The sequence below is a fragment of the Notolabrus celidotus genome, chromosome 15, assembly GCF_009762535.1.
Source record: "Notolabrus celidotus isolate fNotCel1 chromosome 15, fNotCel1.pri, whole genome shotgun sequence".
In the NCBI taxonomy this organism is placed as follows: Eukaryota; Metazoa; Chordata; class Actinopteri; order Labriformes; family Labridae; genus Notolabrus; species Notolabrus celidotus.
The window spans coordinates 29,954,965-30,802,464 of NC_048286.1; the positions used below are offsets into that span (position 1 = coordinate 29,954,965).

At 40.4% G+C, this 847,500-nt stretch overlaps 5 protein-coding genes across 11 annotated transcripts in view; 3 read left to right on the top strand and 2 right to left on the bottom strand.

Annotated features, from left to right (window-relative positions):
• Nucleotides 1-47,428, top strand: part of pappa2 (pappalysin 2) — a 100,709-nt gene extending 53,281 nt beyond the window's left edge. Inside the window, exons 14-27 of the mRNA XM_034702073.1 lie at nucleotides 1-54; nucleotides 4,263-4,376; nucleotides 6,229-6,364; nucleotides 7,501-7,675; nucleotides 9,351-9,416; nucleotides 9,504-9,600; nucleotides 10,073-10,250; nucleotides 13,917-14,130; nucleotides 17,611-17,779; nucleotides 18,217-18,349; nucleotides 20,957-21,078; nucleotides 29,610-29,681; nucleotides 40,393-40,491; nucleotides 45,801-47,428. The exon at nucleotides 1-54 is cut by the window's left edge and continues 143 nt beyond it. Of these exons, the coding sequence (XP_034557964.1) occupies nucleotides 1-54; nucleotides 4,263-4,376; nucleotides 6,229-6,364; nucleotides 7,501-7,675; nucleotides 9,351-9,416; nucleotides 9,504-9,600; nucleotides 10,073-10,250; nucleotides 13,917-14,130; nucleotides 17,611-17,779; nucleotides 18,217-18,349; nucleotides 20,957-21,078; nucleotides 29,610-29,681; nucleotides 40,393-40,491; nucleotides 45,801-45,938 (1,767 nt within the window). The 3' untranslated portion in view covers nucleotides 45,939-47,428. The remainder of the gene's footprint in view (nucleotides 55-4,262; nucleotides 4,377-6,228; nucleotides 6,365-7,500; nucleotides 7,676-9,350; nucleotides 9,417-9,503; nucleotides 9,601-10,072; nucleotides 10,251-13,916; nucleotides 14,131-17,610; nucleotides 17,780-18,216; nucleotides 18,350-20,956; nucleotides 21,079-29,609; nucleotides 29,682-40,392; nucleotides 40,492-45,800) is intronic.
• Nucleotides 47,429-52,020: 4,592 nt separating this feature from the next.
• astn1 (astrotactin 1) lies at nucleotides 52,021-668,215 on the bottom strand. The gene is made up of 23 exons (XM_034703125.1): nucleotides 667,809-668,215; nucleotides 555,461-555,642; nucleotides 522,737-522,987; nucleotides 522,270-522,412; nucleotides 514,975-515,124; nucleotides 492,642-492,791; nucleotides 483,263-483,430; nucleotides 464,019-464,103; nucleotides 456,337-456,411; nucleotides 447,344-447,481; nucleotides 429,563-429,713; nucleotides 384,386-384,552; nucleotides 372,342-372,536; nucleotides 353,545-353,672; nucleotides 302,137-302,241; nucleotides 288,504-288,692; nucleotides 108,339-108,616; nucleotides 106,104-106,237; nucleotides 103,975-104,126; nucleotides 68,477-68,612; nucleotides 65,004-65,104; nucleotides 63,869-64,052; nucleotides 52,021-52,374 (listed from the first exon to the last, which is right to left on the bottom strand). Exons 1-23 carry the CDS (start codon nucleotides 668,209-668,211, stop codon nucleotides 52,137-52,139), a joined length of 3,903 nt encoding a protein of 1,300 aa, XP_034559016.1. The 5' UTR covers nucleotides 668,212-668,215; the 3' UTR covers nucleotides 52,021-52,136.
• On the top strand, nucleotides 236,772-247,537 carry LOC117826789. Of its 4 annotated transcripts, XM_034703127.1 has the most exons (6): nucleotides 236,772-236,931; nucleotides 239,287-239,375; nucleotides 242,298-243,284; nucleotides 245,757-245,915; nucleotides 246,099-246,194; nucleotides 246,387-247,537. In XM_034703127.1, exons 2-6 carry the CDS (start codon nucleotides 239,367-239,369, stop codon nucleotides 246,687-246,689), a joined length of 1,554 nt encoding a protein of 517 aa, XP_034559018.1. In that variant the 5' UTR covers nucleotides 236,772-236,931; nucleotides 239,287-239,366; the 3' UTR covers nucleotides 246,690-247,537. The 4 variants fall into 4 exon arrangements, 3 of the variants coding, with proteins under 3 accessions (XP_034559018.1, XP_034559019.1, XP_034559017.1); XR_004634092.1 differs by lacking the exons at nucleotides 236,772-236,931; nucleotides 239,287-239,375 and adding an exon at nucleotides 239,418-241,950; XM_034703128.1 differs by lacking the exons at nucleotides 236,772-236,931; nucleotides 239,287-239,375 and adding an exon at nucleotides 239,424-241,950.
• LOC117826790 lies at nucleotides 654,318-661,349 on the bottom strand. 4 transcript variants are annotated; one of them, XM_034703133.1, is made up of 7 exons: nucleotides 661,261-661,349; nucleotides 660,321-660,452; nucleotides 658,744-658,873; nucleotides 657,796-657,874; nucleotides 657,529-657,684; nucleotides 657,017-657,109; nucleotides 655,212-656,562 (listed from the first exon to the last, which is right to left on the bottom strand). In XM_034703133.1, the coding sequence occupies exons 4-7, from the start codon at nucleotides 657,844-657,846 to the stop codon at nucleotides 656,254-656,256; spliced, it is 609 nt and encodes a 202-aa protein (XP_034559024.1). In that variant the 5' UTR covers nucleotides 657,847-657,874; nucleotides 658,744-658,873; nucleotides 660,321-660,452; nucleotides 661,261-661,349; the 3' UTR covers nucleotides 655,212-656,253. The 4 variants fall into 4 exon arrangements, with proteins under 4 accessions (XP_034559023.1, XP_034559024.1, XP_034559021.1 ...); XM_034703132.1 differs by having other exon boundaries at nucleotides 654,318-656,562; nucleotides 657,796-658,873; XM_034703130.1 differs by having other exon boundaries at nucleotides 657,796-658,868.
• Nucleotides 668,216-766,505: 98,290 nt separating the features above from the next.
• Nucleotides 766,506-847,500, top strand: part of brinp2 (bone morphogenetic protein/retinoic acid inducible neural-specific 2) — a 330,627-nt gene continuing 249,632 nt past the window's right edge. Inside the window, exon 1 of the mRNA XM_034702125.1 lies at nucleotides 766,506-766,578. The gene's annotated coding sequence lies outside the window, so the exon portion shown is untranslated. The remainder of the gene's footprint in view (nucleotides 766,579-847,500) is intronic.

Below are 847,500 nucleotides of genomic sequence, written 5' to 3' on the forward strand. Positions count from 1 at the left end.
GACCCCAAACGCTGTCCAGCCAACACTGTCACGGGGGAGCCATCACTCACCAAGGTATCTGACATGAGTCTTAAAACTTGAATATGTGTAAGAGCTGCTGATATTCTCTCTCTCACACACACACACACACCACATCAACATGCAGTGCAGTTCAAGGATTACTCCACTTACTCTGTCTGAACAAAACCCTCATGTTGAACTGTGTTCAAGATCTGCCCACACTGATCTCTGTGAGCTCAATCACAGGTCCACAGTCTGGGGATGCTTGTAGCAGAGAGCTTGTAAATGGCGAAGCGACCATGGCTCCATGATGACTTCCAAGTGTTAGCTTGCATATTTTGTATGTCTGTTTAGATTTTTGCAGAGCTTTTCCCAATGAGGAGAGAGTGTAATCAAAAAGAAGCTGCTAGTATTTGGTCAGCCAGTCCCAACTACAACAGAAAAATCTCAGTCTGCCCTGTTCATAAAGGTGCTGGTGTCGTCTCTCGAGGGCAACCAATCATAGATGGGGCAGATGGGGCTGAACTTGTCTCACAGGTAACACAGACAATAGATGCTTTCAGAGGATGATATCATAGACAGGGAAGTGCTTTTGTGGGAAAAAATCATCTGTATGTTGCTGCTGGGTGTTGTACAAGAAAGTAAGAAAAACAAATATCTTGTAATGCCCATCAACTCTTCAATGATCCATCTGAATATCTTAGGACTACAGCTATACAAAATTGGACGTTCATGGTCTCAGTGATCATTCAACATGCATTTATTAACAACCCTTGTGCCTGTCAGCACTGCTCTCAAGATTAAACTGGAGATATAACCTTTTAATTGTAAGATAAGTGCGTTAGCCATCATCCTGGAAGTTGTTAGGGGCAAAAGACCCAATATCAAGTCAGGATAAGATCCAGTCCCACCTTAATCCACCATGAGCAGAGCACTTTGCAGCATTTAGCAAGATACAGCAGCAAGGACCGAATGGAGCGCCGCCTGCAAGCTAGTTCAGGCAGACAACTCGAGCTGCGCTCATTCATACTGACACGTCATCATCCTCCCTATCAGCTGATCTCAACATCCTCATTGGGCGGTCTATTTAAGCTGCATGTCTCCCCGTCTCTGTCTCTGCCTCTGCTTTGCAAGTGCTCCTGCTGTCGTGCTCAGTGCTGTGTGCAAACTTTGTACCCACCTCCTCCCCGGCATCCACCTGCTGGCTCCGAGGGGGGTTAGTCCTATCTCATTGCTCCTAAATGTCTGCATTTAAATAATATATGCTGAGTAATGAGGTTCGGAGCCCATACGCCAAACACAATACTGTATGCTGCAATAAACTTTATCTTAGGTAAACGTGAGTTGTCGTACTGAACTTCCTTTAACAGGCAGAAACCTCCAGCAGGACCAGACTCATGTTAGACTGCCATCTGCCTCGACCGAGCTGGGGTTGGAAAGAGGAAGAGACAGAGAGCGAGAGAGATGCTAGTGGTGAGATGGATAGCAGTAGTTGTAGCCACTGGAGTCTGGCACGTCCGTAGCAGCAGGCCAACCTACGAGACAAGGGAGCTCAGGGACTCCAGAGAGGTCATCGGTTAGTAACTTTAAATGATGGGTCATTTGTCCTGCAGCATGTAGAAACAAGGAGAAACTTGTTAGTTTCTCATCTGCCATTGCTGTTGACAAATTTAACATAAAAAGTTCCGCCCCTTCTTGATTTTGATTGGTTGGTGTGGAGGAGGTGACATTGTGCAGCAACAACAAAAAGCTAACCCCTGGACGTTTTTGTGCTTAGAGTGATAACCCCCGAAAACACTGACTTGTGTTGTTTTGAAAAGAAAATAGGTGCTGCCAGCAAAAAAACGCTGCTGGTGGACACAGGCCCTTACAGTGACGTGTGTCTTCATACATATCAGACTGATTATGTGAAATCTAAATATGATCTTTCCTCCAGCACTATCATTCACATAAGTATAAGACGTATATCAAATGAAGTGCAGGGTTAGTAAATCTCATCTAAATCGATACAACACATAAAGAATCCGATACTGGGCATCATTTGAGCTCAGCAGCGTTAGTTTCTAATGTTCACACTGGTGACTGGATGATATATTGAGGCATTTGAATCAGTATTTTTCTCAATCTGTGGTTAAAAAGCAACATTTATGAACAACCTGTTTGTAAAAGCATTAGTCCTGAGTTGATTTTTGTTTCTTCTCTTTTCCTTTCACCACCGTTTGCTTTCTTTTGCTACCAGGCTACTTTATTTAACAGTATGAAGTATGAACCAAAAGTTCACTGAGTCCAACATCTGTCAAATATACAGGAGGCTTGAGACAAAACTTCTGTATATTTCACAAAAAATGGTGAAGGGTTAACCAAAAAAAGTCAAACTCTGGGTCAATGTAACACAGCAAAGCAGAGATTGAAGGTCAAGTCTGAAGAAAAAGGGCTTTGCACATAAATTTGCAGATAATTTGGCACACCTTTCTATGCCAGCACAGCAACTTTCAACACAGCTGAGTTTTTTTTTTTTTCCCTTTTACAACCCAAGTTGTTCATCATCCCAATTTCAGCTCTGACATCTTCCCATAAAACGTCAGCCATCACGTAAGGCCTCCTACTTCTATCATTGCATCTAAATTATGTTACATTTAAAAATGTGCTGACATCAGCACCATGCTGCTCTACCAAGTAGGTCACATACAAGAGAGAGAAGACAGTTTCATGCAACATGGTTTATGCAGCTTTCACTGTGAGAGGATGGTTTAGAAATGTTGATTCCAGCATCTCAGAACTGGCAGACCTCCTGACGTTTTTCACATTGCAGCATCTGTACAAGTGAAGGAGCAATAAACAAAAGAATCAAACTTTCAGGGATAACGTCAGCACGGCTCTTCATCTGCCTACTGCCAGAGAATCTCAACCCTTCTCAAAGAGAACGAGAAGAATTTATGGATTTGGTACCAAAACCTATGACATACACTACCAGTCAAAAGTTTGAAAACACCTTCTCCTTCAAGGGTTTGTATTTATTTAAATGTTTTTAAACACTGAAGATTAATACTGAAGACATCAAAACTTTGAGAGAACATATATGGAATTATTTAATTAACAAAAAAGTGTTAAACAAAGCAGAATATGTTTTATATTTTAGATTCTGTAAAGTAGCCCCCTTTTTCCTTCATGACAGCTTTGCACACTCTTGGTATTCTCTCAGTGTGCTTCATGAAGTGGGCTCTTCTAATTAACACGAGCCACGTCAAGAGTTCATTTGTAGAATGACTTGCCTTCTCAATGTGTTTGAGACCATCAGTTGTGTTGTTCAGAGGTAGGGTTAGCACACAATGGATAGCCCTATTTGACTACTGTTGTAATCCATATAATGGCAAAACCAGATTATTTCATAGTTTTGATGTCTTCAGTATTAATCTACAATGTTGAAAATAATTAAAATAAATAAAAACCATTGAATGAAAAGGTGTGTCCAAACTTTTGACTGGTAAAGGTATGCATATCTGCATCCCTCTTTCGCTCATCTTTCTGATGTGTAAGAGAGGAATGAAATATACAATCCATCCAGAATATAAATTGTTATGAATGTGTTAGGTTTGACGCCTGTTGCCTGATGTTCCTTGTTGCCTCCTCCACCTGATCTTGAGTGCCACAGATTAAGATTAGAGGGTAGGAGACGAGGAGAGTCTCAGGTGCATCAAGTAAAAAGTTCCATCTGCTGCCCGACAGGATTCAAACCTTCACATTTCACCTCTGCGGTTCAACATGGGTTGAAGAAAGTCACATCAACAGCATCCAAAAACCAAAATCCTTCTGTGTAATAACCTCCATGGATATTTCTACGCTTATACCTTTGCATGTTTCAGTCGAACTCTCCTCATTGAAATGTGCTTTACCTTTTCATACGAGTGCGTTCTTTTCTTTAAAACTCATCAAATATGCATGCTTCTATGATGAACAGGAGGAATCAGCACACTGAAAGTTAGCCGTGATAAACACAGGGGTGAAGGTTGACCACAGAGAGTATGAACCTCCTCAGGTGTCTGTAGATGGGCAGGTGGTATAGTTCAGTTCACCATCAGTTGTGTTGTTCAGTGGTAGGGTTAGTACACATGGATATCCCCATTTGACTACTGTTGTAATCCATATCAACGCAAAATCATATTATTTCATAGTTTTGATGTCTTCAGTATTAAACTACAATGTTGAAAAATGATGTATTGTTCAATAACCAGATCATGTTTCCGGTCTTGTTTTGTGTGAAGCTCTGCAGGTACCAGCACCTTGAGGTGAGTGACAACAAGCCCACAGACGCCTGGTTCCCCTGCACAGCCCAGCCGGACACAAGCAATGACCTGGAACATTCAGTCTGGCTAAAGGTGCGTGCACATGTGTTTGACATTTGTTTCCCCTTTCTCTGGTTGACTGTGGGTGATCACTGCCTTCGATAGCCTCCAGTACTTTCTTTCTAAGGGCTCTCTCACAGACTGGTTGCCCAATCTCACACACACACACACACACACATCATTTCTAACAATTACATGATTCATACAACGCACTAGTTACCTTAACTTCTAATTTTCTGGGTCATATGTGAATTATGGATCCTAATGATCTGTAGATGATTACTAAGTCATGACTAACTGTCTGCTTATTCTTTGTTTACACTTCTGGCCATTTTTGACTCGGTGGATACTAAACATAGAAATCATTCAATTATGATAATTAGCAGTTTATTAATAGTAACAGTCAGACCAGGTGTTAGATAATTGCCTCATTATTCATAGTAAATACTTTAAGAGTTCAGAAGTTGTGAAAACACTGGCATTAGGAGGAATAACATTAATTTGGTGATCATAAATGGATCTCTTCGTCATGAAGAAAACATTAATTACAGCTATAATTGTCAGCAGAGAAGCAAGAATTTAAGGCATGCAGCAGTCTTAATCATTATAAAACAACTCTCAGACAACTCTTTGTGATAAAAAATAATGCCTCCACAGCTGCTGCAGTTAAAATAGTCCTCATGAATAATTGGAAAGCTAATATTTACAGCTCTTTGCAGCCATCAGAGCTCCACATACATGTTCTGGTTTGTGTACTCTGGCTGTATTTCGACCTGGCTTTCTATCACAGACCTCTCTGGTGCTCATCTGTTGCAGTTTTGTATCACTTATTCTTTCCACAGCCACATTTCCACACTCGGCTCTGCAGGCCCAGGCTGTGCACAGAGTAGCTGTTGATATGGGTGATAACTGCACAACCTTGTTCCCCATACTTTAGTTTAAAGAGTCCCGTGCAGTCATGAGGCTGCCTCTTTCCTTCCTGTGTGTGTGTCTGTCTCATCATTTCCACTTCTTTGTTGAATGACTCATCAGTCCATCCCCTGCTTCCTTTATGTATGTCACTGCAACCTCTCTCTGGATGGCAGCCTCATCCTGGAGGACTCTTTCACCACCTGACGAGCCTTTGTGATCACAAACTTATCTTCCAGCTCTTCCTGAAACTCTCTTTTTACCCTGAAGTGTACTTTCTGTCTCTGAAAGGCCTCCGTCACCTGAAATATCTCCTTTCTCTGAAAAGCGTCCGTCAGCCAACCAATCACATCCATATCTGCTCACTCTGTAAACAACATCAGTTCTACTTCTTCGTTTCAAAGCAGCTGCTCATTTTCTTGAAGGCCTTAAAATTTCTTTAAAGTGATACTCTACCCAAAATCTGTCTTTTTAATTTGAAACATTCACCATCTGCAGGCCTGACAGGTGGATATGAAGAGTTGAATTGTGTATCATAACACAAGGCCTGGGTCATGTTCGAGTATGTTGCAGCATGCACCTGTATGAGCTCTTTCTGTGGAATGAGCCAGTCGGACTGAAAGTATGCTCGATCTCAGCTCTTTCATGCTCTTCTTTATGCATTTTTCCAGACCGACATATGTTATTGATATCAGTTCCTTATCACCTGCCTCACTGAGCTCAAGAACCTCACACTCCTCACAGTACCCTCTCAGTTAAGCTATGCACTGTGCAGAATAGTGATGCAAAGCTGCTAGGTGCTGTCCCATAAGGTTCATCAGAAAACAATCCACAATGGCCTCCATGCTGTTGGCACAGTACTCCTTTTTTCAGTACTGCTCTTGAAAACTCTATTGTCTCTTTTGTTATGTTACTTAATTATGTTACTTTCCCTGGGTGCTCCTCTGTAATAACAGTCTCTTTATTATTGTTCCAGGTGGGATTTGTCCATCCTGGAGTTGCAGCCTCTGTGATCGTGTATCTGGCGTCAGATGGGTCGTGGTCTGGGGAGCAGTGTCGGAGGACAGCCACCATCTTCCTGTCTGATACTACTGGCAAAAACCACTCATTAGGTACCTGTATATAGATATAGATATTAAGGCTTTCAAGAAGTTTACTTTTTTTTTCTAGTTGCATGCTATTGCATGGGTGGATAAAGTACCTGAAATGAGGGGCTCAACTATAGAAGAAGCACTTTGAAGCTGTTTCATTCCTCTAAGGCAGGGGTTCCCAAAGTGTGGGACACCAACTCAACTCAACTCAACTCAACTTTATTTATATAGCACCTTTCATACATGAAAACATGCAGCCCGAAGTTCTTCACAGAATAACAGAGAGACAGAAAACAGCAGCAATGGTAAAATTATAAAAGGCATGATTATAAATAAAATACTTAAAAATTAAATAAAATCAATACAGTAAAATTAATAAAATAAGTGATAGTGGAAAGAAAAGTTAAAAATAAGGTAGCGTTAACAAGATCAGATGAGTATAAGAAATAAATAGATAAATAAATGTTAAAGCAATGATTAAAATAATAATGATTAAAATAAAAACCAATTGGGGGATGTCAGACGTCTTCCAGATTTATATTTTTTTTTATTTTACTCATTATTGTAAAAATATAGACAAAAATAGTAGTTACATTTAAAATAAAACCCTGCAAATAAGTAGATTTCATTAGTTTTCTGCCTTTCTTTTTTGCCAGATGAGTCCTGATGTTAGGTTTAGGGTTAGTGAACAGTTCATCAACAAAAGGATCAGTAGCAGCAAGTTAATTCACAGCAGCACAGGACACAGCCACATGTCTATGTTGGTAAATTAATTTTGATGAATGCATGAAGCAACATTTAACCACTTCATGGGACAGTGGGGGTCGAGGGCTGAAAAGTTTGGGAACCCCTGCCCTAAGGCATAGTTTTAAACCGTTCTTTACAGGTGTAGCAGTGCAGCATTCATTTGAGTAATACATCTTTAAGTCAAGATCATAAAGTAAATCTAATTGCATTCATGTAATTCCTAATTCAAGACGCTGGTAAGAATTGCTTCACATTGTCAATATAGCCCAATATCAATATAAGAAATTGATCCTTTGACAGCCGTAATGTTTATACATTTGATTGTTTTGAAAGCACAGTAGTTTAATGCTTTATGAAAAACAAGATAATGCACAACAAAGCTAAAGGTCAGATTGAAATCCCTCCATCAGGCACACACGACCTCTCCTGCACTCGGAACCCGTTGGTGGTGAATGTGACCCATGACCTCTCTAAACCCTTCTACTTCACCGCGGCTGTTATTCTGCTCTTCTCCTCTCCCGCTGTGGCTGTGGGAGGTGTCGCCCTGAGGACCTCCTGCCACTTCAGCACCTTCGCCCTGACCGGGTGCGCATCAGAGGGTGGGCTCTCCCACATCTACCTACTTAACACACACGCGCATGCTTTCCCACAAAAACACACTCACCTTCTCACACGGCATGAAAATATGAGCTGTTTAGACTTGACACAACACACAGAATCTATTCCATCTAAGAAAAATTCAATCTAAGTTTAACATCAAATATAAGAAAGGAATATGCCAAGTGTTTGGAGTGTTACACATTGGTCTAAAAAATATTTCATTGAACTTTCTTGAGTGTTTATTTCTGTTGTCTAAAAGTATTCCACCAATCTGACTTTGCACTCTCTGCTAACATTGTCAGGCTCATAATGGTGAATGGAGCTTGATAGTAAGAAACAATGCATAAGGAACCATTTTTACTTCACCTAAAAAAAAATGTAACTCAAAAAAGTCACCTTTAATTTCCCTGCTAGCCTTTAGTCTCATCCTTTTCTTTCAAACATGACGTCTGATAAATGCTCTGAAGAAAAATCTGTTGTATTGGCGCCATCATTGAATTGGACTTAACCAATTAGTGTTGCCTGTCAAAGGTCATTATGACTCTCATGTGTCTTTTCTTCTGAAGGCTGTATTTCAGCATTGTCAAGGAGGAATTCCATTACATCTTTATAAGTCTTAATATTTATTACTTTATCCCTTCAGGGAATAAATCCATCCCCAAATGATACATTTCTTTTGCCACAAGAAAGGTCTAACTGACATCGCTTTCTCAGTAGAAAAAAGCAGAAACAGAGAGACATTATTTTGATTCAATGTTCCTCCTATAAATGATTATTGCCAGACCTGCCATGCTACATGTCAGCCTACTTATGATGTTTTTTGGGATAGCAGCGATACATAAAAAAAATCCTATCCTCCAACAAAGTCACACTAAAAATTTGAAGGAAACAAATATAGATTTTAAATGAGAAATTATTTGGTTAAGTCTTGTTGATTTAGTCAAAGGTTAAGGCTGTGTCTGAAACCACATGCTGGCATACTACCGTCCTTATGATGGCCAAGCTAGCAAACGCAAGTGATCATTACTTATGTAGCTATGTAGTTTTAAGAGTTCATTTGCAAAAACAGTTAACTGACTATTGAAAAAAAAAAAAACATAGTTATTCTATTTCTAGCTTTTGGTATGATCAACCAACTGAGGTTGGGTGGCTTTGACTAAGTCAAAATGACTTTACTAATCAGAGATATCTTGAAAATGTAACTTTATTAGGAATCTATACCAAAAAGAAATGTGCTTTTTGAAAATGTATAAAAACTGAGTTACCTGTTTTTGCAAATGAACCCTTCAAATATATTTTAAAACACATATAAAACATATTACTTACATTTCTGAGCCACTTGTTGCTGGCTGCAACAAGGAGCATAATGTCAATGAGATAAAGATGTTGTGGATGGTTGCAGTGTCTTTAAATACATCTTAGCATGAATAAATGATGCATTTGCACTCTTGGCATTAGTAAACACCCACATGACAGTGAGGATATTGCAAAATGTTAAACATACAAGATGCATATCCAGAGTGACAGCCTCCTGAAACCTTGAGGGATTCCATTAATCTGTCTTAATTTGCTAACCCAGATATAGCTACAAGTGTACGTCTCCTCGCTGTGCTCTCATCCTCTTTCTCACCCTCCTTCCCTCCCTCCACCCCTGCAATAGCTGTTTGCGGCAGCCGTGTCAGCTGGACAACTGCAGCCCCCCCCAGTTAGACCACGCCTCCGTCAGGTAGGCCCTTTAAAATGAAACACTGACCAACCAGAGCGCCGAGACAACCAACAAAAGCACTATCTATATCTCAGTGTGTCTCTGTAGGTGTACAGGAGCAGGGGAGGCCTCAGACTGCTCTGTACAGTGTCACCGGGGTTTTAGTATCACTGTCCTCAACGGCAGAGCAACCCTACCTCACCAGGTACTGTTTGTTGTTTTGTCTAATGACCTCTTTTTTATGTGAAGTTATCCTTCTGTTATCCACTGATAGAGAATGAGTTGTGTTGATTAACATAGATATAAACAGCAAAGCAGTATGGGCTGTAAAGAAACACTGTGACTGTACAGGACTTTCAGTATCTTCCTCATATTTTATGTCATTCTAGCCTGATACTACCAGTAAAATAATTTGTTCCACAAGTAGCAACATCTGATCTGATGAACACCTTGCTCTCTGGCTCAAACTAGAATACAACTCATTCGTATTTTGTCCCATCAATGGTAGAAGAAACCCTACAGATTCTGTGTCCAGTGTTCTCCCCGTCACAGATCTTACTCTTTTTGAAGTATGTGGGTAAAAGTAAAAACTCCTCTATGCAATAAATCAGATATGTTGTGATGCTTTTGCTGATAGTAGGATGTCCCTCTCAGTCTAATCCTAATTTGTGTTGCAGAGAGAAACTCGTCTGGAGTGTTATCACGGCTCATGGGATCGTGCGGTTAGCTGTCAGCCTGTAGACTGTGGCCTGCCTGATCAGTCTCATGTCTACCACGCCATATTCAGCTGTCCCTGGGGAACCACCTTTGGCAAACAATGCTCCTTCACCTGTGGATCACCAGCTATACTACAGGGTCAGTCATTGGTTTGTCTATTCTGCTCTAGTTTAGCTTGTTAGGAGTGAAGTCTTGTTTATTGTTAAGATCTTACTTTTGGATTAACAATCGTCAGGTAGGTAGTCACCAAAACCTAGAGTCATTACTTGTTGACTGTTGTCAGGTAGGGGGTATTTTGCCTTTATTGGATAGAACATCTGGAGGGAGACGGGACATATGAGGGGTAGAGAGTAAGAGAAGACATGTAGCAAAGGGTCATGGCCTAGAGTTGAAAAAGTGACTACTGTTGCTTCTGTATGTGGAGCATGCCCAGCTAGGACTGCTAGGCCATACCAGCATCCCTTGCGCAGATTTTCCTGGCTACCATTCCTTCTGCAGCACCTGTTAAAGACCTGAGTGTGCTCTACTAATGCTGCTGCCTCTGGGTCCTGTGAGCACTAGCTGTATCATGCTGGTGAGAGTTACAGAGGTTTTTTTTGTCACCCTTCATGTGAGGAACTTTTAGCTTGACTTGATTTATCGACTCCTGTGGACACCGCTGTGACTCTTATAACTTTGTTGATTTTGTCCTTATGTTGAAGAATCATGTCTCTGAATTTTACCAGTCAAATGTATCACTCATTGTGAATATTTGATCCGGAAAATATCAAAACAAGCCTACTGTCAATCATCTTGTCTGACACCGGGCAGCAGTTACAGGCTTTACAAATTACACTACAGAAATAGTGTTGTCACTGATGGTCTCAGTTGCTCTTGTGGGTCATTAACACTAGAACGATCATGGGGGTCATTTTGACTGCTTTCACATTTATATGTCATATAAGTTTGTCCTGAAATTGTTAGTTATTTAATGTAGTTAAAATATCATTTATACAAATTGCAGAAAAGGCAACAATTACATGATCATGTTTACCTACTTCGGCCACAAGCATCCATAATTGACTGCCGCGACTAGATTGATACATTTTGCGCCTCTTGCTTCCTTGACAACTATCATTGGTTCTATAAAACATAGAAACCATGCATGAGTTAGTGCACAGAGCAATTTGAAATGTTTAGGTTTGAAATTGAGAAAACTCTATTTTGGCAATTATAGCAAAAAAAAGCTCAAAGAGCGAGCTGACTTCTGAGGAAGCCTAGAAGTTGTTCCAGGAATGGGATAGCACAGACCGGCGATCTATCTGATTAAGAAGCGGATGGTAGTGACTCGTCATGGAAAGTTTCTTAAACAGCAAACACATCACTCTCTATATTTGGTCTTTTTCATAATAGATAATACAATTTGGAATCTGGCAGTCAAAATTACCTCTCTGGGCCTTTCTAGTAGAAATTGACTTCTGACCCTCCTAGTGTTAAATGGCATCGCTATCAGGTCAGTTAAAACAACAGTTATGTATGGTTCTATGAATCCCGGATGACCGCCAGAGTGCTAAGTCAATCAGAATCCTTGAGGTTTCGCGAGAAGATTAAGGGACTGAGCACCTGATGTCACCAGAAGATATAATTTCACCGGGTCATCAGGGGGTCACAGGTGACTATGTTGGTATAAAGACTCGACCCAGAGCTGAAGCACCACCTCTTGGGAGTCGGTAGGGATGAAATAGAAACGTCTCTGTCTAGACACAGTTGGGTGAAACCTGGCTTCTAAAGGTGTGATCATTATTTCGTGAAGTATGTGTCTTGGCATTTTTTGAAAGGGAAAGTGCTGATGCACCGGCGCCTGTCACACCTTGTTGGGAAAAATATAGTTCTGGCTTTTGAAAATATGCCACAGCGTGAGAGCCTGCAAGCCTATTTAACCAAGAACACAGCGTCTGTGCTGCTGCTCGCCAGACATCCCTCCACACTTTTCTACGGTTCCACCATAGAGAGGCTTGAGATGCCATCACAGGTGCTGTCTGTAACGTGAGTTGATTTGTACTCTGTGCTTTCCCAATGAGAGCTTGTGGGGGGTAAGACTTGTGTGGCAAGTGTTCTGTGCTTAGGTGCTATGTGATTACTTTTGGTAATCAAGGTAACCATGGTTCTCTGGAAACTCATCACAACAGATGTCACAACACAGAGCTCCTTGTGCATGTGTGAGAGATGTGGAAAAAAATGGCCCTGTGGAAGTCAAGATGATTTGTCTGTTCAGTGTTTGGACAGACATGGTGGTATTGGAGCTTCTGTGATTGGCCCTGTTAGAGGATGCTTCTCATAATGAGACACATCTGTCTTCTTTTAGAGAATGGTGATATAGTTTTAGTTTTAATAGTGCATGATTAGGATTAAACATCGCACATGCACGACTTTCTAAGCACAAAAAGCATGGACCCCTCTTGGACTTGAAGTTACACAATGCAGTAGACGTGTCTTGAAGTGATTAGAGCATGATGTCAACACTCTTGTGTTTGCGGTTGGACAAAGACACGGTGAATCGAATGTCACAGCAGAGTCAGATGTTACATCAATGTATTTATGATCTTAATACAGATTGGGCAGAAATAATTCTATTTGTGGTTTTTGGGGGTTTGTGAAATGTATTTGGAGGCTTTCATGCATTACCAAGCAGTGAAGGCATTCTGTGCAGTTCTCAAGAGTATAAATTCACCGGTACAGCTGCAGTGGATTTTGATCATCACAAAGCCAGCACCATGTTTAAATAGCTTATAAAAAAAAAAATGTGATGCCATGGTAAAGATGCATTACATTTTTAAGACCCAATAAAAAATGTGAAACTTTTAGGGGGGTTTTGGTTCTCCACACATACCAACTCATGCCTCATGTGGGGCCATACAAGCATAGCAAATATTAGCTTTGGGCAAATTTGAAGCCATACGCGTCTCCTCCTCATAACTGTTGGAGAAAGAACCATGAAACCAAACCAGACTGTGTGCAGGGACAGAAATGAATCCATGATGTTGACCTACTTGAGCCTTTCATGTTTGAGTTGTGTAGTAGAGAACATATACTGTATATAATGCTGAACATGAACATATATCTATATTGAAAATGCTCTGCTGCATCAACATCACTTCATGTGGTATGACCAATTTATGATTGCCAGTATTGTAGCATGCCAATGGGAGACATTTCTTTGGCTGTTTAAAGTAAGATGTTAACACACCTGGAGGCAGGATTTGTTGTTTCTGCCTGCAGTCTCATTACGCTTGATTTCTTTTGTTAAAATAAAATGTACCATTAAATTATAATCATGTTAGAAAAGAGAGAAGCAGTGTTCAGTGTGGTTGTGTTTAAGTCATGCAAAGGTGGAGTGAAGTCTTGGAATCTTTACAACCTAACAGGTCATAACCTCATTGTTAAACTCAGGTGAGAGGTAGGTGTATGGAGGTCCAGCAAGCATACAGGAGTCCAAAATGACCCGACCACACAACCAAAACTAACTGTGACAGAAGTGAGGGAGAGGAAAACACAATGCTAAAATGGCAGAGGGTTGAGTGGATTATGACTGTCAGCCATCTGTAAAAAGTTAAGACTGCATAAACAGACCAAACCCTGGCACAAAACATCACACTGCAAACTAATGTGACACAAAACAAATGTGATCTGTCAGCTTTGTTCAGGTTTGAGAGACAAAGAAGGTAACAGAACATTTCAAAGTTGTTTTAGGCATGTTTACTCTTCTTAACTCTCTATGTAATCCTCCTGATATTGAATCATTCTCTCTCCCCTGTCCCATCCCAGGTGACAGTGACAGGTTGGTGTGTTTGGAGGATGGTCTGTGGTCTTTCCCAGAGGCCTACTGCAAGATAGAGTGCCAAGAGGCTCCGAATGTCTCCAACGCCAAGCTGCTATCGGCCGACTGTCTGGCCTCAGGGCACGATGTGGGCTCCGTCTGCCGTTACAGATGCAACCCAGGCTTCTACGTAACAGGGAGTCTCAAGAAGAAGACACCAAGGTAAGCGTTACAGGCTGGTCGGTAGCTCTATGGACTGTTAGTACAGCTGCATAAGTTTTAGATATGTTTGGCATGAATATCACACATGTGAAAAATCTGTGTATCACCAGCAACACAGCAACATCCAAGAGAGCAAGTTTACACAAAAATTTACTTTTTTAACCTTTTTTTTCCCAGGAAACTAAAAAGTTAAAGGTACATCATTGATGATCAAAATAATCTGACAAACACATGTTTAGTTTTTGTTAATGAGACGAGATGGGTCTAATGTGGTAGTGGTGTCTCACTTTTGAACTCAATATTTCCCCTTATGTGCGTCTCATCTGTCTGTCAGCCTTTAATCAATGTATTCCTGTAACAGCTTGAATGGTTCAGAGTTACAGAGATCATTTTGCCACTAATCTGCAGCTAATGTTGCAGATTAATGCATTTTCTCTGCCTCCATGCACCTCGTTCATTCATTGTAATGACAGTTCAGTGACTACAACTAGACTGTTTAAAGACTAGGACTATGGCTGAAGACACAGTGGAGTTCAACACTCTGTATGGAACCTGGGCTCCAAAGGTGTTCTTGTTATTGTAAAGTATGTGTCTTGGCCCTTTTCTCACAGGTGAAGGTGCTGATGCACCAGTACCTATGTAATAATACGTCACACTGTGAGAGCCTGCAAGCCTATTTAACCAGGAATCACAATCACAATTAAACTAAAATTTATTAAGCTTTAAAAATTTGGTAAGAAACACATAACTATAGTTTGTTGACTCCTTCATATAATCACAGTAGCTGACTTCCTCTGCACTGTTAACTATCTGAACTGCTAGCAGCATGAGCCATGCCGAATGTCTGCCAGGTGCAAATCGTAAATCCAACATGGTGCTCTCATACCTAAATTCTGAGCAGTCGTTCAGAGTGTCTTCAGAGTGACCTACACTTACCTTCCTGTTCATAAGAAGTTCAGTTCACCAAAATATGAGTGTGTTCATTGAACGCGTCCATGTTAGTGCATTCACACACATCCTCTATTTTTATTAGAGAAAACTGCCATCAGTGATCGAGTAATAGGTGTATCATCTCACTGATCTCTACCCCTGTTGATCCTGAAGTACAAGAGGAGTGCTACACACATGCTTAAGAAACACACACACACACAACACACATTCAAAGACAGGCTTAGGTCCATGCAAACTTCAAGTGCATTGATAGTTTTGGATTATTACTGTTGAAAAGCACATAGACACTGATGATGTGATTAAGGAGCACGTTTGTTCCAAGCGGCAACCTCCGGTCTAATAATATGAGTCCAATGCTGAAGTGCTCAAAACTGCAGTACATTGAGGATCGGCTTGAGGCTGGCTCGGGAAGTACCAGAAACCACATACACACCAATTAAAAAAAAACGATCTTTACAGCAGAAATAAACATGTTTACAGCCTGGTACAAAAGACGAGTGTAGTCTGGATAGCTCATTTTCGAAGATATTGAGATTACAAGTCTTCCAATGAGAGGCACAGCTGACTTGATTGACAGGCAGGAACACTGTAGCTGTTGGCTAGGAGACTCAAAGCCCGCCTCTGCACGTCTCAATCGCTCAACAGCAGCAATGTGGCTCCCGCCGACGATTGGCCTCAAAACAGCGCTTCAGAAACAGATGGGTGATGTCACGGATACTAAGTCCATATTTTATGCAGTATTTGGTTTGTTCTTACAATCATTTTTGAAGCACATGCAGGTGTGTGTAGAGAGCAGAGGACTCAAGGTGATCACATTGAACTGAATTCTCTCTGCATTGACAGCAAACAACGTTAAAGTATGCAATGTCACGTCACAAACTTCTCCCTGTGTAATGAAGGAAATTCCTATTATTCCCTTATTTTGCAAGATAATAAAAATAATAATAATACATTTTATTTAAAGGCGCTTTTCTCGGCACTCAAGGACACCGCACAGATATATATATAAATATATACATACACAAATTTACATTAAAGGAAACAAAATGAAAATGAAAATGAAAACAATATAAACTAACAAAGTGGTAAGAAAAAATAGAAACAATAAAAAATGACAGTGCAACTGGCGTCAGACGGAGTAGGTGGTTTTAAACAGAAGAGTTTCCCATCATGTGCTGCTTGATACTAAAAAGGATTTCTGATTTTGACTTTTTTAATAACAGGTATAACAACACATCACTTGAATACCTTCACCCCAAGAGCATGGTTTAAAGAATTTATGGTTTCAGTGAAAGGAGGAATTTCTCATCTTAAAAAAAAAACGAGCTCCCATTAAGGTCCATTAATGATCCTGCTCACTGCAGCTCGTCGTTACGCTGCCAATTACATTTATTTGTTAACTGCTCATTACTGAACATGGCTTAACACCATTAAGGAGGTTTATTTCAGCCTTACATGGAGTTTGCAAGCTCTCATCACATGGTATAAATGTATGCAGGATATAAATGTGTGAGTGAATATGCTCATACACATATGGGCATTCTATATTTTCCTTCTTGGTAACTAAATAACAGTGAATAAAAAGACCTAACAAGCTGACTTGAAGCATAATAAAAGGCCAGTAAAAATACACATTATAATAGTAGATTCATTATCCACCCTGCACAGGAGAAACTCTTTCATGTAAAGATGTATTGCAGCTGGGTGTCTTTATGATTCGCTCTCTCTCAAATGTATGCGTAAACAGTTTAACAACCCTAACGCTTTATTAGTCCAACATGTGAAAGTTAACAGCAGCAACTATTAAAAAGCTTTAAACAGGCTCTTTAATCTTACCTTTGACACATGCACCCACATAAATGTATATTGTAGCACATACTGGTGCATTTTACACACTACATGCACCACATCTGAGGCCTTTTTTTATTTTGCTGTGGAGTGGGCAGTCCTCTACGCTCAGTATGTTTCTAGTTAGTGAAGCAGAAAAATGGGACATTTAGATAAGGTGAGCAAGGTTATAGAGTGTGTGTGAAGGAGGAGTTCAACATAAAACTCAATAAACCAAAGTGCAGTTTGATGAGATATGTTAAAGATACAGAAGAAGATGTTCCAGCCTCACTTTTCAGGCGGACAGTGTCTGTGAAGCATCCTCTTTATAAAGACTTGTTCTTTAAAGTCCCTATAAGGAACTCTTGACTGGTTGTGAAACAGATTTAGATTAATACTGGTGCCTCTTTATGACCTACAAAAACACATGAGACCATCAAGGTGGCATGTTTGCCCACAGGGGGCACCACAATCATTGCAGACTGAAAGTTCCTCACATAGACTTTACATTAAGAGATCCAGAACCTTCTCTGGACACAGCTGCCACCTCAAACCATTGTCAGCGTACTGACCACAAGCTGAATCCACTGGCCACTTCATATTATTTGAACTTCTGGATTAAAATTGATACTAAAAACAACTTGAGTTGCTTAGAATCAAGATCGCTAAGAGATGGTCATTTTCTGCTTTCGTCCTTTTTAGGAAATTCTTCAGGCTGGACTGTCTGGAGGGGGGACAATGGGAAGAGTCCAACTGTGAGCCAATATCCTGCCCAGCCCTTCCTGATGTGTTCCAGGGCATGTATACCTGCACCAACGGCCTGTACTATGACACCACCTGCAGCCTGCAGTGCCCGGACACAACAGAAAATGTAAGATTCCAACAGCTGTCCCTTTTTTTTTCCCAAATTAGAAAACTAGAACTTCTGGTTTCAGTATTCTTACTTTATTATCAACACAGTCAGCTGATCACTTAGATAGGGTGAGACCTGAGTCTGGATGAGTCCAGTGAGTCATGCTGAATGCTCTTTGTCTTGGGACTGTTTTCACAACAGAGAAGTATATGTCATAATGTAGATTAAGGTTTGATTGTTCTTAAAGTTAGTTTGATGTCAAACCTGCTACACACATTACTCTCAGTGTTCTGAGCTCACAGTAGCTGTAGTTTCTGCTGAGTCATGTAATACTGACATCTCTCCAATCCAAGGACATGTTGCTGCTCTGCTGTTGACTTTTAGGATTATTCATCATTTTGTAACTTTTTCCAACAGCTGCTGAAAGATCCTTAGTACCTGTGTTTGATTTTCAGAGGCAGATACGTTGCACGAAGGATGGTAAATGGACTGCAGAGTTTACCATGTGCTCCAAGCTCCAGGGATCATGCTCTCCTCCCGCTGATCTCAACTCTGTAGAGTACAGCTGTGACCAGGGGATGGATGTCGGTGAGTGTAACTTTTCTGGGATGAGTGAGGTAGTAAAGCTTACTTAGTAGCCTGCCTTACCTTATGCTAGTCCAGTCACTCTCTATTCAACTGAACATACAAAGCAACCACAGCGATGGGGCATCTACATTTTATCATCCATCCATCATCTACACCGCTTCTCCCATTAGAGACAAACAACCTCCCATACACTCACATGAGACCAGTTAACTTAACAAGCTTGTGTTTAGACCTGGGAGAACCAGGAACCTTCTTGCTGTGTGGCAGCAGCCCTAACCCCTGCACCACCATGCAGCCCCATCCTGTCATTACTGTATTAAATAATTCAATCCTGATCCAATGTAAAGGTATAAAGATTATAAAGGGTAAAAAGTTATAATGAACATATTAAACCAAGCTCTGACACAGTCTGCTCCTCAAAACTGGACTTGATTCATTGTTTCTTAATGTTAAATTGCAAAATTGTCACATTGTGTTTATTGTAAGGCTGTTTTGGATCCAAATGCAGACAAAGATATCTGGCTTTTGTTGTTATTAAGAATACAAAATACATAATCATTTGCTATCATTACTATATAACTATAGAGAGAGGGCTTTAACTTCATTATAACAAACTAAATGTGAATTTTATTAGAATATAAAATCATGCTGCTTAAGACATTTGCATTTACACATCTACACTGAAAAGTAAACCAATCAATCAATCAATCTTTATTTATATAGCACCCAATCACAACAAATGCTATCTCAAGACGCTGAGATACAATCTGCAAGCAGGTCTAGACTGTAAACTATGTTATATTATTAACAAAGACCCAACTTCAAGACAGGATAAGATCCAGTCCCCTCTTACATACAGGACTCAGTCTGATCTCATCTTAATCCACCATGAGCAGAGCACTTTGCAGCATTTAGCAAGTTACAGTGGCAAGGACAAACTTCCTTTAACAGGCAGAAACCTCCAGCAGGACCAGACTCATGTTAGACACACATCTGCTGAGACTGAGTTGTGGTTGGAAGGAGGGACAGAGGGAGATGAAAAGAGAGAAAAAAGGCCTTCACTTTTCATATCAGCAACAGAATTGTATGTTGGCTGTGTCTGGATAAACTAGAAGATAACCACTCAACAAGAGCAATGACTTGGATCAGGGCTTGGTGGTTAACCTTATCGTTTGCAACACTTAGCAAACAAATGTGCTTACCCACAGACTCTGTGACTGTGTGTTTAGCTGTGTTTGACACATGGTGCTGAATTTCTGACTGTTCCTTGGTGCTTTTACCTCTTGTTGAGTCGGTTAGCTGGAATTTGAATTCCCCTGAATGAATGGGAAACTGGTTGCCTCGGAACATCCCCAGCTCGCACAGTTTGGTAGAAATGTTTGTTATTAAATGAGGGGAAACTCCTGACAACCAACAGATGGACTAGCAGCACACATACTCAGACACTCTCACATAAACACACCAAACATAAACAGTAGAAGCCCCCCTACAGTGACGGCTGGATGATTGGCGAGAGTGTGAACCACAGATAAAAGATGATTGTGGGATTTGAAGTTATGAGGTCTTTTCCTCAGCGTTTGAACATAAATAGATTCAACTTGAATTACAATTCTTAGGGGACTAAAGGTGCCAAAGAGCTCACAAAACTTTGCACACGCATCAGAAGTGGCAGAGATTTATATGTTTTATGGGTCCTGGGCATTGGTTTGGAAAATTGGCTGAACAGAGCAGCTCTTACCCATGTGTATCAGAAGAGGCTGGTCCTGAGAGGCAGACTCTTATTTCTGGGAGCAAGAGACAGACGGGGCTGCAAATATGGTTCCATTGAAGTTGTAATCAAAATGTTTCTACGTAAACACTGGCAAGGCAGCGATGAGGAAAAAAGGACATTGTTAATCTACTGTAACTTCCAACTTCTCCTTTCTGTGTGATATTTAAGGTCTCATGACAGTATTTAACAGTCATAGTAACAAAAATCATCACCTTTCATTGTCTGACAATGCTGTGCAATACATGCCTCCAGGAACTCATGCCAAACTTTCAGTAATTTGGGTTTATCCAGCGTTAGTGTTCAACGACCTTCAGCCAAGACTTCTTTTCAAGTGCGGTCTTGACATCTGGTACTTGAACTCAGTCATTCTTGGTCCACTGCATCCCTCGAAGTAGCGTCTGTTCCTCTGTTTCAAGCATAGACCGAAAGGTTCCACTCGGACTTACTTCAGCAGCATAAGCCTGAAAAATTACTTGTTTTCTAGTCCTTTTGAAAGATAGAAAGATAGAAAGAAAGATACTCCTTTATTCGTCCCACAACAGGGAAATTCATGGAGTTACAGCAGCAAACAAGAAGGTGCACAGTACAAGAGTTTCAACAAGAATATATATAGAAAAAAAATGTCCATCAGAAACAACAGCTTGGCCATAATTCTCCGGTCAGCCACCACCTCCACAGGGTCCAGGACTGAGCTGGCCTTCTTCACCAGTTAGTTCAGTCTCACTCTCCTGTATCCTGTCCGCCCACAGCAGGTTTAATCCTTCCAATGTGGCATATGAGGACTTGTTCATTGTAGATTGATTTGTGTTATATTTGTTTATTCCTTTTCCTTACAGGTGCCCTTTGCTACCCAACATGCATTGTGGCTCTGGACATGGATCTGCGTGACCCTGTGGTCCTGCCCAACAGCACAACAGCTGTCTCAGTAAAACACTGGATGAGACCCACCAAAGTGGAGGTAAGACACCTGAGGAGGAGGGGGTCAAGTTAGCTTAGTGTTTCTCCAGTCACTCTACTTCGGTTCAACTAGGGTCACTTCATTCTTATTCTGTTTTTCAATAACAAATTTCAAACACTGAATAACTCAATAACTGCAATTATTTAAGTGTCTGAAACGTGTTTTGTAAAATGTTTAGGTAACAATCACTCAGAGCTCCTGAGGAACTTTTAGATTGGGTTGAATTTGGCGCCCTCTGTGACAAAGCAGCACATGAGATCCTTTTGATGAGCTTGTCCTCTACATGCTTGTAGGTTGTACATTTTTCGCTCACAGACTGATCCAATCTGAGTGGATTCCTGATGGCTACGTTTTGATTCAAGAAAGATTTATTAAAATACAAACTCAATATGATACAACCAGATTCGTTCAGTTAATTTCAAATTGATCATTAAATCCTACATTTATTTTTACATGATAAAATATTTGAGGAAAACATGAAGGACCATTTGTCTTTCAAAAAAGCATCATTGTATGTATCACTTTATCAAGACACAAAAGACTCAGCCTACTGTACAAATTGACATTATAATGAATTAAGTGAAGGCTTTAGCTTATGTTTAATGTTATCAGTAACAAAAAAAATGTTACAGTTTTACAGTTTCATTCAGCAGATGCTGCAGCCTTTTGGAAAGATTGGAAAGATGGAAGTCCACATGACTTGATTTCTGGGTTGGAGACTGTAAAGTGCATCCCCAATCCCAGCACATTATCTTGCTGTTAGTTAGCAAACGCTACCAGCCACCTAAGCTAACATTACACTTGTGAAAGATAAAAGTTCAGCATCTGAGTCCTACGAAATTGAAGACACTATTTGCCAAAATAGCGCAGCAAAACCTCAGTCATACATATCTCAACTTTGCTACTGCAGCACCCCGGACCAGTGTGACACCGGTGCACTTGGATCTTTAAAGTTTAGATCAATAACCGATCAGATATGTGAATCTCTAGAGTCTCTAGTGTAGAAAAAGTGATCTCCCTGCTGTCTTTTAACAGTCAGATGAACAGTATCAATCAATCAATCAATCAATCAATCTTTATTCGTATAGCACCAAATCAAAACAAACGTTATCTCAGGATGCTTTTACAAACATAAGAGGTCTAGATCACTCTATGTCAAAGTGTGAACAGAGACCCAACTTCAAGACAGGGTAAGACTCAGTCTTACCTCACCTTAATCCATTGTGAGCATTGCACATCGCAGTATTTAGCTAGTTACAGCGGTGAGGAAAAACTTCCTTTAACAGGCAGAAACCTCAGGCAGAACCAGACTCATGTTAGACAGCCATCTGCCTCGACCGAGTTGGGTCTTGAAAGAGGGATAGAGGAGAATAAGAGATAGAGGGAGCGGTGATAGTGATGAGACGAGTAGTAGAAGCTGTTGCTGCTGGAGTCCAGCACGTCCATATCAGCTTGAATCTAGAACGTCCACAGCAGGCGGCTCAGAGGGACCTATGAGACAATGGAGCTCAGGGACTCCAGAAAGGTCTATGGTTAGTAACTTTCAATGGGACAGGGAGAGTTATCAGTCATGGTGAGTAGAAAAAAAGATCAGTTTCCTCAGCCTGCTACAATTCATCTTATATGACTCCTACCCCACAGCAGCAGTTCCTGGTGTTACAAATGATAGTGTAGAAGTAATCAATCTTGTCACTGATGGTCTCCTTTGCTTTGTAGATCTTACAGAGGCATCAGTATTAACTTCAGGCTGTTTCATTACCAGCTATAAACTCCTCACAGGAGCTTTAATAAGCAGAGTTTCAACAAAAGGAATGCTTAAAACAAAACAGTCAATCAACACATGTAGACTAAATACAACAGTACACCAGGATGAATCCATTCTATCAAATGTATACAAGTGATACAGCCACACTCAAAAACATGAACAGGCAGCACAGTAAATAGTCTGGTCTCTCCCTCCTAACACTATCTTATTCTGCTGACCTGTTGCTTCTGTCATACTTTCACATCCTCAGAGCTGTCATTATTTCAAACTTGCCCACCACTCTGTAATAATGCATGTTTATATTTATCCTCAAGCAGACAGACTTGAGACAGGAGAATTAAAAAAAACAAATGATCTACACAGGCAGATAAATGATTGCCTCGATTAATCCCTATACGTCTCCGGCTTCAGAATCACCACATCTTTCCTATAATCTAATCCAAAAGTGTCAAGCCGTAGAGTTCCCCCTGAAATTCCAGAATTTTGGATGGCTGTTCCCTGTAAACGTTTCCTTCACATCATGTTCTTCATGCTGCTTCAAAGGATTTTCCGAGTATTTATTTTGTGAAGAAACAGCAGAGCCTTGTAATTTTGGCTTTTGACGTGACTGTTGTGCTGATATTGGATATCAAATTCCGCAGCATCTACTATTGGCATTGCTATAAGAACAGTTTTGCAATGGAGTTAAAGAGAGCCAGCTTTTGAATATCCATCATTTGTCAAAGGATAGTATTCTTCAGAAAGTGGTATTAAATGCATTAATATAATCATATGCTTCTTGTCAGAATCTGTTCAATCCAGTTCAGTAAAACACAAAGTTTATAGGGTGGGTGTTACCGGATCAAATTGGAAACTTGTTGGACGTGTTTCTCGGCTGTTTCATGTCTCATGATGTGGTTTAAAACGAGATAGTTTAACTGTCTTAAATAACCGCTGCTAAACAAGCAATTGTAGTCTTGCTACCATTTGGAAACTCTTGGCAGGTTTTGAAACACAGTTGTTGTTTTGCTCGCTTGCTGCCATGCGACCAGATCAGGGCACAGTGAAAGCTGATCTGCCGACAAACAGCGCTGAGATTATTGCCCAGAAAAACATCCATCAGGGTGAATAATGCATCCAAACATCTGGTGGTCGTACAGCATGGAGTGTACAGAGCTACTGCTCCAGACTGACTCACCTTTACTGATAAGTGCTACGCAGGGTTCATCTGTGGGACAGTCGACAAACTCAAAAGAAAGGGAAAAAAAGAGGAGCAACTGTCACACATTCACACGTGAATGTAATCAAGTAGAAGTAGAGATACTCGTGGAGTAAAAGTGGAAAAGTGCCTGTTCTGAAATTTTAGAGAGGAGATCTCAAAAGTGTTTCATTTATGTCTCCTAGACAACAATGAGATCTGTTTGAAAGCAAAATGAGACTGTAGCTTATGTCTCCTGTTTCTCCTTCTTGCCTCCAGAGACTACAAAAAGTCTCAGCTTAGTCTCCCTTTCAGTTCAAAAGGAGATCTGGTCAAAATCTGAAATGATTCTCAGGTATTTCTCAAGTGTTGTGACTCCTTTTGAGCTCAGGTGGAGAAATCAGGGAGCTCTCTCACTTGTCTCAATCTAACCTCATCCATTTGTTTTTGTCAGACTCAGTTTTTGTGTCTCAAGCTGGGCTCAGATGGAGCAAAGAAAGAGCCTGAGCTCATCTTATCATGAACATTTATAGTGCCCTGCAAAATTAAGATTTCAATGTAATTGTCCACAAACTTACAATTCTCATCAAACATTTGAACCACTTGCAAGATCAGCTATTTAGCTGTCAAATGATCTCTTCTTTGACTTCACAATATGGTCATTCCTTTACAAGTCTGTTTGGAACAAAACAACTTCACAAAGATTTAGTGGAATTGAAAGAATATGCAAAAGATAGCGATTTCATACCAGGTATGACCGACCATTTATTTAAAATATGGGCCACAAAAGGGCTGACCGGATTTAGCCAGATTATTACAATTAAAGGGGTGGATTACTTTGGGCGCTGGTGGCCTAGCGGTCTAAGCACCCCACATACAGAGGCTACCCATAGTGACGCTGTTGTACATGAGGCTCCCCCATAGGAAAAAAACATTTAGAGAGGAGATCTCAAAGGGTTTCATTTATGTCTCCTAGACAACAATGAGATCTGTTTGAAAGCTAAATGAGACTATAGCTTATGTCTCCTGTTTCTCATTCTTGCCTCCAGAGACTACAAAAAGTCTCAGCTTAGTCTCCCTTTCCGTTCAAAAGGAGATCTGGTCAAAATCTGAAATGATTCTCAGGTATTTCTCAAGTGTTGTGACTCCTTTTGAGCTCAGGTGGAGAAATCAGGGAGCTCTCTCACTTGTCTCAATCTAACCTCATCCATTTGTTTTTGTCAGACTCAGTTTTTGTGTCTCAAGCTGGGCTCAGATGGAGCAAAGAAAGAGCCTGAGCTCATCTTATCATGAACATTTATAGTGCCCTGCAAAATTAAGATTTCAACGTAATTGTCCACAAACTTACAATTCTCATTAAAACATTTGAACCACTTGCACGATCAGCTATTTAGCTGTCAAATGATCTCTTCTCTGACTTCACAATATGGTCATTCCTTTACAAGTCTGTTTGGAGCAAAACAACTTCACAAAGATTTTGTGTATTTGAAAGAATATGCAAAAGATAGAGATTTCATACCAGGTATGATAGATGATTTTTTTTTTTTTTTTTTTTGTGATCAATTGTTTATTGTTTTTTTTTACAGTGGCTTTGTCATTGCAAAACATAGCATAAGTAATTGTTCAGCTACTTCATTGTCACAAGTAGCTATAGTAAGCCAGAGATATTTTGTAGTAGCTTCAGCCAACAAGTAACATTTTGTGTTTTAGTATAATGTAATCTAGCTGTCGATAGTTCCAGCTGTGCAATATCTCTGTAAGTGGAGAGCCATTCCTTCACTGAAAGTGTATGCGGCTGTTTCCAGTGGCAAGCCACCATTTTTTTTAGCAGCTGTGAGACCAGCGAACAAGTGTCGCTTTTCATTAATGGTTAGCTCCAAGGATGAGGTGTCATTAAGCAACAGTAGAGACTGTGAGTGAGGGACTGCTCTCTCAAGTATAGTGGATAAGATGCCAGAAATAGCTTCCCAAAACCTATAAACCTCTGGGCACTGCCAAACCATGTGAATAAAAGTCCCAATTGTATTGTTTTGGCAAAAGTCACAATGAGGATTATCTCTGAATTTCATTTGATGGACAGACGATTTTATCTAAGATATGGGCTGCAAAAGGGCTGACCAGATTTAGCCAGATTATTACAATTTAAGGGGTGGATTCTTTTGGGCGCTGGTGGCCTAGCGGTCTAAGCGCCCCACATACAGAGGCTGCAGGGGTCGCTGGTTCGATTCCCAGCTGATCGACCATTTCCTGCATGTCTTCCCCTGCTCACTACTCCCCACATTTCCTGTCTCTCTTCAGCTGTCATGTCAAATAAAGGCAAAAAAGCCAAAAATATATTTAAAAAAAGAGAAGAAAATTAGCCATTAATGAGATCTCTCATTTAAGTCTCAAATAAGACTCATGTCATGGTCTCAACTATTTCTCCTAGTGAATTTTAGAAGACACTAATGAGAAACAAATGAGAACAATTTGAAACTTGAATGAGGCTGAAGTGAGAATCTCAATTTTGTCTCCAGAGACTTAGAAGAGAAAGCCCTGAGCAGTAAAATTTTCCCTCTGAAGGACATTTTTAAAGTCTGTCGGTCTAAAAGGTAATATTTCTAGGCTCTGTGAGAGCTTTTTTAATTGATTGAACAACACAAACTTTCTCAAATGAGCTCAAAAGTCAACACATCATTTTCTCCCTCAGTCAAAATGTTGAGGAGATTTTTAAATGTTTGCAAATGTTTTTTATACAACATTCATTTGACCGAGTTGTTGGCAGGGCATAAACCTTCAAAAACTTTCAAGGAAAGAATTTTGAATCCCACGCTGTGCCAGCTAATCACACAACAGAATCCACTTCATGTGTATGTCAGTACGAGTCGGTTATCATTCAAGTGTTTCTCTATGACTGGAAATCAGATGCAGATAGCAAGAGTGAACGTTCCAACTGACGTCAAGGCCTTCAGAAAATACACACATCTCTAACACACACAGTGTACACAAGCCTCCTTCAGCATGCTTCTAGGAATGTCAGATCTTAGGCAAGAGATAGAGAGCAGTTGTTTTTTTGTTCAAAAGGTGGGTCAGGTTACCCAATATCATAACTCAGGAATCACTTTTACGTTAATACTGTCGCAAACACTGCTCCAGTTTCTCCTTACTTTTTGGGTGGTCGGTCCGTCAGCGAGCCAGCCGGTTAATCCAACCTTGCAGAGGTCAAATTGTTGGATGGAGGTCTGGTTACTTACGCCATATCTCCAACACTGACTTGTGATTTTGTTGCATTGTCTTATCTCAAATACTTCAGAATCAGCTCTCCTTGGCTGTCAGGCCTACAAAGGAGACCACTGGGGAGAATCCACTTTCTATGTCTGCATGTATTAGCCAGTCAGATATCTGCAGACCACCGTGTACATTCCTAGGGTCACATAAATCAGCAAAAAAACACAGGCTCACTTAAATTTCAACATACAGTTTTTGAGTTTTACATCCACTAAATGTATAAAACAATTATCACTCTCTTAGCACAATGTTTTCATGCACAAAGAAGACAACAAACCATCATTATGAACTTCTTATATCCATGAAATTGAGGTGTGTGCCTTCTCATTTTTATTTCACTATTCATGGTGAGTTAGCCCTTGATCGAGTGGATTATTGGCAACAGGAAATAATACATGTGCTTCATCTACACTATTAAGAGTAGTTTATTGTTTCTCATTAAATGGCATCCACGGGGAGAAATGAACACTACTTGGCTTTAACTTTAATTTCATGTCCAAGCAGTTTGCACACAAAGATGTTTCCTTGGAGAAAAATACTGATTTACATCAACCTTTGTGGATATTTATATGACTAGGTGTTTTTCCTGGAGTATTCCGTGTATAATTAAACAGAAATTATGTGCAAAATCTCATGAAATTTTCACTTCCATCCATCCAGAGGGGAACACCTCCATTTATAGAACTCCATAATCTTACATCACCTCCATTTATTGAACTCCATAATCATTCCCATCAAGCCAACTTCAATTTACACTTGAAATTCAACTTCATCATAACCCCAAAAGAAGTTTGATCTGCAAGAAACTCCTACCACACTTATAGCTGCTGTTGGTAGACTTTATACAAACATCAGTTCTGAGAGAGATTTTGAGTGTCAACACTACCCCTCCCCTCTCTGCTGTCGTAACCCCGCCCACAAAAGATTGTTGTGCGCGTTATATGAGGAAGTAGTGGCTTCCCAGCCAATCAGGGCTACGTAGTGGGGCCGCCACTCTACCAATCAGGACAGAGGGCATTGGAAAACACAGAGACTTCGCCATAATCTCAAATTACTTCACTTACAGATGAGTACCGATGGGTATTATGACCTTCAATGTACCTTCAGCACATTCAAATACACCGGCAAGTCAGATCAGTGCTGTACAGTGGCAATATGTGAAATAAAAAGTAGTTATGGGCTGCACGGTGGTACAGTGGTTAGCGGTAGTCTGGCTTCCTCCCACAGTCCAAAAACATGCTCTCCAGGTGAATTGGTCTCTCTAAAATTGGCTGTAGGTGTGATTGTGTGCGTGCATGGTTGTCTGTCTCTCCATGTTTGCCCTGTGATAGGTTGGCGACCTGTCTAGGGTGTACCCTGCCTTCTGCCAAAAGTCAGCTGGGATAGGCTCCAGCCCCCCCAAGACACCAAACAGGATAGGCGGTCAAGATGGAAATGGATGGAAATAGTAGTTATAAATCAACATTAGACAACACCTGAACAAGTCAACTTTTAACACAGTACTCTTTAACAGTCTTACAGTCCTTTTGTAATAGAATTAATAATCATGTTTGTGCTTCCATAGAGATAGCTCCTGGGATCTTATTCACTCAAAAAAGTAATATAGAGTAGGATATAAACTATCGTCCAACAAGTTTATAATGTTTACTATCCTTAAATTTCAAACTGATAAAAAACTTTCAATCTTTGCCAAAACCTTTTTTAGCCATCATCAATGAAACCTCATCAAAAAGTTGACCCAGTTATGAAACACACTTATAGGAACACTGATGCCACTTAATGACCTACCAAAGCAAATGAGACAATCAGCAACAAGACTGACAATTTGCATATTGTTACTTTCAATCCTTGTAGATGCTACAAGGAAGTACAAGTGAACAGATGATTGACAGCATGATGAAGGACCTGCTCTTCTTTATATTTTCAAAAGTGAATATTCACAATGAGTGACTCAAAAGCTGTTCAAGTAAAGCAGGATGAGATATCTTTGTTAGAGAAACTACATTGGAATGTTCAGAACAAGTGATGAGATTTAAGTCATTGCCAACAGGGGGCGCCAAAATCAACACTAACCCGAAGTTCCTCACAGCAGCTGTAAGATATGTTTGGATGCCTCTTTCATGTGGAAGGAGAAGCTCATACTGAGACTAAACAATATGGATTGGTCATTTCATGTAGATATAGCACTGTGAAACCTGCACTGTACATTCACTCATATAAACTGTATTCTGTGACTGACTGTGAATTTGTTCTCCCATGCAAACATGCTGTTATGCATTTCCGTCTGACTGCATCGCTGTTGTTATGTGTTTTGTTTTCCAGAGTATAGTCTGCACAGGGATGATGAAGTGGTACCCTGACCCTAAACACATCCACTGCATTCAGTCATGTGAGGTAAGAGTCCAAACAGCTAAGCTCTCTTGAATCCAGCACAGGAGTACGTGCACACATGGAAACCAAATATCTGTCCCAGGTTTATGAAGCTGTTAAATGAGTGACTGTCTGTTTCAGTCATGACTGATAATGCCTGAGGTAATGCTATTTTCCTCTCTGAATGTCAGAGATCTGCTGTATTCTGTTCAGTCAGAAGAGAAGAAGAGGTTTAATTTAGTAATGGCTTCATGTACAGTGCTGGGTTCACCTGAGGCCAGATGAAAGGATATTTTTACCATTCTTGTGTCACATTTTATTGTGATATTTCCCTATCTGTCAAATACTGAGTATTACAAAAGCACAAATTGGCATGTATTGCTTTGCATTACATATCTCCTGCTAGTTAAATCTCTGAAGAAAAAGCTTATAGTCAAAATCTGCTTTGTTTAGTATGAAAAGTTTGAATGTAGGTTATCTCTTTTCAGTGTTTATGACTGAAGTAACATGAGATTTCAAGCACATAGTATTACAAAGACATCCAAAAACCCTGTTGTGAAAGACTCATATACCTTACCTGCTGAACATGCATTGAAATGTACAAGTCTAACTTGACTGAATGCAAACACATGTGGACTGCTAAGGTGTTAATGGTATTCTTCCCTCATTAAGAGTGGGAATGGGGAGAGGTAGAGCGTACAGCCTACCCCGGTGGGGGAACCACAATCCACAATCCCTGTCCTCTTTAGGTGCATTTCGACCAAGGGTTCTGGGGTCTTTTAGCCCCACAGAACTACCTTTTTTCTCACAACATGAGGTCATCGTAATACTTTTCTTACATAACATGTTTAGAGCGTGCTTGTGTTAAAAGCGTCAATGAAGGGAGGATTTCAGTTTGGCTTTCATCCTGTTAATATCAAAGATATTTTATTAATATTGAGATAAGGAGTACTTAATCCTCAAAACAATTACACCATTTCTGGGCATGACCACATTAAAAGTGCAACCTTAGCCAGAAGTTTCCAGTAATATCAAATGTGAAGTAAAACATGCTCTATCATCATTGTCATCGCTAATAAAGATACCAGAGCCGGTGTGCAATGGGCTTCACATTTCATGATGACAAATCTCAGGCAGAGGTTGATATTCTAACACTTAAAACTCTCCAGGAATTCTTTTCAAAGCCCTCCAAAGAAGTTTTTTGGAGACGCTGGCATTGCCAAATTGTTTTACTCCTGCCAAGCCTGAAGGATTATGTGATAAGGGAAAAGTACATTTATCACTTGATAATTTTTGTTTCATATTAGAAGTCAGGCTTACCCAAAGCTTGTAAATGTTTCTACCTGAGCTGTGTGTGCTGGATCTCAGATCAGAAAGACTTCTGACCAGCTCACTGGTCTAAAGGTAGGAATACAATCAGAGAACTATCAAAATGTAGCACAAAATATTTTACTCTGCCCAAAGCTGTACTACGTGCAGCCTTTCGAAATTGCTTTTTAAAACAATTCATCACATTTTTCAATAACAACATTGACAGCTACTTTAAATGCAGGTGAAATGTGTGGCTCTATGCATCATTTGACAGGAACATGTCACATCCCCCCAGAAAGCAGGAACAGAAATCACAAAATGAATCTTAAGAACATTTTAAAATAATTAAATTACCATTGAAATGTATGGCAGTATGCTGCGTCAGCAAAAAACACAGCACACTCTCAGAAAAGTGTAAGCTTTAAGAGGAAAGTCAGTGTGGAATTTGAGTTTAGGTTAAAATATGTTTATATTATTTATACGGTAACTAACTACATACACCTAATGATTCTAGGATTGAATTACTTCTACAGCATCTTGTAGTTGGGACCAAAACATGTTGAATGTACGTCTGTGGTTCTCATTACATTACCTGGAGCTCGGTCATCCTAGCCTCTCATTGATTGGTTCTGTGACATTTCATTGAGTGTCAAGGAAGATTTATTGTTATGCCTATCCAGCGTGGCTACAGTCAAGTGCTCTTGAGAAAGCCTCCATCCTGCTGTTTCTTATTGATAGAGTGACCCAACCACCACACATTGAACCCTCATGTTACAAAAGCACAACAGCAAATAACTACATGAAAGTCCATCCATCCATCCATCATCTTGACCGCTCATCCTGTTAGGGGTCACGGGGGGCTGGAGCCTATGCCAGCTGGCTTCTGGCTGAAGGCAGGGTACACCCTGGACAGGTCGCCAACCTATCACAGGGCTACATGAAAGTCAAAGTGTAAATTTAATAAATAAATATATAGGACTATTTATCAGTCATTAGACAAACAGGTGATAATGGAGCTACAAAATAACAGTCAGGAATAGATTAACATTTATCTTTAGATTATCATTAGATTAACATTAAATAAACCTTAGATGTCGTTGACAGTTCAGTCAACTAAACGCCTCACTCAGTTTTATTTTGGAGCATTTTATAGGATCTTACGGTCTTAATGGTTTTGCTCATTTGTCGTTACATAACCTCAAAATGAAACTTGTCATGTTTAATCAGGGATTCACAAAAGAGGGTACAATTCAATCATCTCCATTGGCTGTATAGATAATGGATGTAGTCTCACTGGTTTCTGAAACCGAGTTCTGAAGCGCAACAATGACGGTCACCATATTTGAAATATTGACTCAACCCAACTTTCGGTCGACCTAATGAGAAGCAAAGAGGCCGAATTGAGGCCGGTCTGTCAGTGAGGTCAGCCATGCCCCTTATTATGCCTAATTAAACCAAACGTTTAACTGTAATATCTTCAGAAGAAGTGAGTCAGAGGTAAGTTCAACCCATAAACAATGTGTACAAATAGAGACATTGACCATTCAGATGAAACTGTGTTCTGTTCCAGTCTGTAAACATGTTTCTTTCTCCTGATAAGATGGACATTTAAACATTGGTGTTGAAGGGTTGTCTGACCTTTGGAGCCGGCCTCAAGGAGGTTGCTGCTTGATCAACCCCCGGTCCACTGGTAAACACCCTGAAAGTATCTCAGCAGCACCAGATAGAAAAACACTACCTTGAGTTGACTTTTACTTCTAAGTTCAAGAATAAACATTCACTCTCATAATTAATGACTATATAGTTAATCACTTTTCATCTGGGGCCAACATCAGGCCAAATCTTACCTTTAATAACCATCAAACTGACAGATTATAGTGGATTTTAGAGACCACAAACAAGTCTAAGTTCCCAGATTTCAATAATCCTCATAGTTTTCCCTCATCTCTTCTTTAAAGATAAACTCCCCATTACTCTGATCACTCCTCCAAAACAGAACAGTCAACGGGACAGGTTGTTTTTCCTATCCATGCTACTGAAAGGAAGCACAACTAAAGACTTGGATTTATTGAGTTTCATCATATTGCTTGCTGTAGCCTGTATCGCTGTAATTTCAGGTCTATTTCTGCTCAGTAGTATTTTATTTTTGTGATAGTAAATCATATAAAATCACAAACCCAGATAGATTTTATTTGGCACTCAGCTGCAGGGTTCTGAGAGGACTGGAACTACCAATGGAACACAAACTGTTGATGTCTCACAGTATTAAAATATTCCTCCTACCTGCCAGCACTACATTTTCCCCTTCCACCTTCCCGTGAATGTTGCTAGGCAAAACAGTTGCTTATAACCCTCTCCTCCCTGACAACACTGTGAATTATACCAGACCACATGTGCTGCATATGCTCCATGCCAGATCTCATCCAGATACCATTACTGCCTCTCCTTCTCCCACTCTGCGTCACTTTCCATTCCTTCTTAAAAACCCAGTGTACAGTTGGTGTGAAAGTCACTTCAGGTATGTAATCACAGAGTTAGAAGTGCTTTTATCTGCTCAAAAAAAAAAGGTCCTCAACTTTCTGAAAGTCCTGTCAGCACCATGGAAATGTTTGCCAGAACAAAGAGTAGAAAGAATGTGATATGAGTGTGTAACAGCAAGCTTATTAAATTCATTGACTCATGCTCCACTAAATACGAGGCATTTCTGCAGAAAAGTAAAGAGAGTAGAATCCATTTATTTCAATCATTTGGTCGGGGAATGCTTTGTTAATCCCCTTGATCACTGTGTAATAACTTTCCAGTCAGAAACAAGTATACATTTTCCTTTGAGGATTAGAAATACTTATGTATAGATTACATTTCTCTTCCACATGAAGCCAAATAAACAAACACAAAATCTCCTCCTTACTTTTTATAGAAATCCAACAGACGAAGGTCTCCACTGGCTCTTTAAGATCAAGTGTGTGCTGTTTGCTTTGCATTGGAGATTAGGAGATTACAAATAAAGACAAAGTGGATCACAAAAACAACAACAATGTATGAACTGACAACAAAAATGGATGGTACTAGAAAGAACTGCAGGGCTGCATAGAAATGGAGTGACGCCTGCGAGCTAGTTCAGGCAGACAACTCGAGCTGCACTGCTATACACGTCACATGTCCCACTCTCATAACCATCATCCAATCACGCCCTCTGCCTCTCAAATTGGCGGTCTATTTAAACTGAGAAAATCTCCCATCTCTCCCTCTGCCTGTCAGCGCCTCTGCTGCCTGCATGCCTATTGCTGAATTTTCTTTCATCCCCACCGCCACCCCAGCATCCACCTGCAGGCTCCAGGGGTGTTCAGTATGTTTTGCTCATCACTCCTCAATGTCTGCATGTAAACTTATCTGCAGGGAGTGATGAGGCCGGAGCCTGGGCGCCAAACTTGAATATGCTGCTACAATAAACAATTTAAACGTGAGTTGTCTGACTGAACTGAATGCAACGGAAGTCTCATGCAAGAAGATCTTTAAAACTCCCATAACACACCGTGTCTTATTAACCACATTAAATTTATTCTGGATTTTACAGCAGTCAGATTTACAATCTTTGGCAATGGTGTTGGAGGTCATACATGGAACTTACAAAACTTCAAGACCATTGCCAAAGATTTAAAATAATACTGACATAAATCCAGAATATTAGTTGTACTGGTAAAATATGCAGTCTGTTTATGGGATCTACAGAGGGAAGAACGTTTAACTGTCTTCCTGTGTGACATTAACATTGCATTCAGCAATGTGCAGTTTTATGCAGCTGTGTAGCTTTTTCTAGTACCATCTCTTTTCACTACCCTGCTAGCTAACAGTCATGTATAAGTGGACTGCAGCCGACAGTAACTTTAATAGTTGTGAGGCATGGGTCCACTACCTGCGACAATTTGCAGAGACTTTCACCACCCCTCCGCTAGTCACTTGCCTTAAATTGAGGAGTTTTCACAAAGTTTATTTACTGAAAGTATACCACAGTTTGCTTTAGATGCACGGTTATGACCTAATGAGGAAGAAAAATGTTAAAAAGTGGCACTGGTAGCCTGGTCTGCCATCTTCTGGATAAAGTATCATAAAACATGAAAATATCTCCCTTTGGATTTCACACTGGTATATTGCTCGCCCTCCTATGGGAAAGCAGTTTTTTAGATGACAAAAAAGGTGTTAAAAGTGCGTCTTTAAACATGCTTCTTACTTCTCATCAAACACATGCTGTCTTTTATTTGGTGACTAACAATTCTAAGGAAAACTAAACAAGTTTCTATAAACCAAAGCTATTGAAATGAGCAGAAGTTGTTTGTTCAGAAAACAGACAGCCCACGTTCTTAGATGACAGAAACAGATGATCTAATTTTGGGGTAAAATTTCAGAGAGTAGAATAAAGCAAAGCAAGTCCAAAGGAGACAAAAACACAGATCTCTCAGGAGGCAAATATTTTGTCGGTTTTCTGTTTGTGAGCTTGCAATCCAAGAAAGAGCCAGGAAGTCTTAGGAATTTGTTACCTCAACCAATTTAATATTATACCCGTAGCCATTGGACATTTAATGGATCTTACTCAGCTGTAGCTTTGTTTCACTGCTAGAACATTTCTTTTCTAGGTTCCTTTGTATGACTGATGGTCCCTCTTTATACTGGGGCCTTGCTTTGTGGGGTTTGCATGTTCTCCAAATGCATGCAAGGGTTCTCTCTGTACTGTAGGAAGAAGCTGGAGAACCCAAAGACATGCTTGTTAGGTTATCTGGTCACTCTTGATTGCTAGTAGGTGTGAGTGTCAGTGTGTCCAGTTGTTCGTGTAAGCCCTGTGATCTGATAGCAACTATTATATTATTTACAGACAAGACTTAAAGTGTTGTATGTTGCCCACACATAGATGATAGATAGATGTAGGCTCAGAGATTGTGCTTCATGGACCAAGGAGTGTTCATCATTTTTATCATCAGAGTCAGTGAGACTCAACAAAAGGCTCTCAGAGGCTCACAGGTGGAAAGGTAGAGCACATGTAGCCATGTACATACATGTGGAAGCTCCACAGACTCTAAAGGGAATATGACACAGGATTTTGCAGACGGACAGTTTCTGGATAAATGCTTTGAAGTGTTTCTTCTCCCATGGAAATTGGATTTTACGGGTGACTTGCTTACATATCATGTTTGTAAGAGCACAAGCAGCAGACAAATTGGCAGTCAGAACTGACCTTCAATCATGTGTTTCTGTGTACTTAAGTCATCTGTTTTTTCACAGATTTTGGCAGCTTGATGATTTCAAAACCAGTAAAAAGAAAACAGGTTTTCTCTTTGAAGGTTAGGGGATTAACAGAAAACAGGATGCACCTACATTTCTGAAACAAGACCCAATTAAGAGAGGGTCATGGTTTCTTTTTGTTGTACCCTGTGATGCTCGTCCAAAGTTTGAACAGGACGGATACTAAGTACTGGAACAGTTTGTAGTTTCCACAACCAGCAGGCTGACTGTAATAATCCAACACAGCAAAAACTGCATCCCACAAACCTGTCCTCATTGTCTTCAGTAATATGAACATTTAGACTCCAGAGGCTTCACAACTTCACATGCTCTAAAAGTTAATTAAACATGACCTGATGACACAGTTCAAATATGCTCACCCTGTTTGGATTGTAATCCGCATAACCTCCCAATAAATGCTTTCTATGCTGGGCATGTAAAAGTACAAATATTTGCATCCCATAATGCTTGGCATGCTATGGTGTTCCCAAACAACAACCACCAACAACTTGTGCACAAACCAGACCTCCCCTGAACTGTCCTTTTCTATCAAACAAAGAGTCCTTGGAGAAGACAAGAATTCAAGCGTCAACCTCCTCAAAACGACTGTTTTCAGAGATCTCTGGGCGAGCCGGGGTAAACAGGGTGGAGGGGGAAGGTGATAAAATGTCTGCTCTTAAAGGAATGATACAGATACTTTGTAGGAAGTAAAAAAAATCCATCTATTCCTGCTTGGCAGACGAGTGTTTGCTCGAATTCATATCTGTTTTATAAAGTTCAGATGAAGAGTTTGGCAAAGACTGACGACAGCCCATGTGTCCAAAGACATAGTGAAAGCTACAGTAGGAGGTGCTGTATTTATGTTAGAGAGGTGCAGAGGTGACTGCTGCTGCTTTGTATGACTCCTTTTAACTGGCTTTGAAGGGAGTTACTGTAAAATGGATGTTCACAAACCAGTTGACCTTTTAATTACCCACCAGGGACCAAAGTGCACAGCCCACTCGAGCTGTTTTTACACTCAGGCAGTCCTGTTGGGAGGAAGGTATATGCTGCCTGGAGGGGAATGTAAATAATCATTAACCTCCACATGAGCCCTGACCTCAAAATTAACCTTATGTGGGCAAAGTATGGGGTCTGCTCGTTTAAAGGTCTTCAGCAAGTCAAGAACGGAGAGAGCCCATATTAAAGCTCCGTTATGGAGATCGTAAGGATTCAAATTATACAGACAGCAGGCTCGGCAGGTCCATTTTAATGCATGACTGCTCTAGGTAATTCACAGAGTTACATAGTGGTAGTGATTTGAGATAGGCATCTGGTGTGATCGCTGGTAAAGTATTTACTCAGAAACAGAACGATTAAATAGATTTATTTATGCTACGGCAGTTAAGTTGGGAAAGGCAAAAGGATTTGTCAAGTAGGGAGCTCTTTGAAGTGCAGAGAAAACTGCAGAAATCTTCTCTGCAGCTGCTCTCTCCCCCTGTGCAGGTTAGGTAGAGGACTAAGTATTTGAAATGACTCCATCAGCCAAACACAGAAAGCCAAAAGTATCTTTGGCTATGGGCTTTCATTTTGTTGGCACCGCAGGGATGCCCTCTCAGGTCAGGTCAAAAACATTAAAAAGTCTTTCTTCATGACAAGTGGTACACAAATATGAGGACTCTGTACACTCTTAAAACTGCAACCAGCTATCCTCTTTATATACTCATTATTAAAACATATGTTAAATCAAATGTAGAAGCAATCTATCAATCACCTGTGTTAATGCATCATTCAACACTAGAAAAATGCCCCTCCAAAAACAAGAAAACAAACATATTTCAAGGTACTTTTACCTTGAATTAAGCAAATAAATCTGCCAATAGAACAAGTGGAAATTAGCTTGTTAAGATTTCTTAAAATAAGACGTAATATTTAGAAAACTGTGATCTTAAAATTAGCAGGGAAAACTTATTTTAAGCAATATTTCACCAGAATTTTAAAGCTTAGTGTCTCAGAATAAGACAGGAATGATAACAATTAGTATTTTTTCACTCCAAAAAAGATTTTTGCAGTAATACATTTCATGTCAACTTCTTCATTTGAGATATATTCACCTTAATTTGAGTTGTATTATAGCGGTACTTCTCTAGGTTTAAGACCATCTTGTACTTGAAATAAGATGACAAAGTTTAATTTGAGCATTTTGAGATATAATGTCTTCTCATAGTGAGCTGGATATACTAATATTCAGTCATGTTGTTTTTTAGGATAAGCCAGCTATGCTCTAAAGGAGGTGTTTCATTGTGTGCATGTAGTTTGAGGATGTATACTTTTATCTGATTTAGAAGAAACAGTTCCTGAAAACTGTAACCCACCCTTAAAAACAACAACTTTTCTTTCTTTCTTTCTTTCTTTCTTTCTTTCTTTCTTTCTTTCTTTCTTTCTTTCTTTCTTTCTTTCTGTCTTTCTGTCTTTTTGTCTTTCTTTTATCAATGGAGCTGTTTTCTGATAGATTCTCCAATAAAATGCATTTACTTAAATCAAGCAAAGGGTTTGTCTTAAATCAAGATTATCCATCTTCTACAAATAAGATCTCAGCTTGAAAAAGGTATGAAATGTAAAATAAACCTTGTTTCTTCATTTCAAGATTGTTTGACTTAACAAGATATTTAAGATGTCTTAAAGCAAGTCCCTCTATCTTGCTCAAATGTTACTTGTTAAGTAAATGTATCTTAAATCAAGTGGGAGAAGACATTTTGACTAAAAATGAGACAATTTCAATTGGTTAGATTTTGAGTTTTTGCAGTGAAAGGACCTCAATAGCAAACATAATGCTATAGACTACAACATTCACCATTTACTCTCTTTAGATTATAAGCTTATCTCTCTGCTCGGCCATTAATAACTTGATTTTGGTCAAGCTATCAAGCATGGATTATCCATGGTGATCGTACTGTTACCTGCAACCTCGGTCCCACAGGCTTTGCAGTGAAAGCACTGCATTGTGAAAACTTCACAGCAAAGTCATTCCAAGTCATTCAGCCACTCTAAAAACTTTGAGCCTTCTTTGCTGCTGGTGCATCCACATGCACAACATCCCCATCACCAGCACCAACTTCAGGAGTTACATTTTCTGTAAAGTTAGACGACCTTAAAAAAGAAATCCCTCAGCATCCCTTCATCTTCTCTCTTCAGCTCCTCTGATTTCATGCTGTACAGCTCTCTGTCATGTGACAATGAAGCTCAGGGAAATAGAGCGATTAAAGGCTAATAATAACCAATCAGTAACCAGCATTGAAAGTTAAGAATGTAAGGTGACACTTGTTTGGTTATGTTAGTGTTGTATTCATAGACTGTATAAATAACGTACGTAGTATCACCCATCTGTATGTCACCCATCTGTATGTCACCCATCTGTATATCACCCATCTGTATGTCACCCATCTGTATGTCACCCATCTGTATGTCACCCATCTGTATGTCACCCATCTGTATGTCACCCATCTGTATGTCACCCATCTGTATGTCACCCATCTGTATGTCACCCATCTGTATGTCACCCATCTGTATGTCACCCATCTGTATGTCACCCATCTGTATGTCACCCATCTGTATGTCACCCATCTGTATGTCACCCATCTGTATGTCACCCATCTGGTCCTGAACGCTGCAATGCAAGTTCAGTCCATTTACCATTTACATTCCTTAACAAAAATACAAATACATCAGATTTTAATCATGAAGTTTCATATTTCCCATTTACTACCTGTAGTACCTGTAATAATGAACTCATTGACAATAAGTAAAGACCTGTTGGTGCATCGAATTCAAAGTCTGCTTCTAGCTTTTTAAATGACAGTCATCTTCCTCTCATTGGCTACTTTGTGCTTCAAGCTCTGACTGAAAGCAAATGACATGCATCTGACTTTCTAGCACTGCGGCCATGGTTAAGACTTGGATTATTTTGCACAAGCATTTATTTTTGATTGCTTTCAAAGATATCGCTTACAAACAATGTCAATTTCTGCCACTTAGTGAAAATCTGTTTTCTGGGAAGATTCTGAGTCATTTTTTGAAGTTTGGCTGTCTTTGCCTTCCATCCTTGTGAGGTAAAATTATCATTTTGGGAAGAACATTAACATTATGATTCTTGTTTATAACTTGTGTCTAGCCTTTTGGAGGGGACGGCTGGTGTGACACCATCAACAACCGGGCTTACTGCCAGTACGACGGAGGAGACTGCTGCCCGTCCACGCTCTCCACCAGAAAGGTACACAAACAAATTTCCAGTGCTCCACGTCCAGTCTGTCATATTTACACAGGGAGAGAAAGATCGCTTTCCTTCACTTTCAAGCCATCTGTTTTTGTTTGAATAATACCAATATTTTAGGGGGTATTCTCCTAGCATAACTTACACTTCCCTGTCCACCTTGTTTAAAAGGTAGCAAAGTGTTGTTTGGCTCTCTCAGGTCTCACATCTTGCAATCAGGATTGAGCTCAGAAGCTGAAGCTGGATTCAAAGCCAGAGTCTTCCTGTTTACAGTAGTAGAAATCCGTCTCTTTTGGCACGATCGCCGTGCCGCTACGCAGGAGACTTCTGCTAAGCAAACAAACACAGATCCCTGCTACTTTCCCCTCTCTCCTGCTAACGACTGCACCTATTTAGTCTCACTCATCTGTACTTTAAAACAACAGAGGAGACTTGTGCCCTCCGGCTTTTCCACTCAAATGGTAAATAAGCAGGTTTTCACCACCCCATGCTGCTTTACACTTTCCCACCTCTCATATTAAGCCGTTGCTCCATTGCAGTAGGAACAAGTCAGGGTTCAGGACGTCAGGGAAAACACAGCTACTGACATTAAATACTCAAAGAGATTTGCTTCTATTACACTACCAGAGTTTAGTCAGAGTGTAATGTAGGCCATTATCTGCTTGTATTTTGGAATAAGGAAAAACGTGACGCAGCCCTTGGCAGGTCTAACCTGCTGTTTGACATGGTAAAACCATCCCCACGTATTACTCCTGTGAAAGCTTGTCAACAAAAGATGATGTAAAGAGACAAGAAACTGTGACTAATTCATGCAATATGAGGAGTATTAGAACAAATATTGAAGAACGAAAAGAGAAAATAAGTCCATTCAAATGGGATAAGGTAGAATACAAAATTATACAATCACAGAGAGACTGAGGGTAAACATGCTGTAGTAGCTGCAACTTCTTACTTATTTTTGGGTTTACTAAATTGAGAGATCTAAGTATAAAATCCTGTTTAATGAGAAAGGGTAGGACTTTGGATTGTGAGTTTTTCACCGTGTACTAAAACCTTTATTTGCATAATCTAGAATTCAAAAAACAAATTTTAAAGTTATATTTTTGGGACTTTTGCACCTTTATAAGAGAGGAGAGGACAGTGGATAGAGCTTGAAACTGGTAGAGAGAGTGGGGGAATTACATGCGGGAAAGGGGCTGCAGGTTGGACTCGAACCTGCAGGCCAACAGCTACATGGGGCGCAATTTAACCATTAAGTCAAACCTGCCCCCTCAAACAAACATTTAACAGGCTGTGATCATTCTCATGATCCAAAAGAATGACACAAGCTAGCCTTAACCTGAATCAAAGAAAAGAGACGGACATTAAAAGGATGGGACTCATGGCTGGAAACACAAGGCTGGGCAAGCTCACCATGCAGGTTGGTCTGCAAGGCCACCAGGCCATTTAGCCACCAGCCTGGAGAAGGTGTTGTGGTGAGTGTCGTGTCTTAACAGCCCGTGATGTGCAGATGCAGAATGAACTTCGTGACACTGGCTTGCTCGTATGGTAATGTGTTTAATTGCAACAAACAGCACCAGCATCAGTAACAAGCATCGCGACTGCTTGGATGGCGACTGGGCCAGATGAAGTCGCCTGTCCTCTGTCTCCAAAGGCCGTCTTATAAAGGGTGTAGGTGTTGTCACAACACACACATATATGGACATCTCAATACCAGTATAACATTTGACTCCATTTCTGAAAACCATGTCTTGAACATGTCAGATTTAGACCTCCCTGGAGACTTCTGGAGCCATTCTACAAGAACACATTCTTGAAACCTCCTGAAGTTATTTTAAACAACACAGACTAACAACATCTACTTAATCTTATGTGGTTAAATATCAGATACTTCATGAGCAACCAGCCCGGGCTTCATCTATGAGTTTAGCTTGAGTTTAGTTGAGTCGTAACTAAAATTGAATGCAAGATTGGGTCCTCACATGCTCTCAGCTGAAACCATTCACCTGGGTCTTGTGATCAGGGGCGTGTGCTGACATTTTTTGACTGGGGTTGCCCAACTGAGGTCCTGACTTATGCAGGGGGGCCTTGGGTATGTGCATGCACACAAACAAAATAATAGCAATACCCTCTGGATTTACTCTCTACTTTTACAACCATCAACAAAGCAGCCTGTTAACTGTCGTGGAAGTTTTTCCTGTTACTTCCCATTACTGGTGAATAATGAAACAGAGACTTCTGCCGGCCGACAAGGTTTTATTTTCTTTGCAAGGTAAAGGTCAGTCAACACCCGAGCGGTTAGAATGAAGAAAGACCTCGAACGTGGGGAAAGCTTGAATATTTATACCCGAGGACCGCCCCCTTAGGTGTGTTTCACACCCTTTGTCTGCACCAGGATGGGATTGTGTATTCATAAAGGCGGTTTCGGGGGTCTAGAAGTCACAATTTAAAACACAAAGGGACCTGGTATCTTGATGAGGGGACAGGAGATGGGGCGTCTCGTGCAGTTGACCACAAAGGAACCGAAATGACCATTACATAACACATCCCAAATAGTTGAGATTAATATAAGTCTCGCACTCTGACACCCCCTGACCACTGCAAGTCGGTGTCCCCCTTAGACACGCCCCTGCTTGTGATGTCATGTAAAGGAGACGAAGCAGCCGCTCTGTGTGCACCTGAAGACAATCAAACAACCCAGTGACATTTCATCACAGCGTCTCCCCCCATGAGAACCAGTCCAAAGTGTTTGTGCTTGCTACAAATACATCACATTCCACTTATTGCTGTAAATGACTGCTTTCTATATTTGGAAGTGAAGAGGAATGGTATGAATAATAATGAGTTAACCCAGGTCAGGCCTGTGTTGGAAACCAGGCCGGTCATTTCTTAACTGCGTCTACATAAACACGTCTTTTTCTGTGCTTTCATGAGACCCCCACCCCACCCCCCACCAACTATACCCTATTTGGCTACTGTACAGCCGCAACATTAATGACACTCATTCAGGGGGCCCTGCCTATTAATTCCTACGGCCTTCAGTTGGCCGAGTCCCCGCTGTCTCCTTCATGTCCGCAGCACACCATGACTCACCGGCAGCTCCTTCCTTAATGGAGAAGGAGTTCAGCGAGTGTGTAGCTGCCATCGTAATAAATGAGCTGCCAGACTGCCACTAACTGCTCTTTTTACAGGGGAAAGGAGGGGGAGGGGGGCGACGGAGAGTGAGAGGGTGGGTGCACTGAGGTGTCTGACGGTCTGCGGTTTACTCGGCCACTGTAAAACAGCAGCTCAGCGAGCGGGGGTCGTTCTGAGGAAGTGAACTAAACCGCCGTGAGAGTCAGCATCCTGACTGCCACCGTGGCTCCATGCAGCAGAGTGATGGAGCAGAGAAGGAGGTGGAGGGGGGGAAGGGGGGAAGGGGGGAAAGGGGATGAAGAGCAGCGGCCGATGGGTTTGTTTACAGAACTCTCTGTTTCTATGTGGCTTCACTTTTGCAGGTGTAGGAAATTACAGGTTTTTAACGCAGCGTGACCCACATCACATAATTTCTTGGCTTTCGCACAAGAAAAACGGAACATCTCATGCCAACTGCTGCAGTTTCAATACTTCCCAATAAGTTATTATACAGTTATTATATTTACCTCATTCTGTCAGGTAATGTGACCTCCTCACAAAGTCTGGCTGGATAAGCCTCCTGTCTCTGAGCTTCCAAAACATCTTCATGATTAAAGTGTTTGAATCAACATTAATGTCTGTCTGTGTCTAACAGGGCCAGCTGCTGCTTCTTTTTTAAGCTCAGGCAGTTTGGACTTTATTTACGGGGTAGCTGCAGCGATGACAAGAGAGGAGCGATACATAAGAGATGATTCAGGTGGGACTCAGTCATTGGCCAACAGGGAAAACCTCTAGGGGGTGCAGAAAATCCCTATGGAAACTCACCATGTTTGTTTGATTTGTTAACTTAGGTTCATTGGAGTCTGACGGAGGGCCAAAGCAGTAAAAGCAGCAAAGAGCGAACAGGAGAACAATAAGGACTTTACATTTGGTTTTCATTGCACTCAAGGTTGAATTCATCACTTGGAGACTTTTTCCTGTCACATGAATTCTGTTCGTAAATGTGTTGCAGTAAACAGCAGGGGGAGGCACCTCATCCAAACCCTCAGAAACAGCCAAAAGAGCTGAAAACAAGGCCACTCTTTCCTTCCAGAGGTTGTTAGAATGAATCAAAGGTGGAGACTTGCTTGGCTTGTTCTGCGTTCTGAATCAATGAATCAAGATGAAGCTGGTAAGGAAACATTTAATGGCCTCGCCAATTCATCTTAAATGGGACTGCTGGCATTTGAAGGGAAGCTGGGCCTTCTGCAGTCAAACTATTACCCCCGCCATCAACCCCGTCTCCCTCCAAAACTGAGTGCAATCAGCAGTAAAGGCCCGACAAGCTGCTACCTCCCACTCTCCTTCTCGCCTTGCTACCGTCATCCTGATTTTTTTTTTTTTTCTTGGCCTCCCACTCTCATTTCTTCCTCTCTTCCTCTCAATCTTCCTCTCTCTCTCCCTCTCTCCAGGAGCGAATGTTTACATTTCTTGCAACAGACTGCTTCGCGGGGCACCAGAGTTTATTTTGCAACCTGTGGTGATGGCTCGCTTCCTAGACAAGAGCTGGCAGCCTCTTGTTGTTGATTCTTAACATGTGTTCATCCGTTCACCTCCACGGCTGTGCGTCCCCCCCCCCACCCCACCTCCCTCCTCAAAAGACCCTCAGGGCTTCTTCGGCATTCAAAGGCCACGTTGAAGCATTTGACATCATGCGCTTTATCGGCCTTCGGGGGGCCGTTGGAGTCCTTTTTGAAACTGTGAGGAAATATAACAAGTCTACTAAGACCACGCTTGGGTTGCTAAATGCTACTTACATTTCAGCACAAACACAAAGTAGAAGAGGAAGTCTAACTGTTTACTAGCAAATGTATTATTACTGTCTTTTTTTAAACTTTACTGGATGTTCTGATGTAATCTTTCCTTTTACTCTGCTCCTTGTCATCCCCCTTTCCCAGGCCCACACTTACAAAAGGCCATACACCATACACGCAGAGGTTTCTTTATCAGATTTCATCTGACAGTCTCAAACAGGGAAACCAACCAAATGGAATGTGTGTTTTCTCAGTTTAGTCATCCATTAGAAATGACATCTGCACCAGACAGTCCCTTAAAAGTCATATCTTGTGTTTTGGTTTGAGTCCAGCCGCAGATTTAAAGATCTATAGCGGCTTTGTGGAGGCTGAGAGATGAATGTTGTGCTTGTTTGCTGACAGGTCATCCAGTTTGGGGCCGACTGCGACCAGGATGAGTGCACTTGCCGTGATCCGGACGCTGAGGAGAATAAGAGCAAAGCCAAGCCGTTACAAGGAGGAGGTGGAGGAGGAGGAGGAGGAGGAGGAGGAGGAATGTAAGATGGAGGGATGAAAGAGGCTGAACTTGTGTTAAACAAAGTCAAACCACAGACTGTACACCACAACAAACAAACACAAAAAATATTCAGTTTTGAACAATTGTAATGCAAAGAATGTCACCGAAGACAGACTGTATACAATGAAGAGTCCATTTTTATTTTATCACAAGTGATCTGTCTTTTAAAAGCTTCACATATGAGTCATGTTTGTTTAGAAATCCCATCACGCAAAGATCCAGCCAAACATCCACATGTGAAACCTGTATATTGTTTTCCTTTTCCCTGTTAGGAGATTAAAAGTTATCTTCTCTGCTGAGTTTGTCTCTGAGCAGATATGTCATATTTTGAGGATTAGAGCCTAGCTAAAAAAAAAAAACACTAAGGTTTATCCACTCCTGTTCAAAACAAGTCATTGTAATTGGATCAAATTACTATTGTAAACGGATCCAAGTTCTTTTCTGGAGTTGATTAGTCCTCGGACAAAGAAAGCAAAAGAACTGGCTCTGCCTGAAAACAAGAACGGGCTACTGCATCAGACAGTGTTTACTGTTCGAGGACAAACATTAGCATTCCGTGAAATCATTTCAAAATACTATATGTAAATCAAACTGAAGCCAAATAAATGACTGGTTCATTTTCCCCACTGCAACGCTAAAAAAAGGCACTTTGGTTATTGTAGTCTGATCGCTGATCTGAACCAAACAGGGACTGATAAAATCAACATAAAACACTGATCTGATTCTCTTACCTGGCAGAGCCGTGTCGTCCTCTCTGTCCTCACAGCACAACGAACACAAATCTCAAACTCTGAAGTGACGTCAGAGCGTCATCGCTCATTATCCTTCCTCAGACTTCAGTCTGACAGGTAGCTTGTTAGGAAAGGATACATATCTGTAAAGACTAACATGTATAGACTAATATATTTGGATCACCTAACATATGTAGTAGATCACATATTAGTTACACAAGTCAACACACTATTTATACCACAAATCTTGTAACACACATTTATCTGTACAATAAAGCACACGCACAAGGCTTTCCAAATGTATTTCTCCTCATCACAGAACCAGACACTCTGTCCTTTATATCAGTCTGACGTCATGTCTGAATGTAACTGATAAAATCAGTAACAATCGACTCAACAGTAAAGTACAAAAACACTCTGACTCACTGTGGATTTCCACTGAACTCATGTTGCATTTCAAAATGTAATGTTGGATCCTTTTTTCCTCTTATGAAAAGAGGAACCAAAGCGTCAAAGTGAAAAGGGGAAATACTTTGGGAAGTCTTTATTAGCGCTGAACTCCACAAGAACTTACAACTTCTCCAGCTTGCATGTTTGTGCATCAGAACTGTTCTGGCATCTATAATACAGAGATGATGAAGTACCCCATACAAAGTTGTATCTGTAAAAGTGTAATCATGTTGTTCTGTGATATTTTTCAGTACTTTATACTCTCTGAGAAATAAATAGTAACTTTATATCAACCCTTATATTGTCTTCTTTGGTTTGATTTACAAACTTTATGTACAAACAGATTATTTATTTATTTATTTATATAGAGTCTTTTGGGCATTTTAGACTTTGCACTTTCACCCAGGCTGACAGAGTTAGAGAGTATATAAGTCCAGTGTGAAACCAGAAGTCAACGACTAGTGGCCAACACAACCAAAACAGCTTTGGCACCTTCAACAGTCCCAGGCTCTGTGTATGAGAGCTCCAGGTATTGACAGTGCTGAAACTACCCACTGCACCACTTGGCCCCTGCTCCCATGTCCCTGTGCACCAACTCCATCACAGTTTTAAAGTTGCTATTTGACTGCATTAGTACTTGATTCTGACAGGTCAAAACCCTGTAACTATGGTGGTTTATTCTTAGCAGCAAAGCAACAGATGCAAAAGGAGTCTGGGACATTTCACCTCTGCCTGTTGACACGGTGGCAAAATCATTAGTTCAGATTTGTAAACACATTTGTAAATCGTTTCAAATTAAAACACATTGTGGCATTTTTTTAAGTTATATTTTGGGCCTTTTTGCCTTTATTTTATAGGACAGCTGAAGAGAGGCAGGAAATATGGGAGTAGAGAGTTGGGGAAGACATGCAGGAAATGGTCGACCGGCTGGGAATCGAACCGGCGACCCCTGCGACGAGGACTGCAGCCTCTGTATGTGGGGCGCTGAGACCGCTAGGCCACCAGCACCCCACAATTTTTTAAAAGTATTACAATTTATGCTAAACAACCTTGAGGATATTATAACAGATGTAGAATGACAACAGTCTACCAGTCAAAAGATTAGACACACCTTCTCATTCAAGGGTTTGTATTTATTTTAATTATTTGAAACACTGTAGATTAATACTGAAGACATCAGAACTATGAAATAACACATATGGAATTATTTAATTAACAAAAAAGTGTTAAACAAACCAGAATATGTTTTATATTTTAGATTCTGTAAAGTAGCCCCCTTTTTCCTTCATGAAAGCTTTGCACACTCTTGGTATTCTCTCAGTCTGCTTCATGAAGTGGTCTCCTGGAGTGGTTTTGAATGAACAAGTGCCATGTCAAAAGTTTATTTGTGGAATTATTTGCCATCTTAAAGGCCCTATGAGGAGTTTTGAACTAGCTGAGAAACAGACTGAAAATGATACTGATGCCTCTTTATGACCTTTAATAACAAACAAGACCATCAGCAGCAACACTGACACCTTCTCTGTTGTCATTGTTAATGCCTGAAACTGCCCTGAGGGGGTAGGTGCCAGACCAGATGATGGACATCTTGCTTCAGAAACAGCCTGTATTTGACTGTTTTCATGGAAAATAATCTCATTCCCTGATAAAGTTGACTGTTGAAGTCAACAGGATGAGGCTTTTGTTGAAAACACTACTTTTGCATGTAAAGGACAAGAAATAAGAGGTATCACTTTGTCCACAAGGGGGGCGCCAGAATTGATACAAAACAAAAGTTCCTTACATAAGCTTTAATGTGTTTGAAACCATCAGTTGTGTTGTTCAGAAGTAGGGTTAGCAAACAATGGATAGCCCTATTTGACTACTGTTGTAATCCAGATTATGGCAAAACCAGATTAATTCATAGTTTTGATGTTTTCAGTATTAATCTACAATGTTGAAAATAATTAAAACAAATAAAAACCATTGAATGAGAAGGTGTGTCCAAACTTTTGACCAGTAGTGTACATCACAGATTTGAAAACAGGCACATTTTAAATGAAATCAATCCCAAAGGCAGTTTTTCGGTGGATCCTTGCAACACTGAAGTGAGCTGAGCTGAGCTGGTCCGCAAGAACCAGCAGACCAGACAGAAAACCAGTCCTCTCATTTTTAGAAGTTGTAGACGCAACTTTTAGCACAAGTAAATATCTTAACAGACACTTTTCACAATATATATTTTTTATTGTTTTTCCAAGTAACAAAGATCATAGTGTAAAAGTTAAATGTATGATAGCCACATACAGTATAGACAGAATAATATCATGCAGATAGATCTTCACTTCATATTTCTCTCAAGAGTTCAAAAGGTTTTATTCTTGTTTCCTTGAACATTTTAGATTCAGTTACACGCAAGTTTTCCACTTATAGCTGACAAAGTCGTGTCATCATGTGTTCAATCAACCTTTCACTCAAGCTTCATGACAAAGATCCAATTCAGTAAAACCCTGTTTACATCAGAACTTGCAGTCAGTGGATTCACCCGACCGCTACACTAAGCTACATAGCTGATATTACAGTACGATACTGCACCTACTAAAGCACACCTAAATGTAAAATATCACCAGTTGTACATCTATATACAGAAAAGAAACACTGTACTGTGCTATAATGTGATGTTCCTATGAAATACTTTGCTGCCTATACAAAAATCTACAAGTGTTTAGTTTTGTATTCACATATGAGATCTGTTAAAAATCAACAAGTAGTATACAGTTTGCATTTCTTTGACATCAATCTTCAGCATGACCACTGCACATTGAGAAAATAACAAACAATGGTCAAATAAGGTCAAAGGGTACACATACTAACACACAGTATTAGTGGAAACATGGGAGAGACATTATTGCATGAGGTTTCAACATACAGAAATTAAGGTTTCTGTTTGCTTTAACGGTGATCATTGGTTAGACTGTAAAAGGATAAAAAAAACACTGTTGTGTTTGGCAGGTTTTAATGAACATGTTGAGAAAGGTGTAAAGATCAGTGTACTCTCTGATGCATGTTATCTATTAAAACTTCACTTCTGTTATCAATGCAAACTATTGGGACTACATTCAGCAGGTTATATTGCTAAACCCTTTCATAATGTTATGTACAATGTTTGTTTTGAATGTTATACTGAAAAAAAATTCTATTAGCGTCTTTCATCTTCCCCTCTAAAGTACCTTAAGCAAACTTTTAACATGCCACCTCAAGAACAAAGGTAACTGTGAAATACTGACTGTCTCCTTCTGTCTCTACAGTACATGTCCTTACATAATGCACCACAGTAACTATCACCCAGGTGTTACAGAGAGCCATTTGGTTCAAATGTGTTTTTAAAGAGAAAGTTACAAACAGTAAATCTTGAATAAGGCTTGATGTTTAAGCAACTCCACAAAAAAATACAGCAGCCAGAGTCACGTCACAGCTGAGGAGCAGATACACAACATATGAGCACATCAAGTGTTCACCTGCTGGGTGAGTTGCAGTTACTCATAATAAAAACGCATACCACAAGCATCAGAAGCTGCAAAGTTTGAATCATAGGTTGGGCGGTACCGCTTGGAACTGAAGGTGAGGTTACTTTAAAACAGATAAATCTTTGCAAAACACCAAAATGTACTGTTTCCATTTGCTATGAAAACTTGATAAGAGCACAGCACTAGTTTTAGGTTAAAAGTCTGGTACAAGAAGTCATTATCTGGATCCATACAGGGAGAATGTGGTCAGCCAACAAATTATGTCAAGAGCTGCCTGAAGTAATCTGACACAAAATGAAGCTAACAATGAGACAAAGGCTGCTTTTGAAACCGCCTACTATACTAGCAGTACGTACTGATTTGGGCAAAATTCAGTATGTAGTAAGTAGTAGAGCAAAATCTGCAGCATGCCAAAACTCCCTGGATGTCTACTGCTTTGGGAAAATTTCATAGCATGCATCAGACCAGTCTCCCTCGCGTACTGTTTCCCACAATGCACAGCGCTCGTTCTGCTTTTTCTATTCTCTTCTTTTTTGATGGGGGGGGACTCAGTTTTTAGGTGCTGTGAAAATGAATAAATTCCATATAAAGCACTTCTAAACTTCTAAAATCATAAGTGATGCTAAAGAAGAGAACAGAACAGTCAGACTACAGACTTAATTCAAACGCAGTACGAAGTAGGCAATACCTAGTGCCTACTACATTAGTAGGTAGTATGTAGGAGGCTGTTTCAGAAACAGCCTAAGACTAATTGTGGATCCAAACCGGCAGAAAGGAGCAGGTTTATCCAGGACAAGACCTTTTATGCTTTAACAACCAGAACAAAGTATTTTACAGTCAGATTTTGAAACATACCAACCTCAAACTATAGGCAGATAGGTAACCCTTGATTAGTCAGTGAACTGTTCAATCCTGTGCATTCAGCTGCTTCACAGTAAATGGTAAACAGCAGCATTGCTACAGTGCTTGAACTCAGCAGCATTGGGAGGTTCAGTGCCCTGCTTGAGGACACTTCAGAAGATTCAGGGATTGAACCACAAACTTTGTCCTAATTTCTTTACTTTTGTTAACCTTACTTGATATCTCTCCAGAGATTATATGATGCTTTAAATCATGATCAATCAAGGAATGGATATTACCCATCCATCAATGAAATATCCTTTTATCATATATTATTATATTATTCATGAGGATGGACTAAAGCAAACTGTAGCTTTAAACACAGCAAAGGATTATCAAAGCCCCAGTTTATCAGATCTTCATCATGCATTAGAGATATTATTCCACTTGAATACATTTAGCAACAGATTAGGAAAGATTTAATGGCATTAGAAATAATGTCTAGGATCGCTTTTAAAAAAGAAAATGAAAAAACATCTAGCAAATGTGAAACCTGCATTTTAATAGGTTCTTTATCAGTTCTGACAGATCTCTTAAACTCCTGTACACATCGAGTTGAAGGCTCTGGATTATTGGATTATTGGATTATTGGATAATTCTACAACTCCTTGGGCTCGCCATAGTCATTATACATGACGGTGAGTGTCTGCTCGTCGCAGGCCTTGTGCACGTCCTGGCCCATGGCGGACCAGTTCAGCCCGAAGGTCTTGGTGTCGGTGTAACGACAGGACAGGAACTTGAGGGACATCCTGCGGAGGCCGATCTTGGGCTCCTGGAGGAGACCCTTACACCACGGGGAGAGTTCTTCCAACTGGGAGAGGATGAGGCCGGCCTTCCTGTTGGGACAGAGTGAAGAAAAAAGAAAGAAAGAAAGAAAGAAAGAAAGAAAGAAAGAAAGAAAGAAAGAAAGAAAGAAAGAAAGAAAGAAAGAAAGAAAGTAAGGGCATGTTTATAAAAACAGACAGAACACAGTTGCTAACATTGCCCAATCCTGTACCTGACAGCAGCCAGTCAGCCATCAGTAAACACAGTGAGCTTTGGGACACACTTGTGAACCCGAGGTGAGTTGGATACACTTCACTGTCCAGAGTTTATAAATCACTCTGTGGTGAAGCTGTAGCTCGACAATGACATCACTGTGCAACAAAACCTGAAACCAACCCATCCAGCACTTCTCCCTGTCTGCCTGTGCTCAGAGTAAGGTGCACTGTTACTGACACATTCCAACTCTGACCCAAAGCACACAGTGGCTGCTGAAGGTCTTTGGTAGGACTGATGGAAGAGAAACATTGGATCAATGGCTGACTGAAGGAATGAGTGGCCATGGTAAGTACAGAGCCGGTCCTGTGGAGCAGAACAGACTAATGAATGGCTGTCAGGGTGCAGAGAGTGAGCAAAGAAAGATGTTTGAAATTAACCTTTGGCCAAAACAGGCCAGCTGAAAAATAATCTCATTGGTAACATGATGCACAGAGCTCACATAAATACATCTCCCTGTGTGTAATAAATAACCATTAAGCCTGGTGCAGTCTGTTTGGCCTGTTTAGTGAAACCCTGTCAAGTGTTAGTCTAAAGTCTGAAAGTGGCAGCTGTAGATTTCATTCCTCCTCTGCAAACGCTCCCCGCCAAAGAAGCACTGTGTCCCTGTTCAGCCAAACCACAAGTCTGCTGGACGTACAACAGTCACAGCTCATTAAAGTGATGAACTGATGACACCTCAGAGCACCCAGGATACACATTCAGTACGCACCCTTAGAGAAAATTATAGAGCACGCTGACAGAAGAGACAAAGGGCATTTCAGCAGATCATCTCACAGGTCACAACACAAGGACGGTAATGATGCTCCACTGATCGTCATCATCGCTGGAGGCACTCACCTGGCTGACATGCCGCAGGCGTCATGCTGATGTGATGATGATGATGTTCATGCAAACAATGATGGAAAGATGAAGATCACAGCAACAGACAGGATGATAGGAGATGGTGGAGTCAAATTCAGTGACTGATAATGGTATGAATTACTTTACATTCAGATGATATCAGCTGTCAGGATTGTGTTGTATACATAAGTCAGTCTTTTTGTGTAAATTCAGTTAGAGATGTGCATTTTTGTAACATAAATAAAACTGTTACTACCTTAAAAGGATGACTTTACCCATATTACAAAATAACAAACTGCATTTCACAAAATAACTATGTACTTTTAATAACCCTGCTGTGTTAAATGCTTGATTCTGATTGGTCAAAACCCTATTGCAAAAGAAACTAACTCAACAAATCCTGGATAACATCTAAACTCCTCAAACTCAACAGTAAAAAGTCGGTTGTGGCCCCCAAGCCACTGCTCAGGAAGGTGGGAGATCTCCTCCTCCATGTGGATGGATGTTCCATCTCCCCATCTCCTGAAGTCCGCAACCTGGGTGTCATTCTTGACTCCACCCTCTCCTTCCATTCACACATCAAATCAGTCACAAAGTCTGCCTTCAATCACCTCAAGAACATCTCCCGGCTGCGTCCATCTCTCTCTGATTCAGTTGCCCAGACCCTCATCCACGCTTTCATTACCTCCCGGCTGGATTACTGCAATGGAGTCCTGTTCGGGGTACCCAGCAATGCCCTGGACAGACTCCATTACGTGCAGAACTCAGCTGCCAGGGTTCTCACACACACCCTGGCAGCACATCACCCCCACTCTCATTCACCTCCACTGGCTCCCTGTAAAGTACTGCATCACCTATAAGCTCCTCCTCCTCACCTACAAATCTCTGCATGCCCTTGCCCCCCAATACTGGCTGACCTCCTCCACCAACACACTCCATTCCGGAACCTAAGGTCTTCGGACCTGGGTCTCCTTTCCATCCCCCGGACTAAGCCGCAGACCTTTGGGGACAGAGCATTCAGTGTGGCAGCCCCCACTCTGTGGAACTCTCTCCCTCCTGATATCCGTAGCGCCCCAACCCTGGACACTTTTAAGAAAGCAGTCAAAACGCACCTTTTCCTCAAGGCCTTTCCCCATTAGATATCCCCACCTACCCCCTAAACCCCCTACCTGTGAATGGACCTTGGGTTTCTTGAAAGGCGCTATATAAATATCGGTTATTATTATTATTATTAACACACTTCAGATCAAATCAGTTTGCTGAAAGGAGTCCATTACATTTTCCCACTGCCTGTTGACATTTTCTTTATCAAACAAACACAACTTTTGATTAAAATAGTCAACAACACGATAGAAGAAATATGTCTTTTGAAACAGAAGTGATAACGTGCATTTCACTGGTTGGTTTCTGTATTTTAACCAAATTGAGCTCTTGCACATACTGATAGTCCAGAAGACACACACGCACACGCACACACACATACATACACTCAGGGTACTGTGTAGTCAGATAGCCCACAATGAGTGTCAATCCAGGACACCCCACCACAAATGTGAATATTGGCATGAGCAATTATACAAGCACTGCTCAAACCCAATCAGATATATCACTACAAAATGCCATGAATGGCACAGGAGCGGTCTGGATAGATTTTCAGCTCACTCTGGAGTCTGAACTCGCTCTTCCTGGATGAAACCGACTGTTTGAAATAAGTACTGAACTCGTGTGCTAAAGTCTCTGTGGAAAACCAATATCCGCTTGTCAAACGCCTGCTAAAATCATGTGTCTCTTTTTTTCCTCTTGATTTTGTTGATAGGCTGCAGCTCTTTCATGTTTTGAGCTTGAAGCTGGCACTCGCGATCACACTGTAATAACACCGACACTGTGTGGCCTGTGGCTTCTACACCGTTTCATCTCCTGCCTTTCACTGACTCCAGATCAACTGCTGCTCTGTAAACATATAGGACATGGTATCAACATATTTTCTGGTATGCTGTAATGTTATTTTTGGAAAATAAATGTATTCTGTGTCCCACAAAAGACCTCAATCCCTTTCAACTTGGCAAACAAACTCAGAGTAAAACATATTTCTTTGTTATTTTTGGCATTTCTTTGTAATTTGCAAACCATTTTACGCACAGAGATACATGAGAAGCAATATCCTCCTTGCAGCTGCTTTTCCAATTCAACTACTTTGTGTATTTTGAATGTTACATGTACATATGGATGCTCAGCAGGACAACATGCCTTTAGCAAACGCATGTCTACAGACACATTACAGCAGCTTCTCCAGCCTCAGTGTCGCTTCCTGCTCTGGAAACTTCACAGAAAGAAGGATTTTAATGATGTCAGCGTGTCTGCAGACAGGAGTGCTTGTGTTGGTACGGTGCTCCCCTGTACAGCCATTCATATCATTTTTCTGAAACCTCATTATGTACCCAATATTATACCACAGAATTCAGTGGTTTGAGGAGATGGGGGTATTTATTTGCCTTAAATAAAGAAAAAAAAGTGTGGTTTGTTATGCTTTCATTTTTTAGGAAAGCAGAGGAACGGCTCGCAGGTTACAAACAGCAACAGTTGTCACCATAAATCCTCATGCACATATAGGAGTGGAAAAAGTTCTTAAAAACACTGTGGGTACCATTTGAAAAAGAGTCCAGACCAAATGTCTGTGGAGTTTGACTTGACACACTCAAGCAGGCATGTAGATGCAAGTGTATATTCATATGTGACAGACTAAATACTAAAAGCTCACACTAAAGACACACATTTACATGACCAGGTACAGAGGCCTGTTCGTACACAAATGGTGATCAATACTCACTTTAACCTCCCTGTCCCATTGAAAGTTACTAACCATAGACTAGGCATGTCCAAAGTAAGGCCCGGGGGGGCACATAAATTAATCAAATTCTGAATCATCAGCACTGGGAATTCTGCAAGACGGTAATAAAGAAGAAACACAAGAACTCTTTAAGTTGACAGGTTTTCAAATGAATGTTTTTATCATAATGTAAAAATGTTCTTGATGAACACTAAAAGTTCAGAAGACACAAACGAGGACACAAGACAAGATCCAAATTATGAAATTGTTTAAAAAGGCTAAATTTGGTGCATAAAATTTGTTTAAAAATAATTATTTTGTTCTAAAAATGTTGCCTGCTGGTCAGAAAAGTCTTAAAAACAACATGAAAAAGAAGTGTGATGAAAAGATCGTGATCCTGCCATAGAAAAACAATGAGACAATATTTTTCCCACATTGCCCGACTCTAATGAAAGACATTTTCCTCCAGAAGAATATAAAGTTTGCCAATGTTTAAGTGGCTTGTGGAGAACTGAGGACTACCTAGTTACTGATTTATTGAGACAATTTTTTATTAAATAGAGTTCATATATAACTTTTATGATTACCAAGTCTCAGTAGGAACCACTGGCTCAGAGGTATTCTGACAACATCAAATGTGGCCCTCTTTGAAAAAAGTTTGGACACCCCTGCCATAGACCTTTCTGGAGTCCCTGAGCTCCCTTGTCTTTTAGGTTCCCCTGAGTCGCTGCCGTAGACGTCCTGCTGCTGTGGACGTTCCAGACTCCGGCGGCAACAGCTACCACTACTACTACTACTATCCATCTCATCACTATCATCTTTCTCTCTCTCTCTTATTCTCTTATTCTCCTCTATTCCTCTTTCCAACCTCAACTTGGTAGAGGCAGACATGAGTCTGGTCCTGCTGGAGGTTTCTGCCAGTTTAAGGAAGTTTGTCCTTACCACTGTAACTTGCTAAATGCTGCCAAGTGCTCTGCTCATGGTGGATTAAGATGAGATCAGACTGAGTCCAGTCTGTAAGATAGGACTGGATCTTATCCTGTCTTGATGTTGGGTCTTTCTTAATAATAGAACGTAGAGTACAGTCTAGACCTGCTCTGTTTGTAAAAGCATCTTGAGATAACATTTGTTGTAATTTGGCGCTATATAAATAAAGATAGATTGATTGATTGATTGATTTATGTCATTTCAGTACTACTGAGCAGTATACTAAGACTGGATGCAGACAGAGCAGCTCTTTGAAACTCTCTTTGTAAAGTCAAATGAGGTACTTTTATTGGTTAATCAAACTTAGAACAACCACCACTGACAATGCTATTGGGATATTTTAGCTAGGAATTTATATCAGATCGTGTAAATACTTTAACCATGTTTCTTTTCACATTTCTGCATCAAATAAACCAATAAATCACTGCCAGACAAAAAAGGCACCACAGCTTCGACTGTGTGTATTTTCGTCCTCTCTGGACTATAAAAAGTCCGAGAGCAGAGTAAACAGTCTGCTGTGATTATGCTCATGATTTCCTCCCAGATATTCCAACCATAACAATACTTATTACCACAAGCACTCCTCTGATTAGAGATACTGTAGTGTAAAAACAAAGAATACAGGAAAAAGTCAACAATTTAATAGTTCATCAAAGGGCACAGAGAACAACCAAGGACATGGTCAGAATTGAGACAGGGCCCGGGATGGAGGATTTTCTCTCAGCCAAGCCAAAACGTCTCGCCTTTTTTAAGTCAACAGCCAAGCAGCGTGTCTAAAATGATGGGTGCTCCCCTGGTGACGACAGGGTCTGGCCCACGGGGAGAAGAAGTGTCAAGCCTTGGAGAGATGGCTTTTCTGTGAGTTTATGGTTCGAGTTAAAACGTCACGCGATGTTGCATGAAAAGGGAAACAAAAATGTCCTCCGCAGGATGCCAAACAGTCTCGTCAGTGAGACCCGATACGTTTCTAAAAACAGCGGATCTGAATATCTGCTGCCACAAGAAAGATAAAGCCACATTTGTTCATTCATTTGTTTCCAGATATTGCTTACTTGGCTGATAGGAGTTTACATTGAGTCAGAGCCTGAGCTGGGCTCTTGTTATCTGTATTTTGACTAGCTAATGAAAATCCAGTTTATTCGGTCCTTATTGTTTGTGACGGGGAGCGAAGGAGTCCTCTGCATTAAAACATTGAGCTGATTAGAGAGGATGAAACCGTGTCTGAGGTCTGCACATGTAGAGTGTGTGGAGCGTGCATGTGTGTTGGTGCTGAAGGGGAGCCTGTCTGCTCTCTTGTTTACTGCTGGCGGTACCACAGATGTGTTGTTTGGGTGGAGGAATATTCATTCTCAAGTGGCCAGAGAAACTGTCATTTAAGAAGAAACGAAGGACTGCCCGGTCTCTGGGCTTATTTCATTTCAAAGATTAATACTTCGATATTTGCTTTTGAGATTTATACCATTAGTAGTGCTAAGGAGCTGGTTTTCTATAAGTGGGTCCCTGAATAGACATTCCCAATGATGCCCTGACACTCAACTCATCAACAGGCGTAGGTGATATGAGGACTTTTGTTTTGAGGACTTCTGTTTTTGGAATTGTCTACCAGTCAGGGTCTGGGAGGCAGACGCCCTCTCCACTTTTAAGAGTAGGCTTAAAACTTTCCTTTTATGATAAAGCTTATAGTTAGAGCTGGATCAGGCTTGGACCAGCTCTTAGTTATGCTGCCATAGGCTTAGACTGCCGGGGGGAACTGGCGCACTGACACACTGGGATCCTATCTCACCCCCTTCCCCCATAGACCTTTCTGGAGTCCCTGAGCTCCCTTGTCTCGTAGGTTCCTCTGAGCTGCTGTAGGCATCCTCCTGCTGTGGGCGTTCTGGACTCAAGCTGATACAGACGTGCTGGACTCCAGCGGCAACAGCTTCTACTACTCGTCTCATCACTATCACCGCTCCCTCTCTATCCCTCTTTCAAGACCCAACTTGGTCTCAGCAGATGGCTGTCTAACATGAGTCTGGTTCTGCTGGAGGTTTCTGCCTGTTAAAAGGAAGTTTTTCCTCGCCACTGTAACTAGCTAAATACTGCGATGTGCAATGCTCAAGGTGGGGTAAGACTGAGTCTTACCCTGTCTTGAAGTTGGGTCTCTGTTCATAATTTGACATAGAGTGGTCTAGACCTCTTATGTTTGTAAAAGCGTCTTGAGATAACGTTTGTTGTGATTTGGCGGTATACAAATGAAGATTGACTGATTGATTGATTGACTGATTGATTGATTGATTGATTGATTGATTGATTGATTGATTGATTGATTGATTGATTGATTGATTGATTGATTGATTGATTGATTGATTGAGTGGACGTAGCCACCATGACGACACTCTGGATTGTAGACTACCCTTTGAAGCCGTTTGGACCGTCAACAGCTTGTTCTTTGGAGCCTTATGGACCATATTGGCAAAACTTGGTTGATATTTTGTTAAGATTTGTTGACGGGCCAATCGTGGTAACAACTTTTCAGTCGTAGGTAGCTTTGGCTATATGAAACCTGGATTTAACGTATCTTAAGTTTCACTCTCGATTCTCGACAGTGATTCAAAAGAAACCACAAAACATACAAATAAAAACTTCCAACTGAGACTGTAGTAAAATGTTTAGTGAGGTTATAAAGGTTTAGTGAGACTGGGTCACTTTTTAATATGCTTACATACATTAGGACTTCTTTTTGGGAAAAATTGCAGTCACCTCCTGATGGCAACTGAAAATAATGACAGAAAAAAAATGACTGTGCCTTAAATACTGATGCCATGGCCAAATTCCACCAGATCTGTATCCGGTCTATCTCCAATCCGTCACAGCACCTGATCTGATAGTTTTATATTCTAGTTAATGTGTTAACTTCCACTGGATCCGCTCCATTGAGTTCCGTCTCCGTCTTTGTACTTGTAGGCAATTAAAAGAAGAGGAATAGATTAGGGACACGAGCAAGATGGAGATGTCTCATGGCAGTATCATGAGAAACAGGTTATCATCATCACTGCTCATCCCTTATGTTTAGCAGTCTGTGATACTTTGTACCAATAATCTACTGGCTTAGAACAATGAGGCTAGAGTCTCTGTCCTGATATGACCAGAGTGTGCTCAGCAAACATACAAATCTGATCTAGTTTTAAACGTTAATGTGAGAGTCAACTGAATGCCAATGGTCAGAATGATCTGAGGTGCTTTTGCAGACACCCGCCAACATCAATACAGGGTGCGCAAAAAAGTCAGGCCTGAACCTTATTTTGGCTTTCTAAAAATGATATCAGTAGTATTTTGGTCCTGGCGTCAGTGCAGCAGTTTATCTGCAGCATTTGTTTTTCCCAGCGGAGGGATAACATCAGAGAAACAAAGTGTTTGATGCCGTGGGGAAGTTGTCAGCACACTTGGTCACACAGCGGTGGAGCTGTGAGGCCATTAACCTCTCTGCCTGCATGCTTGCTGGGTAACAATACGCAGCACACAAAGCTGCAGTTCAGGTAGAGACTTTCCTCACACCAAACCAGAGACATAGGAAAGTGTAATGTTCGTTTGATGACTTGGCCAAACAAAACATGTTTATACTTCCTTACCCCTGTTGCCAGGCCTCAACTTGAATGCACTTCTCTTCTGCTTTTCCAGCTCTGAGGTGCCTTTATTACCATTAATCACCCCTCCCTTTAACTAAATTGGGGGCTGTTAATCTAAGTGTATTTTAATGGAACACTTCAGAAGCAACTCCCTCAATTACATCAACTCTTTCCAGCACAGTCCCTATTAAGAGCAACCTTTCATTAAGGGGCGGAGGAGCCCACAGACAGAGCGAGAAACTGGGAGAATTAGGGGAGCCTCGGCTAATCAGTTTCACCTGCTGATGTAGTACAGACTGCCATTTATACGCGTATTTTATGTTGGACACATGGATCTGTTTATGAAGCATCCAGCTAAAATTTTGTGATCCGTAGTTTGGGGGGAAATCAGGGCCCTCCTAGGCTGTGTGTAACTAAATGGTCGGTGATGTCACAGAGGTTAGGCTTTCACTTTGAATGATGTTCACCTGTAACTCTAATTCACAGAAACAACTGCCCTGAATCAAAGACAGCACTTCTGAGGCTTGGAGCGAAACATCTGCCTGTGTTTGAGAACCAAAACACAAGTCAGACTCTGGCATGCTTTGAGAGGGCTGGAGATTTGTTTGTTCGAGCCACTGTGGGATGTGTTTGACTTTGTCCTGGGTAAAAAAAGCATTTCATGATATGTAAGACATAGAGTATCAGAAGACGTACCTTTATTTGAGTTATGATTTAATCAGGAAACGTAACATTTGTAGGAAGCATCTAAGAGTATAAGGGATTGTGAGTGAGGCTCATGATTTGCTGTAAGCATGAGAATAGTTTGCCCGAAAGCCTGGTTGACACTCCTGCATTGACCCTACACAGCACTGGCTGATGCAGACGTGAGCACTACATATTTGTGCGTCAATGTGTCTGTGTTGCACAGCAATACTCTTGAGGCTAGTGTGGTCTCTATAATAGTCAGGTCACCTTTTTTCTGGCCCCGCTAAGATCTCTGTTTACTTCTTCACAGCAATTCCAAATGTATCATGATCATTTAGAGTTGATACGTGTTGCTGTTTATCATACAGCAATGATTACAGGGGAGAATAGAGGAGACATAGGAGGAGATTAAATGCACGGCCGATGTACGGCTGAAGTATGGCGAATCCAGAAGTGCGGTAAATGCACCGTTGAGTGGACCAATCACAGGGCTTGCGGTCTGTGTTGATTTGACGCGTAGTTACATTTCGGAGGAGGTGCGTGTCGGCTTCGTGTGTAGTCCGCTGCATAGGTTACACAACTACCTACACAGCGACCTACGGCGTGGGATATGCTGTCGATTCAACGCAGGAGTATAAACCAGGCTTAAGAGGTGAAGGGTGAGATGATCACAAATAGAGCATATCTTTTAAAGTTTTTTTTTTGGTCTTTTGCCTTTATTCCATAGGACAGCTGAAGAGAGACCGGACATATGGGGAGTAGAGAGCGGGGAAAGACGTGCAGGAAACGGTCGACTGGTCGGGAATTGAACCGCGACTCCTGCCACGAGGACTGTAGCCTCTGTATGTGGGGCGCTTAGACCGCTAGGCCACTAGTGCCCCACAGAGCACATCTTTAATGACTCTAGTCCGACGTGTGTCATGTGAATTAAGTTGTTTTGATCTTCAAAATGCTGAACGAATAGAACTGCTAAAGTCTGTTGCACTCAAAGTGGTGCTGTACCAAAACACAGACTCATCTAGTCACTTTTCCTCACTCTTTTTTTTTTTAAGTTATATTTTTTTTGGCCTCTTTGCCTTTATTTTATAGGACAGCTGAAGAGAGACAGAGGGGAGTAGAGAGCGGGGGAAGACGTGCAGGAAATGGTCGGCCGGCCAGGAGAAACCGGCAACCCCTGCGACGAGGACTGTAGCCTCTGTACGTGGGGCGCTCAGACCGCTAGGCCACCAGCGCCCCTATTCCTCACTCTTGCAGACAGTATGTAGCTATCTAGCATTATCATTTGGAAAAGGTCAGTATCAATTGTACAAGTTCAACCCAACAGGTTGCTCTTCCTCAGTGGAATGTCAGCTTATGGAGGAAGGCATGCACACGCAAAACTCTGCAGTGACTGAAAACAGTTGAGCAACTGGAGATGGGTGAGCAAGGGAGCGTTTTAATCCAGAATCAGACCTTACATATTCCTAAATACTCCCGTTTCTACTCACTGTACCTTTAAATCAATATGACATATTTGAAGTTGAAGATGGGTCTACTCCTGGATCTTCAAGATGAGAGTAGATCTAATAATATGATAATTCAACTAGCAGTGAGATGATGGTTTCTGCAGTTTGGAGGGGAAATATCTAATTCTTAACTTTTCACTAAAAACAGAGAGCAGCAGCGTCTCAATCTGCAGGGATTAGTTTGGGAAGTGAGAGGCTGCCTGTTAAAGTCCCACAGACTAAGACTAGCTGGTCGCTGGAGAGGTGCCAGTTCACTTCCTGGGCACTGCAGGAACGTCGTTGAGCAAGGCAGGGAACCCCCGACGCCCATCTGTGTACGGCTCCCTCGCTTTGACATCTCTCTGTGAATGCATGTCTATGGTATCCTGTTTGTGCATGTGGCTGACCCATCACCCTAATGACTGTCAGGAACTGGGCTAACGACTGCCAGGAGGCACTGAAAGACTGTCAGGTGATAGGAGAACGACTGCCAGGAACTAGACTAACGTCCCTACTTAGGACCCTTTTATGACTCCTGGACACACCCACGACTGTTAGAGGCTTATATTTTCTAGCTCTTCGCCAGTCTGGTCAGAACTGAAGAAGCCTTTCGGAGGAGAGGTGAAACATCTTCAAGAATTTCTACCAGTCCAGTTGCCTTACAGATCAAGCTTTGGGCTGTGTGTAATCATTTCCCATCAGGGTTTATCCATGAGTTAAAAAAAGTCAACACAACAACGTAAATGTTATCATCAGCATCCTCCAAAGTGACATATCCTTTGTTTCACCTTTCAGAGCTCTGGCAGGGAAGCATTTCACTTTTAGAGCTTTGATAGAGTCTAAACATCAACTGTACCTGGGTCCTAGCTCATCCTCACACCTCCAGGTGAATTCTCCAAAGCTCTCGTAGCGCTGGTTGTAGTGGTAGAGCACACGGTGGAGCGTGGGAGCACCCAGGTCCATCAGAGTGTTGTAGGCTGTCTGCTGCTCTTTCCCACTGGTGTAACCGTTGAACAGGTTGTAGATCTTATCAGATATTTCTGCAACGATAAGCACAATCAGAAGTCAGAAACTCTCAGAAACTTTGAATGGAGGAGTACTTTCACAGTGACAACACAAATGGAGAGTTGCCTTTTGACTTTCATTGAGTAATAACACATGAAGGAACAAAGCAGCAAATCATCACAACTAGAAACTTTTTTCACATTTCCACTCTAAAATTATCGCCGACTCTCGGAAGACATTCTGATTTTACTTCTGTGAATCGAGTCGTTGAGTGATTCTTGCAGCTCGGGGAAAAAGGAAAATGTTATGCCCTTTTCTATTTGTGTTCAATTTGCAGCCAACTGTCATTCGATTATTAAAACAGATGTCATTTTACAGGCAAATTCTCATATCACTTACATTTCAAAATGAACAAATCACTAATATATCTCTTGAAAGTCAACAATGTTTTTTTTAAAAAGGGAAATAATTCACCTGTCTGAGATCAGAATGCCAATAAAATATGTAAGACAGAGGCACAGAGTGGAAGTATTGCATTTCACATCAGGCATGTGTTTTTGGGCATTAAAGTGAAGAGTCAAAGCCAGTTCTATCACAGTCCACTGACTGGAGCTTGTTTAAAACAGCCGATTCAAATCAACAAAGTGTCATCTGTGCATCTCTGCAGGGAGCGGCCACATGATTTGAATTCTACATGTGTTATGTCATTTCTTAAATACATAGAATAAACATGTTTTTTATAGTGAGTGTCTTCAGGAGCCTTCTTTATCTGTGAGTAGTTTTACAACCAGCCTTATGAACAGATATCAAATAACTAGAATAACACATATTTCAACTCAATCTCACTTTACCTTTTATTGCTTTTCTGACTGTAACCCTTAAATTCAATGACAAATGGATCATGGAGCTCATCGGTATGAGCCACCTGCGATCCCTCCTGCAAGATGATTCACCTCTCTGACCTCACACTGTGTCTCTCTCCTCACCTTGTGCTTTGACGTCATCCACAGTGGGACATGGGGTTTTGATGGTGACCTCACTTGGACTGGAACGGCGCCCTGTGTTGTCTACCGCCCACAGCCGGAACCTGGACACAAACAAACGCAGACACAGGAATGAGATTGATAATAAAAAACCTGCGTGAGACTGAGGGTGATGAATAATTTCCTCAGTCAAATCATCCCATAAAACCTCAAACAGTCATTCAAGTGTTCCAGTAATGCTAATTTATGGTACCAATAACTAAACAGATGCACAAATCTGGCTGCTGCTGCCTGTGATTAATCTGCTGATACAAATTATAAGACTCTTATTATTGTACACCTGCGTTATTAATCTCTCACTTGTACCAGACTGATCATGAGCCTTTTCCTCCAGAGCTAATAATCTGTCATTTCACTGAATGAATATCACCACCTAGTGAGGAAAGCACAAACTGCAGCCACCTGCAGCACCAAGCGCTGGAGTAGCCACACAAACAGTCACAGATGGTAGACATCTCAAGAAAAGACAGCTCTCAAGTACTTTTAACCTTCAACCTGTAGATGTATTATTTAAAGTGCATTAAGAGGCTTAGAGGAAGACAGACATGCATGCTCGATCATGTGAATGAACAAATGAACACCTTTTCAACACGTCTTCAGAGACCTTGGCTGCAGTAGTACAGTTTGTTTTCTGTGTCATGCTTACATAATATAACATGAACCATACATTTTCCCCCTTACAGAGCCTGATCCCCAGCTCTGTAAGGCCCCCTGTCTGTAAGGAAGATATATGGAGTGAGTGGCACCCCGAAGGGTGAGCAGAGGCCTGGGCTCAGAGAGATGAATGAGCTGCCAGAAAGGAGAGAGAGAGAGAGCAAGAGAGCGAGAGAGCCCTGCTGATGCTGGGATTAAAAGGCTATACGCTCCGCTCACTCAGCACACATACATGAAGAGGTTCCATCATCAGGCCTCCTGCCCCTTTTTTCCCTCTCTTTTTTGTTTTGCTCTTACTTCTTCCCTCCATCTCTCCCTTCTTTTCTTTTTTCCGTCTAACCTAAAATTTGTCTCAGCTTATCCTTTTTTTTTCTCTCAGCCTTCCTCTGCTTTTTTTTTTCCTCTTCGAGAAGTGTGTGTGGCTTTTCCTCTGGCAGGCCTCTCTGTGAGATAAATGTCAGCATGTGTATGAGAGCATCTGACTATTAGCTGTATGAAATGAGCTACTAGATCTTGATTAGTCCTGAAGCAGATCTCACATGTATCTGAGCGTCACATATACAATTTAGTTTGTTTCATTGCCTTTGAATTTAGTTTTTCTTCTTTTTGGGGACTAGAACTTTGCCCTGACCTTAACCCTCAACATCCCAAATGTCTTTTGAAACTCAACATAAAACTTAACCCTGCTGTGGAAGTGAACTTGCTCTGTTCCAAAGCGATGTTTTGTCCATGAAGTTCAAGTCAGCCTATATTTCACCTACTGACCTGGTTTAGCTTGTCAGAGCAAACTTTTCATTACTCAGATTATTTGGGGTTACTGTAGGATAACACATAAACTCAAATGAGCTCAGATTATTGTATGCTGAGGTAAACAAGGGACAATGGATGTAGGAATTCAAATAATTTGAGCTTTGATTAAAACAGAAGTGTGAATCAAAGCAACCTTGCACTACCTGTGCTCACACATAAAAGCCTAGACTTGTTGCATCTTACCATTCACTTCTATTCGTTCAGTTGAGCTTAAATCAAATCTCAGATTTAACTAGCACCAAACCCTCCAAACAAAAATAATGGTGCTTGCTTTTGGTCAGCATCTAAAGACGTTGGGGCTTACCATTTGTTTTACAGGTCATACAAGTTAAAAAAGCTACATGCATTGAATATACCAACTTGAAAGTGTGACACCACAGATGTTTGACAGAATCACAGACATAGCTTGGGTATTAAATAACCGTATTTTAGCCAAGCTGCATCCTCAATTGTTAAAAATAAGGACTGTGAAAAAGCTGGGGTGATGGTTTGGACTAGTGGTTAGGTTACTCGCCCCATGTACAGAGGCTGCAGTCCTCAAGTGGGCTTGATTTGAGCCTGCAGCCCTGTCCTGCATTCTTCTGCCCACTCCATCTCTTGGTTTCTCCCCGCTCTATTCACTGTCCTATCTTCTCTAAATTAAAGCTGCTGTTGGTAGTTGTGATATAAACATCAGTTTGGAGAGAGATTTCAAATGTCAACACTACCCCACCCCACCAAATTTCCTCTACTTCTTGTGCTTGTTCTGAGAAGAAGTAGTGCCAGACTTCCCAGATATTCAGGACAACCTAATAAGGGCCGCCACTCGACCAATCGGGACAGATGGTTGAAGAGTAGCTCTGATTGGTTGGTGATAACGGGAGCAAAGGGGAATGATAACATTGCTTGATACAAAGGCATTGAAAAACACAGAGATTTTGGGCATTATCTCAAATTACTTCAATTACTAATGAGTACCGATGGGTATTATGATTTTTTTTCCAAACCCAGCAGAAAAAAAGGATAGTTTTTTACCACATTCCTACCAACTGCACCTTTAAGGAATAAAACCTTAAAAAAATAACTTGAAAAAAGTGACAAAGGTGCAGTGTCCACTGGAGTCAGCCATTCGAAACTGCCAATCTTCACAGCAGTAATAAATGTTTCCAGCCTGGTTCAAAAAATGGTTTTGGTCTGAATCAGAACTTTAGTAATTCAAACTCAACATACAGTGGGTGAATTATCTTCTCACTCACTGGTTTTGAAGATTATGGTTTGTAGTTTGCATAAGCAGGCAAAATTAGCTGACTTGACTGACAAGGCCTGCCTCAACTCTGCCTCATAACCTCTTGTTTGTATTATCAGTATGGCAGCTGCCACCGTTGGGCTAAAGAGCTCCAATTCAGGAAATTGGTCACATCAACTATGTCAATGTTTAATTTAGATTTTAGCTGCTACAGCTGCATTTCCCAGGCTTAGTGCTAATCCTGCAGGTAAACTGTTTGAGAAGTTTGTTTAAAAGATATAAGCAAACTTCACAGGTTTTATTCTGACAGGAAATGATGCAATCTGTGCAACATAAGATGTCAATCAGACTTGACTTTGAAATGACACTGTGTATAAACGAACCAGAGAGAAAAGACAATGTTTTTCCAAAGATGATTTTTTTGTTTGTTCTCTCTGGAGCTGTCTCACCACAATACAATTACCCTAATCTCCTCCAGCTGTGAGGAGCTCCTCTATTTCCTCACACAATGCATTCTGGGAAAATAGGATACATGAGCAGTAAACTCAAAAATCAAGTGCTTTGCATGTGCATACAACATTTTCTGAGTGTAGTTGTAGTTGATGAAGCTAAGCAGGGATTGGTTTTCACTTTAAACACAGTGGAGGAGCTTCTTCATCCTGATCGACATGACGCCTGGGTCAGTTTGTGAGAGTTCATGTCCATGACATGAAAGTGGGTAACTTACATGTATGTGGTGTCGGGCTCCAGGCAGCGGATGATCATGCTGATGGACGAGGAGAGGAGGTTGGGGATGTCGCCCAGCATCACACATGGAGACCTGGCACCGGACAAGATGTCGTCCACAAAACTCAAAAGGGTTTCTGTGACAAGAAGAGACATTTGTGTCGTCATAATTCATCCAGGGTTTCAGTTCTGTTCTGTTTTTCCAATCATGTCTCATTCAGTTTCACTTTTTCTTTGCATGCTTTCTGCTGCATACATCTACTTTAAACCAAATCATTGTACCTTGACTGGCAAGCTCATTGGACTTTAAGCTTTGAACCTGTTTTTGAATAACATAGAGGTAGGATAAGGACAAGCCTACATAACATCCCCTTGGGCCAAACAGAGTACATACAGTACAACATCATGCCTGTTATGTCTACTTTGGAAGCTCAGATTAATGTAATTTGACATTGACGTAGCTCTCTGCTGCACTGTAATCAGACATAGTAACAAAATGTAAAACAGATGAGCAGAGTTTTGCTCCACCTCTACACGCACTTCCAGTCCAAATATTCCCCACAGGTAGGGGTTGTCCTGACTGAAAGGTCGGGTACATTTCAGCCGCCTCTAAATTTCATGGTACAATGGTTAGGAACATGTTGGATTGGGGTTGAGGACAACATTATTTCTTTAAAGATATATCAAAAACAGGGACAAGTAGATTTTATTGCTAAAAAAAAAGATCAACACAGCCATTAACTCTCATTTCAGGACAGGTAACAGAAGAGCATGCTCCAGATAGACTGATATATTTATGCACATTTGGTCCATTCAGCCAAATTTCCTGCTGCAGATGGATGTTCAAGAGCACCTTGAAAGTAGATACTGAGAGAGAGAGGAGTGTTACTCATTCACAGTACACCTACTTTTCCCCAGCAGATTGAAAAACACCAGAGTTCTGCTGCAGGAGAACAAAATGGTCCCTCACATTGAGGTCTGCCTCCTAAACCTTTAGTGTAATCCATGTATAAAACTTTTCAATGTCTAAAAAAAGCCTCTGAATCATCTACAAGGTTATGAAAACAACACACACACTGTGAGTGTCGGAATCTGAAAAAAAAACCAATAAAATATGAATGATGTGAAACTCATGTGTAAGACAGTTTTACAACACTCTATTTTTAGTTTACAGTCCAAACTTGAATAAAAAGAGAGAACTTTGGATGAATAATCATTGAGTGTGTTTTCAGAGCTACTGCACTATTTTCCCTATTTTACAATTCATAAAATTCAATTAGAGGAATGACTTTGGCATGCATTTGTGGTAATAACCAATGACAGACAAGTAGCTCTGCAGATACAACAGGGCAGAGGTGAAGTGGTGTGTTCCTGAAACTATCAAGCTACATGTGGATCACTGTCGATGTTTCAAATGGAGGCTAAAGCAGGTCAAGTTGCAACCTTTCATATAAGCTGCAGGAACCTTACACAGAAAATCCCTGACTTCCACTTCTGACAGCTCCATCCAATAACACCATGGACATCTGCCAATGAAGTAAGAGGGAAAGGCTTCCCCAGATACAGATCACTACTTTGTGTTCAGCTTTTCAGCCACTTTAGAATACAAAAGCAACATAGGTCAGAATGAGCTGCTGCACAGACAACCAATGGTCAAGTGGAGGACAGTGTTTCTCAATGTGTGGGCTGCAGCCTTCTTGTAGGGTGTGAAGGGGCTACGAGTCAGCCACAAGACATCATGTATAATAAATAAAATAAAGCTATTCATTTTTAATTTAAATATGTTTTATTTGCACTTACTTACTTGACTTGCAAATGGTTTTGGTCAATGAAGACGTATTTTTGTTCTGAATTGCTGTAGGTCACTCTGTCCATGGTGTTCCCCGACTCTTACCCAACAACAGCTATGAGTGTCCGTAACTCCATCATCTGTCACCCCCCCACTGCAAGAATCTTGGCATCACCTTTGATAAAGACCTTAACTTCAACCAACATATCAAAACCACAGTCCAGTCTTGTTTCTATCAGCTATGCAAATCTCTCAGATCAGGCCCTTCCTTTCACACCATAACCTAGAAATTGTCATCCATGCATTCATCACTTCCAGATTAGATTATTGTAACTCACTCTACACCTGCCTAAGCAAACACAACCTCTCAAAACTCCAGTTAATCCAAAACGCCGCTGCCAGACACAAAGAAAAGGGAACACATCACACCAATTCTAGCCTCCCTTCATTGGTTGCCTGTGGGTTTTAGAATTGATTTTAAGATTTTAACTCTCACTTTTAAAGCAATAAATGGACTGGCCCCTGAGTACCTAAGTGATTGCCTTAAAATGTATGTCCCCAACTGCTGCCTGAGATCCTCCAGCAGGTCCATCTTGGAACTCCCAAGGGTGAAGTTAAAAACCAGAGGCGACCGGGCCTTTGCAGTCAGGGCCCCGTCACTCTGGAATGACCTGCCGGAGGAGATCAGGCAAGCCACATCCTTTTCCTCTTTTAAATCTCTTTTAAAAACACACTTTTTAATTTCTGCATGTTTTTTATTACTGTTTTTACTTCACTCATTTTAGCTTTCCTTACCTTTGTCATGTGCTTTAGTGTTTTCACTCTCTATGTCTTGCAGTCTGTAAAGCACTTGTTTTTAAAAGGTGCTATATAAATAAAATGTATTATTATGTATTATTATCTGAGTGATATAGATACTAGATAGATGGGTGGATGGTGTTGGCCAAGTTTCACAGAATATTTCTGTTCATAAAATAAAAATAAACTGAACAATACTTCATTTTTAAGTGTTAATCAGAGTTCTGTGTTGAGTGGTTTGAGTTTGGCCCCAGATTTATTTCTGTTTTAAAGAGGAATGAGGCTTTCTTAAATTTGAGGATGACTGATATGAAATCAGTATTGAATCAGATAATTACTTTAGTCACCTGAGTCTCTTTAACATGAGAGAAAAGCAACACTTTCACCCCCAGCCCCTTCATCCCCAGTCCCCTCAGGGTTTCTTTCCTGCTGCTTTGGTTGGTGGTGACACGCTCAGCGAGGTATATTTTCCCAGCTGGCAGTGCGTACGTCAAGAACGCATTTGGCCACCAAGGTGTGTGTTTCACTGGACGGGGGAAAAACCCTCTGCTTGAAAAAGCCAAGTGTATAAAGGTGAAGAAGTGATTGGTGCTCTGAGGTGGTCATCTGTGACCCTCCGCTCCACAAGCAGTGCCTGTCTGCGTGTGTATTTATACAATATATTTGTGTGAAGTGATGGGCGCCCTGAGGTGGTCACCTGTGCTTTCCCCCCTGTGTGTGCCTGCATGTGTGTAAATATGTGTGCTGTGTGTGTGAGTGATGGGTGCTCTGAGGTGGTCACCTACGTCTTCCCTGTGGACCCTGCTTGTGCCACCAGCTGGTAAACAGAAGGCCGAGTGCCCCGGAGGCAGTGAGAGAGAGAGGACGATGAAAAATTGTGTGCAGCAGCTGTCAGAGGGAAGTGTTTACCCAGCGCACAGACTGACACACGGGTGAAAGATATAAACACGCCGGAGATGGAAATGAAAAGTGACATTGTGAGGCTTTGCACCACTTAGCATATTAATTGCTGGTTGGAATATCTGTCTAGGATGTAAGGAGGCGTTTTTAAAAGGAAACAGTGTGAGAGACCACACTGGAGAACCACGTTTGGAAATTTGTGAAGTAATTCTCTCAATATCTGAACAATTTGACTTCTTTGACATCAGTCTTCATTTATAGCATCCCTACATGAACTATTCCCCATTCATTTCTGAATATAGAAACTACTGAACACAACACACTGCATAACTCTTATAACAAAAACTGTTGAGATATAGGACTTAATATCATTTTAGAATTGTTAAAGGCTAAATTTCTTCTTGTGACTAGGAGTAAAAAAATATTTGATTAGCTGACTATTGCTAAGGTCTCTAATTATGAAGGAGGAGAAATCTGTTGAGCTATTAGAATGGGTCTTTTTATGACTTAGTCAGTAATAAAGGGTGCTTTGAGGAGGCAGTGTGCAACTGAATCACGACTGAATTGGTCATTGCTGCAACAGGCAATCACCCCCCCATATGCTTGAAGGTAGAGGGCTACCATTAGCTGCTGTAGTATTAATTGTTGTTATAGTTTTGGTGGTGGTCGAGTGGGTGTATGGGTCAAACAAACTTATTTAACCCAAACTTAACCCTCTTGTTATGTTCGTTTCTCTGGAACAGCAAAAGTTCCTGGGTCAATTTGACCCGGGGCATATTCAATTATCCAAAAGTATCAGAACTCCAAAAAATCCCAATACACATTTTTTCAAATCAAATTTTTAACTCCATTACTAACCATTTAAATCAAGATTTAGTCCATTGGTGTTCTTTAATTCTCACAGATCATGGTTCAATGAGGATAACTCACTCGTTTGTCATTATAATTAATGTTAAAACTTGTTTTAATGTACATTGGAAAGCCCTAAATATAAATACAATAGTTTTACATGACATAGATTTTTTATGCCCAGATTTATCTGCTGCATTTAGCTGGTTTGAAAGGCATATATTGCCTAAAATAGACTTTAAAAAGGGTCAATTTGACCCGCAACATAACAGGAGGGTTAAAGCTTCATCCTGTGACTTTCAGTGTAAACTAAACAAAGCTATAATATGATGTTAACCACACTGTGAATTCTTTGTACAAGCTCGAAATAATAAATGGCGTCCCCCAGGGCTCCGTCTTAGGACCACTGCTGTTTACAATTCATGTCAACATGATTTGTCTTAATGTTCCCAAAGTAAAGTTACATTATATGTAGATGAAACCGTAATTACGTGCTCTGCTCAAACACAGTATGTTACAAGATGCTTTTGACACTAGTGTGCAAGACACCCTTCATAAGTCTGATCTTGAATCCTGATAAAATAAAACTGGTGATGTTCACAACTCAGGGGCAAACTCCCTGCACCTGTGTTCAGCTGTATCTTCTTATAAATCATGAGGATTCTCAGTTAATGATTCCCTGTTTTTTCAAGCTGCAGAACCAGCAACTCGTAAAGAAGTTGAAGTTTCAACTGGGGTCAGAAAAATCACATTTTCCTTAACAACAAAGACTTGCTGCTGCTGCTACATTTGTGCCATTGATTGACTACGTTGATGTTTTATATATTCATGCATCATCTCAATGCCTCCACTCTCTGGATACTGTTTACCATGGAGCAAAGTGATTCATCACACATCTTAAGTCCCTGACTCATCATTGCTCCCTGTTTGCTCAAGTTGGCTGGCCTGCATCTTCCACCTGTCGGCCAAATCACTGACATATTCTAAAATAAGAACATGTCAGTGTGTAAGAATTAGAGCAGTTCTTAACTTGCTTCCCTGTTATTTATGGAATTTTATGAATACCAAAAAATGCTGAAGCTACAGTCTCCGCTCTGTGACCCATTCACAAGACCTGTTTTTGCTCTCTGTCCCCCTGAGAGCTTCTTGAAATGGGGAAGTGTTTTTAAGTACACTGCAGCCTGGAATCTGCCTGGAGGATTTGGGTTTGAGGGAGCTGGACTCTGAATGTTTTTAAAAGGTAGACTGAAGGCATTGGATGAAGATGTATCAGGATGTATGAAATTGTTGTGTTGTATGTCTGTTGAAGCACGGATTGTGAGTTAGGGCAGGAACAAACAACCACCATGGATGCATTTATAAACAACCTGCACTGGGTTGCACCCTCTATGTGTAAATTCAAACATAGCTAAGTTTGAACATCATTTCAAATGTAAGGCTTAGTTTACCCTCTGCTGCCGTCTTAGGGAGTTCCCCGGCTGAGATAGTTCTAACATCAACAAGTTACATCCTAAATCTTACAACGAGCTCTGTGAGGCGTAAAGTCCTAGAACATTGTGGCACCATTTTGAAAGATGGGAGAAGCAGATGATCTTACCGTCTGTTTCATGTCTGCACCTTGTCTGCTAGGATAGATTAAAATCAAAATTGTAGCGACCCAATTGCTTGGACTTATAATATAACATATTAGAGCATAGGTTCATGGGACTGTTGCTGTTAAAATGTGTCGGTGACATTAAAGTTGCAGTGCTGTATTTCTGCGAGTAATGCCTGGAAGTTGTGCATGACAAACCGGATGTAGTTTGTCACTACAAGTGCAGATGCTGCTGCAGAACGACAGCTCTGGACATTGCTCTGCAGCTCTCAAATAGAAGCGGGCTCATATCAAATTTCAAATAGGGCCAACTTTATGGGGCTCTCACAATTTTGTTCTATTTCAGCCTTGCTTTACAAGAATCATCAGGACAGTCACATCAAGCTGCACCGATGGGATGTTAAAAGAATGTTTCCGGCGTAGGTTTAGGTGTGGTTTCATAAAACTCATGGGACAATATCTCTGAAAAAGGCAACACTCAGGACAGCCAAAGCGGTGCAGGCTATTGGACAGGTTTTGAATGAGCCCAGAGGTACACTTCTCTAAAGGGGAATCAAAGATGAGCAATACAACCCAAAGTGTCTGTAAACAAGCATCCCAGGTCAAAGGTCAACCCCCGGTTTAACTTGAATCGATTATACCTTCCAAAGTTTTGCAGTTTTCTACAAAAACAGACGAGTCATGTTCACCCTCAGTAACTTTTGACCTCAAAACAAAGTGATTTAGATAATCTGATATAATAAACAGTTTTCATTGTATCAATCTGCCTGATCATCTGAGAGATAAAAGAATGAAGTACATTGAGATCTCAGACGTTCTGTGTACAATGTTAACAAAAATGATGGCCAAAACAAAAGCACAAGTAATGATAGGCAGGAATTCACTGTTAAGAAACAGCTATCCAGATAATCCATTATATTGCTCTCCTGAACCATATTGCATGTTTGGCCTCTACTCAAACGCTGATGTCAAGTCAAGTCACGTATTTTGCCTTTGGCAGTGTCAAACGGACTGTGATTGGAAAATTGTTGGCCAAGCACAGATGGGTGATCCATTCTCTCATACTCATATCTCTGTCTAGTCTCACTCCCTGACTGTTGCAAAGCTGTGTTAAAAGAAGAGAAGACTGGCTCAAAACCAACTGTTCATGAACCCTTTAACAAGCCTCTGCTAAAACACAAAGTCATTAAAACAAAGCATTGGTGCCGATATGGGTGCCTGGAAATATGAGGATACTATTGCGCCTTTGGATCGCCTAAGGTAATGGTGGTCTGAGATGCAGAACAGTGTGAAACTGTCTTCTACTTTTTTATCTGTCCAATCTTTCTTGTAAATCTATTTTTTTCTGCCAGTCTCAGTAAAACACCTGAAGAAGCAGAACTGCAGTACAGCACATTCAAAACAGCTTGAGGAACCCGCTGGGTACTGTCAAGACAGGAGGAAGACTTTCTGTGGGTGGCCTGCTGGCCTGGGGATCAGAAAGTTCACCTAATCGACTAAAACAAATATCTCAGGAGTCAGGAGATGTGTAACCCTGTGAACACGGTGTTCTGCCATGATATTTATGGACATGAGTCGAGGCCAGAGACTTACAAGCATACACACTGCAACATCTTTCTCTATTGCTTTGATTGCTGAAAGACAGCTTGAGAAATTAAATTGATTTTGGCAGAGATAAAGAGCAACATCTCACCCCCAAGAATGGTTACTATGAACTCAAAATTCCCAAGAAAACAGAATATGAAAAACCTGCCTTTCCCCCCCCCCCTCTGGATACCAAGGATGGTTGTTCTAAATACTCTCTTTACTGGAGAGGCATCGTAAAATTATTAAAGACTTCTCAAGTAGCTGCAAAAAAGAAGGCACTGGTTTGCAACAACTTCTTATTACTGTCATCCACTCAAACACTAACATCCTACATCATGTTTGAATACTCTGGGCTTTGAGTTCAGGAGTTGTGACGTGACTGATGACATTTTGAGAAATGGTGGAGCTTGTGGAATCTAGTTTTATTTCCATTGAGTCATTTTCTTTGCAGGTTTGAAATAGCATGTGGTGAAAACGTTGGCTGTACTGTAATGCATAAAAGCAGTATTACAATAACCTTTCTCTGGTCATGCAGGTGTAAACATAACATTTCCACTGGTCTCTGGTAAATTATAAACATTAAACACACTTTAACCCTCCTGTTATGTTGCGGGTCAAATTGACCCTTTTTAAAGTTTAAAAATCCCCCAAAAATTGTTAAACATATTTTTCCGGTATGAAACTTCTTCTGCTTGGCTTAATAGGTGAAACCAACATACAAAATGAAAATGGTGGATTTCACATATTTGCAAACCCCCCTGCATGTTTATAGATATACTGTTTGTGGGTCAATTTGACCCGGCAGTCAAGGTGGAGGCTAAAAGGGGTAAGAAGCGTCAAATACTAGTTGTTTCTTTGCAACTGTGTGACATATTGCACCCCTATCACACACACGCACACTCACACACACCCTTCTAACATGAATTTTCATTAAAAAGAAGTGAGATATCCTCATTAAATCATGATCTGTTAGAGTTAAAGCTGGGGTTGGCAGTCTCGGAAAACTAGCATGAATTTGAATGTAGCATAACCCCTCCCCTCCTCCCTCAGAGCTCCTCCAAAACGACGCCCCCCCCCCCCCCCCCCCCCCGCTCACATGCACGAGCGCCGCTGACTTGCGACCATATGATGGTGACTGATTCAAAACCGGTCCTCACCAAAACATTATCATAGTGAAAGTTAAAAACACAAACAAACATGGCTGCTGTTAGTACTCACAACTGTCATGCTAGCATTATCCAGTTGTACTGGTGACACGATATCAGGAGAAAAGTTATAACACATATAATACTGTAAAAGCTCTACTGTTTGTTAAACGTGTTCAGTGTAGATGCTGTTAATTCCTACAGTGTTGACAGTCAGTGAAGGCATCAGGAGAGGTGTAGAGTGCGTGAGCGGGAGAGAGGAGAGACAAGAGGAGAAGTTCTTCATTCATTCAAACATTGATTGTTGTTTTGTTTGTTGGCGTGATCACGGCCGACAGTGACCGGTTATTAAAACTCAACGTGTTCACGAATCGGCTCGTCATCCCTACAGCGCTACAGTACATCTACATTTCTGTAGGACTTACTAAATGTCATTAACTCTTCTGCTTGTCAGAGCCCCCGTGGTGAGAGCTTTTTAGACTCTGATCCGGACTACAGTCCTGAGCAAAGCCCCTCATCGGGTCAGAGGGGACAGGTCCGAGGTGGAGCGAGAGGGGCAGTCAGTAGAGTCAGGGGAAGCAGAGGCAGGAGACGGAGACTCGGAGTGCACGCCGGGGAATTGTACGCGCAGGAGGCGGGCAGAACGGCAGGACGGGATTTGAATGGTTTAAAATTTTGGCACCCAAAAAACGGTGATTGGTTGGTGTTTTCCCAGGTTTACTCCAGCTGTAGATAACAGTTTTTTTTCGCTCTTTTTTAAGAACACATTATGTATTGATTGCCATCAGGACATAAAGATCATTTTAACCAGTATAACAAAAAGTGTATCTCAATCTGATTACCAACCCCAGCTTTAAAGAACACAATTGCTCTAAATATTGATTTAAATGGTTAGTAATGGAGTTAATAATGAGATTTTTTTTTTTGAAATATTGGGATTTTTTGGGGTTCTGATACTTTTGGATAATTAAATATGCCCTGCGTTAAATTGACCCAGGAACATTATTGCTGTTCCTGAGAAACGAACATAACAGGAGGGTTAACCTGAGAAAAATGAGCCCTTTAATCACATCAGGCAACTCACCAATGGCAGATTAGACATCACAGAATAATATCCACATGAAGAGCAAATCAACTGAACAAAGACATTGCAACCTGTTAGTATGTTGTTCTCTGTGTATACGTTGTTGTTATTGTGTGACCTCGATACTCCTGCTGCATGATCTTGTGGAGATCTTGCATGGCTTTGAGATCTTGTGAGTCTTGCTGCTTCAAGCTGCGCTATACTTCAGTAACGGTTCCAGTGGGCCAATGCTCACATGGTCAGATCGCAGCTAAATGAACAAGTAATCAAGCTTGGCCTGTATTAACCAGAGTTTATAGATAACATGCATAACACATTGATTTCCTCTTCCTTATAAGAACACCTGCAACCATTTACCTCAGACCCTCTGGTAAATATTATTCTTTAAAGTTAGATTGAATGATGTCAGCTTGAAAACAATGAGTAGACTTATAGTTTTCATATATATATGTATAGTATTCAGATGTTACATCACTGCGTCTTATTCAAAAATCTGAACTTCAATTTGAATCCATGCAAATGTAATGTTTCATTTGTATACAATTTGAGTACCCCCATTAAAGAAGTAGTCATAACTATAATTACTACTCCCAGTAGGCTTGATTCCTGAGATGTTTTACCATGATGACCATCTGCCCAGGTTCCAACCTTGGCCCTTTGAGGCCTTTTATGACCAGACATCCTCTGAATAAATGCACATCCTTCCTAAGAAGACTACATCCATACTGCAGTCCGGATACCTTTGATTTAGTGCAAAAAAGTGTCTGAAAAACAAGCAGTTTTTCATCATAGCATGGGTTCCAGCACGGTTATCTATCAAAATCATTTTAGTCTCCAGTGCTCAACATTTGGCGAGATAAAAATGTGATGAAAGAGAAATCTGTCTTTTTTTTATACTGAACAGATTGAGGATTGTAGCAAAGCACAGCAGGTGACTGACACTTTGAATCTCAAAAGGAACATGAAGGTGATTCATCCCGTCTTGGAAGTGACAACTGAAGTATTGGCAAGAGAAAACGAGCACATTCTGAAGAGCTTAAGGTTTCTCAAAACATATTGAAATGTATTTTCTCTCAGTTGTTGTAACAGGTTGTTCTTCCCACCATCTAAGGAACATGATCCTGCATTTCATTTCTCTAGCACGAGCCAGCCTGCTTATCCTGAGATGACATTCGTAGACTGTTAAAGGTTCAGTTGGGAGCCGTTGTAAATCTGTCTACTTAGCGAAATCAGTAAATCTTCTTGCAGCAGGAAATTCAAGCCTGATGGTTCCTGGGTGGGCATCAAATATTTCAGGTAGCCAATTTGGAGGATAGAGTGCATGTGTAACTAAAAGTTTGATGCTGAAATGAACGGTGATTATTCACAATGTATGGTCAACTTGTTTGTGATTAAGTTTGCAAATCTTTAATCTTTTGGCATGAGAAAAAGTTCCAGTGTCATTCATACCACGGTCTGGCTACATGGTCAAGTGTTCTGGTTTTTCACTGTGGTTTTCCAATATGGAGACGCAGCTGACAGCTTGCTGTATTAAATTCTCACACAGACTTCTCCATCAGCCAAAACGGTGGTTTATAAAAAGTGTGGAGGTTTTATTTATTTTCTTAGCATCTACAAAAAAATCAAAAAGAGAGAGAGTGAGAGAGTGAGAGAGCAGAAGTACAAAGATGGGATAAAACTGAATACATCTGCTTTAATTTACACATTACAGCAATGCAAGACCCATGTCACAAGTTTACCTCATTAATCCTGAGTGCGAGAACAAGTGAGTATTGTACATAATCTTAGGTTTACAAGTTTATAATTATAAATAAATCAGCTTGAAGTCAAATTGACCATAGACTGTATGAATAATGGTAATCTCAATATCTTGTGCCAATAGAGAAATGAGCTATCCAGACGACACTCGATCTTTTAACCAGCTGTAAACATTCTGCTGTAAAGATTGTGTTTTTGAATTGGTGTGTATGTGGTTTCTGGTGCTTCCAGAACCAGCCTCATGTGGACACTCGATGAACTGCAGTTTTTAACACTTCCACATTGGCTTCAACTCTTGCGGCCGGAGGTTGCCGCTTGAAATTGACATAATCCATAACCAGAGTTTTAATGTTCATCTTTCATGGAGTTAATATTTGAAGCTAAGCTGTGTCTGTGTATTATTAGTATTTTAAACCTGCTGTGAGGAACTTTTAGTTTGTATCGATTCTGGCGCCCCCTTGTGGACAAAGTGATACCTCTTATCTGTTGTCCTGTACATGCAAAATAAGTGTCTTCAGACAAGAACCTCGTCCTGTTGTCTTTTAACATTTAGATTGATCGCACAATGTGATTATTTGCAATGAAAACAGCCAAAAAAGGGTGTTTCCAAAGCGAGATGTCAATCATCTGTTCTGACACCTGACACCTACCCCCTCAGAGCAGTTTTAGACATTAAAATGACGACAGAGAAGGTATCAGTGTTGTTGTAGATGGTCTTGTTTGCTTTTGAGGGTCATAAAGAGGCATCAGTATCAGTTTCAGTCTGTTTCTCAGCCAGTTAAAAACTCCTCATAGTGCCTTTAACTAAGTATGCAAATTATAGATTTTTTTTGGACAATACTGAAAACATTTAGGCTAATTGCCCGCTCTTAATGGTGAACACAGATCAGATAGAGTTAGCAAAGATGCAAATACATCAATATTCTAAAGGCACCAATTCTAATTGAACTGAATGTATTAACACTGGAAACATAGAACAGTTCTGACTCTTCAATCGTCATTTATTTTTTCACTGTGAACTGCAGCACTCCAGTGCATGCAATAATATGTTTAGGATGTTTAACCCTCCTGTTATGTTGTGGGTCAAATTGACCCTTTTTAAAGTCTATTTTAGGCAATATATGCCTTCCAAACCAGCTTAATGCAGCATACAAATCTGGGCAGCATGTGATAGAAGAGGTGTTAATTATTCAACACCACTTCATAAAAATTAAAAAATTTAAAATTTAAAATAAAAAAAATAAAAACCTATGTCATGTAAAGCTATTTTATTTGTATTTAGGGCTCTCAAACGTAGATTTAAAAAGTTTTAACATTAATTTTAATGAAAAATGAGTGAGTTGTCCTCATTGAACCATGATCTGTGAGAATTAAAGAACACCAATGGACCAAATCTTGATTTAAATAGTTAGTAATGGAGATAAAAATTAGATTTAAAAAAAATGTTTATTGGGATTTTTTGGATAATTGAAAATGCCCCGGGTCAAATTGACCCAGGAACATTATTGCTGTTCCAGAGAAACAAACATAACAGGAGGCTTAAGTCTCATCCAACCACTAAGCCATCATACTGAGCATGCTCACTGGGAAAACTCCTCTCAATGCAGCAGTTGTGAATCAGACTGTGATTGTGTGTTAGAGATCACATCATACAGGGCAAGCAGGGATACGTCTGCAAAGCAGCGGCAACTCAGGACACTGTTACTTTGAACTACACTTTATATGAGAGTTTAAAATGATCTTCTAGCACCTTCAAGAATTACACTATCAAACAAAGAAGCAGTCTCCATGGTGTATACTCTCCTCACAACTCCACACTGTAATACCCCAACTAGGTGTAAAACACCTTAAAGTATTTTGAGATTTTAGTGTTTTTTTTTTTGCTGTTGCCACTCAGGGGTTCAAATGTGAACATCTACAGCATGCCTAAAACAGACACATTGAAATGAGCTTCCTGATAGTAACCTTGATCAGGCACAAAGTGACCGAAGAGAGCACCAGATTAATTGTTTCTTTTCAGGGTTAATTAAAATGAGTCCTATCTTAGTGGAACAGCGTGTTCTATGCGGAGCAGTGTGAGGACACACACACCACACACAGATCAGCTGGAGTTGTTTACCGTCAGCATTCTTAAAGTATGATTGGCTGGAAAAATCAAGCTTTGCCAGGACACTGATGTGAGTTATGGGATGTCTCACCTTTTGAAGTCCTGCCTGCTGTCATCAGTTCAGTTGTGCAGGCCCAGACCCTTCGTGTGCGTGTGTGTGTGTGTGTGTGTGTGTGTGTGTGTGTGTGTGTGTGTGTGTGTGTGTGTGTGTGTGTGTGTGTGCACCCCTCTGGCTCATCCAGTCCTGCTTTTCTCTGCTTCTTGATGGAAAGGACAGGTGTTTTAAAGATGATAATGTGTTTACTGTTGAATCTTAATGTCTGTCAGACGTAGAACTTCACTTTTTTACCTTGTAATGTCAAAAGCAGTATTCACACGGGATTAGTATCACCTGGGGACCTCTGGTCATCTGATAATTACACCCTGACGTCAGTGTTTGGAGCGGCCCGTTCCCACTGGATAAGTGAAGTCTATAATTTACTCGACTTTACTGACATTTCTGATTGAAAACGTTGAGGCGCTGAACGAAGTCCACCTTGTCTCTGGGGCAACATCACTCTCCACAGCGTACAGCCTGCTGGGAACTGATTCAAAGAAGATGACATCCCCATCTGATAATTCCACAGAGAACGTGCGTTACTTTAGGATAAAGTTTATAAGCTAGTTTGTAGTGAGCCACACCCCTGCCCCCCCTGTCAGAGATATTGATTTGAAAGTGTCTGTATGGATGATTTAATGGTTGCCAAGTATCAACAGATAAAGTACTGAGCTCTTTTTTAATTCTATATAAAAAAGCAATGTGGTTTACACTTCCTGAGTGCAACATTACAAAGACTGTTCGCACTACAATGGATATTAACCAATTTGAAGGATAGAAAATTAACTTTTTCCATCCATCCTCTCACTCTTTAATATCTTTAACATGTTTTGATGGATTTTAGTTTGCTCTTTTTGTGAACGGGTCTCTGTACTCTGTAGCCAAATGACTCAGCTCAATTTGCACCCAAATGCTGTCAAAGCCATCGTTTCAACGTCCAACTCAACCTCCATCAGTATTCATCAGAAAAGGAGCAGAGAAAGAAAATGACCCCAAATCACTGAGATGCTGATTCAGACAGGATTCATATCACACGGTCGGTACGCAAAGGGATATGCAACACAGACTTCCTCCACACTTATTACACATTAACAGAGGTCCCCGGGTAATACTAATGTGAATAGGGTTCTTTAACCCTCCTGTTACCCTCAAATGTCCTAACATCTTTTATCCTTGGGGTCAATTTGACTCCAGTAATTTCAACCTCCAGAAACTGATTGTTACCCAGGTTTATGTGTCGGGTACTTTATGTTTCCTTGTTGACTACCTAAAAAGCCCTTTAAATAAAATATATTTCAAGCATAAACACAATTTAAAGCCTTCAGAAGGACTTTATTTTTAAAACAGAGTTTGCCATGCTGTCGTCAGCCCTGCCTTGTTTCTATGTTATCAAAACGTACGACACAGGACTCATCATTGAATGTCTTTAGAGACATGGTGGCTGGAAATATTATATCTCAATATAAAGGTTGGCGGTTCAATCCCAGCTCCTGCAGTCACATGTGGAAGTGTCCTTGGTTATAGTGACCTCAATATCATCCAAAATAAATGTGTGTAAAATGTTGATATTTCTTATGTTATTTACAGCTAATACAGCCTGGGGTCAAGTTGACCCCTTTTTACAGGAAATTGGAAAATATCAACATTTTAATTTTATGTTTTCCCAGTTGTCCCAATTAAATTAGGGAAAGTCATGGAATATGAATGACGTTAAACATTGAATGGGGTCCAATTGAACCCAAGGATAATAGGAGGGTTAATAATCAGTTATTACCCAGCTTTCCAACCACTCTTCTAGTTGTGCAAGATGCTTGGTTCGTATTGGTCAAAACCCCTTGACTACGGGGCGGCAGTAGCTCAGTCCATAGGGACTTGGCTTGAGAACCGAAGGGTCGCCGGTTTGAGTCCCAATATGGACGAAGTTTGGCAAGTGGACTGGTGGCTGGAGAGGTGCGGGTTCACTTGCCTGGGCACTGCCGATGTGCCCTTGAGCAAGGCACCGAACCCCCAACTGCTCTGGGTGCGCTGGTTGTCGGCAGTATCCTCACTCTGACATCTCTCCCTAAGCATGTTCACTGCATGTGTGTGCATTTGTATGTATATATGTATGTGTAGCATGTCCAAAAAATAGCATGAGTGAAAAAATTGAATTTTGTTTCAATAATAAAGTACCTTTCTTTCTCTCTTAACTTTCACTACAATGCCAGAGGTAAACTGATATGTCAAATCAATCCCTGTAATAGAGGCACATTTTGTTCCTGCTTGTTGACACCATAGACCATACCTAGCTGCTAACCATCCATTATTCCTTACTTGTATCACACTTCACAAACAGTAAAGGTTCCATATTCACCCTCACACACTGAAGACTTCATCCACTAAAAAGAGGCTGTCATAAAGCATGTGAATAAGCCAAATTAATTCAAATCACTTTCAAACAACTCTTAAAATACCAGTTATCGTTTCATGCAATGTACTAAAATTATAGTTCTGTAATGTGTCAAGTATTTAGAGAGAAAAAGTTGTTATTCACGGTGTAATGATGACATTATGGTGTACCCCATAAGTGAACCTCAGCCTCAGCTTGACTTCACTTTTTGCTAGCTGCTGCTGTGATAGCACCAAAGTGAAAGCCGTCATGCACTAAAACAGAAGTCAGCTTTAGAGAGGCACATGTCCTGAACCCGTTGAACCAAGAGGAGTAGGAACAAGAGACGGGGGGGAGGCACAGAAACACACAGATGCTGCCAGTAAAGGTAAACACTTCAGCTTAAATGTTCTCCTCTCCCCTTCCTTTAACAGGTTTCACTACAGGCTGCCTGGGAATTCATCCACCGCTGTTAAAGCAGACAGCTTCCTTTTAACTAGCTGCAATTGGCAGCTACACACACACACACGCACACACACCTAGATGTACACACAACTGGCAGGGAAGGCCTTAACAAATAACATCTGGACTTGGTTGTCTACCTTTCCACTGAATAAAAGGAAAAGAAAGCAGCAACACAACAAGAAGAGATCATCCACAAACCCTTCACTGTTGTTTCTTGGCACATCAGCACCGGTCACAAACACAACCAGACAATGATAATCGGCCACACAGAGAGGATTGTGTCTAATTTATACACAACAACATCCCATTCACGATGAAGGAGCAATGTTTAAAAGGAAGGAAAAGAAGACACAGGATAAGGAAGATGAAGATGACGAGAGTGGGAAGGCCTGAAGGTGTCATTTTAAAAAAACAGCCTGGTGTGAAGAGAAGGAGGAACAGCCCTCTAATATGTTCTTTCTCCCAATTTGTGCTTGATAAGTGTGCTGTCAAGCTGCCATTTGCGTCACGGCGGGATAATTCATTGAACAGTGAATCTACAGAGGGGGCGATAAATTGTTTTATAATTTGATAGACGTGCGTCTGAAACAAATTGGTAACGGTTGCCGTGAGAGCGCTTTGCACGCCAACCGTAAATTTCGCCAATTATGTCAATAAAAGAATGAAACACCTTGGACGAACGGCGAATGCAACAGTCAATAACACAGCAGCAGGGACGGAGAAGGGGAGAAGGGGAAGGCTGCATGTCTGTCAAACCTTGTAAACAATTTAATAGCAACACAATAATAAAACCAAATATGCATGTCCACACATCAGTGTTTGATCTGTCTTTACGTGGGCCAGGTCAAGATTTTGGGGTGTATGATTTCCCTGCATTGATCTCTTGCTCCCTCCTTCTTTATCCGCCTTCCCTCTCCCACTTCTCATCTATTGACAGCGTGATCTGCCAACATGAAAGAGGAGCTCGGCGTTTTTTAAGTGCTCCTGGAGTATTTGGGCTGTGTCAGTTGTTCGTCTCACGCAATTTAAAAAAACCTCAATTTCTCTGCCCAAATATTTTTCTCCTTAAATATATTTACTCACGCACAATCCCGATAAGGGAGTCAAACTCACGGAGAATTCACACCCTCTATGACTTTGTGAACTTAGATGATCCATGAAGGGCTCACGGCTATACGCTGTGAACTTTGCAGCTTCATTGAGATGAATAACACCTGTTTGCTGCTTGTTAAAAAAAAAAAAATCTTCCCTTCATACCCATGTGACGTGTCGTTATGATGTTACTCTTAATGTTTGGACAGTGAAGATGATGGTGAAGACAGCTGCTGCCCTTTCAGCACCAAAGGAGCTGTGCTGATAAAAGGATAGATAGTTCTGTCGACAGTGAGGTTGTGAGTCGATCTGATGTCAGTTTGCTTCTGTGGAGATCATTCATACGGGCTGTTGTTTCCTTGACAGCCTTTCCCCTCTCTTCTGCACTGCCAGTGAGTTAAGGAAAACCCAGACAGTTGAAACTCACTCTTGAAACTAAGCGTCTGCACATTTAGTTTCAGCTCTGTTGATCTACTGCTAGACAAACTGTGCTATGAGCTTAATTTAAACATCTGCATTTACTAACACATTACCACGCTATTATGTGGTGTCACATCATTTTTTTTAAAGGTACATTTTAGGGCTTTTTTGCCTTTATTGACAGGACAGTTGAAGAGAGGCAGGAAATGTGGGGAGTAGAGAGTGGGGGAAGACATGCAGCAAATGATCAACCGGCCAGGAGTTGAACCGGCGTCCTCTCCGAGGACTACTGTACATGGGGCGCTTAGACCGCTAGGCCACGAGCACCCCTGAGATATACTCTTGATGGTTGCTGCTGGAACAAGATGTCAAATCCCCAATTGCTATTATTAGTTGTTTCAGAATACAGTCACCAACAAAGAAAGTACTTTAAGATTACATTTTTGGACTTGATCAACATGAAGCAGATACACACATTTCTGCTGAGTCATCATAGTTTTGCCTGTTAGCTTTAGCATGAAACATAAAGTTCATTTGATAGGAGAACCATTTTTGAGGACTGCAGTTATTTAGTATTGGACACATGGGAATTCAACTCACAGAATCATTAAAAATGCATCATGTAAGATCCAACAACTACGTCCATTATATAGACAGTCTATGGTCTCAGCAGATGTCTGTCTTACATGAGTCTGGTTCTGCTGGAGGTTTCTGCCTGTTAAAGGAAGTTTGCCCTTGCCACTGTAACTTGCTAAATGCTGCAAAGTGCTCTGCTCATGGTGGATTAAGATGAGATCAGACTGAGTCCTGTCTGTAAGATGGGACTGGATCTTATCCTGTCTTGATATTGGGGCTTTGTTAATAATAGAACATAGAGTACGGTCTACACCTGCTCTGTTTTTAAAGAGTGTTCAGATAATATTTGTTGTGAAGTAGTGCTATATAAATAAAGATTGATTGACAGAGGTCCTCTGACTTACTTCAGCAGGATTGGCCCAAAAAAAGAACTAATTATCTGTCTCTTTGGGTATAATCAACAGTTCTTAAGTTTGCTATAATAACAACATCATAATGCAGGTTTCTTAGAAGTAAAAATGCAAACTCTGTCCGGTCTGTCTTCAAGAGGAGAAGATAGAAACTTGTAAAATGTGGGTGTTGAGTGGAGGATGGATGACCGTTCTTAACATAGATTTGAGAAAATGTGGAGCTCAAGTTGAACTTCAGTTTGTTAGCTACACTGACATAAAGAGATAAATTGTTATCAGATTACCACTGATGGGAACTGGAGTGTCATTATCGTGGTGTGCTATCTGCCTGCTTTTGCTCTCCACATGGACTGTTTTCCTGCCTACAACAAAGCCTGCTGACACGCGATTGCTCAATACTACCTACAAATGACCACTAACAGAAACCAGAACACTTCCCATGCTGAAAATCAAGACACCTGAGCACATATTATACCATGAAGAATATGAAAATAGAGACTGACACAACACAATGCAAGGCCTTCATTTTCAAAGCATTCAATCACAGTGTGCTCTGCTTTCAATGTGTAGGTACTGTGTCCTAATAGGGCTGTGATGAGAATGAATTTCCTGCCTGGATGACGGACAGCCTGTTAGGTTTGAAAGAAAAAAGAACTTTGGATGAAATAAAGGGAATAAATATATATTTATAATAGTTTTCTTTTTGTTTTCTGGAGTGAATGTTGTCTTTTTTCTGGAGGAAACACAACAGTAACACTGCTGAATAATTGTTTACCATTTTAGGCATTAAAAAATGGTTAGCCCTTCACTTAATTATGTTATAATCTTTTGTTACTTCCCAGCAACACCAATTATCAACCCCTTTTTTATTATGTTAACAGAAAACTTGACTCTGTTTATTATGTTGCCCTTTAAACATTACTGCTTTTACAGAGAAACATAAAGATAGTTTTTAGTGGGCCGTGTTGGAGAAATGATATAAGCAGGTCTGGAAGTGAATCAGAGAGAAGTGTTTAGTTAAGCAATTACTGAGATGTTTTTCATTAAAACCATGACCATCTGCCAATGGGACTGATTTACCCGTGTAGTCTAACCTCTGACATATAGAACGTTTATCTTCTTCATTATGATGCCCAAAGAGGCCAATCATGTTTGCAATTCAGGTTTCAGCCAAATTGCCCCTTTGTAATTGACATTTCAAAGCGCCTGTCAGAACAAACAGCAGATTTAGATTCAAATTAAATGACAAAAATAAACCTGTTTAGAACAAGAGCAGATTTCTTCTTCTTCAAAGTGCAAGCTTGGTGCTGAATGTCTTAGGTCTTCATCATTCTTCCTCTTTTGACAAACTGTCTCGATTGACATTTGAATAACAAAAAAACTTCAGCTAAACATCTGACTAGACGTGTATTAATGGGACACGTGTGAATCAGACAAAGCTGAACTTATCAATAGTAAGAAAAAATACATATAAAGAAAAAGGAGTGCATGTGAGTATCTGCCTTTGAATATATTAGGTCATTCCTCCGCCCGGATGCCCGGCAGACGGAGTGAGACAGTAAGGGGAAAGCATTCCTCAAAGATGAGGTGCTGTTTTTCTCACCTCGAGGTGACATTAAACTCTAAATCTGCTGTGGAAAAACTTCAATAAAAAGAGTACAGTTATGGGTAATTGATTGAATTCTTGACTCTTAAATCCCAGGTAAGATAAAATAGCATTACCTCATACAACATTATGTATTAAAGGTTACAGTTCCGTTTACTAGTTGTCAAATAAACCTTCTCGCCTTTTATTGTCCAGCCAAGACTGTTAAGCCTCCTCCAAATGAAATAAAAGAGGTCTTAAAGCAATAACAATTTAGTTCAGTGTTTGCAACAATGACTTATAATGTGCAAGTATTTGATGAAGAATAAAACAATGTTGGCTCCGTCAACCGAATGTCTGAAGACACATAATCACATAATCAATAAAATGTAGCACTCAGTATCCACATCTTATAGCTGTTTCAAGCAGATGTAGACAAGAAACTGAGCAAAACAGAGACAACAGCAGTCTTATGTCTCATCATTAATGCCATTAAAGGTCATTCGAAGGTACCTAACACTGTCAGCAGTCATCCAATGTCAATAAGTGCCTGGCGACACATCCTTGTGGAGTCTGAGGAAGGGTTCCTCAAAGTTGGCATTAATAAAGGCACACACTTTGGGGAATTACATACCTATTACAAATGTTTCCAGATTCAGCTCGCTCCCTTTTTGTGGCTAAGAGGTGGCCTCGATCACACCTCTACCTTCCAGGGTCAACTATTGATTCCAGTATCCAGTAGTGTGAACGCAGAGATCTTGGGCAAGACGGTGAACCTCTTAGCTCTAAAAGGCAAAGCAATGTGTGTGCTAATGTGTCTCACTGGGCTCTCACAAATTGACATTCCAAGACAGGACATTTACGCTCATTATGCCTTGTCTGCAATGGTTGACGCACAGAGTCTTGATGGTGGAGCAAAGTTCCACGCTGGTGGCGCAATGAGCCTCAGAGCCGGCAGAGTGGAACAGCGCTGTATGTATGTGCATATCTGAGTGTGTTTGTATGTGGCGCTCTCGCTGTGTGTTTACAAGCTGTGCCTCTTGCGCTTCCAAAACAGCATAATGTGGTGTGTAAGCAGACACTGGGAAACCAATATTACACCATTTTGGGGCACAATATGTAAGTACAAAGGCAAAGTTATGGCAGAACTTAATCTTGGGGCTGTTGTGGAGTTACAATCTGAAGGGCTTGATGTGTTAAAGATGCTTATGAATTATTGTGAAAAGCTAAATGTTACTACGGTGTAAAATGTGTCCCAAATAACTGAGAGGTGAGGGAAAAAATTGCATCCTTCTTTCCTTTTTGGGTCAACGTGACCAAATGGTACCTAACTTCTCTGCTAAGGAGTGTCATAATACTAAACTTGTTGTTTTTTTTAGATATGGCATACCTTTTCAATATGTTGGGTATCTTCCTTATATCCACTTTTCCACATCAGGAACACTTTACAAATGCACCAAATTGCAGATATTCCACTGTCCACCAAAGTGCTATGTCTTTTTATAATGAGCAGATGTAAAGACACAAGAAAACTCCTCAGGAGAGTTATTGTGAAATAAACCAGGACATATTTATTGATGATATTATGTTGGACATTGGAAATAAGGTATTGGAAAACCTTCTCCAGCAAACTGATCAATATCTATCTGTAACATAAGTATCAATATTGTAGCGTGATAAGAAAGGAACATGTTTAAAACTAAATAAAAAGGTGTTAAGAAGACACCCACACATTCACTACTCTGGAACCCAAACTACTCTGCAGGGACAAGAACCTCCATTGTCAGATAAAGACAATAATCTGCATTTTACATGAAGTTTTGAAGTATACACTTACTTAAAAATGTGCCTCTGAATACTCAAGGCTTATCTCCAGCTTTGGCTGTCCACAAGTGATAAGCTCTGAATCCCATCAGTCCATGTGTTGGACTGCAGTTCGGAGACTTCAGCCTTCTTGGAAGACTTGATTTTGGTGCTGGAGAGGGTTCTAACTCAAAACTTCATGCAGAGACATCAATGCTAATTTTGGCAGACGCGCGGGGACGTGGAACGACAGGAATCTCCCCAAATCAAGTTTTATTTTCGTTATTTACACAAGGTTTAACGATAAGATACTTCAAAAGTGTACGTGGCAGAAAATTGATGATGAACTTCGCAGTCATAACATCAGATCTGTCTTGGATACTTGGGTAAAGAGAAATGCAGAGCTGTAAACTGATGACCACCTATGGTAAGTTGGATGGGATGGTTGTGGAAGCTGCTACACTTAATCAGGCTCAATATTCAGTGGAGGTGAACCGAGCTCTGGTTCAGAGGATCTTCTCTATCGAAAATGTCCCTGCATTCAAGGCGAGGTTCAGGCCATAGAGACATCCAAAGAGGCTCAAAGTCTGAGCCGTGGCACTTTGTGAAGTGGTGGACTGCCACCTATGGGTTGAAAAGTGAGTTATAACCTTAGGCTCAGTGTTTCAAATCTTGGGGTACTGGTCTTCAAAATGAGATTTATTTCCAACGATCCACTGAAAGGTATCAAACCTTGTAGCCTTGTTATCAAACTAAGCTTTTGAGTGTGGTGCCTTCTCTTGAGAGCACCTTTGGGTGATATACATGACATATCATGTATATCATCCTGAAGGGGTATAGTCCCAATGTGTTCTTGTTCCATGTCATCAAATAAGGAGTCACTAAAACAACTCTTTGGCATCTCTTTCAGACCATAGACTGTATAAAATATGGACATAGTATCCGTGAGGTCACCCATCTGTTTCTGAAGCGCTGTTTTGAGGCCAATCGTCGGTGGGAGCCATATTCCTGCTGTCGAGCCTCCTCGCCAACAGCTACAGTGTTCCCGCCTGTCAGTCAAGTCAGCTGTGCCTCTCATTGGAAGACTTGTAATCTAAATATCTACAAAATTGCCGCATTAGAAAAAAATTCACCCCCCGTACAGTGTGTGCCAATAGAGAAATGAGCTATCCAGACTACACTGGTCTTTTGTACCAGGCTGTAAACATGTTTATTTCTGCTGTAAAGATCGGCTTTTTTGAATTGGTGTGTATGTGGTTTCTGGTAGTTCTGGAGCCAGCCTCAAGCGGATCTTCTATGAACTGCAGTTTTTAGCACTTCCGCATTGGACTCATATTTTTAGACCAGAGGTTGCTGCTTGCTGCTTGTTTCAGACACTGGGGCTTTCTCAAACTGGTCTTCCATTTCACTATGGAGGGAACTCTGGAGTCACACCTATGGCAGATTTAAGTCAACCTTCAAGGTGGTGGAATCAGATTTGGTTGCAGGCTCCGGGACAAACCTCTCTCAGCCCCTCCAAAAACTGGAACTTCATATGACCATGGTTGCATGCCATATAACTAAGCAGACTCCCCAAAATCAATCCACAATATGCAAAACACTCCCCCTCTTCTTTGGTAGCATTTATTTTTCAGTAAACATGTCATTGTTTTCAATCTGATATTTATAATTGGCAAATTGTTCATATGTAGCCTACTTGTAAATATTAAATATGCCATAATCGAATAACACATGGGCTTTTTTAAGACTAAATTTGAATGTGTTGTAAACATTCAGGTTGTTTTATCTGTATGATTGTTTTAGTTTCATCTTAATAAAAGCAGTCTTTTTTATACAGAGGCTCTGGATGGTCCATCCATTGCAACCGTCCTCATCCCAAGCAGACTGTCCTGTTTCCTTCATGTCCTTAAAAAGCAAAGGTTTACATGAGTTAGCCTGAAGCTTCTTGGTCTCATGCTCAAGCGGCAGGTAAAGCATTGGTATTTGAAGGCTTGGTAATGAGCACACACCGGTATTGCACTACTTGCTACCAAAGGGGGACTTAAGGATATTCCTAGGACATGCTAGAGACATGACGTATTTCCTCTAGCATGACAGAGCCTCAGGATTCCCCGAGTGGAGCTCAAATGTGGCTACTTAGAGGGACATCTGGACGGTCTGGTCAGTGTTTCCACAACACAGACCCAGGAAAGGAGGGACAATTTTTTGGATGGGTGGCTGGAATAAAGCTTCACCTGTGAAGATCATGCACTTGTTAGTGATGTTTTCGTTACACCCAGCTAAGAAAGGAAGCAGCTTGTTATTGTTCAAGCAGACACAGCTCACCGCTGCAAAGAGAAAGCAGGTGGGGGGGTCAAGCAGTGGCAGTTCAGGGGAAGTGACTGGTGCTAATAGGAAGCTAAGCCTGGCTTTGGTTAAAGATTAGAACGCACATGTTCCGGTCAACCCCGATGTCTGCGTCTATGTCTGTGATGTAGATAGGTGAGTAATGTGTTTATTGATTGCAATCCTTCTACCGCTGACCCTTGAGCAAACCTTAACCTCACTGGGTGATCAAAGCTGTTACATCATGGGATTGCTTACAGCCCAGGGGATGTTTGTTTTCACAGTGGGGCTGATCCAGCCGAGTGGTGCCTTGACTTAAAGCAGACTTCCTATCCATGAAGCATGCACACATGTGCTCGGGACTCTGCATGTTCTTGTGTGTGTATGTGTGCATGCTTGCTATGATCTCACCTTGTGTGCCTGAAGCTTGTTAAGGGAGAGATTACAGCACAAACAAGCTGTTGTCAGCTCCACATCTAGACGAGTCCTGGATTCTATAACCATCAGCTGAATGTATGTAGATTTATCTAACGTTACATAAGCACAGACAGGAAATACAGAAAGTACACAAATGCAACTGTGCAGCTGTCAACAAGTATAAACTCTGTGAATAAACAACACAGCTGTGAGGAAGTTTGGTAGAAAATTAGATTTTCTGACATCTGGATTTGATGATGATGATTCAGTGAAAAGTGAAAAGCAGACATTTGGTCTCTTTTTGGTATTATTTTTGTTTCTCACACAGACGATCGGTAGTGTCTCTTCTGATCTTTTCCCGTAAATGGCTTTTCTGTTTCAACTGTCCTGCTGGAATTTATCATGTAGACCATTTGAGGGATTATGTTCTTGGAAGAAATCATATTTCAGATTTTGAAGAAGCATCAAACATTTCTTTTTTTGTGAATACAAAAGATTTATAAAAGGTAAACATGTTAAAAATAGTGCTAAACTGCTTCATACATCATGAGAGGATTCCTGCTTTCATTGTCCTTGTATAGATATTTCTCTGCTCCTCTTCCATCCAAACTGTGTGTGTTGACAGATAAGGGATACACTGAACCAGGAAAAATATAAGGGGAGGAAAGAGATAAGACAGGTTATTTTCAGCAGCTTCTTATCTATTATGTTTTCAATATTTCACATTTGACCTCATTTTTTACTTCAACCTCTCTAACCATCTGTGTTTCCACTGAGAAGGAGAAAAGGAGTCTACTTACTCCTCTGTTTGATTCTATGGTGGCTGAAACCTTTTGTTATATTTCTGCATTGACTCTATTGGAGTGTTCTCTTTGCAATACTCCACCTATACACAGTTGGCAGTGAAATGTATATGCTGGTCATATCAGCATACCAGCAGTCCTTGGTTCCAATACGTCCTCTAGTTGTTGTGCACAGAAAGCCATGGCAGCAAATTCTGGGTGTATTATGTTGGAGCTGGAGCTGATAAATGTTGAGCAACAGTTGATCGTAATGCAATTATTTTAAAGAAGACAAGAGAGGAGACTCGGAGGAGGTGGAATGGATAGCCGCTGATTTAGTGTGGACTGTGATACCAGGATGTTGGATATTATGATGCTACCCAGTGGACCTATCACAGGGCTTGTGGTCTGCAATGCATTGTTACATTTTTGAGGAGGTGCGTGCAGGCTGCATGCATAGGCTCCTGCATAGGTACATGGCTTTGGCTAAAATGAAATATCTATTTTCATAAAATCTTGCAGGTTGGACAGTGGTGCAGTGGTTGGCAGAGTTGCCTCCCAGCATAATGGTTCTGATCCCAGCTGGGGCCTTTTTGAGTGAAGTTTGCATGTTCAGCTGGTGGTGCATGGGTTTCCTCCGGCTACTCCGTCCCACAGTCCAAAGGCATACCTGTTAGATTACGTAGCAACTTTAAATTTCCTGTAAGTGTAAGAGTGAGTGGTTCTTGTTGTCCCTCTATAGATAGTATGTCAGGCGTGTGATAGGCTGCAACCTGTCCAGGGTTCCCTACCTCGTGCTCAATGACAGCTGCAGGGATAACCTTTCTAGATCTACGCTTCAATCAGTCTTTTCTCCAGGACAAGTTGACAAATGTAAAGATAATCCTTTAAGGACTTTCAGAGATACCATGTTCTTATGGATATGACAGAGTAGCACAGTACCACACATGTGGAAGGTAATAGGCAGACAACAGCAACACAAAATTCCTCTGAAGGCATCAAAATAAAAGAGAAGAAAATGACGGAGAGAAAGGAGAAACGAAAACAAGATGCTCAAGGGAAAAAAGGAACGCAGAAAGAGAAGAGAGAGGAGACCAGAAAAAAAGGGCAAACCAGAATAAATGAGAAAAGAGAAGGTGGCCAAAAAAACAAATGAACAAGAGGAGATAAGAACTTCAGGAGGACTATGTGATGAAGAGGAGGAACAGGAGATGAGAGGAAAGATGAGTGAGTGGTGGAGGAAAAGAAGAGCAGCCAAGTGTATTTCTGTAGAGTATTGTTCACCAGCCCATGTGAGACTGATTCTTTAAACCAAAGTAGACTGATGGCTGGAATCAAAACCACACCGCATGTTCAGCTTTCCAGATCTTTCCATCTTCCTCTACCTCTCTCCTGTCTTTCTGTTTCCTTCTCTCTCCCCCCTCACGTTCCCTCTCACCCTGGTGGTCTCTAACTCCCCTTCCCTCCTTTCTCTAATAACAACACAACATCCATGCCCGGCAACCCTGGCCAGTGGCCACCCTCACAGTGGGGGTGGTTCTTCACAGTCATCAATCATCTGATGAAGACAAGATTCATCAGCGGGAGCTCAGAAATAAACTTTTCTTTCATTATGTTCCTGTCTTTTTTTTATGTTTTGTTTGATCCTGTACACGGAGCAGAGCTGGATAGCGTTCACAAAGTCAAGCCGAAGCTCTGTGAGGTACTTTGGCACATCAGAAAGTCCAACATTTGACACCTTCGACACCCAGAAGTTACTACATGCAACCCTCTGACCGGTGTGTTATCTTTCTGGCATGAAGATGAGAAGAGATTTAATTTTCTCTGGATGAAGAGCTTGATCATTCCTCTCGTAGAACGTTTTGTGGTATCACAAAATCACATATTTTTTCAAGCGGGAAGAAGTGATTGAACCGCGATCAACTCAAGAAGGTAAAACTGTCTCCATCGTCTGCCCTGTTTTTGAGGTAACCTTCATCCATCATGTATATTAGTGTTGTCTAAAAATGATAAATCATTGATATTGTGATGTTTTTGTGTTGCATAGTTTGCTTTGGTACATTTTGTCTCTTGGAAAACAGCTGTCTTGCTCTCCCTGACATGACCTCTCCCTTCTCCTACCCCTTTGACTTCTGTACTGAAAACGAGCAAACCTGACGGCCTCAGATCAACGCATTGGACCCATGAGCCACACTAATGTCTGGACTCAGTGAGCTCATGTGTAGTAACTAATCCACAGTCAATAATGCACTTTCCCCATTGTTCGCTTGTGTTTTGATTTGTGTATAAAAACAAAGAATCTGTTGAAGTTGAGACTGAAGCTTTCTGGTGTTGGTTTGTAGTCCAGGTAATATTTCTCATTGCCGTTTGAGAGGACACTGCTTGTATGAGTAGAGTTAATGACTCCACTTTACATCATTTGCCATCTTTTGTCATTATTTGCTCTAATTTCACTAATTTTAATTTTGTAAAAACACACTGGAATAAATACCTGTTAGCTTTCCACTAGCTCTGGTACTTAATGTGCAACATGAGCACCTTCTGCTGGGCCCTGCAGACTTGAGAGGAGTTTGTTTCTATAAAAGTGTTCCTCACACTTAAGATAATCTTTGAGTTTAATATCAGTCGCTTTATGGATTGTTGTAGAGTATTTTAGCTCACCTTAATGTTCAATAGTGGCTTTAATAATCGCTGTGGTGCAGCCTGCAAACCCACATTCAGCATACTTATTTATATCTGTATTTTAAGATAAGATATATTGATAAGATACTTTATTAATCCCGGGGGGGATATTCAGTTGTTGCAGCAACCAAGACATAAGTACAATCAAGAAAAAGTCTCAATTTATAAATTAAAATAAGTAAAAATAAAGATAGATGATAAAGAGGTCTAAAGGACTAGAGGATTAAAGGTTTGCATGTATAAAAACACATGCAAACTTGATAACGCATGCAAAGCTGATGTACTAACCGGGAGCACCGAGGATTGCGTCTGTCAAATGAGCAAAATAGCACGCGCAATCCATTTAGCTTGTTTGCCTTCATGAATATGCAGAGCACATGCAGATTATCAGAATGCGCAAAATACTGGGAGGAGGAGATGCAAATGTAATCATTTAGCACATGCAATGTGATTTATCAAACCTGAAGTAGATAGCGGGCGGTGTTTTTGCGTCTATATTTAGCATGTTTGAAAGGCAGGTGCAAACTGGCACAGTGTTACGCACAAATGGCTTCGATCACTGTGGCGAGAAGGAGGAATAGGTGCAATGTCAGACGACGGAGAGAAAGAATCCTCTGTGCGCGTGTCAACATATTTGGACTGTCAGAAACAAAAATTGTGGAGACATATCCGCTATCCAGCAATGCCATTATTGAGCTGCTGGAGGACCTTATTAAGGGCTGATTTGGAGCCAGTCACAAAAAGACAAAAGTACAATTTGTGCTGATATTATCCAAATGTATAATACCTCAATTCAGAATTTGTCTGAAAAACCTTCTTAACAATAAAAAGAGGCAATACTGATATTAACAAATGTGGTCAAAAATACCAGGAAATAAGAGAAAAATCAAACTGAGGGATTTTATGTGGATATTAAAACAACCTACAAATGTAAAAGTATACCAAATTTAAGAACTGTTTTTGGAAAAACAGCACTAAAAGCCTATTCTCCTCTCATAAAGTGTAACAACAGTAGCTGTAACTTTTCAAACAAACAAGTAAAGTGTGGTAAATGCACCCTATGCCTCAAGTTATGGAACTAGACTTCACCTCCTGGGTACGTGGTGTTTATGCTAGCTGGTTTTCAGATAATGAATGCATGGACTGGAGACTCATTTTCTAATAAAACAAATAAACAACAAAACCAAAAGAAAACAAATTTCCAACCTTTAAAGACACAGAAGTAGCTAGAAAATGTCTGGAAAATTTCAAAAACCTATCCTTGAGCTTTGGGAGTTAAAGGGATAGTTAAGGAATTTTCTTGTTTAAGAAAACAATCTCAATTAGTATAATGAGGATGGTTACAGTGACACTGTGGAAACAAGCATTGTTCTGTTTCAGAATCCCAAAAGTCTCTGTAAACTGGAAGAGCTCAGCGTGACATGAACCATCCAGTCATGAGTGGAATATTCCTCTGCCACAGTCTCAGAGTTTTTCTGCCCAGCATAAATGCTCATTTTCATCGAAACATGACCATGAGTTCCCTTTTACTCTGAGCATCTTGATAGATACAAGCCAATTTACTGAAAGTCTGTTAATCTGATTGGAATATCCCTCACAAACATGCCTGTACAACCACTAACGGGTAACAACAGAGAGTTATTTCAGCAGATATAACTTCATGTGTACGACTGCAGATGTTTCTGTTTATTATGTTCCTTTTTCGTGATTGACCATCTCCAAAATCTGCAATCTTCCATGTTGTACCAGAGCACAGCTCACTCTGATGTCAGGAAGATCAACTTTGTGGCCAGATAAGGAGTTTGCTTGAACTTTGAGTCAAAGTAAACATAATATGAAGGGATTACAGCCCAAAGATGATTACCTCTACCACAGATGTTGAATACTTGAGCATCCACAGTGTTTTTTTCTGCTGTTTATCACTCCGACAGCACAGATTAGGAGATGGGACAAGAGATTGCTTTGGTTGTGTATTGTACACAGCTGTATTGGTGAGCTAACACACACAGTTTGTTCAAAGGGCACAGAAAGATTAAGCTCCAAACCTTCCAAAACAGAAACGTTAAGGTCATATTAGCCTCTGGAGTGATATGTCATTGCTGCTCTTCAAAAGGCTCCCCTGCATTCAAGCTGCTCTTGTCTCCTGCAGTGAGTTTACATTGACACAGTATCCACGCACATCACCTTTCTTTACTGAAAACTTGCTTTGCGTTATTTATTACATTCGTGTGAGTGAACGTGAACTAATAGAGCTCAGTATTTGCTCACATCATGAGTCCCTGTGGATCTGTCCTTCTTTAAAAGCCTGATTGTGAGGTTCAGCCCAAAATGCAACACACCAGAGTTTGGGTTCTACATAGATTTGAGTTACCTTCTGACCACACCATGCAACAGTACAGAGTGCAGGTCACACAGTGTGGTGAACGAGCGATGCAGCTTCTCAGAGTTTACTCGACCATGTGGAGACACGGGGGTAACACTGTGCAATAATGGAAATGTTTTCTAAACAAAACAATGCTTAATTCATGTTGAAGTAATGCATGACTCATGCTGAATTTCTGTATAAAGTAATAATTAACTCCTGTTGTTCACTATAAACTAATGATCCTGTCACTATGACTTCATGTAATGACATCATGTTTAATACATCATTAGTTAAGGTATGGTAATTAACAGTTACTTCATACATCAGTTCATATATGACCACATTTGCTGGACATGCAAGGTTTTTTTTTAGGATAATTGCATATGAACAGCCTCTCAGGCTGAATTTTAAAACATCATATTTGCGAGAACAAACTGAATGTTGTGTGTATATATACATAGGTTATACATATATATACAGTATATAAACACACATATATGTGTGTAGATACAAAGACACAAAAATGTACTTTATGGGCAGTTAAGATCCTCAGCTAAAATAATATTTATAAAACATAACGCATATATTAATTAACTGTATTATACTAATAATACTTATAACACTACCAATACTACTACCACTACTAATACTACTACTACTAATAATAATAATAAAAATAATAATAAAAATAATAACAAAGATAATATAATCTAATGTAATTTAATATAATATAATACAATACAATATGTAATATAATATAATAATGTAATATAATATAATAAACTATAATATAATATAATATTGTAATATAATATAATATACTATAATATAATATAATAATGTAATATAATATATTATAATATAATATAATAATGTAATGTAATATAATATAATGTAATATAATATAATATAATATAATATAATATAATATAATATAATAATGTAATATAATATACTATAATATAATATAATAATGTAATATAATATGATATACTATAATATAATACAATATGTAATATAATATCATGTAATACATCAGTATTGTGAATACAAGGAAAATGAATTCATCTTAAAAGTCAATAAATTCATAGTTGTTGAGTTTAAATAATAACATAATTTCCCCTAACTCCTCTCTGTTCCTGTAAAATTGGCCCAATATGCTGAAGAATAGAACCCCCCCCAAAAAAACAGTCTGATGGCCCGGGCTGTCTGAACCAAACTGACCTGAAAACTGACACCAAAGAATTAAAATACATAATAAACCGTGCTGACTAACTGTATTGTTGCATCCTTAGTTTTTACACAGCAATGTAAAAGTGAATGTTGACAAGTAAGATGTAAATGTATTAAGACTGCATCTAAAATGAACCTCATTATGAACCCATGTTTACTATTATAACACTCATAAAGCGAAAGGCTCACCTGTTTTCTTTGCCGTGTGAATCTGCTGCATTGATTAATGATCCTCAGTGCTGTGACTAATACAGTTTATTCTCTCATTAAGCTACAACAAACTCGGGTACTCACAGGGAACTGTAACAGTCTGCGTTATGGATTGGGTCATTACTGCTAGAATAAACTGCTCCTGTTTTGCCAGCTTCTACTTGTAAAGGTCCGGCCAAATAAGCTGCATCCTCAGTAATGGATGACAGAGCTGCAAATGCTCCCGCTGCTCCTGTGGATACTTTCATGATTTCTCCCTTTAGTGAAAACAGGAGGGAAAACAGACCTTAACAAGCAAACCTCGGAAATAACACGGATTAAACTGTGAAAGAGTATCAAACCCTTTGAAACACTTGTTAAAAATACTGCCTGGATATAAACAGTGATCTTTAACTCTCAGTTTTAAACAATGATGTGTTTAGATGTTGTCGGTTACTGAAAGAACAGTGCTGTAGTGGAGACACCAAAACTTGAGTCTCATTCGAGTCTCAAGTCACCAAAGAAGAATCCAAGATAAGTCCAAATTGAGTCCCCATGCATGATTTAACTCCTGATTATTATTTTGTTTCCTGCTGTTTCTTTCAAAACTGCTAACTGTGTGAATCTGGACTGACTGTGGGATGTTAAGGATGTGTAGAAAACACACTTAAACACAACTTCACATATTGACTGATTCTCTTGTGTGTCTGGAGATTAAAATCACAGATTAGGCTTAAAACTCCTTTTATGATAAAGCTTATAGTTAGAGCTGGCTCAGGCTTTGACCAGCTCTTAGTTATGCTGCTATAGGCTCAGACTGCCAGGGGAACTGGCACACTGGGTTCCTATCTCACCCCTCTCACCCCTCTCACCCCTCTCACCCCCACCCCCTTATCACTTACTTTAACTCTCCTTGTCTCATTGAAAGTTACTAACCATAGACCTTTCTGGAGTCCCTGAGCTCCTTTGTCTCGTAGGTTCCTCTGAGCTGCCGGACACATCCTGCTGTGGACGTTCCAGACTCCAGCTGATACGGACATGCTGGACTCCAGCTACTCATCTCATCACTATCACCGCTCCCTCTCTCTTATTCTCCTTTATCCCTCTTTCCAACCCCAGCTCAGTGTCAGCAGATGTCTGTCTAACATGAGTCTGGTCCTGCTCCAGGTTTCTGCCTGTTAAAAGGAAGTTTTTCCTAGCCGCTGTAACTAGCTAAATACTGCAAGGTGCAATGCTCATGGTGCAGTAAGATGAGATTAGACTAGATCTTATCCTGTCTTGATGTTGGGTCTTTGTTAATAATTTAACATAGAGTGGTTTAGACCTGCTCTGTTTCTAAAAGCGTCTTAAGATAACGTTTGTTGTGATTTGCCACTGGGTGCATCCTGAACAGATGTGTGTTAAAGTTGAGCTTGACTTTGTCCTTTCCTCTGTGGTACTTTTCCACATAGCACTGCCGGTGCTTGCAATCGCTGCAAAACCTTTGAAAGCAATTAACCGATGATTTGTTGCCTCTCTTCAAGCATCCTCGCAGGAAGTGTTGCTGAACCAAAGACTGGAGTACTAAGAAACGCTGAGAGAAATACATCTACTGGAATGAACATAATACTTTCAGACTGTACATTTATCATCACTAGTAAGATAAATTCTGACGCTCCTTTTCAACACTTTACTTAACCCTTCTGTTATGTTGCGGGTCAAAGGCAATATATGCCTTCCAAACCAGCTAAATGCAGCATAAAAATCTGGGCAGCATGTGACAGAAGAGGTGTCGTGTTATTTTATCAACATCACTTCAGAAAAAAAAAAAAATCTAAATTCAAAATAAAATAAACAAAAATCTATGTCATGTTAAACTATTGTATTTATATTTAGGTTTTTCCAATGTACATTAAAAACAGTTTTAACATTAGTTTTAATGAAAAACGAGTGAGTTATCCTCATTGAAGCATGATCTGTGAGAATTAAAGAACACCAATGGACTAAATCTTGATTTAAATGGTTAGTAATGGAGTTAAAAATTAGATTAAAAATAAATTTTATTGGGATTTTTTGGGGTTCTGACACTTTTGGATAATTGAATATGCCCGGGTATAATTGACACAGGATTGGTGTTCCAGAGAAATGAACATAACAGGAGGGTTAAAGGTGTATATTTAGTAGAAATGTATATAAGTATACAGAAACATGTGAGTTGTTTTATGCACACAGAGTGCAGGCAGACTTCAGTGAATTGACCTAATACAGTCAAAAAATACTCTGCACTCTAATATAATTATTACTGATGAACACCATCTTGTGGAGGCCTTAAAAACTACAACAAAAATAGGCTCATAATAATAATAAACAATGTGATGCAAACTGAAGACGTGTCATATGTTTAGAAATATAATGCATCATAAAAATTTAATAATTTCTGCATTTAAAGCTGCATAAAATACTCCTGCTCCACACTGATCACTTTTTGATGCTGATGACATTCGTCGCCAACCTCAGTGTCGTCTTCCTTAAGTCAAGGCTACACTCTTTTCATAAGACATGAATGAAAAGAAAGAAAACAGCACAAGCTTCCCCGTGACAACCGCAGCAAAATTGTCCTTATGCACCTTTGGAGCAGGATTCCTTCCAGGTGGTGGACTAGATAAAAACACATTAGGCTTATGTGGCCACATGGCGCTGACAAATTGGGGGTTTACAGCTTAAGCCAGCACAAACAATGAACGCTGGCCAACAGCTGCCCATACAAACCAAGGCCAACAGTCTAAGTCATTATCCATCTCAAAGCGGCACACAACCAAAACATCAACAGGCTCTCTTGCTGGTTCAGTAAATATTGGTTACTCTGGGAGTGAGTCTAGAAACTGGCTGGAGACCACTCAGAGGGAACAACATCCTTTTGGTGAGGTTCTGAGTCTAATAACGTAATAAAATAAAGTCTAGAGTAGAAACATTCATGGCTTTACTTTTCGGGGTGTTCAGTTTTTTCACAAACCACTTTTAAAGCTGGCAAACCAGGCCGCCCGCTGACATCCTCCTCTTTCAAAAACCTCTTGATGTGGGCACTTCTGGACTGACGTACCTGTCTCAACTTTGGAGTGGTCGCTTCTCTCTGTCACCTTCTCCTGGCTGATGAGGTAATCGACAATGCGCACGCCGATTGGTGGCTCGGTGTGGTTCCACTCCATGATGACCAATGAGCTGCTGGGCTCGTAGGTGTAAGACAGTTTCAGCCTGGCAACAAAAAACACACAGAGAGATGCCACAAGGCTGAGTGAATGATGCTGTAAGCAAAGTGGTGTCATTACTGTAATTGACAGCATACTTTATCTTTATTTTTCACAAAACTTCCATCTAATGAAAACACTTTGTGCCGTGTGACAACCTGAAAAATAAGTTGTTTAACCCCTGATGTTTGACTTCACTTACTCTGGTGAGCACTTCTGTAGATATGTGGCAAGACTCATGCGAGCAGATCAGGGCTTTCAAGCCAACCGATCAATACAGCAGCTCATTTCATTGATTGCCTTACTCCAAACAAAGAGGAGGGATGTATTAATTACCGCTCTATTCATCAACCAATTATAATCAACCAGGGACAAGACTGGAAGAATAAAACTACAGAAGTTGCAGCTTTTTTACATTTTTAGTCTCTTTGTGGTTGTCTATTTTTTGCTGTGTTTGTATGTATGCTCCCTTTTGTCCTTTTCCTTGTGGCTAGTTTTTCCTTTATTTGACAGGAAAGCAGGAGAGGGAGTTAATGTAGGGTTAAAAGGGAGTGAGGGATTGCATGCAGCAAAGGATGGAGGCCAGGAGACAAGCTAGCAACCACTTCAGTGATGACTGTAGCCTCTATATTGAGCACAGATTTCACAGATTTCCATGTCTGTTTCCATATATTTTTTGCTTCTCAAAACAATATTGTCGTGTCTCTTTTATCAGCAGTTCTGTTTCTCTCTGTAGACACTTTGCATCCGTCTGTCTCTGATTTACATCTTCAAACTCTTGGTCCTCCAGCTTGCTTTGTGTCACTGTGTCTCAGTTCTGTGTCTCTCTGTGGTTACTGTGCATCTCTCCGTCGTTGCATTTCATCTCTGAACTCTCTCTTATTCCAGCTTTGTGTCATATTTCAGCAATTTGTGTCTCTTTGCAGCTGTTTTGCCTCTTTTTGTGGCATTCTGCTTCCTCTGTGGTCAAACTTTTGGTCTTATTGTGCCTTTATTAGAAAGATAGGACACTGGATAGAGAGAGTGGGAAATGCCATGTGGGAAAGAGGCCACAAGAAGGATTCGAATCCAGGTCATCAGTGTGGAGGACAACAGTCTATACCAGGTGTTTCCAAACTTTTTGGCCCCCAAAATAAAGGTGCCAAAGACTCGCGACCCCCCTGCCCCTCGAAGTGATTTAATGTGTGAATAAACCTTCTGCTACTGATGCTTTTGATAATTAACTGTTCACTAACCCTAAACTTAGGAGTCATCTGGCAACAAAGAAAGGCAGAAAACTCATCACATTTTCTATTTTCAAGGTTTTATTTCAAATGTAGCTACTACTTTTGTCAATCTTTTTTTACTATAATGGGTCAAATGTGCTAACTTTAGATAACTTAAATAAAAAAACTTTCTGTAAGACACCTCACAACCCACCATTTGTGTTTAGTGACCCCCCCAGGGGATCCCGACCGACACTTTGGGACCCCCTGGTCTATACAGTGGATGCACGGACATAACCACTGGTGGTTATCCTGGTGCCCTGTCTTCTTTCCTCTTTTGGCAGTCATTTTGAAGCACTTCATGTTTTTTTTTGGTCTTATTGTTGTCCATTTTTAGTCCCAGTTGAGTACTGGTAGCTGTACAGACCTCCTAAGTCTTGTTCAGACGCCCTTGAGCAAGGCATTGAGCCCCTTATTGTTTGGAACACCTTACTTAATTTAATCTGTCTTGGCTTTAGAAAAACTACATTTCCTTTAGGGAGATCTTATTCCTCTTTTGGGATGCTTCCATCTCCTTTGGTTGTTTCTCTCACTCATCCATCAATGGCTTTAATTACTGATTCAACCAAATCCTGTGTTCACATTCATCCTGACGGCACATTACTTGGAACCACGGAAGCAGGACACAGAGGTCTGCCAAAAAAAAGACGGATGGTTTCTAATACAACCCATTTTAGAGCGACGTCTGGAGAAAGATAATATGATTCTAAGTCACTCACATTGGTTGGGGAAGTGGGGCACAGGTGGGAAGTCCATCTGTGCCAAAAGCGCTGGAATCGCACCGACACCAATCATCGATAACATCACCTTTCCCAGAACACCACAGCATGCTCATCATGGCCTCTTGAAGAGCCTGCAGAGAGAGAGAGAGGGAGAGAGAGAGAAAGCGGTGCCAACACCAAAATAAATGTGAAACCAAATTCAAAGTACATGTGAAATTGAAACATCATCAAAATTGAATTGTGGTTTTGTATCATAAAACCTGCATTAAGGTGCACAATAAAAACCCTGTTTCATGCACTGTTTCATTTTGTTAGCCATAGTTGAATATTCATTCACCTGTTAGGGGTGGTAATAATGTGTAATAGAAATACATGTAACTTCAAACCAAACAGCGGAACATTATAATGTTGACTGTGCATACAAGCAGCCTCATATTCAAGCATTACAAACCTCCAAACAGCCTTTTATAATAAATAACATCAGCTGTATCCTTCTGCCTAACACCCCAGGAGGGTTAGATACCGCTGTATCGACTGTTTCCTTCCCGTTTCCTTCCTGTTAGAGGAGTAGGAGCAGTATCGACGTACAGTATCGACACAGTCCAATAAGTCACAGTGCAGTACGGCAGATAATTGCACATCATGCTGCCAGCAGAAGAAGCAGTAATACTCCAAAAGGAAAAGAGACCTTGGTCAGTTTCTGTAAGCTGTTTCATAATGAAGCTGAGAGGATGTACGCTACACACACTGGCTGTTACTGCAGGACATCAGTTCATGCACTGATGGAGCTTCTTTGATCAGCCTTCATATAAACACTTAGACTTCTGTATTATTAGCTGCTATCCTCTTATTTAGAAAAAGCTTTGATTAGAAAATGATGGACAGCTGATGACAAATGAAGCTCCTGCAGCGTCCTTTGCCTGGTTATGAGAGTAGAGGAGGAACAGTGAGAGAAAACGCAACAAACAACTGACACAGAGTCCTTGAACTTCCTGTAGCCTTAAGTGTCTGCTTAAGAGTGACACAAGAATCAGTTCTGCTGTGGACTGAGCTGCCCTGAGGGATCTTTGAGGTGTGGCGTCCATGTTACAATAAAGTCAAAGGTCTGACGCAGACACTTGGTTGAATGACTCTCATGTACAGTAAGTGTTTGTTATCTCCTGCCGTTCCTCCCTGCTCTGCTAATCTGGCCCCCACAACACTGCAGGAGCCTGATTCAGAACAGAGCTGTCAATCATGGTGTCAAACTCCATTCAAAGCATCAAATAACTAATTGAAACTAAACTTTGATAAAAAATCAGCTTACAAAGAAACAACTGTAATGACAGAAACCATGTTCAAAATTAACTTACAGACATGTACTTTGATTTTTCTTATGTGTAAACATGGAGGGGGCAGAGGTTATGACTTGTAGTTCAGCCAGTCAGTAGAGGGAGCATCAAAGTTTTGGCTTCACTTTGTAGGGGGCTGTCATGTCGCCTATCTTTTCTACTACACACTATAATGGTTGAGATCAGTTCAGGAGGATTAGAGATGAAGCAGCCAATATGCGGCTAAATCTGAAATCATGGACTCTGTAGTTAGGGTTGCCAACTGTCCCGTATTAGCCGGGACATCCCATATATTGGGCTAAATTGGTTTGTTTCATACAGGACCTCAATTGTCCCGTATGAACAAACTATTAACTCTTGTAAATACAGCAGACTGCACTCTATAGATCCTCAATCAGATAAAACGGCAGTTGCAGATCATGTGCCACTCACACCGCTTGTCAACCAATCACAGGCCCCCTCACGTGCATCAGTTGTATACAGTGCAAATGCACCAAGTCCTGCAAACACTCTGGCTGTGCAAAAGGACAAAAGACTGCTTGAGTCAGTCAAGAGCTGCAAAAAGAATCCATGGAAGAAGTACATTTGGTGAGTCATACTCCTCTTTTGCATTTCATTTTTCTTTAGCCTGTTTTTTTATGTTAAGAGCCAAATTGTGGTTTCTTTGAGGTGTATGCATATGAGGTTACATAATGATAGTAAGGATTAAAGGGAGCATACACACTTTCTGCATTTCCAGGTAAATCAGAATCAGAATATACACTGAATTCACACATCATGCTCACACCACCATTGCACCGTGCACCTGTCCCTTATTTAGTAGTGAGAAAGTTGGCAACCCTATCTGTAGTCTCCAGACATTACATGGACAAAGACATTGATGTATAAAGCCTGTACACACCTGGTATGTCTCATTGTTGGACACCAGTTCATAGATGGGTGCAGCCTTGGTAATCTGCAGCAGGACGGGCTCAGACTGTTGCCGGCCTTGTGCCGCCCTCGGGCTCATGTGGCACAGGTAGCAGGAGCGTGGGCACTGGCCCTGGCTGGTGCAGTCCATACGGACACCAGCTGCCATGCGCTTCGCACCTGTGTCCAGCAGACTGGCGATGTACGCAGGGTAGGTGAGTGTCCTCGGCTCCTTGTCACGCTCCTCTGACTCCTCAGACGGCGAGTTACCTGACGGGGAAGACAGAGGGAAAGTGGTTAGTTAGCTTTCTTCTCTTGGTTGATGAAATGCAATCTAAACAGAGAAAGTAAATGATAAAACACAAGCTTGTGCTGAAAGTTATTTTTATATAATTGGTTCTCATAAATATAAAGCACGGAGATGCTGAGGTCACATGTTCTTGGTAATGAGATAAGAGAGAAGGGGAAGAAAAAGCAAACACAGAGAATTTTCTATTTCCTTTGTAGCAACATGGCAAAACTACAAAGCATTTATGCGTTCACATTTCCCCCCATATCTCCCTTCTGGAGACTTTGAGCTTTTTCTGCTTCACAGGCAGAATACAGGAGCAGGGGTATAACTATTTGGGCCAGAGCTGCAGCTACAAAGAGCGCAGAGTTCCCTCTAGCAAAGGAGGTGAACTGGGAGACCTGCAGTGAACATTGAAAAGTTTACATTGTATTAATACCTCTGCTGCTCTTACAGGCTGTTATTGACATTAATGATTCTTCTCTTCCTGCTCAAGATGTGGGAACTTATTTGAGTCCTGAAGAACATCGACAACAACAGAGGAAGAGGAAGGTGCAGTACGGAGATGAAGCGACTCCTCTCACTTCTTTTCATAGAAACAATTGATTCACACATGAGTGGAGCTACTTATGATGCAGTAGAGACTCAGCTGTAGCTTCAGTGCCTTTATATTTCATTTTTTCAATAGATCTCATCTATAATGGGGTACACAGTACAAGATAATCCACTTGATTTGAGATCTGGTTCCCCATTTTGGACAGAAACTAGCAAAGGCACAATTTTCTTTTTTTTTTTAAGTTATCTTTTTGGGGCATTTTTGTCTTTATGGATAGGACAGCTGAAGATAGACAGACAATGTGCATGCTGCATCAAGTGAGGACATTGAGATATGCTGTATGGGTGACACCCATACCGTTAATGAAAGGCCCTGTTAGGAGTTTTGAACTGGCTGAGAAACAGACTGAAAATGATACCGATGTCTCTTTATGACCTTCAATAGCAAACAAGACCATCAGCAGCAACACTGACACCTTCTCTGTTGTCATTTTTAATGCCTAAAACCACCCTAAGGGGGTAGGTTTCAGACCAGATGATGGACATCTTGCTTCAGAAACAGCCTTTATTTGACTGTTTTCATGGAACATAATCACATTGCCTGATAAAGTTGACTGTCGAAAGACAACAGGATGAGCTTTTTGTTGAAAACACTACTTTTGCATGTATAGGACAAGAAATAAGAGGTATTACTTTGTCCACAAGGGGGCACCATAATTTATACAAAACAAAAGTTCCTCACAGCAGCTTTAATGTGTATAAAATATGTAATATATATATATATATAATATGTAATGAATATATATGTAATGAATATATATGTAAAGTATGTGTATAAATTGTATGTGCTTTGGCAACAACATGTCTTTGTTCATGCCAATAAAGTAAATTGAATTTAATTGAAATTGACGGTCAATGTGGGGAGCAGAGAGAGGGGGAGGATATGCACTAAATGGTTGAGGCTGGAATCGAACCTATGACCTCTGTGACAAGGACTATGGCCTCTGTGTGTGGGGCATTTAGACTGCTAGGCCACCAGCACCCCAAAGGCCCAGATGTCTGATAGTTTTAACAATTATCCTGCCAGATTTTCCCATGGTGTAAAATGTTATAGTCCATTTTCTGATTAAATTCACATCCTGCCATTCTTAATTACAGAACCACTGCTCACAGTATTATTAACACACTGTTAATTTTAATCCTACTTCAAAAAAGCCCTTCAAATCTAAACTAAAAACAAACAAAGGTTGAATTAAACACAATTTAGACTATTTGTCTCTCTCCATGGAGCCAACTATCATCTCTCACAACAGCATCAACAAAGAAGTCTGAGAAAATAACATATATTGCACAAACTAATAACTTTTTTGTTCAAACAGACGGACTGACAAATCAATAAGAAGGCGGTGGAAATGCCAATGAGGCAGATTTCCTCTTGATGTAATCAAAAAGCGAAACATGGCTTCTTTAACAATTCGAAGTGTGCTGAAGCATCCCTGAGGCTGTCCGCTGCCCGTCTCCTTTTAGAGAAAGACAAAGCTGGAGGATGATCTGCATTGCAGTGGAACATTACCGCTGAACTGGATGACCCGAAGAGAAGACAAATTTCACTTGCAGCGTTTTCTCCCCTGAAAATGATTTCTGAAAAGTTGAATTTTCTAAAAAGTTCGAGCAAAAACTTTTGTATTATGTAAAAAAAAAAATGTTAACCAAATGTCCTCTGTAAAATGTAATATTGTTTCAGGGGGAGAGAGAGAGAGTGGGATGGCCACTTATAAAGGGACCCAAAGAGCAGTGAGAGGGAAATATGCTTAATGCAGAACTTTGACACCATTTTTCTTTTTTAAAAGGGGGAGTTTTTCAGATAACTATTTAGAGAGAGTGCTGGGCTGTGGGCAAACACAAGCAATTTAAAGCTCAAGCACCAATTAGGGAATAGGCTTGTTGTGCGGGCGGTCTGTGATGGAATACAACTCAACTTTATGAGCCATGGGATGATGGGAAAACGCTGTGCATGCCAGCTCAGGGACCTACTCATATGTGCACAAAGAAAAGGCAGAACGGAGGGTACTGTATGAATAAATGCTGCACATTTGTTCCCTTTATGTTTCACAAATGTGATCTATTTTCATTTTTATTTTCACTTTATTTACTCTGATTGGTCAAAATCCCATAACAATGGTAATTAATCATGAATAGCAAAAGCAATGCCAGGGACAAGCTGATCACACGTCTCATATCGAATGCATACGTGGAAAAGAGTCTGGCATATTTCACCTCAGCCTGTTGACTCTGTGGCAAAAAAGTTTCCACAGTTAGCATTCTAAATCGATAAACATTGCTGCAAAATGTTAGCTTCTGTCTCAGGCTGGCCTTGAGAGTCGAGAAATAATGACTGCAGGAACAGATGTGAGAGCAGCCTATGGAGTTACTGGACACCAACCATCCCTGATAGAGAGCAGAAGAGCAACATCCTGTCCTGCAATCCAGACAACAGCAGCCGGTGAGAGCATCTCAGTGCAGCTAATCGCTACAAAGTCACTTGAACCATAAGCAGTAGTCACAATAGCAGCAATGTTAAAAGGTGACATTTGCCTTATTTAGGTTTAAAGAAGCAAAGCTCTAAGAAGAGGACATAATGTCTACATATACAATACCAGTCAAAAGTTTGGACACACCTTCTCATTCAATGGTTTGTATTTATTTTAATTATTTTCAACATTGTAGTTTAATACTGAGGACATCAAAACTATGACATAAGTGGTTTTGCCATAATATGGATTACAGCTGTAGTCAAATAGGGCTATCCATTGTGTACTAACAACACAACTGATGGTCTCAAACACATTAAGTAGGCGAGTCATTCTACAAATGAACTCTTGACAAGGCTCATGTTAATTAGAAACCATTCCAGGAGACCACTTCATGAAGCAGACTGAGAGAATACCAAGAGTGTGCAAAGCTGTCATGAAGGAAAAAGGGGGCTACTTTACAGAATCTAAAATATAAAACATATTCTGCTTTGTTTAACACTTTTTTGTTAATTAATTAATTCCATATATGTTCTTTCATAGTTTTGATGTCTTTGGTATTAATCTACAGTGTTTAAAATAATTAAAATAAATACAAACCCTTGAATGAGAAGGTGTTTCCAAACTTTTGACTTCAGTTTGATCTGAATTTGTACCGCAAGAAGGCTGATAAGAATCTGCCATCATGGAAGTGTTATAGCCATAGACTCTCATGAACTATATCAATTAGAATTGATAAAATCATCTTCAAATATATTTATTGTGTCAATTGTTTAGTTGGAAGCTGGGTAATGAGCAGGATGACACATAGTGAATGAGTGAATCATTTCAGGGTGACAGTACCAAACCACTTCCCCCACATGTTCACCGTACCCAAAAAGCAGCAAGGAGCTGAACCACAGCAGAGAGGAGACGAACCTGACATGGATCTAGAAGCCCTGCATAATCCTAAACATCATTTTCAGTGTAGCAGAATGTCACTAAGTTTGAGCCTATGTTTCTTTTGGTAACAATATTCTTAAAGCTGGTCATGTTTTTTTCATAAATGAAGGATCGTTTACTTACATGAGTGGACAAATCCCCAAACCTTGCACTGTAAAAACAACTCTATTTGTTACATGCCCACATTCACAACAGCCCACCTCTGCAACACTAAATGCTTTTGCAGGTTTATTTCTTGCTCATAAAAAATGAAGAGGCCAAAAACTTTGGAAGTACTTCAAACATTGAAAAAAAAATCTGAGAGAGCGAGAGAGTGATCATAAATAAATAAATAAATAAGTAAATAAAATTGCTTGTTTTCTGAAGACCAGCTAAACGAAGTATGAAGCCACTTTTAATCACTTTGCGAGTTTGGCACCTTTATTTTGGAGGTCGCGGGCTGAAAAGTTTGGGAACCCCTGGTTTAAGTGACTACAGTGACCTATTCAAACCTGCTTTACTCCTGTTGCCTGGACAGGATGGTAGTCCACTTTTCTCCATCAGAGATGGTCAGGCCTGGTATGCCCCTCAGGCTGCTCTCACATCTGTGCCTGCTGACTATCATTACTTCCTTAACACCAGGACCAGCTGAGATGAAACCTAACATTTTGCCACAGTGTCAACAGGCAGAGGTGAAATGTGCTGTGGACTAATTTGATATGACATGTGTTGCTGCTAGCATCACTGTTGAGAATGAATTACCGTCATTATGGTCATAATCAGGTATTTTCCCCAGCCCAGTAATAAGCTTCATTAATATTCCCTGTGTATCTCTTCATGTACAGACATCTTGTTCACGCCGTGACAGCGTTAGCATGCAGCTCCGAGGCATTCTAAATGGGTCACTGAGACTAATCGACAGTTAAGCCGTTACCAATCACAGGAGCGGGCAGGTAAATGAGGTGAGATGAAGGGGCGAGTCACATCGGGAGAGAGCGAAATCAAACTGTGAGCCCTCAAACCTCTTGACCCCAGTGTCACATTGGTGGGTGTGCACGCATAACATGTCTAATTAAACACCATGACTCACTAATCAGAGACCATAAAGAAGAAGATAGGCTTTTGTGATTGTGTGTGATTGTGTGTGATTGTGAGTGTGTTAAAGGAAATCTACAGACCTAGAGTGTAGGGATGCATTTGCAAGTATTATCTGCATTCAGAGACTCATTCATCTGTATGTTGAAGAGCATGTCAGTGTCCTTGCACTGCTGATCAGCCAAACTCTAATTTCTCCTTGTCAAACTGGCTCACTTCCCCCTGATCAGCTCCCATCTTTCTATCTTCACTTGCCACCTCCTGGCAGATGGAAATGAAATGTGGCAGTTATATTAGGACAGCTGGGCCCCTTTTAGGGCAAAGAAGATTGGCAATGATTAGTTCAGTTTAGTCTTGGTTTAGTTCAGCGGTGTTCAGTGTCAGCTGGGACTGTGGGGGATATTATAATGGACACAGAGCCCAGCCTGGAGACACCTGATGGCCAAACACGCACAGTAAGTCACTGTGAAAGCTCTCAGTTTGACTTCAAATGTGATAGAAAGTTAGAATTATCAGATATATGATGGAGCTTCTAACTTGGCACATTCTCACTCACTGACAATACAATGCATGCCATATTTCTGACCCCTAATCAATGGATTGAGACTTTATTGTGGATTGCAAAATACACATCTGCATAATTAAAAGAACTCTAATTGTAGCACACATTTTGGGTGTTGGAGGCTCTCTTTGTTTCCTGTGTACACAGAGTACTGATGTCATCCAGCGTTTCTGTAGCTGTGTGCAGAGAAACACTCCCAGTGGAGAGAACAAGTGGCAACAGCTTTTTTTTTTCTTTTTTTTGCAATCCCAAGACCCACAGTCTTTCATCTGAAAACAATTTAGCTGCTATCAGTCTTTATACACAGACATCAGCCTGTGGCGGAGGCAAACATTTTAGTTACAGACTTGTTCTCTCAATTCAAGCCCAATGCTCGCATCATGAGTTTCTAACCGGACTATAAACGATGATGAGCACATTTAATAAGAAGTGGTCACAGAGATGCTGAGTCACCCAGAGCTGGGTTTGTTTACAATTTAAGTCCCATTGCTTGTACAAATTCACAAACCTAAGTATGCAGATTAATAGAGTTGAATGACTTAAATTTGCAGTGAAGTACTTTTTCTATGATACTAAAGAGAAACTGTGGCCTAGCTTACAGAACTAGTGGAACTAGTGTTGTGTGTGCTTCTCAATGTAAACCACTCTGGTGTTAGAGTAAGGAGTGATGTATGGTGAGCGAGTCATTGCTGAAGGAGAATCCTGACAGGGTGAGACAAGACCATAACACTACACATTACCCAGCTTACTGCTCGGTAGTGATGGGCAAATTAAGCTTCATGAACCAGTAGTTGTATTTTTTGACTCCTCTAGATGGCGCTCTCTGTTCAACAAAGGGTTGAAAGCACACTTAACTGCCGTTCATTGAGCCTTTATTTTTAAACCAAGAGCGCCAAGGAGTCAAAAAAATACAACTACTGGTTCATGAAGCTTCATTTGCCAATCACTACTGCTCGGCTACCAGCTAGAGCTACAAACAAAGACACTAAGCATTGATCCAGAGGTGATTTTATTGATTTCAAATCTTTTATTTTTACAGCATAAAAATAAAGCCCATCAGATTTGATGGTGTGAAGTGCCTCCAGGACAACATCGTTCCTGCCTACTCACAGCTTGAATTAACTTTAAACTTTATAAATATGCTTGACTCCTTTCTGATTGATTTGATACAATCTGTGTGTTCTTGTTGTCCCCAACCTCACTCCTGCTATGCAGGATGGATAAAGGTGGTTATAGGATTTTGACCAATCACAATCGAGTATTTAACCGCCAGTAGATTAGTAAGAAAAACGGAATAAAAATGAACATTACTGAGTCCGTTTACTGACTTTGTCACTGTTTTCTTTTGTACTGCATGTTCTACATTATATTTAAGGATCATTTTAGTGCTATCTTGACACTTTTGGTTATCATACACGTCTAGCTAGTCTTGTTTTAAAAACGTTCTTTAATTAACTATCCTACACCATGAGACTGGGATATGAGGTTTGCATCATTGTTACTCTGATTCTTAATCAACACCATTATTAATTAAGTAATAACGGAGAACGGGTGGGATTTAATCAGTTTTACTTCTTACCACTCCTTTTCAGATATGTGAATACAAATCATATTAGTGAGGATACAATTTATTAGTACTATTATGATTCTTTTTTATTTTTTGCATTTTATATAATGCTTGTTTTTTGTGGGGTTTTTTTTTTTGTCTTTTACATGTTCAAAATAAACACTACCAAATCAAATCAAAACACGTTTATTTATTTATTTATTTTTATTGATATTACTTGCTTGTTTGTTTGTTTGTGTTTGTGATTACAGCCCTTATATTTTTTAAAGAATATTTTAAAATCCATTTTAATTTTCTTTAATATGTCTTGCCATTATTTTATTTCTGCTTCTTTCTTGTTTTGAATCGCTGTAAAGCACCTTGGGTTGCATTTAAATAAAGCTTGATTGATTGATGGCTTCACTGACTTTTTACCCACCCAAACATGACAACCACCTTTCCATCAGAAAAGAAGGAGCAATATAGAGCAAGGCAATACTATCTGATTTTCACTTCAGTATGCCCTCAAAAAGCTCACAATTTACCACTTGATTCTCAAAGCATCAGCATACTTTAGTGTTGCATACAGCGACTGTTGTTCCTTTCCACATAAGTTAAATTGACTCTCCAGAGCTCCTCCTTTCGTCCACATGAAGAGTCCCAGACACAAGAGGAGTCACTTTAGAGTCGCTCAGAGCTTCTCTGGTGGAGAATCAGACCTTTAGGGTTTCTGCTTCATTAGTTAATTTTTAATAACAGGCCACTTTACTGTTTCATGAATTTAAATGTATGGGTAAGCTTGTTCGAACACATGCCCATCACCTACTAATGTCCATTTACAGTCAGTTATAACCAGGATGAAAAACAGCCTTTAAGAGAGGACCGTTCTTGCATACATATTACTGCATATAAAGTCTATGAAGTCTCAGTTCCAACTATTCTTCCCAAGGTGAACTATGCTTTGTTGCTTTGAGATAAGAACATTATTCCATCAAATACTCCTGCTGCATTTTTCTGTCTCACAAAAGAAAACAAGGGAGCAGCATGCTCGTCTTTGAACTTGCTTAACGTCTCCCTCCTTTTGTCGTTCCCAGCCTTTCTTTGTCTCTTTCTACTGCATCTCCGGTCTCTGATTTCTCTCTCTCTCACCCACAAAGAGGCACAATCACACCTTCTCTCACAATGCAAATACATGTGAGAAAGGTGTGAGGGAGGGAAGCAGTAATATAATATTCCCACTCTGCATGTCCCTGCTAAAACAAGAAAACCATTTTCTCTTCTCTCACATTTCCTGACACTTTCCCTGCTTTTGCATTCTCACCACAACTCTCTTTAGCTCACTTTTCTCATTTCCCTCTGTTATCTACAGACGCTCTTCAGCTCTCCTATGGTTTAAAAGGTGCTGTCGCGCACATATCTAAGCATGTGAACTGCTGTCAACTTCAATGCGTACACACACACCTGTTTTAAAGACAGCCTAATGACTAGCAGTATGCCGCTGTGACGAGAGCAAATCACACAAACTGTTTATATACAAGCGCACAAAACAAAGCTCATTAGATGTAATTTGTGCTCAACAGAGTCTCACAAGGGGGAGAGGGAGGATGAGAAACAAATACAGTGAAATAAAAGCCAAATCCTCGTTCTTCAGCTCCAGAAATGAAAGTCTGAATCCAAGCTGTCCGTCACTCAGCCACGTGTGATCCTCAACAGAGCACACGTGTAAACTTTGTGAGCTAAAGTCACAAGGAGTGTGATTCCTCTGTGTGTGTGTGTGAGAACATCTTATTGTCATTGATGGAAAATAAGTATTAACATTTTCTCAGCATTTAAGGTGCATTTCAACCAAGAGTTCCGGGGTCTTTTAGCCCCCAGAACTACTTTCCCCGGAACTAAAAAGGTTCCTGTGCCCCCATTGTTGTCTGCGTTTCAACTGCAAACTGAAGGAACTCCCTCTGTGTTTCAACAACTGTGTAAACTCCACATACACTGTTACGTTCAACCGAAAGTCCCAGGACCTTTGAAAAAGTACTACCCCCCCAAAGCAAGGGCTTTTCAGGGGGGAGATTATCTACCCCTGAACTAAATTTAGACCCAGGTTCCTCCGGTCGAAACGCACGTAGTTCACGGGTATAGTCCCTAGTTCCGGGGTAGAGTTCCTCCGGTCGAAACGCACGTAGTTCAGGGGTAAAGTCCCTAGTTCCTGGGTAGAGTTCCTCCGGTTGAAACGCACAAGTTCAGGGGTAGAGTTCCGGGGTAGAGTTCCTGTGGTTGAAACGCACGTAGTTCAGGGGTAAAGTCCCTAGTTCTGGGGTAGAGTTCCTGCGGTCGAAACGCACGTAGTTCAGGGGTAAAGTCCCTAGTTCTGGGGTAGAGTTCCTCTGCATTGAAACGCACGTAGTTCAGGGGTAAAGTCCCTAGTTCTGGGGTAGAGTTCCTCCGGTTGAAAAGCACGTAGTTCAGGGGTAAAGTCCCTAGTTCTGGGGTAGAGTTCCTCTGGATTGAAATGCACATAGTTCAGGGGTAAAGTCCCTACTTCTGGGGTAGAGTTCCTGTGGTTGAAACTCACGTAGTTCAGGGGTAAAGTCCCTAGTTCTGGGGTAGAGTTTCTCCGGTTGAAAAGCACGTAGTTCAGGGGTAAAGTCCCTAGTTCTGGGGTAGAGTTCCTGTGGTTGAAACGCACATAGTTCAGGGGTAAAGTCCCTAGTTCTGGGGTAGAGTTCCTCTGGATTGAAACGCACGTAGTTCAGGGGTAAAGTCCCTAGTTCCAGGGTAAAGTTCATGTGGTCGAAAAGCGCCTTTTCCCACAGGTCAAGAATAAGCTCCAGTGATCGTTCTGACATCATGTGATTGGAAAGTGACATCTGAAGACTGTTTACAGATCTTCCAAAGCTTTACTGCATATTGATAAATACACTCTGTATAAAGCTCTTGTAGCTCCCAGGAGAACCTTTGCCAAATAAGACATATTAAATGAGTGAGCGGCCACTAAAAAATGCCCCTGTTGGAAGATGAAGAAGTCAAGTCAAGTCAACTTCATTTATATAGCACATTTAAAAACAACCAGTGTTGGCCAAAGTGCTTTACAAGATAAAAAGTAAAAAGTACATGAAGACAACAATAAACAACAACATAACAGGATATGACTGTCCTCTTCATGAGGAGAAGGCCAAAGAGAAGAGGTGGGTCTTCAACAAAGATTTAAAACATCCAACAGTGGGGGCCGATCTTAATTGGAGTGGCAAGCCATTCAAGAGCTTGGGGGTCGCTGCTGCACAGGCTCGGTCCCCCCCCGGGTTTTAAGGCGACTTTTAGGCACATCCAGGAGCAGCTGGTTTGTTGACCTCAGTGCTCGAGCTGGGCTATGAACATGGAGAGGATCAGCCAAGGAGGATGGTGCCAATCCATTTAGGGCCTTGTATGTTAAAAGTGCAATCTTAAAATCAATCCTGTGAGAGCACGTAGCACAGGTGTGATGTGCTCCCTCTTTTTCCTGCCAGTCAGGAGGCAAGCAGCAGCATTTTGAACAAGCTGCAGGCGCTGAATAGACAACATGTCTAAGCCCACATACAAAGAGTTACAATAGTCAAGCCTAGTCATAATAAAGGCATGTATAACTCTCTCTAAATCTTTGGCAGGGAGATATGCCTTCACCTTAGCTATGAGTCTCAGCTGGAAGAAGAAGAGAGAGGCTGTCATTGTGTGCAAAATATTTTGTATTGATAGACGTTTGGATCGTCCTTATCATGCATCACCATCGTGGGAGTGAATGCTGAGCTCGTACAGTCACACTAAAACTTCAGTCACAGTGAGGGTTAACATATTATGATATCCATTGCAACAGAAGGCTTGGACATGGCCTGAAAAGCAATCTTTGATACCAGCTGAGGCCTAATAGGCTTCAGTAAACTGTAAACACAGAGCAGATGCATGATGGGAAACTCGCAGTATAAACATGTATTAGTATGTGTGCTTCCCCATGTGTTGGTGTGTGTGTTGGTATGAAGCTGGAGATCTGGGGCGGCTTTGACCCGTGCTGTACCGCGTTGCAATGACTCATCATCTCCATGGTACACAACAGATGGAGCTCAGAGTGAATCAGATTCATATAATACCTCTGCATCCATGCAGCCCTTCCCTCCCACACTCACCACTGAGTGAAAACTCCTCTTCTTCATCCACCACTGACTGACTGACTCAAGTCTGTCCTCCTGTTTACAGAAACATACTCTCAAGTCTATAAATGTTTACAGCTGCGATGGAGAGGAGAAGAAAGCGAGACAGAGGGAGAGGAAGATGTACTTAAGCATGTTCTCTTCAGATGTTGTTTGTGTTAATACATTGCCGCGTTTTTTGGGGAATGAAAGCCTTCATTTCCTGTCATTTGCAAACCCGTGGATCCCCTCCATTATATCGCCTTTCATCCGACCTCTTTGTGAAACGATGACTCATTAAATCATCATTCATCTTCGTGATCAAAGAGCAGTGATTTGAGCCCCTGACACCATCAGCCTCATTTTTTTTAACGGAGGCTTTTAGACTAAATGCCTGACTTGACACCTCAGTGCTCCTGCGTCTCACAGCGTGAACTCATCTCTCCCCCCATCCTGTGCCGAATAATACCACTCACTGCAGCTCCTCTGACTCCAGTGAATTCAGATGTACCTGCTTGTAACCACTAGATGATGCTAGTGGATCACTGACACCGCAGCAGCAGCACTCTACTGAGAACTGGAGATATAAATGCACATGCTTGGGCTAGTTCAGCAGACAAAAGCAGGGCAAATCATACCTAACCTTTTAAATGTGCTCGGCTGAGATGAACATTATATGGTTATGGAATGCAATCATGAGCTCCTGCTGATCTGAGGACGTCAGAAATCAAAGCAGGCAGTAGCTTGTGTAAATGGGAAAGCAGTGAGATGGAAAACTGCATTAAAATTGAGGGAGTTTGGGAGCGATCGCACCTATTGTATGTAGAGGAGAGGAATGATAAACAGAATTAGAGGCAGCACAGGGGGAAAGTGAATGAGTCGTAGATAAACAATGCTCTCTGTGAGGCGTGTGTGTGTGCCTGTGTGATACAAACCAAACTCCAAACCTGTGAAATGGAACGTATCAGACTGCTTTTACAGGTCTGTGTGACCGGGGGAATCTTCTTAGATGTGTTGTGCAGTTCTTTTCTCTCTATCAGTGCATATGTGTGTATGCATGTGTGCTTGCAGCTTGCACCTGATAACTTATGACGGCAGGGCGTTGCTCTGCCTGTTCCAAGCTAAAGGGAATTTTAAATAAAAAGTGTGCATCTTTTCTCTCGGCTGCAGAGCCACGCTGAGATTTGCCGTGATTGCTTCTTCGTGGAGGATATGAGCAAAAATAAAAAGGCAAGACGAGGCAAAGGAAGAGACTTTGTTTGTCTTTCTGCGTGTGTGTGTGTGTGTGTGTGTGAGAGAGAGAGGGAGAGAGAGAGAGGAGGAGTGTTGGAGGTAGCGTGAGTTTGTATGTATTTTTGCAAGTGAGAAACTGATAAGTTGAGATGACTGACGGAGAGAGAAACGCGTGTGTGTAGTGTGGGAGGATATGGATTAGCATGTGTACGCTCGGCAGTGCGATAACACTTGGACTCCCTCGTGAGTCCGTGTCAGCCGCACAATCAGCCACTTCAACAACACAATCAGCACAGACTCACAAAATCCCAGGCAGCTGAAGATATTCAGATACCTCCACACATAAATGCAACACTATAGAATTTACCCTTTGAATTCACCTCTTGCAGAGAGACGCTGTGGCACCAGAGGGGGGAAATAACTGCATGGTGATTAGATAGTTTGTCATTTACCTGAGGGTCTGAATTTGATCCTCATGAGGTCACGGTGTCCTTTAGCAAGAAATAAAACCTTCCTACTAACTGGCTGACCTGCAGGATGACACACATTTCCCTGTTGTATCAATTTATGCATCACTAATTTACTGTTGTAACAGCTCATTAACCTGGAATTTATCACTAACCTCACATTAAGGACTCAGTAATGGGGAAAGAATGAAGCTGGGGAAACAGATTAGAACCATTTGCTTGTTCATCTATCGCCAATTACTAATCTGTTTACTGGTGAAAAATGAACATCTGCATCAAACAGCAGTCAGGATATCTTAGTGGATATATATCTTTACAGTATGCTTTCATTCAAACGTAAAATCAGAAGACATTTAGAGATGATTATTTAAATTACATGTCTGTGAAAAGATCTGTTACTAATTTATACCCATTGAGAATAAATATGATGAATCAAAAAGTTAAAATAAATGCGTATTTCAGTGTTCTGGCATCTTTACATCTTTACAGAAGAGGATTAGGTCCACTGGAAAAAAAAAAAAATAAGGTCAAAATGTATTTTTATTATTATTATTATGAGAAAAAAGTGATAATTCTAAAATTAAATTCAGAGTTCTGAGATAAAAGTCTAAATTCTGAGATTCAAGTCAGAATTCTGACTTTTTTCTCAGAATAATAATAATAAAAACAAATTTAACCCTAATTTTTTTCCCCAGTGGCCCTAATCCTCCTCCGTACATCTTAACCTCATTTTTTTTGCTAGGCAAAATACATTTTTGTCCAATTGATTCTAAGTCCTCTCCAACATATTGATTATTTAGCACTGAATATTGAAGGCTGTTGAATGTTGAATGATATTGTTGACTTGAATTATTTGTTGTGATTAGCTGTGGCTACATTATCTTTAAAAAAACCCAGAAAAAAAACCCAACAACCTGTCACTTCTTCTGGCACTAGATGGCAGAACCTGTGGCCAATCTTGAGACCCTCTTGGGGGTCGTGAGACACAAATGGGCGGTCGTGAGCTATCTTCCAGAATAATTTTTTTTTTTCAAGTTATCTAAAAATAGTCATTTTGCTCATTATAGTAAAAAATATCGACAAAAATAGAAGAAGAAGAAACTTACTTTATTAATCCCCAGGGGGGAATTCAATTTTTTCACTCGTGTCGCACAGTTTTCTGGTATATATTCATACAATCATTCACACACACATGCAGTGGACATGCACTTTGGGAGAGATGTCAGAGTGAGCATACTGCCATCAACCAGCGCACCCAGAGCAGTTGGGGGTTCGGTTCCTTGCTCAAGGGCACCTCAGCAGTGCCCAGGCAAGTGAACCAGCAACTCTCCAGCCACCAGTCCACTTGCCAAACTTCGTCCATACTGGGACTCGAACCGGCTACCCTTCGGTTCCCAAGCCAAGTCTCTATGGACTGAGCTACTGCCGCCCCAAATAGTCGCTAAATTTGAAATAAAACCTTGAAAATGGAAAATGTGATGAGTTTTCTGTTTTTCTTTTTGTCAGATGACTCCTAATTTTAGGGTTAGTGAATTATCAGAAGCATAAGTAGCAGTAGGTTCATTCATAGCAGCACAGGAAACAGCAACATGCTCATACAGGAAGGGTCATTTTCTGCAGACCAGCTAATTAAAGCCACATTAAATCACTTAAAGGGTCAGTGGGGGTCGCAAGTCTTTGGCACCTATATTTTGGGGGTCATGTGCTAAAAAGTTTGGGAACCCCTGACCTAACATTTGAAATCCTGACGACCTAACATGTGGAACTGGATGTTTGCATATTTGTGAGTCATATGAATATGACATGCATATGAACTTGATGTATGACTGTAGATAAGATTACCTGAAGAATTCAGTTTTGCCTTCAGGAAAATGTCATGGATCTTCCAACAAATTACCATACTTTTTTCATAGTCAGCTAATAAACTGATCACACATTTACTTGAAATGGAACTGGGACTTGAACTGGAGAATACATCAGCTTGTGGATGTTTTTAAGTATTCCCATTTTTGATGAGCAGCCTTGAGGCAGTTTCGGTGTGGCACAAAGCACAGGTGGATGTTGCACTTGTCACAAAAGATGTGTGTTTTTCCTGTACAGTATATTCTGTTGACCAGATGCAAATGTGACCGGAGCTGGAAGAACCTGTCATGGGGCAAGGTGTTTTGAAAAAATACCAATGTCCATATCAGTCTCCCTGTACATGTAGACTCCTGGCATTTCCATCAGTCCCATAGCAAGGTGGAGACTAAATAGGGTTCTGATCTCTCCTGAACTAGTTGGTTTGCATGGCATGAACGTTTGTGTTGTCAGCAATCAAATCAAAGATCTAATCTGGCATATACATTTTGAAGTATTTGCAGGATCCGAAGGGGTTAAGGAAACACTCACTGCAGGAAACAAACAAATATTCCTCTTTAAGCTTCTTGTTATCTTAATAGCTGCCAAAAGTATTGCTTCTGGTGCACCAAGTTGAGTCTTTATGAGCGACCGGTGCTGGCTGATGGCTCTCAAACCCTCACCAGGTCCAGTGTGTTTGCTGCAGGCCACATATGCTGAACCATCTCCTGTGCTCCGAGCTGTGCCACCTGAACCCTGAGTGCTACTCTCATAATAAGAAGTGATGTAGTTGGCACAGGTTTATGTTGCACAAACATATAAAAATCAGCCATAAAACCTGATTGAGATTTAAAAAGCCCATAAAAAAACAGATTTTCTCAATCAACCTCCAACAACGTGCATCCTACATAAACCCTTTTCTGCCAAATGAACTCTGTTTGAGTTTGTGCCTGGGCTCTGGGCTCTGATTTGATGTGAAAGTAGCTCAGTTGGAAACAGGTGATACCATGCAGAAGGAAGCAACATTAGTGGACTTCTTGAAGCTGGACGACCGCTAACAATCAAATCTGATCAAACTATGTCCATGTGGATAGTTTCAAACTGTAATATCCCCATTATAATCTGCCTGTGGACCATAAATTGTATGTTTTTTCCCTCTATACCACTCCTGACAATCTCTGCCTACATGAAAACATGAAACACAAACATAACAGAGTCCTGATGAAGGGCCTTAACTGTGTCTTCAGTGTTCATTTAAAGCTGATTGTAAGTGTTTAAACCCCTCATCCCCCAGCACCAGCACAAAACCTAACACTATAGGATTACTGTAGACGGTATAACTATGATGAATACAACTTACTGAGCATTATTATTTAAAGTTCATGGTGTAATAATGTGCAATAACATTTGTGGTGTGTGTAATATTACTCAGGGTGCAACATGTGCATCTTGATTATGATGCAATAATCATCTCATGCACAAAATGACTTGAGGCGCAATAACGTTACATGTGTAAGGGATAATGTATGGTTAGCAGGTTGCTATGGGAAAAGTAATCCCAACAGGTTAAGACCATAGACTGTATAAAATATGGATGTAGTATCCGTGACATCACCCATCTGTTCCTGAGGGCTCTTTTGAAGCCAATCGTCGAGCCAGTGTGACGTAAAGAGGCGGGCTTTGAGCCTCCTCGCCAACAGCTACAGTGTTCCCACCTGTCAATCAAGTCAGCTGTGCCTCTCATTGGAAGACTCATGATCCTAATATCTTCGTACAGTGTGTGCCGATCCAGAAATGAGCCATCCAGACTACACTCGTCTTTTGTACCAGGCTGTAAAGATCAGCTTTTTTGAATTGGTGTGTATGTTGTTTCCAGTGTTTCTGCAGCCAGCCTCAAGCGGATTCTCAATGAACTGCAGTTTTTAACACTTCTGCATTGGACTCATATTTTTTGACCGGAGGTTGCTGCTTGGGTAAGACAAGACCCCGACGCAAAACCAAGGGGTCTTGCCTTGGGAGGGACAGGTAGTTAGGCAAGACTTGACCAGACACTATAGAAGCAACGACCACAAAATAAAACAGGAAACTCTCACACACAGGGATTACAACACAATAAATCAAACACTAAAACCACAAGGAATGCATAAGGTCAACTTATAACACACACAGAATACACATGGAGGAAACAAACTGAAACTAAAGGTAAATCTAGAAAATAAAACAGGTAATCAATGATAACATACAAAACAAGGAAAACACAAACTGAACAAAAGCAACTCATGACAAGCCACGACAAGTTCACCTCAGCTCCCACTTTAACCCTCCTGTTATGTTTGTTTCTCTGGAACAGCAATAATGTTCCTGGGTCAATTTGACCCGGGGCATATTCAATTATCCAAAAAGTGTCAGAACCCCCAAAAAATCCCAATCAGATTTTTGTAAATCTAATGTTTAACTCCATTACTGACCATTTAAATCAAGATTTAGTCCATTGGTGTTCTTTAATTCTCACAGATCATGGTCCAATGAGGATAACTCACTCGTTTTACATTAAAATTAATGTTAAAACTGTGTTTAATGTACATTGGAAAGCCCTAAATATAAATACAATAATTTTACATGACATATATTTCTGTTTATTTTATTTAACATTTTGATTTTTTTCATTTTTATGAAGTGATGTTGATAAATTAACACGACACCTCTTCTGTAACATGCTGCCCAGATTTTTATGCTGCATTTAGCTGGTTTGGAAGACATATATTGCCTAAAATAGACTTTTAAAAGGGTCAATTTGACCCGTAACATAACAGGAGGGTTAAACAAAGTGTTTATCATTTCAGCAGCTGAATACATTTGGATTCTTTCATTACAGTTTCCTATACAAGACTATTTTTGAGCCGAGGTTTACAGGCACAGATCTAACTATGAAATGGATTTGTGTAGTTGGCTTTGAAGAGAGGTGTGTATTCAACATGTCTCTTACACTGCAGCTTTGTAATTATACCAGTCGAGGGCGAAACAGCTGAAGCATGGTGTGATTAAAGGTAAAGTGGTGACCAATTCTCTGTGCAGTTGACTTTGGGTAGAAGTATGATTGTATCACTTTCTGGCTATGATGTGTTTCCAACCATCTGCTTTTATGATTTCCAATACTATGTATGAAAAACGGAATAGCAAAAACCAAGAGTTCAAGCCAAAACAGGCTTAGGTGGAAAAGATAAAAAGAAATGAATCAATATGAAGAAGGTGCAATAAAGGCTGATGGGAAGGATTTTTCTAATATATGGCTAACAGGAAGATTTTGAGAACCATTTTAGCTTGCAGAAGAAAATCTATTCCCCTTCCCTCGGCATGGATCAATGGATAAGAAAGATGGAAAATATCTGATCTTACATCATAGCCAGGAAACCGCAAAATCTAAAGTTCTCCTTCAACATGGCTTTAATGCAACGATACATCTGTAGTATTAGTCTGCCCCTTACCCCCTTTGTTACCTTTGCAGACTTTCACACACGAGCCTAGCCAAGCAAGGCCCCTTCGATCTGCTTTATCCTGCTTCATCCAACCCAAACTACACATGCAAACACACACATGCACAAACCCCATCACACACACACACACATACGCAGCAGTTATCTGAAGCTGTATCAGCAGACAGGGCTCACTAAGCCTTGATGAAAGCTTCATGTTTAAAGCAGTGTGTGGCGCATGGTGGGTTTTGAGCAGATGCTGCTTGTCCAAGTGCTGATTAGGGCTGCTGACCGCGGCCTGACAGGAGCATTAGTGACTTCTCCTTCATGGACGCTGAAGGGACAGTTATGCTGTCTGTCTGTCAGCGTGTGCTCTGTTCATGTTCATCAGCTTCACTTCTGTAACCTCTCACTTACTCTGTCGTCTTGTTCTCTATTATGCATGAGTGTGTCCAAGGTTTTTACAGCTTTCTAGCAAGATCTACTTTACATGAATGTCTCCTTCGACAGTGTGACCCTCAGTGTTTGGCCACATGTCTGGAAATACCACTCTAACCTGAAGTAACCAGTCTATGACTTACAGAGAGTGTTGCTTTTACTGTCTGTGTGTCACAATCTCAGGCAATAACCTTTAGGGATATGACCCCTACATAATTGTGAGCATCATAACAGAATTAGAAATACATTTCAAACCAATTTTTCTTTTATTGGGTTGGATTGGGAGTGGTCTGTTTGGAGTTTTTATTTCCCAAATTAGACAATCAATTTTGCGATCAAATTACAAATGTTATTTATCTATTCATTTATTTGTTTATTTATTCATTAATCTTTTTGTTCGTTCGTTCGTCTGTCATTCATTTATTTTATTTATTAGTTAATTTGTTCGTTTGTTTGTTCATTCAATCATTTATTTATTCATTTATTTATTTATTTAGTGAGTCAGGGTACATCATTGTGAAGATCAGAACTCATCATAATTGTTCTTTAATTCACCCATGTTACTAACCTTTCTTTTATTGAGTTGGATTGGTAGTGGTCTGGTTGGAGTATTTATTTCTCAAATTAGACAATCAATTTTGAGATCAAATTACAAATGTTATTTATTTATTCATTTATGTATTTATTTATTTATTTGTTTGTTTATTTATGTATTTGTTTATTTATTAGTTCATCTGTTCGTTCATTCATTTATTTTATTTATTTATTAGTTCTTTCATTCATTTGTTCATTCATTCAGTCATTATTTTTTTATTTCGTTATTATTTATTTATCTATCTATTTATTTATTATTCATTTTTTTATTTAGTCAGGGTACATCATTGTGAGCATTATTTTAGAAATACATTTCAACCCAATTTTTTTTTACCTTACCTTTCTTTTACTGGGTTGGACTGGGAGTGGTCTGGTTGGCGTATTTATTTCCAAAACTAGACAATCAATTTTGCAATCGAGTTACATATGTTATTTATTTATTTATATGTATTTATTTATTAGTTAATTTGTTCGTTTGTTCGTGCGTTCATTTACTTATTTATTTATTATTCATTTATTATTCATTTATTTATTTACATTTGTTAGAGATGGTTTAGGTTTTTTTTTTTGGCCTTTATTTGATAAAACAGCCTCAGATAAACAAAGAGTATGGGAAGAATATGAGAGAGAGAGAGAGAGAGAGAGGGGGGGGGGGGGGGGGGGGGGGGGTAACATGCCCCAAATCATGTAAGGGTGATAGGTCAACCAAAAGTTAGGTGGAGTCCGCATTTCCAACATGGTGTCTAGACAATAAACTTCAAAACGTAACATCAGAAACAGGTTTTGTCACTGAGGCTTCATCCATGTTTTATACAGTCTAAGGTACATGAGGCACCTGCTTCACCATCTGAGCCAAACCACTGACCCATGAGTATGTGCCTTTAACGACCACCGGTGACTTTGGATGACGATCGATTTCTGCCCTCTAAAGTTCAGTGTGGGTCATTGGCTGTTGGTGTAGAGCGACAGTAGGGGGAGTTTGATCCCATAGCATTCAGTTTGTGTAGCCTTGAAACAATCAAAAGCATCTGAGCTAACATTTCGTCACTCACAGTTCATCGCCCGGTGTGATTTTCAGATAGCAGGTTTCTGCTTCCTCTGATTCTGACTCAGAGGACTGACACGTACCCGTTCAAGGCTGCCCAACACTGACTGTCTCACGGCTCGATGTGTGGGAGGCCGACAGGTTCTAATCAAAACTTGATCCAACATGCCTCCACCGTCTTCAGAAATGGACTAAAGACTCAAATGAGCTGTCTGCTCTTTATTTCATTATAGTTATGAAGGCTCATTTGAACTCACATATTTGTGGATACTGAAAGAGGCTTTCATCTTTGTTATAATGTATGCAGTTATACTATTTTGAGCTCAGCTCTTAGATGCTCAAAGCTTTTTGGGCCCAGTAATGGTATCCCTATCAGCATGGATTCATGGGTGGTAAAAATAATTGGCCAAAATGGCCAAAGAGTTCAAGTAACAACAGCTAAAGGTGGCAGAGAAGCCTTTTTCAATGTAGATCATACAGTTAGGAATGACAAACTTAATTATCATTGACAGGGACGACTCTTCCCACTGGAAATTCTTCAATAGCCTTCTTATTTGCAGCTGCATGTATTTTCAAACACAAGCTTATGCCCTTCTTATTATAATAAGGATACATTGATAATGATTGTACTTGTTGGGAGACTGTGTTTATTACGGTGGCAGATGAACCCCCTGCCCTGTGTGCGTGTGTGTGTGTGAGTGGTGCTGCATCCTCCAGTTTCAACGTCAATGCCTTCCACCATTGCAGCCGCAGCTGATGAAGACGCCTGATTGGTGCACAGCAACAGTAACAACCACACTATCAAACAATCAAAGGTGAGAGAGCACCTCAGCTTGGAGAGCCTGCAGACCGGAGACGGATCTGTCTATGAGTAGGTGATATGTGTATCATGCAGCTTGGCAGAACGTGTAGCTGTCCGAATCACACAGAACCACACGAGATGCCAAAAAGGGATGTTTTTGGTCTCCATAAAAACTTGGAAGTTGTTTGAAAAATGTTGTATATATAGACTTTGACTTGTGTGTATTTAATTTATGTGTTAACTGTTCATTAAACATAAAGATTGCTTCCTTCAAACTCTCAAACTATTCAACTCCAGTAGTAATAAAACCATGTGTAACTGTTCCATGAGTGATTTAAATGCTTAGATTTATTAAAATACAAAACTCTTAGAGGAAAATAATTGAAAGAAAATTAACTTTAGAATTGAACAGACATACAAATAGTTAAGGCAGGAGGCCGTTATGATTGATGCTGTTGAAACTTGTCATGGGCAGAATAAAGTTAAAAAAAAAAACACTTTGTAAATTAGTAGGTGGAACTTGAAACAATGAAAAGTGGATGGAACAGTATATGATGCATCAGTAGGCATGACATGTCATGCAGCCTGCAGACAGACTGGCTGACCCCTTCATTCAGCAGCTACATGTGATGGAAGTTGACTTTGTGACTTGTGCGAGCGCTCTTGTAAGCAGACATGTTTATTGCGTCTGTACTTCCTGGCACTTGATCCATTCAGGAAGGAGCCAGGCTCAAGTTTCATTTCAGGAAGAGATTAATATACCTCAGTGTAATTTTTGACACCAACCTCACCTTTGAAAAACACGTCACTAACATCACCAAAACCGCCTTCTTTCACCTAAAAAACATCGCCCAACTCCGCCCACTACTCTCCTTTCCTGCACCTGAAACCCTGATCCATTCATTCATCACCTCTAGAATTGACTACTGTAACAGCATCCTATATGGCTCATCATCCAAAGTCCTCAATAAACTCCAGTACATCCAGAACTCAGCTGCCCGTCTACTCACTCACTCCTGTTCCCGTTATCACATCACCCCTGTCCTCCAAAACCTCCACTGGCTTCCTGTCCCTCAACACATTCACTTCAAACTCCTCCTCCTGACTTAAAAAGCCCTCCATCACCTGGCCCCCTCCTATCTCACTGACCTGCTTCACCCTCACAACCCCTCCCATGCTCTCCGCTCCTCCAATGAAAACCTCCTCTCCCCACCCTGTAGGACCCATAGACTGTAAATGGTAGCTCCAAGCACCAAACCTGGGGCGACAGGGCTTACTCCATTGCTGCCCCCTGCCCTCTGCCCTCTGGAACTCCCTCCCCAAATTATTATTATTAAACATGCTAAGATGTATTTGTCAGGCACACTGCTGTTTCTTTTGCATTGTGTTTGGAGAGTCAGATAGTTGTTAACTTTAATTTAGAGTCCTCTGTCTGCTTTCCTTGTTCATTGATTGAAGCAGCACTCATCGGTCCTTTTGCTTAACTTGCTTCTTACTTAAATACCACAACAACTGGTTTATGTTGCTTCCCCTTTCCCCTCAAGCTTGGTCGTAACACTTGTCTTTATTAAATAATGTAAGATAATGTCTTGTACATGTGGTGCTTTCATGCAGGCACTGACACTCATGTAACGTGTCTGCCTTTTGTCACCTTCTGCTTGTTTCTCTGCCTTTGTCTCTTGTTCTTCTCGTTCAGACTGCCTCACCTGCTGCTCGGCCTGAAACATGGTGTGCTTGTTGAGGGATTTTCACACAGTGATTTATCAATTTTTACTCCTTCTTGCTTCACAGTCAAACATTACACCCAGGGCTTTTTTTCTCTCACAGGTCTGTGAAGTTTTCGACTGCTAAAATGTCGAGCAGAGCGAGCTCGCCTGCTACCTAAAGACCAGAGTAATGTAGTGTAGCAAAATGCTTCTTAGCTGATGGTGGTCCACGGTGTGTTTCTGCCTCGTGTCTGCATGGGAGGGGCGCAGGGAGGCTTTAATGAACTTGAGATCCAGGGAAGAGGCTGAATGTGTTGTAATAGGGCTGGAAACTGCTGGTGTTTTAGAAATAACATGAATCATGTCTAGAAAGGCCAGGTTGGATCAGTGGAATAGCACTTCCTCAGACCTTACAAGCCTGAGTATCTGTCACTGACTACAAAAGAACTCGTCTTTGACTGATGACCTTTTCTACCAGCTTGCTTTTATACGCTGGCTGATCCTTAGACGTTATGTCTGAATGTTTAATTCACATGCTTTCATTTCACATCCTGTAAAGAGAACACGACCCTTTACTTCTTTCTCTGGGCTCAGTTTATTTTCATTGAAGGCTTTTGATTTAAAATGATTCTAAAGCTTGCTATTTAAATGCTTTGGAAGCTTACAATGAGATCCACATTTAAACTCAACATGTGAAGCCCAAACATTTTCATTTGAGGTATCAACAGTAAATTGTCCATATCAACAAAAATAGGATGCACTTAATTTATTTTCAAGCAGGTACAGAGCGCTGATGATAACCTGCTTCTGGTGGCTGATATTGATGTGATTGCAGGTTTTTCTTTGTTTTACATATTGTATTTTAAGTGTATCTTTTGCACATCTGCAGGTGAGGAAGGCTCAGATTTGGTGAGCAAAGATGCATAGATATGAATCTATTACTATACTTCCCTTTTTTAAATTTAATAACTTTTGTTAAAAGACAAAAAACAGAGAATAGCTCTGACTTTTAAATTGTCATTTATTTGTATACTGCTAACCTGAGTGCTCATGTGCATGCAGTAATGCGTTCTTCATGTTTAAGTCGTCATCCGGTCACTGAACCCTCAAACTGAGCATGCTCACTGGACTGAGTCTATATGTTCATATAAGACCTGTTTACTGATGTTGCTGTAGATCAGGCCGTGAATGTGTGTTGCGATGTGTGTGTAATGGCAAACCTTCAACTACTGTGTCTGAATGTGAAGGCTTGTTAATGGGTAAATTAATGCACATTTTATAAATTGGTTTCTTGCTGATCTTCTGGTTGTGTAAGATGCTTGATTCTGATTGGTCAAAACCTCTTGACAACCCCTTGACAACAACGGTACTTAACTTTCACTAACATGAGCAACACCAGAGGCAAACTGATCACACATCATGTCAAATCAATGAGCGGAAAGGAGTTCTTGCACATTTCGCCTTTGCTTGTTAACCCCATAGACCATACAGTGGGGTAAAACCGTTAGTTTCCGAGCACGCACCATAACACTGGACCCCCAACACCCCCTCCACACAGTCTTCACAATACCCCCATCTGGTCGCAGATACAGATCCCTTTACTGTAGGCGAGTCAGGTTTGGCAGAAGCTTTGTCCTGTCAGCCATAGCACTGCTAAACAAAATGCCCATGTAATGTGTCCGGTGTGCACATATGTGTCCGGTGTGTTCATATGTGTCCAGTGGGTTCATATGTTTCCGGTGTGCATATATGTGTCTGGTGTGTTCATATGTGTCCGGTGTGCATATATGTGTCTGGTGTGTTCATATGTGTCCGGTGTGCATATATGTGTAAGGTGTGTTAATATGTGTCTGGTGTGTTTATATGTGTCCGGTGTGTTTATATATGTCATGTGTGCATATATGTGTCCGTCGTGCATATATGTGTCCAGTGGGTTCATATGTTTCCGGTGTGCATATATGTGTCTGGTGTGTTCATATGTGTCCGGTGTGCATATATGTGTCCGGTGTGTTCATATGTGTCCGGTGTGTTCATATGTGTCCGGTGTGCATATATGTGTCTGGTGTGTTCATATGTGTCCAGTTAGCATATATGTGTCTGGTGTGTTCATATCTGTCTGGTGTCTTCATATTTGTCCGGTGTGCATATATGTGTCTGGTGTGTTCATATGTGTCCGGTGTGTTCATATGTGTCCGATGTGCATATATGTGTCTGGTGTGTTCATATGCGTCCGGTGTGCATATATGTGTCCGGTGTGTTCATATGTGTCCGATGTGCATGCATGTGTCTGGTGTGTTCATATGTGTCCAGTGTGCATATATGTGTCGGGTGTGTTCATATGTGTCCGGTGTGTTTATATGTCATCTATCTATTCACACCCTTCATGTTGGGGTCTTGTCTCACCCTATTGGGATTCTATATCCCATAGGCTACCTCCTAACCATACATTATCCCTTACTTATGATGTTATCAAGATAATAGATGATAATCAAATATTCCCTTTATCAGGCTGATAACTATCAGCTTGATAAAGGGTAGGATAGTGTATGTTTATGTTCATTTTCAGTATATCATTATACTTATTAGACGAGGTCATAGAGCCTTGACAAGATGTTCAGGGATACAAAATACTTACTGATCTTAAAGTTTGAACCGTTCTAAATAGGAACAGGTAAAAAAGAATCCATATCAGGAGAGAGAGCGCTGTTTCTTTAAAAGCCATAATTAAGAACACATAATGGCATTGACTCCCATTACCTCCCAATTATCACAAATAAAAACATAAAGGTTCATGCAGAAGTAAAGAGAGCTGCTCAAAGAGTGTTTGAGGTGATGTGAAAAGGACTGAATACAAAAGTCACTTAGCTTTTAAATAATTGTAGCAGCATTCAGATGAATGAAAACAGCGTCTGCTGTTTTATTCTCACCTGATTGATGCAGAAGTAAGAGCCAAAAAGAAAGAACAAAACACTAACAGCTCCTCCATTGTTGGAAAGGAGTTGAAAACCTTTAGACATTGACAGGTTATGATGGTCAGGTAAAAGCCTTTTCACAATCAAAGTGAAATCAGCATTGTTGTCTAAGACACGATGTCTTTACAATGTATTCCAGCAGAGAGCCCGAATGAAACCCTACTGTCTGCACGTCGACATCTAAGTTTGAATCACCTCGGGAAGTTTTCAGACTACTACTAAAAGTTCTGTGAGCACTTTTCCATCAGACACACTTCACACAAACACACAGTGCTCTGACAAGGTAATGGTTTCCGAGGTGTTCATGAGTTTCAACAGAGACAGGATGCACAGGAGGAAATGTGACAAGCCAGTGCTTCAAACTGGAAAAGCAGACCAGTTTAAAAGAGTAATTTTAACAATAACTACATTTATGACTGTCACTTTGAATAGGTGGCTGATCAGATTCTATCGAAGAGATAATTCCCCTTTGACATTTGTAGCGGAGCATCGTTTAGAGACTCATCAAGCAACAAGGAAAAGACAAGACCAAGTCGATAAACTTGAAGCTCTTGTGAAAGAGAGGACACTTTTATGTGAACAGGATTCAAAGTTAGGGAGGAGAGAAAGAGGAAGAGAAGAGGCTGGGTACTGAGTGATGTTGTTACATTCAGCTACCTAATAAAGTGCAAAGACTTATCAGACAGTCAGTACAGCAACAAATGTCTATTATCAGATTCTTGTATCTTTATCAATCTTTAACACTATAATGAAATGTATTGTGTGAAGTCAAATGTACAATCAGAGATGTCAGAGAGAGCGACCAGCACAAGTCCTCCTGACCATGATGGAGGACTTCAGCTGCTTTCAGCTTCTTGTTTTGATTTTATGGCCCAGAAACTGAGTTCTAGTCAACTCACTTCCAGCAACAGCAGGCTTCTGTTTTTAAGCTTGATTACCTGGCTTTCTTACTAATCACCCCACTGTGAGATTGAGATTGGTCAAAACCCCTTGACAATGGTTATTAACTCCAACTCACAAGTGCAACGCCAGAGGCAAACTGATCACACATGTCATATCAAATCAATCTGCAGGAGTTCAGGCACATTTTACCACTGCATGCTAACACTCAGGCACAAATGTTAGTTTATGTTAGCATGCTAGATCTGTACGCAAAACATGTGGATAGGTTTTGTGGCAGCAGAGCTGGTGAGTATCTCTAAGCTGCACCATAAGCGGTAATGATTATAGGTACAATGTTTAACCCTCCTGTTACCCTCAAATTTACTAACATCTTTTATCCTTGGGGTCAATTTGACCCCAGCAATTTAAACCTCCAGGAACTGATTGTTACCCAGGTTTATGTGTCAGGTACTTTATGTTTCTTTTGTTGACTACCTAAATAGCCCTTTAAATAAAAGGGCCTTGTGCCTGCCTTGTGTCTGTGTTATCAAAACGTATGACACAGGACTCATCACTGAATGTCTTTAGAGACATGGTGGCTGGAAATATTATATCTCAATCTAAAGGTTGGCGGTTCGATCCCAGCTCCTGCAGTCACATGTAGAAGTGTCCTTGGTTATAGTGACCTCAATATCATCCAAAACAACCAAAACAAATGTGGGTAAAATGTTGCATATCTTATGTTATATACAGCTAAAACAGCCTGGGGTCAAATTGACCCACAGGAACACCGATGCGTTATTTTATTTTTTTTTACAGGAAATTGGAAAATATCAACATTTTAATTTTACATGTTCCCAGTTGTCCCCATTAAATTAGGAAAACTCATGAAATATGAAGCCAAAAAAAAATGATGTAAGTCATTCATTTAGAGACATTAAACATTGAATGGGGTCCAATTGACCCCAAGGATAATAGGAGGGTTAAAGGTGTGACATTTGTCTTGTTTATTTTAAAAGCTGTGTCACTGCAGAGCTCTGAGATGAAGGACAGCTAAATGAGGATAGAAATGTGTAGTGCAAGTTAATGTTCAGTCTAATGTTAACTCAACTTGCATCAGGCCAAATAGAATCTCAGCAGGGTGGTACAAGACCCTGATGTGACCCTGTTGTGATTTTAACTACACATTGACCCGAATATAACTCTGATGAAAAGAAAGTCAACTTTAGCAAGTAGCTAGGAAACAGACTGAAACATCTACAGGATGGAATGAGTTGTATGTGATGTCAGGAAAACAAAGCAAGGAGTACTTGAGTCAACTGAATTCTCCAGTCAGCATGTGTGCAGATGCAATAAACACTGTCTGTGACTGGTGTATGTGGTCTGTTCTTCTGTCCTCAAGTGGTGTCAGTTTTCAGATTTTTCTTTGCTGAATGTGAGCAGGATGGAGAACTGACTGAAGGCTGATTTATACTTCTGCGTCTCCCCTACGCAGCAGGGGCTGACGCGGACATGAGCCCCACATACTTGTGCGTCGGTGTGTCTGTGTCGCGCAGCAATTCAGGGCAGTGCGGTCTCTCTGATAGCCGGCCGCCTGCTTCCGGTCCTGCTACGATCTCTGTTTACTTTTCCACAGAGATTCAGAGCGTGTTATGTTAATCGACAGCTGATATATGTTGCTGTTTATTATACAGACATGATTACATGAAGAATAGAGAGGAGGAGATGAAATACACGGCCGATGTGCGGCCAATGTCCGGGATCCCGGAAGTGTTGTAAATGCGGGAAAGACAAAGCCGCGAGCGCCCCAATCGCAGAGCTTGCGGTCCGCGTCAGCTCTACGGGGAGTTACATTTTGGAGGAGGTGCACGTCAGCTACGTGCGTAGGCCTTGGCGTAGGTACGGGAGCTACGCGGACCCCTTGCGTAGGGTACGCCGTTGATTCAACGCAGAAGTATAAATCAGCCTTGAGAGCAGTTATCAGCACCACATGTTTTACTTTGACGTGTTGTTTGTTGAACGTTTGTTGTTTGTACATTTTCACAAGCTTTTCTTGTTGCAGTGCCGCTATCATTGTAATAATTTAGAGAAAGACACTGAGTATGTTTTCATCTTTTACAGCTTGATTTTTAGGAAAGATGAATTTCACCAAAAGAGACACCAAAAGAAATGTTTGTCTTGCTCTGTAATTTGGCCAGTGTTTGCAAGCACTTTGAGCATTTTCTTGGAAATTTGAGAGATGTTGAAGCAGTGAATGACAGGTCAAAAACTGAATCACTATGTGCTGAAGAGAGAAATATCTGTACTTCTCAGCAGTGTGCACAAAAAAGAATGTGTCCCACAGATGTGACTACTCACTCATGTAAATGAAAGGATTTTGGAGGTGGATAGAAGTTTTGGCTCAATTTTCATTCAGAAAAAAAAGGAAAATAAAAAGTTTAGTTCTCTTTAAACTGAGGGCTATCACCTCAGACATCCTTACAGCACAGACTGCCTCAGATATTTCACTTCATGGGGCTTGTTCGTGTGCCTCCGGGAGCGTCTCGCATGGGACACACAAACACACACATACACAAAGCACTCAGGGAAGAAAAAAATTCACCATTGAAAGGTGAGGACCATAAAGGTCGACGATGCCATGGGGGATTTCTTTTTTTTCACGCCGATAAAGATCAATTTGTGCGTCTGAGGCTGTTGGTAATAAGATAGAAGATGGTTGTAGGGGGACTTGTCTGCCAAAAATCTATAGCAGGGGCCATCCATTTTATCCTGCCAGCTGGGAGTTACTGTGAAGACTCGACAGGCAGAACAGGCACACACACACATACACATACACAATATAGTGGTCTACAGCTGTCTTTGGTTTCTCTGGGATCTGCAAGTGTTGGGTAATGTGTTGGGATTTATTTGAAATGCTCCCTCTGTCTTTATCATCTACATATTTATTCTCTCTGTTATTCTGCTGGGTGGCCACGCAGGTGCATTTGCGGCTAGGACCTTATCTCTCCAAATGAGACTGGCAGCTGGCATTTTCTCCACACAGAGATTACAGAGAGGGCAAGGGAGGGAAAGTTCTCCTCGCACTACTTTTATCGGACACGGCGCTGACCTTCACAGCGAGGTCTAACACTGCTCCGACCACCCAAACTCTGCCTCATCCAAACAAGCTCAGGGAGAAATTGAAAATGAGAATAAAAGTTGTGTGAAAGGCATCTGAAACTTCAGCAGCAGCACAACAACATCCTTAAAAAAAAAACATTCCCATATCAATGCACGTTTTTTAAACCCAGACAGAACAAATGTCAATCAAATAGGACGCTACAGAAGGTATATCATGGAGGCAGGGGTCATTTGAAATGCAGATTTTGAAGCCTCCAGATATTTGGCTTGAATTAGTGTGAGTATAAATGTGGTGTCAAAGTCATGTCTTATTTAGCATCCACAAAATTCCTGCAGTATGAAAATGTGAATTTTAAATAGCTATACTGATTAATGATTCATAAAATACTTCACAAATTGTTTTAAAGTTATAAGTCATCATAATGTTGCATGTTTGTTGTCTGGAGAATGATAGCAAAACATATTCCAGAGTTGTCCTTTCAAACATTTTACACACAACAGGTCACTTTCAAATGCTTCCCAGTACCAGGAATATTAAAAAAAACAAGGTGCCTCTGGGATCCCTGGAGGTCCCCTTCTGTTTTGATAATTGCCAAATAATGTCTCTGTATAGCGTTAACTTACATTAACGCATCCAGTCTGACGTTACTGAAGTTGACATCTTCCTGTTGAGAGGTGAAACCAGCCCCGGCGCTGTCAGAAAGTAGGTGTCATTTGATTTTTATGGGAGGGCCCAGATAATCAAAGTAATTTAATTTCAGACTTTTTAATGCAACAGTGGATTGAAATTGAACTGCTTGACAAGTATATGAAAATGTGCTTCTGTGCTAATTTACTGTATACTTCAGTGAATCAGTACAAATGAATGAATTATGGCAGCATGATGACACACCTGCGCAGCTACACCCAACTGTACAGCCTATTATTCACTTAATATCATTGTTATTACTAGGGCTGTAATTGTTACACAAATTGTGATGCGTTTTAGGTCTGAAATTAACAACGTATCTTTTTTATTTTTTAAATTTTGTGCTATTTTGTCCATGTAGTCACACCACAGAAAGCCAACACAGTACCTCCCTGCTTCCTGCTGGTGCCACGATAGAAGATAACAACACCACTGCACTTTGGAAAGGCATATTCCCCTTTAAAAGCCTCCCAGGCAGCTCAGTTTAAAAGTCACAAGTATGCACTCTGTGTCAATTAGAATTACAATATCACCAAAGTACTTTGAGTTTGACCTATGACCTATATGAGCTAAGCATGCAAGTGCAGCTAATTAGAATCATGTCAGCAGGCAACGGCATCGGCATCGCAAAAGCCAACATTACACGATTTTGGAGTGTGAATCCCCACATCCCTGTGGATGTGACTAAAATGAAGAAGTTAGCTACAGTGCTGGCTGTGTCATTGACCAAGGATCACTGGACGTCATTGAGTAATCAAAATCATCATTGAGGACCATATTGACACTGAGTCGACATCAAACTCCTTTGCTTTGAGAGCACTCAAAGTAAAGGAGATTTGGTATAGTTTTGTTGGTGCTTTATTTAAATGTACAGCACATTCTGCACGTGTAACAGTGTAATCACTTTATCTAGTAAAAATGAAAACTGTGTTTCACAGAATAAACACTTGCAATGCAAAATGATTTATGAATGCTTTAATACTCTGTTGGTGTCTCTGTGGAGTACACTGTACTCTGAATTACATGTTTATAGGCTATAATAGATCCAAATTTGTGTGACCGTCGTTTCGGCGGCGTCGTTTTGGAGGAGCTCTGAGGGAGGATGGGAGGGGTTAGACGGAGTCCTGAGGACATGCTACATTCAAATTCATGCTAGTTTTCAGAGACTGCCAACCCCAGCTTTAAATCTAAATGCCAAATCTAAATCCAAATGTTGAATATAAATCTACATTTTCAATATACATCTAAATGTTAAATATAAATATACATTTTTAATATAAATATACATTTTTAATATAAATATAAATTTTCAATATAAATCTACATTTTCATGACATTTTGGAGCTAAATGTAGAGAATTGTAGCTGTTAATTTCAGTGCACAACTTTACAAACAGCGCCCCGTACCCTCTCACACAAAGCAGTTTTATCTTGTTTCAAGTTCTATTCAGCTTCACACTGTCACATATGGACCATACAGTCAACACTTTTTTTTTTTAAAGCACTCTTCAGTGTCAAGACTGAAAATCATAAGTCCTCACCGCATTTGATGCCCTTTTGATTTTATATGTTATTGCGAGTTATAATTTTTGGGGCATTTTCACCTTTATCTGCTGCATGTCTCCCCCACTCTTTGCTCCCCACGTTTCCTATCCTATCAATAGTCATGGCCGGGAGTCGAACCAGCAACGTCTAGGACAATGACTACAGCCTCTGTATATGTGTATATATGTGATGTGCTTAGACCACTTGGCCCCGGTCTTTTCATTTTAAATCCAGCATTGTTACTATTTATGTGTAGCAGCTTGCAGCCTATACTTCTGTCCTGCCATTGCTTTTTCTTTTCTGTGTATCTGAGGGTTTATTGACCAACAGAATACAGTAGTAACAACTTTGGTATCATTGTGTATCTCATCACCTACATGCACATACACAAACCCCTGTTATCCAAAATGCACGGACCAAACAGGGAGATTTAACATGAGCTCTTTAGCTCCTTGCTGGAGGTCTGAAACTCTGCAGGGAGCTTTAAACACCTTCATTGAAAGCACTTCAATCTTTACGCTTACATTTCTTGGTCCAAAAAGAGACTTCTGGCTGGAGTTGTTGACTCATTTAACAATCCAAATGTGCTTATTTGAAGCCAAAGAATGCTTACATGTCTGAAACGCTTCCACTTCAACTTGATTGTGTAGTTCTGCAGTGCAGCTTGAAATAGATGGCATTACAGGAGTTGACAGAGGTGGAAAGTATTGAAATATTGAGTGCGTCATCTCCCAGCTTACATAAAGAAAACCTGTGTAAAGTTCACAGCAGTGAGAGAGGAGAATCACTTTTATCTGTGCTGTGTTTCAATCACTTTTCATTACTGAGGCTCAGAAGCAGAGGCTTGCTGAAGGCTGTTGACAAGCTATAGGGCTGAACACAAAATCTCTCGCTGTGTAGGTAGAATCAAAGCAACAAGAAAACACACCTCCCGGGGGAGCCTGCTTCTCCAGCAATTATCCTCCAGCAGCTCACGACACCTCACATATTGTATAAATTTAGAATAATGGATTCACTGTCTGTCAGTGTTAATTTGTGCAAAGCTGGTGTACAGCAAGTCAAATCAATTGTTACCGTTTCATGTCAGACATAATTTATGGTTTTGAGACTGTGCACTTATAATTTATGCAACTTGATCTCACTTTGCACAGTTCTAGTGTTTATGATTGTATGTGATTCCTTGTTTATTCCGTTACTATTCTGAGACTGCAATTGTATTATTTCATAACATCTTTATTTATGATTTATACATTTATAAACACTGGCTACACACTAAACAAGGACTGCTGCTTTCCATGCTTAATTTAGCATCTATAAAAAACTACAGGATAAAGTGTGAACCTATGAACATCTCTGACACATGCATACATACATTTTTCAGCTAGGCAGATGTACAGATATTTTTTCAGCCTTGTCTCACCTTCACATTCCTCCAAAGCAGACCATATCCTAACTGAATTGTTGGGTGTTTAAATCTAGAGTAACATTAAAAGATGTTAACCAAGCACAGTGACAGTAATTTATCTATATCCTCTACCGTTATCAACAAGTGTGATTTTTTTTGTTTTAATAAACAACACTGTCCACTGAGCGCAAAGCATGCAGACAGCTGCCTCACACACTCTCATTATATCTTCATCACATGCACTTACTTATTATGTTGGAAGAGAAAAGTATAGAAGCGGCTCTCACACAATTGTCCTCACACTCAGTCAAAAGCCAGACCAGGCAACACAAGTATGTGAACCAGAAATATTGAAGTGCCAAACCCCAAATGTAAGACAATCAGTGGCTGTTTTAGAAACCACCTTCTATACAAGCAGTACGTACTGATTTGGCCCAAATTCAGTATGTATGTGAACAAGAGCAAAATCTGCAGTATGCCAAAACTAACCAGATGTCGTACTGATTCACGAAAAATTCCCGTACTGGCCCTCCCCTGAAATCTGATTTGTCCTCCCTGGTACCACCCTGTTATCTGTGAGAGACAGGGCCTAAAGTCAGACCAGTTTATGTGCTCTGGTTCAGGTTACTAGTGTATTTAATTGCAGTTCAGAGTCGTTCATTTTCTATAGGTATTTTATAAAGTAACTTTTGATGTATAAGCATGAATGACTGTTAGGTTGCCACTCCGTTGTGTTTCTGAAAGGAACACACAGGAATGTACCAACTGTGTGAAAGGGCACTGTCAAAAGTTAAAGAGAGGGTATTGTGTGCATTTACAGGCTGGATAAAGAAAGCTCTGTAGCTCAACATGATTTATAGCTCAAAAACTCTTGACTTATTTCAGGCTGGTGTCTTTGAAAACCTTAATTTGAGCCGCTGTCTCTTTAAGGTCTCCCCAGCTGTCCAGATGCCTCCTCAACAGTTGCCATGATACAAGATCGTCCTCATGAGTTAACCAGTGTTTCTCCATTTGAAGTGAAAATTAAGAAACACAACCCTCAATCTGACCCTGAAGATTGTGAACGGACAAAAAAAAATTCCCAAGCAACTAAGAACAGAGTAGTATGTCTGTTCGGCGAACCAGTTAAGTTGCGTGCCCCATGTACAGAGGCTACAGTCCTCAAGGGGGCAGCCCAGGTTGGATTCTAACCTGCTGCCCCTTCCCCATTCGTCACTCCCACTCTCTCTCCCTGTTTCCTGCTCTATCCACCATCCTGTCCTCAAATAAAGAAATAAAAGCACAGAAATAGTACTCAAAGGATTATCTTTATTATGCTCTTTTAAGGAGAGTCACCAATCAGTGATGTCATGATCTGCGCAAATCTCATGTCGCTCTTGTGTAATCCTCACATGACTTGTTGTACAAGCCGCTCAGAGGATGATGTATACTCATCCTGGGATTACTCCTACACATGTTTACCTCACTATCTGAGACTTTGCCCGCGGCTAGAGCTGGCTACCAACATTTAAACTCAATATTAACTAAATATATAATATTTATATAAAATAACATACCACCTCTTTAGAGAGTAAATGATCAGTGGGATCAGAGACTGTCAATATATGCTGTTTCCATACTACTTATTGCCACCCCTGCATTGTGAGTGCCCCAGTTTGCCTCCTTAGTCAATAAGTTTTGGACACACCTCTGCAAATGTGGTTGCAGAATCACAGAACATAATACAAAATGCCAACCCTGGGTAACAGCTGTTGAATGATGAAAATCAAACATCCTTAACTGAAAGGATTAACAGAGGACTAAACATGTTTCACACAAGTGTATGGCGTCCCCTTTACAGATCTCAACTCAATTGAACATCCAAACTTTGCTCAGACTTCTCGGCTCCCGCACTCTAACCGGCATCGAACAAGAGAATCCATTTAAGAGGAATAGTTCTCATCCCTCCGGCAGAGTTTCACAGAGCTTACTAATTCACTGAACGCTCCTTTCACTCTTCCACCATCTGTATTTTCAGAACGTTTCCGGGTTGACATGAAAGACCAAAAAAAAAGAGACAAAAGAGAAGATGAAAGGAAGGAAGGAGGCTACAAATGATGAAATAAAAGTGAATAAATAGCGAGGAAAAGAGGAAATGGAGTGTAGATTAAGTCATCAAAGGAGGATATATAAAAAAGATATAAGAGGAGAAAATATTATAAAGACAATAAGAGTGAAAGGAAATGATTGAAGACCGTTTCCACCACTTGAAACAAACTTTTCTTAGAATGATGTTATATTCAGGGATAATATATATTTGCAATAAGTGCATTCCCAGAATGTGATTAACATCCATTTGATAGAAAGTGACTTTCCCCCCCCAGGTGGTTAAAATAGACTTCCATCAGAAAAGAGGAAGTAAAGAATAACGAGAGTGGACGGTGACTCTGGTATGGATCACTGTGTGTGACTCATACAGTGTAGGTTTCTGTGTTGTTAATGATGGTTTGAAAACAGCTGACCAATCAGAGCTTGGCAGGATAAATAATGGGGACAGCTCCATCCTGTACCAAAGTCAGGAAAATAACCACAAGCCTGAATGAGATTGATGCAGTGGTACAGGTTACATTGACGTATTTCTTCTGTCATGGTGAAAAATGTTTACTGTTCCTGGTGAGCAATATCACAGCGTCTGTGTCGACAGAAAATGATATCCAGGAGACAGATACGTCACTCACTCCTGACTGATTGGGGCGAAACAGGACAAAATAACTTCCTGCTGCTGAAAATACATTTGCAAACATATACCTCTGGATGATGAAATTACCTGAAATGACATGTCAGTCCTCTTATCTGGGAAAAAAGGAAGATAAAAACATGGGACGAAATAAAGAAAGAGGAGGGAAGGAGACTGAGGAGATGTTTCAAGGAGACTGAGGAGGTCAAAAGGGGCATCACATGCACACACACTTTCCTTACACTGTGCTGCACTGTAGTATAATTCCTCTCCTCCAACCTGATCTCACCCTCTCTCTCTTCTCTTCTTGGTGGTTATGAATAACCTATGGAAGTCATTGCAGAGCGGAGCCATGCTGCAGGAGCTGTCCGAGCAAATTGAATATAATAACCCCCCACCCCTCCCCACCCTCCCTGTGTGCCGCAGGTCCAACTGCTGCAGGAGGAAACCTCAGTAATTAGGCAGAGAGGAGAGTCTCCCCGCAATTACTGCCGGGTATTGGAGACATTCGTACAGTCTGTTAGCTGAGACCAGTACCTTCATTAGAACAGAAACAAGCACTCGCAACAGCAATAAGGTTGATTCACATGCACGATGCTGGTGACCTTTGTCACACATTAAGACCTTCATTGTCTTGTTATCACCTGCTCTGTCATCAAAAGGAATCTAAAACAGAACAATAACACAGAATTCTTCAGATAAATGTGGTTGGTCTTTGTAGGAAGGATACTATTATAGTAACTGTAAATATCAGGCTTCATTTGTGTGATGGTAGATGTAGAGGAATGTGTGTCCAGTCACCAAGTATCTAAAAATGTTTCAGCTTCGTATTAAACAGTGAACAGCTGCACAGGCTCCCGTGACCACATCACCCCCATCCTCCAGCATCTTCATTGGCTCCCCATCCCCTACCTACCGCATACAGTTTAAAATCCTCCTCCTCATCCACAAAGCCATCCAGATTCACTTTGTAAATTCCTCACTGACCCTCAAACATCTATGCATGGTGGATGTACCCTGTCACTGCTAGTTTTATGAGAAAGTAAAAAGATGAGAGATAAATGTGGCACCCACTATCCAGAGCACCAATGGAAGAAGTGGTCCCTGATGGGCTGATGAGATGAAAATATATATTTGGGTTTGTGTTTTGTTTCTCTCAGTATTATGTCATATCTACAATGAGCTGAATGAATTAACACAATTATGAACTCTTCATCTGGAAATGTGTGGGGTCTCTCTCTGAGCCCCACTAAATAAGAAATATGGTTTAGTCTGTCCTGCATGAGCAGCAGGATTGATCTGACCACAGTCAAGAGAGTTAAGTGACTGATGCTGCTGCAACATTTCTCCCCAAGAAAGCAAAGTCAGGTAATTAACAAAGGAACAAAGGAAATAAAAAAAAAAAAGGTGAAGGAGAGAAGTATTTGTATGTATACGATTCACACATTCATAAAATGACCAGCATTGGACACAGCATTCACTCTGGAGCATTATTCAGCCCTTTCCTTGTGAGCTGGCCACACATGATATCAACAGGTTCATGACAACCTGCAGATCCTCATATCAAGAGGTATTCAGGGTGTTGCACTCTCTTCAAAACCCCACAATTAAACTGAGCCAACAACGTCCTTAAAAACAAAATGTTTTCATACATATTCATTCATGGTAATTAATTAATGCCATCAGATTCTATATTATAGAATCTGGGCACATACCATGACGTTTCTCTTGTTAGCATTTAACCCAAATGATAAGAGTGTCACTTATAAGAGATAATGCATGGTGGATGGATAGCTGTTTAAACTAGAATCCTGATGGGGGAAGTGAAAAAAGACAAGGAGATAAGGTGAAATAAAAACTCTCTCTGATTCCAGAGGGAATCAATGTCTACTCCCTAAAAACAGACTCACTTGGCAAACTGTCTCAGCACCTCTAAGGCCACTGAGCGTTAAGGAATTCTAAAGGAGGCTTCAGAGGAGACATCTGCAACACACTATACCAACAACTCATCTGTAATGAACTGTACTCCAGCTTAAGACAACTTTCACACATGCACACATCACCCTGACAAGTGAGGGAGTTCATCCTGGATGACATCACACACATGTTCACCTACATATACATGCAGGAAGGACTGTGGATGGCTGCTAACACCCAATGCAGCACCACCACTCTCTGCTCAGAGAACTAATACCAAGACTCCAACAATGGCTTTTTTTCTTCAGAGATTCTCTAGCTCACTTCTTCTCTTCTTCTCTTTCTCTAGCTTAGCTGGTGGAAGCCCTGAATCTCTTAGTAATCACTGACTCCATGAAAGCAGAAGTATGGGGGCTTACCTAACCGAGTCTTGCAAGTGGAAATCCTTAGAAGTTCTTGGGAAAGACTACCTGCTCCAATATAGAAAAAAAAGAAAGGCTTTACCTTCACTGGAAATCCTTTTAGCAATAATGGACGCCATGCAGCACTCTGAATCAAGTGATACAAGGGTGGGAATCATAAAGGCACACATACATACATGTTTTTAATGCCTGTTTGAACATTTACCAGGGCAGGACCTGACTTGAGATTACTACTTCAAATAACTTATACACCTCAGGCCCGCCCTGGGTAGCCCCTTGGTTATGTACTGTACCTCCTGACACAAATATGTAACTTCTGCAAACCTCTTTATTATGTTTATATAAAGCTGTGTTGCTGTAAATATATAGTACATGATGATTGGGGAGCTTCACTCTAAATACAGTTCAACAGTAAATCAGAAATGTCAGGGGGCTGAATAAGTTTCTGTACGCCTGCAATTTTTTTCTTGAGAAGTTGAAGTTGGTAAAGAAAAAAAAAGTCATCACACTGAAAACTTAAGCAGTTTTACTCCACTGTTGATACACCGTATGAGTTCTTCTAACAGACTGAGAAACCCTGCACAATCCAAGAGTTACTGTCACATGATGATAGTTACTGTCAGTCCTCCCATGGAGCAGAGACGGAAGACTCCCTCGCAGATGACAATGTGTATTCCAGGAGAGAGAAATATCCACATGAATAATGGAGGCTGTGCGCCTTTTGATTAATTGTGACAATTTTAAAACATCGATTAAGTCTTTCAAGGTGTTTTCAAACAAATGCAATTACAGAGTGCACAGATTTTCATCAGTTAGATGTTGTTGACATTAAAGCCCTGCAAAGGTTTGTAAAAATTGAGGTGATGACATTTTGTTTTAGCATTTTGTTCTGTCAAGCAGTATGCAGATATAGAACAGACCCTGCTTTGATTGTGCTCCTCTTCCTCTTTTATTGTGCTAACAAAGCCTCACAATGAGGATGAGTTGATCAGTTTTATGCTCTGCAGGGCAACAAACTTTAAAGGTGACATATTACGCTCTTTTTCATCAAAATATATTGGTCTAAGAGGTCCCCAAAACATGTCTTTAAAGTTTATTGCTCAAAAAAACACTTCAAAATCAGATTTTGGCATGCCTGTAAACCCCCCTTTTTCAGCCCTGCTCAGAACAGGCTGTTTTCTGTGTCTGTGCCTTTAAATGTGAATGAGCTCTCTGACCACGCCCCCTCAGGAAGTGGATGTGCCCTCGGCTGTCCAGCACGTTGATCTAATGTTTACATGTTGCATGCATAGACATGGCTGCTCACAGACCCGCGTCACTTCAACCCTCTGAATCTGATCCAGAATCTGATCCAGACGGGGAGGCGCCTGCAGCAGGACCTTTCTGAACCATTGGTCACAGATTTAGTGTTTCTTGTTGTTTTATTTGTCAGTATGTCGACGTGTGTCTTGGTACACAGCGACAAGCATGCAACTATGTGGCTATGCTAACCAGCGCTAGCACTTTTCCATGATAAATAAAAATCGTCCACTAGATCTTCAGATCTGCAGACGTGGGGAGTAAAACCGACCTTTGTGTTTATTAAGACAGCCTACAACTAGCATGCCTCCCTCCTAAGCTCCTTGTTAGCACACATGTGTGCAGGGAATGAAAAACGGAGGAGGGGTTGAGTTGTATTTTATACAGTCTATGGGCTGAACAAGCTCCGAGCTCTGACTTCAGTTACAGACTGGATGGCGTTATGACGTATGAAAAACACTGAAAACTGAAACGGCTGGTGTCAGCACACATTTACAGAAAGGTGGAGAAATCAGAAGAGGGGCAGAATGGATTCTTTTCATTTTTTGGGGGGTTTGTAGACATGCCAGGGACACATATTTCAGGTAGAGAACCATTAAAAAGACAATTTTGCATGATATGTCACCTTTAAATAGTTATAATTAGGGGTAACATGTGCTGAGTTGAGGGATAAAGCTTTAGTTGGTATGCGTTTTGAGTTTTCAAGTGAAATATGTATTTCTCTGGGAGCCGTCAGCTCATGCTGCACAGCACAGGAACAAGAATTCAGGAGCATATCTTTCAGTCTCTCCGAAACTACTAGCTTCTTCCTCGGTGATTACAGAGGAGAGCACAGACTGTTCCTAACAGTGATGGGACCTCTATACTTATTTCTAAATCCACAGTATTACATGCTGAAAAGTTATCATTTTCAAAAATGAAAAAAAAAAAACAATCTTCCAAGAAATCTAATGCCTAGAAAAGCTCTTCAAGCACCAGAAGACCCATTTTATGTATTTACTGAAGCGTAATGTTCTAAATGATTGTCTGTTTTAAGTTCTCACCATTACTGCTGTGAAATTGTTCATGAATTCATTCGAAAAGACCGAACTAAGTGTCCTTTTTTTGGGGTGAAAGAGTTCAGTTTATTCCTCACATCTGCTGACAGGAGGGGCTGAGTTTTTGAATCTCTTTCTTAGGAGAGCAGATCTCACTGCTCTTTTTCTCTTGGTCACTGCGAACAGCCTCCTGATTCCTCTCTGTTTCCACATTTTGTCACACAGTACGTACAGGCACTGCAACAAGAGGCAAACACAGTCTGCAAAGCTCATGACACCTCTCAAATATTGTGCAAGTAAACACTGCTGCAGTGCTCTGCATACAAATGTACCAACAGAATACATGTGCAGGCACTTTTACACCGAGCCCGTGTCTTTGCTTGCTCGTTCTTATTGGACTAATTTGTGTGATAATGTACGGGTAGTTAATATGCAGAGGGCAGAGGCCTTGGCAGGCAGGGTTAGAGCAGCCACAAAAAATCAATATACATGGACCAGCACGAGCACATTGCTTTGTAATGTGTCACTGGCTAACCATCAGTGACACTGTAATAGTGTAGCTGTTGTGTAAAGCAAGTGTAAGCTATCTAAAGTGAGTCAGCAAAGTGGGTAAAGATGAAGATTTATTAATGCTCACATTGAGAACAGATCCTTCTCTGGGCTCATAGATAACATAAAGTTAAAGCTTTACAGTCAATAGTTTAAAAGCTAAGAGAACATTTTTCCTCACATAGCTTTGGACTTGGCCGATGATGTTATCCACCTTGATTTTAAACAGGTTTGGTTTTTCATGAGAGATATCTCCATTCTGTATTTGCTTTTGTTACTTGTTTGAGGTAGACAGACTTCATGTAGTCCCCTCTCTCTCTTAATCTCCTCTATCCCTCTTTCCAACCCCAACTCAGTCCAGGTAGATGGCTGTCTAACATGAGTCTGGTCCTGCTGGAGGTTTCTGCCTGTTAAAGGAAGTTTGTCCTTGCCACTGTAACTTGCTAAATGCTGCAAAGTGCTCTGCTCATGGTGGATTAAGATGAGGTCAGACTGAGTCCTGTCTGTAAGATGGGATGTTGGGTCTTTGTTAGTAATATAACATAGAGTACAATCTAGACCTGCTCTGTTTCTATAGAGTCTTGAGATAACGTTTGTTGTGAATTGCCACTACATAAATAAAGATTGATTGATTGGTTGATATAGTCTCATATGTCTCAGCTGTAATCTAAATCCAACAGCATTTGAATTAAAGTTGGACGTCACAAGTTGTTCATGTTCAAGTCACTGTCAGTCAAATCAGGTGAAACCACACCCACATAGTGCTGATGAAGCAGGTTAGTTTACAACAAAATATAAATTCATGAGAATTAAGGGTTCTCATTTTGGGCTTTTGCCTCAGTCACATCAGTTGGGATATTTTTGCTTGATATCTAGACATATTTGAATCAACAACAACGGGGCTGAATTCACAACCTTTCATGTAGAAAGCTTTCCAAAGCTTTGTGGAAAATCTCAAATCATTCTTCTTGTGGCGACAAGTTCAGGTGTGTTTTTCCTTGATGTTCTTTTTGCAGTTTCTCATCTGAATCCTGAACTTCTCTTTTTCCTTGGAAATCAACTTGATTTTGAACTCCTACTCTTTAGCCATAACTCACCAGAGATGAAGGAAACAAAGCACCACCACTGGTTTCCTGCTCTCCCTAACAGGTGAATCATTGCTGGATTCAAACATGCCTGTTCTCCTTTTGGGTAAACCAATGGATTCATACTTGTCGAGTTACCATCAATCAAGCTTCCACCAAAACACACAAAACCCACACTAGTGTCCCGAGCTATCACTGAGAAGGTCATCGCCTTACACTGGAAGCCAAACAAACAAACATTAATCTCTGGTTAATTCTCCTCACATAGAACACACATCAATGGAAAATATGCCTCTTTACAAAACATGACCCACTTCGGCTCATCCTGTTGTTTACTGATGTGGTAGTGGCTAAATACATGTTATTTATATTTATATGTAACTGAAAATATATGGGATTAAAAACTAGAGGTTGAGAGAAATGATCTGTGTTTCTGTTGCTGAGCTGTAGTGGATCAGTACCAACAAAAAGAGGCGATTTTACACATAAACAAACATTTTAAAGCTCTAAAATATTGCTCAATTATATCAAGTCATTATGAAAGAAGATCCTGAGGTTATGTATCCAAACCACTTACTGGATATACACTGCGTGCACAATTATTAGGTATGTGGGTATTTTTGTGAATATGTTAAAAACTATGTTAACAGTCGTTTTCAAAATTATCAGGAAGTCAGATAGTGAATATATTTCTTCAACTGTGTGGTTAAAATGATGCTTTTCAATTTACGTTGGCTGTATTTTTAAATAAATGCAGAATCTGCAGAAATGAGCATGCCAAATTATGATGCATGTTGGTGATAAGAGCATATAACTTGTAAAAATTAAGAACTAGGCATCATTTTAAACGTTCTGTTGATTGAAAATAATAATATATACTACAACTGTATTCAAACTTCAACAAAAACAGTTTTCTTTACATTTGTATACAAAATAAAACTGTTAAAATCTTTGAAACATTTCAAATCTAAAGTGTTTCTCAAATGTCCAATATAACCTCCTTTTCTTTCAGTGAGGGTCAGAGGTCACTGGTAAACTGATTTAGTGAGGTTTCTGATGACTTCTCTGCTGACACTGTGAGCTGTACCTTGTATGGCTTTCCAAAGAGGCTCTTTTAAGCTGTATTTCTTGCCATTACTGTAAATTATCTTCTTCAGTATTGACCACAAGTTCTCAGTCGGGTTGAGATCAGGTAAGCAGGTAGGCCAGTTCATGAGGCGATCCTCTTTTGTATTTTCCTGCATGTGTAGTAGGTTGGAAATGCTGCATCCTAAGTTTTTATTAAACAGACACCCCCTCTATTTTTTGTTTATATTTGAACCTATTTTAACACTTTTTGTACAATCCTTTCATTATGGTAATACACTACCACGTCAGTAGATGGTGCTCTGGTGCTGCTGTGGATTCACTAGGGAGACTTTAGCTACACGCTCTGCTCATGCGCAGCTCAGAAATAAACCAGCTCCAGCCTGAGCAAGACGCTAACTTTCGTCCTCTCCTTATCAATCCACAGGTACTGCAAAACTCGGTTCTCTATCCTTGACTTTAGTCGGGAACTAATGTGAATGTTGGTGTAAGTGTAAGTGTACTGTTTAAATATGGTTTTGAGACCTCTAGTAAGTGTAATGAGCTTCATTGTTGAGCTAAGTGTTACGACGAGTTCGAGGCATGCTAGTAGTTCCGTCCATGAACTTCAGTAGTACACGGTAGTTTTATAAGTGTATTTAACTGACATTAGCAACCTGTAGCGTTACTGAATGTGTTTGAAATATTGTTAAGAGTAATTGCCAGGTAGCAGTGAGTAGAAGATGACCGTTTTCATACTAGTTTGTACATTTCCGGTCAGTTTGCTAACAATAGCGTTGTCGCGCCATGTTGTGCGTGTGTGCGCGCGTATGTGTGCGTATGTGTTAAAATGTGACTGACTGTAGGCAGAGAGTAAGAGTAGAGTGAATGTGTATTTTGGGTTATTTTATTTTGGTACAGATGCACATTTTCAGTTAAGCCAACTTTTGTTTATATGGAATTTGTTATATCGATTGGATGCTTGTGTTTTTATTTTACTTTAGACTGAATGCTTGATATTATTTATTGTCATTTTAGTTACACTTTTTATTATTTTCTTTGTGAGACTGTTTAGTATGAAGTATGGAGTATGAATTTAATGCACTGTAGTCAGAGAGATAACAGATGTACTGTGACTGAATGATTTGCAATTGTGTCAGAAATAAACCAGCTCCAGCCTGAGCAAGACGCTAACTTTCGTCCTCTCCTTATCAATCCACAGAGCGGTATATGTTTTGGCTACACAGTGTTCCCTAGCCTGTGTAACCCTTGCTGCCGGTCCAGATTTCCCCTAGGTTTGGTGCCGGTAACACATGGAGGCAAAGACATTCAGCTAAAGTGAAAAAGATGCTAGTGTTCATGCATGAGCACAATGCACCGTCACATGCCTCACGTTATTCCCAGGACAGGATGGCATCTCATGGCTTTAAAGAGGATCGCCTCATGAACTGGCCTGCCTGCTCACCTGATTTCAACCCGACTGAGAACTTGTGGTCAATACTGAAGAAGATAATTTACAGTAATGGCAAGAAATACAGCTCGAACGAGCATCTTTGGAAAGCCATACAAGGTACAGCTCACAGAGTCAGCAGAGAAGTCATCAGAAACCTCACTAAATCAGTTTACCAGTGACCTCTGACCCTCACTGAAAGAAAAGGAGGTTGCACTTTAGATTTGAAATGTTTTAAAGACATTAAAAGTTTTATTTTGTATACAAATGTAAAGAAAACTGTTGTTTTTGTTGAAGTTTGAATACAGTTGTAGTAAATATCATTATTTTCAATCAATAGAACATTTAAAATGGTGCATAGTTTTAAATTTTTACAAGTTATATGCTCTTATCACCAACATGCATAATAATTTGGCACGCTCATTTCTGCAGATTCTGCATTTATTTAAAAATACAGCCAACGTAATTTGAAAAGCATCATTTTAACCACACAGTTGAAGAAATATATTCACTATCGGACTTCTTGACAAATTTGAAAACGACTGTTAACATAGTTTTTAACATATTCACAAAAATACTCACATGCCTAACAATTGTGCACACAGTGTACAGTAGAATGAGCAACCTATGCCTATAGAGGATATGTCATAGCTCTGGGCCAATGTCTGCCCTGTTGCTATGAGAAATTAAAACCTCAACGTGAATACGTCAAAAATGCTTTCACCGACTCGTGCAAAAACAACCCTAATAATCCTGACTCTCACTGCTACATCGATAACAATCATGGTTTGCTTTGCTTTGGTTTTAATGAGGCCAACAGTTAATGACCTCTGATTTTCTGTCTACTGCAAACATTCAAAGAGCTTCGTCTGATAACATCACAGTCGAGGGCTTAAGTGAGATGTAGATTAACTGGCTGGGTGTCGTTTAGCGAGTGCATAAGGCACATGAAGGATATGAGGTTATATTTACATGGTTAATATCACACATTATTTTTCACATGTATTTTTAAAGCAGCGAGAAAAAAAAGTCCTTTGGAACATCACTTTTTTACAGAAAATGCTAGACGTGTGTTTTTGCTTGGGGGCGTAAAGTGCAATGCAGCAGTGTGTGAATTGTTCAACGTGATTATTTAGAGATTAGATGCTAGACTTTAAACCATCATCAAAAATACCAGTTATATATCTCACCATGAAGTGTCTAAATGTGGACTCATTTCTCCTACCATCTCTTTTTCACATTGCCCTGTTCACTGGTGTGTAACTTCATCCCCCCCGTCTCTGCAGACATGCCATTAGCAGCTTTTACACAGACGATGAAGGTGTCAAATCACTGCATTTAAATAACAACAAAAATCCCATATAACACCTCTTCATCCAAAATCAATGTGCAATAAGCCTCACACTCAAAATAAAACCAAGCCTAATTTGCAGACCCAGAGTTTTCTCCTCAGTGTTGATGCATAATGAAATGAAAATGCTCAAATGTGTTATTTAAGAATCTCTCTGCAGAGGCTGAAATCAATCGTTTGGGCTGACAAAATACATTTTTATTCAGTTAATGGGCTCATGACGAAAGTCTCATCAAACTTTATCCATCAACGTCTGACACCCCAAGTCAACAGAGCTGATTTACTGAAACAAAATATCTGAAGAGTGATGTTTGACTGTTTGATTAATGACAAGAGACTGTCTATTCAGAGTAAATATATTAATCCCACTCATGTGTGTTGGAAGATACTTTGACAGCTCTCACACAGCCACAGTTAAGAATAGCAGAAGTTAACCTACAAATGTCAACTGGGACAAAAGATCCTCTGACCCATGTATGCACATGTTTTACTGCTGAACACTAACAATCTATTGACTGATGTAAGGTTTATTGACATTTTTGTTCTTTGTATGAAACAATTCTTGCTTGGACTCGCTTGCAAAATAAATTCAGAATTTATACAAGATGACAGCTTGTTAGTGTACTATTTCTAAACCGTGGGCTGCATTTTTGGTGAGCCAGGTCGAGTCGTGCCAGAGCAGTCCCAGATAGCTCCGCTCATTTCTCCAGGACTGGTTCACCAACTTTGCCTAGAGAGCTCAGAGCTTAGGAAAATCTGCTGCATCTCACACTGACTTGAACGTGGGGACTGCGTAACAAAATAGAGACTATTTGAAATGAATTTTTAGATGCTTGAATTTATTCCTCCTCTGGTTCTGAGTCAAACGGCTCAAACATGTAGGGTTGGACTACACTCTTTCTGCGTTACGCCATGTTTTGTTGTGGCTGTTGCCATGGTTTAGTTTGATTGACATACAGTATGTCATGCAAAACATTAACGGCCACTAGGGGTGGGAATTGATACGATTTTATCAATGTCAATGCCATTGTCGATTCTGCTTATCAATCCAAGTCGTTACCAATTATCCTAACGATTCCTGAGTATTTTTTTGAGGGGAAAAAAGTAGTTCTACACAGTCTTCTGCACCAAAAGGAACCTTTTTATTTTTTCCAAAATTATGTCTGCACAAGACTGAACATGAACATATTCAACTTGAACATACTGAACAATGGGTTGACCACATTCTCAGCCGCTTGAGCCTAGAGGAAAAGACTTTGAATTTGGAGAGGAAAAACGCCTTTCCTCCGGGGTTCATCGCGGAGGTATTTTACCGCTCTTGGTGCCACATTTTCGGCCGCGTGAGTCCAGACGTGGCCCCTCGAGGCTGGAGGGAAAGCGTCCCGACTCCGAAAGGGGAGAGGTAGGCGGGTGTCCGCCTCCCCAACGCGAACATGTTCACATGGAACCCTTCTCCACTTCGGCCCGACGGGAGCCCCATGCTTCGAGGTTCGAGTTGACAGATGCTTCAGCATATTTGAGGTATTTGCAACTAGGAGTCCTGCGTCGCAGAGTGTGTGGCGTAATGCAATGTACCACGACGTGACATCATGTTGTGAAATGAATTGTTAAGAAGAATTGATAACATTTGAGGTGTACTATTCTGATGGAATTGATCAATTGGAACCGGTTCTAAGTTAGATCCAGGTTTCGATTCTCACCCCTAGCTGCCACGCCCACACAGTCCTGAGAAGTGGTCTTGACTGGAAATAAGCTGTTTTTGAACAAGGTTTTCTAAAAGTTATGGATGTTTATTTTCAATGAGATGACATATTGAGTTTTCATATTTTTTAAGTCCTGTTACCAAAGGCTTTCAAATCAGAAGCGTGACTCTACCTCAACTGATGGTTTACTTGTCCTAATTTTGATAAACTCACCACATCTCTTATTCCTCTATTTCAGATGTATTTCAAGGAAAAACATCTGTCTTATATTCAGGTCAATATGTTAATCTGATGCCAATACTTCTCTCTATGTGGTGAGACCATAGACTGTATAAAATATGGACGTAGTATCCGTGACATCACCCATTTGTTTCTGAAGCGCTGTTTAGAGGCAAATTGTCGTCGGCAGCCATATTGCTGCTGTCGAGCGATTGTGATGTAAAGAGGCGAGCTTTGAGCCTCCTCGCCATCAGCTACAGTGTTCCCGCCTGTCAATCAAGTCAGCTGTGCCTCTCATTGGAAGACTCGTAAACTCAATATCTACTAAATTGCTGCGTTAGAAAAAAATCACCCCCTGTACAGCGTGTGCCGATCGAGAAATGAGCTATCCAGACTACACTCGTCTTTTGTACCAGGCTGTAAACATGTTTATTTCTGCTGTAAAGATCGGCTTTTTTGAATTAGTGTGTATGTGGTTTCCGGTACTTCCGGAGCCAGCCTCAAGCGGATCCTTGATGAACTGCAGTTATTTAGCACTTCAGCATTGGACTCATATTTTCAGACCAGAGATTGCCACTTGGGTGAGACCAGGAAGCAGGATATATATATATATATATATATATATATATATATATATATATATATATATATATTTTTTTTTAGAGTAATTACTCATTGAAACCTTTCACCACTTTGAATGTCATCACCTCTATTGTATGTACAGTATCTAAATGTAATGCGGAGAGAGTGTGACAGAAATCTGAGGTCCCATGGATTTTTCTAGCATTGCCAAACAAATGTGCCAAACCTGGGTTCAATAAGAAAAGAGTCATGACCCAACCTAAAAAGCATCAGGACTTTCTTTTTGTCTGTTTCTGTGCTTTCATTATCACTGGACTCTTTGCCATCCGTAATGATGACGATACACTGCAGCAGAGGAAAGAACAATAGTCAGTCTAAATGGTAATTGTGTCCTCAAATGCTTTGGAAAGTCCTTTTAACTGTGTTAGCTCTCTCACACAACCGACACAGTACTGCAGCGTGTGAGCCCAGTTATTAATTGAGCTCACTGACTTAGCTTTAGAGTTTGAACAACATAATTGACTGACTGTAGTCAAATAATTTGAATTATGCAAAGCTCAGCTCTCAGCTATTTGCATTCTCTGAATTTCATAGCTTCCAGAGTAAAGTTTTTAAACAGCCCTGTGAGCCAGATGAGTCCTGCAGCATTCTTTCCCAGCAGGATATTGGCAGCAACAGATAGAGTCTGACTGGAATGAGACACAAATTGGACGGAGCAGTCAAGTTTTCGGAAGCATATCCACATGGGTGACACGAGCAGCCAGCAGAAACAGGAAAATAATGGTGGCCACGGCGGAGACATACAATCTGCTGAATATTTGCTGTTTCGTAAAGAAAAAAATAGACATGCGAGGTTGTATCAGTTTGTAAGGTCTAACTTATGGCTGCCACAAGAGATAACTGAACATGCATTAAGATGTGTATGGGGTCTGTTTATGTACAGCTCACATCACATTCAGTCAGTTATTAATGTACCATTGTTATGTGACAACCAGCTTAATGGTGATTATTACCCAGCTGTGTTTAATACTCAATTCTGATTGGTAAGAACCTCTTTCATTCTCAACAACAAATGAAACAGCCTAATCACATGTGTATCAAATCAGTCCCCAGAAAGGAGTCTGGCATTCATCTCCACTGCCTGTTGACACTGTGGCAAAAATGGTAGATTCTGTTGGCATCCTTAATTGGTAAAGAACATGGAGGATGATCTCAACAAGTATTACTGTTAATTTATTTGGGAAGCATTAGATTCTTGGTAACTGGCTGACCTGTTATGAGCAAGGGAAACAGCACATGTAGAAAAATAATATATTATTCATACGATTGTTTAAATTATTGTATAATTGCCTGAATATAAAAATAGTTTTGGAGTCCCCTTCCAAGGAGGCCGCCATCTTGCACTGCCATGCTTCTACTGTAGCACAGAGCAGACAAACTAGTAATGCTCATACTTATCATGCATGACGGGAGTTTCTTTACTGATGTCTTGACTTAAAAGCTGCTGTGAGGAACTTTTGTTTTGTATCGATTCTCGCGCCCCCTTGTGGACAAAGTGATACCTCTTATCACTTGTCCTAAACATGCAAAAGTAGTGTTTTCAACAAAAAGCTCATCCTGTTGTCTTTTTTCAGTCAACTTTATCAGGCAATGTGATTATTTTCAATGAGAACAGTCAAATAAAGGCTGTTTCTGAAGCGAGATGTCCATCATCTGGTCTGACACCTACCCCCTCAGGGCGGTTTCAGGGATTAAAAATGACAACAGAGAAGGTATCAGTGTTGCTACTGATGGTCTTGTTTGCTATTGAAGGTGATAAAGAGGCATCGGTATCATTTTCAGTCTGTTTCTCAGCCAGTTCAAAACTCCTCACAGGGCCTTTAAACGTGAATGAAAATGTTGTGTTCTTTTTTATTTGGCCTGCAGGTAGGCTGAGAAGGATCCATTGCTGTGGAAGCACTACCAACCGAACTGAAGAACTGTTTTTTGTTTTGAACTACATAAACAAATCATTCTTTGATCAGCAAAATCATGAATCAACACTTGCGAGTTGGCAGATAGGTAATAAGCTAGATAAAGTATAGTGAATGAGTGATGACCCCTTTGTTCTGGATTCGTATCCACCTGGTAAGACCATCTCACCTTACTTGCTCACGCTTAGCTATGCGCGCATATCATACATAAGGGTATTTTGCATGCCTTGGGTCAGGCTGTACTGCTAAAAATGTTCTGCAGGTATCAAAAAACAGCAACAAGCAACACAAGCTTAAAAACAAATTATTTTGGTATCTGGGTGAGGAAAAGGTGAAAAGGGTGAAAAAGTAGCTTCTTCCAGAGTCCAAACTAGTGAATCATGTTTCACTAACCTGGATGCTTCCATCTTCTGAGGCTCTCTCAGTATTTACTGATTTTGGGCATGTACATATCTTCTGGCTAAAGTAATTTGGTTTTCTAGCAGTGTTTTAATAATTGATGTGTTTTCTGTCAAATACATCAGTGAGAGCACAAACACACACACACACACACACACACACACACACACACACACACACACACACACACACACAGGTCATGCCTCCGACTGCTCTGATAGACACTGCCTCTAGCTATCTGCTGCATTTCAGCAACAGAACACATAAGCGCTGGTTGATACCCTCTTAATTTGTCTCAGTCTGATGAATGATGACATTTTTATGTATTATAACTTAATGAGGAGGTTTTTACTCACTTTTGAGAGCTTTAAAATCTCTGGAAATTTGGCTTGACATTTTGAAATGTACTGTATCTGATAAGGGAATTTAAAGTGTCATTAAGCAACCACTGAATCGCTAAATACCTAACCCTAAACCTCCACAACATCGCTTATTGGAAAAAATAAATAGACAATGTTTCAGTACATTTTGATTGACATCAGCAAGGCTCAGCACACAACAATGGACCACGTAAATAGCAGAGTAGTAAAGCAAAAAAAAAAAAAATAATAATAATAATAATAATAATAATAATGATAGTAATACTACTACTACTACTACTACTACTACTACTACTACTACTACTAATAATAATAATAATAACAATAATAATAATTAAATAATATTAATCATTAAATAAATAATAATAATAAAAATAATAATAATAAATAAAATATAATAATTATAATACATATAACTAAAATGGTTGATTAAATTTTCTTTTAGTGAGTTAAACTGGTGACTGAATCGTGAGTTGCAAAATTCTTTGTAATCCATTACATAGTAAGACGTGACCAACAAACATATAATGTTAGCTAAGAGGCCCCTGTTTCAAATATTTGAATAAATGACCATATAGGGTTAGCTCATGATACAATATTAAGATGTTGCACTCCTTCTGTTGATGCTGAATTCTCATCTTAATTTCCCAAACCAGCTTCAGTGGAAAAAAAAAGAAAAGACATAAATAAAAGAAAAACCATGACTTAGCACTCTTGACCTTCAGATGCTGTTCAGATGTTGCTAATTGCTGAAGTAAAATGACATTAGCAAAATAACTTCTCTATTACTGGCTTATGGAATGTGTTTCGGTGTAAAACTCAAGTTCATCCACACGTGATTCACATCTGACATCTAAAGCTTTCAGGAAATGTACTGTAGACGACATTTATTTTCCTATCTGAATTGGAACTACACTGAATATGTGTAGCTTATCAAGATCAATTAATTTCATCTTTAAAATCCTATTATTTTGCATTTCAAAAAAGTGTCCAAGCTCAATATTGACAATACAGAACACATCTTACCAGACCCGTGAGCTACTAATCAAATGAGTTCACTCTTCAGGAGTTCCAGTTTGGTACCTTCCTTTGTTTTATACAAGTCCTGTGTGTGTGAGACTCCTGTTCCCTGTGACGGTACAACATGACTGGTCTCAACAGGCCAACCTGAAGACGTCCCTTAGATCTCAGTCTTCCATTCTGTCAAATGGCCAATCCAATAACAGTGACAGCACCAATTGAATCCTCTTTGGGTATGTCATAGAAGATCACTATTATGTTTATATTGTGGGATGATATGTGACATTTTAAGAGGACTTTTTAGATTCTGGTTCCAAGACGTCAGTATGAATATGAAAAATGACAACAGAACCTGTTTCGATGAAAATCTGACTCATTTTTAAAAGATACCAGCAAAGCTGTTAATCCTTGTTTCCCACTTCCCTGTGTAATGTCTCTGGTCTTCCCATGAATTGAGTATTTCCCACCATGTGCTGCCCTTCGACATGGTCTTTAATCCCAACTGCCCCCAGTGGAGCAGCTCAGTGGCCGTCAGAGGGACGCAGAGGTTGTTATGGGCGGGTTGTTAAGTGTGAATTTCATGAGAGAACCTTGGCATCTTGGAGAGGTTTTATTGAGCATGCCTGATCTTCTTTGCCTGATTTGATAGTTTGATGGTGTACACAAGGAAAACCTGCATCCATCATGCCACTTGTAAAACATAGCTGCATAGTGAAAGTGCATGCAGGGTTCTTCATGCCGCAAATGAAGGCCTCTTGAGAAAGTAGAGCAAACATGGTGGTTTCTCAGATGAATTGCTTCTTCAAATTGTTCTGTGTTCCTTCCGCATGACTGGGGGATGCCCATGACTGGTTTCATGAACGCAACTATCAAATCAGCTCATCTCTGTGGCCTCTGCAGTCACATGATGTGAATCCAGCTGAGCGGCTGGGAGATGAGAATAAAATGAAGTACTCAGAGCTAAGGTGTCTTAAAAGCAGAGCTGGCTAGAGAAACTGGATGCTGCAGAATAAATATCAGCAAACAGCCAATCAGAGCTTCCCTAAAAATCGCTGCGACCTCTAAGTTCACGCCGGAGGATGCTTAACAAACTACTAACTTGTGTAGAGGTCATATATAAACTCTCCATTTGTATGCAAGGAATGTCTGTGCTGCCGTATCACTGACTGGATGTCAATATCGGTAATGGGGTTCCTTGAAGCCAAAATAACAATGTGATTGGAGCTGACATCTCATGCTGTTGATGTATTTTGGAGTCAAGGAACTCCCACAGGAAGCCTCATTTGTCAAGAGCGCTGTCAATCCTAATGGTAGGTCCCCTCTTTAAACCTTTATAACATCAAATAACTAATCAAAAGTAAACTTCTCTAAAAAAAAAAATGCAGACGTGCACATATATCAGTATAATGAGAACCAAGTGTCACAGCAGAAAGCCTCTTTAAGAAGAATTTGTTTGACCTGTCTATGCCACCGGGGATCAGCATGCCCAGGTCTCCTACCTGGACCGCCATCCGGCCTCCTACGCACCCAACCCCCATGCCTACCCCCACGAGTGGTGGGCCCACAGGGTGGCGGCTCCATGTTATTTTTTCAGCCTGAGCCCGACCGGGCTTCATGGGCAGGAGCCCGGCCACCAGACGCTCGCCATCCAGCGAGGGGTGGAGAACTGGGGACCCAGACTGGGGATATCGTCGGGCGGTGGAAGGAACCCTTTGAGGATCTCTTGAATCCAGCCGACAGGTCCTCCAAGGAGGAGGCAGAGACTGAAGACCCAGCGGGAGACTAGTCCATTTTCTTTGGCAGAGGTCACTGAGGTAGTCAAAAATTTCCCCAGTGGCAAGGTGCCGGGGGTGGATGAGATTCGCCCTGAGATGCTGAAGGCTCTGGACATTGTTGGGCTGTCTTGGCTGACACGCCTCTTCAGTGTTGCGTGGAGGTCTGGGACGGTGCCTGGGGAGTGGCAGACCCGACCCCAGATAAGCGGAAGAAAATGGATGGATGGATGGATGGATGTTTGACCTGTATTTTAAAGTTCTAGTTTGACCCCTGTCTCATCTGTTCACACGAAGGGGCAGGCTTTAAGACTTGTACTGCATCTTGACGCCAGGGGGAGCTCTAAATGTTGTAGCTTCACTTTTGGGAAACTGCTTTTCCATCAATCTTCCCATACAGTCTATGGTCTGTATGGCTGTCCATCAGTCAGACACCTGCAGGGTCACTGTGGGGTTTTTACACCAAATGAGATATCTCACTTCTAAAATGAACATGCAAAAGCTTCTCTGGAACTTCTCTGAAAAAATACTTAACTGATACTAACTGATAACAAACGTTGCTTTAACACAGTGAGATTAAAAACATATAACACTATTGCAACATATTTTTCTTAGGGGAGCTGACAAACCAGTTATCTTAAATATGTTTGAGACGTTGTCCTGTCCGAGTAAGAGATAATGTATAATAAGCTGCTGGTTATCCCAACAAGGTTCATGCAGTGGTGGTTCTGGGGAGCGGCCAACAGGGGCCACTGCCCCTGTAAAACTGAACCTGGCTCCCCCAGTCAAATTAGTCTAGAACCGCCACTGGGTTCATGTTAGGCAGATGTGTGTCTAACATGAGTCTGGTCCTGCTGGAGGTTTCTGCCTGTTAAAGGAAGTTTGTCCTTGCCGCTGTAACTTGCTAAATGCTGCAAGGTGGTCTGCTCATCGTGGATTAAGATGAGATCAGACTGAGTCCTGTCTGTAAGATGGGACTGGATCTTATCCTGTCTTGATGTGGGGTCTCTTTATAGAAACGTGAATGTCATTGACCTCCATCAATTTACTACAAAATGTAGCTAAATAGTATTGTGCCCTAACAGACTGGAACTTCCCTGCTGAAGCTTTTCCTTCTGGCAGAACTGGATACAACTCAATGAAACTCAGTTTGTTTGGAGTCATCATGCCTCCATATTTCATCTCAGACTGTCATCTGTATTTATTTTCTGTATTTTCCAGACAAGCTGTCAAACTTTTATCACATTCCATATGTTTTCCCTTCTGCAGTCTATCTATTTTTCAAGGTGTCAACTTTTTGTAATGCGTGAAATTTACTTGCTGTCGCTATCAGCTGTGAACCACTTTTGGTCGGGACGAGAGCAAGAGGCTCCAGGGTTATCTGGAACGCACACACACACATATTTACACGCACACACATATATTTACACACACACACACATTCACACAAACACGGTGGGACGCCGGGCAAGGAGTGAGTGACTGTAGCTGTTATCTCAGACATATCTCCAGACAGCGGTTATCCAAATCTGTGCACTCGGCTTGGCACAGCACAACACCCCAAGCCTTTTAGACACACTAGTCTGGACAGATGGATAGGAGAGAGTGAGGCCATGAGAGAGAGAGAGAGAGGATGGGGGAGAGAGCCAGTTTAGATGCATTACCAAAGAGAGATGGATTGAACAGAGGCGGATGGTGAGGAACTGTGAAGGAGGGGGAGGAGAGGGATGGAGGAGAAGCAGGACAAATGAAAGGAAATAGAGCGATGTAGGAGATGTGGGAGCAGATAGAGAGCAAGCATTGAGGACCACAGAGATGATGCTCCGTCCTTGTAAAGATGCTTCACTTCAGGAAATTGTCCACTGACCCTGTGCTTCTCGACAACTGGAGAAACTGTGTCGCAGTGTCACTGTGCAGAGTCCGAAACACACACAATACAAATGAAATAGAGAGCCGCTCAAGTTAAATCCACTTTCTCAACACTTGAGCAGATTGGAATAAAACATTTCAGAGAAAAGTTGGTGTAAGAATGTAATGCAGAGTTGTGATAACAACACCATGTGGATGAGAAAGGTATCCAAATTCAAAATCTTCATTTTGTGTTATTTGATTTGCTCACAATAATATCCTCTGTGCCTGTTTTTGTACTGCAGCTGTTTTCATTTCATCAAAACATCTCTTTGCATTTGAATCCCAACACCTAATTCTCTTACAATAACAGAGAAGAAAAATGAAAGCATAAAAAAGAGAATCCTGCGTTCACCAGAGAACACTTTGTTTCAGTTTGCTAGAAATACGTGTCTGTAGATGAAAGATGGACGATTGGGATCTGAAATCTATCTTTAAGTACATCTGCCTCAAAAGCAGGAAGTCTCTAGCGCATTGTTATCATGTTCTCAAGTAAATCCATTATTAATCACACCACTGACAGGAAATAATGGCATTATAGGGAATGTTTGCAATGTGTGCACCATGAAATGCATTAATCCAAAGTGTCAAATTGTTGTCTTGTAAGAGCCATGCTGTACTGTATGTAAAAGGTTTGAAATTAGAGAGGGAATAAAACCCCAGCACACTACCACAGTTCAATGTATCCAGATGTTTTCATTGTGAAGTCCACACTAAACCATGCACAGAAACTACTTAGTTTGTACCTGAAGTTGTGTTATTGTTTGGGTGCACGACGAAGATGCATGTTCCATCTCAACTAGTAGAGTGTAACATCTAAACTAGGTGAAAGATTGGGGGAATTACATGCTGGAAAGGGGCCGCAGGCTGGAGTCGAGCCCGGGCCGACCTCTATATGGGCGCAAGCCTTAACCATGACGCTAAGCCCGTGCCAAATGGAGTTAAATTGCTCACTCTCTCTGAACAGGCAACATCCAAAAATAACGGCCTCTCATCAAGAGACTAACAGCAGCTTAAAGGAAGCAAAATATAACAAAGCACTATGCTAGAGGAATGATAAATCTACAGCTAGTGTAAAATAACAACAAAGACATTAAATGTATCGTGCAGACACAAAACAGTTTCTCTTCATCCTCCACATAAATGATGCTCCATCACAACCGTCGACTTATGAAGGGCTTTACACCTACTCTGAGCTAAGTTACAATTTATGTAAACATTGGAACTACCTCAGCTGGTGCAACCCCTTAAAATCCTGCAGAGTTTAAACTTTGTCCTAAATTCGAAACAATGCTCAATCTATGCCTGAACTTGCATGTAGCTGTTGCAACTCAGTGCTGATCTCAATAAAAACGGCACATCTTTGTTTTTGTCTATACTGTACATACTGTATGATAGCACTGCTGATGTAAAAAGTACATGCAGATTTGCTGCCAGGAAATTTTGTTTTTGCCAGATGACTCCTAAGTTTAGGGTTAGTGAACAGTTAATTATCAAAAGCATCAGTAGCAGTAGATTAATTAATAATGGCACAGGAAACACAGCCACATGCTCATATAGGTAGGGTCATTTTCTGCAGACCAGCTAAATGAAGCCACATTAGATCACTTCGAGGAACAGGGGGGGTCGCCAGTCTTTGGCACCTATATTTTGGGGGTCATGGGCTGAAAAGTTTGGGAACCCCTGGTCTTCATCAACATGCACATCATTTAAAGTTGTTTTTAAATGTGAAGTTTGCTATTTATGATATCTAATGATTAAAACAATGAGAAATCATAAAGCTGTTTAGGTTTATGTCAATAATTTGATGTTTGTTTGCATGAAGCGATTGCAAACTATTTTGATGCCCCGCAGCTACAGCTGCAGATGGGGAACACATGGGTTCATTATAAATGAATGAACTTCTAGCTCTCACTGACAGAGCTGGTGTGGACAAAGTGTGAGACAGGAGAGGACACAGAGAGAACGCTGAGACTGATTCAGTTAGAAAGTGCTCTAACTCTGCACAGTGTTTGTATCTTTGTATTTTAAACTTCTTCCTTTGTGTTCTGCTTCATTCTGTAAGCTGTTTCACTTTAAGTAACCATGTAGTTGCCCCACAGTTTCTACTTGATCCATCATTCTCACACTTTTTTTTTGTCAGAAGCATGATTACAGTGTTGAAAAGAAAAACAACTGCTACTGCTGCTACTTCTGTCTAACCTGAATAAATGTACTGCATGCCTGTTTCGGAAGGAGAATACTACTCTGTTTCTTTTTGCCTGAAGTTTCTCCTGCTTTTATTCAATGTATTTCTTCAACATATCAGACTCCAAAAATAGAGACGACTGTATGTGTTTACATTATAAAGCATTCTGTGACAAATCTGTGGTTTAAGTTTGGATAAACAAAATTCACTTTCCTGGATCACACACCAAATTCAGCTGTGAGAACTCTCAACTTAACCACTCCGCTCTCGTCAGACCTACAGTATCTCACAAAAGTGAGTACACCCCTCACATTTCTTCTAAAGATGATGCACAAGAAAGTCTGCAAACAATTTGCTAAAGACAAGCAGACTAAGGACATGGATTACTTGAACCATGTCTTGTGGTCTGATGAGACCAGGATAAACTTATTTGGTTCAGATGGTGTCAAGCGTGTGTGAGGAGTACAAAGACAAGTGTGTCTTGCCTACAGTCAAGCATGGTGGTGGGAGTGTCATGGTCTGGGGCTGCATGAGTGCTGCCGGCACTGGGGAGCTACAGTTCATTGAGGGAACCATGAATGCCAACATGTACTGTGACATACTGAAGCAGAGCATGATCCCCTCCCTTCAGCAACTGGGCTGCAGGGCAGTATTCCAACATGATAACGACCCCAAACACACCTCCAAGACAGCCACTGCCTTGCTAAAGAAGCTGAGGGTGAAGGTGATGGAGTGGCCAAGCATGTCTCCAGAACTAAACCCTATTGAGCATCTGTGGGGCATCCTCAAATGGAAGGTGGAGGAGCGCAAGGTCTCTAACATCCACCAGCTCCGTGATGTCATCATGGAGGAGTGGAAGAGGATTCCAGTGGCAACCTGTGAAGCTCTGGTGAACTCCATGCCCAAGAGGGTTAAGGCAGTGCTGGAAAATAATGGTGGACACACAAAATATTGACACTTTGGGCCCAATTTGGACATTTTCACTTAGGGGTGTACTCACTTTTGTTGTCAGTGGTTTAGACATTAATGGCTGTGTAGTAAATTTACACTGTTATACAATCTGTACACTGACTTCTTTACATTGCATCAAAGTGTCATTTCTTCAGTGTTGTCCCATGAAAAGATAGAATTAAATATGTGCAGAAATGTGAGGGGTGTACTCACTTTTGTGAGATACTGTACATGTCATCTCGTCTGGTGAAAGCTCAGGCGTCAGATGTTCAGTGAGTCTTAGTGAATCCTAGCATCTTCACACCGACTGTTCTCATCCCATCATGTTATCCTCAATTTATACAGTTTTCAGCAAAAACCCAGCTTGTCCTTTCAGAGGTCAGTCAACTGAAGCATCAGTCTGTCTTCCCAACAATGAAAAATCTTCAGCCAACTTCTTTTTATAAACAATAAATAATACACTGTTTTTATACTCTTCTCTCTGTCGTTAGTTTGACTCTCTTTTATTCCTCCTGTCATGACTTCACTTTTATGCCATTCCTTCCTCCTTCTTGCTTTGGGGCTGGCCTACTGACCGTCCCAAGAGTCAGAACAAAGCATGGAGAAGCAGCATTTTGTTATTATGCAGCACAGACCTGGAATAACCTCCCAGAGAGTATTGGACAAGCCCCGACTCTAACCACTTTTAAGTCCTGACTAAAAACGTTCCTCTTTTTAGCTGCTTACACTGCTCAATAATGGATGCAAACCCATTTTTAAACCTTAGTTTTATTTCTGTAACTCCAAACTTTTAATTTATCTTAACAAACTGAGTTTTAATAAAGTTTTGTAACTAAATTTAATTTCTTTCTTTCTTGATCTTAGATTTTAAAATATTTTATGTTTTCATGATTCTGTTTGTTTAATGTCATATTTTAAATTGGGTATTTTCTGACAAGGTATGGCGTTATGGAATGAATCTGATATTGGATCTACAATTAAATGTTGGGCAGCGAAGGGGGGGGTTATTATTTAAAATAATCCCTCCTAATTAAAATAAATAATAAGACCCAACACTATTTACTATGTATGTTTGTATGTTAAGATACATAAGTACACACAGAGAGAGAGAGAGAGAGAGAGAGAGAGAGAGAGAGAGAGAGAGAGAGAGAGAGAGAGAGAGAGTAGATCAAACATAACTGGCTGCATATAAAACTCTGTATAGCACTTTGAATTGCTCTATGTATGAATGGTGCTTTATAATGAACTTGCCTTGCCTTGCCTTGCTTATTGTCCAGTCTTTCCTTTCCTTTCCATTACACTACCTCCCTTTTCTCTTATTTTCTATTCCTCTTTCAGACACACACACACACACACACACACACACACACACACACACACACACACACACACACACACACACACATGCACACACACTTGCACATGCTCTCTTGTGCAGACATGAAAGCTTCGAAGACAAAGATCTATAATACATCTGGAAGAGTTGGTCGAAAACTTTCCACTTTGTCAAATTGGAGCAGATGGATGCTGGCATAGTAATGACTACACACACATATGTGCACACACACACACGCACACGCACACACACACACACACACACACACACACACACACACACACACACACACACACAGACCCACGAAAAAAGACCTCCAATTGGAGTAATGATGTGGCTGTCATTGTGGTTCAGTATGAAGCAGAGGAGCTATGATGGTTGACAGACACTCTTCTGAAAACTGCTGGAGATGGCTGAACCACCTGCAGCCTCAGGGTGTGTTTGTAAGATTGTGCATCCACACAATATGTGAGAGTAAGAGAGACAAAGAGGGAAAAACACAAAGCATATATTTGAATGTTCTCAACCAGTTCTTTACTTTTACAATTGTATGAAATGCATATGTGTGAAAGTTTCCCAGGAACATATAATAATACATTTCTTGTTCACCGTACTTTCTTATCAACTTTCTTACCCCTCCTATTGTTGGATGGATCTCACACACACACACACACACACACACACACACACACACACCTGGATGCAGAAGGTAGTGTACATGCTTGGACTTCTAAAATCCATTTTCAGTTTTCATCTTCTTCTCCTTCCGTTCATCTACCTGTCCTGTCTATCCTGTCACCATCACTCACCCAAACTCCACTCACTGATTTACTCCACAGTCCCCGGGGGACTGAGCATATGTGTGTGTGTGCCTATGAGTATATTTGAGGATGAGAAATGGATTTCTTTCGGCGTGTGTGGATGAGTAAGAATGAAGAGAAAAGAAAATCCGGTGGGTGCAAAAGATGTTCGTGTGTGCATCTGATTTGCCGAAACCAATTTGTATGTGTGTTGTACAAAATCACCTCACTACAGGTTGATGATTTTTCAATTTCAAATGTGTGTGTCTGTGTTTCCCAAGGATCTCACATAAGAGAGGAACATTACATGCAGCCAGAGCCGTAAATGACCATGTGCTGACAAGGCATCATGTCTCACTTTCAGCCTTGGAGTGTTGAAATGAATTCTGGTTAGCTGAACTGTTGCTTTCTGTTCACAGCGTGTCACATCCACGTGTTTCTATGACTCAAAAGCCTGTCATTTATTTCCCCCAACCAACTTCAGATAAAGCCGCACCCACTTCTCAAAAACCTTCACAGCCAGGTCACATAGGACCAATCTCATTGTCCCCCCAAAGCCCTGAACCCTGAGCCCTGAGATCAGACTGAGTCCTGTCAGTAAGATGGGACTGGATCTTATCCTGTCTTGATGTTGGGTTTTTGTTAATCATAGAACATAGAGTACGGTTTAGACCTGGTCTGCTTGTAAAGCATCTTCAGATAACATTTGTTGTGATTTGGCGCTAAGAATGATTGATTGATTGATTGATTGATTGATTGATTGATTGATTGATTGATTGATTGATACTGTAGTTAATTAACTTCCAAGCCCTTTATCTTATAAAGAAGAGCAAGTGCAGACTTAATTGAGTGCATGTTCATTTTACAACTTGAGGAAAGCTTCTCAAACACAGTCAGGGTCTTCAATTTTTAGAGGAACAAGCTAATGGGTTTTAAATATTGTCCTAAACCATGCACCTTTTTGTACCAATGATACAAATAGATGAGCGTCTCATCCACATTTTTCCCGATTGTGATATCTCTCAGACACTATGACTAAATGTTAATTTTATTCTGTAAAAAACACAATAGAAGATCAGATAAAGAATGTTAGATTAAAAATAAACAAGATTTCTTTTCAAGTCTGTCTCAAAGCGTAGCCCCTCGGTGTTACTGTCAGGAGTGTGTGTTGTAGTTTTCGGCCCACAGTAATGCCACCTCAGTGGTAGTCTGGAACCAGCAGAGACTGTGGTGCTCAGAGATAAGCCTCTGGTCGTATGAGAGATCACCTCAAAGGTTAAGCAGGCGGGTGATAAAAGCTTTGTTATTTGGGTCATGCTGGGAGGGCAACAGCCATCAAAGTGCAGTCAGAGAGAGAGAGAGAGAGCTGCAGTAAGTTAAAGAAGGGCACAAGCTTTTCAAGGGTGTGTTCAGACCAAGCTGCAACCTTTGGAAAACAAATGTCTTTACAGCTGGGTACTACACATGGGTTTAGTCCCTATAGCTCATCTATTCATGCAAAAAATGTACAAGGAATGAAATATTTTAAACCTTATGTTTAGATCATTTAAGCCAAAACAGAGCTTGTGATCACTTTGAGCTACAAGTTTCCTTTTGATTTTTGATCAATAACACTTATTTAGTCACTGGATTTAACCTCTAGGGCTGTGATTGTGTTGTTGTTGCCTTTTGGAGATTTTTTTAAATCCAACAATCTGACATATACCCTTCAAAAGGGAAATACTGGCGCTACTATATTGATATTTCTTTACTTAGTGGTAGGGGTGTAACCATTTTTTGACCTGGTTGACATAAATCGATGACAATATTTGTTGCTAATTAATGAAATTGTGGATAATTAGCTGGTGAGGAGATGTTGTGCACTGACATAACATTACTTCCTGGAGTTAAATTGCCAAAATTGCTTAAGAGTGAGACATCTCACATCCCTGCAGTCTCTGCCGAGAGTGGAGCATGCAGAACGACAACTCTGGAGGTTCAGGTAAAAAAAAAAAACAAAGCAGAAAAACAGTAAGATATATTGCATCATGCCTATCTGCTAAGTGTGGCACATGCAATGTTTGTTCACTAAGAATAAGCCTTTTATGTCTACATAGGAAGCGGCCATGTTGCATGTTATGTTTCTAAAGTAACACAGAACAGAAGAAGAAGAAGAAAGTGGTTGTTGTATAGAATTTTGAGTTGAAATATTTTTTGATAGGAAAAACTTGTCAAATGGAGCATAATACTTATCATGCATCATAGCAGCTGTAAAGGAGGCGGTGGTGTTCTAGATGCCACACTTGAGACCTCAGGGAGATTAACTCTTTGCTGGTGATTTTATATGTAGGGTTGCAATCGTCACAGTCTGTCCGGTCAGAACATGGATGTTGTGGATAAGAAGATATTCGAGGTGACACACTCTCTTTTGATTTCCACTCCTTTTATTTTCTTTGACAGTGATCTTTACTCTTGATGGTGAATATGAAAGTGAAGGTTTGTGAACATTTGTGTGTGTGTGGTTTCTGAAGAGAAGAATAAAATATATATAAACATAAAGTCTGTACAAATGATAACAACTTAATTAGATACTCTATATGATTATAATCTATGAAATACAATGAACAAAGCTAAAATACACTCCAACTTTCTAGGGGCAATCAACAAATTACCATAATGACAGCCACTACCTCTATCTCTCACACACACACACACACAGACATAGAACACAAGAAAATGCTGTCGGTCCCTAAGTGGACCCTGCATGCTCCTGCTGCATGTCAGACTTAGTGGCACCAATCAATTAAAGGTGACATATCATTCAAAATGGACTTTTTAATGTTTCTCTACCTGAAATATGTGTCCCTGGCATGTCTACAAACCCCCCGAGAATGAAAAAAATCTATTCTGCCCCTGTTCTGATTTCTCCACCTTTCTGTAAATGTGTGTGAAACGAGCCGTTTCAGACTTCCGTGTTTTTGTTACGTAACAACAATATCCGGTCTGTCACGGAGTCAGAGCTCGGAGCTTGTTCAGCCCATAGACTGTATAAAATAATACTGAATCCCCCCTCCGTTTTTCATTACCTGCACAAATGTGTGCTAACAAGGAGCTTAGGAGGGAGGCATGCTAGTTGTAGGCTGTCTTAATAAACACAAAGGTTGGTTTTACTCCCCACGTCTGCAGATTTGAAGATCTAGTGGATGATTTTTATTTATCATGGATAAGTGCTAGCGCTAGTTAGCATAGCTACATAGCTACATGTCGTAGCTGTGTACCAAGACACACGTCGACATGCTGACAAATAAAACAACAAGAAACAGAATCTGTGACCAATCCTTCAGAAAAGGTCCTGCTGCCTCTCTGGCAGAGGTCGGTTTTACTCCCCACGTCTGCAGATTTGAAGATCTAGTGGATGATTTTTATTTATCATGGATAAGTGCTAGCGCTAATTAGCATAGCCACATAGCTACATGTTCATAGCTGTAGCTGTAGCTGTGTACCAAGACACACGTCTACAAACTGATAAATAAAACAACAAGAAACACTAAATCTATGACCAATCCTTCAGAAAGGTCCTGCTACAGGCGCCTCTCCGTCAGGATCAGATTCTGGATCAGATTCAGAGGGTTGAAGTAACGTGATCTCTGAGCAGCCGTGTATATTCAGCCAACATGTAAACATTAGATCAACGTGCTGGACATCCGAGGCACATCCACTTCCTGAGGGGGCGTGGTCAGAGAGAAAACAGAGTGTTCTGAGGAGGACTGAAGAAGAGGGCTTTTCAGGCATGCCTGAAAAAGTGTTTTTTTGAGCATAAACTTTAACGACATGTTTTGGGGACCTCTTAGACCAATATATGTTGATGAAAAAAGCGTGATATGTCACCTTTAACTATAAACTTTCTCTAGACAACACAATATATGAACATAAATGATGATAATGAACTACTAATGCAAACTTATGACTAAACTATGATTAAAACTACTCACACTCTTATGGACGCACTAAAAACTGTGAAAAAGGATGGGAAGGGAATAGGATGAAGGTGAGGGGAAAAGAGACGTCTCGTCCGATCGGCTGCATCACTGACTGAGGGGTGTGCAGGTGGGCCTCTGTGCATCCTGTTTTTGTCCCTTCAAAATAAAAGTCCTTTGCAGATAGAATTTGGAACATCCTTTTTTCCTTCAAAATAAAGGGTTGCAGATGCAATTCAGAGCGACTTTTTGCACAGCAGCTGTGACTTCACCAATGGGAGGGGTGAGTAAGGGAGCGTCTTAAACTAAAATCTGACAGCTAGACATCACTAAAAAAACTCCTGTACACGTGACATTACACAGTGTGCGTGCTCGGCTCCTCTCGGAGCATCCCACACACTACAAGATTTCTAGTCGCAAATATTAAACATGTTCATTATTTACGATCTCTCCTTCTGAGGCCTTCCGAGCGTCTCCGACCGGACAGAATCAGTCTTAACACACCCCACACCACAGGAAAATCAGACACCATGTCGTTTGCAAACATCAGACAATCGGGCCTTTGCTGGCTTTGATCGTAAGGGGAGATCGGGACAAAAATCAACCCGATTATCCTGTAGTGTGTACCCGCCTTTAAGCATTTACTGTTAAAGTGTGAATTAAATAATTCCTCAGTGTTTTTCAATCAACATGTGTGAAAGCTTTTTATCCCCTGTAATCGATAAAGGTCGCTGCCACCTTACTAAACAACTGTTACGATCACCAAAGGTCACCTTCTTGCTGTGTGCTGCATAATTAAAAGGCCCCTGATTTGAACTTAGGAGAATTTACTTTGGAAATGAAGAGACCATGGAAGGTTATCACCACAGCAGCCCTGTCGTTTAGCACGCATGGCTTTTTTGTAAATGCCAAAGCTAGCTGTTCTGGCAACTTGTTCTCGGGTATTTCCATCAGTGGGCGTGAGCTGGTCTTCTGCAGCCCCGCAGTTAACACTTTTGTTCCAGACCTTTTGAAGCGAGAAAATTGACTAACGCCTATCCGTGTCAAAAAAGAATCCCCATGCCGCCCACTCATGTACTAAACGCTGAAGAGACTTTTAGAGGACATGCCACTCTGGAAAATGTTAAGGTTTAACCTTTTATCTGCTCAGGGAAGTCTGACTAAACAGCCTCGCTGTGTTTCAAAAGCTGTGCTATTCACACTCATTCACAGGTGGGAGCTCACTGTTACAGCCCCCTTCTTCTTCCATTCGACAAAGAGGATGGAGGGTAATTGCCTCACTCAAGGGTACACCAACACTTCTAAAGGGAAGGTCGTCTATAGCCATACTGTGATTTCCAATTTTATACTCCATTCTCTCACTTTTGTAACTATCAGTGGATTAAAAGTGAGACCTTACAAGAGGTCAGCTTCACTGTACCTTCGCTTCTGTCACCGCAGAGGGAGATCTTTTCTTTGGAGCCTTTTTTATTTTAACCTGACACAATTGACATCTACAACGCAGCAAGTCCTCCTGACTTACCTCAATAAGTCTGAGATCTGTTTTGACTGCGGCTGAAAGATGTGGCCTTGAGCGGAAGGAAACAATGCTGATTGTCAATGGGAAACAACTTGAATGATGGCTGCACGTATAGGAGTCTCATCCTTTATTGGCTCATGTATCCATTCTACCTTCTTCCCTCTCTTCATGATGAGGTTATGTACAGTAACAGCTAAATTCCACCAGATCAGTGTCAGGTCCATCTCTGATTTGTAACGGCACCGGATCTGATAGGTTTCTATTCTAGTCAATGTGTTAACTTCCACTGGATCCATTGCGTTGCGTTCCAAACTGCCGTATCAGAGACGCAGCCGGAACACAACGGAGTGGATCCAGTGGAAGTCAGATATACGCAAGACTTCTATTTTTGTCGGATGCCAGAGCACAACACATCAATCTAAACAGAGCAGATGGAGCAGGACAGGAAGTCAGGCACCCCAACATAATTAAAACATCCGGTCAATTTTCAGAATAAAACACTCTGTGTTATCACGAGATCGTATTTCAATTAACTACAACAACAAACCGTTATGATGAGCAGAGCCAGGCCTGGAGTCAACAGGTCAGAGGTTTTCAGAGGACCACAAAGACAACATGGATGAGGAGAGGAGGAGAAGAATCATTGATTCAGTGATTGCTGTGGAAAACCTCGGTCACATGACTCCAGCTGTACGGCAGTCCTGCCCCATGCTGCGTTCCGAAAACACAACCAGTGGATGTTGACGGCAGGGGCGTGTCCAGAATTTTTTGACTGGAGTGGCCCAACTTAAGCTCTCACATAGGCAGGGGTGGCCAGTGCATTTACAAATAAATAACATTTACCAATTTTGTCTTCACAACCTACTTTTATCAAAGTATTAAACAGTTGTTATATTACTTTTGACTTAAAAAAAAACAAAAAACATGACAAAGTGGCATAAATCTTCTAAGCTTAATTCTTTAAGGACTTACAAAATATGTTTTTTCAAAGTCACATTTGAGGGCACTAATAAAGAAACCTACTGTCAGCCTTTTAACTCATCCCAAATTATAGATTTTAACAGAAACCCCACCTCTGACAAGGCAAACAGCCAATCATAGTTTAGGATTAGGATTTTGGGGTGGCCAATTGGATTTCAAGTGGTGCCAGTGCCACCCTTGGCCACCCCTCTGGACACGCCACTGGTTGACGGACGAGAGAGTACAGAGCCAGACCGGACACGTATCTAGTGGACGTCTTGTGCAAGCAATGCCACAATGTGTGTAGGACAAATGTAAAGCTATCAATCACCCAAGAGAAAACTCATAAAAGGTGTTAATGTTCTATCTCAAAGGATACAAGGACCAGACACCCAAATTAGTCCAGACTTTGTTGGTCCTGATAAATATCTGATAAAATGTAAAATGATGATAAAATGTCCCTGTTTTTTAATATATTTCTAATTTTCCTTTTCTTTTCTGTTTTATCATATTTGTCATTTTAATTGTGTTCTTTTATGCTTGTCTGAATGTCTCCAATGCTTTTAATGTGTTAATGTAAAGCACATTGAGTTGCCCTCGTGTATGAAATGCGCTATACAAATAAAGCTGCCTTGCCTTGCCTTTTGACAAGAAGTACAACACTGATATTCTGCAGCTCATGCATTTCTGTTTTGTCCTACAACCTGGCCAATAAAACCAAAATGCAAACAATGCTCCGTGTCTGAATTAAAAATTGGTTAGTCTCTTTGTGGATCAGTAAACAGTAGTGTCTGAGGGTTAAAGGCTACATGATAGATGTGGGTGTGCTCAGCAGTGGGATAATTGTACCCAACTCTGATGGAAATGGAAATGTATGTCGCAGACATAAGCATATTAATCTGTGCATGCGTGATTGTCTGATCCACTTGAGGGTCCTTGTTTAGAGTTAGAAAACATAGTCCCCCCTCCACAGGATGCATGCAGGAACACTGCTCCTCTCAGCCAGGGCTGAAAACATACAGATTAAGTGGGTCTGTCATTGTGATAGCGGGGCTTAAGACACACTGAAATGAGTTCTTATCTTTTAGAAGCATGAGGAAAAAAAAAAAGACAAGCTCCTGCCGGTTCAATACCACACACTGTGCTGCGGATATTATCTGATCCCTGTTTAATTTAACCACCTAATGAAAAGAATGGTTAGGAGAGCAGATATCAGCAGTGGAGTGGAATAGGAAGAGAGCCTGTGTTTAAGCTACAATAGCAAAACGTATGTTGTTGATGCTTTAATCCATGCATTTGCATTAGTATGTATCACTGTAAACTAGCTGATGCCACCAAGCTGTTTCTGCAAATTCCCAAACTTTTGATTCTGTTGTGGACGGTCTCATCACCCGTTTCTTTCCTTAATAAATGAAAAACTACAAAACTAAAGGAACGTAGAAGTTTTAACTTCTAAAAAGTGATGAGAAATTGCAAGCTGTACACTTTCTTCATTTTACCCTAACTAGATCACATTATATAGGAAACATAGAATACAGTGAAATATGAGCGATGGTAAATGGGCTGTTAATGTGCTTTCACAAACCCCTTAGGGTTCAGTATCTTGCATGAGCACACTTTGGCATGTGACAGCAGGTGTGGGGATTGAACCGCCAACCTTCCAATTGAGAGACAACCCAATCTACCACTGAGCCACAGTTGTACTTCAATGTTCAGGAAACAAAATGAAAATGGTCCAAGGTCAGGGCTTCATCTCCACTTTGATCCTTTTTTGACTATAGAACATTTTCCTCGACAGCACCCTTTCCTTCACCTCCCATATCAACCACGTCACCCGGTCCGCCTACTTCCACCTCCGCAATATTAATATCTCCGTCCTTCACTCACTCCCCACTCCACTGCCATTCTTGTTCACAGCCTTGTCACCTCCTTTTTGGACTATTGGAACTCCCTTCTGTTTGGCCTCCCCCACAAAATCCTCCATAAACTTTAACTGGTTCAAAACTCAGCCGCCCGTATCATCACACGCACCGCCTCCATCCACCACATCACACCCATCCTGCAACAGATCCACTAGCTCCCCATCACAGACCGGATCATCTACAAAATACTTCTCCTCACCTTCAAATCCATACACAACCTCACCCCTCCATATCTCTCTGACCTCCTCCATACTGCCACACCCATCCGTGCCATCAGATCCTCCTCCTCCATCCACCTCACTGTCCCCCCTGCTCCCCTTGTTACCATGGGGAGCAGAGCCTTCAGCCGCTCTGCTCCCCAGCTCTGGAACTCTCTCCCACCTGACCTCCGTAACACTGACTCACTCCCACATTTTAAATCCAAACTCAAAACTCATCTGTTTAAACTGGCTTACTCCATCTGATCACAACTCCACTGTCCATTCACTTAAAACTTTTTAAATTGTATTTTATTTACTGTTTGTTATTTAAACTCTGTTTGTTTTAAAGTTGTAAGGTGACCTTGAGTGTCAAGAAAGGCGCCTATACATAAAATGCATTATTATTATTATTATTATTTTAAGTGAAGAAACAGACACAATGCCGAACAGACAACAGCCGTCCTGTTGTCTGACTCATTTAACTCAAGCCTGGTTTGATATTTTCTGCATTGACTCTATGCTGCAGATACGCAGTTGAGGACTACACAGTAATGAGCACTACATACTTGTGCGTTGGAGTTTCTGCATTGCTTTGCAATACTCTACCTAAACACAATTCAACAGTACAATTTCTATGGTAGTCATATCACCACTTTCCAGTTTCACTGCACGAAAGAAAAAGAATAGAGGAGAGGAAATGTGAATCTGTGTAGGCAGACGGTGGATATTTCCCCATATGTATGGTACAATATTACCCAGTGGACCAGGCACAGAGCTTCAGGTCTGTATTGTTTTGACATGTAGTTTCATTTTTGAGGAGGTGCACATGAATCTATATACGTACGGTACAGGGCTATGCGAACCTTCATTTACGCTTCTGCTCCATCCTCTAAATCCGGATTATTATCGAAGTGTAAGGTAAAGACTGACAGACAAGGTGACCGATGACAGCTGGTGTAAAAATGTTCAGTTTAGACCTATTAATATTCATATTTGAGCTTATTGATTGAAAGGAAACAGCATTACACCTAAAAGAGGTCCTGAACGTGTTTGATGTAAATGCATCACGGTGTATCAGACAGAGCGAGTTCTCTCTTCGTGATTCAAACTTCCATCTTCCCTCCGTCTGGGCAACAACGTGCATAATTCACTGCAGGGGAAAGACAGAAATGAAGCCTGCCACCTCACGGCGTTGCTTCCTCTTCATGATGGCTGTCTTTGCGTGCCTAAAGATACTTTATCTGTCAAGCGCCATAAATCAGGGCTGTGAGGATGAGGCTGTGCTTTAATGTACATTTTGCTGTCAAGGTGAGATGAAGAACTGCAGCAGGAAAGACTAGCGGAATAACAAAGCAGGAAGAGAGCACGAAGGGGAAAAGAAAGGGGAAGGGGAGACAGTGAAAAATCACCACCTAGCACTGATGAGGGTGGGGAGCTTCTGAACGAAGAGGAGGGAGGTTAAAATGAAAAGTGTGAAGCAGGAGTGACACATGGGTGAGAGGGAAGGTGAAAATAAGAGAGGAGTTAAAAGGGTAAAAGGGGATTCACAGGTTTTTTTTTAAGCAGGTTTCCACACCGGAACAAAAAAGTATGAGGAGGAAGCCACGAGTTAATAAGCACAGGGAGGAGGAGGAGGAGGAGGAGAGGGGGGAGGAAGAGTGTGATATGAATAGTACGACAAGGAGAGGGAGGAAGGGATACATAGTGAGTGTCTCCCAAAAGCAGGCCAGTGTGTAAGCGTGGCAGACTAAGTTACCCCGGGGCTTCTTTTACTCTCATGCCTCCCCAGAGAAGCAATTAACAAAGAAATTATGGCAGAACAATTCACCCAAAGGCTCTGGGTGTCTCTCATGCCGTTTAAGTGTGCTAATCACTTTTTCCATTACTGTACAGTACACAGCGAGAAAGAGAGGGAGAGACAGAGAGAGAGATATAAGAACTATGATGGGGAAGTACAGAGAACTCGGGCATTTATGATAACAAAAAACAACATACAGGGAGTTTCCACTATTTTTGAAATGCCCAGCATCAGAGGATATACATCTCTGGAGGAAACTGTGAGTCCTTGGTTTCATGATGGTTTGGCATATAGCTACTGCATTAACAGCATAGGTAACTGAGCAAAGCTAGGGGCAAGGAGACTGAGGAGGTGGAGCTATAGGAAGAAAAATTAATGAGGTGTCTGGGCCAGACTTTTAACAGCCATACAAGTTTACATAACTTGGTGCTTACGTGGTGGACCCCAACTCAGTCTCAGTAGATGTGTGTCTAACACAAGTCTGGTCCTGCTGGAGGTTTCTGCCTGTTAAAGGAAGTTTGTCCTTGCCACTGTAACTTGCTAAATGCTGCAAAGTGCTCTGCTCATGGTGGATTAAGATGAGATCAGACTGAGTCCTGTCTGTAAGAGGGGACTGGATCTTATCCTGTCTTGATGTTGGGTCTTTGTTAATAATAGAATATAGAGTACGGTCTAGACCTGCTCTGTTTGTAAAAGGGTCTTGAAATAACGTTTCTTGTAATTTAGCGCTATATTAATAAAGATTGATTGATTAAATCTTCAGTTCTGACGTTTGCCTGTCGTGGCGTTACACAGTACACTGATTGGACAAGAGTTACAGGCGGCACATTGTGGTTCTAAAAGCTACAAACTTCACGCCAACTCCCATCAAGGAAATGTTTTGTCGTGGTGCATTTGGTTCACGTTATTTTAAGTGACAATTATAGCAATGAGAAAAAACACATGGGAGAGCATATCCCAGACTGCTTTGCACATATCACACGGCTGGATGTCAAAAGGGGTTACCGCACTGCCAGTGTTGTCAACTTAGCGTCTTTGTCGCTATTTTTAGCGAGTTTTCAGACCCCTCTAGCGACTCTTTTTCAAAAAAGCGACTAGCGACAAATGTAGCATCTCTCTCTGGTGTTATTGGTTATTGGTGCTGCAGTGGCCCCCTCCCCTGTCCCAAAGCACTCACAGACGGCTCAGTCCCTTGTACCTGCAGTCAGAGCAGAGAAATTAACCCCTCCGCGTCCAGACTGCAAATGAATCGCACATGTACGAAGACACCGCTGGCTGATCCATTTTGATAGTTGATGTAGATTGCATGCAATAAATATTTTGAAAATGATATTGTTGAAAAACTTGATGTTTTACTTTGAATTTTTTAGGCTCCTAAGTATATTTATAAACACATTTAGGGTGTTTTTTAACCGCTTTTTGTCTCTCCCACGACGTTACACATCTCTCTGACAGTGTCTATTACAATTCAGATTATGCAAATTAGGCGATGACGTCATTAGCGACTTTTAGGACAGCCGATAGCTACTTTCCTTTCCACAGCGGGGTGTGGCAAGTCATCGCAAGTGACAACAGTGTGGAGCAGAAGGTGATAATTGAGTCAGTATAAATATATACTTTTATGTATTAAAAGTGTTGAACAAAGTTAGAAAAGGCGTACGTTGACAGAAATACACGTTAATAACTCAGTCCTCAGCATCAGCAGGTACATGAAGCCCCGGCATTGCTAACAGATCAGGACTTTAAAGTTGGATCGGTGCATCCCTAACCTGATTGTAGATACTGCACTGATGTTTGTATGTGATAACTCCCAATTATTAATTAAATATGTTGTGTGATAATCAATAGCTTGACTTGTTAGAAAGTAAAATGAAAACTCAGGTGCTTGAAAGGCTCCACATAAAGCAGCAATGTCAAAAATACTGACATGGAAATAATTCCACATGAAGAACGCCGGAGAATGAAATCCAGAGTAAAATGGTACAATAAATGACTGCAGTGCATTTCAGACAAACAGAAGTCCTTATCAGCTACCTACAGCTCAGCCGAGTGCTGAATTGATTTGGATGAATTGACTTGGTGGGCCTCTGCTGCTTTAATAAGGAAGCCTGTGCTCATCTCAGAGCCGCAACGCTTTCTTCTCCTCTTGGATTTATCTGTGGCCTCTGGCACTGTCTGCTGTCAGAGAGGAATGATTTCATATACAATGTGGAAATTGACTTTTACCACACCTTGGTTAGGTCTCACACAGACAAGCGAAAGACTCCCTTCCTGTTACTAAAACTGTATGTGGCTCACAAACAGAGTTGGGGAGAGGAAATACAACGGCACACAACACAGTGACACAAATACCTCACAGCTGCCACCCTCGATTAGGACTCCACTGTACAACCTGAGGAAGCAGCTTCTCATCCCACCAGCCCTCTCTACCCTCAGTCCTCCAAAGCAAACGTCTGCGTTCTAATTAAACCCAATCAAACCACAGCACATCTAACATTTACACTAAACGAAGCTCTATAAATAAAACACATCCCTTCTAATTTAAGCGTTCAGGCATGAAAGGCTTTGCGGCAATGGATGAACTCTTTTCCACCTTGTGGGGAAAAACAAACAAATTAGCCAACTTATATTACAGTGTTCCTGCCGTGCACGACAGGTAGCTATTTTCAGGTGGAGTTTTAGTCTCACATCTGAAGCAGGAGATGTCATCCCTCAAAAGAAGTCGAGCACATTTTCTTTGACTTGTAGAGTTTTGAGTGTACTCTCATAATCATCTGAAGTAGTTTGATTTCAAGGTTTGAAAACTAACTTTTTGTGATTTATAAAGCAGATATAGCTCCAAATTTAGGTCTGCGTGGTTGAAGTGGAAAAAGTTTGTATTGAAATGAAGAAAAACCACTTATTCTCAGTCAAGGTTCTCAGTAACAAATGAGCAACCAGCAGGGACATAATGCAATCCTAAAGTCATCAAGAAGGTTATTTTTTTATCTCCAGAAGTTGTCATTCAGTGGGTTTTATTTGTGCATATATCTATGGGTGGGAGTGCATCTGTTTTTCTTTCCCTTGAAGAAAAAAAAACAAGACAAAAGAAACACCATGATCCATCTAATCTTGTACTGTGACTGACACATCTTTCACACAACAAAATCCCAGATTGTCACGGCATTTATGATAAAATCTCAGGTTTCTCTCTCTCTGTGCGTTTGTGTGTGTGTGTGTGTACTAAGTGTGTGTGGGAGGGTGTGTTTTTCCCCCGGCCCCCCCTGGAGACTTCTGGAGTGTGAAATGGTTGAATTCAGTCTGGCAGACACAGTTGCTGTGACACGTAAATACAGAGACACACATGCACACTGACAAACAAACACTGACACGTGTTCCTACTAGTTTGCAGACCTAGTACACAGTGTTTGAGGTCTGCAATGAAATCTACCTTTTTATTGATTGTGCTGTTTCTATTTCTGCTAAGTTTATACCAGCTATGACCTACCATTTAGATCCCTCTCTGCATATTTTATAATACAATTCAACAGAGTCTCAGTTAAATGAATACCCCTCTAAAATCAAGCATTGCATACACTGTTTAAGGGTCCATCCCATCTGTCATTAAGCTAAAGGTAGAGCACACCTTACCTAGTCGTCAATCTACCAAAGGGGAGACAAATAGAGACAATCAATCAGTCACACTTCAGGCAATTTATAGTGACCTGTTTACCTGTGGCATATCTCTAGGCTCTAGGAGGAAGCTGTACTACCTAGGAGGGAGCCTAAGCAAGGAAGACCAGGCAGACTCCACATGGGGATTGCACCACTTTGCCATCATATTTCTAAAATTCTCTCAAACAAATACTGAACATTGCACCTCCATGAAGACTCACTGAAGGACTGTTGGATTAGATGTTTTGTTGGACTCAGCTCAGTTGTTCTGGGAGGCCAGACAGAATGTATGTCCAATTTGGTGGCTAAAGAGAGATAGTTGACCCTCTCAACCTTTCAACGTGACAGTGCCCCTGTTCAGAATGATACCACAAATGGACCATAATGAAATGGCTTCCCCAGTTTGGTGTTCTTGCACAATTTATTGCTTGCACCAAGCTCTGATCTGAACCCCATCTGGAACCTTTGGAATGAACTAGAACACCACTAGCACTCTGGATCCCTGCAGATACTGACTCAACTCTTTAGGTGTCAGCAAACATATTTCATGTTCCTTTTATCAGAGTTTTATTGAAAGTCTTCTCAGTCGTCTGGTTTGGCTGTCTCTCTGTGAAAGACAAGAAGTGTCTGAATGACATCATCAGGCTGTGCTCCAAAGTCACTGGAGTCCAGCTTAAGGACCTCTGCTCCCTTTGGACAGTACGGGTGGTCCAGAAAGCGAACCGAATTTTGACCCAACCGGGACACATTCTTGGCAGTGAATTCTCAATCATGACCTCGGGTCGGCAGTATTATCTTCCAGTGAAGAAAACAAACCGCTATGCTAATTATTTTATTCCTTCCACCACAAGGCTGCTAAATGCACAAAAGGCAGAATAAATTGGGAACTACCAAGCATCCTTTGCTGTACGGTCACTGGTTGTGGTAGTTGCTGATGTCACGGCGTGTCATTTGTTTCCTTGTTTCCTTTACTGTATACTCTGTACTATGGACAGGTTGACTGTAAAACTGAATTGCCCTTCTGGGACTAATAAAGTATTCTGAATCTGAATCTGAGATACTTCAGTGACTGAATGGGAGCTAATGCATGATGCATTGTTCCAGAATCTGGAGGACATTCATTCAACAAGGTGTAATTGTAAATAAAACAAGTTTGTGTAATACTCAGGTGTCCATAAATATCACTTTGATGCAGTGTGTCTTAGATTGCTGCTAAGTAAATACAGAGTCAAAGAAAGCATTGTATATATTTATATTTTTAAGGGATTCACAGCAGGTTCTCTAGATGTTATGTGTAATAAGAAAACGTTACGATTGTGCATGCACTTCCTTCTTTTTTAGGTTTTTATTTTCACTCCCATTTCAGAAATTGAGTTTGTGTCTGAAAAGCTTTGTACTTAATCTTACTTTTGCCTCAGAAACAAGTGATTTTTTTTAGTACTTTATAGCCCCAGAATTGGGAAACTATTCTACTCCCACAAGGGCGCAACACTCTGGAAACCTTTGAACGCAATTCCACTATCCAAACCTAAATTCTTTCCTCAGCAAGGGAATGAACAGTTAAATCACAAGTCTCTTAACCATGGCGTCTTTTGATTGAAGTGGTTGTTTCCAAATGAGAGCGGAGACCAGTTTTCTCTTCGTCTGCCTTGTCCATCCATCCTCGTTATAAAAACCCCTCTAGCCTTTCCTGTTCTCTGGGCCACAACACTCCTGCACTCCTTAAACCAGCCGGTATTAAGACTGACTCTTCAATCCCAGACGATCGATGCCGTCACTTACTGACCGAGTCACACCGCTGATTACAGCGTCGCTCCATTTACAGTGCTGTTGGTGGAAGTGGAGGAGGAGGGGAGGGGAGGGGAGGGAAGGAAGGGGGCCGGTGAACTGCTAGATGAGCGGGACTCCCTGCTGGAGCTGGCTGGGCATAATAATGCGCTGCTGCCTCCAGGTGTAGAAGGGAAACAACTTTATTGGCTACACTAGCTGCAATGAATGTTTTTTAAAAATCATTTTATCCTTAGATGACTTGGAAAATAACACCGCCAGGAGGCCTTCACAGTCTGCTGCTCTGTCAGAAAACCAGCTGTGAGAGCTGAGGTTATGCTGCCCTGTGAGAAAGCATCTTGGTCAGTCTCCTGCTGGGTTTTAATTATAAACACACACGTCCATTCATGCCTGAACAATCAAGAGTCATAAAAGTGGAAATAGATAATTTGTTTCATGGCATAAAAAGACTGGAGAGGGAAAGTTCTGACAAGACTTCCTACCGATTCTCCGGGTCACATGGTCCATTACCTGCCGTCAAAAAGCCACTTACAGGAATATTCAAAAGTAAATTTTGTTCCAAGATCACTCAACACATTTTCTCCAATTCCACAAAGAATAAAGCCGAGGAAGTTTAGAGACAAAAGGCAGCCATTTCCTGACGGCTCTTATGTTGGATTACAGAGCGGAGACGGTGCCAGAACTTCAATAGAGCAAAACACAATGCGACTCATTCTGTGCGCTGTCTGACATGCCTCTGTGAAAACATGAAAAAACATGAGTGGGAAGAAGAGAGGCATTAAAATGAGAGTGTTTCATATCTCTCACTTGTACATAGCTCTCTGTGTGATGTTCCAAACAAATGACAACAAACTAGGAAAAGACAATGTGGTTGTTCACTTTCTGTTGTACATCCATTTATTCATCTTTCACTTTATCTCTCTTTCCATCTATATATCAACCTCATTGATGTAACCATGCACGCGTTTATCAAATATCCATCTTTTTATCCATCCATTTATTTATTAATTTACCCATTCATCATCCGTTCATTTAACAATCCATCTCGTTATCCATCCATTGGTCTCCACCTTCCTGTTTAATTTTCCAAATATCAATCTCTACATTTCTCCTCTATCCATCCATCCATTTATCAACATAGGCATATCATTTATTATTTTTTTTCTACATCAGCCATCCATAAACCTATCATTTCTCGATCTGTCAACTCAATTCTTAATTCCTTATCCATTCATCCATCCCTCCATTTCTTAGTCAATCCACCCACCCATCCATCCATCCATCCATCCATCTATCGATCACCGTCATTATCTTTAACTGCTTACTTCCTCATCCATCCATCCATCCATCCATCCATTTCTATATCTTTAACTGCTTACTTCATTTTCCATCCATCCACCCATTCATCCATCAATTTCTCCATCTACCCATTCATCCATCAATTACTCCATCCACCATCCATCTATCCATTTATCCATCCACCATCCATCCATCAACTTCTATATCTTTAACTGCTTAATTCATTTTCCATCCATTCATCCAGGCACACACCCACCCATCCATCTAGCCATCGACCCATTCATCCATCAATTTCTCCATCCACCACCCATCCATCCTCTTCTATATCTTTAACTGCTTACTTCATTTTCCATCCATCAATCCATTTCTCCATCCATCCATCAATTCATCCATCCATCCATCCACCCATCCATCAGTTTCTCCATCTACCCATTCATCCATCAATTTCTCCATCCACCATCCATCCATCAATTTCTCCATCCACCATCCATCCATCAACTTCTATATATTTAACTGCGCACTTCCTTTTACATCCATCCATCCATCCATCCATCCATTCATCCATCCATCCATCCATCCATCCATCCATCCATCCATCCATCCACCCATTCATCCATCTATTTCTCCATCCACCACCCATCCATCCTCTTCTATATCTTTAACTGCTTACTTCCTTTTCCATCCATTCATCCATCCATCCATCCACTTCTATATCTTTAACTGCTTACCTCCTTTTCCATCCATCCATCCATCCACCCACCCACCCATCCATCCATCCATCCATTCATCCATCCATCCATTTCTCCATCCATATATGGATTAACTCTCTCTCTCATGCAGTCTGTCAGTGCTTATCTTCATTGGCCATCTTAATGAGTTTGACTGGAGCTCGTTTCAGGCTGTGATTAGATTCCTGCTAATATCTGATGTGTGTTCTCAGCAGGTTGCTATCTGCAGGTTGGCCTCTTCTCAGTGTGTGGGGTCTCTTTATGAGTTAATGCATGCTCTGGTTTGTGTCTTCAGGATAAAAGAGAGCAGAATCAAATCCTGCCTGTAAGTCATTTTAAGCATATCACTCCATGTAAACTAACAGGACTTTGTTTGAAGGTGTGTGAGTGAATGTGATGTGACTGCAAGCTACCTGCTGACGGATATAGGGTTCTGTCTTCTTGGTGTTAGTTCATATGGTTGGATCATATAAATAGAGTTCATTAAAATACTGCTTCTTTTCTTATTTTGCAAAGCACTCTCCCAGAAAAACTTAAATTGAGTTTGAAGTTTGCACCTGCTACAGACCACTAACCTTGCGCTCCCCTTTATTAACAGGATTACTCTTATTTTTCAGACATATCTGAATGACTTTTGGTCACTCATAGTAATTTATAGTATAGTATTTATATCATTTTGGAGCTGGAGTATCATGAGAAGAAAATGGTCACTAAAGAGATACCCAATCACATTAAAAGCCCACACGCTCAAACAAGGTCAACCTGCTTTCCTCAAAACCTGGAAAAAATAAACCTCATCATAGAGCACATGAAGAAGAGCACATAAACCCAACACTGAGACCAGGATGCTCAATGCTTGGACCCATTTTCATTCAAACATCAAAGAAACATAAAAAGAAAGGAGACTGACAAGCACACACACATACACACACTCTCTCTCACACACACAGTTGCTGAATCCCATCATCCCTGACTCAACCTGAGCATACTTACTTAGCATACAATGCCCCAAAAATCTAAATACATGACAGTGCTGCATGGTTTGCATTTCTGTCTGTTTGAAGTTCTTACAAAGGAGGGATTTAAGTGTCTGCTACAAAATGGTTACTGGCTGTAAAATCAAAGGAAGAGAAAGGGCTGGTGTGGCATAACAGCAGAGCTTCTTCATAAGACTGGACACAGCAGTGGGCGCTTTAGATAGACAATGGCACCATTGAAAAGAAAATGAGCTGAAGGAAAGTCAGTGTAGTTACAGAACAGATTTAATAAAAAAACAGGAAGTAGTTTGAAGAGTGGTTTGTACTCTGGAAATAAACATGTGTGGTAGAGCTGCACAATGCTAGAAGGTATTCTCCCCTGCACTGCTGCTCCCACACTGAGTATTTGATTGGTGTGCTGAGAACTGAGCAGCAGCACCGAGGCAGTTACTTCATGAGATTCATATGAATGTTCTGAATAAGAGAATCTGCATGTATTTGTACTGCTCCTGCACGCACTGCCTGTCTGTCATTACGTCATAAAAGCAAGCTGCAGATCCAGTATGAGCCTTTCAGATTGTATGATTCAACTTATATCACACATTGCATCCAGTACTTGTATTCAAATACAACATCAGCTAATGATTTCAGAGTGATGTAGATCTTTTTTTATCATAAAATGGTCCTCATGGAAGTTAAAGACATCTTGTGTTGTCTGCTGTCTGGCTCAATGTGACGCCTGCTCTGCCTGGGAGAACATTGACCACTTTAGGTTAGGTTAGTTAACATTGATTGGCGGTATTAAGGTCTCCAGATACAAGGGTGGATAGAACACATGCCACCTAAAAACCTCCAATACAATTCTCCCTTTGGTTCCTGAAAAGTAACTCTGAGTTAAGCCTCAAACAAAAAGATGTGAAATCCAACCTGTCTGACCTCAACGACAGAGCCATCATACGCAGAGCATCGTAACACTGGACCACCAACACCCCCTACAAATCCCTGTACTGCAGACGAGCCTGGTTTGGCAGGAGCTTTGTCCCGACTGCCATAGAACAACTCCACAAAACACCCGACTAATGTGTCCTGTGTGTACATATGTGTCCTGTATGTATCTATGTGTCCTGTGTGTACATATGTATCCTGTGTGTATCTATGTGTTATGTGTGTATATATGTGTCCTGTGTGTATGCACGTCCTGTGTGTATAAATGTGTCTTGTATGTGTGTGTATCTATGTGTCATGTGTGTATATATATGTGTTCTGTGTGTGTATATATGTGTCCTGTTTGTAGATATGTGTCTTGTGTATATATGTGTCCTGTGTGTACATGTGTCCTGTGTGTACATATGTGTCCTGTGTGAACATGTGTCTCACATGTTTCCTGTGTGTATATATGTGTCATGTGTGTACATATGTGTCCTGTGTGTACATTTGTCCTGTGTGTACATATGTGTCCTGTGTGTACATGTGTCTTACATGTTTCCTGTGTGTATATATGTTTCCTGTCTGTATGTATGTGTCATGTGTGTACATATGTGTCCTGTGTGTACATGTGTCCTGTGTGTACATATGTGTCCTGTGTGTACATGTGTCCTGTGTGTACATATGTGTCCTGTGTGTACATGTGTCTTACATGTTTCCTGTCTGTATATATGTGTCATGTGTGTACATATGTGTCCTGTGTGTACATGTGTCCTGTGTGTACATGTGTCTTACATGTTTCCTGTGTGTATATATGTGTCCTGTGTGTATATGTGTATATTATGTTTCTCTATGTATGTATACTGTATACTGTATGTATACTGTATGTATACAGACTGTGGCAACACATTTCCTAGCTAAGGATAATAAAGATCTATCTATCTATGTATGTATACTGTATACTGTATGTATACTGTATGTATACAGACTGTGGCAACACATTTCCTAGCTAAGGATAATAAAGATCTATCTATCTATCTATCTATCTATCTATCTATCTATCTATCTATCTATCTATCTATCTATCTATCTATCTATCTATCTATCTATCTATCTATCTATCTATCTGTCTATCTGTCTGTCTGTCTGTCTGTCTGTCTGTCTGTCTGTCTGTCTATCTATCTATCTATCTATCTATCTATCTATCTATCTATCTATCAAGCTTTTGTATCTTTGTTACTCTAAATGGATGACATCTTTTTTTAAGTTTCACCAAATACATTTTCAAGTAAAACAGCTTAAAGTTTTAGTTTCATCTCTGGAAAAAACTATATGATTATATGAAGAAGGGAAACTAATGAAATCTGGAATCAATTAGCATCAATGGTCATAAGCCTTTTCAAAGGAATAGAAGGCCTTCGAGGATTCTCCACAAGTCTAAAACATTAACATCACTCAAGTATATTGAAATGATTAATACACCTCTGTCTCAACTTTGTTAAACAGCTAACAACCTCTTAAATAACAGGAACATTTTCTTACTGGACACTCCCAGTGCACTGGTGATTTCCCTCCAGCTTTTTTGTAGTAAGAGGGGAAGGTAAAGATGTACTGCTCTCCTGAACCTCATGAATTAACCTTGTCCGTGTCTACATGAGCGACAGAATGAAAAAAAGATAGAGGGCGCTGGAGTCAAAACGATACATCACATCACAGTGCTTGGTGCTGCTTATTGAATGCCAAGCTATGACAAAGAGTGTGTGAGAGTACCCTTGGTGTAGAGTTTTTTTTAAGAGGATGTGACTTGTGGTTCTGTTGGATTCTATTGTGGACTAAATTAAAACATCTGTCAGTTTTCACAATACAGTCCTTCAGTTGAAGCTAGGTCAACATAATGAACTGTTAGCTCCTCATGTTCAGGACAGCTATTGTAAACAAGTCAAATCAGTTATCGTGATAAACATTCTGTACGAAGTCTCTGAGGAAAAATACAGGGTAAGGTTTCTGACATTGAGTTTCTTCTCATTTTGCTCAGTCTGTCATGGCTGAACATTTCTATGTCTTAATTAACCTTTTCCCCTCCTTCTCATCCTCATCTCTCCATCCAGACTAGAGCCGGAGCGAGAGGATCAAAACCTTCAGCTTACCATTCATTAAATGACTCCTTTAGAAAAACTCTGTGGAGGTATGGAGCAGGTGATTATAATGTGCACTGCCAGAACTGAGCCAACGCTAAACATCATATGAGGACAAGTTTCATAAGGGGCTGCTGCAGCTGCTGGGAGGTTTCTGTAGCAGGCTTGGCTTTGAAGGTAAATAAATAAATAAATAAAAAAAACCCTGCTGTTCATTAGCCCAGATTCATACCTCCCACTTCCCAAAATCTCCCAGCATCCCTCGTGGAGATAAGCATACTGTATTCACGCACACATCACCATTATCAATATTTAATACATACAGAGAGCACTGCACAGCTGGCGAGGAAGACGATAATGTTCCTCTGCACAGTTTAAGATGGTTTGAGGATCTGTTCACTGCAGTCTCTTCTTTATTCTTTTCAACGATGCTCTTCTTTTATTTCTTCATTTATCTATTCATTCTGCAGCTTGCATTAGTTCATAAACAAGTGGCACCGAATCTAAAGAAAGTGCTCCATGCAATATTCAAAGTGAGTGCGTTTAAATATGTGACATCACTACAGAAAAAGCAATGCCTGTTCTCCTGAGCTCCATAAGCCCCAGATAGTATTTTTAAGCTATGACACCAATCCTGACACACAAGCAACAGTACGTTGGTGGATGCTGTGTTACGTCTTAATCCAACAGTGCTTAAGGCATCATTATCCATCCTGTGTTTGCTCATCTACTCCTCTGTAATTAGGGGGTGTGTATTTGTATCTCTTTGTTAAACTGTTTCAGCAGCGTTCAGTGTAGCTTCAGTATAATCATCCCATGAAATAATTTAACATTTAAATTGTTTTTTTCTTTCAGCAAACACCTGGAGAGTATTTGATGTTAACAAGACACCATGGGAGAATGACTGGTGTGAGGAGCTGATATCAGGCCCATTACGTGGGTATTATTGTTAATTTATCAGTAAATGTTACATCCCACCCACAGCTCCAAAGCCCAAAACCTTCATCTCTGCAGGTGGTCCAAATGTCTTTTTAATCTGAGACAGTCAACCAGAACAACAACTATTTTACAAAGTGTAACTCCTGTTAAGGAAACCGTGCACATAAAACAGTAATACTCACAAGAGAAATTACAAAAGTATCACAAGCAAACTGTGATTAAAAACATTAAAATAAAGGAAGTTATAATTCAATAAAGAGATGGCTGTGGATGGTGTAGTATTACCAAGGACTCAAAATGATCCATCATGCATTTATTTCCATCTTTAAAAAATAAAAGTCAAATTCTCAAACACAAGCTCTAACGTCCAATTTACACAGTGCATTGCATTATGTCAGCAGATATGTTCCCATTCTAGTCAATGCTCATGTTCACACAGGGAGCCCCCCGTGGTGCTTCTCAGCTCCGTCTTGGGAGAGTACGCCTACTCTATATTCGACTGAACCCACGCCCAAGCACAGGAAGTCAGGCATGAGGATGACATGCAACATCCGCTCAATTTTAAAATTAAACACCATATACGAACTCCCCATTGTTTAACCCTCCTGGTATGTTCGTTTCTTAGGGACAGCAATAATGTTCCTGGGTCAACTTGACCCGGGGCATATTTAACAATCAAAAAGTGTCAGAACCACAAAAAATCCCAGTAAACATTTTTTAAATCTCATTATTTACTTCATTACTAACCATTTAAATTAATATTTAGTGCAATGGTGTTCTTTAATCCTCACAGATCATGGTTCAATGAGGATAACTCACTGGTTTTTTTTATGAAATGCATGTTAAAAAATGTTTTAATGTACATCGAAAAGACCTAAATATAAAATATAAATACAGTAGTTTTACATGACTTAGTTTTTTGTTTATTTTATTTTACATTTAGAATAAAAAAATGTTTATGTAGTGATGTTGATAAATTAATATGAGACACCTCTTCTGTCACATGCTGCCCAGATTTTTTTGCTGTATTTAGCTGGTTTGGAAGGCATATATTACCTAAGTTGGAAGTAGTAGGAACCGCTGAATACCACTAGCCTTTCATCCACTGTGATATTAGAAATGCAAAATAATACTTTTAACATTTTTTTAAGATTTGGGTTAAAGGATTGCATAGATAAGTAACACTCATTGATCATGGATGCAATTGTTAACAGCTACAAAATAGCCAAATATCTGTGATACTACAGGACTAATAGATGGTAACTTTTTCAGAAGGTAACAGGACAACAAAGCAGAGCACAAATATAAAAATTAACTTGTCTAAACCTGCAAAAAACTCAATTTTATAGTCATGTGCATACTCAAAAAAGCACAAATGTAACAGAATATTCTCCAAATGAACAGATATCTAACCACAGGCAGGCTCTATAACCTGTTGTTTGTATGTGTTTCTCTATATACCATGTTTCTATGGTCCACTCAGGACCCCTATGGTCTCCTGTGTTACATTTCATTATGTACAACTACATCTTGCAACAAAAACACAAGAACTGGCCATAACAAGCAAATTTAGCTAAATTCCAACAATGACAGATGAGAGATCAATCATCTCCGGCCACCTTTGCTGTTGGAGTTAAGACTGCTCACCATGTTAGGGAGCATATATGGTCTCCTCCATCAGGATTAGGTGAGAAACTGAGAAGAAGTTGCACCTGTCACTCTTAACTTTTCAGAAAAGTTGAAACCATTCTCTGAACTTCTGAAAGTGCTCTGCGACAAATTGCCAGACACAGCTCTTTTTGAAAGTGATCACCTTTTGTGCTCTCCATGGCAGCTCTCCGTTTATCGAAGCAGAAAGGAGCTATTTGGACTGAAATGTGAACAAAACAGAGTTTAGTTGCTCGTTCTTTGCTTTCGTCTCTAGGACATGGTGACTGATGCCTTGTTGTTGGTATCACTGTCACTGTTAGAATTATCTTTAATCCCTGTTGTACTGGTAGATATATTTTGTCAAGCAGATTACTATAGTGAGTGCTAAAATCAGGGTTCCCACGCGTCCTGGAAAACCTGGGAAACCTGGAAAACAGTTGACCAGTTTTCCAGTACTGGAAAACACCTGGAAAATGGGAGAAAAAGTCAAATGTCCTGGAAAATCACATTTAGTCCTGGAAAATTATTCCAACTTGGCTGCGTGCGACCTGACCCGATTAACAAAACACATCCCCATTCATTGAAAGTTGAGTCCACGCTGTGCTGGAAAAGACAGCGACACTGCACAACTTTTTTCACATATTTTCTCCTTCACTTCATAATCATGCATTCACAGAAAACGGGGGTATATTGTTTATGTTTTATGGTACATTTGGCTCAATTACCGTACTCTAGCTCAGTTGTTCTCAAAGTGGGGTCCTGGGACCCCTGGGGGTCAGCGAACCATAGCGTGGGGGTCCGTGAAATAATTTGAATAAATTTCTAATAAATTATAAAATTGTGCTGTGTCATTACAAAACAGCATATACACCATTGTTATGATACCATTTAGTGGCTCGAAGGGATATGTGAGTCTTGCTGTTAATTTTCTGAAAGCGTTTATGATCAATTACTGGAAAAGTAGAAATGCTGTCATGTTGAGTCCACAAGGAATGAAATGACCCTCTGTTTTAAAGTATACAAGTGGTATTTACTTGATTCAAATTGAAGTGTTATCTGTTTATCACTATGGTACAGGTCTGAAGTATTTACGTTGATACCTTTTACAATACAAATAGTTCCATGGGAAACTAAGAGTGTAAATGGTAGTAAGCATGTGCTTTAGTGATGGGAAGTTCGGCTCTTTTCAGAGAGCCGGCTCTTTTGACTCGGCCCCCAAAGAAGAGCCGGCTCTTTCGACTCCCGTACGGCTCTTCATTTAGGATCTTTTGTAGCCGTATATTTTACCTTAACTTTGTAAAAACTAATGGGTCGGTTGAAAACCCTTTACGTACTGTGTTTTTATGAGAAGACTTATAATTGCCAAATTGTGTGCATTTATTCTGTTACAAAATCATTCTCACCCTGATCCTAGGGTTAGGATTAGGGTTAGGGTTGTGATTAGGATTAGGGTTAGGGTTGTGATTAGGGTTAGGGTTAGGGTTGTGATTAGGGTTAGGGTTAGGGTTAGGGTTAGGGTTAGGATTAGGATTAGGGTTAGGGTTAGGGTTATGATTAGGGTTAGGGTTAGGGTTAGGGTTAGGATTAGGGTTAGGGTTAGGATTAGGGTTAGGGTTAGGGTTACGATTAGGGTTAGGGTTAGGGTTAGGGTTAGGGTTAGGGTTAGGATTAGGATTAGGGTTAGGGTTAGGATTAGGGTTAGGGTTAGGATTAGGGTTAGGGTTAGGATTAGGATTAGGATTAGGATTAGGGTTAGGGTTAGGATTAGGGTTAGGGTTAGGGTTAGGATTAGGGTTAGGGTTAGGGTTAGGATTAGGGTTAGGGTTAGGATTAGGGTTAGGATTAGGGTTAGGGTTAGGGTTACGATTAGGATTAGGGTTAGGATTAGGGTTGTGATTAGGATTAGGGTTAGGTTTAGAACCAAAACTAAACTTCAGCATACAGAACCAGAACCAAACTCATGCAAACAGAACCAGAATCAAACTGAATAAGAACCGAACCAGAACCAAACCAGAACCGATCCAGAACCGAACCAGAACCGAATCAGAACCCTACCAGAACTGAACCAGAACCTGAACCAGAACCGAATCAAATCCGAACCAGAACCGAACCAGAACCGAACCAGAACCGAACCAGAACCGAACCAGAACTGAATCAGAACTGAATCAGAACCGAACCGGAACCGAACCAGAACCGAACCGGAACCGTACCAGAACCCCTCCATCACCTGTATCCTATATCCTCACATATGGGTTGGAATGCAACAGATCAGATATGCAAGCCTTCCACATCAATATGCACAGAGCAGATGGAGCAGGACAGTAAGTCAGGCGCCAAAACTAAACTAAAACATCAAAACATCGTTGATTTTCAGAATAAAACTCTGTGTTATCACCAGATCGTATTTCACTTAACTACAACAACAAACTGTCATTATGAGCGGAGCCAGGCCGGGAGTCAACAGGTCAGAGGTTCATAAAACGCAACCAGAGGTGTTGACAGACCAGAGAGCACGGAGCCGGACCGCAGTGGATCGGGCACGGATTTTTCCTCTCACTATACACCGGCTGCTGAAGCTTGAGTTGGTCTAACTGAATGTGTAGCAACAGCATATTAACCACTATAGATTGGCTCACATATGCACACACACATACACATAATTCATGTCTTCTGCGTATCCCCTGACAGATGATGCTTAAGCTAAGCTCTAAGAAAGATGTAAACGTACAGCTGTAAGTCGAACAAACATTTGATCAGCGCAAGCATAAACACGTACCTCGACAGACACACACACACACACACACGGACTTTGTATGAGACATCCAAAATTGGCTGTCAGAATCATTAATCATGATGTGCTAATCAGGTTTGTTTGTGTTTGTTTGCGTCTCCCTCTGAGAATCGTGCTGTTTCTAACAAATTAGTCCCCCCCAATGGGCTCTTTGTGTGTGTGTGTGTGTGTGTGTGTGCGTGTGTGTGTTGATGTAAATAAACCGAATGGTCGATGCTATCCAAGGTGTTGCTCTGCGTGACTTGTGAAAAATATTTCAGTGTTTTGACTCAAACTTCATCACACTCAGACGTTACTGTCTAAGTCTTTGAGGTGCTGAGTGAAAACAAACTGAACCAATGCTGAGCAACAGTTCTCTGTTTCTGAGATGTGTCTGTTGTCCTCTGGAAACCTAAAATCAAACACTAAATGTAGCTCTGTGTGTGATAGTTTGCATTATTTAACTGAAGCTTCAATATATTCTGGACATCACAGACAGTCATACACACATGTGAACTGGCAACTACAGGTGCCAACCAAGCGGCAACCTTGGGTCTCAAAATATGAAGCCTATATGGAAGTGTTAAAAAGTGCAGTTGATTGAGTGTGGCTGCAGAAAAACTGGAAACCACATACACCATATACCATTCAAAGAAGACGATCTTTGCAGCAGTAATAAACATGTTTACAGACTGGTCTGTAGAGCTAATTTCTCTATTGGCACACACTGTACGAGGGTTGAATGTATTTATAATGCAGAAGATATCAAGATTATGAGTTTTGCCCATTTAAGGACATTACTGACTTGATTGACAGGCAGGAACACTGTAGCTGTTGGCGAGGAGGCTCAAAGCCCGCCTCTTTACCTCAGACTAGCTCGACAGAAGTTACGTTGCGCTCAGCATTTCCAATATGGCTCCCATCGGTGATACAAACTCTAATTTAACTGATTGAGCTGTAATTGTATTGCCATAAATATAGGACGAGAAGATGCCATGTAAACCACATAAGTAAGAAAGTAAAATGACATACTTCTTAAGTCTGTCTGCAAGAGTCTGCAAATATCTTAGTCCATTAAATTTAAGGAATATATTAAATTCACCCAGGACAAGTTAGCATCAGTGTAGAGTTAGAGAAAACGTATGTGAGGAAATCAGGTCAATATCAACCTGACGGAAAATCTTGATGAAATGAGCTCATGTGAACTTCTGTGAACTCTTGAAGTATGAATGTTTAATTATCTGCATGGTTTATGTTGCCTGAGTTGAAATCCCATCTTTCCATTAACTCATCATGTTATTGCCCTGCATGAAAAGTTTGCCTTGTGGTTAGTTAAAACTAGGGATGTAAGTGTTATTGCATAAATCATAATGAGATAGGGTCTGAAACTAATGCATCATTAATCGTGTGCTATTTTGTTCCTTTTGGCATACCATGATTGAGCTACCACAGCATCTTCTAGCTTCCTGCTGTGGTGATGAGAATGAAAGACACTTATGTGCATTGTAATGACACATGTCATGATAAAAAAAACCCTCCTCATTGGCTCAGATGACACGTCAACATGATAAGCACTTTGTGTAAAATGGAAATAAAATATTACATAAGCAGGATTTTTGGAGTGTGTGAACCACCACAGACATGAAAATGCATGAAATAAGTTAACTGGAGTCTTTGATAAATGGGTAGAAATTGACATGCAGGCCAGTCAACATTGTGTACGTTTGGGTCTAATGTACAGTATGTCCTCAGGTTGGCATGTTCTGACTGGACATATGCTTTCAGAATTAGCACTTTGAAGCTATCTGTCATGGTTTCAGATCACACTGGTGGAGCTGTGCAGCGTTTATTTCAATAATAAATCCAGAGCCATAAAGTACATTTCATTGTGTTCATTTGATTCCAGAAACTAGACACCGCCTTTCTTATGGTGTGAATTAAAAAAGTTAATCTATAATTGAAGTGAATTTCCCTCAGCCATCTAATAAGATTCTTACAAAGTTTTTCTTGTTTTTAATTTCTTGAATGTTGCCTTTAAAACTCTAAATGTGAGCCCTACCACTGTATAATTTATTTTCCTTTAACAAAAACATGATTTTAAGATTCACTGTTATCATAGCACTTCTTATTCCCTCTAGTGGAAAATTAGTCCCCTCTTAGGCTCTGTTCACTGGTTCAAAACATCCTCGTTATGATACTAAAGATATCTTAAAACTTCTTTAATTCAAAATATGACTGATGGTGAGGCAAACCATCTTGTACATTTCCTACTGAATATCAAGCTACTCAAAAACATCTGATCTGTTTTATTTTCAGAACTGGAGGCTGCTGGTGTCTTGGCTGGAGACAGCAGCTGTTATTAGAGTGTTTGTATGTCAGTTCAGTTTCTGAGTGTTTTCCTGCAGATACAATCTGAAGCATTTTGTTACACAGAGGATATTAGTTATCGGTTTTAGTGGATGCACTGAGGCAGTATTTGGCGAGGTTTTATCTGGATATTAAGAGATCTATTGTCCGGCGGTGTTATGACATCAGAATATGATACAATGCATGTGTTTGTGCTGACATGTTTCTAATACACTGTAAAATCAGACTGAAGTTACAGTTAATCATTTCTCATCCTGTACCTCACACACAGAAACAGGGGCGCTGTAATGGGGGGGAAAGTGGGACTGACTACCGAGGGCCCAAGTGTGGAGGGGGGCCCTTAATGGCCTGAAATAAAATGTGTTTTCTACTATGTTTTTCTTTTCTTTTGTTATAACTGCAATAAGATAACTAAAATTGTTTGAATAAAGAAACATTCAAGGACAAAACACCCCAAAGATTGCAGGGAACGGTACATTGGTGAAACTAAACAACCTCTCCACAGACGCATGGCCCAACACAGAAGAGCCAGCTCCTCAGGCCTGGACTCAGCCATACATCTGCACCTCAAGGACAAGGGACACTCCTTTGACAGCAAAGTTCAGATCCTGGACAGAGAAGAGCGTTGGTATGAAACAGGGGTGAAGGAAGCCATCTATGTTAAGCTTGAACACCCTTCTCCTTCACTGTGAGATGCGCGTCTCATGTCTAAAGTGGAGGAACTGTCATATTTTCACAGCATCAAGTGTGGCTGAATCTGAGTCAAAGTAAACTGTAGGTTTTTAGAGTTTTATTTGACTTTGTGAGGTTAGATTATACCAAATAATGCCTCCTTGTTGTTATTCAACAGGTCACTTGGCTTCAAATAGTCTTGTTTATAGAGGTGGACAGTCTGAAGGTCAATATTGCACAGCTACATTTGGAGAAATTCAAAAAAAGAATAATATTGATATGTAGCTTAGATTTGAGTCAGTTAACCAGGATAGTTGTAAGCATATATTTATGTTTAATGCAATTACATATGTACTGTATTTCAACCTCAAGTGATGAAAGTGTAAAATGAAAGTCATATTCCCCTGAGAGAGCTCGTCAATGAGGTTCCTTCGAAGGATATGTTGATGATATGGAAAGGATAATGGCTCAAGGTTATCTTTATATTCTTATAAAACATGATGAAAACCCATGTTTGGCAGCTTGTGGTGCATTTCGACCAAGAGTTCCGGGGTCTTTTAGCCCCCAGAACTACTTTACCCTGAACTAAAAGGTTCTGTGCCCCCCATTGTTGTCTGCGTTTCGACCGTGGGGCCGAAACCCTGGGTAGATTGTGCAAATCAGGCCAGTGACGTATGGAGGAAATAAAAAGTAAATGCACTACACCACCAGACCAGTAGAGGGCAGTAAAACAAAGACGAAGGCCATTCATCACAGATGACACCACAGAAGAAGACAGACTAGCAGGTATCACAACAGTTAGCCTGTTAGCATGAAGAGACTCAGCTGGCGCTGTTTTAGATGGTGCTATATTTCATCACAGATGGATTCACTGAATCAACACGTGAGAGGAGATAAGCGCAAGTAGCAAAGACGTTTCAACACGGCTTTAAAATCCTTTTGAACTCAAAAAGCCGTGGCAGAGATCGGCCGGTGTTTTGGTTTAAACCGCGACCCTGTTAACTGCCGATTTTCAGCTGGATGCATTCCTCATAAACGTCTTTAGACGATCATTAAATACTTATCTGATGAGGATATTAAATCTTAAAACTCCCTCTGTGTTTCAACACACACAACCCCACAAACACTGTTACATTCAGCTGAAGGTCTCCAGTTTACAGGGTCACTTTTAAAACTGTAACACCGGGAGAGACACATTCACGGGGGGCTGAGAGAAGACTACTGTTACAAGCTGCTAAATCAAGAGAATCACAGCTTCTTCTTTGAAAAGTTTGTTGTAGGACATTTAAAAAGGACTACCAAAAAACAAAAAGTATTTTTAAATGAAGTTCTGGCAGTGAACCTCGAATGGATTAGCTCAGGGAAACATAACCGACCATCAGCTCCACTGACCTCCAACTTCAAATTTCATCCAAACAAGTTAAACTCTCACTCGGCCAGCTATCCACTCCTCTCCATCTAAAGGCCATACTATAACACATTTTGTTAAATAAACTAAACTATGAATTTAACATGAGATGAGTCTGAAACACCCGCCATCAGGGCCGTGTTGTTCCCTGAGCAGAAGACATCAGAAGAGGTCACAGAGGTTTCTTGATTTAATGCTTAAAAATACCAAGCAGTGGACTTGCTTGCAGATCCTGCAGGACTTTCAGAGCCCTTCTTGAACTTGTGTGTTTGTGCAGCCTGTGGTGGACTGACCTCTATACTGTTGGCTGGATTAAACAAGCTGCTGCCTGTCTCAAGTTTAAGCCTGTTGTTCAATTTACAGTTTATTAAAATTCAAAGGGCTTGTCAAAACATGAACCAATGAACATTTGTAAAATTCATGAATCCCTGTTCAAGCCAGTCAGCTGCATTAGTCTGTTTAGGCAAAGGATTTGCATCAGATTTTGAACTCTTGTCTTTCTGAGTGTAGAAGAAAAATGTGCAGTTATATTTTCTCTCAGTCAGCCGGGGTAGAGAGCAAGTGAATGACTGTTTCATTCCTACAACCTTCACTTGGTCATTTTTATTCCGGTCTATCAAGGATATCCATCGTGTCAGTCAGTCAGTCAGTCAGTCAGTCAGTCAGTCAGTCAGTCAATCAGTCAGTCAGTCAGTCAGTCAAAGAACATTTATTTAAATCAAATACAAAGCCCTCCATCACCTGGCCCCCTCCTATCTCACTGGCCTGCTTCACCCTCACAGCCCCTCCTGTGGTCTCAGCTCCTCCAATCAAAACCTCCTCTCCCCAACCTGTAGGGCCAAGCGCCAAACCTCACCTCTTCAGAACTGCTTTTAACTTTTAATGTTTTTATATCGCCTGTGTTTCTATTTTGTTTCTTTTATTGTGTGTTATTTGTGAAGGGTCTTTGAGTTTTTTGAAAAGTGCTATATAAATAAAATTGTATTATTATTAAATCAAGCCATTCTTGAGAAAAAGAGCATTTTACAAAAAGAGCAGGTCCAGACTCTTTATACTCTTTGTTATATTATTTACAGAAACCAATTCAGCAATTCAGCATTCAGCAAGTAGGGGAGAACGGGGTTGGTTGTCACACTCGTTATATCTCGCCACCAGAGGGCGCTGTCTCTCAAATTGGGGTATGGACATTTCCAGAATTAGGATCAGACCTCACCTACATAGTCTTTCTGGAGTAAGACAGCTGAACTTGAAGTGAGACGACTTTTTGTGTTTTTCATGTCAAATTGTAAATATTCAGCTCCTCAGTATTTTTCTATAGCTTCTCTTTTTATTAGCTAGCTATGTAGTTGTCAGATGGTTGTTAGCCTTGATGCTAGCAAAAAATTCCAGTTGGGGTTGGTCGTCACATTCTCTTTCGGGTTGGTTGTCACATGTAACAACCAACCCCTATGTTGGCAAAATCATGCATGGTGAAATGAGTTGGAGTGTGCAGACCCTACATTTGCCATCACTGTAACTCAGACAGTGACTGCATGTAGCCTAGTTGAGTAGGCCATTATTGTTAGGCCTATTTGTTTTGTTCTTTATGTTGTTATAGGCTGGCCTAAAGATGTGTTTCCTGTTCATGGTCCTTGCTCATTTTATGTTAAAATGCATTAAGTTATGTAGGACTATCACTTGTGAGTGCAATTAAACTTTCAAATGTAGTTCTGCCTTCTTGCCCTTTTTAAAAGATTTTTCCCATTAAAATACCATTGTGACAACCAACCCCATAGTGTGAAAAATGAGAGGGATACACATTTCAAGCCAACACCTTAAGCTTCAATTTAATGTAGGAATGACTATTGAAAGATGTTTTGATGATGAGCAATCATCGAAACAGTAAAAAGTGTGACAACCAACCCCGTTCTCCCCTATCAGTGGTGAGGAACAATTTCCTTTTAACAGGCAGAAACCTCGAGCAGCACCACTCATGACTGCATCTGCTGCAACTGTGGCTTAATGCAAACATCCAAGATGAATAAAATGTTTATGTAAACTTGTAGCTGAACTTGTTTACTTTGTAACCCTTGTCAACAAAAATGGCTGCTCTAGCTTATTTTTCACTTTGTAATAAAAAGACAAGAGATGTAGTACAGTTAAACATTACACTGTTTTTAGACAATGCCATGACTTGTATTGGGCTTAAACTTTAAACTCTCTGTGTTTGTTAAAGACATTGTTAGGTCTCCTTAATTAAGCATTGCCTATGTATTCATATTAACAGAAACCAAATGAGGCATTGAGGGACACAATGAGAGCACGTTAAGGGAGGGCTTCCCTTTGAGGACAGCTGTAACATCTGTTCTTATTATGCAGGGGAGCTCCACAGGTCATGGAAGTAAACTGGATTTTGAACGGTTCAATTCATAACCTGCCCTTCTGAGACCGAATGTCGGGGATTGAGTCATAATTAGATGAGATTGACGGCGCCTTTGAGGTAATTAAGCACAAAAAGGCTGTTGAAAATTCCCTCAGGTGGGCTGGGAGGGGGAGGTGGTAGGCAGGAAGCGCTTTTGAGTCTGGAATTAAAAATGATGATTGGGTGCTGATGAGTGAGATGAGACACTCAGAGAGAGAGAGAGAGAGAGAGAGAGAGAGGTGACAGAGAGGGAGAGAGAGAGCACAACATCAGGCCTGCAGGTTCCTCCCTCACGTATTTGTCATGCCTGCTTGCTCCCGTGTTAGTGCTGCTCGTGTGACCTCGGAGCAGCGCCACCCTCGGCGGCTCCGTGACTTTATGATGCTATAACCGTTTGCCATGACAATATGCATCCAATTAACAGGCTTTATGCGATTAGTCAGCCTATCCATTCATCTAATGTGATTCGCCTCATTACCCGATGACTTCATAAGGAAGATGATCTGACTGCAGACACACACACACGCGTATACACACACATTGACGAAGGCGAGGAGGAGGAGGCGTGTGTGGAGGAGATGATGAAAGCTCATTTAATCAGAGAGCCAATTCCATATGATGAGGGAAACAATGTTTCCTCCTCTCAATGATAATGATTTGAAAGGACAAAACCATCTCATCTGATAATGCTGGACATAAAAAGCCGGTTTTAATGTATAGAACATAATGTCACTTCGTGTTATGATGGACTATTACGACTGCTACAGGAGAGTGTACCCAAGCAGTAAAAGCCTGGACATGATCATTTAGTTCAGCTTTTCAGAGCCTTTTAGGATTGACAAGCTAAGTACAGCAGCCGCAGCTCAGGGATTACAGAACTGGGATTTGATTGGATGAATGAACCCTGAAACCTGTGGAGGAAGAAAGATTGACCGTAGTTTATTACTGAAGTCACAAGCTCTGTGATACACTGGGTCCAATTTCAGAGAAGACATTAAAAAGGCTTTTCAAATGGTGTGAAAAACCTGACAGGAGGAACAGTTGTTGCCAGACAGACCGCTGAATCATTCCAGTAGTGTTAATATTGGTTACTTAATTTGACTGAATTCACAATATGATTTAATGAAGAGCATTAATGTAATGGAAGTCCAAGCAAAGCTCTGAAGAGGTCAGGTCACTTGACGACACACAGCAGAGAGTGTTCTGAGTAAAAAAGTCCTCTGGATATTTTGACATAATCCCCCCTGACTTCTCATTACACACCAACATCACGTGATGTATGTGATCGTTCACTTGGTTTAGGGAAACGGTACATTGGAGAAACTAAACAACCTCTCCACAGATGCATGGCCCAACACAGAAGAGCCAGCTCCTCAGGCCAGGACTCAGCCGTACATCTGCACCTCAAGGACAAGGGAAACTCCTTTGAGGGACAGCAAGGTTCAGATCCTGGACAGAGAGGAGCGTTGGTATGAAAGAGGGGTGAAGGAAGCCATCTATGTTAAGCTTGAACACCCTTCTCTTAACAGAGGTGGTGGACTAAGATACCATTTGTCTCCTACATACAATGCTGTTTGGAATTCTCTGTCAAAACAAGTCAGACCATACTCACACCAGAGACCGTGTGACTCTAACGACTCACAGCTGACCCATCACCCTATTGACAGTCAGGAACTAGGTTAACGACCCTACTTAGGACCCTTTGTGGATCCTGGACACACCCACGACTGTTAGTGGCTTATATCTTCAAGCTCTTCCCCAGTCTGGTCAGAACTGAAGAATCCTTTCAGAGGAGAGGTGAAACGTCTTCAAGAATTTCTACCAGTCTAGTTGCCTTACAGATCAAGCTTTGGTTCACTTGGTTTAATACTTTTCTTAAGTTTAAGAAAAATGTAATGCAAAACCTTCAGGTTGGACAAGACCCATCCGCTCTGCGTCAAGGTCTTCATGTTAGATCTTCTATTTCCCCAAATCACAGCCAATCATACATTATTTATCTTCTTTATTAACTGTCACATTTTAATTGTACTCTATTCTTTACTTCATAGAACATACATTTACAAACCAGCCTCCTTCTGTGTAACCTCCGTGCCCTCCTCTGCTTGCCTCGCTCCCCTCTTTCCATTCATCTCTCTCCCTCTCTTTCTTCCTCTCTCTCAGCAGAATGTCACAAAAGTTGAAGTTTTGCTTCTCATAAATCAGTTTTCACAGCACTACAGCCGTGTGAGGAGGAATGTTATTTATGACAAAGCCTTTCAAAACGATTGAAAATAACATGTTTCTGAATAACATCAGCACTTTTTACAAGTTTTAAAAAACGGCTAAGGGAAAAGGTTTCTACTTTTAAAGGGAGACTCTCATTTTATCAATGCATTCAGAGTTTGAATCTACTCGAGCATGTCTCTGAATGTGTGTGTAGCTCTTCTGACAGGCACATGAGGGGTACAGATTAAAAGTAATACTGAAAATAAGCAAAACATATACTCAAGTAAAGTACAAATACTCAAGTACAGTACTGAAGTAAATGTACTTCCTTACTGTCCACCACTGGACATGTGTGGTGGACTTTGGCAGTAGAAACATAGATACATGATACAGTATATTATTAATTGAGGAGGAACATGGTGCAGTTAATGATTACACGAAGAAGCATGTACATGCACTGCCAGCAAAGATAAGAAATGCTGAAATTATCTCAAAGCAGATGGTTGCTGCAGCTCCTTAAAACACAGGACCACACGGGACCATGTTCAAAATGTAGTCAGATGGTAAGTATAAGTATGAGGTCTAAATTTGAAATGTCATTTCTAATCAACATAATAAAAACAGTGATGAGCAGATTTTCAGAGATGCAGATCTCAGTCTGGGAAAATTTGCACTCTGTAACTTCTCTGAGACTTGTTCACAAACTCTGTCAGGCTCCTTCTCAGTGCACAATTTACAGTAAAGATTCCTACAGAAAGCTTCAGTGGGAGCTTAAATACTTCCCATCTATCCTCCACCAGTATTGAAGGAGCCACAACAGGTTCAAATGAATCAGCATATATTTCTGCAACTACTACTTCAATTAAAATGATGCCGGGTCTTTTCTTCTGATGAGAAGCTGCACCACACAGAAAGATTAACTTTACTTGTGTTTTGAGATCTGCTGCTGTTAATTGAATGTTGCGTTCAAAGGTGAATTGTAATTAACAGGTAAGAAGGTGTGAGAGGAAATGTCTTAATAGAGCTGATTCAAATATCATCAATAGCCTTGGACTTTACCCGACAAGTAACAGAATATCAGAGTGATTAGAGAAATTGTGCAGACAGAGTTTAATCACTCTGACTATGACTATTTCTTAGATTGGATTAGTTCATCTTTTTTTTTTTCTTCTATGAAAATAACTTTAAAAAAACGTTTATGCTCACCACTGAACAGCTGTATGAAATTGCTCAACAGTAACTGATTTTCCAACATCTATTTGTAGCCTTTGGTGAATCTCTACTGAATAAACAGACCAGATTTCACCGGGTCAAGAGTTCAGGCTGTCAGGTATCAGATGAAGACAAGGTGTAAAAAGCAAAATAGCATTTTGAGTGCTTATCTTATTTTCCTCATTGAATTATGTCACACTTGGTTTTTTATTTGCACCTTGAACCTTCACACAACTTGCATTTTTATACTCCTATTGTTATACAGTATCTCACACAAGTGAGTACACCCATCACATTTCTTCTAAAGATGAAGCACAAGAAAGCCCGCAAATGGTTTACTAAAGACAAGAAGACTAAGGACATGGATTACTTGAACCATGTCTTGTGGTCTGATGAGACCAAGATAAACTTATTTGGTTCAGATGGTGTCAAGCGTGTGTGGTGGCAACCAGGTGAGGAGTACAAAGACAAGTGTGTCTTGCCTGCAGTCAAGCATGGTGGTGGGAGTGTCATGGTCTGGGTCTGCATGAGTCCTGCCGGCACTGGGGAGCTACAGTTCATTAAGGGAACCATGAATGCCAACATGTACTGTGACATACTGAAGCAGAGCATGATCCCCTCCCTTCAGAAACTGGGCCACAGGACAGTATTCCAACATGATAACGACCCCAAACACACCTCCAAGACAGCCACTGCCTTGCTAAAGAAGCTGAGGGTAAAGGTGATGTAGATGGAGTGGCCAAGCATGTCTCCAGACCTAAACCCCATAGAGCATCTGTGGGGCATCCTCAAACGGAAGGTGGAGGAGGACAAGGTCTCTAACATCCACCAGCTCCTTGATGTGGTCATGCAGGAGTGGAAGAGGATTCCAGTGGCAACCTGTGAAGCTCTGGTGAACTCAATGCCCAAGAGGGTTAAGGCAGTGCTGGAAAATTATGGTGGCCACACAAAATATGGACACTTTGGGCCCAATTTGGACATTTTCACTTAGGGGTGTACTCACTTTTGTTGGCGGTTTATTTACTGACTTTATTACAATCATTCCCCTTAGATGCGCTGCAGAACGCCACAGGAAGTCATTCCTGCCTGTAGCCATCAAGCTCTATAACTCCTCCCTTTTGATCGCTGTACAATACTCTGTGGTCTGTGCAAAAACATCCTTCATTTCCTGCACTTATATACATAGCTTATTTTAAACTATTCTGCACTATTATTATTATTATTTATATATTATTCTATTCCTAGTTTTTATCAATAATCTTTGATTGTCTCACTGACGTGTATAAGAGGAACTGGAATGACTGAATTTCCACCCCTGGGATAAATAAAGTATTTCTGATTCTGATTCTGATTGGACCTGGATGAACACAAATGATCATAGGTTTTTTGCTTTAGATTTATCTTCATTTAAGAAGTGAAATAAACCAAATAATCCTTTACATTTTTTCAGTATTCATAAAAAGGAGAAGAAATTAGACATGTGGTGCAGGTTGATCTCACCGTGGTGACTGTCAAAAATACTTTTTAAAGACTGCAGAATATTTACTGAAACTTTTTCCTCTAAGAAGGTGCAGAGGTGCGGGGAACTGTGTGGGTGTTTGGGAGTTGGGCTGCACGACAAGACTGTAGGGGATCAAAAGCCAAGATATAGCAATCCTATTGCATAATAAGGAGAAAATGCTGCATTTTGCTGTGCCAGAACAAGAAAGGAGAACACCCCTGGCTCCTGACTGTCACAGCTAACACAAATAGCAGGCTAAGTTAAGATAAATGGCTCAGTCTGACGCATTTCTTTTGTTTATCTGGCCTGGAAATACACATTTTAACACAAATACAAGTTATTGTCGTCCCACGTATACAATAAATACAGTTTACACGTATACAACAGAGGGTGTTGTTGGAGCTGTACAGCAGAGATGGGGAAGTAGTTTGTGTGCTGCTCTGGTTCAAGCAGTCCAGCCATGTGCAGCTGAATCCTGCTAATTAATGCAAGGACACACCCCAGGGATATCGCTGAGGAGGAATACAACAAAACATCCCTGGGCAAGGAGAAAGTTAAAAACACACACACACACATGCATACACACATATGCATGGCGAGCGCCGTGGGACATTGTGTTCAGTCAAGTTGGAGCCTTTATCTATTCACCTAGCAGGCAGCAGGGCACAGCCTGCGGATGTGTTAACAGGATCCGGCCCTCAGCTCTACCCTTCACTGAGTGTCACTCACTCTCTCGCCCGTCCTCTCCGTCTCCAACACTTGTCTCTTCCTGTTTCCTCTCTGGCTCTGTGTGCTTCTGGACCCCTGTCCCTCTGTTTGCTCTCTGTCTTCTGTCTTACTCTCTTTTGCTCTCTCTTTGGTTCTCTCTCTTTCTTTCTTTCTTTCTTTCTTTCTTTCTGTTGCCTTTGGGTGTGTCTATGTGCGAGCCATAAGAAGACATTTTCTGATAAATATTCATCCCCCTCGCAGCCCCCCCCCCCCCCCCCCTGCAGCCTGCTGTGTCTGTTTGAATGCTAATCAATTTTGTCTGAAATTTCCACTGGCCTACTTCTGTTTTCAGATCCACGGCCCCCTCCTCGAAATTCTCCTCCTCCTCCCTTCTTTTACTTTTCAATCACTTTCTTTCCATTAGTCTCTTCTGTTTTCTCTCCTCCTCATTCACTTATTTCATATTCTCATAATTTCTTACCTTTCCTCTCCTCTTTAGTTTCCTTACAATCTCCCCTTCACTTGTCCTCTTCTGTACTTCTTTTATATTCCTTTTCTTTTCATTCATTTTCTTTCTTACCTCAATTCTCTTTCCTTCCCCTTATCCACTCTTTTTTTTACAAATCTATTTTTCATTTTAGTCACCCTTTTCCCTCACCCATCTATTCTTTTATTTCCATCACCTTATTTATTTTCATTTCCTTTCAGCTGCAATTCCCTTCGTGTCATTTTCTTTACCTTTATCTTCCTTGCTTCCCCTTCATCTTGTCTCCCTCCTTTCTTTCTCTTTAAAATCCTTTATTTCCTCCCATTCCCTCTCCTCTCCTCTCCTCTCCTCTCCTTCCTTTCATTCCCTTTTATTTATTGTTATGCACTCTTCTCTTCCATTTCCTTCTATTGAATACATTCTTCCTCTTGGTCTTCTCCTCCCCTTCCTTCTCCTCTGTTTATCCATTTTTCTAAAACAAATTTATTTTACCTTTTTTTTTGTCCCAACTTTCTCTCTCTCTACTTTTCCTCACCTCTCCTCTCTTCTCCTCCTCTCCTCTCCTCTCTTCTCCAACATTCTCTTGAATGCATTCCCTTCTTCCTCTTGCTCTTCTCCTCCCCTTCCTTCTCATCTGTTTATCCAGTTTCCTAAAAAAATGTTTACCTGTTTTTTGTCCCACCTCTTTCTCTCTCTCTACTTTTCCTCACCTCTCCTCTCCTCTCCTCTCCTCTCCTCTCCTCTCCTCTCCTCTCCTCTCCTCTCCTCTCCTCTCCTCTCCTCTCCTCTCCAACATTCTCTTGAATGCATTCCCTTCTTCCTCTTGGTCTTCTCCTCCCCTTCCTTCTCATCTGTTTATCCATTTTTCTAAAACAAATTTATTTTACCTTTTTTTTTTTCCCACCTTTTTCTCTCTCTCTACTTTCCCTCACCTCACCTCTCCTCTCCTCTCCTCTCCTCTCCTCTCCTCTCCTCTCCTCTCCTCTCCTCTCCTCTCCTCTCCTCTCCTCTCCTCTCCTCTCCAACATTCTCTTTAATTCATTCCCTTCTTCCTCTTGGTCTTCTCCTCCCCTTCCTTCTCATCTGTTTATCCAGTTTCCGAAAAAAATGGTTACCTGTTTTTTGTCCTACCTCTCTCTCTCTCTCTCTACTTTTCCTCACCTCTCCTCTCCTCTCCTCTCTTCTCCTCCTCTCCTCTCCCACATTCTTGGATGAACCGGTCTGAACCTGCTTGCACTCACAGGTGAGTGAAGACATAATCCTCTACCTTTCTCACACTCCCTCTCGCTCCTGTAGCATACAGATGTAATCACCCGGTGGACAGGAGCAGGAGGGAGTACAGCGAGCGTGTAGAGAGGTTAGAGCGGCTATGAAAGCTTCCCCGGGAGCTTAGGTGGAATGAAGAAAGGAAGGAAGTGGGGTGAGGAGATACAGGCGCAATGCCTTTGGTGTGAACCTGTGGAATGGGGTAGTCTCCCCTCCCACTGTGAGTGGGAACCACTGAGTGTCTCATCACTGCTTTCAGGCTGCAAAGGCCCTGAGATATGGTCACCTGGGAAAGGGTTGCGTGTGAAAGATGTATGCAGGAGAGAGAGAGAGGGTAGGAAGAGAAGTAGGGAAGGAACTCAGTAAGGAAGCGACTGAGGGAGATGAGGGAGAATGAGAGGAAGGTTAAAAGAAACTCTAGGGGAAAGACGGCAGGAAGGAAAGAGAGGCCGCTCCAGGATTGGAGCTTTCTTTGAAACATTACCAGTTAAGCATGGAGGGAAATGGACATACAGTATGGTGTCAGGGAAAAAACACAGACATGAGGTAAGCTCTCACACCTGGGATATGCAAATGTGGGTAGAGGAGGGGAGGAGGAGGTGGAGGAGAGAAGGAAGGATGCATGTTGGAGGGAAAAAAAGGGAGATTAAAGGCTCGGAGGGATTCAACAGCACCAGGATGTGAATAGAAAGAACGAGAGCTCAGTGGGGGCTCCACAGTGGAACTGACTCTTACTGCTCTATATAAGGTCAATGAGAGTATGGAATATGTTAATGTATGGAGACGGGTGAAAAAATGGTTGGAGGGAAGGATGGGTGAGATGAGGGGAATAAAATAAGGCAGGGAATTTTAAGGGAACGAGCAGATTTGGATTAGCGGGGGAATTCAATGGCCTAACTGGTGGAGGCGTTCTAATAAGCTTGTGGTGAACCGGTGCCAGCGGGTTTCTGAACACACTCTTTTTCAGCTGACTGTGGTGATAGAGAAAGAGTCTTTTTTTCCCCCTCAAATGTGATAAAGAACATTTTTTGGAAAGTTACATGTCAAAATGAGAATCTCAGCTTATGTCTGTGGAAAATTTTGGACACACTGAGGAGGCATCTGTTTGGCAGCGCAGGCTCTTGGGCAAAACAAAATTTCTGACTAGCTGACTTATGCTAAGCCGCTCAGCTAAAGGCTTAACGTGATGTGAAATGCATGTACAATAAGGGACAGAGGTGGATATAAGTTTAATGATGGGACAGAAATTGGATCACAGTGGTAAAAAAAGAAAGTTATTAAGGCTTAAGGCTTCTTAGCACCATAATACCATTACTGTAGCATTGCTGTCTGGAGTTTTCACTTGGCACCAGAAGGGCTGCTTGGAGGAAAACAGTTCAAATAGCAGAGTGTTCCAGTACTGTCCTTAGTTTTAGGATAGAGATACAGTATCTCACAAAAGTGAGTACACCCCTCACATTTCTGCACATATTTAATGCTATCTTTTCATGGGACAACATTGCAGAAAGGACACTTTGATACAATGTAAAGTAGTCAGTGTACAGCTTGTATAACAGTGTGAATTTACTGTCCCCTCAAAATAACTCAACACACAGCCATTAATGTCTAAACCACCGACAACAAAAGTGAGTACACCCCTAAGTGAAAGTGTCCAAATTGGGCCCAAAGTGTCAATATTTTGTGTGGCCACAATTATTTTCCAGCACTGCCTTAACCCTCTTGAGCATGGAGTTCACCAGAGCTTCACAGGTTGCCACTGGAGTCCTCTTCCACTCCTCTATGACGATATCAAGGAGGTGGTGGATGTTAGAGACCTTGCGCTCCTCCACCTTCTATTTGAGGATGCCCCACAGATGCTCAATAGGGTTTAGGTCTGGAGACATACTTGGCCACTCCATCAACTTCACCCTCAGCTTCTTTAGCAAGGCAGGGGCCGTCTTGGAGGTGTGTTTGGGGTCGTTATCGTGTTGGAATACTGCCCTGTGGCCCAGTTTCTGAAGGGAGGGGATCATGCTCTGCTTCAGTATGTCACAGTGCATGTCGGCATTCATGGTTCCCTCAATGAACTGTAGCTGAGTGCCGGCAGCACTCATGTAGACCCAGACACCCACCACCATGCTTGACTGTAGGCAAGACACACTTGTTTTTGTACTCCTCACCTGGTTGCCACCACACACGCTTGACACCTTCTGAGCCAAATAAGTTTATCTTGGTCTCATCAGACCATAAGACATGGTTCCAGTAATCCATGTCTTAGTCTGCTTGTCTTTAGCTTGTCTTTGTGCTTCATCTTTAGAAGAAATGTGAGGGGTGTACTCACTTTTGTGAGATACTGTACATTTGGTTTAGAGGAGAGTGATATCATGGGAGATACGTGTATGAGCCATTTCACGTACGTTGTTTTTGTTTCTTGTTTTGTAACTCACACAATCACCACAAGGGGCACTTCAGGTAAACGGGCAGGTAAGTGCTACAAAAGGGGCACAGGTGAAGCAGTGATCTTGGGAACGGGGGAGAGCACACGTTTTTTACAGCTCGTCTTAGGCCACACTGTTATCCTCATCACACATATCATCTTCAAAGTAAGTTGTCTTTACGTGTTTATCATTTGGATCAATAAACGGCAAGAAATAAAGCAACAATAACCTCGGATTGGACATTGGATTCTTTTTGAAGCGGTTTAGAAACAGCTCACTCCCGCACCCAGACAGTGACTACAATCAGGTCAGAATAATCACTACAATACGTTTATTCCCAAGGAGCCTAAATATAGAACAAGTAAAGTATTTTAAGGGAACAGATCCATCATTTATCTTCTCCAAACACACAGTAATTAATCATTGCCGCGCTGAAGGATGCCGGAGCCTTCAACTTTGCTTTTGCAAAGAACTGGATGAAAACTCTGGGCAGATTTCTCGCCTGAGGTTAGAAGATCTTCAGAACAGTTATTATGGCAATCTGTTTGAAATCCTACATCTGTACGACTTCCTCTAACACCCCTGTTATCAAATGCTGACAGACCACAGGTGGTGTTGATAGAGGTATCAAGGCGGCCTTTGGGAACTTTTTAGAGGTCTGTTTTTTATCTGTTTGGTCAAACAAGACAAACTTCCAAATCATGCTGGGGCAACCATGGTCCTTATATGGCTGACTTTTTCCAGTTTATTTTTACTCCAAAGTGTCCGTGTGGATGTACCTGACCGATGTTCTCCCTCGGCTCTCGTGTAGACAGGGATGCACCAGACCCTGGAGGTGATTGGTGAATTGAATCTAGCTCAGGCTGTGTCTGAGGTCTGTCCACAAGTGAAGCAGCAGATGATGTCACTGCAGTGCAGGGGGACATCCAATCTCTCTCCTCTGCCTACTGTCCCTGTTATCATTTCTTTCCAAGCATGTGTTTGATTAGTTTTCTGTGTAGTGGTGTAGGGGTTATTAACCAGTTTATTTATCTGTGTTTTCTCCTGTTTTTGTTGGTTTGAGGTGAGCAATTGTATTTTTATTGTCTTTGATTTAGCTGGTACAGTTTCCTCCCAGGAGAATAGTTTTCTTTGGCCTTGTATTACCCCAAAGTTTAGATTCATTTCATATTTTTCTCTACATAAATCCCTCTTTTGTTCAACTTTGAGCATTCAGTCTCTGTGGCTGCTTGGAACTTGAGAAATGAGCCTTTTTTGTTGTTGTTTTGGCCAGCCCTCAACCGGGGAAAACAATGGTGTGCGTCTGAATAATGCCTCACTTTAAACTTCAGGTTCAGGCAGGATTCAAATTTTGTCTGTGAAATAGATTTTCACTAGAACAAAGCCTTCAGTTGTTTAACCAGAATCAGAATTAGGTTTGTTGCCAAGAAGGTTTAAAGGAACTCATCTTGGTGTTTTTGGTGCAAAATAAAAAAACAAAGATGTGCAACGACAGAGCTTACAAACAGAAAAACTCCACTATCAAGGAACCTAAAAAAACAGATCAAAATAAAATTAGATGACAAGTCTAAATGGAATTAATCATTCACAAATCAGTCACAGTTGAGCACAATTTATTCAACTTGGCTGAACGGAGAATCATAGAGCCTGCTGGTACACAATGTCACATTGGTTCACCAAGTGGGGCTCATGTTAGCAGAGCTAGCACCACCAGCCTTCAGTCCACTTTGCAGATTAACATCCAAATGCCTGTGCTGGTTCCAAATTGCTCTGGTTGTGTGGTTATTAACCAGTTTAACCCATAGACTGTATAATAAATGGGCGTAGTATCCGTGATGTCACCCATCTGTTTCTGAAGCGCTGTTTTGAGGCCAATTGTCACCATAAAGAGGCGGGCTTTAGCCTCCTAGCTAACAGCTACAGTGTTCCAGCCAAGCGGCAACCTCCTGGCTAAAACTATGAAGCCCATGTGGAAGTGTTATAAAATGCAGTTCATCGAGAATCCGCTTGAGGCCAGCTGCAGAAACACCGGAAACCACATAGACAGCAATTCAAAAAAGACGATCTTTGCAGCAGAAATAAACATGTTTACAGCCTGGTTCAAAAAATGGCTTGGAGTTTTTGCCCAAATAAGGACATGACTGACTTCCGGTCGGGAACACATAGCTGTTGGCTAGGAGGCTTAAACTCCGCCCCTTTACGTCACACTCTGCCTGGTTGAGTTCCGTATTTCCAATATGGCTGCCGCCGTCGATTTGCTTCAAAACAGCGCTCAGGAACAGATGGGTGACGTCAAGGATGCTATGTCCATATTTTATACAGTCTATGGTTCCGGCCTGTCAATCAAGTCAGCTGTGCCTCTCATTGGAGGACTCATAATCTCAATATCTTTGAAATCGCCGCATTAGAAAAAATTCACCCCCCTGTACAATGCGTCGATCAAGAAATTAGCTATCCAGACTACACTCATCTTTTGTACCAGGCTGTAAACATGTTTATTTCTGCTGTAAAGATCGTCTTTTTTGAATGGGTGTGTATGTGGTTTCCAGTACTTCCTGAGCCAGACTCAAGTGGATCCTCTATGAACTGCAGTTTTTAGCACTTCCACATTGGACTCATATTTTTAGACCAGAGGTTGCCGCTTGGTTTAACCAGACACCTCTGGAGACCTACTCACAACTCTATGTCCATTTTTCTAGATCAATATACTGACAAACTGCGCTGCACTACGAGGTGCTGTCCGTCTTCTGTGCTGTTGACATTCGGGTTGTAGAGCATTATATCATTATGGCAGAAGTAATCAACCGGAGCAGCAGCCCCAGGTGGCTAGTGGTGGTTTGCTGGACTGAAGCTATTGCAATTTTGTTGCTGACTAGGGAGGATACCAACATTTAGTCATTTGAATGACTAACGTGCAAAAACTAAAGATACATAAACATAAAAATATCCAATATAATCAATAATTGTATGCAATGCATGCACAGTGGGTGTGATGGAAGAGCTGTAGTGCATGACTGTAATGATGATGGTTTAATGCATTAAGCTTACAGTGTAAAAATAGACAGTAACTATTCCAGTATCGCTGCAGACAGGTCAAAATGAGCTCAAGATTATGCTTTTTTTATGTGTTTAAATACAGCTCACATACACAACTATTCCACCTATGGCTAATGTAGAGACACCAGGTAAGCCAACCTGTAAGTCTCAGAAAGGAAGAAAGCTGAGGCACCTGGGGGAGACGGGGGGAACGTGTAAACTCTGCTGGTGGATTCTAACTCAGAAACTTCTTGCTGTGAGGCGACAGTGCTGACCGCTCTTGTTACTTTAGAAGAAAAGAGTTGTTTGTTTAGCCTTAAAGAGAGACTAGAACTTAATTCAGACTGACACAGTGACAACTGTCAAACCCGTGTTAACGGAGTCAACACGTGTCAGCTGACCCCCCCTCTGTGACCCTCCTGCTGGCCAGAGCTGGACACAAGTTGGAGGCTGTATGGCTGTGTTGGAACGGCATGGCTACCAGTGAAAGAAATTGTTTTTGATTAAAAAAGAAGGGTGGGAGCGGGGAAGAGCAAGGGTGATATTTTAAGTGCTCATGCATTAGTGACACAGAGAAGACTGTGAACAGTAGGTGAAAGAGGGGAAACTACTCTTACATGTCATTTATGTCAAATTGTAGTTAATCACTGAAGAAGGAAGGACAAAAAAAACAAGAGGAAAGTATTCTTGACATTTTCATCACAGAAACAGAAGATCGAAAAACATATTTACAGGTTTTTCAAAGAACTCAGGTTGCACTTTTATAAATAGCTTATTTTAAACTATTCTGCACCTCTGTATGTTGTTGTTGCTGTTGTAATTGTTGTTGCTGTTGCTGTTGTTGTTGTTGATGTATTATTATTATTAGTAGTAGTAGTAGTATTATCATTATTATTATCATCGTAATTTTATTAGTGTTCTTATCCTATTATTATTATTATTATTACTATTATTATTGTAGTATTATTATTATCATTATTATTATTGTAGTATTATTAGTGTTATTATTGTCATTTTTTAGTGTTCTTATCCTATTATTATTATCATTATTATTATTGTATTATTATTAGTGTTATTATTATTAGTATTATCATTATCATTTTATTATCATTAGTAGTAGTATTAATATCCTATTTTTATCATTATTATTATTATTAGTAGTAGTAGTAGTAGTAGTAGTATCATTATTATTATTATTTTATTTTAACCATTTTAATTATCATTATTCTTATTCTTATTCTTCTTATTCTTCTTCTTCTTATTTTTTTTATTATTAATCTATTTATGTTTAACTTTTTTTTTATTTTCAATTTTATTCTTTTTAACATATTTGCTTTAATTGGACAAAATTAGTCGGGATAAAAAAATCTACAATTCAGCCAGGTATGACAGCAGTTCATTATTTTATTACTGCTTTTATTTTTAAATTGACTAAACTACGGTTTAATTCACATGTGATAAGATGTTCTAGTGGCCTCGACCTAATGGTGCCAAGGTCCTTGCCCCTCAAAGGCTTTCATTTGAACCCTGAGAAGGGTCATATTCTAATCAGAGTTATTTTATAGATAGGCCACAAAAGGATTCATAGTCATGCTCACACGTAAGGGTCCATGGCACTTCTCTGTTTAATATTCAAAAGCACACAGTGGATCAGATGGTTATTTGTAAGCACTGACCTTGCCAAGATCCCTACACACCCAATTTTACTCATATTAAAGAATTCCATGCATCATATGGAGAAACATTAAATATTAATCACTGCACATTTAAATACCTGATAATGCAGCTTAATTATTCTACATGGAATGCCCTCTGACTTCCTGCATATCTCAGCGCTGAATGTAGTGCCTACAGCTTTTTCATAGATCACTACACACCCGCTCTGCGCTCTGTTTATTCATGCTAATTCTATCACAATGCACACAGTTTAATATCTCACTGTACCAGGGAAGAACAGAGACTGAAATGAAGGTTAATAAAGGACTCAGGGCTTGAATTTCAAAATATAATCACAGCCTTGAATTGTGTATTTATGCAAAAAAAGAAAGTTGGGGGATTTTGGAAGAAATATCTGATCCAGAAAGAAGAAGAACAGGATAGAAGAGAATCTGCAGATGAAGATATATGAACTATTATTGAACTGTGGTTTCATAGCATTGTGATATATGTTATAGACATATTAATAACATGGTGATACACTACATATATGTGGTTATCAGCAAAAATATATATTTGAAATACTCTAAAATAAAATATATGACTGCATATAACTTTGAATAAAAAAATCACACCTAGCTTTTGGGTTTTATATATCAGAAACATAAAGTATTTGACAAAACAACTGAGAAATATCATGCATAAAAGCAACAGCAACAATGGAGGCCTAGTTTTTCCATAGAAGATTGAAAGTTCAAAACATGTTTGCATTTTTCTAATAAAAAATCAATCAATCAATAAAGACTTAAAACAACTTCTGGATTGTTTAGTTATGTCTTGCTCATTGGGATACGATCTGGATGGGGATTTTAATCGGGCTAATTTGAATGAAATATCAGCCTGTTTATTAAAATGTTTGTAATGTTACTGGACACATTCAATAACTGTATTAAATAAGTAAGATATAAAGCAAAGTGAACAGGTGGTTATGCATATTAGAATCCTCACAGGGTGAGCAAGAGCCCCAGTGGAGGTGTCTTGTCTCACCATTAAGGAAGTTTGAGGTAATGTTCGTTAATGTGAACAGGACTACTTTCCTCATCCGGCTCTCTTTGCCTCAGAGCTTTACAGTTTAGACACCACAAGACACATGAGGCAAATGTCACAACTTTTGGGGTGCTGGTAGCCTAGCGGTCTAAGCGCCCAACGTTTAGAGGCTATAGTCCTTGTCGCAGAGGTTGTTGGTTCGACTCCCGGCCGGTCAACCATTTACTGCATGTCTTCCCCCAATCTCTACTCCCCACATGTCCTGTCTCTCTTCAGCTGTCCTGTCCAATAAAGACAAAAAAATAATAAGAAGAATAAAATGTCACAACTTTTAACATCAGTCCTTCTGACTGAAGTGCTTTTACACTTCTCGTCACGTTCACCCATTCACTCACTGACAGCAGAGGCTGCTATAGCAAGGGACCATCAGTGTTAGCTATCTCCTTCATGTACATCCACACACCGTTGACCATGTCACCAGGAGCAATTTGGGGTTCAGATTCTTGCCCGAGAACACCTCAGCATGTGACTGCAGAAGCTGGGATCAAACATCCAACCTTTCTATTGAGATAACCAACTTTACCCTCTGAGCTTCAACCGCACCCGATCACCAAACCTACTGCCGTGGCTTGGACAGGATGTCGCTCCACTCCTCTCTATCAGAGATGGTTCGGATCCAGTCGCTCCTCAGGCTGCTCTCACATCTGTTAACTGCCATTATCTCCTAACTCAAACCAGCCTGAGATGAACACCAATGATTTATAACTAAGGTTGTCCATAGTATTGTTTTTGCTTTTGAGCATTAATTACTGCTATTTAGGGTTTTGACCAATCGGAGCCAAGTATTACACAAAAATGGGTCATTTATAGGAAAGCTGGGTATTTATATTGACTTATAACCTTATAGCTTGTTATGGGTGTGAAGCACTTAAAGGTACTTCAATAATGACATCACATAAACCAATAATACCATTGGAGATACTTGCTCACTTATTTGCCTGCAGAGTTCAAAAGTTCAAGGTGGACTAAGGATAATCTTAAACTTATATTTTAAAGACCTTAACTGACTTTGTATGTTTCTGGTCAGGCTCCATCTTCATCTTTATGACTCAACATCTTATTTTCCGTCTCCTTGTCAGGACAGTAAACAGGGAGAAAGGCTGGCCAGCACTGTGCTTATTAACATTCCCATCTACCCTCTCGCAGCGATTGTCCAATCAGTGGCTCCGTAACTGAAGACTGATTCAAAGGCTGGCACAGTGCTGCAGGAACGCAATTAATCACAGTAGTTAAAAAGGTGAACCGTGGAGGATGAACACAAGGTGTAGCTTTCTATGTTACACCAACAGACTGTTAGATAATTAAAGAGACTGATGAACTGCCATGTGTTAAAGGAGATTTACATCTTTGGAGCTCTTGGTCACACGGGGAGATATTTTTTAATAAGCTTATGATTGTGAATATAAATTGCAATGAAAGAAGAAGAAAAAAATGCTCACCAATAGTTTCATCAAAACCAAGATTGGAAATTCCAGCCCACTCTGTTTGCCTTGGAACAGGTGTTCTCTGCAAAGTTTATCTCTGCAGTAATGAACTGTGACAACTTAGCCCAAGCACCGGGCTCCCTGCTAAGTTTGTGAGACAGATTCTCTATAAAAAGGAGCGAGGTGGTGGATTACGGGTGAAGGTGCTGACAGCAACCACAGCTTCAAAGTCCACCACATGGCTCCTCGAGAATCATGAGGGTTTTGTCAAACACAACCTCCCTTAATGAAATCCAGTCCTATTAGGAATTACTTGAGCAGTGACTGAGTATTATTTATTCAACATGTTGAACTGATCTTTTCTGTTCTGATTTTTTTGAATATGCAGTTTTTGAAACTCTTAAGTGAGAAAAACTGAAAAGAGCAACCTCTCAGCCTGGGTACTATAAACGGACTTGACCTCTGCTTTTTATTCTTTAATGGCAACAACAGGAAAATATTTGAATTTGATCCATTCCTCTAACCATTTCATTTCTTCATGTACAATAAATCAAGATGAATTAATCACGATGACCAACAGGTTGGAGAGCTCCATGAATGCTAAACTATGATATAAAAAGAGAAACTCTGTGGATGTATGTGACCTTGTGTCCAACTGAGCTGAACATGTAAAAATCTACCATCAGGCCAAAGATGAAAAGCCCACTCAACATCAAACCAAGTCTTTTCTTTAGCTCCAAGAAAAAGATCTAAGGACTTAAATATGTACTGGAGAAGTGTGTAAATAGAAATAATAGTGATGCAATATATCATCCTGAAAATGGCATTTCTAAGAATTCTTATGTATCATTCAGAAAATACAACCCGGTCTGACAAACACAACTGATAAAAGTTGCCACCATATTCTTATTAAAGAGCCGAGACATCATGACACCGTCCATGGCAGTATACAGTCCACTATTACATGGACAAGTACAAACACAGCCACAACAAGCTGTTGAGAGAGCAAACATGACGTCACTAGCATGGCCAGGGGAACTGGCACACTGACACACTGAGATCCTAGCTCACCCCCTTCCCCCTACCCCCCATCACTTACTATAACTCTGCCTGTCCCATTGAAAGTTACTAACCATAGACCTTTCTGGAGTCACTGAGCTCCCTTGTCTCGTAGGCATTCTCCTGCTGCGGACATTATGGACTACAGCTGATACGGACGTGCTGGACTCCAGCGGCAACAGCTTCTACTACTCATCTCATCACTATCACCCCTCTCTTACTCCCCTCTATCTGTCTTTCAAGACCCAACCCGGTCGAGGCAGATATCTGTCTAACATGAGTCTGGTTCTGCCTGAGGTTTCTGCCTGTTGAAAGGAATTTTTTTCTCACCACTGTAACTAGCTAAATACTGCGACGTGCAATGCTCATGGTGGATTAAGGTGGGGCCAGACTGAGTCTTACCCTGTCTTGAAGTTGGGTCTCTGTTCATAATTTGACACAGAGTGGTCTAGACCTCCTATGTTTGTAAAAGCGTCTTGAGATAACGTTTGTAGTGATTTGGCGCTATACAAATAAAGATTGATTGATTGATTGATTGATTGATTGACTAGCTCGATATTTTTCACTGTTTTAAAAAAGGATGACGCCATTGCAATTTGTAAAAGGTGCTGCAGGTATTCTGAGACGAGGAGAGGAGTCCTCAAGTTTAAACACAACAAATCCTATAATCAGAAAGTCGACATCATGACAAAGATATATTTAAGCAGCAGTAGCCGTAGCTAGAGGGACCAAAAGAACGACAAGCGCTTATTCAACAGGCATTTGAGAACAGCAGAAAGCTCAATGATCCATCTCTTTAAAGGGAAGAAACAAAGGACTTCACAACTAAGGTTATATTTGGATCCTGATGTCGCCACTTTACAGAAGTATCCCGACCTGCCCTGAACGATGGGATCTCTACACACATTCACAGTCTGATCCAGAACAACAGCAGTGACGTTATAAAAAAAACAACTGGGGATGACTTTGGGTCATGCAAAGGTGAGATGAGGTTCACGTCTACATCAAAGATCTATTGTAGCTCCTCTAACAGAGTTGCATGTGTTCTTAATAAACAGTATAGGGGGGCGCTGGTGGCCTAGCGGTCTGGGTGCCCTATGCACAGAGGCTGCAGTCCTCGTCGCAGGGGTCGCCGGTTCGATTCCCGGCCGGTCCTATTCCCGGCCGGTCAACCATCTCCTGCATGCCCTCCCCCACTCTCTGCTCCCCACACTTCCTGACTCTCCTCAACTGTCCTATCCATAAAAACAAAAAGCCCAAAAAATATAACTTTGATTAAACAGTATAGGTGTGTGATTTTTCATGGATATAAAAGAGAAGGGGGATACAAAGGAACGCGGATAGTGAAGGTAATGCTTACATGGGTGAAATAAAAGGTAGACCAGCAGGAGGAGGGGTAAAAGAGGATGACTGTTGGAAATAAGTGATTCAGATGCTCAAACTTAGATATTAACCTGGACTCTTAAAGGTGGCCAAGCACATGCCAAAACAGGAACAACCATCAAATCTTAACCCTCCTGTTATGTTTGTTTCTCTGGAACAGCAATAATGTTCCTGGGTCAATTTGACCCGGGGCATATTCAATTATCCAAAAGTGTCTGAACCCCAAAAAATCCCAATACATATTTTTTTTAATCTAATTTTTAACTCCATTACTAACCATTTAAATCCAGATTTGGTCCATTGGTGTTCTTTAATTCTCACAGATCATGCATTTTTCATTCAAATTCATGTTAAAACTTTTTTAATGTACACTGGAAAGCCCTAAATATAAATACAATACTTTTACATGACTTAGATTTTTGTTTATTGAATCCTTTTTTTTTATGTAGTGATGTTGATACATTAACACAACTTCTCTTCTGTCACATGCTGCCCAGATTTTTTATGCTGCATTCAGCTGGTTTGGAAGGCATATATTGCCTAAAATATACTTTTAAAAGGGTCAATTTGACCCACAACATAACAGGAGGGTTAACTGCAGTGGTGAAACCAACTAAACTACAGCTCTGTTGGGACGCACACATACAGCGGGGTAGGAGGCAGTCCTGGATGTTTCCATAGATTCACTCTGTCTCTAACTGAAGAGGGGAAACAGGTCAGATAGGTGCTTTGAGGATTTTCTCTTGTGTAATAGATATGTGCTCTTCTGTGGACACATGCATGACATCTTTGTGTTGCTTTAATGTGTAGAGGTAAATCCTCTTTACCTCGACCTAGTGGAGTTATAGTGTGTTCTTTACTACAAAGTGTGATGAGGGTTTTAAGTAAGGAGCCTGTTTTATGTCCCCTTCCACATCAATAAAAACACAGCAATATATAATAGTAATGCAACATATCTATATATTGAGCATTAATTGTCCAACCAAGCTGAGAGAGTTTTAAAATGCCATGACATTTTTTTTTCCACATAAGGCTCACACTCAAACTCCATTTCAATTTTCTTTTACTTCTGTATTCTGTCTGCAACTGTGTTCCTGTTAACCAGACAGTCGTGACTATTATATCTGCACAGTCCAATCAATGTCCTTTTCAATCATCAGAGGAAAGAGGTAGTTATTATTTCTTATTTAGAGAGACTGGCGTTCATTTTCAGAAGCTGTGGATTCTATAAGTTGATTTAACCTCATTTATGCTTGAGGTTAATTTGTGTTAATTATCATGTCACTATTTCATAGCTCTGTCATGGCAGACATGATATTAGCATTCTTAGTACCACCTTCATGGCTAAGATTGATTTGTGTTTGCTTCTAGCTTTGGATAACAGCCATTAATGAACATGTCATTTATTCACTGGATTAAATTTGAATGTGGGAGATTATTCACAGGCCTGGATATATTCAGACTTTCACCATGAAGTGTTATTTGAGTCCATATCTGGTGTTTGAAATGACTCATACTTATATTTAGCTTCTGAAACATGCTAGGTGAAGTAGACTGGGTATTTAAGGATTTAAGGGCTCCCTGGAAGTGTCATTTGTTCATGTTTTCTGTTCTGAAACCAGCGAGTGTGACTCAGTTAGGCTGGTTGTCTCAGTTCACTTTCATGCAAGATTGTGAGTCTCCATTTTGAAGTGTACATAGTTCAATATGTATGCAGTGTAGCTGTTATAAGCTTATACAGCTTTTTATTGTAAAATTGACAAATATCATGGAGTGATGACTGAAGTCTGGTGAGGACTTAAGGTGCTTTTCAACCGCAGGAACTTTACCCCGGAACTAGGGACTTTACCCCTGAACTACGTGTGTTTCAACCGGAGGAACCAGGGTCTAAATTTAGTTTGGGGGTAGACAATCTCCCCTCTGAAAAGCCCCTGCTTGGTGGTACTTTTCAAAGGTCCTGGGACTTTCGTTTGAACATTATGGCGTTTGTGGAGTTTGCACAGTTGTTGAAACACAGAGGGAATTCCTGGGAATGCATACTAGTTTAGTTTTTTATTAAGATTTCAAAATATTATTGAGTATACATTTTGTTCTCCATATGTCACTGGCCTGATTTGCACAATCTTCCCGGGACTTCAGCCCAGAGGTCGAAACGCAGACAACAATGGGAGCACAGGAACCTTTTAGTTCCAGGGAAAGTAGTTCTGGGGGAACTCTTGGTTGAAATGCACCTTTACAGAGGGAAGAAAGCTGCTTACACCTCCCGAACTGGCCTGGAAAATATTGTTTTTTTTAAGTTATCTTCAGTTTATGAGTTACAGATACCTGGTTTACATTTAATTGCTAATGGCTAACACAGCAGCCTTTAAAAGGTGTCTAATTATCAAAAAACATACAAATGTGACTAAAAATAACACAGGCTAGGCTTTATTTGACAATATGTCCTGCCCAACATTACACTCCCTGCTAATATGATGAAGTTGGTATAATTGTTCCTTAAATATGGTCTTGATTTTGTCTTGATTTTCACAATTTGAGTCTTTGAAAAACCCTGTGGTGCACCAACCACAATGTGGCGCACAGTAGCTGCCTTTCTTGAGATCTCATGTCTCTCTGCTGGGAAACAGAAGAGTATTATTCCTCACCTTGAGACGAAAAACATGTCACCATAATTGCATGGGTTTGCAGCAAAATAAGAGAGACGCAGTTGTTTTGACATGTGTCATACCTCCATTGTTTGTTGAACTTTGCTGTAAGTGAGTAATGAGCATTTGGGTTTTTGTCTTCACTGCATACAGAACATAAAAGGGAAGGGGGGGGGATTTACCCATGAAAAGAAAACCTGGTGAACATGAACTCCAGTCTTGTCACATCACTAGTCTTCCATTCTAATCACACTGACACACCTCAGCTATCCCGCACACACCCAGCCTATGGCAGAAACCCGGCTCCATGGAGTGAACAGAAACAACAGGTGAGGCTGTGCTCATGCTGCTCCTCGTGACCCCTTCGCTACCACTTGTCAAAGGGTCTCTCTGACGGCTTGGACATGGACAGGTTTGTTCTTTAAGGTGTAACTGAACCCTGTGGACCACCAGCCCTCATCACAATTCAGGTGGTGAGGGAGAAAGGCATGAAATATGCATGCTTCAGTTGTTTATGTTGCACAGAAAGCCTCAGAAATATCAAACAGTCAGTGCCTAACTGTCAGACAAATCAGTGTAGTGATATGGAGCCATGCCTCTGGAGGTGGGTGCACACACGGCTGCATATGTTCACCTGGAGATTGTTGAGTCAGGCACATCGGCACAGGTTTCCTGCTGAAACTGATCCAAACACATTTCTGTTCACTGTGCATTTTTATACTGAGTTTCAAAGGAGGTATTATTAATGATGATGGTGGTCTTGCCATAGGCTCTGGAAATACAACGCACTGCAAGCCCCATTTGTTTTTATCATCTTAATAACCGTGTTTTAAATCTTGGTTGTTAAAGCAGTGAGGTAAAAATAGATGTTTTTTTTATAATGGGGAAGAAAGACAGCGCTCACCTGGGCATTGTGTTTCATGTTTGATTGACAGCGTTCAGTCCTCAGAGAAAGCAAACCTCTGTTTTAAAATGCAAAAGCCTTTGTGCAAGAGTTGCAAATATCTGTTCATTTGTTCAAAAGGAGCTTTTTTTTTTAAAATGGCAAGAAAATAAAAAATGCAAAAACAGAAAACTAAACATGGAGGGATTTTAGAAAAACTGCTCCTGCAAAGACTATTTCTCTTTTAGCATTTGTTTAATGGAAGCATGAGGAACGCCACATAGATATTTGGATTTTCCAACATTTACAGAAAAATAAAGAGGAGCACCACTTTGGCTCAGCAGCTAAATGCACATCTGATGTACAAAGCTGAAGTCCTTGAAGTTGGCCGCCCGGTTTTCATTCCAATCTGCAGCCTCCATTACGTGTCTCATCCCCTCTCTCCCCCCACTCAATCCTCTGTCCTAGTGATATGAAGTGAAATAAAGGCAGACATTCATGAAAATGAAACAAAATACAGAGCTTGCTGTTATTTGTGTTTTTTTTTTTACTGATTCTGTTTGTGTTTTCATTTTGTGATTGTGTTATTCTATTGTGTTTACATCTTTAAGGTGAGGGACTTACATTGTAAAACTCACAGAGCCTGCATCTAACTTTGGACTGTTTAGATGAATGTCACTATGCTTTGTCCTAAACGCTTGCACATTATGGACGTGCTCCCATGACAAGCAAATTCAAGTTTACAGCTCTTGCTAGCAGCTCTTCTCTTTGCTGCGTTTTATGCAAGCGCCAACTCCGGTCTCAAAATACGAAGCCCATGCGGAAGTGTTATAAACTGCAGTTCACTGAGAATGCGCTTGAGGCCGGCTGCAGAATCACAGGAAACCACATACACACCAATTCAAAAAAGACGATCTTTGCAGCATTAATAAACATGTTTACAGCCTGGTTCAAAAAACGGCTTGGCTAATTTCTGTACCAGCGCACACTGTACAGGGGGTGAATTTTTTTCTTATGGTTCAGAAGATATTAAGATTACGAGTTTTTGCCCAAATAAGGACATGACTGACTTGACTCCCGGACGGGAACACATAGCTGTTGGCTAAGAGGCTCAAACTCCGCCCCTTTATGTCACACTCTACCTGGTTGAGTTCAACATTTCCAATATGGCTGCCGCCGTCGATTGGCTTCAAAACAGCGTTCAGGAACAGATGGTTGACGTCACGGATACTACATCCATATTTTATACAGTCTATGGTTTTATGACCTGATGGTGTTGCATTGAGGGCCGCCATGTTTAGGGATGGGTACCTTTCACATTTGAACCGATACGGTACCGATACCCGGTACCTGGGAATCGGTACCGGTACTCAACGGTACCACTTTTCGGTACTTTTGTGTTTTTATGTGGTCATAAATATTAATTAAAAAAAAAAAAATCTCAAATTTGTTTAATTTAACATTATTTATTTAATTTTACATGAAATGAACAGAAACAGGATTATATAGGTGATTAGATATATTAGCTGACACGTGCTCGTTGGTTCTAATTGCTCTTTCAGGAGTTTATCAATGAACACGCGTGAATGCCTGCGGACGGGAAAAAGTCAGTTCTCCGTCTCTTTATAAGAACAGGACACACAACTTACTTGTTGGGCATTCACGCACAGGAACGGTTCTAAACAGGGCAGGTTGTCACAGCGAGAGGGTCAGTCTCAACCATAGACTGTATAAAATAAACTTAATCCTTCTGCAGCTCTGCCTGCGGTGAGTGCGCGCGCCCGTCAGCTGCAGGCTCCGTTTGGCGCGCTCCCGCTCAGATGCAGAGGGCAGAGAGCAGAGACGTCCACCCGATCAGTCTCTGACTTATTACAGGGGTAAAGTATGGAAAAGTAGCATCCTCTTCCACTCCCTCACAGTCACGGGGATGCGTTTAGGTACCGAAACATGGTACCATTTGGTTTTACGTGAGCCGGTACTCGGTAGTACCGACGGAATTCGGTCGGTACCTATAAAAGTACCGAATTCGGTACCCATCCCTAGCCATGTTCCTATGTTTAGTTTACATCTCTTCCCAGATTCTGTGTTGCATTATGCCACTCTAAGCAAAGATAGTGAGAATGAAAGATGTCTCACTCCTAAGAAATTCAATACCAGAAAATTATCCTCAGTCTGCAGACAGCATGAGAACATGAATGTTGGCATCACTGATGGTTGATCATTTTTGAATGCATTGGTGACTAATTGTATCAATGATTTGATCTGCCACATTCCTTAATTCCCTGTGGAGGGAAACTATTCCCTTTACTTTGGGAAACAGGGATATTGCAAATAGTATCTCCTTGTCCTTGACCTATAGTGGCTTTATGGTGTCCACCCACTTCATTATATTCCAATGCCATGTCTGTTCAACCCACATGCACTGAAATGCATAAAAAAAAGTCAGAATTAATATTGTTTTTTAAAAATCAGGACAGCACACCTGCCTACAACAAAATGAAAAACGGCATCTTGGCATCATAATTGATGGATTCCACACAATGAGTCACAAAAATGAAAGTTGTTCAGTCTTACAGAGCCCTTTAAACTTTCAACAACTACCTGACATTTAACAATGGAGACCACCTTTTGCTTCATTTATTAATAATAAAAAAAGGTTTTGGAGAGCCGATGAAAGAAGTTTCAGAGGAATACAAAAATCAATGTGTGAAAGCCTTTGATGAAAATACATTTTCCTACGAGCACAGACAAGAATTAGTTTTTTCATCGCAGATGCTTCTTTAATAACGATAAAACCACACAGCCATTTGTCACAGTTGGCAAAAGTTTTCACTCTAAAGTTTGGTGTGTACGACAAAACAGGAAGCACAACATGGAGACACAGAACACAATCAACTTTCTTATTACTCTGTCTGGCTTGTTCCTTCTGATTATCTTCCTCTTCTCTTTTGTGCCAAAGTTTGGTTGTGACCAAATTTAGCTCCGTTCAAAGAGCTGCAGGTGGAAACTAGTCTCTCTCTTTTCTTTTGATTATGCCGATCACTCCCACTAGAGTGGAAGTGGAAGTGCCACCTCAAAAGTTTGTGTCAATGACAAACGCCAAACTTAATCAAAACACATCTCACACTCATTCGCTCCCCGCTACACACACACACACACACACACACACACACACAAATACATCTCAGCTGCCATCTCTGAGCTCAAACTTTGAGTATTCTGTCCAAGGCCAGACAGCTTGTTGGGATTCAGAATAGAGAGTCTTATCTAAAAGAGATTGAAAGCATCCTGATAGACACCTTGGCTAAGGCAGGAAAAATTATAGATTGTCACAAGTCATGGGGCCAGATACACACTACAAACCAAATAACATGGGATGTAGGTCGTTTTTATATTAACCTTACAAAATAAAGTAAACACAATCTCCCGTTCTTCTTCAGGGACTCTGGGAGTACTGTCTGTATGTGATGAAAACACTACAATTGAAAATATAAAGTCACTTTCTATCAAAGACCACAAGACAGAAAATGAATGGAGCATAGTTTTAGAATAAACATGCTGTGTTTTTGTAGCAAAACACAGTACCAGTGATAAGTTCAGGGGAATTATTGGAGGTGGTGGTTGAGGGGGATGCCTTGATCAATCAAGTCAATTAAACTCCTGTATTAATATCTAACCTTCACACTTTGCAGAAAGCATGGCAACAATCCAGGTTACAAATTCAGACTCCTGCTCACATTAGCAGGCATATTTTCTTTTCTTCTGTTGATTATTGTTGTCCTCTCCTGACATTGATTTTCTGCTTGCTTGCTCAACCGTCCTACTTTTGCTTCCCACTAGCGCAGAGTGTGGCTGCAAACACACCCCTCGAATCACATTGTGTGTTGCCAGGTCGTGTGGAGAGAGGCGTTTAATTCTAGTTGTGGATTCAAATATGTATCGTGATTCATATACGACATGGCAACTTTGGTGTCTTTGGACAAAAATACAAACTATATGTATCTGGGTATGTGTTGTTTTTTTATAATATGGTTATAGGGCTGTGGAAATCCTGGGAGAAACAACAAGAGATGTCCTCAAAATATGGCATGACCCTTGGAGAAACAGGAGTGTTGGCAGTAGTGTTGTAGTAGGGGAGAACGGGGTTGGTTGTCACACTTTTTATTGTTTTGATGATTGCTCATCATTTTTTGCTATCATCAAGGCTAACAACCATCTAACAACTACTTAGCTAAGTAATACAAATCTAAGCTATAGCTTTCCCCTCACACTTTGTAAGGGTAACACTTGTTTTGTTATAAACCCATCGTTTAAAAGCCTAGAAGAAAAATACTGAGGAGCTGAATATTTACAATTTGACATGAAAAACACAAAAAGTCCTCTCACCTCAAGTTCAGCTGTCTCACTCCAGAGAAGACTATGTAGGTGAGCTCTGATCCTAATTCTGGAAATGTCCATACCCCAATTTGAGAGACAGCGCCCTCTGGTGGCAAGATATAACGAGTGTGCCAACCAACCCGTGTGACAACCAACCCCGTTCTCCCCTACTCGAGGCAGCTTATTTAAGGTCTTGGTCTTGTCTCTGAATTGAAAGCATTTTTACTCGGTCTTGTCTCGGTCTAGGACTGGGCGGACTCCATATTTTATATAAAGACCGGTCGAGACCACCACTAATGCACTCTGTGTCCCTGTCATTACTGGGATAAGAGAAAAAACTAAACTTAAGGAGCCAAAAGAAAGGCAACAAAGACAAAACCAAACCGTGTTTGTTGCTGTCAATACTAGGCTATTCAAAGCAAACTTAAATAAAATAAACATAAGTCTTTTATTTTGTTAACTCTCATAATGATTTTTCATTGATATATGGTCTTGGTCTTGTCTCGGTCTTGCCCTGCCTTGGTCTTGGTCTTGACTTGGTCTCGATCCCTAAATGTCTTGGTATTGTCTGGGTCTCGGTGCACTTTGGTCTCAGACATGTCTTGGTCTCGGTTAATGTGGTCTGGACTACATCACTAGTTGGCAGGTGTTGTGTAGCAGGAACATTCTATGTAATGAGTCTGAAATGCAGTGTTAAAATATCCCTTAACTCCTGGGTGTCAAGTAAATTAACTGTCTCAAATGAGCATGCATTATGACCTGCTCACTCACTCTCTGTGTTATATAGGGATCTGAGTAAAATATCATCAATGCTGGAGTGTGTTTTTCATACCCATCACCATGTATTGTGTCAGTGAGGAAACCGTTGCATCAGATCCGGTTTGCAAAACGGCTGCTTTTAGCCGCACAGCATGGGGTGAAGATCCAGTCTGAATGTGTCTGCCGCTGACTCATAAAGTGATGAATTTCAACCATCTCCAGAGACTTTTTACGGTTACTGACAACCAAAAGGAGGAGGAGGAAATCTCAGTAAGCTGTCAGCACAGCAGACATGGCAGAGAGCAGAAATTGACTTGAAGTACATGATATGTAATTTTGCTCTTTGCTCTGAGCTCTGCAATTTAACAATCACAGAACAATCTGATGCCACACCCACAGCCACATTACATAAATAAAGATCAATCTAAGCTTCAAAACTCTGGTCATAATAACTTATATATACGATACTTCAGTAGAGCAGATAAACAATACAGAGAGCTTTAACTATTGTGCAGCAGTATGTTGGTGTAAAGCCAGTGAAGGACTCAACCTGCTGGCTGGCAGGGGGCCATGAAGAAAATCTTAGCAACCAATTATTCTTAAAATATCTGTGAATATGTATCATACATAGACAATTTTTTGCTGAGTTTATCATTTTGAATCTGCTATGTTTCTTGGTTTTGTCATTTATTTATTTAATTTGTTGTCAACAGAGCTGTCAATCAAGATGTCACATCCCCTCTTTTTAAAACTTGATAACTAATTAAAACTATACTTAAAAAAGAACATATGGACATAAAGCAGCATGACAATAATAAGATTTATCTAATTATAAAGATAAACCATGTTTGAGAAATAAATGATTGGACCATTCTGATTTCATAGTGTGGCCTCTGTTCCCTCTGTTAACATAACAGAGGTGGTTTTTATGACCTATACTGCAGTCAGTCAGCAGAGGGAGCTCTACATCTTTTTGCTTCACAGTCAGTGAACACCTTCAGCGTTTATTTTAAAGTACGGTCTAGGGCTGCAACACAATTACAATCTTTCAAGACCAATCTTGTAGTTCCCCAAGCTCTTCACTCAGGGTCAATGCAGCTTGCACAGTGAGGTTAGAGTTTGCTAAAAGGTAATAAGAGGTGTCAAATGTTTTAATGTGGAATTCTTGGTGCTTCAATGCAGGATTTACCAAACTTTGAAATGCAAAGGAACTACATCGACTTTTGGCAGGACCCCCCCCTGCAAAATGTCTTAAATTCCACATTCAACATTTACTAATCTTGTTTTTAATTAATTGCATTCAATGTCTTTTTTTGAAAGCAGTGTTTTATAATGGTGAACATATTTGTTATTACGTTTCTCTCTTGTAATTCACTCATCTGTCTCACATGTCTTATTGTCTTATAAACAGTCTTTGTCATGACCTTTTCATTGGCAATCATTGCCTATCATCTGACAGTGTTACATGATACATGCCTGTGGGAATGGGATCCAATGTAGCCAGTGGTCATAATTATTTTTCTGTGTGGCATTACATCTCTTGGAGTGGCTGCATTTCAAGCAGCTCTCAATTCAGTGGAAACATTACGTTGCAGAGTCTCTGACTTACTTCAGTGGTATGAGCCCATAAAAATAAACATGTATATTATCAGGTCCTTAACTTACAATTGAAAGGTCTTCAGTTTGCTTGAACAAAAACATTATGATATAGTCGTCGAAAGAGTAAAGCAAACTTTATCAGGCTGTCCCCAAGAGGAGAAGAAAACTCAGGTCAGATCAATTAATGCAGGTAGTCTGAAAATGTAACTGCTGATGGACTTCCCTTGGACTGTTTTTCCTGCATAAGCCAAAGCCAGCTGATCCATGACTGATTAAAACTACTCGCACTACAAACATACTACAAAAGGAAACCAGGACACTTCTTATGCTGAAAATTAATTCCCCTGTGTATAGACTCTACATTGTCATGTAGAATCTGTTAATATCACAAGGTTAAAAGTTACACTGAGAAGTGAAATACTCGCTTTTGAGTTTTAATTTTGTTCCACTTTCCTCACCTCTTCCCCTCAGCTTTCTGAGACTCCCCGGGCAACGCCCTGGCACCCTTCAGGGTCAGGGCCTCATTTTGAAAACACTGCCCTCATGTGCTCTAATTCACTCTGAAGTCTGGGGCGAAAGAGGGGTGAGGTTAGGAGGGTTATAAATACAATCAGCAGGAGCTAACATGGCTAACAGGCTAATAACACATTTCTATATTAAACAAGCATTTCCTCGACATTAACTTTGGTCATTAACCTCTGCCACCATCTTTACTGCAACCAATCATCATCTCTTCCTCCCTGCAGCTTTTATGATTCGCTGTGGAGCTAAAAAAACAAGAGTAACAGGAAAAAAACATTCCCCGAATGAGAGGTCACCTGACCCCCCGTCAAGCAGGGTCTATATTTATGAGACGCATTACTTTGCTTTTACAGGTTCAATCAGACCTCTGCACCAGAGTCAACAGAAAGGAAATGTTTCTTACGTGGTTCCATGTTGGAGTAAATAGGAAATAGGTTTTTGGTCAGACTATGTAATGATGCTGAGTTCTCTGAGCATATTGTTCCAGCAGGAAAACAAATCAAACTGTGCACCGTGACTGTCAAAGGACGTTGAATTAAAAGATTTAAGGGAGATAATAACCTGATACTGTAATGATTGCAATGTGCCTTGAAGTTGAGGCCATAAGAGGGTGACATGACCTAAATATTGAGCGTCCAAAGTGGCCTAGTATCCATCCCTTTCAAATTAAGGCACAAAATGCCGTAACCAAAAAGAAGCAATGCATTTCAGGTCTGAATAATAGACTGTGAATGACTGTCAGAAACATTTATTCTAGTCCAGCTTGATCAAATAACTCAGAAGCATAAATACAAAGGTGTGTAAATTCAGTCAGAGCGTTTTTTTTTCCCCCCTCCAATACATTCCAGTGAAGGGAGACCATAACCACTTTGTTCTGGAATATTCTCATGTCCCAAAAAGCCACAAGTGCAATTTTGTATATATATGAGGTCACTGCAGGACACAGACACTATTCATTATCCAATAAAATGGCTACAGAAAAAGGAGCAGCTTGTGCTTGTTTCAGACTAAGAGCATGTCCTGCATGCAGATTGGAAAGCCCTTGGAAGTGAAATGCCCTCTTCTCAAGACGAGTGTTTGTGCCCTCCCCTCTCCTACATCATCTTCAGACGTAATTAAACAAAAGAAAAGAACGAGAGTTTCCATTCTTATTGCATTCTGTGGTGATAATTGGACGCAGAAAGAAACAAGGAAGGCTGATACAGCTTAGTTAGAAAACAAAAGGAAGGAGGGATGAAGGCAGGGATGGGTACATGGAGGTTTCAGACTTCTAGAGTATTTAATATTCTTGATTCCAGTGAAACAGATTTGGTTAAGGCCCCCTTGGCTCTGTTACAGTACAGCCAGTCAAACTGTGAGGCTCAATCCCTTCTTTTACTTAAGGTGCTGTTACACTTTTCACCTGCAGGGGGCAATTTGGTAGCATGACACCACTTGTACTAAGTGGTAATACTTTGTTGTGTGTGTGTGTGTGTGTGCTCCTCACAGCAATGTGTGTGTGTGATTGAGGGAGCTTCTGTGTTGAACTGCAGACTCTAAAAACCACACGGCACTCGGCAGGAGGAGGTTGACACATCCAAACTAACAAGAAATAATAAAAGATGAATGGTTTTTCATCAACAAATTAATTGCTCCCTCAATTTCCATGCGGAACTGAAAGTTAATTTACCCCAGTGTGTGTGTGAGGTGTGTGTATATGAGTGTCTTTTTTTTTTTCTGTTTTTCAAAGCCACCACGTGGTGAGGATTAGTGGTGGTGGGTTTATTTAGGCATTCTAATTGAAAGGCCCCTTGCTAAAAAAAAAATAAGTGCTCTATATGTGATTATACACTCACTCCCATGAAAAAGAATTCAGGTCTCTGAGTGACGAGTTTGCTTTGATGAAAAATAAATATGGTGGGGAGTTACTGTACGGGAGCACAGCGTCTCAATGGCAACACTGGTGCAGCTGCACTGTAAAAATGACAACTAGCAATTGTTGAGCAAACAAACGTCTTCTGATTAATCAGACTCAAAATTATAACTTACACATATGTAACTAATAAAATTGCATTTTCCCAGCAAACTTCTCCCTGTCGTTGACCTAATAAGGATTTCCATGTCAGTGTAACAAGGGTATGTGAGTTGCAATCTTGGCGCGCTTGTCTCGTTAGTCAATTTACATCTGCGCATGCCCAGTAAACTCCTCCGGGGTTTCCCAGTGGCCAGCGCAGAGTGGACTGCACCTGAACGAGTCTTTCTTGGTGGATGAAGTTTTACGGATGCATCAGAGACAGTCTCCCTCAGCTGGTAAGTAAATATGTTTTAAATAAAATGTAAATAGAAGTGTATTATTTTAACCTAAATTGGATTTGATTTGTATTCAATCTCTGAGTTAGCTTTGTTCGTTGAGGGTGGGAGAGGGTCAGTTTGTGGGGTTCGTTGGCGGGCATGATTAGCATCAGAACAAGATTAGCTAGCTGTCGAATACTTCCTTGACTCTCTCTCACACACACACCGCCACACATCGCACACAGACTCACGGTGCAGACACTCAAATCCGCTAAATAAACGGTGTATGTGTTTGTGTTCGGTTAAAAAAACAGGAGATAGTTTCTTGACACTCTCTCTCTCTCTCTCTCTCTCTCTCTCTCTCTCTCTCTCTCTCTCTCTCTCTCTCTCTCTCTCTCACTCAGTCACACACACACACAGCGCAAAGACGCGCGGTTCGGACCATCGGACACACTGAAATCCGCTAAGTGAACGTGTGTTCGGTTCAAAATCAGAAGATAGTGTAATATTGATGCTACGAGACAAACTGGTCCGGTTTGCATGGGCTCTATTGTCACCTTAACACAAGCTACTGTGGGCCGTAGCCAACGCCAAAACAACAACTCTGATAATTTGGCTCTGTTTCATTCATCACCTTTTTCCGTCCCTCTCTACTCACTCACACACACATACACCTCCCGCCTCTATGCTAACTCACCCAATCACAAGCATTCTACCCCGTACAGATCCCTGTCATAGGTATCAGCAATGATTGACAGGCTTACAGCCTCTAACATAATGCTGGTCTGCCTCTGTCACATTCACTGACATTAGGGAAAACTCCGTAGTTGCTATAACATTAGTCTTCATTTGGACATTCAGTAACTAAACACCATGGTGGGAAACACCATAAAACCAATCATCTACTATAGATAATAGATTCACACACAGTGCGCACAGAACCCCGGCGCACACACACTTAAATCCGTTAAATGAATGGTGTGTGTTTGTGTTTGGTCCAAAAACGGGAGATAGTTTATATAACCACACACACACAGCGCGGGCCACAGCGCGCACAGAACCCCTGTGCGCACACGCGCACACACACACAAGTCCGCTAAATGAACGGTGTGTGTGTATGGGTTCGGTCCAAAAACCGAACATAGTTTATAGAGTCACACACACACACACACACACACACACACACACACACACACACACACACACACACACACACATACACACACACACACACCCACCACTCGGTGCGTGCCATAGCGAGCGAGCGCGCGTGTAAAAGTTTATACTAGACAAAAGTATTTCATAAAAGATGAAAAAGAAGACTTCTGTAGATTACAGTGAAGTGTTTGTAAACTTGAAGTCACTAAGGGGATCATAAATACTGTTTTTAAACATGCTTGTGTGCGTGTTTGGCTCAAGGAGTATGAGAGTTGAATAAAATAGTCAATTTAAGTATATTAGAAGAAATATTTTACGTGGTATAATTGCTTTGTTAAAATGTATGAGGGAGAACAACGTAATCAGATTTACAGTTTGTCATTTTTCAATGTTAATGAAGTGTTTTATGATGAAAGTTACTTAAATACAGCATTTAGTATTTGTTGGATATCTGTAAGTAGTAGATAGTAAAATTTAATTATTTGAGCAGTGGTAAACCAAATGTCTGAAATAAATTTAATTAACATATTGCTTTTCATGTCATGATGATGATTACAAGAATAGTGTTTAGAAGTTCAATGGTACTTGACTTATGTTGCGTTGTACTTTTATTTTAAAGATTCATTATTTTGTACAGAGTAGGCTACTTAAAGAACAGGTTTATTATTGTTACTCAGTCATCAATGCACTTTACCTTGTGTAAATAAAGCACATTTTATAATAGGATTGTTGAAATCTTTAGCCTTTTTTGGCATGGCTAGTTAAAGGATTAGAAACATTATTGTCATTGTATGCAATACAAATACATTTTGTTTGGGACAATCTTACAAAATTGAAAAATACAAACAGCAGATTAAAGAAAAGAGTAAACAATGCATAGTATATAAAGATGACACATAAATGATTGTAGTGCACAGAGTGACTGTATTGCAGCAAGCTTCAAAGTGCAGTAGTGATACACTCTAACTTAGAACACTAAAAATATGTTTACCATTTTTACTAAATTCACTTGTTCCTGTGATGTCATCAAAAATAAATTATCACAATTTTTAGGGGAAACTTTCTGGTTAATCAGACATTTAGGCCACATCAAATAGTCTGTGAAATATTGTTGGAATTTTGAATTGAAATCAGGGCTGTAATGTTATAGTTATTTGCAAATCATGATGTCTGGAAAAGAAACTGAATATGTCCTGTATTTGTCTCTCATTTCAGGGTTGGATGCATGCAGTGCAAATTTTGCAAATTTACAAGTTCCAGTCAAGAGACCCTTCTAAAACACTGTCGTCTTCGTCATGGAAAAGGTGCACGCTGGCCTTGTATTCATACAGACTGTGTATGTGTGTTCAAAACACCTGGTGCATTAAGATCACACCTCTCAAGGTCACACACATCTGTGAAAATCCAGGAAAATTCAACTTTTCAATGTGAATTGTGTCATTTTAGAGAGATTTGCAGTGACAAAGCGTTTTTGAACCACCTTGGCCATCATTTAAAGAATCGTGAAACTGTGGCATGTCCATTTCTAAGCTGTTCCTTCAAAACAAATTTGCGTCCAACTTTCAGTTCTCACAGGAGTCGAAATCATAAAAATTTTACACTTAAAGATTTTAGAACCTTAGCCAGAGCCAGTAGTGAACACGGGGCAAATTATGATGAACAATCTGAATTTGAAGCAGGGACATCATCGCAAAATAGTTTGAGACCAGATGATGCTGATGAGACAGTCGAAGATGTGGACAGTGAGACACTTCAGCACAAGTTGGCTTCTCTCTTTCTGTCAATGCAAACAGTCTTACATGTTTCTAGAGATTCAATACAAAAGATTGTAGAGGATTTGCATGACCTGCTCTCTTTTTCTAGCAATGAGACTCTCAATAGTGTCAAAGAGATCCTTACAAAGCATAACATTGTAATAAGTGATACTGTTTTGCAAGAAATATCTAATACTATTGTTCAAACTAATCCACTCCTTTTAACAACATCTGAAAAAGGTTCCCTATCTACTGACCATAGAAGGAATTTATATTTCAAGGAACACTTTAGTGTTATAGAACCTACAGAATATCTTTATGACACTGCCCAAAAAGATGCATTTGTGTATGTTTCTGTCACTAACATACTTGAGACTTTACTAGGGCGAGCAGATTTTTTGGACAGAGTTGTATTTGATCAAGAAACATTATCTGGCAATTTTAACTCTTTTCAAGATGGCAAATATTTCAAGGAAAATAAGCTACTGAGCCAGCAAAACATTAGTATCAGTTTGGCATTGTATATTGATGATTTTGAAGTTTGTAACCCTCTGGGCACCTCTAGAAAACTTCACAAGATAACTGCAGTATATTGGGTTCTTCTAAATTTACCAGCCAGGTTCCGATCAAGTCTCACTTCAATTCAGCTAGCTCTCTTGGGTAAAAGTGTGGATGTCAAACAATACGGTTATGAAAAGTTTCTTGAGCCGTTGATTAAAGATTTAAGGTGTCTAGAAGAAGAGGGAATTTTTGTTGAAGTTGTTGATCAACTGGTAAAGGGCACTGTGTTCTGTGTGTGTGCCGATAACCTCGGAGCACACAGTCTTGCAGGGTTTTTTGAAAGTTTCAATGTTGATAAATTCTGCCGGTTTTGCTTGATAAGTCGGCAGCAAATAGCTACAACTGTAGAAATTGATTTTCAGTTGAGGGATGTTGATCAACACAACACTTTTTTGGAAGAGCTCAGACAGAATGACAACCTCCAAAGCATTTGTGGCATAAAAAGTGATTGTGTACTGAGAAAAAATCTACGGTTCTTTCATCCAATAACTGGATTTCCCCCAGATGTTTTGCATGACCTTTTTGAAGGGGTTATCCCTGTAGAATTGTGTTTGTGTTTAAAGAATCTGATTTCAAAAGGTTACATTACATTTGATGCATTAAACGAGTGCATAAATTCGTTTCCTTACAAGTATTCAGACAAGGTAAACAAACCACACAAAATTCCTAAAGGAAACTTTGCAAAATGCAGTGTTGGTGGTAATGGACATGAAAACTGGACACTTCTTCGCTTACTTCCTTTCATAATTGGAAGAAGGATACCAGAACAGGAGCCTGCATGGGAGATTTTAATGGACCTTAAAGAAATTGTGGACATTGTAGTGTCAAATAGACTCTCAGAGGAAACATTGTGTTACTTGTCTTGTAAACTACTGGATCATCGCAAGTTGCTCACCAGCACCTTTCCGGACTTCAGATTGAGGCCAAAACACCACTTCATTGACCACTACCCACATCTTATTCGCTGCTTTGGACCTTTAGTGGAATTGTGGACATTGAGGTTTGAAGCTAAGCATAGCTTCTTTAAGAGGGTGATCCATGACACCCGCAATTGGAAAAATGTGCTGCTAACTCTTTCCTCAAAACATCAGCAAATGATGGCATTGCATTTGGATCGTCAAAATCTTTTCAAGCCAAAACTATACATTGAAAATGTGACAGTGGTCAGGGTTTCAGAACTGGATCCATCACTTAAGTGTGAAATACAAAAGAAATACCCACATCTTGATAGTGTCTCTCTTGCAAAATCAGTTCACCTCTATGGAACACAGTATGCAAAGGACATGATTGTATCTGCTGGCCAGTGTGGTGGCCTTCCGGAATTCCACAAGATTGCAACAATTCTTGTCAATGCAGAGCAAGTGACTTTCATTTGTAAAAAACTTTCTTCGTGGTACCTTGAACATTTCAGGTCTTTTGAGCTGGTTGAACACCACTGTGCAGAAATTATTCTCTTGGATCAAGATATGCTCGCAGATTACCACCCTCTAGCAGCATACACAGTTGGTGGAAAGGTGATGGTGACCACAAGGACATTCATTCTTCATTAAAACATCTCAAAATGGTATGATAAGTTGCACCAACTGCTCATACAAAAAGTTCTATTCAATGAGAATTGTATTTAATTTGAATACTTCTAAATAATTGAAAGTTTACCATTTTGTGGTGCTGACAAATGCTTCATAACTTGTATGAAAAAAATTTAGTTGATTTTATTACACATTTGAAAAAAAAAAAAAAAAAAAGCCCAATGTTTCCTCTTGCTCAGCATTTAAAGACGCACTCACAGACATAGTAATTAGGTCATCAAACATAATCACTATAGAAATATTAAAAAATTGTCCATGTACAGGAATATTTTATAGGTTTTAAAGGTTTTCTAATCATGTTTCCCCTATTTTCCCTTTTCAGACTTTGTTACTCCGCGTGGTTGTCTCCCCCAAAGAAGCCCGCCGACTACAGCTTTCTCAAGTTCCTGAATCTGTAGCCCAACTTGTCGATGTGATAAAAGAAAGACTTGAGATTCAAGAAGACTTCTCACTCCAGTTTGAGGATCCAGACTTTGGAAATGCACTGTGCAACTTGACAGCAATGTCGGAATTGCCAGCTGAGCGCGCAGTCATTCATATCATATCGGACTGTGATTCATCTTCCACTGACCGTTCCACTAGTTCACTTTCCTCAACAGATACCATAAGTGTTCACTCTGACATGTTCAGCTCTAGCTATACTGACTCTATTCAGAGCAATTTGAGGCATCTCAACGAGTGGCCCTCTCCATTTCCTATCCCTAAGTTCTCACATGATGTTGAACTGAAATTGCGCAAGGGCAATGAGACTTATGAGAAGTCTAAGAAGGGCCTTGATGTTACAAGAGACATTAAAAGTGACATATTGGATAAAATTGCACAGGCAATTTTTGATATCAAAGGTTACCCTGAGAGAGATGAAATCGAATCAGTTGCTTCTTCACTGGTTCTCAAGTATCCGTGCCTAAAGGAACCAGGTAGCATCACAGGCTACGAAGGATGGAAAACAAGTATCCGTTACAAGCTTGGAAACTACAGGTCAAAGTTGCGTGAGGCAGGCTGCAATGAGGTGAATGTAAACAGCAAAAAGAAAAGGGGAGATGAAGATGGTGGTCCATTCATCCTGAAAAAGCCCAAACGTGGGGAGGTGAATCATGTTCCAAATCATCCCCAACACCATGATGATTCTTCTCTTGAAGAGGAAAGAGTTCTTCTAGTAGAAGAAATGAAGAAGAAAAAGAAGAACACAACATTGATACAGAACAAGATGGAGCTGACATTTTCCCTAAGACGTATAGAGGTTGTAGAGGGGCAGCCCATGGTGTCAGAGGTCCAGGAGAGATGGCCTGCACTGTTTACATTGGAGGAGGTAAGACTGTCCTCATTTCTTTAGTAACAGTGCTACAGTGTGTGTAATAAGGCATGAGTGATTTATATTAACTGTATTTAAACAAAAACTTGATCTACTGTGAAGTGTGGATGATATATTATTGAATTCTACCTTTACCCTGCTCTTTCAGTCAGTCAGTCCAGACAGACAGACAGACAAAGATGGAGATGGGAGGGGAGAGGAACAGAGAGACAGACAGACAGACAGACAGACAGACAGACAAAGATGGAGATGGGAGGGGAGAGGAATAGAGACAGACAGACAGACAGAAAGACAGACAAAGATGGAGATGGGAGGGGAGGGGAGAGGAACAGAGAGACAGACAGACAGACAGACAGACAGACAGAAAGACAGACAAAGATGGAGATGGGAGGGGAGAGGAACAGAGAGACAGACAGACAGAAAGACAGACAAAGATGGAGATGGGAGGGGAGAGGAACAGACAGACAGGCAGACAGACAGACAGACAGACAGACAAAGATGGAGATGGGAGGGGAGAGGAACAGAGAGACAGACAGACAGACAAAGATGGAGATGGGAGGGGAGAGGAACAGAGAGACAGACAGACAGACAGACAAAGATGGAGATGGGAGGGGAGAGGAACAGACAGACAGACAGACAGACAGAAAGACAGACAAAGATGGAGATGGGAGGGGAGAGGAACAGAGAGACAGACAGACAAACATGGAGATGGGAGGGGAGAGGAACAGAGAGACAGACAGAAAGACAGACAGACAAAGATGGAGATGGGAGGGGAGAGGAACCGAGAGACAGGCAGACAGACAGACAGTAAGACAAAGATGGAGATGGGAGGGGAGAGGAACAGAGAGACAGACAGACAGACAGACAAAGATGGAGATGGGAGGGGAGAGGAACAGAGAGACAGACAGACAGACAAAGATGGAGATGGGAGGGGAGAGGAACCGAGAGACAGACAGACAGACAAAGATGGAGATGGGAGGGGAGAGGAACAGAGAGACAGACAGACAGACAAAGATGGAGATGGGAGGGGAGAGGAACCGAGAGACAGGCAGACAGACAGACAGACAAACAAAGATGGAGATGGGAGGGGAGAGGAACAGACAGACAGACAGACAGACAGACAAAGATGGAGATGGGAGGGGAGAGGAACAGAGAGACAGACAGACAGACAGACAAAGATGGAGATGGGAGGGGAGAAGAGGAACCGAGAGACAGACAGACAGACAAAGATGGAGATGGGAGGGGAAAGGAACAGAGAGACAGACAGACAGACAGACAGACAGACAGACAGACAGACAGACAGACAGACAGACAGAAAGACAGACAAAGATGGAGATGGGAGGGGAGAGGAACAAAGAGACAGAGAGAGACAGACAGACAGACAGACAAAGATGGAGATGGGAGGGGAGAGGAACAGAGAGACAGACAGACAGACAAAGATGGAGATGGGAGGGGAGAGGAACAGAGAGACAGGGACAGACAGACAGACAAAGATGGAGATGGGAGGGGAGAGGAACAGAGAGACAGACAGACAGACGGACAGACAGAAAGACAGACAAAGATGGAGATGGGAGGGGAGAGGAACAGAGAGACAGAGACAGACAGACAGACAGACAGACAGACAAAGATGGAGATGGGAGGGGAGAGGAACCGAGAGACAGACAGACAAAGATGGAGATGGGAGGGGAGAGGAACAGAGAGACAGACAAAGATGGAGATGGGAGGGGAGAGGAACAGAGAGACAGACAAAGATGGAGATGGGAGGGGAGAGGAACAGAGAGACAGACAGAAAGACAGACAGACAAAGATGGAGATGGGAGGGGAGAGGAACAGAGAGACAGACAGACAGACAAAGATGGAGATGGGAGGGGAGAGGAACAGAGAGACAGACAGACAGAAAGACAGACAAAGATGGAGATGGGAGGGGAGAGGAACCGAGAGACAGGCAGACAGACAGACAGACAGACAGACAGACAGACAGACAAAGAGGGAGATGGGAGGGGAGAGGAACAGAGAGACAGACAGACACAGATGGACACAGACTGACGGGCAAATGTAAAGATAAACAGAGCGAGTGAGACAGGCACACAGACAGAAATAAAAAGACGGAGAGGGAGAGAAAGATACAGTGGCAGAGTTGAGACCAAGAGAGAGGAAAAGACAGAAGAGTACGGTAGGAAAGAGAGAGAAAGAGACAAACGCATGCATTCAACACAGATTTACTGTTTTCTGTTTTCCCTTTTTGTTTTGTTTTATTCTGTTCTCAATTGATGGGCAGACAGACATAAAGAGGGAGAGAGATATAGAAAGGGGAAGAGATGGACAGAGAGGCAGATATAAACCTAGAGGCAAAGCTGCTGTAATGATGGAAGTTGTAGGTCAAATCAGAAAGGGAACCTGTGAGATCAGAAAGCATATTGACTCTTGGGACTCTGACTTTGAACAAAACTTTTATTTTTTTTGGTTCAGATTTCTCAGGAATTTCATCGGATCACCAGCAAAGATCTCTTGGAGACCTTCAGAGCATCCCTTGACATGTATGTGCCGCACCTACTGAGACTGTACCGGGCTAAGAGGGAAGCTTGTGGTCGGAAAATGGAAGACCTCCTTGATACACTTGATGAACAGGTGAGGAACATGTCCCATAGCACAGAATTGACAATTGCAAGGAAAACAATGTATTTGCATGTAATCCCGTCAAACATTTTAGATTCAGTGCTTTATCCTTCTCAATACTTTCAATAACTTTGTAGAAATACAGTATTGCACTATACTAATTAGTCTTTTTTTTTTTCCCTCGATCCTCTTAAGACATCGGACATACTGTCTCATCGAAAGACAGCAGCAATGAAAGGTCTCCCCATCTTTGTCCGGGATGATGCCACAACATTTTTCCTCCAACGTTCAGTAAGTATTGGCACCTGTTGTTTCTGCTGTAACATATGACTCACAATTCTATCTTAACTTTTTAAAATTTTGTTTTTGATTGAATCACCTACAACTGAAGACAAGCATGTTACTAAAGTTAGTTTAAATCAGAAAAGTTTTGTCTTTTTTCTTCCATAACCCATCAGTAAGGCATGTGCTTTGTTTCCACAGGCCACTGAACCTGAAGACAGGGCTCTCAGCGGAGTGTCTGTTGCCATCCTCACCATCATTGAAGATGATGATGCGCCGAATGTATTGGATGTAGCTGTTGTGTTGGAAGGAGCCATTGTGCTGCATGACATGCCAGACCTCTGCACAGCCTTTGCATATCTCTTTGGCCTTTTGTATGCCATGAACATTGACTATCCAAAGCAGATGGCCTACACCTTTGAAGCAATTCAGACCATCTTCTTCGAGCTTGGATCTGTTCGCTCCCAGCGCACACGGTCTCTGAAAACAAAGCTATCACTGTAAACGTTCATCAAGATACCTCCAGTGAGAAGGACAACTTAGTTCATGTCTGCGAGTTAATTCATGTTTCAAGTTCATTGTCAGTGCTTGTGTAAAATGTTTAGTAAATGCTTGCACATTGTCATCTTATGCACATAAGCCAGTTTTGCCTGTGGAAGTTGTGTGGTTTAGGCCCAACCAAGTTCATTGTCAGTGCTTGTGTAAAATGTTTAGTAAATGCTTGCACCATGGTCATTTTAAGCACATAAGCCAGTTTTGCCTGTGGAAGTTGTGTGGTTTAGGCCCAACCAGGTTCATTGTCAGTGCTTGTGTAAAATGTTTAGTAAATGCTTGCACCATGGTCATTTTAAGCACATCAGCCAGTTTTGCCTGTGGAAGTTGTGTGGTTTAGGCCCAACCAAGTTCATTGTCAGTGCTTGTGTAAAATGTTTAGTAAATGCTTGCACATTGTCATTTTAAGCACATCAGCCAGTTTTGCCTGTGGAAGTTGTGTGGTTTAGGCCAAACCAGGATCATTGTTCAGTTAAAACTTCAGTATATGAACATGCAGTCATTTCAAGCATGTAAGTCCCTTTTGTGAAATCCTGTGAACATTTGTGGATAGGTGAGATGCTAGTTGAATAGGCTTTTGTCTTTAATTTTTGTTTTATCATTTAATGTTCTAAAGTGTTTGAGGCCCAGCAGGTCTTTCATGGATCACAAAAATGTATGATCACAAAGGCAGTTAGGATCTTTTTTTTCACTGTCAAGAGTTTTATAATATGACGGCACGTTTGATTGTACTTGAGGCCAGACCTCAGTGTTTATATTGACATTTGAATGTCACGTGGAATAAAAGTTGTTCTGCTTTATTTCAGATGTGCTATTTGGATTTATTTATAGAAAGCATTGCTTAAATCGCATACTTCATTTAAGTCAAAATTTTGTCTGAAATGATTAAGAATTTTAAGTTTATTGAACAAGAATATCCATTTTTGTTGAAGGTGGAAATTCATGGCAATGAAGCTAGCTTTTCATTGTTGGGCTCACAAAAATATTGAGTAGTACCAATACAAAGTTTTATCCCACTGAATGAGGAATTGTAGGTTTATTCAATTAGAATATCTGCATCGATTGAACATAAAAATAAGTGGCATTGGAGCAAGAATTTTATTGTTGTCTGGACTAGAATATCATAAATGGGTGAACAAGAAAATCCAAGTTGACAGAACTTGTGTCCTAACTTGATAATTTGAGTTATGTGAACAACTTGCATAGTAAGTTGAGAAAACTCAAAAATTGATTGCATCATGTTGCCTTGATATTTTGAGTTTTCCTGGCCTTTTCTTTTTAACAGTGTGCAGGAACAAAGACGCAGTGAGGAAATCTGACTGTAGTCAAACAGATTGTATCATCACGCTTGCTGTATCCCAACGGGGAGCTCTCGGCTGCTTTTTCTGAACCAAGAGAATTATGGATATACTTTACCTAGAAAACAAGCCCTCAGCACAGGACCTTGGGTTGCTTAGATATGGTAATCAAGATATTTTGCTTCCATGTGCAGGATGAATTAGCTTCCTTGTACAAAGTGCTGATAAGTAAGAGAGTAGAGAAATTATTTTGAAGCAGTGCAAAACTCAGTTTTATGTTTCTCCCAAGTCTACATTTTGCCTTTATCCTGATCCTAAGGCACTTGACCAAACTCAGGTAATATCAAAGCTTCATTTGTTCACTGCTCTCACTGTTTACATCACTCCAGACGATGAAGATTCACACGCTGATCAATGACTCGTCACAATGAGAGAGATGAAACAGAAACAATCCCCATGTAGTAGAATCAGTTTGGATTGAATTTCCTTTCAGCTATATTTGCATTAATGCACAGTTTCTCTTGATCAGCTGTCAGCACACTTACATTTTAAAGCCCTGATAGATCCACTGCTCACCCTGTTAGAGGTTCAGTATGTTGTATCTATTTGTGTTTAGTTAACCTAGAATGAGCCTGTCATATCTGCATAAAAAACAAACATGTGTACTTTAGTAATCCCCATGGGAGAAATTCAAGTTTTACCAAGCAGAAACCTCCGGTCTCAAAGTATGAAGCCCATGCGGAAGTGTTATGAACTGCAATTCATCGAGAATCCGCTTGAGCCACATAGACACCCATTCAAAAAAGAAGACCTTTACAGCATTAATAAACATGTTTATGTCACACTATGCCTGGTTGAGTTCCGCATTTCCAATATGGCTGCCGCCGTCGATTGGCTTCAAAGCAGCGCTCAGGAACAGATGGGTGATGTCACGGATACTACATCCATTATCTATACAGTCTATGAGTTTTACACTCTGATGCTTGTTTGTTTTTAAATCATTTTATAGTGCTACACTCATGCACAAACATGCTATGGACATGCACTTATGAAGAGATGTCAAGAATTTAAAATCCTTCTTTTAACCTACAAAGCCCTTAAAAATCAGGCACCCTCGTATCTTAAAGAGCTCATAGTGCCCTGTTACCCCTCTAGAACGCTACGCTCCCAACATGCAGGCTTGCTAGTTGTACCTAAAATCTCTAAAAGTAGTATGGGAGGTAGAACCTTCAGTTATCAGGCCCCTCTCCTTTGGAATCATCTACCAGTCAGGGTCCGGGAGGCAGACACCCTCTCCACTTTTAAGAGTAGGCTTAAAACTTTCCTTTTTGACAAAGCTTATAGTTAGAGCTGGATCAGGCTTGGACCAGCTTTTGTCATGCTGCTATAGGCCTAGACTGCCAGGGGAACTGGCACACTGACACACTGGGATCCTAGCTCACCCCCTTCCCCCCAACCCCCTCATCACTTACTTTAACTCTGCCTGTCCCATTAAAGTTACTAACCATAGACCTTTCTGGAGTCCCTGAGCTCCATTGTCTCGTAGATTCCTCTGAGATGCTGTAGACGTCCTCCTGCTGTGGACGATCTGGACTCCAGCTGATCCGGACATGCTGGACTCCAGCGGCAACAGCTTCTACGACTTGTCTCATCACTATCACCTCTCTCTCTTACTCCCCTCTATCTGTCTTTCCCGACCCAACTCGGTCGAGGCATGATGGCTGTCTAACATGAGTCTGGTTCTGCCTGAGGTTTCTGCCTGTTAAAGGAAGTTTTTCCTCACCACTGTAACTAGCTAAATACTGCGATGTGCAATGCTCATGATGGATTAAGGTGGGGCCAGACTGAGTCTTATCCTGTCTTGAAGTTGGGTCTCTGTTCATAATTTGACATAGAGTGGTCTAGACCTCCTATGTTTTTAAAAGCGTCTTGAGATAACGTTTGTTGTGATTTGGCGCTATACAAGTAAAGATTGATTGATTGATTGAGTGTAATGAGGCGGCCATCAACCCGAGCAGTTGGGGGTTCAGTCCAGGCAAATGAACCAGCACCTCCAGCCACTGGTCCAAAAGCTAAACTTGGTCTGTACCGGCTCTCAAGCCAAATCCCTATTGACTGACCTACATCTACCAACAATTCCCTGACCGGGAATTGAACCCAGGGTATGGCGGTGAGAGCACTCAATACTAACCACTAGACCACAAGGAGAGAAAGGTGCTTAAGGAGCCTTCCATAGGCAACCATCTTGCACCACCATGATTCTACAGCAGCACAGAAGGGACAAACTACCAACATACGGGTTTCTATATTTGGAATGCAGATGTTTGAAGACAACGGCGAAGAAGAAGAGAGTGGTTGTTATTGTTTGCAGAGTAAATTTGACAGTAAAAACTTGACAAATGGAGGATCATACTTATCAGCTATCACGGGCATCTGGCCCACTGTCCCTTTTGGAGCTTCACCAAGAGGAGGGGAGAGCAAGGAAGCATTTCAAGTGCAATTCAGGTGTTATTTTTTGGCTTATAATATTTTTAAATAAGATATATATCTGGACATGTCAGGTGAATGTTGCCAATATTAAGTCTATCATTGTATTTTTACTAGTGACAAGACAAAAACAACTTTTGCGGTGTAGAATAAATCTCTGTCATTTTATGAGCAGAAGAGAAATAAGGATTCATCAGCCTGACGGGAACAAGACAGATGTGCACAATTGTTAAACCATGAGACTAACAAACATCTGTCATCAATTTTGTCTGAATAATCAGAAACATATCTCCTGTTTCTTATTAAATCCTCAATCTGTCTCCTCTACTAAACCAGAATTACAATAACTGACAGCTGTCACTGCCTCACACATACAAAGTTTTTTTCCTTGACTCTATTTTCTGCTGAGGAAAAACAGTAAAAACAGTTACTGTCGTATTTCAGTGCTTCCAAAAACTTAAAATTCAAAAGACCTGAGCAGATCTGATTTGGCTGTCACAGTTATGAGTCATCCTAGGTGTTCTGCACTTTCTGTGCAGCCTCAGATCTATTGTTGGTTTAAGAAGGCTCACTTCTGAATCGTGCACAGTCATCTACCACAGGGATGATGGTGGAAATGCCAAAGCAGATTCTGTGTTGACACAAGCAGCCATATGCTCTGCATCTTTACACTTTACTCTTGGATAAACATCCTACGCACACAAAAATATATCCATGAAACGTGGCTTTACATCCTGAATATATTTGAATACATTTGTAGAGTGTGTTCAACATGAAATGTTACGTCCTTGGTTCAAGCTGCTATACAAGAAAACACCTGACGCTCTCATCCTTGGCTGATCTTACGGCACAGCATGGGGTGGAATAAAACTGGGTGTGATGCATGTGTGTGTATGTGTGCGTGTGTAAGTGTGAAATATGTGAAATCACTCAACTGTCTCACACACACACACACACATTTACTTCAGCTATGGTGAGCTTGTCACTTTTAGGCTCCTAGTGCTGGGGTTATTTATGGTTAAACACACACCCATACAGACAGACACAGACACAGGCACACACATGTACACACACACACCCACGTACGCACACACACGCACACACATGCACACACACTCCCCAGGGCAAAAAGCTAATTCTCCATTTAATTCACTAATGCAGGAGGAAGAAAGAGATTTGTTCCTGATTTAGTCGAAACAGCTCACTGTTGACTTGCAGCAGTGACAGAATAATGAGAATCTGACCAGGTTTCAAACTCCAGTGGGGAACTTTTTAGTTTGTGCTGATTCTGGCACCACCCCCTGCAGAGGCAGACAAAGCAGGATGACTTCACACTTTGCTGATGTTGTCCTGTGTGTGTGTAAGTAGTGTTTTCTGACAAGATGTCTCACCCTGCAGTGTGTTGTTAATCCCTTTGTCTGACACCAACCAAGAAGCAGAGGTTACAAGCATAAGCAGGGTGAGACATACTGTATATACAGGGTGAGACCAAGCGGCAACCTCCGGCTGCGAGAATTGAAGCCAATGAGGAAGTGTTAAAAACTGCAGTTCATCGAGTGTCCGCTTGAGGCTGGCTCCGGAAGTACCAGAAACTACATACATACAAGTTCAAAAAGGACTATCTTTACAGCAGGAATAGACATGTTTACAGCCTGGTACAAGTTTTACAAGTTTTCCATTATGAGAGGCACAGCTGACTTGACTGACAGGTGGGAACACTGAAGCTGTTGGCTAGGAGGCTCAAACCCCGCCTCTTTACCTCATACTAAGTTTGGTTGACTTCAGCATATCCAATATGGTTCCCGCCAACGATTGGCTTCAGAGCAGCTCTTTGGAAACAGATGCGTGACCTCGTGGATACTATGCACCCCAACGCTTTCTTGTCTCACCCTGCCAGGATTATATCTCCCATAACCACCTGCTCACCATACATTATCCCTTGCATATCAAAGGTGATGCCAGAGACAAAGTGAACACATACATCACATGCATCAAATCAATCTACAGGAGAACAGAGGAGGAACTGCATATCTCTGTACTGGTGATGGTTTCACCTCTCCCTGTTTACAACCCAATAGCATCATCAGACATAGTGGAGGACATTTTTATTATTACTCTCAGTTTATTTGGAGAGCACAAATTGTTGGTTAATGGCTGACAGGTCACCAGCAGAGAAAAGAGGATGAGAAGAGGAAACACAGCAGATAAATTAACACGGGATGTTAAAACACTGAAGGAGTTGAGTCAAGAAGATGTCGCCATCACTTAAACACAGGAGTAACAAACTGGGATATTATTTGAAACTGGAAAAATCATTATCCTTTGAAAAGAACACAATATTTAATTTTGAAAACATGTGGGGTAAAGTATTACACACACTTAGTTCATAAGTTTTGGTGAGAGTAGTGCAAAATTTGATTTGCGATGAGTGAGTTAATGTCTGTATAAGTCCTTTCTTTCTGTTCTGTTTGTGGATCTTGTTTTTGTTTGTTTGTTGTTTTGTGTTACTGTTAATTTAATTAGTTGAATTGTACCCTGTTTTTTATTGTTTATTTGTTTTGCTGTCATGTGTATAAGGTTAAATGTGAATAAAAAAATACATACAAAAAATAAGATGTTGCCCAAATTGAAGAAAACAGACACAAAGTAAAAACAAGAGAGGAGGAAAGGCAAACACAAAGGTTACAAGAAAGAGGACCTTAAACAGGGCCTGCTCTTATTTTCTGCATCTGTTTGAAATGCTAATGTTTAGACTGTAACATGAATGAAAGTGTGAGGTTTATAAAAGCAAAACAGGATTATGTTTAGTCTTAGTGCGGATGGAAATGTTTAGTTTGATATTAATTCAGCGAGTCGGCTGATAAAAGTACCATTACCACTGAAGAGCTACCAACTGTGGACACTGAAGGGCTGACGCCCCTCTGCACCACACCAGGATGTGGTCTCAACCTGTCAAGATTCTATTTAGCATAGCCACCACTAAACTATGTATCATCCCTGACATTACCAATCTTCATGACGGTCCCATTTGCCTGTGCAAGCTCTCAAAAGGCATCCATATTAGTTTCAGTTTCATTCAGAGCTCAAAAGCCACCAACAGGAGCTTCAAATGAGACATTATTTATTAATAGGAATAAAGTGTCTCCCCCTGAGGAACATACAGCTATCCCCCCACACATGCACACACACTTATTGAGCAGCAGTGTCATCACTCTTTATTATTCCACAGATAACCAAAAGTAGCTTAATGTACCACCGTGCACGTTTACACATAGAGCCAGGAACACACACACACACATCACCATAATCTATCATCTCATCGTATTTCAGTGTGTCTCATCCATTACACTACGTTCTGGAACTTCAGCAATTTTTCATGCATGACCATCTCAATCTTCAGCAACAGAAACGCCGCTGGAGCGTGAAGCCTTCGCCATATGAGCGGTAATTAAAATACTTAAAGAGCCGATCTGCACCCTGAACTTCTTTAACACTCGGGCTAAAAGGTTTCTCTCTTAGTTTAATTAAACGGCCTCCTGGAATGAAGGTCTGACAGTTCAAGACAAGTTTCAAACCTTTATATCTCCTGTGGAGAATCGGTTAAAAAAGTCAAAATGAAGCAAGTTGACCCGCTGCAGAAAGACCAAAAGGGATGAAAACTGCAGAAAAAGACAGTAAGCTTGCATGAAAAAATCTGCAGAACTAAAGATTGCACATGAGGTAAACACTTGGTAGAATATGTTGTGGGATATAGTAATGTTTCATGGAAAAGATAATGTCACAGACTCTCCAAAGAAGAGGCAGATAAGCGCGTGGTCTTATGATACTCACAATCTCAGCTCTCTCATGGGGCAGAATTATGCACAGGAGCATTTTACTCATTCTGTGCACCTCCAGTTAACATCTGGATAACTGCAGCAACATGATTATTACACAATCTGTGACTGGGAGTGTCTGACGGGTGCATGCTGTCACTGCACAGGTTGGTGAAAGTGTTTGTCTTAAGCACCAAATGGAATGCGTCACTAAAACAACAGCTTACCCCCTGCTAGCTCCGAGGTTATAACACTCTTTGTGGAATGACCCTGAAAAGATGATTAAAGTGGAGGAAATCTGTTTTTCCATGCTGGATGTTAACATGCTTCTACTGTATATGCTCCACTTGAATACGTTCACATTCAAGTTGTTTCTGAAAATGATACAACGGCCTCTTTCAAACCTGTTTAACCTTTAATGTAAGTGAACATATTCTAGTTTAATAGCCACTTCACTGTTCGCCTATACTCTGCATATTAAAACAGCTCAATCACAAACCCTGCAGCAGCTCATAACACTAAAGCTCTGGCTATATGTACTGACATGTTGTTGCTTTTGAACAACTTTACAACTTTCATTTACAAACTTTATAAAGCACACAAAGGTTCTGAAAGCAGCACAGCAGCAGCACTGTGATGAGGTCAGTGGGCTGTTATTGATCCACTGAAATGCTGTTTCAGGATCACAGTGAGGGCTGTTGACCCAGGAACACATACTTGTAAACAGTATTTACTGCCATGCTAACATGCTTACAAGCTTGTGTTAATCAGCATGATCATCATGTGAGTTCAGCATGTTTGCATGCAGACTTCAAAAGCACACACTTCCACAGACTGACCACCTGAACACAGGCTCAGACTACTTCCTCTACTTCTTCAGTGTGTTTTACTGTCATGTGCAACAAAACAGTGTACTCTACCACCTACTAGCACCAGTAATAATGCATAAGGTGGCGTGTCCACCGCCACCGTTTTTTGCACTGGGAGCGCCCATAACCTCAGTTTCAGACCGCTTATCACCAGTGTTTACTGTTACTAGGGAACGAAAGTCCAAAAAAGGCAACTTCTGCATCCCATTAGGTCTGTTTTAAAATTGTCTGTTTTCTTCATACATGCTTTCATTCAACAGCATTTTATCATGAAACTGTTAAAAAATTTAAATTGTGTAAGAGCATCAGCAACAGCACTAAACCAGGAAATTATATCTCGACAAAACAAGTGTGATGACTTTTTTGCCTCCGCACGGACCTACGCCATTGTGTTGACAAAGATGATTGCAGAAGTCCCACCCCTTCTTGATTCTGATTGGTCGGTGATCAGGAAGTGACATTGATGAGCACGGCAGTGTTCCAAAAGTTGAACTATTTTCAACTGTGAGCGCCCACAGCGCTGCGACAAAAATCAGCTGATGCTGAGAGCGTTTTGCACTGAGGGCGCTGAGCACTGAAAATGCTGAAACACATTGAGTTTGAATAGAAAACCGCCGCTGCCAGCGCCCTATACAGTGGTAGTGGACACGCCCCCTAATCCAGGGTCACAGTATATACTTTACAGTGTTGTGATCGTAACATGTTATGAAGTAACAAGTTACTGGAACTCCAACACCACATGTGGTAACTAAAAGTGTATCTAGTTACTTTTCAAATCAAATAAAAACATTCAAATTACAAATTTTAAAGGACTTATTACTTGTTACTTTACGTCAGACAGCCAAGGAGGGATTTTATTTCCCATAACTACCTGCTAATCATACATTATCCTGCTTATTACATGGCTACTAACTTAAGATACAAACATGTTTATGGAGCTATTATTGTTGCAAAAGTATTTGTAAATGTGTATTATGACCCACAAATGCATACACATATTCACAAATGCCTGAACTGGTTCACAAATGCATGAACTGATCCATGAATGCACACACACATCTACAAATATGTAAATGTATCCACAAATGTGTACATGAATCCACAAAGCTGTACACATGGACACTGCGGCTGGCTGCTCCATCGTTAGGTGCATTGTTTTTGGCACCTAATGAGGACTGCACCTTTCAATTTTGTTGTACTTGTTGCAATGACAATAAAGGCATTCTATCTATCTATTCTATCCTATTAAAAATGCATACTAGTGATGAATCTCTTAAAAGTCCAAGTGTTTTTTAGCAATGACCTTAAAACACACAAAAGTCTTCGCTTACAACTGAGGCATTCTTCTCATTGGCTGTCTGTCTACACGTGACTTTTGCAACAGTTCTTATGATCCACAAATGCGTACAAAAACCCACTTGTGTGAGGCAACGGTTTTAATGCCCTGAACTCAAGCTCACAGGCACCAGCTGGTCAATATAACATGAAACTGTCCTCATTCAGCTCTCCTTCTTCTCTGAGCTCTGCTGTTCACACGCCTTTAAAAATAAACGAGGCAAAGGTCACAACTTTGAACCCTTCTGTTTAAGTTTCTTTGCAGAGATCGCTAACCTAAAGTTGCTCTCACCGGCTCAGCTGCCGTTGCTAATATTGCTGGACAGGATTCAAGATGAAAATGTCTGTAGCCTGCGGATTTGGCATGCTAATTGAAACTAGCGTTTTAGCCACATTGTTTTGATGCTAACGGAAGCTAACGGTTTTACTTCACCTTACAGTCTATGGTGTCAACAAGCAGAAGCAAAATGTGCAGGAACTCTTTTCCATGGATTGATTTGACGTGACGTGTGCCTCTGGTGTTGCTCATATTAGTGAAAGTTAATAACTGTTGTCAAGGGGTTTTGACCAATCAGAATCAAGCATCTTACACAACCATAAGATCAGTTAGAAAGCTGGGTAATAAATATGATTACTAGGTGGCAAGGTTATGTCAGCACAGCAGCATTCCAGGAGAAAGAATATCTTGTGAAGTAAACAAACACGTCGTCTGAAGATCATTCAGGCGTGAGCTTTCTCTCTTGAATACACCAGCATCGTATTCAACTCCTCGAGGTAAAGGACAAGAACACAGTGGTGAATTGTTGTCAATGTGCATGAAGGAAAACTGTATCCATTGCCAAGACTTGTAATTCCACTCTCACAAAGCACCTAGCCAAACAATATGCTTCTACAACAACGCTAGCTGCCAGAGAGCCTGGAGCTGTACACTCTGGTGACCCAGGTGCAGCTTATGTTAGCTCTGCAAACCATGGAGGAGCCACTCCAACCAAACAACCAGGCTTTGATTTTAAATCCCTACCAGCCCCACAATCTGTTAAACCAAGGAGGCATACACGGACTGATGTTCAGGTGTGTTGCTGAAGACATGCTTCTCATATCGGATGTTGACTCAGCTTCTTTCAGAGAGCTAATGAGCAAAATGCCTGTGAGACGAGAGGCAGGGATTATTAATGAGAGGATTGAAGGAAAGCTGAGGTTAAATAGTTTTATGATGCAATAACTCAGTCAGTAATTCAGTTACTTTTTGATTCTAATAACTTGAAAGTGTATCTGATAACTAATTGTCAGTAACTTGCTGAACACTGATTATTTCCCAATGAATAAAGATGAGTGAACATTAGTTAAAACAACATCAAGAGTCTTTTTCTATTCCTTTCTTTTTTATTCCCCCTCAAAAAAACTGAAGACCTGTTGATGAAGCAAGATAAAAAGAAAGGGGGTCTGTGAGAGATTAGAATTTGATCTTGTTACAATGGCTACGTTTACATGAGACTTTTAATTCCTCTTTAATTCAGAATACAAATGAAGTCCTCTAAAATGACCTTGAAAGTGGCTGGTTTACCCTGATTTTAAATCCAAATTGAATAATTCCTCGATCATGTGTACGTTCAATCCGCCATGAATTAATTCCGGTCTTTTTGCACATGCTCGTTCCCTTGTCCTGTCGCGATGACGCACGTATTCGCCGCTGGCGGAGGGGAACATATTCCAGGATGGCCGCCCGAAGCAAGCGTTGGACCCGAGCTGAGCCTATTTATTAAATAGGAGCCTTAGAAGAAGAAGAAATGTACTTCATTAATCCCCAAGGGGAAAAATTCAATTTTTTCACTCGTGCTATTTTTTGGACATGCTACGCATACAGATTTTTGGTATATACGTACAATCATGCACACACACACACATGCAGTGAACATGCTTAGGGAGAGATGTCAGAGTGAGGATGCTGCCATCAACCAGCGCACCCCAAGCAGCTGGGGGTTCGGTGCCTTGCTCAAGGGCACCTCGGCAGTGCCCAGGCAAGTGAACCAGCACCTCTCCAGCCACCAGTCCACTTGCCAAACTTCATACATACTGGGATTTGAACCGGTGACCCTTCGGTTCCCAAGCCAAGTCCCTATGGACTGAGCTACTGCCGTCCCCAGAAATGGATATCATGAAAAGAGAGGGATGTGTCAGTGGGCTGAGGTAGAGCAGCCGTTGCACTAACCGTTGGCTTTGATTCGCCAAAGCACGATCTTCGGCCTCCCTTCTCCGGTCCTCTATCTCTCTTCTCCTCCTCAGCTGACGGAAGTGTAGCAGTATGTTTGTGTCCAGCTGCTTTTTCAAAACTCTAATCACAATCAAAGTGAAAATTGTACTTATTGTGTGATCTTACATGTTAAAATAAAAGAAGCAGGAACTGGGGTTTGTTTTCTTCCGGTAGACGTAAATACGTCACGCCCGCCCCTGTCCAATCAGAACCCTTCCCAACCCCCAGACCTTAAGTAGAATTGAATAGCAGATCAAGCTCATACAAATCTTGCTGATCATTGCCAAAAAAATGCACTGCCTTAGAATGGAAATCAAATGTGGACATTCCTGTCGGATTCTGGCTCTCTGAAATTAATAAATGTGTTCCGCTAGAGAAGATAACTTACAGTCTGAGAAATAGGAGTAAAACATTTTATAAGATATGGCAACCCTATCTGGACTACATGGAAAACCTGCCATATCACATTACTGACTGTGCAACTGTATAACACAATTGTATTGAGAATGTCTTGAAGATTTATTTTTCAGTTTTTGTAATTTTTGTATTATTATTTTTATTATTACTCTTTTTTCTATTGATTTTAATCATTATTCTGGAACTACCCATTGTCTGTATTCTGTCTGTAATATTAACTCTTCTCATACAGTAGGCTTAATTCTCTTCCTTTATGTCCTTTGTATAAGTCTACTTTCTGTCTACGTGTTTAAAATGTAAACCTCAATTCAGAATTAGTATTTACATGTACATGTGAAGGAGAATAATTTAATTCCTAATTATTTAATTCTGAATAATTTATACACACAGCAGCATCTCCTGCCCAGCCTCTCACTGTTTCTCCCTTGTGTATGAGTTTCATCTTTTAACAATATTCATTAGCAACACACTTTATAAAGACACCCAGATAACAACTTTCACTCAAGGATAAAAAGGTAACGCAAAAAATATAAAAGTTTGCTTTTCATCTTTTCAATACAGTCACAAATCACACAGCTGTGGCAACGAATCTCTTTAAAATTTACATTAACTGAGAGAAAAGAAAGGAGACCCACTCGCCATCCCGCCCAAAACCCACAGACTAGATTGGGTTCATTTTTTTAAGAGCGTATACTGCAATTACAACGGATTCCAGACTACACAAAAGCTGCACATGAAAATCTTGGATATTAAGACTATCAAAAAAGGCACAAACAGAGAGGTCGCACAAAGAACTCAGCAGAAGCCTTTTTATACAACTAATCCCAGTTAGGTTTCCAGTGCCCTAAACCCCCCCAAAAGTCTATCTACAGGTGAGTAAAGTCCCGACAGGCACCACGGATTACAACTCCCATCCCAACTACTGTAGAAGCAAGTGCATTTAATAATCACAGATGTGTGTGTGTGACAGACGGGTGTGTATGGAGAGTGTGAGGGGATCTATATTCTATCTATATATGTATAAGTCTATTTTCTGTCTACGTGTTTAACATGTAAACGTGAAGGAGAATAATTTAATTCCGAATAATTTAATTCTGAATAATTAATTCCAAATAAAAAAACATCATGTAACCACGGCCAATGTGTTCAATATATTTAATCCAGCTGCTCTCAACATTTTAAACTCTGGTCCAGCTCAAAGAGAGGGACAGAGCTCTCCTCACAACCTCGTTTGTAGCAAATATTTACTGAGGAAAGCAGAGATTAAACTCTCTCACGGCTCGATTGTGAAAGTGAAACAGAAATATGCAAATTAAATTACTGCTCATTAGGTTCTCAGCAAACATTTACTTCACGTTTAGGTTAAATAAATAAACAGCCAGAACTCTGTCCACGTTTTGTTTTGAACTCATTCTGCACACCTCCCCTGTGCTCATTATGTTTCCCACTTAAAACAAGCTCATTAGACTTTTACCTTCCCCATTGCAGCTTTCATGAAGTTTACAGACACCTATCGCATATTACTATATCTACTCTGCAGAAACAACCTCCTGAAATCCCATCCCAACCAGCAGAGTTACAATAACCCAATCTGGATATCATCATCTTATGTAATCTATTGCTTTTTGTGCAGCCCTGCACATGAATGCAGGATACAGACATCAGGTGTGTCCTTAGGCACAGGATTCCTCTATTCAAAAGCCATCACAATCAATATCTCTACATCCCTCCCACATATTCAAAGTCACAAACACCTGACTGATGCTTTCATCTAACCTGAGGCCCGTTTCAGGCGCTTCCTCTGACGCAGACTTTAAAGACGTCAAGCATGATCAACTGCAGGTTTTAACTCTGACATTTAAAGGCTTAAACTTAACAACTTAATTTCTGCTCTGTGATTAAAGAACTGAAATCAAATGACGGATTGGAGCTTAAGCGCAGAGCTCGTCTGCATTTGCTGGGGGGCAGGAAGGGGCACAGAGCCCTGACTTGGCAATATTTTTGATTATGACACACAAAAAAGTATGCTGATTATGAAAAGGGCTGCAAAATGTAATCATATTATGCAAAATGGACTGAAAAGCCTGTGAAATGATGTTGTAATGCATTTTAAGTGTCACAGTTGATGAGTCAGACTAAATTATGTCTGTTTATGCACTTCACAATGTGTTATTATTATAATTGGACAGTATTTGAAGTTTTTTCAGAATTATGTTTGGGTTCTCTGAATTAGAAGTAGCTCCAGAGGACCATTTTCCCAAAACATGTGAAAGCAGTGATTAAAGACACTCTTATTTTTCTGCTGTTAGTTTAATGTGAATAACACAGCAGCGTTCCCCACAGAGTGACACTGTACCTGTGGCAGGGGAGGGGGTGGGAGGGGGTGGTCTATTGAAAATACATATACATTAGCCTTTCCTTTCTATGTGACATTATGCCATCTATCCATTAATTATACATTTAGAGGGCTGAGGGCTGCACAGTGTAAACATCTTTAAACATTTTTAACATTTGAAAACATACTCAATACCTAGCTTTTCAGTCTCGCTGTAAATAGTCTCCTTCCTGCCTGCCTGCCTGCCTGCCTGCCTGCCTGCCTGCCTGCCTGCCTTCCTTCCTTCCTTCCTTCCTTCCTTCCTTTATTATCTAGTTCAACTTATAGTCACTTTTTTAAGTAGAGCATCTTGTTTTATTTGACTGGTTTAATATTTTAATATTTTATTATCTTAGTAATTTTTCATTTTATTTTGTGAGCTTAATTTGTGTGTGTTGGGTTGGGGGGGTTATATTTTACCTTTTCTATTTTTAATTTATTCTATTTTAAGTGGTTTTCACTTTGTGTTTCAATGTCATTGTATGAAAAGTGCTTTATAAATGAAGTCTGATTGACTGATTGATTGATAGAGTGGTTGATGTGCTGTGTTATCAAATGTAGTTTCATATGTGTTCACAAAAGACTTGAATTTGCTTAACTCTTCATAGACAGCTTTCCTCTATTTATACACGCAGCAGTATCTCCTGCCCAGCCTCTTACCGTTTCTCTCTTGTGTATGAGTTTCATCTTTTAACAATATTCACTAGCGGGGCACTTTATAAAGACACCCAGGTAACAACTTTCACTCAAAAGAAGGTAACGCAAAAAAATACAAATGTTTGCTTTTCATCTTTTCAATACAGTCACAAATCACACAGCTGTGGCAACACATCTCTTTAAAATGTACATTAACTGAGAGAAAAGAAAGGAGACCCACCTTCCATCCCGCCCAAAACCCACAGACTTGATTGGGTTCATTTTTAAAGAGCGTATACTGCGATTACAACGGATTCCAGACTAAACAAAAGGTGCACATCAAAATCTTGAATTTTAAGACTATCAAAAAAGGCACAAACAGACAGGTCGCACAGAGAACTCAGCAGAAGCCTTTTAATCCCAGTTAGGTTTCAAGTGCCCGAAATGTTCAAACTAAACCCCCAAAAAGTCGATCTACAGGTAAGTAAAGTCCCGGCAGGCACCTCAGATTACAACTGCCATCCCAACTACTGTAGAAGCAAGTGCATTTAATAATCACAGATGTGTGTGTGTGACAGACGGGTGTGTATGGAGAGTGTGAGGGGATCTATGAGTGATTGGTGATTTACGTGTGGACGAAATTGTCGTTAATGAAGTATTTGCAATGATTCAAAACCAAGACAGTGCAGAACGACATCAACAGCAACCAGGATATAACTTTTAAACAGCTGTGAGAAAAGTTTGTGATTAAGATAAGACAGTTCCCCTCATAAATGCAGAAACTGTTGGATGTACAGAGAGATCTCTCTCTCTGATCATGTGCAGAGTCAGGTGCAGCAGGTCCAGACATCAGGGCAGGCAGCGATGAAAGAAACCATTGAACGTGTATGCTGATCTTCACAACTACAGTAAAATGGTTGGCACTAAACTCAGGCTCAAGTATCACTTCTGTGTGGGAAACAAACTGGGCAGTTTCATAAAGAACAAGACCAGCAGATATCAGCTCACTCAGGCCTTAATTTGACCTTTTAAAGTGCCTGAGTCCTCTCACTGCTGGCAGCACATATTTGACTTTTCTATCCTCATTTTTACCCAAAACAGAAATAACTATCTGCTGCACAGTTTACCTTCAGCACTATTTTTGAAACATCATTTACAGCGATCCTTCCTCTGCACTAAAGTTACAAACTTTACCCAGTTTCCTGTCGGATTGAAATGACTCACACTCTCCTGAGGTAAGCAGAGCTGAGCAGCTGGAACCTGCAATTTCGGAGGAGTTTATTTTAACTCACCTTTTGTTATCTAAAAGTTGGCTGCATGGTGCAACAAAATAAACTAGTATAAGATGGAGAGAGAGGTATTTTATCATGCTAAGAAGGTGGTGCTGCAAGAAGCAAGCAGCCAGGTCACTGCAAAACATGCTGTGGTGAATAGTGACTCAGAACAGGCTGGTGGGGCCTATTCTCCTTCATGAGGTCATAATCATGCTTTTAAATTAAACAGTGGCATACTATCAATCAATGTTCATTTGCATAGCGCCAAATCACAACAAACATTATCTCAAGATGCTTTTACAAACATAGAAGGTCTAGACCACTCTATGTCGGCAAACTCGTGGTGCTCATGTCCGTGTCAGCCCCTGCTGCGTATGGGCGATGCAGAAGTATAAATCAGCTGTTAGTATCAAACCAGGTGCTCTTCTCTTCTTCTGTGTGGTAAAGACTTTCTTACATAAGGCTAATAACAAACAATAATGTTATATAATCCCCTGTAAGTGATTTGAATTGTGAGAGCATTGGTTTTAGTGCTCTTGGATTTAACTTTTAATTTGCTCCAGTGAGTCTTATTCTTTTGAAAAGTTACACATTCACACTTTAATAATCCTTCTGCACAGACAGAGGAACAGTGTGCGCCTGTGTACTGGTTCTGGGGTTTGCTTTTGATGTGCGATTATCATTACAATGAGAACTACAAGAGGCAGAGATATTAACAAGGTTTTTGCTTCTGCGCTGAGATACACACAGCCAACTACAAACATCCAACATAGAAAGGCAGCGTTTGCAACATCAACACACACACACATGCACGTGCACACACACCTCTGTAATGTGCCTTGATTGCAAATTAAAATGGACTCAAGTCAGGCGGCAGATTACAAAGCTGGCAAAGCTGCTGCTTTTAGACATTTGTGAAGACACTGGGGACGCTGATGGATTTACCACTAAGACGTCTCAGCTGACTGTACAGTTATTTCTCCGGCTGTCCTTGATATCTCTCTCTCTCTCACTTTCTTCCTTCCTGCCTCTCTATGGGAAAGATATTTCTGTCAGGCGCCCTCATTAAATCATAGACCAGCTAGACTTTGTAAGTTGAGAAAAGCCTTCAAAGATACAACACACACACACACACACACACACACACACACACACACACACACACACACACACACACACACACACACACACACACACACAGACACACAGACTTGTAAATGAATGAGCCTACTACCCATCACAGTACACACGCAGGGTTTGCCTAATCCCTAGTTAATAACAGCGAAAAAGGCTGCCACTGTACCAAACCACAAAATATAAACATACTATTTATAGAAAATGCCAACATTTCTTCTTCTCTTATTCTTCTTAGAATAAGAACAAAGAGCTCACACTGAAACAGTTAAGATTTTACCAGTTTTGGCTAATAAATGGGGAACAATGTGTTCTTTTTCAGCCTTTATAATAATAATAATAAATATACCTTACAAAGGGACAAGTTCAAAATGGCAGGAGAGAGAGGGAGAAAAAGAGGTTTATAAATGGACAGTCATAAATACTGCAGTTTGGAGCTCACAGCAGCAGAGGGACCATGTTGCTCAGGACAAATAGCCTGTTCACTCATCAGTGTCACACGCTGGACGCTCCTGAAGGAAGCTGGTGGTTGGAAAATTGGCTTGACGGATGGCGTGGGGTTTGGGGGCCTGCAGGGCTTGGATGTTTTTGGAGGTGGGAGAAGAGCAAAAAGCTAAAGTCCACAAAGCAGAGATTATATATTTAATATGCAGGAGTGCAAAGAAAACTTTGATATTGCAGCACTCCTGTGTTTATTTTTGGTTTAATAAGTTTGTGTTTGTGTATGGACTATAAAGTGAATTCCCTGCAGCTTTATTGACATTTCATTACCTCCGTCAGCCAGATTCTTTATTGAAGAATTTCCCCTCAGGGACATTAGTTGAAGTTGAAGTTATTTCAAACCTTTCCTCTTCATTTAGTTTGTGTCAGCACAGCTTGAGAGGACCGTGACACCAGCCGCTACATCAATGAAGAACTCCTGGTCAAGGTTACAGCCTGACTTTTAGAGTTAACACAAATTCAGGCTTTGAAATAAGTTGATAACCGAGGTTCAAAGTGTTAGGCTGCAAGCACTTCTTTTTCTTTTTAGTTTAAGGTACAGCGCAAGGTGGATTTTGGCCCAACTGTTTTAGTCACCTTATAGTCCACCATGACTTCTTTTAGTTTTGTTGCTCATAAAACCACACATAGTCAAAAACAGAGTCGTGTAATATGAAGCAAGTTCATCAAATAATATTTTGGTGCTTCACTTCCCCTGATGTAAGAGATCAAGGGTAGTGTTCACATGAAGCTGCTTACTAACTCAATAAGTCAGCTCTAGCATTGTATTACGCAATCACATAAAGGGGGCGGAGTTAGCTGCACTCCACCAATCACTAAAATCAAGTCTGTCTTCAGCAGATCCTTGTAGTTTGCAAATTTAGAGAAGATTATGATATTACACATACACTACCAGTCAAAAGTTTGGACACACCTTCTCATTCAATGATTTTGATTTATTTTAATTATTTTCCACATTGTAGATTAATACTGAAGACATCAAAACTATGACATAATCTGGTTTTGCCATAATCTGGATTACAACAGTAGTCAAATAGGGCTATCCATTGTGTACTAACCCTACCTCTGAACAACACAACTGATGCTCTCAAACACATTAAGAAGGCAAGTCATTCTACAAATGAACTCTTGACAAGGCTCATGTTAATTAGAAACCATTCCAGGAGACCACTTCACGAAGCAGACTGAGAGAATACCAAGAGTGTGCAAAGCTGTCATGAAGGAAAAAGGGGGCTACTTTACAGAATCTAAAATATAAAACATATTCTGGTTTGTTTAACACTTTTTTGTTAATTAAATAATTCCATATATGTTCTTTCACAGTTTTGATGCCTTCAGTATTAATCTACAGTGTTTCAAATCATCAAAATAAATAAGCAACCAAATCTGTCAGCACTAAACCCATCCCCCCCTGCTACTGCCACCTTGTGTCGACCCTCTATGAATTTGTCCTGTGTCTTTTAACTTACTGTTGCTTGCTTGTGTTGTCTATTCGTTGTGTTCATCTGTTGCTTCGTCTATACGTTGCCTCATTTGAATTGCATGTAGCTAGTTCAATGATTGATAGTCACTGCCTAATGCAAATATGTTCAGCACTGTTAAATGTTGTCCTGTTGTGTCTGCATGTCATCTTTAACATCTCCTCATTGCTGCTTCCTGATTGTCTTGCTCCATATATTTTATGTCCATGGACACTTTCTCAAAGACGGTCATATCATGTCCTTGTGTAGCTTTTAGTCATTCTTAATCGTATGGTGCTATTTGTACTTTTCTTTTCTTCTCTTTTTTTGTTTGTTTGTTTGTTTGTTATTGATCTTTTAGGGAGCCTTTTTAACATCTGGCAAGGACAGATGTGAACTAGCCTTTTGGCTAATTCTGGCATATTTACAGAAGTGTTACTTAATATGCATAGTCCTTTTAAATAATAAATAAATACATAAATAAATAAATAAATAAATAGAATAAATAAATAAAAACCCTTGAATAAGAATGTGTTTCCAAACCTTTGACTGGTAGTGTATATGGAACTATTGAAAAGCTTTTGCCAGACCCATAAGGATTAACTTGCTGATATAAAACTATAATGCTGCACAAGTGCACAAACTAATGCTCATAGTATCATGCTCCATCATTATGCTTCAAATGCCTGATGATATAACACTCATGTATTCCATTTCATTTGAACTCTTGATGCGTTATGAGAGTTGTAGATGTTATTTCCAATGCATTAAAACAGAGCGTTAAGAATCGAATAAAAAAGAACATGCAAACATTATTTAAAGCAGAAAGACTGCTCACTTTTATATCTTGTTAACACGGCAAGTACAAGGCTGTGGTGCTTTGATTAACTTCTACTGTGGGATGTACAGTAAAGCACACTGAATAGGTTTCATAGTAAATACAAAAGAGGTTCTGTTCATCAGAGCTTATTGAGATGTGCTGCTAAGTGATCACTCAGGCCACAATCCGGGGGTCTGGCAGCACTTGGGAGCGTTATTTCAGAGAGGATGTCGGTCTACTGGGATCTGCATTTCCTTAAAAGTTAAAAAAGGCTTTAGCAAGAGTGAAAACCTGCAGCATTTACTCCTGTCTGTCATAAAAAAAAACACAAATAGTGCAAATCCACAACCTCTGCAACAGTGGCATTTTTCAACATAGCAGCAGAATTTGACAGAACACCGGTCTCTCTTCATCGTACCCTCTCTACTCCAGCCAACACAATTCAGGTCTCAACACCAAGAGCTTCACCTGAATGTCTGCTCTCCAATCTCCCCTGAACTACAGACAGAAAGAGGAAAAAAAATGACAGGCATCAAAAAGATGAGGCAAAAAATGCAGGCGTGAGGGAGGACTTTCAGAGAGAAAGAAGAAGGATTTTGAACAAGAAATACAATGACAAAAAGATCCTTCCCTTGAAAAGAAAATAACGTAAGCGGGTCACACTGCTCCTCCTGTGGCAACGAGAGCAAAGAGAGGGAAAGGGAAGATAGAGAGAACGTGCAGAAAGGAAGGAGAGTGATGGTGATGTCAGACCGGCTGCCTCTCCACTCCTCCGTCTCCTCCTCCACACGTTCCCGCCAAGGAGAATAAAATGTTTAAATTTCATCTGTGGGACGACCTTGACTGGCTGAGAGAGTGGAATTAAATTTCCGTGGAGAAGAGTGGATGCTGGAGAGGCTCGACTGAGACAGATTGTGCAGAACATGATTAGAAAATACTGAATAACACGAGGAGAGCTTACAATACATAATGAATCACAACTAGCCTGCTGCAACTGAGCAGTGTATTTCAGATTAGAGGTGAAGGTGAAGCGTTGTCGGGTTCTGTGTTACGGGGTAATTTGCTAGAGTTTAAGGAAATCCGAGTGTGTGTGTGTGTGGCGTTGTGGAAAAAGGTGCAGATTCACGGGGGCCATGGTTTGGCTCGGTTTGTGCAGGGCATGCTGCATGAACACAGACTGAAGTCTTCTCTCAGACGCTCTGCCCTTTGCTGCACGTCAGCCTCACTATTTCACATGTCTCTCATCTGCTGTCCAACAAAGTAAAAGAAACACACAGAAGGAAAAAAAGCAGACAGAAAACAGATGATTGTAATATTACCTAAAGGTTTTCATGAGGCCAGCTGAGTAAACAAACAAAACAAAATCTATCATGATTGAAATTTAGCGGCTATCATTGTGCAACATAATTCAATGCCATCCTTTTCATTACAGAAATATTCTCCCTCATTATTTCATAACAGCGACACCAATAATTCGCCGTTTGGTTTAGACACAAAAGCTGTGTTGCTCTGATAACACTTCTGTTCCTTTCCTTTACAAGATAAAAGTCTTGATTAAAAAGAAGGAAATATACAGGAGTACTCAAATGACATGTATTCACTAAAACATGGAGGAACCTTGAAGGAATGATCCTTCCATGTAACCCTTAGAAGCCATGGGCACATTGATGGTGGGTGTAAGAAAAGCTGGGTTTCGCATCTCACATTCTCTATGATGAAAGATCCCAGCAAACATAATGTGGTGTAAGATAAATGTTATTAATCTTGAATTATATACTTGTAATTACATATCTCTTTTCTAGTCTTTCTGACCACTCAAAGCACTTTTACACTCCTCGTCCTATTCACCCACTCACTCACTGATGGTACAGGCTGCTATATGGGGCACCATCAGTATTAGTTAATCTCATTCATACACATTCACACATTGGAGCAACTTGGGGTTTAGTGTTTTTCCCAAGGACACATCGGTATGGAGCTGGGATCGAACCGCCAACCTTCCGATTGATAGACAACCGACTCTACCCCCTGAGCCACAGCCGCCACAACCAATGGCCCACACAACCAGACTGAAGCCAGTCACAGTTTACCTATCAATATTTAAATTACAATCACAGCCTTCACAAACCTGAACAGTGCTGTGACAAGCTACAGGTCCATATGATTTTAAAAACTTTATGATGAAAACAAAAATAAGTTGTGTGTGAATATTCCTTTAATCAGGGTGAATATATTATAACAAACTAGATACATAATGGTTTTAAAATCTGATGAACTCATTCCGTAGCTGGCCCTGACTTGCCAGCAAACACAAAGTCTCTCACATAAGTTCAACCTGGTATAATAACAAAGCTCTCAGTGTGTCGGGTTTGTTATGATGAAGGACTTTAACAGAGTTTATAGAGAGGTGAAAAACAGATATCTGGCACAGTGTGTTGCATTCAGACAGTAGCAAACGAAACCAATCCTCCCTTTCCCTAAAAACTTTAAAAACCCAGAGTTATCTAACAGTAAGCTGACTCAGAGTGACTCTTCACTCCCTGTGATATCTTTTAGACTTCTACCTTTGATGAAATAAACCGGTCTAAAACAGCTGTTTTTGCTGAGCTGGGAGAAAAACTTGGAGAAAAGAGGGACGATCTACCGTCCGCTCTGTCTCACCGAGCGTGTGGAAGTGTGTGCTGGTCTCTGTGTGAACACATGGGCATATGGGATAAATATCCATGCTTGTTTACAGAGCTGTTAATGCCTGCGAGTACAGCGTCTACTCTAAGTGGATTTCACAACCTCATGGGGATCTGATGAAAGCCTTTGCTGCAATCCAGATCAAGATGCTAATTTCATGTTTGGTCTACTCTCGTGAAAAGACAGTTTGCATCCTCCAGCGTACAGTTAAACACTAAATATACCAATAGACAGTGTTTTATAGGTCTAAAATACATACATACATATTCATCCATGTTGCTAAGTATTTCTTATTTCTACATCTATCTATTATTGTTTTTTATATTATGATATTTATCTACTTAGGATTCTTTTTTTGCACTTTGTCTAAATACGTATTTGTGCTCTACATTGATGCTTTAGGGACAAAAGGTCTTTACATTGACATGAAATTAATGACAGAATAGAAAGGTTCATTTCAGTTTGTGATGTACCCAGAAGCCTGCACATCTTAACCATACTGCAATATAAAGTAGTAACTTTTAAACCTCCTTAGATGTTTGTAGATTTATTAGAAGGATGAAAATTTGCTTGGAAAAATGCTGTTTTTCTTCTGATCCTTTTTCAACAGGGATATGTATTGTGCCCCTGAGTTTGTCAATTGAGTATGAATTTCTGTCATTAAGAGAAGCCATTGCTTTGAGACTCAACACATAGAATGATAAACATGTTTTCTTCTGTATGAAGTGGGCACTCAGACCTCAGGCAAGGGAACACATTTCACAAACAAAACCAATTCCATTAATCTTTTTTCTTCTCTGGTGCGTGTTGATCTCTGTATGTCATGTATATTCATGTTATAGATGCACAGTGGGAGTTTAATTGAAGCATTCTTATGTATAACCATAGACTGTATGAATAATGGACGTATGGCTCTGTTCCTGAGCGCTGTTTTGAAGCCAATCATCAGCGGGAGCCATATTGGTAATGCTGAACCCAACCAAACTTATGGCCCTTTTCCACGACACATTTCCAGCCCTACTCGACTCGGCTCTACTCGACTCGGGTACCTTTTCCACCAGCCCGAGTACCGACTCACGGTGGGCGGGGTCGTCATAACACAGCTGCGCTAAACTGCGTTCAAGTCATTTTTTTTTTTTTTTAAGTTATATTTTTTGCCTTTTTGCCTTTATTTAATACAACAGCTGAAGAGACACAGGGAAAATATGGGGATTAGAGAGAGAGGGAAGACATGCAGGAAATGGTCCACCGGCCCCTGCAACGAGGACTGTAGCCTCTGTATGTGGGGCACTTAGACCGCTAGGCCACCAGCGCCCCATGTTCACGTCATTTCGAACGTGACACAAACACAACAATCACAAACAATTGATTCCTGTGTTGGGCGCCGCGATCATGACTCTTCTGTGATGACATTCTCTGACCAATCAGTGACCGGCAGTCCGTCAATGTCCGTCACCTTTTAGTATCAGCTCAGCTCCCTTGGAACCAGAGCAGAGCTGGTATGAAAAACTGGTATCTGACACGAGGTACCGCGCCCGTGGAAACGCAACACAAACTGAGTAGAGTCGAGTCAAGTCGAGTAGACTAGGGCTAAGGCGGGCCGGGGGAAAAGGGCAATTAGTGTGAGGTAAAGAGGCGGGGTTTGAGTCTCCTAGCCAACAGCCATGTGTTCCCGCCTCTCAGTCATGTCAGCCATGTCCTTACAGATAAATTAGCTAGGAAGACCAAAGCTGTTTTTTGAAACAGGCTGTAAACATGTTTATTTCTGCTGCAAAGATCATCTGTTTTGAATTGGTGTGTATGTGGTTTCTGCTGTTTCTGCAACCAGCCTCAAGTGGACGCTCAATGAACTGCAGTTTATAACGCTTCGACACGGGCTTCATATTTTCAAACCAGAGCTTGCCGCTTGTGTATAACTCAGACAATAATGCTTACCCAAAAGGTTAGCAACTTCATACAATATAAAACTGAATGGACAAACACAGCGTGCATTTTAAAAGTATAAAATAAGGGCATGTAGTCAATCAAATGATACACAAACAGGCTGTGGCTGTGTGTGTTTGAATGCAATTCTTTGGTAACTTAAAGAAATATGAGTCCAGAGCACTGCACGATATCAGAGATCACATCTTTTATCAATAGATCAAATGCAGAACTGGAGGAGACTGCACAGAGCTGCAGCGCTCTGTGGGTGTTTTTGTGCTTGAATATTATTGGAGCAATTTGCTTTGTGAATTAGACATCGTGATGGAGCAGATATCAGGGGAAAATGATGCACAATTCTTGGTGCAATTAGTGCCCACATCCATTCTTTGTGAATCCCCTCCTTAGAGTGCAGTGCCATATTTGTATGCTAGTGTTGCTGTGCACTTGTTTGTGCATCAGATTTCTGCCACTCTCCAGAGTTTAACAAGTTTTCCTCTAGTGCTTTAAGAAGGTTATTTAACTCGTGTCTGCAAGAAGTCCAAGAGGTCCGCTGGGTCAGAACATTTTGCCAGGACAACATCCTGAAGTGTTAAAGTGATGTTTTGTCCATAAATAATCTCACTGGTTAATACTCCACACTTTTGATAAGACACTGAACAAACTCTGCTCCTAACACTTTGTCTAATATGTGTGATAATCCACTGTACATCCTCTCCTTAAGTATCTGTGATTTGATTAGTGACTTCTCAGCACCAGTCGCATGTTTCTCCCCCTCTGTCTATATTTTCAGATAATCCTGTAGTAATGTGATTTCTGTAATCCTGTTGCATGTAAACTGATACACTCTTGGCTCCGTCCGCCCTGTCGAGGCGAGTTTGGTGTGAAAGTGCTGACGAGGCTCGATATCAGCCGGTTTTCTGTGGCAGAGCAGCCGGACAATCTGTTTCTCATCTCCAACTTCAACTTTTAGCTGCTGGAGCAGTTCCACTTCGTTAGACTTGACGAGTTGGACGACACTCTTCTCTCTCCTTCTGCTGCAGAATCACACACACACACACACACACACACACACACTGGCTCACAGTTACAAACCCTCGCATAAGCACAAAAGGCACACTACATGCACGCATAAACAAACACGCAGACTGATACAATGAGGGATCAGAAGCGTTTGGAAGACACACAAACAAACCCATACTCGCTGAGAAGATGGTTTCTTTTTTTTTTTTTGGAGTTGGCAGACATCTGCTCCTCGTCTGTCTGTAATTGTCTGGTAACTGAAGAATCAGGAGACATTTATCACCCTGCCTCCTCCTCAGAGAGGCAGATGACATCTCCTCCAACACCTCCACCCACATCCCCTCACATCTTCTCAGCCGGCCTCCATATCACAGCTGCTCCGCTGTTCCCTTCCACATCTCTACTGTTCCTACTCCTCCTTGTTATGGCCTTTCTTAACTCTTTATAATCTGCTCCTCTCACCTCCTCTGCAGTGATTTCTTCTTCTCTTTCCTCCTCACAAAACTCCCACCACTCTTTTTTTTGAAAGTTGGCAATCTAATGTTTCTTTTCTTTTTTTTCTTTTGTCCATTGACACCAATTCCTCTTTCACCTTCTTATCTGTCCTCCATAAGCACTCCTCTTCTACAGAAGTCTTGACTGGAGACAGACTATACTGTCACTGTCACTCAGAGTAAACTCTTCAATCAGATCTACATCTGACCTTATATTCTAGCCCCAGGATGCCCTGTGATATATCAATCAATCTCAATCCATCAATCAATCAATCTTTATTTATATAGCATCAAATCCCAACAAATTATATTTCAAGATGCTCTGACAAACAGCAGGTCTAGTCTATACTCTATTCTATTATTAAGAGACCCAACATGAAGACAGGATAAAATCCAGTCCCATCTTACAGACAGGACTCAGTCTGATCTCATCTTAATCCACCTTGAGCAGAGCACTTTGCAGCATTTAGCAAGTTACAGCTGCAAGGACAAACTTCCTTTAACAGGCTGAAACCTCCAGCAGGACCAGACTCATGTTAGACACACATCTGCTGAGACCGTGTTGGGGTTGGAAAGATGGCTAGAGGGAGATGAAGAGAAAGAGATGATAGTGGTGCGATGGTTGTAGCAGCTGGAGTCTTGCATGTCCACAGCAGCCGATTGTCTATCTGACCTATAGAACAATCTACTTATAGAAAACTAAATAAAAAAACAATCTGGTAAATATGATTCCCCTTAATTTACTTACATGGGGACATAATCCTATAACGCATAACAGATATCTTCTGAGTATTAGCTCTTTCTTGTCTCACATAGTCATTGTGCATGTCCTGTCCCGTTTGCAGGATCCCTTGTTGCCTTAGTATGCACTTAATCTACCTAAACTTATGTAGCTATAATTTTTTATTTCTACTTAAAGCAAGAAAAACCTCATCAGTGAAAAGGAAAATATAAAAACATATCAGTTTTTAGGAACCCTGATGCAGCAGTGTGAATGTTTGTGATGCAGCAAATACTCACTTTCCCTCTTTTTTTTCCAACAAGCTGCTAATCTGAAGGATTCTGCAGACCTTTGTAGTAAACACTAGCAAAATGGTCTTTTCCAAAGTAGCTGTAATCACATCAATTTTCAAACCTTTATTTAATCAATGACATTTATAGATTTTCAGTTTGCTTTCTTTTCAACAATCATGCCATATTTATTTTTAAATATGAGTCAAAGAACGTCTAAAGTAACTGTAATTGATGTGCTACAGTTAAGTGTCAGCTTTATCAATAACTATAGACAAAGACTCAGACTCTGTGTGATAGTATGAGAAGGTAGACATGTGTCATAGTCATTTAAATGCCTATGGTAAATCAATTTGATGCTCTAAAAGCACAACTGCATTGACAAAAAGAACATGACTTCCTTTAATGTAATGTTCATTGTGAATTTGTTTGCGTCGGTTGTTATTTTTTATGTTAATTATAACAAGAAAGCTAAAAAATAAAAGCAAACCCTTTTAATTCACCTGAACAGATACAGATACAGATACATGTCTCTGCACAGCCCAACTTACTGAAGTACCATCATGTTTCTGCAAAAAGGATAACTTTTCTCACCTCTTTTGAAACTGTATTAAATGATATCTGCAGTGATGTATATCCATCCTGGCTCAGTATTGAAGCAGCCAATCACACGTAGTGATGACAATCAAAAGGATGACAAATATTGGCGAGCCTTCATAACTGACTCATCTCTTGGGGAGACAAAGTCCTCTGTGCTGATAGATATGAGCTGAATGTTGACGGCATTGTTTCATTAGAACAAGTCCCAATACAACCGTGATGTTAGCTTCTTTAGAGGATTCCTGTTTTACTGGAGCGCACATCTACACCATCATTCTCTAAATCTCTTTTTGTGAGATGTTTTTTTTTTTTAACCCATCTTAAATATTCCAGTAGTAAAGCCTTGGAAGAAAAGAGCATGACTCTGAACAACCTTTGGAGACCTTGAGTAACAACACTTACAATATCTATTGTTGACTGCATGGCCTGAGGCTGAAAATGCACAATATGACAGATGGTCAGAAAACATTTCACATCTTCTGGGTGTTATTTCTGTCTTGACCTGGGCACAGTGCGAGCACTCAAAGAGCACAAAACAAATAGTGCAAACAGTTAAGAATGCAGAACATTATATGTGTTATAAACCTTTAGATAAATAGGGGGCTTGTGTCACGTGAGGTTTCTCAAAGCGGGGGCTTTAATGTCAATATGTTGGGTACAGACAGCAGAGAACTGTTTTCTGAAAATGAACAGGAACGTCAGAGGAAGGGTGTAAAGTCAAACAGTATGTGGAACACAATGATAACAATGAATGGAGATGCCATCTATGCAGATGATGATGCGTAGGGGTGAGACCTCCTGATCAACACTTCAGTGTTAGAGGAAATTAAAATAAACATGTGGTTTGCTTTTCAGAGTAACTCCTGTTGTAGATTCTATGTGAGCTGCAAAATGACATCATGGGAGCGGATACTCTGGTCACTACTGATTGGCTGAGACTGTCTTTATGTGTTAAACTCCCTGAACGCTGTATGTCCGCTCCAACTCTCACCTCTTTTAGATCAAAGATTAAGACTATTTTATTGCCAATTTTAGCTTATTTTAACTCACTTTAAATGCAAATTTTAAATTTATTTTTAATATATTTCTACCTTTCCTCTTATTTTCTTTGTTTTATTATATTTGTCATTTTAATTGTGCTCTTTTATGCTTGTATGATTGTTTCCAATGCTATTAATGTTTCAATGTAAAGCACATTGAGTTGCCCTTGTGTATGAAATGCGCTATACAAATAAAGCTGCCTTGTCTTGCCTTGCCTAATATGTACATCAGCCCATCACACTTATGTAAAGCCCTATATAACTTTGTTATAGAAGAGTGTTCTAAAAAATTAGATACTATTATTATTTTTATATTATTTTTATTTTTGTATTATTATTATTATTATTATTATTATTATTATTATGACGATGATGATGATTATTATTCTTATTATTATTCTCAGAATGATGCATAAGTAAAATTTATACCTGTCTAGCCAAGGAAACACTAACAATTTGCATAAAATCAATTTAAAAAATAAATAAATGAAATAAAATACTAATTTGAAAAAGAAAAAAGGGGGGGGTTAAAATAAGAAACATTCCTAATAGTTTGAAAAAAATATATTCTGAGTAACTGGCTGGTCTAAAGCTTAGAAAACACTCAGAAAAAAAGTTCAAATGGAGCACAATTTCTTGACACGTCTTAACACAGGATTACAGTCTGTGGGCTAAACAATGTCACATTAGTTTTCCATAGCAGAGCTAGCACCACCATCCTCTAGTCCTCTCCCATGTGCTAGCTCTGTCGGAGTGATTATGTCCCAGTTTAACCAGACACAGCCTACAACTTTATCTTCATTTACTAGATCAAATACTGGCAAACTGTGCTGTGCTACCAGATCCATCTGGATAGCAGAGCATTATAGCATTATGGGAGTGATCTTTAACTAAAGCTACAGCCTCAGCTAGTAGTGGTGGTGATGAGGTTTGGGTGGCTCGATTTGTATTTAGACTTATTCTACAGATATAGACGTTTATATTGATGATATGCTGTCAATATGACTTTTCCAAATCTAATGTCACAATCTGTTTTGGCTGAGATGTTTCGGCTGCCTATGATTCAGTACATTTTGTTTTAGCTGCAGCAGTGTGTGAGTATGGTTTGAGCCATGCTGCTCACGGTGGCACTATCAACCCTCAGGAAGAGTAAATCAGCAATTAGACAACATCACCCAGCTCTTCATTACAGCAGAAGACCTTGCTTAAGACTGTCACGCACTGAAATCACAACCCTTAAATGATGCTACAAGAATAAGTCAAATAAAAGACGTAGAAAGAGAAGAGCATTGTGTTGTTTGAATGGTGAGTGTTGCATAATACCCAGCTGGTAACCGGGCAGTGCAGGTGTTGCTAATCTAAAGCGTGTGTGTTCTGTGCTGATGTAAAAGGGTCACAGAGGTCATTTTCTGCTGTGTCTTTCCTCCTCTTCTTCACCGCTCTCCTCCCCCTCTTTCTCCTCTGCTCCACTCTCTGGCCCTGCGGCGAGACTTCCTCTGCTGCTTCTTTGTTAAAATGACAGGCCCCTAATAGAATAAATAAGGCTCCTATTTTTACCTGGCTGCTGGCAGGGTGTTCACACTTGCACACATACCAGCACGCAACACCGCGCTGGAGGTTTGGGTAGAGCTGACACCTGGCTCGGTGGGGGAGGGCGCTGAGGTTGTGGAAGGAGGTCATGGTCATTATAAATAAGGGAGGAAGTAAGGAGGATAGTTTGAGAGTCCAAGTTAGAGAGAGAGAAAAAAAGAGGTATGTTTCTAAAGAGAAGGAGAGATAAGCCTGCCATTTGATGCAGACACACCTTAGCTTGAGTCAGACATTCTTGCCGGTACCACATTTTCAATTCCATGTGACATTTAACAGTTTAACAAGCTCCATAATGTCACCTTGTGTGGTGTGTTTTCAAAGCACGTTCAAATTTTAATTGCAGTTTGAGTGTTTTGACAGAACTCCAGAGCATCTAATTATTTTGAACCTGTTTTCAAGCAAACTGGTTGCTAACAAATTTTGCATGCAACAGTTCACTGAGCGAGCGAGAGACGAGGGACGCTGAATAAGGCTTATCACATTCACAGTGTGTGTGTGCGTGTGTGTGTGTGTTCTGAAGGCATTTTGAGAGGCCGCTGGTCCTCTGGTATTTCTATTCAAAGGGTGTTTTTGAGGAGCTGAGAGGCATCTCTAATAGCCCACACAGTATTTAATAACATACTCATAAAAACATGTGATCTGAGGAATTGGTATGGTACATTTAAATTTTTTGAAGAAAACTCTCAAAACACATTTTTGTAAAAAAAAGAAAAAACAATCAAGAAAATGAAAAATAACATTTTTTTAAATAACAAATTAAGACAGAAATAAAATGTCTGAGTAATTCCTCAAAGCTGTCAGAGCAGCCTCAGAGCTCCTGATTTTTACACATCTCCTTGAATTATAACTAACTATTATTCACTAACTATATTAACTATCCTCCTCTTTTGTAAATTAGCTGTCTGAAAGTCAGCTGCATGTTATTACAGTACGTAGCTGAGAACATCCTTAAGAGCTACACAAATATAAACTGATGGCCTGATTCATGAAATGATATGAAAACCTGTGCAATAATGAAAATGAGAGCAGTGCATGGAGGTAGTGAGATTCTGCCAAGTTAACACTGCGCCCCTCATCTACCTCAACCTGTTACAGGAATGCATTTGACAGATCAGATGCACAGTGGAGGAAATACCATGGATTTTAAATGTCCGATGGTCCAGATCCAACAAGTTGGTCTTGTCATTGTCTTGTACACAAAAATAAAATATACCAGAGAACGCTCCTTTTAATGGGTGTCAAGCAAACATGATGGCTTTTTGTTCCCTTTTGGCCAGGCGGCTTATCCTATCTAAATGGAAGGACCCTGTACCTCCAACATATAGCTAGTGGATAAGGGAGGTCATGTGTCTTGTCCACCTAGAGAAAATCAGATACACCATCAGAGGTTGCACCAGGACATTTTTTAACACTTGGCAACCGTTCATATCATATGCTGCCAACATGTCTCTGTGATCCCGTTCCTACTTTTTCATTCTTATTTCTATATAAATGTATATATATATATATATATTCTTTTTTTTTTTCTTATTTACATATATCAATATTTTTTATATAGATGTTTCTGTTTAATTGTTTGGCTGTGTGCTTATTGGAGATCTAGTGCTGTGGGAAGACGGGGTAGGACATGTTTGTTTTTGTTTGTGACTGTCCTATGTTACTGTTGTTGTTGCTCTAAATGTATATCTGAAAAATAAAAAAGACTTTGATCAAAAAAAAAATAATTTTAAATACGTTAGTCAGACTTGTAATCATCAGTGTGATGGAATTCAGCAACAAACTGGACACTGGACACAGAAGACTGTCAGACAAATCCTCAGGCATATACCTTTATTCCCCCAAAGAGGACACTAAAGTTAGATAACCATATTTGGACAATAGGAACACAACAATTCAGAACAAGACCTGTGCTATAGTTCTGGAGACAGTAAGTCCGTCACAACACACAGATAAAGACAGGAGCAGGGGGAGAGACCTTGATTACTACACTGACACTATCTCGCCTATCATCAAGCAGCCTCGGCTGACATAGGAGAAGTTACTCTGCACTTGACACTTAGACTGGAAGAATACAAGAGTTAGACATTCTTACATAAATATATACAAGACTATGAAAATTCCACGACAATCAGTGATATGTTTTAGTTCATTATAGTCTTTTCTTCATCAGGTAATAAAGGGTCATTGATGAACATACATCATCATACACCGGTCAGATAAGGTTCAGTTTAATGTTAACTTAACCAGCAAGTATGGCTGATAAGAATTGAGGTCCCAGGGAAATGCCACCAGCCACCAAACAAACAAGACTGTTTTCTAAATGTCTAAATCAATCTTTTTTAAATCAATAAAATCATCTATAGATCAATTCTTAGTGTCAACTTGTATGTATCTACCAATTAGAACTGGGCAATAAATCAATGATGAAATGATAAGCACTGCCAATAATGATAGTTATTTGGATTTAATTTTTCTCAATGTAAATATAGCAAATGTTTGATCAAAATTGTATTTATCTAAACCTGTAATTACACCCTCCAACCACTGGGAAAGAAGGGGGCGCTAATGTGCCGCAAATGCTAGTTTCCACCAAGAGGCAACCTCCGGCATCAAACTATGAAGCCCATGCTGAAGTGTTATAAACTGCAATTCACCGAGAGCTTGAGGCTGGCTGCAGAAACACCAGAAACCACAAACACACCAATTCAAAAAAGACCATCTTTGCAGCATAAATAAACATGTTTAAAGCCTGGTTCAAAAAACGGCTTGGCTCTTCGTAGCTAATTCAGCACACACTGTACAGGGGGTGAATTTTTTCTGATACGACAGTTCAGAAGATATTAAGATTACAAGTTTTTGCCCAAATAAGGACATGACTGACTTGACTGACAGGCGGGAACACATAGCTATTGGCTAGGAGGCTCAAAATCCGCCCCTTTACTTCACACTCTGCCTGGTTGAGTTCCGCATTTCCAATATGGCTGCCGCCGTTGATTTGCTTCAAAACAGCGCTCAGGAACAGATGGGTGACGTCACGGACACTACGTCCATATTTTATACAGTCTATGGTTGCCACCCAACATGAGACAGAAGACGGCATTGAACAGCCAATCATGTCGCAGGGTAAGAGGGAGGCGGGCTTATAGACGTTTGCAGTGGAATGTAAAACACAGCTGACATGAGTGTTACTGTCTTGATGAGGGCTGTAAAGGTTAACAAGTCAGCATCCAGATCTTGTGGTGGTTAAACTGACATCCCTCTACCATGCTGGGGAAAGTTCATTAGCCTATCACGGGTTCATATATGTCAGCACATGTGGTTGACCTTCATCACGGGTGCTTGAGCCTCATTAGCAGTTATGGTTCTTTGGTGGTTCTTCCGGTGATTGTGTTCACTAGTTTGTTTCCTACTGTCTGTGTGGTTTGAGAGTGAACCGAATCAGGAAAGCTTGCATATGGACACAAAGTTATTTTAGTGTAAGTTATTTCACAAGTCGTCACTAAAAACAGATATTAGGATTTGTAAAAGCAACAATCTCCAACCACAGAGTATAAACCAAATTCCACACGAGGACTGAAGCTGCTTTGAAACAGCCTTTAAAGGTCTCTCAGTCCCCGACATGTCCTTTCCTTGATGTAATAAACTGCTAAAACATGAGCAGAGCAGCGGAGGCTTTCTGGCGGTATGTGTCTGATCTCTGGCGTGGTAATTGAGGTCATGTGTCTGACAATGGGAAACTCATATCACAACCTAGTGCAGCGAAGAAAGTGCTATTAATCACCCAGACAAGGCGTCATTCCCAAACACACACACACACACACACACACACACGTACACACACATAGACACACACTGTCTGACCACAGTTAATGAGCTATAGCCGTGTGTCTCCAAACATGACTGATACAGCAGTGATAGTCGGGCATTCTGTATGAGTACACATATCTGTTTGTGTGTGTGTGTGTGTGTCTAACTCTGTGTTGTTTTAAAGTTTCTGGGTCATTAGGAAACAACTGGTGTAAGTCTTCAATTAACTTTACAGACCGTGGAGTACTGTGGGCTTCTTTTTTACCTACTGAGCTCTGGTCTGCTGACTTGTTATTCACAGTCGATGCACAATTGCTGCAAAATATAACAGTTCCTCTTTATTGGTTTTGTATTAAAATGAAAACCCACTCAGGGGGAGTGGTTGTTTGAGAAAACAGTGTAATTTGTTTTTATTAGAACGCACAAAATGCTTTCCCCTCTCTTTTTTCCAAACAACACTGAGTGTCTGATTAAGTGAATGGGATTTTCTTCTTAGTATGAAATCATACAAACCAGATATGTGCAATTTATACCGATTTAGAGCTTTGATCTGCAGCAGTGACACAAATAAAGTAAAGCAAAAGACGTCTGCTTTCTGCAACAGACCAGCTTTCCACTAACAAAGGATCCTGTTTAAGTGCAGAAGAAAAACATGCAGTGATATTTGTTTCCAATGGATGTATAATCATGAATGATATACATAAATAAGCCTTAAAACAGCTGGAGGCGCCCGTACCCCAGGTAGCTAATATGCAGAAAAAGATCCGCCCGGCTTTGTTCGATGAATATGGAGAGAGGCTACACTCGGGCACATCTTGTATTTGGAGCAAAGGGCGAGGACATGGATCATCAAACTCTCCTGTGAGCTCATTACTCCCTCCAAAAGGCCAGGACGTTTCAGAGAAGCAAGAAAGAGATTAAGAAAGATGACCCTGATTTCACGTTTTTGCCAATGGAATCTATTTCGTTTCCTGGAAAACGGATGGTCCTGTGCCAGTTTGAAACAGTTACCCACTTAGATTGAATCATTTCAGATCTTCACAGCCTGCAGTGTAATCACTGCGCTCCTGGCCTGACAGGTAAAATTGATTCTGGAAAGATTGTGCACCAGTTCTCACAATCTGATTTTCAGTCCCACGTGGACCTTATCCGATGTTTTTTATTGTTGCTTCAACATGAGGACTGATAACAGCAGAAATGTAGGTGGAGGAAAATGTGTTTTTCTGTTACTGTAACATCCAGGACCTTGTTAGAAATCTTTAAAGTCAATAGATATTACTTATAAATGCAAATATCAGAAACATTTAAGAGAATAAGGTTTATTTACATTTTGGGGTGTGTCTTTCCTGTGCAAAACGATCTATTCTGATATGATTGTTCTTTTTTTGAGTTATACATTTGGACATTTTTGCCTTCATCAAAAAAGTACATAATGAAGAGACAGGGGATGTGGGGAATAGAGAGCAGGGGAAGACATGCAGCAAAAGGTTGTGACGGCAGTCAAACCAGCAAACGCTGCAACAAGGAATATAGTCTCTATATGTACTGTATATGGGGAACACAGTTAAACCCCTAGGCAAACTTGCGCCCCTCCAATTCAACTCTTGATGACTATGATCCAGTCTCACTCAAGGAGGAGTCTCTGGTGTGATTTGATTCAGTTTGATTCCTTTCAGTCCACTGTAAATTGATAACTAAATAAGGTGTCTTTTTTTAAAAGCTGTCACTCCTTGCTAAACTGATAAGTTATACACCTTCCAAATTTTCTTGCTATTGATGCTGTGACTTTGGCAAGCTGCAGCTAAGTTATGGAAAAGCTGTTTAATATCAGGTCTGCTTGCTAATGCTTCAGTTGTAGCAAAGGTTTCGTCACCCTGTCTCACCTCAATGTACTGAAAAAGGTGGCTTCTTGATTTTTGGGGGATTTTATAAAGAAATATTGAGTTAAAATGTTGGATGTCAGCACTAAACGTTGACAAAGTCTCACATTGTGAGGTAAACGTATCATGTAGTAATCCCAGGATGACACTGAATGGCTCGTTCAAAGAGTCAAACATGAGCTAAGTGAGATCCACATTTAATATGCTCCAATTGTGACACTGTGAAGTTAAATCTCCATCAAAGATCATAACAAATATAATTCATGGTTGCTGGAGATTTGTTTGTCCCTCTCTGGACTTTGTGGGTCAGATTTTTAACAACAGAGAAACACTGGTACACTAAATGGTAACTTTGCAGCATATAAACAGTGGGGGAAGGTTCAAGAGCGCTTTAAAGTACCTTAAAGAGACAGTAGTTTAAAGAAGAATTTAAAGGCTGAAAAAAGGATTTCAAAGACAGCAGTCTAAGATGAGTTCATTGAGCTCATGTAAAGCTACTCACAAAGCTGTCAGAGGGACAGTATGGAGACTATAAATGAGCATAATACCCCAACTTATCACTTTTCTTCAGAGTTTTAAGACGTGCCGACCTGTTTCCTTCAAGTCCACGTGTTTTGATTTCTCAGGTGAAGACTGTGAATCGCTTCAGTGGTTTCAGAAATTGTTGTTTTCTCCTTCTGAGTGAACTTACGCTAACTGGCAATTTTTTTTCTTGTGAGGGGTAAAAGGTCAAACTCAGAGTCTTGCAAGATTGAAGCTTAGGCAGATATATAACTTTAAAACCAGGGCATTGACCGGTTTGTTGCATGTTGTTACCGATCCAGGGCTTGTGCAATCGGATCATGTTCATTGAGATTGGTAACCTGTTCAGATGTCATGAACAGTGTCTTTCCACTCCTTATTAACATGCTCACATTTTTCAAAGTTTTTAATTATATATAGAATTTTAGACTTTTGACACTTTCATACTTTCTTATTCACCGTGATCATTTATGCATGGAAAAAAATGTAATCTACTTCTATTCATTGAGGATTGAAAAGAGAGAAATTTAAGCTTTGAGCATCAGCTATGTGCTCTACTCTCTGTAGCCATTACTCAGTATTGAAAACTGAATGTTAAAATATTTTAATAGCTTTTTAAAATGTTCAAATTCACAAATTCAGTTAACCTACTGGACACCGAATGAGAAAAACTGATGCTAAACGTTTTTTGCAATTTTGTGTGGAAACCAGCTAAAGACTTTTTATTTAACCTGAAGGAAATTAGAAATTCCTTTCATGAAACATTCAGAATATTTCATATTCAGCTTTTTATAAATTTGCCCACTTAATACTCATTTATTTCTCAAAAAGCTGGACTTTCATTTAAGGGCTTCATCTAGTGTGAGTGACCAACTGCAGAGCTGCTACATTGCAAACACAATATGAGATATATGAATATTTTAAATGTTCTATAAAGACAGACTAACCCACATGCACAAGTGAACAAATATGTCATATATATTGTATTATAGCTCTCTTTTTTTGCTTCCATATGGACACTTTATGAAGCTAAACATAATCTGAGCACTGCAGAGAAAACACTCAAAATGCAGGTTCACTAATTCGAACTAAACACAATGTTTTGATGATAAATTCAAGGAGAGATAATCTTAAAACCACAGCTTACAAATGAAAATCAGAAAAAGAGAGTCATGGCGTTTCTTTTTAATTTCTGTTGAATTGTGCGAGTCACAGGTGCGGGAAATGAAGAGTAATACACTTTTCCAGCAGGTGGGAAAACTCAGTCATCTTATGCCATCTGTCAGCACCGAGCTAAGCAGGAGTGCACTGTACCACACAGCGGGGGGTGTCCTTGGACAAAGTAAGGGGGGGAAGAAAAGTGGCCGAGGCAAACAAAGAGAACGGCTGCGGACAGTTTGGAACCATCGAGGTGAATCGTCGGGTGGAGACGGGCTATTACTTATCTCTGCTGCAGCTTACTGAGAAAACACGCACAGGTGACAGGAAGATGGATGGCTGACATATGCTGGCATTTGGAGTTATGAAACAAAAAGCAAAGACATTTCTTTCCTTGATTGTTCTTTTAAGTACAAGTGCTTGAAGTGCTTCGGGAGAGTGCTTGTGCAGCTTACAGTAATTACTCCAGATAGAATGATGTTGATTACACAGAGCACAGCCAGAGAGAGACGTAAACAGAAGGCAGGAGCGCTGCAGCGTTACATTGTTTGGGATGTGTCACACACATACAGTGTAGACATCAAACAGAAGCAACATGCACATGCATGAAGCTGTCATTTACACTGATTGTTTAACTTGAGTACATTACACAGTGCAAATGATACATGAGTGTTTGCAGGTAGTTGCCTTAGAAACAGGTCATTGAATGTGTCTTGTGTGTCTGCTTATTAAAGGTATGATAATGAAGAGATGTCAGTGCAGCTGTGCTCACAATAGAAAGCCTGACATTACAGAATGAGCATGTGTATGAAGGGATCAGCTGAAAACTTTAAATACTAGCACCTGTACAAATAACAAAGCTGTGTTAGGAACACTGACACTATACTTTCTGCATTACATTTATTTACCAGATATTAGGGATGTAAGGATACACTCAACCACAATTCGAATCCCCATTTTTGATCCACGATCGATTCACTCACAATTCTCTAACGGTTTTCAAGAAAACTGGATTGAACTCAAAATTTAAATAACTACTATTTTATTTCAATTCTCAGATATGGACAGTTGCAATATATATTTTTTCTCTAATATTTCTTTGTAAACAAAGTAATCCTTTCTCATTTTTAAGGTGTGTTGTAACTCAAATAAAACCACTGCACACATTTGTTCCACAACTTGCAAAAAACTAAAATCACCATACAAAAATACCTTGTTGGAAAATTTCAGAACAACTATAGAGAAATGGAAAGTGAACAATTCCCAAATGAAAGTATTAAATATGCAAACAAATAAGGTCAATCTCTTTGAATTAGGGATGTAAATTTCAAGTATTTTCCGTTGTCGATCTTTGGAAATGTTAACAATTAATTATCGTTTTAATCATTAAAAAAACTTGAATGTTTTCCATGTCAAAATTGATGCCGGGGCGCTGGTGGCCTAGCGGTCTAAGCGCCCCACATACAGAGGCTACAGTCCTCGTAGCAGAGGTCACCTGTTCGATTCCCGGCCGGTCGACCATCTCCTGCATGTCTTCCCCCACTCTCTACTCCCCACATGTCCTGTCTCTCTTCAGCTGTCTTATAAAATAAAAAGGCAAAAAAGGCCAAAAAATAAAATAAAAATAATGCCAAATGCATTTTTTCTCCTAAATCCAAATTTTCCTTCATGACTCAGTGTATATAACTAACAGTATTAAGCAGCTACGGATCATATTGAGGTGTTCAAAATGTTAACACACTGAATATCAATGAGAAGCAGGCTTATAAATAATCTTTGTGGACACATGCTTTAAACTTAAAACACCTCCACTCAGCGAGTGACAAGAGAGCAGAGCAAGAGGCTTAATGATGTTGAACAAGTGGAGTATAATGCAGATAGCGCCTTCTACTGTTAAAAAATATTATCCCAATACAAATTTTGTTGAATTGATTTTAATCCACCCTTATTTGTATCAAATTTTTACCATTATATGGTAAAAAAATATGGCAATATATCCTTACATCCCTACCAGCTATACAAACATACCTCTACTTTATGTTATATCACACACTGATTGTGATTCTGACTGTATGTTATCAAAGCAGAGGCAGCTCTAGGTTAAATTCAACTATATCAGCTTGTCACCTTGGAGTGCTTCAAACAAATCTCCTGGCTGCTTCAAAATCTGCACACATGTTTTGATTTCTCAGGTGAAGACTGTGACCCTTCAGTGATTTCAGAAATTATTGTTTTCTCGTTCTGAGCGAACTTATGCTAACTGGCAAACGTTTTTCTTGTGAGAGGTAAAAGGTCAAACTCAGTCTTGCAAGATTGAATCGAGGCAGATACACTGTAGAAATGAAAAAAAACGTTGGCCTGAAAATTTTTTTTTAGGTTAATTAACCAAAAAATGTTCCATTTTGTTGCAAATTACATCGAAGTGGTTATCTGAACTACCTGTTTTAAGTTTGTTGTGTAAAGTTTGCCTCATTTCATAGGTTGGCAAAACTTGAAATTATGGGTTTGAGGCTAGGCTAAATTATTTGAGTATGCTTCAGGCAAAGAACGGGGTGTCCAACTCAAATCTATAGGAGTGCTTTAAAAAATGTCCTGGCTGACTCACAATCTGTGAAATGATATCACCACCCACAAAAAGATGCCACCTAAAATCGAATAAAAGCCTTTGACCAACAGCACACATCCTTTCCTTTAACTGAAAAATTATGTTCAATGAAAAGAAATTCACTTTCAGTATTACCAGACATTCAAAATCCTCATTTAGTACCCAGTCTTGGTGATGAGAAGTGCTTTATGGTTACTGTTTACGGTGCCCAAAGCAATCTAAACCACATTAAAGATCTACCAAAATAATTAAGCCTCTAAAAATGAGTGCAGGGAATAACTCTGAAATCTGGTGGTCCAAACAAGAGTCTCAAAAGAGTGTTTCCGACAGACTTGCCCCCCTGGGAGCGATTACATCTGTCTACAGAGGGAAACAAGCGAAGACCAAAATGAAAAAAAAGCAGGGCGAGAGAAGAGCTCTGATAAAAGAGGTCCCATGTGAGATTTCAGGTATTTCTCCTTGCAACCATTTGCTCCGCTTTTGAAGTGTCATCAACACTCCTGCTAGCTCCATGTGTGTGACATTCTGCCGACACACACACACACACACGCACGCACACACTGCCTTGCTGGCCTTAGTGCAAACTGTCTGGGTGACAGATTATGAATCTGTACAATCAATCCTCATTTGAATACCTGCAGGAATCACACTGTGCTCCTATACATCCTAAAGTCAAACACCCAGGTTCACTTCATCTTTGAAGCCTGGACTGGATATATACCATAATGCACACATCTGTGTGAGTGCAATCTCCTACCTTTGCTGATGTCCTGGTACTCGAGCCACAGCTGTCTCTGGACCTGTTTGTTGGGGTACCAGATGGTGCAGGACTCCTGAAAGCCATACATCGCCTCCTGCACGTAGTGGTTCCCGAACTCCCGGAGGATGGAGACAAAGTCGCTCCGCTGCGTCGCCCCGTCCAGAGAATGGATGGCCGAGCTGAATGCTGGGGAGGTGAAGGAAAAACACAAACAAAGAAACAGACAACAGAAGTGAGTTTCAGTTAAAACAAACAATCAAAAGAGGAATGAAATGAAGGAAATAGATAAATGAATACATGAAGTGAGGTTTGGGGTAAGAAGGGAAATATAGAAATGTGTTCTGTTTGCTAAGGCAACACCATAGCTCCTGCTTCTCTTAATGCATTTTTCCATTAGCTATGTTTGTTTTATTTGTTTGAGCTGTAAAATACACAAAGCTGGAGCCTCTCACAGGCTTAGAGTGGATCACAAACAAATACAGACACTTCCATGCCACTATAACTGCTCTTCATCACAGAATGAGGATTAAACTCACAGAATCACCGGTAAATCCCCCCGTACATATTTCCCTCTATGTATGCTGAACATGTGCCGTATAGACTGTATACATCGAGTGCAATCCAGCTCTTGTTCCTCATCTCTACATCAATCCCTCTGTTTTCAAAGGAATACAATAGAAGCAATCTGAACATAAATGTTTTGTGCCACATTGATGCACATCTTCAGAACATTTTATGTACATCAATAAAACCATCTATGTACCCGCTGTGTACCTCGGCTCTGTAAGGATGTTTGGAATAAGTTAGAGGTGAGGTAACTTTGCTTGTGTTATTAAATGATCATAAATGTTACAAATAGTTAAAGTTACCATTGCAGCAGCATTTAACAGTGTAACAAGCAGCATAACTGCAGCCAGCATGGAGCTACAGTGAAACTTCAGTGTGAATGAAAGTGGAGGACCAACAGACAAGCAGGACTTTTATCTCTAGAGCCAAATCACTGCCACTAAATATACAGTATATTCATATTTGGACAGTTAGGATAAAAAAAAAAAATGCATTACATGGTTTCTGTGGTTTAGCTATTGAATCAAACTGCATGTTAATATACATGAATAAATTACAGATAATTACCGTCATATTTTAGGTATGAGAAATATTTAAATGAATAGAGTAAAAGGCTAAATGCATAAATGTGAATTCAGATTTCACTGTGCAAGTAAAATGACTAATGACAATCAGGACAAAGCAGTTTGGAAGTCTGTTTTTCAGTATAGGGTGCATCTGCAGCCAGACAGGAGCAACAAGAACTCTTGTTGGGACTATAGATGAAAATTAGCCGTATGACTATAACCCCGGCATATTTACATTGATGCTTCCCTGAAATGTTAATTAATATGCACTTTCCCTTTAAATAAATACATGAATAAATCCATAAATAAATAAATTTAAACAACAGATTAATTGTTCATCCTGACTGACTCTTTCTAACAGTCCTGAGTTTGAACACGTTGGCCGAGTCATTCAGAGTAGTACCTGTGTTATCACTGCACATGTTGACCATAACCAGGAAGCTGTTTCTGTCTAAACTGGTCAGATCATGCAGTAATTAGTAGACAAATTCAAAGTGTGTCTAACATGGACCACTTATAGTCAGAGGAATATCCTGATTAGAATAAAAAGGCTTCATGCACACACTTCATTTGGAACAGACTGGACTTCCATCAGATAAACGAGGTTCTGCTGCCAAAGGTACGAGCACAAGGACAGACCAAAGTGCTTAAAGTCATTAAGACTGGAAGAAGGCAAAAGAAGACCTGGAAGAGAATGGTCACCAAAGGGTCACCTGTGAACCTCCAAAGTATGAGCGTTTCATCAGACCTATGGGTTTGCATTTTAAGGAGGCTCACGTCACACATCCAGAAGTCATTACAGCTTTTTCTTTTCCTGGAGTGTTTTTTGTCGTTTGATACTCATTCATTTCATCTCATTCATTTTTAATTTGATGCTCAGACCATGATCACATGGTATGGAGCCACAGAACATAAATTACAAATAACAAAACAATATAATGTTTGAAGTACAACAGATCTTACTTAAACAATGGAAGGACATTCTTCAGAAAAGCTCCTAATTTACAGATAAGTTTTGGCTTATCTGATTTCAAAAGCAAAATTAATTTAAACACAGAGGGACGTTGAAAATAATACCTGGGTATGAACCTCTCTCTATTATTCAGAATGATTGTGTTCCTGCATTCAAACAAAATATGGTACTCGTCCCCTACACTATCATCATTACAGAGATGACAAGTCCTCAGTTTTCTATCCAGGCCTTTATACCTTCCCGTGACCTTAGGAATCCTCAGCATGTTCGCCATGTAAACACTGGATCAGATTGGTCTGGTTGGGGCTAAAATTATTCTTACTGCACATTCCTGCTCCAAGCAGCGTGATCGCCAAAGTCGTCAGGAACATGTTGAGAGCAAAGCGGATCTGATCTGAAGCTGACACAACTTTTTTAGGGGAGACTTCAAAATATTTCAGGATTGTTGAAAATCTAAATGGTTAAGAACTTAATTGGGGACCAAGGAGGAGTATGTAATCTTGGGGCAGGGGCAAGAAGAGGAGCAACATGTACAGGCGGCACTTTCTTTAGTTTAATAACACATCATAATATTTTTAACGTCAGCAACAGATGAAGGAAACAGTTTCTCCTTCTGCTGTTTCAACACATAAGAGTGGGGAAACAGCTCTGCGCAGGTCAAACTGGTTTCACTCAGATGAAATGCTTGATGCATGTAAATGCATTCAGCTCACTTTATTCAGCATCCACAGAAACAGTGAAGTTGTGAAGAACCTCTAATCTGAGTGGTTTAACTCAGGTAGAAGAAAACTACACATGCAGACAAAGCTAATGTGCTTTTTGGCAAGAGAGAATGTTCAAAGGTGATTGAAAAAGAGCTTTTTAGTCCAGCTTTGTCTCCCTGTTTTATCTGCACATATTTAAAAGTACAGTGGGTGAATCTGAAGTTCCTGTCAGGCTTCTGGAGCCAGATATCTTAAAGGGATTCAGTCATCATGTAGACACATTAGCCAGACGCTTACTGTTCATAAAGCCTTTCAGCCAAAAAGAGGTGATTACTCACACTTCTCTCATGTGGACACGAACAAGCATATGCTCACAATACTCACACGCTGACAGATCCTCCTGAGTCTGAAACCAATTCAGGAGCGCTGTGTGCTCATTTCAAGTACCTAGACAACTTTGAGGCTGTTTGTTTATACCTGATAAAGATTCACAATCAGACTACAAACATGTGCAAATGAATAAATAATGTAGCATGGGAGGCTCTGACACAGAGGAGGATACGCTTTTATAAAAGCTTCGAGCAGCCACAGTTTTAGACAGCATGCAAGAACTATCATGTTTAATATGTGCCTCTTTGAACTGTGGCTGTGTCTCCTTACTTTAAAAACCAGAGATCTTGGCTCAGAGGAGAGAGCTCTGCATGTTTGTCATGAGGCACAAAGTTTTAGATAATAATGTCTACTGTATTCTACTGGAGTAAAATATAACTTTGGCCTCTGTAGACCCTGAATGAGCTGATTAAAAGATAAACAGGAGATATGTATCTGTCTTAAATAAGCTATCTCTCTTCCATTGTTCCTGTAAGCTGATAAATCATGAACATGCATGTAATGTTTTGTGCCCTATAACTAATCTTGTGCATTTGTCAAGATATAAGAGTTTGTTCTAATGATGTAGTTTTACAAGTTCTACCTTAAAGTTATGTTTATTTTCTTACTTTCAACGACCCACTAAGTTTTTTCAGTTAAAAATGCATGAAATGTGTATTACATGAAGCCTATTTTAGGACCAGTTTTCGTAAGGTGCATCCATGCATCCTGCACATGCATCTTTGACTTGTGTCTTGGTATCCACACCAGAGACGCACAAAACAAAGGGAGGGATAAAAGGATAAAGGAAATAGTATGGAGGACATGAGACGTCCGTTCCTCTGAATTGTCACCTGAAGCAATGTCTGTTTCTGATGAAGACGCCAGCTGATCATTGCTGGATCAGCTGTTTGTTTCTGCACACATGTGCAATGTAATAGCTCTGATGAAATACACACTAACATGTTATTTTATCTCTTTATCCTGTAACCTGTTTAACAAACACCTGCACATGAAGAACAACATGCAGTCTGTTTATTCTGGAACTTAGAACAATAGGGAGCATGTCTACCATTAAGAAGATACATTATGTAATTATTCATTGATTCACTGCTTTTATATTCACTGATATTCTGATTGTTAAATCTGTATAAACACAGATACTTTATCATTATTAGGTTGTAAAATTTAGGGAAAAAAATGTATATCATGGCTCCCTTTCCAACCTGTACGCTTATTAATGACATGTTTGTGATACTTATGGACAGACAACTAAGATAAGATAAGATAAGATATTACTTTATTGACCCCCAGGGGGGGAAATTCAGCTGTTACAGCAACCCAGACATAAGTACAATCAAGAAAGAAGTTTCAATAAGTACAAATAAGTAAAAAATAAGTAAAAAATAAAATAAAATAGAAATAACATAAAATAAAATAAAATAAAAATAAGTAAAATAAAATAGATAAATAAAGCTAGAGTACAATTTAGATATATACAATGTTACAAATGGAATTTAAATTAAATAGAAGTAATTACAGGCAGTATTAAAAAATGTTTCAGTAGTGACAGGTTGACATGGTGTGATTATGGTTGTTAATGACAAATTAAGCAATAATATTTGTATGTAATATGACCATGGGTTGGAGTTAGAATAGTAATGTAATATAACATAATATAATATAGCAAGATAATTGTATAATACAGTATATTATACATTAATGCCAGCAGCAGTCAAGAGAGAGTTCGGGATGGGATGATGGAGTGTGACAGACAGAGCAGGGATGGTATGGTATGGTATGTTCATGGGGGGGGGGGGGGGGGGGGGGGGTTTGTGACCTTTCAACTTTAAAACCCAAATTCAACATATTTTGTTGTTAGAATATAAATCCTAATACATAAGATTCAAAACTTGGAAGTGATTCATCCAACTAAATTGATTTTTATAAAAGTTTAAGTTTATATATTGTTATCATTCTCATGTCAAACACTATCTGTACTCCAGGTTGTCACAAAGGTTGTCTTTTCTCTATTATTAAACTCTTGTGATAATAGTGAAGTCAACTCGCTGCAGCATCCAATCAATAAGTGGTACTTGACACAGGGTAAAAGGCTACAGTGAAGGCTGCTCTCGTGTATTCTCGGTCATTACTCCTCAGATTCCCCTCCTCTCTCCTTGATCCTCTCTCCTCTAAGCTGCAGTCAGAGCTTTGGGATGTTCCTTTACATGACTACTACTTACAGTACTTCATGGAGCAGGGAGATATGATTTTAGAGACCTTAGACAGGGCTAATGTGATTGAACCATTTCTTTCTGGGTTCTAGAGAGACATCAGAAGTACTTCAAGTGAAGGGTTTGTGTTTCCTTCTTTATTCAGACCAGTACAAATGGCTGTAAAATCCCAGAGGTTAAGGGTTTTTTATAGACTCATTGAGACAGTGAATCCCCCTCAGGTGGTCTTTGTCCTGAGAGAGATGTAAGCTGAAGTGACAGGTTCTTACCCACATTAAAGGACTTCTGTGAATCAGTACAAAAAAAAAACCCTATCAAGAAGAGTGTGCATTGGTAAAGTGAGTAATCGTAACTTAATTGGAAACAATGACAGAACACGACCTACTACTCATCGGCATAACAAGAAAATAACCTCAACGTGAAGCATGTTTGATATGACACAGCGATTACACTGACAAAATGATCATGTGCTCACTGGGATTCTCTGTCTGTAAATATTAGAAAGTCAAAGTGCAGCAGTGATCTATCATTATCATTTCCAAGAGAAGCAGTATTAATATCTCAGCACTCACGCTCTACTCGCTCTTACTTCTCCTCTAAAATTAAATTAGGAGGCCGCTGAAGTGAGAGACAGAGAGCACCGGCAGGATGAGCGATGGGGGAGGGCTTTGCCATCAGATGTAGAAATCAGTAGCCTCACCCTCCGGTGGCTGCTGAAATATGATGAGCTAAAGTGGGAAATGGAAGTAAAAAAAAAAAGAAAGAGTCTGAGGCTGCCGAGTCGCTTGTGAGCGAAGGCGAAATAGAAACTGTATCCTGAGCTGATGTGGCAGCCACTTTCAAACCACAGCAGCACCATAAGAAATACATTAGAGATGACATATCTGTATTTACAGTAGGCCGGCTGCACTTATCAGACGGCAACACTATTTATGAAAGATTTATGAATTATTCATGCACTTAAAGGATGACAAAAATCCAAATTATCAAGTGACATTCTCCCTCCAGCCAAGCAAAATGATTGAGTACACTATTTTAACTGATTTCACTTCACCCTGAAATCCTTTCGACAAAAACAACTCAAGCTATGTAGTGAGGGAAATAAAAAGGAGAAAAAAAAAAAGGCAGATTTATTTCAGGGAATAATACATTTAGTCGTGAGAAACCCGTCAGGAAGTATTCAGTATAATCCCTGAGGTGTCAGCAGCCAGGAGCAGCCTTCAGAAGAAGTATTGCTTGACTAAATACCTATCCACAGTTATCTTATTCTGTGAAGTTTCCATGGCAGGCCCTGTCAGAACGCCTTGGTCTCGCTATGGGTACAAAGCTTTGTGATTTGTGACAGGCTATCAGAGAGACAGGGAAAAAGACAAGGGAAATAAAATGAAATACATATTCCTGTGTGCTGACCTTCTTTCTATCTATCCATCAAACTATCTGTTTGTATCTACCTCAATATCTGTCATCATGTGTGCATGTGACACCCACTCTGTACCTGTAAAAATCATTCTCTAATATCAAAGTGGAAGAAAGGAATAGGCTAAAAAAGAAAAAAAGAAACATAGGAAAGCCGATATGAAAATGAGAATGTCGGACCTGGCTCAGCTTTCTTTGTAACATGCTCTACCTGATGAAATGGGATGTATTTGTTTGTATCATACCATACAGAAAATTAAATATTAAAATAAAATACTAAAAGTGCGGCTGTTGAAACACTAATAATGGTACAAAATGTAGTTATTTGCTGCCTTAGACCTGTGGTTTGTTCAGACTATAGACTGTATAATAAATGGACATAGTAACTTTGAAGTCACCCATCTGTTTTTAAGCCAATTGTCAGCAGGAGCCATATTGGTAATGCTGAACTCAACCTAACTTCTGGAGAGCTAGTGTGAGGTAAAGGAGGCGGGGTTTGAGCCTCCTAGCCAACAGCTATGTGTCCCTGCCTGTCAGTCAAGTCAGTCATGTCCTTAAATGGGCAAAACTAATAATCTTAATATCTTCTGAACCGCCATGTTAGAAAAAAAGAAGTCACCCCCCGTACAGTGTGTGCCAATAGAGAAGCTAGCTCTTCAGACTGAAGCTGTTTCTCGAACCAGGCTGTAAACATGTTTATTTATGCTGTAAAGATTGTCTTCTTTATTTCTATACATCTTCATTGGCTCCCCGTCCCCTACCCTACCGCATACAGTTTAAAATCCTCCACCTCACCCACAAAGCACCTCCACCACCAGGCCCCTTCCTACCTCACTGACCTCCTCCACCACCAGGCCCCTTCCTACCTCACTGACCTCCTCCACCACCAGGCCCCTTACTAACTCACTGACCTCCTCCACCACCAGGCCCCTTCCTACCTCACTGACCTCCTCCACCATCACACTCATTCCCATAACCTGCGTTCCTCACATGCCAACCTCCTGTCTCCACCTCACAGAACCAAGCACCGAACCTGGAGGGGGACAGAGCCTTCTCAGTAGCCGCCCCCACCCTTCTCTCTCCCCTCCCATATCCAAAACTGCTCTGACCCTTCAGCATTCAAATCGCTATTAAAAAATCACCTTTTTCAGTTAGCTTTTCATTTGTGATTGTACTGTTGTTTTGTTTGATCTGTGTTCCTTGCTTGTATTGATTTTAAAAAATTGTACAGTGTCTGAATTTTTGTTTTCTACACTTTTATCTACAGAGGAGAGGATAGCAGACAGTGCAGGGAACTGGGAGAGAGTGGGGGAATGACAGGAGGGAGGCCACAGGCTGGATTTGAACCGGGCCGCCTACTACATTGATGTGCAACTTAACCATTAGGTTCAGGTTCAGGTTCAGGTGACTTTATTTGTACCTGTAGGTAAACTTGTTTTGCAGCCAGTGAGATGTTAGGTCGATACAAAATTACAAGATAGACGTCAGACAGAACAAACTACTTAATGTGCAAAACATACAAAAAATATCCTAAAACTAATCTAACACTAAAAATGGTAAAATGAATAGACATGATAAAATGATAAAAGTGCTAAAGGTTCCATTTAAAAAGCATATCAGAAAACAGTCAACCAATAAAAATGATAGAGTCACATGAATAAATAAGACAATCTGGGCTCAAGTCTTAAAATTGGAGGCTGACGGTGTGAGAAAATAAAAGCTATTGCTTGTTCAGCTCAGTAATAGCAGCAGGAACAAAGCTTTTCTTGGCTAAGTCCGCGCCCTATCGTCTTCTTTGAAAGGGTGTGTATGTGGTTTCCAGTGTTTCTGCAGCTTCAAGCGGATGCTCGATGAACTGCAATTCAAAACACTTCTGCATGGACTTCATATTTAGAGACAGGAGATTGCTGCTTGGTTCAGACCAAAATACTCAGAGTTACAGGTCTATTCAAAACAAAGCAGCACCTGCAGCTTGGATTGAGAGCTCTCTGGGGAGAGTAGAAGTCTCAGAAAGAAAGGGAAAATTGATCATTTGTAAATGTACGCCGAGCTGAAGACTGTTTCTGGTGCGGTGGTAATGAATCTGCTGAAATGATAACTCTTAATAGAGGAGTGTGTGATTTTAAAATATTGGAGTTTGTAAGCAGGAGAGGAGAGCAGGCTTCTGCAGAACAGAAAATAAAAGTGGCATCTGAAATAAGACATATTTCTCTATCTAGTGTAAAATCTACTTATTACAACAAAGGCTCTTCCCCACACTAGTGCTTCTGTCATTTTCAAAGACATGCAAAAGAAGAAACACATGAACAACATACATATATCACAACCTGTGCATTGTTACTCACATCTGTGAGGATTGAAACAAGCAATTAGAAAGAGTCATCATGATCTCAATGTCCTCTGACAATAGAAAATAAAGTAAAGGTGTAGCATTAATGGACTTTTCCAGCACCTCCTCTAGTCTTCTGACCACTCTGCTTTTACACCTCATGTCACATTCACTCATTCGCCCTAGCCTACCTCCACACACTGATGGCAGAGGTGACTATGTAAGGTGCTCATCAGTATTAACTAATCCTATTCTCATGCATTCACGGACCACTGGCACAGCCACCAGTATCAATTTGGGGTTGTGCCTTTGATGCGCTGCTCACGCCAGCGGTCTGAATGCTCTAATCTGTTGACATGCAAGCTGAAATGAAAATCAGGCCGTTCTGCAGCCATCAGGCATCCAGCACGCTTCCTGTGTGAAGCTGGAATTACTGTTGAGTTTTCCCAGTGACTTATTTCATTGTCAATGGAGAGCCAATCACGTGTTTGTGCCCCATGATAAAACCCTTGTGTTCAAATCATATCAAAATAAAATGTCCAGGTTGATATTCAGGTTTCCGACAACAAGTGCACTCCATTTTTAAAATAAATAAATAAATACATAAATAAATAAAGCCTCCATCAGCATGACTTTAATTTGGCACAGGTAGAGAGACGCCCAATCAGTTTTTAATTATCACTCATCACACTCAGACATCGCCACATCGGGCCGTTCTGCCAGTCTACAAATCTGTTTAAAGCTTTTCTTTTGAGAGCTAGGTAAAGGAAACTACTTTCCCTCCAGGCACCGGCTCTAACAACGTTTGCTCTGTATGGCAATAAACTAACTTTAGCATCCTGCTGGGTTTGTCTGCTCCCTGGAAAGGCTTACTTTTTAATGTGCACTGCAGACAACCTTCTCTGCTCTATCCTGCTTTTGTTGAGGGAGATCTTTATCCTGATTTATTTCTTATGTTATCTCGACACAGCTGTCTTTATGGGAACCCCTGGACTACGTGTGCCTCTGGATCTGTCAGATAAAAATAAAAATAATGACTCTATTGAGGACAGAGAGAAAAAAAGTCCAAAGGGCAGCGAAGGAAAATGAATATATAAAAGCATAGTTAGGGAATAAATGCATAGCAGTACATATGCGCTGAATCACAATAAGCAGATCTTTGTAAAGAGGCCAGAGGCTCCACAATGCAAACCTCAACAAGCTGGACGTAGGGTTGGCTATGTTTAAAATATTTCCAACATTTTTATTAAGGTTTTAGAGAAAAATGGCTGTTGTTACATGTGTCTATCCCACTGTCTCCTTCCCTCTTGATTTTAAATGACTTACATCAGCTGCAGCTTCATAGAGCTCAGAAGCGTGTGTTTTTAGAAGGCTTGACGGCTGCTAAGAAGATGGTTGCCACTAGATGGAAACATCCCATAATGCTCACTCGTAATCAATGGTTGCTTGCTTTTATTGATGTTGTGTATTTGGAACTTTCAACAGCTTGCATCCGTGGCGCAAAAGAGGACAACTCAAGAACTACCTTTTTAGTCTCGCTTTTAACTAAGTTTTATTTTTATTCTTAATAGTTTTATTTATTTATTTATCATCTATTTCAAATTCATTAACTTTTATTGTACTTTATTTATTTATGTACTTATTTATTTTAAGCATAGCATCTTATGTTCTTTTAATGGTTTCATATTTTAGTGTTTTATTATCTTAGAAATTTATTTTATTTTGGTGATTTTAATTTCTTGTGTTGAGTTTTAACATCTTATTTTACCTCCAGTGTTTCCTCATTAAGATATCATGAGAGCTTTTTTCAGTTCGTTCAGCAACTTCTTTTTTATTTTGTATTTATTTTATTTTTATTGTTTTTATTACTAGTGTTGCATATTGTGTTCTTAATCTTAGGATTGTGGGGTGGGTTTGGGGTTGGAGCTGGGGGTGGGATCTTTTTCTTAATTTATTCTATTTTAAGTTGTTTTTATGTACAGCACTTTGTGTTACAATGTCATTGTATGAAAAGCGCTTTATAAATAAGGTCTGATTGACTGATTGATTGATAACTCAGCTATGGACTGTAACATTGGACGATCTTAAGAACTTGCTGAATTGAGCAACCCCCCTCATCCACTCTCTCTTACATACCCACATACACACACCTACATCCACATCCACCACATTAACACGACATATGCAGCAACCTTGAATTTTCTCCCTTCTTCTGGACCTGTTTTTTTCGTTTTTTTAATAGTTTCTATTTAGTTTGCTGTTTGTTTTTTTGTTTCCTATGACCCTTGGTAATTATGTTTGAATGTAACTGCACAAATGATGATGCAAATTTGATCACAAAACAAAGAAAATGAATAAATAAAAGCATAGTTAGGGAATAAATGCATAGCAGTACATAATAATAATAATAATAATAATAATAATAATAATAATAATAATAATAATAATAATAATAATAATAATAATAATAATAATTCATATTATTTACAGTATCTCACAAAAGTGAGTACACCCCTCACATTTCTTCTAAAGATGATGCACAAGAAAGTCTGCAAACAGTCTGCTAAAGACAAGCAGACTAAGGATGTGGATTACTGGAACCATGTCTTGTGGTCTGATGAGACCAAGATAAACTTATTTGGTTCAGATGGTGTCAAGCGTGTGTGGTGGCAACCAGGTGAGGAGTACAAAGACAAGTGCGTCTTGCGTACAGTCAAGCATGGTGGCGGGAGTGTCGTGGTCTGGGGCTGCATGAGTGCTGCTGGCACTGGGGAGCTACAGTTCACTGAGGGAACCATGAATGCCAACATGTACTGGGACATACTGAAGCAGAGCATGATCCCCTCCCTTCAAAAACTGGGCCGCAGGGCAGTATTCCAATATGATAACGACCCCAAACACACCTCCAAGACGGCCACTGCCTTGCTAAAGAAGCTGAGGGTGAAGGTGATGGAGTGGCGACACATGTCTCCAGACCTAAACCCTATTGAGCATCTGTGGGGCATCCTCAAATGGAAGGTGGAGGAGCGCAAGTTCTCTAACATCCACCAGCTCCGTGATGTCATCACAGAGGAGTGGAAGAGGACTCAAGTGGCAACCTGTGAAGCTCTGGTGAACTCCATGCCCAAGAGGGTTAAGGCAGTTCTAGAAAATAATGGTGGCCACACAAAATATTGACACTTTGGGCCCAATTTGGACATTTTCACTTAGGGGTGTACTCACTTTTGTTGTCGGTGGTTTAGACATTAATGGCTGTGTTTTGAGTTATTTTGAGGGGGACAGTAAATTCACACTGTTATACAAGCTGTGCACTGACTACTTTACATTGTATCAAAGAGTCATTTCTTCAGTGTTGTCCCATGAAAAGATATAATTAAATCTAAACTTCTGGGGGGGCCAGAGGCTCCACAATACAAACCTCAACAAGCTGGACGTAGGGTTGGCCAAGGTTAAAACAATGCCATTAATTGAATATTTTTTAATGATTTTTCAGGGAAAACGCCCAACAGGCATCTATTAAAACAAGATGTGCACCTCTGACCTTTTTTCCAATATCTCCTTTTTAAATGTACATCTCACTGCCATGCCTCTGTGAAGGCCAAGCTATAGTTTTGTTTCTGTGTTCTGTCCTGTTCAGGAAAATGATCTCCAATACCATTGGATTTAAGGTTGTCATGACTCATCATGAATGCAGTATTTTTTTTCGAATTACCAAAATGCTCTGAGTTCTAATTTTAATAGTCTGTGGGCGCTGTGCGGTGTGTTACAGCTCTGTGTTCCCCGTGTTTTGTTGTGGTTGTTGAGCAGCGTTTTAGTTTTTCGGCCTTTTGAAGTGACATTTTGCTAATTTGTGATTACAGGGAACTTGACCCTCGCCCATTTATTGCCTCCCCGGGTTCCCTTCAAGCACAGCAGCCGAGAGCACTGACACAATCACTCCATAATTGACTGCTTCAACAGGGGTTTAATTTGATATAATGGACACAACTTGAACCTTTTAGCACCAAATTACTACAGCAATGCACCCTGTGGTGATGGTCTTTATATGTTCAAGGACTTTATTACCATAAAACTGCTTCTGTTGCTGACAGCAGCTCATTTAAAATGTTTGCTTCCTTTCGTCTATGTTTTTCATTACAGTTCACAGCACACATTTGATATTTTAACACATCTTTAATAGGTCTAGCACTGAGACGTACTGCGGCATCTTTACACTCAAGATAAGCAAGCCTAATCAGAAGCTGACAGTCTGCCTGTTATTCATGAAATTTAAACAAAGTACCCAAGCTGTTGTGATGAGCTGCTAACCTTGATGTGTCATATTAATTACATTGTGATAAATTATTGATCGCTGACGGTGTTGTTTTTCTCCACTGAGAGCGTGAGGGTTTTATGCCGCAGAGACCCGGGCATGGTCTCCTCCAGCATAAATAAACAATCAGTTATAACAAATGATATTTATTATTAATTACCTTGAGAGAGGACCCACTGATTGAGTTTGACGTGGTACAGCACAGAGCGCAGACTCCAGTGCTGGACCAGCGGGTAACCAGACACCTCGCTGTAGTTCACCATGCCTGTAAAAGAAAAACACAAACACACACAGAGAGAGAGCGCATTTATTCATATGAAGAGGGTGTTTGGTGCCAGATTAAAGTTTGTCTCAAATAAGTTCAGCGCCGCACCTTTGAGACCTCACAGAAAAAAACTGTTAAATGTTTACTTCCAAAGTGGAAAAGATTGCAGTCCTCAGTTTTAGATCAAAGTGCAGCCCTACATTTCCTCCTTGTTTACTTTACCTGGAGAATCTGGAAGCATGTTTGATAAATATTAATATTACATTAGATGACAGGAGAGGGAAGCAAGAGAAATCTCCGGTGTTGGATCAAAGTGGAGCCCGATCTACGGCTCACCTTCCCCAGGAAAAAAAAATTGAGGGAATGGAAACATTAACATAACATCAGAAATGGAGGAGAGTTTAGGAGAACTGAGCTGAAACTCCAGGTCTGAGGCCAACAACACACTTTAAAGGTGACATATCACGCTTTTTTCATCAATATATATTGGTCTAAGAGGTCCCCAAAACATGTCTTTAAAGTTTATGCTCAAAAAAACACTTTGAAATCAGATTTTGGCATGCCTGAAAAGCCCTCTTCTTCAGTCCTCCTCAGAACACTCTGTTTTCTCTCTGACCACGCCCCCTCAGGAAGTGGATGTGCCTCGGCTGTCCAGCACGTTGATCTAATGTTTACATGTTGGCTGAATATACACGGCTGCTCAGAGATCACATTACTTCAACCCTCTGAATCTGATCCAGAATCTGATCCTGACGGAGAGGCGCCTGTAGCAGGACCTTTCTGAGGGATTGGTCACAGATTTTCTTGTTGTTTTATTTATCAGTATGTAGACGTGTGTCTTGGTACACAGCTACGAACATGTAGCTATGTGGCTATGCTAACTAGCGCTAGCACTTAATAAAAATCATCCACTAGATCTTCAAATCTGCAGACGTGGGGAGTAAAACCGACCTCTGCCAGAAAGGCAACAGGACCTTTCTGAAGGATTGTTCTCAGATTTAGTGTTTCTTGTTGTTTTATTTGTCAGTATGTAGACGTGTGTCTTGGTACACAGCTACAGCTACGACATGTAGCTATGTAGCTATGCTAACTAGCGCTGGCACTTATCCATGGTAAATAAAAATCATCCATGTCTGCAGACGTGGGGAGTAAAACCGACCTTTGTGTTTATTAAGACAGCCTACAACTAGCATGCCTCCCTCCTAAGCTCCTTGTTAGCACGCATTTGTGCAGGTAATGAAAAACGGAGGGGGGATTCAGTATTATTTTATACAGTCTATGGGCTGAACAAGCTCCGAGCTCTGACTCCGTGACAGACCGGATATTGTTGTTACGTAACAAAAACACGGAAGTCTGAAACGGCTGGTTTTTCTTTAATATCATAGTGTAAAAAGAAACAGTCTAAATGGTGAAAGAGTTCAGGTTCAGGTTCAGGTTACTTTATTTGTACCTGTAGGTAAACTTGTTTTGCAGCCAGTGAGATGTTAGGTCGATACAAAATTACAAGATAGACTTCAGACAGAACAATCTACTTAATGTGCAAAACATACAAAAATATCCTAAAACTAATCTAACACTAAAAATGGTAAAATGAATAGACATGATAAAATGAGTGCTAAAGGTTCCATTTAAAAAGCATATCAGAAAACAGTCAACCAATCAAAACGATAGAATCACATGAATAAATAAGACAATCTGGGCTCAAGTCATAGAGTCATAGAGTCTCTCTTGTATGGGAGCTTTGAGTTTTCCGACCAATCAAGACACATTATAGTGTACGTCATCATTCACAAGGCGACTAATGAGCCAATCATTTACACATATTCACTCACTGCAGGCTGAGGAGCAATTTGCGATCAGTGCTCTCTCGGCATGACACAGAAAATGATCATCCTCTTAATGGGGATGTACAGCATGAATGTACAACATTACAGAAATGGAGCAGGGTCTGGTTAAGAGGTCTGACATCACTGCTGACTTCATAAAATACTTTTATCAAGGATCCTTATCGTTTGAGCTTGATCAGAATTTATTTTTAAATCATCATCTCCCCTTTTATCTAATCCTAGCACAGAATCTGCATGAAGTAAGGGACGTGGAAGGAAAGAAGAACAGCTGTAAGAACTGTTGTGATAACACTTCAATGAGACAAACGACATTTTGAATTTCAGAGTATTTATTTTCTATCACCTGCATAATTACATACTTTCCTACTATATAACTCTATGCATTATAGACAATTGTGCTGTTGTCACAACATCAACCAACCAGATAAAACACTGACATCAGCTGAGAGAAAAGGCTGCTTAGCAGACACTGCTGACAAGGCTGCATCACATTTAGTTATCTAAATTGGAAATATCTAAACAGGTATCTTAAAGTTACATTTTTGGGGTTTTATGGGAGTAGAGGACGATGGATAGCCTAGGAAGCTGGGAGAGAGTGGGGGGATGAGATACGAGAAAGGAGCCACAGGCTGAAATCAAACCCGGGCCGCCCACTATATGGGCGCGCAACTTAACCATTAAGCTAAAGGCTGGGTCTGCGTAGCTCCCATACCTAAGCAGAGGCTGACGCACGTAGCTGACGTGCACTGCCTCCAAAAAGTAACTACGCATAGACGTCGACCGCAAGCCCTGTGATTGGTCAGCTTGGCGACATTGTGTTTCCCGCATTTATAGCACTTCTGGGATCCCCGGTCACCGGCCCGTATTACATCTCCTCCTCTCTATTCTTCCCTGTGATCATGTCTGTATGATAAACAGCAATATGTGTCAGCTGTAGATTAACATAACATGCTCTGAATTGCTGTGGAAAAGTAAACAGAGATCATAGCGGGGCTGTAAGGAGGCGACCGGCTATCAGAGAGACCGCACAGATAGGACGTCACTGAGACTATGCCCATCTTACGCAGTGTATGGTCTTATCTAACAGTTTTTTTTTTTTTCATTTTACTTGTTGACTGGTATTTGTGACTAAAGGAAAAAAAAAAGTTTTTTTTTGCAATTTTTTCTGATATCTTATTTCAGCTGTGGAAACAACAAGAATGGCTTCAGCAGGGGATACAGTTTGCTTGAATCACTTTTATGATTCACATCTGTGTCAAAAAGAGAGGGGGAAGATTTGACAAGAAATAATTAAGTCGTACCTCAGAGGGTTTTTGTATTACTTGTTTCGGCCAATCTCTCTTTTCATCAATCGTCAATTAGATCTAATTCCAGGTGGATAACAAAGAGGAGTCTTATTCCTGTCTTTATTCTGTGACGGTGTTCAATGATTTCAGGCAGCTGGCTCATTTTTAGCCAACACTGGTTCCAGTGCCAGCAGCAGATCATATCAGCTGAGGATAATTAACATTTATGATGTAATTAATTTGTCTAAAAGGCAAAAATGAACTTTCATTTGCAGCAATTCATAACGTACAGGTTACAGAAATAAGATGCAGGAATAAAGGAGTGTGCAGTATAACTATTTTATGCATCAGGAACACAACATCCCATGTCTGTATGGGTTATTAATAATAATTATGGGGCTGCTAGAACAGAAATGCAGATGTCTTTTAAATTGCTAAGTCTTGCATTTTATTTTAGCTAAAGTAGAAAATTGAAAAAACAAGGAGTAGATCATATTTCAGAGTCAATACTAAGTTCACATTTCTAGAAATATGATCAAACTCCAACACAAACTGAAGGTAATGCTGTATTTATGTATTCCAGGTTGCTTTAATGCTGTATTCCTTTAAGGCCTGGTAAATTATCTTTCTTTATTTTGTTTCATTCGCCATCCTTCACCCTGTCTGAAATCAATAACCTCCTATCTGTTTAAAATCAGCCATGAACAAAATCCATACATTTTGATAAAGTGCATGTTATTTCATTTTAACATTATTCATGCATTTCGCACCACTGGCCTGTCTCCTCAGTCATCGCAACACACAGTCAGATGCAAATAAAGCCCATCATATAGGCAGATAAATGGAGCTGCATTGAGCTGATGAGACGGAGGAAACATCCATCATGCACCCGCGGTGTGGGAGACCTTGATGTTGCAAGGCTGGCTGGCCTTAAAGGACTGATCGCTGTTTTTTAACAGATCAATTACTGCCATAAGGGGCGGAGCTTGTCAGAGAACATGCTGAACTTATTTCATAACTGCTAACTATCCATACAAAGCATTATTCATATCAGCTGTTTAACACCAAATGATGAACCTTAGCATGTAGAGGTGTCCGTCTCCATTTGATCCCATAAGTAACATGACTGTCATTACTGCATAAGAATGCAGGATCAGGCATTTAACATTAACATCACTTATACCAGGCCATATAGGAAGAACTGCAGACTCTAAATCATCTCGTCTCCAATGGCAACTGACAGGCGTGTCATGCTGCAGCAGTGGGATTACAGTCATACATCACTATGACTGCCCCCGCCGTGTTCACAAGCACATTCAGAAGGTTTCTGGGTAATGCTTGAGACTGAGACACGAGGGAAACAGATAGGAGGACGGAGAGCGTGTGTGTGAGCGTGTGTGTGTGTGAGCGTGTGCGTGTGTGTAAGAGGGACGTTGCAGGGCCTTATGAGAAAGATAAATTGAGACTTGAAAGGAAGGCTGTATAAGCTGGGAAGGGTAGCATTAGTGTATGTACAGTATGAAGAGGAGAGAGGTAAATGATAAAGGCAGGATGAAGGAAAGCATCTCCATCATCGTCTCAAGTGACACGTGTGGGTTAGTGCGTGTGGTGAAGAAGAGAAGACGTAGTGATCAATGTGGAGAATATCTAACACATATGACAAAGACCAGCAGGAACACTCTCACCTTGTTTCTTAATTTTTGACAACATGTCTTTTAAGTCAATCTAATTTTTTTCCTTATTTATTCCAATGTTAAGAAAGGGAAACTGTTTTACAAATGATGAAGATGTAGAGCTTGTGCTTGAGGAACACATGTAAGAAGAACACCTTTAACTACACTGTAAACCCGAACAAGTTGAAATTACTCAAAATGTTTGTCATAAATGATTTCATAACAGTTTTTAAGTAGCAGAAATAAAATTTTTGAGTATAACTGAAATTATAGTTTACTCAATTGTTTCTTTTTGTTCATTTTCAAGTTCCCCCAACTCAAATTTAATAGTTTAATTTTTTAAATATCTTTAATTCATACATGCCCTGTGATAGGTTGGCGACCTGTCCAGGGTGTACCCTGCCTTCTGCCCGAAGTCAGCTGGGATAGGCTCCAGCCCCCCGTGACCCCTAACGGGATAAGCGGTCAAGATAATGGATGGATGGATGGATAATTCATACATACTAGATAAAACTGAGAACATGTCATGGTTTGGTTAGTTTAGTTTGTTCCTTGTGTTTCATGCCTTGGTTCCTCCCCGTGTTTATTCTGTATTAGTTCTCCTTTGTCTCCCTTGAGTGTTCAGTGATCCATGTCTCTTGTTGTGTTTTCTGAGTCTAGTCTTGTGTTTCCTGTTTTATTTTGTAGTTCTGAATCCTTGTGTCTCTAGTTTAATTACTTCCTGTCCTTGTGTGTTTCCTTCCTTTTGTGATTCCCCTCATTAGCCTCACCTGTGTCCTGTGTTCACACCTGCGTTGATTGCTCTGTGTATTTAGTTCCTCTGTGTCCCCTGTCCCTTGTTGGATCATTGTTCGTCCTCCCTGTACTGGTACAGCAGTTTGGCATTGACTGTTTTCGAAACCGCCTATTATACTAGCAGTATGTACTGATTTGGCCAAAATTCAGTATGTAGTAAGTAGTAAGTGAACAAGAGCAAAATCTGCAGTAAGCCAAAACTCCCTGGACGTCTACTGATTCGGGAAAATGTCACAGTGTGCATCGGACCAGTCTGCCTCGCGTACTGTTTCCCACAATGCACAGCGCTCGGTCCGCTTTTTCTTTTTCCTGCATTTTTTGATGAGAGGTACTCAGTTTTTACGTGCTGTGGAAATGATCAAATTACATATAAACCACCACTTAACTTTTTAAATCATAAGTGATGCTAAAGAAGCAGTTTCTCTATCGTTGTTATACTTCCGCTTTCCGAGATCGGAAATCCAGTGACGTCTGACCCAGCGTACTGCAGAACAGATCCAACAGAGCAGTCATACTACAGACTAATTTCAAATGCAGTATGTAGCAGGCAGTACCTACTGAATACTACATTCTTAGGTAGCATGTAGCAGGCCGTTTCAAAAACAGCCATTGTCTTTCCTCGTTATTTGCTGCTTCATGAAGCACAGCCGTTGTGGTTTTTAAAGTGTGTGAAGACTAACGTGATGACGTTGATGACGTCATATGCAGCGTCCCACCATACACTCCAAAGTTGTTATATGGACATGGATATTAACTGAATAAAACTGATCCACATATAATTAAAACAACATTAATCGTTCAGATAACTCACTAATTAATCGTTGGTTCAACTAAATAGCTGGTTTTGAGTGCTGTACCTTTAATGGCTATGAGTTAGAAGTACTGTTTGAGTTTACAGTGTATAAAAGTCATTAAGAAGAAAGTAGTTGGCTCACACTTTTCTAAAGTTCTGCTCTTTATTCAGACGAATGCTTCTTCATGAAGGCATGCTGCTGAAATCAAATGAACAATTATGGAAAAAGTTATTTAATTAAGCAACTTCCCGGAGTCATAAAAATATCACTGGAGATGCCAGTTTGACTCAGTCTTCTGCACATGAATGGTAATCATGCATTTATAGGCCAAAGTATTAAGCTGGTTGTTATCTAATCTATTCTCACATCAAACATCTGTGATATTTCTGGCAGCATCAGTCTGTTAAACTTTTCAGATGATACAACTGACATGACTGCTCCCTAGGACAGGACCACTCCTGATTAAATAAGTAGAGGTTGGGTGCTTGTGGTTTTAGAGGGGGCTCATGTGGTGTGACTCACTGCGGCTGAAGAGGAAGAGGAGTTTTAGAGGGAGAGCATCAGGTTCTGTCTTTGGGGATTCTGGTACCTGCCTCAAATTAGTCCAGATAATTCTCATTAAGTTAATGATTCACAGAAAATATATAGAATGTTGACGCCCGAAGTCTGAAAGCAACAATTTTAATATGTTATGCCTTTAATTTGTGTTTGCTAAAATACTGGGAGTGTATATTTGTAATATGTATATATTCTTTATATTTATATATCGTGAGCAGATGATTTGTGGTTGTGCTAAATGCAATTTTATTTCAACCATTTGTTCTGCCTTACAGCAAAGAGGGAGGGATATCTAACATTTTACAGAGCTCCTATTTTCAGATTGAGTGGTTCAGACTGAAATAATTAATTTCCCTTAATATGTGAAACAACAAGATGAAAGACAGAAATCCCCACACATTAATAATACCTAGGGGGTCGTCAAAATATATTTATTGACATTTTGACATTTTTCTTTCTTATTCATAAGAGACTGCTATCTACGATCAATGAAGCTCATAGTGTGTGTTGATTAACACATGCTCTGCTGCAAGTGATCAGAGAGACAGGAGAGGTCCTCCAGTGTATCCCCTGGTGATGCACTGATTAAGGTCTCAAGTTAAATATGAACCATCTCGAGGTGCAGGTTTGGCCGAGTGGTGAAGTTGCGCTCTGTGATCATTGAAGCGGGCAGCCTGGGTTGGAATTAGTATTGTTTTTGTGTTGTATTTTCTTTCTTGTAATTTTTCTTATATTTCCAGTTTATTTTGTTACATCCTTAAGTCCTCTGTGTTTCTCTTTCTATCTTGTCTTCTGTTATCATCCTTGTGTTTCTGAGTGATACTTGTGTGTGTTTCTGGTCTATCCTGTTTCCTGTTTTATTTTGAAGTTATTGCCGCCTGTGTGTCAAGTTTAGTTTTGCTTCCTGTGTTTTCCCTCCATTTTGAATGTCTACACCTGTGCCTTTTTATTCTCACCTGTGTCTCCTTACTCATTGCCCAGTGAGTGTAATTAGTCTCTGTGTTTCCCCCCTTCTGTGTCGGTTCATTGTGTGATCTGTGATCTGTTGTTTATTGTTCCCTGTGACATCTTCTCCTGCTCCTGTGTGTTTTCTTTTATGGAGTTTGATCTAGTATGTTTTTGTGTATTTATTTTGCTACTTAAATCACTTTTATTTTAATCTGCACTTGGTCCTCTACCTCATTTTTTCCTTTGTGACACTCTCTCCCAGTGTTGTTTGCCACCGACTGTCCTATCTCAAAATAAAGGTACAAAATAAAACTGTTCTCACACCACTGTTTGAAAAGTTATGGGCAGCTGGTAGCTGTTGATGTCATTCTGCACTGTAGTAGTTTGGATCATTGCGACACACCACGTCATTAACGAGCTATCTGCTCCAAGCACCAAGTGGCAACCTCTGGCCGTGAGAATTGAAACCAATGCGGAAGTGTTAAAAACTGCAGTTCATCAAGTGTCCGCTTGAGGCTGGCTCCGTAAGTACCTGAAACCACATACACACCCATTCAGTAAAGCCGATCTTTACAGCAGAAATAAACATGTTTACAGCCTGGTGAACTAGTGTGGTCTGGAAGGCTAATTTCTCAATTGGCACACGCTGTACAGGGTGTGAATTTTTTTCATAACGCTGCAGTTTCAAAGATATTGAGATTACGAATTTTCCATTATGAGAGAGACAGCTGACTTGATTGACAGGCAGGAACACTGTAGCTGTTGGCAAGGAGGCTCAAAGCCCGCCTCAACAGCAGTTAGGTTGAGTTCAACATTTATATGAACTATATGGCTGCCGCCGATTGGCCTCAAAACAGCACTTCAGAAACAGATGAGTGACGTCACGGATACGTCCATTATTTGAAGAGTTCATTTGCAAAAACAGATAACTCACTTTTTTAAAATTTTAAAAAAATTTAAAAAACACATTTCTTTTTATTACTAGCTCTAGGTATTATCAATCAATTGAGGTTTGGTTACTTTGACTAAGTCAAAATGACATTACTAATCAGACGCATCTTAAAAATTTAACATTAAAACTTATTAAAAATCCATATTTAAGAGACATTTGTTTTTTGAAAATGTATAAAAACAGAGATTTTTGCAATGAAGTCTTCATTTATAGAGTCTATGATCTACATATGCAAATCACCTCTTCTGATAACGAGGTTCAGTTTGTCTGTATATGCCAGGAAACATAACTTCTGACCTTGTTGACTGTTTTACAGAAAATTGAGAATCTGCCTATTTAATATCTGGCTTTCTAAGTCTTAAGCATTGGTGAAGTCTGGACCTTGGAGGGAAATTAAAGAAGGATCACTCAAAACAAGGTTAAAAAAAAAAAATGTGGTCCTCAGCCAAAATCAATTTATAAAAAATATGACTAAATTGAAGAATAATGGAGCCTTGTATCATCTAATAAGCAAAAACACAGAGACACAAATTAGACATGAAGTATGATAAGTGTGAGCATGTGTTCAAGGCCAGTAACAGTTCCTCTACAAGGGAGCTGTGAAAATGCAATATTTGGCAGCGCCCTGACACCACCTATGAACTTGATGAATAAGCCTCTAAATGTGATGTTCCTGCATTGTCCTCACCTTCAGCTACATCCATTTATCCCCTCTTATGGGAAATGGCTCCCCGGTACGATAGATATATTCCTGGGCACAGAGGGAGCGAGAGCACACAGCCACATAACCTCCCCCATCCCCATCCCCATCCCCTGCCCAAGCCCCCCCCCCCCTCTGTCTCCCTCAGTGAAAATGAATAACAAGCCCAAAACATATACAGTAGCGCAGCGTATTCTTCTTCTTGCTGAAAGGCCTTGTCTCCCTTTTAGCCCTGGGGTGCTCTGCTCTCATTGTCTGACAGAATGATTAATTTGACTGAACTTCACTTTGCAAACATCCCAAGTTCACAGTCCCTCTATGTGCAGATGGTGCCACAGCCTTTAGATAAAGCAGCCTGCTCGCTATGGAGCTGCTTTCCTTTGTTAAAAGACAAGGCGTGAATTTGTCTTTCATTAAATAACAACACACTGGAAATATACATTTCTATATATATATACATTTATAATCAAAGTGTAATCTTAAAGAGAAGTCGAGCAGATGGCGCAGTAAGTATGTCTGTAGAAAGACTTCGCTCCAGCTGTATTTTATAAAGCTTTGGTCAAACAGCCAACTTAAAAGACACTTTCACAAAGTGACACTAATTTACTCTGTTAAGTACAATCTGTACATTATCTTATATCTTACAGTACTTTCATTGCTGCTACTACTGGTGTTAGTTTTATTCTTTGAATGTCCTTAAATCTCTTTGAATTCCAACGTCACACTCTGCAATTTAACAACACTTCATCTGTTATTATGTGCTGAGATTGAGAGGTTGGGGTGTGAAGCTAGGTAACGAGAGACTGCTCATTATCTGCATAGGGTTTCAGGATCCATCGCCCTGAGAATTAAACCTTTCATCCTGTGTGGTGCGTCATTGTGAAAGACAATAAAGGCCACAGCTGGACCGCCTCCAGACCTCCCGACTGAAAGTCTGGCTAACTTAAGTTTCCTTTCTCAGCCCACGCTGGAAGTCACGAGCATCAAGTAATGATGAATTTGGTGCTTTGAGATGGAACTGTAAGGGAAAGTTTGTGAAGCTCTGGAAACATCAGCCCTGCCTTGATGATGTGTTGTCAAGGGGCAGCAACAACAGAGGGAAAGTGCAGAGATGTTAGCATTAGCTTACAGTCAGCACATCACTCATCATACTGTTTGAATACAAAAACAAATACAGTCTGATATTTCCACGCTGCTATCCGTTTTGTCACTGGAGCCCCATTCACCACTCACCACTGTCACCTGTACTCTCAGCTGAACTGGCCCTCACTTCACTCTGGTTTCTATTCATTTACAAATCCCTCACTGGTAAAACCCCGTTATATCTACAGTCACTAATCAAACTTCACAGCACAAACCGTAGCCTGCGCTCAAGTAGCCTTATCAAACTCATCACACCCAAAGCCCGGACCTCCTTTGGATGCACCTCCTTACAGTTTTCTGCTGCAGATGACTGGAATCACCTGCAACAATCCCTAAAGCTGACCTCTCTCATTCCACTCGCCACTTTCAAAAACTTAATTCACCCCATAACTCAACATCACTGCACTTGCTTTTAAATTGCTTTTAAGTTGTTCACTGCTGTCATATTTTTGTATTGTATTGTATTTTTGTTTTGTCTTTTATTTATTGTCATGCCACCTGTGTAGCCTTCTCGCACAGGTCGTATTGCAAATGAGAATTGGTTCTCAATTAACTCACCTGGTTAAAAAAAGGTTAAATAAATAATTTCAATCAGGTCATTACTTCAATTTGAAACCCTGACAGATTGAGCAGAACCCGATCTACCCTGTAGTTTTGAACCACAGATAAAGCAAGTTGTCCAATCCTGTTTTTATCAGCTCAGAAATACTTTGAAGGTAAAGTCATTTATTTCATCAAACTCCTGCATTGACTACTGTAACTCACTATACATCTGTCTTAACCAACAATCAATCCACCGACTTCAGACACTGCAAGATGCAGCAGCCCGGCTTTTAACTAGAGCAACAACATTACCCCATATCACCCAAATGTTAGCATCCCTACATTAGCTCCCTTAGGATAGATTTTAAGACACTTTTAATCACATTTAAAGCACAACATGAACTCGCCTCTCAATACATATCTGGGCTTTTATCCCCCCATGAACCAGGACACAGTCTGAGATCCTCTGGCAGTGCTCTGCTTTCTGTTCCAACGTCTAGACTAAAAACTAAAGACGACAGGGCCTTTGCTGTCAGAGCCCCTCCGTATATGGAACATCCTGCCAGAGGAAATCAGACTTTAATTTATTTTAATTTTTAACATTTTACTTCTCTGCTTTAACTGTCAGTTTGCTTTTATTGCTTCTCTGCTTCTATTGTGTTTCTATTGTTTTTTATGAAGCACTTTGTTACTTGTATTGAAAGGTGCTATACAAATAAAAATATTATTATTAGTAAGATAAGATAAAGATATTACTTTATTGATCCCCGGGGGGGAAATTCAGTTGTTACAGCAACCCAGACATAAGTACAATCAGGAAGAAGTTTCAATAAGTAAAATAAAATAAAATAAGTAAAAATAAAAATAGATAAATAAAGATAGAATACAATTTATATATATATTTATATTATGTTACAAATTGAATTTAGATTAAATAGCAGTAATTACAGGCAGTATTAAAAATGGTTCAGTAGTGACAGGTGGACATGGTGTGATTATGGTTGGTAATGACAGATTAAGCAATAAATATAATAAATATGGGGATGCAATATGACCGTGAGTTGTAGTAAACTATAATAATGTAATATAACATAATATAATATGGCAAATATAATTATATAATATAATATATTATGCATTATAATGCCATCAGCAGTCAGAGAGTCAGTACAGTATTATTATCTGTCTGTCTGTCCTCAGTCATGTTTAATGACATACTCCTCTGATACAGCAGACGTCGTACGTGCTCTGAAAATGTCAATTTTTTCTTCTTTAATCAATTCTTGGATTTGTATCCTGATCATTGAATGTATGCTTCTCTATAGGTTACAATGTTCAGTCACTGTGAAACTCTGAAAATGTAAATAAGGACTGGATAAGATTGACTAAGTCTTGTGGTTGGAATCTGGCGAGATGACAGAGGTTAAACTGAATAAACAGGAAAACATTCTAGCTAGTCATCTGGTTTTCTTTTGTACCCACTATTTCATAAGCACTTTCAAAAACTCAAAAGTTCTAAGTCAAACTTCTAACTAGCAGTGAAGTGCTTTGTCAAACTGCAACACAAAAACACTCTAACTGGCCAAACACATAAAAACACCTGTGTGATGCAACGTGATGCAATTGAATACAACAGCCGAGTAATAAACAACACCTTAATCAGGGTTGTTTGCTTTAACTGCCTCTGAAGTTGTCAGCGTGTTGAGTTGTGTCTGAGCGGTTGTCTGAGGTGTTGTGTTGTGACTTACTCTTTCAAACCTTGATCCTAACATGCTAAATATTTGCTCTCTGAGGAGCTGGATGTTGGGGATATGCTATAATTAAGTGGAATACAACTAGAATGAGGACGATGGAGTGAATCAAAACACATTTTGCAAAACAATAAAGTAGAGTTAAAGATAATTGTTCCTCAGTAAGAACTTCAGCTCTGTTTTATCACTAAGCTATGGAATCCCAATAAATATACATCAAATAGTCCAAAATAAGTAATTTAATTGTCTGTGTGAAATTACACATTAAGACAAAACATCTGAAGCATTTTAGCGGCTCATTATAAATATAAGAGGTAATTAATGCCTGACTTTGTCCTTGTTTGGTGCGTGTGTGTCTCAGACATGAATCAGTTAAATTACATAAGCTAAATAAAACCCTGATGTCTGGTTTGATGGTCCTCCCAGATGATTCTCCCTAATTGTGGGCTCTGAATTAGCTCTTTATGAATTGTAAAACATGATATTGTGATGTATTATTCAGGGCCGTCTGGCTTTAAAGTGGCGTTTTGCTGCTTTTGCGCAGTTAAGTACCATCATGGAGTCGTTTGCTCTGTAATGCCCTGATGAGCCGGATTCTTAACTCGTGTGTCAGTGCACTGTGTTCTTTAATTCTGTCATCTTTTGTAAGAAAAATAGTAGCACAAGAGGCTCTCTTGTTTGAAACCTTAAAGCCATTCCAGTGTTGGCGTATTGCCCTGCTCTTTGATTGATTTTATGAAGTTTAATTTGAAGTGCATGTTTTAACATTTCTGCAACATGCACAGTTTTCTATCTAGAATGATAATGTATCAAAAACAAGCCAATAAAGCATGGTAACCCTTCTTAAAGGGATATTTCAGTTTTTTTTAAGTGGGGTTGTATGAGTTACATTACACTAGTGCTCCTGCAAGCCACAATGCGTGCCGGTGAGCTCTTCCCCTTTAATGAGAAAATTCCCAGGTGACTGGCAGGCAAGCTAGGCTACAATTCTCTGCGTGTTATTTCGCCAAAGTTGAGAAAATATGGTCCAGGCACTCATCCCGGTGCAAATGCATGAACCAGTAGAAAAAATTGGAGCTATTCAGTTTGCCATCAGAAACCCTCTTTGTTTTGGCACTATTTTCGGACGCACCTCGCAGACCGGTGTTCTTCTGCTGCATGAGCACTGATACACGCCGATCAGCTGTTTGGATCAACAAGCATGTAGCAGGATCAAGTAGCAGTATTGGTCTTTAGAGTGAATTAAACTCACTTTTCTGCAAATTTAAAAGATGCTTCACACTTTTCTTTATCCCGGCTGTTCAAACAAGCAAACCTCCTGTAAGGCAGGGAACTCTGCAGGATGAATGTTGCAGACTGGAGCCGTATGTGAGCCGCTGATATCCTCTGATTCAGAAAGGTCCTGAAGTATTGTTGTTACTAAGTCCCTCTCCTGACAGCAGAAGCTCTCTGGGTTTGTTGGCATGGGCTCACAGTTTACACACCGGCACCACCAGGTAACGTGGGATCTCTCCTGCTCACTCGTGAGCACAGAACTTTCTCCTCCCTCTTCTTCTTCGTTGGTACGTTGGGTCTGCATCTGGAGTTCTTCCTCTGTAAACTCTGGTTCATAGAGGTATCCTCTTGTGGCCACAGTAAACGGCATGTCATCGTCGCTGTCAGAATCACTCATTTCTGCAGTTTGTAGTTTTTGTTCCTAAAAGTGTCGGCTAAAAATTCTACGTGCTTGTTGATCCAAACAGCTGATCGGCGTGTATCCGTGCTCAACCAGCGGTAGAACACCAGTCTGCGAGGTGCGTCTGAAAATAGTTCCAAAAGAAAGGGGGTTTCTGACGGCATACTGAATAGCTCCAATTTTATTTGCACCGTGATGAGTGCCTGGATCATATTTTTTTAACTTTGGCAAAATTGCTCTAAATAGGCGGCTCCGTCCGCAGAGAAAATAGCCTAGCTATCCTCCTTAATGACAATAACTCTGTTCTAAATTACCAGGATTCCATCTCCCACTTCACACTATGATGCACGGACAATCACCTTCAGCTGAACATTTCAAAAACAAAATAACTGGTCATTCACTCCTCCAGCACTCACAGCCCGGCTCACAACCCCATCCACATCAACAATCAAGCACTCGAAATAGTGGATCACTTCAAATATCTCGGACTCACCCTGGACAATAAACTCAACTTTGATCAACACACCACTGACATTCACAAACGCTGCCAACAAAGACTCTCTGCCATCCGCAAACTCAAAGCACTTTCTGTCGCCCCCCCACCTTCTACTGTTACTGTACCAAAGCATCATCCAACCCATTCTCCTCTACTGTTCCCCCTGCTACTACAACATGCTAACTGTCTCCAACAAAAACAAACTCATACGCACCACAAACACTGCCACCAAAATCATCCGCCTCCCCACACCCAACCTGTCAGGCCTCAACAACAGAGCCATCATACGCAGAGCATGCACTATAACACTGGACCCCAAACACCCCCTCTACTCGGTCTTCACACTACTCCCCTCCGGTCGCAGATACAGATCCCCTTACTGTAGGCGAGCCCGGTTTGGCAGAAGCTTCGTCCCATCGGCCATAGCACTGCTAAACAGAATGCCACTGTAATGTGTCCGGTGTGTTTATATGTGTCCGGTGTGCATATATGTGTCCAGTGTGTTCATATGTGTCCGGTGTGTTTTATATGTGTCCAGTGTGTGCATATGTGTCTGGTGTGTATATTTGTGGGATGTGGTGCACCATTGCTGTGAGGCTGGGTGGATGTTTATGGTTATTGTGTTCATACATGTATTCCTGTACAGACGGTGGCAACAAATCTCCTTATTAAGGACAAATAAAGATCTATCTATCTATCTATCTATCTATCTATCTATCTATCTATCTATCTATCTATCTATCTATCTATCTATCTATCTATCTATCTATCTATCTATCTATCTATCTAGCTTACCTGCCAGTCCCCTTTAATTTTCTCATTAAAGGGGAAGAGCTCACTGGCACTCATTGTGGCTTGCAGGAGCACTAGTGTAATGTAACTCATACGACCCCACTTAAAAAAAAACTGAAATATCCCTTTAAATCAGTGCTGTTGACTGTTTGCACCATATCAGCTTGGATTGACAACTTGATGCCTTTGACGTGGATGAAAAAAGGTGGCTTTGGTGTCTGATAACGCTTGGCCTACACACACAATCTAAAGGATGGTGGGGAGTAAACTTAAGAGGCAATAGCTGACTATTGGGAATATTAAATAAACAATCACTGAACTGAATGTAACTTGTAAGATATGGAAATGAAGAGTCAAACAGCCTTATGTCTTTCATTGAGAGTATTGTCAAAGCATAAAGCCAGAGCAGTCAGCCCCTTTGTTTCTTGAACTGATAAATGCAGGTCGAGGCTGAATAGCTGTTTCATGAATCAAAGTAAAATTAAATCGATATCCCGGCGCAGTGAGGAGCTGTGTGAAGTATTCTGTGGGGAAGTAGACTCTCAAGTCCTCCTGTGAATCTCCCCACGAGGACCAGAGTTCAATTCCCAGCTATTGGAGTTTTTTGGCTCTGTGATCCATCTTTGTTAGCTTGTCAGCTTTTTCATTGTCAACAAAACCTTAGTTAAGCTGCATGAAGGTCATTTTTTTTCCCTTCCTTCATTCTTTATATGCACCTGAGTTTTTCTAATTTTTCAACACCTTTCTGCTCAGGGTAACTTTGTTGTGTAACTTCAGAGAGAACACAGAGGCACGAGTCTGCTGCACGAAATCTCAAAGACGATGAGGAATTTAACTTGATGTTGAACAACATGATATCTCTTCAACCTCACCTTCCAAGGGTCCTGTTTTAAAGAGGACACAAAGCTGCACCATTACTGTATTTGTTTATTATTATTTCTGGATTACGGATGCATTACCCCATAATTTGGTATTTTGGGACCAGTTACTGGAAAATGCTGTGGCAGAAGTAATGGATGTTGCTATTTAGTCCAATGCAATAGTAGTCTAAATAATTGGTCTTAAAGGAAATTCCAAAAGTAAACTCAGAACTGTGAAAATGAGGACTACTAAAAATAATTATTACACAGCTCTCTTACTGATCTTGCAGCTGTGTAAGATGCCCTTCCCAACCCCTTGTGGACGGTTATTAATGTACAAAACTGTGCGTAGGCGTCAGAGTTCTAACTGTGATTTGTTGAATTTATGTTCAGTCATTCCTAAATGTAATTGGCTATGTAGCTGTCAATCAAAGTATTAGATGAGTGGTTGCAGGGCTTAAGCCCCCCCCCCTATAGACGGGAGACGGTCGCCGATCGCTAGTTGTGTGTTTTCCTACAGTCAGAAGTTTTAGTATTCATCATCTTGTGCCTTGTGGTGTACGTCCTTTGTTATAAACCACACACACACGAACACCTATACAGACCTACCCACAGGTAATGCAATTTCCTGCCTGTTGATGTTCTAGTGCCTTCAATAAAACAAGTGAACCAAATTCCTGCCTGCGAGTCCTGACCGACACCCCACAGAGACAGTCAACCTCCTCTAGCCTCCTTTTATCGCCTACAATTAACTTTCACTAACATGAGCAACGCCAGAGGCAAACTGATCACACGTCGTGTCAAATGAATCCGCAGAAAAGAGTTCCAGCACATTTAGCTTCTGCTTGTTGACACCATAGACCGTAAGGTGAGGTGAAACCATAAGCTTGAGTTTGCATCAAAAAAATGTGGCTTAAACGTTAGTTTTGGTTAGCATGCTAAATCGGCAGGCTACAGACATTTTCATATTGGATCCTCTCCAGCAATATTAGCAACGGCAGTGGAGCAGGTGAGTGAAACTTAAGTTACCGGTCACTACAAAGAAACTTAAACCATGAGCGGTGGTGATGACAGCAGCAGGGTTCAAAGTTGAGCCATTTGTTTATTTCTAAAAGTGTGTGAACCGCAGAGCTCAGAGAAGGAGAGCTGAATGAGGACAGGTTCATGTTAAATCCACCGCAACAGGCAGATAGGAATCCATCGCTATGAAATGCTAACTGACATGGAAAAACCATAGACTGTATATATAATGGACAGCATCGCTCTGCCTTTTCCCATTGTACGGTTTTGAAACTGAAATATCCCGTTCCAGAATGTAGACATCTTGTACATTTTCTGCAGCCAGAGTCTGCGCAGGAGTTTCTCTCTATGGCAGCTGTCAATCAAAGCAAACCCCAGATGTAAAACCCTGTTTTTTAACCTCTAATAACTAACGAAAAATAAACTTTTAAAAAAAAAGAGGCCTTGAACACAAAACAGTCAAATAATAACTACATATCACCACAGCAGTGGGAGTGGGAGTGGGAGAAACATTCGTACAATGTGTATTTATTTTTTAAAGTTTGACCACAGCCCCATTCAAATGAATGGAGGAGTTGGAGTTTTTAACCTATACTGCAGCCAGCCACTAGGGGGAGCAGTTTTTGTGGCTGCCTCACTTCGAGCCGAGCGAGATGACGTCCATTTTTTATACAGTCTATGGGAAAAACTGGGACTATTTTTTAAAAACGGATAACATAAATAATTTCAAATAAATAAAATAACCTTTGAATTAATATTTTTTGACAACGTGTCTATCTTGAGTTAGTAGCCAGATAATTAGCAGGATAATGTATGTATAGCATGTGGTTATGGGAAAGTGGAGGGGTCTTGTCTCACCCTGTCGGGATTCTACTTCCCATAACCACCTGCTATACATTATCCCTTTCTTAATGCACTTAGTTATGCACTTAGTTTCTCCTGTAGTGATTGTAGAGTAGCTGAAGACCAAAGTCAATCAATCCATAAAACCCAACCCTCTCTTTTTTCAAACCCTTTGCTTGTATAACCAAGCCCCTGAACAAGCTGTAAAATAAAGGAGTTGGTGCTGAATAATAAGCTGTGTTACTTTCAGTCTACTAACGCATGACCTGTTGCTGGGTCATTGCCACTACATGATTAAATATGGCGGTGAGCAGGGCAACAGTGATGAGTTCAGGTGTCTGCAGTCAGTCTGGTCCCCGCCAGTAAAATGTTTATAGAGAAACAGACGGAGCACTGATGAATTTTTGACGAAGCAGAGAACTCCATCTTGTCAGACTGCTAAATAGGTCAGAAAATGGATAGCACAGGTGAAGAGAAACACTTTGCACAATTTGAATATTTGAGTTGCCTGATTTGACCCAATAAGGAGAGAAAAAAAAACTTCATCCTTCTTGTGATTTCCACAGAGAAAAGGGGAGAGAAAACTCCTTTGTCTTTGTTCCAGCACCAATAAGACTGTTCAGGGAATGCAAATTGAGTTCTCTTGTTAACATTTGTGACTGTGTCCCATTGGGAAGCAAGGCAGAAAATATCAAATACAGAGCTTGCTGATGCTCGACATTGAGAGCACAGAGCTGATGGAAACCTGCAGCTTGTCTAAACACCCAACAGTTCTTCTGTTACTCTGCCTTACGGCTGGAAGCAGGTTGTTATTTTAGTCACTTCTCTAAGGAAGATTCATAGGAATGAGCTCAGGTAGGAAAGTAATCTTATGGCTCATAGAACCCCATTAACTAGCCTGGCCTGTGCTCCATTTCACTCTCGGATAAGTCTTGGAATGAATGATTTAGTAGGGAAGAGAGGGGGGGAAGAGGGAGAAGGGTAGAAGTGAAGAAAGTGAGATGGGAACAGTAGGACGTATCCAGCAGGCCCATTCTCTAATCTAATGGGAAACTAAATGTAATACAGCACAGCCCTGATTTCTTCCCCAGACATTCTGATAAGGGAAGAAAAATGGTGGAACAAAATGTTGGCCCTCAAAAACGATGAGCAGACACCATGGGCTTGGTTAGGTTATACAGTCCAGGCCTAATGCTTTCCATAATTCAAGAAAAAAAGATTACTATGAGGAATTATCATAAAACAGGCCTTCACCCCCAGACACGTCTTCTTTCAGGCAGGCACTCTCACAAAATGCTTAGACTAATCCCAACATTACAGTCTCCACGGACTGTGCCCAACAGGAAAATGTCCTTGGTGGCCTCTGAAGTAACATTTAGACCATGTCCAAAGCTTACATCTGTGTCGCTGTAAACTTGTGTTAGTGCAAAAAAGAAGGGTTTCAGCTATGTCCTGCAAATCCTTTTATTCCCTTCGGCAGTGTAGTGTCTGTTCAAGTCTGTCCCTGGATTTTTTTTTTCTGTAGTCTGGTCCTCCCAAAGAGGATAAATATGATGATGAAACTCTGCTACCTGGCTGTAAAACTATCACATGTGCCCTGAGGATTTGTATTATGCTTGCAACATGGCCTTGTGGAGTGATCCACAACTTTGGTGACTGGAATATGTGGACAGAGACTGGAGGGATTGATGGTAAGTTTTGTATAGAAGTGTTTTGGTCCTTAGATGATGGAAATTACTTTTCAGGTTGACCATGACCTTCTGTTTCCTCTAGGTGCACCTGAAATTCAGATTTTTTAACACATCAAATATCAACTGGGGATTATTTTTGAGCATGCAAAATCCTGGACTTGAGGTTTTAAGTTCTCTGATCTAATTCTGATTCACTGTTTCTTTCTCTGGTGAGATTCCCTGTTCTGATTGGCTAATAGATTAATGTCAATTGCTCACTTATGAGGGAATCAGCCCATCCCTTTCCCACCGAAGCTATCATTGAAGCAACACGCTCCATGCTCAGTTTGCTGTTTATCCCTCTGTTACTTCACATAACATGGAAAGAAGAAATACCTTCACAGACTTTGGCCTCACTCTTTGATTCGACAGCGAGTGCATCTATGAAGCCTATCTAAACCTTCATCGGGTTTAAATGTGTTGAATGTATTCATGTATTAATACTTTGTTGTGCAAACTAACAAAGTTAACAGCTAAACATCCTGTTGTGATCAGCATGGGTCAAATATTTTCAGCTGTTTTTTAGTTTTGAATGATACAGTTATTATCAATAATACAGTCAATACAGTGGGCACAGATCAGCTCCAGAGTGAAAGGCCACTCAAATATCATGCTTCTACTTTTACTTTTTCTTTTTCTTGTTATTGTTATAGTTGTTATTATTATTTTTATTATTAGTAGTAGTAGTAGTAGTAGTAGTAGTAGTAGTAGTAGTAGTAGTAGTAGTAGTAGTCACAGTAGTACACAGGAAACATTAAGGAAGAACCCTCAATTTCAATGGTGCTGAGCTACAGACAATGGCACAGAAGAACAAGAGTAACACATATAGTTTCATATATTTAGAGGTAAAGGGTTATAATTAACATCAAAATAAATTAAATAATCAATGAAAAAAATAAAAACAGTAATAATAAAAATATAAAACCAGAACTAATTCAGTCACATAGTAACAATTTAAAGTCGTCTCAGTGTTTTTACAGGGTCAACTGTCCACAGCTGTCAACAGCTGTCAACATTTCCTTAAAGAAACTTACTAATCTTACTAATTCTGTGTGAGTTTTTCAGACCCTGCAGGTTCAGTCATGACTGGGAATGTGTATTCAAGCTTTCAGTTAAGAGTGTTTGAGATAGTCCTTTACAAAAGTGTTGATTATTTTGGAACTGATAGAGCTGGTTCTGCATTTTAGCAAAGTAAACAATGATGACTCCTGTAGCTGTCGTCAGGTATGAATGTCAGGGCTGAGTGATACATTACTTCTAAAGGTGTCAGAGTTGTACTGGATGCCTTTCAACAGCTTGCAGTGAAATTAAAGGATTAGCAGTAATAGTGTGATTTTTTCATTATCCACAACTGGTCATTTATGTTGAAAATCATACATTGAGTATATTTTCCGTTGTAGTCATTGAGCCACCTTTAATGCAGCAGCTCTATATTGAAATCACAATTGATAAAATAAATGTAGTCATCTCTGGCCAGTGAGGTGCAGTAGTTGCAGATTTTTTAATGAAGCTATTTTTTCTGCCAAATATAGCTAACATCTAACAAACTTGACTGGCACGTAATTATCAATAAGCTGAACATGTGGTAATTAGGCTGGCAGATGCAGCTTGTGACAACTCAAGGTGACACACTTCTCAATTCCTCTGTGCTGACGGAAGACTGAAGGGACCTTTGTTGACAGAAATTTAAAATATGATGCCAAAAAAGTTCAGCACATACCTTTGTGCTTGCATGGTCACAAGGCCATATGCTTAGACTTTAATTATGAGGGACTTGGGGAGAGAGGGACTCTGGGCTGCACTATGAATCACTGCCACTCTTCCTGCCTCTAAAGCCCTGTTCTACTGGATTTTAACACTGCCCACACAGGTCCCCCATTTTCTGTGAATAAACACAGGCCTGATGTATGTGTTAAAAAGACAGCTGACAACACAGTTTGCTTCCATTTACACCTTCTTGTGAGCCTTATTAAAATAAAAAAAAACACTAGATGACTCACTAAAAGTACATGGATGTTGACAGCCTACAAAGCTGGACTGAACCCAGCCAGCTCCACCTGAGCTAGAACCACTGAAGCATTTCATAAACCCAGCACAGACTGAGAGGAGTCTTAAGAGACTGTGATCTCTCATTTGAGAGACATGTGTGTTCACATTGACATGTACAGCCTGACAGCTAGTTTCTTCATTCTGCATTATTTTTTTTAAAGATATATTTTGGGACTTTTTTTTTTCCGCCTTTATTGGACAGGACAGCTGAAGAGAGACAGGACATGTGGGGAGTAGAGAGTGGAGGATGACATGCAGTACATGGTTGACCGCCCGGGAGTCGAACCGGCGACCTCTGCGACAAGGACCATAGCCTGTACGTGCGACGCTAAGACCGCTAGGCCACTAGCGCCCAAGTCTGCAGTTTTTACAATATAAATAAAACATCTTGTTAGCAGCTCGTTAATAGAGCTGGTATCTTCAATAAAAGAGAACCCTGAAAACAAAAACTTGATATGTTATTACTCTGAGCCACTTGTGTTAGTTTGTTTTTTTGTGGTGGAGTTGCACCAAAAACAACAACAATAACTAAATGTGAACTTTTTTTTCCTTTTCACTGTTATATCTCAAAAGCTACACAAGAAGATTATTTCAAAATCAGCTTTCATAAAAAAAGGCTGAAAATCACTGAATGACTACTTTCAGAACTTGGGATTACTAGCACAGTAGAGTTAATGTTGAACAAGCTAGCACTCACATAAAAACCCAAGGTGACAGAGCATTTCAGGCTGGAGTCCCAAAGCTGTGGAATGACCCACTCACATCCTTACGCTCTGCAGAACTAGACAGTATTTGTAGAGTCAACTTTTAGCAAAAACCTTCTTGGCCTCTTCTGCAGGTTGTCAAGTCAAGTCAAGCTTTATTTATAAAAGCACATTTAAAACAACCTCAGTTGACCAAAGTGCTGTACAGTTATTAAAATACAGTATAATCATACACAAATATAACAATAAATGAAAACAATAAAATAATAGTAACAGCTCAATTAAGGAAATAAAAAGAGTAAAGAAGTAACAAGCCAAGGATTCTTGCTTAGCTGGGACTGAACGCCAAGGAGAAAAGATGGGATTTTAGTAGTGTTTTAAAGTGCTCAACAGACTGTGCAGCTCTAACCTGGAAAGGTAGGCTGTTCCACTGAGAAGGCTCTGTGCCCACAAGTAGAGAGTCTGGACTGAGGTACTGCCAGGAGCAGCTGGTTTGATGACCTAAGTGCTCTGGAAGTACTGGTTGTGATATTTCTGACTTGTGCATTGTAAAACAGGTTTGTTAAAAAATGAAATTGTTGCCGTATAAAATTAAACAAACCTAGAATTTATTAAAAATATCATCAAACAAAAATCACTTCTCTAGGTGCTATTAACTTATATTTCCACAAAAACAACAACTGCTAAAAACAAACAAAGCTATGGTTAGAAAATATGTTGCTCCTTGTCCTCCTCAGACTAAAGCAGGCATGTCAAACATACGGCCCGCGGGCCGGACCCGGCCCATTGGATGATTTAATCCGGCCCGGCATAAATTTCTGAGTATGTCAAAAAAAAAAGCGAGTCTCTAGCTCATTTCTATCAAAAGTTATGATTTTTTAAAATAAATACAAACTAAATGCTCCCTCCGGCCGCTAGAGGGCAGCAAATGTGTAAAAGGGCTCATGTCCAGCAGGCGGTACTGACACGAGATAGTGACAGGGAACATACATTCGCAACGTGATGTGTCCACGTAAAAATAAACCGGCAATCTTCACCATTCACCACTACTAAACAAGTTATTGGTCAACACACCCTTCCCAAAATGGCACTGTCAAAAAAAAGAAAAGTAGACATGGAGTGCAGAGTTTTCCAGGAACAATGGACTGAGAATTATTTATTCACAGAGGTGAATACAAAACCAGTGTGCTTGGTATGTAATCAGCAAGTTGCAGTGTTCAAAGAGTTTAATATTCGGCGCCACTATGAGACTCACCATAAAGACAAGTATGACCACTTGAAAGGACAACTAAGGAAAGACGAGATAAACAAAATGTTAGCTGGTCTGAAGAAACAGCAGTCTGCTTTTACTCGCAGCCGCGATATCGCTGATGGGGCTGTGAGAGCCAGCTACATTATTGCCAACGAGCTGGTGCAGGCATCCAAGCCATTTTCTGATGGGGAGTTTGTAAAAACATGCATGCTGAAGGCTGCAGAAGTCGTGTGCCCTGAAAAGCGACCTGCCTTTGCCAATATTAGTCTAACGAGGAACACTGTCGCAGACAGGGTGACAGAACTATCAAGTGACTTGAGCAGCCAAATGAAAGAGAAAATCAAGTCATTTATCGCATTTTCAATTGCAATAGATGAGAGCACCGATGTCACAGATATTGCTCAACTGGCCATATTCATTAGAGGTGTTGATGAAACTTTGACCATCACAGAGGAGCTGCTTGAATTGGTGCCCATGAAGGACACCACAACAGCAGATGACATCTTCAGCTCTCTCGTTGGAGCACTGAACAAGGTGGGAGTGGACTGGTCCCGTGCCGTGAGCCTGGCTACCGACGGTGCGCCATCAATGGTCGGGAGAAAGGCAGGTGTTGCCACAAAATTCCGTGACAAAGTACAGACCGAAAATGGAGGACAAGAGTTTTGGGCATTCCACTGTATTTTGCATCAGGAGGCGTTATGTTGCAAAACACTGCAAATGGACCACGTTATGAGTGTGGTTGTGAAATGTGTCAATTTTATCAGAGCGCGCGGTCTAAATCACCGTCAGTTTGACACATTTCTCAGTGAAAATGACATTCATGCTGGCCTACCATACCACACTGACGTGCGGTGGTTAAGTAGAGGTGCAGTACTCAAGCGCTTCTTTGAGCTACGAGGGGAAATTGGACAGTTCATGGAGAAGAAGGGACGCCCAGTGAAGGAACTTAAATGCAAGGAATGGGTGCAGGATCTTGCATTTATGGTTGATATTACACAACACTTGAATACACTTAACACTACATTGCAGGGCCGTAACAGAGTTGTCACTCAATATGACGACAGTATACGGGCGTTCAAGATGAAACTGTCACTGTGGGAGACGCAGCTATCCAACGGTGACACCGAGCATTTCTCTTGTCTAACAGCTGTGCGTCCGAAGGCACCGGACCATCCCGATGGTGATTTGGATAAATATAAAGACAACATAACAGATTTGCTGCGAGAGTTTGAGCGGAGGTTTCAGGTATTCAGTGAACTTGAGAACAAATTTGGCTTTTTTCGCTCGCCATTTACAGTGAAGCCTTCTGATATGCCAGCTGACATTCAACTCGAGCTAATTGACTTGCAGTGCGACTCCGCTATGAAGGATAAATTTGGGTCCGTGGGATTGGATAAGTTTTATCAATATCTCGTGCCAGGCTACCCCAAATTAACAGCCATGGCTGCAAAGGTTCTATCCATGTTTGGGACTACTTATCTTTGTGAACAGGTGTTCTCCGTAATGACCAATAATAAAACAAAGCAGCGCTCAAGGTTAACAAATGAACACTTGAATGACATTGTTAAGTGTGCTGCTACTCAGGATTTGACACCTAATATCGATGCACTTGTGAAGGCAAAAAGATGCCAAGTTTCAGGAGCCAGCAGCAGCAAGTAGACTGCAGGAGTGCAGTGAGAGAGAGAAAAAAAGTGTGATGACACGAAAGTTGTTTTCACTCATGAATACAGATCATTAAAAATAAGATTAAGCTGGTTTCATATTAAAGACAATTAATACAGTATATTCTAAGCTTCAGTAGGCCCAGCCTATAGTTTGATCTGATGTAGCTTAATCTTATTGCCCATGCACTGCTATAACTTTTATTTTGTATTTCTTTTTTTATTTATTTCAAAGCAGTATGACAATTAAGGCAAACATATTTTTTTCATAGCTCCCACTTGAGTTTGTTTAGTGTGGTGAGTTGGTTCAGGTGTAAAACTGCATTCACTCAACTGTTAAAATAAACCAGTTGTTAACACATTCACTGCCAAATATTTTTTTTTCCAATTCCATTGTTTGTGAATAAATGTGTTGTGCTTAGAACAGATCCCTTGTCATCCGTGATTATAATATGTAGGGTAGGCTACAAATGTAGGCTGAATGATAAAGCACAGTACTGAAAAACAAAGCTAAATATTTGGAGTTGACATTCTTTTACTGATCCGGCCCACCTGAGAACAGAAGATCTGGATCCGGCCCCAGAGCCAAACTGAGTTTGACATGCCTGGACTAAAGCACACATTGCAGCACACATGCTCAGTTGCTCCCATTTAGAAGCATGACAATTAAAGGCACATACATTAAAAATACTCTATGGCTCTAACTGTATTTTCAAGAAGAAAAACTCACCTGTCCAGGCAGCCTTTTTTGGATAAATATGGTTTACCAGCTATACAATTTTAATTGCACTGTTTTATTGACCCGTTTTTCTCATTTGAGACTGTCTGTATATTTTATCTGTGAAAAGCGCTACACAAATACAATTATTCTTATTCTTATTCTTATTATTGTGTCTGTTTCTTTTTGTACACATCACAAAAAGGCTGTAAGGTTAGTTCGTGCTCATGTTTCAGGACAGATAGTTCTCAGATACACCTGAGTTTAAACAACATCAACCATATGTTTGTTCATTCTTCATGTGTTGATTTTTATCACCAACAGTGCAGCATGATCTTTCATGACAGATAAAAGTTAGTTAGTTAATTATTATTAACAGAAACTGAATTTATTATTTCATTCCTGCTGGTGAGAACATTTCTGAAGACTGTGTGGGCGAGGCAGATCATGTTTGACTGAAACCTGCAAGGCTGCATGGGTAACAACACCGCATGTGTCAGCCCTGCTTGTCTTCTCTCCTGGTTCAGAAACAGAGGAGATAATAAGAGGCCTGCCAACTACATATTTTTTTTAATTGGTCATTAAACTGGGAGTTGTATTCAATGTTGCGATGTTGTGGCGTTGGAATGTTGTGGTCCATATAAAGCCGTTAGTACCCACATGCAACATAAGTAGAGGTGCCCCTGTGAATGCAATCTAAATTGATGATGCCATCATTTAGCATTAGCTGAGCCCATAATTACGTTGCCTAACTCCCCCCATGCTGCCTCACAACTGCTAGTAGTAATAATAGACCACCCACAAAGTGCACTAAACCTTCACAGCCAAAACCAGTCAACAGCAGTCAATCAGTGCCAAGCCCTGTGATGCTCCAACACAGTGGATACAGATGAATAGCTGCTGTTTGATGCAAAACTTAATGAGCCCCCTTTGCAGTTCATAGGTCTCAGCATAGCCATGCCCAGTTCAAAGTCAATGTAAGGAACTGTGACATTTACATTAAGTTGAAATCTGTATTTGAACGAATCACTCATACTTTGAATGCCTCCTCTTTTGTGTAAAATAATGAAATTACACAGATAGTTTGCATTGCTTGAGTTGGGTTTAAATGACTTCAGGTTGACTGTGTTAGGTAAAGAAAGCAGGGATTGTTTTACCTCTTATGTTTTATACACAGACCCTTTTTAAATCACACTGATCCACATATCAACAAAAATATCAGCTGCAGACTCTGGTTTTCAAGAAAACTCACACACATAACAAAAGAGTGTGCACAAAGCATATTACTGTCAGGTTTCATATGCTCTGATATACAGAAAATAATAAAAATACTAGAAGGGGCCTGATAAAACTGTGAGGGGATAAGAAAAATTCATACAAACACATGGTATGTGTGTATGACTCGAGAGACACCGGGCCTCTCGATAAGCTTCAGGCTGAGATTCAGAGCTCTGATGTTCTGTGTGTGTACAGTGCCCTCTACATTAATATTTCCCAGACAACATATCTGCTTTGAGTAGTCTCCTCTGTAAGAAATAACTCTCAAATCCTGAGCCACATGCCCACCAACCTCATCAAACATTAAAGAAGACTCAACTAAGATAGGTATCTATCTGTGTATCTATCCATGCTGAGTTTTTCAGACCATGCCTACATACAGAATCTATCAAGATCTGTCATGATACAAAGTTTTGTGAGGCTCATGCCTGGTTTTATGGAGGGTTTAAGTGAGTGATGGCTGTGGAAGCAAAACCTTTATTCCTTATCACTGGCTTTCAATCTATGATACCATGTATACTAACAAGCTGTACTGACCATTTGAAAGAAGAATCACCCCACAGTATCAAAATCCCACATCCCACTTCATTGGGATGGCATGTTTTCTTACCCCTCAGCACCACTCCACCTTCAAGGGTTGTTGTAAAAAGATAATTTCTCATAGTTAACCTCGTCCCAATGATAGACCTTTGACAAACTGTTTGACATCTCGAGTGTCGTTCATTGACAAGGCTGAGGCATCACCTGCAGTGATGGATGTGAGACCTTCTTACCCCAGCACCTAATCTCTGATAACAGATAATGCACTGAAATCAAGTAATGCTCCACTTGAATCAAAATTTGCCATATGCAGAAATACAATCCATGTAGCGTGCATAAGAGTCAATACACGCCAACCATAATGCATTTTCTGGACCAATGGGCTATAATCTGATCAGGATTCAGGGTCATGACATCTTCATATATTATCACCCAGCTGTGTTATTGACTCAGATTGGTCAAACCACCTTAACAAGGGTTATTAACTCTGAATAGCACAGGATAAGCGACACTAGGAACAACCTGATCACACACGTCACATTATATCAATCTGTGGAAATGAGTTAGAGCACATCTAAAGTGTACTGACTGGGATTTCACTTCACCCTGTTGACAATGTTACTTTCCATTAGCATCAGTGGACAACATGGAGGATGATTTCAATTTCAGTCCAACCTTTAATTGAAATGAAAACATTTAGGATTGGTGGTGAGTCCCTGATCAGTCACCAGCAGAGAACAGAAGATGAGAATTGGGAAAACAGCACAGAGATAAATTTAAGATGTTAAGACACACAAAGAGATGCCAACACGTAGAAAAATACAAATGTTCTGACTTTACTGTGAATAAAAATGTGAAGTTCAATGTAACTTAGGTCTGTAAATTGGCTTGGCTCTTATCTCACCCTGTCAGGATTCTATTTGGCATAAGCACCAATACATCATCCCTTACTTAACAGTGTATAATGAGATTATGGATGTGACTTTTCAGCTTTAACTCCATTCTCAGTTCCAAAGTTACTCATTTGTCTGTGCACAATAACAAGTGAACAAAAGGTTGTCTGTCCTTTATCTACATCTAAAGCTACAACAGTTTGGCTGTTATTTCATGAAGCCGTATCGTTACCAGGTGGTAGCTGATGGGCTCTTAAACCCCCATAAGACCTGATAAACCTCTGCAGACCACCAGATGTGATCCTTGGAATATCTTTGTCTGTCAATCTACCCTAATCCTGGTGCTTGGGGTCCCTGAGAACACACTTCTACACTGAATATTCACACCTCTGATCAATTCTAGCTCCTTTGTTACTACCCTGATAATAGAGAGTGGGTATTTTTGACCATTTAATATATTTTATTTGTGAAACCAAATATTGATTGATTGATTGATTGCACATTGCATTCTCTGATCTTTCCAAAAGTATATAAGTATTTATTTTCCTTGTGTCCCCAATGACAGATTACAACTGGAGAGTTCCTGAATAAATATGTGATTGTTTTTCTTTTTTCAATAACCACTGATGAACAGTATATTGAATATGTCTGAGAGGAAGAATAAGGCGATGGAAGCAAACACTTTTTCACGCTCAGGTTCAATAGGGTGCCAATTATTTACGAGGGCACTTGTGAGCGAGGATAAAGACAAAACCGGTATAAATGATGGCCCCCTCATGCCCTTCACCCACCTCTAAAGACAAACAACTCATACTCCATAGCTTTTGATAGAGAGGCTTGCTCCACACTGGATCACAGGGGTCATTATTTATCCACCCAGCAATGTCCTATACTGTAGTACCTGAGGCCACAGCATATTCTTCAAATATTAGAAAAACAAGGTCTGGAGCGGTAACACTGTGACTCAAGCCTTGTGTCTCATTAGGTCTAAAAACAGGCCTCTCGCTCGAACTGATTGCATGTGGCAGTGTTGCAGTCGAGTCCCCAAATCCGAGTTCGAGTCGAGTCCTCAGTCCTCTGTGTTCGAGTCCGCCAAATGCTCGGCTGGTAGCGTCTTTTAATCCTGGCAGACGTCACGTGCACGCCCATGCAGGCGAACACTCATGCCAGCCCTCGCTCTGAACGGAATACATTTTATGAAACATACAAATCTAACATGAACATTAAAACAGTCTGTATCAATATAGAAGCCTGAGTCCTCCTCTCTATCATCCGGGTCCTTTTGCAGTCAATGCTCGAGTCCGACCCCAAGTCTGAGTCATCAGTGCTCGAGTCCAAGTCCAAGTCACGAGTCCTGCAAAACGTGACTCGACTCGAGTACTACAACACTGGCATGTGGCAACAAGGCAGGAAGGACTGCGTCACTGGGACCCCCAGCCCCGGCTTCCTCCCTCTGGTAACGCGCTGTGACCCCCAGCTGTATTAATTATCCCATCCAATGTTGTCGGCTAATTAACTGACGTTTAACACAGGAAATGGCTGGAGCAATTCCACCCAATTAATCAGTGTTGAGGAATAAATTAAATCCCTTCTTTACTATTGAGAGTATGCGTTCAAATTGAATTTTAATTATGCTCTGGTGTTATATTTGAGTTGCAGTTGTACACAAAGATTTCTGCAGGAACAGTTTATGTATTTACACTGAAAGACTTTTAAATACAAGAAGAAAAATAAAACCACCTGACAGCTGATAAGAGACACAAACTAGAACATACAATTAAATCATAAAGGGCATTCTGTGCATGGCAAGTTAACACAATTATGTTATGCTGAAGTGACTGTGGAACAGTGTATGAAACAATACGTTACACAGATAGCAGAGTTTTTTTCTGGGAAGTAAATCAATACTTTTGATTCATCTGGAAGTCGTATCATGAGTGGCTTCTGTTTGGTTTTGTATTTTCCTAGTTTTTGTGTTCCTAAGTCTTTTCCTGTTTTGTTGATCATGCCCTGTTTTGTCTTGTTCATTGTTTCTCTGGTTTTGTTTTATATTTTTCATCTTCTGTGTTTCTGTTGCCTCTCCCTGTGTTTCATGTCTTGTGTACTTCTTCTTCTCAGTTCAGTCTCCTGTGTTTCCTGTTTTATTTTGGTTCCAGGTGTGTTTGGTTTAGCTTTTACTTCCTGTCCTTGTGTGTCCTTGTGTTCCCCCAGTTTTGATTGCACCCTGATTATTTTCACCTGTGTCTCATGTCACACCTGTGTTATATTACCCTCTGTGTATTTAGGACCTGGCTGATTCCTGTGTTGTTTCTGGGGCACCTTCAATTTTTAAAAGCTAATTTATACTTCTATGAGCCCCACATACTTGTGCGGCGTTGGGTCCGTGACACGAAGCAATTCTCTGCCGAAACGCTTGAGGGCAGTGTGGTCTCTCTGATAGCGGGTCGCCTGCTTCTGGCCCCGCTACGATCTCTGTTTACTTTTCCACAGCAGTTCAGAGCGTGTTCTGTTAATCTACAGCTGATACATGTTGCTGTTTATCATACAGACATGATTACATGAAGAATAGAGAGGAGGAGATTAAATACATGTCCGGGATCCCGGAAGTGCTGTAAATGTGGGAAAAACAATGCCGCCAAGCAGACCAATCACATGGCATGCGGTCCGAGTTAATTCTATGCGTAGTTACATTTTGGAGGAGGTGCAAGTCAGCTAAGCGCGTCGGTACGGGAGCTACTTGGACCCCCGGCGTAGGCTCCGCCGTCGATTCACCACAGAAGTATAAATCAGCCTTAAGGCTACCAGGGCCATGGTTTACTCCGCCTTCTATGGCTACTTGCCCGTAGAGACGCCACAGCCCTAGTCTGCAGGTCGCACACATTTTTATTTTTATTTAACCTTTATTTAACCAGATGAGACCCATTGAGATCAAGACCTCATTTACAAGGCAGCCTGGCCAAGAGGTCAGCAGCACATGTCAAAATAAATAGCACAACTCAACAGCATGGAGCATATGAACAGACAGCTGGGGCGGCTGTGCCTCAGTGGGTAGAGTTGGTCGTCTATCAATCGGAAGGTTGGCGGTTCGATCCCAGCTCCGGCAGTCACATGCCGAAGTGTCCTTGAGCAAGACACTGAGCCCCAAATTGCTCCCGCTGTTGTTCAGCGGTGTGTGAATGTGTACGAATGAGATTAGCTAACACTGATGGTCCCTTACATTAGCAGCCTCTACCATCAGTGAGTGAATGGGTATGAATGGGTGAATGCGACGAGTAGTGTGTAAAAGCGCTTTGAGTAGTCAGACAGACTAGAAAAGCGCTATATAAGTACAAGTCCATTTACCATTTACAGTATGTAGAAACAATAAATAAATTAAAAGTGCAACTCATTTGCAAATAAAGTGCAATTTGTGATCACAAAATCAGCATTTAAAAACACAGGCACTGTTCTGGAGTCTGTCTTTCATTTAAGATGAAGCCAAAGGCGTCAAGTGAGATAAGATCTGACAATTTCAAGTTCTTCTGGAGTTTATTCCAAGCAGTAGGAGCAGCAAAACTAGATGCTCTCTTACCAAACTCTCTCCGAACATGGGGAACACACATTTGTAAAGTGTCGCAGGAGCGCAAGGCATAGTGGCTTTTTGATCTTTGAAGATACACACACAAATACATTGAGACCAAGCCAAGAAGACATTTATAAATTAGACGTAGCCAATGTGTGTGTATGCGCACACTCAGGGAGACATCCCGAGACAAGGAGTTTGAGAGGAAGTGTTTCTCTTATTTGTGGTAACTAACTTTTTTAAATTCAGTAGCATCAGCACAGCAGCATCCTGGGACAAGGAACATCTCGTGTAGCAGACACACACAATAGCTGATGATCCTTCAGGTGTGAGCTTTCTGTGTTGGAAATACCAGCACTCGTTTTCCCTCCTCGAGGAAAGGGACAAGAACATGGCGGTGGGTTGCAGTCAATGTGCATGGAGGAAAACTTTGTCCCCCCGCCAAGATTAGTGATTCTAATCCAGCTAAAACAGCTAACCAGGCGACATGCTTCCACTAAGCTAGCTGCCAGAGAGCCCAGCACCGCAAGGAGAAGCCACTCCATCCAAACAGCCAAGGCTTGATTTTCAAATCACTGCCAGCGCCGCAATCTGTAAGCCAGGATGGACTAAGCAGACTGAATGTGAATACCTCACATTCAGTCTGTTTAGTCCTTCCTGGTTTACAGATTGCATTGGTGAAGAAATGCTTCCTGTATCAACTGTTGAGTCTGCTGCTTTCAGAGAGCTAATGAGCGAAATACCAGTGAGACGAGAAGGAGGGAACATTAAAGAGAGTATTGAAGAAAGAGGTCACATTAAAGTTACTCTCCCAAATAACTCATTACGTTCATAATGCAGTGACTCAGTGAATCAGTTACTTTTTGAAAGTAGAGTGACTGTGTTTTATTTCCTAAATCATTAAGTCTATATATCATGGTTCTCTTCAAGCAGCCAAAGAACTTGGGTTTGAGATTGCCTTGCTTGGTGAAATTGAAATGTCAGCTAGAATTCCAGAGTTTCAGACATTTAAAAGGAATCTAAAACTTTTTTTGTACAGGGGTCAAGGTTGGTTAACCTGACTTTTAATTACTGGATTGTGGCTGAACAGTTCCTGGTGTAATTTAGAAGCATTGTTCAATCTGATCTTAACGTTGAGTTAGGATTATATAGGACAAATATTGCCTTATAAAGTTATTTTGTCATCAAGAGGAGTGGAGGGCTCAGGAGCACTTAGAGGAGCAGCCCGCAGAGACTGACAGAGCTTAAAAGTAGTCCAGTACAGACGTCAAGTGACAGAAAGTGTGTTCTGTTGCAGCCTCCTCTGCAGGGGAGTGTGGCTAAAGTGCAGAAACATGAACGGGTCAGAGCACAGCGCAGCCAAGCTCTGACCACCATGGTGATTTGTACTGATTCTGAATGTTTGCTTGTGTATGAAATGAGTGTGAAATGAAGTGTGTGTTTTCATGACTCATGGGTCAGTATGAATGTGAAGCTGACAGAACAGAACAATATAAAAGTGCAGAAGTTAATGTATCGGCTAAAATGTTTGTTTCTGTTTCACGGCGGGTGAATCATGGTTTATCACCCGTCTGCTGTGAATCAGTGCTGCAGATGCTTGGCTGGAAAGATGATCTTTTTAGTTTCATTAAAAATTCTAACTTAACTTTGAATCATGTCTCTTGGATGCTTTGATCCATGCTGATATTCTAATGAAGCGATTCAATGTTTCAGAGAGAGGGTGGGAATAAAAAAAATGACATTTGTAGGATAGAATACTGTCAATACTGTCATGTTCAACTAACCTAACAGCAAAAATACTTCTAGAACTATGAGTTGCACTGAGATAATCTTACAATGTATGTCCAAATATTTTAAATAAGATTGAGTGACGGTCATCCTGCACTTTATTTACAATGAAGCATGATCTGTGACTTTCATATCAAGCACATGTGCATGTATCCCTGCATGTTTTGTTTGAGAATCCCCCTATGCCATTTTAAAGAGGTCTAGATGATCCTTAGTTGTAGAAAAGAATCAAAACAAAACCACTGCCCCGGCTCAGAACAAAGTTAAAGTGTTTAATCATGGTCTCCTTCATTGATCTAATACAATGTGACTACTGCTGCTTAGCTTGCAGATGTATTTTTAGTGGAGTTTGATATGAAGGGAACTGTGTATATGACATTTAGTCCTTGATCAAACTGAGTAAGTACTGCCAGGTGACTCTAGAGGTGCAGGTTGAAACATGCTATATGCATACAGGACATATGAGGATGTTTTTTTATGATGTATGGTTGCTGGATGATGGCTGTCGCTTGTTGAAGCTACTAGTCAGGTAAAAAGAGGGACTGAATGTTTTTAATTTTTTTATATCATGCACATTGGTATCTACTGCTGTTCCTGTTTGATTGGTAGGCAATGATACACTGGTAATGAGTAAAGCTCGTAGACTGTATAAATAATGGATGCATCCTTGACATCACCCATCTGTTTCTGAAGTGCTGTTTTGAGGCCAATTGTTGGTGGGAACCACATTGGATATGCTGAAGTCAACCTTACTTCTGTCAAGGTAAAGAGGTGGGCCAAAACTTGTAACAGTGTGTGCCGATTGAGAAATGAGCTATCCAGACTACACTAATTTTTTTTGCACCAGGCTGTAAACATGTTTATTTCTGCTGTAAAGATTGCCTTTTTTGAATTAGTGTGTATGTGGTTTCCTTTACTTCCGGAGCCAGCCACAAGCGGACACTCGATGAAGTGCAGTTTTTATCACTTCTGCATTGGCTTCAATTCTCCCCGCCGGAGGTTCCCACTTGCTAAAGCTGCAAAATAAATATTGATGCATTTCGGAAGATGAGTCCACCACACTGAGGGGGGAATTCACCAAGAACAGATTTTGGTCGCTTAGTTTCACCAAGAACTGTGTATCATTGTTCCCAGCTATCTGCTCTGCATCAAGGTCTGATTCACAAAGCAATCTGCTCTAGTGATGTTCATGTGCTTAAACACTTGCATAGTTCATGTTGGTCTAGTTTTGCATTGTTGACTAAGATGAGCTGCCACATCTCCACTCTGTGCTGCACAGAGCTGCACTGTGCGCTCTTATAATAGCACAGCTGGCATGTGTGTAGTTCAACTCTCGTTGGATTATCCCCTGATTATTATAAAAAAAAGTCATGCCAAAGTACTATTAACAGACTTAATGTAAACATATGTGACTTTTAGGTGGACTTTCAGTTTCATCACTTAAAGTTTGAGTGTAACAACACTTATAAATACTTCAGTGAAAATACCATCAACTCTCAGCAGATGGTAAAGATTTCACTGGTTGTGTGGCTGACAGCGCCAGCATCTGTGAATAAGGTGTTGTTTGCAATCAAGGTCATCCATATAGAAGGGGGCATATTCTGCAGTAAATGTATCCATAATGGGTCTTTAAATAGATGCACACAGCACAGATATGTTGCTCTGCAGTGCAGTTTGTGGTGCAGTTAACTCTGCATGCTTTGTGAAAAACATGAAGTCTTTTAGTCTCATGTGTACAGGTTTAATGGGCGCAAGAGTGATGCAATCCTTCTGAGTCAATATATCAGTGCAAATCTTAAAAACAAGCATCATTTGCAAGATATTAAGTTTAAAGATTAGCTAAGTTGAATATGACATCAATGTGAAATAATTAAATAAATGAAAAATAAATACAGAAAAAAGTGCATGCCTCAAATACAAAAGTAGATAACCTATTTTGTTTTTGAGTAAAATTTTAAAAACAAACATCCAATTTTAAAGAATGGTGTAAGTGTATGGATATTAAAGTGGTTGTGAAAGTTGACAGAGCTGTTAGAGCATCAAAAACACACTCCACAAAACTTATATCTAAAGTGATCTTGAATTATATCACCTGCGAAGTGAAATAAACACACAGTAGATGAAAGTGTCATCATACTGAGGTATAATTCATTATTTCAACTGACTAAAAACTTCACATTTGTAACTTTAATCTCCCAAATAAACATATCTCTCTCCTGATTCTGACACTAAATCCACCCTGTGAGCCATGACTGCAGCTGTGCTGAAGAATCCACTCCAGAAAGTGTCTCAGTGCTGAATAAATTATTGCCCCCGCATGTTTTTCAAAGTAAATACACGCTAAATAATTGCTGTGCTCCAGCACAGTCTGCATCTCCAGTGGCCTTGAAACAGTGACGCTCGCAATGCTCACTGCCTCGTCCGCCTCTTCGTGTCCAGTCCACATCTCGAACCAGAGGACTGTTGTTTGAGGATTTTGTCTCTGGAACCCTCTGGGGGAAAGACAAGAGCCCCTTAAGGCATGACCTTCCCTCACTGTCACCAATTATATCAAGGCCTTATAAAATATAGATTATGTGCCATCCCTGCGCTGACATATCTAAAGGCTCCAAGCATTGGTTGTGTGCGGAGGGGCCGTGGGCAGACCCCTGGGGGATGCCAGGTTGAATATGACAAGACAAGGGGAACGGGGTAACACAAAGGATGACCTTGATGAGGGAAAAACTCAGGCTGTTTCTGTCTCAGTAAAGAGGAAATAAATAAAGTTGCTCCCTTCCTGAGGACTGTGTGATCAATTCAAATCAAATCAAGGCAATCAGGGCAATATTCAAACGCACTGATTGCAATGATCTTCATTACCCTAAACTGCAATCTGGGCCAATAAGCATGTTTTATTAATGGATCGGAGCTGAGTTTGGAACAATTGGCATTTAACTTTGTGTCTTAACCTTTCAGCATAAATGTCAAGACAAATTCTAATAGAAAAAAGTTTAAAATTCATCCAGCAGTGCTTTCATACATTTTAGCTCAAGTGTGTTTCCAGGCGTAGAAATGCAGAGTGGAAGGCGATCAGAGCGGAGATTTACAAACTTTGCTGGAAAGATTTCACGTTTTGCAGGGACGCATTATAAGGCATGGAAGCTTTGCAAGTTTTGCCTCCACTTCGCCCCAACACACACACACACACACATCAAGTGAATCACAGCACAAAAAGAAGCGCCTGTGGCAATATGCTCCGGTGATGTAATCAGCAGCAGTGCAGGAAGACAAATCTTGTCAATACAAGAAGCGCCGTTCCTCCAGGAAGTGAATCCCGCCTGGTGGTTTTAATCAAATATGAGGTGCTGTTATCAATATGTTATCACGTGTGGGGTTCTGGGTGCTTTTTATCCAGGTGTCAAGAGTGCAAAAGGAACCTTTATTATGCAGTATATATCATAATGGTTGTGTCAGCACTTTGTTTATGCATTAAAAAGAGACAATGGTGTTGGACCGAAAGAGATTTGAAAAGCTATAGAAAAAAAAGAGATGGGCTGAAAGGAAACAGGAAACCTTAAGTTATATAACCCACTGTACACCCCCTTTAAAACTCAACATTATGTTATTGATTATGATAAGCGTTACAGACTGTGGAATCAGAGGGACTATTTTTCAAAAGATGTACACATAAATCATCTTAAAATCAATAAAATAATCTTTATAACAATATTTGATGTCAGCTTGTTAATGTCTTGAGTCAAAAGCTGAGTAATGAGCTTGATAATGTATAGTGAGTGGGTGGTTATTCAAATTAGAACTCCTTCAGGGTTAGACAAGAACCCTCCTGGGATCCTTGTAACTAGAGATAGACCGAAATGGAGGCCGATAACCAATATTTGGAGCTGTAACTACTGCAGGCGGAAGAGCACGTCTGTGATGCGGCTGTGAATAGTGAAAGAAACGGACGGACTTTCTGGCAGCAAATTAAAGTGCTGAAAAAAATCCAAGTGGAGCGTACAGTTGTGCTCATAAGTTTATATACCCTGGCAGAATTCATGGTTTCTTGGGTAGTTTCTGTTGTCATTATGATATAAAAAGAGTAAACACAGTTGTTTGATAAAAATTTTGCTGCACCCAACCACTAACCATAAGTGAAGAAAAGTTTTTCTCTTATCTTTCATATTCTCAGAAAAATGTTACAATGTTACAATGGTACAATGTTACAATGTTACAATGTCATTTAGCAGACGCTTTTATCCAAAGCGACGTACATACGAGAACAAGAACAACACAAGCAAAGATCTAGACAAGAGGAAACAAGATCAGTAAGAGTAACAAAGTGCTTCAAGTCCATTTGGGTGCAGGTACTGCCAAGCAGTATGAAGGCAATGCACACAAGTAAATAAGGATTTTTTCATTTTTATTTTTTAATTTTTCAAAATAAGGAACATCTACAATGAAGCAACCAAACAATTTAAGACCTTCCATTATCATCATCAACAATTAACATCACCACAATAATGACCAAAGTACCAAGTGCTGGGTCACTCCAGACCTGAACACAGATTCCCAGAGTAGAGCAGGACAGTGTGAGTCAATTGTAGCTGGAAGACATGATCTGCCACTGGGGACAACAGTGGAGAACAGACTAGCTAAGTGCATAGTGCTTCCTAAAGAGCTTGGTCTTTAGCTGTCTTTTGAAAGTAGAGAGGGACTCTGCAGATCGAATGGGGTTGGACAATTCAGGGGCAACAGAAGAGAAGAGTCGAGCTAGTGATTTTGAGGCCTTGTGTGCTGGAAGCACTAGGCGCTTTTCAGAGGCTGAGCATAGCGGGCGAGAAGGGCAGTAGACCTGGATGAGGGGTTCCAGGTAAACTGGATCGGTTTTGGTTACTGCTTTGTAAGTCATGATTAGAGTTTTGTATCTGATGCGAGCTGCAACTGGAAGCCAGTGTAGCGAAATGAGCAGGGGAGTGACATGAGCTGCCTTAGGCTGGTTGAAGACCAGACGTCCTGCTGCATTCTGGATCATTTGCAGAGGTTTAACTGTGCATGCAGGGAGGCCTGCCAGTAGAGAGTTGCAGTAGTCAATGCGTGACATTGACAAATGGCCAAAAAATCACAAATTCTGCCAGGGTATGTGAACTTATGAGCACAACTGTACACCTAAACAACGATAGCCTAGCTTGCATTCCATTTCTCCCTGCAGTTTCTCATTGACTGATTGGCTGTTGCCCGTGCCATGGCTTTGCGTGTAACCAATCAGATGGTGTAGTGACAGCAGAGAGAGGCGTGGCTCTCTATTTTGATTGTGTTTATCTATTATTATAATTATTTAATTTAGGATAACTCTAATAATTTACCCAAACTCCTCCCCTCCGGCAGGCGCTACAGATCACTGTGCGCCAAAACAACCCGCCATAAGAACAGTTTCTTCCCCCAGGCTGTCACTCTGATGAACACTAAACCATAACAGTGTCATACCTGTTGGATCAATACTCTCTGTAAATATACAATGCAACAATTATCCAAGCAGAATTCCATATTTCTATTTTTTGTATTATTTAACTACTATTTTTTTAATGTAAAAACTACCTCTGCAACTCACCACTGCACTTTATCATATTATTTTAATCTGTACATATTAGTCAAGCCTATTTGTTGTTCTTTTGTATTTATAGCTGATGTTATTATATTTTTTATTGTAGGTCTTATTCTTATTCTTATGCCTTGTACAAAGAGAGCACAGTACTAAAGTCAAATTCCTTGTGTGTTCAAGCATACTTGGCGAATAAAGCTGATTCTGATTCTGATTCTGATTCTGATAATACAAAGTGAAATAATAAAAAGGATTAAGACTTCAAAGACTATCACTAAGGACTTAAAGTAAGGCGACAAGAAGCCACATTTGGGCCTTAAACATATATGACTTTATATTGATCATGTGTTTCTCATCAAACTTGGACAGAACCAAGTCAAAAGTACTTAAAAGAAATCCACTACTAGATTTGGTATTACTTTAAGCAACAGAGACCTTAACCCATCACTCTTGACGTAAAAATAACTCCTCCTGAAATACACAAACTCCCTAAAAACACCCTGAGCAGCACTCTTCAAATCCGTCTCTCTCTTTATGAAACTTCTCCTTCTGAGCGCTTAAACTCTTGTGTCAGCCGTTTCTCCAGACCTATCAGCATAAATCCCCGGCTTTGATGACAAATGACAGCGGAGTCGGCCGCAGAGCCACTCTGACTGGCAGTGGCGAACATTTCACCTTTGGCGATCACTGCTGTGTTATATCTGTCTGAGCATACGGCCACGTGGATGCACGGACACAGATGTGATGTGTGTTGGAGATAGCGAAGGCGGTGTCATTATATGGCTGCTAGCTGAGGATGAGAACGGGTCAGGACCCATCTGCTGCCCTTTTAACCCCTCACCGATGGATTCCTTCATCCTGCGTCTGCTCACCCGGATTGGAAAAGCAGAAAAAAATCATCCATTCACTCGTTGGGTCCTCTTTTGAGTAGTTTTTATCTTTCACTTTCTTTTCTGTCTGCAGCCTCTCCTTCTATCTTTCTCATTCTCCACTGTTTCTTTCTCTCCTTCATTTTTCTTTGTCGGTCTTCTCTCTTTTTCTGCTCCATTATCTCCCAAGCTCCTTCTTAAGGGAAATCTCCTCAGCAGCCTTGAGCATACTTGCTTTCCAATTAAATCAAGATGTATTTGCCTTTCAAAAGCCTCCCTTTCCTCACTCTTTCTCCCAACGGAATAATTGATGGAGGTCTCTGGCCTCATGATGAATGGCTTCCAAGCCCAGAGATGAATAGGAAGATGAATGATTTCACCCCTGCGAGGGCCAGAGAATGCTGGAACAAGGAGTGCTGACATTGTGACAAATACACTGACCGTAGCAACCAAACCTGGCCGAATCAGCGGGAGACAGAGGGTCAGCGTGCGATCATCACGGCTTAACAGACGTTTCTCTAGCCGACGGCGCCTCTGTGTGTCTGTCTACCTCACGGACAATTACCTGAACCTGAATATTAACTGCAGGCGCAGCGATAATGCTGACGTCTTGCCAGGAGACGAATTCAAGTGGCAGCAAGCCAGCTAGCAGGAACTGGAGCGCATGGCGTCCAGCACTTGTGTTCGTGCACTTGGTGGAATATGTATGTGGAGGCCAAGAGAACAGGTGCAGTAAGGTGAGAAGATGCCTCAGGTGACTTCATGTGGATGGCGCCACCACTTTCCCAGCCAACATTTTCTATACCGAAGCAGTTTTTCCTCCATCTTCAAACAACGTGCTGTCATACAGCTGAGAGGGAGCGAGTGTTTATAAGAACAAATTCAATGAGTGTGTGACAGGCCATCTGTTTTTGAGAGCCTATAAGTAAGACTGTTACTGACCCGTGGAGCATAATGACAATAATATATCCATGCAGGAAAGGAAAGTATTGTTGATCAGTACCAATGAGTTGATGATAATATCGCCAGCTGGATACCAAAAACTTTCAGGGCATGACACTTCAGTTTCAGAGACTCTCCCCCTTCTTTGATTGGAAGCTGATACAACATTAAAGTAAGAAAGTCACCTCTGGGCCTGACTTCATCAGCTCAGACATCTATGTCAAAATATCCTCGGTCATGTCTAGCAGTGTCCCATTAGATTCAGCACTGACTCTTACCCAGTGTGTGTGATCTTTATGTGTTCTGCAGCTCTAATTACCCAGCTGTCATGAGCCCGACTTCTCTAAAAGTAAAATCTGCGCTGATATCTAACTTTTATCTTCATATCACTTTAACATTTGTATTTTATACCTCACTTTGCATTTCCCAAATATGATAATCTTTCAGTAAAAGGTTGGATACTTTGTCAAACACTGCAGAACACCGGGTGTTCGCTTCAGTTTTGTTTCCTATCGCCTCTTAAAGCTCACTCTCAAGCTACTGAAGCTCCCGTCTTTTGTCAAGCTAGTTTTTTATACGGTTTGGTAGCCTAGGTGTGTTTTTTTCTCTGTGTTTCAGTAAAGTTAACACCTTCAGAACACAGACAATTAATAAGGAGATGCTTCAGTTTCACAGTTTTGTCATAAGCAATTCATGATAGAAGCAAAACTGGTGGCCTAGCGGTCTAAGCGCCCCACATACAGAGGCTACAGTCCTTGTTGCAGGGGTCGCCAGTTCAATTCCCGGCCGCAACCATTTCCTGCATGTCTTCCCCCGCTCTCTACTCCTCACATTTTCTGTCTCTCTTCAGCTGTCCTATCCAATAAAGGGGAAAAAGACCCAAAATTTAACTTAAAAAAAAGGGGGAAAAAAAAAAGTATCATCCACTTCTAAAGGGTTTATGATGTCAATCAATCAATTAATCAATCAATCAATCTTTATTTGTATAGCGCCAAATCCCAACAAATGTTACAGGTCTAGACCGTACTCTATGTTCTATTATTAACAGAAGACCCAACATCAAGACAGGATAAGATCCAGTCCCATCTCACAGACAGGACTCAGTCTGATCTCATCTTAATCCACCATGAGCAGAGCACTTTGCAGTATTTAGCAAGTTACAGTGGCAAGGACTAACTTCCTTTAACAGGCAGAAACCTCCAGCAGGACCAGACTCATGTTAGACTCACATCTGCTGAGACCGTGTTGGAGAGAGGGATAGAGGAGAATAAGAGAGAGAGTGTTGATAGTGATTCCAGTTTCCAGGCTTTATCAGATATTAACTGAACTGTATTCTCTGTGTTTGTTTTTTTGTGATGCAACACTGTTCCTAACTTTGCCTTTCTTTGCTCAATTTTCATCACTTTGGAATTGCAAAAAGACAATGTTCTCCTGCTCGGTATAACTTAACTCCCACAAATAAGAAGCAAATCAAAGAGCTAGACAACAGATAGCTAAATACACATAACTATGTTAGAGGACAGACAGCTGCAAAATTATCTGACATAATGTGTTGAGGAGTTTAAGTTACCTAAGACGAGAGGAAAACAAACAAAAATGAAAAATATCAGTGCCGTTTTGTGAGATCCTGTGAAAAAGATAGTCTAACATTTTGTTCCATTATTTTTGTGGAGTCTTTGGTAACTGTGATATACTGTCTTTAGACCTGACAACCTCTGACCCATACCAGCCTGGTGCTCATGAGTCATACTGAGTTTAATGTTGATGTTCAGCATGAGTCAGAGACCTGATCATCATCACCTCTCAAAAAGTATCTCAGGACGTATTGAGAAACTTTCCAGAACAAAGAGACAGTTTGTCTCAGTGAGTGTTTGTTGTTTGAGTCATAACATGGAAACTTATGTGATGCAGTGTGTTAAAAAAAAAGATGACAATATGCCAAACCCAAAATAAAGCATCTGTAAAGATTAGCAGAGATTTAGACTGAAGGACGCTGAATGAAACATTAGAGCTGTTTTCATGAGATCACATTATAACATACGGCTTTATTATTATTTTGTTGACTCCACTGTGAATAAAAGGCTAAAATATTAACTAATATGTAACACATGTGCTTTGCCTGAGGCACAGCATGGTGCACTGTGTGAATGCCTGTCAGATTTCATAAGACCTTTGTGTGATACTTGCATCACTCCAGACAAGACGATGGGACACTGTCAGTTCATTGAGAAACATCTCAAATATAAAAAGAGCTTGAGGGTAGCGACTTCTTTTTTCATACAATCCAATGCTGCAGCCATGAAAACACATTCAGAAGCTGTGGTCAGAAATTCAACTCATAACTAACCCCAGAGTGGTTGGCTTACACTTGTATTATTTGCTGCTGCAGAAGACTTCAGTCAGATAACATGGAGCTACGTTCAAGTGTTGTTTAGTGTTGGTGTCTACCAAGAAACAACCATGGCTGAAAATAGAGCCAACGCACAAGGGACAGAAATCGCTGCTGTGTCTGGCTTCCAATGGAAGGTCAACCCACTGAAATGTACTGCTTTTCAGCATACAGCAGCAAAACATGTTGATCTAAGAGTCCTTTTTGGTCTCTGAAGCATCATCATAATTTATGAAACCTATAAAGGAGGTGACTGTTTTTAAGGTTGATATAAATATAAAGGTTTCTGAGTGACAGGTAGGAGCCACCAGCTGCCTTCTGGGTGTCACTTCAGTTGATTCGCTCGCTGAACAATACCTCAGATTTTGTTGATGCCTTTTGGGAAGTTAGATTTATTTTAATACAAATTGTCCAACAAATAACACAGCTCAGTGTGTTGTTTAGTCTGTAATTTTGTGTATTTTTGTATTGTTTTGTCTCCATATGTGAAATGTAGTACTATATCGTGAATTTGCAAGTATCGATAAGCAGGTATCAGCTCTGTGCTCACTGCACTGGGGACCACATAGTTCTTGGTGACTCCCCAGAAAAGCCAGTGGACCTTGACGATGAGAAGGCTCTTTAAAGATACCAGTTACTAATCTTATTCCTGCTTCTCTGTTTGATTAGCTGTCTTAACTTTTTTTTTATCTGTACTTTGGGTAGCTATACATCTACAAATCAGTTTCTCTCAATGAAACACTCAATGAATACCAGGGTCAATTTCCTTCTAATAAAATAGCTCCAGGTATGGACTGTTTAGCTTTCATAACTTGATGTCTGACACTTTGTTTCCATGAAGCCAATGTGGCAGCAGAAAAAAACAATGAACCGGATGCTTCTATAGACAAACCAGTTGAGTATAAAATCATGATTGGTTCCAAGATGTCCTATTGAGGCGTTTTTCCACCGCAGGAACTTTACCCCGGAACTAGGGACTTTGACCCTGAACTACCTGCGTTTCAACCGGAGGAACCAGGGTCTAAATTTAGTTCAGGGGTAGATAATCTCCCCCATGAAAAGCCCCTGCTTGGGTGGTAGTACTTTTCAAAGGTCCTGGGACTTTCTGTTGAACGTAATAGTGTTTGTGGAGTTTACACAGTTGTTGAAACACAGATGGAGTTCCTGGGAATGCATACTAGTTTAGTTTTTTATTAAGATTTCAAATTATTATTTAATATAAAAAATGTTCTCAATACGTCACTAGCCTGATTTGCACAATCTACCCAGGACTTCAGCCCGCGGTCAACACGCAGACAACAATGGGCGCACAGGAACCTTTTAGTTCCAGGGAAAGTAGTTCTGGGAATCAATTGGAGGTACAACTTCTAACTGAGAAGGCACTTATTAATTTGCTTAATCTGTCATTACCAACCATAATCCCACCATTTCAACCTGTCACTACTGAATCATTTTTAGTACTGCCTGTAATTACTGCTATTTAATCTAAATTCCATTTGAAACATTGTATATATCTAAATTGTATTCTATCTTTATTTATCTATTTTTTTTTACTCATTTTATTTTATTTTATTTTACTTATTGAAACTTCATTTTGTTTGTACTGAATTTCCCCCCCAGGGGATCAATAAAGTAATATCTTACCTTATCTTATGGAGCTCTGTGTCTGCAGCCAGGTCCTTCTCCAAGAAAAAGCCTGTGTTTGCATTTTTTAGAGCAAATAAGAGCCCACAGTAAATGACAGTTGGACTGTTAAGAGATGAGGGGGAGATATTTTTGTTATGAAAAAAGATTACTCAGATATGTACAGGACAAGATCAGCAAAGAGATAAGAGGTACCACTTTGTCTTCAAAGGGCGCCGATATCGCACAGTCCAAAAGTTCCTCACTGGAGCTTTGAGAGAGACATTTGAAAACTTCCAAATTATGCATGTCACCATTGCTGCAGCTAGATATCAAATGAGGCCACTCCCAGCACGCTTCCTAAACAGACTTTTACAATTTTTCCTCTGCAGTTGTGAGTTGGAGCTTATAAGAAAAAAAAGTTAAGAATGATACAATTTCGAGAACAAAACACTACCTACACATATTCAGGACCAAATCAGCAAATAGGTAAATCATCCAGCTTTTTCCACCCAACCAGAAAGCTCCTCAACGGTAACTTATATATTTTTATTCATTCATTTATGGGTTTTTTTCTGAATTCATGTGAGCTCCTACGCTTGTGAAACACAGTCTAGTCCTGACGTGACATCAGGACTTCAGCTCTGTGTCTTACTGCCACAGAACTCTGCTTCCCTTTTTCTTGAGACTTCCGTATCATACTCCTGTTTCTTTCATCAGGCATCACATCGCTAGGATTGGCTTGGAACAGTAAAAACTGCACCAGTGCACCCCCAGAGAATGATGTGCGCTTCTATGGCGCTCTGCTGGATGCTTTGAAACGGTATCTCAATTCATGATATCACTCTTCAGTAAAAGCCTGCAGTCACTGCAACAGAGGTCCAACCCGAGAGGAGGACTGCTGCTGTGTCCGTCTCTGTTCTGGGCCGTGTGCACTGTGAGCCCTGTGGCGATGTCTGGATAAAAAGGTTTGCGCGGTGCACAAAGAAAGGAAGGCAGAGGGGGGGGGGGCAGAGGCTCAGGGACGTGACAGCAGAAGATCCATTTAGATTGTACGGTTTTAATATCCTTCAAAGTTCCCAATAAACAACAGTTGGAGCTCCCGCTGTTGCGCGGTCATTTGATTGTCCGTCACCTCAGACGCAACCTTGCTTGATGTGATTTTGAATGGCTGCCCTGACCGGGGCCTCGTACCTCTGCTGTTATACCAACAACAAGCGATAAAGCCATTCTGCAATCTGCTGCTTTCCACACTGTAAGGCAATTCACAAGCATTTACGCTTAGCCAGCAGGCTGCCCAAAATGAGGCATTTCCAGGAAATATGCTGAGATCTAATTATTAATTTAACCCCTGCTATTGTAGACGTCTGAGCCACACTCCAAACATGCAGTAAAGGCATATTATGCAGACAGAGCTGATGATGAAACCTCTCCATTACACATGTCTGCTCTTCCTGCATGCTTAAGTGCCAGAAAGGATGAGACATAACAGAAACATCATTATCTGATGCTGCCGAGCAGCTTTAATCCCCATCCAACAAGTCCATCAAACACTCGTACCTGTGATTGCAGAGCATGATTTCAAGCATGAGAGTGTACAACGAGGCAAAACAAAGTGAGGTCAAAGCTGATGGTTAATGAGGCACCAAGATACACGGATACAGACACAAGGCCTTCCTCGCAAGCTAATAAGTAAGATAGCATCAAGTGCCAAGGAATAATGATACCATCAGTAGCAGTGGAGCAGCAGAGGGCCGGCCCACCCCAAACCCAGATTTAAAAAAAAGAAAGGTCCAGCTGTGTCCTTTGCATTCACTACTGAGTCAGACGCTGAGCTTAAGAGCTCCTTTTTACTCTCGCTGTGAGAAACTGCAGCCGCGCAGTCATCGACGGTGATGTGAGGATTTGCACAAGGTTAATGTTTTTACCTGAATATTATAAAGCTTCAGTCATTCTATGAAATAAAGGTTGCAGAGGGTGAACATGCAGATTGTTCTTGCAGACTACTTTTCAGTAATTATGATCCTTGAGGGGATTGTTCAGCTTGATTTCTGACTATACTGTGCTCTCTGAGTGCAGTGAAACAAACACTCAGTCGTCCAAAGCTGCAAGTGTAAAATTCCCCCTCTCTATTCTCTTTTATAAGGATTTACTTTTGATGTGACAGCAGGGCGTAAAATTAACACTCGCCAAGCGCCAATGGCGGGTAAAAAAACTAGTTTGGCGTGTAAAACAAAAACACACACTCGCCAGTGGCCGATGGAAAATTTTGTATCGCATGTGAGGTTTTGCTTTCATACTTTCGCCCATTTCTGCTGATCGTCAGGCTATTTTTACCTTGCGTGACGCTGTTCTTGTGTATTGATTTGGTACGTCGGGAACGGTGTGACGTCCGCTACTGGAGTTCTATGCATTCCATTTGCTTAAAGATGCACGGTGGAGAAGAGGGTTTCGAGGAAGATGTGGCGACACACTCCTGGCGTGAAGCCACCACAAACAAAAAGGATAAACGAAGAGGCAGGAGACGATCAAGAAGAGGAACAGACAGCTAAACAGAGTAAGTATAATGTAATAAAATAGCAATAATCTAATTGTATCTGTACATAACTGTATTCTTTAAGGGATGCTTAAGTTGGATTTTCATAATAAATACACATGGTAATTATTTTAAATCAAATAAGGCATGATTTTCTTATTTGGCTGGTAAACTTTTGAATGTCACTAGCCAACGGCAGATGAGGTAAAAAGTTAATTTTACATCCTGTGTGATGGAAAAGAAAGTGTGACTAACAAAAAACTCAGGAGAAAAGAAACGAGATAATTACTGAATTATGGGGATAATAAAGCATCATGACTTGTATCAGAACCTCAAAATGAGCTTCCTATGAAGCATGACAACCGGTTAGAAAAGGCAGAAAAAATAAATGTTATGAAGCCTCCATAAAACCTGATTTTGGAAATATCTGGCATAGCTAATACCTCCAAATCAGACAAGTGCATAACATCACCAAACTCCACAACACAGTCCATCAACCAATCATTTAAATCTCAATGACTTGATCTATCATACATGATACTTTCATTCATCACATCAATTTCAAAGTTGTCCAGATTGGATGAGTGCTATCCAAAATGGTTTCACCCCTCCTCCTGTCTGTGGTTAGATCAGGGCAGACTGTCTTGAGTTCTAGCATTGAACTCAATCCAAACCTCAGCCTCTGACTGCAGGGCGTGATTGTCCAAACAAAAAGCAACAAGCTGAGAGCAAAGGTATGAAATGTTTTTCATCTTGGTTCAAAATATATTTAGTCTGAACATTTCTTATCTTGTTTGTTATGAAAGAAAACTAAGGGGGAGGTTAGTTCAGTGATACAATGAAAACACAAACACATCAGTCTCAGGGATTAAAGTTGTCCTTCACTACAACAGATCTCTGACAACTACAGGATTGTTATTATGTGACTTTTCAGACTGCAAGAAAAAAATCCATACACGCATCTTCTTTTGTATCTTGTCACACTTATTTATTTTTTCCACATCATCAGAGTCTGCTGTACTCAGGAGTGTCACTTCTAAGTGACGACTGGCTAACTTGTATAGGAATAAAGCATACTTGACTGGAGGCTACCCATATGTTAAAGCAGCTGGGTGAAGCCCCATCAGTCGTCTTAGATTTGGCCTTTTGAAAAAGAAAATATATCACTTTGTGTTTTGGATTAAAAAAACACCATTTACACATGTTCTGGACATCTCTGAAACTCACCGACTTCTGGTCCACCATTTTTGATACTCTCGTTCAAGCTCTCGATATGTCTTTAACACCGAACCCTCTGACTGCTCTGTTCGGTCTCCCGCTGACATAAAATGTACCCTCAACTGTTCATCGCGTCATTGCCTTCACCACCTTACTGGCCAGGCGCTCGATCCTTTTTAAATGGAAACTTGTGTCTCCCCAACTCACAATAGATGGTTACAGGACATCTTACACTGTTTAAAATTGGAGAAGTTAAGGTTCTCACAGGAAGGGGCTCTAACATCCTTCAACAAGACTTGGGCCCCCCTAATAAGCCTTATTAGAGACAAGCTCTCTATCACTCCTGATGATGCTGGAGACAGTGTGAGCAGAGTTAAGTGCTGGAGAGAGACCCCCCCCCACCACCTCTTTTTATTTGTATTTAACATTTTTATTTATTATCGTTGTTATTCATTTTACTAACTGTTGAACTGTGTGTACTTACACTTATGTATGTTCTGTGTCTACTTGTATTGTTTACTAGTATCTAGAACAAGACGGTCGCTAATGAACAACTAGCTTAGGGAATCTGGGAGGGTGAGGGTTGGCAGGGTAACGGGGACTTATTTTCTATTGTCTTGTCTGTCCTGTTTTTCTGTTTAATTGGGGATTTTTGTTCTATTCTATGCAGATACTCTGACTTATCTTACTCTTGTGTGACATCTTTTTGTACTGTCTGCAAAAATCTAATAAAAATGGGAAAAAAAAACTATTTTGAATGATCAGGGTTTATGTGGGGAGCTCCTCTTTAACTTTTAATCCCTGTGTGCTCCAGCAGCTAACAATGAACCACTAAGAGATACTCAGAACACATTTCTCTTAGAAATGGTCATTATTTAAGACCCCGGTCAGTAAATCTTTCAGGGGAGCCAGATTGGATTCACTTGGGTAATGAATAAAATAACATACAGATGCAAAATCAAACAAGGTCTTGGGTCAAGTCTTGGTCACTTTTATTCAAATGGACTCATCAGGTTGTCTACACAGTGGCTGGTAGGAGTGAAGTTTCTGGCAGGGGGGTGACTTTCTAATCCCACTTTCATTATGGCAGCATGCCCAAACATTATGAATGACGGCTCAGACGTCAGAATGTAAAATGCAAACCCATCTGGTTACTCAAACAGTGTCCCACATCAATTATGAAACCCTGAGAAGTTGACTTTCTCTGTGAGTTATGAGGATCTGTGACAGGCTTGTGATGAAGTACTATCTCACAGCTGGGAGCTCAAGGAGTGAACTATGAAATATGGTTTCATACCTGTGAGGTATTCTGGGTCGGGCACGGGGTCCGACAGCTCCTCGTGGCACTGAACCTCTGTTGGCACCGATGCCACCACCATGCCATCTGGGAGCTGCTGCTCGATGCCTCGGGCAAAGTTCTTCTGCCTGGTGTTAAGAGAGATGAGAAAATGGGAGGTCCCGCTTAGAGACAGAAGCACTCAGTCACCCAACATAGATGGAGGATAAAACACTGGAGCAAAGAGGGAAGAAGGATGAATAGAAGGGAATGTGGGGCGACAATGATGAAAGGAGTGAAAGAGTGAAGAGTAATGTTTTTAAATTGAGCTAAATAAAGCTGTGACAAACAATCTTTCCCCAAAATTCTGCTCTAACATCTGAAAATAATGAACACTTATTGCACCACCAGTCACACAGCAGCTCTAACGTAATAATTCATGTTTGTCAAAAACAGATTCAGGGCTGCTTCATGACTTTCAATGTGGTTTCTCTGTTTGTTACTCCCTCAGGCCAGATGTATAAAAAAAAACAATGCATACATCATTTCAGTAAATGTGTGCACCTCAAGGATAATTCAAAAATAAACGGAGACAAAATATAAACAAAATATGACTTTTTGTGGTGATGAGTCGTTTCTCAGATTGTGCTTTGTTTTTCATGTTTGAAGGTGTTAACAGAGGTCACAAGTGTTACTAAAAAGGTGTTTATTTGCTTATTGAGTGTTTAGATGGTTTGAGTATCCTGGTTATGAGCTGTTCCTGGTTTTGATCATACCATGGCAATATTTGTTTACATGCAGATAAACCTGGTTAATAATATTTGTGTATGTAACACAGGGATCCATTCTGGGGCCTCTGCTATTCAACATCTACATGCTCCCTTTAGGTCAGATAATAAGAAACAACAAAATAAAATACCACAGCTATGCAGATGACACACACATTTACATCACCATATCACCAGGGGATTATAGTCCCATACAAACACTGAGTAAATGCATTGAACAAATCAATGACTGGACGAGACAGAACTTTCTTCAGTGAAACAAAGAAAAAACTGAAATGATTGTTTTTGGAGCCAAGGAAGAAAGGTTAAAGGTTACTGCTCAGCTCCAATCTGCACAGATGAAATGTTCAACCCAAGCCAGAAACATTGGTGTAATCTTAAGCCCAAGATCCACAGGATGCGTCGCGTTACGTTACGGCTGCGCCGCGCATGTCGCAGCAAATAGGTTCCCATTCAAGTCAATGCTCTAGAGTCCACAGGGCGCGCTGCGGCGCGTCTCAGCTCCGTCTCTGGAGCGTTCCGCCGCGCCGCTCTGCCAGAGATACGCGGGGAGTCTATTTTCGCCGCTCCCCGCGCCCAGCACGCGTCAATCGACACAGAAATGATCGAACTATCCCGGAAGTCAGGCACGAGGATCGTATGCAACATCCGCTCACTTTCAAAATAAACACCATGTGCAAACACAAGATCGTAAATTTCACCACTTCTTCAACATTACGTCATAACCTGTGGCATCGGGCCAGACGTCAGTCTCAAAAGATATCCGACACCATGGACGAGGAAAAGTTTATACTGTGTTGTTCTCGCGCGTTTTGGAGTTCTCGAGGGATCTTGAGTTTCCTGCTCCGGAGTGCGCGCCGCTCCAAACACGCATCCTATGGACCAGGGCGAAAGTCCCTGGACGGAGCAGAGCCGTGTCGCAGCCGTAACGCGGCGCACACGCATCCTGTGGATTCCCCGAGTCAGACTCAGACCTTCATTTCAGCAGCCACATTAAGACAATTACAAAGTCAGCCTACTATCACCTTAAGAATATATCAAGGATTAAAGGACTTATGTCTCAGCAGGATGCAGAAAAACTCCTCCATGCATTTATCTTTAGCAGACTAGACTACTGTAACGGGGTCTTTACAGGACTCCCTAAAAAGTCCACCAGACGGCTGCAGCTCATACAGAATGCTGCTGCTCGAGTCCTAACAAGGACCAACAAAGTAGACCACATCACTCCTGGTCTTAGATCTCTACACTGGCTTCCTGTCTGTCAGATGATAGACTTTAAAATCCTGCTGATGGTTTATAAAGCACTGAATGGTTTAGGTTGATCTGCTGCTATGAACCACCTCGACCTCTGAGGCCATCAGGTACTGGTCTGCTTTCAGTCCCTAGAGTCAGAATGAAACATGGTGAAGCAGCCTTTAGTCATTATGCACCACATATCTGGAACACACTCCCTGAGAGCTGCAGGTCCGCTCCAACTCTCACCTCTTTTAAATCAAAGATTAAGACCTTTTTATTTGACACTGTCTTCCTGTCTTTTCTGTTTTATCATATTTGTCATTTTAATTGTGTTCTTTCATGCTTGTCTGAATGTTTCCAATGCCTTGAATATTTTAATGTAAAGCACATTGAGTTGCCATGTGTATGAAATGCGCTACACAAATAAAGTTGCCTTGCCTTGCCTTGCCTTGCCTTGCCTTGCCTTGCCTTGCCTTGCCTTGCCTTGCCTTGCCTTGCCTTGCCTTGCCTTGCCTTGCCTTGCCTAATAAACACTTGTATCCTAATTTCTGATCGCTGCATCTTATTTGCTCAGTTGCCTGTAATGTTTATTTTTGTCTTCTTTACAACACAAACTGTGGCAACTATGAAATCTCAGGAACATGAGACCACTGCAGCTCATTGTGGGCTTAACACCATTAAATGCCAACATCACATCACATCACAGAAATGGCCTAACTACCTTATTTCTACATTTTACATACATATGTATTCTTCAGAGGCAGATTGCAGGACTTTGTATGTAAATCTTTAAGAACATTTTCCCTTTACAAACAGAAGGTTAGAAGCTTTTGCACCGGTACATATCTGCAACATGGTCTATGTGTGTACTCAGTGATTAAGTTGCACACCAACATAAATAGTTCATGCAGTTTTGCTGCCGCTTTCTTTAACCAATAAGCTAAAGGAAACCGTGGAGCAAGTCAAAACATTCATAAATGGTACGCTTGCACATCCCTGCCATGAGACTTGATTGGTATATTTCATGAGAACATGTTATATTGTAAATAATTGAACAGATTGAATTCAAACAAACTGGATTTCATATTTAAAAAATCCCATGATACAGAGGACTCTGCTTTACTGATGATAAAATAACTGCTATCTGAATGTCAAACATTGAGCATATGAAATATTCATATATGTAGATGTAAAAGGAACGGAGGACTGTATTGTAACTTGTCTTCAACATGTTTTAAGTTGCTCTCTTAAAGTGTTTTGGAGATGAGAAAGGGGTGAAGAAGTCAGAAGAAAATGAGTCTTGAATGAGTGATTGCTGAAAGGACAGATGGATTAAAGACGGATAAATATGTGCTTCGAATAAAAGGACAGATTGCAAAATAATACTTCCTGGCACACCATTAAGAGAAAATCACTAAACAGTGACAATTAGGCAGGACTGTGCAGTGACAAAGTCTCACATGAAGCATGTCATTTTTTCATTATGTTGATTGTTCCGCTGCGACGTGACTCATCTTCACTAACCGAGTTGACGTCCTCATTTGTCTGTTGCTGCGAGTGACTCTCGGTTGAACTCACTCATTTGTCCACTCCATCATTCTCTGTCTCAATGCCTTCTAGGTTCACAACAAGGTTCCACACAAGGACTCCAATAAATCACAAAGTAAAGTCACTCAGGTGTCTCGGGACAGAGCTGATGAGAATATGCCTTAAATGTCTTCTTAAAGGGAGATGTAGTCTTTGGAATATTTTGACTCTAGATTTCCAAATGCTCTTAGGCACATGTTCACTGTACACCATGATGTGTAACTGCAGCTGAAGGATATTGTTCAATCGTACATCATCACAAAAAGGGGGTTTTTTTTCGACCGGAGACTTCAGAAAAGATGCTTAAAAAAATATAACATAAAAATCTAAATTTGGAAGATAACAGATTAAAACCCTTTGCCATCACAAATCACTTTCCACTTTCAGCCACTACGCTCCTAGACAATGGAACAGCCTGCAGGAGGATCTGAGGGGAGCTGATGGAGATATTGAGACTTTTAAACATAAACTAAAAACACATTTATTCAGTCTGGCTTGGCTATGTAGGATTTAACAATTGTATTACTTACTTTTTACTGTTATATTGATTTATATGTTGCTTTATTATTTTACTAATTTTAACTGTTCATCTTATTTTATATTTAATTATTTAATCATTCATTTATTTTATTTTATCAACTTAGTTTTATTGACATTTTTAGCCTTAATTTTATTTTCAACTCTTATCCTTACCCTTTTTAAATTTGTTTATTTTAACTATTTATATTCTTTATATCAATTTGACGCTTTAACTTATTTTAATTACACATATTTTATTGTTGTTGGTGAGCATTAGCCTCTATTTTATTTTAGTCTCAATTTTAAAATCCATTTTTGTTTCTTTTCAACATGTCTTGCCTTTTTTTTCTGCTTCTTTCTTGTTTTCAATCGCTGTAAAGCACTTTGGGTTGCATTTGACTTGTATGAAAGGTGCTATATAAATAAAGCTTGATTGATTGATTGATTGATTGATTGACTGACTGACTGACTGACTGACAAACAATAAACTGCGCTTTAACTCAACTAGTCAGAACAATGCTTGATCTTGATTCATTATTTCTGCTCTCACTTGATTTCCATTCTGTTCTCTACTCACTACAAACCATCAGCTCTTCAGAGGCCAGAAGCATCACCACAAAAGCACCTTCTCAACTTTGCCTTTTGCTGCACAAAAGATGATAAACATTGTGCTTATAACACTTTGCTGTTGCTATTTTCTAAACAGAAGCCTCCTTCTAAAGAAATAGGATTGATGGACGACTCTTCAGCTGGCTCGTAGCTAGTTACCGTCAGTCTCTCTAGAAAGCAGCAGCACCACAAACACAACAAATATGTCAAGTTCAGTAGCTAAACTATACAGCTAATACTGTGTCCACCAGATAATCTGAAGCATTTGAGGCTTTAAATTGTGTCGAACTGACTTCCACAAATATCAAAACTTCAAATATTTCAGTGTACTGGGCAAACTGTATGTTAATACATCAAAGAGCTGATGAGCTGATCAGTGTGCTGCAGGAAGAATAACACGAGTGTGTCCCGTTAATGAAAAGTGCAAATATAAATAGGCTTTCTGACAGCAAAGTAAACCACTGGAAAGTGTGTCAATTGGAAGAACAATTACAACAACATCACTGTTTGGGTTGGACTTAGTTCAAATGTGTTGCATTATGTGGCAGATTTGATCTTGTTTGCAGTGGTTGGCAGCCTCATTTCTTGTTTCTGTATCTGTATCTTAACAAAGGGGCCGACCTCACTAGTATCACCTGTGGGTAGCGCTCTTACTATTGACAAGTACATCATAAAAGTACATCTCTGTTAAAATGTGATAAAAGCTTCTTGCCTTTAAAACATATATAGCAGCAGCCATTAAACAAGCCTTTAAAAGGTCCTCATGGTTCACAGTTTTCCACTTAATATAAACCATGCATAATGTAGCGTTTGATTTATGCGTGTTCTGGGCCTGAGCTGAGAGAATAAAAAAAAGGATACACAAACATTTACAAATAGCAAACTGCTGCCTGTGGGAAAGTCACAGTTTGAACACAACAGAAGCCACAGGCTGAAGTAAAAACAGCGTCAAATACCACCGTTCAAAGACATTTGATTTCCATGGTCACAGCGTGGCCAGGGGTGTGACGGTAATTAGAGGAAATTAAGCTCCGAAAACAATGTAAGTAAGCTGCTGGTGATGTGAAACAAAGTTTATCTTCTGATGTTGGTGACGAGCGAGGCATGGCAGTGTGCAGGGAAAAGTGTACATTACACTGTCAGCGCTGAGTATGTTAAGGCCTGTCTCATAGCAGGTATATATTTTAATCCTGAGCACGTAGGCTGTCAGGTATGTCAGCTGCAGGAACATCTATACACAAGTCAACAGCAGTGCAGAGAAACCAGAGATTGACTGTCCTTCTAATTAACTTACACATACAAACAGAGGTGTTTCAGCAAAGAGCCTTTATAGGGCTGATAATTCCCTTATATACAGGAAGTAAAGTGCACTCACAATGAAAGGTGATGTCATGATTACAGTCTATTACTGACACTTTCTTTGTGGATGAGATCCTTTCCTGTATATAAGGTACATATCCACTCATTACCTGCGATACTGAGGAAGGCTCTGTGCTGCAACACGTCTGTTGATGGTCTGTGCGATACTCTGCCCAGATTAAATACATTAAAGTTATGTTTAAAACATATTTTGATTTCAGTTATAATATTAAAGTTGTGCCACAATTTGAAAGTTACAGAATATTAAAGTGTTGAAATTGTTGTATCTTGACTTTATCCTGTTGTCTTGCATTCCTTGCTCTCCAGGGTGAAAACCCTTGTGTTTGTTTCATCCACCTATTGCTTGAACACCACCCAAGCCTATTCAGGCCTTAATGTCTCATACTGCCTTCTTAAAGAATCTTTGAGGCCTGAAAAAACTTATAATTGAAAGATAAGAATTGACAGTGTGTGCTGTCTGACTGCATAGAAAACCTCTTTGTACATCCAGATCAACGGGTCTGCAGAAGAGGAATGAGTGTGTTAAGAATGTAAACAACTCCTGAACACTAATACATTTACCAGGTAATTCTACCTGAAGCAGATAAGAGAATGTGATTGTTGAGTTTGTGTGATTATTGTACAACTGGCTTCAGATTGACTTTATTAATTACACATCTGTATTAGCAATTTCACTGGAACAGTTTTCTCTGTTCATTATATCTGTGCCTCAGATGGTGACCCCCCCAAATCAGGGGTGATCGCAAAGTCATGTTCTTTAGTTCAAGCTACACCTTTTTATATTTACACGGGAGTGGGTCCCCTTCCACAGAGGCTGCAATCTAGCACCTCCATGTTTTTTTACGGTGGCACAGAGCGAACAAGTTTTTGTACTTAGTGAGTGGTTCTGCAAAATGCACCAGCTGGAAGAAGAAGACCAAGACAAGGAGAAAACAAAGTAAAAGAAGACGGCAAAGATGAAGATGACCGAATGGAGGATTATACTCATGCCTCACAGGGGCTTCTTGACCTTGAAGGCCACCTTTGCTGCACCGACTGGAGGGGTGAGTAAGGGAGTGATTAATTCTAGAATCTGACCGCTAGATATTCCTAAATATTGTACTTTCTACACACTGTACCTTTAATACATTGCCACCACCTTACATATGTGAATGCACCTGTGTTCATTCTACAGCTGGAGCACTGAGGTCAACCAATCAGCTCTCCCCGGGCGGGCCTAAAACTTGTCTGAAAAGCAGGGGTGATGGACCAGCAGACGCACTTTTGAAAGTTTTACAACACTGACAAATACCCATCTCTTCTCTTTTTACTTATTCCAAATTAATATTTCATAATGTGCATTGTTGTTCTTTGTAAAGCACTTTGGTAAACTTTGGTTGTTTCAATGTCTTCCAATATAAATAAGACTTGACCTGATGTCTGTTGTTAAAGCTGATTTTGCTTCTCTCTTTTAGACGCATGCTTTGTAATATATTGGCTCTTATGTCTGTATTCATGTATGACAACTGTTAATTTTATTTCATAAAAAAAAACAGATCACTTTTTTTGATGATTTAACTACCATCTGCCACCGCAAGGATGTCATAATTCATGTTATAATGGATGAACTGCCAAAACTTACCAAATACATCTCCCTTCTAGTACAATCTGTGGTAAAGCTGCCACCTGTATGATATGTCATTGAAATATGATGAAATGAAGAACAATCTTAATTAGTGATTACAACCCTTGCCTTTTTTTGATCCCTCACTCTGATCTTCTTAACTATGAGACTGGAAACACCAACAGCGTTTAAGAAGAGCCATTCCGAGCCACCAACAAGCTGCTTCCTCTCCATCCCCTCAGACACATTTCAGATTTTAATTAACCGAGTCAGTGAAGGTCTTCCTCCTGAGAGGGGGGGTTTAGGGTAGTTTTACAGTAAGCTGAGGTGAGCTGAAAAGAGGAAGAGGAAGATTAAAGGAGAGATGCCTTCGTGGTGTATTTTGAGTGTGTTGGGGGTGTCAGGTGGGAGCGTGGTCTTAATCATTGATCCCATGCAGCCACCAGAACAGAACAAAGGCCACTGAAATATTCATTAAAACTGCTCTGAGCTTGTCGTGAGAGAGGGATGGAGAGAGAAGGGAGGGGAGAGGGGGGGCAGTGCGAGGAGTAATGAGAGGAGGTTAGCTTTTTAACATCTCATTACTGGAGTCCACTGGCTCCCACAGAGACAGGAAGATAGAGGCCCTGTCACTTAGCTCTGTTATATGAACCCAGATCAGATCGTGCCCGCTGCTGCAGATGTGACAAAGATAGGACCTTCTTCCTGGACAGTGCAATCATATCTCATGTTTCTTTGTAACCAAAATCCCCCAGCGCCTCACTGGTCTGTTGCCAATGACAGTGATACAACAGGGTTTCATCCACACATGGATATCAAAGGAATAAGCCTGTTTTTTAAAATGAAAACCGGTCTGCCAGGGAAACAGGAGAGGAAGCGTCCTGCACAATGAAAGCAGGGTTTACCCGTCTTTCTGAAAACATATGATGCATTCAGGTGCTTCTGAGTCAGACGGATGAACCATGAGGGATCACGCTGTGTATGACGGCTCATCCTGTGGCCGTCACACAAGCTATAGCTGAAAGTGCTTGGCTGTCCAGGTAGATGTCTGCACCCCTGCTGCGTCTGAGATGTGTTTTTGATTAAAGCATGTGCATTTTAACATTACAGGCACATACTGCTCACTGGTTCCCTTTTATTTGCTCTGTGTTTGTTGTTGCTCCAGGAGACTGAAACAGACAAATCTTGAAGGAGTAAGAGAGGAGATCTTTTTTTATTTTATCTGATTCACTTTTTCCCTCCAAATAAATAAAACATATTAAAAAGTCACATAATCATGGAGGTAATGTTGATGTTTTTTTTTCTTGGTGGTGTTGCTGTGGGTAGCTGATAGACAGTATTTGAGGCTTTCAAGGAATAAGAAAGGGAAAGGAGGTATATGTGTTTTGCAGGAGAAATGACAACAAAAAAACACTGAAGCCTGATCGGTGGTTCTACAATTACAAAGTTGATAACGTAGGTATTCCTCTGATATCAGCTTGGCAATAAAAATGTTCTGCAAATGACCCAGAATGATATTATCCAATTCATATCAAATCTCACCATCTACTGGGTAACTGCTTCAGTATTTATAGGCACTCAAACATTTCAGTAATAAAGACAATTCAACCTCTAAATCAGGGGTTCCCAAAGCATGGGTCAGGACTCCCTGGGGGGTCGCAAGACACAAGTGGGGGGTAATGAAATGTCTTCCAGAATGTTTAAGTTATCTAGAATTATTTTGTGTTACTTATATATAATCTGTTAACTTGTGGTGAACAAAGAAATACTGACAAAATGCAATTAATATAATAACAATTATTATATATTAATAATAATTAATAAATATCAACACAAATAGAAGCTAAACTTGAACTAAAACTTATAAAATATATAAATAATATAATATAATATAAATATAAAATGTAATGAGTTTTCTGCCTTTCCTTTTGCCAAATGACTCCTAAGTTTAGGGTTAGTGAACAGTGAATTATCAAAAGCATCAGTAGCAGTAGGTCAATTCATAACAGCACAGGAAACAGACACATGCTCATATAGGTAGGCTAATTTTCTGCAGACCAGCTAAATGAAGCCACATTAAATCACTCTGATGGACAGTGGGGGTCGCAAGTCTTTGGCACCTACATTTTGGGCGTTGCAGGCTGAGAAGTTTGGGAACCCCTGCTCTAGATGACTGAAAACTAATATACCTGTACATTAGACTATTAATATTACTTTGAGATTACTATTGTCATAATACTCTTTGGTTAAATCAGTCTCAACCCCATGCATATGCAGGCTGCAACAATATGCATGATGAAGATGAGAGCGTATATCTTTTTGTTTTATTTTATGTCTTATTTGGATTAAGCTGCTCTTTGCTAGCCTGCTCCAGGAATCAAGCTCGATGTAAACTGTGAGATTCGTGTCACACATCTGTTATGAAACGTCTCCACAATAAATTACTACATTCATCAGCGCATTGACTTCATGTTGATAAATGTGAGCTCTGTCAGGACGAGAGCGCACAACAAAGAACTTTGCAGCAAAAGGTGGAGATGCTGACAGCTCATCACACATTCAGATGCAAAACAAGAGCAAACGACAGAGAGCTGCAAAACTTAATGGGATTATTTTTAAGTTGATTGTTATCAGGGCATTATTCTTTGGGGGTTGGGCCTTGATACAGAGCAGATAGTGGGGGGAAATGTTGCCCAAAGTTTGAACATGCATGATGTAACTTATGCAGTCATTTCTAAAGCTAATAACAAGAAAATTTTGACCGCCAATGAGTCAAATTCAAGTCCACTAGATAAAAGTTCAGTGTTTGTTTTAGCCTGAGCCATCCATCGCCCAGACCCCACCCCAAGCAGACTTTCACACTCCTCATATATGCCACCCTTCTTCAAGGACACATTAACACAGCATCCCTATATTACAGAAGAGGTCCCTAAAGCTTTAAGTTTTGAAGCGTTGGACCACCGTCCCAGCTGCCATATCTGACACGTTCATAAAGAGAGAGCAGGTTGAATAAAAACAGCCACAGGGATCAAAACTCAAAGACAGAGATAATGCTTTTAGCCTGGGGTAAGGGAAATAGCTACCCCCCAAAGATGATTACACAATATTCAAATTTGACTTTTCATCATCTCTGAATGATGGAGACAGATGCTTTGTGTCACTCCAGGGCAGAGGGGTGGGGTTCTTTGAAAAAGTGCCAGTGAACATTACATAAAGATTCCCTTTCCGTCAGACTCTCTCTCTCTCTCTTTCTCTCCCACTTGCTGTCTCTCAAGGGCATGTCTAATAAGGATATGGGAGGACATGGACCACATCTGAGAGCAGCTGATTAAGTCAATGGATGTTGTGGCTGGAAATTAACATTTTTCTCTTCTGTGTGTGAGAACTGTTGCAAAACCTTCTCTGACTACATGTTCTTAAACACAGTTTTTGTGAAAGCACAGACTTGGTTCTCCGAATGAGCGTCCTGTGGGAGTGGAAGGAGTGGGAGTGATGAAGAGATTTGAGTCCAATTTTTTGGAGTTTTTTTTTTTTTTTAAGTATCAGAGATTTCTCCAAAATCGGGCCAATAAATCTGCTGTGTAACATCACATTGAAAGTGGACAGAACACTCTCCCCTCCTACTGCTTTTTAATATTTGAAGAGCACTCCGGCAATTTAGTTGATGGATCTTGCAAGAGACAGATTTTTTTTCAAAAAAAGGTCAAAGCTGATGTAGTAACAGAAAAGATATCCAGACTTTTGGGCTCATGTTGGAGTATGAAAAACCTGGATCCTAGTTTTTTTCTGATGCTAAGTTCTGAATACAGGTCGTCTCTCAGGTTCAAACGTCATTTAGTTCATTTTATTATCTAGCAGGAGAGTTGCTTCCATCAGTTAAAATGACTAACAGTGCAGTCAATCATGAGCTGTAGATCATTAGCATTCATTGTGTGAGTCATTGATTATGGGAGAATGGGCAATGGGCCATCTGTGAGATGACTGTGCGGAAAGACAAATAAATCACCAACACATCCCTGTCAGTAAGCATCTACAGCGAAACCACAGAGTACCTAATAGATTCATGGAGTCTGTAACAGCTCTGTCGTACATTAAGGCCCACCTGAAACACAAAGACAATAAGCTAATACACCAACCTCCACACATCCAACTCCAACTTGACCTAAGTGGAGCAGAACTTAATGCATAGTGCAGGATGTTCCTCACCAACATAGGCAGGATGTTTTTTTCTGATGACACATTAGCCAAATATACCGAAACAAAAGAAGAAGAAGTGAGTTGGGCGGGTATTATCGAGCAAATCACACAGAAGGCTGAAACTAATGTAATGAGAAAAGCCCTAATATGGTCCAAAAAGAACAACAAAACAAGGGAGATGCATTAACAGCCAAATGAGGTCAAAAGACGAAAAGGCTACCAAGGATTAGCTGACCAAAGCTGGAAAGGGCGACCCAGGACAGAGGGCGAGAGAGCATGACCAAAGGGTTCTTGATTCCTCCTGCTCCAAGTTGAGACACAGGATTGATGTCACTGTTAAAGTCACGAAGAAGAGTATCTATTCTATTTATTTTGATATAATGTAATGCTCAAGATGTGTGTGATTTTAGACCTGAAGGATGTAAGGCTTATTCTGTTTTCGTCAAAATAAAAGTACCCTAATGCTTACAACTCTTCAGAAGAGTTACCTGCTGAAAGACTGCAGAAGAAATGCAGATATCTGGGACTGTCACGTGTCTGCAGTGTGAGATAAATAAACAAATGAGATGGTAGAAAAGTGTGTGTTTTTGCAGTTTATTCAAAAATGTTTAATGCCAACTATAGATCAAAACTTTGACTCTATGTGTGTCTCATTATAAGATACAACTTATCAGCTTCAGCCTGGCCCACATTTGAATACTTTTAAAATATTAACATGTTGGAATTGAGAGACCCCACACATGACCTTGTTTTTGGAAGGATTGAACAGTTTTGTTCTTACAGTGTGTGGAAACAAGACACACAACACACCACACATTAACATATTCCACTCACCAACAGCAAAAGTCCTGACTCGTGGTCAAACCAAGCGGCAACCTCTGGTCTCAAACTATGAAGCCAATGCAGAAGTGTTATAAACTGCAATACATCGAGAATCCGCTTGAGGCTGGCTGCAGAAAGACCGGAAACCACATAGACGCCCTTTCAAAAAAGACTATCTTTGTAACATTAATAAACATGTTTACAGCCTGGTTCAAAAAACAGCTTGGCTCTAGGTAGCTCATTTCTCTATCGGCACACACTATACGCGACGGCTCAGAAAATATTAAGATTACGAGTTTTTGCCCAAATTAGGACATGACTGACTTGACTCCCGGTCGGGAACACATATCTGTTGGCTAGGAGGCTCAAACTCCGCCCCTTTACGTCACACTCTGCCCGGTTGAGTTCTGCATTTCCAATATGGCTGCCCCGTCGATTGGACAGATGGGTGACGTCACGGATACTACGTCCATATTGTATAGTCTATGGGTCAAACGTGACGAGCTGCTAAGCTAACTGGTATATCCTCTGCAGTAGCAATTTATGTTCAACTAATGTAGCTCTAGTAAAAGTTCAGACAGGAAGACTATAAAAGAAATCACAGCAGTTGTTTAACTATCCTCTCCCTCGTTCAATAGCTCACCCGCTTCCAGCTGCATGCTCCGGAGCTGTCATTGGTTAATCAGTGTTGGCTGTCATCCAATAGCTCAGTGGCACACCCTGATCGTCAGCCTATCAACTTTCTGCTATCTTTTTAAATGTGTCTCTCTCTCCAGCTAGTTCCTTCTTGCATTGATGGTGCGCACCCCTCCACCTCCCCATCTCCACCTGTTCTCTGCAAGTCTTCAATTCCTAGAATTCATCAACCACCACCACCAGTGTCTGGACTCTAGGGGGATTTCTTCTGCTGCCAAATTCACACATCCCACGCTCACAGAATTATCCCCATAGAGTCCTTACGCCAAAGATTTCTGTCAAGTTTCATTATTCATTAAGTTGTAATAAATAACATTTAATTTTCAAACTGTGTCTCTCCTGATTGAACTCTCCTCGTTGGTTTGATTGTGGTATGTTTCACAGGACACTTTATATTTCCACATTATCAGCCATTACAAGGCAGAGTGAAATTACATGAATAATATTATGAAATATCAGAGAGCCTAATCTGACTTATGAAATGTGTCATTGCAACAGAATTATGCTTTACAACGAGACTGTCTGACACTGGCCAGCAGCACAGTCATTTCTGCTGTGCAACATTAATTTTTGACATTTAGTTTCACTGGGATGAGATTTACAACCACACAGCAGACATGTATTGCCAGAGGCAGCCTTTGACATGCTGCTAAGTGGTTCTACATAATGTTTGTGTTTTTACTGTCAAAATAACTTTAAGGCTGTAGGCTCCACTGACTTCCAACCCTTTGGGGGGACCTTAGAGTTCAGTTAGGATTCTCTCTTCCAGGAACTTTTGTTCATTTTACTTTTAAATGTTCATCCGGCCCAATTAGGTTAAATTTCAGTGCACTGGCTGCTGGTCAGATATAATTCATTTGCGGCTATCACTTATAATTACGTCTTGCATTAACCATGCCTCCCAGAAGAGACTTGCTTCTTCTTCCTCCACCTCATCTGCACAGGAAGCATTTTGTGCTCTTCAAAGTACAGCTCAGACCCTGCTCTCTTTTCAAAAGCACTTCCAAATGAGATCAGAGCATTAGAGGTTAAGATTCTTGATGATATTAACTTTCCTGCTTCATCCGCCGCTCCTTCTCCAGGACTCCAGTGGTGGATCCCTAAGTGGGCGAGTTGCCTCCCGGCTGTTGAATCCATGCATGGTTCAAATTAAATTCCTGGGCAGCAGATGACTTTGTTGACCTTCTGATTTCATAAGTTCAGAGGAAATGATTGCATCATCCGGACATTGATGATTAAACACCTTCAAAAGTACTTTAACATCCACATCAAACCCTGAGCTAATCATGAAAGGAACATCGTATCTTTTTAGACCCATGTGGCGTAATATCCATAAGGCTTTCCAAAGAGATGATGGAAGGCTCTTTGATTCTTTCTTTTCGGAGAGTATTTGCCTGGAATTATGAGAAATGTCTTGTGTTTTATAGAAGATGGTCCCTGAAAGGGGCCGGTTTTACTGTTAAACTTATTTTCAACTGCAAGGGAATAAAAGTAAAATATTCCCATATGCCAATGACAAAATAACCTTTAATCTAGTATGTTTTTACAACCTGTAGAGACACACCTGGCTCCTGAACTGTTTTCACTTTATTACTTTGAGAATCTACACCATGTACCAAATGGAACGAGCACTCAAGACACTATCACAATAAACAAGGACAGGTCACTGGCAAGGATATCATGACACGATAAGAATCACAATAGGTCATGGTATGGCACATATTCCAATACATTGCCATATTTATTTGCTGCAAATTTAAAAGTTGAGCTGAGAAAAAAAAAACTTGTTGTGCCATGAATCAGCTGTTTAATCCAAATTGTTCATCCCAATTATGTACAACTTAGGGTTTTTGTATTACCATTTATGTTACCAAATATTCAAACTTTGGTATGATGGTAGACATCCAACAGTGTTGACACAGCAGCAACAAAAATACAAGTCTTGGCTACCCACAAGTGGGAACCGTCTTGTTTTTAAATTAACAACCTGTAGACTGTAGATACAATAGAAGTCTCTGAACGAATACAAACCCATCTGAAATCCTTTAACTGTAAAGAAAGGCATAATAAGAAGGGCTTTCTCAAAGATAAAGGGACAGAGCCTTTTTAAAATATTGTAGAACATACAAGTTATTACTCATGATCTAGCAGACGTTTGTGGTGATGATGTGAAAGCCAATCAGTGTTTACATTTCCTGACAACCTGGACTGCTTCAGAAATGGTCAATCCAGCCCCCAATCAACAATTTGAAAGATGCTTTCTTCTCCTCTTGAGAACAGACATGACAAAGTTAGCATTTTTACTTGATGTTTATGTCTTAGCAAACGTAAGACCTGTTGCAAGCCAATCATAACATGTATCATAAGTTTGGTTGTCGGGCTCATCCTGCTGAGTAAGTCAGAGTGGAGTCATGTGTAACGGTACTGTCCACTGTTGAAGGGACACCTTCTCCAAACAGACAAACAACTGCTACCCCAGGAATGTAATGAACCAAGACATGACAGCTTTCATGTTGCAGACTTAAATGTCACACATAAAACAACTTCCACTAATGACTTACTTTCTGCTAACCCCTGGTTCCACTGGACTTAACACAAATGTATGTTGATGAGTTCAAGGTTGCATACAAAAAGATTGAGCTCCTTCCTTCAGAGTGGAACTGCTGTGAAACAATCACACAATCATTTCTTGTGTCTTAGTCTTAAGGGCAGGGTTTGGATCAATGAGCAGGCCTATGGGCCATCAGCAACATCTACAGAAATGGAGGTTGTTGTGACTATGAGACATAATGATATTTTCAATTGACTGAATGCATTTATGTGAAGGATGGGGAATAGAAAGCTGACCTGAATACAGAATATTAAGTCAGTCCATTAAATGAATCATTGGCCATTCCTGAAAGTGCCCAATTCCCCCCATGTTCCCAACAAAGTTGTCATTTGTTCTTCAGGATGTGTGGTATGTAAATAGATGAACTTCCATTGATCCCAAAGGGGGAAGTTGTTGTGGTACAGCTACATGTTTTCAGAGCAGATTAGAGTGATGGGATGCATATTGGATTTTATAATGACAGAGCAAATTCCTTTTTGATGTTATTATTTCACGATTGTGGGACTATGCATTTATAATTTTTATTTGGGCAGATCCACTTGAAAGCAAATTAAAAATGTCCTACACTGCAGCGTCACTGATCCTCTGTTTCTCAGCTTATCCACACATCAGTTTATATGACTGTATGCTGTAATTAGACCATAACACCATCTTTTCAGTGCTCACCTGGGGTGATTACTGTGTGCAGTAGTGGCAAAAGGAAATTTGTCACACTCTTTCAGCGTGCTGTTTTGTGGTTGGAGGCGAGGGAGCATTGTTGTTGGAAGTTTAGTTACGGAGATCTTAGGAGCTCTGCGATGATAAAAGTTGAATTAACCCCTGCTGTGTGTGTCTGATTATACCCGATTAAGTTTTACCTCCTGTGAGTCCTTTAAGGGAATAAGCGGTGAACTTTTGAGGGAATTACAAGCATGTAACGGTTACCCTTTCTGGAAGTGGTTTTAAGGATGAGGCCTGAAGGTGGTCTTTGTGTAATCTGCACATGATGAGAGATACAGTCTCATTTTAATACCCCTACAGAAACCCTGGTTAATGTCACATGGCCATGATTGGAGGCCATTGTTAAAACTCTAACATCAACATGATTCTAACACCTGGGTCACTTACCTACAGTACAAAGTGTTGAAGATTGTGTATTGGGACAAAAATGTGGCTTCATCCTCAAAAATCCTTACTTTTGTGTTTCTCAAATGTCATTGAGAAAACCAGTTAAAGTTTGTGTGCATTAAAGTACACATTTTAAAAGAATTAAAACATAGATTCAGTCCGTATGAAAAACAAAGAAACCTATTAAGTTGAACCAACCACTGTTTATCTGCCATGGACATCATCCTCTAATGGTTTTGATTGTATCATTTTTAAAAATGTAACCATTTCTTGAAGGTCCTAGATCAACTTTTGTGCAAGAGTAGAATGATGATGGAGGAAGTTAAGCTACATAACAGTTAGAGCATTGTATTTGTAACTTTGAGAACAGGTGGATATACTGTACCTCAAGTGGCATTGCATGTGTTTTGTAACTGGGATAATGATATGAAGGTTTAATGAAGCTCAGCATAAGTTCAAGCAGGAAGACACTTGTGTACTCATTAATTCATTCATTAATAAGTCATCATTAATTCATGTCAATATATCTCCCTCACAGTCTCTTCCTGTTCAGCTCATCATTGGCATTTACTCAAAATTAAACAAACCAGATTGAGCCTGTACCTCCAATGAAAAATCCTCCTGCTGCAACCGAAACTCTAAATCTGTTCCCCCTCTGTTCTGCTTTCAGTTTGAACGTTACAATCCTCCTCCAACTCATCTCATCAGTGTCCATCTCCAGCTCCTCAGATCATCCACCACCACCAGTGTCTAGACACCAGAGAGGGTATCCCACCTTGCTCTCAGCCTCCCTACGCTTTTAAGTACATGAAGACATCACAGTGGAGTGTAATCGGCAAAGACTTTGAACATTTCTCATATTTTACAAACTTCCAAAACTGAAGTCTCTCCTGGTTACATGATTTAACACAGGCTTAATTGGATACGTATGAGACTCTAAGCTTTGACATCTTGAATCGATCTTCAAGATAGTGTACTAAGATTTAAGATTTCTGTTTATTTAATATCCGCTCTGTTGCAAAGGCTTTTTTAGAATAAGGAACGTAACATTTCAACTCAATGCAAACTTAATGCTGATAATGATCAGCATTCTTGTAATTGTGACTCAGCCTGTTACTGAATCTAAAACGCATGCTTAAGCAGAACTGCTGAAGGAAAGCAGAGTGGGTATACGGGCTGGACTTGTTTTCTTTTGATAAGAGAGAGGCCATATGTACTTTTTGCTAGGCTTGCAGGATGAGTGGACTGTGTTCTAAATAAGTGTTTGAACTTCACAGATTGCTTTTACCTCTGGCTGAGGTCCAATCCAAATACAGCCAGATCAACAATCCAATAGTGTGTGTGTGTGTGTGTGCCTGAGCGCTGTGAGTGTTTATAGTCCTTACATTTGCATGAGCTGCTCCTTATCTATATCACAGATTCAGATACAGGCCATATGTCAATGTAGGTGCACATAAATACTTTTGAAATCCTAAAATGCACATAAAAACATCTGCCACATCCAAATATTTCACCCAGTTTTCTTCCAAGCGGTGACAGAAACATGAATATCACCACAGTAGGAGCCAGAAGCCTGAGCCCTGCCAGACTGTGTCCCTACTGAGAAACAAATGGCAGAACAAAGTCCCACATGCTTCACTTCACAAACAGATTGTGTGTTTACCTAAAGGTGGCCTTGAGGATCTGTCCAGAGGAGCTCTCTCTGGTGTGGTTGTTGTACCCGTAGAAAAGGTCTCCAAACACAGTCTGGTTAGCCGGGATGTCCACTGATTCCCCGCAGTCTATTCCCTCTGTGCAGGCCTCGGACAGCGGCAGACACGACCTGCCATCTGGACCACGCTTGTAGTCCTCGATACACCTAAGGTGACAGAGGTTTAAGCAGTTTAGTTCAGGTATGTGTCCATTTCATCATATTTCCCTCTAGGACGGTACTGTATGGTAACAGAAATTAACATTCCTGCATTGTAGGTAGCTTTCCTTGGTTTTATCTCAACTCTTGCATTTCATAATTTTATTTTATTGTACCTCTTGAGGATAGAAACTCTGAGTATGCAGAAAGTAAAGCTAGAGTACTCTCAGGTTCAAGTTCACTGTATTCTTAGTTTTGTGAAATAACAGGTGCTGATGAGACTGCCAATTGTAAAACTGTTGAGCCGCTGTTAAATAGTCAGCCATATGACAGAAAGCTGTTTTCTCCTGGCGTGTTTAAAACGATTATAATGGATCAGGTAGGATATAAAAGGATCAATAAGATGCTGTCTGTGATCTAAATGGCCTGATTTTATTGCAGCTTTCAGCTTACCTTCAACCGGTCGACTGCAATGAGAGTGCTCAGACACGATCTGAAAGTCTGTGATTTATGATATTACCTGAATGTTTTGGTTTACAAATAACTGAATACATTTTTGAAAATGTGGGGGGACCCAGAAGCACAATATGATGGTGTAGAAAGATCAGTGTAAAGGTTTATAACCACTGAGGGGGGAATAACAAAAGGCCAACCAGAATGAGGGAGACCAACATTAGAAGAACCAAAATCCCAAGGAGGACAATGAAAAGTGAACAAAAATACTGAGTAGACCTCAGACTGTATGAAACATGACCGTAGTCTCTGTGACGTCACCCGATGGTTTCTGTAGAGACATTTTGAAGCCCATAATGATAATAAAAATAATATATTTTATTTCTAACGCACTTTACATTGAGAACAAATCCCAAAGTGCTTCATGACACATTAAAAAAACAGCAAAAGTAAAAACAGGGTTAAAAACAGACACTAAGAACACATTTTAATTACATTTTAAACACCCATATTTGTGGCTATGGATGAGAGGTGAATGTTTTGGCCTGTAAAGGATATGTTGGTGATTGGAGATGACTGGATCTGGTGGAGGGTAGCCAACTAAAAGGGCTTCAGTGTTGGAGCTGTTAAGTTGTACTTTTTTTTAGGTCTATGCCATGATGGTGGGTGCCCTGTTGGAAATGCTGAATCAACCTAACGTCCGATCAACATGAAGACAGGCAAAGAGATGGAGCTGAGAGGGGCTTTTAGCCTCTGTAGATCATTGGGTACGGTTACATGATGTTTTTTAATTCGGAATTAATAATTTGGAATTAAATAATTCAGAATTAAATAATTCGGAATTAAAGTTTTCTCCTTCGTGTTTACATGGAAATAGTAATTCCGAATTGAGGTTTACATGGAAAACACGTTTAATTGTTTTTATTAAATTCCTCTTAACGTCTGGGGGTTGGGAAGGGTTCTGATTGGACAGGGGCGGGCGTGACGTAATTACATTTACCGGAAGAAAACAGACTCCAGTTCCTGCTTCTTTCATTTTCGGTTACAACATGGAAGACCACACAATAAGTTCAAATGTCGCTTTGATTTTGACTATAGTTGTTAAAAAGCAGCTCGACACAAACATTCTGCTTCACTTTTGTCAGCTGAGGAGGAGATGAGAGATAGACGACCGGAGAAGGGAGGCGGAAGACCGGACTGTGGCGATTCAAAGCTGGTTAGTGCAACAGCTGCTCTACCTCAGCCTGAAATATGAGCCCGCCAGCGCGGAGCATGTGCGTCATCGCGGAAGGACAAGGGAACGAGCATGCGCAGAACGACCGGAATTAATTTAAAGCGGAATGAACGTATACATGATAGAGGAATTATTCAATTCAGATTTAAAATCAGAATAAACCAGCTACTTACATCGGATTTAAGTTTAATTCGGAAATATCATTTTCATTCGGAATTAGGTGTTTACATGGTCATTTTAAATCTTTTTAAAGAGGATTTAATCTTAATTCGGAATTAAAGAGGAATTAAAAGTCTCATGTAAACGTAGCCAATGTCACCTAAGCCACACCCCTAATTATGCTAATTATGTACAGCAGTAAACAGTGTGTACAAATAAATGAATGTATTTTTTCCCGTTAGAATTATCATTTTATCATCCCAATAGGTGTTCCTTGGCTTCTGCAACCAGTCTCAAGTGGACACTCAAGGAACTGCATTATTTTGCACTCCCATATACAGTATCTTCTTGTTTCGGCCCTGTAAGTTGCCACTTGGTGTAGACATAAGAGAAACCTGGAACACTACAGGGGACCAAGACTAACTAATACTGTGAAACAGAAATACAAACAACAAATACAGGTGAAGCTAATCAAGCCCAGGAGGGACCAATTAGGGGAGAGAATACACCTGGGCAGGAAGTAAAGTGTTTAAAATGAGAGTAGAAATATTATTTGTCCGGGAATAATAACTGGACAGTGTTGAAAAAACTACCTCACAAGGTTCAAGTTCAATGTTACTTAATCTACACAGGATACTGTATCTTCTGCAATTTTTATTTTTCATACACACTTAGAATGACACCTTATGATCTTAACTCAAACCAACATGTCTGCAGTGGTGAGAAAACTGTCCTTGTAATGAGCATATTATGTCATATTTGATAATCATGGATCGTATCATTAAACTCTTACACGTCATAATGCTGTAAAAATGTTCAGTGAGATTCACACTTCTCACAGTGGGTGGGACATTTGTATGTGAAGCTGCTGTTTAAACGTATTTGAGAGCAGATTGGAAGTATTTCTTCAATCTAAACCCTGTGGTTACATAGTTACTTAAGATGTAATGTTTCAGTTTAATTCAGTTCAGAGTATGAATGACTCGGACTTCACATCTCAACAGCGTAAAATCATCAGCATCATTTCTACTCAACTGGCAAAATAATCTGGCACATAATCAAAACAGGAAAACCAGGGATAGAAGGTTACAGAGAGAGCAGTAATATGTCAGGGATTTACTCTGAGACGCTCTCTCCTCGATGCCAAATTTCGCAAAGCTAATGTCAGTCTCCAGTGGGATGAGCAGCGGATAAGCCACATCTGCACTGTCCAAAGTGACAACAAAGAAGTGCTGCCGCTGTGAATTAAATGCAACATGATGTCTGATGTAAAAGATGGGTAGGAGAGACAACGGCTTGTTCTGCTCAATTACAAAACCTCTGTTTACAGCATCCAGGTAATGATTTCACAGCGCAGAGAATTCAAGAGGAAAAACACTTTATACAGGGTTTACTTTCATAAACAATTATAGACAGTGGCATTATTATAGATCATAAACTCAGTTGGAAACCACATATGGGACACATAAAAACTAAACTTTCTAAATATATAGGTATCTTATTTAGAATAAGACATCTGTTGAATAAGAAATGTCTATTTTTCCCTCATTACACTATATATATATGACATAATGTGTTGAAGTCTGGGGAAATATTTATAAAACAAACCTAGATCCTAAAAAACATTAGAATAATAAATACAGCTCATTATCAGGAATCTACTAATCCATTATTCACTTTAAATTTTTAGACATTTTGTCTTTCAAAACATTAGAAATCCTTTTTTTGCACTAGAAATAATAGTCTTCCTGTTTGTATTCAACGTTTGTTTATATTAAGAGTGGGAAGTCATAATTTCAGAGGTGTGTAGTGTGTGTTTGAAACATATAAAGCTAGAGCAAACATAAATTGAATATATGTTTCAGTTATAGGAGTCAAAATATGGAACAGACTCGGTGACAAGTTGGAATTGTGAAGTTTCAAAAAAGCCTTAGAATACAAATTAATTAATTAATACAACATTAAATGAGTATTATAATTAAAAAAGAATAATAATCCAATCAGTTTATGTTTGTTTCTTTACTTGTGCTGCTGATGTCTGTGTGAATATTATGGATTGTACAGGATAGGCAAAAAATAAGCCTGGGGCTTCAGCAGACTCCTTTTATGTTAATTGTTGCTGTTGTTTTGTTGCTGTGAGTTTTATTGTGTGAAAGAAATCAATGTTAACATGTAAAATTGTTTTATCTTTTTTTGGTAGATTACAACTCACACAAACTGTAGACTTTAGTTCTTTTTAAATTAATGACCAACATAAAAAATATTAATTAATTAAGTAATTAATTCATACTTCGTTTGATAGGCAGGGGCGAAAAAAAGGGGCCCTCCTTTCAAACCCCTGGTACTAAGATTTTGAGCATCCCACACTTAATTCCTTGCATCACAGTGGATATTTTTGTGACCAATTGTGTTGGAAATTAAATTATGAAAAAAGGAAACTATTGATATATTTCTAGATTATTGATTTTATACAATTAAGGGGCATCAAAATGGCACTTTTTCATCTGTTTTCCACAGAAGGGGCACAAGAGAAGGTCATTTTTGATGTTTTATCTACTACAGCTAAATCCAAGACAGCACTTTAGCACAGTTTCTTTAGGACACGAGGGCACACGGGGGGGAATCACCACCACTGATTATAGATTGCAGACTTTGAATCATCTTGGATTAAAGTTCTGCATACAACACATTGGTTTTAGTTCTCCTGGCTGATCAGAACTCAGCTGAGATTAACACCAAGTGATTAAATGATCATGTTTAATGACCAGATACAAATAACAACAGGTGCAACGTAAAAGAAAGATGAAGTGTTAATCTACCTGATCAGTCTTAATGTAAGTGAGACATAACCACGGCTGTGTTTGAGAGGTTTATATTTGATTTACTGTAGCAACTACATACATTCGGCTATAATTACATGCTTTTCTACATTTATTGTGACATCTAAGGGTAGGAAAAGTGAAGAAAACAATATGTAAACGAGGTAAAATTCCATTAAGTAGCGATTGCTTTTCCTCTTTGCCCACGCCTGTTTTTTTACTCTGACAACACATCATCTGTGAAAAATGATCTTCTATGTTGACATCTTGAATACTGTGTTCCTGTGACATGTGGCACTTATGAATTCCATCACTCAGTCAAACTTATCAGTGACTTCCTTCCATTTACGTGCCGTCGTATGTACATATTCATATCCTCACAGGCTGAGAACACACTGAAGTATTTGAGTCATATGTGCTGGTATTTATAAGATGTTTTTAGAGCAGAGGTGGTCTAATGGTTTCTGCAATTTACAGTCCAAGTATTTAATGTTCACTCATAAGAGCTCATACTTGTCAAGGCTACTAAAGTGAATCCAAGAAGAAAAAAAAAAGATCTTATTGCCTTTCATTCTCTTCTTCCTCTGATTTCTTGCTATGACTCTCTTGGTTATACTTCTTACATTCTCAGTTTATTTATTGTTGTGCTTTTTTCCCTTCAACTACTTTTTGGATTTTGGTTTTTATTTATTTTCTTTATTGCACTTATTTATCTTTTTTTGCTTTAATATCTTCATTTATTAAGTTGTTTATTTATTTTCATGTTTTAATCTCATTATACAGTTTTTAACTCCCTTTAATCAAATTTAATGCCCGAATGGAATTAATTGCTTTTACTGATTTACTGCTCTTATCAGTTTTTCTGTTTTCATCTCTTTTTATTGCTCTTTTCTGCCTCAACTGTTTTTATCACATTTTTTTTAGATTCACATCTTTTTTATCTTTGCTGATTTTACCTCCTCATCTTCACACATTATCTTACCACTCTGGTCCTCTTGGTCTTGGTTCATGGGGTCAGGTTCTTGGGTCTATTTGTTGTCTGGGTTTTCAATGTTATTATTCTCATGGGCAGAATGTGTGTTGGGCTCTTACATCACTTTGCTTATTGTGTTTCAATTTGTTCACGTTTTGTGTTCTTGCTTTGTTCTTATGTATGATTTGCTTGGTTGTTAAGGCACTTTGTAGGCGCATGTATTCAAAGGTGTTGTATAAATACATAAAAAAAAAAAAATACAAATAAGGATAATAATACAGATAATAATACAGATAATAATACCGATAATAATAATAATAATAATACCGATAATAATAATAATAATATTAATAATAATAATAATGATAATAATAATAGTTCTAATAATAATAATAATAATAATAATAATAATAATAATAATAATAATACCGATAATTATAATAATAATAATACCAATAATAATAATAATAATAATAATACCAATAATAATAATAATAATAATAATAATAATAATAATAATAATAATAATAATAATAATAATAATAATAATAATGATGACTGGTCAAGTGTGTTCATTTGTTCTAATTGGGCAAATTTAGGTTTGGCTTTCACCAAGTCACTCCATGTAATCAAAGTTTTGTTAGGCAGATCTAACACGAGAGTCTAACACCAAACTGTATAAATCTCTGGATTGATTAAGGGGATGTGTGTCAGCAGGGTCTGAATTCACCGCATACGAAGCACTGGACAATTATTCTTTATTACCTGGCTCTCTTACTGGTCTTCTGGCTGTGTATGACACTTGATTCTGATTGGTCAAAACCCCTTGACCATACCTTGTCCATGGTTATTAACTTTCACTAACATGAGCAATGCATGAGGCAAGCTGATCACAAGTCATATCAAAATCAGTCTGTGGAAAAGAGTTCCAGCACAGTCTGCTTGTTGACACCATAGACCAGGGGTTCTAGAACTTTTTGGAGCCATGGACCCCTTAAAGGTGAGAAATTGTCCAAGGACCCCCTCATAACTGTACCACAGATTAAGCTCATTAGAGATGTGTCATGATCAAAAGCTGTAGTTCTGAGAGCCGATGTTTTATAGTGAATCAGAAGAGCCGGCTCGCATCGAGAGAGAGAGAGCAGGCTCTCAGTTTTTTCCTTTCTCTGCTTAGCTCTCTCAGTGCTCAGCCCCAGCTCTGCTCACAGCAGAACTTTGTTTTGATTGGTCAGCATGGCTGCCATGCAGCCAATCACATGTGAGGATATAGGATATAGGTGATGGAGGGGAAGCTGTGTATCGTGGCTTCATCTGTTCCTTCTGAGAGGGTTGGGGTTGAGGTTCTTCTCAAAGACCGGGCAAATACTCACTGAGAGGAGAAATCGGATCAGCCCATCCAAGCCGAGGCATCTGATTTTTCTCAATGCCAACCTGAGGACATTAATAATGTTTGCTCCAGTTTGGTTCTTGTTCTGTTTGCTTGAGTTCGGTTCTGGTTCTGTTTACTTGAGTTGGTTCTGCTTCTGTTTGCTTGAGTTTGGTTCTGCTTCTGTTTGCTTGAGTTTGGTTCTAGTTCTGTTTGCTGGAGTTTGGTTCTGATTCTGGTTCTGTTTACTTGAGTTTGGTTCTGGTTCAGTTCTGGTTCGGTTCTTGTTCGGTTCTGGTTCGGATTGCTTCTGGTTCTGGTTCTGTTTGCTTGAATTAGGTTCTGGTTTGGTTCTGGTTTGGATTGCTTCTGGTTCTGGTTCTGTTTGCTTGAATTATGTTCTGGTTCGGTTCTGGTTCGGATTGCTTCTGGTTCTGTTTGTTTGAATAAGGTTCTGGTTCGGTTCTGGTTCGGATTGTTCTGGTTCGGTTCTGGTTCGGTTCAGTTCTGGTTCGGTTCTGGTTCGGTTCTGGTTCGGTTCCGGTTTGGTTCTGGTTCGGTTCCGGTTCGGTTCTGGTTTTGTTTGTTCTGGTTCGGTTCTGGTTCGGTTCTGGTTCGGTTCTGGTTCGGTTCTGGTTCGGTTCTGGTTCGGTTCTGGTCCTGTTTGTTTCTGGTTCGGTTCTGGTTCAGTTCCGGTTCGGTTTGTTCTGGTTCGGTTCTGGTTCGGTTCTGGTTCGGTTCTGGTTCGGTTCTGGTTCTGTTTGTTTCTGGTTCGGTTCTGGTTCTGTTTCTGTTTGCTTGAGTTTGGTTCTGGTTCGGTTCTGGTTCTGTTTGCTTAAGTTTGGTTCTGGTTCTGTTTCTGTTTGCTTGGGTTTGGTTCTGGTTCTGTTTCTGTTTGCTTGGGTTTGATTGTTGTTCTGTTTGCTTGAGATTGGTTCTGGTTCTATTTGCTTAAGTTTAGTTCTGGTTCTAACCCTAACCAAACCCTAACCCTAATCCTAACCCTAACCCTAACCCTAACCCTAATCCTAACCCTAATCCTAACCCCAACCCTAACCCTAACCCTAACCCTAATCCTAACCCTAACCCTAACCCTAATCCTAACCCTAACCCTAATCCTAACCCTAACCCTAACCCTAACCCTAATCCTAACCCTAACCCTAATCCTAACCCTAACCCTAACCCTAATCTCAACCCTAATCCTAACCCTAACCCTAACCCTAATCCTAACCCTAACCCTAACCCTAACCCTAATCCTAATCCTAACCCTAATCCTAACCCTAATCCTAACCCTAACCCTAATCCTAACCCTAACCCTAACCCTAACCCTAATCCTAACCCTAACCCTAACACTAACCCTAATCCTAACCCTAATCCTAACCCTAACCCTAATCCTAACCCTAACCCTAATCCTAACCCTAACCCTAATCCTAACCCTAATCACAACCCTAACCCTAACCCTAACCCTAATCCTAACCATAACCCTAACCCTAACCCTAATCCTAACCCTAACCCTAATCCTAACCCTAATCCTAACCCTAACCCTAACCCTAATCCTAACCCTAACCCTAACCCTAACCCTAACCCTAATCCTAACCCTAATCCTAACCCTAACCCTAACCCTAACCCTAATCCTAACCCTAACCCTAATCCTAACCCTAACCCTAATCCTAACCCTAACCCTAACCCTAATCACAACCCTAACCCTAACCCTAACCCTAACCCTAACCCTAATCCTAATCCTAACCCTAATCCTAACCCTAACCCTAATCCTAACCCTAACCCTAACCCTAACTCTAATCCTAACCCTAACCCTAATCACAACCCTAACCCTAACCCTAACCCTAATCCTAACCCTAACCCTAACCCTAATCCTAACCCTAATCCTAACCCTAACCCTAACCCTAACCCTAATCCTAACCCTAACCCTAATCACAACCCTAACCCTAACCCTAACCCTAATCCTAACCATAACCCTAACCCTAATCCTAACCCTAATCCCAACCCTAACCCTAATCACAACCCCAACCCTAACCCTAATCATAACCCAAACCCTAATCCTAACCCTAACCCTAACCCTAATCCTAACCCTAACCCTAACCCTAATCACAACCCTAACCCTAACCCTAATCCTAACTCTAACCACAACCCTAACCCTAACCATAACCCTAATCATAACCCTAACCCTAATCACAACCCTAACCCTAATCATAACCCTAACCCTAACCCTAATCCTAACCCTAACCGTAACACTAACCCTAACCCTAACCCTAATCCTAACCCTAACCCTAACCCTAACCGTAACACTAACCCTAACCCTAATCCTAACCCTAACCCTAATCCTAACCCTAACCCTAATCCTAACCCTAACCGTAACACTAACCCTAACCCTAACCCTAATCCTAATCCTAACCCTAACCCTAATCATAACCCTAACCCTAACCCTAACCCTTAGTCCCAGACAAAGTCTCAGACAGGGTGAGATGAGATCTTGGCTCACCCTGTTGGGATTCTATTTGCCCCTAACTACTCACTAACCATACATTATCTCTTACTTAATGGTTAATCACCTTTTGAAGTATCAATGTTAATAATCATTGGAAATTCAAACATTTCTCAGTATGATCATGTATGTAAACTAACATTGAGAGCTCGTAAAGTGCAAAAACAAACGTGTCTCATTAATACCTTCGTTTTTAACAAAGCAAAGTTTGTCTCATTCTGGGATACTGAGGATTTCCTACTGACCACTTATGTTGTCATATTTGAGCCGCTGTGTGGAAGTTTGAGGCAACGCATAAGACTCATCATTTGTATAAGTGAACAGAGCAGCAGGAATTATTCATAAAGTGGACTCCAGAGAACACATCAGACTGTAGATTAAGGAGGAATATTTACACTCAAAGATTTGGATGAATTATAGACGCTCATAGTTATATAGAGAGACAAGACAGAGTTAATATAAAATCTGAAAAACTTGTTTGTTTTTCTCAGAGGATGAAAGACATGCAGGAAATTTAATTTCATCAGTATGTGTAACTTTAAAGTGGATGTGTTTCTGTGGTAGGAGTCAAACTGTGGAGTTTGATGTTTTGTAGGATCATTTGAAAGGCTGTGTGAAGATAACCGTTTAAGGAAATGCACACAGACATAATAATTAGACCATGTGAAACTGACGGGTGGTGTGCTTTCTTTTTCTAATGATGGAGAAATATTGGTTGCTAAGTACTAGTAATTTTAATTTGACAGACAACCTATTTAAATCGCTCACATATGTTTTAAGTAAGAGGCAGGCAAAGTGAGATTTTCTTCCTCCTGCCTTTTCTGGACACGGGATGTGTTGCTACTGTGAATACTTTTCTCCTCATAATATGGAAAACTTTGAATTTAACCATTAGTAAATATATCATATTATATAAACATGCAATAATAACTCATCCCTCTCTTGTTACATGTGCAATACTTTTTTCTACCTATAATCTTGGTTCTGTACATTGTTTTATACCTATGCTACAAGTCTGTGCACATTTTTCACTGCATCACTGGTTTTGTAAATATTTGTAAATTTACTTAGTTGTGTATACACGTTTGTAAGGTATGCTTATTTTTACTTTAATTTTAATTGCTAATAACTTTTTAATAATTGCTATTTTATATGCTCTTTATACTTAATACTGTTTTGCACTGTCTACTTTGCTGCTGTAACACTTTAAACTTCCCCGTTGTGGGACGAATAAAGGAATATCATATATCTTATAAGACAGAATAAATGAAACAAAGGGTAATGAAATTTAAAAAAATAACTTCAGTGAGAAAAAAATGAATATAATATCAATCTGAGTGTTTTTTCATGTTTTTGGTGACACTACTTATTTATTTTTTCTAAAACAATATAAATACACGTATCAACCCCCCATCCAACTCCCTGTGGCTTGAAAATAAAAAATAAAAAAAATAAATAAATAAAAGTAGCAACAACAACAAACAAACAAACAAACAAAAAAGTTACAAAACTAGACAGGGTCTTCCTACTACTATTCTGTGTCTACTTTTAAATGTGATAGGACTGTTCACACAGATCTATGGAAATAGAAAGATAACAAAAGGGCAAAATACGGTTACATGAACAGGGCACTTAATGTAAGGGGGAACCTTCGATGTGGTCTGTGAAGGGACTCCAGGTTGCAGCAAAGTCCTTGCGTCTTCTACTTAACTTATATCTGAGCCTTTCCAGAGGCAAAAAGGAGAGCACCTCCTTCAACCATTGTGAGAATGATGGGGATTCACTTGTGACAAGTGACACTATTTTTAATGCATACATAGGGAATGACTGTATTTTATAAACTTCTGCTTTGTGCTTTTTGATAATTCATCCAATAACACACACATTTCCAGCTGCTAGCTTTTGACGTCATTTGCACTTTTTTTTTCTCCAATGAAGCTACTTGTTTGTCTTTCCACTTGTACTTTAAGAAAAACACCTCATGATAAAAACATATTGTTAAGCCTTGTAATTAATAACTGCAAACTGCATGGGTTTTGTGATGAAAATTAGCAGGTAAGCTGTCCTACTTTGACTTGGTCCTGGGGATATTTTGCTTAACAACAAAACATTACTTCACATGTTTTTTGTTAAGTGCTCTGTTGTTGGGATGCTTCATTATTCTTAAAAATCCCAATACCTAGTACAATAAACTTAATGGCATTAAAATGGAACTCATGTTGGTTTGTCTCACCAAGACAGCCTTGCACACAGACTCCTGATGCCGAGTCAATGATGATATATGAGTTAGCATAAGAGGGTAAAAAACTGAGTAATCAAAAATAGAGAGCAGTAAAAGTGTTCCTCCTTACCCACAGAACATCTGGATGTTGTAGAGCGTCGGGTCATCCTCCAGAGGAGCCAGCTGCTGCAGACACAGCTGCTCACACCCTCCATTGAAACCGTCAGAGCAGTCGATGCCGATGTGGTGGTCGTAACACCCGGTCCCATCCTTCATAGGACTCAGCCCTGGAGGACACTGTGGGAGGAAATAAGAGCTTTTAAAATGACTAATGTAAGCAATTTCACACTTTTATTTCATTTAGGGAGACATTCAAAGAGCCGCATCAACAGAGTGGAAGCTGCCACATTAACACTAATCCCAGCTGGGACAGGTAAACAGACCCGATAACATCTGTGCCACAGAATGTAAAACAGTCAGAATTTCTGTTCCCATTAGTGAAGCCTGTGTGAGCGCTGAGCTTTGTCTGTGAGGCCGCACACACAACATGTTTCACATGACGTGCTCTTATTTTCATCATCTTAACAACAGCAGCAGCAGCGGGCTGCAACAGAGCTGGAACTGGTGTAGACTGCTGATTGTACAACAAAAAAAGTGCACAAAAAGTCAAAACAAAAAAGTCAAAATTGCTGAAATAGTTTCAAAATGATTTCAATGATAAGCTAATGAACTAATATATAAAAAAAAAAAAAACTTTTCTTTTTTAGAAAATGAGCTTCTCATTTCTGCTCCATATTTAACATGAACATTTAATCAAATCACCCTTTTAACCTTTCAAATACTGTTACATATTCAAGAAATATTAAAAAATATTTGGACAATACTATGCATCTAACCATGGATTTACATGTTCTTACAGGATGTCAGCAGAGAAGAAAGAAAAGAGGACCAGGCTGAGCAAGTCCTGAAGATCTGTGTAATCCAGGTGAGGGACATGAAGACCAATCTCATGCTGATGTTACCATTGTAGTCGAGGGAACTGAGGTACTTGACAGTTGTCGCAGTTTATACTTTTGGTTTACTGATTGGCTGTAAAGGCTGCCACAGGCAAAGTTGGGTCCTGGGACCCCTGGGCGTCCGTGTACCATAGCGTGGGGGTCCGTGAAATAATAAGAATACATTTCTAATAAATTATAAAATTGTGCTGTGTCATTAAAAACAGCATATACACCATTGTTAGGATACCATTTAGTGGCTAGAAGGGATATGTCAGTCTTGTTACTGTTAATTTTCTGAAAGCGTTTAAGATCAATTACTTGAAAAGTAGAAATGCTGTCATGTTGAGTCCACAAGGAATGAAATGACCCTCTGTTTTAATGTATACAAGTGGTATTTACTTGATTCAAATTGAAGTGTTATCTGTTTATCACTATGGTACAGGTCTGAAGTATTTACATTGATACGTTTTAAAATACAAATAGTTCCAAGGGAAACTAAGAGTGCAAATGGTAGTAAGCATGTGTTTAATCTATATTACAATTATGATGGGGTCCTTGGAAAGTTTTCTCACCTCTAAGGGGTCCCTGGTTCCAAAAGGTTTGAGAACCCCTGATCTAGAGTGCATTCCTAGAAAAGGAAACAGGGCACTTGGAGTGCATGGATGTTTTTTTTTATATTTTCAGTATTTTCTTTATTGATTTCATGTCTTCTATTTGATGTGCATTTGTTGCACTTTATTAAACCTCTTAGTGTTAAAATAAAAATGATGGTGTTTAAACAGAACTGCTTCTTGTTTTGTATGTATAGTCATATTGCTGTAATAAACTAAGAAATAAGCAAATAAGGAAAATCTTACAACAGACAGAATATTGTAAGAACATAACTTTAAAATCCCTTTTACATAAAAGTAAGTAAAAAAACTGAATAGCCATTCATTTTTAAGGTAATATTTATAATTTAATACAGTACTTTCTTAGTTATTAAGAGTCTTAGTTATTATTGTTGTTTTTTGTATTACTTTTTCTTTCTTTTTTACAATCCTTATAATTTAAGTGTCTGCTCATACATGCCTTAAATTGCCCCCCAGGGACAAATAAATAAAGTTTTTTCAAATTGAATTGAATTGTATTGAATTAGTTGAAAATACTAATGAAGAGAGAGTAAAATTCAATGAAAATATTTAATTGATAATTGCTAGTAAATGTTACTTGAGTTACTCTTTTCCAAAAACAAATAATATGCAAGTAAAACTTATGTAAGAATTCTCCTTGTCAAATTCACTTAGAAATGCTGTGTGAGTAAGTAAGTAAGTAAATATCACTTCCATTGTACAAGCACAAACATTGTGACTGATAACTGTGTAGTTATATGTCACAATGTGAAAAACAGAGGAGGACCCATGTGCACACTAGAGACTAAATTAAATAATAAAGCAACAAAAGGTAAAAACAAAACTTACTTTGTGAGTGTAAAAAATAAATCCCAAACGTCCAACAGAAAAACACAGGAACACTAGAACATGCTAGGAGAATGCTGAGTAACTTGAAGAGAAACACTAGGAAAACACTCTGGTAGAAGTACAAAAAACAGGGGTCAGTGCAGACAGAGAAACTAAACACACACAGGTTAACGAGCAACAGGTGTGCTCACAGGTGAAACTAATTAGTGCAATCAAAGAGGAGGGAAACACACAAGAGCAGGAAGTCAAACTAAACCAGACCAAAAAATAAAACAGGAAATGTGATAGACTGTAAATACATAAGCAATACAACACAGGAATCACTTAGAAACATGAGGATTTACAACACAAGACAAGGTACCAGGAGACACAAGAAGGACTCAAGGAACTTACAACTAATACAGAATATAAACAGATGAAATACAAGGTAAATCTACAACTATGAAACAGGAAATCAAACAACACAAAGACAATCTGACTTTAAAAAAGCAACATATGATAGACTATTTTCTAAGAATTTTAAATTATTTTAACAATCAGTCAGTATATATGCTTAGATTTAATATTTTTACAGTGTAAAATCTAATGAGATAAATCAGACTGATGTTAGAAGTGTGCCATAAAAGCTTTTTGACCTTTTCTTTTTTCAATTATATTTTTGGGCATTTTCACCTTTGAAGGTGACATATCATGCAAAATCAACTTTTTAATGGTTCTCCACCTGAAATAAGTGTCCCTGGCAGGTCTACAACCCCCCCCCCCCCCCCCCGAAAATGAAAAAAAGCTCGGAGCTTGTTCAGCCCATAGACTGTATAAAACACAACTCAACCCCTCCTCTGTTTTTCATTACCTGCACACATGTGTGCTAACAAGGAGCTTAGGAGGGAGGCATGCTAGTTGTAGGCTGTCTTAATAAACACAAAGGTCGGTTTTACTCCCCACGTCTGCAGATTTGAAGATCTAGTGGATGATTTTTATTTTTCATGGAAAAGTGCTAGCGCTAGTTAGCATAGCCACGTAGCTACATGTTCGTCGCTGTGTACCAAGACACACGTCGACATACTGAAAAATAAAATTACAAGAAACACTAAATCTGTGACCAATGGTTCAGAAAGGTCCTGCTGCAGGCGCCTCTCCGTCAGGATCAGATTCTGGATCAGATTCAGAGGGTTGAAATAATGCGGGTCTGTGAGCAGCCGTGTATATTCAGCCAACATGTAAACATTAGATCAACGTGCTGGACAGCCGAGGGCACATCCACTTCCTGAGGAGGCGTGGTCAGAGAGCTCATTCTCATTTAAAGGCACAGACACAGAAAACAGCCTGTTCTGAGCAGGGCTGAAAAAGAGGGTTTACAGGCATGCCAAAATCTGATTTCAAAGTGTTTTTTTGAGCAATAAACTTTAAAGACATGTTTTGTGGACCTCTTAGACCAATATATTTTGATAAAAAAAGAGCATAATATGTCACCTTTAATGTATGAGGCAGCTGAAGAGAGACAGGAAACGTGGGGGGTAGAGAGTGAGGGAGGACATGCTGTAAATGGTCGAGGATGGTATCGGGCCTGTGACCTCTGCGACGAGGGCTATAGCCTCTGTAAAGCCCACGCTTAGACCGCTAGGCCAACTACGCCCCCGTAACAGCATTTATTTCATATTAGTTTTTATCTTTATATTCACAAAAATGTCCCTCCTAAAAGCTGTGCTCATAAACAAACCTTGATGTGCAACAGTATAAACCTGACATGGAAAATTGGTGTTAACCATTTTGGGAATAAAAAAAATGTTAGTTTTGCTAATTAAGAAAACATCACCCATGACTCAAGACATTCATTTTAATGATATCTCATCTAAATGATGTTCTTTCCCTCACTGTAACCAACCTGACTTTGTTGCTTAACGTCTACACAGATGTGAGTGTGAACAAAAACACAGCATAATTATGGAGCGTTTGACTCTCTGTATGTCTGCCCTTCAGTCCTCAACTCCCTCCTTGTAAATGAAGCGTGGTACATAAATGTAGTTCTTTATTCACTCTACAAAACATCGTCTGTGAGCATAATCCAAGCAGTGATTGCATTGTCACCACACAAGTGTTGTAATATAGAGAGCTAATTTAGGAGGGTTGCAGGGCTTGTAGTATTAAAGAACCAGGGCACAACAAATGCAATCACCTATCCACTGCTCTTTTTTAATAGACAATCTAATGTGCTTTGAGAAGCAATTAAAATGCTTTACAACTCATAACACAGGCTTTTGTATATTGAGTCATTTCTTTAAAACTGCTTTAACAGCTTTCTCTGACAAAATGCTGATCAGCACATCCGTTTGAATACATTCAATTAAGATACACTGGGTTATGTTAGGCAGAAGATGTGGCATTAATATACATTTTCCATTGAACAGTATAATGCTACTTCCATAGACTTGAAATATATGTCTTTGTGTCATGTTTTTGTACTGTTATTTGTTACCATATAAAGCCTATAATTATTTTTTTTCCAAATTTTAGCAGCTGTGGAAACATGTCTGGGTACTACAGTACAGTGCCTTGAGCAGACATTTAATTAAGAGATGCTAAGTGTGTCTAGATCTTAAAAAAAATGACAGATTTCACCAAAATGCACCATTAATGAGATACTGTGAAGCTCCTGTGAGGAGGCTGAAAATATTACTGATGCCTCTGTATATCCTAAAAAAGCAGAACAGACTAATAACAAAATTGACTACATCCACATTGTTATTCTTAATGCCTAAAGCTGAAGCTGGTTGTTGGGTGCAGATAGAGTGAGTGCTGAAACCAGAGTCAGCTCTGAAGTTACTCCCCTGGAGTGCTTGCTGTATTTGTGGTGTTTTTCCGCCTCTGCATCCGTCTGAACCTGTCTGCACCCTCCCCCCCTAAGACATACATCCAGGATGTCCATGCAAATACACATATATTATAATCATAATATCCCAACCCACTCAGCTCATTGCACGGGTAATGAGGTTAGACGCTTAGGGCTGTGGATCCTCTGCAAAGGCTGAATACGTGATGGGTTTTTTGCAACCCAATGCAAATCCTTACTGAAAAGACAACTAGGACATGTTATAGAGTCAACACAATTAAAATACCATCACTTTCAAGGGTAGGAGATCACCAATGGGACAATGAGTGGTTATTCTGTGGAATCAATGAGCCCTAAAACAACTCACTGTTAAAAAATAACACGCCCCCTGGGAAACAAACAATAAAACAAGACAACCAAATTGGCATCATTGATGGAAAAGATAACATATAATCTGTGAGACTGCAGAGGGATGTGTTTGCTAGAAGGTGGAGCCCTTCCTTGATTTTGTTGGTGAAGTGAAGTGCTCTTTCTAGTTTCTTTCATTTATTCACTTCTTTTTATTTATATTTTTTCTTCCTTCCCTTTTCTATTCTCTCTCTCTCTCTCTCTCTCTCTCTCTCTCTCTCTCTCTCTCTCTCTCTCTCTCTCTCTCTCTCTCTCTCTCTCTCTCACACACACACTCTCTCTCTCTCTCTCTCTCTCTCTCTCTCTCTCTCTCTCTCTCTCTCTCTCTCTCTCTCTCTCTCACACTCTCTCTCACACTCTCTTATATCCCTATTTCCAACCCCAACTTGGTCTCATCAGATGTGTGTCTAACATGAGTCTGGTCCTGCTGGAGGTTTCTGCCTGTTAAAGGAAGTTTGTCCTTGCCACTGTAACTTGTAAATGGTGGATTAAGTTGAGATCAGACTGAGTCCTGTCTGTGAGATGGGACTGGATCTTACCCTGTCTTGATGTTGGGTCTTTGTTAATAATAGAACGTAGAGTACGGTCTAGACCTATAACATTTGTTGTGATTTGGCACTATACAAATAAAGATTGATTGATACAGATACAGTAAAGATGTGTAAATCAATGTTTAAGTTGCCTAATGCAAAATATAAACTAAGTTTAAAAAAAACAAAAAAATTAGCCTCATTGAGGTATTATTTCAAGTATGTTGTGTCTCAATGTAGAAGAGTGCTACTGCCACTGCCGTAACTCATTTAACATTCAGCCACATGGGTGAACTTAGTTGTACTTGTCACAACCATAGACTGTATAAATAATGGACGTAGTATATCTGTGATGTCACCCATCTGTTCCTGAGCGCTTTTTTGAAGCCAATCTTCTGCGGCAGCCATATTTGAGAGATATATTGTAGATATAGTGTGAGATAAAGAGGCAGGGTTTGAGCCTCATAGCCAACAGCTACAGTGTTCCCGTCCGGGAGTCAAGTCAGTCATGTCCTTATTTGGGCAAAAGCTCGTAATCTTAATATCTTCTGAACCTTCACATTAGAAAAAAAGTGTGCCGAACAAGAAATGAGCTATCCAGACTACACTGGTCTTTTGTACCAGGCTGTAAACATGTTTATTTCTGCTGTAAAGATCGTATTTTTTGAATTGGTGTGTATGTGGTTTCCAGTACTTCTGGAGCCAGCCTCAAGCGGATCCTCGATGATTACAGTGGCGGTTCTGGGGAGGAGCCAACAGGGGCCAATGCCCCTGTAAAACTGAACCTGGACCCCCCTGCTGCCCCCCCCTCCTTCACACCAAACAAATAATATACAATAAAAAAAGCTTTGGTATCGCGATGATGTTGCAGGCGGAACCCATGCATGTGGCACTTGGTTCCAGTCCCTTAAAGTGCTAAGGGACTCATGTTGAGTGCAAACAGCCAAACAGCTGCTGTCAGTCTGCATGTTGATATATACACAGTAGTATATATGTCTAGTATATAGGGATGCACTGATGTCTTGCCAGTTTGTTCTCAGCCGGTCCTCACCCTTCTCAGTCTCTTTTGTCAGGGTTGAATGTGTCCCTCTGACAGCACCCTTGGCCCCAGCCTGGCCCCCCCAGTCAAATTGGTCTAGAACCACCACTGTCGATGAACTGTAGTTTTTAACACTTCCACATTGGACTCATATTTTTTGGACTGGAGGTTGACGCTTGGTCTCAATGCAGAAGAGTGCTACTGCCACTGCTGTAACTCGTTTAACATTCAGCCACAGTAGATGAACTTAGTTGTACTTGTCACAACCTCAGTTTTTTATTTTGTTGTTGTTTTTTTGTCAGAAAGAAAATGGCATCGGTAGCACTACCACCTTACTGGGCATTTTTTTCACTGTAGCACAACAACAGAATAAATATCACTCCCAGCATGTTATCTTTAAAAAGTAAATACACAAAGGTAAGAGTCTTGTCCTGGTGAGAGGGATGAGGGCGTGCTGCAGGTTGAACTTCAATTCCCAAACACTCCAGACAGAGCTGTGTTCATATTTGATGAGTGAAATGAAATCCTCTAGTTTTGAAATGTGTGACACAGCACAGCAATATGTGCTTTAAATTAACTTTTAAATTAACTTCCAGAATTTAATAAAAAACACTCTACAACATAAAGTTTTTACACAGCCATGACAACTTTTTATAAGTGATAGGAGTCTGTGCTGGGGTGACTTTATACAAACGCACTGTGAGACCTGAATTTACCTCGGTTCCCTCCTTACACACAGAACTCTTCAGTATTTTCTGAGCAAATGTCTGAGAGACCTGTCAAGTCAAATTCACATTATGTTTTCTGTCAGCCATTACTTCAAAGGAAACTTTGATGGAGTGCATTTTAACAAGGCACCACTGCCTCCAGAACAGCAACAAGGCAGCTGCTTTCCTCTGAGCACTGAGAGATCATCCACTGCTTATTTCATTATTTAGGCCTACAGTCTTCATTAGAGGGGCCAGGTGGCTCATTTGGCTAATATAGCTGACACGCTTATTTTACAGTGCTGTCCAGAATTATTGGCACACTCAGGGAATTTAAGAATAAGAGGTAGCCTTTGCTGTTTTTCCTATCTCAGATCAAACCACACATATCAACTTTTCATGAAGGACAAATTATTAATAGAAAAACTATGGGTGATCACATATTTCACCCCTTACATGTGCAACAATGATTTGCAGCCTTTATTTTACCCTTCAGTGTTTTCCTGTTTGATGAGGCAGCTCTCATCCCGTCAACCATGACTTTCTGCTTCACTGGTGTTTAGATGAGATGTGACAGAGATGGAATTCCTTTAATTATTAATAACTCATGGAAAGACACAGGGTCACAGAGATAATGTCTGCCTAACTTTTGTTGAGCTGAAATGAAAAGAAAAAAATACAGTAAGAAAAGTACTAGTTTCCACTGGTGTAGAAATAAGTAGAAAGTTTTAGGCACAATGAGCTGGTAGACGTCTCACCACAGGAAAAAGTGGGTGTACATTTACCCAATGAGAGTCACAGAATATACATATCTAGGTATTGGGATTCATAAAAACCTAATATTGTATCTACATATCAATAATCTTTCAGACACTCAGACAAAAAAAATCTATTTCTATAGAAACAAATCAGTATTTCCAACATTTCATAGGAACTGATGGAACTGTTGGACTATGGGGACACAATCTAAAGACACACACCTCCAACACACCTGAAACGCCTTCCCTCAGTGATAAATGGATCTATCTGAATTAAGATTTATCACAGGTGACCCCCATAACACACATCAGTGCATTCCATATAATAAAGTCAGGTGGTCCTCTCTCCTGTTTTATAGAATTACCACCATACCTCACTGAATGTTTTCATTAGCTAGATCATTTTTAACAGACTTGCACCTCAAACCAGCTTCTTTTATATGTTTGCAACTGGGAAAGACTGCTTCTCATTTTTCTGCTCCTGACTCCTGGAACAAGATGCAGCAGCTCCTTAAACTAAATGCACGTTTACCTCTTAGACAATTTTGAATTTAGATTATAACCCTTAACCCTTTTTTTTTTAACAGTTTTAGCTAAGTGTACCTGTATATTTGTTTTAGAACTTTAGTCAATAGTCCATCATTATTTTAGTGCATGTTATAGTCTATCTCATACAACTCCTTTTATTTTATTTCACCTTGAATTCTGAAGAGTTTAACCCATTTAATGACTTTGATAGTCCTGATACCTTGTTGTTTGTTTTTAACCCTCCTGTTATGTTCATTTCTCTGGAACAGCAATAATGTTCCTGGGTCAATTTGACCCTGGGCGTATTTAATCATCCAAAAGTGTCAGAACCCCCCAAAAAAATTCCAATTAAATGTTTTAAATCTTATTTTTAACTAAATTACCAACCATTTAAATCAAGATTAAGTCCATTGGTGTTCTTTAATTCTCACAGATCATGGTTCAATGAGGATAACTCACTCATTTTTTAATTAAAATTAATGTTAAAACTTTTTTAATGTAGATTGGAAACTCCAAAATGTAAATACAATAGTTTCACATGACATATATTTTTTGTTTATTTTATTATACATTACATTTTTTTTTTTTTTTTTAGGAAGTGATGTTGATAAATTAACACGACTCCTCTTCTGTCACATGCTGCCCAGATTTTTATGCTGCATTTAGCTGGTTTGGAAGGCATATATTGCCTAAAATAGACTTTAAAAAGGGTCAATTTGACCCGCAATATAACAGGAGGGTTAAATGCCTCTGTAATTGACTCAATATCTTTGTAAATGAGAGTGCCCCTTAATGATATCTTGAGTATAAATAAAGGTGAATACATAAATAATAAATCATTGTGACTGTCAGTATATCTGGTCAAAACACCAGAGCACTTATAGTTTTCTGAACACTTTCAGTGTGACATGCTAGTCGAGTCAGGTGGACCGATATGTTTTTTTGGGGGGGCTAAATTGTCCACATATGGGTTTGCCAAGGTGATGCTTTTCTTTTTATTTTGTTTTCCTCAAAGGCCCTGGACATCTTGTTAGGACACAACATATTATGAACTCCATCAAAGACCTGCAGACATCAAATAAAACCTCAAACGCCCCCTGCTAGGGAGCTAACAACAGGCCATGGTTGAAGCTTCCAGCAGGACAGCGATCCGAAACATGACTCAAAGTCTTAAAACTGAAGTGGTTCACAGTCTAAAGAATAAAGGTTTTGTCATTGACATCATCCTTTGACGTAAACCCTACAGGGAATCTGAGTGACGAGTTCAAGAGGAGAGTCAACGAGAGTCAGCCTCTGAATCTGAAGGACCTGAAGATATTCTGTGTGGATAGATGGTCTAAGAGTCTTGGACATGTATACACCAACACCATCACATTCATACAGGGAGGACTCAAAGTGTTGATTTTGGCAAAGGGAGACTGCAAAAATAATCAGATATTTAAGTGCCAAAAATTGCATGAATATTTATTTAAAATAAAATATCTACAGTAATGTCATGCCCCTTTAATAAATATTTCATTAAATGCTTGAGTTGTTAATATTTGCCATTTTAACAGGATGCCTCTAACTGTCAAGGGCTCCGTATATGATGTTGGTACGCCTTTCAAGGGGATTTTGTAGAATTTATTTGAATGCACATCCAGTGAGATATTCTTGATGTGTATGCATGCTGTTGTGGAGCCATTACTGGTTGACAGCTATCACTGTTCACGTACGTAATAAACTACTGTAGCACTGAATTTGAAAATGAAGAAGTCGTTAGCATATTTCAAAAGTACATTTATCACATCCCCTTGATACAGCCTGCATTCAAACTCTGTGTACATGTTTTTATTATTGGAAGTCTGGGAACTTTGTATTGATGTGAGTGTCAGAAGCCATTCATCACAGACTCCAGCAGACAAGCCCTGAGACACTCCAGAGACCAAGGCCACAGAGCTGAGGGGCCTCACAAAGAGGTCCTCCGAGGACACCACCGACATTTGTTCAGCTTTGGATGATTCAAACATGCACACACATCTCTATAACACATGCAGAAGGGACAGAGGTTGGATACTGACACCCTGTGTAACACCTGCTCCCTCTTTGAGAATAAACATCAGAGCTCTAACACTGGTCTAGCTTCTTCTTCTTCTCTCTCTATACCTCAACAGGTAGAGTCCCTTTGAATTTCTTAGCAATCACTTCCAAAACCTGATGCAGAAGTGTCAAGTCTTCACCTTGAGTGAAACCAGCATAAAGGTAGAAAACCTTTGAAATTCCTGGAAAAAAAACACCTTGAACTGCAAAATAAAAAAATGAAAAGCCAAAAATGATTTAGCCAAATAGAGGTATTGCACCTCTCTGAAGGAAAAACATGTCAGTGGGAATCACAGAGGCGCACATACCTACATGAGCATTCACAAAATAACTTTCTGTTGGTGTTGAATAAACTCTTCACTAACAACGGTTTCCTAATGAGGTCCCTCCATGATGAGTACAGGCGTTTTTTTTGACGGTGTTACGGTTTTAAAAGTGACCCTGTAAACTGGAGACCTTCAGCTGAACGTGTCAGTGTTTATGGAGTTTACACAGCTGTTGAAACACAGAGGGAGTTCCTGGGAATGCAAACTAGTTTAGTTTTTATTAAGATTTCAAAATATCCTCATCAGATATTTAATGATCGTCTAAAGATGTTTATGAGGGATGCATCCGGCTGAGAGTCTCCAGTTAACAGGGTCGCTGTTTAAACCAAAACACCGGCCGATCTCTGTCACAGCTTTTTTGAGTTAAAAAGGATTTTAAAGGCGTGTTGAAACGTCTTTGCTACTCGCGCTTATCTCCTCTCACGTGTTGATTCAGTGAATCCATCTGTGATGAAATATAGCACCATCTAAAACAGCTCCAGCTGAGTCTCTTCATGCTAACAGGCTAACTGTTGTGTTGCTCATAATGATACCTGCCTGTCCGTCTGCTTCTATGGTGTCATCTGTGATGAATGGCAGTCGTCTTTGTTTTACTGCCCTCTACTGGTCTGGTGGTGCATTTACTTATTTTTTTCTCCATACATCACTGGCCAGATTTGCACAATCTACCCAGTACTTCAGCCTGCGGTCGAAATGCAGACAACAATGGGGGCACAGGAACCTTTTAGTTCCGGGTAAAGTTGTTCCTGGGGCTAAAAGACCCCGAACTCTTGGTCAAAATGCACCTTATATGTCATTTTTTGTAATTTAGGCTTTTTATAAGTGATGGCAAGGCAGCACAAGAAAGAGGCAGGACTTGATTATAAGACCTCAGGTTACAATAACTATTACACTTAAAGTCTGGGTGGGTGGCATCTCTGTGACATTCTCCTGACAGTAATACATATCTATTAATTACCTTCATCAGAAGTGTTACATCATGTTATTTTCTCTGAGCTGAGTGAAGGAAGTTTTCTAATGATGGACAATTAAAGGACTACCTTTTATCTGCTGAAGCCATGAGAGATGGCAATAAACTGTCATTTCCTTTCTAGTCATGTCTCTGACTGATCCATATGTATGAGAGGCCGAGGCTTCCATTTGTTTGACTTCATCAGGATGAGTTTGATATCACTTCTGGAGACCTGGTACGAGCGGAAATGTGCTCAACTTGAACACTTATCTGGGAAGAGAAATGTCAAAACCAGAATATCTACCAATGTCATCGCTGAGGTTATTTACTCATACTTCAGAAAATGAAAAAAACGAAGGTGTATTTTGCAAATTTCAAAAGCACAGCAGGGAGAGTGTTATTTAGGTCGTTGAGGTTAAAGGAATTCAAGTAGTAAAAACCCATAAAGGATATAAAAAGGAGAAACATAAAGGAGAAAGGAAGCCTAGTTAATATTTCAAGAATTAATGTAAAAATGAAAAGAGCAGTGCATAATAGAGCTCTTTGTTTAATAACAATAGAAGTGAGCCGGCTGCGAAGTGAGCATTATTCTACCCATTTCAGGAGCAAGGTAAGGATGACAGGGAGCACGAACCACTGAGAAGAGAGGCAGAGCAGGTTAAATTGAACAGACCTCTCCAGTAACCATGGACAACAGGCTCACCATTTGCAACGAGGCAATCACACCATGCAGAGAAATTGACATGACAAGGGTAGAAGACAGGTTTAAGGCAGGCAAAAGGCAGAGGTTATGTGAGGTGACAGGGACAAGACCGGGATAATGACAAGGAGGTCTGAATTGAAAAGTCCTGAGAGCCATATGGGGAGCAGGAGAGGTGATATGGCAAGGTACTGGGGTTAGGGAGCAGGGTAGGGAATGGGGAGCAGGTGTGTAGGTTGTTGTGGTGGTGAGAGATGAGGAGTGACAGAGTATGGAGAACAGAAAGAAAGTGTAAAGGTTTTGAAGATGAACAGAGCAGAAGAAAAACACAACATGTATAGTATGACTTTAGCCCCTCACACACATGAAGTCCAGACAATTTCAGGGAGTTCAGATCCTGAAAACTGCTTTTCAGAAAGGTCACCAGTGTCAGACGTACACTCACAACTAGAAACACATGGTTTGGTTTAGTTAGGAGAAATGAGTGTGTACAGGAGAAGGAGGCAAAGTATACCATAACTGTGACTGTGTCTGGGTTAATGTCACGAGCTGTAAAAAGCAGAGCAACTCCCCTAAACACTGATCCTGATTTCAAACAGACTTTTTATAATAACAGTGAGGTGAGGGGAAAAGAGTCTGCTGTTTGTGTCACAGTATTAAGAGTAGGCTAAACTCTGTAAACAAGGATGACATTAAGGTAACATTACAACTGTAGAAGATGAAACATCAAATAATGTATGAGTATTATGTTCCTAATGTAAAAATGTGAGTCACTGCTGGCTGCTTAGTGTAGTTTGTATTAGGTGTAGATTAGCGTAGCCGTTTTCTCATATTGTTTCAAAAAGTTGAAAAATGTTAAATTGGTTAGCATGTTTGTTTGAGTTGTTAAAGTTGATGCTAGCTAGCTTTTTCACATTGATTGAGAGTTTGATGTTGAATAAGGCACCATGCTTCAAACTATGTTTGCCAGCCAACTGTGACAAAATCAAACATTGGCTAAATAGCTGAAAATGGGACTTTTTAATTTTCCTTTACTAGCATTGTCTCCTTTAACCCCAATTATTCAGATCGCATGTGATCCTCAGCTTGATGGACACTGTATCATCAGGGTGTAAAAAACCAGTGTACTGCTGTTTAATTACTGCAGAGAGCTTTGATGGAAAGGAGGCAGCATTTAGTTGTACGTGTATGTGCTACAGATGTACAAATATGAGGACAATTCAGCCTTTTAGAGGAGGGGTTCCCAAAATGTGGGTTGGGGACCATCTGGGGGGTCACGAGACACAAATGGGGGATCGTGAGATGTCTTTCAGAATGTTTTTTTTATCATTATTATCTAAAAATAGTAAATTTGACCCATTATAGTAAAAAATATTGACAGAAATAGTAGCTAACCTTGAAAATAGAACATGTAATGAGTTTTCTGCCTTTCTTTTAGCCAGATGACTCCTAAGTTTAGGGTTAGTGAACAGTTAATTATCAAAAGCATCAGTAGCAGTAGGTTAATTAATAACGGCACAGGAAACACAGACACATGCTCATATAAGTAGGGTCATTTTCTGCAGACCAGCTAAATTAACTCACATTAAATCACTTTGAGGGACAGTGGGGATCACAAGACTTTGGCACCAATATTTTGGGGGGTCGCAGGCTGAAAAGGTTGGGAGGATTTTAGAGGATATAATTTTACACAAGCGTTGAGGTTTACACAAAAATGGGTCGTAAGACTGCATCTCTTTTTAATCCAATTTACAAAAGGAAGGTTGTTACACCAGCTAAATTGTCAACTAAAATCTCCTGGAAAAGTCCTGGAAAATAATCTCTCAAAAGGAGTGTGAACCTTCTGCATCCCAATCAGACAATGTCCTGGATCAGGGGTGCAAAGCATGTGTTAAAGGAGCTCCTGATAATTGATGGGTATTAGAATTGGGTTAGAAAACCCCCAAAAAGTCAAACTTCCATTAATGTCTGTCATTTGACAGTACTCATTATGACCGATTCAAACAAATGATACCTTTGATATTGTTTTTAAGTTCCTTAAAGCTAGGGTTGGTAGTCTCGGAAAACCAGCATGAATTTGAATGTAGCTTTTCCTCATGACTCCGTCTAACCCCTCCCCTCCTCCCTCAGAGCTCCTCCAAAACGACGCCCCCCAGCTCACATGCACGAGCACCGCTGATTCTCGACCATATGATCGTGACTGATTCAAAACCGGTCCTCACCAAAACATTATCATAGTGAAAGTTAAAAACACAAACAAACATGGCTGCTGTTAGTACTCACAACTGTCATGCTAGCATTATCCAGTTGTACTGGTGACACGATATCAGGAGAAAAGTTATAACACATATATAATACTGTAACAGCTCTACTGTTTGTTAAACGTGTTCAGTGTAGATGTTCTTAATTCCTACAGTGTTGACGGTCAGTGAAGGCATCAGGAGAGGTGTAGAGTGTGCGAGTGGGAGAGAGGAGAGGAGAAGTTTTTCATTCATTCAAACATTGATTGTTGCTTTGTTGGTTGTCGTGATCACGGCCGACAGTGACCGGTTATTAAAACTCAACGAGTTCACGAATCGGCTCGTCATCCCTACAGCGTCCGGACTGACGCTACAATACATATATATTTTCTGTAGGACTTACTGAACGTCATTAATTATTCTGCTTGTTGGTAAGAGCTTTTTAGACTCTGATCCGGACTACAGTCCTGAGCAAAGCACCTCATCAGGTCAGAGGGGACAGGCCCGAGGACGAGCGAGAGGGGCAGTAAATAGAGTCAGGGGAAGTAGAGGCAGGAGACGGGGACTCGGAGGAGCGAACGCTGTGGGAAATGTACGCGCAGGAGGAGGGTGGAACGGCTGGACGGGATTTGATTGGTTTAAAATTTGGGGAGCCAAAAAACGGTGATTGGTTGGTGTTTTCCCAGGTTTACTCCGGCTGTAGACAGCTGTTTTTTTTCACTCTTTTTTTAGGAACACATTATGTATTGATTGCCATCAGGACATAAAGATCATTTTAACCAGCATGACAAAAAGTGTATCTAAATCTGATTACCAACCCCAGCTTTAAGTCTTCAATTGTAACTCTTCCTTTACAAACCCTCATAAATCTGTTAAAGCACCAGTGCAGAGTGGGGACACATTAAATGAGTGGTCCAGGGTCTTGCTCCCTCGATAAACTGATATTGATTTTGTCAAACAGCGAGGGGCCTTCCAAGGCCAATGATTTATAACCTGTGCAGCAAAGAGCAACACACATTGAATCATCATATGGCGGAGAGTCTCCGAATCAGTGAAACCCAGTACAGTCGATGGATGTGTGGCTATGCAGTGTGAGAGGAATTTGTATTGACAGGTAGCGGTGCTGGAGCTTGCCAGCCACAGATAGCTCGAGTTATTGACTGCCATAATAGGCTTCCGACATGCCGGAATAGCGATAACTCCGGGCCATTTTCCAGCTGTCCGCAGGATAATAATCATTAAGAATATGAGGCGGGCAGAGTCTTTGTCTGTGGATTGTTATCACTTGAGATTTCCACAAATCTGGTCTATAATCCTTAGTAAATCATTGATAATCCTCTGCATAAAACCACTACCCAAGTGAGCAGCACACAAATCCTTCACAATTTTATCAGATTAAAAACTTCTCCTGGCAGTTTTGTTTGGATGGAGGCCGTGTCCATGAAAGGTGGAATACATGGACTCAGTATGAATGGCATGATGATAGAATAATCCGGATTATTGTTATTATTTTTTTATACAAGTCTTGAAATACTTTTTGGAATGTTAGCTTTGGGTTCACAGAAAAATACATATTTGGATTATTCAGTCATTTTGTCTCGAGGTACAGCCTGAATTGATATAAAAAAATAGCTTTTACTGGAATTAAACAACATCTGAAGAGTTTCAATGTCTGCTCTGTACTTTGGACTTCTCCTAGGTGATCTGTATCTTACCTCCATCATGAACCACTCTTTATTATACTAGAGTTTGAAACCTTTTACCCTCACAACAACAAGTTATACATCCAAACTGTCTGGCATTAATGGTTTAACTGTGGTACAGGTCAGAGTATTATAACACAATTCAAAAGGCTTTGAGTGAGTGATATAACAAACCGTATCCAGACCTGTACGCTTTCTCAATAGGCCTCATTTATGGGTTGCACACCTTTCAATCCCAGGTCAGCTATTCACATAATAAAGCATTTTACTTACTGGATAAAAGGAACATATATACTCTGAATATAAGTATAGAAGGTATTAAGTGGGAGTCTGTCTTTTGAGAAGCGCACAACAATCTAATGACAAAATACCAAGGCAAAATCATCACTACTTATCTCAGAACACCTAATAATTGGACAATTGCCGTCTTCCCCGCTGTGAGGAGCTACTAGCACAAAGCCTGCATGTGACATCGGATTATAGAGCTGCTCAGCAGTCCATCATTGTTCTATTGTCCACCTTCTTGCACATAGCAATTTGACAGGGAATGTGACATGCATGTGCAAATTGAGCTGTGATGTCGTCGTTTTCACATGATCCCTGTATTGTCAGTTTACACAGTGACAGAAAGGGTGGCATCTTTGAAAGATTCTACAATAGAAACCAGTTTCCAAAGGTTGCGTTTGAGACGCACAAAAGCCATTTGGAACAGCAGTTTAGTGGTTTCTACTGAATATGTTTATATGTAGAGAGAGGCTTATGCATTCCATAATACCCCATCCAATTGTACTCTTTCTGCAGAGATGGGAATACATGGTTTCCTCAATGACCTGGAGTAGCAAAGAGTAGCCAGTTATAAAATAAAAATTGCTTAAATTAAAAGAACAAAATTAACTTTACAATAGTAACAGTTTAGTCCTAAATGAGGAGTTTGGGGTTTCTCCATTACACCAAGGTTACTGCTCAGCTCCAATCTGCAATGATGAAATGCTCAAACCAAGCCAGAAACCTTGGTGCAGTCTTAGACTCAGACCTTAATTTCAGCAGCCACATTAAGACAACTACAAAGTCAGCCTACTATCACCTTAAAAATATATCAAGGATTAAAGGACTTATGTCTCAGCAGGATGCAGAAAAACTGGTCCATGCATTTATCTTTAGCAGACTAGACTACTGTAACGGTGTCTTTACAGGACTCCCTAAAAAGTCCATCAGACGGCTGCAGCTCATACAGAATGCTGCTGCTCGAGTCCTAACAAGGACTACAAAAAAGTAGACCACATATCTCCAGTTCTTAGATCTCTACACTGGCTTCCTGTCTGTCAGAGAATAGACTTTAAAATCCTGCTGATGGTTTATAAAGCACTGAATGGTTTAGGCCCAAAATACATTGCTGATCTGCTACTACTTTATGAACCACCTCGACCTCTGAGGTCATCAGGTACTGGTCTGCTTTCAGTCCCTAGAGTCAGAAGGAAACATGGTGAAGCAGCGTTCAGTCATTATGCACCACATATCTGGAACACACTCCCTGAAAGCTGCAGTTCTGCTCCAACTCTCACCTCTTTTAAATCAAAGATTAAGACCTTTTTATTTGCCACTGTCTTCCTATCTTAGCTTATTTTAACTCACTTTAAATGCAAATTTAAATTGTATTTTAAACATATTTCTAATTTTCCTTTTCTTTTCTGTTTTATTATATTTGTCATTTTAATTGTGCTCTTTTATGCTTGTCTGAATGTTTCCAATGCTTTTAATGTTTTAATGTAAAGCACATTGAGTTGCCCTCGTGTATGAAATAAAGCTGCCTTGCCTTGCCTTGCCTACCAAAATCAGGTTGAGGAGGAGGCATGTTGTTCATTTAGCAGACAAGAGAGAATGTATCCTTCTTCATGCCTCCTCAAATTGAAGTCCAGTTATACGCTAAGAACGGGTCAGACATAAAGCAGTGATCTAAGGTTTCTGTATTTATTGCTGCTTGAATGTCTGTCAAGCTGTACCTGTCTATAGGTAAGAGTTTGTGATGGATGCTTTGATGTAGGAATGTGTTGTCCCATTTCATAAACAAGAAAACAATAACTGGTTACTTTAATCATAACCACATACTTCAATAACTAAAGAGTTAACCATCACTTCAATTCTTCATGTCTTAAAGGTGACATAACATGCTTTTTTCATCAATATATATTGGTCTAAGAGGTCCCCAAAACATGTCTTTAAAGTTTATGCTCAAAAAAACACTTTGAAATCAGATTTTTGGATGCCTGAAAAACCCTCTTCTTCAGCCCTCCTCAGAACACTCTGTTTTCCCTCTGACCACGCCCCCTCAGGAAGTGGATGTGCCTCGGCTCTCCAGCACGTTGATCTAATGTTTACATGTTGGCTGAATATACACGGCTGCTCAGAGATCACGTTACTTCAACCCTCTGAATCTGATCCAGAATCTGATCCTGACGGAGAGGCGCCTGCAGCAGGACCTTTCTGAAGGATTGGTCACAGATTTTGTGTTTCTTGTTGTTTTATTTATCAGTATGTCGACGTGTGTCTTGGTACACAGCTACGAACATGTAGCTATGTGGCTATGCTAACTAGCGCTAGCACTTATCCATGATAAATAAAAATCATCCACTAGATCTTCAAATCTGCAGGCCTGGGGAGTAAAACCGACCTCTACAGCAGGACCTTTCTGAATGATTGGTCATAGATTTAGTGTTTCTTGTTGTTTTATTTGTCAGTATGTAGACGTGTGTCTTGGTACACAGCTACAGCTACAGTTGTGAACATGTAGCTATGTGGCTATGCTAATTAGCGCTAGCACTTATCCATGATAAATAAAAATCATCCACTAGATCTTCAAAACTGCAGACGTGTGGAGTAAAACCGACCTCTGCCAGAAAGGCAGCGGGACCTTTTCTGAAGAATTGGTCACAGATTTTGTTTCTTGTTGTTTTATTTGTCAGTATGTCGACGTGTGTCTTGGTACACAGCTACGAACATGTAGCTATGTGGCTATGCTAACTAGCGCTAGCACTTATCCATGATAAATAAAAATCATCCACTAGATCTTCAAATCTGCAGACGTGGGGAGTAAAACCGACCTTTGTGTTTATTAAGACAGCCTACAACTAGCATGCCTCCCTCCTAAGCTCCTTGTTAGCACACATTTGTGCAGGTAATGAAAAACGGAGGGGGGATTCAGTATTATTTATACAGTCTATGGGCTGAACAAGCTCTGAGCTCTGACTCCGTGACAGACCGGATATTGTTGTTGCGTAACAAAAACACGGAAGTCTGAAACGGCTCGTTTCACACACATTTACAGAAAGGTGGAGAAATCAAAACAGGGGCAGAATGGATTTTTTTCATTCTCGGGGGGTTTGTAGACATGCCAGGGACACATATTTCAAGTAGAGAACCATTAAAAAGTCCATTTTGCATGATATGTCACCTTTAAAAGATAACCAAACCAGACCACAATGTCTTTGACAGGCCACATTTGATTCAGTCATATGAATCCACCTTGTATCTGACATTTGCCCCAAATCAAGTCATTTTTTTTTTGGAGCTTATGCAACAACACATGGCTTTAAGTCTAATAAGTTAGGATCATTTTTGTGTAGCAAGGTTGGGAATTACAATCAAAATACAGTTATGCATCCAATCAATATGTGGTTTTATAATATCTTTCTGAAGTTTGAAAAAAATACATCTTTCAAAGTCTTTACTTGATCTCAGAAACTCGTGTACTCTCTAAAAGATGATGGTTGTGCTTTTAAACAGCTATATTTTGCTGTATAACCAAACAGAGTTTATCTCAGGGGAACCGTTGTATAACTATTAGCAGTAAATCAAGGCCATGTATGACTCTGAGCCACAATGAACAAGCCTGTAACAGCTCTATGCAAAGCATTGAAAGGCATATTGACTGACACATAAAATAAGAACTCAGGTAATATATTTGCCTGAAACTTTAAAAGCTTTCTCCACACTGCAGAGAGAAAAGCATTTATTTCAAGTTCACAGAGGAAAAAAAATCTATTCAAAGTAGGTCTATTAAAGAAATCACATTCCCTTGCCTAAAACATTATTCCAACATTTCAACTTTCCTTTCATGTTTCCTAATAGAGAACGTTGTCTGTAGAGATATTTTCAAAGGTCTGTGTGATGAGATAAGCAGTGTGTGTCAAAGGTCAGCTTATCCCAGAGCGCTCTGCTTCTCAGTCTGCTCTCCCGTGGATGATATGTTGAGCGAGTTCAGTGAAGAAAAACTTCAACATTTAGCAACCCCTCTCACCTCCTTCACAGCCAAGTGCAACAAACACAACAGGGAGGGTGCGCTAGGTCAAATGGACACCCTGCAACTGAAGAAGTTTCTGAAAGAGGAAGACCATTTGTTCTGATCCAAGTTCCTCTCACATAGCTGGGTTTAATATTTGTACTATTAGTATCACTAAATCTGACACTTTGCATTGAGAATTTTAATCATCTGACAAACTATTTTGGATTTTAATCAACTGCAACCGACAAGTCACTTCAGAAAGTCAGTTATCATTAAACTTATGAACTCAGAGCTTTTGAGAATTTAACTGGAAATAGTGAAAATGCAGTTTTCAGCAGATATTCTCATTAAACATCCCCAAAAACTTGAAGGTGAATCTTAACTGTTGGGACTATCAATGAGACTGATCAATGAGCGTGTGCATTTTGATTGGCATCCATCAGACTCTGCACACAAACAAACCGCAGATGTGTTGTGCAGCTCTAAACATTCTGAGATGCCTGAGTCAGAATCAGAGGAAACAGAAGCCCTCGCATCTGACAATCATTTTAATCAGAATCACAATTAACTTTACGAGCAAGGAATGAAGCTCTGCATTCCTCTTTGAAACACACACACAGAGACATAAATATGTTTCAAAGACTACACAACAAAGGCAACAAAAACAGTCTCATTATACTACTATTTACAATGAACTATGTATGAATGAGGTAAACAAGACAACACATGCTAGGCCCCACCAAAAGGGGGCCTGCAGAGAAAAACTGAGAACCTCTGTGCTCAATGATGACTATGCTATTAAGCATTCGCTAGTGCCATGCAGTGGTGGACAGTAACAAAGTACATTGACTTGAGTGCTGTACTTAAGTAAAATTTTTGACTATCTGTACTTTACTTGAGTATTATTTTTTGGGGGTACTTTTGACTCCACTACATTTGAAAGACAAAAACCATACTTTTGACTCCACCACATTTCTATCATACTGCTTTTCAACCAACGCGAACCAGGTTGTATTAACAGGCCGGTGCTCGCGCTGGTTCAAAGCTTCCTCCAGCCCATGGAAGAGGCACGTCATGACCACTTTTCTCAGCAGTGCTAGCGCAAACTTTCCCTCACTACAACAATGATGGCAGGCAACGGCAGCTTTTCCCCTCGGCCGACTGCTGCTTTGCCTCTGAATCCATTAGTCTTGTTTATTTTGTTGCTGCAAGACAATTGCAGAAACATGTTTGGTTTGGGTTTTTGATCACGGCAACCCCACCCCCAGCCCCTCACCCCTTATGTAAGCGGTTCGCGGTTCTAGACCAGCAAAGAGTTGGAGCCGCTCTGGAACCGATTTTCCTGGCCGGGAGCCGGTTCACTCACAGTTGAAACACGAAAAAACGGTTCTCAATTGAGAGCCGGTTTCGAACCGGCCCTGAAACTGCCTCGGTCAAAAAGGGGTCTAAGTGCTCTAGTTACTCACTACTTTTGCTTTGTATCCATCCATCCATCCATCCATCCATTTTCTTCTGCTTATCCGGGTTGGGTCGCGGGGGTAGCAGTCCAAGCAAATTGACCCAGACATCCCTCTCCCCAGCAACACTTTCCAGCTCCTCCTGGGGAATCATGAGGCGTTCCTAGACCAGGCGGGAGATATAATCCCTCCACCGCGTTCTGGGTCTACCCCGGTGCCTTCTCCCAGTTGGACTTGCCCGGAACACCTCTAAAGGGAGGCGTCCGGGAGGCATCCTTATTAGATGCCCGAACCACCTCAGCTGACTCCTTTCGACCTGGAGGAGCAGCGGCTCTACTCCGAGCTCCCTCCGGATGTCCGAGCTCCTGACCCTCTCTTTAAGGCCAAGGCCGAGCCCAGACACCCTTCAGCAGAAACTCATTTCAGCTGCTTGTATCCGCGATCTTATCCTTTCGGTCATGACCCACAGCTCATGACCATAGGTGAGGGTTGGAACGTAGACCGACTGGTAAATTGAAAGCATTACCTTCCAGCTCAGCTCCCTCTTCACCACAATGGTCCGATTGCTTTGTATCAGCTGATGAATTTTCTTTTCTGTCATCACATCCCAAAGACCTTAAACTGTTTGTGTACTTGTGTTTTGTCTCAGCGGTGTAGCCGTACCTCAGTTGAGTGTAGATGAAACGTTATTCAGATCAGTCCGTTCATTTAGTCGTGGTGATGATGGCTACGCCCGAGAAGGATGATGATTCTCTACCTGAGCACCACTGCTATATTCTAAACCCACGTTTGAGGTTTTTGAAAAAATATATAATTGGTATTGTTGTAAATCTCTGATCTGTTTACAACACAAACTTCATCACAGCCTACAAAACATCAGCATCCAACCTGAGAAAGCATGTGGAGGTCTGGAAATAACACACTGCTTTGATTCCAGAGGAACATTTGAAACTTGTCTCTGCTTGTAGTAACTTAGTTGCTGTTTGTATTTCATGGTAGCAGAATGAACACCCATGCATTCATAACTGCACTCATGCTTTGTGAAAATAAGTACTTTGAATACTGAAGTATTTTTAAAAGCAAGAACTGAAGGACTTTAAATCAAGTAATAATTTAAAGCAACAAATTTCACTTGTATTGGAGTAATATTTGACCAGGAGGATCTATACTCTGACTTCAGTAATGAAGACGTGTACTTTGTCCACCACTGGTGCCATGTTAGCCTTGGACTGAACCCACCAACGCTCAACATCTGCAGCTATAAGTAGACTATAGGACACTCAGCCATCAACAATCAGTCTTTACTTTGAATTATCACTCAGAAAAACATTTATGCCAGTGGCAGCAACATAACTAAAAAGTATGTCACTATTATTACTTTTGCAAAATGAATTGTGTGATACATGGATTTAAATATGTGTGTAATAAATATGCTAGCTTAACCATCCCTGTCCAAAACAAACAAACAAAAGGAGAAAAGAAGAAAAAGAAAAAAAGCCCCAGAAACATAACAAAACAAAAAGTATTTCAAAGATCTGAATGGGAAAACTCTGAATATGGAGTAGAAGTAATCATTCCACTGTTATGTGCATAAGATCATAAATTACAGAGTCAGAAGGATGTTGTGGATTTGGGTTTGTAGTGGCTCTTGAGAATGTGAGATTTTCCCTTTCAGAGAAGCCTCTCTCTTGCTGAATAAGGGAAAGACGCTTTCTTTGCTAACTTATAAATATTCTTGTTACTGTGAGCAAAAGTTCTAATGAAAGGGAGCTACATACTCCTCTTAAAAAGCCCAGCATTATTTATTCTGTGTGGTGATGCCTGCTGAAGTCTGAGTCTCAGTTTGAAGTTCTGTGACCTAATGAGGTGGTGCAGCTTTTCTGCTTTCCCAGACACCCTTTAGTCTATGAGGAAGCAGATTCTTCAACTCTATTATCTGAAGTTTCAAAGTCATATAAGGGTCAGAAATTGATTAAATGAGACGCATGTCAACAGCCATGTTCACTGATAAACAGGCTTAGGGACCCCTCACTGGAAACAACGGTACACAAGTTGGTTCTGTGATCGTGCTGATGCTTGAGGTGACCATCAATCATCTTTAGATTCCACAAGTTGAGCGGTGAAAGCTGATATAGGCAACTAACGTCAACTGAATTGACCAAAAAACACCAAACCACTTTGGTTTAGGGTCACAGTGGAAAAGGTAAGAGGAGCCTAAAGAGGAGGGCCATGCAAAAGCTGTGTTTAAGTGTTAATTGAAAACTATTATCACATGTTGTTAATAAGCAGCTGGCTTTCTGCCTGCACTTGTGAAATGTTAATTTCACTCATTAATATGTTCTTCCTCCACAACACAGCTCTGTGTTAAAACTGTTAAAACGTTCATTCTCAGCTGTTGGAACCATTTTCATATGTGCCTTATAATTAATTATTAACATAATTAAATTAATATCATATACACTTAATAACTAGAGCAGAGGCCCTCAATACGCAGCCCATGGGCCGCATCCGGCCCGCCAGCCGTCTATTTGTGGCCCCCGAACTGTTATTCCTTCACTATATGTTTTGGTCGGGTCAGCACGTGTATACCGCGACTTGTTTCCATGCCAACGATACGCAGACACAATGTCACTGGGTTCATTGCCGCTAGTGCAATTTTTAACTCTCATTTTCGTTTTTTGGGAACATTTGCAAATTGGCACTTTGCCAGCTGTAGGACCCTAGAATGCACAAAAACAGCGTGTTTTAAGTTCACTGCTCAAAGAAAAGTGGACAGCGAAAATCTGCAATTGAAGGAAGAATGGAGTGAAACCTTTGCATTTTTTGACCCTCCAAACAGCACAAGACCCATGTGCTTAATATGCCAGGAGACTATAGCTGTGAAGAAGATTTCCAATTTGAAACGTCATTATGAAGTGAAGCACAGGAATTTTGAAGAGACATTTCCTCAAAAGTCAGCGGTAAGAACTACACAATAAATGCACTGAAATCATCATATCAAGCTGCAAGCAGGACTTGACACATCCATGACACAACACAAAAACAACAACATTTTAATTCATATTTTTGTTGTTGTTTTGAACGAAAAGGACATTTTGCTTGAAATATTACAGTATTATTGCATATGGTCTGACCGACCTCATTAAATGGACCTTTGACTCATTGACAAAAATATTTGTGGCCCTTTAAGATTTGTATTTGAGTACCCCTGAACTAGAGAATCCATGGGCTGAATTTATGGTATATAGATATAATGTTAACTGATGAAGGAAGTCCATTAATTATTTGATGTTATACAATTATTTTGGAACATTTCAAAATAAAGGTTATATACAAAGATATCAATCCTGTGTAACATGCTTGCTAAGTGCAATTGGGCCCTTATATTATGGCTTAAGGTAAAATACTATTGTACTTCCAAACTACTGAAAGAACCAAATGCTTTATCCAAGATTGGTTTGAAACTCTTTAATTACTGTAAAATGCATTGTATAAGACACACTTGTCATCTAAAAGGTGAGTTGCATCCACCAGTGCGACCATTATGCCATTATAAAATGCAGAGAGAAGTTTTTTATTGTGTTATGTAATTTCACCCACTTCACCTGAGCCAGTCGATGCAAACATAAGTCAATATTTTATTCCTGTTTCTAAATTGTGTGATTGTTTTCCTGGTCTTCAGGCTCAGCATCAAAATGTGCTTTGTTTCTTTTTGTTATTTCTCTAAGTGCCTCAATGAATTATATTCCACAGCCACTGCTGGGCCTGACTGTGCTGGTAAGAGAGTAAAACCAGCAGGACAAACATTTCTTACTCAAAATATAATATCCATGCAGTTCTACCCTTCAACAGCTTTATTTTGATCACAGCTTAACACTTATTTCCTCCCTCTTCTTTTCAAATGTTACATTTTCTTCACAAATACTATAAATGTTTTTTTTGAAAATCTCATTTCGTTCAAAGATTCCTCTTGAAGTATGACACTGCAGTAACTGCCCCTTAGCAGACGCTTCCATCAAGCCTCTGAGTCTGAACACGCACCCTCACATACAAACGTAATGGCCTGTGGAGAGAAAACATCAGTAGTGACAATCTAATAGGCTTCTATTCGTCTTTAGGGCTGAGGTCTAGCTACATCTCTGCCAGGTATTGACTCCTCTCAACACTGCTTAGTGTCCCAAAATGTGATCCCAGTCAAGATTGGTTTTTGCTGCCTAAGGGGGACTGGGCCAATACAAAGTGGTGAGAAGAGGTGCACTCGCCCGCAGCGTACAGTGGAGAGCAGTCAAGGATTATTATTTACAAAGAACCTCACTGTTAAGAGCAGTATAGCAGTAACAGAAGCTGACACACTGTGCTTCACATGGAGTCTTGTATATCTTGCATGGATTGTTTGATTTTGCTCTAGAAAATGGAGATAAGGTTATATGTAGGCTGTGTCTGTACCTTACCAACAGATTGTGTTTAATTTGAACTATTTTGTAGGGATGAAGTAACTTAATATTGTAGTAATTGAGTATCCAATTGATTATTGTGGTGATTAATCGAGTAATCTAAAAGAAGAACCCCAACTCCAAACAACTTATGAGTAAACCATCTGTAGTCTCAATTTTCATCCATATCCATCCATCCATTCATCCTTGCTGTGTTGTCAAAAACAATGGTTTTCGTGTCAAACACCAAACTTTGGAGCTGAGGGGGGGAAAGTAAATAAATGAAATAGTCCAGATACGTTTTGTATTATGGTTTTTTTATTTTTGCATTACTTAACTGAAACGGTACCGAACGGAGTCCTTGGTTGGTTTCTTTATGTCCATGGGGCTTAAAGGCTATGGGTACTTCAAAGGAACACTATGTCCCGATGAACAATAGTGGTGTTTCATGAAGATGAGCAAAGAGGCAATGGGTTTATTTTGCCCTTTTAAATTATTATTATTTATTATTATTATTATTATTATTATTATTATTATTATTATTATTATTATTATTATTATCATTGCCATTATCATTGTCATTATTATTATTATTATTATTATTATTATTATTATTATTATTATTATTATCATTATTATTATTATTATTATCGTCATTATCATTATTATAATTATTATTATTACTATTACTTATTATTATTTTGATTACTTTTTTAAAATTATTTTTATTTTCTCACAAAAGTCTCATGGGTCAGAAATGGAAACCAGAGGTAAAAGTGGGGAGGGGCAGAAAAGGAGAACGTTTATAAGAACTTCGATCTGACGACAAATTGGAACTTAGAGACAGAATACAAGGTTGTTTTGTTATCTACTCACTCGACAACGGTCCACCATGCAGATATGGGCATTTATTTTTCCTATATCAATAGCCGCATTTACCATCATGTGGCTGGGGTTACTAAATGGTAGCTCCTCCTTCCACACAATTTCAACAAGGTGGAAGCACTCTTGCAACCCTATAGGGGTTGCAAAACTTGGAAGTTCACCACTGGGTGTTTTTTATGGTTTAAATGTTCTTTTTTTGGGCAAAAGTGATGTTGAATACATCTTTTTTTCTTTCAGGGGCTTTAGATTTAAAGTGGAAAAAAGTCTACTAAAGTGGCACAATGGGGAAGCTTAAACTCATCTCACTTAATACAAATGGATTAAACAACCCAGTTAAAAGAAAGAGATTACTTCAAAAACTCAAGAAAGAAGGGGGGGAAATTATTTTCCTTCAGGAAACACATTTAAGTAAAGTAGAACATGCAAAATTAGAGAAATTAACTTCAGCCCAAGTTGTTTTCTCCTCCTATACATCAGCTAAAAGAGGAGTGGCAGTTCTTATCCAAAAGAATATCATGTTTAAAAAAGAAAAATGTATTAGAGATAAGGAAGGGAGGTATGTCTTTATTATTGGGGAAATAAATGAACAATACATAACCCTCGTTAATGTATATAACCCTCCGGGAAAAGAAACAGAACTCCTAGAAAAAATCTTATCCTTGATAATGACAGAGGCAAAGGGAATAATAATAATGGGTGGTGACTTAAACATAGTTATGAATCAGAAAATAGATACTCAAAGTATCATAAAGCATAAATCAGAGCAAGCAGCTAAGATGTTGAGGAAAGCCCAAATAGAGCTGGGGTTAATGGATGTATGGCGAAGTTTGCACCCCCAAGAGAAAGCCTACACTTTTTACTCTGAAGCACATAAGATATTTTCAAGACTAGATTATTTTTTTATGTTTAAAAATGACATCTCAATGGTTGAAAAATGTGAAATATTGCCTATTACGATAGCAGACCATGCACCACTCGTAATGGAAATAAACTTAAGAAGGGAACAGGGGGAAACATTGTGGAGACTAAATAATGCCTTGCTTTTTGACCAGAGTTTTAATGAAAAAATTAGACATAGTATGGAAATTTATCTTGAGATAAACGATAACGAAGAAGTAACACCCATTATACTTTGGGAAGCTGCGAAAGCAACTTTAAGAGGAGAAATAATAGCATTTTCATCCTGGAAAAAAAGGCAAAGAGAAAGTGAAAAGATAGCTTTGGAAAACAAAATTAAAAAACTACAAGTAGAACAAGAAAAAGGGATCAACAAGGATGTAAAGAAACAATTAAACACAGCTAAAAAGGCGTTAGAAACCATAGAAACACAAGAAGTGGAAAAGGATCTCATGCTCTGCAGGCAAACCTATCATGATAATAGCCCAAAAGTATTAAAAAAATTAGCGAATAAATTAAAGAAACAAAGGGAAAAAACTGCAATAGTTACAATTAAGGACGGAAACTCTATACACCAAAGGGGAAAATTGAAAATAGCGTCATGCTTTCACGATTATTATCAAGATCTCTACACCCCAGAAGGATTAGAGGCGAACACTCAGAAAATTAAAGAGTATCTGGATTTCCTAAATCTTCCCATAGTGACAGCTAAACAGAACCAAGACTTAGTACGATTAATAGAGGAAAAGGAAATACTAAAAACTATCCAGAAAGCGAAAACTGGAAAGAGTCCTGGAAGTGATGGATTTACTTACGAATTTTACAAAGAGTTTAAATATCTTGTTTCTCCTATACTGTGCCGAGCTTTCAATGCAGTCCTGCAGACTGGGAACTGGCCAGATACATGGAACACGGCTATTATTAGTGTTATACTTAAGGAAGGGAAAGACCCTGCAGAATGTTCATCTTACAGACCAATATCTCTTCTGAACGTAGACCAAAAATTATTCTCATCAATTATAGCAGACAGGCTATCAAATATACTACCCAATTTAATCAACCTGGATCAAACAGGATTCCTAAAGGACCGGAACTTAAATGATAATGTACGGCGCACCCTTGATATAATTGATTATGCAATAAATACTAAGCAACATATGTTAACATTGACTTTAGACGCTGAGAAGGCTTTTGATAGGGTGTCATGGCCTTTCTTATATGAAATATGCGAGAAAGTTGGTTTCCATCAAACATTTATTAAACTGATCAAAGGAATATATAAAGAACCAAAAGCAAGAGTAAGAGTGAATGGAACACTTTCGAAAACATTTGCAATAAAAGGGGAACAAAGCAAGGGATCCATTATCCCCACAAATGTTTGCTTTATGCATAGAACCCTTAGCTGAGCGTATAAGGAACAATAAGATAATTAAAGGCCTCACATTAAAGGAAGAACATAAACTGGCATTATATGCAGACGATATTATAGTATACCTTACAGACATAAACAAATCTTTACCAGCGTTAATAGAAGAAATTGCAAACTATGGAGCTCTATCTGGCTATAAGCTAAACTCAAACAAAACTGAAGCTATGGAAGTTGGGAGCCATTTGAAGGAAGATTTTAAAAAACTTTATAACTTCAAATGGGGCCGAAATAAAATGAGATACCTAGGGGTAACCATACCTAACAATTTAAATAACTTGCATCATAGTAATTATGGAAAATTAGAAAGCTTAGTGAGGCAAGACCTGAGTAGGTGGAAAATATTACCACTCACTCTACTAGAAAAAATTAATATTATTAAAATGAATATTTTGCCTCGTTTCCTTTTTTTATTTCAGAACCTGCCACTCTATATAGCACCTACTTGTTTCAATGTATGGGAAGGGCTACTGAGAAAATTCATATGGGATGAAAAGAAACCAAGAGTAAAACTCAAAATACTACAGCAAAGGAAAGTAAAAGGGGGACTTGCATTACCTAACTTAACTCATTATTATTATGCAGCACAAATAAAATCAATCTTAGTGTGGATGAATAAAGATCTAAACCCTAAATGGAAACTCATTGAGACTGAACAGGTGAGTACATTGAGTACATTACTTTTCTCAGAGTTTAAAAAAATCCAGTTAAAATTAAATAATTTATTTACTGTAAATAATATATTCAAAATTTGGAGAAGGCTATGTAAAACACTACAGGTCAGTGAACAACAGATGACCTGCCTAAGAGAAATAGCGTGGGACCCAGAGTTTACCCCAAATACATTAGACAACGCTTTTAAGATATGGGACTCCAAAGGACTTGTAAGATTTTATCAAATGTATAATGAAGAAGGACTTAAAACTTTTGAAAACATCACAACACAATTTGGTTTAACCAGCAACTATTTCTATCGATATCTGCAAGTGAGGAGCTACTTGAGAGACAAGGTTCAAATTGGAACCCTGGGAGATCTACATCCCCTTCTGGTATGCATGGTAAACATACATCAAAGCCACAACTACAAAAATGTAATCAGACAAGTTTACAGAATTCTCCAGGAAAGTAGCTTTGAAAACTTAAATCATATTAAAGAAAAATGGGAAAAGGAGCTGGACAGCATTGTACCTGAAGAAGAGTGGAACCAGAGTTTTGAGGACTTTTATCATTATATAAGATCACCCTATTGGCAGGAATATGCATGGAAAATAAATGTAAGGTATTTTACAACACCATCTATAATATCAAAATATGCACAAAACAGTGGCAGTTGCTGGAGAGAATGTGGGGAAAATAATGCAGACCACACACATATATTTTTGACATGCAGAAAAATTCAAAGTTATTGGTCAGAAGTAATAAGCGAAATTGAACAGATGCTAGGCAAAAAGAGCAGCGTTGGAAAACAAAATATACTCCTGGGAACACGTCCTAAAGGACTAAAAAACCAGTTATACCTCTTCTGTGTATTGAGAATAACTGCGCTCAAGCAAATTACAAGAAACTGGAAAAAAAAGGAATCTCCAAGCGCATTCAAGTGGTTAGGAACAGTAGAGAACTTTTACTCAATGGAAAAAGTAACCTATAGAATAAATAAAAATGAAAAGTTACTTGAAAAAAGATGGCTACCTTTCAAAGCAAGGACAGGATATCAATGAATATAAAGTTATGTGCCTGTAAAAAAGAAAAGGTTGAAGCTTATGCCCCTTATATGTATGTATGTATGTATGTGCGTGTGTATGTGTATGTGTATGTACATATATGTATGTATATGCATATGTATGTGTATGTCTATGTATATATGTGTGTATATGTATATATATATGTATATTATTTTATTCTACTGGGTTATTTATATATGAATTTATGTATTTTCAATTTTTGTGTTTTGATTATCTTTAGATAACCCTTATTATTTATTTTTCATTTCTATATAATTTACTTTCCAATTTTGTATGGGTGGAGGGTCACAATGTCAAAAAAAAAAAAAAAAAAAAAAAAAGTGTTTTTTCCAAAAATGTTTGAACCTGTAAGAAATGTATATCATGTATATATAACATTGACACAATAAAGTATAAAAAAAAAAAAAAAATGAAATGTTCAATTCCACTGAGACAGCACTTTAATAAAATGTGCAGTCCAATGCTGTACGATCAAGCCAAAGAGGAAACGCAATATGAATCGACACAGAACAAGTCAACTTCAGGTAAATTCAAGGTGGTGAAACACACATGTGCTGTCTAACATGAGTCTGGTCCTGCTGGAGGTTTCTGCCTGTTAAAGGAAGTTTGTCCTTGCCACTGTAACTTGCTAAATGCTGCAAAGTGCTCTGCTCATGGTGGATTAAGATGAGATCAGACTGAGTCCTGTCTGTAAGATGGGAGTGGATCTTATCCTGTCTTGATGTTGGGTTTTTGTTAATAATAGAATAGAGTACGGTCTAGACCTGCTCTGTTTGTAAAAGTGCCTTGAGAAAACGTTTGTTGTGATGTGGTGCTGTATAAAGATTGACTGATTGATGGATAGATGGATGGATGGATGGATGGCGGGATGGATGGATGGATGGGTGGATGGGTGGATGGATGGATGGATGGGTGGATGGATGAAAGGATGGATGGGTGGGTGGATGGATGGGTGGGTTGATGGATGGATGGATGGATGGATGGATGGATGGATGGATGGATGGATGGATGGATGGATGGGTGGGTTGATGGATGGATGGATGGATGGATGGGTGGATGGATGGATGGATGGATGGATGGATGGATGGATGGATGGATGGATGGGTGGATTGATGGATGGATGAGTGGCTGGGTGGATTGATGGATGGATGAGTGGCTGGGTGGATGGATGGATGGATGGATGGATGGATGGATGGATGGATGGATGGATGGATGGATGGATGGATGGATGGGTGGATGGGTGGATGGATGGGTGGGTTGATGGATGGATGGATGGATGGATGGATGGATGGATGGATGGATGGATGGATGGATGGATGGATGGATGGATGGGTTGGTGGGTGGGTGGGTTGATGGGTGGATTGATGGATGGATGAGTGGCTGGATGGATGGATGGATGGATGGATGGATGGATGGATGGATGGATGGATGGATGGATGGATGGATGGATGGGTGGGTGGGTTGATGGGTGGATTGATGGATGGATGAGTGGCTGGGTGGATGGATGGATGGATGGATGGATGGATGGATGGATGGATGGATGGATGGATTGATTTAAATCTGCATGGTTATGTTCATGATTAAAGGTAATCATGGGCTCTTCATTTTGGATGTTAAGAAATATAGTATATTAAAATATCTAAGCTAAAAGTTGTATTGTGGCAGACTGTGATATCAACAAACATATTATTGTCAATATAATATGGTATAAAACTTGTCACTTACACTCCTAATAAACTATCTTGTCCACACAGCAGTTTTCATTATCTGTATTCTAGATATTTATATCAGAAATACAACAAAATCAGAACTGTTCTATAAACAGCACCATGATCAACATTTCTACATTTAAGGCCTCACAAACTCCCTGATTCAGCTGTTTGGACGGCTCCCAGCTAATCTCCACATTCCATCTTTTGTTGCAATCTGCTCCGTCAACAACATCCTCGTTTCCCACCATTTTGCCGAGAAGACAAGTGACAAGACGAAGCTAATTAATCTCACAATCATCCCGTGATTATTACGTTCTCACTTCAAGAGGCGTTGTGCGCTGCCTCTCCCCAGGAGTGCAATACATCAGCCAGACGGAGCGGGTCGGTCAGAGCAGACCGCCAGCATCAGTGAATCTCACACAAGGAAAGATATTAAACGCAGACAGGACAGCTACTGGCGGTGCGTACGCAGATAAGGTGTTAATTGATTAGGGTGAAATCAGAGCGCGAGGGCCCAGCCAGTTTACCGCCCTGATTAGACGGATGAGAAGCTCATTTATAAGCTTGACAGTCACAAGATAATTACTAAAACACACACTAATATATGCACGGACAGCTGGGAATCGGCTGCGTGGTGACAGACAGGAGCGGGGTTTGTGTGTGTGTGTGTGTATATTTGGGTGTGTGTGGGGGCGGAGGGAATTAATGACTGGGCTTAATTACAATGATTGAAAAACATGTTTGTTAGATACACAACTTAAAAAATGAAATGTATCATTCAGATGGAACAACACATTGAGGATTTGTGGTAAGCTGCTCTTAGAGTATTGTATGTTTAAAGAAAAATTAATCAACTACTTGAATCCAACATACTTCTGGAGCCACATCCTCCCCATGTTGGGTTTGGAAATCTGTCCGGTCACATGCTTCTCTCTTCATGGATGACTGTGCATGCAGCGCCAGATTTACATCAATAGAAGCACAAGGCAAATTTGTCCTGCCTCTTCCATTCGGTTTGTGCCGGCAACCTGTGTGTAATTACTGATTCACTAAGGCAGCAGCGTCTGGGACCGGCTTCTAGACAGATTCAGCAAATGAAGGAGAGCCCAGCAGAATGCAGCGAGGGGGCTGGGATGAGATTGCAGAGCTCAGGAATGGAAAGATGCTACAGTGAAATACCCAATAAGGAAGAAAAACAACAACAACACACCACCACCTGTCTTCTGCTTGGTGCAATGCAGCAGAAACTTCTTAGCTGTTAAATAAAAAATTATAATAAATGATAAAACACTGGAATTTCTACCTCATGGTTGCATGCTCCTTTTTTGCATTTTCAATACAACTTGACTCATGACTTATCCTACCATTTTTTATTAAAGCAGTGAACATTCAATGTCTGTGAGGATGAGAGCAAGAAGAGAATGTCCACTTATCAGCTGTGGTGTTGCTTACTTTGATGTATTACAACACATAATAAGAAATACTGCAGAAGAACTGGATGGATGTGTGATCAGTGCAATGTTGACTATAACCTACAAAGTCAGTGAGCTCATCCTTGACCCCATAAGAACTTTTAAAAGGTCCCACATTTTTCACCGTCCATGCAGATATATGTCAGTCTTCTTCCAACCTGGCAACCCTGCGAATCTGGATGCAAAAGAGCTCACCTGCAGCCCGCATCCTGGGAAAACAAAGCTTCTGCGAGGTGATATGAATTTGCTCCTGTGATGATGTAATGACAGGAGCGATTTGCATAGGCATGTGTCATGGACACTCCTTGGTATTTAGGCCAGTCAGTTCCTTTGCTGGTTGCCAGATGGTCATGTGTGCTCCTGCCTGCTTGTATCTCGGCCTGCTGTATGTTTTTGTCTCCTTGGAACTTGACCTCTGCCTGTTAACCTGTTTTGGGATTTTGCCTGCCAACTCTGTACCTCTGCCTGGTTAGACTGCTTTTGGGTTTTGAACTTTGGAACGGACTGTGCACTTCTTTGCCTGCTGTTTAATTAAATCACTATCTGCCTTAATTCTGCTTTTGGGTCTTTCCTGAACTGTGACAGGCACGCATGCAAAACCACTCCTACTCCCTGACACCAGATCTGTGTCTGGTCCGTCTCTGATCCGCTGCAGTCCAGCTCTGTGTTCTCTTGTCCGTCAACACCCACCGGTTGTGTTTTTGGAACGCAGCATGGAGCAGGACCGCCGGACAGCTGGAGTCATGTGACCGAGGTTTTCCCACAGCAATCACTGAATCAAGGATCCTCCTCCTCCTCTCCTCATCCATGTTGTCTTTCTGGTCCTCTGAAAACCTCTGACCTGTTGACTCCAGGCCTGGCTCCGCTCATCATGACGGTTTGTTGTTGTACTTAAGTTAAAACCGATCTAACGATAACACAGAGTGTTTTATTCTGAAAATTAACCGGATATTTTCATTTTGTTTTGGTGCCTGACTTCCTGTCTTGCTCCATCCACTCTGTGGTGATTGATGCGTCGTGCTCCGGCATCCGGCAAAAATAGAAGTCTTGCGTCCGACCTGCCGGATCAGAGACACAGCCGGAATGCTAATAAGCGGATCCAGTGGAAGTTAACAGATTGACTAGAATATCTGATCAGATCTGGTGCCGTGTCGGATTGGAGACACACTGGATACGGATCTGGTGGAATTTGGCCATCAGCGTTCAGCTTCCTACTGGGCTACTGTTGTTTGGCTTTGTGTTGCAGAGTCAAGACGTCAAAGGTTAGAGCCAGACACAGCAACTGATCTGCTGCTGGTTTCAAAAGACAACTAACACACCTTTATTCTGTCCCTGCACTGGAGGACCAAAGAAAACTGTACCTGCTTTTTTATTTTTAACAACAAAAACACTGTCTCAGCTACAGTCGGTCCCTAATTGGTGTGTTTGTGCCAACCACTACACCTCAGACTGCTTTAACGAGGGTCAACACACAAAAGACAGGGAACTAGACATAACACTTCAATTTAAGCAAACCACTCAGAGACACTTCACATGAAGAAGACGGTATAAGCAGCATGAGACCAACCACAAACATGAATAAGTCTGCCATCAGCAGATCGTCATATCTTACAGAGCAAACTATGATATCAGAAAATTGTAGAGTTAAAAAGACTTCCATACAGCTGCATTTTCAAAATGAAAGGGAAAACACACACAGGGAGTCAATGCAGAAAATAAGACTCATTATATCACTTTTACATCATTACTGCACATCAGATCAGACTAAAATCACCACTTTATTCCCTGAGACTGATTCCTTGCTCTAATTTACTCCTGTGGTGTATTTCTGATGTAATGCTTCAGCTGCAGCCTCGACAGTATGGTGGTAAAAAAAAATGAACAGGATAACGTGACTTGAAGCGATAAGCACTGGTGATTTTACTTCTAACAAGAAAAACAGCTCAAAGGCTCTGGTGTTTGCATACTGTAGTCTCTGCTGAGTGCGATGCTGGGAAAGCACAATCAATAACTTTCATTAATATCCGATACATGTAGAATCGGTTGGTAAAGTATCTCACCAGTCTTTCATCCTCCTCCCCTTACAGCAGATCACAGATCAAGTGAATTGATTGGTTGTTACGCAGCGTTTTCTAAAAAACTTTTTGAGGGTTTTTCCCACATTGTGGAGGGATTTTAGTGAGTCTGCTAAACCTTCATTTATGTAAACGACTTATGTGAATGTAAACATTGTTACATAAAGTTACCGTTTTCCATAGAGGGAAGTTTGACTTAAAGGTGACATATTATGCTCTTTTTCATCAAAATATATTGGACTAAGAGGTCCCCAAAACATGTCTTTAAAGTTTATTGCTCAAATAAACACTTTGAAATCAGATTATGGTCTGACTGTAAACCCCTCTTTTTCAGCCCTGCTCAGAACAGGCTGTTTTCTGTGTCTGTGCCTTTAAATGAGAACGAGCTCTCTGACCACGCCCCCTCAGGAAGTGGATGTGGCCTCGGCTGTCCAGCACGTTGATCTAATGTTTGCATGTTGGCTGAATATACACGGCTGCTCACAGACCCGCGTTACTTCAACCCTCTGAATCTGATCCAGAATCTGATCCTGATGGAGAGGCGCCTGCAGCAGGACCTTTTCTGAAGGATTGGTCACAGATTTAGTGTTTCTTGTTGTTTTATTTGTCAGCATGTCGACGTGTGTCTTGGTACACAGCTACGAACATGTATCTATGTGGCTATGCTAACTAGCGCTAGCACTTTTCCATGACAAATAAAAATCATCCACTAGATCTTCAAATCTGCAGACGTGGGGAGTAAAACCGACCTTTGTGTTTATTAAGACAGCCTACAACTAGCATGCCTCCCTCCTAAGCTCCTTGTTAGCACACACGTGTGCAGGGAATGAAAAACAGAGGAGGGGTTGAGTTGTATTTCATACAGTCTATGGGCTGAACAAGCTCCGAGCTCTGACTTCCTGTTACAGACTGGATGCCGTTGTGACGTATGAAAAACACTGAAAACTGAAACGGCTCGTTTCAGCACACATTTACAGAAAGGTGGAGTAATCAGAACAGGGGCAGAATGGATTCTTTTCATTTTCGGGGGGTTTGTAGACAGGGACACATATTTCAGGTAGAGAACCATTAAAACGTTGATTTTGCATGATATGTCACCTTTAAAGCTACCAGCTGTCTAATCCCTCGATGATGTTCTCTTCGATCTTTTGGGTAGAGATGTCATAAATTCATCATTATATATATATTTTTTTTCCAAATTAGAGTTAAAGACTTATTTCCCTTCCTATCCTTTATTATCCCCATTATCCTTAATGTCTTGTTGTCAAGTACCCGTGCTCCAATCACCACGTCAAATTTTCTTGTGTGCGAGCCTACTTGGCAATAAAGCTTTCTTCATTATTGAGTCTTGTTTCTTGATTTTGTTGGCTTTTGAATTAGAAGAGAAGACAGTGGATAGTGTAGGAAACTGGGAGAGAGTGGAGGAATGACATGCGGGAAAGAGGCCCCCAGGCTGGATTCAAACCTGGGCGGTGCGCTGCATGGGCTACAAACTTAACCATAAATGAGCATCAATCAAATGAGCATCAAATCCGCCTTGGCCGTTCACACTGAGGTCACACTGAAAAAAAAACAGATCTGTATCTGATTCAGGACTACAAATAGAAGTAGTCTAAATCTGATTTGAAAAGAACAGATTTGGGCCAGATTTGAGTGTTCACACTGCTTCTAAAAAATCTGACCTGATCTCTTTACCCAACAAAAATCATATTTGGGCCACTTTTGCCAGCAGTGTGAACATAGCCTAAGTTTGTGCCCAAGTTTTGAATTATTGATTTAGAGAAAACTATTCATGCAACGTCACACTGCACCAAAATCTAATCAGTTAATCCTCCAGTCAAATAAAAAAGTTTGAGCATTTTTTTAAAGATGGGTTCTCTCAATGTTCCTAAGATAGCTCTTTCACATGAAATGGAACAGACAGACGGGCAGACAGAAGGATGGCAATCTCCAAAACATAATGCCTCCTACCAGGGCTGTCTCGAGTGGGAGGCACAGAAACAGAAAATAAAGAAGCAATGGCATGACGGATGATGAAGGAAGAATAGAGGATGAAAAAAGCACAGACTTCCCGCCTTAAATGATCTTTAATGCAACAAAATTAACCTGCCAGACTGATGTTGTTTTGCACTGAGTCTATTTTAACTCTGTATTGATGGTAGCCGTTTATTCTCTTTGTGTGGGTTTGTGTCACCCTTGAAGCATTGTTAACGCCTCACCGTGTGTAACATGTTAGCCTGTTTACATTGATCCTTTCTGTTAAGTGCTTCTTAAACGTTCTCCATGAAGCTCCATCATCATTTACCTCCTCTTGTCTTACCTAGTGTCCACCTCCTCCTTAGAAAGGCCTCACTGAAGTATAGATTCATATATTATAATATGCTCAGGGTGACGGTTTCCTTTGTGGTCACAGTGAACAGCTACAAATGATGTGGAAAGAGAAACACTAAGAGATAAGAAAGTAAGAGGAGGCTTCTCTTTTGTTCAGTTGTTCTCAGAAAAATATCTGTGTACTCTTCAACATGCTCACAAGAAGAGATAGATCACAGAACAATAAATAAGTAATACAATGGAAAAAAAAATATCATGTCTCATGGTGCACAAAGCATCGGCAAGAAATGATTTTCCCCGTTTCTTTTTGGGATCCAAGTGAGACTAATTTCAGGAATAAGAAATGTTTGTGTTGCTTTTGGCGAGGATTTGCAACACACTGCAACATGAAGACGTTTCCCTCTGGATGTTAGTGAATACAAGCTGTTGATTAATTATGAGCAAAGGAAGAGAATTATGATGGAAAATACCTGACTGTTCTTGTGCTTTTCTACACAAGGGGAGAGCATGAAAAATAGTGTTAGCTAAGTTAAACATAATCAAGTGCTGTGGAGACTTCAAAGCTCTGCATGGCTGGAAATTAGTGATGGGAAGTTCGGCTCTTTTCAGAGAGCCGGCTCTTTTGACTCGGCTCCCGAACGGCTCTTAATTTAGGATCTTTTGAAGCCTTATATTTTACCTTAACTTTGCAAAAAATAATGGTTTCTGTGTTGAAACCCTTTTAATCAAACTTTTTTATTGTACAATTCAACAAAAAACTGCAAACATATCCACAGAACAGAACCAGAACCAAACTCAAGCAAACAAAACCAGAAACAAACTCAAGTAAACAGAACCAGAACCAAGTCAAGCAAACAGAACCAGAACCAAACTCAAGCAAACATAACAGAACCATACTCAAGCAAACAGAACCAGAACCAAGTCAAGCAAACAGAACCAGAACCAAACTCAAGCAAACAGAACCAGAACCAAACTCAAGCAAACATAACAGAACCATACTCAAGCAAACAGAACCAGAACCAAGTCAAGCAAACAGAACCAGAACCAAACTCAAGCAAACAGAACCAGAACCAAGTCAAGCAAACAGAACCAGAACCAAACTCAAGCAAACAGAACCAGAACCAAACTCAAGCAAACATAACAGAACCATACTCAAGCAAACAGAACCAGAACCAAGTCAAGCAAACAGAACCAGAACCAAACTCAAGCAAACAGAACCAGAACCAACTCAAGCAAACAGAACCAAAACCAAACTCAAGCAAACAGAACCAGAACCAACTCAAGCAAACAGAACCAAAACCAAACTCAAGCAAACAGAACCAGAACCAAACTCAAGCCAACAGAACCAGAACCAAACTTAAGCAAACAGAATCAGAACCAAACTTAAGCAAACAGAACCAGAACAAATCTCAAGCAAACAGAACCAGAACCAAACTCAAGCCAACAGAACCAGAACCAAACTTAAGCAAACAGAATCAGAACCAAACTCAAGCAAACAGAACCAGAACCAAACTCAAGCAAACAGAACCAGAACCAAACTCAAGCAAACAGAATCAGAACCAAACTTAAGCAAACAGAACCAAAACCAAACTCAAGTAAACAGAACCAGAACCAAACTCAAGCAAACAGAACCAGAACCAACTCAAGCAAACAGAACCAAAACCAAACTCAAGTAAACAGAACCAGAACCAAACTCAAGCAAACAGAACCAGAACCAAACTGGAGCAAACAGAAACAGAACCAAACTCAAGTAAACAGAAACAGAACCAAACTCAAGCAAACAGAACCAGAACCAACTCAAGCAAACAGAACCAGAACCAAACTAAAGCAAACAGAACCAGAACCAACTCAAGCAAACAGAACCAGAACCAAACTCAAGCAAACAGAACCAGAACCAACTCAAGCAAACAGAACCAGAACCAAACTCAAGCAAACAGAACCAGAACCAACTCAAGCAAACAGAACCAGAACCAAACTCATGTTGGTATTGAGAAAAATCAGATGCCTCAGCTTGGATGGGCTGATCCGATTTCTCCTCTCAGAAGGAACAGATGTAACCACGATACACGGCCTGCCCTCCATCACCTGTATCATATATCCTCACATGTGATTGGATGCATGGCCGCCATGCTGACCAATCGAAACAAAGTTCTGCTGTGAGCAGAGCTGGGGCTGAGCACTGTGAGAGCTAAGCAGTGAAAGGAAAAAAACTGGGAGCCGGCTCTCTCTCGATGCGAGCCGGCTCTTCTGATTCACTATAAAGCATCTCAGCTTTTGATCATGACACATCACTACTGGATATCTTCCTTCTGTCATCTCTTGGCAACCAGACGGGAATTGGATGGATACTTTACTCTCAGACTTTCAAATGCAATGTTGTTGCAACTCTGCGGACCACTTTCAGATTTATGGAAAGACACTCTTGATAATAGAAAGTATTATATACACATAACAAATCCTCCTTGCATAATATCTCTGACAGACCTCCATAACAGAGCGACACTGGCCGGTCCAGCAGCGGTTAGTGTCTGCACCCAGCAGATGGGCTGCACTTTAGGGCAGCAGAGATGCAGAAGTGATAGAATCTAATCGCTTGGCCAGGTGTTTTTATTGTTCTTGGCAACAGCTTTTGCTCCATTTACAAGCTCACATAATAAACAAGGTGATCTCCTGAGCATTTGCTTTTGGATGAACAGCATAACTTATCCTATAAAAAGGGCAGGAACTTAATTGCATTGATATTCAAGAGGCCTCCTTGTACTACAGCTGTCCAAGACACTTTTTAGGAGCAACTTAGAGACAAAGGGCCGTTACAAGTATCTGAAACTCATGAAATGCAAAATATACCTTAGTAGTTATTGGACATATTTGGTAGAGGAACACATGGCCAACTGTAAAACATGGTACCATCCATTACATTTGGGTGGTAATAACTTCAGTACGGTGTAAATATTAGGACATCCTCAGGTCTCAGAGTGAGGTGTCAGACCTCAGATGAAAAAGAATGATGAAAAAAAATGATGCTGTTACTGTGGGCATGGTGGCATGTAAACTTTAGTATGAACTCCTTAGAAAGGAAAGGAAAAAAAAAAAGAAAAACTCATATCTGATAATGTGCATAACTTTTCAGCAACTGAATTGTGGAGTTGTGAGAACCTTAAGTGGATCATTTATTTGGTTTGAAGTCAGCTGTATAGATGTTAAGTTCTGTCATGCTCTGAAATCTAACACTACAATAATAGTAATTGTTAAAATGATGTCTGTTCCCATTTAATTTCTAAATGATTTGAAGGAATACAATCTGTTATCCCTTTCAGACGACAGTTACAATGAGATTTACAAAAATGGAGCTTCGGCACCGTGTACCACAGCTTGGATAACTAAGAGCTTCATTATGACAATCAGAAACCCATTACTATGAACACAGGAGATAACACTGTAAACCTGAGTGTAAAGCAGAGGAAGAACTTTGGCGGTGAGAGTCTGAACAAGCCAGAAGAGAGAGTAGAAAAGTCAAGTATCTGACCGGAGCAGCCGACGTGCAGTGTAATAGTGGGCAGCACAGGTGGGTTTCTTTAAGGAATGTGGAATATAGTGTAAAGCCTCGGGTCCAAAGGATGTGTGGCGTTACGTTACGGATGCGCCGCGCACTGCGCAGCCGATACGTTCCCATTCTAGTCAATGCTCTAGGTTCCACAGGGCGCGCTGCAGCGCGTCTCAGCTCCTTCTCGGGAGCGTGCCCCCGCGCCGCTCCGCCAGAGATACGCTTCAAGTCTATTTTCAATGGAGCCCACGCCCAGCACGTGTCAATATGCACAGAAAAGAACGACCTAGACAAGAAGTCAAAATAAAACATCATATACGGACTCCCAACCGTTTAAAGATCGTATAGATGTGAAATACTCATCGATTATGGATGTAAGCTACAAACAGCCATATATATGTGATCCAGGTCGACTACAACAGGACTTTAAGATGATAGATGTGTCAGAAGGTAACAGGACAACAAAATAGAGCCACATTATTAATATTAAACTCACTGTTAAACTGTTAAGTTTCATTTTTTGCAGGTTTAGAACTTGCAAAAACGAAACTTGACAGTTCTGCAGCATACTCAGTGATGGTAGAAGCACAAAAGTAATGGAATACTATCCAAAGGAGCAGAAATTCAACCACAGAAAGGCTCTGTAACCTGTTGTTTGTATGTGGTTCTCTCTATGTTGGACCCAGCTGATCCTGCCTGCTCTGAGCTGCGCTACGCTCCAAACAGGCGTCCTGTGGACTCCACGGGTAAGGGTTGAGAAAATGTAATGCAGATGAAAAAGGCTATCTTCATTTTTTTTTAACCTTGCTCAGTTTCCATGGCAGTTCACCAGCCGGAGTCCCAAAACTGAAGGTCGATCCCACATTGACTTTAGATAAGCACCTAATACAATACCCATTGAGAACAATGTCAACAAATGATTCAAAGGTAGATGATGAAAGAGAAAGTAATCCATAGATGCTGCCTGAGGCAGTCTAGCTCTTCTGTGCTAATGTTTACTGAACCATTTGCATGTATAGTAGTTTGGAAATACATGTGTCCACCTTAATCTATAAGTGAAACACTTTCCCATTAAAAAAACAGCTCACAAACTCCACGCTCCTTGAGGTGCATTAGGGGAGATAAGATGAAGCATTCTGACTGGCATAAATTGCATCTTGCCAGCCCACCTGAAAAGCTCGACTTGAGTGCATCACGGTGCTTGAGAAGAAATTAAATTTTCAGGGGGGGGCTGGTTCCTGACAGCTTATCAATATAAGGAAGGGGATTTAGCAGAAGCAAAACACTAGCAGACGGCGCTAAGATTCTGCAAATAACAAGAACGCTATTGCTTGAGCGCCTAACAGATGGACAAGAAAACAGACCTGGCTGCAACATCTCCTGGTTGCTAAGCACCACCTGGAGGTAATGAGTGTGTTGTCGGCCTAAGAGGCGTATGAGACTAGAGGCGAAGTCAAACTGTCGACTCAGACACATTACAGAGAGCAGGTCTGCTGCTTGTCCTTCATGTGGGTCATCTAGGCCTGCAGAAATGCTTATGAATATTTATACAGATACATGGACTTGAAAAATTGATGGCCACAACTGGATATTCATACAACATTAGAATATAAAACAACAGTGATGAGGCCGTTTGAGTGGGCATTGGATCAAAAATCCCAAAGGCTTGGATCTTTGGTGTTAGAAGTAAAGTACTTTGAAAATGATTTAAATTGAAATGTAGGGGCAAGGTCAGAGCCAGCTTTTAGAGCTAATGTATGGACGCTTCCAGACAGAATCTTAGAAAAAGAACAACTCACCACACATCCAGTGGAGTCCAGCTTTCGGTCAGATATGCAGCGGAAGTTGCGGCTGCAGCCTCCGTTGTCCTTGGTGCAGTCTCTGACAGGCCCGAAGGAATCCAGGAGGACCTCCAACGAGTCGAACGATGAACTGATCATCAACTCCTCTCTGTTGAAGCAGAAATAATGGACAACAGAAGGATCACTGACTTGTGTGGACATAGTGTATGTATGTTTATGTTTCTTCGACTTAGAGAGGATGTGATCAACTTTCATGATAACCTTAAAAATCATGGAGGACCATCCTCATCAAAAGAGGTTTCATCTGACATTATGACTGTCTCTCTCTAACTGTCACATGAAATATCAACTCATCAGTGAACATGATCAGTAAATCTAATGGACAAGTTCAAAGCAGATATAATTCAATGAGCTCAGATTTGATGAACTTCAATTTACAAATTCTCATTATTGATCATGAAAAAGCTGTTTTGATAATCCTGACCTTTGAGAGAACAAAGGGACGTTAGCTTGTATATTAGCCATGATGAACAATCACTTTCACAAACCTTCTCTTGTTGTGGTTTAATGTGCTCCAACACAAAAATAGAGAACACTGTATGAATAAGTTCAAGGTTCATTTTATTTTATAGTGTGTATACATCTGTAATAGTTGCCATATTTTATTCTATTCTATTCTATTTTATTTTATGTTATCCTATTTTATTATATTCTATTTTATTCTTTTCTATTTTATTCTATTTTATTTTATTTTATTTTATTTTATTATATTTTATTCTATTCTATTCTATTTTATTATATTCTATTTTATTTTATTCTATTATATTTTATTTTACTTTATTTTATCCTCTTTTATTTTATTACATTCTATTCTATTTTATTTTATTCTATTTTACCTTTATCATTGCTATTATTATTGTTTTTTTATTTTTTAACTATGTTAGTACATTGTTGTATTCCCCTGTCCCGTGTCGTAAGCTGCTGTAACAAAATAGTTTCCTCCAATGGGGGACCAATAAAGTATATCTTATCTTATCTTATAAGGCACGGTCACAGTACATGTGCAAATATGTTTTCTGTTCCATGTTTCAATAACCATCACATTATCCCATTAGCTACTGTGTTTAGCTCGCAATATCTCATCCTGAAAGCCACGTCCATGTAACCTAGCTTATTCCAGCACAGCTACAGCTTGCTGGCCAACACTGGTACAGTTTATCATTATTATCGTCTTACATGCATATACGCCTACATAATTAGTGATTAGATTATTACTATTATAGTATTCCATTATTTTATTTTCCTCCCATGAAAGTCAATGAGGCACCTCTTTCATATCATAACTGAGGCCTGAGGCTGTTATCTCCATCCATAGCAAGTCTAAAAACAACATATGAAATCTTTAGCATTTGATGTGGAAATGTTACAAGAGGCACACTTGCTTTTCACCAGCGTTCACTCTTGCTGGATTGCAGAGTTGTCCGGCAGCACTTCTGTTTCCCTGAGTAGTGACCATTGGGTCTATTTAAAAATGCACATATGCTATGTTGCTTTATTTCAATGGCATTCAAACAAGAAACTGTTAAAACGATTTATATAAATTGTGTAATAGTATTTGTAGCAGATCCAAACTTGGAAATTGTATCTTGAAAATACGAGTGTGATAACTTTCTCTTCCGTACAGAAATCAGCCATTGTTGTTGACAAAGCTGATTTCAGAAGTCCTGCCCCTTCTTGATTTTGATTTGTCGGTGATCAAGAAGTGACATTGATGAGTGCAGCAGTTTTCCAAAAGTTTAACTGTTTTCAACTGAGAGCGCTGAGACAAAACAAACTGAAACAAGCTGAATCATGATGGGCTGGAATAAAAAATAGCTGCTGCCTGCCCAAAACACGGCGTTAGTGGTTAGAGGCGAAGCAGCTGAGGGTGTCAGTATTTGTCCACCTTAACACTGCTTTGATAAAATTCAGATGAGGCAGTGATTAATGACGTGGATTGTGTCGGCTTAAAAGCAGTATTTTTTTTGATGTTTTAAGAAACACTCCTAGATGAAACTCAATACTCAGTCAGTTAAGCCTTTTTTTGGTCAGCAATACTCTTTGTTGTTGTTGTTTTATTTATTTTGATAATGAAAATTGGTTTTGATATCACATTTTCTTCATCTCACATTTCAGTGTCTCTGGGGAGAATGGAGGATCTGTCAAAGTCGTGCTCCTTTCTGCTCTGCAAGATACTTTTTGACATCCGCTCTGAATTCACCCAACAAGAGAAATCTCTTTTCATGACTAACAAACACAGAGGAGTTAAATTCATCCTGTGAAAACATCATGAGAGAAGCAATGACTCTTCACAGCACGACTGCTATGCAAAGTATTTAACTTGGGATACAAAAAAACACACAGCAAAGCTCCAGCTCTAACCTTGCTCTGAGCACTCACTTTGTGTTTTATGTCTTTTTTTTTCTTTGTTGTACTCTGTAAACCTTTTGCAAGGTCAAGTAAACACCCCACCTAACAGAATGATTTTACTTCACATGTGTGAAGATGAAGACAGAAGAGAGGGACTATGTTTTTGCACAGAATCTAAATGACAGAGCTGTTTCTCCTGAGGAGCTCTGATAATGATAAGCAGGGGCTTGTTTAATGGCGTTACCGTGACCTCGCCTTGGTAAGAAAATGATGACCTCTCAGGAGCCTACAAAATGTTCTCCTTATCCCCCCACTCTTTCCCCTCCCTACAAGAGGAGACACTGGCTTTTCTTCCTTTCCACAGTTAACTTGATGTTATCTTACAAACCAATTTTTCCATTATAATTGTCCGTAGCTTTGTTGTCATTTATTCAGGGAAGAGCTATTAAATAGAGCCCAGGCAAGATGATGAAACTCATAGCAAGCATGCGAGCTGAATTATTTGGGAACTGCAATTACAGTTAAGACACATCCAAAGATTGTGTGCAACACAATTTTTTCTTTAAATATCTCAACGAGAAACTGTTTAGAGTCATGCTCTTTGAAGCTACATTCATCACAACACTTAAGTATGAAGGTGCTGCAAATACTGGTGCACACAAAGCTCCAAATACCTCACCATGAACACATAAACAAACCATGGGGGTAGAGTTAAAGCTGGGGTTGGTAATCAGATTTAGATACACTTGTTGTCATACTGGTTAAAATGATCTTTATGTCCTGATGGCAATCATTACATGATGTGTTCCTAAAAAAAGAGTGAAAAAAAACTGCTATCCACAGCCGGAGTAAACCTGTGAAAACACCAACCAATCACTGTTTTTTGGCTCCCCAAATCCCGTCCAGCCGTTCTACCCTCCTCCTGCGCGTACATTTCCCCGGCGTGCACTCCTCCGAGTCCCCGTCTCCTGCCTCTACTTCCCCTGACTCTATTTACTGCCCCTCTCGCTCGTCCTCGGGCCTGTCCCCTCTGACCTGATGAAGTGCTTTGCTTAGGACTGTAGTCCGGAACACAGTCTAAAAAGCTCTCACCAACAAGCAGAATAATTAATGACGTTCAGTAAGTCCTACAGAAAGTATATATTTATTGTAGCGTCCGTCCGGAGGCTGTAGTGATGACGAGCCGATTCGTGAACACATTGAGTTTTAATAACCGGTCACTGTCGGTCGTGATCACGCCAACCAACAAAACAACAATCAATGTTTGAATGAATGAAAAACTTCTCCTCTCCTCTCTCCCACTCTCACACTCTACACCTCTCCTGATGCCTTCACTGACTGTCAACACTGTAGGAATTAAGAGCATCTACACTGAACACGTTTAACAAACAGTAGAGCTGTTACAGTATTATATATGTGTTATAACTTTTCTCCTGATATCGTGTCACGGGTACAACTGGATAATGCTAGCATGATAGTTGTGAGTACTAACAGCAGCCATGTTTGTTTGTGTTTTTAACTTTCACTATGATAATGTTTTGGTGAGGACCGGTTTTGAATCAGTCACCATCATATGGTCGAGAATCAGCGACGCTCGTGCATGTGAGCGTCGTTTTGGGGGAGCTCCGAGGGAGGAGGGGAGGGGTTAGACGGAGTCATGAGGAAAAGCTACATTCAAATTCATGCTGGTTTACCGAGACTACCAACCCTAGCTTTAAGAGACAACATGCAATTCATTTGTATCCTCTGGTTTGAAGATTACAGTCAAATGTGGTAAGAGTATAAACAGTACATTCTCCTGAGATCATAGATATCTTTATCACAAATGTGAAGACTGACTTCCAAGAGCTCTATTCTTTATTAAAAAGAGAGCACTGAAAAAAAAAGATACATATTTGTTCCACACTAAAGAATTGGTTCAAAGTAAAAGTTTTTTCTCTAACTATTTATAGACATTGGTTACACGTCTATGTTTTGACCAGATTTTACTTGGAAATCTGCTTTTGTCACAAGATGTGTTACGGTCGTCCAGGCAACAATGTTGCACAGGCTTAATAAAGGAGACGGTAACATACAGAGAGAACAGAAGGGACACCACACAAAGATGGCAATCAAAACCAAAGCTTTATTTGTCAGTGAAATCCCCTCCCAAATTAAAGAACCTTAAAGAAATCAGGGAAATAATAAGGGACTGGAGACCCCGGCCAAAAGGAACAAAAGATGGAGAGGTGCTGGGCCAGCCGAGCAATGAACCGTCGCTCCCAGCACCTAACCCTAAACTAACCTGGAAATTACAAGACACTAAACCCTAAGGAAAAAGGGTGCACAGTCGGCAGAGAGAGAGAGAGGCTTGGCCAGAGAGACATGAGACAGAACCCTTGAGGAGCCGTACATAACAAGATGTATTACACATTCATGGAAATTTTTGAAGTTGCTTCCTGTGCAACTCAAATGGTTGTGTTGCTGTGTATCAAAGTCACCCACAAAAAACTAGACCCAATCCTGCAATCTCAGACACACAAGTCCATCGCTCACCACTGCCAGCTCACAAGCTTTTCCATCATCATCACCACTCCATCAGGTATCAATCAACTACGTCGGCATCCTGGGGTCTTTCTGCCTTTGCAGTCTGAGCTTCACAACTTAAGTGCCTGCATGAGGACAGTCTTCTTTTTCCTTATTCTCTGTGGAGAGACTTTAAAACCGTTCCCTTTATGGTGTCTGTGAACCTTCTTGTTAACATCACATGGTCTATAAGACACCATATGTAGGATTTTGTAGTAAAAATGACATAATGGGCTTTCAACTATGTCTCATCTATGTCTCCCAGAGATGAAAGTAGGCAGTAAGATCAAAAGGAGATATGGTCAGTTGTCTCACTTGTCTTATTTGTTGCTCCTGAGAAACAAACATGGTTCAGTCTCAGAGTGAGCCCCATGTGAGTCATGTCTGAGTTCTCTAACATTTCTTACAGTCGTTTGACTTTGAGGATTCAACTGAAAGAAGAATGGGTCAGGAGTCCGAATATGGTGTTTTATTTTGAAATTGAGTGGATGTCACATGCTATTATCGTGCCTGACTTCCTCTCCAGGTTGATCCTCTCTGTTCAGATTGACATCTGCTGGGTGTGGTCTCCGTGGTGCGTATCTTTAGCATGGAGGCACGCTCCCGAGCAGGAGCTAAGAGGTGCTAAGTCTGCACTCTTTAAATTGTCTCAAAGATACTCATTGCTAGATCTCAGCTAGGAGAACAATGAGACGAGTGCAGGCTCTGACATTTGTCTGATTAGCCTTAACTTCAAATATGACATTTCAGTAAGACAGTGCTGAACCACATTATGCTTGTATTACAACAGCATGGCACCCTTGTAGGACAGTCTGGTTGCTATAGAGACCTGCCTGCAGTCCCAACTTGTCACCAGTTAAAAACATTTGGTGCACCTTGAAACAAAATCTATGACAGATGAGACCCTGAAATGTTGAGTAGTGGAAATCCAGGCAAGAATGGGAGAACATTGAGACTTTTAAACGTAAACTAAAAACGTATTTGTTCAGTCTGGCTTTTATGTAGGGTTTAAAAATAGTATTATTTACTTTTTCCTATTGTATTGATTTATCTATTTTTTTATTATCATTTTATTAATTTTAACTTTTTATCTTTTATCTTTTATTTACTTATTCATTCAATTATTAATTTTATCTACTCAGTTTTATTGATAATTTTAGCCTTAATTTTATTTTCAGCTCTTATCCTTACCCTTTAAAATTATCTATTTATATTCTTAATATTAATTTGAGGCTTTAAATTATTTTAAGTGTACATTTTATTTTATATAGTCTATTTTATTGCTGTTGGTGTGCATTAGTCTCTATTTTATTTTAGTCTCTATTTTAAAATCCATTTTTGGTTCTTAATATGTCTTGCCATTATTTTATTTCTGCTTCTTTCTTCTTTTCAATCACTGTAAAGCACTTTGGGTTGCATTTGATTTGTATGGAAGGTGCTATATAAATAAAGCTTGCATGATTGATTGATTGATTGATTAATTGATTGATTGATTGATTGAACATTTCTCTTTCAGAACTCCAAAAACTGCCCCCCTCGATTTCCAAACATTTGCAGAGTGCTGTTAAAAGAAGAGTTGATGCAACACAATGGCAAACATAACCCTGACCTAACTGTTGCTGGCATCATATTTAAACAGGAGTATGTGTTTTATGAAGCAATACATTTTCATTGCCAACATTTGACACGGTGTCTTTGCACTGTCTGCAGTTAAATAGAGGGCTTAAATGATCTCCCTCATGTTTTTATGAACATTTCATACAGCGTCCCAACTTTTGAATCAAGGTTACATTTCCAGCAAAAGAAAAAGTTATTTCATATAATTATAAATACACATACTGGAGTTAAAATAACCCGTATAATCTTGACAACCATAATGTAGGGTTAGCTTTGGATGAATGATCTGTAAGCACTACCTGTAATATGTTGAGCAATTTATTCCAGACAGCTGTCTGCAGCTGAAATGGGTAATAAATGTGAGCCTCAATTATGTGCACCATTAACATAGAGAGCTACACAATGAGAGGGTTAGAAGCAAATGTACGTCCAAACAAGCACTTTAAAGAACCATCCATTCAACCCATGTGATGATGAAAAATATCACAAAGGTTTAAATGCCAAGTTTTACTCTGCAATTTACTCGCTTTGGTTAGTTATTTGGTCGAGAGGGAGGAGTGACCCAAAACATGGAAAGAGAGAAATGTTTGAAATGTGGAGATATTCAACAAAAACTATTTATGTCTTTAATTTAAAACATTATAGGTTATGTAAAACAGTTCTCCTAAACAGCTCTAAACACTGCACCACATTGCTGCCTTATAATGAACTGTTTGATAACTCCAACCTTCATTTTGTGACTGCAGCCTAAAGGCATTTCTAAAAACAGACTGAGAAAACAAGGCAGATTTCTCCTCCAGTCATAACTGCCATGAAGCCGGCTAATCAAAATGAGGAAGATCAGAGCTAATCACGACATATCAATCTACCAGGGAGCAAAACAGGCTCATCAGACATGGAGGGAAGCAGCAGTGAAGGATAATAGTCCTGCAGCTTAAAAAAAGGCTTTAGCCGTGTTGTCTTCTGGCACCTGGGGTAAGCTGAATGTGGTGTTCATCAGATTGTAGATGGAAGAGTTATGAGTTACTTAAGCAGAATCTTAAAGAAATCTGCCAAATGAAAATAAAGTGTTGAAAATTAAAGTGTGTAGACGTGATGTTAGGGTGAGAAGACTGCATGTCCAACTGAATGTTTCAGTAGAAGGATTAAAATTCTGCATAATGTAACAAACACTAATAGTAATATAAGACTCTAAACTGGGCTCAGATTTCCCATAGATGACCACATATCTGTAAGAGCAGTATCTGTCACACATTAGTTCATATCTAAGGATGAAAAAACAACTTTTTCTGTACTTTTTTTGTCTTCAGGTTTTAGGACCATACCAACCTTGACATCTTTTTTTTCTTATAAAGACACAGATGAAACAAGGGCTGTCACACAATACTAGTACTGACTATAGTTGTCTTTTAAAATAATGATGAATTGACATATATCTAATTGATTCCTAGTAGGGGGCAGTAGTGGTTCTTTGGGGAAGACAAAGGAGCAGCAGAAGAAGAAGACTCAGTAACCAGCTATCTAGATCGCCTTTACAGTATTTCTCAATTGCTAAAACACTAAACCCTATTGCCTGAACCAAATTCCTTAGCGGCCTGAACCCATGTATTGAATCAGTCACTCTTTTGGTACAACCATATGCACTTTTCACCTTGTTAGACACAACTTGCAAACACATTCTCACTCACTTAAACACATGTTGCACTGTGATGCACTTGTGTTGCATAATGGTAAGCACAGGTAGCAAAAGTTAAACACATTTCTGAAGCACAGGTGTCACAGCTTAAACACAACCACTCAAAATTGATCACACTTGTGGCTAATGATGTGAGGAAACCATTATAAGCCTGGATCCCCCCCGTTGCCTGGTCATGTAGAATTTGGCCTGTGATGTGGGTGAAGTCCTGTGGCCTGACCAAGCACGTAGACCTGATGCTGTGGCTGAATGATTGTAGATGCTGTAAGCACTTCAGTTTGATTTTGTGGATTACACTGTAATGTGCTTCTCATTTATATATATAAATTTTTTTATATTTCTTGCAAAATTAATTTAGCCTACTGTGAACAATAAACATTATTTCTAGAGCTTCATGTCCTGAGCATTGTTTTTAAATTTGATTGACTTGGGGTATGATCTGACAACATTGTTTGGTTTTGCAGGAAGAGTCAGAGGTTTGGTGAATGTCGTTTGAAAATTGGGTTTTGTGCTTCTGGTGTTGAAAAAAAACATGGTGGATGTCAATAAATGTGTTTTAGCAATTGAGAAATACTGTAACTGAATTAATGTTACAACAGCAGCATCATATATATCAGAGGCGATGATAGATGAAAGCGAGGTACTGCATCTGCACTCGCCAGTTTGGGAGCTTTCTTGAGTTCCCTGAGAATAATGGGTTGTTTGTGGACAACATGTAACACAGAATCACACCATGAGAACGATTGGACAAAGTTTCTATCAAAGGTTTTTATTAGTAAAGATTGTGACATAATGTGTCGCTCCACCCTTGTCTTGCCTTTCCTGTTTGTTATTCTGAGTTTTCCATATATATTGTGATATTGACAATTATGAGGTGACAATCTGATATTTTGACTGCCTTAGATGAAACTAAGTCAGAACAATGCCCAGAAACACCAAAGTATTGCCAAAATACACATCACTTTTTTTTGTATCATTTCTGACTAACTTTTAAACCTGTAAGAAACTATTACAGCTTGGACTCCAGTGGCCCACTTTTGTGGACCTCGAGTGACCCCTCAAGTCATCCCAAGACAGATCACAGAGATCGCAAGATAACAAGTTGAGTGAAAGAGAAAACTTGTAGGTTGACGGATTTTTCTGTTGCATGAAACTTGGTCAATTTCCAGCTTTCTTGACAAAGTTTCACCTCTGTTGCCTCTAAAACTTCAAAAAGTCAAGAAATCTGAGAATGAAAAACCAACTCTGGGTGAACAACACGCTTTTAGCCTCCATACTAAGAACATGACTTGTCCCGGGGTCACTTGAACTACAAGTTTAGTTTCCAGGAGGTTTTGGGAATCAATGTTGCACAGTGTGATGAGGTTTATTCTCTGCAGTGTAACTCTGGGATACATTTGTTGCAATATTTCAAGAATTTAAAGAAATAAAGATTGTTTTCAGTTTGTCCTTTTATTGACTGTACTCTGATATGTGTGCTAAAAGACCTGAAGCCTCTCTGGAGCGTGTGCTGCAATGCAATCTAAACCAATGGTCTCTGAGGTGATAGTAATTGCTTCCAACTATTAACTCTATCTGTCAACAGGATGACTTCTTGAGACCTTTTTCACAGCAAACATACAACTTGTCAAGACAGGAAGGCACCAGGCTAAATAATAACAATAGTTCCATTCGATTTAGCTGGGGCACCGAGTTCCTGCTGCGATGACATGAAAAGTATGCCATTTATATTTCTATCACTGACCGCTCTGTTTGGCAAGACAAAAGAAAACAATGTAACTGTTCTAAGCTTTCCTAAATTAACTTTCTTACTAACTAATCACCAGAGGAAACAAGAGAATTGAATGATTTGTCTCAACTTCTTTGTTTGATATATACATATAAGCACACGTGGTACCCTCACATCAAGTTATTCTAAAAATAAAAACCTATTAGTTTTCAATCAATATGAATAAATACAAAATGTCCAAAGCAGCTTGAATTGACTGGACTGGACTGGACTGGACTGGACTGGACTGGATTGGATTGGGCTGGATTGGATTGGACTGGATTTGACTGATCTGGATTGGATTGGACTGGACTGGGATGGAATGGACTGGATTATGTGGACTGAACTGGATTGGATTGGACAGGACTGGACTGGGATTGATTGGATTGGGCTTAACTGGACTGGACTAGACTGAACTCAGTTGGATTGGATTGGATCAGACTTGACTGGAATTGCTTGGACAGAACTGGATGGATTTGATTGGATTGGATTGGAGTGGACTGGATTGGAGTGGATTGGATTGGACCAGATTGGACTGAAGTGGATTTGATTTGATTTGATTTGATTTGATTTGATTTGATTAGACTGGACTGGATTGGAGTGAACTGGACTGTAATAGACTGGACTAATATGGAATGGGTTGGATTGGATTTGACTGGACTGGATTGGATTGGACCGGACTGGACTGGATTGAAATGGATTGAATTGGATTTGATTTGATTGGATTAGACTGGACTCTAGTTGACTGGACTGGACTGGACTAATATGGAATGGGTTGGATTGGATTTCATTGGACTGGATTAGGCTGTAATTGACTGGACTGGACTGGACTGGACTGGACTGGACTGGACTAGCTTGGACTGAGCTCAATGGGATTGGATTTGATTTGATATGACAGGACAGGACAGGGCAGGACTGGATTGGAGTGAACTGGATTGGATTGAACTGAACTGGATCAGATTGGACTTGACTAATATGGAATGGGTTGGATTGGATTTAATTGGACTGGATTGGAGTGGACCGAACTGGACTGGACTGAAATGGATTGAATTGGATTTGATTTGATTGGATTAGACTGGACTGGATTGGAGTGAACTGGACTCTAGTTGACTGGACTGGACTGGACTAATATGGAATGGTCTGGATTGGATTTCATTGGACTGGATTAGGCTGTAATTGACTGGACTGGACTGGACTAGCTTGGACTGAGCTCAATGGGATTGGATTTGATTTGATATGACAGGACAGGACTGGACTGGACTGGATTGAACTGAACTGGATCAGATTGGACTTGACTGAACAGATCACAATGTTTTTGCAAACATTCATATAAACTTCATGTTTTTCCAACACTCAAACAGCTTTTCTGCCTGGACTCAACAACAGTTACAACTCTAACTCTATAGCCCTTCATTTATTCAAAACCTCAGTGAAATCAGTGAATACATTAGTTAGCAGGACATAATTGGGAAAACAGTTAAATATGCATCACCCATAACAAAAGCTATAAATCACAGCTACTGCAGCACATCAGCAAACGCACAGCAGCTTCAGTCTCAGAGAGCATACTGGATTTAATCCTTCACACAACTCATAGCTTACATACAGATGAAAAATAAATGAGGATATATATCATCCTTTTACATTTTGAAACACTCTGATTTGTAAGACTTTGTGGTAATTCCTGTATGTTCATTTCATAAGGGACAAAGCTATTAATTAGCCCATCATGGACATGCTGCAGTGTTGTTTAAGTAGATATGTGTGCTTATTGATCGCTCAGTAATGTCTTAATCTGAGTGTTTAAATGGATGAGGATTTATAAATGGACAGACAAATATACTAATCTGAGAGATCAAGCTTTTTTCCAACTGTGGTTTTCATCCCGGCTCAAGTCCTTCTCATCTTTTAATGATTTTGAAAAGGTCACACATGCTTTTATCACCACACGTTTTGATTATTGTAATGCACTTTGTGTCGGTGTCAGCCAAGCCTCTCAGTCTCGCCTGCAGCTTGTTCTCAAAGCTGGGGCTCGTATTTTAACTGGTAAGGCACATATGACCTACACTGGCTTCCCTCTCCTGGCTGCCTGTGCGCTTTAGGATTAATCTATTAATTATTGGCATATAAATCATTAAATGAGCTTCTATCTATCTCTCAGACCTTTTAAAACCACATCTTTAATCAAGGACACTCGGATCTACGGACCAGTTGATTATGGCTGTCTCAAGGTCTAGGTTGATGCTGATGGGGGAACAAGCCTTTTCACTTGCAGCTCCAAAGCTCCCCCTCACTGCCTGTTTTTAAATCAAGCCTCAAAATGCATGTCTATACCTTCGCTTTTCACTCAGCATTAGAGCTCACTTTTCTCTAATCCTTTTCCTTTCCTGTTGGTCTTTAAACCTTGGATTATGTTGTTGCATTGTCTTAAAAATGCTTTTTTGTTTTATTGTGTTGTTTTCAAGTTGTTTGAATGTTTTTTTCTGTTCTGATTGGAGAGCACTTTGGTCATCTTTTATATAGATATAGATTAGATAGTTTAATTAGATACAATAGATTGTATTGGATGTGATTCTATTGGACTGGATTGCATTGCATTGCTTTGCATTGCATTGCTTTGCTTTGGACTGGACTGGACTGGACTGGACTAGATTTGATTTGGTTTGATTTGATTTGATTTGATTTGATTTGATTTGGTTTGATTTGATTTGATTTGATTTGATTTGATTTGATTTGATTTGATTTGATTTGATTTGATTTGATTTGATTTGATTGGACTGGACTAGGCTGAACTGAACTGGCCTGGAATTGAACAGACTGGATTGGTTTGGGCAGGATTGGATTGGATTGGACTGGATTTGATTTGGACTAGATTGGTTTGGACTGGACTGGACTGGATTGGATTGGATTGGATTGGATTGGATGGATTGCACTGGACTGGACTGGACTGGACTGGACTGGATTTGATTTGATTTGATTTGATTTGATTTGATTTGATTTGATTTGATTTGATTTGGATTTGATTGGACTGGACTAGGCTGAACTGAACTGGCCTGGAATTGAACAGACTGGATTGGTTTGGGCAGGATTGGATTGGATTGGACTTGATTTGGACTAGATTGGTTTGGACTGGACTGGACTGGATTGGATTGGATTGGATTGGATTGGATTGGATTGGATTGGATGGATTGCACTGGACTGGACTGGACTGGACTGGACTGGATTTGATTTGATTTGATTTGATTTGATTTGATTTGATTTGATTTGATTAATTTAATTAGATTGGATTGGACTGGATTTGATTTGGACTGGACTAGTCTGGACTGGATTGGCTTTATGTGGGTGCAGATACCAGAGAACAATGTTTCAAGCTGCTCTGTCTATCTGACAACTGTGCAAAAACTTGACATTAGCACTGATACAAAAGATGAAGAAAAAAATGATAACTTTCAACAAATCAACAAAAATAGTGAATCTGTATGTAGAAAAATGTGTATACCATGCCTTTCCTCTGATTTCTCATTGCTCTGACCGAATAACCACCAATGGTTTCCAGCTGCAGCTACTTTTAACTTGTTAACACAGTAAACAGTGCAGCTATCACTTCTATTAGCTTACTCTCCTCCATCTGGGAATAAGGAGTCCTTAGATTGGATTTAATTAGATTTAATTAGATTAGATTCAAATGTATTGTCATTGCACATGTAACAGGTACATAGCAATGAAATACAGACTGCATCTAACCAGAAGTGACTATTACTACAGGTATGTATGGACTATGAGGAGGCTATGACTATGATTACGGTATGCAGTATTAAGAGCAATACAGTATGTTCAGTAGTGCAGGATATTTTACAGTATGATTTTTTACAGTGCACTCTTAAAGGATATTTGGAAGTTAAACCTCCTGCAGAGGAGCTGTGGACTGCCAGAAGATGGTAACTTGAGGACCCCAGCGGGGGGACCAAGCAGGCAGTGGAGCCAGAATGTACACCATCGGCCAAGGCCAGTCAGACAACAGAGGAAAAACTTGTCACGAATTTCAGCCACATGAAACCATCTGAAAACTGTATATTTTCTAAACAAACTAAGCTTCACTGGCTTACCCAGGCAACTGTAGAGAGTATTATTCTCTTCCGCTTTCTTTACACAGAGTGAAACAAATGTTGGGCAAAAAAAGAGCACAACACACAAAAGACAAACACAATTATATGCTAGATTAACACTTCATCACATCACTGAAAGAAGCTGAGGCCGGCTCAGTGTTGATTTGTGATGCGTTCAACCTGTCAGACATCTGTTTGTTGTGACAAGTTGATGTCTTCCAATGAAAATCACTTGTAGCCTGAGGAACACATACACATACACCAGCAAGCCAACAGACTGTCAAAAACCAGCAGCTGTATTAAAGGTGGACTCTAATTCCACATCAGTATGTGAAGCCACGCTGCACATCTCAATCACCCTGACCTCGCTGTGCACTTGTTTTACCTTCCAGCCCATTATGTCACTGGTGTTTTCAAGATGTTCAGGTTCAGTCCCATCCCTGAGTGGAGATTTTGTTTCTTACATGATACTTTCATGGTCATCCTGTCAAAACTTTTTCAGCTTACAGGCTCAATAAAAATAAACAATGTGTTTTTCAATGTGCCTGTACCATCACAACCTCCCCACACCCAACCCCCGGCTGCTATATTCAGTAAATTATATAATCTGTGCCCAAAACAATGGTTAGTCATCAAAAACTCTGTTGAAATATACACAAAGGGATGACTTGCATGCTTCGGGAGTGAAACCATGATAATCCCTGTACTGTTCGTAATAAGAATCAGAAACTATCTCAAAAGTAATCAATTGAATCAACCTCAATCAATCAACCTTTATTTGTATAGCGCCAAATCACAACAAACGTTATCTCAAGAGGCTTTTACAAACATAGGAGGTCTAGACCACTCAATGTCAAATTATGAACAGAGACCCAACTTCAAGACAGGGTAAGATTCAGTCTGACCCCACCTTAATCCATCATGAGCATTGCACATTGCAGTATTTAGCTAGTTACAGTGGCAAGGAAAAACTTTTTAACTTTTAACAGGCAGAAACCTCAAGCAGGACCAGACTCATGTTAGACAGCCATCATGCCTCGACTGAATTGAATTGAAGCAATGTGTAGTAACACAGACGGAAGCCCACTGACCATCAAGTACTTCTGATAAGTCCAGCTTGGTGAGACTGGCTTTTGTCTTGCTGGGCTTGCATTTAAAGACCGGATGCTCAGGATGTCTCAGGTCATTTAAAGGGTTAGGGTTCATGGTATCTGGATGATATCAGTTGGGACATGACTGTTTATCTTAGATGTGGAATGAGGTGGTAACATATTATCTTAATGTTTTGAATAAAGAGCTGCACTGTCAGGGTCAAACTACTGGTTTTTCAGATGAGACTCACATTTACCAGAATGTCTCTGTGCCTGCTGGCATAAAGCCTGAATATTGCACCTGACTTTGGACTTGCCAGGGATTTATTTGTAAGTGATTTTCTGACTTCAATTATTTTCTATTGAAGGATTTTGAATAAGTGTTGGCGCAGGATCCAGAGGCTTTCTGTGTCCCTGACCTGGACTTCCAGACGCTTTCATTTCTTCTTGTTTGGATTATTGTAATGCACATTTAACTGGTATCAGTCAGAGCTCCCTCCACGCACTCCAGCTGGTTCAAAATGCAGCCGCTTGTATTTTATTAGGCACAACCAAGTACGAACACATCACTCCTGTGCTTGCACGTTTACATTGGTTGCCCGTTTTTTTTATCATATTGATTACTTTTAAAACATTAAAGGTGACATATCACGCTTTTTTCATCAATATATATTGGTCTAAGAGGTCCCCAAAACGTGTCTTTAAAGTTTATGCTCAAAAAAACACTTTGAAATCAGATTTTGGCATGCCTGAAGAACCCTCTTCTTCAGCAGTCCTCAGAACACTCTGTTTTCTCTCTGACCACGCCCCCTCAGGAAGTGGATGTGGCCTCAGCTCTCCAGCACGTTGATCTAATGTTTACATGTTGGCTGAATATACACGGCTGCTAGCAGACCATGCTACTTCAACCCTCTGAATCTGATCCTGACGGAGAGGCGCCTGTAGCAGGACCTTTCTGAAGGATTGGTCACAGATTTTGTGTTTCTTGTTGTTTTATTCATCAGTATGTCGACGTGTGTCTTGGTACAAAGCTACAAACATGTAGCTATGTGGCTATGCTAACTAGCGCTAGCACTTTTCCATGACAAATAAAAATCCACTAGATCTTCAAATCTGCAGACGTGGGAAGTAAAACCGACCTTTGTGTTTATGAAGACAGCCTACAACTAGCATGCCTCCCTCCTAAGCTCCTTGTTAGCACACATTTGTGCAGGTAATGAAAAACGGAGGGGGGATTCAGTATTATTTTATACAGTCTATGGGCTGAACAAGCTCCGAGCTCTGACTCCGTGACAGACCGGATATTGTTGTTACGTAACAAAAACACAGAAGTCTGAAACGGCTCGTTTCACACACATTTACAGAAAGGTGTAGAAATCAAAACAGGGGCAGAATGGATTTTTTCCATTCTCAGGGGGTTTGTAGACATGCCAGGGAAACATATTTCAGGTAGAGAATCATTAAAAAGTCGATTTTGCATGATATGTCACCTTTAAATAGACTTACTCCAAAGTATTTAAGAGATCTTTAGACCCCCTGATGTGCCTTGGTGTGCTCTCAGATCAGTGTGTGCCGCTCAGCTGGATGTTCTGAGATCCTGGCTTATAACTAAATGTGACTGAGCCTTTTGGTTAGAGCTCCAAGACTGTTTCACTCCTCTTTAAATGTATTAATGTGTAAATGTGTATTTCAGCTGCAGCCTTGATGGTGTCCAACAGAGTTGTATGGAACTCATTTAATGAGGATGGAGATCAAATTAAAAGCTTTAAGCAGGCATGCTGAATTTTACATTTTGTTGTAGGATGACATCAGTGCAAATAATAACTGCCATTGTATGTTTCATATGTGAAATCAGCTGAGGCAGCTTGAAAACTGCAGCATTCTTGCGGCTCACTAAGCAGGAAAGACACAATCACAGTCACTGAACACAGAGCAGATTTCTTTGGAGGAGTTATGAACCATTTAACAATCCTAATGCTCTTTATGGCTCTGAATCTTCAAGTAATCTTCCTCCTTTTCCTCTAAACTTTGTTTGCTCTTCATCATCCAAACTGATTTTGAGTTAGATCTTGGAGTTTTATTACCCTCTGAATCATGGCTGCTAAGACCTCTGTATCAACGCCACAGGGCTGCCTAACACTCACTGCAACAATAGTGACTAAAAAAGCAAATAGTGATTAAGTGAGAAAATAACATCCAGACAGCCCGAGAGTAAACAGCAACTTTAAAGTGATGGATGAAAAAGATGGTCATGAGAAATACTTCATCAAAAGCCAATGTCTACTTTGTGTTGTGAAGCTTTATCAGACACAATGAAACACACAATGGAGCGAAACTTCTGAAAGTGCTGCAGCGATCGAGATAAACTTGTATTGTTCACTTGTGTGCAGAATCCTACCGTTCCTGACAGCCTTTGTAAAACTTTTCTCTTTTCATTTCTTCACTCAGAGCCTTTGTCTCCATGTTTCTGAAATTTTTTTATAGAAAGAAAAATTTGCACTGGTGACAAGACATGCAATCTCTCACCGTACGTCCACCGCGTCCTCCATGACTGTCATGTCTGTCTTGCACTTGGCTGAGGGGTTGATGGCGAGCTCGGCGGGGGGGATGACAAAGCTTTTACTCAACGGCAGCCACATCCCTTCTCCTAAGGTGTAGGTGAATCTGCAGAGAGAATGATGGTGGATGAGATAAGAGCAGCTGCAGGTTAGTAAATAAAAAAGGTTAGCAAAGAAAACACGTCAGGAGTGGAGGTGATAACAACAAGGTAAATATCATAAAGCTGTGTCAGGACACAAAAGGGCATTCATCCTGTTTTACACAAACCCCTCAAAGACAGGACTGAAGCCTTCATCAACACATGATGCGTCTCATAAAGTCATAGTAAGAACAAAATGTCACACCATTTTTTTTTTAAACAATAAAGCAGACATATATTAAAGCTCCAGTTAGGAACTTATAGTTTTTGTCAATTTCACACCCCTGTGGACAAAGTGTGACACTTTATCTCTCTGCTGTTTTTCTCTGTACATGCGTTATTGATCATATCTGCATTAGTATGTCATAAAGAGACATTGGTATTAGTTTCAGTCTTTTTCATAACTACAAAAAACTCCTCACAGTAACTTAGGTCAGGGGTTCCCAAAGTGGGGGGTCAGCACCCCCTGGGGGGTCGCAAGACACTAATTGGGGGTTGCAAGATTTATTTATCTTTCTAAATAATCTAAAATTGTCGATCATTTCCTGCATGTCTTCCCCCACTCTCTACTCCCCACATATCCTGTCCCTCTGCAGCTGTCTGTCCTGTCAATAAAGGCGAAAAAAGCCCAAAAGTACTTCTTAAAAATATATATTTTTAAAGTAAGTCATTCAGAAATAAAACCTTACAAATAATTTTTTTCATTAGTTTTCTGCCTTTCTTTAGATGATTCCTAAGGTTAGCGTTAGAGCTAGGGTTAGTTTACAGTTAAATAATATATCATAATAATAATTGGGGTGGCAGTAGCTGGTTCGAGTCCCAGTATGGACGAAGTTTGGCAAGTGGACTGGTGGCTGGAGAGGTGCTGGTTCACCTGCCTGGGCACTGTCGAGGTGCCCTTGAGCAAGGCACCGAACCCCCAACTGCTTGGGGTGCGCTGGTTGACGGCAGTATCCTCACTCTGACATCTCTCCCTAAGCATGTTCACTGCATGTGTGTGCATTTGTATGTATATACCAAAAAAACTGTATGTGTAGCATGTCCAAAAATAGCATGAGTGAAAAAATTGAATTTCCCCCCTGTGGATCAATAAAGTACCTTTCTTTCTTTCTAACAAAAGCATCAGTGGCAGCGGTTAATTCATAACAGCAGAGGAAACACAGCCACATGTGCAGGTGGCTACTTTTGGGGGTCGTGGGCCGAAAAGTTTGGGAACCCCACAGTTAGATCATATCATTGCAGAACTAAAATTACAGAACTATGCAATGTTTATGGTTCCACGTACTTCAGTGTCAAGACTTGTTGCTTTTTGAATAAAGTAAATGCCACGTGTTGCCTCAAAGTTGGACTTCAGTGCAATTTGCTTATATGCTTTTTTTTTTTACCCAGGACCACAGGCAATGCATATATCCAGAGTGATCCAATGCACCAGGTTGAGGTTGGGCACCAAAAGGACCCAGTTAAGTTTAGGGGAGGTCATTGTTAGGGTTAGAAAATAAGATCAGTGTTTACAGGCAGTGTTACACGGGACACCAACATACAGGTACGTTCATTTGTTTGACCTAGTTGCTATGCTGGCCAATCACATCACAGTGATACTTTCCAATCATGCAGCAAGGCGAGGCTAACTTAAACTGTCATGAGATAGGAATAAATAGCTTGTTGGGATGTCAACAGGATGCCCAAATGCTAAACTGACCTGATGAAGGTGCAAGACCGAAAGGGGATGACTCTTCATAGCAGGTTAATTCACCAACCAACATGTTTATTTTCTGTCTGTTGCATTCAGTTGGTTAAGCAAAACTTGAATCCTAAAGTCAAAGATCACTGACAGAAAGTTTAACGAGAGAGCAAAACCACTTTCAGTTGACACTCCATCAAGTTCTTGCACAAAAACTGCCACAATGACCCGTCAGAGGGGGCTACTTTTCAAAGATGAATGTTTCTGCAGCGTCAGTGTTTCAAAGCAATGGTATCTCCCTGATCAAGGGTTATTTATTTTACCTTTAGGCAAAGTTATCCTCTTTGCATAACTCTTTCTTGAACAGAAGGATACGGTGTGCTAATGGACGCAATGCATACCAAATGGGAAACCCTGACAAAGAAGAGCCAATAAGAGTTTCCCCTGAGACTAAAGAGGGCTATAAATCTGTAAACAACAGATGTCTGGAACAAGGGCTTTAAAACAATTCTTTATTTGTTAGTCAATGGATATCATCAATCTTTAAACACGCTGCAGATGAAATGTAATACTTCCTACTTAAAGTTAAACAGTGCATGCTGATTAACATGAAATGCATTATTAACGTTGATGAATTATGCATGAGTACTTGTAGCACAAACGAGCTGAACTTGTTGATTAAATGGTTAACAACCATTTTTATGCAAACTAAACACATTCCTTCATCCACATTTGTCCAATTTGCATTTTACAAAGTGCTAAGTTAGCATAAGGAAAGGGCAGTCGATTGTGGACACTGCATACGTTACCACTCTCTTTAAGAATGGGGGAATTAAACCACTGAAGAAATGAGACACTTAATTACATCCAGCCAATTTCTTTCAACGTCAAATTTTCTGTGCATCAAAGTGCTGCATTTCCTTCATTTACTGCAAAACACTCATTGGAAGCAGGTTATTAAAGGAGTGGTAGGTCTATTAAAATGGTAATATTACTGTATAATTTCTCAAAAAAGCTGTTGCTGCTTCTCTTGGAAGTGATTTCACCATCTCTCATGGGACTGTGTGAAATTCCCTGTGATGCAGTCTGACGTGTACGGGTGACCACAGAACATATTAAGCAGCAATTTAACAAGTGCTGCTTTGTAATAGACAACTAGGGACTTGTGTGCTGCCATACATCTTACTTGGTGCATCCTTAGAGGAAGTGGAGGTGAAAAACACTAAGAGTTCCCGTGAGGAAACAGTTGTCGAGTGGAAAACATGTTTGCAGCCCTCAGAGAAACTCCCGGCGGTTGATTCTGTGCCAGTGGCAAATGCTGTGTGTTTGAATGCTGACTCTCCACATTTATCTCCTTCGACACAGAAGGATTTGCATGCATCCATGAGTTTGCTTTGTTTTTGTTTGAGTCTCTTTACCACTGTGATTCTAATTGCCTTATTTGCTTCTGTGTTTAATGCTAATATCTGCTTTGGCAAACAAGGAGGACGGCTGTATTGCTCTCCAAGCACTTGCTGATCTTCAAGGTCTTTTTCTGAGCTTTGGCTGACAGGCTTGTTTTCGAGGAGTTCAAAAGGCCGAAACATTTAAATTAGGATGGATGGCTGAGTGGGAGCTGCGAGATTTTAAAACTACACAGCTGTGAGGAGAGTGAGGAGAGAACGCCTTCTTGCCGAAACATGCTAGCATTGAGGGCAGGGTATCAAAGCTTCCAGGAAATATCAGTTCAATGCCAAAGACAGGAGACAGACACAAGAGTGGCACACATGAACTCTAAGGGTTTTCCTTTATTGTAAGCAGAAGCACAAACACTGTTGTGTTGTTTGTTTGTTGCTTCTTTTATACTGTCACTGCGGGAACCAGAGAGTTACAGTGAAGCCACATCATGTAAGATCTGCTCTTTCTCGAGTTATTAAATGCATTGTGTCAGGAAAAAGAGCAGTTATTGCCACTGTAAGGAAACACTGTGCTTCTGCCACTGTCAGGTGCTTTGCTGTGTTGAAAAGAGGCTTCCTGTGAACTATGTTAAAGCCAAGGCATGTGTTTCATCATGAGACTTTAAAGGTGACATATCATGCAAAATTGACTTTTTAATGGTTCTTTACCTGAAATATGTGTCCCTGGCATGTCTACAAACCCCCCAAGAATGAAAAAAATCCATTCTGCCCCTGTTTTGATTTCTACACCTTTCTGTAAATGTGTGTGAAACGAGCCGTTTCAGACTTCCGTGTTTTTGTTACGTAACAACAATATCCGGTCTGTCACGGAGTCAGAGCTCGGAGCTTGTTCAGCCCATAGACTGTATAAAATAATACTGAATCCCTCCCCCGTTTTTCATTACCTGCACAAATATGTGCCAACAAGGAGCTTAGGAGGGAGGCATGCTAGTTGTAGGCTTTCTTAATAAACGCAAAGGTCGGTTTTACTCCCCACGTCTGCAGATTTGAAGATCTAGTGGATGATTTTTATTTGTCATGGATAAGTGCTAGCGCTAATTAGCATAGCCACATAGCTATATGTTCATAGCTGTAGCTGTGTACCAAGACACACGTCGACATACTGACAAATAAAACAACAAGAAACACTAAATCTGTGACCAATCCTTCATAAAAGGCCCTGCTGCCTTTCTGGCAGAGGTCGGTTTTACTCCCCACGTCTGCAGATTTGAAGATCTAGTGGATGATTTATCATGGATAAGTGCTAGCGCTAGTTAGCATAGCCACATAGCTACATGTTCGTAGCTGTGTACCAAGACACACGTCTACATACTGATAAATAAAACAACAAGAAACACTAAATCTATGACCAATCCTTCAGAAAGGTCCTGCTACAGGCGCCTCTCCGTCAGGATCAGATTCAGAGGGTTGAAGTAACGCGATCTCTGAGCAGCCGTGTATATTCAGCCAACATGTAAACATTAGATCAACGTGCTGGAGAGCCGAGGCACATCCACTTCCGGAGGGGGCGTGGTCAGAGGGAAAACAGAGTGTTCTGATGAGGAATGAAGAAAAGGACTTTTCAGGCATGCCAAAATCTGATTTCAAAGTGTTTTTTTGAGCATAAACTTTAAATACATGTTTTTGGGACCTCTTAGACCAATATATATTGATGAAAAAAGCGTGATATGTCCCCTTTAATGTAAAGGTCGCTGAGCCTGTTAGACATGAAAATATAGTGAAGTAGTTGTTCCTTTTAATAAGATTTAACTCACACTTGAAGTGAAAGTTGCCTTTCTACTTATCTGGCAAATATGGAGCAATGCTAGCTTTCATTTCTTGTCATGTTTTGGGAAATAGCCAGCATGCACTCAGATTAATCTCTACTCTTCATGTGCCTTGATGTTCCACTATGTCTACCAGCTGGTCTAACATGTGAGTGTGGAGCATTGTGGCTTTTTGCTTCTTTACTCTTTGACTATGCCAAGTGTTCTTTGAAAGGGTTAACTGGGGTCATCACCCAATCATCAAGAAGAAGAAGAAGAAACATACTCTATTAATCCCTATGGGGGAAATTAAATTTTTTCCACTTGTGTTATTTTTGTGGTCATGCTACACACACAGTTTGGTATATACATAGAATTTTACACTTAGGGAGAGATGTCAGAGTGAGGATGCTGCCATCAACCAGCACACGCCGAGCAGTTGCGGGTTCGGTGCCTTGCTCAAGGGCACCTCAGCAGTGCCCAGGCAAGTGAACCGGCACCTCTCCAGGCACCAGTCCACTAGCCAAACTTTGTCCATACTGGGACTCGATCTGACGACCCTCCAGTTTCCAAGTCAAGTCCCTATGGACTGAGCTACTGCCGCCCCATCAAACTCCTCCCATTGTGAAGTATTTAAGTACAAGCTTATTGGTTTTACAGTTTGCAGATACACTTTTTGGTTCACTCTCACAGCTGTCATCAACTCGGATTCCATCATCACTGTATCGTTACTGCCAAACATGAAAGCACAGACACTCACAACTAGCAGCTGAATGGGAAAAACAAGGGGAGCATTTAGCAGCAAGAGCTGGAGACGTGTTCTCGAGAGGCTAGTGGAAACCAAAACAAAGCGGGGAGGAAAAAAAAGAGTGCTTTGATCATTACTAACTAATCTCACTCTGATGAGGACTGGGGGCGGTGCAGAAATTAGGCTAAGGAAGCCGCCTCGTAGTTTAATATGCAGGGAAATCCCTGTGGCATAACACATAGTATGTGTCCATTCATTGCATTCTTTGTTTTAAAAAACAGCTGTGTTATGCACCGATCTCACGAGACAGCTCATCACCTTGACTAGAAATCCCTTCATGGTGCACAAGGTTTTGAGGCACGTGATCCTGTCACACCTCTAGTGGTTTAAATGTGTGCATAATGTGTTATCACCATAGACTGTATAAATAATGGGCGTAGTACCCGTGACATCACCCATCTATTCGTGAGCGCTGTTTTGAAGCCAATCGTCAGCGGGAGCCCTATTGGAAATGCTGAACTCAACCAAAGTTAGTGTGAGGTAAAGAGGCGGGGTTTGAGCCTCCTAGCCAACAGCTACAGTGTTCCCGCCTGTCAGTCAAGTCAGTCATGTCCTTATTTGGGCAAAACATCCATTACTACACGGCTAATGGCTTGATAGGTAATGATTCAAGACCAAATGTTGATTTGGAAATGATTTCATAGATGCAAACATGATAATATTTATTCCTTTGCAAACAGCTGCACAGTCACAGTTTGAGCTGTGTTAGTTAACTCTGCAGCCCTCTCACTGAGCCGTCATTACTCACATGAAACTGAACATTTCCACTGATGGAGAAGTAACAGGGTGAACGGGACCGTGTGAAACAGTGCCGCCTCTGATTGAGTTTTTCTGCCTTGTCACTGTCAGACTCAGAGACATTTGACTCTTCATTTATCAGTCCATAAAAAACCTCTGGACCCCAAACTGTGTTCTGATAGGAGGTTAACCCAGACGCCGCCTTCAGTTATGTGAGATGATTTTTCTGTTGCAGCCGACAGTTTCTGCGTCTATTACTTGTCCTGTTCTGTCATTGTTGTTTTTATCTGTTTGTTTTTTTTCCACTGTAAACTAACTAATGTCAAACTAACCACGGGGTTCATACAGGTGCTTGAAATCCTTGAAAATGCTTGAATTTTAATGCTGTGTTTTCAAGGTTTGAAAAATGCTTGAATTTTGGGTCTAAGTGCTTGAAAATGCTTGAAATTGTAATCATATATATATTTCACAATTAACAATGAAATGGAGAGAAACAAAATAGTCAAACGTAAAAAAGAAATAACAACTCTCCCTGATGAGCTTGCATGTGTTACATGCTGGTCTGTTGTCATGTATGACGTGACGTCCCCCCAATAGGACAACGCTACACCACGTTAGCCCTGCACGTTAACTACCCTATTATTTGTTGATGCTAACCGCCTGTTTATGCTACATGCTAGGCATGTGTGATGTAGAAACACTGTGCCATATAACGTGTAGGTGGTGTGATGATTCCCAGCAGCCGTACCGCTGTCACCCACGGGGTGTCTCGTCTAAAAAGACCTTGTCGTGCCTGAGCCGGCAGCCGCCGAGTGGGAGACTCTCCCGCTGGATACGAAGGCATGACATGGTGTTTCTCATCGAGACCCGTCACAGACCGACTGTGGTCATGCGGTGACCGGCCCCGAGCTAAAAACACCCCGCGGGTGACAGCGGTGCGGCTGCTGCTTGTGTCTGAACATTGAAGGCTTATTAATAACAGTATCAATAACAATCAATTTTAATAGAAGTAAAGATGAAAAAATTTAATGATTTCTCCTTAGGAAAGCATTAGGCTTGTTGGTTGATTCTCCTCAATTGGAGGCTCCCCAGCCCCCCTTCACATTTGAAAAGCTTAGGTTTACACTAAAAGGCTCGGTGAAATCATTTCATGTTACTTTGGATCCCTTTCTGAACTATATACATTCTCTAGAGTTCTCCTTGGAATTGGAGGACTGATGTGTGCAATTTTAACTTACTCTTTGTTATTTATTTTATATAATACATCTATTGTACCTTAGTACTGTTTTCTTCCATTTATTTATTATCATTGTTATTTTATTAAGCTATTTTTTTATGTATATATGTATGTATTATTATTGTTGTTGTTGTTGTTGTTGTTGTTGTTGTTTTTTTATTATTATTGTTGAATGGCCTTGTAATGGGTGGCGGGTGGGGAAGGGTGTTGTCATTCAGATGTGTTAACTGATGTCTAGTCTATATTTTTGTGCCTTATGTTGTATGTCACACTGTCTGTCTAAAATGTTGAACATTTTCTACAAATAAAGTTAGTAAAAAAAAAAGAAAAGCATGAGGCTGGTGTGCCCTGTTAAGGTCTTAAAATGACATGACTACAGCTGGAATAATTTGGCCCACCCAGTGCAAATCTTTATGCCTCTCTGACTGTATGCCTTGAAAAGTAGTACTTGAAAAAGTTTGAAATTGACCTTAAAAGTCCTTGAAAAGTACTTGAATTTGACCATGAAAAAGTGTATGAACCCTGTAACTACTCTGACCAGTCCATAGGATTTTACTTAGTCCACTGAAGTCTGTGGTTAGAGCTGTATACATGTAAACATTGTCTTCTTCATTGTGTGTTATCAAGAAACAACATAATGTTACTTTGGAGTTTTGACCAATCAGAAAGAGCTTAGAGGAAGCATGGTAAACACAGCCGTGTAATAAAGTAGTAATACATGGCCAGCATGGATAGTACAGTGATGACTACAACAGTGCAGACTGTTAATATGACTTTTTATTTTTTTAACAATTTGATTTTTAATATTTGACTCCCTTGGTCAATTGAATCTCCTATTCCAGCCAATATAACAATATTTCTACAAGATTGCTGCTTTACTTTGGAGATCAGAACACTGATTATCAGACCTGAGAGAAAACAGAGTGGCTCTGCTTTTCCAATTCCAAAATCTAATCTCACTTCATTACGTAACACCGTTATAACTGACAGACTCAGCTCCAGGAGGCACTCTGCAACCTGAGCTCACAAAAGAGCCGCTGTACCAGGATAATACGTTATTCAGCTGGCTGTACAGTGTCTCCTGCAGCATGCATTGTGTGCAGCACCAGGGAAAGAGTAGTAGGATAAAACAAAGTTTTGTGATGTTTCTCTTACCTGAAAATGCGATCAGAGGGTTGTTCCCCCATCACAAGATCAAACCCACGCTGGAAGATGGTGTAAGGCCAGGGACTGCCATGAAAAGGACAAAAGATCAGAGGAAGAGACAAAAAGAGAGGGGAGAGAATAGCACTGTGTTAAATCAAAGCAGGAGGAGTGGTAAATGTTTCAGTGAACCCACCTGCCTAATCTAAACCCCCTATAATCAAAAGCTGTGTTTCAACGCCTGACTTCAATTCATTCCCGCCTTCCAGAGCCTCTCAAATCACAAGCAGCATTACGATGCGTGCTGGGTGTAAACATGCTGATTGAAAAATGTGTTCTCCGGCAGCTGACATGCAATGTGACTTTGGCTCATATCTATTTACCAGGGGAGGGGATAACCGAGAATGACAGGAGGAGACAGAATGGGAGAGAGAGACACAGAGTAGGAGGGTGAGACAGAGGGTGACGGAGAGAGCAGACGATGAAAAAGAGAGATACAGAGAGCGGGGAGCGGGAGACAGAGAGGGGAACATCGAGGGGACGAGACAGATGCCAAGAGGCAGAAGTGAGAGAGAGAAGGAATGATGGAGATTAATGGGGAGTGGCAGCTCGGGGACTAAACAGTCTGCAAAGTGAGAGTGTAAGAAGGAGAAGTGACAGGGGCCCGATGCCGTTGTGAGCAAAGTCCCACACTGTACTGTAAGACTAAAAGAACATCGAGGAAGAGGGGAGCGGCCTCCTTGCCACAGGCTGTGGTCATTAAACATTTAAGTCACCCTGGGGTGCCTACTGTGTCACACAGCAGTAGGGACACAGGAAGCCATGAGGGAAATAAGACACTGAGGTGCACAGTTGGATGGACTGAGGGGAGTCCAATGTAGACCGAATATAGAAAAGAATCCTCATTGTGAACGGCCTGGCATTAAATGATGTCAAAATAAAGGGAGAGTGACGGGTCGTGGCTGCTGCATGTCCCAGACCAGTGATGTAGAGTTTCCTACACACGGACCAGTTCAGGTGGACAGCTCAACTACATTTATGATTGCACAGACATATGCATGACCCACTTTAGCGTTTCTTCGTGCAGTTTAATAAGTTTGCTATCCATGATTGATAAACTAATGTTAAACTGTGAGACTGTAAGAGCTACAGTCAAATTCAGAGTGATGTCAAAAACTACATCTGGGTCTTCTTCCCTCAGCTTTCTATCCTCTGTAAACTTCTGCTCTGAGCACCATGTACAGTATCTCACAAAAGGGAGTACACCCCTCACATTTCTTCTAAAGATGATGCACAAGAAAGCCTACAAGCAGACTAAGAACATGGATTACTGGAACCATGTCTTGTGGTCTGATGAGACCAAGATAAACGTATTTGGTTATGATGGTGTCAAGCGTGTGTGGCGCCAACCAGGTGAGGAGTACAAAGACAAGTGTGTCTTGCCTGCAGTCAAGCATGGGGGTGGGAGTGTCATGGTCTGGGTCTGCATGAGTGCTCCCAGCACTGGGGAGCTACAGTTCATTGAGGGAACCATGAATGCCAACATATACTGTGACATACTGAAGCAGAGCATGATCCCCTCCCTTCAGAAACTGGGCCACAGGGCAGTATTCCAACATGATAACAACCCCAAACACACCTCCAAGACGGCCACTGCCTTGCTAAAGAAGCTGAGGGTGAAGGTGATGGAGTGGACAAGCATGTCTCCAAACCTAAACCCTATTGAGCATCTGTGGGGCCTCCTCAAACGGAAGGTGGAGGAGCACAAGGTCTCTAACATCCACCAGCTCCGTGATGTTGTCATGGAGGAGTGGAAGAGGATTCCAGTGGCAACCTGTGAAGCTCGGGTGAACTCCATGCCCAAGAGGGTTAAGGCAGCGCTGGAAAATAATGGTGGCCACACAAAATATTGGCACTTTGGGCCCAATTTGGACACTTTCACTTAGGGGTGTACTCACTTTTGTTGCCAGTTATTTAGACATTAATGGCTGTGTGTTGAGTTATTTTGAGGGGACAGTAAATTTACATTGTTATACAAGCTGTACACTGACTACTTTACATTTGATCAAAGTGTCATTTCTTCAGTGTTGTCCCATGAGAAGATATAGTTGAGTATTTGCAGAAATGTGAGGGGTGTACTCACTTTTGTAAATGAGTATTAAAAAATTCTCACTCCCTGCCAATAACATGGGCAGTAATTATCACATATGACTCAACGGCTCATGAAGTCCACCCGTCTCAAGTGAGTGTGGAATTGAGTGCATCCTCCACCTTTCCTCTCATCTCAGTGTAAAGAACTGGAACAGCTTTTTCTCTCTTTCTTCTATTTGGTTTTAAAAGTGACAAGTGCACCTCTCAACTCCTATCCCCCCCTGTCAAACACTGCCCCACTGTCTACTTCCTCTTCAGCCAATTAACTTCTGTTCATGTTACTTTGATTAATGTCATTAGAGCAGCCGTGGGGAGTCATGAAGCTGTGTCACTATGAATAAAGGGGCAGGGGAATCTGTTCTGAGAGCAGTATTCTTCAATGAAAATATTGATATTGAGCACCAGATCACAATACACTGCCATATTGATATTTTTTCACACCCCTACTGTCATTAACAGCAAGACCTCTTTTACAGTCAGGTCATCTGCTGTTGTGAGAATGGTAGCTAGTTGTGGTTTCTGAGTGACTTTATGAATAAATAAATCATGTTGATGAAAAAGTTACCAGAGCAGAAGAAAGAGGAAAGAGGACAGAGGACAGAGGTGGAGGTGTGAGCAGTTCTGAATTTGGAACACTACAATAGGACGGAGTACAGATCCAAATTAAATTAGTTAATTGTAAGGGATAATGTATGGTTAGCAGGTGGGTTATGGGAAATGGAATCTCGACGGGGTGAGACAAGTGCCTGACGCGAAGCGGATGGGTCTTGTCCACTCTTAAGGGATTATATTTCCCATATAATCTAGCTATTAACTTCATTTTTAGTGATATGATGCCAATGGAAAACAATGGTTTTACCTCACCTTACAGTCAATGGTGTCTAAAAGCAGAAGCAACATGTGTATGAACTCTTTTACACGGATTGATTTGACATGACGTGTGATCAGTTTGCCTCTGCTGTGGCTCATGTTAGTGAAAGTTAATAACCATCATCAATGGGTTGTAAAGGGGTTTGGACCAATCAGGGTCAAGCATCTTACACAGCCAGAAGAACAGCAAGAAAGCAAGTTAATAATTACATAAAAGCTACTATAAACAGAGTATGTATATTGTTCATCTTTAACCCTCCTGTTTTGTTCGTTTCTCGGGAATGGCAATAATGTTCCTGGGTCAATTTGACCCGGGGAATATTCAATTATCCAAAAGTGTCAGAACCCAAAAAAAATCCCCTTTAACTCCATTACTAACCATTTAAATCAATATTTAGTGCAATGGTGTTCTTTAATTCTCACAGATCATGGTTCAAAGAGGATAACTCACTTGTTTTTTTATTGAAAATACAATAGTTTTACATGACAAGGATTTTTGTGTATTTTATTTTGTATTTTAAATGTTTTGCTTTTTATGAAGTGATGTTGATAAATTCATTAGACACCTCTTCTGTCACATGCTGCCCAGATTTTTATGCTGTATTGAGCAGGTTTGGAGGGCATATATTAGCTAAAATGGACAGAGTTGCAGAAACCATTAGTATTTGAAACTTCTGACCCCCTTAAGCCTACACTTTGACTGCCGGGTCAAATTGACCCCTGAACATTATCGATGTGATATAATGATACAGGATGCAATAGGTGAAATTAACCATTTTCACTTTATATGTTGTTCACGCTAATTAAGCCAAGCTGAAATAGTTTCATACTGAAAAAATACTTTCATATTTTTAAAATTAAAAAAGGGTCAATTCGACCCGCAACATAACCAGAGGGTTAATAGGATGTGTGCGTGAAGGTGTGATTCCTTTCTGACATCTGGTTTCTGTTTGTGCAGCATACAACAATGCACTGCACACTTCCTCACTGGTGCACATACCTACACAACTGGTCTCTCAGTTTACACAAAAATTTAAATTGTTATCAGTAATTTAAGCGCAGGTAATCTCAGGTTACCCAGAGACAAACTGAAAAAAATAAATGTAATGGTTTTAAAAAAGGAAAGTACATCAATGGATGAAACTCCACAACCTGCTATCACAGTGTATATTTTGGGATGTGGGGTCAAGCAGAGAGCTGTCCTGTTAGTCTGCTCTCGATTCATCTTTTTTGGATATGAGCAGAACTTTGTAGAACAAAAGCCCCCCTTCATACACAGTCTGAGCGGTCACCCAGTGGTTGGCACTAAGGCTGTGGAGTTAGCCAAATGTCAAGGACTTTTTAACAAGCTGATGTGAACCCAATTAAGCAATTATATAACTTCCTGGGACGGGGTCTGAAACAGCATTTTTCTACGCCAAGAGATATCAAGTCATCACTTGAATCATTAGTTTAATATATAAGTGACCTTGTACCCAAAGAGATGAGCAATCCTAAAAGAATGATAAAGCACCCCTAGCTTTACAGACTCAACAACGGCCAAAAGATGATTTATTATTTTTAAAATGCTGATCCATACTTCAGCCGATTTAGCCCTGTGAACCGTTTTTTATGTGTAAGGGCATATCGCAAAATTTCATCATTGGAAGTACAGGAAATTAAAAGATGCTGTGGCTGTAAAAGGGCTCTGTCAAATTAGGAAGATACTTCCCCTGATGATGTTAGTGATGTCAGTGAGTTTCCTCAATATTGGGTGCAAATGAGAAGATAGCAGCAACATCAGGCGGGGTGTGAGATTACTGCTTTTAGGATTGTAAAACAGTCTATATCTAATAATCTACTTTGATTATGCTCTTTTTTTAACCTCCGTCTTGTTATTCTCCAACTTTATGGGGGTGCAATATTAAATCACTATAAAACTGCCTTTATTGTTATCTCTTTTTAATTATTCACAAATAGATACACTTTGCTACAATACAGCACACTGAAAAACTGAGTTTCCTAGAGTGCTTTGAAGAGAGTTTAAAAAGAAACTCAAATAATAACACCAAACTAAATAGGTAAACAACAAAAAGACATAATTTAAATAAATCCAAAGTTTTACAGTTAAAGGAACTTAAAACACCATATTAAAAAGAGGGGTCTCTAGAGATGTGACATCAGAGATGGATACGATCAGAAAATGAACTGAAAAAGCTTGATGACCTTTGAACTGTGACTGTAAACATAAAATAATAAGGGGTATATGTCTACAGGGTTTAAGTCAGTAGAGCATGGTATACTAATCAATAAATGCCACACAGTGCAGGGCTGTCAGTGAATGTAAAGTTGTAATGTAAGAAAGTAATATTACTTATTTTCCAGCACTTTATGTGGGAGCATCAGTACTTCACTTGACTTTTCAAATTTTTCTATGTTTACTTCACCACATTTCAAAAATAAAGTGTTACCCTCCTCCAATACATGAACCTACAAATCGTCATTACTCGTTATGTGAATTAGGGGAAATTGGTATTTAAGATTGTGCATTATTTTTGACTGAAAAACATTTTTTTAATTGGATATAAACCGTGAGGTTCAAACTGAGGGCGGCAGTATAACAACACTGCAGATTTGTTGTGTGTCTGTGTTAATAATAATCAACATCAGGCTCTAAAGATGCCTCTAAATAATTTGGTTCATCAGCTATGATTGCTTCAAACTAAATCGGGTAGGGCCCCATATTAGTATTTACCTTCGGTCACCCAGTTACTAACATTGGTGGTTTACAGTTTAAATTATGTTTACAATCCTTTTATTTTCTTCAATAAAATGTCCATGTACTTTTACTTATCATGTAGGAACAGAAAATATCAGATACTTAAAGACTCTTAATTACTTAAAATACAATAAAAAAAAAGTTGAAATCCTGGGTAAAACAGATTTGATAGTTTGCAAATAATTTAAAGATTAGTTTTAATTGAAAAATGAGTAAAAAAAACACACATCAAATGTTGGAAATGAACATTATTATTGTTTTATAAGACCTTATTTTAAAATTGATGCTAGTGACATGTTTCAAAATAGTTGGAACAGGGACGTGTCTACCATTGAGTTGCATCACGTCTTTTATAATCTCACTTTGTGGATGCAGCAATGAACTGTGACAAGTTTCTGAAGTGATTATGAGCCCATGCAGTGATTTCCACTACAGAGTCATGTTTGAGTTTAATGCAGAATGCAAGATCACGGCCACCCTGAATTGTTTCTTTTGTACAAAGAATATCATGAAAAGATTACCTGAGTAAATTGTAATGATGTTTTCTACTGTACATGATGAAATACCCAAAGTTATTTGCAATTTTAGGTTGAAGTACACAATTCTGAAATTGTTTAACTATTTGTTCACAATGTCTCTCACACAGCGGTGAACCTTGTCCCACCTTTACTTCTGTGAGCCTCTGGAATGCTCTTTTTTATATCCACTGATGTTGCTAACCTGTTGCAAATTAACAAAAACAGTTGGGAGATGTTCCTTCAAGTGTTTTTTTTTTCTTACTTTAAAAACTTTTTTGTTGCTGGCATTACATTTAAAATAAGCATTTATTTTTCATAAACACTAATTTTTCACTTTAAAAATTTGGATGGATGGATGGACGGACGGACGGACGGATGGATAGATAGAAAAGGGAGTAAGCAGTTAAAGATATAGAAGCGGATGGATGGATGGATGGATGTATGAATGGATGGAGGGAGGGATGGATGGATGGATGTATAAATGGATAGATGGATGGATGTTTGGATGGATGGAAAAGAAAGTAAGCAGTTAAAGATATACAAGTTAATGGATGCATGGATTGAGTAAGGAAGTAAGCAGTTAAAGATATAGTGGATGGATGGATGGATGGATGTATGTATGGAGGGAGGGAGGGAGGGATGGATGGATGGATGGATGGATGGATGGATGGATGGATGGATGGATGGATGGATGGATGGATGGATGGCTGGATGGATGGATGGATGGCTGGATGGATGGCTGGCTGGCTGGCTGGCTGGAAGGAGGGAGGGATGGATGGATGTATAAATGGATAGATGGATGGATGTTTGGATGGATGGATGGAAAAGAAAGTAAGCAGTTAAAGATATACAAGTTAATGGATGCATGGATTGAGTAAGGAAATAAGCAGTTAAAGATATAGTGGATGGATGGATGGATGGATGGATGGATGGATGTATGTATGTATGTATGTATGGATGGATGGATGGATGGATGGATGGATGGATGGATGGATGGATGGATGGATGGATGGATGGATGGATGGATGGATGGATGGATGGATGGATGGATGGATTTGTTACCATAACGTAAACCTGCCAGATCCAATATCTTAAACACCCCTTCCTTTTTAGTCAAATTCAGCTAACTACTTAGCCTAAAAAAAGAAAAAGAAAATCTACAAAATGGTGAATCAGTATTTATGTATACAGCTAATCAGTTTGATAGAAATGTGTGTTGTTCCAGTGTTCCTGGAGTTTATTCTGATTCAGATAATTGATGCTAATTGCAGTCACAGTTATTTTTAATGTAGCTCTGCAACCAAACAAATTATGTTGTTTTGTTGTTAATGATTTTGTCTCATTTGCCTGATAACAATCAAACTGTAAACTGTAATGAGTCGATTATTATGACTTACCCCTGATTGGGCCCCCACTCGCTGCGGATGCAGAGGTGCTTATGGACCGGGTCCTTCATGTAGCCATCAAGGCAGAGACATTCTCCTGCAAACAGAAGAGCAGGGATTCAATCATGCGTTCATTATAGTCAAGCCTACTCTAAACCATTTGAGGATTCCCTTTGCTCCACTCCTTTTTTTTGACTCCATGAGAGCTTTCAAAAGGATTATCCCCTTCATGCGGTAAGGGGACTCTTAATCAGCATTTTTAATGACGTAGTCAGTTTTTTTTTTCTGCCATATAAGCTTTAGTTTTTTTTTTTGTCAAATTTCTCAGCAAAAAGCTTACAAAGTTTTCCAGCAGGGATCCGTTATATAATCACTTTGAAACAATGCAGCTGTTCTAAAAATGGAAACTAATGGCACATGGCAATTGGTGTCAGCGACATTATACCCTATGTGGATCATGCCAGTGGATGGTGCTCTGACAGGGCACAAAGAGCAAAACACTGGCTCATTGCTAAAATAAGGAACATGACTGTAAAACACCATTTAATTTCTGAGAGTGGAAATTATGACATGTCCTGTTTCAGCAGAATACACCAAAAAAATTAACCTTTTCAAACCCCCTTAATGATATGGAAAAATAACTTTGGTTTATGCTTACTGTCAAACAGACTGTATGAAAACGGTGAAGCCAAGGTGAAGCCAAAACTGTTAGAGCTCCCCCTAGTGGCTGGCTGCAGTACAGGTCTTAAAACCCACCTCCTCCACTTTAACAGATGGAACATGAGTCAAAATAGAAAATTCAAATACAAATCAATTTTTTTTTTCTCTTCTTGTCATTATAGTTAGTTCTTATCTTGCTACTTAAAACACTACCAGTCCAAAGTTTGGAAACACCTTCTCCTTCAAGTGTTTGTATTTATTTGAATTATTTGAAACACTGTAGAACAATACTGAATACATCAAAACTATGAAAGAACATATATGGAATTATTCAATTCACAAAAAAGTGTTAAACAAAGCAGAATATGTTTTATATTTTAGATTCTGTAAAGTAGCCCCCTTTTTCCTTCATGACAGCTTTGCACACTCTTGGTATTCTCTCAGTCTGCTTCATGAAGTGGTCTCCTGGAATGGTTTCTAATTAACATGAGCCTCGTTAAGAGTTCATTTGTATAATTACTTGCCTTCTTAATGTGTTTGAGACCATCAGTTGTGTTGTTCAGAGGTTGGGTTAGTACACAATGGATAGCTCTCTAATATCTCTGATGTTTTATTGGTTAAAGTTAAAAGTGTGTTTTAAATGTATGTAAGTTTAGGAAGTCAGTTAGCATGTGTGTTTATGGTCAGCTAGCATGTAACAAGTTAGCTTTCCATCTGCACTAGTTTGGAACCTAAACTGTTGAACGATGCAAAGTTTCTCAAGAGTTCACCAATAAGCCAGAGGAGCAAACTCTTCCTATCCTTTCAGACATGGGGTGGTTGTGAAATAAGGATGGTTCCTCTGTACAACTTCAACCCCTCACCTTCACATGGCAGCCCCAAAGTGGCCCAACTCCAAACTCTGTAAAGGGAAATTACCATTTCACCGGAGACCATGGCCTGACAGGGAAAACTCGGCCCTCTGGGACCTGTGTGAAGGAGGTTCACTTCACGGACAATCTACCCCTCCATCACTTCTGGAAATATGAACAATTCAGACACATATTGCCCCTTACTCCTTTGAATGTCTCTGTACACCTCCCGCTGATGCAAGCTTCCTAACACGATAAAAGTGGAGCTCTTTAGGAGAGGCATTGAGCCACACTTTTACCTGAAGCTTTAAAAATGGTCAAAGAAAAACAAACACCATTCCCCGGTGAACTCTCTTTCTCTGAAATGGTGTCTGGGGTACTTAAAAACGTCCTCAGTTAATACATGATTCTAGACAGATTTATTAGACCCCATCAAAGCTGTATAAAGTTAAGCTGACACTAACTCTAGAATGCTACATGCTAAATTGGGGAAGGGCATGTTGGGTGTTGAGTCTTCATACAATGCAAGATAACTGGTCTGATATGTGCAAAAATATCACATGCATTAAAGGTCTGTTTCCAAGTGTCTTATTGCAGGACATTGCCCCTCTATAACTACACTTCCCCAGATGCAGAATGAAGTCTGGATGGTGAGCAACGAAGACTTCATTCTGTGTTAGCAGATGTCTTTTCTCTGATTCAGGAGGCTCCTGAAATACTGTTTGTTACCAAGTCCTCTCTTTCTCCGCTCTCTCTCAGAGCGTTGAGTCTCATTCTTCCCCTCTGGACTCTAAGTTCTGCCATCTTCTGTGCCACAGTAAATAGCATGTCATGGTCACTGTCAGAATCACTCACGCTTTAGTTTGTTTGTTTGTTTTTAAAGCTCACAGACCCAAACAGCCGATCTGTACGCCGCAGGCAGAAGAACAAGTATGCATCAGATCAGAGAATAGCGCCACAATGAAGGGGTTTTCTGACCGCAAAATAAAGAGCTGAAAAATGTTGTGAAGTTACACTGACTTTAGTGTTTGGGTCCCAGTTTGTTAAGATTTTCTAAAAAAATGTGTTAGAGTTGAACTCTCTAGTGGTGGAACCAGGAGTGGACTCTGATTGGCCAACCCAGTGGCTACCCTGAAATCCTAGATCATGATTGGCTATTTTCCTTGTTGGAAGCACTTGTTTTGAAATCAACCATTCAGGTTGTTTCAACAGGCTGCTTGAAACATTTCCTTTTTTTGGTACTCCAAATGGGAGCTTTGGACAAACAACTTATTTTTGGGTCCTTAAATCAGTGTTTTTCAACCTTTTTAGAACTAAGGCACATTTTTTACATTAAGAGAATCCTGAGTCGCACCACCAAGCAAAAGTATTACAAAATGACACATTTACAATGACAACTTAGTCTCTGAATTTATTAACCTAATTATCTGAGAGGGCTTTTGGCAACTTGTTTAACTGCATCAGGGCCGAGCATCTCATTTACAATGGCTTTCCAGGCAGGTAGTTTCAATGTCTTCCCCAAAGTGTGTAGCTTTTTTGATTTGGCTACGAGTTCAGCTACTAAGTAGCTAGCTTTAAGAGCTCTCGCAGACACAGATGTAGTTTTGTCATAAAAGTTGCCTGTTCCTTTGTCTTTTTTCGCAGGTGATCAAAATAGTCTGTGTTCTTGCTTTGAAGTGACGGGTGTTTCATTTGGAGATGGCGTTTAAGCTTGCTTGGGACCATGGCAGTGGTTAAGTTTTTCCCCACACACCAAGCATATTGTAGTCGGTGCAGCAGGATCCCCCATGAAAGTAATCCCAAACAAAAGATAACTTTCGCTGTATTGTCTTGATCTCACCGTTTTTGCTTTCTTTTGAACACTACTCATATGACACTCTTAATCAATTTCCCACGGCACACCTGACAATGTCTTACAGCACACAAGTGTGCCAGGGCCCAATGGTTGAAAATCACTGCCTTAAATAACAAAGTTCAGCATATTTAAATGCTGCTCCTCTGTTGAGTTACCTTGTTAAGAATTTTTGCAACACATTTTTGGATAAGTCCTGAAAGATAACAATGTCTGTCCACCCTCACAAAAGTCAGTGCCCAAGATTAGCCACTCCAGTCCAAAAGAAGTCTGGCTCCACCACAGACCCCGTCAAAAAAGCCCCAGAAGCCCCTTTGATGGACTTTAATTATTGTCTTGTTTTTGTATTTCCTGTGAACAGGCATTAAAATGATTTGTATCTGTCACTGTTCTGGCAGGAGTTGCTTGTCGCCCTAAAAAAGTGCATCTCATAAATACAACAAAGAAGATTTCCCACAAACTCTGGGATAGTCTGAATCTTCAGCATGAACCGAAGATGCCTTTGGAAAGAGGATTTGTAAATATGAAGATATGCTAGGAAGATTTATTTTGTGGACATGCATTCATGTAATGACAGAAAATAGATTTTGCACATGTAAATTAAAATGTTCCAGAGCTTGCTGGTGGAATGTATTGACTTTTTTTTTTTGTAATTTCTTCTTTTTTAACACTAAAAGGGCCAGACTTCCATTTCTACTAGAAAGGCCACGAGGTCATTTTGACTGCCAGATTCCAAATTGTATTATCTGTTTTGATAAATACCCAATAAAGAGAATTATGTGGTTATTGTTTAAGGATATACTGTACATTTATGTAAATATACATATATTCATATAAAACTTTCCTCAGCGAGTCAATTGTATTTGCTTCTTATTCAGATAGATTGCAGGTCTGCACTGTTCAGTTCCTGGAACAGCTGTCAGGCTTCCTCAGTACTCATCTCTCTCTTTGAGCTTCTCTAATTGCCAAAATAAAGTTGTTGATTTTTCTCAGTTTCAATCCAAAACCTTTCAAATTGCTTTGTACACTACGATGATAGTTGGCAAGCAACAAAGAGGCATATGCCCTGCGTGAAACTGCATGAATCTAATCGTCACAGTCACTATGACTGCCTGTGGCCAAACTAGGTAAGATGAATCATATAATTGTTGCCTTTTGTGCAATTTGTATAAATGACATTTTGAATATGTGAACACACAACTTTAGGAAAAGTCAGGAACCAGCAGCACTGTAATTTTTAATTTAAGAAAGTTACATGACATAGAAATGTGAGAACAGTCAAAAGGACCTCCTTGTTCTTTCTACTGTTTTTTACTTTTATTTTTTTTATATGTTCAAAATAAAGACATCAAAATCAACCCTTCAGCAGTCTAACTGGTATACCCTCTGATAGCTGACACACACCTATCTCACACCGCATGGTCACTGTTCCATGTGTTGTGCATTTAATTTGCTGAGTCTGAACTATTTCTGAAAAGCAGTAAACCACAACAACAACAACAATAACAGCAACTTTGTTTTTCCTGATAGCGCCTTACTTTTTATTCCTGAAGTTTAATTACAAGTTGCATGAGACTGCCTGACTTTGTAGAGTAAATACCAAAGTAAAGTCTGAATCATTACTCCAAATGTCTAAATGTAATAGACTCCGTTTGTTTAAGTGTTTTTCACAGTTATCTGACTGGTCCCGTTGGCTGAATAACATCCACTACCTAAATGGGAAGTGATTATATCAGTGATTAGGCTAATGAATAGACACTTGGCACTGTCATTATTTACTAAAGCAAAGCTTGTCTGGGACTGCAAATTCACAAAATCCACTTATCACTCAGGCCTACGGCAACGTTTTGGGGCATTTGCTAATAGGATCACATGCAACACTGCTCAACTGTACTGCCTGCAAATGGAGGCACTGTGATCATCTGAAAGTGTTTGTAAATCCTGAGTTTAGGACCCCAAGTGGGACCGTTTGTTTTGCAGACAGGAACGTGGAAAATTGCTACGACTGAACGACTGATTGTACTTAAGCTAAATTATAAACATGATGAAAAACGTCCTCACCAGCGGGACTGGAGTAGTTTCGTTTGGTGGAGAGTATGGATTCAGCTCATTTTCTGCATTGGCATCCTCCTGATAAGTGAAGCCTTTTAGCACGGAGCACGGTGAAGCATCAGCTTTTGTTCTGCCGTCAGCTCCCGGGAGAAATGTTGGCCTTGACTTTGCTCACAATGATTGATGGGGGCCTCACCTTTGGTTTCCAGAGTTACTCAGGAGTAACGTGTACAACATGCTGCACTCGTGCTCAATAGGGGGTAAGCGAAGGGCACAGGCTTTAGGCTTTGTACACCGCTGTTAATGGAAAAGGTCAACTGTCAATACCTGCCAGGCTAAAGGAAATCATATTCACTCATTTTCCCTTTTATGTTCCTGCTGTAAAAAAGGAGACAATCTGTGGTTTGAGACTTGATAGACCTGAAAGAACACTTTATCAAAGAAAATATTTGGCTTCTCCTGAGATAAGTCCATGTCAGTTCTAAGACGAGGTGCAGCTAAGCTCGAGATCTAAAGGGGATTTAGATGAGAGCCAGTAAAAAGAGCTGAATCCTTAATTTACTGAACAAAAAGACAGATAGAAATGGATGGTACTTTTCCCATTAACACTCCTCTTTAAGGGTGGAACAGTCAACTGTGAAAGCTCCACAAACATTTAACATCTGTTATCTGTTTTAAGTGAACAACGGAAATCAGTTGATCGCTTCAGTCGTTCATGTTTGTTTGCCAAAGCAAGAAATGAATATGAAGGGGATATTTATTTCATTTAATTTGTTTTTATTTTCTATCCAGTCAGAAGTGAAAGACACTACGTTTTTCTGAAAATAATGAACCGATGATGTTCTTGTAAGAACGTTCATAACTCTTAACTCTTTAAATCATACTATTCCAAATGGACAATTCATCTGCTCACTCAAGTTATAGTGTAAATAAAATGTTACAACCCACACTGATGCTGGATTAACTTAAAATGACAGATTTAAAATCTAACAATGAGCATGTCTGCCAGACTTTTCAAAGACATAATGAAGTTGTTCTCAGAGGAAAGCTTTTCTAAGCTTGAGAACATAATTTTCCCGATGTGATGTCGTCCTTTTACTCTGAAAACCTCCTTTATTGCCCTTTTAATGCTTTTATTTACTTCTCCATTTTTATTTATGTTCATGTATTTATTTATTTTTATTTATTTACCCTGAAAAACCTCTCAACAATGATTTACTGGTCCATTGTCACACCACTCCATACTGTTTAATTGGCGTGTATTCCTTTTAACCTCTTGCATTTTGTTTTGCATTGATCAAATTTTCTCCTCCCTGTCTGTCAATTTGTTTACTCTGCTATTTGAACTATGCTTTGTTTGTCAAAAGGCTTTGCAAATATTTGTTTTTAAAGGTGCTATATAAATAGAGTTATTATTGTTATTATTATTATTATTATTATTATTATTATTATTATTAGAAGTAGTAGTAGAACTATTAGTATTAGTATTAGTATTAGTATTAGTATTATAAACTGAAGCAAAAGAGGTACCTTTCAAATTCTACATACAATATACCCAGATTATTGTCTTGTTGTCATGTTTTCAGATGTTGACATGTCTTGTACTTTCTGCAAAAAAAGTTGTGAAAAAGATTCTGAAGACATGGTCTATTTTTTTTCAAGCTGCTAACTGTGTTTACTCTGAACCTTCAAGACGCTGTTTACTTGGATAATTCAGAGGACAGCACTCTTGAATTTGTAATTCATTTCATTACTACTCAACTCTTTTTATTGGTACAGCACCTTTTAAACATTCAAGCATGCAGCCCAAAGTGCTTCACAAAAGAACAGAGACATAAAATAACAGCAATAATACGATAAAATCAATATAATAAAATCTGATAAATACCAGAAAAAAAAAAAATATATATATATAGTATACAAAAATAAGAAAGAATACATTAAAATACATTAAAATACATTAAAATGATTCTAAATGAATGATATTAATCGTCATTACTACTTTTATGAAAAGCCATTTCCAGCTAAATGTTCAGTTTTTCTTTTAGATGTAAATTACTTAATTCTCTCTTATTTATCAATAACAATAAAACTTCCTGTCTGTCAGACCAGCAAGGACAAAGAGGCCTTCTCCATCTGTGCCCCAAAACTGTGGAATTCTCTTCCCCCCACCGTCCGATTCTCCCCCTCTGTTGAGACTTTTAAAAGTCGTCTCAAAACGCACTTTTATTCATTAGCTGTTAACTGCCCCTAACCACACTGGCTCAGATACTCACTGCACTGTTAAATGTATTTCTTGTCATTACGGTTGTTATTATTACTGTTAATTTCATTTTTAATTATACTGCTCTCTAGCCACTCGTCTTTCCCTCTCTCTTCCTCTGTTTGTGTGATTTTTTTATTTTTCATTTTCTCTTTGTTTTCCTCATTTTCTGTTGTAAAGCACTTTGGATCAACTGTGTTGTGTGTAAAGTGCTATATAAATAAAGCTGATTTGATTTGAACAATAAATACACCAAGCTTATAAATGATGAAACCCTTTCCCCTGAATCCTCTCTCTGAACAATAATTGCCCTACATACAGTATGTACTTTTTTCAAATGTAATGTTATTTGTTACATGTGTTAATTTCTCTTGTGGGGCGGCAGTAGCTCAGTTCATAGGGACTTGGCCTGGGAACCGAAGGGTCGCCAATTCGTGTCCCAGTATGGACGAAGCTTGGCAAGTGGACTGGTGGCTGGAGAGGTGCTGGTTCACTTGCCTAGACACTGCCAAGGAGCCCTTGAGCAAGACACCGAACCCCCAACTGCTCTGGGTGCACTGGTTGATGGCAGCATCCTCACTCTGACATCTCTCCCTAAGCATGTTCACTGCATGTGTGTGCATTTGTATGTATATACTAAAAAAACTGTATGTGTAGCATGTCCAAAAATAGCGTGAGAGAAAAAATTGAATTTCCCCCCTGGGGATCAATAAAGTACCTTTCTTCTTCTTCTTCTTCTTCTTCTTCTAATAACCTGATGTCTTGGTATATATATTTTTTTGGTCAGAAATATTGTGTCTAGTCTGATTTATCTTGTGCAGTTAAACTTAGCTGTTCTGAGTTGTAAAGCTGTACTGCTCACTTGTTCTTAAATGTTAACATGAGTTTCAGTTTATACAATATTTCAGTTTTATTGAAACCAGTAAAAGTAGCCAGTATAACAATGCTGCACTCACAAAAGTAATCAGTGACTCCAGGAGCAAAGCTTTAGAGTCAGTTTTCACAGAGCTGAAGTTTTAACCAGATCATCTGCACCGGCTTCTTTTAAAAGACTGGGTCAAAAATGTGTCAGTCTATGAAGTGTTAGCTTTCAGCCAGTTTCACTTTCAGGTTTCAGTCAAATATATATTCTTTAAATCCTGATTCTCACGTTATACCTGCTGCTAAACTGTTACGAACAGCACTGAATCTTGGCATCCCATTGCTTTGTCTTGATTTGTAACGGAAGGCAGTCGTACTGATAAATGAGACTTTACTTGTTCATTTTCTTTCTTCTCCCATGAGCCAAAACACTGATTCAGCAATTCATTTGAAGGAAAATAAATCTAAAAATGAAAGCAATCACTGTAAGATGTTTTTAAAGTCCCCACAGTTTCAGTAAAATGGATTGGTGGCCAAATCTGAGAAAACAATAAAAAAAGTGTGAGCTTTATGAAACTATTAATCCCTTATAAAAGCTCCCAGCAGCTATGTCTACTTAATTTATAGCAAAATGACATATCCTCCTGATTAGAAATTTGAAGGACAACACACACATGAATTTCACCCAACTACTTCCTGCAGGTACCAAACACATCTTGTTCATCACCGTTCCCGTTGTTCAGAGGGATTGTTTCATTGGATATAGCATCAATTAATGCATCAACATAACTGTCACAGTCACCTGTGTGTGTTTTTGGGGTGTTTCAGGAAATGGTGACTAGAGAGAAGTTGAATATGCCATCTCCAGCCAAGTCTATTTTACAGTAATGGCTGCAATATATCATGCAATTAGCAATGTGACTGCCTGCAGGCGCACCTGACTCTTAAAGGGAATGGTTTGATTCATGTTAAAAACACACCTTTGAATAATCAAGGGACTTCATCCGACCTCTTTGTGCCCAGCGCCTCACCAAGTGCCCAGATTGTGCGCCGCTTAACTGGCAAAATGTGGTCGGATACACATCATGTACTTTGCACTATGTGCCTTAGACTGCTAAAAGAGGGCCATAGTGATATCAAAGTTTGAAACAATTTAATTACATCTTATTTATTTTTGTTAAATTAAAAGAAGTATAAAACTTGTGTGTGGTTTTGGTCCTTTCCTGTCCTCACTAACTGAATCCTAACTTAAAGCTGGGGTTGGTTGGAAAACTAGTTGGAAAACTAGCATGAATTGGAATGTAGCATTTCCTCAGGACTCAGTCTCCCACTGTCCACCCATGCTTAATGAACGTTCATCTCCTGTGCTCTCCCCTCCCTCTTAATTCGCCGGTGGCTCTCTTTAAGGACTGCCACTGAATGACCTCCCGACTATTGCCAGGGCATTGAAGGCCATTGTCAGCCCAGACACAGCACTGACCAGCTTCCTCGTGGGCGCAACGATGGTCCGAGTGTCACGGCGGAGGGCGCGCGCAACATTGGACACAGCTCTCACCTCCTGTGCAATGGCCTGTAACCCATCCGTCTGATTTCTTTGTTGCTGCAGCAACTCCCTATCAATGTCATCATAACAATCTGGACGCCTTCTGGGCTCTGCTGAGGTGTTTTCTGGTCGGAGCTGATTTGAGGAGTCCGGTGGGGATTGTCAGACATCTGATGAAGATTCTCCTTTTAAGAAAAAATTGATTCTTTTTTCTTTTTTTTTAAGGTCAGGACGGACAACTTTACAAAAACACTTTTCAAATAATGAAATATAAAATCTTTTTTCCCATTCTCCCAAATTGCATTTCTTGCAACGCTGAGATGTCTCTGCTGGAGTTCACCAGTGTGTTTATTTGCCTCCTCCACCAAGACAATCAACTCCATGACTTCAGACTTAATTTTTTCATTTACAGCCACTCTGCTCTCTCAAACTCTCCATGGTGACAGCCGGTAGCACACACAAAATCCTCATTTAAGGGCGGTCCGCACCACTTTTGCACCTGTTATCGATTGCGCACGCAATCATAGTAGATCACCCATGTCTTGGCAAATTCACTAGTCTAAAGTCCCAGAAATGTGCATGAGAAGGTGATTTCCCAAAAATCAGATGTTCCCTCTATTTGTCCTTAAAGGGGTTCATTAGTTCACGTTCTCACAAACAAGTACTCAGGTCAAAGTGACCTGAGAGGAAAAGTTGGCCCAAAAACCACAGATACTCAGGTCAACGTGATCTGACACTTCGTACGTGTCCCAGTTGCACAATATGTTGATGGGATGCGAGAAGGGAGCTAAGTATTAAACAAGACCTCTATGTAGGAGGTGGTTGCCATAGTAACTATCAGGAAAAACGTAGAACAGTGACGTCGCTGGGAGGCCATAGAAGCAGAGGAAAGGATTTGTTTGGCGTTTCTTGGGTTTGGGTCTGTCTGTCTGTCCAGGATGATCAGAGATGTGAGCTGTATACTGTATCTTCAATAAACCCGCAAAGGCTGCAAGTTGATCCTGTCTTCGTGTTATTTAAGTAATAAGTTGATTAACCATCAGGAAAATCCACAACACCCACAACACGCCCCTAAATAGCACGTGCAATTGTTTTGTTTGCACACGCAATTTAGCACTGGTTATTTGGGATCTTAGTAGATCAGGCTCATTATGTATTGATTGCCATCGGGACATAAAGTCTAAATCTGACTACCAACCCCAGATTGAATGCCCTCACTAATTCTACCCCTTTAACTAATTTGTTATGGAATAAATTATATATAATACTGCATTAATTAATTATGACAACATTTGCTCTCCTGGAAATACAAAAGTTAGATAAAGTGATTTATCAAGCAGAAACTGTAGCATAGCCACGCTATTTAAACCCATGCATTGCCCTTTCTTTATTCTTCACTGTAACAAGGCCACTGTCCTTCCAGACTCCCTTTGCAGAATTGCCAGCAGGTAGATAATGCAGTGGAGGAACTAATTGCTACCTTGCTGCTTTGTTAAATGTTTCATGAAAGAGCTGACATGTTTGGCGCCCTTTTTACCTGTTGAATTCCAACAAAGGAAAAATGAAAGAGTAATGTTGGAGCAGGAGTGAAAAGACAGGAGGTGTAGCATTTCATTTAGATTAGTTGCATGGCTGCTGAACAATGCTAATCACTAATCATCTTGCTTTAATTGCTATTTCATCACACTTTAAGGTCACAGCACACAGCTCCAACTTGTTTTACACTTGCTAGGTGTTACATTCTCTAATTACTCAATACAACAGGCAACGAGCCAGTTTCTAAGCTTCACGCTTTATTTTCATCCCATCCCACTCAGCTCTTTGTCACAGTTTAAACACGTTAAAGGAAAGTATTCTAACGCTCGTCAGGTGGAGCACAATGTACAGACTGACCTGAAATAGCCTGGAAGCTATTATTTGTTATGTGGGCTGTACGTCTCCTCTGGAAACTATGCTTTCTTTTCTTTGTGCACTGTTGTGACACTAGTGTGCAGAATCACACAGTGCATCAGGCATATTAATACACCAGCATGTTTCAACAACAGACCATGTGTCTCTCGAGGCAAAACATGTCCCTCTGGGCTTAACCCTTTAAACTCTGCAACAGAAATAAAAAAACAGTTGTATTATAGCTCTTTGTGGTGTAATTTTTTCTGACTGTCTTGTTCCTTGAATTTGTAAAACCACAGCTAATGGTCAATAAATCAAAATGATTGTAATACAGTACTGAACCTACAAACATCTGACTTACATTTGTATTATACTCCTGAATTAAACACAAAAGTTATTGATTCCAGTCATTCTGGATACATAGACCACTGACTGTGTATTAGAATGGAGACCACACCTCTGTGCTCCTCACATTGTGAGATGTGAAGTCATGATACCACCCCGAGGGGCGCTGCTGGATTGCGCTAGTGCAGCCAGATGATGTCAAACACCCTCAACTAACCAAAACACACATTTAACTTACTGATAATAAAAAACAGTCCACAGATTCATGTGTTGTTTGAAGTAGAAACTCACAATTATGTAAAGTTTTTAATGTTTTCTCCTTCAATCCTCTTCTGCTCTGCTAATCCAATACAGCTGCAGGAACCCTAATTGGTCAATAGAGCTGTCAATTTATTCATTTTTTCAAAATCAAATAATTACAACTAAAATTATCTGAAAAATGAGCACTTTAATATTAATCAGCATGATAAGAACTAACTATACCGTGTTCCAAATTATTATGCAAGTTGCATTTTTGTGAATATTTTAAAAACTATGTCAACAGTCATTTTCAAATTTGTCAAAAAGTCAGATAGTGAATATATTTCTTCAACTGTGTGGTTAAAATGATGCTTTTCAAAGTACTTTGGCTGGTTTCTGGGTAAGCAGGCAGGCCAGTTCATGAGGCTTGGGAATGCTGAACCTAATGTCTGTTGAGCTAGTGTGAGGTAAAGAGGCGGGGTTTGAGCCTCCTAGCCAACAGCTACAGTGTTCCCGCCTGTCAATCAACTCAGCTGTGCCTCTCATAATGGAAAACTTGTAATCTTAATACCTTCAAAATTGCAGTGTTATGAAAAAAATCACCCCCCGTACAGTGTGTGCCGATCGAGAAATGATCTATCCAGACTACATTCATTTTTTGTACCAGGCTGGAAACATGTTTATTTATTCTGCAAAGATCTACTTTTTTGAATGGGTGTGTATGTGACGTCCGGGTACTTCTGGAGCCAGCCTCAAGCAGACACTGTAGTTCTTAACACTTCTGCAGTGACTTTGATTCTTGCGGCCGGAGCTTGCTGCTTGAGTTTGACCCATGTTCCATCTGTTAACATGGAGGAGGCGGGGGTTATGACCTATACAGGAGCCAGCCAGTAGGAGGAGCTCTACATGTTTTGGCTTCAAAGTCTGTGAACACTTGTGGTGTCCAGTTTAATGTCCAGTCCATGAAAGAGAAACATTTTTTAAACTCAGATTAATTGAGGGGTTTTGTGAAAATCTAATTTCATGAGTAAATATCAAAAGGTGTTGAGTTTCTTTGTTAATGTATTTATTCTGAAGATATTTCTTGGAGTAGAATCTGGAGATTACTTTAGTTGTGTAAGTTACCCTCCATTTTCAAATTGTTAAAAAAAAGTCTAGTGGAGTCAAGAAGACAGTGAAAAGAACCCTGGTGAGGCGCTCTGCAGAGAGGAGAACCATGCATTCAAACATCCTCCTCCTCTTTTAAAGTCTTGCAGGAGCACAGCAGATATTGTCACAGCACATTCCAGTTTTCATCAGTATCTCCTCCAGCAGAAATGAGGATTGGATTTAAGCTATCTATAGTAACCTCTGCAATCTCCCTGCAGCCTCCACACACATCCACTCACTGTCATGTGCACACACTGTCACACTGACAACACACTGATTTTAGCACACACATGGAATGCTTTCATTACCGATGCATTGCATGGAAGAATACGGCACAATGGCCGGAGCCTTTCAGCCATTCCTGCTGGTCCATATATGGTTTGAAGGAGTGGCTGTAATGCAGGTGTGGATGTGGGGGTGAGTCAGGTATTATTCCAAGACAGGCAGGCATGAGACACACTAGCCCAGCTTTTTGATTCATTTAAAGGTCTCAGATCTCACTCTGTAAAGCCCAGGGGAGAGTTAGTCTGCTGAATAATGGATGCAAAACCAGGAAGACACTTCTTCCACTTTTAATGTGAGATTTTTGTGATGCTTTCATGTTTTGAGTGACAAACTGGCAGAGACTTACCGAGAACCTCGGTTCAAGTAAGATGATTCATTCAGGACACTTTTTGACACATGATTGGAAATGGATACACATCATGAACATTAAATCCAATCAGAGCAGAAACAAACAGCAGATGGGTTCTGCCCACTAATAATTATTCCTGACCATCAACATACAGCACTGAGTTAAAGGAATCTCTATGATTGCCTTTTTTCAACAGGTGCTCCTTAAAGCTTCAGATCTTGTGTCACTGTTATTAAGCTGTCACTTTTTATTCAGTATAAAAAAAGATGTGCAAAGTCTCAAAAGTCATGGTTTGGATTGGATCACAGATTTATATTACCTGAACTCCCTTTTTATTAAGAAGGTGCTTTTGAAGTTAGAGTTGCCCGTTGCTTTGGACTGCCCTCTTATGGGATTTTGAAGAACCTAGAAGAATATTGTGTTTTCATTGATTGGATTTGTGTTTTTTATTGTTTTTGATAATCTGTGATGCTTAAACTGACCCAATACATGCATTTTATTTTGTTGTAACTCATTGTTGTTCATCTATTGTTTTTATTTCAAAGAGTCTTATTAATTGTACTGAATCAGGCACTCTTGTGGGCCTGAGGTTTGGACCTGTACAGGCTGGGTTGCGGTGGGACGGGGGCTTTTTTTTTTTTTGCATTTATGTTATAATAATAATAATAATAATAATAATAATAATAATAATAATAATAATAATAATAATAATAATAATAATAATAATAATGTTAACTGCTGTCCTGTTGTGTCTGCATGTGTCTTCTTTAACATTTCCTCATTGCTGCTTCCTGATTGTCTTGCTCCATGTATTTTATGTCCATGGACACTTTCTCAAAGACGGTCATATCATGTCCTTATGTAGCTTTTAGTCATTTTTAATCGTATGGTGCTATTTGTACTTTTCTTTTCTTCTCTTTTTTGTTTGTTTGTTTGTTTGTTTGTGTTTTGGTTTCTCCTCTACCTTCTTATTTTGATTTTATTTTACTCTATTTTATCTTTGTTTAATCTTGATCTTTTTAGGGAGCCTGTTTAACATCTGGCAAAGGACTATGGATGTAAACTAGCCTTTTGGCTAACTCTGGCATATTTACAGAAGTGTTAATTAATATGCATGGTCCTTTTAAATAATAAATGAAAATAATAATAATAATAATACTACTACTACTACTAATAATAATAATAATAATAATAATAATAATAATAATAATAATAATAATAATAATAATACATTTAATGTATAAAGCACTTTTCTAAAAACTCAAAGACGCTGCACAAAGGATAAAACATCATATAAAACAACAGAATAATAAAAACAGGAATAAAATACATTTAAAATAACTCATAAGTTAAAAGCAGTTCTAAATAGGAGGGTTTTGGTGAGTGATATGAAGGTGGACAGGTTGGGGCAGCTTTGGGGTGTGGTGGTGGAGCAGGTCGGTGAGGTAAGAGTGGGCCTGGTTATGGAGGGCTTTGTGAGGGTGAGGAGGAGGATTTTAAAATGTATGCACTGTTTGATAGGGAGCCAGTGGAGGTTTTGGACTTGACTCAGTCCTCTGTTAATCGCAAAAACCCAATAAAAAGATTGCAACAAAAAAAAAGAAAGTGCTTTTGAAAAATGATTTTACCCCCAATGAAACAACAGGTGAATATCAGATTTTTCTTTCTTAACATTTTGAAGTTTGGGAACAAGTTTGCCTCATTCTCAAGTCAATTTTGTTTTGTAATTGTCCTAAACATGTGAAGTCAAACCTTCTCAGATGTAGACTCTTAAACACAGCATAAAGCAGACTGACACAGAAGAATAGACACTAAAGGCTTCAGCTCTTTTCTGTGTTCCTAATTTAATTATTTATTTTTTTTTATCTTAATTTTCATTCTGTTGTGGTTCAAAGACCAGTACACTTGTATTACACCTCATGATTATGTGTTTGATTATCAGTCAAGACAGAAAGTTGTACATTTTATTGCATTTAAAACGGTCGTAACTTGTTGTCTGCTAAGAAAAAAAGCTGAACTATTTGTCATTTAAAGTTTGGTTACTTTGTTATGTACTGTACAGTTTTACTTAAAGGAAGCGTTATTTTTGTATGCGAGAGGCCGGTTATTGTGGGCGAGTCAGACGTCTTCCATCAACACCTCCACAGAGACAGAATGAGTCATGTTTAGTTTGTTTCTTTGGAAATGTTTCTGGTTAGAAAGGTAAAACAATGTTTAAACTTTCCTCTGACAGAAAATCATCTCAGTGTTGACATTATGTTTAAAGCATTAAAAACTGCATCACTAAAGAGTCCTGAAAAAACCTAGTTACACCACAGGGGTCTGCCTTAAATACACGCTGCATGCTTACAAGTATGCATGACATATTTTCAGTGAGACCTTGCAGATGTAAAGAATAAATCGTTCCTCTCTTGTTAAAATAAAAAGCTGTATCGTGTTATTGTATTTTACAGACTCCCGCTTTCTTTGGCAGCTGGGAAGATCAAAATGTGTTCACAGGCAGAGAGAGCGATAAAGAGCTTGTTAAACAACAAAATGTTCTACTATTCTGTTTTATCAGCACACTGCTCTCATCATGTGGAATCTGAATGTGGCCAAAGGCTTGAATAATAAAAGTATAGTAGCTGAACATGGCGTTATTTTTAAGTTTGGAGAAATGTTTGAATCCATATTGAGTGATAGATCCAGTGTTAGTTTTCCTGCTGCTTTTGTTTTATGCATCAGGAACATGGCCTTAACCAAAAATTCAATACATAAGCGTTGAAACTGATCATAAAAAAAAAGGTAAGCATTAGATTGCTTTTTTTTTTTGTACCCAGCGTGTGTCATGTTTTGCATCTGTCAGTCAAGCCATGAAAGCAAAGCCATTCCTTTAAACCTCAGCTGCATTTTAAATCAATGTCTTGTTCAAGTATTCAGCGTACAGCTTCTGCAAGCAATTTTAGAACAAGTGCCAAGACATAAAGTGTAAGCATTTGTGAGTTTCCATTCACAGGGAACCATGTAAAGATTGAATGCACAACAATATGGTGCTAAACTGGCTTTACTTTTTAATCTGCAGTTTTCAGTTTTCATTTTAGAGGTCACAAAGAAAAACAGATTCTTCAACTTGAATCATCAAAGCTTCTGACATTCTGCTATCCTCAGTGTGGTTCAAGTATAATCTATAATCTATAATAATCTGTCACTTCAGACTCATCAAGCTTACAGTCCATCTATCACTGCCCTTCATACATCAGACATCCATTGTTGAATGTACTTTTCCTGACCAGAGCTTAGCATGGATCTCTGACTGAACTCAGCAAACTATTTGCAGTGCAACATAATAGGTCAAGTGTAAAATGTCCGTGCGTGTGCATCCTCATGAAATGCACATTTTATTACTTGTATTATTATAATAATAATAATAATGAGAAGAAGAAGAAGAAGAAGAAGAAGAAGAAGAAGAAGAAGAAGAAGAAGAAGAAGAAGAAGAAGGAGAAGAAGAAGAAGAAGAAGAAGAAGAAGAAGAATTATAATAATAATTATTGTTGTTGTTGTTGTTGTTGTTATTATTATTACTATTATAATAATAATTATTATTATTACTATTATTATAATTTTTTTATTATTATAATTTTTTATTATTATTATTATTATGTTTATTATTATGTTTATTACTGTATTGTTACTATTGTTATAATTATTTTTCTATTATTTTCATTATTGTTATTATTATTATAATTATTTTAATTTTATTTTTTATTATTGTTGTTTTTTTTACTAAGTGTTTGTATTATTTACTTTTATTTAATTTTATGTATATGCATTTGCCGTTGTTTTAACTTATTTGTGTTAGTGGCTGGTGGAGGTGTATGAAGATGAGTGGTGTTATTAGCTAGTCATTATAGCTGTATGCTGTTTCAATGACGCTAGCTCTTGTAAACACTGAAAAAAAAGGTTAAAGAAAAAGAAAGAAAAGGTTAATTGTAGTTTTTTTCTAAAATTAAAAAATATAATATCCTTTTTTGGTCAATATCCTGTAACAATCAAAAATCTGCAGCCTTTTTTGTTGTTGTAGAATTTGCAGTAGAGAGCAAGAATGATCATGAAGCATCGGGTCAAGGCCTGGAGTCAAACAAGTGACCACTGTGATAAGGACTGTAGACTCTGTGCACGGGTCATGTGCTTAAACCACGAAGCAAAAATCACACCTGTCTTTTTTTTCCCCAAAAAAAATAACAAAATAAAAATTTCAAACTTCAAACTTCTTAAATCTGGACCCCTCAGTACAGAGCATGTGGATGGCTGTGGCCGGTTGTTTCATTATCTGGAGGTTGGTGGTTTCGAATTCAGCTCCTTGAGCAAGACACTGAACACCAGTGACATAGTCAGCAGTGTGTGAATGTGTATGAATGGGATCAGGTGATACTTATGGTCCACTACTTTACCTGCCTCTGCCATCAGTGTATAAATACGATGTGAATGAATGAATGTGACATGATGTGTGAAGCACTTCGAGTGGTTGGAAACACCTGAAATGCTTTGCTTGCTTTACAAGCACAAATCCATATAGCACTCTGGTGACGCCTGCCCTGCCTACAGTTACCTTTGTTCTCTCCACAGTGCTCATGAATAATCACATCACTTTTTTCCCTATATTATTGTTTCTCATTATTTTGTCACATTAAGATGATTTTACACCAACGTGCCTGTAATGCTTATCTGAATGAATAAACACACAGTAAGTGATAAGTGTGAAGCGCCTCAGCCTACTTTACTAGAGTGACAGCTGAAGTTTGAAATACTGTTGAAGAATCCTCTGTTGAATCATCAGGGTAAGCCGATCAAACAGGAGACCTGAGAGTTCGTTTTCATTCGCCAACATTAATAATGTTTCAACGGTAACCATCGCGGCACTTGTGTTCTCTGCTCACCTGACTCTTGGTCACACTGGTGCTCACAGGGGTCCAGGAGGCGGCGCCCACACAGCTCGTTGACCCAGGGCCCGCTGGCGTTCTGCTGGTAGTACAATAAGATCTGAGCCGGGTTCAGCCAGTCCGAGGCGTCCAACTGGCTCCCCTGCAGCAGGATGAACCTCGAACCTGAAGAGGACGGTGAGATGAAAGAAGGAAAGGACAAACGGTGGATTGAATTGGAGGGGGATGAGGAATGCATTCAGAGTTAAAGGGAGGGGGGAAAGAAAGAGAGAGAAGAGGGACAAAGTGAACAGTAAGTGGAAAAAAGTTAATCCACAATAGAACATTGTGTGGAGGAAAGTTTCAAGAAAGTGTAAGAAAACCTCAAACCTATCACAGTTTTGTAAAAGAGGAATATTAAAGCTAGGGTTGGAAGTCACAGATAACTAGCATGAGTTTGAATGTAGCATTTCCTCAGGACTCCGCCTAACCCTGCTAGCATGCTAGCATTATCCAGTTGTACAGGTGACACGAAATCAGGAGAAAAGTTATAACACATGTAATACTGTAACAGCTCTACTGTTTGTTAAACGTGTTCAGTGTAGATGCTCTTAATTCCTACAGTGTTGACAGTCAGTGAAGGCATCAGGAGAGGTGTAGAGTGTGTGAGCTGGAGAGAGGAGAGACAAGCATTCATTCAAACATTGATTGTTGCTTTGTTGTTTTGCTTGTCAGAGCCCCCGTGGTGAGAGCTTTTTAGACTCTGATCCGGACTACAGTCCTGAGCTAAGCACCTCATCGGGTCAGAGGGGACAGGCCTGAAGTCGAGCCAGAGGGGCAGTGATAGAGGCAGGGGACGGGGAGTGAACGCCAGGGGAGATGTACGCGCAGGAGGCGGGCAGAACAGCAGGACAGGATTTGATTGGTTTAAAATTTTGGACCCTAAAGGCGGTGATTGGTTGGTGTTTTCCCAGGTTTACTCTGGCTGTAGATAGCAGCTTTTTCCCACTCTTTTTTAAGAACACATTATGTATTGATTACCATCAGGACATGAAGATCATTTTAACCAGTATAACAAAAAGTGTATGTAAATCTGACTTCCAACCCCAGCTTTGAGAGTGGATTTAAAAAAAGAACTTGGTCTCCCTCACTCTCTGTGTTCCACATTTCTCTTCTCTTTTTTGGCTTTGCTGTCAAATAAAGACTGTACGAGGCCACAGCGCTAACCACTGCAACTCCATGCAGCCCAAACCTTGAAAAAACCCTACCCAGTTGGACGATGATATTACATTTTGAAAATCCTCTCTATTTTTGGCATCATCAAAGTAAGAGCAACTGTTAGGTTGATGGCAACACTTGACAACTACTACAACACAAAAGAACAGAAACTTAAAAACAGAGAGAGGCCTTTTGAATAAAAGAAGAAGAGGAACACTTCCTCTTCGGTACCCGGCAGTATCACACGTACCAGAAGGACCCAGGCACGAGTGATGAAGAGAGAGGTTTGAGTTGTGTGTACACTGGAAGTTTGGATAATATTTGCTCGGATTAAAGCAGGAAGGTTGAGACAAAGTCATGAATGACTAAAGCATGTTGGCGTAGTTTGGACTGTTCCTGATAAACTCACAGGAGGATGTTAAACCTCGTCTTTTTGTCCTTCCCATTGGTGGAGAGGTAAATTGCGTTAAGGGCTTCTCTCCTTTTTCATACATTTATTGCTGAGCTGTGACTTTACATACACTGTGCATTTAATTCACTTATGTTTAGGGTGATTGAATTGGCTACATGCCCTGGTGACTGTAACTGGATGGTAACATGGTTAAAGTTGAGGCTCTTAAAAAAAAAAAAAAAAAGGAAAGTTCACACTTCAAACTTTTCAGGCTACTCTGCAGTTTAACCTATTAAAAAAAAGGAAACATCATAATGCCACTTCAACTGTTTTTTACAGGTAACAGCGGTGTGATTACCACGTAACAATTAATTAACAGTTTCTGAAGCAGTTTGCTCCTGAACGCCCCAGAAATCTGCTCACAAATGACACCTGTGTCCTGATCTTCACAGGTTTAATATAAGTGGCACTTGTGATATTCTAATGTTAGGTTAACACATCATCTGCATGTGCAAACAGCCTTTAAATCAGCGGAGGAAAAGGGGCTGTGAATTGTATTGACGAGGTAACAATCACAAGGAAGAAAGTTTCATTTCACAACCATGAAAAGCTGAGAGAAAACTGTGGAAACTATCAGAAAGCATCGGCTGCTCATTTTACTTTCAGACTGTTTGTCAGATTTGTGTGGGTGTGGTGTGTCTCTCTCTCTATCTCTATCTCTCTCTCTCCCTAGAATAGAATAGAATATGTACTTCTGTATCTTGACTGCTGAAATGCTGCATCAGACTGTTCATTCTAACTTTAATTAAAACTTCATTTTGAATAATTTCTCAAGTTGTTAAAGCAGCTGTAGTGTGTATGGTGTGATTCTCTTGCTTTTAATAATGGAAATAAATCAAACTGTTTCAAAGTTTTTCACAAAATTTAAAAAGTGTTATCACTTTATCATACAGAAAATAATTATTTTTAAGTTATTTCCTGTGTTAATGCTTGAGTTATGTGTGAAATGAAACATTCAGTCTGCAACTTCTTGGATACACTGTTGGTCTGAGTCACTAAAGGGTTGTGCAACATTTGCTTTCGCTAATCTAACATGCAAATGAGACATGTATAGACATTGTGTGATTCAGGAAGCACACATAAAGGGTTAAATGCAACGCAAATTGTGGTGCAGAGAAAATAGAATCACTGTGCACCAGTGTTGTTTGCACACATTTAAATGAGCCATTATTCATTAGTTTGTATTAGGAATGCCAATTTTAAGTATTTTCCATGATCGATCTTTAGAAGAGTTAATTATCAATTATTGATTATTAATTAAAAAACACTTGGACGTGGGGCGCTGGTGGCCTAGCGGTCTAAGTGCCCCATGTACAGAGGCTACAGTCCTCGTCGCAGGGGTCGACGGTTCAATTCCCGGTCGGTTGACCATTTCCTGCATGTCTTCCCTCACTCGTCTCTCTTCAGCTGTCCTATCAAATAAAGGCAAAAAGGCCACAAAATATAACTTAAAAAAAAACAACTAAACTTGGACGTTTTCCATTTAAAAAACAATGCCAAATGTGTTTTTCCCCTAAATCAAATTTTCCTTTACAACACAATGTAGACCTGACGGTGTTAAGTAGCTACGGATCATATTGGGGAGTTCAAAATGTTAACAACTCAAATGCTGAATGCTGAATATCAACATGTGGAGCAGGCTTATAAAAAAAATATATATAAATTGAAGGTTCAGACTACAACATGTGGTTGTACTGCAACAAGGGAACTGAACAGAGACATATTTTAGACTCACAGTGTCCAGTTTTCTGTCTACTCGTTCTTATTGAGAAAAATATGCATGTGAACGTGGTCAGGTGTCAGCCTGGAGCACAACCAGGTCATAATCAGTCCAGTGGCGGAGAAAAAAAGCACTCGTGTAGACCTGTCACTCAGCCGCAGCCCCCAGCTGAGCGTCTCTGCTGTGTGCAACATCTTCAGTCAGCTGATTCACATGGAAACATGCTTTACACTTAAAACACCTCCCTGATATAAGAATGAAATGAGACCACATGATGTTTGTTCCACGTGATAGAAAACAGTATGTTCTTAACAATCAGTTAATGAAGCTTGATCATTTGTTAACATCCCTAGTTTGTATGAATGAAATATGTATATATTTATTGTGTTTGCAGTAGCCAAGTCATGATGACATTTTGATAACGTTACTACATTTGTATCTTATTCTATCTTGTGTCTCATTTATATTTCCTTATTGTTGCTGGTCTCTGAGTGCTGTCAAACACAAATGTTGTTCTATAACTACAGAGATAAAGTCTTTTTAAGCTTATGTCTTAATTTGGGGCAACCCATTCTGTGTAAACAGGCATCATTGCAAAAAATCGTCTTCCTCACAAACACTGGTTTGTTCAAAAAGTCACGTGAAAATTAGAGATGTGCTCAGATTGTGAATCACTGATGGGTGAATTTCCTTAAGACCTTAACAACCTTAAAACTGGAACACCCTGCTCTGTTCTTTGTTGCTGTTTTATTCTTGCAGTCCCTTTGCAAACTTCATGGGTCAGATTCAGGGTCCAAAAGATATCAGAATATTTTATAATTTGTCATGCGTATCAGAAAAACACTGGTTAATTCATGATGACGACTTTGTAGAATGGCAACAGTGAAGAAGGCTTCTGGAGTGCTGGTTTCCAGAGTGTTCTTTTTTTTTTTTTTAACCCTCCTTTTATGTTAATTTCTCTTGAACAGCAATAATGTTCCTGGGTCAATTTTGACCCGGGGCATATTTAATTATCCAAAAGTGTCAAAACCCCAAAAAATCCCAATATACATTTTTTTCAAATCTAATTTTTAACTCCATTACTAACCATTTAAATCCAGATTTAGTCCATTGGTGTTCTTTCATTCTCAAAGATCATGGTTCAATGAGGATAACTCACTCGTTTTTCATTAAAATTAATGTTAATGTTATTTTATTTTAAATTTTGATTTATTTATTTTTTTATGAAGTGATAAACTAACACAACACCTCTTCTGTCACATGCTGCCCATTTTTTTATGCTGCATTTGGCTGGTTTTGAAGGCATATATTGCCTAAAATAGACTTTAAAAAGGGTCAATTTGACCCACTACATATCAGGACGGTTAAAACAGGCAAACTTCCATAAAATACAGAAATAAGAACAGCCAAGCATGGATCAGCAGGAGATAGAGTCCCCTCAGTCACACAGCAGGTGTAACTGAGGCTGCTGAGAGTCAGCCACTGTGTGATCTCTGTAAATTAGCTGCACCACTCACTGACCAAAGGCCCGTCCATTTGCAAACATGGGATGCACTGGGCATTTGCTAACCCAGGCATACTTAATGACTTGTTGGCAGGCTCTGTGTGCCCTAGTTAGTGCCTTCCCCTTTGATGATCCATGTAAAAGTAGAGCAAACACTGCAAATAGCCAGACTTTTCTTATTTTCTTAATTGTGGAGAGCTGTTAAATTGAGTATTTTCAAACTTATAACACCAATCAGCAATGTTTTCACTTTTATGGCACCATTTATTTCCCATTTCATGATGTCTTTAGCTCTAATTGGTATGCATTCATTTTGTTTTGGCATTAAAGTTTATGATTTATTGACTTACTTCTGCCAAAAACAAGTTATTTTTACAGACTATTAAAACCGCCAGCTTGATTAAGATATGAATCATCATCTCAAGTGTGAAAAGTGTGAAACTCCCAGGGGAGCCACATATGCCTGAGTGGACTTCAATTTTAAGCCCAACTGCTGCTCTGTCTTAAAAAAGTTAATAATCATATTTTCCTCAGGATAAAATGTAATAATTTAGAGATCCAGGGGACTTGTGCTTTCACCAGGTCCACATTTCAGTCAGGTCACTTATTCAGTTTAAGACTACATCCGTATAAATCCAATGACATTTGAATCAGGATCAGCAGCACTCTGGGTTCTGTGTGAGCTGAAACGTGACCATGTTATCAGGTCACACAGACATGGTAAACACAGAAAACCTGCTTACTATGAGCAATGTTAGCTTTGTCAGAGTAAGCATGCTTATACGCTGAAGTCAGCATTAGCCACGAGCATGTCTGTGAAGTGTTGACATACCACTTTGCACCAAAACGAAAGCCTTTGTCCATTTATTATTGCTCACAAATAATTCTTCAGAGCACTTCTTAAAAAAACACGACCATATATTACATCCATGTAAAATACAGAGAGATGTTCTATCAATCTTGTCATCAAGTAAAGTTGAATACTTTCATCTTGAGGAAAAAAATCACCTAAAGCTTGTCATGAAAGCCTATAGCTGCTTATAGATTAATTTACACCTCTGTTACGCTTTCTCTGCAATGTGTAAGGCATGGAGGCAAAACAGCAGGATGCAGTAGTACGACAGCTGATCAGCCGCCGGATATCTGCTAACAGGGGCGTTACTGGGGTGAGATGGTGGTAATGTATATAAACCAGCAGGATGGTACAGCACTGTGGAAGCTGGAGCCCAGCTGTGTGTTTACGCGTTGTGCCTCTCGTGCTTCCACAACATTGATCAAACACATTCACAATGCAAGTGTAACCCGCTTAAAAATATCATATAAATAAAAACCTGTTAAAATGCATACATAGGTTTAAAAGGTCAAAAAGTTACATCTAAGTCACTGAAGTTAAAATCGTTGACAATGAAATGTATGAATAACTTAATCCAATAAAAATATTTCCCTTTAATCCATTAAAGATGATCTAAAAAGCTTTAAGACATTGCTTTTAATGAAAATGATTAAAAATGTGGCTGTAAGACATGTTTTGACATTTCCCTTTAAGGGACCTGCCGCTCCCTGCCTTCAAGGAGGAGAGGGAGAGAGAGAGAAAGGTGCTACTAAACGTCTTTGAGAAGGACTAGTCTAAGACTTGAAACAATATAGTTTGTGCCAGAAGGCTGTATTTGACAGTCCCTCCAGGATTTCGCGGGATTTTCTTGTGATTGTTGCGGCCCAAAAAGCCTGAATTTGCGACAGCTTTTTGAAAAATTGCGGTGAAAGTCGCCAAAAAGTCTTTTGGGGTCGCGATTTTTTCCCCAATAACATCTCAGGGGCAAGTAAATATGCTTAATTACAGTTGTTTTTAGAAAACATTCTTGATGTGGCCACTGACTGTATTTTGATTCCCTTGATTCACAGTAAAATGCCATGAAAGGACTGTGTTGCACATTTACGACGGTCCCCAAATGCACCTAGCAGTGACTGATGCGCAGTCAGTTCACGGCACTCTGAAATGCATCTGCATCTTTGATGACGAGGAGTTGATCAAAACTTACTGAATGTGTCTGATGTATCACCAAACTGGATTAAATCAAGCTGTAGATGCAGAGCTTTTTACGGTAACCACGGCAACAACGTCAAACGTCAAATATTAAACAGACGTCCCTCGGTTGTGTCTTTGTCACTAACGCACACCGGGGGGTAAAAATCCTCAATGAAGATGAGACAGATGCATGGAGGTGAGGAGAGCTGGTTCATAAAGCACACCTGCTGCAGGTAGAGACCAAGCTAACACTGAGCCCCTCAATCTATAAATAACAACGTTGTCATGGTCACTTGTCCTGCCTGCTGTCCCCTCTTTTCACCCGTTCTCCCTGTGTGTTTTGTTGTTGAAAAGTGCCGATCAAGGGAGGACTTATGTTTATGTTCCAAGGAAGTCAAATTGATGACTAAACCGATGACGTACAGGGGCTGAGATTGAGGTAATTGGTCAAATTTGCGGGAAAGTTGCGGTGAAACCCATGGACAATGTTCTTGAATGCCAAGCTCAACTCCATCGTGCCAGTGAGGGACTCTGCTGCTTACGGTTGGACTGTTGATTAACTCGCTGCCAGAGCGGTAGGAGTGTTGGATCTTTTATTTGACTTCAAGAGGACAATTTTGAACTGAAGCGAGGTTGAGAAGCTTACCTCGTTTTAGAGTGAATCTGAGAAGATATCACTGAACTGAACTGAAATCAAGGGAGTGACTTGGAACTGAATTTGATTTGAATTTGAAGTGTTAATTGTTGCACTGTGTTTTGTTTTCACTGTTGTGATCCAAGTACTTGTTAAGCTTTATTTTGAATGTGAATTTACTTTCTTATTTGTTAGAGGGAGAAAAAGAGTTAACTCAGGAAAATAACTAAACTCAAAATAGGTGTAAATCTAGAATTTAAACCAAATTAGATACAGACCGGTCTGATTTAACTTAAAGAGAGAAGGAAACTAAAAGGAAAGTGAATAACTTGCCTATACAAATTATTTTGTTTTTATTCACTCCCAAGAGTGTTATCAGCTTAAACTGTCTGTCCTAGTTCTGTCTGATTTCTGTGCTACATACAGTAAAGTGTTGACTTTTGAATTTAAAGTGCATGGTCTCTGTCATTAATTATACTGTAATCCCACTCATTCAGAACCTAGAACTGGTCCAGTAGCTTGAACCAAGACACAACATTGATACAAGTGCTACACAGGTCTGCAGTAAGTTTGCATTTTCCTGTTCCTTCAAATCTTTCAAGCAAACGAGTGACTAAAATGTTACGGTTTCTGCAGATAACCCAAGTTTAGGAGGGGCGTGTGATGTTCTGACACCAGGACTCTGGTAGTCAGCCCCAGCCACTGGTACAGACCCATCCTGCACATCAGACCACCAGATTAAAGGGACAATCTTAGAGATGACCAGATGTGGTGTTGACACATCCCAGTCCCGACACAGATGGAAATACAATATGAGATGATAATCCTTAACCACATCTCTCCTCTTGGTTATGAGAACAGGACAGTTTGTTCTGTTCTTTGTTATGAGTCTGCAAAACATATTGTTATCTCACATAAACAGCCAAAAATCTGCAGATGATTACTTTCCTTGATGTAAAAGGCGAGGAGAATGGTGGAACTCTACATCTATGAGCTTCCCTTCACACTATTTGAAAGCAGACACATGCACAGCTGCTGGCATTAATAGCTTCTTTCCCCTGTGGTCGAATCCAGATTTTCATCTGATTCACCATGACATCAAATCAAGCCTGATAAGATTGTGGAGACATTTATGGAAACATTCAAAAATTGTTCCCAGTTTTGTGATTCAACAGGCGAATTCACCATCTTTCATCTCCCCTTTCAAAGTTCCCTCCCTGCAAGCCTCCCTGGAATTTTAATGCATCCCTGGCAGGGCCGTGTATACCTCCAGAAAGCAGCCGCGCTCCGAATCAAATCAGACCTCCAGATGATAGATGAGTGAGCCTAGTCACAGTCTATAATATATCTGGACTGCCAGCTCACTCCTGTGACAGTTGAAAAATGCCAACGAGCCAGCAGGAGCCAGCGCCCGGCCCCTGTGGTGCTTTTTTTTCCCTGCAGGTGCTACATTGAAATTCATTAGCGAGGTGGTTCAACATTTCAGAAAGTACAAGGGGGGAAGAGTGATGGAGGGTTTTGCTGCGGGTGGTCACTGCGACCTGGCCTCAATGTGCTCTGATGCTTTGAGGGCACATTTGCTATGTGGTCTCACATGGGAGACGTGGGGAGAGGGGTGGCGGACCTGGCATTTACCTTTGTCTTTGCGAGAGTGCAAAGCAAAAAAAATCAGCAGCTCGACCGCAAAGCGAAGGCACTCAGTTTGAGAGATAGAACAACTAACCTCCCTGTTGAGAGGGAGAAAAATGCCAGCTCAGACCCCTGGGGGCTTTGAGCACCCACTGAGGTGTGTGTGTGTGTGTGTATCTGTGTGTGTGTGTGGTGAGGTTGGTGGGAAGTCTTACCGTCAGCGATGAGGTGCTCCGGCACATGTAGGATTACACGGACTGAGATGCTGCAGGAAAGGTGAGAGGAGTAAACCAGGCCGATCACGCAGCTGATGACACTGATCAGAGTCAAGGTGGTCTTATTGATGGGGCTCCGCGGGGAACCTGCTGCTGGTAACAAACACAGGGAGGGGCAGGGAGGGGAGGAGGGGTGGTGGTGGGAACAACAAACAACAGCAATATGTGAAGCAGTGACCGCTTTATGTTCCCCTCACAACACAAATACTGTAAACATACATGCACACACACACACACAAACATTTCAACACACACACACACACACACACACACACACACACACACACACACATTGTCAACACAGGGAGTCATTTTACAAACAAGCCAAAAAACGGGCTTAGCGCCCATGAAAAGGACCTTTGGATCAAAAACCCTGAGCCTTTGGGAGGTTTAGGCAAGGCATAGCTCAGTGGCACAGAAATAAGGTTTACCTTTGAAGGGTATTAACATCCTCGCTGGGATGTGGGGGAAAAAAAAAAGAGACATGGGCCTAAATAAAAAATGGTTCAGAGGTTGTTTTTTTCCTCTGCTCTCTCTGCCTGAGCCAGAACGCTTACCTTATCTCTGCGGCTCCAGAGTGCAACACGGAAAGTGTTAAATGTGACTTCATATATGCACGCACACACACACGCGCACACACACAGAAAAAAAGAGCCACAGTGACCTTGGATAAAGCCACTCTAACTTTGTTTTGTCACTGGCAGGATAACTCTAGATTATATTGTCACTTTTAAATTGCTCTGGCAGAACTTTCTCATTCAAAAGCTGCCTGAGGCCGTTCTTTAAACAAAAGCCACAGTAGAAAGCTGACCTATCTCATTATGTATAAAGCTAGTTTATTTAATCATGTTACATACCCAGAAAGTGGATGCGGGGCGATATTTTCACCTTCCTGACATCACTATTAAATATATTTTTTTACACATTTGGCTGTTCCCTTTAAAAAATCGAGTATTGCAAAAACCTTCCACCATCCTCCGACTCAAAGAAAATACTCCTGTCATGCTTCATGAATCATCCTCTCCTCTGGATCTAAACAACGTAGCCGAGGCAGCTTGCAACCACTTTATTCTATTCTTAAGCTCTAATTAAAGGTGTTGGCTTCACTTCTGGAGGCTTCGCCGTGTTTGTGACACCTGTGCACATGACGGGGGAGTAATTGGCTTGGAGGTATTGTAAAGGCTTGTAACGCCTTCTGACAGCAGCTATTATTCTGAGGGCATTGTGTCTTTATTATTATTTATTTTTGTTACCTCTTTCTATGTCTCTCTTCCACACTCCATTACTGTACATCAAAGAAACAGGGACACGGCATGCTGACAGATAACGCATGCTGCACCACTTCACTTTTGACAGCATTTGCACATGATCTGGCTCAGAAATAATATTTGTGGTTAATATTATTTCAAAAAATACAGTGTGTTTTCATGTCACTAGATACAATCAATATCAAACAATTCTGCTCTGACATCCTCTGATCTCATTGTCTTGTTTGATTACAGTCAACAAGAGTGTTTGCAGATGCACCGAGATCAGTGTTACATGCTCACAACCACTGCTAAAACAAACATACGTATCACACTGAATCACTGTACAGTAGTTCCTTTCAAGGGACCAAAACCAGCAGCACACACAACACTGGAGACATCCATCTACTATTTGCACTGCAAAAGGTTACTTGTCATGCGTCGTGGCGATGGTAATACCATCAGACGGTGGAAACTGTCTGTAGGTGTGTGAGTCCTCCTTACCCCCTGAGCCCCACGCGCTGTTGGCGTTACCATTTCTCATACCTCGACTCCGGCGGCGACTGCGGTTTGGGTCGGTGTAAAAGGCCAGCTGAGGCTCGCTGTCTGCCTCCGTCCCAGAGTCCCCGTCTGGGTTCAAGAATGTTGAACCCGCTGTTGAATTCACACAGAAATAAAAAATACACCGACAATGAAGGGGGAAAGAAAAGAAGGGATCTGCACCAATAGTGGAGAATGCTTCCTCCAGCTGGCCTCACAGAGATGCCAGGGAAAAGACAGCCAGAGCACACGAGGCTGGATGCTGGACTCATGGTGGAATGATGGGAGCAAAAAAAGGTTTCTCTAATCCATAACTGCACTGTAGACTAACTGCTGAAAGTTAATGGTATCAAACATGTATTGAAAGTTTAAACACAATCAAAGGAACATACTGGTTCAACATGACTGACTACTTCTGATTTAGCCATTTCAGGTACGAATCCTTCAAGGCGACATAAAAGCAAAGCCAGGCTATTATTTTGTAAAGCAATTATGGTCAGTTCTGTGGGAATTATTTCTCTTTCCAAAAAATCGAATACTAAGAGAGTAAAAAAAAAAGAAAAAGGTAAAAGTCTTGGTTAAGCACCACTTGTTGTTTCAGGGCTGGAATAGGCCTGTCTAATCAGTCATTCAGAATGAAATGATTGGATGGCTTTCCTGCTGGCACACTTTCTGTGTGTTCACTCGTGTATGAGCGATTCCTCCACAGTCTAAACCTTAAAAGACAGCCACACGTTGATAACAGGAGAAGTAGGTTTGATACGGTTAGTCATGCGTGCACTCCTCTGCAGAGCGGCTCTCTCAGATGTGAGGCAGATCATGTTCACATATTGGTAGTCAGATTTAGATACACTTTTTGTTATACTGGTTAAAAAGGAGTGAAAAAAAAAAGCCTCTATCTACAGCCGGAGTAAACCTGTGAAAACACCAACCAATCCCTGCCATCAGGAGCCAAATTATGAAACCAATCAAATCCTGTCCTGCCGTTCTGCCCACCTCCCCTGCCTCTGCTTCCCCTGCCTCTATTTACTCCCCCTCTCGCTCGACCTCGGGCCTGTCCACTCTGACCCGATGAGGTGCTTTGCTCAGGACTGTAGTCCATTCAGTAAGTTCAGTAAGTCCTACAGTAAAGGTCAAGTAAAGAACCACAAATCTATCCAACCACCTACTACAACCACAGAGTCCAGACCTCAGCCTCATTGAGAATCTTTGGGATACGCTGAAGAAGACTTTGTGCACGGACTCTCCCATCATCAATACAAGATCTTGGCGGAAAAAGAATGCAACTATGGATGGAAATAAATGTTGTGACATTGCAGAAGCTTATCAAAACAATGCTACGGCTAATGCGTGCCGCACACAAAGCTAAAGGTGGTGCAACAAAATATTGGAGTGTTTGACTTCTTTTGGGGACAGGAAGTGCTAGACCAGTGGCGGTTCTAGACCAATTTTACTGGGGGGGCCAGGCTGGGGCCAAGGGTGTTGTCAGAGTGACACAATCAACCCTGACAAAAGAGACTGAGAAGGGCGAGGACCGGCTGAGAACAAACTGGCAAAACATCAGTGCATCCCTATATACTAGAGATATATACTACTAGATCAAAATGCAGACTGACAGCAGCTGTTTGGCTGTTTACACTCAACATGAGTCCCTTAGCGCTTTAAGGGACTGGAACCAAGTGTCACATGCATGTGTTCTGCCTGTAACCTCAGCGCGATACCAAAGCTTTTTTTATTGTATGATATTATTTTGGTGTGGAGGGGGGGGGGGCTGCAGGGGGGTCCAGGTTCACTTTTACAGGGGCACTGGCCCCTGTTGGCCCCTCCCCAGAACCGCCACTGTGCTAGACGTTACAAACATGAGTCTTGTTATGTTTCTTTCTTTCATCTTTATTTTTATTTTATAATTTCAAACTGCTATCAGAAAAAAAACACCACTCAGCTGGCCTTTGTGCTTTATGTATGTGTCTGATTTGATTCTTCCAGAAAGGATTGGTGCCTGATTCAAATTTAAAAAGATGACACAACGGTAGAGAATGGTTTTCAATTTTGCATTTTGGTGATATAATAGCGGCCCCCTTTTATGCCACAAAGTAATAAAAAGCATGACTCAGCAGTGAATGCGTCCAAACTGGTCTGCCAGAGAACTGAAATATGATCTGAGGTATGAGGGGCTGATGTGAACACTGGGTATAGAACATTTGGATAAACAAACTCTTTTAACAGTGCTTCTTTAAAGCCGGGTGTGTTTTAACTGAGGCATAAGCTATATTTAGAGGGCATGTGTTGAAGCTTGTCTTACAAGTGTTAGCGGATTGCAAATCACAAAGTGAGGGGGAAAATCCATCAAAGCAGCAAAGATTTGCAGCCTCGGCGGGATGTATGTGAACCGAAATCAAATTCATGCTAACGTTGCTCAGCGACAAGAGCTTTAAAAATCCCCAACCAAGACGCAGTGTTTGATTAAACTGCAGAAGATCCCTCCGAAAAAAAAAATGCTGGAGAATGAAAGCACAGTTGGCAGCAATGTCAATGTGACAAACTGAGAAGGACTTTTTTTTCATGACAGCAGCTTCATCAGCTTTTCATATTGTTGGTAATAGAACAATGCGCGGTGAAGATATGAATGTGGTGTGTAAATATTATTGGCAGCCATGACTATCTGACAGCACAGACAGTGGTGTTGCTTTACTTCATGAGTGGGAAGGCTGTTTTTGATGACACCATTGTTTCCGCATTTCACACGACTGATTTAATAATAAAGCAATATTCACTGCACAATTTCCCCCCAGAAATGTTTACTGGCAGGGAACAAAATCCTCTGCAGCAGAAGTCAGTGTGCTAGAAAAACTCTGCCCCTGAAATAAGGACAGATGAGATCCCCGCGCGGTAATGAGGGAACTGAGCTGCTCCGCAAACATCAATCACGTTCCAATAACTTCTAATACAATCAAAGGAGTAAACCTTTGTGAGAATCCATCAGGCAGGGACGTCTTCATAGCATGGGAAACAAGAACACTAAGTAGGTGTCTTACTCCACTTCATATCCCCTACTCCCAAATACACGCTGCTTTGGATAAAAGAGTCTGCTAAATGAAATTGTAACAGTGTAGATGAGAAAAGGAATGTATTACCTCTGAAATTATTAACCCTCCTATTATCCTTGGGGTCAATTGGACCCCATTCAATGTTTAACGTCCCCCCACACTGCCACCATCCTTGTCCACAGCCTTGTCACTTCCCGTCCGGACTTCTGCAACTCTCACCTCTTCGGCCTCCCTCACAAATCCCTCCATAAACTCCAACTGGTCCAGAATTCAGCTGCCCGTATCATTGCCCGAACCCCCTCCATCCACCACATCACTCCTGTCCTCCAACAGCTCCACTGGCTCCCTGTTCAGTTCCGCATTCAGTTCAAAGTCCTCCTGTTAACATTCAAGACCATCCACAACCTCGCCCCCCCCATATCTGTCCGACCTCCTCCATGTTCCCACTCCCTCCCGCTCCCTCAGATCCTCTTCCTCCATACACCTGTCTGTCCCCTCCGCCCGTCTCACCACTATGGGGAGCCGGGCATTCAGCCACTCTGCTCCCCGTCTCTGGAACTCATTGCCACCTCAACTCAGAAACACAGATTCTTTCCCCCATTTCAAATCACAACTCAAAACATATCTGTTCCAAACCGCCTACTCCGTCTGACTCCAATTGCACTGTCACTTTTTATTGTTTCTATTTTTTCTTACCCCTTGTTAGTTTATATTGTTTTCATTTTTGACTCTGATTTTTTTTTCTTTAATGTAAATTTGTGTATGTATATATATATATATCTGTGCGGTGTCCTTGAGTGCCGAGAAAGGCGCCTTTAAATAAAATGTATTATTATTATTATTATTAAATGAATGACTAACATCATTTACTGGGAAAAGGTAAGATTCAAATGTTGATATGTTCCAATTTCCTGTAAAAAAAAATGAACTCATCAGTGTTCCTTCGTGTCAGTTTGACCCCAGGCTGTTTTAGCTGTATATAACATAAGAAAAATCAACATTTTACACACATTTGTTTTGGTTGTTTTGGATGATATTGAGGTCACTATAACCAAGGACACTTCCACATGTGACTGCAGGAGCTGGGATCGAACCGCCAACCTTTAGATTGAGATATAATATTTCCAGCCACCATGTCTCTAAAGACATTCAATGACATTCACACTCTGCTAAACAGCTTCTGGTTCAGATGACAGTCCTCCCAATTCTTGATTACGGTGACATAGCCTACAGGTCTGCTTCCAACACTCTCCTTCACAAACTGGATGTCATTTACCACGCTGCTGTCTGTTTTGTCACTGGAGCCCCATTCACCACTCACCACTGTCACCTGTACTCTCAGCTGAACTGGCCCTCACTTCACTCACTATTCATTTACAAATCCCTCACTGGTAAAACCCCGTTATATCTACAGTCACTAATCAAACTTCACAGAACAAACCGTAGCCTGCTCTCAAGTAGCCTTATCAAACTCATCACACCCACCTCCTTTGGCCGCACCTCCTTCCAGTTTTCTGCTGCAGATGACTGGAATCACCTGCAACAATCCCTAAAGCTGACCTCTCTCGTTCCACTCGCCACTTTCAAAAACTTAATTCACCCCATAACTCAACATCATTGCACTTGCTTTTAAATTGATTTTAAGTTGTTCACTGCTGTCATGTTTTTGTATTGTTCTGTTTCTAGGTTTCTCTGTATGTCCTCTCTGTTTTTTGTTTTGTCTTCTATATATAGTCATGCCACCTGTGCTGCCTTCTCACCCAGGTGGTTATTGCAAATGAGAATTGGTTCTCAATTAACTCACCTGGTTAAATAAAGGTTAATAAATAAATAAATAAGTGTGTCCTGTGTCATATGTTCTGATCACATAGAAACAAGGCAGGGCCGACGAGAGCATGACAAACTCACAGCAGTTAGATGTTCTGTTTTACCAATTAAGTCCTTTTAAATGCTTTAAATTATGTTTGTTGAAATATATTTTATTTAAAGGGCTATTCAGATAGTCAATAAAGAAACATAAAGTACCTGACACATAAACCTGGGTAACAATCAGTTTCTGGAGGTATCAATTGCTGGGGTCAAATTGACCCCAAGGATAAAATAAGTTAGTAAATTTAAGGGTAACAGGAGGGTTAAGATGATGTTTTTGACCAGATACATTTTTGGGCTTTTACAGAATATTATTGCCCCAAACTTAAAGAATTACATTTCCTTTAACTCTGAGTATCCCTGTGCTACTCATACCATCTACAAGCCACTATCCAATTATCCATGCACCAAAGCTGGATGACCGAATTAGATACAAAGAACAAATAACAAAGCAAAGACAAACACATGAAGAGCAGCAAAGTTAGCTTATCTTACCTTCTAATGACAACAACTCAACAACAGGTGACAGATGCTGCAGTCCTGTCATGAAGACATAACCCTGACACTTCCTTCTGAGTATTTACAGACGCTTTCTATGGGGTGGTGCATGCGTTAACACAAACAACTATTTTTTTTCCTACAAGTCCACTTAGAATAAAATACAAATTATAATAGAGACGTGTTCAGAGAAGGTCAGGTCAACATGTGAACACAGCAAGTCTTGAACATTCTTCCCTCAGTTAGTCTTTGGTTTTCTATCCTTGCATTTCTTTTGAAGCAACATCTTTATGCATGCTGTAGTGACGTCAGCGCCTCAACAGTCACGTTTATGGCGACTCCACCTCAATCTCCTCAGTCACATTTAACCCTCACCTATCCATGAGTTTCAGTCATGTGACTTTTTTATTGCCGCCGCCATCTTTAGGACTGTAGGGCGATCAGCCGGCTACCTTTGAATCAATGCCCCTAACAAGAAGAAATGTTATTCAAATAGATTGGATATCTAGATTTGGACTCTTATTTACTTATAAATGAACCAGGACTCTACTGAAGTCTGCTGGAAATGTGTCTTTTTCAGGCATTTATATGGATATCGTCCTCAGTCCCTCTCCTTATACCTTAGAGTCCCTCATTACATCACAGCACTGAGGCTTGCTTTACTTCAGGATGAGTTCATGATCCTGAAGTTTATCATGGGAAATGAAGACACTTTTCTTAATCAGAGGTCCTTATGGCTCACTGTAGCTGTGAAGCAGGCCGAGGAGAGGTCTGATAAAAAAGATATGTATATATAGAAGTGTAAAAAGTCAAAAAAGCTGCTGCTCTTTTGATCTTCCCCTTCAAAATATCTTACAGGCTAAACGTAGATTAAAATTATTGAACATTTAACTTTTTTACTCATGTGTCTGAATGTATTTTCTCAATTTTACAACTTTAATCTCATAATCCCATGATTTTTTCTATTCGATAGCCCTAATACTCCATCATACATAGATAAGCGGGTAGCACGTATTGACATACGGTTCTAGGTCTGTCCTAAAGATGGTGCCGTGAATTCTGTGTGACGTCACATCAAACCCACGAATACCGGACATAGTCGTGGGAGTGAGTCTGAATCTGATAGTGTTCTGCTGTGTGAAAATTGTAGGAGACAGTCCTGGAAAATGTATTTGGGACCACAGTGTCATGAAGAGATCTAAACTGTCAGAAGAACAGCATACTGCCACTTTGTCGTTGTTTGATACAAAACCAAGACTGACTAGTTTCACATTTACAATCACAAATCTACAATAAAAGTTTGTCTGAAGTCACGGCACAGAGAACTGACTGCTGAGCATGCAGAGACCACACCACCTGGTGGGGGTGATATCTCGCCCAAAACAGACTCCCTGCCTGGCTCTGCCTTCTCCTTTCCTCTGTCCAACATTTCTCCACAGACACTTCCCTTTGATGTGTGTTGGATTGCAGGGACCATTTGAGGCCACATGGTAGGGCAGGCAGCATCAGGGTTGTCACTACCTGGAGCCTTTCTTATAGAGCCTTGGTCTGTTAAATGTGGCAATGCTATATGGACTGTGTTGTAATACAAAGAGGTTCTACTTGTTGGTATAATGGGTGGTGGGAGCTGACATGGAGAGGGGTGATTCTGGGATGCCAGACCTCCTGAGGTGTCATGGGTCTAACTTAATGAAACACCGGTGAAGACAGGGCGCCCACTTGACAACTCTGATGATGCACTGGCTCTCGCTGCCCATCTGCCCCCATCTATTTCGGGCTGTGGGGGGACATGAGGAGCCATGTGGTAGGTTACAGAACTTGTCAGTAGAGGGCATAATGGGATTTCTTTACAGAGCGCTCATTCTGGTTGCTGGTTGGAAGTTCATAGTTTATTGGACCCATCTTAGACCACAAAGGACTTCTGCATCACCTGCTTCAACTCCTTATCAAAACTACACAACATACAGACATTACATTCCAGTGGAACCAACAACAATAAATGGCATTTAACAGTAAATTAAATTCATTTTGGCTCAAACTTTTATCCAACAGCGCAAAAAAAGGGTCCTTCAGCTTGAACGATAAATTCAACTGGACTAGAACAGCTTTTCTTTGGTATTAGAATTGTTATGCTCATAACCACAGGAAGCGAAGCCTTTCAGTGGCTCGCTAAGTACCTGAACAGAGAAGTGCTGTCAAGGACGGCTTTGAGGCTCCATAAGCTTCACAGAGGAGAGCACATAAAAGAAGTGTTGGCTACAATGTAACAGTACTACACTGAAGTAACTTAAAGTGGTTCAAAGTTCAAACAGCATGCGTCTCTCTCTGTGATGTACAAGAAGAAAAGTATTATGGGAGGCACTTAAGAGAAAATGCACCTTACAGCGTCTAAGGTGAGTGCAGGTCGACCTATACTGGAGTTGTGCAGCTGGAATTGACTGAGATAACATTTGTGGCACCAGATAAAAGTCTACATCAAATTTTGGAAGAAAATATATATATATAAATATACCAAAATAGTGATACTAGCACATGCACGAAGGCTGTTCAGTAGGAAGTTTGTAAAATGTCCAATTAGCAGGGAGTTTTTGTTTAAACCCTGTCCAAAAACGAGTCCAGCACGGTGCTTACATGTATCTCAGGTTTCTTCACAGGGGCATGGATGTCTACTCTCTCACTTGAAACAGAGCGGTGTTTCCTGCCTGGCTTTCTAAGGAGAATAATGTGTCTCGTGGGGAATTAAGACTAAATTTTGCACAGCAGGTATTTGTCAGCCTTCTTTATTAAAAAGGAGCCAAGAGGTGCTGCGCTCAGTGTTGCTATGAAAACAACACAAACTCCTCACCGCGGGACATTCACCCACAACCCAGCATGCAAATCAGGCAAAGTACCTTTTCTAACACAAACAAAATACAAGAGTCTTAAGTCCACTGACACCAGTGGTTATTAATCATAACAAAAGTGGACACAGAATCAGTCCAAAGGAATGAGGATGTCAAAGAAACAAAGCACTGATATTAAAAAACACTACAGCATGTGAAAACAACAAATTAAAACCACAGCCACTCAGAGCCATGATACTCTGCAGGTCAACATCAAATTATAAAACATATCAAATTAAAAAAGGTTGAGTCAAAAACAAGTAAGGCTTTTTCATCTTTAAAAAAAGAAGCACAACAACTTTTCAAATATAATGTATTTCTGTGAAGCGTAGTGACAGCACAGAGCACTGTAGAAACAACAAATGAAAGGTGTTAAAGTTATGAGATCTCATCTGAGCTGTAGAGATGTGGGTTTATTTTATCCATCTATCCATAAGATAGAAGTGTACATAGTGTGGGGATCTGTCAAATTTGCTATATTCAATCTAATTTTGACCTTTCTTCTTCTTCTTCTTCTTCTTCTTCTTCTTCTTCTTCTTCTTCTTCTTCTTCTTCTTCTTCTATTATATTTGTAACTCTGTAAGTACATTGTTGTATTATACTGTACCATGTTGCATGCTGCTGGAACTAAATAATGTCCTCCAATGGGGGATCATTAAAGTATATCTAATCTAATCTAACCTAATGCAATCATCTATACAAGGACATGTCATCAGCCTCATTAGTCAGTATCAGAAATTGGATTCACAAATTCATAATATATATTTTTTAAAACTATATGCCTGAACTGCCGGTCACATACTGTGTCTAAGCTGTAGCCCTGCCACTAGCTGGAGCTGGAGCTTGGTTATTGGCTTCTGCAATACTGTTCAATTGTAAACAAGTAAACATGGCAGAAGTCATCTCGCAGCGCAAGCAACATTTGCCAGTATTTTGATCTAGATAAGAGAGGTAATGCTATATGTAGGGTGTTTAGTTAAACTGGTGTATAACCAAACCGAATTATGTGTAACCAGCACAGGAATGGGGACGTTAACCTGCAGTGAGGACTGAGAGCTGTAGGTGCTAGCTGTGCTAACTTTAGCCACATTCTGCAAATTGACACCAAAGCTTTGCGAAATGTGACTTGGACTGTTTTTTTTTCTAAATGGTTTCTAATCTTTAGGCTGGTTGGTTAGTCCAAATTTAAATTTACATTTAAAGGAATAAGAAATGAGTCACTTCAGAACATCCTAAGTATTATGATGGCCTCTTTGAGGATACCATTTATTTTCCCATTAGGATTTAGCAGAAAGACTTGTGTACTGAATGTTGATTGCATTGCAATAAATTCCTGTTAATAAAATCAGTCTGATGCATTTGATCTAAAAAATAATAAAGATCCTGTTTCATTAAAGTAATCCAATTGTTTTTAAGTGTGGTTTTACTAAGTTTTTATTAAGTTGTAATTTGGGGAATTTTTCGCCTTTATTGGATAGGCAAGCTTGAGATAGACAGGACATGTGGGGAGTGGAGAGTTGGGGAAGATGTACAGCAAATGGTTGTGCTCGCGGCCACTGCAATGAGGATATGTATGCCTCTGTATATGGGGCTAATGCTTAGACCACTAGGCCAACAGCACCCCTTATTTCTGCAATTTAAGTCATTTGTTGCATAGTAACTTTTTTCTTTCAATCTCTTACTGAAAAAAAATTCAGTATTTTTCTTTTGTCACCAAAAATCATAAAATCTCAGAGGCATATTCACTGAGAGGGTCACAGCGGGTCAACTTGTTATTGTGTCAGCACACATGGGAACTAGTTAAATGTAAGCTGTTCCTGGAGGAATACAGTTAGTAACCTGCTGAGAACTCTACTTTGGCTCAGAGACAGCAATGACTAGCTTTTAGCTTTGAGAGGAAATAAGAAAACTTAGAGCACGGCACTCAGCGGAAAGCCCATCATCATCCCATCACCATCATATTAACTCCAAAATTGGTTCGCATTTTTAACTCCATCATCACACAAAAACAAATTGCAGGCCGTGATGACAAAGTAAAGCTGGAGGCTCATTGTGTGATAGAAAAAACATATAAATGACATTACTGTGGAAAGCTTTGAATCACAGAAGTGTCAGCGAGCCCACAGATAAAAAGGACACAACTGCAGCTGGTGAACATTTTAAAGATACATGTTTAAATCATGGATGTAGTCGGGTTATATTAGATACAACAAACCTCTCTTAAAGGCATTGACAGCCTCAGTGGGACTTCAGTGACTTTTCAATGATTGGAGCCCCCTGGAAATATGATATTCAGATAAATCCAAGTGTTTCCTGTTTATCTATGACGCTTCAACATGTTTCATCATTGGTGACAGCGACTTTTATGAAGTGTGCAGAAGTGCATAACTCCACCGTGACATTAACCTTGTCTGTTCATTTAGTTATTAACTTCATTAAGACCGCAACTAATAAGAAATAAATGATCCACCTGCTCAGCAATAACAATCATGAAATACTGATTGAGTCCTGCAGGCCTGAGGGCCAATTCATTCACTCTCTCTGACATCGCTTTCTCCCATTTGGCAACTTCAGTACTTTAGCTCCTTTAGAAGTAACTCTAGAGTCCATTAAATGTGTCGACATATGGAGTGAAGAGAGGCATTTGGGCATCTTCAGCAAAGAGGGAGAGAGTCATTACCTCACCTGCCTCCACCTCCTCCTCCTCCTCCTCGTCACACAGGCACAGAAGTTGTCCTCTGAGAACAACAATAGCTCTGTCAGTGCATATTTTATGACAAAGATGAAAATAGTTGAGTGGAAACACCAACAACAGAGAATGAGAACTGCAAGGAGCAGATCTAATTGCCTGCTTAGACAGCCTCATTCCTATGCAGCTGGCTTTGGAGAATACTAACTTGAGACTAGAAGCACGGATATTTCAAAAGTGTGTGTGTGTGTGTGTCGAGCGCATTAGCAAATCCTTCTATTTTCTTACTCCAAAAGATACAACTGATACAACAATGATAATGAGTGCGCAGGGATGTCTTTTTTGTCTCTTATTTTGCTTCATGCTCTTCTCACTCGCCTCTAAAGAAGAAGAAAAAAGAAGAAGAATTACTGAATTAAATATAAATGACACCTTTTTTTTATCTGAGCATGAGGAGTAGCATCTATGGGTTGGCTAGTCTGAAGAAAGAAATGATCAAAGCTTCAAGCAAACTCTGACAGATTCAGTTCGAGGAGAGGTAGATCAAGAGAACGAACGACTCTGGATCAATGTGTGAATGTGTCTCCCTCTAATAACCACCGACTCGAACAGCTGTTCTGATACTGTGTTCGCTGCAGTGTTATGCAAGTTCACATTTATAGCAAGCTGGCTCAAAGTTCAGTTCACACAGACTAAAAGGAACTGGTTCACGTTCACAGTTCATTTTTTGGAGCATGAACTTAGTTCACATTCTGGAAAATGAACGAGTTTTCAGTTTTTTCCCTGCACCTACAGGATATTCATTTTCAGTAAAACTTCCTGTGATTGAATCCTTTGCCCTGAATCAGTGACATTTCATAAACTAGATGAATGACTGTACTGCACTAGACTCATATACATATGTTAAGTTTAAAAGCCAAGGATATCCTGTGGGAGTCATCTGATCTTAGAAAACACACAATTTTAACTTATTGGCTGAATATTTGTCTAGATGCTCCAAAACCACAGAGAAAATCTGCCTTATAAAAGATGATGTGTGTGAGATGGTTTTAACCTCATATTCATTCAAAGAGCTAAGGGTAAATACCCACTAAACAAACTATACAGAAAGTATATTATTATTCTCCAATCTCAAAAAGCTTCACCTCACTTAAAACGTTTGAATCTCTCCTGATTCGTTCATAAACTTCCTTCCAACCAAGCCAGAAACATTGGTGTAGTCATAGACTCAGACTTTAATTTCAGCAGCCACATTAAGACAATTACAAAGTCAGCCTACTATCACTTTAAGAATATATCAAGGATTAAAGGACTCATGTCTCAGCAGGATGCAGAAAAACTCCGCTATTCATTTATCTTTAGCAGACTAGACTACTGTAATGGGGTCTCTACAGGACTCCCTAAAAAGTCCATCAGGTGGCTGCAGCTCATACAGAATGCTGCTGCTCGAGTCCTAACAAGGGTGGGACTCTCTGGTGCAGTACTAAATTGGCTTAAGTCCTATTTAAATGACCGGGACTATTTTGTGTCTATAGGTAAATACACATCTGAGCGGATGAAAATCGTATGTGGAGTACCTCAGGGATCCATTCTGGGGCCTCTGCTATTCAACATCTACATGCTCCCCTTAGGTCAGAGAATAAGAAATAACAAAATAAAAATACCACAGCTATGCAGATGACACACACATTTACATCACCATATCACCAGGGGATTATAGTCCCATACAAACACTGAGTAAATGCATTGAACAAATCAATGACTGGACGAGCCAGAACTTTCTTCAGTTAAACAAAGAAAAAACTGAAATGATTGTTTTTGGAGCCAAGGAAGAAAGGTTAAAGGTTACTGCTCAGCTCCAATATGCAACGATGAAATGTTCAAACCAAGCCAGAAATCTTAGTGTAGTCTTAGACTCAGACCTTAATTTCAGCAGCCACATTAAGGCAATTACAAAGTCAGCCTACTATCACCTTAAGAATATATCAAGGATTAAAGGACTTATGTCAGGCAGGATGCAGAAAAACTCCTCCATGCATTTATCTTTAGCAGACTAGACTACTGTAACAGGGTCTTTACAGGACTCCCTAAAAAGTCCATGAGACGGCTGCAGCTCATACAGAATGCTGCTGCTCGAGTCCTAACAAGGACTACAACAAAGTAGACCACATCACTCCAGTTCTTAGATCTCTACACTGGCTTCCTGTCTGTCAGAGAATGGACTTTAATACAGATTAAATCAGCTGGCAGAAATGAAAGATTCAAACTTTAGGTAAACTTTCTTAGTTATATTTTTTGTTTCAGTTTAAAATTAGTTTCCGGTCCATGTACGATCAGTCTTAAATTTTTAAGGATGATACAGCAATATTGAAGTAATTTCCACACCCATTTTAATATCAGGTTGTTCTGCTTGTGTTTACTACATTTGTATCAATTACTTCGGGCAAAAAATGGGAAGAGATGTCTTATGTTTATGTCGAATTTGGCGCCCCCCTGTGGACAAAGTGATACCTCTCATCTCTGATTGCATGCCACTACTTTGTATCGGTAAATGAGCCTGTTGATCCCCCTACAGTAACAGGTCCTTTTCTTCAAAGGTGATGGTTGTCATTAAACAAAGATCTTCCTCAGAAAAAACATAAATCTGCAACTGTTTTCACAAAACATCAGTTTCCATGACAACAGACTCCTTCAACAATATAAAACAACATTATTGAAGTATTGGAAGTTCTTATGGCTGGAGGACAAATGCTGTTTTCACATCCCACAAGGGTCATGAAGAAAGCACATAGTCACAGGACAGTGCCTTCCCATTACCTGTCCAAGCTGTTTGAGCAGTTCTCTCATTAAAATGATTCAAAAAGGTGTTTTCTTTCTTCTTCTGATGCCGCGTTACAATCTGTCTGATCATGGTCCGAGACTCTTTGATCTATTTGGTGAAAGGTCTCACTAACCAGCTGAAAATGGCGATGTTTGGCTTCAGCCTAATGATGCGCTGCTGCAGGATTTCTGGCCACAGAAATATTTAACTTTCCAACACCGGCTTTTGGAGCTGCCAAAGGTGCCCGGTGGCGCTCTCTGTTAGTTGTTTTGGACATTCAGTCTTTGTTCTCGCCCTGTACTACTGATAAAAGGCTTTTCTTGAATGTTGTTTTTCTTCACTCTGTCTGTCTGATCTGAACTCTCAAAGCTGCTGTGGTGGCTGCAGGTGTGCACCCAAACAGTCAAGGTCAGACAGGAACAAAGGCTTAAATTTACATTTGAATATCCCAAGAGTGGTGTTGGGTTTCCATGATTCATGACTCAAGCATGATTAAAATGGAGAGAGCGAGAACAAACATGTGATGTTGCTGTGCACAGTTGATGCACTTTCCTTGCTTTCCCTTGTTCATGTTCTTGTCCTCTTCTTTCTTTACCTCTTTTCTTTCTCCATTCCCCGTCCTCACTGTCATCTCCTTCTTCTCCTTTCCTTTCTTCTTCTTCTTCTTGTTACAGTAATTAATGTCCTTTGTTTCCTTTTTACCTTCCCTTGCTGTGTCCTTCATTCCTTTCCTTACCTAACATCTTCCTTTTTTTCCATCCTTCCTCTTCCCTTGTCTTGTCTTCTCTCTTTCATGTCATCTTCTTTCCTTATTGTCCTCCCTTTCCTTTCTTACTTTCCTTTCATACTCTCACTGTGAACTCCTTCTTCTCCTTTCCTTTCTTCCTCTTGTTACAGTAAGTTAATCTTCTTTGTGTCCTTGCTACCTTTCCTTATTTCATTTGCATTGCTCTTTTTTCCCTTGCTGTCCTCCCTTCCCTCTTCTCTTTCATTTCCTTACCTTAAATCTTCCTTGTTTCCTTCAACCATTTCCCTTCCCTTGACTTGTAGCTCTGTTTTATGTCCTCTTCCTTCCTTCCTTCCTTCCTTCCTTCCTTCCTTCCCTTAAATCTTCCTTGTTTCCTTCAACCATTTCCCTTCCCTTGACTTGTAGCTCTGTTTTATGTCTTCCTTCCTTCCTTCCTTCCTTCCTTCCTTCCTTCCTTCTCTTAAATCTTCCTTGTTTCCTTCCTTCCCTTAAATCTTCCTGGTTTCCTTCAACCATTTCCCTTCCCTTGACTTGTAGCTCTCCTTTATTTCCTCTTCCTTCCTTCCTTCCTTCCTTCCTTCCTTCCTTCCTTCCTTCCTTCCTTCCTTCCTTCCTTCCTTCCTTCCTTCCTTCCTTCCATCCTTCCTTCCTTTCTTCCTTCCTTCCTGTCTTCCTTCCTTCCTTCCTTCCTTCCTTCCTTCCCTTAAATCTTCCTTGTTTCCTTCAACCATTTCCCTTCCCTTGACTTGTAGCTCTCTTTTATGTCTCCTTCCTTCCTTCCTTCCTTCCTTCCTTCCTTCCTTCCTTCCTTCCTTCCTTCCTTCCTTCCTTCCTTCCTTCCTCCCTTCCTTCCTTCCTTCTACCTTCTTCTGAAATGTATGTTTGCTCTCTCTCAATCTAGATCTGCTCTTTCCGTATTTCTAACTGTGTGAGAAGCTCTCTGAATTTCTCGCCCTTTGCGTTCTTTTTTATGTCTTGCTGAAAAAGTGTATTTCTGGAGCATCTTCACAATAATGTTTTAATTAGGCTGAGAAAAAAAAAGCATATGTGCAGCCGAGCGTGGAAGAAAGTGAATTATGGTCTGAGGTCAACTGGAAATTTCCAAAATGACATTTTGAAAATGTCACTGCCTTCTTTTTCTCTTGTTTATCATAATGGGATAATGTCTCTCCATTTCTTCAGCTGTAACCTCTCTTCATTTCCTGTAGTCTTCAGTCTCCTGTCACACAGTACAACACCTACGCTATCGCAGCTCGGCAGGCAGAGGTGGACGCAGGAGAGATGAGACTTCAGGATGATGACAGCGATGAGTGGAAATGAACCACGCACACAAAAAAGTAATCAAGACTGATACCAGTGGGAATATGCAAAGAGAGATGGGTTGATTTATGATGTCAAAAAGACATAAATAAACATGAAGATGTTCACATTCACGCCACATTCACACTGAATATTGGAATTAATTCACAAGTCAAAGAACATTTATGTGACTCAGTGTCCTGCAAAGACCCTCTGTATCCTCATTTACCTTTACACCAAAGCCTCATATTCTGAGCTGTAGTATCAATGCATTATGTTCCAATAATTTCACAGAGCCTTGGCACTTTTCCAAAAGAGTCTTCATGTTATTTTCAATGATAGAATCTTCATGGTGGCACCTACCAAACAGATATGCAGCCATCGGTGATCACGAAGCTGCTGCAGGTAGAACACCTAACGCCTCAAATTCATACCTCTTTTTTTTCTCCCTTGAAATATTCTCACACTTGCAAAAAAAATATTTTCTGAGAGTGCCATGGCCTTTGGGTTTATTTAAGAAGTGCTGTGCAGATAAGCAGATAAATCTGAATAAGACTCAAAGGTTTCTATGAAGCTGCCGCCTATGAACCCTGAAAGTCAAACTGACATTTAAATATGTTTATATTCCTTCAGAGAGCATTTTTGAAGTATAGGTTCTGACTGACAATACCTGGTATGTGATTGGAACAATAACTGTGAGGATGTACGGAGCAAATACGATAAAAACAAATTGAAATTAGCTGTTAATGATGTACACTACTAGTCAAAAGTTTGGGAACACCTTCTCATTCAAGGGTTTGTATTTATTTAATTATTTGAAACACTGTAGATTAATACTAAAGGCATCAAATCTATGAAAGAACATATATGGAATTATTTCATTAACTAAAAAGTGTTAAACAAACCAGAATATGTTTTCTATTTTAGATTCTGTAAAGTAGCCCCCTTTTTCCTTCATGACAGCTTTGCACACTTTTGAATGAGATCTACTGTCCAGCTTCTATAATGTTCATATACGGTTCCCAGAAATGTGCATAATCCTTCCGTTTTCCTTTTGCAATATATGTCAGTCTTTCCAGACCAATACATTGTGAAAGTTCCTTCATCCACATCGTCATAGAGGGTGCCTCCAAACTCTTCCAACACAATGCGATGGATCTCCTAGCATGTAAAAGTCTAAAGTCCAGTAATCTGGTCTGTTTCTGTGTTTGTACCAACTCCGCTGGGTAAATTCCAAGTATGCACGGTTTAACATTTAGAGGGATACTAATATTAAACACCTCTGACAGACAGTTAATTATATCTTTCCAGAATTTCTGGATCTTTGGACATTCCCATAAACAGTGAAGAAGGGTTCCTTTTTCATTTTGACATTTGGTGCATATATCTGAAATGTTACTAGACATGTGGTTAAGTTTGAAAGGGGTTATATACATCCTCATCATGACTCATGACTTGTCTTCTTAATGTGATTGAGACCATGAGTTGTGCTGTTCAGAGGTAGGGTTAGCACACAATGGATAGCCCTATTTGATATCTGTTGTAATCCAGATTATGGCAAAACCAGATTATTTCATAGTTTGAATGTCTTTACAATTAATATACAATGTTGAATAAAAAACATTGAATGAGAAGGTGTACAAACTTTTGACTGGTAGTGTATGCAGATGACTTGATGACGTGCCTTCTTAATATGATTGAGACCATGAGTTGTGTTGTTCAGAGGTAGGGTTAGCACACAATGGATAGCCCTATTTGATTTCTGTTGTAATCCAGATTATGGCAAAACCAGATTATTTCATAGTTTGAATGTCTTTACAATTAATATACAATGTTGAATAAAAAACATTGAATGAGAAGGTGTGCAAACTTTTGACTGGTAGTGTATGCAGATGACTTGATGACATATTACTAAAAACACTCAGAATTAAATTCATCATGTCTGGTTGAAATGTGTGCAATAATTCAGCAGACTGGACAGCATGCTTTGTGTTTCTAAATATAATATGATAGAAATAGGTCCCAATTAATTTCTTTATATGAAATATCGACATGACTGAAGATAGATATCAACACTAGCAGGCTGCAGGTTTAAGCTTCAGTCAGTTGCCCCTCTACAGAAGTTGACTGCATGCTCCAAAAAAACCTCAGCTTTTCACATTGTGTTCAACAACGCCCAGGGAAATACCCAGAGGCTCAAGAGCTGCAGTGTTTCCACACAAAAAGTGCCTCAGTTGTATTTTTCATGATGTCTGACTCTGGCATCCGATGGAACAGACACACTTCTGTTACAGTAAATACAGCTGTGAACACAGGCTCCATGACAGAGTGTGGAAACGGCTGCACAGAAGCATCCCTGACTTAGCTTTGACACACTTGTAGGTCTAGTGAAATGCTGCCAAACCTTAGTTTGAAGTATTCTTATTCCATTTCAAGTAAGTGCTGACTGTGATGTGTGTGTTGTGCTGCAGGCGGATCCAGAAGTCAATAATCTATAATCTATGGTAGTCTGAGCTGATGCATGAGGATAGTGAACCTGCTGCTCTGCTAACAAAGTGTCCCACTGAGCCTCCTATGAGGTACTTTGATGTGACCACAGCCTCCCTTACAAATCTAAATCTCAGTTTGACTTTCAGGATTGTTACAAGAAAACAAAAGTGGATTCAAATGTTTTTTTAGAGCTAAACTTCTCTGTAAGGTTATGTTTCTTTCTGTCTTTCTCTTCAGGGTCCAAGTCTGCTGCATATCACAAGTATTGCAAAAGAGCACGCAATAGGGGTGTAAAGGTACACGTAGCAAACCGTTTCCCTATGCACTTTTGGTTGAGCACAGATACGTAGCGAAGCGATTTGGCGCAGATCTAAAGGCACTTCAATCCACACACTGACACAGCATGTGTATCCTGTCTCTCGCAGGCGACTGAAACATTGGTTTCGGTACAGCCACTTTCAAAACATGCTGAGGTTTCATTCTTTTTTAACCCTCCTATTATCCTTGGGGTCCATTGGACCCCATTCAATGTTTAACGTCTCCAAATGAATGACTAACATGGTTTTTTTTGGCTTCATATTTCATGACTTTTCCTGATTTAATGGGAACAACTTGGAAAATATGAAATTAAAATGTTGATATGTTCCAATTTACTGTACAAAAAACCCTGCATCAGTGTTCCTTGGGGTTAATTTGACCCCAGCCTGTTTTATCTGTATATAACACAAGAAATATCAACATTTTACACACACTTGTTGTGGTTGTTTTGGATGATATTGAGGTCACTATGACCAAGGACACTTCTGCATGTGACAGCAGGAGCTGGGATCGAACCGCCAACCTTCATATTGACATATAATATTTCCAGCCACCATGTCTCTAAAGACATTCAATGGAATGGAAGAAAGGAGGGAAGAGGACATAAAACAGAGCTACAAGTCAAGGGAAGGGAAATATTTGAAGGAAACAAGGAAGATTTAAGGAAAGGAAGGAAGGAAGAGGACATAAAACAGAGCTACAAGTCAAGGGAAGGGAAATGGTTGAAGGAAGAAAGGAAGGAAGGAAGGAGGAAGGAAGGAAGGAAGGAAGGAAGGAAGGAAGGAAGGAAGGAAACAAGGAAGATTTAAGGAAAGGAAGGAAGGAAGAGGACATAAAAAAGAGCTACAAGTCAAGGGAAGGGAAATGGTTGAAGGAAACAAGGAAGATGTATGGTAAGTAAAGGAAAGAGAAGAAGGAAGGGAAGGGAGGACACAGCAAGGGAAAAGGAAGGAAGGAAGGAAGGAAGGAAGGAAGGAAGGAAGGAAGGAAGGAAGGAAGGAAGGAAGGAAGGAAGGAAGGAAGGAAGGAAGAGGACATGAAACAGAGCTACAAGGGAAGGGAAATGTTTGAAGGAAACTAGGAACATTTCAGGGAAGGAAGGAAAGAAGGAAAGAAGGAAGGAAGGAAGGAAGGAAGGAAGGAAGGAAGGAAGGAAGGAAGGAAGGAAGGAAGGAAGGAAGAGGACATAAAAGAGCTACAAGTCAAGGGAAGGGAAATGGTTGAAGGAAACAAGGAATATTTAAAGGAAGGAAGGAAGGAAAGAAATAAGGACGGAAGGAAGAGGACATAAAACAGCTACAAGGGAAGGGAAATGTTTGAAGGAAACTAGGAAGATGTCAGGGAAGGAAGGAAAGAAGGAAGGAAGGGGGGAAGGGAGGAAGGAAGGAAGGAAGGAAGGAAGGAAGGAAGGAAGGAAGGAAGGAAGGAAGGAAGGAAGGAAGGAAGGAAGGAAGGAAGGAAGGAAGGAAGGATATGTTACACTTGAGACATGTAAAGTTTAAGTTCCTGATAAAGGAAGAGAAAATGATTGTTTGTCTCCCCTGCTGGACCAAAAATCTACCGAACAGAGACTTCAAAACGATAATCGCACTGAACTGATCTGTTTCTGTGTCATTACACCCCAAAGCAAAAATACTTTGTGTGCAAAACATGAACACTGGATACTTTAGTGATCAGGCTTGCAGCTGCCAGCCACAGTGCCTCCATGTTAATATCTCCTGAACTGCTTGTCGCAGCTGGTTGTGGGTAGACTCATGGAGTGATAGTGATCTTTTTCTCTCGTATTGTTTATCAAAGGGTAAATCTGCAGGAGAGAGCGACTCACCTCGGGTGTTACTGGAGAGCCGTTTGCGTTGGCTGGTGGAGGTGTTGTGCGGTAGCAGGGTGTTCTGCTGGTGGTTGCTGTCGATGGGGCTCGTGGCAATGATGTTGTCCTTGTACTTGTTCATTAGAGCCAGCTTGGTGTTGTCACTCACTGTGGGGAGGTGGAATATGATTAGAAATGCTTAGAAATAAAAGCACAGAGAGGGAGAAGCACACAACTGAAAGATAGCTCTCTGAAATGAGAACGCAGCCACATGGAAAAGAAATAAGTGTTCTTAGCTGGATGTAAGAGGCTTCAAAACCCACAGCGTGGCACGCACAAAGTATAGCAATGCTAACAAACACATCTGGCATGTTGTTTACTGTGGGAAAAGTCAAACAGACAATTTAAAGAGAGAAAAGCTGGCATGAAATTGAAACTCATTAAGGGAATATACAGAAAGCATTTCATGTCTCTGAGGATGAAATTATCTAATTGGGAAATATTCAGAGAGGAAGTTCCAGGAAAAAAAAGAGAAAAAAAAAAGCATATCTATATAAACAGAACATGACTGCTGGAACAGTATCCTCCAAGGATTAATCCAACCACTAAAATATGTGTTTTCATAGTCCATTAGTCACGCACAACCTGGAATACTTTAGGGATGGCAGTGTTGACGGCAGTATTGGTCTCCCTGTCCGTACATCACCCACTCAGCAGGCAGCGTTAGCCTTTTAAACGGGACTTATGTTAACATGATATTCAACTTCAGCTTGGGGTGCAAGATACAAGGGCCATGCAAGTCAATGCTCTTAGTGAGCAAGTTAATCCTAATTATGTAACATAAGTTAATGTGTGCTCAGCTCAATGTTGCTTTATTATCCTTGTCTGGAAATGTTAAAACCATAGACTGTATAAATAATGGACGTAGTATCCGTGATGTCACCCATCCGTTCCTGAAGCCAATTGTCGGTGGCAGCCATATTGGTAATGCTGAACTCAACCAGGCATAGGGTGATGTAAAGAGGTGGGGTTTGAGCCTCCTAGCCAACAGCTATGTGTTCCCGCCTGTCAGTCATTCAGTCATGTCCTTATTTGGGCAAAAACTCATAATCTTAATATCTTCTGAACCGTCACGTTAGAAAAGAAATCACCCCCCGTACAGTGTGTGCTGATAGAGAAATTAGCAAAGTAGAGCCAAGCCGTTTTTTGAACCGGGCTGTAAACATGTTTATCAATGCTGTAAAGATTGTCTTCTTTGAATGGGTGTGTATGTGGTTTCCGGTGTTTCTGCAGCCAGCCTCAAGCTGATTCTCGATGAACTGCAGTTTATAACACTTGGGCTTCATATTTTGAGACTGGAGGTTGCAGCTTGGTTAAAATGGGGAGCCGAGCATTCAGCTGCTCTGCTCCCCGTCTCTGGAACTCACTACCACCTCAACTCAAAAGATTCTTTCCCCCATTTCAAATCAACAACTCAAAACTCATCTGTTTAAAACCGCCCACTCCGTCTGACGCCAATTGCACTTTCACTTTTTATTGTTTCTATTTTCTTACAACTTTGTCAGTTTATATTGTTTTCATTTTGATTTTTGATTTTGTTTCCTTTAATGTAAATTTGTGTATGTATGTATATATCTGTGCAGTGTCCTTAAGTGCCAAGAAAGGCGCCTTTAAATAAAATGTATTATTATTATTATTATTATTATTATTATTAAAGCACCTTAAATCATTTTAAGTACATTTACAAACACAACAAAATGAGGCCAGCATAAGTCGCCACAATCTATTTCAAACTTGACAGATGTTCATGTTTCTTTTTAAGGTTATATGAAGCTAACATTGTTATTAGCTTCTCAAAAAATGGCTTACAAACCTTAATGTAACAACCATAGACTGTATAATAAATGGACGTAGTCTCTGTGACATCAACCACCTGTTTTGAAGCCAACCGTTGGCAGGAGCCATATTGGAAATGCTGAACTCAACCTAACTTTTGTGGAGCTAGTGTGAGGTAAAGAGGCGGGCCTTTAGCCTCCTAGCCAACAGCTACAGTGTTCCCGCTTGTCAATCAAGTCAGCTGTGCCTCTCATCATGGAAAACTCGTCATCTTAATATCTTTGAAACTGCAGCGTTATGAATAAAAATCACTGTGTGGTGATCGAGAAATTAGCTATTCTCTAGACTTGTATTTAACCAGGCAGTAAACATGTTTATTTCTGCTTTAAAGATTGTCTTTTTTGAATTTGTATGTATGTGGTTACTGGTGGTGGACAGTCAAGGAACTGCAGTTTTTATCATTTCAGCATTGGCTGCAATTCTTGGGGCCAGAGGTTGCCCCTCGGTGACAACAAGGTTTTATCTAGCACAGTATTTCTTTACGACTGAAGTTCTACAGAAAAGAATAAATGGGATAAGAACATTTTGAACCTTACAACAAACATGATGTAAACACCGCTTTGAGTCTTGGGCTGGAAATTGTTGACATACTCCCTCATCTCTGGGGAGCTTCAGTGACATGATGCACCTCATGTTTGGGGATGTCAGAGTAAATAAAGTAATATGTTCTAAGCCTTAGTCTGATGGCCCACCGTCATCAGACTGTTGAACAGTAATGGAGGCCACAGACTGCACCATGCTGACCACTGACAACCCCCCCCCCCCCTCATGTCAACCTGTCACTACTGAATCTTTTTTTTTTTTTTTTTTAATACTGCCAGTAATTACTTCTATTTAATTTAAATTCCATTTGTAACATTGTATATATCTAAATTGTACTCTAGCTTTATTTCTCTATTTTATTTTATTTTATTTAACTTATTTTTATTTTATGTTATTTCATTTTATTTTATTTTTTACTTATTTTGTACTTATTTTGTACTTTTTTGTACTTATTGAAACTTCTTTCTTGATTGTACTTATGTCTGGGTTGCTGTAACAACTGAATTTCCCCCCCGGGGGATCAATAAAGTAATATCTTATCTTATCTTATCTTATCTTATCTAATCTTATAACAATGAACAGTCCTGATTTATCACTGAATCTGCGTACCTGAAGTTGTAGCTTTGAAATACATTTTCAAAAATACATACATACAACAATCAGCATATGCAAAGGTTTGTATTTTAAGAGGTGGGAGTCAGCTTGTACCATTAAAATGAGGTAAATAATTAAACCACACATTTTACCACATGAATATGTTATAATCGCAAAAAGATGCAATATTGATTCAATATATGAAAATGGACAGGACTTAAAATTGACATAACATTTAATTTAAATCACTTGCCTACTTATATTTATTAATATTCATGTTTTTTCAGTGAGGTCATTGCAGACAAACTACACGTACTCACTGATATTTTTGTGATCTGTGACTTAATTCCCTAAGCCAGCTCTGAGTGACCTCTGTGTGTGTTTATATTGTTCAATTTACTATGCATGGCCTGCTGCCCGCATTTTCTATTTCTCCAGTCCATGGCGTTTACGGTCATAACTGCATAATGCACAGGAGTACTGCGCTCCCATCACCTTGGAGGGTTGGGCTCCTTTGGATTTTATAAGAACTCTGTGCCGTCACCAGAACTGATCTCTTGATAAATGCGAGCATGAATCTGCTGCTAATTGAAATTCAGAGGGTATACCTGCATCAAAACCTCATTCCCATGGGAGAGGTGAGCGTCCACTGCTTATGAAAAACAAATCTTTCCAGAACAAATTATTGGCAGTAAAATGAGGCCTTTGGTTATTTCAAGTGTGGGGAATAAACTCTTTGAGATGTTTACATCTGGTTTACTGTCTCAACACTCACTGGAATGATGTTCTCACACTGATCATGAAAGTGCAGAAGAACTGCCTCATTTGTTTCCCTACTGTATATAGAAGTGTTTTCATCCTTTCTCTTTCTACATTCTACATTTATACCTACATGTAAAAACAACACATTTTAAAGTAGATAATTAAAAATTCAATTAGTTCCCTACAATTTCACACTGTTTTTTCACATGTTTACATCGTTCCATGGCTGAAAGACATTTCATGTTTATTCTTCACAGTACTTTTTACAGATATCGCCTTGCTACAGGTGCTTTCATTAATCTGATTTAAAGAGTTTTCTTTTCCTCCCACACAGTTGCAAACTAAAGCAAAGGTTTCATAACAGAACAGTTTAAGGTTATACAAGTCATACAAGCACCTTTCAAAAACAGTTTCACAGCATGGTGAATGATTGAAGTAAACTTTAGGCTAATGATGCATTATTGAACTGTTGTTCTGTGTCAGCACATCTCAGCTTAATAATACAGAGAAGATTAAAATATGAACAACCACATACTGTTTAGTGGTTCGGTGGTTTGTCTATAATAAGTATTTCATTTTGGCCTGCCTCCCTGACAAATGTTAGTCCAGGATTCACTCTCTTTTTAGCTGTGGTCTGTTCTTCTGTCCGCTGGTTACCAAACATAAGTGCAACTTCTTTGGTTGTTTGCTGCTAGGCAGGAAAAGCACAATCTATTATAATGATATCAAAATAATAAAAATTAAAATGAAAAAAAGGATTAGGTTTGCTAATTTATCAATAGATTATTAGGGATGCACCAAAATGAAAATTCTTGGCTGAAACTGAAAACCGAAAATGAGGAAACCAAGGCTGAAAACCAAAACACCAAAAAAAATTATTATGCCAATTGTTAGTAGGGAGACCGGAGACAGTTGTAACATTTCACTCCTTGGATTTGAGATAAAGCCATGCATTATCTGTTTGTGTTGCAGAGGCATTTTCAAGGCCATTTATTAGCAGACACTTGAAGCTAGTTTGTATAGCAGTTTGAACACACTGGGTTAAAAGAGCTCAAAGTTACAGGCATGAATGTCAAAAATGTTACAACTCTTTCATGTTAAATCGACCGCAACAGACAGATAAGAATCCATCACCATGGAAAGCTAACTGACGAGGTAGAAGTGGGACTATTTTTTAAAAATGTGTACATAATGGGGCGCTGGTGGCCTAGCGGTCTAAGCGCCCCACGTACAAAGGCTACAGTCCTCGCCGCAGAGGTCGATTCCCGGCCAGTCGACCTTTTCCTGCATGTCTTTCCCCGCTCTCCACTCTACTTTCCTAATAAAGGCAAAAAGGCCCAAAAAATATAACTTTAAAAAAATAAATGTGTACATAAATCATTTTAGATCAATAAAATAATTTTTTAATCAATGTTTTTAGTCAATGTGTTTGTATCTTAAGTTAGTCGCAGTTATAAGCTTGATAATGTATGGTTAGCAGGTAGTCAAGGTTTGTCTCACCCTGTCTGGATTCTAATTCCCATAACTTCCAACTAATCATACATTATCCCTTACTTAGGCATCCTCCTGATACGGACGTGCTGGACTCCAGAGGCAACAGCTTCTACTACTCGTCTCATCACTATCACCTCTCTCTCTCTCTTACTCCCCTCTATCCCTCTTTCAAGACCCAACTCAGTCGAGGCATGATGGCTGTCTAACATGAGTCTGGTTCTGCCTGAGGTTTCTGCCTGTTATAAGGAAGTTTTTCCTCGCCACTGTAACTAGCTTAAAGCTAGGGTTGGTAGTCTCAGAAAACCAGCATGAATTTGAATGTAGCTTTTCCTCATGACTCCGTCTAACCCCTCCCCTCCTCCCTCGGAGCTCCTCCACAACGACACACCCCGCTCACATGCACGAGCGCCGCTGATTCTCGACCATATGATGGTGACTGATTCAAAACCGGTCCTCACCAAAACATTATCATAGTGAAAGTTAAAAACACAAACAAACATGGCTGCTGTTAGTACTCACAACTGTCATGCTAGCATTATCCAGTTGTCATGGTGACACGATTTCAGGAGAAAAGTTATAACACATATATAATACTGTAACAGCTCTACTGTTTGTTAAACATGTTCAGTGTAGATGTTCTTATTTCCTACAGTGTTGACGGTCAGTGAAGGCATCAGGAGAGGTGTAGAGTGTGCGAGCGGGAGAGAGGAGAAGTTTTTCATTCATTCAAACATTGATTGTTGTTTTGTTGGTTGGCGTGATCACGGCCGACAGTGACCGGTTATTAAAACTCAACGTGTTCACGAATCGGCTCGGACGCTACAATAAATATATATTTTCTGTAGGACTTACTGAACGTCATTAATTATTCTGCTTGTTGGTGAGAGCTTTTTAGACTCTGATCCGGACTACAGTCCTGAGCAAAGCACCTCATCAGGTCAGAGGGGACAGGCCCGATGACGAGCGAGAGGGGCAGCAAATAGAGTCAGGGGAAGTAGAGGCAGGAGACGGGGACTTGGAGGAGTGAACACTGTGGGAAATGTACGCGCAGGAGGAGGGCAGAACGGCAGGATGGGATTTGATTGGTTTAAAATTTGGGGAGCCAAAAAACGGTGATTGGTTAGTGTTTTCCCAGGTTTACTCTGGCTGTAGATAGCAGTTTTTTTTCACTCTTTTTTAGGAACACATCATGTATTGATTGCCATCAGGACATAAAGATCATTTTAACCAGTATAACAAAAAGTGTATCTAAATCTGATTACCAACCCCAGCTTTAATACTGCGATGTGCAATGCTCATGGTGGATTAAGGTGGGGTCAGACTGAGTCTTACCCTGTCTTGAAAGTTGGGTCTCTGTTCATAATTTGACATAGAGTGGTCTAGACCTCCTATGTTTGTAAAAGAGTCTTGAGCTAACGTTTGTTGTGATTTGGCGCTATACAAATAAAGGTTGATTGATTGATTGATTGATTGACTTGAAAACTGCTAGGTGAAACTGGTCTTGAATGCAGACAAAACCAAACTAATGCTTTTCTCTAACTCAAGTGAGTCCCCAGAAAACGTCCCCTTGGTAGTAACTTCACAAGGGAAACCTATAGAAGTTGTTACTATGTATAAATACTTGGGTTTTATTTTCGATTGGGAGCTTTCGTTTGAAGCTCATATAGCCAGCCTGGTCTCCAAACTCAGAGCGAAACTAGGTTTCTTCTTCAGAAAGAACTCTGAGGCTCTGAGAGGCAAGGGAGACAAACCTCTCCTCTGTGCTGGGCGTGACAATTTTGTTTTTCCCTCAAATTTTCAAAACAGCAAAACTTTATATTCTTTATTCTACCTCTTTCATGAATAAATAATGAAGTTATACCGTTGTGAAAGTGATGCAAGTAATTCCTCTTATCTTGTCTTTTTTCCCACCTTTAACTGATTATGAGCGAGGATGTATTTGGATCAGACTTAGAAAACTGAGTACCATGTATATTCACCAACATCGTCTGTATGTCTCACTGTTTGTGTATGAGTCAACATACCAGGTGTGAGGTCCATATTATTCTTGTCATTGCAGCCCTGGAGGGAGTCCAGCGTACGGGTGACTTGGCTGGCAAACTCCTCACCACCGTTCATACACTCGCGCTGCAGATGGTGACGCAGGTCAGTAATGTCGTACTCGTACCTGGGGATGAGGAAAAAATCAATTAGTGTCACGCCGCTACACTTATCAAGATTTGAATAAATATTACAAGCGGCTAACATGCTTGATGGTGCAGTTTCAAAATATGACTCTGTGTGCTGATAGATAAGAAGTTTTCTAATCTTCAGCTTCAAACCTTTGCAGAATACTACACCTAAAAAAGTAACATGTGTCAAAGTGGTGGGAGTGAATCAGATTCTCTACAGGTACCTTGCGTCCAGTGAAACAAAATAACACACCATATGAGATCTATCTGCTTTCAGTGACAGCAGGTGTTATTCTCTGGGTTGAAATATGTCCAGTTACCCATCCAGGATCGGTGTTTCCCGGATGCTGAGTGTACCGCTGGAGTTGGGCCCCTGTCCCCGGGAGTTCCTCAGACTCTCTCTGGCTTGGCCTCCCATCAGCACGGAGGGGATGTAGTGGATCTCATTAGCTGCCTCAGCGCTGGCGCTCTTCTGGGGCTGAGGGATGCGGCGGCGTTTACACCAGCGCCTGCGGGTGTAGAGGATCAGGACCAGGCACAGGATGGACAGCAGAAGGGCGATCATCCCACCCTGAGGGGAGGAGAGCGGCATTTGGAGGGGAGACAGAAAAAAAGAGGGGGAGAGGAGCGAGAGAAGAGAGAGTCAAAGGGGAGAACATATTGAGAGAATCTTGCCAAGTGGAATACAGATCAAAGTCAAAGCTGCGATGCCAACAGCACAATCTGAAAAAAAGCTGCAGATGCAATTTAGTAAATAACACTTGCAGTGTTTTTAAAAGGCTGTGGTTCTCATGCTACTGCGTGTTCATTTCACCTTGAAGCTCAGTACAGGAAGTTCAGAACATGCCTCTCAGCTGATTTCAGGTAATTTAAAGTGGAGTAGTAGTAGTGTAGTATGTGAGAAAAGGTCAGCAGGTATAAATCATATCCCTACTGTAAGAACTGAGGTCAATACCAAGGCTGTTAAAATAATGAGATCTTCTGTTTTTAGTCAAAAAGTAGTTTTTCACATCAATAAGTTTTTGTCTGTTTCATCAATACTGTGTGCAGCTTGAGCCAGGAGCAGTTTAGTATGACTGCTAACCGTGCTCCATGAAAAGTGGAATATTGAGTACACTAGACAAAGCATCTCTAACTTTTAGAACATATTTTACAACGAAGAAAAAAGGGATAGGGGGGATTATAAGCTCTAGATTTACAGTTAATGAAGTGCCAAGCTAGTTCTGGGTCAGGCGCAGAGACTTCCTTAAGTGTTCACAGTTTGTCTTCCAGTGTTCGGGTAAAGTGAGCCAACACATTCAGGGCCTGTGTCCACTAATGGCTTTTTTGGGAGGCTGGCAGTGCCTCTTACATACATTTCAGAGCACTTCTAGGTTACAACAGTTGTCTCATGGTAGTTCTGATTCACTCAGTGGAATAGACTGTAAAAAAAAATGGACGTCATCTTGCTTGGCTCGAAGTGAGGCTGCCGCAATGGCCGCAAAGGGCTGCTCCCCCTAGTGGCTGGCTGCAGTATAGGTCAAAAACTGTGTCTCCCCAATTCATTTGAATGGGGCTGCGGTCAAACTTTAAAAAATAAATACACGTGGAATGAATGTTTCTCACATCCGTATGCTGTGGTGATATGTTGTTATTATTATTTTTGTTAGTTATCAGAGGTTAACCCTCAAAGACCTTGACAGCCGCCGCCGGCTACTTAAATGTTTGATAACTTTTGAACTGCTTATCCAATCAACAAGCTTTGAACACTCACTTACAGCGCACATTCTCAGCTTTCCATTGATACCATGTGTCTCATTCTGCATATTCAAAATAATTCAGGAGAGTCATGTGCCCACAAAGACGGTCTAGGTCTTTAAGGGTTGAAAAACAGGGTTTTACATCCGGATTTACTTTGATTGACAGCGGCTGTAGAGAGAAACTATGTAGGACCTTGTGACGGTATGCTGTAGGGTGGAGCTTGTTACCGTGGAAACATGCAAATTCCCCTTCTGCGCAGACTCTGGCTGCAGGAAAATGAACATTCTGGAACGAGATATTTTGGCTCCAAAACCGTTGAATGGGAAAAGGCAGAGCGACGCTGTCCATCATATATACAGTCTATGCTCAGTAGTGGTGAGTGGGTCTGTTTTAAATAGCTCTGTATGATAAATATATGCTTTTATTCAATTTATTTTTTACAAAGAAAATATTCAAACGATAGAAAATAATCATGTCCTGGACATAGACTGTACCATAGACAGAATAGCAGCTATCCTGTGTGAAGCCAGAGCCTTTAGAGCTCTACCTGGAGACCGGCTGCAGCATAGGTCTTAAAGCATGTCTCTTCCATCATAACAGATTGGACATGGGTTAGACCGTAAAATTAGAATACTAGTTAAGTACATTTTTCACAAACATGCTTTCTGTTACTACAGGTAGCTGTTATCACTCTGATTTAATTACACATGTCAATTTGTCAGAGAAGTTTAGTTTCAATTAGTTATTAAATTCAGAAAGATGATTAATTGACAGCTCTGTATGAAGCTCATATGAAGCTGTCTCTTCCAGATTAGCAGAGTATGAGAAACAGCGAGAGAAAGCGTAATGACCACTGACGCAAAAGTATTAAGACTATATATGACACTGACAGTCTACAACAATAATCTGTTCTGCTGTCAATGCACCAACTTGAGTGACCTTTAACCTTTTATTAGTAAGTGTGTGTTTAATAAGTTGGAAAAGAGGTGTGGCATCAGTCCCACAGCTATACCAAACAGGTGATTTCTGTGCCTGCCTCTACCCCAATATGTCAGTGCCCATCAGTGTTTTGGTTTCACATCTCACAATGAGAGAAGATGGGAGGCACAGTGTCCATTTAGTATGCGGTACAGTCCATGGTGCTGGCATTAACCACAGCTCTAGACCTGGAAATTGTCATCCAAAACAACTAATTAAAAAATACTGCATGTGAAATGAGATCAACTGTTTCCCCTTCCCTGTTATTGAAGACAAAGTTTATGTTGGGAATCAGGTGGTACTGAAGGTATTTTTGCTCTTATGATACTAAGCACTGAAAACGCTGGACAGCACTTGTCCAGTACTAGAACTGTCAACGAATATTCTAAATTCAAATATATATTCGAATATTAAAAAAAAAGGAGATTCAATTGTGAAAAATAATATTCGACTGTGGACAAAAACACATCGGCGGCTGCTTTGGGAGTGGGCGCACTGCATGACAGGTCAGGGACAGGTCACAGGAGTCACACATGCACAGCGTGAAGCAGATGGCAGAGAGAAATCCTTCCGTCCCCAGATCCTCAGTGCGCTCTGAACGCGTCTTTTCCTCCGTTGGGAATACAGTGAATAAAAAGAGATCTGTCCTCTTCACATGTGGACTGTCTTGTGTTTTTGGCTAATTACCTGTCAGGCCTAAGACCCTACATTGACAGTGGACTAAAAGAGCCCGACAATCACTGACGCTGGGATAAAATGCAGTTTTTCCTCTTTGTTTTTATACAAGCGCCAAGAATGTAAGTGCACTACTTTTTCGTTTTTAACTTCAATTAATGTTAATAATATTTGCTTCAATCACCGAATGAAGCTTGCCTATATTAGGGACAAGAGTCAGGACCTTTAATTCCTCGCAAAAGTCTTGTTCAGCACTCACTCAGTGCATTACGCACAGAGAGGGGAGGGGGGCGAGCGAGAGGTCTACGGTCTTCAAAGTGTTACAGTATAGACCATTAGGTCATTTACTTGTTTTGTAATGTGTAGGTATGTTTTAGGCATGTTATATCTTAAATTAAAATACATATACAAGTAGTTATGTCTCCTTGTATTAGTTTGTCCACCTGTTATTGACATAATGCGCAAATATAGATATTCGAATGGTTCAAACCTCTTGTTTTTTTTTTTTATACCGAATATTCGAACGTCATTTTGGAGCAATTTTGACAGCCCTATCCTGTACAGACAAATATGTACTGCCAGCACTAAATAACGCAGTAAGTGGACACAGGCCCTTACTCAAGTACTGCACCAAACAACAAACTTGAGCTACTTTTACCCTATTTTTTGGCTATTGCTTACATGCTGCTTTCCATCCTCCTGCAGGTTGTGAAAAAGACTGAAATTAATATGGATGTCTTTTAATGACATATGAGAGCAAACTAGACAATCAAAGGGAAGAATGTCTATTTCTATATAATTACCCTTAATAATGATTTAATAATTATTAACTGCACACTGCTGGTACAGCCTTTTTTCACATGTTCACTGGTAAAGCATCTTGATAGGTGAAACATTTGTCTGTTAAAGGAGAGCAGGATAAGATACTTTATCAATAAATACTAATTACACATGTAATGAGCAAAACCAAGAAAGACCACTTCGTCCACAGGGGGCGCCAGAATCAACACAAACCAAAAGTCACTCACAGGAGCTTTAAACTTGATGCTTTTCTGCATAGTTATTAAGATAATTCATGTAGTTGGCAAAACATTACTGGGATTATTATTTCATATGGTCTTGTTCCTCCTGAAGTCTTCGTGTCAATCTCAATATCTGCTGCAGAGAGCGAATATAAGGCGTTTTTGGAAGATGATATCTGCAAACAATAATTGCCATGATTTTACTTTGCATTTAACCTCAGACTGAAACCTGCATGTAATAATATATAGATATTTATGTATCATCACCCTTTGTCAAGCTTGTAATGCTTTGAAAACTAACGTATTTGAGGTCAATACTAGATTTTAATACCTTATCTTGGTTGTCATGTCTTTATTATGACTGATGACAGCGTAGTCTAACATCAGATTTAGTTTGAAACCTGTGTGACAGTCTGACTGCCAGTCTCTCTGAGCTAAAAAGAAATAAATAAATGCAAACTTTGCTCACAGCTAGTTAAAATATGGAAGATAGAAGTCGAATGTGACTTTGAATATCAGCTTGTATGTGAACTCCAGATAGCACTGATGTCAGATGACTGGGTCAGGTCACATGACCACTTTCATTTCACTCTTTTTTTCTCCCTGATATTAATAAATTGTGAGCCAGTTTGTAGTGTTGAAAGATGTGGCAGCCTCCGTACCAGCACCTGAGGGATAAAGGATCAGGCTCGGGCACAAGACGGACAGATGAAGGGCGCTGAGCCTGCCCTGAGGACAGGTTAGCAGGCGGAACGGAGACACAATCGGACAGAAAGCAGAGAGAGAGCGAGCGAGCGAGCGAGCGAGAGAGAGAGAGGAAATGGGAGAGAGTCAGAGAGGGAGCAGAAAAGGCAAGAACAGAGTCGGAGAATCCTGCCAAGAAGCAGGATATGGATCAGAGTCAAGGCAAGTCAAAAGCACAGCCTGTGGAAACACGGGAGATTGACAGCGATTGTCTGTTTGAATATTGGACCATATCTCCTCCATGAATACAGGAAAAAAGCAGGTATCTGGGCCGTTTGAACTTATTTCTATTATTTAGTTGATGTAAATCAGAGACAGTGAGGGGACATAAAAGATAACATGCAGATATGATTGTAAGGAGACATGTAGTGTGTGCAATAAATCAAAACTATGTGCCTCATCTCGATGCTACCCTGATAGGAGCCAAATCAAATTCTGAAATTCTGTGCAAGTTGGTAAATGCCAGAAAGAGTTATGAAAATGTCAAGGTGACAGCTCACAGACGGAAAGACAGCGGTGATTAACCACTGAAGATGAATACAGGGAGAAGTCAATCTCCCTCAGTTGGAAGATTACGCAGCCACTTAGAATTAGAGCAGAAACATCAGGTTAGTCGTCCCCCAGCGAGGCCAGTGCAAATGTTTCAGTCTCTGCTGCAGGAACCAATCAAAATATTTCACTTATTTTCTCCTTTTTGAAGAAGTCTGCGTGGACAACCGTGAAAAAGACACCGCGTGATTAGACATGGTCGAGCAAAACAGCTGAAGAGGAATAACAAAGTGAAGTCATCAGAATCAGAATCAGCTTTATTCGCCAAGTATGCTTGAACACACAAGGAATTTGACTTTGGTAAACTGTGCTCTCTTTGTACAAGGCAGAATAGGAATAAGAATAAGAACTAAGAACTACAATAAAAAATAAAATGAAAATATAATAACAATAACCTTAGCTATAAATACAAAGAAACAACAAATAGGCTTGACTAATATGTACAGGCTAAAATAATATGATAAAGTGCAGTGGTGAGTTGCAGAGGTAGTTTTACATTATAAAATAGTAGTTAAATAATACAAAAAATAGAAATATGGAATTCTGCTTGAGAATTGTTGCATTGTATATCTACATGTATATTTACAGAGAGTATTTATCTGACAGGTATGACACTGTTATGGTTTAGTGTTCATCAGAGTGACAGCCTGGGGGAAGAAACTGTTCTTATGGCGGGTTGTTTTGGCGCACAGTGATCTGTAGCGCCTGCCGGAGGGGAGGAGTTTGAAGAATTTGTGTCCAGGGTGTGAGGGGTCAGCGGTAATGCTCCCTGCCCGTTTCCTGGCCCGGGACCGGTACAAGTCCTGGATGGGGGGCAGGTCGACACCGATGATTTTCTCTGCAGTCCTTATAGTCCGCTGCAGTCTGTGTTTGTCTAGTTTGGTTGCAGAGCCAAACCAGACAGTGATGGAGGTACACAGAACAGACTGGATGATGGAGGTGTAGAACATGATCAGCAGCTCCTGAGGCAGGTTGAACTTCCTGAGCTGACGCAGGAAGTACATCCTCTGCTGGGCCTTTTTTCTGATTGTGTCTATGTGGGAGGTCCACCTCAGGTCCCGGGAAATAGTGGATCCCAGGAACCTGAAAGAGTCCACAGTAGACACAGTGCTGTTCAGGATGGTGAGGGGGGGGAGTGGGGGGGGGCTTCTCCTGAAGTCCACTGTCATCTCTACCGTCTTGAGCGGGTTCAGCTCCAGATGGTTCTGACTACACCAGAGGGCCAGCTGTTCCACCTCCTGTCTGTAAGCAGACTCGTCTCCGTCCTGGATGAGACCGATGACGGTGGTGTCGTCTGCAAACTTCAGGAGTTTCACCGAGGGGTCCCCTGAGGTGCAGTCATTGGTGTAGAGGGAGAAGAGCAGTGGGGAGAGAACACATCCCTGTGGGGCGCCAGTGCTGATGGTCCGGGTGCTGGATTTGATGCTCCCCAGCCTCACCTGCTGTCTCCTGTCCGTCAGGAAGTTGGTGATCCACTGACAGATGGAGGCCGGCACTGTGAGCTGGGTGAGTTTCTGGTGCAGGATGTCTGGTATGATGGTATTGAACGCAGAGCTGAAGTCCACAAACAGGATCCTAGCGTAGGTCCTGGGGGAGTCCAGGTGATGCAGGATGTAGTTCAGACCCATATTGACTGCGTCCTCCACCGACCTGTATGCCCGATAGGCAAACTGCAGGGGGTCCAGCAGGGGGCCTGTGATGTCTTTCAGGTGGCTCAACACTAGTCTCTCGAAGGACTTCATGACCACAGACGTCAGGGCGACGGGCCTGTAGTCATTGAGTCCTGTGATGGTGGGTTTCTTTGGGACTGGGATGATGGTGGAGCTTTTGAAGCATGAGGGCACTTCACACAGCTCCAGCGATGTGTTGAAGATCTTTGTGAAGATGGGGGCCAGCTGCTCAGCACAGACTCTCAGGCAGGAGGGGGACACGCCGTCTGGTCCTGGAGCCTTCTTGGTCTTTTGTCTCTGGAAGAGCTGGATTACCTCATCTTCACAGATCGTCAGCGCAGGTGGGGGGTCAGAGGGGGGTGGGGAGGGGCTTGTGGGGGGGCCAGGTAAATCAGAGTGTTCGGGTGTGGGGTGTGAAAACCTGCAGTAGAAGCTGTTCAGGTCGTCAGCTAGTCTTTTGTTACCTTCAGGGTGGGGGGAGGGTCTCCTGTAGCTTGTAACTTCACGCAGGCCTCTCCAAACTTCTGAGGGGTCGTTGGCAGAGAAGCTCTGTTTTAACTTCTCAGTGTAGCTCCTCTTAGCTACCTTGATCCCTCTCGTCAGTTTGTTTCTGGCCTGCTTGAACAGGTCCCGGTCCCCACTCCTGTAGGCCTCTTCTTTGGCCTGACGCAGCTTCCTCAGTTGAGGTGTGAACCAGGGCTTATTGTTGTTGTATGTGCAGAAGGTCCTGGTCTGCACACACATGTCCTCACAGAAGTTGATGTATGAAGTCACAGTGTCAGTGAGTTCATTGAGGTTTCCTGATGCAGCTTCAAAAACACTCCAATCAGTGCAATCAAAGCAGGCTTGTAACTCCTGCTTTGACTCCTCCGTCCACTTCTTCACAGTCCTAACTACAGGCTTAGCCGTTTTTAACTTCTGCCTGTAGGTCGGGATGAGATGAATCAGACAGTGATCAGATAGTCCTAAAGCTGCACGGGGGACAGAGCGGTATGAGTCCTTTATTACTGTGTAGCAGTGGTCCAGAGTGTTAGACTCCCTGGTGGGACACTTAATATGCTGTCTGTATTTAGGTAGTTCGTGGGTTAAATTTGCTCTGTTAAAATCCCCGAGAATGATGAGCAGAGAGTCAGGATGTTTTTTCTCCACGTCTGTAATCTGGTCAGCCAGGTGCTGTAACGCCTCCGTTACGCAGGCCTGAGGTGGGATGTAGACGCCGACCAGAATAAAGGAGGAGAACTCCCGCGGAGAATAGAAGGGTTTGCAGTTTATGAAAAGAGTCTCCAGATTTGGACTGCATGACTTCTTCAACACTGTGGTATCTGTACACCAACCTTCGTTTATGTAGAAACAGATTCCGCCTCCTCTCGCCTTCCCAGAGAGTTCCTTTACGCGGTCCGCTCTGTGGAGCTGAAAGTCCGGTAAGTGCAGCGAGCTGTCTGGGATGTGTTCACTGAGCCAGGTTTCAGTGAAACACAGGGCGGCGGATCTGCAAAAGTCCGTGTTTCTTGAGTTGAGGAGCAGCAGTTCATCCATCTTGTTTGCCAGGGAGCGGACATTCGCCAGGTGAATGGACGGGAGCGCACTGCGTAACCCCCGCTGTCTCAGTCTGACGAGCACGCCTGCTCGCTTGCCCCGGCGCCGGCGTCTCCGGCAAAGACCATAGAGAGCTGCGGCTCCACCAGCAAGAATCTCTGTGTAACTTAAAGGTTCAATGAAAACCGGTGTAAAAAGTTCGGCAGAGGACTGTCCAATGTTAACAAGTTCTTCTCTGGTAAAAGAAACCAGAGAAGCGGAGCATAAAGATACAAGAAAAGAGAAAAACGCAACAAGTACGAGAGAGCGCAGTACCAGGGCGACCGTCCGTGGCGCCATCTTGGATCTTCCTGTTTTGAGCAGTACTCAAAACAAGAGAGAGAAATGAGAAAAAACAGAGTTAAAGTTAAACACTCTGTCAGCTCAGTCCAACAAGCAGAGCTGTGAACAGATAAGCAAAAATGATGAAATTAAAAATAGATTCTAATCAGTCATTTACATAGAAAAAAAAATCCTTATTCAAACATATTACAATTTCTCATCCTGCATAAAAATGAGAGTTTCAGATGCTGGTACTAATTTGAATTGCCAAAAGTAGAGGCCAATTTGCATAATTTGTTTGCTTAATCTGCATAGTCAAGGACATTAACAAATGACACCATGATATGGGCCACTTCTGCAGAAAATCTGCATGCACACTGGTCAAAAAGGAGACCACAGTAATTTGGTTTTGGATGATTACATTTTCAGCGCTGTGAAAGTCACAGATACAGTCTCCTTTAAAAACTTCACTGATACAGAACTGTACACCAAATATGAACATATTTTAACTACAGGAATGTCACAGTGTTGATCAAGAACACTCAGGATTATGAGTTATATGTTCTTGAATCTTACTTTTGGATGTTAAATATCAAGTTTAGCTAAGCGGTGTGTTCAGGATTCATTAATGCTTACTTAAGACTTCAAACTGTATTAATCAGCATTTTTACCCAAATCTTGATGTAAGGTGCATTTCAACCAAGAGTTCCGGGGTCTTTAAGCCCCCAGAACTACTTTCCCTGGAACTAAAAGGTTCCTGTGCCCCAATTGCTGTCTGCGTTTCGACCGCGGACTGAAGTCCCGGGTAGATTGTGCGAATCAGACCAGTGACGTATGGAGAAAAAAATTATATTAAATAATATTTTGAAATCTTAATAAAAAACTAAACTAGTATGCATTCCCTCTGTGTTTCAACAACTGTGTAAACTCCACAAACACTGTAACTGTTAACCGAAAGTCCCAAGACCTTTGAAAAGTACTACCCCCCAAGCAGGGGGTTTTCAGGGGGAGATTAACTACCCCTGTACTAAATTTAGACCCTGGTTCCTCCGGTCGAAACGCACGTAGTTCAGGGGTAAAGTCCCTAGCTCCGGGGTAGAGTTCCTGCGGTCGAAAAACGCCTGTATTGTGACAGGACTAACTTGTGAAAAACACTGCTAATATTCACTGAACTCTGCATTGAGCCCTGCCAAACATTGCAGTGACTTTCAGCTGGCTTATTTTTTGGGTTATGACCTGCAACTTCACTGTTTTTGTTCAGCCTGATCAGACCCCATTGCTGCACACAGGGCAGCACAGTTGAAACGCTCCCATTAATTGTGTGTCCACTTCCCTGCACAAAGCATTCCAGGATACTTAGCAACACGAGCTGGCGGCGCCACTTTTAACAAATACCCTCTGTCATTATGTCAAAAGAATCCATATAAAGAACAAAGTGGTGTGCTGTTTAGTAAATAATTATTGTGGGGTGCTGATTTGTTTCAAAAAGGCTTTAATTCAAGACAAGTGCAGAAGCAGAGGTTGGCAGTCCACCTCTGGGAAGAACTTCTGTTACTTAAACACTATGTTTGAATATAAAGTCTTAAATATGCTGTATCTTGATTCATGCAACAGACCTGTGTAGGACTACTTGAATAGATTAATTCCAAGGTAAGACAATAGTTGCCCGATTGTCATGTGTGAATGGGCTAAAGAATAACAAATTATTAGACCAGTATCCATCCATCCATTATCTTGACCGCTTATCCCGTTAGGGGTCACGGGGTGCTGGAGCCTATCCCAGCGGGCTTCGGGCGGAAGGCAGGGTACACCCTGGATAGGTCGCCAACCTATCACAGGGCTAACACAGAGAGACAGACAACCGTTCATGCACACACTCACACCTACGGGGCAATTTAGAGTGATCAATCAACCTTAGCAAGTTTTTGGATTGTGGGAGGAAGCCGGAGAACCCGGAGAGAACCCACGCATGCACGGGGAGAACATGCAAACTCCACACAGAAAGGCACCCGTCCAGCCAGGGATTCGAACCAGGAACCTTCTAGCTGTGAGGCAACAGCGCTACCCACTGCACCACCATGCAGCCTAGACCAGTATTTATTTGCAAAATCTGCATATCATCTGTAGCTAATGTTAATTTCATAATGATCCTTATTCCCTTAAGTCAAGAAGCAGAAGGTTATGTGAGCTAAACAAACAAGAGAAGTACATGTCACTGTTGGTAACACAGGGTATTTAAGTCCCTGGAGAAGTGGATGCACCACAGTTTATCCACTCCTTCAGGGACCACTGTCAACTTTTATGTTCTTTATAACACGCCAGGTGTAAACTCTGACAGGGTGATCGGGACCCCCTCCTTTTCATGTTGGAGTCATGCTCACCTTAAAGGGGTTTCTGTCATGATCCTCATCATGGCAGCCCTCCCCTCTCCCTCTTTGTGTTTGTGCTTTGTCATTTCCCTGTCTGTTACTCCTCCTCCTGTGTCTCTTCCCCTTGTTTCTTTCTTATGGGTGAATGTGGGCGGGGTTTCCAATGAACAGGCAGCACCAGGTGAAGCCCATTCACGAATCAACCCTCTACTATAAAGCCTCTGGATTTCCTCCTACTCATCGCCAGATGTACTTCAGTTATCAGTGGTATTCTGAATCCATGGCTCCTCAGCATTTAACTTTTGCTTGTCCTTGTGTGTTTCGGTCTTGCTGCAGAGATTGCCGTGCATGCTACCCGCTCTCGTGCTGATCGCTTCCCTGTCTGCTGCTGAACCTGCCTGCCTTTGCCTGAGCTCCTCTTTCCCTCTGTTTGAGTACGCCGGAGAGAGGGACTGCTCCGCTCTGTACCCATGGCGCCATTACCACAGGGTGGACTCAAAATAAAAGACTTGTATATCCACAATCCATCTTTGCCTGAGTTCTGATTTTGGGTCCAGTCCTGGTTACAATCCATAACAGTTTCAATCTGTTATAACAACCTCCTAAACACAATTTATCCCGTGCATAACACAAACACAGACAGACCAGGGATAGTACTGTGCATCTGTACAAGTTAGAGAACTTAATGGAGGCTAAAGTACACAAATTAAATATTTCTATATGAGATTAATATGTAATTACTGTTACATAAGTAATACATGGTATGGTTCCTAAGTTCACTTTGTTGCAGTAGAAGCAAACATTTGTTTTGGTGTATTCTTCCACATGTTTCAATTTAAAGAATTGATCACTGGATTTCTTTAAGGTTGTAATAGAAGTATAGTTTAGGCTTTTTTATTATGAATATGGTAAGATAAGTAGCAAAGTTATGGAATTTTCCTTTTTGATAGCAGAGCACATACAGTAAATATTTAAGTACTGGACTGCAGAGTTAATGTAAAGTACAGCCATTACTATATTCATCCCTGAGCAGACGGGAACAAGATGTCAAATGTGAAGCACTCGAAATGGTCCTCTATCAAATCTCCCACGGTGACAAATGTAATTCAAAGCCATCAACCTGCATTAGCGCCCATGCGTAGAGGGGCCTGATATAGATGATATGGAAAACTGTTCGATGTCAGGCATTAGTTGGAATCAAAGTGAGGACTAAGTGGACTGTGTCCTCTTATAGAGCCAATAAAACCAAACCACACATCACAGCATGCCAGCGCTCCAGCCCCATAATCCACTTACTAACGGATGAGGATGATGTTCTAATGGCACCAGCGCTCCTCGTGACTTACACTCCTGTCATGTAAGTCCTGAATGGAGGAGAGAAGCCATGGCCTTTCTCCCTCTGACAGAGCAGGCATGGTATTAGAGCTGAGCTATCAATCTGTCACTTAGTCTCTGTATGCACGACATTAAGAAGCAGAAAGGGGCCGCAAGATCAAGATCATCCGACAGCTACAAGATAGCAAAAGGAAGTTTCTTGCTTTTAACATAATAAACTTTATCGTGGCCAAGGGGCCGCTGATTGGATTTGATATCAAGTTATATTATTAGTAATGCAAATTGACAGATTTTATGCTCTGAGTTCTCTCATGCATTTGTTATTGCACCGGCTCCTGCAGCCATTCATAGCGTCAAAGAATAATAAAATGAATATAAAACATGGCGCTTAAATTAAAATGTAATGAAAGTTGAGTTTTATGCAATAGGCTTTATGTTCCAGTGTTGATTTCGACATTGAACCAATGTGAAAGTCACAACCCCATTTCACAGGTCGTGAGAGAGGTTCTCCACTGGAAATGAGTATTAATGACAGATATGCTTTGAATCATTTGCTGTAATTTAGTGAGATTCATAAAGGTAATATAGCATGACGCTATGACGGGGTTTGAGTCTGTGTGGAAAGAAGGCATTCATCATGTAAATATTTGCTCTGCTGCAGTCATGGGTTGATATCATTGTAGAGGTGGCAGGTGATACTTTACATGATCAGAGGTATTGGAATTAAAAAAGACAGTTCCTAAACATGTATCATGTAAAATGGTAAATGGACTTGACTTGGATATAGCACTTTTCTACTCATTCTGACCACTCAAAGTCACATTCACCCATATTAATTCACTGATGGTAGTGGCTGCTATAGTAAGGGACCTTCAGCTAATCGTATTCAAACACATTCACACACCACTGAACAATTTGGGGTTCAGTGTCTTGCCCAAGGACACTTCAGCATGTGACTGCCAGAGCTGGGATTGAACCGCCAACCTTCTGATTGATAGACGATTGACTCTACCCACTGAGCCAAAGCCGTGTGTTATCTTATGTGAGAAAGACTTGAAAATGAGTCCATAATTTAAATCCAGATGCAAAAACACCTGTGTGCAGACTCAGAGAGGGAAAGACAGTAGATCACAAAGAGAGGGAGATCACAAAGAGAGGGAGATCACAGGGGGCGCTGGTGGCCTAGCGGTCTAAGCACCCCACGTATAGGAGGCCATAGTCCTCGTCGCAGAAGTCGCCGGTTCGAGTCCCGGCCAGTCGACCATTCACTGCATGTCTTCCCCTACTCTCTACTCCCCACATTTTCTGTCACATAAGATGATATGCTTAAAATAAATAAATAAAGTAGAATAAAAGTGACTAAAATTTGAAATAGATAATAAATAAATAAAACTGTTAAGAATAAAAATAAAAGGGTACCAATAGAGATTGGATTATGCCCGTGTGTGTGGTGACCACTTTGTCCAGGGTAAGTTAAAGTAATGTATGTATGCTGCATATGTCTATGTTTAAGTAGCTAACTCCTAAAAGGGTAGGTCTTGAGTTTTCTTTTGAGAAATATTTAAACAATCATGCATAAGCATGCTATGGACATGCACTTAGGAGAGATGTCAGAGTGAGGAGGCTGCCATCAACCAGCACCACCCGAGCAGTTTGGGGTTCAGTGCCTTGCTCAAGTGCACCTTAGTAGTGCCCAGGCAAGAGGACGACAACCACCTCTCCAGGCACCAGTTCACTTGCCAAACTTTGTCAACACTGGGACTTGAACCAGCGACCCTCCTGTTCCCAAGCCAAGTCTCAATATGGACTGAGCTACTGCCGCCCCAAAAGCAGGTCTGTTGGCATTGTCAGAAAACAATCTTGTGGTGCTTAATTTGCACAGATGAGAAATAAATCCTGTAACCTCATATTATTTCACAGTTTTCATAGCTTCAGTGCTGCCAATGTGACAGAAAACATTTTTTTAAGTGTAGCAGGGACTCATATAAAGAGCTTTGCAATTGGCTCATTCGCCAAATAACTATCCTGGGCCAAACTTCAAAATGAAAGCAGTGTGTCAAAACAAGAAGTCTGAATGCTCTAATCTGTCAACATGCACACTGAAATGAAGTTGTTCCACGGCCGTCACACAGCCAACACTCTCCCAGTATGAAGCCACCGAAAGTTTCCTCTTTGCAAATCCCAAACTCATTACTGCACTAGTTCAGGTGAGACTAATTCATCTGGGTCAAGTTAATGACAGGCAGCAAATTACCATGTTTCTGTAAATACTCCAACATTAGCGATCTGCAGTGAGATGCAAAGGGAAAAACAGAAAATTGTTCAGCACTAAACATGATGATATTCAATTACTTTAAGTGTTGGGGAGTAGTGCTGATTATTGAGTGTTTGAGATCAGACATTAAATCTCCTCCTGAGGAGAATAAAGTCACGGAGGACGCAGCAGATAATCTCACTTTCAATGAATCCACACGCACTTGAAAGAAAACCTTTGTTCCGCACGTTCAAGCAATCAGCTGTTCCTTCTTATATAACATCCTTCACCTTGGGTTTCATTACTCATATCCTCCTTCAGGAAATCTTATGATATGTATTTCTTCATTTTTCTTTAGTACAACAAACCCTAAAGGATGTACGGCCGGCTTCTTTGTAAAAGAAAGCATTGCCCCATGTCTCAGTCCTGATTAGCATTTATGGATTAGATGAAGGTGGTGTAGAAAGATGTCCCTTTCTTCTTTAGAGATGCTCGTGGTACTGAAGCAAAACATTACCAGCAGGTACGGCAGCAGAATGAAAATGGAAAAAATCCAAAGGCAAGGAGGGTTCTGACATCGTCAAAACTACATCTGCATTTCCTGTTTTTTTCTAATGTTCTTTCTCTCAGTCCTGACGCTCTGCATAGGAAATTAAATTGAGGCTAAAAGTTCATTGTTCATTTTTCTTTCAGCACAGAGCCACCGTCCACAGCTCCATGCATTTCTAAAGGGACAATAAACCAGCCGAGCAGCATGTAACATTTCAGCTGCTGTGCTAGTCTGCTTTATTAAAAACATGCTGTCTGCTTTGTAAGACACTGGCCTGCGCTAAAATCCCAACACAGAGCGGAAATTATTTGAAGCTGATGCCGTATCAAGTCTGTGGGACTTTTCCTGTGTGCTCACTGAGACGCAGCTTGAGGCGCGAAAGAGACAGAGCAGTGGAAAGAAGAAGAAATATTAAAATATACTATATTACCAAAAGTATTCGCTCACCCATCCAAATGATCAGAATCAGGTGTCCTAATCACTTGTCCTGGCCACAGGTGTATAAAATCAAGCACCTAGGCATGCAGACTGTTTTTACAAACATTTGTGAAAGAATGGGTCGTACTCAGGAGCTCAGTGAATTTCAGTGTGGAACTGTCATAGGATGCCACCTATGCAACAAATCCAGTCGTGAAATTTCCTCGCTCCTAAATATTCCACAGTCAGCTGTCAGCTTTATTATAAGAAATGGAAGAGTTTGGGAACAACAGCAACTCAGCCACGAAGTGGTAGGCCATGTAAACTGACGGAGAGGGGTCAGCGGATGCTGAGGCGCATAGTGCAAAGAGGTCGCCGACTTTCTGCACAGTCAATTGCTACAGAGCTCCAAACTTCATGTGGCCTTCAGATTAGCTCAAGTACAGTACGCAGAGAGCTTCATGGAATGGGTTTCCATGGCCGAGAAGTTGCATCCAAGCCATACATCACCAAGTGCAATGCAAAGGATCGGATGCAGTGGTGTAAAGCACGCCGCCACTGGACCATAGAGCAGTGGAGACGCGTTCTCTGGAGTGATGAATCACGCTTTTCCATCTGGCAATCTGATGGACGAGTCTGGGTTTGGAGGTTGCCAGGAGAACGGTACATTTCGGACTGCATTGTGCCAAGTGTGAAATTTGGTGGAGGAGGAATTATGGTGTGGGGTTGTTTTTCAGGAGCTGGGCTTGGCCCCTTAGTTCCAGTGAAAGGAACTTTGAATGCCTCAGGATACCAAACCATTTTGGACAATTCCATGCTCCCAACCTTGTGGGAACAGTTTGGAGTGGGCCTCTTCCTCTTCCAACATGACTGTGCACCAGTGCACACAGCAAGGTCCATAAAGACGTGGATGACAGAGTCTGGTGTGGATGAACTTGACTGGCTTGCACTGAGTCCTGACCTGAACCCGATAGAACACCTTTGGGATGAATTAGAGCGGAGACTGAGAGCCAGGCCTTCTCGACCAACATCAGTGTGTGACCTCACCAATGCGCTTTTGGAAGAATGGTCAAAAATTCCTATAAACACACTCCTCAACCTTGTGGACAGCCTTCCCAGAAGAGTTGAAACTGTAATAGCTGCAAAAGGTGGACCGACATCATACTGAACATCCTATGGGTTAGGAATGGGATGGCACTTAAGTTCATATGTGAGTCAAGGCAGATGAGCGAATACTTTTGGTAATATAGTGTATGTTAAACTGTACATCACATACATCCTGGTTTTGTCCAGATAGTTCCCATGTTTCCCAACACCGTCCAACTGAGAAACAACCACAGTCATTCTCCAGTAGAGGATGTGTGTTTAAAGATTTATGACTGCAGGTTACATACAGTTGTATGAAAAAGTTTGGGCACCCCTCTGAGGCTGCATAATAATTTACTCTGTCTTCACAGAAAATGATCAAAGTGGCATGTCCTTCATTTTCTAATCAAAGCTAAGTATTGGGGTGTTTTCCAGACAAAAACTTTATATGTAGCAATATTAAATTGTATCAAAATAAATCCGATGTCAAAAATAGGCTGTGCAAAAATTTAAGCACCCTTGTCATTTTATTGATTTGAATACCTGTAACTACTTAACACTGATTTATTAAAACATAAAATTTGTTTGATGAGCTTATTTAGCATTGAACTTCATAGACAGGTGCATCCAATCATGATAAAATGTATTTAAGGTGGCCAATTTCAAGTTGTTCTTCTCTTTGACTCTCTTCTTAAGAGTGGCGACATGGGGACCTCAAAACACCTCTCAAATGACCTGAAAACAAAGATTGTTTAGCATTATGGTTTAAGGCAAGGCTACAAAAAGCTATCTCAGAGATTTCAGCTGTCAGTTTCCACTTTGAGGAACATAGTAAGGAAATGGAAGGCTACAGGCACAGTTCTTGTTAAGGCCAGATGTGGCAGGCCAAGAGAAATATTGGAGAGGAAAGCAAAGGATGGTGAAAATGATCAGAAACAAGACACAGACCACCTCCAAAGACCTACAAGATCATCTTGCAGCAGATGGAGTTAATGTCCATCGCTCAACAATCAGCGCACTTTGCACGAGGAAAAGCTTTTATGGGAGAGTGATGCATAAGAAGCCTTTTCTGAGCACACGCCAAAAACAGTTAAGGTATGCAAAAGCACATTTGGACAAGCTAGCTTCATTTTAGAATAAGGTGCTGTGGACGGGTGAAACAAAGATTGAGTTATTTGGGCATAACAAGTGCTGTTATGGACGGCGGCGAAAGAACACAACACTTTCTACCCACAGTAAAAATTGGTGGAGGTTCCATCATGCTGTGGGGCTGTGTGGCTAGTGCTGGTACTGGGAATCTTGTTAAAGTTGAGCGTCGCATGGATTCCATTCAATATCAGCAAATTCTTGAGAATAATGTTCAAGAATCTGTCCCTAAGTTGAAGTTACGCCGGGGCTGGATATTTCAACAAGACAACAACCCAACACACTGCTCAAAATGTTCTCAGGCATTCATGCAGAGGAACAAGTACAATGTTCTGGAATGGCCATCCCAGTCCCCAGACTTGAATATCATTGGAAATCTGTGGGAATGATTTGAAGCGGGCTGTCCATGCTCAGAAACCATAAAGCCTAACTGAACTGGAGATGTTTTGTAAGGAAGAATTGTCCAAAATAACTTCAACCAGAATACAGACACTCATTACAGGCTATAGAGAGCATCTAGTGGCTGTTATTTCTGCAAAAAGGAGGCTCTACTAAATATTGATGTGATTTTTATGTTGGAGTGCCCAAATTTATGCACTTGTCTAATTTTGCTTTGATGCATATTGCACATTTACCGTTAATCCAAAAAACATAATTTCACCACTGAAATATTACTGTGTCCATCAGTTATTTGATATATCAAGATACAGTGTCTGATACAAACACCCAATGATTTATAAATGAAAATAATGGAAATGGTCAGGGGTGCCCAAACTTTTTCATACAACTGTATATGTGACGACGGGTGAAGGATGGTGGTGCTGCGATAACAGCAGCGTGCTCGAGTTTGCAAGACTAACAAGGCAGATCCAATGACGAACCAATACAGTGGAAAAACAAGAAGACAGGGGCATCACAGCTGAAAATGCTCAACACAAAAAAGTACAAAATAAATAATAAAATAAAAACAGGGAGGAGATGGAGTTCGCGGGTTAAAGAAAAGAACTACAAACAAACAACAGAAAAATAGCCAAAGGATGCCAGTGTGTGCTGTGGAGTCAGGGGCATTTTCAGTGTTTGGATTTCTTTGGGTTTGACACTGCTCATTAGTCAGATTCAGAGTCTCTGAGTTTCTCTATCTGCTGTCTGGGTCTGCTTTTTGTTCAGAGACTAGAATGGTCTGGTGCCCACTCAAAGGTCACTTTGGTTTAGTAAGCATCTTTTTTTGTTTGTAGTAGAAGAAGTAATAGTAGTAGTAGCAGGACTAGTATAAGTATTAGTGTTAGCATTATGGCCCAAGCACCCAGTGTTGCCAACTCCTCAGTGAGGAAAGTAGCTATTGGCTGTCCTAAAAGTCGCCAAAAGTTGCTAAATGACATCATCGCCTAATTTGCATAATCTGAATTGTAATAGACGCTGTCAGAGAGACGTGTAACGTCGAGGGACAAACATAAAAAAAGTAAAAAACACCCTAAATGTGTTTATAACTACACTTAAGAGCCTAAAAAATCTAAGTAAAACATTACATTTTTCAACAATATCATTTTCAAAATATTTATTGTATACAATCTACAATAACTACCTAAATGGATCGGCCAGCAGTGTCTTGGTACATGCGCGATGTACCCATAGACTGTAAAAAATATGGACGTAGTATCCGTGACGTCACCCATCTGTTTCTGAAGAGCTTTTTTGAGACCAATCGGCTGCGGCAGCCATATTGCTTCTGTCGAGCCAGTGTGACGTAAAGAGGCGGGCTTTGGCATTATTTATGTCACTCAATGAGATTTTTTATTTCTGAGGAATGCCAAAAAAGGCTTTTTTTTATGGCATGCTGTCAATCATGTGGTCGTTACAATATAGAAACATGTAAGTCATATTGCTGATGGTCATGTTTGTTTGTGATAAAAAGACATCACTGATATTTTCAGTGAAACAGTCTCTCCTCTCTGCTGATGCAGCATCGGTCAAAAAACTATTTTCCAGCACCTTCCAAATCACATGAAGTCCTTTGATTCATTATACTTGAAAGCACAAGCATTTTACAGTCCAGCTTTAATGAAGGACAGTCCTGATAAAGCTGTGACTTTCATTTTGATGTTGTTGTTGTTTTTGTGTTGGTTGAAAATCAACCAGTGTTGCTCTGTTGTCTGCATCACAGATTCAGCAGCACAACAAACAGGCCGGGCACTCGGGCTGTGTGCCTCTCTCACACAGCCCACAGGGAAGCTATGGATTGGTTTGTCTCGCTCGGCAGGCTTTTCAAAAAACACGCCAAGCTGTGATGCTCAGAGAGCAGCTCTGGAGCCTGCGATTCAGCCGAGGCTCCTGCTTTACAAGTGGTCAGAGCCGCATTGATTTAAGGTTTATACGATCAATGCTATCAACGCAGGTTTTAGGAGGGTCGCCACATGAATGTCAATATCCCAACGGCTGAGCTGTGACACAATGACCATCTCATCCTGTTAAGTGAATGATGATATCAGAGTGTGTGAGTCCCTGAGAGCCTCATAAACACAGCTTATGACAAGTTGATTTGTGGAATCATTGTGATGAAGCACCAGAAAATTATTAAACCGCAGATTAGGAATTGAACTGCAGAAGAGCAACAGACTGTCGACTCACACAGAGTGAAACTGTAACTTGTGGTAGAGATATAAGAGAGACTGATTTTCTTTCTGGTTATTTTGTGACCGATCCATGGAAGCTTTAAAAAAAAAGGTTGAGAAAATATAAACATAAACATAACATGCAGCTCAAGTATTGACTAGAACTAGGAAGAGAGAGCACATATCTCCAATGTTAGCTTCTCTACACTGACTCCCAATAAAATATAGAATAGAATTTAAAATCCTTCTTTTAACCTACAAAGCCCTTAAAAATCAGGCACCCTTGTATCTTAAAGAGCTCATAGTGCCCTATTACCCCTCTAGAACTCTACGCTCCCAACATGCAGGCTTGCTAGTTGTACCTAAAATCTCTAAAAGTAGTATGGGAGGCAGAACCTTCAGTTATCAGGCCCCTCTCCTTTAGAATCATCTACCAGTCAGGGTCCGGGAGGCAGACACCCTCTCCACTTTTAAGAGTAGGCTTAAAAATTTCCTTTTTGATAAAGCTTAAAATTAAAGATGGCACAGGCTTGGACCAGCTTTTGTTATGCTGCTATAGGCCTAGACTGCCAGGGGAACTGGCGCACTAACACACTGGGATCCTAGCTCACCCCCTTCCCCCCAACCCCTTCATCACTTACTTTAACTCTGCCTGTCCCGTTAAAGTTACTAACCATAGACCTTTCTGGATTCCCTGAGCTCCCTTGTCTCGTAGATTCCTCTGAGCTGCTGTAGACGTCCTCCTGCTGTGGACCTTCTGGACTCCAGCTGATACGGACGTACTGGACTCCAGCGGCAACAGCTACTACTACTCGTCTCATCACTATCACCTATCTCTCTTACTCTCCTCTATCTGTCTTTCCAGACCCAACTCGGTTGAGGCATGATGGCTGTCTAACATGAGTCTGGTTCTGCCTGAGGTTTCTGCCTGTTAAAGGAAGTTTTTCCTTGCCACTGTAACTAGCTAAATACTGCGATGTGCAATGCTCATGATGGATTAAGGTGGGGTCAGACTGAGTCTTATCCTGTCTTGAAGTTGGGTCTCTGTTCATAATTTGACATAGAGTGGTCTAGACCTCCTATGTTTGTAAAAGCGTCTTGAGATAACGTTTGTTGTGATTTGGCGCTATACAAATAAAGATTGATTAATTGATTGATTGATAATAAGTTGAAGATATGAATATGTGCAGTATTAAAGCAATGAAAGCAGAGCTATGAGATGTATATGCTTCGCCCAGCTGTGTTCTAAAAGAGATCCTTCTTTTGAATCCTCACATGTTCAAATGTCTCTGCAGCCCCAGAGGAAGCAGTCAGAACACAAACTGTGTTGGTTCGTGTCATGTTTTTTCTGTCCCCATCCATCTTTCATTCTCACCATCCTAAGTCATCAAAGCTGTTCTTGTTTGCTGTATTTCGGCTGGAGGCACATGTGCGTCATTCTCTGGGCAGAGGAGGGAGGCTTAGTCAAATCTATACCCCATAGTTTTACAATGAGAAACTTAATAATGATATGATAAACAAATAGAAACAAATACATTGAATTTAATTTCTATTAGCTACCCACTATATCAAATATTTTCTTATCCATATACAATCGACCATGTCCTCAAATGTACTAACATATTTTATCCTTGGGTTCAATGTGACCCCAGCAATTTAAACCTCCAGAAACTGACTGTTACCCAGGTTTATGTGTCAGGTACTTTATGTTTCTTTGTTGACTATCTAAATAGCCTTCTGAATAAAATATATTTCGAATATAAACACAATTTAAAGCCTTCAGAAGGACTTTATTTGTAAAACAGAACATCAAACTGCTGTGAGTTTGTCATGCTCTCGTCGGCCCTGCCTTGATTCTATGTTGTCAAAACGTATGACACAGGACTCATCATTGAATGTCTTTAGAGACATGGTGGCTGGAAATATTATATCTCAATCTAAAGGTTGGCGGTTCGATCCCAGCTCAGCTGCAGTCACATGTGGAAGTGTCCATGGCTATAATGACCTCAATATCATCCAAAACAACCAAAACAAATGTGTGTAAAATGTTGATATTTCTTATGTTTTATACAGCTAAAACAGCCCGGGGTCAAATTGACCCCAAGGAACACCGAAATTAGAACATATCAACATTTTAATTTTGCGTTTTCCCAGTTGTCCCCATTAAATTAGGAAAAGTCATGAAATATGAAGCCAAAAATATGATTCCAATGTAGCGAAAAACTGTTTATCTTTAAAACGTTATAAAGGATGCTTAAAAAAACTTTTAAAGTTATATTTTTTGCCTTTTGGCCTTAATTTTATAAGACAGCTGAAGAGAGACAGGAAATGTGGGGAGTAGGGAGTGGGGGAGGACATGCAGGAGGGGGTCTACCGGCCGGGAATCGAGCCGGCGACCCCTGCGACGAGGACTGTAGCCTCTGTATGTGGGGCGCTTAGACCGCTAGGCCACCAGCGCCCCTTAAAAAGACTTTTAACCACTGTTACTTGATTATACGCATCATGCTCAACCACATACTCTCAGAGTAGGTGTCCATACACATCATATTCATATTTTTTACTTTCAAATTCTGTTGATGTAATAACTGAATTTATATTAATTGTTAATTTTGTATATTCTTATGTTATTTTATTTTTAGTATCAACTATTGTCTTTATATGTGTCAATCTAGTATTTTTGATTCATTTTTTATATTAGAACACTATTTGGGTGGAGGCTTCAAATAAGCTCTCTGAGTTTTCTGCCTCTTCCTGCACATTATATTATTTATCTTTGCTATTTTTCTCTATGTATTTTCTTTTAATTGTGCAAATAATTAAACATAAACATAAACATAATTTAGAGACGTTAAACATTGAATGGGGTCCAATTGACCCCAAGGATAACAGGAGGGTTAAAACATTCTTTAGAGATGGATATATTTGAGTATGTACGAACGGTTGTCCTGAATTGAAATGGTTCTAGTTTACAGCTCGACCCCCTGACAATCACATCTTCACCACGTCTCTCTCTCTCCCCCGTCTTCAAACTGACACATGTCATCCGTTTTCAGAAATACGAATGTCAAAGATGTAACACCTGACGGGATGGAGGGGAGATAACAGAGTGAAAGAATATATCTGAACAGTGAATTGTAGGGAAGATGTATATTTTCATTACTTACAGTTAGAGACTTACAGAGACTGATTGATTCATCAAAAGGGATCCTAGGATGTCTGATTGATTTTTTAATGCTGAGTTTTAAATTAGGTTTTTTAGTAGGGATAAAAAAAAATGTAGCTGATTGGCTGCTTCCTGTCTTTGTTATTCTATAAAAGAAACATCTGAGCTGTGAACTGTTTGTTGGCTGACAGAAAATGAACAGTTTACAGCTCCATAGATTAATTAACTCATCCTCAAACCATAATAAAGATGATCATGAACTGCAGCACCACAGGCATTGTATCCTTGATGGTATAAAGACTGTAAACTTCTGGCTAACAACAGTAGAGGCATCATTTCTCCATCTTATTTGTGCTGCACACCCACTATCTTTCACACACTCATGCTGACAGTGGGCTGTGCTGGGGCGGAGAGTGAATGTCACCGATTTTTCACAGATTCTTTTGAGGTCAAGCTAACAGAATTATTGGATTTTCTCTGCAAAAAAAAAAGAAAGTCCTATTGAAACCAACCCTATAAAACACAACCAGGATCAATAGAGGTAATAAAGTGACTGTAGTGATAATTCACTGCCTCACAAAAGTGGATTTAGTGTTGGGTTCCTCTTTAAACCTACAGTACGTCAGTTGGTGTTCCTATTTGAGGAGGCACAAAGCAGACGGAAACAGAGGAGCAGGCCGGCTGTATTTTCTGCCGTTAACAGCAGACACCATACGGCTCAGACAGACTCCGCTGCTCCTCACCTTTTGGGTTGAGTGGGCACAGTGAGGGGCTTTTTTCACACTATACTGATCCACAACAAACTTGTACCTCAAGGGCTTCAACACAGCTGAGGTAAAACAGATATGTATACCATATAGCACAGAATCTCCACAAACAGCTCATGTTTGTGCTCACATCAGGCCGATGACTAAATCACGTGCATGTTTTCTAACTTTACTCTGTATCGTTTTAACTTTCTGATATTAAAAGGTACACTTTTTTTTTTTAGTTTGAGCTATAATACCTGCAAGAAATGAAAACGCAGCTTTATGGTCTCTGTGGGAAAAATAACAGAGCTCCACTATGGAAGAAAAAATAAAAATAATTCAACTCATAAGCTTGAAAACCATATTAGTCTTCCACATAATGTAATTGGCTCGGTTTGTTTGGATAGCTCCATACTGCACGCTATGATTGGACTGATCCATGGAGGCCTGTGGCAATTCAGCAGCTGATTAATATTTGGAAATTAAAAAGAGAGAATTGTGTATACTAGCAGTGATATACTGGAGCTGAGTGTCTCTGTGGACCCACCCAAAAAAACCAGACAGAATCCTGCCACGCTGAATATCTGATGTTGTTTTAGATGTAAAGTGTTTTCATTTGTCTTTATTTGGCTGGAGAGTTGGGATTTACTTTGTAGCTGTCTCTGCCCGCAGGGTTCAAGCTGAAGTTTGGGATGTGTGCTCTGAACTGCCAGTGCCTCGCCTGGTGTTGGTACACACATACACAAGGTTAGTCATCTATTATGGATGATGGAGCGCAGTCAGTGAAGGACACTGTGGTCACCTTGTTGGATGTGAGTGCACGGGGGGAAGCTTTGAACACTGCATGAGGAAGCCTCCAACTTTAGAAGCGTGCATTTCAAAACTACAGGAGTATGACTGGAAATGAGTCACTCTGCACTCCAAAAAAGAAGGAAAATAAAAACTAGAAGTGATGGGAAAATGTTTTTGAAGCTGGCTGGAGCAACGCAAAAATCGCTTTTCTGGCCCCAGACCCTAACTTTGGTGCAGTTCATTGAACCTCATTCCCCTTTAGGATCGGGCCCCATAATAAGCCTGGCTTGACTTCAAATCTAAAAAGTGCTGGAGTCCCAACTCATCCATTAGGCATAAACGGTCTCGTGGTGGGCATGGTGGGCAGGCAATGAACTGTAGCAGATTAGACGTTCTGCACATCCTGGCTGGGCTGACCTGGCCAGGATGTGCAGACCTGGGACCATTTTGGGTTCATTTCATGCGTTTGATAAACAGCTGGCAGAGACCCTGAAAAACACAACCCTTAAGCTGAATGTGAACTAAAAGGCACGATTACATGTTATCATTTTAAAAGGCTGCGAGAGTGTAGCGTACATTTTTAAATCAAACATTTCATTAAAATAGTTAATGCCTTCCCAGTACAAGTATTTACTAGATTCATGCTCTCATTGTTTCAAACTAAATAATTGTTTTCAAGATGGTGAGACAAAACAATACATTCGAAAATTATGTAAAAATATATATATATTTTATATTTTTTGGCCTTTCTGCCTCTATTCAATAGGTCAGTTGAAGAGAGACAGGAAATGTGTGGAGCAGAGAGTGGGGGAAGACATGCAGGAAATGGTCAACCAGCCGGGAACCAAACTGGCGACCCCCGCGACGAGGACCACAGCCTCCATACGTGGGGCGCCCAGACCGCTAGGCCACCAGCGCCCCCAAAAATATTTGAATTTATTTTGAGATTTTTTCATCAAGTGAAATTTGACTATTTAAAGCTGCTGTTGAATGGTGTCAAAAACAGTTTTTCTGCTTGGTTTGGAGAAAAGGTCATAATACCCATGTGGACTCATCTGTACGTGAAGTCATTTGAGACTATTGCGAAATCTCTGTGTTTTTATTTGCCTATGTATCAAGCAATGTTGTTATTCCCCCTCTTTCCAGTTATCACGGACCAATTAGAGCAACTCCCTGACCCTCTGTCCTGATTGGTTGAGTGGAGTGGGAGTGTTGACATTCAAAATCTCTCTCTGAACTGATGTTTATATCACGACTACCAACAGCAGCTTCAACTCGACTGTCCACTTGTTTACAACCTGACAAATATCAATGTACCAGTGCGCTTTGCGGCTTCGGTTACTTGAGGCAAATCATGAGAACCATAAAGAACTATGATAACCTTGGGTCATCAATTATAATGATGCTCCTCCATGAAACTGCAGGACACATTCACTCACAGTTAGGTATGCAGGAATTTTCAAAGTTGGAAACTTTCCATGGGAATAAACCAGGAATTTACTCAACTGAAGGTTGGCTCTTAATAAGGAACTTAAACATAGTTGGGGAAAATATATTTTAGCATAATCCTGACTAAAACAACCAGATTTCATTCAAGTACAGTTGAAAATATATTTTAGCATAATCCTGACTAAAACAACCAGATTTCATTCAAGTACAGTTGAATATCTATGCTATTCCTCAAACACATGCACAAAGCACACTGCTTACTGCAGGGCTATTGAGACCACGCCCCCTACATGCACTGAAGATTTCTAGAATCCTGCAGAGGTTAGGCTTGAGAGGCTTGATGGAAGATGTTTTTTTATTTGCATGTTGAATGGGACTTTTTTGGAGGGAGAGGGGCTCTTTTCATTTAACATTTTGAATGGGACTTTGTTGGGATTGCATTTTTGTTAAGTTCTACTTACAAATAAATCTGTTTTAATTGTACTATTTTGGATGGATGTCTGCTTATAACAAAACAAATATTTATGCTTGGATATGATACCTTTCCATTTAATTCCTATTAATTCCCATGGAAAGTTTCCAATTTGGAATATTTCCAAAATTCCCCAGCTTAACTTCCCATGGAAATTTAGCCGAAAATTTCCAGAAGTTTACTGGACATTTTCCACCCCTTTGCAACCCTACCCACAGTAACATCTTATTAAGTGCTATTAACGCCCATTATTATGGAGGTTCACAGTAACTCAAATATAAATATATCCCCTTTCACAGCACCTGTTCAAAGTGGGAATGATGCACCGGTGCCTATTTTTGCTGACCACCGGTGGAGGCAGAGGAGAAGCTGAGTCAATATCTGCAAAAACAGGGGAGCCTGTAGGACGGGATGTAGGTGTGATGTTTTGATTACATGTGTGCGTAACTTACTGGAGGTAAACAGCAAACACAACAAAGAAAAAATCAATAGATCAACAGTTAAACCACAGCAGCAGAAGCTGTGTGGAAATCTGGGAGAGAAAAGGTCTCTGGTCTTGTCACTGGCCGGGCGGAGGACGAGATCAACAGCTATAAATCAGGGAAGGTGGAGAGGCGGTCTGATATTTTAGAAAGCAATGCACATGTTATAAGTCACTCTAGGAGAATACACAGTTGTGTTACATTTTTAACCCACTCACACTCGCTTTGCCGCTATGCTGTGTGTAATCACACGTGTGGTGTGAGGCAGCGTTGGAGGTGGGTGGGGAATTAGATACAGTGTGGTATCATGGTATTATCAGATTTATTCACAGCCTGAAATAAGTACACTATCAGTCAAAAGTTTGGAAACACCTTCTCATTCAAGGGTTTGTATTTATTTTAATTATTTGAAACACTGTAGATTAATACTGAAGACATCAAAACTATGAAAGAACATTTATGGAATTATTTATTACAAAAAAGTGTTAAACAAACAAGAATATGTTTTATATTTTAGATTCTGTAGAGTCTTTTTCCTTCATGACAGCTTTGCACACTCTTGGTATTCTCTCAGTCTGCTTCATGAAGTGGTCTCCTGGTATGGTTTCTAATTAACATGAGTTCATTTGTAGAATGACTTGCCTTCTTAATGTGTTTGAGACCATCAGTTGTGTTGTTCAGAGGTAGGGTTAGTACACAATGGATTGCCCTATTTGACTACTGTTGTAATCCAGATTATGGCAAAACCAGATTATTTCATAGTTTTGATGTCTTCAGTATCAATCTACAATGTTGAAAATAATTAAAACAAATAAAAATCATTGAATGGGAAGGTGTGTCCAAACTTTTGACTGGTAGTGTATATGTATATATATATTCAGTCCACTTGATGGCTCTGTGAAAACACCATCCACGCTCTAATCAAACCAGTGGATTTATTCAGGATTTCTTTTTTTTTTTTGAGTGCGGCACGAAACTGAGATATTTAGAGAATACAATGAACATGAGGGATCACCTCACTGGCCACCATCCAGAGATAGCATTAGCTGATGACGCTGGACACACTGAGCTCGTCAAGTCGCTCTCCAATGTGAGGAAAGTGAAGAAAACAACACGATTTATCACCTGCTGCATGTGAAACAAATGTGCAGCCATTCAGGGACATTGAGAACAGGTGATTTTTTAAACACTAGCTTCAATCTGAGGAAAGTTTGAGTCAGCAGAAATGGTTTGCTTTAATTTGCAACCTGTGGACGTCACAGGCATTCAATTCATATGACAGCTCATTATGTGACAGGTGACTGGAAGCTTCTGTCTGGTGCTCCTCAGACTTGAGCAGTACATGACAGTCACACCTGGGAAAATATTCCTGTAATAATACAACTGTCCATAAATGGTTACATGCAGTTGAACTGGAATACACCAAAACAGTTGAGTGTATCAGGTGTGTTCAGCCTTAATTACAGGGCTTAGTCACAGTGTTGGACTCCAATAGAGTAGAAACTGAAATGACTGACACGAGATGAAGAGACTGAGAATGTTTTCCAATCAAAGAATATTGATTAGATCAAGTTTTCTTTCGTGGACAATGTGCATTTCAAAAAGGTAATGCAGTGTGATATATCACAATATATTAAATTGTAATATTCAGTATATTACAAAGTGTTTAAGATTGCAATGCTATGTATTTTCACTTCAGTATGTTTATATCTTATTGTGGAGCCACGAATGATTCTCACCCCTAAGAAACCACATGTTAGCATTGTTTGGTTCAGAGCTTAAATGCAATGCTGACAGAATCAAAAGAAGTCATTGTTAAGGCTATACTGTCTAATCTGCAAGAAGACAATAGGTGACAGTAATTGGTTAGAGACTGACCCTGTTAAATATGCAGTCATCGCACCGACTGACACACTTGAGTTGATAGTCTAGCCCCAATGCAGCCCTTTCGTAACCAGACTTATTAGGGGTGGGAATTGAAAAGCCGGATCCGACTTCCAATTGATCAATTCCATCGGAATTGTATACGTCAAATGTTATCAATTCTTCTTAACAATTCATTTCCCAGCACGACGTCACACGGTACGTTGCATTACGTCACACACTTTGCGATGCAGAACTACTTAAACCACGAGGAAACATTGAGAGGAAAAGCGTTTTTCCTCTCCAAATTCAAAGTATTTTCCTCCAGGCTCCAGGGGCCACGTCCGGACTCATGCGGCCGAAAATGAGGCACCGAGAGCGGGTAAAATACCTCCGCGATGACCCCTGGAGGAAAAGTGTTTTTCCTCTCCAAATTCAAAGTATTTTCCTCCAGGCTCGAGGGGCCACGTCTGGACTCACGCGGACAAAAATGAGGCACAGAGAGCGGGTAAAATACCTCCGCGATGACCCCTGGAGGAAAAGGGTTTTTCCTCTCCAAATTCAAAGTATTTTCCTCCAGGCTCCAGGGGCCACGTCCGGACTCACGCGGACGAAAATGAGGCACCAAGAGCGGGTAAAGTACCTCCACAGTGACCCCTGGAGGAAAAGTGTTTTTCCTCTCCAAATTCAAAGTATTTTCCTCCAGGCTCGAGGGGCCACGTCTGGACTCATGCGGCTGAAAATGAGGCACCGAGAGCGGGTAAAATACCTCCGCGATGACCCCTGGAGGAAAAGCGTTTTTTGCTCTTCAAATTCAAAGTCTTTTCATCCAGGCTTGAGGGGCCACGTCCAGACTCACGTGGGCGAGAATGTGGTCAATCCATTGTTCAGTATGTTCAAGTTGAATATGTTCATGTTCAGTCTTGTGTAGATATAATTTTGGAAAAAATTAAATGGTTCCTTTTCTCAGGAATCGTTAGGAGAATTGATAAGGAATTGGGTTTATAAGCAGAATCGACAATGGGATTGACATTGATAAAATCTTATCAATTCCCACCCCTAATACTTATAGACTTCACTTATCACCCTTGTTTCTTAATCAATAGGCAGAGTCACAAGAGCTCCACAAATACTTTGACGAGTGCAAAGTTAAAGTCGCACGAAACAGGAATTATTTCCAACCTCTTTGACTTCTTGTTGCATAACCCTAAAGTATGGATTTCAGCATGATTTTGCAGAGACCTTGAACAACTAAGACATCCAAAGCTGTCTCCCACTGCCTCTGTCACATCTCCCACACCACTACCTCTGCTGACTGCTGCTGACCTGCAGTCTCCCCAGACATACGACTGAGAGAGCTCCAGTGACAGGTGTGAGCTTGAGCTAAAAAGCCCGTGCAGCAGCCTTCACAGGACCTTTTTTGTATCCACAAGGAGCCGAACGGGTGACACGGCTTTGGATTTATAGGTCGGGGCCTCCAGCCGGGTGGCAAGCTGCAGCGGGGCCTGGGCAGCGCAGCGGCAACACCACCTCCATCTGTTGTCACGGTCTGCTCATATCTGCATGCTAATCCCTCTCTACCCACACCTTCATGAAAAAACACCGTTGTGGCAGCGCTGCCGCGGCCGCCGCCGCAGCAGCTCTTTCAGAATGAGGAATTAGCAGAGCAGGTAGCACAAAGACACAGAGCTGAGGTTGATGGGATGTGAAATGCAGAGAGAGAGGGGGCTAAAATTGTGAGATTAGAGGAAAATCAAAGAGGTAAGAAGCAGAACCATCTGCACTGGCTTTCTCATTTGCACTTTAAAAATGTTGTCACCACTCAAGCCTGTGCGCGTGCTGTAGATCTGCCTGATGTTTGCTCATACATGCACAACATGCAGAGAATAGTCAAGGTCACTTATTCCTCTCAAGGTCTCCAAATGGGTGACATTCAGCAGGTGTGGAAGTGCGGCTCCCTGCCCACACTCAGCAGATGTAGCTGCTGGCAAAAAGTCTCCTCAAGCTGACTAATCATTTGTGTATGCAGCTATAATATGCTTTCAATGTCTGAAAATACACATCATCCATCAAAGTGCGATTGTAATGTCTCTGGGCTGGAAAAGGGCACTGGGAGTAGGTGTGGCATATCTAAGATCTAATAAATATACATTTCCTCAGGCAAGGGGAGGAAGCTGCAAGATCTGAGCATCCATTTCCTACTCTGCCGACATAGCAGATAAGGTTTGATACAGTGCAGGCATGCAAAAATCTACATTCTGGAACTGAAATGTGAAACTATATAAATGCATGTTACACAATGCAGTCTCTTGCTGCCTATAGACTGAACACAGTCTGAGACATGAAACACAAACATCTATTTTCCTATTTGAATCATTAAGAAACCAGCTGCTTCATCACACAGCCTTGACTCCCTTCGTGTCAGTGCGTTTGTAACACTTGCACTCGATGTTGAACATGTCTGTGCCCTGTGGCAGGCTGCAGAGAAGCAGGACACTCACCCAGTATGTGTCCAGTATCAACACAGCTGTCAGTGGCAGCGTGTCTGCAAAGCTTTGGCTGAGACGTACTTTTTTTTGGAACAAAGAAGAGTTATTATTTTGGAGAGTGAACTCTAAGACGGCGATGTTTTCTAATGAAACATTGTTGTTTCTCAGACAGTCATTGTACCATGACAGACATCTGCAGGATTAATCTACTCCTTTAAAGCTTTACTTGAAAAAAGGGTGCAGTCAGCTGTTTAACTTGGAATACACAAGGAAACAAGAGGGAGGGATGTGTTCCTTTATCTCAAAGATGTTATCTCGGACTCTGTTTCTGCCTGAGGGAAAATAAACCTCACTAACACAGCTTTATATATCTAAATCTATACCCATCCAAATGGTACAGTGCAAAAAAGGCTCTTCTTTTACTCTAGTGTTTTAATTTTGCAAATGAAAGAGTTTGCCCAATTAAAAAAGTTTGGACTGCATGTCAAGCTGAAAGATAATGTAGCATTAGACTTTAAAAATGTTTTTAATTCTAGCTGCTTGGTGATGGTTCAGTCCCAGGACGGATGGACGGAGGGTTTTACCATGACAGAGATGTGCAGGATGCGTAGCTCCTCCTTTGCAGAGTTGTTGGCGGGGTCTTCAGTGGGCTCGGGGAGGTTCAGGCTGCCGTCCTGGTGGTGGATGTGGAAGAGGAGAGTGCCGTTCTCCAGCCACTGCTGCCTCCAGCGCACCAGAGGGATGTCCTCTGAATTCCCAGAGATCTCTGTTAGAGACAAACAGAGCGGGTACATGAAAAGACGTTTGTTTGTTTGTATTCTCACATACACTGACGAAAAAACCACAGAAAGAGAAATTCACCAGAGTAAGAGTGTTATTGGTTCCCATGATCTGAAAGATGAAGGGATGTGATACAGCTGATAACACGGGTTCATTTTCAAGTCTATTTTTAGACTATTGTTTATATTACAAATGTTACAGGAGAATTGCCTCTTTTAAATGTTTAGCCACACAAGCTGTCGGTGCAAAGCTTCAAGTCCAACTCTGATGGATTGCCATGAAGTAGTGAAATGATATTCACATTCCCTGGGTGAAGAATCTGGGACCAACATTAATCTTTGCCTGATGGCCCCTGGCCTTAAAAAACACATATGCTGGCCCCTGTGGACGGCAGTTATAGTCCTATACCTGCTTTGTATGTGCGTGTGTGTGTGTGTGTGTGTGTGTGTGTGTGCCAGCATCAGAATGGTCATTGCCATTGGCTTCCGCAAGAATCACCTTGAGCAAACACACCGATACAGCAGCTTCTCACGGCATAACTACATTCCTGTTATCGTTTCATTTGAGCTTCTTCATGTTAACATCCAAACATTCTGAAAATCCTTTCAGAGAGCTCCTAGCTTAGCTTAAACACTTTAAGCAAGGAGTCCTAATCAGAGCATCTCTGACCAAGAAGAGGCTCTATTACTATGTATAATCAAGCGGCATCCTCCGGTCTCAAAATATGAAGTCTATGTGGAAGTGTTATAAATCGCAGTTCATTGAGCGTCCACTTGAGGCTGGCTGCAGAAACACAAGAAACCACATACACACCAATTCAAAGAAGACAAGGCTTGGGTCTGCGTAGCTCATTACTTTATCGACACACTGTATGGGGTCTGAATTTTTTTTATAACGCGACAGTTCAGAAGATAAAAGGTTACAAGTTTTGCCCAAATAAGGACATGCCTGACTTGATTGACAGACAGGAACACATAGCACCCCACATCACTCCCATCCTATTCCCTTCACACTGGCTACCAATCAAATTCAGAATACAGTTTAAGATCATCATATTAACATGCAAAGCAATCCATCATCAAGCACCCTCTTATATCTCCAAACTGCTCCACCCTTACATCCCCAGTAGACCCCTCAGATCCTCAGACCAGGGTCTGCTTGCTGTTCCTCATGTGAGGCTAAAAACTAAGGGTGACCGTGCCTTTGAGCATTTGGCTCCATCTCTCTGGAACAGTCATCTGCTCCAAGTGCGCTGTGCTGATTCGACTGAGACTTTTAAAAAGCAGCTTAAGACACATTTGTTTGTTATGGCTTTCAACCTTCTATTGTAATTTGTTGTCATTTTGTCTGCTTTCTTAATTGGCTTATTTATTGCTCATTGTATTGTCTTGTCGACATTGATTCTCTGTAAAGCACTTTGTGACTATGTCTGTGAAAGGTGCTATACTAAATAAGGTTGACTGACTGACAGACTGACAGACTGACAGACTGACTGACTGACTGACTGACTGACTGACTGACTGACTGCCTGACTGCCTGACTGCCTGACTGCCTGACTGACTGACTGACTGACTGACTGACTGACTGACTGACTGACTGACTGACTGCTGACTGACTGACTGACTGACTGACTGACTGACTGACTGACTGACTGACTGACTGCCTGACTGCCTGACTGCCTGACTGACTGACTGACTGACTGACTGACTGACTGACTGACTGACTGACTGACTGACTGACTGACTTACTGACTGACTGACTGACTGACTGACTGACTGACTGACTGACTGACTGACTGACTGACTGACTGACTGACTGACTTACTTACTTACTTACTTACTTACTTACTTACTTACTTACTTACTTACTTACTTACTTACTTACTTACTTACTTACTTACCTACCTACCTACCTACCTACCTACCTACCTACTTCTTACTTACTTACTTACTTCTTACTTACTTACCTACCTACCTACCTACTTCTTACTTACTTACTTACTTACTTACTAACTTCTTACTTACTTACTTACTTCTTACTTACTTACTTACTTCTTACTTACTTACTTACTTCTTACTTACTTACTTCTTACTTACTTACATACTTACATACTTACATACTTACTTACTTACTTCTTACTTACTTCTTACTTACTTACTTACTTACATACTTACATACTTACTTACTTACTTCTTACTTACTTACTTACTTACTTCTTACTTACTTCTTACTTACTTACATACTTACATACTTACATACTTACTTCTTACTTACTTACTTCTTACTTACTTCTTACTTACTTACTTACTTACTTACTTACTTACTTCTTACTTACTTACTTACTTACTTACTTACTTACTTACTTACTTACTTACTTACTTCTTACTTACTTACTTACATACTTACATACTTACTTACTTACATACATAGCTGTTGGCTAGGTGGCTCAAACCCCGCCTCTTTACCTCACACTAAGTTTGGTTGAGTTCAGCATTACCAATATGGTTCCCGCCGACGATCAGCTTCAAAGCAGCACTCAGGAACAGATGGGTGATGTCACGCATACTACATCCATCATGTATACAGTCCATGTGTAGAACTCATTCTTTCAAGAGCTGTGATTGGCTGATCCATAGAGAGTCAAAATATGTCAAAAATGCCACCATATGGCTTTTATTCTAAGTTAACCAGTATGATCACCATCTAAGATCAATAAACTAGTGTGTGATCTGCACTGGCTCAGCACCCCTCAGAGAGAGAGAGAGAGAGAGAGAGAGACGTTCTCTGTTCTTTCTCTCCTTGTTTAGATCGCAGTGTGGCGTCTCACATTAAATATGAATCTTCTGATGCCGAGGTTTCAATCACTTTGTGCAGCTTGTTGCTGCCGGTGTTACTCTGCGCTCTCTTAGTTTTGTTGCATCTTTAATAACACGCCTCCCTCCGTGAAGCTCACCTGTCATGAGAACACAATCACGACTGAACTGTTGCATTTTTGCAGTTTCCTTTCTGGCGATATTGAATTGTTGTGCTCACTTGGAGATGCAAACATGATAACTCCCTGATTCGATCTGTGGGAGCTTTAATTAACTCACAGTCATTCAGTGTTTAGAGCACATTCCTCTATCCTTGTGTCTTCACACCATTTCCTCCTTCAGCTTCATACAAGTCCTCCTCACTTCTCCTGACTATATGTCACCTTGGAGCTCTCTCGGGCTGAGATGCTTTGTGAAAAGCTTTTCATCTTCAACAGGATGTAGTCTTAACTTGACGGGAAGCTCTAAAACTCTGAAATGTCATGATTCATATTCTTTGAATTTTGTCACGAGGAGCATCTCTATAGACTTTGCAGTGCACATCCACACCTGTCCTTGGCATTGGCATTATTTTTGCAACAGCAGGTCTTACAGTGTGAGAGTAAAAGGTGCCCGGTTATATTTCACCAGCAGCCATTGCCTTTCATCACTTGTACCTCAAAAACAGCTGCCACAAAGGGATCAGTTTCAGAAAGAAAGAAGGAACAAAAAAAAACAAGGGGAGATTATTAAACTCCAAAGATAGGGACGAATGAGCAGAGGTGATTTGTTAAGAGCAGCGGAGCAGGGGAAACGTTGTGCTTTGTGTTCTACCTCAGCTCCTCAGACAAACCCTCTGCACTCCTCACTGTTTAAAGGTATTACTTCTGTATGCTAAAGCACACAGAGCAGAAATTGGAAACCATTATAAATGCATCACAGAGCTTTATGGGTGATTTTCTGTTATGTAAGTTTGAAGAGCAGCAAAAGATGCATCAGGCTCATAAGTCCTGAAGTAAGAGTGCTGAGTGAAGACATAAATCGAAATATAGATCACAGAGAGTGCAAACAAGACTGCACACTGAATCCAAACACCAACTCTACAAACACACTGCTCCACTACTCTGCTACTCCAGCTGACTTATGCTCAGGGAAGATGTTTGCTCTCAGTGCACATTCATAAAAAGTCAAAAAATGTCTCGACACCCGGATTCAAAGATGTGTAAATGTGGATTAAAACAAATGTTGATCAGACTCACAGATAACAGGACAGGGGTTTTTTCAACATTTATCAAAGAGAATCAAGTCTAAACTGCACATTTGAATCCATGCATGATAATAATATTAAAACAGTGTTTCAATGAGGATGTTTGAAGTAAATAACCAATCTCACAAACTCACCACTGACTAAATGATTCTCACGATGCCCTCACTTACTGTGGGCAGCATCTGGATGAGAACTGCTTTTATTACCATAACTATAAATGATTCACAGTCTCTGAAAAATCTGATAAAAGAGGAATCAAAGTGTTTCAGCCAAGCTTGTTTTCACTTCTGGAGTCAGCGTTTCCCCCCTTTGATTTTTTTTTCGTGCAAAGGGGAAAGGAGGACAATCAAGGTTTTGCACAAGCGCACTAACAGTTTTTGCAATTATTTCTCATCCAACACAAGATGTTTGGTTGGTAGCTTCCATGTAAAGGTTAAGTGAAAAAAGTAGACTATTTATTCGTTTATTTGTTCATTTAAGTTGTGTTTTTAGGCATTTTTGTTTCCTTTATTGGATATGTTACAATGTTACAATGTCATTAAGCGGACGCTTTAATCCAATGCGACGTACATACGAGAACAAGAACAACACAAGCAAAGATCTAGACAAGAGGAAACAAGATCAGTAAGAGTAACAAAGTGCTTCAAGTCAATTTGGGTGCAGGTACTGCCAAGCAGTGTGAAGGCAATGCACAAAAGTAAATAAGGATTATTATTTTTTTTTTTTTTTGTAAAATAAGGAACATCTACAATGAAGCAACAAAACCATTTAAGACTTTTCATTATCATCATCAACAATTAACATCACCACAGTAATGACCAAAGTACCAAGTGCTGGGTCACTCAAGAACTGAACACAGATTCCCAGAGTAGAGCAGGACAGTGTGAGTCAACTGTAGCTGGAAGACATGATCTGCCACTGGGGACAACAGTGGAGAACAGTCTAGCTAAGTGCATAGTGCTTCCTAAAGAGCTGGGTCTTTAGCTGTCTTTTTAAAGTAGAGAGGGACTCTGCAGATCGAATGGAGTTGGACAATTCATTCCACCATTTAGGGACAACAGAAGAGAAGAGTCCAGCTAGTGATTTTGAGGCCTTGTGTGCTGGAAGCACTAGGCGCTTTCCAGAGGCCGAGTGTAGCGGGCGAGAAGGGCAGTAGACCTGGATGAGGGGTTCCAGGTAAACTGGAGCGGTTTTGGTTACTGCTTTGTAAGTCATGATTAGAGTTTTGTATCTGATGCGAGCTGCAACTGGAAGCCAGTGTAGCGAAATGAGCAGGGGAGTGACATGAGCTGCGTTAGGCTGGTTGAAGACCAGACGTGCTGCTGCTGCGTTCTGGATCATTTGCAGAGGTTTAACTGTGAATGCAGGGAGGCCTGCCAGTAGAGAGTTGCAGTAGTCAATGCGTGACATTACAAGAGCCTGAATCAGAAGCTGTGTTGCGTGTTCTGTCAGGTAGGGTCTGATCCTCTTGATGCTATAGAGGGAAAAACAGAAGGAGCGAGCAATCGAGGCAACATGAACCTTGAGGGTTAGCTGGTCATCGATCATGACACCCAGATTTCGGGCAGACTTAGTGGGCATGAGGTGTTGAGATCCAAACTGGATATTGATCTGTGGGTCCATAGTGGGACTGGCTGGAATGATAATAAGCTCAGTCTTGGACAGGTTGAGCTGTCGGTGACGTAGGTGGATATGATAGCTGGAGAGAGACAGGGAAATGTGGGGAGTAGAGAGTTGGGGAAGACATGCAGTAAATGATAGAAACCTGGGCCCGTATGCACATCCAGACATTAGCGCTGAATATGGGCCGTTTGTACTAATGGTGAAAAAAAATGTGATTAGCGGTATGCATGATCCAGGTTAACGCCCCAATAAAGCATTACATTTAATGGCGGTAGACCCCACCATTACAGGTGCTAACGGCAGGATTACTACACCTGTTAGGCTGTTTAAAGGATGGCGGACATCGTGCTTATGTGTTACCGTTTAAGACTTAATATGCAAAGACATTATTTTTTTTGTAGGTCTTCTACTGTGTGCTCAGAAACATCACATGCATTGACCCGGTTCAAGATCTTCAGCCAAACTTTCCCTTTCTCCTTGTTTGTTATCTTTGATGATTGACTTGCTGATAATAGCTGTTTGTTCATTCCAGGTTTCCCAGGAGGTTCCCTGGACATATGACGTTTTGCACCAGCCTCACTTTCATGGCGCAATTAGTTAATTGGCCAATTATTTGCAGTCATGCATGCGGGTAACGTTATGGCAAAATGGGCCGTTCCATAATGGTACTTTAAGACTAATGGTCCCGTTTGTGTAATGGCTGGACGTGCATACGGGCCCTTGAGCAGAAACTGTGACCACTTGGACGAGGACTACAGCCTCTGTCCATGGGGCAGGCGCTTAGACTGCTATGCCAACAGCACCCCACAAGTAATTTATGATCTATCTATAGATAAAAAAGAGTTGGTGAAAAAAATCCATATCATGAAATATTAAATACGAGCTCTTTATGAGCATAGTGTCGCCATGCTGGACTTAACTTTCCCTGACTTGGAGTTTTGAGAGGGCGCCATCGTAAGGAAATTCTCCAATGGGAGGGCCATTTATTTTATTGGGTTCCTCAATCCATTACAAGCAGTGCTCTTAGGACACACTTATTCATGGTTTTCATTTACTCCCAGGTCTCCTTTACCAGCGCTGTCACAAGTGAATCAGCTTGAAGCAGGAAGGAGACACCGACAGAGGCCGCACAGAGGCTCTCAAACGAAAATAATTCATTCCAAATGAGAGCACATTTTGGCAATGGTAGATACAAAAAAAGAAGAAGTCCGTTGTGTGGGCATGGTGTGGGTTTTGGCTGGCATGGCCAGTCGCAGTGCCTAGTCAATGGTAGGAGAAACACTGGGAGTGTTTTCCCTCCTCAGCATTGACCTTAATTATACTAAACTCCTACATTTCATATATTCAAAAATAACAAGTCAGTGTGTGCCGATAGAGAAATGAGGTATTCAGACCCAAACTGTTGTTTTGGACCAGTCTGTAACAGACTTTATAACACAGAGGTTGCTGCTTGGTGCAAAACAATTACAGACAAAGGTAGAAGATGAGAGTCGAGCTTCACCACAGAGATCTGGAGCTCTGATGTCATCAATCATGAGTCTATCGGTTCCCTGATTGGACACGAGCAAGCGGCAACCTCCGATCTCAAACTATGAAGTCCATGCGGAAGTGTTTTAAACTACAAGTTATAAAAGTCCACAGATCACAGTCATTGACTCTCTTCAGACTGCAATCAAGGGAATGCCAGACCACTGACATACTCTTTAGAATAAAGTGCATGTCAGTATGTTTGCACTTTATTGTGACATAATTGTGATTATATTCATATCTTTTGGTACAGTTATACTTTTTTAACACTGCATTTTGATTACTGACTAAGTCACTGCTACATTTAGAAGTTTACAGTTGTCTTATAACATGATTCAGTCAGTTTAAATGTATAATGCATTACTCTTAATATGTTTTTTCAATATTAAATAAGCCTGATGTTGCCAAAAACATAATTCCCAGTCTCTGGTAAATCCAATACTCACTACAGATATCAGTATCAGGACTTGAAAAAAATTGACTGGTGCATTTCTAACTAACATGAGCATTAAACAGTGATGTCAGGCACATTCACAGCAGAGCAGTTCCACTTGAAGTTTAAAGGATGTAAGAAAATCTGCTCAAGTTTGGTTTTAAATAGCCTTCACATCATCACTGTTCAGTGAAACTCAAGCATGATTGAAGAACGTAATGTTCCTTTATGGGTGAGAGTATTTTCACATGAACAAACCAGTTAACAACTCTTAGTTTATCTAGAACATCATCCTTAGAAAGCTGGAAATCAACCAGTTTTATTTAAGCATTAAAAGCTTACGTTCAAAGACAGATCATTCTCATAGAGCAGAGATTCAATAAGAAACTAACACATTAGAGAGCAAATCAGTACTTCTCTCAGTATAAACAGCATTTCCTCACATATCGCTACCATTAGAATAAAACGTGTTGGCATTATTTTATTGCTCCTTTATAGTTTGCATTGTTTGCAGCCGAGGCTAAATTGCTCACTAAATTCCTAATTAAGAACTCACACATCAATTCTTGTTTAATACCGCCATTTGCAGGATGGCACACAGGGCACATCCTTTTACGGTTTCTTCATTACTCTGGACTCTGTCCCATAAAATAGACTACTTCCCTAATTGCGTGCATGACCCAGTGCAGTGCACGAATGTAGCGTCTAATATACTGAGCTACTTTCACTGCTACACATGCTGTCAAATAATTTAAAGCTCACAAAAAATAACAATGAACCTCACAGAGAAGCAGGGGCAAGCACAATGTAGAGCAGAAAGGGTTGGCTGGGGTGCACTGAAGGGACACAGTCCATTAGCAGATAGTTCATAATTGATCAAAGTCCACGGTACGCGATGGTTTATTCGTGCAGCTGCACAGCGCTGGTTGCAGGGAGAAATCAGGGTGTGTAAATAATAATGAGGATTAGGCGTGATCAAAAGGAAAAGCCTGGAAGTGAGTGACTCCAGCAGTGAGTTAAAGCACTGGTGCTAACATGGGAGATGAGAAATAGGACGAGGACAACAAGGACTAGTCAGGCAGGCAGGGGAAGGCGACATTAAGTATGAAACAAGGTGTTCAGCTCTCAGCCAGAGCATATCACTGTAAAGACCATGAGCAGAGATCTATGCATAAACACAGGCTAACCCGTGCTATACAAGACCATTACACTGATTACTGCCTCAGATGGAGCTGTAAGCAGGATTTTCCTGCTGATCACAGACTTTTACACTGTGTGCAAACTTCAGGATCATGTATCCACTTACATAACCTTTGCACCTGGATAATGTGGGTTTCAAATGACTCAAGGTTTCAAATGCTGTTCATCTATCTGTTACTCCAGTCTTTATATGACACAAGCAAGGATCTGAAATACCTGGACTGTATACTATCTATGGGAGGATATATAATTAGATAATCAAGGCTAGCTTAGAAGTAATGCAGAGTCCTATTCAGTCCTCAAACGCAGCTGTTTGTTTAAATTGTGACTGGTCTTTTTATCTGTTTTGATCAGATGACATCTGCTTCTGAATATTGTATTCTGCACAAAGCTAAGTGTGGAACATAGGGCATGTGGAGAACAGGTATGTCTGTAAAACTTCACATTTAATATTACGGATGCACTGATCCTACTTTTTAGTTCCTGATACCGATATCGATACATGGGCTTTGGTATCTGCTGATACCGATCCGATTCTGGTATTGATTTAACAATCTATGTTCCTTAATGTGAGGATAGAATCATGTTTTGGCAACTTCAGGCTTTTCTGACTTGATGGTGAACTGTACCTGGGTGCCAAGTACTAAACCAGAGGCTGGAATCCCTTAATTTCAAGGATCAGGAACAATTAAATCCAATAACCTGTCCGTTTTTTCACACTTTGAATCCATTAATAGAAGGTTTCTTGCTTCTTTGCAATAGGCTACAGCTCAAGTAAACTTCTTCCTTTGGGCTTCCATTATATTTTTCAGCGCGACTGCCATCTGTCGAAATATTAGCGCTGCACATGTTGCAAGGTTCCAGCGGAGTTGTTAGCAAAATAAGAGGATCTGAAAGGCGCTGATAGAGATATTGAGACTTTTAAACGTAAACTAAAAACGTATTTATCCAGTGTGGCTTTTATGTAGGGTTTAACAATTTTTATTACCTACCTTTTACACTAATATTGATTTAAATATTGCTTTATTTTAGTAATTTTAACTGTTATCTTGTTCTATTTTATGTATTTATTAATTCACTTAATTCATATACTCAGTTTTATTGATATTTTTAGCCTTAGTATATATTTTCAACTCTTATCCTTACCATTTTTTAAAATCTATTTATTTTAACTATTTTTATTCTTAATGTTAATGCTTTACCTTATTTTATTTACACATATTTTATTTTTGTTGTGCATTAGTCTTTATTTTATTTTATGTTATTCTTATTATTTTTAATTTCTATTATTGTTATTATTATCATTATTATTATCTTCCCCTAATATGTCTTGCCATTGTTTCCTTTCTGCTTCTTTCTTGTTTTTCAATCACTGTAAAGCACTTTGGGTTGCATTTGTTTTGTATGAAAGGTGCTATATAAATAAAGCTTGATTGATTGATTGGTTGATTAAATGCACCTAAACTGCAGAGCCTCTGTAGTTATCCTCCATCATGCTCCACCGGGCAAAAATGCACAAACCAAAGCATAGAACTGAGATGAATAGATCTGCCATATGGATCGGCACTACATATCGGCCCCTTGTCACCGATATCCGATCTAGTTTTTAGAGTCCGATCTAGCCAATATCTGATTCCAGGATCGAATCGGTGCATCCCTATTTAATATCATACACAATATGAATACATCAGGATTAGGGGTGGGGCAAAATGTCAATATATCATCCTGACCTGTGTGATACAAGTGTCGCTATGAGAGGCTGAATATCAATATTTTCATTAGATAAATACAACGCTAGATTTCCCCTTCAATCTGACTCACTGCTTCACTACCTAATGACTCCAGGCGGTGGCGCTGATGGCATGAATGAGGGGAACGTGAACAGCAGAAGAAGTTGACAGCGGCTAAATACCAGAAGAAGACAGCGGGATGTCAGACAGCGGTGTAGAGAAGGTAGAAATGTGCTAATTGCTCTTAAAACAAAAAAGAGAGCACGCTGTTTCAGCTAAGAGGCCGGCAGAGCAGAGAGGAAAGATGGAGGACGCACTCAAGTCTGCAGAGAGAGTTCTCACTCGCCTGTGATGGTGAGCTTAATGGGAAATGCTCCTACCTATTATAAAGGAGCATGATCTACAAGGCTTACAGCGGAGCTCACTTTGCAGAAGTTTGACTGAAGACAAGAGGAATGGATTTTGACTGAAAAGATCCGGCTGTAGTTACTGCTGTCACTGCGAATACAGTCATATTAAAACAGATGTTTTAAAGTCTGAACATGTGAACAGTTTACAGACACCAGCTGGTTGTGTTTGTTCAAGCACTAAAATTGTTTAATTTATAAATTACATTTTGTAAGAAATGTTAAATTTTACACCAACAGTTATTTTAAAGCTCTAAATGTAATTTAAAGACTAAAACAGGAACATTGTTTCATCTCAGTGAAACTAGAGTGTGGTGAATAAAAACATTAATCCTGCAATTTGCCTTTTAATGAGCATTTTTTATTCTTCTGTTAATTATGATAGTATTACATCATTCTTATGCAATATATTAATTATTGCAGTGCATCATGATATTAAGTTTTGCGTATCCTATAGTGAGTAACCCATATTTCCCACCCCCAATCAGCATACATTAGCATCATTTTTCTAATGTGCACAAAAGGAAATGACAAAATGTTTCAAAGTCAAAGTATTCTAATAAATAAATGATGATATAATATCAGATTTTTAAAAAATCCTCCAGCCCCAGTGACAGGCTGTGTGGGCGATGTCTGTCAGTCAGATGGCCAGTCCACTGCTTTGGTCAACTTTAAAATGTCTTCACAGTTATTCATTAAAATACAAAAACAAAATACAGAAACATGTTGAAAACCTCTCTGGATTAATTATGATCTTTGTGAACACAGAAAATATTCTAATCAGCCTCCGACTGGTGCTGTGATGCTGTTGGACTGTTCAGCACTAATGAGCACAAAGTGAGAGATGTTTGAAAGTAGAATTCAGTGTTTCACACACACACACACACACACTGGCCCATGTGAAGGATGGATATCAATACAGCCTTTCTCTGTCTTATATCTCTGTACCTGTGTTTGACACAAGCGTCAACCTCCGGTCTAAAAAGACGGAGTCCTGAGGAAATGCTACATCCAAATTCATGCTAGTTTTCCCTGACTACCAACCCTAGCTTTAAAGCAGCAAGCTAACTAATATTTCATGTCTCACTCTTTACATACAAACCGTGGCAGCACTTACTTGCCTACACTGTTCATGTTGATGGCCGACTCAATTAATATTTCATGCACGTATTGTAAATAAGTAAGATTACAATACAGTCCCAACAAGCTGTTAGCTCCCGCTGTGTGAGTGAACACAACATTCTTTGTCAGACAGCCCATTACACTGATTACTGGCAGAGGAAACATGTGCATGCTGGATAATCGCCATATCCCTTATCTGTATTATAACCTGTTTACAAACCAAACACTTAATGCTATTACTGTGACGCGACACTGTGTGTCTGTGTGTGTGTGTGTGTGTGTGCTTGATCCTGTGTGTGTCAGTGTGTGTTATGTTGTGAGACTATAACAAGGTTTGGCCTGACAATAACTGATGGCCTCTTGCCGCAGTGAAGAGGGAGTTCCCTCTGCCCATAGATAAGATTTAAGAGTCTCTGCTGGTTTTAACCTAAATGCAAATGATGTGCCAGAGTGTGACAGGGCACTTTTAAAAAGTGTACTCTCTCCCCCCGGGGGACTAGTTTGCCATGAGAGCGGGATTAATGAGACCGCTGCCTTGCTGCACGGGCCTTGTAGAGTACCACCCAGCAGATGTAAAGAGTGTTAGAAAGAAAAAATAAGAAAGAGAGAGAGAGAGGTGAGTAAAAAAAAGAAGAAGGGAGAGGAAGACAGAGAAGCTGCACAGGAGATGAAGAGGGAGAGACAGAAAAGACAAAGCATAGCCACCTACCAACATTGAAATGGATCAAAGTAATCTGATTACGCCGTATTATTAGTGTACCTCCTGTGAATGCAGATACGCTGAAGCATTTAGTTTAAAGCAGTTTCAATTTGTTTAGAATTAAAATGACACAGCATCTATCTTAAGCATTTAGAAAGCCTAATCGCTAATCCAGCAATAACAAATGGGCGGCAGCGCAGAAGAGGATCTGTGCACAAAGACGTCTTCTGTTCTTTAATTGATTGACAGAGCGCCCGCGCTGCAAAATGTGATTACTCAGAATTCAGGCTGCATTTTAAGGCTGTCACAAGTTTGCTTACATGCATTTTATTATTGGAGCGTTGCATTAAAATGAGAAGAATAACTACTTTCATTCTCTCAGTTACAAGACGAAGACAGCACTTTGTATCCAGGCACCACACACGCAATAAGAAAAAAATCCTTGCAGGGGGATCTCAGAATGAAAACACAAATTTCATATTGTGGAAAGATTGATGCGACAAGATCAGAATAAACAAATCACAGTGTGAGTGCTGTGTGTCAGGGCAGTTTGAGGATAAAGTGCAGAGACATTTTCTGGGAGAATTCAGCAATATAACGCTGTCAGATTTTAGCATCCAGCAGGGAGGTTCTGTTCTGTTTCAGGCAATAACACCACAGTGAGGAGTCAGCGAAGGAATAAAATCATTCATCTTATTGGGGAGGTGTGGTGGAGGAGATGAGGGGCCCAGTGTTAAACTCAATCTGCAACACATTCACACAGGCCCTCTGAGACTGCTCCGGCTACCGCTTTACACCTGAAACTCTCTGTCCCTGCTACCCTTCCATACGTATCATAACTTTTACAAGAAACATTTAATAACTTAGGTATATGAAAATATTTCAGTCAGACAACTCAAGTTTACTTAAAGGGATATTTCAGTTTTTTTGAAGTGGGGTCGTATAAGTTACAGAACATTAGTGCACCTGTTAGCCACAATGGGTGCCGGTGTGCTCTTCCCCTTTAATAAGAAAAATTCCCAGAGGACCGGGAGGTAAGCTCGGCTATTTTCTCTGCGGACGGGGCCTCCTATGTCGTGTTATTTCGCCAAAGTTAAGAAAATATGATCCAGGCACTCATCACGGAGCAAATGCATGCACCAGTAAAAAAAATTGGAGCTATTCAGTTTGCTGTCAGAAACCCTCTTTGTTTTGGCACTATTTTCGGACGGACCTTGCAAGGCAAGGCAAGGCAAGGCAGCTTTATTTGTATAGCGCATTTCATACACGAGGGCAACTCAATGTGCTTTACATTAAAACATTAAAAGCATTGGAGACATTCAGACAGGCATACAATAACACATAAAACAGAAAAGAAAAGGAAAATTAGAAATATATTAAAAATTACATTAAAATTTTAATTTAAAGTGGGTTAAAATAATCTAAGATAGGAAGGCAGTGGCAAATAAAAAAGTCTTAGTCTTTGATTTAAAAGAGGTGAGAGTTGGAGCAGACCTACAGCTTTCAGGGAGTGTGTTCCAGATATGTGGTGCATAATGACTAAACGCTGCTTCACCATGTTTCGTTCTGACTCTAGGAACTGAAAGCAGACCAGTACCTGATGACCTCAGAGGTCGAGGTGGTTCATAAAGTAGTAGCAGATCAGCAATGTATTTTGGGCCTAAACCATTCAGTGCTTTATAAACCATCAGCAGGATTTTAAGCAGCATTTTAAGGAGCTGAGCAGTAACCTTTAACCTTTCTTCCTTGGCTCCAAAAAAAATCATTTCAGTTTTTTCTTTGTTTAACTGAAGAAAGTTCTGGCTCGTCCAGTCATTGATTTGTTCAATGCATTTACTCAGTGTTTGTATGGGACTATAATCCCCTGGTGATATGGTGATGTAAATGTGTGTGTCATCTGCATAGCTATGGTATTTTATTTGGTTGTTTCTTATTATCTGACCTAAGGGGAGCATGTAGATGTTGAATAGTAGAGGCCCCAGAATGGATCCCTGAGGTACTCCAAATACGATTTTCATCCGCTCAGATGTGTATTTACCTATAGACACAAAATAGTCCCGGTCATTGCAGACCAGTGTTCTTCCGCTGCATGAGCACTGATACACGCCGATATGATATGTAAAGCCATGAGCGTATTCTGTCTCTGTAAACTCTGCTCCCTTAGAGACAATGATTACAATCATTGAGCAGTCACCAGAGGGCACGGTGATAAGCTGAAATGACTTTGGAGCTGTTGATTCTGAATTTCCTAAACTTAGCCGTAATAATCCACTATTACAGAGAACACAACATCGTTGAGCTGAGGGCCGGGCAGCTGAGGAAGTAGAGAAGGGGGGGGGAGTATGAAGGAGAGTCCGGGTACTGATTTCCAGATCATTATTCCAATGTGAACACACAGAGGTCGCCCTTCAAGCTTGTCCTCCAACTACCAAAGTGAAGCTGGTTTCTGAGGGGGCTGTGAAGTACCCACTCAGCGCAGTAAACACCGTGCTTTAGCCTTGACAGAGGGTTATTGGACAACTTCCACATTATAAAACCTTAAAGTTTGATATCTGTAGTGGATAAATGGGGATCTGAATCTGTTATGTGACCTTTGGAAAGTGTGTTTGTCTCTAATGTTGCCAAGGTCTCATTTGAAATACGCTTTTTTTTTTCTGAATGTTATATCCTTACCTGCTCATGTCTGCTTGAGAGTGTGGCATAGACAGAACAATCTCAATGTCACCATGGAAACTGAGCTTAAATGGATCGTGGAGCCCATCAGTCAAAAGGTAGAACACAATATAGCACATCTCAACTTCTATATTTGAGATTCTTCTGAACGGGATTTGAGATTATTGAGAATAAGATAAGGTGCTGCCTTTAAAGTGAAAAACGTATACATACTGAATATTAAGGGAAGACTGCTGAGTGAATAAACTGAAGATGTGTCTCTTTGCCGTCACTCACATAATCCATATATATCAGTCAATATAGAACATTGCAGAAGAACTGATCTATATAACGCTGCAAGCAGTGGTCCCTGATTCTGGTTTCGTGCAGCACACATTATGTTCTAAAGTTTGCCAGAAATAAGTTTGTTGAGAAGAACACACTGCAACTCCATCCTTAATTACATCCATGATTAAGTGAAGAAGCCTTCTGAGGACCTTTAAATTGATCACTGTACTGGCCGGAATATTAGACAACCCTGATTCTAACTTTTCCAAATTCATTTTTTAAGAAATACTTTTTTCAGACTGAACCTATATTTTTTATAAAGAACATGCATTATTTATTTTGGGATAGTATAATGATAATAGAAACTAGGGCTGTAACTCCCTCCAGTCAAGACACGGACACAAGGCGTTCCTTTTCTTACGGGCATTTATTTCACACAATCTGTGCCTTTGAGCATGCCGTGAGAACTGTTATAAAGATCATAAAATCAGTTTGATGAAGCTTAAACACAAATTACATATACAGTCATGGCCAAAAGTTTTGAGAATGACACAAATATTACATTTTCACAAAGTCTGCTGCTTCAGGGTTTTTAGGTGTTTTTGTCAGATGTTTCTATGGTATAATGAAATACAATTAGAAGCATTTCATAAGTATCAAAAGCTTTTATTGAGAATTTCACAGAATTCATGCAATAAGTCAATATTTGCAGTGTTGACTCTTCTTTTTCAAGACCTCTGCAGTTCTCCCTGGCATGCTGTCAATCAACTTCTGGACCAAATCCTGATTGATGGCAGTCCATTCTTGCATAATCAATGCTTGGAGTTTGTCAGAATTTGTGGGTTTTTGATTGTCCACCCGCCTCTTGAGGATTGACCACAAGTTCTCAATGGGATTAAGATCTGGGGAGTTTCCTGGCCAAGGGCCCAAAATCTTAATGTTTTGTTCCCCGAGCCATTTTGTTATGACTTTTGCTTTATGGCAAGGTGCTCCATCATGCTGGAAAAGGCATTCTTCATCACCAAACTGCCCTTGGATGGTTGGGAGAAGTTGCTCTCGGAGGACGTTCTGGTACCATTCTTTATTCATGGCTGTGTTTTTAGGCAAGATTGTGAGAGAGCCCACTCCCTTGACCGAAAAGCAACCCCACACATGAATGGTCTCAGGATGCTTCACTGTTGGCAAGAGACAGGACTGATGGTAGCGCTCACCTCGTCTTCTCCGAACAAGCCTTCCTCCAGATGCCCCAAACAATGGGAAAGGGGATTCATCAGAGAAAATGACTTTACCCCAGTCCTCAGCAGTCCAGTCCCTGTACCTTCTGCAGAATATCAGTCCGTCCCTGATGTTTTTACTGGAGAGAAGTGGCTTCTTTGCTGCCCTCCTTGACACCAGGCCTTCCTCCAAAAGTCTTTGCCTCACTGTGCGTGCAGATGCACTCACACCTGCCTGCTGCCATTCCTGAGCAAGCTCTGCACTGGTGGTGGCCCGATCCCGCAGCTGTAACACCTTCAGGAGACGGTCCTGGCGCTCGCTGGACTTTCTTGGGCGCCCTGGAGCCTGTTTGGCAACAATTGAACCTCTCTCCTTGAAGTTCTTGATAATTCGATAGACGGTTGACTGAGGTGCAATCTTACTCGCTGCTATAAACTTCCCTGTTAGGCCCTTTTTGTGCAATGCAACGATGGCTGCACATGTTTCCTTGCAGGTAACCATGGCTAACAGGTGAGGAACAATGGTGTCATGCACCATCTTCCTTTTAAAGTGTCCAGTCACTCAATCATGACAGATTGATCGCCAGCCTTGTCCTCATCAACACCCACACCTGTGTTAATGTGTGTGACACCTGTGTGTCATTGAAATTATGTTAACTGGTCCTTTTGTGGCAGGGCTGAAATGCAGTGGAAATGTGTTTTTGGCAATGAAGTTCATTTTCAAGGCAAAGAGGGACTTTGCAATTAATTGCAGTTGAGCTGATCACTCCTCATAACATTCTGGAGTATATGCAAATTGCCATTATAAAAACTGAAACAGCAGACTTTGTGAAAATGAATAGTTGTGTCATTCTCAAAACTTTTGGCCATGACTGTACACATAACACACTACTTATCAAATTAAATCAATATACATAGAAACTATATGTTGTTAACTTATAATCACATCAAAGAAAAGAATTGGGCCACACAAACAAACTTTAACACATACCTCATTGGCCCCATGATCTGAAAGGGAGTAAAAGATGAAATTCTGGCCTCCCAGGTCTTTAGAATTGTGCAGCAGCTTCCTTCTCTCTGCAATCAACCTTGATGCATGGCAAGCATGAGGTGCATCTTGCTAAGCCCCACCCCCTTGCTCATGTTCTAGAAGCTTTCACTTTCTATTAGAAACAAATCCTTATAAAGTTATATTAAACAGCTAAATATTTTAACCTTAAATTATTCTAATCTTTAACTTTAAGTATTATATGAATTGAAATGAATTCAATCTATAAACTTTAATCACTGGCAGCTACAAGGGCTGTCAGAATTGCTCCAAAATGACGTTTGAATATTCCCTCTTAAAAAAAAAAACAGAGGTTTGAACCATTTGAATATCAACTGGGGCGCAGATTTAGCTTAATGGTTAAGTTGCGCGCCCATATAGTGGGTGGCCTGTGTTCGATTCCAGCCTGTCAGCCCCTTTCCTGCACATCATTCCCCCACTCCTACCCTCTCCACTCTCCTCTCCTCAATAATTAAACACATACAAGCCCGCAAAATATAACTTAATAAATGAAGGTACACCTAAGAAAGCAATCCTTAAACACAACCCCCATTGCCGCTTACCATCATGCACCAAATATTAATAAAGACTGAACATTATCCATTACGCACAATGTTCAATCACACAGCCATGTGAACCAGAAGCAAAAGTAAGAAAAATGACATCCTGGCTCTCTTTCATGTGAAGCACACGGGACGTTAGTCATCATTAGATCCTGTCAAACACTGTGAGCATGTCCTGAGTTTCAGATAATTAATGGAATTATACTGCTGTGCCTCATGAGTGAATGTACACACGTATGTTAATTTGGAAAGCCCTTGATCGTCAGTAGATATAACATCAACCCATGCATGGACGTAACTCATTCAGTGACCTGTGTGTGTTTTCTGCATTTTAGGAGCACAGTGGAGGGAGAGAAGTTAAATATGCCGGCTTGAGATTGATGGGTTTGAATAGAAAGGCTGAAATCCACCACGTAAATGGCAACACGCATGCCTGCAGGAACACCTGGCTCTTAGAGTGAATGAGAGCAGACTACTAATTGGTTTGATTTATGCCACACCCAAAACACACACCAAAATATCTGTACAAGTGTTCCAAAATATCCTAAATTAAAGATACTAAAACCTTTCTAGCTGTTGGCTTCTTGTCTCAAAGATTGGAACTTAATCCTTTTCGACCAACGCAGTTTCAGGGCATATCTCGCCACCAGAGGGCGCTGTCTCTCAAATTGGGGTATGGACATTTCCAGAATTAGGATCAGAGCTCACCTACATATTCTTTCTGGAGTAAGACAGCTGAACTTGAGGTGAGAGGACTTGTTGTGTTTTTCATGTCACATTGTAAATATTCAGCTCCTCAGTATTTTTCTTCTAGGCTTTTAAACGATGGGTTTATAACAAAACAAGTGTTACCCTTACAAAGTGTGAGGGGAAAGCTAGAGTTTAGATTTTTATTAGCTAGCTAAGTTGTTGTTAGATGGTTGTTAGCCTTGATGCTAGCAAAACATTCCAGTTGGGGTTGGTCGTCACATTCTCTTTGGGGTTAGTTGTCACATGTAACAACCAACCCCTATGTTGGCAAAATCATGCATGGTGAAATGAGTTGGAGTGCGCAGACCCTACATTAGCCATGACTGTAACTCAGACAGTGACTGCATGTAGCCTAGTTGAGTAGGCCATTATTGTTAGGCCTATTTGTTTTGTTCTTTATGTTGTTATATAGGCTGGCCTGAAGATGTGTTTCCTGTTCATGGTCCTTGCTCATTTTATGTTAAAATGCATTAAGTTATGTAGGCCTATCACTTGTCAGTGCAATTAAACTTTCAAATTTAGTTCTGCCTTCTTGCCTTTTTTAAAAGATTTTTCCCATTGAAATACCATTGTGACAACCAACCCCATAGTGTGTGACAACCAACCCCATAGTGTGTGACAACCAACCCCATAGTGTGTGACAACCAACCCTTAGTATGACAACCAACCTCATAGTGTGTGACAACCATCCCCATAGTGTGTGACAACCAACCCCATAGTGTGTGACAACCAACCCCATAGTGTGTGACAACCAACCCTTAGTGTGACAACCAACCTCATAGTGTGTGACAACCATCCCCATAGTGTGTGACAACCAACCCCATAGTGTGTGACAACCATCCCCATAGTGTGTGACAACCAACCCCATAGTGTGTGACAACCAACCCCATAGTGTGTGACAACCAACCCCATAGTGTGTGACAACCAACCCCCCATAGTGTGACAAGCAAGGCCATAGTGTGACAAGCAACGCCATAGTGTGACAACCATCCCCATAGTGTGTGACAACCAACCCAGTAGTGTGACAACCAACCCCATAGTGTGTGACAACCATCCCCATAGTGTGTGACAACCAACCCCATAGTGTGTGACAACTATCCCCATAGTGTGTGACAACCATCCCCATAGTGTGTGACAACCAACCCCCCATAGAGTGTGACAACCAACCCCATAGTGTGACAACCAACCCCATAGTGTGTGACAACCATCCCCGTAGTGTGTGACAACCATCCACGTGATGGGGTTGGTTGTCACAATGTGTCAGATTGTCTTTGATAGTGAATTACCTCTTTGTTACAATGAGTTGGAAAATGAGAGGGATACACATTTCAAGCCAACACCTTAAGCTTCAATTTAATGTAGGAATGACTATTGAAAGATGTTTTGATGATGAGCAATCATCAAAACAGTAAAAAGTGTGACAACCAACCCCGTTCTCCCCTATCTGTAAGGATAAATAAAAAGGAGCATGTAAGTCAACTTCAGACATGTTGAAGTTTCTTTAATAACTTTGTAGATTTAAACCAGGTCACATGACATGGAAACATGAGTGGTTTGTTTTTATTGACTCACTCTGTCACTGGTTTTAAAAGTTCATAGATAACACTTTGATTGAACCTCAACATGTTCAAGCATGTGCTGATTTTTGGCAGAAAGGGCAGACACGCTTTGATTTTCAAGTCTTGTGGTGTTTATTTTATGCTGACTCATTACTGAACTCAGCAGAGGGACCAGTTTTCCCTTACTCCAACAACATGCTGGTCATTCCAATGCTGCCCTGTGCTGTGAATTTCAATGTGGCTCCATGTGTAATAAGGATGCAGACTGCTTCTCTGTTTTCAAATTAAAAAAAGCAAATATGTGCTCAAAAAACTTTGTACGACTCTTTAAGAAAAAAACACTTTGGGATGTTTTTCAGACAATGCAACAAATAAAGACATACCTCATGAAAGTAGAATAAAGATTAAAGCTAAATGTGTTGCCTTTGATACATTTGTCTGCACTTTGTGATGTACAGATGTTCAGAAGCAGCAGACATTTTTATTCTGACTATCCTCAAACTCAGAAACAGTTAAAATGGGTGCTATTTATTAAACACAACTAAACAGGGGAACACAGGGTCTGTGGGTGAAAGATGTGGCTGAACTAGCACCACCAGCTATCCACATGTCTGTGCTGGTTAAACACTGCTCTGGTCATGTGTTTATAAGCCAGTTTAATGAGACACAGACCACACACAACTGTATCACCATCTTCTTCATTAAGGCACTGCCATGCTATCTGTGCTTGTTTACATCCAAGTAGTAGATGCATTGAAGCCTGACAGCAGTGGCCATTAACCAGATCTATTGCCCCGACCAGAGGAGGGTAAACTTAGACACATCACATCACACCAGCATTTCATACCTAAAATACATTCAAGGTGACATATCATGCAAAATTGACTTTTTAATGGTTCTCTACCTGAAATATGTGTCCCTGGCATGTCTACAAACCCCCCCAAAAATGAAAAAAATCCATTCTGCCCCTGTTCTGATTTCTCCACCTTTCTGTAAATGTGTGCTGAAACCAGCCACTTCAGTTTGCAGTGTTTTTCATACGTCACAACGCCATCCGGTCTGTAACGGAAGTCAGAGCTCGGAGCTTGTTCAGTCTTCAACTCCTCCTCCGTTTTTCATTCCCTGCACACGTGTGCTAACAAGGAGCTTAGGAAGGAGGCATGCTAGTTGTAGGCTGTCTTAATAAAACACAAAGGTCGGTTTTACTCCCCACGTCTGCAGATTTGAAGATCTAGTGGATGATTTGTATTTTTCATGGAAAAGTGCTAGTGCTAGTTAGCATAGCCACATAGCTACATGTTCGTCGCTGTGTACCAAGACACACGTCGACATACTGACAAATAAAACAACAAGAAACACTAAATCTGTGACCAATGGTTCAGAAAGGTCCTGCTGCAGGCGCCTCTCCGTCAGGATCAGATTCTGGATCAAATTCAGAGGGTTGAAGTAACGCGGGTCTGTGCGCAGCCAACATGTAAACATTAGATCAACCTCCTGGACAGCCGAGGCCACATCCACTTCCTGAGGGGGCGTGATCAGAGAGCTCATTCTCATTTAAAGGCACAGACACATAAAACAGCCTGTTCTGAGCAGGGCTGAAAAAGAGGGGTTTACAGGCAGAACCAAAATCTGATTTCAAAGTGTTTTTTTGAGCATAAACTTCAAAGACATGTTTTGGGGACCTCTTAGACCAATATATTTTGATGAAAAATTGCATAACATGTCACCTTTAAACATTTCACATATCCAATTTACATTTTTAAGGCCATATTGCTTTCTTCAACAGATGGGTATATGTGCAGAATTCAAACATTGTCCATAATGTAACACACTGCTGTGTAGCTGTAGGTTATCACTATCTCTTTGCTCAAGGATGTACAATACGTCAGCAGGACACGTGTGATCATCTTAAAATAGTGTCCGTGTTGAGAATGGAAAGGAACCTGTCAGCATGTGCCTGTTTGGCTCTGTCATGTGTTTTTAATAGATTTTGGAAAAACAATGGAGCTCTGGTGCAGAGGAGTAAGATAAATATTGGCAGAACACATTCATTGTTGGTTTGAGTTTCAGTCTGGCAAAACAGAAACATTAAAAAACCTGGTTTAAAAATCCTGCATTGTGACGTCAGTAAACAAACCCAAACACTCACATTCACCAAGTGATGTGGAAAATGTACCCTGAAGAACAGGAGCAGCAGAAGGCTTTATTACTGCTGGGTTTGGCTCACTCAGGGTGCTCGCTGGCTCGCTGTTTTCACTCCTACATTTCAATTTGTATCTTCCTGTTAGGGGATAAGTGCTAATACCCAAACCAAAATTTAATTCAGGCCTTTAAACTGAATCTATAAAGTGTCTGAGTTAGAGTTAATGGGATGCTCTTCTCTGGTGAAGGCAAGCAAAGTGATTCAGCTCGATAAGCTGATGTATTTTCACGTTGATTCCTTTTTTCCAGGCTTGCAGGCATTGTGTCTTATCAGAAGAGCATACAACTCAGGGTGACATCGAATACAAGAGGCAACAACTACAGGTTGTGCATCTGTTTAAAATTTTGGCAAATGGCTGAGAGTCTAATGTGCAGATATTGACAGACGCATTCAGAAGTAATGAGACAGGCAAACTGTTTAAAGGGGATCAGCAGCACAACAATGGTGTATGAGAAATGCTGTTTTCTGAGGCCTGTTTGCCCAGTGGGAGATGGAGGAGGGGGGGGGAGACCATATGGTTACAGAGCTGTGTGCTTGTACTGGGATTTAACAGCAGCAGAGAGTGTGTGAGAGTTAATGTGTGTGTGTGTGTGGTGGTGGTGGTTAGAGGGGGTGAAGGGCTGCAGCTATTCCGCTCACATCCTCATGCAGTGTCAGGGGGAAGCTGCCCTCTCCTACCTCACCCCTCACCGTTATGGCTTCTGCTGAGAGAGAAGCAAATGGGGAGGTGGTAAAGAGGGGTGAGAAAGGGGGAGGGGGGGTGAAAATTGAAGCTGGGGTAATAGGATGAGTAAACGAGGAAAGGGATGGGTGCATGGATGAAGAGGCAGAATAACATGAGACAGATACAGAGCTGGGTTGTTGGGTTTTTTGATCGGAGGTGTAATCTAAATTCAAACTTCAGGGTACAAACACTCCACTGCTGCTGCTGCTACAACACACACAAACACACACACACACACACACACACACACACACACACACACACACACACACACACACACACACACACACACACACACACACACACACACACACACACACACAAGTTCCCAAATGGTGAGATACACAGGCATGACTAAGCAGCAGCACAAACATGTCTAGAATCCTAAGCAAAGACCTCCCAAACAGCATCAACACCCGCAACACAGTCAGGAAGGCAGATCTACCAAAATGAAAAAACTTCTACAGCAACTTCTTCAGCATGAGCACTCTGAGGATATTTCCCTGAAACCTGCAAGTAAACATAATGATTAAAAAGAAACCCTTGATGTGGGAGCTAAACAATCCGGCGGTTCATACACTAAAACATTTAATGAGTAAAACAAAAATAAGCTAGAAGGGAGTTTTAAATCTGAAAAAGTACTTCTTAGGATAATTGTCAGGTGGGTTCATCTGAGCAAGCTTGTGCTGCTTCTAAGAAATGAGAAAGTTAAGACAGAATGTTAAGGTGGAACAAAAGCCTCACGCAGGAACAAAAACGCTCCAACCTCCCACAGGAACATTCCTTGGCTTGTTTAAAGGTGTTCGTTGTTCGGCTTTTGCCAATTTTCTACATGAATGGGAGTAGGAAACAGTGCAATCAATCAAAGTCTGTCTGTTTCCTAACAAGCCGCCCGACACACGACTCCGTATATTAGCCAAGACAGCCGGCAAACGATAACATGCGGAAGCGTGAGAAGTCCTTCTTTTCAAAATTTCATGTCTGATGATTATGTATGGGACACGGAGCGCAGAGCACACAGAGGGAATGGTCCACTTCAAGGTGAGCCGAGATCACAGGAGGTTCTGCCAGCAGCTCCTGTAAAATACATGGAGCGCTCCGTTTGATGAGATTCAATAAGACTGACCCCCACTTGTCTGTGATTAGAAAATTCCTACCGTGGAAAGTCGCACAGCCGGCAGTTTTCTGTGAATGTGATCACGCAGATGAATCCTATTAAAAGCGAGGCGGAGCAGATGGATCGTATTGTCGCCAAGATTGGAAGTTTCAGAATGGTTTGGACAGGTTGCTAAGCAGTTGAAATGGAGGGCGCTGAGGCAAACAAAGTAAACGCAGGAATGCTAACTCTGCAGCAAGAGCTTTGTTGGATTCTCGTGTGCTGAAGGTAGAGAGTGGAAGATCCTGAGTCTACTGATGTGAACAGGTGGATTTATTCTATTGATTGCATTACTGTGTTGATCAGGACATTCCTCTTGTGTTCTTCTTGTTTTGCGTTAAGTTGATATGGATGGTTTTCACAGCAGAAAGAGTGAGATAAGGTAAGATAAGATAAGTTACAGCAGCAAACAAAAAGCTTTACAGTCCAAGAATTTAAAAAGAATATATATAGGAAAGAAATGTCCATCAAAGACGACAGCTTGGCCATAATTCTCCTGTCAGCCACCACCTCCACAGGGTCCAGGACTGAGCTGGCCTTCTTCACCAGTTAGTTCAGTCTTGCTCTCCTGTATCCTGTCCGCCCACACCAGGTGAAATCCTTCCAATGTGGCGTTCGTGTCCGGTGTTAGCTCTGTTAGCATGATGCTACTCTGCCAGTATTCCTTCTGGTGCTGGGTTAGTAAATGTCCCATTTCGAGCACTACAGTGCAGCAACAATGTGTCAAAACCATAGCCTGTATAATAAATGGACATAGTATCCATGACGTCACCCATCTGTTTCTGAAGATGATCGTCAGCAGGTGTCATATTAGAAATGCTGAACTCAATCAAACTGCTGTCGAGCTAGTGTGAGGTAAAGAGGCAGGTTTTGAGCCTCCTAACCAACAGCTACAGTGTTCCTGCCTGTCAATCAGGTCAGCTGTGCCTCTAATTAAGTGAAACTTGTAATATTAATATCTTCAATATTGCCGCATTATGAAAAAATTCACCCCCTGGACAGAGTGTGCCGATCAAGAAATTATCAATTTTTTTGTACCAGGCTGAAAACATGTTTATTTCTGCTGTAAAGATCGTCTTTTTTTGAATTGGTGTGTGTGTGTATTTCTTTTACTTCAAGAGCCAGCCTCTAGTGGACACTCAAGGAACTGTACTTTTTAGCACTTCCACATTGGCAAGGCAAGGCAAGGCAGCTTTATTTGTATAGTGCATTTCATACACGAGGGCAACTCATTGGCTTCATTTCTCGTGGCCAGAGGTTGCCGCTTGGTCAAAACGTCTCAAACGCACCAATTCACCTTTCCATTTCATCTCAAGTGTTCAAGTAACCCAGAATAATGTTACACAACACGTGTTTCATGATATTATTTCTGAGGACGTTCACTTCGACTGTTAACAGCCTTTCTTTTTTTAATTAGCTCAGGTTGAATCTTTTGCATGTCCAATTTCAACATTTGCAATACAGTCAACATTCAAGAAAATAAAGTACACCTTACATAAATGAATGAAACTACCTAATAAGGGATGATATAAAGTCAGCCAGTGGTGATGTGAAATAGAATCCCTACAGGGTGAGACGGGACCCTGATGTGAAGTGGAGAGGTCCTGTCTCACCATGAAGGGGTTCGACACCAGCTAACTAAACATTATACCATTACCTTGTCACCAACTGAATCATCAAACATGCTGAGGCATTGATCTAAAGATTAATATATTGATTTAAAATTGATTTATTTGTGTAGCTAAAAAAGGTAGTCCCTCAGTTCTGATGGTTGGTAGCTCTTCTATGGCCAACTGACAAGTTGAATTAATATTAAATGTTACTTTTTCCTTCAGGGTAAAGTCTAAACATTAGTGTTTTTGTTAACAGCAGTAGCACCTGTATGATGTCCTCTTCCACCTAACTTATAAAGTCTGTTTGTAGTTTATTCTCACTCAACCAGCTCTGTAACACTCATTAAGCTCATGCCTTTAATTTGGTCAGTGTCTCTTTCACTCAGCTCATTGTATGTTTTAAAATCTCTCACTGTTTCTGAACCATACTCCCATATCTGGTCTTCTGTGTTCTGCTGGTGACTGGTCAGCCATTAACCACCACTGTTACGTGTTGTGCTCTATGAGGAAATGCACACAGGTCTGTTAGTTTGGAAAGCCCTTGATGAAAGGATGTAAATACAGGAAGTCTTTGTTTATGTTTTTTTTAACACAGTAACTAGTTACAAAATAAGCCTCCTTATTGAATTTTTATCTCAAATGTTCAGAGAGATACATTTAATATTACCTGAACTCTTTCATTTGTAAAATATTTGTACCCTTCCTCTAACTTGTATCGGAGTACATGATGAGAGAAAGATTAAAAACATTGCTGTGATACAAACATAGTCTTAGCCTATAAGCAAGGCAACTCAGCTATAGATTATGGATCCAACAGTGAGCCTGCCAATGAAGGACTAAATACCTCTATACAATGAATGTAAAACACGTTCTCTTCTGCTACGAATAAAGATGTACCGCATCGACCTGAAGCATGAATTCAAACACTGCTTCTATGTAGAATGAGATTAACGGAGCAGCCATTCAAACAGGACGGCAGCTCTCCTGTAATGCAGTTCTCTCATCTCTATGTTGACTTAATTCAACATGCACGTCAGCCCTCACAAAGAAAGAACACGCGGTGCAATGAACCAAACAAACACCAAAGCCATTTGCCATCGTGAGACGAATAGCAATTACGATTTCTGTTACGTCTCATTGGTTAACCCATTTGTTCTTCTGCAGAGCCACAGATATGGAAAACAGTTTAATCTCCATGCGTAGGAGATGAAGAAATGTGTGCTGATGGTTTGAAACAATCCTAATCTCCATTTCGCTCACATCCTCGCTCCATCAGCCTCCATATGTTGTTCATACCTCATGCATTGTGTTCCCTTTATTCCATTCTGCTTGTTAAAGGATGTGGAATATTCTGCAGGACCTTACTCTGCAAGATTCCCTGTCCATTTTTCAACAAGCCCAAACTATGAGCAGCCTGTAGTCCCACCTGAAGAGGGAAAAGTGAAAAGGCTGAGAGAAAACAGTTAAAGTGACCCTGCGGCTCAAGTCACCTTGAATACTTAAGCATGTTCTTCCATTGGGATTGCTTGGCACTTGCAAACGGCAATTTAGCATGCCTGCCAAAGAGCACAAGTACCTCAATCCTTCCTGAGTGACTACTTGTTCCTCATCATGTTACAAATCCTACATATTAAGAGGCAGGCAGCGGCAAGTGAAGCCAAAAAAGTGCTGTTTTAAAAGTACAATAGTGTGAACAAATCAGCCTAAGCTTTGTATTCCAGTTCACACACTGTAGAAAAACAGATTGTGCTATTTAAAAAAATCAAGAATAATAAGGTAAAGACAAGCAAAATAATTTCCATTAAAGCTAGGGTTGGTAGTCACGGAAAACTAGCAAGAATTTGAATGTAGCATTTCTTCAGGACTCCATCTAACTCCTCCCCCCTCCCCTCAGAGCTCCTCCAAAACGACACCCCCCTGCTCACATGCACGAGCGCCGCTGATTCATGACCATATGATCGTGAATGATTCAAAACCGGTCCTCACCAAAACATTATCATAGTGAAAGTTAAAAACACAAACAAACATGGCTGCTGTTAGTACTCACAACTGTCATGCTAGCATTATCCAGTTGTACTAGTGACACGATAGAAAAGTTATAACACGTAATACTGTAACAGCTCTACTGTTTGTTAAACCTGTTCAGTGTAGATATTCTTAATTCCTACAGTGTTGACAGTCAGTGAAGGCATCAGGAGAGGTGTATAGTGTGTAAGCGGGAGAGAGGAGAGACAAGCAGGAGAAGTTCTTCATTCATTCAAACATTGATTGTTGTTTTGTTGGTTGGCGTGATCACGGCCGACAGTGACCGGTTATTAAAAATCAACATGTTCACGAATTGGCTCGTCATCCCTACAGCGTCCGGACGGATGCTACAACATATACATTTTCTGTAGGACTTACTAAATGTCATTAATTATTCTGCTTGTCAGAGCCCCCGTGGTGAGAGCTTTTTAGACTCTGATCCGGACTACAGTCCTGAGCAAAGCACCTCATCGGGTCAGAGGGGACAGGCCCGGGGTTGAGCAAGAGGGGCAGTAAATAGATGCAGAGCTCCTCCAAAACGATGCCCCCCCCCCCCGCTCACATGCACGAGCGCCACTGATTCTCGACCATATGATGGTGACTGATTCAAAACCAGTCCTCACCAAAATATTCTCATAGTGAAAGTTAAAAACACAAACAAACATGGCTGCTGTTAGTACTTACAACTATCATTCTAGCATTATCCAGTTGTACTGGTGACACGATATCAGGAGAAAAGTTATAACACATATATAATACTGTAACAGCTCTACTGTTTGTTAAACGTGTTCAGTGTAGATGTTCTTAATTCCTACAGTGTTGACGGTCAGTGAAGGCATCAGGAGAGGTGTAGAGTGTGCGAGCGGGAGAGAGGAGAGGAGAAGTTTTTCATTCATTCAAACATTGATTGTTGTTTTGTTGGTTGGCGTGTTCACGGCCGACAGTGACCGGTTATTAAAGATCAACGTGTTCACCAATCAGCTCGTCATCCCTACAGCGTCCAGACGGACGCTACAATACATATAATTACTAATTATAGTACTATATATGAATCAACTAAGTAGTCTTTTTGTTTGTTTTTTCTTGTTTTTTTGTTTTTCTCCTTAACAGACACTGAATTTAGCTAATCTCGGTCATAACCTCATACTCTGCAAAACTTGGCGAGGGGAAGACGGCAAGTCATGCAAAACGTTCATGTTGCAGACCATCTGCCTTGCAAGAGCCTATAAATGGAAGCAGTACCGACCGGAGGGGTAACAAGCAGGAGTCCCTGAGCTCCATTGTCTCATAGATTCCTCTGAGCTGCCGTAGACGTCCTCCTGATACGGACGTGCTGGACTCCAGCTGCAACAGCTTCTACTACTCGTCTCATCACTATCACCTCTCTCTCTTACTCCCCTCTATCTGTCTTTCCAGACCCAACTCGGTCGAGGCATCATGGCTGTCTAACATGAGTCTGGTCCTGCTGGAGGTTTCTGCCTGTTAAAAGGAAGTTTTTCCCCGCCACTGTAACTAGCTAAATACTGCGATGTGCAATGCTCATGATGGATTAAGGTGGGGTCAGACTGAGTCTTATCCTGTCTTGGTGTTGGGTCTCTGTTCATAATTTGACATAGAGTGGTCTAGACCTCCTATGTTTGTAAAAGTGTCTTGAGATAACGTTTGTTGTGATTTGGCGCTATACAAATAAAGGTTGATTGATTGATTGATATATATTTCTGTAGGACTTACTAAATGTCATTAATTCTTTTGCTTGTCAGAGCCCCCGTGGTGAGAGCTTTTTAGACTCTGATCGGACTACAGTCCTGAGCAAAGCACCTCATTTGGTCAGAGGGGACAGGCCCGAGGTCGAGCAAGAGGGGCAGTAAATAGATGCAGGGGATGGGGAGTGCATGCTGGGGAAATGTGCGTGCAGGAGGCGGGCATAACGGCAGGACAGGATTTGATTGGTTTAAAATTTTGGACCCCAAAAACGGTGATTGGTTGGTGTTTTCCCAGGCTTTTTTTCACTCTTTTTTAAGAACACATTATGTATTGATTGCCATCAGGACATAAAGATCATTTTAACCAGTGTAACAAAAAGTATATCTAAATCTGAATACCAACCCCAGCTTTAATATGAGTGTTTTGGGAATGTGCCTATAATTTTGAATGGTCAGTAATTGACATTATACTGTACAGATACATATGAGACTAAAACTTCTCTTACATTGTAGTAAAAAGCAAGGTCATACTTCATATTCTAAAATGAGTTCTTCATATTAGTTGTGAATTTAAAGTTTTATTTTGTCTGCAGCTGTTTCTTGTTGTTCCTGTCGCATCTGGTATTCTCAAAAGTAAGTCTGAGTGAGATTTCACTGTTGGATAAAATAGATTGAATGAATGCTGTGAGTCAATTCCAGGCCATCATTTTCCCCACGCCACTCTTTACTACTCTCCTGAAGTAAAAATATATTGCATAATACTAATGCAAAATAATGTTAAACATGATATTTAAGTTTATTTGGAGGAATAAAACTCCCATCCGCTGAAATGTACAAGGATCAAGATAATGGAGGGTTGAAAGCTGCATAATTTGAATCTGTAATTGCAGCACTTAGAATGAGATGGTGTAAAGGACTGTATTTCTCAACCTCATTTTAAGTGCTGCCACATTCATAACAGACTTTTAGCTAAATTGGGGGTAATGACTTTCTGCTAAAATGTGATTTTGAGGTGCCAAAAAATTTCCACAAAGCTGTCTGACTTCCACAAACAAGCATCACATTTCGGAAAAAAAATTATGTTTACCCACAAACTTCTTTCAGCTCTCAAGACTGTTTTATGAAACAACAGATTCATCACCATAAACACAACATTTGTTCTCAAAGCCAACTGATGTTATGGTGGTTCAACTTTTGTCTGTGACTCGCTGAACGCAGAGGGATGCTTGTTGTTCTTTGAGGAATTTACAAAGAAATATGTAAAGCAATCCCAACCCCATTACTTCAAATGATTCAAAATAATGTCTTCTCTATATATATACCTTTTCTACCCGACTCTTTAGAAGTTGGTGAGTTCAGTCTGTCAGATAGAAGATGCAACAACAGAGTGAGTCTAGTTTCCAAACAGTAACACACGGGGGACTTCCTCTCTTCTTTACATAGGGGTCATCCCTTTTTCTATGTTTAATTTTCAACTTTCGTACATTGATTCCTTTGCGTTAGGGAGGCCATGACACTACACTAACATGAAGAAGTTATACCCAACAGCTCTGCGGAAGCATACTTTGGCTGCTTATCAGTCTTCTCTTCCTGGAGATGAGGTTAGTGTTCATGCACAGCCTTTAAGAGTCCTGATTCTGGGGGCGCTGGTGTCCTAGTGGTCTAAGCGCCCCACGTTTAGAGACTACAGTCCTCGTTGCAGAGGTCGCTGGTTTGACTCCCGGCTGGTTGAACATTTGCTGCATGTCTTCCCCCCCTCTCCACTCCCCACATTTCCTGTCCTTCTTCAGCTGTCCTGTCATTAAAGGTAAAAATGCAGGGGGGGTGACATGAGCTGTCTTAGGCTGGTTGAAGACCAGACGTGCTGCTGTGTTCTGGATCATTTGCAGAGGTTTAACTGTGCATGCAGGGAGGCCTGCCAGTAGAGAGTTGCAGTAGTCAATGCATGACATTACAAGAGCCTGAACCAGAAGCTGTGTTGCGTGTTCTGTCAGGTAGGGTCTGATCCTCTTGATGTTATAGAGGGAAAAACGGCAGGACCGAGCAATCGAGGCAACATGAACCTTGAAAGTTAGCTGGTCATCGATCATGACACCCAGATTTCGGGCAGACTTCGTGGGCATGAGGTTTTGAGATCCAAACTGGATATTGATCTGTGGGTCCATAGTGGGACTGGCTGGAATGATAATCAGCTCAGTCTTGGACAGGTTGAGCTGTAGGTGACGTTCCCTCATCCATTTAGAAATGTCAGCAAGGCAGGATGAGATCCGAGCTGAGACAGTTGTGTCGTCATGTTAATCTTGTAACATCATTATGGCTTTATGTTCTTAGTTTACTCTAAGTATCAGTTTGTTTTTCCTTCATAATGTGGCCCTAATTGTTGGTTTAGTTTCCTAAAAAGCATCAGTTTTAATTCTAAAAATCCAAAATGCATACACTAGATGCATTGAGCTCTTTCCAAGAGCAAGAGGGGAGGGGCACTGACCCCAGACGAGTTAGCAGTTGTCATGCTCTGCCCACAAAGATAAAAGAATCCCTAGCCTTGTTTTGATGTTCTATCCATTGAGCTACAGAGCCTCTCCACTCTGTGTTATCCCATCCCAGATAAGACAAAAGCATTTTGATTTGTGTAATCCATGACTCTGGCGTCGGTTGATTCCCCTCTCTGCAGTTAGGCATGGCCATCCACTGGAAGGCTGGCTTTAGACAAAACATCAATGCTGTATGGATCGAATGGCAATGTAAGCTGGTGAGTGCACCGGGGTGCGCGATCAAAAATAAAGGCTCAACATTCCTAATACCAATATAAAAGCACTGCAGGCTTCAACACATATTGATTGCATTCTATAAAAGAGGGCTGTAGTTTATTGCATTCACAGTCAGAGCTTGCACCTCTTGTACACACTTTACAAACCTATTTAACCATCATTCACTGCTGTAAAATAGCACCATGCTCATTTCCTCTGATACATTGTTGCTCATTCACTCAGTATCTGGAAACTGGTTAGAGGAGTCCTCCAGAGAGTTGAGGGTACACTGCCATGATGAGGAACACTGAAAGAGATGTTAAAAAGAAAGGCCAATTGTTTGATTCTGAGGCTGAGATAGGCTGTCGGTCTTTTATTGATTTAATCATATTACTTTCTTGGTCTCTTTGGTCTCTGTTCATATCGTTGGGTTGTTGTGTTTCCTGGGTTCTTCTTTTCGTGTTGGGTTCTTGTGATGACAGGTTAAATCATTGTTTGTGTTCTTGATGTTTGATTTTAATTGTTCATGCTTTTTGCTGTTGGGTTCTTATGCTTTGTTTTTATGCATGCCCTGCTGTCTGTCAAGTACTTTGTAAACCATTGTTTTTAACAGGTGCTATATAAATAAAGTTATTATTGTCTTATCATCATTATTATAAGGTCCCACTTACATCTGTTGATGACACGCGGTCCGCTTATTTATTTATTTATTTATTTATTTATTTATTATTTAAAAGGACCATGCATATTAATTAACACTTCTGTAAATATGCCAGAGTTAGCCAAAAGGCTAGTTTACATCTCTAGTCCCTTGCCAGATGTTAAAAAAGCTCCCTAAAAAGATCAAAGTGTACATTCTGCATGTATCTGGATATAGACAAAGAGAGTTCAAAACACAATGTGCACTGAATTCACAGTGCTGCTACTACTACTGGAGGTAGTCCAATCATGGTCATGTATTAATCATAGACTGTATAAATATGGACGTAGTATCAGTGATGTCACCCATCTGTTTCTGAAGCACTGTTTTGAGGCCAAAAGTTGGTCGGCAGCCATATTACTGCTGTCAAGCGATTGTGAGGTAAGAGGCGGGCTTTGAGCCTCCTAGCTAATAGCTACAGTGTTCCCGCCTGCCAATCAAGTCAGCTGTGCCTCTCATTGGAAGACTCGTAATCTCAATATCCCCCGTACAGTGTGTGTCGATCAAGAAATGAGATATCCAGGCTACACTCGTCTTTTGTACCAGGCTGTAAACATGTTTATTTCTGCTGTGAAGATCGTCTTTTTTGAATTGGTGTGTATGTGGTTTCCTGTACTTCTGGAGCCAGCCTCAAGCGGATCCTTGATGAACTGCAGTTTTTATCACTTCAGCATTGGACTCATATTTTTAGACTGGAGGTTGCTGCTTGGTATTAATCCATCACCAGCCATCAATGTTCTGAACTCTGAACTGAAAACACACCCCTTAAACATAATACAGCAACAATGTGCAATAACTACTGTATGTGATATAACCATGTGCAATATGGACATGTTGTGGGTGCATGTATTTATTACCTATTTTTAGACTTGTGATTTGAGCCCAGTCTTCTACATTTAAAAAGAAAAACCCTATCTTATCTTATTTCATCTTATCCACTTGTAATTATTGTTCTATTCATAGATAGTAAAACGTGACCTCTTGTTCATGAAATGCAATTCCGAGACGACATCTTGCATCATTTTGCAAGTTTTGAGACAGTTTTCTAAAACAGCCCTTAAGTATACTCATTAATAATAAACATGTTTGTTATTATGGTTTTATAAGAACTGTACTTTCATCAACCAGGTCCTTGTGTGCATCAAAAGTCTAGACAATCAAAGACAGCAGGACATCCAGTTCTTGTAAATGGGGTCCATATCCCATTCAGAGGTGGTTTCTTATCTCTTTTCAAACAGATTTTTTTTAAACATACTGTACATGTTGGTCTGAGCACTCATCAGAATTCAAAGCACCTTTTGTGTCACCTACAATGTGGTGCATAAAAAACATTTTCGAAAGTCTTATTGAAGGAAGTGTATAAGAGCTGCAGCACTAGGAATAACATCCCTGATAGAAGCCTCTTTCATGGCCGACCTTGTTTGATTCAACACAGCGCTGCCAGACACTTTGCATCATTAGTTTGAAGTGCAGGAAGAAGAAGAAGCATACATTTACTTTCTTAGCATCACTGTATGTCACATGAGCACTTTAACCTGCTCACACTGGTATCGTCCTCAACTCACCTCTGGCAAAATAGTCAAAGTTAATTCATGTGCTCAACATGTTGCACGGACAACAGAGCACAGTGCAGCAACAGGAAATGGAAGTGCTGCAGTGTAAAATTCAACATCAGTCACATTTGCATCCTCTTTTTGTCCATGAGCTAGAAAATGCTCTGTTTTTATTCTTTAAATTATACTTTAGTCCTGTTTTTGTTTTGTCAATATAATGCTTACAGTAAATGTTAAATGGGGTCACTCAAGGTCGAACATTCAATACATTTAGTACCAGATGTCTAAGCAGTGTTTCCCACCTCAATGCCTAAATGGGCCACCAAAGTATATTTAGAGTAGGGTGGAAAATTTTTGGGGAATTTTCAAAGTTGGAAACTATCCATGGGAATTAATGGGAATAAACCAGGAATATACTAAATTAAAGGTTGGCCCTTAATAGGGAACTTAAATACAGTTGGGGAAAAAATATTTTAGCATAATCCTGAATAAAACAAACAGATTTCATGCAAGTACAGTTGCAGATGCTTTTTTATTTGCATGTTGAATGGGACTTTTTTTTAGAGGGAGAGGGGCTCTTTTCATTTAACATTTTGAATGGGACTTAGTTGGGATTGCATTTTTGTTCATTTTTGAATGGGTTGGGTCGGGGGGAATGAGTAATATTTAACTCAACATTCATGTTTTTGTTCTTCAATGAAATAATTGATTGTTCAGTAAGATATTTAACACTTGATAAAGTTCTACTTACAAATACATTTGTTTTGATTGTATTTTTTTGGATGGATGTCTGCTTATAACAAAACAAATATGTATACTTGGATATGATACCTTTCCATTAAATTACCGTCAATTCCCATTAATTCCCATGGAAAGTTTCCAATTTGGAATATTTCCAAAATTCCCCATCTTAACTTCCCATGGAAATGTTCCACCCCTTTGCAACCCTAATTTGGAGTCATCCCAGAAAAACGACACACTATTGTTCCATTTTTTTATTTTCTTCTCATCTCCATTATCATTGTTATCCATCATAGCCATTCACGATCGATGATGAGCTCCTAGTGTGTGGGATCATTGCACAGCGCTACATCATTAACAAGTCTCGTCCACACTCAGATCACCTGTTGTGATCACTTAAAATAAAAATGCTAATAATTTCAAAATGTGACTTGTGTTGTTTGGGCTTGGTATGAAAGACTGAGATCAACAAAATAAAGTTGTTTTTGAACACATTAGAATAAGTTGGAGAAAAAAAGCAGCATACATCTATAAAATAGCATCATATAAGAATTAAAAATTGCATAAAATAACTATGCCAATGTATCCAAACCTTTTTAATGGATGCTCTAATCTCTAAAACTACTAAAAGACTACGGTGATGTTTTATATATGCACGCCTCTGCTCAAAACTTGCACTTACTTGATACTGTATATCATGGAGCTTTGAGGTTTATCACCAATTTTAAAACGATGACTTATCACTGTGTGCTGTACTCGAGAGTAGGATGGTCCTCCCTGTCGTCACGCAGGAAAAAACATTGGCATCTTCTTATTTATAAATGCATCCTAGGACTACTTCCCTCTTACCTCCTCGCACATATTGCACAAAAGAACTCAAGAAGTCATAATCTTCAATCTCTGGATGTTTTAATACTATCTGTTCCGAGGGTCAGGACTGAACTAGGGAAAAAGGCCTTCAGGTTTGCTGCTCCCTCGACCTGGAATGCCTTACAAAAGGATCTAAAACTGTCTGACATGATATATTTGAATGCTTTAAAGCGGTCCTTGGAGGCTGAAGCATCTGTCTGTAGATGTTTTGTTTAAATGTGACATGCTGTTTTTCTGGAGGTACCTGTTGTGTAGCTGTTGTATGCGTCTGCTATTTGTATTCATGTCTATTGTAAAATTGTAGCTCTGTAACTGTGCTGCTACCTATCTTGGCCAGGACTCTCTTGGAAAAGAGATTTTTAATCTCAATGAGCATTTAGGTTATAATAAAAAGCCAGGTGCTACATGTCTCTTAATGCAACTCTCCAGTAATCTGTCCTTTGGCCCTTGAAAAGGAAAATATCATGTCCATGCCAACTACTCAGTTTGTTAATATAAGCCTATGTTATTCATTTATATTCCTCTTTGGAGAAAACATCCCAGATCATGTCATCAGGGAGGTTTTCATAGAATCACAACAGATGTTCAGCAACAGTAGTTTCAGAGGTTGTAAACTTCTTCTCATGAGTTCAGCCTCACATGATTTAGACTTCTACTCCAAAGTCAAACTGCTGTTTTTTACAGGACATATGCATTAGTTTTCAGGGTGAGTAAACACAAGTTGTGTGACATGTATGGGAATAAAAATGTACCATCAACAACATTGTAAAATCACAGCTGTGTGTGTTAAATACAGCAGACTTGTTTTCCTGTGTAATCAGTCTGGTAAATGAGCACTAAACACCCTGAGAGGTGGGAATGACAATCTGTCAGAGCGCTGCAGCCCGACCAGCCGTAACCAGCTTACGCCCGGGCTGCTCTGCTGCTGCTGCTGTTGTGGCTGCGGCTGCGAACTCCCGACGTGCTGGGGCTTATCTTGGGCACGCAGGAGGCACAACAATGAACTTATCACCATCCAGCCACTTGGCGGGATGTAGCTGCAACCCCAGCCGCGTCGCTCTGACCGCGAGCTGGTTCCGGTTCATTGATCATACACACCAGCAGAACCTAATCTAGGGACAGTAGGCCCTTTTTCAAAAACCACAGGCTTCCCACTATGGACAAAGAAGAGGCAGGAGAGAGAGACAGAGAGAAAAGATGGAGAAGTTCTGCCAGGTAATACAAAAGCTGTAGGTGAAAAAATGAAGAGAAAGAAGTTCAATAACTTTGCAGGGACCTCCACACCCTGCATGTCAACCAGCTTCCAGGATTTTGATTGAAGCTCTGCACAAGCCCGCAGCAGGGCTTTTCTATTCCGCCTTTCTTTTTCTCAGCTGGAGAATCGGTTACAGTGGCACAAGAATACATAAAAGTTTCAGTAGGAGGGTTCCATTCAGGGTCAGAAGAGAAATCTCTCTTTTTGGGACCAAAACTCTACTACAAACAAAGACAATTCTCAGTCTATTTACCGGCTCTGAAGCTTTGAAGGCAACAACAAAGATGAGGTGTCAGAGGGAAAATGAAGAAGCACCATCCCATAGAAGCAATTTCTATAGCATGGAATGTGATTTTACGTGTGGAATAACAAAACGGGAGGGTTACCTTAATACCCAGGCAGATGCATTATGCTCTGACACAGTTACTGTCGCTGATATTAGATATTTCACGGCTGCTGCTGACAGTACAGAGGAATCACTCAGGCTGTATATGAGAAACATAAGGGCTTTTTGATGTGCTGTGAGTTTCAAGCACAGTTCCCTCTCTATCGTCTCCGTCTGGGTTTCTACAATCAATTAAGCAACGTGAGTGACTCCAGGCTGATGCATGGCCTGCATACTAGCAAACAAACACCCTCACTTGTGTCCTTTCTTTCAGAGGTAGACTTTTGTACTCTCTTGTGGCTTATTCCACTGATTTTATTTTTTTCTCCCAATCTGACGTGACTGTCTTGAGAAAGGATCAGAGTGTTCACCACATCAAACAGAGCACAGTGACTCGCCCCCTCGCAGTCTCGATAACTGAAGCAAATTGAAGGTGATTTTCAACAACTGCGCTGACGAGCTGCAATGGGCAGATCACAGTCATTCATTGCTTCTGACAGGCTGTAATCTGGGAGTCGATCTGACGTTCTCTGTGTTTCAAGTGGATCATAGCTCGCTTTACGTTGCCTGCTTGAAGAGCATTTTAACCAACCTGGACTTGATGGAAATGATGGAACATGTCTGACATGAATTTTTCAGTCCTGATGGTATTCAAAGTCAGGTTGAAAATGGGCAAAGAGAAATGAACATGTTTTTTAACTGTTGGGATTTAGCACATACAGCTATCCTATTCATTTGACTCAAAATACTACTGTAGCAATAGCCTCCTAGAGTTCTCAGATTAAGGCCTCAGTCATGAGGAGCATTGCATTAACACATACACACTAATACATGAACTATTGAGATACCCTCTCCATTATCCATCCATTATCTTGACCGCTTAGGGAGGCAGGCTTCGGGCGGAAGGCAGGGTACACGCTGGACAGGTCGCCAACCTATCACAGGGCTAACACAGAGAGACAGACAACCATTCACACACACACTCACACCTACGGGCAATTTAGAGTGATCAATCAACCTGGTTAGCATGTTTTTGGACTGTGGGAGGAAGCCGGAGTACCCGGAGAGAACCCACACATGCACACAGAAAGGCACCTGCCCGGCTGGGGATTCGAACCAAGAACCTTCTAGCTGTGAGGCACCAGTGCTACCCACTGCACCACCGTGCAACCCCCTCATTAATGCTAATTACAACAATAATAAAGCTGCATCAGTTATTGCTGCAATCTCTTTCCATGCACCATCACTTCTGATCTGCTAGATGAGATCTTAAGTGATCTCCTGCTCTGTTGTATGTCCAGTTTGGGAACTTACCTCACCTCATTTGTCTCAAGGGAACACTCTTGAATTTACTTTATACAGCTTAGATTATTTCTGTCTTTAATGTCATGGGTTTGAAACAAGCGGCAACCTCCGGTCTCAAAATATGAAGCCCATGCAGAAGTGTTATAAACTGCAGTACATTGAGTGTCCACTAGAGGCTGGCTGTAGAAACGCCAGAAACCACATACACACCAATTGAAAAAAGACGATCTTTACAGCATTAATAAACATGTTTACAACCTGGTTGCAGAATGCAGAACTTTAAGATGCAGAGAGGAGCTCATTTTATTAAACACAATCCAACCTTAAAGTTTCTCACAAACATTCTTTACATTTTCCTTTTTTAGTCATTGTGTCACTCAGGATATTTGCTGTTGGAAATTTAATGAGAAGCTGTTACTTTAGTGGGCTGCCATCGTCTGGTCTCCTTGCAAGGTCTAACAGCCAAATTCCACCGGATCCATGTCCGGTCCATCTCTGATCCGTCATGGCACCAGATCTGATAGGTGTCTATTCTAGTCAATCTGTTAACTTCCACTTGATCTGCTCTGTTGTGTTCTGGCTTTGTCTCTGATCCGACAGGTCTGAGCTCTCCGGATAAGAGACACAAGACTTCTATTTTTTGCCGGATGATGGAGCGGGACAGGAAGTCAGGCGCCAAAACAAAATGAAAACATCCGGTTAATTTTCAGAATAAAACACTCTGTGTTATCACCAGATTGTATTTCACTTAACTACAACAACAAACCGTCATGATGAGCGGAGCCAGGCCTGGAGTCAACAGGTCAGATGTTTTCAGAGGACCAGAAAGACAACATGGATGAGGAGAGGAGGAGGAGGAGAATCCTTGATTCGGTAATTACCTGCTCTGTGCTCCGTTTTGAAAACGCAGCCGGTAGGTGCTGACGAGAGAGCTGGTGGAAGCTAGATGTCAGGCATTCAAATTGTCGATCTTGTTGTTGGTGAGCTGAAGATATAAAGAGACACCTACAAATTCAGTCTTTCACAACCAATTAAAAGCTCCTCTTAAGGGCTTTTAGCAAACATTGAAATGAAAAGTTTTGATTGAATCCAAGGGAAAGACAAAAAAGGCAAGCAAGCATAGCGTTCTCTGATAGGTTAATCTCCTACTGCTACAAACCATGAGCCCAAACCAATATCTGCAAGAATTCTCCAGGCCATCATGAGCCACATCCTTCCAGTAGGAGTGCAGCAACCAAACTGTTCATTCTCATTCCCAGTGTGTATCTAAAAAACTGACATTGCATCAAGCTGCTGTTAGTCATTGCTTTGCAAAAGACTCTAAAGGAGGCTGTGTTCAATAGTTATGGGCTTTCATAAATAAAATCAACAGTTCTAACGCTTCATTTTTAGGGTTATACCAGTCTGAATCATCCCCATTTAAACCCCCAGTGAGAGGTGATGTGTCATGTTTTTGAAAAAGTTACAAAGTGACCAAAAGGAAAAAAAATAATCGCATGAGCTGGCAGTGTGAATGAAGCCTTTGGGAAACTCAGAAGTGTATTTTTCTCTGGAAAATAGTATTTCACGTTCCCCCGCAGACCGACTCACAGGGAGAAAACTGCTTTATGGCAGCTTGTGAAGAAAAGTACCCATAAATCTCCCAAAATGACAACCCAGCTCAACAATCTTTACTTGGAAACAATCTTGGCTTGATCGGAAACGGGGGGTTTCAGGGGGAACTTAATGGCTCAAACAGCATCATCATCATCATCCCACTCTTCTCCTACTCTTGTGTTCCGCAGCCACTGAACCATTCCTGTGCCTAATCTAAGGAAAACATATGACTAATTGTGTCAGAACTAATCACCAGTCTCATTATAATCTGCTTGGTGACTCACATTCAGTGTGAACCCACCATGTCTAAAGATATTAAGCAAACAACTCAAACACATGCAAAGCTGCAGCCCACAACAAATTGCCAACAAGCTTGGGTTTTATTTTTCACCGTCTGTTTTGTTCAACTGGTGTCAGCCAGGAGCTCGCGGTATCAAAGACTGCATGGTGGGATGCCGCGGCAGTAATACCAAACCAACAGATACCACCCACCGTGTCAAAGTCAAGAACTCGCATATTCAACGTGCTTTACTCTGATTAGAAACCTGGAGAAAAAAAACATGTCTCTTTTCTCAAGGGACGCACAAACACCGCCTTACTAAACAGAAAGAGTTGGATTAAATAAATACATTGATTAGTTTCATAAACACAGCTCCATAGGGCAATTTACTTTGTAAAGTATACGTCTGGGATGAAACTGGGATGTTTAAACACATCAATGTACACAGTCCCTCTGACTTCACATATCATGTTCAGGTAAACACCATGAGGGATCAGACTTATCTGGGAACAGTTTCATGCATTCTGTGGCTCATCAATGAGCTTCAAAGATAGGGAATAGAAACCTGATGCAGCCATGTTGGCAGGTACAGATCTGCATCTCTGACACGTGAAAATCATAGACCAGACCTCATTCTTCCTTCTGGTTGACCACTACATGTGTTTGTGTGAAGCCCTGCCTAGCTCTGTACATAATTTATGATGCAATATCAATTTATGTGCATTTGGATGTCGTGCAAATTCAGATTTTTTTTCCTTCCCATTTTAAGCTACATTTTGAACATATATGTGAATGTATCTGTTAAGTGTAACCATATCATGCATACAGTGTTTCCCAAATTGTGGGTCGGGACCATAGACTGTAAAAAATATGGACGTAGTATCCGTGACATCACCCATCTGTTTCTGAAGAGCTGTTTTGAGACCAATCGGCAGTGGCAGCCATATTGCTTCCGTTGAGCCAGTGTGACGTAAAGAGGCGGGCTTTGAGCCTCCTAGCCAACAGCTGCAGTGTTCCTGCAGGCAGCTGTGCCTCTCATTGGAAGACTAGTAATCTCAATAACTTCGAAATTGCCGAATTAGAAAAAAATTCACCCCCCTCACAGTGAGAGGACGTCAAGAAATGAGCTATTCAGACTACACTCGTCTTTTGTACCAGGCTGTAAACATGTTTATTAATGCTGCAAAGATCGTCTTTTTCCCATTCATGTGTATGTGACTTCCGGTACTTCCGGAGCCAGCCTCAAGCGGATCCTCAATGAACTGCAGCTTTTAACACTTCCGCATTGGACTCATATTTTTAGACCGGAGGTTGCCGCTTGGTCGGGATCCCCTGAGGAGTCGCATGACATTAAGTTGGGGTCACGAGATGTCTTCTGGAAAGTTTAAGTCTAATCCAAAATTGGATATTTTCCTCAGAATTGTGAAAATATCAACAATAATAGTTACATTTGAAATAAAACCTTGCAAATTAATACTTTTTTTTCCTGCCTTTCTTTGTTGCCAGATGACTCCTGAGGTTAGGGTGAGTTAACAGTTTATTAACCCTCCTATTATACTTGGGGTCAATTGGATCCCATTCAATATTAACTTCTCTAAATGTATGACTAACATCATTTATTTGCCTTCATATTTCATGACTTTTCCTAATTTAATGGGGACAACTGGTATTCATCGGTATTCACTGGGGTCAATTTGACCCCGGGCTGTTGTAGCTGTATATAACATAAGAAATATCAACATTTTACACACATTTGTTTTGGTTGTTCTGGATGATATTGAGGTCACTATATCCAAGGACACTTTCGCATGTGACTGCAGGAGCTGGGATGGAACCGCCAACCTTTATATTGAGATATAATATTTCCAGCCACCATGTCTCTAAAGACATTCAATGATGAGTCCTGTGTCATACGTTTTGATAACATGGAAACAAGGCAGGGCCGACAAGAGCATGACAAACTTGCAGCAGTTTGATGTTCTATTTTATAATAAAGTCCTTTATTAATGCTTTAAATTGTGTTTATGCTTGAAATATATTTTATTTAAAGAGCTGTTTAGGTAGCCAACAAAGAAACATAAAGTACCCGACACATAAACCTGGATAGCAATCAGTTTCTGGAGGTTTAAATTGCTGGGGTCAAATTGACCCCAAGGATAAAAGATGTTAGTAAATTTGAGGGTGACAGGAGGGTTAAGAGAAGCATCAGTAACAGCAGGTTAATTTATAACAGCACAGGAAACACAGTCACATGGCTCAATTTCTGCATACCAGTCAAATAAAGTATGAAGCAATATTAAATCACTTCGAGGGCCAGTGGAGGTCGCAAGTCTTTGGGATTTTTATTTTGAGGGTTAAGGGCTGAAAAGTTTGTGAACCCCTGTCAAACCTTAAACATCATCAACACATGTTTAATACTATAATTTTTCCAGAAACTCAATTTAAGGGGGACCCATTCAGTTTTCTAGGGATCAACTCAGGCCACCAGCCGTGGGTTCAAGAGACTCACTACACCCAAAACCTCATAGCCGATGATGTGTTCTTTAGTCTTAAACTTAATAAGAAAATCCCTGAGTTGCTGGTAAAGTGGGAAAGTCATTTTACAGATCACCTCGAACATGTTACATACAGTAGCTCTTGTATCACATGAAGGAGTCAGTGTTTTAGGGGTTAACAACTAAAACTACTACTACTACTTCTATCAAAGATGGGTGCACAGTTCTGAAATATTTGTCAACCCACATGGGCCTTACTTTGATAAGGTAGACACTGATACTAAACCAAGAGACTGTGAACTCTACTTGTCATGTATTATAACTAAAACACTGTATACCAGCTCTTTAAAATCTGAAGTACATACATCCAGATACTATTTAGCAGATAGGTATTTGCACTGTTTGCATAAACATAAACATTGCCTGATAAAGTTGGTTGTATTATGCCAGTACTCTCTCTTTACAGTGTAAAGGTAGACAGATTTAGTGTAACTAATGATTACTTTAATCCATCAACAAAACAAGCTGCTGATGAATTATGCAAATATTACATCTGTTTCTGCACAAATAAATCTCTGTAGAAAAATGGTTCTGTTACCACGACGTGAGATCCATCTTCAGATGTCAGCATCGAACCAAGGCGGATGAAACAAACTGTGTGATGGATTCGATCAGCTATAGGGGCCAAGATGACAGAGGGCGTCAACAATGAGTTATGGCCCTTATGCACCAAAGAGAGCTTGTTCTGTTTACACAAACTCTGTTACTCTGATCAGCTTCACATTTAGGTTTAGCCCTGCAATTTGTCAGCACAGACAGCATGCCATACTACCAGACTCTTACCTGAGATCATTACGCTCAGGTATTGGAAGTTATTTCAGCCAAAAGAAAAATGTTTCATCTTTCATCTCTTGGGGGTAAACTAAATTGTCAGCCTTTCATCCTGAGTCAGTTTTCTGATCAGCTACATGCGGTTTGACATCTATTTGCTGGACTGTGCTTTAAACATCGATGACATTAATATTCCTTTGAACTAAATGTCGGGCTCACCTGTGTGGGACCTGGCCCCCGCTGAGGACCAAGGTGAATGTTAATTATTATGGGAGAAAATTGACTTTGAAGTTCAGAGGTTGTATAAATTAAGGACAAGTCAGTTGACGTTGCAGAAGCATAAACAGCATGTCATGAAGGTTAATCATTAATTCAATTTTACACACTTATTATAGTGATGATCTGTTTCTACAACCCTGAAGTTCATATAGCACAAGCAGTACTGACCTGTGTGTGAATACTCATATTTCAAGTCACCCTTAGTCAACAGAAAAGTGTCTGAAAGATGATTTAGAGGACAGAAATAAAAAGATGTGTTAAAGTAGTTAGATATTTACTTATTTGATATGGAGTATGGAGCAGATGTGTGTGTTTTCCTGGTTAATTGTAGGGTTTTCTTCTCTCTTCAAATGCGAGAAAGAAGAGCATTGCACAGGCTCTGACCCCCATCAGAACAGGGTCTCACTAAAAGTGTGTGAAGAGGCAGAAGGCAGCAAAAGAACCAAACTCTGTGTTAGCTGGGGTGGAAGTCAAGTGTAAAACAGAAGGAAGCTTTCAGAGAAAAATATTAAATAAACAACATTTCATGTTGACTTATTCATCCAGATCCTGTGTAATGCTAATCCAATCTCTGTGGCCTGCTTTGAGGACTGGGTCAGGACACCCTAGCCATCCCCTGCAGTGATAGGGAGGGCTGATTAGATCCTCTGCTACCCCAAAAGCCATGCCAGTGTCCAGTTTATGCACTTCCTGCTCTATACACTGGACTCACTCAAGACATTGATTCATCATTCTGTGCCTGACACCGGGTAGATATATATTTTGAATGTTTATGTGCTTTATGTTGTCTTTCAAGGTAGGTGCCATCTTCTAAAACTTAACCTCAGTAACTTCTGTTTTCTGTCTGGGGAGGCAGGGAGGCATTGAGGTCTGCTTCAGGGGCCTCACAGATACCCCTTGAGATGTTAGGAGAGGCAGTTTCAAGGCCGGTTCGGAGCCAGTGAAAACAGGTTCCAGAGCAGCACCAACTCTTTCCTGGTCTAGAACTGCGAACCGCGAACCGCTCACGTGAGGGGCGAGGGGTGAAATCCTGTGTTGGTAAGTTCTCTTATGGACTTCATGTGCTAATGAAAAGCCAGGAGCAACACCAGCAAGCATGCTACGTTGTCCGCCAATGTTGTTGTTGTGAGGGAAAGTTTGCACTAGCACCAGTCTGGAACTAGAACCAGGTTTGCATTGGTCAAGAAGGGGAGTAAGAGTTGTGTCTGGAGCCAGGACAGGAACACAGGATGTTGGCTGAAGGAGTGAATGTCAGAGGGGTGAAGCTCTACAGCACCTCAACACCATCTTACTACTCAGAGAACGAACATTACAGGTTAGTGAATAAAATATTATGACAGCCAACTGTTTTTTTAAAGTAAGCTTTGACAATTCAAACATACTTTATGACATGAACAGGATTTTAAGACAGCCTTGCCAGACATGTTGAGAACTGTAGAGACCTGCAGTCTACTGAGAGCATCGTGGCTAAATTCTCTACTCTTGATCACGCTGTCTGGCCAAAGACGGATCATTCAGAGGGCTCCAAGGAAGCCTCAGTAATCCGTGGACAAGCAAATACTGAGTCCCTGTGCCACCATTAGTAGCACAGCATCCTGTGTGTGTGAGAGGACCACAGTCACTGAGGGGACGGGAGAATACAGGCTCCACAAAATCTGGGCAAGAAACCACGATGGCCCCCCCAGAGACACTCTCTTGGACATACTCCAGAGATGTTAGAAGAGCAAAATGGTTTCTCATATTTCTATTGACTTTGGATCACTCGTGGGACTAAAAGCAACAACTAAGACGTTCGGTTTAACAGGTGGTCTACAGGTAAAGTTAAAAACCTCGGCATCCATGCTGAAATCTACCTCACAAAGACCAGGGCCGCAGTATGTGAGAAAGGCTTCTCCTGTCTGAAGAGAGTGAAGAGCGACTGAAGGTCACTGGCTACCCAAAACTCTCACCCGTCTGGATACCTTTAATGCCAAGAGAGCTGTTTTTGATGTGGTGGCAGTCTGGATCAAGAGCCAGGCGCCCATGATTTACAGTCTGGGCACCTGGAGGACGTCAGAACCAGTCAGCTGAAGAGGAGGAGACGGAGGAAGAACCAGTGTTCACAAACGGTACGAGGATCCTCTCACAGAGCTCCAAACTGAGTGTAAAAACTTTCAGGAGGAAGTCCGAGTTGAGGAGTGATTTAGGAAGATTCTCAGAGCGACTCAGTGAGGAGGCGTGGTGGATTTCTTTGATGGTGCATGAATGATCAAAGAGAGAGAGATGTCAGCTGCTCTGTCTGTCCTTACATACACTACATGCTAAATATGTGTAACATTTAATTTACTCACTACCATTCATTATACAGAGTACATTTCTCTTGACCTCTCTCTCCTGTTTCCTCCTCTGCTTGAGGATATATTCATCCTCTTTAAAATCATCCTCACTACTCCTAAAAGTTCTCCCCTTTTAGAGCTCTTTTAAAGGCTGTGATGATTTGTAAATAACTTTTATCTGGAACAGAATCTGGTCCAAACTTGAAGAGGAAATTTCCTGATTCTGAGAAATTTCTTAGAAATTCTTCACTAAGGGAAACTTTTTGTACTGGGAAGATTTCTGCATATGGCCACGAGAAGCCCCATTAAAACAAAGCAGCAACCTCTGGTCTCAAAATATGAAGCCCATGCGGAAGTGTTACAAACTGCAATTCATCGAGAATCTGCTTAAGGCTGGCTGCAGAAACACTGGAAACCACATAGACACCAATTCAAAAACACGATCTTTGCAGCATTAATAAACATGTTTACAGCCTGGTTCAAAAACGGCTTGGCTCTTCTTTGCTAATTTCTCTATCGGCACACACTTGGGGTGAATTTTTTTCTAACGTGACAGTTCAGAAGATATCAAGATCATGGGTTCTTGCCCAAATAAGGACATGACTGACTTAACTCCTGGACAGGAACACATAGCTGTTGGCTAGGAGGCTCAAACCCTGCCTATTAAACTATGCCTGGTTGAGTTCTGCATTTCCAATATGGCTGCCGCCGACAATTGGCTTCAAAACAGCTCTTCAGGAACAGATGGGTGACGTCACAGATACTACGTCCATTATTTACACAGTCTATGATTAAGTTAAAATGCTCATCTTTACAGGAAAACAAACATGTCTACGGCTTGATACAAAAAACGGCTTTGGTCTGAAAAGCCCATTCCTCTATTCCTCTATTCATACACACATGATGGCAAGCACCATTGCTGGTAGGGGTGCAACGGATCAAAAAACTCACGGTTCGGATCGGATCACGGTTTTGAGTCACGGATCGGATCATTTTTCGGATCAGCAAAAAAAAAAAAAAAAGAAGACAAGACAAATATAACATTGTCCCCCATTTATTTTGTAAAACCCTTGTAAACTTTTGCCCATTAAATAAAAACAACAGTCAACTCAAAATGTACTGCATGTGCAAAGCACCCTATCTGTGGGCCCAGTCCTGCCTCATTCACTGCATTTCATGGCAAGGCAAGTGAAGGAGCAGAGGAACTTCAAAAGTTTCACTCCATTCTTCTTTCATTTGCTGATTTTCACCGTCCACTTTTCTTTGAGCTGCAAACTGTGAACACACCGTTTTCGTGCATTCTAGGGTCCTACAGCTGGCAAAGTGCCAACATGCGAACTGCTCCAGAAACGAAAGTGAAAGTTAAAAATTGCACTCGCAGCAGTGGACTCTAAGTGACCCAGTAACAGCCTGTCTGCGTATCTGACATGGAGACAAGTCCCGGTAAACACAGGGTGACCCGACCAAAACACAGACTGAAGGAATAACAGTTCGGGGGCCACAAATAGGCGGCCGGATGCGGCCCGTGGGCCACGTGTTGACGGCCTCTGGTCTAGTGGGTGCGCAACGGAGTTTCATAACGTGGCTCAATCACATTCAGCATTCACTGTATTTCACAGGGAAACCAAAATGCTCCCATACATGTGACTTACAAGATGCAGGAGGTTTTTCAAGTCCCTCTGCTCCTTCACTTGCCATGACAACAGCTGCGCTTGACGAGTGAGTGTGGATTGAACATGCGGTCATCACGAGAACACGCGCAACTTTTTTCATCAACCGATCCGCGGACCACGTCCATGCCGAACCGTGGAGAGGCATCCGTACGGATCAAGGATCAACGATGATCCGTCGCACCACTAATTGCTGGGCTCCAAAACTTTGCTTCAAAAAAACAATCGGATATGTCACTGAGACCACATTCATACAGAACAAGCTAACAGCTATGCCATCGTTTCTCTCCATGTCTTTTATCACAGACAGTCCAGGAGCTGATGTGATATTTAAAGACAGATCCTCCACATGAATATGTCATGTGACAAGTGAGCTCTGATCCCTGCTACTTTCAGCTCTTGATGTCAAGTCAAGTCAAACTTTATTTATATGGCACATTTAAAAACAACCGCAGTTGGCCAAAGTGCTGTACAAGCTTAAAATAACAACCAATAAAAACAAACAGTAATTCAAAAAGAATAGAAATAAAAAACACAATAGATAACACAAGAAAAAGCCACAATAAATAAAAGCAAAATAAAATGTTGGATGTCTCGCTCAACAGGTATTAAAAGCCAATGCAAATATTATTATATCAAGAGATAGCCTGTTCTGACTAGCAAAGGCTAGGTCGCCTCAAGTTTTGAGCCTCTTTCGTGGGACAATCCTAATCCACCTGTTCTGTTGACCTGAGTGCTCTTGCTTGAGCGTGCAGGTGCAAGCACTCACGCAGGTATGATGGTATGACAGCCCATGTAAGCTTTTAAAAACCAACAACACAATCTTGAACTGGATCCTTAAACTGACAGGAAGCCCGTGAAGAGAAGCCAGTAATGAGCAGACAAGTTGATTTTATAAATATAGCATTTATCATCAAGTCTTGACATCAGTAAATGAAATGGAGCAAGAACATAGATATTATAATTAGTGTGTGCCAGATTAACACTGGTAACACATACAAGCATGGCAACAGAGTCTAATAAACAACCTCACAGAGCTGTCAGCATGGCTACAGACTCCTCTTAATTTAGCTCTGTTTTTTAATTCACTTTTTTTTTCTTCAAATGTACAAACCTGCAGCAACCAGCATCCTTAATTAAAAAAGTCTTCATTTATAACACCCACCTACAAAGCTCAAAACTTATTGCTGCTCAAAATGTCAAACTGTGAGTTTAATATTGCAAGAGAATCTTTTGATATTCTCAGGAAAGTCTGTTAATAAGCTTGTTTTTTTTTACCCTGCACAATTTAATTTGTGTTATAAGTTTGAATTCTAATTTTCTCAATGTGACAGCAAGAAAATTAGGAAATATCTCCTTCTTATACCATACTTTGACACAAGCAGAAAAAGTAAGATTATTCTTGCTCCTATATATTTGGGGACTCTTTCCACCGATAGACTGGGACGCTAATGAGGCGAGCCTGGCTTGAATTATGCAGCTGTACTGAACAAGCAGTTGAGGGAGTAGATCCACGCAACCTGTCCTCATCTTCATGACAGTAAATCCTCCCAGCTTTAAAACCTGTTCTCCCACCAGCACACCGACTCGCTGCTGTAGGCGAGTCATCAGGAAGAGCGAGTAATGAAAGAGAAACACTGAGGCTCCTTGCTGTAACAGGACTGCTATGCTTTATAGGTTCAATTCCCACTGGGGTCGTCCAAACTTAAATGTATGCTCTCAGAACTCTACAGCTGGCCCTCTGTGTTACATGGCCAATGATAGCTGGCCATGAGTTCATCATGAATTTCATTTTAATGACTTTTCTTTTAACATCGATTAAATGTTTTATGAAGTTACACAATTTACCCTGACAATCTGAAACATGAAGTACTATGTGAAATATGACAGATCTAAGCTGTACATGTAAACCTAAGGCCATGTTTGCAAAGAGTCTTATGTCAAGGGAGTCCTCATTAATGACACAGGAAGTTCACTACTAAAGTTTTGTCTCTCCAAATACTGCTGCGTTGAACCAAATGGCAACTTCCGGTCTCAAAATATGAAGCCCATGCGGCACACGCTGTTAGGGGGTGAATTTTTATCTAACGCCAGGGTTCAAAAGATATTAAGATTACGAGTTTATGCCCAAATAAGGACATGACTGACTTGACTCCTGGACGGGAACACATAGCTGAAACCAGAAACATGATTGCAGTGAATATTTCACTTTGATATATTTCTCCTGTGTTCAAAGAAGCCAAACAAAAGGAAACATTGTCAAATGTAGCAATCCAACCACTAATTTACAGCGGCACAAATTACGTGCAATTTATGTAATTAGCACAAAAAAAAAGTGTTAATTAGCCTAAACTTTCTGAGCTACTCCTCACTTTTCTCAAAGAACTAATTCTACCCAGAGATAATTAATCACGACTTCTTTTCTTTAGTGCTGCACGATTTGAAAAATTGTGCGATTGCAATTAAAGTGGAAGATTTTTATTTAATAAAGGGTATAATGAGTGTACATGATTGAATATCAAGGCACTCGCAGGGATTAAAAAACAGTTTTAAATATGTGTTTCTCAATATAAAACATTTAAATATGGACTAAATACATTTAGAATTTTGAAAATACAAAAACAGAAATGATGGGCGGTGATTTTCTGTTCACTGGAGACCCAATGGAGATACATGTTAATGTAAAGTTTGAGCACTTACACACTTATACATGATCTGATCTCCAAGGAGGCATGTTCAAACCAGCTGTAAATGTTTCACTAAGGAATCATCGTGCTTCTCTCTGTGCTGTCTCAGGTGTTGATATAAATTCCTCCTGTTGCCATAAGGTAGAGACTTTAACTCTGAAACTTTTGCACTGCACTGTTTTGGAGTTCATTGTCGGCATAACTTATTCCCATATAGAGGATGTTCCATTTTTTTTCGGCACCAGTTCAGCGTGCTCGTCATGCTCCGTCATGATGGTCACTGCCTGCTGGATAGTCATGTGACCAAACAAACATGCTGCACACACAAACTTTCAGAGCAGCTGATGGGTACAGTTATACTATTGCACATTCTCACACTAGACTAATCGTCCATACTTTCGTACAGGGGTTCCCAAACCTTTCAGCCTGTGACCCCCAAAATATAGATGCCAAAGACTCATGACCCCCACTGTCCCTCAAAGTGATTTAATGTGGCTTCATTTAGCTGGTCTTCAAAGAAATGAGCATGTGGCTGTTTCCTGTGCTGATATGAATTAACCTACTGCTCATACCTGTCAAGTTTTGGATTTGAAAATAAGGGAAATTTTCCAGCGCTTGCTGTGAGCTGTCCCACCACCCCAACCAAGCTCCAGTATCCCTTACATTTTAAGACAGGAGTACAAGATATCTAAAAAAACAACTTGTCAACAGCTTACTAATTAGTTAGGTGATCAGAATCTGATAGGCCTACCTTTGTCGACATTGAAATGCTGTGAACATTCCTACATTAAAATAAAGCCTAAATGAAAACACAAAAGAGTATATGAAGCACATTTATTTATTTTACATATTTTCAGTTCATTCACAAGTCAACACATTACATATTTACTGCTTATTTCACATTGCTTGTCTTTAAGCTTAACATGTAGGCTACATTTTATTTTCATTCATTTACATTTCCTACATTTCATTATGTTTACTCAAGTAGCTCTCTGGCATTCACTAATGACATATTGTACAGATTTGTTGCAGACTTTGCATCCTTTAACACTTTTTTGGAAGGAGTGTATTTGTGGGCTGGGCCGGAGTGGTTTATTTTACATGACAGTAAAGCACAAACAGTGCTGTTGTCTAATGACATCCTATTTTCTGTAACAATCTTTCTCACCATACTAAACACCCTTTCAGAACTGGCATTGCTGTGGGGAATGCATAGTAAAGCTTTCATCAGTCTTGGCAGCTCACTGAACCTCACATCTTTCCCTACCAGGCCCCAAAATCTGTCAATTCTGTCTTCATGGGGCAGTTGCTTGCTATCTGTCACCTGGTAGTCAATTAGTTCCTCTCTCAGCCTATCCTCACTCAAGTTCAACTGAGGGAAGAGGGCCCTTAGCCTTTCCACTGTAAAAGAAAACATGTGTTTGACTGAACATTGCAAATCTAAACCGTGCAATATTTCATTAATTCATTCTTTCTATCAATGGGGAACTGAGTCCTGACTCTAACATCTACCTGTTCCTGGAGTAATGACGAGGCGAGCAGCAGGGTCCAGCACTTTCAGGTCCCTCAGGAGTGGATGGTCGAGGGGAAAGGAGGAGAACATCTTCTGAAGCACTGCTTCATAGAATCTTCTCACAGATCTACAACAGCATAACAGTAAAAAAAAATGCATTAGTGGCAACATTTCAGGCACACTACAGCCTATTCTCTCCTACTGTCAAAAGATGATATCATAATTATATAATTGCTTGGTAATAAACTCACTGAAAGATTTTCTTCTTGGCTGACACAGGGAGCTCTTCGCTTCTCATGAATGCCTTTGTGTCTGCTCCGATAAAGAGTTCTTCATCAGCCAACTGATGTCCTTCTCCATACTCCACCTCCCTGAGAGGTACACCCACCATGGCCTTGGCTGGTATGAGGTAGCCCAGGATCCTCCTGATCAGTCTGCACATCTCCTCTTCAAGTCTGTGAATTTGTACTCCCTCTGACTGCAGAAAATATCATTGGTCACAACAAAATAACACTGAAATAAGAATGCTACAATAAGCACAGTCATATTTAATTATAATTGACTATTATTCACTCAGTCATTCAATATCATTGAGGCCCACCTGGAAGGCAATATTGAATTCAGATAAAGGCTTCAGGGCAGCACTCAGGAACTTGAAGTAGGTCTTCACGATTGGATCACGCAGATGGTTTGCCAGATTACGCACTTTGGCACTCTTCTCCACCTCCTCATGACTGGTAAAGTAGGCCTACAGTGCACAGGAACAAAGGGTGGCAATTCATGGTTAAAATGGAAACACAGCATAGTAATGTGTGTGTATACATCTGCTGGAGTTATTATCCATACCTTAAGTGCATCCCACTGGTTCAACACTCTCTGGATACAGGTTAACAGACTCAGCCATCTGGTGCTGCAGTACCTGAGGAGCTTCAGGTGGTCTGAATCAGTGAAATCTACAAAATCTTTGTAGATTTCACATCTTTTTGCACTGAAAAATAGAAAACAATTTTGTTGGTGGTTAGAAATGTATGTGTGTGAGATTGTAAGAATATTAACTGCAGACCTATAAATATAGCAGGCCTTAATTTATATGCATTTACCTTTTATCAAAGTGGGTGTATATCCCCACCAGGATGTCTTCCACTGGTACCTGGGCTGCTCTGATGCCACAGCCAGTGGCCAGCTGTACTAGGTGGCAGATGCAGCCAAGGTCCTGGACGTGGGGCTGGCTGGTCTTCAGTCTACTGATAACCGAGTTGTGTCTGCCTTTCATGACACTCGCATTATCAGAATTAAAGGCTATCAGGTTCTCCCATGGGATGCCTCTTTTTCTATTGGAAACAGGGAAAAACGTACCAAAACGTCTCAGACAAAACGTAAGGTTATAATTAAATACAAATTCTTACACACGTCAACAACTCAGTGCAGTTCCCCTACCTTAATGCTTCACTCAACTTTTCATACAGATTTTCTGCATTTCCCACGTTGCATATAGGCATCTCCATGAATTTTGTAGTGACCTGCAGGGTGGCCTCATCGTAGAGTCTAGCCAGGATGACGAATTCTTTGTCTGATTTTCTGTTATTCGATTCGTCGCACATCAGGGAAAAGGGTTGAGATCGGCATGTTTTGGCCAACTCGTCATCTAGCTCTGCTGCTATGGCACCTGTTGAGTGAGTGCCCAGTAAGTAACGTTAGCTAACAATTAGCCTACAATGTGCATGCAGGACATTATCAAATCGGCATACCAATACATAATGCTCATACTTAATTTGACTCAACTTACCTTTGATGAGTTGTGTAGCCTTGGTTTTTCCCGCTGAGTATTTTCGAGCGATAGCCGAGTCCGGGAACATTTCAGCTACGCACTTGTTGAAGTCGTCACAGAAGCTGAAAGCAACGTTGTTTTTGGCACACAACATTGCCATTTTAACCTCCGCATTTATGACCTGGTCTGCCTCGGTGGTATTCCTAGTCACAAATGTTGACATCGCCTGGGAATGTTTCTGTGCCTCTAGCCAGCGGTTGTGCTTGGTTGATTTCTCGTGCTGACTTACGTCGTTCCTTCCCCCGTGGGAGACACTGAAGTCGCAATTACAAATCTTGCAGAACGCGTGGCTGTGCCCCATCCTGCTCCTCTTTAGGAATGTAAATTCGCTGTCCCATTTTTCTAGATATTTACATGACTTCTTTGTTTTTTTGGCAGGAATGCCTTCTCTCTCCTCACTTTCATCCATCATCTCATTCATCTCTCTCCTCTGTTGTCCCGGGTTTGTTGTTCCCGCTCTACCCGCTGTCGTCACTAACCTCGCGACAACTGCCACCCAGGCGACTGCATGTGGCAGTTCTCGCGAGGCTAGTGACGGGAGCAGAGGCAGAGGAATGTTTTTTTCTTAATACGGGAGAATTACGGGAAAATAGTAATACGGGAGGACGGCGGGAAAGAGGGGTAAAATACGGTAGTTTCCCGGCCAAAACGGGAGACTTGACAGGTCTGCTACTGCTACTGATGCTTTTGATAATTAACTGTTCACTAACCCTAAACTTAGGAGTCATCTGGCAACAAAGAAAGGCAGAAAACTCATTACATTTTCTAATTTCAAGGTTTTATTTAAAATTTAGCTACTATTTTTGTCAATATTTTTTTACTATAATGGGAAAAATGTACTATTTTTAGATAACTTTTGTTATTCAACTTATTTTATTGCATTTTTTTCAGTATTTCTTTGATCACCACAAGTTCACAAATTATATATAAGTAATAAAAAAACAACAAAGAAAAGAAAAAATAAATAAATACAAAAATACAAACATAATAATGATAATAAAGGAATAATCATAATTAACAGTACAAACAAAAAGGAAGATAAACATAAGAAAACAAGGTAAATAAATAAAAATATATAATAATAATAAATGTTTTTAGATAACTTAAAAAAAAAACTTTCTGGAAGACATCTCACGACCCCCCATTTGTGTCTCATGACCCCCCAGGGGGTCCCGACCCACACTTTGGGAACCCCTGCTTCCATACAAAATATGCTGATCTAATTGATATCACAAAGCTACAACTTCCCCCTCTGTTGTTTGTTCTGCTCTATGAGCTGTAAACTTTGTGTATGTTCTACATTCAGACCAATCTAATCAGAAATACAGTTAAGCGTGGTTTGAAGTACATATCATCAATTTAGACAGCCTATCCTTTCAAATTCTTCACATCCATTCAAAGTACTTCCACCTTCAGTTAAATAACACTAACTGCTTTATTTTTTTTTCATCAGGGATTGATTTACTTTTCTGGACCACTTTATTGGATAACATAAATACAACAATCACTGAATGCTACTTTAAACAGCCTGAGGTAAATGCTTAACGCTTCGTCTTCATCACTGTTTCCTGCAACTGAAACTCACTTGGTTTTAAAGAGAATCTAGATTTATAAAGCGGCAAATTGCACGATCCCTCAGAGGGTCAGTTCTCATTTAGAAATGCAGTCAGTGAGTGGTAATTATGAAGGAGATACCGCCTTGCTGCTATTAAATGATGCTTCATGTCTGCCATTCTCAGACAAACTGTTTGTCGTTCTCTGAGTGTTTGAAGCTGAAGGTTTCTCTCCAGCTAATTTCATGCCTGTAAAGTTGGCGTTTTGCAGCGTGAGCACACGTTCAATTATGACAGAACTGCACAAGCTAATTGCAGACTTGTTAACAGTGCTAGTTTTCAAAGTCGTTGCAATAAACAAAGCAGCAGATAGTGAAATACTGAAAGTAGGAACCTTGTGTGTGAAAGAAAAACACTTTGGATATAGCACCTGAAAGATACAAGGTAATACATGTTTATTTTATAACAACAAGTAATGTGGATATCTTCCAGCTCCTATGGCAAGAGATGATTAACTTAGTCTTCAGTTGTCTCTGAATAAATAGTACAACTGCAAGACTTATTTTGTTTCTGAGTCCTTGCTGGAGGCTGCATTATAGTTGTGCCGTTCCTGCATTTGAATTTTCAACATTAAATCCAATTTTGTAGTCATTATTATTCTAAGGTGAAGTAGTCTTGATGGGGGATATTTGAAAAATCAGACTCTTTTCCTACCTCCCCACAGGCACAGCCGTTCTTACTTTCATTTAGTGATGGTGCTCCAAAATACTACACAACAACAGAGTCTCAAAAACACAAACACTGCACCTCTTTCTGATATTAAGGCTTATGTTCTAGACAAGACTTCAAGTCTCTGCAGCCTCACAGATAGAGATCACCTGTCTGCACCGAGGGAGAACTGATCAGCCAAGGGTCGTCACTATCAAGCCTTGAGTGATATTACAACTTTAGATGTCTTGACAGCTGCCGTAGAGAGAAACTCTGTAGGACCTCGGGATGGTATGCTGTTGGGGTGGAGTTTGTTACTGTGGAAACACAAATTCCCTACTGCGCAGACTCTGGCTGCAGAAAATTTACAAAGATGTCTGCGTTCTGGAATGGGATATTTTGGCTTCAAAACCGTACAATGGAAAAGGTGGAGCGACGCTGTCCATTATACAGTATCTCACAAACGTGAGTACACCCCTCACATTTCTTCTAAAGATGATGCACAAGAAAGTCTGCAAACAATTTGCTAAAGACAAGCAGACTAAGGACATTTACTGGAACCATGTCTTATGGTCTGATGAGACTAAGATAAACTTATTTGGTTCAGATGGTGTCAAGCGTGTGGCGGCAACCAGGTGAGGAGTACAAAGACAAGTGTGCCTTGCCTACAGTCAAGCATGGTGGTGGGAGTGTCATGGTCTGGGGCTGCATGGGTCCTGCCGGCACTGGGGAGCTACAGTTCATTGAGGGAACCATGAATGCCAACATGTACTGTGACATACTGAAGCAGAGCATGATCCCCTCCTTTCAGAAACTGGGCCACAGGACAGTATTCCAAGATGATAACGACCCCAAACACACCTCCAAGACGGCCACTGCCTTGCTAAAGAAGCTGAGGGTGAAGGTGATGGAGTGGCTAAGCATGTCTCCAGACCTAAACCCTATTGAGCATCTGTGGGGCATCCTCAAATGGAAGGTGGAGGAGCGCAAGGTCTCTAACATCCAGCAGCTCTGTGATGTCGTCATGGAGGAGTGGAAGAGGATTCCAGAGGCAACCTGTGAAGCTCTGGTGAACTCCATGTCCAAGAGGGTTAAGGCAGCGCTGGAAAATAATGGTGGCCACAGAAATGCTGACACTTTGGGCCCAATTTGGACATTTTCACTTAGGGGTGTACTCACTTTTGTTGCCGGTTGCTTAGACATTAATGGCTGTGTTGAGTTATTTTGAGGGGACAGTAAATTTACACTGTTATACAAGCTGTACACTGACTACTTTACATTGTATCAAAGTCTCATTTCTGCAGTGTTGTCCCATGAAAAGATATAATTCAATATTTGCAGAAATGCGAGGGGTGTACTCACTTTTGTGAGATACTGTATATACAGTCTATGTTACTGATTCACAGGAAATTAAGTCATAAGCTTGGTCATGAATTTGTCATGAATGAAATCCACAACACTCTGATAAGAAGTGTCTCTTCTCCATCTAGCTCTTAATGTGAACAGATTTGAGCTTTGTTATAATGATAGGCACACAGTGAAGCTCGGTGCATCAGAGAGTAAAGGTGCTGACAGCTCATCTGCACAATCGGATGCAAAACAAGAGCAAACTGCACGGAGCTGGATGGGTGTTAAAATTGTGCTGCACTATAATGTGAAATGGACAATCCCCCTGTGCCTCTGCTGCTCTTGAAACTTCTTTAATTATCCCACATCTTCTGTTAAAGCCGCCATTTTTGTTTTTCTCTGCTTTCACTTTCTTAATTCATGCATCGGGTTATTTCTTTCTAGAGGACACTCAGACAGAAATTCCACTTTGGAAAATTATTTGTCATCTGAAAATAATATGCAAGTCACACATGCACTGTACATGACTGACTCCCCTGATATCCAAACCCAGAGCATCAATTTACTCTTCTATTTTCCATTGAGAAAAGGGAGAAAATAATAGCCCTCAGGGTGATGAAATGTCAAAACAAAATTTCTTCTGACAAAAGAGCCATGAGTCATATTATAATGAAATTAAACACCTCTCAATCCTACTAAAGCAGGAGCATTTTATTTGGAGTAATTTCCCTTACTCATAGGCTGTTACTATCTGATCTCGATTAATAGATCTAATTTATAAAAAAGGAAATAAATTAGCTTTTGGAACTTTAATATAAACAGTCCTCTGCCCCCCCCATACCCCCAAGTTATCAGAGGTTTGGCATCTAGTTAACAGAATGACATGTTTTAAAGTGATGGAGCAGATATCAGGCTGACCGGTTGATGCCTTATTAAAAATTGTCTGGGGTTGGATAATTAGAAGCCTGTCAGACGTGAACTGGCAGTGTATTGGCCATTTAACAAGCCAGTGTCAAGTCTGGGAATGACATGGTATCATTTTTCAGTCACTCTGGCAAGCTGCCTGCTGGAAGCCTACGTGGTTACATACATGCAACTTTCCTTTAATGACGCCAGCCAACATGACAAGGTTTAATTAGTCAGTAACAGGGAAAAAATGTTTGTGAGCAGATTACAGTTTCTTCACCAGAACGACTCTACTGAATATAAAGAAAGTACGTTCAAGGGACTACTCAAATATCCATTTAAAATACATCTTCATCCACCAGACAAAAACAAAAGCCTTAATAGGATTTAAATAATTCAAAACTACTGAACTTTTCAGTTTTAAATCAATGTGCAACAAACCCAACGTCTAGACAATGTCTCAATTTTAAAAATATTGCTGATTTCACATCGGTCGGCTCAAACTCTTGGAGAAATACAAACTCACTCTTACTCAACCAGACCAATTAAGAGCAAACTTGAGCAAACTAAGGCTGAATACTATCAGCAGCAACTTTTTAAAACTCATCATATGTGGTGTTTTTTGGAGTTGTTGACAAATCTAGCTGTTGTTAAAATACATGGATATGGATGCAAAATAATATGGCATGGCTTATGTGTCTGGTAATCAAGATGTAGTGAGCGGTACCTTGAAGCAGCTGTTGTGACCCAAACGAGCTGGTCTGGTTTAAGAGAGATGGAATTTTTTGAGAATGAGGAATAGTTCACTTTAGTTACTGTTGGTTCTGTGTTTTTTTACCCTCAGCTCTTCTATTTAAGGGGATTTCCTCTGTGTATCTGGGCGTTAAAGTCGGATCCTTTAGCCAAATATTAAGCTGACTGATTGTTAGATGTGAGTTTCTACGTTTTCCTAGCTTCAGATTTTCTTGGCTTTTACACTTAATACCCGTCTATGATTCTATAGTAAAATAAAGGAATTAATGTAGTTTAGAAAATGTCAGTGATTGAGGGCTGGAGACTGAAGTATAGAGGTGCATTTTGACCAAGAGTTCTGCGGTCTTCTAGCCCCCAGAACTACTTTCACCGGAACAAAAAGGTTCCTCTGCCCCCATTGTTGTCTGCGTTTTGACCGCGAGCTGAAGTCCCGGGTAGATTGTGCAAATCAGGCCAGTGACGTATGGTGAAAAAAACTATATCAAATAATATTTTGAAATCTTAATAAAAAACTAAAATAGTATGCATTCTCAGGAACTCCCTCTGTGTTTGAACAGCTGTGTAAACTCCACAAACATCGTAACGTTCAACCAAAAGTCCCAGGACCTTTGAAAAGTACTACCCCCCCAAACAGGGGCTTTTCAGGGGGAGATTATCTACCCCTGAACTAAATTTAGACCCTGGTTCCTCCGGTCGAAACGCACATAGTTCAGGGGTAAAGTCCCTAGTTCGGGGGTAAAGTTCCTGCGGTCAAAACAGAAGGTGTAGGACAACCCCTAGGGTTACAGAGTGGCTGTGATTGGCTGGTTTGGTTGCTTGATTCAGCTCAGAGGACTTTTTTAAAATCTCAATTCAATACATTACAATGGGGACTCTCAGACATGAATAAGATATTAGACAAAGTTTCAATGTAGCCTCTCTCTCTGCTACCCTGAATTACTCTGCAGAGCCTCTCACCCACTGTTGTCACTGCAAACCCTTTGTTCCATCCAGCTAGTCATGTTGGACTTCAGATCACTAAATAAAGTTACAGTTCTTTGTGTGACAGGTGCTTTTCTTTCTATGTGTTGTAGCCTATGGGAGCTACCTTTACCTGTCAAGAAGGAGTAGGGCAACCTCTAGGGTTACAGAGTGGCTGTGGTTGGCTGGAGGATTTTTTTTTTTTTTTATCTCAGTACAATACATTACATTCTGGACTCTCAGACATGAATGAGATATTAGACAAAGTTTCAATGTAACATTTCTGGTGACATGCAATGATGAAAAAAAACTCCAAATCTCTGAGGATTGCTCAGTGTAGCTTTAATTTATGCTCAGCTGGAAACAGACCTGATCCTCTACCTTCTATATTCAGCAAAGCATCACAGATCCAGTCAAGCCAATATATCATCCCACCCCCAACATGTCACCCCTATCTCATTGCATCTCTTCTACATTTGTACCATGTGACTCACACTGGACTGAAGCAATAAAGTAAGACGGAAGGAGATTTCAAAGGCACAGCTCTGTAAACATGTCGAGCGTCTCTCTGCACAGCACCTTATGGATCTATAGAGCAGATCACTTCCCCCGGCTCCATTAGGTGACTGTAATTAGGTATGGAGATATACATAGCTTTAGTTAGTCTGTCACCTGTCATAAAGTCATATAACCACACTGTGCTGAGACTGTGCTGTGTTCATGACACCACACGTGTCCTTGGGTATTTTCATTTCCTGCTGCCTCTCTGGTTCACGTCTCCCTGCCTCCGCTGAGTGACAGGCAGCACCGCTCGATTCCTCTCCGCAACATCACCCAGCCTCCCCTCGTCTCTTTGAATTAAAGAAAAGCTAATCTTAAGTGATGCTAATGGAAGTCAATGACGACCATGAGGAACAAGTGCTAATGTGCTTGAGCAATTAACCTAATATTTACTGGCTGTGACTCTCGGGAGGTGCTAGCTTTGCCTATCTCCTCGCTGCCTCGGCTCTGACATGATGTGCTGGAGCACGGAGAGAGGGGGGGAGAAAAGGCTGTCAGAGAACAATTAGAATCAGGGTGCTGGAAGTGAAGTGAAGAAGGAGAAAGGTGATGTTAAAGTTAAAAAGTAAGAACAGAGTCATTATGACAGATCACCCAAAATAATGAGAACGAAGGATTTACAAAAAAGTAGCTTTGAAAAGTTGAAGTGTTCATCATGAACTTCTCTGCGCTGTAACTCTCATCTTCTTGTATTTACAGTATGTTTGTTGAGAGATGTATGCAACCTTGGTTTCTCATCTCTCACAACCAGAAGTGGCAGCAGCTCTGCGGCTCACATATTAAAAACAATGACAGACTTGAAGCAGAAAGTCAATAGAAGAAGTGATGCAGTTAAAAATCAATAATACACTGAAGGAAAAGTCCAAAAAGAAACTCTTTAATCACAGTTCTTAGTATCTGTGAGGAGCTGATGTGGGCCTTCTCTCCCCACACAACAACAACATCAATAACCTAACTATGAGGATCATCACAACATCAGACCAAAACACAGAACAATATACAAATACAGCAAACAATTGTCCACCCTTGACTTAGAGCTGAATTCCACAAAGAGGTAGTTAAAAACCCAATAAAATAGTTGTGAGTATTTCACATAACTGTGTTTGAACTTCTGGCAGCCAAGAGAAAGGGCAACACATCATATTCCCATAAAAACCCTTCAACTGGAGGATAAGAAGGAGGCACCACAATGTTCAGCCAAAGCTGAAATACAAACAAACTGACTGTGACAAGCTAAAAAGAAAATGATCACAATGTTGGAGGTCAATTTTACCGCCCTGTGTAGAAGAGAAACAGCATTAGCAGACAGAATTTAGTTGACCCATCTCTGTATCTTCTCCTAACCAGATTTTTTTATTGGGAAATGATAGGACTGAATGCTCAGGGGTAAAATACTTAGATATCACAACACAAGTGTGAAATCATCAAGTAAGATCATCACTTCACTAAACAAAGACTGAAGATAGATTGGCTTACTGACGCATGTTTCATTTACACATTTTCCTTATAATGCCACACCTTCTTGTTGCCTGAAGCCAGTTTTGGCTCCTTGAATGTTTCAGTTTGATAAAAAAAATCTATATATTGGTATAATGTATATTTACTGCCATTTGTTTTACTATATTTTACCAATAATCTCCTGGAAACGCTCTTTTGTTTTGTTTTGTTTTCACACTGGTATATACAAAATGACAATAAAGCTTGATTTGATTTCACAATTCCCTCAGGAAGCTAACTTCTTAGTGCTTTACACTGCAGCACTAAAGAAACAGTGATGTAACTTAATGCCTAAAAAAGTTAAGGAGAGCCATGCATTGTGTCCCCTCTGGTAGATGTGAGACTAACAGTATCTCACAAAAGTGAGTACACCCCTCACATTTCTTCTGAAGATGATGCACAAGAAAGCCTGCAAACAATTTGCTAAAGACAGCAGACTAAGGACATGGATTACTGGAACCATGTCTTGTGGTCTGATGAGACCAAGATAAACTTATTTGGTTCAGATGGTGTCAAGCGTATGTGGTGGCAACCAGGTGTGGAGTACAAAGACAAGTGTGTCTTGCCTACAGTCAAGCATGGTGGTGGGAGTGTCATGGTCTGGGTCTGCATGGGTCTGCATGGGTCCTGCCAGCACTGGCTCCCTCGTGCTGCATGTCCTCCCCAACCCTCTGGTCCCTGCACAACTGCATGGAGCAGCAAAACTCTATCAGTGTGTTGGATTTAGAATACCGTTATGCTTTGAGAATAGGACCTTGCCTCAGAGCAGAAATCAAATGATAGACAAAACTTGGTGCTAAGAAACAGCTGAATCCATTTTTAGCTGTGTGGATGGAGATGTTTATCTGAAGGAGACGGAAACAACCCAGCCTTCCTGCAACCTTTAAGTTAACTGTTCATTTGTTTGGCCTTCTCTATAAAGCTCTGGCTCATCTCTTGGACACCTTGTTTTGACACTGCTGGAGGACTAGAGCACAGTGTTAGTTGTTTTCTGCCATGGCTCTTTGCACTGAGGCAAATAAATGATTTATGCATTTGGGAGATTTCGATTTCCCTAATAACAATTCATGTCCACTACTTGAGATCATTTTCACACATTAAAAAGAAAAAAATTTTCCCAACACAGTTTGATTTATCATTTCAAATTGATTACATAATTACATAATTCCCTGAAGTTTGTGTAGATAGTAACTGGTTCCTTATTTAAAGCTAATGTGAGGATGTTATTTTTTTATCTGGTTGTGAAACAGTCTTCACACTGTTGCCTCTGCGCCAACAAAAGAAAACCAGACCATCATATTTGACATGGATTATATCAGAGTTGCTTCAATTGTCTGTCCCCAGTTTAACCAAAGGCGTTTTTCGACCGCAGGAACTTTACCCTGGAACTAGGGACTTTACCCCCTTGAGCAACATGCGTTTCGACCAGAGGAACCAGGGTCTAAATTTAGTTCAGGGGTAGTTAATCTCCCCCTGAAAAGCCCCTGCTTTGGGGGTAGTTGTTTTTATGCCTGCGTTGTTTGTCTATTTATGTACAACACTTTGTTCCAGCTGTGGTCGTTTTAAAGTGCTTTATAAATAAAGTTGAGTTGAGTTGAGTTGAGTAGTACTTTTCAAAGGTCCTGGGACTTTGGGCTGAACGTAACAGTGTGTGTAGAGTTTACAATGTTACAATGTTACAATGTCATTTAGCAGACGCTTTTATCCAAAGCGACGTACATACGAGAACAAGAACAACACAAGCAAAGATCTAGACAAGAGGAAACAAGATCAGTAAGAGTAACAAAGTGCTTCAAGTCAATTTGGGTGCAGGTACTGCCAAGCAGTGTAAAGGCAATGCACAAAAATAAGTAAGGAATTAAAAAAAAACAAAGTTTACACAGTTGTTGAAACACAGAGGGAGTTCCTGGGAATGCAAACTAGTTTAGTTATCTATTAAGATTTCAAAATATTATTTACTTTTTTTTTCTCCATATGTCACTGGCCTGATTTGCACAATCTACCTGGGACTTCAGCTCGCGGCTGAAATGCAGACAACAATGGGGGCAGAGGAACCTTTTAGTTCCAGGGAAAGTAGTTCTGGGGGGCTAAAAGACCCCAGAACTCTAGGTCGAAATGCACCTAATAAATGTATAAAAGTTCTTCATACCCTCTCTTACAGGGCAAACATAACCCTTATCAAGCACTGTACAATGTAGTGAAACAATAGTTTTACTGTAAGGAGCTACACTGCACCTCTGTTGGTTCACAATGAGTTCAAGCATCAACTTACACTGTGGTGAACTGACCTGCACTGCCAATAAAGGCTAAAAAGTTTTTACTGTGAAACAAGTCCAGGCATGCATCCGATTTCTGCCATCTGACCCAAAGCCCAACAAATCCTAACAAAGAATCTGGCTCAGGGTCGAGAGAAGGTCACTCTGTTGAGTACAGATTCTGCTTCAGGCCAAAATAGTTTATATTAAATCTTTCTCTCTCGAAATACAAGTCATCTCCATCCTTGGGTGCCATGTATTGTACATAGACATTTAATCAATGCTTGCATCGGGATACGATGATGTTCAGGCAAAATAATAATAATTACAGTGAGAGCAGATCATCTTAAAACTTGTTTTATGGGGCTCATCTGAGTCAAGTGTCCATGGTTGGTTTCAAAGTCTGATGTACAGCAAGGGGTCGGCACTGGCTTCTCTTGGAATCTGATTGGCCAGCCCAAGGTTCCACCCCAAAATCCTAAACACTGATTGGCTATTTGCCTTGTAGACATAGACTATAAGGGAAGTGTTAACAGGCTTGCAGTAGCTTGACAATCAAATGTATGTGTTTGAATGTAGCACATTTTCCTCTGTTAGTACCATTAATTGTGGCTTTGGACTTATCCAAAAACAGCCAGGATCTGAGGAGACATGGACTCTACTAGACCTCTGTAGCTGTGCTGTGGTATCTGGCATCAAGATGTTAGCAGCAGACCCTTTGAGCCTGGAATGTGTGAGGTGGGACCTTCATGAATCAGATTTGATTGTCCAGCACATCCCTTAGATGCAGGATTGGAATGACATCTGAATAATTTTGGGACCAAGTCCACACTCTTGTGTTCCCCCAGGTCATTGCTGCAGTTCTGATCCTCGCATGCCTGTCATAGACTCTTTCTATGCCTGAGATAGATCCAAAAACTGCGTCTCACTCAAGCAGCACCCCTGGTCTTGAGATATGAAGCCTATGCAGGAGTGCTAAAAACTGCAGTTTCTTGAGTGTCCTCTTGATGCTGGCTGCAAATGCCAAAAAGCCACATACACCCCCATTCAAAAAGCCAGGTAATAAGTGGGATAAAGTATAGCTAGCAGGTCGGTATGCAAAATAGAACAGAGAGGGCGAGACTCACTTTGGGGTTTTGTCTAACCCAGGATTCTATTTTACTTTTTAGAAATAGAATTGGTGTGCTCATTCAAAAATGCTTAACAATCACTCAGTGCTAAGCCAAAGTGGAAGATTGATAAGCAATTGACGCCAGTTGGCAAACCACAGAAAAATCGACAACTGACACCAATGCTATGAATAACCTTCATCCTATAAATGGTAAATGGACTTGTACTTATATAGCGCTTTTCTAGGCAAGGCAAGGCAAGGCAGCTTTATTTGTATAGCACATTTCATCCACGAGGGCAACTCAATGTGCTTTGCATTGAAACATTAAAAGCATGGGAGACATTCAGACAAGCACAAAAGAACACAATTAAAATGACAAATATGATAGAACAGAAAAGAAAAGGAAAATTAGAAATATATTAAAAATTACATTAAAATTTTAATTTAAAGTGGGTTAAAATAATCTAAGATAGGAAGGCAGTGGCAAATAAAAAAGTCTAAGTCTTTGTTTTTAAAAGAGGTGAGAGTTGGAGCGGACCTGCAGCTTTCAGGGAGTGTGTTCCAGATATGTGGTGCATAATGACTAAACGCTGCTTCACCATGTTTCATTCTGACTCTTGGGACTGAAAGCAGACCAGTACCTGATGATCTCAGAGGTCGAGGTGGTTCATAAAGTAGTAGCAGATCAGCAATGTATTTCAGCAATGTCCTTGTTAGGACTCGAGCAGCAGCATTCTGTATGAGCTGCAGCCGCCTGATGGACTTTTTAGGGAGTCCTGTAAAGTCTTTCTGACTACTCAAAGCGCTTTTACACTACTCGACACATTCACCCATTCATACCCATTCACTCACTATTTAGTGAGGGACCATCAGTATTAGCTTATTAGCTAATCTCAATCATTTACATTCACACACCTCTGAACAACAGAGGGAGCAATTTGGGGTTCAGTGTCTTGCTCAAGGACACTTCGGCATGTGACTGCCGGAGCTAGGATTGAACCGCCAACCTTCCAATTGAGACAACCGACTCTACCCACTGAGCCAAGGCCGCTCCTATAAGCAAAGCAGTTTGTCCTATCTCCTTTCCTGTACTTATCTCCTCTGGCTTCCTTTTAACTGGATATGGTGCTTATAAATATGAAAGTTTGGCATGGGGTACGTAAAACAAGGCATTTGCTTGTCTGTGTGATGTAAATAGTTGATTAAAACCCAACCTTATGGAGTTTATGCATTCAGAATAACCACACATATATTGTCAGTCTTGTCCCTGAAACCTGGTTTGTTTTTGTAGGTCATATAGACGCATCACTATCAAATTAAGACTATTGAAATAATGCGTATAGTAGTTTTAAAACCCCCAGTGGACTCCATAGCTGAATGAAATGCTTTAATCAGACCAAAACAAGCTTTAATTAGATATATGTATTTTGTACTTAGAAGTTAAATCCCCTAGACAAACAATCCGTCATGGTTTAAACATGGCGGTTAACACACTGTGTGTCTTCTTCACACCATGGTAATCACATCAATACCGTAAACTACATGAAATTAATCCCCAGCCAGCATATTAAATGCACGCAGCACAGTCCGCTAATTAAGCTGTTTTAATTCCTGACATCATGGTCGAGCACTGCAGAAAACAACCCAGGAGAAGTTGCTTTGTCTGGTCTAAGACGAGACTTTGGTGGCGATTCTGAATTCTGCCCTCATCACAGAGCCATACATTCACATATAATGACTCACAAAGACTGTTTGGCAGAGCTGAGAGACAACAGAGGCGCAGTGCCAGCAGCAATCAGCCCCCTTTCAATCGTTTGTGAGATTTCTAACAAGCAACATGCGCTGCTTGCCAGAGTTTATACAAAGAGAAATGTGCATGCATTTTTTTTTTTTCAATTTTTTGCTGCATCAGGGCGACCCCTTTATGACCTCCCGTATAAAGAAAGTTAAAAACATGTTTTGTTTGCTTATTTTCACCCCGAATAATTCATCCTCTCTCTCTCTCTGGCTCTGCTTTTGTAGAAACTCTATCTCCAAGGCCAAAGCATGAATAACATCCAAAATGATGATCACCATGCTACACATTTATTCTCTGCACTGCAAGAATGCTTGTTTAACAGTGACAGCCCGAGCCAAACTAACTTCACATCCATCTAAATTATGTCTGCTCTTTGTTACACTGCGCACACAAACTCTCATTTGTTTAAGTGTTCGGTCTACACTGACATGAACTCACCAGCAGTGTTCATTTTGGTGGCTTTTTTAGATTTAGTCTTAGTCTTTAGACGAAAATGCCTTTTAGTTTTAGTCACATATTAATATTTTCAGCCCTTTATAGTTTTACTCTAGTTTGAGTCGACGTAAACTCAAAAAATGTTAGTCTTTAATTTTTGCCAAAACATATTCACTCTTTAAATAATTCATGTAGCCAATCAGATATTGGTATCTAGAGTTGTACCAAGTGTTAAGATTGTCAACGCTCCTTTAACACTTTTGCCTGTGTAATATCTTAAGTTAAATAATTCAGACTGGCCCTGCTAAAAAGTCAAAAGAACACATTCTTGATATGGCCACTGTGACTGGAGTTTGATTCTCTTGATTCACAGAAAAATGCCATGAAAGGTCTGTATTGCACATTTACGACGGTCCTTGAATGCACCTGCAGTGACAAGAGCAATAGACAGACAGTCAGTTCACGGCACTCTGAAATGCATCTGCATCTTTGATGACAAGGAGTTGATCTGAAGGTGTCTGATGTTTCACCAAACTAGATTAAATCAAGATGTAGACAGGAGGCAAAAACTGCAAACATCAAATATTTAACAGACGTCCCCCGGTTGTGTCTTTGTTACTAACGCACACCATGGGTAAAAATCATCAATGAAGATGAGACAGATGCATGGAGGCCAGGAGAGCTGGTTTATAAAGCACACCTGCTGCAGGTAGAGACCAAGCGAACACTGCGCCCCTCAGATAATAACTCAGCCTGTCACAGGAAGTCATCACTTTATCTTTAAAGACGCACAGCGGGGGAAAACATGGATTCTTGATGTCCGATGATGCGCCACATATGTTTTCGTCTCATCATCATCTCGTCAACAAAATCAGAACATATGTTCGTCTGAGTTTTTATTATCAGTGAAGCACTTAAGCTCGTCATAGTCTCGTTTCGTCATGAAAGAATGAGTCGTTGACGAACATTTATTGTCATGATTTCGTTAACGAAATTAACACTGCTCAGCAGTGGTGCCACAGACACCTTTAACGAGGAGCATGTGTGAAACAGAGCAGATGGGGCTTCTTTGCTTGTTAAAGGTGACATATTAAGCTTTTTTTCATCAAAATATATTGGTCTAAGAGGTCCCCAAAACATGTCTTTAAAGTTTATGCTCTAAAAAACACTTTAAAATTAGATTTTGGTCTGCCTGTAAACCCCTCTTTTCCAGCCCTGCTCAGAACAGGCTGTTTTCTGTGTCTGTGCCTTTAAATGAGAATGAGCTCTCTGACCACGCCCCCTCAGGAAGTGGATGTGCCCTCGGCTGTCCAGCACGTTGATCTAATGTTTACATGTTGGCTGAATATACACGGCTGCTCACAGACCCGCGTTACTTCAACCCTCTGAATCTGATCCTGACGGAGAGGTGCCTGCAGCAGGACCTTTCTGAAGGATTGGTCACAGATTTTGTGTTTCTTGTTGTTTTATTTGTCAGTATGTAGACGTGTGTCTTGGTACACAGCGACGAACATGTAGCTATGTAGCTATGCTAACTAGCGCTAGCACTTTTCCATGAAAAATAAAAATCATCCACTAGATCTTCAAATCTGCAGACGTGGGGAGTAAAACCGACCTTTGTGTTTATTAAGACAGCCTACAACTAGCATGCCTCCCTCCTAAGCTCCTTGTTAGCACACACGTGTGTAGGTAATGAAAAACAGAGGAGGAGTTGAGTTGTATTTTATACAGTCTATGGGCTGAACAAGCTCCGAGCTCTGACTTCCGTTACAGACCGGATGTCGTTGTGACGTATGAAAAACAATGAAAACAGAAACGGCTGGTTTCAGCACACATTTACAGAAAGGTGGAGAAATCAAAACAGGGGCAGAATTTTCATTTACAGGGGTTTGTAGACATGCCAGGGACACATATTTCAGGTAGAGAACCATTAAAAAGTCGATTTGGCATGATATGTCACCTTTAAGTTTAAGAAAAGGAAATGAAAACTTGTACCACTGGAAACTTTTACTGTGATCAAATTGTCAGAGAACAAGTACATAAAATAAAGCTGAAGAGATATAGCTGCTGTCAGATCTAAAGATAAAGATGAAATAAATTACCTCCTGTTTGAAGTTCTCTCTGGCAAAACAGCCTAATTAATGGAAAATACTGTTTAGTGTCTGTTTGGTGCATCTTGCCAAGCTTTAATCAAATGTCAACTTTAGAGCACTTGGCCTTGCTGCTCCTCTGCTTTGTGTTTCACAGCCCATTTCTAATTTTACTCCAGTCCTGTTGGATTACCTTCATCTACTTAATGGCTTCCTGATTGCGTGTCGAGTTCCTCTGTTAGCTTTATTAAAATTTCATTTCTGCAGTAATTAAGCAAAGCGGCACTTCTTTTCTTGAGGGGTGCTCGGGCTGCTGAATTGTAGGCACATTAATTAAACGTGATGGTCTTGTAAATAAATCAAGCTGCGGTTTTAATTGCAATGTTGGCATAGTGTCCAGAAAGAACGCTGTTGTGAGATTGTGTCATATTAATAGAGCTCTGCAGGGACTTAGAGGAGTGCTTTCTTATATTTGTTGATAATTTGATCCGTAAAAATAACTCTGTCATAGCTGCCTGGAGCAATATTCCAGTTAACAATGTGTGATGCTTTTGGGTAGACTTCAGAGATGAAGGCGTATCTTTTCAGTAAAGACCTTCAGCTTACAGTCGGCTTACCTCAAAAAAACTTGAAATGTTTCTTTTCCCCCTCCCTAAAAACAAGCTTCCTGACAGTGAGGCAGAGTAAGCTATTGTTATGGTGCAGACAGCTGGAGTGAGAAGTGTGGTGTAGAATGCAAATGTAAGAGCTGCTCCACCACTAAAAGAAAAAAAACACAATTTCTCAGCTTCAGTTGTGAAGACAGGTCGTCTGTCTTCTTCCTCTGGGCCAAGACGATAACATCTGTTAGCACATATGGCGCATCAGGAAAAAGTAGGTTTGTAAATCTAACAGGGACAATGACAACAAGGATGCTGAATGGAGGACAAAAATCATATGCTGATTAGAATCAGGCGTGTGCATCTTGTGTATGTGTGTGTGTGTCTGAATGTAGATGCATCTCTCTCAGTGCCTTCACATCTACCTGCCTGATGACCTGTTTCTCTTTGAACACGCGTGTGCTTTCTTTAAAAGCCTCCTGTTAGATTTTAGATAAGCCCTATTGAATAAAAGATGCTTCTCCCCTCCTGTTTGATGTGCGGTTCACATCAGGAGTTGATGCATGTTTATCTAAAAATAAAGCAAGATTAGAATCAGGAGGTAGACACACAGGGACTCTCTAATGTGGATATCGCCATGTCTTGTCTGTCTGAATGTTAATTCAATCACATCTGCTCCTTCTAACCCTGTTTTATTAATTCTGCGGACAGGATATGTTAGGAGGTGATGTTAGATAAATAGTAATGGCATCCTCCTCTGCACTGGCATTCTCACAGCCTAATGGCCATATGCTTTGAGACCAGCAGACGCTCACTTAACCTTCTACCGATGAGCCACAGGCTCACCGCAAAGTCCATCACAGCCAAACACCTCATGTTCAGGGACATGGCCAAGAACGAGCACAGAATCTCACGTTCTTTATGGAGGAGGAGGAAATCTAAAAATGGACAAAGAATATTCATCCCATTACTCTAACTCTGATAACGTTCCTCAGTTATCTGAGCCGAATCCACAGAAACATAAAACAGGGTGCTGGAGCTCCACAAGATAGCGCGTGTATCTCCAAGAGACATTTATACCTTCTTCCCCATTGTTCAACCAAAGTTTAACTAAATCATAAACTAGCTATCTCGTCCACAGTGTGAAACCACGACTCTGCAGTCTTCTTTGTTTTGTTCTTGAGGCTTACACCCCTCTATCAGACGCATGCTGCTGCAGTGATGACTGTAATTTATCACCTCAAAGAAATTAAAGTGTTTTTCTCACTTTTCCCAACACTTTAATCTCCGTCAAAAATGAAAGTATCAAACACCGCAGGGGATATTAGACCCTCACTCTCTGTGCAACCCTGGAAACCATTGTTTATCCCCCTACAAAGTTTCACATCTCTATTCCAATCTACAACTGCAGTGCTCTGGTTTAACAATATTGCTTGAAGGAAATGACTACCTGTGGCTGTGGGAGATTTTGAAGAAAATAATCTGCAGTAAATTAAGTTCCTGACCTCCTTTGAATACATTGTGCATCCCCAGGTCTCCCTAAACTCACTGTGGCTTTATTTCTAAAGGAGTATCAGAATAAAGCACGCTGTTAAAAAAAAAATACAGCATTTTTTAAAAGATCACAATAATTCTGGAAAAAAAAAGGAAGAGAAAAAAAATTGTGCATCCTTGAATTTCTAGTCAATCTGTAGTGTTTGCAGACCCTGGATCACAGAAGTGCATCCCATTAAAGAGGTGGTATCATGCTCATTTTTCGGCTTCATATTGTCCCTCTGATAAATTACAGCTCAAACATTATTTACTTATCTCAGGCTGGAGACTTTGGAACCACCCATTTCTGCCTCTGTCTGAAATGCTTCATTTCAGTCTCTGTCTCTTTAACCCTCCTGTTATGTTTGTTTCTTAGGGACAGCAATAATGTTCCTGGGTCAACTTGACCCGGGGCATATTCAATGATTCAAAAGTATCAGAACCTCAAAAATCCCAATTTACATTTAAAAAAAAATGTGATTATTAACTCCATTATTAACCATTTAAATCAATATTCAGTGCATTGGTGTTCTTTAATTCTCACAGATCAAAGTTCAAAGAGGATAATTCACTGTTTTTTTAATAAAAATTAATGTTAAAACTTTTTTTTTTGTACAGTGGAAAGTGATTGGGGTGAAATATGTATCACAGTTGCAAAGACACATTTAGTATTTGACACTTCTGACTCCTTTTAGCCTCCATTGGAGAGGTTGCAAATTTGTGAAATGAACCATTTTCATTGTATATGTTGTTCATGCTAATTAAGTCAAGCAGAAGAAGTTTTATAGCGAAAACATACTTTCAACATTTTTTTAAATGGGTCAATTTGACCCGCAACATAACAGGAGGGTTAAACCCAGATTATGGAAAGTTCAACCCCTAATCTGTGGTTTCCCTTTTACAGCTGTTCTTATTCATACCTGCTGATCTGATGTCAGAGGTGTAGTGCCAGATTTCTTGGTTCAGTTTAAAAATGTCACTTGGATAGTTGGAGCTGATCTGTATGTTCTCACACGTGTCCACCGTCATTCATAAAATATAATCATTCTACTCACAGGTCTGCTGTTCATTCTCTGTTTATTCCAGGAGTTGAAACTTCCACTATTCCTTTTAGTTTTTCCAAATTCTTCCACAAAGAACAACTCAAAACAGGGTCACAGTCAAGAAACATTCATCATGACACTCCAACTAACCCAAAGAAAACTTCCCACACACCTGTGCCTCCCCACCCAAAACCCAAATCTACAAGGTAAGAACCCTCAAATTAATTTAAAGTGGCTTCTACAAGAGGAAATAACCTTAATACAAGATATTTATAGTTACTAAACGCCCCACTTTCCAACTGTGATTTCCACCAAAGGTCATTAGTGGTTTCCAGAAACTTTGTCCTTAAAAAGAATGAAGAATAATCTGATTTATACCCTTTCATAGTTTTAAAATTCAAACCAGGCTCACCACTTTAAGTCATGGGGCTTGTTGTAACTAGAAAGCAGGCTGCTGTCAAAGTTCATAAGATCTGATTTAAGGTGTTTTTCAACTTTTTCAAACTTTTAGAATCATGTTTTTGAAGCGTATAGCAAAAGCACATTTGATTTGTTAAAGAAATGTTTCCCAAATCAGCAGGAAAAAAAAGTTATCTCTTTTATTCTGTAGCTATATGATCTAGATATACATTATTAAGTCTTGAACTCCTCCTACAAACATGACTGCTGTCTGTGGAAACGTATGTATGCCCTGATTTTGAAGAAATGGGGATAAATGCAGACACATTTCTAGATTTGTGAGACACACCCGATCCAGCTCATCTACATGAACCTAATGTACTGAATATTCCATCATGTTCTGTTTTTATTATATTTGTAACCTCAAGTGTACCCTCCATGTGCAAATATGTGTTAAATAAGATATATGGAGAAAAACAGCAGTATCAGCTAATTTGGATACAGCACACTGCAATTTCACAGAGAAGACCTTGAGCTGAAATACGTTACAGTGCTCGATCAGTTGTACAGCAAGTGTGTGAAGGTGACACACACACTGCATTAAGTTCGTCGAGCTGAGTTCTCTGCTGCTGAAATGTAGATGGTAGAACTCAGCAGAGACTTTGGTGTGCTGCAGGTTATTCTGCAGCGTGGTCCGAAACATGGTGTCTGATTGGTTGGAAGCTTGTGAATGGAGTGCAATCAACGAACATATTTACTGTTCAGCCATAGGAACCATTAGTATTAGTCCCTTCGTTTTTCCTCTCCTATTTTTTTCCCAGTTTTAATGTACATACAATGTTAAAATGTTAGTGCAATCTGTAGACTTTCTCTATATTACTGCACTGAAATTGAGATGGGGAAAAGCTGCTCTTTTCTGTATTTATGTAAAATTATTCACAGGAATAAATTACAAGACAGAAAATTAGATGACTACTGAACAATATATAGGAGAGAGGGGAAGGGTACAGTATGTAATGTTACTTTTCTTTCTTTATTTGTGTTAATTTGCTTTAATTTATGTTTTTATTATCATTCTTTTGTTGCAATGACATAGATGCGTGACTTGATTATGTTTTTATTTGACCCCTTTCTCTTCCTTTTATTTATTTATTTATTTATTTATTTATTTATTCTTGTTTTTTCTTTCTTTTCTTTTTGTTTATTTAAGCAGATACACTATTTTTCTGTTTTATGTGTATATAAAATTATGCAAATGTATGAATGTTACAAAAAGATGAAAAAAGTAAAACAATTGCAAATAATAAAAAAAGAAAAAATTGCAACTATGTCTGTCAACAAAATGTGAATAAACCACAGAAAAGAAAACAAGTTAAATTTAAGGGACGCTGGTTTACCTCAGTTGGTGTAGCAGGTGCCCCATACAGAGGGTACAGTATATACAGAGGCTACTGTATATACAGAGGGTACAGTATATACAGAGGGTACAGTATATACAGAGGCTACAGTATATACAGAGGGTACAGCATATACAGAGGGTACAGTATATACAGAGGCTACAGTGTATACAGAGGCTACAGTATATACAGAGGCTACAGTGTATACAGAGGCTACAGTATATACAGAGGCTACAGTGTATACAGAGGCTACAGTGTATACAGAGGCTACAGTATATACAGAGGCTACAGTGTATACAGAGGCTACAGTGTATACAGAGGCTACAGTATATACAGAGGGCATAGTATATACAGAGGGTACAGCATATAATAATAATAATAATAATAATAATAATAATAATAATAATAATAATACATTTTATTTATATAGCGCTTTTCAAAAAATCAAGGACACTGTACAATTGTTAAAATCAATACAAGCAAAAAAAAAACAAATAACAAATAACACAGATCAAACAAAACAACACAACAGTACAATCACAAATGAAAAGCTAACTTAAATAGGTGAGTTTTTTAAAGAGATTTGAAAGCTGAAGGGTCAGAGCAGTTTTGGATATGGGAGGGGAGTGAGTTCCAGAGGGTGGGAGCGGCTACTGAGAAGGCTCTGTCCCCACAGAGTATACAGAGGCTACAGTGTATACAGAGGACACAGTATATACTTTTTTATGCTCTTGTTTACTTTATACTGTTTTGCACATCTACATTGCTGCTGTAACACTTTAAATTTCCTGTTGTGGGATGAATAAAGGAATATCTTATCTTATATACAGAGGGTACAGTATATACAGAGGGTATACAGTATATACAGAGGCTACAGTATATCCAGAGGGTACAGTCCTAGGTCATATCATTGATTCCCGGTCCTGAGAGTATTTGGTGCGTATCAATCCTCACTCATTTCCTCTATCTCTCAGGCTGTCCTATCAAGTAACGGCAAAATCCCCATAATAGAATCTTCAAAATATAACAGAGCTTCATCACTCTTCTACGTCAGTGATTATACGACTGTCCACAGCAGCTTTAACAACAAAAGAATCCCGACAGGGCGAGACAAGACCCTGATGCGTATCCGGAACAATGAGAGTGTCTAAAGAGTATTTACTGAAGTTGAAATAAAACACAAACTATCATAAATCATCAGTCAGGTGATTTAATTCGTCAACAATTGAAAACGTCTTTGTCCATGTCCTGTTTCTGTTTTGTTCTTCTCTGTCTCCCCTCTTTGTCCATCATCTCCTCACCTAAAGCCAGGATGATGATTCATATTCACATGATTTTTCTACACTGCCTGCTGAGGCTAGATGAGGTGAGAAAAAAAAAAAAAAAATCATCATAAGTGTGAGAAAGTATAAAAAAAAAATCGAGCCAATGCCAAAATGCAGCAGCACTTGCCTGGTGGCTGGTTCACATTTCCAACAGTGAAGGGAAAGATAGCAACTCCCTCCAGTCAGCCAGCGATGGCATGAGGAGAACAAAGACGCTCTGTAGGTGTGCAGAAACCATTATAAGAGCGGGCTTGCTTTTGGAAGTATTAAGTATAAATGCACCCATGTCCACCTCTGCAGTCTTGCAATCCTTACCGCGAGAAAGAAACATATTCAGCTTTTCAAAAATGAGGCGAGAATTACGTATTTTCCTGCGTATGGCTCTGTAATGCAGCACAATTCAATGCAATGCTATGATTGTGTACTTTTAGGATCGAGCAATTCACTTTTTCTCAAGGTCAGCACAATCTTGTAGTGCAAAATAGTGCATGCAGTGCATTATAGAAGCGAAGACGTTGGTTGAATGCTTCACTCAAATGGTCTCTAACAAAGAGAGAGAGAGGCCTCAGTGCACACATTTCACCTCTCGACAGCTGCTTAATGCTTAGCTTTGGTGTTCTTGCTCACGGACACGACAGCAGTAAATAAGAAGCGTTGGACATTTGGATATTGAGAATGACTGTATCTTAATTACATTAGCGCAGAGCAAACAAAGACAAGCTTCATCAGCAGCAGCTCCTGAGCTCTAACTGACTGACAATTACTGCCACTTATCGTTCAGATCCGCTGGCTCAGTTTGCTTTCAATGCAAATCTTCTCCCATCCTCTTCCCTAACTTGTCGTCTTCTCCCGCTTTGACCTTATCTTCCTTTCATGATTTCTTCTCGTCCTTTAGTCTCCTTCTCTGTCACCATCTCTCCATTCTCTCATGTCAGCTGTCACTAGCTCCCTCTCTCAGTTGTCTCTTGCTCCCCTCACCTGTCACCCTTGAGGGGTTTAATCATCAGCTTAATGTCACAGCCTGTTAAAGGAACGCCTGAAAACACACACACTCACACACTCACACACTCACACACTCACACACTCATACACTCACACACTCACACACTCACACACTCACACACACATGTACAGCCAGCCTACCTCCCTGCTGCTTCTGGATCTTACATTTCCTGATACTTCTTTCTTTGGAAGTGAGAAGAAACTTGAAGCGATGCTCAATAAAACAGAAGCCCCCTGCTAAGTTGACGACACATGTGAGCCTGCTGTGTTTACATCCTTGACGTGTTACAGGATAAATAAATCTTGGAGTACAAATGTAAGGCTGTTGACTTCCAGCACAGGCAGGAAGCTTAGCAGAAGATAAACCCAATAGCCGACAGACAGAGGATTAGAGGATAATGGGAGAACTTCAAGGAGGTAACCAAAAAAAATTGAAGTCATACAATCTATTCTCAGATTCTTCTTTAGAGGAAGAATGGAGAAGTTACGCCTGAGTATTACTAGTGGTGGGTAGAGTGAGCCGAAACACTACTCAAGTAGAAGTAGAGATACTGAAATAAGAGCTAAGTTCTTGAGTAAGAGTAAAATCTGTCACAAGGTAGAGCAGCATAAGGAACAACTGGGGCACAACTAGTTGCAAGTGTAAAATCGCACATCATAAGACCTCCCTGGAGAAGTCGGCTCTTTCTATAAAAGGCTCTCAAATGTGTAACACACTACCAATAGAAATAAAATAAATACAGGATATAAAGATTTTTAACAAGAGCTTTAAAGCGTGGTTCAAGCTGAAAGTAGACTTCAAACTGTGTCTGAGATGTAATCAGAACATGGGACATTTAATGATCTATTTATCTATAATACTCCAAAATTAGAATAAAAAAGAAATCTATGCCTTCCAAATGTTTTTATTTTTCTATACAAACTGTTTCACTTATTGTCAGTTCATCTTACTTGAGAGGACTACAACATACAAAAGTGTTTAAAAGGCCATGAATTCAGTCCTGAAAAATCTCTCTGAGGTGACTGTTGAGCTTCAGAAGCAGCTGTTTTTGTTGTTTGCTCTTATACGTTAGTTTAGATTACTTACACTAGGGATGGGAATTTCAAGCCAAAATACATATTCGATGATTATTCGAATAATTGAGAAAAGTACAATTTTCTGAAAAAAATACTGAAGTACATGTAACAGAGCAAATGTAATGGGTTACCACCTCTGATTATTACTTATCGTACCAATGTCAAAAAGTTAAAATAGTCTTAACAGACCATAACATGACCATAATAAGAAATCAGTAGGCCAACACAAATGACATCCTGTTCTCCATTTCAAAATAAAATGTTAAAATTAGTTGAGGGTTAGCACAGTGAAAGTCTGATCTATTGTAGACACACACACAAAAAAAGGTCAAAGTCAAGGAAGTCAGTGTACAGTAGAGCTGAGACTGGACCATCAAGCAGTGCCATCAACAGGACAGGCTGACTGACTGAGACACATGTCAGTCAAGTACAGACATATATCTGAATGAAGTGGACTTGAAGGGAGGGGTGAAAAATCAATAAATGATATAAATATAGTAACATGGTCAGCTGAAATTCACAGGAGCTGCACGTTCTGATAAGGATAACGTGACAGACAAAAATCATTACTGCATTACTTGTTACATATATCTGTCACTATTCGATGGTTATTAGATTGCAGGCGGATGTGGCTATGTGGAACAGTCCGTTTTCTCTCAATGGGAAGGTTGGCGGCGTAATCCCAGCTCCAGCAGTCACATGATGAAGTGTCTTTGGGCAAGACACTGAACCCCAAACTGCTTCCAGTGACATAGTCGGCAGTGTGTGAATGGTAAGTTAATACTGGTGGACTAGAAAAGCGCAACAGGTCCATTTACCAAAGATTCAATTCATCAAAGTATGAACAACTGTACAGAAGAATACAGTGAAGATGAACTCCAGGAAGCAAACATGAATGGTAAGCATACAGGTGTTGCAGCCATATTTGTATCCATGTGTATCCTTTGATATCAAATGTCCATGGGTGCAGAGTGTTTGATTGTTGTAATTCCTTGTCGACACAGTAGGTGGCGTGTGTACTATGGTGTTATGGGAAAGTACAAGTAGAGTTAGAAGCAATTACTGTCAGGCAAGGGCGTAGGTTTAATTATGACATTTGGTGGGGACATACTGCAACAGAAACAATGTTTTGCATTCATTAGCGGTTGCCTATGAGGGGGGACTATTTTTCTTGTCTTGCCTGCCGACATCCTCAGACATGAGTGCACCGTCAACACTGAAACCTGCAAGGGAAACAGCCTACAGGGAGCTAAGCCAATCAAAAGACAGACCGGTCTCAAAGATGTATTGGAGAGGTGGTGCTGAAGTGGGAAAGGATGTAACCCATGAAGCGCATTATTTTCCCCTTCAACCTTAATATTGGTGGGGACATTTCAGCCATCGTTTGAGATTGGAAAGGACAAGTCTCTACAGTCCATACAAAATTCCATGCCATTGCTGGCAGGTGAGCTGCCTACCGGGGAAAGCACTCTGTTTTTTGACAGTCGCTTCGGGGCTTATCATTGGTCCTGTTGGTTATCAAGTAAGTTGTTAATGGATACAAGTACAGCTATATTGTGATAGTATTATAAGTTAAGAAGTCAACACACCTCCTATATATCAACAAAGGCTTTATTGTTAAAATGATTGTAAATAAACCGGATACTTCATTCAGCTAAGCTACACAAAGACGATGCCTGAGTCCTGGTTTAGCAGCCCCCTTAGTGGCTTATAGGTTTTTTTGTTTGGCAAAATCAAGACACTTTAAAAGGTTTCAACACTGTTGTGAAAAAAGGGGAGGGGGGGGGGGGGGGGGGGGGGGGAAATCAGCATTAAAAGTAAGAAAAGTAATCTTCAGTCCCTCCAGGAAGTTGCGATTTCGCGATCGCAACTATCAACGCAAATTCAACCAATTACCTCAATCTCAGCCCCTGCACGTCATCGGTTTTGTCATCAATTTGACTTCCTTGGAACATAAACATAAGTCCTCACTTGATCGGCACTTTTCAACAACAAAACACGCACAGAGAACGGGTGAAAAGAGAGAGGACAGCAGGCAGGACAAGTGAACATGACAACGTTGTTATTTATAGATTGAGGGGCTCAGTGTTAGCTTGGTCTCTACCTGCAGCAGGTGTGCTTTATGAACCAGCTCTCCTCACCTCCATGCATCTGTCTCATCTTCATTGAGGATTTTTACCCCCGGTGTGCGTTAGTGACAAAGACACAACCGGGGGAAGTCTGTTTACTATTTGACGTTTGACGTTGTTGCCGTGGTTACCGTAAAAAGCTCTGCATCTACAGCTTGATTTAATCCAGTTTGGTGAAACATCAGACACATTCAGTAAGTTTTGATCAACTCCTTGTCATCAAAGATGAAGATGCATTTCAGAGTGCCGTGAACTGACTGTGCATCAGTCGCTGCGAGGTGCATTCAGGGAACGTCGTAAATGTGCAATACAGTTCTTTCATGGCATTTTACTGAATCAAGAGAATCAAAATACAGTCAGTGGCCACATCAAGAATGTTTTCTAAAAACAGCTGTAATATAGCGTATTTACTTGCCCTTGAGATGTTATTGGGGGACAAAAGCAAAAAAAATAATAATCGCAACTTTCACCGCAATTTTTTCAAAAAGCGGTCGCAAATTCAGGCTTTTTGGGCCGCAACAATCACAAATAAATCACGCGAAATCCTGGAGGGACTGAATCTTGTGCACTATAGACCGTTCAAAACAAGGAAGAAGACTCAGTGACGTCACCTTATGGTCACTGAAGAAGCGTTACAAAGCTGGCGTTTGCCAAAAAAGGACATTTTGGATCAAAATTGTTTGTACAATTTTTAAATCTGTTCTAAAAACAGGTGTTTTAAAATGGGAACCAAAGAGGTATCCCAAGCTGTGCACCCAAAACAGTTGATGAACACAAAAACTAATAGCAAATACAATTTTTGTCAATAAAAGTTATGCTTGTAGTTTAATGATTTTGAGTTGTGTTGATGTGTAAAAACCTTTCAGCTCACACTTAATTTTAACAGTGAAGCACTTAGAGTGTGTTTAAAAATGTAGCTCACTTCAATACGGCCTCATTAAACTTTCGACCCCATTTATCCCCAAACCCCTGCGTCACTCTCCATTATGTAATAAATAAGCTCTATTTTGTACCACCTGCATGGTTAATAGGTGATAAGCTCTCCTTGACAAATTGAAAATTCATGACCATGTAAATATTTCACTAAGAAGCCACTGCTGGCATGCAAGCCACATCCACAGCCGTCTGGCGCAGCCTTACTACCAGCCCCGGGCTAGTCATGACATTGTATAAAAAATTAATTCCTCATTAATTCACTTGGATTAAAATTCCAGATACCATATCCGCCTTTGACACGGTCGAGCAGGTGACTTTATGAGACACTGTACAGTCCTGCGAAATGAAAAATAGAGGAGAAAGAAATGTGAGGCTCTTCTTGTCTGCACAGTTTTCTGTTTGCTTCTTGCAGTGGATGAAAATGGGGACAAAAGGAGCTTCCTGAGTGAAGTGTAGAGATCTGTGTGTCGGTCTGATACCTGCTGCAGTTTCAAACAGGCAAGGAGGTGGGACACAGGAACAGGGTCCTATTCTAATGATCTAAAATGCAAAGTCTAACGTGCATGATGCAATGTAAATGTAAATTAGAGCATGTCTGAACACATTTTGCTAGTTAAACCGTGCACAATCTAGGCACTAAGTGAGGTGCAGTGTGCAAAGAGGCTGGTCTCCATACAAGAAATGTCCATCCCAGGATTGACTGAAAAAAGTCTTCAATCAGGGCCTCTCCAAATCAACAGATGTGTACATTTACACACGAGACACAGCAGCACAACGTCATGCATTATTTAAAACCTTGGAAACACTGACAAACAGGATCTAATGATTACTAATGTCTTGTGCACCTTACATTAAAACATGTAGGCTGTTGCACACATTTCTGCTGCTGGATCATATGGCTGTGTCCACGTATAATAAAAGTTCAGTCTTCAATAATACCTGTGCACACCGAGGTCAGTGACACAGACAGTTGTTTGTGGATTGTTTGTTGTGTGTGAGCGCGTGTGTCTGATGGAGAGCTTGGCAGCGGTTTCGGTCTGGAGCTTTTGACCCGTTCAGGGTTGAGATGAAGCAGGTGCGTGAGGAGATAGCCGTAGCTGTGCCCTCGTCTTTTGGCGTCCTCGGCTCCATCCTGAGAGAAATATCATGATGTATGAAGACGAGGGACGGATACATGACATGTAACAGCAGAAGAGGGAGCAATGCTGCATATGTATCTGTGTAAGAAGCAAAGGGATGCATGTTGTGCATTCTTATGCCCAATCTTCTAAATACCTGGAAAGAACTAAGCCACTGACTCTAGACCAGGTTTATGTTGGTCGAAGGCACGGATGCACTCTGCTTCCTCCAGATAGCAGTGTGCCATCTTTGCACCTGACCACACCTCGTTTTAAGACCCACCAGAGGGGCCAACGTGGGCACAAGGTTACCTGCTATTTACACAAAGTGTGCACTGACCATTAAAATGACGAGCGCATCTGGTGGAAAATAAAAATGACACATGCACATCAACATGCTTTGCACAGGTGTAGGATAAGGTCCATAGAATCACCTCTTCTTTAGAAATTAACCCTTAAAAAAAAACTTTTTTTGTTTACAACTTTGATATCAACTTTTAGAAGGTTAAGCTTTCACCCTCTTCAGATTTAATGAATATTATGTTGCCTCTGCACCAATAAAGTCTCTAAATAATGAGTTTAAAAAACAACATGTGATGACATGTCTGTCCGTTGTCCTCCGTGCCCCTCTGCACCCAACTCCGTTCAGAATTCCACCTGCAAGTAATGAGTGAATGTTTGGTAATGTCCTCTGCACACTGCGCCTAAGCGAATAATCCACGTGCACGCTATCTGTCTCCTTTAAGTGTTTTGGAAGGTGGCCATCATCGAGTGCGTTTTGTTATTCATATCTCATCATGCTGGGAGGCTCAACTTGATTAAACTATTCATAAAGCATTTGATCATAACCTTCTGTAAACTTGTCAAAGTAAGAGCTGTGGTTACACAATTTTTCGCGCATCCGTCATCAGTAGAGAAGCGTTCTCCTGATGTTTTTGAATGTTGGTATGTAAAAGTGTAGATTCCGAATATTAGACTAGACCACTTTTTCACATGCAGTTTGAAGGGAAAACCCCCAGCTTAAATTATGAACAATATGGGTGTTTGTATTTGGTATTTCTTCCGCCGGACATTTTGGCCGATGATATCTCAATATGCTGGACAAATGCATGTGAAACCGGCTAATAGCCAGTAAATACCGGCTAACGTAAACCCTGCCTGATATAACTCCCACCTGTGAAAAATGCAATTATAGTGATGCTACCCTGATACATATGTATTGGCTGTATCCTAAATTGGAGAAATTTGGGCATGACATTTTCCATACTTTATCTACAATATTAAAGAAAAATCTAAACCTGAGCTCTACCCTTGCCCTGTTTGGTATTGCTGGTGGAGATAACCCTCATCTGACTTCTACAGAACACTGCATGGTCACTTTTGCCTTGCTCTTGGCCAGACAGGCAATCCTGCTAAGGAAGGGTGCTGCCCTGCACACGCTTGACCAGTGGCGTCAGGATGTAATGTCCTGTCTCAAACCTGAGATGTTACGTTTCTCTGTCAGAAGTTCGAAGAGGAAATTCTATGAGACATGGGAGCCTTTCTTAACCTTCTTTCATAACACTCAAACCAAATCATCATGAGATGAGTTTTGATCCGGCCCTTGACATGAAAAGTAAGATCTGACTCTGTGTGTTGCGCTGCAAACTAACTCATAGATATTACACCTTAATTTTTTCAGGACAGCTGGGGATGGGCGGGTGGGGATGTGCAGGCGGGAGGGGCTATTGCACTACATCAGGCATTACGGTCATTGCCACAGAGACTTGTTTGTCTTACTTGTTCTGCACATTACTATACCATTTGTGGCAATGTGGGATATTACTGCCCAACCCTGGTGTTTTCTGTGTCTTATTATGTATTCATTTTCTTTGTATTTTTGTGTTTTGTATTTTTATGTATATATGTGATGAAATTTGAAGTAAAAATTAAAAAAAAAATGTCAGAAAGTAAAGCATTATTCAGTATTTGACTTACTAAACAAGATCCAGATAAAGTTTTAAATCCTATGAGTGCATGCAGGAGAGAAACATTCCTCATGTGGTGATTTATTAAAGTGCAATGTGTATGATAATGTGATGCTCATCATAATCTGTGCCATTTAACTGACAATTAGGCGACAGCCCTAATCAATGTTACGATGAGGGATGATGATGATGCAGGTCTTAATAGTCCTATGGAAGGCAGGCCGTTTTGTAAAATGAGTTGTCTGCTGTGGCAGGATGCAGGAATGGCTGCAACAAGGCATCATGAAAAATGGAAATCGGTCACATATCTATTAGGATTCATTCTCGAGGTGTGTGGATAATAAGGTGTCAGGTCCCTCAATGAGGGAACGTTTTATGGAGTCAAGCTATTAGAGCAGTGCTGGAAAATCCAACATGTACAGTACAGCACTGCAGTAAAAACAAAGGAATCAGTGGTTTGTTTTTTTTGTCTTTTCAATTCTTGCAAGAATCTGAATCAGATCTTTTAACCCTCCTGTTATGTTGTTGGTCAAATTGAGCTTTTTAAACCTTAAAAATAAAAAATAAAATGTTAAAAGTATTTTTAAGTATGAAACATCTTTGCTTGGCTTAATAGGTGAAATCAACATATAAAATCAAAATAGTTCATTTCACATTTCAGGCAATATATGCCGTCCAAACCAGCTAGAAACAGCCTAAAAATCTGGGCAGCATGTGACAGAAGTGTCTCGGGTTAATTTATCAACATCACTTCATAAAAAAAATTCAAAATTCAAAATTCAAAATAAAATAAAACAAAAACTTTGTCATGTAAAACTATTGTATTCATATTTAGGTCTTTCCAATGTACATTTAAAAAAGTTTTAACGTTAATTTTAATAAAAAATGAGTGAGTTATCCTCATTGAAGCATGATCTGTAAGGATTAAAGAACACTATTGCACCAAATATTGGTTTAAATGGTTAGTAATGGAGTTAATAATGAGATTAAAAACATGTTTATTGGGATTTTTGGGGGGTTCTGACACTTTTGGATAATTAACTACCCAGGATAATTATTGCCCTTCCTGAGAAACGAAAATAACATGAGGGTTAAATGTTCCTCATGTGTCCCTCACAAGCGCCGGCCAGTGAGCTTTCTGTTTTTATGCACCAAAGCTGTGGAACTCTCTGCTCTCTGTGGATGCTTTTAAAAGTAAACTTAAGACTTACCTTTTTAATTTGGCTTTTAACTTGGGAGTCATTTCCTTTTAGCACTGGACTGCATTATTACTTTTATGACCATTGTTTTAGCATTATTATTAATTTATTTTATTTATACTATATCTTATTCTATCCTCTCTTTTTTATTATTCTATTTTTCTGGTATTTATTTGATTTTATTCAATTGACTAATCTTATTTTAATTTATTCTATTTTATTTTGAAGTATTTTATATCACATTCCTCTATCTTGTTTTAGCCTTGTATCACTGTATCTGCTGCTGTTGTTTTCTGTCTCTGTTCTTTTGTGAAGCACTTTGGGCTGCATGCTTGAATGTATGAAAGGTGCAATATAAATAAAAATGAGTTGAGTTGAATTGGAGCATATATAGAGATTTATTACTATAAAGAATGTCTCTCATATAATATTGTGTCTCCAGATATGACAAATACTACACACACATTCAATAAAATATCTAACTAAGCCAATAATGTCAGATCTTGAAATATATGGCCTCAGTATTAACATATCTGTGGCATAGCATCACTCTTTGTCCTGGAAGCATTAAAATACTGAGCTGACATCAGAAATGTGATGTGTGGCATTCAAAATACAGCATCAGTCATATCCACAACTCCAAATCCTGATGGTGCCAAAGTGTCCTACTAAGGAGATTAGATATGCTCCAGATATGACATTCTACAATGCTGTGGTCGGACAATATCCAGATTTCATCATATATGGCTCATACTTTAAATTATCCGGGCAAATTCTGCTGTCTTTTGTGCCGATGAGGCCTTTAAAACTTCTTCTGATAAATCTGTAATCTCACTTCAACCCACCTCTACTTCTTCTTCTTGACTCAAACATGATGCCAGGTTTGACACATCAAGGCCAGAGAGAAAAAGGAACGTATGCAAATCTTGTCTTTCACCCCTGACCCCGGGAGCCAGAGAACATATTTTTCACTTCTTTAACAGATTTCAGAGCCAACAGGAGTAAAAAAAAGTCTGTGCCCTATTTTGAGACTGACTGATTGATCTCGAGCAACCATATTTCCCCTTGCTTCAGTCTCAGAGACTGACATAACAAGGTCAGGAGATGCCAAAGGGAGACTGAGATGTGCCAGTAGGTAGCAACAAAAAAAATCAAGCCATGAACAACACACAGAAAAAAGGAGCTGAAAATGGTACGACTACCGAGGCTGTAAAATAAAACTGAGTCAACTGAGCTGATGAACCGTGTGACACTCGACACAGAGGAAGAACTGGCTGCAGATTCAGGAGAAGATTAAAAAACCTTCATGGAGTGAAAATCCATCCTTTCAAATGGCAACAAATATTTGTTACCAACTTTCTTTATTAATCACCTGACTGTGTAAAACCTGATTCTGATTGTTGTGTTGTGTTTTTACATCTTCCTATTGACAGTCTGACAAAAACACAACTTTCCAATAGCTACAGACAACATGAAGGACATTTTTAATAATACTCTTAATATATTTAGAGAGCGCAAAACTTTGGATTGGTGGTTAATGGCTGACCAATCACCAGCAGAGAGAAGAAGACCAGAAGTTTGAAGATAGAGTGGAAGTTAGCGAGGAAAAAACACACAATAAGATAAATGAAGAGAGACCCGTGCTGTTATTTTCTGTATCTTATAAAAAGAGCTGGGCGATATTAAAAAAGATGTTATCACAATGAAATATTTCATATCAGGCGATATTGATAATTATCACGATAAATATGAAATCATTATTTCATTTAAATTTAAAGGGAGATTTTTGGTCCAGAGTGAAAGTTGAAGACGGTTTGCTAGCTTGTATCTGGATTTAGTTTTCTGATAAGCTTCTTGGATCCATCATTTCTGACAGTGCTAACAGGAAGCAGGTATTTAATGTAAGATGAGATTTTTGTGAAGTTTTAGTTTGTTGATTCATTTTTTTTCCAGGTTGAGGTAATTTGCAGAATTTGATTTACATTTACAACAAAGATATATCAAATTGTATTCTGTGTATCAGTTTAGTAGAGTATTACTTTGAGTTGTGCTTTCCCTTTAAGATTACTAAGAGTTACAGGCAGAGTGATGATGTTTCCCACAGTGCAGAGAACGCAAGTTGTACTACGGTTTGCGATGGACATTAAACATGTTTACAGCAGAAGTTTTCTCTGTGTTCTTCCTTTACCCACATCCTGAAATTTTATTTAAAGAAGTGAGTTAAGTTAATAGTTAATGCAGAGTCAACGCAATGTAGACTAACAACTCTGCTTTGAGCTGGTAGGTTTTTGAGTTTTGTTCAGTGTCGCTGTCCCTCGTTTCAGCTCTGTTTACACCCCGCTCCAGGCATCTTTAAGCCCCGCCTACCTCTCACCCTGCAACATGATTGGCTGTTCAATGCTATCTTCTTCTTCTGTCCAATGTTGGGTGGCAACAAGCGTTTAAGGCTCATTAGCCCCCTCTCCCTTTCCAGTGGTTGGGGAGTGTAATTACAGGTTTATTTATATCACATTTTTATCCAACAATATTTATATTTATATTGAGAAAAATTATATCATGATAATTCTCCTTATCAAATTATCACCCAGCCCTACTTATAAAAAACATCAATGGAAAAACACTAATGTGGAGATTTTACCATTGATAAAAATGTTAAGTTTAATTTCATTCATGACAGTAAGGAAGGCTAATGTTGAGACTTCAACGTGAATGTTAAATGTTAATTCAAATAGCTAGTAGACTAATAAGAACATCGTTGACCAACCATTGAATTTGGGGACTATTCTTTTAGCAGTATAGATTTTTAATAGATACAAAATTCTAGGTCTACTTTTTTTTTTAAATGGAGAAATTTGATTATAAATATAATAATAACAAAAAAAGTAGAATAGTAACACACTTTAGGAGAATCAAAACTGTCTGTGCAGACTTCAATCAAACCTAAACCTTGCTGGCCCTTTAAGAAAATGACTAGTAGTCCAGCTGCCTTTGAACCGATGTCCTCCCCGTGTGTAACACCTCTCCCTGAGGTTGAGAACTGACAGATCGAGGCCAGCCTGTGATGACAGTAGCAAATTAAGATGTATTGCTTTTACCAGGGTGATGAAATCAGGACATCGGAGGAGGAAATCGAGAAAATATTCTGCTTCTCTCACCGCGAGAACTTCCCTGTATGCTTCCTTTAACGGGAGCTAATCTGAAAACCTCTGGGGAGTTTGTTTTAGATTCTTCCTACACGGCTGAATTTCCTCGTTCTTGTGTGTGCACATAAGGGCAAGATTTCTCAATCTTTCATTTTATTTGCTTTAAGAAGTCTCCAAGGCCGCTTGTTCATGGGGCGCCATAAATTACTCCACACTAATCTTAAAACAAGGATGAAATATTTCAGGCCAGCATCTGACTGTTTGTCCAGCACCTAACCCGCTCCCAATGGCCTCTGTGAGCCTGCATACAGATGACACTTTGTTTCTCCCTTGATCTCCCAGGCCTGACAGTCTCATAAAACACATGTGGGCAGCAGCAGCACTTTTTAAAGACTACATCAACCAGCTGAAGGAGATATGTATTTTAGTCTCATTCTCTGTTGTTGACATTTGTTGATTCTTTTACTTATGTTTTTGTCTAAAAATAGTTTTTTGACATTAGATAAATCTCTGCTATGTTTACATTTTTATAGCTTTTTTTAAAACACTTTATATATTAAAGTGTCCATGCTTCAAATCTATAATACTCATGTGTTTCTAAGGCTGCATACCAACGGTTAAATTATACTTTAACAATGACTGAAATATCTCCACAGCAGTTTTCTCCACCAAGTCAGTTCCAGGGCTGGTTCTGCGCCAGTTCCTAATCTGAAACCAGTTCTTTGTGTTTGGACCACCTAAGGACTGGCCCTAAACCAGAATAAACAGTTCCTGAGTAGCACCAACTCATGGGTGGGATCTAGAAGAAAGATCCGCTTTCAGCAGGAGGGGTTGAGACGGGTTTATCTTGAAGTGGCTCTTGCCGGGCTGATAGTATTCTTCCTTCCCTCCTTTCTTTCTTCATTCCATCTTTCCTTCCTTCCTTAAATCCTTCCTTCATTCATTTCTTCCTTCCTGTATTTAGTTTCCTTCCTTCCTTCCTTCGTTTCCTTCCAACCTTCCTTCCATCCTTCCTGTGTTTATGCCGGGCTGATAGTAACCTTCCTTTCTTCCTTCCGTCCCCCCTTCCTTCCTTCCTGTATATTTGCCGTACTGATAGTATCCTTCCTTCCTTCCTTCCCTCCCTCCTTCCTTCCTTCCTTCCTTCCTCCCTTCCTTCCTGTATTGTTGCAGGGCTAATAGTATCCTTCCTTCCTACCTTCCTTCCTACCTTCCTGTATTTTTGCCGGGCTGATTGTATCCTTCCTTCCTTTCTATATTTTTGTCGGGCTGATAGTATCCTTCCTTCCCTACTTCCTTCCTTCCTTCCTTCCTCCCTTCCCACCTGTATTGTTGCAGGGCTGATTGTATCCTTCCTTCCTTTCTATATTTTTGTCCGGCTGATAGTATCCTTCCTTCCCTCCTTCCTTCCTGCCTTCCTTCCTTCCTTCCATCCATCCTTCCTTCCTTTCTTCCTATATTTTTGTCGGGCTAATAGTATCCTGCCTTCCCTCCTTCCTTCCTTCCTTCCATCCTTCCTTCATCCATTCCTTCCTTCCTGTATTTTTGCCGGGCTGAAAGTATCCTTTCTTTCTTTCTTTCTTTCTTTCTTTCTTTTTGTTGGGCTAATAGTATTCTTCCTTCCCTCCTTCCCTCCTTCCTCCCTTCCATCCTACCTTCCTTTATTTCTGCCAGGCTGGTAGTATCCTTCCTTCCATCCTTCCTTCATTCCTTCCATCCTCCCTTCCTTTATTTCTGCCAGGCTGGTAGTATCCTTCCTTTAGAACTCCTGTCTAAGAACCCGATCATGTTGCCATAGAAACCATTCACCAGCAGCTATATACCTCCGTCTCTCTCCGTCTATATATCGTCTTTCTCCTCCTCAGTCTAATTCCTCCTGTTGTATTCTCCTCTGCATCTATGGCTCCTTTCCTCACATCAGCCCCTCAGCGGTGCTCTCCTCTTCATGTTAACGGAACATTCAGCCTCCTCAGGGGAACACGGGGCAGTGACAGAGAGGAGGACTTATTGATTTATTTGTTTATCAAATCAGAACTTTGACCCTTTAAGACCTTTCAGAGTTAATTTGTGCAGACTTATATTGAAGCGCTAACTTTTTTTCTGTTTGTGTCCATTTATAATAAAGTCCATGACAAAATATGAGTCGAAAACAAGCTTTGATGGAAATGCAATCATTGAGCAACCTTGTTCATCATGTACAGACATATTCCTCCTCCTGTAGTTATTCATTTACCTGAATAAAAATAAACATCAGCGCTCTGTAAAGAAATATCCACATAAAAGAGTAAGTATTCACTTCAGCAGAGTATAAATTAATTGAATTTGCAACAAACTCATATAAACATTAAAGTGAATTAAGGTAAACATCACTTTAATAACTTATTTATTCATAAACAATCCAGCCTGAAGTTACATCTATACAGTTTTTATTTTACAGTGTTTGTGAGAATGTACCTGAAAAGTTCATAACCCCGCCAGCATTTCTGTACAAGGATGTAGACTCTGAGTCTGGAAGAGACGGCCCTGAGGGAGTTTCTCGATGCAAAGACAGAAAGTGAACTCAGAGTGTTGAGAAGATGTCTGGAGAGTCTGTGATGGTTTAGTGTACATCATGCAAACTTAGAAACTATGAGAAAAAGCTTCCTGTACAGAAGGACAGCAGGGGTGACTTCTCGGTGAGGAACTGTTTCAAAACCTACAATATCTTGAGAGAGAGAGAGAGAGAGAGAGAGAGAGAGAGAGAGAGAGAGAGAGAGAGAGAGAGAGAGAGAGAGAGAGAACTTAAACACCTCATCCCCCTAATACTGCAACACCCTCATACCCTTGGTGGGAAGAGAAAAGATTAGACAACTGCTATGACAGACGTTGCAGTTGGGTTGAAATTATGTTTACATTCATTTAAAATTTGAAATTATTTAACTTTTCAGATTTTTTTTGTATTATTTTATTTCAACAATCCAGCTGGTAAGGGACATTTTTGTTTCGAGAAGCAGAAATTTTTTTAAGATGTTCTGCTAAAGTGATCAAAAAACTGTATAGCCATGCAACTAAGTTGGTTAATTGTTAATATAGCAGCTGTAGACAGGTTGAATTTTTTTCAATAACACCGTGTTGTTTGAATTGAAATAATGCGTATCTTCTTTTCCCCCCAGTATCTGTATAAGCAACTCACTGTCTGGGGTCTATGCTAGCAGCAAATCCAAAGCAGAAATACATTAACATTGTATTCTTAAGTATTTGTTTATTTATCACAAGACATAACGTCATCGCAATATTCAACAACGTTATCCCATATCGGATGTTTTCCTAATACCGTGCAGCCCTAGTGTAGTTCATATGGAGGCATCAATATCACAATTGGGGTTGCAAAATTCCTGGAATTTTCAAAGTTGGAAACTTTCCATGGGAATAAACAGGAATTTACTAAATTGAAGGTTGGCTCTTAATAGGGAACTTGAATATAGTTGGGGAAAATATATTTTAGCATAACCCTGACTAAAACAACCAGATTTCATGCAAGTACAGAATATCTATGCTATTCCCATAGACTGTAAAAAATATGGACCTAGTATCCGTGACGTCACCCATCTGTTTCTGAAGAGCTGTTTTGAGACCAATCGGCTGCGGCAGCCATATTGCTTCTGTCGAGCCAGTGTGACGTAAAGAGGCGGGCTTTGAGCCTCCTAGCCAACAGCTGCAGTGTTCCCACAGGCAGCTGTGCCTCTCATTGGAAGACTGGTAATCTCAATATCTTCGAAATTGCCGAATTAGAAAAAAATTCACCCCCCTCACAGTGAGAGGACGTCGAGAAATTAGCTATTCAGACTACACTCATATTTTGTACCAGGCTGTAAACATGTTTATTAATGCTGCAAAGATCGTCTTTTCCCCATTCATGTGTATGTGACTTCCGGTACTTCCGGAGCCAGCCTCAAGCGGATCCTCGATGAACTGCAGCTTTTAACACTTCCGCATTGACTCATATTTTTAGACCGGAGGTTGCCGCTTGGCTATTCCTCAATCACATGCTCATAGCACACTGCTTACTGCAGGGCTATTGAGACCACGCCCCCTAGATGCACTTTTCATTTAGCATTTTGATTGTAACTTTGTTGGGATTGCATTTTTGTTATTTTTTAAATGGGTTGGGTTGGGGGGGATGAGTAATATTTAACTCAACATTTATGTTTTTGTTCTTAAATGAAATAATTGATTGTTAAATTAAATGTTTAATACTTGATAAAGTTCTACTTACAAATAAATCTGTTTTAATTGTATTATTTTGGATGGATATCTGCTTATAACAAAACAAATATTTATGCTTGGATATGACACATTTCCATTAAATTACCCTCAATTCCCATTAATTCCCATGAATTCCCCAGCTTAATATCCAATGCAAATTTACCGGAAACTTTCCAGAAATTTACCAGAAATTCCCTTTTGTAACCCTAATCACAATACAATTCATAGTTTTCAGTCATGTGACCAGCGCGAGGGCAAAAAAAGAGTGTAGTAATATGACGGCTTCCATTCATACAGATGTGGAAAACCGTCTCTCCCAAAGCTCATTGTCAAGCCTCGACACTAAATGTTAACCTTCTCCTCAACAAGTTACCACTGGAGGTGTTTACATCAGTCCACACACACCATCACGTGAAAATGATGAATATGACATGCTATGAAACAAGAAGACACTTAACTATAAGAAGGACATTGCTTAGTATCAGTCGTGATATAAAGCATATCAATAAATCTCATTATGTCATCTGGCTCTATGAGTCAGTATCTGATCAACACCTGATACCAGGATTGATCAGTGCATCCCTTTCTTTGTCTCAGCCTTGAGATACTTAATGAATAAAACATAAGCAGATAAATTAAGACCAAGAAACATCCCTTGGTTTCAAACATGTTCCTTAAAAAGAGAGGCCGACTGACCAACAGGGCTCCATCACTGTGTGTTGGTCTTAATAAAAACAATGTTCCTCACCTACACAGAGAAAAAGCATCAAAGCAGCCAGTGTTTAAATCCAATTAAGAAGAGTTGTGTGTTCACTAAGCTCAGCAAAGTGTCTGTGACACCCTCCATGTACAGTAATTAGAAGCCTCTGGAACATATTCATTATGACGGGGTAAATGAGGGAAGTTTTAATTGCTCAGGAGGACACAGCTCCAGCCCTTTGTTTCACACTGGGGTCTCGCCTCCTGCTGAAAATGTGCTCCGTTTAGTAGCAAGTGTGATTATTTGGCAGAGTCGTAGAGCTCCTCCTGACAATTATTGATAGTGATTACAGCAGCGACTCCTCCTGTACAGGCAGTGCTGCAGCATAAAGTCAGCATTAAGCACCTTTTCACTGCAGCTGTGTGCATGAAACAGTAAAACAGAGGGAGTGTAAATGTTAAGTGAGTGTAGCAAATAAGCCAACTTCGTATTGAAGCCGCTGAACTTGTGTTAAATGTCAGGAGAAGTTGATTTCGCTTTGGGTTATTTCACTTGTTACACCCTGCTGGTCGAGAATGAACAAGCAACACTGGAATGTAAGTCTGAGCAACATTCTGCAGCAACAATTTTTCCTTTGATGGTTTTCACTTCAGAGGCCAGAGAGCAGCTGGTCAATATTCAGTCAAACAGAAAGAACAAGTTAGAAGGTTCGTTTCTGTGTAGTGCTACCAGCGCAGTTTGAAAACTGTGTGGTGCGGAGTCAAACTCCAGTCTTCTCTAATGACTGATTGGGTTTAATAGCCGTCTGTGATCTGGAATGAATGATATTCATGTGTGGAGCATGAATGATTAGATGATGAATCAATTAGTCCAATCACAGAAAATAAATCTGCAGCTATCATGGGAATCCACTGATCCTTTGCACTGACTGATTCAATGCTAAAGATTTCTAGTTTTAGTCAAATTTTAGTCTTTGATTTCTGCCAAAACATTATTTCTCTTTAAAATTATTAATGTAGTCGATCAGATATTGGTATCAGGGCTACCAAGTGTTCAAATAGTCAATATTTCACTCTTATAACACTTTTGTTTAACATCTTAAAGGTCACATATCATGCAAAATCGACTTTTTAATGGTTCTCTACCTGAAATATGTGTCCCTGGCATGTCTACCAACCCCCCGAAAATGAAAAAAATCCATTCTGCAAATGTTCTGATTTCTCCACCTTTCTGTAAATGTGTATGAAACGAGCCGTTTCAGTTTTCAGTGTTTTTCATACGGCATTGGAGCTTGTTCAGCCCATAGACTGTATAAAATACAACTCAACCCCTCCTCCGTTATTCATTCCCTGCACACATGTGTGCTAACAAGGAGCTTAGGAGGGAGGCATGCTAGTTGTAGGCTGTCTTAATAAACACAAAGGTTGGTTTTACTCCCCACGTCTGCAGATTTGAAGATCTAGTGGATGATTTTTATTTATCATGGATAAGTGCTAGCGCTAGTTAGCATAGCTACATAGCTACATGTCGTAGCTGTAGCTTTGTACCAAGACACACGTCAACATACTGACAAATAAAACAACAAGAAACACAAAATCTGTGACCAATCCTTCAGAAAAGGTCCCGGTGCCTTTCTGGCAGAGGTCGGTTTTACTCCACACGTCTGCAGATTTGAAGATCTAGTGGATGATTTTTATTTATCATCGATAAGTGCTAGCGCTAGTTAGCATAGCCACATAGCTACATGTTCGTAGCTGTGTACCAAGACACACGTCGACATACTGATAAATAAAACAACAAGAAACACAAAATCTGTGACCAATGGTTCAGAAAGGTCCTGCTGCAGGCGCCTCTCCGTCAGGATCAGATTCTGGTAAGTAACGCGGGTCTGTGAGCAGCCGTGTGTATTCAGCCAACATGTAAACATTAGATCAACATGCTGGAGAGCTGAGGCCACATCCACTTCCTGAGGGGGCGTGGTCAGAGAGCTCATTCTCATTTAAAGGCACGGAAAAGAGCAGGGCTGAAAAAGAGGGGTTTACAGGCAGACCAAAATCTGATTTCAAAGTGGTTTTTTGAGCAATAAACTTTAAAAGGCATGTTTTGGGGACCTCTTAGACTATTTATTTTGATGAAAAAGAGCACAATATGTCACCTTTAAGTTAACTGATTCAGCCTGTCCCTGCTAAAAAAGTGAAAAGAAAACATTCTTAATGTGACCACTATGATGATATTTTGATTCTCTTGATTCAAATAAAAATGCCATGAACACAATATAAGGGCAGAATTGCACTTTTACGACAGTCCCTGAATGTACCTGCAATGGCAGGAGCACTTGACAGTCAGTTCACGGCACTCTGAAATGCATCTGCATCTTTGATGACAAGGAGTTCATCAAAACTTACTAAATGTGTCTGATGTTTCACCAAACTGGATTAAATCTAGCGTCCCCCGCTTGTGTCTTTGTCACTAACGAACACCCGGTGGTAAAAATCATCAATGACACTGAGGACTGATTCTTATTAGCATTGTTTGAAGTTTACACACTCAGTACTCAAAGGTAAGGTATAGCACAGGTGTAGTTTCATTCCTGTCACACTGGCAACAATGTAAAATCATCTTTGGCATTGGTCTGGGACATACCAGCCAAATGATTGTTCAGAGAGCTGATTTGAATTGGAGGCAGTTAGGAGCTGACTCCCCTCCAAGCCTCTGGCCCAGATGTGCAAATCACTGCCAGAACAAAATCAGCTCTCCTAGCCTCTCCCAGGGGGCAATTTTATTACCTCACCTCCCACACAATTTATGGCACGACACCAAAAGGGTAAATTTCTAATAACACAGCCGGCTTTCTCTGACACTAACGAGTGGCTGCAGTCCTGCAGCTTGAATTTACTGTCAGTCACTGAATGCCCTCTTTTCAAATTGCTTCTTAGAGGCTTCACAGAGAAGCAATTTGGCGAGAAAAATGAGAGCCACTGTAAAAGGTGGAAAAAATGTGGAATTTAAATTGCAGCCCAACAAAACCCACTCAACACACACATACCCACACACACACAAAAGCTATGCGTTTGAGACCAAATACATTTTTTAAATTCTACTTCACTCAAAAAAATGACTCATTGGACGAACTCAATTTTATTGAGGGCAGGATTTCCATCCAATCAATATATGTAGCCCCAACTCAAACTTGGTATATCCATGCAATATAATAAAAATGAATTAGTCCAACTCATTTTTAACAAATAAAGCCAAAATGAAATTATTGAATTAACTAAGAGTTATTTATTTACATTTGGCCAACTCATTTTTAACAAATAAAGCCAAAATGAAATTATTGAATTAACTAAGAGTTATTTATTTACATTTGCCCAACTCATTTTTAACAAATACAGCCAAGATGATATTATTGTAGTTACTAAAAGAAAATTATTTATGTTTGTCCAACTCAAACCAATGGAATTAATTATATATTAAGCAAGATAAAAAAATCACCTTAGATCCCAAAAAAACACAAAAGACAATACCTGGTTGGTATTTTTAATGAAGGACAGTAAATCCTCAATTCAACAATCATGAACGAATACAGCCAAGATGTCAACTTAACATGAAAACAAACACCAATGTTAATTTTACATGTAAACAAACACCAAGATGTTAATTTAACATGAAAACAAACACAAATGTTAATTTTACATGAAAACAAACACCAAGATGTCAATTTAACATGAAAACAAACACCAAGATGTTAATTTAACATGAAAACAAACATGAATGTTATTTTAACATGAAAACAAACACCAAGATGTTAATTTAACATGAAAACAAACATGAATGTTAATTTAACATGAAAACAAACACCAAGATGTTAATTTAACATGAAAACAAACATGAATGTTAATTTAACATGAAAACAAACACCAAGATGTCAACTCTACATGAAAACGAACACCAAGATGTTAATTTTACATGAAACAAACACCAAGATGTTAATTTAACATGAAAACAAACACCAAGATGTCAACTCTACATGAAAACGAACACCAAGATGTTAATTTTACATGAAACAAACACCAAGATGTTAATTTTACATGAAAACAAACACCAAGATGTTAATTTAACATGAAAACAAACACCAAGATGTCAACTCTACATGAAAACGAACACCAAGATGTTAATTTTACATGAAAACATACACCAAGATGTTAATTTTACATGAAAACGAACACCAAGATGTTAATTTTACATGAAAACAAACACCAAGATGTTAATTTTACATGAAAACAAACACCAAGATGTTAATTTACCATGAAAACAAACACCAAGATGTTAATTTTACATGAAAACGAACACCAAGATGTTAATTTTACATGAAAACGAACACCAAGATGTTAATTTTACATGAAAACAAACACCAAGATGTTAATTTACCATGAAAACAAACACCAAGATGTTAATTTTACATAATATCAAAGTCCTCCAAAACTCAATTTTACGTGAAACCAAACACAAAGATGTCCCATTTACTTGAATACAAAACACAATGAACTCAGTTTTACTTGAATACAAACACCAAGACCTTTTGTTAAAGAACAATTCAAAAGGGAGCGTTTGCTTGAAATGATTCTCCTATAACTGCTCTGTAACTGGGGGAAAAAGAACACCCAGCTATCCTATGTCCCCCAGTGCCACAAAGACACACACAGAGAAAACAGCAAAAACATATTTGATTCCTGCATAAGTGTAGTGTTGCCATTAGCTTTAAAGCTACTAGTATTACAGGAAAAAAAAAAAGCAGCAAATGCAAAATTCCCTTGGACCACATTTTGGCAACAAACAACAAAAACATTTTCTTTTTGAAACTAAACATTCACACACCAAGACTCTGATTTTTTTTATAAGAAAATATGTAATTTAAATGTAACTAGATATGTAAAACAACATGAAAACAGTACTAGCCATTCACGATCAAAGAAAACTCCAATATATTGAACCGTGTTCAAGTCCATTTCATCCTGAGTTGAGTGATGAAATTAGACATGGAGGAGAGGAATGGAGGTGCTAGTTGACTCAAGATGAATGGCCGCTTGAGAAGTGTGGATGGTAGAGTCACACTCAGAGTTAGGATGGGGAGGTAAAGTGGGCAAACTTTGTCCATCCAATCTTAAACCTCCATCAGTGTTCATTAGGGAGGAACAATTACATAATGTCTCTCTCCGCTCCCCATGGCTGCATAAATGTTCATCGTGTTATTCAAACAGTTCAGTAAACAGCCCCTTGCCTGCTTCTGTGAAACCTGGTCAATTCTGAGTTTCAATTCTGAGTTTCAAAATGTCAAGGGAAACACAAATGTAGGTTATAGATTGTCATTGACTGGTCTGAAAATGAAGGCAAAAAACCCCCCACAAAAAATACTCCTAAAAGATCTGTTAAGGAAACAAGTGTCAACAAGTCTTCACCTCTCATGCAAACAACTTGAGTTTCAGCTGCTGTATCTTTGTGTTCAGCTTGTGCCCATCCAGGTTCATTAGGATCTTTTGGACAAACTCAAAAGTGTACTTGAGGTTGTCTGGAAAGCTCAGATCAAGGGCATAAATGAGCCCAAACATCATTATGACCCCCATGATGACACTGTCCACGTTGCTCAGGACTTTGACGCCTTCGATCACAATTCCCACATCCTCTGGCTGGCCATCGCCATCTTGACGGATTATGTATATCCCCATGACTGTGAGGGCGATGTCCCTTTCTGCATCCTCAGTGGTGGAGGCCTAAAAAACAACACAAACACAGAACACTTGTGTTAAGTAAAATGCTAAACACAAGCAGAAAATGAATTGTTTTGTGGCTTGCATCTGTAATGCGTTTCATATGAATTTGCAGTGTTTTCTAAATGCTGCATGTGAAGTGAAATAGATTATATGTCATGGGTTCAACGTGATTAAAAAGTGAAAAAAATGTTTTCAAATTGATGCAGTAAATTACTTCAGCCAGCAGCCATGAACATGCAACTGCTGCAATATGATCCTTTAGACAACCACATCCCTATAGAGACGGACCTGTAGGATGCTTCTTTGTTGAGCCAGAGATAGTTTTACTCCAAAGAGTCTCAGCCTGTTTGCACCTGCCATTTAAGGGGATCTACTAAACCAAATCCAAAACTTCTTGCACCTATCAGTAATTTCAAACTCAAAAAAACAAAAAAGAAAACTGGTATCAACTTACCAGATATTCCTTGAAGAAGGTGTCAGGATCTTCATTGAGGTAGATAACAAGGCTTCTCAGGATGCACTCCCTCCTGATGTCGATGTCGTCACACTAAAGCATGGGTGAAAAATCAACACAGAATTTAGCTAAATATGGGTGCAACAGTGGCACAGGGAGGGGAGCAAGTTGACTAGGGGTGTAACAAGGGGTGTCTTTGAATCGATACATCAAAGACGGATCATACCACTAGATCGATCCAAAATCTAATTCATTTTGAGACCAGAAACTGTAAATAATAAATAATAAATAATAAAAACTTGTTAAAACTTTTACCCCTAATGAAGACTAGAGCATTGAATCTTCAAGGCATTACTGAGCAGGGCACGTACCCCTTAATGCCCCGAATGAGCTGGTAGTTGCCTTGCACACCAGTGAAGTAGGTCAATGAATTGGAAACACTGTCAAGTATTTTGGAAAAGGCTCAGGCTATTTACCATATAGACAAAACTGTAATATGCATTTCTACTAACCAAATCTATTTTTGCCAGGACATCTTTGATTCTTCGCCCCTTCACTCCTCCTTTGCTCTTGAAGATCTGCATCAGCTTGTGTGAAAAGTGGTCCAGCTGCGACATGAACTTTGACTGCAGTGGTTTCGTGGTGATCCGCAAGAACTCTGCATTAATCTGAAAAATGATAAAAAATAAATAGTTTAGACAAATTAAAAATTGCCATTGTCAAACAATAAATCATCAAGAAGAACAAATATCAATACATAAACATACAAATTAACTTACTTCACTCTGCTGGAACAGAGCAGGCCATCTGTTTTTGAACTCCTCTATCATGGGCCTCTGCTCTACAACCTCTCGTCTTCTGTGGGAGAAGGTTATTTCCATTTTCGCTTTAATCACAACTTCATTGTCACGCTTCTTTATTTCTGACAACAAAGCAATTCTCTCGCTTTCCAAGCTTTCTGTGGTTTTGCCTTTTGGGTGCAGTGGTATATAGTAAACTTCTGCCTTTCTGGCTTTCTTGATGTTGGCTGCAGCTTTGCCTTGGCCTTCACGTTTGTGCTTTAAGGAGTTCACACAGATTTCAGGATGTCCGAGTCGCCCCAGCTTTGTGCGATAGTTTTGCATTTTATACTTCAGTGACTGTTTCCATCCCCAAAATCCTGTCTTGGATCCAAGCTGCCCCAAACAAGGATGAGCTCTCGTCAATGCTGCTGCTACCTCTTCACACTGATAGTCTTTTGGATATTTTGTGTATTTCAACATTTCTTGGGCTAGGCCATCGAGAATGACTCCTTTTAACTTTGGGCCAGGGTTGAAGTATGTTCCATTTGTCTCAAACTCTTTATTCTTGTCTTGTAGCTGAAACTCTGCGTCATAGGTGAATTTGGGGACCACAAAAACCTTGGGCCACGAAGACAATTTTGAGGGCTGAGTTTCCGGGGATGAATGTGGGGTTGATGTGAACAGTGTATCATCACTGCAGGATGAGGCTATTGACGAAGCAGAAGTTTCAGGATCTGGGCAAGTGGTACTTGAGTGCTCACCAGATGAGTCTACTGTATACAAAGTGATGCAGGGCTCCACAGGGGAAAAAACAGGAATGTATACTACTTTCAGTGTGCTTTTGTTTTTAATCTCAGACACTGAAGTTAAGTTCATGAACTCGTTAAAGTCATTATCCATATACTGCAACCTGAAGTCCTCTTTGAATTGAAAGAATGTCTTTACTAACGAATGCAGTTCTTCCACTGTTGCTGGAATTCCAGAATTGAGGGTCAGTTTTCTTGAGTCAGACTCGTCACCAAAGATGATCCGCAGAACAGCTGGGCTCGCCATTATGGAACACCATTAATCTAATCTTGAGGAGGCACACAGGAAAATGGTAGAAGAAAGCAATGCATTAGGGTTATGTTTGAGATTAAAATAACAAGATTTTCAAGATGCTCAAGAACACCTTTATGAGCGAGCAATTGTTGCAAAGATTGTAATATAGGGATGTATTGAAATGTTCTATTCTTCTGGGCATCTAGTATGTATTCAACTGGCTCTACAACACCAAAGTGAGAGGTATAGTACTGTTTATATGCAGTGGCAAGGGGGCCATCCTTCGCAATAGCAATGCCCAACGGGTTAGATTGGCATACGACAGTGGACAGCTCATCAGCTAATGACTCTTGAACTTGTAGTTTGTGACTCTGGAATAGATCAGAAACTATAGCTTTTGTGACAGGCAAAGATGCTGTACTTAATATGTAGTGAAGTTCAGAAAGAACCTTATCAATAACTGCCTTTGGAACGTGAATAATATTTTCTAACTTCAATAAAATGCAAGCAATTTTCTGTTCAATAGATATTTGCAGGTTTAATTCTGCAGCATCATCACAACTCAGTGTTTCAAATTCATGAACTGTGTCCACAGACTCTATTGGCCAATCTTGAGAATTGTCTGACTGATGCAAGTGACCTCTTGTACTGACAACATTAGCTTTAAAATCTTTCAATGAATGTTGGTTGTGTTTCCTGTTTTTGTGTGTGTTGAATGTACTGTAAACATTAGATTTAAATGAGCATCCTAGAAACATAGATGGAACCGTTTCATTATACCTCAGATGCCGATTTATGTGTTGAAAATAATCTCTATCGGTTGTTAGGTCTTTGCATGAGCACATGTGACACTGGAATGCAGCTACTTCTACTGATTTGGAGTTTGCTGTTTACCATGACTTTTGTATGTGTGATTTAGTAGCTTACTCCACGTACTAAAAGTGCATGGGCAAGACATAACCAAGATCAAGTCATGAAATTATTTTTAATTCTGCCATTTTATTAAAATATAAAACAAACAGGAACAACTTTAACCTTCCTGTATGTATTAACCGACTTACTGTAACCTACAATGTACATTTATTGCTTAACCAAAAACTTTACTGAGGGAGAGAGACAGGGACAGAGACAGAGACCGCAGGAGATGATGGAGAGTATGTTTTAGTAGGACCGTATCCATCAAGTGTGTGTGTGTAAAATTAAAACCCTTTAATATTCAACATAACAATAAATACATTAAGATGTTTACCAACTCTATAAGTGTTTAATGGTAGCAGTTGTGAAGTTGACTGTTTCTTCTCAACACTACTCCTAATCTGTTTTTATTTTTAAGATTAAGACAGAACAAACAAACATGTGAAATCCACTCACAGGTGGGCTCCTAGGCTCATCTGTAACAGCCAAAGTAGACCAGATCCGTCTCCACTCTGTCAAGGCATCGGATCAGAAATGTTTCTAATCAAATCAACGTGTTCACTCACCCCGGCTCCGCTCCGTTGCGCTCCGGCTCCGCTCCGGCTCCGGCTGTCTCAGCTCCAGCAGGATACGCAAGCCTTCTACTTCTGCGGGATGCCGGAGCAGTGACGCGTCAATCTGCACTGAACAGTCGTGCACTGAAACATTAAACATTAGCATTAAACAACCGGTTAACTTTAAAAAACTCAGCAAACTGTGTCCACACCAGATCATATGTAGCTTGACTATAACATCAAACCAACATTATGAGCGGAGCTCAGGTACAAGTCAACATGTTTCAGGTTTTACAGCCGAGTATGAATTAGGAGAGGCTCATAATTGGCGTGGGAAGCGCGGGAAGCCCTCAGTTACTCGCGCTGTCTGGCGGACCTGCTACGTGCCGGAGTGTGCGCGCGCGCGCGCAGTCAACGTGCAAAGCAGCAGAGACAGAACGACATGCACCTGGTGTATTCCCTTAATAAACCCCACTGTTCTCCCTCACCACCCTATTACACATGTTTAAAATACACGCACAACAAGAAGTTAATAATATACAGTACAATGGTCCACGGCTCGGCCGGCAAGACTAACCGTCCAGCTCCCCAGGGAAACGGATTCACTGGACAGACAGTGAGGTGCTTTTATCTCCGACTGTCGCGTCTACAATCCACCCCGCTCACTCTCACACACATACCTAACAGTCACATAATTAGTGAGGCCAGGTTTTTTCACCTCAATATTCGTTTGCACTTCTCAATTGTAGTTTTGCGGCTGTCATGTTCGTGTCAAGGCTGTCGTGTTAGCTAGCGGCCATGTTGGAAGTTACCTAGCCCGCAAACTCGGACTTTACAATTAAAGTTCGCCCCATAAACATTAACACACTGCACATATTTTGGTAAAAGGTACTTAAATACCAGTAACGAGGCACAGGCTTAAGTACTACAGTACAAAAAACCGAATACTTACCAAAGAACGGACTCCGACCTGCAGAAGGTTTCCTATGATGATATGGTCCAGCAGCCAGAAGGAGTGATGAATGAGTTTTGACCGCGACGATGGCATTACGCATGCGCAGAGGGCGGTACCACATTCGAACTCATTTATTTTGTGTTGATCAACATTAAATAAATCCCATAGGGTATATGATTAATACATTTTATGTTTGGCTGACTAAATATATAGGTGTATGCTTTCAAACTAGATATTTTTAAATAAAGACAACAATACTTAAATGTGTCACATCTAAGAAGGGCTTGAATCATTTTTATGAGTGTTCAAAAGGTCGGTGGGCAGTGGAAAATGATAGAATGTCAGGCTGCCTCAAAACAAGATCCCTTTCTGCCTCATCCAAACTGCTTTAAATGTTAACTTAAATACTGAGACCATCCTTTAAAACTTAGGATTTCTGTCTCCAGGAGGTCTTCAAAAGCTTTACTAATTACTGGGGGTTAGCAGAAGATAAGATACCCCCGATGAGACATGCATGAGTATGAATGCGCTCCAGCAGCCAGCGGGGCTCTCAGATGCTGGTGAGAGGGCTGCGGTGTGATAAGCTGCAGTTCTGCATATAAACTAACTAAAGTGGTCGGGGTCTTCAGTCAAAACCTCATACTGTCATTCATTTAGAGGATGCTCAATCTTTTTCACTATCAGAAACTCCATGTGAGGTTGAAATGAGGCGAACTTTATTCAGTTACAGTTTTCTCCCATGGTGAAACATTTTTGTTGTCAGAGGAAAGTTTTCAAATGTCCACAAAAACCTCTGAAACCACTTCATAACTAGAATCTGCTTTTCTGCTTTCGATACTGGATGTTCCACTCCTCAATGTTTAAAAAGTAGCCAAAATATGGCAGAATAAACTACTTCAATGTTCGCCTTGTCAATCACAGAGTGCTCCTGAGAAGAGCTGTGCGATATGGCAAATCATATCTGCATTTTATCACCATCACACTATCACCAGACTTTATATATTCACCCTAACCCAAGTGTTTACTTTTCTATTTATTAACCTGCCATCCTGCCATGGGAAGTTAAGCTAGAGAATTCTGGAAACATTCCAAATTGGAAACTTTCCATGGGAATTATGGGAATCAATGGAAAGGTATCACATCCAAGCATAAATATTTGTTTTGTTATAAGCAGACATCCATCCAAAATAATACAAATAAAACAGATTTACTTGTAAGTTAACTTTATCAAGTGTCTGGGTTCTTGCCTAATCCTAACACACAGTACTGGTCACTTGACTTCACTCCTAACCCAAACCAGTAAGGGTTCTTGCCTAATCTGAACCCACAGTATTTGTCAGTGACCTTCACGCCTAAACCTACCCTTTGGGCTAACTCACAATTTATCGCCATGATTGTTGAGTTAAATTGCACTCATCCCCCTGACCCAACCCATTCAAAAGTTATCAAAAATACAATCCCAACAAAGTCCCATTCAACATGCAAATAAAAAAGCATCTTCCCTCAAGCTTCTCAAGCCTAGCCTCTGCAGGATTCTAGAAACCATGTGTGCATGTGATGGAGCAATGCACAGTGCATGTAGGGGGCATGGTCTCAATAGCCCTGCAGTAAGCAGTGTGCTATGTGCATGTGATTGAGGAATAGCATAGATATTCAACTGTACTTGCATGAAATCTGGTTGTTTTAGTCAGGATTATGCTAAAATATATTTTCCCCCAACTATATTTAAGTTCCCTATTAAGAGCCAACCTTCAATTTAGTAAATTTCTGGTTAATTCCCATAAATTCCTGTTTATTCCCATGGAAAGTTTCCAACTTTGAAAATTCCCTGAATTTTGCAACCCTCCCCTTCATGTTAGTACAGAAGGGACGCATAGTAAAATCCCTCAGTGTCCTGAAACTGCTTGTTATCAATGCAGCCACACAATGATAACATTGAATTGATTTTGTTTCCTGGAAAGGCATGTATGCAGCAGGGGAGAGTTCTTGTTTTCAATGCATTCATTGGCACTCCTTACCTACTGGAGAGGTTTTCTAAAAAAGCAACAGAAAGAAAACAAACAACAGTAAATCAAAAGGTTCAGCTGGCTCCAGTGTTTGTGTGGAGGTAGCAGGGATGCTCGCGTCGTTAATATGGAATTCCAATTAGCTCCCCACAGTGTACATCTATTAAGAATTGTGTATCATGGAGTAAAATGCAACATAAGGAAACGTCACTCACATTCAGACTCATTCATATGCAACAGCAGTCCTGAGAGACCTGTGGAGCTGTGCCTTTGACTTTGCTTATTTTCCCTCCTCCATTATGAATTAAGTGTTGTCTAAATTAGGCCTTTATATGAACAACAAACTAGTCAAGGAGCCACCGTAGACTCGTGGCATAAACACTCCATAATAATAACAATAAAGAAAACATCATCAGGGAGCATCACAGGACTATTCCCAATATCCATGTGTCTTTTAATTAAAACAGCCACACATCTGAAGTCAGATACAACTCAACTTTAGTAACAGTAGCTGCACAAAGCACTGCTCAGTCAATGTTATTGATGAGTGTAAGACATGAAATATCTTTCCAATGTTTATGTCGAGACTGAAACCAAATAAAGGAAGAGCACTGGTGTCAAATTCTGCCAGGACTTTCCCTGTTGTTAGCGCTCTCTTGTCTGACAGTTTCTCTTGTCTGGAGTGTGGTGTTTGGTATGGATCCTCCACACTCCTGGGGTACCAAACTAAATATGTTTGAAGCATCAAGTGTCAAAAAGTTTTAAGGAAGTAGGAAATAGCAAAAGGTTTTCTTTTCCCAGCATCAAGAATGTGAGGCTGTCATGCTCTTTTTCTTTATTTTGGACTTACTTTTCTGTCACTTTTGAAATGTTGGCCTATTAAACAAGCAATCTGTAGATGTGTTCTTGAGCTTTGACATATTGTGACAATACTGTTTACACTATTGTTTTACATTCAAGAGTTTAACAAAACCAGCATTTAAATTTAGTTTCCAGTTGAATGAAACTGATGAAAATAATATATATTTTTTTTGTGGTGCTTCGCAGCTGATCTTGCCTGAACTGCATGGCATTGTAATACAAAGTGTGTGGCATAGAATTGACTCTGATTGAAGACACACTTGCAAGCAGAAGGGGTAACCAACCTCTGCAAGATCTGTGTAAGGGCTGAAAGATATCTCACATGACCATTATAACTTCAATGTATGTGTGCATGTGCAATAGTCACTTGACAGGAAGTGAAATGTTAGTCATGTGACCCAAAACATGTCATGCTGTCAGCATTTAAATGTTTTCCTCTATGGTGTGTATGATATCACTTTAAAGCAGCCCCACATGTGAACATATAGAGAACTGACCTCTTGTATTATATCATAATATCACTCTTTCACACTCATTAGGAAACAGTAGTGTAGAAAACACTCATGCAGGAGCTCATAGCATCACTGTCTTCCCTTACAGTCAGAACACTGACTCCATGAGTAACTTGATTACAGGCCAACATGAGACATGGCTGTCTTGAGGTTAAAGTTCTCTCTCCTGCCAGTGTCTGACCTCAGCCAAAGGTCATTTATGAGGCAAGAAGCTCCACTCTGTAACATTTCTGTACAATCAGCCTGAAATATTTCTCAAAAATCAGGAGTTTTTACTTCTAAAAGTTCATGTTTTTGACCAGGACCTTCAGCATTTGGATGAAGAAGTAAAGAGAAAAGTAGCTGTTGATCTAACATATAACACACATACTTTATCTATACTGTGGTAAATAAAGGCAAATATTGAGTCAGATAGATTGTATAAGCAGATATGTATAAGCAATAATCATATGACAGTTAGCACTTTATATTACACTGAATGCTTCTTCAGATAATATACTGCGTTAACTTACTCCTTCCACAGATCAACTACAAGTTATAAAAAAAAACACTTTCCAACTTTGGATTTAATTCACTAGAGGGTTGTAAAATGTAAATTCCTGATGCATGGGTTACTTGGTTGAATTTTGTTAGAACTAAACTCTTGAGAATGTGTCACCAAAACCAAAAACACATATTAGGAACTAGAACATTTAAAACAATACTCAGACTGTCATGTGTGTCACAAGGGTAACATAATTATTTTTTGCACTGCAACAATTATGCCATACAATATAAAGATATATCACAACTATTGCATCTTGGGACATGTAGCATAATGTGGTGTTATCCCTACAGCATTTGGATAAATCCCTGAATATGAATGATTTTAAGCTGTAGGAATTGCATTGGGTTTGTAATACTGTGACAGCCCAAAGGTCATATTTCCATGCAGTCCTGTTGTTTTCTAGGTTTAAGACACTGAACAACAAGCAATCAGTCTAAGTGCAGCCAGTCTCCTGTTTTTGAATGTAAGCCCCTGTCTCTTCCTGTCCAAGCCACTGACTGACCTATCAACACAGACAATAAACAATTCTATGGTTTGTGATATTCTGATGTTAAATGTATGGTTGGAAAAGCTGTATTGGTCTTAAAGTTTGTGTCAAACTGCAGCTTTGTTCAGCATCTAGGATAGGTTATCTGACAAATCAGAAATACAACAGACAGAAATGAGAAACCAGGCATTTCTGGACCATTGTTGGGGCTGCTAAAGCACCTCTAAATTCAATCCCAGCACCCCTAAAATTTGAGAGATTTTTTTTATTACTGTGTCCTTTTTAACATGCTCGAAATGTTTCAAAACCATACAGTACTTGGTTGAAACAAAATATCTTAACAACAAAAATACAGCAGCTCCACTGCCCCTGTTTGTATATTATTGTCAGTCGCAGGAGGAGAGATGAAAAAGGGGAAGGAGAGGAGAGAGTGCAAGATCAGGAAGAACCAGGTATGAAAACAAACAGAGGATAGTGGCACGCAAAACTTATCAAATAATATAACACAGACAAGAAGGAAAAAGGCAGAGAACAACAATGAAAAAGTCAATTTATGTTAATGTGTTTTACATGTTGTGCATTGCATTTCAAATGAAAGTCCAAAAAATAACTCTAATGTCAATTTTTGGTATTTTTGGTACTCTCTATAGGGGGCTGGTTTACTCCAGAAACATACATTCTGTTTGTGGATATGTTGAGGAGCTGCTGTATCAAAATGAGTTGTCTTTCCCCAGATATTAGGGCTACCATATGTTTATTTTATGATTCCAATCCATTTCTCTTTTGCCGTGGCTCAACATTTAAATAACCTTTATCAGATTTGATGGTTTAGTCACAGACTTTCCCCAAAAGTGTTATACTTTTCTTTCACAAATGTGGGAATGAAATTGCATTGAAATGTACAAAACAGCAAAATTGATCTTGCCTGGCCAGGCAGCTCTCTGGGTGCTCAGCACCCCTAAACATCTGATCCTAGAATCTCCCCTGTGAGAAACTCAGTTCCCTTTAAATGTATGAAAATACAATTCGAACAGACAGACAGCAGAGGGGCATGCAGACATCAAACAGCCCAGAAGATAGCAGCCATCACACCCACTATAGTACCTGACACACTTTCACTTCTTTAGCTGCAGTGCTAATAGTTGCTGACTTGGCTCGATAGAACAAAAACTGTTTGCACAATCAGGCCCTAAGCCATCAAAAACAACCCTTAATCCTCACTACATCCTGACTGGGTGTATACATTTGATGCTGTGAAGTCTGTAGAGCTGTAGAGTCCCACCACTCACAGCAGCAGCTCGTCATGGAGCTCTGCAGAAGAGGTTCAGCACCATGGACAGCGGCCAGTAAACTTTCACAATGCAAACTTCACTTCCTCATGCCAAACCCCTCTGTTACTCAAACACACACTCACATGGAGTCACTTCAAGTGGACTCCTTTGAGTCTCAGCTGAGTAAAGTTGTGTTTTAAAGTAAAAACAACAACACATGAGCATAAGGGGCGCGTTTAAACCAATTAACAGCAAATAACAGACACTGACTCATCAATTAACCACATATTAAAAAATAAGCATACATTCATGAGTCACAGAGTTAGAACTTACCAGAGAAGTTTAACAGCACACTTGCTAGTCCCTTATTATTAGCATGATAGTTCCTTCACACATGCTGCTAACCGAACCACGTGTGTATACCAGCCTTAGAATAAACCCATGAATGAACATAGCATGAACGTGGCGCTCTTCCTACACATATAATAAAGCTGTTTACATTTCATTGGAGGAAAAAACATAATTTTGCTAGCATAAGGATGCTAAGCGGCCTGATATTGCAATAAGAAGAAGTGCTAAATGTTGATGTAGCCCACCACAGTGTTCTCCCTATAACATGCGCTGCTCTGGCTTTCATGCACTGACAGGGAGACACTGCAACATAAACGCAGTTAAATCGGTACATTATTCATTGTGGTTGTCATATAGTGTAGATTTTTTTTATTGAAAACAGTGAAAACATGGTGTGCAGCCAGGCCTAAGCTAATGGGGCAGATGCTCCTGTGTAATAATAAAGAGTGAGAGAGGGTTTAATCTCCTCAATTAGCGCTTAATGAAGCGCGCAAAACACAAAAAACTCACCCAGGACGAAAAAGGGGAGCTCGGTGTTTTCCAGGTCGTCCACCACCACGACATCTCCGGGAAAATCGTTCCTCACGGAGAATAGCAGCTTGGGCTCGGAGGCCGACGGACTGTGCATGATGCTCAGGTCGTTTTCCCTCAGAAACGGCAGCGCAGACACGGTGACGCTCTTCATCTTGCACTCGCTGTCCTGGATTTGGTCCTCGTCGCCGTTCAGACCTCGGACAATAGGTGTCAAGGCGGCTAGAAGGAGCCACGAGAGCCCCAGTAGCAGCAGCAGCGGCGGTGGTGGTGGTGTCGGCCCCATGTTTATGCTCGCCATCTCTCCGTCGCTCGGTTTCCTCTCTCTCCCCTCCTCGCTGGTTCGCGCAGGGCTGCCTCGGTCTCTCAGCTGCGCTCTCATCCGCCGGGCTGAGCGAATGAGGGGGGGAGTGTGTGATACACCGGCGGGCTCTCACAGTGTGGGAAACAAACGCCTCTTGTTACATACAGTGGATTCAATCGCATGTGTTTTGTGCATGTTACACTCTTTACATTGACTGTTTGGCTTTTGTGTGCTTTAATGCATTTGACCCCCTTTACTAGAATTGTTCTGTATATGTCTAAATGGATGTGTTATGGTCAGGCATACATTACCACCAGGATATACATTGAGTGCCCTGCAGATCCTACCACCAAAAGCATTATCTTTTTCTAATTGAATTGTACACATGCCCCTTGTTTACCTGGTTTACTCCAGAAAACATACATACTGTTCATGTATATGTTGAGGAGCTGCTGTATCAAAATGAGTTGTCTTTCCCCAGAAATTAGGGTGACCTTTTTTTTTTTTTAATGATTCCAATCCATTTCTCATTTGCTGTGGCTCAGCATTTAAATAACCTTTATCAGATTTGATGGTTTAGTCACACACTTTCCCAAAAAGTGTTATACGTTTCTTTCACAAATGTGGGAATGATATTGCATTGAAATGTACAAAACAGTGAAATGTATCTTGCCAGGCCGGGCAACTCTCTGGGTGCTCAGCACCCCTAAACATCCAATCCTAGAATCGCCCCTGCAAGAAACCCAGTTCCCTTTAAATGTATGAAAATACAATTCAAACAGACAGACAGCTTCAAAAAGTAACAACAGAGGGGCATGCAGACGTCAAACAGCCCAGAAGATAGCAGCCATCACACCCACTATAGTACCTGACACACTTTCACTTCTTTAGCTGCAGTGCTAATAGTTGCTGACTTGGCCCGATAGAACAAAAACTGTTTACACAATCAGGCCCTGAGCCATCAAAAACAACCCTTAATCCGCACTAAATCCTGACTGGGTGTATACATTTGACGCTGTAAAGTCTGTAGAGCTGTAGGGTCTCACCGCTCACAGCAGCAGCTCGTCATGGAGCTCTGCAGAGGAGGTTCAGCACCATGGACAGCAACCAGTAAACTTTCACAATGCAAACTTCACTTGCTCCTGCCAAACCCTCTGTTCATCAAATGGAGAACATACACATGGAGAACCCTTCTTGTTACATACAGTGGATTCAATCACGTGTTTTGTGCATGTCACACTCTTTACATTGACTGTTTGGCTTTTGCGTGCTTTAATGCATTTGACCCCCTTTACTAGAATTGATCTGTATATGTCCTAATGGATGTGTTATGGTCAGGCATACATTACTACCAGGACATACACTGAGTGCCCTGCGGGTCCTACCACCAAAAGCATTATATTTTTCTAATTGAATTGTACAAATGCCCCTTAACACACATTTGCATATGACTCCAAGTAGCACCACTAGGCTTCTTTAGTTTCCTGACCTCTGTGATGAGGCAGACACTTGGCTGGGTGAATGCATAATTGCCTCTGATGGTGTTGATGCAAAAACACAATGTTGAAACTCAGTCTATGTTCTGCCAACATCCTCTTTTAATGGGAAGAGGACTCTGAATTTGTACTTTTAAGGGAAGGTTGAATAGAGAACCATAGGCAAGACTCCATGTAACATAGTTTAAGTACACTTGTTCCCTTACAACAATTGAACACTAGGTCGCCACTTAAAGCTTCTGTTGGTAGTCGTAATATAAACATCAATTCTGGGAGAGATTTTGAATGTCAACACTACCCCTCCCCTCTCTGCTGTCGTAACCCCGCCCACAAAAGATTGTTGTGCGCGTTCTATGAGGAAGTAGTGGCTTCTCAGCCAATCAGGGCAACATAGCAGGGCAGAGGGTTGGGGAGAAGCTCTGAATGGTCCGTGATAACAAGAACAAGGGGAATTGCTTGATACAAAGGCATTGGAAAACACAGAGATTTCGCCATAATCTGAAATTACTTCACTCACAGATGAGTGCCGATTAGTATTATTACCTTTTCTCCAAACCCAGCAGAAAAAAAGTACAGTTTTTTACACCATTCCTACCAACAGCAGCTTTAAAGAAGCACATCTGTTTTTATGTACTTGATAAATCTGAATGTTCATGCAGTTCAAAAATTGTCTGAGTCAAGCAAAAGTTGTTACAACATTAATGTGGGCTTCATGTCATAACTACAAAAAAAGCAACTGGATTGAAAGTTAGCTCAGCCACACTCACACATTGGCTTCACACACCCGCACAGGTGTTTTCCATTATTATGGCTTACTGAAATTCTGCAAAGGCTAAAGTGGGGGTGGGACATGACTAATTATTGGAGATCAGCTCTGCCAAAACAACAATGATTACGGATAATTTGCATAACCCTTAACAAGTGCAAAATGAATAAACGAAAAAATCAAACAGCATGCAGTCCTTAAAGGTCCAACGTGGGACCAGGGTCCCTGCATCTAGTACAAAGTAGTGTATATATCTAGTGTATAGGGATGCACTGATGATTTGCCAGTTTGTTCTCAGCCGGTCCTCGCCCTTCTCAGTCTCTTTTGTCAGGGTTGAATGTGTCCCTCTGACAACCCCCTTGGCCCCAGCCTGCCCCCCCCCCAAGTAAAATTGGTCTAGAACCGCCACTGGATGGTATTATAGTGCTGGGTTAGCAGTGACCATAGGTTGTATGTTACTTTACACATATTATAAGATATGCAGTTATCAACTAATAGTTGGACAGCCGTAGAAAATTGGGCCAGCAACATCAACCTGATAATTCACAACAGTCGAGGGAACCAGGTTTCTCCTTACATGTTGGGAAAAACTCATAGATTTTCATCCATGTTTGTTTAACATGGTTTTAGATTTTTCTTGGATTGTTCTCAAGTTCCTGAGAACATTCATGCAATTAATGCAACTATAGCCGCCATAGTGCAAATGCAGCGGCGGGATGCAAGGTTGGGCCGGAGATGTGCACAACAGGACCCCCCAGCAGCATTACCAAACACCATAGTAAGAATAGAGAGGGGCAGGGCCTTCAGGTTGAAGGACGTTCCTATAATATAAATATTTCATGATTTTTTTGTTTTGTTTGTTTAGTTTTGTTTCTCAACGGAGCTGTACCCAGTCCCAGAGGAGGGTACTGGCTCAGAGGGGGGTCTGTGCCTTCCCCTTGAAAAGTAATTTAAAACTACTTTCCACTCAAACAACACTTAAACACATCCATTGTCAACAAATAACTCCCTTGACGTTTGATTAATTTCTTCTATTTATGAAGCATCACATCTGGACTACGAGAGTAAAACTGGGTATCTCAGAGTTGATTATGTCTATGGTGAGGGACACCATGCATCAACACTGTCAGACTGTTCATTTGTGTTCAGGATTGATGGTGCCCAAATTCAACATGCAATCATCTACGCTATATTAAAAAGAGCTGAATGAGATTGCTGTGGATGAGTTCTGGCCCTGTGCAAATATTACTTCTTATAAAGCCAAGCTTTGTAACAAGGTTTACTGCCCAGCCTCGTGGCTCCTGGTGTCCCTGCCATGACTCATGTTCTGATTTGTTTGAGCATTTAAAAGCCGGCAGTAACCGCCACAGCTGCAATCATGCAATGTTCATGTGACGTCATAGATGGGAGACAGGAACTACACACCTGTAATTTACTATTCCTGTCAGTTTTCCATTTTGTAAATGCTAATGGTGACCTTAACGTCTCGCTTCAGGCTTACATTTCAATCATAAGAAATAAAGGAGTTCAGAACGTGTATTTCTCTAATCTAGAGAAGCTACAGAATGAAGCTCAGCAGAAAGACATTTTCTCCTTTCTTAAAAGGAAGGGATTTTTCTTCTTTTTTAGAAATGCACATTTACAGACTCACATTTTGATTCATAATTTATAAAGTTAATGCTGTAAACAGTATTCAAACTTGCAAAAAAACAATGCTAATGTGTTTCTTTTTATCAGGAGCAGCATTTTCCATTGTTCACATATCGTAGCTTAGCCTGTGAGAATCACAAGTAGTGGCCAAATATCTGCACATGAATGCATGATTTTTAGTATTGGCAGTGATTTGATTTTGAGATACCATCTGAGTTATAATAACCAATGAAGTTAAAGGTGACATATTATGCTCTTTTTCATCTAAATATATTGGTCTAAGAGGTCCCCAAAACATGTCTTTAAAGTTTATTGCTCAAAAAAACACTTTGAAATCAGATTTTGGTCTGCCTGTAAACCCCTCTTTTTCAGCCCGGCTCAGAACAGGCTGTTTTCTGTGTCTGTGCCTTTAAATGAGAATGAGCTCTCTGACCACGCCCCCTCAGGAAGTGGATGTGGCCTCGGCTCTCCAGCACGTTGATCTAACGTTTACATGTTGGCTGCTCACAGACCCGCGTTACTTCAACCCTCTGAATTTGATCCAAAATCTGATCCTGACGGAGAGGCGCCTGCAGCAGGACCTTTCTGAACCATTGGTCACAGATTTTGTGTTTCTTGTTGTTTTATTTGTCAGTATGTCGACGTGTGTCTTGGTACACAGCTACCAACATGTAGCTATGTGGCTATGCTAACTAGCGCTAGCCTTTTTCCATGAAAAATAAAAAAACATCCACTAGATCTTCAAATCTGCAGACGTGGGGAGTAAAACCGACCTTTGTGTTTATTAAGACAGCCTACAACTAGCATGCCTCCCTCCTAAGCTCCTTGTTAGCACACACGTGTGCAGGTAATGAAAAACGGAGGAGAGGTTGAGGGCTGAAGAAGCTCTGAGCTCTGACTTCCGTTACAGACCGGAACACATTGTGACATACGAAATTTGCTCGTTTCAGCACACATTTAGAGAAAGGTGGAAAAATCAGAACAGGGGGAGAATGGATTTTTTTTTTTATCATTTTCGAGGGGTTTGTAGACATGCCAGGGACACATATTTCAGGTAGAGAACCATTAAAAAGTCGATTTTGCATAATATGTTACCTTTAAAGCAGGCCTTGGCTGTATCTGAGGAACAGTGAGTAACAGGAGTAGATCAGTTATATGGATATCTGCTGGCTGCAGAGGAAACCTGAAATATTGGTCATTAGCCTCAGAAGTTAAATCAGTGTCAAAGGAAAAAAAAAGATTATGTAGATGTGTGTCTGCAAAACAGAAATGATTAAACAGTGTGGATGTTTTACCTGATGTTGGTTTTATATGCAAATTCAAGAGATAATTAAAGTGACAACACTTCATCTTTAAGGAAGTAAGAAAGTCAGCTAGTGGGTAAATTTCCTTTATATAGCACTTCTCACAGACAACAGTCACAGAGTGCTTTACTTCAACAAAAACACTGACATGAAGGAATAAAACATACAGAGGCACAGCATAAAAACCATGGATAACTAACAATCAATAACCAGGAACAGTAAAAGGCACAACACAAACACAGAGCAGTTATAGTCAAAGTAAGTAAGTTTGACTAAAAAGCCAGCAGAGTGTCAGATACAGATGAAGTCAGCAAAGTGTCAGAGGTTTGGAGCTACAGTCTCAAAAGCTTGAACACCATGAGTTTTAAACCGTGTCCGTGGGATGGACAGTGGGTGTACTGAGCTGGACCTCAGTGATTGGGCAGATGAGTATGTGTGAGCAGGTTCTGTGAGGTATTCTGGTCTAGCCTGGACCTGTAAAGCTTTAAAAGTGAGGGTGAGACTCAGAACTGAATCCTTGTGGCAACGTAAAGTCAGTGCAGAGATTTGAGTGTGGGAGTGATGTGGAACTGTGTATGACCGAGTAACCTTACAGCAACACTCACTATTGACTGTAGACCAGAAAGAGTGGAGATGCTCAGAAATATTCATATTTTTGTTTCCTGGGAATCTGTTTAGCAGTCGTTAAGAAATACCACTTAGAAACAAAAATGTCACAAGAGACAGAGACCTTTTGGGCAAAGTGATCCTCAAAAAACTCACTTTTTCATCTGATCTTACCAAATAAACTGAAGAAACTGCTGAATTCAGTGTATTATCTCACTTTTATTCATACCCATATTATACACAAATGTTTAATCATGTGTTTTTTCTTATATAGTCACACTTTCTTTTCTTTTCCTAAGTAGATCAACACCACTCCATGTCATCACCTAGCTGCTATTGTCAATCTTTTTATTCATTGTATATTTATTAATCTGCTCTGATGTAGGAGACAAAGCACACTTATGATTCCCTTACATGGGAACTCACATTTGACAGAGTAAGGATGAGAAAAACTCTCAGACAAAACAAAAAGACATATGCCATTAGTTAATGTTTGACTGCACTATACTACTCTCTGTTTGTTACACTGAAAAATAAAGTTGAAAATATATAAATAAAAAATATAATAAAATAAATACATTTTAAAAAGTATCTTATTAATCCTCATGGGGAAAATCAAGTTTTTACACTCTGGTGTTTCTTGATTATGCTATATATATACTTTACATATACATATACATATAAATATATATATTAACAACATACATACATGTATAAATATGCATACACTCATGCACAAAGTTACGGCTGTACAGTATGTCTTGTTCTTTGTCCCTCCCCCTTGATCACCTTCTGCAGGAGCTTCTTGATTGAGGCAACAAGGTTCACCTGGCTGTGGGCCTTAAAGTTTGCTGCTGCCTGCAGTCAGTGGGAGGCAGTGGAGTTGGGGACTGCTGTCCGGCTGCCTCTCCTTCAGGGGATTTGTGTGTGATTTTTGTTGTGTTGTGTTAAGTGTTAAAAGGTGTTTTGTGGTTTCTATGGGTATTGTGTTGGATTAATGTTAGCCCTACAGGGCCGGGGCGTAACAACAACCATGCACTTATGTGGGGGTTTCAGGGTGAGGTGGCTGCCATCAACCAGCGCCACCTCGGCAGTGTCCAGGAAAATGAACCAGCACCTCTCCAGCCACTGGCCCACTTGCCAAACTTGGTCAGTACTGGGACTTTAACCAGTCACCCTCCGGTTCCCAGGTCAAGCCCATATGGAATGAGCAACTTCCGCCGCCAACGTGATCCTTGATAGGGAATCAAACCAGGCTCTGGTGGTGAATGCACCAAATCCTAACTACTAGACCACCAGGGAAAATTCACCAATATCACTATCATATCCTCAAGAGCTCACAAACAACTGCACAAAGTGTAATGGTTATCATTCTGGTAGATTGTGTAGATCGTAGTAGACCATATGTGTGTCTTTGCAGTGAGGATGCACGTTGAAAACACAACCTTAACTTTAAAGCCTAAATTAAATCCTGGAGATTTTCCCTGAGGGCTTTAATGTTTACACGGTTGACTAAGTACTGAAATAATCTCACTAACTCAACAAAAAGAAAAGAGATGGCCGACAAATATTTAGCAGAAATCCATTGAAACTCTGCTGGGTCTAAAATTTGCTTTCAGAATCCAAATCCCTCGGCTGTTTTGTTACGCAGACAATTGCCATTTGGATTTGGATGCAAAGCCATGAGAAAAGAAGATTGTGTTTTCTGTGTCAGCTCTGACCATCCATTTAATATTTAAGCAGCTCTGTGGCCTCCTATTAACCACGGCTTTCTTCCTCTTCCTGTCCTCATCAGAAACTGTTTTTTTAAAAAGCAAAATAGGGCAATGCTTGTGATCGAAGCTGAGGAAGGGCAGAAAAATGGTTTGATGTCAGCCACCCTCTGTGAAATGAAAAAAAATCAAAGTGATTAAAGAGAATAAGGGGAATAAACAGTTCCCAGACCAACACATTCATTATTGATGATGCACTTGTGCTTCCTTAAGACCCTGGTGAGAGAAACTCATCAGTATTCAAACGAGATCAAGTGTTCTCACAAAGTTTTGCTACTGGATGTGTTTGCCCTTTTTACTTCCAGACTTCCCCCGCTGATGGACAGTCCAGAAGAAATAAGTGACAGCAAAGATGAGGATAGAGTGAAACTTTTCTGGTACATTTCCTCAAAGCCCCCTGAGAAACTTTAAAATGATCATTTGAAATATTTTCAAAAGCTGCGTCAGCACCACATGGAATGTTTTTCCTCTGCAGAGTTCAAGGGCAAGGCTGACATTTCCTCTGTATTTTATCCTCATGTCAACAAATCCTATGAAGAGAGTGATTTTAATTTTCCACTGCGAGCATGACCTCTGAAAGCCATGTAGACCAGCACTGAAGTCCTGAAGCAAGGCTTGAGGGAAAAACCTTAAGGAGGATGAATACCTGACAAACTGCAGCTGTCACACGGCAGTCACAAGAGCTTTAGGATCATGGCTGACCAAGCAACTTCATGAAAGGACTCAGCTCTTTTTTACTCCAGGAGATAATGTCTTCAGGGGGAATTTTGAATTTTGCAGATTGTGGCGCAGATCTCTTCAGAGCATGGATTCTGGGCTTGTTAACGAGGCAGTGCTCAGTGGTTCTGCTAACTTATGAGATGTAAGGATCTCTTGGGTAGAGAAAATGACTATATCCTGACTCCTACATAATCTAACAGACTTATTTCCCCTGTTAATATGTGATACAGACTTTGAGTAGCAAACCGCAGATTAATTAGACATGTTTCACCCTCTGCGTCACCTTGTTACTTTTTAAGCATGGCTCTTGGGGTGCTTCTGAAACAGAAGTAGATTCCCTCTCTGGTCCAGGATCGAGACACATGTGAACCAATTGGCAATCTCTGGTCTTAAAATATGAAGCCCAAGTGTTAAAAAAAGCAGTTCATGGAGCATCCACTTGAGGCTGGCTGCAAAAACACAGGAAACCACATACACACCCACAGCAGAAATAAGCATGTTTACAGCCTCGTTCAAAAATCTGTTCAGGTCTGAATAGCTAATTCCTCTATCAGCACACACTGTACGGGGGTGATTTTTTTATAACTCAGTATTTTTGAAGATATTAAACTTATGAGTTTTGCCCAAATAAGGGCGTGGCTGACTTGATTGACAGGCAGAAACACTGTAAAGTTCAGCATTTCCAATATGGTTGTTACCAACATATATGATCGGCTTCAAAACAGGGCTTCAGAAACAGATCGGTGACATCACTGATACTACATCCATTTATTTTACAGTCTACAATGTGAATACAGCATTGCCATCTGAGATCAACTAGAAGCAGTGGTCTCGGTTTGCTTCTGATCCAACCCTGGAGCAGTTTGATTGCAGTGAGATCCCAATCCACCCAGCAACTGTAACACATAGCTGCTTGACTCATCACACTGCAGAAGTAGTTTGCATTAAAATAGCAATAGGCTCAAGCTAGTCACCATGTCCTTTCAAGTCAACATCAGCATATGAGCTGGTACTAGTCGCAGCAACAACACAGGCCACTTCAATACCCAAAGCATGCTAAGCTTTGTCTTAACAGTTCACAATCCTTCATTCAAAGAACACAGTGGTATTATATAAAGTAAGCAAAACCTGGGGAGTGCTGTCTAAGTTGAAAAGACGCCTCAGTTTAAGGTAACAACTGATTAATGGTGGGTGGTGCAAGTCTCTGTGAATGAATCAGTTAGAAGAAGAAGAATGCAGGTGGTTTTATCATGGACTCAAACATGATCATGGCCTCTGTGATGTCACCCATTGGTTTTTGGAGAGGTGTTTTGAGGCCAGGCATCGGCATGCTACAACACACCTTCCTCTCAGTCAAATAAGCCACGCCCCCATCCATGCAAATATAATCAGGAATTTTACTTGTGCTGTAAAACTGAGCATTTCAACTCAGCTGTTATTGGGGATACCTTGGTTTTTGGAGCATAGACGGTAATAAACATGGTGGTATTCTCAGTGATTTTACTGAAGAGAAGTGACTTTGAAGCTTAAAGAAGACGGTGGCCATATTATTGACTCAACCTAACTTTCAATCAACCTACAGGCAAAGAGGTGGAGTTGAGGAAGTGTTGAAGCATCTTGACACAGCTTAAAATCTGCCCATGTGTCAGTCATCTCAGCCAAGACTCTAACTTTTAGCCATGATAAATGCCAATTGGATGAATAAAAAACCTTCCATACAGTGTGTATAAATGGTCCACCCAAAACTTATTATTGTACTAGGCTAGAAACATATTGAGTTCTACTGTAGAGTTAGGTACTATAACGCAGGTGCTAATAGGGAATCATTTGCTTTTGCAGTCTGAAGTGGACACTTGAGGAACTGCAATTTTTTGGACTTCTATATTGTTTCCTGACATCAGAGGTTGCCTCTTTTGTATTACTATATCAGTTTATTTCAAGTGGGCAGTAAGGTGGCTTTGTTTTGGAACTCAATGTCCTTCAGCAGTGGAGCTCAAAAAGGTTAAAGCTCTATTGCCACCAAGAATCCACCTCCGTGCAGCGCCCTTGAATCTTTAGCCTGGCTGTCTGCACCTCACAGGGACCTCTGATCTCTCTGTTAGAGTGCAGGCTGCAGAGTATTTCCCCCCCGCCCCCCCCGGGGATCCCTAAAATATCTTTCTCTGTCTCTCCAATTACTTTCTAGGCATTTAGTCTCATTTAGCCTCAAGTCTGCATTTAACAACTAACCCGAAACTACCTTAATTCAGTGCGAATGACTGCAGCATCATCTCTCACTGTGGAATTGTAGAAATGACTCCCACATGTGATAAACAGAGAAAATGAGTGAGCCGCTTGAGTCTAGGCTGGATTATACAGAGTTCCAGTGTTTATGATTAAAGGGAAGAGCGAAAGACTTGCAGACAGAATGACAAAATAGGTTTCTCTAAGTGTGTCTGTGTGTGTGTGTGTGCGCGCAGAGATTGTGAGACAGTGTGCACATGCGAAAGTGATTGCAAGCGAGGGCAGAGATGAAATTCCGATAGGTTCGCTCGCAAGAGTTCTGGGTCGCTGCCGATAATCAAAAGCGGTGAAGGGGGGGATGGAGGGGGGAGGAGGGGGGGAGGAGAAGAAAGACAGTCAGTGAAAGTTAAGAGTCAGAAAGGGGAGGGAGGGGAAGAAGGGAGCACATACATCAGTGGCTGTGACTAGCAGGTGCAGCGATGGCTGGGAGGGCAAACCGAGGGCCCGATCAAGAGAAAGATCTCATTGTTTCATCCTGAGACTCTCCCCGTATGAGACTAGCAAGGCTTTGGCCTATAGCAGAGCTCGATCTGTGATCGGGAGCAAACACATTCATCTTTTTCAGCCTGCTCGCCCCTCTGAGTCTGCATGGGCTGCAAAGTTGATTACAGTCTAAAAGAGGCCGTTGTCATTGTTGTAAGGGCTCCAACAACTGGTTCCGAATGAACCCGCAGTAGTTACTCGCCAAACGCAAAGCGCATATATAAACGCCTCACTCCAGGCAGACAGGGTCTGATAATTCAGAGCCTTTCAACCCAGCACTGGAGGATTTTAACAACCAGGAAATGTTGGCTGTGTGTAGCTTAAAACACATTCCTAGTATGTTGTAAGCTCAGAGGATGCTGGATGCACTTATCCTTAATCCCCCTACATTCATGGATGCTTATAGCTCAGCATATCTCACACATCTTCAACAGGAAAACACCAAACTGTGCATAAAGTGTGCCACATGATCGTTGGTTGTTACTGAAGATAAATGAGAAAACCATGCATGCTTTAATGTGTTAGCTTTAATCTGCATAATATAACATTTCAATAGAGCAGTATATAAATAACACAACGTTAAAATGATAATCATGCATGGGTTTTATACACGACAAGTATAAAGGGTCCAGAAAAGGATGTTTTGCTCATCATTGGAAGGACAAACAGTTTTAGGAAGCTTCAATGTCAAGTTTAAAAACAGCTGTTTGGGTTATTATGTTGGATTCTTTGTCAGATTTGTCCTCTGAGTGTTTTAAGATCAAAAGCAAAAATAACATCAAAGAAAGCATGGTTTTATATTTCACAAGACTTTAATCACTTCAATCCTGCAAGATAATGGGCTTATGTTGGCCCCAATCCCCCCTAATGACAGAAGTCAGCAAAGTCCTGATTATTTGATGCTTCTAATTATTATCTTGACACATTCCCCAGGTGTCAGGTATGTTAAGAGGGATTTCACTTCCTCTCATCTGCTCAGAGGAACGTTGTGGATTTGAAACCATAAATATGAAACATGTTTCCCTGTTAACGACCAGATATGCTGTTGTGTGGGGGGAACCCCGAGGACAGCCAAACACAATCTGTGGATCGTCATGTGGAGAGGATGATAGTAAATCAGGAAGCAGGGTGACTGAAGAGGAAAACAACAAACATAGCCATGAAAACAACCGTAAACACAGAGCATAAAGTTAGATAGACGTCAGAAATGAGGACCAACCATAGACTGTATAACTAATGGACGTAGTATGTGATGTCACCTATCCGTTTCTGAAGCGCTGTTTTGAAGCCAATCGTTGGCGGGAGTCATATTGGGTATGCTGAACTCAACCTAACTGCTGTCGAGCTAGTGTGAGGTAAAGAGGCAGGATGATTTTCAAATATTTGAATATTCGTTCACTTTGTAAAAATCAAAGAGTTACTTTGAATATTTTCTCATTTTAAAAGTACAACTTTTCATCGTTTTTACCGGTGCCTGGTTGTAATACAATGTTCTCGCCAGACGGTGACTACAGAGCGTCTTAAAGCTGTTTGCTAACCGCATTAGCAAACAGAAGAAGAATGCTAACTGCATTAAAGCTGGGGTTGGTAAGCAGATTTAGTTACACTTTTTGTTATACTGGTTAAAATGATCTTTATGTCCCGATGGCAATCAATACATAATGTGTTCTTAGCTCAGAGCAAAAAAAAAGCTGCTAGCTACAGCCAGAGTAAACCTGGGAAAACACCAACCAATCCCTGCCATCAGGAGCCAAATTATGAAATCAATCAAATCCCATCCTGCCATTCTGCCCGCCTCCTGCGGGTTTTTAATTTTCACTATGATAATGTTTTGGTGTTTTCTTACCGCTGAGTGAGACATGAGTTGACGTAGTGCAAAACACAAATGATTTGCTGAATCAGCGGCACTTGTGCATGTGAGCAGGGGTGTCGTTTTGGAGGAGCTCTGAGGGGAGGGGGGGAGGGGTTAGACGGAGTCCTGAGGCTACATTCAAATTCATGCTAGTTTCTTTATCTCAGACTATTACACATGTATTTCCAGAGACTGAACATGGCTGTAAAATGTAAACACACACGCCATGCCACATCACAAAAACACTGACATAAAGATCGAGACAGACACCGTCAGTGCCAGCTACTAGCAGCGCCTCGTCCTGCTGCTGGTTAACGTGACTGCCACACAAATGGGCCATTAATGAGACAGGTGTGTGTCTGTTGTGTGTGTCTGGTGTGTGTGTGTGTGTGTGTGTGTGTGTGTGTGTGTGTGTGTGTGTGTGTGTGTGTGTTTGTGTGTGTGTGTGTGTGTGGGGGGCTGATTATTCAAATAATCGTTGAATAGATGTCAATGATTATTGACTAGTATTTTGGCTTGAAATGCCCATCCCTAGTAAAGAGGCGGACTTTGAGCCTCCTATCCAACAGCTACAGTGTTCCCGCCTGTCAATCAAGTCAGCTGTGCCTCTCATTGAATCTTAATATCTCCGAAATTGCTGCGTTATGAAAAAATTCACCCCCCGTCCAGTGTGTGCGGATCGAGAAATGAGCAATCCAGACTACACTCTTTTTTTGTACAAGGCTGTAAACATGTTTATTTCTGCTGTACAGATCGGCTATATTCAATAGGTGTGTATGTGGTGTCCTGAGCCACTTGAAGAACTGCAGTTTTTAACACATTGGTTCAATTCTCGCGCTTTGAGTTTGCCGCTTGGGACCAACTTGAAGATTTCTGGCAAAAACACAAGGAGTCCTGTCAAACATATCCACCTGGGTTGCTTTAGACTATCAGACCAGACTATTCCACTCTATGGTTACAAGACTGAGAACAAAACATGACACAGAAGGCTTTGGATCAGGCTTCGGTTCAGGTTTTCAGGTATTAAAAGACCCCAGAACACATTCACAAACCACAGTCTGTGAAGAAGATCTTTTCAGATATTGATTTGGTTTCTCAGCTCGTCACTCATTTTTTAACTGCGAGCCCTGGCATGGCTCTGGGAGCATGCCAAATGTGAATAAGGTATCTTTTGAGGCCACTTTAGAGCAGTCTGCACACTTGATCCTGCTCTTTGCTCAAACATGAGCACAGCACAGTATTCTCAAGGATATATAAGAGCACATCAGCTTTGCTTAAGTTACCCCAGAGCACCGTGAGAAGCCCTAAACCGCTGGAGAGGTTAGGACAAAGAAGAGGCCACCAGGATTATTGATATCCACCCCACCGTCACCGACTTTGCAGAAATACTTTCTCTTATTTTCCTTTCTTCTGTTTAAATGCAGAGTTTGCTTTTTCCTCTCCGTCTGCAGGTTACCTTGACAATAAAGGCAGCTCACAGAAGTATAACGATATTTATAGAGGAAATAAGAAAGTAATAGTCATGCTCATCAAGAAAATAAGACATCAAAACTAAGCTGGAGAACTAAAAGTGCCTGCTTTCTCTTCTTGACAGCGAGGCAGAGCTTTGTGATGTTGGAATTAGCCTTAAGTCAGCAGATCTTTCAAAATTAGGTTTGAATGTGACACTGTAGATGAGTGTTCGTGCTGCTGTCTGCACTTTGTGTGTGTGTGTGAAAGCATTGCAACAGTGGAGCTGCTTTCATTAGACACAGGCCTGGATCGGCTCAATAGTAAGGCTGTTTGTTTTGGACTACATGAATGTCTCTGATCTACAATCCTAACAAGGACAGAAGGGGATTGTGTGAATCTTAAACATGAGAGTTTAATGTTTGCTGAAGTTTGGCAGCTATAGACCATGAAACAAGGCTGTTTACTGATCAGATTATACCACAGAATGTGTCCACTGTTTTAATTTGACACATTTTTTGAACACATGCAGTGCATCATATACCCAGAACCAGCCTTTAACTCGACCTCTCCAACCAATCCAATGCCTGCTGATGAAACCATTGCCATAACCAGAGACTAGTTGACAAGGCGCATTACCAGAAGAAACAGATACCGTGTAAACCCCTGGCTCTGGAAATATTTGGACAGCTTTCCTTCGCTCTGAGACACTTGAAGTATTCACGCTGCCGTCAATCCTGTTAGGGTTTCATCTTACGGCTCCCGTTCCGTCGCCATTTATTCTTTATGTCGGCATGAAAGTCAGCCTGAAAGGTTTTTTAAGGTAACCTGCTTTTGATTTCTAGCATTAAATATTCCATTGATTTGTCTGCTGGAGCTGACAAAGAAACTGCTCAGCACTTATATGCCAGAGAAGACTAAGATGCGTTTGCATTTTTATAAATCAGACTCAACTTTTAACAATGCATGACAAAGACAACACGGGAAACATATCAATTATCTTTGTGGAAGTGTGCTGAATCTATAAAAGTATGATGCAGTGCTGCTCTGTCAGCTCTCTTTAGATTTTACCCCTATTACCCCTCTAGAACTCTACGCTCCCAACATGCAGGCTTGCTAGTTGTACCTAAAATCTCTAAAAGTAGTATGGGAGGTAGAACCTTCAGTTATCAGGCCCCTCTCCTTTGGAATCATCTACCAGTCAGGGTCCGGGAGGCAGACACCCTCTCCACTTTTAAGAGTAGGCTTAAAACTTTCCTTTCTGACAAAGCTTATAGTTAGAGCTGGATCAGGCTTGGACCAGCTTTTGTCATGCTGCTATAGGCCTAGACTGCCGGGGGAACTGGCGCACTGACACACTGGGATCCTATCTCACCCCCTTCCCCCTAACCCCTTCATCACTTACTTTAACTCTGCCTGTCCCATTAAAGTTACTAACCATAGACCTTTCTGGAGTCCCTGAGCTCCATTGTCTCGTAGATTCCTCTGAGCTGCCGTAGACGTCCTCCAGCTGCAGACGATCTGGACTCCAGCTGATACGGACGTGCTGGACTCCAGCGGCAACAGCTTCTACGACTCGTCTCATCACTATCACCTCTCTCTCTTACTCCCCTCTATCTGTCTTTCCAGACCCAACTCGGTCGAGGCGTGATGGCTGTCTAACATGAGTCTGGTTCTGCCTGAGGTTTCTGCCTGTTAAAAGGAAGTTTTTCCTCACCACTGTAACTAGCTAAATACTGCGATGTGCAATGCTCATGATGGATTAAGGTGGGGTCAGACTGAGTCTTACCCTGTCTTGAAGTTGGGTCTCTGTTCATAATTTGACATAGAGTGGTCTAGACCTCCTATGTTTGTAAAAGCGTCTTGAGATAACGTTTGTTGTGATTTGGCGCCATACAAATAAAGATTGATTGATTGATTGATCTTTACAACCTTTAAACATTACATACATGTTATAAACTCTTAAGAATCATGACACTGTGGCTGCTCTCTCCCTCTTTTGACAAATATATACAAGCAAAGATAGACGTAAGAATAAAGGACTGTTTCCCTTTTCAACCTTGTAGTCGCACATTAAAGAGACTGACATGAGTAAAGTGTTATATTACAATGGATGCCCCTTGTTTCAACCTTACTAGTTTGATTTGCTTTTAATGTTTTAATGTAAAGCACATTGAGTTGCCCTAGTGTATGAAATGTGCTATACCAATAAAGTTGCCTTGCCTTGCATTTCTAATTATTTATTCTGTTTTTGTCATCGTTTATTCGTGCTGTTGTTCTTGTTATTTATCTAAACTAGCTCAATGAATATTTTTATTTTTTGCATAGCTAATTCTAACTATTCTGCACTTCTGTATATACTTTATTATTATTTTATTTCATGGTTTTTTTTATTCTTATTTATGTATTATTTTATTTCTTCTTTCTATTAATATTTTGACTTTCTTACATACTGTGTATAAGAGCATTCTATAATGACTGAAATCCCCCCCAGGACAAATAAAGAATTTCTGATTCTGATTCTGATTGGTTATTTGTAAGAGCCAGATTGTTTTCAAAGTGAGAAAGACAAGATCCATCCACCTCTCATTGGGGTCCTGCTCATCGTGTCAGGATTCTAATTTACATGATCACCCGTTCACTATACTAAAGACTAAAACAAGTTGATAGTTACATTAAACACAACATTTCCATTCAAGGTATTATCAGGCGAATTAGACATCTGAAGGAATATTTACCTTGACATTTCTGACCTCTTTTATCTCTCATTCTTCTCTGAGCTTTGTAGTGACACAGTTTTGAAGATAATGTCACAGCTTTTAACATTTTTCCTCTCATTACTACTGCTTTTAGTTCAAGTAACTTTGCAGATATCGGCAACTTAGAGATGCACTCGCCAGCTTTGCTGCTGTGGAGTGGATTGTAAGTCAGGATCAAATATTTAAAATATCCCCAGTGTTGTTTAGAATACTGATTCAGAGAGTAAATTAACATTTGAGCCAACATGTTTACAGATTTGATGCGAATAGAAATCAACATTTTTTGCTTAAAATGGATGTTGCTCCTCTTTTTCTCTATCAGAGATGGTTGGGGTCCAGGAGCTCCTCAGGCACCTCTCAAGAGACAGAGGTTAAATATGACACACCTCTCTTAGATTGATTTGTTATGGTGTGTGTGACCAGGTTGCTTTTGCTGTTGAGAAGTAATGACTGTTGTTGTAGGATTTTTCTTAATCAGAATCAAGTGTTTAATGCAGCAGTGTAATAATCTAGATTAAATGACTCTTCCCTTTTCATTAAAATTGTTTCTCCAATGGTGGATTTAATATGTTTTGTTTGATGAAGCGTATAATATTTTGGTGATTTATAAAAGCGGATTCTTTTACTTCACCACTCTGTGCTCCTTGTGCCGACTCCCTTGTGAAACATTGATCCTCGTTTTGCCAAGAGCACTGCACCAGAGAAATGTTAAGTCTACCAGATGTCAGCCACACAGAGCGTGCACCGTGGTTCAATATGACTGATAATGATCTGACTTATACCACAAAAGAACAAGAAAAATGGATCCAACCGAGATTAAGCAGCAGGAAAATGTCATTTTCTCTCTGCAGAAAACATCTGGCTGAGACAAGGAAAGGTCACTTGGAAGAAGCTAATTCTACACTTGAAAGGAGGATGTCCTACATGCAAAGATTTTATCATTAGGGAGACAAAACTGTGAGGAATGCCCCAAGCGCAGAAAACAAAGCTGTTCAAAAGATTAATGAAAAGGATAGGAGCTCAAGAGCAAAATGCAAAAAGACCAAGAGCACAGTGAATACTGAAAGGAAGGAGTATGTGTCAGAGGCTTCACAATACAGCTGGAAACAAAGAAGTAATTTCATGCTCTAACCCATTTTACAGGATCCAGAGACACAGGAACAAAATTAAGAACAACAAGGCTAAGAACCATTTAAGACATCTGCCAGGGGCTGAAAACTTGTCTGCTGTTCATGCCCAATCCAACAGCTAAAATTAGACCTTCAGCTCCTCTGTCAAGTGATGTGGATCACCTCCAGGGACTCTCCGTCATCCTAACTCATGCATCCATGTTGGGGGCAGCTGCAGTGATGCTTCCAGCCCCTGTGCTGTGCTCATCACAGTGGAACCAGACTTTGATGAAGACATGGGCCAGCAGCAGGGGCTATTTCATTTTTTAATAGCATGCTGTACCTGCAGAAAATATCAAATCTACTCTTCTTTGTGGGCACAGACTCAAAACACCCTTGAGTGTATTTTTTTATTTTTGCAAATCAAGTTTGTTGGCTGTATTGTCATCGGACTGAACCGATGGGTCCAGGGATTGTGTTCTAATTAAATGTGACATAATATGAGGCGGATGGTTGCTTACTGTTAGGACACACTGCATTAGCCAGCTAACTCTCAGGTGTCAGGCAACACAAAATAATGTAACCATTCCACAAACACAGGCAGCTGTGTTAAAAAAAAAAAAAAAAAAGGTTGCTCATTGTCATTGTCAATTTTAATCTTGTGATATGAGCAGGATGGGAAAAAAATCGCAACCGAAATCTCTTTGTAGTGTTGAAAGTAGCCACTCTGCAAGAACACAAGCTGTGTCCCAGTTCCCTCCTTGAAGGGTGCATTTGAAGACCGATTGCATCACAGCTGCGCATCATGTCCCGTCTCAAAGGCTCCTTCAAATGTGGTCGACGAATGCAGAATGCATCCTACTTTTAATTGGCCACAAAAGGATGCATCCCTAGTGGCCCAACACATCCTCTTATTCTTTGTGTGTCAATCCAAACTTAACGTCAAACTGATGAATCAGTAACTGGTTTCAGCTCAGTGGAATAGCGTGTAAACAGATGTTAAAAACAGGTCGACACGTATCACTTTAAAAACTCTTTAAAACAATGAGTTAAAGTTACATGGTGCTGTTGCTTTGCAGGTTACATGATGCAGAGGTAAGGGCGAACAGCTGGTGATGCATACAGGAAATTCTCCATCCACAAGTCCGTCTCATTTCAGGATGGATTCAGTACCAAGCGGCAACCTCAGGTCTCAAAATATGAAGCCCTAGCGGAAGTGTTATAAACTGCAGTTCATCAAGTGTCCACTTGAGGCTGGTTGCAGAAACATCAGAAACCACATACACATACATTCAAAAAAGACGATCTTTGCACATTTAAGGACATGACTGACTTGAATGACAGGCGGGAACACTGTAGCTGTTGGCTAGTAGGCTCAAAGCCTGCCTCTTTACCTCACAGTAACTCGCCAGTAGTTAGGTTGAGTTCAACATTTCCAATATGGCTGCCAACGACAATTGGCTTCAAAACAACGCTTCAGAAACAGATGGGTGACATCACGGATACTACGTGCATTATCTATACAGGCTATTGCTCAGTACACACAGATTATACCAGGGGTTCCCAAAGTGTGGGTCGGACCCCCTTGGGGGTCGCGGGACACAAGTGAGGGGTCTTGAGATGTCTTCCAGAATGTTTTTTTTTTAAGTTATCTAAAAATATTTCTTATTATAACAATTTATTTAATGTTTATTTACCTTCCTTTTCTTATGTTTATCTTCCTTTTTGTTTCTACTGTAAATTATTATTATTATTATTATTATCATTATTGTTGTATTTTTTGTATGTATTTATTTTTTCTTCTCTCTTTGTTGGTTTTGTATTAGTCTTATATAATTTGTTAACTTGTGGTGAACAAAGAAATACTGAAAAAAAATGCAATAAAAAAAGTTGAATGTCAAAAGTTATCTAAAAATAGTAAATTTTACCCATTATAGTAAAAAATATGGACAAAAATAGAAGCTAAACTTGAAATAAAACCTTGAAAATAGAAAATGTAATGAGTTTTCTGCCTTTCTTTGTTGCCAGATGACTCCTAAGTTTAGGGTTAGTGAACAGTTAATTATCAAAAGCATCAGTAGCAGTAGGTTAATTAATAAAAGCACAGGAAACACAGCCACATGCTCATTAAGGTAGGGTCATTTTCTGCAGACCAGCTAAATGAAGCCACATTAAATCACTTTGAGGGACAGTAGGGGTTGCAAGCCTTTGGCACCTATATTTTGGGGGTCACGGGCTGAAAAGTTTGGGAACCCCTGGACTATACAAAGGCTGGATCCTTTGATGGATGCTACCTTTGAACTTGGACAAACCTACAGCCTTGTATGTGACTGATACTTCCTGAAATGTGAATGGAGGTCTTGAAAATCTTCTTAAAGTATTTTATGTTGTGGGAATACTTGGAGGCATTTCTGAAACACATGAATTTTGAATGAATAACAATAGTTTAATAAAACCCCTCTCCCTGTCTTTGAGTGATGTTGGAACAGTCTGTATAGAACGTCTCTGTCACCAACCTAATAAACAATGTTGATGGATCATGAATGAGATGTCCTTCTTCTAAAGGGAAGTTTCTGTCTGTCTTTGGCACTCAGAGCTAGCTAGCTTGCTAACTGTTTAACTGAGAGCTCATTAGCTCACTGAACAATGAGTGTTTTATCAGGAAGAAGAGTGGCATCGATTCCTGTCTTATAACTTTCTGCCAACCAGTCCTCTTTAAAGAGCAATATGTACCCTAAGAGAGGAAATTAAAAAGCTCCTGAGAGGAGTTTTTTTTTTAGTTTGTTATGGAACAAACTGAAATCAATATTGATGCCTCTACAAGTGCCACAAAAACAAACAAGAAACAAACAAGACCATGAGATGAGAATCTGGACATTTCAGTGACTATTAAATCTTAAAGAAGCTGGGTAGGTGTCAGGAAAAGTGACTAAGTGAAGCAGAAACAGCCTTTTTTACAGATTGCACAGCAAAGATTTTTGATGAATGATACATTTGGCAATTAAAACAAAGCAGAGTGAGTTTTTTAATGATAAAACACTACTCACATGCCTATGACAAAATCAGCAGAGAGAAACGAGGCGCGGCTTCTTCCTGATAGGACGCCAAAACTGACTGAACCCCGAAGTTCCTCAAAGGAGCTTAAAATAAAAAACTGTTACCTCTGCATGGCTGATAAAAACTTCCTCCTGTTCCGACTCTCTGGCTCTCTGCTCTGTCAAAAGGTCAGCACAGTCTTCACAGCCGCTATGGTTAATAGCCGAGAATTTCTGAGTTGGTGCTCACCACTATATTGATTCAAAGTGTTGTGCTTCTCTTTGAAAAAGTAACGGTGAGTTTTTGCTGTCTTCAGCTTTGGTTTGACCGGACCTTTAAACCAGATCGTCCTGAGAGGATGGAGTTCTTCCTGGAGGCTGTTAGAGGAGGCATCAAGTCTCCTCGTTATAAAGGAGTGAAAACTTTCCCTTTACTTGCAAAACTTTACATCAATGGCGACGTTTGGCATTATGACTTCCTGTTTTTCCTTTTTGATTGAGAGTTTTTGAATAATACTTTAAATGCCATCATAAAACTGTGTGAATATGAACACTAGAGATCAACACAGATGATTGTTCACTTCTTGATTTAACTGAGCTGTAGTATCAGCTTGTTACTGAGCTGTCTAACCTCACTGCTATGGTTTTCAGTCTCCTCTCTTGTAGTATTTTTAATAGCAAACAGCTGTTTTAAGTAAAAAAAGCTCCCCTCACACACTGCACCCCTCCAGGGAGCGGCTAGAGTGAGACATTTAGGCTTTCTCGCTTAACCTTAATGGCTCAGCCACCACAAACTTGGATCTGTTATCACTGCAGAATTCACCAGAGGCATGGTCGACTCCATCAGCAGCACCGTCTTGTGTATTAAAAGGAACACACTGTTTCCTGACTCAAGCATCGGCTTCAATTATAGAAGAAGAAATCAATATTTGTGATTCTTCACTGTCTTCAGTTGCGCTCCCTCTCAAGTCGGGATGGATGTGCCGGAGTGATATTCTGTTTAGACAGCTTGTTTGACCTTTCCCTCGCTTTCAGTTTTACTTTAATTATAGTTGATTTGAATTGCTCGGCTGACTCTTGTTGCTGCAGCAACAGGAAACTGTTCCACCTCCACATGGCTCATAATGATAGGCTTACTTTTAGAAAAAAAAACATTAATTATTCTTTTTCATCCTCAGACAGGATTCCAATTACCCCACCTGACACTGGGTTTGGAGTGCCCTGGATTGGGCGTGGTCCCCTCAGTTAGAGTTGTTGAATTCTCTTCCCTTTTCCCTTTTCCATTTGTTTCATTATTTTTTTAAGCTGAACACACTGGACATGGGGAAATGGGTGCATACATGTTCCTTTCCAAATAGTTTTCATCACAATCTGAGGAGCAATTTTCCAGAAATGTTTCATAAAACAGTCTGATTACTTATTCTTTATCATCTGCATTCAGCTGAGATATTTTCAAAGATTCAACACTTTAGCTCTAGTAGGAAAACCAAGCTGCAAACGATGAGATGATGCAAATTGAAAATCCCATGCCAAAGGCCAAAGCAAAAAACAGAGGAAAGGCACTGCAAAGGAAAGAAATGTGCTGCAAAAAGCAAAGTAGAAGTAGTAGTAGTAGTAGTAGTCGCAGGAGTAGTAGTAGAAGAAGAAAGAGTGATAGTTGTAGTTGCAGTAGTAGTAGTGATAGCGATAGTAGTGGTAGTAGTAGTTGCAGTAGTAGTAGTAGTAGTAGTGATAGCGATAGTAGTGGTAGTAGTAGTTGCAGTAGTAGTAGTAAATAGTGATAGTAGTAGTAGTAGTAGTTGCAGTAGTAGTAGTAAATAGTGATAGTAGTAGTAGTAATAGTTGCAGTAGTAGTAGTAGTAGTAAATAGTGATAGTAGTAGTAGTAGAAGTAGTAGTAGTTATAGTAGAAGTATTAGTGATAGTAGTAGTAGAAGGGGAGTGATAGTAGTTGTATTAGTAGTAGCAGTAGTAGTAATAGTTATAGTAGTAGTAGTAGTAGTAATAGTTATAGTAGTAGTAGTAGTAGTAGTAGTAGTAATAGTTATAGTAGTAGTAGTAGTAGTAGTAGTAGTAGTAATAGTTATAGTAGTAGTAGTAGTAGTAGTAATAGTTATAGTAGTAGTAGTAATAGTAGTAGTAGTAGTTATAGTAGTAGTAGTAGTAGTAGTAGTAGTAATAGTTATAGTAGTAGTAGTAGTAGTAATAGTTATAGTAGTAGTAGTAGTAGTGGTAGTAGTTATAGTTATAGTAGTAGTAGTAGTAGAAGGGGGAGTGATAGTAGTTGTAGTAGTGATAGTAGTAGTAGTAGTAGTAGTGATAGTGATAGTTATAGTAGTAATAGTAGTAGTAGTAGTAGTAGTAGGGGGAGTGGTAGTAGTTGTAGTTATAGTATTAGTTCTGTCTGGACTCCTCATACTCCTCAGTTGTTTGATGTAACACTGCAGCACTCTGCAAAGCAACACTTTAACTTCTTTGTGGAAAAATGTAGCTTGTGTTGAATTTACTGCACTCCCTGATCAACACAGCTAAGTTACTGTAAAGCTGTTTTAATTCTGAAATCAGCAACGCTATACCTCCAAGCTACTGAGGAATGTAGTTAAACTTCTAATTCAACTATGAGCAGCCCTGTTAATGCATCTAACCGCCCAAAGCAACACCAACAAGGCTTCAAGCTTTGTGAGCTTCATTAAAAATAACATCTCTATAATTTATGACCCCGACTATTCCACCTATTAAAGGGGCTTTAGATATTAAAAAGAGAAACACTTGCATCAGGGTGAGTAACAAAGGGTGGATGAAAAGGAGTATTTGTTGGACACAGCATGCTCTCTACACCACGCTAATTTGATTTCAACCCGAAAAACCACTGACTGTTGTGCAAATGTACCGTCGGTAATCCTGCTCTCTTGTAAGCAGCATCTGAGAGCTTTGATCCGTCAGCCCAATTAAATGTGTTTTGTATTCCTTATAGATGTCTACAGTGAACGGTACAGTAGGCACAGCTCATACCCCATCGTTCACTCATCAACAAGAGTCACTTCATATCCGAATTACACCTTCATGTGCTGCGATGCTCAGGCAGGCGGACTAATGAGCAGAAATGTACCAAATCATAGTGTGAGCAAGGTGCTCCATACATTTTTAAACAAGCTCTAGTGATTGATAATTTGGTAAGAACATCAATAATTTATCAACACATGCATAATGAGGCTCCCTGGCCCAGAATAATATTATATCATCGTGGTGTATGATGAGTGTTTGTGGAGGAGGGAGGGCCTGTAAATGGGAACCTGAGGGCGAAGTGACAGAGTTCTTGAGTCCTGAGCATCCTGCGAACACGCGACAGGGTTGAAAATGTGCCTGAGCTCTTATTCTTCTTTGTGCAACAACTTGGAAATGCAGAGTGGAAGCATTAGGGCAGGAGATGAGGCACCTGCAGGCTCTTCCTCCTGTTTGTTTGATGATGATTGCCGGGGAGGTGTGATTGTAATTAGCCTCCTGACAAACCTGATTCTCAAGCCTGAGATTATGTTTACAGGTTTTAGATTTTCACTCATAAATGCAGCAGGTAAACACTTTTTCAGCCAGAACTGATACTCACAACCAGGGCGGAAAATTTACTTTTTACCTCATCTGCCGTTGGCTAGTGACCTCCAAAAATGGATGGTTTTTATTGTCAATTTTCACTGTATATACGAGACATACAGGAAAAACGAGATGCTGTTTCTCTCTTCCAGCTTTTAAATATCTAAAATTTAAATATAAAATACAATAAAAAGTCTGATTTCAGACATTTCATGATTAACACCAAATATGTTTGATATTAACAGTTCCAGGTCAGACTGCCCACAATAACAAATTAGAGGAGCAGCACTGGGAAGCATCACCAACCAGATGTTGCATACTATTACAGCTCACAAACATGGCAGCCAACGTAATCACAACTAAACGCACCAAGCCAAGTGGAATATTGAACAGAAGACCAGCTTGTGGAATTGTTAACCCATATTCAACCTCCATCCACCCAACCATCCATCATCTTGACCCGCTTATCCCTTTCGGGGTCGCGGGACGCTGGAGTCTATCCCGGCTGACATCAGGTGGAAGGCAGAGTACACCCTGGACAGGTCGCCAACCTATCACAGGGCCCATAATCAACATAGGAGAAAGAAGAGATGGCTTCGTACATCAACTTCAACAGACAGGTGCATAGGAGAGAAGTGAGAGGAAGCTCATAACATTTGAGTTACAAGAGTCCTGCACACTGTCCAACTTGGATAAAATTGGACAGTGTGCAGGACTCTTGTAACTCCCATATTCAACAGGAAAATATACAACCATTGCACAATCAAAGATCATAAACTGTGAAGATGTTAAATGAAAACATTAATTGTCCCTTTCTTTATTGCTTTATGTTGAAAGTATAACCAGGCACCTATTTAGACTTAGACTAGACTTTAGACTTTATTGTCCCCTTGGGGAAATTCTTTTCTACAGCACCTTTCTGCATTTCCACAGACATAGGCAAACACAAGAACACACACTGTAAGCTCAACAAACTGTCCACCAAGACATCAACACTCAGACAGAGTTGTGTAATTCAGTGAGGCCTTTTGTTCAGGCTAGCTATGACAGCAGGGATCAGGCTCCTGCTGAGGTGAGCCCTTCTGCACCTCAGTGCTCTGTACCTGCGTCCTGAGAGGAGTGGGATGAGGTGGGTGTTTAGTGGATGTGTGATGTCCTGTTCTATTGAGGTTGCAATGTGTATGATGGTCCTGTTATTTAAGTCTGTGAGGTTTGGTGTGGGGAGACCGATTACTTTAGAAGCTGTGGTGGTTATGCGTGTGAGTTTGGTCTTGTTTTTAACAGATAGCATGTTGTAGAAGCAGGTGGAGCAGTACAGGTGGATGGACTGAGTCATGTTTTGATATAGCAGCAGAAGGAGACGGGGGGCAACATAGAGTCCCTTTTAGTTTACGGATGGCTGATAGTCTTTGATGGCTCCTTTTTATTCTTACAGCTAACCTGACTGTAGACCCCTTCACCTTCCATAGTGTTTTAAACTACAGTCACAGACCAAGCTGCTGCATTTGACAAGTTGAGAGTGAGAAGATTAAGCAATTAAAAACCTTTAAATACTGTTTTAATATGAAAATTGAAAAACAATAAAATGCTTTTGTTCCAGTCACATTGCACCATAGATACTACAACAAATATCAGCAGCCTTGAGTCAAATTAGTCCGATAATCTATGTGCATACTGGTTGTAGTTTACAGCTCTGTTTTAACCCAAAGAGCTTGGCTGGCTCTTTCTTCCTCACAGTTAATTTAACTGCCACACTTGCAAGGGCAACTGAGTGAAAAAGGACACGTTTACCTGCACTCTCGCTTTGTGTTTGTCGGCTGGGTGTCAGGCTAAAGCCAACATTAAATCGTGTCCGTCTCTGGCTGCCAGGCAGCTTACAGTGTTTAACAAGCCGTCTGCACGTCAGACTGATGTCCTGATAAGAAACACAGCAGCAAGAATTGATGAATTTGTGTGCAGAGTTTTCTTCTCTGTCTCTGCTGGGACTGAGTACTCAGCACTGTTTTGGCTGCAACAATACATAGCTCTATGGAGTAACCTGAATTTTTGAAGATATGCTTAATGATGATAATCCTGCAGGCAGTGAAGGTTTGTTTTTAATCCGGCTGAACTTTGATTCAAAGGAATTCCTCAAAAATATAAGAGTTATTCATCAATATTCATTCATTTTACAGCAGTATCAACAATGCTGAGAAGAAATCGACACTCCCCAAAGTCAGTGCATTTTTTAACAATGTAGATATTAAGATTATAGTCATATTGGAATCTAAACATCATTTTTTGTCTTCATGTATGTGAAATATTTAAAGTAGGGTTGTCAGCATTAACTAGTTAATCACAATGCCATAAAGGTTTGATATTAACATCTACATTGTCTTGATTGCATGCCTTTTTGTCCCTTTTGGCACACCATAGTTAAGCCCCTGTTCCTCCTGATCCTATGATGGAACATTTCCCAGAAGGCTCAGTCAACAAGTCAAAAGAAATTTACACTCTGTGTCTAACATAATTAAAATATCACTGAAGTACTTTAAGTTGGTGCAACCACTGACCAGCCAAGCAGCTAATCAGACTGATGTCAGCGGGCAAATGTATCACAAAAAGCCAGTAGAGCACTATTTCAGAGTCTGTGAATCAACACAGACCTGAGAATGAAACTAAATCAAAGTAGTTAACAACACTTGCTAAATGGGTGCCAACTGACTGCAGGCCAGTCAGATTGATGTGTGGAGACCAGTCATGGTTGCAAGGGAACAATTGTTAATTAATAGAAACTGTTGTTTAACGCAGGACTTGCATGAAACAGAGAAAACAAGCAAACTGGAACTCCTGAAAAGTGCAAATGTTGCACCAAATTGCAGTATATGAACTTTGAAGCTGTCTCCTTTGAGGATGCTCATCTTAACAGTGATAGTGCTCCCAAATGTTGGATAATTAACTTAATGTTCTGCCAACACTCCATGCGCACAAACACACATGCGCTATTGGCACACAAACACCTATCCACAAACGCACACGCGCACAGTCGCTCACAGACTGGTGCATAAAAACATCTCTCGTGACATTTATAATGTTTGCTAAGTAAAGCAAAAGGTGGGAGTTTCAGGAGTAGGTGAACAAACAATCCTGCATACAAACAACATGATGAATACAGAATTACGCGCTGCGCAACTGAGCCAGAGACAGGGCCTGCATACACGCAACAAGCGTGCTCAGACACTAAGATCAAACACAATCAACAATATTCCATCCTTCATCATTTCATTAATTAGCAACGCAATGATTAAGTAGGCCTCCAGGAATCCAAACATGAGCCTCAAACAACAAATGTGTTGAATTTACGCACAGCCAGGAAAATACGCACTTACCAATCGATGTCTTCATGATAAAACAAGCTGTAGTTATGGTTGACCGAGAATGCATAGGTGCTTCTGTAGAACTCAGACATTCGGGGATGATCCGGAGTGTCTTTGGCCATGCTTGATTCCTCAGCAGAAAATCCAGGTCCCCTTCCTCGGCCCTGTCCTCAGACTTTTCTTAGTCCTGGTTAATGACTGACACCTCTAAATCTCCCTCAGCATCATAAATCAGCACCTGGATGATCTTTACTTGGATCGCGGACTTGTATGAAAGAGAAAACGATCCATGGTGATACACACTGATGCTTAACAAACGAAAACTGCCACTCAAACACAAAGTGAGTGTGCGTAAGGTCAAATGATTAATGCGTGCTGCGCAATTGGCTGGAAATAAGCACCTGATTCGGCTTTTCATTGTATTTTTTCAGGGGATTTTTTTTTTCAATTAAGAGATCTTGACCTTAATTGAAATAGATCACACGAATAAAGATAACTGGATAAAACATTTAATTAAACCTCAGAAATGTCTACAGGGAGTTGAGATGGTGCCATGCCTTTCACAGGGGTAGCTTGAGCACGCCCAAGCCCCTCCCTTGCGCACGCCTATTCACCTGGCTCTGAGGGACTGTCCCATTACGCACACTTGTGTCAGTGCGCAATTCTGTCCAATTGCCCCAACAATAAAAAGTTCAGTACGCCTGATTTGCCCTTCATCTGTATTTTCCAGCTGAGCAGCATTACCCCAATTATAAATTTCAAGATTCAAGATTCAAGAAAGCTTTATTGACAAGTGAATTTGACGTGGTGAATGGAACACAAGACAGTAAGGACACAACAAGACAGTAAGGGCAATAAATATGTAAATCTAAACACATACCCAAAAATTCTATAATAAAAATAAAAATACTTTCTGTACAAAGAAAGGTATAGAAGTACCTTTAAAGACATGAAATAAGTTAAATTAACCTAAGACAGAGTGCACATGTAGTAGATGAATATAATAATAATAATAAATCCACCTAAAGCATCATGTTGGTGAAGTTCATTCCCACTAAGGTATTATCAAGAGCCACAAGAATGCAGCAGGATGCTACTGAAGCAATTTCAATGTAAGAAAGATGTTTTAAAGATGCAAAATGTGTAACTTTATATTATATTCATATATAAATAATATGATGGTATAACCTTAAATTTGCAATCTCCATTATGTGTCTGCAGTGAGAAGGTCCACATCAATGAATAACATTACAATATATTTTATAAAGGGACAATGGGAGACATGTTTCAATTCATCAACTTGAGAGTAAATAATGAACTTTTTACTTGTAAACTCAGTAGTTTTATCCTTTGTCATTTCTTAGAATCGAATGGTGGCCACATGTATGTATCACTACTTGTACCTTGGCTAAGGCTAAGGTGATTCTTGAGCCTGGTGGGACAGCTCAGGGTGTTGTAACCCTTTTCTGTCCATGGTTATCTGTGGTGGCGGGAGGAGGAGGGAGGCAAAGGACTCAAGAGGTTACAGGATACTGTGGACCTTGGCGTGCAAAGATGCTGTTGTTATTAATCATTTGGAGTATTTCATTACAGTCACATATTTCAGTTGATTTGTTAACAGCAAAACATCCCAGTGATCAAAGTATGAGTTTTGCTCCCTATATCTACATCTTACCATTAATAACTGGTGGCTCCTCTTGAGAAAATACCCAAGCAGAGCACCAAATAATGCCAGAACAATCAGCTGCATATTTTGACTTACACAATGTTGACTTCTCTGCACGATGAAATGGGGAGTGGAAGGTGTGTCCCAATTGCTTTTAAAAATCCCCACACACTTGACAACTTAATAGGTGCTTAAACACTGAACGCAATACAATCACACGAATCGTGTGCCCAACAAGTTATTCTGAGAGCTCAGGGTTTGCAGCCAATAAAACAGAAGCTGAATTCTCCCCCATGACCGACATCATGTCAAAGCCCTATCTTTCTACATTACATTTGAGTAACGGCAAGCTAATAAGCTAGCCTTGATTACCAATAGCAATGTGTCTGTGTCAGCGCAGACCCCGGGAGTGATTAAACACAAGACTATCTTATAAGGAATGGAAATAACCTGTTTTGAAAGAGCAGCCAATGCGACCACACTGGTGAAGCACTGCAACATTTATTTGAATAATAAATGCAAAAGTCAGCATTTTAAGATCAATTTAATGCTACTGTTTGGAACTGTCCATCTTGGTGAGTCCTTTAGATGAAGCAGTGTGTTTTATCTCTTTGAAGAACTTCAACTAAAGCTCTCCTGAAGACAGTAATTAACAACACTTGTTTCTTTAAATCCCTTCATTATAGAAATAGTTCTGAGCATTACATACACATACACTACGCACGTTACCATACTGGTCATACATTTCCTTCAGGGATGTCTAAATGTTGGATACCTATATTGGTAATATTGTTACTGAAGGACAGTCTGCTTTGGGATCTAACTTCCAGTGGACGCCTAAAACTGGATCGTGGCATGCCAAAATCCTCCAAAAACTGCACTTGAGAAAAATGAATCACTTTTTATCAACCTGTCATAATATTTCAAAGCAATCATTTCTGAACACTTTACTCCTGATCTGACTGACACTGTGTTTTGTACTTCTTTGACCGACTCTGATGACTCTCTCAAAGATCTCTCTACTTGCTTTGCTCTGTTTTGCCCTCTGTAAAAACTTGCTTACTCCCAGAAGAAACATTTTCCCATCTAATAGAGGTAGGAAGAACAAATAGCTGGGTTGAACTAATTACTGTAGGAAACCAGCCAAAACATCCCCCTCTCTGTCTCCACTCCCTCCCTCGCTCGCACGCTCGCTCACCCTGTGTCTCACACACACAAACTCCACACAAACACTCTTTCCTTGCATTCACTCTCACACTCTTTCTCCTGAGATCTGACCACAGGGAGACTCTCTATATGTCAGCTTTGCAAGACGGATGGTCGACATCTGCCACAAAGCCTCTCTGGACGTATTACCTGAGACACCAAACAATAACCTCCACATACACACGCACACACACACACACACACACACACACACACACGGGAAAAGGCACACTGAAACAGAGCCTGCATGCCTGGCCTTAAACGGCCTGCCAAGGCCTGACCTTCTAGTTACGACCATGATCACCCCCATGGGCACGGGTGGCATCTGGCTAGGTGATGTGCATATGTGTGTGTGCTCTGTGTGTGTTCTGCTTCATGCGTGCTTGTGTCCCTGCTTCTCTGCATGCTAGTTCTGACTTGCCTGTTTGCATGTGTTCAGCTGTGTGTGTCCTTGCATGCGTGTGTGTGTGTGTGTTGGTTTTGTGTGTCCATGTGTGAATCTTTGGCACGAGGAGCGATGCCGCAAGGAGCCTGGGCAGCATCAGAAGGGCCGGTGTGCCCCCAGAGTTTGACCATCTGTGCGTTATTGGTTGTCATTAAGGTTTCTAATTTGGAGGTGTCTTGGGGATTAGCCAAACGAGGGCAGAAAATGTCATTACGCTGTTCCTCCCGCTGAGCTGCCGTGACCATATTTACATATTTATACACCTTAATTGTCTTTGCCTTGCTGCCGTGACATTGAGGCAGCCAAACGGTAGTGTGAGAGGAGACGGGGAGAAAGAGAGAGTGAGTGAGGAGGACACAGTGGAAGAGTGTGTTGCACAGTCAAATCCAGAGCTGCTTTCACTCCAAATTATATGAACAAATCTTTGCAGAGAATACTTTTAAAAAATCAACAAAAGGCAGAAATACAAATCTGAAAAATGCAAGATGTGCAAAAGGTCCTTCCAGTTCATGTCCTTTATTTGAAGGACCAAAAGCAGGATGCACAGAGCCACACGTGCACAGCCCTCAGTCAGAGTGACGCAGCTAGTCAGAGGAGACATCTCCTATTCCCTCCCCATCCTTTACTCCACAGTTTTTAGTGCGTCCATAAGAGTTTGAGTAGTTTTAATCATAGTTTAGTCATCAGTTTGGTTTAGTAGTTCAGTATCATCATTTATCTTTATATATTGTGTTGTCTAGATAAAGCTTTAGAGTTAATTGATTGGTGCCCCTATGACTGACATGCAGCATGAGCATGAGCATGAAGGGTCCACTAAGGGACCGACAGCAGCATGTTCTTGTGCTCTCTCTCTCTCTCTCTCTCTCTCTCTCTCTCTCTCTCTCTCTCTCTCTCTCTCTCTCTCTCTCTCTCTGTGTGTGTGTGTGTGTGTGTGTGTGTGTGTGTGTGTGTGTGTGTGTGTGTGATAGAGGTAGTGGCTGTCATTATAGTAATTTGTTGATTGTCCCTAGAAAGTTGGAGTGTAGTTTAGCTTTGTTCATTGTTTTTCAGGGTTAGGGTTAGGGTTATGATATTGTTTATAACAGGGGTACTCAAATAGAAATCTTAAAGGGCCACAAATAATTTTTTCAATGAGCCAAAGGTCCATTTAATGAGGTCGGTCAGACCATATGCAATAATTCTGTAATATTCAAAACAAAATGTCCTTTTCGTTCAAAATAACAACAAAAATATGAACTACAGTTGTGCTCATAAGTTCACATACCCTGGCAGAATTTGTGATTTTTTTGGGCCATTTTTCAGAGAATATGAAAGATGAGAGAAAAACTTTTTTTCCACTCATGGTTAGTGGTTGGGTGAAGCAAATTATTATCAAACAACTGTGTTTACTCTTTTTATATCATAATGATAACAGAAACTACCCAAGAAATCATACATTCTGCCAGGGTATGTATACTTATAAGCAAAACTGTAAATGTTGTTGTGTGTTTTTTTCTCATAGATGTGTCAAGAGTCCTGCTTGCAGCTTGATATGATGATTTCAGTGCATTTATTTTGTAGTTCTTACCTCTCCTCAAAAGTCCTATGCTTCGTCTTATAATGCTGTTTCAAATTGGAAATCTTCAGCACAGGTATAGTCTCCTGGCATATTTAAGCACATGGGTCTTGTGGTGGTTGGTGGTTGGAGGGTGAGTGAATACAAAAGTTTCACTCCATTCTTCTTTCAATTGCTGATTTTCACTGTCCACTTTTCTTTGAGCAGCAAACCTGGGGGTCGCCGATTGAGGGCCTCTGGTTTATAATCATATAGAGTTTCTAATTAAGTTATTATTTGTACAGACTTCATGTTTATATTCATTTTTATTCTTCCTGTTAGAAACCACATTCACATTCACATTCACATTCACATTCACATTCACACGAAAGATCAATGTCAAAGGAAATAAAAGGAGTGGAAATCTAAAGAGAGTGTGTGTCAGCTTTGAATATCTAGTCATCCACCACATCCATATTCTTACCGGACAAGCTGTGATGATTGCAGGCTAACAGTTAAAATCACCAGCACAAAGGGAAGAGGCAGAGATGATGATGGTTAATGTTATTGTGTAAATGATACTAAGAATTATGATTAGTACTATGGATATTATTACCGTTAGTATTATCATGCCTATGATTATTTACTATTTAGTTATAATATTTTTAATTATTTTTTTATTTATTTATTTCTATTTTTTATCAAATTAATCTAATTATTATTATTATTATTATTATTATTATTATTATTATTATTATTACTATTGATACTATTATTATTATTGGTATTATTACTATTAATATTTTTATTATTATTATTATTACTATTAGTTTTATTATTATTATTATTATTATTATTACTATTAATACTATTATTATTATTATTATTATTATTATTATTATTGTTGTAATTATTATTATTATTATTATTATTATTATTATTATTATTATTATTATCATTATTATTATTATTATTATTACTATTGATACTATTATTATTATTGTTATTATTACTATTAATATTGTTATTATTATTATTATTATTATTACTATTGATACTATTATTATTATTATTATTGTTATTATCACTATTAGTATTTGTATTATTATTATTATTACTATTGATACTGTTATTATTATTATTATTATTATTATTATTACTATTGATACTATTATTATTATTATTATTATTATTATTATTATTATTACTATTATAATTGTTGTTGTTGTTGTTAGTGGTAGTAGTTGAAGTATTATAGCCCTTTATTTATATTAACTCAACTTCTTACTTGCCCACTGAACTAGTTCACTCCCCCCCCCCCCCCCCCCCCCCTTTTTTTTTTTTTAATGAATGAAATAATGAATTATTTTTTTTCCTTTTATTTTATTTTGATTGTCTTTATCTATTTTTATAATTATTTAATTTTGGATATCTCTAATAATTTACCCCGCCCCTAGAAAAATGCACATGTATGTGTATGTTTTTGAAATGTGACAACCACACTGTCAGTGAAGCTTCTGTACTAACTACATGTCTTAAAGCCTCCAGATGATATTTCTGAACACATTAAACAGACGTTTGCCAGTATGGAACGGAGACAGCATAACAATAACAAACACACCCCGAAATAAACCCTGAGCAATAAATTATTAACAACTCTTTGTTTCCTGATGCTAAATAGCTTCAGTGTGTTGAGTTGCAGCAGCTCTTGCCAATATTTTTTACAATGGAGAGAAGCCAAAGCCTTCCTGAAGAGTCAAAGTGCTGCCAGATTACATCATGAGCATGCCTGTGGTGTCAGATTGTAACTTCTTACATGTGAAGAAATTTTTTACATAAGGTTAGGCAATGAAATTAAATCAAAATAAACTCAGCTTTTTCATTGGCTCTAGAAGCACAAGAGGTCTCGTCTCACCATGAGGGGATTTTAATTTACATGAATAACCACCCAGTTCACTTTAAACATTATCAAGTTCATTACCCTGCTAAATATTAAAAAAACAATAATCAAAAGATATTTATGTATACAGAAATTAACTAAAAGGAATACATATTTGAATTCCTAGTTAAATTAAAAGACAATCCTGTTTATTTGTTATAATTCACATTAAAATGAACATTTCTTTTAAAGGTATCCTAAGACAAGGTGAAGGTGACTTCTGCAGGAGTATTAATGTTGACATTTCTGTCCTCATTCAGCACTCCTCAGTGCATTTCAGTCGACACACCTTTAAACATGAATGAAGCAAATGTCACTGTTGCTATCATCACTATCACTCATGGTTTAAGATGCTTTGTAGTGATCGGGTTGTTAGAGATACACTCACCAGCTCTTGCCTGGTCGCCAGTATTGCAGGATGTTGCTCCACTTTTCTCAATCATAGATGGTTAGTCTTACAGACTGCTCTCACATCTGGGCCCGCTAACTGACTGGAAAATTATGTCATGGCTCTTATGACCAGCCTATGGAAGAGGATAAGGGCCAATGAAAAAAAATATATGGTCAGTTTTCTATTATTATTATTATTATTCTGAGAAAAAAGTCGTTAGGGTTAGGGTTTGGGTAAGGATTAGGGTTAGGATTAGGGTTGGATTAGGGTTAGGGTTGGATTAGGGTTAGGATAGGGTTAGGGTTAGGATTAGGGTTAGGGTTAGGGTTAGGATTAGGGTTGGATTAGGATTAGGGTTAGGATTAGGGTTAGGGTTAGGATTAGGGTTAGGGTTAGGGTTAGGGTTAGGGTTGGATTAGGGTTAGGATTAGGGTTAGGGTTAGGATTAGGGTTAGGATTAGGGTTAGGGTTAGGATTAGGGTTAGGGTTAGGGTTAGGGTTGGATTAGGGTTAAGATTAGGGTTAGGGTTGGGGTTAGGATTAGGGTTAGGGTTAGGGTTGGATTAGGGTTAGGATTAGGGCTAGGGTTAGGGTTGGATTAGGGTTAGGATTAGGGTTAGGATTAGGGTTAGGATTAGGGTTAGGGTTAGGGTTAGGGTTAGGATTAGGGTTAGGGATATGGTTAGGATTAGGGTTAGGGTTAGGATTAGGGTTAGGGTTGGGGTTAGGATTAGGGTTAGGGTTAGGGTTAGGGTTAGGATTAGGGTTAGGGTTAGGGTTAGGGTTAGGGTTGGATTAGGGTTAGGGTTAGGGTTGGAACAGGGTTAGGGTTAGGATCAGGGTTAGGGTTGGATTAGGGTTAGGGTTAGGGTTAGGATTAGGGTTAGGGGTTAGGGTTAGGGTTAGGGTTAGGGTTAGGATTAGGGTTAGGGGTTAGGGTTAGGGTTAGGATTAGGGTTAGGGTTAGGGTTTGGGTTAGGATTAGGGTTAGGGGTTAGGGTTAGGGTTAGGATTAGGGTTAGGGTTAGGGTTAGGATTAGGGTTAGGGTTAGGGTTAGGGTTAGGATTAGGGTTGGATTAGGGTTATGGTTATGGTTAGGGTTAGGATTAGGGTTAGGGTTAGGGTTGGATTAGGGTTAGGGTTAGGATTAGGGTTAGGGTTAGGGTTAGGATTAGGGTTAGGATTAGGGTTAGGGTTAGGGTTAGGGTTAGGGTTGGATTAGGGTTAGGGTTAGGGTTAGGATTAGGGTTAGGGTTGGATTAGGGTTAGGGTTAGGGTTAGGATTAGGGTTAGGGTTAGGGTTGGATTAGGGTTAGGGTTAGGGTTAGAACCAAAACCCGATTCAGAACAGACTCAAGCAAACAGAACCAGAACCAAACTCAAGCAAACAGAACCAGATCCCGCAGCAAAGAACCAAACCAGAACTGAACCAGAACTGAACCAGAACCGAACTGGAACCGAACCAGAACCTAACCAGAACCGAACCTGAACCGAACCGAACTAGAACTGAACTAGAACCAAAGAGAACCGGAACCGAACCAGAACCAAACCGGAACCAAACCAGAACCAAACCGTACCAGAACCGAATCAGAACCGAACCGGAACCGAACCAGAACCAGAAGAAACCCGAACCAGAATCGAACCAGAACCGAACCAGAACTGAACAAGAACCAGAACCGAACCAGAACCGAGCCGGAACCGGAACCGAACAAGAACCAGAAGTAACCTGATACAAAACCGAACCAGAACCGAACCACATCCGAACCAGAACCAAACAGAACCGGAACCGAATCAGAACCAAACCGTACCAGAACCGAATCAGAACCGAACCGGAACCAAACCAGAACCAGAAGAAACCCGAACCAGAATCGAACCAGAACCGAATCAGAACTGAACAAGAACCAGAACCGAAACCAGAACCGAACCGGAACCAGAACCGAACCAGAACCGAACCACATCCGAACCAGAACCAAACAGAACCGGAACCGAATCAGAACCAAACCGTACCAGAACCGAATCAGAACCGAACCGGAACCAAACCAGAACCAGAAGAAACCCGAACCAGAATCGAACCAGAACCGAATCAGAACTGAACAAGAACCAGAACCGAAACCAGAACCGAACCGGAACCGAACCGGAACCAGAACCGAACCAGAACCGAACCGGAACCGAACCGGAACCGAACCAGAATAAACCAGAACCGAACCAGAACCGAACCAGAACCACACCAGAACCAAACCAGAACCAAATTCAAGCAAACAGAACCAGAACCAAACTCAAGCAAACAGGGTTATTGTTAGGGTTTGGTTTAGGGTTAGAATTAGAGTTATGATTAGGGTTATGATTAGGGTTAGGATTAGGGTTAGGGTTAGGGCTAGGATTAGGGTTAGGGTTATGACTAGGGTTGGGGTTAGGGTTAGGATTAGGGTTAGGGTTAGGGTTAGGATTAGGGTAAGGGTTAGGGTTAGGATTAGGGTTAGGGTTAGGGTTAGGATTAGGGTTAGGGTTAGGGCTAGGATTAGGGTTAGGGTTATGACTAGGGTTGGGGTTAGGGTTAGGATTAGGGTTAGGGTTAGGGTTAGGATTAGGGTAAGGGTTAGGGTTAGGATTAGGGTTAGGGTTAGGGTTAGGATTAGGGTTAGGGTTATGATTAGGGTTAGAGTTAGGGTTAGGATTAGGGTTAGGGATAGGATTAGGGTTAGGGTTAAGGATTAGGGTTAGGGTCAGGATAAGGGTATGGACATGTCTCATTCTGCATCTTTTGTTGTTGAAAAAGCACCAAAACCACATCCACAAGTTAAAGCTAATGAGCTAGCAGCTGGAGGACAATGCATAGCTTTAAAAAGTAATACGCCAATGATCGTTCTGTCCCCAAACTATTTCCAGTAAAATCTGTATTTGACTCCAGTTAGTGCAACCACAGGTTATGCTGTCCATCAAGCCTGTATGCTGCAGCAGTGAGGAGGCCCAAACCTTCATCATTCCCTTCAATGAGGAGAATCATTAACAGTGAATCTACTCGGCAGAGGTTGTTGACTTCAAGTATACATGTAGCTAGATTTTCCTGTTTTATAATTTCCATGGATATCAAAGATTGTTTTTCCCTGCTCTCTCTTCATCCCTCATTCTGTGCGGCCTTTTATGGGGCTGCTGCCTTCAGAGGGAAGAGAATAATGAGAGAAAAGCAGGTGTGCCATCACGTTCTATTTCAGGTGTAATTAGAGAGGAAATAACCGAGTACAGAGAATCCACTGTGGTAGAATCACACTTTTATTGTGTTGACACCAAGAAGGCTCCCAGAGAGAGGGGAGTGAAATGAAGGTATTACAGCCGCCCAGCAGTTTAACACATTCATTACTCTGTGCAGGTGATTATGTTTACCGCACAATTATCAGGAGGAGGCACCTCTTCCACAACAGCTATTCTTGATAATGGGTGATAGCTCATTTATGGTAACCTTATTATCACTGTTATTGCTAATACTTTATTTACTTATTTTCAACTAAGCTGTGTTGCTGTGTATAGCTTTGAGTCATGCACAGTTTTTCTTCCACCTGATAAAAAGCACTCTGACGAGACATACTCAGTCCTCAGGTAGTGGTAAAAACACTGCATCAGCCACAACCTGCCTTGCTTTGGAACGTGTTACTGCAACACAAACCCTTACCCTGCTCTGATGAATGAGGTCATACAGGACTGGCAGATCTGTCCCGAACAATATGGGATATGTCAGTTCTGGAGCAACACCAACTTTCCATGAGGTGAATCTGTCCATTAGCCTCGATAGAAACCTCAGCTGCTTGGGCCTGTTACTTCAGACCATGTACACAGAAAACTGGAAGTGTCTCTACCCCACTCCAAAAGTCCAAGGGAACAAGATCGGACTGAAAAAGGGACTGGGAACAACCAGCAGGAACTCAGGTCTAGGCAGATAAAAGAGGCTCAAACTGTGCTTTGTCTGCATGCTGAGTCCAGCTCCTGGCCCTCTCCTGAAATGCTGCTCTACTTGGGCTCAGGTGGGCGAGCAGAGCACCACCCTTGACCATACACCCTCATACTCATACCCCTGGTTTTGCGAAGTCGAGCATTGATGAATGTCCTCGGGCCCTTGTGTGCCAAGACGTCTCTGCTGCTGACCCAGGTCTTTACCTCCTGCTACAGGACTCTGAGGTACTGCTCGAGGACCAACATTTCAAAGATGTCTTCCCCGGCTGGCCGCCCTAAAGTTGACCTGTTAGCTAATCAAGTCAATTGGCTTAATATACAGCTCCTGGGCGAACTTGCCTACAGGTGTGTCCAGGGCCTAGAAGCTAAGAGCTTCTGTTGACCTCATACTTTTTAGAAAGTGGCTCATCAGTCGATCACATTCTTGGGTATGGCTACAAAGTACAGTTTTCACTAGCAGGGATTGCTCTAATGGACCAGTCTTGTTGTTCAATTTCAGCTGTGTCTTGCAGTCTCACCAGCTTTGGTTCTCCCACAGGAACCCTACCTTGCCAGACACTGGAGCCTGTGACCCGGCTTCCTCCATGTGCAGTTGTAGCTGGGTGACTTGTTGGCTGAGCAATACTGCTTAGCATTCCCTGCTTCTTTTCTCTTTCCAACTGAGACCACATGAAGGATTCAAACGTCCTCACCAGGTTGGAAAAACTTGCCTTACGCAAAGTGGTTGTATCTGTTATGGAGTGGTAGTGGTAGCCTACCCCCCTGTGGAGCCCTGTTCTTCTGAAGGCTGTGTTTGCTGCTGCAGCTGCTATGACTGCTGTTTTTTGGGCGCAGACTGTCTTTTTCTTCTGAGACCACATGTACGGATGGCCTTGTTGTTTTGGCTCAACAAGGAGGCAAAATTCCAAGATGCAATCCAAGAGAATTTAGTTTCAGTGAAAAAAAAAAACATGTGCTGCACCATGTACAACACTTGCAGGAGGAAAAATGAAAATGTAGGAAGTAGCAACATGGCAAAAGAAAGTGTTAACCAAAGTTGTGTCGGCTACAGATCATTTTGCTTTGCTACCTTGTCGTGTTTCTCTTGATTCCAGAAATAACAAAAGCAGAAACAAAATGTGGATCTGACATGCACAATAAGAGTAGTTTTACCCCGATCAGGAAGAAACGATCAGATCAAGTGTCTGCATATAGTCAGCAATTAGAACATCTGACAGTAGTAACCAGCCTCATCATTATTTTTATTCCAAATGGGTTAGATAGGACTGATCTGTTTCAAATGAAGTGTTTGAATGAAGTGTTTTTATTCTGATGAGGCTATTCTTCAATTATAAGTCTGTCTGTGTTCACATAGCATCACTGTATGGCAGAAATCTTATATTTTCAAAACCACTAGTTTCCATGAAGTTAAATTAAGCTTTTGTTTTAACGTAACTAAACACGGCATACAATTCAACTACACGCTGCTATGACACTTCTCATTTGTTACATTTTTCAAGAGCCTACTGACAGGCATAACAGAAAATCAACAGCATTGATTAATGCCAAAAAAAGAAGATCAAATCAAATCAAATCAAATCAAATCAAATCAGCTTTATTTATATAGCACTTTACACACAACACAGTTGATCCAAAGTGCTTTACAACAGAAAATGATGAAGTACAAAGAGAAAATGAAAAATAAAAAAACACACAAACAGAGGAAGAGAGAGGGAAAGAAGAGTGGTAAAGGCTGATTTATACTTCTGCGTTGAATCAACGGCGTACCCTACGCCGGGGGTCCGCGTAGCTCCCGTACCTACGCCGAGGCCTACGCACGTAGCTGACGTGCACCTCCTCCAAAATATAACCCCCCCGTAGAGCCGACGCGGATCGCAAGCTCTGTGATTGGTCCGCTCGGCGGCTTTGTCTTTCCCGCATTTACAACATTTCTGGGATCCCGGACATCGGCCGCACATTTCATCTCCTCCTCTCTATTCTTCATGTAATCATGTCTGTATGATAAACAGCAACATGTATCAGCTGTAGATTAACATAACATGCTCTGAAACTCTGTGGAAAAGTAAACAGAGATCGTAGCGGGACCAGAAGCAGGCGGTCGGCTATCAGAGAGACCGCACTTCCCCTCAGGCGTTTCGGCGGAGAATTGCTGCGCGACACAGACACACCGACGCACAAGTATGTGGGGCTCATGTCCGAGCAAGCGCTTTGAGCAAGCGGCAACCTCCGGTCTTAAATGAGGAAGCCCATGTGGAAGTGTTATAAACCGCAATACATCGAGAATCCGCTTGAGGCTGGCTGCAGAAACACCGGAAACCACATAGACATGAATGGGAAAAAGACGATCTTTGCAGCATTAATAAACATGTTTACAGCCTGGTTCAAAAAAACGGATTGGCCCTACGACGCTAATCTCTCTATCGGCACACACCGTACGGGGGGTGAATTTTTTTCTAACGCGACGGATCAGAAGATATTAAGATTTCGAGTTTTTGCCCAAATAAGGACATGACTGACTGGACTATCGGTCGGGAACACATAGCTGTTGGCTAGGAGGCTCCAACTCCGCCCCTTTACATCACACTATGCCTGGTTGAGTTCCGCATTTCCAATATGGCTGCCTCCGTCGATTGGCTTCCAAAAAGCTCTCAGGAACAGATGGGTGACGTCACGGATACTACGTCCATATTTTATACAGTCTATGGTTTTGAGAAGACTTTTAAAAGAAATATGGAGATACAAGCTTTCTGCCCGACAACGATGACATTGTCTGTCTGTCTGTCTGTCCATCTGTCTGCCTGCCTGCCTGTCTGCCTGTCTGCCTGTCTGTCTGTCTGTCTGTCTGTCTGTATGTCTGTCTGCCTGCCTGCCTGCCTGCCTGTCTGTCTGTCTGTCTGTCTGTCTGTCTGTCCTGCTCTCTCTCTTTGTGCATCTCCTTCTATCCCACTTGCTCAGACCATCCAGTCTCAGCAGATGTCAGCTCACCATGAGTCTGGTTCTGCTGGAGGTTTCTGCCTGTTAAACTAGAAGTGATTCTTTGCCACTGCAGCCAGGTGCTCACTCAGGGTGGATTAATGTTGGGTCGCTCTGTGAAGCACATTGAGTGAATGTTTCTATAAAAGAAAAAGTGCAATACATAAGAAAGTTAAGTGAATTGAGCTAAAAGGCTTGGACACATGATGGAAAATAGATCTGTACTTCATATTTCTGCAGCTGTTTGTGCACTCCCAGCATGCCGCAGTCTCCATTTCTTATGTCGATATCTATTATTCCCTTTTTTATATTTCATTCAAAAAAAAGCACAACTTATATGAGTTGGTAAATCAGCAGAATTGGACATTTAAGATGAAACATTATGTATATTTACAAATGGGCAACTGAAAATCGAAGTGAGGTGAAAGATTAAACCAGCAGAATTAACTTTAAAATTGTAACCTTGAGTATTTACAGTTCCATCCTCAAGCTTTTCTTTGTACCCTTTGATTAAACTCCATCTCAGACATGTTTGTGATTCTGCAGGTTTGCTCAGGAAAATGCCGAGAGCAACCTAACTCCTTAAAGGCACGCTGTCAAACAAAAACACACACACAGTAACTGAGAGGAAGGACAGCAGTCAACACTCATACTTCAGCTGTCGCCTGTTACCTTGAGCTGCTCATATAGAATGTGCAGAATGAATGGGACCTTGTTTGGATGAAATTATGTTTTCATGCACCGTGCTGGAAAGACAGGCCATCATAGACTGAAAACAGAAAAAGAAAACATGATACTTTATATAGAAATGATACGGTAAATGAAATTAGTTTATTTTCTGGGTCTGTTTCAATTCTGTTAAAGGTTTTGCAATAAAGACAGAGTAAAAATACTTCAAAGCCTGCAGGCCCAGACTGCAAAGGTTATTCATGGGTTTCGCCTGAGGCTCAAAGATTCAAAGAACTTTACATTTCATAAAAGCTGACAGTTTTCAATGATTGCAAATTCAGCCAGGCCTTTGTTTTAATTTTAGTTTTTAGTCTTTGTTCAGTTCTTTTGATGTCTGTGCTTTGTTGAACTGTCAGTTTCTTATCTTTGAAGAGTCTTATGTTCATATTGTAGTATGACTACCACTTTTAATAAAAGAGTAAAGAACTGTAGCTTTGTATTAGTTTATTTCACTTCCCCTAAGAGTAATGTCCCAGTATGCACTTCCTGCTCATGTTGAGATGTTGATCGATAGAGAGTCGGACTGGTGTCACTTTCCACCAGGACCCGCCCCCTCACTCAGACAGAGTTGCAAAGTATCCTACAAGGGAAATGACAAAAATGGGAGTAAAAACAGAAGGAATATCTGCTTGAACAAAAGGCAGTTTGACTCAACAGAGATCCCTCCAATTTTATTTCTATTTATTTTACCTTTATTTTACCAGGTAAGTCAATTGAGAACCAATTCTCAGTTTCAAACAGAGGAATTGATACGTTTCTCTCTCAGACCCTAGCAACGACAACAACAGATAAACATAGGAAAGCTAGAAAAAGATAAGCTAAAATTAAAAAGAGTAAGCTAATAAAAAAAAAAAAAATGCAGTTTAAAACAGTGCAGAAACTTTGCTATAGTGCAATTTAAAATCAAAGTGAGTGTGTGCGTTTCAGTCCTGAGGATGACAGACCTCAGCGTTAATTTGGGGGGTCAGTGACCGGGTTAAGTCTATGAAGGGGGGCACTATGGGAAGGGGGGGCAAAACAGGGAGAGAGTTCAGCATCCTGACTGCCCTGTGGATAAAACTGTCCCTCAGTCTGCTGGTTCTGGCCCGGAGACTGCATAATCTCCTTCCTGATGGCAACAGGCTGAAGAGGCTGTGAGACGGGTGGGAAGGGTCGCCTGCTATGTGCAGGGTTTTTCGGGTGAGGCGGGAAGAGTAAATGTCATGGAGGGAGGGGAGAGAGGCACCAACAATCTTCTCAGCTGTTCTCACGATGCGCTGGAGGTTCGTTCGGCAGGACGCAGTGCAGGCCCCGTACCACACAGTGATGTTGCTGGTGAGAATGCTCTTGATGGTGCCTCTGTAGAAGGCACGAAGAGAGGACGAACAGAGAAACCTAGTGACTGAACAATACAATAAAAAATATGACAGGAGTGAACAACTTAAAAGCTATTTTAAAAGCAAGTGCAGTGATGTTGAGTTATGGGATGTTATACATTTTTGAAAGTGGCAAGTGGAATGAAAGAAGTCAGCTTTAGGGACCAGACATGAGCTTAGCTAGGTGAGTAAGTATGGTGATTTCACCAGCTTGAAACACTGCCAGGTTTGTGACACTGACCTCTGACTTCAAAGTCAACTGACTGATGTTTCTGTTTAACCTTGCTTCACAGTACACCCGTCAGTTCTTCATTTAGAGGTCTTTTTTGTGTTTTCACAGCATTCAGGCTGAACGCTGACACTGCTACTCAGAGCTTTCGATGCTTTCTGACGCTCAGTGAATGTGACCGCAGTGACTCTGCCTACCATGACATCACATGCAACCCCTCTATTAAATATTGAGAACGGGTTTCCAACACCCAAAGATATGAATTAAACAGTTACAGATTAAATAATACATATTTGGGATTATATGTTGGGATAACTGTCAGTTGGATAGTGCACAATACATGAATACACAGGGGCATACGTATAGATTGATAACCTTCATGGTGCCTTCCTTCTACTTTTCACTCAAAATATCCCCAACTATGTTTTACTAATAGCTCAAAATACTGAATCTCATTGAGGTTTTACACGTGTTACATTTCCCTCATACTCTGCAGAGACCTGAAACCTGAGAATATAATATTGCAAATTTGAGAAAGATCCCCTGCCCCCCTCCAGCTCATTAAATTGCACTTTTTAATCTGATTCAGCATTTGATTATGATCTTCTGTCTTCAATTTGTCATTCATTAACTTCTTCATTACTTTCATTTTCAGCAAACTTCCCAAAGAGGCCGTGTTCCCCACTGTTACACCTCCTCACTTGATGTTTGTGTGTCATCCCCTGTTTACTGGCTACGTCTGTGGTGTTACCAGGATGTTCCAATGTAAGTTCTCTCACAAATTTGAGTTAAATATGAAGCAAGTTTGTTAATCCTGGAAGATCATATCGGTGTTTATAAAAAGGCACTAATACACTGTGGTATGAACCCTGATAAACAGTGCCAGGAATAAATAAATAAGTAGATAAATAACTTTTTTTTTGCAGTGTTTTAAAACAGACAAACAGGGTGTTTCCACAGCATGAACTCCCCCCAGGGACTCTGAACCTCTCAGGTACTAGAGGACTAAACCTGTCTTTTAATTGGATGAAGCTAAATTTAGTACCTGAAGGTAAGTTCCAGAGGGCAAAAATGTCCCTGTGAAGAGAGAGAGAGCGATACAAAGTGAACAGTCTGACAACAGCAGTTAGAGTGAGTGACGGACAGGAAGCGTTGGTGGTTGAACACACTTGACGGTTAAAGAGAGAGGGATCAGTGAAAAGTGATCAAAGCCAGCGAGGGAGAGGAATTACATATTATTTTTTGAGTGTTTCATGGGCGCAGCGTTCTGCAGCTGAAGTAAATAACCATCAGATTGTGGAGTGAAGGCTGATCTGAACAAAATGTCATGATGAGCAGAGCCAGGCCTGGAGTCAACAGGTCAGAGGTTTTCAGAGGAGGAGGAGAATCCTTGATTCAGTGTTTACTGTGGGAAAACCTCGGTCACATGACTCCAGCTGTCTGGGGTCCTGCTCCTTGCTCCTTGCTCTGAAAACGCAACCGGTGGGTGTTGACAGATGAGAGAGCACGGAGCCGGACTGCAGGGGATCGGGTACGGACCAGACAGGAATCTGGTGGAAGTCCTACCTTATGTTAGACTACCTTTATTGTCTTATCACCTTACTGTGAATCAAAGCTTAGATTTCCTTTACAACAGTGAGTGATGGTCTTCATGGATAAAGCAGTCTTCATTCTAAGAAACCCCTCCTGACTTTGTCCAAAAGCGTCACCAGAATCAACACAACGTGAAAACTCCTCACATGTCCCTAAAAAGACTTCAGACTCACAGAATTAGAGAATTGTTGGCTGCGGCTGTAAGATTTGAGGTCATTTTATTGAAGACCTTTTTTTTTGTTTGCATGTTTTTGGATCCAGTGGAGTCGCCCACTGCTGGCCATTACAAAAAATGCTAGTTCATGTGATTTGGCTTCACTTCTAAAACCAAGTGGCTGAATCTGCTCCTTAAACAGTCTAGGATCACCACAGGTGTCTGGATTAGACTGTTTGAGTACTATATTTTAAAGTTGGGTTTGGACAGTGTTGTAGTGAAGTCACCAAACCTCGAGTCCAAGTCGAGTCCTGAGTCATCAGTGTTTGAGTCCGAGTCTGAATGAAGTTCTCAATATTTGAGTCTGAGTCTGAGTCCAAGTCGAGTCCTCATTAGTAATATCATTTATCACAAGGAGGGCAGCTGTTTCAATCCAAACTGTTGACTATCTAAGCCTGGACCAACTGTCTGAGCCTGGACCGACTGTCTGAGCCTGGACCGACTGTCTGAGCCTGGACCGACTGTCTGAGCCTGGACCGACTGTCTGAGCCTGGACCAACTGTCTGAGCCTGGACTGACTGTATGAGCCTGGACCAACTGTCTGAGCCTGGACCGACTGTCTGAGCCTGGACCGACTGTCTGAGCCTGGACCAACTGTCTGAGCCTGGACCGACTGCCTGAGCCTGGACTGACTGTCTGAGCCTGGACCGACTGTCTGAGCCTGGACCGACTGTCTGAGCCTGGACCGACTGTCTGAGCCTGGACCGACTGTCTGAGCCTGGACCGACTGTCTGAGCCTGGACCGACTGTCTGAGCCTGGACCGACTGTCTGAGCCTGGACCGACGGTCTGAGCCTGGACCAACTGTCTGAGCCTGGACCAACTGTCTGAGCCTGGACCGACTGTCTGAGCCTGGACCGACTGTCTGAGCCTGGACCAACTGTCTGAGCCTGGACCGACTGTCTGAGCCTGGACCAACTGTCTGAGCCTGGACTGACTGTCTAGGGCCTTTTGGATGTGTAGGAAACACATTTATTTCATTAACATTAGTGTTGGAGCTATTTCCATCCTTCTTTGTACCTAATAATTTTACTTCAGGTCATTTATTTGTTGTTGTTTATATTAAGGGTAATGTTATGTGCGTTATTATTGTTTTATTTTAGTACTCATTTTAATAGTTTTTGCACCTGGATGGCCAGGTAAGAGGCGGACACCAGGAAAGCTGAATGTTGTTTTTTTTTACCAGAAGACGCTAGAGCATGAGGACGCACTCAGAGATTCTGCTGCACTGGGATCACTGCAGGTGTCCAATAAACTCAGCCCAAACACTGTTATTTAGAATTTCAACTAACCAAACAACTTAGGCCTGATGGTTTAGTTATTTTAGCCGCTAATATGACAGTTACTAACATAGTAAAGTGGTGAACTGTCTCAAGAAACTTCAGCATCTTTCTTTCTTTTGGTTTCATCCTGTACAGATGTCTGTTAAAGTTTGAGCTTGTCTCTTTCCTTTCCTCCATGGGTCTCTATTATCCAACATGTTGCTCTGCTCTTGCTGCATTCACTGTGAAATCTTTAAAAGAAAAATGCACGGCTGTTCTTTTAATCCTGGCAGACGTCAAGTGAACGTGCATGCAAAATCTAACATAAACATTAAAACAGTCAATATCAATATATAAGCCTGAGTCCTCCTCTCTGTTCCAAGTCCGAGTCATCAGTGCTCGAGTCCAAGTCAAGTCACGAGTCCTGCAAAACGGGACTTGAGTCGGACTTGAGCCCGAGTCCTTGACTTGAGTACTACAACACTGGGTCTGGATTTAACTTTGTGATGGCTAACGTATATTACTCTTTCAGATGTACTCATTGAAACAGCATGTTTCTGAGCATACAACACTTTGATCAAACATTAAAATCCAGGTTTTGATATTTAGTACAGAAAGGGTATTTGACTTAATCATCTATGACTACAGTCCTCTGAGGTTCCTGTGTCTCAGTAAAAAGAGGATCCATGAATATCTTTCAGCTGCTGTTATTATTCTGGATAAAAACTGTCCCTGTTGTCCAGTATTTAACATCACAGCCCACAGCAGCAGAACAAAAAATAATGCAGTAATAAAGAAGAGAGATCAAGCTGAGCTCCTGAGTGGGTGTTGTACTTTCTAAGCCTTGAGACAAAGAAATACATATCCTGTGGATTTCACTGAGCTGCTGTCATCCGTTTGCTTCTCTCCCATCACAGTCCTCTGTTCTAGACGTCTTTGCTTTAATCCCTCATTTGTATCAAGGCAGGGTGGGGAGTTGGGGTGGGGGTGGAGGTATGACAAGAGTCGGAGTGAACAATCCCACCCTGATGAGGAGACATAAAAGCAGGCTTGGCTTTCAAACTGATTCAAAATGTAATGGGTTCATCCTGCCAATAAAATGTTCTCCTGTATCTGTGGGTGATGACGGCTTGGCTCCAGTGCATCGACATAAACTGAGGTGAAGGATGTGCACCAGTATTTGTGTTTGCGTACTCAAATCTATAATTAAAGTGTTTTTAATGAACAAATTTATCACAGACACAGCAAGAGGAATAATTGAGGGATGCACAGAAATATCAAGGGACGAAAACAAAACCCGCACCAACATATTTCTGCAGAACCTCCGGCTTGTTTATGTGCACCTGTATGACTGCAAACAGACAGCTGAGTAGTTCTTTTTTTTTGTTTTGTAGTCCAGAGTGTTTTGACAGAAACAACATTTTAATTTGCAGTCCCTTTTCTGCTCATCTGATCTCAAGCTTCAGACTCCATCCAATATCCCGCTGACATCCTCATCCCTGTGAGGCTGCAAACCTTTGGGTACACACTGCAGGAATCCATTTACTTATTGCTGTGCCAAACAGGCCTGAGCTGCTCCTCTGATGTCGCTCCATGTTTAACTAACTTCCCTTCTGTCTGTCTGTCTGTCTGTCACCCACTGTGGAAACAAGTCTTGTCCAAAAGTATTTAAACTGAAATGGTAGACAAAAACATGCTTAAATTGAGGTGTTTCACACTTTGAGAATACATGTTGCATGAATGTTTCCATACATCTTCAAACCATTGAAGGTTTTAAACTGCATAGACTACCTTCAAACAAAGGCCGCAGAACACAGGGACACAATGGAGGCAGAAATTGTCTTATTTATATCTGTAACATGCAGTGTGTGTTTTACATCAATTAGAAACCATTCCAGGAGACCACTTCATGAAGCAGACTGAGAGAATACCAAGAGTGTGCAAAGCGGTCATGAAGGAAAAAGGGGGCTACTTTACAGAATCTAAAATATAAAACATATTCTGCTTTGTTTAACACTTTTTCTTGTATTAAATAATTCCATATATGTTCTTTCATAGTTTTGATGTCTTCAGTATTAATCTACAGTGTTTCAAATAATTAAAATAATAATAATAATAATACATTTTATTTAAAGGCGCCTTTCTCTGCACTCAAGGACACCGCACAGATATGATTATATACATACACAAATTTACATTAAAGGAAACAAAATCAGAGTCAAAAATGAAAACAATATAAACTAACAAGGGGTAAGAAAAAATAGAAACAATAACAAAATGACAGTGCAATTGGAGTCAGACGGAGTAAGCGGTTTTGAACAGATATGTTTTGAGTTGTGATTTGAAATGGGGGAAAGAATCTGTGTTTCTGAGTTGAGGTGGCAATGAGTTCCAGAGACAGGGAGCAGAGCGGCTGAATGATCGGCTCCCCATAGTGGTGAGACGGGCGGAGGGGACAGACAGGTGTATGGAGGAAGAGGATCTGAGGGAGCGGGAGGGAGTGGGAACATGGAGGAGAGATATGGGGGGGCGAGGTTGTGGATGGTCTTGAATGTCAACAGAAGGACTTTGAATTGAATACGGAACTGAACAGGGAGCCAGTGGAGCTGTTGGTGGACAGGAGTGATGTGGTGGATGGAGGGGGTTCGGCGAAGACGATTGATGTCACGAAGATGGAAGTAGGCAGTCTGGGTGATGTTATTGGTGTGTGATTGAAAGGATAATGTGCTGTCAAGGATGACACCCAGACTCTTAACCTGGGGGGAGGGTGAGACGGAGGAGTTATCAATGGTGAGTGAGAAACTATTGGATTTGGATAGAGTGGATTTGGTGCCAATGAGGAGAACCTCGGTTTTATTACTGTTTAGTGTAAGGAAATTTAGGGTGAACCAGGTTTTTATTTCAGAGATGCAATCAGTGAGGGAGGTGGGTGGGAGAGTGGACGAGGGGTTAGTGGTGAGGTAGAGCTGGGTGTCATCTGCGTAACAGTGGAAGTGAATGTTGAATTTGCGGGAGATATCATCGAGGGGAAGGAGGTACAATAAATACAAACCCTTGAAGGAGAAGGTGTTTCCAAACTTTTGACTGGTAATGTACATGAGTCATTTTTATGCTGATTCAGACATTTTTCCAACTCTAATCTGATCAGAAGTGGTCATGTAAACTCACTGACTGCATCTGTGTGACTCTCAAAGCTTATTATTATATTTATATGTATATTTTTATTTGTATGCCTTATTCTTATGCCTTGTACAAAGAGAGGACAGTTCAGCATACCTGGCCTGTAAAGCTGATTCTGATTCTGAATCTGTCTGATGAACATACTTGATCTTTTACTTTTAAATGTTTTGAATAACTCACACCTGACACAGATAAAATAACCCACTGTTCCTTCAATGACACTGTTCAAACAAGTAAACACAATGGTTTATAAATGATGTAATTTAATATAACCTTGATGCAGCCGTCAGATAAAAAGTTACTGAATTAATGAAGAAGCCAACCTTTTTTCAAAACACTGAATTAGACAGGTCACACACCAGATTAATAAAAAAGAGGAGTGTCAATGAAAATATTAACTCGGTCTGATCTGTTTAGTTGCATCAAAGTTAGAAGTGATATAGCGAAAGTTCAGACAGGAAGACTATAAAAGCAATCACAGCAGCTGTTGAACTCTCCTCTCCCTCGTTCAATAGCTCACCCTCTTCCAGCTGCACGCTCCAGAGCTGTCATTGGTTAATCAGCGGCGGCTGTCATCCAACAGCTCAGTGGCACGCCCTTATTGTCAGCCTATCAACTTTCTGCTGTCTTTTTAAATGTGTCTCTCTCTCCAGCTAGTTCCTTCTTGCATTGATGGTGTGCACCCCTCCACCTCCCAATCTCCACCTGGTCTCTGCAAAGTCTTCAATTCCTGGAATTCATCAACCACCACCACCAGAGTCTGGACTCTAGGGGGATTTCTTCTGCTGCCAAATTCACACATCCTAAGCTCACAAAACTATCCCCATAGAGTCCTTACGCCAAAGATTTCTGTCAAGTCATCACACGTCTTGTTGCCTTGATTGATTGCTGCATCCACAGGCGGTTCCTTTTTTCATGTTAGTCAACGACAAGCCATGAAATGAATATATACTGAGTCCCAAAGTAGTTCCAGGTAACTAGGAAACATGCATTAAGCCTCACCCGTGTATGCATGTGTCCCCTCCTTCTTTCTCACCATGCAGAAACTGAAACGACTTTGTGAATATGGTTTAAAAAGTGTTGTGATTCCAATGTTTCACATTTTTTTAGCAGTCAAAACCAGATATTTCTCTTTTTTTTAAATTATAATTTCAAATTTTCCACATATAGCAGCGTCATGTTGCATACACACAGACCTCCTGGATCTTTAGACTCCTTGAAACTTGATGAGCGACTTCAAGCAGCTCCAGTCGGATGGTTGTAGCTTTGATTTGAGGGAGTGTTGCAGATTTGTTGATGTGAGCCTTAAAATAGCTGTAAATAGGTAGTTGCAGCGTCTGTGAAGATGCTCCCCAGGTGCCTTTCCAAATACAAGGCTGCCTAGCTCGCAGTGAGCATCTCACTTCTGCATGGCAGCTAGTGATGAATGCTTCATGTGGCTCCGAGTTAACCAAGTTCATATTGAAACACTCCCTGGAGCGTTGCCATCAATCAAAGCCTCTCCCAGCAGCTGTCAAGAGATTTTTGTCTGCATGCTCCCTGCTCACATGTGCGGTTGCACCATAACAGTTGCAATATCCAGCCCACCTCATTTGCTCCCATTATAAAGGCGGAAAAGACCGTTACTTATTTCCCCTCTGACGCCCCTGGGCAGTATATTCTACATGCACTCCACTCTCCAGCCTTCCTTCCACCACTTACTTATTCATCACAGACTCACCAAGGAAGCTGCTGAGCTGACAGACACCAGATTCTTACAAAGGGAAGGAGACAGACAGACAGAAGTGTATGACTGTGCTCAGTAATAGGGGACACTGTCAGGATGGATTCAGATTCGCCTGCAGTCAAAGCAGATCTGCACCAGACAAATTCTGGCTAAAGCTCTGCGAGTGAATAAGAGGGGGTAAAAAAAAGGAGGGAACATTTTCACTTTCATTAGTCGGTCGTTCCCTTTAGGCTCCAACACATTGAGCTCAGTGCATGAACTAATCCTTCTTACTCACACATGTCCACACAACACACCCTCACTGTTTCCTTGCCTCCTTTATCCTCCTACCCTGGCACTCTCTCTCTCTCCTCTTTCACCTGTCTTTCATCCCTCTCTCCAAACCTCTGCTCTATCTCACCAGGGTTTATCCTCCTTTGCCCACTTTTCCTCTCCCCTGTCCCCTTCTCTCCTCCTCCCCTCTCTCTCTTCACTTGTCTTTCATCCCTCTCTCCAAACCTCTGCTCTATCTCACCAGGGTTTATCCTCCTTTGCCCACTTTTCCTCTCCCCTGTCCCCTTCTCTCCTCCTCCCCTCTCTCTCTTCACTTGTCTATCATCCCTCTCTCCAAACCTCTGCTCTATCTCACCAGGGTTTATCCTCCTTTGCCCACTTTTCCTCTCCCCTGTCCCCTTCTCTCCTCCTCTCTCTCTCTCTTCACTTGTCTTTCATCCCTCTCTCCAAACCTCTGCTATATCTCACCAGGGTTTATCCTCCTTTGCCCACTTTTCCTCTCCCCTGACCCCTTATCTCCTCCTCTCTCTCTCTCTCTCTCTCTCTCTCTCTCTCTCTCTCTCTCTCTCTCTCTCTCTCTCTCTCTCTCTCTTCACTTGTCTTTCATCCCTCTCTCCAAACCTCTGCTATATCTCACCAGGGTGTATCCTCCTTTGCCCACTTTTCCTCTCCCCTGTCCCCTTCTCTCCTATTCTCTCTCTCTCTCTCTCTCTCTCTCTCTCTCTCTCTCTCTCTCCTCCTCTGTCTCTTCACTTGTCTATCATCCCTCTCTCCATCTTCTCCTCTATCTCACCAGAGTTTATCCTCCTTTGCCCAATTTTCCTCTCCCCTTCTCCCCTTCTCTCCTCCTCTCTCTCTCTCTCTCTCTCTCTCTCTCCACCTCTCCTGTCGTCTCCTCTCGTCTCTTCAGTGCGCATCATCGCAGCGCGCTCACCTCCTTCTCTTTCCTCCTTCTCTGCAATTTTCAGCCAATCACAGCCGAGAGAGGTGTGGTTTCACAACAGGAGGATGGACGGAGCTTGTGGAGGAGAGAGAGAGAGAGAGAGGAGGAGAGAGGGAGAACGGAGAGAAGCTGGTGAAAAGAGACGCTTTCCAGAGCTACTTGGAGAAACAACGTATAGGCTTGACACTGACTGATGACCGTGGCGCAGAGAGACTCAGCAGACCGGGAATTAAAACGTGGAATAAAAACACACACCACCAGGAGGGAGGAGGGTGCTCGGGTTGAGGATACCTGCGCGTCTCCGCTCCGGCCGCAGGTGCGCTGCGATCCCTGTGAAGGGGAGAGTTTCGTTGGTCCGGGGAGGGAAGTAAAGAGGAGATCTCATCCTGGGATTACTTCTCGTTTTCTTGCCAGATCTCCAGAATTTCCATCCTCTGCAGAATAAAACTTTCTTTGCTTTTTTTCAACGCCTTCAGGCTCGACACAAGATCTGGAGCTTTTCCCCATAACCGTGGACTGTTCTATGAGACTGTTTCTGAACGCGGATTACACTTGACATCTTCCCAATTTCCCCTGAACTCCGAACTTGTGTCTTGTGAGTCTTTCCATCACATCTGTGTGTGTTTTTTTCTTTTTGTTTGAATGTGCTGATGGAAAGCACAATGTCTGGATTATTACAGCCGCTTCTCATCCTGCCCCGAGGAAGAAGGGGAGAGTGAAGGAGCAGAGAGGAGAGAGGAGAGTACAGCACAGAGAGAGAGAGGAAGAAGAAGAAGGAGAGAAGGAGGGAAGTCGGTGGCGTTTGGCTGCCGTCCACTAGTTTTTTAGCGCCTTTGCTGCTCGGGCTCGTCCATCTCTTTTTTTTACTGGATACACGGACACACATCAAGACACGCACGGGGAGGACCTACGTTCACACCCTGGGTGAGTTTGTGCGTATTTGCGTGTCAGTGTCGAGGGAACAACGCATAACACTGTGCGTTATTGTGCCAGGCGCGTTTCTGTCTGTCTCTTTTTTTTACGCGCAGCGCACCACCCGTGATGATGATACGCACTGCACAGTAGAGGATGGTCAGTTTGAGTGTGCCAGCGTCCAAGTCGTGACGCATGATCGATCAGCAGAAGGGTGGGGAAAGGGGAAACAAGAATCTGCATTTAGATGAACAAGATTAGAGGCTCGATGGAGCGTTTAATCACCAACAAGGAATGTCCGTCGGAATGTGTCTGGATGATTTCAACGCAACGAGAGTGCACTGTGCACGTGCAAATTTAACACCAGAGGTCACACGTGGGGGCAATGGGGGTCGCTAACCTCCTTTCATGCAGTGTGTTGCACCCTATTTGTGTAACTGTGTCCAAGTTGGAGGGTTGTGTAGCAACCTGTGTGGATGCAGGCAGCGCGGCAGTCTCACCACGCTGTAGAAACGTGTGCGTGAGTGCTGAGATATTTGAATTCAGCATGCCATAACCAGTGGCGGAGACAGACAGTTTTGACCTGGGTGGCCAAACTGGGGCACTGACTGTTGAAAAGGGTGGCCAGGCGTGGAAAACATTAGGGGCTTACCCCAAACCTAGGAGGGTTACCTCCAATAATCACATCTACTTTAACTTCTTTTTATAAAATCATTTTAAAAATGTTACAATTTTATAGATTTTAGTGTCAACATTTAAATCTGATGAACTGAACTCTTTAAAGGCACTATGAGGAGTTTTTAACTGGCTGAGAAACAGACTGAAACTGATACTGATGCCTCTTTATGACCCTCAAAAGCAAACAAGACCATCTACAACAACACTGATACCTTCTCTGTTGTCATTTTGATGTCTAAAACTGCTCTGAGGGGGTAGGTGTCAGAACAGATGATTGACATCTTGCTTTAGAAACACCCTTTTTTGGCTGTTTTCATTGCAAATAATCACATTGTAAGATAAGTCTAAATGTTAAAAGACAACAGGATGAGGTTATAGTCTGAAGACAATTATTTTGCATGTACAGGACAAGAGATAAGAGGTGTCACTTTGTCCACAAGGGGGTGCCAGAATCGATACAAGCTAAAAGTTCCTCACAGCAGCTTTAAGGACCCAAATGAAGATGGTTGTCCAAAGTCAAAGCATCAACAAAAACAATATTCAAATGCAAAGAAACTACTGTCTCTGCAGCTTGTTGAAACACAACAACACAATAGCTGATTTCAATATAAGTAATGCCTCTGACATGGCAAATAGCCAGTCATGTTTAAGAATTTCAGGGTGGCCAATCAGTTTTCAGGAGGTGGCCATTGCCACCCCCTGGCTCCGCCCCTGACCATAACTGTGATACTTGATACTTCTGTGTTGTGTGTGTGATGCATCAAAGTCCTGTCACATCACTTTAAATAGAAGCTGGAGCTTGGTGTGTCCTTCAACCTTTGCTTTGCTTCAGTTCACCTACGTTTGCGTGTGTGTGTGTGTGTGTGTGTGTGTGTGTGTGTGTGTGTGTGTGTGTGTGTGTGTGCTCCTGCTGTCTCTCCTATACAATGAATACCTTCCAGCCCACCTTTCTGCTCTCGGTGTCTCTCTCTATCTGCCTGTGTGTGTGTGTGTGTGTGTGTGTGTGTGTGTGTGTGTGTGTGTGTGTGTGTGTGTGTGTGTGTGATATTGTTGCTCCGTCAGTCACCCTGAATGCTTGCTACACACCGCGCAATTTCTCACAAATTCTCTCAACCATGTAAGCACAACATTTACCTGTCAGCTACTTTGTCGAGACTCCGGTATGTGGCCGTAAGAAATCCCCCACAGAAGAAGAAGAAGAAGAAGAAGAAGAAGAAGAAGAAGAAAGGAAGCTGCTGCTGCCTCAGATTTAGACTTAACACCCACTGCCACTGCCAAAGACCCGGAGTGGGAAAGCAGGGCTTGTCAAACAGATCATGGAGGAGGGAGAGAAAATAAGTCAAAACCTAACTCCTATCATTCCCACACACCCACACACACACTCTTCATCCTGCATATCCTCATAAATGGAAGTGAAACATGCTGACAATGTGGACCTTTTCTGTCATGCACTGGAGCACTGAGGGTGTGGACATAAAAGGCTGAGAGCTGAAGCACGCAAGAGCTCATATGACATGTAATTTGATGGCAGCGTGAGGCGTACATCCGCACTGGCATTGGGATAGCAGGGGAAGGGAATATTGAACGATTAAGGCAGGGGTGAGTGTTTGATGGTGATGATGATTATGATGATGATGGTTGATAAGTGCATAAGTGTCCATTACAGGGTGCGTCCAGGTGGGAGTTTGACTATGTATATAAACAGAGACACACACATGCTCTGAAACTGACATTTTTAAAAGCCTTCAAAACTTTCCCATATCACGCCACCCCTGTTTTCAAGAATGCAGACTATAGAGCTACATGATGAGTGAACTCAATATCTGGGTGTTTAATGGCTCCCTGAGAAATGTAGTTTAATATTTACATACTTAAGGGACATGCAATAAATACAAATCTGGTTGAGATTGATGCAGCAAAGGAAAATAAGAGTTCATTTGCAAAAAGAGATAACTCTGTTTTTAAAAAAAAATCAAAAATATATATTTCTTTTTTAAAATAGATTCCTAATAAAGTTGCATTTTCAAGATATCTTTGATTAGTAAAGACATTTTGACTTAGTCAAAGCCACCCACCCTCAGCTGATTGATCCTATCAAAAGCTATAGTATTGGAAAAAATATGTTTTTTGAAACACTTTAATTTTTCAAAAGTGAGTTAACTGTTTTTGCAAATTAACTCTTTAATCTTTTTTCTCGAAACCCCAGAACATGCCAGTTCCTGCATCTCCAGATTGCAATAGTATGGTCTTAATGTTTGATCTGTTACGGCTTGAGCAAAGGACCAGGACCCAAATGCAGAGTACAGAGAAAAAAAAAATTTATTAAGCAAAAAACCAAGGTTCAACTAAAGCGCCTTGCGGGTAAAAACAACTGAGAAAAAGTACAAAACTAGGAGTAACACAAAATCACACAAAAAGGGGGAAAAGGTTCTATCAAAAAACTCACAAACAAAAAACTAGGAATCAATCCTCTGGAAAACACTCGAGATAAGTACACAGAAAACTTGGCTTGAATCTCCTCAGGAGCAAGGCTACAACGGGACATGGAGCATGCGGCTAGAGGAAATAATCTGGCACTGGAGGAGTGTTTGGTGGCAGCTTAAGAAGCCAGTGCTGATGAGAAAATCAGGGACAGGTGTGCCTGATGAGCCTCACTCCTGAGGAGACCGGCCCCGCCCCTACCCATGCAACCTGCAGGCAGAGAGAGAGAGGGTTAGGGCAAATAACAAAAATCAGGACCATAACATGACCGTCCCTGTCTGCCTTTAAAGATCACACCTGCAGTCTGAAACATCATAAATTATCTACTCTGGACCAAAAATAAGACATAAAGTAAAGTCACTTTAAGTTGCTTTAGTTCCTTTTCTTAGACCTGACAAAATCATTGATGACCCACAGATATATTCACCTGTTCATTGAAGTATTTTCATATGTATTACAATAAGGCAAATACTACCCATCTTACATTTGTGAAATACGTGTATTTAAACTATTTAAACATATAAACAAAAATATCTTCTGTAACTTTGTGTTAAGTTGTATTTATTTATTTATTTATTTATTTATTATAATTTTATTGAGTGTGCAGGTCTAAATACATTAGTACATCCTGTGATTCAAATAATTAGTCATCTTAATTCCAAAGAATAAAAAATAAAATAAAAATAAAAACCCAACAAACAAGCAAAAAACAAAACAAAACAAGGAAATCAAATTTCATTTCATAGATCCTGTGTTGTTCATTCACATTACAGTTACGTGTGTAAAGTTTTCTATTACACTTTTTTTATTTTAAATAAAACAAAGTAATGTATAGTGAAACAGTCTTTATATAATTTCATCAACCTGTTGTAATTTAGGCGTTACCTCTGGATAAAGCATCCCGAGCCTGATGGAATTGAGCAGGGCAACACTTCTTCTTATGACACATCAAATATTAAAGAGAAGACTGATGTTGTTCTCTTGTGAAAAGATTCAGCTTGAAATGAATGCATACTGATTATACTGTGTGTATGTGTGTGTGTGTGTGTGTGTGTGTGTGTGTGTGTGTGTGTGTGTGTGTGTGTGTGTGTGTGTGTGTGTGTGTGAGAGCCTGACGTATATTACTCCCCTGTGCCACGTACAGCTCAATTGTTCCCCCCCAAAAGCACGTCATTGAGCCTCAGTGCGGCACTGAGTGACATACTTCTTCTTTGCTATGAACACAAACAATTTATTTCTTCTGACTTCATTGCATATTTACTGTCCTGCTGCTCCACATAACACAAACAAATGTGTGTCAATTCACTGCAATAAACAAACAAAACCTTCTGTCAGAGTTACGTTTGTTTAAAAGTAAAGCCTCCAGTGGTTCTCATATACGTACAAGTAAGTCTTTTCACAGTATTTGTTTAAAACATGAAAGTTGTTGACAGATATAAAGAATAATAACTGTACTAGTAACTGCATGTATTTAACTTTATTTGAAAGTTTTTTTTGGTGGACAATGGACTCTTGGCCAAGACAGCAGCATAGAAATTGGGCTTCTTTTTTAGAAATAAATCTTGTTTTTCACTGAAAGTCAGAGAACATCTAATCACCACAACTTTTTTACCCTTGTTGGATTATGGAGACCTGCTTTTTATGAATGCTCCTGCTCAGTTTTTAAAGAAATTAGAAACTGTGTATCACTGTGCTTTGCGTTTTATTACTGGTTGCAGCTATCATGTACATCACTGTTCCTTATACGCTGCCGCACACTGTCCATCTTTGTCCGGTCGTAGACTCTCTCACTGGCTGATCTTTATTTATAAATGTATTCTCGGACTTCTCCCTACTTATTTGTGTGTACACGTGTGTAGAAACCGCAGCTGATATGGCCTGCGCTCTCAGGACATCATACAGTTGCAGGTCCCGAGAGCCAGAACTGAACTGGGCAAAAAGGCTTTTAAATTTTCAGCCCCGTTTAACTGGAATGGTATGCAGAAGGACTTGAAACTGGCACATCTTGTAACTCTGGGGGAATTCAAGTCACTCACAAAAGACAGAGAAACAACCTCCATTGGATCCTGTGATTGCACTGTGTAATCATGTAACCATGTGAAACTGTGAACGTATTCTATTTGTGTTGTTTTGTGTGCTTGTGTTTTTTAACCTATTTTGTGCTGCCTTCTCGGCCAGGTCACTCTTGAAAAAGAGGTTTTAAATCTCAATGAGTCTCTTACCTGGTTAAAAAAATAAATAAAGAAAGAAAGAAAGAAAACGTTTCACAAAGAGAACAAGTCAAAACAACAATCAATAAAACGTAACTTGTACGTCAATTAATAAATGAGCAGTGTTAAGCAGTAAAACGTGCACAAGCTGATCAGATGATCCTTAATCCTAGTTTTAAAATCCCCCAATCGAATGAAACAATCCAGTTTTAGGTGAGTTTATAGCTCAGACCAGGATGAGGGTGCAAAAACATTAAAAAAAAAAGCACACCAAAAATAGGTCGAGTCTGAGGAATGACAAAAAATATTTGTCCATGGGACCGAAGATTACAGCCACTTATAACTTTCAGAGCCAATAAAGAGCATAAATAAGACACATTAGGCCTGTAGAAAGAATAAGAGATGACTGCTCAAACTTGTAAATTTATTAAAAGGAAAATTTGACTACATTCAATGTCAAAAAAATGATTGTGGTCAAGAGCGGATTGCACATCACCTGAGGGTCCTTTTGGCCTGCAGTTAGCAGGTAATGTGAACAGCAAGAGTGTGTGAATGGACCTCCCTGAACACACATGACATCATACGCAAGTTGGACTCTCACAGTTAATGCAATGTGCTTCAACAGGTGTGTTGGCAACGCCCCTCACGACAGACACAGAAACGTCTACTCACTGCATCTCAGTTGACCCAAGGGAGCATCATCACCTGGTGAAAAATTGAAAGGAAGCAAAGAAAGGTGGAGCAGAGAGGAGAAGAATTAGAAAGAGGAAGGCCTTTGATGCAGACGCAGCGAAATGCAACAAAATAAGTAACATGTTCTCCAGTAAGGGACCAGGTCAGTCTACATGTCGGCTACACATGAAGCACACTTCTAATTAAAAGCACAGGAACAATGAGTGCAACAGAGCAATCACATGACATTGAAGTCAGTGTGTTTCAACCAGTCAAAAATAGCAAAAGCTATTGAAAGTGTATACATACTGTAGAACTAAGACCACGGTTAGCATACACAGTAAGTGTTCATGTGGGTGAGGTGGCCTGGGTTGGAGTCATACTTGCAGCCTGAAGTATTTGCCTAGTCCGCCCCTGATTGTGGTAAGACTGGTTGGCATATTATCCCTCAAATAGTACAAAATTCAAGAGACAACATACCAGAACATGGTAAGAGAGCCACTGATAATACCTCTAGGGTATTTAGCCAAGATACACTACATACAAATATTTTAGCATTTCAAATTTCTACAAACAGCAAATTCTTACAAATTGAAGTTATAGAAGTGCGAGAGGTGGGAACAGTTCATTCACAAATCTGATTACCAAGTGTTGGAAATAAACAGAGATGTTTCATATTGACCCCCATCTCTGTGTCTCTGCCTTTGTATGTTAATGAACATTGCCAGTACAAATAAATATGCACAAAGTTATAACCCAGGAAGATGTTTCATCTCTCGTCTAGACATTCTCTCCACTTCTAGACTGACTGGTGCACAAAGCTGGAAATCTAAGCCTCTGTGGGTCATAATGTGACCACAGACTGTCTTAAGCAGCGCTAAACTGAAAGGAAGACAATCACAGAGTTTCTGTTGCTCTTGTTGCACTTTGCCATCTTTAGCTGCCTTTTTCTGGAGTGAAAAGCAAAGCAGGAGAGGAGATGTATTTCTATGTATCCCATTATCTGAATGCATTGAAATAGCAAATTCGAACCACTTCTTGCTGTATCAGGATCCAGTGGGATCCATGTAAGGGCCATTAGAGGTCCCCACTCTGCACTTTCAAGGCCATTTAGATAGATATGCAAACATACAATCTCCTGTTTGGGTTAGTTTTGATGCGTGTAGTATCCCTCAGCTGACACGAAAGAGTCTCAACAGACTCAGCTAGCATCTCCAGAAACAACCTCTCAATATATCGGATTATTTATCCCTGATGGCAAAGTACAATCATGTGGATTTAACCAGTCAATCATTTTATTCGAAGCACAATGATTCAGGGTTAAAAATGTGTCTTTAAACTGTAACTGAAGGTGCAGAAAGCCTCCTGTAATCAACTGAAGAAAAAAAAATCGCTCTCTGGAAATAGTCAAAACTGTGATTCATTGCAAAGTCCGTCTGAAAGCACATCCAGGAACAGAAAATATAATGTCCCTACTAGAAAAAATCCATTCACCCTCTCTTATTAGCTCTTATTCCTCCCTCTCATTTCTCCTCCCTCCATCGCCCAAGGTCACATATTTCCAGGATACTCCATCTCTGAACCTCTGCTCTGCTTCAAAAGCCAACAAGCAATCCAGACTGGGTCCGTTGTTGTTCTCATTGTGAATCATTGTGAAAGAAAAGCGCATCAGCCTTATGAATGTGTATAAATGAAAATGCATGTACTCAGCATGTATGCTCTTCAGAGATTGACTAGTGTATACGATACGCCTGTGCCCTTCACTCTGAAAGGACATGGGAGGGTATTGAAAAAGCATCCTTTTCAATGATTGATACATAACGGCCTTTCAGATCAGCTAAGGATCTCATCTCTGCATGTGGAGAGCTGTCCTTTCAATATGAGGTATACAAGCTTTTAAAGATCAAGTCAGGCTGTCTGAGTATAATATAAATACCCCATAAATGTAAAAAAGAATGCCCTTATTAAAAAAAAGGCATGTGCATCGGTCAGTGTGGTCACACAGTGAAATGTGAAATGTCCATGGCTGTCAAACACCCACTTAAGTTCAGCAGTGGTGGCTGTAATTTTTTAAGTTGGTGTCAGAGGGAAATAAATGAGCCGCATTTCTCATGGCAGGCACAGTAATCAGATAAAAAGTCTTGTGGCAAAGAATAAAGAGACATAATGTCCACACTGAGTGGCTGTGAAGGCCGATGGATGGGCCACACAATCACAAGACTTTTATCCATTAGACCCATAATGTCTCCAGGTAAGACGCCAAAAGTCAGGGATTAATTAAACGTTTGACCAAAACCAGGAACTTTATGTAACCTCACACCACCAAATAGTTCAAGTCAAACTTTAATGACATACACTACCTGTTAAAAGTTAAGACACACCTTCTCATTCAATGGTTTTTATTTATTTTAATTATTTTCAACATTGTAGATTAATACTGAAGACATCAACTATGAAATAATCTGGTTTTTCCATAATCTGGATTACAACAGTAGTCAAATAGGGCTATCCATTGTGTGCTAACCCTACCTCTGAACAACTGATGGTCTCAAACACATTAAGAAGGCAAGTCATTCTACAAATGAACTCTTGACAAGGCTCATGTTCATTAGAAACCATTCACTAGCAAGGACCACGCCACACAAGGATATAAGTTTGAACATTTATTGAGTTAGTTGTGTGTCGTGTGGCCCAGCAGAAGGAGACTCAGGATGGGGGTTCCGTCTCAGCGTTATCCTGCCGAGCTGATCTTGACCCCAGGCTGTACCAGGAATTAGACAAGGGCATAGAAGAAGTGAGCACAAGTTGAGTAGAAGGGAATAAGGAAAGAGGTTAAGTAGAGGAAGGTGAGGGAGGATGGGTGGTGTGAAGAATCACAGACAAACGGTTCGAGTAGGCTGGCTATGCTTAAGAGGGCTTGTCAGGTGATTGAGGGTGTGGTTTCGGCATGGTCCTGCTCCTGAATTTAAGTTAACACCTTAACTTCATTTCCTAGAGACCTCAAGAAGCAGACTGAGAGAATACCAAGAGTGTGCAAAGCTGTCATGAAGGCCCAAGGTGGCTTCTTTACAAGATCTAAAATCAAAAACATATTCTGGTTTAACACTTTTTATGTTCTTTCATAGTTTTGATGCCTTCAGTATTAATCTACAGTGTTTCAAATCATTAAAATAAATACAAACTGTTGAATGAGAAGGTGTTTCCAAACTTTTGACTGGTAGTGTAGGTACTTGTTTCTCACCTCACCACCTTAACTTTACAAAGTTTAGGTACCTAAAAGTAACAACCAGCTGCAGTGGCTTGACCTCACCAAATAAAGACTGCTTCACAACAGACTTCATGTGTAACAGAGGCTTTTTGCGCAGCAGTGTTTTTGAAGCACCCTAGGCACATTGTGTAAACTAACTGTGGGAGCCTCACACACACACACTCAGCACTGTTCTGTTTTACTCGCTCCATTTTTTTCCTAAAAGTGATGCCATCTTGCCTCTTTTACGTCCATGCTAGAATGACTTCACCCCACCGTTACACCTCTGTATATTTTATGTTGTGGATGAGGGGCAACAGAGGTGTAAAAGTCCTTTCTTGGACAGCCAATGTGAAGAGCGCCTCGGTCTCTGTGGTTTCAACAAGAATCTGAACATTATATGTCACAGTGAAGAATGCAGTGTGAAGAGGTCTTGGTCCTTTCATGTGTCTGTGAGGACAAGGCGGCTGCATCACACATCTGTTACCCAGCAGTGTTTAACAACAGGTAGAGATGCTGAAGAGAATAGTTGTCAGAAACAGATGAACCATTGTGTGTAGATTAATAGTGTAAGACATTAAATCCAATTAGATATTTTACAATTAAAGCTAAAATAGAAGTCAAATAAAACACTGATCTGCTACAGGTGTGAGGGTGAACCCAAAAACAGCACAACAGACTTGACCAACCAGTTGGCACAAAGTCTTTTGAGATGCTGGATATCTTCAGCAGGAATGCGGTGCAGCTTCTCAGGCGGCGAGGTGGCAAAGGCACGCCAAGCCGCTGTGTGGAGGAACAGGCTGGAAACAGACGAAGAGCAGGCAAATCTCTTGGTTGGGGACAGAAGGCTTAAGTAGTTACCAGGACAGAAACAAGGAAGGAAGGTCGGGGACAGGCAGGGTCCAAAGCGAGAGCTCAATCCGTGGAAGAGTGCTGGAGAGTCTTGCATTGCAGAGAACAATCTGGCACTGAGTGAGCTGAGACTGGGGCTTAAATACTGGCAGCAGGTAATGAGGAACAGGTGATTTGTGTTGGCCTAATGAGGAGAGTGTGGTTCAGGTAAAAGAAGGGAAACTGAAGGGGAGTGGAAATATACTGGGGCTGAGAGGCTGAGGAAAAAATGTAGATTTCAAGTTAAAGAATGTCACTTTAACAGTTTGTTAAAACATAAACCTTATGTGTTTATGGAAGTTTATGCATAAATGTTTATTCAATAGACTGTATAATAAATGGACGTAGTATCCATGACGTCACCCAGTTTCTGAAGTGCTGTTTTGACAGGTGCCATATTGGAAATGTTGAACTCAACTTAACTTCTGTAGAGCTAGTGTGAGGTAAAGAGGCAGGCTTTGAGCCTCCTCGCCATCAGCTACAGTGTCCCCCGCCTGTCAATCAAGTCAGCTGTGCCTCTCATAATGGAAAACTCTTAACCTTAATTTATTTTAAACTGCAGTGTGTGCAGTAAATAAGCACCTTTTTTTCAGTAATGAACATTTAACCTTCACAAACCCTTTAGGACACCCTTTAAGCAAAAATGCCTCGTCCATGTTTTCAAAGCTCAGAGAGGGGTATAGCTCTTGTATTCTTTTAATGTGACTGGATCTCATTGGGGTGTGTATTTGGCAACCGAATGTGGTTTTAAAAAGCTCTGTTAAGATGAGGTTTAAGCAGTGCCAAGCTGAAACTGTGTGTACCAAGTCCAATTACAAGATTACTTACCTACACAACAGCCCTGTCATCATTTCTGAATCATGAAGATGTGGATGTTCAGTATAAGTCGAGACTGTTGGGATCTCCTGAATATCTGCTCACGTGTGTGTGTGTGTGTGTGAGTGTGTGTGTGTGTTCACTTCAGCACTGCTTCTTTCCTCCACCCCGTTATGAACCAAGTAGAACAGTTCTCCTGCCCACGCACAAATATTGATCAGCCTACATGATGTTTTTATGTACAGTATGTATGTGGCGCTGAAAAATCTTTAAGCAGTGTTCTTAAAGTGGATCAGGAGTGTGCACCCTCACAATGAGAAGCTGGAGTGGATTATTGATCGATGGAGTTACGATATCAGCGCATGTCTGTGCCGTAATGTGTTTTTTGTTGAAGACATGAATGACAGAGCAGCAGATACGAGCACGCACTCCTCCCGTGAGATCTCAAATGTAAGCCGTGTGTGTTCTCTCTTTGCTGCATCGTGACTGGATGTGCTGCAGGTTTGGAAACACGCTGTACCCACACTGACTGTGTGGACTGACTGTAGCAGTCTGTCAGAGTCAAGGTTTCAGTTATAGCCCCCCATAAAGAATTAATAAAAGTCCATGAATAATTAACTTGTCTCCACTCAAAAGAACCTGTCTATAAAAATGAATAAAACGCTGCTACAAAGGTTTATCTGATGAATATTTTTTCGCTCTCCAAGGTGCTGATCCTGGCTCCCACATAATGCTGGACAGCTTGTCGATCATGCTGATCAGCACTGCTGCTATTCCTATTAAGGAGAAATATTGCTTCTTAACATGATAACATTTTCTCTGATGCAATTCAGGCATTGTGTAATTGAATTACAGCCTTCAGTTTTCTGATCTCATACAGGTTACAATATCATCTGATTGATTTCATATTTATCTGTATTATTTATTATTACATTTTGTGGCGGTCACAGCGATCAGCAGCACAGAGCCTTTCCATGGTTTGTCAAATATGATCTCAGATCAAGGGGAATGACAGCATCTCCTGACAGACAGAAAGATGATCAGAAAGCTGCTGCATTTTTACCTCTTTGTGGCCTAGCCTAAATTATTGTACAGGTCCACACTTCCACAGGTACACACACACATATTTAGAGCTGCAGTGCAGGGATTTACTCCCTTTATATTATCACTTACCTTAATCTGTTTATGATACACACTGACAAACTATTCTGTCCATCTCACATCTGAATCGCACTGATTTTCTCATACTGTGTAAGTTTTTTTTTTAATAACCTGGTGCAATTTGTATCTGTGCAATAACTTACATCACTATCGACTCATCAGATAGAAGTGTGCATAGTGTGTATATATCTGTAATATTTACCATATTTTATTTTATTGTATTTTTATCTTATTCAATTTTATTTTATCCTTACTATTATTATTGTTATTATATTTTTAACTATGTAAGTACATTGTTGTATTCCCCTGTCCCCGTGAACTAAGCTGCTGTAACAAAATAATTTCCCCCAATGGGGATAAAATAAAGTATATCTTATGTATCTTATCTTATCTTTAACCAAAGAAGCACAAGTGTGTTTCCCACTGATGTTATAGCAAAATGCTAATATGGGCCGATTCATAGTTAATTTATATATAATAAATTAAATATATTCACTCTAAAACAAAACTAATAAGAACTAATTCCATCCTGATTTTCCACTTACACAGTTGTCGTCATCAAATTATTACTTTATCTTAAATAGGGCTGTTCTAGTTTACTGAATTGATGATGACCATCTTTTTATTAAACAATGAAATATTGATAATGTGCTAAAAATTAGCATAATATCCTCTAAGTAATTAGTTCATGGTAAGGGACAGTAGAGGTTCTTTATGTTGGGTTGCCACCCACCACAAAACTGAGGAGAGATAAAGAGGCAGCAGTAGTAGAAGAAGACTCAGTAACCAGCTAGCTAACCTTTACTCACTGCAGTGTGTGGCTTCTACTGCTGCACAAATAATGTCAGACAAGATGACAAATTAAGTTTCCAAGCCAGTTTTGCAGTGTAACGCATTATCACACGCAGAAGAAGACACAGACGTTGTGTTTAAAGAGGAGTTTCTGGGGTGTTGATGGCCAAGCGGTCCAAGCGCCCCACATACAGAGGCTACAGGCTACAGACCGTTTCCTGCATGTCTTCCCTCGCTCTCTGCTCCCTGCAATTCCTGTCTCTCTTCAGCTGTCCTATTGCAAAAAAGGCCAAAAATATAACTTAAAAAAAAAAAAAAGAGGAGTTTCTGTCATGGGGCTGGTGATGTCGGTAAAAAACATATATTTTATATCTTTGAATTCATGTTTTCGTCCACAATAGTAGCACAGTGAATATCTGGTTTTGTGACAGCCCTAATCTTAAACTTGCACAATTACTTGCCCAACACCAAGAAATAAGCAGATTGACAGATTCACGATGCTGAACTCAATCAAATTTGCATCAAGAATAAGTTAATTAATCCATTATCACGGCTGATTTTCAGTTATCTTATTGAAATCAGTTAATTTTGTCAATTTCAGCACCACCCCTCCCTTTTCTTTGATAAAAAGTCAGAAGAAAACTCACTTTATATGTGGCCATATTGTACACACACCTTTTATTTTAGAAGTGCTGACCTATAAATGATTGCTGCCAGCAGCTGAATGCCGAGCTTTCTTAACTTCTTTTATAAAAGATTGTGATTTCTCTCTCTTGTTTTTGTGCCAGTCATTAGAAAATATACCTCTGGGGAAAAAAAAAAGAAGATGAAACAATAGCCCTAACCACTACTGCTGCTCATATCTGCAGCGCTGACACCCCTCTCCTCGCAAACCTTGGAGATTTTCCCAGATTCAGCGGCTTGTTTAAGGCAAAAAAACCAGGAGAGCGTCGGAGTGAAGGTAGGAAGGGGACATGAAAGACGGTTAAACTCTCTGTTTCTCCATCCTCTTTGCCCCATCTCCCCCTCTCTTTGTACATCAAAGCTCTCGTCTCTTCTTGAGGAGAAGCCACATGCATCCCACTGCAGCTGTAGTAGGAGGAGAGTTGGCCTGAGTGAGCAGTGTGAACGCTTCATTGTTCTCCATATGTACATTAATCCTGAGCCGGGCTCCTACATGCTCTGTATCCGTCCAAAGCCTTGCTGACATTTCAATCTGCACATGGGGTGGATGAGAACGACGGGGCATTTGTGTGTCCGTTGTGTGTGGGTTGGAGGTTTTTAATATCCTTTTTTACCAGTATAGAAAAGGCTACAGCTTTCTTTTTATTTAATCCACCATGGATTTTTTTTAAGCTGCTTCCAAATATTCTTATTTGGACTAAGCTGTTGAGTTGTGTGGAAAAATGTCCGTCTCATTAATGAGGTTTTCTTTGGAAAATCAGTTGAGGGATTCTCTGTCTCTCCCATGAGACTGAATAAAACTATCCTGTCCACACTTAATTCAGGAAGGTCGAGCACAAAAGGTTATCGGGAATTATTCTCATAGTTATATCACTGAACAAAAAACTGGACTCAGGCTGAAATGCCACAAGGGGAGTAGACTTTGTACCAGGGGTGATGACGAGTGTGTACATTTGAGAAAAAAAACTAAGTAAACCCATTTTTTCTCATTTATTTCAGCTCACTGGACTCCATCTGGAACTCAATACCCTGATTGAAAATATAACATAGTACGACACAGCCCTTGAGATAGGACAAAGTATGTATACCCTGAGATTATAAAAATGTGTCAGCCATCAGAGACTTTTCAAGGTCTACACAAATATTGAATATCTCTGCATGTGTTAGTGTCATTGTTGGGCTTTTTTGCAACTGAATGAGCCTCAGTGCTTAACCCTCCTGTTATGTTCCTTTCTAAGGAACAGCAATAATGTTCCTGGGTCAATTTGACCCGGGGCATATTTGATTATCCAAAAGTGTCAGAACCCCAAAATATCCCAATAAAAATGTGTTTAATCTCATTATTAACTCAATTACAAACGATTTAAAGCAATACTTAGTTTAATGGTGTTCTTTAATTCTAACAGATCATGGTTCCCATCAAAAGTCATGCCAACACCTGCATTCTGAATGTGAAATCAAACATTTTCATTGAACTTTAAAAAGGGTCAATTTGACCCGCAACATAACAAGAGGGTTAATGACGCTGTTTCATGTACAGCAGGGATGTCAAACTCATTTCAGTTCAGGGGCCACATTCAGCCCAATTTGATCTCAAGTGGGCCGGACCTGTAAAATCATAACATAAAAACCTATAAATAACAAAAACTCTAAATGTTTCCCTTTGTTTGCAAAAAAAAAAGTACAAGTACATTCTGAAAATGTTTATATTTCATGAACTATCTTTTTACAAAAACAGTTGTTGTATTTCTTGCCATGATGAGTCTCATATAGGGCCATATATTATACTCTTTAAGCCCTGAAACCTGCTGTAAACACACCAAACACACAGGTTACCCATTCACCTGACACAGAGTGTAATGTTTACTGCAAAAGAACAGATAGATTATACTAGACCTTTGTGGACCCCCCAGCCGGTCCAAAAAGTCTATGATTTTCCACCGGATTATGCAAACTGCAAATATTCTTTTTCCTCACTTTGAGAAAAAAAAGTCTTGGAGTGCCATTCAGGTGCCCCCCCTATAGGACAAATTTGAAATACCAGTTACATTTATTGAAAAATTGCAGTCAATGTCTTCTCTGTAATTTCAAAAGTCATCCTGTGGGCCGGATTGGAACCTCTGGCGGGCCGGTTTTGGCCCGCGGGCCGTATGTTTGCCACCCCTGATCTAAATGGACCAAAAAGAGACAGTAGGCAGGATCAGCCAACGGTGTCTTCGTACATGCGTGATACATTTGCAGTCTGGATGCTGAGGGATGAACGCCTCCTGCTCTGAATGCAGCTAGGAGGGACTCACAGCAGCATCCACAGCTCTTTGAGTAGAGTAAGAACGATACATGCTTTCATGTCAGTTTCCAAAAGTCTCCTTTAACACCAGAAAAAGTCGCTAGATTTGCTGCTAGTGGCTTTTTTGAAAAACGGTCGCTAGAGGGGTCTGAAAACTCAAAGTCGCAAAGTTGGCAACACTGGCTGTGAGGTACTTCTTAGATAATACTAATATAATAATAATAAAATACATAATATAAACAATAAAAGCAATCTGTATATGATATAATAGAAATATGGTGTCTTGATAAATGTGTATATTCTGATCAGAAAAGTCACAATTTATTTCTTTGCCTCCCTGCTCATTACATTTGGGCTGACTCTACCGTTTCCTTGTTTGAGGCTATCAAATTACCAAAGCCCCCTGAATTTCTATTTACCACCAGTCATTTTAGATGGACTGCTTTCACCCAAAAGAGGGCGAGGCTACATGTTCAGAGCAGAGTTCCTAAAACGACAGCTAAAAAGAGGGAGAATATGCAAGGAAGAAGAGCTGACATGCACCAAATGTCAATAGTAGAGAGAGTCAAACCAGAGACCAGTGTGCTGACGACTTAGCCTCTGTACATGGGGAGTTAACTGTGCTGACTGGATTTTACCACTGCCTGGATGATGTGGTATTTGACTTTTGTCAGATAGTATTTGGTGGTTATACGCTCTACAGGGAGTCATGGTGGCTGAAGGCTGTAAGCGGCTGAAAAATCCATCACCCCCAGGGAATCCAGTCACTAGCAGTGAAGGTGTTGACCGATGATGCTGCCTGACCCTGGTGACCCGATGAAGCTGATTTAACTGCAAAGTGGGCGGTGATGGAAAGGTGGAGGTTACACTAATGATGGCATGTATAAACTGGCAGCACTGAGGCTATGTTGAAAAAAGAGATGGCAGCAGTAATATAGGCAAACAGTGATAATGACTACAGAAAAATAAGAGTTAGTTGTGCAAGGGTAGAGAAAACACAAGTATGTGAAGTGAACAACAAATACAGGATGCAAAATCAAAGTCTTCCTGGCTGAACTTGTGCTGGAGCTTCATTTGTGAGTCTGCATGTCCAGGGAGTCTTGTTTCCATTCCAACAACACATCCACATCTGACACTTGGTGTGGACACAACCCAAGCACCTTCGAACACACAAGCTCAGTAACATGAGGGAGACAGTGAGAAGGAGCTATGACCCCCCTGGTATAGATGGTACAGGTCTCAACACCACTGACATTTCGATTTGCTATTGTTTTGTATGCACTGTAAGACATTTCAAGCTGGTTTAACTTGGAAATGTAAGTTCCCCTGCTGCCTTGAAAATGTAAGTTCATTCAACTTTAAAATTAGCTTTGTCTTAAATCCAAAATTAAAGTTCAAAAAGTTGATTTAACTATAATGTACTTGTTGTCACAATATTGTAGTTTAAGTTATGTATGTTAATTAACTTTTGATTAAGTTAAAACAATGAATTATATAGTTTTATTGCAGTTATAAAAATTGTCTTACCTAGTTGAACAAACACACATCTCTCTGTTGTTTCAATGTAAATTTCAAGTTTTTCTTAAAGGTGAAATAACTTGACTGATGTGTTTTTACTTGTCTTTATAAGCTAGGAGAAAAGTGTAAAAATAACACAATAGAGAGAAAATTAATTAATTAAATTAATCTATCTAAATAGATATAAACTTACTTTATTTATTAATCCCCAGGGGGGGAATTTGATTTTTTCACTCGTGTTGTTTTTCGGTCATGCTACATGCACAGTTTTTTGGTATATATACATACAATCATGCGCACACACATGCAGTGGACATGCACTTTGGGAGAGATGTCAGAGTGAGGAAACTGCCATCAACAAGCGCACCCCAAGCAGTTGGGGGTTCGGTGCCTTGCTCAAGGGCACATCGGCAGTGCCCAGGCAAGTGAACCAGCACCTCTCCAGCCACCAGTCCACTTGCCAGACTTCATCCATACTGGGACTCGACCAGCGACCCTTCGGTTCCCAAGCCAAGTCCCTATGGACTGAGCTACTGCCGCCCCAAACTTAGATCAAAATCCCCTATTCCTGCTTCTTTTGTTCTTTTATTTTTTAAACTTAGAACTTGAAAAAGCTAGTTCATTGAACATGTTCAGGTATGACAAAATATCTAAATTGTCCAAACAATTAATTCTTGCAATTTGTACATTCGAAAACTCATATAGCCTAGTTCAAAGTCTAAAATTTATTCAGGCTCTTTGAGTTAAAGAACAAATGTTAATTGATATAATTAATTGGGGCTATAATGTTTCACAGTGTGGAGACTTTGATCCCTAATTGGACGTTTTGTAGTCTGGGTGGCGCCTGAGTTACAACCAGAATTGTCAGTAAACTAAAAATGAAAAGAAAAACAGAACTTAAGCTAAAAGTCGGGGGAGGATTTGCCTCTTCCAGAAGAGCTTAATAATATCACCTCATATTAAACTTCCTGTAAAATTTTTACTTAATCCGACCCTGCAGCTCTTCCCTGCTCTTGGACTTTTTTCCTGTTTGATGTCAAAAGACGATCTCATCGACCGGAGTTAAAAGCCAGTTACGGTCATGCACAACATTCCTAAAAACCCCAAATACTGTTTCATTTCAGATTTTAGAATCAGGTTCCTGTCTGCTCTGATTCTCCTCACAGTAAAAGGGAGGTGCATGTTTTTTCAGCACACTGGGACAACTCGCCCTCCACTCCTGTAAGAAGAGGTGTACACGGCGGGAACGAGATGCAAGACGAAGTGCTCAAACAGTGATGCTAATCCACACAAACATACTGTACTTTGTCTCATCCTTTCTTCAGATTAACCCTTGTGTAGGTGGACCTTTTGTATAGCACACAATCCTTCCTTTCATCCCCGATGTATAAACTTCAGTTGGAGGCAAGCTGCAAAAAAAAACATCACAGATACATTACAATACGGCCGTGTTTTCTTCAGCAAAAAGCCCTCAAGGATTCCATCAGTGTTTCCTGTAGTCTGTCAGTGGAAGAAAATCCCCAAATGGCCTGCATTTGCATAGAAATGTGGTGCATTGTTACTGTACATTTTTTGTATAAGTGATGCTGAGTCTAAAACTTGTCATGCAAGACCCTGTCAGCCAATGGATGAAGGCACAGTAAGGAGCACCATACTCTCAGTGCTAAGGCGGTACATTATTCATGGTTTATCCTGCACTACGGGCTTCAGATGACTGCATGTTATCCTCTTTCTCTCACCTTCTCCTCCCCACCTTCCCCTCTGCTTCGTCCACTTCCTGATAATGATTAGGAGAGACGTTTAGTAGTGAGAAATACGATGATTATAAGTCGCAGCATTGATCTGCATATCGAGCTCTATCATCCCCATTCATTGGCTCTGACATCCAAACTCCCACCATTGATTTTCACTGTTGCAGCTGAGGGAGATTTAACCAGCAAAACCACCACGCATTCTCTCTGTAACACACACTCACACTCTCTCTCTCTCTCACACACACACACACAGTTGCTTGAAGCTGAACAGGTTATGCTGCAGAAACTTACCAATTGTACTTCCCTGACCCACTTTATCGGCATTCATGAGCTCAGTGCTTGCACAAGCATTCAGTTGCTCATCTCTGGAGGGAGCTGAGATACGGGGGAGGCAGGAGTGCAGGGAGATGGGAGAGCAGTGTAACATACACATTACTTTATATTCATGCTGTTTCGCATCTTGCATGGAGGGCAGAATTTACCAACTGTGTGTATGGAGAATCAAGTAAAGCGATGCTGCTGCTTCACCGTGTCTCCCACGTCAGTAGGATAGTCGTGAAGTACACTTTAACAACCAGACATCAGCAGTACTCCCCTCTTATTGAGTGGCTCTCTTTAAAGTGGAATAAAGTCCAGGCAGGGGAACTTGTAAAAAACCTATCAGGACGCTGCATTAGACAAACACACTGCCAAAAAGATCTTGATGTGCAGACCTGATGGGAAGACCAGGCCATCACGGTTCTAGAAGGGAAAGGGGTGAAAGGTCAGATTAGGAAGAGATCTACCTTTATGTTTCTGTGCAGGTGGCAGTGGATCAATCAATCAATCAATCAATCTTTATTTGTATAGCGCCAAATCACAAAAAACGTTATCTCAAGACGCTTTTACAAACATAGGAGGTCTAGACCCCTCTATGTCAAATTATGAACAGAGATCCAACTTCAAGACAGGGTAAGACTCAGTCTGACCCCACCTTAACCCATCATGAGCATTGCACATCGCAGTATTTAGCTAGTTACAGTGGCGAGGAAAAACTTCCTTTTAACAGGCAGAAACCTCAGGCAGAGCCAGACTCGTGTTAGACAGCCATCATGCCTCGACCGAGTTGGGTCTGGAAAGACAGATAGAGGGGAGTAAGAGAGAGAGGTGATAGTGATGAGACGAGTAGTAGAAGCTGTTGCCGCTGGAGTCCAGCACGTCCGTATCAGCTGGAGTCCAGATCGTCCACAGCAGGAGCACGTCCACGGCAGGAATCTAAGAGACAATGGAGCTCAGGGACTCAAGAAAGGTCTATGGTTAGTAACTTTAATGGGACAGACAGAGTTAAAGTAAGTGATGAAGGGGTTGGGGGGAAGGGGGTGAGCTAGGATACCTGTGTGTCAGTGCGCCAGTTCCCCTGGCAGTCTAGGCCTATAGCATTATAATTAAAGCTGGTCCAAGCCTGACCCAGCTTTAATTATAAGCTTTATCAAAAAGGAAAGTTTTAAGCCTACTCTTAAAAATGGAGAGGGTGTCTGCCTCCTGAACCCTGACTGGTAGATGATTCCAAAGGAGAGGGGCCTGGTAACTGAAGGTTCTACCTCCCATACTACTTTTAGAGATTTTAGGTACAACTAGCAAGCCTGCATGTTGGGAGCGTAGAGTTCTAGAGGGGTAATAGGGCACTATGAGCTCTTTAAGATACAAGGGTGCCTGATTTTTAAGGGCTTTGTAGGTTAAAAGAAGGATTTTAAATTCTATTCTACATTTTATTGGGAGCCAGTGAAGATGAGTAGAGGGTTGAGAGTCACGACAAAGTTAAAGGTCATGTGAGGAACTTTTACTTAAAGTTGATTTGGGCTTCCTTGCTTTTGTAGTCTTTTAGAAGACATAATATTATCCCTGCTAAAAATGACACATGGTAGCTTTAAGCTTATTGAAAGTGAGGACAAGAAGGCAAGGAGGTCCCTGCAGAATCATGGGTTAACTTTTCACCACAAAGATTTTTTTTTTTTAAGTTGTATTGTTTGGCCTTTTTGCATGCTCTTCAGTGAATTCCTCAAACAATATGGCTGATCTCAGCCTCTAACCAAACCATGTGATCCCACCAATATGAAAAGGGCTGATTTTAGCTGCAGTTCTGTGTCTCACCACTAGGCAGTGCAGTGACTTCTTCACTTATAATGCTATTTCAGGAACAGATGGGTGACGCCACGGATACTACGTCCCATTATTTATACAGTTGATGTAAATAACCTAAACTGAATGCTTGCACTGTCCAGCACCAGGTGTTTGCTGCAACCAAAGCCAGAACAACTGAGAGCAGAAGTCCTAACTCGTGTCAGGGAGAGCTACTGCAGTGAAGGTGCCATTGAGCATTCCCATTTCTAGAGTATTACTATCCACTCAGATGAGTATCTATATTCTTCTGTGAAGACGAAAGAACTACTACCCCCCAAGTGACCATGAAACATTGCTCAAGTTACAGGCTCGTCATACTGAGCTTGCACGATACTAACACATTAGTGATGTTCTGTCAGGCGTGTGTTTGTCAGCTTGTTTCGGAGTTGTTCTGCCCCCTAACAGAAATCTGTGATGACAAACATTTTTGTTGAAAGATTTCATGAAGCAGAAACGATGTGATGTGACAGCAGCTACTCGTCTCGTGTCTGCTGAGGGTGGTGGGGGGGGTCACAGAGTGGGTTCACCATTGTCTGTGTGAGAGTGTCAACACCTTTAATGTGCAACATCATGTGCAGACACATGTCCTCAGACATCCTAGGGCCTAGTCGACTCAGTATCAGCATCATTTATGTGGATCAACATGGATTTATTGATATGGAAGTCGGTGAGCAGGGTGAGTTTGTGCAAGGGCAACATATGTTAAGTGAGATTATAATCCAGGTGTAATATGGCATACCAGTAATTGTTAACCGCCTTGCTAAAAAAGGGAAATGTGATGCTTAACTAACAGATTCTTCCAAAGTGAAAGGAGGGGAATGAGTTCCAGTAAACATGCCTGTAATTATGCTAATTTATGCGTGAAAGATGTGTTTTTCTTTTATTGGCTTGGTTTCATCAAAGTAGAAACAGCAAGTTTGTCCAGCTCATTTTGCATGCATAATAAGATATTTAATTCATGAGAAGTCACTCCAAAATGCAGGCTAATAACCCCCCCCCCCCCTCTCTCGTCCTCTTGTTTTGGCTGAGTAGCCCGTATATACGTGCAGCTTTGAACTAACTCAAGCGTGTGTTTTTGGGAAAGCGCTCATGCGGATATGCCTTCACATTTGACAACACTGAAGTCCAACAAATGGATTTTCATTTCAGGGGACGAATGCTGTGAAATTAAATACTCAGGAGGAAGATTTGTAAGTGTGTGTGTGCATGTCATATCTTTGGAGTGAAATAAGTAAGTGGCTTTTGATTTCAATCGATATGTATAAATAATGAAGCAGTAAAGAGATCTTTGGATCTGTGCAGTTGAGGAGCGGCGCAGAGCATCAAAACATCATAAAAACAGGATGGTCAAATTATGAGGAAACACGCCGAATGTCTCAAATGCACTGAACTGCAGTTCAGATACATGACAGTAGACAGAAGGGAGTAATATTTGAGAGTTACTGACATGCAGTTATTGAGGATTTTGTTACACAAGGTGCTAAAATTAAACAGTTAATTGGTGGTTAATGGTCTGCAACAGATTTTACACTCCATTCATTTCTCAACAATTCTCCTTAATGATATTAAGACTCCTGAACATGGACAATTTTGTCCCGTTTTTTTTTGCCTGCACAGCCACAGAGGGGTAACCTGACACACCAGAGAGGCTGTTTCACATCCATCAGGGCGACACCTCATGGACTGTGTTTGGGAAGGGCTGAAGGAAGACTACGCAGTCTCCGGGCCAGAACCAGCAGACTGAGGGACAGTTTTATCCACCAGGCAGTCAGGATGCTGAACTCTCTCTCTGTTTTGCTCCCTCTTCCCATAGTGCCCCCTTCACAGACTTAACCCGGTCACTGACCCCCCCTAAAATCAACGCAGAGGTCTGTCATCCTCAGGACTGAAATGCACACACTCACTTTGATTTTAAATTGCACTATATCCAAGTTTTTGCACTGTTTTAAACTGTATTTTATTATTTGATTAGCTTACTTCTTATCTTTTTCTAGCTTTCCTATGTTTATCTGTTGTTGTTGTCATTGCTAGGGTCTGAGAGAGGAACGTAATATCAAGTCCTCAGTATGTCTGGTGCATACTCCAGCTTTTTGACAATAAAGAAGACTGAACTTTTTGACTTTGAACCTTTTGAAAATGAACTTGTTGGGTGATTGGACACATTCTGTTACATTCATCACAGACCAACAGAGCAACAAAACATGATGCAATATTCAAGATAACTACATAAACTACATAACACAAGCTTGACAGGTACAAGTCCTATATGTTAGCTTCAACCATATTTCAGACAATCGTCTAACACTGATATTGATTTTCACTTAACATTTGAATGTAACATGAATCCCCCTCTAAGTTTTCACGATGCACCTCTGAGAGAGCATATTTCACCATTTCTGATAAAACTGACACTGTAGCTGCGTCAGTGCTAAACTCCTCACAGGCCGCTATTGTTGACAGGCTTGCGGTCGTCACAACTAAACCTTTTAACATTTTATTTAACCTTTATTTAACCAGGTAAGTCATTAAGAACAAATTCTTATTCCCAGTGACGACCTGGCGAAAGGCACAGCCTTTTGAGGGATAAAGGGTCAGGGATAACAGTAATGATAAAAACAAACACAAGGGTAAAAACATAAAAGACAAGTTAAAGATGACAGGACAGAACAGAGCACACAACGAACAGGATCAGCAGGAGTCCAGGATTAAAAGGATTAAAAGCAGGTGCAGGTGTGTTTAAGGGAATCCATGAGAGAGTTACTGTAGGCTGGTTTTGAGATGTAGTAGACCAGTTTTAAAGTTTTCTGTAAATTGTTCCAGTCTGTGGGCACAGCAGACTGAAATGATGACTGACCGATGACTGAATGTGTTTTGGGGATTTTCAGCAGGATCAGGTCGGCTGAACGTGTGTTGTAAGTGGCAGGTTCAGATTGTAACAGGCTACATAGATACAGAGGTGACAGTCCAAGGAGAGTTTTGTATATGAGCATGTACCAGTGTGTTTCACGGCGGGTGTGTAAGGATGGCCAGTTTACAGAGGAGTATAAAGTGCAGTGGTGAGTTCTGAAATGGGCATTTGGGCATTAAACACACTCGTAGCTTCCTCCTCTTTCTCTGTCAGTCTCTGACCAGAAACAAGTGTATCAGCTTGAAGCTCTGCTAGATGGATTCACCTGATGACAGACGTGGGATGTAGCCAAACCATCTGCTTTGCAAGGTTACCAGAGACGTGGTCTAAACCTGCTGTTGGTGGAGCTCAATGTACATGGGGAAAAAACACATTATACACAGCAATAGTTTTCACTTTTGATTTATGTTGTTTAAAATCCAAATCCCACAGTTGATCTTATTTTATTTCAAATTCATTTTCTCAACAGTGTCTCTTTGACTATTACTCTCTCTTCCCAAAATTCAAATGAGGAGTTCTGGCTGAATGAAAAGATTGCCACTTTCTTCTCCGGGTCTCCTCCTCTTATTACTGTGTACTCAAAGCAATAAATAAAAAGCAGCAGCCTTATTACTTTAGGGTCTTAGAGTCTTAGAAGAGAGACCAGTGGACAGCACTCAGGGCTGTAAAAGGAAACCGCCAAAATTACTTTTTTGGCCAATATTAATGAGAGGTGCAGCGGCACACCGGCTCCAGACCAAATCAGATGGTTTTCAGCCTGTCGGGCTGTGATCAGTGAGACCTCGAGAATACTGCCAGATCCCCAATCATGAACCGCACGTTTGATGCCATGCACACAGCTGTCACTCAGTGTGCTCCTCCAGGGCTGGAGGAGAACAGGACATTACAATATTGTTTAATTATTTTCCATGTAATGTGCTTTGGTTATGACAGGATACCTAAATGACCTTTGTGTATGATTAGATACATTTTGAGCTACATGCTGCAATATGCATCACTCTTCAGGGAGTGGATTAATGCTGATAACCTATGAATATATAATAAGATACAACCTCTTTGCATCTTTAAATAACCTTTACTAAGACATGCTGAGTGAGAGAAGCAGATAGGTAAGATACTGCAAGCTAAATAAACAGTTACTGATTTTTGTCTGTTTGGTTATATGGTTACAAAAAATAAGTGGACCAAATCAAAATTAGAAGGTTGTACCTCCAAAAAACTGGAGGCTGGAAATGGACAAAGAAACTGCAATCTGTGCATCTGAACATCTTTGTTCACACTTAAAAGATGTCCTATTAAGACTTGAGGAACTGCAATCACTTTTAGATGAGTTGATGAATCACAGTGCTCTTTGAACTGAAGATGCAGCTACAGAAGAATTTTGGTGATACACTCATTTCCAGCCTTTAGAGTCTGTCTGATACCTGTGTAACAGTTTTATATGATTTCATATATCTCAGACTGGTGTCTTTGAAAACCCTCATTTCAGCTCCTGTCTGAACCAGAGACTGTATAATTAATGGATGTAGCATCCATGACATCACCCATCTGTTTCTGAAGCGCTGTTTTGAAGCCAATCGGCGGCGGCAGCCATATTGGAAATGTTGAACTCAACAGAACTACTGTCGAGCGAGTGTGACGTAAAGAGGCGAGCTTTAAGCCTCCTCACCAACAGCTACAGTGTTCCCGCCTGTCAATCAAGTCAGCTGGGTCTCTCATAATGTGAAACTCATAATCTTAATATCTTTTGAATTGGTGTGTATGTGGTTTCTGGTACTTCCGGAGCCAGTCTCAAGTGGACACTCGATGAACTGCAGTTTTTAACTGGCTTCAATTCTCATGGACGGAGGTTGCTGCTTGCCGCTTGTTTTTGCTACTGTCTCTTTAAGACCCCCTCTTTCTTCCAATCAGCCACCTATCCAGAAGCCTCCTCCATTGCTGTCATGGTACAAAATTGTGGTCATTGAGTATGAGGTATTGCCATACATTTTGGAGACTGAATCCAACCCACAAATATAGGAAAGGGAACAACAAGAAAATCCAGCATCAAGGAACAGAGCAGGACATTTGTTTGGTTAGTGTTATACTCATAATGCTTTGTTAGGGAGAATCACCAATCCAAGATGTCAGGATTTGAGCAACTCTTGTGTACCTCTCACTTAATTCTTGTGGGACTTTTTGAACTAGCTGGTCAGAGCAGCCTGAGGTCCCACCCTGGGATTATTCCAACACGTTTATGGAAACTTTGCGTACATTTAGCATTGACATTCAGCTTTTTTTTTACTGAATATTTTCTTTTTAATGTATGAAAAAGAATACAACCACCTCTTTAAGTATGAAATAATCTACAAATTTCAACAGAAGCCTTAAATGAGTTGCTGCGTGTACACAGGTTTAGATGTTCACAGCCCATTTGTGTTAATCTGTTGAGACAACAACTCTTTAATGTTGTTCAAATTTACACAAACCTGCACACAAAGAATTAAATAAATAAAACATAACAACATCAGTAGAAGAAAATGAACAAATGCTTTCAAAATATTTTCGAGCAAGTTGTTGTAAGGAATTTAAATGCAAGGTTCCCTCCGTCTCTGTTATCTGTTTGGTGAAGTTAAATTATTTTCAGGGTTAGTGATTCAATAATTCAGAAGAAGGAAAATAAACAACACAAATTCTCTATTTCAAACACAACCTCTGGCCTTGATTTTATTTCTCTCAAATGAGTTTGCCAAAAAATGTTCCAGCCTCTCCAGTGTGAGATATTTCATGTTTTCTCCTTCATAATGTTTTTTAACTGAATTAATCTGGGCTTTTGAACAGTTGATAAAGCAACTGAACCCAAGTTCTCTCTCATATTTGAGTAGACTCGTCAGAAATATGAACCAAATCCCCTTACAGCCGCAGAGGATCCAACAAATCTGCATACATGTGCTGTATTTGATTTAATTTGATTACGCGTAACTAAGGTCAAGAGGTAAAGAAGCCTTCAGGCAGACAATTGCATCATGTTCTGAATGCTACCGCATGATTTAAGTCATCATAATGGACCCCCTGCAGAGGGAAACCTTTGTTTTATACTTCCCATCCTCCTGGTCTCAGAAGGCTTTCCAAGTTTTGAAACGTCGCTTTCACTTTGGCGGCTCCCCTGATCCTGCAGTCAGCCGCGATGTGCCAGCTCCACTGAATAGCGCTAACAGGATTGGACTTCTGCCTCCACAGTGACGCACTAAGCCAGTCAAGGTCACTAACAGCATCACATAAAAGAAGACATCAGTTCTTAATGAAGTCATACATCACATTTAGCATATGGTTCAATTAGAGGCTTCATAGAGATTATTGAGATTATATTATCCCAGTGCATTCATTAGCTAAGCTCCGATAGTCGCCCATCTGATTAAAAGCTGTGGGGGGATTTGCTGCTATTGACTGGGAGGGATCCAAGCATGAAGGGAGCTGGAGTTACTGGTGATGTAGGGGATGTGGCTTACATGTTTGGGTTTAATCTTCTAAATGTGTGTGTTATTCTGTAAATACACTCCTATGTGTACACGTGTTTACAGCTGTAAGCATCAGTGACGCCAGTTGCAGCTTGTAAATATTTGTGTATGTGCGTGTGTGTTCAACTGTGCCTGGTTGCCAGAAAGTAAACTTTAAGGTGTGTGTGTGTGTGTAAGGTGTGTAAATCCCATGTGATGGATATGCAGGTGCGTGTGCTGGTGCAGGATCTCTGTGATCTGAAGTAGTGGAGTGTTTGGCTTTTTTCTCAATGTGCTTTTCTTTTAGTGTCCTCAGTTTTTTTTTTTTTTTTTTTGTTTTATGATACATCTCTGTAAATGTTATCATGTGATAAAAAAGTCCAGATGTCTTCAGAAAAAAAGTTTAGGTAGAAGTTCCAGTTTGCGTTTAGTCACAGCAGTTCTCATTTCATTGTTCCTTAATGTCTTGTTGTGAAGAACCAATCATTGATTAGTGCCAGGTACTAAGATTTTTATAGCTGATCTGGTGTGCAATGACTTTCCCTGGATTTAAATGCAGGCATCACAGAAGCACACACAAACACATCAGAAGCTGTCACAATGGAGAACACATGGAGGGAGGACATGTGTGCAGATTTTAGATAAAATAAAGATTTAACAAACAAAAGAGCAAAAGTAAAAGGTTCAACAAAAACTTACTTTTTTCAAAATCTACCAGAAAATTGAGAGCAGTGAGAACTCAAGGTACAATTTTACAGAGAAGGCGCACAAGGAGACATTCACAATGAAGTGACAACCCAAGGGAGGACACAGGGACTACATACACACGAGGTAACGAGCAACAGACAGACACAGGTGTGACAACAAGATACAGGTGAAACTAATGAGGGTGCAATCAAACTGGAGGGACAGACAAGGGCAGTAAGTCAAACACACAGGGAGCAAGGACTACAAAATAAAACAGGAAACACAAGAGAAAATATACATATAGGGAATACAAAAAGACATGGATCACAAAGGGACACAAAGATAACCCATAATCAATACAGTCAATCAATCAATCAGACTTTATTTATAAAGAGCTTTTCATACAATGACATTGTAACACAAATTTCTGTGCAGAAAAAACACTTAAAATACAATATATTAAAGGTATGAAAAATAAAATAAATAGACCCCCCCCCTAATTCCCTAAAACCCCAGCCCTGGCCCCAACCCACCCGTCAATCCTAAGGTTAAGAACACAATATATGCAACAAGTATAACAATAACACAAAATAAATAAATGAAATAAAAAAGAAATTGCTGAACGAACTGAGGAGGAAAATACTACAAAAACACATACTAAACAAAGTCATGACAAGAAGCAATTCACAACAAAACTAGTCATTCAGTTGAAAGTTATTTACTACCCTCTGTTAAAATCCTTCTTTGGAAATAGTAGCTTGTTTAGTAGTAAGTCATTCATGTTACCTTGAGTAAAAGTCTCTAAGTGATAAAGGCAGATCCCAAGACACGCACCTCAAGATGAAGGCAGAAACCCTGAGAGCTTTCCGCCTGCCATCAAGCACAACATGTAGAGTGTCTGTGGGTCAGTTCTTCATTTCACCCTCACTGATTCGTTCTCAGTGGGGACCTCTGTCAATGAAGTGAACTAACTGGGAAATTAACAGTAACAGCACTCTGTCCCAGATGACTTTACAGAGGAGTGTTATGAAAACTTCAAATCAACAGCAACATGACATATTTTCTTTAACCCTAATTTATGTTCGTTTCTCAGGAACAGCAATAATGTTCCTGGGTCAATTTGACCCAGGGCATATTTAATTACCCCAAAAAATCCCAATAAATATTTTTTTAATCTCATTATTAACTCCATTAATAACCCTTTCAAATCTATAATTGGTGCAATGGTGTTCTTTAATTCTCACAGATCATGGTTCAATGAGGATATCTCACTTGTTTTTAATGAAAATTCACATTCAAACTTTTTTAAATGTACACTTGAAAGACTTAAATATAAATACAATCATTTTACTTGACATAGATTTTGTTTTATTTTATTAAGAATTTTGATTTTATTTTTTTTTTAAATGAAGTGATGTTTATAAATTAACAGGAGACGCCTCTTCTGTCACATGCTGCACAGATTTTTAGGCTGTTTTTAGCTGGTTTGGAAGAAATATATTGCCTAAATTGTGTATAGAACTATTTTAATTTTATATGTTGATTTCACCTATTAAGACGTTTCATACCGGAAAAATACTTTGGACATTTTTAATTTTAATTTTGAACTTTAAAAAGGGTCAATTTGACCCGCAACATAACAGGAGGGTTAATCAAATCCGTAGTACAAAAACAGATAATGGAACAATAATGATTGAAGCTATCATGTCACCTTTTGCCCAGTGGTTAAAAAGTCTGCCATCTAACCACAGCAGCCCTTATTCAATTACATCTTGTTAAAGGTACAGTGAATATTTAGCAATGTCTTGATGTCAGATTCTTTTTAAAGATAGATTTTTGGGCTTTTTCGCCTTTATTGGATAGGACAGCTGAAGAGAGACAGGAAACGCGGTAAGGAAGAGAGTAGGGGATGCTTAGACCACTAGGCCACCAGCGCCCCGATGTCAGATTCTAAACGTTACATTGCTCACCCCTTTCATTGGTGAAATTCAAGAGTTGACTATGGCCTTTTGAGGGCAAAACGCTCAGAGTGCATGCTAAATTATACAAATTATTTTGTGTGCATCAACAAGACCAAGATGCAACAGGTTTGGTCTTGGTGATTAGAAAGACATCTGGGTTATAATCAGATATTTGATCCATGATATTTGGTGAAGTAGTATATTTTATATTTTTGCAGAAAGCTTGGGCTGTTGTTCCTCCTCCTCCTGGAGCAGTGAAGTGACTGTGGCCTCAGTTTGGACCTGACAGGATTACAGTGCAGCGACTGTCCCAGCTGCTCCCTCTGTTGGATCTGCAGACACTTTACTGTAACCGGATACTTACAGTTAGATTGCCTGAAATATTGAGGCTATAATCTAGAATTTCCTGAAAGTGCAGTAAAATGACATCTAATCTCAGTGGCACAGGTGTGGCTGGATGTATTTTCCTCTGTGTGATTGCACTGTGCTGTGGGCCCTTCTGCTTCTCTCTCTCTCTCTCTGTTACACACACAGGCCTACACAATAAATCACGCCGAGCAGCCCCGGCCTATCCTGGGGTCATCTCAAAATCACTATTTAATGCTCAACGGCAGAGCTGGCTTTGATATCAGCGGCAGATAAAGTGGAATTTCTTGATTGCCGCGGTCAAAGAGGCTCCGCTCACTGAAAATGATTTATTGGACACGGGAAAGTCAGCAGAGATCAGAGGAGACGGACGAGCCTCCGACTCACACCACGGGGCTGGGACCAGGCTGGGGCCCCGTCCAATCATCCGCAGCAGCGGGGCCCCCGTCACCATTGTTGCTGCTTTTTAATTGGACGCAGAGAGAGAGAAAGAGAGAGATGGAGAAAGACAGAGGGGTGTGAGGAGACAGGGAGGAGAAGGATGGTTGGAGGGCCCTGCAGGTCACTAGTGAGCTCTGTCCGGAGCCCATTACTCAGGAAGGAGATAGGAAGGGTCAGCCTGGGCAGAGGGTCACATGAACACTGATTGCACTGCAGAGAGAGAGAGAGAGAGATAGCATGGAAGCGTGGACATTACTCCGCTAACCCTGTCTTCTTGTATTGGAACGAGGGCGAGCAGATGAAGGAGAGAAGCAGCAGAGGTTGCGGCAGAGGAAGAGAAGGCGAGAGAATTAACAGCCTGGAAAAAAAAAAGGAGCAGTATTGATTTTTCATGAGAGAGAAGATTTGCTCCAAAGATTGAGAGCAATATCATATTAAACCCTGTTGCCGGCCCAGAATGAGAAAATAAAGCCTGTGAATCAACCCTCCCCCTTGTGTGTTTTTTTTTAATAACTTCCAGCCTGAAGTGCAGCAGTGGAGAATTACAGTGTGTGAGGTAATTGGAAAAAACATCAGCATGCGAGCACGGCGCTGTTGGCGGAGGAATACGCATTATTCATGAGACCCTGCCCAGGTGTTGTTACAAAGAGGAACAAGGTTGTAAAAGTAAAGGGTGAACTTTGACTAAGTGGTCATCATTACACAAATACAAAAAAAATACGATAGAGGTGTAATGCACATTAATCCAACAAACTTTATCACGTTCTGTTCATGATGAATTTATGATGTGGAGTTTTTAAACTTCACTGAAAATAAGGGACTGTAATACAGGTTTATATTTCCTGCCATCCCTGATATCACAGTTTATGGTCATTTATGGGTTATTAAAGGTCCTCACAGTTGAAACTTTCTCTTCCAGTTTGCTAACATGAAAGTATGATGGCAGTACAGGTTGTATTTGTCAGTCGTGAACATATGGGGTTGATTCCTGTGAGAACAGACGGAGGGCGAAGATTGTGAGGCATGTCAGTGGAGTCCTTGGAGTAAACTGGATTCTCAAATATTTGATTTATCACATGCAAAACCATCTGCAATATGTTAGAGTGGAGGTGTTTAAATATGTACACTTATTTCTACAAGACTGAAACCTGCAGCCATACAGGAAGTCTATGATGTGATAGCTGAGGATATGCCTTGAGTCCGATCCAACACATCAAACTTGGAGGGTTGCATGGTGGTGTAGTGGTTAACACTGTCACCTATCAGTTTGAATCCCCTGACGGACAAGGTGCCTTTCTGTGTGGAATTTTCATGTTCTCCCAAAGCATGTGTGGGTTCAGTCCAGGTACTCCAGCTCCTCCCACAGTCTGAAGACCTGCTAGTTGGGTTAATTGGTGAACTCTAAAGAGTCTAAAAGTGTGAGGATTTGTGAGACTGGTTGTGTGTCTTTGTGTCAGCCCTGTGGTTTAAGCAGCGTTCACTTGATTTGATGGAAACAATACGATACAATACCCTTACATACATTTTATTGTCTCCTTGGGGAAACATGATAAGTACTATACACGCTCAGCTTCCTCCACAGGAGCATTTATAAATATAAACATTAAAAAAACAACAAACTGTCATCCAATGACACCTGGGATCAGCTCGCCCCACCTTAAACCCTGAATAAGATGAGTTGTTGGGCCTACCTGAGCTTTACCTTTGTAGCTGTTTCAAATAGCTGGATGGTGTTGATTCTTCTGAGTTGCAAACCACAAGCCTTGAAAATGAGCATAACAGACAGAGAACACAGACACTGGCTGAGTCCTGATTGAGCTTCACTCTATCCATACATTCTCTGTAAGTAGACATCGAGGGCCCTTCATCAGCCCATCGAAGCCAATTCATGCGAGGCCTCCATGGAAACTGAGGAGCAGAATTATCTGGGCCGCAGTGTGCTACTCAAGTTTAGCATTTCTGTTTTGTGCTGTGAAAAACACGTGTGTCTCTTGAACCTGACATACACTGAAAAAACATCATCCACCATGGAACTCATTTATAATATTTAGAACTTTAAACAACATCAAACACTGAAAACTTTAAAAAAAAAAAATTGACCTCCAAATAAGATAATATTGAACATACCTTAGTTTCATCTCTACCAATGTATTAGTTTTCTTGATGTGTGCTCAGCTGTATTAAAATGTTAGGTGTTCAGCCGTTTGCCTCCTGGGCTCTTTACTCAGCCTTGGACTGATGTTTGAAGCCCCAGGCCTTACGGGTAATGGTGCTTGTTAAAGGTCAGTAAAATATGAAATATTAAAGAAGTTATATTACATTTTTATTAAAAAGACACAAAACTAACCTAGAAAGTTAACCTCAGAACGGACTTTGAAGAAGAGCCTACTTTGCTTCTGTGCTTAGCTGAAAAAGTGGTGGGTGTGTATATTGTGATTTAATTTCTGTTCATTAAAGTACTTGAATGAACCCATGACCCATGACACTTAAATGTGTAATGTAAACAGCCATAAAGCCCCAAATCATTCATTATTAATAACAGTAAGGCTCCATAGTGGTTCAGCTTTATGAATCTCCTCTGTTGTCTTGTTACAGAGTGAAAAATAGAGACTCCCCTTATTGTTTAGGAATGCACAGCTCAGAGTGGTGCAGGATATTTGCTGCAGAGGAACTACATCGCCCATAATATTACCACTACATCATGTGTGCACTGAAACTAATGCAGCACAGGATTTTGTTTGTATTTCCACAGCACGTTGGTTTTCATGCAGCAGACCGGCTGAGCTCACAGGCTGTAAAACGGGACAGCAGAGAAATGGGCAAAAATGGAGATTAATGGCTTATGCTTAATTAAAATCTCTGGAAACTAATGGTAGGAAAATTGAAATGTTCCTTTTAGATTGAATTTTCCTGCTGCTGCCCGCTTTCATAGTACAGTGAAGCAGAGTGTGACCATCTCGTGATCTCTTCCATGTATTATAGAGTTCCCCTACATGTAATTGGAAAGTGAGAGCTGTGAAAGAAAGTTGTCAAGCTGTTGCACAGATTCTCTGCACGACTTTCTGCACTTAGTCCAAAAATAAACTCAGAAGAGAGAACCAAACTTGAAACTACTGTTTCACACACCTGTTGAACACCATGTGGTAAAAGCAGCTATTATATCCTTAGTACTCAAACTCAGATCTCCATTGAAGCAGAGCTTTAAACCTTGGATTTATCAGGCCTGGTAAAACATTTGAAAGGAGATAAATCTTTTTTTTTTCATACAAAATGAATATTCTATTTGAAGATAAGGACAGTCTACTTATAGCCACAGTTGAAAATTCACAGTTTCTCTTTTTAAATCAAATTGTGACATTTTATTTATTTCTCTCTACAATTCATGATTAAATCAGGACTACAAAGTAGGGTTGGGCGATAATTTGATAACTGTAATTATTATTTTTTTTTTTTAAGTTCTATTTTTGGCCATTTTGCCATTATTTGACAGGACAGCTGAAGAGAGACAGGAAACTTGGGGAGCAGAGAGCAGGGGGAAGACATGCAGGAAATGGTTGACAGGCTGGGAATCAAACCGGCGACCCCTGCGACGAAGACTGTAGCCTCTGTATGTGGGGGGCTTAGACTAGGCTAGGCCACCAGCGCCCCTTGATAATGATAATTATTGCAATATAATTTTTCTCAATATAAGTATGACAAATCTTTGATAAAAATTGAATATAAACAAACCTGTAATTACACCCCCCAACCACTGGAAAGGGAGCCGCTAATGAGCCTTAAACACTGGTTGCCACCCAACATTAGACAGAAGAAGAAGACATCGTTGAACAGCCAATCATGTCTCAGGGTGAGAGGTAGGCGGGGCTTAAAGACCTTTGGATTGGAATGTAAATACAGCTGAAAAGGATCAAAAATGGGCCTTTAAATTTAGATGAAACAATGATTTGATATTTTATTGTGATTATTATGAAATATTTTATTGTGATAACATAATTTTCAATATCGCCAAGCTCTACTACAAAGGTTAGCTCATCAATACTGATGGATTGTGAATTCTAGGTATTCAAATGTGACATTATTTTTTTACAAGGCCTGGTTATAATGTGTCCAGATGTTGTTGGCTGTATCCCATCTGAAAGCTGTTTGCTGACCACCATGAACTAACGAAAGCAGTAGAAAGCTTAAGTACCAGGTGCCGGTCCAAACGAGTGTGAGAGTGTGAGATTTGGAACCGAACAAAATTGCAGACACTCCTGCAGCCGCCAAAGAGTTCTGTGAGGAAGTACTCTGAAGAGTAAATACGACTGAGTCAAGTGCAAACTCTGCCAGGTAAATTTAACATAGAGGCACAGAGAGCGAGGACTCCAGCTGTGGAAGCTTGTCAGGAAATGTTGGACACTTTTACTGTCAGTCAAAAATAATTAAAACAATGCAAAAAATATCCAACATTGAAGACCTTAACTGGTCCGTTCTGAACTGTATTCTGGCTTTGGACTCCTTAGTTCTTGGCACAAAAATGAAGAAGGCCCGAACATGATTTTACTCTGTCATGGACTTTGGAAACAAGAAATCTATTAGATTAATTGATGGCAAGAAAAATTGTAATTAAGACCAATATGTTCGACCTTTCTTCGTCCCACAACGGGGAAATTCATGGAGTTACAGCAGCAAACAAGAAGGTGTACAGTACAAGAATTTAACAAGAAAAGAAATGTCCATCAAAGATGACAGATTGGCCATAATTCTCCTGTCAGCCACCACCTCCACAGGGTCCAGGACTGAGCTGAGCTGGCCTTCATCACCAGTGAGTTCAGTCTTGCTCTCCTGTATCCTGTCCACCCACAGCAGGTGAAATCCTTCCAATGTGGCGTTTGTATCCGGTGTTAGCTCTGTTAGCATGATGCTACTCTAGTGCTGGGTTAGCTCGTCCACCTTATCATAGATAGATCTTACATTCCCCATAACGGTGGGTGGAAGGACAGGTTGATGTCGTCTATCAGGGTCACAATGTTTTTTTCACAGCATTTTTGATGTTATAGGAGCCAGGAATGTTGCTAGTAGTTTGCAACCCTCCACAACCTCTTGTCTCACCCTCCCTCATGGCCACAGAGGAAGCCAAGACTGCAGCAGGCTCACTTTGGAGACTTTGCTTTATCTTTTTTTATCACAGCAGAGCAACACAGAAGTTGTAAAAAACTACACCTGCCCTGCGGATATTAAAGCTTTATTCCGAATCTTACTCTGTGACCTTTAAAGAAGATTTAAAAATCATGGGCACGATGCTGAAATATGCCGATGGCTGCTCTATTCAATATCAATGTGCAGATTTAAGGATAAGAACCCACTAGCTGTTGACTGAAACAGACCGGAGCAAAGAGACAACACTAATGTTGGCAGGAGCATGATAGTTCCCCAGTATGATGCTACAGCAACTCAGAGATTTCATTTTTCCCTGCTCTCCCCAAACTCACACTTTCCTTCTCGCCTCAACAAACACATTTTTATACATGTGTTGTTTATGACACTACATGTTCAGAGCCCAAATGAAGGCCATTAAGATCCACTGTGAGACATATTGACACAAAAAGCGGAGCGCCTTGGCAGAAGATTGGGGCTGAACCCTGACAAAACTAGATATATTCATTTGGTTATTTGGAGCCTGTTTGACTTTGGTCCCAGCGTGGGTAAGGATTCATTTAGGTGGTGTCTAACAATGGCAGATGGTTGAAGTAGCAATAAAACAATCTCAATAAAGGATTGTAATAAAATTTATGTCAGCCAAGATGATTAACTGTAGACATTTTTGGTCAATAGGTATTGATTAAACCGTCTTCTTCACAGCTGTTATAACAAGAGCTGCAGTCGTTTAGGCTGCACATGCATCGCTCAGTTCTCCATGCAGAGCAGAGTTAGAGCTGCTGGTGAGGAGTTTGGACCTCTACTGTAGAAGAGAGAAACATGAGTGAAATTTAAGGGTGCATAAACGAAACTAAGGTGGTAATATTATTAGCAACAGTTCAGTTGACACACTGACTCTGCTGAAGAGCTTTACAGAAACACTATCTTAAGCCTTCGTTATTATTAAGCTCCTATTCAAACCTCCACATCATTAAAAAATCAAGGATTTCTATTTTGAAAACAAGCTGAGATTCTTATGACCTGTGGGTAAAGCAGCAGCTGCAGTTTCTCTGTATGTCCTGCATCTTTCTGCATCTAATGTTTAGCATTTTAGTCTTCATGGACGGGGATGCTTAGGAGTGACATGGAGCTTGGGTGGAAGAAAGAGGGAGTTATATACAGCACAGGGCGTGGGTTTGAACCCAACCAGCATGTCTGCAGCATGGATGTATAGCCACCACACATGGGGCCTTGCAGGGTTATTTACTGGGTGTGCTGTCTCTCTCAACATGTGGACATTTATCAGCTGATTAGAGGTCTGGTTGTGATGACCATGTTTATTTACACTTTTTGTTGCAGTCAGATGAAGTTAAGCTAGCTGACAGCTCAGTTCAATTGGTGTCAGTTGAGCAGTGAAACACAAGACGGCTTTGTGGATTTATTTAGGATCCAGGAGGACCATATTACAAACAGAGACATAGAAACTGTGAGTTATGGCGAGTAAGCACTCTTAAATATCAATTTTTATATGTACGTTTTTATTTATAACCCCATATGTTAACAAAATAAAAGATATTGCTATATCAATTGTTCTTGCAGACATGATTAACGGCTGCAATCAATCATTCAGACTAGCTGCTTCAGCATTTCTATAGATATTCATGTATTTTCTATTTTTTGCAAACCAAACTGGTCTGTAAGGGTTACATGTAGCTCTTACTTGATGATACTATTTATCTAGTTATCTTGTTGATTCCCTGGCAATGAAAAACTAAATGTAGCGGTCACAAACAGAGGAACAAAATTTAACAATAAATGGAAAAGTCTTGATTCACTTCTGAGGAATATCTTAGTCCTCTCTGCAGCCAGTGAATCTACAGAAGTGTCTTGTCTGACAATTTTTTCCAAAGTCAAAGTTTGTCAGGAGCAGCTGAGAGCACTACAAGTTCTTCCTGATGTCCTTCACATTGTTTGTAATTGTAAAATGACATAGAAAGTCATAGTGCAAGTAGAAAATTCTTCACTCCTCAGGACAGTTTGCATTCAAACACAGATGTTAGCAGTGGCATACTCAGGCTGTTTGAGGGGCAGGGGTGGAAAAACCCATAAAAGAGCACCTCCTCTCAAACACCTGGTACTGAGAGTTTAGGGTGAATTTAAATATATTGAGGGAAAGTTAACAAGAGGGGGGTTTGGGGGTTGTTCCCCAGAACATTTTGAGCAGCTAACACTTAATTTCCTGCATAGTGGTAAATATTTATGAGAACATTTGTGCTGGAAATTGAATTATGAAAAGGGAAAACACAAAACTATTCATTTATTTCTATATTATTCATTATAGTACATAATTAACATAACACAATTAACTACATGGGTATCCAGAGGGCCCCCCTTTTTTGTACTTTTAAATATTTTAGGGGCATCCAGAGGGCACGGTTTCAAAGTTTTATACATTTGAGGGACATTCAGAGGGAACGTTTTCTACATTTTCTACATTTGAGGGACATTCAGAGGGAACTTTTTCTACATTTTCTACATTTGAGGGGCATTCAGAGGGAACTTTTTCTACATTTGAGGGACATTCAGAGGGAACTTTTTCTACATTTGAGGGGCATTCAGAGGGAACTTTTCTACATTTGAGGGACATTCAGAGGGAACTTTTTCTACATTTGAGGGGCATTCAGGGGGCACTTTTTCTACATTTTCTACATTTGAGGGGCATTCAGAGGGAACTTTTTCTGTTTTCTACATTTTAGGGGCATTCAGAGGGAACGTTTTCTACATTTTCTACATTTGAGGGGCATTCAGAGGGAACTTTTTCTACATTTTCTACATTTGATGGGCATTCAGGGGGAACTTTTTCTGTTTTCTACATTTGAGGGACATTCAGAGGGAACGTTTTCTACATTTTCTACATTTGATGGGCATTCAGGGGGAACTTTTTCTGTTTTCTACATTTGAGGGACATTCAGAGGGTACTTTTTCTATATTTGAGGGGCATTCAGTGGGAACTTTTTCTACATTTTCTACATTTTAGGGACATTCAGAGGGCACTTTCTCTACATTTTCTACACTTGAGGGGCATTCAGGGGGAACTTTTTCTACATTTTCTACATTTAGGGGACATTCAGGGGGAACTTTTTCTACGTTTTCTACATTTGAGGGGCATTCAGAGGGCACTTTTTCTACTTTTTCTAAGAAGGCTATTTTTAATATTTTATTTACTACAGTGGAATCCAAGAGGGCACTTTAGCATGTTTTCTTTTTCTCACCTGAGTACACCACTGGATGTCAGGGGGTTGCTGCTGCAGTCATGGCACCTTGTTAACTTCTGTTTCTCAGATTCAGCTATAAAAAAAAGCTGTGCTGATATTTCTAGCTCCGCTCTAGCAGAAGGAAAGGTAGAGCACAGGTGTAACAGAAGCAGAGTTTTTACAAATTGCTGTAAAGATGTTGAGCTTCCACTCACCTCACCTCACTAATTTGTCATTTGTCCTTCGGTGGCGATGACCCCCGAGGTGCTGTTACAGTCTGCCTGATATCTGATGTGCTGACCCATTAAATCACAAAACATCACACTTGCAATCCTACACTGAAAATTTCTGGGAAGCGCTGTGACCGGAAAGGAAATACTCTGAGAGTGAGCTCAGCTGCTCTGAGGAGGTAATAAGAATTGGAGCAGCAGCTGATAACACACATACACACACACACACACCACATCACAACACATCATAGACCCGAGTGAGTACGTGTCCTCTTATTTGCCCCCTGCACTTTAAGATGGATGTTTGTCATTATCTGCCCTCCCCTGGCGTACGGCTCGGGTCCAGTGACCTTTTTTAGGGCTATCGCCGTCAGGGATTACGTATCGATCAAACGCTCCGACATAAGGAGTTTGTAGACAATGTGTACCTGAATGTGTGTGTTTCTAGAAAGTGTGTGTCCTCTAGAGATGTGAAGACAATTGCAAGCTAAGTGAGAGTGTGAGAGGTTGACAGTCGTGCACGCACATTTAAGGTCTGTGCATCTCCTTGACCAGAGTAACGAGCATATCAAACATGTGTGTGTGTGTGTGTGTGTGTGTCTCCTTGACCACAGTGATGGGTGTATCACCTCTCCGAAGGTATTAAAGTTGATGAGGTGATTTAAAGTGAGCAATATGACCAATGGACTGAACAATGGGGCCCCAAGGACACAAACACAGACACCCACACACTCTCATGCACACACACACACAAAAACAGGAAACCTTTTAATGAGGACAGGCACCTTTGATTGATGGGAGACGCGGGTCGCTCCCCTGATTCATGCACGGCATCAGGCTGTTACTCTTTTCTTTATATTGAGCTGTAATTTCATCTCTGGGGGGTCAATCAAAGGTTCAGCTCTCCGGCAGGATCGTTCAGAGAGCTCAATGTGGTGAATGATGGATGATGAGTCCAGTGTGCGGTTTGTCAGAGAGTTAAGCAGCAGACCTGAGAGTGCACAGGAGACCATGCATACACAAATCCTCTTCCTTAGCCATAACAATTCACAATATGGCACCATGAGACATCAGAGACCTTTTCTCCACCGAGCAAATGTTCAGCAGTTAAGAGAGGAATCATCCCTTTTTTTTTCCCTCTTCATTGCTCATTGAGAAAACTCTGGAGTTTCAGACACTCTGTTACCAATCTGTAGTTCAGGAGGTGACGCATTCATTGTTTGAGGCAGCTGCCAGAGAGGAGCAGGTGAGGAAAAATATTGGTTGCACAGAATAAAGAATAGCGATGGAAAGAGTCAATTTTTATCAGCAGAAAACCCTCAAGGGCAAGAGTCGCACTGATCGAAAGATTTGATTGACAGGTGATCTATGAGAGGTAAGGAGTCAACACCATCACTGCAGCAAGGGACGCATTGTCTGAATCAAAATACATCACTATTGAATAAGAAACAAAGACATTTATTAGGGCTGTCAAATGATTGATTAATCACTGAACTTCAATAGTTAATCAAACTTTAAAATCCCATTGGTTCACATTTCCTAATCAATGTGGAACAATTCTTAGTGCTTTAAAATGTACTTTGTAATCTTTAAATTAACATTTATTATTCAAATGAATGCTGCATCTAGAAGGACTACATAATGTGGTTGTAGTGCTGGTTGCTTCCCACCATTAAACAGATGGAAGAGGAAGAAGCAGCAGCAGAAGAAGAACAACAAATAACTAGCTAGCTTGCCTCCGTTGCAGTGTGTGGCTTCGACTGCAGTGCAAATGGGCGGCAGTAGCTCAGTCCACAGGAGCTTAGCCTTGCAACTGGAGGGTTGCCGGTTCGAGTTCCAGCATGGACGAAGTTTGGCAAGTGGACTGGTGGCTGAAGAGGTGCTGGTTCACTTGCCTGGACACTGCCGGGCAGCCCTTGAGCAAGGCACCAAACCCCCAAGTGCTCGGGGTGCGCAGGATGATGGCAGCATCCTCACTCTGACATCTCTCCCTAAGTGCATGTCCACTGCATGTTTGTGCATAGAATTGTATGTATATACACCAAACTGTGCGTCTAGCATGACCAAAAATAACACGAGTGGAAAAATTTTTAAGTTTTATGTAAAAAAGACGAGTGTGTGTTAAAGTGACACAGGATTACATGCAGAAGGAGATTAAGTTGATGCTTTAAATTTGTCATATGAGTCAGATCATCACATGAGCACACAAAGCAGAAATGTGTCATTTAAAAATCTGACTCAGTCTCAAACTTCTGCACATCTTACATAACATAGATTTCACTAGCAAGGACCACGCCACTCAAGGATATAAGTTTGAATATTTAATGAATTATCTGTGTGTACTGTGGCCCAGCAGAAGGAGACTCAGGACGGGGGTTCCATCTCAGCGTCATCCTGCCAGAGCTGATCTTGACCCGGGTTGTACCTGGAAGTAGACAAGGACATAGAAGGAGTGAACACAAGTTCAGTAGAAGGGGATAAGAAAGATTGAAGTAAGGAAAGGGGAAGGAGGATGGTTTGAAGAATCACAGACAAATGGTTGGAGTAGGCTGGCTTTTCAGGTGACTGAGGTCGTGGTTTAGGCGTGGTCCTGCTCCTGAATTTAAGTTAACACCTTATCTTTATTTATTCAAAACAACTGACTTTAAAGTAAGAATTAAAGCTAGTGAATCAATCAAGACTTTATTTATAAAGCGCTTTTCATACAATGACATTGTAACATAAAGTGCTGTACATAAAAACACCTTAAAATATAATACTTTATTTATATAGCAGTTTTCAATACAAGAAACAAAGTGCAATAAAACAAGAAGTGCAAAGCAAAATGAAGCGATAAAAAAATATAATGAAAAAAAAGCTTAAAAACTCTACAAGCTTATAAAACAGACCCTTAAAATCAGAGCTAAAATTAAATAAAATCACACAATAAATGCTTTTCTGTAAAAATGTGTCTTGAGTAATGACATAAAACACAGGACTTACTCTGCAAGTCTGATCTCCTCTGGCAGGCTGTTCAAGAGTGTAGGAGCCCTGACTGAAAAAGACCTGTCCCCTTTGGTTTTAAGTCAGGGACAGCCAGAGGATCTCAGACTGTGACTAGGTTTGTAGGGGGATAAAAGCTCAGAGATATATAGGAGGGGCAAGTCCATGTAGTGCTTTAAAATAGAATAAATTAAGAAAAAGATCCCAGCCCCAAACCCTAAAGGTTAAGAACACAATATATGAAACAATAGCAATAAAAACAAAAAAGAAGTTGCTGAATGAAATTAAGCTAATGAAGGAAACCTGAGCTATACTGTGTGTAATGTGTGGTGTTCGGACCCAAAAGCAGCACACAAAAACAGAAAAATGCAAGTTGTTTCTCTTTATTGTAAAAACACTCACACAACAATACAAAAAACTTGGCAACAGTACTGGGGGGAAAAAGCAGAGAACGTCACAGAGGAGGCAGCAGGATCAGAATCAGAATCAGGTATCAGTCTGTAATAAAACACAATCCAAGTAGGGACAGGGCAGAAGACAGGGCAGAAGACAGGGCAGAAGACAGGGCAGAAGACAGGGCAGAAGACAGGGCAGAAGACAGGGCAGAAGACAGGGCAGAAGACAGGCAGGGGGTCTTAACCGGGAAATCAAATCAAGAAAGAGTGCTGGAAAGTTTTTCATGAGAGCTGAGAACTATCTGACAAAGAGTTGGTGGACAGAGGAGGTTTAAACACTGGCTTGATGAAGATGAGTTGCAGCTGGTTGCTCAGGTGAGCTGACTTGCTTGATGAGGTGGGCGTGGCCGACAGACAGGGAGCAGCAGAGGAGAGGTGAGTGGAAAAATACTGAGAACTATGAGCAGATCTGTGACCCTGTCTTTATGTAATGTAACTCCATTGATGGATGCTTGGATTGGGCTGCACCATCCTGTAAGTGAAAACTCTTCTCCATGGCATTCACAGCTCTTCTTCTATGTATTCATTTTTATAGATTCAAGCCTTAAAAGAAAGCCTTTGTGGAAGAGATCAGATCGTTTTATTAAATCACATGCAAGACTAAACAAACAGGATATGACTGGCGTGCACGTGTATCTGTGTGAGATACAAATAATGTGATACTGTTGCTGCTCATCTGCTGAATTCCGCCTCTCTCAGTCTACTCTTCATCCTTGTGGTCACAGTCTAATTGATTTTTAAAACGCCGGAGTCTGGCAGCAAAGGAAGCCAATTTCATACATCCCACTGCTGTTCCCGGTAAAGGCTTGCTGAGCTAAACCGACTTCAAATGTGATCATTTGAAGACGTCGATTTGCATGAAAATTGTAATATTTAGAGGCATCTGAGGAGTTAATCTTGCCCTACACCCTGAATAAAATCATGCAAAGTCCGATGAAAATGGATCTTGACTTCCATCAGTACGGCCGTATCCACTACAGAGAGGACCGGAGCTTTTAAGCACTGAATCAGTTTGACGTCTTACTTGTCTTTGTCATGTTTGGTTACTCTGCTTGCCTCTGACCTGAACCCCATCATGCCTCTTCTGTGTTTCCCGAGCTGTGTTACTGCTACCTGAAGATTAATGAGCAACAATAGGCTGTTGCTTCATTTGCTGTCTTCAAACAGCAGCAGGATAATACGCCTGTATCCGGTCGTTGCTTCTGCTTTCAGAGAGCTTTGATCTAATGAACGAAATACTCGCAATGACTGTTATCATGCTCGCTTTTAGCCACTGACTCCTCCACAAACCTGCAGCTTACCTAATGTAGCAAATACATGCTTCACTGTCAGGGAAATTGCGAGAGATGCAGCGCAGGAGAGGACTTCTGAAACGTGTGTGAACTGACAATGTACACAGTGACGGTGTGGATGATCAGATTCAGATTCAGGATACTTTATTAGTCCCAGAAGGGCAGTTCAGTGTTACAGTCAGCCTGTCCATGGTACAAAATATATGTATATATATATGATACAGTAAAGGAAATGAAAATAATACATCATGACATCAACAACAACTGCAACCAGTGACCGTACAGCAGAGCGGGATGCGGAATGATTCTCGGTTTATTCTGCATTTAGCAGCCTTATGGCAGAAGGGAACAAATAATCTGCATAGCGGTTTGTTTTCTGCACTGGCACATAAAACCACCGACCTGAGGGCATGATTGCAAATTCACTGCCAAGGATGTGATCAGGCTGGGTTAAGATTCTGTTTGCTTTCTGGACCACCCGCATTGTCCAAAGGGAGCAGAGGTCCTAAAGCTGGACTTCAGTGATTTTAGAGTACAAAGACAGCCAAACCAAATCAGTCAATCAATCTTTATTTGTATAGACACTTTTACAAACATAGGAGGTCTAGACCACTCTATGTCAAATTATGAACAGAGACCCAACACCAAGGCAGGGTAAGACTCAGTCTTACCCCACCTTAATCCACCATGAGCATTGCACCTTGCAGTATTTAGCTAGTTACAGTGTTAAAGCTAGACATCTTTTTGATCATTATGCACTTTTGAGGAGCTTTACTGGTCTTTAAAGCTGCTTTTGGTAGGAATGGTGTCAAAAACGTCACTTTTTTTCTGCTGGTTTTGGAGAACAGGTTATAATACCCATCGGTACTCATCTGTAAGTGAAGTCATTTGAGATCATGGTGAAATCTCTGTGTTTTCCAATGCCATTGTATCAAGCAATGTTATTATTCCCCTCGTTCCCGTTATCACGGACCAATCAGAGCTACTCCCTGACCCTCTGTCCTGATTGGTGGAGTGGCAGCCCCACTACGTCGCCCTGATTGGCTGGGAAGCCACTACTTCCTCACAGAACGTGCGTTTGTGGGCGGGGTTACAGGAGCAGAGAGGGGAGGGGTAGTGTTGACATTGGAAATCTCTCTCTGCACTGATGTTTATATCACGACTACCAAAAGCAGCTTTAAGCTGGACTTTTAGCACAATCTGATGATGCCATTCAGACACTTCTTGTCTTTCACAGAAAGACAACCAAACCAGCATACAAGAATAAGTTCTCATTGAAACTTTGATAAAAGGTGCATAAAATATTTCTGTTGACACTGAAAGAGTTGAGTCTCCTCAGCAAATGGATTATCTGGTGGATAATGCTGTCAGTGTTTTCACTGTATTTAAGATTGGAGTCAAACATGATGACCAAACACTTGTACAATTTTACTATTTGTACCTCTTCACCATGGAGAGTGCTGATTTTTGGGGTCAACACTGGATTTTCTATGATAATGTCCTTGGTTTTTAACACAGGGAGGGCACAGCCGTGGTTAGATCGGTGGCCCTGAAGAAGAGACAGTAAGACTGTGTCATCTGAAAATTTGACAAGATAGCTGTTTTCATGAGAGGATCTGCAGCTGTCCGTGAATATGTGATGCAAGATCAGGATGATGTGCTTCATAAGAGTGTTAGGGAGAAGAATACAGTATTTTGGATGGCAGCAAGAGCTTAATGGGTAAAGATCTAAGCTACACAGTGTCATAGGATGTTCTGTTTCTTCTGCAAAACTGGAAAATTCCACTTTGGGATTATCTATTAGTTCAACAATGCATCTATAAGTTCTTATTCTCTGGAACAAGATATGGAAAAGAAACATAAAAAGGGCTCTAAAGGCTGAATTACACTGTGTCTTAGTTTACTCTTTCTCCAAGGCTGAGTGGAATACAGCTTTCTGCAGAATGAGCTTTTGAAACACCTGCTGCATGATGGAAACACAACATTAAGATCCTTTCAGCTGCAACATTCAGGTGAAAAATGGCATGATGCAGCTATGTGGAAAACATCAACACATACCCATTTCAATGTCAATAAAACAATGTGGAATCCAACGCAGGCCTGTCAGCCATGAGCTATGGTCAGTGTTGTCATTGAGAAAACACAGTGTTTTATTGGGTAAATGTGCCATCGCTCAGACTTGTATACATTTCGCTCTCCACAGCATGATGTCTGTAATGATGAATAGGACCCTGAGTGCATCCTCCAGTGAAAGGCCTTGACATGTGGAGGAGATTTATGACAGGAGTATAACTGCTAAATATTCATCTACCACCTACATCATCTTAACAGGCTGCTGCATCACTTGGGTGAAAAGAACGGCTGTGTTATCATGTCAGGTTTAAGGGGGTGTAGTTGGAAAACATAGTAAGGACACGATGTTTGCTCTGTGTTTATACATGCAGAATACAGATAAATAACAGTGAATGCATGAGTTACATCTCAAAGTCAAAGCTGGAGTGATTCCTGCACCAAACATGTCCGCTGACTGTTTCTGTAAGTCTAAATTCATTTTTCTTATGCACCAGAATAACTGATTTTAAAAACAGCTGATTTGGAGTTTAGTTAACGGCCAAGTCTCCTTTTATATTGCTTCATTAGGTGGGAACTTTTCACTATAATTCTAACTAAACTTTGGCTCTATAAAAGTAGGTGACAGGTAGGCTAGAGAGCTTTATGGAGTATCTTATTGGCTGGCAAGCAGAATAGCTCGTCTGCTAATGTAGTTAGCTTCCTGAGGCTGTTACATCCTCTTTTACCAACACATGGAATTGTGCTGTTCACAGTCTGTATTTCAAGAACTGAAATTAAGGTTTTAACCCTCCTATTATCCTTGGGGTCACTTAGACCCCATCTAATGTTTAAAGTCTCTAAATTAATGACGATCATAATTTTTTTGGCTTCATATTTCATCACTTTTCCTAATTTAATGTGGAAAACTTGGAAAACATAAAATTAAAATGTTGATATGTTCCAATTTCCTGTAAAAAAAAAATTATGCATGTGTTCCTTGGGGTCATTTTGACCCCAGGCTGTTCTTGCTGTATATGACATAAGAAAAATCAACATTTTACACACATTTGTTTTAGTTGTTTGGATGATATTGAGGTCACAATAACCAAGGACATTTCTGCATGTGACTGCAGGAGCTGGGATGGAACCGCCAACCTTTATATTGAGATATAATATTTCCAGCTACCATGTCTCTAAAGACATTCAATGATGAGTCCTGTGTCATACGTTTTGATAACATAGAAACAAGGCAGGGCTGACGAGAGCATGACAAACTCACAGCAGTTTGATGTTCTGTTTTACAAATTAAAGTCCTTCTAAATGCTTGAAGTATATTTTATTTAAAGGGCTATTTAGGTAGTCAAAGAAACATAAAGTACCTAACACATAAACCTGGGTAACAATCAGTTTCTGGAGGTTTAAATTGCTGGGGTCAAATTGACCCAAAGGATAAAAGGATGTTAGTAAATTTGAGGGTAACAGGAGGGTTAAGTCTGAATCTCTTGTTACGACCCTACATAGAGGAGTCATGAGTCAAGTCTATAACCAAATATCTATTACAGAAACTAACACAAACAAAACAACAAAAGAGGAACAGTAATGGCTTCTGCTTTGCTGCTGATCCAGGCTGTGTGTGAGAGAGTCGGAGGGGCTTGGCAGAGGCTTTTGTAGCCAGCCCACAGGTGTCAAGGATCAGAAAGCGAGCATGTATGGAGGGTAGAAGTGTCCTTGAGGAAAAAAAGAGACAAAGAGAAAGTAAATGAAGTGTTATGTGCAAAACTGATTGTTAAGTCCCCTCCCCCTACCCTGTGAGCCTGCTTTCTCCTGATTGGCCAACTCTCTAGAAAACTCCTCCACTGTTGCCATGCTAAAAATGCTGTTTCCAGCCTCTGTTTGAAATGTTTTGGATGTTGAATCTGACTGAAAAGGAAACAGAAAATCCACAGCAAAAAAAAAAGGAACTAGACGTCTATTTGGTCATTATGCACTTTTGAGGAGCTTTACTGGTTGTTAATATCACAATTTGAGCAAATATTGTGCCTCTCTTGTGTAATTATTTACTTTTCATACAAGAGGAAGAACAATAAGAATTAACTTTATTTGTCCAGGATGTGGGAAATACTTTTAGAGCACACAATAGCCTGAACTGCATATTTAAAAGTTGTTCCTGAAAAAATTTAAATGCAAGCCATTCAGAGCAGCAGTAAGTCTAATCCTGGGATAACACCAACTCATGATTATATTTTGAAACGTTGCCCAAATTTAGTTTTGACTTCCAATATTTGAACTTAATGTTTGTTTTCATGAGATTAAAAAAAAAAAGCCCAGTCCAACTTCTTTAATGATTGGGCCTTTAGGTCAAATCCACCTCATGACTAACTTGAAAAAAAAAAAGAAGCAAGTAATTAACATTAAACTGATCTGATCTGAGTTTCAGTCTGAATTTAAAATGGATTATTTTAATATGTGATTCTAAAACAGTGAGTTATTTGCTAACTTTTACTCCAGCATGGTAAATGAAGGGAACTGTTATCTTTTATATCACATTTAACTTCCTTGGCCCAGCATCAAGTTTCCGTCTAAAAGTAAGGATGCATGAGATTGGATTTTTGCAGATATCTGATGTGCAGATGATTTCTAACTAATTTTGGCTGATTGCTTCAGCAGATACTGATCTATGCATATACTTCTTTTCCAACTTAATTGAGGAGACCACTGAGTCTCCCCTAAGACGAATTTACATATTACCATGCCAACTCTTCTACTGATGGATCTTGGGCAGGTGCAGGTAGAAAATAGGGAAATAAAAACACTCTTTCAACACTCTTAACACATTATGTCACATTTAAAGAGCTACTTGCTGCCTTTGGATAATCTGAATGGTGTCCTCTGCCATCTTTTACATGTTAACCCCATGCAGGTTGAAGCAGGCCTTTCTTTTCACCCTGTCTTCCCCAGACTCCCCTGTCAGTCACCTTTGACCTCATCACCACTCTCTCTCAGTCCTCTCATCTTTCCCTCTCAACATGGGATGTGTCTCACAGACTGTCTATTTGACGGCTTTGCATTCTGTCAGCAACACGTCAACTTCCCCTCTCCCTCCCGTCCATCACGCGCCGCCCACCCCGTTGCACCTATGCATTAAATATCAAGCCCTGTGGGATGGAAGAGTCTCAGAGTACGATGCAGGGATTTTCAGTTCACTTGGCAGTTCAGAAGGGAATCTGAGGGAAATCTCTCGGCGCCTGATCATTAAGCCTCGCTTCTCAGTCGGTGTAAGCCAGAACAGTTGGCGTAGCAGTTATAGAGGAGTTTTTAATGTTTCCCTGATGTAAAAGCACCAAGGGAGCGTTTGAATATTGTATTAAAGCAAGCTGAGTCTGGCTCACATACACACACACAGAAGCAGTCATAGTCATCCTTCTATGCTTGCATGCACGCACTCACACACACACACAAACAAGTGCTGTCTTAAGCAGGAGCATGCAAAAGCTGAACACATTTCACACACACTCACACACACACACTCATTCAACCCCCAGGAGGCAATGAGATTAACAGTCTGATATTCTTGGAAAATTGGAGGATTGAGAGAGTGGAAGAAGAAAAAAAACAGAGACTCCCTTTGGATTGTGGATGATGTAGCAGAGATGACACACTTTCCCAGCCCTGAAAATATTCATACTTAAACTTATTTTAATTAACTGTTGTGTTTTCCTCCGGCGTCGACTGTAAAAAGGTTAAAAAGGTGGCGCTTTATTTTCCACATATTTCATAAAAACTACCCATTTTCTCCCTCTCTTCTCCTGCATTTTTATGCTCTGATGACTCTGACGGTGAGGCAGCTGGAAGGGAGCTGGGCTTGATAATTGAGCTATCAAGGTGTGCTTTGATGTGTGTACATTCAACGCTCATGCAACAGGCGGCTTAGCTGTTGACACCTCCTGTAAATCTCTCCCTCTGTTGTGCTTCCACCCTTTAAATATTTCATGAATATCCAGCTGAGTCCTTTTTATTTCCCCCAAAAAAAGTCAACTTTTCAGCCATTCACAAAAAGGCTTGGTGGCATTTTTGACAGTTTTTTTTTTAATACATATTCAGCAGTTTGGCTTGGTCTCAGGGTCATGAAGTGATACCTGCGGGGCCTTGTCAGCTGTCAGGTAGAGTGGGGGTTGAAAATGGAAATACAAGGATTTTACAAAGCGGGAGCACACTTTCATGACAGCTGTGAAAAAACTGTGTGTTCCCTTATTATAAACAGGTGTATGTTTTACTCCAACAGACGTAGTGGTTGCATTAGTTCCAGCATTGCTATTCTAATTAAATACACTGTTACTGCAGCACCAAATCTGCACAAACATCAGCTTTCCTTCATTTTGAGAGTCAAATCAAAGATACAGACTTCACAGTAATGGTTAGTTTTTTACTTTTCAGTTGGTGCTGTTGCAGCAGTTTGTAAAATCTATTGATGGATGACGGCTTCATGGTCACCACCGAACATTAATTACTCCCACCCCATCCTGCTCTTCATCACTGTGACATATACGCCTTTCAGTGCTGGTGAATAAGTATTAATGTATGTGCTTATGTAATATTGTTAAGGCAACATGAATAATGGGTAGAATTGATGGATTTCTTGGATTAGTAATGCAGCAGAAGCCACAGCGACGGTGTGTTTGATTTAGCTTTCCAAGATCAAGAACAACATGTTTTACAAAAGACATTAATGTGGATGTTTATCTCATGTGCTGTCTTCAGGTTTGAAACATGTTTGTTGGCACCAACAAATGGGCCTTTTTTTCGTCGCAGGGGTCGCCGGTTTGATTCCCAGCCGATCGACCATTTCCTGCATGTCTTCACCCGCTCACTACTCCCCACATTTCCTCTCTCTTCAGCTGTCCTGTCAAATAAAGGCAAAAAGGAAAAAAATATAATTTAAAAAAAGAAAATTAGCCATTAATGAGATCTCTCATTTAAGTCTCAAATAAGACTCATGTCATGGTCTCAACTATTTCTCCTAGTGAATTTTAGGAGAAACTAATGAGAAACCAATGAGAACAATTTGAAACTTGAATGAGGCTGAAGTGAGAATCTCAATTTTGTCTCCAGAGACTTAGAAGAGAAAGCCTTGAGCAGTAACATTTTCCTCTGGGTCATAACATTCAGTTTGTTGCAGCAATAGACCAACCACCTACTCTAAAGATTATTTTAAAAAACATTCCTGCTCATTACTCATCCTTATTTTAGAAACCACTGCGAACTGAATCATAGCTGAAACATGGTGGGGACATTTTTAATACTAGCATTAAAAATAAAACAAACTCAGCATTGGGCAAGGCTATAACTAGTAATGCTTTGACTCAACAGCACTGACTCATTATAGAAGATTAAACTCTCCAAAAGTAGATTTTAAAGATTTCAAAGTCTAACACAAACGAGAGTGAAAGCTCAAACAGAATCCACACGAGCGATGGCCTTGGTGTTGTACAGATACATGAGCAAGGTGGTTTGGATATGACCCTGGTTCTGTTTTGCACTAACCAAAAAAAAAAAAAGACAGAAAATAATAAAGTTTTTGTTCCCTGGAGACAAAACAGAGCGAGACACCGTCCCTGCAGCGGATGTGGAGAGTGAATGTGAAGGGTGAACGGGACATGATGGCTGCTTTGTGTCTTGGTGGAGTCGTTCGCACACAGAAACATGATTGGAAGTGAGGATTTGTTGAAGAGTCTCTTGGATTGTGATGGAGCTTATGGTAAATCTGAAGCATAGCTGTTTTTCAAGTGACAATCTTGCAGATTCAGAAGGACAGCCTGCCTTAATTCTATTAGAATATTATAAATAGGCAGCACAGTGTGTTTCAGTATAAAACCCAAAGCAACAAGTCACATTTCCAACTTGATGTTATGATTCAACGATTCACAGCTGTTCCCAGGTCACAGAGAGAGAGAGAAGAACGACAGAGCTTGATTTCTATTATCTTTCCTCCGGGGGTGTCGTGTTCACTTTTGAGGCTGTCTGGTGCGATAGATCAAGAACACGTCAGGCGGTTCAAGGAGAGCAAATATTTGACACTTTAGTCAAACATTTTATTCAGGTCTGTCACAGAGACGTCGCTCTGAAGAGATTTGTCATTCCTCGTCCTTGTCATCGTCGCAGCCTGACTGCTGAGACCGAGGCGGCACTCAAAAAATGTAGTGGGTGGAGACGACTGTAGTTTTTACTGCAATAATACAGAGAAGCATAGAAATGTGTTTGCTGTATAATTCAGAAGCCCCTCTCTGAAAACAAGCTCATTATAATCCCTGCTTATCTACAGAGATCTTGTAATTGGAAACTGAAATGTTCTCACCTAGTATGAAATTCTGTTAGGGTCTAAGTGGATTTCATTATTATGACATGCATTGCAAGAGTATTAAAATGTAATAGAAAAATCTGAAGCCTGTCGTGACTGTGTTTTAAGCAATTAACTGGGGCTTTGTTTTCTTTGTCGTCAGACCTCATTCTGGTGTAAGTTATCTCCGGGCAAAGTGTAAATCCCATTGTTCCTTTAATTTCTACACTTTCTTTCTCCATATGCCTGAAACAACCACTTCACTTTTTTGTCAGCACAGAGCCTTGTTTGCTTTGAGGCATGAATGTAGTCTCTCTTTAGCAGAGACTACATGAAACAGGGTTTTAATTTAAAGAATAAAACAAGTGAGGATGTGTGATGTTATGGCGATGTTTGGGAATCGTGGACGCTGCATCCTCTGCTCTCAAGAGGAGAGGGACCACAAGGCTTGTTGTCAACACACAGTCCAAAAGGCAGCACCCTTGGTAGTATGGGGTTGCAGAAGTGCCCAGGTTATGGTTAGCTTAAACATCTGGGAAGGCTCAGCTAATGCTGAACAACAAGTTTGGAGATGCCATCCAGATGATGCTTTTTCAGGGGACTTGGGGTGCATATGTCATCAAGACGATGCCAAACCCCATTCTGCATGTATTACAACAGCATGGCTCTGTAGTAGAAGAGTCTGGAGGCTAAACGGCGTGCCTCCAGTCCTGTCTTTTCACCCACTGAAAACATTCATTGCATCATGAAATGAAATATATGACAAAGGAGACCCTGAATTTTTGAGCAGCTGAAATCCTCTATCAGGAACGAATTTGACATTTCACTTTCCCAACTGGTCTCCTTGATTTCCAAACGTTTACAGAGCGTTGATAAAAGAAGAGGGGATACAGCATGATGGTAAACATGACCCTGTCCCAACTTTTCTGAAACATGTCAAATCAAATTTGTAAGTTTCATAAAGCAACATTTTTTAAAGTTATATTTTTGGGGCTTCTTGCCTTTATTTGATAGGACAGCTGAAGAGAACCAGGAAGTGTGGGGAGTAGAGAGTGGGGGAAGACATGCAGGAGATGGTCTTGGCCTGGAGTCGAGCCGGCGACCTCTGCGACGAGGACTGAAGCCTCTTTTAGGGGGGACGCTTAGACCGCTAGGCCACCAGTGCCTCAACAATAACATTTTTAGCATGAACTGTTTTAAATTACAAACTTCAGGATTTAAATTATCTAAAAAATGCACATCAGATAATGTTTTTATCAACATGTTACACGCCTACCCAACTTTTCTGAAATTGGAGTTGTAACATTCGTCTTTGCTGCAAATGAGAATTGTTTGATCACACATTTGACAACAATTTAAGGATTGTTGTATTGCTTCCTTTAATGGCTTAACACTGTGTATTATTGCATTAATAACACCAAAGTAATGCTGCATTTGCTCCATGCGTAGTATGACAAATCAGAGCTTACACGTTTGCCTGAAACAACTTTCTAAGAGTTTGTTTTCAGTTTGTTTGGATTAAAAACATGTTCTTGCAGCTTTGGCCAAGAAGTTTAATTTTAAGCTATACCACTATTTTCCCCCTACATTAGCAGTCTGGTTTGAACAGACATTAACATACATGATGTCATCTAGTGACAGGGGCTTTAGATCAGAGACATTTTAGATGCACGTCCGCTGTTTCAATGTTTGGTTAGATAGACTTGTATTTGGCAAACTGTAATAAAGACACTGAGATGAGGTTTTCAAACTCAGCGTTGTGCAGTCTTACCTGTCCGTGCAGTATGTTGTATGGCTGCAATAATGTAGCACATACCCTCCAGTGGACATGTCTTACACCTTTACTGGCACATTCATTATCTCCTCTGCTCTTCTTCTTTGCTTTTCTCCACCTCTCTTCACTCACTCTCTTCCATTCTCTGTTCATCTATCATCTTTCTACTTTCTACTTTCTCCAGCAGCCTTTTTTGTATTCCTCCCTCCCTGTCAGGTCCTCTCTCTCTCTCTCTCTCTCTCTCTCTCTCTCTCTCTCTCTCTCTCTCTCTCTCTCTCTGTCGCCCACTCTTTCTTTCAGTCAGACTTTGCTGTGGCCCCTGGGCGGTTCATTACCTCGGTGTGTGCAGTGGCCACTCCTTTGGACGGGGCGCCACTCTGGGATTAGTGTTATCTCCATCTCTGTCACTTGCTTATCTATTTCTAGGCTCTTGAAATAAAGCTGGGCCAGACGTGTGATGTACTTCAGATTACCGGAGGCAGGTATGGAAATCCTCCACCGATTAGATGCCCTTCCTCGGTCTGAGGGAGAAGTGCACAGACTGCTGCCAAGCACCTCCAGAGATACGCTGATACTCTTAAAATCCTCAGACGTTGGAGGGTGCAGAAGAAGAGTTTGTCTCTTTGTGTCTTTATTTTATTATTATTGCTGCTGGTGTGACTAAATGAGTCCAACTCCTTTCAGGATTCAACTGATAAACAAAGTAAAACCAAACTGAAGCCTTGGCAGTCCTCGGTACTGGAGCGTTCATTTTCAATCTGTGTATCGCTGTAACAAACCAAAAGAGCCTGACTCACTTTAATCATGATGACATAGGGTCATTAACAACTACAATTGCAATATCATAAAGACAACAAATATTAATGATATTTTCCCAGCTAACAAAACAATGCTACAGATTGATAAATGAGATAATTTGTTTCTATTATAGCAGACAAACCCAATCATTACTCTCCCCGATGAGACAGGAGTGTTACACAACCAAGCAAGATACAAATCAATGTGAATTAAAACATACCTAATATACCTTCTGTAAGCTTCTGAGGCACATTTATACACAAATAAATACACTTATTTGAATAAGGTACAGCAAACATTAAAGCTGCTGTGAGGAACTTTTAGCTTGTATCGATTCTGGCGCCCCCTTGTGGACAAAGTGATACCTCTTATCTCTTGTCCTGTCCATGCAAAATAAGTGTCTTCAGACTATAACCTCATCCTGTTGTCTTTTAAGGGTTAGATTTATCGCACAATGTGATTATTTGCAATGAAAACAGCCAAAAAAGGGTGTTACTAAAGCGAGATGTCAATCATCTGTTCTGACACCTACCCCCTCAGAGCAGTTTCAGGCATTAAAAATGACGACAGAGAAGGAATCAATGTTGTTGTAGATGGTCTTGTTTGCATTTGAGGGTCATAAAGAGGCATCAGTGTCAGTATCTGTTTCTCAGCCAGTTAAAAACTCCTCACAGGGCCTTTAAATAAAGATTTAAATAACTTTGTACATTACCCAGCTTTCTTCCTAATCACCTAGCTGGGTTAAATACTTGATTCTGATTGGTCAAAACTACTTAAAGAGGGTTTTTTATTCTGAAAATCAACAGCAACGTTAGGGATCAACCACCTCACACATGTCGGATCAATCCATGGAAATGAGTTACAGCACATCTAATGTAGTGTTCATGATTTTACTTCATCCTGTTGTCAGTCAAACATTATTTCCAGTAGCATTGAAGATATTTTTAAATAGTATTTGTAAGTGCTGTTGCTTTTAATTTGTTCCATATTTGTAAAGTTATGAATAATTTCATGTTTTGAATAAAAAAATAAAAAGATAAATACATAGATAAATAAATAAATAAATACATAGATAAATAAATAAGGGTTAATGTAAGAAGAGTTAAAAGGTTAAAAGGCAATAAAGAATTACGTTTTAAAGTGGAACTAAAGTTCTAGGTTTTTGGTGGTTCTTTTTCTGACAGAGTTTAGGGACGGACTGCATGCAAAGGCAGGTGCTCGTTAACTCCCATGCTCTGCAGTCATGTAGATAAAGAGTCAAAGAAAACTGCGAAAGACATCGCAACGAATCAAGAACCTCTTCTTACATGACAAGCGGCCAACGAGTTCTCATGGCATCTTGGTGCTCCACAAGACTGCTCCAGGATGGAACGCCCATTTCAAAGAACTAACCTGTGCCTGTGTTGTCATGAGGAGAGCTACAGTATTTATTATTTGTTTGGAGAGTACAACACTTTAGATTAGTAGTTAATGGCTGATCAGTCACTAGCAGAGAAAAGAAAAAGGAAAACAGTGCAGAACTTGACTAGGGATGTTAAAGAGGACAGGGTGCTGAGTGAAAGAGGCATCAACCAAATTGAAGAAAACCGGCATGAAGCAACCAAGAACTGAAACACGGTAAAAGGACCTTCTTTAGGAGGCCCTTTAAAAACAAGATGACACATCTCAAGAAGTTATTCCTAATAAAGAATTACTGTAAACAGGTAGCGCTGTTACTTTTGGTATCTGTTAAAAAATGCCAATGCTAAGACTTAATGTATGATACTGTGTAACATGATTTGAGCCGTACACTGTCATGGTTGAATGAATACTTCATTTGTTCAATTCATCAAAATCATCTTAAGATCAATACTTTGTGTCAGCTTGCTCCTAAATGTAGTTGATAGTACAGTACGGTTTCCGGTGTTTCTGCAGCCAGCCTCAAGCAGATGCTCAATAAACTGCAGTTTTTAACACTTCCCTATAGGCTTCATATTTTGAAACTGGAGGTTGCCGCTTGATCAGGATTTTATTCGGCATAACCACAGACTAACTACACTTTATCCGTTACATGAAAAAATACCATTCTATGAAAGAAAAATCAAAACCTTTGGGAAACATGATGTTTCCAAAGGGGCTGCGGGTCACATGATCTCACCTTTGGTGCACCAGCTGTAACATCAAAAACACATCCATCATACTGCCTCGTACTTTATTATCTCATCATGAATTTTAGAATTCAAAAGCTTCAGGTCAATATCAGAGTTGACCTTTTAAGACTTGTGGAGTCACGTTGACCCCGTGATGTGTAGCTGCTTGTTCACGACTGACCTCCGCTGCTTGCTAACGCTGAAAGGCCAGTCGACTATCCTGCAGTGATTTAACTAGTACCTTTCAAGGCATCAGGCTGGAGTCTAAAAATATGGTTCAAAACTGACTTGACCTTTCTGAGCTTATCGACACCTCACTGAATCTGACCTCATGCAACGTGGGAGTGTGCTTTCTTTTTTTTATACGTTCATTTCTACATATATCTTTGAAGAAGCTAAACTCTCTCTTTGAATATTTATTTAATATGAACGTGCAGAAAACACTAAATATCTTGGACAAACACACCAGCAGCTATCAAAGCTTTAAAGCTCCTGTGTGGAGCTTTTGGGTCGTGTTGATTTTTTTTTTTGATTTTTTTTCTCTTTTTAAAAAAGGACTGAACATTTGTTTTAAAAAGTCAGCTTTATTCTGGCAGGTCACACAACCCACTACATCAAGAATGATAACATTTTGAATTAAACCTCACCATGCTTAATTCAGACTTCTGTTCTCCATGTCAGTATTAGTTTGTTTGGAGGCCTTTTTTAGACAGATTTATGGCTCTTTGAAGGGAGCTGGATATTGGGGATCTGTTCCTCTAAAAGAGCCGTTCGAAAGACTGGCTCATTTTTATATTTATTTATTTTTTAAGAAGCCAGCCTGGGGGGAGATCCACTTCATCTGGGAAATAATCACTGGGATGAATGATAGGGTAAGATCTGGATCAGAATCATTCAAACTTAGACATCCTGTTTCATTTCACAGTCTGTGGTGTTGACAGATACTACTCTTTTCTTTGAGAGTAAATGAGGATTTGATTATTTGTAATTGTGTCCCTGTTGAACTAACAATTATTTAAGGCCATATGCCATGCTGATCTGTTTTTGGTTTTCACCAATGTTCGGCTCTTTGTCTGCTACCCTCGTTAATTTATCAGCTAGTTTCTAACTTTGTTGCTGAACTATTTGATGCTGAGATATTTGTGTCTGATAGACTTGTAAGAGCTTTGAGTGACTAAAGAAAAAATATATAGATAAAAAATAAAATATAAATAAATAACCTATAGAACAATCAATCAAATCTAAACAACATATCTCTTCATTCATCTCCACCACAAATAATAAAATGTCATGAATCAATTAAATGAACAGATTCACAGAATATTTTCTGCAGCAGACAAATGCTTCACTACCTCTTTGGATTTTTAAAGTCCCTGTGTAGTCTGGTGAGCTTTATCAGTTTCTATGTCAGCTCCTGCTGGTTGATATTTCAGGAGAAGTAATGAGCGACAACAGGAGATAATGACGAGGAAGTCAATGTAAATAAATTGCAGTGTGTGTAGATGTGCTGGCGTGTGTTGACAGAGGTAGATATGATTGTGGCGTATCTTGACATGAGGTTGTCACCAGTTTGAAGTGAAGAGCTCACACAGCTGCAGAGTTACAACATACACTACCAGTCAAACGATTGGACACACCTTCTCATTCAAGGGTTTGTATTTATTTTAATTATTTGACTCTGTAGATTAATACTGAAGACATCAAAACTATGAATGAACATATATGGAATTATTTAATTTTTAAAAAAGTGTTAAACAAAGCAGAATATGTTTTATATTTTAGATTCTGTAAAGTAGCCCCCTTTTTCCTTCATGACAGCTTTGCACACTCTTGGTATTCTCTCAGTCTGCTTCATGAAGTGGTCTCCTGGAAGGGTTTCTAATTAACATGAGCCTTGTCAAGAGTTCATTTGTAGAATGACTTGCCTTCTTAATGTGTTTGAGACCATCAGTTGTGTTGTTCAGAGGTAGGGTTAGCACACAATGGATAGCCCTATTTGACTACTGTTGTAATCCAGATTATGGCAAAACCAGATTATTTCATAGTTTTGATGTCTTTAGTTTTAATCTACAATGTTGAAAATAAAAACCATTGATTTAGAAGGTGTGTCCAAACTTTTGACTGGTAGTCTACATCCCGCTGTTTCAGGGTGAATCAACCTTTAACATCCAAACCTAGTTTTTCCTTGTGTTCAGAAAGACTTTTATGTAACAGCTGCCCTCAAGTACTTTTAGCATGTGTAGTTACATTTCCTGTGATAACTCTCATCGCTCTGCGGACCTATGATGCAAAGAGCAGAAGGAACAAAAGCAAGGAACAAAGCTATAAATATCCTGCCTGCTTGATGTTAAGACTTTCTCATGCTTCATAGTTGTCCTTTAACTCACTTTTCACACACCCACATACTTTCTAATTCATAGGGCCGACAGCTGGCTGTTGTATTAATAACAAGGGGCTTATTGACAGTGACAATGACACACCCACGCGCCTCTGTCTGCTCCTCAGTGTTTAACAGAAGACTGGCTGAGCACAACTGAGCCGTAGTTACAGCAATCACTTTTAGTCCACGTAGCAAGCACTCTGCAGCCTGTTTATAGTCGCTGATGTCAGGAATTATCATGCTGAAGATAAAAAGACAGAGTGTGGCCTATTTATGGAGAGCAGAGCTGTGATATAATGCTGCTTCTCTGTGTTCTAACATACCTTCCCTGCTCTTGTACGCGGTTTTGTGTCATGGTGTTGCTGCAGCGAATGGATGGAGATGCTGTTGTTAACATAGATTGCAAAGGGCCTCAAGGGAAAGCTCTGTGTTTGCTTTTTGGGGGGAGGGGTTGATATTGTACATGAAACACGGGCAAAATATGAATGAGTTAATCAACAGAGGATTCTTCTGCATGGAATTTTCCAAAGGTTTCATCATTTAAGCCACTTGAGGGAAAGCAAAGATGCCTTACATTCACCTCTTAAAGCTTTTCAAATGTAACGTGAGTATGTTCTCTGTTTTACATCATAGCACTGAGGCAGATCAAATAATGTATTCACATTTAGGTGGTATCTGAGTACGTGTTGCATCATCTCAGGTCTGCATCTTTATGGCTCTATCAACAATCTGAAATTAAATACTTCACAAATCTGTGCTGTAATTATAGAATAACACTTACCGCAGCTTTAGTGAGTTTATGAGCCAAGCAAAGAATCAATAAGAGCCAGATTTATTACAAAGGAGGTTTTCACATTGAGGACTTTTTCCTTTTTAAATCATTCAGAGATTAAAGGAGAAAAGCAGAGTGGAAGAAAATGTCTCTTCATTCGAGTGACTGGACCAAATTACACAAAGTCATTCAACTGAATTATAACTGAATTAACATTTGAGCAAGATAAAGGGACTTGTTTTAAGACACCTTAAATATCTTGTTAAGTCAAACAATCTTGAAATGATCTTGTTTTGAGTTGTAATTTAGAAGAAACAAGGTTTATTTAACATTTCAGACATTTTTCAAGCTGAGATCTTATTTGTAGAAGACGGATAATCTTGATTTAAGACAAACCCTTTACTTGATTTAAGGAAATGACTTTTATTGGAGAATCTATCAGAAAACATATCCACTGATAAAAGAAAGAAAGAAAGAAAGAAAGAAAAGTTGCTGTTTTTAAGGATGGGTTTCAGTTTTCAGACACTGTTTCTTCTAAATCAGACATAAATATTCATCCTCAAACTACATGCACACAATGAAACACCTCCTTTAGAGCAGAGCTGGCTTATCCTAAAAAACAACATGACTGAATATTAGTATATCCAGCTCACTATGAGAAGACATTATATCTCAAAATGAGACAATTCAACTTTGTCATCTTATTTCAAGTACAAGATGGTCTTAAACCTAGAGAAGTGCTGCTATAATACAACCTCAAATTAAAGTGAATATATCTCAAATGAAGAAGTTGACATGAAATGTATTAGTGCAGATTTTTTTTTTTGAGTGAAAAAATACTAATTGTTATCATTCCTGTCTTATTCTGAGACACTAAGCTTTAAAATACTGGTAAAATATTGCTTCAAATAAGTTTTCCCTGTTAATTTTAAGATCACAGTTTTCTAAATATTACGTCTTATTTTAAGAAATCTACAAAGCAAATTTTCACTTGTTCCATTTGAAGATTTTTTTGCTTATTTCAAGGTAAAAGTACCTTGATATACGTTTTTTTTCTTGTCTTTGGAGGGGTATTTTTCCAGAGCTGGCTAGAATCAGGGACATATCTGTCACTGCACAATGAAAGTCCTCACACAGTAATATGATTCAAACATTTTCCTTTCAAGAGATTTCCAAAAGCCAGACCAATGCGACTCATATTCTGAATTTTGCAGTAATTAAATCCAGCATCCATGTGAATGCAGTCACGTAAATGCATGCTGAATCTGCAGCCTGCAAGTAGAGTTCACTTCCTGACACTGATGCGAACCAAAAAACAGCAGAGCAGCCACACTGTCTGACAAGTGTTGTTACATTTTCCAAGAGTGTTTTTAACAGCACTGACGCCCGGGTGGATGTGGAGTAACGTTAGTTTGACTCAGAGAAGTGACAGCAGAGGATAAGTATGTGCTGATATTTCAGCCCTGCGGTGTTACTTCCTGTCAGTATCGATATGGACAACATAAAGTGTGACAAAAGAGGAGAGCAGAGGTGTCATGTAAAATAAAAAAAGCTGTTGCCTGTAGTTGTTTTAAACATTCTCCATTTGCACTATATCAAAATGTTTAACTCGTGTCACGGGTGTTTACAGGTGTGCGCCCTGTCCTGCACTCACCGACTTCCTGCCCTGCCTGTCATGCTAATTTATGTCTACATCCATCACCTCACCTTGAAGTCCACAGCAAGGATTTATGCTCCCTGTTTTATGTTGCATATGATAACAGGAGAAGGCAGAGCAGACAAATAAGCATGCAAAAAGAGAGGGTGAGTGAGATAGAGAGAGATGGAGAGGAAACAGGAGGGTTTGGATTTAAAATTTAAGACTTCCACCAGCCACTTATGCAACCTTTGTGACGTGCAGATATTTCACACCGACCACCGGCGATAACAGGAAAAGCCTTTTATGAGGTAATTGACTCATCCTCTTGGTACCTGAGTTTTAGTTTTCCATATACAGCAGGAGCATATGTGTCTCTGTGTTTTTCTGTTTGTTTTTCCCCAGTATTTTCCTCTGGCTGGCTACATGACTCATCGTCTCTCTGTCCTGCCTCACCTAAAGGCACATCTGCCGGCCTCGGATTAAGCAGAACGGAAGTGTGATTAAATGGCTTTGGCAACTGTCTTCTCATACATCTTAATAGAATTCACAAGTCTTGCGTCTCTCTCTCTCTCTCCATCTCTCTCTCTGGTTAGGGCAAAATCCGGCTCGAGTCTTGGATGTTTTCTCTTTCATTTATCTGAAGTGAGGGGCCCTCTTTGAGTCGACAACTGGCTTACTGCGCTCATGGGCAGGGCACAGCAGATTAGTCAATTAAATGAAGCCATGAAGGGAAAGGGGGCTCAGTTTATGCTCATCCTTAAGCCTCCATTCTGTTGCTCTAAAGAAGCCGCTGAGGGAAATCAAATGACCATGATTGTCGGGAAAAGTGAAGGAGACAAATGCAGCGTGCAGACATGCTCCAACAAACTCTCTGTAAGGCCACAAATTGGAAGAAAAAAAAACGTTGAGCATTTGGGCTGACAGCAGTTCACAAACACGGCTTTGACTGAAGAAAGGAAAACAACCGTGGCTCTGCTGAAACTCAGATAATAGTAATTGTACAGGTTGATAGTTTATGTCTGGTGGAAAAGTTAATCTGTAATCCCCAAACCGCACTAGGTTCATCTTAAAAGAAGGTCTAAAATACAGAGTCACAAGTTGTCGTCAGCACCTTGACAAGCTAACGCCCTACCATGCCACTCAATGACTCATCACTTCTACAATCAGCTCAATACGTATTGACCTGAATATAAGATGGTTTCTTTCCTCCTTAAATGTCAATATTCATTGTAACAGTGGACAGCACCACTTATCTCTTAGGCGAGTCTAGCCCTGATGACTGAGGCCAGCCGTCACACGCCGCTTCAGTGCTAATGATATAAAAGATGGAGAGACATGGTGGAGGAAACAAAGGAGGGCAAAAGTAGGACAAGGAAACCAACAACTGGTGCTGAGTTATGATGGCTACTTCAAGAAAAGAGTTATGGACAGCTGTCAAACAGACAAGAAATATGGCGTCACAGAGAGTAACATCGAAGGAAAACGAACCCTCTAAAAGTCTTAGATCAGAGGCTAATGTGTAATCAGGGTTAGCTTAAATCTGGACCGATACAGGAGTTACTACAGTGGTGAATTATCCTGTTAGCTCTCTAGCCAAGTGTTGATGTGGAGATTGAGACCTCTCTCTTGCCTGTGCTGTAAATACATTTTTTTTTATCATGTAGCTAGTTAGCTTCGCTTAGCTCCGGAGAAGTTAGCAGAGATGTATTTTGTTATAAAACACATGCCTAGGGTTGCCAACTTTCTCACTACTAAATAAGGGACAGGTGCACAATGCCATGGTGAATAGAGCATGATGTGTGAATTGAGTGTATATTCATGACTCAGGAGTATGACTCACCAAATGTACTTTTTCCATGGATACTTTTTCTTGCTCTTGTCTGACTCAAGCAGTCTTTAGTCCTTTAGCAGCCAGAGAGAAGTCCTTACATGACAGGTCACAGTTTACAGATATTTGAAGTTCATTTTGATCAGCTCTGTGCTGCATCTGTTTCTTGAGTCTGACCATTTAATGGCCATCAGAGAGAAAATCCTCTCCACAAGTCTCCAGGACTTGGCGCATTTGCACCGCCTGACATGACAGGCGGTGTGATTGGCACATGATGATGTCTGCTGTATTTACAAGAGTTGATAGTCAATATACGGGGCAATTGAGGTCCCATATGAAACAAACCAATTTAGCCCAATATACGGGATGTCCCGGCTAATACGGGACAGTTGGCAACCCTACACATGCCCTCCCTGCTTGTCTTCAGCTTGATCTTAAATGCCATGTTACAGACTGCAGGATGTTGTCCTTACACTAAACTAGCTGCACAAATTGAAAACACACAATAAAATGTGTTAATTCGTGAGCCTTTAAGTTGCTGCTGTACTAAGTGGCTAAAGCTAAGCTACATTAGTCTACATTAGATGAGAGTTATCAATTATCTTGTTACAATAAAAAAGTCTACAACAGTTCATTCATTTGTTTTTAATGTCCAACTATCCCTTCATGGGTCTATTTATGTAAACATATTGGTTATATTGTTTAAATGTATTTTCACTAGCAAGGACCACACCAACAACAGAATGAGATTTGAAAGATAGTTTATTGATTATGGATTATTTATATTTATAGATTTTGAACACGTTGTCGCTTTGGGGAAGCTTTGTAGGGGATCCGCCGTAGCACCCGGGCATGACGAACCCCCTCATGGCCCTATGGATAAGGAGAAAGGAGGAGAAGAGCAGAAAGAAGTAAGAGAAGGGAGAGAGGGAAGCATAAATGAGAGCAAGAAAGGAGGAAATGGTCAGGTTTGAATTTATGGAAAAACGGAAGAGGCGCTGCTGAGGCGTGGCCTTGCTCCTTAAATTTTGCTATTATCACCACAACAAATCCAGGTTAGGACCCACTGTACAGACACAAAGGCTATGTTCACACTACAGGCAAAAGTGGCTCAAAGACGATTTTTTGGGGGGTCAAGTGACCAGGTCAGATTTTTTAGAGGCAGTGTGAAAACTCAAATCTGGCCCAAATCAGATTTTCTTCAAATGAGATTTAGACCACTTCCATATGTGGTCCTGAATCAGACACAAGATCTGATTTTTTTCAATGCAACCTCAGTGTGAACAGCCAAGGCGGATTTGACGCACATTTGATACTTTCACGTCACTTTATAGAGACACATGCCACAAAAACGGGATTGAGCATTAAGCCTTGCAGTGTGAATGTAGCCAAATGGAGGCAGGGATGAAGTCTTGAAAACAAGGTTTTAATGAGATAACTTGCAACAGGTGGAGATCAGGTTTCAAGGGCACTTTATGGATGGTGAGTAGCTGGCTGAGGTCCTGGATCGAGGCGTTTGGTTGTTGAGAAGTTGCACGGAGATCACGCTTGGTAAACTGACGATGTGGCGATGAGTGGAGGACTGAGCCGGGCTTAAGTACTAGAGACGGAGTTGGTGGCTTGATCGCAGATTAGCAGCAGGTGAGCAGACAAACAAGACAAACACACAGGGAGAGGGAAACAGAGGAAGGAGACTAGGAACCTCACATTAAACAGGGTATTCCCTTACAGATGCTTTAAGTTGCCTACATTTAGCTAAAACAAACCATTATTGTGAAATGTTTCAGAGCAGATGATCAACAAACTCTTTTAAACTCCTGAAGAACAAACACTTTTGTGTTTGATTGCTGAAGAGGCAACTCTCCACCACCCCCTCGCTTCAACGTAATCCTTTGATGCTGATCAAAAATGCAGGGCTTCAATCGAGCTGGAATTGAGTTTGAAGCCTGATTATTCATTAGCACAGACCTTAATATAGATTATTTACAAATGGGCATACATTTTTATTCTCAATAAGTGGTAAATGAATGGTGTTTAGGGCAAGCATAAAGAATAGAGAAACCCAGAGACTCGATAATAATAGAGGTGGTAATTACAGCCTCTTTGTCGTTTGGGAGCAGGATAAAGCGGCATTGTTGCGGCAAAGATCCTTAACTAGCCGCATGTCTGCGTCAGACTGCTGAAAGGTCAGGCCATTGTGTGAAATTAGCAAAGACAGAAAGGTCACAGAGATTGTTCCCGCCTAATAGATAAGCCTCGAGGCCTTAATGGGTTCATGTTTTCCCTTTTTATCAAGGGAGGATAATGCACCCAAGCTGGCCCTTTTGTTTCCAATGAACCGCACACACACACACACACACACACACACACACTGAGAGATGCACTAGGATGAAGGAAAACAGCCACACTTAAAGCGTGCAAAACGATGACGATGAGACTCAAAGTCTGAGGTCGAGTAAGTTAATGAATAAGAGATGAAATATGAATTATTGTAGAATGCTTTATGCCTCAGCTTTTATCACTGTGGGTGTGTCTTTGTCTGTGTATCTCTAATTGCAATTTCAGGCCTTTAAGCAGGGAAAGATAAAGGAGGTGTGTTCAGGGAGCTGTGTTTAGTCCTGAAGCAGACAGGCTGTGTGTCAGACTAATAAATCACATCCTTTGTAACCCTTGCAAAGAGACACAAAAGAAATCCAGATTCATTTGGGAATCAAGAACGAGCATGAACAGGAACAGCCTTTTTTTTTTTTTAAACTCACCTTCAACACAAAACAGCAGATGAGGGAGGATGGATTTGTTGACTCGCCTATTGCAGTAGTGTTTGCAGTCGTGGCTTTGTAAAAAAAATAAGAGCATTTTAAAGTATCCGTCCTTTTTTTACTGCAGAATAAAAGAGCTTTCAGTCAATTGAAAAAGTAGAGGAAGTTGCCAAAGAGGGAATTTATTTGTGATGCTTCTCTTGCTGGTTGCTACAGAGAAGGAGCACAAAGGCATTTCTGTTTTGGGATTGGAAATTGAGCTACTTAGAAATAATGGAGAGGAAATGGTATTCAAAGATTGAAGCAAGAGTAAAGGACTTACAGAAAGTATCAAACTTTCTTTTAGCTTTATGCATTTTATACAAAGTTAATTTATTGAAGGAGAAGAAGGAGAAGAGTCTTATTTCCTGTGTATATCAGGGCAGTTGAACAAACAATGAAAGACTCTGATTATGTAAAGAAGAAAGCATCTTAAAGTGTTCAAAACAACACTCAAATCTCTAACGTGCCTTCTTCTATCTGAATCAACACAACACAATGTACTATTACCTGCCAGACCGACTAGGGACATAAATGCAGACACCCTAGGTAGCCGTAACCTGAAGTGTGACTTAAAGAGAAGAGATGAACATTGGAGGAAAGGGACTGGTTTTCAAGACTGGAACCTACAAGGCTGCTCACACAAGGTTTGCTCTGGACTGCATTGCAGTGAGCGATGATCCCAGGCCTCATCTATGAGTTCAGTTTTAGTTTGCTTGGGTCTCAACCAAGCGGCAACCCCTGGCCGCAAGAATTGAAGCCAATGCAGAGGTGTTAAAAACTGCAGTTCTTCGAATGTCCGCTTGAGGCTGGCTCCTGAAGTACCCTACTCAATAAATACACACTCATTCATTGCAGTGAGCGATGATCCCAGGCTTCATCTATGAGTTCAGTTTTACTTTGCTTGGGTCTCAACCAAGCGGCAACCCCTGGCCGCAAGAATTGAAGCCAATGCAGAGGTGTTAAAAACTGCAGTTCTTCGAATGTCCGCTTGAGGCTGGCTCCTGAAGTACCCTACTCAATAAATACACACCCATTCAAAAAGGCCAATCTTTACAGCAAGAATAAACACGTTTACTGTCTGGAACAAAAAAATTAGTTTAGTCTGAATAGCTCTTTTCTCCATCGGGTGTGAATTTCTTCATAACAATGCAGTTTCGAAGATATTAAGATTACGAGTTTTCCATAATGAGAGGCACAGCTGACTTGACTGACAAGAGGGAACACTGTTAGACAGGAGGCTCAAAGCCCGCCTCTTTACCTCACACTAGCTTGACAGAAGTTAGATTGAGTTCAGCATTTCCAACATGGCTCCTGCCGACGATTGGCTTCAAAACAGAGCTTTGGAAACAGATGGGTGACGTCACTGATACTACATCCATTATTTATACAGCCTATGGTCCGTACTAGTGATTGATTAAGAACTTACTTGAACCCATTTTTTTGTTTTGATTTTACATCATGTGGGACAAACATCATGTGGTCTCATATTTCATGCAGCTATCAGGGAGGTGTTTTAAGTTTAAAGCATGTTTCGATGTGAATCAGCTGACTGAAGGTGAGAGGCTCAGCTGGGGGCTGCGGCTGAGTGATAGGTCTCCACGAGTGCTTTTTTTCTCCGCCGCCGGACTGATTATGACCCGGTTGAGCTCCTAACACCTGACTGCGTTCACATGCTTATTTTTCTCAATAAGAACGAGAAGACAGAAAACTGGACACTGTGAGTCTGAAATATGTTTCTGTTTAGTTCCCTTGTTGAAGTCTGAGCCTTCACTTTTATGACTGTATGTCCCTGGAGATCATGAGCCTGCTCCACACGTTGATATTCAGCGTGTTTAATGTTTTGAACACCTCAATATGATCCGTAGCTATTCAATACTGTCAGTTATATACATTATGTTGTGAAGGAAATTTTGATTCAGGGGTAAAAATGCATTTGGCATTGTTTTTGAAATGGAAAACGTTTACATTTTTTTTTTAATGATTAATCCATAATTGATCGTTAACATTTCCAAAGACCAATCACGGAAAATCTACATCCCTAGTCCGTATATAAGGGTAATGACTGGTTTCTTTATAGTCCATGGGTGCAGGTCATCTGGAGTACGGTAGCTTATGCAAGTCAGCCTCACTTCCTCTTAGCTGTAACCATTCACCTGAGTCTTGTAACTTCATTTGAAGTAGACAAAGCACCCGCTCTGTGCTCGCTTTAGGAATGGTGCGTTTATGACTATTGGACAACCCAGTGACATTTCAACACAACCTAAACTCATTCCTTATTCCTCCAACAGAACTAGTCTGCAGTAAATTTAAAAAAGAAAGAGAACCTTTAAGTTGCCTAACAGTAAATTGTTTCCTACTGTTTCCTTAAATGCCATCACTGAGAAAACTGTGAACGAGTTCAGATGGAGTGAAAGTATGTTGGATCAAAAATATCCAGAAAATGTAACCGCATATAAAAGAGGAAAGGAGTGATTCTGACACTTTTGACCTCAAGCATAACATATTTGGTAAGAAACACTGAATGTACACATTTTGTTTGTTTGCAAAAAAAAAACTCCACAGGGCATCTTTAACTCTCAGACTGAAAACATCTTCTGCTGCAACAAAACAGGAATCTTGTGAAGTATTTTTTTGGTTGTCATTTATTATAAACAACAATAATGCTTCCTCGGGCCATATGCTGAAGTGAAGACATAAACAACCGCGGAGGAAATAAAGAGCTATAATAAACTATTTTCCAACACACATCAGAGGAGAAGTATCACATTTTATTTATATGTTAACCACAATACACATAGTACATGATGTTTTTGTTTAGCATGGGTTCAAATTGTAGTAGTTATGTGGAGATGTCCAATAATCCTCTGGCGACACATGTGCCCTGTCTGACTCATCAGTCAGGTTTGTCTAAATGATATGTAACCAACATTAAGGTAAAAGGATCCCACTGTCTCACCTCCCCTGCTGTGTTATCCATCTAAAAACGTGTAACATGAGAACAGGATGCACTGCTGGAAAATGGACCCCTGTCAGCTGTTAAAGCAGGATCTGATTCAAACTCTGGCTTTGTGAAAAAGGAACAATAGTTTCCAGAGAGGACATAACTTTTTGCTGCTGTATCAGTATTAAAAGAACGGCCTCTTCACTCTGGTGCAAAGCTACTTGTAGTGCAATTTGCAGTAGAATGTGGTGGAAGGTTCCATTAGTGTTCAGTAAAACCTGCATTACCTTCAGCAGAGGAAGGAAGTCCAACTGATCTTTTGTACGTCTCACCTTCTGTGGCATTGAGTGTTACAAAATAGAAATGCTTTTACTGTAACACAGGTCACATGATCACGGGGGCGGATCCAGACTTTTTTTTATGATTTACAATTATGACTTTTTTCATCTTTTTGTAACATTCAATCATTTGAATATTTGTATGCATGAAACAGAAAAATAGTGAATCTGCTTCAATGAAGACTTTAATCCATCCATCCATCCATCCATCCATCCATCCATCCATCCATCCATCTATCCATCTATCCATCTATCCATCTATCTATCTATCTATCTATCTATCTATCCATCCGACTTTATTTATAAAGCGCTTTTCATACAATGACATTGTAACACAAAGTGAAGTAACTAAAATAAAGTAAAGTAAAAAGAGAGATTTATAAAAATGAAAATAAAAAGACCCTGAACCAAAAAAACCCTGTTGTTGTTCAAAGTCACAATTAATCCTCCTGTTATGTTCCTCTCTCTGGAACAGCAATAATGTTCCTGGGTCAATTTGACCCGGGGCATATTCAATTATCCAAAAGTGTCAGAACCCCAAAAATCCCCCAAAACATTTTTTTAAATCAAATTTTTAACTCCATTGCTAACCATTTAAATCAATTATAGTCCATTGGTGTTCTTTAATCCTCACAGATCATGGTTCAATGAGGATAACTCACTCATTTTTCATTCAAATTAATGTTAAAACTTTTTTAATGTACATTGGAAAGCCCTAAATATAAATACAATAGTTTTACATGACACAGATTTTTGTCTATTTTGTTTTACAACTTGAATTTTTTTGTTTTTATGAAGTGATGTTGATCAATTAACACAACAACTCTTCTGTCACATGCTGCCCAGATTTGTATGCTGCATTGAGCTGGTTTGGAAGGCACATATTGCCTAAAATAGACTTTTAAAAGGGTCAATTTGACCCGCAACATAACAGGAGGGTTAAAGCAACAACAAAAACAAGGCAAGGCAAGGCAAGGCAAGGCAGCTTTGTTTTACATTAAAACATTAAAAGCATTGGAAACATTCAGACAGGCATAAAAGAGCACAATTAGAAACATTTACATTTTGACAAATGAAGAGAGTTGCTGCAGCACAGCCCAAATTGCTGATTGTAACTTGAGCAATTCCTCTGACAAGACAAGAACCAAATCCTGGTTTAGGATTTTGGGGTGTCAGATTTCAAGAGGGGACATGGCCTGGATCAATTGTCTGACAAGTTTATAGCTGAGGTTCCTGATGTTGTCAGCACTTGAATGTGACGGTAGTTAACATTCATGAGTTCTGATGAAATATTAAGAATCTGTTATAATTGTTGAAAATGTGCCAACTTCATCCCCTCATGCAAAAGAAGCTTCACCAGCAGCATCAAACGCTGAGGTGTGATATAAAAAATTTGAACCAGTTTCCTCTTGAATCTGCACAGCAGAGACTCAGCCTGTGATGAATAATGCCACAACTCCTCAGAGACAATGACAGCAGCCGTGGTGGTTTGACTGGGATGTGGGGCAACTTCTGACTCACAGCTGGAAGCCCTACATTGAAAAAGGACTCATTAGCATGAACCGTCTCATACAAAAATGTTTATTTTGGTGCGCTGCCTCAAAAGGGCAAACGTTGTATTTTTTATCCATTAATGAGGAGGATTTGTTGACTTTTGATCTGGGTTGTGTTTGTGCTGTCTTCACTGATCCCTATCTGCTCAGGTAATTAGAAAGTTCAAAGAAAGGAGCTTTGGGTGTAAAACAGAAAATAATGGAAGACAAAATCTCATGAAGAATTCATTTCAAACTCACATGTACGTTTTAGCTCATTGTGCTTTCAGTGCCAGAGTTCATTGTCTTTAATAGGCAGCAGTGAGCAGCTGAGCAGCTCCTCAGGGTGCCCTCGCCCTCTGCTTTTACACAGGAGACACACGGCAGGAGGGCTCCGGATATTTCCTGGAAAATGAGAGCAGAGGAGTTTGTCTCGAGGGAATTATATAATGAGGGGTTAAACGAGAGACACACAGCTCAAATCTGGTTTTACTGAATGCTGTTTGAGTAGATGGATTCTTGACTCATAAGTAGAGATAATCTATCTTGATTGGCTGGATTTGGATTGTTTTACAGTTAGTCACATGCAATCAGGAATATATTCAGTCTTCATCAGTGTGTCAGTGTTTTGGTATAAATCTCATGTTTCAAAGCTAAACTTCAGTATAAGTAGAATACTTTTAAACGCCCGGGGCCTGTACAATGAAGCAGCATTTATCAAGGTTATCAGGGTTAACTCTGGACTTTCAGTACAGAGGGGGTTCATTTATTATGCTTTGATAGAGCAGCATGGTGGCTTATACTGATCACCTAACCTGCAGGTTATGTTCAGAATTGTTAAGTAAAAATAAAGATGGAGGTGCAGACAACTAAATATTTATTGAACAACAGATCAAAAGGCAAAAAGGTCTGACTGAAAACACAAGGAAACCACGGAGAGCCCAACAAGGTGACACAGAGGGAAGGAAACACAGAGGCTGCATTGGAAAAGACCTGCTACATACTATCTAGAAATGTAGTATGCGCTAAGTACTGCAGACTGCTTGTTGTGTTTGAAGGTAGTCTGCATTATGACTGTCCTGTTGGATCTGGTCTGCAGGATGCTGTGTCAGGCGTCACTGGATTTCCAGTTTCGGAAAGAGGAAGTAAACAACGGGCTAGCTGATAGATATGCTGCTTCTTTAGCATCACTTAGAATTTAAAAAAGTTAAGAAGTGGTTTATTTTGAATTTAATCATTTTCACAGCACCTAAAAACTGAGTGCCTCACGTAAAAAAAAGCAGAAGAAAAAAAAAGTGGAACATTAGCGTGATGCATTGTGGGAGACAGTATGCAGAGACTGGTCCGATGCATACTGAGAATTTTGCTGAATCAGCACATCTGGGTAGTTTTGGCTAACTGCAGATTTTGCTCTTATTCACATGCTACATCAGTACGTACTCCTAGTATAGTAGGTGGTTTCAGAAAACAGGAAGTGTAACTAAGCTAACACACGTTAAGGACGTTCAAAATAAAACAGGACACACTAAGCGCATAAACCTCAGAAACTAAAACAAGACTAACTCATGACAGGAAGTAAGGTGGGAAACATCAGATGACAACTACAAAATAAAACAGGAAATTAAGACCAAAATACAAAACACAGAAGATTCCAAACTAAACAAAAGCAATGGATTCATGACGAGCATAAAGGCCAAATTCCACCAGATCTGTGTCCAGTCCGTCTCCTATCCGTCACGGCACCGGATCTGATAGGTTTCTATTCTAGTCAATCTGTTAACTTCCACTGGATCTCCTCCGTTGCGTTCTGGCTGCGTCCGACAGGTCAGAACGCAACGGATCAGATACGCAAGACTTCTATTTTTGCTGGACGCCGGAGCACGACGCATCAATTCAGCACACAGAGCAGATGGAGCGGGACAGGAAGTCAGGCACCAAAACAAAATAAAAACCCGGTTAATTTTCAGAATAAAACACTTTGTGTTATCGTTAGATCGTTTTTAACTTAACTATGACCAAAAAAAAAATGCCATTTTGAGAGGAGCCAGGCCTGTAGTCATCAAGTCAGAGGTTTTCAGAGGCTGATAAAGACAACATGGATGAGGAGAGGAGGAGGAGAATCCTTGATTCAGTGATTGCCGTGGGAAAACCTTGGTCACATGACTCCAGCTGTCTGGCGGTCCTGCTCCGTGCTGTGTTCCGAAAACGTAACCTGTGGGTGTTGACTGATGAGAGAGCATGGAGCCGGACCGCAGCAGATCGGAGATGGACCAGACACGGATCTGGTGGAAGTCCCGTGTAAGAGTTCGGGTTGTAGAAAACTCCACTTACTGACCGATCAATCTGCTTGATCATGGAGCTCTGTGAGCTGATGAAGAGGGAACCAGGGGGACACAATGTTGCCTAAAAAATATGACTTCACATGTGAAAAATTATGATTTGCTGTTATGTTCTGGTCTCGTACTTTAACAGAGACTGAATAATCATTGTAGCCTTGTATTTGCTGTACATGAAAAGGTTCAATTATCCCCATGCTAATAACTGTGAACTTTCATAATGGTATTTATTATCTCCAGCTGTTTGATACAGTCAGCACTGCAGCTGTAATATTAAACCTAAAACCAGACCAATCATAGCAACAAATACGCCTCTGGGAATAATCAGGAATTATTGTAGTCTGATCAATTGTGCACTAATGATGGTAAAGTGATGCTATAAGCCTCAATTTGTGCATGTGTTCTTTCTGTGTTTTTGTAAATACAGCTGGGCTGATTCTAGCCTTAAAGCTGCTATTGGTAGTCACAGAGTAAACATCTGTTCAGAGAGAGGGACTTCGAATGTCAACACTCCCTCCCAACCAGATTTCCTCTTAGCCCCCCAACACAGATCGGCGTGTGCAGTCACGACAGTGCCGGACTCATAACCAATCAGAGGACGTAGTAGGGGCCGCCCCTTAACCAATCAGGACAGAGGATTGGAGATGAGCTGTGATTGGTCCGTTATAACTGGAACAAGGGGAATAATAAGATTGCTTGATACATAGGCATTGGAAAACGCAGAGATTTCACAATAGTCTCAGATTACTCCACTTACCGATGAGTACCGATGGGCATTATGACCTTTTCTCCAAACCCAGCAGAAAAAAAGTAACATTTTTTACACCATTCCTACCAACAGCAGCTTTAATTATGTGTTTAACTTCCTATTTTTCTGATATCATAGTATTTAGAAGTGAAAGACACCCTGAGCAGGATGAACTTGATGTAGTTTAGACCTCTTGTTGGGGGCGAGACACAGAAGTGTCTCAGCTTAGTTTTACTTTAACTTCCTGCTTTCTGTGATTGTGCCTTGCCTTCATCAGTCTCACCTGTGTCTTGTATCACACCTGTGTCTGATTACCCAGTATGCATCGAGTCTCTGTGTCAGACCTTTTTGCCTTTTGATCTGTCGTTTAATAAATCCATAGTTGTCTGCACCTCCATCTTTTTTTTTTACATAACAACCCTGACAATTTGTTTTCTTAAGTCTTCTGTTCATGTCTGTTTTGGTGCTATATTTGGCACCTCTGTTCATTTTCCTCTATCTTTTTATTTTTCACTCTCCTTGTAAACACTGTAGTTTTTTGACATAAGTTTTACAGAGATCAAGTAAAGGAAAGTCATTTCAAAGTTGAACTTCCTGCATCCCTCTCGTTCTCTCTCTCAAATTTCTTATCTGTGAACTTTGAACTTAAGTAGTTGATACATTAAAGGCGTTTTTCGACAGCAGGAACTTTACCCCGGAACTAGGGACTTTACCCCTGAACTATGTGCGTTTCAACTGGAGGAACCAGGGTCTAAATTTAGTTCAGGGATAGATCTCCTCACTGAAAAGCCCCTGCTTGGGGGGTAGTTCTTTCCAAAGGTCCTGGGACTTTCGGTTGAATGTCACGGTGTTTGTGAAGTTTACACAGCTGTTGAAACACAGAGGGAGCTCCTGGGAATGCAAACTAGTTTAGTTTTTTATTAAGATATTAAAATATTATTTAATATAATTTTTTTTCTCCATTCATCACTGACCTGATTTGAGCTCATTTGCACTGAAAGGTGATGCTGCATCAGCAATGTCCCATGACTCGTTTCTGCTGCCTCCAAATGGCCAAAAACATCAAAAAGGGACTCAATTTACTCTGCAGGTACAAAGTAATTACCATAACTTGAACTGACTTATAGATATTTTTAAAAAGATAGTTTGTAATTAAGTGTTAGCATCTTTTAAGAGCAGTAATTTCACGTTGAGCCTGATTGTTATCTGTAGCTGAGGCTCAGTGAAGCTCTGTGCTGGCATGGCAGGAGTTTTTGCCTCTGTATATCTCTGACTGAGGCAGGCTGGTAAAAGCAGTAAAGAGCTCACTACAGGTCCCTTAAATAAATAATGGTAAACATATGTAAACATACACCTACCAACCATCATTAGTCAACCCCTCTCCCCTCCCATTCCCTTCCCTCGCACCCATAGCACACTCCCATCACTGCTGTGGAAGCTGCTCCTCAGCTCTTTCAGCTCCTTTAATTAAACCAACCATCGCTCCTCCAATTTCGACCCATTAAGGAGCTGTAAATCTAGCAAGCAGCTCTGACTAACAGCAATTTACCCGCACAATGATGCAACCGGCTTATTGGCCCTGCAGCCTAATCAGCCCCCATGAATAAATCAGAGGGTCGGGGGTAGCAGGAGGGCGAGGAGGGGTGATGTGTGAGAATGTATCTGACTCTACATGTTGAGATGTGTGTGTGTGTGACGTTCGCTTTTTACGGTTTGTTTCCAAGGGAGTGTGAGCAGGGAGTCACCCAAGGCTGAACAGATGGAAAGAGAGCAGAAGAACAGGAAGTGGAGGAACTTATTGTTTTGTTCATTGTTTTGCTGAGCCCCTCTTTTTTTCCGTTGCTCTGTATCTGTCAGTTTTGGCTGAGAGGGAATGCCGCCATGTGTATTGTGCAGGATGGTCTGTTTACAGACAGCAGGCCAGAATGTATGAGAATCTGCTTCTGGGGGGAAACAGGCTCAGCGTGCTCAAGATGCTCAGTGGTATTTGGCCGCACGTGAACCTACCTTGTCAATTTTTTGAAGTCTCTTTCTGCTCACATTTCCCCTCTTTGATTCACTTTGTAATCATTTTCCTCTTCAACAGAGTGACCTTTTGTTTTTATCTCAATGCATATTTATCCTAGAGCAGGGTTGTGTTATGGAAGGTATCATGTACAGTCAGTGGATTATTATAGTGGATTGAAATCGTGACAAGTTGATCAGGGCCACGACATGAAGCGACTATATCTTACCCTGAATGGGTTCCTCTGCTACAACAACCCGCTCACTATTATCCCACAATTGTTGGTTAACCCTCCTGTTATGTTTGTTTCTCTGGAACATTAATAATGTTTTTATCTCCATTACTGACCGTTTAAATCAAGATTTAGTCGATTGGTGTTCTTTAATTCTCACAGATCATGGTTCAATGAGGATAACTCACTTGTTTCTCATTAAAATTCATGTTAAAACTTTTTTTAATGTACATTGGAAAGCCCTAAATATAGATACAATAGTTTGACATGACATAGATTTTTGTTTATTTTAATTTAAATATATATATATATATATTTTTTATGTAGTGATGTTGAAAAATCAACACGACTCCTCTTCTCTCACATGCTGCCCAGATTTTGATGCTGCATTTAGCTGGTTTGGAAGGCATATATTGCCTAAAATAGACTTTAAAAAGGGTCAATTTGACCTGCAACAGAACAGGAGGGTTAAAAGAAGTTTTGTTGATTGAAAATTAATTTTTGTATGTAGCCAAAAAATAGTCCTAAACAACTAGCTCTGTGGTTGGTTGGCTAGAAGTGACTGTTTTTTTTTTCTGTATGCTTCATATTTGTTTTCTTTCGATGGCGTTTTACAAGAAAACCTACAAAAGAAAAGATAAAACTGTCCCATAGGATTAGTGGTAGACCTCTGCCATTGTTGTTTCAGAGACGGTATCCGTAGTGATGGGCAAATGAAGCTTCATGAATGTTTTCTTATGTTTGTTGAACCCTCTAGATGGCGCTCTCTGTTCAACAAAGGGTTGAAAGCACACTGAATTCATTCATTGTATTCATTGAGCCTTTATTTTTAAACCAAGAGTGCCATCTAGAGGAGTCAAAAAATACAACTAATGGTTCATGAAGCTTCATTTGCCTATCACTAGGTATCGGAAGTCCCGCCTCTTCTTGAGCCTGATTGGTCAGTAATTAAGAAGTGACACTGACAAGCACGGCTGTGTCCCAAAGGTTGAACTATTTTCCAGAGAGAACGCAGCACGAACAGCTGAGGCTGAGGGCATTTTTGCACTGAGGATGCTAAGTGCTGAAAACACCGAAAGGCATTTGCATTGAATGGGAAATATGCAGTTCAATTTTAATTCAATGCAAGTTTGAAACATTAGCCTGCCTGTCAACTATAAATCACATTAAACTGAACATTTCCACTGATGTTAAAGTCAGCTGAGTGAAGCCTGAACTGTGTTTTGTTTTGTTTTGTTTTGTCAAGGTCTTCTAATGTTTCTGTGCTGTATGCCTTCTCTCTGTTTTCTTTGCTGGTGACTGGTCAGCCATTGATAAGGAATCTAAAGTTTTATGCTGTCCAATGCAATTTGAATTTATATTCATAATATCCTTTATTAAGTAAGTGAATGTTTTTGCCAAAGTGTCAACAGGAAGGATGAAATGTGCCAGAATATTCCCCTGAAGTGTATTTGATCTGACGTGTGGGATCAGGTTGGTTGCTGGCGAAAGACAACACACTATTGCTAAGAGGTATTGACCAATCAGAGTGAAGTATTTAAAGGTGACATATCATGCAAAATTGACTTTTTAATGGTTCTCTACCTGAAATATGTTTCCCTGGCATGTCTACAAACTGTTTTTGATTTCTCCACCTTTCTGTAAATGTGTGTGAAACGAGCCGTTTCAGACTTCCGTGTTTTTGTTACGTAACAACAATATCCGGTCTGTCACGGAGTCAGAGCTCGGAGCTTGTTCAGCCCATAGACTGTATAAAATACAACTCAACCCCTCCTCCGTTTTTCATTCCCTGCACAAATGTGTGCTAACAAGGAGCTTAGGAGGGAGGCATGCTAGTTGTAGGCTGTCTTAATAAACACAAAGGTCGGTTTTACTCCCCACGTCTGCAGATTTGAAGATCTAGTGGATGATTTTTATTTACCATGGATAAGTGCTAGCGCTAGTTAGCATAGCTACATGTCGTAGCTGTAGCTGTGTACCAAGACACACGTCAACATACTGACAAATAAAACAACAAGAAACACTAAATCTGTGACCAATCCTTCAGAAAGGTCCTGCTGCCTTTCTGGCAGAGGTCGGTTTTACTCCACACGTCTGCAGATTTGAAGATCTAGTGGATGATTTTTATTTGTCATGGATAAGTGCTAGCGCTAATCAGCATAGCCAAATAGCTACATGTTCATAGCTGTAGCTGTAGCTGTGCACCAAGACACACGTCTACATACTGAAAAATAAAACAACAAGAAACACTAAATCTGTGACCAATCCTTCAGAAAGGTCCTGCTGCCTTTCTGGCAGAGGTCGGTTTTACTCCCCACGTCTGCAGATTTGAAGATCTAGTGGATGATTTTTATTTATCATGGATAAGTGCTAGCGCTAGTTAGCATAGCCACATAGCTACATGTTCGTCGCTGTGTACCAAGACACACGTCTACATACTGATAAATAAAACAACAAGAAACACTAAATCTGTGACCAATCCTTCAGAAAGGTCCTGCTACAGGCGCCTCTCCGTCAGGATCAGATTCTGGATCAGATTCAGAGGGTTGAAGTAACGTGTTTTCTGAGCAGCCGTGTATATTCAGCCAACATGTAAACATTAGATCAACGTGCTGGACAGCCGAGGCCACATCCACTTCCTGAGGGGGCGTGGTCAGAGAGAAAACGGAGTGTTCTGAGGAGGACTGAAGAAGAGGGTTTTTCAGGCAGACCAAAATCTGATCTGAGTTTTTTTGAGCATAAACTTTAAAGACATGTTTTGGGGACCTCTTAGACCAATATATATTGATGAAAAAAGCGTGATATGTCACCTTTAAAATAGATCAAATATTACAGCGGGATTCTTCAGCAGACTCTTGTATTTTTCAAATCAATGTGAAAAAAATCTGTAAATATCATATTTTCTATAATCTCTGTCAAAATTTATCCCCTTTCAAATGATAAGTTCTTATCCTTCATTACAGTAACTGCTCTTATTGATGCAATCATACATGTATTCAAATCTGAGTTAAGATGCTTGTATGTATAATGTTAGATTGCGTCCAACGTGGTATGTAAACAACTACTCCCTCATGATATTATTAAGTATACATAATAATGATAACAGAAAAGTAATGGTACCTTATGGATATTTTTATTAATCAAATGTAAAATATAATGCATGTGTTTGTGAATAATGAATATAATGATAGTATTCGTACACTCCATGGAGAAGCCTGAAGCAGTTTTCCCCACTCCTGTGTTACATTTAGGCTGCAGGGCCTCATCAACATTTATAAATTAAAATCATTCATCATCACACTCTTTGTGCCGTTGCGGGGCTAAAAAACCAAAGAGGCGTGGCTGCTGTCATTGCCGTCATCTATCATATTTCCCTTCATGCATTGTGACTGCTGCCATCTATCATGTACCCCTGTGCACCCTGAGAGTCCAAATATTCAGAGAAGCCTCGGTTTATGCACGCCCTCCCTGTCAGATAGCAGATGTGTTTATGTGCAGTGTTTCAACTCCAGATCTTTGTGTGTATGTGTGTGAATAAATCAGTGTGCATATCTGCCTTTAAGATGAGGGTGAGAGATGTGAGATAACACCTGGAGGCTAAATGTAAAAAGCACCTTTCAGAACTGCGTTTAAGATAAGGAAGGAGATGAGACAGCTTTATAATGCACCTACACACACCCACTCTGCTGGAAATCTGCTGCTCTGTGTATTCTGCACATCACTGCATTATCCGTGGAAAAAAGAAATACTGCCTGGAACCTCGAGAGCCAAGTGGAGAGAAGAGATGGTTTGATATCTTCTCAAACACACTGTGTAGTCGCAGCGTGTTTCTTTAAGGCCCAAACACACTCCTAATACATCATCTCTCATTAAAACAATTCTGACTGCCTGTATTTGGGACAATTTATCGTTTCTGGCAAAAGCTACACGGCTGAGAAAATACGAGACAACACTGAGATAGTGCATAAAGAACTACAGAAACTGGCTGCACACTGCTCACCTTACACAATATATAATGAGAAGACTGGTAATAAACCTACTTCTTACAATAGAGCAGTTAAGTATGAAGGTGAACCTTTTAATGATCTAAAGCTGGATCTATCTGCTGCCATTTAAGCCTTTAGGAGACATAGTAGCATCATTAAAAAGAAATAACCACCCAGCCCTAGAGCTGCTGAAGGATCACCTGTGAGATGAGACCACTCGCTGGATGCTACAGCAAAGCAACAGTGTCATGCTGTGTACTGTATGGTATTTTATCAATGGGATACATGCAGCTTATACAGCAGGGATAATAGTAATCATGTTGAAGAAGAGCTGAATAGGGACAGGAATGTCAACGTTACCTTCAATGAACATGATCCGTTTAAGGTGAGTTTGTTCCTCAACCATGCTCATAAGAGTGTCTGGCCCTTTAAAGCTGGGGTTGGTAATCTCGGAAAACTAGCATGAATTTGAATGTAGCATTTCCTCATGACTCCATCTAACCCCTCCGGAGCTCCTCCGGTAATTGAGGCCCTCCCCGCTCACATGCACGAGCGCCGCTGACTTGCGACCATATGATCGTGACTGATTCAAAACCGGTCCTCTCCAAAACATTCTCATAGTGAAAGTTAAAAACACAAACAAACATGGCTGCTGTTAGTACTCACAACTGTCATGCTAGCATTATCCAGTTGTACCGGTGACACGATATCAGGAGAAAAGTTGTAACACATATATAATACTGTAACAACTCTACTGTTTGTTAAACGTGTTCAGTGTAGATGTTCTTAATTCCTACAGTGTTGACGGTCAGTGAAGGCATCAGGAGAGGTGTAGAGTGTGTGAGCGAGAGAGAGGAGGGACAAGAAGGAGAAGTTCTTCATTCATTCAAACATCGATTGTTGCTTTGTTGGTTGTCGTGATCAGTGACCGGTTATTAAAACTCAATGTGTTCACGAATCGTCTCGTCATCCCTACAGCGTCCGGACTGACGCTATAATAAATATATATTTTCTGTAGGACTTACTGAATGTCATTAACTCTTTTGCTTGTTGGTGAGAGCTTTTTAGACTCTGATCTGGACTACAGTCCTGAGCAAAGCACCTCATCAGGTCAGAGGGGACAGGCCCGAGGACGAGCGAGAGGGGCAGTAAATAGAGTCAGGGGAAGTAGAGGCAGGAGACGGGGACTCGGAGGAGTGCACGCCGGGGAAATGTACGCGCAGGAGGAGGGCAGAACGGCTGGACGGGATTTGAATGGTTTAAAATTTGGGGAGCCAAAAAACGGTGATTGGTTGGTGTTTTCCCAGGTTTACTCCGGCTGTAGATAGCAGTTTTTTTTCACTCTTTTTTTCAGGACATAAAGATCATTTTAACCAGTATGACAAAAAGTGTATCCAAATCTGATTACCAACCCCAGCTTTAAGTGGTACCAACCTTAAAATCAGTGGATGATTTTATTTGCTGTAGAATACATAACTTTTAGATTAATTGAATAATCTCTTGATGAATGTTTTGTGACATCTTGTTTACTCTGTAGTTGAAAGCTGGGTGTTAAGCGTGATAATGTTTAGTGAACGTGTGGTTCAGGGTGAGATATGACCCCCCCTGCTTCTGCTTCACACTAGGTTCATGTTCAAATCCTAATTTGCATAACTGCTTGTTCACCATAAATTAAACCTTACTCAACATACTGTTTGTATCTCCAAAGTCAAATTTGATTCATGCATCATTTATTCTTCTTTTTTAGAGGAGAAAATGGCCTGAAAAGTGTTCACAGGAACGTCAGATATTTTTGTGATGGTGGAGAGTGAGGGGAAAGAGAGGTGTAGGTTTCTTCAAGCTGATTCTGTACTTTGGTCATAGAGATGGTGTAAAATTAAGTTCAGGACCCTTTAGACCTTTTAAACTCAACACAACTTTATTTATGTAGCACCTTTCATACATAAAAACATGCAGCCCACAGTGCTTCAAGAATAACAGAGAGACAGAAAACAACAGCAATGGTACAATTATAAAAGGCATGATTATAAATAACACTTAAAAAATAAAATAAAATCAATACAGTGAAATTAATAAAATAAGTAATAATGGAAAGAAAAGTTAATAAGGTAGAGTTAACAAGATCAGATGAACACAAGAAATAATAGATAAATAAGATAAATAAATGTTAAAGCAATGATTCAAATAATAATGTTTAAAATAATAATACACATAATAAAAATAGTAATAATGCAGTCCAGGGTTAAAATAAATTACTCCAAATGAATAGCTATATTAAAAAGGTAAGTCTTGGGGTCGCTGGTGGCCTAGCGGTCTACAGATACAGAGGCTACAGTCCTCGTTGCAGGGGTCGCCGGTTCAATTCCCGGCCGCGACCATTTCCTGCATGTCTCCCGCCGCTCTCTACTCCCCACATTTCCTGTCTCGCCTGAATGTCTTCTCTTTAATGTCCAGAGGCAGAGAGTTCCACAGCTTGGGGGCGTAAAAAAAGGAAGCTCTCTGGCCGGCGCCAACTTAATTTCCCCAGAAAGTCTCCTGGTAATTAATGATCAGTTAACTTTTTGAATTTGAGAGCAATTTAAAAGCTCCATTATTATCTTCACTTATCAAAACCATGAATTCACTTACAAGCTGAGGTGCATCGGGTTTTTAAATTATCATCTAGTATGAGGATTTTGTCTCCAACCTAACAAATGAGGGTTGCAGAATGCAAACAAAACTAGTAACAGTATCAAACTTCCTGCAATTGAGTGTGCCATCAGTCATTGGGTTTTCTGGCAATTGGGTCTGGCGATCAAATAAGGGATGAGTTAGACAATCAGGGAAAACCGACAGCAACAGAAGTCATTGCAATCATCCAATGACCATCACAGAAAAAAGTCTCTCATACATTTTCCCCTTCTTCTAAATCAAAAAAGACATTATTTGTAATCCAAAAGTTTGACTTTACAGTTAACACAGAACCAGTGTTTAACTTTCAGATTTCCTCTGCACTCTCATCTCCTCAGGGTGTAAAACGCTGAACCACTGACATGTGATACTGCAGTGCACAGGAAGCAAAAAAAAAAAAGAGATGAAATATAAAAGCCATGATTTTTTTTTTTCTCCACCATGATCAATATGTCTAATGTTACACAGCCACAGCCTCCATGCTTCCTCTGCACTCTCGGTGAAAGCACAAATAGAACAGCACAAAGATAATCAATGGATTAAATTGGTGTCCTGAGAGTTAGTGTTTGAGGAAATGTTGGTCTTATGTTTTTAATGCTGTTTTCCCCCTGTTGGGCTGTTTTTTTTTTTATTGAGTTTTGTCTTGCAGGCACAAAGCAATAAAGCAAACTTCAGCCTCATTTCCAGTTTGATTTGATGCGGTTTGCCCTTTGAGCCATGACAGGCCTACAGCAAGTCAAGTTAAAAAAGGCAAAGTTAGCTGATGGCTCTGACATTTACAACAACAACAAAGATGAGTGGTCCAGTTTTGGAATAAAATGTAATATTTTTAAGTAAGAATTTTAGAACAAAGAGCACATCAAGTCTCTGAACCTACGTATGCATGTGTCTGCTACTCAACAGATTTTAGTGTAAAACACAAAATTATTCATTATTCACTGGAGCATAAATTCATAATGTGCAAAGAAGTTTTCTGGCCTAACACCTCTAAATTCCAAATAAGTGAGCTGAGTGTCAGAGCTAATGTTCTGCCTGCAGCAAAAAGAAGTCCAAATACCTGAGAGTAAAGCGTCACAGAGGACGTGTGGAGAGGAAAGGCTGCAGTGGCAGCTGCTGCTGTATAATGCAGGGCGGATGGATAACAGGGGACCTATCAACCCTACACTTTGAGCACCACCCTGAGTACATGTGACGGGCTTTGTGTGTTTATTTCCCCCTGACATCCAATCTTACTGCGGCTTCCTGCTCGAGCCCGTGCACGGTTAAATAGGCATGTGAGGCTGGAGCAGGAGCTGGTGTAGTAACATGAGATTTGTCCCTGTTGAATCCTGTTTTGTGGGACAAGAAAATCTCTGACTGAAGGGCAACAACACGAGTCAAACCTCCACATCTGAAAACAAATAAATGTTGGTGGGCACACAGAAACACTTCCAAGAAAAGATAAGAGCAAATAAAGAGTCTGAGAAATATTGCACTCTTTTCTGCAGATACTGTTATTATTCTGTCCCCTTCATCCGTAAAGCTGAACTACATGACGGATAGCCAAACAGATGTCCTGGGCATTGAAGGATTGAATGAAGACTCAGATGTAGGAGTAAAGTTCAGGCTGTTTACTTGTTTGTTCTTATCTTACAGCTGTCTTACAATGTGATCCAGACCCAATCTGTGCAACTAAAAAACAGATACACACAAAAACATGCATAGCATTAAATACAGTATCAAAACTGGCAAAATCTGTCCATCAAAATATGTTCCCATACTTGTTCATACATGCGAAGGATTGAGTTGGCCATGCTCTTTAGTGAATTCCTTAAAACAGTATGCCTGATCTCAGCCTCTAACCAAACCATGTGATCACACTGACCAATGAAGAAAGGGCTGATTTTAGCTGCAGTTCTGTGTCTCACCACTAGGGATGTGGTGACTTCTTAACTTATAATGCCATCACAGTGACACATTATTAATATCATGAGACAGTCCAGACATGCTCAGTGTCCAATGGAAGATGACCCTGACCTCTAAGGGATAATGTCTGGTTAGCAGTTGATTATGGGAAACAGAATCCCGACAGTGTGAGACAAGACCCCGGCACGAAGCTACATTATCCCAGCTAACTTTTAACGCTTCTGCTATCACAGCAGCAGAGAGATCGCTAACTCAAAGCTTCTCTCACCTGTTCCAGGATCCAAGATGTATATGTTGCAGCCAAGAATACAGTCGGACGCTGGACGGACGTTTCACTCGTCTCAACTTTATTTTACCTTCACTGAACTCTTTTGACGTATTCTCCGGCTGCTCACAGAACACTGCAGCGTCTTGCTAACAGCATCTTTTAGTAACAACAATCAATATAAACTCTTCTTCTCACAAAACGTCTGTGTATTGCTCCGTTCCTGACTCTCAGGCAACACCTAGTGGTGTAAGTAATACAGCGCATGTAATCACATGCTGCGAAATGAATACTGCAGTTCAGGAAAATACATTAACTTTCTCAATTTCGAAACACAACATGACAATTATAACTATAACAAATTCCAGAAGGACTTATTAAAACCAAACAAATACTTATAGGGTCCCTTATTAACATTGTCAAATCAATAGTCCTTGTTGGATCTCTCACATGTACTGTATATCCATGTTTTTTAGCCAGACACATTAGTATGCTAACCAAAAGTTTTAGCCACATTGTTTTGATGCTAACATAAGCTAACAGTTTTACCTCACCTTACATATGGTGTCAACAAGCAGAAGCAAAATGTGCCTGAACTCTTTTCCCCTGATTGATTTGACATGACGTGTGATCAGTTTGCCTCTGGTGTTGCTCATATCAGTGAAGGTTAACCACTGTTGTTCAGGGGTTTTGACCAATCAGAATCAAGCCTCTTACACAACCTGAAGATCAGTAAGAAAGCTTGGTAATAAGTTAGAGATAACTCATGGTGAACACTTTGCCTGGAGTGCAGGTGTCCCAACTCTGCTCCTTGTTCTCAGTATTTTTCCCACTCACCTCTCCTCTGCTGCTCCCTGCCTGTCGGCCACGCCCCCCTCATCAAGCAACTCAGCTCACCTGAGCACCCAGCTGCAACTCATCTTCATCAAGCCAGTATTCAAACCTCCTCTGTTCACCAACTCTTTGCCAGATAGTTCTCAGCTCTCATGAAAGACTTCCCAGCACTCTTTCTTGATTTGATTTCCTGGTTCCGACCCCCCCTGCCTGTCTTCAACCTGTCTTCTACCTTGTCCCTACTTGGATTATGTTTTGTTACGGACTGATACCTGATTCTGATCCTGCTGCCTCCTCCACGATGTTCTCTGCTTCCCCCCCCACGGTACTGTTACCAAGTTTTTTTGCATTTTTCTGTTTTCGTGTGCTGCTTTTGGGTCCTAACACCACCCGTTACAGCAGGACATGATCTGATATAATATCACCCATGTTATTTGGCCTACCAATTGAGCATGCTAACAGAAACTAGCTTCAGTGTGTGTCAACAAGCAGAAGTACAATATGCTGGAACTACTTTCTGAGTTTGACTGACTTGTCTCTGGCGTTGCTCTTGTTTTGCTGGATTAATTGTCAAGGGGTTGTCAAGGGGTTTTGATTGTCCAATCAGAATCAAGTATCTAACACAGCTGGTGGATTAGTGTGAAAGCCCAGTAATACAAAGTGTCATTTCATACTGCACTCTGAGCTGTGACTGCTGTCTGGTGCTGGTGATATTTACACAAGCCTTAGAAGGTAACTATGCCGATAACCTGCGTTGTGTGCAGTATCGATGAACATGGTTGACCTATAGCGGATGAAGATTGTGCTAAGGCTGGTACTTCTGGGTTTCATGTATATTTTGTGAACTCGCAGAGGAGATGTCTTCAAGATCAAAATCATGTTTTAGTCATTCAGTCTACTTCCTCGTTTGCTGCATGGATCAAAGCAGTTACACACCATAGAGTGTGTATGAGACGTGGAAAATAGCCCTTTGGTTTCAGGAATATAGCTAGTGAGGGAGTGCAATAAACCCGCAGGGGGCAACTCAGCTGGCTGCAATATAATCAGTCTGATTGTTTGAAAGCAGATGGGGGAAATGCTCCTGCTTCATACTTGATTTATTAGCTCAGTAAACACTTTCCTGATGGGTTTATAGTCTAAATCACTACTTTTAAGACTTCTTCAATACAACATGGTGTTCATTTCCCAAATAATGATCCCATTTAGAGTAATGATGATGATGATAAAGCAGGGTAATATGTAGGTGGGACTAAAGGCTGATTTATACTTCTGTGTTGTTGACCCTACGCAGCAGAGGCTGACGCGGATATGAGCACCACATACTTCTGCATCGATGTGTCTGTGTCACACAGCAACTCTTGAAACGTTTGAGGGCAGTGAGGTCTCTCTGATAGCCGGTCACCTGCTTCCGGTCAGCTACGATCTGTTTACTTTTCCACAGCGATTCAGAGCGTGTTATGTTAATCTACAGCTGATACATGTTGCTGTTTATCATACAGAATTTACTACATGAAGAATAGAGAGGAGGAGATGAAATACACGTCCGATGAGCGGGGATCCCGGAAGTGCTGTAAATGCAGGAAATACAATGCCGCCGAGTGGACCAATCACAGGGCTTGCGGTCTGCGTGGGCAGTTCTGTTTACAGTTTACCCTGCCTTATTGCAAAAATCAAAATAATTAGGGACCAAAAACAAACATGCAACATTCACAAACCTACAGAAAACCACATTCACATGTCAGTGACAACAGACCAGCAGGATCAGCAATAGATGCAATAAATACAATGTCAATGATGCATCAAGAAGATAGACCTGAGACTCCAAATATAGCATATGCCTCAATTGGTTCCAGTTTACCTCTCAGCATTTAGCAGGCTGATAGCTGAAGGTATAAATGAGTTAGATAATCTATATGTTTTCCTTGGGGGTGCATAATAGCGCCACCCAGAGGGCATAAGAGAAAAGTCAGAGGCTGATCTATTATTCCCCTGGCTTTCTGGCCCACACGTTTCTTCCACAGATTCTAGGGGTAGTTGCATTTTCGAGGAGGTGCATGTAGGCCTCTACGTAGGTATGGAAACTCCGGTGTAGGCTACACTGTTGATTCGACGCAGAAGTATAGATCAGACTTAACTGTGATTGACAAGTGTGGTGGAAATCTGGAAGTGATAGACTCAAACAACAACGGTTTGTCTTTGTGAGCTTTATTCCGGCCTTCAGTGAGCTTTGCAAAGCGGTCAGCTGGCAGAGTGATCTAACAACCGAGACAAGGTCTGCTCAACTGACCCAGAGTGAAGATACAATATGTTACTTATTATCTTCAGAGAATAAGATTAACACATCATTAAACATCTTCAAAGAACTGTAAGACAAACAAGAGAGGTTTTTACAACCTCTTGCTTCCTGGTCACCTTCCTGACTTCTCACCGTCTGGTCTGCTCCTCAGTCATGGGAACAGATAACAGTATGCAAGTCACAGAAGGTCTGGTATGTGTGAATGTTTCTACAACAACATACTATCATGTCTGTATTTTTCCCATCACACAAGTCACAGTCCCAGGTACACTCATATCAGAAGAGAGGTGCAATGCATGCTGCTCTGTTGTCCTGTGTGGTCATTGTCAGAGCCAAAACACATGCTGTGTATGTGAGGCTTCAAGACTGTCATCCACAATGACAACTGAACCACTTGCAAGCTCAACTTTGCAACATGTAACACACCCAGGAGCAAAAACAGTTCCAGCTCAAGGAAAACAAGCAAACTGATAGCATCAATATTTGGACCAAATGGATTCTTGCTGTCCGATATGACAGATAATGTCTCATCAGGCTGTACAGGTCCATATCCGTCTGATAACACACACAGAGAGAGAGAGCCAGTCACATCATGTTATTCTAAATTCATCTCCGCTCACGTCCGGCCTAACTTGCAAGTCATGAGCTATTTCAGGCGGAAGCTTTGTCAGCACTCCTGCTCTGAAAACGCTCCCTGATGAGCCGGGTTATACTGCTGATGCCCATCTTCACTGAAAATAACTATCCAATTTAATAATTCTGCTGCTCCGCTAAGGGCCACCTAAATTATTCACTGCCTTTTTCAAAACACATTTTCACATCAGCTTAAGTAGCATGGAAATATAATGGGATTGTGTACAGATACAGCATTCTGAATTGGACAGCTGGTCCCTGACAGGGCACAAGCAGGGATGCATTATGGGAGCTGGATACGGTGTGAGCGTGCTCCAAGATGGACCATTAGCCGTAAAAGTTTACCTCTGCGTTTTTTTGCTTACAAGGCAGATATGCATTCCAGGCTTTTCTTGGCTGAACCTGCACATAAATCCAGCATAATTTATCTGTTTATATAGCCGGGGTTTGCCTTTCTGTATGATCTGAATAAATAGCTGAAACTGTGATGATTGGAAGAATATGTTTCCCTGTTTTGGATGCAAGCAGGTAGCACTTTATAGTTATTACTTTACATTAATCCTTCATTCAGCTGTTTGAAACACTGCAGGCTGAGAGGAAACTGAAGCCATGTTATCTGTCATGACGTTTAATGGCTCATCATTATCTCAGGGGGGAAGTTCTTAAAAATGTTTGAAACACTGGTTGGATGAAATGTTTTCTTGCCTTTTCATCAATATTGTTCTTTTTTTACTAACTCAAACCTGCACTGGCAGACATACAAAAACCAAACGCTCAAATGCATTACAATCAAAGAACGACTGAACAAAACAAGATCATCCAACGTGCTCCTGTGTTGGTGAAGCAGCTATGAACAGATAAACTGCTGCATGTTCTTACCTGCTGCGTGAGAGAACAATTCAGATGAGACACAGCAGTGATCCAAAAATCTGCTGGTCCTAATCCACAGCTCTGTGCCGTTCCTGTTGTTTCATTGTGTTTTGCGAGCACACCTGTTACAGAACAGAGACCCATTCTGAGACAGTAAATTGGTTTTGTGATGAAAAAAATGCTTTGTTCCTTTTTTTTTTAAAACTGGATTCACATCATTATTTGGCAACAACACAAAAAAAAAAAAAAAAAACCTACTACAATAAAGTCCTAAAAAGGAAAGGCTGATAAAATATGTTGTTTGAAAAGCAGTGGTCCCAAAAACTGAAGGGGGAATTACTAAGAATGGATTGCAGGAGAGAGTAGCACCAAAAATTGTGCATCACCCTTCACCTTCAATCTGCTCCATCTCAAGGTTTAACTTGTGACGTAAAATGCACTGAGGATATTCAAGAAGTGTTTTTCTTCAACACACAAAGTTCTGCAGTTCTTTGCAGTTTGATCCAGTTGTGTCTGATTGTGACACATACATACATACATGCATACATACAATGCATAAATACATACAATGAATATATACATACAATGAATATATACACATGGATAGGGAGTTCAAGTTTTCGTTAACCCTCTTGTTAATTTCCGGGTCAGATTGACCCATTTCAAAGTTCAAAGTAAAAAACAAAATGTTAAGTATTTTTTTTGGTATGAAACTTATTCTGCTTGGTTTAATTAGCATAATCGACATATATAAAACAAAATGGTTCATTTAACATATTTGCAACCCCTCCTGCATGTTTTTATTACATAGATACTGTTCATGGGTCAATTTGACCCGGCAGTCAAAGTGGAGGCTAAAAGGAGTCAGAGGTGTCAAATACTAATTGTTTCTTTGCAACTGTGTGACCTATTTCATTTAAAAAAAAAAATGTATTGGGACTTTTGGATAATATGCCCCGGGTCAAGTTGACCCAGGAACATTATTGCTGTTCCTGAGAAACAAACATAAAAAAGAGGGTTAAGTTTATTTTAACTCTGGCAAGTCTCAGAAGTTAGTCCAATAGAAATAAAATCATGATGGCCTTTTATTTTACTCCAACAGTGCAAGTATGTGTAGTGTTCTAAATGTTGTGTGTGAAAACTCAAATACCTCTCAAACAGCAGTGAATTAGTTCTGCTGATTCTTAAGTGGTCCTTCACCAGGATACAAAAAGTGCAAGGTGCCCTACAAAAATTACAAAATGAACCTTAAAAATGACTCATGAGTATTTTATCTTCTACCTTTTACCTAAGATTTCTAAACCAGTTCAGTGAGACATCAGAACCGTCGTTTCGTCCTCGTGTTTGCAGGAGCTCTTTATATTCTGACCAACCAAGGTCAAACAGACTGACGGGGGACTCAGAGGTTGGATTGTTTTGGCCGACTGTCAGCCGACATCATCATCATCATCACATCGTTCGGACCAACACGCTCTGAAAACACAAAATCTGAATCCAGTAACAAACAACCGGAGCTGCACTTTACCCAACTTTTTAGACTTTCTGGTGTTTCTTATTTTTTGGGGTGGCTGTGGCTCAGTGGGTAGAGTCGGTCGTCTATCAATCAGAAGGTTGGCGGTTCGATCCCAGCTCATGCCGAAGTGTCCTTGAGCCCCGAATTGCTCCCGCTGTTGTTCAGGAGGTGTGTGAATGTGAATGAATGAGATTAGCTAACACTGATGGTCCCTCACAGTAGCAGCCTCTACCATCAGTGAGTGAATGGGTATGAATGGGTCAATGTGACGAGTAGTGTAAAAGCGCTTTGAGAGGTCAGAAAGACTAGAAAAGCATTATATAAGTACAAGTCCATTTACCATTTACCATTTTATTAAAAATGCAGCCCTCTAATGGCGACAATTAGAGGGGACAGTCAAAGGATACAGCTCAACACATTGTTGTTTCTCCTCTTTTAATGGAAAATCTCCACTCGCATGCTTCTGGGAAAATGAGCTGCCATGGTGACCAAATTAAGACATAAATATGCATCTACTCCATGTATGTATGTATGAGCTAATCAGCTTGAATGTACAGTACAATGATAAAAGCTGATTTATACTTCTGCGTCGCCCCTACGCAGCAGGGGCTGACGCGGACATGAGCCCCACATACTTGTGCGTCGGTGATTCCGTGTCGCGCAGCAATTCTCCGCCGAAACGCCTGAGGGCAGTGCGGTCTCTCTGATAGCCGGCCGCCTGCTTCCGGTCCCTCTACGATCTCTGTTTACTTTTCCACAGAGATTCAGAGCGTGTTATGTTAATCTACAGCTGATACATGTTGCTGTTTATCATACAGACATGATTACATGAAGAATAGAGAGGAGGAGATGAAATACACGGCCGATGTGCGGCCGATGTCCGGGATCCCGGAAGTGTTGTAAATGCGGGAAAGACAAAGCCGTCGAGCGGACCAATCACAGAGCTTGCGGTCCGCGTCGGCTCTATGGGGAGTTACATTTTGGAGGAGGTGCACGTCAGCTACGTGCGTAGGCCTCGGCGTAGGTACGGGAGCTACGCGGACCCCCGACATAGGGTACGCCGTTGATTCAACGCAGAAGTATAAATCAGCATTAAGAGTTTATTTTTTTCTTTCAAAATAATCTGCACTAGAGTCTGCTTTGAACCACATCCTCGTTTCCTTGGTGATCTTGGTCGTGGTGTTTTTTTACTCGCTGAAGTTTGATTAAAATAGTTCAGTCCAGCCAAATAAACCCAACCTGAGATCACATTTTGTAAGCACTCTGAAACACTGAATGAATGTTAAGGGACAGTGAGGGTAATGGTTCAGAGACACCTCTGGTGATGTATGAGACTCAAACTGTGATCTCTGTTTTCCAGGTATTTCTATATTTTAGGGGTTCAACCACCCAATCGTAGAATAAAAACCTTAATGCAGTCGGACAAGTACCACTAAATCACAGGCTATGATATGTGCTCAGTTAAGCTCATCTTCTCCGTCAAATAACATTCCTGTCAGATCCTGACTGCCTGCACAGAGGTGACGGCCTTTTAGCCGTACTAAAATGGATAACCCTTTTAACCCTCACAGGTTCACACACAGCCTCCAGGCTGTACTACAGCCTCCAACACAAGCTAACTCCCTGCAGTTGATCTGAAACTATGAGGTGGGGAGGTTAAGACATAGTCATTACATTAAGCTGCATAAAGATCCGAGTCTTGCACTCGTGTTCAGCCCATTTAAGCATGTAGGCGGCATATTTAATGTCCTCTGCAGAGCTCTCTCCCGTCCTCTCACTCTCTCTCTTTTTTTTTCATGTCGATAGAGAGGCATGTGGCTAAATAGAATCCTGAAAACGATGCTGCTCCTCAATTGCTGTAAAGCTGAAAGAAGTTTCTTCAAATGCCTGTGGATATAGATTCAGAAGGCGAGGGGGGGAAGGCGAGTAACAGGAGAGAGAGGGAATGAGAAAGATGGCCGGAGCGAGGCAGAATAGAGAGATGCAGAGGGGGAAAAGAGGAATACAAAGAGAGTAAGTGAGAGCGAGGCAACTGACAGATACGGCAAAGGCGGGATACAGCCGCTGCCTCCATTATCATCTGACACATTTCGAACACTTCTTGAAATTTAGCGAATTAATTTCAAACTTCTCCCCCATGGGGCCGCGCTAAATGGTGCCTGAGCCGCAGAAGAAGAAGAAGAAGCGAAGCGATTCCTCTTTCCTAACATCCATGTCTAACTGAGGAGCAAAGCAATCACGCTCTCTGTACTGCAGAGCAGTGCCGGGGAGTAAAAGCTTTCATTAAAGGCCAGTTCAGTAATCACTGCAGCCGTTATTGCTCAGTTAGTTAACCTTTTCATTTGTGGAGTAAGTTTTCTGCCTTTAAATGTGGATAGTTTCTTCAATTTGGAGAGAATTGAAAGTCTCTGAGTTAAGAGGACTGAGCTATGAGGTGAAGATACAGCTTTTAGAAGAGTACGGCTTTTTAAAAACTCTTTGATTACAGCACTGTTGGGGGAAACATTTGATGATGTTGGTGATTTGTCTTTAAGGTCTAAAGCTAAGCTCTCAGAGCTGCATTGTTTCTGCACAGCACTGATGTAGACCAAGTGTTAAAGACCTGAGTCCAAGATCCACCAGGCTCGTGTTGCATTGCACCAACTTTCCATTCATGTCTTATTAGCAGCAAATATCAAACCTGCATAGTTTGGAAATTCAGGTAACTTTGTGAAGTATAATAATTGAATGTGTCTGTTGGTTTCAAAGTGCTATCTTTTATAATTACTCTTTATTTGATGTGACTCAAAGGTAGAGTTGGTCATCTCTTGACGTGAAGGTTGGCTGTTTTGATCTCAGCCCCCGCAGTCACATGCTCTCATCCTTCGGCAGGACCCTGAATTCTCAATTCTTCTCTGTGACAGTCAGTGGTGTGTGAATGCCCTTGAATGGAAATAGCTACTGATGGTCCCCTACCGTAGCATCCTCTGCCATCAGTGTATGAATGGGCGAATGTGACAAGTTGTGTAAAACATACTCTGAGCGATCAGAAAGACTAGAAAAGCACCATACAGGTACAAGGTCTAATTTACCATATCAATCATGGTATGAAAGAAACTAGTTAGCAAACTCTAAGATGGTGCCAATTCAATTGAAAACTGCTCGCATAAATGTAGAAGCAAAAAACAGGCATTGAATTTGGATCTTCTCTGTGCAGCACATTACACATGAAAATTAAAATCTTGCTTCCTCCGAACCTGTCTCAAAAGACCTCAAGTTGCAAGGGTACAGCGAAACAAATTTAAAGCTTGATGGACTAAAAATAAAGACCTTGAATATGCAGTTTAATGTGTTAGTCAAAATAAAGCCACTTTGATAATGGTGGCCTGAAGGCACATCAAGCTTGGGGCGGCTGCAGGGAGATTTCACTGCCTCTAATCTATTGGAAAAACAGGCAAGATGGAGTTGATTTTCCGTTTGCATCTGTTGAACACATTCATTACACAAGGGCTTTTTTTTAGTACAGCAATGAACTTTACCACGGTGGAAAGTGTCACTGAGAGGCTGTTCTGCACTTTCAGGCCATCTTTAGGGATTTGTTTTTGTTCATGTTCATATCATGAGGATGAAATAAAGGTGCATTTCAACCAAGAGCTCTAGGGTCTTTCAGCCCCAGAACTACTTTACCCTGAACTAAAAGGTTCTGTGCCCCCCATTGTTGTCTGCGTTTCGACCGCGGGGCCGAAGACCCGGGTAGATTGTGCAAATCAGGCCAGTGACGTATGGAGGAAATAATTAATAAAACACCACCAGACCAGTAGAGGGCAGTAAGTCAAAGACAAATGCCATTCATCATAGATGACACCACAGAAGAAGACGGACAGGCAGGTATCAGAACAGTTAGCCTGTTAGCATGAAGAGACTCAGCTGGCACTGTTTTAGATGGTGCTATATTTCATCACTGAATCAACACGTGAGAGGAGATAAGCGCGAGTAGCAAAGACGTTTCAAAACGGCTTTAAAATCCTTTTGAACTCAAAAAGCCGTGGCAGAGATCGGCCGGTGTTTTGGTTTAAACAGCGACCCTGTTAACTGGAGACTCTCAGCCGGATGCATCCCTCATAAACGTCTGTAGACGATCATTAAATACCTATCTGATGAGGATATTGAATCTTAAAACTCCATCTGTGTTTCAACAGCTGTGTAAACTCCACAAACATTGTCGCATTCAGCTGAAGGTCTCCAGTTTACAGGGTCACTTTTAAAACCGTAACACCGAGAAAAGACTACCGTTACAAGCAGCTAAATCAAGTGAATCACAGATGTGTGTGATGTTACTGTGGACGACGGGCGGAATAAACACTGGGGTTAATCTACCAATCAGACACATTCAGCATTGCAGGCCCTGCCCCCCAAAAGCCCTGGGGCTTTTTGAAAAGTACTACGCCCCTAGCAGGGGCTTTTTAGGGGGGAGATTATCTACCCCTGAACTAAAGTTAGACCCTGGGTCCACTGGTCGAAACGCACGTAGTTCAGGGGTAAAGTCTCTCCGGTCGAAAAACGCCTTAAGATTAATTCTGCAAGTTGAGATGATGCATCACAGTCCTATGCACTTCATTTTGGTCTCCACCACCCCCAGAAAAAAGAGCTGGCACCTCCTTTAGTTAAATGTGTATCTGTGTGGATCAGATGGGTGTTTCTGTTCTCTGTTTGCATTTGTTGCTGGGCAGGAAGCGTGAAGTGTGTTTTTCACTCTTTTGTTCTGCTGAAACAGTTGCCTGCTGCTGCTTGAAAAAAGGTTAATGAGGGGTTAATTTGCTGTAATTGCTGCACATTTCAATTAAATTAACAGACTTCATCTTTTGGTTGTATGTGAAAAAGAGAATACTGCAGCTAAAACAAAAAAAAACATCACATTGTTTTGTCATTAGCATCCTAAACCTCCTATCTCACTCTGAAGAGACCCTGCAGTGAAGTACCTTGTTTACAGCCTGCTTCACACACAACCATCTCTCACACACACTGCGACACGCACTTTAGTCTCTGCCAAAATACGCACAATGCAGTAAACATCTATAGCTACAGTTGGCTAGCTGTATCCACGGTCTGCTGCTTTTCAGAGGCAGGAGCAGCTAGCAGCAGATTAAGCTCTTTATTTCTGCTCTTTCCTTCCCTTGTTGTTATCTCAGTCATCTCTCACTCTCGCACTGTGACCCCGTCTCTCTTAGAGGCCAGCTCTCATTGAGCATCAAGAACAGAGAGGTGTTTGTTTCTCGTTAGCTGTCGGCTTCACCCTCCCTGGGGACTCGGGTGTTTTGTAGTGAAGCAGGACCCATGATTGGAGTTGGCATGGCAGCGTTGCCAGGGGCACTGTGCCTCCAGCTTCACAGAGCTGGGACTACGCTGAAAGAAGTGATGGTGGCCCAAAAAAAAGGCTCAATGTTTTCACCCTAAAGCACCCCTGGCTGTAATTTAAATAATCACCTCTTGTCAAGTCTGTGAGACATGCTATTTTGGACCTCTGTTTCGTGCTCACATCATACAAGACATGCTGCGTCACCCTGCAAGCTCATAATATATGAGGAGTAATATTTTTAAACCAAATGACTTCCCCTCTTAGTCTGTATGCTCCTTTATATGGCCTCCTCTGTCTCCCCTCCTCTGTCTCCTCTCCCCTCAGGGCGAGTCGTTGGCATGACTGCTCGCCTGTGGGTGCTGCTCTGCGTCCACAGGCGAACTCTGAGGCCCAGCACCAAATGCACCGGCTCATAATTATTAAACACCACAGTTTGACAAAGCTGGAAAAAGTGCACGCCAAAGCCCTGGATACATCCAAATGCATTTTCGTTGTGCGAATCCAAAATAGATACCATGCTTTATGTAACAGTGATAGGGACTACTTTGCTCTCTTGCCAGGTGAAAGTCTCATTGAGATGGAGATCAGGTGGTTCCTGCAGTTACCTTTTTTTACAACACTGCACCATGTTTATTATTTTTTCAAGCATTTTGTGACTCCTGCAAAAAGTCTTATTTGAAATTCAAGCTCTTAAAAAAATTGCAGGTTTAACATTTTTCAGCTATGTTTCAGATTCTCGTTTTGACGACAGAAATCTGAGAGCTGAAAAATGTTAAACCTACCTACCTACTTTCAATTAGTGATGGGAAGTTTGGCCCTTTTTAGAGAGCCGGCTCTTTTGACTCGGCTCCCAAAGAAAAGCCGGCTCTTTAAACTCCTGAACGACTCTTAATTTGGGATCTTTTGTAGCCGTATATTTTACCTTAACTTTGCAAAAACAAAAAACCCTTTTATGTACAGTGTTTTTATGAGAAGCCTTATAATTGCCTAATTGTGTGCACAAATTAACAAAAAACTGCAAACATATCCACAGAGCCAGAACCAAACTCAAGCAAACAGAACCAGAACAAAATTCAAGCAAACAGAACCAGAACCAACTCAAGCAAACAGAACAAGAACCAACTCAAGCAAACAGAACAAGAACCAACTCAAGCAAACAGAAACAGAACCAAACTCAAGCAAACAGAACCAGAACCAAACTTAAGTAAACAGAACCAGAACCAAATTCAAGCAAACAGAACCAGAACCAAACTCAAGTAAACAGAACCAGAACCAAATTCAAGCAAACAGAACCAGAACCAAACTCAAGCAAACAGAACCAGAACCAAACTCAAGCAAACAGAACCAGAACCAAACTCAAGTAAATAGAACCAGAACCAAACTCAAGCAAACAGAACCAGAACCAAACTCAAGCAAACAGAACCAGAACCAAACTCAAGTAAATAGAACCAGAACCAAACTCAAGCAAACATTGTTAATGTCCTCAGTGCAGGTTGGCATTAAGTAAAATCCGATGCCTCAGCTTGGATGGGCTGACCCAATTTCTCCTCTGAGTATTTGCCCTGTCTTCAAGAAGACTCTCTTGGAAGGAACAGATATAGCCACAATACACAGCCTCCCCTCCATCACCTTCACCAGAAGTTGAAAGACTGAGGCCTTGGCCTGTCACCAGCTCAAAAAACTGGGAGCCGGCTCCCTCTCGATGCGAGCCTGCTCTTCTGATTCACTATAAAGCATCAGCTCTCAGAGCCGCAGCTTTTGATCATGACACATCACTACTTTCAATCAATTCATCTATTGTACAATTTTAGACCTGTGATTATTTTCACTTTGTGTCATAGAAGAAAAACATCCTGGTGACAGCAAAGTGAACTGACACGCTTTAAAAGCATTCAGGGAGTGTCAGGGGTACTGACCATCCAGTTTTTCCACACAAAAGTAGTATTTAGCAGCATTTAGTGGAACAGAGATGGTAAACATGGAATATAATAGATAAGAGTCAGAGTACTGGACTTAAGCACAACACGTTTGAATCATGGTCCTTAGTTTGATTGTGTTAGTGTGTTTTTGCAGACTCTCTCTTGCTCCCAACATTAGTTTCAGATCGTGTGTATCTGCAGGGTGGATTATCAGCATCCACCACTAACAGGATGTCTCCTGTCCACGGTGAGCAGCCTTCACTTCAGACTTGGTGAACCACGGGTGTAAGCTGGCATCATATTGAGATGCAGACACAACAGCCTGTGAACCTGACAGCAGCCATGCCAAAAGAAGGCCTCACATGGGCTGACTGAGCTTTTGAAGTAGAGGATATTTTCCAGCTTTGCCCATTCCCCTGATCTCTTTCAGTCATCGCCCACACGCGTTTTACTCCCACAGTCCAAAGACAAGCCTGTTAGGTTAGTTGCAGGGGCATGTCCAGGCTTTTTCCACTGGGTTGGCCCAACTGGGGTACTGAGGTAGGCATGGGTGGCTTGGAAATGTGTGTTTTAACACACAAATTGAAAGTATTTACCCTCTCTGTCTTTATCTACTTAAAAATCTATCATTCAGGAATCATGCAGCGTTATACTCCTGTGTTTATTCTTTGTACTTTAAAAAGAAGCACAACAGAGCAGCAACACATGCATTCATGTTTTCAGCTTAATTATCTGAGGTCTTAAAAAGATGTTAGTCCAAAGTAATGACTGAAGGTTCTGTTAACACATCCCAAATGGTTGATTTTTAAAGTCCCACCCCTGACAAAGCAACTAACCAACCATAGCTTGGGATTTTGTGTTGACACCTGAGCTAGCTGATTAGATTCCAAGGGGGGCCAGAGTTGCCCCAGTGTACCCTGTACCCCTAGTAAGTTGGTGACTCTGAATTGCCTGTGGGTGTAAGTGTGTCAATCACTTAATCAATCTTTATTTGTACAGCGCCAAATCACAACAAACGTTATCTCAAGACGCTTTTACAAACAGAGGAGGTCTAGACCACTCTATGTCAAATTATGAACAGAGACCCAACTTCAAGACAGGGTAAGACTCAGTCTGACCCCACCTTAATCCACCATGAGCATTGCACATCGCAGTATTTAGCTAGCTACAGTGGCGAGGAAAAACTTCCTTTTAACAGGCAGAAACCTCCAGCAGGACCAGACTCATGTTAGACACACATCTGCTGAGACCAAGTTGGGTCTGGAAAGAGGGATAGAGGGGAGTAAGAGAGAGAGGTGATAGTGATGAGACGAGTAGTAGAAGCTGGAGTCCAGAACGTCCACAGCAGGAGGATGCCTGCGGCAGCTCAGAGGAACCTACGAGACAAGGGAGCTCAGGGACTCCAGAAAGGTCTATGGTTAGTAACTCTAATGGGACAGGCAGAATTCAAGTAAGTGATGGGGGGTTGGGGGGAAGGGGGTGAGATAGGATCCTAGTGTGTCAGTTCCCCCGGCAGTCTAGGCCTATAGCAGCATAACTAAGAGCTGGTCCAAGCCTGAGCCAGCTCTAACTATAAGCTTTATCAAAAAGGAAAGTTTTAAGCCTACTCTTACAACTGGTGTCTGTTTGTTTGTCTCTGTCTGTTAACACTGTGATAAATCAACACTCTGTCTACGGTGTACCCGGCTTATTTCCAAATAACATCTTGGAGTGGCTCAAGCTCCCCCGACCCTTCTTGTTTGAAATATAATGAATAGATGGAAGATCAAACTTTGGAACTCTGGGTAGAAACAGTGATTGCTGCCGTGCACTGGTAAACAAAGTGCAATAGTTTGTAAAAACAACACACCAGGAGACAGTTTTAGGCCTCGGGCGTTCACAAATTGCTGATATCAGTTTTCTTTTCCTGGACTCGAAGCCGGCTCAGATGTCAAAAACTGAAAAAGCTGGATGATCCCTTTGAGATCATTTTTTACTGCACATGCTGCTCACCGGGTCCAGGAATAACTTATTTAATACACATAAACAATCCAATATTCACAGAGGGGTACTGTTCACATTCTATGAATACAAACTTAGACATGTAATGGCACACATAGGTCCAACTGTGTTATTTTCAGTTACCATTTACTTAACCACCGACGAGTAAAGTTCCCCAGCGTGGCTTAAAATGGCAGTAAAATGTGTTCTAAAAACATGTGGAAGACAAACAGTGCAGGGAAATGCTGGAGGGATACCGCTGAACAAAAGTGGGCACAATTAGGAAACAGTAAAGGGACTATACAGTCTCACAGCACTACTACATATAGAACTAGGAGCCATAGCTTTGTAGATTGAATGCCAATGCTGTTCTGAAAAATGCTTCCAATTGTTAAGCTTTTATGAGCTTTGAACCTGCATGCAGGCAGTCTCCCTGTGGTTCATCATTACAATCAGGTTAACCTTGAAAGACACCACCTGGAAGGGAGAAAGTAACTGAACGCTGCACTTGAGATTTTTTGGATTTCACATCAGTCTGTGTTCAAACTTTGAACTCAACTCTTATGAGGTGAAGTGCTGGATGTTGAGAGCAGAGTGAATGTTTATGAGAGTCCAAAAGGTTCGTCTCACAATGAATGTCAACCTTGTCCTCCAGTCCCTTAACACTCTGTGATAAAAACATTTTTGAAGAAGCTGCTTTTGTCTGAACCTTCCAACCGTCCTTACCTTTGCCACACACCTGCGTTTCTCTGCTATTCAGGGCAAAGTGCCAGCAAAGCCCTCTCTGTATTGATCCGTCCACCTTCAGAGGTTCTTCCCCAGAGTTGAAACTGAAGTGTGAGAAGGTAGAGTACTGTCTGAATACAGCTGCCCTTTGTGTTGTTAGTATGGATGTCAAAAAGAGAGAATGGGAGGGGATGACGGTACAAAGATATTGCAGGGTAAAGGGCAGAAGAAGTGGACCAGGGTAGAGTTTAGGAGGGATTTCCACTTAAGTAAAAGAAAAGAAAACTGAGAGGGTGAGAGAAATCAATACTCTTGGAAGTACCGCAGCCAACCCCTAAGATGCATTAGAAACAATTCATCAAATAGTTCCACAGCAGTTCAAGGCAGTTTGACTGCTTACGCTGAGTTGCTGTTCTAGCCTTTACTGTCTGCTAGGATTTCTTTGAACTTGTCCTGGTTCCTTGAAACACAATTTGCTGGCAAAAAATGATACACAAACACAGCTTATAGATTCATAAAAGGCTCTGAGTGGAGAGGAAGGCTGTCCAAGTCAAACATCGATGGATGAATTGTACTTCCAGGCTTTCATCTTCACTTTTTGGAGTCTGTTTGTTCACTGAACTGAAAGGCTGAACTTTATTGTTCCTCCAGCACCATGGGGAAAAAAACTTCTTTTCAGAGGAACACAAGATTAAATGGTGTTTTGATGTTCGTTTCCAGGCAGCACGTCTGCATCCCATCCCAGAGTTATGAGCTTGGTTTAAGTAAAGATCCCACAATAACAGAGAAGAGAGACACAGGGCCTCATTTCAAAGCAACTTATATGAGGACATTTACCCGTAAATAACTTGTACGCAAGATTTTTAGGGAAACTCTTCATATCAACTTTTATCTTTTATCTTTTATTTGGTATTGAATCAGTTGGCAAATAACTCCTCAATGTAAATCCAGCTTTTTAAACTCTCTCCATGTAGTCTGTTAGTTTCAATCTAAACATTCTAACTGCATAAAAAGATTTTAAATTATAAATTCAATTATTTTCTTTGAGCCTTAAGTGAGTTTAGTTTAATTTCTTGGGCAAACCATCTCTTTCGAGGACATATGTAAGTTGTATTGGTATGATTTTGGGGCGTTACATCAACCAACCATGAACAGGCGCTCTGATATGATTTTGGTCCTCATAAAAAGATATAAAATTGTGCCCCACTGCTTCACTGCTCCCGGTAATGCGCTAATCATGATAGGATTAAGGTCCAAAATTAGCGCATTAGCTGTTTGTAATCGCCTGCCCTTGTATTGTCCCTTTCAGGCTACCATAGTTAAGCCACCAGTACGGCTGCTGTGATGGAAAATGATAACTCCACTGTGCTTTTAAATGATGCATTTCACTTTGAAAACTCCAAGACAGCTAAGCTGACAAGTAAAAGGAAATATGCACTGTGTAAAACAACAACAACAACAACAACAACAACACAGAAGAACTTTGAGTTTGAGCTACTACATGCACTAAGCAAACAGGTGCAGCTAATTAGACTAATGTCTGCAAGCACGTCACACAAGCTGGCAGAGCACTATCCTGGAGTTTGCTCATTGCCACAGTGATGGGAATTTAAACTGTATTAACCCTCCTGTTATGTTCTGAGTCAGATTGACCCATTTCAAAGTAAAAAAAAATAAAAAATACTATAAGTATTTTTTTGGTATGAAACTGCTTGGCTTAATTAGTGTAATCAACATATAAAAAAATGGTTCATTTTACACAATTGCAACCCCTCTCTATGTTTATATTACATACATACTGTTGGGGGTCTATTTGACCCGGCAGTCAAATATTGATTTAAATGGTCAATTATGAAATTAAAAAAAAATGTTAATTGGGATGTTTCTGGGTTCTGACACTTTTGGATAATTAAATATGCCCCGGGTCAAATTGACCCAGGAACATTATTGCTGTTCCTGTGAAACGAACATAACAGGAGGGTTAAAGATGTTAAATACAGCGCTAGCTCTACAGGTGGAAAGAGTTCGGTCTCAGGGATGTCTTCAGGTAGACATGTTGTGATATTCCCTTATGTCATGAGGAACAGAAGTTTCATACAAACAGGATCACTCTATGAAACCGAGAAATCACCAAACTGGACTCCTGAAAAGAGCTCACGCTGTCACATTAACCAGGGATCACGAGACGTCAGTGAATAATCAAATGATATTGGAGTGCAATGCAGCATTTTACTACATATATTGTATTGTCATCTTAAAAAATAAAAGAATAGACACAGAATAATTGGAATTCTAAACATGTTATAAATCTTGATTGATTGTGATTGACTGCTGAAATTCTGTGTTTAATCATGATTGAAAAAAGTTAATTATTTGACGGTCCTAGTTCCAATATTTTCAGGGTCTCTGTCAGTCATGGGTACTCAGAATGGTCCTAACCTTTGATGCCATGGCCCATGAAGAGAGTTGAGTTATGTTGTGATGGTAACTGCCTCTATAGATTTCTAGAACGACAACCTTTGTGCTGTGGAAGTCTTCTTCTCCTTTCTCTTTTAGGTTTCATTTTTGTGAAAGATTCCCTTTCTGCTCTTCTTAAATTTGAAAATGTGAAACCAGAAAATTTTCATCCCTGCAGTATACTGAATTCCTTGAACATCAAACCTCACTGAAAGAAAGAAAAACAAGAAAGTAAATTAAAAACAACAATGAGTTATTTTTTCCTTCCCAGAAGGCCTGCTGCTTTATCCAGTGTTTTTAAAATCAGATGGATTACTTTCTCTATATCGTCCACTTGATCTGTGGAGGAAGACAATTGGAGCTTGTTTGCAATAATTACAGTTCCCAGCTCCTCCACTAGCTTTGTTCCTGGGCTTTGTATCTATTACATTAAACGATACTTTTACACCGCAGCCATATTATGTGCACCCATCACTGAGCTCAGAACGGCACGGTCTATTTCCACATCTCATCTCCTCTCAGTTCAGTTCAGCTTGGTGTTATTAGAGTGGAATGAGAGCCCATGCACACAGCCACTTTACAGCCGTATAACTTAGATAGGATGATTTGTCAAATAGGATTGGCAATTCTAAAGAGCCTGGGGGGGAAGTTTCAATGTTTGCATTGTGGGAAATAGGCAACTATGAACAAAAAGCACCTCTTAAAGCTGCTTAAAACTGAGGCCTGGGAATAGTAAAGGTGATCAATTTCACCTTCCTCTTTGTCTGCGATGCAGAAAAACCAGCTTCTCACTGATTTCTGATCAGTCCCCTTTGGCAGCCACGTCAAACTTTACGTTGTAAAGATGCTGAGAGGAAAAGGTTTCCGTTTTTAAAAGCACTAAGAGAGCAGAGAGCAAACGGCGTGCACTCTCCACACATCCATACCCAACAAAGTAAGTATCGAGCAACCTAAAGATCCCAGAAAGAAAGAACTTCCCCAAAGAAACATTTCCAGCTTTAGATGTTCAGAGAAAGAATCAGGCGAGCCATACGTGCTGCTGTGTGTGCAATTAATTCAAAGCACTATGTACAGAGTATTGTTATATCGATCTACAAAGTGTAATCCCATAAGAGAAGCCTGTACATGTGATATTGATAAAAAAGAAACAGCATAGGGACTGTGTGAGGCTGGTATGGACTGCTCATACTAAAAAGACCAGCAGAGTGGAAGGTAAGGCAATCCATGACTCCACTTCCCTTAAATGCGAGTGAATGGAACATGCATCCCAGTGGTGATGATAGCAGGGCTGTGGTTTTTAGATGCATCGGTAACACTTTATATTAACTACACACTATTAAGCATTAGTTAAGCATTAATTAAGCATCAATTAATACTTAACTCATCATCTGTAAAGCATTGTTCATACATTAATACTCATTTATATATCATGTACAAACACAGTTATAAATGTTTTATTATTCATGAATATGACTCTATAATGTGTTAACTAACTCTTTGTTCATACTTAAATAAATAAATTATGGATTCACCAATTACAAATGAGCTATTATGGTCATTATAAACCAGTTATAAACACATTTACAGGTTATGATTCTAACATTTAGTAAAGGTTAGTGAACACCTTATTACATAGCAAATTATGATTAATTAGGGTAGTCACAAAGGACTTATAAGCTGCTTGTTCATGGTTTTGTGAGCTGATCTAAAGTGAGGACTTTTATAACTGTGTTTGTACATGATATATAAATGAGTATTAATGTATGAACAATGCTTTACAGATGATGAGTTAAGTATTAATTAATGCTTAATTAATGCTCAAAAGCGTGTAGTTAATATAAAGTGTTACCGATGCAAGTAATTTAACCTTGGCATACTCCTCAATCATCATCCCTCAGCTTGTACTCCACCTCTCTCTTTAAATGTTTTGTGGAATTAAAAACTTCAATATCTGCTGCCTCTTTATCTCGCTGATCTTTCCTTAAATGAACAAGGCATGAAGTGTAATTCCACACTTTGCTGTCAGAGTCTCTCCTTCATGGAGTCCCAGTGAAAGAAAATTATCTTTTTACCATCAACTTAATAAGACCTTGAACCGTCTGATCGCATTTGAAATTGGATTCTTTGAACTCTTCTTTTCAAAAGATCTTTTTTTGCCAAATCTAGATCTCCATGTAGGTAATACTCAAATTAGACAAGCGTGTAGGAGTTCATTAAAAGTTCTGGAGGTTCACCTTTCTGCTGAGTGGAAATAAAGTAACTGTACATTTCTGCTGATGCAACGGGGAGTTTTCCTGTCACAGTCCATGGTGCTTTGTTAACTCAAACTCAGGTGGCTTTCTTAGGAAACTGACACAGCTTGTTCACAAACTTCTACAAAGTAAACATCAAGGTCAGCTGTTAGTTTGATTGACTGTCATCAGCCTAGCAAACAGCAGTGTGGCTTTGGGTAACAGAGGGGCAGTTGTTCACTTGGTTGGTCCACCATGTATTACACTCAGAGGTTTAATATTTGGAATCTGACAGCTTTTGCAATCCCTCCAATTACTAACATCATAAAGTCATATTTGAAACATGTCCAAAACTTTTGTTTCTGACCCAAATTATTTCAAAGAACTGATGTGTCACTCCGCTTGGATACACTAAATAAAATACAATCCCAATGCCCAAGAAGTAAGGACTCTGTTTGACATGATGATAACAACAGATTTAGATATTTTGCAAATCATTTAAATCCTAAATTTGGTTGTAAATGGTGCAATGACAACATGCTATTTTTTAAACTGAAAAGAAAAAAACTATTTTAAGGAAAATATATTCAAACTTTAAATTTGATGCCAGAAACATGTTTCTTGAAAGTTGGGAGAAGGTCAGCAAAACACAGAAAAGTTGGGTAATGCTAAAACAAAACCTGAAGGCACATCCACCAACTAATTAGGTTACTTCGCAGCAGGTTAATAATTTGACTGGGTATAAAAAGGATATTCCTGAGAGGCCATGTCTCTTAAAAGTAACAATGGGAGTAGGTTCAGAGAGACTGGATGAGGAAAAATTCAACAATTTCAGAATAATGTTCCTCAGAGTGCCATTGCAAAGAATTTGGGGATTTCATCTCCTACAATACATCTTATAATTAAAAATCTCAGAGAAATTACTGTATGAAAGGGACAAGGCCCAAACCAATACTGGATATGCCTGATCTTTTAACCCTCATGTCTTATAAACAGACATGACTCTGTAGTGAAAATCACTGCATGGGCTCAAAAATTGCTCTCATAAACCGTTGTTTGTGAGCACAGTTTGTCGCTGCATCCAGTCATTTAGGTTAAAACTTCACCATGCAAATATGATCCAGAAATTCCATTGACTTCTCTGAGCTTAAGCCTTTTGAAGATGGACCTAGGCATAGTGGAAAACTGTCCTTTGGTCTGACAATTCAAAATTAGACATTCTTTTTGGATATGGTTGCTGTGTTCTCAGCTAAAGAGGAGAGGGAAAGCTAGACTTGTTATCAGGAAACAGTTCAAAAACCAGGGTCTGGCCAGCTCATGGCATGGGTAGCTTATACATCTGGGAAGACCCCATTAATGCTGAACCATATGTACAGGTTTTGGAGCAGCATAATCTGCCATTTAGACACTGCCTTTTTCAGGGAGGACCTTCCAAATTTCTAAAGGAGAATGCCAAACTACATTCTGCACGTATTACAACACCATGGCTCTGTAGTAGAATAGAACAGGTGCCAAACTGGCCTGTCTGCAGTCCTGACTTGTCAATCATTGAACACGTCTGCAGCATCCCTGAACTGTTGAGCAGCTGAGATCCCATATCAGGCTAAAGTGAGACAACAAGTTGCTTTCAGAGCGCCAGAAACTGTTCTCCTCAGCTCCCAAATGGTTACAGTGTTGTGATGCAACGCAATGGTAAGCATGCCCCGCTCCCAAATCTGTTGGCATCACTTTTAAAATGAACATATATCTTTTCATGAAAAAATAAATTAACAATTAAGTACAGGGTTTAATTGATTAACATCAAATTCTGTTTTTTCAATGTTTTGCAGTGTTTTGGAATTTGGGTTTTACAAATGTAAGTGAGGACTTTAAATGAACATGATACAGGGTCCATTCTTATTGAGCTTATGTTCTTCCAGACACATTGCATTTAGATCTACCAGCATGCCAGAAACAGTACCACAGTGATTCAAATATGAGTGGGAAATCTCTTCTCTCTTAATTGATTGCAATTTGCAGAAAACCAAACTCATAACAAGCTTTAACTGCAGGGCCATAAGACACAATGTGTTACCCCTTATATAACAAAACTTGGTTTCCTCATACCAGCAGAGGAACCCTTTTCCTTGAAGCTATAAATTAATTAGAGTTGAATTACACCAATGTTTTCTATTCATTACACCAATAATCCATCTGTTGTGAACAACTAAACACTTCTCAGCATTTCTGAGTCAGAGCTTTCCCATTTTTTAAAGCAGAATAAGAGGAGGATGTATTTGATGCATGGGCTTCAATGCTTAGGTTAACACATGATTCAGAGAAACAGGACTTTTGGTTCAGCTGTACTTGTTCCAAAAAGTGGCGTCATCGTGCTCCGCTGCTGTGTTCTTAAAAAAAAAACATCAAAAAGTGCACTAAATTAGGAAATTAATTCCCAAAATCTAAAAAGAAGATAAAGGTGTCGAGAGAGTCTGAAAGGAACCGCCTTATCACAGTCAACAAGCTGATGATAACAGCTCCCTAACATTTGTGAGACATTTATGGTCCAGATTCAATCTTAAACACAACAATCAATCCGAGACCCTCGCTGAGAATATCAAGCGTGTTTGATGTTTACAGCCATCTGCAGGGTCCTGAACCGTCCTGTGGTGTGGAGGATTACAGAGACTGCAAGATATCGGCCAGCACTTACAGCACAGAGACGCTGGCTGACACCCATTGTTGTTCTGATTGGAATCTCAGGAGGTCTTACGAGATCAGAACACATAATGTCAGCAGATATAAGAAATGGCACCAAATCCTTAAAGATTTCTTAAAGGTTGTAGACCCATAAACGGGCAAAAAGGAGCTATAACATTCACATTTTGGAAGTCACGGTTTGATTTGTTGTATTGATGCCTGTCAAAGCAAATATCATCCCCTCTGGGTTTTAACACATCATCCTTTGCATCCTCCATTTTGCTGCTACCCCCTTTTCAATAGAAATCTAAAGTATTTCAATTTGTTTCTGAGCTCTGAAAAGGTGATACTGTTTGAGAAAGGGCAGCTGTGATAGTCTTTCAATCAGAAGTTTGTGGGTTCGATCCCAGGTCGAGCTGTCCACTTACCGAAGACTCTGAACCCTGAACTTCCTTTAGTGTGTGTGCCATTGGTGTGTGCATGGGGTTAGTAAATACTGATGGCCGAGTGTGTGAATGTGGTGTGAATGGGTGAATGTGACATGTAATGTAAAAGGGATTTGAGAGACTAGAGAAATAGCTTTATAAACACAGTTCATTTGATTTTGCTTGCAGAGCTTAGCCACACACCACGGACTCACACCAATGTCCAATGCAAGTGCTGGATAGAATCCCCCCTTGAAAGGTCTTAATTGACCTTTCTTTTGACCCTTAAAGCTGCTGTTGGTAGTCCTGGAATAAACATCAGTTCAGGGAGAGATTTTGAATGTCAACACTACCCCTCCACACCAGATTTCGCCTCTCACTACACCCCTCTCCCCCTTCTCTGCGCCTGTAAGCCCAACCCACAAACAGATCGTAGTGCACGCTCAATCAGGACGATGTAGTAGGACTAATGCCTGCAGAGCATTATAAAAGTTTGCTCCAAGATTACAGGAATTAAACAGAGAGACTTGTGTTCCCTCTGGGAGAACCAGGTGCCAGCCATTACATGTCCTTCGCACCGAGTTTGTACTGATGCCTTTAGCTCGCCGTTTTTATGCACCCATGAACTAATCAGTATTCAAAATCTTGTATCCCATCTGCTATCAGGCTTTTACACTCAAACATAATTTTAAATAACACTGGTATGACAAGAGATTATACTGGGCTTTATTGTTGTCGTATCTTACTGTTATTATTTATTACATTAACTTATTGCTGTCCTCCACAGACCCTCTAGTCCCATGTACAGACCCGGTGCTTGACTTGTGACTTGTAGCATGTATATATGATGGATGTGTTGTAGATGTTAAATGTTGTATGGTTGTTGTGTGGTAAACTATAAATGAATTGCCCTTCTTGGGATCAATAAAGTTGTCTGAATCTGAATCTGAATCAATTAGGAGGTTCTGATTGGTCAGAGCTGACGGGAGCGATTAGAATATAAGGATTGCTGCTTAAAGGCACAGGAAAACACAGAGATCTCACCTTAATCTCAAAGTACCACATTTATTGATGGCTGTTGATGATTGTTATGACTTTTTTGCAAAACACAGTGCAAAATAAGTAGTTTTTTTTTAACCCAGTCCTACCAGCTGCAGCTTTAAGTCTTCAGTCTGTTTAAAAAAATGATTTATTTAGTCCTCATGACCCAGTTTGATGTAAATAAATGCACTTGTTGCATGTCATATATTATTTTGTTGACATATCAGCCACTCAAAGACATATTTGCTCCCAAAAGTGGTAAACACAAGCTGATTTGAGAAAATTCAAAATTCAGTTATTAAATCATGGGTTAAAAAAAAGAAGATATTTCTTAGTTTGAAGTCTACTTTAAAAGTAGAGAGGGTGTCTGCCTCCCAGACCCTTATAACTGAAGGCTCTACCTCCCATAATTCCTTGAGAGACTTCAGGTTCAATGAGCAGGCCTGCATTCAGGGAGTGCATGTACTGCTATAGAGAGGTAATAGGGCACTATGGGCTCTTTAAGATATGACAGCATCTGACTACTAAGAACGTTGGTACTCTGAAGAGGGATTTTAATTTATTTTCTAGGTTTTATTCGGGAGCCAGTGCAGAGAAGCTAAAACAGGAGAGATTTGCTCTCTTTCTAGTCAGCACTCTGGCTGCAGCTTCAATACCGCTTCGTTTATAGTTTGTACACAGAGTGTTAGAGGGAGATGTACATATATGTACAGAACAAACCTCAAACAGACCTGACAAACATCAACTACTCAGCAGAACTGCATTGGTAGACAATAAAGACCCGAGGGCACAGAGGTGTCGAAGACAAAAGCTTGTAGTGATGCCTCGTGTGAACCAGGCTGCTATAAATAGAAAAAGGAGAACTTGCTTACATGTCAGTTTCTAAAGTGCTTTTAGGAATAAGATCAAAAATGCGAGAGACGAGATTAAAGGGAATCCAAATGTCCTATTTTCTCTTCTCTCTCTTCAGCTTTGAGTCAAGAAAAAAAGAGTGAACTTCCAAACTCTGCCTCTGACGTGACGTGAATACTGCGGTGCAGACGGCATGAGCTCTCACTGCAAGAGTCAATAGGAGGAGGTTTGACAAGGTGCATTTTCACAGAGGTCTCCTGTAGGATAGAGGAGACTAGAATGAAATAGAATAGAGTAGAGTGGAGGAAAGTAGAGTAGAATAGAATCAAATAGAGTAGAGTAAAATAGAGTATAACAGAATAACATCATAGCACAAAACAGAAGAGAGTAAGGTAGAATTAAATAAAACAGGGTAGAGTATAATCAAATGAAACAGAGTTGAGTAGAATAAAACAGAGTAGAGTAGAATCAAATACAACAAAATAGAATAGAATAAAACTGAATAGAATAGATTAAAACAGAGTAGAGTAGAATAGAATAAAACGGAGTAGAGTGGAATAGAATAGATTAAAACAGAGTAGAGTAGAATAGAATAAAACAGAGTAGAGTGGAATAGAATAAAACGGAGTAGAGTGGGATAGAATAGATTAAAACAGAGTAGAGTGAAATTGAATAAAACAGAGTAGAATAGAATAGAATAAAACAGAGTAGAGTGGAATAGAATAGATTAAAACAGAGTAGAGTAGAGTAGAAGAAAACTGAGTAGAGTGGAATAGAATAAAACGGGGTAGAGTGGAATAGAATAGATTAAAACAGAGTAGAGTGGAATTGAATAAAACAGAGTAGAATAGAATAGAATAAAACAGAGTAGAGTGGAATAGAATAGATTAAAACAGAGTAGAGTGGAATAGAATAAAAGAGAGTAGAGTGGAATAGAATAAAACAGAGTAGAGTGGAATAGAATAAAACAGAGTAGAGTGGAATAGAATAGATTAAAACAGAGTAGAGTGGAATTGAATAAAACAGAGTAGAATAGAATAGAATAGAATAAAACAGAGTAGAGTGGAATAGAATAGATTAAAACAGAGTAGAATAGAATAAAACAGAGTAGAATAGAATAAAACAGAGTAGAGTGGAATAGAATAAAACAGAGTAGAGTGGAATAGAATAGATTAAAACAGAGTAGAGTGGAATTGAATAAAACAGAGTAGAATAGAATAGAATAGAATAAAACAGAGTAGAGTGGAATAGAATAGATTAAAACAGAGTAGAATAGAATAAAACAGAGTAGAATAGAATAAAACAGAGTATAGTGGAATAGAATAAAATAGAGTAGAATAGAATAGAATAAAACAGAGTATAGGGAATAGAATAAAACAGAGTAGAATAGAATAGAATAAAACAGAGTAGAGTGGAATAGAATAAAACAGAGTAGAATAGAATAAAATAGAGTTGAGTAGAATAGAATAGAACTGAGTATAATAGAATAAAATAGTATAATACAGAGTAGAGTGGAATAAAATAGAATAAAACAGAGTAGAATAGAATAAAACAGAGTAGAGTAGAATAAAATAAAATAAAACTGAGTAGAGTAGAATAGACTTTATTTGTCATGATGTGGATAACTGTCTTCAGCTTCTCTAAGAGAGCCTACAATGACCTGAATTGCAAACAAGACAACATTCAAAAACAAGAGATAACGAGAGGAGTCCTTGGCATTGTCACAGTCAATATAACTCATACATAAAGAAAATCATATTTGAAAGTTGTAATCGAACTCGCGCAGTTTCAATTAAAAACAATCATTTTGACAGCATGAATTGAAAAGCAAGTGATCGTGGGGTCATCGGCATCACCACAGACAGTTTAGTTCACAAACACAGAACAAGCATTGTGTAGTCCCTCGTACACCCTGAACAGTTGTAAAAGCAGAGGAGAGAGAGAGAGAGGGGGAGGCTGTGGTTTGTTAATGTAAGAATTAGATGATTTAATTGCTCTTGGGAACCTTGCCAACCTGATGGAAGCTATTGAAACTGGAGTACAATGGATGGGAGGGATCACCTGTAGTGTCAAGGGCTTTCTTTTTGGTGTTAAGCACATGCCTCTCACAAAGTAGCAGCTGTGGTTTCCCAGTGAATCAGTACCTCATCTTACCTTTTGCTATACTCTGTGTTTACCATGCAATCTAAAATGTTTGAATGCTTTAGTTCATTTCAAGGCATTAGAAAAGGAAATCTATGAGGATGTTATAGAGTTTTATTGGAGTTACTTTGTGCGCTGGATGTCTGAAAGCCCTGCTTTTATTCCTTAAGGAACATAATGAGTTTAAAAGTTCTCTCTATTTCTTATTTGCTTCTTTTTTTGAAACTCCCAAAGATCATTTATTAGTTTTCTTCAAAGCATACTTTTGTAGGACTTTTAGTTCCCTTGACCTATTACAATAGCTTTTAGATGGAAAGCTATTGAGTTTGGAGAGTTTGCAGAAGTCTGCTTTTCATTTATATCTTCTCAGTTACCCAAATCTCTCAAACCAGAGCACTCTGTAGCATTTAAACTGAACTCTTCAACTGAAGAAGGGTCACATTGTTGTTCTGAAAGATCATTTGCTTTTATGAAAATGAGTTAATGTCTAAGTAAAAAAGAATAAGAGGAAGAAATCAAAGATTAGAGACAGATACACAACTTCTCTGTTGATGGCTGCAAAAAAAATCCAACACACGTCTTTATTCTGTGATAGCACCAGAGGATTAAAGATAACAGCAGTTGCTTTTTTTATTTTTGACATCAACATGTAAGCAACAGTTGGTGCTAATTTGTTTAATTGTGCCAAGCAATTTACCTTGGACTGTTTCAACAGCATAGGCCAACCACACAAAGTCACACAGGAAAGGCAAGAAATAATAATAAAATATTAATACATTTTATTTATGGGCGCCTTCCTTGACACTCAAGGTCACCTTACAATATTAAAACAGAGTTTAAATAACAAACAGTAAATAAAACACAATTTAAAAAGTTTTAAGTGGATGGAAAATGGAGTTGTGGTCAGATGGAGTAAGCCAGTTTAAACAGATGAGTTCAGAGTTTAGATTTAAAATGTGGGAGTGAGTCAGTGTTACAGAGGTCAGATGGGAGAGAGTTCTGGTAACAAGGCGAGCAAGGGGGACATTGAGATAGATGGAGGAGGAGGATCTGAGGGTGCGGACGGGTGTGGCAGTATGGAGGAGGTCAGAGAGATATGGAGGGGCGAGGTTGTGTATGGATTTGAAGGTGAGGAGAAGTATTTTGGAGTTGATCCGGTCTGTGATGGGGAGCCAGTGGAGCTGTTGCAGGATGGGTGTGATGTGGTGGATGGAGGCGGTGTGTGTGATGATACAGGGCAGCTGAGTTTTAAACCAGTTGAAGTTTATGGAGGGTTTTGTGGGGGAGGCCAAACAGAAGGGAGTTGCAATCAGGAATGACATTACAACTTTAACATACCACTCAGTTACATGTGGTTGTAACTGCAGCTGCAACACTTTGACGGTCGCCTCCTCCTGTTTGAGGTCACATTCTGTATCATATGTTTGGTGTACTGGCACAGTTTCTTGTTTTGGTGTTTTTTTGCCTCTGCATTGGAGTGCTTCATTATCATAGCATCCATGCCCACTCTGACCCCTGCATGGAGAATAAGGCTAGACACTGAGCAGCTGCAGATCATCTAAAGAGGGTGAATTTGTGATGTATTTTGCAACTATATTAACAACTTTGCTCAAAAGACTTCTGGGAAATATCATAAACAGAGAAAATATCCTTATGGGGGAAAATTTGCAGATTTTTTGGACTTCTTGTTTTGCAAAGTACAGAGAAAAATTGGGCGACCTGCAAGCTAGTTCAGACAGACAACTCGAGCTGCACTGCTATACAAGTCACATGTCCCACTCTCATGACCGTCATCCAATCCCACCCTCTGCCTCTCAAATTGGCGGTCTATTTAAACTGGGAAAATCTCCCATCTCTCCCTCTTCCTGTCAACGCCTCTGCTGCCTGCATGACTATTGCTGCATATTCTTTCATCCCCACTGCCACCCCAGCATCTACCTGCAGGCTCCAGGGGGTGTTCAGTATGTTTTGCTCATCACTCCTCAATGTCTGCATGTAAACTTATCTGCAGGGAGTGATGAGGCCGGAGCCTGGGCACCAAACATGAATATGTGTTTGCTGCTACAATAAACAATTTAAACGTGGGTTGTCTGACTGAAATGGTATCATTTCAAAAATGTTGACTAATTTGCAGAATTGCACCAATTTTGCAAAAGAGTTCTTCCAAGCAGCCTTGCATGTCTTGATATTTGTACAGTATATGATGCACTCTTTTCTTTTTACAGTGCATGTAAAGTTTTGATCATCGACATCTGTTGCAACAATGCCATGCTGCTCTGTAGAGTCCCCTTTATCTACATGACTCATGAATTGTTCTCCAAACACCCCAGCTTCAGGGGAATAACACTCATGCTTATAGTGGATTTTGCTTAACCAGAGTGCACTTTATGCGGCCACTTTGTAATTTAAAGTGTGTGGCAGACTTTCCACGGTCGTATGAGTGGCTGCACTGACACTTTATGTCTGCAGGATGTCAATGTATTGACTTTGCTAACCTAGATACGAGAGTAATGCTCCATTAAACTAATTGTTTGAGAAGTGGTGGGGAACTCTCAAAGGACAGGCAGCGGCAATTAAAAATGCACACACACACACGCTTGCAAACACACACGCACACACTCAAACACACATGCGTTTAAAGTCACCTACATACAAGTAGAAAGTCGATGAGTACTGGCCTTGGAGTGTGTTGTGAGTGATTTTTAAAGTAGCGGTTGGAGCTGTTTGCAGATATGTCAGCAGATACATTGCTATTGATCCCATCTGTTAACCTTTACCTCTCACCCACCCCACTCTCAAACTGAATCTCATACATGAGAGTCCTAAAAAGAGGATGGAGTTGGGCACTCAAACATTATGGCTGTGTGGAATTAGTAAATAGTGTATTAAGCTGTTCAGCTTTATTGCAAACTAATTCTAAAGTCCATAATTCAACTTGAGGCTGCCGCTGAACTCTGTGCTACCCTTTAAAAACACAGACTGTGCTCATGCATTGGTTGAAAGAGTGTCTCTTTTGCTCTTTTGATGACACTACTTGGTGCAATCCTCAAGTGTGTCACCTTGTCGCTGTCATCATACGGTGTAATCACAGTAAGGAACACTTTGGGTATCATTATGTCTCTCGGGTGCCATCACATTACAAGTTCCCAGAGACAATCTGAAGCAATGACAGTGTGGCGCACATGAATGCTGAAATTATGGGATATAAACCACATAGACATGCAAGGTTGTTTAGAAATATGCTTTTTTTTTTTTTAAAGCCAGCCAGTGGTATGAAATATATAGTTTAACCTTCATGCTTGGCTTGTTTTTTAAGACTTCACTGAGTTTTACGGTTGCTTGCTTGTTAAGAAAACTCTCCAGTGGAACGTAATGTGTCACGAGTGAAGGACACAGACAAAATCACTTACCTGGAAACTGTATTTATAACCAATTTTTTTATGGTTTCCATGTATTAGGTTTCTTTCATGGCTGACCTGTTTGGCTTGGAGAATTTAATTCGGTGTGAAAGCTGTTAAACTTTGGAGCTGATCAGATGAGGCAAAGGGAACTGAAGTGTGTCTTGAAGTCTACAAACATCAAATATCTCTATTGAAAGTCAGCAGGAATTACAATAACTTCAATCATCCAAAAGTCAGGGATGTATGGTCAAAGCACAATAACTACCCAAGCATTATATCTATTCAGATTAAAGATGCAAGTTCTTCTTTCTGCTTTGTGATACCAAAGAAGGTCATCATCACATGGGATGCTTTCAAGTGCTTCATGACTTGCTCTCAGTCTTCAGAACTGAACTTTCCTTACTTTGTAAACTGGCTCCAAGCTGAAAACTAGTGACAGCTGATAAGGAGATTGGAGCAGATTTACATGTTGTTACACTGGAAAAAATGCCCCTTCAAAATCAAGAAAAAAACATATTTCAAGGTATTTTTACTTTGAAATAAGCAAAAATTCTGCCAATAGAACAAGTGAAAATTAGCTTGGTAAGATTTCTTAAAATAAGATGTAATATTTAGAAAACTGTGGTCTTAAAATGAGCAGGGAAAACTTATTTTAACAATATTTTACCAGTATTTTAAAGCTTAGTGTCTCAGAATAAGACAGGAATGATAACAATTAGTATTTTTTTACTCAAAAAAACATTTCTGCTCTAATACATTTCATGTCAAATTCTTCATTTGAGATATATTCACATTAATTTGAGTTGTATTATAGCGGCACTTCTCTAGGTTTAAGACCATCTTGTACTTGAAATAAGATGACAAAGTTGAATTGTCTCATGTTGAGATATAATGTCTTCTCATAGTGAGCTGGATATACTAATATTCAGTCAGGTTGTTTTTTAGGATAAGCCAGCTCTGCTCTAAAGGAGGTGTTTCATTGTGTACATGTAGTTTCTTTCTTTCTTACTCCTTTCTTTCTTTCTTTCTTTCTTTCTTTCTTTCTTGCTTTCTTGCTTTCTTGCTTTCTTTCTTGCTTTCTTTCTTTCTTTCTTTCTTTCTTTCTTTCTTTCTTTCTTTCTCTCTTTCTCTCTTTTTCGTTCTGTCTTTCTTCTTTCTTTCTTTCTTCTTTCTTTCTTTCTTTCTTTCTTACTACTTTCCTTCTTCTTACTTTTTTCTTCTTTCTCTTTTCCTTCTTACTCCTTTCTTTCTTCTTTCTTTCTTTCTCCTTTCTTTCTTCTTTCTTTCTTTCTCCTTTCTTTCCTACTCCTTTCTCCTTTCTTTCCTACTCCTTTCTTCTTTCTTTCTTTCTCTTACTACTTTCTCTCTTTTTCGTTCTTTCTTACTACTTTCTTTCTTTATTTCTTACTCCTTTCTTTCTTTCTTTCTTTCTTTCTTTCTTTCTTTCTTTCTTTCTTTCTTTCTTTCTTTCTTTCTTTCTTTCTTTCTTTCTTTCTTTCTTTCCTTCTTTCTTTCTTACTCCTTTCTTTCTTTCTTTCTTTCTTACTTCTTTCTTTCTTTCTCTTACTTCTTTCTCTCTTTTTCGTTCTCTTCTTTCTTTCTTTCTTACTACTTTCTTTCTTCTTACTTTTTTCTTCTTTCTTTTTTCCTTCTTACTCCTTTCTTCTTTCTTTCTTTCTTTCTCCTTTCTTTCTTACTCCTTTCTTTCTTTCTTTCTTTCTTTCTTTTATCAATGGAGCTGTTTTCTGATAGATTCTCCAATAAAAGTCATTTCCTTAAATCAAGTAAAGGGTTTGTGTTAAATCAAGATTATCCATCTTCTACAAATAAGATCTCAGCTTGAAAAATGTCTGAAATGTTAAATAAACCTTGTTTCTTCTAAATTACAACTCAAAACAAGATCATTTCAAGATTGTTTGACTTAACAAGATATTTAAGATGTCTTGAAACAAGTCCCTCTATCTTGCTCAAATGTTACTTGTTAAGTAAATTTATCTTAAATCAAGCGGGAGAAGACATTTTGACTAAAAATGAGAATATTTCACTTGGTAAGATTTTTAGTTTTTGCAGTGTTCATGTCAAGGTACAATCGTAACAGCTCTTAATTCTTTTATAGATGTCAGAAACATTCAGTGACCCACGCCTGCAAACCTGTGTAGCCTTTGTTCTGGTGTCACTTGCTCTTTTAAACAAGAAAACAGCTGTCATCTACTAAGCATTTGGCTGCATGAAAGCTTTAAAAGCTTAATGGTAATGTGTGTTTTACTTTTACTTAATCAATTATTCCAAAAGGTTGACATTAAACATTAATCAACCACGAGAAAGCTCTTTGCAGCAGCAGTCCAGCCAGACAGCTCATGTTTAAAAGGATGAATGGTGGTGAAATGTTTGTTTTTTTAGGGAACATTGTTTGTGTTTGGTGTCTAAGCTCGAACCTCTTCAATCCTTGTTGTTATTTTTACATGCATAAATTGAGAAGTGATGAGATAATGTCCAACACCTCCTAGCTGGAGCCTGCAGCTTGATGCTGGGGATGTGATGGAGCTGGAAGCATGAAAGCAGCAATGATTACTGAGCAGCAGTGGGCATGTCATCACTACACAATCACTACCTTTGTACTCACACACTGAGGTGTCCCAGCGTGTGATTTCATATTGCATTATGACGTTAGAAGCATGGCATAGCAGGGAGCACCACATACACACTCACTCATGCACACACTCTCAGAGCGCTATTTGACTTCCGGCTCAGCTGTTACACATCACCATCGAGCTTCCTCCAATTCCACCTTTGTTATGATCTCTTAGGGAAGATCAGAGGCTGAAGACTTCACCCCACCCTTTCACCTCTGTGCATTTCACACTGCAGACCAAGTGTTAATATCCTGTCTGTAAATGGTAGCATGTAAGAGCCTATTGAAAGAGCAGAAGCAGAGTCTAGATTCTGTATCTCACAGCTTAAATAGACAGCCAAATTGAGAGGATACATTTGACTTATGGTTTTGAGAATGGTGCATGTTAAGGGTGAAATAGGTGCAGCTTGAGTCAACCGGCATGGATGACCGGTGTCAAGCAAAACCAACTTTTTTAAAGGCAGAGACCTTGACCAGAACCAGACTCCGTCTAAACTTGATGTTTAGGCCTTTATGATTTGTAGCAATGCACATAAAATGGATGTATAAGGAGTGATCTTGTGGCACGGCTAGATCAGATTTCACTTCCAGTTTGTTTCTGTAAGGTGAGGCACAATTAGGGGTGGGAATCAAAAACCAGATCCGACTTAGAACTGGTTCCAATTGATCAATTCAATTGGAATTGTACACCTCAAATGTTATCAATTCTTCTTAACGATTCATTTCCCAGCTGTATGTCGCATTACATCACACACTCTGCGACGCAGAACTCCTTCAACCACGAGGAAATTCAAAGTATTTTCCTCCAGGCTTGAGTGGCCAGGTCCGGACTCATGCGGCTGAAAATGAGGCACCGAGAGCGGGTAAAATACCTCTGCGATGATCCCTGGAGGAAAAGTATTTTTTCCTCACCAAATTCACAGTATTTTCCTCCAGGCTCCAGTAGCCATGTCCGGACTCATGCGGCCGAAAATGAGGCACCGAGAGAGGGTAAAATACCTCCATGATGACCCCCGGAGGAAAACCCTATTTCCTCTTCAAATTCAAAGTATTTTCATCCAGGCTTGAGTGGCCGCGACCGGACCTCGCGCGGCCGAAAATGAGGCACAGACAGTGGGTAAAATTCCACCGTGATGACCCCCGGAGGAAAAGTGTTTTTCCTCTCCAAATCCAAAGTTTTTTCCTCCAGGCTCCAGGGGCCACGTCCAGACTCACACGGCTGAAAATGAGGCACTGAGAGCGGGTAAAATACCTCCACGATGACCCCCGGAGGAAAAACCTATTTCCTCTCCAAATTCAAAGTATTTTCCTCCAGGCTCCAGGGGCCACGTCCGGACTCAGGCGGCCGAAAATGAGGCACAGACAGCGGGTAAAATTCCACCGTGATGACCCCCGGAGGAAAAGTGTTTTTCCTCTCCAAAATCAAAGTCTTTTCCTCCAGGCTCGAGTGGCCCAACCGGACTAACACGACCGAGAATGAGGTCGACCTATTGTTCAGTATGCTCAATTTGAATATGTTCATGTTCAATCTTGTGCAGACATAATTTTGGAAAAAATAAATTGGTGCTGAAGACTGTAGAACTACCTTTTTTCCCCCTCAGAAATACTCAGGAATGGTTAGGAGAATTGATAAGGAATTGGATTGATAAGCAGAATCGACAATGGCATTGACATTGATAAAATCTTATCCATTCCCACCCCTAGGCAAAATGTTACCACCACCCCCCCACCTTCCCCCAGCATTCAGCTGGACTGAACTCAAACAAGTGAAAGTTTGAGGCCCGTTAGAGAGAGAGGGTGGAATCTGACCTGTCGTCCTGCAGATATTGATTGTTCATGTTCTTGTTTTCTAACTGCAGGGAAATTAATAAACAGCAGCGAAGTCTGTACTCGATAGTACCCCAAACCAAACTCAGACTGAGATTATAACAGACCAATACAGGACTCCACACACTCAACTTTGTGTTTGGCCTTGCACAGTTTTGGGGAGACTTATGTGAGTTTTCATGAATCGTTATCCTCTTTACACTGATTATACTTCGGCGAGGTCACATTTGTACCCATTTGCTCAAGGAGTTATTTGTTGTGTATCATGAGCAGATAAGCTTGTTATCTGGCGCATTAAGTGCATCATAATCCAATCAGGCTGCAGTCAGTGACTTTAAACAGCATGCATACCCAACTTAACAGTCTAAAATGCACTTTCTATACGCTGATTATTCCCACAAAGCAACGCTACTTTCCTTCATTAAGTCCGTTTTTATCCCTGAAAAAGCAGGGGGCTATTAAGTGATGTCATCTGTTTACTGCTCTTATATATGTTCACTCTGTTAAAGCTGGCTTCCACAAACACATACACATTAAGGTATAAATAACACCCATGAGGATGCTCTGTACTTGTTATTATAAATACATTGGAGCTGCATCTGTCTTGTGCTCTAATCACAGTAAACGGTACCTCACACACCCTCCTCCTCCTGGGCTTCACCACTTAAGTAATGCACATATTATACAAGACCAATAAAATACTTGATGTAAAAAACAACCTTGTGAAAAAGTCTAATTAGATTTGTCTGTCTCATGACACATCAATAAGCATATGTACTTACGAGGAGGGACTAGTGGATGGATGTGCATTATCTATGTTATGTATTAGTGTTGAATGCTCAGGAGGCCTCTTCTTCAAGGATAAGATCTGTGAAATGGACCAGGTATTTAATCCGCATCTATTTTAAATCACAGAGCGCTTCACGTTCTCTGTTCTACTAGAAAGAAAAGGTTTCTCTCAGCATCCGTTCACAGGAGACTGACTTCAGCATTCAGGAGTTGTTGCTCCAGCGTTTTGTAAAAAAAAAAAAAAAATGCATTGACTCAAGTGGAAAATATGTCCTTGTTTCCGGGCATCACCTTGGCTGCTGTCTGATAATTCACCAAACATCAACAAAGAAGCCCCAAAGTTTCTGTCTTCTTCACAGCACTCAAGCTGTGTGGGGGGGAAGTCTGTGAGCTGCTTGTTCAGTTAAGATTTGTGTTAATGACCAGAGGCTCCTGATGTCAAACTGCATCAGCGAACATTTGTGAGGTCTGTTTGACAAGATTTAGTCCTGTTTTTTCAAACGCTACATACATTAACTCTTAGCTTTGTGTTAATTCACCCCCTGATGATGGGAGGCTCCCTTGGGTTGTGTTGTAACTGGGGCTCTGCAGCAAGGGCCTTGAGGACTGCAGCAGTAATCTGGCCATGCTTGAAGAACAGAACAATGGTGATAAATGGTTTACTGGAGATTTTCCTTGAGGTGACGACTGTAGGAAGATAGCACTTCATGTTTAAAAGGATCATGCAAAATGATCGTCTGCGAGAAGCGATAAAGAACTGTGTGGCCAATCAAACTTGGATAGAATCACCGGGCCAGAGTTGGTTTGTAAACTCCTCTGCCATTGCTGAGACTCTTATAAAAACCTCACACCTGTAGTTCAATCAGGAGAGACACAGTTTGAAGATTAAAGGTTATTTATTACAACTTAATGAATAATGAAACTTTACAGAAATCTTTGGCGTAAGGACTCTATGGGGATAATTTTGTGAGTGTAGGATGTGTGAATTTGGCTGCAGAAGAAATCCCCCTAGAGTCCAGACACTGGTGGTGGTGGTTGATGAATCCTAGGAATTGAAGACTTTGCAGAGAGCAGGTGGAGATTGGGAGGTGGAGGGGTGCGCACCATCAATGCAAGAAGGAACTAGCTGGAGAGAGAGACACATTTAAAATGACAGCAGAAAGTTGATAGGCTGACGATAAGGGCGTGCCACTGAGCTATTGGATGACAGCCGCCGCTGATTAACCAATGACAGCTCTGGAGTGTGCAGCTGGAAGCGGGTGAGCTATTGAACGAGGGAGAGGAGAGTTAAACAACTGCTGTGATTCCTTTTATAGTCTTCCTGTCTGAACTTTGCTAGAGCTACATTTGTTTTTTATAGATTCTGATGACCACACAGTAAAAAAAAAGAAGTCAAATTTAGGGTAAAATACCAGCAGCTGTGGTTGCCAGGAATGTACCGTAAAAAAATTGTGAATCTGTAGAAAACAAAACGGTATATCGGTTAACTAACCTTAAATTTGTATTGTAGATAACATATATTTTCTCTGAAAATCATTGTAAAAAAAACCCAAAAATATTGTTAAACATTATACTGTCATTTGCTGAAAAAAACCCCAAAACACTTACCATATATTTTTACAGTTAGCTAATATAATCCTTGTTACGGTAATTTGTTGTTAATTTAACAGTAATAGGATAAACCCTGTTATGGTAAATAACTTTAAAAACAACAGAAATTTGGCAAACCTTATTAAAGTCTATGTCAATAAAAAACACAGTAAAATTGTACAACAAATTAAAACCACAAGCCGATATGAGCGGGCCCTCGCACAAGCACCACCTGATGTGTGCCACCGCATGATGTGCACCACCGCCTGATGTGCGCCACCGCCTGATGTGCGCCACCGCCTGATGTGCGCCACCGCCTGATGTGTGACACCTGCTAATGTGCAGCAGGTGTTGCTGTGCTGCACTTTATGAGGCCTAGCCTGAAACTGTGAGCATACTCATGCAGTTATCAGCATAGTGTACATTGCAGTACCGCAAAAAAAGATGGCCGACTTCCTGTTGGGATT

Coding starts and splice junctions, on each gene's coding strand:
- LOC117826789 (XM_034703126.1), top strand. CDS start 239,855: ATGCAAACAGTCTTACATGTTTCTAGAGATTCAATACAAAAGATTGTA. Junction 243,285..245,756: donor CACTGTTTACATTGGAGGAG/GTAAGACTGTCC, acceptor TTTTTGGTTCAG/ATTTCTCAGGAATTTCATCG. Junction 246,195..246,386: donor CATTTTTCCTCCAACGTTCA/GTAAGTATTGGC, acceptor TTGTTTCCACAG/GCCACTGAACCTGAAGACAG.
- LOC117826790 (XM_034703132.1), bottom strand. CDS start 658,851: ATGGCGAGCCCAGCTGTTCTGCGGATCATCTTTGGTGACGAGTCTGAC. Junction 657,110..657,528: donor TCCTGGCAAAAATAGATTTG/GTTAGTAGAAAT, acceptor CCCATGCTTTAG/TGTGACGACATCGACATCAG. Junction 656,563..657,016: donor CCTTCTTCAAGGAATATCTG/GTAAGTTGATAC, acceptor GTTGTTTTTTAG/GCCTCCACCACTGAGGATGC.
- astn1 (XM_034703125.1), bottom strand. CDS start 668,211: ATGAGAGCGCAGCTGAGAGACCGAGGCAGCCCTGCGCGAACCAGCGAG. Junction 384,553..429,562: donor TGGACTCCACTGGATGTGTG/GTGAGTTGTTCT, acceptor TTCCTCCCACAG/TGTCCTCCAGGGCTGAGTCC. Junction 372,537..384,385: donor AACATCCAGATGTTCTGTGG/GTAAGGAGGAAC, acceptor CTGTCACCTTAG/GTGTATCGAGGACTACAAGC.